This window comes from Monodelphis domestica, chromosome 3 (genome assembly GCF_027887165.1).
Source record: "Monodelphis domestica isolate mMonDom1 chromosome 3, mMonDom1.pri, whole genome shotgun sequence".
NCBI lineage: Eukaryota > Metazoa > Chordata > Mammalia > Didelphimorphia > Didelphidae > Monodelphis > Monodelphis domestica.
The window spans coordinates 104,630,421-105,629,535 of NC_077229.1; the positions used below are offsets into that span (position 1 = coordinate 104,630,421).

At 40.3% G+C, this 999,115-nt stretch overlaps 12 protein-coding genes, 4 long non-coding RNA genes and 1 pseudogene across 60 annotated transcripts; 9 read left to right on the forward strand and 8 right to left on the reverse strand.

Moving 5' to 3' along the window:
- Positions 1-6,244: 6,244 nt before the first annotated feature.
- On the reverse strand, positions 6,245-6,931 carry LOC100016739 (60S ribosomal protein L17-like; annotated as a pseudogene).
- Positions 6,932-8,684: 1,753 nt separating this feature from the next.
- Positions 8,685-11,653, forward strand: LOC130458314 (uncharacterized). Its single transcript, XR_008917467.1, has 2 exons — positions 8,685-8,836; positions 11,330-11,653. It is a non-coding gene; the product is annotated as an uncharacterized LOC130458314 (long non-coding RNA).
- A 19,544-nt stretch (positions 11,654-31,197) lies between these two features.
- Positions 31,198-50,350, reverse strand: LOC100020231 (zinc finger protein 623). 7 transcript variants are annotated; one of them, XM_007488823.2, is made up of 6 exons: positions 49,931-50,350; positions 46,833-46,921; positions 45,971-46,097; positions 45,015-45,128; positions 41,459-41,515; positions 31,198-39,414 (listed from the first exon to the last, which is right to left on the reverse strand). In XM_007488823.2, the coding sequence occupies exons 2-6, from the start codon at positions 46,845-46,847 to the stop codon at positions 37,769-37,771; spliced, it is 1,959 nt and encodes a 652-aa protein (XP_007488885.1). In that variant the 5' UTR covers positions 46,848-46,921; positions 49,931-50,350; the 3' UTR covers positions 31,198-37,768. The 7 variants fall into 7 exon arrangements, with proteins under 7 accessions (XP_007488885.1, XP_007488886.1, XP_007488887.1 ...); XM_007488824.2 differs by having other exon boundaries at positions 46,833-46,904; positions 49,931-50,262; XM_007488825.3 differs by having other exon boundaries at positions 46,833-46,904; positions 49,859-49,972.
- On the forward strand, positions 50,264-60,929 carry LOC130458315 (uncharacterized). Its single transcript, XR_008917468.1, has 3 exons — positions 50,264-50,394; positions 54,389-54,479; positions 60,674-60,929. It is a non-coding gene; the product is annotated as an uncharacterized LOC130458315 (long non-coding RNA).
- Positions 55,243-79,800, reverse strand: TRMT2B (tRNA methyltransferase 2 homolog B). 3 transcript variants are annotated; one of them, XM_007488819.3, is made up of 13 exons: positions 79,499-79,800; positions 76,732-76,998; positions 72,951-73,005; positions 68,739-68,873; positions 68,170-68,269; positions 64,922-64,992; positions 61,654-61,800; positions 60,587-60,681; positions 60,044-60,252; positions 59,789-59,890; positions 57,964-58,083; positions 57,244-57,343; positions 55,243-55,680 (listed from the first exon to the last, which is right to left on the reverse strand). In XM_007488819.3, the coding sequence occupies exons 2-13, from the start codon at positions 76,941-76,943 to the stop codon at positions 55,554-55,556; spliced, it is 1,473 nt and encodes a 490-aa protein (XP_007488881.1). In that variant the 5' UTR covers positions 76,944-76,998; positions 79,499-79,800; the 3' UTR covers positions 55,243-55,553. The 3 variants fall into 3 exon arrangements, with proteins under 3 accessions (XP_007488881.1, XP_007488883.1, XP_007488882.1); XM_007488821.3 differs by having other exon boundaries at positions 79,556-79,751; XM_007488820.3 differs by lacking the exon at positions 79,499-79,800 and adding an exon at positions 79,162-79,365.
- A 9,466-nt stretch (positions 79,801-89,266) lies between these two features.
- On the forward strand, positions 89,267-128,880 carry GFUS (GDP-L-fucose synthase). 2 transcript variants are annotated; one of them, XM_007488818.2, is made up of 11 exons: positions 89,267-89,424; positions 95,020-95,176; positions 106,262-106,376; positions 111,891-112,019; positions 112,169-112,242; positions 123,256-123,389; positions 123,673-123,737; positions 124,726-124,792; positions 125,008-125,087; positions 125,995-126,094; positions 128,419-128,880. In XM_007488818.2, exons 2-11 carry the CDS (start codon positions 95,031-95,033, stop codon positions 128,472-128,474), a joined length of 966 nt encoding a protein of 321 aa, XP_007488880.1. In that variant the 5' UTR covers positions 89,267-89,424; positions 95,020-95,030; the 3' UTR covers positions 128,475-128,880. The 2 variants fall into 2 exon arrangements, with proteins under 2 accessions (XP_007488880.1, XP_056678904.1); XM_056822926.1 differs by lacking the exon at positions 89,267-89,424 and adding an exon at positions 89,467-89,587.
- A 31,803-nt stretch (positions 128,881-160,683) lies between these two features.
- Positions 160,684-170,216, forward strand: PYCR3 (pyrroline-5-carboxylate reductase 3). The gene is made up of 6 exons (XM_016432064.2): positions 160,684-161,294; positions 166,245-166,309; positions 166,946-167,125; positions 168,141-168,353; positions 169,006-169,098; positions 169,532-170,216. Exons 1-6 carry the CDS (start codon positions 161,045-161,047, stop codon positions 169,712-169,714), a joined length of 984 nt encoding a protein of 327 aa, XP_016287550.1. The 5' UTR covers positions 160,684-161,044; the 3' UTR covers positions 169,715-170,216.
- An 11,958-nt stretch (positions 170,217-182,174) lies between these two features.
- Positions 182,175-191,162, reverse strand: TIGD5 (tigger transposable element derived 5). The gene has a single exon (XM_016432070.2). The coding sequence runs from the start codon at positions 190,427-190,429 to the stop codon at positions 188,414-188,416; it is 2,016 nt and encodes a 671-aa protein (XP_016287556.1). The 5' UTR covers positions 190,430-191,162; the 3' UTR covers positions 182,175-188,413.
- Positions 191,163-191,286: 124 nt separating this feature from the next.
- EEF1D (eukaryotic translation elongation factor 1 delta) lies at positions 191,287-223,670 on the forward strand. Of its 12 annotated transcripts, none has more exons than XM_056822934.1 (10): positions 201,433-201,542; positions 203,876-205,110; positions 207,610-207,697; positions 208,800-208,916; positions 210,226-210,297; positions 220,727-220,826; positions 221,243-221,343; positions 222,030-222,269; positions 222,808-223,002; positions 223,578-223,670. In XM_056822934.1, exons 2-10 carry the CDS (start codon positions 203,876-203,878, stop codon positions 223,614-223,616), a joined length of 2,187 nt encoding a protein of 728 aa, XP_056678912.1. In that variant the 5' UTR covers positions 201,433-201,542; the 3' UTR covers positions 223,617-223,670. The 12 variants fall into 12 exon arrangements, with proteins under 12 accessions (XP_056678914.1, XP_056678916.1, XP_007488889.1 ...); XM_056822932.1 differs by having other exon boundaries at positions 201,447-201,542; positions 203,822-205,110; XM_056822933.1 differs by having other exon boundaries at positions 201,525-201,542; positions 203,754-205,110.
- A 9,302-nt stretch (positions 223,671-232,972) lies between these two features.
- Positions 232,973-247,588, forward strand: NAPRT (nicotinate phosphoribosyltransferase). 3 transcript variants are annotated; one of them, XM_007488832.3, is made up of 13 exons: positions 232,980-233,285; positions 242,947-243,074; positions 243,165-243,247; positions 243,357-243,487; positions 244,083-244,198; positions 244,619-244,815; positions 244,908-245,048; positions 246,001-246,085; positions 246,192-246,272; positions 246,359-246,461; positions 246,664-246,830; positions 247,088-247,195; positions 247,389-247,588. In XM_007488832.3, the coding sequence occupies exons 1-13, from the start codon at positions 233,039-233,041 to the stop codon at positions 247,455-247,457; spliced, it is 1,656 nt and encodes a 551-aa protein (XP_007488894.1). In that variant the 5' UTR covers positions 232,980-233,038; the 3' UTR covers positions 247,458-247,588. The 3 variants fall into 3 exon arrangements, with proteins under 3 accessions (XP_007488895.1, XP_007488894.1, XP_056678920.1); XM_007488833.3 differs by lacking the exon at positions 247,389-247,588 and having other exon boundaries at positions 232,973-233,285; positions 246,664-246,756; XM_056822942.1 differs by lacking the exons at positions 232,980-233,285; positions 242,947-243,074; positions 243,165-243,247; positions 244,083-244,198 and having other exon boundaries at positions 243,355-243,487.
- Positions 247,589-266,194: 18,606 nt separating this feature from the next.
- MROH6 (maestro heat like repeat family member 6) lies at positions 266,195-295,742 on the forward strand. 7 transcript variants are annotated; one of them, XM_007488837.2, is made up of 16 exons: positions 266,214-267,412; positions 268,089-268,156; positions 268,650-269,555; positions 269,920-270,072; positions 270,613-270,767; positions 271,755-271,926; positions 272,321-272,493; positions 272,596-272,733; positions 273,012-273,126; positions 273,410-273,553; positions 274,021-274,200; positions 274,445-274,600; positions 275,559-275,678; positions 276,223-276,325; positions 278,497-278,562; positions 279,211-281,420. In XM_007488837.2, exons 3-16 carry the CDS (start codon positions 269,256-269,258, stop codon positions 279,447-279,449), a joined length of 2,214 nt encoding a protein of 737 aa, XP_007488899.1. In that variant the 5' UTR covers positions 266,214-267,412; positions 268,089-268,156; positions 268,650-269,255; the 3' UTR covers positions 279,450-281,420. The 7 variants fall into 7 exon arrangements, with proteins under 7 accessions (XP_056678907.1, XP_016287558.1, XP_056678908.1 ...); XM_056822927.1 differs by having other exon boundaries at positions 266,214-268,156; XM_016432072.2 differs by lacking the exon at positions 275,559-275,678 and having other exon boundaries at positions 266,209-269,555.
- Positions 287,815-327,571, reverse strand: GSDMD (gasdermin D). Of its 2 annotated transcripts, XM_007488836.3 has the most exons (12): positions 327,266-327,571; positions 323,976-324,072; positions 322,320-322,540; positions 321,408-321,594; positions 308,401-308,569; positions 307,488-307,590; positions 305,273-305,320; positions 303,041-303,073; positions 302,160-302,335; positions 293,609-293,753; positions 290,425-290,516; positions 287,815-289,970 (listed from the first exon to the last, which is right to left on the reverse strand). In XM_007488836.3, the coding sequence occupies exons 3-12, from the start codon at positions 322,534-322,536 to the stop codon at positions 289,725-289,727; spliced, it is 1,416 nt and encodes a 471-aa protein (XP_007488898.1). In that variant the 5' UTR covers positions 322,537-322,540; positions 323,976-324,072; positions 327,266-327,571; the 3' UTR covers positions 287,815-289,724. The 2 variants fall into 2 exon arrangements, with proteins under 2 accessions (XP_007488898.1, XP_007488897.1); XM_007488835.3 differs by lacking the exon at positions 323,976-324,072.
- Positions 327,572-345,204: 17,633 nt separating this feature from the next.
- Positions 345,205-374,960, reverse strand: LOC100020566 (basigin-like). The gene is given in 3 exon segments (XM_056821013.1): positions 345,205-346,347; positions 346,349-346,716; positions 374,847-374,960. Coding segments are annotated over 3 exon segments (1,005 nt in total). The 3' UTR covers positions 345,205-345,824.
- A 6,246-nt stretch (positions 374,961-381,206) lies between these two features.
- On the reverse strand, positions 381,207-393,891 carry LOC103102654 (uncharacterized). The gene is made up of 2 exons (XR_465658.3): positions 393,221-393,891; positions 381,207-386,934 (listed from the first exon to the last, which is right to left on the reverse strand). It is a non-coding gene; the product is annotated as an uncharacterized LOC103102654 (long non-coding RNA).
- A 66-nt stretch (positions 393,892-393,957) lies between these two features.
- Positions 393,958-911,705, forward strand: ZC3H3 (zinc finger CCCH-type containing 3). 4 transcript variants are annotated; one of them, XM_016432074.1, is made up of 14 exons: positions 393,958-394,181; positions 396,129-397,443; positions 401,137-401,333; positions 636,184-636,337; positions 778,406-778,581; positions 811,979-812,066; positions 812,165-812,323; positions 813,232-813,301; positions 829,538-829,669; positions 881,293-881,477; positions 885,745-885,995; positions 886,129-886,194; positions 891,361-891,494; positions 910,569-911,705. In XM_016432074.1, exons 1-14 carry the CDS (start codon positions 394,136-394,138, stop codon positions 910,842-910,844), a joined length of 3,249 nt encoding a protein of 1,082 aa, XP_016287560.1. In that variant the 5' UTR covers positions 393,958-394,135; the 3' UTR covers positions 910,845-911,705. The 4 variants fall into 4 exon arrangements, with proteins under 4 accessions (XP_016287560.1, XP_016287561.1, XP_016287562.1 ...); XM_016432075.1 differs by lacking the exon at positions 886,129-886,194; XM_056822943.1 differs by lacking the exon at positions 891,361-891,494 and having other exon boundaries at positions 393,992-394,181.
- Positions 911,706-921,510: 9,805 nt separating this feature from the next.
- On the reverse strand, positions 921,511-936,603 carry LOC103102773 (uncharacterized). Of its 12 annotated transcripts, XR_001629266.2 has the most exons (5): positions 936,348-936,591; positions 935,723-935,850; positions 931,185-931,269; positions 925,947-926,114; positions 921,511-921,830 (listed from the first exon to the last, which is right to left on the reverse strand). It is a non-coding gene; the product is annotated as an uncharacterized LOC103102773 (long non-coding RNA). The 12 variants fall into 12 exon arrangements; XR_001629267.2 differs by lacking the exon at positions 921,511-921,830 and having other exon boundaries at positions 925,506-926,114; positions 936,505-936,603; XR_001629272.2 differs by lacking the exons at positions 921,511-921,830; positions 935,723-935,850 and adding an exon at positions 935,536-935,661 and having other exon boundaries at positions 925,506-926,114; positions 936,505-936,597.
- A 130-nt stretch (positions 936,604-936,733) lies between these two features.
- MAFA (MAF bZIP transcription factor A) lies at positions 936,734-956,143 on the forward strand. 2 transcript variants are annotated; one of them, XM_007488839.2, is made up of 2 exons: positions 936,734-939,183; positions 955,742-956,143. In XM_007488839.2, exons 1-2 carry the CDS (start codon positions 938,314-938,316, stop codon positions 955,880-955,882), a joined length of 1,011 nt encoding a protein of 336 aa, XP_007488901.1. In that variant the 5' UTR covers positions 936,734-938,313; the 3' UTR covers positions 955,883-956,143. The 2 variants fall into 2 exon arrangements, with proteins under 2 accessions (XP_007488901.1, XP_056678923.1); XM_056822945.1 differs by lacking the exon at positions 955,742-956,143 and having other exon boundaries at positions 936,747-946,081.
- Positions 956,144-999,115: the final 42,972 nt, after the last annotated feature.

The following is a 999,115-nucleotide window of genomic DNA, read 5'->3' on the forward strand; positions in this document are numbered from 1 at the left end:
TGTTATCTTGGCGTGGTGGCAGCTATTGTCCGGATTTAGCAGTGAGAGTCCTTGATGCGCTACTGGAAAAGCTTAGTAACCTAGTTCAGGTGAGGCATCTTCTCTGAGCTCTCTTGGAGTTTAGTCTGATTCTTTTGTCCTTTACCTTACAAAACACTATCCTCTTAGGAAAGCCTCTAATCTTCTGAAAAGACCTCGTGGCAGAGGTCTTTGAACTCCTCCTGGCACAGGCCAGGCAAGAGAAATCCTATGCCCTTTCCCTCTCTCTTCTCCTTAATTCCCTCTCTCTATATTAATTAAACCACCATAAATTTCCAAACTGATTTGGGTATTTTATTTGGGATTTTCCCTGGCAACCAATTAAATTTAGATTAAGTCACAACCCTAAAATTTCCCCTTACATGATATCCATGGATAAATTTCAGGAAATTTATAAACTTGGATGAAAAAAAATTACATCTAAATTTCAACAAAAAAATAAGTTCCCTTTGAATCAATTCTAAGGCAGAAGAATGGCAAGGGTTAGGCAATTAGGGTTAAGTGCTTGCTCAGGATCACATAGTTAGGATCCTCTCAACTCCAGGCTTGGCACTCTATTCACTATGCTATTTAGCTGCCCTATTATAAGCATTTTAAATATTATTCTGAGAAAATTCCATAGCAATTAAGAGATTATCAAAGTTGTCCATAACATATAAAAGGGTAAAAACCCTGGAATAATATAAACACTGAATTTAGAGACAGAAATTTTTGTTTCAAATCCTGCTGATGCTACTTATTGGCTTACATAGAGTTTAGCAAGTCACTTATTATGATGTACCTCAGGTTCCTCATTTGCAGTCATTTGTAAATATGAATTTTAGATTGACTCGACCCTGCTTAGTTTTTAGAATATTAGCAACCAGGAATATATACACCCCTACTTAAGGATTAAGTGTTGGGAAGGAAGGCCTATGACCACCATGTGCCAGCAAGTGACAAATCAGAAACAACTGACTGACCCCTTGGGCTGTCCTAAGCCAAGCTTAAGCCACCATTGGTACATGTGAGACACAGGAAGTGATGTAAAGAACTGCCTTTATATTCCGCATCACTTCCTGTGATCGCTCTCTTGGCGGCATTGGGAGGTCTGGGCAGCATTTGGAGTACCTGCAGGTTTTGGCTCTGTAGCATGGTTTAGTTGAGGCATCTTCCCTGAGCAACCTTGGTGATTAAACCAAGGCTGATTCCTCCTTTCCTTGACCTCCTGAAAGGCACTATCCTCCAAAGAAGCCCCTCATCTTGGAGGAGGCCTCATGGCTGGAAGCCAAGCTAGATTTAATCTTCTGAGAAGGCCCCTTGGCTGAGGCCTCTGAACTTCCCTTAGCTTAAGCTAGGCCAAAGAAATCTTATACCCTTTCCTCTCTCTCTTCTTAATTTCTTCCTACTATTGTAATTAAACCACCATAAAAATACCAAACTGACGAGTATTTTGTTGGGATTGAATTTAAATCCCTGGCAACCACTAAAATAATATATTAAGTCAACAACCCTAATTTTACCCCTAACATAAAATGAGGGGATTAGACCAAATGCTTTCCAAGGTCTCTTCTACTCGATTATTTTGGTTTCCTATGATAGAAGATTCTTACTTAATGTTCTCTACATTTTTTTAAAACCCTTGACTTCTGTCTTAGAATCAATTCTAAGGCAGGAGGGTGGTAAGGGCTAGGCAATGGGGGGTTAAGTGACTTGCCCAGGGTCACACAACTAGGAAACGTCTAAGGTCAGATTTGAACTTAGGACTTCCCATCTCCAGGCCTGGCTCTCAATCCACTGAGCCACCTAGCTGTCCCTTAATGCCTTAAAAATTGTTTTTTTGTTTTTGAATACCATTAAAATACAGATCTATATGTAATAGCTGCCATTATCCATTTTAAAGCACATCTTTTATTAGAAAATATACTGAATTTGGAATCGAAAACCTGTTCAAGTCTTAGGCCTACTACTGTTCACTTGTAGTGTGATCCCCCCTCCCCCCAGGTAAACCACTTGTATGGCCCATAGTTTTCTTGCTTATAAAATGAAGGGTTTGGGGGTAGCTGGGTAGCTCAGTGGATTGAGAGCCAGGCCTAGAGATGGGAGGTCCTAGGTTCAAATCTGGCCTCAGACACTTCCCAGCTATGTGACTCTGGGCAAGTCACTTAACCCAATGGGGGTTGACAATGGGTCAAGCCCTTACCACTCTTCTGCCTTGAAACCAATACACGGGTGGAAGGTAAAGGTTAAAAAAAATCAAATCTTTCCTCAGAAACTTCCTAGCTGTGTGTCCCTGAGCAAGTCCCTTAATCCTAATTGCCTAGCCCTTACCATTCTTCTATCTTGGAACCAATATTTAGTATCAAGACAAAAGGGTAAGGGTTTAAAAAAAAACCAACTGTTATAAATGTTCTTGCTGCTCTATTTCTGGTATGAGATAGTGTTTTATGAGTGATAACAGTCACGGAATAGAAGATTTAAGGGGGGGAAATAAAAACCCAAATTAATAACTGTTACTTCAGTTATAAGATCCGATCATATGTGGATACTGTAACTTTGAGAGCATAATACCATTTAATAGAAGATTACCAACACCCCCCTGCCACATAATAGGGTATATGTAGAAGTAGGTAAGATAGGGGACATCTTCAAAGACAAATAAAGCATCCACTTTGACATTCATGCTGTGTATAATAAACTTTTAAGAGTGACCACAAGGCCCCACAATCAATCATAAGGACCGAAGTATAGATTTAGAAATGGAAGAAAGAAATAGCACCTTGTCTCTTCACCAATAAAAAAATATATGAAACACTATGCAACTCTTAAAGCATTATACAAATGCTAATGATAGCCTTCCATATGTTATCCCTGTTTCAATTCTCTCCCCACTCCTCCAACCTTTGCAATCTGGCTTTTGCCCTCATCACTCAACCAAAACCCCTCCAAAGTTGCCATGGTCTCTTCAGTGACAAATCTAAGGGTCTTTTCTTATTTGTTACTATACCTTGCCTCCCTTACTATGCTGTAAATTCTGTAAAAGTAGGAGCCATCTTACTTACCTTTTTGTTTGCTTCCAGGGCTCAGCACAACAATCTTCAGTAGCTTCCCGCTGCCTACAGATCAAAGTTCAAATATCTTTGCCCAGTATTCAGGGCCTTCCACAAGTTAAAATCACCCTACCCCCTAGCTCCTTCAAAAAAAACCCTCATAAGGCATGCCCTATATATGGGGCAGGAAGCCTAGGTAGGCAGGCCTTGGCCCCACACCTGGCCCAGCTAGCTGGGGCTGACCTCCTCTACTTGGCCTCTGTCCCCTTTGTGGTCCACAATGCCCTAATAGGTGGCTGGGCTTTTGGAGACACAAGCTGCCATCTTGTCCTGGCACCAGACCTCTTAGCTAGCCATGCATGTGACTCTCTTCCTACTGAATGGCCTTGGTTTCTACCACTATCAGGCTGTGGTCTAGCCATTAACCCCAATTCCCACCTGGCATGGTCCTGCTATAGCTGCTGCTGCTGCTTGGACTGCCTTAGACCTCCTAGCCCTGCCCATGCTCAACAAGAGGAATAGGGTGAAGGGCAATGACTCGATGAGCCAGGCTGGAGTGAGACTCAGGCATGAGATGGGCCTACCTTACAAGACCAGCCAGAGCTGGCCTTCTGGGACCAGGTCTGGCCCTGGCCACCATGTATGCTCTGATGGTCCAGCTGGTGGCCCATAGTGGGAGAAGTCTACAAAGGAATGGCAGAGAGCTCTGCAGGGGCAACCTTCACCTATTTGTCTTGACTAGAGCAGCTGTGGTAGGTCTTCTGGTCCTGCTACCTCTCCTTCTGGATATGGCAGGGCCCAAACTTTTGGCCACCTGACCCCAGCTACTCAGGTTCAGGTCACACATGTATGTCAATAGCTGCCTGGACCCTATCATCTACACTGTACTTGGGTGCCTGTGACCAAAGAAAGAAGAGGGCAAGAGGAAGGAGAGATGGTGTGGCAGGGGGACCTGGATGGAGAGTCCTGGTGAGAGCTGGGGACCTTGGGCTGAGAGTGGGAGGAAGATCTAAGGAATTTGGAATGCCTGGGGCTTGGAAGGGTTTGGGGAAGACTAAGCACCAACTCATCCTCCTTTCCCCAATCTCTTGACTTCTCTCCATGCCTCTTCTGTTCTTGTTCCTATCCTTCTCTGTCCAAATCTTAATTCCTTTCTTTGCCTTTATTTCCATGTTTCTCTCTTTCTCTTTCCCCCAGATGTTAAAGGCATCTGGGGCAAAAGCAACAGCAACTGGAACACCCAGATTGAGAGGGTCCAGAGGAGCAGGAAGCCCAGGAGTCCCTGCTATTTCCAGCCTACTATATGATGTCAGCAGAGACTCTGCCTCAACCTCATTGAGAAGCCTTCAGAAACACCATCCAACAGGGACAGGAACTACCCTCTGTGACTGCGAAAATATGGGTTTCAAGACTGTGAATTGCCCAAACTGTAAAGATAATTTTTAGCATCTTGATTTTAAATCAAAAATAAGTGGTTGCCATGAGGAAAATTCCCAAATATGAAATACCCAAGTCAGCTGGGTTTTATGGAGATTTTAATTAATATAAATGAAGAAATTAAGGAAAGAGAGAGAGAGTAAGAGGAAATAATAGGAAAAGGCTAGGGCCTAGACCTTTCTTTTAAGAGAGAAAACTAAGTCAGTCTTTAATCACTCACCACAAGATTGTCCCAGGCAAAACTCTAGTGTTCAGAGAGACCCTCCAGTTCAGCTCCTGAGCCCAACTGATCCGAACTCCCCTGAACTGGTTCAGACAGCTCTTTTTATTATTTTTTTTTGCAATAAAATATTTTAATAGGGAGTGCATTTGGAAATTAAGATGTACTGTGTGAAGTCCTCTTGGTTAAATGGGGAGTAATGAGGCCGAAAAGATAGGCTGGGTTCTTGGACTCCAAGATTAGAAATTCTCTAAAAGTTTGTGTCTAGTTTGCTAAAGAAAAAAAATTTTAAAGAGTTCAAGTCACTGCTTAAGCTTTTGATTAATTTTTCTGCTTGTCAAAATTGTCAGTGCTACTTAAGATTTAGCAGTCCCTGTCCCAATTGCTAACATGAACTGGGCAAATTGCTAACTTTTGAATATGAACCCAAAGAATATTGCCTGGAAGCCACTTACTCTTTCAAACATGAAAAGTTACCTCCCTCAGCAGGATTATGAGGGGCCTGGCCCTGGCCCACAATAGAGAATGGCCTTTGAGAAGCTGGGGAGTCTGGGTTCCCTATAACAGATTAGAAGATAGGGAGTAAGCATTCAGCCAACCAGGATAATAAGCCACAGGATTACTGATACTCTTATTAGGGCAATAATGGAAAAGAATCTGAGTGCATAAAAAAGATCTAAATTAAAGTTCAAAAAAAGTTAACACAACTCAAGTGATGACTGATAAAAAATATTTTTAAAAACATTAAGGAATTTTGGGGGAAATGATTAAAAAAAAAATCATGCTGCAGACTTACAATTATAGAACAAGACCAGAAATGGGAAAAGCTGTACAATAGCCTGTCTAACCTATTAAAAAAGAAACCTTATCTTCTCTTTTAACAATTTTAAGATAGAAGAACAGCAAGGGTTAAGTAATTGGGATTAAGTGACTCACCCAAGGTCACACTGCTAGCCAAATTTGAACCTGCATCCTCTGAACTCCAGGGCTAGCACTTTATCCACTATGCTACCTACCTAGCTGCCCAAAGTGTTGTTTCGATTGTGTACTTAAAGCAGATATTCTGAACATACACCCATTACCCTAATGTGCATATTTTTATAGATTATGTACACTAATGCAACCACGGCATAACAGGTTTCAAAGCTGGATGAGAGCATCTCCAATCTAGGAACGCAGTTTACAATACTCTAGCAGTGAAAAATAGATGTTTATATAGTACTTTGTGACAAATGTACTTAATGATTTCATTAGTTTACCTAATTTTGATTGTGTCAAAATCTCTACCTACTAGTTCATTTACACACACACACACCCCCCATGCCATAATTGGTGAAGCTGAAGAATACATACAGGTCAGTAACTTTCAGAACCCTTGTAGTGACTACACAGATGACCAAAGTTGTTATTTAAAATAGCCATTAAGAAGTGAGTATAAATCAAACATCAAGTTAAAAAAAAAAAAGGGCTCTAACATATGTACAACATTTTTGTGGTAAGAATAAACACTTTACAAGGAAATAATTTAAAAATATTTACTGTAACAAATGTTTTCATTTTGCTTGTATTTGCTTGATAATGTCACATTTACTCCCATGCCATAAGTTTTTGTTTCTTCAGTTTCTTTTGGGATATCTTTTTCTTTTGAGCAACCTCTTCTTCTGGTTTAGGAACAATCTGCTCCTTTTCAGTAAGTGTCATCTCAATATGGCAAGGGGAACTCACGTATGGGTTGATTCGCCCATGAGCTTTGTAAGTCCATCTTTGCATTTTGGGAGCTTTGTTAACCTGGATATGCTCAATGACAAGAGAATCCACATCCAAACCCTTAAGTTCTGCATTACTCTCTGCATTTTTAAGCATGTGCAGCAAGAATTCAGCACTCTTTTTGGGCCAACGACCTTGTGTCCAACCCCACTGCTTAGCCTGGGCACACCTGCCAACTCCACCATTGTACCGATGGAAAGGAACACACTGTTTCTTCAATGTGACATCTTTCAAATATTTGGTAGCTTTTCGGATATGCATGCCCTTGATAGCTTGGGTTGTTTCACGGGTGTTCTTGAAGTGGACCCGGAGATTTGCCCCTTGACTTGCATGATTTTGTAGGATTCTCTGGATCAAGAGAATACCTCACCATCTTGAATGATTACCTAGGGCGGCTCAAGGGAAGAGCCAGACAGCTCCTTTTAAAGAGAATTTTCTCCTATGTCACCTCCCCTAAGTTTTCAGGTCTACCAATCACAGTAGACATTTTCCAAAGGACTGACCATTCTTAATTCACATCTTGTTATCACCTTTTTTTTTTAAACCCTTACCTTCCATCTTGGAGTCAATACTGTGTATTGGTTCCAAGGCAGAAGAGTGGTAAGGGCTAGGCAATGGGGGTCAAGTGACTTGCCCAGGGTCACACAGCTAGGAAGTGTCTGAGGTCAGATTTGAACCTAGGACCTCCCATCTCTAAGCCTGGCTCTCAATCCACTGAGCTACCCAGCTGCCCCCTATCACCTTCTCTGGGTAGACTTCTGAGTATTTCACATCTCTTTGCTAAGGTTGTCCCTTGCAAGTTGCCTGACTTTTTAGTGATTAATTTGACCTTCATAGGTACTTAGCACCCTTTTGTATTAGACCTAAAAATAGACCTAGCTTAAGGGCTTTTGGCCTCACTATAAGTATGAGTTATGTACCTTCATTGTTCACTAAGGAGTTTTACAACTTTATCTTCCCCTAAAGTATGCCTAAGTATGGGTGGAGTAATTTTAAAGTTCCTAATACATTCCTGATCAAGTACCTCCATTGTTTAAATGGGGAATAACATTAACCAAAACCTTAAGATAATGTTCCAAGGTAGAGTCTGAGAAATTTTAAGATTCACACCTCCCATGTTCAAGCTTGGTGTGTGGGGATGTTAACAGAGTCCTTTCCTCAACTTCACTGAAAAGTCTTAAGAAACATTGTCTATCAGAAACAGATAGACCTGAAACATTTGTTTATTTTCTTCATATTTCTTCTGTATACTTCTCACATATTTGCCTACTGTTTTTCTAGTTAAAATGTAAGCTTCTTGAAAGCATATTTATAGCTTCAACATCTAGCACCTGGCTTCTCTGGGCATATCCGTGCGTGGGATGCTCACCCGCCTCATTTCTGCTTCCTGGCTTTCTTCACATCTCATCTCAACTGAAATCCAATCTTCTACAAAAAGCCTTTTGTCAGCCTTCTCAAAGCTAATGCCTTCCTTCTACTGATTTTTCTCCAATTTATCCTGTACACATCTTAATTGTACATAATCTTGAGGGCTAGGATTGTCTTTTGTCTTTCTTTGCCTCCCCAGTGCTTACTTAGCATGGTGCCTAGCACACAGTAGGTGTTTGATAAATATAAACTGACTGACTAGCACTTAGTAGGTGCATAATTAATGTTTTGTTAAAAAAAAAATTCTTACCATCTGTCCTAGTGAAGGCAGAGGCGGGACAAGGACCAGGCAACTGGGGTTCAATGACTTGCTCTGTGCCACAAAGCTAAGAAGGATCTAAGTTCATCTTTGAACCCAGGACCTCCAAACTCCAGGCTTGGCATTCTATCCCTTGTACTACCTAGCTGCCCCTTAATAAGTGCTTGTTGAGTGACTGGAAGGTGTGAAGAGGGTCAGACATGGAAGGAAGGAGCTCAGCTGCAGGGTACCTGCCCCTCTCTGCCGCTACACCACCCCGACGACCCTCGTCCCCTGCCCAGCTTCCTCTATCCCCCGAAGCCGCCCCCTCCCAGGATTTGGGGTTCGAGTTCGGGGCCGCAGTGCGGCAGGTTGATCTCTTTAAGACAAGAATCTGAATCCCGGAATACTCTGAAACCAGCCTTCTCCACCCAGGTGAGCTACTTCCCGCGACGAGTCTCCCCAGGGCCCGGCCTCCATGCCCCAGATACGTAGGACCCAGTGAGTAACCCCACAGTGGAGGGCAGGACCAAGCTCGGAGCTCCCATGAGTCCGAGTGCGCGTGCGCGCCACCTTCGGCGGCTGTTCCTGTTGGCCCAAACACCGAGCGAACCTGGAGCAACCAGACGGAGCACTTCCGGGCTGCTCTAGGAACCCGGAGGACTGATGGTCTAAGAGGTTTGACCATTTACCCTGGGTAGAATTGACCCAAAGTAACTCATTCTAATAGTGTTCTAAGGCTTACGAAATACGGCGATCCCTCCCCATTTTGCAGATGAGGATACGGGTACTCAGAGATGGGAAAAGAACTTGGTCAAGGTCACACGGGTAGCGAGTAACAGATTCTCGATTTCACAGTCCAGGTCACTTTGGTCTACACTTGCCGACTCATGCCCTTTTCCATCCAGACCCTTCCTCTTCCTCTACCTTATTTAACATCCTAGCCTTCCTCTTCCATCTTTTAAGTATACACCTTCCTCATTCTTCCTGTTCTTCACTACCTCCTGATCCTGGACTGTAGGGATCTGCCCCTTTCGTTGGGTTCGTTAGTAAAGAAGAGTTTGCTCCCTCCCTTACTTCCTTCTCGGCCCCTAAACCCTAGCAAAAGGAAGCCAAAGCTGACAAGCCCACAGAAGATTAAGAAGACGAGTCCTCCGAGAAGCCTAGAGTGGCCTGCCCTAGAACTCCGCTCACCCTCCCCGTTAGGAAATGAAAATTGTAAATCACTTCCGGCTCCTGTAAGGGAGACATCGCCTTACCCTGAGCAGGTTATGTATATTGTAAGATTCGAAACTGAAAATGACATAAAGGGGCATTTAATCCATCCGTATCATAATTCAAAGGATGACATTGAAGTCCCAGAGAGGAAATGACTTTTTCTAATCATATTTACATTTTTAGAAATGTTTTGTTGATTCATTGTTTTTATACGTCACTTCAAAACAAACCATCCCCAAGTTACTCCCCTTATTCTACCCCACCACCGTCAACAAAAATTAAACGAAAACAACTTCTATAATGATTGAAACTGACAGAGCATGTAAAAGGTATCTGACCAAGTACATCAGGTTTGAGAACGGAATGAAATGAGATATTCCAGGAAAAACTGACAGTTAAGAAAATGAGTCAGTGTATCAGTCAATAAACATTTACTAAATACCTTCTATATCCCAGACTATACAAACTTTTGGAGATACAAGTCCGTGTCCTTGAGGAACTCACACCCTAATGGAGATGATGGATACAACTATAGGCAGGCAAGCTATATAAGAGACAAATTGGAGGTAATCAATAGAGGGAAGACATTAGTATTAAGAGGATCAGAAAAAAGCTTCCTGCAGAAGATGAGATTTTAGCTGAGACTCTAAGGAAGCCAGAGAATTCAGGAGGCAGAGATGAAGGAGAGAATTCTAGACATGGGAAACAATGAGTAAAAAGTCTAGAGATGGGATGCCTTATTTAAGGAACAGAAAGGAGACTAATGCCACTGGATCACAAAATACAAAATAGGAATCTTTGCAAGGCACAGAAGACTGCTAAGAGGAAATGTTACGAAGGACTTTGAACACTAAACAAAGGATTTTATATTTGACCTTGGATATTGGAATTCAACAAACAAAAATGTCACTTGGTCAGTCCTGGGCCTAAGAAAGATCACTTTGATAGGTGAGTGTAGGGTGGACTGTAGTGGGGAGAAACTTGAGGTAGGAGTACCAATTCCCTCCATGCTATTTTTGTCCCTGGGATCTGAGGAATCTGATTTAATGTGGTTTCTGCAAAGCATTGGATCCACCAAATTCACCTCCAAAATGTGGCCATTCTGTTGGATAAGCTTTTATCCCATCTCTTGCTGAGTTGGGTGCCAAAGCTTAAAGCTAGCTTCTCTCTCTTCTGAGTGTCAAAGATGCCTTAACTGACTATAAAACCTCTTACAAACTTCCAAAACTTTCAAAACAGGGGTCAGCTGGGTAGCTCAGTGGATTGAGAGCCAGGCCTAGAGAGGGAGGTCCTGGGTTCAAATCTAGCCTCAGACCCTTCTTAGCTGTGTGACCCTGAGCAAGTCACTTAACCCCCATTGCCTAGCCCTTACCACTCTTCTGCCTTGGAGCCAATATTGACTCCAAGATGGAAGGTAAGGGCTTTTAAAAAAGAAGAAGAAGAAGAAGAAGCTCAAATTCCACCCTCTTTAAGAAGTCTTTCCTGGTCCTTATACCTTCCTTCTGAGATCAACTCCCAATTATACTTCATATATTTGGCATGTATATTTTGGGCAAGTAGGTGGCATAGTAAATAGAGTACCAGACCTGAAATCAGGAAGATTCATCTTCCTGAGGTCAAATCTGGTTTCACATACTAGCCATGTGACGATGACCTTAACCTTGCTTGCTTCAGTTTCCTCATTTATAAAATGAGCTAAAGAAGGAAGTAGCAAACCACTCCAGTATCTTTGCCAAGAAAATCCCAAATGGGAGTAGAAAAAGGCCGACACAATTGAAAATGACTAAACAACAAAATATGGTTATTTACATATTGTCACTTTAGAATATGAGCCCCTTGAGAGAAGGGACCAATTTTTTTCTTTCTTTGTATGCCCCTTACTTAGCAAAATACCTCACACCTAGCATTTTACCAATAAATTCTTGTTGACTTTTCATTTGTCTCTATCTTCAGGTAGAAAGAAGTTTCCCAAAGAGGAATGGATTCTGGCCAAACAATTGAATGCTCCTTAATGTGCCAATCCGAAAGTCCTCCTTTATTGTGTGGTTAGCAGACTGGAACAAGTTACAGAATGTCAGCATGCTACAAAAACCCTCCAAGGCACTTAAATTATACAACATAACTCTCCAGAAATAGGCTCTTCAGCCTCTTCCATATGAAGGACTGAAATCTGAATACACCTTACAAAGATCAGACTCATTGGCCATTCCCTTGTAATCCATTAATATGATGAAATTGTTATTGAATTATTAAATTATAAAGACATTAATGAAATTAGCATTAGTGAAAATTTTATTGCATCATGAGAAATTATAAACTAAATGATTCAGAGAAGTGTGAGAAGGGGTTTATTTATGGAGCACCTGTGCTATGAATGCTGCAATGGAGATGAGAGACTCAAAAAGATGCTATTCCAGAGTCCCACCAGTTGGTAATGTCTTTGAACTATGGCTTTCTGGGGCTGTTTTTTGTTTGTTTGTTTGTTTGTTTTGCTTTGGGAAGGCTTTGGGAAGAAAGAATCCAGAAACCTGGAAAAGCAACCATTCTTGTTATTCACAACATGAGAAGAAGCTCAAGCAGTTTCAAATAGGGTTCCCAGAATCTGGGTGCCAACTCCCTTAGTCATTCCTTCTCTTCCTAACAAACTCCAGGAATGACTCTTCCTATCTTTCCCCCAGCTAAAAACTGGCAATACATAATGGTGAGACTATGGGGTAGCCAGAAGGAACTTTGTTTTTCCCTTCATTTGTCCCACCCTTAAAGAAGAATTAGCTCATGAATAAGATAATCACAAAAAACCTTAAACTTATATGAAAAGCGAAAGAGTAAAAGAGAAAGGGAAGTGAGCAGAACCAGGAGAACCCTGTACACAGTAAAAGAAGCAATTTAACAATGGTCAACTGTGAATGAATTAACTATCATTAGCAATGCAAGGATCCAGGACAACTCCAAGGGACTTATGATGAAAAAAGGTTATCCCTGCCATAGGAGAATGCCATTCTTCATTTTATTTCGTGTATGAATTGTGTAATTGATATGTGTCTTTCACAACATGATAAACATGGAAATATGTATTTTATAATTACACATGTATAAACTATATCATATTACTTGCTGTCTTGGGAGGGGAGAGATAAGTGGAAAGGAGAAAACATGGATCACAAAATGTCAGAAAACAATTATTAAAGATTGTATCAGCATGTAAAAGGAAATTAAGTTTTTTTTTTTAAAGAATTAGCTCAAAGTTCTATTCCAGTGGATGATTTCTTCTCCTTTTAGGAGAGGGGAAGCTGATCTAAGCTCTGAGGAAGAAGCTGATCCATCCTCCCCCATCAGTGGCATTTCAGAAAGCCATTCTCTTACAAATGATTCATTCCTCTATGACTTCTGTGAATCTGTCACCCCTCCTTGATATTAAAAAAAAAAAATCTAGTGTCCACTAAATTCTTGTCTATCATGTTTAATACTAATGTAGGTAGGAATTTGAGAGGATGTTTGTGATCTCTTTAGCCCAGGTAGGAGATCCATTCCCACTTCAATGCAACTGACAGATAATATTGACTCCATTTGTCAGTCTAAATTTCAATAGAGGTATATTGAAATTACATACCTAGACATGCTATACAAGAGCAAGTTTGCATCCGAAGAAAGAGAAGAAAAAAAGATGTTGAGTGATTCCCCCATGGCCACTGGTATTTTCATCCACTGAGAAAGACAGGATAGTTGAAACCTGAATGAGAGGTTTGTCTAATTGGTGATGAACTCTGCATGATTAGGAATTCATGTAGATGATAAAGTGCTTTTTCCCCTTCCCCTGATTCTTTTCAGACTGGTAGGACATATGTTTAGTCTAGTTTTCTGTTCTTTAAATTGTTTACTTTGTATGTTAATCAAAGTTGATTCATTTGAAATAAAGGATTGATGGTTGTCTTTGAAGAAACAGAGAGGAAAAAATGGTTAATGACTGTCATTAAAGCTTAAAACCACACTAAGATTTTTTAGACACCTTGTGTAGAAATATAAATCCAAAGTGCCAGGTATCTATCCTGACCAGGATCTTTAAGCTAAAAAGAGAAATTATTGTTGATATTGACTTATTATTTATTATAAATTTACTCAAGTTGATAAAGTTGGATCTGGATTTGGGTAGTCCCTCTCTCCCCTTGCAAAGAGTCTGTCACCTATATCTGGAAGGGGGCTGTTATAGGTCAAATCTCCTTTGATGTTTCCACTATGCATGCATAGTGTTTTCTTTAGTAGTAGAATACAGGATGGTGACATGTAGGAACTGCATGGTGGAAGGAGAAAGGGAGTTTTTAGATCTCCCCAGAAATGCCCAAATTTCCAAGGAGAGGAGCCTTTTCAATTCACTCAAAACTACCAAATCCAAACTGGTTATGAACACCACATTACCACTAAGATCATGGCATCATAGTCATCAGTAATTACATCCGTAATTACATCCTATGACTATGTCAGCTGAGTTAATGGAATGGAAACTAAATCCCTGCTCTGTCCTGCTCACCCTCAACTCCTTATAACTTCCCTGAACATCATCCTCATCTAAAACTTTATATGTGGGGAACTTCTCCTGTGAAATTTAACATAACTAATGCAGAGTGAGATAAGTAGAACCAGGATAACAATATACACAACTGCTGTAAATGGGAAAGACTATAAAAACTTTAATCTAAAACCTTTATTATTATGGCCAAGCTTGGCTCTGAAGAATCAATGAGAAAATATCTCCACACTTATTTTTATTTTTATTTTTTTTGCTGAGGTGAAGGACTATGAATGTGCAATATTGTTTATACTATCATATCCAATGATATGAATTTTGCTCATATGTTTTGTTTTTTTCTCTCTGTGTCTTTTTATTCTGTTATGAGTCATAGCCTATGGTGTAAGGAGAAGAGAGAATGGAAAATATTTAGAAATTAATGTCAGGGCAGCAAAGTAGCTCAGTGGATTGAGAGCCCTGTTTGGAGATCCCGAGTTAAAATTTGGTCTAAAATACTTACTAGCTATGTGACCCTCGGCAAGTCACTTTAACCCCAATTACCTCACACCACTATTCTGCTTTAGAACTAATACACAGTATCGACTTCAGACAGAAGTAAAGGGGAAACAAAGAAACGAGGGAGAGGGAGAGAGAGAGGGAGGCATATTATGTAAAAAAAAAAAAAGTCCGTCTTTGCCTTTTCTTTTTAGCTATAGCACTTGGCACAGTGTCCAGCATATAACTGAAGCTTAATAAATGTTTGTTAACTTGACAGACGGTGGCCTCTAAGTCTTCTCTGGGAGAAATGGGTGACTGACGGTTTCACCCGTTCCGCTGTGCAACCACTAAGACGTTGAGTCCTCCAAGTATCCTAGAAAGGCCATGAGGTTGGGGAGCGGGAGGATTGGTAGACAGGCCGCCGAAACGGACTTCCGGTAGAGGTCTTCACTTGGTTTCCGATGTGAGCGGATCCGCGGAGTTTAGGTCCTGGAGTCGCGAGCGATCGGAACGGGAGAGGGCGCCATCCGCCCGGCATAGAGCCGATCCTCAAAGGCTGCTGGGACCCCTCAGGCGTCTTGAGTGTCTGCCACTGCCTGGAGAACGCGTGAGTGAGGCTCCTGCCCAGACTGCTAGAGCTAACGGTCCTCCCGAGTTCTGCCTGCTTGACCCTCGGGGGTTCGGGCTGTGCTCTATGGAGTTTTCCCAAGCAAGCCGTGTGCAGGGGACAGAGCCAGATGTGGGGACTTAACCTTTATTGGGTCGTGGCTCCCAATGGCATTCTAATATAGCCTATAGACCCCTTATATAGTTCTCAAGATATATATTTTTTAAAGTTTTCAGAATCCAAATTAAGAACTTCTACCTTTTTAAGAACCATCCCTCTATTAGTCTTTGATTTTTCACTCTGTATCAGCTGTACCAATGGACCCTTCTTTTAATTACAGAACCAAACTCCTCCCACCAATAATAATAGCATTTATATAACACTCTGAGATTTGCAATGCCTTTACTGATGTCATAGAATTTGATTCTATGTAGTAGTGCTATTATTATCCCTATTTACTGATGAGAAAACTGAGGCTAAGAGATCAAGTGATTTGCCCAGGGTCACACAGCTAGTGTTTGAAGCACTTGGGTCTTTATCTAAGTACAGTACTCTGCTACCTAGTTATTTACTCTCCAACATATCATGTTTGCTACAGCAGGTTGGCCTTGGAATTTGATAGATGGCATCCTGGAGTTGTCACTAGTTGTGACCATACTTGAAAAACTGAGAGAAATGTAGATTTAGGACTCTCCTCTTCATTCCATATTAGTTGCCACAACGTGGTTAGGAGGTTAGGTGAGAAATTTGCTTCTGACAATAGCTGGCATTGATGTAGTGCTTGGTAAAGTGCTACATATGTATGATCTCATTGGATTAAGATAGCTTTGCCAGTCTCATCATCTTCATTATACAAATTAGAAAAGTGAGGCTTGGAAAAATGAAATTATTTTCCCAGAAGTATTCGATTTTCCATAGAAACCTGGGTGTGAACCTGTTTCCTTTGCTTACTTCCTCTGTGACACTGAACATTACTGTCTTTCTGTGATTCTCTTAGGTCACTAACCTGTAAAATGAGAAGTTTGGGCTAAATGATCTTTGAGGTCTATTTCTATTTTAAGTCCTATGTTAGCCTATGACAAGTGGTAGATTTAGGACTCAAAAAATCAAATCTTCTGATTCCCAAGTTCATTGCTCTTTACTCAACCACAATCTGTTCGCCCTCAAGCTTCTAAATTTGTGACCCCAAATTTCTTTTTATGACATAACTTTCTCTTTTCAAAATTTATATTTAGAAATGAGTGATATCTTTCCATCTTTGGCCATACTTCTATTTCCTGGCCTCTCTAAACTCTATGCTCATTTTTGGGAAAAATGAGAAGTAGAAAATATTGTAATTTTTACAGAATGGTATGATTTTAGAGTTTAAAACCAATGTATAAAGTTCCATATACAGGAACTGCTGAGGATAGTGAACTAGATTATTTTACTCCCAGAAACTTGTGGAAAAAGAGTTAGAGTTGGGACATCTAATCTAGATGAGAGATCCACTGTCCAAGAAGTTACTTGGAATTAAGGACCTGCTTTCTCTCTCACATTCATACACATATGCACTGACTTTTACATCTTCTAATTGTTTTATCTTTGTAAGGTATCCCAAAATACTCATGATGAAAAATACCATCAACTTCAAGAGAAAAAGAACTTAGTCTGTATCTAGACCAAAGCAAACTTTTTTCACTTTCTTAATTTTTTTTCTATTTGAATATCCTTCCTTAAAAGGATTAAGTTTGCTTATCATCCCAAGAAGGATGAGAGGTTAGGGGGTGGGAAGGGAGGGAGAGAACTCAAGACTCAATATTCTTTGAAAATCTTGGAAACTGCTTTTACATGTAATTGGGGGGAAATTAAAATTAAGTGTTGCTCAGATGTAGGATCAGAGTTGCCTCATTTCTTTTGAGGTCAGTGAAGGAGGTCCCTGTTCCTTGACTCCAAGTGACAAGTCTGATTTCTGTAGAGGAGAAAGGGAGCAACTGTTTTGACATATTCTATGAAGATAATCTCCTTCTAGGCACTGGAGTTTCTTGTTTATACTTTCTCACTCTCTACTTTCCTGTTGAACGCAAGAATTGGTATCTTCACAGAAATGAAAGAATGAATGGTCAAACAGAGATTTGATTCAGTCATTCAGCAAGTATTGACCTCTTCTTATTTGCTAGGCACTGACTGGAGCTGTGCAAGAAGAATACAAAAATAATATGAGATAGTGTTCTTGCCATCTAGTTGGAGAGACACAACTAACACATACCTAGAAAAAATTGAGCAAAGAAGACATTGTAATTATATGTTAAGTAGTGTCTTAAGTAGAGTTCAGATCTGGCCTTAAACACTTCCTAGCTGTGTGACTCTGGGCAAATCACTCACCTCCAATTGCCTAGCCCTTACCTTATTAATTATATTAATAAGTCACATATTAATATTATTGTGTCTAACTCTTTGTGACCTTGTGGACCCTACAGCCCATGAGGTTTTCTTGGCAAGGATGCTGAAATGATTTGCCATTTATTTCTCCAGTGGATTAAGGGAAACAGGTTAAGTGACTTGTTCAAGGTCACACAACTAGTAAATGTCTAAAACTGGATTCGAACTCAGATCTTCCTGACTCTAGACCCAGGGCTCTACCTACTGACTTATCAAGCACCCCAAAATTAATTCATGTTAATAAGCCACAGATAATGCATTATAGTTTACAAAATGCTTTCTTTTTTGAAAAAACAAAAAACAAAAACTGTGCAAGTGATATTATCCCCAATTTATAGGTGAAGAAATGAACACTGAAAGAGGTAAAATGTATTGCCTGAGGTTACCTAATAGTAGAATTGTTTTATGAGCCCAGGTCTTCTGTCTGTAAGTCCAGTAGGGCTTTCTGCTACTCTAGAACTTGGTCCAGATTGCTGTGAGGGATGAAGGAAAGCAAAATGTCAAAGATGACTGCAAGATTTTGAATTTAGAAGGAGGACAATGCCATTAATTAAAACAAAATAGGAGGAAGGGGGCTAGTTTCAGAGAAAAATATTAAGCACATTTTTATACGCACTGAGTTTGAAATAACAGAAAAATGTCTTAAGTGGAAATGACCTTCAGAAATCTAGGTATATGGAACTGAGACTCAGAACATTCTTAGCCTGGGGTTCATAAACTTATTATTTTTTAATTGGCAATTGTATTGGAATGCAATTGGTTTCCTTTGTATTTTATTTTCTGCCTTTAAGACCTTATTCTGAGAAGTCATCCATGGACTTCCCCAGAGTGACAAAGGAATCCATAACAAAGAAAAGATTAAGACTTCCTGATATCAGCCAAACTCTTTACTCCACAGAGGAGGAAGCTGAAACCCATAGTGATGGGTGACCTGAATTGATTAAAGTTAATAGCTGCAATGATCAACAGTGCTAGTATTCAAATCCAGGCTTCATGGCATTCCACTTGGCACAATATTGGGCTGACCCTAAAGCCATTTCCACATTTCAGACCCAATCCAACAAGCTTCATTTCCTTCTCCATTATAGGACTTCCATTATCCAAACCTGAAGTGATCTATCATTTGGAGTGAGGGGAAGAACCTCCTGAGTCTACTGAGAATGGAGAGAAGAGGGACAGCAGGAGATTCTCACATAAGTAAATGAGTAAGAAGTTTTTAGTTGAATGATTGAATGATGAATGATAATGCTTTTATTAAATGCAACATAGTCTCTGCTTTCAAGAAATTTACATGTAAAGGGGGGAAGACAGCATATAAAAGGGGCTAGAATAGGGTCAAAGAGAAAAGCTATAGACCTAGTTTGTAAATGATAGTCAGGAAGTGATGTGGAGGTATACTAAAGCAAAAGCTTTGAGGCTGGTGAAGTGTCCCAATAAGAAAAGATAATAAAATTGAAGAAGATAAAGCAGATCAATCCATTCCTGCATTTTAGGGAACAGACCCAGTCCCCTTGCCCCGAGGAGGTCAAACAGCTTATGCAGGTGCAGACTAGACTAATTAGCCTAAGGATGAGAATTAGGAAGGTCAGGAAACAAAGGAACTTCAAGAATATCTGAAGACATCAGGATGGAATGCAAGGTAACATATAGCTAACTAGGGATAAGTGACTAAGTACAGGTGAAAGTAAATAACCCTGAGTGATCTGAATGCTATACACTTATCACTGACCATACATACCTGTGTTTGTGATAAGATTTGTTTGATTGTCAAATAGGAACCTGTATGTGAAAGGAAATAACTTTGTATCTTGTAACCTATATAAACCATCCTGTAATGTCAATCTGATTCAGCTTCCACTAGGGAAGTCTGTCCCAGCTGGTAGATTCTTTATTAATCAATAAATAATGGTTCCAATAATTGAATTTTTGGGTGTTTGGACTCACTTTATGAAGTGCCCCACTTCACTGGTTCCAAGAGAAGAATCCATGGTTTTGATGAGAGTGTATAAGGGGGATGAGAATCATTACCATGGGCTTTTGTATGGCTGTATGCTAATTATACTCCTATTAATGAAAAAGATGCACAGACAGAAATAATGTAAGAGGCCAAGGAATGGATTGTATGGAATTAGAAAAGGCAGGTTATAATGGGAAAGGGTCATAAAATACCAACTGATAGAAAGACCAACAATTTCCTTTTTTAAAAATATGTCATTGAGTGATTGATTCTAGATCACATTATGAAGATCCCAAACTAATCATAGTTCTTCTTTCCTGTCCTAGGCTTTAAAATATGGTAGAATTCCAAGAAACTTATTAATTTATTTTTAAAATAGTATTTTTCCATATAGAGCTTTGCTTTTTTTAAACTATGGACAACTTAAAGGAGAAAGCACATGATTAAGTGCCGTGGTCAGGGTCCAGCCCCACTTGCGACTCCAGGGTTCCAGGGTTCCGACTGGTGGCCAATGATCAGTCAAAATAAATAACATAAAATAAATAACAAACGGAAGACAGCTTAATCATTGCGGCCATGGGACTGCTTTGCATCTGACAGCTGCTCCACTTTCCCAATGTCTGATCTTTATTTTTATACCCATTCTCTTGGCACGCATATACACAAAATCAAAGAGAGATAATTGGAAAAGTGATACATCAACTTTTAACAAATCACTTGATTAACATTCTATATTCTTGTATTGTGATTACAGACAGAATACAAGATAAATGATTTCGTCACAGGTAGCTTACTAGGGAGTTTGAGTTACTGATTTATGTAATTGAGTCACTGAGGCATATTGAAACTTAGTGTACCTGTACTGTACCTGTATGTATTGTATGGGCTTCTATGATTGATTTGTGTGCTGGCTTCATGAGAAAGTTTTGGGCTTGGCCTGTAGCTTCAGTTTCACTGGGAATTATGCACCTAAATAAAAATTAACCCATGATAGTCTTTTTGGGATTGGGTTTAAGGGTTGATCTTTTGGTGATGTTTTGGAGAATTAGGGTACAGGTGTTTTGCTCTTGCATTATTTCTTTTGAGACTAGGGGGAATAATAATTATGTCAATTCATAGGTAAGGGGCATTGATAAAAGAAGTCATGCAAGGGGGATAGAGTGGGAAGTCACATCTCGCCAAGGACCACTCTGTGGTCTCCCTGGCTACCACACGTGACTCTGTCAAGGCGTCATGGACTGATGGCCCCCAGCAATTAAGGAGGCCAGTGTTTAAGTTATCACCTACTCTCTCATCTCTCCTACTTCCCTCTTCTGAGTAAGGCTGGCTTCTCCTACTTTTTTCCTCTAGATGATGTAGGGTATAATCTCCAATGTGAATCAGCCAGGAAATGACCTGAAGGGTATCCCCATGTGCCCAATTTAATTTAATTACATTTATTAAGTGCCTTCTATATACTATGTTTAGCACTGGCACAAAGATGCCACAACATACCAGAAGCTTGCCATCTAGTCCAGGGACAAGACAAATATACAAATAAATGTGATGTAAATTGTATAGTTGGAAGAGCATTTAACCAGCTATATGCAGAATGGGTTTTCAGGTAAAGTAGAATCAGAAATACCTTTTAAGAATCTATTTTAATAATCTATGTAAGAGAACCTGAATTAGAATGGTGGCCATAGGAGTGGAAAGGAAGGATTGAATGTGAATGAGAGTGCAAATAAAGGAGAAAGTATGTGGGAAGCTTTTAGTCATGATTTGTGATGGACAATGCCTTAATCACTGACCCTCTCATTTTCCTCTCCCCATCTTTCATAATCCTTTAAATCCCAGGACATTCAGCTTTATAACTTATAAAGTATTCTTTTTTAACTTAGCCAGCTTTCATATAAAGGACCTTTCTTTATTCCAGAGTATTAAATAATTGAGGGGTCTTCAATATGTTATGGGTCAGTAATTTTCTCAACGTGGTACTAGTGTGAACTGTAATGATTATTGTATTTAATAATATAATTAATATTAATTACTTTATTAAATAACAATTATTTAATAGAACATAGTATATACAGAGTACACTAGTGGGAAATAAAGTAGAAGAGATATGTCAAAACCAGATTGTGGAAGACTTTTAATGTCAGGCTGAGGAATTTTTATTTTAACCAGTGGGCAGTGAGAGGCCATGAAAGGTTTCTGAATAGGAGAGTAACGCAATCAGACCTAAACTGTAGGAAGATCATTTCTATACTCTTATCTATCAATGCAAATCATAAAACCTAAATTTTCCCCTATCAGAAATCTAACAAAAAAATAAATAAGAAAGAAGTAAAGGAAGTGAATGAAATTTTAGAAAAGTTAGATTTAATAGATATCTGGAGAAAATTGAAAAGGGATAAAAAGGAATATACCTTCTTTTTAGCAGCACATGGTACATATACAAAAACTGACCACATACTAGGGCATAAAAACTTTACAATTAAATATAGAAAAGCAGAAATAATAAATGCAGCTTTTCTAGATAATAATACAGTAAAAATTGTAATCAAGAAGGGTTCATGGAAAGGCAAATTAAAAATTAGTTGGAAACTCAATAAATTAATTCTTCAAAAGATATGGATCAAAGAACAAATCATAGAAACAATTACTGATTTCATCAAAAGAGAATGACAATGAGGAGACAGCATATCAAAATTTATGGGATATAGCCAAAGCAGTATTTGGGAAAATTTCTATCTGAATGCTTTATCAATAAAATACAGAAAAAGCAGATCAATGAATTGGGCATGCAACTAAAAAAACTAGAAAAAGAACAAATGAAAAATCCCCAAGACTAAATTAGAAATCCTAAAAATCAAAGGAGAATTAATAAAATTGAAAGTAAAAGAACTATTGAACTAATAAATAAGACTAGGAACTAGTTCTGTGAGAGAGAGAAATAAAATAGAGAATTGGTTAATTTGATTTAAGAGAAAAAAGAGAATCAGATTACCAATATCAAAAATGAAAAGGGTAATTTCACCTCTACTGAAGAGGAAATTAAAGCAATCGGTAGGAGTTATTTTGCCTAATTATATGACAAATCTGAAAATCTAGGTGAAATGGATGAATTTACAAAAATATAAATTGCCTAGATTAACAAAAAAGGAAATAGAATGCTCAGATAATCCCATCTCAGAAAAAGAAATTTAGCCAGCCATCAATGAACTCCCCAAGAAAAAATCCCCAGGGCCAGATGGATTCACAAGTGAATTCTATCAAACATTTAAAGAGCAATTAATCTCAATACTATGCAAACTATTTGGCAAAATAAACAAAGAAGGAGTCCTACCAAATTCTTTTTATGACACAAAAATGTGTCATAAACCAGGAACACCAAAAACAGAAAAAGAAAAGAATTACACCAATTTCCTTAATGAACATTGTTGCAAAAATCCTAAATTAAATACTAGTTAAGAGATTTCATCAATATATCATAAGGATTTTTCACTATGACCAGGTAGGATTTATACCAGGAATGCAAGGCTGGTTTAATATTGGGAATACTATCAGCATAATTGACCATATCAATAATCAAACTAACAAATCACATGATTATCTCAGTAGATGCAGAAAAAGCCTTTGGCAAAACACAACACCCATTCCTATTGAAAACACTAGAAAGCATAGGAATAAAAGAGCCTTTCCTTAAAAGAATAAGTAATATTTAAATATCATCTTCAATGGGGATAAGTTAGAAGCCTTCCTAGTAAGATCAGGAGTGAAGTAATGATGCCCTTATCACCACTATCATTTAATATTGTACTAAATGCTATCTTTTGCAATTAGAAAAGAAAAAGAAATGGAAGGACTAAAAGTAGATGATAAGGAAACTAAACTATTACTCTTTGCAGATGATATATAGTATACTATATATAGTATGCTTAGAGAGTATACTCAGAGAATTCTAGAAAATCAACTAAAAAACTAATTGACATAACTTACGCAAAGTTGCAGGATACAAAATAAACCCACATAAATCTCGGCATTGCTACATATTTTCAAAAAAACTCAGCAGCAAGAGTTAAAAAGAAAAACTCCATTTAAAATCACTCTAGAGAACATAAAATATTTGGGAATCTCTCTGCCAAGACAAGCACAGGAATCATATGAACACAATTACAAAACACTTTTCACACTAATAAAATTATATCTAAACAACTGAAAAAACATTAATTGTTCATGGGTAGGCCTAGTTAATATAATAAAAATGACAATCCTACCTAAATTAGTTTACTTATTCAGTACCATACCAATCAAACTACCAAAAACCTATTTTATAGAACTAGGAAAAATAATAAAATTCATCTGGAAGAACAAAAGGTCAAGAATATCAAGGGGACTAATGAAAATAAAAATGTGAAGGATGGTGGCCTAGCAATACCAGATCTTAACTGTATAATAAAGCAGTAATAATCATCAGAACAATCTGATACTGACTAAGAAATAAAAGAGTGGATCAAATGATTAGACAAGAGTAAATGACCTCAGGAGTCTAGTTTTGATAAACCCAAAGATTCCGCTTTTGGGATAAGAACTCGGTATTTGACAAAAACTGCAGGGAAAATTGGAAAACAGTGTGGCAAAAATTAGGTTTAGATAACTATCTCATACTCTATACCATGAAAAGGTCAAAATGGGTATATGATTTAAATATAGAGGAATATTTTAAGTAAATTAGGGGAACAGAATAGTTTACCTGTCAGATCTATGAAGAAGGGAAGAATTTATGACCAAATCAGAGATAGAGAACAATATAAGATGTAAAATGAATAATTTTGATTATATTAAATTAAAAAGGTTTTGTACAAACAAAGCCAATGCAACTAAGATTAGAAAGGAAACAAACTGGGGAAAACATTTTAAAACAAATTTCTCTGATAAAGGTCTCATTTCTCAAATATATAAAGAACTGAGTCAAATTTGTAAGAATCTTAGTCATTCCCCAATTGATAAGTGGTCAAAGGATATGAATAGGCAGTTTTTAGATGAAAAAAATCAAAGCTATCAATAATCATATTTTTTAAATACTCATGTAAAAATGTTCTAAATCCCTCTTGATCAGAAAAAATGCAAATTAAAACAACTTTGAGGTACCACCTCACACTGATCAGATTGGTCAATATGACAGTAAAGGAAAAATGATAAATGTTGGAGGAGACATGACAAAATTGGGACACTAATGCATTGCTGGTGGAGTTGTGAACTGGTCCAACTATTCTGAAGGGCAATTTGGAATTATGCCCAAAGAGCTATTGTAATTTTCAATATTAAAACTTGTGTGGGGCAAATGTAATATAATATATATTTGGAATCTTTGCTTCTGACTAGACAGAACAACCTAAATAAATTCTTGTCCTAACACTATAAAAGAATGCATACCTTTTGATACAGTAATACTACTACTGGTTCTGTATCCCAAAGAGATTTTTTTAAAATGGAGGACCAGTTTGTGCAAAAATATTTATAGTTTCTCTTTTTGTGGTATCAAAGAATTGGAAACTAAACAAATGTCCCTCGATTGGGGAATGGCTGAACAAATTGTTGTATATGATGGTGATGGAATACTATTGTGCTATAAGGAATGATGAACAGGATAATTTCAGAAAGAGCTGAAAGACCAAATGAACTAATGCAGAGTGAAATCAGCAGAACCAAGAGAACATTATACATAGTAACTACAATATTGTGGAATGATTAAATGTGACAGACTTTGCTACTAACAGCAATACAATGATCCAGGACAATTCTAAGGACTTATAAGAAAGAATGCTATCCACATCCAGAGAAAGAACTATTGGAGTAGAAATGCAGATATAGTAGTAGTCTCTCGGTAACCGAGGATGACTATTGTCTTTGTGTGTTTTTGTGCACAAAGACACTTGTGCATGAAGATTTAAGTGGAAAAGTCGATGCACAGAGACAGTCCCACTCTCTTGGTGTTGGAAGCCTGGGTCCAGTGGCACAAAAAGTCGTTACATCTGGAGACTTCCTCAGCTGCATTGGATGGCCGTGTTGTCTTTTGTGCTCCAACATGCCCTAACCACTCCACAGTGCCTTGCTGCGTCGCCCTCTCAGCCATTGAACCTTCTTATTGGTTTCTTCTGTCTGTTCAGCCGAAGCAGTCTTCACATGCTGGGTGAGCAAGGCCCTGGTTCACCAGGGGTTAATGACCCAATGGCTACCCTCACAAGGTTTAGCTGGCCTGTCAAAGTCGTTGCCCGGGGTGTGGCTGCTGCCACATACTAGCAGCTACTAGGAGCCATAAGTGAGAGCTGGATGTCAGGTGAAAACATATGATTTGTCATTTGTTTATTTGGGTATATGTTTTGGGGCTGTGGTTTTTTAAGATTATTCACTTACAAAAATGAATAATATGGAAATATGTCTTGGGTGATAATTAAGAAATTAATTAAATAAAACAAAAAATAAAAAAAGTTTAGTGGACTTTGAAAATTACTATGTCCCCTAAAATTCATCACTCTGTGACTGATCTGTTGATGATCTTTCTCCTAACAATAGACATACAGTCTCCTGGCAGCTGTGAACTGGAAGTAGAGAAAGTTTCTTTACTGAGAGTACCTTCTACCAATGAAATCATAGTTCAGGCACGCCCCCCCCTTATCATAATTGTTGCTTAGTCATTTCAATCCTATTTCTTTGTGATACCTTTTATGGGTTTCTTGGCAAAACTACTGGAGTGGTTTATAATTCCTTCCCTACCTCCTTTTACAGATGAAGAAACCGAGGCTTATCCAGGGTCACACAACTAGATGTATCTGAGGTTTCAAATAAAAATCTTCGTTAGTATTGCCCTGATTCCCAGTTATGATCTTTTGCCTCACACCTCAAAGGTAATTTTTTATCTTATCATGATAATCAGATAATTCATGATTTTAAAAATACTGAACAGAAATCATGAATAACATAATGGAAACAGAACAGGCTTTAGAATCAAAGGACCTGGATTAAAATCCAAATTCGCTGTTTACACAAATGACTATTTGTGTAATCTTGGACAAGTGATGACTTTCTCATATGTTCTTCCTTATATGTTAAAAGTGGAGATTAGAATAATTTATTTTTAAGGTGCTTTACAGCTCTAAATCCGGTTGCCAAAAAAAGTTCAAGTAAATTTAGATTTTTTACCAGGAATAGGGTCTGAATAACTTAAGGGGCACAAAATAGTTTGCTGAGTACATCAGATCAGAGTGGGGTTACATTGAGAGCTTAGGAGTAGATTAGAGGAGAGAGCAATGGAAGGTGTTTGTAAAAAAAAAAAATATATATATATATATATATATATATATATATATATATATATATATATATATATATTCCTAATATAGATTAAACTTGTTCCTTTTGGCAGTGGGTGGAAATTACAGAACCAGTTTTAAATCCACTGTTCCTAAACAACTGTTCAAAGATGAAATGTGCCACCTTGGAAGAAAATGAGTTCTTCATGATTGGAGTTTGTCAAACAAAGGATAGATGACTGTCAAGAATATTGCACAGAGGGGTCAACTGGGTAGCTCAGTGGATTGAGAGCCAGACCTAGAGATGGGAGGTCCTAGGTTCAAATCTGGCCTCAGACACTTCCTAGCCATGTGACCCTGGGTAAGTCACTTGATCCCCATTGCCTAGCCCTTACCACTCCACTCTTCTGCCTTGGAACCAATACACAGTATTGATTCTGAGACAGAAGGTAAGGGTTTATATATATATATATATATATTTTTTTTTTAAAGAATATTGCACAGAGCTCTTTGTGGTGGCAAAAAATTGGAAAATGAGCGAATGTCCTTCAATTGAGGAATAGCTGAACAAATTGTGGTACATGTTGGTGATGGAGTACTATTGTGCTCAAAGGAATAATAAACTAGAGGAATTCCATGCGAACTGGAACGACCTCTGGGAATTGATGTAGAGTGAGAGGAGCAGAACCAGGAAAACATTGTACACAGAGACTAACACACTGTGGTACAATCAGATGTAATGGATTTCTCCATTAGTGGCAATGCAGTGGTCCTGAACAACCTGGAGGGATGTATGAGAAAGAACACTATCCACTTCCAGAGGAAAAACTGTGGGAGTAGAAACACAGAAGAAAAACAATTCCTTGATCACATGGGTTGGTGGGTATATGATTGGGGATATAGACTCTAAATGATCATGCTAGTGCAAAACCCAGTGGAATTGTACATTGGCTATGGGAGGGAGGGAAAGAACAAGAATCTTGTAACCATTGAAAAAATATTTTAAATTAATTAATTAAATAAAAATTTCCAGAAAAAGGATATTGAACAGAGGATTTTTTTTTTTAGGGAAAGGTAGAAATAGGTGAGTTGTGAAGTCCTATTTCTGAATATTTAATGAACTGAATAATTATCCTGTTTCATAAATAAAGCACTATAAGTGAAAGATAACACAGATTGCACTAGGACAAGACTGGGCCCCTTATTATCTATTTGTTTTACATTTTGTTTTTAAGACCTAAACCCCAGCTACTTCTGACACATTGGAAGTTTACCTAAGTAATTAGGACCATGGAATATTAGCTTACAATAATTTTTTGAGGTTTGTAAAGGTATCATTACCTCAATTTTACAAATGAAGAAATATGTGCAAAGAAGTAGAGTGAGTTGCCCCAAATCCCAAGCTGGAAAGTGGCAGAGCCAGAACTCAAAGCCAAATTTGACTCCAAGACCAGGACTGTACACCATATTTACTCTTTATTGATCCAAAGAGATGGTGACCCTAGGGTTCCTTCCTAGTCTAAAAGACTAGCTCCCTTCCCTATATCCTTTCTCTAATATGAATTCTAGTCTTTGGATCCAATCATAAATTACTTAGCAATCTAACAACTTTCCTGTTCTGCCAACCACCAAAGAAGGCTCACATATCATAATTTATATAGAGCAACTCTGGTTCTGTGAATTATTTCACCTTCCTAGGTTTTAGTTCCAGAGGTTCATATGATTTAGAGCTAGAAGGAACTTTTGAGATTTTCTAGTTCAGTTCTCTCTTTTTCACAAACATGGGTCAACCTGGAATTAGGGTGGTGGTCTAGAGTGTTCTTATGTAACATACAGAATACATCTCACTCATACCCAGCAATCTTCAAAACAGCTAATGTGAGTCAGGAAGCAACTTGCTGTCCATATAGTCACAAAGGTATATGTCTCATTATTGGGAAGGGCAGCTCCTTTTGACATCAGATATCAGATTGATATCAGATGCCAGGTTACTAGAGCACAATGTACTTAGAAAAATAGAAGCATATTAGATTAAATGACTTGGGGAGGAGGGGATGCCTACCATTTTAATCAAGGAAAAAGCCAACCCCTTTAAGGGAAATGTAAATAATAGACTCAAATACAGGACTACAATCCCCACAAGCCTTTGCTCCACTTCCCCAAAATGCTTTGTAATCTCACGGGAATTCTGAGGTGGGCCGAGATCAAGGAAGGATTTAAACTGGTGGCAAAGGTCTTGTCTGGCTCTTGGACTGGCTTTTTTTAATAATGTAGGTGAGGTTGTGTCTAGGCCACTCTATGGCGTGGACACATGTTTCTTATCCTGTATTTTCTTTAATCCTTAATCTTCAATAAACCTCTAAAAAATTATAATACTCCTTGCAGAGAGAAACTAATTTCTACCTGCCTCAGATGCCTCAGTCTCCCATATTCCCTAAATTTTAATCTTTACAGAAAGCTAGAAGTGCTTGTTTCATCTAGAGATATATGTAATATGTAAAATGAAAAAATCTGTATGCTTCTCCTTCATCTGGTACAGATTTGTATGACCTTTAGCAAGTCCCTAACTCTTCATTAGCTTCTGTTTCCTATTTTGTAAAATCAGTTGTTTGGAATCAAAGATCTCTAAGCTCCTTCCAGTAATGAAAATTGATTATGTAACTGGTTCCATGTAAGTCTATCATGGTATCACTCAAGAAAAGTCATTTCTTTCTTGGGTGGTGATGGTAGTAGGTATGGGCCAAGGTATTCATACTTGGCCTTTGTTTCTCGAACAGGGTTAAAATGTCTTGGGAGTTTGTTTCTTAAACTACATGATACTAATTATCTTGATAATTTTAAGGAGTATTTTTAACTTGGACATGTAGTTCCATATATTTTAGTCCGCTTGTTGAATAGAAATGGAGAAGGAAAGGACTTAGACCTTTAATTATCTCTGCTTATGAACTCTTAACTACTTATATCTTGAATAAATGAATTTCAGCATGAAAAAAAGGAAAGATCTAGTTATCACCTAAACAACCAATTGAAAAATAAAATCATTATGTAGACACTCATACTTGATAGGACATAGTATAATGGAGAAAAAGACTTTCAGTTCATTAGAAGAAAATGAAGCTATCATTCTTTCCTTGGCCAAGCTTGTCCCAGACTGGTCCAAAGGCACATGGCTACTAAGTGGCAGAACCCAGATCCTCCGACTCCAAGTTCATGGATTCCCTTCAGAATCATAAGCAGTAGTGTCCTAAACTATGTACTTCATCAGAAAAAGGACTTTCTTATCTAAACTTGGAAACAATACTAGAGTAGTTTGACATTTCTTTCTCCGGGGAATTAGGGCAAACAGAGGTTAAGTGACTTGTCCAGGGTCACACAGCTGGGAAGTGACTAATGCCAGATAGGAACTTGGGTCTTCCTGACTTCAGGCCCAGTACTCTATCCACTGAGCCACCTAACTGCCTCATACTATCCCTATCAAGTACAAGTAGGGCATCTATATCTGCTTTGTGGTATCTGCTGATTTATTTACCTGTGACTTTTTTTTTTAACTTGGAAAATTCCAAACAGTTCATAAGTTTCAAACTGCCCATCAAGCAAGTATAGGCTGTAACATGAAGTCCACCAGTATGACAGACAGACAGAGACAGTTGTGAGTCATTCATCTTCAAAGGGAACCAATGACTTTTGCATGAATTGGATTTAAGTGAGGCAGAATTGCACCAAGATATCAGCTTCACTCTCTCCCAGAGTTATCAAAGTCTAGTGGCAAGATAAACTGAGAGTGGCCGATGGCCCAGGATACAATTGGTGACCCTGGCACCTTTGATGTCTAACCGGACTCTTTAAGTGCTCACAGTGCCTGTTTTTAGCAGTCTTCATGGATAGTGGAACAAATTGTTCTCATCCACCCATTTCACTGGGGAAAGTGCTTGCTCTCTATAAACTCACTGACAGGTCTGTAGCCCACTGGTTACCCTCAGCCTTTCTTAATCCATCTGCTGAGATGATTTTCCCAAAATGTAGCCTCATGTTTACTACAGCTTCTTGGAACCATGGGTGAGAATTGAATGCCAGGAGGATACCAACGGTGGCTAAGAAGCATAAAATTGAGATTTGAACTCTGGACTCCATTCCCCAGGAGTCCTTGCTAGCTCCCAGAATACCCTCTAATCTCATTGAATTCTCACCTGGGACGAGAGCAAAATTTTATTTAAAGGGTCTTCCCCGTAGGCGGGGTCTTTTTACTTCCTGTCTCCTCTGGCAAACAGATGCGTCTCATGATGTGAGTGGAATTTTGGGTGGGCCTTATGGCCCACCTGACACGTGCCTTTTCTTACTTGTATATTCTTAAATTCTCAACCTTAAATAAACCTCATAAAAATATAATACTCCTTGCAGAGAGAAACTAATTTCTACCTGCCTCAGTCTCCCCTAAATTTTAACTGTTACAGAAGTCCTGAAAAGGGCTCAGCAAGCCCTCACCTGAGATGCTACAGATGAACACCCATACACCCCAAGAGAAAGTACAGTACTGTATAATAATGTAAAATGTACTTTATTTTAAACTTTATTATACACATGTATGTTCAAGAAAATCATGTTATGTATGGGGTCAACAAGTATTTGCTTAAATCTTTGGATTCAGCCATTCAAGGTAGATCTTGGAACATATCTCCCACAGATACAGGAGCCCTATTGTAGTTATTCATTCTGTGCTTGAAATCCAAAATGATAAAGCACTTAATACCACCCCTAAGATTGTCAGTTCCACTGTGGGACAGCTCTACAGAGATCCCTTCCATGTCACAACTTTTCCTATCTCTTTTGCTATATCAAGGATTGGCATAAGAAATTAAATAGGAAATTGGGGGGATTTTTGTGAAAGTCACAGGAGACATACAAAGGCCAGCAAACAATACAGAAAAAGTTTAAACTCAAATGCATAAAATATATGTATAGTATCATATATTTTAACTTTTAATACCATAAATATACACAATCTCTTTTTACTGTAAATACCCCTTAAAAGAAAAAGAAACAATTCAGACTTCTCTAGTATGAAGAGAAGTCCAAAAACTTTTACACAGATTTTCCAGATTGTAGAAGGTACTTCACCTCCAGCCCCTGGGATATGAAAGGGTTACCTGTATTGGTTATAAGGTACTTCCTATTATTTAGCCAAATCCACTTCTCAGTTTACTTCCTTGCTTTGCTCCATGCTCTATCCTCTCAGACCCAAGCAGAGCAAATATAGTTAGTTGCTCTTTCATATGATAGCCCTTCAAATTCTTGAAAACAGTTATTTGTGTCCCACCCAAGTTTTCCCTACTGTCAGCTAAATATTGTTTGTTCAACCAGTCATTTTATGGCAAGTCTCAGTAACTATGCTGTATGAGAACATGAAACTATGTCTCTGAACATGTTTTTGCAAAATGTTACCACATATCCTAGGTCTCATAATGTTTCGACCAGGTGAGGAATGTTTGACTTTGGGATGAATGAATTTAAATATGGGATTTGGGGCAAGTCCTTTTTCTTCTTTGGGCCTCAGTTTTCTCATGTTCAAGATGGGGGGATTGAACTAGATGATTTCTAAGATCTTTCCCCACTCTGATTCCTTCAGCTAACCTTCATATGATGTCCTTTCAATCAATTTACTGTCTAAATTCTGCTCTCAAGAAACCCTTAAGTTTGTGAGTCTTTCCTACAAACAACCAAACAAAAAACACCCAGAATTGAACTTACCAGTTGTAAAGTCTGACCAGTACAAAGGATGAGATTACCCCATCCCTTATTTTGGACCCCAAGCCTCTCCTAGTGTATTGTTGGGTTTTTTGTTGTTGTTTTGGTTACTACAGGATCTCAGGATTAAAAAACTTTCAAGGGGCAGCTTAATGGCTCAGTAGATTGAGCCAGGCCTAGAGACTAGAAGTTTGGAGTTCAAATTTGACCTCAGACCTAGCTGTGTGGCCCTGGAAAAGTCACTTTACCATCATTGCTCAGCCCTTATCACTCTTCTGCCTTGGAACCTATGCACACTATTGATGCAAGTCAGAAGTTAGAGGGGAAAAAAAACAACTTGAGGGCTTCTAGTTAAACTATGCCTAAATATGTCCTTTAAAATATGCCCATATTCATCTACTCTCTTTGAAGGCCCCTTTGAGGGGAAGCCTACAATCACCCAAAGTATCTTATTTAAATTTTAGATAACATCATTAGGAAGCTTTCTTTACATGTTTCTGCAACTTCCTCCATTGCTTCTAGTTATGTTCACAGTACCAACAGCAAATCTTATCCATCTTTCATATAGCCCTTCAAATACTTGAAGACAGCTATCTTCTTTTCTCTGTGCTAATTAGCTGTGGTTCCTTCAATCAATCCTCATGTTCTCCATTTCCCCCATTATCCTAAAATGAGGCACCCAAAACTATATATAGTTATGGGAAGTGGTCTGACCAAAGCGGAGGATGTGAGCACTACTTTCCTCGTTCTGGATACCATATGTCTCAAGACAGCTTTGAGTTTCCATGTAATATTGGTGACAGTGGATTTACAATCTTTTGAATACCTTAGATTTTGCTCATACTATCTTGGCCAGGCCTCCTCCTTCCCACATCTTGTACTTGTGCAGTTAATTAAAAAAAAAATCCCAATTGTAAGACTTGGGATTTAAAAAGGATACATGAGTGTCCCAGAAGTCTTTGTACAGTTTGAGCTTTAAAGTTTAAAAATTTTCCAAACCTTGTGTTATTGGATCTAGCCCATCATTCTAGATCCTTTCAAACTCTTTGGTATCAGATGCATTAACAATTCTTCCCAGCTTTTTATCACCAGCAATGCCTTTTATGTTTTAATCCAAATCTTTGATGAAAATGTCTAATAGCACAGAGCCAAAGGCAGCTCACTGAGGCATTTTGAGGGAAAACTGAAAGAATTCCAAAATCTCAATTTATAAAACCCTTCCAAGTTGTCTAAAAAGTGAAGGTCATGTAAAGCATTGGCAGCATATAAAAGTGGATTTCTTTTGTTAGCTATAACTTTTATGACTTTATAAAGTTTTATACCTCCCCCTTTTGCTTTCATCTTTTCAGGTCAAAGTTCTGGAAATTCTTTGTCTGTTTTCAGATTTTGCAAAAGTAATAATCATGGGGGAGCAAGTAGAAGGAATATGTTTCTGACTTTCTAAATCAGGGTTTTCTCGCTCTATAATCACACCTTCTACCACATTATTAATCATTTCTGCAAAAACCCACCCAGACTAAATTAAAGAGTGCAATTTAGTTTGACAAGAATTAGATTACAAATGGGCAAATGGCTAAATAACTGTATAGTACATTTAGAAACATTAATTATACTCTATCAGCAATGTTGTTTTTAAAGAACATCATCCAATACCATAGTATGTCTGTAATAAGTATAGTGGCATATGTAGGCCTCATCCCTCAAACCTATATCCTTCCCAAGAGGGCTGCTGATTCATTTTGAGATAGAGGTCTCCATCAAAATCCCCAGATCTTTTTCATAAAAACAATTGTTTGCCACTTTTCCTAATTTTGCAGTTCCAAATTTGATTTTTTGAAACTGAGTATAAGACTTTATATTTACTCTTAGGTTCCCCAACTCTCAGGATCCTTGGAGATCCTGATTCTATGATTGAATGTTAATTATCCCTTATAGCTTGGAATCATCTGCAAGTTTGAGAATACCTTTCATGCCTTTTCTCATGTTACTGATGAAAATAGTGAAAATGGCATAGGGAAAGGAAGAAAAAAAAAGGCTTTTATTGTCTAGTATATCTAGTATGTCCAGGTACTGTGCTAATAAGCACTTTACAAATATCTCATTTGATCTTGACAACAATCCTAGGAATAGGTTTAGATTTGTAAAAGCGGTAAACTCTCATGGAAATTAAGATCCCCACTTTGCAGGTAAGGAAACTGAGGTAGAGACTGACTTGTGAGGTCATACTGCTAATAAATATCTGATGCTAGATTCGTTGTTGGGTCTTCCTGACTCCAGGTTCAGAACTCCATTTGTTGTTCCACAGAGCTGTCTAGGGTAAGGACAATTCTCTGGCATACTCCACTGGCATCTTTCCTTAACAATGACATTGATGCATTAATGAGTACTTTTTGGTTCAATCATTCAGTGGTGCCAATCCCACCTCACTCTACCCAGACCCCCATGGCACATCACCTTGTAGAAAGTGCCTCTTAAATTTGGGGGTGGGACCTGGGGTCATGCACAAAGATTTCACCTTTGCAGTTCAAACTTTCTTTGCTGTTCTCCTACAACAGAATCATAGAAGTCAACATTTTGGAGATCACTTTTCAGTGGCCACCTCACCTAATCCAACTCATACCTAAAAGGAAACTCTTATTAAAACTGCTAGACAAGTGGCCACTATCTAGCCTCTCCTTGCGGAATACCAATTAATAGGAACTTTCCACATTCTGAAACAGTCCATTTTACTTCTGAGCAGATTTGGGCTAAGGCTTACAGAGGGTTTACTATAACAACAAGGATCATCCAGCCTTCCAATGTCTATATGAGGTTAAGAAGCAAAGCAAAGGGGGCAGCTCAGTGGATTGAGAGCCAGGCCTAGAGAAAAAAAAAAGTGAATTTGGAAAGCAACTGGTTGGTTCTTTATGAGGGAACCAAATTCATCCATATAGATTAGCTCTATAAAGGCTTTTTAACTCTTATGTAATCTAAGAATAAGATGTGGAATAGTAAAAATTCAGAATCCATATCAAGTTCTAAAAAATATCAAGCAGCCAGGAAGGAAGTCACTTCCATTAAGGTCTTCCTCTCATCCACGAAAGGAAATGAGTATCCTCACCATTGAAGATCCTGGGTTCAAAAAAGTCATGCTACAGAGTATAAGGTATAACAGATCCAACCAAGCAGAAAAGGTTTCTAATAATGGTCCAAGCTAAGTATGTAAGACTTTTAGGATATGTGTCTTCTTTCATGGCACAAGGAATATGGAAATGTGTTGCATGACAACACTGGTATAACATCAGACTAAGCCTGAGGGAATGGAGGAGGAAGAGGAGAGAATCTAAATCACAAAATGTCAGATAACAATCGTCAAAAATCGTTCTACATGTCACTGAAAAAAAAAGTCTTAAAAAGAAGTCTCACATATAACATGAGGGACAGAGAAGGTCCATTTCCACAATGTTAAACTGCTAAAATTGGTAGCTCCATGTCTAACTAAAAATGATGCTAGGGAAAACAGAAGCTAAGTGGAAGCAACCTTCTACTGAGAGGTCAGAAAAGAGCAATGAGAAGGCAATAAATACATGCTTACAGAAGGAACAGTGACTTCTTCCCCAATCAACCTTCTCTGGTTTCAGAGAGGCTTGTCCTGAGATTTCAGGCTATCACATATTTAGAAAAGGCCAACCTCTACTACTGGTGACTTTTCGAGAAAGGAATATTTTTTCTCTTCTCAATTCACATGCTTCCCCAAAATTTCTAGGATTCCTGTAAGTTTTATTAAAATCCCCATATAATTCAGCAAAGGGGAAATAATAATGTTGTCTCAGTCCAGAACTGGCTTGTTAAAAATGAATAATATGGGGGGCAGCTGTGTAGCTCAGTGGATTGAGAGCCAAGCCTAGAGATGGGAGGTCCTACGTTCAAATCTGGCCTCAGACACTTCCTAGCTGTGTGACCCTGGGCAAGTCACTTAACCCCCATTGCCTAGCCCTTACCACTCTTTTGCCTTGGAACCAATACCCAGTATTGATTCCAAGACGGAAGGTAAGGGTTTAAAAAAAAATTAATAATATGGAAGTAGGTATCAAGTGATAATACATGTATAACCCAGTGGAATTGCTTGTCAACTCCGGGAGGGGAGAAAAAAAGGGGAGGGAGAGAACAAGAATCATGTAACCATGGAAAAATATTTTTAAAAAATAAAAATGAAAAATGAAATAAAACTGGCTCATTAGTTCATATACAGGAAGGGCAGATCAGTTTCCTAGCTACGTGACAAAACATTAATACAATCCAAAAGTCCTAAGTCACAATAGAAGAGGCCTCAGAAAGCAGAATAGGTAGAGGAAACCAAAATTATGGTCCTGCTTCTTGATAGGTTGTTTTTGATATTCAAAAAAAAAAATAAAAGGAAGCCTGCCATGCTTGCCCTGGTTGAGTCAATTAGAAATATAATCAGAAAGTTAAGATCTAGGAGTACTGTTATCCTAGTAATAATTCAGCTTAGTTGTAAGGGAAAAAAGGTTTTAATTAGTTAATGATAAATATATTCAATTGAAGCTCCTGCCAGTAGCTCTAGAGGAAGCCAATTGCCGTGAATGATTCCCAATAAGGCTAGGAGAGATGGAATAGCTTTGAAGAGAATGATAAATTAAACTGGGGAACAGTTTTTTAAACTTCACTGTTGGGGCAGTTAGGTAGCACAATAAGAGTACCAACCCTGGAGTCAGGAAGACCCCAGTTTATATCCAACCTCAGATATTTTCTAGCTGTGTGACCATGGGCAAGTGTCACTTAACCCTGTTTATTACCTCAGTTTCCTCATCTGTAAAATGAGCTGGAAAAAGAAATGGCAAACCACTCTAGTATCTTTGCTAAGAAAAACTCAAATAAGGTCACTAAGAATTGGATAACTGAAATGACTAAACAACAACAAACTATACTATTGATAAAAACCAGAACAGTATATAAATGAGGTATTTACTACATGTAGGATTTTTTAAATTAGTTTTCAGCCTTTAATGGGCTATTTTCTCTCACAGCTTAATTATAATTATGAAATGTTAACTGTGATCTTAAAAACAAAAATTTATTGAATCTCAAGAAAACTTGGAAATTAAAAACATGGATTAGATCTCTGGACCCAAAGTGTGTGATTCCAGGGAACTGGTCCTACTATATCAAGTAAATGACTAGCTCAAAGAGTAAGCATAACCCTCAGGCTCAGAAAGATGTAAGGACCATGCCTAATCTATAAATATATACTTTCTAATACCCAGCATTCATTTTCAAGTACTTTCAAGTTTGCTCAACTCACTCAGACAATCTTTTAACAAGTTATGTTTATGGGTCTTCAATTTTAAAAGCTTCTCTGGAATTTTTTTTAATCAAGGGAATCCATGGCACTATGATTTTTTTGATGTTTTCTTAAACTTGAAGGAGAATTGAAACTTTCCCCACATTCAGTACATTTACAGAGTTTCCCTTTAGAATGAATTTTCTGATGTTGAATAAAATTTGATCTTCGACTGAAGGCTTTTCCACATTCTTTACATACATAAGGCCTCTCTCCAGTGTGAATTATCTGATGCTGAATGAGCTTTGAGCTCCGGATGAAAGCTTTCCCACAATCTTTACATTCAAATGGTTTCTCTCCACTGTGAATTTTCTCATGTTCACCAAGATGAGCTTTGTGAAGAAAGGATTTCCCACAGTCTTTACATTCATATTGTCTCTCTCCAGTATGAATTCTCTGATGTCGAATAAGATATGAGCTCAAAAAGAAAGTTTTCCCACATTCATTACATTCATAGAGTTTCTCTCCAGTATGAATTCTCTGATGCTGAATAAAGTTTGAAGTCTGACTGAAGGATTTCCCACATTCATTACATACATATGGTCTCTCACCAGTATGAATTCTCTGATGTTGAATAAGTTTTGAGCTCCGAACAAAAGCTTTCCCACATTCCTTACATTCATAGGGTTTTTCTCCAGTATGAATTCTCTGATGTTCAATAAGATCTGAGCTATGACGGAAGGCTTTCCCACATTCTAAACAGTCATATTGTCTCTCTCCAGTGTGAATTCTCTGGTGGCGAATTAGACTTGAGCTCCGAATGAAAGCTTTTCCACATTCTTTACATTCATGAGGTTTCTCTCCTGTATGAATTTTCTGATGTCGAATAAGTAGTGAACTCTGACTGAAGGCTTTTCCGCATTCTTTACATTCATAGGGTCTCTCTCCAGTGTGAATTCTCTGGTGTCGAATAAGATCTGAACTATGACAGAAGGCCTTCCCACATTCGGTACACTTGTAAGGTTTCTCTCCAGTATGGATTCGTTGATGTTCTGTAAGATTAGAGCAGTGAATGAAGGCTTTCCCACAATCACTACATACATAAGGTCTTTCTCTAGTATGTATTCTCTGGTGCTCAATAAGGTGTGAACTCTGAGCAAATGTTTTGTTGCAATCTTTACATTTATAAAGTTTTTTACCAGTATGAATTCTTATATGTTGAATAAGATGTGAACTCTGATTGAATGTTTTTCCACATTGATCACATTCATAGGGTCTCTCTCCAGTATGAATAATCTGATGTCTAATTAAGTCTGAATTATATCTGAAGACTTTGCCACATGTATCACATTTATGACCTTTTTCTTGTATAGGATCTTTATGATGTATAACAAGGCTTGATTTCATAACTAAGTTTTCCCCAAACTTATTACATTTGAAGCCTTTTTCTCTTGTGTGATTTTTCTTGTGAGAACTAGACTTCAGCTTGACTTCCCTCTCTTGGGAAAGAGATTTCCTTGGGCTCTGCCCTGATGGGCTTTCTGGAAGTCTCTCCAACATGCCATCTTGTTCATAGGCTTGTCCAAACTCAGGATCTGTGAGTTCATTCCCAGAGTGTCTTCCTGGCATTACCCTCTGAAACTCTCTACCTCCAGAAATTCCTTCCTTTGAAGAATCCTCTTTTTTTCTCCTTTTCCTCCTTTCTTCCTTTTTATCATTTCTTATATTAGAATCTAGAACATAAGAAAATTAAAATATCACATTTTTATTTTTCTAGGAGAAAAGAAACTGCTGGAAAAGACAATCAATAAACACTTATTAAGTAGTGTCAGCCACCATGATAAGCAATGGGTATACAAAGAAAGATAAAAGACAGTCCTTGCTCTCAAGGAGCTCAGGGAGACAACATTCATACAACTATGTAGGAATAAGCTATATTTGAGAGAAATGGAAAATAATCAAGAGGGAAAGCACCAGAATTATGAGGGATACAGAAAGACTTCCTGTAGAAGGTAGAATTTTATATGGGATTTGCAGGAAGTCAAGGAAACCAAGAAGCAGGGATGAGAAGGAAAAGTATTCAAGGTATGGACAGTCAGTGAAAATGCCCTAAGTCAGGAGATGTAGTGTCCTATTCAAGGAACCACAAGGAAGTCAGTGCCACTGGATCCCAAAGGATGTGAGGGGAGTGAGGTCCAAGAAGATTAGAAAGGTAGGGAGGTGAGGAGGGTTATGAAGGGCTTTGAATGCAAAATATAGGACTTTGAATTTAATCCTGAAGATAAAAGTGAGTCACCTGAGTTTACTGAATTAGAAGTTAACATAGTAGATTCTGTACTTTAGGAAGATCACTCTGATAGCTGAATGGAACACAGAATAGAGTGGGGAGAGGCTGGTGGCAATGGAACCATCTAGTAAGGCTACTGCAATAATCCAAGCATGAGGAGATGAGGGCCTATACCAGAATGGTGACATTGTCAGAGGAGAAAAGGAAAAGTAGATATGAGACTTGGAAGATGGTACTGTCCTTAACATCATTAGGAAGAGGAAGGTTTGGTTAAAAAGATATGAGTTTAGTATCAATATGTTGAGTTCAAGTGACCTATAAGATAGCCCATTGGAGATGCTCACTAGGAAGTTGGAGATGTAAGAGTAGAGGTTAGCAGAGAGGAGAGGGCTGGATAAGTTGATTTGAAGATCATCAGCACAGAGATAACTGAATCCTTAGGAACTGATGTTTCACTAAGTGAAATAGTTGAGAGAGAAGAGGTGGTCAAGGACAGAGTCTTGTGGGACATCTACATTTAGCAGTCATAACTTGAATGAACACCTAGCAAAAGAAAATGAAAAGTGTTCAGAGATGTAGGAAAAGAACTCTAAAAAGCATATTTGGCCAAATGAAAAAGGAAATACAAAAGCTTCCTGAAGAAAATAATTCCTTAAAAATTAGAATTGGGCAACTGGAAGCTAATGACTCCATGAGACATTTAAGAAAAAATAAAGTAAGGTCAAAAAAATGAAAAAATAGAAGAAAATGTGAAATATCTCATGGGAAAAACAATTGACCTGAAAAATAAATCTAGGAGATACAGGTTAATAATTGTTGAACTACATGAAAACTATGATAAAAAACAAATCACTTAGACATCATCTTTCAAGAAATTATCAGGGAAAAACTCTCCTGATACTCTAAAACCAAAAGACAAAATAAAAATGGAAAAAATCATAGCCAAATTCCAGAACTCTCAGTTCAAGGGGAAATATTTCAAGCAGCCATAAAAGAAACAATCCAAATATTGTGTACCCATGGTCAGAACAACACAAGCTTTAGCAGCTTCTACATTAAGCATCAGAAGGTCTGGAATATGATATTCCAGAAAGCAAAGGAAAGACTTTAACCAAGAATCACTTACCAAGCAAAACGGAGCATAATCCTTTGGGGAAAAAAAATAGATAAAACAATACTTTCAAACATTCCTGATGAAAAGACCAGAGCTGAATGGAAAATCTGACTCTAAAATATAAGACTCAAGAGAAGCATACAAAGGCAAATAGGAAAGAGAATCAAAAGACATTGAATAAGGCTAAAATGTTTACATCCCTACCTGGAAAGATGATTCTTGTAACTTCTAAGAACTTTATCATTAGTAGGGCAGTTAGAAGTAGTATACATAAACAGAGGGCAAAAGGATGAGTTGAATAACATGGGATGATGCAAAAATTTTAATTAAATTATTAATTAAACTCTGAATTAACAAACTGTAGAACTACACTTACCTTCTGGTATGGGTTTACTCAATAGGGTATATTTCTGTTTTAAAGTCAGCTTTTTACCTGCAAAGGGAAAAAGAGATTGAAGCTCATTAAGGTCAGAGACCATGTAGTAAATTTGTCAGTACTACATCGACATGACTACATTCTTACTGAATTTAATGAACAACTGCTGGACTCACAGCAGGTGTTTGGAAATACTGACACCAGAAAGCAACCAGTCATTGATTAGGCTTTCTTTCTCTGAGATGAAAAGGGTAACAATGAGAAATAGGGGAAATAAAATAAGTGGATATTCTTTGTCCAAAACAGATTTTTTGCTGGTTAAAAGGAGTAAAGCGCAGAGAGACTGTGTTTTCTGCACTTTTATTTTCATGTTATTCCTACTGCATACTGTATATCACACACACACACACAAAGCCTGAACATAAAAAAAAAAATTTGTCAAATCTTTTAAGAGATGATTAGTAACTTTGGAGAGAACAGGAAAACTATCACCAAATCAAGCTGATGCCTAAAAGGGAGTGATTTTTAAAAGAGTTCTTCCCTGCCTTTAACACATATACACTTGACACTATTTTAGCAAATGTCAAGGACACTAAGTGGTCTCCACCTTAAAAATTCTACCAAGTAAACAATTCACAGAAAAATGAAGTTTTCTACCAGCACTGAACTTAGACTTGAATTCAATATCAAAATCTGGCCACAATTTAACTGCCCTTAAAAAAATATAAAGGTTTCTCCTCTAAGAGAGTGAAATTGCATCTTACAAGGATCATCTATAGTCAATATTACCTTTGAAGAACCCCTAAAACATGCATAAAATACAGTACAATAGGTTTAAGTGGTTATAGCTAGAAACAGGCTAGAATCTCTTTTAAAGAAGATCATTTGTATCAGAGAACAGATAAAATGAAATGCTTACTATGGAAACAATCTTATACATTTTATTTTTCATTGCATCAACCATGATACTGATCATACAAGAGGCAGAAAATAGTTTCTACTTTCTCAAAAAGATGGCAACAAAAATAAAGATTTAGCTAGAAATAAATGTAATGATTAAAGGGGAAAAAACTATTGAAAGGGCTTCACCAATAAATGTCAAGGGTAACCACACCACCCCATAACTCTCTTCTTCCTGCTTCACCAAGGGCAAGGTCTAAGAAATGAAAGGACATAGGGAAATCCAGGGAGCACACAGCAGGAGCCTTCTGGGAATGGCAGGAAGGCCATCCAGGACTGTCCTTCTAAGCCCCATCAGCCCAAGCAGAATGATATTCAGCACAGACAAGATGTTCACATGGTAAGAGGGACATATGACCTGATAGTCACCTCTAACTGCAGATTTCCAGCTCCCATCACAGGTTCCCTCTGATGCATATACTCATTGAAATGGATAAGTCAGAATCAATTGCATAATTAAAATTATCATTTTTTTCCTTCTGTTTTCCAAATGTATATTAAATCCTGAAGTTAAAAAATAACTGTATGATTCCATTTTATCATCCCCCAAACTCCTAAATCAATTTAACCCTCCTCCCCTTCCCATATTGTCATAATAGTCATCACCTTTTATATCCAGCTACATTGGCCCCCTGACAGCCTAACTCACTTCCTGAATCAGTGATAGATATAATGCCTCTCAGAGATCTGACCTTTCTCTTTTTCTCTCTGATCAATGCAAAAGGAGATGATTTTCAGTTCAGGTGGAAAATTTCTACCACAGATCCCTCTTTAGTGGCCCATATTATGGCACTCCTTTGCTATTTTCTCCTTTATGTAAAAGTCATTTCAGCATGATACAGTAGAAGGAACACTGAATTAGGAATCAGAAGACCCTGGTTCAAATCCTAGCCTGTGGTATCCATGTGACTTTGTTCAAATCATCTATCTTCTTGCGGCTGAGCTTCCTCATCTATCAAATGGAGATGGGGAGGGAAAGTTAAAGCTAGATGGCCTCTGAAAGTCCCTTCCAACTCCAAATCTATGATGTTATGATTCTGTCCCTTTTCTGGTATGATAAATCCCAACACATTTTCACCAACTGAAATGTCACAGACCTTGTTGTTATTTTTATACTCATGGTTATTCTTAACTGGACTTCTCAGATCTCTTCATAAAAAGATTAAATCTGATCAATGTCTTGTTTTTAAATTGGTTGTTCAAAGTCTTCTTGTTTTGTGTAAAGAGATATAAGCCTTGAAGAAAAGTCTGCGAGGAAACTTTGTGACTACTGTAAACAAATAATTATTTGGGCAAAGAAAAATGCATCTGCAAAAAAGAAAAGGAGCTCAGAACTTTTAGGAATGCCAATCAACTGAGATGGGGAGACAGTTCCAATGGAACCTTGGGAAAAAGCAGTTAAGAAGCTTCAGCTGCCTGAGACTTTTTATTCCTGCTTTGGTTTTTCTACCTGAAGGTGGAAGACAGACCCCTTCATCTCCTCTCTAGCCATTGCCTTCTAAATAGACTGTAAGCTGAAGAGAAATTTGGTTTAGCCCAAAAGAGACTTGTCAGCAGTGCTGTCGATATCTATCCTTAGGGGAAGATAATTTTGTTTTCTGAACTGACTATATTTCAAATCTTCAATCAACAAGATAAGTTGGAAATTAGGAAGACCCTAATTTCCCTCTCCCCACCCCAATCTCTTCTTACTCCTCTCCTCAAAGAATAAAAGACCCTTTAGTTAAAAGACTGGTTTGGAATTTGGTTATTCGGGAGGAAATCTTCAACTTACCATCAGTGAGAAGATCATTACCCAGACAGTTGAAAGGAAAAGGAAGTAGTGTAGGGGAGGGGCTCAAGAAGATTCAGTCTCTCCTTTGGCTTTCTTCCTGGTGCAACTTTTATAAAATTCCCCACCACTATAATTCACCAAATTTCATTATCTACTACACTACCCTAAGGCATTATACTTAATACCCTGTATAATGTATAATACCCTAAGGCATTATACAGGAGCTATTGCTAATGAGAGCCTTCATAGAGAGTCTATTTAGCATGTCACACAAAGGAATAAATAAGTGACCAAGACAATTATGAACAGGAGGCCACAGGAGTGAGAGAGACTGGCAGGGTACAATTCCAGAAAAGAAATGAATGAGAAATTCAATTCAACTAACAAGCATTTGCTAAATTCCTACAGTGTTCAAGGGATTATGGCAACAAGTTACAATGAAAACAAAACCAAAAACAGTTCCTGCCTTCAAGGAACTGACTTTCTACAGAATGTACACAAGGAAAGGAGGAGGAACCAAAAAGGTAAGGATTAAAAAAAATAAGAAGAAATTTAAGAAATTTTAAAAAGGTGGAACCTATAAACCAAAAGATATGAAGTGATGGTTGGTTGATGTCACTCTTCTCTAAAACACAGCCATATAATCACACTGTGTATGCCAGTGAATCTGGCTTAAAATTAGGAGCTTCTGAGAGAGAGACACAAGTGTATGACTTCCTATATATTTAATACCCAGCTCAATAGAGGCCTCCACAAAATGCAGTCCTAAACAAATGCTTTTCAAAGAAGAAAATTCCTACCTCACCAGTCTCTCTCCCTCACCTGAAGAAGTGCCTCTTCGGGTCTTTCTTTCTTTTGCTACCAATGGGTCCATGGCCCATGGCTCTTCTCCACGCTCCAGCTGAGAGATCAGGACTGGTTTAGATAATGGAAATCCTGTCATGAAGAAAGAAGCAAAGGCTGGTAATTTGTCCTGGGGGGTACCAAGCTCTCCAGTGTTCTATGTGAGCTTCTTACTTTTACAGAAAGCAGGGAATGTTCAGAATCCAAGTCATAAAAAGCCAAGGATTATGGCTGAGCCTGTTACTAAACTACTAAAAACATTTTTAAAAAATAGGAAAAAAGGGGGCAGCTGGGTAGCTCAGTGGATTGAGAGCCAGGCCTAGAGATGGGAGGTCCTAGGTTCAAATCTGGCCTCAGACACTTCCCAGCTGTGTGACCCTGGGCAAGTCACTTGACCCCCATTGCCTAGCCCTTACCACTCTTCTGCCTTGGAGCCAATACACAGTATTGACTCCAAGACAGAAGGTAAGGGTTTAAAAAAAAATAGGAAAAAAGTAAGTTGAAATATGAGCATCTGGGCATAGAAGGCAATTAATTCTTTAGCTGTCTTGGCTACTAGGAAATTTTTACATGAAAGAGCCATAGAATCATATAGAATCTAAGAGCTGAAAGAATCAGAGTTCATCCCGTTCAACTCCCTAAGCAAAGCATCTTGTGTAATTAGAATTTGTCTAACAATCCCCAACAAGTAGCTGTCCATATGGAACACAGGACAAGTCTCCTAGAAGGAACTCTGATGATAAAGAAGGGGTTACCCCAAGAAGAGCCTAACAGCAGCCACCCATTTCCCACTCTATGTGGACCAGCCCACTCAAGAAGAAAGGACAATCTGCCTCCAGGCCATAACTCAACAAAGCCTTCTGAGGCCCCACTTAAGAAAACCTGGAGTTCCCAAAGGGCAGATTCACAGAGGGATGAAAAGGAAGACTCCTTACCCAGAGAGGCCATGTTCCCATAATTCTCCAGCATTACATCTTTGTAGAGGGCTTTCTGATAGGAATCCAAGTACCTCACCTCCTCTGGAGTGAAGTACACAGCCACATCCTGGAATGTCACCAGTTCCTGAAATGACAAATTATTAGCTGCCCCAGAGCTAACTCTAGAACTCTGAGCTGGGGATGAGATACTAAGGATGGCAATCTTATGATATAAAAGGCACAGCACACAGTCAGATGGGAGAAACAGGGTTGCATGACCTTAGAAAGAACTTCCTACTACTCCAGACAAGGTCACTATGTCTGACATTGGACCCCATCATAGCCACCAAAACTGCATGCAAGCTGTTCCTTTTCATGGAATGGGAAAAAAGTTGGGAGTATCCTAGCTCTGTCCCATTTCTTTATTCCCTACTAACCTAGGAAGGGCAAGAGACAAGGGATGCTTTTTCCTCTTCCAATAATAGAGAAGCCCTCCTCCAATCCTTTTAGTCTGAGGAGCTTCATATTGCCCCAGTCAAGCAATCTCCTTCACACATATCCGGAGTATGGGGATCAAAACCAACACAGTCACCGAACAGGATCCAAGAATAAGTTGGCACTAGTAGCTCTGTCTGGGGCAGAAAGTCTTAAGAAAATTTCTAATGCCTGAGTCTGTAACATCTGAAATTCTAGGCCACAGAAGAGAGAGGGAGCTCTATAGATAGACTCCCTCAATCATCAGGGAGATCTCAGGACCTGCAAAGAGGGTGCAGAGCTCAGAGTTCTGAATGATATTTACTCGGCAGAGAATGTCCAGACTGAGATGTAAGAAAACCACATTCAGACAATATGGACAAGATGTTAAAGAAGGTCAGCTTACCTGGGGCTTGACCATCTTTGGAAACAGTTGCTATCACCTGATCTGGGCTCCCTCAGGGGGAAGAACAGTCACCTAGAGAACACCAAGAGCTGAGAGAGTAAGCCATAAATGAGACCTGTCCTAATCTGAAATTCCTCCTCTCACTCTTTCTGGACCTCTCTCATCCCCCAAAGAATCCCCAAGGGGTCCTGGCACTAGCACTCCCTCTCCCACAAACTTCCTATCACAATATCACTACCACTCACTATGTCCTAGGTTCCTAAGGATGAAGGTGCCCAGGATAAAGCACCAAAGGAGTTTAATAATAAAAGCTAGCATTTTAAAGTTTGCAAAGCACTTTAAATATGTTCTCTTTTGATTCTTACAACAACTTGTGAGATGTTATTAAAGCTTCATTTTACAGATGGGGAAACAGATGGTGAATGAGGTTAAATGATTTCTCCACAGTCACACAGCTAGTAAGTATCTGAGGCAGGATTTGAATTTAGACCTTCCTGACTCCATCTAGCATGGCATCCACTGTGCTGAATATAAAAGTTCTGATTCTCCCATTTGAAGAATTCATGGATCCCCTGGGGGACATAAGGACAGATGGATGCCATAGACACACCCACCTACCCACTCCAACTCTGTAGTATTCCCAAGAGAGCCATCCCCTACAAACTTTGCATTCAGGTCACTGACAGAAACTGTCTTTCCTCTGTTGGTCAATGAATCAACAATGAGTCAGCAAGCACTTACCATGTGACAGGCACTGGACTAAAAGAGAAAATCACAAACAAAAATGAGAGAGCCCTTGGCCTCAAGAAACTTCCATTCTAATAGCGGAAGACAATACATAAAAAGGGAGCCACAAAGCAGGGAAGAGAGAAGGTGCATGAAAGGGCATGTTGGCTAAGTCCTGGAAATAAGAGATGGGTGATCTGAGCCATTTCCCAAAATATTCCAGGAAGAACTTGCCACTGAGAGAGATGGGGATTCTTTTTGTGTATGGGTTGACCTAGATGGCTGCTGAGATTCCTTTCTCAATTCTCAAATTCTCAAATTCTGTGATTCTGGCCCAGCTATGTATCTTGCTGTCACTTAAATCACTACCAGTCACTATGTCCTAAGTCCCTAAGGATGAAGGTAGAGGATAAGGCACCAAAAAAGTTTATAATAATAACTGTCTAGCTCTTGTGCTTCTTGCCTAGTCCTCAATGCTCTTTTGTCTTAGAATTGATAATAGGACTGAAGATAAGAGTTTTTTAAAAATCCTTTTGGGTCCTGTCCCTACATTTCTCCTCACTTTGGGTTATCTGCTGATTTGATAACGATACTACATGTACTTTATCCCAGAATTTTTTTTTAAATTTCTCATGGCAGTCTAATAGTTACCAATTGAAATAAACTCTTTAGCCTGGCATTCAAAGCTCCTCCAGAGTATCACTGCCACCTTCCCACCTTTCCAGCTTTGCCTTTCACTGAAGCCCTATAATGTCCTCCTTTGCTCTTACAGTGAAATCTAATCCTTCTTCCATATGAAAGGCCTTCAAATACTAGAAGGCTGCTACCATGTAAAGGATAAAAATCTGTAGTTTCTTCATCTAATGTGATATTGTGATAGGGAATTTGTAGGAGAGGGAATACCAGGGACTTTTGGACTCTTGGGGGGGAGGGGAGTGAGTGAGGAAGATCCAAGATCCAGCTGTTAAAACCTCTCCATTCCATACTCCTGTGATCACTCCACTCTCCAGACTGTAAACTTGACAGAAGGTTCTGGGTTTCATCTAAGAAACATATCTCTAGCACCAAGCTCAGGGTTCTTCACATAGTAGACATTAATAAATATTCATTGAATGAATGCTCCTGCTAGAATAGCTGAAAATAGAGTCTGGTTCTTATGAAGTAACCTTCCTGGGTATCACTTTCTTCATTTGTAAAAATAATAGGATTTAGGGAGTCCTGTAAGGTTTGCAAAAAAATGAGGGTACTATTATTGTCCCTTTTTCACAGATGAGGAAAAAGCAGCAGAAAAAGATTACAATGACTTGTCAGGCTCATAAAATTAGAAATCATATCTTTGAGCTAAGTGGTTTAGTGGATTAAAAGCCAGGCCCAGAGAGGGGAGGTCCTAGGTTCAAATCTGACCTCAGGCACTTCCTTAGCTGTGTGACCCTGGGCAAGTCACTTAACCCCCACTGCCTGGCCCTTACCACTCTTCTGTCTTGGAACCAATACACAGTATTGATTCTAAGACAGAAGGTAGGAGTTTTTAAAATAAAACAAACAAACAAAAATCATATCTTACTATGCCAAAACTATATGCGCTGCACCAAAAATGAAGTTGTTTCAGAGAGTCTAAGGTCCCTTCCAACAGTTTCTATCTCCTCTAGCACTGAGCAACCCAAATTAATTGAACAAACATTTATTGGATAACTACCCACAAGGCATTGTGCTGAGCCCTGGGGCACAGAACACCGCACAGTTAGGGGGTAAGAAGGATGAAAATCTGTGACTTCACTGGTATGGGGAATTTCCCAAGACGAAAGTCTTTCTACCCCTGCAGATCTGCACTCAGCAACTTGTCTATAACTTATAGTCCTTGAGTTAGTTGCTCAGAGCACTGAAAGGCTGGGACTTGCCCACATCACCCCGGCATGTGTCAGATGGAGGACTTGAATCCAGATCGGTCCTTCTATCAACGAGCGAAGCTGCCACGGCCCCCAAAAAGGTACTGAAATAATGTTTGTTGACCGGATGGATGTGCGGATGGGCCAATGAACCCCACTCTACCAGAGTGTGAGCTCCGTGAGAGCAGGGACTGTCTAATTTAGGCTCACATTCTCTTTCAGCACCAGCTTGGTGCTGTATACACTGTATACAGCTGGCGCCTAATCTCTGATGAATGCATGAAAGAATGAATTCAGCACTGTCCCTCCCCCAAATGCTACGTACAGCGGAGTCTGCACCCAGGAAGCATTTAATACATGATAAATGAATGAGTCCCCCAACTAAACCGTGAGTTCCTTGAGGTTATGTCCTACCTTCCCTAAAGTTGTGCCTTCCTGGCACTAACGCAGGGAGCCCCGCACAGCAGGAGTTTCTTCGGTACTCACCGTTCAGGAAGACGCACGCGCAGGAGAAACGGACATCTCTCGTCGGGCGCGCTCAGGCTCCTCCTCCGGGGCGCGCTCACAGGGCTCCTCGTGGACGCGCAAGAGAGCCGCAGGTGGGGGGGGGGCGGACTCGCGCTCGCACTTACTTTTCCCTCATTCCTTTTCCGACCCTTCCCTTCCCTGCTCACCTTCCGCGGCGGAGATGGGCTGGGCTGGGAACTGGACTATGGAAGACGCGTTCCGGAGACCAAGGAAGAACTGGGGAGACTAAAAACAGCGCGCCCACGCCAGACTACCCGGAAATGCGCCCGCCCGACAAACTCACGCCTTGTGCTGTGGTCTAGCCTAGAGCGCTCCCTTTGCGGGCACTTCCGGTGCGATCTAGGCTTCGGGACAGCCGCTCCTCTCCGTCATGCAGCCTAATCAGAGTCGAAAGTGAGCTCGCCTTCCGATATTCTGCAGGAGTGAGTGGCCAAGTGCGGGGGCGGGCCTGGCGTTGGCCTTCTGCCAAGTGCGTGGCAGCCCTTACTTAGTAACTCCTTAGTTTTTGTTGTGCCGTCATTTCAGCCGGGCCCTACACTTCGTGACTGGTAGAGATTCAGAAGTGGTGCTTTTCCATTTCTTTCTCTACCTCATTTTACAGATGTGGAAACTGAGGCCAATGAAGTTATTTGCCCAGGGTCACACAGCTAGGGTCTGGGGTCAGATCTGAACTCAAGAAAAGTTTGGGTTTTTTTAAATCCTTTGCCTTCCATCTTAGAATCAATACTAAGTATTGGTTGCAAGTCATAAGAACATCAAGGGCTAGACAACTGGGTTTAAGTGTCACACAACTAGCAAATGTTTGAGGCCAGATTTGAATTCAGGAAGATGAGTTGGGTATTTGTAACCTTTACCTTCTGCCTTAGACTCAGTATTTAGTATTGGTTGCAAGGCAGAAGAGCAACAAAGACTACTAGGGCAGTGGGGGTTAAATGACTTGTCTAGGGTTACACAGCTAAGAAGTGTAAGGCCAGATTTGAAATCAGGACTTCCCATTTCTAGGTCTGGTTCTCAATCCTTTGAGCTACCTAGCTGCCCTTAGGGATATGTTTTCCTGACTCAAAGCCTGGTTCTCTATTGTACCACCCAATTTTCACCCAGTGAGATATGCAAAGTATTCAGGGAATACTAGTAAATACCTTTGATGTAAGGGCTTGCTGAGCCCTTTTCAGGGCTCCTTTCCACCTCTGAACAGAGCTCACATCTTACTCAACATCAGAAAATTCATAGTAATGAGAAATCCAGTGAATGTAACAAGTGTAGCTAAAACTCCCTTGGGTCTCAAGCCTTATTTGACTCTTGACAATCTCCTAGAGGATCTCTTCTCTCTTGGTTTCCATGACACTGCTTTCTCCAGGTTCTCTTCTTACCTTCCTAACTGGGATGCCCTAAGCCCTGTCTAAACCTTCTGATCTACTCCTGATCTTTTGGCATGTCATCTAAACTGAATTTATCCACGCCCTTCCCTCCTCCCCCCAACCAGAGAACAAGCCTGAAATTTCCTCCCTCTTAGATTTCTCACTTTGGTATTTTCCTTTTGATATTCCTGTCTCATTCTTCAGTTTCCAATTCCTATTAATTCCATTTCAATAAACTCAAAAAAAATTTTTTTTTACTTTTTAAACATTATTTTATTTGGTTATTTACAAACATTATTCATTGGAAACAATGATCCTTATCTTTTCCTCCCCCCCCCCCCCACTTCTCCCATAGCCGGGGCACAATTCCACTGGGTTTCACATGTGTTCTTGGTTCGAACCCATTTCCATGTTGTTGGTATTTGCACTAGAGTGTTCATTTAGAGTCTCTCCTCTCAGCCCCTGTAGTCAAGCAGTTGCTTTTCATCAGTGTTTTTACTCCCACAGTTTATCCTCTGCTTGTGGATAGTGTTTTTTAGATCCCTGCAGATTGTTCAAAGACATTGCATTATCCCTAGTGGAGGAGTCCATTACCTTCGATTGTCCCACAGTGTATCAGTCTCTATGTATGGTGTTTTCCTGGTTCTGCAACTTTCGCTCTACATCACTTCCTGGAGGTTGTTCCAGTCTCCGTGGAATTCCTCCACTTTATTATTCCTTTGAGCACAATAGTATTCCATCACCAACATATACCACAATTTGTTCAGCCATTCCCCAATTGAAGGGCATCCCCTCATTTTCCAATTTTTTGCCACCACAAAGAGCGCAGCTATGAATATTCTTGTACAAGTCTTTTTCCTTATCTCTTTGGGGTACAAACCCAGCAGTGCTATGGCTGGATCAAAGGGCAGACAGTCTTTTATTGCCCTTTGGGCATAGTTCCAAATTGCCCTCCAGAATGGTTGGATCAATTCACAACTCCACCAGCAATGCATTAATGTCCCTACTTTGCCGCATCCCCTCCAGCATTCATTACTTTCCATAGCTGTCATGCCAATCTGCTAGGTGTGAGGTGATACCACAGAGTTGTTTTGATTTGCATCTCTCTGATTATAAGAGATGTAGAGCACTTTTTCATGTGCTTATTAATAGTTTTGATTTCTTTGGCTGAGAACTGCCTGTTCATGTCCCTTGCCCATTTATCAATTGGAGAATGGCTTGATTTTTTTGTACAATTGATTTAGCTCTTTGTAAATTTGAGTAATTAAACCTTTGTCAGAGGTTTTTATGAAGATTGCTTCCCAATTTGTTGCTTCCCTTCTGATTTTAGTTATATTGGTTTTGTTTGTACAAAAGCTTTTTAATTTTATGTAGTCAAAATTATTTATTTTACATTTTGTGACTCTTTCTATGTCTTGCTTGGTTTAAAGTCTTTCCCTTCCCAAAGGTCTGACATGTATACTATTCTGTGTTTACCTAATTTACTTATAGTTTCCTTCTTTATGTTCATGTCAGTCACCCATTTTGAATTTATCTTGGTGTAGGGTGTGAGGTGTTGATCTAATCCTAATCTCTCCCACACTGTCTTCCAGTTTTCCCAGCAGTTTTTATCGAATAGTGGATTTTTGACCCAAATTTTTTTGTTGTTGTTTTGAGGTTTTTTTGCTTCTGTGCTGTTTGCCATCTCTATCTGAGTGAGGGGGGCTGGCTCTTCTGTTATCTGTCTGGTGTTCAGTGGCTTTAGCCCCAGGCAAATTGTCTGTCTTCCCCAGGAAGCCCGGAATTGCTGGTGTTTCAGTGTTTCGGTGTTACTACCCTCCTCAGTTCCCTCCCGAAGCTTCTCTGTTGCCTTACTTCTATGCTTTGTGCCTGGCTTGACACTCTCAGATGTTTTTCAATGCCTTTGCTGGCCAGAGGATCCTGCACTCTGAGGGGGAGGGGCTGTGGCTTCCAGGAGCTTGGAGGGCTGGTGATAGGATTAACCTCAGACTGAGTATGCCCTGAGGCAGGGACCTTTGGTGAGACTCAGATGGAAGGATCTGTCAGGGGGCTACAGGCTCCCCCCCCCCACGTCTCACTCTGTTTCCCTGCTGTCTGGGTGCCCCCACGACTGGCTCAGGTTGTTTTCAGGGTGCGGCCTTCAGAATAGCTGGCTCCTGAGGCCCTTTTGCCTGCCCTGAGGTTCCTGCTGCTGCCTCGGATTCAGCGCTCTGGGTTGGGGGGGGCGGGCGGTCCTGGGACCTTCCTTTTGCCTACCCCTTAGATCTGAGTGATCTCGGGTTCTGACTTTTGGGGGGCTGTACCTTTTGATCCAGGTCCAGGAGGAGTGTTCCCAGGGTCTATTCTGTTGTTTGTTTTGAATTCCGGTGCCCTGGGAGCATTCAGTTTGATATCAGTAAGGAAGGGTTTCTGGAGCTCTGAACTTTAGCTTTCTCTAAGCTGCCATCTTGACCAGAAGTCCTCCAACTCAAAATTTTCTTCCCCAATTTTGCAGATGTTTTGATTTCTGGCCTCTCATCACCTTATCAAGTCCTTGAAACTAGTTTCTTAACTGATCTCCATTTCTAGGTGGTCCCATTTCCAGTTCCTTCCTACAAAGAGATACTGCCAAAGTAACCTTGTTAATGTCCAGTGATGATTAAGCAACAACAAGAGGTTTATTTCTCCTTTGTGATACTGTCATTTTATAGATAAAGAAATTGAGATGCAGAAGTTAAGTGGTCTGCTCAGGGTCATAAAATAGAAAATGGCATTAGCCTAGTCTGAAGATTTTTTTTCTAGTATATCAGTTCTCCCATTAAAAAAAAATTATCTTCTCTCCACAGTTATGAATTTTAGATTTACTCCACTCTGCTTAGTCTTTAGAATTTTAGCAACCAGGAATGTATACACCCCCACTTAAGGATTAAGTGTGGGGGAGGAAGGTCTATGACCCAAGCGTGCTAGCAAGTGACAAGAAACAACTGACTGACCCCTTGGGTCCAAAGCCAAGTTTCAGCCACCATTGGTACATGTAAGACACAGGAAGTGGCGTAAAGAACTGCCTTTATATTTCTAGTCACTTCCTGTGAGAGGGACTTGGCCATGGAACTTGACTTGGAGGAGCTCGAGCCTGAGACCTGAGACTGCTTCCCTGAGACGATCACGTGGTGAGTGTTAAGGCTGACTCCCCTTTCCTTGGCTTTCTGGAAGCACCAGACTTCAAGGAGGCCCCTCATCTTGGAGGAGGCCTCATGGCTGGAAGCTGAGCTAGATTTAATCTTCTGGGAAGGCCCCTTGGCTGAGGCCTCTGAACTCCTGCTGGGTTCAGATCAGGCCAGGGCAGCTATCCTCCCCTTTTCCCTCTCTCTCTCATTCTTAATTTCTTCCTTCTATTATAAATAAACCACCATAAAATTCCATTTTGACTTGAGTATTTCATTGAGATTTAGAATTTAAATCCCTGGCGACCAACTAAAATATATTCAGTCTCAACCCTAAATTTTACCCTTAACACATTCCCTTCCCTTTCTCCTTAGCACCCCTAACCCCTAAGAGGGTGAATCAAGTGTCTCAGTCCTTTCCCTAACATGCTTTCTAATAGAAGCTCTTCCTTTACTTAGGGAAAATTTCATTTTAACAGGTGATTTTAAGCCCCAAGTCCTTTAAAATCTGGAGGAATGGCTCCCCTTGAAGGACAGAATGGCATAGATGTTAGAGTACTGGGCTTGAAATTGAGAAGTACTAGGTTCAGACCCTCCCTCTGATAATTATTAGTTGTGTGATCAATAACGGGCAAGTCATTTCATCTAAGCCTTGGATTCTTCCTCTGAAAAAATATCTATCTCACAGGATTGTTGTGAGAATTAAATGAGATTTGGTTACAGATTTACTCCATTCAAAACACTCTATATCACTAGTAAATCCAGTTACTCAGTTAAAGTGCAATTTATTCAACTAACCATTTATTAAAGGCCTACTATGTACAAAGTATTGTGTTAGACACAAGGTAAGGAAAGGGGGAAATGCAAAAATAATTAAGCCACCATCACTGTACCAGAGGCAAGATAAAGGAAAAGCCTGCCTCAGACAGGAAGCCTCAAATACCCTTTCTTCTTAGAGGAGGTACCAACAGCTGTCTTCTCAAGGCACAGCCGAGCACACGGACGGCAAAGAAATCAACAAACTCTCCTGAATATGCTGACATTCTGTCCTTAACTGACAACCTGTGATCTAAGAGCTAATCACCGGGTGAAGAGGAATACCAGTTCACACTGGAGGGAGTGGGGGAACATGTCTACTGGCACAGCTTGTCTCAGGACAAAAGGCTCTCCAAGGAGGTTCCTCTCAGGATCTGGGGGCCGACACAACCTACAGAAACAGAAGAGTTGGAAAAAGTATAATTTACCAGATACACAAGGAATACATGAAATGTTTATTGGCATTAACATGCTTCAATACTTCTGAGGAAAGAACTGTTCAAAGGCAAGGGTTCTTCATCTGAGCTGGAACAGCTAGATAGCACAGTGGATATCATGCCAGGTCTGGAGTTGAGAGAACCTTGATTCAAATCTAGCTTCCAACATATCTTCACAAAAGCATTTAACACTTTGATGATAATTGTCCTTTGCAAAATACAAATTATTGAGGGATTCCCTGCAGATCAGGGGTTCTTAAACCTGTTGCTGTCTTAATAATGGTTTTCAATATAATTTGTTCCCTTTGTAAAAAAAAAAAAAACTGGCCTCAGACATTTCCTACTGTGTGACTGAGCAAGTCACTTGACTCTCTCACTGCCTAGGCTTTGCTGACAGAATAATAAGACAAAAGGTGACAGTTTAAAAAAAAAAACACGTTTCTGAGTACCCTACAAGCTTTACTGATAAGAATATTTAATCCTGAAATATATTTTTCCATGTATTTTCCTCTGTCCTCCTTTCTAGCTTTACAATGAACATATTGACATATATGTTGTTATTGGAATATCTCATCAAATTCTTTAATCAGCTTCTTTTGTTGTCTCTCCAAAGAGGCTCTGGGAACCAGCTTCCTATTTTCCTGCAACTTCCTTATGTTTTTGGTTTTCATTTATAGCAAGAATATCAATTCTTCTAGTAGCATGTCAGTTGTTAGATAAGCACATCACATTTAGAGTACTAGATTTATAGATGGCCTAAAAAGTATGTGAATCCTAGCCCTTTCAGCCACTTTCGTTGCAGAAATAGAAGTGGGGTTCATGAGATAAAAGACATTTTAAGTTTTAATTTGTAACATTGCCATAACCAAAGAATTCATCACCTAGTGATTAGCCTGTTGGTGATGAGTGTCTCTGTACTTACCTAGTGTAATAGAGGGGTTTTTATGTGGGGAGAAAGGTAGGCTGGTCCTCAGACAGTAAACACATTTGGCAATGGAACAATCCTTAGAGGCCTTCTAGCTTGGGAAAAAACCTAACAATATTTTTCCTCTGCTAATCTAGTCTTGAGAATCCCAGGATCATCTAGACATCATGTCACATCAGAGGAGCACTTAGAATCATGGGATCATAGATTTTAGAGTTGGAAGAGCCCATAGAGGACTGACTTCAACTCCATTATTTTACAGATAAAGAAACTGAGGTATAGACTGATTAAGTGATTTTGGAGTCCCTTTGCATGACTCAGGATTAGATGGAATTTGAACCTAGGTCTTCCTAACTCCAAGACCAATGACATATGTAGAGGCCTTTCTCTTATATATTTCCCCACCCAGCAAGATTATAGATTTCTTGAAAAGCATTCAATTCTTATGTGGGGGTTCACAATCACATACTTAGTAAGTGAGCCTAGTAAATGCAACTCTCAACCACTTTCTACCTTTTGCCTTGTCATTTCCTATTATTTCTGCAAGAGGATATAAGAAACAAACAATACTAGAAGTTCAGGTCTCACTCACTCAATGATGTTCTCCATGGATTTACCATAGGGCCTACAGGAGACAAAAACCAGTGTCTGGATGGCTTTACAGTTTCGAATGTCCTGAACCACTCTGTTACCTGAAGGCAGAAATAGCTTAAATTAACAGAATAAAATGTCAACCTAGGAGAGACCCTTATGGGAGATAGCTGCTGAAAGCCATCAACATAGGTGCATTCCTCACTACAATGTCTCAGAGGTAAGGGATTCTGGAATAGAGAAAATGTTGCACTCTAGCCTGCCAATAGTGCCATTGGAAACCCTTTTTACAATGGGAGCACAGACAGATATGAGGCAGGTCAAGAAGCTTAGTGAAATAGGGAGCACCAAGTGAATGTACAAAATAACCACAAAGATGAAGATCCCTGAAAGGAAGCTAAACTCTTAGCATAGGAAAGAAACAAAACAAAACATGTAGGTCCCAAAGAAAAGATATCAAAATGGATCTCCTTCCTAGTGTTATAGCGGTAGGAGGCTAGAGGGCTGGAACAATTGTATATATTGTCAAAAATAGTTTCAGCATGAGTTGTTTTGGCTTAGTTTTTCCTTTGCTACAATTGAGGGTTCAATCAGAGGTGGGGGAAGGAATGGCTGTACTATTAAAAAAAAGTCACTAATAAAAAGTTGTTTGTTTTATAAAGTAGGTAGAGATGGGAAAAAGGGGAAATATTCTTCAATAGAAAAATCTATGCGCCCTTACTCAATCCACACTGGGATGGGTCCACCAAAGCCATGAATGAACAGCCGTCCTCCTGGGACTCTAAAATCTGCGACATAATCTCGTTCACATTGCCAGGACAGAATTCCCAGTTGGTGATGCCTGCAGAGAAGAGAAGCCCTCAGAATGCCCCTCGTTGCCAGGTGACAGTGTCCAGAGACCAGGGAAGGAGGATTTTCATCTTTCCTGGGCATGTGTGGAAGCTAGGGCTTTCCCAATTTATTTCCCAAGACCTAGTATACCTCTGAATATAGCTAGATTAGTAATTCCCTGCATTTAAAGTGTGCTTTATGCTTTTTAAAAAAAGTTTTCATCTTTTTTTATTCTGAACTTGACAAACACCAACTAAAATGGGCATTTCTGTATAAATTATAGGACAGGATGTGTACATACAAAACTGTGAATCTAATCTCTAAGATAAAGAACTTGCTTTTTCATTTTTAAATAAATTCAATATGTAATTTTCAAAGCTATCCTGCTTGTCTATTTCTTCTTGCCTTCCACCTGTTCTCTTCTTTATTGTGGGGATGGAGAAGGAAATCTTTCCCTAGCCTTCTCTCTCAAATCTCTCTCCCTCACTACCATTGGGGGAAAAAAAAATCAAAATCCTTTTAGCAAATACGCAGTCAAGAAAAAAAAATTCTCAAATTGGCCATTCTCACATCTTCCATTGGTCCAAAGATAGATGTCTCATTCTGCACTCCGAACCAATCACTTCCCTGACAGGAGGTGAGCAGTGTGTTTCATCACTGGTACTTCAGAATCATGGTTGATCACTAAATTGACCTTTAAATGTTTCCAAACACTAGCATGAACATCATCACATTTGATCTACCCAAGAACCTCTACTGGAGGAGGATAGATCCCATTGTTGCCTTCTTTCACATGAGAAAACATAGATCCCATTGTTGCCTTCTTTCACATGAGAAAACAGACTGAGGTTGAAAGGCTATTATGTGGAAATGAGATTAGGCTCATTCTGCTTAGTCCCAGAAAGCAGAATGAAAAACAACCTGGGCAGAAGTTGCTAAGAAGCACATTTTGGTGCAACATAAGGAAGCATTTCCTAATAATTACAAGTGTCTCAAAGTGGATTGATCTACTATGGAAAGTACTGAATTTCCAGTGGAATTGCTCATTGGCTACGGGAGGGGGCTGGGAGGAAGGGAGGGAAAGAACATAAATCATGTAACCATGGAAAAATATTCTAAATTAATTAAGCTTAATTGTAAAAAATTAATTAATTAAAAAATAAATTAAAAAAAAGAAAGTACTGGGTTTTCATCATGAGTCTTCTGGCAGAGACCAGGGAAGGAGAACTTCTCTGGGATGTTACAGTGAAAATTTCTCTTCAGGTACATGCTAGTCCAGGTGACCTCTAAGGGACTTTCCAATTCAAGATTACTGATGTGATGGGATGCTGGTATGACACCTATCCAAGGTTATCTAGCCTTAGTCCTGTATTCTTTCCATTATAACAAAACAACTTTGATTAAGACTCTAATGTCAAAAGGATATTTTCCAGGGGAAGTACAAATCTATATTGTTGCATATTTCACTAGCTCTCCTGCCTCAACAAAGTAGCCTTTTGTTTCCATCTTTTCCCCTTATATTGTAGATGAGAAGAATTAAGATGGAGAAAGTAAATGCTGGCCCTTTTCACAATTCCACCAAGAGGCCAACCTTGACTTCTCCAAAAACCCTTTGTCAGAATTCTACATATTTTATTCCTTTATCTCTCCCTCCTCCACAGCTAAGGAAGTATCCCACCTCCCCATAATCCCTCTTCAAAGGGTAAGCATCAAACCATTGAAGGCAGCAGTCCATTTAGCATCCTCTAGTGCTTCCCCTACAAGGCCCATTCTGAAGACCTTTGATGTCTGCCGAGCTAGGGAAAGGCCAGTAGCACCTGGAAAAATGAGAGAAACCAAGCAGTTTCAAAGTCCTAGTCCAATGGGACTCATTCCAATATTCTCCAATGACTAAGAAGGACCTTTTTTGGAGGTGAGTGGTACCTGGAGGTTGGCCAGGATGGAGATTCCCAAACAGGAGTACCACCTACCAGTTCCATGGCTAAAATCAAGGATGACAGTGTTGGAGTCCACTCTACCCAGTTCTCCCACTGTTCGGTAGAGAACTTCTGCTGCAGATGTATTAAGCTGAAAAAAGGCTCCTGGAGAGATTCGAAACTTCAAGCCCAAAATTTCTTCAAAGAGATAAGGCTCTCCAGCAAGGAGCTGGAAGGGGGTCAACTCTTGGTGTCGAGGAGTCCTGGTAATGGAAGACGAGGAAAAAAGCACTCTAGAGATAACAGTACTCATTGGCAATCACTTTCATCTGGGCTTCATAAAAGCTCAGCTGGGGAATGGAGCCTGCCAATTGTCCACATAAGCTCTAAATGAGGACCCTCCAGAGGGCTCCTAGGAGTAGACTAACCCCCTCTCTAAATCTGTACTCTGCCTGGCTTCAAATAGAGAGAACTTCCCTTACCCCTGGCCCTCAGTTCCTGATAGCCTCATCTTGGGGAACCAGAAGCCTAAGCAGAATCAGGTGATCAGCTTCACAGATACTCTTTTAGTAGCCATTTGCCACCCCCTATGTTTACCTTTCTTTCACATATAGTGAGGTCAAGTCACACACAGATCCAGGCCCCGTGGAAAAAAATTCCTTTATTTCTTCTTTCTGAACACAGAACTCCTCCTGCCCAGAACACAAAATGAGGAGCTAAGTAAAGACTGATCACGGAGAGCCCCTGTATTCAGACGTCAATGACAGACAGCTCTGCACAACCCAACCAGACACTTCTCTGCAGAGGTAGGGGTGGCTACTATAGGATCATTCCCAAAACGATTTCTGTAAAACAAAGTCATTACCAAGAACAGACCTAAAAATAAGTGCTTCAAGATTTTTTCTAAGCCAGTAACGGGATATTAAAAATCACTTTTACCAGATCATTTCTTTGCTCCCTAAATCTGCGGTCCACACCAGTTCCATTTCATCTTTAGGCCTTGATGGTTGAAATTCTGCTTAAAATCATTTTATTATTGTTATAATTTAAAACCCTTATATTCTGTAGTACTAAGTACTAAGACAGAAGAGTGACAAGGGTTAGGAAATCAGGATTAAGTGACTTGCCATGGATCACACAGCTAGGAAATGTCTGAGGCCACATTTGAACCCATGTCCTCCCAATTCCAGGCCTGATGTTCTCTCTACTTTATTAGCTACCCCTACAAAATCATTTTAACAAGATTCTATTACAACAGAATGAGCTGGAGGTCCCAAGGAGTTCATTCTCCCACTGAAACTCTACTTGAATGCAGCTAGATAATAATAATAAACAATAAAGATGATGACGATCATTACATCTAGTATTTATGTAGAGCCTACTTTGTGGCAGTAACTGTGCTAAGCTCTTTCCAAATATTAACTCATTTGATCCTCAACAACCACCCTGTGAGATAGGTACTATTTATTATTATCTCAATTTTACATGGGGAGATGGTCCAGTAACCCAGTTTAAAAACTCCAGAATGGTTGAATGGCCTTCTTAGGCAATCTCTAAGTTTCTTCCCACACTCTATCCCTGCTACTGTCACCAGCTTATGTCAGCTCTCATGCTCCCATAGTAGCTGTCCCTTGCTAGCCAAGGCCAAGCACCAACAGTCTCACCTGACTTAATTCCTGAGGATTGAAGATGATAATGACCATCGTGTGCCCAAGGAATGTAGTGCGCACTATGAGTTCATGCCAGAGTCCCCCTTTTTGAGAATCAATGTAGGAACTCAGTTTGGACTGCTGCAGAAATAACTCAAAGCACTAAGGGGGAAAAAAACACAGGGGGTTGGTTAAACCTGGAACACTAGAGACTTCTAGCCCAACATCCTCTTTTTACAACTTAGAGAAACTGAGCACTGGAGAGGGGATAGGTTTTATCTGAGTCACACAAGCAGCAAAGAGCAGAGTTGGGATAGGAAGCCAGGCATCCCCCAACTGTAAATCCACTGTTCTTTCCACTTCAAAACTCACCTGACCACTTCTACTTCTGATCACTAAGCACTTACAATGCTGGGCTTTGTAGAAAACATACAAAACATGTGGTACCCACCTTCTGTGACTTTATATCAGAGGACCCTGATTCTCGTGCTTTCCATACACACCCAGAAGTCTTTCTTACTGCAGAAGTGGTCATGTAATTTGTTATATATACAGCTAGGTCTTGACCAATGATATTAATGCTCCCCCTCTGCATATTTTCATTGGACTAGAACCAATAACTATATTTTATATGATTTCATAATTATATAACTTCAGATGGTACAAATCTGAATATATGCAACTACTTCAGGCAATTCATTATCCTTGCTAATTGGAAACCAGATGATGTAATCTTTACTGTCAAGAGGCAAGGAGGAATGATAGATGGAAGGATGATCTTGGAGTCAGGAAGGCCTGGGTTCAAGTAATACCTTGGACACATACTAAGAAAGACAGATCACCTCTGGGTGTCTCCAAACAATTCTCAGGGACTACAATTTTCTTTTTTGTTTTTTAAACCCTTACCTTCTGTCTTGGAGTTAATAGTGTACTGATTCCAAGGCAGAAGAGTGGTAAGGGCTAGCCAATGGGGGTTAAGTGACTTGCCCAGGGTCACACGGCTAGGAAGTGTCTGAGGCCAGATTTGAACCTAGGACCTCCAGGCTCTAAGCCTGGCTCTCAATCTACTGAGCCACCCAGTTGCCCCCAGGGACTACAATTTTCAAACAAGTCGCTGATCTGCTTTGGTGGAAGGATTTTCATCCTAGGAATCCCTGCATGGGTGAACTTCTAAGCCCTTCTCCACAAGAAACAAAAAAAGCCTTCCATTGTAGCCCATCCATCTTCTTCATTCCGTAATAAGATACCTAAAGATTGTATTTCTATTTTTTTATATGTAGCCAGTACAAGTAATTCCTTTTTCCCTATTAAGTCCTGCTGTTGCTATTCTGTTGTTTTTCAGTTATGTCTGACTCTTCATGACGCCATTTGGGGTTTTCTTGGCAAGGATACTGGAGTGGTTTTCCATTTCCTTCTCCAGCTCATTTGATGGCTGAAAAAACTGAGGCAAACACGGTTAAGTGATTTGCCCAGAATCAGAGCTTAGCAAGTGTCTGAGGTCAGATAAGAACTGGAGAAGTCTTCCTGACTCCAGGCTCAGCCCTCTCTGCACAGCACCACCTGGCTGCCCTATCTACTAAGCCATTAGATAGTTTCTTTCCTTCCTGACGGTGCATACAAATAGGATCTGTCTTCAAAGATCTCAGAAAGACTTTCTAAATGTGTGTGGAATTTGACATCCAAAATTCCAACCTGTCTAGAAATCTTGGGATGGTGACTACACTTACAGGGTTAGAGATCGACATCTTGACATATTCTTTGCTTTTAAATCGTTTCCCCCCCTAAACTCCAAGGTCTGTGTCCCACCTCTTAATAGAAGGAGGGTGGACTACATTGTGAAGTGAGAAAAACATGCTCAAACATGGCCAATGTGATCATTTGTTACAAGGAAGCATTCCATGGGTCATGAGAGATAAGGAGAAGGGGCATGGGGAAATAGGAGAAGTCAGAAAGAAGCAACAACAATGTAAAAAAAAACATCAGTAAAATATTAATGAGGAGGCAGCTGGGTGGCTCAGTGGACTAAGAGCAAGTCCCAGAGACAAGAGGTCCTGGGTTCAAACCTGACCTCAGATGTCTTAGCTGGGTGACACTGGGCATTTAACCCCCATTGCCTAGTCCTTACCACTCTTTTGTCTTGGAACCAGTGCTTAGTATTGATTCTAAGATGGAAGTTCCAGGTTTAAAAAAAATTAATATGAATGAATGAATAAAATCCAAATGGACCACTCACATAAGAGGATGGGAAGAAAACAGGCTTTGAAATCAGAAGTCGTGGGTTGACATCCCATTTCTACCATGTACTAGCTAGGTAACCTAGAGAAGTCATTTAACCTATGTGGGTCTCAGTTTCCCCATTTGTAAATGGGGCAAATAACATTGTATCATCTACTTCACAAGATTACTTTTTTTTAACCCTTACCTTCCACCTTAGAATCAATACTGGGTATTGGTTCTAAGGCAAAAGAGCAGTAAGGGCTAGGCAACGGGAGTCAAGTGACTTGCCCAGGGTCACACAGCTGGGAAGTGTCTGAGGCCAGATTTGAACCTAGGACCTCAGTCTCTAGGTCTGGCTCTCAATCCACTGAGCTAACCAGCTGCCCCCATGAGATTACTTTGAGGAAAGTGCTTTATAAACCTTAGCATGCTACATAAATGAGAGTTACTCATTTACTTCTCAAGTATCTGAGGCATTTAAGAAGGATAACAGAAAGATATAGGAAATAATAATACATGTATAACCCAGTTTGAATTTCTTACCAGCTCTAGGATGGAGGGAGGAAAGAAGGGAGGTAGACAATATAGAACCTATAACTTCTGAAAGCTTATGTGAAAATTTGTTATTAAAATGAAAAAATAAAAATATATGGGTAATAGGCAGAAGCCCCCAGGAGGTGAAAGGGAGAGTTATGATGAAATGAGTGCTACATGAGATAGACTGAATACGGCCATTTCTCCTGTGACCTCCCCATTCTCACACCTCTTTTAAACTCTTATCAATTCTTGCCTCTGACAAGAGATACTTCCTGGCATGGGTACATCTCTCCCCTGCATTTGTAGTGCCCTACTCCATTATCATTCCCTTCCCAATGCCCCCACTAGAGCCACAAATTCCAGACACAAAAGCCCCATTCCTCTTGGGCCAACCTCTCTAGCTCAGAGCTGGTAATACAGCAGTATTTTATAGGGAGCCCCAGCCCTGTCCCTGGAGGCTAACCCCCTAGACAAACAACAAGAATCCTCTTCTTGGCCTCATCCCCACATTATCCTTGCCCCTTCTTACCTGAGCTATCTGATTGTGCTTTTCAGGGATATCTTTCAGGTGGCTAGGTTGTACGCAGAAAATATTCGACCCTGAGGTAAGACAAGGATTTAGTTCTACCATTTTCTTCCAAGGCTTTCTGGAAACAATATCCCATAATCTGAAACCCCTCTTTCAACAGACACAGAAATATATATCCCATGACACTGAATATCTCCTTATTAAGTTGGCTTTTCTTAAAAGATCATCTCTATGAAGATTAAATTTAACTCTCCCCTGATTATAACAATGAAACAATGAAAATACTTAACTGTCCCCTGATTGTGAAGATTAAATTGTAACCCTTTTAAATTGTAACCTCTATTTTTAGATTTAATTAGATTAATTAATTAATTAGATTAGATTTAATTTAATTTAGATTTAATTCCCATAAGTATAAACATGGTACTTAAAAGTTAAGTATGAAGATCTGCCCATTTAGATCTAATCACCAAAAGTGCAAATATTCCACTTAAGTGGGAGGTCTGTGACCCACGCATGACATGCAGTGATGAATCAGAATCGACTCACTGCCTTTTGGGCAGTCCTAAAGAGCGTCAGCTGTGATTAGTATATGTGGAATTAAGGGAAGTGATGCAAGAGAAAATGTCTTTAAAAGTGGAGTTCTACTTGGAACTGGAGTGGGAGTGGAAGTTCCTGAGAGAGTAAGTTCTTCTGGGAATTCTTCATTCGTTAATCTGCTGACTGGACCTGAGACCCTGTTTTCCTGGTGAGGCTGATAAAGAATCTGCTGACTGGATTGACACGTGGTAAGTGAAAGGCTGACTCTTAACTGCTGGTTTTTCTCTGAAGAGACCAGCCTCAGGAAAGATTTACTCTTGAGAGAGTCTTCCCCAGGTCCTCAGAGGCTAGCTGAAACTAACTGGCCTTTGGGGGGGAGGGGGCACTCATGAGGGGCCCAGAGATAAATTACTTAGTGCTGAGGATACATATCTTATCTTATCCTCTCTCTGATTTCTTGCTTCACTCTTTCTACATTTTTGAAATGGAATTGTAAATACAATCTCTTTGGAATTAATTAAATTCCTGGCAACCACACTCTTAAAATATAAAATCCAACTCTTTTAAAAATAAACCCCTTTTTATCCTTACATCTCCTAATGTAGAACTGGGTTCAGCTACATTTTATTTATTTATTTTTATAAATTTATTTTTAAGTATTTTTCCAAGGTGACATGATTCATGCTTTCTCCCTCCCCTCTTCTCTCCTCACTCCCGGAGCTGACAAACAATTCCACTGGGTTATACAAGTATTATCTCAGTTACATTTTAGAAAAGACACCCAGAGGAGGTAACCAGGAAAATGGAGGGCTAAGAGATCATGCCACAGGAAGGTCACTTAAAGGAGATATGGTTCTAAAGCACAGTTGGTTGGTGTCCCTTCAAATCCTCTCTCTGGATTCCAGAATCTGCTGGCAATAGGGTCTTGGCATGAGGCCAAACCAACCTCTGCAAAATCATTTCTCTCACTTATATTTCAATTCATTTCTTTCTCTTTCCTTTCTACACTACATTGTGAGACACAATAAATGTTCTCAAACCTTGCTAGGGCTTCCTACATGGAAGAGGGATTGGACTTGTTTTTCTGGGCTCCAGAGGCTAGAACTTGGGATGATATATGGAAGTTATACATTTTGGCTTGATCAAGGGAAAAATTTCCTAAGAATTAAGGCTGTTCCCAAAGTGGAACAGGCTGCTTCAGGGGGTAGCCTTTGAACCAAGGTTAGATGAGGACTGAGAGGGTCCATCTTAGAAGGGAATCTTGTTCACATGTCCTGCCCTGAACAGGCTCTGAGATTCAGTGGTTCAGGGATACTTGGGGGCTTTTTTCCTTGTAAATGTTTCACAGATGCTCCTTTAAAAAAAACACAACCTTACCTTCTGTTTTAGAATCAATACTGTGTATCAGTTCCAAGGCAGAAGAGTGGTAAGAGCTAGGCAGTGGAGGTTAAGTGACTTGCCCAGGGTCACCCAGCTGGAAAGTGCCTGAGGCCACATTTGAACCTAGGACCTCCCATCTCTAGGTCTGGCTCTCAATTCATTGACCCACTCAGCTGTCCTTTACTGATGCTCTTTTAAAATAAATATATACATGAAACACATATTTATAATTTTCACTTTCCAATGATTGCCCTCCTCTCCATAAACATATAATAGAATCCTCCCTTGTAACAAGGAGTCAGGTAAGACAAATTAACCCCTTAGCCATGTCTGAAGATAAATACCCAGTTGGCACCCGAAGTCACCACTTTCATGCAGGGAGAAATGAGACATGTTTCATTGTTATCCCCCTGAAGCCACAATAAATCACTGCTTTGATAATAATAGTTAGCGTGTCTATAACACTTTCAAGCTTTCAAGTATTATTTCATTTGATTCTCACAATAAACTCAGGAGAGAATTATCTCCACTTTACAGATGAGGAAACTGAGGCAAACAGAGTGACTTGTCCAGGGTCACACTGCTAATAAGTATCTGTGAATGGATTTTAATTCAGGTCCAAAGCTCTACCACTGAGCTTCCTAGCTACTTATCAAGAGTTCTGGGAGTCCTTCAAAGCTATTTCCCCCTGATATTTGTTCATATACTGTCTTGCCAAAGTAACACAATATACACTTTTCCCCAACTCTACAGTAAATACAGTGGCTATTTATTTTATTATTCAGTTAATACTTTTCTTCTTTTTTTTTTAAACCCTTACCTTCCATCTTAGAATTAATACTATGTATTGGTTCCAAGGCAGAAAAGGGGTAAGGGCTGGGCAATGAGGGTCAAGTGACTTGCCCAGGGTCACCCAGCTAGGAAGTGTCTGAGGCCAGATTTGAACCTAGGACCTCCATCTCTAGGCCTGTTTCTCATTCTACTGAGCTACCCAGCTTCCCTCATATAGCAGGCATTTAATAAATGCTGGTTGGGTTGGGTTGGACTGGGCTGGCACTCTTTAGAGAATACCATTAATAAAACCCACTGGTGATGCTGCTGGGTTCTAAGAGGGTTCCAAAAAGAGCAAGGTCACCATTGCTTTGGAATGAGGAGGTCGTTCCAGGGGTGGAAAACAAAAACTCATTTTGAGCTAAGAGCTAAGAAACTTCCCTGCCCCCAACTCTGTCCTCTCTCCTGGTCACTCCCCAGAGGCCTGTCATGTGCTGTTGTTGCTCTACCCTCCCTTTTCCCCAGGGCCTTGGCCCATCATTTCTCCCTCCACTCACCTCCCCAAGACTTCAGGTAGTACCCCACGGTCTCCGAGTTGCCATCTGGGCCTCGGTTTATACAGAAAGAAGACTTATTTCTGTAACCATCGATGACAGGCTGTCAGAGGTAGAAAGGAGGGGAAAACAAAACACGGGTCAAAGAATGGCAAAGTTGAAAAGTATTAAAAGAGGTTTCAAAAGATCGCTCGATTACAAAAATGAATAATATGGAAATAGGTATCACGTGATAACATTTGTACAATCCAGCAGAATTGCTTGTTGGCAAGCTCTGGGAGGGGGGAGGGAAGAGAGGAAGGAAAGAAAATGAATCATGGAAACATGGAAAAATATTTTTTTAATTTTTAAAAGGTAAAAAAAAAAGTATTCAACGGAAGAAACCATCTTCCTTCAGATATAGCCAAACGATGAAGTTCAGCAGCCCCAGAGGTACACAGGAGGAAGCCGCTGGTAGAGAAGAACCAATCACAACACGAGGCTTCACTGGGCCCAAGACCTTTTAGGCCTCAGGAGGTGCGGGGCGGGAGGGGGGTCTCCATTAGAAACAAAACAGAACGTCAGGAACTTACAGAAGGGATAAAAGGGTGGAGAAGAGAACACAGCCTCTTAGATTCTGCTGCACTGGGCTCCGGGACACCAGCACCAATCTTGCGGAGACGAGTTTCTAACGTCTCCAGATTTTTCTTCAAACTTTCAAATTTCACCTAGAGTGGGGGAACATAAACCAGGTCATGCTACTTATTCCTCAGCTCAAAATGCTCTTGATGATGGATCCTTAATGCTTTTCAAATAAAGTTAAAAATTCCAATTTGAAGCCTTCCCAAACCTTAATTCTGTTTTGGTCACATTTCTCCCCACCACTTTTAGGCAGCAAGTAAAACAGTGAATTTGCAGCCAAAGTAGGCCCGAGTTCAAATTCCATCTCAGACACTCAATGTGTAATCCTGTGCAATAATGGGCACAATTACAACACCTAATAAAAGCTAACATTTATTTGGTGCTTACTACATGCCAGGCATTGGGCTAAGTGCTTTACAATTAATTATTCTCCTATTTGATCCTCCCAATATCCCTGGGAGGAAGGTGCTGTTAACTATCCTCATTTCACACACAAGGAAACTGAGGCAAACAAAGGTTAAGTGACTAGGTAAGGATTACAGGCTTGCTGTGAGAATCAAATGAAATAACATATGTATCAAAACAGTAAATACAGTGGGATATTCTCTAAATCTTTCAATAAAATATATAATGATCAAGATACACTTTACTATGGAAAATCATTCCCCAAAGGGTACTAACACCTTCAATAAAGATGGCCAATAATGTATTTTTTAGATGATTATTAAAACAATTGGACAGCTAAGTTACCTTAGTGAATAAAGTGCCAAAGTTAGAGTCAGGAAGACCTGAGTTCAAATCCAGCCTTGGACACTTATTATCTGTGTGACCTTAATAAAGTCACTTAACTCCGTTTGTCTTAGTTTCTTCATCTATAAAATGAGCTGGAAAAGGATATGGCAAACAACTTAAGTATCTTTGCCAAGAAAAATCCAAATGGGGACCCAAAGAGTTGGGCATGATCAAATGGACTCAACAATATCAACACAATTATATACAGACCAGAAAATAGACAGGAAGGTCAGTATTTGTTTTTATTCTCTCACTCATTTTTCTTTTCATACTAATGAGATCTGGGGGTTGTTTGTTTTTGCTTTTCATGATTCTGGTATAGTTGCCTCCTTAGGATACTCTGTGAATAAATCTTTCAAAGCCCTCACAATTATACCACCTCTAGCACTGATCTTTTCTCTGTAAAGTTGTTCTAATTTGACTGCTTTTCCCATCTTTGCATACTTTAGTGTCATTTTTACTTCTTCAATAAGCACATCTAGGACTATGTTGTTTAAAGTCCTAGTATTTAAAAGATCTACTGTTCTTGATAGTTAAAATAAAACACCTAACACACCGCAGGTCCTTGATAAATATTGCTTGATTGATTATAAAAAATATTTGCAGATCTCTTCCATTCTTCTATTTGTTACCCTCTTTCCTATTTCATCCTAAAATATCCTTGGAATAGCTCTGCTTAACTGAGTCTCTTGCCAAGCTTTCTTTAAACTAATTTTATTCTCCACTGCTTCTCCATGCTTTGAAGCAATATTGCTCTTCATCTTCCAGATCTTCCCTGTGAGATTTTATGAATAAGTTTATATTCTAATCTAGCATTACTCTCAATTCTCCCTTTCTCCACTTAGCAAATAAATGTTTGCAAACTAAGATGTTCTTTAGGCTCTTTTGATCTCCTTATTATGGCAATTGATTTGTATTGGTGAAACACCTATATGAAACTATTTTAATCAGAGTCAACATCCTTTCTTCCATCTATTTTTTATTATCAACAACTTATTTGAATAGGTCAAAGTTGAGTTGCTCAACTATATACCATTCCTTTTCCTCATTTTTATTCTTTTTTCTGGCTTTGTACTGCCCTGATAAGCCATCATGGGATGGCAGTGAAGGTTCTTGAAGCTCATGTCATTGGACCAAAAGCTTTGAGTACAGACCTAGCAATAGACTAAGTCACACTTTCCAAAGACCAGCCTAGCTTAGAACACAAAAACTCCTCATTAGTAAGCTGATCATTCAATGGTGAATTCTTTAGCCATGACATTCCACAAAAAAAAAAGGAAAAGTAGAAAATGGTCCTCATTCCTATTTAGCCCTCTTTTGCTTCTGAGATTTTATGATAGATAGATTTTAGAAAGTTCCAAATTAGGGGCAGCTTGGTGGCTCAATGAGTAGAGAGCCAGGTCTTGAAACTGGAGGTCCTGGCTTTAAATGTGGCCTCAGACACTTCTTAGCTGTGTGATTCTGGACAAGTCATTTAATCTCCATTGCCTAGCCCTTACTGCTCTTCTGCCTTGGAATCAATACACAGTATTGATTCTAAGATGGAAGGTAAGGGTTTAAAGAAGGAAGGAAGGAAGGAAGGAAGGAAGGAAGGAAGGAGGGAAGGAAGGAAGGAAGGAAGGAAGGAAGGAAATTAACACTGATGGGGCTAGGGAAAACAGGTAATCTAATATCAACATTTTGGAATATAATCTGGCAATGTATAACAAATGTCACAGAAGTGATCATCCCTTGTGATTCAGAGAAATTATTTTTTAAAAGGCCTATCTTCTTACTTTTGTTATAAAAAAAAAACAACAAAAAAACACCTCCACAAAGCCATCTCTATGTCCAACAAATAGAGAATGAATAAATACATTATAACATATAAAGTCCTACTCTGATTCTACAAAGACTCAGACCAACTAGGTGATCAGTAAATAAAGTGAGGCATTTGTTCAAGGTTGAGGAATTGCAACGGGGGACAATGCACTGTCTTATTCAGACAGGGATGCCTAGGAAAAAAGGGAGAAGGGGTTCTTATAGGGCATAGTCATGGGATACAGCAGAAAGGCATATAGTTAGTCTGGATACACAGAACAGCTGAACAGCAGGGAGTACTGCAGAAGTGTCCTTGGGATTATCTTTGTCTGAGAACAGGGTGGGAAGTTAGAAACTGCTGGGGTATGTGGGGGTGTCTTCTTGGGGGCAGTTGGAAATTGTTGGTCAGGGCAAGGTAAGGGTCCAGAGTTTCCCAGAGAATAACAGAGGGTAACCCAGAGTTTTTCAAGGAAACAGGTAATAATATTTTACACACTATCTACTTTGATGTCAGTAAATTATAAACTCTGGTAGGTTCTACCAGGCTTAAAAGGCTTCAAATCAAGGGGGCAGCTAGGTGGCTCAGTGGACTAGCCTTGGTACTTTCTAGCTATGTGACCCTGGGCAAGTTACTTCACCCAGTTTGCCTAGCCCTTGTCCTTCTGTCTTAAAGTTTTCAAGACAGAAAGTAAGGGTTAAAAAAAAAAAGATCATCATGAAGATAAATCATGAGAGGCAGGTGGGCACAGTAGATAGGTCAGCTTTGGAGTCAGGGAGTCCTGCATTCAAGTCTTTTCTCAGAGCCTTACTAGCCTTATGACCATCCCAGGCAACAACAATCTTTGGCGCTAAGTGAGACCTGAGTTGCCCATCTCAGTTCTGATCCAGAGACTTTCCTAAATCACCAGTCTGTCTGCCCTACCTTCCCTCATGGAAATAACCCTAATTTATCCACCCACATCTGCCAGGGAGGAGAGGGAAGAGGAAATAGACAGATTCTATGGAGAATTCATTTAAATCAGATGATTTCTGAGGCTTAAGGCAAGGGGACTCAGTTGCTAGGTTCCAATCTAAGCCCAGAGAAATTTCTTCTAATTGCCCGATTCCTCCCGGGCAAACACCCAGGTCAGCCATGTTTTCATCCCTCTCCTTTCCTGGCTCTCCTCACTTTCTTCTACCCTTGTCCCTTCATGGGTATCTTCTCACCCCCTTTGCTTCCTTCTTTGCATTTTCTTCCCTCAGAGGGCAGGACTGTCCCTCCTTCGGCAGGTATTTGTACTCCCAATGCTTAGCACAGAACCTGGAACAGAAGGGTTTGTTGGCTCGTCCTGACATAGGGGTAACTGAATAAAATTAAAGAGAAAAGAAAAGGTTGGAAGGAGCCAACTGGTGGCCCTGGATCCCAAGGGATGCTCTTGATAGCCAGCAAGTGCACTGTCCACAGGGGAGGGTCTCTTTCAGTTTTCTCTGAGCCAGAAGCTGGTTCTCATTTTTAAAATCTCTTAAGAGGCTTCCTACCACCCAGAAAATTCTAGCACTATTCCCTTGGAATCAACAGCAAAGGCTCCTACCTTCAGTTGTTCCTCATAGTTCAATCTCCACAAGGGTAACATCTGATCTGCCAACCTGGAAAAAAAAATCTAGTCTTGAGCTTCATTCATTCATTCAATTATTCATCAAAGATTTCTTAAATGTCTCCCAAAGGCAAGATAGTCTCCAGGTTCTGAAATGAATGAAGTTCCCACCACCATCTCCTCTAAGATAGACTCTTCTCAGGTGCCCAAGAAGATGGGGCTGTGGAGCCCTGACTAAGTGATGAGACCTTTCTCAAACTATATACTCATAATAACACATGTATAACTCAGTGGAATTGCTTGTCAGCTCCAGGAAGGGGAGGGAGAGAATATGAATCTTGTAACAAGGGGAAAATATTTTTAAAATAAAATTATATTTTTTAAAAATTTAAAAAGAACTGTATACTCAGTCACAACTGAATCAGTGGATAGATACAATGTAATGGAAAAAAGGCTCAGATAAATTTGGAGGTGATAAATCATATTTCAAAAGGATTTCCCAGAGGGGTCCCTTCAAGAATAAACCCAAAATGGAAAGTGACAACAATAGAATATATGTGTGTATACATAGAATACATATATGTATGTACATGTTTATTCTTTTAAATTATTTATGCATGTGGGTGCACACACCTATACACAATGATATAATATGAACACTAGGTCAGTTAGATGGTACAATGGACAGAGCACCAAATCTGGAGTCAGGAAGGCCTAACTTCAAATCTGACCTCAAATACTCACTAGCTGTGTGATCTTGGACAAGTCACTTAACCCCATTTAACTCAGTTTCCTCATCTTTAAAATGAGCTAGAGAAAGAAATGGCAAACCATGCCAGTACCACAGAATAAGGAATGACTAAAATAACTAAATGACAAACAGAATAATATATACTACAAATTAGAACAAACTAGATCATTTATATATTATGTAATATATAAAAATACTATCATGTGTAATAAATGCAATATATTATATGTATATATGTGTGATGTATATATATTATATACAGATAATAAATTATATTACTTATATACATATAGGTACATATACAAATAGTTTTAAAGAATAAATCCCTTGATGCAAAAAGATAGGAAATGAGAAATGGGACAAAAATATGTCTTAATAATAAATGCTTTCTTAATAACTGCCCGACATTTACAAATACTGTACTCTATTTATAATATCTCACTTAAGCCTCACAGTAACTCTATGGGGTGTAAGGGTTAAAAATGCTTATATAAAAGGTTGTTGTGGTTGCCGTTTATAAAAATTAAAGTTAAACTATTAGTCAGTAGGCTATTTAGTAGCTTTATTTACAGCAAGGTAGAGAGATTAAAGTGGGAAATATAGGAAGGAGTTAAAAAATATCGCTTAACTAAAAACACCCTAAATCCTAATCCTAGTGTCTCCAGACCACGAATGCGAATCTCACCAGCTCACAAGAGTGTCTCCAGCCAGGTGTTCCAACAACCAAAGACCAAGGCCGAAGAGGTTGAGCCACAAAGGGCAGTCTCACACCAAGGAGGCAAGAGTCTCACCCGAGTAAGCATCCCCTCTTCAGTCTGAGTCTCCAATGCAGGAAGCCAAATCTTCACCAGAATCCAAAGTCCAGGAAGCCAAAATCCACAGAGCCAAAAGAAGAGAACCTGCAGCACACGTGAGGCCAAGACCACCAAGAATCCCACCAGAGCTCACTCTCTGGAGCCGCCAAGAATGAAGAGAGGGAATCTTTCTCAGGTCCTGCTTATATACAGTTTTCTACAACCATCAGCTCTCCTTGTCACATCTCAGAAATCAATCAATCACAGCCTTTCAATTGGGGGAGGGGGAAGTGCTTGTGGCCTTTTAGGGTATAAACTTTCTTTGTTGCTGACTTACTAAGTGTTAAGTTGGGGTACTTAGAGTTCTTGAATGATTAACTTACAATAGGCAAAGGGAATAAAAATTCCCTTTCACAGGGATAAGGTAATAAGTTATTGTTATTATTATTATAAGTATATAGGTTATTGTTCCCATTTTACAGATGAGGAAATTGAGTTGCATTGAGGTTAAGTACCCTGCCCAGAGTCACACACACACACAAAATATGTAGCAGAATTTAAACCCATGACCAAGGCCAGCACCCTATCTACTACATCAAGAAAAAAAAAGTGATGTATCTACTATATTAAAAACATAATTTTATTTACATGTAAGTTTTCACCAATACTTGATCACTTTCATTGGAATACTATAACTACAGAGTCCAAGACACATTAAAATCACTTCTAACCTATCTAGTCTCGCTCTGTATTTCAATGTCTCTCTCTTGGCCCCTCTTTTTGGTTTGTTTTAAAACCCTTATCTCCCACCTTAGAATCAATATACATGTATTGGTTCTAAAGCAGAAGAGTGGTAAGGGCTAGGCAAAGGGGGTTAAGTGATTTGCCTAGGGTCACATGAGCTAGGAAGTGTCTAAGACCTGATTTGAACCCAGAACCTCCCAACTGTTGGAATTGACAAGGAAGGGTTTGGAATCCTATGGATTGACTGACAGGAGCTGGAGTGGCAGTTTGAACAGCAAGGGATTGTGGGAGAGAACTGTTGGCTGGGGGGCATTCTGGAGAGCCCTAGAAGTCTTTGGTGTCAGGACTGAAAGCTGAAAGGTTCAGTTTCTGAGTGGCTGAAGGGCCCCCCAGGCCCCAAAGCCAGGAGAAAAGACCCAGATTTCCTGCCTTTAATTCTTGAAGCTGTTTTTCTCCAAAGAAATCCATTCTATTGTTTCCTCTCTCTCTCAAAAACTCAGAGCCCAGCCCTCCTGATTCTTCTTGGCCTCTCCTTGCCTTCCCTGAACTGATTTAAGATTTAGTTTTTAGGATATGCTAGCTTAGAGATTAATATGGGAGCAGTCAGTTGGGAAAGAGATTGAGGCTTTTGGGGCCTCGGGCTTCTGCCTCCTGATCCAGCTGCTGTGGGTTTAACTTGACAGGGCACCCTCCTCCCATTCTCTTCCAACCTTATTTTACCCCATCCCTTCAATAATTCCTTAGTTATAAGTCAGATTTGGGTTTGGCCTATCTCTACAATAAGAAGAGTATTGGGCAGTTGGGGAAAGGGCTCAAAGCTTGAATCCAGTCCCTTTCTGTGGCAAGACCAGACTAGGTCTGCCACACATTCTCCACTGAGGAAGGTAGATTAAAAACCTTCCTTAGAAGTTGCTGACAGGGGAACTGACATCTCTTCCCCTTAGCTTCTGCTCTCTAAGAAACTCAAGGGATATAGTCTGTCAGATATCCCTTAAGAAAGGAGAGAGGGAAAGTCATCTTTCTTTCTCTCTGGAGGTTATCTCAAACCCCTGCTCCATTTCCCTGTAGGAAGGGGGAGATCCTGCCATCTTCCCTCCATCAACAGGGTTTACCTAAACCCCTAGTTCCCTGATCACTTGGTCCTCTCAACCTTTCCACTGGTACTACATCCTAACTAGTGAGACTAACCAACAAACCCTTTATTAAAAAAGAAGAATCTTCTTGTTTACACAACTCTAGGCCTCGATCTCAATCTACCCACCTACCCCCATGTCTTGGCCCCTTCTACATCTGCCCCTTGCCAAGAATCCCCTCACACCCAAGAAAAAGTTATTCCATGGTCCCAAAGCACTTATGCCTTGTTTAAGTAATCAGCCTAAGGATGCTTGCTTCAAATGTCACCACAAACCCATGAAATGTCCCATCACTTTTTATAAACTCAAGTCCTTCTAAAGAGAAAAAAAAAAGGTGAAAACTGATATAGCCTTACCTTTTCCTCCAAAAATCAAGATTTTGGCTTGATTCCTCCTTCCAGATTGTTTTTTCTCTTTGCTTCTCTGTCACAACATCTGGGATATTTCCCTCACATGCCGTGCCCAGAAACGCCCAAGGTGAACCTTTTGGCTGGCTGGCACCCCAGGGAAGAGGTCTCACTTTGGAGAAGAGAGCCATCCTAAAAAGGAAGGCTCTTTGATTGGCCATGGTATTCCTTCCACTCGTCTCTGGCTGGTCTGGAACACAGCTGACCAATGGAGCTCTGACGGATAAACCAATAATTCCTCTCTTAATATTTCCAACAAAAGATACACCGGATTTCATTTGCATAATTATAAAAGTTGTGCTGTTAAATTAATAGGCCCCCAAAAGTAGATCAATAGGTCAAACTAGCCAAGGGAGAATCAAATATAATGAAACTCAATGATCCAATATTTGATAAATACAAAGCACTGGGCTCCATAACATAGGACAGGAAATAAGGTTATCATCTTCAAGGAAGTTATAATCTATTTGAGAAGATATGAAAACATTATGTATGATGGCTGTAAGATTTCCTCAGCAGGAGGAATTCTTGGCCCCCATATTGTGAGAACTCCCTTTTCCAACACAGGTCACAAATAATCTCTAACTCACTTCTTAGAGAAGTCCTAGGGAATTATCTGAGATACAAAAAAGTTCAATGAATTAACCAAGGTCACACAGTAAGACTAAGAATTAGGATTTGCACTCAGGGTTCCCTGAATCTAAGGGAATCTCTCCACTATGCCACACCAACACTAAAATATATCCTGCCTTTATTTTCTATTATAAATCCAATTGCACAGCTAGGGAAGATTTGGATTTTGACAATAGTTTCCCAGGGGAAGAGAGAATTTATCAAGGTTCTGATGGATGGACAGGCTTTAGGTGGAAAGGAAGGAGAGAACAGAAAACATCAAGAGCAAAGAAGACTACTCCAGGAATGAGGTTTTCTAGGGATATGAAGTTGTAGTCTTGATAGAATGCAGGGTTTTTGTTTGGGAAGAGTGGAAGATGCCTGGAAAAGCTGAAGCCAGATCACAGAGGACCTTGAATGCCAAGGGAAGGATTCTGAACTACAATCAAGTAGGCAATGATGAGGATTTTAAGTAAGAGATATGAAGTGCAAAAAAGAGAACTGGCCGTTCAGATTCCAATCCAGCCTCTACCAATGACTGGCTGTGGAATTTTGGCTGAGCAGTATAACCTCTTTGAGCTTTAGTACCCTATAGACCTCTTGGGATAGGTTTGAGCTCCAATGGCAGGACCTGCTGGGAGTTAAGAAAGTGGACTCTAAGATAAAAAAGTCACGGAGTAGACTGCAGAGTAGATGGCATTTATTTTTGACAGTGAAATGGAGAAAGACTGGATAGTGCCCTGATGATGCAACCAAATCAAGGTGGGGAGGTCATGGAGGAAAGAGTACTGGACTTGGATTCCAATCCCTCTTGCCTAGCTGTGCCACCCTGGGCAAATCCTCTTCTGTAAAGTGGAGATAAGAATGCCCCAAAGGTTCCTACCTCAGAGAGCCAGGGGAATGGATACAAAATGCTCGGCACACTTTTAAAGCAAAGTGTCAAACTCTCCATCCCCTTCTAGAGTGTAAACAGAACTGGATTAAAATGTAATTGGCAAATGCCTAACCAAATACATTTTAAAACACAATAAACATAGATAATGTTAATTTGTGGTTGTCTAAATCATAATGCAGAACCCCACAGAAGGGATCCGCTTCTATTTGAGTTGGATTGCCTTGCTTTAAAGGGACTCAGAAATGGCCACTATTCTCGTTTTCCAACGAGGACAATTACAAAAGTGTGAGGGTTGCCATTACTCTTCAGAATTATTTAGCTCAACCGGTCTGGGGTTTGTTTTTGTTTTTCTGTTTTGTAAAGATCAAAAATGTATCAATAAGCATTTCATTACAGTATCTGCCTGTCTGAGGGAGGGAGGCCAAAGACAAGGGACAAAGGGGGGGAGGGGAGGTGTGTGCCTGGAAGAGCAGTCCAGATGGAGGCAGTGGGTAACTTCATCAGGTCTCAGGGTGCCAGCGAAAAAGAAGCCCACCCCCACCCTAGCAGGTTCCCCTAACTCTGGGGCTAAATGACAACTCGAATCAGAAACCTCGCGGTGGTGTGGCATTTCTGTTTGTATAGTTTAACACGTCTAACACATATTAAGCACCTATCTAGTGGTTTAATAAACCCCTTTTTCATTCATTCAATCATTCATTTACAGTCCAATCATGAAGACAGATACTGGAATGCTACCTCAAGCTCTCAGCCTCGTTTCCCAACCTGTAAAAATGTGATTAAAAATAGCACCAATCTCTCAGGATGGTGGACAGCCAAAGAAAACATGGACCGGCTAATCCAATCTAGAAGAAAGGGCTTCTGGATCTCACCCACAGCCTGGAAGCCTGGAAGCCTGGAGCCATCCGGCTGGCGATCAGTGCCACCTGTCCCACGTGGCTCCCAGAACTCGAATCCCGCCCCCTCCCACGCCTGGAAGAGAGAGGGCTGTCCCCGAAGATGGTCGAAAAGCACGCTCCGGGGAAAGAGAGGGGTGCTATCCCAGGGCCAACCGGGAGCCCAGGCGGGGGAGGGAAGTAAAGAGGGCGGAGAGAATGTAAAATGAGAGGAGGCTAGAACCCGCACGCCAGGGCCCCGTGTAGACGGCCCTCGTGGCTCCTACCAGCGCCAGAACCATGTTCCGGCCCCGCCTCCCTCCCGTCCGGGTACCTAGGAGGTCAGAGCTGGTTCCTCGGCGCTTCCCTCGGCCTTCTTTGCTCTCTTTACCTTCGCTGCGATGCAGTTGTCGCAGCCCGAGCCGGGCCGGAGAATCGCCGGGGAAAGAGTCACTTCCGGCAACCGAGGGACTGGGCGGGGACACCCCTAGCCCGGGCATCCTCTAGCCTGGACGGGAGCCGGAGCCACAGCCTGGAGCGCTCCCAGCGGCTGCATGCGCCTCAGCCAGGGTCCAGAAGAGCATAGCGTCTCGCCGCGCAGCCTCTCCCCTGCTCTCTACATCCCTCCCCAAGCTGGGAGCGTCCTTCCTTCGAGCGCCCAAGCAGCTCAGAGTTGTGCAGGACACCCCAGGGCTGCTCTCCTCCATCTCACGCTTAAGGGCCATCCTTCTCCTAGGCCTTTGGGATGGAGAAAACCTCAAAAGCGGTCAAGTTCAAAACTCATTTTGTAGAGGTGGAAACTGAGTCCGTAATGGGAGTGAAAGCGAAGGAATATTCCTGGGAAAATTGTCAGTGCTGTTATTTGCTCAGAAAGAAAATCAGACGAGAAAAGAAAAAAATCTGAAACATCAGGAGGGGAGGGAATATTCTTTCACCACTCCCCAAACTGAGGCTCTGAGGTATCACTCCCACTTCCTCAGCCTTTACCTACTTAGGGAAATGACTGGCCCTCCTTTCCCCCCCTCCACTTGTAGCTATTTTGACTCGTAGGTTAAGAATTGTTCTGCTACTTTATATAAATGCTTCCTGTGTGCCGGGCACCTTTTAAAATATCCCTTCATCTGATCCTCACAAGAATTTGTGACAAGCTATTACTATCCCCATTCTACAGTGGAGGAAACTGACGTTGAATAAGGTTAGGTGACTTGCCAGGGACAGAGCACATTTGAACTCAACTCTTCCTGAATCCAGACTTAGACCTTTATCCACTGTGCCACCTACATGCCTCAAAAAAGAGAGTGGGGGGGGGGGCAGTTGGGTAGCTCAGTGGATTGAGAGTCAGGCCTAAAGACAGGAGGTCCTAGGTTCAAATGTGACCTCAGACACTTCCCAGCTGTGTGACCCTAGGCAAGTCACTTTGTAAAAATAGACTCGAATCCAGGACTACAATCCCCAGAAATCCTTGCTCCACTTCCCCAGAATGCCCTCTACTCTCACTGATTCTCACCTGGTTGAGCAGATGGGGTATTTAAACCTGGTTGTGAATAGGCTCCGCCTCTTTTGGACTTCCATTTTGTAGTAGATACGTCTCTTTCATGATGTGAGGTTATCTTGTCTGGGCCTCTCTGGCCTAGGCATGTGTTTTCTTATTCTATATTTTCTTTAATCCTTAACCTTTAATAAACCTCATAAAAAATATAATACTCCTTGCAGAGAGAAACTAATTTCCTGCCTCAGTTTCCTAAATTTTTAACTGTTACAACTTGACCCCCATTGCCTAGCCCTTACCACTCTTCTGCCTTGGAGCCAATACACAGTATTGACTCCAAGACGGAAGGTAAGGGTTTAAAAAAAAAAAAGAGAGAGAGAGAGTCCACATGAGACAGCTGGTATGAGTCAAATGTACTACCGGCCTGGGCTCTAGCCTACAGAAAAGCAGCTCCTCAATTTCTTCTTTTCATCCCCAGGAAATTGTGTGTAATACGTTTTCACCCCCAGGTGATGCAGGCCATCAGTCCAGAGGTTGCTTTAGAGCAAGGCCACTGTTTCCAGCCCACCATTCACCAGAGGGCACTCTCCTACAGCTACAGTCTTTGGAGGTGCCCCCCTGCCCCCCACCTTGATTTATGAGTACTGCCTGCCGTTCAGATTTGATCTGGGAATATTAAAGACAATGGAAATTGTCCTGAAACATGGCTCTCTCAGCAGGTCTGCCCCTACCCTCACTAGGGAAACATGGGGTTCTTGATAGACCAATCTTATTCAGAAGTCTTTTATTCTTTTTTAAATTTTTTCCATGTTTCTATGATTCATTTTCTTTCCCTCCCCCCTCCCAGAGCCAACAAGCAATTCCATTGGGTTGTACAAATGTTGTCACTTGATATTTATTTCCATATTATTCATTTTTACCATTGAGCAATTTTTTTTAAAGCCACAACCCCAAATCACATCCCCATATATACCTGTGATAAGTGAGGTCATACTTTTTTTCTTTTGCATTTCTACTCCCATAGTTCTTTCTCTCACTGTGGACAGAAGTCCTTCAGAAGTGTCCTGGCTTGTTGCATTGCTTCTAGTAGCAAAGTGCATTACGTTGGATTGTTCCATAATGTTTTATTTTCTGTTTACAATGTTCTTCTGGTTCAGCTCATTTCACTCTGCATCAGTTCATGGAGGTCCTCTCAGCAGAAGACTTTTTAAAAAATTTTTATTTTATTGTATGTTGGGGAGGGGGGGTTACATTACTCCCTCCCTCCACCGACCCTTCCCGCAGCCAACACTCAATTTCCTTGGGTATTACTTGTGTCCTTGATCAGAATCCATTTCCATGTTGTTGTTTGCATTAGGATGTTCATTTAGAGTCTACATACCCAACTATATCCCCTCGACCCTTGTATTCAAGCAGTTGTTTTTCCAGCAGAAGACTTTTAAATGATATGATTTATTAAAACACATTGTGCTGAAGGGGTAAAGTAAAATTGTAGCAAATCTTCCCTGTTGTATATCATAGACCTCACGTTTACCAGCAGAGACTGGGACCACTGTGAACTTTGGCCAGAGTTCTCAGCAGCCTCCCAAGATCTCTGACTTCTTGAAGATAAACATACTTCTGTGAGATTAACCCTTGTTAACCCTTGGGTCGTCTTTGTGACTCTTGATTACATTTTGAGACATGTTTTTGCCTGACCGCTTCTTGGGCCTCAGAACCTTGGCCAGGTTGTTGGGACCCTGGAAGCAGTGATGCAAACTGCAGTTGGCAAAGGGCCTTCTTTGTTTGAGGTCAATAAAAATCCCTTCTGGAAAGCAGAGTTTGGAGTTTGTCCATGGAAGGGACACCCTGCCTAGGACTACTTTTTTTTTTTTAACCCTTACCTTCTTCTGTCTTGGAGTCAATACTGTGTATTGGCTCCAAGGCAGAAGAGTGGTAAGGGCTAGGCAATGGGGGTCAAGTGACTTGCCCAGGGTCACACAGCTAAGGAAGTGCCTGAGGTCAGATTTGAACCTAGGACCTCCCCTCTCTAGGCCTGGCTCTCAATCCACTGAGCTACCCAGCTGCCCCCTAGAACTACTTTCTTGAATGCAACCCTGGATGACTGTAACCTGGACTTCCACAGCTAAGAATATTCAGGTGTTGGCATTTCCCCATTCAGTAGATGTATCTTTCTTTGCTATCGCATATTATTGTTGGTGTTGTTCTTTATCTATCTATCTATCTATCTATCTATCTATCTATCTATCTATCTATCTATCTATATTTGTGTTTTCTGTTGTAAGCTAAATTTCTGGATCTTTGCAAAATAATAAACTTGTTTCCTTTTCCTTTTACCTTTTTACTTAAAAATACTGTGGAGAAACATGTCTTATTGTAGGAGCAAATCTCAAACCACAAATAGTTAAGCAGCTACATCCTTAACACCTTAACATTACAAATATATAGCCCCTATATATGATCTGGACTTACTCTCCCAGTCTCCTGCTCAGGGTCATTAGGTCTTGTCCCCAGATTACTTCTCTCCTAAGGGTTCCAGGGGTACAGAACTTCCCCCCAAAAGTTTGGGACACATTACCCCATACTGATACATATAGAATCCATGTGAAAGTGAAAGGCATTGAGTCCATATGTCAAAAAGGGTAGTTCAGGGGGCAGCTGGGTGGCTTAATGGATTGAGAACTAGGCCTAGAGACAGGAGGTCCTGGGTTCAAATTTGACCTCAGACACTTCCTAGCTGTGTGATTCTGGGCAAGTCACTTAACTCCCATTGCCTAGTCCTTACCACTCTCCTGCCTTAGAACCAGTACATATATATTGATTCTAGGGTGGAAGGTAAGAGTTAAAAAAAAAAAGGGTAACAAAGCTTTTGGCAGTCCTTTTTCTGGAGTCCTCAAGGTGTTCTCCTCATATGGGATCTAGCTTTTCTGCTGGGATTCTTGTAGAGACCTTGAAGCTTCTTTTCTTGGATGTATCTAGTTTGTTCAAGGCTCCTAGGGCAGATACTGCTACCAGCTTCTGGGATACCAAAGTTCATAAGAGCCTCCTCTGATCAAGAGGGGAAGGGGTAAGGAGACCAAGACTGAGGCTTATTTTCCCTCCACTCCCTCAGAATTGATGCTCACCCCTTACCTCAGCTCTCCCAAGCTATACCTTCTCAGAGGAACTTTGGCTTCCCTCCCCTCCTCTCCCTTGCTCTCTCCACTTGTTGGTTTTTTCATTCCTAGGTTCTGAATTGATCTGCTACTTTATACACAACATACTGGGCCTGACTGAGTTTTCTCAGTCAATTTACATATACTTCTGTGCATCTCTTCATTTCATCCAATTGTTTTTCAGTCTTTATTTCATCAAGGACTTTCCATCTGGCCTAAAGCCTTTGATTGGTTCAATAGAGACTTCTAAAAATTGTTCAGACTTGATTCATACCCTCATTGACTCCAGGATGGTCATCTCTCTTAACAGAGGTGTCAGAGTAGCACCAGTGAGTTCTTTAAAGTGGGAATGGGGCGTTTTAATTAATTGATACAATCAACTATATTTTTGTTATTGTTTGTCCTTCCTATTATTTTTTTAAATAAAAACCCTTACCTTCCATCTTGGAGTCAATCTTGACTCCAAGGCAGAAGAATGGTAAGGGCTAGGCAATGGGGGTCAAGTGACTTGCCCAGGGTCACACAGTTAGGAAGGGTCTGAGGCCAGATTTGAACCTAGGACTTCCTGTCTCTAGGCCTGGCTCTCAATCCACTGAGCCACCCAGTTGCCCCCATTTGTCCTTCCTTTTAGAAGTAGACTGGTGATATCATGGAATGATGTCTTAAATCTCCAGTGAATTGGATCTAAATGAGACAGAGTTGCACAAAATCAATGGCAAGCTGTCTCTTTCAGAGTCATCAAAGTTCAGTGGCAAGACAAAAGTCAAGATGACTGTCAATGTCCAGGATGCTTGACTTGTTTAATGTCAGATCAAAATGGAGGACCTTGAGTTCTTTGATGTCTGGCCAATCTCTAAGTACTCCATGGTACCTGCTCATGGCCTGTTGGAACAAGATGTTCTCATCTGCCCATTCCACCAGGAGAAAGGTTCACATGCTCAGAATGGGCACTTCCCTGACTCACCAATGGCTTATTTGGTGCCCCTCCACCTGGTTCGGCCCAGATGTCCCACTGATTTGCCTAAGTGTGGCCACTGCACATGCTTCTGCTTCTTGGAGCCAAAGGTGGGCCCCAGGTAGACTTCAAAGGTGGCTGGATGGCCCTAGAAAAGGGCTTGGCAAGCTCACACACTGGAGGTCCTCCTTGAACATCCACCCCACCCCCTTTTATATTATTGTCGCTGAGAAACTGTCCTATAATAAAACCTTAAAGAAACTTTTTCCTGCTGTTTCTCAGGACCACCAGGAAATTGAAGGAGTGAAGGATCGATGTGTCTGTGACCTCGTTTTGAAGGCCGGAAGCCTATATCAACTAGGAACAAAGTAATATAGTAGGAGAATTTGTCCTCCTTCATTTCGCCAACTGTATGGGTCTCAAAAGTGGCTAATAATGGCTAACAGTTATATTGCATTTTAAGTTTCTTAGTTTTGTAATGTGTGACATCTCACTTGGTCCTCACAACAACCTGGTGAAATTGGTGCTAGCATTATCCCCATTTTACAGATGATGAAACTGAAGCTGAGGGAGGGTAACTGACTTGCTCAGGGTCACACAGCTAGTAAGTGTCTGACTCCAACTTTGGCTCTTTGTCCTCTAAGATATCTGACTGCCCCAACTGAAGTTGCCTCCACATCTGCTTCTGCTCCACACTTGACTCACCCCTCCAACTCTCAGTCAGTCAAATAATTATTAGGTACTTAGATGCAAACTCCACTATCCAAGTATCAAAAGTGACTGAATAGGAGGCAGCTGGGTAGCTCAGTGGATTGAGAGCCAGGTCTAGAGTTGGCAGGTCCTGGGTTCAAATCTGACCTCAGACACTTCCCAGCTGTGTGACCCTGGGCAAGTCACTTGCCCCCCGTTGCCTAGCCCTTACCACTCTTCTGCCCTGGAGCCAATACACAGTACTGATTCTAAGGTAGAAGGTAAGGGTTTGTTTTTTTTTAAGTAACTGAATAACACAAAAGACTGGAAACTAGGAAAACTGGTTCAACAATTTGCTCCTCCATTCTTCTTTATTCAGACAGACAAACTTATCTGCCATACATACTGGCCTAGAAGTCCCAGCCCAACCCTAGCTCTTCATGGCATTAGTTTGGCCTTTGGGTTTTGAGCACTATTTCAAGAGAAAGCACACTTTGGCAGCTTTTTAACAAGCTAGGAAAACTCTGACTAAAGCTGCAGTAACAGATGATGCCTTATGTCTAAGCATCGGCCTGGATAACTTTGGAGAGGCTCCACATGAGCAGCTTGGCCACCGAAGGCTGAACACTTTCGCCATGACAAAAGCAAAGATAAGTGGTGAAACTGATGGAGAATTTTATAAGCTTTCCTACTGAGAGAAATTGAAACTTTACATTATAAACCACTTAACCAACCAACAAAAACGAACAGGAAGTTAAGATATGAAATAGTTACTTTTCTACTGGCTAATCTAAGAGCCATATTGAATGATAATTGTATGTAGAGTATAATTGCATATGTTGCTTCATTTTTACCAATCTTTATATATATAAACTAACTTTTGTAGGGAAAGAATCAATGAGGGTAGGACTTTTTTCCCTTTTATCACTGGTACATAAACTATACTTTCAAAGAAACTCTACTATTTCACCAATCCATGTTGCCAAACTTCATTTGAAAATCCAACAGATAGGGGGCAACCAGATGGCTCAAGGGATTGAGAGTCAGGCCTAGAGATGAGAGGTTCTGGGTTCAAATATGACCTCAGACACTTCCTAGGTGTGTGACCCTGGACAAGTCACTTGACCCCCATTGTCTAGCCCTTACCACTCTTCTGCCTTGGAACCAATATAGAATATTGATCCAAAGGTAGAAGGTAAGGGTTTTAAAAAACAAAAAGAAAGAAAATCCAACATGGACAATAGTAGGATAAACAGAGGATAAGTTTTAATCAGGAAATAGCCTTAATATTGCATAGAGAGGTGTCTTTAAAGACCATCTCTGGTGGTCTATGATGGTTTCAAGATGGCTTCTAAGGCTCATGCCCAGAAATCATGGTTTTAAAACATCCTAACATTTGCGCTACAAAGAACATCAACAGTTATACAATCTTGTTCACATGGGATTACATAACTGATTAAGTATGATTTCAAGATGGCAGAAGGGAATGAGGGAACCTCTCAAATATAGCATACCCATCACAAATAAGGATAAGCAAATGCATCTATCTGTTGGGAATTGAATTATGCACTGGAATGTTGAACAACTGTAGTGATTTGGAAATAATTTGATGATAGGTTGAGAAACTACAAATATTGTATTTCCAAGCAATTAGAACTTTATATATGCACAAATACCACAATTGTTGTATATATAATCATTAGAGATTTCAAATGGCTGCAGAAAAAGTTCTGTAGTACTTCAAACACACACATGCTTGTTGTCAGAAAGGAAAAAATGTCTGTAACTTAATTGGACAATTAATTACTGCTTAATGCACCATTAAAGAATTTTTAGCATGAATCATTTGGACCATTGTGATTAACCCATCAAGAAATTCTTGAATGACTAAATGGAAGCCATTGCCCTGGGCTGAGACTGAAGGAATCTGGTCCAAGGTGAGAGGAATAGATGTTTGCAGTATTTGAGACAACTCTTTTTTCTGCTTGGGGCTGGAAGAGAAATGTTGTCAATTGTGTTCATTTGCTAGGTTCCTTTAGAGATGGGACCTCAGACCATGAAAACCAGGCCTTATGACCATGTGTTAGATGATAATCCTCATTTCTCCATCTCTGTATAAATAGAAAGGTCATTAAAAGGAAGTTGAAAAAATGGGGGAGGTGAACTCAGTAAATGAAAAATCAAATGGTCCAGAAAACAAAATGTTAAAATATGTTGTTGTTGTTGTTGCCCCCAGTTGGGGTTTTCTTGGCAGAGATACTACTTTTAGTTTTTATGAGAGAACAGTTTTATGGTAGGTGGACAGAAATGTGTTTTTAAAACAAAGGCATTGACAACACATTTTAAAATAACTAAAGGGGAAGCTAGATGGCTCAGTTATTAAACAGCAGTCCTCGGTTCAAATCTGGCCTCAGACACTTCCTAGCTGCGTGACCCTGGGCAAGTTACTTAACCCCAATTGCCTAGCCTTTATTGCTCTTCTGCCTTGGAACCTATACCTAATATCAATTATAATAGGTGAAGGTTTTTAAAAAATAAAAGTTAAATAAAAATAACTGAAATGCTAAGTTTTTACCCTATACCCATCAGATTGTCAAAGTTGAAAAAAAAAGGGAAATGGCCAATATTGCAGGGACTATAGGAAAACAAGAACATTAACGCACTGTTGGGAGAACTGGAACTTTGTTCAGCCTTTCAGGAAAGTAGTTTGCTAAATTGTACAAATCCTTTACCTAATGATACCACTACTAGGCCTATGGGCAGGTAGGTAGCACAGTAGATAGAACACAGGGCCTAGAATCAGGAAGACATGAGTTAAAATATGGTCTCAGACATTTACTAGCAGTATGACCCTGGACAAGTCAATTAACTCTATTTGCCTCAGTTTCCTCATCTGTAAAATGAGCTGGAGAAGGAAATGGCAAACCACTCTAGTACCTTTGTCAAGGAAACTCGAAATGGTGTCATTGGATTGAACAACAACAAACTGGGTTTATGCCCCAAAGAAATCACAGAGAAAACATATATTTTAGTTGCTCTTTTTGTGGTAGCAAAGTACTGAAAAATTAAATTAAATAAAAAATTAAATGGATTAAATTAAATAAAAAATTAAATCATCCATTGAGGAGTAGCTGAACAAATTATGGTACTGTGTATGAATATAGTAGAATACTACTGTGTCATAAGATATGACAAAAGAGATGGTTTCAGTGAAACCTGGGCAGACTTGCATGAACTGATGCAGAGGGGATGTGAGCAGAACCAGAAGAACATTTTATGTAGCACAGTAAACACAGAACAATACAATGAAATAAAATAACTTTAAAAGACCTAAGAATTCTGTACAACATAATGACTAACCATGATTCTAAAAGATTCATGACTTAATATGTTTGGGAATTAAAAAATATGGCCTTGGCTAATGCTGAAACCTGTTTTTCTTTGCTACTCATATTTGTTTTGAAAAAAAGAGGGGGTTGTTTTTCTTCTGTTGTTTGTTTTTTTTTTAATGGGTGGGAACCAAAGAAAAATTGATTTTTTGTTCATTGAAAACAAAATAATTTAAACAAATTTAAGATTATAAAGTAACTAAAGGGAAAAATTTGTACTAGTTAATCTCTGAGCTCCATCCCTTCCCGCTCTCAATTCTATAACCCATTCTTTACCAGCCAAGTTTGGAGGGATTGGAAGGTTCCACCAAGAAGGGCGGGGTGATACAGATTTGCACTACCCAGAAAGTCAAAGGGTATGGAGCAGGACTACATTTCCCAGAATTCTGTGTGAAGGAGGTAGGCAGGGGGCATGACCAGAAAGGCACAACCACGCGGCAGGACTACATTTCCCTGCGTCCTTCTGGGCGCCTCTCCGTTCCGCCCCTCTCCAATCCCTTCTTTGGCCGAATTCCGTTGCGTGGCCGGTGTGGAGTCCTGCCGGAAACAGCTTTGGAGCAGCAGGTGGAATCCAGAGCTAAGGTGGGAGTCGGGATGGGGGGAAGGCAGAATGAGGGGAGTGGGAGTGGGGATATGGCGTGGCGTTGCATCACTTACTTCCGAGTGTTAGCAGAAAGCGAGTTTAGAGATGTGATTGTATTCCCTTGGACAGAGGGGAGAAACTGAGGCCCACAGAGAGTCCGAGGTACTGTTGTTTAGACGTTTTCGGTCGGGTCCGACTGTGCCCGACTGTTTGTGACCCTCTTCGGGTCAGAGATAGTGGAGTGGCTTGTCATTTTCTTCTCCAGATCGTTTGACAGATGAAGAAACTGAGGCAAGTAGGGTGAAGTGACTCACCCATTGTCACACAGCTAGGAGGTATCTGAGGCTGGATTCGAACTCAGGTCCTCCTCACTCCAGGGCCTTTTCCACCTAGCCGTCCAGGGAGTGTTTTTAAGGGCCCACAGAAGACAAGCCCACTTATTGTAACTTGGGAAGATAGAGTTCCCCACCTCTCTCTTCTCTCTTACTCACAGAGTCCCCCTGTCACAGGGAGGCTAACCCTCTGTGGTTATTTTGTATTTATTAAATTATATGCTTGCATATTATTTCCCCCTACAGAAGGTCAGTTCCTTGAGGGCAAGGCAGAACAGCAAGCATTTGTTAGGCGCCTCCTGTATTCCAGGCACTGGACTAAGTGCTCAGAGTACAGAGAAAGGCAAAAGACTATATGTCTTCAAAGAGTTTATAGTTTAATGGGGGAGACAACATGCAAACAACTCTGCAGGAACTGTTAGAGGCAAAGGGGAGGACTGGGCTGATCTTGAACCCACCCATCACATTCTCCAAGGAGGAAGAGAGGAGAGGAGACAATCTTATGCTGTTTGAAAGGCTACCTTGTGAAAAGGGATCAGACCCATTTTCCTTGGCCTCAGGGAGAAAAATGAGTAGATAATTCAGGAAGGCAGATTTCAGAAAGGAAAGGGGACTATACAAAATTATTTAATCAATGGACATGTATTAAGCACCAATACTTTGGATAAAAACAAAAAAGGCAAGAGTCCTTGCCATTAAGGAGTTTGTGTTTACTGTCTTGGAAGGAATTAGGTACCTCTTCACTGGAGATCTGTAGGTTATACTGAGCTGATTCTGTCCAGCTATTGTAGAATTTTACAGTTTTGAAAGGAAGGTTGGAATAGATGACGCTTTGAGTTCCTTTCCATCTTCTGCAAATCTATGATTCTGACTTGCCCAGGTGAGACAGAAAAGGAAGAGAATCAAAGAGAAAATTGATAATAGGTCCTGGCTGGCCCTGGCCTGAGTGCAGGGCCAAACTGCTTCCCCAGGGCAGTTTGAATGGGTATGTGGCCCCCTAGAAGTACAGATCTTAGAGTTTTTTCTTCCCACTTTGAGATGATCTAATCTTACCTTCTGTTCCTCTCCCACTCTGAGACTGCTCCTTTAAGGGTGTATGGTGGGATGAGTATTTCTTTTGTGAGTGAGTGTCTTTGGCACACTCCCAGTAAAACATTTCTTCAGTGGTAGATATGAAGGAAAAGGTCTTTAATCCTAGTGGAGGCAGCCTAGCCTCTGAACTACTTTATCTCAACCCCTCTCACTGCTTGACCAGAACATGGGTTTCTTTTGTTTGCAAGCCTTTGTCTTTTGGCTAATTAGAAATTCAGCCTTTTGAGGGGGAGTGTGGTCCTTCAGAATCCTGGATTAGAGATCTGGTAACTTGAGTTTCAAATCTCATCTCTTCTTATATGTTTAAACTTTAGCAACTCAGTTTCATTTCTCTGGACTCGTTTCTGCATCTATAAAGTGGGTGGAACATATGTACACACAGGAAGCATTTTGTAAACCTTAAATACCTATAGAAGTAAGAGTTACGGTCTTGTTATTATCTTGTTCTTTTCTCTTTTGATAGGGCTTAGATAGAAATGACCTATGACAAACTGTTACTCTGTAATATTATTATTTTGCATTTACCATTCTTCAGACAGTTGTAGCAGTGATTTAAAAAATCAGAACAAAACAAAAGCACCTGGTTTTTGTGTTTGAGTGAAAGTATTAGTTTGTAAGTATGCTGAGAACATCTTGAGTATAATAACTCTATCAACATTTGGAGGGGATGGTGGATACAGGGTGTGTATGAGGGAATGACCAGAAGCAATACAAAATTTGAATTTTGAAGAAACGTCTCAGAAAAAGAGCAGATGGAACCCCAGAGGCTATTGGGGGATGGTATGGAATTTCCAGCCAGGCTCAGAAAGGCAATTGGGAGAAAAACCAAGAGTTCTTGTCTTGTCCAAGGAGCTGGGAGGGAGAACTACCTTTGGCTGTGAAGATACACAAAATCTCTCAATCCTTTTACCTGAGCAGCAGAATATCTTATTTCTCAACTGGTGGCAAATCTTTAGGATAAGGACTCTCTTTTTCCCTTACTGGAACCCAGAGCTTATTTCTAAAGACTCCCTGGTGCAAACCCTCAAAATCTGTATAGGGAAAATACCTAGGGATTTCCTTTTCCCCTGTCCTGTTTACCCTTCAACCCCTTATATCTAAATAAATTAGACATCTTGATTTTAATAGAAACTTGAATCAGATTCAAATGTGTTAGGAGGGGAACTTCAAAAACATCACTTCAAGAAGGAGGCTGAGGGAAAATCTTACTTACCTTTTTAGTCTAGTCAGACTGACTTCATTGGTCAACAGCTCAACTTGGGGGAATGGGAGGAAGTAAGGAAGTGTCACTTTATATAGATTCCCCAATTCGCCGAATTTTGGTTTCTCCTTCAAAGTCCCCTGCTAATACAAGGGCCAGGCCTGGCTGAGATGGATTAAAATTTGGCCTCTGACACTTCTTAGCTTTGTGACTTTGGGCAAGCCACTTAACCCCAATTGCTTAGCCCTTACCACTTAGAACTCATATTAAGACAGAAGATAAAGGTTTGTCTCTGAACCATAAATAGAGGGCCAGCTAGGTGACTCAGTGGATTGAGAGCCAGACCTAGAATGGCCTGACCACTTCCTTGCTGAGTGACCCTGGGCAGGTCACTTAACCTTGATTTCCTACTCCTTACTGCTCTTCTGTTTAGGAACCAATACACAGTATTGAATCTAAGATGGAAGGTAAGGATTTATAAAGGAAAAAAAAATAACTCCAGCAATAGGCCACATTGGGGATAAAATTACACTTCCTCCTGACTCCACAGCATTTTGACTTCCTCTGCTAAGTCTCTTTATTTTTTTTTTAACTCTTATCTTCTATTTTAGAATCAACAATAGGATTAGTTCCAAGGCAGACGAGTGGTAAGGGTTAGGCAATTGGAGTTAAGTGACTTGCCCAGGGTCACACATTTAGGAAGTGTCTGAGGCCAGATTGGAACCTAGACTCTCCCAGCTCCAGGCCTGGGACTATCCACTGAGCAACCTAGCTGCCTCTTAGGTTTCTATATTTTAAGTACTTTTTGGTCCATGTAGATTTGGCAGCATCTATGGAAAGGTGTTGCTCTAAATGCTTGTTAACTTGTCTTCCTAAGTTGTTACGGAGCAAACTCATGTCCAGGAGATGGTAGGCAACAGTTCAGTCTTTGCTAGTAGTCTGCTTCCAGACTACTTGGTTGGCTGATTTCTACAGGATATTTTGAGATCTATATTTGGAGGAGGAGGAGGAGGAGGAGGAGGAAGGGGACTTGTCTGTTAGTCCTTGAATTTATGTTATATATATATTTCTAGCCACTAACAGGTTAGGTATGACTGCCCCCTGCATTGACTCATGGTCTTTACCATTCCTTGCATAATCTACACTGATTACAAATCCCAGGTTCCTTAAGGATGACTGTAATTTCTAGTGACTGTTACTAGTATTATTTTGGTGTAAAGGGAGAAGGAAGGAAGAAGAAGCATTGAGTGTGTGTGAGCTCACATGTGTGGGATGGGGGACAGGGAATGTAGGAAATGGCTAGACAAGAACAACAGACATTAGTAAGTGTCTGCTGTTTGCAGACACTTGCACTCTGGGCTAGGTACTGAGAAAATCTCCAAGTTTAGATGAAATGCTTTCCCAGCTCTTTTGTGGAGCTTGAAGTTAAGTATGGGAATAGAACAGAAACAAATAATAATAGCTAACATATAGTGCTTTAAGGTTTGCAAGTTATATTAAATACATTATCTCATTTGATCCTCATGGTGACATGTGAGGGTCATAATTATTCCCATTTTACAGATGAGGAGATAGATTGAGGATAGTTAAGTGACTTGCCCAAAGTCTCACAGCTAGTTAAGTAACTGACACAGAAGTCAAACTAAGATCTTTCTGACTTCAAGTCCAGTGCTCTGTTACATCAGTTAGTTTATCAGAGATGTATTATTAAAAATAAAGAAAAAAGACTGTACAAAGATCTGAGCAAATGTGGTAAGGGTTAGGCAATTGGAGTTAAGTGACTTGCCCAGGGTCACACAGGTAGAAAGTGTTTGAGGCTGAATCCAGAACCTCCCATCTTCAGGCCTGGCTCTATATCCACTGTGCTGTTTTACTTCCCCCAGTCTTAGAATTTGCATGATCTGTCTAGGGTCACATATGTAGAATATGTGCTGGAAGATCTTCCAGACTCCAAGACCAATTCATTATGCAGTATACCACACTGACTGCACATGGTGGGTACTTCAGAAATGCAGAAATGCTTGTTGAATTGAACTTCTCATAATAATCATTCACCGTCCTTCCCTCCCTGTCTTCCTTGGATGCCTCGATGTAGTGTAGAAGACGAGGTGGCTAGGTGGTGCCATAGTGTATGGAGTACTGAGCCTAGAGTCAGGAAGACTTATTTTCCTAAATTCAAATCCAGCCTCTGACACTTACTAGCTATGTGACCCTGGGTAAATCACTTAACCCTATTTACCTCTGTTTCCTCATCTGCAAAATGAGCTGGAGAAGGAAACGGCAAATCACTCCACTATCTTTGCCAACAAAACACCAAATGGGGCCACAAAGAGTTGGACATGACTGAAAAATGGCTGAACAAGTATAGAAAAGGAGTCAGCTTGGTCTCTCAAAGACCGTGGCAGTGAAACATATATTCCGATAGATCCTACAAGTTAGACAGGTTTCCAGTAGAGTTTCAATGAGTGAGTCATTCTTTGTCTGACAGCAGAGAGCTAGTCTATATAGGAAGGATGTGTGAGGTTGTCTAAACTAACCTTCCTCCCCACGTAAAGTATCTTACTCAGAAGTGCCAAAGGCCAGACTTCTGAGCCCTGATTTCCCTTGGCAACTTGGTGGTCCAGTAGATGAGTGCGGGCCTTGAGTCAGGAAGACTCAAACTCAAATCCAGCCTCAGACACTTTCTAGCTTCGTGATCAAGGGAAAGTTGCTCAACTACTGTTTGCCTGAATTTCCTCATCTGTAAAGTGAGATAATAATTTCACTAATTTAAAAAGGTTGTTGCAAAGATCAAATGAAGGCCTCCAGTTCCTGGATCAAATGAGCCAATATATGAAAAAGATTCTATAATGATGAGTGATTATTACTCTATGATAATTTATTTATTACAAATAATATTTTCTCCTTTGGGGCAGGTAAGGGGCAGGGCCCAACCTTTCCTATATTGTTTGTGTCCCTTGTCCCCATAGGTGCAGCAGGTATGGCAGATTCATCAGAGGTTACTCGGATCCTGGTCACTGGGGGCTCTGGCCTGGTAGGGAAGGCCATACAGACAGCAGTGGCTGATGGTGCCAGCCAGCCTGGGGAACAGTGGATATTTGTCTCTTCTAAGGATGCAGACCTAACGTAAGTGAGTCCCCTCTTTCCAACCAGTAGGTTTGAGTTTATTAAACTGGAGTGAGTTAAGAAAGGGTTAGGCCCAGGACCCAGTAAGGCCAACCTGTCTACTTTCTGCCTGAATAAACATCCTGGTCCCCCACCTTATGCTAAGAAAGCCAGACCTTTATTGCTCCACCCTTAATTGTCCTAGCTGCACCTGGCAGCTCAGCAACTATCCCCTTTGGTACTTCCCTGCCAGACTTTTTCTCTCCTTCTCCCAGGCCACCACATAGCCACGTGTCTCTGAACCCTTACTTATACAGTCTATCGGTCATTTATTCAGGGCTTTACTAGGTGCAAAGCTAAGTGCTGGGATAAAGAAAGGCAAAAAACAACCTCTGCCCTTCCAAGATCTCACATTCCAATGGGAGAGACAACATGTGAATCTCAGAGTGAAGACATTATTGGCTGGAAGGGACTAAGAAAGGCCTCTGGCAAAAGGAAGGACTTGAGATGAAGTCAAGAGGAGGAAGTGATTATGCAGGGCCTTCCAGGCATGGAGACAACTAGTGCAAAAATCTGAGATAGTAGGAAACAGAAAGGTGTGCTTGATGAACAGCAACTTCCATCTACTTTGTATTTTTCTTGCATGTCCCTAGTTATTCACATGTTGCTCTTACACATGTAAAATCTCTATCAGATTGCCTATTGTCTCAGGAAGAGGGAAGCAGAAAGAGGGATGGTGAGAATTTGGCTCAAACTTTTAAAAATGGGCAAGTTAAAAATTTGTGTTTTTTTTCATGTAATTGAGGAAAAAAATAAAATATTATTTTTAAAAAAGGAAATATGCTAGAGATTAGGTCTAGAAAATTAGATGTGAGAATCTTCTGCATAGAGATGGCAATTTAAGTCATGGGGTTGATGAAATCACCAAGAAAGATAGTCTAGAGCAGCATTGGTGAATGTTTTTGAGGTCAATATGCCCAAGCTCAACTTCAAGCTGTCTGTGATCCCTGCACATTAACCTAGACAGTGGAGGGAGGGTAGCTAGGCAGAGGGGCAGGGTATGCAAAAAATGTCATTGGACATTATGGAGAAGAGGAATGAAGGAACCCTCCCCCCACCCCCTACCCCCACAGGGCTGGCCTGGCACCTGTGCCATGACTTTGCCAACAAACACAGGTCTAGAGGGAAAAGGGAAGGGGACCCAGGACATAGTAGTTAATGAATGAGCATGACCTGGATGAAGATGAGGAGTGGGCAGACAGATAAGGGGAGAACCAGGAGAGGGCAGCACATTGAAAGCCTAGAGGGGAGAGTATTCGGGAAGGAATGGAAGTATCAGCAGTGTCCATTGCTGTAGAGAGAACAAGGATGAGAAGTGTTCTCTAAATCACCAGCATAGGACCTGTCTCACCTAGGCATGGAGTACCCTACCACATGCTACCATTCTTGGCCTTATAAAGATTAAAATTTTGGGAAGCTGAGGCAAGATAGAAATTAGTTTCTCTCTGCAAGGAGTATTATATTTTTATGAGGTTTATTAAAGGTTAAGGATTAAAGAAAAGACAGAATAAGAAAGCAAGTGTCTAGGCCAGAGAGAGAGAGAGAGAGAGAGAGAGAGGCCTAGACACAACCTCACCTACATTATGAAAAGAGCCACATCTGCTTGCAAGCGGAAAACAGGGAAGAAAAAAGACACAAAAGCCTTTGCAATCAGGTTAAATACCCCATCTCGTTCTCGGCCCAGGTGAGGTTTTCAGTGAGATTACAAAGCATTCTGGGGAAGTGGAGCAAGGGCTTCTGGGGATTGAAGTCCTGGATTCAAATCTATTTTTTATATTTCTCCGTGTGATCATTTTTGGAAAAAATTAATTTTTTCCCCAAAAGGATCATGAAAACATAATCAACTTAAAGATTACAATAATGTGAGGATAAGAGGGGGGAAAAAAACAAAACTAATAATTGCTGGTCGCATTGACAAAAAGTCAGTTAGGGGGCAGTCCCCTTTGGCATGAAAGTATACATACAAATAAATGTTCAATCAACTACACCCAAAGTTCATTTTTGTGCACTTGTACACCCAAAGTTCATTTTTGTGCACTTGTGGTCTGGAGGCTTCTTCATGGTATCTTCAACAGTTCAGTTTCTGGATTCAGAGGTAGCATCTTTCTTTACCTAAAATTCTTCTCAAAAAGAATTTAAACTTTGCAATTTAAATAATATTTTTTTACATTTCCCCGTGTTGTGGGTGATTGAAAAATACACGATCGTTTAGGGATGCATGGCTGCCTCAGCCATGAATATATGAATCAATTGGCAAGAGATATTAAAAAGATATCAGAAAATCAAAAGAAAAAAGAAAAATTTCTGGATGAAAATATAGACTATCAAAGTCTTATGTGTAAAAATTCCAAGTAAAAAGAAAAATAAATCTATAACAGGTCCTTGAATCAGTGCCCAATCAAAATTATCTAAGCAATGATGCATTTACCCAGTCAATAGCCAGGACTACAGAAAGGTACCACACTATGAAAGACAGAAAAGGGGACCAGATTATAGGAGCCAAGGTGGAGATACTCATCTGTGAGTAATTTCAGAGTGAGTGTGGACACAAGGAAAGCCTATGTCGTAACAATGTTAAACACAGTAACCTCGAGTCTTCACACTAGGTTCAAGACCTTTGTATTGGCTTAGAAGTGCATCAATCCATCCTGGATTGGCTTTTCTTTGGCTCTGTGCAATGGCTCTTGTGTGTATATCTTGTCCTGGAATCAGACAGAATCATTAAGCAAAGTCCCATAATTTTTTTTAAAATAATTAGTGGCATCATTTTTATAGTCACAAGTTTTTTAGGGCATGCATTAGCAAATGTATTTTAAACTTATAGTACTGCAAAATCAAAAAGTTAAAGAAAATCTTTATACTGGTGAAATGTGCTTCAAATATAAAAAAGAGAGAAAAAATAGTATATTGCACATGCAAGAAAAATATAATAATAAAAGAGCTTTAAAAATTCAAAAATATAGCTTATCATCATTGACACTCTGTGTCAGCTAAGAAAATATAAAATAACAAGGCTTTCTCACCAAAAATGAGATCCATTTTCTCTTCAATATCTGGCCATGATCCAAGCAAATGAGTTTAGCAGTAGTACAAATATGTAGGTATCAGTATCCCCAAAATTCTCAATAGCCCAATTAATTACAATAGCAAACAAACACACTATCATATTTCACGTAAGTTGCTGTATGGCATTTTTAAAACCTATGAATTGATGGATATTTGTCACAATTTTTACAAATGTAGCAATCTTTCAACCTTGGTAATAAACATATTTTTAAACAAAGTAAAACTCATTTTGGGTTTAGAACATAATCAAGAAATCTATATATCATTCTGGTGAAAATTAAATAGTGAGCTGAAGAGTATAAATAAAGGGGTGCTCCTTTTTTGGAGGCTTTTTTTTAGGGATACATGCCCTGAGATTAACTGCCCCAACTTCCATTCACATATTTAGAAATGCGGGAAGGTTAGGGGTTATAAAATGTATTTCACTTCAGCTAGAATTGGCCTTACACCTCGTGTTAGGGGCAGGCAAAAATAACCAGAGATTGTTAAAAAAAAATTACAAAAATCATATTTAAAAAACCCTTAAAATCAGTTGAGATATTTAGCACATTAAAATTTCCAAAGGTTGTTGTAGCAATTGTAACCAGTTCTGATGAAGTCCATCTATCCTCTATGTGACAATTTACAAAGGCAAAAATAGAAAAACTGTTTTTTTCATATATGGGCTTATTTAATAATATTTGTTCAGCACAGTTATAGGGGAAAAACAACAGAATTTAACAGTAGTTAACTCAGTACATTAAATGAACAGTATAACAGAATAATATTGAATCCAGTAACATATGAACTTAAAATCACAAAGTTATATCTTAAACAAAACAATCAGGAAAATGAAATAGAAATACAGAAATTTTTATAAATCATTGGAGTCTGAAATGCCTTAAAATATATAACCTCCAGTCTTTAAAGTTCTTTAGGTTATTATCCATTTAAATGTCTATTGTTGGAAGGCAGAGTGGTAAGAGCTAAGCTAAGGGTTAAGGGACCCATCCAGGGCCCCACAGCTGGGAAGTATCTGAGGCCAGATTTTAACCCAGGACTGCATGTCTTTAGGCCTGGCTCTCAGTTCGCTGAGCCACCCATTTGCAACTTCAAAGTTAAAGTTGAATCTTTTCCCTGACATGCAGGTGAAGTCAATAAAATTACCAGAACAGTCAAAAGGTATCCTTTTAAATAGCCCATTGCTTTTTAAGTTCCTGTTTGGAAAAACCTTTCTTCTTTTCCTCTCCCTTTTCTCTCTCCCCTCCTACATTCCGATCCGCCCATGTGGCCAATAGTTACCAGCTGGTAGAAATGAATCCTGAGCGATCTGCTCCAAGGATCTGGGTTGAACAAGGATCGGGTGAGCTAGAGAGAGCACCAGGGTAGGCCAGGAACAACAGGAACGCAAGCAAGCAGGGCCAGGAGCTGGAATGGGCAGCCAAGCTGCAATCTGCCAACAGGTCTGGAGCGGGGCTGCTGACAAGGACGCATGCAGGCAGGGAGAAGCGGCCATCCGAAGTGGATGGTGGTGGTAGGCAGAACTTAGCAGCCAGGGGCCAGGTGGGCGGCAAACGCAGCAGGTCTGGAGCGAGCCTGTGAGCTATCTAATGGCTGGAACGAGCAGCAGCTTTGCAAGGGTAAAAAACATTGGCCAGAGAAACGTGGATCAAAAAAATTTCTAGGCACTAGCTATTAAAGCTTAGTAGAGAAAAGAATCAGAAGATTGAGATATTTCGTTTTCCCGAAGTGGTTACGCCAAACTATAAAGATTAAAATTTTGGGAAGCTGAGGCAAGATAGAAATTAGTTTCTCTCTGCAAGGAGTATTATATTTTTATGAGGTTTATTAAAGGTTAAGGATTAAAGAAAAGACAGAATAAGAAAGCAAGTGTCTAGGCCAGAGAGAGAGGCCTAGACACAACCTCACCTACATTATGAAAAGAGCCACATCTGCTTGCAAGTGGAAAACGGGGAAGAAAAGAGACACAAAAGTCTTTGCAATCAGGTTAAATACCCCATCTCATTCTCGGCCCAGGTGAGGTTTTCAGTGAGATTACAAAGCATTCTGGGGAAGTGGAGCAAGGGCTTCTGGGGATTGAAGTCCTGGATTCAAATCTATTTTTTACAGCCTGGGCTTCTAAAACCTTCTTTGGTGCAAAGATGGATTGTGATGGGATATCCCAACTACAACAACATCCTCCCTACCTGCCATACTATCTATCTCAGAGCTGGAAGGTACCTCAGAGGCCATCTAGTCCAACTTGTGCCTGATCCAGAATCCCTTCTACATCTTACCTAACAAGTAGTCACCCAGCCTCAGCCTATAGACTCCAAAGAAGGTGGATTTACTACTTCCCAAGATAGCTCAATTAGTTTTGAGACAGCTCTAAACAGTTGGGAGATTCTTTTTCTTATATAAAGCCTAAATTTGCCCCTTTGTAGCTCATCATTTCTAGTTCTTCCTTTTGGGGCCAGAAAGGACATGTCTGATCCTTCTTCTCCCTTTCAGAAGCTTGAAGACAGCTGTCAGAGCCTTTGGCCTTTCTTTAGTCCTAGATTCGCCCCTCCCTTACTGGTGCCCTTGGATATTCTCTGTTCTCTCCTCTGTGAAATTATACAAACTTCCTTCCAACTCCAGGTTTCATATAGCTAACAAAGTAAGTTTTTTGAGATGCAGGCCCGATTGTGCTATTTTACTACTCCATACCCTTTTGTGATTTCTCTTTGCCTAGGGGGTAAAATAGAGCCTCCTTATCCCAGCCTTGAAGGTTCTGCAGTCTGGTTCTAGTCTAAAGTCTCCAGGATTTACTGCCTCTAACACATTCTATTTCAAAGCCAGTCCCTGGAAACCATCCTCTCCTCTTTCTTGTCTTGTGACTTGCCTCAGGCCATTCCTCTGTCCTTAGAGTGCATTTTCTCCTCATCTCTGGCTGTTTAAGCCCATATTATTCTTTCAAGGTCATGCCCAGATGCTACCTTCTTCACAAACTCTTCCCTGATAAAAATGAATTCCTCTACCTCATATTTTCCTGGAGTTTCTAGTATCATATCATTCCCATTACTTTCTACTTTGTATCATACTTATTTGTAGACTTGTCCTTGTTTCTCTGACCCTCTCTTCTCTTCTGACCCCATATAATTCATACTCCAATGGATCTGTGATCTCATCAATATGGATTCCCACTTCCCCCACCCATGACACAGATTATACCCCATCCCTGCTTGCCCATCCCATGTAACTTTGGTCCATGAATGGCCATAAGTTACTCACTGGATACCTTCTCTTTCTCCTGATAACATAGAGATATTGGGGGAATACACAGGATATCCAAAGGTGGCTTTTGCCACCAGACCATCCTTTTTTTTTTCAGATTATACATTGATTTGGATTTTATCCATTATTTTAATTCATTATCATAGTTCTTTATTTGTTAGGAGTTACAGCCCACTTACACCTAGCATATGCCTTGCCTTGTCTTTGGCATCTTTATTGCTGTTACTGTGTACAACCTTCTCCTAGTTCTGCTAATTTCATATAAGTCTTTCCAGGGTTTTCTTTTTAAATGATCATCCTGTTTGTCATTTCTATATAATAGTATTCCATTACAATCATATACCTTTGTGATAATCAGTTTCAGTTTTTCAAAAGCTGTATAGTTACCACTTGTGTGGTTGTTGAGTCACAAACATACTAAAGGATGCTATGATATTGGCATTAAAAGTGAGATCCTCATTTCAGGGAAAAGCTTGGGATCCTTGAAACTGTTAGGCCCACCTTTCTCCTCCTACTGAATTATGGGCCCAACTCTTGTCCATTTGCATTCTCTGTCTCTGTTGCTTTCTCTCTCTCTCTCTCTCTCTCTCTCTCTCTCTCTCTCTCATACACACACACGTGTGTGTAGTTAAGAGTGAATTTGTGGAAAAACATAAGCAACTCAATTTTGTTCTACGTTAACCATTTATTCAATTATTGACAAAACCAGCTACAGCAGTGGCGACCTTCAGTGTCTCCTTTTCCCTACTTATCTGTATAAAAAAACTTAGTTGCTGAAGGTGGAGGGTTCCAGAGTCCTTTCTTGACTGGCCTGACAGGCAGTTGTCTTTGATTTAGTGAAACTAGCTATACTAAGCAAAGAAATCCCTTATCTCCTGTAACAAATGATACACATTTTCTTTGAACAAGTATGCTATTTTTCTTTGTATGGCCACTTGCATTTAATTGTCATTTTTCTTTATTTGATGTCAAGAATAAATTTCTCAAGCTAAATTGTGAATAACATATTCCCCATCGACTGCTGGTGGAGAATAATACACTGAGAATAATAAAGCTGGTTTTTTATTTGCACTGGCTTATTTGTCATGACCTAGTCAAATTGATAAGTAGATTTATTATAAAATTCATGGATATTCTGAAGAATAGACTCTAGGTTGTATGTCATCGTCTAGACTGTAGGCATTCTTCATATGCACCCTCCTGACTTTGCCTGTGTGGAAGGTTAGGATAGATTCCTTTGAGTAGTTCCAAACTTCATCTAGGAGGCTTGGCAGTATAGTAGGGCTTGATACAACCAGTATGATGTCATCTGCAAACAGGAGCCTCTCACCAAGTATTGGGAATCCTTCTTTAACTTGGACTCTGCACCAGAATTCCTCTGTGACTGTGATGAATGAACATCTGGTAAGCAAATGTCTCCTTGTTTTATGACTTGGCTAATGGCAGTGATTATTTTTGTCAAACAAGGTCATATCTGTTATGTCTTTCATGAAATCTGACATAATTTTGATCTATATACCAATGACCTTGTGGGAAGAGAGCCTTTGAGACTGCAAATCCAAGGCTTCTTATAATCAGTAAGCAATAAATACAATGAGATCTTTCAATCAGTTTTATGATGGCAAAGATGTGGTTCATGATGAAAAATACTTGTGAAAAATTGACTGTTCCCAACAATACCAACATCTGTGATGCTCTTGATGCCTATCTGCATGATCATCATAAATTTTTTATTTAGATAGACAAGTAAGCAAATGCTTTCGTGCCCTCCTTTTCCCCAGTGAGTCCAGGTTACTCTTGGAATTCATAGGAAACAATGGAAGAGTAGCATTAATCAGATTTCCCTTTTTACATTATTTCTTATATTTAGCAGTTGTAACCCCATAAATAAATGATTTTGCAATGAACTAACCATCATACCCAGGAGAGAAGGCAGATAGCAATAAGATGAGGTGCTCTTCAGGTCTGACTTGAATTGGGTCCTCACTTGCTAGCCAAGATTATAGAAGTTTCACAGTCAGATTGGCTAGTTGGAGAAAGAAATTGGTAAAGGGAAAGGGTAGTACTTCTCTAAATATCCTCCCCCAGGAGTCTCTGCAAAGGTTGAAGCACTACAAATAGCTTTCTGCCAGCTCTCTTGGCAACAAAAGTCCTCTTGGCTCAGACCAATTGAGGTTGGGAGAAGAGAGCATATTATCATTTGTGTTATCCTCTGGCTTAAGAACCCAAAATAGCTGGGGAGGGGGCTAGGAATCAGCTTAAATTCTCAACCTCTCAACAAGGCCCACACATTGTTCCTATTAAAAAGGGAGAGTGCAGTGGTGGCTCAGTGGATTCAGATCCAGGCCTAGAGATGGGAAGTCCTGGGTTCAAACTTGACCTCATACTTTTTAGCTGTGAGACCCTGGGCAACACACTTGGTATTGATTCTAAGACAGAAGGTAAAGGTTTGAAAAAAAATTTTAAATTTAAAAAAATTAAGAGGGAGAGGGAGTTTTCTCTGAAGCATATTTCAGTTTTCTAGATCCCTTGCATTCTGTGGCAGTGATAGGCAGAATAGGGTGGTGAGAATGGGATCAGCTAGCCTATCCTTATTTCTGTTTAAGATATAGAAATCTGGGGTGGGGGTGGGGGACAGCTGGGTGGCTCAGTGGATTGAGAGCCAGGCCTAGAGAGGGAGGTCCTGGGTTCAAATCTAGCCTCAGACCCTTCCTAGCTGTGTGACCCTGGGCAAGTCACTTAATCCCCATGCCTAGCCCTTACCACTCTTCTACCTTGGAGCCAATACACAGTATTGACTCCAAGATGGAAGGTAAGGGTTTAAAAAAAAAGATATAGAAATCTGTCATTTGTAAGAAGTAGGGGACCACTGAGAAAATGTTGCATCTAGGCTAAGCTGAGCATCATCACAGTCTTAGAAATAGGGAGAAATTTTCCCTACAGTTTAGAGATATGAGGCAAAATGATGAAGTTGTAGTAAATTGCATTAGTGAACAGAAAACAGTTACAGAATCCTAAGGAGTTTTTTGTTGTTAACTCACTTGACCAAAGCCAAAGAAAATGACCTTGAGGCTTGCTTCTTAAGGGAGAACAAAAGAACCTTTATTCTAAGGAGTTACACAGCTTTTCCCTTGGAGTCTGACCTCAATTGGGAGAGGAGGTGGGACAGGAAACCACAAGGATATTAATATTAAAGGGGGAAAGGCTCTAGTTTACCAGTAAAGCTATGTGTGCACGTGTATTTACATTTTCTAGCAAGTAATGTCAGCATTTAGGTTCAGGGCAGAGGACTGTCATTTGCAATTTCAAAAATTTTAAATGTAGACACATTTTTATACAGGATTAATGAAAGGATAGAGGTAGAGACCAGACGTTATGGAAAGCATTGCAGGCAGGCAGGTTCTCTTGACCGGGGCAGCTTATGGGGTTGGTGATGATGACCTCTCAGGTGCCTTTTTTTTTTCCAGTATTAATAAGGCCTGAGATTTTTCCCTCCCAGAACTTTCAGTATCTTCCCTGTCCTTTATATACTATGCAAATCAATCTCCCAACATAGAAGGAATGACACTCCCAAATCGCTAATAAGCTATTGCCTATAATTACCATAAAGTTTTATGGGGCTGTTTGGTGTTTGTCATAATAATAATAGCTATCATTTATATTGTACTTTAAGGTTTGCAGTTTTATAGTTTTATATAGATGTGTTTGTATACATATCTATCTATCTTTCTATCTATATCATCTCATCTGATCCTCACCACAACTCTATGTTTGGTACTATTATTCACTTTTAAAATATTGGGTAACCAAGACCAAGGGGAGTAAAGTGCTTTGTTCAGAGTTACACGGCTAAGTATCTGAGGCAGGATTTGGACTCCGGTCCTCCTGACTCCAAGTCTGGCGCTAATCTACGGTACCACCTATCTACTTCGCTAACATTCAGAGTCTTTCTGATTCTTCTCTCAAAGAAAGAATTTGAGACATATTGACATGGTTTCTGTTAGTCTGCAAGTCTTTTGTTCTTGTTTCTTTCCTTATTCTAGATTACAAGTCCTTCACCCTCCAAACCTGTTCCTACATTTCCATTAAAGTTGCTGAGCAACAAATTGTGTATTGAGGGGTTTTATCAGTTTCTTAGAATTTCTCTTTGTCCTCTGCCACAAATCTTGGAGTATAAGTTTATAATTATGTTCATGGTGGTCTCTTTGCAAATACTTATCACAAACCCTACAATGCAAGATGATAAAATGGTATTTGTTGCTTTTGGGCACATGATAACACCAACTCTTCTCATGCCTTTCTTAAGGTCATAGATTTGTGACTAGAGAAGACCTTAGACACCAGCGAGTCCAAAAGACTCATATAGAGAAGGAAACTGAAGTTGGCGGAGTGACTTAGCATTGACACTAGTCCAGAGTCACACATCGTGTGCCAACCTGTGAGCCATCTTTCCATTTAGCTGCAATTGCCTTCTGTCTTCTATGTTTGTTTATAACAAGATCAGGATTAATATATTGCATTTTTTCTACTACAGGAACAGTATTCTGACCATTCCACCATTGACCAATCAATGCACAAGAGTTAGTTTTAGAGTACTAACAGCTAAGTTAATTGGCATGCACATTTTTTACTGTATGATTCTTAGCTCCCTCTGCTTTGCACATAGTATGCAAATTATATGTAAGTCTGTTGAGTCAGGGTATGATTTGCCTCTATCCCTGCCAGGGACACAGCCCAGACTCGAGCCCTGTTTGAGAAGCACCGGCCTACACATGTTATCCATTTGGCAGCCATGGTGGGTGGCCTCTTCCGGAACATCAAGTATAATCTGGACTTCTGGGTAAGGAAGACTCCTGTCTATGGAGCTTGGAGATGAGAAAAACCCAACAAGGTGATTCCTTCTCCTCTCAGTTCACTTCTTCTTTCTCCCCCAGTTTCTTGAGGTGCTATCCTGGAACTTCTCAGGAGGTAGGATTCATTCCTGTGTAGAATTACTCAAGCATTAAGCCCTTCCTAAGGACTAACTGCTCAGGGTTCCTGGAGGCTGGGAGGAAGAATATGACACAACCAAAGATTTAGGGACTTGTTGCAGAGTTTTGAGGAGGCTGGTATCTTTTAAAAGATTTTATGCTTACTTCCGTGTGTGTGTGTGTGTGTGCATGCATACATACATATAATTGAAAACTAACATGGAGGGTGCAATTCCATTCAGCCAATACTTCTTAGACACCTACTATGTGCAGAACACTTTAATAAAGCGATAGGATTACAGATTTGGACTTAGAAGGGTCCTTAGACATCTAGTTCAATCCTTCTTTGTGTAGGTGAGGAAACTTGAGTCCACCTCAGTCCTTACTAATGGTGACGTGGCACTTCTGAAGGCTCTAACAATTGAGGGAAAGCTTGAGTGCATGTGGCCTCTAGGGCATCTGCTTCCACCTGACTTCTGCTAGGCCTCTTTCAAGAGCTCTCTACGCATTCTAGGGTCATTGTGAGCAAGTGCTTTGTACACATTAAAGTCCTGTGGAAATGGGAGATACAAGTATAGACTCAGACCCCTATAGAGACCCTTTAACCCAGAGGTTCTTGACCTTTTTCAGATTGTGGACTTTTTTTGGCTATATATACATATATATTTTAAATTAGCAAAAATCTACCTTCTCACCCCAAACTCTTCTCCCCTCAAATGAGAATGAAGGAAAAACTAAGCACCTGTTACATATGTGAATAATCAGGCAAAATAAACTTCCACACTGGCTATATCCAAAAAGTATCTGTATCTCAATCTGCCCTCAGAGTCCTTCACCTCCCTGTCAGGAACCAGGGAGCATATTTCATGACCCGTTATTGGGAATGGTAGCTGGCCACTAAGCTAATCAGAGCCTCTAATTCTTTTCAAGTTTTTTGTTTTTACCATGTTATTGTCATTGTATTCATTGTTCTCCTAGTTCAGGATGTTTTTAAATGCCCAAAATGAAATTCAGAGGATTACAAAATAAACTAATTAAATTGAAATAGTTAAGACACACACAGAAGTATGTATACATAGTTATACAGTCATATATATATATATATGAATTGTGAACAGACTTATATATATATATGAACAGAATTATATATATATATGAATTGATAGATAGATAAATAGACAGCCAGAGACAAAAACAAAGACAGACAGACAGAGATCATGGCCCACAAAATCAGGCCCAGGCTGGGTTCCTGACCAAGAGGGCAATTCAGCATGAAAGAAATGAGAAGACAAAGGAAGGGTCTGAGCAGAGCGCTGGAGCTGATGTTCTAGCTTGAGGTATTTATTAGGAAAAGTCATTACACATTAATACATGATGTTTGCAGGTCTGTGACAGGTGAGGGGAAGCTAATACAAAGGAGTTCTTTCAGGATACAAAGTCCAGATTAAACATAAGTTTGCCCAAAATCTTTATTATAAGTAGAGCTCATAAATTCATGGCTACATGACTAGAGATAAGGAGGATGGGGAGGGGGAAGATAACTAGAAGCCAGTCTAGGGGATATGATGAGGTGCCCTGAGGCTGAGAGATATTGACTATCTGTGGAAGCTCATAACTTGTAAGGTCCTTATTGCTGTTAAAGATGTTTGATATGCTAAATCCAAGGATGTTTGAAATGCTAACTGGGAATCTTAATGCTAATGTAAACACTTTTAGAAGAGGCAGAAGGTCAATTGTTTATGTAGCCAGTACTGCAAAGGATGGCCTTTGGATTTGGATGGAATTTGGATTGCCCACCAATTCTTTCTTATAGGTAGAAGGTCAGGACTCATCAACTCTTGAGATTTCTGATATTGTCACAACAAGAAAATGCTTTTATGATAATATTTTGTTTTTTGCCAAATCCTTGCTTTGGCCATAAGATCCAGTGTGACATCATTTTTCTCCTGGTATTAAGTTCCTAGTAATCCCTTCAATAGAGAGATAGACAGATAGATAGAAAGAGAGAAATAGACAGAGATAGATAGAGAGATAGGGAGAGATAGATAGCTAGAAGACAGACAGACAGGTAGAGAGAGAGAGAAAGGGAGAGGTAGACAGAGAGATAGACCCACAGAGAGTTAGATACATAGATAGAGGGATAGAGAGAGATAGACAGATAACAAACAGACAGACAGATAGATAGACAGACAGAGAGACAGGCAGAGATAAGAAATGTAACTGAACCACAATAAGAAACATTGATCTGTTCAATCTCTTCATTTTACTGAAGAAGAAACTTGGGCCCAGAGAAAGTAACTAGTTCGAAGTTACAGAGCAAGTCTTCGATAGAGCTGACCCAAGATCTTGGCCTCCTGCCTCTCCGCCCAGTATTATTTTGCTGCCCCTCTGATAAAGGCTTAGGCTAGAATTTGAGCTAAACTCTGCAAATAGAAATCAGTCATCTTTGCCTTTCTCTTTTCAGTTCAGAATACCTTTCTGCTTCAAGAGTGGACCCCTCAACAGATCACATTCATCTCTCCAAGTCCTAGGGTGTATTTACCCAGGGGAATTTTACAAGTGAATCATAGGTTTTCAGTTAAAAATCATAGAATGTTAGAGCCAGGAGTGAGCTTAGAATAAAAACTTTCAAGGCTGGGAAGAGCCTTAGGGGTCATCTGATCTAATTTCATCATTTACAGAGAGGGAAACCAAGGCCCAGAGAGAAAAAAGGACATCTTAATAGTCACTTAGTAAGTTAGAGGGAAAACCAGGACTAGAACTCAGGTGTTCTTATGTCCAGCCCTGGGTTCTCTTCTGAGTTTCCCTGCTTCTCTTCCTAGCAGGGCATTGTGTTTGGGCCCAGAATTTAGTGCATCCATTTAGCATGTATTAACTGAGGGCCTTACATGGTGGTAGTGGGGAGGAAATACTTCTAAGACTCCATCTAGCTTGAAATTGTATGACTTAGAAGTTCAAAATTAGAAGTCGATTGTGGGTGAGAAGGGACCTTTGGGAGGATCTTTAGCCAAACTCCTCCAGGAAGTACAACTGGAGGTATGGTGTATCAGGCCTTGAGAAATGTTGCTCTGCCTGTTATGTCTTGGTGAGGCTAAGCCTGGCCCTCATATATCCCTTAGTTTCTCCTTAGAATATAATGGAAGAGCACTGAATTCAGAGTCAGATTCAAATCCAGCCTGTCCTACTGATTGTCATTGTGTTCTTGGGTAAACTCTTTCCCTCACCAGGGTTATGTCCAGTTATATGCCATTGGAGTCAAAAGACTTTAATGAAATGGATGAATATCCACAAAAATGAAAAATATCCAAATTAATAGAAAAAGAAATAGATGATTCAAACAACCCCCTCCCTTGGCCTCAGTTTGTTCCTCGGGTTCTTCTTTGAGACCATATGATCTCTGAGGTCCTTTCTAACTAAAGAGAAAACTCCAGACTTTTCCCTCCCACCATCATAGAATCATAGAAAACTCAAGAGTTGGAAGGAACCTCAGGGATCATCTAGTCCAGCCAGGCCCTTCTCCACAGGGGAGGTAGGGGGATAGTTTGGCATTAGGCAGATGATGCTCTGGGTTCCCCCTGCCTGGGCTCCATTCTCCCCTTTAGTATCTTCTTATTCTTCCATCTTCCTGCCTGCTCTTAGCAGCCTGGGTGGTTAACAGCCTCCATTCAAGAGGCCTTCTTTAGGGGGAAGGGCATTATCTGGGGGCTTCTAATGAGGGAGACATGATCCTGCCCTCATGCTGAGGAGAGAGAATATAAATGCCTTGAGGGCAAGGGCTGTTTCATTTTTGTCTTTTTATCCCCAGCACCCAACCCAGAACCTTGCACATAGTAGTTATTATTTAGTTGTTTCAGTCATGTCCAACTTCATGATCTCATTTGGAGTTTACTTGGCAAAGACACTGGAGTGGTTTGCCATTTCCTTCTTCAGCTCATTTTACAAATGAGGAAACTGAGGCAAACGGGTTTAGGTGACTTGCCCGAGGCCATATAGCTGGTAAGAGGCCGAGGCCAGATTTGAACTCAGGAAGATGAGCTTTCCTGACTCCAGGCCCTGTACTCGATCCACTACCTACCTCTTGCACATTGTAGACACTTAATAAATATTTGTCACGTTGAATTGAGACAACCTTCCTCCCTAAACCAAGGGAGAGTGCAGTCTCAGAGTCGGAAGGAACCTTCAAAATAACCTTGGGATTAGATTGAATGGATTTGGGCTCAGCATGATAAAATACTTGGGTTAGGCATGGGGTTGACTGTCAGAGCTAACTGCAACAGGAACAGTTTGGCCAGCAAGAAGTAAGTATGCCCTTTCTCCTGGAGGTATTTGGGCAAAGAGCCTATAGGGAGAGTTTCCTGTATAGGGAGGAAAGTTAGGCTGGATGGTTTAAGAGGTGAAGAGCTCTGAGTTAGGAGTGGTCTAAACCTGGTGGAGCAGAATAGCCAAGAAGACATTGGAGGGCATCTTTGTGACGTTGAGCAAATCCTTCCCTCTCTTTGGGACTATGCCATGTCATATGCCAACAGAATTAAAATCTCAAATAAAATGGATGAATATTCACAAAAACTAAGAACACCTGGATGAACAAAAAAAGAAATAAAGATTTTAAAAGACCCTTAATTGTGCCTCAGTATCTTCCTTGGTTTCTTTTGTGAGAAGCCAGCCTACATGAATGCATAGAGGCAGGAGAGGGCAGAAGAGATGAGGGAACCTCAGTTGGTGCCTGGAACACAGAGCATGAAGGGAGTAGTAAGTGGCAAGATTAGGGAGATAATGGGCACCCATATTATTTCACCCATAAAAGTGAGAAGTTTGAATTTTATCCTCAAGCCAATAAGGGAGCCATTTAAAGTTTTGGGGCAGAGGAGTGACACAGTCAAATCTATACTTTAAAATTATTTGGGTAAGGACAGCTATGTGATTCAGGGGATAGAGTCAGGCCTGGAGACAGGCGGTCCTGCGTTCAAATGTGGCCCCAGGACTTCCTAGCTATGTGATCCTGGGCAAGTCACTTAACCCCCCTTGCCTAGCCCTTACTGCTCTTCTGCCTTGGAACCAATACATAGTATTGATTCCAAGATGGAAGGTAAGGGTTTAAAAATTTGGGTAGGGAGTACCCTGTGCAAAATAGATTAGAGGAATAGGGACTAGATGCAGGAGAACCAGTTAAAAATCTTAAAATAATCAGGTGGGCTCTTACTAGACTGAAAAGTGGTGATAGGGAACAAGGAGAATAGGGGATGGATGGGAGGTATTTTTTCGAGGTTCATTGAAAAGGAATTGGCAATTGATTGGATGGGGTGGCAGGGGACTGAGGAGGAAAGAGAGATCACAGATGACTGTTGCAAGGAAGGGAAGTCAGGTTCTGTCCCTTGTCTCCCCAGAGGAAGAACATTCAGATCAATGACAATGTCCTGCACTCAGCCTATGAGATGGGCGCACGGAAAGTGATCTCCTGCCTTTCCACCTGCATCTTTCCTGACAAGACCACCTACCCCATCGATGAGACCATGGTAAGGGGCCCTGCCCTTGGTGCTTGAAGGAAGGAGGGGAGAGGGATGGGCAGAAGGGGCAGGTGGAGGTGTGGGACTCTCAGGTCCCTCCATTTGGGTCTCAAGGATCTCTTTCTCTTTTCTCTCCCTTTTCCTACCGCTACACTCAGATTCACAATGGACCCCCACACGAGAGCAACTTCGGCTACTCCTATGCTAAGCGCATGATCGACGTGCAAAACAGGTCTGGGGTGCCAGGGAGGCAGCACACCTTCCACGCCTCACAGGCCCCACTCTCCAGCCCCTCAATTGACAAGCATTTATTAAGCACCTATGGTATTAAGCACTGGGGATACAAAAACAATAATATAACTTGTAGAATAAGAGCTAGCATTTATGTAGCTTTTCCCATGTGCTGGGCACTAACTTTAAGCACTTTACAAATATTTTATTTCAGAAATGAAGTAAACCCTTTTTTCATCAAGGTCATATTCTATTGGGAGAGAGACAACATGTACAGTTATAATCAGGCAATCAGCAAGCACTTATTAAGTGCCCACTATGTGTGGGATATGTTGCTTCATGCTAGGAATACAAAGGAAAAGTAAAACCAATCCCTACCTTCAAGGAATTTGCGTTCTAATTTGGGAGACAACATGTACATCAAGAAAGATCCACTTTGGTGGGAGGCACTAGTATATGGAGGGTTCTAGAAAAGCTTCCTGAAGACAGTGGCACTTTAGGTGAGTCTGGAAGCAAGCCAGAGACTCTAAGCATCCTAGATGAAAGGGACGGCATGCTAGGCATGGGGGACAGCAAAGGTTTGGAGATGGGACTGAAGTGATGTATATGAAGAATAGCAAGAAGACTTGATGGCCAGAGTGTGGAAGGGAGTAATGTGTAAAAAGGCTGGAAAGAAGGAAGGGGAGTAGGGGGTGAAGAGCTTAATTTTTTAAAGAAGTTTTTATTGAGTCTTTTTTTTTAATATATCACCATAGTTTTCCTTCAGTTTCTTTTCCCTCTCAGAGAGCTATCCTATATAACAAATAATATTTTAAAGGGGAAAATTTAAAAAAAAGGGGGGGGGATGAGCATAAATAACCTATACATCAAAAAAGTCTGAAAATATATATAGTGTCTAAGACTTGTGGTCCTTTCACCTCTGCAGAGGAGTCAAGTAGGGATGTTTTCTCATATTTTTTTTCAAGGCATAATTATTCTTTATAATTGTACATCATTCACTTTTGATCGTATGGGTGTATGTGTGTGAATGTGTGGTTCTTTTGTTTATATTGCTATCATTTGTATATTTTGGGGCTTTTTGGCTTTGTAGTTTATGTGAATCTTTCTATACTTCTCTGTATTCATATTTATAATTTCTTACAGCACAGTAATGTTACATTCATGTACCATAATTTGTTTAGCTGTTCCCCAATCAGGGTGCATCTTCTTTGTTTCTAATACTTTGCTATCAGAAAACCTACTGCTATAAGAATTTTGGTGTATATGGAGATTTCTTATCAACACCCTCTTTGGGTTATGAGCCTGGTAGTGGAATCTCTGGTAAAAGGGTATAGTCACTTTATTTGCATCATTCCAAATTGCTTTCTTAAGTGGTTATACTTATCCACAGCTCCCCCAATAATGCACCAGTGTGCTTGCTTTCCTACAATTCCTCTAACATTGACTATACACAAGTAACAAGTTTTAAATGTTAGACAGATGAGTATATTTGATCCAAAGGTAATGGAGAGCCACTGGAGTTTATTAAGTATGTGTGTGTCTTGGGGGGAAGGAGGAGAAATGACATTTGTCAGACCTATAAGCTTCTTGAGTACACAGACTTTCTTTTGCCTCTTTTTTTTTTTTATTAAACCCTTACCTTCCATCTTGGAGTCAATACTGTGTATTGGCTCCAAGGCAGAAGAGTGGTAAGGGCTAGGCAATGGGGGTCAAGTGACTTGCCCAGGGTCACACAGCTAGGAAGTGGCTGAGGCCGGATTTGAACCTAGGACCTCCCATCTCTAGGCCTGGTTCTCAATCCACTGAGCTACCCAGCTGCCCCCTTTTGCCTCTTTTTTATAACCCCTTAGCTTAGCACAATTCCTGGCATATATTGTTGTCTTTAATTTCAGTCTTGTCTGACTCTTTGTGACTCCACTTGGGATTTTCTTACAGAAATACTGGTGTGGTTTGTTGTTTCCTCCAGTACATTTTATAGAGGAAATGGGACTAAGTGACTTGCCCATAGTCACACAGCTAATAAGTATTTGAGGCCAGATTTGAACTTAGGAAAGTCTTCCTGACTCCAGATTTGACATTCTATCCACTGCCCAGAATCACAGAATATGAGATGTCAAACTGTGATATGGAAATCACTTTAAAAGACTGATATATATTAATTTAAGGTCGCCAAGGAATTCAGCTATGTAATTCCTAAATGAAAACTCAAGTCAGCAAGTGGAGTTTTCTTTAATTACTAACAGGAGGAAGAAAGGTATTAGAGAGAGAGAGAGAGAGAGAGAGAGAGAGAGAGAGAGAGAGAGAGAGAGAGAGAGATTGATTGAAAGGGAAAGGGGAGAGAAGCTGGGCCAAAGGCCCAAGGCCTTGGATAGCCGAGGCAAAGAAAAGAGATCAGTCCCTATCACTCACGTGACCAAAATGGAGAAACAATCTGAGGGCCTCCACTCCAAGCACCAGCCTCCAACAACCTCCTTTCCTCCACACAGGAAGTCCCCAGACTCCTCAGCTATCCTCTACCTTACTTCCTGTGTCTCTCCTGTGCCAATGGTAGCTCTAGCTTAACCCAGGACCGCCCAGAGGTCTGTCCCCTTTGCACATGTCTGTTGAAGGTCATATTCTCAAATAATTAAATCTTGAGCTTTGCTGCAGCCCTTCCTAAATCCTGTTACCCTGAGTAGGGTGGAGATTGTAGTTTCCAAGACCTGATACTGTCATTCCAAGTATCTCCATTGTTATTGATCAGGAAATAGCCAAATCCCATCCTCTAAAGAATGGTTTGAACAGGGTTGAGTAGTTTTGAAATTCACAATCCCCCCTGAGGCCCAAGGAAGGCTAACCTCTCCGATGGGTCTTGTAAACATACTAGCTATGAAATTACAATACTTAGAGATAAGGGAAAAATAGGAGAGATGGAGAGAGATAGCAAAACCAATGTTTTGCTGGGCAAATTGACAAAAGCCAATTAGGGGGCAGTCCCCTTTGGCAGAAGAGTGTACATTCAAAATAAATTCAATCAACCTTCAGTTCAAGCAACCACACCCCAAGGTTCATTCTTGATCTTGATGTAATGTAGGTTTTCTGGCATCTTTCAGCAACAGTTCATTCTCTGGATTTAGGAGTTAGCAAGCTTCTTCCTTGAAGATGTTTCTCAAACAAAAAAACCTTTTCAAAATCTTGGAGTTTTATTAAAATACAATCTCCCCTGAAGTGGGTGTTAAAAAAATCCAGTTCAGCTCAGGATGCATTGTTGAGTTATGGGGGTATATGAGTCAGTTATTAAAAGAATTCAAAAACAATAAAAACAAAACAAACAAAAAACAAAAATATATAAAGGGAAAATATGGAAGAAAGTTAAACTTTTGGGAGAAAGGGAAGAAAAAAATTCAAAATCAGAATCAAAATACCAAAATCTATGTATAAAATGTTGAGTAAACCAGAATAACTTCATAATGGGCCCTTGTAAAGTTCCAATTTACAGTAATCTCTATCCCACAAGTCTGTAGGACAGAATGCAGTAATATTTCACTTACCCACTTGCAGCCAAGACTACAGTAAGTTGTCATATTACAAGAAGGAAAGGAACTAGAATTTTATTTTGATAGGGAAGAGTCATTCCCTGGTCTGACTTTTTTCATTCTCAAGGATATAGGGAGCCAGCATAATAGTCAAATTTTTGTACTTGTATGAGTACTTCATAAAGAGTGTAGATACAAGGAAGTCCTATGACTTAACATATGTCAAGCGTCGCAACCTCGAGTCCACATTAGTATTTCCTGTGTGCTCTTTTGGCACTATTCAGGTAAAGTCTGTGCTCCTTGTTTTTATCCCATTTCCTGGAATCAGACACAAATATTAATCATAGTCCCATAACATTTTATCAATAAATGGCAGGTTCCCACAGTCTAAAGCTGTTTGGGTATGTATATTTAAACTTATATTACTGCAGAGAGAGAGAGAAAAAAAAATTGTATGTACCTTTTGTACAAGAAATGAGGAAAGGGAAAAAATTCAAATATTCAAAAGAAAAGCAATAATAAAAAAATAAGGGAAAGAGAAGAAAAAATCAGGAATTCAATGTGTTTTTGAAAAAACAGCATCCACTTGTCAATGGATGTGATAGGATACAGTCAATCAGTCTCAGCAGAAAATGCTCTCTTTACATGTGAGCAATGAATCCAAGAGTCCTTTTCTACAACCTTTATAGATGTTGGAGTAGTTAACAATATTTGGAATGGTCCTTCCTACGAAGGCTGAGTTGCTCCAGTACACTGGAAATTTTTAATACACACCTTGTCTCCTGGGTTCAGGTCGTGAAGTGAAAAGTCTAGTGGTCCGGCTTGTACTGCAGCTCCAGATTCATGAAGTTCACACAGTTTATGCTGTAATTCCTGTATATAGGAAGCAATAGTAGTATCTCCCCCTAATAGTGAGGTATATGCCAGGGAGAAAGGCTTAGCCTGTATAGGCGGATGTCCAAAAAGCATCTCAAATGGTGAAATATGTAAGTCTCCTCTAGGCCTGCTTCTAAGATAAAATAGGGCCAGAGGGAGAATTTCAGGCCATTTTAAATGGGTCTCAGTGCATAATTTTCCAATCATAGTTTTAAGTTCTTTATTCATCCTTTCAATTTGGCCTGAGCTCTGGGGATGATATGGAACATGGAATTTGGGAGTTATCTCCAAGCAAGAATATATTTGGTTTAAGACAGAATCAGTAAAATGACTTCCTCTTTCGGAATCAATACGTGCTGACAGGCCAAAACGAGGAATTTCTTTTAAAAGCACCTTAGCAACAAAAGCCACCGTGGCTCGGGTTGCAGGAAATGCTTCCGGCCATCTGGTCAGTTGATCTACTATGACTAGACAAAATTTATAATGTCCGGCCTTTGGCATTGCTATGAAATATATCTGTAGGTGCTCAAAAGGTGTGTAAGCCAGAGGACGCCCACCGAAAGCTTTTCCACGAAAGGTGTGTTGGTTATATGCTTGGCAGATAGAGCAGGCTGAACACACTTTAGAGGCTATGGTAGTTATACCGGGGGCTATCCATACTCTCTTAACAGAGTCCACGATGCCCTGGGTACCAAAGTGACCATTTTTATGCACAGATTGGCAAATTTGGTGATAGAAACTTCTAGGGAGCAGGGGTTTCCCTTCAGATAATACCCACACTCCATTAATCTGTTTTGCTTTAAATTTTTGTTTCCATTTTTCCACTTCCTTTTCATTATAGGCAAGTGATAAATTTAAATCATCAGTGGTTGTTAATGTCAAAATTAATCCAGGTCCTTCTATGGCTGCTAGCTTTGCAGCGGCATCTGCTCGGTCATTTCCTCTAGAGACAGGGTCAGAGCCACCTGTAGGGGCAGAGCAATGAACTACAGCTAGGGCTTCAGGCAGTTTGAGAGCAGAAAGACCTTCATTAATAATTTCTGCATTAGCTATGGATTTTCCAGCTGAGGTTAAAAATCCTCTCTGGAGCCATAGCATCCCGACTGAGTGACAAATGCCAAAAGCATATCTAGAATCCTTATAAATTGTTGCCTTTTTTCCCTTGGCAATTATACAGGCATGTTTCAGAGCTATGAGTTTTGCCCCTTGAGCGCTAATATTAGAGGGCAGCAAAGCTGACCACTCAGTGGCAAATTCTGTGACTACAGCAGCGCCAGTGTAGCGTATGCCATCTCTCATAAAAGAAGAACCATCAGTAAATAAGATCAGATCTGAGTTGTTTAAGGGAGTGTCCAAGAGATCATCTTGAGGCTTTTCTGCCATGGACACTAGATGGCCAATGTGCTGCATTAAGCCCCAGGGTTTTGTTGGCATGAGCAATTATTTTATTTTTTTCACGTTCAGTTAAAAAAGCCTGTAACAAGTTCTCAGCGTCCTTGTAAGATGGATTATACTGAAAAAATATGTCTCCCATCTTTTTTGTTACTAGAAAGGGATCTTGTTCATATGTGGGGATATTTTGTGTAAATTCATTTATTTCTTGGGGAGTAAACGGTACCCTGTGTCTTAAAGTCACCACATCTCCATTCCGTCCTATTTCAGGTACTTCTCTTAGAGGAAACAGGCCTCTAGTTGAGTTTTGTACCTGTGGGTCAGTTTGACAAGGACAGGTTTTTCTAGGATGACAAGATTCCCTTTTGGCTGGAATTTGGTTTTCTGTAGGAAAAGGAACATGAGAAACCGGGATTGCAGGGGAAGGGTTTTGGGGATTAAATTCAGTCAAGATTTGCACTATACGAGAGAAGCAGTCTGTTAACTGAGCTATAGGGAAGTTTTTTTCCATCTCTATTTCAGGGAAAGAAATTTCCTCATTCAAAGGTTCAAAAACGGGTCTGTTTCTGGTAGAGTGGGTGTTTGCCAATTGATCCTGTAAGAAACATTTTAAATCTTCTAATTGGGCTTGCATTTTATCCTCAATTTTTTTCATTTTAGCATCTCTAAATACAGTATTGAGGAGTACAAAAATGACAGTACATATTAATATAAAAAATTGGAGGTATCCTGCATTCCTCAATGCCCCTAATTCTTCAACTGCCATATAAATGTCAAAGAATGTAGTACTCATTTATATATATATATATATATATATATGTATATATATATATATATATATTTGTAATTATTTCTCTAACAGTATTCACAAAACATGTGGGGAGCAGGGCAAAGCAAAAAACTTTCCACAGGGTTGTTGTTGTTTTTTTTCTAATCTAGGAAGTTGTTCCTTAAGGGAAAGGATATTTAGAAACAGCTCTCCCAGCCAGGACTTTAGGGTCCTGTTGCTGAGATTTAAAACAGCTGTTTTCTGTCTATCAGAGTCACACAGCTGGGAAGTATCTGAGGTCCCATTTGAATCTAGGACCTTCTGTATCTAGGCCTGGCTCTCAATCCACTGAGCCACCCAGCTTCCCCTTAAGATTAAAGGGAAGAAAAAGAAAAACTGCTGATTCCAATTTAACTTAAGCAGAAAAGAGAAGAGAGAAGAAGTTTTTTTATACTCACTTGTTCTAGCAGCTGTGTATTTAAGCCGAGTTAGCTGTTAAAAGGGACTAAGTGGTGAGAAGGTAGAGTAAAAATAAAAAGGCAAAAAAATTCAGAAGTTTATTGAGAGAATTCTTTAGACTCCCGTGTGGTCAGCCACAATGTGATATGGAAATCACTTTAAAAGACTTATATATATATATTAATTTAAGGTCGCCAAGGAATTCAACTATGTAATTCCTAAATGAAAACTCAAGTCAGCAGTCAACCTTTTATGGAGTTTTCTTTAATTACTAACAGGAGGAAGAAAGGTATGAGGGGGGGGGGAGAAGGGAATAGGGCTTAAATACCCACTCTGCTTAGGCTAGGCCAAAGGTCCAAGGCCTTGGATAGCCGAGGCAAAGAAAAGAGATCAGTCCCTATCACTCACGTGACCAAAATGGAGAAACAATCTGAGGGCCTCCACTCCAAGCACCAGCCTCCAAAACCTCCTTTCCTCCACACAGGAAGTCCCCAGACTCCTCAGCTGTCCTCTACTTCACTTCCTGTGTCTCCCCTGTGCCAATGGTGGCTCTAGCTTAACCCAGGACCACCTAGAGGTCTTTCCCCTTTGCACATGTCTGTTGAAGGTCATATTCTCAAATAATTAAATCTTGAGCTTTGCTGCAGCCCTTCCTAAATCCTGTTACCCTGAGTAGGGTGGAGATTGTAGTTTCCAAGACCTGATTCTGTCATTCCAAGTACCTCCATTGTTATTGATCAGGAAATAGCCAAATCCCATCCTCTAAAGAATGGTTTGAACAGGGTTGAGTAGTTTTGAAATTCACAAAACCTATACCTGAATAAGAACATACTCAATATTTAGCTATCCAGCCTTTGTTTGAAGACTCTTCTGAAGGGGAATTCACTACCTCCCAAGAAGTATTCCATTTCACTTTTGATAACCTTAGTTATTGGGAAATATTAACTTTCATCAAGCCTAAATCTTCTTTGCCACAACTTCTTCCCATCCTTACTAGTTCTGTCTTCTGAGATCAAGCAGAGCAAATCTAATTTCTCTTCCATATGAGAAACTTTCAGATATTTGACCACAGCTATCATGTTCCTCTAAACCTTCTCTCCTATTAAAGAACTATTTCCAGTTCTTTCTACATATTGGCATGATCACAAAACTTCTGTCATCCTAGTTGTCTTCTTTCTTTTCTTCTTTTTTTTTTAAACCCTTACCTTCTGTCTTGGAGTCAATACTGTGTATTGGCTCCAAGGCTAGTTGTCTTCTTTCTAAAAACATGCCACCCACAAGTGAACTCATTACTCCAGAGTTCAGCAGGAGATGGTCAGTTTCCCAATTCTGGACACTGTCAATCCTAATATAACCTAAGACTACATGAGCTTTTTGGGCTCCCGTATCACTTTTTTACTCCACTGAACCCTGGATATCTTTCAGACACTTCTTTCTATTCATATCTCCCCCATGTCATGTTTATGAAGTTGAAACCAAGAATAGAACTTTACACTTTTCCCTATGAAATTTCTGTTTGGCCCATTGTTCTGATTTATAGAGAAACTTCTGGGTTCAGTCATCCCAGAGAACTAGGTTACTTCAGTTTTGTGGCATTGATGAATTTGGCAAGCCCTACCTTTATCCAGGTTATTGAAGAAGGACAGATCCATGGATCAGTTCAGTAAAGACTCTTACATTGAACAATGACTAATCCAAATAGTCCTGAATTCACTTAATTGCATTTTGTCCAACTCATACCTCTCTGTGTTCTCCAAAAGAACAATATAAGTTTTAAAAGTTTTTAGATTGCCAAAATCCAGGCAACTTATATTTAATGCATTCCTCTGATCTAGTCTAGTATCCCTGTCAAAAAAAAAATGTGATCAATCACTTGTTTTTAATGGAGTCATGCTAACTCTTTATGACCATTTCCTTTTCTAAATGTCCCATCTCTTTAATGACATATTCTAGAATTTTTAAAAATAGTTTTTTTGGTTTTTTTCCCATTTGAATATTAAAAATAGTTTTTAATAATAGTTTGCACATTTCACTCTTTTTTGAAAAGTAGGACATTTTCCTTTCTCTAGTTATTTGGTATCTGTCTTTTCCAGAATCTTTTAGAGACCACTGACAGTTACTCAGCAACCACATCTATCACTTCTTCCAGTAGAATACAGTTACTCTGGTCCCAGTGACTCGAATTCATTGAAAGCAGCTAGATGCTATCTTAACATCTTTGTTTCACATTTAAAGCTCTTTAGATAAACTTTCTCACTTTTCCAGCCTTAAAAAAAAAAGATTCCATCTTGGAACCAATGCTGTGTATTGGTTTCAAGGCAGAAGTGCAGTTGGGGTTAGGCAATGGGGGTTAAGTGACTTGCCCAGAGTCACACAGCTAGGAAGGGTCTGAGGTCAGATTTGAACCCAGGACCTTCTGTCTCTAGGCCTGGCTATCAATCCACTGAGCCACCTAGCTGCTCCCTTTCCTAGCCTTCTTATATTTTCCTGCCCTCCACCCATTCTATCTATGATAAGATTCAGTGACATTGGCCTGCTTGCTGTCTCAGTGCCAACTCATGTCCCATCTCTGTGCCTTTTTACTAGCTATCCCCTATTAATGAATAATATGCCCCCTTCTTAGCTTTTTTTTGGCTTTCTGACTTCCTTCAAGACTCGGCTCAAGTCCCATCTTATGTATGAGGCCTTTCCTGGGTTCTTTGTCCTCCTTTCCCTTCTGCTAGTCCCTTCTCTTTTAAGGTTATCTACCACTTACACTTTGGCACAGTGGATAGAGTTCGGGGCCAGTAGTCACAAAGATTCATCCTCCTGAGTTCAAATCTGTCTTTCAGATACTTGCTAGCTGTAAGAACCTGGGCGAGTCACTTAACCCTGTTTGCCTCGATTTCCTCATCTAATGGCAAATCAGTCTAGTATTAGGTATACAAGTATATAGTATTAGGAAACCCTAAATGAGGTCACCAAGAGTTGGACATGACTGAAATGACTGAATAGCAAAGCCCTCATTTCTGTGTCTTCCCCAATGGCATGTGGGCTCCTTGAGAGCAGTGACCGTTGTTGCCTTGTCTCCCCAACACGTGGCACAGGCCCTGGCCCGTAGTTAGCTCCTAATAGGTGCTTGGCGAGCGACCACTTTGAAGGTCTTTGCATCAGTATTGAACTAGAAACATGAATCTCATCATCATCATCATGTGCCTGTGTGCCTGGCACAGAGTGGGTGCTTAACATAGGCTCGCAGGTGGATTGATGTGTGTGTTCTCAGCTAAGGCTCTCTAAAATCATTTCAGCCGACATTCGTTAAGCATCCAGGTGTGTGTTGGGAAAATAATAGCCCAGCATTTCAGTAGCATTTTACATCATCTCATGCGATCCTCCCCCAAAGAGCCTGTGAGACGCGGGTAGTGCCCGTATCGCTATCCCAGTTTTACAGATGAACAACCAGGCTCCTAGAGGGGAAGGGCCTTCACTGGGGTGAGACCGGGGATGGCCCTCGGGGCTCACAGAGGCTGAGCCAGAAGGGCCTCGGTGTCCAGACTGTCTTAAGCCATACACAAAAGGAGACCTGGCAGCCAAATCCAGGTGATGTCCCTTCCCCCCTTCCCCTCAGCTGAGCCCTCCTCCTCGGGGGCCTCAAGTTCCTTGTCTGTTAAATGAATCAGACGCCAAGACCCTTCCTCGTTCTCACCTTCCTCTTGCAGGTGGCCGAGTGCTAGGGCCCTTTGAGTTAGCGACATAACTATCTTTGTGTTCAGTTCTGAACCCATCCCCGCTTGGGAGGAGGCACGAGAAAGGACAACCAGGCCTGCCTCCAGGCCCTCTCGAGCCAGGGGACAGAGCACAAGCTAGGATAAGGCTAGGCTCCAAGTGTAGCCGGGTGGTCCATGGAGAAGTCGGAGGAAGGAGAGAGGTCCTGCAGGAGGCGGGCTGGTGTGGGCCCTGAAAGATGAATCCTGGGCATCCCGGAAGGGGAGCCCCAACCAGCCCCCCTCCCTCCCTCCCCCAGGGCTTACTTCCAGCAGTGCGGCTGCACCTTCACCGCCGTCATCCCCACAAACGTCTTTGGACCCCACGACAACTTCAACATTGAAGATGGCCATGTGCTGCCTGGCCTCATCCACAAAGTCTACCTTGCCAAGCGTGAGTCTGTCTGCGTCTATCTGTACCTTTGTCCTCTCAATGTGTCTCCTCTGTGTGCGTGGGGGGTGAGTGTGTGCATGCTTGCAAGTCTTGTGAAGCCTCCCAACCCCCGTCTCTCATGCCCACCCCACTGTTAGGCCGAGCCCCAGGACCTTTGTTTGGTCCTCAACTCAAGGCTGAAGGGGCGTGTGTGTGTGCACGCGCACACATGTTCCAGCTGCTCCACATCTGACCTCAGGCCGGTTGGATCTCTCCTTATTCCATTCTCCTTTCCCTTTTCCAGGCAATGGCTCGGCTCTGACTGTGTGGGGCACCGGGAAGCCTCGAAGGCAGTTCATCTACTCCTTGGTACGTGCTCATCAGATGCCTGGCTTCCCTGTGGGAGGGAGGTCAAGGTTCCTCTGGGGTGCAGGACTTCCCAGTCCCCAGCAGGCTGCATGCTTGCTCTCACACACACTACTGTCACTACCCTTAATCTGGCAGGGAGCCTCTCAAAGTTCTGAAAGGCAACCCGGGCCTTTAGTGTTCCGTGACTCATCAGTATCCTGGCCCAGAATCTGTGCAGGAGGAGGAAGGGACCTGGCCCAGGATTTAGAACGTTCAGGCCAGTTTGTGAACGGACACACACTGCCGGAACAACGCATAGAAGTTGCAGAGAGGTGGATTTGGGGTTCAAGGAGAGGAAGCACTTCCCAACAGCGTGGTCCTAAAGAATGGCCTGCCTCATGAGCAGGGAAACCTTCAGGGAGGTTCTTGCCCTGGGAGAGACACGCTTCAGTCACTTTGAAGGCTCTTGTGACTCTGAATTTGTGGCTCTGTGAACTCAGAAACGAGAGGCCATGGACGGAACCCTCAGAGAAGGCCGGGCCTGAGCTGGGGCAAGGAACCGCCTGGACAGCTTTTGTCGACCATCTGCTCCCTCTGAGGAGAGGTGCTGTCTGTCCCCTTGGCTCCAGGCCTCTTCCCGATGGACATTGCTGAGCTCCGGAGCCGGAGGGTTTGGCCTCTATGCCTTGGGGAAGGCCCTCCCCCCTTCCTCGAGGACCTCCAAGGCCTCTGTCAGCTCTGAATTCCTGATCCTTTCCTAATCCCTAGACGGCCTGCTCTCGGGCCCCCTCTGCCTGCTTCACTGAACCACCTGCCGATTCCCCGGGGGAGGTGACCCCTCTAGTCTTAGTCCAGGTAGAGTCAGGGCCGCCTGTCCTAAAGTTGCTCTCTTCCCTGGGCCCAGAGGGGCCGTGCCAGCGCCGGTTACAATGTCCCCTAACTCCGCTCTAAGATGCGACTGTATGTGGCCGCATGACCTGACTCTGCCTCCCTCCCCCACTGCCTTCAGGACCTGGCCCGTCTCTTCCTCTGGGTGCTTCGGGAATACAATGAGGTGGATCCCATCATCCTGTCAGGTACATCACTGCCCCCCACCCCTCTGCATCTCATAAAGGCAACTCGGGGTGGCAGGGGCCGGGAGGAGAGAGCTGGGCGGCCTGGGAACATCTGGAAGGTGTTTGGGAGGGTGTGGGCAGGAGCTGGTTCCCCCAGAAGGATAGGACTTGGGTTATTGAGGGGGAAGTGGAAGGGGCAGGACCTGGGACTGGACTGATCTAGGACTTCCTTTCAGTGGGTGAAGAGGACGAAGTGTCCATCAAGGAGGCTGCTGTGGCCATCGCAGAGGCCATGGACTTCCAAGGGGAGGTGACCGTATCCTTTCCTGTGTTAGGGTCTGAAGCCAAGCAAGCTTCAGATTCGTGACTCTGCAGGCTCCCTCGGTGCAGATAGGCCACAGGGTGGTTGGAAGAAGCTCTGCAGCCATTCTTGCCACCCATGGATAGTGTAACCTTGGGCAAGTCCATTTCTGGGTCTTAGTTTCCTTCTCTATGACTAGATTGATGCTGAGGTAACCCTCCTACCTCTGATTAAAATTCCTGCAGGAGAGGTAACTCCCCCAAGAGCCTTTCTTAGGCTGTGCCTTACTAAGGATTAACTGACAGTCACCTGAATGCAAAGAGCCCCAGGATGTTGGAGAAGGGGTGGAATCTTGAACAAATGATTAGCGAATAACTGGGGAAATTTATGATTCTGATGCCAGCCCCTCCGACTCCATACCCTGGGCTCTTGTTCACTACTTCACACTCTCCAGTTCTACCCAGGATGCTTCTTCCTCTCTTCTTCCCTCCCAGCTTGGCTACTTCCTAGATAATGTTACCCAATGAGCAAAGTTCTGAGACAGGGCTAGACCCCGGTTCTTCAATCTTCCAGTCCCTTTGTTCCTGGGATACTGGAGAAGATAGGGTTAGGACCCATTGAGTACTAAGTGAATGGTTGATCCTTGGTCTCTAGGCCCTGCATCCTGGCTTTCTGGGGCCAGCCCTGGGTAAAAGGGAACCCTAAAGGCTCCATATCCAGCCCTTTGAGGTAGGGCAGGAGACTTTTGAGTTGGAGGCCTGGAATGAAGGTCTGGAAACTTACATGGCTTGAAATGAGCAGAAGAGAGGGAGGGAGGGAGAGAATGGCTCACGCATCAATCCCTCAACTTCCCAAGTAGCTCTTCTGACCTGCCATGAAACCCTCCAGTTTGGTTTTGACCTTGACCCAGGGCCACTAATAGTTTGATACAACCAAGTCAGATGGACAATTCAAAAAGACAGCCAGCAACAAGAAGTTGAGGACCTACCTTCCAGACTTCCAGTTTACACCCTTCAAACAAGGTAAGGGCCTGCTCTACCTCGGGAAAGCTAATTTCCTGGCAGTCCGAGATCCATGGTCCCCCAGATTCATGTTCATCCAAAGGTAGAAAGGGCTGCTTCTGGAGGGGTAGGGTACCCCACCTGAAGGTCGTGGCATCATAGATTTAGGGCCAGAGGGAACTGTAAGGTTTTTTTTTTCTCCAGAAGCAGCAGCTGAGGCCCAGCGAGGGTAAATATAATCAAAGATCATACAGAAGTAAATGGCAGAATTTGCAAAATTTGAATTCATGCCTCTGATTCCAAACCCAGTGTTGTACATTACCTGATATGATGGTGCAGTGTAAGACATCACCATTAGGCAGCTTAAATTCGTTGTCCCTCCTGAGGGTGGGGGTGGTTTCAAAGGCCTAGGAAGATAGCATGTGAGCCATGTGTGATGTGTAATAAACTTTCAGAGTGCCTAAAAAAACTAACAGCTTGTGTCTTTGGGGGTGTTACTTGAAAAGCCTTTATAATGTCATAACCCCCTATACATGGTCTTATTCCCTCTCACACCACTCAGAATTCCACATTAAAGATGGGGAACAGTATGGGAAGGGAACCAAAGTCCTGAGGCAGGTGGTGGGTATTATTGTGGGGCAAGGGAGCAGGCCCATCAGTAGTAACAGAAAAAGAACAGAAATCTAGAAGTCCTAACTCCTATCTCCTTCCTTCCTTCCTTCCTTCCCTCCTTCCTTCCTTCCTTCCTTCCTTCCTTCCTTCCTTCCTTCCTTCCTTCCTTCCTTCCTTCCTTCCTTCCTTCCTTCCTTCCTTCCTTCCTTCCTTCCTTCCTTCCTTCCTTCCTTCCTTCCTTCCTTCCTTCCTTTCTTCCTTCCTTCCTTCCCTCCTTCCTTCCTGCCTTCCTTCCTTCCTTCCTTCCTTCCTTCCTTCCTTCCCTCCTTCCTTCCTTCTTTCCTTCCTTCCTTCCCTCCTTCCTTCCTTCCTTCCTGCCTTCCTGCCTTCCTGCTTTCCTTCCCTCCTTCCTTCCTTCTTTCCTTCCTTCCTTCCCTCCTTCCTTCCTTCCTTCCTGCCTTCCTGCCTTCCTGCCTTCCTGCTTTCCTTCCTTCCTGCCTTCCTTCTTTCCTTCCTTCCTTTCCTTCCTTCCTTCCTTCCTTCCTTCCTGCCTTCCTTCCTCCCTCCCTCCCTCCCTCTTTCCCCCTCTCTCTCTTTTTCTTTCTTCCTTCCTTCTTCCTTCCTCTCTTTCCTTTTCCTTCCTTTTTTTTTAATTCTTACCTTCTATCTTAGAATCAATACCGTGTATTGTTTCCAGGGCAAAAGAGCAATAAGGGCCAGGCAATGGGAGTTAAGTGATTTGCCCAGGTTCATACAGCTAGGAAACCAGGATCTCCCCTCACTAGACCCAGCTCTGTTCACTGCCCACCCCGATTACCCCCCCAACTCCCATTTCTTCAAGCAAAGAAGCCTTGATGACTACTTGTTATGGCACCTGTTAAGGGACTCCCCTTCCAGAATGGATTAGACTGGATGATTTCTTGGGTTCCAGCTCTGAGATCAAGGGGTCAGACCTCTCATATCCCCTCTCCTTGTCCCAGTGCTGAGTTTCCTCTGGTGTGTCATAGCCATTGGGCTGGACGAGAGAGCCAGGAATAGGGAGTTCCAGGACTCGGCTACTCTGGCCTCTGCCTCAGCATGACTGTCACCAAATCCTTTATCCTTTGGGCTTCATTTTTTTCCTGTAAAATGGGCTCATTAGCCCTGTGGTGTCCTTTTAGTCCTAATATTTGGTGAATTTCATTATTTCAGCAGGTGCTGACTAAGAGAATATAGTAGAAAGAGCACTGGATTTGGAGTCAACAGTCTTAGGTTCTGCCTGTCTTATTTTATGACCTCAGACAAGTCACTTTCCCTTTTTGGGACTCATTTACCTCTTCTGTTAAAAGTTCTCTATCCAATAGTTTAATAATGTGATATTCCTACTGCCCTATAGCTTTAGCAGGGCAGAAATTTTTATCCCCATTTGGTAGCAGACACTGAAACCCCAGGGAAGAGTATGAGTCACCTACAGTCATAGGGCAGAGCCAGGACTAGACCTTGAGTCTTTTGGGTCTCTGCCCAGAATTGTAGCCATTCCCCCATATTAGCTTTAAAGCAGTGATTCATGTCCTACGATTCCCATCTGGGTCTGACCCTGGCAAAAAGCTGAGGATGTAGAATCCAGTCAGATATCCTGGCAACCTGTCCAGACTTTTACTGACATCCCTAGTCAGTGCCCTTGGGCAAAGGCCAAGGTATGGGGGTTGGTGTTGGACTGGTTCTTCATCCCAACCTCTTTATTTACTCCTCAGCTATAAAAGAGACATGTAGCTGGTTTGAAACCAACTATGAGCAAGCCAGGAAGTGATCCCAGAGCCCAGGAAAGAGGCAGCAAACAACCAAGTTCCAGGAAGACAAAGGGGACTGGAAGGAGAGACCTGGTTGGAAAAGCTGAGACGGATATCCTTCTGTCTTCTCCAGGCCTTTGACCTCCATAAAGGTTGGCTTAAAGAAGATCTAATGAGTCCCAAGTCTCAGCTGAGCATTTGGTTCTGCCTCTCTCTCCATCTCTGACCTGATTATTCCTGTCCAGCCTCAGGGTACACAGGGTTTCCTGTTCCTGGCAGCCTGGCTCCTTTTGCTATCCTCAGGGAAAACTCCTCATGCCTAGAGCCTGGGAAACCTGGCCACCCCTTTCTAGTCACCGGCTACCTGGGATCCCTGTCCTTTCTGATTATTCTCTAGAAATGCAAATAAAATAAATTTTCACAGGAGGGTTCAGTGTGTGTTGATCTGCATGCAAACAGAACAGAAGAGGCATGGTTAGATAATTCCTGGGGGGAAAAGGGGAGGGGGATGTTTCAGTGGACAGGTTCACATGAATTAGCCAAGTGACTTAGCAGCTCCCCTAAATTTAACTTGATCCTAGGCCTAAAGTCCAGAGAGAGAGAGAGGAAGATGACTAGGCTGGTCATGTCCTGGCCTGTTTCTCAAGATTATGGCCACAATGAGGAATTTTGGTACCTTGGGCAAATTCAGCTTGAGTGTTAGGAGTACCACAGAGGACAGTGTGGCCTGCTTGGATGCGGTTGCTTAGGAAGAAAGGGTGACCTTTTACCCAGAGGTACTGGGGGAGGGAATGGGGACTGATGATCCCCAACACTGGGAAAAGATTTTCTCTAGAAGAAACCCTTCCCATGGCAGAGGAAGAAGGTGGTATAGGGGAATGTGAGTGAGACTTAGGGGTAACCCTATATCTCCTGAGGATGGGGAAGACTATAAGGAGAATCAGAGATACACTAGCAAAAGAGGGGCCCTCCCCTTCTACCCCAACTACATGCCAAAGCTCCTGTTACCCTGCCTCTTGATTATGCTGCTCTACCTTGCATTCTGTCTTTCCAAGCTGGTTGGAAAGCCAAACCCATAGCAAGGATAGTAAACTCTATGGTCAAGAGGAAAATCCATTGGAGTAAGAACATGCCAGTAGAGATTGTGTAAGAGCAGTGAAGCTAGAACTCACCTCAGGGTCATTAGGGAAGAAGAGAAGCTAGGAATGTGCAAGATATGGCGAGAAGACTGGCCCCTTTGGGGAGGTGGGGAGATAAAGAGCAAAAGGTGACCTGGACCTCAATCCTAACTATGTTAAGGTTTACATAGAGGAATATGCATCCACTTAGGATGGGCCAGAAGACTTCCTGCAGGATCTAGCTTGAATTGGGCCCTAAAGTTGGCCAGGATTGAAGAAGGCATGAAGAAGAGAAGGAACATTGTGAATGAGGCTTCCACATGGGTCGGGGTTGTCTCAACTCATATCAAAGAGCTCTCCTGAAGGCAGGAGCTCTCCAGCTTCCTCCACCAGTATCTAGCACCAGGCATTATCCATAAGAGGTACAGTCCTGGGGGACATGGCCAGGCTCTGCCTTCTCACCGAGTGCCCTCTTGACACCACATACCAATGAAAATCATTTTTCCTCATTTCCCTAAAGACCTCCCTAAAGTGTTGTGGCAGTACTACAAGGTGGTAACCCTCCCAGGATCATCTGAATTTGACAGGAACCCTGAGGAATTGGGTTTTAATGGTACCATTAGTAAATATTAATGACACGACTTGAGGATCACTTCCAGGACATGGAGAAGCCAAGAAAACTTCCCATCTGATGAGGAGGCTAGGGAGGAAAGGACACTCTAATAAACCCCTACCCCTCCACAGTCACCCTTCCTAGCCTTCTGGTTTGTCTGGGTCTAGAAGAGCAGTACTAAGGCATACCCCACACAAGAAGTCAGGATACCTGATTCAATTCCAACTTTTGTTATTGACTTGGACGGGTCCCATCCCCATGTGGGCCTTGGTTACCTCTTAGCATGATACGGGATTTGACCTGAATTAGTTTTGGATGTGTGTGGAACCTCTTATTCATTTTCCCCACCTTTTAGCATTAAATGTTCTTCAAAGGGGTAGATTTGTGGTAATCCAACAGCTACATGAAAGAAATGGAAGACAGCCCATGCACAAACTTACCTAATGAAAAACACTTTTACATCCAGCAGAGGCCCTGGTGGGTCGTGGAAGTCCATGGCCAGTAGCATCCAGGGAAATGGTTCAGTTCCAGAATAGACTCTTTATTTCTCTCTGGAGGGGCACCTACTGCTTGTTACTAGTCCCATCTTCTTGCTGTTCTCCTGCTCCTGGTGATTTCCAAGATGACTGAACTGTGTAATACTGGGCAACTCATTTAACCACTCTAAGCTTCAGTGTTCCCATTTGCAAAATGGAGTAACAGCAGCATCAAACTCAGGGTTGTGCGGCCCAACTGAGAAAAGTATCCAAAGCAATTCACAAACCTTAACATGCTATAAAAATGGGATCAGTCATTGTGCATCCCCTGGCTTCTGCCTTTTGTGATGTCCCCCTCTGCCTAGAAGGGGATTTAGGATCATAGCCCTAGAGCTGGAAGGGACCAACTTCTTGGAGACCAACTTGGAGACCAACTGCTCACCTAAGCCTGATCTCTACCCATTGAAGTTTTCCTTTTCCTTTAATGAAGGTCCATCTCTGGTGCCCTCACCTCTCACTTTACCATTCCTGTATAAATCAAGTTTCTAATATATTCAAATAAGGAATGCCAAACATTTTGCAAATTTTTAAACTGTTACCTTCTATGTTAGAATCAATCCTGTGTATTGGTTCCAAGGCAGAAGAGCAATAAGGACTAGGCAATGGGGTCTAAGTGACTTGCCCAGGGTCACACAGCTAGGAAGTATCTGAGTCTAGATTTGAACCCAGGACCTCCCATCACTAGGTCTTTCTCTCAATCCACTGAGCCACCTAGCTGCTCCCTGCAAATCTTTTAAGTACTGTATAAATGTGAACTATTATTCTACTTTTGCGATGTAAATTCCTCAAAATAGGTCCCCTGCACAGTTGTTTCAAACAAATAGAAACAAGGTCACTAAACTTACATAAGGATCCCTGCAGGCCACATATTGACTTAGAAACCAATGGTTTTCTATATTCTATTACATTTTTATTGATGTTGTTGAACATTTCCCAATTACATTTTAATCTGGTTTGGCAATGGTTCACAAGTGTTTCCAGCCACATATTTGACACTTCCCCACTTCAGGACATTTAAGACATGATTCAGTTCACACATCATTTTTTTTTGGAATTCAATGTAACGAGCATTTATTGAATTCAAGGCCCTTTGTTTTTCATTCCTCTCCCCAGTAGAGTAAAACTGGGCAGATTGCCATCTTCCCTTCCCTCTAGTCCAAGACGTCCTTGGACTAGAGACTCAGCCTGTAAGAAGGCCATGCAATTGGTCTGTTTAGTGGCAATCAGCTCCTAATCTACCTCAACCCTTGATCTCTCCCTACAACCACTTAACCGATGATCTTGTCTGAAGGGCCCCAGGTAGAGTCCTGTAGGTCCTAGGAGAAGCCAGAGGACTCTCACTTTTGACATAACACGCGTATGTCCCAGTAGACAGTCATTCCAAAATAGAGCCCAAAAGGATCCTGACCTGTACAGTCTCCTTACTCTAGGAGAAAGACTTTCAGGATTTAAGGCTGCCAGAGGCAAGGCACAAGCCCAGCTTCTAGCCTCTCTCTGACCAGTTGTTTCAACTTCCCTTTCCTTCCCATGCTGGTTCACTGGGCCCCTAGCAACTATGCCTGTCCTGGAAAAGGCCCCAGATCTCCAGATTCCCTAACCCTAAATTCGTGCTCACCCTGGAAATTTAGATGGTCCAAACCACTGTTCACTATCTGGGGGGAAGGGAACAAACATTAAACACCTACTATGTGTCGAGCACTTTACAAATATTTCAGTTGATCAAACGACCCTAGGTGGTTGGTGCTTTATATCTTCATTTTACAATTGAATAAACTAAAGCAAATAGAGATTAAATGACTTATCTAAGGTCACCCAGCTAGAAAGTGTCTGAGGCCAAATTTTAACTCAGGTCTTCCTGACTCTGGGCCCAGTGCACTATCCATTGTGCCACCAGTTGTCTCTAAATAGAAGCATATAGGATCAGACAAAGTCAGTGTATCAGTTTGTTTAACTTGGTAAGTAGGGAATGAGGTATTGGGAAAGTGTTAAAAAGGATGAATAAATGTTAATTTATTAGGTGCTTACTATTTCTATTTTTCCTTAAATTTTATTTTTCCCAATTATACATAAAACAGTTTTCAACATTTAAATTTTTTAATGTAATCCCCCCCCCCCAATTATATGGAAAAAGTTTCCAACATTTTAAAAAATATGGAATCTTGTATTTTATCTTTCCTGACTCCAGTCCCTCTTGTTGAGATGGTAAGCAAATTGATACAGATTTTACATGTGCAATCATGTAAAACATTTTTCCATGTTAGTCCTTTAAAGAAAATTGTGGGGTTTTCCTTAATGGACTTCCCTGACCAGCAGGGTCCCACAAGGGAAGGGGCTCCCCTTTGTGATGGGACTCGAGGAGAGGTAGGAACCGAGAACCAGGGTGGAAATGAAAGACAGGGACAAGTCAGTGGTTGGATAGGGCAGGCAACCCCTATGATACTCCCTTTGATAGGAAAGTATGAGTACAAAGGAACACGAGATGGATGAGGAGATTAAGATAGGAAATGCAGGACAAGATAGTTACAGCTTTGGGGAAGGAGAAGGTCAAGAGGAGAGAGAGACAGAGTCATTGAGGAGCCCAGTGGAGCTCCATGGAAGGGAGAAAGGCCAAGAGGAAGTTCATGGGATTGCCTCTGAATTTAATCCTGTCCTGCTTGGGCGGTACTCCCAAGGACGTAGTAACCACATCACAAAGTATAGACAATTAAGATTGGGTGGCAAGGTAGAGGGAACACCTTTGGGTGTGTAGATTGCAAACCGTGGTGCTTTCCCGGGGAATTTGCATGTTAATGAGTTTGTCTTAGCCAAGGGCCGCATGGCCAGTTCAAGGTTACATTCACAAGCCTCATTGGTATCACCTTATGCTTGGAGACACAGTAATCATACAGTCATTTATATTTCATAGATGTGAATATGCTTGGGATGCTACAAAAATAAAAATAGTTTGCTTTGGTCTGGATTGAGACTCCATTACTTCTTTCTCTGTAAACAGACATCATTTTTATCATGATTATTTTGGATTACTGTATTACTGAGAATAATTGTTGTTATTCACAGTTGTTAATCATATAGTATTGCTGCAACTGTGTGCAATTTTCTCAAAGTTCTTATTCACTTTGCTTCAGTTCCTGTAAAACTTTTCAGGTTTTGCTGAGCCCTTCCTGATCATCATTTCTTACAGCATAATAGTATTCCATTACAATTGTAACATAACTTACTCAGCCATTCTCCAGTTGATGAATATCCCCTCACTTTCCATTCTTTGCCCCCATAAAAAGAGCTGCTTAAATTACTTTTGTACATACAGGTCCTTCCACTTTGTATTTTTTAAATCTCTTTGGGATACAAACCTAGTGTAATAATTAAAAATAATATTTCTACCCAGATATATATTTTATAAAGTTTATTGGAAGGATAGATGTTCCTATAAGTAACCTGACCACGTGGTACCTAGCCTGCCAGTCTCTTCCTCATTCCCCCTCACCTGCCTGCTCTGTCTCTTCTCCTTGTGGTTCTCCTGATTCCTCTGAGGTTCTGATTCTGCCCCAAACCTTAACTTTTATTGACGTACAGAACGTACACTGACGCAATCCTGGTGCAGCTGTGGTATGTCAGGAATGTTTGACAGACATGTAAAGTTACTCAGGAGGGGGTGGGGATGAGCTTCCTTGACACCATTCCCCCTGTGATCCTTTGGGAGACCCGTCTCCCCAATGGATCATTTAAATATAACTATCTTATAACTCCAAATACCTTCTAGCTAAAAGTACATACAATATTGCATTTTTCTAAGAGGGATTTACACTAGTTAGAGATGGGAGTAAAATATAAAAACTGATTGATAGACACATTGACAAAATGCCAATTAGGGGATAGTCCCCTTTGGCATAAAAGTTTACATTCAGAATAAGTATGTTCAACCCCTTCAATTCAGTTCATTATATCCCAAAGTTCATTCTGGATCTTTTGATGCAGTGTGTAGCTTCTTCAGGCATCTTCACAGCACCTTCTCCAAAAGGATCCACTTTCTTGATTTTTGGTGTTGGCAAGTTCTTTTCCTGAAATTTCTCAAAAAAAAATTTAAATATTGCATTTTAGGATATTTACACAATCTCCCCTGAGGAGGGTGTTGACCAACACCAGAATCACACTGGGATACATGACTGAGTTATGAGGTATATGAAACAATTGTCAAAAGAAAAACAAACCACCAAAAAAAATCCCAAATTAAAATAGTAAAAATTAAATTCTGTATAAAAATAAGAAATACAGAAGTGATAAAAAATAAAATAAAAATCTTATATGTAACAGCAAGGGCCAATTAAAGTGACTTATGTCCCACAAGTCTGTAGGACAATAGCAGCAATATAGCACCTAACCCATTTGCAGCTAGGACTACAAAAAATTGCCAAACTATAAGAGAGAAAGGACTAAGTTTTAGCAGCAAACGGGAAAATCATTCCTTGGTCTGATTGTACTTTCACTGTCAGAGATAGGGGGAGCCAGGATGATAGCCAAACTGAGGTACTTGAGTCAAAATATTGCAGCGGTGGTATTGAGTGTGGTACAAGGAGTCCTGCATCTTAACATATGTCAAGTGCCATACCCTCGATTTGCACACTAGGTTCAAGTCCTTTTGTATTGGCATAGAAGTTCAACAATCCTCCCTGGTTTGGTTTTGTTCCTTTTTGACCTCATTCTACTTGGCATTGTGTTTTCTCTTTTGTTCCCTTCTCCTGGAATCAGACACAATCATTAAACAAAGTCCCATAGCATTTATCAATAAATGGCAGGTTTCCATAGTCGAAAGCTTTGGGGTATGCATAGTACTAGGACTAATAGATACTATAAATTTATACTGTAAACTTTATCCTTCAAGTAAAAAAAAAACATTAATACTGATTTCATGTACTTCAAGGTAAAGAAAAAAGAAAGAAAAAAATCAAATATCCCATTGCATACATAAAGTGGAAAAAAAGAAAAAATCATAATTTCATAGTTCACATTCCATGTGACAACGTGTTAGCAGAGCAGAGGCACAACACAAAAGGTGCTCACTCAAAAATGAAATGTATGTTACTCTTAACTTGGCCAGGATCCACAGTGTGAGTGTACATAATTTTTTCAATAGGTAAAAGTCTTTTTAAAAACAGTAGTACAACTACTAATACAGATCCTAAAAAGTACCAAAATCCTTAAAATTATAAGAGCCCATTTAAAGATAACTGCAAACAAGCTGTTCCTTGCAGCCATGAGAGGTTCCACCAACTATCATTAGGATTCACATGAACCTCTATAGCTACTTGCTGTGTGTCATTAAAAAACTCTTGAAATCATGAATGCTTGTCACAAGTTGCACAGATTTTGCCAATCTTTTAACTTTGGCAAAGAGATTATTAACAAAGTCTATTATTGCCATCATTCCAAAATTTGGTAGGAGAGAAGCCCAGAAAAACCTCTATACAGTTGATGAAAAATCACAAATATAATAAATCCATTTTGAAGCTATTAGGCTTCACAGAAAAAAAATCATTCCAACCACCTGGATGAGATTATAACACATCACAAGTTAACTAAGTCACTTGGGCACCTCCCTCCCTCATGGTATGAGACTGTAACAGTGTAACAGAACTGTCTCCATTATGTCCCAACCATTTTCACGTGGAGCCAAGGACTAAAAGACAAAAATAACTTCAGATATGTCATCCGTTACACTTACAATAAATGCAGAGATAGAAAAATACAACAATGCTATTGTACTCTACTTCAGCTATAAATAGACCCTTGTCTCTTGTTACAAACAACAAGAGGCGAGCAAATGAATTATCAGTCAGAGGTAGGGATGCTCCCAAATATTTGAAAACCATGTCTGAATACTCATTAAAATAAATTTAAATTATTAAATAAGTACATTCTCCAAAACCGTTATACAGGTTGAAATCAATTTGATGGAGTCCATCCATCAGCAATGTGTGACAATTAACAAAGGCAAAAGAGAACAAAATGCTGTTTATAGGCCTTTTACAAAGATATTCTTCTACAGTACAATCTGTCATAGGGGAGGTACAAATTAAGACAATTTAACAGAATATTTCAATTTCGATCGCTCATAAATTGGTTAACATTAAATGACATACATTTTGTATTTAGAATTGAGTTCCAGAGACTTCTTCATTATGGGGAGGGGGACAAACTAAAACAGTTAACATCAATAAGTCAATTAGGTCTGAAGAGGCTTAAAATTCACCTCCAGACTCTGTGAGGTTCCTTCCCCTCCTAAGTACCATCATTCATCACATTCCTTTGTCCACACCTCTGGAGTCTCCCATGCTGAGAGGAGTTCCCACATTGAGTACAGGTGTTTGGATATGAGTTTTGATTAGCTTCATTTGAATAACTATTCATCCTATCAATATTACTATTCCTGAAACCTCTATTCCTATTTTCCTGATTTCTCTTCTTACAATTCATAATCACACTACCAACCTTTCCACAAAAATAACATTAGTGGTTGTTTTGTGGATTCTTGTAAAGGAACCATGATCTCTCCTTGCTTTACCTTTCCAAATGTTTCACTTAATTCCTTTATTTCCTTCATCAATGTCTCTACTAAAGTAGCATTCTCCTTATCCTTCTCATCCTGTTTAGCAGTCAATTCCTTTATTTCCTTCCTTAATTCTTCCACTAAATCAGTGTTCTCCTTCTCCATTTCCTTATGTCCCTCAAAAGCATAAACTGCCACTCTTTTCAATTCTTCAAGGTCCATAGTAGGCCAATTTGGACAGCTAGTCATGTAATAATTCCTGCCTACCTTACAACTGTTTTTCACAAATTGCATTCTGATTTGTCTAAGGTCCTGTTCCCTTCCAGGTCAAGTTCAATATATCTTCCTCCCAGCTTGATAAGTCTATCCATAAATTGGGCGGGATTTTCGCTATCTTCTTGCTTAAGATTTTCAAATTTAGTCCATGTATCCAGCCTATCAGAACAGGCTTTCATAGTTTTTATCAATGCATTTCTAACCTGGCATAGTTGTAAGTAATCTTGCTCTGAATTTGGTTCCCATTTGGGATCTTCAGTTAGCCAATGAGCTGTTCTGTCTCCTTGGGCCTGATTAACAAGAGAAATAATCTTATTCCTTTCCCTTTCTGTTAGCAAGGCCTGGAGCAAATCTTCTACATCAAGCCATGTGGGATTATACGTGCAAAAAATGCTTTCAAACGTATTTATCACCACCACAGGCTCAGCTTCATAGGAAGATTTTTTTTAATCTCTCAATGTCCTGTGGAGAAAAGGGCGTATTATGTCTAATATTTACTAAATCTCCATGTATGTTATATGTAGGGACAACTCTTAGAGGGAAAAGACCTTTATTTGAATCATCTGTGGCAACTTCTGCTTGGTCTGTATTCTGGAGTTCAGGGGAGTGGGTTGTAGTGAGGCTGGTAGGGGAAGGGGGTGGGGTGGTAGAATGGAGCTGGTCAGCAGATGGGGAGGCAGAGCGAAAAGATCAGGGATGGGGCTGGGGGTGGGGTGGAGAGGAGTAGTATGGGTGAGGTCTAGAGGGGTCACAGTAAGGTGGGTAGGAAGGAGGGTATGGAAAAGATGGAAGTAGGGATGGTATGGGTGGGGATAGGGAAGATAGGTGGGCAAAGGAGGGTAGAGAGGTAGCTTGGGAGGAAAGGGTATGGGAGGAGTAGGGGATGAGTGAGTTCTGACAGGGAGAGAAGCTGAAGGGTTCAAGTCCTGGTTTGGGTCAGTATCAGGAGAAACCTCCTCACAGGCTAGGTGGGATGACAGAGAATGTTTCTTGCTAGATTTTATTGAAGAAGTTAAGCTAGAATGGTTTGGAAGGTTTCCTTACTGGAGGGGATTGCTGATTTATCAATGTGATGTGCCCATAAGTAGCAGTATTTATAATCTTTGGACTCTTTGTTTTTAATGGCTAACTTCAAATCTTTTAAAATCTTGAAGTCAAAAGAGCTATATATTGGCCAGGTAAAAGATATGTTCATCCATGCCTTACAGAGCTTTCTAGATTCTTTTTTTTTGTCATCCAATTCTCCTTAGGCAAATTTGGATCATTCCAGCAATTTAAAAATTTATACAGGACTGAATCAGGAGGAATATTTCTTGATTTCCTTTGATGTGTTGCAGTATTTCCCATATTGTCTAGTCTGTATGTCTTATTTAAGCTAGTTTGAATATTGCTAAATGATCAGCTTAAACAATGAAAAGCTCCTAAAACATTAAAAAAAAAATGGAGGCACAAAGTTCTTCAATGTTATTGTGGAAGTCAATAAGAAGTTTAAAACAAAAAGCTAATGTAAGGAAACAGTTATCATTGCACAGCAATAATATAAATAATGAATGTGTATTTAGTATAATAATAGTTGTTATAAATAATTAATAATAACATGCATTTATTATAATAATTAATGATGTTATTATTAATAATTTATCCATGATGTTGCCAATAATTAATAATATGCATTTATTATAATTATTGTTATTAATAATTAATAACCATAAACTAGACACAAGTATCAATAATCAATAATAATCATTAGTAATTAATAATGACTAATAATAGTTATTGAAATTAGTAATTATTGTTATTAATAGTATACTATTGTGTTCTAAATTATTCCTAAATATTGCATGTAATTAATTTGATTTAATATTGGCTTTGTTCAAATTTAGAAATTTGGTTTTAATTTAAATTCAATATTATTACTATTTCCTATTAATAATCCTTTTATTTAAATGTATTCAATTTAATAGCATAATTTTAGATCACTAGTAGCAGTAGCAAAGGAATTCTTTTTATTTTCCTGCAGCTTTAATTCTTGACAGTGGGTGGTGCTATAAATGTGTATAGAGTGGAACTCACCTGTGGGTAAACCTATCTAAGCAAGTAGTCAGATAAAGAGAAAGCCAAAAAAAAATTCTTTTAATATGCTAAAGAAACAGGCAGTCTACAAGCAAAGTTTTGAGTGGCTTTTACAATGCTAATGAAGGCAAGCACTCCTAAGGAAAATGTGACTTTAGACATGATAAAGAAGCTAGGCAGTCTACAAGCAAAGTTTGTAGGTGGGGGAGGGAGAGAGAAAATGCATTTTCCCCACCCACCAAGGTTAGGCAGTGGTCACGTTTTTTTTCAAAGTTGGGGGAGGTAGGAAGCCCCTAACCCCAGTGCACAGCCTGAAAGGACCCTGAGAATTAATTTAATGAGTGACTCTGAGCAAGTCCCTGCTGCAGTGGCTTGTGGGAAAAGTCAGGTGGATACTGGGCTGGTAAAGATCCTTTGGGTCTAGTGTCCCTTGGTTTAAAAAAACTCAGTTCTGTCTTGAATGAGGGGGTCTTACACCAATTCCTATGGGGCCACCCCTGTGCACTGTTCCCCAAGTCTACAAGTTCTGTGAGGGGGGCCCATCCTTTATCACCCCACTCTCATCCAAAATGGGTCAGGTCAGGTGAGGGGGTGGCCATGTGGGGAGAGTGCAGATGCTGGAAAGAAACAGGAGTCTGCTTTTCAAACCTGTGGGATCCAGCCCTTTAATATAAAGCAGCTACTCTCCTGCCTGGGTCCCCGGATCTGTTTCAGGCAAAAAGCCTTCTTTTCCTTCTCTACTTCCCTAGGGAGTCCCTAAACTATAACCCAGGATTAATTTAAGGGGGTGTCTCCATGCTCAGTGCAGTGCGTAGTTGAGCAAAGCAGCAGTACCAGCCAGCAGAGTCAGGGGTTAGAACTGGGCTTCTAAAGTAAGACAACAGGGGTGGGGAAACTCAGGGGAGGGAGTTTTTCTCACCAGTCCAATGTGAGCCAATCCAGGAAAAATAGCAGCCTGTTCCCTCTCTCTGCTAAGGTTTCTTTTGCATATCAAGGCAGGCCAGCTAACTGAAGTGGCTTCTATCTTTAAGCTTAACTAAGCACTAACTCAAAACTTCTCAGAAGAAAAAATTAAGGTTCTAAAAAAATCCTTGACTATGGCTGCCATCTGTAATAATTTAAAAAAATAATATTTCTACCCAGATATATATTTTATAAAGTTTATTGGGAGGGTAGACAATGTTCCTAGCCTGTCAGTCTCTTCCTTGACCAAATAGTAATGGTAGTATTGGGTCAAGGGGTATGTACTGTTTTATATTACCTTTAGGTATAGGTCCAAATTGCTCTCCAGAATGAATGAATCATTTCACAATTAACTTTGTTACAATCAGGAGATAGCTAAATCAAATCTCCTAAAGTACGGTCTGAGTAGGGTAGAGTAGTTTTAAAGTAGTTTTAAAATTAATTAAAATTAAAATTAATTTTAAAATTACTCCACCCTACTCAGACTGTACTTTAGGGGAAGATAAAGTTGTAATCTCCTGATTGTAACAATAGAGATACTTGGTATAACAGAATAAGGAATGTCTTGTGAACTCTATATTGCTCCACCCTTCTTAGTCTAACAAGGTCAGGAATGTCTGCACCCATACTCAAGGATTAAGAATCTAGGAGGATGGCCTTTGATAGATATGTGCAGAAACAGCTGACAGACCCCTGGGCTGTCCTAAGAAAAGCTAAGCTACCATTGGTACAGATGAGATGCAGGAAAGTGATGTAAAACTGTCTATGTAGGGCGCATCACTTCCTCTCTTCAACCTCTTTCCCCATAAAGGTGGATCTTGCTGATCACTTCCTATGAGCTGCCTGGGTGCCAGTTTGATCCTGGAACTCAGCCTGGAGGAGCTCCCTCAGGCAGCTTCCTTGAGACGGTCTCGTGGTGAGTGATAAGACTGATTTCCTTTTCCCTTGGCTCTAATTGGAGGCCCCTTGGCCAAGGCCTCCTTCTAGCTCAGCCTGAGCCAGAGCAGTTTAAATTAACTCTTTCCTCTCTATCTCTCTCTTCTCCTTAATTCCTTCTCTCTATATTAATTAAAATCACCATAATTTCCAGCTGACTTGGGTATTTGGCAACCAATAATTAATTTAGATTTTAAGTCACAACTATAAAATTATCCTTACAGAATCAATAGAAGTATCCTCCCCCCCAACCCCCTACCCCAGTATATGCAGGAGAAAAAGGCTTATCCTGTATAGGAGAATGTCCAAAAAGCATCTCAAATGACAAGATGTGTAGATCTCCCCTGTTCCTGCTTCAGATATAAAATAGAGAGAGAGGGAGAGCTTCAGGCCATTTTAAATGAATCTCAGTGTATAATTTTCCAGTCATGGTCTTAAGTTCCCTATTCATTCTTTCAACTTGGCCTGAGCTCTGCGGATGATATGGTACATGGAATTTAGGAGTTATCCCCAAGCAGAAATAAATTTGGGACAGGACCGAATTGGTAAAATGAGATCTCCTGTCTGAATCAAATTGTGCTGGCAGGCCAAAGCAAGGAATAATCTCTTTTAAGAGTACCTTGGCAACAAAAGCTGTTGTAGCTCAAGTGATAGGAAACACTTCTGGCCATCTGGTCAGTTCATCTACTATGACTAGACAAAATTTATAATGTCTATCCTTTGGCATTGTAATGAAATAAATTTACAAATGTCCAAAAACTATGTAAGCCAGAGGGTGTCCACCAAATTTTTTGCCACAAATGGCATGTTGATTATATGCTTGGCAGGTAGGGCAGGCTGCACACAATTTAGAGGCTCTAGTAGCTATACTAGGGCTATCCTTACTCTTTCAACAGAGTCTACAATGCCCTGGGTGCGAAAGTGACCATTTTTATACATGGATTGACATATTTGGTGATAAAAACTTCTAGGGAGCAGGGGTTTTCCTTCAGATGACACCCATACTCTATTAATCTGTTTTTCTCCACTATATTTGCCTCTTATGTGCCTCTTAGAGAGAGATAGTTTACCCTGCCCCCACTTCTATCTTTCCTTTCTCTTTTCTCCACATGTTCCTCTTTCCTGCTGTTTGTTTTTTGGAGAGTTTTTTTTTTTTTGGATATCAGCCCATGTTATTTAGCTCCTTTCTGTCTAGATAGCCTCCTCTTCATTACTTTAATAGTGATAAAATTCTTAAGTGTCTTAGGTGCTTTAGGTATCTTATAAACATTAAGTACTTACCTTTTTCATGTATCATAAATATCTTAATTATTTCAGTTATCACCTTCCCAGATATGAATGTACTCAATTCAACCTAATTGAAACCCTTAAGTTTTTACTTTAACTGTTTATACTTCTCTTGAGAGTGAAATTTGCTCATCAGGTTTTCTTTCCAGCTCTGGAATTTTGGCAAGGAAAGTATTAAATTCCTCTATTTCACTGAACATAAATGTTTCCCCCCCCTGAGGATTATGCTCAGTTTTGCTGGGCATGTAATTCCTTGTTGGATTCCTAGATCCTTGCTACTCATTTTTTTCCAGTGAGATATTTTAGATTTTCTTCTATTTTTTCATTTTTTAAATTTTGTTTTGTTGTTTCCTGATGATTCATGATTTTGTTAACTTATATTAACTCAATTCTAATTTTTAGGAAGTTATTTTCTTCCCTGATTTTTTAAAATTTCCTTTTCCATTTGGTCAATCATACTCTTTAAAGAGTTATATTTCCAAGGTAGAAAAGAGTACTTGTGGCTGTTCACAGACAAGGCCACAGGGTGGGAGTGTATTAAACACATCTCTCCTTACATTATACGACCTAGGAAGAATTGAAAAATTATATGTGTCCAGAACTAGCTCTGAAGGCAGCTGGACAAAGAAACTGGGGCTTGGAACAATGCTCCCTTCACCACAGGAATAGAGCGCAATTTTAATAGTTTTTAAATTAAAAGAAAAGAAAAAGACCGGAAAAAGAGAACACAACAACAACAAAAAAAGAAACAACATAAAAAGTTACCTTGGTGACAGGAAAGGCCAAAATACAAACCCAGAAAAAGAAAAAAGTAAATAATCCTGCATTCAAAGCCCTCCTCAGAAGTCGAATTCTCACAGTCTGTCTGAGAATGGATCCAAGTGTCCTCACCTCCACCTTCTTTTAGTTTCTATAACAAGATTGCTGGCCATTCCATGAACCCCAGATGATTCCTGGAACTGTTATCTTACTCCAACCATTATCCTACCAGCTGCATTATCTACATTCTTGTTACACTTTCCCATGGAACTTTCTCACTGGCGATTGTTTGTAATTCCTGTGGTTTTTAACTTTAAAAGATCTACCAGGGGGCAGCTGGGTATCTCAGTGGATTGAGAGCCAGGCCTAGAGATGGGAAGTCCTAGGTTCAAATCTGGCCTCAGACACTTCTCAGCTGTGTGACCCTGGGCAAGTCACTTAACCCCCATTTCCTAGTCCTTACCACTCTTCTGCCTTGGAACTAATACGCAGTATTGATTCTGTAAAGGGTGAAATTATGGCTGAGACTGAATATATAATTAAGTTAGGTTGCCAAGGATTTTATTTATAAAAATCTTAATGAAAAAACCAAATAATAAAATACCCAAGTCATCTGCCAAATTTTATGGTGATTTAATTGATATAGTAGAGAAGATTAAGAAGGAAGAAGGAAAGGGTGAAGGATTCCCCCCCACCCCACCCCCGCCTGACTGATACCAGTTGGGAAGATTAGAAGATCTAGAAAGTAAGGGTTTGGAGTGTGAAGGAGGAAGGAATCAACCTGAACTCCAAAAGGGGCTCAGCTGAGATGCCTGAACCTGAATCAGGTCAAGGACAAAACTCACTGCCAAAACCCAGACAATAGCTGCCACCACTCCCAAGATGTCATAACACCTAGCAAGCTGACAGCCAGAGTTGCCTCTTCAGGGAAAGTGGATGGGCCAGGAAGTGCCGTGCCTTATATGGACGTTTTTACATCATTTTTCTGTGTCTCATCTGTACCAATGAGAACTTAGCTTGACTTAGGACAGCCCAGAGGTCTGTCCTTTTTTCTGAACATTTCTGTTGAAGGCCATTCCTTAGATAATTAAATCTTGAGTTTGATGCAGACCTTCAAAATCTTGTTAAACTAAGAAGGGAGGAGAAATGTAGAGTTTCCAAGACCTGATTCTATTATTCCAAGTATCTCCATTGTTACTGATCAGGAAATAGCTAAATCACATCTTTTAAAGAATGGTCTGATTAGGGTGGAATAGTTTTAAAATTCACAATTCCAAGATGGAAGGTAAGGATTCAAAAAAAAAAAAGGATCTACCAGTTTGCAATAAACTCAAACCCATTGTCATTAGCATTGGGTCCCTTTTGGCCCCACTCTGTGACTGTGACTGTGATTCTTATCTTTCCCCTTGCCCTTATCTTCAGGTAAGGTCCTTCTTACTTCTACCTCTGCATTTCCTCTTATTATTTTCCCCATTCTTTACCCGTGGAACTCTGGTCCCTTCTTGATTTTTTTTGTATATCATCCTAAACTTACTACTATACCCTCTGTCTATATATACTTCTTCTAACTACTATGATAATGATAAAAATTTTAAGTTACAAATATCATCTTTCCATGGAGGACTATAAACAATTTGACCTTATTGAGTCCCTTTGTTAAGTCCCTTTCAAACCGGACACAAATTTGAGTGTAGGCCCAGCAATAGACTTGCCACCAGAGGACTAGACTGGCTCAGAATGCTAAGGTTCATTACCAATGCTGGCCACAAGGACAGGATTTTTTTCCCCAGTCACAGGCACTCATGGAAACTGACCATTCACAAAAGTCTGGAATGGTTGGAATTTTCTGGTTTCCTTGCAATTGAGTCAGTTTGAGCCATCAATCAACAAATCTGCACTTAGTCCATCACTTCTCTAGATGGATATTGAAGGCATGTTTCCTCGTAAGTCCTCCAGAATTGTAGTTGGTCATTGTTTTGATCAGAGTTCCTAAGTCTTTCAGAGTTAATTAATTTTATAGCCTTGTTGTTACTGTATAAATTATTCTCCTGGTTCTGCTTATTTTATTTTTTATCCGGTCATGCAAGTTTTCCGAGGTTTCTCTGAAACCATCTCCTTCATCATTTCTTATAACATAATAGTATTTCATCACATTAATATACTATAACTTGGTTAGTCATTCCCTAGTAGACAAACACCTCCTTAGTTTCCAATTCTTTGTTACCACAAAAGAGCCTTTATGAATATTTTTGTATATATGAATTAAGGAAAAGCCTTCTTAACAAAGCTATTCCAAAGTAGTATGGGCTATCTCAAGAGGTAGTAGATGTGGGTCTTTCCTTATGGAAGGTCTTCAAGCAGATGCCAGATAACCCCTTGTTGTAAAGGGAATTATCGTGTAGACAACAGTTGAACACATGTGATCTGGTCCTTTTCTTCTGGAGTAACTAGTTACTTCATCTGGAAACTAAGATAAAGATGCTTTTGCTTTTTCTTTATATTCCCAGTAATCCTAGAGAAGAGACTGTGTCTTACCTTTTTTATATCTCCAGTGTTTAACACAGTGTCTGACATAGAAGAGGAGCTTAATCAATTAAGTCACTAAGCATTTATTAAGCACTTAATATGTGCCTAGCATTATACTAAGCATTGGAAGTGTAAAAAAAGGTAAAATTCAGTCTGCTCTCAAAAAGGTCATAGTCTAATGGAGACAACATGTAAATAACTATGTACAAAGAATATATGTGTGTGTGTGATTGGAGATAATATTGGAAGGAAAGCATTAAGGGGACTAAGGAAGGCTTCTTGCAGAAGATAGGAATTTAGTTGAGACCCAAAGGAATCCAAAAGGTGGAAATGAGGAGAGAGGCCATTCAAAGCATAAGGAACAGTCATGAGGATTAAGAGTGTCATGTTTGTGGAATGGCAAGAAGGTCAGTGTCCCTGAATCATGTGTGTAAGGTGTAAGAAGATTGGAAAAGTAGTAAGGGACCAGATTATGAAGGCCTGTCTTGTTTGGGTAGGAGTTGAATAGAAAAACTCTCTATGAGACCCCTCCCAGTGTTACAGCTCTGAGAAGTCATTTCCCTTCTTTGGGTCTCAGTTGCTTCATTTGTAAACTTTAAGGATTAGGTGGGTTTTGCTTTTGTTTTTTTATTTCCAGTACTTAACAGTATGTCTGGAACATAGTGTGGGGTTAATAACTATTTGTGGATTGATTCTAGATTAAAATATCTATTCTAGATTTAAATTCTGGGGTCCTATGGATAGTAGAGTTGAACTCAGATCTATTATCCCTAAGGTCTGTATCCTCTCTCTTTATCTCTCTTTCTCTCAGCAGGATTTAATACTCATATTTAAGTCACAGAATATTTCCTTGTTAATATCACATAACTTCAATCAATCAAGTTTTAATGACAGAAAAACAACTTAACAATTTTAAAAATTATTTTTATTTCATTAAATATTTCCCAATTGCATGTAAAAAGTGTTTTTAATAATCATTTAAAAATTTTTTGAATTTCAAATTCTCTTCCTCCTGCCTTTTCTTGAGGTCAGAATTCATTAATTCTCTCTCTGGAGGTAGATATCATTTTTCCATCATGGGTCCTTTGGAATTGCTTTGGATCATTGTCTTGTTCAGAGTAGCTAAGTCTTTCACAGTTGATCATCCTTACAATTGCTGTTACTATGGTTAGTGTTCTTCTAGTTCTGCTCACTTCACTTTTCATCAGTTCATATAAATCTCAGGTTTTTCTAAAACCACCTTGCTTATAATTTATTTAAAAATTTTTTCAATATCACATGTTGATATTTAAAATATTGTTCTATGACATTATGAAATTCAGGTTCTCTCCTTCCCTTTCCTTCTCTCCCCTCCCCAAGAAGGCAGGTAATATGATAAAGGTTGTATATAAATTATCTTATAATACATACTTCATGTTTGTCACATTGTCAAACAAAATGTATATTGCTTACACTAGAGGAAAACTCATGAAGAAAATAAAGTGAAAAATTCTATGTTTTAGACTCCCCATCTATTCCTTTTATGGTGATGGATATCCTTTTTCATCATGAATCCCTAGGAGTTGTCCTAGATTTTTGCCCTATTGATAGTAGTTAATTCATTCACAATTGATCATCATACATTATTGTTACTATGTTCAATATACTCCTGGTTCTGCTCACTTCACTTAACATCACTTCATCTCTCTTTCCAAGTTTTATTTGGCTTGTGTGTGTGTGTGTGTGTGTGTGTGTGTGTGTGTGTGTGTGTGAGATCATCTTGTTGGTCATTTCCTATGGCACAATAGCATTCCATTACAATCATATACCATAACTTCTTCAGTCATTCCTCAATTGATGAACATCCCTTTGGTTTCCTTTGCCATCACACAAAAAAATGCTATAAATATTTTTGCACAAGTAGGTTCTTTTCCCCCATCTTTACTCTTTTTGGGCTACAGACCTAGTAGTGGTATTGCTGGGTCAAAAGGTATGCACAGTTTTATGGTCCTTTAGATGTGGTTCTAGGTGGCTCTCCAGAATGGTTATATCAGTTCACAGCTCCATCCAAGAGTATATTAGTGTCCTCATTTTTCCACATCCCCTCCAATATTTATCATTTTCCTCTTTTGTCATGTTAGCTAGTCTGGTGGGTGTGAGGTGGTACCTCAGAGTTGTTCATTTGCATTTCTCTAATTAATAGTGATGTGGAACATTTTTACATGTGATTATAGATAATTTTAATGTCTACATCTGAGGATTTCCTGTTCATATCCTTTAGTCATTTTTCAAGGGAAATGCTTTGTGTTCTTATAAATTTGGCTTAGTTCTCTACATAGTTAAGAAATGAGGCCTTACTATAAAGATTTTTTTCTCAGTTGTGCAAACCCTTTTTAATTTAATGTCAAAGTTATCTATTTTACATCTCATAATATTCTCTGTGTTTTGTTTTGACCTAAAGTCTTCCTCTATCCATAAGGTTGATGGATAAACTATTTTGTGCTTCCTTAATTTCTTTATGGTATCACCCTTTATTTCTAAATCTTGTATCTATTTCTACTTTACCTTGATATATCATTTCTTATAGCACAGTAGTATTTATACCATTATAATCACATACCACAATTTGTTCAGTCATTCCTCAATTGATGGACAACCCCTCAATTTCCAGTTCTTTGCTACCACAAAAAGAGCTACAATAAATTGTTTTTATCCAAATAGGTACTTTTCCCTTTTAAAAAAATCTCTTTGGGATATAGACCCAAAAGTAATATTTCTGGATCAAAGGGTATTCACAGTTTTAGAGTCCTTTGAGTTGAAAAATTGTTCTCCAGAAAGATTGGCTCAGATCACAACTACACAAACAGTGCATTAGTTTCCTATTTTTCCACAACCCCCTCTGACATTTATTATTTTCCTTTTCTGGCATTTTGGCCATTCTGATAGGTGTGAGATGATATTTCAGAGTTGTTATAATTTCTATTTCTCTCATTAAGAGTGATTTAGGGACTTCCGGTTAAGATGGCGGCTTAGAGAAAGCTAAAGCTCAGATCTCCTGAAAACCCTTCCCGACCGATCTCAAACTATAAGCTCCTAAGGCGCCGAAATTCAAAACGATCAACAGCACAGACCCTGGGAACCCTCCTCCTGGACCTGGGGATCAAAAGGTACGGCTCCCCTCAAAAGCCAGAACCCGAGATCCCTCGGACCTCAGGGATAGGAGCGCAGAGTCCAAGGCTCCCGGAAGCCGCAGCCGGGCCGGGCTCAGAGAGCAGGGTCCTGGGAACAACAACCCTCAGGGCCTTCTACAGTCCCGGTGAAAGCTACTGCCTGGGGCTTCCGCTGCAGAGAGCTGGTCGAAACAACAGCAACCCTCAGGGCGGGCAAGACAGCCTCACGGGCTGGATCCTGCTATCCAAGTCTCAGTGAAAGTCTGAAAGTCCTTGCCCTCGGAGCTTGGCCTAGCTGCAGCCCATCCCCCCCGCAGGCCGACGAAACAGCCTCACGGCCAGCGATTCTGAAGGCAACTTCCGGAAAGCGAGCCGGGGGGAGAGTGTGGCCTCGTGGTCCGATCCTTCCATTCCAGTTCCAGTGAGGCATATTCAGTTTAACCCAGGGAAAGCTCATAGAACCATCTGCCCAGGACTAAAGCCTCTGAACACCAGACAGAGACAAGAAAAACTAATCCTCCACATTCAGAAATGGCAAACTCCACAGAACCACAGAAGCCCCAAAATACCAAGAAAAATAAGAAGAAAGGGGCGACTTTGGACACATTCTATGGAGCCAAAATACAAAATACAGAGCAGATAGAAGATAATATAAAAGAAAATGCTCCAAAACCTTCCAAAGGAAATGGAAACTCTCCACAAACCTATGAAGAATTTGAATCAGAAATGACCAAAAAGATGGAAGCCTTCTGGGAGGAAAAGTTGGAAATAATGCAAAAGAAATTCACGCATCTACAAAACCGGTATGATGAAACCGAAAAGGAAAACCAGGCTTTAAAGGCCAGAATCAGGCAGCTGGAAGACAACGATCGTGTAAAAGAGCAAGAATTAATAAAGCAAAGCCAAAATACCAAGAAATTAGAAGAGAACATAAAATATCTCACCGACAAGGTGATAGATCTGGAAAATAGGGGGAGAAGGGATAATTTAAGAATAATTGGACTCCCAGAAAAGCCAGAAATAAACACCAAACTGGACATGGTGATACAAGATATAATCAAAGAAAATTGCCCAGAGATTCTAGAACAAGGGGGCAATACAGCCACTGACAGAGCTCACAGAACACCTTCTACACTAAACCCCCAAAAGACAACTCCCAGGAATGTAATTGCCAAATTCCAAAGCTATCAAACAAAAGAAAAAATCCTACAGGAAGCCAGAAAAAGACAATTTAGATATAAAGGAATGCCAATCAGGGTCACACAAGACCTTGCAAGTTCTACTCTGAATGATCGTAAGGCATGGAACATGATCTTCAGAAAGGCAAGAGAGCTGGGTCTCCAACCAAGAATCAGCTACCCAGCAAAACTGACTATATACTTCCAAGGGAAAGTATGGGCATTCAACAAAATAGAAGACTTCCAACTTTTTGCAAAGAAAAGACCAGAGCTCTGTGGAAAGTTTGATACTGAAAATCAAAGAGCAAGGAATACCTGAAAAGGAATTCCATGTGAACTGGAACAACCTCCAGGAATCGATGCAAAGTGAAAGGAGCAGAACCAGGAGAACATCATACACAGACATGGATACACTGTGCCACAATCAAAAATAATAGACTTCTCTACTAGCAGCAATTCAATGATCCAAGACAATTCTGAGGGACTTATGAGAAAGAACGCTATCTACATTCAGAGAAAGAACTGTGGGAGTAGAAATGCATTAGAAAAACAACTGCTGGATCACATGGGTCAATGGGGATATGATTGGGGATGTAGACTCTAAATTATCACTCTGGTACAATTATCAATAATATGGAAATAGGTCTTGATCAATGACACATGTAAAACCCAGTGGAATTATTCATTGACTACAGAAGGGGGATGGGAGGAGGGGAGAGAAAGAACATGATTCATGAAACTATGGAAAATATTCTAAAGTAGTTAAATAAATAAACTTAAAAAAAAAAAGATCAAGAGTTAGCAACCAAAAAAGTCATGGGCAGAGCAGATAACAGAGAAGCCAACACGAAGTAAAAATCTAGGCTTACCAAAGACATAAGAAGAACATGGAATTCATAAAAGTGTGGAAGTGAGAAGCCAAAAGAGTTGAGGGACAGGGACTAGTTGATTGACTAAATAGGTTGCTGTTAACACAGAGAGCTGATCTGATTGGAAGAAAGTTTTGTACAAAAGGGCAAGTTGGAGGAAAGAATCTTTTGTGCTTGAGTGAAGAGAGAGTTTCTTTTGTTCTCCAGCATCATCTACAACTTGAGAGAAGGGAAATCCCTCAACATATACAGAGTGTAAAACCTGAAAAGTCTTGTTGCTTTTCACTGAATGAATGCCATGATGCCTGATTGCCTAACCAAGGGAATAAACATTGGGAACCTCTACAAACCCCAGATATAAGGCAGCTGTTAGAGTAATACTGTATCAGCTGTCTGAGAAGAGCAGGACTGTCATTTGTCCAGAAGGAGAGCAGAGAACATCAGGAAAGTAGCTATTTCTCCCACTAAGGGATTTTTTTGCTGTATACTGATCCTTTTAAAGACCAAAAAAAGTCTAAACCTGAAGTCCTGAATTGCCCCAGGTACTTGGATTTCCCTACTCATACCTCACTGCTAGATTTCTGAACATCTGTGCCCATTTGCCTTCCCAGCCCTGTCACCCCACATTTTCTGCATGCATTGGTGGAAGAACGTGACACAGGTTTATGGGAAAATTGACATGTTTTGTTTATTCATTTTCCCCTCCTATTTAGTTAATGTAAGACTATGATTGTTCTTACTTTTGCCTTCTAATTTAATAAATATTTCATGTTTAAGGGCTGATGGTAATAAAAATATAATTTTTTAAAAGTATTAACTGTGATGCAAATACCAACAACAGGGAAATGGATTCGAGTCAAGAATACATGTGATAACCAATGGAATCATGTGTCAGCTATGGGAGAGGGAAAGGTGGTGGGAGGGGGGGGCGGGGAGGAAAAGAAAATGATCTTTGTTTCCAGTGAATAATGTTTGGAAATGACCAAATAAAATAATGTTTAAAATTAAAAAAAAAAAAAGAGTGATTTAGAAGGGGCAACTAGGTGGCTCAATAGATTGAGAGCCAGGCCTTCAAAACAGAAGGTCCTGCATTCAAATATGGTCTCAGATACTGTCAAGCTGTGTGACCTTAGGCTCTTAACTACCATTGCTTAGCCCTAACTGTTCTTCTGCCTGAGAACCAACATACAGTACTGGTTTCAAGATGGAAGGCAAGATTTAAAATTTTTTTAAAAATTTAATTTATTTAAAGGTTTGTTTTTTAAAGAATGATTTGGAGCATTTTTTCATGACATATTTTTTTCATAAATAGCTTTGATTTTGTCATCTGAAAACTGCCTATTCATATTCTTTGACCATTTATCAATTGGAGAATGACGATTTTTAAGAATTTGTCTCATTTCTAAATGAGAAATGAGACCTTAGGTAATCTCCTATTAAATAAGGGGGACAAGGGGAGAAAAGGAATGTGGGAAGACTTTTGAGGAAGTGAGTATGGCCAGGCACGAAAGTAGTGATGGTAGCAAGAGGAGTGAAAAAGAAAGACTAGATGGAAGAGATGGTGCTAAATTGGAAATAGGAACTGGTAATAGGCAGAATTTTGTCTCCTGCCTCTCATTCAAAGATAATGCACAGTTATAGCTAGCATTCTGGAGACCCATCCACAGTAAAAATGAATTCAGAAAAAAAGCACAAGTGTATACGGAAAAGATAAACATCTCTTTCTTGGGCTTAAGCCAGCCTCAAGTCTGGTGGGAAGTGGAACAGGGATTGGGGAAGGCATTACATATGTCTGAGGATTCATCGTCATGCAGAGTCCAAGAGGACTAAGTTTTCTGGAAAGTGATTGGGTGAACAACACTAGTTAAGTACAGATGACTGCTTCGGCATGTCTTCAGAGTCAGCTAGAGGTTCCAGGCAATTAGAAAAATTCCCAAGCTCTGTTTGAACTAGCTTATCATGCCCCATCTACTCCAGGGTCTGGAGGCAAGATGAAGGTGACCTCGGCCTCTCAATGGGATGCCAATGCCAAGAGAGCACAAACTAACAGATCTGACCTGATTGCAAAGGTACATGCCAGACTGCATCAGAGGACCAGCCTGCCTGGAGGGCCATATGTTGAATTTTTGTTTTTTTAATATAGCAACTCACAATTATCACATACCCAAACATGGATGATTTGGAATCTAAACTTAACAGTGGGAATATACAGACTAAAAGTCAGTCATCGTGCCTTAAAATCATCTTCCCTGATGACTATTTTATAAGATCAAGCCTCAGTAGAGGCCAAGAAGGAAGAAAATGTTCTCTGTCTCATCCACTGAGTCACATCATTTTGTACCTTCCAGTATATTCATTTGTCAGTCAGGGAGAAGGGAGGGGAGGGCCAAAGGGAAGGAAATCTATTATTTTAATACATGCCATGCTTTGTGATAAGATTCCTATTCTCAAGTCTGCCTTGCATATAATAAAATGTTTGTGGAATTTGGGTCCTAGAAAATAGATGAGAAAAAATCTATCTCATTTACTCTCTTTCTTGCTCTCCTTTTTCCTCTCTTTTCCTCTCTCCTTCTCTACTCCCACCCCAACATAGGAAAATAGATGAGAAAAATCTCACTCATTTGCTCTCCTTCTTTCCCTCTCACTCCCTCTTGGAAACTGAATAAAAAAAAAATCTCAAAATGTTATAGGTAGAAGAGATCTCAATGGCCATTCAGTCCAATCTGTAGTGGAATAAAAGAATCCCCATGACAACGAGCCAGACAAGAGGTCATCTAGTTTTCATTTGAAACTCTGTAGTACATGGGAATCCAATCTCCCCTCCCCTACAAGGCAGCCCATTCCACTTATTCCACTGTGGGAAGTTTTTCCTTAACTTCAAGCCTAAATTTGCCATCTTTTGATTCTCGTTCTTCTTTCTGAGGCTACATAGAGCAAGCTTAATCCCTTTTCCACATGCTAGTCCTTCAAACACTTGACAACAGCTATCATAAAGTGGTCTAAAGTCAGCTTCATTTATATAATGTATAACGTGTATTATTGGTAATACCATGGACGAGGTGATTGGCTCCTGACAGAAATCTCTCATCTCTAAGGCTAGGAAGTCAAAAGTAGCTAGAATTCAAACCAAGATCCCTATAACTCATGCCGTCCAACCTTCTTCATCCTGGGGTTGCAATGTTAAAGTCATTGCATCATAGGTTTATAACTGGAAGAAAATCTTCCTTGCATGGACAGCTAACAGTGTAACGATGTCTAATTTTTCATCTCCAGTGAGACCCCATGAGTGGGAATGATTGTATTCTAGAGAAAGGTAGAGGAATAGTAGAGAAAGAAGGCACTGTGGTTCACTCAAATAAGTTTAACGAAGGAAGTTATAGTCTTGTTCTCTAGGAATTTTTAAAAATCTATATGGAATAAGGGGGAAAATGTTTGTTAAATGCCCACATAGAAAAGTTTTTCAATCTAAAACTTCCAACAGCAGTATCATTATCATTCTCTATCATAAGTCGCTCTGCATCCATTATTTGGAACCTTGAAGGAGTCTTGTAAGACAGGTACTAAAGATCTTTGTCCCATTTTACAAGAGAAAATACTGAGGTCCAGAGAGGTGAAATAACTCACGCAAGGTCATTCTGTCAATCAGTGCTACAAGTAGGACTTGAAACTTTGTGTCCTGACAACAAGTCTATCATTCTTTTCACAAGCCCCACTGACCCAACAAGACAAAGAAAATATTACAAAAAAATAAATGGGTAGTTTTGATTGCATTAAATTAAAAGTTTTTGTACAAACAATACCAAATGCAACCATGATTAGAAGGGAAACAACAAATTTTTGGGGGAAAATTAGCAAGTATCTCTGACAAAAGCCTAATTTCTCAAATATATAGAGAACTGAGTTAAATTTATAAGAATAAAAGTATTCCCCAATTGAAAAATGGTCAAAGGATATGAACAGGTAGTTCTCAGAAGAAGACATTAAAACTATCTATAATCATATGAAAAAGATGCTCCAAATCACCATTGATTAGAGTAATTCAAATTAAAACAACTAAATGTAAGTGTAAATGTATTTATTTTATTTTGTTACTTAATTATATTTATTTAAATATTATTATTTAAAAGTCTGAAAGATTACTACCTTGGGAACTCTGTTGCCACCACCCATTTCCCCCACTAATGTTTCATACATGTGGGCTCCTGGCTAACCTCTACCCTCTTTCTGAACTTCTAAGTTTCCTTGGGTTGGAAAGATGACTCACTCCAACTTTTTGTTGGTTCTAAATTTCAGCATTCAATTGTAAAGTTTTTTGAGGAGAATGTTGAGAGGTCTCAGCTAAGTACTTTCTCTGTTCTGCCATCTTGACCTTGCTTTTAGAAGTTCTCTAACTGGATATTCTTAAAAATCTGCTGGTTATGGTCCCCAGCTGTTTGCTTTGGTTATTAAATGTACAGAGTGATGAAGGGAAAGGGTGGAGCATCCTACTTCATAAAAGGAGAGAAAACTATTTTCCTTGCCAAAAAAAAAACTGATAAGAACCTAAAGAAAGATGGAAAAAAGAATAAGACAGTTTTCATAATTTATCAAAATTCATATTAATTATTTCTGGTATTTAAGATGGTAGCATGAAAGGAAACATTTTTGCCTAGCTTTCCCAGCATACCTTCTTCACAATGATCTAGAAAACATTAGTTTGAATTTGGAAAGTCAAGAAGTGACAAGGAATCATGTTACCAATCCAAAACAATTTGGGGAGATGGGACCTATAGTAACATAGGAGGGAGCATTACAGAACCCTGGGAAGAAAAGAGGGACAAAGTAGACACTGGAGTGGAAAGCACTAGAACAGAAAGAGATCAAAGGGGATCCCTGAACTAGTACTGGGTATAGGAATCAATGCCAATGGCACCCTTTTGACCATTAACCAATTCTGGATCAGAGAATCAGGGTAGGCTTAATCATGAGCCTGAATCTGAGCTGAGTCCTGAGCAAGGAATAAATCCAGAAATGTAGTTGTGTGGCTCTGATTTCAAGATCTGATCAGTAACCAGTTCTAATACAGCATGTAAGCATATAATGGAATAACCACAGCAGATGTCCCCTACCAAAGAGGATCTAGCAATTCAGTTGCTCCAAACCTACAGAATCTCAAACATACACAAACCAACAAACCCAAGCCTGCATCTGGAACTTGCAGAGTTCAGATCAGGAAGGTGTTAGACAATCCTCTCCCCAGATTACACTATTTGGGAACACCAAAAACTTGCAAGCTGCCAGCTATAAAAGCAACAGCAGAATGCAAGCTATACATTCCCCTCAGAAGTGTGCAGAGTCCAGGACTAACAAATTCTGCAATCAAGAAAGAGGCTGAAAGAATCAGCAAATAGAAAAAAAAAGAAAATGGCCATAAAGAGCTATTATGGCAACAGGGAAGCTCAAGATACAAACTAAGAAGACAATAACTTGAAAATATCTACAAATAAATCTTCAAAATAAAAATGCAGCTTAGACATAAATCTTTTTTTTTTTTAAACCCTTACCTTCTATCTTGGAGTCAATACTGCATATTGACTCCAAGACAGAAGAGTGGTAAGGGCTAGGCAATGGGGGTTAAGTGACTTGCCCAGGGTCACACAGCTAGGAAGTGGGTAAGGCCAGATTGGAACCTAGGACCTCCCGTCTCTAGGCCTGGTTCTCAATCCACTGAGCTACCCAGCTGCCTCCCCAGACATAAATCTTAACAAGAATTTCTAGCAAAGTTAAAGAATTTTCTAAAAAGGAACAAAGGCTTAAAAAAAACAAATAATAACAAGAGACAGAAAAAGAAATTCCATTCAAAATAACTCTAGATTAGATGAAAATTAAAACAACACTGAGGTACCACCATATACCTATCAGACTGGCCAATATGACATTAAAGGAAAGTGGTAAATGTTGGAGAGGCTGTGGCAAAATTGGGACACTAATGCATTGTTGGTGGAGTTGTGAACTAATCCAACTATTCTGGAGAGCAATTTGGAACTATGCCCAAAAGGCTATAATCTGTTCATATCCTTTGATTCTATAATATCATTACTAGCTCTATATCCCAAAGAGATCATAAAAAAGGACCTATCTGTACAAAAATATTTATAGCAGTTCTTTCTGTGGTGGCAAAGAACTGGAAATTGAAAGGATGTCCATCAACTGAATGAATTGTGGTTCACATTGGTGATGGAATACTATTGTGCTATAAGAAATAAGCAGGATGATTTCAGAAAAAGGTGGAAAAATATGAAGAAAGGAGGCCTAGATCAAACTATACTATGATCTCAAACTATACTATAAAGTGGTAATCATCAAAACAATCTGGTACTGGCTAAGAAATAGATTAGTGGATTAATGGAATTGATTAGTTAATCTATTCCTGGCAGTTAATGCCCATAGCACCTCAGTACTTGATAAACCCAAAGATCGAAACTTTTGGAAAAAGAACTCATTATTTGACAAAAACTGCTGGGAAAATTGGAAAACAGATATAGCAGAAACCAAGCACAGACAAACATTTCATATTATATACTAGGATAAAGTCAAAATAAATACTTGATCTAGAAATAAATGGTGATATCATAAACAAATTATATGGAATGTGGTAAAGTTTACTTGTCATACTTATGAGTAAGGGAAGAATGTATGACCTAACAAGACATAGAGAACATAACAAAAAATGAAATGGGTAATTTTAAAGATTTCATATAAACAAAACCAATGCAAACCAAGATTAAAAGGAAAACAACAAATATGGTGAAAATTTTGTAACAAGAATCTCTGACAAAAGCCTTATTTTCTCAAATATATAGTGAACTGAGTCAAATTTATAAGAATGCAAAGCATTCCCTAATTGAAAATTAGACAAAGGATGTGAACAAGCAGTTCTCAGAGAAATTAAAACTATCCATAGTCATATGAAAAAATTTTCTAAATCACCACTGATTTAGAAATGCAAATTAAAACAGTTCTAAGATCCCACCTCATACCCACCACGTTAGTGACCAAAAAGGAAAATGATAAATGTTGGAGAGGATGTGGGAAAATTGGGACACTAATACACTGCTAGTAGAATATAAACAGATATAACTATTCTAGAGAGCAGTACAGAACCAGACTCAAAAGGCTTATAAAATTACACATACCCCTTGACCCAGCAATATCACTACTAGTTCTATATCCCAAAGAGATCAGAGATAAGGGAAAAGAACCCATCTGAATAAAAATAGTTTTAGCAGTTTTTTTTTGTGGTGGCAAAGAACTGGAAACTGAGGGGTTGTCCATCACTTGGGAATGGCTGAACAAGTCGTGGTACCTGGTTGTAATGGATTACTCTAATATCATAAGAAATGACGACAAGATGAGTTCAGGAAAACCTGGAAAGATTTATATAAACTAATGCAAAGTGAAGTGAGCAGAACCAGAAGAATGATATATACAGTATAGAATGTACATAATTTATACAACAGTATATAGTAACAGAAATATGATCAATATCAATGATCAACTGTGAAGAACTAAACCATTATCAGCAAAGCAAGCTTCCAAAATAACCATAAGAGACTCATGATAATAATGAACCACAGCCAAAAAAAAAAAAAGAACTGTTAAGTCAGGTTGCAGATCAAAGCATGCCATCTTCCACTTTACTCCTTCATGAGATTTTTATTGTATGTGTGCTATGTATCTTCTGTCATGGTATGAGCAATATGGAAATGTGTATTGAATGAATGTGCTGGTATAACTTATATCAGACTATTTACCACCTGGGCAGGGGTCTGGTGGAAGGATGTGAAAAAGAAAATCTGAATCCTAAAATGTCAGAAAACAATTATCAAAAATTGTTTCCACATTTAACTAAAAAATATAAATAAATAAGTTATAAGATTTTTTAAAAACACCCCAACACCTAAACAAAAGAGAACTATAGAAGAAAGATAAGAAAAGAGAACTAACACTTTGGGAAAAGAGGTACAAAACCTCTTTGAAGAAAAAGAACTCCTTAAAAATCAGAATTGGCCAAATAGAAGCTAATATCCAGGAGACAATAAGAAATAAAGCTGAAAGTTTAAAAAAAAAAAACAGAAGAAAAAGTGAAATATCTTATATGAAAAACAACTGACCTGGAAAGCAGATGTAGGAGAGATAATTTAAGAATACCAATCTACTTGGAAGCCATGAACAATAACAAAAAAGAGTTTTGGCATCGCATTTCAAGAAATTAAAAAACTGCTATGCTATCTTCAAATCAAAGGGGAAAGTAGAAGTTGAAAGAATCCACTGGTCACTTCCTGAAACCCCAAAATGAAAATTCCCAGGAATATTGTAGCTAAAATCTAGAGCTCCATGGTCAAGGAAAAAATACTGCAAACACCCAGAAAGAATTCAAGTGCCAAGAAGCCACAGTCAGGATAATACAAGATATAATAGCCACCACTATAAAGTAGAAATATGATATACTAGAAAGCAACAGTTGAAGCTTACAACCAAGAATAACCTACCTTACAAAAATGAGCATAATATTATAAGGAGAAAAATCCAAAAGACCTGGATGTGATTCTATTATGTTTGGAGGATCTCAAAAGAAGAATGTGTTTTTTCTATTATGTTTGGAGGATCTCAAAAGAAGAATGTGTTTTTCATTGGGGGAAAATTCAACCATGAAGCTGAAAGGGAGATTAGAGATGGCAGGTTGCCCATTTTTCTTTTTTCTTTTTTTTTTTATCTTGAGTTCTTCTGACATTGCTGCTCCTCCCTGTCCTGTCCTATAGTGCCTCTCCTCTCCTCTGCATTTTATGAGTTATTTTATGTTTACTGTATTAGTGAAAGTGCATATTATAAAAATTAATGTTTTGTTATAGCTAATCATATGCCCCAAAAAGTCTATTTTCAACAATCTCTTAACATAATGATTAGTTTTTTGATGGTCTTGGGAAACTAACCCCTTATTTCCCAAATGTTCAATGTATCAAAATTCCTGTTTTTTATTTTTGCACCATTTGGGGGGAACATTGCGCATTGATTGTAATTATAAAACATTCTTTATACAAATAAAGGAAGAAATGTTAATTGCTTATGAGTAGGCTGAGTAAATAGAATAAAAATGACATTACTATGTAAATTAATTTACTTATTTAGTGCCACACCAAGCAAACTTCCAAAGGATTACTCTATAGACCAAGAAAAAAATATTAACAAAACTCATCTGAAGGAACAAAAAAAGTCAAGGTACATCTCAAGTGCAAAACCAGACCCTATAGAATTTCCCCGAATGGTGCAAAGCATGCCCCACATACACTCCGCTTTTTGCCGTCAGAGGGGGGCGGATACAGACCTCAGCCTATCAGAGATGAGAGCTCAAAGAGCCATTCGAATGACGTACCCAACCTCCTAGACAAAATGAGTGCATTAAATGAGAGGCGTATGAGGACGGAGCGGAAGGATAAGAGTGTCAAATGATACAAGCCAATCCGCAAAAACAATAGGACCATATTAGCCAATCCTCGGAGCTTGGGGAATTGACCTCTAGAGCAAAGAATGAAGAAAAGGTAGAAGAGCCGCTGAGAGGCGTAGATCTAGCCAGCCAATCAGCGACGGGCTAAGGGTACCGGAAGGACCAATCGGAGTGCGCGAGGGGGAGGGGCTGGTGAGGCAGTTGACGGCGGTTGGCGGCGGTTGGTCTTCGTGGTCTGGCTCTACCGGAGCTCATGTTCTCCATCTGCCACGGAGGGCAATGGCGGGAGCGGCAGCTGCGGCAGCTGCTGCAGCAGCTGTAACCGCAGCGACGGCGGTATCATCAACGAAGGTGTCAGCGTCTGCCCCACACCTAACCACGTCTTCGCCGTTTCCATCGACGACCACCATGCCTACCCCGGCAACCTCAGTGTCTCAAATGCCTTGGTCACCGGAAGGCCCGATGCAAATCGGTTTCGTGGGTGCAGGTCGCATGGCCGAAGCTATCGCAATGGGCATGATCGTATCAGGTAATGATCTCCAGGCCGAGGCAGGAGATGAGATAGAGACTGAGATTCCTCCATATCTTCCCAAACCCCACCCCACCCATTACGCACCACACTCCTCTGGACTTTCACTTTCCTGACCTCTCCGGTCACAGAATCTTAGATTGAAAGACTTCACAACCCGCATCCGAAAAAGAATTCTTCAATAACTTACATATGGCCTTTTCTTTAGGACTTATGTCCAAATGGGAAGCTACGGCGCTGTGGGTTAGGAAGTTAAAATTAAGATCGAGGCCAGATTATTACCTCTTCAATTTATACCTAATTTCTCTCAGCCCTGACCTCTGTTTAAGTGAAAAACAGCCTAATCTCTTCCACCAGACAATCCTTTAAATATTAGGAGGTAACTATTATGTTCCCTATGATTTTATTCTTTTCTAGTCCCAAAAAAATCCTCATTCCCTTAACTAAGATCCTCCTGGCATAATATGAAGGAATGCCACAATCTTAATTACCCCCTTCTAGACAACTTATGGCCAAAAATGTAACTCCCACAATCCCACAACTGAACACTTTATTTCAGATGTGATGTGCCCACATCTGCAATACTTGTCCTGGACCAGAGTCCAGTACAGTGGAATTATCATTTCCCTAGCCCACTCATCAATCCAGTATCATACTAGCCTTTTTGTTGTTTTGTTATTGAAGGCCTCCCATACCTCCAAGCATTGTGCTAGATGTTGGGAATACAAGGTCCAAAATGAAAGTCTGAGCTTTCAACAAGGTTACATTTTACTAGGGAAACAAAAGATTTCTGCAGATGAGTAAATAAGAGATAATTTGAAAAGGGAGAGAACACTATTTAATGGTGTAGAGGAGGATCAAAGAAAGGCTTCTCTTGAGATGTATAGTCTGAGCCAAACCTTAAGGAAACTAGACATCTAAGAGGATGAGCTGAGGAGAGATGGAAGAAAGCTGTGTGCAATGACTTGGAACTGGAAAAGCCAATGCCAAGTTAGTAGTAGTAGTTTAGCTAGAATGTTAATACAGAAAAGGAAACAATAAGTCTGGAAAATAGATTGAAACTAGATTGTGGAGGACCTTAAATACCAGCCCAAGGAGTTTGTATTTTATCTTAGAAATAACAGGGAATAGTTTTGAATAAGAAAATGACATGGTAATATCCATATTTTCAGAATATTAAATCTGTCAGCTTTGTGGAAGATAGGTCAGAGAATGGAGAGCCTGGAAACAGACTAGTTAGGAAGCTATTGTAATAAATAGTTCAGACCAGAAGAAATATGGATGTGAACAAAGGTAGTAACCATTTGTTTAAAGAGAAGGGGACATGTGTTAAAGGTATTGTAGAGGTAGAATCCATAAGACTTTGAAACTGATTTTATATTGAAATAGGGGAAATGTATGAGGGAGAGAAAAGAGGTAAGTTTCTGAGTGCTTGGAAGCACTCAAGAAGAGAGAGAGTAGGCCTGGATATAAAGATTTCAGAATCATCTGCATAAAAATTATAACAGAACCCATGGGAATTGTAATATCACATTTTTAATTCAACTTGCATTCAATTCCCCCAGATCTTTTATAGATGAGTTGCTCTCTAACCACACCCTGTCTTATACTCATAAAGATTATTTTTCAAACCCAACATTTATTCATGTTAAATGGCATCTTTTAAAATCTAACTCAGTGAACTAGTAAGAAAAAATTTAATCTAAATGAAGAAAGATGGGAAGACACTCCCAACCTACCCCTTTGTGGAGTTTGTTTTTGGGAGGTTGTTACACATTGCACAGGTTTTCGGACTTGTTCAGTGTATCAATCAATTGTGCTAAAAAAGTACTCTTTGTCCTTTGGAGTGTCTTTCTGTGATGGGGAAAGGAAAGGATACTTTGAAGTAACTATGTTGTTATAAGAAATGATATCAATAGAAACTTTAAAAAGATATTTATTGAACCCTATTATGGATGTCATGGGTAAGGTATCATGCTAGCTCTTGACGAAATTAAAGCACAGGAGACACTTGTTCATATTCTCCAGGAGCTAGTTTATAGTGTCCTTGGGGAGACAATATCTAACAAATGAAGTTAAATCACAGTAACATTTAAGAATTCACTTTTTTTAGTGCTTTAGAATTTCCAAAATGCTTTCCAATATTACTTATGTCTGTGAAGTGCATATAAATAGTATCTCCTTTTTGCATTTGATAGATCACCTGACTTGCCAGTAGTTACAGGTAGTTAGTTGTGTTATGAATAAAATTTTATCTTGGGAGACTTTATATTATAAGTATTAGCAAAGAGAAAGAAAGAAAGTAAGTTTCTAGTCTAACTAACTGAAAAAGTCCCCAGCCAAGTTTTTTACACTCTTATCAGGTCCTAGGCTCTCCATGAGCCCTGGTCCATTTTACAATTGGGGACTTAGCTACCCATATGGTCAGGCCAGACAAATTAAAGCCAGCTGAGGAATGGGCTTGAGTTCAGGAAGGGCCTGGAGTACAAAAGGCCAAGTGCCCAGATTCTCAGCCTGGTATGATCCAGCCCAACCTGTAGCTTGTCAGAGATGGCTTAAATAGATAAATATGTGGACAGCTGTAGGAGAGCTCCTACATGGCAGAGAGATTGAGCTTGATTCACATGCTAGCTTTTCAACCTCAGTCTTAACCTTCCCCCAAGATCCTCTAATTGGCCAAGATTTCATCTCAGACCCCGTACATCACATCCCTTGACTTGCGCTGGTCAGGAATCTCGCCTGCCACGCTGGCAAATTAAGACACATGTTTCTGTGACACCTACTTATTTATTGTGGGTCTTCTGGGATTGGACTGGGTTAGAGGACTCCCAGATGTTTATTCTCACAGTAGTAGAGCTGAGATTCAGACCTGGGTCTTGTGGCTTCTAAGGCTACTAATGCTCTTTCCATCCTATGACATTACAGCATTTGAACACACTGTAAAGAAGCAGCCATGCTAAGCTGGCTTGAAACAAACTGAATCTAATTTAACATTTTTGCAACATTTTAAGGTTCATAAAAGTGCTTTGCTTAAAGCAACCCTGTGAAGTAGGTAGCATAGAAATTATTGCCTTCCATTTTACATATGATGCAACCAAGACCCAAAGAGAAATGACTTACTTGTCACACAAAGCTAGTGGGTTTCAATCAGGCTTCAAACACAGAGCACTTAATTCCCAAATGCCAAGCTTTTCTCACCATACTAGATTGCTTTAGCCATTATTGCATACCATTGTTTCCAGTACTAAGCATCTACTATATATATGCAAAGCACAGAGTTTGGATACCAAGACATATAATTCCCAATACGGAATCTTACAGTCTCGTCAGAGAAGTGGGGGGTGGAGGTGGGGAAGAATTAAACAATAGTATATGATTTGAGGAACCACTTATTTATTTTAAAGAGTCATGGAATGGAAAGAGATTTGGCCTCAGGTTCAAGAAGACCCGAGTTCAAGTCTTGGCTCAAATATATACTGGCTTTGTGGTTTTAGGCAATTCACTGCTCTCTCAATGCTTCAGGCAACTGTCTAAGACTTTTAAGTGTAGGAACAGGTTTTGATCTACATAGAGAGGAGTTTCGATACTGGAAATTCCCTCTCCCAGTAATGAAATCACAGGGGTAATCAGTCCAAAATATAAAGATGCAAAGACCCTCTCCTAAGTCATTCAGGGTAACTTTTGGTCTTATTTCTTTCTCAGTGGGGAAACAAGGGAAAATGTCAAATTGTAGAACCTGGAATACTGTCATGATTGGCTTCAGGCAGGCCACCTCTACTCAGCTGTAAAATAGGGAGAAAGTGGTAACCTTCAACTTCCCAGGCCAAAATATGTTTTTTAAAGATAAATTGTCCTAGAAACTAGCATTTTTTATTTTAAGTTTATAATTATATTTTAGTTTTTCAATGATCAGCTATTTTTTCCTTTCTCCCACCCTTTCCATTGGAAAAAAGAAAAAACAAATGTGAAAACAAAAATAGATTCCCATATTGACCAGCAGGTGGCATTTTCTGAGGGTTTAGAACAGGATTCTCATTTAATCCTTTTTTGTGTCTTGGAACCTTCTAGCAGGCTGGTAAAGTCTTAACTATGAATTCCTATTCAGAATGTTTTTAAGTGAATAAAACAAAATGTGCAGTATTACAAAGGAAGCCAGTTATGTTGAGCTGTAACAAAATATTTTTTAAAAAACAAGTTCAGGGGAAGGTAAGTGGTTTAGTAGACAGAAAGTCAGGCCTGGAGATGGGAGGTCCTTGGTTCAAATTTGACCTCAGATACTTCCTAGCTGTGTTTTAACCCCAGTTGCTGTACATTTACCATTCTTCTACCTTGGAACTGATACTCAGGACCAATTCTAAGAGGGTAAGGGGAAAGAAGGAAGGAGAGAGAGGAGGAGAACGGAGAGAAATTCTTGGGACCTCCACTGAAGAAACTGAATGTTGTCCCCATTACCAGAGGAAACAGGCTAATGGTAGGGATCTATCAGGAATTACCTTGTAAGCTTTCTTGACTCTTGAGTCAATGCTTCTTGAAGCCTTACCCTAGGCCCATATGACAAGATACATGATTTTTGGAGGTAAATGGGATTCCCTCATTTTAGTCTTTTAAAAAAAATAACCATTTGAGGATAGGTGCTCCCAGGATCTCCATTTTTATAGATGAGAACCCTTAAGATAGGTTGAATGACTTGTCTTTGGTCATATGGCTGACAGGTGTCAGGCTTGACTCAAACCCAGATCTCCTAGGCGCTACACTTCCTCTACCATTCACATTACTTTCCCCAACTCCCTAATTTTGAATAGAAGGAAATGGGTCAAGCCAGGGAAAGCATCTAGCCAGTTAGTTGGCAGAGCCTGAACTAAACTGAAGTCTTATAGAGTCTCTCTTAACAGTGCTTCAGAGCCCACCCTGCTTCACCGCTCTCTTCTCTGTCCTTAACTCTTTCTCCAGGAAAAGTGGAAGCTAACAATATCTTGGCCAGTGCTCCATCAGACAAGAACCTGTGGCATTTTCAGGTGACTTAAGGGCCCTGGGAAAAAGATTGGCTTCATTTGATTTCTGTGACCCAAGACCAGAAATGAGTTCATTGTAGCTCATTCCTAAGTAGAACCACGGGCTCTGGGGATTTTGATTTTTATCTGTATTTTTCATCTTTATGTAAAGCCTTGTAATGGAAAGTTGGGTCAGGTCTGTAACTGGGAGAAATTTGTTACTGATTTCATGCCAAGGATATCAGAACGCTTGAGAATTGAAGGTATTTTCTCTCTTATTGGGGATAAGGGACAGCTAGAAACTTTCACTACACAATGCTCTCATTCAAGGAGGGAGTAGCACAGAAGTATCTCCTCACTGTCAATCTATTGGAGATAACTAAGGATCTGTGAATCTAATCATACTGCATAATCATTGGTTTAAATTGACCAGTTAAGGATCTCTTTTGTTTTGGGTTTTTTAGCATGGTGGTGGTATATAGTAGATAGAGTTCTGGACTTAAAGTCTGGAAGATCTGTGTTTACTCAACACTGTTACTACCGTGGGCAAATTACCTAACCTCTCTGTTTCAGTTTGCTCATAGAGCATTTTGCAAATCTAAATTCACTATATAAATATATATATATATTCACATCAACTGGCTTTTATCTTTGGAATAGAATTTGGGCTGTAAGATAACTCATTCCAACACTGAAGTACTTCAGAACTGCTCCATAGTTTTCTTTGCCACCAAGCCCCACATCCTGCCCGTTGTTCTGGCTGAAATCTCTCCTGCTGTCACCAGGAAGCATGTTATTGTCTCAGTGGCTGCTGGTGTCTCTCTGCACACTCTAGAGAAGGTGAGTGTTCTTAGTCTTCTTTTTCCAAGTTAGCTTCCTTTCCCTCCTTTCCTCCCAGCTTTCTAGCATGAAGGTCATAGCCATATGTTTTGGCTTGTCCTTGATTTATGGAAATGACTTTAGTCCTGGGGTAGTCTCTTTCCCCTGTGTTTTCACTGTTCATGTCTAGCTGTGGACAATTGGATCCAAATCTCCCCCTTTTTCTCTGTTTCCACCTCCTGACTTGACCATTTAGAACACAAAGTTCAAGTTAATTCAGTTATTGGGCTGTGGGGTATCCAGGCCACAGAAGAGAGAAGGGAAAATCATATCACATTATAATCATAGCAAGGCCTTCAGTGACTGCTACTGAACTTAATAGCCTAAGGACAGCTAGGTGGCTCAGAATGCCAGGCCTGAAGATGGGAGGTCCTGGGTTCAAATCTGGCCTCAGACACTTCCTAACTATGTGACCCTGGGCAAGTCACTTAACCCCCATCGCCTAGGCCTTATTGGTTTTCTGCCTTGGAATTGATATAGTTCTAAGACAAAAGATAAGGGTTTTAAAAAAAAAGAAACAAAAAACTTAAAGCTCGGAAAGATGGAAAGTTATTCATAATTCATCCCAGAGGTTAGATGGGGCAGAACTATTCTTTGACTTGGCAGCCAGAAAAGGGAAAGTTTGGTTTGGTGTTTGATGCAGTACTTACATGGCACTGCAGGTAAAGATCCCATTCATTCTATGGACATTTCATTTATGTTGAATTGACACTCTTACTTTATATGTATCATGAGACATCTTGAAATGCACCTGTTTTCTTCCATGGCTATTCAGCAGTGGAGTGGGCGATCTTGGAAAGTATTTTTTGCCTCATCACTAGATGTCTATAGGCAGTGGCTAGATAATTGCTCATTAATAAAGTTGTAGAGGTTATTTGTCAAATATCAGTGGAAGTAGGTGGTTCCTTCCAACCAGAAGTGTTTTTTACAACTCAGTCTGAAAGTTCTCCTGGTGATCCTTATCTTTTCTTTGTAGCTGCTTCCTCCAAGATCGAGGGTGCTCCGGATCATGCCCAATCTACCTTGCAGAGTCCAGGAGGGTGCAGTAGTAATGGCTCGAGGCCGCCATGCTGAGAAGTGTGAAACTGAATACCTGCAAAAACTCTTATCTGTTTGTGGTCTGTGTGAGGAAGTACCAGAGGCCTACATCAACATCCACACAGGCCTTAGTGGCAGTGGTGTAGCCTATGTGAGTGCTATAGAATTACTATGCCTTCCAGTGGTAGGGTCCTAATATCTTTCTAGATCTGCACCAAAAATGGCTTTCCTTCTGTACATAATGGAATATAGGGCCCACTTCCCTATTGAAGTACATTTACCCATGTGATCCACTGATATCAGATGGGGGGGGGGGGGGATTGTTAACATTCTCTAATGGTTTGAAGCCAATCTCTTCCCAAAATTCTGTCTCATAGCTTGTGATGAGAGTCTGGATTGTCTCCCTAGTGCCTGGCACATAACAGGGTTTTTAATAAATGCTTGCTGAATTGATTTGGGCAATCAATCAGTGTATTCTATGAGCCAGATACTGTGCTAAGTTTTAAGAATACAAATAAAAAGGGAAAAACAAGTCAACTCTCTGGATCTCTCAGTTTCTTCCTCTTTGTAACATGAGTGGCTGATGTTAAATGATCTCTGAGGTCCCTCATACCTCTAAATCCCATGATCTGATGAGTTGGATGGTCTTTGTAGTGAAATGGCCTTGGTAGACAGATGGCTTACTGTCACTATGAGTTATAACAGGTTATGCCAAAAAGATTTTAATCTTCTTTTGTGTTGGGTTTTGAAGACTTTGAAATGTTCGCTTTATATAACCATCTATTCCTGTCATTCCTCGGCAGGTTTGCATGTTCTCTGAGGCTTTGGCAGAAGGCGCTATCAAGTTGGGAATGCCGAGTTCCCTGGCTCACCAAATTGCTGCCCAAACACTTCTGGTGAGTTTGTTCTAACAACTTGCCCAAGACTCAGACAATAGCCTTTTGGCTTGCCCCAAAGTTGCAGTTCTAGGTCCTACCAAAGGTTAGAAATAAAAAATGGGGAGGAATAACTTAAAGAGAAGAATGACATTCTGCCCCCCTTGTCCCAGCTACAGCCAAGTAGTGATGTGCAGGATGCTGAGAATGGAGAAAGAAAGAGTGGAGAATAAACACGGTTTGGACAGAAGATATGGAAGGTATCGAGTATACAACATAGTGCCTTCCTTACACATACTAGGAACTTGGCAACTCTGTTTAAAATAAGTTGAAAGTGGTGAGGAAGGGTGTAATTGCAAAAATTAGCAGAGATTGAGGCAAAGACAATGGCTGGCTCATCACTTTGATCAAGGTCTCTCTACCACATTACTCTAACCAGGGTCTCTTCTTATAGGGTGCAGCCAAACTGCTCTTACAAAGTGGACAACATCCTGCCCAGCTTCGGTCAGAAGTGTGCACCCCTGGGGGAACCACCATCTATGGGCTCCATGCCTTGGAGCAGGGTGGGCTACGGGCTGCTGCAATGAATGCTGTGGAGGCTGCCACCCGCCGGGCACAAGAGCTGACCAAGCAGTAGAGATCCTGAGTGCCAGCCATCTCCTTCCCCAGCCTTGCTCCTCCTTCCCTGGAGTTTGTGAGAGCTAATAGTGTGGGTGCAGGAAGAGACCTCCCAGCTGTGAACAGAAACCTCCTGCTCAAACCAGCTGGCATCTTTCTTCCTTGGACACAGGCCCCTTTCCTTGAATGTGTACCCTGATCACTCCCCTCCCTCCCCACACAAAAGGGCTCCAGGTTGATCCTCTCCCAATGCACATTCCAGTGTATTGTACCACTCTGCTCATAGGCTCATAGGTTTTATGTGGGGCAGAATGAATCCTGGATCAGGATCCCTCCCAAAGGTCTAGTGAAAGAGGATAGTAAGTCAGCACTTTTCCATTCCAGTCCCTGCTTCCCCAAGGCCTCTCCTAACACATAGGGAACAAAAAGATCCCCAAGTTTATACACCAGTTGATTTTACAGATCCAAAGTTTTCTCATCTCAAGGCAAATTGCCCTTAATAAAACTCAATTGGTCTTGTTTGTGCTTTGTTTTGTGTAGGAGCTAAAATTGCTTTGGACAAGGGAAGGAGAGGGGAGTTTCTTAGTTTCTATCTAGTGGGGCATCTTCTAGAAGGGTTATTAAGCTTCTTTCTCAATTGGGCGGGTCAGTGGTAGGACCAAGTGACTTCTGAGGTCTCTTGCAACTCTACATCTAACAATTTGCTCTGTAGCATTTACTTTAAGTACATATAGCAAGGTGGAAAAAGAAACGGACTAAAGGGCAAGTAACCTAGGTTGAGGTCCTGACTCTTCCATTTGCTATTAACTACATGACATTAGGCAAGTCACATCACTTGGGTTTCCTTTTTGGTAAAGTAAGACTAGATGAACTGTAAGGTTTCTTTGAGTACTGACTGATTGGAAATTTCATTACCTTGAGTCAAAATGTCTTTGCAGTGCCCACTCATTTTTCCTAGTTGGATCTCCATTCTAATTTCCCATATATACTTGGAAGATAGCCTCATGCTTCAACCACTTCCCTCTCCCTAATTTAGCATCATCTCTAACCATGCTGGTTGCCATCTTCTGAATATGCCCTAGTTTGTTACTATCCTTCCTGAAATCTGGGTCTGGATTGAATCTGAATCTAATAATCTAGATAATGGGGTCTGACCGAGATAGGAGACAGCAGAACTGTTACTCATCTAATTCTGAGGCATCTATTTGGTATAGTAGATAGAGTGCTAAGCTTGGAATTATGAAAACTTCAGTTCAGATTTGGCCTCGGATGCCTCCTAGTTCTATAGGCAAGTCACTTAATCTCCATCTGCCTCAATTTACCCATCTTTGAAATGGGGATAATCCTAGGGTAGTTGTAAGAACCAAATGAGTATTTGTAAAGTGCTTAGCACAATGTCTAGCATATAGTTAAGCATTACATAAATGCTGGCTGTTATTTTTTTGACCATATTAATGTAGCCTAAGTTTGAGTTCAGTGCCATTTCATTGCTGACTTTTTAAACTCTTACCTAATGTCTTGGAATCAATACTGTGTATTATAGTTGTAAGGCAGAACCAATACCCCTAAGGGAGTGAAGTGACTTGCCCAGGGTCACTCAGCTGGGAAGTGTCTGAGGTCAGATTTTGAACCTAGAACCTCCCTCTCTAGGCCTGGCTCTCGATCCACTGAGCCACCCAGCTGCCCCCTTCCTCCCCCCCCCCCCCCGACTTTTTTTTTAAACCCTTACCTTACATCTTAGAATCTATACTGAATATCCATTCCAAGGGAGAAGAGTGGTAAAGGTTAAAGCAATTAGGGTTAAGTGATTTGCTCAGGGTCACACAGCTAGAAAGTATCTGAGGTCTGATTAAAAGTCAACACCTTCAGACCTGGTGCTCTTATCTAGCTGCCCCTGTTGCTGACTCCTTTTGTGCTTGCAGTCTATTAAAGTTCCTGGGTCTTTTTCACACAAACTGATGTCTAGCCATCACAAAACTATTGATTTTTTTAAAATCCAAATCTAGGACTGTACACTTACCTTTTTACAAATGATCTTATATTTGCCTCTTCATTCTAGTTAAGATTTGATAAGCTGTCATTCTTGTACAAAATGTATGGCCAGCTTTGTGTCTTCCCTAAATTGGACACCATGCTCTGCTTCACCCAAGTCATTGGAAAAAATTTTGACTAACAGAACTAATATATGACAACATTAATCACTGGTTGCCTTGAAGATAGCAGGTGAGCATCTTCCCATTTCTCAAATTAGGAAGTGTGAAGCTCAGTGGATTTGGGAGCTAAGGAACAAACCTTTTATTTAATAACATTTTTAAAGTTGGCAGAGCACTTCCCTAGGGACACAATGTGAGGCAGGCAGTGCTGCAAGTGTTATTACTCCCATTTTACAGTTATTTCAAACATCTAATGCATCAGAACCAAGACATTGAAGTCCAAGGTTCTTTCCACCCACTTTGCCGTAGGACTCATTAGTTCAAAGACTTCAGGACTGAGTTGAGAAATGAACATTCAGATCTAAACTATACCAACCTTGAACTGTTTGATCTTTGTCAAGATCTCCCCTCTTTGACCAGCCAGCCAGAAATTAATGGAGTCTATTTTGTCTTGGAATAGGATAAAACTTGCCTGAGAACTCGGGCCCCAAGCCAGCAGCTTGGACAGGTTTTTGAATCTAGCAGTGCCACTGGCCGTCATTGATTTCTTCTTTTGAGACACTGAGGCCTAGGAAGGTGCTTTTAGAAGTTACATCATAGCTTGGACTTCCCATCTCTAGGCCTGGCTCTCAATCCACTGAGCTACCAGCTGCCCCCTGCCAGTTTCCTTTGTGAAAAAGGATAGGGACAGGGACTGGGACTGGGATTATTTCATTGTTTTAAGGGAACCTTCTGGTGAGAAAACTTGCTTCAAATGTGAGTACTTTCTCTGCTACCCATAATGGAGTTACCTCAAGCAGTGGTGATAGCAACTCAAATAGAAATGAAGCCCACCAATTACTTATCCTTGTGGCTGCATTTTGACAGTTTTAAAATGCAATGTTTACTATATTTTATTACATATTAACTATTTCCCAGTTACATTTTAAATCCATACCTTTTGCATTAGTATTAATTAAAAAACAAACTTTCTGTCTTAGAATCATTACTAAGTATCAGTTCCAGGACAGAAGAGTGGTACGAGCTAGGCCATGGGGGGTTATGTCACTTGCCCAGGATCACACGGCTAGGAAGTATCTGAGGCCAAATTTGAACCCAGGTCTTCCTGGCTCCAGGCCTGGTGCTCTATTCGCTATGCTACCTAGCTACCCTCAATTACATTTTAATTTGGTTCTGGTTACACTCTGGAATGCTGTATATATTCGACACCTATGTACTAGATATAGCTAGTATGTGTCAGAAGTAAGACTTAAACTAGGACTTTCTGAGGCCAATTCTCAGTCCATAGTTGTGGAAGAGCAAAAAGGAAATTGGCTTGCACGGTAATCTGGGAGATTTAGGTTAAAAAAAATCCCAAAACCATTTGGTTATCCAGTATCTGTTGAGGGATGCCAATCACATGACTGCTTGGCAGGTAATGACAAATGTCTTCAGTAATTGATCTGGGGGCCAGTCTGAACCTGAGAACTTTGAAGAGTTTATGAATCTTGGATCATGATGTGGTATGTTGTATAGTGGCCTTGGCCCCTCTCAAAAGTATGACGTTATAAGTTGCTGAGGACTTGGGAATGGATTAGGTAGACCCTATTCTACCTCTTAAGTTCATAAGTTGAGGGCTGAATGGGACTGTAAAAGTCATTAACTTGAACCCTTTCCATTTACAGATGAGAGGGGAAGTGGCTTGCCCAAGGTCATATAAGTAGCACAGTCAGGATTGGAACCCAGGTCCCTTGATCCCAAATTTATTATTTTGTTTCAGGAAGAGGCATTGGTTTCTAGAGACGAGTCTAGAGTCTTTATCTTCCAGGAGACATGTGTAGTAGGAAATTGTGATATCCTGAGCCTCCTACCTCCTATGCCTTAGAGTTTACCTTGTTCCCATTTGTATCTAGGTGGACCTCAAGCAACCTGCTTTATTAAGGGGTGCGGGAACTGTCTAAAATTAGGGAATCTCCATATTAAAGGGCCTTGATGGATCCTCTAGTTCAAAACCAGCCCCCTTTCCACATAACATACATTTCTAGTGAGTTTAATACTTAAGACAGCCTATTGTGGGATAGTTCCAATAGGAAGCCTAGAAATGCCTTATTCCAAGCTAAAACTTTCCTACCAGTAACTTTCTCCCTTAAGACCTAGTTCCATCTTTAATGGCTTCACAGAATAAGCTTGCTCCTCTTCCCTTCTAAGACAGCTGTCCAAATGCTTGAACCATTCCTGTTCCTTCTTACTCATCTGAGTTATCTTCCTCTGGAAGTAGTCCAACTTGCCTATTGTAAATCTTGAAATTTCTCAGACTTGTGAATGTTAAAAATTTCCACATTGAGGAATCCTCCATTGGAATAAATTCCCTACTGGAAACATTCCCCATTTTGATGTGAGAACTCGCCAGGATCAGAAATGGGAGGACCTCTACTCCACCCGTACTTAAGACTGCTTTAGAGGAGAAAACTCCTTGCTAAACAATGAAAGTACTTGGATCCATGCTTATGATGAGGCAGGGAGTTCTTTGAGCCATGCCTGTTTTTAGAATTGATACAAGGGGATGCTAGGTACCTATAAAGGCCGGGCAGGTTTTCTCTTCATGGGATTAGTCAACTCAGCTGTGTTTTCTCTGGTTCAATCTTACTGAGGGGATTAGTTGACTTAGCTGGAATTCAGATGGGCTGTCTTTTAGAAAACATCTACGGTGATTGGTAGATGGAAGAATTTAGGGGAGGTGACATAGGAAAAAAACCCCTATATAAGAAAAGGAATCTCTAGCAAGAGATCCTTGGATCCTTGGAGATAGATCCTTGGAGCCTTGGAGATAGATCCTTTTGGAGGAGGCCCTTTGAAGATCTCTTGAGAAGAAGTCCCTTGGGAGGCTGACTCTGGCTGGAACTCCCTCTGGGGAGACTCTGTTCCCCAGACATCCTTGCTTAAGACAACTATTGCTTCCTATATACAGGAGTTACAGCACAAACTACGTGAACTTCATGAATCCGGAGCTGCAGTACAAGCCGGACCACTAGACTTTTCTCTGCATGACCTGAACCCAGGAGATAAAGTTTATATTAAGAATTTCAAGCATACTGGAGCAACTCAGCCTTCGTGGGAAGGACCATTCCAAATATTGTTAACTACTCCAACATCTATAAAGATTGGAGAAAAGGACTCTTGGATTCACTGCTCACATGTGAAGAAAGCATCTTCTGCTGAGACTGATTGACTGTATCCTATCATATGAATTGGAGATAATAATCCATAGACAAATGGATGCTGTTTTTTGAGAACACATTGAATTACTGATTTTTTCCTTATTTTTTATTATTGCTTTTCTTTTATTTTTTATTAGAATATTTGATTTTTCTCATTTCTTGTACTAAAGGTACACATTAATAATATTTTTTCCTGCAGTAATAGAAGTTTAATATATATATTCTTGATATAATATCAATGTCAATGCAAAAGCTTTAAACTATGGGAACCTGCCATTTATTGATAAAATATTATAGGACTGTGATTAATGTTTATGTATGATTCCAGAAAAAGGGATAAAAAACAAGGAGCACAGACTTAACCTGAATAGTGCCAAAAAGAGCACACATGAAATACTAATTTGAGACTCAAGGTTGCGACGCTTGACATACGTTAAGTCATAGGACTTCCTTGTATCTCCACTCTTTGTGAAGTACTCATACAAATACGAAGTTTGACTATCATACTGGCTCCCTATATCCCTGAGAATGACAAAAAAATCAGACGAGGGAATGACGCTTCCCTATCAAAATAGAATTCTAATTCTTTTCTTCTTATATTATGGCAACTTCCTGTAGACTTGGCTACAAATGACTAAGTGAAATATTACCGCATTCTGTCCTACGTACTTGTGGGATAGAAATTACTTTAAATTGGACCTATACAAGGACCTATTTTGAATTTTTTTCCTTATGTTTTTGATTGTTTTTTCTTTTCTTTTGATAATTGACTCATACACCCCCATAACTGAACATTGCATTCTGAGCTAAACTGAATGTTTTTTAACACCTACTTCAGGGGGGATTGTATTTTAATTTAAAATCTAAGAATTTTAAAATTTTTTTGTTTGAGATTGTATTTTTATAAAAATCCAAGAATTTTGATTTTTTGTTTAAGATTGTACTTTTATAAAAATTCAAGATTTTGATTTTGTTCGAGAAAAGATCTTCAAGAAAGAAGCTGGAAACTTTTATATCCAGAGAATGAACTGTTGCAGAAAGATACCGGAAAACCTACACTTCATCAAGAAGATCAAGAATGAACTTTGTATATGATTGATTGAACTGAACTTTGATTGAACATTTATTGTAAATGTACACATTTATGACAAAAGGGACTGCCCCTAATTTGGCTTTCTGTCAATGTGCCTAGCAAAACATTGGTTTTGCTTTCTTTTCTTTTCTATTTCCTCCCTCACTATTCTAATTTCTCTTAGAAAATTGAATATTGTGTATATCTATAGTTAGAAGTGCATTTAGTATTACAAAATGATTATGTTAAATGATCAATGGGGAGACTAGTCTCCCAATGATCATTAGGGGGGATTGTAAATCTTGAAATTTCTCAGACTTGTGAATGTTAAAAATTTCCACATTGAGGAATCCTCCATTGGAATAAATTCCCTACTGGAAACATTCCCCATTTTGATGTGAGAACTCGCCAGGATCAGAAATGGGAGGACCTCTACTCCACCCGTACTTAAGACTGCTTTAGAGGAGAAAACTCCTTGCTAAACAATGAAAGTACTTGGATCCATGCTTATGATGAGGCAGGGAGTTCTTTGAGCCATGCCTGTTTTTAGAATTGATACAAGGGGATGCTAGGTACCTATAAAGGCCGGGCAGGTTTTCTCTTCATGGGATTAGTCAACTCAGCTGTGTTTTCTCTGGTTCAGACTTACTGAGGGGATTAGTTGACTTAGCTGGAATTCAGATGGGCTGTCTTTTAGAAAACATCTACGGTGATTGGTAGATGGAAGAACTTAGGGGAGGTGACATAGGAAAAAACCCCCTATATAAGAAAAGGAATCTCTTGAGCAAGGGATCCTTGGATGCTTGGAGATAGATCCTTGGAGATAGATCCTTTTGGAGGAGGCCCTTTGAAGATCTCTTGAGAAGAAGTCCCTTGGGAGGCTGACTCTGGCTGGAACTCCCTCTGGGGAGACTCTGTTCCCCAGACATCCTTGCTTAAGACAAATCTTGTGGTGAGTGATAAAAAACTGACTGATTCTCTCTCTCTTAAGACTCAGGTCTAGGCCATGTTGGCTTAAGGCCCTTCATACTTATACCTTTTCTCTCTCTCTCTCTCTCTTTCTTTGATTACTCATTGTATTGTTAATTAAAATCTCTATAAAACCCAATTGACTTGGGTATATTCATAATTGGGAATATATTCCCTGGCGACCACCTTATATTTGATTTAAAAACCAAGACACTGTAGTGAAACATATTTTCTGCGCTCAAATTTACTCACCCTCTCTTATATCTATTACAATTTATATCTTCCACCATTTTAACTCACTACAGTTTAAAACATCAACCATTTTAATCTTACACTATGTCCCTTTTAAAGTGTGGCTTCTAGAACTAAACAGTAGTCCTGATAAGGTCTAACTTGAACATAGGAACTTGGAATTGTATAGCTAAAAGGGACATTAAAAATCCCCTAGCTCCCACCCTCTCATTTAACAGACAAGAGAGTCACTTAGATCTTATCATGAGCTCATTGTCTGCCAGAGTTTTGCCCTCAGCTGGGCTATTCCTTCTCTGCCAGCTCAAAAACTCCTTTGGGTGAGGCTGAGCAATGTATTGAAATCTTCGGAGGAAGCAGCCAATTCCCAGCCTGGATATGTGGAGAATAACATTCTATAGTTTAAAGAGGAGCTCAGAGGTCACCCTGATGTCCTGATACTTCACATGTATGACAAATGGTTGTGACCTTAGGCAAATCAGAGCCCCCATAGACCTTAGTTTTCTCAATTGTGAAATGAGAGGATCAGACTAGATGGTCTCTGAGATCCCTTCCAATTCTAGAAAAATGGTCCTACTTCCATTAACTATGGAAGGTCCATTTCACATAGGCTTGTTGAGACTTGGAAAATTCTTTCCTCTTACCGAGCCAGACTTGTGTCCTACCTTGCCATTGATCATAATACAGAGTTCTGTCCTACAGTTGTCAAAGCATTTGGAAACTGGCATAGGAAAGAAACAGCTAAAATTTCTAGATAATTCTGACAGCCAGGATAAAATTATTTTATAAATGAGGAAACAGGCTCATAGAGGTAAAGCCATTTAGCTAGCAAGGATCCAGGACAGTGATGGTAAACCCTTTAGAGAGAGAGTGCTGTATCCCCGCCCCGCTCCCCCACAGCCCCCTTTACCACACACAGAGGAGGGAGAAAGCTGCTGGGTGAGTGAAATAAGGAATGTCCTCAGACACAGTTACAACAGGCACTCCTCTGCAGGAGAGGGGGAAAGGAACAGCTCCACTGGAGTCCCTTTGCCTTTCTAGTAATGAATTGGGGTGGGGGGGCAGTCAGGTGCCCACAGAGAGAGCCCTGCATGCCATCTTTGGTACTCATGCCACAGGTTCGCCATCACTGATCTAGGAGGCCAGAGCTGGGACACAAACCCAAATTTCCTAACTATATGTCCTGTGTTCTTTCTGTTGAATCACCCTATCTGTAGGAGTACTGGAAAGAATTGAGCATGAGTAGCAAAAAACATATAGGGGGAGAGGGTAAGTCCAGCATGCAGGAATAGGGGAAAATACCAAAAAGGGAATTGAATAATAGTGGTTCTGTCTTTATGCCATGTGCTTCACAACCTTGTGATATAAAGAATTGAAGGCATTTTTGCCCCTAACCCCTATTTTATAGAACAGGATGTTGAAGCACAGAGGTTAAGGGACTTACGGGGAGTAAATGAGGGATGACCAAGTAATCAGTTTTACTGTGAATGTCCCATTCTCCTTACATCTTTGCAAGAGAACAGTCAGCCTCAGAAATAACTGGGAACAGTGGCATGGGGGGGGGGGAAGCCTGATGTGGGGGAATAGATCATAGGAATTATCTCCAGCAGGGCTAGTTAGGTAGTAGTAGTCTCTCAGTAACCAAGGATGACGATTGTCTTTGTGCATTTTGCACAAAGACACTTGTGCGTGAAAGAGATTTAAGTGGAAAAGTCAATGCACAGAGACAGCCACACTCTCTCGGCGTTGGAAGCCTGGGTCCAGTGGCACGAAAAGTTGTTACACCTGGAGACTTCCTCAGCTGCATTGGATGGCCGTGTTGTCCTTCGTGCTCCAACATGTCCTAAGCACTCCACAGTGCTTTGCTGCGTCGCCATCTCAGCCGTTGAACCTTCTTATTGGTTTCTTCCATCTGTTCAGCCGAAGCAGTCTTCACATGCTGGGTGAGCAAGGCCCTGGTTCACCAGGGGTCTACAACCTGATGGCTACTCTCACAAGGTTAGGCCGGCCTGTCGAAGCCGCTAGTTAGGTAGATCATGCCTAAAACTAGGTGTAGGAGAAGAGTAGAACTAAAGTGTGAGATAGAATGACGAAGCATTAAAGGACCTAGGGGAGGAATAAAAGCTGACATGTGTCATTCAAGGAAAACCACCACCAAGAGCTCCAGGAATAGAAGCCCTCTTCTTCCCAGAAAACAAAACTATAATCTATAGAACCAGCTCTTGTGGACCTAACTTGATAACTGCTTCTTCAGGCATTGTAGCCTCTGCCTCCTCAGCATTCTGAGCTACTGAAGACCTGGAAAATGATGATTCTTGACTCAGATCCTTTGGTTCAAGGGCAGAAGGATGATTACTATGTTTTGCTCTTGCACCCAAAGGACCATGGGACAATTCTCTCTTAATTACAGCTCTAAACCTTATGTATTCTCATTTGAACTGTAAGCATCTTGAGAGCAGGGACTGGCTTGCTTTTCTTATTTGGATCCCCAGTGCTTTGTATGTAGTAAATGCTTAATAACTGCTTTTTCATTCATTTGTGGAGTAGAAAGAACACTCTATTTGCAATCAGAGGACTTGATTTGAATCCCAGCTCTGCAACCTGTGTGACCTTAGGCAAGTTATTTCTCTCTGGGCCTATTTCTTTGTAAAATGAAGGTTTTGGATTAAGGAATCCCTAGGGCCCTTCCACTCTAGATCTTATGATCCACTCCTACCTTGGAAGCCTGGGGAGGAGCGGGCAGGTGACATAAAAGAATGGCAGTCAAATAAGCAATTGGTTAAATGTTCATCAGCATCTTTGGCATGCCCAGAGTAGCCTGTAGCTCAGATAACACATTTTCTCTCATCATTTATGCATACCTTGAGGGAGAAACTGGAGGCTGCATGTATGCCACGTGATGTCTCCTAAGGAGATCTAGTCTAATTTCAGTGGCACCTCCCCAGCAACTGAAGCCAAAGGCTTTAGTGGGTAGTCCAGCAAATAGGATTACATGGATAATGTATAGTTCTTGTTCCAGTCAGATGGTGTTAGAATTGTAAACTCCATCCACGTTCTACTGCAAAGACCAGGTCTTTGGGCTAAGCTGAACTATGAAACAACCACAATGTCTGAGCTTGTAGGAAGGAGCTTTGAGGATCATCTAGTCCATTTTAGAGAACAGAAGGAAAAAGTCAGAGATTTGCCCAACATTTGCTATCTTTAAGGTTCATGCTTCAGGTAGATTTCTAAAAGTCATTTACAACTCAGATTCTATAATTTTACTTTCAATGACGCAGAGGGATACAATAGAAAGAGTACTGGACCTGGCATGAGACACAGGTTCAAATAACATATCTTCATTTGCTAGTGATATGAAGGGAGGCAAATCTGAATCTGTTCCTCTTTGATAAAATAGAGAGAATTCTTATCCTGCTGACCTTGTGAAGAAAGTACTTTTTAACAAAGAGTTTATTCTTGGCCTGGCTTATTTGTGCAGGCCCAAATAGAACCTGAAGAGAGGGGACAGCTGGGTAGCTCAATGGATTGAGAGCCAGATGTAGAGATGGGAGGTCCTAGGTTCAAATCTGGCTTCAGACACTTCCCAGCTGTGTGACCCTGGGCAAGTCACTTGACCCCCATTGCCTAGCTATTACCACTCTTCTGCCTTGGAGCCAATACACAATATTGATTCCAAGATGGAAGGTAAGGGTTTAAAAAAAAAAGAACCCGAAGAGAGAAATGGTCATTCCTCTCCCACTGTTTTCATACTGCTCCCTCCCTTTGCTTCCCCCCCATGTCATTTAAGGTCCTCAAATGTCATTTAAGAGTCAATGTCCTACATGTAAAACCCAGTAGAATTGTGCACCAGCTATGGGAGGAGATTGGGAGAAGGGGAGGGAACGAACAGAATCTTGTAACCATGGAAAAATATTTTAAAATCAACTAATTAAATAAAATTAAAAAAAAAAGTCAATGTCCTCATTTAATAGGCTCAGGAAGCTTATTAATGATATGCCCCAAATATCCAGAGCTAGAATTTAAATTCAGGCCTCTGACTAAAAACCCCTTACTTTATAGTTGGGAAAAGCAGCCCATGGTCTGCTAAGATTACATAGATAGTAAGAAGCACATATAGGACTAAAATCAAGCTCCTCCCAAGGCTAGCGTGTTTTTAATGTTACCTTGCTCCCTTCAATTCCTTGCTATAGTTGCCCTTTTGAGGCACTTTATATCTATCAATTGTGTGAAGAAGACCCTTACTTCTACTCTGTGGCCATCTTAGCCTGGAAATCCTGTCCTTGCTATATTTGCCATCAATTGTTTGGCTAAAGCCCCTTAAAGGGGCAGCTAGGTGACTCAGTAGATAGAGCACCAGGGTTATAGTCAAGAGGTCCTGGGTTCCATTCTGGCCTTAGGCTCTTTCTAGCTATGTGACCCTGGGCAAGTCACTTAACCCTAATTGCCTCTCCCACCTTGGAACTGATACTTAGTATTGATTCTAAGACAGAAGGTAAGAGTTTTAAACTAAAACTCTCCAGACCCTGTCCTAGGTTTCCATGGAAAGACAGGGAAGTAGAATTTGGGTACATAGGGGCATCCCTATGATTCTGAGGGGCCATTAGTCAAGCACAGGCTCCCAAGTACATCAGGAGCTCTGACAGAGCTAGCTGTGGTATAGATGAGGGTGGGGGGAGACACAATGGATTTGGGGTTAGATCACAGGATTGATCTCTATAGCTGTGTAATCTTGGGGCAAACCACAAGCTGCCTTCTTTTTCACTGGTAGACTGAAGATCATTATACTACCAACTTTATGGGACTATTGTAAGGTTCAAATAAAATGATGGAAATGTGGCCTTTGTAAAGAATGCTAATACAAGTGTCAGATATTTTTATTAATGTAGCAATTCAAGTTGAGGATTGATGCAAAGGATTTTGTTTCACCCTGAGCTGTTGGAAATTAGGGAACCAGTCCATAGGTTGTAAGGGTTTTAGAGCCATAAGACAGATAATTTTTGTTGATTTATGGAAGGAAAAACCAAGGATCCAAGAGATGACATGAGTTGCCTCTTAAGTTTTGGCAACAATTCAAGTTGAGGATTGATGCAAAGGATTTTGTTTCACCCTGAGCTCTTGGAAATTAGGGAACCAGTCCATAGGTTGTAAGGGTTTTAGAGCCATAAGACAGATAATTTTTGTTGATTTATGGAAGGAAAAACCAAGGATCCAAGAGATGACATGAGTTGCCTCTTAAGTTTTGGCAAATAGCTGAGTTGGGTTTCAAACTCCATTCCAAGTATAGTAGAATTCTTGCTACCTAGCATACTCTTCTGCTAGGAGCCCCCTTCTTAGAGAAAGATGGTCACAGTGCTTGGCTCATAGAATTGGAAAAGCGTAGGACTAGAACTATCTTCTTGTCAGTTAAACTCTTCCACATCATCTTTGGCTACTATCAATCCAGTGTCTGTATCAACATCTCCAGTGGTAAGAAATTCACTACCTAAAGACCATATTCCTTTGTTGCTTCTCATTCTAAAGTTTTTCCCCATAGAGCTGAAATCTGCCACCTTGTAATGTTCTCCTCCTACCAGTCCTATGCCATAGGGTTTGGAAGTAAAAGCACCATCATCTAGTCTAACTCTCAGAGTTGCCTTCTCTTGGCAGGTCTCTGAAACAGGCTGTTTTAACCTGAACAAAACCAAAACAAAACAGAAGGGACTTCAGGTTACCATGTAAGCTCTCCAGGAGAGTGTTGTGCCCATTTCCTCTGGCTAGGATGCTCCCTAAGGGAAGGCAGAATTGGGTACATGCAAGTCTTATGCTCCACAGGTTTGTTAGGCTAAACTCTCATTGAGAGGAAATGTTTAAGAATGCTTCTGGTTGAAATTGTAGTAAGGCTAGGTAGTTACAGGAAACAGGTACAATAGGAATAGTTTATGCTTTGATGCTTCTCCTCTCCACAAGAACATTTTGGAAATATAGGGGATATGGAAACATCAAAGGGTTCTGGGAGTCAGAAGACCAACCAAAGCTGGCTAGTCCTGACTCCACCACCAAATTGCTGGGTAGTCCTGAGAATACAGCCTTCTTTCCAATTGCACAACTTCAGAAATGTCTGGAATGTGTTTTCTTCTCCCCTTTGCCCCTTAGCTTCCTTTGAAGTTTAGCCCAAGTGGCCTTCCTGATATCCTTAGCTATCAGTGCCTTTTTGTCTCAAATTCGTATTCCACCCCAATCCTCCTTCCTAATTTTTCTTCCACCCTCTGCCTAGTACTTTAGAGCAGTCCTTGAATATAATAAGTACTTCTAGAAGGTAGAAAGATCACCTAATCAGTAGTAAGGAGAACTGAACCCAATTCCAGGTCTGCTGAGGGTCAGCTTTAGTTTCTTTAACTTCCTATAAAAATGCCAGGCTAATTCTCTGAAGTATCTTCCAATTCTGCCACTTATCACTTCTATTCTGCAAAACATAGCATCTCTGAATTCTGCCTCTGTTGGTCTACAAAGATGCTTTTTCCACAGAGCATTGATATGGAGACTGTGTTCATTATTTTTAGCAATATATGAGGCTAGACATAACAAGTCTTAACCTCAAAGGAACAAGGGTTGGAAGGATCTGGTCTAACCATGTTTTTTTGGAGAGGGAAAATGTAGCCTCAAAGGAGGAGAGGACTCACTAGAGGTTATACAAGTAGTGAGAAGCCAAGCCAGTATTTAAACTCAAGTCCTCTAACACTCAATTTTAGATTTTTCCCAAAGCTGGTGACTTGCCCAGGATCACAGCTTGTGTCTGAGGATGGATTTGAACTCAGGTCTTCCTGACTCCAGGCCTGGATCTATCATCCTATCATAGGAGGGGCCTTAAAGCTTATCTAGTCCAATTCCATCATTGTATAGCTCCTAAGAGGTAACACAAATAGAAGAACTCAGATTCAGAATTGGCTTCTTACTCTAATCCCAACATACTTTCCATTTGACCAAGTTGCCCCTGCTTACACTTGGTAAAAGTTTGTTGAATAGTGAATACTACTCAAAGCCCAGGCCTGATTAGGTAAAGAACCAAGGAAACCAGGAGGGTTTGGTGAATACCTCCACTGACAGGTTATCACTAAACCTGTGGCCAGATTAGCACATTGATCAAAGTGTTAGCAATCTTTGTTCATTTACTGGTTGGGGGATTTGAATGTGCAAACACTACAGAGATAATGAAAAGCTCATCATGAATGATCCCTACACTTCCAAGGTCTTCACATAGCAAAAAGACAAATCAATCAAAAGTTCGACCCAGAATTTCCAACCCAGGGAAGTTAGCTCCTGCTAAGCACTGAGCTTATGCCTTTGGTCAGGTTTTGTAGTTAGATCACAAAGTTATGTCCCATCATATCCCATAACCTCTTCATAACAAATCCTACTATTCCTCATACAGACTGCCAGTGCTTCTCAGCTGAGTCAGGTTCTGAGTGGAAGGAGGGCTGGATTTGGGTGGGAAGACTTTAGGTTTCACTTCCAGCTTTTCTGTTTATTATCTGTGTGCCTTTAGGCAACCTCTGTGGGATTTGGTTTTCTCAACTGTAAAGATTTTGGACTCAATGTTTCCTTCCAGTTCCAAACCAAAATAATATCCATGGCTGCTTGGAGTACTAGGAATACTCCCACAGTTTGTCTGCAATACTGGACAGATTCTTAATCAGCTCCTCAAATGGAATAATGAAATAGTCTGCCATGTTTAATACCTTGGTGCTATATTTGTTCTTTCCCCATCCCTCACTTCTCATGCTTAGTTCCATAATGCTCTCCAATGTTATACATCTTGGCCTCTCTTGTTTTCACTACCACTACCCTGCAGACATTCTACCTGAGTGGCCCATTAGGATAACCTAACTGCTACTTTAACCTTCCCTCTCTCTCCCCTCTTATTCATTCTTCATCCTATTGCTAGAAGAACCTCTCCTTTGCACAGGGTAGGTTCTATCACTCCTCTGATTTTTAGTAGTTTCCAACTGTAAACCAAAGTTCAAATTTCTTTCCCTGGCATCTGAGGCTAAACAATCTGTCACCAGTTTAATCTTACAAGCCTCCCCTATTTCTCCCCTCTACATTTCATCCTAATGACACAATTCTATCAACTGTTTTCCTGCTGCTGTGCTCTTCTACTCTAGTGCTTAGAGCTTCCTTCCTCTAGTCCCTTTGTTTACATTCCTATTCATCCTTTAAAGACCCAGTAGGGAAGGCCCAAGATCAAATCCTGCTTCAGACACTTATCAACTATGTGATCCTGGGCAAGTCACTCTACCCTGTTTCCTTGTCTGTAAAATGTGGATAATAAAAGCACCAACTTCTCAGGGTGGTTCCTCTGAGGACCAAATGGGATATCTTAATGCAAACCTTGTGAAGTGCTACATGAATGCTAGTTATGGCTGAAGTACATCCAAATGTCAAGTTCCTTCAGGAAAACTAATGAACCGCCTGGTTGGTAAGGTTCTCTTACTACTTAAGACTTCACAATGCACTTTGTACCTTTCAAATTACTCATCACTTTATAATTGTACTTGTGTCTTATCTCTGTACTAGACTGTAAGCTCCAAGAGGACAGGGTATTTGTATTTTCCCTAGCACAAAAAAAAGACTGCACACAGTAGGTGCTTAATATATTTTTGTTGAATGCAGACTAGATATATTAAGCCCCAAACTGACAATGTCTTCACTCAAAATACCCTTTTTCCTGCAAAGTTATTTCCCTGTGTTCGATATTACCCTGCTGATCTCTTCAACAGTCAAAAGGGAGGATTCAGACTCTTGGGTCTCAAAGAAAAATAGCTTTTTAAGAATTACACAAAAACTGATGTGATTAATATAGAGTAATCTGTGAAGCATTTTTCAATTTCCTCCCAAAAGGTCATGTTTCCAATAGAATCTTCTTCACACTGACTCCTTATTTTCAAAGTTCCACATTGAGCAAATGAAGGTTGGGGTTTGGAGGTGGAGAATAGGAAGTAGGGACAGAGGATGGCTGGAGAGTCATTAACCCCAGTTGGGTGGAGTTACTATATACTAAGTGCCTAAAATGATCTACAAAGACATTGGCCACATAGTTGTGAGTACTAGACAGAGTTCTTTCAAATCCTCTTTAAATCCTATCCCCACACTGGGCTCGAACTAAGTTATAATGAACTCTGAACAGCAGTTCAGGTTAGGCCTCAGGACTATGGTGCAGACAGTGTGAATGTCACAAACATAAGAGGCACTAAGGACATTTTCCTCCCCCTTTCCAGACAGTTCTTTCTAGAATATTTGCTCAGGAGATAAACAAAAGCTGCCAAGATTCCCCAAAACTCACACCAAATCCTACCTGAACCCCAGGCCCTTGTTAATTTTGTGTCCTTTTGGGTCTGATCATGTCCCAACTTTGAAAATAGACTCACTACCTTGATAGGTCCACCCACAAAGAGAAAGTCTTACCAAAGGATCTTTCCCCACCAGGAAGCTGGGTGAAAGACGTTGATAATGCAAGTGATTTTTTCCAATGGACCCATTCTCACCTCCAGACACTGACACTATAAAAATTCAGTGATTGATCCTAGAAGGATGTTGTAGTTTCGATCACAGAGAAATTGGTGGATGATTTCCAAAAGCCAATGGTTGGCACAAAGTTTGCACACACTCAGGAAGGTGTGCCATTGTTGACTGCCACAAACATGCAGGACTAAAAAGAGGTTATTTTCAAGTTATCTGGAAGGAGACCCATGGGGGGCCCAAATTCAGACACTCCAATAATCTATAATAAAACTGTTGAAAGTGTTAATTTTTCTTTAAAAACCAAAAAAAAAAAAAAACCCAAACCCCCAAACCACACATAAAATCCCTTTCACAAAAACCAGAGACCGAGAAAAGTTGAACAAATCTACAACCCAAGTTGGTTACAGAAACTAGGGATCCTGGGGTCATTCCCTAGGACAGCCTAGGTGCTACAGAATTCTCCCCATCAAAGCCAGACTAAGAACCCTTTTTCAAATTCATGAGTGATCTCAGACATTCTTGACTTGTTCATGTGAATGATCATTCTTGGCTCAACCCCCAGGGCAGCTTAGCTAACACCTCAGGGCTGGCACCTTCCAAGTCTGCCTGAGGATGGCAGATTCATAGTATCTCCCTTAAAGGGCATCCTTCCTACTCCCCTGACCAGTCTAGAGCCAGGTCCTTACCAGCTCCTGGCCCTGGTGCCCCCTCCATGGTCTGGCTTATAAAACTGGCTCTAGGTTTGTGTTGTTTTTAATATGTATATATGTATATATAAAAAAGTGGTCAGTTCCCTCCCTCCCCATTTTGAAGATTAAAAAGCTACAGCAAGCCCTAGCTAACCCCAGCACCAGGGCTCACAGATTCCATCCATCAAGAGGAGGAACAGGCAGGCCCTTATCCAGTGCATGTGACTGGGAAGACAGAGAGGGAAAAAGGAGAGGAAGGTAAGGATATAGTGGGAACCCACTTAGAAGAGTGCTGGAAGGTGAAGAGGGGACATGGGTGAAAGGCCTTCTGTGTGAGGGGCTGGATATATCACACGTGGGGCATTAAAAAAGACACCCTCAAAGAGGACTTCCAATAGCTCTAGGCTCAGGGAGCCTCAGAAAAGGTTAAGGTTTTGAACACAGTGAAAGCTGCTCCCTGATAGAGCCTCTTGGGCTCCCAAGTATAGACACGTGTGGGTATAAGGGGGGTACTGGCTAAGATGGCTCTTTGCTACCCCATCCTAAGCAACTGTCCTCTGAAGTTGCCTTCTCCCTGACATTCCTACCCTCTGCTTCTTTGCTGATGACTTAAGAGTAGTGTTTCAGCCCATTATTGGTGGTGGCCCTAATGTCACCAGTCCAGTCCCCTTTGGTGACTTTGAGAGTAGGGTATCATTCCCCCAGTGCCATCTCTGAGGCTCTTGGCCTCCAAGTTGTTGCAGGGGCATCCACAATTTTGGAGAGGGGAAAGGATAGGAGCCAATTAACTTACCCCTATAAAGGTACAAAAGTAAAAAAGGGGGTCAGTTGGGTCCTAGGCTCTTTACTCTCTAAGTCTTGCCCTTTTAGTGGCCATCAGGAGATACAGAATTAGGGCCCTGTTTCCCCAAGCCGCTGAGCCATGCTGATTAAGGATCGAAGCTGCACTAGTTTCAAAGGTCCCACCTCCCTGGGATCACGACTCTCCAGCCACCGCAAAGCTGTCTCAAGACCCTTAATGGCCTCCCCAGCTGTGGGCACTGGTGATGATCCTCCTGTTCCAGAATCCTCCTCCCCCTGGGGTGGACCAGCCAGTGGTGGGAAGCCCCCACAAGGGGGATACTCCCTACCTCCCCCATCCTCATCCTCTTCCCCCCCACCCTCTGGGGGCTCCCCCAAGCCTGGGGCCCCATCGTCCAGGTGCAGCCACTCTGCCACATCCTCAGGTGCTAGGCGCTTGTAAGTGAGGGCAGCCAAGTGTGTTAGATCACTGAGGACCTTGCTGTGTTCCTCTGCCTCCTCATCCTCCCCAGAGGCTCCTGGGTGGGGCTGGACCAACTGTTCTTCATCATCAGGACGGGGCTCAAAGGCAGCTCTGAGACCCAGCAACCAGCATCGCTCAATGCTGCCTGCCTGGACCAGATCCCAAGACAGACCAGCTAAATAGAGCATGTCCTTCAGCATGAAGCTTCGAACAAAGTCCAGAGGTGAGCCACCTGCACATGACACAGCCAGCCTTAGCAGCTCCCGTTTGTACAGCTGTTTGAAGGCAGATACCACCCCTTGCTCCAAAGGTGCTGGAATCTTACCCCGGGCGCTACTCTTGGACAGAAAAAGCACCCGAACTGCACCATCAGGGGTCTGCAACTCCTCAGGATGGCAAAGGGCTGGCCCTGGGCCCAGACCACCAGCTGCCCTTGGCTGTTCACCAGCTTCCTCACTCTCTTCTGGGGAGGGTGGCCGTGGGCCCTGTGGCCTGGGCCCAGGGTGGTGATTCACCAACAAGACAGCCTTCTGCTGCAGGCAGCTGCGACGAAGATAACGCCTGACACCTGGAACAAACTCCTCAAAGAACCAGCCACGGAGCAGCGTGGCACTAAGCCAAGCATCAGGGCTATAGCGGTAGGAGGCAGGAAACTTGTCTTGATTGTGGTGACGCAAGCTGGGTGGGTCAGGCAGCTGCCCAATCACTAAAGGCTTCAGCTTGTGGCTGCCAGTCAAGTTGGCTGCTAGTAGCACTGTAACCCTGTCCCCTCGCCACCTCCGCCCTCCACTTCCAGGGTCTCCTTCCCCAGGTGGGGCTGCCTGTTCTGGCAACAACTTCCAGTAGAGTCCAGTGACATTGGCATTGTAGATCTGTTCATCTCCATAGCCTCCATCAGTAGGGGTTGGGGGTTGCATCGGTGAGGGATGGTCTCCCATGCCCACGAGGTCTGGTTCAGTCTTAACAGTGGGCAGTGATGGAGCTGAGGCAGGGGGTGGAGGGGGTGGCTCTGCTTCACCATAGATTCGTTGACTGGAGATGCCATGGCGCTTCTGCCACCTCCAGAACCAGCCATGGCTGGCCTTGAAAGTGCACTCAGGCCCATAGATCTGGCGGGCGAAGGCCTCTGCCTGGGCCTGAATGATGGGGCCAGAGAGTGGGATGCCATGCTGGCGCAGGGTGAGAAACCAGGTATAGACAGCCCGATCGATCTCCTCCTCGTTGGCCAGCCGCATCTTCTTCCGTTGGGTGCCCACCTCTCCACCTAGCTGGTCCAGGAACCAGCGTAGCTTAGGTTCATCCTTGAGCCAGCCACGCAGGGTGCCCCCGGGCACCCCAAAGTCCCTGCACACGCTGGCCTGGCGTTCCCCACCCTTCACACGTTCGATGGCCTGGAGCTTGTCTTTGATTGAGTAGGCCTTGCGGAAGGCCATCTTCACGGCCAAGCCTGGCGCCCCCGGGCTACCTCCCGACCCCGGGGGCGCTGCAGGCACTGCGGGCAACGGGCCCCGGCCAGAGGCCTGAGGCGGAGGCTCCTCCTCCCCCACCGCCTGGGGCAGGAGCGGAGGCCCGGGCCGGGAAGGTGCCAGGGGCCGCCGGCGGCGAGGGTGTGGAGCCGGGCCGGGGGGCCCCGAAGGGTACATGGAGGCGGCAGCGGCGGCGAAAAGCCCGGGCCACAGCTGCGAAGGGGGCAGCTGGAAGCCATATACGCGGGGCCGCCCCGTCTGCCCACCCGCCTTCGGCCGGGGCGGGCGCGTTATAGGCGGGACGCGCGCGCAATGGGCGGGGAGCCGCGGGGGAGGGGATAGGGAGAGGGGAGGAGGGAATAGGAAGAAGGGGGAGGAGGGAGAAGGGGAGGGGGAGCCACCCGCCTGCGCGTCTCTTTCCTTTTGTCTCCCCCTAGCTCTAGAGAGCGCCCCTGACGGAAAAAAGGGATGGGCCAGGCGGCCTCAGGCCACCCCTGCGCAGGCGCATCAACCTCACCCCACCCTTCAAACTCTTCACTCGCTCCCCTTGCTTCCCGTGCCTTGGCGCAGGCGCATAGGCTTATCTCTCATTTCACCGCCTACTTTAGCTCGGCAACTACGCAAGCGCATCCGCCTAGCCACACCCTCTCCTAGACCCATTTATCCTCTTTCGGAGGTTCTTGGCTTTAGCCCCACCCACACTTGCGCTTGTTCCTGGGTCTAGACCCCCCAAGTCCCGCTCGCCTTTTCTGGCCCGCGCTGCAGTGCACGCGGCATGGAAACTCCGCCCCTTAGGCTTCCCCCTCCGGTCCTCCTCCCTCACCACCATAGCTAAATGATAGACGATTCCATTCAGTTGGAGGGGAGGGAGGGGGAGTTGTCGTTCTCTATCTGTCGGCCTCGAGCTGGAGGGAAGACTCGGTGCACTCTCCGGCACACTCTACTCTCGCGATCTTGGGGTCGGGGTTGTCGCATCCTCGGGCCTAGGCAAAGGTTGGGGGAGGGAGGGCAGAATTTCCCGTCCCCCCCCTTCATCCTGTGCAGTGGCGGTTGGTAGGGTCCAGGTCCTCATTTCCCGTGCGCTACCGCCCTGGTCTCCCTTTCCCCGCCGCTTCCCGCCCGATTGGCTTTAGGACTAACGTGTCGCTGCTGTCCTCCCTTCTCACGGAGTGTGAGTACCTGGGGGCTCCGACCTGAGCCGCTGTGGGCACGTTTGAGGGTGAGGCCCAATCCTTTCCCTCCTCTGTCCCGGCCTCTTTTAAGGCGCCTCCTGATCCACTGTTAAGGGACCACTAGGCTAATGATCGCCCCTGGAGGGCCCGCCACCGCCAGGGGAGTAGGTTAGGAGCCGTAGGTCAAGTGCTACCCTTCGCGGAGGCGGTGGAAAGGAGGACACCTCTAGAGGGAAGGGGCAGGCGATGTCGCCTTCCGGGCAGATCGGTCAGTGTCTGGATGCACCCCCACGTGGCTTCCCGGGGAGCTTTTCAGCGCTGGTCAGCTGCTGGGTACCCGAGGTTCCTTGTCTGGAACTGGAGGCTTCTTTCTCTACAGGAGTGGAGCTTGGGCCCAGATTTCCACCTGCTGGAGATCGCGGTTCCCCAAACTGCTGCGCTGGCGTGGGGCACATTTCGGTAAACTGATAAGGGAAGCCGAGTGCCGCTGCTCCCTGCCTTCTGCCATCAGGGAAGGGGTGTCTTATTTCTCTGGCTTCATTTGAATCCTCGTTCCCAAGAGATTTGGAGCCCTTTGAGCGCTGGGAATGGGACTTTAGAGACAGTCCAATTCCATCTCTTCCTCATATCTTTAGGCAAATTGAGATTGCCCTAGGCTATACGGAGAGTTAGCTGGAACCACGGCACCTAGAAAGAAGGGTTGAGGAGGTGAAATATTCTAGCTCATATTCTTCCAGCAGAATAGTGTTATTCTATTTCCTTTGAGAACTGCTGCCGTACTGTTAGATAGGTTTTGCTTGTAAACTTTTAACTACCATGTATTAAACTAAACACATTTTAAGAGCGTGCCAAGGAAATTTTAAATAAAAAAAAAATGAAGCTAGTCCACTTTAAGGAGCTTATAGTCCGTCACAGTAAAGTGTGCACACCAGTGTAATATAAGAAAAACTGAGGAAAGAAAAAATAGAAAAAGTTTTATGAAGAGGGGAGAGTTCATTGTTGAAGTGACTCATCAACTATGACCCATGCTAAGAATCAGAATGAGGAGGGAATTCATTCTAGAAATAGAGGACAACCTATGCAAATCCATGGAAATAGGGAATGTTCAGGAATAGACAAATAAATTTTACTTGAATATAGACTTTGTGAAGGGAAGTGGTATGAAATAAGGCTGCCAGAGGTATTGGAGAACCAAATTATAGGGGGCCTTATACCAAAGAATTTGTATTTCTTTTATAGATACTAGAAGCCACTGAGGTTTTTGAGCTAGGGAGCAGCATCCCAAATCTATGCCTTAGCAAGATTGTTTTGGCTATTATTTGGAGAAGGAACTGAATAGTAGAAAGATTGGAATTTGGAAAGCAATTAGGTTATGACAGGAGTCTTGATAAGAGATAAGAAAAAATATATATGCTGAGTAGAGAGAGAGTATATGATAGAAAAATGAAGTTAGAAGCCTGGTACTGAAGGAATAGAGAAGTTTAGAGGTAGGGCAGACTGGGAGGAGGTGTGGGAAGAAAATGAGTCCAGTCTTTTTACTTGTTGAGTGTGAAGTGCTAATGAGATAGCTAGGAGAAAATGTCCAAATGTCCAGTAGTTACTATTGAGAACAAGTTAGAAGAATTAGATCTTTTCTTCTGCTAAATATCTTTTCAGTTTCTCCAACTTATCTTTCAGCAAAGGAAACTGGGATGGAGAAAAGAAGTAGAAACAGGAAAGGGCAATGCCACAGGAACCAAAGGAGTCAAGGATCTAGGAGGATTGCAAGAGGCTGTAGAGTTTCTGAGTCTTGGTCCTATTTACACATATAACTGCCTATATATCCATGAATAAGTCCTTTCCCTGAGTTACTTCTGTAGAAAGAGGGGCCTGAGTTACATGATCATTAATTCTGGAAATCATGTGCTATGTAGATAAATTGAAAAGAACTAGGAAGATACTTAACCTGAAGAAAATAAGATGGTTTCAAAGACTGAATTACAGGATAGATAAAATTTGGATGCTCAGAAGAGAAGAGTTTAAGTGAAGACAAAGTTTGGGAATGAGTTAAATGTATGTGAAGTACTGACAAGATTGGCTGGCTAAGCCAGAAAGAATAGTGCGTTTAGGAATAGTAGAAAGTAAGGTGGTCAGATGGATATATAAGAATGGCAGTGGAGAAGAATGGATAATTATAGACCAGCAGTCAGGGAGACCTGAGCTCAAATCTTGTCTTCCATATATAACTAGCTTCATTATTATGAGCATTTTCACTGGCTATCTCTCATGCCTGGAATTCTTTCCCTTATCTCTACCACCTGACTTACCTATTTTTGAGACTTTCCCAAACACCTTTAATGCTGGTGCCTTGGTCTATCAATTACTTCCACTTTATTCTTTGTGTCTTTTTCTTACATCCTGGTTTAACATGTTTTCAATCCACCATTGGACTGTGAGCTCCTTCAGATAGGGATCTGTCTAGCTTTCTTTATGGTATCCCCAGTACTTGGCACAATGCCTGGCACATAGTAATAAATATTTATTGACTTTACCTTTTTAAGCTTTAAGTTTCTTCACCTGTTTAGAAAAGGATATTAATTTTACCTGAAAATCTCAGGTTGTTGTGAGACCCAAATGAGGTGTGTTTTGTAAACCTTAATGCTGTATTAGTGTTAGCTGTTACTATTACAGTCTTGAAAGCCAAGCAGAGGCAGTGATGCAGCAATTCTCTGTTCCTTACTTCATGTTCTCCCTGGCACACTTTGGGAAAGAAAGTGTCTTCCTTCAAGATGCAGGTCATATGCCACCTTCCACAGGAGGCCTTTGAGCTCTGATAGCCATCTCTAAGTGTTGTTATCTTCCATTTTCTATGTATTTATTATGTGTAGCACTTCCTCCAAGGCTTATTCCCCAACTCTTTCTCACCCTGGCAGGCTAGATTGGCTGACTTTTGAGGTCCCCTTGAGAAGTCAGGTTTCTAATGCTATTTGTCATGATCCCTGTCCAGATTGATTTTCAGCCAGAGTTAATTAGCTTTTATTTTGTTTATTTTTTAAACCCATACTTTCTTAGTATCAGTTCTGAGAAAAAAGATTAGCAAGGCTTAGGCAATCAGAATTATGTTTGATTTGCCCAGAGTCACACAGCTAGGAAAACTATGTGAGGCCAGATTTGAATTCAGTTCCTCCCTACTCTAGGCCTGGCACTCTGTTTACTGTGCTACTTAACTGCTACAATAATTAGATTTTAGAAAGGATGATTACTAAAAGCAGGGGGCAGCTAGGTGGTATAGTGGATAGAGTGCTGGGCAAAACTGGCCTCACCCACTTCCTAGCTGTGTGATCTTGGGCAAGCCACTTAACCATGTTTGCTTCTGTTTTTCTCATCTGTCAAATGAGCTGGAGAAGGAAATGGAAAACCTCTCCATTATCTTTGCCAAGAAAACCCCAAATGGGGTCAGGAAGAGTTGGACATGACGGAACAACAACAAAAATTTACTAAGCAACTAGTTGTGGTGGATAGAACCCTGATGGAGTTAGGAAAACCTGAATTCAAATCTAGCCTGATATTTACTAGCTGTGTGATTCTGGGCAAGTCTAAATATGTCTTCTGCTTCAAATAAAAAATGTTTATAATAATTGTACCTACCTCACAGGGCTGTTGTGAGGATTGGGTGAGATAATATTTATAAAGTTCTTAGCACTGTGGCTGGCACATGGAAGGCAGTAAGTAAATACTTGTTCCCTTACCCCTCCAAGCCAATATACAAGAATAGCTAATTTCAGAAACATCCCCACAAAACTAACAGCACAATCTGTTCTTGCACAGAGAAGGTCCCTGGGGAAGAAGTGAGCTCAAACTTAAGAGGCCACATGTAGCTAAATTGCAAACTCATCCCTTTATTCCTCACAAAGTTCCCCTTACCCCCTATGCTTATTTCCAAGGCTTAGTATCCTTGCAGAGTCCTGAAGTTAACCTTTCCTCTGTGTGTCTAATTTGTCCTTGGTAGGTGTTTGCTTGTTGGTTTGTTTTTCCAAGGCAAAAGAATGGTAAGTGGAGGGTTAAGTTACTTGCCCAGAGACACACGGGCAGGAAGTATCCAGGGTCAAATTTGAACCTAGGACTTTCTGTTTCTAGGTCTGACTCTCACTTAACTGACCCTCTTGGTATCTGTTTTTACTTTTGATAAAGCTATTCCTCCAATGCTTCTCTCAGCCACTGATGCTCCAGTGTCACTGCTACCTCCTCCTAGTTACTAACGGTACCTTTAGTAGATTTCCCCAACTCATTGTTGCTTGGGGTGGGACGCAGACAAGGGGGATACATTTTCTTCTCTATCCCAAAGATATTCTACGACTAGATGGACCAGCAGCTCCTATGGGATTCCAAATTGGCTTTCTTTACTCAAATTACCTTGTATTCATTTTCTGTAAATATGAGGCACCTAGATGGCATGGTGGCTCTGGGCTTGGAGTTAGTGAAACTTAGGTTGAAATCTACCTCAGACACCTAAGTTACATGGACCCTGGGCAAAGCCCTTCACCTTCATCTGCTTCACTTTTTTCATCTGACAAATGGAGATGATATAATTGCATCTGTTTCCTAGAGTTGTCAAGTGTTTTGCGATCCTTAAAGTGCTATGTAAATGCTGTTATATTTGGTATATATGCATTCACCATTTATTTCTCCCACCTCTCCAGAATATAAGCTTCTTGAGGGCAGAGACAATTTCATTTTTGTCTTTTGTATCTGTGGTTCCCAGCACAATGTCTGAGACAATATCAGGTGTTTAATGATTCTTCTGTGGCTGCTACTTCAGGAACAATCCCTGTAAATAACCCATGCCAATTCTCTCAGACCTCTCCCAGGCTTGGTATAGTGAAAAGAGTTGATTTGGAGTCAAGAAAACATGGGTTTGAGTCTTTCCCCTTCTAGGCCTCAATTTTCTCATATGTAAAGTGAGAGGGAGGATTCATTAAAGGACATCTTACCATATAATGTTATACCTTAGGCTGGAGCCAGATCCTAGGAAAATGCACTGTCTCTTGGAACAAAGAACAGCCTACCCTCCACCCACCTCAAGCCTTTTCATGCAAGCTCCCTTTTTTTTGTTGTTGTTACCAAGTAGCAAACATAAGAATTTCATGGATTCTAAGCCTCTTTTTCTAAGATCTGAGGATCCTGGAGGTCATCCTTCCAATCTCTTTGTGTTACAGATTGAAGAAACTTGAGGCCTATAAAGTTTAAGTGACTTGTCTAAAGAATCACATGGCTAGGGACAAGATTTACTTTTATAAAAATTGAATTTGCTATCTACACCAGGTTAGCCAGTATTACCAGCTTCACCCTAAATGAACTTGCCAGAACTTATTCCTAACCCAGTGCCTTTCTGTGTTGTGATTATATAGCGGGTCAGAGCTCTGGGAGGGGGTGGGACCTCTGATCCTATCCATTATTATTATTATTATTATTATTATTTCCAGTGTTTTCTACCTATGGCTACTTTGGCTTTCTGGAATCCTTAGCATATTCCAGAACAATACCTAGGAGTCATTGAAAGTTAGAGAAGGAGGCAAAAGGAAGAAAATTCCTTTTTTAAAAATACAGAAGCATAGAGAAAGTGAAGTGGAAGGGGGTATGGCATTTGAGATGGGCTCCTAAGTGTTTTTAGAAGGTAGGGGATAGGATCTGTGTTTTGGGGAGCCTTGGTGGTGGTGGGCAGCAGCAGAGGACAACCTTAAAAATGTATACATTTATATACATACCAACAACATTGTTATGTATGGCTCTGGACTGAATTTTTTGGCTGTCTGATGTTTTTAATGGCAACATTAATGTCCTTGTTTTTTACTGTTTTCCCTTTTCTGTGATAAGTGTTTCTTTAAGTCTATAAAATCATAAGAGGTTAAGGAACACATTTCTCAACTTTGTATGACCCTAGTTAGCTAAGTAAATGTGTTTTTACTTTTTAAAAATGCTTATTGTTTTCAACAGCTTTCTCAGCTGAATTTTTGATATGTTTTGATAGGTTTGGGACCAGGTATCAGTCCTGGGTATTTCTTGGCAGTAGACACACTCTTGGAAATATGGATCCTTTTGTGGAAAGCTTGTCATCAAACAGTGGGACCAGCTGTCATTGAGTCCAAGGTTAGCCCTGACAAGGTGCAACTATAGGGAAAAATGAAATGGATCCAAAAGGGTTGGTGCCTCACTGATGTTAAGAATTATTCTATACCAGTTGCTGCCTATTCATAAACCTCTGAGCGAGAGAGAGAATTTAATCACCTGTTTCCTTCTACTGGAATACCTAAATTATTGAGGTGTTTTCCCCTACCTAAAGCCTAACTTTGCCGTTACAACTTCCATCGATTTAGCTCCTCATTCTTTCCTCTGGAGCCAAATAAAGCAAATCTAATTTCTCTGCCTTTCCCAATGGCAGTCTATCAAACACTAGCTTGGGCCTTGTCGAAACACTTGGAACCTTGTTTTTTTCCTGGAAAATGGGAATAGTTAATACCTCATATGCTTTTTTTGATTTGTAAGCCTAAAATAAGAAAATATTTGTGGAAGCACTGCAAAAAACCAAAACAGTTAAGCATTATGCAAATAGAGGATATAAAAAAACCAAAACAGTTAAGCATTATGCAAATAGAGTATATAATTGCTATTAATCCATTATTTCCTAGAAAGAGTCTGGCTTCTTCAGGGAACAGATGGTACTAGACTTGTTCCTTCTTTAGGAAAAGGTGGGGGCAGACTTGTAATTGTCACTAACAGTTGCTCATTAAAATGACCGTGTAGGAAGTTACCAGGGTGTTTCCATAGTAGATGTGCTGCCAGAAGGGAAGTCTGAAGCCTGACAAACAGGCCTGATGATGTCCTAGGATGCCCAGGGTAGCATTGTTGAGTTCCTGTGTGAGGAAGGCCTTCAATATTTCTTGTTCCTTTGAGTCAACATTTTAACATTAGAACCCTTCTTGGTGTTTGCCTATTCAGAGGTAGTATCAGTGTAGGCAGCAAGTCAAGTCAGGAATCCCAAGATCTAGGTTTCCATTAGAGCCTGATGGCAAGTTGCATATACTTTTTGGGCTTCATTTGCTTTGTTTGAAAAATGGGGATCATAACTTCTGGCCTAATTCATTCTCACCTACTAGACCAAAGGCTCCAATAAAAGAATAAGTAAATGTAGTACCTTCTGTGAATTAAATGGTTTTTTTCCCCCTGCTAAACTTTGTCCATTTTGGTTTTCCTGATTAATGTTGGGACTGAATAACAAGACCTGGCAGTAATGGAGTTGGTATTCTGAGATAAGAGTAGTTGGTCTGGTAGTTATGCCACTTTTCTACTAGGAAGTTATATATGTAATTTCTTTAAGACTTCTGAAAACATTTACTTCTCTGGACTAAGAATGTTGGTCTTAAGGGGCATTGGACAACTTGTAATTGATTATATTGTGTGGAGCTTCCTATCTGATGGCCAGTCTCTGTGGGGAATTTAACCTTTGTGCCTGTATCTAATCTTACTGCTTTCTCTTCATGCTGCCTTAGGAGTAGAACTTAAAAGTAAGTATTTGCCTTACCTGTTGTCTCCTAGATGTTGGCTTATGGTATCTTTGAGGGAATCCTTTCCTTAAACTGCTTTTTATGCAATAGTAAACAGAACCAGAGGGACCCTAAGTCAGATTTCTTTAAATTCCCCTTCCTCCTTTTTATCCTCAAATTAAAAAAAAAAAAGATAGGAGACTTTTTGCTCAGAATTTATCATTATTTTCAATATCAAATAGAGCATTGTTTGAGTAGGCTTTTTCCCTGGATGCTTAAAAGGAAAACCTTCTTGAAAGTGGCACAGTTTAATGAGAAAGAGCCATAAAGTAGAGCCAGGGGACCTGGGTTCTAGTTCTTATTTTGCCACTAACTCACACTGGGATGTTGGACAAAGCATTACCCCCTCCCTGTACCTCTGCTTCTTTGTGAAAAAAATGTTATCACATTCTATGATTTCAGAAGTAAGAGGCCTGATTCCTGATGAGCTTATAGTGAAGGCAGCCTGTTTGGAGAAGCAGTAGGATCCCAAGGAGTACCAAGTAGAAGTATAATTTGACCATCAATCACAGTTCATTCAGTCTGATTTTGGGGGTGACATGGGGGGGGGTGGATGTCACCTTATTCCAGTAGAGATTCTCCCAAAAAAAATAAGCTCCAGGAGAAGGTGCATATCATGAATAAAGCCTAGATTTTGCTTTTTAAAAAGCAATATCTTTGGACAATAGGAGATGACTTTGAACTTCTATATTCAGGTGGTTTTTGCTGAATCTAGCATAGAATGCTTATGTCTAAAAAAAGGAATGGTATCCTGGAATCTGGGTTGGCATCCTAAATTTTTTTTCTCCACTTAAATAGCAAGAACATTGCTTTTAAGTAGGACCAATTTCAGTACAGCATTCTATTTGTTGGCAAAGAGGAAACTCAATAGTTTTTTAGTACGTAGGGATGGAAAAAGTCTTGCTGCTTTTATGCCCCTCTACTCATAATAAACATTGTCATTCCTAAACCTCCTTTCCTTGCTGAATTTCCTGAGCCTTGGGAAATCCCTCCCATCTTTGAGGTTTAGTCTGAAGCTAATCACCTTTTCTGTCTTAGGCTGTGAACACAGTCAATAATCCAACTCTAGTTGCTTCAGCTCAGAATCAGAACCAAAAATTTTTACCTTTCACTCATCTACCTATACAATACAGCCCTTGAACAAAGACACCTGGGTCTAACCCTCTGTTTCCTTATGTCATGGTTCCCTTGCTCTAACTTGCTTTATCGTGTGGTAACACGCCTAAAGACCAATAGGTATGGGTACACTTTAGTTCTCAGCCAGAAATCCAATCGCCTCCCCATTTTAGCAGCGTAAATCAGGCCTCCTTGAGTGCCTCTTCCTGAAGGGCACATCTTGAAAACATGTTTTTATTGTAATTACAAATAGAATCTGTGAGCTTGGCAAAGTACCAACATATTCCTCTTGTGGTTTAACAAACCATCAGAGATCTAACAACCCTTTTAGCGTAAAGCAAGATGCCTTCAACTCTTAAATAGGAAAATGGAGACTGACTGAAAAACTTTCCAATCATGATTCAAGGATCTGGTTCCAGTTCCAGTTTCTAGTAGAAACTTAACAATTCAAAGTAAGTTAATTGTTTTTGATCAAATTATCTAAAAGCAAAAGAAATCACAGGTTTGGAAATAGAACTTGCTCAGCTCCAGGCCTTTTCAGGATTGCAAACAGTTATGTATATATGGTTCTCAGGCTTTCAGTTGGTGACTGTAGTTCTAAGCCTGTAAATATCCTCTGATTCCCTGTAGAGATCCTGGGTTCTTAAAGTCTTTGCCAGGAGAAAACAGTTTGATTGGCCCTGATCAAAATGGGCAGGTCTTCCAAATACGCCCCCCTTTTTGGGACTGTTATTGTTATTATCACCAGTCTGGCTTCCCTGGAGAGGCTTATAAAGTTGGCCACTACTAGTGCTGAATTGTTAACCACAGTAATCTATGAAACACTTGAAGAAGTTATGATTGATATCATTGGTTTGAGGACACATACTGACAATCATAAATTATGTGCATATATGTGTGTATATTTAATGCACCATCTTATATTCCTTCATTGTAGTGGCTATTACATTTCCAACATATAGCCTCTACACATTGGTCCCTAAGATGCTCCATTGTTTTATGTTATCTCATGGGTGCACATGTCCCTTGTCCTGATTCCAGAGGATCTAGGAATATTATTGCCCCCAAATATGCCAGAGCCAACAATGAAGCAAAGGTAGAAAAGGTGAAATATAATCTAGATTACAAATGCAGAGAAAGCTCAAGGCTTTAGGGTTTCCTAGGAGGAGAATACAGATTAATAGTGAAAGGCTATTAGAGATGCCGTTGCTTATATGGGCCCCAAATAGACAAGTTTCTGGGAGTCTACCTTGGCCAGCCACAGTGAATTAGTCTTTTAGCTTTGTGACTGTGAGTGGGTGATGTCACTGCCTTCTTGGGGTCACAATGCTCTGGGCTTGTTGTGGGTGAGGGAGGCTTCTAAGGTCAACATTCCCTCTACCATTTGCTGCTGCCTCCTCTGCCCTTGTCATCCTTACATTGGTAAGTGCCAGGATCTCCAGGAATCAGTGAAGGTGGGGGGCTTTGAGCTTGCTTGGAACCAATCATTCCTTTTGGGGAAATTTTTTATTTTTTGAGGTTTTTTTTAAGATCTTGGTTGAAATGAGTTCATCCTTGCTAGTGTTAAGCAGCTATTCTGCCTCAGTGAGCATTTTTTACTTGACTTTTCTATCTTCTCCCTCTCTCTCTTTTTCTTCATCTATCCCACCTTCTCATTCTTTCATTCTCTTTGACTTCCTTCCATTCATTTTTTTTTTCTTTCTCCCTATTTCTGAGTAAAATCCTCCCTTGCACATATTTAGGAGCAGGTTTTTTTTTTTTAAACATAGGAGTGGCCACCCTTCCTAAAAATTATGATGTGAAATTTAAGAAGCATGCTGGGTTTGGATGACAAAAGATCTCTTTCCAGAACTCAAAAGCTGTTCCTTTCTCTTCAAGTAGAACTGGAGGCACTCATGACATTCATTGCCCTTTATTTGGGAACAAATGAAAAAAGTAAAAGAGATACATTCTAAAAAGCAGTAGATATTTAGGGTTAAACTTGAAGCAAGCTGAATAATGATCATGTGGGCTGCTTGTGTCTCTGTAGTATTGTTCATTTTTGGTCCTGGTCAGGTTGACGTTTTAGAAAAATCTGTAGATTAAATGAAGCTCTTAAAAGTAGCCCCAGAGTTCTGGTGTGCTAGGCATTTCTCCAAAAAAGAAGGGCCAGGAAACATCGTGCAAATGGGCACAGAGACCTCAGAGGAAAGGAGTATTAGGTTATGACTAAATTCAGGAAAGGCTTTTAAAAAGCCTGCTTCTGTGTGAAGTTATCCGAAAAGTATAAAAGTTATTTTTATAATGCTTCTCCAGGCATTAAGAAGCACCCCTTAGTAAATAAAGATAGTTTGAAAACATAAACTCCAGGAGTCAATTTAAATTGATTTCTCACAGAATTTTACTGACATTCTCTCAAAGCATTCTAGCTGTGACCTTGAGAGAGGGTACATGCTACTTCAAATTTAATCAGTTCCTAATTGCAGCATGGCCCTTTAAAATTGCAAGAATTTGGTGACAATATACCTAACCTTTTTCAAGTGCTTCCCTTTCCCTTCACAGCATCTCTGAGAATAATTAGCTAAAATTTACAATCTGAAATTAGCTACAATAGTAGAGCTTTTAGCAACTCTTAAGCTTAGCATTCTGGGAAATAGCATATTTTAATGTGAGTAATTGTATGACTCAGCACAACTTTTGTTATAGAGTTTTGTTGTCATTGAGCCATAGAATGTCAGAGCCAAAAGAAAGTGATCTTAAAAAGAATATAGTCCAGAATCTTATTTGATAGCACTCGAGACCTAGAAAGGGAAACTGATTCAAAGTTGTCAGCCAGTTAATCAGTTAGCCTCATGTCCTAAGCTCAGCACTCATTTCACTACTGTGTGCGTCCTTGATTAGCTTGGTGCCCCTACAAGCCTGATTGTTATTCTTTATTTAGAACAGCCTGACCATACAGAAAGCTGCTAGCTCAATCTGGACTAATTCAACAGTAGAGATAGATCTTCCTTTAATTCTGCTGATATTGTAGTTTCTCTTTCTTTTTCTCTTCTCCCTTTCCCCCCAAACAGTGACCTTAAGTTATGGTGCCTGTTGGACTTACCTACTGTTATTACTGTAATAAGAATCATCCTTTCCTATTATTTATTTTCAAAGGCACAAATAACTTTTTTTAGCTTAGTGGAATTGCAATTTCAACATTCCAACTTAGAGGGACCCATGTCCTTGCTGTCATTCATATGGCAGAATTTAAGTTCCCTCTTGCCTGTTTAACAGATTAATAGCATGATATTGCAAAGGTTTAGGAGGGGAACACGCGGATTAGTTAACCTACTTAAAAGGAGACTACTAATTATTTGCAAAGAAGTGTATTTTCATTAAAGTTGGTCTTCCTAAGTATTCAAAAATCATAAGAGCTGCATTTCTTTAAAAGAAAATCTTTTCTCAAGGGGTTTGCTAATTCAGACCTCCCTTCCCCATCCTCCCTATTCTGAATTAGGGCTAAGTGGACTGGGTAGTTTAATGTGTGAGAGATATACAACCAGCTGCCCATTCAGGGTCATTTAGAAAGCTGACCCCTTGACAGAAATGCCTTGCCCATTAAGCAAGGCCTTCTTTTTGTGTTTTGTTTCCTTTTTAATCTACTCTTACCAGAGCCTTGTAACGGGGTCGTAATAACTTGTCAAAAGAAACGTCTTAACGTGTATCCTTGGTTTGTTCAGCTATGTTGCAACTACCTTCTTGTGCTTACCTTTTAATGCTGCCTCCTTGGGAAGATGAGGACAAGGAAGCCCTCCTGCCCGCTGGAGACGGTCTGGGAGGATAAGCATAAATATGATGAAGCAGAGCGGCTATTCTACGAACGGGAAGCCACACAGGCCGCCGCAGCCCAAGCCCAGCAGCAACCAGAGGAGGTGGTGAACGGCCTCAGCCAGGATGATTCAGGGGACAGCAGCGGGCGGGACACCAAGAAAGCCAACAATGGGAAGAAGCAGAAGAAGAGGAAGCGTTCACCCAAAAGCCACCCATCCCAGACCAACCTGGCCCTAGTAGGCCTGTCAGCCGACCCAGTTTGGTTTGAAAAGCCACTTTTTGACCAGGCAGAGACATCCTACCGCAAGAAGCTTGCAGATGCAGTAGCTCCACATGGCCTTATCCCTATGGAGGCAGCCATGGCCCCCCAGATTCCCTCAGCACTCTGGCCAGAGAAGACAACTCCTCGGGCAGTGGTGTCTAAGCCAGGGAAGGCTGTGACGGCACCCTGCACCCATGGGAGCCGTGTGGCCTGCCACCATATGGCTTGTGGCATCTGGGTTAACAAGTTCTATTTTGATCGAGCTGAAATGGCATTTGTGGAGTGGACGCAGGCGTCCACTCCACCACACTCTCTGGACATCTCATCCCCACAGCTGCCACAGGACACAAGTGTGGCAAGTGGGAGGGGCACCCCAGATGAAGGGTATATGACAGCTGTAACCACTCCTGCCACCCCAGGGCCACCCATCAGAGGCTCCTCCTTCACTGCCTGCTGGCCTAGCTTGCCAGCCAATGGTAAACCCCAGCTTTTTAGCCTTCAGGCAATGATGCAGGAGGTGTGGCTTGAAAAGCCCCAGTATGATGATGCTGAGCGATGTTTCTATGAGGCCATGTTTGATGGCCACCCGCCAGGGAAGGTGAGGCTACAGGAACGGGCTGGGCCACCTGAAGCAGCACGGCGGGGAAGAAAAGATAGACGGAATAGAAATAACATAGGTAAACGTACTGGTCCAAAGCGGGCAGATCCTGTACCCTCCAAAGAAGTGGACCCTGCTTTGCCCTACTGGTATTTCTTGCACAAGGATGGTGAACCCCCATGGCTCAGCAAATCAACTTATGACAGTGCTGAATCTCGCCACCATGCTACTGAGGCCCTCCGAATGTCCTGGCGAGCCGAAGCACCTCCGGTCTCGCCAGTCCCTGCCCATCGGCCTGCTTCCCGTGCTGTCCCCTCAGCATCTACGCCAAGACCAAAGTAGGAAAAGCTTACTGTATGGTAACCATTTCTCCCCTTCCTCTGTCACATGTTCCCAGGTGCCACTTATATTGGATGAAATTTAGTCACAGAATAGGGGTAGGGAGCAGTTTATCAGCTCCTGGTTTTATTTTTCCTGTTTTCTCCTTTTCCTTCCTCCCAAGGAATCTCATTTCTAAGAAACTTTAACCCAAGTTGGTTGAAAGAAGGTGAGAAGTAGGGGGAGAGAATGAAGAATAACTAAGACACACATTATATAACCTCTGTGCTTTGTTTACTCCAGAGTTTTTGGGTTTTCCCCAAAAAAGTTGCTATGGTTTATTTAAAATGCCTCAAAATATTTTAGCAAAGAAATAAATAAAAACAATGTGAGTTTAAATAAAATCTAAGGAAGGTATATCCTGGGAGGTGGGATGCCCCTTCCCTTAGTGTAGTACGTTCTATAGACTATTTTGGGGAAGCTCAGAATCACATGGTCCTTGTCCTATTTTAGCTTAAGTTCTAGCTGGCAGAGGTAGCAATCCCAGGTAAGTTAACCAGGTGCATGTCCCCTGGTAGGCTCTCATGGGGGGAAGGGGGCAAACCTCAGCTTGGAGGGGAAAGGTAAAGTTCAGAAACCAAATATGCCTAGTACTTCCCAAGGTCCCACTGGGAGAAAACATAGAGCTTCATAAACTCTGAGATCCTCTTTCCCTAGTCAGACACATGTATAATCCTTTTTTTTTTCTTTACCCACAGAGATAGTAATATTTTCTATATGCCTGTGCCTTCTGAGCTGAGCAACTTCGTGAATTTCCTCTCTGTTCGTGATAACATTTGTTGAGCAGTGTTTTCCAACCAAAATCTTACTGCAGACTAGTACAAAAGCCAGATTCTATATTGTTGGGCAGGCAGCTTTCTTAACAATGGAGATAAAGGGCAGCTGGAGGATGAGGGGAGTGGATAACATGGAAAAGGAAGAATCTATTTTGATTTTTTGTTTTTAAAATGTTATTGATTTCTAATGACAGTAAAACATGCTGGGGATCAGTTAATTATATGCCAGGGCCCAGAGGTGTCCACCATCACCCAGTGTAAACTGGTTTCCATGAGTTCACAGAAAAGGGGGAAAGAAAGCAGGGTAAGATTTCCCACTGCTTTGAATAACAAGACAAAAACTTGATTATCTAAGTTGAGGCTGGTGGTATCTCTGGGAGCACTGAGGAAGTAGGGTACTTCAATCATTGGGATTTCTTAATCCCATTTACATAGTCATGGTCTTAAGAGAAATTATCCCTTTGGGGAGCTCTGTGCATATGCTGAGGAAGTAAATAATTATTAAAAGTTATTTCAGTCTTAAATGGTGCTGTAGGTGTTGAACATGCACAATAATAAAGTGTCGAAGGGTTGTTGTAAAAGGTTTTAGGGGAGGGGGTACAATGCTGCATTGTACCTAGTAAGTGGCCAGATAGTTCAGTGTTTTGTTTAAAGAACCCAACTTGAGTTGGGAGTTATAAATGGAATGGGAATATTTAAATCTAGAAGAGGAAGGACAACATGTGAAAAGGCAAGAAAGAAAGTAGGAAGGGTGGTATGAAGGGTGGAAGGCCAGTCTTTGGGGAGCCCAGCTGAGACTTATTGGGGAATAGTAAAAAGTTCCTAAGTCTGGGAAGCTTAGAAAATCAGATAGAAGCACTCAGACTATATATGGAAGAAACTGGGGAGCCATTGAAGAGTTTGGAGCTAGGAGTATGACATGAGTTTTCTGCCTTGGGAAGCTGGGGGTGGGATGTAATTAATGTCTTCCTGCCTTACAGGTAGCATATGTGTTTGGGGTAGGGTTTAGAGCCGATGATCCTTGAGGACCCTTCCAAACTTTTGATTCTGTGATGAGAGCAATGTTTAAGTTAGTACTATTGAAGGACAACATGAAGTCAGGAAGGTAGTTGAGAGTTACTCTATGTATTGAGGCCTAGAGTCAAGAGGGCCTAGGTTAGGTGGTTGCTATAAGTAAGATTCTGTGAAAGGAAAATTCACAAGATTCAATGATAATATGTTGGAGAAGAAACAAATAACTCTGTAATACTGTTTTCTGTGTAAACTTAGTAAGAGTACTTGGGGAAGGATGTGTATGTCTGAGGTTGGGGGTGGTAGGGAAGGGGAGTGCAGGGTTGGGGAACTCACTGAGGTCAATAGCAGTGATATAGCACTGGGAAGGGAATGGCAGGTGCTACTGGGGCCATTCTAGTCAACTGGGGCATTCCAATTGTGGTTGGGTGTAGTTTTTCTTCCCAGAATCAATAGGCTTGACTGACAAATAACAGACTAGATATAGTTGGGTGGGGAGGGGTTCAGCTCTCTATCTCTTGATAAAACTCCTTCCTTATATTGAGGAGGAAATTTCTGAAGCCCAATGAAGGAAAGAAAAGAAATAATGCTCAAATTTTCCTATCTGGTTAGTGGCAGGGTTGAGCAGAAAGGGTGTGACAGTGTTAGAAGACAAGATTCCTTCTCTTCTAGGGCTCCTGTTTGTATTCCCCACTCCCTACCAGAACAACCAGTGTCATCCGCCAGTGGGAAGGGAAGGAAAACACCTCTCAGCAGGCAAGTTGGCATATGGGTAGCACACTTGACTACTTACCCAAGGTAGGGAATGTAGGGAAGGGGTTTAAAAAATAAAAGCCAGCCTGGCCAGATTGTCCCAGCCTCAGGAAGGAAGTATTAAATACCACTGAGATAATTTCTGGTCATTTGTGCGCTAATATAGTTAGGAATGGCTTTCCTTCCCAGAGACAGGTTATAGGGAGATGTGGAAGATGAAAGAATGAGAGAAAACAGTTTTTACTAAGAACAGGGTTCTTTGGTGCCTTCGGCAGCCCTTAGGCACAGGTGGAATTAGAGAAGAAAAAGGGAGACTCAAATTCAGTCTGAGTCATTGGCAGCCCCTAAAGATAACGCATAGAGTCCAGAATGAAGGCTGAGGCAGTTTGCTATCTTATTCCCTAGTCATATGGGGAGTATTATGTTTTGTTAAGAGGGACACATTTGAAGGAGGATGACTGATAGATCAGAGTGCTTCTAGGAAGGGCAGCCAGAAAGGGGAGGGGACTGGGCCCCATGCCAAATGAATCAGGGGCCATTGAAGAGACTTGGAAAAGAGACTTACACTATAGTTTCTGGATAGTACAACATGGTAGTAATGAGGTGCAGATTGTAAAGAGAAAGACTGTTCTGATGTAGCTATATGAAAATGGAATGGGCTTCCAGAGGGGTTGGATTTCCACATCACCCAAGGTACTCAAGGACTGGCTGGCTTGTCAGAGGTCTTATAAAGGAATCCTATTCCAGGATGGATTTAACTAGATAATTTCAGAGGTCCCTTCCAGCTCTAGGAGTCTATGAGAAAAGGGGAAGGTCAGGATATGAGGCCATTTTTCAGACCCTGTTTTAAGAAGTCCTACCTTCCAAATAGCCTGTGATAGCACTTTTCTGGAGTTTTTTCTTGGTGTGGTCTGTATCCAAGAAGAAGTGAAGTGGGATGGAGGGTGAGGGGGTGGGCAGGAGGGTATAGTTTGCTAGGTCCAGAGTTTGTATGGAAATGAAAGTTTATTATGAGCAGCTAACACATAGGTTGTTCATATAAGGTGAGTCATGTTAATCAGTGTCACCCCTAGGTGTGACATTCTCCCCTTCTTTTCCTCTTCAGGAAGATGGCAACCAGTTTCCTGGTGCATGAGAAGATCTGGTTTGACAAATTCAAGTATGATGATGCTGAGAGAAAATTCTACGAGCAGATGAATGGTCCTGTTCCTGTCTCCTCCCGACAGGTAATAAGGACAGAGGATAAAAAGAGGCTACAGAATTGGGAACCTCCTATATATACCCTTTGGTACTATGGTCCAATCCCCCATCTTCTGATTTGGAGGTAGTGGGGGTAGCAGGAGGCCCTTGTGCTCCTGTCAGATGGTTTTGGAACTCTTGGGATTGGAAATTTTGCAGCTGGAAGACTTCAGGTGTAGGCCCTGCCACTTATGCTCTGGGGCCTTGAATAAATTGTTTTCCCTCGCAAGGCTACAATTTTATCATCTGTAAAATGATTTAGGATGAAGTGATCTTAGCAGCTCTAAATCAGATTTCTGAGGCAGCAGAGGATTGGGTGAGCAGACTTGAGCCATGGGGGTATCCCTGGGCCAGATAGAAGTGTTGATGCCAGACTTGACAAGTATCAGTAGGTTATATGCCTGGCTGCTCTGGAGGGATTTTGCCTACCCTACCTGCCAGGGACAGGCAGCTGCAGAAATTTATTTAATCTAACAGTGCTTCTCATGTTCATCCCTTACCATGTAGTGAATATGGGATCCTGGGGAAGGACCTAACTGCAGGCACATCCTAAATGTGTCCCTTTAGATTAAGTGGCTCCTGGACAGGAGGGTCCTTACCCCTGGCTTTGCTTCAGCATACTCTTCATTTCTACCTGGCCCTCTTGAGGTTCTCATGGACTATTGTGGCCTGGGAGTTATTTAGGCAGGTTCCCAGACTTTATCAGGTGTTGGATCTCAAGCTTGTTCTTCAAACTCCTGCTTTGGTAAGGCAGTGAGGTCTAGGCTGCCACTGGTTGGGTTAAATGAGACTCCTAGCTGGTTGGCACCTGCATGAGGGGATTTGGAAGTAGGTGATAGACCAGTAAGTAGACGTAGAACTTTGAAGGTCTATTGTCTAGCTGTTGAGTGAATCCCACCAGAGAGAAGCAAAGTTGTGGCCTAGAGCCATGCAAGCCAAGAAGGCCCTGGTTGACTTCTCTGCCTGTTGGTAGTCATGTGACCCCCACTTCCCTGAGAACTGTGGTCCCTGGGCTGTTTAGAAGCAGGAGGGAATGTGGTAATAGTTGTACCCAGAAGAACAGGATGAAAAACTTACCAAGCTGCTGTCACCCTTTCCTCTAGGCATCAGGGTGTTGTCCAACACTGAGTGCTTGCCAAGGGCCTTGCCACTAACCAAAAAAAAGAAAAAAACTCCACTGGCTCTTGCTTCTTTCCATCAATTAATTTCTGTCTATAACACTTTTCATGCCCTGTCTTAGATCCTTTTTTTCCCCCAAATAAAAACACATGTTGGTTCTGTCTGCACTGTTTGCAGGAGAATGGCGCCAGCGTGATCCTTCGTGACATTGCCAGAGCCAGGGAGAATATCCAGAAATCGCTGGCCGGAGTGAGTACCCTATGCTCGCACCAGCTGGCTGCCTGTGGTGTCCTCTTGTGCGCCCATGCCCACCTGGCTGGCCTCTGCCACCATCTGTTGGATCTTGATCTAAAACATTTTTATTATTACTTTTTTAAGTAAAGGGAAGGAATGTTTTCTGTTTAGAGTAGCGAGGATATTTATAAGTCTATAGGGGTTTTCCCCTCCCTAAGCAGTAAACTGCTTTTGAAACCCTAAATTTCCACATGCGTATACATGGGCCATCTCACTCTGAGACTTTGATATATTTTTCTCCTCAGGTTCTCGTGAGTCTTATCCTAGCCAGTCATGTGGTTTTATTTCCCTAATGACTTAGGCCTTAGGCTTATATGCTCAGGGCTCTTACTGCTGCTTCCCTGCAGGGCTGGGCTTCCCTTCTCTTTCCCTCCTCAGTTGGTCCCAAAGGCACTGCATAACGCTGGCTGCTACCTTTTCTTTCCTGCCTCTTCCCTTCATAGGAAGGATGTATGCAAAAAAAAAGCGCATCTTTTCTCTGCTGATAATTGCTGTTTGCCTCTCTGGGTTTTGTCTCCTTCTTGTCCCTTCCTAGAAAGAGGAGGAAGATGGATTTATTGAGTTAGTCAGGCTGGATCAGGCTGTTTAAAGACTAGTCTGCTGGTGATTGGTTCTGTTATTAATTTTATTTTAATCCTGATATGGGGGCCATTAGGTAATGTGTTGCTTTCATTTGTGATGTACTTGATGTCTTGGCTATTTGTCATTTATTTCTTCAGTGTTTCTTGGATGTGAGCTAGTTATGGTTGAGATAGAAAGGCATAGACTCAGGGAAGAGATGGTACAGAGGGTACCGCCTCAGCCTTTCTTGTTCTGCTAATTAGAATAGTGGATGTTTAGTGGCTTTTAAAGGAGTTGGAAGCCAGTCTATTTTCCATATATATCTTCCAGTTGTTATTAGTTGTTGTAAAGGTAATGTTTGTGCTCTTGAAAAGAACACTGACTTAGCTCAAATTTGGGTTTGAGTCTTGTGACGTTCTTTTACTTCATTCCTGTGTGCCTCAGCAAACTACTTTTCCTTTGTAAAACAATAATCTCTGGTCAGCCACACTGACCAGGGCTGCTTTTTGAGGATATTGAAGGAATTTTAGTATCTGTAAAAATAGCATATGCACCCAGCTGGGGTAGAGTTCTGATATATTTTGATATGAACTCTTTGATCCTATGGGCTAATCTTCCTAAGCACTTGTAGACAGACCTGTGCCAGCAAGTTCTGAAAGATGATAGTAATTGGATGGATGGAACAAGGATAGGTGGTGGGCCTACTTGCACAGGAAAAGATAAAGTAAAAGCCCATAAAAAGGAATGAGTCTATAGGTTCTGAGAACTGGTCTGATGGGATTAAAGAAAAGAATCTCATTTGGAGAGGATGAATACACTTTTTTTTTTTTTTTTGAACAGTGGTGATAAGGAGCCCCCTGGTGGTGGTGTGAGGCTCTTCCTTTTAAATCTTTGTCCTCCCTTTTCTCCCATCTTAGTGACCAGCAGTGATATATGTCTGATAAGTGTGACTGTCCAGAAGCCAGTGTCATGGCTCTTCTGTATCCTTTCCTTAATTTTTTATTCCCCACTGCTTAATTTCTTTGAGGGAAGCCTAAATATGATGATAACTGTGGCATGATAGAGGGAAGCTGGCTTTTCTTCAGGTAGCTGCATATGAATTGTCATAGGTTGGCCTTTTTTGTTTTTAAGTGGGGAGTGGAGTTTCAATGTAGCCTTGTAGCCTCAAAGACTCATAATCGAGCTACAAAGTGCCTATGGAGGTCATCTAGTTCAGTAATATCAAACTTAAATAGAAGGGATCCCCATAGGCTGCATGTTGGCTTTTAAAAACCACAAATTAATATTATCTAGATTGTGTTTTTATTTCTTTTGTTAAAGATTCCAATTACATTTTAAGCTGGTTCTGACTGTTTTCAGGAGTTGTGCAGGGCAGGAGTTTGACACCTGATCTAAACCAACATCTGCCTCTGCTCACCCCATTTAACAGATGTAAAGGTCCTCTGGCTCAAGATCCATCCCTTATTCTACTACCTCTCAAAGGTGTTTCTTCCTGGTTTTGAATAAGGTATCTTTCAAGTTAAGCATGAACTCTGGAGTTGCTACTTCTGCTAAGAAAGTGGTCCTTTTAGAGTCAGGGTTTTCCTTTTCTCTTCCCCTCCCATTTCATCCTGGTATTGCTTCCAATTTTTGTCCTTCCCCTGTTAGAGCCTGGTGAGGTCTGCCAGGAACTAGTTGTCTCTTCCACCACTAAATCTTTGATTCCTGTTATGTGCCAGGTGCTGGAGAGAGAAATTCAGACCAAGCATTTCCTGCCCTCCAGGAACTTATTTCTAGAGGAGTAGACAAGGGAGAATAATGTGTTCATAGAAAAGGAGTTACAAAATAATAACAAAGGGATTTCCAGGGGACCCTTGGGTACTAGCAACTGTTGAGATTTAGATTAGGCTTCTTGTATGGAGGAGGCAGCACTTGAGTTGAACTTTGAAGGGAGCTGTATGAGGCAAGAGATAAAGTTGTACATCCCAGGCAAGAGGAGACAGTGTAGGCAAAGGCACAGAGATGAGAGATGAATTGTTATAGTGTACCAGGAAGGTGTAGGCCCAGTTTAACTAGAAAGTAAAATGTGTGAAGGAGAGTAATGTAATAACAAGCCTCAGAAAAGAGCAGGATTGAAGTGAAGGATATTTAAACATGGGGAATATTGGGGAATTTATAAGTATGAAGGAAGAAACTTTCGAAAGAGGAAATGAAAATTAGGGGGAGGGGGCATGATCAAAGGCATAAACTCCCAGTAAAAGTGGGGTAATGGGATCCAGCTACTAGAAGATGGGTTGTCATTGGTAAGAGACTGGAATAAGGGATGGTGCTGATGTGGTTTGTATTATAGAAATAGGAGGAGAGAGATCACCACTGGCAAGGTCCTTAGCTGAAAGGGCAGAGGGTGGCATCAGCAGCTTGAAAAGAGAATGTAGGGGATGGGAAAGAGAGTAAATCAGGGAAGGGTTAAAGAGATTGCTATGCAGCAGTGAAAAACCAGTGAAGAGTTATAAACTTAAATTTGTAGTGGACCTGGTCAGAAGAGTTGTGACTTACAGCAGCATTCAGTGGAATGTGGGTTTGACTAAAGAGGTATGGGAGGAGAGTAGGTTTAATTTGAGATAGAGTTTGGAATGGAATCCTCAACAATAGAACAGGGAGCAAAGGGATGCTAGGGGCTAGAGGTTGAATTGGCTACTATTGAATCAAGATTTTTAAGAGAAAAAAATAAGGCCAGAGCATGGGTGGTCCCATGGGAAAGGACAGAGAATGGGGTAAAGAAAGGGGTGAGGCCAAGGGACAGTTGGAAGGGTGGGGAAGTTGTGATCACAAGAATTTATGAGTTAATGGATTTCTGGATTGCAGAGACACTTTCCTTGTGAGTGATGACAAGATATCAAGGGGAGATAGAGAAGAGAATGGAGCAAGCATTTATTAGGCACCTACTTTGTGCCAAGTACTTCACAATCATTATCTCATGATCCTTCCAACAACTCTGCAAAGGTGTAGTTGCGATTATTATTCCCAATTTAACAGATGAGGAAACTGACTAGAAGTTTAAGTGACTTGTCCAAGGTGACAACCTAGTAAGTGTATGAGACCTCATCCTCATTAGAACCTAGATTTTCCTAACTTTGGGCCCATTACTTTGTTGACTGTGTTGCCTAGCTACCATCCCTATATATGGCTGAAGTGAATGAAGGTGCAGGCTGTGGGAAATAAGGAGTTTGAGAAACTGAGAAAAAATTTCAGCTTGTAAATTGAGATATCCAAAGTATAAGGGTAAGGTTAGAGAGAAAGATGAAAAAAGGGAAGTGGAGAAACAAAAGAGAGCATTAAAAATAGAAGCAGGTGGGGCACAGTCTTAAAGAGGGAAGGAGAATGCCTGGGAACTGGAGTATAGAATAGGCATCAGAGACTTTGACAGTGGATTTTGCATTGGGCCTCTTCACATTCTAGTCTAATCACTGGTTATCTAATTTCTTCCCTCCTCCAACTAAAGAAGCAATAAGGAAATTACAAACAGGTGCAAATAGTATTGTCATAGCCTCAAAAATAAAAATAATTCAATTCCTCCTAGTAAACAAATAATTTACTTCACTTGCCCTGTCCTGGTTTTCCTCCAGTGTCTCTTTAACTGTTTATTTATTGTTCTCCCTCTACTCTTCCTGACCACTTATTGTGAGTGTTCTTCAAGATGTTGCCCAATAAACACTGAAATCCCACCACAAAGTACTTACTTTGAAAAATCAATATTATAAAAAGGGAAGAGGTATTATGCACTTACTGTGTGTCTACCTAGGCTGCCTCTAAGTAAAAATAAAAGTTCTAATCACCCAGGCTTGCAACTGTATTTCCCCTTTCCTTACTCTAACATTTCAAATAATTGCTAAGTCCCACCAGTTCTTCTGTTGGGTTTGTGGCCCCCCCCCCTTTTTTTTTAACCTTAGTTAAGGATTCATTGTTTGTAGTAGCCTCATTTCCCTGCCTTAGTCTTATTTCTCTCTAGCTCATTCTGAATAATCTACTTGAAGTGTTTTTCCCAAAAACCTCACAAAACTTTTCTTCATTGTTTTCCCTTGCCAGAAGTCTTTCATAGTCCCCCACTGGCTATGGGATTAAGTCTACATTTTTTAAGAGTCCTCCTCAGGGTGGTCTTCTCCAAAGTCATCAAATCATATGCTTTCAGAATTGGAGGAGACCTTAAAAGTCATCTAGTCCAGACTGAGCAGGAATTCCTTTTATAATTCAGTTTTAAACCAGTATTCCTTGGCAAGTACCTATCTAGTCTCTGCTTAAAGACTTTAGTGCCTCCACCCTGGAGAGCCCTGATTTCTCTCATTTTTTTCTCTAAATCTGAACATTTTGTGGAACCTAGTTCTTCTCTTTGGAGCCTACCAGAATAATTCCAATTGACTTAGAATATACCTGTTAGGACTGGTTTCCCACTATTCTCCATCTATACTTCTGGTTCTTCTCATTTTGCTGTCTCCTTACTGTTCATGCCCTTCTGTTGGGTGGAAGAGTCTCCCTATCTTCACCTATAAAATATCCTGAAGAGACAGCATGACAGAGCAGGAGATGTACAGGACTTTAGACAGAAGATATAAGTCTGTGTGATCTTGGGCAAGTTACTCAGTCTCAAGTTTCCTCATCTGCAAAATAGCCTTACCTAGAACACTTAACTCCACTAGATTATTGTGAGGCTCAAAAAGAATTGGTCTGCTTAAAAAGTAAATGAAAAGAAAATGAAAGACTAAAACTCTACCCATCCTTTTGAGTTTGTTCTGTGTTTGTTCTTTGGTTGTCCTAATATGTTTATGTGTAAAAATGAACTATAACTACATATAAAACTGTATACCTGTAGTACTTTCAGACCTGCATATAAATAATACATTTAGGTTGCAATAACCAGAGAACAAGTGACAAAAGAAAAAGCTAATGCAAATGCACTCATACATATGCAATACGTAGTATATATTGCCAAGAGCTAGCCTGGGAGTCAGAATGAGGAGAGCTCAAGATTTGCCTGTGTCACATTCTAGCTCATTTAACTTCTTAGTGCCCAAGACAGCTCTCTATAGGTTAGACTGGGGGTAGAGCTAAGATGGTGAAGTAGTAGAAGCAGGGAAACTGGAAACCACCATGAGAATCCCCTCCAACCAATCTTAAAATAATGCCACAAAACAAATACAGGAGAGAAAGAACCAATAAGGAGATAGAGTGAAACAACCTTCAAGAAGAGAAAAACCCAAAAGGTAGCTAGAGAACATCTGAGGCACTGGGGTAGGAGAGGAGCATTGGCAGCAGGAGGCTATAGCAAGGAGTAAGGAGCAAACAAATGGCGAGTCCCACCCCCACCCCACATTTGCTGTGCCAAGTTCTGAACCTGATCCCAAGCCAACATCCAGACCCTGAGACCCTTCCTGGGCAAAAAAGGTCCAAGCCAATGCACACCCTTGAAATTCCAAGCAAACCTTCAGTGAAGTCTGGAATTGCAGCCCAGGGCAATCTGCGTGGGCCCAAATATCTATGTCAAGGACATAGTTTGGGGTAGTTGGTAGACCCAAAGCAGGGGCCTAATCCTTTTGCAAAAAAACTCAAGGCAGAGCCTCAGGGTTAAATAATCTACTGTGTGCCTGACCTGATTAAGCCCATAGTGAGACCAAAAACTTCACCCAAATCTGAGGTGATAATTTCAGCTATCAGCAGTGGGAGGTAGCTCTCAGAGCTCCCAGCCCTCAGGTCAATATACCATCTTGGAAGAACTGAAACTGGCAGAAACCCAGAAATAAAGCTAAGGAGAGCATCAAGGAAGGACTAAGTTTAAGATGGTACCCTAATTTCCCAGAGAATAGAGCCTACCTATAAAAAGGTTGAAAAAATGAGCAACCAAAAAAGCACCTAACTGTAGAGAATTTTTATGGAAACATAGCAAGGTATAGAAACAGAAGGGGATAGTGAAAGCAAAGGAAACATGCAAAGTCCAAAAGAAAAATATGAAGAGAGTCAGAGGAAAAATGGGAAGAGAAATTAAAGCAATGCAAGAAGAATTGAAAAGGAGGCTCAAAAGCTGATAGAGGAAAATCAGGCCTTAAGAATTAGAATTGAGCAACTAGAAGCTAATGATTTCACAAGACATTAAGAAACAATAAAATGAAATCAAAAGAATGAAAAAACAAAACTGTTGAAAAAACAACTGATATGGAAAATAGATCTAGGAGAGACAATTTAAGAATTATTGGATTACATGAAAGCCATGATATTAAAAAAAAGCCTAGACATCATGATATAAGAAATTATCAAATAAAACTTCCCAGTTATTCTCGTATTAGAAAATAAAATAGAAATTGAAAAAATTCACAGATTACCTCCATAAAGAAATCCTCAAATAACAGCTTCCAGGAATATAATAGCTAAAATCCAAGAATAAGTTACACATGAGTTGCTGATCTACAATCGCCAAAAGGGAGTTCCATTCTAGTGAAAATCATGCTCAAGTAAAAGTAGTAGTATAACAGAGTGGAATGCTACTCTGTTAAGATCTGGAGTTAAGATAGATGATCATTTTAACTATATCCTTTGGGTATAGTTTTCTTGGTAAAATAAGAGTAAATGTTCCTTTCCTACCAGAGCTCTCCCCCTAGCTCAGCAATATTTGCAGTCTTTGGCCAGTCCAGTTGTTATCCATTGCCAACTGATTCTAGTCTTTGCTTTTAGGGGGATAATGGCAGTCTTTTGGGGGAGATATTTCTCTCAGAGCTGGTGGCCTATGAATAGAGCTGAATTTTTTCCAAGGCTGGGAGTAGGGTGGGGTAGAGGTGGTTTAAGTAGTATAAATGGCTATCATGCTATTTGGTCTCCATAGAGTTATCATAAATATTTTCTTTTTTAAAAAGACAGTATTTAGGGGCAGTTAGGATGCTCAGTGGCCAGAGCCAGAAACCTGTTAGGTCAGTGATTGCGAACCTTTTAGACACTTTGTACCATGCCATATCCACTCCTCCCACTCCCACCCCCCATGCCACTGTCTTACCTCAAAGATGGGGAGGGGAGTGGCCCAGGTGCTCTACTCAGGGGAAGTGAGTAAGTGCTTCCAGTGGGTTGCTGGGCAAAGGGGTGGGGAGGCACAGTGCAGATGGGGAAGGGAGCAGCTAACTCTGGCGGGTGATGTGTGTGCCCACAGAGAGGTCTTTGTGTGTCATCTTTGGCACTCATACCATAGGTTTTCCATCATGGGGCTAGGTCTTGGACTTGTCTGACCTTTGGCACTTCCTAGCTATGTGATCCTGGGCAAGTAATTTAACCTCCATTGCCTAGCCCTTACCATTCTTATGCCTTTGAACCAATATAAAATATTGATTCTAAGATGGGGGTATGGGTTTTTAAAAATTAACTCCATTTTAATTTAAATTAAAATTTTGAATATATACCAGCTGCCAAAAAGCAAAACACTACTTACCACATGCAGTCGCAGTATTTGCCAGGCATGCCACTAAGCTCACAAAAACACAACAAACATTGAGGGCTCCATTCCCTTCTCCTCTGGTACCTCAGACACTTCCTAGCTGTTGTGACCCTAGGCAAATCACTTTGCCCCCCATTGCCTAGCCCTTACCACCCTTCTGCCTTTGGAACCAATACACAATATTGATTCTAAGATGGAAGGTAAGGGTTTTTGTTTTGTTTTGTTTTTTAAAGGATGAGTAGAACTTGAAGAGTAGAGGAAAGCATGTCTAGTGGATGGAATGACATAAAAACAACTGTGGTGTTAAGAGAGAAACAGGAAGCCAATTTGTCTGTAGTAGAGGGTTTGTTTTGGAAAGTAAGGGGAGATGAGGCTGGTATATAGCAATGGGCCTATCTTCCCCAAACACAATTCACAGGAATATTTGTTTAGTTGGATTTGTTCATAGATAGATTGGAGCAAAGGAATTTGAACTTTATCCTAGAGGCAATGGAGTATTTCTGAATAATATGACGATAGTGTTGTGGGCCAGTGTTAATAGAAAACTGTAGTTAGTAAGGTTGCTCTTGAAGTGCTGGGGAGCAATCTCCATGAATGGGAGAAGAGATTGACTAGCTAATAGATTTTTTTTTCTGGTCACATACTGCCCTCATTCCTACCCCTACCCCTCATTCCACACTTGCTGTAGATATCTTGGAGGAATGGCTAAAGGAGAGCAAGGCTCCGATGGCCTGATATAGCTAGTTACCAAGCAAGAGAAAACAACCAAAGAGACCTAAGGGGAATAGAATATTTGGAGGACAGGTGAGAAGGTATGGTTGGGTGAGATTCCCTGAGGCTAGTCATTCAGCTGGGCATTGGAGCCGAGCCTCCAAAGTTTACATGTGTGTGCACTTATTGACCAAATACTTCTGTCCCTAGGGGGTCAAAAGCCTGATGTGCTGTTTTAAGCAGCTGTAGGCCTGTGGTTCCAAGTATGTATGACTGGGCAGGCTTGTCTGGGTCTCTTTCCCCCCACCCTTCCCTTGCTTTTCCTTGGAATGACTGTCTCAGCAACCTCTGCTTTGCTTTCTTCCCAGCACCTCTCATCTTTGAATCTTTTCCCCACCCACTTTCCAGCTCAAGATGGTGCTGCAAAATTCCCCTGCGGCCCTGAGCCAGGCCAAATCTGGTCCTGTAAGTCATTTCTGGGGATGGAAAGGGAGAGGGCTGCTCACCCTCAAAAGTTCATAGCTCTGGAATAGCCCAAGCCAAGGCACTGTGGCCTCACAACTCAGATGATGCATAACCTGGTACCCCTTAGGAGTGAAGTGCTTTCTTGATTTCATGCCCCCAAACTGTCCAGAGTTGAAATCCCCAAATTCTTTGCTTCCTATTCTGTAGCTTTTGCATCTTTTAGCTTTAAAAAGAAAAGGGAGGCATTGGGATTCTGGGATTCCTTTTTTGTTGTTTTTCTGTTGCTTCTGTCTTATCATTCAGATGGAGGTTATATTTTCTTTTCTGGATCAAAGATTAATTCGTCACATCACTAAAACTTTATATGAGGAAGGCCATTGTTGTGAGATAGTTTCACATATCATAGGTTGAGGGAAAAGCCATAGATGTGAATGATTGATCATATGGCTACCAATAATGGGGTGGAAAACACAGGGCGCGTCCCCCCCCCCCCCCCCCCAATGCTCCTAGCTCCAGGTCAAGTCTCTCTGTATCCATTTTGGTCACAACTGAGTAGACAGTAGTGGGCTCTCTCCTGGGATCCAAGTTTTCATACCTTTCTTCCAGACTCCCACTTTCCCAATTCCTGCAACTTTCTTCTTTTGCCAATGAGCTGCATGCTGGGCCTGGAGTAGAGCTTGTCTTACTTGCTGGGTTGATGCTTCTGCTGGGACGGGAGGCCAGGGTCCCATAGCATATTCCTTTCATTCCAAGGCAAAGTTGGCAAATAAGTTGTGGGTGACCATAGGAATAGAGTCTAGTGTCTACCCTCCCACCTCACCTTTTACATGCTGCTTCCAGACTTGGAGAGATGAGATCTGTAAAGGGTTTATGTACAGGTTTTTTTTTTGTTTGTTTTTTGGTTGTTTTTGGTGGGGGTGGACAGGGTTGGGGAGGAAGAAGGGAAGGAGTTTGTAGATAAGAATACATGATCTTAGGAGCCTGTAAATTCTCAGTGAATTAGCAATACTGAAATTGATTGCTCCTGTTATGACCCCCTCCCCGTGTAGCATCAATTACCTCCTTTCATCACATCTTTCCCTACTCCCTTTTGCAAATTGGGATCCCTGTATCTCTCTTTCCCACTCCCCCTGCCTCTCTGTGGTCCCAGAAGACTTCCAGCCCAACAACTTTATCCCCCCTCACTGTTTCTCGTTACAGAGCACAACTGCCAGCTCTTCCAGTGGCCCCAGTGGGGACCATAGTGAGCTGGTCACCAGAATTTCCAACCTAGAGGTAGAGAACCAAAGCCTTCGGAGTGGTGAGTGAATACCCACCCCACAGGCTGTGGGGAAAAGCCTTCCACGCCCCTCTGGTCCTGTCCTTGCTGGAGGTGCCTTCCCCTGGTGTAAACCTCAAAATTTCTTAGACTTATAAATGTTGGAAATTTCACCATTGGGAAATTTCATACTTGAAAAATTTCCTATTGATAGTGGGTCTTGACTATTGGAATGTGAACCCCATTGGCATGGGAGGTTCCTTCTCTTCCCTTCTTAAGATTACTTTAGGACAGAAACCTTTTGCTGAACAATGGAAAGGACTTTGACCTATGCTTAAGCATAGAACAGGAATTTCTTTGAGTCATGATTAATTTTAGAATTGATACAATGGAGATACTTGGAATCAATCTCCACCCTATTCAGTCCTAACACTGGGTAACTCCCTTTTCTTCTGCAGTAATTCAAGACCTACAGCTCACCATCTCCAAGCTTGAAAGCCGGCTGAGTACCCTGGAGAAATGTTCCCCCTCTCACCGCTCTCTGGCTCCTCAGACTCAGGTGAATGTTTGCCTCCCAGCATATTTTAAAACAAAGCATCTTCTCTTCAAATCAGAGTCCAATCCTAATACAGACAGTATCTTAAAGTCCAAGAGGATGCATCTCTGTCCTTGGTATTTGCACATACTCTGGCTTCTCCTGCCCCCCTCACCTGTAAGATTAGAGCAGCCTCATTATTGCCCTCACCCCTTTCTCACATCTGTCCTTCATGATGAGGTTGCCCAAGTGATCTACCTGTGCTATCCCCCTCCCTCGGACTTCATCACCTTCTTTCATATTTGCCATAGAGTCTAACACCAACTCCTCAGACCCTCTGTGAGCCTCTAGTCTTGTGTCACTCTTCTTATATGCTTTTCAGCCATATTGGGCTCCTTCCTCCCTGCCTCGAGTGCACTACCCCATTTTCACCTTCTACACAGACTCAACTCTTCCCAGTATCCTCCCTTCTTTAATACATGTTGATTGAACTAAATTGTTTAAAGATGGCAGGTAACTGAGGTGGGGGAAGTAGGATCAGATGCAAGGAGCCATCAACTGGAAGAATCTAGACTTCAAACAAGGATGAAGGAAGTCCTTGGATGAAGCTTGAAGCTCATTAACAGCATCCCAGGAAACTTTTTGGGTTTGTCCCTCAGGAGCCAGGCGAATTTCTGACCCTTCTGCCTGGTTCCTCTCTCCCTGGGCAGCATGTGTCCCCTATGCAGAAGGTGGAGCTGCCTCCTACATCACCAGCCAAGAAGGCAGCCACCCAGCCAACAGAGGATGATGAAGAAGATGATGATATCGACTTGTTTGGTAGTGATGATGAGGAAGAAGACAAGGAAGCAGCCCGGCTTCGAGAGGAGCGACTTCGGCAGTATGCAGAGAAGAAGGCCAAGAAGCCAGGACTGATTGCCAAGTCTTCCATCCTTCTAGATGTTAAACCTGTGAGAGTTGGGGGCTTGGGTTGCGTGAAAGAAGGGGGGGTGGGGGATGGAACAGGAGTAGTTGCTGGGACCCTGGCATTCTCACCATGATGTTCTTTGAACAGCCCTCTCTGTTGGAAGGGTATAAGTCCTCCCTCTAGGAGATCTGATTCCCCACCCTGCCTCTGCCACAGAATTCCTGTGTGACCCTGGGCAAATTACATCTATACTTTGGGTCTTGCTTTACACTGTAAATTGTAGAGAAATGGCAGTTATTCTCAGATGGTGAATTCCAAGTTGAAAGCATTTGTCTTCATAAGAAGGAAGATGTGGGGTGGAGCCAGAGGAAGTCTGCTTCTAAGGATGCATAGAAATCCACATATTTTTAGCAAAGCAATTTTTTGAGAAGAATCTTTTTATCTCTAAAGTCAAATTTGGTTTTGGTCATACAATTTGGCATATTTGTGATGTGAAGACCCTTGGGGTAGGGGTATGATAGAAAGTCTTGGTACCCTAGCCAGGCCTATACCATCTAACCCTTTCTCTGATTCCTCCCAAGTGGGATGATGAGACAGACATGGCAAAGTTGGAGGAGTGCGTCCGCTCCATACAACTGGATGGCCTGGTCTGGGGAGGCTCCAAGCTGGTGCCTGTAGGTTATGGCATTCGGAAGCTGCAGATCCAGTGTGTGGTAGAGGATGACAAGGTGGGCACAGACATCCTGGAGGAGGAGATCACCAAGTTCGAAGATTATGTAAGTTATAGGCTAAGGCCTCTACAAAGTTTGAATGTTTGTTTATGGACCAGGTGCACTGGGCTTTGAGCTGTATTTGGAGTCATGGAATTTGAGTTCAAATCCTAGCTCTGCCATTTATTCCCTGTTGACACAGAGTCCTTTAACTTCTCTTTCCTTATCCATATCCATGATCTCTACAAGACTTTCCAGCTCTAGAACTGAGTCTGATCTAATAATCTTTAGTACCAAGCTTGGGCAGGAAGTGCTTCCTGATCCTAGTCTTGTCCTATGGATTTGCCTTGGGAGTTAGGAATCTTAGGTTCTTAGTGCCAGTTCTCCTATTAACCTTGAGTAGTATCACTTCCCTAAATTTTGCCTCCATTTTCTAAAATATGATATGTGGCAATTGGACTTAAAAGCCATCTAAGGATTAGTCTAGGCTTCTTGTTGTGGGGTGACTTGGCAATTTACTGGATTTCCCCAGGTGTGAGGGATAAAGGAAGTGTGGGTAAGGAGGATGAGTGGGAGTGCAAGCTAGCAGGTAGTTCATAGAGCATCCTTCTAATCTATTTCATCTGTCCTCCCATTTGCAGGTGCAGAGCGTTGACATCGCTGCTTTCAACAAGATCTAAGGCCCCTGAATGTGTGTGAATCTGTAACCAAAATAAAGGCTGAGATTTGAGGTGCTTGGGCCTGTTGTGGTCTGGGTCTCTAGGGAGGAAGGGGCAACCTTTGAGGGAGATGGAGCGGAATCCCTGACCTTCCCTTCCATGGTGGGGAGAATTGGGCCTTGGAGAGATTCTTCACCTGGATTTAGGATAGATATCAAGACTATAGAATGTGGCCTCTATTGTGGCTAGTCCTCTGAGCCACTGGTCAGACAGCAGGCCCCAGCAATCCTGGAGAGTCAGATGCCATAGGATATGAAGCTTTAAAAGTGAATAAAATGTAAAAAAAATGACCAAAGAAACTGCTACTTCAATCACTTCAAATTTGGTGTCCTTCCTAAGGCCTCTAGAATTTAAAGACAGCTAGTGGGGAACCTGGACTCCTTAGCACTTGGAGCCTAGAAGTGGAAAAGTGGCAGCCCTTCTGGAAGGCTAGGAGTATGAAAGGAATGTTCAGTCTAGCCTGTATTGAAGTTTAACTGTTTTCCTTGGTGGTTTTATGTATTATAAATTATTGTTTTGAGGAGTGGGGTCCAGAGTCTTCACCAGTCTGCCAAAGGGGTTCTTGACCCAAGGAAGATCCTCTGGTCTAGTAGAATAACAAGAGTCTGAGCTTCCCTTCCCATTCTCCTTTTCCTCCCATACACTCATTTCCACCATCTGTGTTCCTGATAGGAGTCTGATTAGAGTAGAGGAAAAGAAGGGTTGTCACTTGTTACTCTCTACATTAGCTTTGTCTTAATATAGTCTTAGTTCTGAATTCCTGCCCTAAGTCCCAGGATGCTTTCAGAAACAGACCTTCCACACACAGGATTGGTGTCATAGATTTAGAGTTGGAAGGGAACCTCATGCATAAGTGAGTCCTGGCTCTTTTTTAAAAAACAAGGTAATCAACTTGTCCCTGGCCAACCCCTCCCTCTGCAGGTGATCCCTGTTGTCCTGTTTTCTCCAACAGATTGCTCCCTCTGTTACCCACAGTCTTTCACTTATTTTCCGTCTTTCCTTGTCTGCTGGTTCCTTTCACCTTCCTACCCTCATTTGATCCTTCCATCCCCACTATTTTTTTTATTTTTAAAATTTTATTTAATTGATTAATTAAGAAAAATTTCCATGGTTACGTGATTCATGTTCTTTCCCTCCCCTCCTACCACCCACCTCCCATAGTTGACTGGAAATTCCACTGAGTTTTACATGTGTTCTTTTAGAGTCTACATCCCCAGTCATATCCCCATCAACCCATGTGATCAAGCAGTTGGTTTTTCTTCTGTGTTTCTACTTTCACATTTCTCATAGTTTTTCTTCCTCTGAATGTGAATAGTGTTCTTTCTCATAAGTCCCTCAGAAATGTCTTGTATCATTGCATTGCTGCTAGTAGAGAAGTCCATTACTTTTCATTGTACCACAGTGTATCAGTCTCTGTGTATAATGTTCTTCTGGTTCTGCTCCTTTCACTTTGCATCAATTCCTAGAGGTTGTTCCAGTTCACATGGAATTCCTCCAGTTTGTTATTCCTTTGGGCACAATAGTATTCCATCACCAACAGATACCACAATTTATTCAGCCATTCCCCAGTCAAAGGACATCCCCTCATTTTCCAGTTTTTTGCCACCACAAAGAGCGCAGCTATAAATATTTTTGTACAAGTCTTTTTCCTTATGATCTCTTTGGGGTACAAACCCAGCAGTGGTGTGGCTGGATCAAAGGGCAGGCAGTCATTTAAAGCCCTTTGGGCATAGTTTCAAATTGCCATCCAGAATGCTTGGATCAATTCATAACTCCACCAGCAATGCATTATTTTGCCACATCCTCTCCAACATTTATTACTTTCCTTTGCTTCGTGTTAGCCAGTCTGCTAGGTGTGAGGTGGTACCTCAGAGTTGTTTTGATTTGCATTTCTCTAATAAGATTTAGAACACTTTTTCATGTGTTTAATTGATAGTTTTGATTTCTTTATCTGAAAATTGCCTATTCATGTCCCTTGCCCATTTATCAATTGGGGAATGGCTTGATTTTCTTTGTACAGTTGATTTAGCTTAGCTCTTTTTATATTTGAGTAATTAGACCTTTGTCAGAGGTTTTTGTTCTAAAGATTTTTTCCCTAATTTGTTGCTTCCCTTCTGATTTTGGTTGCATTGGTTTTGTACAAAAACTTTAATATAATCAAAATTATTTATTTTACATTTTGTAATTTTTCCTAACTCTTGCTTGGTCTTGAAATCTTTCCTTTCCCAAAGATCTAACAGGTATACTATTCCGTGTTCACCTAATTTACTTATAGTTTCTTTATATTCAAGTTATTCACACATTCTGAATTTATCTTTGTGTAGGGTGTGAGATGTTGATCTAAACATAATCTCTCCCATATTGTTTTCCAATTTTCCCAGCAGTTTTTGTCAAATAGTGGATTTTTGTCCCCAAAGCTAGAATCTTTGGGTTTATCATAGACTATCTTGCTGAGGTCATTTACCCCAATTCTAATTCAGTAAAATAATTTCCTGGTAGTTTGATAAGTATGGCACTAAATTAAGTAAATTAGTTTGGGTAGGATTGTCATTTTTATTATGTTGGTTCGTCCTACCCATGAACAATTAATGTTTTTCCAATTATTTAGATCTAGTTTTAATTCTGTGAAAAGTGTTTTGGAGTTGTATTCCTATAATTCCTGTGTTTGTCTTGGCAAATAGATTCCTAAGTATTTTATATTGTCTAGTGTGATTTTAAATGGAATTTCTCTTACTCTGTTGCATCCCCACTAACTCTTGTCCCATGCCTTCTGCCCTTTGTGACTAAATTCCTTGATAGGTACCTATACCAGGTACCTCTCCCTCTCCTCACTGCCTCTCACCCCACCCCCAGCCCATAGCCAATCTGTGGCCAAGGCCAGCCAACTCTCTTGAATGTGCCTTTTCTCCTATGGCACTGCCACTCCCTGGTGCAGGCCTTCATCACCCACCTTCCACCTGACCTGTGTGACAAGGAAATCACTTTAAAAGACTGATATATATTAATTTAAGGTCGCCAAGGAATTCAGCTATGTAATTCCTAAATGAAAACTCAAGTCAGCAGTCAACCTTTTATGGAGTTTAATTACAAACAGGATGAAGAAAGGTATTAGAGATAGAGAGAGAGAGGGAGAGAGAAAGGGGAGAGAAGGGAATAGGGCTTAAATACCCCTTCTGTTTAGGCTGGGCCAAAAGGCCCAAGCCCTTAGATAGCTGGGGCAAAGAAAGGAGATCAGTCCCTATTACTCACGTGACCAAAATGGAGAAACAGTCTCAGGGGCCTCCACCTCCAGCTTCCTTCAGAGCCAACCCTCAAAGCTGGTACCACCTCTCAGACCAAAAACCTCTCCAACCACCCCCCTCCGTCCTCAGACACCTCTATCTTTAAGGAAACCATCCAAGTTCCCTCCCCTCAGTTCTCACATCTACCAATCACTATCCATGTCTTCCCTGTGCCAATGGTGGCTCTAGCTTAACCCAGGACTGCCCAGAGGTCTGTGGCTTTGCACATGTTTGTTGAAGGTCATATTCTCAATAATTAAATCTTGATCCTTTACTGCAGCCCTTCCTAAATCCTGTTAGGACTGAGTGGGGTGGAAATTGTATTTTCCAAGACCTGGTTCTGTCATTCCAAGTATCTCTATTGTATCAATTCTAAAATCAATCATGACTCAAAGAAATTCCTGTTCTATGCTTAAGCATAGGTCAAAGCCCTTTCCATTGTTCAGCAAAAGGTTTCTGTCCTAAAGTAATCTTAAGAAGGGAGGAGGAGGAACCTCCCCATGCCAATGGAGTTCACATTCCAATAGAGTTCCCACTATCAATAGGAAATTTTTCAAGTATGAAATTTCCCAATGGTAAAATTTCCAACATTTATACGTCCAAGAAATGTTAAGGTTTACAGCTGTGAATTTTCTGCTCCTATTAATGGGGTGTAAAACAGGAGAAGCAAATACAGAAACAATAATAGGGGCTTGGCCTGGTCTCCTTGCTCCTCTTCATTTCTAGCTTTACTTCCCTCACACATACCTTCTGTCTTACAGTAGAGAATTGGGTTGTGTGGGAGAAGAGACAAGGCACAAGTGCTAAACATCCATCTTTCTGGGAAGCCTGAAGTCAGGTCATATTCCCCTCAGAGGACACACTGGTTTCTTAGTTTCCATTGCTTCCTGCTTCTCCAAGAAGTTCAGGTTTCCTCTGAGGATTGAAGGGTGCATTGGGACCAGAGGAAACATGAAAACAAAGGGCTGCTAAGAGGCAGTTCTGACCTTACTCCTATTCTAGAAATCTGGCTTGGACTTCTGAAATGGCTTTTGAGAACCAGGCCCCTCTGGTTCCTGGCAATGAGGGTCTGGATGAGTACAGTAGAAATCAAATATTCAGACTAGCTTTTTCCCTGTGACCTTGCTTGTCAGGTTCTCAATCTCTATGTGTACATTAGCAAAGAATAATAGAGCTATTTTATGCTCGTATTAACCCTAACTCATTTTGCCACTGAGGAAACCGAGATAGGCAGAGACTAAATATTTGCACAAAGTCACATAGCTAATAAGTGTTGGAATGGATCTGAATTCAGATCTTCCCTGCCTGGGGTTCAGCATTCCATCAACTTTGCCACTTACCTCTGGAAACCAAAATCCTTGAGTCTACTCTCCACAACTTGAAGCTGGCAGCAAAGAGAACTAGCTTCCAGATTTGGGAGTCTAGAACCTACCCTGAACCTGGGTTTTTCCTCCTAACTCTTCCCTTCTCTCAGATTTTGAGGAAAGAGTTCATCTGTTATTTGAAGAACCTCCAGCATTTTCCTATTCTCTCAACTTAACCCTGGGTATTTGGAAGGGGGTCTATCCCCTCCTGCTATGTCAAGTCCAAACCCCACCAAGGGGAAGGGTTCCTTTGCCTTGCAGTCCCCGTGTTGGCTTTTGTTTCTCTTTTTAAAAAAAGTTTTAATTTTCTTTATCATGCAAAACACAAGTTGTAAGAGCACACTTGCACAAAACTAAAACTCAAAACTAAAACCATAAACACGCTGATCTGAAAGATAGTTTGCTTTGACCCACACCCATCCAATTCCAACAGTTCTTTCTCTGGAGGTAGATAACATTCCCTGTCATGTCTTTAAGGATTGTCGTAGATCATTGCATTGCTGAGAGTAGCCAAATTTTTACAGATAATCATCATAAAATATTGCTATTAGTTTACAATGTTCTCCCAATTCTGCTGCTTTCGCTCTGTATCAGTTCCTGCAGGACTTCCCAGCTTTTTCTGAAATCATCCTACTTATTACAGCACTATAGTATTCCATCACCCACAGATACCACAATTTGTTTAACCATTCCTCAGTTGATTGGCATCCCCTCAATTTCTAATTCTTTGCCACCACAAAGAGCACAGTTATAAGTATTTTTGTATAAGTAGGTTCCTTCCCCCCTCTTTTAAAAAAATCTTTTGGGAATCAGATCCAGTAGTGGTATTGTGGGATCAAAGGGTATGCACAGTTTTATAGCCCTTTGGGCATAATTCTAAATTGCCCTCCAGAATGGCTACATCAGTTCATAACTCCATCAGTGTCCTAATTTTGCCATATCTCCAACATTCATTACTTTGAACGTTTGAACGTTCACTTTTTTAATGTTACTTTAATATATTCTCATTCAGGATCTGATAGACAGACAGAACCGGTATTTAAACTGGCACCAAAGCTTTCTACTACCCTTTGAATACCTATACATCTTTAAATAAGTGCTATATATAAAGGCAAATGAAATCTGCCTTCCAGGAGCTGGAATTCTGGGATCCCATCTGTGACCACACCATTATTTTTTTGTCAAGAGTCCTTGGGACCTTATCCTCCCTGCTTTATCACTAAATATCCATATGGCCAGGGCCAGGTCTTTCTGGGCATTTGTAAAAGGAGAGCATTGGACTTGATTTTCTAGCAGAGATCTCTCTTGCCTCTAAAGCAAATCACAGGCTACCACAGTGAAATCTTTGAGTACAGAAACTGGGGTTTTAGATTTTGTTTTGTATCCCTCAGCCTTGAATATGGTAGGTATTAATAAATTGGTTGATTTTAATTGCAAGGTTATTTACATTGATATGTTAATATTTACCCTTTATTAATAGAGCTGCAACATGATAATATCTAGTGAATTAGCCTTAGAATCAAGAAGTAAGTTCAAGGCCTACCTTTAACTGGCCAAACAACCAGAAACAAATCACCTCCCAGTGCTTCTGGGTAACTTCTAAAAATACAAGTTTGAGAGCTGATCTTTATCCTTGAGAGAATTCAGACACCAGGAATTCCTGATACCAACCAATAGCCCTCTTGTGTAACCATCTCAGTTTACAGGGGAGGAAGCACAAGACTTAGAACCAGACTGGCCAGCCTGCTTACGTCCTCTCACAGGTGACCACAGCTGGGGCTCTAGCCTATTTCCAGTACACCACTGGCCCCTCTAAAAGAGAAAAGCCTGGGTGTAAGAGCAGGTCGTGACTGAATGGAAAAAGGGAGCCTGTCTCGAGGGACAGCCAAACAGAAATGGATGGTTTGGGGGGCTCTTCTTGTTATATCAATGTCAGAAAAGTTCTCCCCATGGAAAAGAACCAGCATTTGCTCAGGACCTGTTATGTACTAAACACTAGGGATAAAAAGACATTACATTCCCTAGCTCTTGGGGAGCCTATGAATCCATGGGGGGAAGAAGGAGTCAACATGTAAACAGGCAACTAACTCCACGTGACCTGAGCGGTCAGAAAGGCCAGTAGATATAGCACACAAGCCAAACTGCCAAGGAAAGTTGATTAAAGGCTTTCTAGAAGTCAGGAGGGTGTGTATTGCAGACCTGAAGGAAAGAGGTGATAGGGCAGGCAGCGCTAGCATGAGAGGGAGATAGTGGGGTGTGGGCTTCTGGCATGAGGGGGAGCTAGAAAGGAGGGTATCATTGTAGGCCTTGAGGATATGCAGGTTGGAAATAAGTACATTAAGTACAGATCTGGGGGAACAATATATAAAGAATCTGGCCTGTTTGCATCATCCCTTAAAATAGGGGTCTGCCACCTTTTCAAATTGTGGTCACTTTCAACATCATTGTTTCCTGTGTCATTTTCTTTACTGTGTATTTTAAAATTTTACATATAAATTAAAAGACTGCTTCTGAGAACAGGCTTCACCAGACTTGTGAAGGTATGTGTGGTCCCCCAAAAGGTTAAAGACCTCCGCAACAAGCCATTTCTGGAAATTCTTGAGAGAATGTGATCTGGTCATACTTGTGCCCTGGGAGGATCATTTTGACAGCCATGTATTGGATTAATGACAGACAAAGCTCACACTGGTTAGAAGATTTTTCTAGTAGCTTAATAAATCAAATGAACTAAGATGGGGTCATGTGAGACATTAGGGTAGAACTAAAAAGCTCCAGTGATGGACTAAGGTGTTGATCCCAGCATGTCCAAAAGATGCAGGTGCCTTCAAGAAAAGGGAAGTTTGGAAGAAGGATGGGCTGGAAGGGCATGGGGAGATGAGTTTTAATTTTGGACATGGTAAGTTTGGCATGCCTATGGAACAAAAATCGGAGACGACCTGGAACTTGGAAGAGAGACGAGCTATGTTGTCTTGATAGTGTCTTCATAGATATGAGCCCCATGGGTCTTGATTTGATCATGGAAAGCCCCAGATGGAACCTTGGGAGAAACACTACCTGCTGTTGTATGCTTGAGACATGAGCTAGTACGGGCCAAGATGGGGCAGGTAGGAGGTGAAGTAGGAGAGATACTGGAGCTCGTGGCAGGTGAAAGGTCAGATGTTGCAAGCTTAAGAATGACAGAAAAACAAACTTTAGCAATCAAATTCTGTGAGCTGAGGGGGGAGGAAGGAAGTGAATGGGAGGTGGGAGGAAGTTGAAACAGTATAGATAACTTTTTTCCCAGAAATTTGCTGTGAAAGAAAGAAAGGACAATTGCTTGAGTGGGTGGTAGGTTAAATGATTTTTTTTTTATTTTAAGGAAATAGAGCTCAGGGAGAGAGCTGGTAGACAGGCTAAACATTAGAGATGGGGATAAGGAGGTTCCTTCAAAGGGACAAACCAGGAGAGGGAACATAAGTAGAAGAGTTTGCTTTACCTGGAAAGAGTCACCTTCAAGTCAGATGAGGAAAGATGGGGATGGGGGTGGTTTTGAGCAGCTTTAAGACAGAATAGTATTTTTTCTAAAACTCAACCTGGCTTAAAATTAATAGTATTGGTTCCTCCCCAGTTACCCCAGAATAGTAGACTCAAAAAGTGAGTTGAATTAAAGCCCATGAATAACCTATTTTCTCAGTAAAATTGGAGACGATTGTTACACCAATCTTGGTCCAGTCAGGCAGAACAAGAAATCGGCCTATCTCTGCTGAAAGATGGGAAAAATCATTATATGCAGAGTTAAGCTGGGTCACTGGCTGCTGGTTTTACTTAACCTTAATTTGTTTTTCTCTGTTCTATGCAACAAACTTTTATTAAATGCAGCTTAGGTGATGCAATAAATAGAGCAATGGGACCAGATTCAGGGAGTTCAAATCCAGCCTCTAAATACATTACTAGCTATGTGAACTAGAGCAAGTCACTTAACTGCTATTTGCCTCAGTTTCCTCATATGTAAAATAGGGATAATAATTGCACCTACTACCTAGGGTCATAGTGAGGATCAAGTGAGGATAATTTTAAAGCTTTTAGCAATGATTGGTACATAGTAAGCCTTATATAAACTTTAGCTATTGTTATTGACGACTACTACTGCTGCTGCCACCACCACAGGCCAGTTACCAGCCCAACTCAAAGTGTACCCTCTGGCGTTACAAAAATGAGATTAAATTTGGGTGGTGGGAACCACATCTAGAAATGACTTTAAATAAAAGGTAAATTAATACTTTAAAAAAATAATAAATTTGGAGTTGAGATCTACAGAGAACTGCCATGGGACACTTGATACCTCTCCTCTAGGGATCTGGAGAGTCCGGAGAATCTTCATGGCAGGGAAAGTGGACTTGCCCAAGGTCATGCACTGAATGGTAGGCAAGTAGCCAGATTCTCAGCCTTGGACACCGCGTTCCACTTTGGTGGGCGCGAATGCGCCTGAGAAGTTCGGCTGCCCCTGCCAGTGAAGGTGAGAGGCCCAGTGGACAAGCGAGGATGCTCAGTCCTTGATTCTTCCTGGCCCACGCTGGATCTGGGACAGCCTCGAACCCGAGGCTCCGGGCCTCTGTGAACTTCCCGAAAGGCGTTGTGGCGTTGCTGGGGGCGCGGATTCCCGAGTGTTTCGGCCATTGGTCGGGGTGTGTCCCCACGTGACTCACCTCTCCCCAAGCGTTCTCCCGAAGCTCAGACATTGCACATTCTGGGCTGGAGGATGGAGAAGCCGCAACCCGAGCTGGAGCAGGAGAAGGACCCAGAGGCGGAGGCAGCAGCTCGGCCCCTGCTCACCGACCTCTATCAGATCACCATGGCTCTGGCCTACTGGCGGGCGGGCCGGGCCCGGGAGCCCGCTGAGTTCGAACTCTTCTTTCGCCGCTGCCCCTTCGGGTCCTCCTTCACCCTGGCCGCGGGGCTGCGGGACTGCATGCGCTTCTTGCGCGCCTTCCGCCTCCGACCGGCAGGTACCACCGCGGCGGGCCCGGCTCCGAGCCCGACCCGACCCGAACCCTTACCCTAGCCCTTGCCCTTACTCTACTCCCAGATTCAGACCCGGCCCCGCCCCGCCCCACCCCCAACCTAGCCTGTGGCCCCTCTCCCTCGCCCCCCCCAGTCTCAGATTCGGACTCTGCCTATGTCCCTGTCCCATTTCCAGGTTCATACCCTTCCTGTGTCCCTGACCCAGCCCCAGGTTCAGACCCCCGCCTGTGTTTCTGCCCAATCCTAGGCTCAGACCCCGCCCCAGTTCCAGATTCGGACCCTTTAAGTGTCACCGCATGTGTTCCTGTCTCGGTCCCAGGTTCAGACCCCGCCCCCGTCCCAGATTCGGACCCTGCACAAGTCCCTGCCCCACCCGGGTCCCAGATTCAGACCTTGCCCTAGTCCAAGATTTGGACCCTGAGGTCCCAAACGCAGATTCCGACTGAGTCACGATCCTACCTCGCGGATCCGGGGTCTTAACCTGTGTCCCATCTCCTTGCCCCGGCGGCAGCCCTGGCCTGAAGGACAAAGTGAACTTTGAGGGAGGACCTGCGCGTGGGAGGGGGAAGAATTGGATTATTCTCATTTCTCGAATGGTTGAGGGAAAACTTAAATACTAACGCCCTTTTCTTGGTCTCAGTTTTGTAAAAGAGAGGGTTGAACTTAAAAGATCTCTAAAGTCTCCTAAGACCGCAATTGCTTCTTGGGATGGTGGGTCGGAGAGTCCGCTTGGTATTGGGAAAGGCTTGGTGGGTTGGGACAGGGGGAGGGGGAGGGGAGGGGAGGAGGTATCTCAGCCCGATTCCTGATTGGCTAGGAGTGACCCTGGATTTGGGAGAAGAGCCTGAAGCTCTGGCTCCACAGAGCCCCAGCGGGTTTGAAGCCCCCGGCTCCTCGAGTTGGAAGTTAGGTTAGCTAATCGCTGGGAATACCTAGAAAGGCAAAAAACGTGCTCTGCCCTCAAGGATCTCACGGTCTGAAGGGGGAGAAGACGTGCTAACAACTAGGTACAAACAAGCTAGACAATAAATTGGAGGCTGTCGTCCGAAGGAAGACATTAACACTGAGGAGGATCGGGAAAGAGCTCGGGGAAGGTGGGGTTTTAGCCGGGGGGGGGGGGGGCGGTGAGGGCGGGGGTGGGGCAGAAAATGGAGATTTGAAGAAGGAGGGAATTTCTGGCATTAGGGGCAGGCAAGCCAGTGAAAATGCCTGAAATTGGGAGAGATGGAGTGTTTTCTTGGAGGGACAGGAAGGAGGCAACTGGAAAAGGGGGAGGGTGCCAGTTCCCAAGGGTTTTAAATGTCAAACAGGATTTTATATTTATTTTCTCTTGGAGGCAATAGGGAGCCACTGAAATTTATTAAACGGAGAGGTGATGGGGAGAAATGAGACCCCAGTTTTAGGGAGCTTAATTTGTCAGCTGAGTGGAGTGTGTGGTCTAGAGAAGAGAAGAGACAGGGAGGGAGAGCAGCCAGAAGGCTATGGCAGTAGTCCAGGTATGTAAAGTAGTAGCCCTGTGAGGAGAGAGAAGAGCCCACCTAGTCCCAAAAGGTAGAATCCACAGGTCTTGGCAAGGGGTTTGGTAATGGCAGGAAGAGAGTTAGGAGTAAAGGATGCCACTAAGCTATGAGCCGGTTGACTGGGAAGATGGTGGTGCCCCTGACCAGAATATATGCTAGGAAAAGGGTGAGGTTTAGGGAGGAAAGTTCATGAATTCAGCTCAAATATGTTAAGCAGAAGATGTCAAAGGGACATCCAATTCGGGATGCAGTTGGTGATGAGAAACTGGAAGTATGTTGCCAGGAAAACACTTTCTAAGTTTAAAATTTTTTCTAAAAAAACGATTGTAGGCAATTACATTTATTTTATGGGGAAAGTAATTGTCTAGGCCATGGTCCCAGAGTTAATGGGGAACAATTTGTAATTAAGCAGATCTAATCTTAGAACCCAAAGAGCAAGCCCAGGGGCAAGAAAGATCAGGCCCTTCTGGCCTCAGGTTAGAACTGAAGAAATGAAGGAGTGGAAAAAGTCAGCGTCCTTAGACCAAAGAGTGAAGGTTCCTTTGATCAATTAAGCAACATGCAGTTATAGTAAATATGTATGTACAGAATAAAAGAGAGTATGTCCAAGGTAGGACAGGAATCAGGAAAGGCTTTATGTAGCTGTGTCTTGAAGGGAATAAAAGATTCTCACAGGCATATCCAGGAGGGAGGGAGGATATTCCAGGTAGGAGAACTTGCTACAGTGACAGGAAAATAGTAGATGGAGTTCTGTGTGGGAAGAACTGAGACCAGATTGGTTAGGGGAGGAAGCCAGAAAGAAAATATTCATAGTTAGCTTTTATATAGCTAGCCAGGCACTGTGCAAAACACTTTATAAACATTTCCTTTTAACCTCATAGTAACCTGAAAGTTGGTGTTATTATTATTGACATTTATAGTGAAGGAAACTGAGGCAAACAGAGGGTTAGGGACTTGCTGTGGGTCATGAAGCTAGGAAATATCTAGGCTGGATTTGAACTCAGGTCTTCCTGGCTCCAAGCCCAGCACTCTATCCCCTTTGCCACATAGCTGCCAGGTCTTGAAGGATTTTAATGCCCACTGAAGTTTATATTTTAGTCTTAGAGGCAACAGGGAGCCCATGGGGATAATTGAGAAAGGGAGTGACAAGATCAAACCTTTGTTTAAATATAGTCCCTTTAGGGGGCAGCTGGGTTGCTCAGTGGATTGAGAGCCAAACCCAGAGGTGGGAGGTCCTGGGTTCAAATATGGCCTCATACACTTCCTGGCTCTGTGACCCTGGGCAAGTCACTTAACCCCCCATTGCCTAGTCCTTACCTCCTCTGCTTGTGGATAGTGTTTTTTTCCTCATAGATCCCTGCAGATTGTTCAGGGACATTGCATTGACACTAGTAGAGAAGTTCATTATGTTCGATTGTACCACAGTGTATCAGTCTCTGTGGTTCTGCTCCTCTCACTCTGCATCAGTTCCTGGACGTTCCAGTCCCCATGGAATTCTTCCACTTTATTATTCCTTTGAGCTCAATAGTATTCCATCACCAACATATACCACAATTTGTTCAGCCATTCCCCAATTGAAGGGCATCCCCTTATTTTCCAATTTTTTGCCACCACAAAGAGTGCAGCTATGAATATTCTTGTACATGTATTTTCCCTTATCTCTTTGGGGTACAAACCCAGCAGTACTGTGGCTGGATCAAAGGGCAGACAGGCTTTTATCGCCCTTTGGGAATAGTTCCAAATTGCACTCCAGAATGGTTGGATAAATTCACAACTCCACCAGCAATGAATTAATGTCCCCACTTTGCCACATCCCCTCCAGCATTCATTACTTTCCTTTGCTGTCATGTTAGCCAATCTGCTAGGTGTGAGGTGATACCTCAGAGTTGTTTTGATTTGCATCTCTCTGATTATCAGAGATTTGGAACATTTTTTCATGTGCTTAATAATAGTTTTGATTTCTTTAATTGAAAATTGCCTATTCATGTCCCTTGCCCATTTATCAATTGGAGAATGGCTTGATTTTTTGTACAATTGATTTAGCTCTTTGTAAATTTGAGTAATTAAACCTTTGTCAGAGGTTTTTATGAAGATTATTTCCCAATTTGTTGCTTCCCTTCTGATTCTAGTTACATTGGTTTTGTTTGTACAAAAACTTTTTAATTTGATGTAGTCAAAATTATTTTATATTTTGTAAATCTTTCTAAGTCTTGCTTGTTTTAAAATCTTTCCCTTCCCAAAGTTCTGACATGTATACTATTCTGTGTTCAAATAATTTACTTATTGTTTCCTTCTTTACATTCAAGTCGTTCACCCATTCTGAGTTTATCTTGGTGTAGGGTGTGAGGTGTTGATCCAAACCTAAACTCTCCCATACTGTCTTCCAATTCTCCCAGCAGTTTTTATCAAATAGTGGATTTTTGTCCCAAAATCTGGGGTTGTTGGGTTTGTCATGGACTGTCTTCCTGAGGTCATTTACTCCAAGTCTATTCCACTGATTCTCCTTTCTGTCTCTTAGCCAGTACCAAATTGTTTTGATGACCACTGCTTTATAGTATAGTTTGAGATCTAGTACTTCAAGGCCACCTTCCTTTGTATTTTTTTCATTATTTCCCTGGATATCCTTGATCTTTTGTTCTTCCAAATGAACTTTGTTATTGTTTTTTCTAATTCAGTAAAAAAGTTTTTTGGAAGTTTGATGGGTAAGGCAATAAATAGATAAGTTTGGGTAGGATGGTCATTTTTATTATGTTAGCTCGTCCCACCCATGAACAATCAATGTTTTTTCCACTTGTTTAGATCTAGTTTTAATTGTGTGGTGAGTGTTTTGTAGTTGTGTTCATATAGTTCCTGTGTTTGTCTTGGCAGATAGATTCCTAAGTATTTTATATTGTCTCGGGCGATTTTGAATGGAATTTCTCTTTCTAATTCCTGCTGCTGAGATGTGTTGGAGATATATAGAAATGCTGATGACTTATGTGGGTTTATTTTGTATCCTGCAACTTTGCTAAAGTTGTTGATTATTTCCACTAGCTTTTAAGTTGATTCTCTAGGATTCTTTAAGTAGACCATCATGTCAACCGCAAAGAGTGATAGTTTGGTCTCCTCATTGCCAATTTTAATACCCTCAATTTCTTTTTCTTCTCTAATTGCTACTACTGCTCTTCCTAGTACAATGTTGAATAATAAAGGTGATAATGGGCATCCTTGTTTCACTCCTGATCTTATTGGGAAGGCTTCTAGTTTATCCCCATTGCAGATGATGTTGGCTGATGGTTTTAGATAGATATTGTTTATTATTTTTAGAAAAGACCCTTCTATTCCTATACTTTCTAGTGTTTTCAATAGGAATGGGTGTTATATTTTGTCAGATGCTTTTTCTGTGTCTATTGAGATTATCATGTGATTTTTGTTGGTTTGCTTGTTGATATGGTCAATTATGTGGATGGTTTTCCTGATATTGAACCATCCTTGCATTCCTGGTATAAATCCATCCCATCTGATCATAGTGAATAACCCTCGTCATGACTTGTTGGAGTCTTTTCGCTAGTATCCTGTTTATGATTTTTGCATCTATGTTCATTAAGGAGATTGGTCTGTAGTTTTCTTTCTCCGTTTTTGACCTGCCTGGCTTTGGGATCAGTACCATATTTGTGTTGTAAAATGAATTTGGTAGAACTCCTTTTTTGCTTATTATGTCAAATAGTTTGTATATTATTGGGATTAGCTGTTCTTTGAATGTTTGATAGAATTCATTTGTGAATCCATCAGGCCCTGGGGATTTTTTCTTGGGGAGTTCTTTGATGGCCTGTTCAATTTCTTTTTCTGATATGGGATTATTTAAGAATTCTATTTCTTCTTCTGTTAATCTAGGCAATTTATATTTTTGTAAATATTCATCCATATCACCTAGATTGGCATATTTATTGCCATTTAAATGGGCAAAATAGTTTTTAATGATTGCCTTAATTTCCTCTTCATTGGAGGTGAGTTCTCCCTTTCCATCCCTGATACTGTTAATTTGATTTTCTTCTTTCCTCTTTTTTATTAGATTGACCAATATTTTGTCTATTCTGTTTGTTTTTTCAAAATACCAGCTTCTAGCCTTATTTATTAGTTTAAAAGTTCTATCACTTTTGATTTTATTAATTTCTCCCTTAATTTTTAGGATATCTAATTTGGTTTTCTTCTGGGGTTTTTTAATTGTTCTCTTTCAAGTTTTTTGATTTGCCTGTCCAATTCATTGACCACTACCCTCCCAAATTTGTTAATATATGAACTCAAGGATATAAAATTTCCCCTGAGTACTGCTTTGGCTGCATCCCATAGAGTTTGAAAGGATGTCTCATCATTGTAATTTTCTTCAATGAAATTATTAATTGTTTCTATGATTTGTTCTCTGAATAGTTGAGTTTGGAGAATCATGTTATTTCATTTCCAATTAATTTTTAATTTGGCTCTCCATGTACCCTTACTGATCATTATTTTTATTCCCTTATGATCTGTAAAGGTTGCATTTATTATTTCTGCTTTTCTGCAGTTGTATGCCATGTTTTTATGACCTAGTAAATGGTCAGTCTTAGTGAATGTGTCATGTGCTGCTGAAAAGAAGGTGTATTCCTTTTTGCCCCTATTTATTTTTCTCCATATATCTACTAACTCTAATTTTTCTAAGATTTCATTCACCTCTTTTACCTCTTTCTTATTTGTTTTTTGATTTTATTTATCTAAATTTCATAGTGGTAGGTTCATGTCTCCCACTAGTATAGTTTTACTATCTATTTCCTCCTTCAATTCTATTAGTTTCTTCATTAGAAATTTGGGTGCTATTTCATTTGGTGCATACATGTTGACTAGTGATATTTCCTCATTATCTATACTCCCTTTTATCAGGATGTATTTACCTTCCCTATCCCTTTTAATCAGGTCTATTTTTACTTTGGTTTTGTCAGATATCATGATTGCAACTCCTGCCTTCTTTCTGTCAGTTGAGGCCCAATAGGTCTTGCTCCACCCTTTAATTCTGACCCTGTGAGTATCTACTCGCCTCATGCGTGTTTCTTGTAGACAATATATGGTAGGATTCTGGATTCTAATCCACTCTCCTATTTGTCTATGTTTTATGGGTGAGTTCATCCCATTCATGTTCAAAGTTATGATTGCCACTTTTGAATTCCCTAGCATTTTGATATCCTCTCCTAGTTCTGAACTTTCTTTTTTTGCTATATCCTTTTAAACCAGTGGTTTACTTTTAGTCCATCCCCCTATTCCCCTCCCTTGATATGCTTCCCTTTATGGCCCCTCCATTTTTATTCCCTTCTTGTTTTTTTAGGATCTGTTAAGTTCCCTCCCCTTCTCCTTCCCTCCCTTTTTTTTAACTCCTTTCTCCCTACCCCCCCCCCCTTAGTTTTCCTTTCTTCCTTACCCTGTAGGATAAGATAGACTTCAAGATCCCAATGGATCTAGATGCTCTTCCCTCTCAGAACTGATTTCACTGAGAGTGATATTCGAGTATTACCTATTAGGACTCTCTTCCTCTCCCTCTTATAAGAGTATTCTTCCCCTCCCCTTCCCATGTGTATCTTTGTGTGACAGAGATTATTCTATTTATATTATTTCTTCAAGTATCTCTTAGTACCATCATCGATTCCCCCTCACCCCCTTTTTGAATATAATTTTATAGCCTTTAATGCCACAATCTTTTCCTATGAATGATTCTTCTACTTACTATAATAAGGAAAACATTTTTAAGAGTTACAAATAACATTTTCCCCATATATTAATATATATATATATATACATATACATATGTATATATATATATATATAGTTTGATCGAATTGTAGCCCTTAAAGAAGAGAGTTGAATAAAAAAATTGATTTTTATCCTTTTCCCTCTCTTTCATATTTACATTTTCATGTTTCTCTTGATCTTTGTGTTTGGATGTCAAATGTTCTACTTAGTTCTGGTATTTTCCTTACAAATACTTGGAAATCTTCTATTTTTTTGAATGCCCATACTTTCCCTTGGAAGTATATAGTCAGTTTTGATGGATAGATGATTCTTGGTTGAAGACCCAGTTCTTTTGCCTTTCTGAATATTGTGTTCCAGGCCTTGTGGTCCTTCAGTGTGGAAGCTGCCAGGTCTTGTGTGATCCTGATTGGTGCTCCTTGGAATCTGAATTGTTTCTTTTTGGCTTCTTGTAGGATTTTCTCCTTAGCTTGAGAGCTCTGGAATTTGGCAATTACATTCCTGGGAGTTGTTTTTTTGGGAGTGTTCTATGAACTCCTTCAATGTCTATTCCCCCCCCCCCCCTTGTTCTAGAACTTCAGGGCAATTTTCTTGGATGATCTCTTGTAGTATGGTGTCAAGGTTTCTGTTTATTTCTTGCTTTTCAGGTAGACCAATGATTCTCAGATTGTCTCTCCTTCCTCTGTTTTCCTGATCTGTCACCTTGTCAGTGAGATATTTTATATTTTCTTCTATTTTGTCTGTCTTTTAACTTTGCTTTATTAATTCTTGCTGTTTTACAAGATCATTGGTTTCCAGTTGCTCAATTCTGGTTCTTAAGACCTGGTTTTCTGCTTTAATCTTTTTGGTATTCAGCTATGATTTCTTAAGTTTTTTTTGAACCATTTCCCATTTCTCTTTCCATAAGTCTTCCATCTTTTTGATAAGCTCAAGTTGAGACTCTTCCAGGGCTTGTGGACAGTTTCCAGTTTTTTCCGGTTTTGCCTTTGAATTTCATCCAGTGTTTCCTCTGTAGCCTGGGATTTTCCTCCATAAAAATTCCCAAGGGTCACAGCCTTCTTTTTGGGTTTTTTGGAAGAATTTCGAGGCTCCTGTGCACAATTAGCCATTTTTCCCGGGTGTTTTCCCTTTCCTCTTTAGTCAGAAATCTGAGTCAGCTGGGTAGCTTCTCTATGTATGGAATTAAGGAGCAAGGATTTTGCCTAAGGCAAACTCTCGAATCTCCGCAGTCCTTTGCAGCTCTTCTCAGTGCTAACTTCCCAGGGGCACCCAGGGTCTGCGCTCTCCCACCCACTTGGTTTTCCAGTCTAGCTTCCCCCAGGGGTGGTTCTCCAGTGGTCCCCGTTGGCTCCCAAGGACCTAGAAGTGCCCCTTGCTCTCTCCAGAAGCACTCCTCGCTCACTCCCTGGTTCTGGCGGGTGCACTGGCTCTGGGCACCTAAGGTCTGCAATCCCTTGCACGCTGGCAGTTCCTTGCCAAGCTGCTTTTGGGGGTGGGTCCCGTATGGTCCTAGTCAGCTCCCAAGGACCCAGGGGTGTCCCTTGCTCACACCAGGGGTGCCCCTTGCTCACTCGTCTTGGCGTGTGCTAGCTCTGGCTCTGGCTCTGTAGGTGGGGGTGGGGGTGGGGGCAGGTAGATTGGCTCACATTTGGGTGGAAACCCTTTCACCCTCTTATAGACTGGAAAAGCCCCAATCCCACACACCTTCAATGCTGCGCCCCACTGTAGAGCTCCTCCGCTCCTCCGAAAAGTTTCTTAAGGTCTTTTGGGGTAGTCCTTGTAGGTGTGTGCTGGGGAGGGTAAGGGACTTGCATTTAGACTGCCGCCATGCTTACCCCGAAGTCCTAAACAATTTTTTAAAGAAAAATAAATATAGTCCGTTTGGCAGCTAGGTAGAAAAGGAATAGGAGTGGAGACAAACTTAAGGTGGGGAGACCAAGTAAGAGGAGCTCCCTAGTGAGATCTGAGGTAGCCCAGGAGATCTGGAGGAAGAGTGGTGGAGGTGGAAGCTGGGTGGCGCAATGCCTAGAGTGCCAGACCTAGATTTAGGAAGTCCTGATTTCAAATCCAGCCTCAGACCAGCTTTGTGACTCTGGGCAAATCAACCTCAGTTTCTTCATCTATAAAATGGAGATAATAATAGCACCTACCACCCAGGGTCATGAGCATAAAATTAGATAATACTGTGAAGTGCTTTGCAACTCTGTAAATCCTAGCTATTTATTACTATCATCATCATATTATTATTTTTTAAATTCTAATGCGGAAAAGGAGATAGGACCAGACTAGAGGTTCTTGGCCCTGCCATGGAAGGGTTTCCATCCTGTGTGCCCATGCACATAGTCCCTTTCCTGGGTGCCTCTCTTCCTCACAGATGTAAAGTACCTGGCCTCTGTGCTCCCACCAGACACGGACCCTGCCTTCTTTGAACACCTACAGGGACTGGACTGCTCTGCAGTGACTATTCGGGCCCAGCCTGAGGGCACCCTGGCCTTTGCCCATGTGAGTGTGTACAGCCCTGGACTAGGAGGGGAGACTCACTGACTGGAGGGAGGCTCTGACCAGGCCTTCCTTGCCATCTTCATGTTCCAGGTACCATTACTCTGCGTATCTGGGCCTCTCCTCCTAGTGCAGCTCCTGGAGACTCCCTTGCTCTGCCTCATCAACTATGCCAGGTGGGGCCAGGGATGGACACAATCCTCCTATCCCCCATCTTTGGGAGCAGGAGGGCTCATGGGAGAGTTGGGAGAGCCCTCCCCACACGTGCCTCCTTGTCTTCTCTAGCCTGGTGGCTACTAATGCAGCCCGGCTACGCCTGATCGCAGGGCCAAAGAAGCGGCTGTTGGAGATGGGGTTGCGGAGGGCACAGGGCCCCGACGGAGGCCTCACAGCCTCCACCTACAGCTACCTGGGCGGTGAGGACCCATCCACCCAGCCCACCCCATTAGTACCCAAGAGCCCTCTGCCGGGTCCCTACCTCCCCCCTCCTCTTGTCCCCTTGGAACACCCTGGGCCCTGGGAGCCCTGCACTGCTGAGCTGGAATCCTAGAACAAAAGTATGAGCTGGAAGGAACCTTAGAGTTGGCCTGGTCCAGCCTGCTCATTTTATAAATGAGAAAAATGAAATTCCTCCAGGGCCCTCTATTTTCTTCCTGAAACACCAGCCTCCTCCAGTTCCACCCCCTTAGTATTGAGAGACAACACAATACAGTGGAAAGGGCTCTGGCTCTAGAGTCAGAAGTGATGGGTTTAAATCCTGCCTCTGAGAATTATTACTGGTATGACCTTGGATATGTCTGTTAGCTTCATTAGGCTTCCATTTCCTCATCTGTAAATGGAGGGAGTTGGACTAGATGGCACATAAAGTCCCTTCCAGCTCTGGGTCTGTGATCTGCCATTAAGTGGGCAGGACCCTGGCCCTGTAGTGCTCTCTCCCCAGAGCCCTCCCTCACTCCCTGACATGGCCCCTGCTCTTCCCTGACCCTGTCTCCTGCCCCTGCCCTGGCTCAGGCTTTGACAGCAGCAGTAACGTGTTGGCTGGGCAACTTCGAGGGGTGCCTGTGGCTGGCACTCTGGCTCACTCCTTCGTCACCTCCTTCTCTGGCTACGCGCAATCCCAGGTCCTGGTCAGTGTAGTCACCGGGAAGTGAGGGTGGGGTGGGAGAGCCCTCAACCAAGGACCCCCTAAGCTCTTTCCCTCATCCTTATGTTTTTCCTTGGAGCTCAGCCTTATCTCCCACTCTCCCCCCAAATCCCTGCCATCTCTCCTTCTCCCGTCCCCGTATTCATCTCTTGTCCCAATCCCAGTTCCCCTGCCCCCCCCCCCCCAGCCTTGGCTCCCTTCCCTGCCTTCTCCTCATACCCAGGAGGAAACTGAGGCTCAAAGGGAGGAGGGACTGGTCCAAGTTTACATGAGAAATTAGAGGAAAAACCCCCGCCTCCTGACATACAGCCCCAACTTCTGTTCCCTGGTCCCCCTGGATTCACCATCTCCCTAGAAGCTCCGTTTGCTGATCCTCCCATTTCCCACTATGTGTCTCCCCCAGATGCTGGCTCCAGCATCTGGGCAAGGTCCTCCCAAGGACCTTTCCATCCTCACTGAATCTTGGTTGGGCAAAGTGTGTGAGTACCTGGGCCTTCGGGCTGAAGAGACTCACCTCGGAGAACGGGCTGCCTTTGTGGCCTATGCCCTGGCTTTTCCGCAAGCCTTTCAGGGGCTGCTGGACTCCTACAGCGTCATGCGGTGAGCTGTGCAGCCTGTGAGCTGGGGGTGGGCCAGGACCCTGGGAATGTGGGGAGTGAGCTCCTTCCTTCCTTTCCTCCGTCCCTTCCCAGGAGTGGGCTTCCAAATTTCCTGGCAGTGGCCCTGGCGTTGGCTGAGCTGGGGTACCGGGCAGCAGGGGTGCGGCTAGACAGCGGAGATCTCCTGCAGCAGGCCCAGGAAATCCGAAGCATTTTCCGGAAATGTGCCTCCCAGTGAGCCCTGACCCTTGAAGGGGACCTCAGTGAAATTAGGGGAAGGGGGTAGACCAGGGGGAAAAAGGCCCCAGTGGCAGGAAGAGTGAAGCAGGGCTGGTGCAGGAGGTGCCCCCAGGAAGCAGCATGGCAGGGGAGATGGGAGGATGTTTTTAGTGGGGAGGGGCAAGGAGGAAGAGGACTCTCCAATCGAAGCTTATCTCAGTGAGGTGAAAGGTCTCTGGAGTTTGGTAATCAGGAGGCAAGTTGTACAGGAGGCCAGTGTCAGGAGGTAAGAGACCTAGGGCAAGAGGGAGTAGACTTGGCCCAGGATGGCGGAGAGTAGGCCAGAGAAGTGATGAAGGGGCCCTGGGAGGGTGGGAGCCTTCCTGACAGGGAAACCAAAATGGGTCAGGAAGGGGAGCATTTATTAAGCACTTTTCATGTCAAGCCAACAAGCCTTAATTGTTGTTGTTTAGTCGTGTCTGACTCTTCATGACCCCATTTGGGGTTTTCTTGGCAAAGACAATGAGGTGGTTGGCCATTTCCTTCTCCAGCTCATTTATTAGATGAAGAAACTGAGGCCAGCTGGGATTAAGTGAATTGCCCAAGGTCACACTGGCTAGTAAGTACCTGAGGCCACATTTGAGTCTTCCAGACTCTAGGCCCAGGGCTCCATCCATGGCATCTGTTTGATCTAGGGAGTTAGCTAGGAAGACATCAGCCTGGCTGGTGTGGGGTGATAGTGAAGGGTTGGGCCTACCAGGGTATGGGGGGCAATTGGTATCATAAACTTGTAGATTTGAGAGATCCTCTGTTCAAGTCTCCCGACATCAGATGAGGGAGTGGAGAGCCTGCAGAGGGGCAGAGCTAAGTGAACTCCAGGACCCTTGTCCCAGAAATCCTAGGGTACTCCCCTGGCCCATTCTACAAAGGAGGGTGGGATTCATGGCCTTGTGTCCCTCCTCTAAAGCTTCCAGGTGCCCTGGCTGGAGGCCGTGTCCATCGCCGTGAGCAACAACATCGATGAGAGGGTGCTAGACCAGCTGGCTCACAAGGTCTGGGAGGTGGAGGAGGGGCTGGGCAGAGCCTGGGGATGGGGGGGGCAGAGGGATCCCAGGGCTGCCCAGGACTCTCCCATTCCTCGCCGTCCTTCCCCTCCAGGATAGTGAGGTGGATCTCATCGGCATCGGCACCAATGTGGTCACGTGTCCCCTGCAGCCTTCCCTTGGCTGTGTGTACAAGGTGAGGGAAGGAGGCCGGAATGGAAATCACAGGGAGGCTTGAAGGAGATGGGGAGGCAGAGGTCAGCATCCCCCTCATTTTCCCAGCTAGTGTCTGTGCGGGGGCAGCCCTGTCGGAAGCTGACCGAGGACTCTGAGAAGCAGACGCTGCCCGGAAGCAAGGCAGCCTATCGGCTTTACAACGGAGAAGGTGAGCTTCCCTTAGCCTCTCCACCTCCCTCTGGTGTGTAGTGATCATCCTGGTGACTTTGGGCAGGCCAGGCCCATTCCTCAAATCCCTAAGGAGGGGAGTGGGTGGAAGGAGCTCCAAGTCCTGGGACCAGCAATCCTCCAGTCTTGCCTCTGCCTGGGTGCTGGCCAGCCAGTTTCCCCTTCCTGATCCTGTCTCCCAGGAGCCCCCATTCTGGACCTGCTGCAGCTGGAGGAAGAGCCCCCACCACAGGCTGGGCAGGAGCTGAGGGTGTGGCCCCTGGACGTCTCAGGAGGTGACTGCAGAGGCCAGACCCTCACTCCCGTCTCCTTGGAGCCACTACTCAGAGTCTACTTCCACCAGGGACAGGTGACCCCTGAAATGGGAGCCCCCTCCCTGCCTCACCAGACCCTGGGTCAAAGGGTTTAGGGCACTGTTTCTCTGCCTTCCCCTCGGATGCTTCCATCCCCCTTCTCATTTCTTGGAGCCAAACCCCTAATGTCCAGATCCCTCCAGCCTTTGCTCCTGGGGTTTCTTCTCAGCTTTCCTCATCCCGTTGCCAGTTTATTATCCTTCTCTTACCCCAAGACCTGAGCCTTACTCATTTGCCATCTTTCTATTCCCAGATGTGTGAACCCATTCCCTCCCTTGCTGAGTCTCGGGCCTTAGCACAGAAGTCTCTGAGCTGCCTCAGCTCAGCTCAAAAGCGACTGGAGAATCCTGAGCCCTACCAGGTGGGTGACACCTCTCGGCCCTCACCCAGAGAGAGGTTTTCCCCTTTTCCTCTAGCCTATCACTCCATGGGAGATTCCCCTGAGTCTTCCCTCCCGTTCCCCTCTGGCCCCCTGTGGGGAGGGGAGCGGGGAGGAGGCGGCCCCCAGTTAATGTGGGCTCTTGAGCACCACCCTCTCCTCATCCCTTCTCCAGGTGGCACTTTCTGAGAAGTTACATGCTCTGCTGGGGAGTGTGGCCCGGAGCAGCCAGGAGGGCCCCTGAGGTTGGAAGGGAGCCGCACATCCAGGAAGCTTCATTGCTCTGTCTAAGGAGTCCCAGGGATGTCCAGGGATGGAGGTGTCTCCCCTTGGACCCCGCCTGCAAAGCTACACTAAAGTTTTGGTTCTCTTTGATGGATGTATCCTCAAGTTCAGTGCTAGAGGGGAAGGGCCAGGGGGGAGGAGTTCTTCTCTGAAAGTCCATGGGGAGACAGGAGGAGGATGCTCAGAATTGTCTGGCTACACGTGCCCCTTGGATGGTCTCGGAGACCATCCAGTCCAAACCTGTACCCAAGCCCATAATCCCCTCTTCCATTTCCCTGAAAAAAGGGTTACCCAGCTTCCTGCTGCGTCTCCCCAACCCCACTGGCTGGAGTTCTCCTGACACTCACATGGACTGAAGTTCTCGGGGCAGGATGTGCTGGAATATTTTGTCCCTTTGTACCTGGGTATGGGGCGAAAGTGTGGCCCGTAACCGTAGAATAGCTGCTGGGTGATGGATTCTTCTTAGAATTTAGCATTTTTGAAGGGAGAAGGAACAGGCAGGAGGGAAGGAGGAACCAAGAAGGAAAGAAAAAGAGGAAACAAACTGGTGGTGAGAAAAGAAAAAAAGACAATTAGGCATCAAGCAGGGAGCAGGCAATGAGGAAGGACATGAGCAGACACAGAGTGGCAATGGGTGAGATGAGCCCAGAGATGGGGAGGAGGCTGCCTTGTGTACAGGGTACAGTGGAGAGATTGTAGACAGCCCTAAATGGCAGGATAAGGAAGTTAGAGTTGATGCAGTGTGCCATAGAGATCCACTAATGGTACAGAGCAAAAGAGTACCCAGTATATTAAGCATATTACGGTGCATGAGGCATTCATTTGGGAAACTGATGCAGAGCCAGGTGAAAGATGTATTTAATATCAACGAGGTGACACAGTGGATAGAGCCCTGGCTCTAGAGTCCGGAAGACTCAAATGTGGCCTCTAGTTGTATGACCCTGGGTAAGTCACTTAATCCTGTTGGCCTCAGTTTCCTCATCTGTGAAATAAGCTGGAGCAGGAAATGCAAAACCTCTTCAGTATCTTTGCCAAGAAAACCCCAATTGGGATCCCAAAGAGTCAGACATACTGAAATGACTGAACAACAATAACAATAAATGTCAGAGTATCTGGATTCCAAGCCCAGTGCCTTCACTTACTATTATTACTATTATTAGTTGGCATTTATTAAGTGCTCATTTTGTACCAGGCACTATGCTAAGTATTGGAAATAAAAGGCAAACAACAGCCCCTGCTCTTAAGGAAAACTTAAAAGACCACATACAAACAAGATGTATCCAGGATAAACCAGAGATTGTCTGCGAAGGCACTAGGCATTAAGAAGGGGGTCCAGGAGAGGCTTCTGGATTTTAGCTGAGACTTGAAGGGAGTCAGAAGTCAGAGACAAGGAAAGAGAATATTCTAGGAATGGGAAAACAGCCCAGGTAATACATGTGACTGGGAGATGGAGTATCATTCAAGAAATAGCAAGGGCAGCTCAGTGGTTTGGGAGCCAGACCTAGAGACAGGAGGTCCTGGGTTCAAATCTGGCCTCAGACACTTTCTAGCTGTGTGACCCTGGGCAAGTCACTTAACCCCATTGTCTAACCCTTGCCGCTCTTCTGCCTTAGACCAGAAGGTAAGGGTTAAAAAGAAAGAAAGAAAAAAGAAAGAAATAGTAAGGAAGCCAGTATCTTCGAAGCAGTCCAGAGTTGCAATGGAGTATTGCAAGATGATGCTTAATTCATAGGACAGTGGGCACTACTAGGTGAGTAATAGAGAAGCTCATTACTGAATGAAGTTTTTCTTTAGACAGAATTAGTCTTTCTACAGTTGCTACCTTTTGCTCCTCGTTATGCCCTTTTACACAAAACGGCCCTTCTGATTCTGATATTGTGCGTGACTCCAGTCGCCCCTCAAATGCTTGAAGGCAGCCCTCCCGTTAAAGGTTCCTCTTGTGGCATGGCGGCCCACTCGTTCACTGGAGGGATCCTGATGGATTTTCTCCAGTTTGTCTTCGCCCTTCCTAAAAGGTGGCTCTCAGCACTAAGCACGTCCTAGACGCCTGCCCTGGCCTGGGCATCCAGGCTCAGGGCTCTCATTCCCGAAACGTGGCTTCTGAGGGATCTCCCAAAGCCATCAGCCTTTTCTTGGCCGCCAAACTCCGCTGCTGATCCAGGGACCTGGAAATGTGTGAAACCCTTCGGGGCTGTTTCCCAGTCATCCTGCCCTGAGGCAACGTCTGAGTTTGGTCATGGGAAACCAGATGGACATTCTAGAAATCTTTGAAGGACCCGGAAGCACACGTCAGTGGGGCCCCAGCTTCACCCGTAGGAGTAGAAATGCAGACCTGGCAGGGGTGTCTTTCCTTCCAGTCCAAACCTGTTCCAGCCAGGAAGAAACTCTTCCCACCCCTTCCTGGAGTCAGGGCCCTGGGGGTGCAGAGTAAAGGAACAGAGCATGACCTAAGTGTTTGGTAACCTCTTGACTCATTCATTCAAGGAGAGCTCTTTCCAAGCCCAGTGCATTTGCATGGCTCCTGGTGGGGATTTGTAAGCCCAACCCTCATTGCTCCATCTCCTTTACCTCAATAATAATTACAGAGGGGGGCAGCTGGGTAACTCGGTGGATTGAGAGCCAGGCCTAGAGATGGGAGGTCCCAGGTTCAAATCTGGCCTCAGACACTTCCCAGCTGGGTGACCCTGGGCAAGTCACTTGACCCCCATTGCCTGGCCCTTACCACTCTTCTGCCTTGGAACCAATAGGAAGTATTGATTCCAAGACAGAAGGTAAGGGTTTACATTAAAAAAAAAACGATTAAAGAGAATTTGGAGCCACATTTCCTTAGTGAAGTTGCCAACCTGTCTATAGGATAAATGGGTCCTCTTGGCATCCCAGAAATCGCTACCCTGAAAACACTGCGTTCCTGGCCAGTCCGGTTGGCATAGTTAGTGGTCTTGCTGTTTCCCCTTGAAAATTCCCCAGAGGTGAAGGAGTCCTACCAAACTCCTTTCAGGAAACAAATACGATGCTCATGCCTAAACCAGAAAGAACAAACCCAGGGAAAATTAGATAAAATATGGATACAAAAATCCTAAAGAAAATACTAGCCAGGGGACTACAATAATACACCACAAAGATTATACATTGTGACCAAATAGGATTTATGTCATGAATATAGTGTGGTTTAATAAAAGGAAAGCTATTAACATCATTGATTATGTCATTAACAAAAGTAACAGTGGGAAAAGACAAGATAAAACTATTTGTAGGTGATTTTATGGCACATATGGAAAATACTAGGGATTCGACTAAAAAGTTAGGCGAAATAATAATTTTAGCAAAGTACCAGGATATGAAATAAACACATATAAACAATTAGCATTTCTATGTATCACTAATAAAGCCCTGCAAAAAGAGATAGCAGGGGGCAGCTGGGTGGCTCAGTGGATTGAGAGCCAGGCCTAGAGATGGGAGGTCCTGGGTTCAAATTTGGCCTCAGACACTTCTTAGCTGTGTGACCCTGAGCAAGTCACTTAACCCCCATTTCCTAGCCCTTGTAAAGATGGGATTAATTCTCCCCTGCCCATTTTTAGATTTAATCACCAGAAGCATATACACCCCACTTACACTTGAACGGGGGAGGTCTGTGACCCGCATGTGCAATAGTGGGTAACAAATCAGAATTGACTGACTGTCCCCTGGGAAGTCCTAAGCAAAGCTTTAGCTATAATTGGTACATGTAAAATGGAAACACCCTTACCACTCTTCTGCCTTAGAACCAATACACAATATTGATGCCAAGACAGGAGGCAAGGATTTAAAAAGTAATTAAATAATGAACATGAATGGCCATGAACAGAATAAAATACCTAGGAATATACCTGCCAAAACAAATCCAGGAACTATATGAACATAATTATAAAATACATTTTATAAAAGTAAAGTCAGATATAAATAACTGGAGAAATATTAATTGATTATGGGTCGGCAGAGCCAATATAATTAAAATGACAATCCTACTTAATCTAATTATTCAATGCCATCCCAATTAAATTACCAAAAATTATTTTATTGAGGTAGAATAAGTAATAGCTCATTTGGAAGAATAAAAAGTCAAAAATGTCAAAGGAACTAATGAAAAAAATGCAATGGAAGGAAGTCTAGCAATACTAGATTTTAAACTGTAGTATAAAGAAGTAATTATTGAAACTATCTGACACTGACTAAGAAATAGAAAGATGGATCAGTGGAACAGAACAGACATACAACAAACTATAATAAAAGATTATAGTAACCTTGTGGCTGACAAAAGTAAAGATTCAAGCTTCTAGGATAAGAATTTGTTATAAGATAAAAAATTATTGGGAAAACTAGAAAGCAGTTTGGCAGAAACTAGGTATAGACCAGTATCTTACAACATTTACCAAGATAAGATCAAAATGGATACATGACCTAGATATAAATGGAGCTATCAAACAGATTAGAAGCACAGGGACTATACTACCTATTAGATTTATGGATAAGAAAAGAATTTATAAATGAGATAGAAAGTATTATGGGATGTAAGATGGATAATTTTGATTACATTAAATTAAAAAGGCTTTGTACAAATACTATCCAAGATTAGAAGGAAAGCAGAAAGTTGGGAAATCTTTATAGACAGATTCATATATAGTTTTCACATATCAAATTAGAGAACTTTGTCAAATTTATAAGAATGAGCCATTCCCCAGTTGATAAATGATCAAAAGATGTGAACGGACAGTTTTTGGATGAAGATATCAAAGCTCTTTATAGCCAAATGAAAAAAAAAATGCTCTAAATCATTAGTGATTAGAGAAATGCAAATCAAAACAATTCTGAGATACCATATCACACCTGTCAGATTGGCTAAAATGATAGGATAAAGTAACAAATGTCAGAGGGAATGTGGGAAAATAGGGACCATAATATGCTATTGGTGGAACTATCAACTAATACCAATCATTTTGGAAAGCAAATGGAATCGTGCCCAAATAGTTATAAAACTATGTATATCCTTCAACCCAGCAATACCACTATTAGGCCTGTTTCCCAAGGTGATAAGAAAAAGGAAACGAACCTATATGCTCTAAATTGTAGAAGCTCTCTTTGTAGTGGCAAAATGAAACTGAGAGAATGCCCATCAATTGGGGAGTGGCTAATCAAATAGTGGCGCATGATTATAATGGACTACTACTGTGCTATAAGAAATGATGAGCAGGTTAATTAAAAAAAATTGAAAGACCTATATGAAATTATGAAAAAATGAGCAGAACCAAGAGAGCATTATATACAGTAACAGAAATACTGTCTGAAGAATAACTTGCAAATGTCTACTTCCAGAGAAAGAACTAATAAATAGAAACACGCAAGACAGTTTTATATATACATATAGGTTTGGTGTTGGTCAAATGGTGCCTTCTCTAGTTTAGAGAGGGAGGAAGATGTCTGGGAACTTTTATGTAATAAACAAGTAAAATTTAAAAATATATAAGGAAAATGATGGGTAGGTTAGGTTTTTTTTTTAAACAGAAAAATCTACATGAAATTATGAAGCATGAAACAAGCAAAAATATACAGCAAGAGAAATATTGTTTGAAGAATAACTATGAATGTCCACCTCCAGAGAAAGAACTGATAAATAAAAACATGAAGGACCTAGTTTTATGTATATATAGATATATATGTATATATATAGTCAATGATATCTTCTTTAGTGCACAGAGGGGAGGGAGAGGAGATACCTGGGAACTTTAATGCAACAAAGAAAAAAAGGGGGGAAGAAAATTCCTCTGGGACTCAGTCTCTTTCCAAAAGAATCTGAGACCCAGACAGCAAAAGGGGCTCCCCCTTGGAAGACCTCTTGGAGACCTCTAATGCTCTTTCTCCTATATTGATTGATTGCATGACTGAGAGACTCCACAGGAAATAATGAGTCAGAGGAGTCTCCCTGGAGCAGGGTGAATCAAGGAAGAAGCTGAACAGGGAAGATTTGCTTCCAAGTTGACACTGAACCATCACTGGATTTAGCCATTCAACCAGGTCTTAAGTCATCTAATAGCAATCAATATCATCTTGCTGAAATTTAAGTATTCTGTGTCAGTAATATTCTTCTGATCCACAAGCCTAATAATCCCATCAGAAAAAAAGAGAGAAAGAAAGAAAAAGAAAATTCACATTTATATACCATAATTTTTCATCAATTCCCCAATTTATGAACACTCTCAGATTCCCATTCTTTACCGCCTCAAAAAGAGTTGCAAATATTTTTTTACATTCTTAGAGATCATTTTGCTTAGGACTGACTAACCCTTCCCTTAGTCTATCCTCCCTGTTCTCTTCCCTGCCATTTCCCCTTTCTCTTCTGTTTTCCTATTGAGTGAAATGGATTTTTATACCTCTCTGTTGCTGTGTTGTCCTTCTATTGCTCAGTTCGGATGAAAGTGAGGTTCAAATGTCAACCACCCTCCTTCCTTGTTTGTATCTACTAACACACCCTGATTATGTGAAATAATTTTCCCTAACCTTCCTTTCCCTTCTCCCTACCTGTCACTACTCCATACATTCCTCCTTTTCTATTCCTTTCTTAAGATCCTTAAGCCTTAACAGAACTACTCCTCAGCCTTGTCTAATTGGATTCTCTCTATGAACCCTGATCATTATAGGGTTCAGAGGGAACATATGTATCATCTTCTCATATTTGAATGTAGTTTATCCTTGTTTAGTTCCTTTATCATTGTTCATTTATTTTTCCCTTTTTATATTTTTCTTCTGTTTGAATTTCAAAGTTTCTCTGGTCTTTTCATTAAGAATGCTTAGATGGGGGCAGCTGGGTGGCTCAGTGGATTGAGAGTCAGGCCTAGAGACAGGAGGTCCTGGGTTCAAATTTGGCCTCAGACACTTGCAGGCTGTGTGACCCAGGGTAAGTCACTTAACTCCTATTAACTAGCTCTTACCCCTCTTCTGTCTTGGAACCAATACACTGTATTGATTCTAAGACAGAAGGTAAAGGTTTTTAAAAATAAAAAAAATGAGACAAAAGATGCCGACACATTTTCATACCCTGGAGGAGAAACTTGGTGTAGCCTCAGCTTATAATCAGGTTGTTTCAGCCTTTCCTTGAGGGAGAGTGAAGGAGGGAAAGTTATTTCACAAGTCAGCATTAATTTTCCACTTGAATGACCCTTGACAGTTTCCCCAATACCGAGTGACAAAGATGCCATCTTCTCAACTTCCTAACAGAGGGAAAGCCTTCATCTAAGGCAAGAGGAACCTCTCTGGGGAATTTCTGACACCAGGGAGTGGACAGAAGAACCTCCAGGCACAAGAACCTGGAGCTGGATGGCCAAGGGCTCTCCAGACAGATTGGGTAAGCCAAGCATCAGACCTGGAAAGGCCCTTGGAGATCTCTGAGACCAACCCCATCATTCTCCAGGAGAGAATCAGATCGATCAAAGGATACTAAAAGTTCTTGACAAGAATAGAGGCTGGGATTTGAGTCCCAACCCAGAAGTTTTTGCCAAAGAAGTCTGAGTAACCTGGACAAGCCAGTAGAAACTTGTTCATTAGATAATTGAGCTGGTGGTAGAAAATGAATGAATAAATAGTCAGATGAGTGATTGAATAAATGAACGAAGTCCTTGAAGACCTCAGTAGTCATCTTGGCCACCTCTCCAAACAACCTGATCACACGATTCCTCCTAATGACCTCTTCCCCCACTCCACTTTGACCACCCAATCTGGCCTTGGACATTTTCTAGCTGTGTGACCCTGGCAAGTCATTTATTCTTGTTTGCTTAGTCCCTTCTGTCTTAGAGTTGTTAGAGAAAATAAGGTTTAAAAAAAAGAAGAAAAAGAAAACATATCAGGTTCCTTTAAACCTTTTCCCAAGTGTCTCCCATTCCCTTAAAAGATCCTTAGCATTGAGGAAAATTAATTTTGATACAGTGGTCTTTGATTATTAAGATTCCTTTTTCATATCCCCTTCTCTGTCAAAAGTTCGTCTATTACACTAGCTTAAAGAGGAGCCTCCCCAATAAATCAAAACCAAACAAAACCAAAAGAGAGAGAGAAGAATAGATGGATAGACAGCCAGGAGAGAGATAAATAGAAAAACGGATAGAAAGATAAAGAGAGACAGACAAAGGTAGGTAGATGGATAGGAGATAGAGACAGATGGACAGATAGATATATGGATAAAAGGAGAGATAGATAGAAGGATAGAAAGAAAGATAGATATACAGATAGACTGACTGATAGATGGATAGGAGAGATAGATAGATGGATAGAGAGATAGAGACAGAAAGATAGATAGACCTACAGATTGATAGACAGATACATACATGGATGGGTAGAGAGAGAGATAGACCTACAGATAGATGGACAGACAGATAGATAAAAGAAGAGAGAGAAGCCCCTCCCTGGCCAAGGATGAGGCATCTTTGCTCCCTTCATGGTGGGGTTCCTTGTCCAGATTGCTGGGGGCTGCTGACATTTCCCAACCAGACCCACATCTCATCTGACTTTCTCCCCTCAACAGTGTAGCAATAGTGGGGTGGACATAGGGGGGGTGCTGAGAGCTCTTAGCCCACCTCCTCATTAAGTACCCACCAATTCAAGTTGCCCTTTTTTTTTAGTCAGGGGAGAGCCCAATAATGTTCTGTCAGGAAGACAAGAGGACATTTAAGAAGATCCAAGATCTTTGTTTGTGATGAGAGATTACTGACCATCAGTTTTTTTTTAAATCCTTACCTTCCATCTTAGAATCAATACTGTGTATTGGTTCCAAGGCAGAAGAGTGGTAAGGGCTAGGCAATGGGGGTTAAGGGACTTGTCCAGGGTCACATGGCTAGAAGTTTTTGTGTTCAAATTTGAACCCAGGACCTCCCATCTCTAGGCCTGGTTCTCCATCCACTGAGCCACCTAACTATCCCCTGACCACCAATTGATTAATACTGCCCTAGTTAATACATTGATGTTTTTAGAAACTTGTCTCTGGGAATCTTATTCACAGCTTCATGATTGAGGCTTCTCATCATCCTCATTTTCATCCTTTGGGTATTCTCCAGTTTAGCAATATCCTTCCTAAAAGGATGCCTAGGGTCAGCGAGGTGGCTCAGTCAATAGAGTGTCAGGTCTGGAGTTAGGAGACTAATATTTGTACAACCCAGAGGAATTGCTTGTCAGCTCCAGAGGGGGTAGGGAAGTGGGGAGGGAAAGAAAATGAATTACATAAACGTGGAAAAATATTAAAAATAAAAAAATTTTAAATGAAAATGGAGTTGGGAGGCTTGGATTCAAATGTGGCCTTAGACACTTTCTAGCAGTGTCATTTAACCCCGATGGACTAGCCCCTTGCCACTCTGCTTAGAACCAATACTTCTATTCTTGGACTGCTGAGTATCATAGAAAAAAGTTATATTAAATGACTGAGATAATTTCACTCATTACTAGTTTTGGTACCCAACCTCTGCTGGGTGATTGCTATTTCTCCATAATCTTACTCCTGTTTTAAGGTTTTTGATGGGGCGAGGTGAGGAGAGAACTGATTTGTGATTTGTTCCATAGAGGTTACTGCCTTCTACTGACATGTGTAATTAGAATTTGTCTCCCCAGAACTCTCTTTCCCAGCTTCCCATGTTCCTTCTCACGTTACATGCTAATGTAGGGAGGATATAAGTTTTGTGTAGTTCCTCCCTCTCTCTCTTTTCCCTGATCACAGCTAGGAAAGTTGGTTTTATGCCAGGTAGGAAAATCTAGACAGTGGTTTTACTTTTTGTTAGATAATTAGGTTTGAACTTCTATTTCTTTTAGTTTGTTTTCTTTCTACTTTAAGTGATTATTAATTAACTTTATAAAATTAACACTGGGAGTTGATATTGATTTAAATCTCACATACAGATCTGCCCTACATGGCAATCTATAGTCTTAGGGACTTGTCTGGAGGCACTGAGAGTTAACATGATTTATTCAGGATCCCCCAGTCAGTGTGTATTAGAGGCCAAGATCAAATCTGGGTCTTCCTGTCTTTGAGGCCAGGCCACTATTTATCATACCTGGATGTCCCTTGGCAAGGTAAATGACAAAGAAAATCCCCCATATGCACAGAGAGGTGCAACTCCCCAGATTTAATAGTGGGAGAAGGAACCTGTGTAAGATGAACAACTCCTGTGTCCCAGCTAGAACATCTCTCTGATCCTCACTGCTCCCCTAAAGAATTCCCCTGTGCTGGACTCCTTTCCACCTTGCGTGGGGTTATGCTGTTCTTCCTTTGGGCTGCTGCCATCTGCTGGTTCTCTGATTAAGTTTTGGCTGGGAAATAGTAATTTATTTTAACAATATATGTTGAAGTATGTATGTGTGAGAGAGAGAAGGAGAGGAGAGAGAGAGAGAGAGAGAGAGAGAGAGAGAGAGAGAGAGAGAGAGAGAGAGAGAGAGAGAGAGAGAGAGAGAGAGGACAAAGGACAAAGAGAGAAGGGACAAAGAGAGAGAGGGATAAGAAGAGGGAGAAGGAGAGGGAGAGGGAGAAGAAGAGGGAGACAGAGCGAGCGAGAGAGAGAGAGAGAGAGCGAGAGAGAGAGAGAGAGCGAGAGAGAGAGAGAGAGAGAGAGAGCGAGAGAGAGAGAGAGAGAGAGAGAGAGAGAGAGAGAGAGAGAAGAATAAGAAGAGGGGGGAGAGAAGGAGAGGGGGAGGGAGGAGAAAGAATAGTCCATAGACTAGGAGTCCTCAAACTTTTTACACAGGGGGCCACTGTCCCTCAGACTGTTGGAGGGCCAGACTATAAAAACCTAACCCTAACCGGGCAGCAGTATACACAGTTTGGAATCTCCTCCTTCAGATCGCCTCTCACTATGCTGACATCTTCCATTGTGCAGCCACATAATCCTTTGCACAGTAACTCACTCTAAGGCGCCATGCAAAGGGTTATGTCACTGGAAGTAGTACTGTATGTGGCGGTGCCGTGATGCTGCACTTTGCAGCACGGCCACATACAGTGCTCCTCTCACTGACCACCAATGAAAGAGGTGCCCCTTCCGGAAGTGGGGTGGGGGCAGGATACATGGCCTCAGGGGGCTGCATGTGGCCCGAGGGCCATAGTTTGGGGACCCCTGCCATAGACTAAGGTTTGTGTGTGTTTGTCTTACCCACACCTGTACCTAGTCAGCACAGCAAGAATACCTTAAATACAATCTATCTTTTGAGATGTTTTGCTTCCCCTTTGGCATCCTAGGGTACCCCATTCCTTTTATGTTTTAGGGATTTAAAACTAGAGTCATGCCATTGACCCTAATTTTGCTGAGCACAACTTGAGGGGGCAGGATTGAGCTGAAAAACTTGTCCTGTATGCCTTCAGTTGTACTCAACTACAAAGCCTCATTATTATACATTTATTCTGAATTCATTTTTGTGTCTGTGACCTCACCATTTAACTAATTCCCTACATCTATGATTTTGGGTTTAAAAACTCCCTTTTCTCTCTCATTTCTCATTCTTAATCAATGACCAAACCCTAGAGATTCCAGTATACATCTGTCCCATTCAGACCTATATTTGTATTGCTACTGTATACATGAATGCTTAATAATTTTTCATCCAATCATCAATCAGTCAATAAAATGTGCTAAGCTCCTGTTATGTGCCAGGTGAATGCTAACTAAGCACAGGGGCTACGAAAACAGGCAAAAGGTAGTCTCTGCCTTCAAGGAGCTCACAATCTAGTAGAGTCACTCATTCTTCATTCATTTACCACCTCATTACTATTTGCCTGGATTATTGTAATAATCTCCTAAAAGGTATAGTCACCTCTTCTCTCCACCTTCTAATCCATCCTTTATACCCCTCCCAGAAGAATGCATAAAACCATGTCATTCCTCAGCTCAGAAAATCCTCAGTGGTTTCCTACTGCCTTCTGAGTCAAGTTCAAACTCTTCCATCCGCCATGCAAAATCTCATACTGCCCTGGACCTTTCATGTTTCATTTAACATTACTCTCTTCCATATTTTCTGACCTACAACCAAACCAGTATGTCCTCCAGCTCTCAAAGACACCATTCGTCTACTCCCTTAGGACTGATATTTCTGAGTGACCAGAATGTCCATCCTCTCCATCTCCGAATTAATTAATTAATTATTATTATTATCATTATTCTGGAGAGTCAAAGTAGTATGGTGGTAAGATTCTTGGGTGTGGAGCCAGAAATTTCCTGGGTTCAAATTCTGAGGCAAATTATTTAACCTGTTAAGTTTTCTCATCTGTAAAATGGAGCTAATTATACTTTTAATAGTTCACAGAGTTGTAGTAGTCAAATAAGTTAGGTCTAGAGAGCATTTTGCAAGCCTAAAGAGTGCCATTTCTCTTAAATAATTATCTGTTGAATTTCTATATATTTTCTTTAAAGACCAACTCAAATGCTGCCTCCTCCAGGATAACTCCTCATGTCTCTTGTATCCAAATTAATGACCTTCCCCCTCTTCTGATAACACTTTGTTGTTGTTGTTGCCATCTAATGCATTTATTACATGATATCTTGTATTACTCCTATCTCCGTGTGTTTCCCTTCTTTGGCTAGACTGTGAGTTACATTAGTGCAAGGACTGTGTCTATCTTGGCATTGTATCTGCATATCATGTGCACTTAATCAGTGTTTATTGTTGCTTTTCTTGGCTTAGACAACTGAAACTGATGCCTCTCTCCCTAGATTTTCCTAGAACACTTTGTCTTCATTCTCACAATTCTGTAATGCACTCATCTCTATACATATCATTTGCTTAACCTGTCAATTCCTTGGGACCAGGGACCTGTAGGCATTTCTCTCCCAATCCCACCCCACCCTGAAGCTCCACAATTGGCATCTCAGAAATGCTTGTTGCATTTGTTGCATTCACTACTGTAAGGCTAGAATGAATAAAGGACACCGTGACTGATGACTGCCAGCTCTCATTTTGGTCTACAAAGCACCATCTTCACAAGAACCCTGGGAGGTGGGTGGCACAGGTATCACAAACTTCCCTTCTGCAGAGATGAAACACTAAAAGAATGATTGCAAGATTGGATGGTCAGGGATAGGAAATGAAGGAAAGGAGAACAATTTGGACGTTATCTTCCAGGTCTAGGTTATTGTTCTCAGCCTGGGATATTTAATCCAAGAGTGGTGACTTGGTGTCTTCAGACCTTCCTTGTCGTTTGGTATGGTGTGGTGTGTCAAGGAAGCTCATTCCCTCCCCCTCCTGAGTAGCCTGACCTGTCCATCAACATTCCTGACATAACACAGTTGCACCAGGTTTTGCGTCCCAGTCCCAATACGTGCTGTAAACGTGCTCAATAAAAGTGAGGGGGGAGGTCCTGAAGAGGTTTCTTGCTTTTGGAAGAAACGTGGGGAGAAAGGAGGCAAGTAAGAAGGGAAGAGGGAGAGACTTGCAGGCTGGGCAACACATGGTCAGGTTACTTAGAGGAATGATGAGATTTAAAACTTTGATTGTCTACCCTTTCTAATAAACTTTGTAAACTATATATCGGGGTAGAAATATTATTTCAAATCTTATAGTAGTAAGAGTGGATTATAGAGGAATGAGTACTTTAGAACTTCCAGGGTAGGAAGAGGTTTTTTTTTTTTGTTAAATTTCGAGGGTCATCAAGAAAGAAAGGGCAATGTATCTCTCTTAACTAAAAGAAGGGAAGCCCAGAAACAATACCAGTATAACTCTTGGGTCAGCCTGGGCTCCCTTGGGATACAAAAGGCCCAGATGTGTCTTGGGGACCTCTAAACTTCTCTGACTTGTTTGCCTCCACCCAGGGGAAACCTGGAAACTTTAGTGTAGGAACTGCCCTTAAGCTCCCAGCTCCACTTATAAGCATTCAGGCTCCCTAGGCATCAAACACAGAACAGGTTTTATTTATACAGGAAAGGACTCAGAAAGGACTTGCATCTGAGCCATGAGAGTCAGGGTCACCCTTTTTCTCACCCCCCTCTTTTCCTTGTAGGTCTCCCTCTCGTGGCCCCAGAGGAAACCCATCCAGTCCCTGTATGACACAGTTCGGCCCGTGGTGGACGGACTCAATGGGGAGGGAGCCAGGGTTTACCCCCAGGGGCTCAGCGTTGTAGATTTATGTTCCCTCCATCTCTGCTCCCCAGCAAGTGTTCTTGGTTCTATCTTGCTACAGTCTCTACCTTCAGCTCCTGGCAGATGTCCTTCATGGTTCTTCTCACCGCTCTGTTCTGACTTCAGGTTCATCTGGCTCTTCTCGTACTTGCACTTTGTCCCCAGAAGATGGTGCCATCTTTCCAACAGCTGAGCGATAGAACATTTTTTTTTTCCTCTTTCAAATCCAGGGCTAAAGTTTTGGATTATTTATTCCCAGTATTTTACAAATGCTTCAAGCACTGCAGGAACCACCTTCTCCTCATCCTACTTGATAAGTTAGTGTGACTCTTACACTGGTCAGAAGGTCCCATTGAGTCTCGAGGGATGCTTACAGCACTCTCATCTTCCTTCAGGTCAGCTAGGTTGAGGCATCCAAACAGACTTGGAGCTGCTTCCAGAGATTCCTAGAAAAGGGAGAAAAGCTGGGCAGCTTGGCTAGAGGAACCTATGAAGATTCACGTTCCAACATTAATAACAGACACGAAGTATAACATTCACCTGTTGTTCAGTTGTGTCTAACTCTCTGTGGCCCCATCTGAGGTTTTCTTGGCAAAGATACCCGAGTGGTTTGCCATTTCCTTCTCCAGCTCATTTACAGAGGAGAAAACTGAGGCAAACAAGGTGAAGTGACTCACCCAGGGACACACAGCTAGTAAGTATCTGATCCTAGATTTGAATTCAGGAAGACAAGAGTTCTTCTAACTTTCTGCCTGGCACTCTCTGCCCTGTGGCCACCTAGCAGCTGCCCCAAAGTTTACATCCATCATCTCATTGGATACCTCCTCCGGGATGACTCTTCCTATCTCTTGCATCCATCAGAAATGACTTCCCCTTCAGACTTCCTGTCTTGTCTGCCTCTATCTCAGGCATTTATCAAATAATATTGAAACAGACACTATCTGTCCGTGTCTCACTTCTCTGGCTAGACTGCACATTTGCATACGTTATCTCATCTCAAAGTTTACATACATTATCTTGTTTGGTCCTTACTATAATATTGTGAAATAAAGAGTGTATGCAGGTACTAATCGCCTCATTTTATAGACAGACAACTGAAGTTCAAAGACGAAGTGACTGACCCAAGGCCTCGTGGCTAGCAAGAGCCAGAGGTAAGATGGGAATATATGTTTCTCCTAACACCAAAATCTTTTTTACTATACCAATACTGCCTCCCTTTGGATTTTAGTCGTCTTGGCCGTAAAGCAGATAATATTTTTACTACCTACCTCATAGGGCTGTTTTTTGTTTGTTTTTATTATTTTTAATTGAACATTTTTATTTAATTAATTTAGAATATTTTTCCATGAGTAGATGATTTATGTGTCTTCCCCCCACCCCCCGCCCAGTCAATGAGCAATTCCACTGGATTTTACATAAAGAACCTTAATAAACCTTAAAGCTAGAGAGGCAGTGAGGTGGTTCAATAGATAGAGAGCCAGGTCTAGAGACAGAAGATCCTGGGTTCAAGTTTGACCCCCAGTTCCTTCCTAGCTGTGCAATCCTGGGAAAGTCACTTTTTTTTAAACCTTTACCTTCCACCTTAGAACTAGTACTATAGTTCTTCTATACTTCTATATACAAGTTCAGTGACTTGCCCAGGGTTACACAGCTAGGAAGTATCTGAGGTCAGATTGGAACCAAGGACCTCCTGTCTCCAGGCCTGGCTCTCTATCCACTGAGATACCCAACTGCTAGGCAAGTCACTTCACCCCAGTGGCCTAGCCCTTACTGCTCTTCTCTTTTGAACGTATGCTTTGTGTCAATTTTAAGATAGAAGATAAGGATTAAAAAAATCTTAAATATAGATTTTTATATTTAAATTTTGATGTATTTCATTTTTGTTTACATATATTTAAATCTAGAAATATGAATATTATTCCCAAGTAGGGTTCCCTCCCTGACTGATGGAGTGTCTGGGTAATTGGGTATGTGTGGCATACGATGGCCTAGTGCCTGGGGTGTGCCAGCCTGTTTGGGTGACTCAGGGTTGCCTGGGGGGATCTTCCGGGAGGACTTCCAGCTGCCCACAGCCCAAGTGGGACTGGCTCTACCAGACAGAGGAAGGCCTTGGTCCCTGCCCAGGCCTGATCTGTTTCTTCTCTTTTCCTTCTCCAGGCCCTCCCTGCAGTACCAGAGGACGGGAGACAGATCACAGAGTCCTGGGGGGTAGATCGGAAGAGAACTTAGAAGGGCTGCCAAAGAGGGAACTCGGACTTTGGTCGCCAAGTCCAAACCTTATTATTATTACTATTTTTTTTTTAAGATAGGCTGAAGTCGGGCTCTTGAGAGGGGAAAAGTTTGTCTGACGCAAGAACAGGACCTGAATGCCAGCTGGCTTGGCTCCCAATCAGGGCTGGGCGGCTTCTCCTCTCGTATCCCTTCCATGCCCCGGCCCAAGGCTGGGTGCAGGGGAGGAAATGAGTACATTTTTTACTGATTGATTTTGCTTTCAGACTGTCCTTACTATCCTTGGTCAAGGAAGGGTTGGGTCAGTCAATCAATGAGGATTTAAGTGCCTCCTATGTGAGGCATTCTGCTAAGCACTGGGAAATGAAACAGTCACATGATGGAAATGCTGCCCGGGCTGCCCTGACCCTCCCCAGGGTGACCTCAGGATAGAAAGACATCCTGGGAAGCCACCTACAAACCCCAGAAAGACATTGTTATCCCCCCTCCCACGGATATTCTTCTAATAGTTTCTCCCCTTAATATTTCTCCTCCCCCCTCCATCCCACGGTGACCCCTTGTTTTTGATTCCTTACAATTGTTCCTCCCTCCCAGACGGTTACTTATAAATGAGAGCACAGAAAAACCAATCAGCCTAGGGGAGTTGGAAGGGAATCATAGAGATGATCTCCTTCAACCCCTTCATATTTTAAACATTTATTTATTTATTTTAAAATATATTTCTGCACATGAAGAAGTGTTCTAAATCTCTTCTAATCAGAGAGATGCAAATCAAAACAACTCTGAGGTATCACCTCACACCTAGCAGATTGGCTAACATGACAGCAAAGGAAAGTAATGAATGCTGGAGGGGATGCGGCAAAATAGGGACATTAATTCATTGCTGGTGGAGTTGTGAATTGATACAACCATTCTGGAGGGCAATTTGGAACTATGCCCAAAGAGCACTAAAAGACTTTGATCCAGCCATAGCACTGCTGGGCTTGTACCCCCAAGAGATAATAAGGAAAAAGACTTGTACAAGAATATTCATAGCTGCACTCTTTGTGGTGGCCAAAAATTGGAAAACGAGGGGATGCCCTTCGATTGGGGAATGGCTGAACAAATTGTGGTATATGTTGGTGATGGAATACTATTGTGCTAAAAGGAATAATAAAGTGGAGGATTTCCATGTGAACTGGAACAACCTCCAGGAAGTGATGCAGAGCGAGAGGAGCAGAACCAGGAGAACATTGTGCACAGAGACTGATACACTGTGGTACAATTGAATGTAATAGACTTCTCCATTAGTGGCAATGCAGTGATCATGAACAACCCAGAGGGACTTACGAGAAAGAACACTATCCACATTCAGAGGAAGAACTGTGGAAGTAGAAACATAGAAGAAAAACAGCTGCTTGATCACATGAGTCGATGCAGATATGATTGGAGATGTAGACTCTAAAGGATCACCCTAGTGCAATTATCAATAATATGGAAATAGGTCTTGATCAAGGACACATGTAAAACCCAGGGGAATTGCTCATTGGCTATGAGAGGGAGGTGGGAGGAGGAGAGGAAAGAACATGAATCTTGTAACCACAGAAAAAATTCTAAATTAATTAATTAAATTAATTTTTAAAATATTTTTTCATGGTGATACAATTCATGTTCTCTTCCCACCTCCTGAAGCTGACAAGCAATTTCACTGCACCCCCTTCATTTTGAAGAGAAGGAAACTAGGGGAAGTCTCTCTTCCAAGGACGCCCCTGTCATTACTGCTCCTGTTTGCTGCTTCTAACTTGCCTGGAGGGAAGCCTGGCATCAAGGCTTCTAGATTCATTCCCCACCTGAGACCTGCTTGTCACAGCCATGCTCTGGCTTCCATAGTATGAGAGCTTGGAGCTTCCTAAAAGCCAAACAACCCAGACAATGCACACTTATGCAGTGCCTTCAGAAGGCTTACAAAATCCTTTCCTCACAAACTGAGGTGGAGAGCCCAAGTCTTCTTAGTCTTTTTTTAATAGATGAAAAAGTCCCAGAAGATGAAAGGACTTCGCTAAGGTCACACAGGTAGTAAGTAGTCATGGTGGGATCAGAACCTAGGTCCTCTGACTAACTCGAGCTCCCTCTAGGACACCACAGTACTTCTGAATCATCCTCTGATCTCCTTAGCCCCACATCATGCCATACATCATGTTCTTAGGGCATTGGGCTCTTCAGTGATTGAAATACAGCCATGAAGCTTGTCTCCAGAATGGGATGGCTCTGTAAAACTCAGACAGAGTTTCTTTTTTTTTTTAATATATTTTATTTGATCATTTCCAAGTATTATTCGTTAAAGACATAGATCATTTTCTTTTCCTCCCCCCCACCCCCCATAGCCAACGCGTAAGTCCACTGGGCATTAGATGTTTTCTTGATTTGAACCCATTGCTTTGTTGATAGTATTTGCATTAGAGTGTTCATTTAGAGTCTATCCTCTGTCAGACAGAGTTTCTTGAAAATGATTGGGGCATGTTAACTGCAAAGCATGATTTCGAACTGGCCCAGGCATATTGAGCTTTATTTTTATTTTATTTTTCTATAACCCTTAACTTCTGTCTATTGGCTCCAAGGCAGAAGAGTGGTAAGGGCTAGGCAATAGAGGTCAAGTGACTTACCCAGGGTCACACAGCTGGGAAGTGTCTGAGGCTAGATTTGAACCCAGGACCTCCCTCTCTAGGCCTGGCTCTCAATCCACTGAGCCACTCAGCTGCCCCTGAGCTTTATTTTTAAAGTTGCACCTTAAAATTCTTCCTTAGAGAAATGACCATCTTGTCTTCATAGTTGGAAGAGACCTAGATCCATCTGTAGTCCCTCGTCAACCAAAACCTGAATGTATTAAATTTTTATAAAAAGTGCTTTGTTATCAAAGACATGCTTCCTATTCCTGCTAAATATAAAAACTCAGAAACTTGTAATTTTGGAAGGGAGGCATGGCATGAGAGGGAGACTGGTAGTTGTTTTTAACAAGGACATGATTGTGTTCCCCAGTTAACCCTTTATTATTTCATCGTCTAGTAAAAAAAAAAATGCTTAATAATATGGACTGGTCATTGATCCTTCAGCCCAGATACAGATAATTCCCTTGAATTAAAAACATGATTTATTTTTTTTGGGGGGGGGAGAAAAGATAGGAAGAGGGGAGTGTGATAGCTAGTATGAGAACCCTGTGGTTTATTTGGGAGAGACCAATGGCCAAATGAAGCATCCCTAAGACTCCCTGCCTTGGTTCATTACCCCACCTTCTTGAGTCTGGGGTGGCTTGCCATTTCCTTTTCCAACTCATTTTGCAAATGAGGAAACTGAGGTAGAGTTAAGTGAATTGCTCAGTAAGTAAATACTTACCCATAGCTGGTAGTATATTATTGCAGAGTGTGCATGGAGGAGGAAGAGAAGAAGGAGAAAGAGGAGAAGGAGGAGGAGGAAGAAGAGGAGGAAGACAGGCACCATCTTTGAGTATCTGAAGGACTGCTACTTGCTCTCAGAGTAGGAAGGACTGTCCTGGCGATGCAGTGAGCTCTGCTACACCTGAAGGTCTTCACTCAGAAGATTTAGGTGAGAATCACTTGTCAGGGATGCTGAAGGCGACAGTTCCTGTGGTCCTCCCCCATTAGAATGCAAGCTCCCTGAGGTAGGTTGGGGTTAATTTGCTTGCTTGTATTTGTATCCTAGATGCTCAGTAGGGCACTTGGCACCTAGAGAGAGTTTAATGCTTTTTCCATTCATTCCTGTTTTGGTAGGGGTAGGACTAGCTGTTCTTTCTTGGTGCTTTTGTGATTTTATTTATCTCCAGGGAAAGCCAGTGGGTAAGGGGGTGTCATTGTGATACTAGGTGGGAGGAGCCCTCAGCTCTCCATTTCCACAGGACCAAGGGCTGGGGATACCACACACAGATATGCAGAAGCACATATTCCAGGAAGGACCCCAGATTTTGAGTCAGAGGACCTGCCTTTGAATCCTGCCTTTTTGGAAAGCAATCCTTTTTCTGACAGTGCTTGCCCTGCATCATCCCTAGCTTCTCCCTTCCATTCAAAGCAACCTCTCTCATTCTGAGAGCCAGAGGCTGCATCTTTACAATTCTACTTTCCAAACTCCTGCTATTCCCTGCCAAGGCTCCTTGGAGCCCCAGCCCTAGAGGAGATGGTGAGAAACTGGAAAGGAAGGGAGGTACCTAACTGGAAAATAAATGGGAACCAATTATCCCATTGTTCACTTCCATTTGGCACTGAAGATAGAGCCCTGCACCTGTCATCAGGAAGACTAGAGTTAAAATCTGGCCTCAGACACTACTAGCTATGGGTAAGTATTTACTTATTGGGCAATTCACTTAACTGTTTGCCTCAGTTTCCTCCTTTGTAAAATAAGTTGGAGAAGGAAATGGCTAATCATCCCAGAATCTTTGCCAAGAAAACCCCAAATGGGGCCGTAAATAGCTGGACAGAATTGAAAGTGACGGAACAACAAAAGGTTTTCTTCACAAAACAGTTTGAAATAAAGTCAATAAGCCAACAAATGTGCATTTGTGCTCCACAACTGTTTCCAGAGCAGACCAGGTGCCCCCGACTCAGCCTCACCAGTCAGTAGAAAGATCCTACCTTGGTCCTAGAGCAGTAGCAGTAAATGACAACCAATCTTCCTGCCCTCCAAGGCTACCTTCCAAGGCTGTCAAACAAGCACTTTTGCTGACCCACACGCCCTGCTGCACTGCACTGCCCTGAATTCTGTGAACTACCATACAATCCTCTGTTATCTAAACTCTAGTTAAACTCCTGTAACTTCTTTGTTTGGCCAGGGACCAAGAGCCACCCAGTGAGAAGCAGACCTCGGACTGTTTCCCAGCATCTCCTCCGAGGTGCTGAGCCAGCTCTGCTCTAGGAGACCGACCCCAGCTCAAAAGCAACTCTAGGAGGGCTCCATCTAGCCATCCTTCACCTGGACTTGGGGACCTTGGCCATTTGAGCTCTATGATGGGAAAGGGAACCTTGGGTGCCAGGGTTTCCATAGCACCTCCTTTATCCATCTTTCCCTAAGGTCCCTTCCTATTCTAAATCTTGGGCTTCTTGATCCCCAAATTTCTTGGGTAGGGGCTTCTCAACAGGCAGGTCAAAGGTAAGAGATACCCAATTAGTATTGTCTCCTGGAAGTCAAAAGGGAGGGGAGAAAATCACTACCTATTTCTGGAGCCTGGGAGGCTCCGTGACCCATGCCTGCACACTAGCTCCTCCCCAGCACACGCTTAGACACGCCTGCACCTGCAGCCACACCTGGCCTTGGCAGGAGTCGGGGTGAATCTCTGCAGGTGTTGATCTGGGGTGGGCAGATTCCCCACACCTGTGGGTTCCTGTCAGGGCTTGTCTTGGGGGGGTGGGGGAAGAAGGCTGGGGCCTCAGAGCTTGAGATGGCTAGAGGGAGGCGGGGATGGGGTGGGGGAGAACCCAGGGGCCAGGCTGGTCCCTTGGGAGCCCTTACTCTGGCTGCATTGGCTGAGGGGATTCAGATCAGCCGAGGGGCAACTGGACCCAGTCAAGGGCAGCCCCCTCAGGAACCCAAGGAGCCCGAGAACCCCACTGAAGCAGTCACCACACCAAGGACAGAGGGTCTGGAACCTGATCCTGCCACTGGGGACCTGAAGAATGAGCCCTGCTCCTCAAAGGCTTCTAGCTCAGAATCTGAGCCCCAGCCCTGGGAGCCTGAACAGGTACTGGGGGAACTGGGGAAGAGGATAGGCAGCTCCAGCCCAGGGTACAAAGTGGCCAGCTGGAAGGAAGGAGAGAAGGAGCTATATAGGAGGTTGGTGGGAGTGAGAAGGGGCTTCAAGGAGGCTGGAGGCCTTGGGGGCTTAGAGGGAGCTTGGGATGGGAGGGAAGAATGGCAGAGGTTGGAGAGGAGAAGCCTTCTGGGGTGGACTGAGGGGATGGCAGCTAAGGGACAGATTCTGAAGACCTTAGAGGTTAGAAGGAAACTAAGGGGGAAAGGATGGAGATGCTGGAGGGGCAGGCTATTGGAGGAAGGCATTTTACTCTTACACTTCTTCCCTCTGTTCCCTCCCTGCCCCCATCCAGCATCCCCAGTGCCTGCTGGCCCCTGGTTCATTGGCAGATTTTGCTCTTCAAACTGTGGTCTGTCTTGAGGATGCTGGTATCTCAGGGACCCACGCCTTGGCCTTCAGTCTCTCCTCAGCCTTGGAGGCTCAGGGAGGACAACTCCCAGAAAAGGTCAGTGCCCCTCTGTAAGCCCAGCCCTGTGAGCCTCACAAAGCTCCTTCTTCCGGTCCCATCTCTCCCCAGGGCTCCCCTTTTCTGGGCCCCTCCCAGAATCCTGCCCCTGATTTCCGACATCCCTTCTCCATCAGCTCCTGGGCTCCCAGAACTTGCCTCTTAGGATCCCAGGATCCAAGAACACAGAAACTTGGAACATAAAATGGCAGAGAGCCACGTCACAGTTTACAAGGGCATCTAAGTTGAACTCCCTCATTTTACAGATAAGGAAATTGAGGCCCAGGAAGGGGGAGGTTTGCCCAATGCCAAAAAGCAAGGCAGGGGGCCTGCCTGTGAAAGAGGGATTAGCTTTGTTCTACACAAAGGACAACAAGAAGGCCGATTTGAGCTCAATCTGTACTGAACCTTCACAGCCAGGAGAATGTTTCAAAAGTGGAACAGATAACTCAGGAGCCCCCCTGTCACTGGGAGTGCTCAGGGAGAGGCTGGAGGGACTGGATCTCAGCGAAGCCTGAGTGCTCACCCTTCCTTTCCCAGGTACGGGAGGTGGTCCAGGGACTGCATGGACAGATGGCCCAGCTGGTAGAAGGCAGAGCAAGGCGGGTGGCCCTGAGGGCACTTTGCTCATTGGCTGCAGAACACACACAAGAAGTGGTCCAGACGCTGCTGCCTCATTCTCTGCCCTGTGACAGGTACTGGGCACCCCCCACTCTCCTTGGGCCTCCCAAGCAGGAAAGGATCCAGGAATCCTGGCATCCCCCATTGCCCTTCCCATCTTCCTCCCGAGGGCTGTTGTGTCTGTTCTGGTGAGGACAACTGGCACCCAACCCCCAACTCCTAATTAGTGCCCAACCCTAATTAGTGCCTGCCCTGCATTCCAACACCCACGAACCAGGCCAAGATTCTGGGCTTCTTTGCTTGCTTAGTCATAGATACCTGGGTCATGAACCCATTTATCAGACTGGGCAGAGAAAGGCTGGTGTCAGAGCCAGGGGAGGTTCTCTTCTTAGTCAACATGTTCTCTTTTTGTTCCATGGTTTCCCTTCAGTCTATAAATTCCTTCCCATTCTCAGTCCCTGGGTCCCCTGATTCTCAAAGTTTCCTCCTGACCCCTAGACCTCCTACAGTATAAGTACCCTCCTCAAACACCAAATCCCTTCAGTCCCAGCGTCTTTCCTCTGAGATCTAAGTGCCATCATTTCTAGTGTTTCCTCTCATTTCCTAGGTCCCTTCTGTTCCAGGGGGGTGGGGTCCCTCATTTCCAGTCTCCCCTAAATTAAACCCCACCACACACAGTCCTTTGATCTCCTGTCAGGCCCAAGATTTCTTCCACCACTCCCCCAGAACCTCTTACACTCCAGCTCTCATCCAGGCCCCAAACTCCCTTATTTCCATGGGTCTCCTCTAAATCCAGGGGCTCTTCATTCTTAAGGTCAGTCAGTCACTCAACAAACATTTATTAAGTACACACTCAGCACTGCGCTAAGGTGAGCATACAAAGAAAGGCAACTTTCCTAAATCCAAGGATCCTTTCAGTCCCAGATCTCCCCTCAGACCGCACACGACTCCAAGACCTCCTCTGGTGCTCCTCAGCCTTAGGGCCCCCCTCCCAGAGGGTCCAGGCTCCTTCCTCCGACCACCCAGACCCCCCCACTTTCCCCTCCTTCTTGTGTCCCCAGGGCAGCAGCTGAGTTGTGGCGGGGCCTGAGCAGGAATCAGAGGGTGAATGGGCTGGTCCTGGTGCATCTGCTGCAGGAGGTGAAGGGCCCACCCCAGAGCCAAGGCCTCAGCCCCAGCTCCAGCCCAGGCCCAAGTCGCCAGGATGCCAAGCCCCATACCCAGGCACTGGCTGTGAGTTGACCCCTAGCAGGGGGTAGCTTGGAGGAGGGAGGGAGGCTGAGTTGAGTCCCCAGGTGAGGTCCAGAGGATGCACACCTGGCACCAGAGTGGGGGGCGGGTGGAGGACGGAGGCCAGGGGGTCCTGGAGAGATCTGGGGAAGGAGCCCCAGTCTGGAGGTGGCCTGCGCCCGAGACCCGTCTGAAGAGTGTCGTCTGAGGGGCGTCTTGAAGCACGTCCTAGGAATGCTTCGATTATGTTCAAGGAGCGGCTCAGGGATTTAGGAACGCAAAGATGCTATTGACTACAGGGAGAAACACTCGGCAAGACTATTAAACACTCATCTTCAGGAGAAAAAAACCCTCCAAACACCCTAGAAAACCAGGAATGTGTCGGGTGTCTCTGCAGGCCACGAGGGCGCTGGGAGAGATGCTGTCCGTGTCAGGATGTGTGGCTGCCACCCGGGGCTTCTATCCACAAGTGCTCATCGCACTGGTCACCCAGCTGCACCAGCTGGCCTGGGGCGTCCACTCTCCCCAGGCCCAAGTGAAGGTCCGGGGTCCTCCCTCTAACCATGCCAGGTGACACTGATCTGGGAGGTGGGGGAAGGGTCAAGGGGAGCAATTGGTGATCCCAAAAGACCCTCCTGCCTCACTCTGGGTCTTCACTTCCCTTGTCTCCAGCTGTGCCGTAGAAGCCTTGAAGGCCCTGCTCAGTGGGGATGGAGGCCGAATGGTGGTGACCTGTATGGAGCAAAGTGGGGGCTGGAGGCGCCTCATGGGATCTGGGACCCATCTGGAGGGTGTCCTCCTGCTGGCCAGGTCTGAGCATGGGGTCAGGGGCTTTGGGAGAAGGAAGACTGGATGTTATGGGGTCCTGGGGTGGGGGGGGACATGGGGAAACAGATGAAAGTGGGGGGTCCCTGGAGAAGGGTCTCAGAATCTTGCTAGTTCTTCAGGCTGACCAGTACAGATCAGGATCTGGCTGAAGGAAGAGGAGATTGTAGTGGAGAGGGGGAGGGGGGCACAAGGAACATGGGGTCATTAGGGCTCCTTCCTCAGCTCTCTCTCATCTTCTCCCCCTCCTGTGTCACCCCAAGTGCCCTTGTGGCTCATGCTGACCACCACCTGCGTGGGCTCTTTGCAGACCTGCTCCCTCGGCTACAAAGCCCTGATAAAGCCCCACGCCTGACAGCGATGGCCTTCTTCACTGGGGTGAGTGATTCTGGGGACCCTGAGGCCTTTCATCCACCCCCCTGCCTTGTGGTGGATGGAGAGCTGGGCCCTGAGAAAATGACTTTCCTTCTTGGAGCCTCAGTTTCCCTATGCCTAAAATAGTGATAATTCTGCTGGGTTCCTCTTTGGAAAACAGGGCTAGTTCGGGAGCATGGTGGTGCTGAGGGTGGGGTGGGAGAAGCCGGGTCTTCCTCAGGCCCAGGGCCCTCCTTCCCGGCCGCTGGTGCCCCTTTCCTCAGTCACCCCTATCCCAACTCCTCAGCTTCTTCAGAGTCAGCCCACCGCAAGGCTGCTGAGAGATGAAGCCATTGTACAACGCCTGACTGCCTGGCAGGGGGACCCCGAGCCCACAGTGCGATGGCTGGGCCTCCTGGGCCTGGGGCACCTGGCCCTGAACCACAGAAAGGTGAGATCCGACCCTCCCTGCGTGTGGGGACTAGATGAGGGGAGAGACTGGGTCCCGCTACCCGGGCTGCTCCTGCGGGGCCGGGAGTAAAGGCACAGTCAAGTCAATTATCCAAAGTCGGACAACCCTGGAGGTTACCTGAGGTCGGTACCTCGTCCCATTTTAATTACAATCTGAGCCGAACAACACAGGGGCCTGCGGTACAAGGGCGGGAGTCATAAGTTTCATAAGGAACGCTCAAGGAAGCAGCAAAACAAAAGTATTTGCATCATCCACAGTTTGGATTCTATTTTCCAAAACTCGGAGGCGGTAGTCACTCTAACTTCCCTACACTCTGCCAGAGACTCCAGAGGGGCCTTAAATAGGAAGCCGTCACTAGAGCGGAGTACTCGCGGAGCGAGGGGTGGGGCAAACGAAGGGGCGGTGCAAACGACGGGGCGGTGCTGACATCCCGGTCTTCCGCGCAGGCGCGACACGTGGGGACGCTCCTCCGGGCTCTGCTGGACGCACTCGGCGAGGCGGACACGCGGCTGGTGGGGGCGGCCTTGGGCGCGCTCCGGAGGCTCTTGCTGAGACCGCGGGCTCGGGCGCGGGTGAGCGCGTATTGCGCCAGCCTGGGCACGCGCCTGAGGCCGCTGCTGGACCACGTGAGCGACACTGGCGGGAGGGGTTAGTGGGAGGGCTCCGCCTCCACCCCTTTAGCCTTCTCTGTCCCGGGGTTGGTCTTTTGCTCTTCTGTCCCTCCCGCTCTCAACCTCCGCTCACCAGTCAGCCCCGCCCAACCACGCGTACTACCTTCTACCCATCCCACGGCCAAGCCCCGCCTCTCCCTTCCCTTCCCTTCCCGTAGGCTCCACCTTCCTAACTGCTCACTTCTCTCTCTTTTCGAAGTGTCAGGATTCGGTCCGAGCCTCAGCCATTGGGCTCCTGGGCACACTGGTGGGTCGGTGCTCTCTGCGGCGTGCTAGGATGGTGCGTGAGCTGGTGCTGGGCAGCCTGGTGACCCTGCTGCTGCGCCTACAGGACCCGAGTCTGGATGCTGCCCAGGTCCGGGGTGCTCCAATCCCCCTTCTCCCCCCCAACCGCACTCCTTCCAGCCTGTAGCCTCAGTCTACACCTACCCCCGTTCCCCAAGTTTTCCCATTCTCGCTTGATGAACCCCCAAACTAGAATCCCCCTCCCTATCCTTCAGAGCCCAGGATCACCTATATACCCCCAGCCTGTTATCTCCTGGGGGAAAAAAAGACCGAAACAAACTTGTCCTCTGGAAGCTCACTTTTTACTGCTCCTGGGAGAGGCTTGATACACCAAAGGGAGCCGAATTACTTGGGAGAACCCACAATTACACAGATACCTAAAGACTGAGTATTTAAATTAAAACAAAACAAGATATTTCAAGCGAGAGGGAGAGCCTGAAGTGGGGAGCACCAGGAAAGACCTGTTAGGTGGCAGCAGGACTGTCTTGAAGGAAGCTAGAGGTTCTAAGAGGGAGAGGTGGGAAAGGAATACATTCCACCGGTGGGAATCACTGGTGCAAAGACATGGAGGCTATTATCCCTCTCTGTTCAGCCACAACTCTAACCCATACCCATTCTCCAGATATGGAATCTCTCCCTCCCAGAACCCCAAAGGCAAAGACCTCCCTCCTCTTTGGTTTCCCAGTCTTCAGGTCAAGAAAGTCCCCTTCTCTGTTCCTTTTGTCTTTCCTAAACAAGGACCTGTGTTATAGCTTCCTTCCTTTTTCCTTTAGATCCTCTTTCTTTCCTTGCTGCCCCCTCCCCAATCTTCTTCCTTCTTTCCCCTGCCTCTCTCCAGGGGGGTGGGGATTAGGGAGCAGAGGGCTACAGTATGAGATGGCCCTCAAAAACAGGTCCAGCCTGCCAATGCAAGGAAGGTTGGGATCCTGGGTTTGCTTCTGCACCTTTACTCCCTACCCCTACCCCTAATCTTCCCCCAGGTGTCCCCTAGCCTCACTATATGCTGAGCTTCCATTTGGCCCTTTCAGAGTGCAGAGTGGACGTTAGCTCGCTGCGACCGATTCCTGCACTGGAAGCTCTTGGAGGAGATCTCAACCATGGCTCACTATGACAGCCCTGAGGCTCTAAGCCGAACCTGTGGACGACTGGTCAGTGGGGACTCCAACAGGGTAGTGTAGAAAACCAGAGCCTTGACTGAAGGACTTCCCCCTGCAAAACTAGCTCTTATCCCCTCAGCACTAATTGTTCAAGTCCTACCTCTGGCACATACTGCCTGTGTGACCCTGGACAAGCCACCTAACTTTTAGGGCTCTGGGTAACTCTTTAAGACTATAAATTGCAAAGAAGATGTTCATTTGTATCCACAGTGAGTTCCCTCATCCAAGAAGTTCCCTACACTTGTGAAATCACAGCTCCATTATCCCTAACCCATACTGAAGAGTCCCTTTTAGAAAAGAGAATGCACTGTCCTTAGGTCACTCACAGAGAAAACATTTCTTGTACCTGATGAATAGCCACAAGCAGGAAGCAGGAAACAGACCTCTTCCTTGGTCACTTGTTTTCTTTCTAGGGAAGAATTTTCCTGGAATGAATAAAGTCATGAAGCTTTCTTCAGGGGGGCCCATGAGCTCCCACTGTGTTCCTCTGAGGCATCTATCCCAACAGAGACCTTGCCTCCCTCTTTGTCCTCAGGTGCAGTGGTACCCTCGCAGAGCCTCCGACTTCTTGAGCCAGGCCCAGGGCTACCTGAGGAGTCCTGAGGTTCCCATTCGCAGGGTGGCAGCCATGTTCATAGGTAAGCTCTTTCTTGCTCTTACTCCCTGGGTAACCAGCCCTAGGGATCCGCTTACAGCTGGGAGTTTGATTGGGAGCCTATTGAGAAACTCTTTTGGCAGAACCATCTGTTCTCAAACAAACTCACATGACTTTTTTCCTTTTCTTAAAAATAAACAAAAAAAAAAATCCACTATATTCCTTGTTCTTCCTCCTCCCCTTCCCAGAGAGCCATCCCTTATAATAAATTAAGGAAAAAAAGGAAGGGGGAAAAATTCCCACAAAACTAAACAACATATTTAAAAAATTTGACATCATAGATAGTATCCAGTACTCGTGGTCCCTCATTTTTCTGAAAAAGAATGAAGGGAGCTCTCTTTTATCTCTTCTTTGAGGTCAAACTTGGTCATGATAATTGGTAGTATTCAGTTTGGTTTTGTTGTGATTTTTTTCCGCTTACATTTTTTTGGTCACCATGTATTGGTTTCCTGGTTCTACTTTACTTTGCTTCAGTTCATATAAGTCTTCCCTTACTTCTCTATAATAATTGTCTTCATTTCTTACAGCACAAGAACATTCCATTATAGTCCTATGCCACAATTTGTTTACCCGTCATAAGTTCCTACTTTATTTCTAGTTCTTTCTTACCACACAAAGTGCTACTTTAAATATTTTGGTCCATATTGGCCTTTCTATTTGTCATTGTTGTCCTAGGATATTTTTTTAAACCACAATCCTACGACTTAAGTTTTAGAATCAATACTGTGTATTGGTTCCAAAGCAGAAGAATGGTGAAGGGTAGACAACGGGGATTAAATGACTTGCACAGGATCACACAGCTAGGAATTTCCTGAGGTCATATTTGAACCCAAGACTTCCTGACTGCAGGTCTGGTTCTCTATCTACTGAATCATCTAGCTTCCCTCTTAACTAGGTTCTTTTTTTTTTAATCCTTACCTTCTATCATAGTATTTAATTAAGTATAGTACTTATTAAGTATTGGTTCCAAGGCAGAAAAGTGGTAAGGGGGAGGCAATAGGGGTTAAGTGACTTGCCCAGGTTCACACAGGTAGGAACTACCTGAGGTCAGATTTGAACCCAGGATGTCCCTTCTTTAGAGTCTGACTCTCACTCCCTTGAGCTACCTAGCTGCCTCCAGAATATATTCCTAATGGTAGAAACTCTGGTTCAAAAAGTATGGGTACTTTAGTAATTTTTTTTGCCTAATTCCCACTTCTTTTTCAGAATGGTTGTACTAATTCATAATTACCAATCATACATTAATGCTCACATAATTTCTCAAAGTTCTAACAACCACCTAGTAATCATATCTGACTTTTTGGTACTTTAGAATTCATTCAGGCCTGGAGTCTGGACATCTCCAAGGGCAACTAAGTGTTCTCTCTCTTTTCATTTAGGTTTCACTTCCCAGAGAACTGTTTTTTGTTTAGTCCTCCTTGTCTGCTTGTCATTTCCTTGTAGAGAATTCAGAATTCCCTCTCCCTCCTGCCTGGTATCATTGGTCCATTCACCCTGAGCAGTCGGTCTATCCCTCCTTTGGTCCCTAAGATAGCTTTCAGAAAGCCCTTTTAGTTGTCCACGCATTTTTCACCAGCTTATTTCCCTTGGCACTAACCCTACTATCTGTATTCATCCTCACTTACCTGCCTTCATTCCTATCTTCTGCACATTCTCTGATCAGTCCAAAAGCTCATCCATGTTCATCCTTCTTGCACCATTCCTGCAGCCCACCCAAACTTTCTCATCTGATGTAACTTTTTTTTAAACCCTTACCTTCCATCTTGGAGTCAATACTGTGTATTGGTCCCAAGGCAGAAGAGTGGTAAGGGCTAGGCAATGGGGGGTTAGGTGACTTGGCCAGGGTTACCCAGCTGGGAAGTGTCTGAGGTAAGATTTGAACCCAGGACCTCCCATCTCTGGGCCTGGCTCTCACTCCACTGAGCTACCCAGCTGCCCTCTGATGTAATTTTTTAAAGTATATGGTTGTCAGCAAGTTTGCCAAGTATAGACGACCCACCTCCTTTTCTTTGTCAGTGGAGTTGTGTGTCATCAGAGTTCCATTCTTGGGAGTTTCTTTTCCTTTTTGACAAAAAGCATAGCCCCAGAGGCCTTGGCCAGAGGTGGGCCACACTCAGAGCTAAGGGGATCATGATCCAATCTCTTGGGTTTCAGGGTTTCTGATCCATCACATGGACCCTGACTGTGTCAACCCTGGCCTGGTGGATTCACTGCTGCATGGTAGGAAAGGGAAGCTAGACGTATTGAGTGTTCGGGGCTGCTGGGATGAGGCCGTGAGGCTATGTGCCAGGGTGATTCATGGGTGTAAAAAGACTGAGTGAGGAGCAGGATGGCCTGCCTTTGCTATGGCACGTGTATGACAGGATGGGCCCCGATTTCCAAACGTGTCTTCTCTGATGGTCCTTGTTGTCTAGATTGAGGTGAATTCTGAAAGTAGAAAGGGTGGATAAGAGGACTGGGGTGAGGTTTGATTATACAAGGAAGTCTTCCTGGGGAGGTGAGTTCTTAACTAGGTTCTTCTTTTTGTTTTGTTTTGTTTTGTTTCCCTAACCTTCTGTCTTAGAATCAGTCCTAAGTATCGCTTCCAAGGCCAAAAAATAGTAAGGGCTAGGCAATTAGAGTTAAGTGACTTGCCCAGGGTCACACAGTTAGGAAGAATCTGAGGCCAAATTTGAATCTCATCTCCAAGCCTGGTTCTCTATCCTCTTAGCTATCTAGTGACCCCCATAAATAGATTTTAAAGAAGGAAGATGTGGAGAGAGCAGGTCAGGCTAGGGAAGGGAGGACAGATTGGGAGGGAGGAGAGCTGAGGACCTGGACCTTCCAAGGATCTAACATCCAACCCTTCTTCCCAATTTCCCACCTTAGACCTTGGGGAAATGCAGTGGGATGCCGAGACTTGCATCCGAGATGTCTCCCACATCACCATGCATCAAGTTCGGCTAGTGTGCCAGGACCAGGACTCCCCCGGACATGGCAACTTCTCCCCTTGGCAGCTGTTTTGCTGCTGGGGCCACCACCAGGAACGAGAGAGACCAGTCTATGAGGACAGCCCCTTCAAGCCTAGGAGCCGGGCTGGCCTGTGGGGTTGTGGGAGGCCATCCTGAGCTACCTTCTGGCTCTGCTCTGAAGAGTACTCGTTCAGCCAAGGAAGCAAGGTCCCTCGCTCTTGTCCATACCTCACCTGGGTATTCACAACCTAGGCATAGATATGGCGTCCTTAAGCCCCTCAGAGGGGGGAGCCTTCCCAGGTGGAACTGCCTGGGAACCTGTTCCTCGGGAAAGAGTGAAGCCCGGGACACTTGTCTCTTTGTGACTTCTTTAGGATGGTCCCAGCCAGCTTGGGGGTGCCTCTCCAACCCTCTCCTTGTTACTTCCTGGCCCCACAAGATCATGGAAGCCAGGAACCCATCACCCCTTAGTGCAGCATGTAGCCTGAGGCACAAGCTGTGTATGTTAAACCCGGTCCAGAGAAAGTGGGAATTTTCTCTCCCTCTCTCCCCAAAGGGAGAGGCTCTTCCTGTCTTTGTCTTTTTGACTGATAGGGAGATTTCCATCTGGCCCTGAGTGGTAGGGCTCCCCAAGAGGAGGCACAGGGCTGTCCGCTCTCTCCTCAGCCAAGAGAACGCTAGAGGCAAGGACAGAAAGCCAAATGCTACCTCAGAATCCAATCCCTCAACATCTCCTGGACCCAAACCTGCCGTCTGCTCTCCTCCCTTCAAAAGTGGTCTGTGGGACACAGCGGAAAGACTAGGTTGTAGCGCCAGGTCGGCCGTCGCTAGCATCGTGGCCTTCGTCACTCTCTGATAGCTCTTGTAAAATGGAGACGGTAATCCCTGCCTCTTGAGCAGAGAGCTGTTGGGAGGAAAGTGCTTTGTAGACCATGAAGCTATAAAAGAAATGAGAGCTGCCATCCCTCCTCAGAACCAGCGCCCCTCAGCCTGGGGGCATCAGGCAGAGCCCAAGGGATCCGGACCACAGAGAGCCCACAGCTCAAGCCAAGCACAGGGCACTTTATTTACAGACGCTTTTTATGCACTGATTGATAGTGTTCAGATGTGTTTCTCTCTCTGTGGAAGTGCTGTGCCTTCCTGCTAGACTATGAGCTCTTGGAGGGTAGGGGCTCCAGCTTGCTCATCTTCATCCCAACACGATACTCTAGCTCTAAGCATTTTTCCCTTCTATAAAATGGGAAGGTGATGTGCCTTCCCTATCTCATAGGTTGTGAGGTGCTTTTTTTGTTGAGTAGTTTAAGTCATAGCCAACTCTTTGTGACCCCATTTGGGAGCTTTCTTGGCCAACATACTGGAGTGGGCTTCCATTTCCTCCTCCAGGTCATTTTGTAGATGAGGAAACTGAGGCAAATAGGGTTAAGCGTCTTGCCCAGGGTCACACAGCTAATAAGTGTCTGAAGCCAACTTTGAAGTCTTGAAGATGAGCCTTCCAAGCCTAGCACTCTCTATCCACTTCGCCACCCAGCCCTGTTGTGAGGAAGGCACTCAGTAAGTCCTTAAGGAGATAGCAATGTGAGTTGTAGCTTTTATTATTGTTAGATGATAAATAGATGTCTGTTGAATGAATGGAGACACAAGAGTAAATACATGGAGTATAGAAACATGCTGCAGGTGATGTGGGTTCAGGGCCAGACAGGACAGAAAAGGGTCCATTTCTCTTGAATTGAGCCATACCGAATGTGCCTTTGCACCACCTGTTGTCTTGCAAGTACCTCCCTGCAGCCCTCTCACCAACTTTCCTGCCTCCCATCCCCCTTTCTCCAAATTTCTACCTCTTGCTCCAGGAACTTATTATCCATTATTACAGCCATTGCTTCTGAAAAGGAAATCCATCGACTGCCCCTTGTTCCCCTAACCAGCCTTGTACCTTCCTACAACAGAACATCCATCCTTCCATGGCTACAACTCCCTTACTTGTGATGTCTTCCCCCCCCCCCCCACTCCCCATTGAATGGAAGCTCTTGGAGAACATGTCTCCTGTCTCACTTTTGTATTTGTATCCTCACTGTTCAACACCACCATGCCTTACACATAGTGCTTAATAAATACTTTTTTAGTCATTTATTCATTCATTTTTTTCCAATGCAGTAAAGATCTGAGGTAATGGACTAAAGGAAGCTGGGGGATTAGGAAGAGACTCTAAAGTTCAAGAAATCAGGGGCAATAATTTTTCAGGTACAGATTAAATGAAGGGAAAGTAGGGAGGGATCTACTGTCAAGGAGAGTAAGTGACTGGGCACTCTCCACAGGGAAAAGCATTGCTGTGAGGATCAAATAATATTTGTAAATCACAGCACAGTGCTTGACACATAGATGCTATAAAGACGTATTCTTCCCCTTTCCCACCTGAAATTTACGTCAGGAAAATCTCCCATTATAGCCAAGGTAGCCTTTTTGTCTCATTTCCCATTAGGATTCTCAGCTTCTTCCCTACTTCCTGGAACCTGTAAAGAAACACTCATGTTATAGTTTAAAATACATTTACTGCATAGTTAGGAAAGTAAGACATAAAAAGCTGTTCATTCCTCAAATAAAGGACCGGCCATCCCTCTGAACTAAAACAAATGGAAGTCATGGTTAGAAGAGAGTTTTTGGTGGTTCCCTTCATGTCAGTCATGTGGGGGATCCATTTTTTTTTCACCACACTTCCTCCCAACAATTCAACAGTGGAGTTAGGATAAGGAGCTATCTTGAATTTCTCTTTGGATTCTCTATACAGCAGTGGAGAAGTATCTGTACTTCTCTATCTAGACTTGTGTCTTGTTTCTAGGTTCTAGTCTATTCATCCTCTTCCCAATATCTCCATGGTGATCTTCCTCAAGGGTCAATCATCAGCCCTCCCCTTGTCTTTACACTGTATTTAATATAGCAGGGGCTAGAGAAATAAGTTTAAAGAAAACAGTAGGTATTAAATTTATTGGCTTGTAGATGATTTTATTACCAATTCCAAAGGAAAAGCCTCTGAATGGAAACAAGTAGCCTCTTACCAAAGGTCCAATGCCAACAACAGTTGGGCGCAGGTGATGTAGATCTGGGAAGATTTAAATAAATGCAATGACCATCCATGTTATGCCTCTTTCTCCTCCTGATCAATTTTTAGAAACCTTCTCATTGCTCTGGCACTCCAGTCAGAGGAGCAGAACTGTGGAAGGATTGATAGGGTTATTCTGGAAATTGGTACAACTTGATACTCAAATGGATCTGTGATCCCATTGATTTGGAAATTCTCAAAGCAAATTGAACATATTGACACCTGCCTAACCTGTGTGAGATGTCCTTGTCCTCACCAAAACTTCACCTCAAGGGTCCACCCAATGTGCTGGAGGACTTTCTCAATTTCTTCCAACATTATAAAGTTGTCCATTTGTCCATTCCTTGCTCTTTCCACATGACCAGGCCAGTTCCTCTTCCTATCACATAGTTCTTGCCAAACATCTTTTCCCACTGTTCTTTAAAGTTATTCATGTTAGAGCCTGCCCACACCCACCATTTATTTCTTCATTATTGCCCCCTGTGTGATATTAAGTTGTAATTTTTTGGGAGGAATTGCATTCCATGTTTCGCTGCCACTTATTAATACCAGAAGAATGTTATCATTGAAAAGATGAGCCTTTGTGTTGTGGTCATCAAAGGAACATTCCAGAGAAGCTATCAAGCTCTCTCTCTCCTATTTATCTTGGCTCAACTTGCTCTGCATTTGTACTGTATATACTAGATTAATATATCACTGGACAAGTCAAAATGGTGTTTATCTAAATGAATGCATATTGAAACTGAAACAATAGCAATTCTTCATCCACTTGGTCTTCTTTGTGTAGCTGAATGGGCCAAACTCTTTTGAATGATGGCAATTTTTTTTATTAGTGTTCTACATGAAATCAGCAGTGTCCTCTGCAAAGAGGAACATCTGAAGTACCTTACCACATGTAAGAAATCCCTTTTTGAACTAAGCTTTGTGGCAAAGCTCCTTTATCACAATGGTGAATACCTTTGGTGAGTATACATCTTTCCTGTTTCATGACTTACCTGATGTTTATTGGTGTGACAGAGGCTGCACATAAGAAAAGTGCCAGTTGTTATCCTTTATACTTGAAGACCAAAAAAGACACAGATGATGTCTTTTGACTCAAATATAAATTGAATTTAAGTGAGGCAGAGATGCACAAAGTTTTTGGCCTCATTTTCTTTTCTAGAGCCATCAAAGTTCAGTGGCAAGAGAAAAGTCAAGATGACTCATAATGGCTTGGGATGCAGTGGATGGCCTTGGCTTCTTTGATGTCTAACCAAACTCTAAGTGCTCCATGGCACCTGCTTTTTCTGCCTTTATGCCTATTGGAACAAATTGTTCTCATCTGTTTCTTCTACCAGGAGAAGTCTTCACCTGCCTGATGTTATTATTGGAAGGTGATTGAATGGGGTTATTTTTGTTAAATCTTCTATGGCTGTAATGGTGAAACTTTTAGAACTTTTTAGACACCATGTGCCATCTCTCCCCACCAAGAGTGAATGCCGTGCTGCCATTCCCACCTTACCTACAGGGGTGGGAGAAAGGGAGGGGAGTGGCCTGGGCACTTTGCTTAGGCATTCTTTCTTTGGGCTACTGGGCAGAGGGGTGGGGGGGAGGGTGCAGTGGAGAGGGGTAAAGGACCAGTTCTGCCCAAGTCCCTCTGCTTTCCTTTTTTTTTAACCCTTACCTTCCACCTTAGAATCAACACTATGTGTTGGTTCCAAGGCAGGAGAGTAGTAAGGGCTAGGCAATGGGGATTAAGTGACTTGACTAACCTCACACAGCTAGAAAGTATCTGAGGCCAAATTTGAACCTAGGACCTCCCTCCCATCTCTAGACCTGGCTCTCAATCCACTGAGACATCTAGCTGCTCTCTCCCTCTGCCTTTCTAGTAACTAACTCTGGCAGGCTATGGTGTGTATGCCCACAGAGAGGTCTCAGTGTGCTGTCTTTGGCACATGTGCCATAGGTTCACCATCATGGTTCTAGGGAATCTTGAATGATTTTGATATATGGGAAACGTTTTATTGTAAAAAAGCCTATGAAGTATTATTTTACTGAATCAATTGCTTTCTAATAATCAGCAAACAAGTACAGTGGAATTTATATCCTTTCCATCTTTCAGGTAACTGTAAAATGATAAAGCTATAGTCCATTATTGAATAACACTTACAAGAGCTTGCTTGCTTCCTACTAGTTACCTCATTGAGGAGCCCTTGGTTTGTATTTGGATGACTTTCATAAATATTTGAGTAGTTACTGATGTACTCTGGCTGCCATTTTTCAGTTGAAACAACCTAATTCAGAATTATTTAAGTAAATAATTGAAAATAAAAATGGGAAGCAGATAATATAAATAACATCTATACCAATTATAATAATTTCATCCTTTTAAAATAATGTAATTTTTCTTTTGAAAATAAATGTTATTGATCTTTTATTTTTATATCACTGAAATTTTTCCCTGTACCTCTTGCCCTCTCCATCCTATATAATAAAGATCTTTTTAAAAAGAAAAAGGAAAAAGAGGACAAAGAGAGGTGGGAAATCAATCAATATACTGAGAAATTCTGACAATGTATGCAATTTTCCACACTCTGCAAAGGAATAAGGGGAGACATCTTCTCATATTTCTTCTTTTGGGTCTATCCAGTTCTTTGTAGTTTTGCAACATTCATTTTCTATTGTTTTGTAGTAGTAGTTTTTTCCATTTACTAATCAACCTAAGCTAATGGCTATAATGAGATCAAAAAAGTCCAGAAAGCATCTTAGTCATCCAACATGCCTCACTTGCCAGAGATAGCTGGGTTATAGTAGAAATTCATTTTTAAAATCTTACCAAGAAGAATTATAGATTATTATAAGTATCATTTAATCAGAAAGCTGAGGGAATCAATACAGAGTAAAACCAGTTTAAGAAAACAATGTCAAGATATCCAACTTAGTGGCCATTTCAAGGACATTCAAGGGTGAAAATGGAAACTATAAATAGAAGAACAATGGAAAAGACTTGCAACAATTATTTTAACACATTTTTTTTCTCCATCAAAGACAATGAAACCACCACTCGGTTCCTACCACTGAATTCCTTGATATCTTTGTAAAATAACTGGAAATGACAGTAAAGACAGTAAGATATCCAGATTGGACCAAGTAGGTGTCTATGCTAGATGTAAGACAATTGTGAGGCCAGGAAGAACTGGATTCAAGACCTGCTTCTCCTATATATTGTTATTGTAAAAGATATTCTAATTATGCAATTTTGGTCCATATTCATTTTTTATGCCTCTATATAATGTTTATTTTCTGCATGTAACCTTATTAGATTATCGGTATTGTAATGATGTTATAATCATAATGAATTTGATAGTAAGAAATGATTCCAATGATTACACAATTGTATATGAGAATCAGTAACCAATAATTATAGTATACTATATACTATATATATAGTATTTAGTATATATATATAATATAGTATTTATATACTATATAACATATAGTATATAAAATTGATAATAGAATTTCCTGTAGATATCTTTGCCAAGGGAGTATGCACATGCCTTTAGCATTTTGGAATGTATCCAGGAGTTTATAAGGCAGCAAAGTCATACTATCTCATTTGCTCTGAAGATGCCAAATAACCTCATTATTACCATGAATGGAATGGAAGGATACAAGATATGCTGAGATCTGACCTTCCTGCCAAGAAAAACTCAAACCTTATCAAGAAGGTATCCAGCCTTCAGGGAAGGACCTGGTCTTCATAAGAAAAACCCCACTTGGCAGACCTTCTTGCCAAGAGGGTACCATGTTTTCAAAGGAAAAAAAAAACCCAGGCTTCTTGCCAAGAAAGACCATCCTGGGCAGACCTTCTCTAAATTGAATTCATATAATCTAGCTCAGATATAAATACCACCTCATTTCAGAGCTCAGGGTCTCAGGCTATATTAGGGACACTTGAAGGCCACAGATTAATGTAAAACTGGGTTGCAATAAAAATTCAGTTTAGTTCAGAAGTTCGTTCCCAGTAGTTTTTCCTTTATACCTGAGCAAGTCAGGTCACCCTTCAGTGTCCCTGGCAGTTTTCTGAGGTTCCAAGTTTCAAAAGATGGTGACTGATCTGCATTGAAGAGAAAGTTGCTCAACATGATCTCCTTACATTAATGAAATCCCAGGTCTGGTCAACACATACACAAACATACATGAACTAATTTAGTGACTTAGAATTTGAATATGTATCCTTCACCCACCAGGCTTCTCATTCATATTCTTTTTTTAAACCCTTACCTTCCATCTTAGAATCATTACTATGTATTGGTTCCAAGGCAGAAGAGTGGTAAGGGCTAGGCAATGAGGGTTAAGTGACTGGACCAGGGTCACAAGCTAGAAAGTATCTGAGGTCAGATTTGAACCCAGGACCTCCTGACTCTAGGTCTGGCTCTTGATCCACTAGTTGCTCCATATTCATGGTCTTTTGTTCATCTTCCCTAGAGGATCTATCCCATGTGCTAAAGGTCTTCTTTCTTTGGCTCTTTTAATAGGCAATCGCTATAATCCTAGGACTTGTTGTTGTCCTTGCCATGTGATTTGCCTGCCTCCCTTTCTAGTCATGCATGTCCTTGGTGATGTCATAGTATTCTATGAAATGCAGAATTTTCTGACCTAACTCATCCTTTTGTATTTGAAAAACAAACCAGAATTCCTTGTGGCCATTTTGTCTGAATAGTATCTCTTAGAGAGTGGGTGAGAAAACCAAAATTATGCCACTTGAAACATAAGAGGATATCATAGAATCATAGATGTTGAGATGAGAGGGAATTTAGAAGTCATCTAGGGGGCAGCTGGGTGGCTCAGTGGATTGAGAGTCAGGCCTAGAGATGAGAGGTCCTAAATTCAAATCTGGCCTCAGACACTTCCTAGCTGTGTGACCCTGGGCAAGTCACTTAACCCCCATTGCCTAGCCTTTATCACTCTTCTGCCTTGGAACCAATACATAGTATTAATTCTAAGACAGAAGGTAAGGGTTTATTAAAAAAAAGTCATCTAGTCCACTCTTAATTTTACAGATGAGGAAAATGAGGCCCAGGAAGTTAACAATCATCAGCATTCATGATGATACTAATTATGTGCCAGGCCCTGTGCTAGGCACTGGGATGCAAAGATAAAAGTGAAACTATTCCTGCCATTGGAGTTTGCCTTCTAAGCAGATAGACAATATGCATACATTATTATCCACAAAAGACATGCAAAGCTCATGAACTAAACTTGGAATTAAAAGAGATGGAGTTGAGGCAACTAGGTCTGGAGTCAGGAGGACCTGGGTTCAAATCTGACCTTAGATCGTTTCTAACAGCATAACCCTGGGCAAGTCACTTAACTCCCATTGCCTAGCTCTTATTGATTTTTCTACATTAGAAGGTTAGGGTTAAAAAGGAGTGGAGTCACTAGTCAAGTTGAATCACCTAGCATTTATTAAGAATTCAATCAACTAAGGACCTACTATGTGCCAGTCACTGGGCTAAGCAGAAGGGATACAAAAAGAGGTAAAAGATAGGTACCACTGTCAATGAGGCTACCGTCTACTGGAATGGGTGAACTAAAAAAAGAACCACACCATAAAGAGTTATTATGGTGACAGGGAAACTCAAGACACAAACACAGATGAGAATGACTTCATCTATAAGCAATACCTCAATGAAAAATACAACTTGAATACAAATCTGATAAGAATTCCTAAAAGAGTTAAAGAAGTGTTTTTTTTTTCTTAAAACTTATTTTCTGTCTTAGATTCAATACTGCGTGGTGGTTTCAAGGCAGAAGAATGCTAAAAGCAAGGCAATGGGGCTTAAGTGACTTTGCTTAGGGTCACACAGCTAGAAGTGTTTGAGGCCAGATTTGAATCTAGGACCTTCTGTCTCTAGATCTGGCTCTCAATCCACTGAGTCACCTAGCTGCCTGCTGTGGGGTGGGCCAGCCTCCCACAGGGAATGGGTCTTGGAGGCGGGATGGTGTCAGCAGAATGATGGATGGGACATAGCTTTCTATTCAACCTGCAGCACAGGTTACACAGGATAAACTGTTCTGCCTTGGCTGAGGCTTAGCTTTATTTTATACCCTCATGATCACATATCTACTTGGCACACAATTTCATTCTCACATACATGTTTCCACAGAACCTAACAACAGATGTGAAGCCTAAGGAGACAGTCAACAAAACATTGTTGCTAAGTGCAGGGTCAGAGGGTAGAATCAACATGACACAGATTTGTCAGAAGTTTTTATGCCTATAAAAGAGGGTCCTATCTAAGTGGGTATATAAGAAACCTTAGGTTTAATTTTGTAAGTTGGACCTCCTGGTAATATTCTGGAAGGACAGAGTGGGACATCTGTATTAACTCTGCAAGCATGTTGTTCTTATCTATTTTTCCTGGGGCTAAGTAAGAATAAAGATCATAGTAATTCCAATAATAAGGGGATGCTAATAAGGAAAGTCACTTAGGGGGGGTTTCAATGGATGTTATGGGGGATGCAATCCCTGGTTTCCACATGTAACTATGTCAAACAGCGTGATCTTTGATGGCTCCTGGCAGCTGTCCCCAAGAAAGAGTATTTTTTAAATGTCCCATTATTAAATTTTATTAATGGAAGAAAGTATTTTTAAAAATAACTTTAAAAATAAAATTAGAGCACTAGAGGAAAAGATTGGAAAAGAAGCAAGAGCTAGAGAAAGATATGAAAAGAGGAATGATATCTTGGAAAAAGAGCCACAAAACCTTATTAAAAAAACCCAACAACTTTAAAATTAGAGTTAGTCAAATAGAAGCTAATGATTCCATGAGATATTGAGATATGGTTATAGAGCAATGTGTTTAAAAACCTATCTGGAGGTTTTAGTGGGTTGCAAGCCCATTGATGTCAGTGTGACTGTTGACTCAAACTCAAAAGGTAAGATCATTTTGGGTTGCTTCAAGAGGAGCATGGCTTCTAGGAAGAGAGAGGTTCTGCCTCTGCCCTGATTACATTTCATCTAGTCTGAGCACCATAGTTTAAAAACACTGATAAACTGGAAAAAAATCCAAAAGGGAGCAAGCACAAGGTTAGAGGGCCTTGAGTCCATGTCATATGAAGGAAGACCTGTGGACATTTAGCCTGGAGAAGAAAAGATAAAAGGGGTGGCATGATAGCTGTGTACAAGTGTTTAGAAGGTTGTTCTGTTTGATCTCAGAGGGCAGAATTAGGAGCTTTGGACAGAGGTTTGCAAATGGGCAATTTAAGGTTTGATGTTAGGAAAAAAACTTCCCAACTTCTATGACATAGAGGGAGGAGGTTCCAAATGAGTGAGAATAAAGGGCCTAAGTCTAGGCATTAGTGAGAAACTGCAGGATCATCAGGCTCCCATACAGCGCACAAAGTGAGTGCAGAGCACAGGGATCCCAAGTAAGTTGGGCTTTATCTTCTGAGAACCACAGTCCACATTCCTCCAACAGTTCACGGGTGCGGATCGACATATCACTTTGGCCCTGGACCAAGGACACCAGCTCTGAAGGGTAGGAGAAAGTCGTCTCCTCGGTCTGATCAAAGTTTTTCTTCAGAATTTCCTCCACCTATTAGGAAACAGGATCAGACTGAATCCAGGATCTTTGGGGAAAAGCTTGAGATACTTTTCTAGTCTGAGTGTTTCAAAAGCCCCTTTGAAATACTAGAATCCTGAACGATGTTAAGAGGCTTGCTGGACAACAGGCACAATGGGTAAGAAATCCTCTGAGGTTAGAACTCACTCCATGTAGTTCTGAATACCTTGGCAGAGAAGGGGACAGGTATTATATATATATATATATATACATACATATGTATATATATATATACATATTTTATATTGATATATATGATATAAATTGGTATATATAATATAATCTATAACCACATAATTGAAACTAACCCATTCTAGATTGCTCCCATGTCCGCATTTCTTATTAATTCTCTAGACTGTCCATTCCAAGGGTTCTAGGAAGGAGCAATTGCCTGGCTTACTTCTGGGAGTTAAGTAGTTTTTCTTACCAGTTGTATCTCCTGGGACATGATCTTTTCCTTTTCCTCTTTCTCCAGAGACTGGATCTTGATCAGGGCCTGATGCTGGACATCACTGAGGGCTAGGAACAAATCAATAGTCCATCAGTCAAGTCTTTCTTAAATGCCTTACTATGGGCTAAACGGTATGCTAGGTGATGGAGATAGCAAGACGAAAAGGGAACAGTCTGAGTTCTCAAGTAGATTATATTATGTGAGAGGGTCATAGTATATATGGTCAACCTTAGAACCAAACAAGCAACAATAACGTTATTCTGATAAACCAATCTGGCACACAGCTCTGCAGCAAAGATGCTTATTGCCATTGAGAGAGAGAAGTCACACAGACATAAGTGAGGGTTGGATAAACCAAGCCCAAGGAGGAGCTGAAGATGACGGCTTTTACAGTGTTTCAAGAAAAAGCAGAGGGAGTTTATAGAGTGAGCAATGTGGGAAAACTTCTCTCCAGCACAAGACATTGACTGTCAACCATTTGGAATGTAAACCAAGATTTTCTTGGCTAACGTGTGCCTTGCAGTTATCTGCAGGGACTTGCTGACCTTTAAATGTTCTTGAGCAGAACTTCCAAAGCATGTCACTGATTTATTAGAGTAATCCTAAGGTTCCAGGGCAATTATAAACAACACAAAAGCCACTAGAAATTTGCTAATCCTTGACAATATACAAGTAACTCTATGTAACAGAGGACATAGAAAGTAAATACAAAGTTGTCTGTTGGGGAGACAAATAGTTATGGGGCCCAGGGTAGGCCTCATGTAGGAGGTGGTATTGGAACTCAGCTCTGAAGAAAGTTCTAAAGGTTCTAAAAGGGTTCTAAAAAGAGGAGTTGAGGACGTAGGTACTTTCTAGGCTTTGTAAAGGCATGAAGACAGAAATGATGCTGTATACAAGACACAGCAAATGGCCTGGTTTAAATTGAGTGTAGAATGTGGAAAAGAACAATAATGGATAATAAACCTGGTGTCAAAAGACTTTAAAATGCTTAGAGGGGAAAGCTAAAAATCAGCTAAGCAGAGAGAGCAGTGGGCCTGGAATTAAGAAAACCCAGAGTTCAAATCCAGCCTCAGTCATTAGCTGTATGGCCTTAGGCAAATCACTTAATTTAGTTATTTTTTATTTTGGCCCAAGTTTCTTCAATTGTAGAATGGAGATAATAATAGCACCAGAGTTGTTATGAGGATCAAATGAGATAATATTTATAAAGTTCTTGGCATTTAATGGGTGCTATATAAATGCTAATTATGATGATGCTGATGCTGAGAGATAGAGCAGAACCACAGGAACTTCTTTTAAGTTGCGTGGCTAGACCTGTGTTTTGGGAAGATTACTTTGGCATCTATGGGGAGCATGTATTAAGGGAGAGATGATGCAGGAAAACCAACTAGATGATTCTTGCCACAATGATGAGGGCCTGAACTACCCAGTGGCTATGGGAATGGTGAGAAGAGGAGAGATATTAGAGGGAGAATTGACAAGATTTGATAATGATAAGACAAAGTAGATGTGGGTGAGGGAAGAATGGAAGATTATTTTCAGTTTTTGAAACTGGATGTCAAAGTAAAGTGATGAAGAGAGATGGATTTTGGGAAAAAAAACATTGGGTTATATTTAATCTTAGAAGTTACAGAGAGTCAATGGGATCTACTGAATAGTGAATGACATGCTCCGAAGAACACTTTGAAAGCTGTGTGGAGGATGAAATGGAAAGGTGAGAAATTTAGGGCAGGGACACCAATTAGGATGCTATCAGAGAGTTCAGGTGAGAGGTGATGAAGAGTTGAATTAAGAAAGTCACTGAGTGGCAGAAAGGAATGGATGTGAGGTATCTTGAGAGGAAATACAAGATACTGTGGAGGGGAGCAGCTACATGACTAAGGGGACAGAAAGCCAGGCTTAGAATCAGGAGTTCCTGGGTTCAAATCTGGCCTCAGACACTTCCTAGCTGTGTGACCCTGGGCAAGTCACTTTGCCTTGCCTTCACCATTCTTCACAAGTATTGATTCTAAGTTAGAAGGTAAGGTTAAAAAAAAAAAAGATGGTAGTATCCTTGACAGAAATAGGGAAATTAGAAAGAGGGGATAGATTTTAGGGTGAAAATGAGTTCTGAATTGAAAGTAAAAGAACTATTGAACTAATAAATAAGACTAGGAGCTGGTATTTTGAAAAAACAAATAAAGTAGATAAAGTATTATTTAATCTATTTAAGAAAAAGAAAGAAGACAACCAAATTAACAGTATCATGAGTGAAAAGGGTGATCTCACCTCTAATGAAAAGGAAATTAAAGTAATTATTAAGAACTATTTTGCCCAATTATACAGCAATAAATATGACAATCTAGTTGAAATGGATGAATATTTACAAAAATATAAATTGTCTAGATTAATAGAAGAGGAAGTAAAATATGTAAATAATCCCATATCAGAAAAAGAAATTGAGCAAGCCATCAAAGAAAAAAATAATAAAAAAAGAAAAATCAGTTCTCATTTTGATTTACTGAGTTTGAAATATCTATGGGATATCCAGTTCAAGATGTCTAGTAGGAAGTTGGTGATAGTGAATAGGCATTTAAGGGAGAGACTAGGACTAGATACACACATCTGATAGATATTTTATAGAGATATTAATTAAACCTATGAGGATCCATGTAGGATCAATGAAGAGGGGCTAAGGACTATTAGGGAATACTGAGGCCTATCCTCAATTAGGATGTGGTCCTAATGTTTCCTGTCCCTGGGGAGCACAGGAAGAAAGGATTTAGGAGGAGAGGGCAATTTTCTTCTCATTGACGATGGGCTCTTGTGGGGGAGGTAGTATCTTATGAAAGAGAGGTGACTATCTGGAAATCACAGAAATGGGCTATGCCAATACAGTGTGTAGGTATATAGTTTAGGGCGAGTCACCTTCCCTTCTGGGCCTTTTTTTCTCCATCAATGAAAGAGGGAGGCAATTACCTATCTCCTTTTCACCTTATAGATATAATGTGAGGATAAAAATGCCCAGAAGATGTGAAGTTTTCTTATTCTTTTGAAAGAAAGGCTTAATCTAGAATATCAAGCATTTCTCGGAGAGGAACTGAAAAACTGATGTTCTCTGAGGATTGTGTCCTGAGGTCTACTCCACCTCCATCCCCTCCAGTCCTGCAATATTCCTTACCGTTCAGAGCTCCAGTGAGGTAGAGGAATGCCCCTGATAGTTCATTCAAAAGTTTTCCATCAGAGTCTTGCAGGTGACTTAGGAGATTGCCTGATGGGCCATTCACATCCTTTGGGGTTACCCCAGTGTACAAACTGTTTTCTAGCTGTAGAGGAAAGATGAGAAGGAAGCTGAACATGAGAGTGACATCTTCCTACCCAAACTAGCCCTTTGGGCTAGTATCCACGTTGCCTTCCCCCAAGTGATATTGTGGCCTCAGAAAACCTGGGACCACCACATATGGGAGTGTGGGAGGGATCCTGAGCTCCAGGACAGCTCCTGGAATAGCCTTGGATCCCTCTACCCCACTCAGTAGGTGAAAAGTAGTAGGAGGAGATTCAAAGACACACACACACACATTTCCAGAGTTGGGATATTTGCCCCTTTCTCTTCCTTTCCCCTATTTGAGTCTCAGGGAAAATAAATAGACTGAACCCAAGGAATATGCATGGTGATAAGTAGAGCTGGTTAGTGAGAGACTATGAAGAAGGTACTTCTTTTCCTCCCCTATAGGTTATATAGTATTAAATAGGAGCTACTAGCTACTAGGCAGATCTATTTCTAGTGCAGAGTAGAGACATACATACTTCAAATAAACAAGGATATAGAGAAAGTCATCCAAGGAGGAAGCATCTTCAAAGAGCATGCATGGCCTTTGGTAGAAGAAAAGACAGTCACACTATGGAGAATAGAAGACCCCAAGAAAATAGTTTAGCAACCCACCCAATAGAGATGCTATACCCAAGGAGATCTATGTGAGGATGTTATAAAGTGAGAAAAATTGTGGAGTACCAGGAGTTGCATGTATACTACATGTACTTCACTACCATTATACTCTTAAGTTTGATTATTATATTCTTGTCATGGACATTTTGTAGATTGCACCCCAGTTTTAGTTGGGGAATATTTCATACCTACTGTTCTTTCCATGCCACTTAAGTAAATGCCTCTGTTATGAGATAATTGAGTCTACTGGCTGATTGTAAATGAGTAACACATCAGTAGGGGCTTGTGAGTTACAGAATTAGTAGTCTGATTCCACAAATTTATTCCTAAAACCTGTAGTAGCATCACTCTATGGAGCCAATTCTTGAATGCTTGTGTAAGTTGGAGAAGTAATCCACAAGGGGTATTACACAAGGATTTGTTTGCTTTATTTCCTTTTAATAAAACTTTATTCTGTAATATCATGAATTGCCTGATCTCAAGAAGTAATGCTGTAATCAATATCCTTGGCAGTCACCATGCATATATTTCCTGGGAGGGAGTTAGTTGTAAGTCAAGAGAGTGACAAAATAGCTCATTGAGTACCAAATCCTTCATGTTGTGAAAAAGCCTTATGACAAAGATTAAGTATATAAATCATTAAATTTGGGAAGGAACACAGAGATCAACTCTAATCTAGTCTAATTCCTTCATTTTACAGAAGAGGAAACTGAGACCTAGAGAAGAAAAAAGACTTGGCCAATGTCACCCAGTGAGCTAGTAGAAGAGCAAGGGCTTAAACCTAGGTCCTTGGGATTACTTGTCTAGTACTTTTCACTGCAGCATCTCATCAAGTGAAATAATCAGTTTCTAGATTCTGTTTCTAGAAGAGTGAACTGTGGATGGAAATTTAAAGTGGAAATCAAGATAATTCAACAGAAAAAGAAAGCATTCAACCAGAAGAAAAGTGAGGCGGACAGTTGCTTTTGGATATTGCTAAGCAATTGAACATCTGTTTGGAAGATGCCAATCTTCATAAGCATAGATTTTGCCAAGAGCAAATGGAGTCATTTGGATATACCCCTTTTTGTGTCACTGAACACAGTGAAAGGATTGACCAGTTATGAGAAATTAATAGGCCAAGCACTGACAAGTTCAATTATTATGGGGTTGACTTTGGAAGTTAAAAAATATGGAGGTTCTAGTCACTGAATGAAGTGTCAAAGGGTTTAGATGACTCCCTAAGAATGACAAACACAGCTGGACCAGAAGAGTGTTTTGGAAATGTGGCAATATTGTTTATGTCTCCATCCTTCTCCCTTAGTCCACAGGTGATCCTAAGTAAGGGATTTGCATCCATCTAATTTGAAAATAAAGGACAATGAGCAGAGCCACAGTTTCTCAGTCATTTCCCAGAAGTGACAGGAAAACCAGGGAAATTTCCAGATATGAAGAAAAATATAAACTCATATCTACTCTTACTACAAATCTTAGCAGGGTTGTTAAAGAAGAAGGAATCATAAATAAATGAGGAAAGTAGAAGAAACAGAGAACTAGGAAACAACCATGATATTTGTATCAGTGGATTTTTAAATGCTATTATTCATATATACTCCACTGATATTATCCTCAGAAGGCTCATTATGATAATAGCTAGCATTTAAAGTTTACAAAGTGCTTTACAAATATCATCTCATGGTTTCTCAAAGTGACCTTATAAGATAGGTGCTATCATTATCTCCATTTTACAAAGGAGGAAAACAGTCAGAGAAAGGATAAATGACTTGCCCAAGATCACAAAGATATGTCTGAGGTAAGATCTGAACTCAAGTCTTCATGACTCAGGTCCAGCTCTCTATCTATTGTGTCACCTAGCTGGCATATAGAGGAGGACTTCTGAGGCTTAATTAACAGAAAATCAGGTCTAGTGGTCCCTCCTGGTTTGGAAAAACTTGGGAGAATAGACCTGGTGAACAACTGGTACCTTTTGCCCAAGGACCAGTCTAGCTAAGTTCAGAGAGCATCATCATCATCATCATGGCAACAGTTCAAGAATTTGCCCCAACAATTCATGAAACTATCTTCTAGGGAATGAAGGCAATGTACTCTGGTCAGTGGAGAGAATGCATATGTGACTCTTATCATAAATTCTTTTTCTTAAACTATTCAAGTTTTGTCAATCACAATATGTTTGTGTGTCACCAGATGGTAAGCTCCATGAGAGAAGGGTCTATTTCTTTTTACATTTTTGTATCTCCTACCACTGAGTACAATACTTTGCACACAGCAGTTGCTCAATAAATGTTTGTTTAATTGAATTAGATGGAAGTAAACTTAAGGCAAGGAAAGTATCAGAGGGCTCAGGCATAGATAATTCAGATATTCAGTTTACTCTTCAAGAGAAAAAAAAGGAAACAAGAACGATAGGAAGCATTGCATTCCCCTGAACAAACTAGAGCAGGGAAGAGGGATATAGGTCATTCTCTGGGAGAAGATTCATTGGCACCAAGTCCAAAAGCCAACAATAGGTCACTGGAAATGATGAAGAATGGCCAGAAAGGGTTGGGATCAACTTAGAAGAAGAAGAAAAAATGATACTGGTGATTGAAACATGAGTTCCTTTAGTAAACTCAAGAAAAAAGGATAAGTAAAGGGACAAAATAATAGAAGAAAGTTGCATTAATAATAATAATGATAATGATAATAATAATTTTAAAAGAGGTTGTGGCTTTGCAAAAAACAACCTGGCAAAGAGAATTTGATTTCCAAATCTGGGTCTAGGGATTTGAATCCAGGTCCTCCCAACTCCAGGCTTGGCTCTCCATCCACTATTGTAAGGTCTCTTTCTGTTTTAACACCCTATTGCTGTGTGTTCTAATGGTCCTTCTTTATAGCTCTAACAAGTAAGGGGGAATGGATAAGATAATCTCTTAAGTTTTCTTCCAGCTCTGAAACCTATGATCCTAAATCCTCTAAATCTCTTGGGGTAGGCAGGTAGTACAGCGGATAGAGAATTGGAACTTGAGTAAGAAAGACCGAAATTCAAACCCAGCCTCAGTTACAGATTGGCTGTGTGACCCTGGGCAAGTCACCTCACCTCTGACTAAGTTCCTCCATTTGTTGAATGGTGGTCATAATAGCAACTCCCTCCCACAGTTGTTATAAGGATCAAAAGAGATAATGTTTGTAAAGTGCTTTGCTAATCTTAAAAGTGCTCTATAGGTAGCAGCTGTTATTATATCTGGCCACATGTGTGCCTTACAATTTTGGTATTCTAAGTTCCTGCCACTCTTTTCATAGATGCTGTGCCTTTTTGTGGGAGAGGGCACATGGATTTATGGCGGAGTGGGAAGGGTGGGACGCTTTATAGCTACTGTTGTTATTTGTATCTTACTTCCTTTGCTTTCAGCTACTTTGTCTACTGGCTAACTATAAAGGGGAAGCTGGAGGTGGGTGCGGGGTTCTTTAGTTTTAGGCATGTAGACTCACAGGGTACCCCTAGAACCTGAGCAGCTTCTCTTTGGTGAGATAGCTCAGAAGGGGTATGATTTTAGAATGAAATCTAGGGGGCAGCTGGGTGACTCAGTGGATAGAGAGCCAGGTCTAGAGATGGGAGGTCCTAGGTTCAAATCTGCCCTCAGACACTTCCCAGCTGTGTGACTCTGGGCAAGTCACTTGACCCCCATTGCCTAGCCCTTACCACTCTTCTGCCTTGGAGCCAATACACAGTATTGACTCCAAGACTGAAGATAAGGGTTAAAAAAAAAAAGAATAAAAACTAACTTCTACCAAGTCTATTAACATAAGATTTTTTTTAGAAAGAAAAGCACTGTGGACAATTTTTTTTGCCTGTGTTTTTTTTCCACATGACTAATATGGAAATATGTCTTACATGACTGCACATATATAAGCCTTATCAAATTGTTTGCCTTTTCAATCAGGGGGGGAAAGAAGGGTAGGTGGGGAATAATTTGGAAGTCAGTTATAAAAAACTAAGTTTAAAAATTGTTTTTACACATAGTTATAAAATATAAAATATAAAAACTTAAAACAAAGAAAAAAGGAAAGTCCAGGAACAATAGCCTTTATTTCTATGGTGCTTTAAGGGTTTGCCAAATGCTTTATTTGCAACAATGCTGTGAATTTGGTAGTTCGAGTATTATTACCTGTTTATTATTATCATTATTATTACTACCAAGTAACAATAATTATTATAGTAATAATAATAATTAATGCCACCAGCAGCAATAATAATGAGAAGCTTCAAGGCAGGGCAGTGACAGCCAGCCTCAACAGAAAGACCTCAGTATAAGTCAATATTAATAATACTAGTTGTGTCCAGGATAAAATAAAAATTGAATACGTGATCTAAAAATAAAGGATAATGCCATAAACAGATCAGGAGAACATGACAGTTTCTTTGTCAGGCTCATGGATAAGGGAAGAATTTATGACCCATCATGCATAGAGAATATCACAAAAAATGAAAGAGAATTTTGATTACATTAAACTAAAAAGGTTTTATACAAATATAACCAATGCAACCAAGATTAGAAAGGAAACAACAAATTTAGGGAAAAAATCTTATAGCAAGTATCTGACAAAAGAGTCATCTCTCAAATATATTAAGAGAACAGAGTCAAATTTAGAGGAATGCAAATTCCCCAAATGAAAAATGGTCAAGGGATAGGAACAGACATGTCTCAAGGGAAAAAAAAAATTAAGACTTTGAAAAATATTTAGACATGAAAAAATACTCCAAATCACTATGGATTAGATAAATGCAAATTAAAACAACTCAGAGATACCATACCTCACATCTACCATATTGATTAACATGACCAAAAAGGAAAACAATAAATGTTGGGGGAGTTGTGGGAAAATTGGGACACTAATACACTCTTGGTGGAACTGTGAACTGATATAACCATTCTGGAGGGCAATATGGAACCAGGCTCAAAGAGCACAAAACTATGCATACCCTTTGACTCAGCGATACCATTGCTGGGTCTGTGTCCTAAAGAAATCAGAGATAAGAAGAAAGGTCCTACCTGCATTAAAATATTTTTAGCAGCTCTTTCTATTATGGCAAAGAATTAGAAACTGAGGAGTTGTTCATCACTTGGGAATGGCTGAAAGAGTTGTAGTACATAGTTGTAATGGAATACTATTGCACCATAAGGAATGATGAACAGAATGAACTCAGAAAAACCTGGAAAGACTTATTTGAACTAATGCAAAGTGAAGGAAGAAGAACCAGGAGTACATCGTATATAGTAATAGAAAGACTGCAATGATCAACTGCAAAGGACTAAACCATTATCAGCAAAGCAAGTCTCCCAAATAACCACAAGGGACTCATCACAACAAGGCTATCCACAGCCAAAGAAGAAAGTGCTGGAGTCTGAGAGCAGATAAAAGCATGCCATCTTCCACATCTTCCTTTGTGAGACTTCTATTGTATGTGTGACATGTGACTTCCATCATGACAAGAGCAATATGAATCGTATGAAAGTATGGATATAACCTATATCAGACTATTCATCACCTTGGAGAGGGGGGTGAATTCCAAAAGGTCAGAAAACAATTGTCAAAATTTGTTTCTATGAATGCAAATTAAAACAACACTGAGGTATCACCTGACCCCTATCAGATTGGCCAATATAAAAAAGGGGAAAGGACCTACTTGTAGAAAAATATATACAGAAGCTCTTTTTGTGGTGGCAAAGAATTGGAAATTGAAGGGATGTCCATCCATTGGGGATGGCTGAACAAATTGTGGGTACATGTTGGTAATGAAATTCTATTGTGCTACAAGTAATATAAGCATGATGATTTCAGAAAAAACTGGAAAGATCTGCATGAAATGATGCAGGGTGAAATAATCAGAACCAGGAGAACAGTGTACACAGTAACAGCAATATTGTAGGAGGATGAATTGTGAAAACTTGACCACTCCCAGCAATGGAATGATCTGGGACAATCCTGAAAGACTTACGATGGGGAATGCTTTCCACCTCCAGAGAAAGAACTGCAGGAGTGGGATGGATGTGGATCAAAGCATACTGTCTTTCACAACAGTATATTTATGGTTTTATTTGGGGGTTTTGGTTTTACATGAGTGTACTGTTACAACAATGACCAATATGGAAGTGTGTTTTGCATGCTAATAAAAATATTTTTCTAAAGTAAAAAAAATTGTTTCTATGTAACTGGGGAAAAAAACAGTTAAAAAAATAAAATAATACTGGATCCTGGCTGTGATACTGGTTGGGTAAATCACTTACCCTCTCTGTGACCCATGTAGGATTCTAAAACTCTTAAGTTGATGAGTTGGTTTGCATTGCAAAAGATATTTCCCCAAACAAAATTTCCCAGGACCAAAAAGAAAAGTAATAATAGCTGACATTTATCTATACAGGGCTCTAAGATCTGCAAAGAACTTCACAAAATAACTGTATTTGAGTCTCAAAAATCCCTGTAGAGTAGGTCCTATATTATCTCTATCTTGTAAATGGGGGGAAAAGAACCTAAATGATTTACTTTGGGTCACGCAGTTCCTTGTGCCAGAACTGGGATCACAAATCCAGTTTCCCCAATTGAAGATCTTTCCCATTACACCAAGCAGAATATGTACTTTTTATTTCTTTGTTAAAATAATTCTTATTGAAATAATTTGGAGAATGGCTGAAAATATGGAAACGAATGAGGAAAAAGAAGATTTTAAAGAGAAATGGGAAGATTCAGATATGAATACAGAGTGAGGTGAGTAAAATCAGAACAATTTGGACAATAATATCATAAAAATAATCATTTTTGAAAGAATGAAGGACTCTACCAACTAAATGTTCAACTATGATTCCAGGAGACCAAATAAGGGTCCCGAAGATATGGTGGGGAAGGGGGCGCATCCCCAATTCAGAGTCCTATCGGCTCTGGTGATATCCTTTAGCTTTGTGACCCAGAAGACTCAGAAGGAAGGAAGCTGAAAATGTCACAGGCGCAGAGCCTGCCACCTCGATGAAAGCAGAAGTTCTATAAGACCGAGGCAGACCATCTCCCAAGGGGTCCTGCTAAAACCCAGCTGGGTATAGTAGCACTTAACCAATGCAGTCTTTAGTGGAATTATTTCAAACCAGTGAAGAAAATTCTGAGTTTTGGAGTTCTACACGCTCTTCTGAAAACCACACTTCATGTGATGTGTTAGAATGAATTGGGAAGTTTCTTGTTCATGTTTCTCTTCCTCTTCTTCAACTTCCATATTTACTGTTTTTAGAGGAGTTTTTGTTTTTAATTTGTATTTTTCATAAATGGTGAGGTTTATATTCCTGAGAAATTTATATATATATGTGTAAAAATTCTTATTTTATTATCTGGATATCAACTGTACATCTTAATTATTCAGTCTTTTCAATGGTGTCTGACGCTTTGTGATCCCATTTGTTGTTGTTTTTAAACCCTCACTTTCCATCTTAGAATCAATGTAGTGGATTGGCTCCAAGGCAGAAGAGCAGTAAGGGCTAGGTAATGGGGTTCAGTGACCTGCCCAGGGTCACATAGCTGGGAAGTGTCTGAGGCCAGATTTGAACCTAGAACTTCCCATCTCTAGGCCGGGCTCTCAATGCACTGAGCTCCCCCAGTTGCCCTCTATAAGGATTTATTAAAACAAAATACAGTCTGATTTGCAGCTAGGTGCTCTAACCCAAAATCCAGTGCTGGCACCAGCCCACTCTTCTCTTCTCTCCTCCCTTAGCCTAGCACCTCAGCCCCCAAGCCTGGGATAGACTGTATTTCCAGACTCTCTTACCATGTCTTCGAAGTCCAACAGATCCTGCTCATTCTTGAGGACCTCCAGGAAATTCTTGAGCAGAAACATCCGTAGCTCCACATTCAGCATGTCCAGGACCTTTTCTTCATCCTCCAGCTGAGCCTGCAATTGCTCCAAGCTTTTGACTGAGCTGACTGTCACTGTTTTGCAGGCATCTGGAAAGCACAAGACCACTAAGGTTGAGCCCGCATCTCAGGTCTCAAGGCTCTTCTTCTGTGGTTCCTGCCCTGAAGAATTTTACCGCATCTCTGGGGATCCAGGTAAGGGTCTGGGACCTCACTCCATCGCAGCCCCACATCCCTTCCAAAACCACAGTCCCCAGCAAGGACCGAGACATGTCACCCTAGGACTACAGAGAGAGAGAGAGAGAGAGAGAGAGAGAGAGAGAGAGAGAGAGAGAGAGAGACAGAGAGAGAGAGAGAGAGACAGAGACAGAGACAGAGACAGAGACAGAGACAAAGACAGAGAGAGAGAGACAGACAGAGAGACAGGCAGAGACAGAGAGAGAGAGAGAGAGAGAGAGAGAGAGAGAGAGAGAGAGAGAGAGAGAGAGAGAGAGAGAGAGACGGGGAGAGAGAGAGAGAGACAGAGAGAGAGAGACAGAGACAGAGAGACAGAGAGAGACAGAGAGAGAGAGAGGGAGAGGGAGAGAGACAGAGACAGAGACAGAGACAGAGAGAGATGCGCCGGGTCTCCTCAACCCTTTCATTAACTGTTGGACCCTCTCTGCCTATGGACCCTGGCCTGCCCGTGGATGTGGCCTCTGAATACTTCTGGCTATTTTTATCTCTGATACCTCAGTTATTTCTGTTAGGAGAGGCAGAGGAGGTGGGAATACAAAAAAAGAAAAAGCGACCCACCTGAGTAATATCCGGAGGATTTAGCTGCGATTCCTGAAAAAGAGAAAACAGGTTTCACCCAGAATTCATCAGGAATCTTAACACAGAACAAAGCCACCCAAATTCAAATCAAAGAATCAGATCCATCCCAAGGGGGTCCCTCACTCAGGTTGTTTGCACCCATCACTGCAGTCCTTAGCATCCAATATAACACAACCAGTTAGGTCAATGTCAGATAATATAATAGTCAATAATAAGATATTATATTACTACATTAATTATTTGCTAATAATTAATATAGTAATATAAGATACATGCATTACTTTGTTAATTAATACAGTAATATAATATACATATATAATAACAGCTGACTTCTATCAAAGTACACTTCCCAGAGATGACCTCACTTGATCCTCAATGAGGCTTCGAGAGACCTAGGATACAGGAGTTAGGATCTCCATTTTACAGATAAGGAAACTGAGTCCTTCGGCAATTTGGCTACAAACACACACAGCTAGTGGGTAGGTAGGAAGAAGACTTTGAACCTGCCCATCTCACCTCTTAAGAGTTGGGAGGATTCAAGCACATTACAGGGTTTTCTTTTAGATAGAAATACAGTAATATGGAACATGTATGTTACTGTTGACATCCTGTTGGGGTGGTTGGAGGCAAAGGACCAGGGAGAAGTCTACCAAACGGGGAGGACTCCATACTCATCAAAGACCTTCATATTTCTACCATTGGCAGTTGAGACGAGTAAATAGAATCATGCATGGAGAGCCGGGGAGCCCACCTGTGCAGGGTCATTAAAACGTCCCCTAGGAGGCAGCTGGGTGGCTCAGTGGATTGAGAGCCAGGCCTAGAGAGGGGAGGTCCTGGGTTCCAACCTGGCCTCAACCATTTCCTAGCTGTGTGACCCTGGACAAGTCACATAACTCCCATTGTCTAGCCCTTACTGCTCTTTTGCCTTGGAACCAACACACAGTATTAATTCTAAGATGGAAGATAAGGGTTGAAAAAAAAAAGTCACCTGGACAACTTTTCCCCCAGGATAATTGGGAGGTCCAAATTAGATAGCACAGTGTTTTGCAAACCTTAATTTTTATGTGACACAAGCACAGACACATGTATACATGCATGAATATATACATATATAGAAGGTATCTCAAAAGCTATTTTTTAAAAACTTTTACCTTCCATCTTAGTAGCAAGTAGAATTGCTACTAAGTATTGGTTCTAAGGCAGAAGAGCAGTAAGGGCTAGGCAATGGGGGTTAAGTGACTTTCTCAGGGTCACACAGCTTGGAAGTGTCCACTTAACTGCCCTTTCTTTTATAGTCTCAAAATTAAAAGCTTAAAAAAAAAGCTATTAAAACTTTAATATGAAATAAGACTTTTGAGGGCAGCTAAGGGTGCAGTGGATAGTGAGCTCACCCTACAGTCAGAAGGACCTTAGTTCAAATCTAGCTTCCGATATTTATTGATTGTGGGGCCCTGAGCAAAGTTGCTTAACCTGTTTGTCTCAGTTTCCTCATCTGTAAAATGAGCTGGGGAAGAAAATGGCAAACCACTCCAGTATCTCTGCCATGACTAACTGACTAAATGTCAACAAAAGGACTTTTGGGACACTCCATATATATTTTAGTTCCAGTGATTTCATTGGTATGGGCAATGGCCAATGAAGTAACTCCCTCTACCCCATCTAGAACTCTTTAGAAGTCATAGTCATAACATGCACTACCCAGTGGAATTGCGCGTCGACTATGGGAGGGGTGGGAGGAATAGAAAATGATTTTTGTAACCAAGGAATAATGGAATAATGTTTGAAATTGACCAAATTAAAAAATAATGTCTTAAAAATAAAAAAGAAGTCATAGTCATAGAGCGTTGCTTGGAGCACTGTGAAATTGAGTGACTGACCCCGGGCTACACAACCAGAATATGTCAGGCTAGATGGACACCTAGTTCATTTGGATTTGGAGGCCAGCTCTCTATCCACTGTTTCCTGGCTGGTTATTATTAGCTCCTATGTTCTATTTTCTCTACATAGGGGGAAGGATACTCAGTTTTTTCTTTGGCTCACCTAACCAGAGCCCAAGGCTAAATCAAAACTGTAGCCTTAAGGTAGTATTTCAATTCTGGGAAACTAGGAGCCTCTTTGAGTTGCTTCCTGGACATGATTCTAGGGATGGGCTGTCAAGGGCTCATTGGGTTAGACAACCTAACTAGAAAAACAACCAAACTTGTCACTCACCTGCGTTTTGGAAGGTTTTTTGAGTCTTGTCTGGAATCTGAACAACGGCTAGATAAAGAAAGAAAATGATTAAAATTGGTAAAAACTCAATGCTGTTGCAACTATGGGGAAAACGGTTCAGGTCTCCATTATTAGATGGACTATGAATCAATGTAGCTTTTTTAGAAAACAGTCTGGTTATAATCCATAAAAGATACCCAATCCATCATTCCCTTAGACCTAGTGATCTCACTGTCAGGATCAACAACTGTCCAACACCTGAATTAAAGAAGGACGGCAAACTTCAAAGGCGTTTCAGAGGGCATCCAGTCCAAATTTTGCCTGAGCAAGAATCTATGGTCTCCTTGACCAGTGGTCCTCCAGCCTTTGCTTGAAGACCTTGAGTGATGGGAGCTCACTACTTCCTTGGTCAGTCTGAGACAGATAGATTATAGATTATGTGATCTTATTATCTGCTCCTACATAATTTCTACCCATTGCCTAAAGGAAGACTGTGAAGTGAGAGACTAGATTATGTGTGCCAACCTCATAAAATATTTTTGATCAATTAAAGAAATGTCACCTATGAAGAGTACAAATAAATATGGAAAGAGGGGAAGGAAACAAAGCAGGAGACAATAAGCATTTACTAAGCTTCTCCCAAGTTCCAGGGACTGTGCTAAGCATTTTTACAAATATTATTTAATTTAATATGCACAAGAACCCTGTGAGGTAGGTGCTATTATTAACATCTTACGACTGAGGAAACTGAGGCCAACTGACTTGCCCAAGGTTACTTGTAAGGCCTGTGTCTGCAGCTGGATTTAAAATCAGCGTGACCCAGAGGATAGAGAGCACAATCACAGATATAACATTTGAGAGCTGGAAGGGACATGCCTTCATTATTTCCCATTTATCCTTTAGATAGCTTTCTTTGTATATATTTATCTGTGTTGTTTTCTTCCCCATTAGAATGTAAGCTCCTTGAGGGTAAGAACTACCATTTGCCTCTTTTTGTATCATCAACATGGAGCACAATACCTGGCACATAGCAGATGCTTAATAATTGTCTACTGATTGAATGAGTAAGAGTATGAAAGTGGCTTTCATCAAAAGTTCATGAGTAAACAACAACATGGAAATAGGTTCTGATCAAGGACACAAGTAATACCCAATGAAATTGTGTGTTGGCTACGGGAAGGGTGGGTGGAGGGGAGGGAGGGAAATAAAGTGATTATTGCAACCAAGGAATAATGTTCTAAATTGACTAAATAAACTTATTCAAATGGAAAAAAAGTTCGTGAGTATAAGAACAGGAAAGAGATCGGGTAGGACTGGTTGCAGGAAATAAATTGTGTTACAATTTTATACTTTTTGACCTTTTATAAAACTACACATAATTTGGATTTTATAGTTTCATTTAGAATTTTCTTCCTCACATCCCACTCAGGGATGCCTCGCTGGGAAATGGGGATCTTAAAGTGATGTCAGTAGAACAGATGTTTTGTCATGCTGGTTTGACTACCAATCAATCAATAATCAATCAATCAATCAATCAATCAATCAGCATATACAAAATGCCTGCTGTGTACCAGACCCTGTACTTTGTGTTGGAGTAAGCTAGAAAGGCTTTGAGCAGAGGACTGGGTCTATTGTCCAAGGATCAACCTAGCCCAGTGCAGAGACACTTGGTTCCAAACTGGACAGCTCTTGGAGACCATGTACTAAAGACGTCATGATGTCATCTGTAGAAAAAACATCAGCAGCAAGGAGATGGGAGACTCTTGAAATATATATATATGGATTTGTAGTTTCTATTCCCTATGCTATATATTAAATTGATGATAATCCAGAAAAAGAGCAATGAGAAGGGAAAGAAGCAAACACAAAACAGATACACATTCTCTGGTGCCCCCAAAGCATCTCCTGTGTGGCCCCCTCCCTATAGTTCCCAGGGAGCCACTTGTCCCAGAGAACTGGAAAACTCCATGAGATTAGCCTCCTTTTCCTATCCTTCTGTTGGAGCCTGGAAGAAGGTCCTCACAGGTAAGAGTGTATGCATGGAGTAAAGTAGTCCCAGCCAGATGGGCAGCTGAGTTCCCCAAATACCAGGTGAGAGCTACAGTAATGCCCCTGCCCTTCTCCACCTCCCCCAGCTCCTTGTTGGGGGTGGCATGTGGTAGATTTTCCCCAACCCCCTCCTTCTCCCCACCCCTGCTCTTCTGACCCAACTTACACCAGCGGTCTCTGATAATCAACTTGACCACTTGGAAAGCAAGTATACTGCCTTCAGGGATTTTCACTGTCTTCATTGTGTTTAATTGACCCGTACCCTCGCCCTAGGGAGAGAAGGAAAGAGAGAAAGAAGGAATCATGAATCTAGAACTGGAAGGGTCCTCAAAACTCAGCTAATTTTGAGGAAATCCCATCTCAGAGAGATTAAGGGACTCAAGGTCACGGGGCTGGAATTTGGTCCTGTCCTCTGACTCCAATTTCAGTACTCAGAGATTGCTAGGGACTTGCAGAAGTTGGGGATGGACAAATGAAGGAATCTGGGTAGGAGCTGGCCCCCAGTTTTCTGAAATGAGAAGGGAAGGAATGAGAACGAAGAAAGAACAGGCAGGTAGAGGACCCTGGGGCTTTGGGAGGTACAGCTTGGGTTGGATCTTGTCATTGACAGATGTGACTTTGGACAGCAGTCAACTCTCAGTCATTTGCAGGTGTCCCTGCCCTAAATCTTTTCCCCAGAGCTTTTTAATCCCAGGCTGGCTTCCCTCTAATCATCCAGTATGGGAGTCCTCACCTGATTGTTCTGGAAAATCTCTTCAAATTGAAAGGAGCTTCTTGGAGTTATAAGGAAGAAATGTAGCAGCTTCCCCTGCATTCCAAACTCCAACTGAAGTGCTCTTGGATTATCTGCCCTTTTGTGGATCACCCACAGCCTGAGAATGGCCTAGAGCTAAGTACCAGTTCTCTACACCAGGTCTTGCTATTTTGAATGGCTATGGATTCACCAGGACACAGGAAAGGAACCCAACCCTGCCAGAGCTCTAGCTGCCTGATGGGCATCTCTGGGGTAATGGGATGGAGCCTGGAAGGATGCTGGGGTACTCAAACCTCCTCCATTTCCCCAAAAGGTTATTTCTAACCTGGATACATGAGGCACCAGGAATAGTGATCTTCCCAGAGCCCTGCCTATTTTTGGATCTCTTCAAAACAGCCTCTTTCTGGGTTTGCACAGCTTCTGTTACAACATACAGATTCTCTCCCCGTGTCTGAAGCTCCTTAAATTTAGAAGGCTGGGATTTCTTCAATTTCCTGTAGGAGCAGAAGAAAGAGTACAGTGAATAAGAGATTTGGGATTCCTTTACCCATCCCTCTGGCATGACCTTACTCAAGGCTATCTCCAGGGTACATCATATTTGGATTTCAACATGCTAGTGTCTTGGGAAGTTAATTTGATGTTTAGTGGTAGCTTGGATTCAGAATGTTTGTATACAGGTTTAGAAGGTCTAAAGCTGTGAATCTTCTAATTCTGTGGCTGGAGCCAAAAGGACCCCTGTCTCCTAAAAAGTAAAACTCATTTTGAGGGGGATATTATTTTATTTATTAAATGCCTTTGGAGGCAACTGGGTAGCTCAGTGGATTGAGGCCAGGCCCAGAGATAGGAGATCCTGGGTACAAATCTGGCCTCAGAGATGACAGAAAAGGAAAGTAATGAATGCTGGAGAGGATGTGGCAAAACTGGAACACTAATACAGTGCTGGTGGACTTGTGAATTGATCCAACCATTCTGGAGGGCAATTTGGAATTATGCCCAAAGGGCAATAAAAGACTGTTTGCCCTTTGATCCAGCCATAGCACTTCTGGGTTTGTACCCCAAAGAGATAATAAGGAAATAGACTTGTACAAGAATATTCATAGCTGCATTCTTTGTGGTGGCAAAAAACTGGAAAATGAGGGGATGCCCTTCAATTGGGGAATGGCTGAACAAATTGGGGCATCTGTTGGTGATGGAATATTATTGTGCTCAAATGAATAATGAACCGAAGGAATTACATGTGAACTGGAACAACCTCCAGGAATTGATAAAGAGCAAAAGGAACAGAACCAGGAGAACATTGTACACAGAGACTGATACACTGTGGCATAATTGAATGTAATGGACTTCTCTACTAGCAGCAATGCAATGATCCAGAACAATTTTGAGGAACTTATGAGAAAGAACACTATCCACATTCAGAGGAAGAACCGTGGGAGTAGAAACACAAAAGAAAAACATTTCCTTGATCACATAGTTCAATGGGAATATGATTGGGGATGTAGACCCTAAATGATTACTCTAATGTAAATAATAATAATATGGAAATAGGTCTTGATCAATGATATAAGTAAAATCCAGTTAAATTGCTCATTGGCTATGGGAAGGGGCAGGGAGGAGAGGAGGGAAAGAACATGAATCATATAACCATGGAAAAATATTCTAAATTAATTAAATAATTAAAAAAAAATCTGGTCTCAGACACTTCCTTGCTATGTGACCCTGGGCAAGTCACTTAACCCCCATTGGGTAGCCCTTACTGCTCTTCTGTCTTGGAACCAATACATAGTATTGATTCAAAGATGGAAGATAAGGATTTAAAAATAATAATAATAATAATAATAAATAAACACCTTTACCTTCCATTTTATAATCAATACTGCTCTCTAACTGCTCTCTTCTATGGATAGGTACAAGTAAGAAAAAGGGTTGAAGAAGATCTTTCTTTCAAAAATAGATTTTTCATTGATTTCTTTTGCTTTTGCATCTCCTAGATTTCCTTCCTATAACCTTCCTCCCTCCCTCCCCATCATCCATTATAACAAAGATTAAAAAAGAGAGAGGGGAAGAAAAGAAAAAACTCACTCAGCAAAACCAATCGACAATTTGAAAAAATCCTGATATTCTATGCAATATTCCATACTTAGGCTCCCCAACTAGCAAGGACTAGGATAGCTACTTTTTCATATCTCTTCTTTGGAGCTAGGCTTATTTATTTATTTTTATATATAATTTCACAACATTCCGTTACAATTATTTTGATGTTGTTCTTTCCCTTTATAGGGTTGTAATCACTGTTTATATTGTTTTTCTTTCTTTGTTTGCTTCACTTTATACCTGTTTGTGTAAGTGTTTCCATGCTTCATTGTATTCATTAAATTGTTTTTTTTTAATAGCGCAATAATATTTTATTACATTTATGTGCCACAGTTTGTTAAGCTATTGCCTTATCAATGGGTATTTGTTTACAATTCTTTGCTATCACAGTGTAAGTGTTCAAACTATTTTGACATGCACAGAACCTTTTTTTCTAAAAAGTGACCTTTGTGGGAATATATTTCTAACACTGGAATCTCTGGGTAAAAGGATATGGATATTTGGGTTATTTTCTTTCTACAATTCCAAATTACTTTTCAAAATGATTTTACTGAATTCACAAATCCACCAACAATGCCTATGTTTCCACAACCCTTCCAACATTAACTATTCTTTTCTTTTGTAATCTTTGCTACTTTGCTGGATATGAGCTAAAGCCTCAGGGTTGTTTTGATATGAATTTCTCTTATTACTAGTGATTTGGAGCATTTTTCACATAGTTTTCAATAGTTTTACAATTTTTTTTGGAGAACCAGTTATTCTAATCCTTTGATTACTTTTCTATTGGGAGAATGACCTTTAATTCTTTGGTCTTTTGTTTTTGCATATTCTGTCAGTTGTCTATATATCTTTGTGGTAAGACTCTTATCAGAAATATTTATTACAGAGATTTTTTTACTCAATCCACAACTTCCCTTCTTATCCTAGATGTATTAATTTTTTTGTTTGTGTAAAAACTTAAAAATTTTATCTTTTGGAATTGCAAGTATCCTTTCTTTGGTTAAGAATTCATCTTCTGGGAGGGCAGGTAGGTGGCTCAGTGGATTAAGAACCAGGCCTGGAGTTGGGAGGACCTGGGTGCAAATCTGATCTCAGAAGCTTCTTAGCTGTGTGGCCCTGGGCAAGTCATTTAACCCTCATTGCCTAACCCTTACCTTTTCTGCCTTGGAACCAATACATAGTACTGATTCTAAGACAGAAGGTAAGGGTTAAAAAAAAAAATCATTCTCTGCCCAGAGTTGTAAAAGGTATGATCTGCTTCTCTTCCAATGTTTTTATGGTATGAACTTTAATATAAGAATCACATACACATTTTGAATTTATTGTATAATACAGTCTAAAATGTTGGTCTAAGCCTAACTTCTGACAGACTACTTTTCCTACCAATTCTTAAGAAGCAGGGAATTTCTTTCCTAGGTAATTTATGTTTTGGGGATTACTGAAGCCTGCGTTATTGAGTTCAAATATTCCTGATTCTTCCTTGTCTACATTATCTATCTATCTACTTTATCTATCTATCTATCTATCTATCTATCTATCTATCTATCTATCTATCTATCTATCTATCTATCTATCTATCGATCTAAAGCCTTTTTCTCCTATCTTAGAATCAGCACTGTATACTGGCTCCAAGGCAGAAGAACAGTAAGGGTGACAGTGACTTGCCCTCAGTCACACAGCTGGGAAGTGTCTGAGGTCAGATTTGAACCCAGGACCTTCCACTCTAGGCCTGGCTCCCAATCCACTGAGCCACCGAGCTGTCCCGTACTTTTCCAAATTTTAACCACTACCAAATGATCTTGTTGATTACTGCTTTATAATATAGTTGAGGTCTGGAAGTGCTGTTCTTCATTAAATTTTGCCTTTTAATTAAAAAATGCTAAAAATCATTTTAAAAATGTAATTGTGGTAATTTAAAATATTATTTAAAAAGATTCTGCCTTTTAAAAATTATAACCCTTTTTATTCTAGATCTTTTGTTCTTCCAAATGAACTGTCTTATTTAATCTAGTTCTTTAAAGAATTGTTTTGGTACTTTAAGTGATATAGCATTAAATCTATGAATTAACTGTGGTTGTATTGTCATTTTTATTACATTGGCATGGCCCAGCTATGAACATTATTCTCCAGTTATCTAATCTATTTCTTCAAAGGTCATTTCCCAGTTTAATCTATACAAGTATCATGTGAGCTTTGATTTAAGAGAAAATTTAAGGAGAGAGCATTTTCACGCAGGTGGATGGATCAGGAAGGGCAGTATAGAGGTGAAAGGAGATTTAAAAGCAAGAGGTAAAAAATAGAGGGATGAAGCCTTGAGGTCAGAATCTAGTGTGGTACCTATCCTAGTCTGAAATAAAGAAAGGAAGAGGACTTCAAGAGACAAAGAACTAAAATCTCTGGAAGTAAGAAGGTTGAAGATGGATACCCTTAAGATAAAGAAGGTGGCTGGCCATTTTCTTCTACATAGGGCAGAAGTATCCTCTTCTTCACTGAAAGTGGAGCTACCTACTGTGGCCAGATCCAAAATATCATGAAGAAACTCAGCATAATCATCAGAATTGATCAGAACTCTCTGTCCATACTTTTTTTTTTTTTAAACCCGTACCTTCCATCTTGGAATTGATACTGTGTATTGGTTCCAAGGTAGAAGAGCAGTAAGGGCTAGGCAATGGGGGTCAAGTGACTTGCCCAGGGTCACACAGCTGGGAAGTGTCTGAGGTCAGATTTGAACCTAGGACCTCCCGTCTCTGGGTCTGGCTCTCAATCCACTGAGCTACCCATCTGCCCCCACAGCCCATAATTTTTGATCTATATTGGGAATGGATGTCAGTGCCCTTGTTTGCTTAGAGTGAGTGGATCAAGTATGACTCTAGGGCTCTAGGTATATGAGCCAAGGACCCAGGTGGTGTTTTTGTTCCTCCTTCTAGTTTCTTCAGAGACATGTGCATCTTCAACATGAACACCTGGTTGTTCATTTGGTGCCAAGTGTTAGCTCACAGCTGGATGGTGGAACAACCTTTTATTAAATGCTTACTATATGCCAGGGATCATGCTAAGCACTGGGGAATCAAAGACAAGCAAAAAGAAAGAGAGTCGCTGTTGATGTAGGGGACTGGTTAGAAGGTAGCTCTTCAATGAGGGGACACTGACATGGGCTATAGACAGTCCAAAGGTTCTTAAGCCTTCAGGAATTTTGCCAGTTCTAATTATTGTTGACCCTGTGACAAGTCCAACTTGTCTATGCTACAAGTTCCACAAGGAGTGGAAACTCATCTTATCCAGACCAGTGCAGACTCTGAACATAGAGTAATGCTTAATAAATATTGGTGGAATAGGGTTGCTTTGATGCCTGACTGTACTCCATATTTATTTCCTATGATTCCCTTTGGGTTAGATGACTTGGAATCCCATTCCAGTGACATTGGACTTCTTGGGTCTCAGTCAGAATTCTTCCTTTTTTGGGGTTACTTTTTGCTACTTTCCATTGGTTCTGAGCATTCAAGAACCCAGTGGTCCTGAATGTTCCCATCAGAGGAGGTTTTAGACTTCCTAACAAGGATAAGTAGATCTTTAGTCAGGATGGCATCATCTGATAAAGAAGAGAATATTTCCAAGTCAAACTATTAATAACAGCACAAAAAAATACTTCAAATCAAATAACTAGAGAAATGCAAATTAAAGTAATTCTGAGGTCTCCCGTCCTACCCATCAGATTGATAAATTTGACAAAAAAAAGGGAAAATGAAAAATGTTGAAGGGACCTCAGGACATTGATGCACAGCTGATGGAGCTGTAAATTGGTACCGCCATTCTGGAAAGGGGTTTGGATATATGCCCCCAAAGTCATTAATCTGCTGATCAAGCATTATGACTTTTTGATCTATGAGATCCCAAAAAGATTTTAAAAAAGCAAAGGACTTATATGTACTAAAACATTTAGAGCAGCTCTTTTTTTTTTTTATAGTGGCAAAGAACTGAAAACTAAGTAGGGTAAGATACCTGTCACTTCACTTGAGGAATGGCTGAACAAATGATGCTATATGAATGGAATGGAACACTATTGTGCCATAAGAGATGATGAAAGGGACAGTTTTAGTGAAACCCAGGAAGATTTATGTGAACTGATAACAGAGCAAGAGCAAGAACAATTTCTACAATCACAGCAATAGTAGCAAAACAAGCAAATCTGAGAGATTTAAGAACCTGATCAGCAAAAATGACTAATTCTAGAGGACTGATGATGAAACATACTACTCATCTGCCGACAGAAGAATGATGGGCTCAAGGGATGTAATAAGACAGGATTTGGGGACATGGCCAGTTTCCTTGACTATGCATATGTGTTATAATGGCATTATTTTCTTTTTCTATATGATAGGAGATGGGGTAGTAGAAAGAGGGGAAAAAATTGTTACAATGAAAAAAGATAAAAAAATAAACTAGAAAAAAGCATATTTTCCTAGCAAACTTTCTAAATTAGTGAAACTGAGGCTGGAGGATCTCTTCAGGGAAGTGTGCAGTGATTTCCTCTTCACATGGAGGTTGGACTAGATGTCGTCTTAGGTTTCATCTGATTCTGAAATTCTAGAACTTTATCAAATGAGGCTGGGTGGGGTTGGTTCTATAAGGAGGATGAAAGAATAATAGGGAAAACGGAAGGTACAACCAACTCATAATTTCATGGAAAAATTTGTTTTCAAATATGGAGATTGTGCATTATAATCAGGAAGAATTAGACTTCAGATTCCTTGAGGACCACCTTTATAAGGTAAATAGAATAACCTGAGTAGAGGAATATAATAGAAAGTATTCGTATTAGCCATAACACTTGTAATTTTTTTTCCCCTGTGAAATGAGACCTTTTTTGTTTAACTCAGCCAAGCAATATTAGCAGGATCTGGAATGATGGTAGCCTTTGACCATCTAGATTTGAGAAGCAAGAGTGAGTCAGGCGGTCACGAGTAGTTAAGTTCATTTGAGAGCTGTGATTTCCTAATGCAAAAAGTAGAGCTGCCAAATATGGGAAATGCCTTCTTGCATTTGTCTCCTTGGAGTTATGGGTTCATTAGTTAAAAGTCTCAAGATAAAAAGGAATTGATTTCAAGAGTCATATTAAGGCCTTTAGTGAAGGGAGCATACACTCCAGATGAAAACAAGCTTTAGAAAAGTACACAGGGAGAGACTCTCCATAAGTATTCATTCATTTAACTATTGGTATTCTAGATATTAAGCAGCCAGGTGGCACGGTGGATAGAAAGTGGGGTCTAGAGTCAGGACAACTCATTTTCATGAGTTCAAATCCAGCCTTAGATGCTTACTAATTGTGTGACCCTGGGCAAGTCACTTAACCCTGTTTGCTTCAGTACCTCATCTGCAAAATGAGCTGGAGAAGGAAACAGCAAACTGCTCCAGTATCTGTTCCAAGAAAATCCCAAATGAGGTCATGAAGAGTCAAACATGACTAGACTAACTCTAGATGTTAGATTTTGTGTAGCAAATGAGTTGGCATATTAATTAAAGTCAGAACTAGACAATGATTCTCTATTAATACTGGTAAAACCAGAAGACATAAAGCAAGTTGTAGCTAAATCAAAGGGCAGTTCAGAAGTTCTCCTTGGAGAAACAAATTAAAGAGTAGTTAGTCTCAAAGATGACAAGAAATATAATTTCACAGCCATCTAGTCATCTTGCCTAGCTGTGCTCATGCACCAACCTTTGGGGTAGAGGATGAAGACGTGGAGAAATTTATGAAGAACTTGATATATTTTCTGCTTTTGGTAGAAAGAGTTCTAGCATATACTTGCATAAACGAAGCTTCCTATTAATACTGTCTCATACAAGACTTGCACATTTCTTCTCTGAAGGCCTCATCCATTTAACCTGCCTGTCCAGGTGGTCTGTAGTCCACTCCAAGGACAAGATTGCTTCCATTTCTCCCTCTATTGGCCTTCAGCCAAATGCTCTTCACCATGCAGTTTACATTTGGTTTCTGGATTTTCTCAAGTGAATATGCAATTCCTTTGCCTTTTGCATCTATTTTTTGTTCCTTTTGAACAAAAGTATACTAGTAAAGACAATTGAAATGTATGTTGTTTAATGGTAATGATAATTTACATTATATGGTGCTTTTAGCCTTACTTGAAAATAGGAGAAGGGAATAAACAAGCTTTTATAGAAGATTTTTGACAATAATCTTGATAGTCACATAGTTGAGAGGTGTATTCAAAACAAGATTCTTCTGTAATTATTGGGTTTTTTTGATCATAGAAAAAGGTTTTGGGGCAGCTAGGTGGCACAGTGCATAGAGCACCAGGTCTGGAGTTGGGAGGACCTGGGTTTAAATGTGGCCTCAGAAACTTCCTAGCTGTGTGACCCTGGGAAAGTCACTTATCCTCTTTTGCTTAACCCTTGCCCTTCTTTTGTCTTACAGTTGTGACTATGATAGAAAGTAAGGTTTAGAGGGCAGCTAGGGAGTTCAGTGGATTGAGAGCCAGGCCTAGATATGGGAGTTCCTGGGTTCAAATCTGGCCTCAGACACTTCCCAGCTGTGTGACCCTGGGCAAGTCACTTAACCTCCATTGCCTAACCTTTACCACTCTTCTGCCTTGGAACCGATACACAGTATTGACTCCAAGACGGAAGGTAAGGGTTTAAAAATTTTTTTTAAACAAAAACAACAAAAAAAGAAAGTAGGGTTTAAAAAGGAGAGAGAAAAGTTTTGATTCAGTAGCAGAAAACTTTATAGATTAGGCTCATGCAAGATTTCTTGACAAATAAAACTATGTATATGATTTCATAAAAGACAAGCTGAGTTAAAAAAAAAAAACTCCTGGGAAGACTAGAAAGCATTCCCCCCACCCTTTATTTAAAAAACCCTTACCTTCCATCTTAGAATCAATACTATTTATTAGCCCTACAGTAGAAGAGTGCTAAGGGCTAGGCAATGGGGGTTAAGTGACTTGCCCAGGGTCATATAAAAAGGAAGCGTCTCAGTCCACATTTGAACCCAGGACCTCTCCAGTTCTCAGTCCACTGAGCCACTGATCAGTCCTGGAAAGCATTTTGTAATATAACCTGGAGAAGAGAACAACTGAGGTTAACTCAATTAAAGTCTGTGGGTTTATTAGTAATAGGCACTTGAAAGGCTTTCCTCCTCCAAAATCCTTTTCTGATCCTTTAATGTGACATGAAAACATTAGTAGTTCCAGCCCAGCTGGGCAGGTTCTGTAGACCCAGTGAGAGAATATACATCTATTGTAATAAGAGATGCAAACAAGAGTAAATGAATTTCAAACTCATGCCAGGGAAGGTATATGGTTGAGGGAGTGGTGAGGGATGGAATGTGTCTGGGAGGACAAGCTAACATTGTAATGCACAGCTGTTTATTCTGGATGATTTTGACAAGGAGTTGACATCATCCTCCAGCAGCACCATGATCACATTTTATGAGCACTACGTACAGGGAACTTCAGAGGTAGCCCTGGGATGTTTCTGACTCTCGTCCCAGAGAAATAGTCTCATAGAAGGAAGCCTTTGGGGGACTTTCTGTCTCTCCAATCAACATCTTCATCTTCCCCAGCCCCTTTCCCGGCCACTAAGGTACCTCTTTTCCCAGAACCCATTCCTTCTCTGAGCCAGCTATCCCCTGGCAGCCCCGGAGAATAGTTTACATTAGCCAGCAATAATCAGAGCTACCATTTCTCTGACACTTTAATGATTTTATAAGGCTTTTCTCATAACAACCTCCATTTTATTCATGAAGAAATGGAGACTTTTGAACCTGAGATAACTGGCATTGGGTGAGTTCTGTTGACATGGAATCTAGAAACCCCAAACTTGTAGCCTAGTAAATCTGATGAACCCCAAGTTTTAGGACTAGCTTGTAAGTTGGAGACCCCAAAGCTTGTCCTTGTTCCCTGTTCCCGTGAAAATCCACCCTGAAGGGAATCTCAGGCTAGCAGTTTCAGACTGAATAATGGACTCCAAGGTAAAAGACAACCTCTGTCAGGTGGAGCCAAGCCCAAGCCAAGTGACTTTTTAGCACAGTAGGCAATGTGTCAGTCTAGTAAGCTGAAGGTTCTGAGTTTGGTCCTTGAAAGGAGGGTGTAATATGGTGGGAGAGGCTTCTGGAGACAAGAAGAGTCACTTGGCTTGGGCGTGGTAGATTTTCATGGGAACAGAGAACACATACAAGCTTTGGGGTCTCCAACTTACAAGCTAGTCCTAAAACTTGGGGTTCATCAGGTCTTATTAGGCTACAAGTTTGGGGTTTCTAGATTCCATGTCAACAGTCCTTTCAGCCCTATGAGTCTTGGCTACCTCATCTGTCAAATGACAATATTGGAATAGAGGATCTCCAAGGTCCATTTTGTCTTGAAATCTTTTGCTACTCCAGCACATAGGAAGTGATGGGGCATCTATAGTAGGTGGCTCTGTAGAGGAAATTGTTTACAACAGGAAGTGGGTGGATCACCAGAAACCACCAACAATCATCAGGAAACTTCTTGATTGGCTGAGAATGGGTTTGAATTTGCAAATAAACACATGGATGAGCTCAGGCCAGAACATCTGAGTGGGCCAATCACAAATCAGTATTAACGAGGATGCTTCAGTGGGGAAACTGCCTTTCTACCATTCCAGGTTCACCCTTAATCCCTAAGGATAGGTCCTGACTGCTGGCTAGATTTTGAAAGTACTTACCTTCCTAAAGAATGCTATAGAGTTTATATATACATATATAAAACTTTACCCCTCTTTCATGTAAAGGCAAGAGGGAATGGAAAAAATGATTAAAAAAAAAACTTCTCTCCTATACTCAAAACAGAATTAAGTCTATTTAGAATCTGATCATGGAAAATGTGTTGGATTCAGTGGCAACTTCCCTGAAACTCAGTTTACTCTTCTGTAAAATGAAGAGATGAGAACAGATGACATCTCCATTTTTTCCAACTCTAAATATTTGGTTTTATAATCAACCTCAGAGTTCACAAAAGAGGGAATAATTTTCTTCATAGTAGGCCCCTGATGAAAAACATTGTACATCCTTCTTTTAAACATTTACTTGCCAAAAGGAGCTATATTTTTAAAATGAATCTATCCTGGTTGACCAGGAGAGAGCGGTGGCTTCTAGGTTTTCAGTGCCTTTACTAGCTTTAAATAAAGAAACTGAGTCTCTAAACTGAGTCTCAAAATTAAATGACTTACGTGTAGTCCAAATCCAGTGCTCTTTCCACTGGACTCTATCTCTGACCAATTACAGGACATCTTCACCCAAATGTCCCAACAACACCATAAGCACAACCAGCTACAAATTGAGCTCCTTATCTTCCACTCTAAACCAGATCCTTCTGATTTCAACTATTACTGTAGCAACCGTCTCCTATGTTGATAACCTTGAGAGTATTGGCTCTCCACTCTTTCTTAACTCTAACATCTAATCAGTTAGTAGGTCCTGCTGATTCCATTACATCTTTCCCCTTTTTTCAATGCTCATTGCTCCTATCACAAGCCCTAATTACCACTTGCATGAACTAATTTGTCTCCAAACAGACCATCATGCCCCCTCTACGCTCTCCCTCCTGGAATCCTTTCTTTATAATGCTGACAAACAAATCTTCAGTATCTGGTCTTGTCATTCCTCTGCTCAAAAATTTTCAATGTTTACCTATTGTCTACCAAATAAAGTTCAAATTCTTTGGCTTGACATTCAAGACCTTCCTTCAACCTGACTCCCACCTACCTTTCCTACCTTACCTCATATGATTACTCCATTATCTTTATATTCCATTCAAACAGAACTGTTTTGAAATTGCCTTCAAAAAGGCAAATCAGAACAACTCTGAGGTTTCCTCTTCCATCCAGAAAATTGGCAAAGATGACAAAAAATAGACACAGGCAGTGTTATAGTGGAAAGACAGAAATAGTAAGAATATACTGGAGTTGGAGTAGTGAATTGGTTTAGTCGGTCTGGAAAACAATTTGGAATGATGCTAAAATGTTTACATTATTGACCCAGAAGTCTCCCTGCTAGGCACGTATCCCAAGAAGGTTAAAGATAGAAGGTCATATTCAGATGAGCAATTTTTATGGTAGCCAAGAAATGCCACAATGTAGATGCCAAAAGAAATCGTGGCACCTGAACGTATACCTCTAGGCAATGTGAAATAAAGAATTTGAAGAATTTGGAGAAACAAGGGAAGGCTTAAATAAACTGATAGAAAACGAAGTAAACACAACTAGGAAAAGAATAAATACAGTGATGTAAATGGAAAGAGCAAAACCAAAATTGGATATTAAGTATAACGATGTAATAATAATGAATTCTAATTGCAATGACAGAGTTTATCCTTGAAAAGGCGAGAAAATGCACCTTCCTCTCCTTCTTGCAGAATTGGGTGACTATGAGTGTGGAACACTGTTCACACAGTCAGACTCAGTTGCCATGTTGGTTAGTTTTGCTGACCCATTTTCTCCCTTTGTTATTGTTATTGTTATTTTTTAAGCTCTTACCTTCTGTTTTAGAATTGATACTATGTATTGGTTCCAAGACAGAAGAGTGGAAAAGCCTAGGCAATGGGGATTAAGAGACCTGCTCAGGGTCACATAGATAGGAAGTATCTGAGGTCACATTTGAACCCAAGACCTCCTGTCTCAAAGCCTGACTTTCAATCCACTGAGCACCTAGCTGTCCCCTTTTCCTTTAATTTTTTATTCTTTGTCACAAGAAATAGATTGCTAGCTGGGGAGAGACATTTTGGTATGAAGGTGGTATTAAAACAGATGATACCAATATATTTTGAAAAAAATATGCACATTTGAACTTTTCCCCTCATGTTCCCTACTCCCAAAATATCCTCCCTCCTTCCCTCTCGTAACCTGTTAAATTCTGATCCATCAATGAAAGCCAAACTTAAATGCCCCTTTCTCCAGGAACCCTTTCCAGATCTCTTCCTTTTGGGAATGACCTTCCTTCCCAGCACTCTTATATAAAATTGTGAATTGTTGTTTAAGTGTATTGTTAGGGACAGGGTCTTATCCAGGTCTCAGATAATTCAGGACATTTGTGGACGGTGGATTGAAGTAAACTCAACTTCTAGACCAGGGAAATTCTGAGTCTCTCTTTCTCTCTGGATGCCCTGGGACATTTTTCCTTGCTTCTACTCCCTTCTCCACCTTCCCCCAATCCTCAAAGAGAAGCCACTAGAGCTCTCAGCTCTTTCCCTTGACTTTTCCTCTCACCTTTTCATGTTTAAGCAGTCCCAGGTGGTAGGGGGCACTGTAAGAATCTTGACCTCGAGGCAGGATTTGTTGGACACTGAAGTCTGTCCTGAAATCTTCCCTTGGACAGAGGCAGCTACCTCCACACTGCCAGACACCTGCCCATCCATCTCATCATTAAAAAGGAATGTTTCCCCTTGGGTCACTTCTGTGGGGAGAGAGGCCAACCCTTTGTTAAACTGAGCATGAAACCTGATTGTACAGCAGGGGCCAGGGGAGGGACAAGCCAAAGACCTCTGAGATTCAAATCTTAACTAAAATTTCTTTCTTTTTTTTTTTAAACCCTTACCTCCTGTCTCATAATCAATATCGTGTATTGGTTCTAAGGCAGAAGAGTGGTAAGAGCTAGGCAATGGGTGTCAAGTGACTTGCCCACGGTCACACAGCTAGGAAGTGTCTGAGGCCAAATTTGAACCCAGGACCTCCCATCTCTGGGCTTGGCTCTCAATCTACCGAGCCACCCAGTTGCTTCCTTAACTAGAATTTTTATGGCACTCAAGGAAATACAAAGTGCTTTCTGCCCAATCAGAATGAGGAGGGAGTACAAATATTATCATTCTCATTTTACAAATGAGGAAACAAACTCAGAAAAGGTAAGTGACTTGTCCCTGATCACATGTCTAGTACGTGGAAGAACTGGGGCTCAAACCCAAGTCTCTGATACCATTTCCAGTACTTGTTTCATGGCTCTAAAGTGCCCCACTCAGTTCACCATGACCCTGATATAGGCTTGCAAGTCAGTCCCAGAAAAGCTATACTTTCTGGACAAGCCTGCTGAGCCCTTTCCTCCCATAGTCTATCTCAGTAACCTTACCCAGCTCCTCCTCTTCACCCACAAGCCTTGCCCCACTCCACCTCCCCAGGGGATTGTACCTAGTTTTGGGGAGCCAGGTTCCAGAATGTCCTCAAGAGTCAAATTGAGCCAAGCATACCGGGACTTCCAAAACCAGGTGCTCTTGATTTTCTTCCGAACCAGGTAGTAGGGACTGAAGCAGGTGGAGCTCTTGAGGCTATCCACAGGGATCAGCTCCCCTTTTTTGCTCAGCTCTCTGACCACATTCTTGGCTGCCCACTCAAATGTAGAGCTCATGGTTCTTAGCAAGACCAAGGGGGAAGAGAGAGGACAAGCTCATTAGTCTCTCTGAAGATTCTCTCCTGAAGGGATGGAGTGGTCAGTTTAATGCTTTTCACAAGACAGCAAATTAGTCCAGGAGAAAACATTTATTGAGCGCTGCTCTATGGCAGGCACTGTGCTAAGCCCTACAAAAAAAGCCAAAAGACAGACCCTATCCTTGAAGAGTTTCCAATCTAATGAGAGACAAACATGCAAATAACTATATACAAAACATACTTTTGTATAACTTTGTATTACACACACACACACATAATAAGTTGGAAATAATCAATAGAGGGAAGCTACTAGAATTAAGAGATTGGAAAAATCTTCTGGAAGAAAGTAGAATTTTAGCTGGGATTCGAAGCCTGAGAAGCCAGGAGGGGAAGATGGGGAAGAAGAAAATTCTAGGCATTGAGGACAGCCAGAAAAAAATGTCCAGAGCTATCAAAGAGTTATGGTTGGGGAGAAAAGTGTAAGAAAACTGGGAAGATGGGGAGGGGTCTAGATCATGAAGGATTTTTATATACCAAGTTAGATCCTGGAAGAGATAGGGAGCCACTGAAATTTATTGAGTATAGGGGTGATATAATTGGATCTGTGTTTTGGGAAAATCATTTTGGTGGTTGATTAGAGGATGAATTGGAGCAGGGAGCTGGAATCTTTGAATTATATTATGTCAGAAGCCAGATTTCTGTATTGTATAAGATCCAAGGAGCTGAGATCCCTGGAAAACCAGAGCTTCTGGGATCTCTGTACTAGATGATGAGGGGACCCAAGGTCCCTATAACAGAATACTTGAGGTCTTGGACCCATGTACTAGAAATCTGGAAGGCTGAAATCCTTAAATTATATGTAACCTGAAAGTCTGAGATTCCTGAATTATATATAACTGAAGGGGCTGCAATGCCTGTACTATGTAAGACCAGAAAGGATTCTTGAATTCAATTAACAAGCATTTATTATGCACCTATTATGAACCAGGCACAATGCTAGGTGCTTGGACTACAAAGAATAATAAATAGTGCCTGCCCTTAAGGAGCTAACATTCTACCAGGAAGATACAGCTTGAACATATTTGTATAAATACAAGACTATTTAAAGAGAGGGAAAGTACAAGCCATGAAGGACCTCAGAAAAGTCTTTCCCTAGGAAGGAGCCCTTCAGTTGAATCTTGAGGTTGAGTCTAAGGATTCTAAGTCTCTAAGGGAAAGTGGGAGTGATTCTAGGCATGGGAGACAGCCTATGCCATGGCACAGAGGGGTGATAGGGCATTTAATTTTGCGTAGGGAGAACAGCAAGTTGACTTATTTGATTGGAACAGAGAGTGCATAAAGGGAAGTAATCTGAAATAAATCTGAAAAAGTAGGCTAAAGATATGGTGAAAGGTTTGAAATACCAGTCTGAGGAGTTACCTGGAGACAAATGGGAGTCACTGAAGATTCTGGAGCAGAGGGATGGTATGATAAGACTTGTGCCTCAGGAAAATCAATGTGATAGCCTTGTGGAGAACTGCGGGGAGAGAGGAGAGACTAGAAACAAGGAGACCTAATAAGAGGCTTAGAGCGATAATCTTGGGGCAAGACCAGAAGGCTCTGCACTGGGATGGTGACTACATTAGTGGAGAGAAGGGGATGGATACAGAAGAGAAAGAGAATAAGCATTTATAGAGTGCCTACTATGTATATCCCAGGTCTTGCACTGAGCTCTTTTTATGAAGATTATTTAATGAAAAATTAATAATATAAAAATAATAAAAAATAAAAATAATTTAATCAATAGCCTTGAACCACCAGCTGTCTCCAAACAAGTGGAGGCAGAATTGATAGGATGTGGAAACTGATCAGGTATCATCAGAGGAAGGAAAAGTAAGAACTGAGGTTGACTCTGCGGTTGTGAACTGGGTAACTAGAAGGATCAGTGGTTCCCCTTGATAGAAACAGGGAAGTCTGTCGGAGAGGCAGATTTGGAGAGGAAAGCTGGTGAGTTTCATTTTGCACATGTTGGGCAGGAGATGCTTACAGACTATTCAGCAGGAGATTTCAGTGCATTTTCATTCATCCTTTTTGCAGGTTGGACAGCCAGAGTTGGTCCCGTGGTGCTAGAGCTCAGGGTTGGATGTGTAGATTTAGGAGTGCCACTAACCGAAATTGTGGGAGCTGATAAGATTATGAAAGAAGAATTTATAGAATATCTAGAATGAGAGGACCCAAGATAGGGCCTTGGGAGAGAAGCAGTAAGGGATGATCTGACACCAGAGACAGAGAGGGAGCAGTAGGAAGAAATCTGAAGGAGCAGAGAACACATAAAAGGGGATTTGGGGGTGATCAACAATGACAAAAGCTGTAGGGAAGTAAAAAGGGTGAGAACTGAGGAAGTCATCATGATTCAGCAAATTAAATGACTCTTGGTAACCCAAAGGATGGATGTTTCAGCTTAAGATGAAATGCTGGATTGTAAAGGGGAAGTAGAAGGTGAAAAGGCAAAAGCTATCAAAAGGTTTTGGTTTTTTTCTCCCCAGATTTGTCTGAGGAAGGAGAGATCACAATAATACTGATGATGATAGTAATAGCTAACATTTATAAAGCTCTTACTATGTGATAAATAATGGACTAAGTGCTTTAAAAGTATTATCTCATTTTATCCTCACAACAAACCTATGAGATAGGTTCTCTTCTTATCCCCATTTGAGAGTTGAAGAACTGGAGGCAGGAAGTGATGAAATGACTTGCCCAGGGTCACACAGTATCTGAGGCCTGATTTGAACTCAGGACTTCCTAAATTCAGTGTTCTATTCATTGTGCCACTTCTCTAGGAAGAGAAAGAATGGCAGCAAAAAGTTCTTAACCATTTTTGTGTCATGGACACTTTGGGCAGTTTGGCAAAGCTTTCAGATCCTTTCTCAGAATAATGTTCTTAATTGCATAAAATAAAATATCTAGCAATGCACTGATCTGGGATCATCCTGAAAGACTAATGACTAAGAATGCTACCCTACCTCCAGAGAAAGAGTCATCTTGCACATCAGTGTACCTTTGGTTTTATTTTGGTGTTTTGATTATATATGAGTGTGCTCTTACAATAATGACCAATAAGGAAGTGTGTTTTATATAACAATAAAAAATAAAATAAAATATCTAAGATTACAAGGAAGCCAAATAGAATTGAATTATAAAGATGTAATTTTTAAAAATCAAATTTCACAGATTTCTTGAAATCTATCCATTTATGCTAAATTCAGAAGCTGGCTTATAAAGACTTTTTTTAAAAAAAAAACCTTTACCTTCTGTTGTAGAGCTAAGGCAGGAGACCAGTAAGGACTAGGCAATGGGAGTTAAGTGACTTGCCCAGGATTACACATCAAGGAAATGTCTAAGGTCATATTTGAACCCAGGACCTCCCATCTCTGGACCTGGCTCTCAATAGCTACCTAGATGCCTACCCCCTCCCAGAAGGAGACTTCTAAGGATATGAAATGCCTATAAATAGATTTTTTTAAAGGGTCAAATGGGTCACTTATTTATTTATTTGCTTGTTTATTTATTTTGCCCCTTCTTTTAAAAAAATTGTATTTAATTAATTTAGAATATTTTCCCATGGTAACAAGATTCGTGTTCTTTTCCTTCCCCCCACCCCCTCCCGTATCTAATGCACAATTCCACTGGGTTTTACATGTGTCATTGATTCAGACATATTTCCATATTATTAATATTTGCACTAGAGTGATCATTTAGAGTCTATATCCAATTTTTTTTTTTAAAGAATAGGCAAGATCTGAATATGTTCGGAGAGAACTGGGAAGGAGCCAGTTAACACAGAGAAATTGATAAGAGTTAGGTAAGCAAAGGGGGCCAGCTCTGCGGGGAGACGGGAAGTGAATTCAAGGTCCTTGGCAAGGAAAGGAAACAAGGGAAAGTCGGAGACTGGGTCCGATCTCCCGAGGAGCTGAGATCTCTGGGTTATCTATAAAAGCTTAGAGCTCAAGAGAAATCGAAGAATTTCTCCATCCTTGCTCTCTTTGGGGCTTGCCCTAGACGAGAAGAGACCCCACCGGGTGACACACTTGAGGTGCCCCAGAACTAGTACGCCTCCTAATGTCTTTGCCCCTCGCAAAGCAGCAACAGATTGTCCTTTAGGGAGGTTTCCTCCTGGACTGTGCTCAAGGGGACCTGATTCTCTAATATCACAAGATCTCTAAGCCAGCGGATCTTGTTCAAGAAACATGGCCACCTTGGGTGTTCCTGCCCCGCCGGGGCCACCAACCTCTGGTCCTGCTTCAGGGCTGCTCCTTTTGAGGAAGCCGCAAAGCCCCAAACCTACCCGTCTTCTTCCTGACGGAGCAAAAGGCTGGTCCGGGAAAGGGAGTACTGAGTGGGCTGGAGAAGGAACAGGGAATGGGGCAGTCTTCAGAAACAGTTCTCTAAAGTCCTAGGATAAAGGTGAGGGAGCCCGAGAAGGCTGCCGGCCTTCTCTCAGAACAGACTGTCCCAGGGAGTCCCACTGGCACTCTCCCAGAGATCTCCAGATCTCTTGGCACGTCGAAGGGGGTGGGGGGACTGGAGGCTCGGTTTTAATGCTCCACGTAGGGTGGTGCTGGCTACGACCACCTCGCCGCTTCTGCCCCAGTCTTTTCAAGTTATCCTTCCCCCCACCCCACCCCCGCTCCCCGCGACCTGTCCCACCTTAGCTCCCAGGAGCGGCTTACCTTCTGCAGCCTCGTCCTAGGGGTAAGCCTGCGAGGCAGAGCAGTCGTCTCTCTCCCACTGAAGGCTAAGCTTTGTTACCACGAAAGATCTGGCGTGCTGCTCTCCAGCTCAAGCAAAACTGAAACTACTTGGGCTTCTGCAAGCATCAGGCTTCTTTTCCCGGCATCATTTCTAGGAAATGATGAAATCAGACGTAAATGTGAGAATCTGGAGTTTTTCGAGTCCAGCCCGACTCTGAGGTTAGCCTGGGCGGTTAGAGAGGATCAATGGGGAGAGCACACAGGCGGAGAGTCCAATCCACGTACTTCCTCTTACTGGGTCCTCTCCCTTCACTCTTATTTCTCTTCCCTCCCTCCCACCTCCCCAATGAGCTGTACACCTGGCAGAGCAAGGAAATGGCCAGAAGAACGAATCTCACTCTTTATTTATTTCTTGAGCACCTGCTCTGGAGAAGGGCTTGTGCTGGGTCCATTTCCTCTGGAGTAAAGGTAAGGAAATCACTGCAAACAGTCTGGAGCAAATCACAGAGTCAGAACCCCAGCCTGGTCAGCAACTGAATCAAAGTGGATTTTTCTACTACTTTTATTTCATTTTGTTTCCTCTAGACCCCAGCCAAATGGAACCACCTTCTGCTCTCCAAATATACCCCTGTGTAATCCTGGAAAAAATATTCTAAATTAACTAATTTAATAAAACTAAAAACAAACAAACAAATACCCCCGTGCTCTCATCTAAAGAATTCATTCAACAAACATCCATTTGGTGCCAACCAAATCATGGTTTGGGTGTCGTGCACTGAACCCAGACTTGCCGCCTTCTGGAGCTGGGGTGGGTGGGGAGATAGAAGTCCAGGTTGCTATAAAGACCAAATAAAGATCTAGGGGACAGCTAGGTAGCTTAGTGGATTGAGAGCTAGACCTAGAGATGGTAAGGGAGGTTGAGAGTCTAGGATGACTCTGAAACCGTGAATCTGGTTAACTGAAGGATGGTGTTTCTCTCAACAAAAAATAGGGACAGGGCAGGTTTATAGAGGACAATGATGAAATATAACTTAGATATTTTTTAAAATACAATTTTATTGGTATCTTGTTTTTATTTCATCTAAAATTTCCCCTGCACATCTTCCCTTCTGCCCTCCCAATGTTCCATCCCATATAACAAAGAATTTTTTTTTAAAGAGAAAGAAGGGAGCAACTGGGTGGCTCAGTAGATAGTCAGGCTTAGGGACAGGAGATACTGGATTCAAATCTTTTTTTTTTTCCCCAGTCAATAAGCATTTATTAAGCACTTATGTTCCAGGCATTATATTTGGAGGTTTTGGTTATGTATGAGCTTGCTCTTACAACAATGGCCGATAGGGAAGTGTGTTTTGTATGACAATAACCAATCAGGAAGTCCTGGACAGAGCCAACTCCACCAGCATCGAAGTCATGATCCTCCAAACCCAGCTACGATGGTCTGGACACGTCATCCGCATGGACCCACAGCGAATACCAAGACAGGTATTCTATGGTGAACTGTCAGCTGGACTCAGGAAACAAGGCCGACCAAAGAAAAGATTCAAGGATCAGCTAAAGTCCAACTTGAAGTGGGCTGGCATGACACCAAAGCAACTAGAACTCGCTGCCTCTGACAGAAGCAGCTGGCGAGCCCACATTAACCATGCCGCCACCACCTTTGAAGATGAGCGACGTCGACGTCTTGCCGCTGCACGTGAACGCCGACACCAGGCCACACCCGCACCTCCCGTAACAACCGGCGTCCCATGCCCCATGTGCCACAAACTCTGCGCCTCAGACTTTGGACTCCAAAGCCACATGAGGGTACACCATAGATGAAACTGCACAAAGACAATAGTCATTCTCGGTCACCGAGAGACTACCACTGCTACTAAAATAAAACTTAATAAATAAATAAAATGAGTTCCCCATGCCAAAATAGAGAGGACACTGAGAACAAGGCTTAGAAGCACAGGAAGGTCCTGTATTCTGGGGAGTTCTAGAAAGAAAAGGGAGAGAGTTTGTGGAAGAAATCATCACAATCATAGAATCTCAATAGAGATTCTATTCTAATTAGATGAGTCCAATTATCATATCAATATCAATTACCAATAATTCCAATAGAGTTGGAAGAAACCTCAGATGTATTGCCAGCTAGGAACCCCTTACAAGAGCCAGACAAATGAGTGGCTCTGAGACTTTGGGTTAGCAGTTCTCACGATCCCTTTCAACTCTGAGATAATAATAAGTTTTTCCATTTCAAAGTTTTTCTTGTAATAAGAATCAGTCAGCTGGCCTCAGACACTTCCTAGCTGTGAAATCCTAAGCACATCCCTTAATCCCAATTGCTTAGCCCTTGTCATTTTAGAATTGATCCTAAAAAAACCAACCAAACAAAAAGAATTGATCCTAAGTCAGAAGGTAAGGGGGAGAGTGACTCAGTTAATAAACATTTATCAGGTGCCTACTATGTACCAGGGACTATGCTAAGCACTGGATTTCCGGCTTTTGGCTTAAGGGAGGCTCAAGTGGGCGTTGGTTCTCAACCCATTTGTAGAATTAGACCTTCCTGAATCCTATGACCATTTTACACCCTTGCCACCCTAGTATATATTCCATCTATTCCCCATGTTCTCTAGGAGCTCTTTTTACTTTTTCCTGCCTTGGGAAATGGTCCTGTCTTAGAATCTCTCCCATCTTAATGTGGCATTTTATAGACACAACTAAGAATTTTTCAGTGACAAGAAGACAAGAGTCTTTTCTTCACAAGGAAGTCACAACTGGGGTTGGAAGGAGTTAAAAGATGTGGGTTTGAGTTCTGGCTTTGTTACTTGTCATCTGGCAAATTCCTAGAACATGATTGTTATTATTATTACTTTAAAGCCCTTTCCTTATGACTTAGTCTCAACATTAGGTATTGGTTCCAAGGCAGAAGAGCCATAAGGACTAGGTATTTGGGATTAAATGACTCATCCAGGGTCATATTCACCGAGCCACTTCGCTGTCCCTCCTTGGTTATATTATTGAAGAGATAGTGAATATTTAGTAAAAGAAGCAACAAACACAAGAGCCAACATGACAATTGGTCATGCCAGACTCACTTCATTTTCTTTCTTTTTAACAGGATTACTGGGCAGGTAGATCAGAGAATGTTGTAGGGATATTTCATCCAGACATTGGAGAAGAAGTCAACCCACACATATAGATTAGTGTTTACTGTTGTGCCAAGCACAACTGTTTTGACCAAGTCTCTCCTATGTTTGTTTGTAATCCTTAAATTCTGTCTTAGAATCAACACTAGGTATCAGCTCCACAGCAGCAGAGTGGTAAGGGCTAGGCAATGGGGGTTAAATGATTTGCTGAAGGTCACACAGATAAGAAGTATCTGAGTTCACATTTGAACCCAGAACCTCCTTTCTCTAGGCCTGGGTCTCTATTCACTGATCTACCCAGTTTTTCTTCTCCTGCGTTTTTTATGGACCAGATGGAATGATGTTTGATAGATAAGAAGAGACTCAATGCTCTTGAGACCTGAGAATACTTGGCGAATGTAGCTCTAGTGGAAAACTTCAGGAATTTGTTTGGCTCTGTGCTATTTAAACAATTTTTATCAGATAAAGGGTAAATGGCATCTATATCTAGTAAATAATGAACAGAAAGCTTCGGATAGGGTGAGGCAAAGCAAACATTTGGGGTGATAGTCAAGGTCCAAAAGGATCTTCACAGACTGGAACATTTGTCTCCCTTAGACTATGAGCTCCTGGAGGGCTGGGACTGTCTTTTGTATTTCTTTGTAGCTTAGTAGCTTGGTACTTAGTAGCTTCCAATGCCTGAAACTTAATAGATAAATGCTTATTGACTAAATAAATCTGGAAAAATGACATTTAAGAGTGACAAATGTAAAGAATTATCCCAGAATTCAGAAAATCAATTTGATGAGTACCTGATGGAAAGCTCAGGCTAGAAGCAATTCACTTAAAAAGATCTTGGGATTTTAGTGGACTGAAAGATCAAGATACACTAATAGCATGATATGGAAACCCCAAATAAGCTCAGATGAGCATGGGCTACATTAGGAGAGGCTGTTTTAGAAGGTGGTGGGCTCCTCTTCACTGGAGGTCTTCAAGCAAAGGCTGAATGACTACTTGTTGGATATGTTGTTCCCTTCTAGCAGTGATATTTTAGAATTAAAATAAAAATCATTACCTTCTGTCTTAGTATCAATTCTAAGACAATTCTATGGACCAGATGGAATGATGTTTGATAGACAAGAGGAGACTCAATGCTTAGTATCTTAGTATCAATTCTAAGACAGAAGAGTGGCAAGGATTAGGTAATTGGGGTTAAGCCAGGGTCCCACAGCTAGAAAGTATCTGAGGCCACATTTGAACTCAGGTCTTCCCAACACTAGGCCTGGCATTGTGTAATTCTGTTGTTTTTCCTACTTACCATTATTTCCATAGCCTTTACTATCTGAGCCTTTATGCTGTCCAGAATGAGCCAACATGCTGACATCTTTGGAAATTCCATGTTGCAGCATACTGGAGTTTTTAAACAATGCACTGTTGAGTATCTCCAAACTTGTACTGGCTTCTCAATGCTCTGCTCTCTCTTCATGCAATTTCCTTTTATTAATAGCTAGCTGGCTATTATCTTGGCATTTACTTCTAGGAGGAAGGAAACACAAAGGGATAGCCTTCTGGTGCAACTATTAGCTTCAACAACTTCATGAAAATATAGTCAGCAAATAAAGGGAACAAAGTATAAACACATACATGCTCTGAGGTGCCTTTCCAACCCCTACTCACTCTCACAGGGTAGTTGGGTGGCACAGTGGATAGAGTGCCAGAAAGATCTGATCCAGCCTCAGACATTTATTCTCTGTGTGACCCTTGACAAGCTATGTAATCTTATTTGCCTTAGTTTCTTATCTGTTAAATGAGCTGTAAAAGGAAATGGCAGATCACTCCAGAATCTTTACAAGAAAACTGTATGAATCTGTGGGGTAGAGTCAGAAACAATTGAACAACAATAATAAAAAATAGCAATAACAATGAATTGGGCTTCAGAACTCAGTCACTGTGTCTTCTTGGGGCTCTAGAGGCAGAGAGGTTGGGGTGATGATGGCGGTGGTGGTATATTTTCTAATGCCAGAACTCCTGAGTCCCTGCTAGTATACTTCCTGCTATGATTGTCAGTTGAGAACCATTAATCAACCAGAATCAAATGGCTATTAGAAAAGAGTATTTGGGGGCAGCTAGGTAAATTGAGAACCAGGTCTAGAGACGAGTGGTTCTAGGTTCAAGTGTGACATCAGATACTTCCTAGCTCTGGGACCCTGGTCAGGTCACTTAATCCTCATTGCCTAGTTCTTTCCACTCTTCTTCCTTGGAACAATACATAGTATTGATTCTAAGATGGAAGCTATTGGTTAGGGTTTTTTTTAAAGGCTTTCCCAAAGTAACATTTATTCCTTCCTGGTGCTCTGCAAGTTTTTATATTTAAAATTTCCTCTTGCAACTCCTTACTATTCCTCATAGTGAATTACATGATCAACAAGGCTTCTATTCTTTGTAAAAGTTGTCCAGAGCTATTTTCATTCATTACATTTCTCTGGAATGTGAATTCTCTGGTGGCCAATCAGATTTTTCTTACTGTAAAATCTGTCTCGATATTCTTATCACTTCTTATCACTATCAGTTCTTTGGAGTTGAATGTTAGACCCATGTTAAAAAGTTCTTTACACATTAATTTCTTCATAGACCTCCTTTCTATGGGTTAACTGATGCTGAGAAAAGCCCAACTTCTCCACACATTTTACATGTGGGATTTTTTTTGCTATGATTTCTGTCATACATTAAAACAGATGACTTATGAATAAAAGTTTTCCCACATTAATTATATGTGTAGAGTTTCTCACCAGAGTGGATTCTTCCAATGAAAGGTTTCTATTTCTTGTAAAAGTTTTCCCACACATTGCACATTAATGCTTTCCCTTCTTTCTGGATTGGTGGAGTGCTTGATCTCAGGAGTTCTAAGTAGAGTCACCCCCACTCTTGTATTGACACTAAGTTCAGCACCAATATGGCTGGTCTTTGAGAGCAGGGTTAGTGATGGAAGTAGGGACTACCAGATTGCCTAAGGAGAGTACCTACCCAGTTCAGAAACAGAATAAGTCTAAGTTTCTGTATCGATCAAGAGTAAGTCTGGGCTCATGAGTGGCCATTGCATGTCCACCCTGGGCAGTGTATGAAGTTGTTCAGTTTCAGTTCTGTCTGACTCTTTTGGCCTCATTTGGAGTTTTCTTGGCAAAGATAGTGGAGTGGTTTGCCATTTCCTTTTCCAATATATGAAGGTCCAACTTCAAAACCCCCCACAAAGAAAATGAAGAAAATGGAAAAAAATCAGCAAAACTGGCCAATGCAATGAAAAATATCTGACAATACATGAAATGTCCTTTGTTGTGGACCCCTCCTCCCACATAGGCTAATGAATGAAAGATTGTATCTTTTATCTCCTTTTTGGTGCCAAGTTTGTTCTTTATAATTTTGTAACATTCTACTTCCATTGTTTTGTGATTTTAATTTTACAACATTCTTTTTTTAAATAAAATTTATTTTATTTTCCAATCCAAAATTGTTTCTTCTTATCACCTCTCCTCTCATGCCCAGTCCCTCACTGAAGAAACAAGAAAACCAAATCCTGTTACAAACACGTATAGTAAAACAAAACAAATTACCACATTGGTCATGTCCAAAAACAACAACAAAAAAGAAGATTCCATCTATACTCTGAGGTCATCATATCTTTATCTGGAGTTGAGTAGCATGTTTTGTCATGAGTCCTCTGGAATTGTGGTTGATCATTGTGTAGATCAGAGTTTCTAAGTCTTTCAAAATTATTTGTCTTTACTACATTATTTTTTTTCTAAAACTTTTACCCTCCATCTTAGAATCAATACTATGTACTGGTCCTTAGGCAGAAGAGTGGTAAGGCCTAAGCAATGGGGGTTAAGTGACTTGCCCAGGGTCACACAGGTAGGAAGTTGTCTGAGGTCAGATTTGAAACCAAGAACTTCTGTCTTTAGATCTGGATCTCAATTCACTGACCTACCTAGCTTCCCCTTTTACTATATTACTATATAAATTGGTCTGGTTCTACTCAATTCATTTTGCATCAGTTCCTATAATTTTTTTCAGGTTTTTCTGAAATAATCCTCTTCATCATTTCTTATAGTACAACAGTAATCTATCACATTCATATCTCATAATTTGTTGAACCATTATTTAATCCCATGATGGCAAACCTATGACATGCGTGTCAGCACCGAGATACCATTTTTGATGACACATGGCTGCATGTGGGTTCAGCTTGCCTCAGGGCCCAGGAGCGAGCCTACAGCCATGCCCTTGGCTAGCCACCAGCCAGCTAGGGTGTGTGGAGCTCCTGCAGGGGCAAGGAGGAGTGCACTCACGGAAGCAGGGCTCATGGGCAGGCAGGTTGGCAGGTGGCAGCTGCTGCTCTCATAGTGTCCCCAGGACAGCTGGCTAGGGAGGGGAGAGGAGGAGCAGGGCAGGGCCAGGCCAATGGAAGACTGAGCGGGGCTTGGGCCCTCGAGCAATGGAGGAGTGCTTGGAAAAGTGGAGACACTTTTAGCACCCTGAAAAATATAGCAATGGTTTTACTCACAATTTTTCCCTTTATGTACTTTTGTGAGACCTTATTCTCAGCATTAAATAATATCAAAACCAACAAAAGAAACAGATTGACAGATGAAGTTAATAGCACTTGCTTGGGCTTGAAGTGGACAAAATATCAACCTTCAATTGAAGATTTAGCCAATGAAATTCAGCAACAAAAAAGCCACTAATAGGCAGGTGCAATAGTTAAAGGGATTACAGGGATATTGAAGAGGGTCAGGGGATAAGGAAGGTTTTGTAACAGGGAACAGAGGAGTTGAAGAGACAGAGGGAATATGGATGCTGGTGAGGTAAAAGGAGAGAGATACCCCCTGCTGAGAGGCTATCTTTGAAAATTGGGTTTCCAGAGAAATGGGCCACCTATGGTAGCCTGAGGGGATGTCTTCTCTCTTGATTGATGTTGAAGATACTCCAGAGCAGATAAACATGGACCTTTCTGAGGGACAAATTTCTCCCCAGACCAAGGTCATCCGTCAGGGGTCCGATAAGGTCCATTTATGATTGAATGGCTGTCCTTAGGTTCAGCTCCCTCTATGTCCCCTTGAAATGACAGTCCTCTTATCTGACTATAGTTATTTAACTCAAGATGAATTTAATAACAAGTTTGGATTGGGAAGATTCAGGGAAGAGGGAATTGGGATTTCCCTAGATTGGGTTTGAGTCTCTCAGCTTTTGAGCTGAGGCCAAGCCTCACAGGCTGGTGGAGGGTTTCTTTTATTCCTGTCTATGCTAATCTTTGCTAGTGCTGGGAGCCATCAGGCCATGACACCTTGACAGAGTCACACATGGTAGTTAAGGAGGCCACAGAGTGGCCCTTGGCAAGATGTGATTGCCCACTCAGTCCCCCTTGCATGACCTCTCTCATCAATATCCCTTACCTATGGAATTGACATGATTACTATTCCCCCTAGTCTCAGAAGGAATAATGCAAGAGCAAAATACCTGTACCATAATTCTCTAAAACATCCCCAAAAGATCAGACCCTCAAATCCTATCCCAAAAGACTATCATGGGTTAATTTTTACTTAGGTACATAATCCTCAGTAAAACCACAGCTACAGGCCAAGCCCAGAACTTTCCCACTCATAGAAACTTATTCTCATGAAGCCAGCACATAAATCAATCATAAAGGCCCATACAAAATGTACAGGTACACTAAGCTTCAACATGCCTCAGTGACTCAACTTCACAAACCGTTAACTCACCAGTGAGAAACTCCCTAGTAAACCCTGAAAAATGATCAATCTAATATTAAATCTGAATTGTTCCCAGCACCCCTCAACCTCAATGATATGATTGTTGAATTGTCTTTTAAGAACTTCTGATTAATTATTCCATTTTATTAAAAGTAATAAGTAGTTTTCCCTGATTGTTTGTAAGCTCCAAACTTCTCACAAGGTGAGAAAATTAAGCCACCTGTGATGAAATCATTCATCTTGTGTGAAACCTTTATTCTGATCCTGTCAAGAATCTACAATCACAATACAAGAATATAGAATGTTAATCAAGTGATTTGTTAAAATTTAATATATCATTTTTCCAATTATCTCTATTTAGACATGTGTGTTAGGTAATGCATCTGTGTGCCAAGAAAATGGGCATAACAATAAAAACCAAGCCTGGGGATGGTGGAGCAGCTATCAGATGCAAAGCAACTCCATGGCCATAATGATTAAGCTGTCTTCCGTTTGTTTTTTTCTTGATTGATCATTCACAACCTGTCGGGAACCCCTTGTAAGAGGAAATTTTAGGGTTGTTACTTAATGTAATTTTTATAGGTCACCAGGGAATATCCCAAATAAAATACCCAAGTCAGTTTGGAAATTTTATGGAAGGAATTAAGGAGTAGAGAGAGGGAAGGGGTATTTCTCCCTCCTGGCCAGTGCCAGTTCAAAGACCTCTGCCAGAGAGGAAGTGACACAAAATATGTAGACCATTTTTACATCACTTTCCTGCATCTCACACATACCAATGGTAGCTTAAGCTTGACTTAGGACAGTCCAGGGGTCTGTCAGTTGTTTCTGATTTGTCATTTGCTAGCACATGTCTGTCATAGGCCATCCTTCTCAATACTTAATCCGTAAGTAGGGGTGTAGACATTCCTGTTTTGCTAGACCAAGCAGGGTGGAGTAAATCTAATGTTCACACACTGGAGTCAAGAGTGAGGCTGGACCTTGCCTGTGGCATGCTAGTTTTCTTAAGTTCAAAGTCTTTAGCAGTAGGCAGCAAGAGGAAGAAAAGGTTCTGACTTTTAGAACTGGTTGGTCCTGTCTCTTCAGGCTGATGCCTCTAAAGACTGGCCTTACAGTTCAAACCACTCCCCTTAAATTCTTTTGTTCGATGACATGATCACAGGAATCTAGGTAGCGCACACACTTGGGAAATATCCAGGAATGGAGGTACTTCTATCCAGAGACAAAGAGAGAGAGCGCCCCTTCCAGTCCGGGGGCCAGGAAAGAGAGTCAGAGACCAACTGTTACTCTCCAAGTACCCCTCCCCCCACCAACTGTCATTCTTGTCAATATCTTCTCTCTAACATTCCAACTGGTTTGTTCCATCTGAGTGGCAGAAAGTCCAAAACTTGCTTCACTTTTTCTTTCCATAATTGTCCCCCTTTTTTTTGTTGTGACCTTCCCAAGGTCACTTATTTTTATTACACTTACCAATCTACTAAATCTACTTTTTAACTATTACCCCCCAAAGTAATAAACTTCCCTCAATTACTCTATCTCCATCTGATGCTGTTCTTATCTAATCTAAGGAATTCTTTGCAGGAAAGGTTTGGGTAAGGGTAGTTTTGGGATTTTACAACAAATTCTGTACAATAAGTGTCTGAATAAAACCATTACAAAGAAATTTGAATTTTAGTGCTAATACTACTTACTCTTGCTAAGTTAAACCAATACAAACATTTCCCATATTTTATATATTTATACTTATTTGCAAACTATTTTATCTATATATATTTACATTAAACACAATTTCAGCATCAGCTTTATAATAAACAATTCAAACATTACTAATTATCTGCAAATGCAGCTTAAGTCTATTTGTAAGTATAACTGTCTATGCTATGCTTAACTTAACTTCCTCCTAATCTATTCCCTACTTATAACTATTCTCTAAGTCCCTAGTCTAATCTATAACCTAATTTTATGTTCAACATATATACATGCTATGCTAAATATTTACAGACTTTATCACTGTTACTAACCTAATTATAGTACATTATTTATAGAGATTATTTACCTTGTAAAAATGGAGATTTGAACCCCGAACTTCAATCCCCAGAAGTTCTTGCTCTAGTTCTCAGGATGCCCTCTAGTCTCACCTGAGTTCCCACCTGTGCGGGATCAAAATTTGTATTTAACTGGCTGTAAAAGACTACTGGGCTCTTCCTACTTCCACTTCCAAGCAGACGCATCTCTCATGATGTAAGTGAGATTGAATGGGCCTTTCAGCCCTCCTAGGAACGTGCTTTCTTACTTGTATTTTCTTAAATTCTTAATCTTTAATAAACCTCATAAAATATAATACTTCTAGCAGAGAAACTAATTTTTACCTGCTACAACCTATAATACAATAATATACATAGTTCCCTAATCTCGATGTCAGTCATATAGAAAGATCTATTGATCTTTCTAGTTGCCCAAGACCTTATGGAACTAACTATATACATATTTAAATTTTGCATAAATACAATTTCAGACACTTGTTTATTTACATGAGGTTTCCTAATACATGTCAGTTTGTGATTTTGTGTTTTTTGTCTAATCGTGTTGTGTTGAATGAATGCTTATCATGTTTCTTCAGATTTCCACTTCTCATGTTGACTAATGGATTTCTTCCAAGTTATGTAGTGTTGCATGCTATTTCCCTAATATGTGAAATTAATTTTGTTTTATTATTTCACTGTAGTCAGTCTTACATATAAGTCCTGTTTTCCATCTGTCCTCTTCTTATATAAACAAATTAAAAAAGTTCAAAGTCTTAGCTGTTCATTTCGGCTTTTTCTCTTTGTTTCTTCTCTCTAGCAGCTTTTCTTGATGCTTTTCCCCTGGGGTGCTTTAAATTATTTTCCTCTGGGCTGGAAAGTTGTCTTCTCCTTGTTGCTGTGGTACTTGACTGCTGGGATGTCGTTGCCTCAAGCGTTATGTGTCACTATTGTTTCTTTGTGGTGTACTTTTTTGATGTTAATCAGTTTTTGTTTTCATTTCTTGTTTTCATTTCACAGCACTATCTTTTGTGTAGCTATCTTCATCTTCTATGATGTTGGATTTTTCTGGTTTTATATGGGAACAGTGGAACCATGAGTCTTTCCCTGCAAATTTTAGCTGTTGGGGTAAAAAAAAAGCTGTTGGGGTAGTATGCAATACTTAATTTGGTCCACTCCATTTTATGTCTATAGTCAATTTTCTATTGAAATTTCTAAAGTATACTTTGTCTCCTGGTTTGATGTTGTGCAAATTATAATCTAGGGGTACTATTTGTTGTATCAAGCCCATTTTGTGCAACTCTGCTATTCTTGCTTGTAAAGCTTGTATATATTTTGTTAATTGACAATCTCCACTTATCATTGCAATATAAGCTGGTTTACAAGTCCTTCCTTGCCAAATTGCGTGTCTATATAGCATTTCAAATGGAGAGATATGCAGATCTCCACTGGGTCTTGTTCTAAGATGGAACAGAATTAATGGTAGAATGTCTGTCCATTTTTGGTGTGCTTCTGCACAAAATTTTCCTATCAATGTTTTGATGTCTTTATTTAATCTCTCCACTTGCCCTGAACTTTGGGGATGATACAGTGTGTGGTATGTTGCTTGTATTCCTAGATTTTTATAAATTTCATTTAATATTGATTGCTCTCAAACAGGGAATCATTCCTTTCTCAATTATATCCAGTTGTGTACTATAATGTGCTACTGGTCTAAAATTGTGTCCTAAAGTTTGGACTCACAGTCCAGAAGCTATGCCTCTTGCTTCATGTACAAAGAGATGGAATTCTTTGTTGTAGTCTGGAATACCTAAGGCTGGAGCTGTTATGATTACTTCTTTGAGCTGTGCCAAGTCTTGGAGATGCTCTTTTGTTAGTTTCAAAGGTTCTGAGACTGTGTTTTTGGTTAAGTCCATAAGGCATTTTGTTATTTGACTATAGCCTGGGATCTATTGTCTACAGAAAACTGTTACTCCTAAAAAGGCTTTAAGTTGTTTCTTAGCCTTTGGCACGCTGAGCTTTTGTATATCCTCTACTCTTTTCTTGTCATTCTTGTCAATATCTTCTCTCTAACATTTCAACTGCTATTTGTTCCACCTAAGTGGCAGAAAGTCCAAAACTTGCTTCAGTTTTCCTTTCCACACAGGTTAAAGAATTCCTCCTCCCCCTCACTTATTTTAGTTCACAGCTCCCCACACAAGTTAAATAATATCAAGACCAACAAAAGAAACTGACTGACAGGTGAACAAAGAAGTCACTAAGCAGGTAAGTCAAATAATTAGTTTTTGTTTTATTAAATACAGGTATATATTAATTATATATTTTTGTTATTTAAACTATAAATATCACAAAATTATGGTTTTTTTTCTCAAAGTGACATACCACCTGAGTTATGCTCATTTTTGGGGCAAATTTTGACACACCAAGCTCAAAAGGTTGCCCATCATTGATTTAATCAATGACCACCCCTTCTGTTTCCAGTTCTGTGCCATGATTAAAAGAGCTGCTACAAATACTTTTGTACATATAGATTCTTTTTCTTTTCTCTTTGATCTTTTTGGCGTAAAGATTCAATAATGGTATCCCTAGGTCAAAGGATAATCATGGTTTAATAGCTTTTTAAGCATAATTCCTAATTGCTTTCTAGAATGGTTGGACCCTAGTTCACAGTTTTACCAATAATTCACTAATATAATATTTGTTTTCTCACAGACTATCCAGCATTTATTATTTCCTTTTTTGGTCATCTTTGCCAATCAGATGGGTACAAGGTACTAATTCATTTGTGAAATTATAAAGACTGTGCTCAATGATAGAGACACAATAAAGAAGCAAAAGACAGCCTCTTCCATCAAAGAGAGCGTATAATCTTATGGGAGAGACAACAAGCAAATAAATATATACAAAACAAGATATGCACAAAATAAATAGAAAATAATTAACAAGGAAGGCACTAGAATTATGTAGGGCAGAGGAAAGCTTCCTAAAGAAGGTGAGATTTTAGTTGGGATGGAATGGAAGCCAGGGAAGTCAATAGTTGTAGCAAAGGAAAAAGAGCAAGGGTGATAGCAAGAGAAAATGTCTAGAGCCAAGAGACAGAACACATATATATATACATATATATATATATATATATTTTTTTTTTTTGGTGGAACAGTCAGGAGCCCAGTGTTATTGGATTGAAGAGTGTGTTGGGGAATAAGGTATAAGACTGGAAAAGTTGGAGAGGACTAGGTTATGGTTATGAAGGATTTTGAATGCTATGCAGGTAATTTTGTGATTCCTCCTACTGGTAGTGGGAACCACTAGAGTTTATTAAGGGGGAGCTGGGAGTGACATGATCAAACTTGCACTTTAAAGAAATCACTTTATTGACTGAATAGAGGTTGGATTGGAGTGGGGAGAAACTTGAGGAAGGCAGACCCACTAGCAGGCTATTGTGCTAGGTGTGAGGTGATGAGAACCTGTTCTAGAGTGGTGGCAGTGCCAGAGGAGGGATGCATTGGTATTATTGTAAACCTTAAAATTTCTTAGACTTATGAATGTTGGAAATTTCCCCACTGGGAAATTTCATACTGGAAAAAATTTCCTACTGATAGTAAGAACTCTATTGGAATGTGAAACCCCTTGGCATGGGAGGATCCTTCTCTTCCCTACTTAAGACTACTTTAGGACAGAAACCTTTTGCTAAACAATGGAAAGGGTTTTGACCTATGCTTAAGCATAGAACAGGAAGTTCTTTGAGTCATGATTGATTTTAGAATTGATACAATAGAGATACTTGGAATGACAGAACCAGGTCTTGGAAAATACAATCTCCACCCTACTTAGAGTAACAGGATTTAGGAAGGGCTGCAGCAAAGATCAAGATTTAATTATTTGAGAATATGACCTTCAACAGACATGTGCAAAGCCACAGACCTCTGGGCGGTCCTGGGTTAAACTAGAGCCACCATTGGCACAGGGGAAACATCAACAGTGATTGGTAGATGTGAGAACTGAGGGGAGGGAACTTAGATGGTTTCCTTAAAGATAGCGGGGTCTGAGGACAGAGGGAGGAGGTTTTGATCTGAGAAGTTTTGCTCTGAGAGGAGGAGGTTTTGCTTGGAAGTGGTGGTGGCTCTGAAGGAGGCTGGAGGTGGAGGCCCCTGAGACTGTTTCTCCATTTTGGTCATGTGAGTGATAGGGACTGATCTCTTTTCTTTGCCCCAGCTATCTAAGGGCTTGGGCCTTTGGCCCAGCCTAAACAGAGGGGGTATTTAAGCCCTTCCCTTCTCTCCCCTTTCTCTCTCTCTCTCTCTCTCTCTCTCTCTCTCTCTCTCTCTCTCTCTCTCTCTCTCTCTCTCTCTCTCTCTCTCTCTCTCTGTCTCTAATACCTTTCTTCCTCCTGTTTGAAATTAAAAACTCCATAAAAGGTTGACTGCTGATTTGAGTTTTCATTTAGGAATTACATAGCTGAAATTCCTTGTCGACCTTAATTTAATATATATCAGTCTTTTAAAGTGATTTCCATGTCACATTTGGGAGATATGGCAAAGGTGAAATCGACAGACCTTTGCAACAGCTTGGATATTGGGGGGCAAGAGAGAGTGAGGAATCTATGCTGAACCCTAAGTTTTGAGCTTGAAGGATGGGAAGATGCTGATGCCCCAAAATTTATAGTAGGAGGGAAGGAGGTATGTGTGAAGATTTTAGGGGAAAGAAAATGAGTTTTGTTTTGGGCATGTTGAATTTAAGATGTCTACTGGTCATCCATTTGGAGATGTGATATTGCAAGTGCAGAGAGGTTGGGATAGGAGAGATGATACAAGAAGTGACACAGAATTGTCAGCTGCTCCAAAACATAGAACTTCTACTCTTTCCTTGGTTACCTCATGTACATGACCATTTTACAGATGAACTGAGTGAGGTGACAATGTCCTCTGTATATGAAATACCAACAAAGTGTAATTTCTTTCTAATTTTTTAAAATAATTTTTTATTTTATCATTTCCAAGCATTATTCATTAGAGACAAAGATCATTTTCTTTTCCTCCCCCACCCCCCATAGCCGACGCGTGATTCCCCTGGGTTTCACATGTGTTCTTGATTCGAACCCATTTCCATGTTGTTGGTATTTGCACTAGGGTGTTCATTTAGAGTCTCTCCTCAGTCATTTCCCCTCAGCCCCTATAGTCAAGCAGTTGCTTTTCATCAGTGTTTTTACTCCCACAGTTTATCCTCTTCTTGTGGATAGTGTTTTTTAGATCTCTGCAAGTTGTTCTGGGACATTGCATTGACCCTAATGGAAAAGTCCATTACCTTTGATTGTACCACAGTGTATCAGTCTCTGTGTACAGTGTTTTCCTGGTTCTGCTCCTTTCGCTCTGCATCACTTCCTGGAGGTTGTTCCAGTCTCTGTGGAATTCCTCCACTTTATTATTCCTTTGAGCACAATAGTATTCCATCACCAACATACACCACAATTTGTTCAGCCATTCCCCAATTGAAGGGCATCCCCTCATTTTCCAATTTTTGGCCACCACAAAGAGTGCAGCTATGAATATTCTTGTTCATGTCTTTTTCCTTATTATCTCTTTGGGGTACAAACCCAGCAATGCTATGGCTGGATTAAAGGGCAGACAGTCTTTTATCACCCTTTGGGCATAGTTCCAAATTGCCCTCGAGAATGGTTGGATCAATTCACAACCCCACCAGCAATGAATTAATGTCCCCACTTTGCCACATCCCCTCCAGAATTCACTACTTTCCTTTGCTGTCATGTTAGCCAATCTGCTAGGTGTGAGGTGATACCTCAGAGTTGTTTTGATTTGCATCTCTCTGATTATAAGAGATATAGAGCACTTTTTCATGTGCTTATTCTTTCTAATTTTTAAGACAAAAATAAATTTGAAAAGAAAATATCTTGTTTTCTTTTTGCACCCTATTAGACTGTCTTGTGATTCCCTGGGAGTAGCATACCCTATTTTGAAGACCACTGTGATATGGGACTCTAAACAACAGATATGTACCTGTCTTTATGGGATATATTCTTTTTCCCCCTCCATTTCCTACCCACCTGTATTCCTTTATTTTATTTTATTTTTTTGGAAATTTTTTATTTAATTAGTTCATTTAGAATATTTTCCCCTGGATCCATGATTCATGTTCTTTCCCTCCCCTCCTTTCAACCCCCTCCAATAGCCAATGTGCAATTCCACTGGGTTTTACATGTGTCATTGATCAAGATCTATTTCCATATTATTGATATTTGTACTAGGGTGATCATTTAGTCTATATCTATGGGATATATTCTTAGAAAGTTTTTGAAAATTAAATTCTTTTTTTTTTTGAAAATGGAAAAAGATGTCTTTATTGGTGAAATGTTAACAGGCAGGGGTGTCTCAAAATACTAGGGGCCTGGCAACGGGCACAGATTGTGCCCCCACAGGTTCCTAGGTCAGATGGGGATGAGGAGCCCAGATTTCAGGTGGAATAGGTTTTACTGTTGCCTGTTATGTGCATGTAAAGATAACCAACCTTTGGACGCATGTTTAGCCTAAAAAACCCAACAGTTCTGCCATCTCCTATGTAGTTGGCTCTACTGTGCCAATGATATAACAAGAACACTAAATAGAAGTCTGTGCAATAAATTATTACTATAATCACCATTGCTAGATTTATTCCATTTTTCACATGGTCTAGCTGGAAGGTAGGTTTTGGAAGAAAAGGCCTTGAATGGCAAGCTTGGAACACTGAGAAGAGAACACTCAAGTATGGGTTAAGTCGGTGGTGTGGGTTACCCTGCAGGGATGTCACTGTGAACCAAAGGGGCAAGGGCCCTTTCAGGGGTGTGAGCACATTGCCAGTGAGAACATTTCAGGGAATAAGAGAGGGGCCTTTGTAGCTGCTTGCCCATCACTTATTCTTAACCACTGAGGTCAGCTCATGTCACACAGAAAAGGTCATTTGAACATCTCCCAAGAAGAGTAAGTAATACTTGTGGCTTCAAATATGATTTTTCTTTAAAAAAGACAAGACATTAATTGCTTCAGACAGGCAGGTTAGCAGGACCAAACTTTTTTAAGCCACCTCATTTATTTAGACGGGCAGAAGCAGATGATATTCTGCCCCACTGGACTCTTCCCTCCACACAACACAATAATACACATTCTACCCTTTATGAAGACGCGGCCAGTTGCTATGGAATCTTCTCCCTTATTGGCAGCCGGGCCTCTAAAAAAAGAAAGGACTCTTCCTGCCAAGAGAACTTTCTCCCCAATTCTGTGACTCACTACCGAGAATAAGGGTAGAGTCATCTAGAAGAGGATAGGCACATGGACCGTGATATCTATTACCCCACATCCCTGAGGGACTAATGCCAGAGATCAGACTGACTGGTGGCCAAGGGACAAAAAAAGGACAAAAATGAGGGGGCAGGGTGTTGAGGGGTTGGGACAAAAAACCAAAAACATAAAAAAAAGAAAAAACCGCCACCCTCCAACAATTTTTAAAAGTTTGAATTGACAACTTAGTTAGCTATAATTTGGTGAAGACAACTTGCATTTTGCAAGGTACATTAGGAATATACTCCACACTACATTGCAAAGAAACACACACAAACACACATCCATCAGGCAAGGTCTTCATCAGAAGTCACCTTTGCTCAGTTGGAATTGCTCTGACGAATGTTGCTACCTTTCTCATTCACAGCCGAACTGGATTTCAGTGGTGCGGCACCTCCATCTTCATCTTCAGGAATATCATCAGTCCTGCTCCTCTTTTCATAGATGAAGATAATGATGACAAGGATCAGAACTTCTGCCACAATGCCCAGGAAGGGCCAAAGTGCAGCCAGACGGCTGCGCACTTTCAAAGTAATTACAGCAGTATCCGAGCCCTCAGAATTGGTGCCATTGCAGATGTACTTTCCAGGATCCTCCTTTATATCCGCTGAATTAATGTGGAGCTCTGTTTTTTCAGGGGTGCTTATTATTGACATCCTCCCTTCAGTATCATTTACAAGGATCACATTAGCTTCCCCTTCATAGTCTTTGTACCATTTCCATTGTTCAATAGAGGGATAGGAAGAACTCTTACACGTAAGAACTATCGAGTCTCCCTCATTCCCATATTCTGACTTCTTGTTCATATAAACCTTCGGGGGACCTTTTACTTGTACATCAGTCTGCAAGTTCTGGAAGAAAAATGCACTGATACTCCCCGGATCTATCATCTGACACAACCTCATATTCTGTGGTTAGACTCTCCGATTTATCGTCTTTCAACACCTTGTCACCCTTCAGCCATCCATGACCCTCAGTGGGAGCTGAAAGAGCTTCTTTCAATTTACAGGTCAGGAGTGTTCTATGGCTAGAAACATCTATAGCTGTCCAAATGTCGTTTCCAGTTCCGGAGGCGCCCGAGCGCAGAGCAACACAGCTGCCAGCAGCCACGGCAGCGGGGCCCCCACGTTGCGGTTTGGGTGTCTCAGTCTTGCAGCGGCCGGCCCACGCCTTCGCTGACTTGCCGGGTCGCTCAATCCCGAAAATTAAATTCTAATAAGCTGAAGCACATTTTAAATCTATTGGGATGCCTTGTTATTGAAAGGAATTGAATGATCAGTATTCTTGCAAAGCCAATAGTCATCCTCAAAATTGAGGCAGTGGGATTGCAGTGGAGAGGGGCACTAGACTAGACTCGTCGAAGACCTGAGTTCAGGTTAACTTTAGACCCTTAGTAGCTGTGTGATCCCTGGCCAAGTCATTTCACATCTGTTTGGCTCTTTAACCATAAAATGGGGATAATAACAGCACTTACCTCTCAGGGCTATTTTGAGGATCAAATAAGATAATATTTGTAAAAAACATTTAGCACAGTGCCTGGCACATAGCAGGCACTAAGTAAATATTTATTCCCTTCCTTCCCTTTCTCAATTCATTTTTTTTTTAAGGAGGGCATAAATTTAGAATTTCTCAGATTTGTTTTGCTTAAAGTAGGGTCACAGTTGAATTCTCATGCCAGTTCCCAGATTCCCTGGTGAATCCTTTTGTATGTCTGTATAAAATAGAACGAGTAAGATGAGCTGGTAAAGAGAACTCAGCACCTCTCCCGTAGTACCAGGGAATAGATTTTTAACTAAACCAATGATAATAATAATGATGATGATCGTTGATATCATAATAATGTAATATGTGTATTCTCATGCATATTTTCACTGGAACACAGATTTGAACTGAAATTTCAATGTCCCAGGTGCATTTTTGCAGAAGCCTACACCAGAAGCAGTAAAAGTTCTCAGCTGTTTAGAAATCTTCAAAGACCCCCTGCTGGTTCAATTAGTTCCAACAAATGTTTATCTAAGCATCCTCTAATGGGTAATTGACTAATGTGTACTTAGTTAAACTGTAAGGAGGGCAGCCAAGGGAGGCTTTTTCTTTTCTTTTTTTTTAAAGGACAAGGCAGTCTTTTGTGTTCTACTTTGTACATTTGGTAAGAGAGAGCAACGTAATTCAGTATTAGGAGATGATCCTTACCTCAGTTCTGTTGGGGAAAAAAAGGAAAAAAAATCAAAACACACAACATACATGGAGCTCTTTCAGTGAAATTTCTGCAGTAAAGACATAACCATTGAGGCTACCCAAACACGGAGGTCCCATGAAATAAGTGATAGCCCTCAGGGTAATGATCATTAATTTTGGATTTTATATCGGTGATGAATGCAGTGGATGACATGATGTGGACTTCTGGTGTGATCATCCATTTAACTAACTTTTAGAAGGATGGAAGGACTGTATAGGAGATTTAAGTGCACAAAGACTGTTATTGTTCCATCATTTCTAACTCTTCGTGAGCCCATTTGGGATTTTCTTGGCAAAGATATTGGAAGGACTTGCCATTTTTGTCTCTGGCTCATTTTACAGATGAGAAAATTGAGGCAAATGAGGTTAAGTAGACTTGTCCAGTGTCACACAATTACTGTCTAAGACTAGATTTGAACTCAGGTCTTCCTGACTCCAGACCTAGCACTCTATCTATTGTGCCACCTAGCTGCACAGAGACTATACCCAGATAAAAGATGGTTATCCTTTTAGTATAGACTAAGATTCCAAAGTATTACTTTTCTTATACTTATGTGGTATGGAAGATATTAATCAAGAAGATAGTCAGTCTTCTCCAGGTAAGGCTCAGACATTGCACTTTTGCTCAGGGTGGGGTAGTATCTCTGGTATGGAGGGCTTGTCATGCCCTCCTAGGGCAGCTCTCCAGCCTCTGACCCTCACCTGACACTCAGCTCTCACTTGTGGCTCCCAGTAGCTGCTAGCATGCGGCAGCGGCCACACCCCGGGCAAAGGCTTCGACAGGCTGGCTAAACCTTGTGAGGGTAGCCATCGGGTCGTCGACCCCTGGTGAACCAGGGCTTTGCTCACCCAGCATGTGAAGACTGCTTCAGCGGAACAGGCGGAAGAAACCAATAAGAAGGTTCAACGGCTGAGATGGCGACGCAGCAAAGCACTGTGGAGTACTTACAGCGTGTTGGAGCACAAAAGACAACAAGGCCATCCAATGCAGCTGAGGAAGTCTCCAGGTGTAACGACTTTTCGTGCCACTGGACCCAGGCTTCCAACACCAAGAGAGTGGGACTGTCTCTGTGCATCGACTTTTCCACTTAAATCTTCATGCACAAGTGCCTTTGTGCACAAAAACGCACAAAGACAATAGTTATCCTCCGTTACCGAGAGACTACTACTACTACTACTACTACTACTACTACTACTACTACTACTACTACTACTATCTCATTCTCTCCAGGCATCCTTAAGGACTTTCATTATTGTTCTTCTGCTCTGTCACTTTCTTCTTTTCAACCTCCATTTATGTGCTGTCTTCTCCTTGTGAAGATCCTTGAGATCAGGGACTGGCTTTCTACTTATTTTTATTTTCCCAGAACTTAGCACACTACCTGGCATACATTTAATGAATGTTTATTGACTGTTTATCAGCCTGTTGAATCCTGCAGTTCTGTCATATGTGGTGTCCAGAATATATTTTTTTCCTTGTTTTTACCTGATAGAAGCCTAAGAATTCATCAAAGTACAGTTCAGGTGACACTTGTGTAGGAAGTAATTTCTGACACTCCCCAGTTATTTGCTCTCTTCTTGCAATTACTTTGTATCTATCTGTCTGTCTGTCTATCTATCTATCTATCTATCTATCTATCTATCTATCTATCTATCTTTCTATCTATCTATCTATCTGTCTGTCTGTCTAGGGGAGAGTATGTGTGTGGGAGAAGAATTGGCATCCTCCTCCTATTTCCTGGAAATTCTATGGACCTGAGGGAAAGGTCCGCACATAGAGAGGTCTGTAGAGCCAATTCTGAAATCTCGGCTTAGGTAAAGGATTACTTAATTCCCCTCTGGAATCTCATGATGATCTTATTTTGCAATGTAAGTAAGAGCCAAATGGCCTAGGCCTGAGCCTAAGGAAGAATGAGTCAGTCTTTATCACTCATCACAAGATCGTCTCAAGCAAGCTCCAGTCCTCCACTGAACTCCTGAACTCCAATTCAACTTCCAAACTGAACTAACCCCAAACTGAACTTAATTCTCCTTTTAAAGAAATTTTCTCTTATGTCACCTTCCCTAAATTTTCACATCTACCAATCACAGTAGATGCTTTTTCCCAGGACTGCCCATTCTTAGTTCTCACCACTCTTTAGTTCTCACTTTCTCTGGTTAGATTAAAACTTCACACCTCTTTTGTTTAGCTTGCCTTTTGTAAGTTGCTTGACCTTTTAGTGACTAAAAGGTGTATGGGGTGTTCAGGAAGGGGTAGTATCTTTGGTATGAAGGGCTTGTTGTGCCCTCTTAGGGCAGCTCTCCAGCCTCTGACCCTCACCTGACACCCAGCTCTCACTTGTGGCTCCCAGAAGCTGCTAGCATGCGGCAGTGGCCACACCCCGGGCAATGGCTTTGACAGGCCAGCTAAACCTTGTGAGGGTAGCCATCGGGTCGTCGACCCCTGGTGAACCAGGGCTTTGCTCACCCAGCATGTGAAGACTGCTTCGGCTGAACAGACGGAAGAAACCAATAAGAAGGTTCAACGGCTGAGAGGGTGACGCAGCAAAGCACTGTGGAGTGCTTAGGGCATGTTGGAGCACAAAAGACAACATGGCCATCCAATGCAGCTGAGGAAGTCTCCAGGTGTAACAACTTTTCGTGCCACTGTACCCAGGCTTCAAATGCCGAGAGAGTGGGACTGTCTCTGTGCATCAACTTTTCCACTTAAATCTCCTTCACCACAAGTGTCTTTGTGCACACTCATCTATTACAGATGAAAGCGCACAAAGACAATTGTCATCCTTGATTACCGAGAGACTACTACTAACCTTTATATGTAGTTAGCACCTTTTTGTAGTAGTTCTAAAAATAGACCTAGCTTAAGGTTCTAGCTTTACTATAAGTATGAGTTAGGGACTTTCATTGTTCAATCAGGAGTTTACAACTTTATCTTCCCCTAAGGCACTGTCTGAGTAGGGTGGAGTAATTTTAAAAGTTTTCAATACATTCCTGATCAAGTACCTCCATTGTTAAAAAAATGGGGAATAGCATAATCAAATTTTCTGAAGTAGAGTCTGAGCAGTTTTAAGATTCACACTTAGATCATTATATTGCTGAAAATAACTAGTTCATTCACAGTTGTTCATAAAAAAGATTGCTGTCACTGTGTACACTATACAACTGTGTTCTGGTTCTGCTGACGGCACTTTCTATCAATTCATGTAAGTCTTTCTAGATTTTTCTGAAATCCTGCTCATCATTTCTTATAGCACAATAGTATTCCAGTACAATCATATACCATAATTTGTTCAGCCATTCTCCAGTTGATGAATATGCCTTCAATTTCTAATTTTTTGCTACCACAAAAAAAGTGCTTCTTTAAATATTTTTGTACAAATAGGTCCTTTTTCTTTTTTTGTTTTTTAAATCTCTTTTGGATACAGTCCTAGTAATGGTATTGTTGGATCAAAGGCAATGCACAGTTTTATAATGTTTGGGGCAGAGTTCCAAATTTCTCTTCAGAATGATTGAATCAAATAATGAAGCTTCCTCGAACCTGCGAGAAGCCTCAAGATAGGAAGATAGAAGAAGGATAGAAGTTCTGTATGCCACAAGGGGGGTGGCGGAGTCAAGTTAGAGATATGAGGTGGCAGGAATGAGTCAGAAATCCAGGCCTTATTAATTATCAAGGAGCCACAGCAGAAACTCCGATCAGTGGACTACTCAGAAGGCTTATACCCGTCCAGTGATCCAAATTTAATACCACATAGGTCGGAGACATGATAGAGAAAAGAAAGTGCCTGGCTGAAGGCCAGGTCCCAGGTGGGAGAGGTAGATCAGGAAAGGAATCAAAGATGGAGCTTGGCCAGAGGCCAGAGGCCAAGCTCCAGCAAGGACAGGCATCAGTGAGAGCTGAGATCCAAGTGAGGAAGAGAGAGGCGGTGCTTGCTGTGGCCTGGTATTTAATCTCTTTGATATGCAAATATACACAATACATAGGGATGATTATCATTGGTCAATGACAAGGTATAGGGGTGGTTTCTCTTAGTAAGGTGAGCACAAAGAAACCTGTTTTCCCGCCTCACCTGGGGGAAGCTTGGGTCAAGGGTCAGAGGCTTTCCTAGCCATGTGCAAGACTGAGCATGCTCAAGACTGAGCATGTTCTCTTCTAAGCCACTCTGTACATACTGTTTCCCTTGCCCATAGCTAGGGGTGGACTTCTACAAATAACAACTCTACCAACAGTGCATTAGTGTCCCAATTCCCCCCCTTCCCCCCCCCCCCCCACACATTTTCTCCAACATTAATTAATTATTTTCCTTTTCTGTCATTTTTGCCAATCTGGTAGGTATGAGGTGGGGTTGTTTTAATTTGCATTTCTCTAAAACATAAGGATTTGGAGCATTTCCCCCCGTACTATAGATAGCTCTGATTTCTTTAACTGAAAACTGCCTGTTCATATCCTTAGACCATTTATCAATTGGGGAACAGTTATATTCTTATAATTTTGACTCAGTTTTCTATATAGTTGTGAAATGAGGTTTTTGTCAGAGATACTTGTTATAAAATGTTTTCTCCCCCCCAGATTTCTGTTTTCCTTCTAATTTTGGTTTCATTTGTATAAAACCCTTTTAATTTAATGCAGTCAAATTTATCCATTTTATATCTTGTAATATTCTCTATTTTGTATGGTTACAAATTCTTCCATAGATGTGACAGGTAAACTATTCCTTGCTCCACTAATTTGCTCATGGTAGCACCTTTTATGTCTTAAACTATTATTTTCTTTTTGTATTACTTTTATTCCTTTTTACCATTTTTCTTCCACCTCTCTTATTTAATTTTTGAATTCCTTTTTGAGCTCTTCTGGAACCTGAGACCAATTTCCATTTTTCTTTGACGATCTGCTTTTGCCTGCTTTGATCTCCCCTACTGAATCGAAGCCTTGGTCCTCTTTGTTTCCTTAGACATTTTCAATGATTAGGTATTTCTTTTGCTACTTGCTTATTTTCTCAGCCATTACTTTTTTTTTTTACTTTTCTCTTAGAGGTGGGCTCTGTTCTCAGTGTAGAGAGTTCACTCTCTTAAACTTCAGTTTTTCCTTGTTGCTACCCTTAATTCAAATTCTAGTTTTCTGAAACTTTCAATTCTTCCAGGGTATTTTGTGATGACTGATGGCCTGGGAGCTCTGAAAGTTGCTGATTATGTTTCCTCTAGGGACTGCTGCTGATTTGAAGGACTAGGAGCATTGTGAGTTACTTTGCCCTGGGGCTAGAGGTCTCATATTAAGATTTGAATGAGCCAAGTGCCACAGATGTGTGTGTGTTGGGGCAGGGGGACTCATTGCAGGTTTATGCCAGAGCTTGGGACATCAAGGGGTGGTGGCGAGGTGATCTGCTGTTGGCTTAGGCAACATATCAAACATTGGTTCAGTATCCATCTCAGTAGGTGGGTGGTGGGTGGCTTGTACTCCTCTGTGTGTGGGTTTTACTTCCAGCCCTCCGTTCACCCTAGTGAAACAGACCTCTGCCTGCCTTTCAAGCTGTTTTCAGTAGGAGAGTTACTTCACTCCATCCTCTTAATGTTTCTGTGACTCCAGAATTTGTTTTGAGGAGCTATTTTGTGGTTGGTTTGAGAGGGTTCTCAGAGTGGTTTCAGCTTTCTGTGCTACTCTACCATCTTGGCTCTGCCCCTCCACCTTTTATGTCTAAGTAATGTACCCATTTTGACCTTATCTTGGCATATGTTATGAGAAGTTGGTCTATATCTAGTTTCTGCCATTCTGTTTTCCAGTTTTCCCAGCAGTTTTTGTCAGATAGTGCATTCTTGTCCCCAAAGCTGGAATCTTTGGGTTTATCAAACACTAGATTGATTATTATGGTCATTTTCTACTGTGTATTGTGTACCTAATCTATTCCATTGATCCACCATTCTATTTCTTAGCTAGTATTAGGCCGTTCTGATGATTACTGCTTTATAGTACAGTTTGAGATCTGGCACTGCTTGGACCCCTTCCTTTTCATTTTTTCCATCAAGTTCATTGATATTCTTGACCTTCTGCTCTTCCTGATAAATATTTGATTATTTTTTCTAGCTTTTTTTGGTAGTTTGATTGTTGTGGCCCTGAATAGGTAAATTAGATTAAGTAGAATTTCTATTTTTATTATTATTTTTATTATAATGGATCAGCTTATTCCTGAGCAATGTAATAATTAAAATTAATAATATTTCTATTACCCAGAGATATATATTTTATAAAGTTTATTAGGAAGGGTAGACAATCATTCCTAAGTAACCTGACTGTGTGCTTGCCTAGCCTGCCTGTCTTTTCCTCATTCCCCCCCACCTCCTGCTCTGTCCCTTCTCCTCATGGTTCCCTCATTGTCTTCTTGTCCGGCTCCCTGCTCTCTCCTCGATCTCCCAGTTCTCCCCCAAACCTTAACATTTATTGATGTACAGAACATATTCTGAAGCAACCCTGGCGCAACTGTGGTATGTCAGGAATGTTTGATAGACAGGTAAAGTTACTGAGGAGGGGGAGGGGATGAGCTTCCTTGACACAGCAATTATAGTTTTCCAATTGTTTAGATCTGATTTTATTTGTGTGAATAGTGTTTTGTAATTGTGTTCATATAATTCTAGGGTTTATCTTAGCAGGTAGAACTTTGGCTATTTTATGTTTACAGTTATTTTTTTTAATAACCCTTACCTGCTGTCTTAGAATCAATACGGTGTATTGGTTCCAAGGCAGAAGAGAGGTAAGGGCTAGAGTCTCTGAGGTCAGATTTGAGCCCAGGACCTCTAGTCTCCAGGCCATTTAGCTACTCCCTGTCTATAGCTACTTTAAATGAAATTTCTCTTTCTATCTCTTGCTTCTGGACTTTGTTGATAATATATAGAAATACTGATGATTTATGTAGGTTTATTTTGTATCCTGCAACTTTGCTAACATAGTTAATCATTTCAATTAGTTGGGGTTTTTTTTGTTTGTTTTTTGCTATTCCTCTAGGATGCTCCAAGTATGCCCTATAGTTGCTTAGAAAGAGCGATAGCTTTATTTCCTCACTGCCTATTCTAATTCCTTCCATTTCCTTTTCTTCTCATATTGCTATAGCTAGCATTTTTAGTACAATATTGAATAATAGTGATGATAATGGACATCTTTGCTTCACCCCTGCTCTTACTGGGAAGGCTTCTAACTTATCTCCTTTATGGGTAAATGCTTGCTGATATATTTAAATAGACATTACTTATCATTTTGAGGAAAGCTCCATTTATTCCTATGTTCTTTAGTGTTTTAAATAGGAATGAGTGTTGTATTTTGTCAAAGCTTTTCCTGCATCTGTTGAGATGATCATATGATTTCTGTTGGCTTTGTTCCTGATATAATCAGTAACAAAGGACAGTTTCCATGTTTTTAGTTCTATTCAGAGAGAGAGAGAGATGTTGAGGTACTCCAGAAGCTCTTATTTGCAGATTACATCAAAATCAATCTATCAATAAACATTTATTAAGTGCTTATTAAGTGCTAAGCATCACGTTGGGCTAGTTGCATCAAACCACAGGCTCTTTTGGAAAGAAACTTCTGGATGTGACTTGTAAATATTCAGAAGAATTTGGCATATCCACACACGAGAACCAAGTGAATAAAGAATGACTTTTCTCCAGATTATGACATGGAGTAAGATGGATAACCCAGAGAACTTGTGCATCCATCTGTCTATTTCGGACAGAGTATGCAAATGGATACACTGGGTTAGATTAAATGAGGGGAAGAGAAAAATCCCCAAACTTCTTAATAACTCCAAATTTGTTCTTAGAAGCAAAAGGTACACCTTTTGATGCCAGTATTCTACTAGTTTTATTGTATGACTGGGAGACATGAAAATGGAACTTAAGGACATGTGAAGTCTTACACTTTGGGTTCAAGAAATCACCCACTTTACAAGTACAATATGGGGGAGACATGGTGTGATAAAGGATGGAAAGGTTTGCAATTTGCAAAACTGTGTAAACCTTTCCATCCTTTATCACAATGGTTAGAGAGCAGTAAGGAAAAGATCTGGGGGTTTAGGTGATTGTCAACTCAATAGGAATGAAAAGTAAGATATGGGTGAATAACGAAAGAGAACAAACATTTATATAGTGCCTACTTTGTGGGGACCATGGTGCTAAATGCTTTTTATTTGTTTATTTATTGTATCACCTCATTTCATTTGATTATCACAAAATCCCTGTGAGGTAGATGCTATTATTATTCCCACTTTACAGATGAGGAAACTGAGGCAAACAGAGAATAAATAATTTTTCAGAGGTTATGTAGTCTGGGGATGGATTTCAAATCAAGTCTTCCTGACACCAGGCTCTGCCCAGAAGTCCAGGCAGGAATAGAGAGTCTGAAGTCATGCCCTGATCAGCCTACACCTAAAGAATTGTTCTAAGGACCACATTTAGGAAGGTCATTGATCAATTGGAGAGTATCCAGAAAGGGCAGCCTGGATGATGAATGGCCTTGAGCTCCAGCTGTCCAGGGATTGGTTGAAGGAAATGGGGAAATTTAGCCTGGAGGAAGAAAGGCTCAGTGTGATTTGGTAGCTATCTTCAAGTACTTGAAAGACAGTAATGTGGAAGAGAGATTACATTTATTCTATTTGGTTCCAGAAAGTAGAACTAAGAACAAAGGGTGGGAGTTACACAGGGTCAAATTTAGGGTGGTGTCAGGAAAGAGCTACTTAGGCTTGAACTCTCCAGAAATGAGCTGGCTGCCTCAGGCATCCCCTCACTGGACATCTATCTCCAAGTCATGGCTGAAATAATCACTGGGGGTGGAAATTCTTTTTGAGTTTCAAGGTCCTTTGACTATCAAGGTCTCTTCTAACTCAGAAAAATTCTATGATTCTGATTCTATGGTCTACAAAGGGAACTAATACCAGAGTTAAAGCTAGACAGAGAGGTGAGAGTCAGATGGCTGAGCCCTTAAATGTTTAGCTCACATTGCTGGGGAAGTAGGTTGATGCCCAGGAGGTTTTATGTACCATTTTTGCTTTTTTTTTGTTTTTGTTTGTTTGTTTCATGATCTATCTTAGCCAAAGAAATCATCACCTAGTAACCAGCCTACACGTAATGAGTGTCTCCATACTTAGCTAGTTGGAGGGGTCCTTGGATAGCACCAGAAACTTTTCTCAGTCCTTAAAGCTTGATAGAATCTACCAGATTCTATATTCTACTGAGTTGGGCCTTCAAGGACTGAGGACCTTCAAGGACCCCAACCCCACCACAAGAAAACATCAGAATGGGACTTTGGCAAAGGCAGAACTACACTAAGATATTTCTTTGTGCCTCCAAATACCTATATTCTGATCCTAATATCTTGCACAACATAAAAATGGGCAAAGGGGACAACCAGAGGGTGGTGGCCCATTGGTGTAACTAAAGTCATAAAAGGAAGTCTTACTCAAGTTTTGGTGGGATGAGATGGCCTCTGTGGTTCCTCATAACTCTGAGATTCTGGATATTATTTCTGAGTTTGGTCCTAGGCAAGAACTCCAACTCCCCTTTCAACAGTTTACATAACTAAAACCTGATGTAAGGCCAATCTTTTATTTATTTACTTATTTTTAAACCCTCACCTTCCGTCTTGGAGTCAATAGTGTGTATTGGTTTCAAGGCAGAAGAGTGGTAAGGGCTAGGCAATGGGGGTTAAGTGACTTGCCCAGGGTCACACAGCTGGGAAGTGTCTGAGGTCAGATTTGAACCTAGGACCTCCCATCTCTAGGCCTGGCTCTCAATCTACTGAGCCACGCAGCTACCCCCAAGGTCAATATTTTAGAGAAGGAATCCTCCCCTAGGTGGGGGAGAAGGATGTTATGAAACATACCCTGGGACTAAAGTCAAGTGGATTGGTTTCGTCATTTGTTAAACTATCATAACTATCATAACCAGGGGATTGTCGATTGTTGTTGTTTTTTGCACCAAAGAACAAAAGATTTCATTAATATATTGATTTGAGGTTTACAAAGCATTTTTACTGATGAGATCCCTGGGTCTAACCGTAGTCCTCTGAGAGTAGTAGTAGGAATATTATGGCCACGTGTTGCAGAAAGGGAAACTCAAACTTAGAGTAGTTAAATGACTTGCCCAAAGTCTTTTGTATCAGACCTAGTTTTGAAACCAAGATCTTGTTTTCTGTTTATGCTTCTCAAGACTTTCCTCTTGAGATTATAGCCCTTTCCATGAACCATTTCTGTAGTTTTTCTGCCACAAAGTCAGATGCCCAATTTGGTAGACAATTGTAGCCTTATATCTGGGTTTCCACAGATCAATGCTCCCACCAACACAGTTTTAAAAGTAAGGTAGGGGGCAGTTAGGTGGTTTAGAGAATTGAGAACCAGGCCTAGAAATGAGAGGTCCTGGATTCAAATCTGACTTCAGGAACTTCCTAGCTATGTGATCTCACTGCATTTGGGCCTTGGAACCAATACACAATATTGATTCTAAGGTAGAAGGTAAGGGTTTAAAAAAATAATAATAAAAACAAAGAGCAAACTCTGTATGCTAGTCTTTCCCCTCAACTTAATCCCATTGTTTTCCTTAGAGATTCTTTATTTCATCTCAGTATAAACAATCCAGCACATATGATTTCTCTTTGAGATTTTCTTGCTCAATTTTTCTAATTTATTTTCCCATAAATTATTTTAATAATTAATCTATAGATTAATAGATAATTACATTTTCCAGGATCATCTGCATTTCCCTTCCATCTGTGTTAGTATTGATGCTTTGGCTTTTTAATTTGCTCTGTAATATTTAATGATATGAATACTTTTTTTCTATGCTTATTTCATCTCAATCAAATCTAAATTGTTTTTGTGGTTTTTTTGGAGGGTGGGACATTTTTACTTCTTGTTGATATTTCTAGAGTTGTTTGTTGTTGAGGGAAATCTAAGAAGACTGGTCCCCTTGGAAACTTTTATCTTGACATCTTAACTCCTTCACTTCTACTACTCAAGATTTTTCTGATCCTAGACAGATGGAAATATCTTTTATATTCTGTCACATCTTTATTCCTCTATCCCCAAAGTCATTATTCAGGGTTTTGAATCTCTGATCCTAGACCAGTCTCTTATCCTGGATCTCACTCTCATCTGGTATTTATGGATAGATCTTCCTTCCTCTCTTGGACTACTGGTTCTATTGTCTATCAAATTTAGCACCAGTGTATCAAAATATCTGAATTCTTACTCACATTGGCAAGTTGGGTCCCCATAAGGTGGGTCCCTCTCTCTTTAGGATTCCAGGGGTATTACCAAGGACAGCGGGGGTAGTTCTTCTGGTATCATTTTGAGTCCCCATATCTAGCATGTTCTCATTGTCATTGTTCCATGCCAGTTCATATCTAGTCAATGTCATCAGTGATTAGTGTCACTATCATTCTACCTGCTAATATCCATTAGCTTTTACAAAGGGATATTTACTAAAAGATAGAGAAAGAACAGAAGTTATCAATGATTTGTTCCCCCAATACTGGGGTCACACTTTCCCCTCTACTACTTTAGTCTCAGAAGAGAGTGAGTTCCAACTTAAAGTGGCTGCTGTGAATTTACTTCTTCAAGATCTCTTCTGAATGTAAGTGCAGTCAATGAACAGGATCCATTCCTTGCTTGCAGGACCCAGCATAATGACTGGTGGGATGGGTAAAGCAGATTGTGAAGGGGCCCTGGGATTGGCTGATGATCAATTTTGGTACAGATTCTAATTCCTGGACCTCTGGCACTTTTCTGTCCTTAGAAATTCATGGGGTGGTCATCTTCTTCTTTACAGAAGAACAGGAAGTAATAGTTACAACAGATGCAGAAAAAACAGCTGTACCATATGCTCTTGGCTTCATGGCCCTTGGGGTAGAGAGGGCACTGGCTCCTACCCCCACCCAGAGGCTCACAGGGAGGAGGCCTACTCTCCTGAATGTAGATGGGGGATAGAGATTGCTTTGGCCAGTTAGTGCCATTAGCATATGCTTGGTGCCAATTCTGCAGTCAATCAAAAGGCTTGCTTCAATGCCTTAAGCAGACAGGAAACAAAATTTATATGTATATGCTCTGAAGTGGAAGCGAGAGGAAAAAGAATAAGTGTACTGTGCTAAGCACTTTACAAATATTATCTCATTTGATCCATATCTCAACCCAGTGAGGTAGACACTAGTAAGTATCTGAGGCTGGATTTGAACTCAGGTCTCCCTGACTCCAGGCCCAACTCTATCCACTGCACCATTGAATTGCCTCTCAAATGATCATAGCTAGCGTATTGCCTACCAGGCACTAGACAAAACGTTTTATAAAAATGATCTTATTTTATCCTCATGACAAACCTGAGCTGTAAGTGCTATTATTATCCCATTTTACATTTAAGGAAACTGAGACAAACAGAGGTGAAGTGACTTGCCTAAGGTTCATTCAGCTAGGATGTAAAGATCCAGGTCCCTTTATTCTGAGCCACCAGGCACTTCTAAAAATAGACTGATCATTTAAAAAATAAAAAATTATTGCATGTATAACCCAGTGGAATTGCTTGTCAGCTCTGGTGGAGGAAAGGGAGGGAGAGAACATGAATCACGTAACCATGGGGAAATATTTAAAACAAAATAAAATAAAACAGAAAGAGATATCTCAAATTGCCTCAGGGCTGGACCCACATTGGCCTGTTCTCTATCACACATGTAAAACTCAATTATATTTTGATTATTTTGGCCCTTGCAATTCCCTTTTTTTTCTTAGCAGGGGTTTTCTTGGGATTTTTTAAATTCTAAAGGACTAAACATGAGGTTAACAACTAATGTCCTTTGGCAACTTGCTACCCTTTTTTTCCTTTTGTTATTTTTTTCTTTGTAGGTGGAAAAATTCTTCTGGAATGTAGCTTTGAAAAAAAAATTTGTCAAACCTAAGCCTAGGAGAACTTGGAAGGCAGATTCCTACCTCCTCATCTGACCAAGATCTAGGCTCTTTTCCAGGCTCCTGCATTCCTAACTGGAATGTCTGTTTTACTTAAAGGAACTGGCTAGCCTGACAGTGTCAAAGACTTTAAAGGCCTTGAAATTTAGTTACTATGAAAGAGAGTGAAATAAACTCTTGGGTAGGAGAGGAGATAGAGAACTTGTTTTATTTGCACTCAGTCAATCGACTGAATGGTTGAAGGGGTGAAAAGAAAAATCAGCTTTATAGTCTAAAACACCCACAGTTTTGCAGAGGCAATGAGGCAGCTGTTTGTTAGCTAGAAAATAATAATCAAGTGGTCTCCTGTCTTCTTATTTATATGTATTCAAGAAGTAAAAAGAACCTTCCAGGACTTATCAAACCAAATCAAAGGATTATTACTTTTGATGACTTGTGTTACCACAAATGATAATGCCAGAAGGATGGTAGAAAACATTGCCCAAGATTATGGGATCTTTGGCAAAAAACTTGAAGATCTTGTGAGCACATGTGTTTAAATCATTATTGTCCATCAAAGTTAGAGATTGAGATGGGACAGGTGGATGTGAAAAGAGAATAAGAAGATGGTGTCTGATAGTCAAAGAAGGAATTATTGTAATCTGATTGCAGATGAAAGTATAGCACCCTTCATTTTATTTCCTACATGGGGAATATGAAAATAAATTTTGTATGAAAGCACCAGCATAGCCTATATCAGACTGCCATCTCAGAGATAATATGAACTACAAATTGTCAGAAAACAATTGTCACAAATTGTTTTTATATGTAATTGAAAAAAATCAATTAAAAATAGAAAATATAGATATCAAGATTGTCTTTCACTTATTATAAAAATTATCTATAAAAGCATTGGGCAGTTTGAAATCTCTTGGCAGCTTTCAATGTACTTTTGCCTTGGGTGGTATAGTAAACTCTTTTAAATTAAAAAAAAAAAAGAAGGTGGTTTCAGAGAATGAGATTTGGATTCCTGGACAATGGCTTAAACTATTAGAATGATAGGTACCTGGTTAGGAATGGAGTATACAGAACATGGGGACAGCAAGAATGTACTTGCCTAGTCTTTGAAAGTCTTATAAAAATGGCTCTAAACTGAATAGAAAGAGTAAGAGGGGGCTGAGGCAAGATGTCAGGAGGCACAGTCCTAACAAAGGGATGGAGTGAAATAACTCCCCTGCAGAAAACAACTTGAAAGGTGGGCAAAGAAGGTGTGTTTCCCTGAGGTGAGAAGGGAGCTGGAAGGAAAACCACACACAGAGGAGTGCAAGCCACTCCCCCCTCCTTATCTACTGTGCAGGATACTGAACCTGGGCATAACCTAGCACAAGCCTGCAGTGAGGCCTCAAGTCCAAGGCACCACTCCATAAAAGGACAGTACACAATATATTGGACTAGTGTGAGCCCAGGTGAGGCTTGAGCTTCTGCCCAAGCCAGCAATGAAGACCAAAACCCCAGAGCAAGGTAGTCTCTGCCTGACTAGTATTAACCTAAGGGGAGGCTCAGAGCCTAGCTCAAGCCTTCAATGAGGCTCCAAGCCCCAGGAAAGGTAGCTCATAGTGCTCTGAGCCCTGCAATCCATCATCAGTCCCTGGAAGAGATTGGATCAGCAGTGGGAGTTGGCTTTCAGAGATCCTGGCCCACAGGCCATCATCATACTGCCTTGGAAGAACTGAAACAGCAGCAAGGAAAAACTGAAGTTTAAGAGAATGCATTCTCTGCCCTGAGAACAGAGTTCACCTTTAAGATAAAAGTAAAAGTTTAAAAAAATGTGGGGAAATGGGCAAACAGCAAACAAAACAAAACAAAAAATCCTAATCATAAAAAATGTTTATGGTGTCAAAGAAGAGCAAGAAATAGACTCAGTAGGGGATAGTGAGCTCAAAGCAGTCACATGTAAAACTTCAAAAAAAATTAGAAATTGGTCATAGGCAACAGAAGAAAAATAGGAAAGAGATGAAAGTCAGGCAAAAAAAGAAAGAAAGAAAGAAAGAAAGAAAGAAAGAAAGAAAGAAAGAAAGAAAGAAAGAAAGAAAGAAAGAAAGAAAGAAAGAAAGAAAGAAAGAAAGAAAGAAAGAAAGAAAGAAAGAAAGAAAGAAAGAAAGAAAATAACAGCTTAAAAAGCAGGATTGGCCAAGTGGAAAAAGAGGCACAAAAATCCAATGAAGAAAAAAAATTTTCATAAAAAGTAGAATTAACCAAATGGGAAATGAGGTTCAAAAGGTCATAGAAGAAAATCATTCTTTCAGAGTTATAATTGGGCAAATAAAAGCTAATGATTTCATGAGACATCAAGAAACAATAAAACAAAATCAAAAGATTTAAAAAAGTTCAAATCTGCCCTCAGACACTTCCCAGCTATGTGGCTCTGGGCAAGTCACTTAACCCCCATTGCCAAGCCCTTACCACTCTTCTGCCTTGGAACCAATACACAGTATTGACTCCAAGACAGAAAGTAAGGGTTTTATAAAAAAGAATTAAAAAATAGAAGAAAATATTAAATATCTCACTAAAAAAAAAAACAACTGACCTCAAAAATAGATCAAGGAGGACCAATCTAAGAACTATTAGACTACCTGAAAGTCATGATTAAACTGAATAGAAAGTTAGAGGAAGGAAACGCATGTATATCTACTAAACTAAATACACTAGAGAGTGGCTATAGTCAGATCTATAATAAGCAACTCTGCTGTCCTTAAGGAACAAAAGTGCCCTCAAATCAACTTTGTAAGTTATGTGAATATAATGAAAAAGCAACATGACACATTCAGTTGAGCAGGAGGGGGGAAATGGTTTTTATTATGACTCATACATAAATGATTACTGTTAACATTGCAGATGAACTGGTTGCTTCTTATTTTAGCTATTAGACACTAAACTATTGGTTAATAATTTGGTATTTCTATACTGCTAAAAAAGTGACTTCTTGATTTTCTGTGTTCTGGATCAAAAGATATAGTTGTCCAGATTAGAGAAGAAGGTAGGCTAGAGTGTAGGAAGAATAGCAGTAGAGATATTCAGAAATTCACAGGCAATTACATCTAAGAGCTGAAACAGTAATAAAGTTCATCTCTAACAAGTCTATACATGAATTCACAAAATGTATGGAAGAAATAGTTTAGTGGCAGATAGGTGACACTGTAGATAAAGAGCTGTGCTTGAATACAGGAAGACCTAAGTTCAAATCCAATCTCATTCATTTACTGACTATGTACTCTCTGGACAAGTCACTTAGTCTCTATCTGCCTCAGTCTCTTCAACTGTAAAATAGGGATAATAATAGTACCTACCTTACAAGGTTGCTATAAGGATCAAATGAGATAATATTTGTGATGCTCTTAGCATAGTGCCTGGCAAATAGCAGGTACTTAATAAATGCTTATTTCTTTTCCTCTTTCTATTTAGCTTCCTTTCCCTGGGTCCATGCTTCCCCAGTTGCCATTTTTGCTTTGTCCTATGTGTACCTCCATATTCTCTTCCCCAATTTCTTTTTTGAATGTAACCTTGAACTGGCCATGTGGCCCTTGGCTAAGACAAACTCATTAACATGCTTGGACTCAATTCCCCGGGAAAGCGCGGTTTGCAATCTACACACCCAAAGGTGTTCCCTCTACCTTGCCACCCAATCTTAATTGTCTATACTTTGTGATGTGGTTACTACATGGTTGGGAGTACCACCCAAGCAGGACAGGATTAAATTCAGAGGCAAACCCATGAACTTCCTCTTGGCTTTCTCTCCCCTTTCATGGAGCTCCACTTGGCTCCTTAATGACTATGTCTCTCTCTCCTCTTAACCTTCTCCTTCCCCAGGCTGTAACCATCTCGGCCTGCATTCCCTATCTTAATCTCCTCCTCCACCTCGTGTTCCTTTGTACTCATACTTTCCTATCAAAGGGAGTATCATAGGGGTTGCCTGCCCTATTCAAAGGCTGACTTGTCCATGTCTTTCATTCTCCACCCTGGTTCTCGGTTCCTATCTCTCCTCGGGTCCCATCACAAAGGTGAGCCCCTTCCCTTGTGGGACCCTGCTGGTCAGGGAAGTCCATTAAGGAAAACCCCACAGTTAGCAACTTTTTACTTAACGATAATTTCATCCTTTGAAAGCAGAATCTGGGGTGGTCACTCTTTCCCACTAAAAGGGCCCCTTGTTCTGGACCTGTGTGTATCTCTCAAGAAAGGCAGTTTTTTCTTGAACTCTTTGGTTCTTAATATCACCAACTCCAGGTTCCTCAGGAGAATTACTTGGCTCATTACTTCTCAAAAAAGGGAGAAGAAAGGTTCTTAAATATAATACAGGTCAAGTTTAGGGCATCTATTTCCTCAGAACAAAAGAAGTACCTAAAATACAAAATATTCATAAGCAAGAACTGACAAAGATTTATCAACAAAACATCCACTTATAACTTCTATTATACTTTTGTGAGAAGTTGATCCTGAAAACACTAAGACATGAATGGCTTGGTGGGACAATTGTACCAGCACCTTCCCTTCACCTGGGCTCTGAAACATCCAAACACAGCTCTTTAAAAAACTCTGTCTTCTGATGAGCCAGATGGGTTACTTAATTTCTAATTTCCTCTATCTGTAATATGAAGACTAAAAAAAGGTCTAAAAATAAACAAACAAACAAAAGGTTGGTATTCAATGCTTGGGATCACATCTTTCATCTATCTTCCTACAATTGTTGGCATTAGATTTATGAGTCTCCACCAGGTAGGGTTAGCATTTTATCAGCACTCTGTTTCTGCACTAAGGTTATAGGAAGATTGACTCAGCTAAGTTTCAGATTCTGGAGAGCAGCCTCCCCTCTACCTTGGAGCAGTATCCCGCTGTGTTTGCTATTTGCTTATCCAGCTGTGACTAGGAGAGACCAAGTGGCTATAGCTAGGACATATCTGAGAATTTTTTTCAAGGAAGAAGGGCTCAATAAGAGCTGCTGACAGACCTATAGAGGGTGATGAAACCAATTTTTCAAGTCTAGTTGATTGGGATATCAGAAATTGGAATGGAATTAGAATAAGAAATTAGAAATCAGTTTTGAGGGGAAGTTTATGAGTTTTGATCTTGGATATTTTGAATTCCAACAGATGTTGGGATACCTAAGTAGAAATATCTATTAAGCATTAAGTGATATTAAGGTTTGGTGAGAGGTCAATGTTGAAGACCGTTTAGAGTCATTAACATAGATGTGGTCATTGAGAGTAAATGGCTGAATTCATTAAGGAAACCAGCATAGAAGAGGAAGAGAAGAATTGGAAATTGAGCTTCAGGAAGAAACTGGTGCAGTGATGGTGAACCTTTTAGAGACAGAGTGCCCCCAGCCCACCCTCACCATGTGCTCTGCCCGTCTTCCCACTGCATGCTGGGTGTGTCCCACCCCTCTTACTCCACACAGAGAAGGAAGGAAGTACTCTCATTGGGCTGCTGGGCAGAGGGGCAGGGGAGGTGAAAAAGTGTCATCAGGTGTGGTGGAAAGGGGGTGGGGAGCAGCTCCACCTGAGTCACTCAGCCTTTCTAGTAATGAGCCTGGGGGTGTGTGTGGCAGCTGTATGCCCATAGAGAACACTGTGCCATAGGTTCACCATCACTGAACTAAAGTAAGTGGGTAGGAGGACAGAAATAAAGAAGACAGGAAGACAATTAAGAGTAGAATTTGAAGAAGTAGATGGTCAATAAGGTTCTATGTTTTACAGAATTCAAGGGAAATGTAGCTCAAGAAAAGGTCATTATATTCATTGATTTAAAGTCTTTGTTGATCTGAGAAAATAATTTGGGTAATGACTGCTAGGGAAATGTGGGGTCTATGCCCATCCCTAAGGGGTCTCTAGAGATTTGGAAAAACTTCCCATTATTTCCTTCTAAGATGATGATAATCATGATGATAATAAATAGCAAACATTGTGCTAAGTGCTTTAAAATTATCTAATTTGATTCTCACAAACACCCTGGGAAGTAGGTGTTATTATCCCCATTTTACAGATGAGGAAATTGAAACAGATCAATTAAATGACTTGCCTAGGATCATATTGATAAGGTTGAATTTGAACATAGGATTTCCTTACTCTAGGACTAGTGCTATCTCCTGAGCCACCAGTCATCTCAAGATCTTCTAGGTGAAAATAAGTTAGGACACCCTTGAAAGAAAAAATAAATTATAAAAGGGTGCCTAGAGAGGGGAGAGGAAAAAAGAGAGGAACAAGATTAGAAGGAAATAGGGTCTATTACACATCTGGGGAAGAGGGTTTGGCTTTAATGAAAGAGGATATTCATCCTATCTTCTGTGTGACTTTGCAGCCCAAATTTGGTTTAGTCATTTGTAAAATGAATGTGATTGAATTGGTGCATGAAATTTCTTCCAGTTCTAAATCTATGATCCTATTGCCATGGGGGAAAGGAAGAGACGGGTATAGAGGCATAGATATTAGGTGAAGTAAGGGGTAGGTGAATGAGCTGTAGATGAATGGCCTATAGTGAGAAATGTAGGATTATGACAACAGCTGCTAAGAATGAGGCTGGGAACTTGAGAAATTCAATAATTAAAAATTAAGAGAATGAAGTCTTATGGAAAATTACAGTACAAAGAATCCAATGAGGAGGCCATGGAGCCAAGAAGATAAAGACTGTGGTTCTGGCCTTATACATTCCTGAATTATGACCAAAAGTGAGAAAGTGTTAATTTGAGAAATACTCCCATGATTCAAAGAAAGCTGGGAAACTAGGAGGGTAAGACAAGATAAAAAGAATATGACATATTCAGACATTATGTCACACATTGATGTTGGGTAACTCAAGGCACCATTGTATTAATTTACTAAAAATTCTGAATTCATTTGTACACCTATGGACACTGTTGCTGAGAGACTACTTCAGACAGTGCTCCTCCATCTTTCCCCTTTTCCTAAATAAAACTGCATTTTCTCTGATAGCATCTACGTCTTCTTTCTGCTCATTAGAGTGATTTCTGGGTTAGAGGGATTTCTGGCTTCCACACACTAATTATATTATATATTATAACTGCAGATAATGTAAATTTTTTGACTTAATGTTTAGTTTTGCTGTACTGCTTTTCATCTTTGCTATAAGGCATATTCCATTCAGGAGGCATGGGAAAAGGGATATGCTAGGAAATTAAAGTAATGTAAAAATGAAAGCTCTCAATAAAATTTATGAAAGGAAAGAAGAAAGGAAAGAAAGAAAAGAGTCACTTCTAAATCCTGACCTGGTGACTCAAGTAGAGCATCATCTGATGGGCAATTCAGATATTGTCCCCAACTAAAATCAATACATAAATAGTAGAATAACAGATTTTTCTCCAATTATAATAGAAGTATGAAATATGTTTGTACATAGTAGAAGCTTAATGTTTGTTGAAAATTGAAAGAGCAGGTTGAAGCCAGATTATAGAGGGCCTTGAATGCCTGGATAGGGAGGCTATATTTTATTTTGTATGCCATTAAAGTATAAAAAACTTTTTAAAAATATGTATTTAATTTTAAACAATGACAAAATTGAATAACCATGCACTTTTAACTTATGCTTTTAATATTTTTATGGCTTATTAGTTATGATCTTTATGTTTTCTTCTGCATTATTACATTAATCTCAGTAATTATATATAATTTTTCTTTAATATTAAGGTTTCAGTTAGGGTTTGCTTTTCTAGTTTTGTTTTCTTCCCATCACATTGTTTTATGTCTTTCCAATTTTTTTTATCTCTCATATTTATAATTTATTATAGTATTATATTTCATTGACATATCATAGTTTGTTCATTTAATCACTATTTGACATTTTAGTTGTTTCCATTTCTTTGCAATTAAAAATAATACTGACATATGTATATATTTTCTTTGATGGCACTCTTATGATATATTGTTAATGATGTGATCTTTGAGTCAAAGTATATGATCATTTTTTGTGACTACTGTTATTAACTGTTAGATTTCCCCCTAAAAGGGTTCTTTGCAAATTGCAATTCTACCAGGAATATATTTATATATTTAATATATTTATGAATGTAGCTATTTCTCCATAATCCTTTTTAGCATAGAGTTTTGTCACTTTTCCTTATTTTTTTGACCAGATTCAGAGGTTATTATTTCAAATTTTTACCCTTAAATTTTTCTGATTATACATATAAACATACATATATATACATACATAAATGCATGTATGTGCTTTTGCAAATGGTCAATTTTTATCAACAGACTATTTTTCTAGAAGTGATTGGTTATTACTAATGATTTTCAAGTCAAGAGACATGATAGAAAGATTAAGAGTTGGAAGAGATGTTAGAGATCATCTATTTCAACTGAATCATCTGAAAAATGTGAAACTGGCCCCTGCCAGGAACCCTTTGGTTGGAAGTCTTGAATATTTTCCTTAAGTCTATGGAAAAAGTCTGTCACGTTGTTATTTACATATTGAATATTGTTGGGGACAATATCTGAATTGTCCATCAGATGATGCTCTACTTGAGTCACCAGGTCAGGACTTGGAAGTGACTCTATTCCTTCTTTCCTTTCTTCCTTCCTTTCATAAATTTTATTGAGAGCTTTCATTTTTACATTACTTTAATTTCCTAGCATATCCCTTTCCCCCTCTCCTTCTGAATGGAATATGCCTTATAGCAAAGATGAAAAGCAGTATAGCAAAATTAAACAGTAAATAAAAAGTTTTACATCATCTGCATTATTCTATACCCATAGCTCCCTACTTCTAAAAAGAAGGGAGGTACTTTCTCATTTGTTTTTTGAGTTCCAAGTTTAGATACTATAATTTCAGAGCATTGTTTCAATTTATTGTTCTTTCCATTTATGTTGTTTTAGTAGTTCTTGCATACTTCATTTTGCATCAGTTCATTCTTCCCTCCATTCCCCATTTCTTGTAATATTCCATTACGTTCCCACATGACAGTTTGTTTACAAGACAGCCCTTTTCTAAGAGGCTACAGTAAAGAAGGTCAACTGGAAAGTGCTCAGCTTGCATAGCCTTAGACAGCAACACTGGGTTCCTCATTACTGTGCCCCTGGTAACACTGGTGGTTATTAAAGCAACTTTAATTTATCCCTTGCTGGCTGGATCTGAATTTAATGGGATGTAATGACAAATTGTACAAAATTTGAAATGATGAAAATTGCTGTTTATTCTTAGTCTCACACCCATGATGGATTCAATTTTCTCAGATCACTTAAAAAAAAAAAAAACCCAAAACAACCCTTACCGTATGTCTAAGAATCAATGTATTGGTTTGGTGACTTTGAAAAACACAGAACTATTATATAGTCAGATAAATCACTCTTTAATCAAGGAAAAGGGGTTCAGTGTGATAGTAGGCCTCCACACAGAGCTGTGTGCTAACAACCCCACAGAGTGGGAGGATTAAACTCTGGCTACTCTGGACTGACCCCTGGGAGAACCAACTGCACTAGATTGACAACTCTAAGGAACAAAAGAATTTGGTTATACCATTTGGGAAACAGAGGGGCGGGGAAATATGTTTGATTGACATTACAATGGTTACCAGGAAATGGGAGTGTTCAAACTATACTGATAAAATACAATCAAGCTTGGGAAAAGAATCATAGCTAGAGGCTAGGGTCTAAGGGAAGGGGCTGCTTACAATAGAGACTAAAGGATGGTCCCTGCCTAGGTATGGGTCTTGGTGAAGGGTCTTTGATACAATAGGACCCATTATTCAGTCTGAAACTGCTAGCCTGAGATTCCCTTCAGGGTGGATTCTCACAGGAACAGGGAACAAACTTTGGGGTCTCCAATTTATAAGCTAGTCCTAAAACTTGGGGTTCATCAGATATTACCAGGCTACAAATTTGGGGTTTCTAGATTCCATGTTGACAGGTTCCAAGGCAGAAGAGTGGGAAGGGCTAGGCAATGTGGGGTAAGTGACTTGCCCAGGGTCATACAGCTAGGAAGTGTCTGAGGCCATATTTGAACCTAGGACCTCCTGGCTCTGGGCCTGGCTCTCAATCAACTGAGCCACCCACCTATCCCCACTGTGAATCTTAAAATTTCTCAAACTCTACCTTGGAACATTATCTTAAGGTTATGGTTAAGGTTATTCCCCATTTAAACAATTGAGGTACTTGATCAGGAATGTATTGGGAACTCTAACATTACTCCACCCATACTTAGGCATACTTTAGGGGAAGATAAAGTTGTAAACTCCTTACTGAACAATGAAAAAGTACTTAACCCATACTTATAGTGAGGCAAAAGCCCTTAAGCTAGGTCTATTTTTAGATCTAATACAAAAGGGTGCTAAGTACCTATGAAGGTCAAATTAATCACTAAAAGATCAGGCAACTTGCAAGGGGCAAGCTTAACAAAGAGGTGTGAAGTACTCAGAAGATATAATCTACCCAGAGAAGGTGAGAACAAAAAACTAAGAATGGACTGTCCTAGGAAAAGCGTCTACTGTGATTGGTAGACGTGAAAAATTAGGGGAGGTGACACAAGAGAAATTTCTCTTTTTAAAAGTTTCTGTCTGAACCAGTTCAAGGTAGTTTGATTTAATTCATTTTTGGAAGCTGAATTGGAGGTCAAGAGTCAGAGGAGGCTGCTGGGTCTCTGAACACTAGAGTTTGGCTTAGAAAGATCTTGTGGTAAGTGATTAAAGACTGACTTAGGTTTCTCTCTTAAAGAGAAAGGCCTAGGGTAGGCCCTAGCCTTTTCCTATTATTTCCTCTTACTCTGTCTCTCTCCATTTCCTTAATTCCTTGATTTGTATTAAAATCTCCATAAAACCCAGCTGACTTGGGTATTACATATTTGGGAATTTTTCCCATGGCGACCACTTATTTTTTATTTAATTCAAGACACTAAAATTATCTTTACAGTTTTGGCAATTCAAAGTCTTAAACCCATATTTTCGTGGTCACACCACTCAGATCACTTTTTAATGCACAGATGGATTCAAAGACTCGGCATGCTGTGATCATATTGAAGATTGTACTTGGAATAAAAAGGAAAAGGAAACTCATGTATAGGAACATTTATCATCAACCACTTTCTAGGCCTTTCCAATTCTGTCTCAGATCTTCAGTGAGGAAGAGAGAAATTCACAAATGTACACACACACAGCTCATGGAAAGGAATAAAAAGAGTATATACTGTTCTAGATTCAAGCTGAAATGTCTACTGTAAGATAAGTCCTGGAGTCCACAGTATGTCTGTGATAACACAAAGGTATTTTACTCTTCATTTGCTGCTGTTTCATTTGACAATATCCCTCTCGATAAAAGTTCACTCAAATTGCTGCCTTTGTAGTTCTAGAGTCCACTTTACCATGTAATAGAAGTATTACCAGAATACAAATGTTGCTTTTTGGAAAGTTAAAGTGCATGTCATTTCTTAATACTCTAGAATGGGGAAAACCAATGGAAATACACAAGTCCAGGCCTAACATTTTTAGTACTTTTCCATGCAGATTTGTTCATGTGTGAGAGGGTGGGTATGTTTGTCCAGTGCTTATTACTTAGAAAGTTCGGACCATTATTGTGTATTGATAATCATTTAGTTCCAAAATAGCCTTGTGAAAATGTCATGCCCTATGTAACAGCAAAGTAACATAAAACATTTTATAAACCAAAAAAAACCCCTAAAACTTCAAAAGTAGGAAGATAGTGAGGGACTTTCACTCTCTGGCTCACCTAGGGACCAAGAGGGAAATTAATTTTTCTAGCCTTAACTAGCTGAACAGGAGTTACAATAACTGGAAATCTCAGCAACTTTTCATCTTTTTTTCCCTCCTGACTTCTCTCTGGTTGCTATTTCTTGCTTAAAGGCTTAGAAGTTCTTCCCTTAGATCTTCTGACTGGTGCCAATTATTATGTCTGTGCTCCAGATCTAGTATGTGGTCACACTCTTAGAACTCAAAATTGCAAGATCAGAAGAAGACAGGATAGGACAATGAAGCATCTTTTTATTCTATTTTATGGCTTCTTCTCCAAGACAACATAGTTTCTACTGTCCTGAATTGGGGAAATGTTGGGCAAGTCTTGTGCCCAGTTGGTATATCTCATGAATTAGACACTGTTTCCCTCTGTGGAAGATTTCCTGGGAACTCCACTGTGATAAAACAGGTGAGGCACTGGCCACATAAAAAAGAAATTATGAGCACATTAGGAAAGTGACTTGGATAGCAGTGGAAGAAGGACCAGTTAAGAAGCTATCAGGGTAGTTGTGAAGAAACAGACTGATATCATGGGAACTTGCCCTCCAGATGATCCCCTAATGGACCCCTTGTCCCAAGAACTAAGGTTGACATGTCCTTATTTATGTAAGTTCACAAGGATATGATCTCCGGGTTCACTGACCTGATCTAGGTCACCATGACCATATGTTAAACATCTGGGTAGCAAAGGCTAAGGTTGATGTGCCTTCCCTTTTGGCACCTGAGTGTCAGGACAACCCGCCCCCCCTCTTCTATCCCCTCTAGGGGGATAGAACCAGGCTCACACAATGCTTGAGGTCTTTCACTTCTTGTGGAGACCTAGGCTATAACTTGAATAAAGTACCTCTTGTGTATTGCATTACCGTGTGTGTCCCTTCCTTGGAATCTGAACCAGAACTGGACAGAACATTTGGGGACTCGTTTGGGATTCCAAAGGTTTGGACCACATAGTGGTAAAGGTACTTGAATCCTTGAAGGGAAATCTGAGTGTGTTTGTCTGTGTGAATGTGTATGGGGAAGGGAGAGTCTGGACTGCGACATACGGCCAAGTGGCTGGCAGATTCTGTGCTCCTTGGATTATAAGGAGACAGCCTGTTGCCAAGTCAGATCCATAAATGCCCCCTTTCACCTGTTTCTGAGTGAGGACCTGCCAAGTATGCTGTGTCTGAGTCCCGCGAGGGACCGGGCTAGAACGGCTGGGAAGCAGAAGTATTGTTTCGAGAGATTGAGAGATTTTCCTTCTAGAGGATTTGTTAAGAGCGCTCAGTAGGAACTCTGGGGTGGTTAGAGGTCCCCAGCCCAAGTTGGACTTGGGACAGAAACTTTGGGGTGGTTAGAGGCCCCCAGCCCAAGTTGGACTTGGGACAGGGACCGGGTCCCTGCAACAGAAGTTCAAGTCCTCTGAGGACCCAATGAGTCCTAAGGAGCACTGTTAGATGGTGAGTGTGAAAAATTTCCATTCTGGCAGATGTGCCGAGGAATAGGATCTCTAAGATAAACCCCTGGGGTAGGAGGAGTGTACTCTTGCCTGCCCCAAAACCTAGTGAAAGTCTGTATCTCTGTTGTTTGTCTTCCATGTCTATTTGTTGTCTGGCCTTTATTGTTTGTCTCATGTGTCTTTCTATACTTGGGCCTTTAATAGCCCTCATGGGCCAACAAACATCTACCCCCTTAGATTTGGTCCTGACTCACTCCCCCCTTAGATTTGGTTCTGGCTCACTTCTCCGTCTTTAAGGAGCAAGCCCAGAATCTCACCCTCACTATTAAGAAGGGACGCCTTGTCACCTACTGTGATTTGAAGTGGCCTACCCTTGAGCTTGAAGGGAGGCACCTTTAACTTGGGGGTCATCTCCTGCCTCAGTTTGTGTATCCTGGACCCCGGACCCTCCAATCACCCACATCAGGCCCCATATATAATCACCTGGCAGGATCTGGTTCTGAATCTACATTTGTGGTTGCAGCCTTTTCTACAACCTTTGCAACATTCCCCTTCCCTACCCCCCCTCAAGGCAGGACTCTCCCCAAGTTCTGGCTCTCCAACTACAGGCGACTGCTTCGCCCCCTTCCTCACCCAAGAAACCAGTTCTACAGGATTCAGACAATAGCCCCCCTGATCTTCCCCCACTCCCTTATGCCCCCTTGTATCCTGACCTGAATCATCTTCTGGGGGAGACAATTGCAGCAGCTAGCCCCCACTTTAGACCCCTGGCAAGTTGCACAAGGGGGAGAGGGAGGGCACCAACCCCAGACCCCAAGGCTGAGAAACCTTCTTCTACTAGTGCCATCTTACCTGTGCAGGTCATGGGCCCTTCAGTTCCAGTGGCCCCCCCTGACTTTACCAATATTGGCCATTTTCCTCCAGTGACCTCTATAATTGGAAGGCCCCAAACCCTCCTTTTCCCCAGGAGCCCCCAAAACTTATCGATCTATGCGAATCTATTATGTCTACCCACAGTCCCACTTGGGACGATTGTCAGCAGCTTTTGCAGGTCCTTTTCACCCTCGAAAAGCATGAATGCATCTTCATGGAGGCCCACAAAAATGTGCCTAATGGGGTTGATGGCCATCCCATGACCCAGTAACACCTCATCGAAGAAGCCTTCCCTCTCACTTGTCCCAATTGGGATTTTGAGCAACCTGAAGGTAGGGAGTGTCTCCGTGTCTATCGCCAGATTCTCATAACCGGTCTCTGGGCTGCGGCCCGCAAGCCCACTAATTTGGCCAAGGCTAATTTAGTTAGGCAAGGGGTGGATGAAAGTCCAGCGCTTTTTTAGAACATCTGCAGGAGGCATTCCGTCTGTATACCCCCATGGACCTCCAAGCAGAAACTAGTCGGGCTGCCATCCTTTTAGCCTTTGTTAACCAAGTGGCACCAGATATTCACCTCAAGCTCCAGAAGATGGAGGATTTAGGGAACCAGAGTATATCTGACCTCTAATGAATTGTGGAGAGGGTTTTTAACACCTGGTTTTAAAACACAGGTTTTAACACCTGAGAAACTCTGGAAGATAGGGCTGAAAGAAAGGATCTGAAAGAAAAAGAGGAGAGAAAAAGGAGAGATGAGAGGGAAGAGAAACGCAGGCAGGAAGAGAGGCAGGAAGACTGTAGATGCCAAAAAGAGGTGGCCCACATCCTGGCAGCCAGCCTGGTTCAGACTCCTCAGACTCCTCCAACAGGTAATCTGAAACCTCAAGGGATACCCTATATACTTGTTCCTCAAAGGCTACCGGGGAGGAGGAACGGGTATTTTAACTGTGGCAAAGAGGGCCACTGGGCACGAAATTGCCCTCAACCCTGCTGGGGGGTGGGGTGGGGCGAGAGAGAAGGCAAAATATCCTTGCCCTTCAAGGAGAGGAGGATTGAAGAGGACAGGACTTGTCATCCCTCCCCAAGTCCTGGGTAACCACTAAAGTGGAGGGAAAACCAGTTAAATTTTTGGTAGACACAGGAGCTGACAAATCAATCCTTAGGAACCCCCTTGGAGACGTTTCTTTGTGGGCTAGTTGGGTCCAAGGGGCCACTGGAACCTGTTGCTATAATTGGACTATGAAACGCTCCGTTAATCTAGGATCCCATCTGGTGTCCCAATCTTTTCTCGTTATTCCAGAGAGTCCTGCTCCCTTATGGGCCAGGATCTTTTGCACAAAATTGGGACCCACATTCATTTTACAGACTCAGCAATTTCTGTCACAGACAATACTGGTGCCCCCTTACAGGTCTTGACTTTAACCCTCCCAGAAGAATACCGCCTCTATGAGCCCCTCTATTCCCAACCACCAGCTTCCATCCGTAAGGATGTCCAGTTGCGGGTGGATTGGGCCCCTGGGGTATGGGCGGAACTCTCTGGGGTAGGTCTGGCCAAAAACAGACCCCCCCCTCATTGTCACCTTAAAACCAGGTGCAATGCCTATTTGGATTAAACAATACCCTATGACCCTGGAGGCCCGAAGAGGTATTACCCCTCAGATCAACAGACTCCTAGGCTTGGGTATCCTGGTACCTTGTCACTCCCCCTGGAATACTCCCTTACTACCGATCCGGAAGCCAGGAGGGATAGAATACCGCCCAGTCCAGGACCTAAGGAAAGTGTACACTAGAGATGAGGACATCCATCCAATTGTGCCTAACCCCTACACCTTGCTCAGCTCTCTCTCTCCCGACTTGACCTGGTATACTGCTCTAGATCTGAAGGATGCCTTCTTCACCTTACCCCTGGAGCCCTCCAGTCAGCCAATTTTTGCATTCAAATAGTTTAATGAGAGTACCCAGACCTCCTCACAACTCACCTGGACTACGCTACCTCAAGGGTTCAAAAATAGCCCCACAATGTTCAGTGAAGCTTTGGCTTAGGACCTTCAAGATTTTCAAACTACCCACCCTGAGGTCATCCTCCTCCAATATGTGGACGATCTTCTTTTGGCCGCCCACACCTCAAATGATTGCGAGCAAGCCACCCTAGCTCTTTTAAAGATCTTGGACCACTTAGGCTACCGTGTAAGTGCCAAAAAGGCATCCCTGGTTCAGCTGGAAGTCAAATTCCTGGGGTATAAATTGAAAGGTAGCCATAGATGGCTAACTCAAGCCATGAAAGACACAATTCTTCAGATTCCACGTCCCTCCACAGCCAGACAGCTCTGTGAGTTCCTTGGCTCTGTGGGTTATTGCATATTGTGGATACCCTCCTTTGCTAAAATTGAGCAGCCCTTATACAATCTGACCAAAGAGTCCCCAGACTGGGAATGGACCCCACAGGCCAAAGAGGCCTTCCAACACCTCCATAGGGTCATGCTTGAGTCACCAGCCCTAACACTTCCAAATCCCAAAAAATCCTTCCAACTCTTTATTGAGGAGAAACATGGGGTTGCAAAAGGGGTGTTAACCCAAAGGTTAGGGCCCTGGAATAGACCAGTGGCATATCTTTCAAAATGCCTTGACCCTGTAGCAGCTGGGTGGCCCCCTTTTCTTCACACTGTAGCCGCGGCTGCCTTGTTAACTAAGGATGCTGACAAACTGACTTATGGACAATCTTTAATTCTCTCTACCACCCATGCTATTGAGGGGATATTGAAACAGCCACCGAGCCACTGGTTTTCACACACCAGACTGGCCCATTACCAGCCACTATTATTAGATACTTCATGCATCTCGTTCAGGGTCATCTCTTCACTCAACTCGGCTACCCTACTGCCCAATCCAGCTCCTACCAGTCTGGCCCCTATACATGATTGTGGAGAGGTTTTAGTGGAAGTGATCACTGCTTGACCCGAGTTATAAGATGAACCCCTACTGAACAGTGACCTAATCCTATTCACAGATGGCAGTAACTTTCTTGAAAATGGGCACTGCTTGGCCGGGGCAGCCATCGTGAATGCAGCAGGTGAGACTGTGTGGGAAGCAGCCTTAACTGAAGGAACCTCAGCCCCAAAAGCTGAGTTGGTTGCCCTAATGCAAACCCTTAGGAAGGCAGAGGGGAAAAGAGCCACGGTATATACAGACAGCAGGTATGCCTGCATGTGCATGCCCTGATATATTGGGAAAGGGGGTTTGTTACCTCTGGTGGAGCCCCAGTCCGTAATCTTCCTGAAGTCCAGGATCTCCTATCGGCAGTCTGAGAATCAAAAGCAGTAGCCATGGTACAAATTCCTGGGCATTAGAAGGGAGACTCCTTGGAAGCCCGAGGGAACAGATTGGCAGATTGGGCAGCCAAACAGGCAGCTCGGGGACAAGTCATGATCCTCACCGCAACTACCATTCCACCACCACCAGATGGAGAACCCCAATATACTGAGGAAGACCTTACTTAGATTAAGAGCCACCTAGGACAAGCAGAGAGGGCTTGGTAACCATGACCCCAAAAGGAATCTTCTCCTTCCAGAGGCATTAGGGCAGCTCCTTACTACCCACTTGCACCACCTCTCCCACCTAGGAGACCAAAAACTTGCACAATTCTTGGACAAAGGCAAACTCAAGTATATAGAGAAGCCAATTCCTTTGCCGGCTGGTTGACTCTTGCACAGCATGCCAACTCCTCCGTGCAGCCAAACCTGACAAACACATTGGGCAGAGAATAAGGGGACAAAGGCCTTGCCAACATTGGGAAATTGACTTTACTGAAATAAAACTGGGAAAGTTTGGGTTTAAATATCTCCTTGTTCTAGTTGACACCTTCTCAGGATGGCCAGAGGCGTTTCCAACAGACCAAAACTACGTTAATAGTTGCAAAGAAACTTCTTGAAGAAATCATCCCTCAGTATGGGTTACCTGAGACCATTGCCTCAGACAATGGTCTGTTCTTCATGAATAAAATTACACAAGGGGTGGTCACAGCTCTGGGGACAAATTGGAAATTGCATTATGAATATAACCCCCAGAGTTCAGGCCAGGTAGAAAGAATGAATAGAACAATTAAGGAGACTTTAACCAAATTGGTCCTCAAGACTGGTGTGGACTGAGTGACCCTCCTTCCCTTGGCCTTGTTCCAAGCCCAGAACACCCCAGGACCCTCATCCTTAACTCCTTATGAAATCCTGTATGGTTCCCTACCCTGCATTCTACCCACATTCCCAAACCCGAGGGAAAGAAACATACCTCCTGAACTACAGCCTATGCTGTTGAATCTAGCATATTTTCAAAAGGACCTTTGGCCTTGAGTCAGGGATCACTTTTAACCTGCCCCTTATGACCCCCACCCTTACCAACCTGGTGATTGGGTGAGGGTTAAAAGACATCAGAAAGGTTTCTTACAGCCCTGGGGGAAGGGGCCCTTTGTAACCCTCTTTGTTACCCCCTCTGCACTCAAAGTGGACGGGATTGGACCCTGGATACACCATTCCCATATCTGGAAAGCAACACCTGCTAACTTGCCACCCACTGACTCCTGGATTGTCCATAAACACCCGTCCAATCCACTCAAGCTCCGAGTGTCCTGTAGAAATGCGGCTCCTGATGATCCTGTACTTCCTGCTCCGCCAACCCCATGATTTGGTACAAGAATCTCCTAATCCCCATCAACCCTGGCGATGGACTCTGCAGAGATGGGAAGACCAGGTTGTCGTCAAGTCGGTCACTACATCAGGGGCCCCTTCCTTCACAGTGTAACCTTGTGATTTGGCCCCCATAAACCCTTGCCTGAAGCAGCTCAGATGCTATCTCTGCCCCGCTTCAAACCCTGGTAGATCTTATTGTAATCAGCCCCATCACTATTATTGTGCCTACTGGGGCTGTGAGACCCTTGCCACCGACTGGGTCCCTGGGGTTCCTGACACATGGCTCACACTTCGATGGGGCCCTTATGGCTGTACTCCACGTGAGGTTGATGGGATGGGACACACCTGACCATCGAAAAGGGGAAACTGCCAGTACCTCAACCTCACTGTAATCCAACCAACCCATGATAGCTGGTTGACAGGAAAAACTTGGGGATTCCATTACTATTTGAATGGATATGACCCAGGGGGTCTTTTGCTCATCAAAAAATCACCCGTACCCAGAACCCCAGGTGCTGTTGTGGTTGGACTGAATCCTGCCTTGTGAACCCCAGCCATACCCAGAGCCCCAATTACTGCTGGACTAAATCTGGCCTCAGCCGCTGCTGGACCAAATCCCACCTTTCGACCCCTAGCCCCCAACCTTCCTATGTATCCCCCTGATGTTCTTAGCCCCCTGTGGCCTATAGTTGAATATTATTCCTTGAATAGTTCCTTCCCCAATCTTACTTCTTGTTGTTGGCTTTGCCTGAGTGCAGCCCTCCCCCCACCCTTACTATGATGCCATAGCCCTAAATGCCAGCTACAACTCCTCCCAGAACGATTCCCCTCCCGAGTATAACTGGGGAGACCAGAAGGTTGGCCTTACCCTCCAGTCTATCACAGGTTCTGGCATCTGTGTTGGGAATCTTACCCTAGCCCCTTGTACTTGCATCCCCAATACACCTAAGCCCTCAGCTAAGTATCTCATTCCACCCCAGGGAACCCAAAGGGCTTGCTTGAGGACTGGCCTTACGCCCTGTGTTTCAATGGCTTCCTTGTCCCAGGCATACTGTATGCTAGTTATGGTCCTACCCAGGATCCTCTATCACAGTAATGATCAACTCCTAACTGCTTGGCAGCAACCTCCACACCTCTGAGAATGCAGTGAACCAGTCCTAGCCATGACCCTTGCATCTATTTTTGGTTTAGCAGGGCTAGGAACAGGGATAGCCTCTATTCTCTCCTTTAAAGCAGACCTAAGCTCCCTACATGTTGCAGTCAATACTGACCTCCACCGCATTGAATAGTCCTTGGAGGCCTTAGAGAAATCCCTCACTTCCCTCAGAAGTAGTGCTCCAGAATCTGCGGGGGCTGGATCTTCTATTCCTCCAAGAAGGAGGCCTGTGTGTTGAGCTTAAGGACAAATGCTGTTTCTACGCCAATCACACAGGGATTGCTAGGGTATCTCTAGCGGAACTTAAGAAAAGCCTCGACCAATGCCAGAAAGCACAAATTGAGGCCAAGCCCTGGTACCAACAAATCTTTAATTGATCCCCCTGGCTCACCACCCTGATCTCCACACTTGTAGGACCCTTTGTCATTCTTATCCTCCTTCTGGCTTTTGGCCTTGTATACTCAATCACTTGGTCCAGTGTGAGATTTAAAATGGTTGAGGTCTTAAACTGTAGTGATTAAAATAGTGGAAGATATAAATTGTGATAGATATAAGAGAGGGTGAGTAAGTTTGACCGCAGAAATATGTTTCACTACAGTGTCTTGGGTTTAAAATCAAATATAAGGTGGTCGCCAGGGAAATATTCCCAATTATTCAAATACCCAAGTCAATTGGGTTTTATAGAGATTTTAATTAACAATACAATGAGTAATCAAAGAAAGAGAGAGTAAGAAAGGAATAAGTATGAAGGGCCTCAAGCCAATATGGCCTAGACCTAAGTCCTAAAAGAGAAATCAGTCAGTTTATAACTCACCATAAGATCCAAGTAAGGATTTCTAATGACAGCAGGCCAGCAGCATCTCAGCTGCTTTTACCAGCTCCCTCCTTCATCTGAATGTTTCAGAATCAGTCTCCTCAGAATGAGTCTCTCCAATCTGAATGCTTCAGAATGACTTCCCAGCTCTTCCCTGAGCTCTTATTTTTAAGGGCAAAATCTCCTATGTCACCTCCCCTAAGTCCTTACATCTACCAATCACTGTAGTTGTTTCTAAAGGACTGCCCATTTTGAATTCACAGCTGAGTAGTTTTAATCTCTTTAGTAAGTCAGAAAAAAATGCTGCTGTGTCAACAATTTTCATTAAGAAAAAACCTCTGAATAAGTTATCACCCTTTTAGGTTTAAGTAGTTTACAAGTTGCCCCACCTTTATAGGTACTTAGTATCCCATTTTATCAATTCTAAAACAGTCATGACTCAAAGAACTTCCTGTCCCTTCCATAAGCATGGATCAAAGTACTTTTCATTGTTCTCAAGGAGCTCTCTGTCATAAAGCAGTCCTAAGTAGGGTGGAGTAGGGATATTCCCAAGGCAAGGAGCCCTCACATTCAAGTAGAATTCTCACTATCTGCTAGGGAATTTTTTTAAGTAGAAGATTCCCCAATGGGGGAAATCCCTAACATTCATAAGTCTGAGAAATTTTGAGGTTTACACCAGTTTGTGAAAGACCAGATTAACACAGTCCAACTCATGGTCCTAAGACAGCAATATCTACCCTTAAACGACATCAATGCCCCTATGAGGACTCCATTCCCATGAGTATGAATCCTCATTTCCCTAAAAAGAAGTGGGGAATGAAGAAACAGACTGATATCATGGGAACTTGCCCTCCAGATGACCCCCTAATGGGCCTCTTGTCCCAAGAACTAAGGTTGACATGTCCTTATTTATGTAGGTTCACAAGGATATGTTATCTCAGAACTTCAGGTTTCATAAGGATATGTTATCTCCGGGTTCACTGACCTGACCTAGGTTACCATGACCATATATTAAACATCTGGGTAGCAAAGGCTAAGGTTGATGTATCTTCCCTTTTGGCACCTGGGTGTCAGGACAACCCCCCCCTCCCCCTTCCTCTATCCCCTCTATATAAACCAGGCTCACACAATGCTCGAGGTCTTTCACTTCTTGTGGAGACCCAGGCTATAGCTTGAATAAAGTACCTCTTGTGTATCGCATTACTGTGTACGTCTCCTCCTTGGAAACTAAACCAGAACTGGACAGAACAGTTGCAGTGGGAGTCATGAGGACAGGGCAAAAATAAGATATTGCAGAGGCATACTTAATAGGTTTAGACAACTAGTTGGATGTGTATTAGGTAAAAGAGTTTCAAAAGTCAGGTTAGAACCTAGGTGACAGGGAAGATATAGACAAGTCAGCAGGGGAAGGCGGTGAATTGTTTTGAGCTTATTGAGCTGGAGATGTTAGTGTGGAAGTATCTAGAAAAGGTTGTAAATGACAGAATCTGAGAAGTCAATTCTTATCTTAACCAAAATTTCCTCTACCATATACATCCAAGTAGTCTAGCCTTGCTTGAAGACCTACAGTGAGAGGGAATGCATATATATTCCTCCAAATTTTAAAGTTATTCCTTTCCTTCCAGCTAAATATCCCAAGATCCTTCAGCTGATTCTCATGTAATAACCAGGCTTTTCTAAGACCTTTAGGAAATGATCATTAAAAAATAAGTTAAATCTTATGAATTTCATGAATGATGAAATAGCAATGGTTTACTGAAGATGAGGGACTTCCTGTTTTTGCTACTTTGGTGGGCAAAGGCCAAATCATCTACTTCTAGTAGTCAGGATAGGGGGAGGGGAACAGGGTTAATTATTCTTAGTTGAGTGCTATCTGGCGTTCCTCAGTTGGGTGTACTCATTAAATAGACCTGTGAGAACTTGCTGTTCTCATATCAACAGATATACCTGGAGTGCTCATTATCCTCATCACTTGATCCAGTTAAAGGCAGAGACTCAAGCACTTTCACCACCCTGGCTGCCCTCAATTAGACACCTTTCAACCAATACAGTATTACATATGTGGTCTCTAGGCAGCATGGCTGCTATTACCTACTTCCCTGATCCTTGACACTAAAAATTTAAAAAACAAACCTAAATCCTTACCTTCTTTGAATCCATACTAAGAATCAGTTCCAGGCAGAAGAATGGTAAGGACTAGGCAACTGGAGTTAGGTGACTTGCCCAGGGTCACACAAGGAAGTGCCTAAGGTCATATTTGAACCCAGTTCCTCCCGATTCTAGGCCTGGCTCTCTATCCACTAGACCACTAGAGACATCTATACCTCTCTTAATGCAGTCTACAATTCTATTATTGAACTGATTCAGAGTGGGCTTCCAGTTCTCTAAAACTACCAGATTTAAAAAGAAAAAAATAACTTCTCTCTTACTTGTGAAGTTGATTTTTGGAATCCAAGGGATAATTAATGTCTGCATTATCTACATCACAGGGTTTTGTGAGGCTTAAATAAGATATCAATGCCAGTTATGCTGTTTTGTTGGACAGGTAATTCTTATCATCTTATTAAGCTCATGCTGCTTAGTTTTATTTTTTTTAATTTTATTTTTTAAAAACCCTTACCTTCCGTCTTGGAGTCAATACTGTGTATTGGCTGCAAGGCATTAGAGTGGTAAGGGCTAGGCAATGGGGGTCAAGTGACTTGCCCAGGGTCACACAGCTGGGAAGTGTCTGAGGCCAGATTTGAACCTAGGACCTCCTGTCTCTAGGCCTGGCTCTCAGTCCACTGAGCTACCCAGCTGCCCCCTCATGCTGCTTAATTTTAAAAATATTCCAATTTCCATTTTTCTTTATTATCTTCCGTAAAAAGGTCATTGTGATCCTGATGGTTATTTCTTGGCAAATGATTCATGTTTTCTGGAAGCTTGTGGTTTTTAAAAATTCTGAACACAAAATAAAAGACATTTCTATATACTGAGAACAGAGAAGATGACTACATGAAACTGAATTTATGTGGAAGTTGTTTTTATATGTACCACTTGCCTTTTCCTTTTTTAACCCTTATCTTCTGTCTCAGTAACAACTTTAAGACAGAAGGGCAAAAGCTAGGCAATGGGGATTAAATGCCTTGCCTAGGGTCACTATATGTGATACCTAGCTGTTCCCTATTTGCTTTTCTTCTAAAATTTCTAATAAAACAACATGTAACTTTCATTGTAAAGTGCTCAGTGCAGTGTCTGGCACATAGTAGTAGTTACTATATGAATGCTGATTCCCTACCAGCCCCACCTCCCCTCCAACAAGATCTCCCCTAAAAGCCATCTTACATGTCTGATTATTTTTGGTTCTTCTTTTCTATGCATTAAAAATACTTAGACTCTTCATATTCTTAGTTCCTTTCCTTCTCACAGATTGAAAAAAATAACAAAATAAGAATATTTTTATAGCACTTAAAGTTTGTAAAACACTTCACAGGTATTTTCTGTTCATAACAACTCTGGGAAGTTAATGCTATTATTTTCTCCATTTTACAGTTGAGGAATTTGAGGCAAACAGAGGCTACATGACTTTCCCAGGGTCACACAGGGCCAGTGTCTTTCTGTCTCCAGTTCCATTTTGAACCATCTGGCTGTTTTGTAACAAATATGCACAGTCAAGTAAAACAAATCCCCACATTGGCCGTTTTTAAAAAACATCTCATTCTGTATCATTAGTCTAGTACCCTTCTTCGAGGAGGTAGTTAGCTTGCTTTCTTATCAGTCACTTTGAATCATGGTTGATCATCACCATTAGTAGAGTTCTTAAAGTCTTTCAAAGTTGTTTGTCTCGATAGTGGTGTATAGAAACATATACTCCAACTCCATTCTCTTGGGGCTAGACCTGCTAGATTTATCTTTCAGGTTTCAAAGGTACTTTCATGGATTTGTGCTGTGTCAATTCTCTATTGCAACTGACTTGATCCCGTACTGGCAGTATTCTTCCTGTTTTATAGGGCCAATGACTAGCACTCTAGTTCCATTTTACTACTTAACATCAATTGGCTTTTACACAGGGATATTTATTTCAAGGATATAGCAAGAACAAATATATAAACATTTCCCCCAAATCTTTAAGTGGTTAAGACCCTTTATACCACCTTGGTCTTTGGTGGGGATGGGTGAGGCTCAAATCTCTGCTCAGTTCCTACATAGCACTGCTTCCATCAAGTTCATTATCCAAAGAAATCTTTCTATTGGGCTGGGGCAATGGTCACTCCTAAAAATTGTTCCTTGTTCTTTGGGGTATCAATGCAACATTTGGTCTGGATTCTAATTCCTGGTTCTCAGGGTGGGGGGCAATGTGGCCTCAGTGGGGAGTAAGAAGGAGCTTAAGGTCTCTCACCAGACTGAGTGAAGGAATCACTTTTTCCTCCCGTCTGAGACTGCAACTGAAACCAATAGTTCTGGCTACAAGCCAATTGAAAAAAAAATCTCCTAGAATGTTACAGAAAGTCCAATCTCCTTAGCATCTTCCATTTTTTAGACACTAGCTCAGGTGGTCTGGGCATGAACAAGAACTGCTCCCTTTCAAATTAGGATGTGAATTTTTCTTCATGTTCTGTTCATTTCACAGAAGTCTTCTCAGATTTCCCTGAAACCACCCTATTATTCTTTTGGTGTAATAACATTCCAACACATTTGCAGGCTACAATTTATTGAAAATCATTCCCCAACTGATGAGTATCTTCTTAGTTTTCAGTTCTTTGCTATAACAAAAAGAGATGCTATGAATATTTTTGTACATACTGGTACTTTTTCTCTTTACTTTTGGGTATAGTTCTATTAGTATCATTTGGTTAAGGGGTAATGCACAGCTTAATGACTTTTGGGGCTTTCTAGAATGCTTGGACCAATTCACAGCCCTATTAATAGATACCAGTGTATAAATAAGGTGCCTATTTTGCAACATTAGCCCTTGTAATATTTTCGTTGTCATAATGTTGAAGTTTGACTGTATGCTGAAGTTTTCCTTGTGGTTGTTCTGTGAATTATTTCTACCTGAATTTTTTTTGGGCCAATTTGGCCAAGTAGAAATTTTCTTTAACAATTTCCTGAAATATGGAGCCCAAGTTCTTTTCTTTAAGTTATCTGAGATAGCTGTTTTTAAATCTATTTTTCAGGTCTGTCACTTGTCACATTTTCAAAATGTCTAGGTAATTCAGTCAGTTATTTTTTTATCCCATTTTTCCAGCCCCTGTGCATTGTATACAGGTTTCATTTTCCTTGTTTGTTACCTCTATGGGCTTTTTCAGGTTTTTAAAGTCTTAGTTTTTGAACTGGTCATTTCCTCCATTACTCTCTTGTTCTTTTTTCTATGTAATTTAGTTCTTGTTTAATTTCATTATCTTTTTACTTTCTTCAGCATCTTTTAAAATTTAGCCTTGTGTTTATCTTAGCATTTCCAATTTGGGATTAATTTCTTTAACCACCTGTAAACATCTTTTTCAAGATATCTTATGTGGTATCTTTTTTTTTTTTTTTAAGATTGCTTCTGAAATCTTCTAGCTGATTTCACTGCCCAATGTTCTCCATGCCTGGTATCTTCTTGCCTGTAGAAGAATTCATTCCCAACAATTAATAAACTCCCACTCTCATTTAACCTTCCAATCCCTGTGATTCTGAGCTACTAAGCTGTCATTATTCAAAGTCTGTCTATTCTATGTCCTTCCCTCCTTGTTCCTTTATTCCCTTTCCCCTTAGACCCCCCCCCCCCAACACCTTCCCACTCTAACGCTAGCTAATTCTACCATTTTATTTTCTGTAATGCTCCATAGGTAACAAATGTGTTTTCTTCTTAAATTCTCACACCTTCCATTATTTGGTTCTCATTGAGACCCTTCTGATGATACAACCTGTCTGGCCACCCTTTCCAGGAAGGGTGTACTTTCCCTCACTTGCCTGACTAGTCAAGATAAGCAGTCAAGGTTTGAATATTCCTTGTTCTGCCACTTCCAAGCTTTCACTCTACTATCATCACTAAGCAATCTTTCCTATGAGGTTCACTCAATATATACTTACCATGCCATCAAAAATTCTGCTTTTATCTAATGATTTCCAGGTCACCTTTTATCTTTCCCTCAATGAATTTAGTGCCTGGCTGATATTGTCTTTCTCTCCTCCCCACCTTCTGACTTTAAACAGGATATTCCAAAAGTCTTAGTGCAGTTTGAAGTTTTAATAGCTTCAATAGTATCTCAGAAGCTTTAATAGCTTTAAACGGCATTAAGACTTTTGGAACATCCTGTACTAAGGGAATTTCAACAAATATACTGATACTTCCTCAAATATCCTAACCTTACAGTTCACTGACTTACTCATTTCCATGACACACAGAGAAGTCATACCTTTGATCTTGTCATCACCCAACAATGAACTTGGAAATATCCTTATTTGACTCTAATCTGTAGTTATTTCAATTGTACTTTGTAAATCCAAATTGTGCTCTTCATCCTATGGCCTATAATCCCTTGATCCCACAGCTCTTTCCCAGGTCAACAAACATGCACTAACTACATTTTCCATTATTGATCTTGCCTTTCCAAGTCTCAGATCTTTATTACTCTACACCTTCCACCTCAACCACTAGCTTTATTCCGACTCATGTGTGTTGGATGAAGTGACAAGACATCATGAAACTATGCTGACACTACAAATTTATGCTACATAATCTCAAAGGGGCTGTCAGTGCAGCAAAGCAATCCTTTTATACTTCCCCATTTGACTTGTAAGGTAAGACTTGTTATCTCACCACAGTAGTTTTTGGAAACTTTTTATTCCCTCTTCAAACTTCTTGGAGTTCTCCCCTTCCCTCTACTCTCTCAGCTGATAACTTTGACCTCATATTACACTGAAAAAATTGAGGCCATTTTCAGATAGTTCCCTCAGTTCTCCTCCTCCTAGCACATCACTCAGATGCCTTTTGCTACTTGCTTTCACCTGTCTCACATGAAGAGGTTGTCCTTTCTCCTTGCCAAGTCAAATCCCTCTAATTGCAGAAGTGACATCATTCTATTCTCTCTTATCTAGTGGACCTCTCCCTCTATGATCTCCATTCTCTCACTAATCCTCAGTAGCTCCTAGTCTACTAGCTACTTTTCTACTGCCTACAATCATGTCCATGAATCTCTCAGCCTCAAAAAACCCTGACTTGGGCTATGGCTTCGGAATTCTAGGTTTCCACCTCCAGAAAAGTCAGGGTGTGGCTATCAGGCCTGTATTTGACAGCACAGGAAGATGATAAATTCTCCTTTGCTATTTTTTAAAAAAAGGCATCTTTACTTACTGTTGGGGTTTTTGTCCAGGCTTTTCTAAGATGCAGGGCACCCTTCTCCAAAATTTCACACCTGGGTACTCTCCCTCACCTACTTCTCCTTAAAGCCTGTGACTTACTTCCAAATGTTGTCCTAGGATTTTAATGCTTGTTTTAAAGTGTTTTATTCTTGGTTTCCAAACACATGAGCCTTCTAATTGTTAGAGGAATGACTGTGAGAATTCTTCCAGGGACTAAGAGCACAGACTGAACTGTTAAAAGTTTTATCAAAACATATATATCTCTATGAGTATGTGCATGCACACATGTTACAACAGAGCACATAGAAAACAAAATTCCATCATCTCTTCAGTCTTTGCAGGAGAAATCAAATGGACTTCTGTTTATTAAGGTACTGGACTTCCATCCCTAAATATGAGGTGACTGGAAAGAGACTGTTTGTGCTAAAGTAATCTTCTGTGATGGATTTTATCTTCTATGGCCAAAATTAAAAAATTAAAAAGCAACAAAATTCTGGACTATACTAAATGGAAAGTTTGCCCCTTAATTATGGTTGCTGTGTGTGTGTGTGTGTGTGTGTGTGTGTGTGTATGTGTGTGTGTGTGTCAGAGGGGCATCCTGTTTGAGAGACAGTTCATGATCATGGATAGCCAGAATTGGGTCCTTCTCAGAGACCTGTTCCTTTACTGTCTCCTTATAGCACAATGGCTAAGGCCCTCCTTCTAGAACTGTATATTATTAAATTAACTATTACAAAGGGAAAACCCCCCAAAACCCCCTCACTTAATCCATCCATCCCTGCTAGCTATTGTCCTGTATCTCTCCTCCTTTTTTGTGGCTAAATTCTGAGAGAGAAGGCTGTCTACAAATGATACTTTTCCTTCTTTTCTTCTCTCTTTTCCTAACTTTCTATGGTTTGGCCTCCAGCCTCATTGTTCAAATGAAATTGTTCTTTCCAAAGTTACCAATGATCTCTTAAACACCAATACTAATGGCCTTTTTTCCATTCCCATCCATCATGACCTTTGTGCTTCGTTTGATACTGCTCTTCACTCTCTTCTTGATATTCTCTTTTCTTCTTTAGATTGTTGGAACACTACCCACTCCTGGTTCTTCTCCTTCTTCTGTGTTTGCTCCTTCTCAATCTCTTTTGCTGGATTTTTATCCAGTAGGGGTCCTCCAAGGCTCTGTCCTAGGCCCTCTTCTCTTTTATCTCTATACTGTTTCACATAATGATCTCATCAGTTACCATGGATTAAATTATAAACTCTATACTGGTTATTTTCAGGGCTACTTATCCATCCCCAACCTCTTTCCCAATCTCTACATTTCCATCTCTAATTCTCTATTGGACATCTCCAGCTAGATGCCATATCCATTTCTTAAACTCAATGTGTCCAAAACTGAACTTATTACTTTTCTTGTTGAACTCTTCCCTTTTCTTAATATCTGTATTATTGTCAAGGGCACCACTGTCCTTCTAGCCTTCTGAGTTTGCATTCTAGGCATTGTCCTTGAATTCTCACTCTTTGTCATCTTCACCCCCTATCCAACCTGTTGCCAACCCTATTTTATATCTTTAGTTATTTTAAATTAAAAACAAAGAAATAACCTTATCCTCTTAGAATGGATACCAAGTATTGATTCTAAGGCATAACAGTGGGAACAGCTAGACAATTGGGGTTAAGTGATTTGTCCAGAACTACACTATTACTCTTCTCTTTTCTGTCACTGCCACTACTTTAGTATAAGACTTATCACTTAATGTCTGGTCTACTACAATACCCTGCTGGTTGGTCTCCTTGCCTCAAGTGTTTCCTCATTCTAGCCAATTCTCCACTCAGCTGTTAAATTGGTCTTCATGATAGAGGTCTGATCATGTCACCACCCTATTCAATCAACTCTAGTGTCTTCCTATCACCTCCAAGATCAAATATAAAATCTTCTGTTTGGCTTTTAAAGCGTTTCATAACCTGGCCCCCTTTCCAGACTTGTTATACATTACTTACCACCATGTACTGTGGGCACTTTTATTGTCTGTCTCAGAATTCTATCTCCCCTCAGCTTCATCTTTTGCCCTCTAGCTCCTTTCAAGTTCTAGTTAAAATCCTACCCTTCATAAGAAGCCTTTTTGAGATCCCCTTTAATGCTAGTGCCTTCCTTTTATCAATTATCTTTTATTGATAATTGATCTTGTATATATTCTTGCTTTTATATAGTTGTTTGCTTTGTTCCTTGGATCCTACCACTTTAGATTACGAGGTCCTTTGGGGCAGGGTCCATTTTTGTCTTTCTTTGTATCTCTGGGGTTTAGTACAGTATCTGGGTCACACTGCAGGTAGTTAATAAATGTGTATTGAATAACTGATTGACTGATTCAGTTGCTCTAAAATATTCAACCAATTAATTAATAAGCATTTTTTAATGTGACAGTCACTGTGCTGGGTCCTGGAAATATAATTACAAAAACAAAAGTCCAAAAAAAAAAAACCAAAAACAAAAGTCCTTGCTCTCAAGGAGTCCTTATTTTATTGGCAGAAACACATTTGTATGTGAGTATGTGTGTATATATGTATGTATATATCATCATATATATTCATACATACATGTAGATACAAAATATATTAGAAATAAATACAAGATAATTTTTCAGGGGATCCACAAGCAAAGGGGGAATTAAGAAGGCCTCTTGAGGAGGTATTGCTTCAATGGAGCTTTGAAGGAGTCTAAAGATTCCAAGAAGCAGAGATGAGGAGGAATATAGAATGCTTATCAGGGAAAAGAGTCTGGAAAGGTATGATGGAGCCAAATTGGAAAGGGCATTAAATACTAGAGTGCATATTTGATCCTTTAGACAATAGAGCCAGTGGAGATTATTAAGGAAAGGAGTGAAATATTGAGACCTGTATTTTAGAAATATAATTTTGACAGATGTGTGGAATATGGATTGAAGTGGAGTAAAGACTCAAGGCAAAGAGATGCATTAGAACATTATTAATACAATAGGTTTAGTGCTGGATTATACATAGAATGGTCAGGTTTAGATGGGTTGCAAAATACATCTTTAAATCATTGCTGGCTGGTCATTTCAGTTGTATCTAGCTTTTTTGTGACCCATTTGGGTTTTCTTGGCAGACACTGGAATGGTTTGTCATTTCCTGGTTTGACATTTCCTTCTTTAACTCAGTTTACAGAAGAGGAAACTGAGGCAAACAGGATGAAGTGACTTGCCAAGCATCATATATCTAGTAAGCATCTGAGGCTGGATTTGAACTTAGGTCTTCCTGACTCCAGGATTTGAATATACATATATATATGTATATGTATATATATGAATGAATATATATGTATATACATATATAAAATCTTTGGATGAATATCTATAATAATGAGGTGACAGAACTACTTGAATATATTAGGGTAAACATTGGCTTTATGGGTTGACTTTTCTTTCTCCCTTACTTGGCTTACATTGGCTTTATGGGTTGACTTTTCTTTTTCCCTTACTTCTCATTACCAATCAGTTATGGGTCTTTTTGATTCTAGTTCTGTAACATATCCTATGTATATCACACCTCCTCTGTTCCTTGCTAGCATTCTAGTCCCCACTTTCTCTCTGGAAGGTAGCAATAGTTCTTCCTATTTCTCTTCTCTACTCTGTCAAATCCCTTTTCATTATGCCAGATACTCTTTCTCAGGTTGTGATTTGGTTGACATTCAGAGGCAGCTAGGTGGCATAGAGATTGGGGCTTGGAGTCAGGAAGGCCTATGCCAAATCTAGCCTCAGCCACTTCTTAACTGTGTAATCCCAGGCATGTCACTTAATCTGCTTGCCTCAGTTTCCACAACTGTAAAATGGAAATAATAATAGCACCTACCTCCTAGAGTTATTGTGAGGATCGGATCAAATGAGATAATATAAAGTGTTAGGAGAGTGCCTGACACATAGCAGGTATCATATAAATGCTTATTAATCTCCCAGGTCAAAAATCTTCAGAGGTTCCCTATTATCTAGTTATATATATACAAATATATATAGTTAGAATTATGAAGTTCAAATTCCTTTGTCTGGTAGTCAGTATGGTGCCACCTTCTGGTAGGGGAAAGGAATGGGCACTAGAGGACCTAGCTTTGAATTCTGGCTCTCTTCCCTAGCATTTGTATAATTTTGGGAAAGATACTTTAATTTTCTGGAGTTTCTTCACTTGTAAAATGAGGATGTTAAATTAGATTACCCTGATAGTCCAAAACTACATTTTCATTTTTCTGTGTTATTCTTATCTCCTATTTTATTCCTCTTCAGGCATTTTAGACTTCAGAACACAACCTCTCTCATCAATGAATATTCTCTTCCCTTCTACCCCAGATGAATTTCTCTCCCTTCTTAAAGATGCCCCTAACTCAAGTGCCATCTCCTCCAGGAGTCAGAAGGCCTCGTTGCTCCCATTAATAACAATCTTCCCCGTAGACCTCAATCACGAGCCCTTGTCTGTATGTGTGTCTGTCTGACTCTCAAACACTTATTAAATATTGGGGATTACAGTGATCTATGTTCCAAGTCATACCTAAACTCCCCTTCCGTGCCCAGCGGGCAATTCTTTTATTGTCCTGATGAATTGAAGTCTCGTTTTCCAGGGAAGCTCCGAGGTCCTTGATCCTTAGCGAGATGTAGTGCTTTCCCTCCAGGGACATCACAGGACGTCAAAGCTGGAAGAAACTTGGGGCACAAAGGAGGAAACCTGAAGCCCCGAGAGGCCCAAAGCCTTGACCCAGGTTACGTAGCCAGGGAAGAGTAGAGCTGGATTGGCGTTCTGGTGTTCTGACTCCGCAGCCCATCAAGTCCAGGGCTCTTTCCCCTACCTTCAACCGGCACTCGAACGGGGCGCCAGGCCAGCAAGAATTTACTCTCTCTCTCAGCCTCCCGGGGCGACGATCCTATCTCTTCATATCTCGAGCCAAATGAACAGGATTCTAACTTTGCCAGGAGGAGCGAGGCCCAGCGGTTCCCTTGCTCCACAGTCCGGGGTCCCCATGGCAACAGGCCCACAGCGGGACTAACCGTTGGGGTCTTCTCTCTGGGAAACCAACGGCCCTGCTGCTCTTCTATGCGCCTGCGCAAACTGCCGGGGCCACCTCTCCACTAGTCGGGCTAAGCCGTCGTTGCCCAGGCGACCGAGCACCGCCTTCGGCCAACGCCCCTCCCCAACTGCGCAACGATCTCCCTTCGGCCTCTTTCTCCCGCCCCTCCCCACTTCGCCCCGCCCCTTCCCGACCTCTTCCTCCTAGTGGGCAGCTCGCTCCTGACGGGAAACGGTCGCGGGACGATGACGTAGCGGGGGCTGGGCCTTGGACCGGCGCCTTCGCCACCGCCGTCTCCACCGCCGTCGCCACCTCCCCCGCCGCCGCCCCTGCCGCCGCCGCCGCCGCCGCTGCCGCCGCTGCCGTCGTCGTTGTTTCAGTTGCTGCCAGGACCGCGGGAGATGGAGGAGAAGGAGCAGTTGCGGCGGCAGATCCGTCTCCTGCAGGGTAACCTATGGACACCTGGGCGGGGTCTTTGCCTTCCTTATCTCTCCTGACTCCTCTTCCTTTCCAGGGCCCTGTGCCCACCGCCTCCTCCAGGACCCTTCCTGTCGCTCCTCCCCGTCCCCATTTTGTGGGGAGGGAGCAACCTCAGGGGGCCACCGAGTGGCCTACCCGGGCGGCTCCTCCTATACTCGAACACCTAGAAACATGGGGGACACCACACACACAAAACACAACACACACACACTCACACACATACTTGTTGCTTGGTAACGGGAGTGGGGCGCAGAGTGAGGCCTGCCTTCCTGCTTTCTGCCAGCCTGGCAGTTGTAGAAGGGGTCCCAAGCTCCCTTCACCTAATGCATATACAACTATACACTTGAACTCACAAGCATATGCATCCACGTCCCAAGATAATATAAATAAGCATATTCAGACTTGCACACAATCCACTGAAGGAGAGTGGTGGGTAAAAGCTTTTTTTCCAGCCCAGGAAGGAGGGTTCAGCCAAGGCACTACTAGCTCATAAAAGCCGGTGAGATTCATGAGCTGTGGGATCCTGATTCCCCGTGTTAAGTGCATTTTCTTGTCTTTCATTCCCAGTATTTCTAGGTCACTTCTGATAATATGCAGATAAACAAGTAGTATTTTCTAACATGTTTTGGTATTTAGAGGTCAATTATAAATTAAGAATAAGAAAGTTTTGGGTGGTTGGAAAATGGCTTTTGGACAATTTCTATATGTGTCCAACCACAGAGGATGCAAGATTATTCAGTTCTCTTTCATGGGTTTCTTATATGATGGGCACTGGAAAAGTGCTATACTTAAAAGATTTGGATTACAGCCCCCCAGCCCTGACATTTGACTGGCTATTAAACTTTGAGCACTTATTCTCTGAGCCTCAGTTTTGTTATTCCCATTTGAGAATAGCATTTTCACCTTCATTAAAGCTTTCTTTCATAAATGACTGAATCCTTTTAGGCTGGATAAATTCTGGAAGGGCCATCCAGACTGAAGATTGATGATGAACTATATGCTGATTGTGTGAGGCTAGATTTAGTTAAGCTTGGAGAGGCTTATCTGCAAATTGTTCTCAGAGAAGAATTTTTTGGTCAACTCCTGAAGAACACTTAAGTGAGGGGGATGTTTTGATCTGTGTTAATGAAGAAAAGTAGTCATTACTTCCTCAAAAAATCATAGATTCATCAAGGATAACTAGTATTTTGGCTCCTTAACTCAAAAGGATTGTTGAGGGGAAAGTGGTTTGGAAATCTAAAAGTGCTACATAAATGTGAGTTTTCTCTTACAATTTTCTTCCCTTTTAGTTTGTCATATAGGCACTTAAAAACATTTGGTGGATTATTCAGTGGATTGCCGTGTGCAATGTTGTGTTGGGAGGGTTGCAGAGTTTAAATAAGGCTTGGCTTTTGGATGGCTCTTTCAAAATTTATTCATGTACCAGTATGAATATACAAACAATTAAAAATCTAGTGAATATATATGAATATAACTGTATAAGTTGAAGTAGGAGTTTAATATTTTCTTCTTCAGATGACTCCTTCAGAAATAATAATTGACATTTCTATAGTAATCAAGTTTCACACAGCATTTTGTATATATTATGTCATCTGACCTGCATAACCCTGTGAGTTAGATAGCATGGGAATTCTTATTTCCATTTTGTTGATGAAGAAATTATGGGTTCAGTAGACTGATAGATTAAGCATAAAAGGTCTGTATAATACCAAGATAAATAGTCAGATTCCTTATAATTGCATTTTAAGCTGAATTAGCCCAGGAAAGGAGTCATTTTTGCAAGTTGGGTGGAGGATTTCTGGTGTGAATTTTCTAGAGATTCCCTTATATCTTTTACTCTGAATTAGGTTAGAGCTGAGGTGTGGATTGGTGGATCTGGCCTGTTAACCAAATCTAATGTTCTGATTTTTCCAGGTCTCATAGATGACTACAAAAATTTACATGGCAATGCCCCAGCCTCATCAACTACCCAGTGGCATCCGTCCACATATAGCAGTGGCAGGGTTTTCGGCCCCCGATATTCTCGCCCTGGTCGGAGGGGTTTCCCACCACACCATGGCCCCTCATGGCGGAAAAAATACTCCCTTGTGAATCGACCTTCAGGATCCATGGACCAGCCTGGTGATAATGGAAGTACCAGTGTAGCTCAGCCTTCTCTCAGTTCAGAGGACAGTCAGGACCCATCTTCTCAGCATTATGTCCTTGAGAGGCAGGTGCAGCTCAATTCAGATCAGAACATGGTAATCAAAATTAAACCACCACCAAAGTCTGACTCACTTGTTGACTCTGATACCTATCGAGCATCAGTCGATGATAATGAAGGTAGTCACAGGATTGACCAAAGGCCTAAGGAAGGTGAGGGAGATCCCCCCGGGGGTAAGTTACAAGGCCCTCGACCAACAAAACTTGAGGGTAGTAGCAGTAAGGAGGATCCTCTTTTGGTCTGTCTCAAAGAACCTGGCAAGCCTCGGGTTGTGAGGTCTATGGGCATTACTCCTGGGGGCTCTCATGAACCCCGAAGGACTGTTAGTGAAAGTGCCATTGTATTAAAGTCCAAGCCTACTTCTTTCCAGTCTCCTCGTTCAGGCCTTGGAAGGAAACTAGGATGCTCTCTTCCATCCAGTTTAGGCTTACAGCATTCTGTGTCAGACAGAGACTCTCTCCTTAGTCACACAAGCAGCCCTACTCAGGCAGAAGTATCTGTTACTATAAGGAAGCAGGGTCACTCACCTAAACAAGTCAGAGAAAACTGTTTGCTGGTGCCTTGCAGGACTAATAAATTTCGGAAAAACAACTATAGATGGGTTAACAGCTCAGTGAAGAACCCGAGGGCCATTAGAAGATATTCTAGCCCAAGGACAGCTCCTGAAACCTCTAGAAAGGTATCCTTTGGAACATATGAAAGAGCTGGTAAATCACAACTTAGGGCTGATCTAGATACCAAGTCAAAGAAGGCATCAGTGACATCCAAGCCTGGAACCTCAACCAGCAAATACAAATGGAAAGCCTCTAGCCCGGCATCCTCATCTTCATCCTCTTTCCTTTGGCATTCTGAACCTGCCAGCAGAGATAGGCCCTCCCATCCCTCTGCCGGAGATTCAAGAACTCCTATTCTGAATAGAGCAGGAGTGGGAGCCAGTGGATTAAAAACTCCCTATGGTGAAGCACCCCTCTCTCCTTACAAAGTAAAGAGCCGAACCAAGATCATTCGAAGGAGGGGGAGTACAAGGTAAATACATTTAAAAAAATCATTTCTATAAGCTTTAAGGCTTATAAAGTGCTTTCTTTACAACATCCCTTTGAACCGGGTGGTAAAGGAATAATATTCCCATTTTACTGGTGAGATAGTTGAGGCTCAGTTGGGTCAATGACTTCTCTAAGGTTACATAGCCAATATACATTGGATATGAATGCAGATCAGTTCAGTTCAACTCAGTGAGCACTTATTAAGTGCCTACTGTGTATGGAGGATTGTGCTTCTGATTCAAAGACAGAAATGAAATAGCCTCTGCCCTCAAGGAACTTAAATTTGACTGAGGGGAAACAACATTCACCCAAGTGAATAAATGCAAAATCTGTACAAAGTAATGTTGAGGAAGATGAACACTGATAATTAGTGGTATTAGGAAAAAACCTTTTGTGGGAGGTGATACGTGAGCTGAACCTTGAAAGAACCAGAGATTCTAAGAAATGGAGGGAAAGCATTTCAGGTAGGAAGGCCTGAACAAAGGTGCAGAATCCAGAGTAAATGTCATGGATGGGATACAGTTTGGAGGTTTTGGAGAGTGTTTGAATGGGTACAATGTGAAATCTGGCAAGCTAGCCTTGAGCCAGATCGTTAAAGACCAAGAGAGATATTTGTATTTTATCCCAGAGGCAATAGAGAATCACTGAAGCTTTTTGAACAGAGAGTGAAAAGGTCTGGCCTGTGCCTTTTTAAAAAAATATTAATTAATTAATTTAGAATATTTTTCCATGGTTACATGATTCATGTAACCCTCCCTCCCCTCTTCTTTACCCACTCCCAGAGCTGACAAACAATTCCACTGGATTTTACGTGTATCATTGTTCAAAACCTATTTCCATACTATTCATATTTGCAGTAGAGTGACCTTTTAACGCCAAAACCCCAATCATATCCCCATCGAACCACGTGATTGATCATATGTTTTTCTTCTGTGTTTCTACTCCCACAGTTCTTTCTCTGGATATGGATAGTATTCTTTCTCCTCAGTTCCTCTCGATTCTCCTGAATCATTGTATTGCCTGGCCTATACTTTTGATATCTTCATTTGTGAAAGACTAATTGAAGAGGGGGAGCATGGAGGCCAAGAGACCATTGACAAAGCTGTTATAGTAGTTCAAGTATAAGAGGATAGAAAAAGGTTCATGTCCATGTGAGTAGAGAGAAGGGAACTGATTTGAGAGGTCCTTGCATTCTAATTTCCATGTTTTTACCAGTGAGGCTTTCTGCCTCCTTTGTTACTCCTCTCTCTAGTTAGAAGTGAGAAATCTTATCAGGTGGCCTCACCAGTAGTACAACAAGAATTTGAACCTATGTTCACCTATCTCACTAGGTTGCTTTGAGGATCAAATGAGATGATTTTTGTAAAGTGTTTAGCAAAGTGTCTGGCACATAATAGGTGCTTAATAAAATATTTGTTCCCTTCTCCTTCCCCATGTCTTTGTACTCCAACTCCTCTATTCACTACTCTATATTGTCCAGGGCTCTGACTTTAATCAATTAGTTTGCTTTCTTCTCATACCTTGGTGCCCAGAACAGTATGACAGACATACAGAGAAGAGAGCTAGTGCTTTTCCTAGTAGAGATGCTTTCCATAGAGGGGTGAGATTCGAGTTAGTAATTATGGTGAAACCCTTTCCAGTCTTAGGCTCCAGAAGTTCGGCAAACCCTTTTAGAATCTCTCATGTCCTAGTGATTTTATTTAAAAAACAAAACGAAGCAAAACCCAGCTAAACCATTGAATATGGTTTCTGAAAACTGTTAAGCAAATAGCACAAAAACATCTGCAAGCAAGATTACCATATTCTTTTGCAACTTACAGTTAAAAGACTGGAAAATTGTATATTTTAACAAGGTCTTACAAATGTTGGGATAGGATAATAGGTGTTTAAGCAGCTGGCAAGGATTTGAGATCTCTCCAGTTCTGATTTTTACAGATGAATTGAGGACACAAATAGGTCATAGGAACAAAGCTGTGGAACTTGGAGATACTTCAGAGTCCAGGTTCTTCATTTTACAGAGGGTGAAAGGAGGACCAGAGAGGCCAAGCATCACATAGGGAGGGAGTAAATAGTCAGAAGCAGAATCTGAACCCAGCATCTCTGGCTCCAGAGCCAGTGCTCTTTGTTTTTGTTTTTCTTACCTTTTTTTAAAAATCCTTATCTTCTGCTTATGACAGAGAATGCTATCCACCTCTAGAGAAAGGTGGGGAATCAGAAGAAGATCAAAACACACTGTTTTCCTCATTAATTTATAGTTTTAATTTTGGATTTTGGTTTTAATATGAGTATTCTCTTATATCAGTGACCAGCATGGAGATATGTTTTACATGGTAATACATGTATAATCCAGATCAAATTGCATCATCAAGAGGGGGAGGGAAGGGAAGGAGGGAGACAATTTGGATCTTAAAATTTTGGGAACTGTATGTTGAAAATTGCTATTACATATAATTGGGAAAATAAAATGTCTTTGGATTATACCCCCCTCCCCACTTTACCTTCTGTCTTAGAATCAGTGCTGAATATCAGTTTCAAGGCAGAAGATCGGTAAAGGCTAGGCAATTGGGGTTAAGTGATTTGACCAGGGTCTAGCTAGGAAGTGTGTGATGTCAGATTCAGGCCTGGCTTTCTATTGAGCCACTTAGTTTCCCTGAGGCAGTGCTCTTTCCACTGTATTTGTGCAAGGTCATACAAATAATAAGTAGCAGAGACAGCATTCAAATATGTTTTCTGATTCCAAATTTAGTACTACTTTTTCTTTACTTCCTCTATTGTGTAGAGTTTTAACTTAGGAGTTTGGGAGGTTTTTGCCTATAGATTTGGCTAGTGGTGCTCTGGTCTACATCTTTGGGTATACCCATCAGTCTAGAGTTGGGTCTAGGTTATAAGGAAATAAAGGGAGCACATGTTGCCCTTACACACCTATAAAGTAATCTGTGTAAGGAATAATCTCCCCATTTTATATACAAGGAACCTGAAACTCAGCATGGTGAAATGAAGGGAAATCATAAGATTTGGGGTTACTGTAGAGGTCTTCTTTGGTCAGTGGTATAGGCAATTGGAAGTCATTCTGTGGACAAACTTAGAGATTTTTACTTTGCCTTTTTCTTTTGCTTTCTTTGAAGATTATCTTTACATAGTAATTTTTTTGGAGGGGGCAATGACTTATTGATGAAATTCTTAATTTTTTAAGTAAAGGAGATCAGTGGTTAGTGATATAGAATTTGGGATTGAGAAGGGAAAGACAAAGAAAATGTCATTTGAAATGTTTGACATTTCAAAATCTTTGTGTCTTGGAACATGAAGAGATCCTTCTATATTATCTAGTAAAGTCCTTAGCCAAAGTACATAGTCTCTGCTGCCATGCAGTGTAACTGTGTGACACTGGGTAGGTCATTCAACATTATCAGGTCTTAATTTCTCATGTGTAGATGAGGAGGATGGATTAAATGTTCTCTAAAGTACCTTCTAGCTCTAAAACCTAGAATACCATGATATCTGACTGGGAGGGAGATGGAGTCCAAGATATCAGGTTCCTAAATCTTCTTAAATGTGATTCAGTATAATAGTTTCCAATTCAATTTTTGTTTTTCTTTGGAACTCTTTGGGAATGGCTATTGGAAAGGATCAGCTGTATATCATCATTACATCAGCTTTCCAAATTTGACCTCTGCAGCCTTCCTGTTGATAAGAAGAGCAGTCCTTCATCATCTGGTACACCAAAGAACCATTATAGCCTTCGGAGGAGAAATAGCCTTCGGGGGAAAGTCACTCCTGTTCTGAAGAGGACTCCAAACAAAGGGCTTGTGCAGATTACCAAGCACCGGCTGTGTCGGCTACAGCCATCTCGGAGTACTGTGCCTGCTAAGGAAGGTAAGAGAAAGAAAGAGATCCTACCCTTTCCAGTAAACACAAAATTAAGGAGTTTTAACTCTGAGCTGAGCCAAATATGATTATTTAAGTCAATAGACTGAAGTAGTATTGGGTAAAGGGAGAATCTTACATTCTCCTACTGTTTGTCTGATTTGAGAGCAGAGAAGCAAACTAATATTGATCTAGGGGGCAGGAGGGCCTGTAGTTTGTCTAAGGCCGAAAACTAAGAGGAGACTAATGTAAATATAATTTTGCATGTAAGCCATAAGGAAAATATTATTGTCTTTCCAGCAACAACACTTCTCTCCATTGATGCCTTCCTCCAGCTTTCCAGCCCAGATAGCCCAGGTAGCAGCAGCAGTTTTTTAGAGTGAGGATGGTATTATAATGGAAATATCAATGTTTTAAAAAAAAGGTACAAACAGTAGTTTGGGAATTGGATGTGAAAAAGTGTTGCTTTTAATGTTTGTCTTCTAGAAGGGAGGGGTGCTTAGATTTCATTGTGATACTTCAGCTAATCTGTTATGTTCCACTAAGGTTTTCTTCATTGGAGTGTTCACTTCAGTGTCTTTAGAGTCTGACCTCTGCCTTATTATTGCTTAGGCTTGGGGCAGTGGGTCAGACTCAGGTTAGGGAAATTATTCTTGGAAGGCACTTTATATAACATCTAGTACAACTTGTACTGGAGTCACACATTCACTGTAAAATGTCCTTAATAGCTTGGGCAGCCCACTTCTGCTCAAGAACTTTAAGGGAAGGCATATACTATGTTTTTTGGCTTTCCATTTCTTTTATAGATAATCTGAATGGTAGGAAATTTGAAATTTGCTTACCTGTGACTTCTACCTATCACCTTTTGAATCATACCATTTCCTTTTGGGATAGCTCTGTTTATTAGAAAGTTTTTACTTAAATATAGAGCTTATATAGGCTGCAATTTGCTTCTCTGTAGCTTCTTCCTTTTGCTTCTTGTTCTACCCTCCATAGCCAACCAGAATAAGGACAATCCCTCTCCTACATGGCTTAGTCACTATAGTGCATCAGTGGATCTGTGATCTCATGGATTTGGGAATATTTCCCACCTTGTTGTAAATTGCAACTCATTGGTGTATTCTCATCTTGTGTAATTCTTATTTGGATTTATGTGGATCCTTCACAGAGAAATCCCTAGAGGCTTTTGAGGGTACTAGTGTAGCTCTTTGCTTGCCTGTCTGTTGTCTCTCAGCTCCTTTTCTGCTTACATTGTGCCCAGTATATTGCTTCTTGCTTATAGATCATTATTAGAAGTATGTTCAAGACTACTTAAATATCCACTATGCCTCTCCATTGTCTTTTGGGGTGAACTTTGATTCTTAGTTTGGTGTTTTAAGTTCAGAACCATATAGCACTGGTAGGCAAATATTTATGTAAAAGGATAGTTTTTTGTGTTGGAGAGCAGCTCAAGATCATTAAAAGAACTGTGCTGTTTCCCAAAGGGAGTCAATGGTGTTCTCTTCCTCCTTTTTAATTCTGGACCCCACTCATTGTCCATCTGCAATACCTGTTCCAGATAAACTTTTCCAGCTATATATAGACTGGATAATGGGCATTTTTTATTTAATTAGTTTTTAAAAGTATGAATTATTAGTTCAGTTTCCTTTTTTGTCTTTTTAAATTGGTTTTTATTTTATTTTTAGTTCCAAATTCTCTTTTACCCCTCCTCCCTCTTCCACACAAGAAGAAAAAAGTCATTGCAAATATGTGTAGTCATGCTAAACAAATTGATGGCATAATTTTTAGAGAACCCAGGATTTACTTCTGTGCCATGGGGGAAGTATTGGTGTAGTGCTTTGTAGAGGGAGTTATCCTTATTCCTTTTAGGTCATGTGATCATAGATTTAGAGCTGGAAGGCATTTTAGAGGCCATTGAGTTCAAATCTCTCATTTTATAGATGTGGAAACTGAGGAACAGAGTGATTAAGTAACTTGCTCATATGTCTCTGTATGTATATGCTTGTTTAGTTGTTTTCAGTCATGTCCAACTCTTTATGACCTCATTTGGGGTTTTCTTGGGAAAGACACTGGTGTGGTTTGCCATTGCCTTCTCCAGCTTATTTTATAGATGAGGAAACTGAGGCAAAAAGGATTATGTGATTTGCCCAGGGTTGACACAGCTAGTAAGTGTCTGAGACTTAATTTGAATTTAGGAAAATGAGACTTTTTGGCTCCTGGCCTAGCACTCTATCCTTTGCACTACCTAGCTGCCTCATAAATATCTAATAAATTTAGATTTTCCTTCAGTGCTGATATCTCTATACCAATCTGTCTTTTCTGTGGCAGCCTAGATATAATACCTACAACTCCAGATGTATCTGACTAGTTTAGAGAAAAATGGAATTTTCACTTCCTGGTTTAGGACACTATGCTGAATTGGCTTCCAAGGTTTACACTATTGAGTTACACGGTCCTCTAAAACTTTCAGGCTTTTTCTACATAAGTAGCTGTAAAGTCACATTTCCTGTATCCTATACTAGTGCAGTTGATTTTTTCTCCCAGTTAATAATTAGTTATTTTTTTCCTCTCTCTTTTGTTTTTAACACTGCTTTCATTTCCTGATATATCCCATTCCTCCTTTTCCCCATCCCTTATTGAGCTGTCCTTTATAACAAAGGATGAAAAAGAGAAAAAAAGGCAGTTGAGTAAAAGTAACCATGTAATTTGATTCTTACAGGATGTGATGTTTCAAATCCATAGTTCCCAACCTCTATAAAAGGGAGGGAAGGTACGTTCGATTTCTCTCCACATACTGTTTCTGTCTCCACAGTGTTTCTTGCTAGTATGTCACCGTATATACATACAGCCTACCTTCTTGGGAGATCGTCATTATCTCTTGCCTGGACTGTCCAAAGTAGCTTAAAATTTTACCCTACTCCAGTCCATTATTAACATGACAATCGAAATAATTTTTCTAAAATTGTGAATGACTATTTCATTCCCTTGCTAAATGAATTCTAGTGACTTCCTGTTACACTTAGGAGCAAATCAAATGAACAAATGTTTGTTAAGCAACTACTATGTTCTATGCCCCATGCTAAGCTCTAGACTTACAAAGATACAGATACAAAGGAATACAAAGAAAGTAAAACAACGACTTTCAGGGAGCTCACAGAATAGGAAAGACAACATACAAGCAACTACATATAAACAAAAAATTTATTGGATTAATTGGAGATAATCTTGTAAGTATGAGCATTTGAGTACTGGAAAAGTAAAATCCTATGTAAAGAGATTTTATCCACAAATCAAAGGGATCTAGGGAAGCTAGGAGGTAAAGATGAGGAGGGAAAATATTCCAGTTAATGAAAAGATACTGATGTGAGATGAAATGTCTTGAGGGAAATGGGGTGTTTGGTAATGAGGAAAAGAGTAAAGCCAATGTCACTGGATCCTAGGGTATGTGGACAGGAGTAAAGTATAAAAAGACTTGAAAGGTAGGGAAGGGCTTTAAATGTCATAGGATGTATATTTCATCCAGGAAATCTTAGATAAGGGAGCCATTGGAGTTATTGAATAGAGGGATAACATGATCAGAACTCCATTTTAAGAATATGAAATTTCTGTTTAAAGCCCTTTCACAACATTGTCCCTTCTGCCTTTCTAGACTTCTTATACACTTAATCTTTTTCATGCATACATGATGGTTCAACCAAACTGGCTTCTTTACTATTTTCCCCATGGGATCTTTCATCACCTTATCTCCATGCCTTTTCCACTTGTTCCCCAGGTTTGGAATGCACTTTCTTATCAACTTTGTCTTTTATCATCTTTAACTTCCTTTAAGCCTTTAATTCTTAGCTTAGGGACCACCTTCTACTTGAGTCCTGATTTTCCTAGCATCTAAGTCTTTTTCCCTTTGAATCGCTTGGTATCTATTTTGGATATAGCTGTACATGTATGTGCAGTTTTCCCTGGCTAGACTGTAAGTATCTTCCTGAGGGCAAGATCTATTTTAATTTTGTCTCTGTGTTCCAAGCACAGGGTGAAGGCTTAATAAATAAATGTTTATTGATTGGCTGATTTGTTCAATATAACACATTTTTTGAGTCCAAGTGCAGTACTTTCTTTATATTTATTTTTATTAAATTCAGCCTGTCATTCCATCCCTTAAGATCTTTTGAATGTTGATTCCATGTTATTTCTACAACTCTTCAAGCTTCCTTTAATCCTCAAATTTGGAAAGCATGTCTTCTCCTGAGCTCTTGATTAAAAAGGATAAATAGCACAAAATTGAGGATGGAGCTTTTGAGACTATAATAGTTAAACTGGGATTTGACTAAATAAGAGAATTATAAAAAGTGGTTGCCCATTATTGTCCCTTAAGTCAGGAAAACTATTAGCAGCTTTTAACAATTTTGTTTAATTGAAATATTAATAAAAAGAGGGAAATGTGGAAGGGAAAGAGGTAAGGAGATTGCCTAGCCTACCCTAAATGTTGATCCGGTGAAATGAAACTCACTCCTAGACAGAGTTCCAATCTCTAGGTGGGAATCCTAGTCACTCACCAGCAAGCCAGGCAGCATCCAGGCAAGTTTCCAATGCAGAAAAACCCTTATGAGCTAAGCTCGTCGAGGCAGCAGTGAGTGAACCCAACAAGAAAGTCCTTGACTCCAAGAAGCTCCAAAGCTGAAAGTTGAAGTCCTGAAGCTGAAAACTCCAGTCAAAAGACCCAAAGCTCTAAGTTGAAGTCCAAAAGCCCCAAGGAGCCAGCCTTCAAAAAAGAAGATCCAAGGAACAGAGACTCCAAGGGAGAAGATTCAAGGAGAAGTCCCATGGACAGGAAGTTTAGGACTTTTTATAGTCCTTTTTCCACATCACTTCCTGTCCCTTCACCACTTTACGGGAACCAATCACAGTCTTTCAATTTACCTAGTACTTGGGGCTGGGAGTAGCCTCTGGAGTTGTCACCCACTTTAGCAAGTGACTTGGGACTGGTAAGGTACTAAGAAGGGGTACTTAAGTTTTTGATTGATTAACTTAAAAGTGCTGATTGATAGACAAAGAGAGTTTGATTCACTCTTCACAAGACATAGCTACTAGAAGTATCTCTCTAGGTGGAGCCTATCAGTGAGTGCTCGTTGGGTAGGATGTCCAAACCGGTTACAAATATCCTTAACTATACTACCACTGAGATTGCATCTCCATCTTGCCCATGAACATATCACGAGAGACTGTTGAATGCTCTACTGAAATCTAGATGCATTATATCTTTGGAATTTCTCTGATATACTATTACTTTAACCCTTCAGTGATCTATTTCATTGATGTGGGTACTCTCTCTTCTGATACAAATTAAAAGCCCACTGTGACTTAGCAGGTAGGTCATCTTTGAGAGTTTCTATGGCTAAAAACTAATTATCCTGCAACTGATATCCTGATAATAGCAATAGTCGTAGCTTAAATTTATATAGTGCTTTAAAGTTTGGAAAGAACTTTAAATACTTTGTTATATTTGATTTTACAACTCCTGTGAGTTAAGTACTACAGGTATGGTTATTTCTCTTTTATTGATAAGTAAAATGAGTCTTAAGAGATATTAATTTGTTCATCCATGATCACACAACCTTTGAATGCAAGCAGGATTCAAATTTAGGTCTCGCTTGACTTCCATGTTCAGAACTCTTTCCATTATGATGATGAACTTTTCTAGATTTAGCTGAGCAGGCTCTCAGATCACAGATGAACATGTTTCAACTGGGTAGAACCTGGCCAAGGCTTATGCTTAGCAGAGAATAATAGTAAAAGTAGCTAATATTTTGCCCTTTAAGTATTGCAGAGTGCTTTACATTTATTATCTCATTTACTCTTCAAAACAGCTCTGTGAAGTAGATTCTGTTATTCCCATTTTTGAGATGAGGACACTGAAACTGAGAGACGTTAAATGACTCACTCTGGGTCATATAGCCAGTAAAGCCTGAGGCAAGATTTCTCTTTGAGGTTTCCTAATTCCAAGTCCAACCCTATATCCACTATGAACTCAAAATCACTTTCACACAGTGCCAAGACATTGGAATAGGATTTTTGTGGAGGACAGTTGTTGTGACTGCCCTATATCCTAGCAGAACATTGTAGTCCCTGCTTAGATTTTCCTTCCCCTGCCAGAGAAGTTACATGTTTACAGAGTGGTAACTCCCTTATATGTAACATGGTTGTTTCCTCCCCTCACCTCCCCCAGTCTAGAAGACCTAAATTCAAATCCAGCCTCAGATACTCAGATATAAGTTGTATGATCCTGGACAAGACACTTAACCTACCTGCCTCAGTTTTTTCAGCAGTAAAATGGTATTAATAGTAGTACCCATCTCAATGTTGTTGTAAAAATCAAATGAGATAGGGATAGCTAGATGGTCCAGTGGGTAGAATGCCAGACTTGAAGTCAGGATGACCTGGGCTCAAATGTGACCTCCCAGAATTCCTAGTTATGTGATCCTGAGCAAGTCACTTAACCTCATTTTTTTTTTTAGCTCTGGCCCTTCTGTCTTAGAGCTGTGTGACGAAGGGTTTAAAAAGAAAAAAAATTGAATGAGATAATATTTGTAAAGCTTGCATAGTGCCTGGCACATATGAAGCACTTACAATAAATGATCCCCCTCCCTAGTAACTATTAAAGTATTTGATTTTTTTGTATCAACCGTAATCCTTTCTGCTGCAAAGTTGATTTCTTCTCATTTTATTTCCATATGAGAAGAAAAAAGTGAGTTTCTCTTTTTTTTTTAGTCTATATATGAAGATCACTACTCAATTTTATTTGTGCTATTTTCAGGGCTAGAGTTTAGGGAAAGGTAGATTTTCCTGATGAAGTGCAAGAGTACTGATAATGAAATTTGGAGAAATGTGTTTCTGGGACCATGAGTCATATAATTCTATTTGGGTGGTCAGAAAGAAACCCAAGCTTCTAAAAGTACAGATCAGCTGGTATTGGCAAGTGACCCTTTTCCTGGGAGGGAGATGATTGCATAGGCAGTACAGCCAGACTCTGTTCGGGAGGATCAGGGATTTATTTGACTGCCCAAGGTATGTGGTAGCATCCACTATTGACTCCCTTTCGAGTAGCCTGGAATTTATGGGCAGATTGTGCCTTCAGATGATAGGATGGATTATTTTCAAAGCCATTGTCAAATTGACTCTGAGGAGCAGCACCTAGTCACTTCTGGGCCAACCAAACAATAGTTTGATGGGGATTTTAAACAGGATGCAAACTCCCCACAGAAGCCTTGGGGTACTTACAAAGGGGTTGTTGAAGCTGATTGGGACAGTGATAATGAGAACTGGAGACACTGTACAACTTTCTAAGCAGAAGATCCTTCATATTATGTTTGGTTGACTCTGAAGTCTGGGTGTTTTGGGGTGGTGAGTGTCCATTACAACCTGGGTTTGTTGGGCTGAACTTTAATTGACCAAGGGTAGAAGTTTTGAGGTAGGAGGTGATGTAAGGCCTATGGGGAAGGCATTTAAACAGGTATTGGTGTTTTGTGGGTAGGTGGCTTAGGTCTAGTTTGCAAGGCTTTTTTTTTGTTGTGCATCTCTCTGCCTTGTTTCTGGTTCTCCTGCTAGTCGTCAGAAAATTTAGGATAATAAAGAGAAGGTGAATTGTGCTATCAGATTAGACTTGATGGAAAGTAAAGGCAGCCAGAGCTTGCCAGAGATAGACATGCATATAGGATCTCTGCTAAGATATAGTCCAACATCCTTATTTTGTAGAATGGAGACAAAGAGGTTGTAGACTCAGTAGGAAGAACATGAACTTGTAGTCACCATAATGTGGATTAAATCCTGCCTTGTCTATTTCCTAGCTTTGTGATTGGGACAAGTCACCTTGCTTCTTAGAGCCTCAGTTTTCTTATCTGTAATGTAAAGATAATAGTCTCACTACCTACTTAACACAGTTGTGAAGCAAATGCTATGCATACCTTAAAGCAACACAGTAAGAATAAATGAAGAAGCATTTATTATTTGCTAAGTGCTGGGGATTCACAAAGGGAAGGCAAGAGATGGAGATAACACATCAAGTCCAGTTGTATGGTAGATGGAAAGGCCAGAACTCCCAAGGGTATAGTAGTGGTGCTGAAGGTCAGTTAATGACAGTGCTGGGGGACTGCAGAACCTAGAGGCAGGGCAATTAGTAAGCTCTGCAGAACATTAGGTGGCATTGGCAGGGTGGCCTAATGGATAGATTATTGGGTCTGGAGTCAGAAAGCCCAGAATTCAGTTGTGGCCTTAGATACTTTCTGGTTGTGACATGGGCAAGTTACTTCACAGTTTTTCTCAACTGTAAAATGGAGATAATAGTAGCATGTAGCTTCCAGGATTGTTGTGAGGGTCAAATGAAATAAAATTTGTAAAGTGCTTAGCACAGTGTCTGGCTCATAGTATGTGCTTAATAAATACTTGTCTTCCTCCTCTCCCTCACCCCTACCCCCATATGGTAAGATTTGTTGCTCTAGAAAAATGCACCAGTGAGAATCAGGATACCTGGAGAGTGCAAATACTGGGCATCAAGTTTGTGGTTTACTGAAAAAAGTACTTAATTGGAAGTAGGAAGTACAAAGATCAGACTCCTTTACATACTAGTTGTGGAACTTTTGTTTATGGGTACCCAAAATATTTGTGGGTTGGTTTTCTTATCTGCAAAATTGACTAGATAATCCTCTAGACCCCTTCTAGTTCTCAATATGGTGATATTAAATGGTGTTGGGGAAGTCTTGTCAGCCTCTTTGTACCTTTAAGTGTTGATTCTGAGAATTAATGGGTGTGATGAAGAGAAAATTATGGAGGTGGGCTATGGCCTCTATAACTTTGGTTAGATCCTTTGTGAGAAACAGAACTTGAGTTGAAAAAGAAAGTTGTTTTGAGAAAACAGCCCCTAAATAGTAGTAGTTCTCCACTTTTCTTCTGCTCTTTACTGTCAGTGATTTGAAACTAGTAATAAGTATTACATCTGTGTACTACATTAAGGTTTATATATCACTTTTCTCACAGAAACTCCAAAGGTAGTAGTACAAGCATTATTTTCCCTATTTTACAGTTGGTGAAATAGACTCACAGAGGGGAAGTCACTTGCCTTTGGTTAGACAAAAAATAAGTTTTGGAGCCCACCTAGGAACCTGAACCTAGGACTTTTGTTTCAAGTTCAGTTCATTTCCCACCATATTATGCTTTCTTCCTGGGAGTAAGTCAGTGGTGGGTAATAGTTTTTTCATTTTTATGTATATTTCCATAATCTGTCTCTTACTCTTTTATATACACCCCCACCCCACCCCAATCTGCCTATTCTCTTTCTCACAGTCTTGGGCTGTTATGGGATATCTGACATGTCTGGGCCAAAGCCCAGAGAGTTGAGATCTTGGTTTGCATTGCAATAAGAAGCTTCCTCGTCTATCATATTTATTTGATCCAGTAATAATACTCCAAGGCTCTAACTTGGCTGGCTGAAATGGAAAGAATTCTTCCCTACGTCCTTAGTGCTTCATTGCTCTCAGGAGGGTGATTAAGGTCAGTTTCCCTTGGAATTGGCTGCTGAGAGCCTGAGGAAAACTGCTTCCTAATTCTCATATTAACTGAAAAGGATGTATAGTGAGCTCCAGGGGTTCTTTATAGAATTGTCTGCGAACTCTATGTCTCAAACTTTCTGATTTCAGTGCCACTCTGGGCCACCTGCCAGTTGTTTCCAAGTTAGGTTTCTTAGTGAGGCATTGCTTATCTGTAAGATGGGTATAGTAATACAATCTACCATAGAGGATCGTGGTGAGATTTCTTTTTTGTCAGTTCTCTCATTTGTTCCTGCCCTATATCCTGATCTACTTACTTCAGGGCTGGGGGGAGAAATGGCCAGGGAGGCTCTGGGAGGCTAGAAGGGGATGTCACCTTACTGCTAAATTATCAAGAACTGGGACTAGGAAGAAGAATGCTATCTATGCTGGAAGATGGCATAACTCCCCTGAAGCATTTCTAGGAGGTTGTAGAGCCTAAAGGGTCTGAGTTGTAGTCAGGAGGCTGGGAAGTGTAATTGTTTTGATACTGACAAGCTGCGTGGACCCAAGACTCTTTACCACCTGGGATCAGCTTCCTTATTTGTGAAAGTGGGAGAATAATAATTCTGTTGTGTGAAGAGAGCACTTTGTGAATCTCAGAGTAGACTGGAAATATAAGCAGTTTCTATCTTCTCCCTATCTTGTGGACCTGATCATTAAAGGATTCCTTGGCATGAGGGAAAGGCTGCCAGGATCTTGATGTTTAGCAGGTTCTAGAGTTATTCATTCTCTACTTTTCTTAGGAAGTCTAAAATATAGATAGAATCATAGTTACCACAGATAGTAATTTCTTGAAAGCTGATTTCGGGAAAACTTCCAGATGCTTTTGCCAACCTCACAGGAAGGCCTCAGGGAGCTTGGGGCACTTGTTTTATTAGGGTCTTGTATAAGCAAAAATAGATGTGGGAAAAAGAGAAATATGAATTGTAGACTTATTATCTTCAGGATCTGGCTTAGCTGATAAAGTAGAATTTTCAGGGAAGGCTGGTTTAGGGAGTTGATACAGAAATTTGTATCATCAACATTATAACTAACATTTATATAGTACTTACTATATGTTAGGCAGTGTGCTAAATACTTTACAAGGATGACCTCATTTAAGTGATCCTCACAACAATTCTGGGAAGTGGATGCTATTATTATCCCCATTTTACAGATGAAAACACTGAGGCACAAAGATATTAAATTACTTTCTCAGAGTCACATAGCTAGTAAGTGTCTGAGGTTGGATGTGAACTCAAATCTTTGTGATTCCAAATGTCTTTACTCTCTCTACTGTACCATTTAGCTGCCTCAAAAAATTCTTTCTGGGGGCAATTGGGTGGCTCAGTGGATTGAGAGGCAGGCCCAGAGACGGGAGGTCCTGGGTTCAAATCTGGCCTCAGACACTTCCTAGCTTGTGTGACCCTGGGCAAGTCACTTGACCTCCATTGCCTAGCCCTTACCACTCTTCTGCCTTGGAACCTTGGAACCTAGTATTGATTCTAAGATGGAAGGTAAGGGTTTAAAAAAAAATCCTTTCCCCTAAACCTGTTAGTTCTGGATTTTTAGTATTTATTAGTGACCCTATAGTACACTTGGTAACCTACATTTGAAGTCTTGCTGCTTTTACTCTGGTAAGAGTTTAATTTAAAAAATCATCATTGGTTCCTTATTCCCCACAAAATAAAGTTTCTTGTTTGGCATTCAAAACCCTTCATACTCTGGCACCATCTTAGCTTTGTATCTCACCTGGTCTGCACGTTCCATGAGCACAGAAATAATAGATTATCTAAATTTTAATTTCCTTAGTGCCTTGAAAAGTCTTCTCAACATAGTAGGTTTTGTGTTTTGAATTTAATTGACCTGTTGGCTTTGTATGCTAGAGATAGACCCAGGACAGTATGGTCTACTTTGGGTCAAGTCATAGGAATGAAATAATACAGCAGTGTGTTTGGCTGGCTTAGAAGAATTGAAGTTCCTTCTCGTCTGTCTGGATGGGTTCATCCCTGGATTGATGAATAATTCAATTTGGCACCAGTATTTTATTCACACTTGTTGGGAAGTTGTGGCTATTCCAGCTGAATCCACTTTGGGGCCCAAGGGTGAGTTAAATTAGAGATAGCCTGGGTCTTTGAGGCCAGCTTGAGCCACTCCATTGGACTAGATCCAGTGACTCTTGGAAACCTGCTTTTTCAGTGTCCTGTGGGGAAAAAGCAAGGGGATTGTCTCTTACAGTATTTCCCTGTGAATTAATAGAAGCTGCTACTTCACCTCTTAAATTAGAGCCTCACAATCTCTGCAGCATGGCATGCTGGTTCAAGGGCTAGACTTGGAGGTGGAAACCTGGGCTCACATTCTGCCTTTGACAGAATAGTTGAGTGACCTGTGGCAGGTCCATTAACCTCTCTGTTTCTCAGTGTCCTCCAGTATAAAACAAGATGGCTGGAAATTGATAGCTTATATTGAAGCTCTTAATTTTACTAATGGGGAAACTGAGGCCAGAAGGGCAAAATGATGACTTGTCTGGGCAGAGATGGGAGTAGGATCCAGGTCTTCTGGCTTCATGCTTTACCATTATATTCTGAGGCTTCTTATATGAGGAAGGGTGAATAGTGAATAGAACATCAGACTTGGTAGCCAGAAAGTCTTGTATTCAAATCTTGTCTTAGTCACTTCCTAGCTATGAATGCTGAACGAGTTAGTTAACCTTTCTAAGCCTTGGTTCTTCCATCTATGAAGCAAGATAATAATGGCACCCACCTCACAGGGTTGTTGAGAGAATCAAAAGAGGTAAACCACTCTACAAATTTGAATAATTGTGACAATAATGATGTGATCATTTCTATTCAAGCACTGATTCAAATGTTTACTGGATATACCTGCTCTGTATAAAATGTTAAGACAAAAAACCTAAACCTGCCCTTGCTTTCAGGGAAGTTAAAATAATATTAGAGGCTACTTTATGTAAGCAAATAAGTAAATAAAAGATAATTTGGTTATTAAGAAAGATTTCTTTCAGGAGGTTGCCTTTGAATTAAGTCTTGAAGGAAACTAAGCCTTCTGAGAGGTGAAGATTAAGACAAAGTGCATTCCAGGTATTGGGGGATAACCTGTACTTGGTGGTAGGAGATGGAATTATAAAGTTTGGAAAAACTATAGTAGTCCAGTTTGTCTTGAAAGGGAGAGTATTGGAAAAGTTTTTAACAGTTTTATTTAAAAAAAATTTTTTTTTTAATTTTGGGCATAATGAGAAAACACTAAAAAATCGTGAGCAGGGAAGGGTCATTGTTAGATCCTTGCTTTAGGAAGATCATTTCGGCAACTATGCTGAGGATCAATTGAAGGAGGGAGAGATTGAGAGGGACCAGTTGGAAGGCTGTAATTGTCTGGGTGAGAGATAGTTAAGTCAGGAAGAATTTATAAATTGTTTACTATTTGGGACTTACTGTGCTAAGCACTTGGGATACAAGCAGAAAGAAACCAAGTTCTTGACCTAAGGAGCTTACATTCCAACAGGAGAAGACAACCTGTAAAAGGAAGCTGAAAAGATTGGCAGAGGGAAGGAGAAGGCTCTCTATGCAGGGATATGGTGTAGAAAGTCTGGAGAGACAGGAATGATGCTTGGAGAAGAAGAAAGATGTGGCTGGCCTGGCCACTAATTAAAAGTTGTTCTGAGAAGAATTGACTGATCAGAGGAAGGGGATGCAGGAGTAGAGTCTTTCTAAGGTTAGGATGCAAGGTAGAGCTAGGTGAGAACTCTAACTAGGGTGTTGGTTATATAAATAGAGAGAAACAAATGAATATAAGAGATGCTATAAAGTAGAATTGAGAAGGCATGGCACCTATTGGCGAGGGAGGGAGAGAGAAGACTGGAAGATGGCTTTGAGATTGTGGACCTGAGTAATTGGAAGGATGATGGTGTCCTCAATAGAAATAAGGAAGTTTGGTGCAGGGTCAAGTTTAGGTGATAAAATAGAGTTTTACTTTGGATATCTTAAGTTTGAGATGCTTATTGGGGACCTTCTAGTAGAGGTGTCCAGTAGTCAATTGGTGATGCAGGGCTTTAGCTTTGAAGAGAGATTAGGGCTGAATTTATGGATTTGAAAGTTATTTGCAAAGATATGGGGCTTTAAGAGATCACCAAGAAAGAATTTAGAAAGAGGACAGGACATTGGGGGGGATACCTGTGATTAGGGAGCAGGGTATAGATGGTGATTTAGTAATAAAGGAAACAGGAGGAGTAGTCAGATAGGTAGGAGGGAGAACTAAGAGAAAGAAGTGTCATGAAGTTGAGGGAAGAGAGTGTCTGGAAGGATGGGGATCAAAAACTGTAGAGGTCAAGAAGGATAAAACCTGAAAAAAGATGATTGGATTTAGCTATTAAAAGATTATTAGTAACTTGGAGAGTACCCAAGTATAGAATTTGGCATAGGTTAGAAAAGCTACTTCCATCAAAAACCTGGAGTAGAGGAAGAGAAAATGAAGGATTATTTAGAGGGTGATTACAAGATTTCAAAGTGTTTTACCCATTTAATTGGGCAGTTGGAAGTTTCTAGGCCAGTGATGGTGAACCTTTTAGAGATCTCGTGCCCAAATTGCACCTTCAAGCTGCTTGTGAGCCCTCTGCATTAGCAGAGGGAGGAAGTACTCTCTTAAATATTGGGCTACTGGGCGGAGGGGTGGGGCATGTGAACATTGTCCTCAGGCACTGTGGAGAGGGGGTGCCACGGCTTTGCTAACATAGTTCTAGGCTGACCACTTAGCTCTTTTTTGCCTTATTTTTCACTTTGAGAATAATGCCTCAGTAGGAAACTGGACTTTCTTGAAAGGAGAGAGAAGTTCTTAAAGTCATGGTGTGGCCCTTAGGGTTAGGGTATTTCCTAGAGAGCCTCTGATTTTAGAAAGTTATCAGCCTGGAACATCTGACTCCTGGCTGATAAAGACATTTAGTCAGATTTCAACCTGTTTTTCAATAAAACTGATATTGTTTTCCCTTTGTTGGCTGCTCCCTGTGGTCAGGAAGAATCAGATCAACAAACAGTATGTCTCAGTTCCATCAAGCCTAGGAATAACTGCTAGAACCTGAAGAACTATCCTAGGGACCCATAACTACAAATGAGTTACATTTGCCTTTCAGTCAGGAAAGAACACTTTCTTTTAGATGTCATGTTCCATGGACATTTATAGAATCATAGGAACTCAGCATTGAAAAAGGATCTTAGAAGTCATTTATTTCAACTCTTTCCAGGCAGAACTCCTCCTTTACAATTTTACTGAGAAATTATCATCTAGTTTCTAATTGAAAACTTCCAGTAATAGGGATCTTATGACTTCTTGGATAACTAATTGTTAAGAAATTATTGTTGGCTTTGGTTTTTGAGTTTTAGCTGGTTTACCTCTCTCTGTGCCATTTTGCTTAAACTGGTCTTGGTGATGTTCCCAGGAACTGGTAGAAAAATTCTAGGCCCCTTTCTATACATAAACTTTAGGTACTGAAGACTGCTATACATCAACCTAAATTTTCTTTTCTCTAGGTCAGTGATGGCAAGCCTTTTAGAGATCAAGTACTGTGCCCTTCCCCACCCCCACCCCCAGTGCCAGAGAGAGAAAGTGTTCCCATTGGGCTGCTGGGTGGAGGGTGGGTGAAGAGGATTGTCCTCATTGAGTGTAGAGAGGGGGAGGGGAGTGGCCTGAGTACTCTGCCACCTGTGAGCCACCCACTTTACTCCCTGTGTGTTCCCATTGGGCTGCTGGGCAGAGGGGTGAGGAATGGGAAAAATGTCATCAGGCACTGTGGAGAGGGAGAGGGGAGCAACTCTGACAGAGCCCCTCTGCCTTTCTAGTAATGAACTGGGTGGGGGGAGGGGCAGCCATGTGCCCACCAAGAGTACTCTTTGAGTCATCTTTGGCATTCATGCCATAGGTTTGCCATCACTGCTCTAGGTTAAACAACTCTAGGGGGCAGCTGGGTAGCTCAGTGGATTGAGAGCCAGGCCTGGAGATGGGAGTTCCTAGGTTCAAATCTGGCCTCAGCCACTTCCCAGCTGTGTGACCCTGGGCAAGTCACTTGACCCCCATTGCCTAGCCCTTACCACTCTTCTACCTTGGAGCCAATACACAGTATTGACTCCAAGACGGAAGGTAAGGGTTTAAAAAAAAAAAACCAACTCTAGTTTTTCTCTGACTCTCTTCATGTTACATAGACATCAGTATTTCTTGTCAGTTCTTTCCTAAAATGTGATACTCTGAAGTGAGCAGAATATATTCTAGGTGTAGTTTAAGCACAGTAGAAAGTAGGACTGTCAGGACCCTCTGTTTGGATGTTCTATTCTGTTTTGGGTTTTGCTACTACATGACTTACTGTTGATGTATATTGAACTTGCAGTTCACTGAATCACCCACTAAAACCAGATCTTTTTTACATGAGTTGTCATCTACCTCAAATGAGATATTTGTAAAACACTTAGCATAGTGCCTGGCACATAGTAGTAGATACTTAATAAATGCTTCTTTCATTGCCCTTCTCCTGTAATTCAGTTCAGCAAACATTGAATGATCATTTGTTATGTTCAAGGCACCGTTCTAGGTATTAGGTATTTAGAAACAAAAACTTCTTTCAGAGAGCTTATTTTTTTGGGTGAAAGGTTATAAAATATATCCAGATAATTATAATTCATGGTAATTTGGTAAGGCAAAGAAAACAAACAATTGAAGGGGTGAGGAGAACTTTTATAGAGGAGATAGTCCTTGAGCTGAGCCTTGAAGGTAAAGATTCTGACAGGTAGAGTTGAGGAGGTCTTCTAGGTTGTGGGTTTGACCTTTGCATAACAATATCATCTATTCCTTTGTCCTGAGCAGTCCACTAATCAGGAAAATTGGCAGCTGAATGGAGGATGAATTGGAGTGGGGAGAAACTTGTGGCAAAGAGACCAGCCAGCATCCTCTTGCAATAACTAGGATGGCAGCACCATCAGAGTAGAGAAAGGGATGTATAAGAAAGATAATACAAAGTTTAAACTAGCAAGCCTTGGCAACAGATTGGATATAGAGTATGAGGGGGTGAAGAGTTGAGAATGACACCTAGATTGTGAGCTTGAGTGATTGTCACTAGGTTGGTGGTATCCTCCCTTGAAAGTAATAGGGAAGTTTGGAAGATGGAGGTGAATTTTTTTGGGAAAGATAATGAATACAGTTTTGGACATGTTGAATTTAAGTTATTCTGTGGGATTTCTAGTTGGAGATGTCCAGTAGTAGGCTGTTGAAAATGTGTATTTGGCTGTCTGAAAAGAGGTTGAGACTGGATAAGTAGATTGAGAATCATCAGTATAAAGATGATAATTGAATCTGTGGGCTCTGATGTCATCACCAAGTAAAATAATATTGAGAGAGAAAACAATACTTTACAATGACACTTTCCTGATCTTATCCTAATCTCTTTTGCTTCTTCATTTGCTCAGGCTATTTTCCCTTGCTTCCAATGATCTTTCTTCACATTTCTGCCTCTTAAAATCCTCTTGCTTCAAGGCCCAGCCAAAGTGCTGTATTTTTCATGAAGCCTTTAGTATGTGATTCCTTTCGGTTCGGATACCTTATTGCTTTCTGCTTGATCTCTGTTTGCGACACCCATAATTAGTGGGTGTTACATAATGATGTACCACAAAGGAGAATGCAGTACCACAAAGTAGCTGTCAGAGAAGAGGAGGACCATTAAAGGGAAATATCCTGAAAGCCTAGAGAAGAGAGTATCAAGGAGAAGAAGAGGGTGATCCCAGTGTTAAAGGTTGCAGAGAGAACAAGAAGAATGAGTTTGGAGAAAAGGTCATTAGATTTTGGCAAGTATGAGATCATTAGTACTTTTGGAGAGAGCAGTTTCTGTTAAATGAAGAGGTCAGTAGACTGTAGAGAGTTTGGAAGAGAGAGAGAGTAAAGGAAATAAAGGTTTCACTTCTATGCAGCCTTTTCTCTGGGATTTTAGTCACAAAAGGGAGGTTTTTTTGAGGATAGGGGAAGACATGGACATTGATAGGCAGCAGATTAAAGGTAAGTGAGAATATAGGGATGGTAGTAGTCTCTCAGTAACCGAGGATGACGATTGTTTTTGTGCATTTTTGTGCACAAAGACACTTGTGCGTGAAGGAGATTTCAGTGGAAAAGTCGATGCACAGAGACAGTCCCACTCTCTCAGTGTTGGAAGCCTGGGTCCAGTGGCACGAAAAGTCGTTACACCTGGAGACCTCCTCAGCTGCATTGGATGGCCGTGTTGTCTTTTGTGCTCCAACATGCCCTAAGCACTCCACAGTGCCTTGCTGCATCGCCATCTCAGCCGTTGAACCTTCCTGTTGGTTTCTTCTGCCTGTTCCACCAAAGCAGTCTTCACATGCTGGGTGAGCAAAGCCCTGGTTCACCAGGGGTCTACGACCCGATGGGTACTCTCATGAGGTTTAGCTGGCTTGTCGAAGCCGTTGCCCGGGGTGTGGCAGCTACTAGGAGCCACAAGTGAGAGCTGGGTGTCAGGTGGGGGTCAGAGGCTGGAGAGCTGCCTTAGGAGGGCACAACAAGCCCTCCATACCAAAGATATTACTCCTCCCTGAGCACCCCATACACCCCATATAGGGATGAAAGAGGGGTAAATCTCCTAGACATAATGGGATTACTTTTTTTTTAAGTAGAGGGATTTGCCTTGGCAAGGAGGGCTACTCCATCATGTGAATAGGAGTAAAAGAAGAGATAGTGGCACAGAGGGCATCTGGGCTTCTTTACATTTTAACTTCCAGTTTCTACATATTGGCAGTCTTAAAATTATATTTTCCTTCATGATAAATGGGCAACAGCTCTTAATGTTCCAGAAACCCCTTACCACAGACTTCTTATTTCTTAAGAGGCAGGTGATAGTTGTACATACATACATGTACATGTACACACACATGCCCACACGTGGTAGTTGTATATACACACCTACATACACCCTACAGCTATATGGATATAGACATACCTGTTTGTCTCTGTCTATCCAAACTGCAGAAGCTAATAGTTGTTATTCCTGATCTCTCCCATTCTGTGTCTGCTGTACTCAGTAATCATCTTAGTGCATAGGTCTCACCAATAAGATAAAATAAAAATTCTAGTTTGACATTCAGGGAAATGACAATTTGACTCTTTTCAAATTCATCCTTCCTTTACTCACATAACTTTTCAATGATACTTTCCTGATCTCTAACCTCCTTTGTCTCTTCATTTGCTCAGATTATTCTCTTTTTAGAATGATCTTTCTTCACATTTTTACTTCTTAAAATCCTCTTACTTCAAGGCCTGGTTCAAGTGCTACATCTTTCACGAAACCTTCCCCAGTTTCCCTTTCTGTTTGTAATTCCTTTTTGTTCAATACCTTATTGCTTTCTGTTTGACCTCTCACAGGCACATGCTAATTTGTATCATAATAGTGATTTGTATATACCAGATTTTGATCTTCTTGAAGTTCATGTTGTTGCTCTTTAGATTTTGTATTTCCTGTGCCAAGCACAATGCTAATGCAAATAGGAAGTGGTTAATAAATATTTGTTGACTGGAGGGGTCTGTGGTCTTGATGTGGTAGTAGATGCTGCCCTCCTATTTGGGGGCCCCCCTGAGCTTTTGCATGCCTGGGCCAGCAGAGGGCACTCTTGCCCCTCTTATCTAGGCCCAGCCACCTTTTCTGGGTAATGGATTGCCTAATTTCCTCTTTATGTGAAAGAAAGCAGATATCAAGTAATTTGCAGCAATAACCTGCTAATGCTCGGCCAGTATCAAAACTCCCCTGTTCATTTCAAGTGGCAGATAAAACACTAATATATAATTATCCTTGCAAATTGGATTGTTTTAAATAACCAAAAGGCTGTGGCCGGGAGAAAGTGAGCCTATTTCCCTTGAGTTACTATTGCAGCATAATTGCTGCGTTCAATCAATTTCCCTGGCATTAGAAATTCCATCACAATCAACATTAAGCTTTATTCATTGTGATGGCTAAGAGCTGGCCCATTTCTCCTCTTTTTCTTAACTGGCAAAATTAATCAGGGAAAAGATTTTAAACATTTACCCGTGCGAAAGAGGTCAGCTCTGCCACTATATTGCTCAGCAGATAAGGGGGCTAATAAAAAGAAAATTGAATTACTAATGATCACCAGGAACCGAGTATATAAAACCTGGCAATCGCCTGGTTCAGGAAAAGGGAGAATCAATTTTCTTCGGACAAGGTGTGCTCATTTTTTATTTTGGCGCATATTATCAGCAATTTAATTTGAAAGCGCATAAACAGGAGGAAACAGTTAGAAAATAATGAGCCTGAAGGTGTAAAGTGCTGCAGGATATATGCTGTACACAATTTATTTGGCACAACAGATAATCGCTTTAATTGAATTCAAAACTGCATTGTTCAGCAGCAGTGCTGGCTGTGTGAGCCTGTAGGGATTACAGAATGTTACTAAGACTCTACTCCATCCTGAGACTTCCTCTGGCTTTGTCTTCTTTCTTGTCCATCTTTCTCTCCTACAAACTCCCCCCTCCTTGCTCTGTGCCTTCAGCCTGCTCTTGAATCTCTCTAGGTCTGCAAGACCTCCAATCTGCCTACATTTCTGCTGGGTCCTAGGATGGGAGAGCTAGTCTGGTGGTTGGCCAGGCCATTTTGGCTCTCTTAGCTCAGAGGATCTAGGCCTGGAAGAGTCTTTAGCCATCAGTTAGTTCAGCCTCCTTTTTCCCCTCTGACCTTTTTTGGGCACTTAGCACCTTCAGGGAGATGAACTCATTTGTTCACACAGGTCACATAGGTAGTGGGCCCCTTTCTGCCTTTGTTGCCCTCTTTTTCAAGGTAATTGTCTCTTCTTCCTCAGGTTCTCTGTAGTGAGTTGTCATGAAGGAAACTGAAGAAAATTTGGGTCAGAATCTACCAGGAACTCTGGCTTGGTTTTTGGATATGCAACATTAGTATTTTGTTGAAATTTAGAAGAATGTGGAGAGTTACTGTTTCAGCAATTGGCCCCCCAAAACCACCCCTGATTGATCTCTCCACATTTGACAGGCATTAGAGGAGGCAGTTCAGCAGAAGAGACAAAAACCTTTTAATAGACCTCAGAAATAGTTTCCAATTTACCACCCATGTAATTATGGTAATTAGCAATAATAGCATTCGGTGTTTACAGTATACCCAGTAGAGGCAGCCATGCTGATCAGTCATACTAGGATCTGTGTTTGAATTTGGATTTGATATGTCTGGTTGGCTTGAGGGGGTGATATGAGTCCTAGAAAATCAGTCTTTAACTCTGGTTGTCATATTCTACTGCTTCTGTCTTACTGGGGCCATTTAGGTTTTGGTAGGGTTTTTCAGGCTCTTTGTCAGTCAGACCAAACCTTGACTTCCATGGTTCAGATTGTGGGGCAAAGAGAGGCCAAATGCAGGAGCCTTATAGGGGGATTATATAGAGATCCAGAGTTTAAAGGGATCTCTGACACCTTTATTCTAACACCTTTGTTTTATGAATAAGAAAACTTCTAACTAAGGAGGTTAGGTGATTTGCTCTATGTATGTGACAAAAGATAGTAAGCATTAGAGACAGTGTTAGGAAGGGCACCAAAAAACTATTTGTAGAGGATGGTAACCCAGATAATAAGAGGGATGGAGACTGAAGGAATTAGAGTTGTCTAATCTGGAAGAGAAAAAACTCAATGGGAGACATGATAGCCATCTTCAAGTATTTGGAAGGCTGTCTGGTATAATAAAGTTTAGACTTGATCTAATTGACCCCAGAGGATAGAGTTAGGTTCAGTGTATAGAAGTTACAGAGATTTTGGCTTGAAGTAAGGAAGAAACTTTCAAATAGTTGTCTAAAAGTGGAAATAGTACTTAGTTCCTAATCACTCAAGGTCTTCAAGTGGCTGCCTGGTTTGGCTTCCTGATCTAAAGTCGAGGCCCAGCTTGCCCAGTCTAGCTTACTGGGAAAGAACTGAAGCTCCATTCTGAACCAACAAGCAAAAGACCTTCATTACTTTCCAGTGGTGATGAGTGAAAACCTTCCTGTTAGTTACCTGAGAACCTCTTCTATTGTCTTTCAGAATAGAAGTTTATGAAAAGTCACAGTAAAAGTTTTGGAGGAGTGGAAGGGCAGATGGTGTTTGTTGGGGTTAAGCCATATACTCCTTCCTTCCCTATAGAAACTATCTAGAGGGAAAGTTTCCTTATTGGCAAAGTGAGGGCGTTAGACTAAATCATTTCCAAAGTGCCTTTTAAAAAAAAATTTTTTTTTTAATCCTTACCTTCTGTCTTGGAATCAGTACTGTGTATTGGTTCCAAGGCAGAAGAGTGGTAAGGGCTAGGGGCAATGGGGGTCAAGTGACTTGCCCAGGGTCACACAGCTAGGAAGTATCTGAGGTCAGATTTGAACCTGGGACCTTGTGTCTCTAGGCCGGACTTTCAATCCACTGAGCTACCCGGCTGCTCCCTCCAAAGTGCTTTTGATGTCCCATAAGTCCCAATTATTTGGTCTTCCCTTGTCATTATGACATCCCTGTATGTCAGCCCTAGGTAGGTTTTTAGTTCCCACCCAAAAGCTATTCCTTTTCCTTTTCTCTAATTTGACATTTATGCTCTAGTCTGAAGCTGTTTTCTCACCATTCCCCTCCAGGGAAGTGGTGAAAGTTCACATGACTTCATCCCTGCCACTGTTTCCTTCATAAGTGATGGTGTCAAGTTGTTGGGGTTCAAGCAGTCATGTCCAGGTGCCAGAGGCCATTACATACCAGACAAGGGAGTGATACTACATGAATGCTCTTTTCTTTCTCCCCCCCCTTTTAAACATTATTTTATTTGGTCATTTTCAAACATTATTCATTAGAAACAAAGATCATTTTCATCCCCCCCCCCCCCTTCTACCACTCCTCCCAATGGCGAATGCTTTTTTCTAAGCATTTTATTTTATTTTTTCTTTTTTTTTCTAAGTATTTAAAAAACTAATGTTTAACTTGTCTACATGGCACTGTGACTTTTCATAGCTTTCTGATTTAGCTTACAGAACATATGGACAGAACTTTCTTGCAATGCTTCCTTGGTTGCATAAGTTTTGATTTTTCAGTGACTCTAGCTTTAGTTAGAAACACCTTCAAGTAGTGCATGTCCTGGGCAGGAATTCCTTTTAGCAGTGCTGCTGTTGCTGTTGCTAACTAACATTTTTATATTGCTTTATGGTTTACAAAGTACTTTCCACAACCTTGTGAAGTTGATAGTGTGGGAATTATTATTCCCATTTTACAGATGAAGAAACAGATAAAATTATGAAAGAGATAAAGTAAAAAGACTTTACTTCAGATGCTTAGTCCAGTATTTTTTCACAATATGCCACAGTTCTCCGTTGTTCTCTTGTTTCTAAACTGAAGTAAAACATATAAGAATTATTGTCTGTGGTATGAAGGTAGGACTAGTATCTGGGGGCACATCTATCTGAATGAAGATAGTAGAGAAAGATACCTAAACATTATAGTTTTCCTAAGGGCAATAAAAGCAATGAACTTTGAGTCAGACAAACTGTATTAAAAACTTGATTTGGATATTTCCTAAATGTGACTTAGGGCAAGTCATTTTACTTCTCTGAACCTCATTTTCCCTATATGTGGAATGGGGATAATACTGCTTCTCAGTGTCATGAGAAAAAGACTTCCTAAATTAAATGTGAGCTATTATTTACTCCCTGGCTTCAAGTTCCCATTCCACTGATCTGCCTAGGGCTACAAGTTCCCTGTATCGGTTTCAAAATTGTCCAGCTCTCTTCTCATTTGCTGTTCTGGATTGTATATAAGAGCTCCCTATTATGATTTAGTTGAAAGGATAATGATTTTGGACTTAGAGGACCTAGGTTTGGATCCTGTCTCTGCTAGCTCTTAACTACGTGACTATGGGAAGAGAGCAATCTCTTCTGGGCCTCAGTTTCTTTAACTGTAGAACAAGTGTGTTGGAGTATATTTTTCTAAGATTCCTCTCAATTCTTAATCTCGAGACCCTATGGTCCCTGACTTTGACTTTGGGGATATCAGCCATGGAACGATCCCTGACTCTGACATGTTCTTCCTTCTAAGAAGATCCAAATAGTGAAGCTCAGCTTTATGCTCATTCTACTTCTTGCTTCTTTTTGAACATGGCTCCTGGCCTTTTCTCTTTATGGACTTTTCTACTTTGAGCACCTCTCTGGCTTCCCCAGTGGAGCCTCTCCTGTGCTAGGTACTTGGGTTCTCTATAGGTCACATGCCTCTTGAGCGGGGCATTGGTGCAAGCTTCTGCCAGCTTTTTCAGCCACATTCCTGCTTCCTGAACTGGATACTAACAGTCTATTAGTAGCAAACAGACTTTGGCAAATAGATCATAGCCTAATAGGAAAGCTATTTGGCTTTAGTGATTCAGGACATCCCTATCATTGGCTTTGACCTTTGATATTTTGAAGTGAGTAAGGAAAGTGAGAAGCTTTGTGAAGATTTTTAATCATGCAGAGATTTTTTAGAATAATCCTAACATAGAATGGGGGAGGGAAAGAAAAAGGAGACCCCCTGATTTAGGACTGGCAAGTCTTGGGGATCAGTGGAACTTTAGCATAAGGCTAGGACATCCCAGGATCCCCTTGTCATTTGCATCAGAACAAATCTTTCCAGTCACATCATACTTGTTAGGGTCTGATATGACTTATACTCAGTAAGTAGAGTGCGGTACTGGCAGGAGGGGGATATATAAATAAAATAAGAGAAGATTCCTATACTTGGAGATAATAGGATTTATTTATTTTAAATACATTTTATTTTCCGATTAAAATTCTCTCCTTCCCTATTACTCTCCCCTCCACCCCAGGGAAGAAAAACAAAATCCATTACAAAGATATATAGTCCAGCAGAACAAATTAGAATTGGAAGAGATCTTAGGGGTCATTACTTCAGTTCTGTCATTTTATAGAAGAGGAAACTGAGTTCTAGATTGGGGAATTGCCTTGCCCAAATTCACATATTTTGTATGAGCTAGCATTGGAACCCAGGCCCTTAAACTCCAAAGCTTTTGCTACTCCCCCTATCCCCCCACCCCTTTAAGTTTACCTTCTAGTTGAGGGGGCTGCATTCACACTGATTGCCCTCCCTTTGTTAGAGGGCATTCTTATTTAGAACTGGGTTGGACTAGATAACTTCTTAAGTCCTTTTCAACTCCTGTATTTTGTTATCTAGAATAAAGCACGTGATAGTACCTCTAAGTACTGTAAAAGTTGTTTTTGAGGCAAAAATCTGGCATGTAGTTGAGTTGAGGCTCTTAGTAACCCAGATCTCTATTTCCTGATGGCAAAGGGTGAATAATTAGCTGGGCATTTCTATGGGCTAAAGTTAGGGCTGGGGAAATAAGCTGTCAATTGAAAGGAAATGATAGTGCCCCAGGGTTGGGTAAATAAACTTTCTGGAGCCCATGGACTCAGGCTTTGGGGGCTGGAGGGAAGGGAATGACTTCCCTCTGATTACGTTGGGATTAGGAAGGGACCACTTGCTGAGTGATTTTAAGCCTTTAATTCTGTCTCTGGACTTCAGGCTTTTTTTTTTTTCCAATGCATAGGATAATGTTTTTATCCTTTATCCCTTAGATAAAAGGAATGATGCTCTGGTATGTATTTTGTTCTGTTCTTATTAGACTGGGTGTCGTTGTTATGAACTCTGGTGGATGTGATCTTCCCTGAAGCCTGAGACCTTGTTTTCCTTAAACTTGTCTCTCCATGTAGAGCACTCTACTGGCTTTGTTTTTAAAAAAATATTTTTTGGCAAGTCTTTTGTTTTTTATACACCCACCACTTTCCAGTAACCTGCCTCCCTAACTCCTGTGCCTCTCCCAAAGAACCCTTTCTTAATATAAAGAAAAACATTAAGCAAAGCAAATGTATATTGCAACTGTGTCTGACAGCTTGTGTCCAAATTAGCAAGAGCTGATTATTTAATTTTCAATGAGCATTTTCAACTTAGAAATTGGGCTGTAAATCAAGGTTGACTCATTGTTTTGTTGTTAGTTAGACCTAAAAAAGTGATGGGAAAAGCTTTAATAATGCAGATTAAACTTAAAAATGTGTACAGTTTAAATATCAATAGATTTGGAGTCTGAGAACCTGGGTTTAAATGCTCATTCATTCATTCTTGGGCTTTGTGAATTTGTACAAGTCACTCCCTCTATGTGGAACTCAATTTTCTCTTCTAGAAAATGAGGGAATTGGGTTAAAGGACCAGAGATCTTCTAATCCTAAAAAGAGTGTACTTTTTTTTTTTTAAACCTTTACCTTCTGTGTATTGGTTCCAAGGCAGAAGAGTGATAAGGGCTAGGCAATGGGGGTCAAGTGACTTACTTGCCCATGGTCATACAGCTGGGAAGTATCTGAGGCCAGATTTGAACCTAGGACCTCCTGTCTCTAGGCCTGGCTCTCAATCCACTGAGCCACCCTGCTGCCCCCCAGACCTTCCTTTTAAAAATTTACTTCCCATGGCTTCTTTAGGGCCATTTAAAATTCTGGATCCAATGCCACTTCACTAGGCAGTTGGCTTATACTTTTGTATTGTAGTTTCTACAGGTGTATTTTTTTTTTGGTTCTACTAGATTGTGAATGTTGTTTCTTTTCAACAGATGTCTAATAGATGTCTACTGTGTGCAGAACTCTAAGGTAGAGCTAAAGTTTATATAGGATCCCTTCCCTGAACTTAGGAGAGTCATGGATTGTTAGTAAGTAGCACAAATAAATGATAGACGTATAATCACATGATATGTACATTAGAGAGTTCCAAGACATGACTGTGCAAAATTCAACAGGGAATACTGTTGCTTCTTAGACATCAGCAAAGGTTTTTCTTAAAAGATAGGGAGGAATTCAAGAGATGAAGAGGTTAGAGTGAGGGGCAGAAAAGATATTCCAAGCTTATGAAATAGAGAGCTCAAAAGTATGACGGTCAGCTAGTATTTCACTTTGGTCAGGGCATAGAGTGTGTATTGTAATGGGTAATGTTGAAAGGGTAAGGTGCCAGACAAAAGGAGTTTGAACATCAGTTAAGCAAGAGGAGCCCTTGAAGAAATTTTTTTTTTTTAAACAGAGGAGCAACTTGATCATATCTGTCTGTCTAAGAAAGATGAATTGGGCATTGGTATAGCAATGATAGTTGGAGTGTGGTAGAGAACAGAGATGTATTTGCCATATAGCAAATTGTTATTTGAAATGTTGACATTTAATACAAATTATGGATTGTAATTCTGTATATCTTACTGTGGTGCCAAAAACTGTTCTGTTGGTGTCATGGAAATGTACATTATTTTCAAAGTCATTTTTATTAAAGAAGATAACTTTAAAAAATAGCTATGGGGGGCAGCTGGGTAGCTCAGTGGATTGAGAGCCAGTCCTAGAGATGGGAGGTCCTAGGTTCAAATCTGGCCTGAGCCACTTCCTAGCTGTGTGACCCTGGGCAAGTCACTTGACCCCCATTGCCTAGCCCTTACCACTCTTCTGCCTTGGAGCCAATACACAGTATTGACTCCAAGACGGAAGGTAAGGGTTTTTAATTAAGAAAAAAAAATAGCTACGATCCAGATGTGTACTAGGACACATTACTAGTAAAAATTCCTAGTATAAGCTAGAGACTGCTAGTGGTAATAATGGAAGAAAGAGCAGGAGACATTTTTGAGAGATGGATTTAGTAATTGATTTGGATACAAAGGGACAAGGAAAAGTCTTTGTTAAAGTTAACAGCATAGGAGATAGAGTGAATAATAGTGCCATAGACAGTGATAATAAACCAGAAGGAATGACAGTTTTAAAAAGAAAGATAATAAGTCTAGTCTTGGACATATAAAATGCTAGTGAAACATTTTGGTGGAGAAGCCCTTTAGGCAATTGGAGGTATGGGGCTGGATCACAAAAGATAGGTCAGAATTGGAAAGACATTTGCATAGAAGTAGTAATTGAAGATTTGGAAGTGATAAGTTTACTAAGGAGGAGGCTATAGATAACAGAAGAGGTAAAAGACTGACCCTTCTCCTATATTCACATCAAGTCAGAAGGAAAAGAAAAAATGAAGTCAAAGAAAACTAAGGACCATTCAGAGAAGTAGGAGTAGAATCAGGAGGGTATGCCACCTCTGAAATATCAAGGGAGGAGAAAAAGAGGGCATGTTTGACAGTAGGCATGGAGGTCAAGGAAAATGGCCTTAGGATTTGAGATTAAAGGGGTATGAGAGAAGTTGGAAAGAATGGTTTTAGTAGTGGTGCATTTGAAAACTTATTTATTAGGGCTTGAGATTGCAGTAAATTCCTATTAAGTGAACCTTAGGTGTAGATCTCTTTTTCAAGAGGTTTAGTAGTGAAGAGATAGTAAATTCCTTTGGGAGAGACAGGGAAAGGATTATTTAACAATACTAATAATCATTTTATGGTGGAGGACACTGAGATTCAAAAAGGTCAACAGATTTGCTTTAGGTGTCAGACCTAGGACCAGGACACAAGTCTCATGAGCGTTCCAGTTCATTTCTGATTCCACCACTCTACTTGCTCTGTGTCTCCTCTTCTAAATACACTGACTTGATTACCAGAGTTTTCTATCTTGCTTCTCTCTTAGTTTCAGACTTCATGAGATTGCTCTTTAGTCTTTGGCTTCATTCATTGGCATACATTGAGCAGCTCTGGATGGGCTTAGAGTCCAAAATTCTGGGATAATCTTTTACTTAGGTTAACAGTGACCCTGATAGCGACTCTCCTAGGTGCCCACAGCCTTCCCTGAAAGGAAGTGAGATCCTTAGGGAGGCATATTACCCTTTTGAAGCTATAAGGGAACCATTGTCTATATTACTGCTGGCCTTGGAAATTACATACTGAACTCTACCTGGACAGAGTGGAGTGGGGGTGGGAATCATTGCCAATTCAATTTGCAAACATCTCAGCAGAAGCAGAGTACTGGATATACCAGTGTGGTTCTGTAAAGAGGTAATCTTGTCAGACTAATTATGTTTTTCCTCTTTAGCTGTTGACAGGGCTGAGAGATGGAGGGGAAGTCATGGACTTTCTGTATGTTGACTTGGATTCTTTCCCAGCCGTTCTGCCTAGTAGTTTTTTTGCCTAGTAGTTTGAGATCAGAGACTTCATCTGAGGCTTGAGTTTGTTGTAGAAGTAGAATTGTACTCTTTCTACAATCTCTTAGGAATTATAGTATTCACTTAGGAATTATAGTATTTTAGGATTTTTGAGCTGAAAGGGACTTGGGAGATCCTGGTAGAAACATAAAGCACACATTCCTATAGGATTCCTATAGGCCACATATTGTTTGAGAAAACTACATTAACATCTATTTTATTGTATTTTTATTTTGTTAACTATTCCCCAATTAAATTTTAATCTGGTTTGGGATAAACTCAGAATACTTTTGGACTGCTTGTTTGACATCTGATATAGTCAGCCTCATTTTATAGTTGAAGTAGAGGGAGGTAAATTGCCTTGTGCCAGGTCATACAAACCCCCAGTGTCATAGCTGGAATGGAATAGCCTCTTCCCAAGGCAATTTCCATCCCCCTAAGGAGTGGCACTGAGGCTTTAGCCATATTGCATTCTTAAGTGATATTGAGCTTGTAGTCCACTAAAACTACCAGATCTTTTTCACACAAAAGTTTAAAGGTTTTAGACTTCTGATTTAGTTGTTTCAGATGTGCCCAACTCTTTGTGACCCCTTTTTTGGGGTTTTATTGGCAGATACTGGAGTTCTTTGCCATTTCCTTCTCTAGCCCATTTTATAGTTGAGGAAACTGAGGTCAACAGGGTTAAGTGATTTGTCCAGAGTCACATAGCTTATAAGTGTCTGAGGTCAAATTTGAACTGATTTTCCTGTCTTCAGGTCCAGCATTGCGTCCACTTTGCCACCTATAGTCCAGGGCTTTCATCAGTCTGAAACACCAAAAGCCAACAGGGCCTTTTATACCAGGTCTGATACAGAGCCAAGTGTGTGCTCAATTTGGCACTTCAGTAAACATTTATTAAATGCCTATTAGGTGCCATGTACTCTGCTAATCTCTTGGTATTTGAGAAAAGGGAAGTAATGGGTATCTCACACCAGGAGTAGGAAATCTTGACTCATCACTTATATTCTCTGATTTTTCTTTGACAATGTGAAGCTTCAGGCTTATAAAATATGAAATGAAACAGTCCCTTTCCTCAAGGAGCTTACATTCCAATGGGAGAAAACATGTACACAAACAATTAAATGCAAAAAATATACAAAATAATATCATTTTGATTGGAGGAACACTATCAACTGGAGGAATCAGAAAGGCTTTGTGTAGGAAATGGCACTTGAGCTAAGTCTTGAAGGGTGTTCTAGGAGTTGTAAGGAGTGGGAATGAGGAGGGAGAAAATTCTAGGTATAGAGGAATGTTATATTTGGGGAATGTTAAATAGGTCAGTTTGATTAGATCATTGGGTATGTTAGTAAACATTTATTAAGCACCTACTACGTGTCAGGCATGGTGCTGAGCCCTAAGCCTATAAAAAAAGGGGCAAAAGATTTCCTGCCTCTCAAGGAGTTCACAATCTGATGGAGGACACAATAAACAAATTTGTACCAACAAATCATATGCAGGATAAATAGGAAATAATTAAAAGAGAGAAAGCACTAGAATTAGAGGGATTGGGAAAGGCTTCCTGTAAAAGATGGGATTTTAGGTAGGATCTAGAAGGAAGCTTGTAAAGGTAGGAGGTGAAGATGAGGGAGAGCATTCGAGGCATGTGTGTCAGTCAGGCAAAATGCCAGGATCTGAGAGATGGAGTGTCTTGTTTTTGGAAAAGCTAGAATGCTAGTGTCATTTAATCTAAGAATATGTAATAGGGAGTAAAGTGTGAGGAGCCTGGAAAGGGTCCTGGAGAGGGAAGGTGGGACTAGGTTATGAAGAATTTTGAGTGCTAGATAGTGGATTTGTATTTGATCCATAAGATGACAGGGAGACACTGGAATTTATTGAGTAGAGAGGTGATTTGTGCTTTAGAAAAGTCACTTTGGTGGCTGAATGGAGGATGGATTGGAGTGGGGAGAGACTTGAGGTAGGCCAACCCACTGGTAGGCTAAGGCAATAAGTCCAAGAGGAGAGAAGGAAGCATATTGGAGAGGTGAAATCAACAGGACTTGGTAACAGATTGAATGGGGGGTAGTGAGAGTGACATGGTACCTTTGATAATAATAGGGAAGGAAGTTTGGAGAAAGGATTTGGGTGGGGAGATAATGAGTTCAGTTTTAGACATTTTGATTTTAAGATTTTTATTGGACATCCAGTTTGAAATGTCTTCCCCTCCGTGTTCTTGCCACCTATCATTTCTTCTCCAGGTCACTGATAAATGGCTCATAAGTCATACAGAAGTTAGCTTTGAAAGTGTTCTACAAATAAATAATCCATGTTAAGAGCTAAACATATACTCTAATAATCCCCCCCAAAATATAGTGTAAATTTAGCTGAAGAATGGCAAGTATGCTAGTTATTGATGTAGATGGGAGGGATTGTATACTGACTCCAGAGCTAGAGTTTTAGGAATATGCAAAAATGCCATTTAGTCTTTTAGATTTGAAAGATGTGTATGAAAAGATAATGTTTAGTAAGGGCCTGCTGAGTTAGAGGATTATTTGATTATCTGTGAATGGTCTGTATTATATGTATATTTTCTGAGATGTTAAGAGATTTCTGTTATCAAGGAAGGTTTCATAAAGGAACTAGCATTTGGGAAATAAAGAAGAGGGATTATGTGTGTGAATGTGTTTGTGTGTTTGCTTTAGAACTTATGCTTTATGGGCAGTTGGGAGCCAATGAAAGAAAGTTTCAGAGCAGGGATGGGACACGATTTGTTATCACCATTCTAGGGATGGGGAAAAGTGGCACCAAGGAGTACAATCCTGGTATCCTCTGTCTATAATACCTAGCCTACACTACATTGGGAGTTGCATATTACAAAGATGGTATTCCATATTGCCAGAGATGGTGCTGGTATCTGATTCTGATAGGTATATCTAGTTTTCTGTCAGTAGCAGCCCCAATTTTCTCCTGCTGGGCATTTGTGCATGATTTCATTTAGTTTTTCAGTTGTATCATTTTTTAAAAATCAGATAGAAATATCAAAACATTATTTAATAGTATGTATTTACTACATTCTGTCTGTTATCTAGAGAAGAGGTGCTATGAATTTATATATTATTTCTGGTTGTCTTATGAAATCTGATAAAATCCTTTTTCCCTTCCCCCTTTCCTTTTTCCCCCGCATCTTCTCTCATCCTCACAAGTTTTTTAAAGGTCTAAGATAGATTGGTCGGAGTTAACCCTTTAGCTACCTCAGTAGCTAAATCCTAAGAAGGCTAATATCTGTGAAATATCCTTAATCTATTTAGTGGCCCCAGTAACCAGAGAAATGGAAAACCGTGAAAGTAGGAGGCTGGATCTAGAGGAGTATTATTTGTTATGCTTGATGCCACTGGAAGAAAGCTTAGCTCACTAACACAGCTCATCCCTGGATTATGCTGTAGGGCTCCTATGTTGACCTTTTACTAGCTGCCATCAACAACTTCTAGTTATCTTTCTATTAGAAATAATATCACCACAGGTGTAACTGTAGGTTAATTATCAAATTTGATTTTTTACTCTTCACAGAAACAATGTACCTTTCACTAGGTAATGGATATGAAATGACTTGCCCAAGGCCACAAAGAGAATCAATGATAGTGCTGGTATGAAAGTACTTTACCTTAAAAGTCACTGGCATCTGAATATGTTCTTTGAAGGATAGAAGCTAGAGATAGATGTTCACCTTATGTCTGGACCTTCTTTGACTACATAATTTTTTCGTTCATCTGTTGATGACATAAGATGTTAAGTTTAATCAGGGCAGCAAATACCTATGTTTCCTGTATTTTAAAGTTATGGAATATCTATTGACTCTCTTTCTGCTCTTAACCATCCTTCCCCAATTTTTCTCTTTCTTACACATAGAACTAATTCTCTTCACTCTTCTGTTATTTATTGCCTAATCAGTAAAGTTCATACTCTTTAGTTATACTTAAGGTACTTCACAATATAGCATCATCATGCCTTCCAGCCTTATTTTCATCACTCCTTTCAATACATTCCATCCTTTGGTCATGTTAAACTATTCCCTGTCTCCACTTTCCTGCTCTGCAGTATTCCTACTGTGAAGATTAAATTGACTCTTCCCTGCCCATTTTTAGATTTAATCACCAAAAGTATATACACCCCACTCACACTTGATTGGGGAGGTCTGTGACCCATGTGGGTGATGAATCAGAATCAACTGACTGCACCCTAGGCAGTCCTAAGCAAAGCTTTAGCTGTAATTGGTACATGTCAAATGGAAGTAAGTCACAGGAAGTGACAAAAAGGAATGATCTTTAAAAATGCCAAGAACTTCCTGTGAGCTCTCTCTTCTGTCTTCAATTTGATTTTGGAGGAGCTCAGGCTTGAGATCTCTGACTGCTTCCTTTTGGACTGACATGTAAGTGAAAGGCTGACTCATTTCCTGGATTTTCTGAAGGGACTACTAACCTCAGAAGAGACCTACCCTTTTGAGAGAGGCTTCCTGCATCCCCAGGTCCTTGGCTAAGGACTAACTAGCCCTGTCTGGGTTGAGCCTGGCCCGGAGCAAAATACTTAGTGTGTAGCCTAGATATCTTACCCTATCCTCTCTGATTTTCTTAATTTCACTCTTTCTATATTTTATAAATAAATTGTTAAAATAAATCTCTTTGGAATTAATTAAAATTCCTGGCAACACCACTCTTTAAAAAAATTTTTTTTTAAACCCTTACCTTCCATCTTAGAATCAATACTGTATATTGGTTCCAAGGCAGAAGAGTGGTTAGAGCTAGGCAATGGGGGGTTAAGGGACTTGTCCAGGGTCACACAGCTAAAGGTGTTTGAGTTCATATTTGAATTTAGGACCTCCCATCTCTAGGCCTGACTCAATCCACTGAGCTACCCAGCTGCCCCCGTGACCCTACTCTTGAATAATCCAGTCAAAACCATGCACATTTTTTACCCCTTACAGTACCCACTCTGTTCCTTCTTGGGATGCTCTTTTCCCCATCTATGCCCATTGAATTCTTATCTGTCCTTTAAAGTTTAACTCAATTGATACTGCTTCAGGAAACCTTTCTGTGAGCCTTCCAATAAGTAATCTCTTTCTTTGAACTTCATAAAACACTTTATCTTATACTTTTCTAATACACTCAGCATGTATTATTTCCTATTATATTTGTAAATAATATATTTAATATATATTACTTTAAAATAACATTTTGAACTATATTTTTGTGTGTGAGATATGATCTGCTGCTCAGCTATAATCTCACTGAAGGCAAGGACTGTGCTGTATCTAAACTTTGTATTTTGTAGTACCTAGCTCTATGCTACTTAACAGAATATTTATGAGATTAAATTGAACCCTTTGAGTAGTATTCATTTAACCCCAGACACCTGAGTAAGAATTCCAGTTTTATTAAGAAGACCTCCAGCTGGGTAATATAATGGAAAGAGTATTACATTTGGATTTAGAGGATTTGGATTTAAATCCTAGCTCTGTTGCTTACCATAAGCAAATGACACAAATCTGGGAGAAATAGCCACAACATTGGATGACAAAGTTTGATCACAATACATCTCAGCAGGTTTGGATGTTGGGCCAAATCTCAATGCAGTTTAATAGAGATGAATGTAAAGTCTTACAGTTGGGTATCAAAAGTTAATTTTATAAATACAAGGATCGGGAGAAGCATTGATAGACACTGCAAGCCTAATTTGAGTCTGTTGTATAATATGGCAGCCAAAAAAAGCAATGAAAATTTTGGCTGAATATGAAAGGGGATAGTCCTCACCATATTCAGAAGGCCACTCCCTATCCCAGAATATTATATTTAGTTTTGGGATCCACAGTCTACGAAGGATGTTGATAAGCTGGAGAATATTCAGAGGAAAGTGACCAACATGTGAAGAACTTCTGAGAAACCCTACTCAATGAATATTGTTTGAAGGAGTCAGGGATGTTCAGCTTGGAGGAAAGAAGCCTTAGAGAGAAGACATGATATTTATTTTCAAGTATTTGAAGGGCTTACATGTTGAAAAAAGAATTAGACTTAATTGTATAGGAACAGAGCAGGCAAATATTATCTTGGTTAAAGGAAATGTTTCCTAACAATTAGAACTTTCCAACAGTAGGTTTCTCTTCACCAGATTTCTTCTGACAAGAGACTGGATGATTGTTGGAGATGTAGAGTGGATTTCTTCAGTCATCTATAGGTTAGACTCATTGCTTTCTGAGATCCTTTTCAGTTATTGAATTTGGTGATTTCATTACTTGCTTCCTGTATCACCTTAGGCAAGTCATTTTAGTTTTAGTCTGTAAAATGAAGAGGTTGTACTACAGGCTTTCTTAGATCTCTTCCAGCTCTAAATCTTTTGGAATCTTTTGAAATCTAAGCTGTGAAATAGCTTGTTTTGTTCATATTTTGATGACATTGTTGGCTGTTGTTATTTATGAAATGCAGAATTGATATGAGTAGCTAAAACTGAACTGGAATGCTTTGCTGTCCTCTTGCCTTCAGGTCTCTGTGATCCATCATTCCCTGGCTGTTGTGCAGTTGGGCTGTTAGATTTTACTATACCAAACACTGTAAAAGGGCATTAGAGCAGTTAAATCTGGAGTCCTGCTTTCATAAGGAAAAAAGAAAATGCTGAATTAGGCACTGAAAAAGGCAACCACAGCGATACTTTAATCTTGCATAAATTATCAAGCGACTTAGAAGTCTCAGATTTTACGTCTTGTAGTGGCTGTGCTAATTAATTATTCCACGCAAGTTGGCGTGTGAGTGGGCACTCACGTGGCAGAATGTTTGCTTGCGTGGTTTTTCTTATGGAGCTCTATCACTCCCTCTTGCTTCCTGAAACAAAATATGTTAGAGAAGGTAGGGCCCTGCTTACCTGTTCTTTGTAATAAACCAACAATTAACTCTGACTTGGTCATTAGCACATCACATATGTTGTTGAAGAAAATTTTTCTGCATGTGAATTTTTAAAAGGATTCTTTAGTAGGCATCTTCCTGGTTCAAAGAAGGGAAGATCTGCTTTATTTCTATAGCATGTATGGGTTAACTGAGTCTAGGTTGGGGCAGGGACTTAGATTCAGAGCTGAATGGGACCATAGAGATCATCTAATCTAAGGCTTTTTAAACTGAGGGATCCATGGATAGATTTTATGGAGACAGAAAAATTACATCTTTATTTTCAGTAACATCTATTTGAAATTTGGATTTCCTTAAATTAGGAATCTAGGCAACAGTTATTCTGAGAAGAGGTCCATAGATTTCACCAGACTGTCAAAGGCATCCATTGCCCCAAATACCTAACCCTTTTATTTTTCATAGAAGGAAATTAAAGTTCAATTTAGATACATGGTGAGGAGCTTTTTGAGCTCAGTATTTAGACCTTCAGGTTGAGCCAGAGGTATGCTTAAAATCTCTGCCTTCCTCTGCCCCCCAAATGAATTGCTCTACCTTCTGGCTTTGTTATTTCTGTCAGTGGCTAAACCATTTACCTAGAATCTAGTATTTGAAACCTTAAGGTTTTATTTGATTCTTCACCTTGCACATACTATCATTTACCACATCTTATCACTTCTGTCTGTGCAATCACTTGTGTCAACCCTTCCTCCTCTTTATTTCCATTGATTCTACTTTAGGACTTCATTGTAGGACTTTATTATCACCCACATGGACTATTAGATTAGTTTCCTAACAGTTCTTTCTGCCTCTGTTTCCTTCCTTTCTAATCTGTTTTTCACATGTTGGCATACTTTTTGTTAAGTCATTTCAGTTGCGTCTGGCTCTTTGTGACTCCATTTGGGGTTTTCTTGGCTGAGATATTGGAGCGTGCCATTTACTTCTTCATCTCATTTTACAGATGAAGAAATTGAGGCCAATAGGATTAAGTGACTTGTACAGGGTCACACAGCTAAGATACTTAGGTCAGATTTGAACTCGGGAAGATGAGTCTTCCTGATTCCAGGCCAGGGACTATAAACACTGCGTCACTTAGCTACTACTTTGACTTACCTTCTTTATGTTTAAATCTACTTTTGTCAGTTTCCCACTCAGAAACCTTCAATAGTTATCACCCATTGAGAAAAATTCAAATTTCTTTAGCTAGTGTCTGTCACTCCACAATATATGACCTCACTTTTTTTTTTTTGCTATGTCCTATTTATTGTAAGATTCAGAGAAACTAGATTGAGCACAATAGCTCATACATGGCCCTTATTTCCCATTTTTATACCTTTGCTCATTTTGTTCCCTATACAGGCCACCTGTTAAGTAGTTCTGCCAATCCTTTAAGCTCTTTTCAAATGCTTCTGCCTTCATGAAAACTTCCCTAAGTCCTTCTTAGCTGGTAAAGACCACCCCCTCCCACATTGCATTTTTGCTTTCTTACTTATCCTATCATTTTTTATTGTAGTTATTTTCATATATATTATAACTTCCTACTAGACTATAAGTTCCATGAGAGAAGAGATTGTTTTATTTAAACTTAATTTCTCCTATGACCTCTAGTATACTACTAGGCACATACTAGGCACAAATGAATTAAAGGTGCTCTGGATTGTTTTAAAAGAAAAAAGTCCAGAAAAGTTGAGTCTTTGTACTACATAGTTTCTGTTTCTGAGTGTGGGACAGGATGAAATATTCCTTATTGTGGCTGGTGATTAATTTTAAAAGATATTTGTCCCAGGGACTCTGCCTCTTTAAAACCATAACTCAAGTTTGGTACAGTCATCTTTTATGCTTATATGGCTAATGCAGATGTCATATGGGCAGCTAATTTCATGTCAAAGTGGTTGCACTAGGTAATTATGTTCAGAGTAACTGGACAGATCGCTGTGAGGCCTTGTTCATATTTGTGAATTAGACATTGAATTGTGATCCAGGAACTGTACTGGGTGACCACACTGGCATGCTGAAGAGTATTTAATTATTCCTCTGTGTCCTTACTCTTATCCCCACCCCCCACCTCCATGGCTAGGGCTGATGTGTTCTCAGGCTATCCATAAGCACAGTTAGCAGGGCCTTCTTGAAGTGAGTATAGTCTATTCTTTTTTAATATATCCCAGTGTCATGTTTGCTATCTTGCTGATTTATAGTCACCAGCTTGATGTCATCTGTGAACTTAATGAGTCTACTCTCTATTCCATCACCCAAGAGAAACAGAAAAACACCAGGTGGCCCACTGCAAATGGACTCCATTTAAGGCCACATTGCACTAAGTGGGACCTGCTTTAAAATAGGCCACCCTGTAATATTTAGCAGCCTTCTCTGTGTTCTGGGATCATATTCTCCCTGTTTTAGAGAGTAGGAAATCAAGGGGATGAAAGATGGTGTGATTCCATCACCCTTCCAGCTCAGCTTCAGTGACCCAGCAGCTTGAAATAGAACCCGGAGCTTCTGATTTCAGGTGCGGGTTACTTGGCAAGCTTAGCTGTGGGAGATTAGCCATAAAATGACTGGAGAATCTTTTCCTTTCCCTGAGGATACTTGGGTATATCATTTCTTCACCTTCCTCTGGCTAATTCTGACAGCTACCTTTCCTTCTCACTGTGCCCTAGTCATCTAGTCTCTTCTTCAGCATTGGAAGTGGTATAGGCTTTGGGATCCTGAAGTTCTTTATCAGTTTCTTGTTGCAAAGTGCCAGGACCTTGGCTAGGGCCAGGGCCATCAGAGTTCAAAACTCTGCCACAAGGTACAAAATAAATGAGAAACAGTTTCTGCCCTCAAGGAGTTTTTAATTTAGTGGGAGATAAAAGATGTACACAAATAACTATGATTAAATTGATAGATGATTAAATGCCCAAGTTATATACTTTATATCAAAATTATGACTGACTGGAGGGCTGATCATATATTGAGATCAAGAGATAATAGCAAGTGGATAGCCCTTGTGCTGCATACTTTTATTCACACAGGCTCATGCTCTCTCTGTCTCTCTCTTCCTCTGTCTCCCTCTCCCTCACCCTCTCTCTCTCCCTTTCTCTTTCTCTCTTTCCCCTCCCCCTCCCCTCCTTAAAGACTGTGTGATATAGTATAGAAGTGATTGCTACTCCTGAGTGCTGCTCCAGTAGCCAGAACCAGATTAAAGTGTAATTGTGGAATGCTTAACAAAATAAATAAAAATATATAATATAACTTAAATATTTAATGTTAGCTTTTGGTTTTCTAAAGTCAATACCCTCTCTCTGAAATATGAAGATTACACCTCCTCTCCCCTGAAAATGTAAGCAATCTGATATAGATTTTACACACACAATTATGTAAAACATTTTTCCATATTAGTAATTTTGCAAAAGAGATCTCAAATAAAAAAAAAGTGAAATACAATGTTTCAGTCTTCATTTAGACTCCCATCAGTTCTTAAAGAGAATAGATGGCTTTTTTTGTCATGAGTGTTTGGGATTGCCTTGAATCACTGCATTGCTGAGAATAACTAGGTGATTTACAGTTGTTCATCAAAAAATATTGCTGTCACTCTGCACAATGTTCTTCTGGTTCTGCTCACTTCACTTTGTATCAGTTCATATAAGTCTTTCCAGACTTTTTATGAAATCATTGACATTCCATCACAATCATATACCACAGCTTGTTCAACCATTTCTAATTAATGGACAACCATTTCCAATTTTTTGCTACCACAAAAAGAGCTTCAAGAAATAATTTTGTACAAGCAGGTCTTTCTCTCTTTTTAAAAATCTCTTTGGTATACAGACCTAGTAATGGTATTGCTGGATCAAAGGGTATGCACAGTTTTAGATTCCTTTTTGCATAATCCCAAATTGTTCTCCAGATAGGAGAACAAATTCATCAACCATATATTTGTATTCCAATTTTCCTACAACCCCATCAACATTGATTATTTTCCTTTTCTGTTATATTCGCCAATCTGATAGGTATGATGTGATACCTCAATTTTTATTTCTCTAATCAAGTGATTAGAGCATTTTTTCAGATAGCCACAAATGACTTTGATTTCTTCATCTGGAAACTGCCTGTTCTTATTTAACCATTTATGTGATCTGCATTGTTGAAAGGATTGCCCACATCTCTGAAATTCTGGCTTCATTAAAGTATTGTGGGCATTTTAAGTGAAGTACATAAAAATATAGAGTACTTTGAGTGCAAATAGCTGATATTTATTTATATGGCACTTTAAGGAGCAAAATACACTAAACATACATTATTTCATTTGATCTTCATAACAGCCCTGTGATGTAGGTACTATAGCTATTGCCATCATCATTTTATAGATGAGGAGGCTGAGTGTCCATAGTCATGCCACCAGTAAGTTAGGCAGGTTTTGAACCCAGGTTTTCCTGTCTCTTGGTCTAGAACTCTTTCTACTACAACATTTAACTGGTAGAATCAGGTATGGTTTCATGGAGAATATAGTTAGCATTTAAGCTCAACTTTGAAGGATGGATGGGATTTCAATAGGAATAGATGCTAAAATAACATTGCATATGTGTAGAAAATGGGGCAGACAGAAATGGGAAACGGTAGGATTTATGATGTGAATTATGGTTTTGGGTTTTAGAAAAATGTTTTCCCTCCTAGTCTGATCATTAAAAAATTACCTTTAAAGGTACAGTGATACCTTGATACACGAGTATCTTGAGATATGAGCAGTATCGGGATTATTTGCTTTAAGTCACAAGTGAATATTTTTAATCACGAGCTTCTGCCACCTTCTATTAGTCTGCTGAACTTTCAGTTTCACAAGTTACATGAAGCTGCTTCATTTAGTTCAGTGTTTATTTGGCTGTGCAAGCATCTGTATTGAATTATTTTTACTTTCTTCTTTATTTTTGTCTTTGTTATCAGTATTTTGGACAAATTTCTTAACTTTTAACTATGGGTCCTAATGACAGAGGAATTGAAGGAGTTACAGCAGCAACAGCATACAGATGTTTTGCAGGAAATTAGTGGGGAGGAGCCCGAGGTGGATGAAGTAATCAGTAAAAGTAAGATTAAGAAAATGTTGAGGATTTGGGAAAAAATTAAACAGTTTATTGAAAAGACACACCCAGAAGAAGTTGCAACAGGTCATGCGTTGGCAGAAGAAACAAACTTCCATGGAAAGGTTTTTGTAGAAATCATCTCTAAGTGAAATTGAGGAAAGTGTGGCAAAATGGCCAAAATTAAGTGAAGAAAATGGTGATAATTAAGTAAAGTAAAAAAATATCAATTAAGTTTAGCAATAAATTTACATATAAGTAATGTGTAAGGTCAATTTTGCTTTTCAATGTAGCATTAAGTATGTAGAGAGTAAGTTATGTTAAACAATAGTGCATGAAATGAAAACCTTCCCCGCCAGCCTCTTCATCTGACCGTGAAGATAAATAACATTTCATAAGCAAGTTTATTTCTTTACAGTATTTCTTATTATCTATAAATATGCTTATTTGTTATTTGTAAAGTACATTTTCATATTTAGAAGCATATAAAACAAAAAATTTGTGTTTTTTTGGGGGGGGCAGAATGGATTAATTGCCTTTCCATTAATTTAAATGGGGAAATTAGATTTGACACATGAGCAAATTGAGTTATGAGCTTAGCCATAGAACAAATTAAACTCGGTTGTGTCAAGGTACCATTATATAATGAATATGTAAGACTTGGGCTGGTTAGCATGACTACTGTTACTGAAGACTGTTCAATTTGAGGGTCATAGGTTCCTCAGAAAAGGGAGAAGGATTTTCTGAGAGAGTGTAATGGGGCTATGGGAAATAATGATAATGGCAACATTTACATAGTGCTTTATAGTTTACAAAGTGCTTTGCATATTACATATATTTGTTTTTTTGATCTTCACAACAATCTTGTCAGACAGATACTATTATCATTTTCATTTCATAAAAATCAGAAACTGAATCTGGGCAAGGTTAAGTAATATGTCTAGCCAATAAACACAATTTGAACTTAGGGCTGTGTAACTGTAAATCCAACATTTTATTCACTGTACTACCTATGTGCTTAAGCAAAATATTTTCCCTGGGCCACCCACTACTTCATTTTACTCTTCTCTATTCCTAGTTAGGCTAATTTTATTCATTCTGATCTGCCTTATGATCTTCTGTCTAACACTCCATTCTAGGCAGCAAGTGTGCTGTCTAGGCTTTGTCTGAAGGAATGGAAGGATAGGGATAGGTAAATTTATAGTTTGAAAAGAGTTGTCAGCTTAGAAAGAGTATCCTTAGAAGAGGCCAATTAATGATTTTTTCCCTTATGGACTTCATATAATAGTGGATAAAGTACTGGACCTAGAGTCAAGAAGACCCCAAGTTTAAGTACAGCTTTAGACATTTAATAGCTTTGTGACTCTGGGTAAGTCACTTAACCTCTGTTTGCCTCAGTTTATTCATCTGTAAAGTATAGATAATAATAGTAACTATCTCCCAAGGTTGTTGTGAGGATCAAATGAAACAGTAAAGCATTTAGTACAGTGTTGGCAATCAGTCACTAAATCAGCAAACATTTATTAAAATACTTATTATATATCAGATACTGTGCTACGTTGTAGGGTTACAAAAAGATGTAAAAGCATAGTTCCTACTGTAATAGGTGGTGTTGGGGGTGGAATAAAATAGATTAGATTGGGCCAATAATAAGATGTTACACTGTGGGTTGAAGACCAGCAGTTAACTGTGACCAGGGCAGAACCTGGTCTGAGATCAACACACAAACCACTCAGTAACTGAGGTAGTATTTAATTTAATAAGAAAAGGTTAAAGGGACTTAGGATAACCTTAATGCTAATCCCACTAACTAAAATCCTTTCGGATCTAAATGTCTCCTCACAGAGAGTCTTCAAAGAGATGTTGGACTACTGTGACAAGGAAATCACTTTAAAAGACTGATATATATATTAATTTAAGGTCGCCAAGGAATTCAGCTATGTAATTCCTAAATGAAAACTCAAGTCAGCAGTCAACCTTTTATGGAGTTTAATTACAAACAGGAGGAAGAAAGGTATTAGAGAGAGAGAGAGAGAGAAGGGAATAGGGCTTAAATACCCCTTCTGTTTAGGCTGGGCCAAAAGGCCCAAGCCCTTAGATAGCTGAGGCAAAGAAAAGAGATCAGTCCCTATCACTCATGTGACCAAAATGGAGAAACAGTCTCAGGGGCCTCCACTTCCAGCTTCCTTCAGAGCAAGCTTCTCAGAGCACAACCTCTCAGAGCAAAAACCTCTCCAACCAACCACCACCAGTCCTCAGACCCCGCTATCTTTAAGGAAACCATCCAAGTTCCCTCCCCTCAGTTCTCACATCTACCAATCACTGTCCATGTCTTCCTGTGCCAGTGGTGGCTCTACCTTAACCCAGGACCGCCCAGAGGTCTGTGGCTTTGCACATGTCTGTTGAAGGTCATATTCTCAAATAATTAAATCTTTGATCCTTTGCTACAGCCCTTCCTAAATCCTGTTACCCTGAGTAGGGTGGAGATTGGAATAATTAAATTTTGATCTATGCTGCAGCCCTTCCTAAATCCTGTTACCCTGAGTAGGGTGGAGATTGGAATAATTAAATTTTGATCTATGCTGCAGCCCTTTCCATTGTTCAGCAAAAGGTTTCTGTCCTAAAGTAATCTTAAGAAGGGAGGAGGAGGAACCTCCCTTGCCAATGGGGTTCACATTCCAATGGTGAAATTTCCAACATTTATAAGTCTAAGAAATTTTAAGGTTTACACTACTCTAATCTTCCCTCGCTCACTTAAATTTCCAGTCCCTGCACTAGCTAATTCTGCATGAAACCCCCCTTAGTATTTAAGGTAATGGTTTGTGGTAAGCTTATCAGGGCCCAGGAAAGGTCCCAGATCCAAAAGAACCGAGACCTGGTCTTACAATCACTGCAGACAGGTGGTTTAGGATCACCAAGTTCTTCTTCAAGGAAATACAGCACACAAGACAGCAGGCAGGAAAGGAATTAGGACTAAGCACTCAGGATAAGTAGCCACACACCCCAGATACCTCCAGAGAGAGAGAGAGACCACCAGACCCAACAATCTCTGAGTAACAGCTTAACTCTTCCTGCAGAATTCCAGAATCTTTTCCTTGTTGGCCACATGCCTCTGCCCTCTGCAAAACCTACCAAACATATCTCTTCCTTATAACAGTCCCCTCTTTGCACAAAGCCAAAATAGTAGAGAAAACAACGTTTTGGCATTTCTGTATCAACAAACTTAAATTCCCACCTAAACTAAAATTCTTACCCAAAATAATAAACAGCCTACACTCACTTAAACTATTCTATCTACCACTACCTTACTCTAGGGATTTCAACAAAGGAAAGGAAAAGGGAAAAAATATACAGTGAACAGTTATGCAATATAAAGATATAAAGATAATGTTCCAAGGTAGAGTTGAGAAATTTTAAGATTCACACTATCTCTCATAGATCCATGTTTTCTTCAAGTCTTGGAGAATTCTCAGTGGTGGTGAGGTGCTGGTAGTGGTTTTATAAGTTTATCAGTCTTGAGTAGAGGGTGTTTAGCTGAGTAGAACTAGTTACTCCCTTTTGGAGGGCCTCCCCTGCCCTTTTGTGAGTGATTCTCTTTGTACACATTTCCTCTTTTGACAAGGGAACTTATTGGAGCTGCCATCTAATAAAGCCTTCACCAAGTTCCCAGGCCCATTCTATGTTAGGAGGGTTTGAATATACTTGATCTCAACATTGGGAAAGCTGTTAAAAAGTATATTTAGATCTCTTTTATGTCTAGTTCTGAGTCAGTGGCTGGGTAAAACTTGTGATTAGAAAGAGTACCTCTGTTTCCCTTTTCCTCCACTTCCTTTTCTCCCTTGCCCCTTATCTTTCCTTTTTCCTCTCTCCTTCAGTCTTCTTTTCTCCCTCTCTCTGCCCCTTTGTCTTTTAGACTATAGCTGCCTTTTAATTGCTTTTGCATAAATGAAACACATGCAGGCCAGTAATATAAGGGATTATCACAGTTTTATCTTAATATGACCTATTAGAAACTAAATGAACAAGTATGTAAAATAAACTTCAAAGAAACAGAAAAAACTTTGGAATGAGTACAAGTTCTTCCTGAGAAGGAGAGTGGAGAGAGGGAACGGAATCTTTGTCTTGGATCTGACAAGTTCAGTAAACCTAGGATCTATCTAGGTACTCTATGGTCCTGGGATCCAATGCTGGAAGCATCACTGTAGCTTTGTTTCTGATTCTGTGGCAGCTCTCCATGACTTTTGCTGGTCTTAATTTTTCCCCCTTCTATATTCTTTTTTTTCTGGTGATACAGTTGTAAGAGCTCCTGCTTTGGGTTGTGGTTTCTGGTTGTGAAGTAGTCTTGGTCCACTTCTTCAGGTTTAGGTATCCTATCTTTCTCTATTTCTGGAAGTGTGGGATTTCATATCATGAGCAAGTGGTCTTTGGTTTATGGCAGTACTGTGCTTGTTCACTTCTTGCATTATCTGATAGGCGTAAAAATTAAAATTAAATCTCAATAATAAAAATATTATATTTTAGGAGATTTATTAATGATCATTAGAAATAGAGATACAAAATAAAAAACCACCTGCCCATGACTGATCAGCCATTTCAAAACGCCTGCCTTACCACCACCAAGCTTGCTGTCATTAAGCCAAAGAGCAGGACCCTCCACATCCCCACCTAATATACCCTTGACATGGGCACTGTACCCCCAGAAACCCAGGTGAATTATTATCAGGGAAACTTCCTTGCCTTTGCATCCTTGTGACTCTTAACCTAGAAACACCCAATGACCCCACCTAGGGTCCTATGATGTTTACCCTCTTTTGTCCTCTAAATTTAAGATGGACAAAGAGATGAATCTTTATGCCTCCAGGCAGACCTCAGTCAGATGACCACCTCACCCCACCAAAATGCGTGAGGGACTAACACTCTAGGTCAAGTCCATACCAGGACATAGCATCTAAAGAGTATATAATCCCCAGAACTGATGTTGTCTGGGGGACTGCCTTTCTTTCCATGCTGTCCTCCCAAGGAACTGCTCCCCATCTTGCTGTTTCACCTTGCTATCCTCCTGGCCACTTACTTTCTAAATTAATAAATCTTTTTTGTTTTTAAGCTAAGTTTTGGAGTCTTGCATGCTTGCAAAAGGTATCCTTCCCAAACCCCAAAGAGATCCTTCCCGTCCATAACACCCTGTCTACAGGAAGTATGTAATGACAGGAAGTCAGTGGGTTCCCAGGAAATGTAGTTCTTTTTTTAGGGTAACAGATTTTCAATTTTACATAGGCACCTCTCTCAAGACTTCTCTCCTGCCTTCCATTCATGAAATTGGAGGGACTGAGTTCTCCATGGGCTTAAAGTAGATTCTCACATCATTTATGCTTTTATTCAAGCCATTGATTAAAATTTTAAATAGCACAGAACCAAGTGTACCTCCCAAGTGTGCTCCACTATGATCTTCCAGAAGAAGTGACATAAATTGTCCTGTGCTGTAGGAAGGTGAAAATCATTCTGGCAGCTATGTGGATTAAAGAGGGGAGAGACCTGAGGCAGGAAAACCAATTAGATTATTATAATAGCCCAGGTGAGAGGTAAAGAGGGTTTAAACATTGAAGGTGGCCTTGTAAATTGAGAGGAGGCAAGTACAAGAGATGTATTCAAGGCAAAATTGCCAACATTTGGATATATAAAATTCTCTTCCTCTTCATTTCAGGCTTCTGGCTTGCCTGACTCCTTTCAAGTCTGAGCTAAAATCTCGCTTCTAATGCTTCCCTTCTGTTTTTTGTTTCCAGTTTGTCCTGTCCAAACTTCATTTGTATGTCCTTATTTTCATGTTTTGTCCTCATTAGACTGTGGGAACAAGAACAATCTTTTGCCTTTCTTTTTATCCCCAGTGTATAGCACAATACCTGGCACATAGTAGGTTCTTAATAATATTTGTTGACCAAGTGACCGAGGGAGAATGAGGAGTCAAAAAGAGCTTCAAGACTTCAAACTTGAGTAACCAGAAGGATGATAGAGCTCTTACTAGTAATAGGAAAGCTCAGAAGGAGGAATAGATTTGGAAGCAAAAGAGGCATGATTTAGCAAGTGAATAGAATATATGAGATGAGGGAGAGTAAGGAATAGGAGATAATGCTGTGATTGTGAACTTAGGAGACTGAAAGGATGGAAACTTTGACAGAAATAGGACAGCTTAGAAGATGGGTATTGTTGGTTGTCTCTCAAACCGAGGATGACGATTCTTTGTGTGTTTTTGTGCACAAAGACACCTGTGCATGAAGATTTAAGTGGAAAAGTTGATGCACAGAGACAGTCCCACTCTCTCGGCGTTGGAAGCCTGGGTCCATTGGCACGAAAAGTCGTTACACCTGGAGTCTTCCTCAGCTGCATTGGATGGCCGTGTTGTCTTTTGTGCTCCATCACGCCCTAAGCACTCCACCGTGCCTTGCTGCATCGCCATTTCAGCCGTTGAACCTTCTTGTTGGTTTCTTCCGCCTGTTCCACTGAAGCAGTCTTCACATGCTGGGTGAGCAAAGCCCTAGTTCACCAGGGGTCAACGTCGACCCGATGGCTACCCTCACAAGGTTTAGCTGGCCTGTCGAAGCTGTTGCCTGGGGTGTGGCCACTGAAGCATGCTAGCAGCTACTAGGAGCCACAAGTGAGAGCTGGGTGTCAAGTTAGGGTCAGTGGCTGGAGAGCTGCCCTAGAAGGGCACAACAAGCCCTCCATACCAGAGATATTGAGGTTGTTAGAGCAAACAATCATTTTGAAATGATTGTTGTGAAACTTAAGCATTGGCTAGAAATTGGTGCTGGAATCTGGGTATTGTCTGGATAGAAATGATAATGAAACCTCTAGGGTTTGAAAAGATCATCAAGAGATAAAATATTGGGAGAATAGGAGGGCCCAGGACAGAACCTTGAAGATTGTCTGGATTTAGGGGAAGTGATGTGGGTAATGAATGAACAGTTAAGGAATCTGAGAATGAGCGGTTAGATGAGTAGGAGTAGTACCAGGAGGAATATTGTAATGAAAACCCAGAGAGGAAAAGGGTCAAAATTAGAAAGGGAGAAAAGTGGAGTCAGAACTGGAATAAGAGAGAAAATACTGAGGAGTGGAGGATTAGATGTCTAGATGAGGCCTAAGAATAGGTGTAGGGGGTTGAAGCTTAGGGAGAGATATCCTATAACTTGTGAGTAATTGTGAGCTTTAGTGTAACTATCCCTGTATGTGGTTGAGGTAGAGTGAAGTCATGAAATTTAGTCATACTAAAGAATTTAGAGTTTAGGCAGTTTGAGGGAATATCTTTATACATATTGAAGTATTATACTATTAGGACAGGATTTGGGAAGGAGAGGAAGATAGTGAGTCAGGTGCTAAATTCATTGAGAAAAGAAGGAGAAAGAACTGGAGACTAGTATACAACTATCTTTATCTGAATTGTGTGGAAAAATAGCTGAACTACAGAGGAAAGGTAGTTGCATGAAAATGGTAAAGAAGTAGAGAAAATGGTCAGAATGTAGCATCATCAGAAAGAGCCCTTGTCTCAGTAAGGGCTAGTAGAAAAAAGGAATTTAATACAAAAAGGTCCAGAATGAAAGGAGATTATTCAGTTATGAAATTGGAATCGCAGCAGGTACACTCAAAAGGGTGGGCAGGATTGGAATTGTGGCCTGGATGAAATGGTTTGAAGAAGATGAGTATGAGAGTCATTTGAGTGTAGTATCTTAATCCCTCTTGTGAGATTAGCTGGGTTTTGGACCAATGTGGCTCAGGTTTGGGATGGTGGGTAGTACTTTACCTGGCTATCTTCTACCCTTCTTCCTTCTGTATAGAGGGCACTTGGTGTGAGTTTCTCTTCTTGCTATATATCTCCTATAAATAGCACAGTTCTTGGCTTAACAAATGCTTGTTGATTGATTAATTGATGTCTTCCAATAAGCACTTCCATGATTGATCTTTTTGTTTATAATCATTTTTACCAATTTGTATGATGTGAGGTGACTTCTCAGAATTGCTTAATTTTTTTTTGGGATTTGAAGGGAATTTTTATGTGGTCACTTTAATTTGCAATTTTTTTGGGAGAGCTATTTCTTCATATTCTTTGAAGACTTTCTTTTTGGAGAATGGCTGTTGGTTTTATATATTCTTGTCTTATCCCTACATATTTTAGGTATCAGATTTATATTAGAATCACTATCTGTTGATTTTATTCATTTAAAAGCTTTATAATTTTATGTAATTAAAATTGTTTTCTTTTTTATGACTTCTTCCATCTCTGGCTCAGTAATAAAAAGGTATTTGTGATGCATATTTGTTTTGAGTTTATTGTAGTACATGTTCCCTAGCTTTTATCTCTGTTTTTCATACTTATAATTGGACTGTCTTGTTAGTTGTCTACCATAGCATTTCCCAGCGATTTTCATGCCATCCATCCCATTGAGTGGAACCTTCTCTTCTCTTTTTTACCTCTCTCACCTTCCTGCTTTTATTTTTCCTCCTTCCCACCTTAATTTTCAATTCTAATCTGAGAACAATAGCCAGATCAAAAAAGATGTGCCATTCATTTGCCTTATGACTTCAGTCACCATTCTCTCAGATTTCTCTGACCAAAACGCTTCTCCTTGCCACTATTCTTCTATACATATATTATTCCTCATAAGAATGTAAACTCCTTGAAGTCAGGGACTGTCTTGTTTGCCTATATTTGTATCCCAATCACTTAGCACAGTGCCTGGTGTGTGTGTGTTTGTGTATGTGTGTATGTGTGTGTGTGTGTGTGTGTATATATATATATAATAAATGCTAAAATCATTCATTGTTTTATATGGTATAAATTGTTGATTTAATCTTAATTTTTATTAAACTGCTTTTCAGGTTTCCTAGCAGGTTTCCTAGTTCTTATCAAAAAGAGGGTCTTTCTCCTAATAATGTATGTTCTGAGTACATCAGGTACTGAACTGCTTTTAATTACTCCTGTTTCTTGTTTATGTAAATTGTGGTTTATTTTCCTATTGAAAAAACAGATAAACCCAAACTGAGACAAAATAATTTTGATGATGACTGCTTTATAATATTATTTGATATCTGGTAAGGCCATGACCTCTTCCTTTATAGTTTTTCCTTATTATTTTCCTTGAAATTCTAGACCTTTCATTTTTCCAAATTAATTTTGTAATGATTTAGTTTAGATTTATATAGTATTTCCTTAGTAATTTGATTTACATAGTATCAAATATCTAAATAAATTTAGATAGTATTGTCATTTTAGTATTTTGTCATGGCCCAAGTATCTCTAGTTATTTGTCTCCCTTTATTTCTGTAAAAAGTGTTTTGTAGTTGTATTTTTATAAATCTTGTCTGTGCCTTGCCTGTGTTTGTAGGACTTTAGCTTAACATCCACATATTTTGTATATTTTGTGGTTATTAGAATTTCATTGTTGGTAATTTTCAGTCCTTTTTGGACTTTCCTCGTAGTATTTTCAAACTATAGAATTGTACCTTTGGTTTCTTTTGGGAACCTCTTGAAATCTGCTCTCTCCAAATCTAGGGTGCTTATTGTGCTTTTCTTTTTACTCTGGGAGCACATTAAAATTGAACTCTGGATTATTAATAGTCCAAGACTACTGGCTCCTGAACATCATGATGTGTGGGGCTGGGAAGGGGTTAAAAAAAAGACCTCAGCTCTTGATTTTGAATCATTGTCATTTAGGGCAATGAAACCTAGATTTTATTCTTGACTCTTCACTCTTTCTCACTTCCATATCCAATCTCTTGTCTATTCAGTTAATCCTACCTTCTCAGCGATTTCTGTATACTCCTCTTTTCAGACACTGCCACCACTCTGGTAAAAGTCCTTGTCACCTCACACTTGGACTATTTCAAGACTATTGTCTTCTTATTCATCTCTTTGCCTAGTCTCTCCTCATATCATACCATATCTTACCATTCTATTACTAAAATATACTTTACAAGGCTCAATTTGTGATGGGGAGTGTGGTCAGAGTAGTAGTGGTGTGGAAGAGTATATCCAGTGGTATTTTTTTTTAAACATAAGCTTGATTATTCCAGGCAAAGGCAGCAGGTGTAAAGTGGGGGTAAAAAAGAACATATCAGCTGCCTGACTTCAGCAGGACCCCAAAATGTCAGGTACAAAATGTTCTTGTGGTGGGCTGAGCAGATGGAGGAGGGTGGGGCTTCTTGTGTTTCCAACTTAGAAGTGACAGACCTCTTTTCAGCATCCACCTCCTATGACCTTAGTTTCCTCTAACTAAAACCAGCAACAAGGGAAAGGCTTTCCAAGTATTATAAGGCCTGGATGGTTGTGTCAGGAGCCCATTTGAAAGCTCCCTTTTCCAGGCACATTAAAAGGAAATGAGATCTTCACAGTCTTTTGTAAAGGGGCCAGTTTAGATTGGGAATGCCCAGAAAGCAAGTGCCCTACAATTAGCTCCTGGCTGACAAACAGAGCTTGTGGTTGAGGGAGGGGACAGGTGGTGATCTTGTATCTATATTGTCCAGTGGTGGAGAGTATTGAATTTAGAGTAAAAGACTGGGAGTTCCCACTTGTTAAGGGTAAAATTAGGGGTTGTTGACTGAATATACTATACTAGTGGTCTCCAGGGATTAAAATTCAATCCCAATAAAATACTCAAGTCAGTTTGGGATTTTTATGGTGGTTTAATTACAATAGAAGGAAGAAATTAAGAAGAGAGAGATGAAAGGGAATTGGACTGCTCTGGCAAGCCAGATAGGAATTGGAGGTCAGGGAAAGGAGGAAAGGAGGAATCAGTCACCTCGCCAAGGTCACTTAGGGAAGACAACTCGCCTAACTCACACTACAGAGCTTCTCCCAGCCACCTCACCGGCAAGCTACACATGCCAAACTGCTGCCAGGAGTTCCCAACCTTCAAGTGAGAGCCAGAGCAAGAGAGCGGTGAGAGGAAGTGATGCAAAATATATAGACTGTTCTTTACATAACTTCCTGTGTCTCACATGTCCCATTGGTAGCTTAAGCTTGATTTAGGATAGCCTGGGCTCTGTCAGTTTTTTCTCATTTGTCACTTGCTAGCACACGTCGGCTATAAACCATCCTCCTCAACACTTAATCCTTAAATAGGGGTGTATACATTTCTGGTTGCTAGAATTCTAAGACTAAGCAAAATGAAGAAAATCTAAAATTCACACACTCCATGCTGCCACTTACCTTTTGTGACCTTGGGGAATTATTTAACTTTTCTGAGCCTCAGTTTCCATATCTATTAAATGAGGTGGTTGGAGTATATGACCTCTTAGGTCCCTTTCAGCTTTGATTTTATTACTCTCTAAAGGTATTAGAACTTATTTTAAGGTAGTAGTGCCTGAAATTTCTCTCTCTGCCTTTTTACTGTTTCTTCTTTGTTCTGGGGCCCAGTCATGCTCCTTTCTGTCATCACTTTTCTCCTAGGCTCTGCTGGGACATGCATGACATACTGTCATTTGTGCCTCACCCCTGATGGGTAGGCTTTGTTGAAAAGTGTCTTAAACTTGATCCCCCTGTTTATTTATTTATTTTTTTAACAGCCTCAATCTATCTCCAAGAAACAAGTGCCCTTGCCTCTGTTTCCATCTTCTTTAGATCCTTGAGGGAGATTTCAGATGCCAATTTCACCTCTTTATTCAATTAATTTGCAGTTTCATATAGATCAGTTTAATTTGTTTTTGTTCTGCTATTTGATTAATTGGCCCTGTGTGCCCTGGGTCTTCTGTTCTCTAATCTAAGCTCCTTGATGGCAGGGATTGTGCCTTCCTTTCCTTATGGGAGAGTCTCCTCTCCCTCCCTCCCCCCCCATATACACACAGCATTACAGGGTTTCATAAATAGTCGGCATGCAGGAAATGTTGTGGACTGATTTACTGAAGGCATGTGAATAAGCAGGATTGGGCATAGTCCCATGGCACAACATTCTTGGCTTCTTTTGGAAAACTTGGCTATTCACTTACTTGTGCCTAGTGGTCCTGGGCAAGAACATTTTCAAGAAAATGTAGGTGTTCTTACTTCATGGAGCAGTTAAACTGCCATAGTGAGCAAAAGTAGGTTCTGGACCTGTCTTTTAGCTTGGACTTTGTGGCCAAGAGGTTCTTGAAAAAGAAAATTCCCAACTTAAAAAACACAAGCAAAAGTTCTAAATCTGTGACTTCATGGTAATGGAGATTTAATACCAGTGTAATGTAGGCAGGTCCTGAGGATGCTATTCTTCTACCTCTTTCTCTGACTGCGTCTGAGTGTGTGTATGAATTTTGTGTATGTGTAGACAGTATGAGATAACTTAGGGGAAAATCTTTAGGGAACTAAATTCTAGAAATCATGTCATCAGTGAGAAGTTTTTCCTCTTTCTCCATATCTATCACACTCTCCCCCTAATAAAACAAGCAAAACCCAAATAAAAAAGAAAGGTAAATTTAGATGCCGAATTGTTGAAACTAAAGCTCATTTATTGATGACACATTACCTTGCTGGCTTCCTGTCTAACATACTTTTGCTGTTGTCAGCATACTGACTTCCTTTTACGACGGAAGGACAGCCTCACTTCTCTGTCCACCAGGAGTAGACTGAAGCTGTTGGGCATGGTCTGGGGAAGACATCATGCCGTCATGTTTGATTTTGCAAGCAATGAGTGATGGATATTCTGGAATGATATGTGTTTCAGGCTGTTCTAGATGATGTCTGTGAATTCTGGTGGACTGAATTGCTCTAGTAAGTGATTACTTTTAACTTCCGGATATTCTTTCTGGAGACTGATTGAGAAGAATTGAAATAATAAGGTTTTCAGAGAAGGAAGAATAGCAAAAAAAGAGAGAAAGCCAACAGGATCAATTCATTTATTTGGTCAGTGAATATCTTTTAAGCTCCTGTTAGGTCAGGAACTGTTTGGAGAATATGTCCATCCAGCTTCTCTCATTGCAATTTTTTTCCTTCTCTCAGGCCCCATTTTGTTCAGGTCTTCATCACTTCTTATCTGGGCTGTTTATTGTGATAGACTTACTTGGTCTTCCTAGCTCCATGCTTTACACAACTGCCAGTTGAGAAGCAGTTTGGCATAGTGGACAGAGGGATAGAGTACGAGACTTGAACTCAGGAAGAGTCAGGTTCAAATTCTGCCTCTTGATACTTCCTAATTGTGTAGCTTATTTGTATATAGTTATTTGTATATTGTTTGTTACTTAACTTTTGAGGACCTTGGCTTCCTTATCTGTAAAATGAGGGGTTTAGAGTGAATTCCTCAGAGATCTTTTCTGGCTCTAAATATGTAGTCCTCCCCTGTCAGTGGCTGCTATTCCTTTTTCAATAGAATATATACTCCACTATTAAAGTTAGTCCTGTTCTAACTTATCTTTCTAGACCAATTTCATATCACTCCTCGCTATTCCCTATAAATGATGTTTCATTTTCCACCCTTCTGCATTTGCACTGGTCTTGAATGTTCTACCTTCTTATTTCCACCCCTACTTCTTGGAAGCTCTAGCTTGTCATCAAGGTTCACCTTCAGCTTGTCCTTTCTCCCCTTATAAGTACACACTTTACCCCGAAGTTACTTTATTTTGATTATATTTTGTATCTGGTATTCTCATGGTGTTAAGAAAAAATGTGAGTAGACATTCTGTTATGAATTTATGGGACGAAGTGAACAAGAGACAGATGTGGAAGGATTGGGATCAGCATTGTGAGGGTATACACACTGATGAGATAAGACTTCAAATATATATCTTATGTTTATTTAAATTGTGTAGATATTATCCTACCTCTGCCCCTTTCCCTAGTTTATTTTTATCTGTGCCCATAGTACATAACATGTGCTTAATAAATGCATGTTCTTAAAAAGGAAAGAAAGCATGTTCATTAGAAGGAGCTAGAAAACAAGGGAAGGTGGTGGTGGAGAAACAGTGAGCTAGGATCCGGAGATAATGATCTTTGACAGTTAAGGACTGCTTTAGGGAGTAGTTTATCTTTAGGACAAGACCTGGAGAGTCAGGTAAAAGGTGTTTACGTAAATAACTAACTAGGAACACACAGACAGAGCTTTGCCTTGGATCTTGGAAGAGAAATTGGACTTCTCAGTGATCCACTGACTGAATTGTAGCTTCCAGGAGCCTTGCATATTTACCCTGAGAATCTTCACATTACTGTTAAAATTGTATGGGACTCCAAATGCCTGCCCTGAGACAGGATGCAGCATTGTTGCTACTTCCACTGCCCAGCTGTAGAGGGCACTGGGTAGAGAAGCTGCAGGGGCCCAAGTCCTCTGTGGTAGCAACAAAAAAGGGACATCAGAGAAAAGAGCTAGCTTAGACAGGGCCATTTGCCATCATTGGTATGATTTGGTTTCCTGTCCCTGGGTTAGATAGAAGCCTCTCTTTGTTAGTCAGTTGTTGCTTTCTCCTTTAGTCCTTCCTTTGACTTCCAAGGACCCTCTGCTTTGCCAGCTGCCTTTCCCTGCTGTTTGTGTTAACTTGTGAAAGTGAGTCCCTGCTGAGGGGCACCAACAGCCTCTCATTTGGAGGCCTTTGTATGGGAAGCCTGGGAGACTCCTCCTGAAAGCCGCAAGGCAACATAAACAAGCAAAGCTTGGGTAATAAAATGTAATGAGGAGTAGCAGCAGGAAACCAAGATGTCATATCTGTATTTGCAACAGGCTAGGAGTCTGTTAATCAACTGCTGCCTGGCCTGGCTTGTACATTGGTGAGCTTTGCTTCATGGTGGGCTTGATGCCTCTTTCTTCTTGAAGTCTTAGTGGCACTGTGGCTCTCTGGTAGGGGAGCTCACTCACAGAGCACCTGCTCCTTGAGAACAGGGACTATCTTTTACCTTTCAAACATTAAAACAAATTCTTTTTTTTGTATCTCCCAGCAATTAGCACAGAGCCTGGTACATAAAGGTTTATTGACTGAGTGGGAAATTACTTTTGGGCTAGGACATCCAAGCCTTTACCTGTAGATCTGGGAGAATTTGTAGGCAGTGCCACAGGGAATTTAGGAATTCCTCAATGAAGGTGAATTTTTCTGGGGCTAAGTGCCTTTGGGTGGAACTCTCTCCCTTCCTATGCCAGTCTCCTTTGGGCTATGACTCCCCAGGCTTCTTCTTAGTATGCTTTTTTCTTTCTTTAAAATATTCATGAAAGTAGAGTGGTTAGGGCACTTAATGGAGAGGGTGGCCTTTCAAGACCAAAGCAAAAACCAACCCATAGCTGTCAAGTGTATGTGTGTGTGTGTGTTTAAAAATTCTTAGTCCAGATACTATCAATAGGTTCTTTACTATTGACTCAAGGCTCTTTTCTATGTGTTATTTATAGTTCTTTGTTAGAAGGGGCTAAAGGATGGTCAATGGGTTCTAAGAATGTGGCTAATGGGAGAGGGTCTATTTAGAATAATTTCTACTGCAAAAATGGCATACCATAAGGCAAGTTGAAAGTTGAACAGGTGACATGATGCTAAGTCCAATTTCAGTCATTCCATTATTCAATAAGTATTTTATTAAATTATCTACTGTTGCACAGCATTGAGCTAGGAGTTGGTGAAGGTGGTTGGGGGTAGGGTGAAAGGAGCTATCAAATGTGAGGTATAGTTCCTGACCTAGGAGTTTCCAGTCTAGTTGGCAGATAAGAATTTTACATATACATATGATAATAATAGTTTATATTTCTGTAGCACTTTAGGGATTACAAAGCACTTTCCTTGAAATAGCCAAGTAAAGTTGGTAATAGCATTGCGTGGTAATATTTGATAAAGAGTCTAAATAACTGATAATAATATTTTTGTATTTTTATGTCACTTTAAGTTTTATAAAACATTTTTTTGTTTTATAATCCTAGAGAGTAGGTTGTGCATCTATTATTATTCCATTTTATATATGAAGGATCTGATGAATCAACAAGCATTTAAATGTCTGCTCTGTGTCATACACTGTACTAGGTTCTGAGAGAAGTGAATAATTGTATTCATAAGGAGCTTATATATTCTAACAAAAAAACCAAGAAGTACATACTTATATAGTGAATATATAAAAAATAAATAAAAATAACATAAAGCAGCTAATTAAAAAGGTTTGGGAGGAGATTAGCAGGTGTAGAAGGATCAGAAAAGGCATCCTATAGAAAAAATTGTTGTTTGGGCTATATATCTTAAAGATAGAGAGGGAGCTTACACTGAATGGCCTTAATTTTCTCAGTATAATAAGAGGGCCTGGGAACTGATATAGAAGAGTCACTATGGATTGGATGGAAAGAGTGGTTGCTGAGTGATGGTGGTAAAGAAGAAGTTTTTAAGTGGCAATGCAGATCAAGGAGTCTTCCAGATCCCTTTGTGTGCATTGGAAAGGGGGTAGGTGGTGAAAGTACAGAGAGTGCCAGGGAAGACTCCCTTCAGAGTATCTTCAGAAGGGACCAGGGGTCAGTGAGAGATAGTAGGTAAAAAGGCAAGAAAAAGGTCCAGAATGAAGAGGTTTGTTCAGTGATATACCTGGGATTACTTAAGGCACCAGTGGAATGCTGGACTTCGAATCAGGAAGACTTGAATTTAAATCTTTCCTTAGATTGCTAGCTATGTGACCCATGGTAAGTCACTTAACCTCTCTGTCTGTTTCCTTGTCTGTAAAATGAGAGTAATTTTAGTACGTACCTGCTTATTGATTGATGACTAGGTTGTTGTGAGAATCAAATGAGAACATCACTTTGCAATATATTATTATGTAAATGCTGGTTTTTGTTTTCACTCCTGTCTGATCTCTTTGTGATCTCATTTGGGGTTTTCTTGGAAGATATACTGGAATGGTTTGCTGTTTCCTTCTTCAACTTAGTTACAGATGAGGAAATTGAGGCAGATGGGTTTAAGTGATTCACCCAGGGTCATAAAAATAGGAAGTGTTTGAGGCCAGATTTGAACTTGTCATCCTGACTACATAGGCCTGGCACTTTTATCAGCTATCTAGCTGCCCCAAGATTGAATTTTTATTTTGTATAGTTTCTTTAAGGTATGTCAGTGAATTTTAACACAATTATATGTTTAACATAAACATAAAATTTAACACAATAGTACTAAAATTGTCTTGTTTAACTCTTATCTGTTCATCGGTGCCCCCTTTCTTTTGCTTTTCTGTATATTTTAAAATGTTTCATTGTCTTTTGTTTCTCTTCATATCATTATACATTCATTTTTGCCCCTTCATTCTTCACCTTCCCCAAATAAAAGTCCTCCTTTGTAACAGGTAAGAGTAGTCAAATGAAAAGAATCGACAATATCTGAAAATGTAGGTCCCATTTTGTATTTCCTTGTCAAAGAAACAGAAAGCATGATTCAACATTAGTCTTCTGGAGTTGTAATGACAATAATTTTCAAATCTTAAGTAGTTGTTTTTCTTTATAGTGATAGTTTTTGCAATAAATTGTGCTCCTGCTTTTGCTTACTTTATTTTGAATCAATTCATATTAGCCTTCCCAGGTTTCTCTGAATCAGTCTTTTAAAACATTTCTTACATTACATTTATATACCATGAATTGTTCAGCTGTTACCCCACTAATCTTCCTTTTTACTGTGTTTGGTGCCTGTGTATAGCCTGTCAATAGTCAGTAAATGCTCCTGCAGTTGTGAGGAAGATGATTACTGTGTTTTCAGGTGATTGGGCAAGATTTTCTAAAGGAGGTGGGACTTGAGCTGCACCCAGGGAAACACTTGGGTGCTGGGGGAAAAAAAGTTGGAAGGTTATTTCAGGCCATTCTCTAAGAAAAACCATGCAATTTCTCTCCTAGAAACACTCAGTTCCTCTGTTACAGACTGTTCCATTTGTATCCAGCCAAGCATTTGGCAAAATTGTGCTCCTTATTACACGGGGCTAATTATTAACACAGGTGATTTGGGTAGTACAATGCAACCTGTTCTACTCTTGGAAAGGAAAAAAAAAACCCTCAAACTATGTTGGTACTGATGGAAGACTAAGTGATCCAATCATTTATTAGCCCCTACTCTTTGAGCATTTGTTTAGTTTAAGTTTGACTTCCCATCAATCCTGGTTATGAGATAGGAACAAAACCAGTTGGATTTTGTGTGTTATATTAAGTTTGTGGGGCTTAATGGAGAGCTCCTAGGTTCTTTTACACTTTAAAAAAATCATTAGTGTTTGAGGTGTAGCTTTTTCTAAAAACCATTGCTACATGTGAGATGCAGGAAAGTGATATAAAAACAGTCTGTATATTTCGCTAACTTCCTCTTGGGCTTTTTTCGTGGAGAGGTGGCTCTGGTGGCAGCGTGCTGAGCGTCTTGGCATCTTGGCATGGCGGTAGCTATCTTCCGGGTTTGGTGGTGAGAGTCCTTGATACACTACTGGAGGAAGCTTAGTAACCTAGTTCAGATGAGGCATTTTCTCTGAGCTCTCTGAGTTTAGGCTGATTCTTTTCTCCTTTACCTTCCAAAACACTCTTAGGAAAGCCTCTAATCTTCTGAAAAGACCTCACGGAGGAGGTCTTTGAACTCCCCCTGGCACAGGCCAGGCGGGAGAAATCCTATACCCTTTTCCCTCTCTCTTCCCCTTAATTCCTCCCTCTATATTAATTAAACTACCATAAAATTTCCAAACTGACTTGTTTGGAATAAAATACTTGGGTATTTTATTTGGGATATTCCCTGGTGACCAATTTAATTAGATTAAGTCACAACACTAAAATTTCCCCTTATAGTCCTCAGGTTCTTTGTGTTTGTTGGAAATAGGAAATTTGAGCTCTTGGGTTCTGGTCTCAGCTACTCTGTTCATTTACACTGAGTATTCCCAAACCTTTGGCTGGGATAGTAGTGACCTCATTACAAGAGGTGATGTCTGAGTATACTGGATCTTCTGAGTTAATATTGGAAAGTAGTTTAAGAATCATCTAGTTTAACCACTTCCCTCTTTATTTTATACATGAGGAAACTGTAGTATAGGGTAATTAAGTGACTTGTTTAAGGATACCTATCCAACAGATAGTAAATTTGAACCTCAGTCCTTCTGCCTACAGATGAGTCTGTTATCCATCATAGCATGCTGTCTCTCAGTACAGGATTAACCTGAGTCAACCTTCTTAATAAAGTTCATAGTGGATAACCTTCTGAAACCTCTCAGAGTTTTTATTCCCCCTCTTGCTCTTCAAAGGGTCATCTTTTCATGTACTATTATATTAAGTATACTGGGATCCAAAGGCCTAATTCAGAGGTATTCACTTATCAGTCACATCAAGAGAGCTGTGCATTTCCAAGCTCAGTGCCTCCACCCTTTCAGAGAAGAGAGATCAAATAAAGCATTGTTCTCCTTGCTTAGCATTGAGGTCCCACAGTTTGTATCTCCTGCTATTAGAGGATCCCAGAGATGACTGCAATCATACTTGACACATGGACTGTAGACCCTGATTTGTTGTGGCAGCAGAGTGAAAAATGCCGGGTTGAGGAGTTTTTCTCTTTGTCAAATAGTGATTAAAAAAAGCTGCTTTCAAAATTTTCTAGTAATGAGGTCAACTGGGGAATAATGACAGACCTTGGCCTAGTCACTAGTCAAAACAACAGTAATCTCAAAGCTGTAGATTGTTAATGGATGGGTAAATATCACAATAAGGGGACAGAAATATAGGATAGGAGCTTATTACTAGTAAAAATGTCCTTATCTTTGATAAAATGGTTATTTATATTAAAATAGTACTGTCAGGAATTATTATACATAGAGAAATTCTGCTATTATGTTAGCTATTTGATGAGAATATAAGGAATTTGTAATTTTGTAATAAAAAGTGCAGTAATGTACCTTAGTCTTTTTTTTTTTATTTAGTCTGTACTTTTGTCTTAATACCAATAGACTTGGTAGGTTTGAGTCTGAGATCTGCCAGTTAGTATCTATGTGACCTAGGGCAAGTCACTTAGCTTTTCTGAGCTTTAATTGTCTGTAAAATGATGAATAGTAAGTACTTCTTGTGCTACCAACCTTACAGGGCAGTTGTGATGGCCAAATAAGAGAATGTATGAGAAAAATGCTTTGTAGTGTAGCTGTAAAGGGCTGTATAAAATTAGGCTGTTGGAAAAGAGTAGTGGTAGTAGTATGAGGAAGAGAAGGTAAGAACCAATATCAGAGCCAAAGGAAAGCACATTAAAAAAAATATTTCTATGCTCTTATGTGGTTAAAAAAATACATTTTGACACTATTTCTGCCCTTTATAACAAAGAATAATTTTTTAAAAAAAGACTGATACATTGAAAATGTTTGCAAGTGTCACCCAGAGCTGGAGAAGGTATCTTCTCATGTCACTTTTTTGGGGTCAGGCAGGGAATGATATTTTCACAACATTCAGTTTCTGTTGTTTTGCTTTTACATTGCTCTGGTTATTGTGTTATTTTCCTGCTTCTACTATTTTTAGTTGTACTAATTTATAGGCATACCTCATTACACTGTGTTTTGCTTTTATTGCACTTTGCAAATATTATGTTTTTCACAACTTGAATGTTTGTGGCAATCCTGAGTTGAGTAGTATCATTTTTCCCACAGCATGTGCTTACTTTGTGTCTGTCTTACATTTTGGTAATTCTCACAATATTTCAAACCTTTTTGCAATTGTTATTAACTATTATAGTGATCTCTGATGTTACTATTTTAACTGTTTTGGGGAACCATGAATTGTTCCCAGCAAACTCAACAATTAATTAATTAATTAAATGTTGGGTGTGCTCTGACTTCTGTTGACTGGCTGTTCCAGTCCTTCTCTCTCTTCTCTCACTTACTTATTTCCTGAGACACAACCAAATTAGACATTAGACAAGTTACTAACCCTGCAATGGCCTCTAAGTGTTCAAGTGAAAGGAAGAGTCAATGTGGCAAACTTCATCATTATCTTCTTTTAAGAAATTGCCACAGCCACTCCAACTTTCAGCAACCACCACTTTGGTCAGTCAACAATCATTAACATCGAGGCAGGATTCTTCACCATCTAAAAGATTATGTCTTGCCAAAGGCTTAGATGATGGTTAGCATTTTTTAGCAATAAAATATTTTTAAATTAAGGTATGTACATTTTTAAAGACAATACTATTACATACTTAATAGAACACAGTATAGTGTAAAGATAACTTTTATATGTACTAGGAAACAAAAAAATTCATTCAACTTGCTTTATTTTAGTAATCTGGAACTGTCAGCAATATCTCTTGATACATGCTTGTATAACTTCCTCTGTTTCTTTGCATTCATCATATTAAATGTTTCTTAAAGTATTATGGCATTCCATTATATTCATGTACTACAGTTTATTGGGCCCTTCTCCAGTTGATGCATTTCTATTGTTTTCAGTTCTCCAAGGTACAGTAAGTAATGATATAAATATTTTGGTGTATTTAATAAATTAAGTAAACTTTTTGAAGCATCTACTATCAACCAGGCACTTTGATAAGTGCTGTGGATACAAATTGGGAAAAGATACTCCTTGCTCCCAGGGAGTTTATAGTTCTTGGTTAGGGTTGGGGGAAGATTGCACGCAAAAAGCTGAAAGTTGAAGTGAGAGTGGTGGCACCAGGGATACCTGGTGTTAGGGCATGATGTTCTGTGGAGCCAAAATCAAGCAGAACGGTTGATGGAAGTAGAGTTATCTAGAAAGTTCAGATTCTAGTACTCCATAAAGGAAACTATGAAGGGTTTAGTGCTCCACTCTTCAGCTGTTGAGTCAGAGAGAAGGAGCAATTGAATTGAGCAACAAATACTAAATATATATGGAGGTCTTATTTTTTGTCATTTAACTTCTTGAAGTAAATTCTTAGCGGTGAGGAACTACTAAATATTAATTGAGAATCTACTGTAGTAGTAGTCTCTCGGTAACCGAGGATGACGATTGTCTTTGTGCGTTTTCATCTATGATAGATGAGCATTCCATGCCCCATGTGCCACAAAATTTGCGCCTCAGTCTTTGGACTTCAAAGCCACATGAGGGTACATCAATAGATGATAATGCACAAAGACAATTATCATTCTCGGCTTCCGAGAGACTACTACTAGATGAGTGTGCACAAAGACACTTGTGCATGAAGGAGATTTAAGTGGAAGAGTCGATGCACAGAGACAGTCCCACTCTCTTGGTTTTGGAAGCCTGGGTCCAGTGGCACGAAAAGTCATTACACCTGGAGTCTTCCTCAGCTGCATTGGATGGCCGTGTTGTCTTTTGTGCTCCATCACGCCCTAAGCAGTCCACAGTGCTTTGCTGCGTTGCCATCTCAGCCGTTGAACCATCCTGTTGGTTTCTTCCGTCTGTTCAGCCGAAGCAGTCTTCACATGCTGGATGAGCAAAGCCCTGGTTCACTAGGGGTCTACGACAACCCGATGGCTACCCTCACAAGGTTTAGCCAGCCTGTCGAAGCCTTTGCCTGGGGTGTGGCTGCTGCTGCATGCTAGCAGCTACTAGGAGCCACAAGTGAGAGCTGGGTGTCAGGTGAGGGTCAGAGGCTGGAGAGCTGTCCTAGGAGGGCAGGACAAGCCCTCCATACCAGAGATACTACCCCTCCCTGAACAGTATGTAAGGGTTATACTACAATGCATTGGGAATCTTCTCTTGAGTAAATTATATGTGCTTTAGTGAATAGCTTTGTGACAGCTTATTTAGTTGGAGGACACCCCCCTCCCCTTTTGATTTTTGCCTATGTTCGTCATAACTGAAGTTACTAGATAAATGGAATGTCACTCTAATAATATAGAAATTAAGTAATAATGTGATATAATATGATAACCCTTATATTACAAGTGGCTGACTGTATTGTAAGCTTCTTCAAGGTAAAATCTGAGTTACATTAATTTTTTTTAAACTTTTGCCTTCTGCCTTGGAATCAATACTATGTATTGATTCCAAGGCAGAAGAGTGGTAAGGGCTAATCAATGTGGGTTAAATGGCTTGCTCAGTCACACAGCTAGGAAGTGTCTGAGGCCAGCTTTGAACCTTGGATCTTCCTTTTCTAGGTCTGGCTCTTAATCCATTGAACTACCCAACTGCCTGCCTCCTATATTCATTAAAAAAAAATCCATATTAGCACCTCACTGTACGTTGGTCCTAATCCATTTGGGGCTCTACTGAATGCCTATTTGTTATATTGAATTTGTTATTATTAGTAATAACTTTCATTCACATAGCATTTTAGGCTTACAAAACACTTATTCATAGTAATAAGAAATTTCACAAGACAATTCATTACTAGTGATCAAGTTTGTACCTTGAATTCAGAGAGTAGCAGGAAAATTAATTATTGACTTGAGTGAGTGGAGAAAGATTCAAGTATGTAAACCTTAAAATTTCTTAGACTTATGAATGTTGGAAATTTCACCATTGGGAAATTTCATACTGGAAAAAATTTCCTACTGATAGTAAGAACTCTATTGGAATGTAAAACCCCTTGGCATGGGAGGATCCTTCTCCTCCCTACTTAAGACTACTTTAGGACAGAAACCTTTTGCTAAACAATGGAAAGGGCTTTGACCTATGCTTAAGCATAGAACAGGAAGTTCTTTGAGTCATGATTGATTTTAGAATTGATACAATAGAGATACTTGGAATGACAGAACCAGGTCTTGGAACTTACAATCTCCACCCTACTCAGTCTAACAGGATTTAGGAAGGGCTGTAGCATAGATCAAGATTTAATTATTTGAGAATATGACCTTCAACAGACATGTGCAAAGCCACAGACCTCTGGGCGGTCCTGGGTTAAACTAGAGCCACCATTGGCACAGGGGAGACATCGACAGTGATTGGTAGATGTGAGAACTGAGGGGAGGGAACTTAGATGGTTTCTTTAAAGATAGCGGGGTCTGAGGACAGAGGAGGAGGAGAGTTTTTTGCTCGGAGAGGAGGTTGCTCTGTTGGAGGACCAGGAGAGAAGGCTGGCTCTGAAGGAGGAGAATTCTCTGGAAACATTTCTTGAAAGGAGGCTCTCTTGAAGGTGGAGCCTGAGGTTGGCATGAGAAAGAAGCCTTACCTAGAGAGATCTTGGGTGAGTGATAAAACCAGCTGACTGATTTATTCATTCTTATTCCTTTCTTACTTTCTCTCTTTTTCTATTGATTAATCAGTGTATTATAAATTAAGTTTCTCTATAAAACCCAGTTAGCTTGGGCATATTCATAAATTGGGAATATATTCCCTGGCGACCATCTTATATTTATATAAAACCAAGACACAGTAGAAAACATATTTCAGCGGCCATAATTGATATATATATTTCCCTTGTTCCCAAACATTTTAATTATCACAGTTTATGGCTCCCACTCTCTTATCTACAACTATTTAACACTCAAAACTATTTTTAATCTAACAGTAAGGAGATAAGATTTTTTTTTAAACCCTTCTCTTGGTTTTAGAATTGATACCAAGTATCCTGTCAGAAGAGTGGTAAGAGCTAGACAATTAGGGTTAAGTGACTTGCCCAGGGTCATAGATCTAGGAAGTGCCTGAGGCCAAATTTGAACCCAGATACTTCTGACTCCAGGCTTGGCATCTTCAACTGAGCCACCTCACTGCCTCAAAGAGATAGGATTTGAACAAGGACTGAAGGCTATATAGTATCTTGTGTTTCTCTCAGCATAACACAGATACTCTATCAATCACATCAATCTTGTCTTTTCTGGTTAGTATAGCTCAGTTTTGAAGTAAAGTTGACTGTCATTCTGTAGAATCACCTGTGGGTTATTAGAGTAAAGAGGAAGTTGCCCTTCCAAAAGGTCCTTTTAACTCTAAATTTGTGATCCTCTTTTATTTACCTACTTTTACATGTTTATAGGATAAAATACATATTTCTTATCCTTGCATTTAACATTTTTCATGAGCTTGCTCCAACCTACTTTTTTTTTACCCTCATTTCACTCCACTCTTCACGTCATGGGTGTTTCCTAACCAGAGATAAGATATATCTTATATTGACCTTTTTTGCTTCTGTCTATAGTTTATGGGTCTCTTCATGCCTTGAATGCACTCCATTCAGATTTCTTTAGATTTCTTTTTTCAATGTCTAGCTCTTTTGCCACCTCCTCCAAGAAACCTGTGATTCAGCTGAAAATGATTTCTCCATCCCTATATGGAATTTCTTCTAGAATTTGCCTTTATCTTATTCTCCCTTGTATCATACTTATTTGATGACATTTGTTATTACCTCTGTTAGAGTGTAAATTCCTTGAAAGCAAGGAACCTTGAGTGGTGTGTGTGTGTGTGTGTGTGTGTGTGTGTGTGTGTGTGTGTGTGTGTGTGTGTGTGTTTTAGTGTTATAGCAGTAATGCAACCTGTTTCTAGCATTGCCTTACACTGAGATAGTTTATTTGTGGGCCCATTACTAGCTGAGTAGTTGGCTTGACTATGGCTTCACTGAGATCTTCCTCAGGGGTTTAGAAGAGAAAAGAAACCTGAGCTGGGAATGTATAAAACTTTTTCATACTTCAGTAGCCTTGTCTCTGTAGAATACCCCCTCCCTTTTACCTGATCAGACACTTTGGTGAACTTGTCCTCTGCTGGAGAAGACTTTAGGTAAAGGGGATGAGGTGGTCAGTATCAATGAATCACAGTATTCTCTAATTTGAGAGTTGGGGGGGGTAGTCCAATTTATAACTGAATAGGAATTCCTTCTAAAATAATTTTTTATATTGCTTCTGCTTGAAGACCTTCAGTGATGGTCTTCAGTGATGATAATCTACTACCTGTGTTTGTACATTTGTAGGGAGTTTTTCCTTACATTGAGCCCTAGACTTTTTTTTCCTCCTTCAACTTTTATCCATGGCTTTTAGTTCTGTCCTATGAGGCCAGAGGCTAAATGTATTAAATTTTATCAGCTAGTCTTCAAATGGCATAGTCTGTATTCTCTTCCCTGTCTTGGTTACCCTCCACTGATCCTGCTCCAGTCAATCTCCTTTTTTATATGTGTGAATCTTAAGGATATTAGGGTTTCAGATGTGTCCTGCCAAAAGAGGCCTTATTAGAAAATTCCTAGTGCACAAAGCATAAACTGTAGGAATTTGGGAACATAGTAACTCCATTCCTTCAAAATACAATTTGAGCTGTGACATAATCCTATAGCAAGTGAGGAACTATTAGCAGGTTCTCCCTTACTGTTTTGGGTTGAGGCGGACTCTAAGCCTCCGCCTTGAAATTCTGCTCATTCCTTGGTATTTTCTCATGCTCCAAATATTGACAGGTGGGGGTCTATCTAGGGTGACGGGGGTGGGGGGGTGGGTGGGAGGGGTGGGGGTGGGTGGGATAGGACAGGGAGGAGAATGATGTTTTCAATCATTCAGCACCTCAGAAGTGGTTCACTTGCTGTATAGCTCAGCTCTCATGTTTAGGAAAGGTATTCTTTGTTGGAATCAACTTTTCTCAGAGGAGAATTTTTGGTGCCACCCTGGAACATAACTTGGTTTTCTTTCTTGAGTATCCAGAAGAGGAACATAATTAAGAAATGGAAACAAAGTCCCAGTTCTAAAAGTATGTGACTAATCTCTTCTTAGTCTTTATATTAGATGGAGAATAGAAAAGAATTTTTGTTCTTTATCCCCATTTTAATAACTACTAATATTAATGTAGTGCTGAAGTTTTGCAGAAATATTTCAAAATGTTGCTAACTGCAGGGTTATGTAGTACAAATATTATCCCTAAATATGGACCAGAAACCTAAGATAGAAAGAGGTTAAGTGATTTTGTTATGATTAGATACAATAAGTTTCAAACTGGTATTTGAAAACCTTGCCTCTTTATCCTGTCACTACTTATGCCTGCCAAATCCCAATCTTGGATTATTTCCACTATTTGTCTCTCTTACTCCTACTCTTGTGTTATACAACCAGGCTGACTGGGTCCATTACAAATTTACGCTTGCTATTCAGTCTCAATGGAACCTTCATGGTGACAAGGCATTCTTTTTACTCTTGTTCTATAGCCTACTTTCTGTAGAGTTTTATTCAGAATTTTTCTTTTACCTTCAAATCTCACAAATTTCACACCTTGCTTAGAAGTATCTTTTGACCATTATTTATTAGAGTGTTAAGTCATGTTATATTTGAGACCATTATCTCTTAGCGAATTAGGTCATGTTATATTTGAATCAGGATGTCAGACATTTTATCAGAGAGATTGGCTGCAAAGATTCTTTTTCTTAGATAACTGTTTCCCTTATAATTTAGCTGCAAATCTTGTCTATACAAAATCTTTTCAGTTTTATGTAGTCAGCATTGTCCATTTTAGCTTGTATGATCTCCCTTTGTCTTGCCTTATCTATAGTTATAAAAGATAATTTTTTCCCTTTCTCTTTTAATTTGTTTATAATATGACTAACCTCTATTGGGAACCTATTGTGGTTTCTAGTATGATTTATGGAGAAAATAGAAGACATTCAACATGAGATATTATCCTATACCACTCCTGCTTTTTTCATCCAAATTCCTAAAAAACACTACCTCTACTCCTTGTCTTCATTTCTTCTCCTTATTCTTACTTCTTAATTCGTTTTTTAACTTCAGCTCTCAACTGAAGCTATTCTTTCTAAATTCTCCAGATTTGTCAATAAAGAGATAGCTGATAATTTTAGAGATAATAGCTTCATTTGCCACTTGGTCACTATTTATACAACCACTACCTTAGTTTAGGCCTTCATTATCTTTCCCCTGGTTTATTGCAGTGGCCTCTTAATTATCTCCCTGCCTCAATTTTCTTCCCATGCCAATCTTTCCTCTTCACAGCTGTATATATCAGTGGCACTATATATTTGTTATCTTTAGGACCAGATACAAACTCCTATTTAAAAAAAGTTTTTATTGATGTCTTTTTTCTTACATCATTATAGTTATCTCAAATATTCCTCTCCCTCCTCTTCCCTCTCCCAGAAGGCCATGGCACATGACAAATAATATTTTTTTAAGCGAAGAAAAAATTAGCATAAATGATCAGTATATTGAAAAAAAGTCTGAAAATCCTATGGATCTGCTACCTCTCCTATTTAAATTTTAAAGCCCCTTATACCTCAGCCCCTACATACCTTTCTGAGTGATATAGTAGTCTTCATTCATTCTGCTGTCTATCCAAACTGACCTTGCTATTCCTCACACAGGCCACTCCTTTTCCTTTTTTTCATTGGCTTTGCACTGGCAGTCCTCAATGCCTAGAACACACTCCCTGCCCTTTTCTGTCTTACTTCCTTCAAAACTCATTCCAGCAATGCCTTCTGCACTAATAACCCTTTCCTCCTTTCTCCAGTTCTAGTATACTCTATCCATAAACTATCTTGTATTTATTTTATATATTTATGTATGTACATATTTTTCTTGCAAGGATTATTTCATGTTTGGTTTTGTATCCTCATGTACTCCATAGAGAGTAGTTGCTTAATAAATTGCTTTCTTGATAGAATTTGCCTTATGTAAATGGGGATGGAGGATATGAAAGTTTTTCAGGATGGGGGAAACATGGGTATGTTTGTAGGCAATAGGAAATGAGCCAGTAGACAGGGAGAGCCTGAAAAAAAGTGAAAGTGACCAAGAAGGGGGATGGGGAGGACCAGTCTTTTGGAGGACACTCCGAAGCTGGAATGGGATTGCTTGAACGAATAGAGGGGTTAGCCTTGGTAAAGGGTAAAGATATTTCATTGTGTGAGTCAAGGGTTGAGAAAGAGAAAAAATGGTGGAAGACATCTGAATGATGGGAGATGAAGAAGAAAGAAAACAGAGTTTATGGTCAATATTCCCAATTTTTTTTCTGTAAAATATAAGACAAGGTTCTCAACTGAAAGAGGTGGAAGGAGGGGGAGCTATTGGTAGTTTGAAAAAGGATGAAAAAGTTGAGAAGAGTCACTGTGGAAAGTGGGGCAGAGAAATCATAAGGGAGATATAGTAGGATTGCCTTGTAGCAGCAAGGAGCCAGTTGTGGTTGTATAACATCAGTGTGTAATGGACTCATTCAAAGTGTTTGTGATTTTTCTCCATCGTTGTTTAGCAGCATGTGTTTAGGAGCCAGAGTGACAAAGGTCCAAGGCTGAGGCTTAGCTGGGTGTAATTGGTAATAAGATAACAGGTTAGGGATTCAAGAGAGGAGAACAGTGTAGAGTTGAATTGGTTCACCATGGGGTCAAGCTGGGGGAAAGAGTAGAGGGTGATTATTACAAAAGAATAGGAAAGAATAAAATTGAAGGGTCAAGGCTCTGGAGGATATGGCATATACAAAGAGTAGTTTTGTAAGGGAAAACAGAAGGAGAAGTGAAAAGCCAATATTATGATTGGAATAGGGGATAGCTAAATTCTTAAACATAGAGGTGGAGTATATTGGGGGGAGATGCAAGATCAAGGGTATGACCATCTTTGTTTATAGATAAGGTGGGGTGAAGGAATAATGGGAAGAATAAATTGAGGAACTGAATGGTTAGAGTATTTGGGAGAGAATCAATATATGGAGAGGAGAGAAAAATTGTGAGTCAGGTACTGAATTCATTGAGGAAAGAAGGGGAATGGTATGGGGATCTGTAGACAGTAGCTACCAGGATTTTGATGGGTGGTACGTATAAAGAGTGGTTTCATAAACTGTTACAATAGGATGAATCTCAAAGGAAGAGAGTTTACTGAATGATGGAAGAAGACAGAACCTGGAAGTAGCAGAGGGAACAAGAAGTATTTCAACTCTTGCATCTTGACCACTGAGTTGAGGTTAACAAATGAAGGTGTAGCCGTCCTGGAAAGGATGGCCAGAGAGCTTGTACCATCAGGGGTAGGCCAGGTTTCAGAAATAAGTAGTAGTTGGAAGGAGTAAGAGATAAAAATATTTAAAATGAAGGGAAGTTTATTGCCTATGGAATGGGCATTCCAGAGGGCATAGTGGAAGGGCTGATTAGAAACTGGAGTGGGGTAGTTGAGGAGGATGGGAATGAGGAATTGGGTGATTGAGGGAATGGAATGGATTTTAGATGATGATTTCCAAAAGTTCAGTGTCCCTGGTATGTAAAAGGTATGACCAGGTCTGAGAATGCTAATCACTGAATGAATAATAGCTTCAGGAGATGGGAGGTTTTAGGTCAAAATGAGGCTTGCTTTTCTTTACACTGAACTTTCTTCACATGCCATTGGGATATTAGGCTGTCAGCGGTAGAAGTTGGCACAGATGGAAGTGGTTGTTTTGGGGTGAATGGAAGACATGTGGTTGTGTTCTTGAAGTCTTTCCTCAGGGAACACACACTTAGCAGGAGATGGAAAATTCAAGATGCTAATGCTGAGTCTAAGGTCTTCTTACCTGAGGAAGCAGACAATAAATAAGATGGTAGTGTTAAGTTCCGGGATTTCACCCACCACCATGGAAGACCACGGACAGTGAAAACAGGCAGGGAAAGGCCATTTATTGAACTGATAACGCATCAGTGTGGGAACCTCTGCCATCAGAGTTCCAAATTCCTGCTTCTGACAGGCTGGGGTTAATTGCTTTTTGCACCTGGGGTCTCGGTGCTGAAGTTTATCAGGGACCTTGGGCAGGTCCCAGCTCAAGCCCTTGTTGGAAAGTTGCTTTTTGCACCTGGGGTCTTGGTGCTGAAGTTTACCAGGGACCTTGGACAGGTCCCAGCACAAGATCCGAAGCTTATCTGTCTGTATCGGGCCTTGGCTAGGTTTGAAGTTTATCTGTCTGTAGCGGGGCCTTGGCATTTTTCTTGGCTGAATTTCTCAAGGCAATTTTCAATTTAGATCTCCCTCAGTAGCAGGAAGTGGTAAACTCCCTGAATATCGGGGAGTTCTTAGGGCAGATGGAATATGCTTGACCTGATCCCTTTTAGCCACTTTTGGCTATTTCTAAAGGTTAGAAGTTTTTCTTACATGAAACCTAAATCGGCTCACTCTCTACTGGCCATAGTTTTTGCTTTCCGGGCAAAGTAGAACACATGTCATCTCTCTTTTACATGACAGCACTTTAAGTATCTGAAGTTCTTAGGTGTATGTCTCTCTTGCCCAATCTTCTCTTAATGTGGGTTTGAGTGTCAGAGAAAACCTTTGGGAGGTGGTAGAACTTGAGGAAGAAGCTAGGTGGACTAGATTAGGATTAGAGTAAAAGAGTATCCGGGGCATTTTCAGAAGACTGAGAAGAATTTTTGGTTTACTTCCTAGGCTTCCTCTGTTGACCAGAACCATGTTTTTTCATAGAATGATCACAGTTCACTATTTGTTTCTATAGCCCCTCTTTGGAAAGCTTCCAAAGTGGTGCCTGAAGGTGGTGGCAATCCCCTCTAAGAGATATGAAGACAGATCAGGTCCCATTTGAAATAGGCAGGACTACAACTTGTTCTTCAGGGTTTATGGGATTCAGAAGTATTTGCCATGGAGGAGTTATGGTAGTTAATATCATGTTGACTCAATTCATTCAGAATTTAGACTGCCTATTTGGGCATCTTAGACAGGCTTCAACCCTGGTCATAACATAATTCTGGATCTTTCTTTGCTTGATGATGCTTTTCATTGTCTTGTAACTGCTTTGCTATTTCCTTTGACCAGGGCAAGGACCTGACAGATCTAGGCAAACCATAACTAGTCAGGGTTCCTTTGAGAAGGAGGTTGTTATTTCTGGTCTACTAGTGCAGCATTTAGCTCCTCCAAATGGGATAGAGCTTCTTGTTTGGTGAAAAGTGAACCCCAAATTCAAGAATAGTCAGAAAACACAGGGAACATTTAATAAATACCATCCTTTATGTAGAGCTTGGAGTGAAGTGTGGGGGAAGGTACAAAGATTAGATAATACCAAGATCTTCACCTTCAAGGAATTTACACAGTTTTAACATATCAATTAATTATGGGATTTTTTAGGGCCAGCTTGGCCCTAAGGAGGGCCATAAGTCCTCCCAAGGAGGACTTATAGTCCATATCCCAGAGTTCCCTGAGAATTCACACTTGTCCATATGTCCATATTAGGATTTTTAGGTATTTCTCCTTCAGTTTTCTCTTTACTTAGATATTTTTCCTCCTTAAACCCAAAACTTGTGTCTTTATCTTTGATAACTATGACCTAACATTCTTTTATATTTCTGTTTCACATTAGTGGCAAATGTTCCTTGGTTCTAGAAATGGGAGCACTGGTTTTGGAGCAGGCTTTAAACAGTTACTCTTTTGTTTGCAACTCGAGAGACACCTTACGTCTTTCTGCTTCCTAAAATTTGTTTTTTTCAGTTGTAAAATGGGGATAATAATATTACTACCTGCTTTTCAGAGTTGTTAGATGGAAACCTTAAAGCTCATCTGTATAAGAGTAAACTGTTAACCTTGTAATTCTTTCTTTGCAATCTATGAAAATTCAGTTCCACAGAATTAGAGGAATATGTGCTCTGACCCAAAGAATCTGAGTTATTAACTTGTTTCAGGTTGCACAGTCCCTTTTCATCCATCCATCCATCCATCCATCCATCCATCCATCCATCCATCCAGCATTTACTGAGCATTTACCAAGTGCAATGTCTTGAGGAATATATGGAGAAATAAGATACAGTTTTTGCTGTCAAGAAGCTTATAATATATGAACATATTCTTATAATCAGATAAGTATGTGAAAGAAATATAAAATATTTTTCAGATTGGGGGTAGAGTTTTTGAATGGGGGTAGGAAAAGCTATGAGAAAGTGGTATTGGAGCTGAATTTTGCAGAATGGTTAGATTTTCAACAGTTGAAGAAAAGGCAGAACATAAACAAAAGCATTTTGATAGGGAAGTTTTAGCAGTCTTTAGGGAGTAGCCACAGTACAAGTTTTCAAGTGTATAGGAGAAATGAAGGTGAGAAATGTCTTGGTAAGGATAGAATGCCAGGTTGGTGCCAAATGGTGGTGGTGAAGGGGATATTAAAAGCCAGTTGCTCATCAGTGTCTTAAAACTCCTGTGTTTTTTATTCAGTACAATTTAATTGAACAATTCAATAAGTGCTTGTTAATTTACATATTTTTCTTTTTTTCCCAGTTACATGTGATTTTTTTTCAATTACATATAGAAACAATTTTTCTGGCATTTTGCAATTCAGATCCCTCCTCCCCATTGGCAGTAATAGTCTATACCATTGTTTTCATGCAGTACTTATTCCATATTCCCCATGCCATGACAAGACATGTATCACACATACAATATAAAACTCACATAGGAAATAAAGTGAAAGATGATGTGCTTTGATCTGTAATCAGATTCCAACAGTTCCTTCTTTGGTTGTGGATAGCATTTTTTATCATGTCACTTAAGCATTTATTAAGAGCCATGTATGTAATAGATGCTAGTTCTGGGGACTATCTAGATTGGAAGATCTACTAATTTTAAGGCATTAAATGTTTATCAAGTGTCTTATGTGAATTCACCTGTGGAATCATGTTGTGAAGACTAAAAAGATAGAAGAATGATATACTTCTAGATCTTTTCATTGATTGTTTGCACTGGAAGAGATTTTAGGGATTATTTAATCCAGCCTTCCTAATTTTAAAGATGAGGAAATTGAGAGAGAAATGAACAAAGGCTGTTAGCTACTAAGTGGCAGTTGGGTCTTGGAACTGGTCATTTCATAAGTCCAGGACAATTTACATTGTATTTTGGGTTATTTGTATTCCGGTCCCCTTTCTACTCTCTTCTGTTAGTATAGTGCCTTCTATTTGGCAGGTGTTCACTAAATATGTATTTTAGATTCAAAAGACCCAGTAACTGCTTTGAACTTGAGTCTAATTTTCTAGCATGAGACTTGTCTTTATGCAGCCCACCATGTATTTATATGACTTTTCTTGATTATGTGAAGTTTTTCTTAGTTTTGTTGATTAAAAAACATGTACTCACATCCAGAAAAAACAAACCCCCAAAACAGTGGGTGTCTTGTTTCTGAATGGTAGATGCTTAGTATCAGAACACATCCCCAGAAATATGTCTCCAAAAGGCAGAAGGGAATAAGGAATTGTACTTCTCCACAAAAATCTTGTTTAGTTAGAATGTGGGTCTTGTGCTCCATGCTTTCCACTATAGAAAGAAATTTCTTCTTCAAGACCTCAGAATCTCAGCTTCTCCATACTGTGGGATTTCTGAAAGTGCCACTTAAGGTCATCCTTTATAAACAATTCCAGTGAACAATATACTCTGTATAGTTCAGCTCTTAAGACTAGCAGTAGGTTGGGGCCAGGGATAGTAGTGCAGAGGAGTGAATTTACTGAATTGGCCTGGTGCTAGGGGATGAGAATGAATTGGTTTTTGACTGGGCCTGCCTGAAGGAGAGAAAAGAGACTTGGCCTACTGCATGGTGTGACAGGAACAAAATATTACCTGGGAAGAACAGTATATCTTGGGCAGTGATTTTTTAAAAATAACTACTATTAAACAATAAACAAATATATCTGATTAAAAGAGAACTCATAGTTTAATGAGAAGGGCCCTGATAGTCCAAGATGTAGTGAGACTGCTCTTGTGCCCTCCCCAGCCTGATTTCTTTTGGGGAGCCCTGGCCGCCTAGATGAGAGACCTTCATAGAACAAAGAGGGAAAAACCATACTTTGCTGGACAGGAACCAAAATCTGTTAGAAAAGTATTTTGATTTTTCATTCTATCCTATTTGGGTAATTGAGTTGAAAGGCAGGGTAAATACTAAGAGGTGGTTTGGTTTCCCCTTGTTTTCCTGCATTTTCATGGTCATTATGTTTGTATAGATAGGCTAATTCAAGAAATGTTTTCTTAAGAGGATAAAACAGTATGGAACTGTCTTTAAAACAGTGAAAAAAGACACAGCGGGGATGATAGGGTTGCTCTTTCTTGTCCCAAATGAACTGGATAGCCATTTAAACTCAATTCATTTGACTATACCATTGCTTAAGCATGTTGAGTAAATGAAGTTGTTTACAGCCTTTTCTTTTCCCATAGGGATTTAGAAGGCAAAGGCCCATAGGATTTTTTTTTAAGGTAGAAAAATCTCTTTAAAATCTTAGAATTCTTAGGTGAGGCACTTAAAGGCATTTTGATCTGATGACTTTCTGCATTTCTCAAGGTTTCCTTTCTTTTTCCTGATCTTTACCTCCATATATAACAGCAGCTGCTTCTATCTAGAAGGAAGAAAATGACCAATTTAATTGCCTGGGAGTGTGTGTTGGGATATGCCAGCTGTGAGCAGGATGTGATTCCTTCCCTGAGGTCCCAGAGTAACCATAGCACATTTTAAGTTTGAAACCCTCCATTTTCATATGAAGGGCTAAAGAACAGGGCAGGGGAATTTGGCCTGAGAGGGTGAGAAAAGAAATAGAAATTTGAAATAGGAGCTACAGCTGCAATTTTATGCTGGTTCACTGGGGTGGGGGTGGGGGTGGCTATCTTTATTGTCTTTTGCTTGAGAGAACCCATGCTTGTTTAAAGCTGGCCTGGAAGTATTTGGGTTGGCTTGGGAAGAATGCAAGGCATCTAGCCCCTGGCCTGACTTGTGTATGGCTGCCCAAGAGAGTTTCTTAGGACTAACACAGGTGTCTTTCCAGTTTTAAGGTTTTGTCTAACTTCATAAAATTGATGGAATTTGCAAAAGAAATCTGTAAGCAGAAACAATAATCATAAATTAAGCGGCATCCAATAGTAGTGTCCAGTTACTTTTTTTTTAGGTGTTTGCTTCTGTTTTTTTATTGCAAAGACTGGCATGGGGGGAATATTTATTGCATTTAAATATAAGATCATAACCAGGCCACCTTTTTATTGTGGTGATACTTCTCCCATATATTATTATTTTATTGTTCTTTAAACACTTACCTTCTATCTTAGAATTAATACTGTTTATTGGTTCCAAGTTAGAAGAGTAGTAAGGGCAAGGCAATGGGGGTTAAGTGACTTGCATAGGATCCAACAGCTGGGAAATGTCTGAGGCCAGATTTGAACCTAGGACCTCCTGTTTCTAGGCCTAGCTCTGAATCCACTGAACCACCCAGCTGCCCCCTCTCCCATATATTATTGCTACCAGCTTAACCATCCTGGGTTTTGAATTGTGATCCATCTAGATCAATTTTGAAAGGCTATTCACTGTAGGAATAAACTGGGTATATGAATGTGGCTTCTAAGTCATTTGATATCTCTTAAATATCCTTTGTTTCAGTGCCTCCAGTCCAATTTCCTTCTCCGCACTCTCACTGGAGAGGTTGAGTTCAGTCTTATTTTCAAGGGCTTTGGGTTGTTCAGCTTTCCCCCTTTCCTAAGACCACATTTTGTTTCTTCTCAGCCCCCAAGAGTTAAGATAACTTGTTGGAGAAGAAAGCAAGTACTCTGGCTTAGGTGGTGCCCTCCTTTCATCTCAGGAGGAGATCAGTGTGTTTACTTGTCTCAGTGAAAGTGGACTCTTTTATTTTCTTGAAGAACCTTCTGGAAAGGTTCTCTTGCCAGAAACAGTTTCTTTTGTCTTCTAGAAACTAGAACTCTGAGAATTTTTTGACCCTTCACCCCAGAGGTATCAAACCTTGCCTACAATATTCTTGAGTGCTGCCTAAACCAGAGTAAATTATACTTGGGAAAATAACAAAATAAATAAAAATACAGCAAAATATAGACAATGTTAACATGTGGTTTCCTAAGTCAGTAGATGGCCTACAGGGAGATTCTTATGTATGATTTAGTAGCTTCCATTTCTGTTTGAATTTTACTCTATTGTGCTACCCAACCAAGGACTTATAAGGCTACTTCTTTGGATTGGAGACACTTCTGCAAATGAACAATATGATAAAAAAAAAAGAGGCCTAGCAATCTGAAGGCTATAGCACAGGTCTTTTCTCAGTGTTCAACTCAGAATAAAAGAATGTTGAAGTGGTGAGAGAGTTTAGAGATCACATTGTCCATCTCCTTTTTTTATAAAAGAGGAATTTGAGGTCCAGAGAAGTGACTTACACAGAATAGTACAAGTTACAAGTAATAGAGCTGTGATTTGTTACAAGGGAATCACTTTAAAAGACTGATATATATTAATTTAAGGTCGCCAAGGAATTCAGCTATGTAATTCCTAAATGAAAACTCAAGTCAGCAGTAAATCTTTTATGGAGTTTAATTACAATAGGAGTAAGAAAGGAATTAGAGATAGAGAGAGAGAAAACGGGAGAGAAGGGAATAGGGCTTAAATACCCCTTCTGTTTAGGCTGGGCCAAAAGGCCCAAGCCCTTAGATAGCTGGGGCAAAGAAAAGAGATCAGTCCCTATTACTCAAGTGACCAAAATGGAGAAACAGTCTCAGAGGCCCCCACCTTCAGCTTCCTTCAGAGCAAGCTTCTCAGAGCACACCACAACCACTCCGGCCAACTCCTCAACCACCCCCTCTGAGTCTTCAGACCCTCCTATCTTTAAGGAAACCATCCAAGTTCCCTCCCCTCAGTTCTCACATCTACCAATTACTGTCCATCAATTTCCCTGTGCCAATGGAGGCTCTAGCTTAACCCAGGACCGCCCAGAGGTCTGGCTTTGCACATGTCTGTTGAAGGTCATATTTTCAAATAATTAAATCTTTGATCCTTTGCTACAGTCCTTTCTAAATCCTGTTAACCTGAGTAGGGTAGAGATTGGAATAATTAAATTTTGATTTAGGCTGCAGCCCTTACTCAATCCTGTTAGGACTGAATAGGGTGGAGATTGATTCCAAGTATCTCCATTGTATCAATTCTAAAATCAATCATGACTCAAAGAAATTCCTGTTCTATGCTTAAGCATAGGTCAAAGTCCTTTCCATTGTTCAGCAAAAGGTTTCTGTCCTAAAGTAATCTTAAGAAGGAAAGAGAAGGTTCACATTCCAATAGTCAAGACCCACTATCAATAGGAAATTTTTCAAGTATGAAATTTCCCAATGGTGAAATTTCCAACATTTATAAGTCTAAGAAATTTTGAGGTTTTTGTTTAAGATTGTACTTTTATAAAAATTCAAGATTTTGATTTTGTTCGAGAAAAGAACTTCAAGAAAGAAGCTTGAAACTTTTATATCCAGAGAATGAACTGTTGCAGAAAGATGCCGAAACCCTACACTTCATCAAGAAGATCAAGAATGAACTTTGGATGCGATTGATTGGACTGAACTTTTGATTGAACATTTATTGTAACTGTACACATTTATGCCAAAAGGGACTGCCCCTAATTTGGCTTTCTGTCAATGTGCCTAGCAAACATTGGTTTTGCTTTCTTTTCTTTTCTATTTCCTCTCTCACTATTCTAATTTCTCTTAGAAAATTGAATATTGTGTATATCTTTAGTTAGAAGTGAATTTAGAACTACAAAATGATTATGTTAAATGATCAATGGGGAGACTAGTCTCCCAATGATCATCAGGGGGGATTGTAAACCTCAAAATTTCTTAGACTTATAAATGTTGGAAATTTCCAATTTCCAACATTTATAAGTCTAAGAAATTTTGAGGTTTACAGATTTTAATCCAGATTCTTTGATCTTAAGTTCAGTTCTCCATAGTACCATGCTATCTCATGACTATAGTGGTAGTCTCTAGGTGACCGAGAATGACTATTGTCTTTGTGCATTATCATCTATTGATGTACCCTCATGTGGCTTTGAAGTCCAAAGGCTGAGGCGCAAAGTTTGTGGCACATGGGGCATGGGACGCCAGTTGTTACGGGAGGTGTGGTTGTGGCCTGCGCTCATCTTCAAAGGTGGCGGCGGCATGGTTAATGTGGGTATGCCAGCTGCTTCTGACAGAGGCAGCAAGTTCTAGTTGCTTTAGTGTAATGCCAGCCCACTTCAAGTTTGACTTTAGCTAATCCTTGAATCTTTTCTTTGGTCGACCTTCTTTCCTGAGTCCAGCTGACAATTCACCATAGAATACCTGTCTTGGTATTCGCTGTGGGTCCATGCGGATGACGTGTCCTGACCATCGTAGCTGGGTTTTGAGGACCATTACTTCGATGCTGGTGGAGTTGGCTCTGTCGAGGACTTCCTGGTTGGTGATTCGGTCCTGCCATTGAATCCTCTTGATTGACTGGAGGGAGCATTGGTGGAATTGCTGTAACTGCTTCATGTGCTTCTGGTACAGTGTCCATGTCTTTCAACCGTACAGGAGCGAGCTAAAGACAAGTGCGTTATACACTTTGAGCTTCGTCGCAGTGCTTACACCTCTGTGTTGGAGGACTTTGCAGCGCAGCCGCCTGAGTGCCCGGCTGGCCTTTTGGATCCTGGCATTGATCTCATGGTCTAGGGACCCATCGTTGGTGATGGTGCTGCCCAGGTACTTGAAAGTGTTGACGTTAGAAAGATGCGTGCCGTCGATTGTAATGCATGGCTGGTTTGTTGGCCTCCTAGGTGCAGGTTGGAATAGCACCTCTGTTTTGGTGAGGCTGATAGTCAGGCCAAACAGTTTTGTTGCAGTAGAGAACCTGTCCACAGTGGTTTGGAGATGATTTTCTTGGTGGGCCATGAGAGCACAGTCATTTGTGAAGAGAGCTTCCAGGATGAGTCTCTCTGTTGTCTTTGTTTTTGCAGTCAGGTGGCGAAGGTCAAATAGTGAGCCATCCAGCCGATATTTGATGTAGATGCCCAGGTCTAGATCCATTACAGCATGTCGTAATATTTGGGTGAAGTATAGGTTGAAAAGTACCGAAGTGAGGACACAGCCTTGTTTCACGCCATTGGAGATGTTGAAGCCATCTGAAGTCTCTCCACCAGATAGGACTTCCCCTGTCATGTCGACATGAAAGAGCTGGATCAGTTTGACGAATTTTGTTGGGCAACCGAGCTTGCTGAGGATCACCCACAATGCGTCCCTGTTCACTGTGTCGAACGCCTTTGTCAGGTCTATGAAGACAACGTAGAGACTCAGGTTCTGCTCAAGGCATTTTTCCTGTATTTGCCTCACCGTGAAGACCATGTCGATGGTGCTGCGATCTGGTCGGAAGCCACATTGTGATTCAGGCAGGTTCTGCTCTGAAACAGATGACAGGAGTCTGTTGAGTATAACACGGGCGAGGATCTTTCCGGCAGTGGAGAGTAGTGAGATTCCTCTGTAGTTGTCACAGGCTGCTTGTGAGCCTTTGTTCTTGTATAGGGCTATGATGGAGGCATCTCTGAGTTCTAGGGGCATGTCTTCCTCTTCCCATATGTTGGTCAGCACTATGTGGAATGCCTGGAGCGCCTTTCCATTTAAGGCCTTGTACACCTCGGTTGGGATCCCGTCTTTACCGGGTGCCTTGCCTGCACTCATTTGTTTAATGGCTTTTTGGACTTCCTCTATTGAAGGAGGGACGTCAAGTTGTTCAATGGTGCGGTTTTGGGGGATCTGGTCAAGGGCGCTTTGGTCGACTGAAGAGGGTCGGTTGAGAAGGTGACTGAAGTGTTCTTTCCACCTGTTGCTGATGCCTTTTTTATCTTTTATGAGAGTGTCACTGTCAGAGGATAGCAAGGGAGTGGTAGTGGGTTTTAATGGCCCATAGACAGTCTTGAAGGCACTGAAAAATTGTTTGTAGTTTTTCGTATTAGCAAAATGCTGGATTTCTTCTGCCTTTTTTTTCCCACCATCGGTCTTGCAACTTCCTGATCTCATGCTGTGCTGTGGCTTGGAGAGACTTGAATCTGTCCTTTTTAGGAGCAGAGTTTGGATTGTTTTGCCACTCCATAAAGGATTTGTTCTTTTTGCTCAATAGATCTTCAATAGCAGTGTTGTTCTCGTTGAGCCAGTCCTGGTGGTTGTGTTGTTTGGGGCCTAGGACTGCCTTTGATGTTTCCTTCACTGTGTCTCTGAACTGGTTCCATTTCTCGGTTGAGCTTCCAGTGAGTGGTCCCTTGGCAGACAGCTTGTCGTCCAGGCAGGACTGGAATGTTTGCAAATAAGATGGATCTCTTAAGAGGACTCAAAAAAATGCGCGAACTGTCTGGGCGCATTTTGGATGGCGAGGTGCAATGCGCATTTGAATGCTCTAACCAATCAGTGGTCTGCCCAGCATTCAGCTCCTCTCATGGCTCTGGTGATCTTTACATCCTGGATGTCTCCCCGGAGTACAATGATGTAGTCAATGAGATGCCACTGTTTTGATCGTGGGTGCATCCACCTTGTTTTATATTTATTTGCCATTCTGAACACAGTGTTTGTGATGGTGAGTTCGAACTCTGAGCATTTGCTGAATAGCAATAGGACATTGTTGTTCATTTTGCCCACGCCGTGTTTGCCAAGCACTCCTTTCCATCTTTTATGGTCCTGGCAAACGCGGGCGTTGAAGTCTCCCAGTAGTATCAGCTTGTCATTTGTGGGCACTGAGTGCAGGACGACACTCAGGTCAGAGTAGAACTGCTTGATGGTCTCCTCTGTGTTGGTCAGTGTTGAGGCATATGCGCTGATGATTGTGGCATACCTATCTTTGCTGAGAGGCAAAGGGATCTTCATGAGCCTCTCGCTGATGCCCACAGGCATGTCTGGCAGCTGTTTGAGCAAGCTGGTCTTGATGGCCAGGCCAACCCCTTGGATTCTGTCTTCATTTGAGGCTCTACCTTTCCAGAAGAAGGTGTATCCAGTGGTGGGTTCGCTGAGTAATCCCTCTTCTGGTAAGCATTTTTCGCTTAAGGCTGCGATGTCGATGTTATATCACGCCAGTTCTTTATCGATTAGAGCTGTTCTTCTCTCGGGTCTTGGGGTATTCTCTCTATCAAGTAATGTCCTGATGTTCCATGCTCCTAGTAGGAGTTTCTTTGTATTTTGTTTCTTTTGATTTCGACCGCTTAAAGGGATGACCCGCCAGCCGCGGTGTGCTGACCAGGTGTTTGTAGGGCAGGCAATGTTTGGGACACCTTTTCTAGTCCCCTCCCTTGATTAGGGTGAGCAGTGCTGTCCTAGAGAGGGCTGCTCAGTCGCCCGGGATGCTGCCGAACGTCCCTGCTGCCCACAGGGCCGAGCGACCACTGGTCTGTGGGCCGCCTACGTGCAGGATCATGACTACAACTGCCTGTGGTCACCTCCACCTGTTGTGTCGCCACTCCCCCATCGCCTCAGGTCTTGAAGAGGGTGGACGAGGTTAGGATAGATGAGTGTGCACAAAGATACTTGTGTGTGAAAGAGATTTAAGTGGAAAAGTCGGTGCACAGAGACAGTCCCACTCTCTCGGCGTTGGAAGCCTGGGTCCATTGGCACGAAAAATTGTTACGTCTGGAGACTTCCTCAGCTACATTGGATGGCCGTGTTATCTTTTGTGCTCCAACATGCCCTAAGCACTCCACAGTGCTTTGCTGCATCGCCATCTCAGCCGTTGAACCTTCCTGTTGGTTTCTTCCGTCTGTTCGGCCGAAGCAGTCTTCACATGCTGGGTGAGCAAAGCCCTGGTTCACTAGGGGTCTACGACAACCCGATGGCTACCCTCACAATGTTGAGCCGGCCTGTGGAAGCCATTGCCCAGGGTGTGGCCGCTTCCGCATGCTAGCAGCTACTGGGAGCCACAAGTGAGAGCCAGGTGTCAGGTGGGGGTCAGAGGCTGGAGAGCTGCCCTAGGAGGTCACAACAAGCGATCCATACCAGAGATACTACCCCACCCTGAACACCCCATACACCCCATATATATCTCATGACTATAATATTGATTACACACTCTTAGGTTTTGATGATTTGGAACCCTCAAAGGAAAATACTTCTTCTTGTGGTAGGTTGGCCCTCCTTTTTCCCCAGTGTTGGTTTTTTAATCATCTTATCTATCCTATAATCAGCTCAAATGCCACCTTGTTTGTGAAAGCCTCTCATATCTTTTATCTAATCTCCTGTCCGTTTGTACTCCTTACATACTCTTAACTGTGTTCTGATTTGCATTAGGTTATTTTGGTAGATGTTTTGTTTGTTCTATATATTGTAACTGCTTTCAAGGTAGGCCATTTATTTATCTTCACTTTTCCCTTAGCATATTATGCATAATAGACTCTTTATAAATAATTTTGAAAGAATTAATGAATAAGTAGCATTGTACAAGAGAAAAAGCACCGACTTAGAGAAACTGGGTTCGATTTACTGACCGTACCTGTGTGACAGTGGGCAAATTTCTCAGCCTTCTTTGGCCTTGGTTTTCTTATCTGTAAAATGAGCTTTTTGAACTAAGAAGCTTCTGAGTTCCCTTTTAAATTCCAGATGTATCTTTCCTATAATCTGATTAAATTGGAGAATGAGATAAATTTTCCATTTCTGTGTATATGGGTGTCTTTTATTACCTCACTGTTCTAATAGTTGTAATTCTTTGATATTCAGGACTGAAATTCCTGAAACACTGTAGGTTCCCAAAGACCAAAACAAGTATTCTTCTTACTTGATTCAGGCTTACTATGTTATCCCTGTGTGTTCCTTAAATTTCACTTTCTTTAAGATATTGTTATCTTTTGAAATCCAAAATTCACTGTGTAAAAATAACTCTTATTTCTTGGTATCAGATCTCAGTCAATAGGAAATGCTAATGGTTAAGAGAATAGGTTAGGTGCCTCTTTTCTTAGAGCTCCTGAGTACTTTGGAAGGATCTTAATAAATAAGCAAGGGCACCAAGATTCCTTGAATAGAGTTAGTTGAAGAACTGCTTGTTGTTGGATTTAGAGATGCTGTCTCCTATGGTACTTTTATCATTAATTTTTTTCCATCTATGGTATAAAGCCATTAACTTGAAACTTAGAACCAGGCTAAACATATCTTATTTTGTCCTTCTGGTGGTTATTTTTGAGCTCCTGCATTTGGTCTATGATGAAAATCAGTTTATTATATATAGTATTTCAATTATTCACAGAATTATACAGAACTCAGAAGATCTTGATCCTGTACTTGATTAGAAATTCTCTCAATAGCATCCCTGATTATATGGTCACATATCCTTTGCTTGGAAAACCTCAACTGAAGAGGAACCTATTGCCTCTGGAGCTAGTGCAGCCTCCCATTGGACAGCTTTTATTTTTAAGAAGTGTTATCTTCATTTTGAGTTGAAATCTTCTTTTCTCCTACTGGTCCTGGTTATGCCCTTTGTTTGTGGCTTAGCAAAACAAATTTAAATGTTCTTTCATGGTAATAGCTCTTCATATGAATGAAGGCAGCAATCATGTCTATCCTCCCCAAACCCCATTTTTTTCTTCTCTAGGCTCTACATCTTTCCTCATTTTCCATATGAATTGGGGTCACTGCTGAAAGAATTTAGAATTTAGAAGCTTCTCATGAAAAATCTCATACTATATTCAACCCTTCCTTCTTTTGAAGTTGGCTATTAGTGTAACCAATGTTAAGATCCCTTTTAGCTCTGTGATTCTGGGGAGATCATCAGTCATATTCCTTTTGTTCTCGAGTAGCTGTTTCTGAGTTCTCTTTCTAAAAGTGTAAAGTTTGGTTGTGGCAAGAATTGGGTGTTCATTATATTAAGTATATCCTCATTGTGTCCATACATGTTCCCAGGTAGTGTTCAGAAAACCCTGGATGGTGCTTATAAAGGGAAAGAAGCCACAGTTTGTGTCTTTCCAAGTATACTACTCCATCTATTGTTCCAAATCTGACTTTTTAAAAGAGTCAAGTGAGAACTTGGAAGTCATTATTTTATAGAATACTTTATTTTATAAAGGAGGAACTTTTGAGTCCAGTAACAGGGGAAAGGATTTGCCAAAGATAAAACCTAGATTTTGAACAGAGATCTGTAAAATTTTTCTTTAAAAGGCCAAATCTTTTAAGTTTTATGGGTCAAGAGGCAAAATTGAGGCTAATATGTGGTAGGTTATATAATAAGAAAGAAAAATGTCTATAACTTTTATTGATAGAATTCAAAACATGATAATAATTGTAATAGAGTACCATTTTTTTTTGTAATATAGTTTTACTGATGAGAATAGAATTCTCCATTTTGTGGGGATAACTTTTCTCTTAATTGGGGTTCAAAATTAAATGTTCCCTACCAACAAAATCAATTGCAGATATTCATCTGTTAATGATGATTTGAAATGAGTATTTCATGTATTTCACCTTTGAAAATGCTTTCCACACAGATTATACTACCACATATTGGTAATCAGTCCATGGATATGTGATTTTAATTTAGTGTATTTATCAGTTGGAAAGCATTTATAGAATCTATTATATTTTTTTCTTGATACTTGCTTGCATATGAACATTAATGATTTTCAATTGAAGTTTAATGTAGAAGATTCTCACTGGCACAGTTAAATGGATTTTTAGATATGGAGATTTCTTTTTCACTTGCATCAAGGTCTGAAAAATGTTGCCAGAACTGTAGTTTGAGTTTGGAAAATGTATCTGCTGAAAATTTGTATTGGAATAGATGTCTTGCTTCTTATTTTAACTTCTGAAAGAATGAAAATGATAGATAGTAGCTTGACATTATTTGTGATTCAAACAACATTAATTGACTTTACCACAGTTTTCAGTTTTGCACATAAGCACTGTTTTACCATGCAATTTTAGGTTGAATTCATTACTAAGTATTATCAAGTCTGCAGCAAAAGCTAATTTCTAAAGCCATTCAGTGCTTGAGAATAGTGGTTGAAGGCAGTTCTCCTTCAGAAAAATTTCAATCTTCTCTCTGATTTGAGCTAAAAAAAAAGTTGTAACCTTTTTTTCTCTTCTTGTTTTGATGTAATATATATGCACTGGTAATAAAAAGTAAATAAAGTGTTGCACTATGGTGATACATGTGGTACCTGAAGTGCTATTGAGTTATAACTGCATCACTGTGACTTGCAATGAAAAGCTGTGAGAGCTGAATATAGTCTCTGTCACAACTACTCAACTCTGCCATTGTAGTGCAAAAGCAGTCAGAGACAAAATTTAAATGAATGAATGTGCCTGTGCTTTGATAAAACTTCATGGACAGTGAAATTTGAATTTAATATTTTTATGTCATGAAATATGAATCTCTTTATTTTTTCAATCATTTAAAACTGTAGAAAATATTTTTAGTGAGTGGGCCATCCAAGCAGAAATATGATAAGGATGCATTTGGCCCACAGACTGTGGTTTACTGACTCTTGATTTAGAAGCAAAGCTTATTCGAGAACCTGAGGCTTCTGACTCCCAGACTAGTGTGCTTTCAATTCTTTTCTTTTTTTTTTTAACCAGGAAAATAATATGAATCTTTTGGCATGTCATGTTTGTGGCAGAACTAGTGTTCTGCCCACAGGGATTGCTCTTTAAGTGCTTTTTATGAACCTATTGGCTAAATGGACTACATGCTTGCCTTTTGTGGGTTTTGCTGACAATTTTAGATCTGAAGATGATATAGCTGGGTCCACATCTCACCTCACATGGAATCGGCACAATACCTAAGTGGCCATAGGTTGCTCAGCTTTGTAGAGGTCAGTCAGCATGGGCTTTTACTTGGGGCTGGCAGTCCTAAGCCATGATGTCACAGCATCCCCATAGGATTTGTGCACCACTGCTGCTTCCTTGGCAGATCTAACCTTGTTTGTTGTCATTCTCCCAGGGTGTCTTCTCCATCTGAATTAATTCCCTTGCTGTTGTGTTTTTCTCTTTAAAATTTATTCAGAACTGAAAACATCTGTAGGCCAGCGAGTGATGGGACTCTGGCAGTTTTCCCCCTAATTGCCCTCTCCGCTTCAGCAGTGAAGTGATTAAATGGTGCCGTTTAAACAGGGGAGGTCGGTGTCTGGCTCCTCCGTGCTGAGCTGAATTGAAGCCAGCTTTCTGCTTTGGCTCCCCTTTAATTGTGAACCCATCAGTGGGCCTCCATCAATAGGGAAAATGTCCTCTAGGGGGTGTAATGTGCACATGCTTCCCAGTTAGCCATTAGATTTGTGATTAGAGAAGGGAAAGGTCAGAAGAAAAAAAAAACTGCTGTAGGTAAAATCAATTTGGAGGAAGGAGAAGCAACATGCTAGGGAATTTAAGTAAGCTGTAATGTCCACCAGCCTCCTTTTTTGAGACCTAGCTTTCTCTCAAATTGAAATTCTTTTAGTTAATTTACTAACCTGAGAGTCAAAGCATCAGAAAGTTAGGTCCAGGATAGTGAACTGAAAAGACATAGGCAAACTACTTTTGAATGATTAATCATCTTATTCAGGTACTGGCAAATTTTTCTTGATGGAGTAGAGTATTTTTTTGTCCTGAGATAGTCCTGATGAGAGGAGGAATTGTTAACGTCTAATTTGCATTAATGGTTTTTTGAACCTATCCATATAATGAGGAGCTGTGGGTTAACAACCTAGATGCCTTACAGGTGGCTCAAAAATTGTATTTTTTTGAGTGTCACTTTATGGTTTAGAAAGTTTTTAAGTCTCTGGAATGTGAATCATTTGAGATTTCGTCCCAACCTATAGTGAATAAGAGCCTTCTTGCTGAATCAGGTCCCATGGGTGAGATGTAGTAAAGGATCACTTTCCCCTATACCAACCTATAAACAGAAAATTAAATTTCAAAAAGGGCTCTGGGAAAGAGATAAGTGTGTTTTGTCTTGAGAAGGGCAATATAAATGAAAGATGGACTGTTAGAGGAGTCACCTTTTGAATGAATACACTTCCTGTCCACGACGTCAGCAGCAGCCCACCAGAAATGTGGATATAATGTTCAAATACACTGAAGTCTCATAAAAGGTTCCACATAGCGATAGACTTTAAATTGCTGGTATCATTCACCCATTTCTACTTTTTTGATGACATTAAGGTGTTCTAGCGTCTATCTTGTTGCATGTTTGATGTCTTTCATGCTTTAATTTTTGTTTTTAATAACTAGACCATCAGTGAATAATATGGACCTTTCTTTTCTGACCTTTACCCCTTACTCACTTGAGCCCCTTAGAGAGAACTAATTCAGCTATGATATGTTATGCTTCAGGGCTTGTAAAAGGAGCTAGAGTTGGCTGGGCAAAAAGCGGTCAGACCTTCTTCTCTAAAGGACTGATCTGATCATCCCCATCTACTGGAAGGGGGGCTGACAAGGAAAACTGATTCTCTTTAGGCAGGAAAAGGAATTACTTTAGAGTAAACTTGTTCTTGGCCACAATGTCCTGTGAAACATCTGTAAAATGAGGTTGTTGTATGACTCTTGAGATCTCTTCTAGCTAGAAATCTGTAATCCTCTGTTTTTAAGTCCAAGGATGAGATTTATATTAGCTGAGATAAAAGATGGTGATGAACCTGATGAAAGTGTCCCAGCACATTGGGTAAACCTCTGAATAGTATTTACTTTAAGATTTGGGGCAGTCACACTGAATAGGAAGGCATGGGTTGGTTGGAGGGGAGTAGTCTTGCATGAAGCATCAAAGGGAATGGAAAGAATGTATCTCAACACTAAGGAGCACGATAGAAAGAATGTGTCACAATCTTTGAAGGCATTTCCTCTTCTTCTTTGGTAACTCTTTAGGAGAATGAGGCATTTAATAGACCTAGAAGGAGGGAGCATACCTGGAGGAAAAGTCATTGTTCCAATTTTAGCTACTGTAAATGGGGACAACACCCATAGGCTCTTTGGATTATGGATTTAGACCTGGAAGACACTGTAGAGAGGGTCATCTGTCTAACTGTTTTACATTATGGGTGAGGACTCAATTGGATATAGTTTAATAATTATAGCAGCCTTTTATAGAATGTTTTAGGATTAAATATCATTTGTGACCTTGTTCAGTCTCTTCTGAATCTTAATTTCTTCGTATATAAAATGAATGTGCCTCCCAAAGTGACAGGAAGATGAAGCTGTTGTTTTCAAAGCATGGGGAGCTATTAAAGGTAGGCAGATATTGCATATAAGCCAGTTTGGCTGTAGAGAGGCTGCATGTTATTTGGAAAGAGGAATGGACGATCACATCAAACTGACAAGACTTTTTGTAGGAACAAAATCAGTGTAGTCAAATGAGAAGAGAGGCTGCCACCTGGGGAAAAAATTAACTTCAAAAACCTCTGATAAAAAAATGTGATATCCAAAATATAAACAGAACCAACACAAATATTTAAGATTAGGAGCCATTCCTCAATAGCTTAAAAGTCAGAGTGCAATGAACAGTTCCCCCCCCCCCCCCCCATGCAAAAAATGTCAGTAGCTATATTAAAAGTTCTCTAAGTCAGAAGATATCATTAAAAAGAAAAAGAATGTTGATCTTGGAGCCAGAAAATCCAGGTTTGAGTCTTTGAATATAATTAGAAGAGTAAAGGGAGGGACAGATTAATAAAAGGAAAAAAAATGCTAATGACCTAAAATTGGGAGGGATAGAATCAGTTCCAAAAAAGATCTTATTGGTCTAGAGTAGAGTTGGCTAAGTATTGGCATGTGTGCCTTGGTCAACATGGTGGGTGGGTGGGGGCTGCTTTTCCATGCTCCACCTCTGTCTAGCTGCCCAAAGTGAGCACTTACTCTCTCTGTTCTCTGGAATAATATGGGGAGCTCGTAGACTCCTTGAAGTTGCAGTTTGGGCATGTGAACTTGAAGACATTCACTGACCCTGGTCTAGAGCATTGTGCTGAATCTAATAAAACAAAACTTAATAAGAATAAATGTAAAGCCATACACTTGATACAGAAAACTAACAAATATAAAATAAGGTAGGCACGGATAGACAGCAAGTATTCTGACAAAGACTTATGTGGGGATCTTAGCCAACTGTAAATTCAATATGATGTGCTAACTTCCTGCCTTACTGCTGCCCCTTCAAAAACCAAAAAATTAAGAGAGGCTTAGTTTCCAAATAATAGGGTATATATAATCCCACTATAATCTACCTCGATTAGACTCCATCTTGAGTATTCTGTTTAGTTGTAGAGGCCACAGTTTAAGGGAATACATCACATTTTAAGGAAAGCAACTAGCAAAGAGACTGGTTTTGAGGCCATGTTTTAGGAAGCAGTTAAAGTGGCTAAGCATGCTTGACCTGAGTAAAGAGAGTTCTGAGGGAGGTGATTGTTATATTCAAGTACTTGAGAGGTTCCATTGTATGGAAGAGGGATTAGATTTGTTCTGTTTGTCCCCAGAGGGAAGTACTAAGAAGCAGTAAAAGCAAATTTAGGTCCCATGTTAAGAAAAACTTCTTAACAGTTTAAAGACCACAAGTGGAATAGACTATATCAAGAAGTGATGGAGATCTCCTTATTGGATAACTTATTTTTAAAATTAATTTGTTGATTACATTAAAATTTGCAGGTATCTCTTTTCTTTTTTCCCTTCCCCACACTAGAGAAGGCATCATTTGACCAAACAAAACCAAGTGTATATATAAACTATTGTCTTTTCTGTTTCTATTTATCAGTTCTTTCTCTGAAGATGGTTATTTACAAGTTATTCTTCAAACATTAATTCTCTAGCTATATATAATGTTCTCTTAGTTCTATTTGTTTAGCTTTTCACAATTTCATTTAACTCTTCTCCCTTTTTTTGAAATTAACCTCAGCATTTCTTATCATGCAGTAGTATTGCATGACAATTGTATGCCATTACTTGTTCGATTGATGCCCATCCTTTCCATTTCCAGTTCTTTGCCATCACAAAGAGAGTTGCTATAAATATTTTAGAATATATAGGTTCTTTTCTTTTTTCCTTGATAACCTTGGGAAACAGATTCAATAGTGAAATTCCTGGGTCTAAGGGTAGTTCTGCAATTTTCAACCTTTTGGAACATCAGTTTCCACATTTTCCAACTACTAATATACCTGTATATCTACTTCACAAGAGGATGTAGAGGCAATTTGTGAAAGCACTTTATAGTGGGTAAACATTCTATATTTTTAGGTATGGAATTGAGTATTCCAAAAGTCTTTAGTGCACATTTAAGCTTCAAGATTTTTTGGACCACCCTATATAAGTACAAACTATTAATGTAGCATAGTATTAGATTGTTTGACCTTGGAATATAAACATCCCAGATTTTTTTCATATAACTGATTTTTAGCTACATCTCTTATTTTGCAGTTGTTGATTTTTGTTATTAATTGTAAGTGTAAAATTTTTTATTTCTTTAGTACCTTGATGTGCTGGCACTGCCTTCACCAATACCCATCTCCAAAGTAGTTTTTTGATTGTGGCCTTTCCCAGTTATCCCAGCTGCTACATTGACTTCTCTGTATATAACTTGTATATACTTCTTTATGTCTTCTCATGAAAATTTAAACTTTTTGAGGGTAGGGACAGTTTTTGCTTTTCTTTTGTTCGGTGGAAATGCTTGTCAGTTGGTCTGTGAAGGGACATGGCATGTCCAAGAATAGTGATCATTCAGTACCTCAAATTTAGGCTCAAGCCGATAGTTGATAGCATTTGAACATCAGGAATGAGGGAGCAGTCAGTCAGTGCTCACCTCTAGTCAGCATCATCTGGCAGGAAACCTCAAGTCTCTGCAGAGAATGAGATGTATCCTTCTTTTAATTAACCCCAGCCCAGTATTGACTCTGTAATTATCATGAAGGCAAAACACGATATTCATTGTTAAAGCAAAATGATTATGAAAACTGCTTTACTTTGTATTTGATGATGCAGATGCATAGTGGGTCTGCTAATTAGTCATTATTCATTTTATTCTTTTGCTCTGATAAGATTATTTTTAATAGGGGCAATGAAAGCATTAGTATTCCTGCCTAAGAAAAATGAGTTAAAGGGCCATTGCCAGATTTGATTTGTCTGGTACAGTTGTTTATGATTTTAATTCCTGACTTCAAGTTCTTGATATGTGCTTGTCGGTGTAAAGAGTGAATAGTTGGCTATACTAAATGAATTTCCTGATCCCTTAGAGCTCCAGAAGCTTGCTCTAGTATCCAATGTACATGAACTGGTGGTATCTGTGTTCAGGAGTTGAAGATTTGGGATCTTCACTCATGGTTATGGGCTTGCATTGATTGGTTAAGGAGCAGAGCCTGTAAGTTAGTTTATACTAGGGTAAGGATGATTTCTGATGATATTGCAGGCAAATTGTAGTTTCCTGTTATAGCCTGCAGAGGCAATCTACCCGTTAAGAGTAAAAAAAAAAATCATAGAATCTGAGAGAACAGACTTCAGAGCCTCCTTGTCAAATCTATACCTGAACAAGAATCTCCTTCATAATGTACCTCCCCATTCCCGGCCATTCTTCATTTAGATATCAGATTGATCTTAATAAAGTTCTGATCTGACTGTTTAATGTTTCCTATTCCTTTCCAGGATCAAATATGAAATCAGTTCTTTGGTTCAAATAAGTTCAAATCCCTTTATAACTTGGCCCCTACTATCTTTCCCCCTCCTCTAAAACCCTTTCTTTCTATCTGAGTGTCATTTCCAAGGCAGAGAATAATGGTAAGGGCTAGGCAACTGGGGTTAAGTAATTTGTCCAGGGTCATACAGCTAGGAAGTGGTTGAGGTCAAATTTGAACCCAGACCTTTTGTCTCCAGACCTGGCTCTCAATTTACTGAGCCATCTAGTTGCCCTCCCTACACTATCTTTATAGTCTCTTTGGGTCTTACTCCTTTCTTATGTATATTTAGTGACACTAGCTTCCTTCTGTTGCTTACAAAGGATACTTCCTCTGCATTTTATCTGGCTGTCCCCCATACTTGGAACTCTCTCCCTCCTCATATTTCTCTCTCCTGAATTCCTTAGTTTCTTTCAGGTCTCATCTAAAGTCCCATCTTCTGCAAGTAATGTTTCTCAGTCCTCCTTAATCTTCCCCCTTCCTTCCAAGAGTTTTATCCTTTATGTGATTTATTTGTACATAGTTGGTGGCATTTTGTCTTCCCCATTCATGAGCTCCTTGAGAGCAGGGACCATCTTTTGCCTTCCTTTGTATCCCCAGTACCTGGCACCCAAAGGTTCTGAATAAAGGTTTGTTGACTGACAGGGCTTTATTAGACCTTTGTTTGAAAACCTTCAAGTTCTGAAGCATTTCCTTTAATTTTTTACTAGATCTCACTGTTGAGATTCTGCCTGACTTCAGGCAAAAAACTGACTCTTTGAGACATACCTCATTGTCTCAGGCTCTGCCTTTTGGATCCAACAAAGCCAAAATATGTTTAATTCCATATGACAGGTCTTGAAATACTTGAAGATAGCTCTCATGCTGCCCTTAAATTTTCTTAAAAATAGGCTATTGTTAGGGTCTGAGTGGAAGTACCTGGCAAAGGAACACACAAAGACAATGCAAAAGGCAGCAGGGAGAGGTTTATTACTAGCCCCAAAAGAACCGTGCCCTGGTAGGATTGGGAGTGCACATATATAGAGCAGCTGAAAAGAACAGGCCTTGTTCTTGTGACCTTGTCTGTTTCAACAGTTGTGGCCTTGGGAAGGATGTCTTACAGTTTTTCCAGGTTATTTGTCTTGACTGTGGCCTTGCAGTTTTTCCAGCAACTGTTCATTTGGACGCAGTGCAACCTCCACTCCCTTCAGCTATCAGTGGAAAGAGCTCTGAATTTGGAATCAGAAGATCTGGGTTCAAATCGAGGCTCTACTATCTCTTTGAGTCTCAGTTTCCTCACCTGTAAAATTTGGATATTGGACTATATGATTATTAAGGCCCCTTGTAGCTCTAAATTTGTGGTTTTAAGTACCCTTAATTCTTTCAGCTGATCCTCAATGTGTAGTGATAAGGCTGTCATCTGGATTTTCTCAAGTTGATTAGTTTCCTTCCTAAAATGTGATATTAAGTAATAATGAGATCACAGTGCATAGAGTTAGGAAAACCTGAATTCATATGCATCTTTAGACAGTTAGTAGCTATGACCCTCAGTAAGTCACTTAACTTTTATCTGCTTCAGTTTCCTCATGGTTGTTGTTAGATAAAATAATGAATGTATAGTGTTTTATCAACATTAAATTGCTGTATAAAAGCTTTATTATTAAGTACTTTCTGACCAGGATAACTGGGAAAATATTGTACTCAGAGGCCAGGCAGCATACAGTACAATTGCAGTCCCACCAGAGCATATCCTTTTTATTTGTGGAAACCTACTGGACACCTGTCTGGTGGTTAGCTGAAAGGAGTCCTCTTTTCTTTCGATCATGCTTCTTTATAGCCTTCCATCATAGACATGAGGATCTCACTGCTTCTTAATGATTTACATCTAAGATATGAGAAGCAAATAATTTGGAATTCTTAAGTTTGTTGAGCTAATTTATTTTTGGCATTATGACTTACTTTATACAATCCAATAAATTCCCCTAATGCAAAGGAAGGGTAAATTAATGAGATAGTTTCAGAGTGAAATCCTAAGAACAACCACACTCTGTTCCCTGAGAGGGTGAGGGTAAGGATGGATACACAGGTTGCTAAATTACCCACAAATAAAGGGTTTTCTGAGAAAATCTGACTTCATATAGTGGAATGAGTACTAAGTAGAATTAGCTTAAATCCATGACTTCGGAATAAAAATATTTTCTCTGATACTAACTTGTATGAATTTGGGCAAGTGGCTACCTCTCTGAGTTTCAGCTACCCTTTCTGTAAAATGGAAATATTAGTTCATAGTATTTCTGTGAGAAAATATTAAAACACTATGGATATGGAAATTATTGTTGTTGCCAAAGGACTACAGAATTACTTTTCTTTGCTGAACTGGACCTTCCCAGTACCATAATACAACCATAATCAGATCATTGTACTGAGGAAAATTCTGTGGGTGATTTAGATTCATCTGTAAAGAGGTCTGTTTGGTGGATTATGATCCAATTTTTAACTTTACCTGATAGAGTTGGGAAGCTGGTGGGCATTCCCTACCTGTATATTTATTAGATACGCCATAGGATAGAGGAAACGGGTTCATGAAGAGTTGGATACAACTGAAAAGACTGTACAACAATAACAAAAATAGAATCAATAGCACTAGATTTAGAGTATCCTTTTCTGCTATTTACTCTCTGGGATTTCATCAAATCATTTACCTTCTTTGTTTATGTTTTCTCTTGAGTACCATGAGGGAGTTCGACTAGATCATACCCAAGGTCTCTTCCAGATCATATGTCCTATGATTCTATAAATTGTAGCAGATGATTTGTGAGGAGTTACTTCAGTGATCCTTTTGTGCCTGCATCTCAGAATCACAGTTGTTCTGCCTTCACAGTCATAGGCCTGACAGCCCTAGATATTCGAATGAATTAGAGGTAGGTTTAAGGCAGGGGTCCCCAAACTTTTTATAGAGGGGGCCAGTTCACTCTCCCTCACATTGTTGGAGGGGGACTATAAAAAAAACAAACAATGAACAAATCCCTATGCACAATGCACATATCTTATTTTAAAATAAAAAAGCAAAACGGGAACAAATGCAATATTTAAAATAAAGAACAAGTAAATTTAAGTCTACAAACTGACCAGTATTTCAATGGGAACTATGGGCCTGCTTTTGGCTAATTGTAAAGGATAATTTTAGTGTTGTGACCTGAACTATATTAATTATTTGGTCGCCATGGATATCCCAAATATTAAAAAAAATACCTAAGTCAGCTGGAAATTTATGGTGATTTAATTAATATAGTGGAAAGAAATTAAGAAGAAGGAAGACGGAAAGGGTGTAGGACTTTTCCTGCCTGGCTTGTGCCAGGAGGAAGATCAGAGGCTTTAGGAAGGTAAGGTTTTGGAGAGTAAAGGAGGAAGGAATCAGCCTGAACTCCAAGTGGACTCAGCCAAGATGCCTGAACCTGAATCAGCTCAAGGGAATACTCACTGACAAAACCCAGACAAATAGCTGCCAACATGCCAAGATGTCGAAACGCTTAGCACTCTGCCAGCCAGAGCCGCCTCTCTGGGGAAAGAAGGTGAAGAGAGGAAGTGATGTGCCCTATATAGATGGTTTTACGCCACTTTCCTGTGTCTCATCGGTACCAATGATAGCTTAACTTGACTTAGGACTACCTAGGGGTCTGTCAGCTGTTTCTGCACATGTCTATTGAAGGCCATCTTCTTACATACTTAATCCTTGAGTATGGGTGCAGATATTCCTGACCTTGTTAAATTAAGTAGGGTGGAGCAATGTAGAGTTCCCAAGACCTGATTCTGTTAGACCAAGTATCTCCATTGTTACAAATCAGGAAATAGCTAAATCATATCTTCTCAAGTACTGTCTGAGTAGGGTGGAGTAATTTTAAAATTCACATAATGAGATGTTCAATGTCCGGTTCCATATTTGTCACTGCTAGCCGTAATAAGTGATGCAAGTGTGCATCACTTAGTCTAGATCTGGTTGGAGATTTTGGATGTTTCATTCTGGAAAACGTCTATTTATAGACATAAGTGCTGCCAAAGATGGTAGCCATTTTGAGTGCATGGTTCCTGAGATTAGGATATGTCTCAGAGGGGGAGAGATGCATAGAAATTAGGCATCTTTCAGAGAGTTACAATTCTGCAGTTCAGTCAGTTCCATTTGGTAAATTGTATCCATATTTTCAATGTCAATAGAAAATGGGTTACAGAAAAGTTGTATGTCCTGTTCATGGAGATGAAGCTCTTTAAATCTGAATTGTAATTCCTTTTGCGACTTTTCCAGTGAATCCACACATGTTTCTTTTGGAAATGCAATCAAGGGTTTTTCCACTAATAGATTTTGAGTTAAGGGGAGATGGCAGAAATTTTCCCTCTTCACTTGTTTGATAAGGAGGCCTAATTTTATTTCAAATGCTTTCACATGTGCATTCACTTTTCCTTGAAGTTGCACATTGAAACTGTTGAGTAGCTATGTTACATCTGTCAGAAAGGCAAGGTGCCATTTCCATTCTGCATCATTGAGCTCTGGTACTTCTTTGTTTTTTGAAAGCATAAAAGCTATATAAACTGTGGAAGTCATAGAAATTTCTCAAAACTCTCCCTTAACTCGGCCAATGGACTTGTGTGTGGTATAGAACATCTTCATAGGCAACATTTGCTCAGACAGAAATTCCTGAAATTGTCTGTGCATTAGATCTAATGAAGTTAACACAAGATACCAAAATTTTCATAAGTCCCACTTCAGTGATATTCTACATAGCAGCACTTGTTGGTGGATGAGTGTATGGCTATTGGATGAGAATGGTTACATTTGTCCAACTCTTGGTTAATGCAAGCAGTTACTCCTTTCTTAAGACCCTACCATGCTAGGAGCACCATCAGTTGTCACACTGGCTAGTTTAGCCCAGTCCAGTTCCAAGTCCTTCACAGTTTGGGAAATCTTTTCATAGATATACTCTCCTGTAGTTGTTCCTTTGATGCTTTGCAGTGCAGCAAGCTCTTCTGTGACTTTGAAATTGACATTCGTCCCATGAATAAAAATTAGAAGTTGTGCAGAATCACGAACATCATTGCTCTTTTCGAGTGCCAGGGAAAAATAGGAACGTTTTCTTGTGGAGTTTTGCAAATGCTGATGCGAATTGTCTCCCATTTCTTCAATCCTTCGTGTAATTGTAGATCCTGAAAAACTAACTGTACTACATAAGTCTGCCTTTTCTGGACACATCTCTTTGGCAGCAGAAAGAAGGCACTCTTTAACAAATTCTCCTTCCACGAATGGTCTGCCAGTACATGCTATTAGCTTGGCAACTTGAAAACTTGCTCGCAGTGATGAAATATTTAGTTGCTTCTGCTTCACAAAAGTATTTTGCTGAGATGTCAATGTATTTTTCAGTTTTAGTATTTTATCTTTTCTCACATCTCCTACCAAACAATCATATTTATCTTTATGTTGAGTTTGATAGTGTTGATGCAAATTGTATTTTTTGAACAGAGACACTATATTTCGGCATATCAAATACACTTGTTTTCCTTGTACTGCAAGAAAAAGTCCACTGTTCTTTGAATTCCTACACTCCGAGTCAAATTTTCTCTTTCTTGACGTCATTGTTTCCTAGGGATTCCAAATTGGTATTAGTAAAATACACACACACACACACACACACACACACACACACACACACACACACCCTACAAAAACAATATACCAACAGTAATTTTGCCTACACAGAGGCATACAGACTGCACTGCCCATCAATGCAGTCTGATCTGTGTCCATCAATGCAGCCTTCCCAGTCCACATCATTTCAGCCTATTGGTGGAACTCCACTTTTACCTCAGGCTCACACTGGTGCAGTGCAGAACCTGGCACTGTTACAGAGCTGGTTCCTCTACCACCCTTGCAGTTCACACTATCCTGTGTGAACCGCACTGTGATTTGTGAACTCACACAGGAATCTGATCGTATGGGTTCGACCCATGTGATCAGATTCCACAGCAGGAGAAAAGAAGGCACGACATTAGTCTGTGTCCTCTTGCAGTCCGTATTTATGGATCTGTAATTATAGACCATAATTCGAAAAACATATGCCTCACTTCCCTCACATAGTATAATGGCAACCATACTCCCCCAGATGCACAACATAATGGCCCCCTATACCTCCCTTTGCCCAAAAGTCTCTCTCCACATTACTACACAGTACAATGGCCCTATAATAGGGGCTATTATGTTGTGCATCTGGGGGAGTATGGGGGCCATTGTACTACCGTGTTTCCCTGAAAATAAGACACTGTCATATTAATTTGGCCCCCCAAAAGAGGGGGGTTCTTATAAAACACCCAGAGGCAATAGTGGGCTTCTCACAGTAGAGGCACATCGCTGATGTCACAGGCCAGATCATTGCTATCCGATACCTGTATACAGTACTGGAAGCGGTGCTGGGCCTGTGACACTGTATACTGCTGTCTGCGATAGCGGAGGCTGCAGTGCTGACTGTGATGTGCCTGTCACACCCTGCATAGGCCCATCACCATCAGCACTATAATGGGCAGCAGTATACACAGTGCAGAATCCCCTCCCCCAGATCGCTGCTTACCATGCTGAGGTCTTTCATTGTGCAACCACATAATCCTTTGTGCAACATCGCATTCTTGTTCAGTTACTCTCAGAACAAGGCGCCATGCAAAGGATTATGTCACCGAAGTAGTACTGTACGTGAGCGATGCCGCACTTTGTGGTGCCACCACATACAGTACTCCAGGAGCACAGGATATGGATGCATCCTGTGTTCCTCTCACTGACCACCAATGAAAGAGGTGCCCCTTCCAGAAGTGTGGTAGGAGCTGGATAAATGGCCCCAGGGGACCATATGTGACCCGTGGGCCGTAAGTTTGGGGACTCTTAGTCTAAGCTAAAGAACTGGAGTTTTGCCCTTAGGCTGCTTTTCTAGTTTTTTTTTTTCTCAATCAGTCTGTACTTTGCACATGTGCATGACCAAATAGAGATAAATCTGGTGGTTTGTGAAGTTTACTTTCTTCTTTCTGTAAGCATGGAGTAGTAATGAGACCTCTGGAAACTGCTCGAGTATAAGTATTTTATAGGAGCGTTATTGTGTAGCAGTGATAACAGGTTTATCATCAAAGTAAGAAAGGATGAGTCTAGAGTATGAAATCTTATCTTAGTCTTCAACAACACGAATAGAATGCACAGAGTAAAGGTTAGGAGGGGAGCTGGTCAGTGATTAGGCTCTTACTGAAAAGGACCTTTTCTTTAACTGCAATTTGATTCATTGACTTATCTTTTGTAGATCCAAAAAAATTAAGTCAAATGCTCCTTGACTCAGATGTAGGACAGACACAGGAAAATTCTGTTTGGATATAATCTTCAATAAGAAGAGGATTAAAACTTCTTATTTTATTTAGTTTTAATTTTTAAAGTTTAATTAATTATTTTAGGGTATTTTCCTATGGTTACATGATTCATGTTCCTTTTCTCCCCTCTTCCCATCCCTCCTCCCGTAGCCAATAAGCAATTCCACTGGGTTTTACATGTGTAATCCAAAGCTTCTTGTTTTAAAATAGAATTATATCATGGTGGGGAGAGGGAAAAGACTTGAGAGTTTAGGTTTCCAACTAGTTCAATGCAAACCCTCCATGTACTAGTCAGTTCTCTGGACACAGAAAGAAAAACAGCAAGGCCTGTAAAGACTGTAAGAAAAAGGGGAGAAAAAAACTCTTTAAAATAGGGAGAAATATTTCCTTAACTTTTTTACTTTGATTTCTAAGACTTCATGTTTCAAACTCTACTTAATAAGATATAATTTTAATGAAATAATACATGTTTATATGACACATAAAAGTTTGTAGGATGCTTCGCATGCCTTATATAATTTGACCCTCATAATACTACTGTTTAAAAGGGTACTTTTGTCTTCTTTACAGCTGAGGAAACTCAGACTCAGCAACTTACCTTGGGTAACATAGCTACTAAGTAAATGTCTGTAAGAACATTCCAACTTGGGCCTTTCAGACTCTTAAATTCAGTGTTCTGTTCACTGTGCCTTATGTAACTTCGACTACTAAGTGACTAGAGATAGAGAAAGAACACTTAAAATAAAAAAGTTTTGCTATCTGGGATATGCATCTGGTGTGCCCAAGTTGGGAGTTCTACTCAAGAAATAAATCTGGCAATTGGAAACACTTGTTTATGGCACAGAGTTCTGAAAAGTTCTTTTGGGTAAAGGATGGAATAAAGCATCAACACTCATTACTGTTCTGCCTATACAGCTTTCTGCCCTCTCGTTTCTTCAAGTTCTATGAATGAATTACATCTGTAGACAGAGACCAGGCACAGAGACAGTGCTTGGCATATAGTAGGTACTTAATAAATGTTTTCTTACAGCAGAAGAGCCAAGAGGTCCTGGCAAGACACTGGTTCTGTTTACAGTATAGAGTGGAATGTCTATTTCTTAGGAGCTATCTGACATCTAATGAGAGTAGGGTAGAGGTTGGGTTAGGACCTTTCATACCACTCTCATTGAGTTTTTTACTCTGAGTCCTATAAATTGTTGTCTTTAGTAGGAATATTTGATCTGGTCTGTGGTTAAAACCCCAGGTGTGCACATTTCTGCCAGTAACCTCTGTGTGGACTACTGCTTCTTCTAGACTCTTTTAGCATTGTCCTTTTCTGACTCTTTCCCCTTTTTCTAAAAACAGGCACAGAGGATAGAGTGCTTCCTGGAGGTAAAAAGATCTGAGTTCAATTTTGGACCCTGGTACTTGGCTGTGTCACCCTGGGCAAATTACACAACCCTGCTTGCCTTAGATTCCCTATCTATAAAATTGAGTCAGAGAAGGAAATGGCAAACCACTTCAGTATTTTTGCTTAGAAAACTCCAAATGACATCAAGAAGAGTCAGACACAACTGAAATGACTGAACAACAATAGCAGACGGAGAGAAAAATAGTTCAATAACTTCCTTCTCCCAGGGAGGGAGAAAAGTGATCGTTGTAAATTTTGGAACTGCTTTTCCATTTCTTTGGGTTTGAGGGTTACCATGGAATAGGTAGTATAAATGTATATGTCTAGCAGCTGTATCTATAGTATATAAAGCAGTTTGGGTCTTTTAAGGGGGTAAATCAGAACTAACTGCATTGCTAGGAAGTAATGAAGTAGAAATGAACTCCCTAGCTGAAAGAAAGTAGACTCAACAAGCTCTGTACTCTGACTGGAAGATTGATGGGTTAAATATTAATTTAAATATTAATTTAATCAAGACCAAGATATGACTGTTTTATCATTTTATCTAATGATTTGGTAATTTGTCATCCTCTTAACACCTTTCCTGATTGGATGAGGTGTCAGGACATCTAGAAAATTAATTTTTTAAAAGGATATTGGTCTTTTCTTCTTGATCTTCTCTTTTGTATCCAAACTGTAGAACAGTTTTAGGATCCTGCTATGTGGCTGTAGGTCAGCATTCACAATCAATAGGTCTGTTTCCTAAGTGGGATCTCCATACCATCTTACCTACACACATCACTTGGAAGTAAGACCATCTTAATCTCTTGTTCCTGAAGCATAAATTACTCTTTTCACTGTACCTCCAACACTGTGCCCTCCAGGTAACCCCCCCAGCTCAAAACAAAACAAAACAAGAATGTTTCTTTATGAACTCTTATCTGTTAATTTCCATTTCAACAATCTCTTCCTTTTCTGACTTAAATTTATATCTTAAGTTATAGTGTTAGCATTTGATTGCCTTTCATTTATTTTTCTTTTGGTTTGTCATAGTTAGATTTTTATCTCCACCATAAGAACATAAAGCTTTTTGAGGAATCCTTAAAGCTAGTATCCCTGGATTAATTGTAGTGAATTTCTAACAGAACTGGGTATACAGTTGACTAGTTGGTTAGTCAGTTAATACTTCTGAAGGCTAGGAACTGCCAGATTGCTCCTCAGAGGAGCCTTTTTTCACTGAGCACTTCAAATTTGCTTGTTTTTGTTTTCTCAGTGCCATTATTTTTTTATCTAAAAGCATGTTGGGTTTGCTTTGTGAAGAGAGGCTTGCTGTGGATTTAAGATTTCTCCCTTGTAGTGAATGTCTGATGATACTAGTGATTAATTTCTCCAAATAGGAATTTCTCTTTATTCTTAGCTTTCAGGGCTTATGAAATGAAGTCCACTATGTACATTAAATGAACATCTAATGAATGCTTGAATTGAATTGAATTGAAAAATGTTCAGAAAGAACTAGTAGCTAGTGATTTTTAAAAAAATTTGGTCAATTTCAAGCATTATTCCTTGGTTACAAAAATCATATTCTATTCTTCCCTTCCCTCCCCCCGCCCTTCCCATAGCCAATACACAATTCCACTGGGTATTACATGTGTTCTTGATTAGAACCCATTTCCATGCTGTTGATGTTTGCACTGGGATGTTCATTTAGAGTCTACATCCCCAATCATATCCCCTCAACCCATGTAATCAAGCAGTTGTTTTTCTTCTGTGTTTTTACTCCCACAGTTTTTCCTCTGAATGTGGATAGTGTTCTTTCTCATAAATCCCTCCAGGTTGTTCATGATCACTGCATTGCCACTAATGGAGAAGTCCATTACATTCAATTGTATCACAGTTTATCAGTCTCTGGCTACATTGTTCTCCTGGTTCTGCTCCTTTCACTCTGCATCACTTCCTGGAGGTTGTTCCAGTTCCCATGGAATTCCTCCACTTTATTATTCCTTTGAGCACAATAGTATTCCATCACCAACATATACCACAATTTGTTCAGCCATTCTCCAATTGAAGGGCATCCCCACATTTTCCAATTTTTTGCCACCACAAAGAGCACAGCTATGAATATTTTTGTACATGTATTTTTCCTTATTAGCTCTTTGTGAATTTGAGTAATTAGACCTTTGTCAGAGGTTTTTGTTATGAAGATTGTTTCCCAGTTATTTCCCTTTTGATTTTGGTTACATTGGTTTTTGTTTGTACAAAACCTTTTTAATTTGATGTAATCAAAATTATTTATTTTACATTTTGTGACTTTTTCTACATCTTGCTTGGTTTTTAAATCTTTCCTTTCCCAAAGGTCTGACATGTATACTATTCTGTGTTCACATAATTTGCTTATAGTTTCCTTCTTTATATTTAAGTCATTCACCCATTCTGAGTTTATCTTGGTGTAGCGTATGTAAAGATTAAAATTTAGGGGAGACTGAGGTATGTAGAAATTAGTTTGCTCTGCAAGGAGTATTATTTTTATGAGGTTTATTAAAGGTTAAGGATTTAAAGAAATACAGAATAAGAAAGCACATGTCTAGGCCCAGGGGCCTAGACAACCTCACCTACATTATGAAAAGAGACGCATCTCCTTGCAAGCGGAAACAGGGAAGAAAAAGCGAGCCTGCCATGGACGGAGACCCTCTAAATAATGATTTTGCTCTTGGCCCATGTGAGAATTCAGTGAGATTACAAAGCATTCTGGGGAAGTGTGGAGCAAGGACTTCTGGGGATTGAAGTCCTGGATTCAAGTCTATTTTTACAGGTATGAGATGTTGATCCAAACCTAATCTCTCCCACACTGTCTTCCAATTTTCCCAGCAGTTTTGATCAAATAGTGGATTTTTGTCCCAAAAGCTGGGATCTTTGGGCTTCTCATAGACTGTCTTGCTGAGGTCACTTACCCCAAGTCTATTCCACTGATCCTCCTTTCTTTGCTTATTATATCAAATAGTTCGTATAGCATTGGGATTAGCTATTCTTTGAATGTTTGATAGAATTCATTTGTGAATCCATCAGGCCCTGGAGATTTTTTCTTAGGGAGTTCTTTGATGACTTGTTCAATTTCTTTTTCTGATATGGGATTATTTAAGAATTCTATTTCTTCTTCTGTTAATCGAGGCAATTTATATTTTTGTAAATATTCATCCATATCACCTAGATCTGTCCTGCTTTTTGTGGCTTCCAGCTGTTTCAATAATTGGGAGTTCTTGTCCTTAAACTGTTATTTTCTCTTTGAACTATTTCCAACTTTTATTTTGCCAGAAGGCTCCAATTTAAATTCTTCAAGAGCTTTTGGACAATTTCCATTTTTTTTTAAACGTTTTGGGGCATTTATTTTAATTTCCTCCTCTATTTCCTCTGTAGCCTGGGTTTTTCCTCTGTAAAAATTTTCCATGGTCAATGCCTTCTTTTTGTTTTTCTTGGAGGGAGGTTGTTATTCCTGGGCACAATTTACCATCACTATGGAGGTTTTACCTTCCCTTTTTAGTCAGAAATCTAAATGAGATGGGCAGGCTCTCTTTATATGGAGTTAAGGAGCAAGGATTCTGTCTGAGGCGAGCTGTTGAATCTCCTCAGCTTCTGCTGTTTGCTGCCCTTCTCTGTGTTAAGCTAGTGATTTTTTAAAGGATTTCATAGTTAGGAATAGACTGTGGTCACCTCTCTGTGCTGTGTGTCTCTTTACCATTGTTGGCCCTTTACCCCCTTTTAAATAGTCTATCATCCAGCTTTTGCTTGCAGACCTCCAATGAAGAGAAACATACTATAGGTGAAACATGTTCAATTCAAATAATATAGCATGAACATTAAGCCTTTACTATTTTGATTACTCCCCTGGATGCTCTCTAGCTTATCACTATCCCACCTTAAATTTTCAGTTTTGTTCAACCTTGGAGCTATAAGGTATTGACTTCCTCTATCATGTATTCTAAGGAATTTGTCATATTGTTTAAAGTTTGGTGATATCTGTGAATCTGACCTATCAGCTCTTTAGAGTTTGTGCATTAACTTTATTTTGATGCAGATGAAGTCAGGTCAAAGTTATGAGCATTCATGTTATGGAACCTTGTGTATTTCCCTCTAATAACATTGGTATTTCTTTCCATGGCCTGGTGGTAGTAGCATTTCTTTCTCTGTTATTCTTATATGTTATATGAGCAAGAAAAAAGGGTGTCAAATTGTCTAAATTTGTTTGTTGTGGAAAATTGAAGGTTGAAGATGACCACGTATGATTTCCATTTTATAACTCTAGCTGAGAACAGAATAGGCAGATAAAAGAATTTAACATCAATGAGGACTACTATGCACTGAGGGCAGCTCTCCCTGAGGGGGACAGTTCAAGACAGAGGACAGTTCAAGACAGAAGTTCATTCCAACATCTGGAAAGGTTGACATCAGATTTGTATTCTCAGAGCCTGTCTACTCCTTTTCCTTAATTGTAGGTAGCACTTAGTACTTACAATTATAGGTAGCAATATTTGAATTTCAGAGATTTGATCACAAAATAAGCTGAATAAATTGAAAGTGTATGGGGAAATCAAGCCAACATTTTCATTTTCAACTATTTTGGTTTCAGTTGCAGCTTTATATAGGGTTTATATATGGGCTTGCTGATTTGAAAGGCAGCATGGTGTAGTGGAGAGAGAGTGTTGGACTTGGAGTCAGGAGAAATCTGGGTTTGAGTTCTGTTTTAGTTGTATAATACATAGGCCACTAACCTTTCGGCCAGTTTCTTTTTTTGGTCTTTTTTGTGGAATCAGATTGGGGTAGTGTTTGTAACAAATGACTTCTGGAGATGCCTATAGGAATTTAACCACCCTGTCTCAGTGGCTAGAATGAATGGACTTAAACTCAGAAAGATTTGAATCTGGCTTTAGATATTTATTAGTTGGGTGACTTGCATAAGATTCTTAACCTTTCTATTTCAGTTACTCATCTTTAATAAGATAATTGGGCTGGATAGCCTTACAGCTTGAATTCTCTGATCCTATGATTCTTAATTATAAGAGGAATCTTGATGTATAATTTTAAAAAACCCCATAAAAAAGTCCTTCAAAATTTACTGTTTCAGTAATTCTTTTTTCTTTTTTTTTAACACTTTTATATATGGAAAGTTGACAGTTGTCAAATTTATAATAGTGTAAAAATTTAAAGAGACTTTGCTACCTCACCTTCTTAGTTGCTTGGATTAGATATGCTTTTGGTACTTTCCAGCTCTTGAGTCTATGCTTCTGTCAGACTTGCCATCATTCAGACTCACATTTCTCCATCTAGTCTGATATTCAGAATTGAATCTTATCTGATACTTGGGCTTTCAGCCGGACAGACTACTATGTCTGAAGTTCCTGCCAATGTGGGAATATAGGTGTCTATGTTTAAATACCTCAGCCTTCTGTGCTGCAGAGAATGCTACATACAGTTCGTTAATTTACATGACTTCATTGAAACTCAATGCTTTCTCTCACTTGTCATCACCTAGAGGCAAAATTATTTCATATGGTTATAAATTCTGATAGGCTACAAAATGTGGTCTTCATATCTAAAGTTGCTCTCTGCCTCCTTTCACTCTTGCTGTTGTCTGGGAGGAGTCTTCCCCTCCCTGAATTTATATCCAATTCCTGCCCCTATTGAGTGTGGTGAAGAGATTTGCTTTCACTATGCTATAGAACTAGCATTCTTGTACTGTGAGAGACAGGCTCTACTGAGGAATCAAATTAGTGAGATGCAGCTAATCTAGGGCCTTGCAATGAAGGTTAGAATTGGTGGTTTTCTTCACTAGAGACTCCCCCCAGTTATTTGTAGTCATATTTGGGGAGAAGAGCAAATGTCCTCCTCAAGGGGACTCTTTGGGGACTCTGGCTCTACTACTTCAGTATATGTTTGGATGGATTTGAAACATTGTTAAGCTGGATACTTATTACAAATAGAATGAATGATTGGATACAGAGTAGGTGGGAGAACACTTGAGAGGGACCAGCAAGTGAACCCCTGAGGAGGAGAGATGAGAGATCCATGTGGACACTTTTCTCCCTTAACCCGCATCATTGACCAGATTAAATACCTCTTTGGAATAGATTATAAGATCTCTTGCTAGAAGAGACCTTTGAGATCCACCTGGATTCAATCCTTTGTTTTATACATGACAAAACATAAGTCCCAGAGAGATAAATAACCAGAGAGAGAGGTCACATAGTTGTAAAATAGTACAGCTATAATTTGAATGCAAATGAACACACATGAAACAATTATGGACTAGTTTATGTTATACTTTACTGGTGGGGAGAGATAGGTTCTACTTTCCACTAACAAAGTACAAACTGGTTACCTAGCCCTAGCGTAAAATGGCAGGGGAAGCTTAGGGTAAGGCATCTTATCTTGGTAGTAGGAGTAATGCTTTGGATAGGGAAATCAGAGGGCAATTGGTTTACATGTCTTTTCCAAGAAGGGTAGTGTTGATTTGATTATTGTTTTCAGAAAAGTAGAAAGTGGGGATGGGAGAAGAGATATGTGTGGTGGCATGCCATGAAGATGACCAGAAAATGTCATGGAGGTTCTGCAACTGGATTAGAATGGTGAATGCTCAACAATCTGAAACCCACGGTCCTAGACCAGAAGCTTTAATTTCTAGGTTTCTGGATCAAAAGTACAGGCTGGAACATAAGAGTATAGTAGCTTGAAGATGAGCAAAAAGTGACAGAATTTGCATCTGGTAGATGGAACTTTTCCTTAGAGATTTTTTTATAGGACAATGTGCCTCAGATAAAATACTTTGGCTTTAATGGCCTCTGTTCAGCCAATCAGGAGTATTTATGAAGTGCTTACAAGTCACACTAGACCAAATATTATAAATTAAAGCCATCATGACTCTTATCCTCAGTTTTTCTGAGACTTAATAGGAACTTACCTTGTTTTTTCCCAGGTTCATAATATTTAGAGCCACTTAATAGATTGGGCTTTCTTGTTTTATAGTGAATGTCTAGTGTCTGAAAATATGAAATAGAGAGGCCATCTGATCTCACAAGTGCTGTAGGAGGGATTTATTCATCATGGAGATTTGACCAGGTGATCTTAAAATCTCTTATTACTAACTCCAGGATTTGAATCTTCAAAACCATAAGGGACAATTGTTAATTCATTTATTAAAACTTAAAGCAGTAAACAGGACAGGATGATAGGGTAAAAAATAAAAAGATAGAAGTGAGAGGAGAGAGCATAAAAAAGGAATGGATTCCTAGGATAGAGTGAAACCTAGACCTGAGAATATGGATACTGCTATATCTATATCAAGAGTATGCTAGACTGTTTAAGTAGTTGCTAATTGTTACCACTCACTTTTGAGAGTAAATGACAATGATGTGTTTTGGTAATCGCTAAATTTGTTAAATTATGTTGTTTTGGAATTTTGAAATTAATAAGACCAATGCATTGCATTTGAATGAAAGCATCATAATATAGTACATAATTGAGGGAGCTGCATTTGAAAAAGAATTTTTTTTTCCGAAACCATTACCTGCTGTCATAAAATATATATACTAAGTATCTATTCCAAGACAGAGGAGTGGTAGAGGCTAGCCAGTTGGGGTTAAGTGACTTGTCCAGAGTCACACAGCTAAGAAGTGTCTGAGGCTATATTTGAACCCTGCTGCCTAGGAGCCCTCAAGTTTGTTTACACTTTATTAATATTACCCCAGGAATTATGGGATACAGCCCAATATCCATGTAGCAACAGGTACCTTCTGTGAAAGTGTATACTGTGAAGAGTAGATCAGCTACTTAGGGGAGAGGGAATATGATGTGCAATTGTGACCCTGTCACCCTCTGTAGGGTTATCTGAAAGATCATCGCTTATGTATAATGTTTTTTAACATTACTACAGTTGCTCTTCTAAACAAGCTGTGAAACACGTATGCGATCAGCTCTGGATCCTGGTGCCAGGCAGCAGCTGTTCCTATGGGCAAAGGCCAAAGTGAAATCAGGGAGAACCATGTATGCTATGGGCTCCTAAAATGGGGGAGAGTGAGGAAGGATCAGCTACTAGAGCCACATCCAAGGAAACAATAACACTTAGGCCTTTCAATAGCCCAGGCCCTTGGATAGGTCCAAGGCTTTCCTTGGATCCTGGGGTAGACAGACTACATTGGCTAACTCTGAGACTTTTGTTAAGTCATTGGTTCTTTCCTCTTTTTCCTGCTTCTGAAATTGATATGGTCAATTATGTGGATGGTTTTCCTGATTTTGAACCATCCTTGCATTCCTTGCATAAATTTCACCTGATCATAGTGAATAACTCTCCTGATCACTTGCTGGAGTCCTTTTGCTAGTATCCTATTTCAGATTTTTGTATCTATGTTCATTGAGATTAGTCTGTAGTTTTCTTTCTCTGTTTTTGACCTGCCTGGCTTTGGAATCAGTACCATATTTGTGTCATAAAAGGAATTTGGTAGAATTCCCTCTTTGTTTATTATGCCAAATAGTTTGTATAGTATTGGGATTAGCTGTTCTTTGAATGTTTGATAGAATTCACTTGTGAATCCATCAGGCCCTGGAGATTTTTTCTGAGGGAGTTCTTTGATGACTTGTTCAATTTCTTTTCCTGTTATGGGATTATTTAAGAATTTATTTCTTTTTCTGTTAATCTAGGCAGTTTATATTTTTGAAAATATTCATCCATATTACCTAGAATGCACATAATAATTGGGCAAAATAGTTTTTAATGATTGCCTTAATTTCCTCTTCATTAGAGAGTGCTCCCTTTTCATCTGTGTTACTGTTAATTTTGCTCTCTTCTTTCCTTTTTTTTTATTAGATTGACCTGTACTTTGTCTATTTTGTTTGTTTTTTTCAAAATACCAGCTTCTAGTCTTATTTATTAGTTCAATAGTTCTATCACTTTCGATTTTATTAATTTCTCCCTTAATTTCTTTAGGATCTCTAATTTAGTTTTCTTCTGGGGATTTTTAATTTGTTTGCTTTCAAATTTTTTGATTTTCATATCCAATTAATTGTCCTCTGCCCTCCCTAATTTGTTAATATATAAACTCAAGGATATAAGTTTTCCCCTGAGTACTGCTTTTCTCCATACATCTACTAACTCTAATTTTTCAAAGATTTCATTCACTTCTTTTACCTCTTTCTAATTTATTTTTTGATTTGGTTCATCTAAATTTTATAGTGGTAGGTTCAGGTTTCCCATTAGAATAGTTTTACTATCTATTTTCTCCTTCAGTTCCACTAGTTTCTATATTTCCTCATTGTCTATACTCCCTTTCATTAGGATGTATTTACTTTCCCTATCCCTTTTAATCAGTTCTATTTTTACATTGGCTTTGTCAAATATCATGATTGCAACTCCTGCCTTTTTTCTCTCAGTTGAGGCCCAATAGGTCTTGCTCCAACCTTTAATTCTTACCTTGTGAGTATCTACCTGCCTCAGGTGTGTTTCGTGTAGACAACATATGGTAGGATTTTGGATTCTAATCCACTCTCCTCTTCGTCTACATTTTACGTGTGAGTTCATTCACGTTCAAAGTTATGATTGCCACTTGTGAATTCCCTAGCATTTTGATATCCTCTCCTAGTGTTGACCTTTCTTCTTTTGCTATATCCTTTTAAACCAGTGGTTTTCTTTTAATCAGTCCTCCTAATCCGCTCCCTTGAATATGTTTACCTTTCTGGTCCCTCCTTTTTTGTTCCCTTTTTGTTTTTTTTAGGATCTGTTAAGTTCCCCACCCCCCTCTCCTTCCCTCCCTTTTTGTACTCCCTCTCCCTTACCCCCCTTAGTTTTCCCTTCTCAATTACCCTGTAGGATAAGATAGAATTCAAGATCCCAATGGATCTAAGTGGTCTTCCCTCAGAATTGATTTCACTGAGAGTAAGGTTTAAGTATTACATATTAGCATTCTCTTCCTCTCCTTCTTATAAGAATATTCTTCCCCTCCCTTTCCCATGTGTATCTTTGTGCAATAAAGATTATCCTATTTATTTTATTTCTTCATGTATCTCTTGGTACCATCTTTGATTCCCCCCAACCCTTTTTCTATTTTTTGCATATCATCTTATACCACTTACTACCCCAATCTTTTTCTATGAGTGATTCTTCTAATTACTATAATAATGCATATAATTTTTGAGTTACAAATATCATTTCCCCAATATATTAAGATATATATATACATACATACACATCTATATCTATATCTATATCTATATCTATATCTATATATAATTTGATCTAATTGTAGCCCTTAAAGAAGAGAGTTTGAATGATAAAAAAACCATTTTTCCCCTTTTCCCATTCTTTCTTATTTACCTTTTCATGTTTCTCTTGATCTTTGTGTTTGGATATCAAACTTTCCACTTAGTTCTGGTCTTTTCTTTACAAATACTTGGAAATCTTCTATTTTGTTGAATGCCTATACTTTCCCTTGGAAGTATATAGTCAGTTTTGATGGATAGGTGATTCTTGATTGAAAACCCAGTTCTCTTGCCTTTCTGAATATCATGTTCTAAGCCTTGTGGTCCTTTAGTGTGGAAACTGCCAGTTCTTGTGTGATCCTGATTGGTGTTCCTTGGTATCTAAATTGTCTCTTTTTGGCTTCTTGTAGAATTTTCTCCTTAGCTGGAAAGCTCTTGAATTTGGCAATTACATTCCTGGGAGTTGTTTTTTTAAGATTTAGTGTAGAGGGTGTTCTGTGAACTCTTTCAATATCTATTTTGCCCTATTGTTCAAGAACCTTAGGGCAGTTTTCTTGGATGATTTCTTGTAGTATGATGTCAAGTTTTTTGTTTTTCAGGTAGACTAATGATTCTCAAATTTTCTCTCCTTGCTTTTTTCCTGGTCTGTCACCTTCTCAGTGAGATATTTTATGTTGTTTTTTTTTTCTATTTTGCCAGTCTTTTGATTTTGCTTCACTAATTCTTGCTGTTTTGCAAGATCATTGGTTTCCAATTGCTCAATTCTTGTCCTTAAGACCTGTTTTTCTGCTTTAATTTTTTTATTTTCTGCTATAAGTTTTTGATTTTCTCTTTGAACCATTTACCACTTCTCTTTCCAGAAGGCTTCCATCTTTTTCATATACTCCAATTTAAATTCTTCCAGAGCTTGTGGACAATTTTCATTTTTTAAAAGAAGGTTTTATCTCTGTTTGAATTTCCTCCTGTATTTTCTCTGTAGCCTGGGTTTTTCCCCCATAAAAATTCTGAGGGTCACTGCCTTTTTTTTTCTTGGAGAGTTTTTGTTGGTCCTGTGTGCAATTTGCCATCATGGTGGAGGCTTTACCTTCCCTTTTTAGTCAGAAATCTGAGTGAGCTGGGCAGGTTCTCTGTGTATGGAGTTAAGGAGCAAGGATTTTGCCTGAGGTAAGCTCTGCTGTTCGCAGTTCATCTGTGCTCTGACTTCCCAGGAGCGCCCAAGGTATGCACTCCCCAGCCTTTAGCTTCTCTCAGGGGTAAGTCTTTGGTGGTCTTAGTCAGCTCCCAAGGACCTAGAGGTGCCTCTTGCTCACTCGTTATTGTGGTGTGAACTGGCTCTGACTGGCTCCATAGTGGGGTGGGGGAGGGTAGATCAGCTCACATTTGGGTGGGAGCTTTTTCATCCACTCATAGCCCAAATCCCACGTACCCCCAATGTTGCGCTCTTCTGTAGATTCTCTCTTTTCTCATGAGAATGGTTTTTTTGGTCTTTTGAGGTAGTCTATATCAGTGGGTGCTGTGGAGAGGAAGCGTCCCACATGCTTACCCGGAAGCCCCTATTTCTTTGTTTCTTACTCCTTTGCTAACTTTTAGCACTGCTGATTGTAGTGTTTTCCTTCAGTTATTGCTCCTGGTTATTGTTTGATGATGGGGGTGGGAAGTAGATTTTTCCATAAAGGAAGTTAGATTTTTAAAAGAAAGATTTTTACTTTCTAAACCCGTACCTTCTTAGTACTAGTTCTAAGATTTTAGGCATTTAGAATTAAGTGACTTGCCCAGTATCACACATCTAAGATGTGTCTAAGGGCAAACTTGAATCTAGGTCCTTCAGATTCCATATCCGATACTCTTTCCACTTTGTTACCAAGTTGCCCCAAAGGAAGTTAGATTTATCATCTTCCTAAGTATTAGTATATGTTTGTATATCATACTTGGGAAATAGGCAGTAGATGTTCAAGAATAGTCAGATGTAGTCTGAGCCCAGAAGCATAGCTAGGAATCAAGATAGATACCAGATAGGATAAAGGATAATAATGATCCTGAAATTACTGGGAACCTAGAAATGAGTTTAATATCTATTAGATGGGCAAGCATATATTGGATGGCTAAGGTAGCAGGTATCCAAGAATTGAGTTAAATTAAACAAATCTGTGGCCACACCCAGAATTCAGTTGGACTGTGAGACTGACCTTCTTTGTTTATGTTTTCTGCTGCCTGCAGGAATTCTGGTATCTCTTCCTAGACCTCTATCTCTAGATGTCTACAGGGCACAGGGACATCTTCCTGGGCATCTTAATCTCAACATGTCTAAAACCAAATTCATCTCTCTCTAAATCTCCTTTGCATCTAGGCTTTCCTTTGTCTGTCAGTGTCCACACCATTCTCCTATTTATCTTTTCATTATCTCATGGAATACATGTGATAAGTAGAAATGGAGGACTTGAGAATCCAAAGACCAGGGTCCATTTAGATCCTAGTTTTTACACTATTTGCTTATGTGACTATTAACAAGTCATTCTTCTTTGGTACTTAATTTCCTCATCTATATAAATGAGTTGGTAGGAATAGTTGAAATTTAAGGCTTTTTTCCAAATAAAGTCCAAAGTTCTCAATCTGGCATTCCTGGCTCTCCACAATTAGAATCCAATCTATTTTTTCAACTTTTTCTTGTACTTTGTCATGCCCTAAATACCTCACCTAAAATGGATGAGTCATTCTGCTTCAAACCTGTGATCCTATAAATTTGGAAGACTCTTTCATAATGGAAGAAGTGCTGTAGGTTGGGAAATGAGATAAATACTATCCCAGGTATTGTCACCTGAAGGAAGATAACAAGGGACATATTCCATCTTCCCCATAGGAAGGACTTTATATGTTTCAGCAAAAGGCAACTTTTATTTTTTTTATTTTTAAATTATTTTATTTAACCTCTGTAAAGCAGAACAATTTTCCATTTGTGTGTCGGACTTCCATCTTTTCTTAGAACTGTACCTTGAAGGAAGAGGAAGAGAAAGGTTGTTGGAGAACGGACTTTTCCCCCCCCTGCCATATAGGTTTGACTTCTATCTTCTGTTACTCTCTGTCTTGTTTAATTTCCAACCTTTTGAAGGAAGAGAAGTAGTGAAGCAGACTGTGCCTGCCATTTTTTGCTGACATTCTTTCATCCTAGTCTTCATTCTTTTGTGGGAAGTGGAGTGTCACTCTTCATTCAGTGATGTACATTCCCACATTTGGGCATACTCTTCACATTCCATTGATTTTGAACTCTTATAGAACATCAGAGAAACCTCATTCCACATTTTGTACCTCATGATTCCTCCCTGAAGCTGAGAGATATAGCCCTCCCCCCCCCCAAATAGCAAGAGACCAGTGTTACTGGGTGGGAGTGGGGTGCATAGGAAGGAAAGATTGTAAGGTGTAAGAAGACTGGAAAGGTAGTGGCAAGGGGAGGTTATGAAATGTTTTCAACAGATTCAACTAGATCTACTACAAATTTATGGTATGTGATCCACCTGGACTCTCACTGTTGCTGGGCAATCCTTCTCTGTCTGTGTTATTAAGTCATTGTGAATCTTAAAAATTCTCAGACCCTACTTCATAAGATTTGGTTAAGACCATTCCCCATTTAAACAATGAAGGGACTTGAATCAGGAATGTGAGATCTCTACTCCATCCCTACATAAGCTTGCTTTAGTGGAAGAAACTCCTTGCTGAACAATGAAAAGTACTTAAACCCATATTTATAGTAAGGCAAAAGTTCTTAAGCTGTGCCTATTTTTAGATCTAATACAAAAGGGTGCTAAGTACCTATAAAGGTCAGGCAACTTGTGAATTTACAAGGAGCAAAGAGGTGAGAACTTACTCAGAGGTTTTTCAGGTATGAACTTAATCAAAAGTTTAAACCTACTTAGGTGTGAATTAAGAATGGTCTGTCCTTTGTAGATGTGAGAACTTAGGGGAGGTGACATAGGAGAAAATTCCCTTTAAAAGGAGAGGAAAAACTGAGAGAGGGGGCTCTCTCTCTCGGGACTCTCTTGGGGACAGTCTCAGAGGAACTCTCTCTGGAGATGGCAGCTGGCCAAAGCTGAACTGGTGTCTCTCTGAACACTAGAATCCTTGCTTGGACAAATCTTGTGGTGATTGGACAAAAGACTGACTGATATTTCTCGTAGGGCTTGAGCCTGGGTTGGCCAGGGCTGGCCTGGGCCAGCCTATCTTTTTCTCATTATTTCTTTTTTCTCTCTCTCTCCTTTTCTTTAATTCCTCATTTGTATTAATTAAAATCTCTATAAAACCCAGCTGATTTGGGTATATTTAATAATTGGGAATTTTTCCCTGGCGACCACCTGATATTTGATTTTAAAACAAGACACATAACTCTCACTATTTTAATTACTACATCATTATCCTACTACTTACAGTGACTCTTTAAAACTTTTTCATTTCTCCTTACATCTTCCGTGGTTCTCCCTCTTCCCACTGTCTTAGCTGATAACCTTGCCTCATATTTTACAGAAAAAAATTAATGCCATTTTCTATGAATTTCTTCTTTTTCCTTCTTCCTAATCTCATGACATTTATATGCCCTTTGTCATTGTTTGCTCTTTTACTTGTCTCATGATGAGGTAGCCTTTCTCCTCATTACTAAGGCTAAACACTCTACCTGCTCAAGCGATTTTCTTCTATCTGTTCTCCTCCAATAGATTTCCATTTTTATCATCCATGGCTTGCCCCCTTTATCATCCTCACTCTTTCAGGTATTTCTTATCCTGATAAAACTCATACTTGATTCTTCTATTCCCATTCTGTCCTTTATCTCTAATGTTATTTTTGACTAAACTACTTAAAAAGTCTGTCTACCAGTAAATGTCTACAGTTTCTTTTCTTATTCTTAACTCCTTATAATCTGGATTTGGACTATAATATTTCACCAAAATCCCCAAAGTTTTAACTTCCCCCAAAGTTATTAATGACATATTGACATAGCACTCCCCTTCATCTCTGCTGCCATTAAGCTATCCACCTTACCCCTATGTGCACCTTGGGGGGGGAGTGCGAGGAGTGCCACTCCCCTTCCCCTCTCTATACTCACTGAGGGCATTCCTCACTTTACCTTTCTTGCAACCCAATGAAAGCTCTTTTCCCTTGTAAAGATAATTTTAAGGTTGTGACTTAAAATCTAAATTAATTGGTCACCAGGGAAAAATCCCAAATAAATACCCAAGCCAGTCTGGAAATTTATGGTAATTTTAATTAATATAGAGGGAAGGATTTAAGGAGAAAGAGGCAAAACAATATAAGATTTTTCCCACTTGGTCTGTGCCAGGGGGAGTTTAAGATCTCTGATGCTAGGTCTCTGAAGGAGATTAAAGGCTTCTAAGAGGATAAAGTTTGGAAAGTAAAGGAGGAAAAACTCAGCCAGAAACTCACCATGGAACAGGACAATAGATGTAGTTATGCCAAGATGCCGAAAGGCCCAGCAACCGGTGAGAGGAAGTGACGTGAAATATATAGACCTTTTACTCTTGTTTCCCCTCCTCTAAATTTTCACATTTACCAATCATATCAGAGCCTTTTTTCCAGGACTGCCCATTCTTTAGTTCTCATCTTCATTGATTAGATTATATCTTTCCAGTTGCTTAACACTTCTTAAGTTCACCTTTTGTTGGTTACTTAACTTTTTTGTGATAAATTTAACCTTTATTGTTACTTAACACCTTTTTGTATTAAGATCTAAAAATAGACTTAGCTTAAAGTTCTAGCTAAAGTAAGAACTAAGTATGTTCATTGTTCAATCAGGAGATTACAATTTCATCTTCTCCCTAAAGTAAGATCTAAATAGGGTGGAGTCATCCTTCCCCTGTGTAGGGTGATGGGGGGGGGGCAGGGCATATTTGACACTTAGTGGGGGAGGGGCCTGGCACGCTGTCTCTAAAAGGTTTACCATCACTGATCTAGGTCATGCTTGTTTACTGTAGGTTTATCATGTGTCTCCATTATGAGCCCTCTTCTCTTAATCCTTTTTACTATTTTACTTGGTGATCTCCTCAGTTCCCATGGATTTAAGTATCATCTATATGCTGATGTTCTTACATCTTATATTGACGTCTCTGTTGAACTCCCTTCTCGTATCTTTAATTGCCAGATATCTCTAGCTGTATATCTTAAAATCAACATAACTAAATGGAACTCATTATCTTTCACCTCCAAACTTTCACACTTCCCAATTAATGTTTAGGGTACCTTTATTCTCCTCATCCTCCAGGGTAGCAACTTAGGTGCCATCCACAGTTCCTCATTATTTCTCACCTTCAGTATCCAATCTGTTGCTAAGACCTATTGATTTTCACTGTTGCAACATCTCTTGAAAACTCCTTTTTTCCCCCTCCTTTAATACTGCTAATACCATTGTACAGGCCTTTATCATTTCACACTTAAACTACTATCATAGTGAGTCTTGCCTCATTCAAGTCTCTCTTCATTCCATTCTATCCTCCATTTAGCTACCAAAGTGATTTTCCTTAAAGTTCTAGTCCTGCCCTATAATTCTCCCACTCAAACTCTAGTGGTGTAAAGCTTAAATTATGGTTGAGACTGAATGTAATAATTATTTTTGTCACCAAGGATTATAAAATCCTAATGAAATACCCAAGTCAGCTGGAAATTTTATGGTAATTTAATTGATAGTAGAGGAGATTAAGGAGAAGGAAGTAGGAACGGAGTAAGTTTCTCCCCCCCCCCTCCCAAACCCCACCCCCACTCCCCTCCTGGCTAGTATTGAGGGGGGAGATTAGGAGATAAGGTTTTGGAGTATGAAGGAGGAAGGAGTCAGCTTGAACTCCAAAAAGGAAAGAGCTAAGCCAAGACGCCCAAACCTTAAATCAGTTCCAGGGCAAACTTACGGCCAAACCTAGACAAAATAACTGCCACCACTCCAATATTATTAGAACGCCTAGCAAGCTGCCAGCCAAAGTCTTCTCTCCAGGGAAAGAGGAAGAAAGAGGAAGTATAGATGGTTTTACGTCACTTTCCTGCATCTCATCTGTACCAATGATAGCTTAGCTTGACTTAGGACAGCCCAGGGGTCTGTCAACTGTTTCTACACATTTCTGTTGAAGACCATTTCCTCAGATAATTAAATCTTGAGTTTGGTGCAGACCATCCTAATCTTGTTAAACTAAGGAGGGTGGAGAAATGCAGGGTTCCCAAGACCTGATTCTGTTAGTTCAAGTATCTCTATTGTTATTGATTATGAAATAACTAAATCAGATCTTCTAAAGTACAGTCTGATTAGGGTGGAATAGTTTTAAAATTCAGGGTCTCCCTATTACTTCTAGGGTTAAATAAAAAATCATCTGTTTATTGTTCAAAGCCTTTTGTAACCTATACCTCACACCACTTCTTACCTTACCAGTATTCTTGAATCTTACACCCTTTCCTTTCCCTCCTATTCTTTGATACAGTGATTTTGGTTTTTTGCTATTCTGGGAACAAAATAAAACATAAATTAGCTTCAAATATTTCCTTTTGTTGTTCCCTATGCCTAGAATAGCTTTCCTTTCTCAGTGACCACTTTCAAGTCCCAACTAAAATCCCACTTTATGTAGGAAGCTTTTTCCATTTCCTCTAATTCAGTTATTTCCTTTTTACTCTTTGCATAGCTCATTTGCACATATAGTTTGTTGCCAACTTGGAGGGAAGTCTCAGCCAATACACAGTAGGCATGAAAGGAATGGGAAACTGTCAGAGATTTTGTATACAATATCACATTTACTCTTTTAGGTCATAAACTCATAAACATCAGGCTTGCTTTGGTGAAAATGATGGGGTTTATCTCTCTCTTTAAGAAGGCAATGATTCATTCTATTAAAAAAAGTACATGGAGCTTAGGGAGATGCATGATTTTTGCCTTAGTAAGAAGATAGATGAAATTCAGTATTAAATTGATAGTAAAAACCTAAAGTACTTCTGTGATGTCCTGAAGGCTACTTGTAGGCCAAAGACCTGTAGTGTGTCTCATCTAACAGGGCTGATGGAGTCACACTGCTCAATGATAAAGATATGATCCAGGAGAGATGGACCGAACACTTACGATGTTCTCAACAGATAATCTTCAATGCTGAAGTCATTTATAATATGTTTCAGGTTAAAGTCAACCCCTCTTTAGCTGAATTTCCAACTGAAGAAGTTTTGAGTGCCATCAGCCTTCTTTGGTACGATAAAGCACTTGGTGCTGATTCCATACCAGCAAAGATATGCAAGGCAGTGGGTCTACTGTTCATATAAAAGCTTACTGAAATTCTCTATAAATTATGTGGTAAGAGGAGGTTATACTCCAGGAGATCAAGGGTGCCTCTATTATCCACCTTTATAAAGGAAAAAGAAATAGGTTGTCCTTTGAAAATCACAAGAAGTTTTCTCTTTGTCATTGCTGACAAGATTCTTTCCAGGATCCTCCTCTGTAGTGTATTTTTATAAAGTCCAAGATTTAAAATTTTGTTCGAGAAAGATCTTCAAGGAAGCTTTCTAACTCCTAAAATCCAGAGAATGAACTGTTTGCAGAAAGATGCCTGAAAAACCTATACTACATCAAGAAGATCCAGAATGAACTTTGGCTGAGATTGATTGAACTGAAGGCTGATTGAACATTTAATTTGAATGTATACTTTTATGCCAAAAGGAAACTTCCCCCTAATTGGTTTTTCTCAATGTGCCCAGCAAAACATTGGTTTTGCTGTCTCTCTCTTTTATTCCCCTCTTATCTCTAACTATTGTAGTTTCCTCTTAGAATGTAAAATTTTGTGTGCACCTGTAGTTATAAGATTTTAGAGGTATAAGATGATTATGTTTAGTGATCATTTGGGGAGACTAATCTCCCAATCATCATCAGGGTGGATTGTGAATTTTTAGATTTACTCCACCATGCTTAGTCTTTAGAATTCCAGCAACCAGGAATGTATACACCCCCCGCTTAAGGATTAATTATAGGGGTGGATGGTCTGTGACCTGGCTGTGCTAGCAAGTGACAAATCAGAAACAACTGACTGACCCCCTGGGCTGTCCTAAGCCAAGTTTAAGCCTCCATTGGTACATGTGAGACACAGGAAGTAATGTAAAGAACTACCTTTATATTTCGCATCACTTCCTGTGAGGGAGGGTTTCATGACTTTTGTGGACTTGGGTGCTGGAATTTGACTTGGAGGAGCTCTGAAGTGTGGGTCTAGGTGGGACTGCTTCCCTTAGGCAACCATGTTATGGCTGACTTTCCTTTCCCTTGACCCTTCTGATGGTTCCAGCCTCTCATCTTGGAGGAGGCCTCCTAGCTGAAAGCTGAGCTAGATTTAATCTTCTGGGAAGGCCGGTTGGCTGAGAGGCCTCTGAATTCCCCCTGGCTTAGGCCAGGATGTAGTAGATCTTTAACCCTTTTCTTCTTTCTCCTTCTTAAATGCTGCCTTCTATTTTAAATAAACCACCATAAATTCCCATTCTGTCTTGAGTATTTCATTGGGATTTAGAATTTAAGTCCCTGGTGGCCCCTAAATAATATGTTCAGTCTCAACCCCCCCAAAATTTACCCTTAACAATAGGCTGATCCTTCTCCTACCTGAGAACAACTATAGTTTCAGAAATGACTGAAGAATGTGGATGTGGTGTTGGCTGCTCAACAATTCTAGTAAAAATTCTAGGAGCAGAATAGAAGTCTGCACACAACATTCATTGATAGACCTTTGATAGTTGGGAGTGTTTAAGATAAATTGTGACAAAATTTGGTTGTCCAGAAAAGTTCATCAGTATTGTACCAGAGCTCCATGACAGTGTGCTTCCCTGGGTTCAGGGTAGTGGACAATGCTCTTGAGTTTTCACCAAGTAAAGGAGTGCTGTGAGCTTGCTCCTATGCTTTTTAGCATTATGTTTTCAGTGGTGTTGTTAGATGCCTTTGTGAGGGTTAAAGATTAAGATTGTACTAAATATATGAGTGTGGTCGCCCAAATTAACATATCTCAAGTCAAAATGACTTTTATAGCAATTTATTTAGAAAATAGAGGGAAAGTAGAGAAATGAGGAAGGACAGAATAAGAAATCTAGCTTAATGAGCTAGACTATTTGCTCCAACCTTGGCTTTACTCTGGCAGTGCTCCAGAAACCCCAGCTGGAGGGCCTGGGGGTATATTAAGCAAGGGTTCCAGCCATATGGCCTCCTTCTCCAAAATGGGGGAGGGGCCCTCCCTGGATGCTAATCCCTCCAGAAGCCAGGAAAGGAGTTAGCCTTTTTACTCACTCATGTGGGAATCCTATAGGAAGATCCAAGAGCAGTCTGAGGTCCCAAATTGGACCTCTTCCAAGGCCAAGTTTGAAGGAGAAAGAGCTGGGCACAGGAAGTTGCAATTACTTTTAATGACCCTTCTTTGCATCACTTCCTGTGCCTTCCTTCCACTTTGTGGACCAATCACAGTTTTAGAATTTTCTTAGGACTGCCTAGGTGGCAGTCATTTCTGAGTTGTAACCCAGTGTAAAAATTAAAATTAATGTGTAATAACAAAAATATTATATTTTAAGAGATTTATTAATGGTAATTAGAAATAAAAAGGATAGAAAATAAAAACCATGGGCCCATGGCTAATTAGCCTGTTAAAATCCCCATGCTTACCACCACCATGTTCAGGACAGGAAGCCAAAAGAGTGTGAGGCCTGGAATACCCACTAAATTTATCCCCTGTTTACAGTAAGCATGTAATGACAGGAAGTCAGTGGGATCCCGGGAAATGTAGTTCTCTTTAGGGTAACAGATTTCCAATTACATGCCAGTTCAGCACATGGTTTGTGGAACTCCGCTCACTTAAGGAAATGTGGGGATGTATATGCTTCTGGTGATTAAATCTAAAAGTGGATAAGGGGAGAGTTAATTCCCTCTGTAATCCTTTGGCATCATTTGACATAATCTTCTTGTACCCCTAAAAATCTAATAACTATAGGTGCATACAATATTGTACCTTATAAGAGGAAACTACAGTAGTCAGAGATAAGAGGGAAATAGAAGAGAGAGAAAGCAGAAACCAATGTTTTCCAGGTTCATTGACAAAAAGCCAATTAGGGGGAAGTCCCCTTTGGCATAAAAATGTACATTCAAAATAAATGTGTTCAACCCCCTTCACTGCAATCAATTGCACCCCAATGTTCATTCTGGATCTTCTGATGCAGTGTAGGTTTCTGTGGGCATCTTACTCCAAACAGTTCATTTTTTTGATTCAAGGAATTAGTAGGCTTCTTTCCCTGAACTTTTTCTCAAAAAATTTTAAATTGTAGATTTTATGAAAAATATACACCTTCAGTGGGATTTACTGCACTAATGGTAAATTATTTAACTTTAAAAGACCACAAGCCAAGACCGAAGTAGAGGAACAGTTGGTGCATGACTATCTCTTCACAGATGATTGTGCATTCATTGCAGCCTCTGAGACAGATTCACCAGAACTGTCAAGCATACAAATTTTACTACAGAGAGTATAACTTCAGTGGTCTGGCCATGTTTTTCGAATGTCAAACATATATTTGCCTAAAAGACTATTTAATGGAGAATGCACACAAGAAAAGTACTCATATGGAAGTTAGAAGGAGGACACTTTCAACTATCCTCTGAAGAGTTTAGTATCAGTTGTGAGACATGGAAGACACTGGTACAGGATCTGCATATCTTGATTGCATTTAAGGAGGTGATGTTCTCTTTGAGCAAAGCAGAATTGTAGTAGGTCAAAATAAATGTGAGATGTGCAAATTTAGAGACATCTCTATTCCAAATATTTATAGGGGTTATTTGTACCCAACTTTCTAAGCACATATTGGATCTTAACAGCCACAGTTAAACACACCATACATTAACCCTGATGTCATTTTGGTTTTCTTATAAGTGTGAAGGTCAACCAACTAGTATATTTGTTTTCTTGTTTTCTCTCCCCTCAAATTTTGAGCTACTTGAGGATAGAGATTTTTGTCTCTGGCACATAGGTATTTAACAAATGCTAATTGATGTTCCATAAGCCAGGAGTTCATTTAGTTGTCCAAAATTAACTATTTCCAATTTTTTGCAGTTACTAAATGAATAGATCAAGACAAGGCTATAATTGTGATGTTATCTGGATCTTGGCAAGTGATTTTAAACTTTTTAGTGATATTTGTGGAGTTGATGCATATAACAATATAATAGTATATGTACAACCAGGAACGGATTATTCAGGGGAATCTAAGGAGTGGGAATTTATTGATACTGTCCTGGAGAAGTACCTCAAAAGAGAGTTGTACCTTGAGTTCTTTCTTTGATCTTATTCAGTGTTTTTTGAATAACGTTTTAGATAGCATAGAGTAGTTTGTTTAGCATTTTTGAGTGAAACTGGCATGATTGCAGAATTTGTAGGCATCCAAAATTGGAATCCCAAAAGTTCTTTACAAGCTGAAACAATAGATTTAAATTTGAAATTTAACATGGATATATAGAAAGTCCTGTATTGGGTTAAAAAAAAATTAACTCCATGTATCGAATAGAGGAAATGTAACTTGAAAGAAGTTTATGTCGGAAGAAAAATTTTTGTTTATTTTTTTTGTAAGGTCTATATGAGTCAGTGTGAAGTGGTGGGCATCTGTTATTGACATCTTTGACTGCATTAATAGAGACTTCAATGGGCCCTAGAAAGTTATTTTCCAGTGTATTATCACTGATGTGATAATTCCATTGTATTTTATCATGATCTGCTCATATTTAGAGTAGCAATTTCAGATCTGGTTCTGTATTTTAGTAAAGACATTGGTAAGCTGTATAGGGGGTAAAGCAACCAAGATGGTGAAGGAACTCAAAAGTGCAGTATGTGAATATCAGTTGAGGGAGTTGCTAGTTTGAAGGTGATTTAAAGAAAATGTAATGTTTACTTCATTGCCTTCGGATGTTAAGGGCGGTATGTGGAAGACTCTTGCAATGCCACTTCCTTGGCCTTCGAAAGCAATGGATAGAAGTTTCAAGTAGGTAAGTTTTAGCCCTATAGAAGGGAAAGGCTTCCTAGCTATTAGAGCTAATTGTAATAGCCTGCCTCAGGGAAATAGTGAATATTTTTCCTCTACCTTCCCACTTACACATTCACCTTACCGGAATTTTTCAAGCCCATAATCAAGCAGGATGGCCATTTTAAATGGGTATTTCAGTTATTGTTTGGATTAAACAAACTCTGGGATTCTATCCAACTCTGTGACTAAAAATCTTATCATAGTGTAAAACTGATTTTATTTCTTCCTTTTAGGTAGGCCACTAACAAAAGACTCCCAGCCAGTTGAGGTCTTGATGTCTTTACTTCTCACCACATGTCTTTGTGTTTGGGTTGAGGCAGGGTAAATGGAGAGATCTAACCAGTTAGGCATTGGGCTGAAATCATTAATGCCCATTGCCTGTGGAGACTAATTAAGGAAAGCTGCAGCTGTTTGGGGAAGCAGTTTGTGGGTATTACATAGTGAGCACATGCCTTTGGAGCTCCCAGAGTGTGAAGTATTCTATCTGTGCTCCATTGTATGCCACTGATCTGCACAAAAGAGTAACTCCTAGAGATGAGCTGTGATTCAGGTAGAGAGGAGCAGCCTTTGGGTTAAGTGTTGGACCATGTATAGCTGAGCCTTTGAAAGGGGATCGTGTGGAAATCAAGGATTAATACATAGTTCATGCCATGCAGTTAAATAGACTATTTCTGTAAGATTGTCTTCTCACTGTCCTTATCCCAGTGAGAAGAGGTGACACTGTAGCAGGCAGAAACTTATTTTCCTTAGACTCCTTTTCCCCTCATCTGCACTACTGAATGGAGAAATTCTGAGGGGAAATGTTTTCCTCCTCTCCCTTGCCCTTGATTAGTGGGGTGATTGAGTTCATTTTCTTCAGAAGTTAGTTCTTCTTTCCAAAGCTCATTTCTTAATTTTGCCCCAGACCTCAGATTAAGTTCTTATTCAAATGGATAAAAGTACATTTGTGTCCTACAATCTTGCTAGCTGTATAGGCCACCATCCCTTTTAACTGTTTCCCTCATTACTGGAGTGGCTAACTATATGTGTGCCATTTACAAAATCAAAGATTTCTGTTTTTTTGTTCCTGGCTGATTTAGGGGAAATTTAATAAAGATTCTATAACCCTCCCCCATCTCCTTTATCACCTAAATCATCCTTTCACTTTAAAATAATAGTAAATCCTTTATATTTCAAATCTTCATTGTATGTTTATAATGTGCATTTTCTGAGAGTGGTAGAAGGCTGGCACTTTTAGAAATCATACGCTTTATTCATTTCATCATTTAATAAACATTTCTGAAATGGATATTGTGTCATCCTAGTTGAGGAGACAAGAACTGCCCCAGAAAACAATTAAATAGCAATATAAGATTTCCCTCTCTTCCTTTCCCCTCCTTTCTCTGATTAGGAAGCTTGGCTGAAATTGTAGTAGAGTAACTGAAGCAGCCTCCTTATTTTAGATTAGAAACCATGTCCAAATAGCCTGACATGTTGCTAGGTTTAGTTTTGTTTGTGCTGTTCTCACTTTTCCTCTGTGTGCCTTTAAAATTCATTCTTAAAGCTGTGACCTGAATTGAGATCTTTCCATGAAACATGTCTGTCTGTCTGTCTCTCCCTCTCTCTCCCCCTCTCTCTCTTTCTCCCTCTCTCTTTCTTTCCCTCTCTCCCTCACTCCCTCTCTTCCCATTATCTTTGGTTTCTCCCCTGGGTACAATCTTTAATTAAACCAGCTTGCTAATGGGGCTTTTTTCTCTAAGTGAAATCTACAAACAATTCTTGAAAGTACTGTAGTTCTTGCTGTCATTTGGGTAGAGATTGAGCCCATTCTATTGTGTTATGTTATGGAGTCCATCATCTATCTTTAAAATATCTGGTTATGTACTGTTTTCATTCCCAAGAATTCTCTTACTGTTTCTGTTCCTCGTTGTTTGAAATGCTCATGTCTATTAGATGACCTGGGAAAAAAATAGCAGTGTATGATAGAAAACTATTTTATAAATTCACACTCATGATATTATATAATTTAGAGCCAGAAGAGAAATTCTGTTCATATGCATTGATTAAATATATTCCAGGCCTATACTTGAAGTTCAAAGTTAAAAACAAAATAATACTGACTCTTGAGATGCTTATATTTTATTGAGAAGTGGTGATGGTAGCAACTCATTTAAAAAGAAAAGTAAATACAAATCGCATAAAAGCACAAATACTTAGGTAATTTATTTGGATAGGGGAACACTACCAATTAGGGGCAACCAGGAAAGGACCCTGGTAACAATTGAATTGGATGTTAAAAAAGAAACTAGTGATTCTAAGTGGCAGAGGGAAACCATTGTAATCATAGAGGATGGGGGTGGAAAGAAGCTGTGTAAAGACATGGAAGTGTGACATGGAGTGTTTTGTATAGGGAATAGTCTTTTTGATTTGGGGTGTGGAGTGAATAAGGGACACTTGTTGGAAAGCCAGAAATTGAAGTACTTCAAATGCCAGAGAAGTTGATATTCTGCACTAGAGATGGCAGGGAATCTTATTTCTCAAATATTTATTGAACTGAGTCAAATTTATAATAATATAAATCATTCCCTGATTGAGGAATAGTCAGAGGATATGAATAGGCAGTTTTCAGATGAAGATATCAAGGTTATATATAATCACATGAAAAAATGCTCTTAGAAAAATGCAAATTAAAACAATTCTGAGGTACCATTTTAGACCTATCAGATTGGCTAATATAACAGAAAAGGAAAATAATAAATTCTGAAGGGGATGTGGGAAAATTGGGACACTAATACACTGCTGGTGGTATTGTAGAGTGATCGAGCCATTCCCTAGAGTGATTTGGAACTATAACCAAAGGGCTTTAAAACTATGTATATCCTTTGATCCAGGAACATCACTACTAGGTCTTTAACCAAAAGAGATTTTTTAAAAGGGAAAAGGACCTGTCTGTACAAAAATATTTATAGCAATTCTTTTTGTGTTGGCAAAGATTTGGAAACTGAAGGTATGTCCATTCATTGGGGAATAAATGAAAAAGTGTAATATATGATTGTGATGGAATATTACTATGTGATAAGAAATGATATGAAGGATGATTCCTGAAAAACCTGGAAAGACCTCCTTGAAATGATGCAAAGTGAAGTTAGCAGAACCAGGAAAACATTGTATACAATAACAACAATATTATATGATGAACATTTATGACTGATTCGGCTATTTTTAGCAAGCCAGTGATCCAAGATAATTCTCAAGGACTCATGATGAAAAATGCCATCTGCCTCTAGAGAAAGAACTAATGGACTCTGTATGCAGATCAAGACATATCATATTTACTTCTTCATTTTTCTTTTGTTTGTTAGTCCTTTTTCATAAAATGACTAATATTGAAAGATATTTTATACTATTACATGTGTTAATCTATATTTGATTGCTTATGATCTCAAGGTAGGGGGAGAAGAAGGAAGAAGAGAGAGTAAGAATTTGGTTGCTCAGAAAAGTTTATCAGTATTGTACGAGAGCTCAGTCAGTCCAGATTTTCAATTTTGAGACAACCTGTGGAACTGAAGATCTTTTTTCTTTTCTTGTTTGTAATTAAGTTATAACTTTACTCATCAGGGATATGCTTGAATGCCTGGCTTGCTCCATCCTCTTGAATTGATAGCTATCTTGGTTGTTTTTCCAATAGCAATTTATAGCTGTGAGAGTTGAAATAAGAAGAAAGGCTGGCATGTGTGCTGGAGTGTGCCAGAAGGGGCTGCTCCCTTCCCCCTCTCCATGCCCATCTGAGGATAATTCTCATATCACCTACCCCTCTGTACAGCAGTCAAATGGGAGCACTGCCTCCCTCCCCTATCTGTGGTAAGGTGGAAGGCTCATGTGTGATGTGAGGGTAGCATTTTGGGCACTTGGACTCTAAAAGTTTGCCATCATTGATCTAAACCATATCAGTTCATTTGATAATTTATAGCTAATCCTTGGAGAATGACTGAATTCCCTCAGCCTATTTGGACATGATTCTTGTTCAGTATCATTTCCATTTTGAAGATCTTTTTGCTTTTTGTCTAAAGCCTATGGCTACATTGATTGAATCACTTTAAGTGGAGTGAGAGTAAATAAATTAGTCACCACATCTTTATAGCATGGGGATGAATATAGGAGATGGAATGCCCTGTATTAGAAACAGAGAAAACGGGCCAGTTTGACTGAATTTCAGAGTTCTGGAAGGAAAGTAATACTTAATGAGACTAGAAAGATAGGATGGAATTAGGTTATATAGGGCTTTAAAAGATAAAGTCAAATGTGCCTAAAGAAGCATTGCTAACAGCAAGGCTAATGGAGTTCCAGCTGATCTATTAAAAATCCTTAAAGATGATACTGTTAAAGTGCTATACTCAATATGCCAGTAAATTTGGAAAACTCAACAGTAGCTGCTAGATTGGAAAAGATCAGTTCATGCCCCAGTCCTAAAGAAGGACAATGCCAGAGAGTATTTGAATTATCAAAAAATTGCACTCATTTCACACACTAGCAAGTTTATGCTGAAGTTTCTACAAGCTAGGGTGCAGCAATATATAAAGTGAGAATTATCAGAAGAGCAGGCTGGTTTTCAGAGGTAGAGGAACTAGAGACCAAATTGCCATTATTTGCTGGATTAAACAAGGGAATTTCAGAAAAACATCTACTTCTGCTTCATTGACTGTATTGAAGCCTTTGACTTTGTGGATCACAACAAAGTGTTTCAAGTTTTTAAATCTTATTCATCATCTGCGTTTGCATATCTGCACCATATGCAGAATTGAATGTGGAATAACTAATTAGTTTTAAGATTAGAAAAGGAGTATAACAAATTGGTATATCATCATTGTATTTATTTAACTTGTATGCAGAAGGCATCATACCGAATGCCATGCTTGATGAATCAAAAGTCAGAATTAAGTTCCTAGGAGAAATATCAACAATCTCAGATATATGGATTATAATACTACCCTGATGGTGGAAAATGAAGAATTAAGAAGCCTCTTGATGAGTGTGAAAGAGGAGAGTGCAAAAGCTAGCTTAACATAAAAAGACCTGAGATCTGGTCCCATCACTTCCTGGTAAGTAGGGGGAAAAGAAATGGAAGCAGTGTCAGATTTATATTCTTGGGTTAGATGGTGACTATGGCTGTGAAATTATAAGACACTTGCTTCTGGGAAGGAAAGCTATGGCAAATCTGGACAGTATACTAAAAGGCAGAGACATTACATTGCTGACAAAAATCTATATAGTCAAAGCTATAGTTTTTCCAATTTGAAATAAGAAGGCTGGCAGGACTTTCAAATTATGGTTCTGGAGAAGACTTTTGAGAGTTCCTTGGACAAGGCAATACTTAAATTAGTTTGTAGTATTCACTGGAAGGGCCAAGGGCCAATACTGATGCTGAAGCTGGAGTCCATTGGCTGCATGATGAAAAAACAACTCATTGGAAAAAGACCTAGAAGATAATGAAAGATAGAAGGACTTGGTTGAAGGGTTAAAATAAATTTTAATAAATCTCTCCTGTTGTATATCATGGGCCTCATATTCACCAGCAGAGACTTGGACTGCTTTGGGTTTTGGCCAGAGCTTGCAGCAGACTCCAAGGTCTCTGAGACCATCAGGAGATAAGCACCTTTCTGTGAGATTAACCTTATTTCATGTAATGTGTTGTCTTCATGACTCTTGATTAGAATTTGAGACATGTTTTGTTTAGCCATTTCTTGGAATTTAGGACCTTGGGCAGGTCTCTGAGGCCCTGGAAGCAGTTATGCCAATTACAGTTGGCAAAAAGCCTTCTTTGTTTGAGGCTCAATAAGAATCCTCTTCTGGAAAGTAGATTTTGAAGTCTCACCCATGGAGAGGATGTTCTGCCTGGGACCCTTTCCTGAATGGGACCCTGGATGCTATACCATAGGACTTTCTAGCTAAGAATATTCAGGTGTTGGAATCTCCCCACTTCAGTGATGTTATCTTTCTTTTATTTTCTTGTTATTGTTGATGTTGTTCTATTTTGATATTCCTTTGTGTTTTCTGTTGCAAGCTAAATTGCTGGATCTTTGCTTAATATTAATTTAAAAAAACCTAATTTTTTGTTTTCACTTGTTACTTTAAAAAACTGTGGGGAAACATGGCTTATTGTAGGAGCAGATCTTGATCTTCTACAGATCTTCTGCAACTGCAGAAGTAACCCTTAGTATCACACTGGTATGCCATAGTCCAGAGTCACAAAGAGCCACTACTGAACAACAAAAAGCTAAACAGAGGCATTTCAGTCATAGAAATGGTTGAGTAGACACCTGAGGCAAGGAGATTAATTATAGGAGACTTTTGAAGTAATTTTGGGTGAAATGTGATGAAAGCCTCAACTAAGACAGTAGTTATGTGAGAAATCTTGTGAAGGTAAAAATGGGAAGATTTGGCATTTTGTTGGATATTTATGGTGAGGGAGAGAAAGATAATTCTAAGATTGTGAACCTGAGATGCCTGAAGGATGTGGCTTTGTTTTGGGCATATTGAATTTTAAATGCTCGTGATATAGCCAAATAAAGATGTCCAGTAAATAGTGATCAGTGGAATTTGACATGGGCACTGTACCCCAGAAACTGTAAAGATTAAAATTTAGGGAGATTGGGGAGACTGAGGCAGGTAGAAATTAGTTTTTCTCTGCAAGGAGTATTATATTTTTTAGAGGTTTATTGAAGGTTAAAGATTAAAGAATATACAAGTAAGAAACGTGTGCCTAGGCCAGAGACCTAGACAAAATAACCTCACATCACGCAAGAGACGTGTCTGCTCCAAAATGGAAGTCCAAAAAGAGCCGAGAGAGAGCCCTCAAAAGCTTTTGAATCAGCTTAAATACCTTCTTGATCTCGGCCCAGGTGAGATTACAAGGCATTCTGGGGAAGTGGAGCAAAGGCTCGTGGGGATTGTAGTCCTGTATTCGAGTCTATTTTTTACAAAACCCAGGCGAACTATTGTCAAGGAAACTCCCTTGTTGTTTTTCTAACTCTGAGCCTAAAAACATCCAATGACCCCACCTAGGGTCCTGAGATGACTATCTCCCTCTGATCATCCTCTAGATGGTCAGAAAGATGCACCTTCAGACCACACCTCCATCCTATCTTACATCTGCTTGTCCCCTAAAACTAAGGAATCTTTATGTCCCCAGGCAGACCCCAATACGATCACCCCACCTCATGCCTGAGTGACTAACTCTCTTGTAAAAAAAATGTATAAAATCCCCAGAACTGATGTCGTCTGGGGGACAGCCTCTGTATCCATGCTGTCCACATGGAGGAACAGCCTTTCCCTTCATGCTGTTCCCCCAAGGAATTGCCCCCCATCTTGCTGTTCTACCTTGCTATCCTCCTGGCCACTCTCAACATTACTTCCTAAATTAATAAATCTCTTTTTGTTTTTAAGCTAAGTTTTGGAGTCATTGCATGCTTGCAAAAGGTATCCTTCCCGAACCCCAAAAGGGTATCCTTTCTGCCCATAACAGAATTGACCTCTCATATGGGGACTTGATTTGGGAATCACCTCTGTAGAAATGATAATTTATCCCATGGAACTTGTTGAGAACAAGAGAGGGTAGACAAAGAAAATTGAGGGCCCACAGCTCTTTCCTGTGGGAGTACATTTATACGTATTGAGTGAGACATAGATTATAAAATAGAATCTTAGAGTTGGAAGGGACTTCAGGATCCATATCCTTCCCAAGGATATCTCCCCCACCCCCACCCCAATAATATTTTCTGAGCTCAAGAGACATTCCATTCCAGTTTCAGACTCCTCTAATAAGAAATTCTTCCATTTATAGACCTTAACTCTACCAATGGTAGTCTTGGTTTTGTTGTCTGGGGCCAAGAGCAAGCCCAATTCTCATTTTTTGTAATAAACTATCATCTTCTTTCCTCTCTTCCCATTATTCTCAAACTTCTTTCCTGTAAGACAACTGGTGAGCCCCCAAAGAAGTGAGGATTAGAGGTTTATGACCTGCACTTGAATTTTTTGCTAAGCGCCCCTCCCCCCCCAATCCCCAAACAAAAAGCCTTACCTTTTGTCTTAGAATCAATACAAAGTGTTGATTTCAAGGTGGAGGAGTGGTAAGGGATAGGCAATTGGGCTTAAGTGACTTGCCCAGGGTCACATAGCTAGGAAGTGCCTGAGGCTAAGTTTGAAAGCAAGACAACCTATCTCCAGGCCTGATTCTCTATCCACCAAGCCATGTAGGCATCCTGCTTCTATTACTTTTATTTGATAAATTACCTTCAATACTTTTCCGAAAGAGTATCTCTAACATTTTACTAGTGGATATGAAGTGGTGGGCCGGCTAAGAATATAGATCTGTTAGGGAATCTAGGCATGATCTGCTTTTCCTCATAATGCTGCTGCTGTCAATTTCAGGGTCTTGATTTTGAGCATGGGGCAGACTTACTAACTTTTTTATGACATAAGTTTACTCTTTAATCTTGAACTGTTGCTTGTTTAGGAGGACACTTAATTTTCCTGGCTAAGGCTTCATTGCAGAATCTTCCCTAAAAAGAGTAAATGCATTTATTCTTCAAATTGGGAATTAGAGAAGTTTGGAAAATGCTCTTTCTCTGTGTTATTGGTCTTTTGTCCATTAACCATTCCTTGGCCCTGCAAGCCTTTTCTTCTAATTTTAAGTAACTGGTGGTTACAAGCTCTTTTCTAGACACAACTAATAGACATAGTGGATGTGATTAGGACCTAGAGTCAGGAAGATTCGAATTCAAATCCCTCCTTAGGCTATAGCTGTGTGACTGGGCAAGTCATTTAATCTTTAGCTTTCTCAGTTTCCTCATCTGTAAAATTAGGCTAATAGTAGCCTCTACCTTTTAGTTGTTGTGTAAAATATATCCCCAAACTTAAAGTCCTGTGTAAATGGTTGCTTGTCATTGTTGCTGTCATCCTTGCTATCATAGTCGTTGTCATCATCTAGGTGGCCCAGTGGATAGATTGCTCCACTTGGTGTTAGGAAAGCTCCTCTGTCCTCAGACCCTTACTTCCTGTATGATTTTGGACATGCCACTTACCCCTGTTTGTCTTAGTTTCTTCTTCTGTAACATGAGCTGGAGAAGGAAATGGCAAACTACTACAGTATCTCTGCCCAGTATACCCCTAAAATAGGGTCACGAAGAGTCAAACTCAATAAGAAATGACTGAACAACAGCATTAACATTAAAAATAATTCTTACTCATATAATTAACTTCCTCTGGTCACCATTGATGTAAAAAATACTATGTGAAATATACTCATGTCTAAAGTAGAAGGGCCTGTTAAGAGGCAAGCTAGGGCTTTTCTCCTGAAACCAGAGAGATGAAGGGTGGGCAGAACAGGATATGGCAGACTGAGGAAGAGCAGCAGATCTGGTCAGTTCCCTGACCCTTTTCATATATCTGAGGTCTACCCTTCATTTAACTCACTGTGCCTGGAATCAGAAGTCAATGGGGTTAAAAATGCCTGTGTCTGCCTGTGGTTACTGCATGGCCTTCCCAGTTATAATAGGGTTTTCTTGAATGCCTTATAGTCCTCTGTGGTCTCAGATGGCCTGCTACTTTTCCCTGTTAATGTCCAGTTCCTCCCTCAGCCCAAGACATTTGTCACTTTAGCAATATTCTTTGATTATAGTGTCTAGGATTGTCCTAAGGTATGAGTGGTATACAGGGAGCAGGATCCTTATAAGAATTTTATAGTCACTTACTCAATGGTGATTTCTGTCCCCACATACCCCCAATGTAGTGAGTTCCCTTTTGTGCTTTGTGTCCACTCAAACCAAATTAGCATTGATGGCTTGAGTCAGTCTATTCCTACAGCCTGCAAAAAGGCATTTTGGGGAGCTGCAAGCCTTCTCTTCCCCATAGGGATTCTTTAATGCTAAGGACCTCTTTGGGTGAAAGAGGATGCTGTTCAGAGACTAGGATCATATGATTTAGAACTAGAAGAAACCTTCTAAGATTGACAGATAATGACCATTATCATAATAATAATATCTTACAATGTTTTTGGTCTATAGCTTTTCTTCACAAACACCCTCTGAAGAGTTAGTACAGGTATTATTATACTTATTTTACAGATGAGGAAAATGAGGCTCAGATAAGTGGAAGGATGTAAAATTTGTATCCAGGCTGATTCAGAGAGTGGGGTGCTATGCCCTACCACCGCACAGTGCTATCTTTCAGTAGAAAAATCTGAAGGTCTCTTTGGAAGATGGTATCTTAAGTTTCAAGGGACTTAGCACTAAAAAAGTCTCTTGAGATGATTTTTTTTTTCTTTCTAAAGGTACAGGAGGTGATTTTACCGCCTAGATGGGGACACTAGAACCTTACAAGGGGATATGACTCACCACAGCCCCTTGACAAGCAATTCTTTTTTTTTTTTTAAACCCTTACCTTCCGTCTTGGAGTCAATACTGTGTATTGGCTCCAAGGCAGAAGAGTGGTAAGGGCTAGGCAATGGGGGTCAAGTGACTTGCCCAGGGTCACACAGCTGGGAAGTGGCTGAAGCCAGATTTGAACCTAGGACCTCCGGTCTCTAGGACTGGTTCTCAATCCACTGTGCTACCCAACTGCCCCCACAAGCAATTCTTGATCTCCCATTCCCCCATGGCTAGTTTTTTCCACCATCAGAGGTCCCTAAAGAGACACTGGTAGGGTTTATTGACCATTGCCTTTAGCCTTGCCTATTAACATTTGTTATTCTTGGTATAACATCATTGATACCTGCCTAATTTGTATCTAGTTGGCTCAAAGGAATAACAGTTGAGGCATTCTTGTTCCTGCTCAGTGCCCTTATCTGACAATACTCCTTTAAATCTGTGAATATTATAACTGATATGCTACCATTACTACCTGTATTAGAAGCAAACTCCTACCCCTGGTTATTCTCTCTATCCCTGTATCATTAACCATTAGGTATGAGGAGCAAGCTAATTGTCTCTCCCTTATGATTTTCTCATCCCTATCATCCTGCCATCTCATTTGCCCTCAAAGAAATTCTGGAGAATACTGAATTCCTGGCCATCTTTTCTGCCACTAGCTTCCCTTGTATTCTGCAAAACACTGACCTTTCTAAGTGAAATATGAATACTTCTTGCTCTCTATGTCAATTTCAGAGTCTCCCTTTACTGCCTTCACTCAAAAACATCTATTGTTCTGAAGTTCATTTTCTGTATTATAATTTCCCATCCTATATAGTTATGATAGCTGTTGTGCATCACCATCCCTCCAAATCTCTTAATTCCTCTTTTTTTCTCAAGCAGTTCAGAACCTAATTGACTTTTCCTTTCCTCCCCAGCTTTTGCCCTTATACAAGCAGACATCAACATTCTTGCTGACAGTTCCTAATCTCTGTTTGTCAGTTTCCTCATATTCCATGGCCTGTTTCTGCATTCCACCTCAGCTATACAAAGGGATGATCACAGCCTGAATGTCATTATTAACTACTAACATTACACGTCCTTTACCAAAAACTCTTGACATTTTTCGATTTGACCATTACTTCCTGTCATTCCATCTCTCCTAGTGGCTCTCCCCCCTCCCCAAACTTATCCTTTACCCTTATCTTGACCTCCAGACCCTCCACCCTTTAGTATTTTCTTTGGCCGTTTTTATTGCTTCGACATTCCCAATTTTCATGATATGGTGCAGTTAATTCTCTACACTTTTCTTCTTGTATTATAGCTACTCCATCCCAAACTTTAGCCCTAAATTACTTTTATTCTCTGCCTCTGATCAGGTTAATCCCATTAATTTCTCCTTTGCAATATTTCTTGAATATACCTCCTTCTCTCCTCTGATGCTGCTTTAAATATCTGTTTCTTGCCCATAGCTGTGAGAGGTATATTTCTCTTCTAATATTTTTCACACTAAGGAAGAAAGTTTGCTTACTAAAGTCACTTAATAAAATGTGTGACAAATTCAGAAACTTTGATAAGAGTTTGTACCCTAAGAGAATGAGAGGTGGATCCCACAGTTACTGCCCCCCTGGGCAGTGCTAGGCAGTTTGAAAACTGTGATTGGCTCCTGTGAAGAGAGCAAGGGACAGGAAGTGACATGGAAGAAAAAAACTGTAAGAAGTACTGAACTTCCCGTCCAGGGGTCTTTGGCTTGAATCTTTGACTTGGAGCTTTGGCTGGTGACTTGTCTCCTGGAGGAAGTGGCTTTGGACTTGAATCTTGGCTTCAACTTGGGACCTTGGTTCCTGGACTGCTTCATTGGAGGACTGCTCCTGGATCTTCTCCTTTGAACTTCATCTTGGGTGAGTGAGTAGCTGGTCTTTCCTTCCTGGCTTCTGGAGAAACTAGTTCCGGAGAGACTTCCTTTTTCTGGAGGAGGCTAATTTGGTGGAACCTTTGTATGAGACACCACCGGGTCCCCTGTCTGAGGGTACAAGCCTTGTCGGTGCTGAGCTAGACACCGGAGCAACATTTAGTGTGATAGGCTAGACATTTTCCCTATCCTCTTCTTACATTTCTCTACTTTCACTCTTTCTACCTCTTTGTAAATAAAAGCTACTAAAAGTCATTTTGACCTGTGCTATAGTATTTTTTAAATCAGTGACCACAATATTAATTTAGAATTCTCATCTTTTAGTCAAACCCCTAAATTTAATTCCTTACACTATGCTTTATCATTAACTTGTCATTTTCCTTTACCCTACATTTCAGCTCAGTTGTCAAATCTTGCCATTTATACTTCCACAAAATCCCATTTGTCTCCTCTTTAATCACATAGCTATCACCTTGGTTCAGGGCTTCATCACTTCTAGCCTAGATTATTGTAATGACCTCCTAATTGATCTCCCTGTCTCAGATCTCTTTTCTCCCATGTATCCTCCATATTTCTGCTGTGATTTTGCTTAAGTGCAATTTTGACCATCTTATTCACCTGCTAAGTAAATTCTATTGGCTCCTTTCTTGCTTCTAAGATCAAATGTAAATTCTTTTTGTTTAACTCTTAAGACTCTTTATCACCTAGACTTAACCTGTCTTTTCAGCCATATTGTTCTCTGATGTAGTAAAATTGTCCTTCTCTGTGTTTCTCTGTTTGACATTCCTTCCATTCCCCAGGGTTAGAATGTATTTCCTCCTCTCTTCTACCTCCATCTCTTCTTTCAGGACACAACTCAGGCATCACCTTCTACATGAAGCCGTTACTCATTCTTCAACTGCTAATGTTCTTTTCGTACTGTTTATTATTCAATGATTTTGTATTTATTCTGTTTATTTATATACTTGACTTCTGTTATAATTAAAATAGTTGATGCCTAAACTGTTGTAGATAAAAGAGTTAATGCTATAAACTGTAATAATTAAAATGGTTGAGGTCTTCAATTGTAGTGAGTAAAGTAGTGGAAGAATAAATTATAGTAGATATGAGTGAGTGAGTAAATTGTGACCGCAGAAAATATGTTTCACTACAGTGTCTTAGTTTTAAATCAAATATAAGGTGGTCGCCAGGGAAATATTCCCAATTATGAATATACCGAAGTCAACTGGGTTTTATAGAGAATTTAATTAATAATACAATGAGGAATTAAAGAAAAGAGAGAAAGAGTAAGAAAGGAATAAGTATGAAGGGCCTTAAGTCAACATGGCCTAGACCTGAGTCTTAAGAGAGAGAGAGATCAGTCAGTCAGTCTTTTATCACTCACCACAAGGTCTGTCTAAGCAAGGATTCTAGTGACAGAGTCTTCTCAGAGAGAGTTCCAGCCAGAGTCCTCCTCAAAGAGCCTTTCAGCCAGAGACTGTTTCAAAGGCCCTCTCTCAAGAGCCTCCAGAGGGTCAGAGTCCCCTCAGAGGAGCTCCAGCGAGACCTCCTTAGAGATTGTCCTCCAAGAGCTTCCCTTCTTCAGCCTCTCTCAAGAGATTCTCCAAAAGGATTTCTCATAAGAGATCCTTCCAAAAGGATTCTTTTTTCTCAAGAGATTATGCTTTTTCTTATATAGGGGTTTTCTCCTATGTCACCTCCCCTAAGTCCTTACATCTACCAATCATAGTAGACGTTTTCCAAAGGACAACCCATTCTAAAAACACTGCTGGGTCGACTAATCCCTTTAGTAAGTTTGAATTAGAAAAAACATCTGAATAAGTTTTCACCTCTTTGCTCCTGGCAAGTTTACAAGTTGCCTGACCTTTAATAGGTACTTAGCACCCCTTTGTATTACTTCTAAAAATAGGCATGGCTTAAAGAACTTTTTGCCTCATTATAAGTATGGGTTAAAGTACTTTCATTGTTTAGCAAGGAGTTTTCTCCCCTAAAGCAGTCTTAAGTAGGGGTGGAGTAGTAGTCCTCCCATTTCTGATCCAAGTAGAGTTCTCACTGTCAAAATGTGGAATGTTCCCAGTAGGGAATTGTTCTAATTGAGAATTCCCCAATGTGGAAATTTTTAACATTCACAAGTCTGAGAAATTTCAAGATTTATACTTCCTCATCAGAATATATGTTGAGAGTTGGGATTTTCTGTCTTTTGTTGTTAGTGTCTATTCTGAAAGGTGAATTTATTAGGTGATGTGGATACAAATTGTAGAAACACAGTCTCTCAAAACTAGAAGGAGATTTTTTTAAAAGGAGTGTTGTTAGACTACATGATTCTTAAGTTTCAGAAATCCTATGATCCTGCGATACTGTGATGTAAGAATTTAAATTTAAGTTTTTATGCTAATAAGAAAGTTCTAAAGTCATATTGTGGTAACTGATTTAAAAAGATTACAGCTTTAGTCAAAATGACTTTCATCAGGTTTATTTATAAAGAGGTGGAGAGAGTAAAAGTGGAAAAATGTAAGGAGACAGATTCTAATAAATCTATCAACCCTTCTCCTGAGAAGCCAACCTTAGCTCCAGCAGAGATTCCCCAAGACTCTGCCTCCATGTGAATTTCCTGGTAATCTTCAGCCAGAAGTCCCAGTGGTGTCTTCAGCCGAGGTTCCACCATTGCAGCCTCTTACAAAGCCAACCCAGGAATCTTCAGAACCAAATCTATTCAAAAGCTAGGAAGGGAATCAATCTCCGGAACCGATCTCTCCAGAAGCCAGGAAAGGAAGACCAACTACTCCCCCAGTTAGCTGATGCAGGATCCAGGGAAAGAGTCTCCTTCTCCAGGCCAGCTCACCAGTGCGGAGTAAATGACTGAATCCTTGAGCTGGCCCTTTAAAAGCAGTTTTCTCGACTTCTCTTCCTGTCGCTCCCCCACTTTACGGGAACCAATCACAGTCTTTCAATTTGTCTAGCACTGCCCAAGGGGGGGGTCAGGTAGTTAACTTTGGAGTTGTCACTCCAGTAAGTGACTTGTGAACTCTCATACTTAATGGTATGTAGGGGTACTCTAAATTCTTGATTTGATTAGCTAAAAATAGTCAAGGAGAGAGTTAATCCTAGTTTTATAATCCCTGTTATGATTCTTTGGGAGACTAGTCTCCCCTATGAATCATTTAACATAAGTAGCTTATACCTCTAAAGATCTTCTAGCTAAAGGTGCATACAATATTGTACTTTTTAAGAGGAAATTACAATAGTTGGAGATGAGAGGGTAATAGAAGGAAGAGAGCAAAATCAATGTTTGGTAGGAGAATTGTCAAAAAGCCAATTAGGAGGCAATCCCCTTTGGCATAAGAGTTTCATTCAGAATAAATTATATGTTCAACCCCCTTCAGTTCAATCAATTACACCCCAAAGTTCATTCTGGATCTTCTGATGCAGTGTAGGTTTCTTTATAGCATTTTCTCCAAACAGTTCACTTTCTTGATTTGAGGAGTTAGCAAGCTTCTTTTCCTGAAATTTCTCTCAAAAATTTTAAATCTTGGATTTTGCAAAAATTATACAGTGATCTTAGAAAATATCTAGTCCAGCTTATATGTAATAGAAATCCACTCCTTAGCGTTCCTCAGGAAGTATCATTTAGCTGGTATTTAATTGTATCCAGTGGCCAAGATCTTTCTATCTTAATAAGTTTAGTCTTCTTGTAGTATAAACTTTTAAAATTATTTGGAAGTGTTTCCTTAAAAGGAGCCAGAATTCTCTCAGTAAGTTCTAATTTGTTCTGTAAGGCCAAGCAGACTTTATCTTTAAATTCTCAAAATCCTCCTAAATCTTTTCTTCAAGTTAAATATGTCTCTTAATTTCAACCATGCCTTTCATTGCATGGCTCTCAGTCTCCTCACTATCCTGTTCACTATATTTAGGATGAGTATCTGCTCATCAATGTCCTTTTCAAAATGTGGAAAGGAGGATTATATATATGGTCTTTATCTTCAGGGGGCTTAAAGAAATATGTTTGAGAAGACGAAGACTGAATATATATACATGTAGATAGCTAATAAGACAAGGCAGCACTGGCTAGTTAAGTATCAAATGGTTGTTTAAGTGGCACAGTACATAGAGCTCTGCACCTGGATTCAGGAAGACCTAAGTTCAAATCTAGCCTCAGACACTTACTAGCTGTATGACTTTGGCAAATCACTTGACTGCTGTTATTTCATTTAAATGGCTGGCCCAAACATTAAATGCCATAAAGGTCCAGAGAAAATTATCACTCAGATTCAGTTTGGTTGTGGGAGAGTTGTTATGTATAGTGGCATTTGAAACTGAAACTTAAAGGAAGGCATGATTTGGTCATGAGGAAAGGCATTCCACATAAGAAGGATATGGAGAGCAAATGTCCTGTTATTATGTTGATATTTCTGTTCAGACCTGGAACAATGCTTGATTACTCTTATGATATAATGGATGTAATATTGGATTTGGAATCAGAAGACATAGCTTCAGACCTGGGGTTACCTGTTTCTCAGTTTCTCTATAAAATAAAGTCGTTGGATTGGATTCTCTGAGGTTCCTTTTGACTTTGAAATTCTTGAAACACAGTGCTGGAGGGGGAAAATGAGTTAAGACTGGAAAATTGTTTTGGAAAGAGGCTTTTGAATGCCAGACTTTATTGTGTAGGTAGTAAGGAGATACTGAAGGTTTTTAAAAGTCAAGTTAGGTGAGGAGACTAGATGGCTGTATTATGTGTGGTAAGGAGTTTAGGAAATAAATCTGACAGGGTCAGTGGAAGGATAGGGGAGGAGAAGGGAAGAAAGGATGAAGTTTTTTTTTAAATCAACTTTATTTTTAATTCCAAATTCTCCTTCCTTTTGCCCCTTCTCCCATTCATTGAGAAGGCAAGATAAACAAAAGCACATTACAAATATGTATAGTTATGCAAAACAAATTCCTGTTCTATCCATGTCCAGAAAGAAGGAAAAGATGGAAGAAGAGAAAATATATTTAGATAAATATTCTGATTTGTGTCCGAGGTGGAGAATGTTTTATCATGAGTCCTTCAGAATTGTAGTTTAGTCATTGTATTGATTAGAGTTCTTCACTCTTTCAGTGTTTATTGTCTTTATACTATTGTTACTGTATAAACTATTCATAATTAGAGGATAGAGGACTGGTCCTGGAGTCAGGACTCATCTTCCTGAGTTCGAATCTAGCCTCAGACACTTACTGGCTTTGTGATTCTGGGCAAATCATTTAACCCAGTTTGCTTCAGTTTGCTCATCTGTAAAATCAGCTGGAGAAGGAAATGGCAAACCACTCCAGTATCTTTGCCAAGGGTATTCCAAAAGGGGTGATAAAGAGTTGGACATGACTGAAAAACCACAACATAAACATTTATCCTGGTCTTTTACTTCCCGTTATATCAGTTCATACAAGTTCTGAAACCATTCTTTTACTTTCTTATACATTCTCCTAATGATATACCACTACTGTGTATTGGGTATTGTGCTAAGTGCTTTACAATTATTGTTTGATTTGATCCTCACAAAAACCCTGGGAGACAGTTACTATTTTTATCCCCATTTTGCAAATGAGGAAACTGAAACAAACAGATGAAATGACTTGCTCAAAGTCACATAGCTAGTTGTATTTGAACTTGGGTCTTCTGACTCATGCCCAGCATTCTGTGTACTGTGTTACTTAACTGCATCTTATTGATGTCCTCGCCCTGCAGTGACGAATTCTTGCTACCGGGAAAATAGTCACCTCAAATATTTCTGTATAGATGAGTCTTTCTTTTCCTTTGATCTTGTTGAGGTATATATCCATTAGCAGCATTTCTGGGTTAAAGGGTAGGCATACTTTTGATAGTGTAAAGGGAGCTTTTAGACAGTTTTGAAGGTCTCTTGAAGACTGAAGGCTAAGAACCCTTATTCTTTTATGGAGAATATCATCACCTAACCCTTGGAAGTAAGTTTTGATTCTTGGAAGGCAATTTTTGTGGCTTGTGCATTTAGTTATCAGCAGGGAGGTCTGAGAATTTGAATGGATTTTTCTCTGACTGTACTTAAGTCTTAGAGTTTTTAGGGACTTCATTTGGTGGCCAAATTTCTTCCTGACTTCTCTCCTCCCTTCAGTAAAATTTGTTGGCTCCCATACTTCTGTAGCTGTACTTCCCATTTTCCCTCTTTAGTACTTGAATTTAGAAAAAATGTGCTTAATCAAGACAAAAGGAGAAAACCTGATAATCATGAAGCTCTCCAAAGTGTATGAAGTACGTGTGAAGAAAAGTGTATGTAATGATCATTAGAACCAGAACTATATAAATGTTGACTATAACTATATATACACACACACACACACACAATGAGGGAGGAAGGAAAGAAGGAGCTAACAACTGGAGGATTTGAAGGAACACTGAGAACAAAAATATTGTTTGTTAGCATATTTGATTCTTTATTAAATGCTTAGGGAATTATTTAAATATTTACTATCTGTATTATGTGATTATTTGATTATTTTTTGTTGTTGAATTTTAATATTTTTATAAAGAAAAAAACCTAACAATTCATAATAGGAACACTTGGTACAAGCAGTTAATCAACAAATATTGAAATGTCCACTATATATGAGGTACTTTGCTGGATACTGAGGATATGAAGCTAAAAATGAAGAAATCCCCCTCCCTCCAGTTTATAATCTACCACTGGTAACAACATATGCATAAATATATATATGTGTGTTTACACAAAACATAAAATAAATGAAAGTTAAATTTTGGGAGGGGAGGGCACTGGAGCGTGTAATATTTAAATTAATGTTCAATACTTCAAGTGTTATTTTTATAAATTTATTATCTGACAAAATAGAAGCACTAAGTTTTCGATCTGCTCAAAAGTCCCACTCCACCAAAGCTGTGATTGGCAGGAAAAGGGCCTGAGAGACAGAACTCCACTAAATTTATCTCCTGTCTATGTCAGCCTGTAACAACAGGAAGAGACTAGGGTGCTGGGAATCATAGTTTTGCTGGGGATCATAATATTTTTTAGGGTAATATATTCAAATCACACAATCTTCCCCTTAGATCCTTTGGAAGACTAGTCTCCCCAATGGATCTTGTAAACAGAACCAACTTATAAATTACAATAATTTGGGGGTAAAAGGGAAAGAGAACAAGAGCAATGATTGCTAGGCACATTGACAAAAAGCCAATTTTGGGGCAGTCCCCTTTGGCATAAGAGTATGCATACAAAATAAATGTGTTGCATGACTGTGCAACCCTACCCCCGTCCCCCCCCCCCCCCTTTCAATTTCACTACAATCCAAAGTTCATTCTGGATCTTTTGGTGCAGTGGTACAGGCATCTCCATGGCGCCTTCTCCAAGCAGTTCACTTCCTGGATTTTGGGAGGTAGCAAGTTTCTTATCTTTTATAAAACTAGAATTTTTATGGCAATTATACAATCCCCTCTGAGGACACACACACAGATCAACTCAGAAAATCATTAATTTTTACTAAGAAATAGCTTTATAAAAAACCCAATAGTATAGTAACTAATTCAAGAAAACCTTTTGGGTCTAAAATGTTGCCAAGATCAGTGATTCACAACCTTTCTGATGCTGTGACCCCACAATACAGTTCCTCATGTCGCCCCAAACCAAAAAATTATTTTGGTGGCTACTTCAAAACTGTAATTTTGTTACAGTTATGATTTGGAATGTAAATACCTGATATGCATTATGATATCTCATTGCTACTAATTGAGAAGTTGAGAACCGCTGATCTAGATCATTCTGGTGGAGGTCTATTTGAAGAGCTAAAAATCATCCAGAAGCTACTTAGGCTTCATGGGAAATGCTCCCTCTTGGGAGCCATCCAGGGTATCACACCCTAGGAAAACCTTCCTAGTTCCTCTGGTATGAGATTGTAACAGCTGTAAATGGCATGTCTTTTTATGTCTCATCTATTTATTACATTTTTATAAATACGGAGGTGGGGGTTAGTGCTATAACACTTCACTTCCACTACTAAATGGACCCTTACCTCTTGTTACAAACAACTCAAAGGTACTTTTATAATGGCATCTTCTCTAGTCCAGTCATATGGGGTGGTACAAATAAAGACAATTTAACAGCACATATATCTAATTGTCCACAATAACTTAAAGTGACATAGTGTAAGAGAATTTAACAAACAAAATAAAATCTTAAAACAAGCAATCAACAAATACAATAAATGTGACAGGATATAGGCACTGAATTCAAGTTCTTTTTTCCAATTCTGATAAAGAGATTTCCATAAAACAATTGAGTCTGAAAAGGTTTAACAATTTTACCTCTAGACTCTTTAAAGTTCCTTCCCCTCCCTAGAATCATTATCCATTTAGGTTCCTTTTGTCACACCGCTGGGATCTTCCTTTGTGAGGGTGTTTTCTGTGCTGAACATAGTGTGGAAGAATCCCATATTGGATGTATTGCAAAGACTGGGCAGGCCAGAATGGCCTGGGGGGGGGGGGGGGCGGGGGCGGGGAAGGCGGGGAGCTGCAGCAGGAGAAATGTGGTTTCTTTTCAAACTAATCTACTCAGAGAGAATTAAGGGTTCTGAACCCCACTTCTGGTCTCTTTAAAATGTAAGATTTAAATTAATGTTGAATATGATGAATTACAACTGTGTAAATAGAAAGAGCAACAGCCAAAATGGTGGAAGCAGAATGCTGTGGACAATGACCAAACAATTCTCAAAGACAAGATATGAAAAGATACTGCTCCTGCTTTGCAGAGTTGGGAGACCATCAGTATGGAATCCTGGATATTATGTTAGGCTATTTTTGATGTATTGGTTCAACTGAATTTTTTTGCTCCTCTTTTTTATTCTTTATTATGAAGGTTGGCTTTCTGAGTGGGTGAGGGGATGTATATGATAATGATGGGGGAAAAAAGCAATTAAAAAAAAGAAAGAAATGTTTTTCCTTATATATTCTCAATAAGAGTAGTGAAGATTTGGTGAAATAAAGGCCTCCAATAAGATGTGTGATGATGCTTCAGGCAACTAGTCCTTGAAAAGATTGTGAAGACTAGTTTGGTCATGGTAAAGTCACACAATAGGGCAGGAGTAGAAAGTCCTAGTTCTCTGTAAAATACAGGAAGTTTTGCTGGAGCATTTTGTTTTGTATTTCATTATCACTTGCCATTGACTTTGTTTCCATGCCTTTTTTATTTTTAAATGAAGTTTTATTGTAAAAATTAAGCAAGTATTTTTCTCTCTCTGACTGTTTCTTCCCAACTTAAACAAAAGAAAAGAAAAAGAAAACCTTTGTAACAAATATGCATATCACTTGGCTATTTCCAAAAAATGCTGTCTCATTCTGCATAACCACTACTACTACAGGAGAAAAACAACCAACCAACCAACCAACCAACCAACCAACCAACCAACTAACTAAACAAAACTAGTTTGCTAATATAATGACTGGTTAATAGTATGTAGCAGTATATATTATCTGCTCATATTCTATCAGTTCTATAGAAAGAAAGGAAATGTTTTCTAGCATCAGTCATTTGGAACCACCACTGGTTGCTGAATTTGATCTGAATTCTATTGCATTTTTAAAAATGTTTTCATTAACTTTATTGTAGACATTATAGATATAATTTTGCCAGTTCTAATTGTTTTACTTCTAGATTACAGGTCTTCCTGTGATTCTCTGAATCTCTATTTGTTGCTCCTAATGGTAAAAATTTCTAGTAGTTGGATCACTACATCGAAGGAAATACATAATTTAGCAACTTTTCAGAGTTTGATCAATTTGGATCATTAAAAAGAGGGTTTTTTTGTTCAAGGATTAGTTCAAGGTTGTCTTTGAAGGTGTATAGGACAGCATTAAAGGCTCAGGAGCCTTTGATCTTAGCAGCCGTTGTAGTAGTAGCTACTGAGGTCTTTGACTTTCTTTCAGACTATTAAAATTTAGTTCTATTGGGGCAGCTAGGTAGCACAGTAGATAGAGTTCCAAGCCTGGATTAGGGAGGATCTAGGTTCATATATGACCTCAGATACTGTGTGACCTTGGCCAAATCACTTAATCCCTTTTCTGTAGCCCTTGCCTTTCTCTCTTAGAGTTGTTACTAAGACAGAAAGTAAGGGTTAAAAAAATAGTATTCTCAGTATTCTCAGGCATATATTCCTACTTGATTTAATGAACTCTTATTGATTTTGGATAGGGCTTTCCTCCAATCAGTACCATTTTGATGGAAAGAACTTTTGAATTAATGATAGAATTCAGATAAAAACCTGACTTTCTTCATTGCTATCTTCTTTGAAAGGCTGGCCAGTGTGCCTGGCCACAGGAACTTTGAGGAGATTGATCTCATAGATTTTGTCTTCTATTCTTTCTGTGACTATAGTTAGGATCTAGTCTCCTACCTTCCTTTTGTTTGAGAGCCAGACATTTTAACATGCTAGAGTGGTTCTGGCTTTCATTTTTCAAATGCTGAATAAGCCAGTGGTCTCTTCCTAGAAAAGAAAAGGGTGTGCACCATTAAAAATCTTTACTTGGTCTAATGGTAAAGGAGAGCAGGTAACCCTTCCCTTTGCCTACTGAAAACCCCCTACAAGGCTGTCAATACCAAGATAACCTGACAGGCTGGAAGGGAAAATGAGAATTTATCAAATATTACCTCTGCTGTCGAGAATTGCTTGTCAAATGCAGTAGGAAGGATAAGTGAGTGTTCTGCATTTCCCTCCCTCCTTTCCACCCCAGCATCATTTGGTAAATCCTGTGCAAGCTACAAGGGAAACAGACTGCTCCCCTGTCACTCACGGTTTAGAAAATTAGGTGTTTATCGAAAGCTGAGTCTTGAAATGGCTGGCGGTTCCCAGCTCAGGGACTGAAGCCACAGCCAATCAGAAAGGGCACTCTCAGCAGAAGATGTGAAGCAGTTGTTGGATTGGAAAGTGGAGGCTTTATTTGAAACACCAAGCACTTTTTTATTCTAGTGTAAAGATTTGATTATTGTGTTGTCTGGATTTGCTGTCAATTGGAAATAGAAGCTTTTCCTTTTGTTTCCTTCTGATATTAAGGTTTTTTCCTCTTTCTTGAGATGGGCATATTGGACTACAGAATGCTAATTGCTCATCATCCGACTTCATATTTGCTTTTTCTGTTTAGTAGAGGTTCCAAGGCGACATTCAGCTTCAGACATTTTTCTCCCCTCTAGTCTTAATTTCATGTTATCATTAAACATGAACTTAAGTTTTCTGTCCACTGCCAAATTCCCTTGTATATATGTATATTATTGGTTAAAAAAAACTGGCCTATCATCTCTGTAGGGGGTTCCCAGTTAGGAACTTCTACCTTTCTAGATCTCTAACTTTGTTGCATTTTAATGTCTCAGAGAGTTGGCTGGACCCACTGAGAGGAGGTTAAGTAGATTGCCCAAGGTCTCAAAACCAGTCAGTATATGTTGAAGCAACACTTGAACATAAGTCCTGTGTGTATCAATACCTGTCAAAATATGGATTTTTGACTGACAAATTAGGAAGGATTAAAGGTTGGTGGGTGGTGTTTTCTCAGTGTTCTTTTCATTTAAAGAACCACCTTTTAGCCTAAGTATCCTTTCTTTGAGACTAGCTTACCTAGGAAGACTGCAGGTTTCCTGTTCAAGCCATCTTTCTAAGAAATGGCTAGAAATAAGACAAGAAACCATTGATCTAAGGCATACATTTAGTTTAATTCAGTAGGTCCTCTGAATATCTTTGTCATGGTCAGAGATTTAGCATTTGGATAAATCATAGCAGATATTCAGCAAACACTTGAATGCCTCCATAGCATTTGCTCTGGCTATTTTGTTGAGAAAGAAGTTATAGCTAGAAGACATCAAGTTTGGAATACTAGCGAACCTCCTCTGGGAGACTATAGTTGCTGTGCCACTCCCTTCCTCCACTTTATTCCCAATGGTTTGCTTTCAGTATTCTCCTTATATGAAGACTAACCACAGATTGTTTAGGGAGCTTCACATACCATGTACTTCCTAGTCATCCAAGGCCCCAAATGCATGCCTTTCCAAATATCCTTGTGTTTTGGATAGGGAGAAAAACTTGTGAAAGAGGCCATACAATGCTACAAATAGATAGATAGAAACAGACAGGCCTTAATTGAAAGATTAAAAAATTATAGAATCACACATCTTGAAAGGACCTATTGAAAGGTTGACTATCTTGTAATTAAACAAGAATCTTTAATTAAACAAGAATCTTCTCTGATTTACCTAAAAGTGGGCTTTGAATCTACATTGGCTGAACCGTATAATTCAAATAATTTCCCTCTTCATTTTTCCCTCATAGTTTCTTTCAGGTCTCAGCTAAATTCCCACCTTTCCTGATTCCTCTTAATGCTAGTGCCTTTCTTTAGATTATCTCTGGTTTATTTTTTATGTATTTAGTTTGCACAGAGTTATTTGTGCATTGGTTTATTCATTCGATTGAGTTTCATGGGGGCAGCTGGGTAGCTCAGTGGATTGAGCCAGGCTTAGAGACAGGAGGTCCTAGGTTCAAATCTGACCTCAGACCCTTCCTAGCTATGTGACCCTGGGCAAGTCACTTAACCCCCATTGCTTGGCCCTTACTTCTCTTCTGTCTTGGAACCAACCCACAGTATTGATTCTAAGATTGAAGGTAAGGTGGCGAACTCTTTGAGAACTGGGAGGGCCCTTTGCCTTTGTGTTCCCAGTGTTTAACACAGTGTCTTGCACTTAATAGGTACATAATAAATGTTAGTTGTCTGACTCCAGTAATAGAGAACTCAACACATGTTTTTAAACATTTCTAGTTGCCAAGAATTTTCTGTTTACATTGAGGTATAAAATCTACCTCTCTTTAATTTCCCAGAATTTAAATTGAACAGAACAATTCTAATCTCTCCTTTTTCACAGTGGTTCAAATACTTGAAGATAATGATCATGTCCCACCTAAGTCTAATATTCTTTTGACTAAATATCTTTAGTTCCTTAATATGATGTTCCTGTGACATGGCTTTGGGTCTGTTTATTTTCCTAGTTGATCTCTTTTGATGATTTTAGTGTCCTTCAAATGTGATGTGCAGATTTGAACAATAATACTTGAGATATGGTTTGAGAAGGATAAAGCACAGTTGAACTATTATCTAACTCATTTTGGATTCTAGGTTCTTTAGTGATACAAAGAAGCATAAGGAGACAAAGGTTATAGTCTCAGATCTGTCACATACTAACTTTTTTTTTCTCTTTAAGCCCTTTACTTCCATCTTGGAATCAATACTGTGTATTGGTTCCAAGGTAGAAGAGTGGTAAGGGCTAGGCAGTGGGGGTTAAGTGACTTGACCAGGGTCACACAGCTGGGAAGTATCTTGAGGCCAGATTTGAACATAGGGACTCCTGTCTCTAGGCCTGGATCTCAATACACTGAGCTACCCACCTGTCCCCGGAACTCTCATTCTTATCTGAAACAGGCACAAGAAATTTGAACAGGTACACACAAAAAATTGGTGTAGAAATAAATTAGGTATAACAGAGAAACAGGTAGGAATGAGGGAATTAAGACTAGAGAGGTGAGAATAGAGAAAAGGCAGAGTTATGAGAGAATAGTCATAAGCAAAACAGTTTTTAACCTTAAAAAAGTTTTTTTTTGAACCAAATTTTCTTCCCCTCTCCTTTCCCTCCCTAAGATGACAATCTGAGGTAGGCTTTACATGTGCACTAATATAAATATTTTCCATGTTAATTATTTTGTGGAAGATAATTTGGCAAAAAAACCTGAAGAAAATGAAATGCAGTATGCTTTGGTCTGTATTCAAACTCCATCTGTTCTTTCTCTGGAGGTGGATGATAGCATTAGCCCTTGGGGATTGTCTTGGATCACTGTATTTCTAAGAATAGCTAAGGCTTTCACAGTTATTCATCATACAATATTGCTATTACTGTGTACAATGTTGTGGTTCTGCTCATTTGTCTGCATCTGTTCATGTAGGCTTTCTAGGTTTTTCTGAAATTATCCTTTTCATTATTTCTTATATAACAACAGTTTCCCATTACAGTCGTACCCCACAACCTATTTAGCTAATTGATGGACATTCTTTCGATTTTCAATTCTTTGCTTTTACAAAACCAGCTGCTATAAATATTTTTGAACAAATAAGTCCTTCCCCCTCACTGTCTATTTTTGGACAAAAGGGAGGGGTGGAGTTATGATGGGGAAAATCATCATCATATATAAGTAGGATGAACTTACAATGAAATGGAGAACAAAAAATTGAATTAGAAAGTAGAATTCAACAATGTGTTGAAATATAATCTTTTACATTTACAATAAAGGGTTGGATTATGTGGGTTTAAAAAATATTGTGGTTGGGGGACTTCATTTCCCAACATTCTTTACTCTTCCCAGGGTCCCCTTGTCTTGCATCCCTGAGTTGTGGCCTTGTGCACGCTGAGGGGGCTTTTGGGCTTTTGCTTTAACTCAAGCTTGGCAGGTGTGAGTCTCTGGCTCTTTGCTCTGCTCACTCTGGTGAAGGGACCCCTTTCTCACTTTGTTGTTATTAAATCCTATAAATTTAAATACTTGGAGTATTCATTCATATTTTAGTCTTACACAGGTATAGATTTTGAAGTGAGCAAAGTGTAGCCAGAGGACAAAACATTGAGTTCAGGGTAGTAAGACACATAAAAAGATGTAATAAAATATGATCAGGTAAAAGAATTTTGATTTCTTGAACATGGAGGTGGAACATTTGTGAATGATGGTGAGAACAAGAAGCTCTAAGTTTAAAACCACACTAAGACTTTTTGGGGACAAGCTGTATGTGTAGTAAATGGCATGGCATTTAAATCTTTTCCCCAGTCCAAATCACCCTCCACTTAACTTTCAGACCAATCTTTCTGAGGCACAGATATCATGTTACTTCCTTATTAAATAAATTCTGTGGCTCCTTACCTTCAGGATCAAATATGTAATCCTTTTGGTGTCTAAAGCCTGGCTTCTTCCTACCTTTCTAGTTTTCTTTCATCTTATCTCACCTCTGTGTATTCTAAAACCCAGTGATTTTGGTCTCCTTCCAGTTCCTTGCATGCCACAAATCTATTGTTGGACATTTTTATTGGTTGCCTAGAATATTTTTTCTCATTTCCTCTATCTCTTGGCTTTGGTCACACCTCAACTAAAGTCCCCCTTTTTTCAAGGACTGTTCCCAGTCCTTCTTAATATTAGTTCCTTCCCTCTGAGATCACCTCTAGCTAATCCGTTATGCTTTATTTGTACATAGTTGTTTGCTTGTTTTCTTACTCATCTGACTGTGGACTCTTCAATAAAAAGGACTGTTTTTTTTTTTAACCATTATTTGTGTCCCTAAGGGAGTATAGTAGGTGCCTAATGTATGATTAGAATCTGCTCCCCAGGACTCTAAATCCCAGCATCTCACTTTCTTTCTCATGTTACTTCCTTATGTTTTGGAGATAAAGTTTTGTGTAGCTCCACCCCTCTCTTTTCCCAGGAATGTGGCTGGGAAAACTTTTCTTTACTCAGGCTTTTACTTTTGTCCTTTTATTTCTTCTACTTCAAGTGATTATTAATAAATTTTATAAAATATAATACTTGGAGTTATTGGATAATAGTTTAAATCTTACACTAATAAATACTAATGGATAGACTGGCAAAAAGATGTTATAAAAACTTTTGTATACAGAGACCCTTTTTTCTTTTTCTTTGCTCTTTTTTTAGGCCAATTTGCCTAACATCATTTTACATTATTCTTTGCCCCACACTCTTATTTTCTATGCCTCTCTCACATGACATTTCTTGCTTTTGTAGTTTCTGTCTCCAGTGCCTGCACTATATCTCCTCTGTCTTGGTTCCTTTCTAAGACTTAGTTCACATGATACTTTTTATAGGAAGTCTTTCTTAATCCCCACCTGATAGTGCCTTTTCTACCAAAACTACCTTGAATCTATAACACTCCTTTTGGGATATTCCCCAAGAGGGCAGTTATTTCCCTGAATTCTTAAGGATAACCCTGTGGATCTGCAATGAGCCCCCACTGATATGGTTCCCATTAAAAATCAGTGAATAGATAAAATTAGCTCTAAGCAAAAGCAGTTACCAAGATTGATAGAATAAGAGATAGCAATTGGCCTCATTGGTATAAGGAATGCTCTTGTGAGGAAACTACCTCTACCAATACAGGGCAGCAGCATCTCCACAATTTATAGTCTTAGAGAGTAGCCTCAAGCAATGATGTCAAACTTACATAGAACTAGGGGCTACTGCTTTGTCCATGGGGATTCTTTCAGGTTACATTGACTTTGATTTAAAATGTAATATTATCTTTATTTTATTGTAGTTTTACTTAATTAACACAATTACATTTTATTCTGGTCCAGGCTATCCTTCAGGAGTGTTAAAGGCCACATGTAACCTGTCATATGTTTGATATTTCTTGTCTAGAGCACTGAGAGGTAATGACTTTTTCACATTCATAGAGTTGGTACCTGTTGGAAGTGAGACTGGAACCTAGATCTTTCCTATTTTGAGAGCTGACTTGCTATCCATTTTGTTATATTTCTTTTCTTTACTAAGGTGACATAGGAAAAAAAGTAGCTGGCATATTGTTCCCACAAATCTGGTACACACATTCTCATATTGGTTGTTCAGTTGTTTCAGTCATGTCTAACTTTTGACATTTCCTTCTTGGCCTCATTTTGCAGATCAGAAAACTAAGGCAAGCAGGGTTAAGTGACTTGTTCAGGATCACATAGCCAGTAAGTGTCTGAGGTTAGATTTGAACTTGGGATTCTTCTTGACTCCAGACCCCATCCACTGTGCCACCTAGATGTTCTTTCATATATGCACATAATTCATGGGAGGAATGGGCTAAAACATAGAAAACACATGTATTGAGGTACACATGTAATTAACATGGTGGCAAGGTACTTCCTAACTTATGGTATGGCAGGGTCTGGAAGTCCTTTATGTCTTTGTAGAGTCTTCATGTTGGGTGCCAAGTATTTTCTCATCTCCATAGTCTCTCTTTGTTGCCAGTAGTATTATTCTGCAAACTTTCTTCTGTTGAATGCCAAGCATTCTTCTGCTGAATTTCTTTCTGTATTTGTGTGTTTTGGGTTTGTGCTTGTTTCTCAGGCTATGTATTATTTCTTCTGCTGGTCTAATAGCTTTCCTTCAACTATATATGCCTGTTGGTGGTGGGAAGTAGTAATTTACTCCTATTCTACTATACTTTAGGAGTCTTCGCCATAGTCAATTTTGGGGTTTCATTGTTTTTAACTCTTTGCTCTTAAATTTGTCCAGAGCTTAGCTATTTAAGTCTCTATGCATAGCCACTTTATCTCTTTAGCCAATTGTAGTTGTTATCTTCTTGATTCAGAGTTTTTATGTCTCATAAAGAGATCTGGGAGTAGTTCTATTTTTATAGCCAATTTAATACATAATCAGCACCTTATAATTGGTTATATTCCTGGCCATCTTTCAGTATCTGGTAGAGGAAACTCCTTCCTTCATATATATTCATTTTGATCAATTCTGATAATATTTATATGTTCATATTAATTACCTCAAATATAATCTCTATCAGGTCAGAAACCATGCATTTGTATTCCCAGTGGCTAACATATGGCCCGATGCAGAGTAGATTCTTAAAAAAATACTTGGTCATTGATTTGATTGATTGATTAGTGCTCTCTCACCCTCTTCCTCTCTGTTTGCTATACTACAGCCTGACATCACTAACAACTTATTGAATATTTCCAGTTGTATATTTTGCAGGCATTTCAAACTCATCTAAAACAAAACTCATAATTTTCCTCCTCAGTCAACTTCTTTTCCAAACTTCCATATTTCTTTTGAGGTTACCATCACCTTTTCAGTCATCCAGGTTTTCAACTTTGAAATGATCTTTAACTCCTCTCAATCAATCAATTATCAAGTAAGTATTAAACGGCCTACAATGTGTTAAGCACTGTGTTAGGTACTGAGGATACAAATACAAAAGTTAGGTAGTTCATACTCTCAAGGATCTTAGGCTTTTTTGAGGGAATAATACACATAATAGGCACCAGTGTCCAAGGAAGTGATCTTTGGCCTAACCAGTCATAGAGATTGTGCGTGGTACTCTAGTTGGTTGTCACTTCCTTTTTTGGTAGCTCTGGTAATGTTGATTTAGTTATTGTTCTCTGAGCAAAAGGTAGAAAGTTGTAACTAGGTCCCAATAAATCAATCAGTGGCTAGATGGAATGAAGTATATGATTTTCAGACAACTTGATATAGTGATGTGGTTCAGATGAAATATAACATTCTAGCTTTATAAACAATAAAGCACTATTTAAATATTAGCTAACAAAATTATATACTTTTTGTTTGGTTTCTTTCCCCTTCTGCTTTGAGAACTTTTTTAGTAGCATATTTAGGTTGTTTATATAAAACTAGATTTGCTCTTTCTTCCTCTGGGCCTGAAAGTGAGTAAGGAAATAGTTTAATTCTTGGGTATATATTCATTCTTGGGTATTCTGCCTATTCTGCCAAACCAAAATTTCATTTGGCCTTTGTCCTCTGTAAGTCAAATTGAACGAATTTGAAATGATCACCATAGAACCTGAGTTAAACCAGAGGAGACAAGGTTAAGAGGCATTTAAAATCAAATTAAGGCTTCCAGCCCTTGGGAATATCCCTGTCCTAGATGCTTCTCTGACTCCTCAGAGGAGAGTCTGGTTCGACAAAGCTGAGGCTCTCCCAGCAATTGGTCGTTTCAGAGTGGCCTAAAGCTCAGTGGAGTTGGGCCCCAATTTGCTTGGGATAGAAGTTTGAAAATTTAGATTACTGTTCATAAAGTAGCCTTTAGTCTAAGATAACACTTCCCTCTTAGGGAAGGATTCTGTCCACTGTTATGGTCAGATAATGACTTGAGTGTGTGTCCTCAGATTAGGTACCATATTTTAGAAGAAATAGCTTTAGAAAAAGTGACAAATAGCAGCCTACTTAAATAGGACTTTAAAGTTCATTAAGTGTCTAGAGGTGGCCGGAGACTATGATATCTGAAGAGTTGAAGGAAATGAGGCTTTTTCCATTATACTCTGCTATTTCAAGGTGGAGAGACTCACAGAGAAAAAAAAATGTGGTCTTGAATTCTTATTCTTTTATGTGTGGGACTAAATGACAACTGTCCCTTCTAGCTTTGACGTTCAATGATTTTGTTTGGCGGAAGGTGAAGAAAGACAGCGTAGTGGCTATGATAGCTGTTTTCAAATACTTAACTGTCATATATAAAAAGAATAGATTTGTTATGGATGTCAAAATAAACTAGAAGAAGCGAGCAGAGACAAAACTTTCTAACAATTAGACATGTTCCAAAATGGAATAGGATTAAATCTTCATCCCTAGAAGTCTTCAAATTGAGATTGAATGAATACTGGACAGAGACTTTTGTAGAGAGGATTTGATTTCTGTTCACTCATAGGTTGAAATAGACCTTTTGAGGTCCCTTAGAAGGTGAGTCAGACTCAGTCTCTTGCTTCGGGAGATAGATTTGCTATTTAGCCCCATTTAGGGGAGATACAGGATCTAGTTCAAAATTTTTGAGTATCTACTTTCTTAAATTACTTGCTTATATTTATCCCTTCACCCACAGCAATGTCTGTTCTTTGGTACTTTCATTTCACCAATAGGCACTTGATCTGAGATCTTAGAAACTTCTCACATATGACTAGATCTGTACAGTATAACAATCCTGCAGTTTGAACACCTCCAGGGATGAGGTTTTCATCCCATTCCTGTTTGAAACAGTGGAATGGTTAGGAAATTTTCTCTTATAATGGGGGTGAAATTGTTCACTCTGCAACTTTTTTCTATTGAATGCTTTTAGTTCTTGACCCTTAATTGTTTTTTTTCAACTGGGCAGTTCTTTTTTTTTTTAAAATAGATTTCCTATGGTCCTCTCATGATGACTCTTGAAACTTTTTCTTCTCTTCTTAAGCCTTTCTTTCCTTATACCTTTTCAGGTGAGGAACTTGCCTCATACTGTACTGAAAAAAACTGAGACTATTCACTATTGCTTAATGCTTCCTTTAAAAAAAAAAACATTTTAAACCCCTTGGATTTCATATTTCACAACCCTGTATTTATTCTAGTTTCTGATAATTAAGTGATATGCACAGAATGTCAGTAGGAAAGAATCCCAGAGGCTATCTAATTCAATTCATACTAGAACAAGAATTCATTCTACATCTTTGTTTATTTCCATGCTATCCTTCCAGCTAGAAGAAAGCCTATAGTAGTAGAGTGGCATTACTGTTGAGGGTACCACCATTCTTCTAGTCATTCAGGCTTGAAACCTAGTTGGTCTTCTTTCTTTCTTTCTCAGATATATTCTCATTTCCCACATCCAATCAGTTTCAAAATCTTGATGTTTCTACCTTTGTAACATCCCTCTCTGTATGTACCCCATTCTCTCCTCTGACACTGTAACCTCCATGAGGCCCTAATCACTTCATGCCTGGACTATTACAGTATATTGCTGTTTGATCTTCCCACCATAAGTTTCTCTCCACTCCAATCCATTCTACTATCAAAGTGATCTTCCTCAAGGACATGTCTAAGCACCTTTTATGTACTTTACTTAAGTCCTAAGGATACAAAAAGAGGCAAAAGACAATCTCTGCCTTCAAGGAGCTCACAAACTAATGGAGGAGGCAAAAAGCATTCAGATCTATACAAACAAGTTGTATACAGGATAAACAGGAAGCAATAAATAGAATGTATTGGAATTAAGAGAGATTGTGAAATACTTTCTATAGAAGACAAGTTTTACTTGGGAATTGCAGCTACAGAAAACAGTGAATGGAGATGAAGAGGGAGAACATTTTAGGCATGGGAGATGGCCAGAGAAAATGTCTATAAATTCCATGGATTCCCTGTCTCTGCTAGGATCAAATAGAAAATCTTCTGTTTAGCATTGAAAGCCCTTTCTAACATGACTTCCCACTGTATTTCCAGTTGTCTTATACCTTCTTCCCTTCACTGTACTCTGTAATATAGGGACCCTAGGGACCGTCACCAACTTTTTTATTAAACATTTCAAACTTGGATGTTTTTGCAACTTTTCAAAGTCAATGTGTCTAATCAGAACTCATTATCTTTCCTTCTAAGCCCATTCCTCTATTAAACTCCCCCTTTTTGGTTATGTATATTTTCATCCTTCCAGGCTCCCCAGTTAACATCTTTGGCAGTATCTTCATTCTCCCTCAACTTATATGACCAATCTGTTGCAAAGGCCTTTTGATTTTATTTTTACAGACTTCTATCCATTCATTTCTCTCCTTTAACATAGCCTCTACTACATTTCTTTTTTCTCCCCCCCTTCTCATTTCTCATATAATTACCAAGCCCTCATTACTTTTCTTTAAAAAAACAAACAAACAAACAAACAAACAAACAAAAACCCTTACCTTGCATCTTAGAATCAATACTCTATATTGGTTCCATGGCTGAAGAGAGTGGTAAGAGATAGGCAATGGGGGTCAAGTGATTTACTTAGGAACAGCTAGGAAGTGTCTGAAATCAGATTTGAACCCAGGGCCTCCTGTTTCTAAGCCTGCCTTTCAATCCACTGATTGAAACCACCACCACAAACCAACACCACTTAGCTGGTGCCCATCTTGCCTGTACTATTGGAATAATCTTCTAGTTGTCTCCCCCCCCCCCCCCCCCCATCAGTCTCTACTATTTTCCAGTCTTTGTACAGCTGTTAAATGATATTCCTCAAGTATAGATCTGACCAATTTCCCATATGCTATTCCTCATACATGGACCTATCTTTTATCTCTGATTTTCACAGGTTATTCCCCTTTGTCTGGAATGTTGTTCCTCTACATTATGACCTTTTGGAAGCCCTAGCTCCTTCAGAAATTACCTCCCTCCACACCATCTATCTGCTCTTTCTCTCAGCACCTTGTATTTCTTTTTAAATTTGTTGATGTTTATGTATGCTCGTGCTGTCTCTTCTTAGGAAATGGAAGCATTTTAAGAGTAGGTACTCCATAATTTTTGTCTTTGTTTCTCTGGGTCCTAGCACAGTGCCTGGCACCATTGAATAAAATCTTGGTAATTTTGCACTCATATTTTAATGATTACTATTACCATTTCTTAGATTAGTATGATTTGACAATACCAAAGTATATGCTTTACTTGCTATTCTCTGCTAAATACAGTATAATCAAATTACTTGAACATTATGGAATCATTTAGTTCATTCAGAAAATTTTTACTTTATATAGGGCCCTTTGAGCAGCATGGCATAACTCTCAACTTGAGGTCAAAAGCGTTGGGCTCATGTTTTCATTCTGGCTCTTACTATCTCAGGGATTGTGAACAAATCACTTAACTTCCTTGAACCTCCATTTGTTTACCAGTAAAATAGAGTCAATAATAAATAATACTACCTCACTGGTATTATTACTAAGGAAGTGTTTTATAAACCTCAAAGTTGTGAAGATTAAATTAAATCTCTCCCCTGATTGTGAATATTAAATTAACTCCCCTGACCATTTTTTAGATTTAATCACATAAAGTATAAATACTCTTTTCACACTTGGGTGGGGGAGGTCTGTGACCTACTTATGGGTAAGGAATCAGAATCAAACTGACTGTCCCCCTGTGCAGTCCTAAGCAAAGCTTCAACTATAATTGGTAGGCATGAAAGTGGAGGAAGGCACAGGAAATGACGCAAAAGAAAGTATCTTTAAAAGGTAGTTACAACTTCAGCTTCTTCTGGAGTTCTGAGTTCAAGTTGGAGGCCGGTGAGAAAGCTGCTGACTGGACCTGAGACCTTTCCTTGTGAATCTGTCCTTGAATCTCTCTCTTTGAACTGACACAGGGTGAGTGAAAGAGCTGACTCCTTTCCTGGATTTTCTGAAGAGACTAGCCTCTGGAGAGATCTATCCTCTTAAAAGAGGCTCCCTTCCCCTCCAGGTCCTTAGCTCAAAAGTTGAGGTCTCTCTGGCTAAGAACTAAACTCCCCTGCCTCTTTTGAGCCAGAGGTTGGAGTAAAATACTTAGTGCTTAGGCTAGATATATTTCCCTATCCTCTCTCTCATTTCTTACTTTCATTCTCTCTATATTTGTAAATAAATTGTAAACAAATCTCATTGTAATTTCACAAAATTCCTATTGACCCTATTCTTAAGTAATCCAACATTTTAATTAAAAATCCCATTTTTCTTCCTACAAAGTACTATAAAATTGTGAACTGCCGATTAGGCAAATATGAGAAAATTTTTCTGTACCAAAGAGGTCTTAGAAATCCAATTGGAAAGCTGGAAATGCTTATATAGAATATCTGAAAGAATTTTTATATAGCTGTACTTAGATAGGTGCAGATAAAAGTTCCGAATATAAGTACATCACTAGAGAAAACATTTAAGGGTTTACTTAGTACCAAGGCACTGTGCTAAATTCAGAGTCTACAAATCTAAACCAGTAAGGTAGTTCTTATTTTCTATGGAAAAGTTTGGAAGAAAAATAACATATTTGGAAATAGGAAGGTGTGAGGCATACAACTAAGGTTGTATGGCTTAGAGATGTCCCAGATCCAATACTATTTTAGAAAGATTTTTCACTATGGTCAGGTTGTTTTTATAGCAGGGGTACAAGATTGGGTAACCATAAGGAAGACCATAAATTTAATAATTCATATTAATAGTATAACAAAATCGTGGATTATAGCTATAGATGCATTTTATTACATTTACATACCAAAAATTATTCAGTCATTCTCAAATAAGACATCCTCTTGGTTTCCAATTTTTGGTAACCATGCAAATGCTGCTATACTTCTTTCCATTTCTTTGGGTTACTGGTATAGTGTGGCCAAAAGAGTATGCACAATTTAGTTACTTTGAGCAGAGTTACAAACTGCTTTCCAGAACCGATGGACCAACATACAGATCCTCTAGTAGTGCACTAGAATACATTAGTGAACTTGTCACTAATACATTATACAACGGTAATATGACTAGCAATCCACACTATCAAAGCAGCATATTGAATAGTACAGTTGACAGTTCCATAGTACAGCAAAAAGAATTCCCACATTGATCATAATATCTTCCAAAATGGTTTTTCTTTATAATGTTATAATGGCATGAATTTTCTTAGTTCTGCATCGGTTCATAGAAGAAACTGGGAAGAATTCTATTACTGTTATTGGGAGTGAATGAGGTATTTTTTTTAAAATCCTTACTTCCCTTCTTGGAATCTATAATGTGTATTGGTTCCAAGGCAGAAGAGTGGTAAGGGCTAGGCAATGGGGGTTAAGTGACTTGACCAGGGTCACATAGTTGGGAAGTATCTGAGAACCCGATTTGAACCTAGGACCTCCCATCTCTAGGCCTGGCTCTCAATCCACTGAGCTACCCAGCTGCCCCCTGAGGTATATTTTTTGAAATAAGTGTGCCTTTTTTATTTGTTAAGACATGGTGCTTACATTGCCTTTTTGATCCTATCTCCCTTCACCTATGAGAGTTACCCCCAGGCCCTCCATGAGAGATAGTAGCATCATACTTTGATGGCAGTGGCACTGCCAACAAAAGTTATCACTTTTACAGTCAAGACATTTTTCTTTATGCATGATCAAAATCTTTCTGGCTTTGATTTAAGCCCATTCTTGAATAATCACTCAACATCTTTCTAATGAAAACCTTTCAACTACTGGTGACAGTAATTAGGTCACCACTTAACTATCTCTTTTCTAGACTAAATCAGCTTAGTTTTTTTAGTCTTCTCTTAGAAATAAATTTATCAAACCAGAAATAAAAATTAGAAAAGAATTTTTTAAGTGTTTAAAAAATTCTTTGGTAATTTTATTTTCAATGAGTACATATTTCTTGGATAAGCACTGAATAGGGACCAGAATAGGGCTAGATTGCATTTGGGCAATTACATTGTTTTCAGTGATGCCGACTAAAATGTCCTTTTTATTCATTTTTAGCAAACATTTTTAAAGCACTTACTATATTCCTACTATATTTACTATATTACTATATTCCTTTGCAAAAGCTAGTGCCTGGAATGTACTCTTTCCTTGCTTTGCCCTCTTGAAATCTCTACTTTTTTTTTCACAGCTCAGTTCACATACAGCCTTCTCTGTAAGATGTTTCCTCATCCCTACCTGCTGCTAGTGACTCCCCCCCCTTTCACTGATGTACCTTATATTTGTGCTGAGTAGATTTATATGTGTTCATTTAGCTTCTCCCAGTAGAATATAAAATCCATTCCTAGTATAGATAGTGAATAATTAATTAAGTTCCTACCTACTATACATCAGATACTGTGTTGAGCATTAAAAGTACAAAGAAAGGCAAAAGACAGCATGCCCTCTATCAAGAAACTCACAATCTAATGGAAGAGACATTATGCCAAATAACTAGATAGACAAGCCATATGTAGAGAAAAAGGAATCAACAGTGGGAATTCACTAGAATTAAGTGGAATTATGAAAAGTTTCTTATAGATGAAGTTTTAGCTGATACTTAAAAGGAAACTAGAAGATAGAAATGGAGTGTCTTTTTCAAGGAATAGGAAGCAGGCCAAAGTCATTGCAGAGTATGTGAAATGGATGTGTAAGACTGGAAAGGGGTGTATAGGAGTTTGGATTATGAAGACATTTGAATGCCAAACAGGATTTGAAAATTTTATCTGAGAAGTGATAAGGAATCACTTAAGTTTATTGAATATGGGGATCACATGGTCAGGCAGGTAATTTAGGAAAATCACTTTGTGATGGGCAGATCTACCATTAATCTCTTTTAACAGTCTTTGCTTGAAGATAGAGTTTACCTGAGGGAGGTGATAGTATCAGAAGAGAGAGATGCATTTGAGAATAGTCATGAAGGAAAAATCAGTAGACTTTGTCAACAGATTAACTAAGGGTGAGAGATAGTGAATAATCAAGGATGACTTTTGGGTTATGTCCCTAGGAGACTGGGAGGATGGTGATATCTGTCCTCTTAGTAATAGGGAATAATTATAACTTTCCATTCTAACAGTAATAGGGAAAGTTGGAAGAGGGGGGAGGGTTTAGAGTGAGTTCAGTTTTGGATATGTTGAATTTAAGATGTTTACAGGACATCCAGTTCGAGATGTCTCAAAGGCAGTTGAGGATATGAGTCTGGAAGTCAACTGAGGGCTCAGAACTGGATAGGTGGATTTGAGAATCAGTAGCATGCAAATGAGAATTAAATCCTTGGGATTTGATGAGATTAACAAGTGAAATAATATAGGACCAGAGAAGAGGGACCAGGATAGAGTCCTGTGGAACACTCACACCTAGTAGGTATAACTTTGATCAGTGATGGTGAACCTATGGTGCACATACCAAAAGGACATGCAGAGCCCTCTCTGTGGGCATGCCTGTAGTTGCCCACCAGAGTTTGTTACTAGAAAGCCAGAGGGACTCAGGATGGAGCTATTCCTCTTCACTTTTCCATGTGCCTGAGGACATTCTTCCCTTCACTCACCCCTCTGCCCAGAATCTAATGGGAGCTCTATCCTCCCTCCCCTGTATGGGGTAAGGTTGGGGGAGGGAATCACATGCTGTGTGAGGACACGGTGAAGATGGTAGCCTGTTGAGTTTGTGATGAAGGTGATTCCTGTGGTGGGTTGGAGAGGAGCTAGGTTTGAAGGGAACATAGCTCACAGAGTGGCACATAGCTGGAGGGGAGTGGAGTGGTTGGGCCACTCCCTTCCCCCTCTCCACACACATACCTCTTATTACTCATCCCAGTGGGAGCAATTACTTCCTCCCTTGTTTTGGATAAGGGGATCCCAGGTGTGGGGGCTTGGCACTGTCTCTAAAAGGTTTTCCTTCACTGATTTAGATGAAGCTCCAGCAAAGGAGAAGGAGAATAAGCAGTCAGATAGGTAGGAGGAAGACCAAGAGACAGCCATGTCCTGAAAACCTAGAAAGAAGAGTATCAAGAAGAAGAGGGTGATTGGGTGTCAAAACCCAATGGCAAATTGACAATGTCAATGTCAAAAACCTAAAGATACCAAGAGGAATTAGAATTGAGATAGGACATTGGATTTGTCAATCAAGAAATCATTGGTAACTTTGGAAAGAGTAATTTCAATTGAATTATGAGGTCAGAATACAGAAGAGAGACCAGGTCTGTAGGTAGGATGGGGCTAGTTTTTGCAACATGATGTTATAAAGATTCTTCCTCTTCCTTTTCTGGTACCTCCATTCTGACCCTTTTCTGGAACCTCTCATAGCTGAAATGTTCTTGTTAGAAATGTCCATTTCCTGTGGAAACTTGATGATTGGTGTCTGTTTGCATATAATTATATCTGGGTAATAAAGCCAATCGGAAGTTCAATAAACTTGCCTCCCGTTCAATAAAATACACTTGGACCTTTTTCAAATCAATGGAATAGCCCTGTTGTGCACCAAAGAACTGGAGAAGTGAATGAATGCATGGCCTGGCATGGACCAGTAATGGAAAATCTCTTATTGGAAGAGATTTTGATCACCTTCCTCTTGCCCTGGGCTTAACGAATCTCATTGTTTCCAAGGATAGCTCTTACCTACTCCAGAGATCTGGTTGTAGTTATGTTTTTTTTCTGTATAACTAACTGATCATCATGTGATCATAGATCAAGAGCTGGAATGGACCTGTGGAGCCATCTAATCCTCTTTCCTTTGTCTGTCTTCCTCTAAATTAAACACCTTTCCTTGGATCTAGTAAAATATATTCATAATAAAAGGCTGGCCTATTGTTTTTTAGCATAAATGCCTGACTTGCTACCTCATTGGAAATCTCTAAGTTCTCCAAAATTAGCTGGAGCAGACAAACGGGAAGCTCCTAATATTTTTGGTGTGGATTGCAGAACAGTATCTTAATTCGTGTTGCACTTGAGGGTACTCCTCAGTTGACACTTGGTGTAGTTTGAAAGACATTGATAAGTCAACAAAAAGAAAATGACTAAAGTAGGACAAAGGGAACATGGTCTTCAGACCATGTCATATGAGGAATGATTGTGGATAGAGAACTGAGTATATTTAGCCTGAAGAAGAGAAAAGAAGAGACATAGCTATATGCAAGTATTTGTTGAGTTTTAATGGGAACAAAAGGTTTAGATTTACTCCATTTTCCCTATAAGAACTAGGGAGAAGTTGCAGAGAGGCAGATTTTTGCTTAATATAAGAAAACTTTCCTAACAGTTAGAATGGATTGAATTATCTTAGTAATTAATGGTTTCCAGTTAATCAATTAACAGTTATTTGTTATGCACGTATTAAGTGCCATACTAGGTAGTGGGATACAGAGAAAGAAATGAAATAGTCATTGCTGTCAAGAAAGATATATTTTATTGGGGGAGTTAATTTTACATATATAAATATAAATATGTAGATACAAAAGAATTACAAAGTATTTTAGGAATGGAGGAGGCCACACTAGCAGTTGGGGAAAAGGCTTCATATAGGTGGTGCTTGAGCTGATTCTTGAAGGATGTAAAAGATTGCTCTTCAGGAATTGGAGTGGGTCAGTGCAAAGTCATGTAAAGGAGTGATGGATTGATGGGTATGCGAAGCAGTAAGGAGGCCAATTTGGCTGGACTATGGAATATGGCAAAGGGAATAATGTATAATGAGGCTGGAAAGATTAGTTGGGGCTAGGTTGTGAGGGATTTTAATGCCAAACTGTGGAGCCATTGGAGTTAAATGAATAGGAGAGTGACACAGTAATAGCTGTGCTTATGGAACATTTGGCAGCTGTATGGAGGATAGATTGAAGTTGCAAGACCAAAGTAGGAGGATATTCGTATAATCCATCAGTAGGTGATGAGGCCCCGTACCAATATGTGAATAGTAAGAAAGAGATAGATATGAGAGATGTTAAATAAATAGAAACAATAAGATGTGGTACCTGATTATTGAACATATGAGATGAATAAGAGTGAGAAATCAAACATAATCAAGTATAACCAAGACTTTTTAACCTGGGAGCCTAGAAAGATGGTTGTCAGAGGTTTTAAGAAGAGGATTTTAGAAATCTGTTTTGGTATGGATTTGATTAGATGATGACTTCTGAGGTTTCTTCCATCTCTGAAATTATGTGGTTCTGCTTTATGTTGCAACCTTTTTATGTATATCTTGCCCACCTAATTTATTTGAGGGCAGAAACTATCCCTCCCTCTCCCCCTCTCCCTGAAGCTTTTGTACATAGAGCTCCTTAAACATTAGCATATATATATATGATTAACTAACATTCGTTCCCTCTGGTGTGTATAATGAAAATCTGGACACTACAGCAGAAAATGACTCTCAGGCTCTGGCCTGCCTTTCTTTACTCTGCAGATTACCCATTCCTACTTTTCAAGTGCAGGGGCAAGCCCTCATTGTTTGTAGGCAGTGGCTTTAGGCTGGAAGATATGGCTGCTTCGAAAGCCCCTGCTTTTGGATTTGATTCTTTGCCAAGCTATGGGTAAAAGGGGGGAAAACACCCCGCTACAATAATCTATAGCAACTGTCACCCAGCAAACTACTCCCATTTCATACAGATAGGTTAGATGTCAGTGTGCGATCGATGACTCTCGTACTATAATTATAAAAACTAGCGGGTTGTGTTGCTTGAGTGAGTTTAAGAAGAGTAGGGTCTCAATCTTTCCTCTAATAGGTCTCTGACAGTCCACAGCGGCAGCGGCTTCGTCTTAGTCTGACAGTGTTGTCATTAAACACCAGGTAGTGTGGAACAACAGAGAACAAGGATTCCAAGTGCAGGGGAACAGGAGATTTTGACAGCAGTTATTTGTCATCACGGAGCTGCCCAAACTTCTCAGCCTGCAATATGGACGGCTGCTTAAAGTGACTTATTGCCCCTGTCTGGGGCTGCAGTTGTGATTTGATAATCGGTAAATGTTTGTCAAAGATGAATTCCCCACCTGATTCAGTGCTGTGCTGCAGAAGCAAATGAAAAGTGGTCTTTAGGGAAACACATCAGATGGATTACAGCTCCAGCAGGAGGGGGGAAACATACTGGGCTGGGGACTCAACTCAGTTGCAACAACTTTGTTGTTATTTGGAGAGCAAAGGGAGAAGCCCAGATCACATCACATCAGCAGTGACTTGACTCTCCTGTGCCTTCTTGGAGAGTGTGCTGGAGCCACAGATCTGACTTTTCTGGTCTATTTGAAAGGCTAAGATGGAGGGATGTAACCTGGGCTCCATGTAGGTCTATTACAATGTAAGAAGCCAATTCATTTCTTTGCCTTAGTCTCTGAGGGGGTATTTCTTCTAGTTTCCTTGCTGGATGAAAACCTTTATTTCATTTATGGTATACATATATACATATATCTATGTATGTATGTATATGTGTATGTGTGTGTGTGTATGTATGTATGTATGTATATATATATATATATATATATATATATATATATATATATATATATATATATATATATATATATATATATATATATATATAAACCTCCTTTCCCCCTTCTCTCTCTAAGAGCTGCCAGAAGGTAGGTCAGTGTCTCATTATCAGGACATGATTTGCTTGGAACCTTAGTGGTTGCCTACCTGAATGGGAATTCACTCTAGAACATCACCAACAAATAGACATTGAATCTCTGCTTGAAGATGACCATTGAGGAGAAATCTTCTACCTTCGATATACAACCACCATTTTACTCTTATTCACCTGTAATTGTTAGGATGTTTTTCTGTATATTGAACCAAAATCTGATTCTTCAACTTCCACCCATGGCTTCTGATTCTTTTCACTGGAGCCATGCATAACTCCTTTTTCTACATGGCAGCAATTTAAATACTTGACAATGATGATCATGTCCCACCTAAATCTTGTATTCTCCAGTGTAAACATGCCCTGTTCCTTCAGCCACCCTCTAAATCCTAGCTCCTTATTTTTATTCTGAAAGCAAAAATGAAAGGAAATTTACCTGCTTGGTGGCCTGTGATGTGACTGCAAAGTTTCCTTCTACTTGGAAAGAGAGTTTCAGTTAAGTTTTTCTGCTGATGTGGTAGTCTGAATAGGTCTTTTTAATGGCCAGTTAGAGGAGAAGCTGAAAGAAACCATCTAGTCTTCAGTTTATCACAAAAGCCCAGGAGAGTGGCCCTTCTTTCAGAGAGTTCTTCCTATTGACTAGTATTTTATTTTGGGTGGAGAGGGCTTAGTTCTTTGGGACCAAGGTGAGCTGTTTGTTTCTGTTATAAGAGAAGAGCTTCTCCCTCCCCCATGGTCAGACTTGGAACTAGAGAACCCTGAACCCGTTTGATTATAGGCAGAGTTTTTCTAGCATTTGAAGTGCTGAAAACGATCAAGAGCAGGAAAAGTGGAGTGATTTATTAGACTCATAAAAATTCATACTTTGTTATTCCAGTCATCTTACATCTGAAGCTTGTTAGAACGAGCACCCTGGCAGCTCCTGCCGTGAGCTAGTGTGGGGGTGGGGAGCATTTATCAAGCCGCCTTCTACCTCAGCTGCCATCGCTGGTCTCATTTAGAGAAATGGACTGGGCTCCTGGAAACACATTAATAATCATTCACCGGAGAAGGAAAGGAAAAAAACCTTTGTTATAATAATAAGGGTTGTGTTTGAACAAGACCCGATGCTCTGGAGACCCATTCACTCTCTTTAACTGAGGCTTTATCTGGGAAATGCTTGTTCTGTGTGTAAACTGTGACCGCCTCAGGATCTTTCTGGCGGTGGAGGAAAGTAACACATACATGCTTACTGTGGTGGTGGTCACAGATGAGTGCTGTGCTCCATTATAACTGGGACTTGGCTTGGGCAGGCCTGATGCTTTTGGGAGGAGGCTATAGATCCCTGGTGATGGGAGTAGTAAGAGGATATGTGATACCTGTTGTCACATGTTGAGAAATTCAGAATTGGTTGAATAGATAAATATCCTTGGTGGTCTTATTTTGGTGATTTGGACACTGGTCAGTCTAGGTTAGAGTGTACAGGGTGTGGCAGGGATACTATGGAAAGAATATTAATGTTGTTATTTTTTTCAAGCCTGTGTTTGTATGAATTATTTTGAGCATCCTGCTTCCTTGATGAAAAACTCCTTTACCTATTTCACAGAATAGAAATAGCTTAGAAATTTCCTTATCTCCTGCCTTTTGTATCTCTGAACTGCACAATCTTAATGATTCTTTTCACACATATCAACAAAAATATATTATGTACCTAATGTGTTTCAAGACCATGTATAGGGATAGGGACCTAAAGTAAAACACACATTTCACACCCTGATTTCAAGGTTATGATTTAATAAAGCTGATAAGATTTCTATACAGTTAATTGTAATTAGAGGTAGAGCATAATGAATATCTGAGATATAGAGAGAGTACTGGGAAAATTTTGGATGAGGAGAGATTGTTTTTTGTGGAGATTAGGGTGTGAGACTTGATTGTCACTTGACTGCTGTTTGAGAGTGGCAGTAACCTCTAGTCTTCCCATTTCATCCTTGTGATTTCACATTCAGGTGTACATATATATATATATATATATACCTGAGAGAGAGAGAGAGAGAGAGAGAGAGAGAGAGAGAGAGAGAGAGAGTAGTCTCTCGGTGATTGAGAATGACTATTGTCTTTGTGCAGTTTCATCTACGGTGTACCCTCATGTGGCTTTGGAGTCCAAAGGCTGAGGTGCAAATTTTGTGGCACATGGGGCATGGGACTCCAGTTGTTATGGGAGGTGCGGTTGTGGCCTGGTGTCGGCTTTCACGTGCAGCGGCAAGACGTCGACGTCGCTCATCTTCAAAGGTGGTGGCGGCATGGTGAATGTGGGTTCGCCAGCTGCTTCTGTCAGAGGCAGCGAGTTCTAGTTGCTTTGGTGTAATGCCAGCCCACTTCAAGTTTGACTTTAGCTGATCCTTGAATCTTTTCTTTGGTCGGCCTTGTTTCCTGAGTCCAGCTGACAGTTCACCGTAGAATACCTGTCTTGGTATTCGCTGTGGGTCCATGCAGATGACATGTCCAGACCATCGTAGCTGGGTTTTGAGGACCATTACTTCGATGCTGGTGGAGTTGGCTCTGTCGAGGACTTTCTGATTGTTGATTTGGTCCTGCCATCGTATCCTCATGATTGACCGGAGGGAGCGTTGTTGGAATTGCTCCAGCTGTTTCATGTGCTTCCAGTACAGTGTCCATGTTTCACAACCGTACAGGAGCGAGCTGAGGACCACTGCTTTATACACTTTGAGCTTCGTCGCAGTGCTTACACCTCTGTGTTGGAGGACTTTGGAGCGCAGCCACCCGAGTGCCTAGCTGGCCTTTTGGATCCTGGCATTAATCTCATGGTCTAGGGACCCGTCATTGGCGATGGTGCTGCCCAGGTACTTGAAAGTGTTGATGTTAGAAAGCTGCGTGCTATCGATTGTAATGCACGGCTGATTATTTGGCCTCCCTGGTGCAGGTTGGAACAGCACCTCTGTTTTGCTGAGGCTGATAGTCAGGCCAAACAGTTTTGTTGCGGTGGAGAACCTGTCCACAATGGTTTGGAGATGATTTTCTTGGTGGGCCATGAGAGCACAGTCATCTGCAAAGAGAGCTTCCAGGATGAGTCTCTCTGTTGTCTTTGTTTTTGCAGTCAGGTGGCGAAGGTCAAATAGTGAGCCATCCAGTCGGTATTTGATATAGATGCCCAGGTCTAGATCCATCACAGCATGTCATAATACTTGGGTGAAAAATAGGTTGAATAGTACCGGAGCGAGGACACAGCCCTTGTTTCACGCCATTGGAGATGTTGAAGCGATCTGAAGTCTCTCCACCAGATAGGACTTCCCCTGTCATGTAGACATGAAAGAGCTGGATCAGTTTGACGAATTTTGCAGGGCAATCGAGCTTGCTGAGGATCACCCACAATGCGTCCCTGTTCACTGTGTCGAACGCCTTTGTCAGGTCTATGAAGACAACGTAGAGACTCAGGTTCTGCTCAAGGCATTTTTCCTGTATTTGCCTCACCGTGAAGACCATGTCGATGGTGCTGCGATCTGGTCGGAAGCCACATTGTGATTCAGGCAGGTTCTGCTCTGAAACAGATGACAGGAGTCTGTTGAGTATAACACGGGCGAGGATCTTTCCGGCAATGGAGAGTAGTGAGATGCCTCTGTAGTTGTCACAGGCTGCTTGTGAGCCTTTGTTCTTGTATAGGGCTACAATGGAGGCATCTCTGAGTTCTAGGGGCATGTCTTCCTCTTCCCATATGCTGGTTAGCACTATGTGGAATGCCTGGAGCGCCTTTCCATTTAAGGCCTTGTACACCTTGGTTGGGATCCCGTCTTTACCGGGTGCTTTGCCTTCACTCATTTGTTTAATGGCTTTTTGGACTTCCTCTATTGAAGGAGGGACGTCAAGTTGTTCAATGGTGCAGTTTTGGGGGATCTGGTCAAGGGCGCTTTGGACGACTGAAGAGGGTCGGTTGAGAAGGTGACTGAAGTGTTCTTTCCACCTGTTGCTGATGCCTTTTTTATCTTTTATGAGAGTGTCACTGTCAGAGGATAGCAAATGGAGTGGTGGTGGGTTTTGATGGCCCATAGATAGTCTTGAGGGCACTGAAAAATTGTTTGTAGTTTTTCATATCAGCAAACCGCTGGATTTCTTCTGCCTTTTTTCCCCACCATTGGTCTTGCATCTTCCTGATCTCACGCTGTGCCGTGGCTTGGAGAGACTTGAATCTGTCCTTTTTAGGAGCAGAGTTTGGGGTTATTTTGCCACTCCATAAAGGCTTTGTTCTTGCTCAATAGGTCTTCAATAGCAGTGTTGTTCTCTCGTCGAACCAGTCCTGGTGGTTGTGTTGTTTGGGGCCTAGGACTGCCTTTGATGTTTCCTTCACTGTGTCTCTGAACTGGTTCCATTTCTCGATTGAGCTTCCAGTGAGTGGTCCCTTGGCAGACAGCTTGTCCAGGCAGGACTGGAATGTTTGCAAATAAGATGGATCTCTTAAGATGTGCAAACTATCTGGGAGCATTTTGGATGGCAAGGTGCAATGCACATTTGAAGAGCCGCTCTAACCAATCAGTGGTCTGTCCAGCATTCAGCTCCTCTCATGGCTCTGGTGATCTTTACATCCTGGATGTCTCGCCAGCGTACAATGATGTAGTCAATGAGATGCCACTGTTTTGATCTTGGGTGCATCCACGTTGTTTTATATTTGTTCGCCATTCTGAACACAGTGTTTGTGATGATGAGTTCAAACTCAGCATTTGCTGAGTAGCAGTAGGCCGTTGTTGTTCATTTTGCCCACGCAGTGTTTGCTGAGCACTCCTTTCCATCTTTCATGGGCCTGGCCAACGTGGGCGTTGAAGTCTCCCAGTAGCATCAGCTTGTCATTTGTGGGCACTGAGTGCAGGATGGCACTCAGGTCAGAGTAGAACTGCTCGATGGTCTCCTCTGTGCTGGTCAGTGTTGGGGCATATGCGCTGATGATTGTGGCATACCGAACTTTGCTGAGAGGCAAAGGGATCTTCATGAGCCTCTTGCTGATGCCCACAGGCAAGTCTGGCAGCTGTTTGAGCAAACTGGTCTTGATGGCCAGGCCAACACCGTGGATTCTGTCTTCATTTGAGGCTCTACCTTTCCAGAAGAAGGTGTATCCAGTGGTGGGTTCGCTGAGTGATCCCTCTTCTAGTAAGCATTTTTCGCTTAAGACTGCAATGTCGATGTTATATTGTGCCAGTTCTTTACCGATTAGAGCTGTTCTTCTCTCAGGTCTTGGGGTATTCTCTCTATCAAGTACTGTCCTGATGTTCCATGCTCCTAGTAGGAGTTTCTTTGTATTTTTTCTTTGATTTCGACCGCTTAAAGGAGATGACCCGCCAGCCATGCTGACCGGGTGTTTGTAGGGCAGGCAATATTTGGGACACCTTTTCTAGTCCCCTCCCTTGATTAGGGTGAGCAGTGCTGTCCTAGAGAGGGCTGCTCAGTCACCCAGGATGCTGCTGAACGTCCCTGCTGCCCACAGGGCCGAGTGACCACTGGTCTGTGGGCCACCTACGTACAGGATCGTGACTACAACTGCCACTACAACTACAACAAAAGAGGGGATATGGGGAGGATAAGACACAAACATGGATATTGTTGTACATATACTAGAGAGGTACAAGCAAAATATTCCTCCCCAGGCTGTACTGTTGATTTATCTCCCCAGGATTTTCTCAGTGATGCCATAGAAACCTCTTTTACCTTGGAAGATTATTCTACCTTGGAACTGTTTTTTATATTAGAAATACCCTCCTGACACTGTGATCTCTCCCTCTAATCATTAGTGCCTACCAGAACTCCCATAGGCCCAGGCCAACCATGTCTTCTTAACTCTCCAACTTGCCCTGTTTCCTCATTTCTACTGAATTTTCCCTATCATTCCCCTCCACACACCTCTCCTCCCTTTCCCCCTTTTAAAAAACGTTTTTCCCTATTAGAACATAAACTTCTTGAGGTCACAGGACTGCCTTTCTGATTCTGTTTGTATTTGCAGTGCTTAATAAATACATTGTAAGGACTTAAATGTTTATTTGACTTGCTCATTGTGTGAAGTTTGAGTGGAAAGTTTGTTACCAAAGTGGGCATTTGAATTGGGCTTCCATATGAGGTAGGGAGTGCTTCATTGGAAATGGTATGATAAAGATTGGCTGGCTACTGCTTATCAGAGCTATTGTAGAAGCATTTTAACTAACCATTGTACAAGATGTCAGACTATGTGACCTTTAGGCTCCTTTTAATAGTATTCTATGAAATGATGTGGTTGAGGTTACCTGTAAAATCCAGAAAATGGCCTGCATTTATGTGGGAATACTGAGACTACTCCCAGTGGGCATTTAGTGGAAATGCTAATGGGAAAATATAAGGTAGGTTGCTTGAGGCAGATAAATGAGACTGCCAGCGCATATGGGTAATGCAGATTGTGGAAAAGGCTGTGTAGATTAAACAGATGGAGAGATTGGTCAGAAAAAAAGATAGGTAGACTTGAAAGATTGACGAAAAAACTTATCATTCCTCTCCACTATAAAGGAGAAACCTGCCTACAAAATGGCCAATGGTCTAATAAATATTAGTGTAGCCCTTGAGGGAAATGATGATAGGTGACAGTGTGTTATCAGTTGAAGTGTTTCTCCCCAGCCCCACCCCCAATCTTGAGAAAGATGCTTTCATAGTGTACTCTTCCACTGCTAGAGTAGTTAATCTGGGTTACTATGTAATTGCCTACTGGAACTTGGGTAAATCATAGTACCCTTTGGGAGCACTGTTCCTGAATACATTAGAAATTTTGGTCTCTGCACTGAGGCATTCACATAATCAAGGCACTTTGCCCCCCCCCCCCAACTCCCCCACCCCCCTTCTTTTTTCCCACCTGTAAGAAAAGGATGATCTACCCATACCATTCATTCAATTCAGTGAATTGAATTGTGGTTGAAATGTGAGTTCCTTTTATAATAGGGATAGATTAGATCATCTCTAAGGTCAGTTCTAAGTTATCTAGTAGGAATATACCTTGCCTGGAATGTATAAACCAAAAAAATCTTCATCTTGACTTTGATCATTCATAATTGAAATGAGAGTACGATAGTCAGAGAGCGATGTGCTTGACTAGGATGAAGCAGCCCTGGGCAGGGTCACCTAGTGAAGTTGTAACTTTACATGTTCTTCCCCTTATACTTCTTGGATATAGCTTGGATATCTAATGCAGAGGCAAATAGTTGGACATTGTGAAAGTGAATTCTTTGTTCTCTCTGTCTATTCTGAGTTTATACTTTTGAAAGTTTATGCTTATTTTCTTTGCTTAGCTGGAGTTAACATTAATAAGTACCCCTACTTAGTACCTCACTAGACTGAAGACAGGATTAATGCTCCTTCTACCTTTTAAATTGAATCAACAAAAGTTTGAACACCCTACTTAGTGCTAGGTGAGAAGCCATCAAGATACTTGGAAAGCTCCACCCTTTTTTTTAAAACTCAGTCAGAAACTTGTGAATTCTTTTAAGAGTTCTGTAAAGATTAAAATTTAGGGGAGAGGGGGAGACTGAGGCAGGTAGAAATTAGTTTCTCCCTGCAAGGAATATATATTTTTTAGAGGTTTATTAAAGTTTAAAGATTAAGAATATACAAGTAAGAAACATGTGCCTAGGCCAGAGGCCTAGACAAAATAACCTCACATCATGGAAGAGACGCCTCTGCTCCAAACGGCAGTCCAAAAAAAGGCCGAGCCCTTCAAAAGCCTTTGCTTAAATATCTTCTCGATCTCGGCCCCGGTGAGATTACAAGGCATTCTGGGGAAGTGGAGCAAAGGCTCATGGGGATTGTAGTCCTGTATTCGAGTCTATTTTTCACATTCCCCCGTGTGATCATTTGCAAAAAAAATTAATTTTTTTCCAAAGGATCATGAAAACAAAATCAACTTAAAAGATTACAATAGTGTGAGGATAAGAGAAAAAAGAATAAAACCAATAATTTCTGAACACATTGACAAAAAGCCGTTAGGGGGCAGTCCCCTTTGGCATAAAAGTATACATACAAATAAATGTTCAATCAACCACACCCAAAGTTCAATTTTGTGCAACTTGTGGTCTGGAGGCTTCTTCATGGTGGCTTCTCCAACAGTTCAGTTCTGGATTCAGAGAGGTAGCATCTTCTTTACCTAAAATTCTTCTCAAAAGGAATTTAAACTTTGCAATTTAAATAATGATATTTTTACATTCCCCCGTGTTGTGGGTGATTGAAAGATTCAGAATCAGTTAGGGATGCATGGCTGAGGTATGAGGTATATGAATCAATTGGCAAGAGATATGCAAGGCTTTCTCACCAAAAAATGAGATCCATTTCCTCTTTGTATCTGGCCATGATCACTGTGAGTAGAAGGCAAATGAATTGAACAAGGTTAACAATTTTTTCATCTTTAAAAATACAGTAGTACAAATATGTAGATATCAAAATCCCCAAAATTCTCAATAGCCCAATTAATTACAATAGCAAACAAACACACTTTCATATTTCACATAAGTTGCTGTATGACATTTTTAAAACCTATGAATTGATGGACATTTGTCACAATTTTTACAAATGTAGCAATCTTTCAACCTTGGTATTTAAACATATTTTTTAAACAAAGTAAAACTCATCTTGGGTTAAGAACATAATCAAGAAATCTATATATCATTCTGGTAGAAGTAAAATAGTGAGCTGAAGAGCATAAATAAAGGGGTGCTCCTTGTTCTTGGAGGCTTTTCCCAAGGGTACAAATGCCCTGAAATTAACTGCCCAACTTCCATTCACATGTGGGAAGGTTGGGGGTTATAAAATACATTTCACTTCAGCTACTAGAATGGGCCTTACCTTGTGGTAGGGGCAGGCAAAAATAACCAGACTGTTAAAAAAAATTCCAAAACTCATATTTAAAAAACCCTTAAAATCAAATCATTTGAGGTATTTAGCACATTAAAATCCCAAAGGTTGTTAATACAATTATAACCAGTTCTGGAGTCCATCTATCCTCAGCAAAATAGAAAAAAGCTGTTTTTTCACATATGGGCTTATTCACAATATTTGTTCAACACAATTATAGGGGAAAAACAACAGAATTTCAAAATTCAGTACATTCAAAATAAATTCAATCAACCTTCAGTTCAAGCAGAATAATATTGAATCCAGTAATATATGAACTTAAAATCACAAAGTTAAACCTTAAACAAAACAATGCAATAGAATACAGAGATTTTTTTTTATAAACCATTGGAGTCTGAAATGCCTTAGAATGTAGCCTTTAGTCTCTTCAAAGTTCCTTGGGTTTTTTTTTTGTTTGTTTGTTTTTATTTATCCATTTAAATGTCTATTGTCCGAAGGTAGAGTAGTAAAGGCTAGGCTATGGGGTTCAAGGGATCCGTCCAGGGCCCCATAGCTGGGAAGCATCGGAGGCCAGATTTTAACTAGAGACCTCCCGTCTCTGGGCCTGGCTTCCAGTTCGCTGGGCCACCCATTTTCCTCCCCAAAGTTAAAGTTGAATCTTTGGGCTGAGTCTGCTCCCAGACAGGCAGGTAAAATCAATGAAACTGCCAGAAGAGTCAAAAATCCTTTTAAACAGCCCATTGCTATTAAGTTTCTGTTTGAAAAGATCTGTTTCTTCTCTTTAGTCTTTTCTGTCTTTCCCCTCTCTGATGCCCCTGTGGCCAATACCCCCAGCCACGTGGAGGCTTAGCCTAAGGGAAAATTGCCTGGTCTCCTTTCCCTCTGGTCTCTCCCCTCCGCCCACGTGGCCAATACTGTTACCAGCTGGTCGCAATGAGTCCTCAGCGATCTGCTCCAAGGATCTGGGTGATGAGCCGGCTGGGTCGGAAGCCAGATGGGTGAGAGACAGACTGCCGGGGTGGGTCGGGCTGGGAGCTGGAGCCGCTGCGGGGGTGGGCAAGGCCGGGACCAGGTACCAGGTGAGGACGATCAGGGCTGCAGGCTGGAGGCAGGAAGCGGCGGGGCAGGTCCGGAGCCTGTAGCAGCTTTGCGAGGGTAGAAAACCTTGGCCAGAGAGATATGGCTCAAAAAAAATTTCTAGGTACTAGCTATTAAAACTGAATTTAAGATCAGAAAAGAAATCAGAAGACTGAGTTCTTTTCCCATTAGGTCGCCATCTGTAAAGATTAAAATTTAGGGGAGAGGGGGAGACTGAGGCAGGTAGAAATTAGTTTCTCCCTGCAAGGAATATATATTTTTTAGAGGTTTATTAAAGTTTAAAGATTAAGAATATACAAGTAAGAAACATGTGCCTAGGCCAGAGGCCTAGACAAAATAACCTCACATCATGGAAGAGACGCCTCTGCTCCAAACGGCAGTCCAAAAAAAGGCCGAGCCCTTCAAAAGCCTTTGCTTAAATATCTTCTCGATCTCGGCCCCGGTGAGATTACAAGGCATTCTGGGGAAGTGGAGCAAAGGCTCATGGGGATTGTAGTCCTGTATTCGAGTCTATTTTTCACAGTTCACATCCTCAGAAACTGTTCAATCAGGAAACTATGAACCTTTTTGATGAGAAATTGACCTTCAAAAGGTCCCACATACACTGCTCCCTGGGTAGTGCTAGACAATTTGGAAACTGTGATTGGCCCCTGTGAAGAGGAGAGACAGGAAGTCACCATAAAAGCAAGCCTGAACTCCCACAAAAAAGATTGTCTTTGAGAAGATAGTCTGAAGAGATTGCCTTCTGGAGATAGTCTTCTAACTGGGAAGAGTCTTTGAGGGAGCTTTGCTGGAGACTGTGGCTTGGATCATGGGCTCAGAGCTTGACTTCAACCTAGAGTGACTCCTGGACTTACTTTGATGGGTGAGTGAAAGGCTGACTACTTTCCTAGTTTCCTAAGCCACATCTTCTATCTTGGAGGGGACTGAGTGGTTACTTACCACCAGTCTTCTTGGTTGAGAGCTAATTAATCTGCCTGGATTAAGCAGACCTAGGGAAAAATATTTAGGTTGATAGGATAGATAACTTCTATATCCCCTTCATATTTCTCTTCTTTATTGTTTCCTATCTGTTTATAAATACTTGTAAATAAATTTCTGACTAGAGATATAATAAATATTGGCGACCACATAATTTCATAAAATTATTGTCCAACCATTAATTTTCACCTTTATAGCATTGCGCCCCCCCCCCCCCCTTATCCCTTGAGGTCAGGACAATTGAGACAAGGACTTCATGTCATTGTATCTCTGTTCTCTGTACCAGTGGTGTCAAATTATATGTGAGGAAACTGAGGCCATGGGATTTAAGTGACTTGCCCAAAGATCTTAAGGTCATAAAGAAAGTGACAGGGCCAGAAGGTAGATTTGTTCCCTCTTATCCAAATTCTACTCTCATTTCACTGCACTATGTGTGACTGGCATTTTTTTTACTTTCTAACAAGTTAGAGAAGGCCTGTATTCTTGTCTAACTCCTGGGTATGGGGAATTGATAGTTCTAAAAGAACTGTTGTAATAAATTCCTATAATCTCTGCTACTGGGGAGGCTAAAGGCTTGTGGATTGTGTGAAATTGGGAACTCTGAACTATAGTAGAGCTAAGGCTGATCCAATGTCCATACTTAAGTCCAGCACCAGTATGGTTAGCCCCAGGAGTGAGAGGCCATTTGACTGTCATTGGAGCAGCAAATTGATCCAATTTGGATGTAAATAGAGCAGGTCAGAAATAATCAATCCCTGATTAGTAACTTTGAAATTTCTGGGGAGGAGTAAATGCTCACAGGAAAAATTTAACAATGGATTTACCACTCCCTCAAACTAATGTCTTATAGCTTTCTCTTTTCCACAGCCAAATTCAGAGAGAAAGCTGTCTATACTCATTCTTCCAATTCCCATCAGTAATGAGGTTAGTCCTGTGAGTGTTCATTATACTTCCAGCCTAGGTGAGATAGAGTAAGACCACGTTCTGCCCCATTATGATCTCATCAAGTTTGTATCATGGTTTTTTCTTTTCCTATTTCTCTGATATAGGTGAAGGGATGAGGTTTGGAGTTGACTTTGTTGAAGTGGCAGAAGGTTGTTATATAGAAAGATTAGACTTGCTTTGCTTAAACTTAGAATTTAGGAACACTGAAAGGAGGAAAATTTCATCCCAACCTAGAGAAACTTCTTAATGAATAGAGCCCATGTAGACCGTCATTGAGCAAGTTTACGTGCTTCTGTGAGGAACAACATGTATACAATGAATACAGATAAAAAATGTATGCAAAGTAAATAAAAAATAAATTCCAAGAGCAAGGGGAAAGGGCACCAGAGACTTAAAGGAACAAAATAGGCCTCATGCAGATGGCACCTGAGATGAGCCTTGAAAGAACTAGAGATTCTGTGAGGGGGAGTTAAGGAAACAGTACAGGTATGTGTCGGGTGTCCTGTTAAAAAGTAGAAATGAGAAATGGAATGTATGTATGTGAGAGAGAGAGAGAGAGAGAGAGAGAGAGAGAGAGAGAGAGAGAGAGAGAGAGAGAGAGAGAGAGAGAGAGAGAGAGAAGTAAGGAAATAAATTTATCTGGAATATAGAGCATATGAAAGGGCGTAATGTGCATTAGACTTGGAAAGGTTGACTAGAGCCAAAGAAGTCACTGAGGCTTCTTGAATAGAGAAGTGACCATGGTCACATTTGTGTTTAAGCAATATCAATTTGTTAAGCTATATTGGAGAAGGGAGAGACTGAAGGCAGATAAACTAGTTGAGAGATTGTTGCAGTGGTCCAAGTAAGAGGTGACAAGGCCCAAGTTGGATGGTTGGTTACGTGGGTGAAGAAGAGATAGATGTGATTCTGGGACAAGAATCATCAAGATTTAGGAACCATTTGGATATTAGGGTTGAGGGAAAGGAATCAATTGAGAATTTGAACTTGAAATACTAGGGTAGGGGTGCTCTCAACAGAAAAAGTAGAGTAAGAAAGAATGGAAAATTTGAAGAATATTGTGGGGAAGAGAATGAGTTTTGTTTTGGATATGTAATGATATCATATGTAATGAGACATACAATTGGAAATCTTCACTAGGTAGTTGGTGAAGCGGAACCCTAAACTCAGGAAGAGTAGGGCTATATATAAAAATCTGACAGTCAACTGAATAGATATGATTGTTGAACTCTTAGGAACTGATGAAATCACTGAGAAACTGTTGAGAAAGAAAGGGGACTCAGAATAGAAACCTGAGGTACAGCTAAATCCAAGGCATGCAGATGATGGTCCTGCAAAGGAGAATGAGAAGCCAAAAGACACTAGGCAAGCTAGGAGAAAACACCTTCACTAATTGCTGAGAGGAGAGAACATCCAAAAGACAAGGGCTGGTCAAGAGTGTTGAATGTAGTTGGGAATTTGAGAAGGCTGAGCACTGAGCAAAGACCACAAGATTTGGCAATTAGAAATCATTGTAGAGAGCATTTTCATGAGGTCAGAAGCTAAGATTGTAAAAGATTAAGAAATAATTTAGAGGGAAAGAATTTGATGAATGTGTATAAGATAGCTTGAGTTTGGCTATAGAAAAGGAGAAGATATAAATGTTAAATAGTTTTTGAGGCAGGGGTGTGTGTCTGTTAAATTCTTAGTATGAGCATTTACTCAAATTTCAGTTACAAATCAGGGCTTGATTGTTGATCTTAAGAAAGTGATGGAGAAATGTTGATAATGTTAATAATGCAGATTAAATTTAAAAGCATGCCATGTGGGGGCAGCTAGGTGGCTCAGTGGATTGAGAGCCAGGTCCAGAAATGGAAGGTATTGGGTTCAAATCTGGCCCCAGATACTTCCTAACTGTGTGACCCTGGGAAAGTCACTGAACCCCCATTGCCTAGCCCTTACCACTCTTCTGCCTTAGAACCAATACACAGTATTGATTCCAAGATGCAAGGTAAGGGTTTAAAAAAAAAAAAGCATGCTATGTGTTTATCAGCACATCCCTGGCATCCCTGGCTTGAAGGGTCATATGAAAGTTTTTATTGTAGTTTTTTAAGTTACAGGAAAATTATGCTTGTTAGAATATGGAATAGACTTTTTCAGGAGTAGTAGGTTCCCTGTCATTATAAAATTGGAAGCTGGTTGACTACTTGCCAGTGATGTTGTTATTGAGAGAATTCATGTTTTATACCAAGATTAAGTGGTTTTTAGAACAGTGGTCTCTAAATTGTTTCATTTGAGCATCTCTATCAGTAAAACAACAACAAATTAGCATATAGTCTCAAGTGTATATTTACTTATTTATAAATTATATTCAAATATTATATTAATAATTATTTACATTATAAAAATTACCAAAAATGGAAATTTTAAAAGGCTGAGATAAAAATGAACTACTATTTGACTGTAGAGTTAGTGGAAAGCCACTGGAATTTTTTGAGTAGGGAATGTCATGTTCAGACCTTTGCTTTAGGAAGATCATTTTAGTAGAGGTGTGAAAGATGAATTTTGGAGAAGGGAAATAAGGGAGGCAAAGAGGCTAGTTAGGAAGGCTGTTGTAATATTCCAGGTGAAATACAGCAGTGTGAGAAATGAAAAGAGGACAGATATGAAAGCTATAGAAGTTGAACAAAATTTGGCAACTGGATATGTGGATGTGGCACAGAAGTAATGAACATAAGAAATTAAACGTAGATTGGAAGTATGGTGGTTCTTTTGTGACAGTAATAGGGAAGTTTGAAAGATAAAGTTGGGCTTTGGGGATAAAAGATAATATATTAAATCTGTAGTGAATATCTAGAATGCCAATTATATTCCATCCATGCTTGCTCATCCTTTATGACTCATTGAAGCCTACTCAAAAGGTAAAGGAGAGAGGTAAGACCTATATTTGTCACTTGCCTCCAGGGGTAGAACTCGACCTCTGAACATATCTCCTTGGTGGCTGGCTATGGCTTTCCTTATGGGAGTTGGGGAGTGGTGCTGCTGCTATTAGAGGGCATTTCAACCAAGATTCTATAATTTTATGAATTGAAGACTTTCAAATCCTTAAGTGTGAGAAGAGAAACTCCCTAAAGGAGGGCTTTTGATTAAACGTGTCAAACTTATGGTGGGGAAAGCACATAATTTCCAAGTGTAGCCCGAACCAGGTTAAAATGCAGTTGGGAAATATTTGAGAAAATTAATAAAAATGCAGTAAAACATATAATGTGAACATGTAATTTTCTTAGTTACTATGCAGCTTGCAGGGATTATTACATATAGAATCTATACTGATTCAATGGCAGCAAAGTGGCAAGGTAGGCATTTGGTGTTGTGACTTGCTCAGGGTCACCAAACTAGGAAGTGTCTGAGGCCAGATGTGAATCCAGCTCCTCCTGACTCCAGTCTTGGCACTCTTTTTTTTTTTTAATTTTAAAATTAAAATTTGTTTATTTAATTAATTTAGAATATTTTCCCAAAGTTACATGATTCATATTTTTCCCTCCCCCTTTCCCTCCCCCCTCCCATAGCCAACAAGCAATTCAACTGGGGTTTACATGTATCATTGATTAAGGCCTATTTCCATATTATTAATTATTTGCAATAAAGTGATCATTTAGAGTCTGCATCCCTGATCATATCCCCATTGAACCATGCTATCAAGGCAATGTTTTTCTTCTGTGTTTCTACTCCCACAGTTCTTTCTCTGGTTGTGGATAGCATTCTTTCTCTTAGGTCCCTCAGAATTGTCCTGGATTATTGCATTGCTGCTAGTAGAGAAGTCCACTATATTCAATTGTACCATAATGTATCAGTCTCTGTGTACAATGTTTTCCTGATTCTGTTCCTTTCACTCTGCATCATTTCCTGGAGGTTGTTCCAGTTCCCATGGAATTCCTCCAGTTCATTATTCCTTTTAACACAATAGTATTCTATCACCAACATATACCATAATTTGTTCAGCCATTCCCCAATTGAAGGGCATCCCCTCATTTTCCAATTTTTTGCCACCACAGAGAGTGCAGCTATCAATATTTTTGTACAAGTATTTTTCCTTATTATCTCTTTGTGGTACAAAACCAGCAGTGGTATGACTAGGTCAAAGGGCAGGCAGTCATTTAAAGCCCTTTGGGTACCAATTCTAAATTGCCTTCCAGAATGGTTGGATCAGTTTACAACTCCACCAGCAATGTATCAGTGTCCCATTTTTTTTTGGCACTCTTATATACAGTTCTACCTAGTTAGCATTTAATGGAAATTAGGTGGGTGTTACCTCCAGGGAACCATTCTGATCTTTCTAGCTGAAAGTGTGTTCTTCTCTTCATAATCATTTGTATGTAAACTCCTGTTGTTTTTCACCTTTTTATTCCCTATGTCTCATGATCAAAGTAGGTGCTAAATAACAACAGAATTGGTCAGATGGTAAGAATTAGGAAAAATGCATCCTATTGATTTTAAAGTTTTTAATTTAAAGATTAGTTAAACTGATGATAAAAGAAGAATCGAACATAACCAGGATTATAGTGCAAGTTTGTTATAAGTCTGGGACTAGAACCAGTCTTTTGGCTTCTAAACCAAAGTTCATTATGATTACAAATCTGTTTACAATATCAGCAGTAGCTGCTGTTGGCCATTTATATGTAGTGCTTTAAGGCTGGCATTGTCCTAGACCAGCTAATACTGTAGTTTCTGTGAGAGGCCTGCAGGGGCCTTCTCTGCTGTGCCCAGTGACTTATGTCAGGGTGAGTGCTCTGATAATTGGGTTTCTTCTGGAAGGTTGGGTACCCAGTGGGCTAAAGAAGCAGCAATCCCCACAGGATCATGAGCTGTACTGCTGAGCTGAAGCAGCATGTATCTGCACATTGAGTGTTGGTTGGCAGTTCCAATCCAAGGTCTTTTTCAGTCAGTCAGCCTTATACTTAACTTATCATGAACAAGATGGGCTGTTTCTTCCTAGAGGCTGATTTAGACAACTGGCCTACTTCCTCCAAATGAGAACATAATGACCACTTGATCTCAGTATTTTAGGGTGTAAAGGGATTTTAGCGGTATTTAAAAGCTCAACTAACAGGGTAAAGTAAAGTTGACCACATTCACAAAGCTGTTAAGTGGCAGAGCTTGGGATTTGAATCTAGATCTACTTTTTCTAAGTTTAATAATCTTCCCTGCAATACCTTGCTGCCTCCTTTTTATCCCTCCATGGGATTTCTGTACTAAATTGCACTTTTATGTTCTAGAAGGACTTCAGGTTGGTGTCCTTTGCTATCGATTGATCAGAGAGAAAAATAGCAGTTTATATTTACAAGACAAAGTTTATAGTTATAAAGTATTTCACACATATCATCTCACATTTTATTTTTCACAATAACTCTGTGAGGTAATTAGTTCTGATATTATATCTGTTTTACAGATGAGAAAATAGGCTTAGAGAGGGGAAGGGACTTTAAGGCCTTATAAGAGGTAGAGCCTCTATTAAACTAAAACCAAGGCACTTGACTCCATGTTCAAGCCTCTTTGCACAATAACATACTGCCTATATAGTAGCAATTCCTTGCCTAGGTCATTCCAGGATTTGAAGTATCTGTCCCAGGTAGATTTCCTTGAACCTTCAAGGAGCTTCATGAATGTGGGAATTACCATGGTAATCTCTATAGCATGACATTAGCAATATTAGTTTTACTCCCTAGACAAACCAAATCTACTTTTGGAGAGCTCTCATTCATTAATAGATTCAATAATAGATAATCCTTACATCTAATCTAAATTGGCCTCTCTGCAGTTTCCATCCTTGTTCTTATTCTATCTCAGTCACAGTCAAAACAAGTCCAACTAATTGATCTAACATGACCAACCTTCAAATATTTGAAGGCAACTCATATTCCATCTTAACTCTTTTTTTTTTCTTTCTCAAAGCTAACCATCCCTATTTCCTTCACATGATTTTAAGAGGGGATAAGCTCAGGGTCGTTTTCTATCCCAGTTTCTCTCCTCTGAATGATCTCTAGCTCCTGAATGTTTCCTAAATTGTGGTGCCCAGAACTGAAAAATATTCTCCAGCTGTTGTCTTAACTGGGATAGAGAAGAGCAGGATCATGGCAGCCTAATGTCCTCATGTATCATTAATTTTTGGAAGCTGTCATTTTACATTGTTGATGTATATCAGTCAACAGCAAATATTTGTTAAGTGCCTACTATGTGTCAGGCACTGTGCTAGTACCTGGGTATAGTTACAAAAGTGCATTTTTTTCTTGCCAACAGAGAATTTAGATCTTATTGGAGGATACATGTTCCTAGCTAAGTATGTGCATATGCACATGCACCTTTTTTCTAAGAAACTGTTCTTTAACCATATCACTTTCATTTTTACTTGTGAAAGTTGATTTTTTGAATCTAAATGTAATGACTGTACATTATTCCACTTGAATTTCATCTTATTCTCCTTGTTCCAGTATTCTAGTCAGGATTTTTTCAAATACTAAATATGGCAGACTCTATATACATGCCACCCATATCTATATCCAAGACAGTATTAAATGTCAGAGTCTAGTGATCCCTGGACAATGCTGGGAACCCCCATCCAGGATGACAAAATCACTATAAAGGTGTATTCATTGGGTCTGCCTATTTAACCATTTTGAATCCTTACTTAATTGTATTGATATATAGAATCCAGTACTTAATTGTACTGATAAATAGTCCAAAAATCTTCATCTTTTCTATGTGAATAGTATGAGAGATATTTTTAAACCGAAATCAATCCATGGTTCTGAATTGTTTCCTTTTAATTAGGAATTTCTGATCAATAGGCTTCCCACCTGTTTTCCCAGAAAGTGGGCTTTCTTTGGAAATTTCATACCATGTTGTCTAACTTCTCCTTTTCTCAATCATATTCTACCTTATAGCATACCTACTTTTGGTTCTGGCCAGGTTGTCTCTCATCACTCTCTTATTAATGAAAAAAGACATTCCATTTTATTCCTAAAGCAAAGGGTGATTGTTTTAGCATCAATACTGACTTTGGTAGTAATGGCTTTAAACTCTTTTGCTGCTTTTTAGTTATTGTAGTCTTCCTACTCATTGGTAATCACTCCCTAAAACCAATTTTTGTGGCACAAAATTCTCCAAAAGCATTATAATAATCCCTAAGTATTTTTGGTAACTTTAGGGTATTGTTAGAGTTGCTCTTCATTAACCAAAGACTGAGATCCTGCAATATTTAGCCAATGGACACTGGGAAAATCTCTTTGCTGTCCTAGAGGGTGGCCATGAAGACAGAGAAAGCAGAGCTGCTGCCTTCACATTCCCAAGTGAAAAGCTGATACAATCTTGTATCTAATGCCATAATTGGTTCTGCCACTCTAACTGGAAGATGACATAATGATGACAATAATATTCTCATTTGCATATTATTTTAACATTTGCAAACATATATTATCTTATTTCATCATCACAACAACCCTGTAACCCTATAAGGTACATGTTACAGATATTATCATTAATATGTTCTAGATTAAGAAACTGATATCCTATTTATTATATAGCTAGTAATTGTTGGATGTAGGATTGGAACTCAATTTTCCTAACTTTAAATTGAACAAAGGCATTATATCTGCTGTCTAGATGCAGCAACCAACTGAATAGATTTTCTAGCATTGTGTCTTTATTTCTTGAATCTAAAAATAGCTGTTTGGCCGGGTTTAAGTCCAGTGGTCTAACTGAGCTATCATTTTTTCTCCCTTCTATCATAGCTATATGTATACATGTCTTTCTTACATTATTAACATTGTAAGCCCCTTGAAAGTGTGCACTATATTTTATTTGTTGTAACCCTAGTGTCCTGCATAGTAGGGTCTACACACAAAATAGACACTTAATAAATGAACGACAAAATGAACAAATGAATCAAAACAGATTATTTTGTTGGTATTCCTCCTTTTGTGTTTAAAAAAAAAAAATCAAATCTAAGGGCATTTGACCAAAATACCTACTAGCAGTTTCTTATGGGAAATCTTTCCCAATCCCTGTTAATTCTAGTGCTTTCCTTCTATTGATTATTTTCTATTTATTTTGTATGTAGATTGTGCAGTTTGTATGCTATCTCCCCCAATTGGACTTTGAACTCTGATAGGGCATGGATGATCTTTTGCCTTTCTCTGTGTTTCTAGTGCTAAGCACAGTGTGTGATACATAGAATTTTAATGAATGCTTATTGACTAATTGACCATTTATGTGGCATAGTGTAAAGACTACTGGATTCTGGTTTTGGAGATGTGAAATTGAGTTCTGGTTTAGCTATTTAATACCTGTTTGTCTATAGACTTGTCACTTAGCCTTTCTGAGTTTCAGTTTGGGGCCTGCACATGTTATCTTTCTCTTGGTATTATAAATTTCCAAGTATCAGGTTCTGAAATTTCTCCTTTATTCCTCATACATAATCCTCTATACCTCCCTTAGTGGAGCAGAGCAAATAGTACACAGTAGGTACTCAAGGGCAGGTAGATTGTGTTCAGAGAAATTTGACTGGAAACAGAAAGAAGGATTGTCAGTTGTATCTCCAATTCCCCAAATATTCTCTCAGCAACCAGGGAAGCTAATTCAGATAGAATCCAACAATGGGGAATTGAGAGGGAAAGGGAGAGGGAGAGGGAGAGAGGTGGGAGTGGGGTGTGTATGTGCAGATTTCAATTGCTATGTTGAACAAATACAGTACAGAGTGGACAGTGGAGATCTGCTCCTAGGCAGGGCAGAAACTTGGGGGGGGGGGAAGGGGATTCAATATAGTGCAGGGTGTTGTAGGGTGGAGTAGTCAGCAAAAATCTACCCCCCTCACTCCCATCTCAATTGAGAATGAAAGAAAAATGAAACTCCTATTACATCTATAGTCAAGCAAAGTACATTTCTACACTAGTTATGCCTCAAAAATGTTTTATTCTGTATTCTGCCTGCCTTTCTCTATCAGGAAGTGGGTACTGACAGACCTTTTTTATTGTGCTTTGTAGATAACTTTGTTTACAAATTGAAGTTTTGTAGCAACCCTATGTTGAGCAAATCTATTGGCATCATTTCCCCAACAATTTGTGCTCCCATGCTGTCTTATATTTGGTAATTCTCAAAATATTTCAAACATTTTCATTATTATTATATCTATTATGGTGATTAGTAATCAATGATCTTTGATGTTACTATTGTTACTATTTTGGGAAACCACAAACAGCACCCACATAAGATGAGGAATTTAATCAATAAATGTGCATGTTCTGACTATTCCACTGACTAGGCATTCCCTGTCTTTCTCCCTCTCTTCCTTTCTTCCTATTCCCTGAGACACAACAACATTAAAATTAAGCCAAATAATAACCCTACAGTGGCTTCTAAATTGTTCAAGTGAAAAGAGTTTTAAAACTTGTGGCAAACTTCATAGTTGTCTTATTTTAAGATATTTGCCACAGCCACCCCAACCTTCAGCAACCACCACCTTGATCAGTCAGCAGCCATTAGCATTAAGGCAAGACTTCACTAGCAAAAGGTTTAAGACTCGCTGAAGGCTCTGGAGATAGCATATTTTTTAGCAATAAGTATTTTTAAATTAAGGTGTATACAGTTTCTTTAGACATGATTTTATTTCAAACCTAATAGCTTACTATATGATATAAATATAATTTTTATTTACACTGGGAAACCAAAAAGTTCCTGGGACTCACTTTATTGTTGTGATCTGGAATCAAACCCAAAGTATCTTCAAGTTATACCTGCAGTATGTTTTTATCTTTGGTTCTCTGGAAAGGCAGTTGGTCCTTACCAGCCCAATACTGACTAGAGCCTTCATTTCTTTCACAGTTATTTTTAAAAATAATATTTTTAATTACATGTAAAAACACATTTTCACATTTGTGTTTTAGAATTTAAAATTTTGAGTTCCAGATTTTCTCCCTCCCTCCCTTCCCCAGCACAGTAACCAATTTGATGTAGGTTATAGATAGCTTAATCATGCAAAACATTTTCATATTCCAAATCTCTTCTTTCATTTCTATTTCTCTGTTGAGGGAAATTTCTATACCCAACTCTGTGGGTATGGAGTGCAGGGGGAAGAAAAGCATATTTCTTCATTTATTTGTTCAGTTCATGTGACTATGAGGTTCAAGTGTCAACTGTTCCTCCTACTCCACTAAATTCACCTCCCACCTGTTTATCTTCCTTTCTTTTTTCATTCTTTTCATCATGACATAACAGAAATACTTACAAGCCTTTACAAGACTCTGCCTATGACCCCTGATCACAATAAGGTTCATAGGGGACATATCTGTTATCTCCCCATATTAGATTGTAAGCAGTTTATCCCTGTTTAGTCCCTTGTGATTGTTCATTTATTTGCCTTTTTATGTTTCTCTTAACTCCTGTTTTTGAACTTCAGAATTTCTTCAAAGGTCTAGTTGTTTCGTTAGGAATGCTTGGAAGTTCTCTATTTCACTGAGATCCAATTTTTATCCTAGAGATTACGCTGTTTTTCTAGGTAAGTTATTCATTGCTCTAAACCTATAACCCTTTGCCTTTTGGAATATCATATTCCAAGCTCTGTACTGTTAAATCATGTTTGATCCTGACTATGGTTCTTTGTTACTTGAATTCTTTTTTTCCTGGCTGCTTGCAGTATTTTTTTATTTGACCTGGGAGCTGTGGATTTTGGTTATGGTATTTCTGGGTGTTTTCATTTTGTATTTTCTTTCAGGAGGTGAGTGCTAGATTCTTTTTTCCACTTTGTCCCTTTGGTTTTAAGAGATCTAGAGTTTTTTGATTTTTTGAAACGTGTTGTTGAGGTTCTTTTTTTTGGTCTTGGTGTTCAGGTAGTCAATTAATTTTAATTATTTTACTTGTGCCTTCTGTCTTAGACTTAATATTGTATATTAGTTCCAAGGCAAAAAAGCAGCAAAGGCTAAGCTTTTAATTGTCCAAGGTCACAAATCTAGGAAGCATTTGAGGCCAGGTTTGAATCTAGGACCTTCTATTTTTAGGCCTTTCTACCTCTTCCTGGAAAAAGCTGGTTGCCCCTGGTGCAGCTTTTTCCTCCTTGGTCTTTTTTTTTTCCCCTCTAAGATATATTATATTTTCTTTAATTTTTTTTTCTCTTTTGACTTTGCTTAATATTTCTTTCATGGAATTATGGTTCCTATTTGGTCCTTTTATAATTTCAGTGAGTTTATTGCTCCAACAAAGTTTTGTACTCTCATTCCAAGCTGCTAATTTACTTTCCAATTCTTTCTTCCATTGGCCTCATTTCTTTTCCAGGTTTTTTCCTCTTGGACTCTTATTTCTTTGATATAAATATTTAAACTATTTGAAATAAAAGCAACTCTTGTTTCATTCCTTTGAGAAATTCTAGTCAAACTTTTGCCCAGGCTTTAGTTTTCCTTGAGGCTTTGCCTGTAGATATTTTGGAGTCATTGTCTTCTTTGGGGGTTGTGTTTTGAATACCTCCCAAAATAGTTTTAAAATATTTTTATGATGGGACTCTTTTTTTACTTAGCATCCTTCCAGCTTATTTCCTGACTTCAGACTTGATGTTAGGAATAGGCTCTTTGTCCTTTTGGAGGGAATGCCAAGGCTGTTCCTATTGTTGTTTTTTTTGGACTTTGAAAAGTGTTATATTATTCTGGAATCTCAGGGACAGCTCATGTTGGACATATGAAATCTTTTTGTGCTCCCAAAGTGATTTGATCCAGAGTAAAGTCTAATTGCTGCCCTTTGATCTTGAAGCCTGCAAGTACTTGACTTGGGTTTGGGTCTGAGCAACAGAAGACTGCTTCTGATTTTAGTCACTGTCAATCAGTTGGGAAGCTTTGCTGTTTCTTAGTGACAGGACTACAGGCTCTTCTTCAGTTTAGGATTCTTGGCCTAGTTATTCCTCTGCAAGGTTCAGATTGGGTTAATATTGAGACCTTGCTCTACTCCTGGGATCTGAGTCATACCACTGTTCTTTGCTTCTGAACTCTTCTGTGAGTTGATACATTACATAGGGTCCATGACTACTCTTTCTTTTGGAATGTTTCCCTGAGCACAGGTGTCCCCCCTCAGTCTGCCCTGGATTGATGACCCAGAACTGGGTAGTGGAAATCCACATTGCCAGTTGGCACCTATTCCTGCTCAGTATCCTCATATGAGTCTAAGCCCTCCTCTTGCTCAGGGGTACAGCTTATTCCTGAGAGCTGTAGGTTTTTCCCAGTTCTGAATCATATGATCCTGTAAATGGTTATGTCAGAATTCAAATTCATTTTTTCAGGATCCCACAGGTTCACAATGCTTCTCTTGAGGCCTGAATTGAATAAGACTTTGTTGTGAACCCAGTGGAAATTCAAATCCTACAAACATTTATTATGTACCTTATGCAAATCCTTCCCCAACTCCTCTAAATTCTAGTTTCTTCTCTCTTTTAATTATTTCCTGTTTATCCTATAGATAGGTTATTTGTATATATTTGTTTGCTTGAGTTCCCTTGTGCTTAGCACAGAGCCTGGCACATAGTAGTTGCTTAATAATACTGACTGATAGATGAATTGATTGCAAAGCACTATGTTTAGGCCCTGGAGATGTTTCAATTCAATAAGTTTTGAGGATTGCTGTGGAGGGCAAATGAGATGGAGCAATTTAGGAACCAGAGCATGCGTAGATGGAATATTTCCCTATAGATAGTTTTGGATGATCCTAAGCTTTTGGACTTGATCCTAAACTGAGGCCCTCATGAGTTGAAGCAGTAAACCCTTGCTCTCAGGTCCTAATCAGACTCAAAATGATGAGATTAGGTTCTTTTAAAGGTTAGGGTTAGTCCCAGTTCATTAGGCTGACAGTATGAGACTATTCCATTCCATAAGAATACTTTAAATGTAATTGCCCTTACATTTAAATGTGATGGTGGCCAGGAGGCTATTATACAGAATTGATTCAAATTGATCCTCGATTATTGAAAGTATTCTTCAAACCTTCACTTTGACTTATGGGCCATTAACTCTCTCCTGGATTGTTTTAACAACTTCTTAGCTGGTCTTATTTTCTTCATTCCCCACCGCCCCCCCTTGAAAACACCTGTTAATTTATTAATACAGTTAGGTTGCACTTGGAAGTTTTGTGGCAGCTTTGTGACCTTGCTGCAAGTTTGACACCTCTGCTCTAGATAAATTTAACTCTTTTTCCTATGTCTGCATTAGGGCTCTCTGATGCTTATAATGCACTTATTCCACTTATTTTCCTGTTGATTTTCCCCCCCTTCCTTTTAAACCACTTCTTCCAGGAGCATTCCACCCTCCCACCCCACTTAAGTGATCTTTCAATCTTTAAATTACATTACAATTCTTTGTCTGAACTGATTCTTTGATCCTATTATGCTCTACTATTACACTAAACTTATTTGAATATGTTATATGTCCACTATTAAACAATGAGCTCCCTAGCATTAGGGGCTATATATTTTTTTCATTTTATTCATTTTTCATTCAAACTTAGAGTTGTAAATATAATAATTCCACAAAATTAAGTAACATTCTTAAAATGTATACTATTATAGCTTGTGAGGAAAATACAAATTTTAAATAAAATATTCCTTTTCTCCTGACATTTATAGTTTAGGCACATAGTCAAGATCCTTTGTAAAAGGTTGAATTCAATTAGAGTCTTTGTAAATGTGTATTGTATGGGAAAATTGTATTGCTCTCATTTAAATCCCATGTAAATCTTGTTCTAGCATGTATAGTCTGTAACGACTAGGTGCAATAATAAGTAGACAACAGTGGGGAAGGAAATCAATGGAATGTTGCTGTCAGGGAAATGATTTTATAGGTAAGTATTGGAGATATACCTAATAATCAAAGCCAGCATAGCAACATGATAGTAATTTATCCTGGAGAACAAAAGTCTAAGGGAGTTTTGGCTAGTATGATAACTTTCTTCTCAAGTATTTTGTGGAAGGGCATTCCTGTGATGGGTGGGAAGTTTTTGTAGGGACTCTTTAAAAGTTCATTTAGCTATGAGATTTTGTTATTTCTTGGAACAAAAAGTTAAGGAATCTTGATTTACATTTCACTAAAATCTTCCCCTTCCGAACCTGGGACCGGAACATTTTTGGAAATGCCTTTCACTTTTAAAAATTTATAACACAATTCACAGAACAATGTTAGATAGAGTTGGAAGAGACCTCAGAGACCATCTTGTCTTCTTAACATGGATTTCATGCAAACCCCCCCCCCCCCATGTTCATGTGTAATAAGTGATCTGTGTACATGACTGAAGAAAAATTGCTTTTTAAATTTTCACTGATTGAATTTATTTTCACTAATTAAAACTTGATATTTTCTCTAATTATGACTTTAAAAAAGAAATAATATTCTGTGAAAAAAGGTCCATTGATTTTATCAGTTTGTCAAAGGGGTTCTTGACATATAAAATGTTAAGAATATTTGCTCTAGGCCAGTGCTTACCTGAACATGAATAAGACATCAATTATGTTAATGCCTGTCAACTGCTTTTCAGATTTTAAAATCTCTAAATAAATGTCAATTGTTGTCATTATTACTTTTCATCCTGTACTCATCTTTTGAGTAATAATGATGCAAAAAATAAGAAAGATGAGAAAGATCAGGTTACACTGATGTTGTGGTAAGTAGTGGTGGCTACAATCCCTAATAAGTGATTATCATCAACCTTTACTTGGAGAACTTTAGTGATGGGGATCTATTTATCACCTTTTAAAGCATTCCTTTCACATTTGAGATATATTCATAATTATTTGGAAGTTGGTCTTTTCTTTTTTTTTTTTAAGTTCCTAGACTAAATTTGCCCCCCTGAATCCATTCTTTGCTCTGCCCTCTGGGGCCAAGCAGAACAAGTCTAATCCCTTTTCCACATTACTACTATTCAAATATTTGTTTGAATTTGAATAGTTATTTTGTACCTGATCCTTTCCCCCAAGTCTTCTTTTTTCTAGGCTAAACATCTCTAGTCCCTTTAAGTGATTCTTGGATGTATCTGTTATCTTTCTAAATCCCTACCAGCAAAGCCCAGCCCACTTTTCTCCTTTGGATTGAATGGTCTCTAAGTCTCATACCTATGCATCTCAAAATTTAGGATCCTAAGATTCTAAATTGTCAAATTCTAGGACTAGGGTAGAAATTTTAACATAAAGGGCAGTTTAATTCTAGGGAGAGTCAATACTGAGGAGCATTTCACCTGGACAAATGTTTCTGAAATTCTGTTAAAAGAAAGAAAGCAGCCTATAGAGAATGTTGCTGACATCCCCTTTCTCAAGGCCTCACTAGTGGGCACTGCAACCCTACCAAAAACCATGTTGTTTGCAGATATCTCAAATATAAGTCACGGTTTTTTAAGTGCAAGAGCAACATTAGCAACATTAAGGCCACTTGGAAATGTATGCCCGTACATTCTGTTTAAAATTTTGTTGCCATTTTTCCATGAGCACGATTCAGCAGTTGCTGGCAGCAGATGCCGCCTGACATAATCTCACATTAGCCCCCAGAGTGGTATGCACACCTTGCTCTGCAGGACCTTCATATATTATGCCCAAATCAGCATAAATAACAATCCTGCCTTGCATTAGTCCTGTACAAGTAGACTCTTATTCAATTTGTGGCTTGTTGGAGAAGCTGTACTCTGTTTTATATAGTGAGCTCAATCTTGAGGATCTGACTGGTAAATTTGCCCTCTACTGAAGAATAATACTTTTTTCAGCCTACTGGTAACTGGGCTTTGATAGCCAACTCTCTCTACTCTGGGGAGCTGTAGAAGTTACTAGAGATTCATGCATTCTGCCACTGAAATTTCAGTTTTCTTGGTGTGAAAGACAGTAATGATGACAGACATTTCATCTGATTTTATGCTTCAAAGACAGGCTGCACTCATTTTTCTTATTACCTTTTTTTCTTCATGACATCTTTCCCCCTAAAGCTTCCTCTGAGGGGAGAGAGAAGCTTTAAAGTAGGAAGATAGAGAAAGGATAGAAGTTTTAGATACCACGAGGGGGATAACGGAGTTGAAGTAGAGATATGAGGTGGCAGGAATGAGTCTTTATTAATTACCAATGAGCCACAGCCAAGCTCTGATCAAAGGACCCTTCCGAAGGCTTTTACCAGTCCAGAGATCCAGATTCAATACCACACAGGTCGGAGAGATAATAGAGAAAGATAAAAGATGGGCCAGGCTCCTGCAAAGACAGCCATCAGTGTGAGCTGGAAGGGAGGAAGAGTAGAAGAGAGAGAGAGACGGAGCTGGCTGGGCCCTATTTAATCTCTTTGATATGCAAATATACACAGTACATAGGGATGATTACCATTGGTTAATGACAAGGTATACCTGTGGTTTCTCTTAACCAAGTGAGCACAAAGAAACCTGTGTTCCCGCCTAACCTGGGGGAAGCTGGGGTCAAGGGTCAGAGGCTTTCCCAGCCACGTGCAATACTGAGCATGCTCAAGACTGAGCATGCTCTCTTCTAAGGCAATCTGTACATACCAACTGTTCCCCTTTGCCCATAGCTAGGGGTGGACTGCTACATCCCCAATAATACTAATAAATTGTGATTTTCCTCCCAGTTTTACAGAAGAGGAAACTATAAATGATAAAGTGAGAGATAGTTTAGTTTAACTTAAAACACTGAATTGGAAGGCAGGAAACCTAGAATTTTTTCCACTGATTCATTGTGTAAACACAGAGCAAGTTATTCAACTTGATGTATTTCAGTTCCTCTCTAGCAAAATAAAGCAACTTGACTGAATTGTCTTTAGGTCCCATTTAGTGTTGACTTCAGTTTAAGCTGTTAGTCCATGATTTAATTCATGTTTTATTTGGAACCTGGAGTGTCCTCCCTTTTCTCTTCAAGGTTCCAGACCTTCTTCATGAAACCTCCTCTGGCTCATAGAAATCCTAGTTACTAACAGGAGGAACTGGTCAGAGGAGTGGAAATGGTTGGACCCATGGGAAGAAATGATCTCTCCATCCTAGAGCTTATTCTGGTAAAGGAAAAGAATTCTAGACATAGACTACATGGACCCTAGATTTTGAAAATGTGGATTTCAGTGGGCTTATCAAATATGCAGATGATGCAATTCTGGGAAAGAGAGCTAACAGTGGATGATAGAATTAGGATTAAAAAAAAATAAAACCCTTACCTTCCATCTTAGAATCAAAACTATTTATTGGGTCTAAGGCAGAAAAGTGGTAAGAGCTAGACAATGAGAATTAAGTGACTTGCCCTGGGTCACACAATCAAGAAGTGTCTGAGGTCGGATTTGAACCTAGGCCTGGCTCTTTATGTACTGAACCACTTGGCTGTCCCAATTCCCAAATATCTTGACAATTTCTCAGACTATTAGGTTGAATTTAATAAGGTGAAATTTAATAGGGATAAATGTAAATTCTTGTATTTTGGCACAAATAATCAGTTCTATAAACATAAGATGGAGAAGATACAGATAGATTAATACTGGTTATTTTGAAAAGGATTTGGAGGTGTTAGTAGACTTTTAAGTACAATATATGTTAGCCTTGCAAGTTGGCAGGCATAAAAACTAATGTAGTCTTAAACTACATTAGGAAGAGCAAAGCTTTGTCAGAACTCATCTGGAGTATTGTGTGCAGTTCTGAGCACCCTTCCTTAAAAAAGACAATAAATCGGAGAGTGTTCAGAGAAGAGCAGCCAGAATGATAAAGGGCTTTGAGGGTATGATATGGGGATTGATTGAAGGAATTGGGCATATTTAGCTTTGAGAAGAGATGACTTGGGGAATATGAAAGTTTTGTGCAAATATTTAAAGGGTTATCATGGGAAAGTTATTGTTAGTCTTGTTTTATTTGTCCCTTCAGGGGAGAACCAAAACAGTGGATAGAAGTGGTAAAAAAGTAACTTTTAGGATTGTTGTCAGTAGGTACTTCTAATAATAACACAAGCTGTCCAGAATTGTTATAGGCTGCCTTGAGTGGTTCATTAAGCATGTTGTCGTTGGACCACTTTTTAAGCCATACATGGGCTTTCTTGGTGTCCCCTGAAGTGTTCCTTCTAACTCTCAGATTTTGTGACTATAAATTGTAGAATTTAGAACTAGAAAGCAACTTCAAAGTCATCTAGTCTAACCCCATCAAAGTTCAATGAGTTGTCTAAGATTAACCAGCTATTAAATAACAAAACTGGGCTTCTAACCCATGTTTTTTCATTCTAATTCTATTTTTTTCCATATGCAAGATTCCTATCCTCTCTGATCATTCCCTTCTCTGGAATTTAGAGTTTACTTGTTCTCTTAGTTGTGGTTTTATAATATAGAAAAAAATAAACAACTCCCTGCCAGAAATGTAATGTACTTAACAAGGTTTGGTAAGAATTTGTTTGCTCATAGTTTCACAGATTTGATCAAAAAAGGCTTTAAACTTAAATGGAAAGGGAGAGAAACAAACTGCTTATGTCTTTCTGTCAAGTTAGAAGTGAGAATAGCTATATGTAGTAAGAAAAATAGTAGCAGATGCATCCAGAAGACCATAGAAAGACAATTCCACAAAAAAAGTGCCATTAACAAAATCCATATCTCAGTTGTATATGCACAGATACAAAAGGAAGATTATCAGATAAGAATAACTAGAGATACTAATGCTATATAACGTATTTAATCTCAGATTTTTCTAAGATTTGGTTGGATGAAACCTGTGACTTTAATATGGTTCTGGAAGGATATACCATATTAAAAATAAAGTGTATAAATAAAAAGTGTATGTGAATATATGTATTGAATAGAGCTATACATTATGAAATTATACTCATATGAGAAAATCTAAGGCCTGGTGATTGGAAGCATGTTGAATGGCATTTTGGTTAAGATTAATAAAGACAGAAATAGGAATGATAATATTAAGTAAAATATAGTGTTTCTAAATTCCTAACATATTTGATCTTTGGGATTTAAGAATGAAAGATTGGAATTCCCCAAACCATAAGTTATTCTACATTTTTAAAAAAATATTTATGTTTTAAAATGGTAACAAATGACCATAATAATGATGAATAATTTTTGATAAGGTTATGCTAAAAGTTTCAGAGATTTTCTATAATAATAAATGATTTAATATTATGATACATTATGACAATGACATTTAGCAATAAATGAAATGATTTCTCTTTTTACTTTTACTTTTTACTTTCAACATTATTCATGCTCTTCCCTCATTACGGGTAACTAAAATTGTTTAACAAGTATGAAATATTAAGTTCAGCAGCATTTATGAAGAAATGTAGCCTATATAGTGAATAAATATTCAAACACTGGAAAACACTAGTGAATAATTATTTATTAGTATTCAAATAATGTAACATTGAGATTTCCTAAAATGGCAAACAATAACATATAAAATCACGTGTTAAAATTGCCTATTTTAGAAATTACTTTGTTTCCAAAATTTGTTATTTCTTAGAACTTTATAAAGTATACTATGCATATAAACTTATTAACATTTATTTTATTTGCAAGAATGATTCACCATTAAGAGTAGATGGGTCTGTGAACTTGCATATATAACATGGCAAAAGTTACAAAATAAGACTGATTAGATTATGACCCCTTCTTTCTTGGGTACTTCTCTCCCTGGACCTATTTCAACCATAATCTTCTACTCTTATGTGTCAGTTTACTGCTCTGTTTTTGATTTCATGTCAGTTCTGTCTTGATTATCGCTCTTTAATATTTGTAGGAGAATTGTAATACTTTGCCATGATTCCTAGAGATTTGGAAAATCATATAAAATTTCCGAGACATTTTGGGAAGGAATTTACATATGGAAGTATTTTTGTAGAATACCATAGACCTGGACAGAGAGAAGAAATAGATAAGAAATTCAGGTAACAGGTACAGAAGTACCACACAGAAGAGATCTGTGATTTAGTAACCTAAATATCTATTAGAGCTATCTAAATACCTCCTTCAAAAGCAGAAGTTTATATTTTCATTTACTTTAATGATAATTTCATATTTTAAAATGTAGATGAAATAAAGGCAATTTTAATTATTATTTATTTTACCAATTACATGTAATAACAAATTTCCTCCTAAGTTTTCCAAAGTTAGATGATCCAAATTGTGTCCCTTCTTCCTTTCCATCCCCCCACCCACCCAGAGTTGGCAAGCAATTTGATCTGGGGTTTTACGTGTATTATCATATAAAACATAATTCCATTGTGTTCATTTTTGTAAGCAAATAATCATTTAAAACAAAACCCCAAATCAACAAGTGAAAAATTGTATGATTTCTTCTGTATTCCTACTCCAACAATTCTTTTTATGGAGGTGGATAGCATTCTTTGTCATGTCTCTCACAATTTTACTGGATCATTATATTGCTGAGAGTCTATTACAGTTGACCATTTCACAATATTGCTACTACTATGGACAATGTTCTCCTGGTTCTGCTCATTTCACCCTGCATCCATTCATGTAGGTCTTTCGAGTTTTTTCTGAAAAATCATCCTGTTCATCATTTCTTACAGCACAGTAGTATTCCATATACCATAATTTGTTCAGCTATTCCCCAATTGATGGACATCTCTTCAATATCTAATTCTTTTCCACTAGAAAAGAGCATCCATAAACATTTTTACACAATTAGGATCCCCCACCACCTTTTTAAAAATTCTTTTTGGGATTCCATGGTATTACTGGATCAACGGCTATGCATTATTTTATAGCCCTTTGGACATAATTCCAAATAGCCCTCCATAATGTTTATAACTCCACCAGAATACCTTAGTATCCCACTTTGCCATATCCCCTCCAACGTGTATTAATTTCCTTTACTGTCATATTGGCATACTGGCATACTGTCATATTGTGAGGTAGTACCTCAGGGTCGTTTTACTTTGTATTTCTCTATTCAAGAGGGATTTAGAAAATTTTTTTCATGACTATTGATAGCTTTGATTTATTTATCAGAAAATTGCTTATTTATCTCCTTTGACCATTTGTCAGTTGGGGATTGACTTGTAGTCTCAAAACTTAGTTCTTTATATATTTGAGAAATGAGACCTTTATCAGAGAAATTTTATATAAAATTTCCCCCAGTTTGGCATTTCCCTTCTAATTTTGGTTACATTGGTAATAATAATGTAAAAAAAAAATATCCATTTTACATCTTGTAATGATCTCTATTTTGTTTGGTCAGAAATTCTTCCCTTTTCCTTAGATCTGATAGGTAAATGATTCTATGTTCCCCTAATTTATTCATAATATTGCATTTTATTAAAGGCTTTTTTTCTACATCTATTGAGATAATCAATCTATTGAGATAATCATTTGATTTCTGTTAGTTTGATTATTGATGTGGTCAATTATGCTGATAGTTTTCCTAATACTAAACTAGCCTTGAATTCTTAATATAAATTCCACTTAATGGTAGTGAATAATCCCTGTGATATAATTGCTGTAATCTCTTTGTTAATATTTTATTTAAGATTTTTATATATCTACATTTTTTAAGGAAATTGGTCAACAAAGGGAATTTTAAATTTGACACCTGATTTTTATCTATGAGGAGGAATTGGTTGCTTGAATAGAAGTGATGAGACACTTTCAGGGAAGTGACATAAATAATATGACATCATACATTCTAGTTTTGAAGTAAGCAGCCTTCAAAGGTACAAAGAAAGGTTAGAAGGGATATCATCAATTAAAATTTTCCTGGAAAAATTAGAATCATAAATTTTAGTCTCACCCATACTTATACCAGAAATCAGCCCAGGATTTTTGGGAACTTAAGAATAAAATTCTGAAGATACAAGGGAAATAATTCCTATATGGGAGGAAAATGGGGTAATTGTGTAAGAGATTCAGGTGGATACACAGGGATCTCAGCAGCCAATTTAAATTGGAAAAAATACATGTATAGGAAGTAGAACATAGAGCAGATAATGCACAATGTTATAAAAGAATTATAAGACCCGATAAAACTAGTAAGAATCTTAGTGATGAGACTTCAAGGAAAGCTGAAGTTAAGCAAAAAGGTGTACTCATCAAATTTTATTAGGGAATATAGAAGGATAGAGCTATGTCCTGTTTAGGGCAAATAATGAACTCCCTGAATTTGTTGCAGGTAAATATTTTAGTTCATAATGTTTGAAGTTATTATGTAAGATAATGATAATTGGCTCCAGGCAAATGGAATGCAGATTTGAATAATGTGATTTCTTTAGGGAATTAATTTTTCACATTTATCCATACCTAACTATATTTTGATTCCATTTTCTCAGTCAAGAGAAATACAAAAAGAGTAGGATAAAAATAGGCAGTAGTAAATTTTTAGTCAAGATAAGTCAGTAGGATAGTAGGAATGCAGTTCAGCTGGCCCCAGTAACCCATATCCCTAGATCCATGTTGGCAAACCTATGGCATGACTCCTGGAGGGTGCTGCTCCCTTCCCCCTTTCCACACATGCCTGAGAAATTTCTTTCATTTCCCACCCATCTGCCTAGCTTCCCAGTGGTTGTGCTTCTTCCCTCTCCTGTCTCAGGTAAGGTAGGGGGCTCACATGTGGTGTGAGGGTTGCAGTTGGGCACTCAGTCCCTAAAAGGTAAATGTTAGGTGTCATTGCTGAGTAACTCTTAGGGGAGTCTTGCCTCTGCCTCATCCTGGGCTCTGGGATCCTTAGTGAGCCGTTTAACCTGTTAGTACCCCAGGTCTTTCTGAGATTAGTAAATTTCAGTGTAGGTCCCAGTCTTCATTGGTAGAGCATCTCCCCCCCTCCCTCCAACACCCCAACTAGTGAAAACAAAGTATAGTAAAAAAAACTTTGTTTCTTCTAAATGGTAACCTATGGCTACCAAAGTTGTCACTCAGACCGTCTATTGCTTTAAGTATACATACAGTGGTTAGAGTATTGGAATTGGAGTCCAGAAGACCTGAGTTCAAATTTGGTCTCAGACATTTTATTAACTGTGTGACCCTTGGCAAGTCACTTAGTATCTGTTTTCCTCAGTTTCCTCATCTTTAAATTGAGGATAATGACAGCACCTATCTTTCAGATACTGTTTTGAGAATCAAATGAGATAATAATTATAAATTGCTTAGCACAGTACCTGGCACATTAGCTATTATTATTATGATTATTATTATGCTTTTTAAGGTCACACACATTTGATATAGTGCCTTTTATTCTGCTACTTATATTCAAATTGTCACTGCTAATATCCACCTTGTGTCTTTCCATTCCTTTTTGGATTGTCATTTTAATTCTTCTGGGGTTATAACATTTCATGATTAGCAGCTGTATGCAACACCAGGAGAATATTCATGTTAAAGAGATGAGCTTTTGTAGCAATGAGCATTTTGGGATCATTGAAAGCATCACTTAATTTCCCAGATGCAATCCAAACCCATCTTCTATTCAATTCTGGATACAGCTTATTGTTCATTTGCTGTTTCTATCCAAGCTATACATACTGATGGACTAACTTAACAGGATGACCTGAACTGTTTTTGTGGAATGGGTAACATATATTTTTATCATCCTTTCCCCCCAACATCGATGGTTAGTTCTTTTGTACATGTCACTGAAATTAATCCAATGTCCCATAAGAATATTGAATCATTTCGAGATCTTCACCATCAGTACTAAATTTTGACTGGGCAAGATGGTCACCAACTGGAAGCTGTTTTGCAAAATTACTTGTCAGAGTGGTAATAACTGGTCTGCCTAGGTAAGGTTTTATCAGAATTTTCTCTTGTAGAGGCAGCTGTGGGGTATGATGCTGCAAAAGAAAATGAAATGGTACTAGGATAGCCTAGAGTGGTTTCTTTTCCACGATGAAGAATTTAGTGCATTGGTGAAGAGTAATAATGTTTATATCTAGGCCACAGTACAAGGAAATCCAATCATTAGAGAATGGATGATATACCAAGAGTAAAGTCTAAAATAGTCCAATTGGAACAGAATGCCAGCACTCCAGAAATAGCTGTTTATATGACCAACTGTCAATGTTGCCTCTTATGCTTATTTTAGCTTCTTACAGGATCTGAGTGGAGAGCTTGTGAACTGTTACAAAATCTTTTTGTTTGTACCCTGTTTTGGACATTGATTCAATTTAGAAAATATTAAGTACCTACTGTGAACTACCTAGGTGGTATAGCATATAGTACAGTGGTTTTGAAGTCAGAAAGATTAGTTCAAATTTGCCTCAGACACTTGCTAGCTAGGTAACCCTGGGCAAGTTATTTAATCTCTGCCTCAGATATTTGTAAAATGTTTAGTAGAGTGCTTAGCATGTTGTAAGCACAATATAATTACTTATTCTCTTTCCCCTTCCCCTACTATATACAAGACACTGCCATGTTCCAGGTCACTGGCAAAATAAAATACCTTTGGTGAATAAATATAGTTTCATAAAACTATAGCTTTTTAGATGGGAAGAACCATAGTTTTCCAAATTAAGACCCTCATCATATAGCTGAAGAAACTGAAGTCTACAGAAATTAAGTGACTTTTTTTAGGAATTCTTTTTTATTGTTATTTTAAAAAATTATTTTTACCGATGACATGTAATAATACATTTCCATATAAGTATTCCAAATTTATATAATCCAAATTGTCTTTCTTTTGCTTCCTTCCTCCTCCTTGAGCTGGCAAGTAGTTTGATTTGGGTTGTACATGTGAAATTAAGTGACTTAACAAAGGCTACACCTGGCATGCTTCAATGTTTCAAACTCAGGTACCCTGATTTAAAAACAACAACAACAACAACAACCCATTCCTTATACTATTGTGCTAAAAGGAATAACGAACTGGAGGAATTCCTTTTAAACTAGAATGATCTCCAAGAATTGATGCAGAGTGAAAGGAACAGAACCAGGAGAACCTTATACACTACTACTACTAGCAGCCATTCAATGATACAGGATAATTCTGAGGGACATAAGAGAAAGAAAGCTATCCATATCCAGAGAAAGAACTGTGGGAGTAGAAACAAAGAAGAAAATCATTTCCTTGATCACATGGTTTGCTATGATCGGGGATGTAGACTCTAAATGATCACTCTATTTCAAATATCAATAATATGGAAATAGGTCTTGGTCAATGATACACCTAAAACCCAGTTGAATTGCTCATTGGCTATGGGAGTGGGGAAGGAGGAAGGGAGGGAAAGAATATAAATCATGTAATCATGGAAAAATACTCTAAATTAATTAAATAAGTTAAAAACCCATTCCTTTTTTATTAGAATGACAAAATGACTTTGTATTCCAAGGCAGAAGAATGGTGAGGGCTGGGCAATGGGGTTTAGGTGACTTGCCTAGGATCACACAGCTAGAAAGTGTTTGAAGATAGATTTGAACCCAGAATCTCCTACTTCTAGACCTGTCTCTCAAACTACTGACTCACTTAACTGTTTTTGATCCTGATTCTCAGTCCATTGTTCTTTCTATTGCAATACACTCTTCTTCAATTGTTTGTGGCATAGACTTTTCTCTCTATCAGCTTTGTCAGAGTAGTGACCTTCTCTCACATTTTTTCTGAATCTCTCCCATTGTGCCTAGTACATAGTTGGGCAAAAAGAACACCCTCAGTCAATACTTCTTATTTTAATCAGTCAGTCACCAGAAGAGTAATTTTTAGCCTTCAGCCCAGGTAGGTTCAATTCACTGGACCTTTATAGTCCATTGTGGTCTGAGAGGTAGGGAGCATTCATGGTTTATCTAAACTTTCTAATTTCCTGGCACAATGGTCTTGTTCACAAGTAGGCATTTTATAAGTGGCTATTAAATGAAATTACAAAGAAGCCATTAATTCATTCTGTAGCTATTTATTAAGCACATACAATAAGACTCCTTTGGCAAAGTAAGGGATACATAGATGAATGAACAAATGAAAAGTATTTATTAAATACTATGTGCTAGGTACTCTACCTAGTACTAGCAATAGAAAAACAAAAACAAAAAAAAACAAGCAAATCTCTACCTTCAAGGACCCTTATATTCTTTTCTCTTTTTTTAACATTATTTTATTTGGTCATTTCCGAGCATTATTCATTGGAGACAAAGATCATTTTCTTGATTCGAACCCATTTCCATGTTATTGGTGTTTGCACCAGACTGTAAGGACCTTACATTCTAATAGAGGAAGAAAGCAGGGCAGTGATGATCAGAGATGGATGCTTTTAGTCTGGGAAGTTAAAGGATGTTGAGTGGAGGAATAAGGGAGCTGATTAACATGCCCAGGAATAATGGTGTTGGTTTGAACCAAGAGGTGGAAAAAGACAATTGTAACATGACAGGAAGATTGCCATAGAAGATTGCTTTACTGATGAGGAAACTGCATGGTTGAATCAAGTGACTTTATTAACATCACATAGCTAGGAAGTGTTTGAGGCAGAATTTGAATTGTAAGTCATCCCAGACTTAATGTCTAGCATTTTATATCTCCTTTCTATGCCCGAGGTTCCTAAAGGTGTGTGTGTATGTGTGTGTGTGTGTGTGTGTTCCTGGGAACTAAAAAAAAAATGAAACAAAAACTTTTTTGGTAACTGCATTTCAATATATTTGGTTTCCTTTGTAAATTTTATATACTTTATTTTATGCATTTAAAACATTGTTCTGAGAAGGGGTCTATGGGCTTCACCAGATTAACAATGGAATCCATGACTAAGGAATAGTTAAAAATCTCTGTTCTAGACCCAGTTCATTACTACCCCATTCAGCAGAGAAAACCATAAGCTTCTCCTGATCCTGCTAATTGAAAGGATTCTCTCTTTCCTCAAATTTTCCTAGTTGCAGTTGTCTGTATTTGTTCTATAACTCTATCATTAGGTGGTGTGGTGGATAGAACAGTAGACTGGGAGTCAGGAATAACTGAATTAAAATTCAGCCTTAGACATTGTTAGTTGTGTAAACCCCAGCAAGTCATTTAACCCCTCTCTCCCTCTGTTTACTCAATTGTAAAATAATAATAATAATAATAATAATAATAATAATAAAATTTTCAGAATAATATTTGGTATAGATTAGGTACTTAATAAATGTTTGACTCCCACCCCAATGAGATTGCAATAAATGAAGCTCTAGGAAACCTGTTCAGGAGAAATTCAAATTTCTTCATAAATGGTCTAGTTAATCAACAAACATAGTAAAGCTTTTGTTAAGCTCTTACCATAATAATGACACATATAACATGTCATAAATGAGAGGGAGAGGCACAGGAGGGAGAGAGGAAAGGAGGAAGAGATAGGATAACTCTTCTGGAGTGGGGGAGGGGGCAAGAAAGGAAAAGAGGGAACACAGAGTTTTCCCACTGACCTTCCATGCTCTCCATTTTCCCCCCTTCAATTTCTTTCCTAGTGCTTGCTGGCCCAAAGGGAAAAAATTCCCAAGAGGCTTCATGACAGGAGCCAGGAGACCAGAGGGGGGTGGGACTACTGATTAGTTGACAACTCATTATAGAAATTGTAAAAAAAAACTTGGGGGGGGGACATATAGCATTTAGATTCAGAAAGGAAGTGTTCTGTAGGGAGAAGGCAAGCTTTCTTGAAGGCTTGTAAAAACTATGTTCTTTACAGTGGCAATTTAACTTTAAGCTCCCTTTTGTTTATGGAGAATATATGGAAGCTCTAGTCAAATTATGGGTTTTGACAGGAGTCCTGATACAGGAGCAGGGAAAGTACTTGGCTTGAACAGACATTGCATGGGAAGTCCAGTGGTCTGTACCAGACTCTGAGGTTCATAAGAATCTAAATTGTCTTCCCTCCTGGAAGTCTCTCTACTGGATAGGTACTTGGTTGGTTGGTTGATGTCTTTTGTAGTTAAAGAAGACCAAAATGGCATCACTGGTGATGTCTTTTGACAATAATATAAATTAAATTTAAGTGAGACAGAGTTATACAAAGATGGTAGCCTCATTCTCTCTTCCAGAGTCATTGAAGTCCTGTGGCAAAATGAAAATCAGGACCACTGGTAATTACCTGGGATGCAATGAATGACTGTGGCTTCTTTGATGTCTGACCAGCTTTTTATATGCTCCACAGTGTCTGCTTCAGCCACCTTCATGACTTTTGGAACAAATTGTTCCCATCTGTACACTCTGCCAGGGGAAGTCTTTATATGCTTGGCATAGGTACTCCCCTAACTCAAGGTTTTATGACTCATCAATTACCTGGTTTAACTCATATGCTGAGATGGTTTGCTGGTGTGTTGCTGCTATGCATGCTATAGCTTCTTGGAGCCACAGGTGAGAGCTGGGGCACCAAAAGAGGAAAGCAGGACTAAACTCTGTAACCCTCACACTAGAGGCACTAATTTTTCCTGAACATCCAGTATGCCCTGATAGGTACTTAATGAAGATTTAGGTGGTCAGCAATGAGGTTTATACTTATCAAGAAATAGTTAAAAATAAATATTCTCTCCCATCTGGAAAGGATGATAGTAGATCTTCAATTTTAGAAGATCTCGGTCAGAATCTTGTTTCTGTCACTTAATTCCTCTGTCATGGTTGGGTAAATTTCCTATTTCCCCAGGCTTCAGTTTGCTTATCAATAAAATCAGGGGATTGGACTAGATGACCTTTAAGGCTCGATATAATAAACGTTAAAGGCCTAGCTTTAGCCCAACACTTCCTTTGCTACTTTGCAGAAAAGTTCTCTTCTAATTGTGTTGTTAGTTCTTTAAAGATATATGATGAAATCAGAGCCATTTTTCCAGTACAGCAAACCCATTCAAACAGGTGCTTGCTTAATCATTTTGTAGATTAAACCAAGTTCTTACTCTTCCATATTTTTGGTTTGAAACACTTTGTGTGAAAAAATTATACCCAGGTTCTTTCCATCTCTAATGCATGTATACAATATTTTTATACATTGAAAGCATTCATTACTTCATAGAAGAGCTAAGAACATGAGACCCAAAAGAATGTACATTACTACCTAAGATCACACATCTAAGAAGTATAAGAGCTTTGAACTCCGGGCCTCTTGATTTCAAATCTAAAAGTCTTATCTATATTTGTTTGCATTTTATCCGTCTACTAGCTATGTTTTCATAGAGGGTAGAACCTAGCTTACTTAAATGTAGTACAACATCCATGCACATGTGGAGTGAATGAATATGTGCTGAACTGAATTGAATTCCTAGCCCTGGGCACCTCTAAGACAGTCTCTAATGCTTAGGCTTTTCTAAGATGTTACTACAGTTGCCCACTACTAAACTAGGGACCTTTTCTTTAAAGGGCTTCTTTGGACCACAGGGATTCCAGCCAGCCTGAGCAGCTCCTCTTGATCTATTTAGAAGGGATGAACAGATTATTGGAAAGAATCCAAACTAGACCTAAAGAGCCCCCTGGACTTTCCCCTTTCTTTGTGTTCATGAGGGAGGAAATAGGGGTTGAGGGGAGGAAGGGCAGATTTGTTAGAGAAAAATTTCCAGGTGGGAAATGATTGAATAGGGAAGAGAAAATATTTTATATATGAGAAGAAAAGAAATCAATACAGATGCTAAAAAAGGTTGAGTTATAAAACTACCGTTTCAAACTGTCTTTAGCAAGTGAAAGGGTATATATATAGACAGTTTGGAAGCATTGAAGAATGTGTCAGGGCAGCTGTTGATAAAAATCGGATTAGGCAATATGAGCAGAAAGTAGAATCATAAAAAATTAGAGATAGGAAACACCTCACTCAGTCTTGTTGTCATAGTTCTTCCTTCCATGGCAGTATTCTCTACTAGTCCCTAGCTTGCTGTAGAATTTGTATACACAGAACTCCCAGGAGTTTTTCTTACCTTGCTTTTAGGTTTCAAAAAGGCTTTACCAGTAGCTGGTCATGCTTAGCACCAATTTTTGTTTCCCTTCTTTTTTATTTTGACCAATTTGGATATCCTCTCTAATGAAAGTCTTCCTCCAATGCTGCTTCAGAGTATGGAGAAGCTTCATGGTCTCTCAGAGGCTATTCTAGCTCTGGCAAGGGACTGATTTTGAGCTGCAGAATTTTTTGATTATTGTTTCCTAAGGCAAGAAAGGGGCTAGGATATATATCATTAAAGTTCTCAATACATTCCTGACTAAGTACCTCCATTGTAGAAAATGGGGAATAGTTTAATCAAATCAAGATTCACAATCCCAAGCTTTTAGATGAGATAATAGATAGAAAATACTTCATAAACCCTATCAATCAATCAATTAAGAAACATTTATTAAGTGCTTACTATATTCCAGGCCCAATTTTAAATTCTGGGAATACAGAGAAAAAGGAAAAGAAACATCTCCCTTCAAAGAGTTGAAAATGTCATCTATTTATCATCATTCCTTGGGGAATTTTTTTTTTTAGTTTTTTTTTTTAAACCCTTACCTTCTGTCTTGGAGCCAATACACAGTATTGGCTCCAAGGCAGAAGAGTGGTAAGGACTAGGCAATGGGGGTCAACTGACTTGCCCAGGGTCACACAGCTAGGAAGTGTCTGAGGTCAGATTTGAACCTAGGACCTCCCATCTCTAGGCCTGGCTCTCAGTCCACTGAGCTACCCAGCTGCCCCCCTTTTTTTTAGTTTAAAAAAATTTTAACCTTCTAACATTTAAGAGTTCTAATCTTCCATATTCTTTATGAAATGGACATCAGAATTCTTAAGGAAGAACTCAGTCAATAAGTTTCTGCCTTTCCTAATTTCTCCTTGATTTACATGATTTCTGAATTGTCTGGTTTCGCCTTAGTCTTAAGTAGAACACTTCCTGGAGTAGGACTTTGAAGAAAGAGATGGTTATCTGAAAGTACTTGGTTAACTTAAGTGTAAAAAGTTGTGATGTTGATGGTAGTAATAAAATTGTATATAGTAGAAATTAATGTGCCACAATGGATTTAGAAGTCTTCTTCTGAAAGGATATGTCTGCCTATTCCTTTACATGATGTCTAAAAGAAATGACACCAACTCCATCTTTTTCCTTCTCTATTTATATCATTTGATGACTTCCCAAAATTCTTCTCATATAAATGTAGGCTATTTATTGCTCCTGTTTCATTTTTCTCTTAAATGATGACTGGCAAATTCTAGCATTTGGAGGAAAGAGACAAGGTAGACAGGATAGAACTTCTTTTCTCTGTGGGGAGAAAACCCTGACCCTTATTTTTGAAGGATACACGGTGGAGTAGAAAAAAAGCACACTCAAATTGGACTTGGGGAAACTTCTGTTCAATTTCCACCTCTGGCATTCATAAAACGTAAATCACAGAATCATAGTATTTAGAGTTGTAAGGGACCTGAGAAGTAATCATCTAATTCAATTCTTCATTTTATAGATTAGTAAACTAAGAACCAAAGAAGGGGAGTGCCTTTTTAAAGATCGCTTGTCAAGTAGCAAAGCTGAGACTTAAATCCTGCTCCTTTGACTCCAAGACCAGTTATTTCCACTTTTCCATATGACTTCTACCATGACTCTGAACCTCAGTTTCTTTTGTTGTAAATTACAGAGGAATAATCTTTGTTTACTTTTTTTCTCAGGATTTTTGTGACAGTCACACATTATATTTAGCTGTGAAAGTGCTTTAGAAACTAAAGTGTTCTACATGTGGAACAAATTAACTTTTTAAGAACAAAGGTACTTGTCCAGTAGCTTTCTCCAGCCCTTGGCTCCTTCCTGATAGAGTAAGTGCTTTAGTGCTTCCTTCAAGAGCCAGGATGAATCATTTTCCAAACCCATTTCATACTCTAGCCCCATAATCCCCATTTTGAAGAGAGAGTAGGCAAACATATTTTTCCTCAGAAGGCTTCACCTGGTTTTCCTAATCTGAGCTTTGTGAAACATCTTCCCCATTGCCCAGGTCTGCTTTTCTCATATACTTATAAGCAACCCTAGTGCCCTTGCTATTGTAAGTTATTAGTGCTAATTTTATCTTTTTCTTTATTAATTAAAGAATTGTTAAGTTAACTTTTAGCTTAATTTCTTCCCAGATATTTTGCTTCAGAGTTCTATGAAAAGGAGTACTTCCATCCAATACTATCTCTCCACTGGAGAACATGTGATACAAGGATAATTGATAGAAACTGGGACTGTTTAGCTCAGAGAAGAAAGGCCGTGATATTGTCTTCAAGTATTTCAAACACCATTATGTTGAAGAGGAATTAGACTTGTTCTGTTTGACCTCTGAGGGCAAGGCTGGGAGAAGAGAGGGAAGTTGATTTCAGTTTATTGGAAAGAAAAACTTTCTAATAATTAGAGTTGCCTAAAAGTGACCTAAAGTGCCTTGAAAGGTAATGAGTGGCTTTCTCCTTCACTGAAGGTCTATTAGATCTCTTGAGGGTGTTATAGAAATTATTTTTAGCCTGATACAACTTGGACTAGATAGCCTCTGAGAGCCTTTCTAGCTCTGAGTTTTAATTTCCTTTCATCCAGGATGGATATATACATATATATGTATGTATGTATGTATGTATGTATGTATGTATGTACGTACGTATGAAATCCATCTGGTTTTATCCCCAGTATATGGTCAGAAGGGCATCTCAAAGTAGTTGCATCAACTGTACCCAGAGAAAGAAAGACATGAACATAGGGAGCTAGACCATGGGGTGATTGAGAGAGCTAGGCGCCCTCCCTGCTGCTTTTGCAAATGTTGTTTGCAACCAATGGGACCTGCTTATTTCCCTTCCATAAAGTTTAAGAGACATATGAATGAAGGGAATATGTGAGGAAAGGGAGAATTCAGTGCTCCAATAACAGATTTTTTCTGGAAAGGAAGCTGTGCAGAAGAACTTCCATAGTTACGTATGTTTTCACAGTTGGAGTCTGAGTAAAGGTTGTGTTGGGATGGTATAAATGAAGAGATCAAGGAGGACTAGTTGGTCAGTCAGGCACCAAACATTCATTAAACACCTACTCTATGCTAAGCACAATACTAAGTGCTGGATATATGAAGAAAGGTAAAAACACAGTTCCTGCTCTCAAAGAGCTCCCATTCCAATAGAGGAAACATACACAAATTGTATATGTAAGGCACATAGAGTGTAAATTGAAGGTAATCTCAGAGAGAAGGCACTAATAGTGAGGGAGAATGTGAAAGACCTCTTGAAAAAGGTGGAATTTGAGTTGAGTCTTGAAAATCAGGGGACTGAAATGAGGAGAAAAAAAATGACAGAATCAGGTGATGGAGTTTTATATTCCAAGAACAGCAAGAAGGCCACTTCATGGAGGGAGCAGTACACAAAGAATGAAGTGTTTATTCTCTCTGTCTGCTAGTACTGCCCTCCATAAGGTTACCTACCACCTACTGTGTCTTGTATGTTTTGATTTATTATATATGTTGTCTCCTTTATTAGAATGTAAACTCCTTGAGGGCAAGGATTATTTTTGCTTTTTAATTTCTGTATCCATAGCCCATACATGTCATATGTTAAGGGAATGAGAATTGTATTGGCAATCAAGAGACCTGGGTTTAGCTTCTTACTCTACTATTGATTTCTCTATGTCAGAAATCTTTTTGAGGAACGAGTTATGATCTTTCAGTTTTCTCTTCTGTAAAATGAAAAGATTTGACTAGATGATTCTCAATTTGGAGTTTCAATCTGATGCTAGCTTACCTTTCTAGGCTCATTAAATGACTCTCCTTCATCTGTTCTACATTCTTAGTGAATTTGGCCCATTTACTCTTTCCTGGATGTGACATTCCACCTTTTAATTATGAGTCTTCTCCACATACTTCCTTATTAACTTTACCCTTCTTAGCAGCCAGTTCTTACATGTATCCTTTTTTGATCGACCCCTCTAGCTGCTAGTCCTTTCCCTCTGTGATCCAGTTTGACCATGTCCTACATAATAGCTCATAGTTGCCTCCAACACCACTTTGTCTCCCCTTGGAGAGTGCCTTGCAGGATTGATTCTAGGTAAGAACATCTCTGTGTCAAGATTGAGCTGAGATTTCTTGTTTAGCTCACATGTTCTCATCTTCCTTCTTCTCTTCCTATCGTGTGTCTTCTTCCACCCCCCACCCCCCAACTCCTCCCTTCCTCCAGTACCCCTTCTCCTGGTGCCCTGAGTGTGGTAGATAGTGGATGGTGCATGGGGGAGCCAGGCTCGGAGGAAAAACACCGGCTCAGCACTGTGAGGAGCAGCACTCTGTGCAGAGAGCTGTGAGCCCTGCCTGATAAATGGGGCTCATATCCCATTCAAATATGATGCAAGCACTTTTTTTGTAGTTTGTCTTCCATTGCGGTAGTAAAGTTTTTAATTAGGAAAGCTAATGAGATCGATTAGTCATTAGAACTGACCTCTGGATCTCAGAGAGGAGCGTTGCTGTGTGTGTGGGGCTGATAACGGGGGACGCTGGGGTATTGTTTGTAATAAAAGCGTAAAGTGTTTGATTTGAGTGAAATGTGCCACAGGGAATACATCATGCGGAGAAAAAAAATTACAACCCTGGGAGCCTGTAATGAAGGGAATTAAACCAACATCCTATCTAAATAACATGATTATCTACACAAAACCCCTCAGCTAGCAAGGAGTAATGGAAAATGGAGTTGCTTCTCAGATCCATGTTTCCTACCAAATGGAGCTGATGCCATGGCCTCCAAAGTGTGCAGGCAACAGGAAAGGAACACCCCTGTCTGAATACATCATCCAGTTACCTGAATACAGGAGAATTTCTTTGCTCCAGTTTGTCTTCTGTTCAGGAAGCAGAGGCATTGATAGCCACAGTAGCTCTGGGTGGCCTGTTTCTCTGTGACTCTGCCTATTCACTTTGGTCTAAGGGCAGAGGCTGTTTCATTTTCATTTTATCTTCAGTCCTTAGCATAGTGCCTGATACATAGTAGGTATTTGTTGATTGAGGGGTCAAATGTAGGAATGGACAGAATTATCTAGGTTTCTGATTGATTCATAGGTTCTGATGGTCGGGAGTGGAAATGAAGAGAGTTGTGGGGTACACCAGGGAATTCTCTAGCGAACAGTCTTTCTCCTTGGCTAGCTAAATATTTGGCATTGATTTGGACCTATCTCTTAACTCCCTCCAGTAGATAGATATTGCCTTAAAATCCATGGTAGTAGTGGGGAGTTGGTAATCTTCCCAAAGGATTTAGAGATGAAACCTTCTCCAAGACCTTTTTTTGGGAGAGAGTAGAACCACCTGCTGAAATAATGTCCATCCTTTACAGGTCCGACTTATATCCTCCAGCCAGACTACATATAAGATCTATGTGATAAATTGGAGAAAATTAACAGAGAGAAGGTGCTAGAATTAAGGGGGATCAAGAAAAGCTTTTTATAGAATGTAGAATTTTAGCTGGGACTTGAAAGAAACCAAGAGGGAGAGAATTCCAGGCATGAGGACAAGCAAGTGAAAGTGTGGGAGATGGAGTATCATGTATGAGGAACTGCAAGGAAAGAGGCTAGAGTCAACAGGTCAAAGTATATGTGGAAATGTAGGAGGAGGCCAGGTGATGAAGGGTTTTAAAAGCTGAGAGAGGATTTTTGTATCTAATTTGAAGAGAAAGGGAGACTGGAGTTTATTGACTAGGGAGAGTAATACAACCAGACTTGTACCTTAGGAGGATCAGTCTGATCATTGTGTGGAGGATGGATTTGAGTGGAGACTCTCTGACTTGAGTCAGAGAGAATAACTTAACGTGGCAGTCCAAATGTGAGATGATAAGAACTGGCACCAGGGAGTGTCAGTGTCAGAGGAGAGGAGGCATACATGGGAGACAGGACTTTGGCAACTGATTAGAGATTGGGAAGGAGCTGAGAAGGGAGTGTTTTTGATGACACTTAACTTTAAACCATGGGACTGTGAGGATGGTAGTACCTTTATAGGAAAATTAGGAAGAAGGGAGGACTTGGGGGAAGGATAGTGAGTTCAGTTTTAGACATGTTAAGTTAGATATAACAGTTTGTTGATAGGAATATGGGAGTTGGAGATGTGGAGAGGTCGAGAGAGGTAAAGGATGGAAAAGTATATCTGGAAGTTATCTACATCAAGATGATAATTGAATCAATGGGAACTGATGAGATCACCAAGTGGAAATAGTATATACAGAGAAGAAAGAGACCTGAGAAATAACCTTGGGGCACCTCCAAGTTAGAATTGGAGTGTGAAAGACTGATTAGAGTTAATGGGGATCTAGAAAAGAGTCTTAAAGGAATGGTTATACAGGTAGAAAGAAGGCAAACAAGAAGAGATCATATTAATGAAAAGGGGAGAAGAGAGAGTATTTAATGAAAGTATCTTATGGGGTTAGGTGATGCAGAGAAATCAAGAAGAGAAAAAATAAACATGGAATGCTTAAGGAGAGAAGAAAAAGTTGGCTAAACTTTTAGTTGGCTAAAAAGTTGGTGTGGTGTGCAGAATAGAGAAAATCAATTAGGGATAAAAATAGGAGTATCTTGTTCTTGAGAGGTCTGATCTGAGATGAGATTAGCCATTCATCAGTAAACATTAATCACTTACTATGTGCCTGGCACTGTGCTAAGTTCTCCCAAAACATATATCAAAAAAAAGTCTTTGCTCTCAGGGAGCTTACAATTTAAGCTTATAACACAGAAAAAGAAGCTGAAAAGGAAGCAAGGTACTTATCCTGGGAACATGATGAAAAAGTCTTAAGGAGCAGAGTTAGGTAACAAATGAAACATGCCCCCTCTTCAATGTAGATTTTAGGAGGAACTCCTTATTCTGTCCTCTACTCTGTGGGCTAGAAGGTATTGATGCAAGTTTAAGTGCCTAGATTGATTCAATCTTGCAGGATAATGAAGTTCCCACTGATGAGGTTTCTGGGGATATGATGGAGAGATCTAAAAATGTGGAGCTGGTTAGGAAAGGAAGAGCTGGCTGACATGGGCATTCTTAACGATTGGTTGTTTTAGGAGGAGCTCTGTGTACCACCTTCTAGATTGGCATAGGGTGCTGTTGAGGAGTGAATACCAAGAGGGATGAGATCTTGTAGAATGTTGAGGATTCTGGTGAGCCAAGGTAAACATAGTAAATTTTGTCAGCATGATTTTGTGACTTTGACTAGCTTCATTTGGTAGCACTTCAGTAGGAGCAAGAAAGGCTTATGGTGAAAATAATCCAGGTTTGGGGTTGGCAATCCCAATATGTGCAATGTTTTATACTCCACTGTGCAAAATTATGGAGATTGGTGTTAGAGATAAAACTTATGGTTGGACTGAATATATTTTTAGTTGGTCGCCAGGGATTTTAAATTCAAAATCCCAATGAAATACTCAAGTCAGAATGGAATTTTATGGTGGTTTACTTACAATAGAGTGAAGATAATAAGGAAGGAAGAAAGAAAGGAAAAGGAGCAATACCAGGCAGGAGTTCAGAGGCCCCAGCCAAGGAGGGGTGGGAGTGGGGGTGGCAGAGGGTTAAATCTAGTATAGTTTCCAGCCATGAGGCCTCCTCCAAGATGAGGATCCTCCTCTGAGGCTAGTGTCTCCAGAAAAGCCAAGGAAAGGGGAGTAAACCTTGTGCACCATGTGACAGTCTAAGGGATGCAGTTTTCAGTCTCATGCTTGAGCTCCTCCACAGTCAAGTTCCACCACCCAGTCTCTCTCACAGGAAGTGACATGAAATATAAAGGCAGTTCTATATGTCACTTCCTGTGTTTCACATGTACCAATGGTGGCTTAAACTTGACCTTGGATGGCCTAGGGGGTCAGTCAGTTGTTTCTGACTTGTCACTTGCTGGTTGTAGACCTTCCCTCCCCCACACTTAATCCTTAAGTGGTGGGGTGTATACATTCCTGGTTGCTAAAATTCTAAAGACTAAGTATGGTGTAGTAAATCTAAATTTCACATTAGGGAAGTGATAAAACAGCTGTCAGACAAGATAGTCCCTAGTCCCACAGAGCTTTTAGTCCTGTAAGAAAGAGAGGAAAGGGAATGAGCATTTATTAGGTACTTATCACATGCCAAGCACTGGGATAAGCCCTTTATAATGATTATTTTTGTTTAATCCTCTCAACAACCCTGGGAAAGTCAGGCTATTATAATCTCCATTTTATAGTTAAGGAACCTGAGATTTGTCCAGGGTCACACAGCTACTGTGAGTAAGTATTTAAGTACTATATAATAATTTTTTTGAGGCTGCATTTGAACTTGGATCTCCCTGACTTCAGGCCCAGTGCTCTCTACTGTATCACTTTGCTGCCTCTTAGTAACCAAGGGGAATCATATACAAATAAATAAAAATGTGACAAGCATGTAAGAAGAGTACCAAATTCTATCTGAGATCTGAAGGAGAAAAGATAATCTCTGGGTACGGGAAGAAATTTGTGTCTGAACTTCCAAAGAATATGTCATTTGAAGTGACTGATTGATAAAGGCAAGACTGATATGTTATTGTTTTTTAAAAGAAGTATAATATTATGACTTTCATGTATTGTCCATTGAATAAGCTGAGTTGTATAAGGACCCCAATAAGGAAAAGGATGTAAGCTTATGAGGGAAAAAAAAAGATCATTCACATTTGGTCTTTGCACATAGTGATGTTTCACAAACATTGAGAATTTCTGCTAGCTTGACCTAGAAGTTGAGGAAATCCTCAGACTTTGAAGTTCTTGGTTTAGAATAAGCTCTCAATTTCAAATTGTATTTTCCTAAGTATAAGAGCCCACCATTTTCCAGAAGATGAATGATTTATCTCTTTTTATTTTATTTTGATAGAAATCCCATCAACTTTGTCTTTAGTTAGTTCAAATTTTAAAATGGAGAAATTGGGCAGTGGTATTAGAATTCATGAAATTTTCCTATATTTTCTTCTTTCAAACCCTTGAACAGCAATTTCAACAGTCCTGTTATTTGTGTAAGTTTTGGAAACACCATTTTGCCTTAGTGGGATGAAGTAAAACTCAATTTTGGACAGTGTGGACATTTTTCTTGCATTTGTTGAACCCACTCTTCTTTCCCCTCCATTTTCCAGGATTGGGAACACTCTTCCTTGAGGTTTTTATCACTTTGTGGAAGGACTGGATCATAGGGTTGAACTCTTAATTCAAGAAAAAGGAATCAAGCTAGTGAGATAAGAAAGGAAAGAAGCAAGATTTGGTGTAGCAATGAATGAATGAAAAATCCTTTATTAATGACGTACATGAGTCAAATACTTGGATGTAAACGAGGAAAACAAGATTGTTCCTGCTCTCAAAATGCTCACATTCTAATAAATAGAGACAATATATAGAGAAAAGTTCAATAGCAGATGACAAGGCCTAGGTGTTTTTAGAATTCATCCACAATGCATATGGTAAAAGGATAAAGCAGTCACCTGGAAAGCACAGCTGAATTGGAGTTAGAGAGCCATTTGGTTGAGAAAATTATATTGGAAGGAAAATGACACTGGATTTAGAATGGGAGGACCTAGGATTGAATTGAATCATGATTTTGCAACTTTACTAGTTTTTATTACTTTGGAAGAGCACCTTTACCTTATAGATCCCAGGTGTGGGGGAAGGGATTGAGTTATCCCCCTTTGATTCTCCAAGGTTCCCTATAGCTCCAAATTCTATAATCCTGAAGATATTTAATAGTGTCAGTTATTGGTACTTTAATCTGGGTCGGGGATACCTATATCTGCTAGGTGCCTTTCAGACCTCTAATCAAGAGAAAGGTTTCCAAACCACAAATGAAAATAAATCTAAAGGAAACTCAAGGCTCCATGCAATGTCTAGACTCTGAAGAGACTTTAGATTAAAAAGCCCTCCTGAGAGCCTCTTGTGGAACATGAATAACCACAAGGTTAGGAGGTCAAAGTCTTGTATTTGTTGAAAGTAGGTTGGGGAAAGAAGGAAGTGAAGGGCTTGGATTTCCCTTAATGACTGCTCTTTTAATCTGAGAATGTGTTCTTTGTGTTAGAAGCACTCTCTTGGGCAGGAAAGAGCATAAGTTTGCCAAATAGAGAAATGGAGGTACACTCAGCCAGAGCAGGAAGTCTTATGTTAGCTTATGTTGCTAAGCAAAAGCCCTATGGATAGGGAAGGGTAGGCAGCTCTTAATGGGGTAAGAAAGCAGGTTCTCCCCCCAATCTACTTTCCCTGCTAACACTTTTCATGAAATATTGGGGATATCTTTGGTTCTTTTTTCCTACTTTGCTATTTAGTCAATTAGTCACTAATTGGTCCTCTAACTGGTTTCTTGCTTCTATATCTTCATTTCTTTCACTGCTCCTGTCCTAATTCAAACTCTCATTACCTCTTGCTTGTACTATTTCAGTAAACTGTCAAATGGTTGCATCATGTCTAACCTCTTCTATACACATTACCAGTCATTTTTCTGAAGGCCAACTTAGTTAATACTGAAACGCTCTTACTACTTTCTTATTAAATACAGGATAAATTCCAAATTCTTTAGGCTAATTTTCAAAACTCTCTTTGATTTGCTCCTAAGCCACCTTTCTAACTCAGTCTCATATTACTCCACCTCACCCACTCTGTGCCAGTTGTAAGATTAAAAATTAATATCCAATACTCCATATTATATTTTATAAGATTTATTAATAATCACTTGAAGTAGAAGAAAGTAATAGCCTGAGTAAAGAGCAGTTTCCCAGACTGAAAGTGGGAGAAGAGCCTGCCAGGGTGGTGTTTCAGAAACTTTTATCTACAAAAGGTAAGGACATAACTTGGGGCCAAAAGAGGAATGCTGGGAAATGTAGTTCAAGGGTACAAAATTCTAATTACACACAGTCACGTTGTATAACTTACATTTGCTAAGTCTTTTCTTTCATGTTTTTGTTCTGGGTATTCCTTTTGTGACAAATGTCCTTCCTTTCTCTAATGCTTATCTAAATTCTACCCACTTCTGGATATCCCAGATGCCATTCTCCAGGAAACTGTGCCTATCTCTCTTAGCCAAAAATGATCTCATCTTCTTTGGATCTCACATAGCACTGTGTACCATTTTAGGCACTGTTGCTTTCAACTATAGTTATTTTTGCCTATTATTCTCTTCTAGTAGGCTATTGGTTCTTAAAGGAAAAGGATACATTCAGATTTTATATTGCATGATTCTATACAAATATATGACTTTATTTAACACTTCTTCCTACTGAGGTGATTTCTTAGAACCCTAGCTAGACATACATCGTTTTTGAGTTGCTCTGTCTGTCTCTGTCTGTCTCTGTCTGTCTCTGTCTGTCTCTATCTGTCTCTATCTGTCTCTGTCTCTGTCTCTGTCTCTGTCTCTGTCTCTGTCTCTCTCCTTCTCTCTCTGTCTCTGTCTCTGTCTCTCTCTCTCTCTCTCTCTCTCTCACTCACACACACACACACACACACACACACACACAGAGGAGACATTACCTAGGAGCCAACCTATTGATGATGAACTTTCTTGCCTTTACATAGATTGATTCTTATACAAGAAAAATACAGACCATTACTAGGCCTGAATTTGAAGCCTTTGTAGCTTAGTGGGAGTACTGTGTTCTGCTAACAGAACGTTTATAAGTCCTGAACAGTCTCCATGCCTTGATGAGTCATGTACCTCAATGAAGATTTTAGTAAAGATGACTCAGTTCTAAAATAGAACTAATAACATTTTTGCTCTTTACTTCATATAGACGAAGGAAGGGCAGCGTTTGGTAAAACCAAAAGTACTTCAGAAATGTGTAATTATATTGAAAAAAATGGAAGAAATAAATAAGCTTGGTATGGAGACAGGATATAGTATTATCATATTAACTTTGTAATATCATATAACTTTGATAATTTGGACAGCTTCTATTTCTTTCTTCCAAAAGCAGAGAGCTGAATAACTGTCTAGCTTACATTAATGAAAATTTCATTTTTTCAAAAGCAGATGAAACAGTGAGAAGAATCTATTTGCTGAAACGAAACATTGAGAACCTGGGGGAAAGTCATCACTCCATAGTAGAATTTGCAGTAGAGGAAAGACAAGCTGGCCATATAGGATATATATATGAGGGCCTGACATATAACCTAGGATTTGTATTTCAAAAAGTTCACAAAAAATATTGGTAGTTATAGAGGTCTATTATTCACTGTTTCTAGGGAACTGATTCATATGTATAAGAACAAGCAAGAGCCATTTCCCAGCAGAAAAATGATTAAAGGAGAGCAATTCTTAGAAGAACATAAGCTGCCAACAACCTTGTTTGGTTGGAACAGAAATGCTCCAGTCATTAATAAGAGAAATGCAAATTAAAATAGCTCTGATGTTTTACTTCTCATCCATCAGATCAGCAAAGATGACAAAAAGAAATGATAATTTTTAAAAGGGAGATAAATAATCAATTATATGGAAAAAATAGTTCTAAAAAGATTCAAAAGCTTTCAACAATCATATGCAAAAAGTGTTCCAAATCAGTAAGATAAGAGAAATGCAAATTTAAATAATTCTACCTCACACTTATCAAATTGATGAAGATGACATAAAAGGAAGTGACAATTATTGAAAGGCTTGGGTGGATATGCACACAAATGGACAACATATTGGTGGATCAAGTGAATAAGGCCAGCCATTCTGTGAAAAGGAAACTAGAACAAGTTCTGGACTTTCTGCCACTGTGTGGGAAGAAATTTGGATTTATACCCTAAAAGTTACTAAATTGTACATACATTTGGACCCTGTATATGTATCTCCTCAGTATCCCCTGCCCCTTGGGCTACTCCTTGTGACCGTGAAAATGTGGGTTTCAAGACTGTAAATTGCCAAAACTGTAAAGATAATTTTTAGTGTCTTGTTTTTAAATAAAAAATAAGTGGTCACCATGGGAAAAATTCCCAAATATGAAATACCCAAGTCAGCTGGGTTTTATGGAGATTTTAATTAATATGAATGAAGGAATTAAGGGAAGGGAGAGAGACAGAGTAAGAGGAAATAGTAGGAAAAGGCCAGCCTAGGCCTAAGCCTTAAGAGAGACTGGTCAGTCTTTAATCACTCACCACAAGATCGTTCCAAGCAAGCTCTTAGTGTTCAGAGAGACCCTCCAATTCAGCTTCCAAACTCAGCTAAGTTCAGAGGCCACTTTCTGAACTCCTGACCTCCTTTTAAAGAGAATTTTCTCCTATGTCGCCTCCCCTAAATTTTCACATCTACCCATCACAGTAGACGTTTTCCACAGGACTGACCATTCTTAATTCACATCTTCTTTTGTTATCACCTTCCCTGAGTAGACTAAAACTTCACACCTCTTGCTAAGCTTGCCCTTTGTAGGTTGCTTGACCTTTTAGTGATTAATTTGACCTTCATAGGTACTTAGCACCCTTTTGTATTAGATCTAAAAATAGACCTAGCTTAAGATTCTAGCCTCACTATAAGTATGGGTTGGGGACTTTTTCTCATTGTTCCATTAGGAGTTTACAACTTTATCTTCCCCTAAAGTATGCCTAAGTATTGGTGGAGTAATGTTAAGAGTTCCCAATACATTCCTGACCAAGTACCTTCATTGTTTAAAATGGGGAATAGCCTTAACCAAATGTTCCCAGGTAGAGTCTGAGAAATTTTAAGATTCACATCCTTCCTTCCAGGTGGAGAGGGTAGAGGGTAAACATTAGAGTGCATCCCAGATCCTCTATTTTAGAATGGGGCCCAGGGATTTTCATCATTTCCCACGTGGCTACTCAACTCACCTTTATCACTGTTTTCAGAAACTTGTCTTCCTGCAATATTATAACATCAGCTCTTAAATGCATTCCATCTCAGTACCTCTTGCCCCTTGGGTCCTTCCCTTCCTTTGATTGAAGAAGGTAGAGGGTGGATATAGAAATTTCCTCCCAGATCTCCTATTTAAGACATTTCATTAATTCTCACCTGGCTGCAGGATTTTATATTGCCTCTGTGCCCAGTATGCTGGTGGATGGTGCCCTAACTCCACTGCGCTTTATTTATGTTCTCCTACTCCATTAGATTATGAATTTCTTGAAGCTAGGGGCTGTCTTTTGCCTTTGTATTCCAGCACTTAGCACAAGGCCTGGCATATATTAGACCTGTGTTGGCGAACATATGGTACATGTGCTGGAGCCTGCCAGAGGGGACTGTTCCCTTCCCTTTCTCCTCAGGCACCTGAGGACATTTCTTACATGACCCACTCCTCTGTCCAGAATCCCAATGGTAATGCTTCCTCACTACCTTGTCTGGGGTAAGGCTGGGGTGGGGGTGGACACCTCACAGGCTGTGTGAGAGTTCTAGTTTGGGCATTCAGTCTCTAAGGTCACTAAAAGGTTCATTATAACTGTATTAGACCTTAATAAATGTTTATTGACTTGTTTGTTGACTTTGATAACATTTCTACTCACATACCACATAGAAATCAAAGACAGAGAGAAAATAACCATAGGCACAAAAATATTTATAGCAGCTCCTTTTCTGTTAGAACAAAGAATTGTAAACAAAGTTGAGTGTCTTTCAATTGAGGAACAATTGAATACATTATCTTAAATGAATGTTATTGTGCTGTAAAAGTTGATGAAAGGGATGAATTTAAAGGAACCTGGGAAGGCTTGTGTGAGCTGATCCTGAGTAAAGTGAGAACCAGGAGAAAAAATAGTGACTACCACATTATAAAGAAAAACAACTTTGAAAGCTTTAAAAACTCCAAACAATGCAGTGACCAACTACTATTCTCAAAGAATGATGATTAACCATATTTCTTACCTTTTGACAGAGATGATAGACTAGATTCTATTAACTCCATCAAAAAAGGATTGAGATTAAATTATACTGGGGAAAATGGTGTAGTTGTAGTGTATCAACATTTTTTTTAAGAATTGTGTTGCCTTATTCTGTCCTTTTGAACAAGATAGGGAGATATGGGTTAGTAGAGCTAGATGAATTTTGAATAATTGTATGGAGAGAGTCAGTCAGTAATCTTTTGTTAAGCACCTATTATGTGCCAGGCATAAATTCAGGGTATCCAAAGAAAGACAAAAGACAATATATGCCCTCAGGGTGCTCATAGTCTAATGGAGGAGAAAACAAGACTTCCTATAAAAATTGGGATTTTAGGAGCAGTTTGAAGGAAACTTGGGAAGCCAGGAGGTAGAAATGAGTAGGGAAAGCATTCGAGGCCTGGAGGCTGCTGTTATTGCATGGAAGAGTATGTATTGGAGAATAAAGTGTAAGAAAACTAGAAAGATCAGTGATATGTGTGGTACACTAGATTATGAAGAACTTTGAACACTGATCTGAAGATTTTCTTTTTTTGATCTTGGATATAATGAACACCAAAATTAGTGTACTATGAGAGTGATATGAATGGATCTGCACTTTAGGAAAATCACTGGTGGCTAAATGGAAGAGGTATTAATTGTAGTGAGGAAAAACTTCAGGCTTTCACAGTGGTCTAGTCATGAGGTAATGATGGCTTTATCAGGATGATGGCAAAATATCTAAGGGGAGCTATGATCATTTTTGAGAGATTTTGCAAAAGTGAAATTGATAGACCTTGGTAGCAGATTGGATATGGAGGTGGAAGGAGAGGGTGAGAAATGGTGAGGATTACAGAATGACTCCTGGGCTATGGACCTGGGTGACTGGAAGGATGTTGGTGCCCTGGACAGTAATGGAGAAGTTTGGGGGTGGGAGAAAATTTAGGGGGAAAGATGCTGAATTAAGTTTTTGACATGTTGATTTTAAGAGGTATGTGAAATGTCTGAAAAAGAGTTAGAGATGCAAGATTGGAGGTCAACAAGAAGGTGAGAGCAGGATAGATAAATTTGAAAATTGGCATCATTGAGATAATAATTAAATCCATGAGAGCTGATAGGTGATAGGATCACCAAGTGAAATAGTATAGAAGTAGAAATGGAGAAAGCCTAGGACAGAATCCTATCACTCACTCACTCACCCATGTTCACCGTGCCTTTTCTACTTTATTTAATTTCCTCTCTCATGATGTTCATAATCAGTTCCCATTCCACTTCCCCATCTTTATCTTTCTAAAGTCCCTCCCTTTGTTTAAGGCGATAAGGTGATACATTTTGATATCATGAGAAAGTAATTGAACTTAAAGTTGGAGGACTTGGGATAAAATCCTGGCTGCCATTTACTACCTATATGACCTAGTAAAGGCACTTGACTCAGAAGGACCTTAGTGTCATAATCTGTAAAATGTAGGAATCTGACTCAAATTTCCCTTAAAATTCTGAATTTTTTTTAACCCTTTTCTTTTTTTACTTTTTACTTTACTTTAAAATACTGGGTATTGGTTCCAAGGCAGAAGACTGGTAAGAGCTAGGCAATGGGGGTTAAGTGACTTGCCCAGAATTATATAGCTAGGAAGGGTCTGAGGCTAAATTTGAACCCAGGACTTCCCATCTTTGGGCCTGGCTTTCAATCCACTGAGCCACCCACGTGCCACCTAAAATTCTGAATCTTAAGGCTATGTCTGCATGTTACTGCTTCTCAGAAGCTTTCCCAGTCTTTCTCTTCCCTGATTGTTACCTTAAATTTCTCCTAATGTTTTGTTGAGGTAATTTCTCTTGCTCTTGCCTCCTGCCTGTGCCATACTTATGTGTGTACTCATCTTTATATAGTCAGACTAGGTACTTTGAGCTGAGAGCTTGTGCTTATTCATCTCAACCCTCGCCTCCAAGAACAGGGACATGCACGTAGTCATTGCTTAATGATTTCTTATTAAATTGAATTTAATGGGATGAAATGGTGTTGTGAATGATCAGATCAGCACAATAGTCTCTGAACTACAGTAGTAAGTATTAGCTCCTTCAGGAGCTTGGCTTTAGGGGAGCTTCTTATACATTGGAGACTGGGTGAGCAAAGCCAAAAATTGATTTAATGTTGGCCAAATATATGTTGACATTGACCACAAGGCCTCTTCCCAACTCTTTCTCCTTCTTAGCACATCCTTCTGTCAATGCAGTGGTGGAAGGTTTTTCTGCAACATGGCTGAATTTAGGAGGTTTTTCCTTTCCCTTCCCGCTTTATCCCTTTTCTCTTTCCCCTTTCTCTTTTTCCCTTTCTCCTTTGTCTTCCTTTTTCTTTACTTTACTTTCTTAAACATTCAAAGAAAATTGAATTCTCAATTCTGTTCCTCTAGCTCCTTCCCCACCTATTGAGAAGACAAGCATATATCAGTTATACATGTGAAGTCATGCAAAACATATTTTCATATTAGTCATATTGCAAAAAATTCAATAAAAAGCAAGAAACATAAAATAATTGAAAAATGCTTCAGTCTGCACACAGAGTTCATCAATTCTCCTCTATGGGAAGGTAGGTAGCATTTTTCTTCATGGGTTCTTTGGATTTATCTTAGATCATTATATTTATGAGACTAGTTAGGCCTTTCACAGTGGAGCATCCTTACAACATTGCTATTACTGTGTACAATATTCTTAGCAAGTAATTTTTTATGTTTCCTTCTCTGCTTCAGTATGTAGATCTGGGTTTGAATTCTGCCTTTATCACTTCCTACGATCATAGATTTCGAGATGTAAGCCACTTCAGACATGATGTAGAACATTTCCCTTGTTTTACAAATGAAGAAATTAAGTCCTAGTTCAAAGTCACATAGGTAGGAATTATCAAAAGTGAAGCTGAGCCTAGGTCCTTTGACTCCTCTGCTAGTGCTCTTTCTATGGTATCATGCTGCCTTCCTTCTTTGGGCCTCATTCTCTTCATGTTTAAAATTATTTGGTTGATTTAGATCATAAATTCTTAAATTTTTGTGTCATAACCCATTTGATAATCTGGTGATTCCTATCAATTCCTCAGAAAAACATTTTAAAATAATTGAAAGAAATGTTTAATTTGAGTTAGTGAATAATGAAAATAAAGATAATTTTTATAATGATATCTGTCATATATAATTTAAATATACTATAGACATAAATATTTATATGTAGTTACAGACCCTAGACCCTATTAGAGTCCAGAGACCTCAGATTAAGAACCTCTTGCTTGAATGATCTCTAAGTACTCTTCTGGTTCTAACATTATATGAGTTTTTGACCATTAGCTGAGATTTTAGTAAAGTTGTTGTGGAAGACTATGGAAGAGAATATCTCATGCAGCCAGAAAGAGCCAAAAAAGTTTAGAATTGTTCATATAAATAGGTTCCAGTAATGATCCTAATTTCATGTGGAAAAACAGGTAAATTTCTTATGCAGTCTGGAGTCTGGACCTAGCTTATCAAGGTCATATGCTCTCTCTTCTGTCTCTAATTTTCTCTCCTTCCGTCCCACCCTCCCTTCTTCCTTCCCATCCTCCCTACCTCTTTTCCTCTCCTTCCACCTCTCCTTTCCTTTCTTTGATGAAAGATCCTCACAGGGACCTCCTGTGACTCATTGCTCACCTTAAACCACTATAATCATGATGGCATGATGGCCATTGTTGATTCTATTGAGAGGCATTGTACATAGTCTAGCCTTTTGGACTTGGAATCACGAAAACCAGGGTCACATTTTACCATCTGTATTCACTAGCTGTGTGACCATGAGAAAGTCACTTAACTTTTCAGAGGTTCAGTTTCATATAGAAATAATCTGTATCATACCTAAGTCAGATACAGTCATGATTGTCAAGTGTAAGTGTACTAGACTTAGAGTCAGGAAGACCTAAGCAATCATAAGCACTTTTTCCCTAGGTATATGACCCTGGACAAGTGACTTAACCTTTCTTCCCAAGTTTCCGTAGCTCTAAAATCAGGATAATAATTGTATCTACCTCACAGGGTTGTTGTTAGGATTTTTTAAGTAAGTTTTTGCTTACTTAAGTTAGTAAGGTTTTCAAACCTTAAACATACTTTATAAATGCAAGGCACAATTATTATTATTGTATTTATTATTAGCAATTATACTGTCATGTATTATTATAGACAGTAATAGTATCATTTTAAAAAAAAGTTCAGCTTAGAGTCAAGAGATCTCGATTCAAAAGTGATGATTTCAATTTCTAACTGTATAATCCTAGGCAAATTAGTTCCATTTCCTGAGCTTCAGTTTCTTCTTTGTAAAATGGGTATAATATCACATGCAGTTTGTCTCAGGTTGCTTGTAAACATTGGGGTTGTTATGATTATCATTATGATTATTTGTTGGTGGTTGGCTTTCTATAGGAGTAGGGCCACAATGGTCCTAAAAGGTTGGGAGGGGATATAGTGCTTGTGTCTGATCCCAAAGCAAATCATCAAACCTTATGGCTGGAAGAACAAATCTTTTGTGTAATGATTATATCAGTTCTACAGTCTCCCCAGCAAGTAGCCACACAATGTCTACCCAACCTACTCAACCATTATATATTTATACATATATATAAAACAGACATACAAGATACTGTCTTGAGAAAGGAAAAGTCACTGGAGTGGTAGTTTAAGACCTGACTTGAAATCAGACACTTCCACTGTTTTTTTTTATGTGGCCTTTAGCAAATTACTTCCCCCTGCAATGTGGATTTTAAGTTTCCTCATCTCTCATATTGAGTTGGTTAGACTAAATGTTATCGAAGGTCAGTTCTAGCTTTGATGTTTTGTAATTTTCAGAAGGTCATCATTCTTACTGAGGTGAGAGAACTTTTGAGGTATTTAGTGTCTATAGGAGACTCATGTATTTTTAGCACCAGATAGCGACTCTATTTCTCCACTAGTAATTCCCTGGATACTGAATGTGTGTAACTACTAAAACACAACATTGTGATGGCAAAGAAAGAGAATACAAAGCATGGGGGCCCACCCTGACTCAACATGTTCTCAGGAAAGCCCTTATGTATAAAGCTCTTCTTATACCTGAGGCCACCCTATTTGATTTAGATGGTAGGTACTAAGAGTGTAGAGACCAGTTTTATTTCATTTGTTTTGTATAAAAACCAATTCAGCGTTGCTGCAGCAGCAATTGCTTCTCTCCTGCTCCTGCTCCTGCTCCTTGTGATGATGATCATCCTGTCCCGAGATGCTCTTCTGGCTGGGTAGAGGTGAAATCTCTTGACAGAGCTGGACTTCTTCCCCTGAGCCCTACATAGTAATTTGAATCTGAGGGCTTCCAACAGGAACAGTTCGGCTTTTAAATCAGTTATTAGAGGCTAGGCACTCGAGTTCCAGCGTGCAGTGTTAGCTTTAATTATCTGGGTAGTTATAGCTGTATATTATGAAAGTCAGGCAATTAGATACGTTCCTTGAAGCTATGGAGAAATTGCTGGCTATCAAGTGGAGGGGTACCCAGGCAAATCTGATCCCTGTTAATTGCATGAAACATTCAGTAAGGAAAAAAATGCAGTTGTGTATATCACACTCCAAAATGTTATGAAAACAAAAATGATTAAATGCATAAATCTATTTTGAGCATGATTAGGCTTTAGTCCTTCCCTGGTGAGAGAGGTGCTCTTTCTAAAGCCACTGCCCTCTCCTATGACCTGAGTTGCTCTAGTGAGGCCATAGGAAATTGATGAACTTAAAGACAGTGCTCCCTCTGGAATTTTCTCAATCTCTCTAACTAACATAAAGGAAACCAGACAAACATCCAACCATCACATTTAGTTGGGAGGAGCAGTTAAAAAAAAAAAAGTCAGTAGCTCTGGGAAGTTAGCACTTCCACCTCCCCAAAGTGTTGCTGGTTTTTACAGTTGAACTATCCAACTGTTATCAGGCCAGAACTCTTCCAAACTTTCTTAAGGGCAGGCACCTTAAGAGATCAGATTACAAAGAATTGGAGTAATCATCCTATCACCAAATCTTTTAAGCCTTTAGTCTTCTGATTCAGTGGTTAAGGTGTGACAACCCCCCCCCCCCCCCAGCAGATCTTTGTAATTGAATAGTCAAAGCACCTTACCCTCTGCTTTGACTGAAGGGAGGACTTGAGGAGAGAAACTGAAATCCAGGACTTTCTCCTCAATGAGTTCAGTGTTTGCCTCAATCTTCCTCTCTACTGGAAACTATATATGTTTATGTTTTCCCAGCATCCTAACTTCTCATTGTACTCTGAGCTACTCACAGGCATTGTCTTTCAGTTGATCTTATCACCTACGAGTATTTGAATTTGTGCCCAAAAAATTAAAATTTCTTTTATCACATTGTAATCTTTAATTTCGTATTTGTACTGCACTATTCCAATCCTATTTTTCTTTCTTGTGACTTCTAATCCCCCTTCCCCAAACACTCCATACTTTTCTAGTCCATCACCCCTATTCTGGCCATCTGACCATACTCTCCCTCCCTCCCCAGTCTTTATCCTTTAGTTGACAAGTTCTACTTTTCATAAATCTTGACTCCTGAATCCATTGTCCTATTCATTGCCAAATCTCATCCCTGTTTTGGTTATATAGCTCCTCTCTTACTCACATGTTGCTGAATGGAGCTGAACCAAGTCACAAAAACTGTCCTGCTTATGTTTACTACAAATTTATAATAGTTAATTTCATCGTGAGTCCTCAATACAACAAGGCAGTCCATCTAGTCCTTCCTCATGGATTTGTAGTTCCACTGACCACAGTGTCTGTTGCAAACCTTCTCTTTGAACCCCCTCTAACTATCCCCCTACCTGATGACCCTGCTTCATGCTTCATTGAAAAAACAGAGGTTATTCTCTGAGAACTGCTTCTTTTCTTCCCTTCATCATCTTACATTCCTATGATATCATCCTCTACCATAGTCTCTGATGAAGAGGTAGTTTGTTTTCCTGCCAAGGCCAACTTCTTGTCCCTACTCTCATTCCTTTCCATTAATATTAATTTTATCTATTTTTTACTTAGACTATGAGCTTCTTGAGAGTAGAGGTTGTCTTTTGCCTTTCTTTGTTTCCTCAGAACTTAGCACAGTGCCCAATCCATACAAGGTGCCTAATAAATACTCACTGTCTAATATATAGTCTGACTGTCTAATAATAATCTTAAGTCTCCCTCTATCCCTAAAAACCATTCACTAAGTCCTCCCATCACTACGAGCTCTTATTCTATATATCATCTCCCCTTTCCAGCAAAACTCCTAGAAAAATCTGTTTATAATCGTGCTTCTACTTCTTATTGTCTTCTAGAAGCTCTTCGGGCTTCCTATTTCATCATTCAACTGAACATTTCTCTCCTAAGTTACCAGTGCTCTCTTAATTGCTAAACCCAGGGGCCTTTTCTCAATCCTTATTCTTCAAAGAATCATAGAATTTGTGAGTGGGAAAGGGAGAACCTCAGTGGGTATCTAGTCTGTCTGGCCCATACACAAAAGAATCCCTAAAGAAAAGTTACCTGGGCAAGTGGGCATCAAATTCTGCAGACTCTCAAGGAGGCAACTGCCTCACCACCCCCCCCACCACCCCCCCCCATCTCACCAGTCCAACTAGCCCACTTTTGGACAGTCCTGATTGTTAGGACATTCTCTCCTTACCCCTCCCAACAAAGCCTGAAGTCACCTCTTCTCAACTTCTACTCATTTCTTTTAGTTTTTCCTTCTGGGGTCAAAGTAAGTCTAATCCTTCCTTGACATGGCAGTTCTTAGATAATTGAACATATCAATCATGTCCCCTCATGGGTCTTTGTTCTTCAGGTTAAATGTGTTCCATCTGATCAAGTGAGCCTCACATGGCATAGATATAAGGCTCTTTACTGTACTAGCTATTTTATGGACTTTCTAGTTTATCAATGTCCTTCTTAAACCATGATGCCCAAAAAGGAACCTAATACTACAGATGTCTTACAATAATGAGCACAGTGGTATTGCCTCCTTATTCCTGGCAGCTAAGCTTCTCCTAATGATTGCTTTAACCTTTGTGGTTAGTCAGTGTTGATCTTTTTGCAGTATTTGATGCAAATGACTTTCTTCTATATATTTACTCTTCTCTGGACTTTTGTGATTCTAATCAAGTTTCTTTTGATCCATGTCACACATACTAACTGAGAGTGATCTCCTAAGGACTTCTAAACTCTCTTCTTTTTTCTCTTGTTAATTTTTTAGTTGATGATCTCCTTAGCTTTTGTGGTTTCAGTTATCAGGTCTATTCAGATAGCTTCCAGATCTATTGATCAAGCTTTTTTCTCTCTCCTGAGGGAAAGTTCCTCATCCTCAGTTGTCTATTATCAACTTAGAGTAAGGCAAAGCAATAGTCACAGTTCTGGTCCTGGAATCAGAGAATCAGATTAAAATCCAGCCTTAGACACTTGATAGTTATGTGGTTCTGGGCAAATCACTTCACCTCTGTTTGCCTCAGTTTCTATAAAATGCCTTAACTATAAAATGAAGATAATATTATCACCTACCTCTCAGAGTTGTTGCGTATATCAATTGAGATACTATTTGTGACGTACTTAGCACAGTACTTGGCTTATAGAAAGCACTGAAGAAATACCTATTTCCTTTCCTTGTTAGACATTTTGAAATAATTGGGGGGGCATTCCCTTCATTTCTATCCCATTGTCCTGATGGATCATCATATTAAGCCAGTCCAGCTCCAGCTATATTTCTCTTTGTTCCTAACCATCTCCTTCCATGTTGTCCTCTTCCTTACCTTTTTCTCTTTGAAGTTCTGGAACCATAGTCAAATCAGTAATGCTTTTGCCTAAGAAATCACTTAAGTTTACTCTGCTATGGTTTCACTTATCATGTGTGGAACTTTCCAAACCAAAATACCTCTTCCTTGTCTACCACTCTTCTCTATGTATGGCCTTTCCCATTGCAATATAAGCTCCTGGTGGTTATGCTCTATTTTTGTTTTTATATTTGTGCTTAGCCCATAGCACAGTGCTTAGTACACAGTAAGCACTTAATAATTGCTCATTTATTCATTCATTCTGCACACATCTCACACTAAGTCATTATGTCCAAAACGTTACCTTCCTCCCTACTCTAACAGTCTTATATTCTCAATCATTATTAATGTCATTATCCTTCTTTTCTAATTACCCAGATTCCCATTGTGAAGTATCATTGTTGCCTCTTCCTTAGCTCTCCCCATATATCTAATTCATTGCCCCATCTAGTCATTTCTATCCTCACATCCTATTCTGTCCACTGATGCTGCCCCCACTCAGAGTCTAATCTTATTACCTTCTAATATTCCTCTTTTAAAAAAAAAGAAAGAAAGAAAAACTTACTTTCTATTTTAGTAATAATTCTTAAGGCAAATTGGCAGGAGATAGGTCAGCATTGGTGAACCTTTTAGAGATCACATACCCAAACTGCACCATTCAAGCTGCCTGTAAAGTTGCCAACCCCCCTCCCCCCCCATAACCCCATTGCCTCAGTGGAATGAGGAAGTGCTCATATTGGGCTGCTGATCAGAGGGGCTGGGCACATGAAAAATTATACTTAGGCACAGTGGAGGGGGAGGAGAGCAGCCCCCTCCAGCACTCTGGGGCATGTGTGCCAGGGTTCCTTTGGCAACATGGGGCTAGATAACTGGGACTAAGTGATTTGCCCAGAATCATACTTGGAAGTGCCTAAGGCCTGATTTGAACCTAAGTCCTTCTGACTCCAGGACTGGTGCTTTATATACTGTTCTACCTAGCTGTCCTGCTAATATCCTTCTAATTGGTCTCCCTCCCTTATGTTTACCTAATATATTATTATAGTTCCCAAAGTAATTTTCCTAAAGTGTAGGTCTGACCATATCATCTTCTCAGTAAATTCCTTTAGCTCTCTGTTATCTTTAGGATCAAATACAATCTTAGTTGTCATTTATACCTTGTTGTAACCTATCCCCTTCTGTCTTTCTAGTCTTCTTTCACATGACTTCCTTCCATGCCTGCTAATTTGAGGCACCCGATCTTAGATTTAGAGCTGGAAGGGATTGTAGAAACTATCAAATGCAGCCCCCTCATTTAACAGATAAGGAGGCACATAGAAATTAAATGGCTTCCATAGGGACACACAGCTATAAAGTACCAAGGGTAGGATTTGAACTCTGATCTCCGTCATTCCAAGACCAGCTTTCTATTCACTATGCTGCCTAGCTACCTAGACTGTCCCACTTACCATTCCTTACACAAGGGTGTTATATCTTTTGTCTTTGTGCCTTTGTAATGGTTGGCTCCTATGCCTAGAATTCCTGGTTTTCTTCAGGCCTTGTCTCAAAAGCCAGCTTCTGTAAGAGGCCTTTTCTGTTCCCCCTCCTATAATGGTGCCTTCTCCTTTGAGGTTTTATATCAATACAAATATACATATGTACATGCATATGTGTATATATGTGTGTATATATATACACACATGCATGTGTGCACACACACAAACATGTCTTGTACCTATTTATGTATGGTTTCTCCCCATTAGAATATAAGCTTCTTGAAGGCAGGGATTATTTTTGCTTTTTATTTGTATATCTAGTGTACAATGCCTGGTATGTAGCAAATGCTCAATTAACTAACTAATCAACCAATTAATGAATCCATAAATAAATAGATAAAGAGATAAATAAATAAATCTTAGTGGTTGACTGAAAGGAACTGTCAGATATGACTCCTTTGTGCATTTTCCTCTGGAATTTCTTTTTCCTTTTTGTTGTTGTTGTTGTTGTTCCTTTGTTTTTTTGTTTTGACATTGTCCTGGCCTGTCTGCTTTTTTCTCCAGCACCAGCCTTACATGCCTTACGGACTTCTCCATCCAACAAAGTGATTAAGACCCGTTACAGGATAGTGAAGAAGAATTTTCCATCTTCATTCAGTCTTCCAGCTTTCAACATTCCTAGTTCCACATGGAAAGCCAGGCGACTTACAGCATCAAGGTAAGAAAGCTGAGCATCAGGCTGATATTTTGTTAACTCGTTTTTCTTCAGAATCACAGCAGGTTGCTGTCCTGGTCATTTCTAGGGAAGGGGGAGAACCGGGCCCAGGTGCCAAAAGTATTAGGACCACATAGGGAACTTTTTAAACTCCACAGTTCATTAGCTGGAGAATGGCTTAAAATTTCTGTTGAGCAGTTTCTACACCAAATATACTTTAAAAAAAAAAGACTTTAGTAATCCTGTTACTGGGCTACTGGGTTGGGAGCATTGACTATAATCAAGAATGGTAGTTCCCTTTAAAATTCCAGGATGGATAGAGAGGAAGCAGCTTTATTCCCTATGGAAGTCCCTGCTGAAATTATAAGAAGATGAGTTTCTTGTTGACATTTCTGTTTTTCCTTTTCCTTTCCCTTTCTCTTTCCTTTCCTCCTTCCTCCCTACCCAGTCCCTCTGAAGGTCACATTACAGAGAAGAATGGGGGAAACTTAGGCATAACCACCATTCTTGGAGTCCATGTGTCCATCTCCATGGTTCATATGTAGATTTTCAATGGACATAAAATCAGGATTCTCTTTTGCACCCCTCTATCCCCCTGCTGCCCCAACCATCTCTCCAGCACTTTTGAGTTCTCTTTATTTCTTCACAATAGTCTTTTTTGGAAATCCCTCAAATTGATAACGGTGGATAACCTGAATTTTGAGCCTTCTTGACTGGGTCTCAATCAGTTGAGTGTTGGAGAAAAAGAATGTAGGGCTCCTTCCAGGGTGTGTGTGTGTGTGGGGGGGGGGTGTCACAGAATAGTTTATAGTTGGGAGAGAGGTTGGTCTCATTAGCTCTCAAGGGTGTTGTCTAGGTCCTAGAGAGAACTCCAGCCTTTGATTTTTGTAGGAAAATTTATTGAGACAACTTCTGATCTAGAGATCTCTTTTTTATATGTCACACAGGGCAGAAAATAGATTTCCCTGGAGATAATGCTTCCACATCTGCAGTTTTTACTGCAGCTTTTGCTCTAGGCCATAGAATCTAGACCTCTTGAGTTGCTTTGAAAGTCTGCTGATAGAGAATTCTTATTAATGGAAAATGGTAGGGGAAAGGGGTAATAATCCCTGATTTAGGATTGGGTACCACCATCACATTCTTATACATTTGCTGTATCAAGAATGAATATGAGATATGGCTAAAGCAAGTTAATTTTCCTCTTCAGTTGTGCTATTAGCTTGGACTATGCACTTTATTTGTCTACATGGACATTGTTATTTGGTTGATAGCTCATGACCAGCATGGAAAGTGGCTGTTTCTAATTGTCTTGGTCACATTTGTGTCCTGTATCCTGCTCTATCCAGCAACCTCAATAATATCTACTTTAGGCAAGCCATTGCTAAGCAGGGACCTGGAGTGCTATTGCCACCTCTGTGGTAACTAGGTTGATTGTATAAGTGCTACCTCTGTGGTAACTGGGTAGAGTATAATTTAAGGTTGATTTAGGGAGACTAGGAAAATAGATTTATCTAAATCCCTGGTCCTTCTAGAGCAAAGATTTTTAGAAATCTTTTGTATGTCATGATCTTCTTTGACTGTTTGGTAAAATCACTAAGCCTCTTCTCAGAATCATAGTTTTGAATGCATAGATTAAAATGTATAGGTTTATAAAGGAAACCAGTTCTGTTGAAATATTGTTCTCAGTATTTCAATTATATATGTATATAAACTCATGGCCCCTAGGTTCAGAATCCTTGATTTAAATAATCCTTCAGATATCTGTTCAACTTTGTCTTTCCAAAGATCTGAATATTTTCACCTAAGCCTGTGAAGCCAGGGTGCTTTTCTTAGGTTTCCAGATAGTTGTTATGGGAAGGTAGTTCTAGTGCTTATAAGGCAGCTTTTCTTTCTTTGGCCGTGCTCATCTTGTCATCATTAGGATTTATGCTGAGATTTAATGGTACTAGAACCATGACTGGTCAGCAGAGCTGCTGGGAAGAAAAGCTCAAAGATGGTACTTTGGATACAGCTCAGGGTTGGAAGGAATGGGTAGTAAGTAGTATCCCAAATTGCCAGCCTAATGCTAGTAAAGGATAGATTCCAAGGGATGAGTCTCAAAGGAAGCCATTGGTTTCCAGGGTTAATCCCTTTACTGTGGGATTGCATTAAACTTCACCCCGCTGCTGACTTTTCTAGAGGCAATAGCTAGAAGTATATTTTAAATTAATTTTACTGCACTTTTTGTAATATTTTTGTTTTAAATAGATTTATAAGCAACTTGGGGGCTATTTCTACAAATTTATGAAGATAATTTTCACTCTCTCGATAAGGTTAAATTTACACCTGCTATTTCCATATTAATTCACATTGCTAAGTGGATCTAATTTTCTTCCGTTCTTCTATCTAGTGAGCATGGCCTTTCCTAATGCAATTTCCCCCTCACTAAATCACTGTGATCGGGAGTCATGATCGAGTTAAATTAACTTAAATTAATTTACTTAATAAGAGCTCCAGATCATTGTGAATGAGGTTAAGATTTATTGATTCTTACTCTCATTCCTCCCCCTTATCTCGGGTGGTGTTTCAGGGCCCCATGGCAGTCCCTGGCCTGCCTGTATATCCTTTCTACTGTAATATTTCCATAGGGCCATAGAGTAGCCAGCCCCACACCTAAAAATCTTTTTCTTGTGTGTCATTCTGAGTTGTAACAAAGTGGGTCTCTTAGCCTCTGAAGCTGATAGTTTGTGATAGCATACTCTTGGAATATAGTCTCAAGTATCAGATTACCTGCTAGTGCTTTCCCTTCCTTCTTGTGTTTCTTCCCTTTTTAAGTTGCCTGCCTTCTCTCTGTATAAACTTAAGGATTGGGAGTGCAAGGTTGGAGTCAGAGGTGATTGGTCTTGATTATGCACTTTTCAGTGTCTTTGTTGTAGTTATGGCAGCCAATCTTCACTTGGCTTCACTCATGGGCTGTCAGAACAAAGTGGAGAGGAATATCCATGCAACAATAACAGGGTCAAGCCTTTCCTTTTGGTGACCTTCTAGCTCCCACAAACAGACACATCCTGTGTCTACCCTTGGTATCCAGCTACCAAGCTGTCATTTCTTCTTTTTTATCTTATTTCCCATAATTGCTTCCACTAGAAAGGCCACATGCCTTGGACTTCCTTTTCTTATAGGACCCTCCTCTCCCTCATTACCCAATTTTTTGTAGCCTCAGCCAAATTTTTCAATTTAGTTTCAAGGTGAAAACCATGCTGGTGCCACTTGTGTTTAGAACAGGGTCTTTCTAGGAAGACAGGCTTCCTATAAAGTATTATATCTCTTGGAAACAGCACTGAACAGGAACTTCTTTTCCCCATGAGCTCCATATATAATTATTTTATAATTATTTTTTAAAGTAAATTTATATTAGTGTATTTTGTGCTTTTTAATATTATCATAGTTTCTCCCAGTATCCCTCCCACGATCCCTCTCAAGAAAGTCATTCCATATAGTGAGTAGTATTTTATGAAGCAAAAAAAGAAGACACAAATCAGCATAAATGATCAATATATCCCCAAAGTATGAAAATATGTGCAATGTGAAACATTAGGGGACCTTTCACATCAGCAAACAGTAGAATAAGATTATCTTTTCAGTCTTCTTTTGAGCCAGCATGCTTAATTTTAATGTGCCTGAGTCTGGAAGAGTAAGTTATAGATTATAGAATCTCAGAGTTGCAAGGGCTCTTAGGGGTCTTCTAGTCAATCCTATACTTAAGTAGCAATCCTTTCTGCAACATTCCTGACAGGTAATCACCCAGGCTTCACTTGAAAGTTCCCAGTGAGAGGAAGTTTTGTTTATATGAGTTTTAAAACAGTAAAAAAATCCAAATCACTAAATGTTTAAATTATTACTCTTGTTTTCTAATTTTTGTTCCCTAATTATCTTTTATTTGAAAAATAAAAAAGTATAGCTGAACAAAATTATATTTATTTAAAAAACAAAACAAAACAAACACAATGACCATATCTGACAACATGCCCTATTGGAGGCATTTTTTTCACTGTCAGGTGTCTAGAATCAAGATTTTTTCACTGCACTGATCACAGTTCTGTTATGTTTCAGGATTGTTTTTGTTTACAAAAGTACACTGTACTCAGTATTAGTTCTTCCTACATTTCTCTGAATTTTTTATTATGAGCCACGTTGAATCTATTTTGAATATGGATGCTTCAAAATGACCTTTGTAAGTGAATTAACTATAAAAGGCTTTTAAATTAGAAGAGCAAACAAAAACAGCTAGCATTATTAATTTTCTCTTAAGGATATTACTTTGTATAAGTGATTCAAATGTAATTTTGGTCTCCATTTGAAAATATTAGACTACATTGACATGGGCACTGTATCCCCAGAAACCCAGGCGAACTATTGTCAGGGGAACTCCCTTGTTTTGCCTCCTCCTGACTCTGAGCCTAAAAACACCCAATGACCCCACCTAGGGTCCTGAGATGACTATCTTCCTTTGATTGTCCTCTAGATGAACAGAAAGATGCACCTTCAGACCACACCTCGATCCTGTCAGACATCTGTTTGTCCCCTAAAACTAAGGAATCTTTATGTCCCCAGGCAGACCCCAGTCTCATCACCCCACCTCATGCCTGAGTGACTAACTCTGTTATAAAAAAAAAGTATAAAATCCCCAGAACTGATGTCATCTGGGGGACAGCCTCTGTATCCATGCTGTCCCCATGGGGGAACAGCCTTTCCTTTCATGCTGTCCTCCCAGGGAACTGCTCCCCACCTTGCTGTTCTACCTTACTATCCTCCTGGCCACTCTCAACATTAATTTTTAAATTAATAAATCTCTTTTTGTTTTTTAAGCTAAGTTTTGGAGTCATTGCATGCTTGCAAAAGGCATCCTTCCCGAACCCCAAAAAGGGTATCCTTCCTGCCCATAACAACATTTCTGTTGGTGAACCAGGACACATGTGCAAGGGGCAGTTTTTCCCTTCCCCCTCTCCACGCTTGTCTGAGGACATTTCTCACATGACCTTCCCCTCTGCCCAGCAGCCCAATTGGAGTGCTTCTTCCCTCCCTGTTTGGGGTAAGGCAGGGGACTCTTATGTGGTCTGAGGGTTGTAGTTTGGGTACTTGGTCTCTAAAACGTTCACCATCACTGCTTTATATAATTTCTTGTTGGGTATCTTGGGGCACTTTTCAGCCTCATGATTTGGAGAGCTGGGCTTTTTGGCCCATCTCTCTTATGAAATGAGAAGCCATGTGAAAAACTCATTATGGCTCTTAATTGAACTCAGCCTTATATGAGGTTAAGAGTCATTGTGATGGTATAGAATGAACATTAAACTGTTAGCCAGGAAAACTGAGCCTATTCTTAACTCTGCTTATAAATGGCAGTGTAACTTTGAGCAGTTCTCTTTCCCTTATAGAACCTAAGTTTACTCTTCTGAAAAGTTGGGAGTTGAAGGACTTGAAGTTGACTAAATGGTCTTTAAGTACCATTTAGTGTTTTCTTGAACCATTTTAGTTTTTGTGGTAGCTAGATGACTCAGTATATAGAGCCAGGCTTAGAGACAGAAGGTCTTAGATTTAACTCTGGTCTCAGATACTTCCTAGCCATTGTGACCATAGACAAGTTACTTAACACCAGTTGCCTAGCCCTTAATTGCCCTTCTGCCTTGAAACAGTATTGATTCTAAGACAAGGTAAGAGTTTCAAAACAAACAAACAAGCAAACCCCAAACAATTACAATTTTCTGACCCTCAAAAGTATGATTATGAGTATTACTTATGATACCTCTATAAATGGACTTGATTGTGTAGAAGGTGAATTTGAATTGCTGACCATGCTAGATCACTAAATACTTAAGGAGTGTAGTTATACTTTTAAGCATATCTTAGAATTCAAACATTTCAATACAAAATGCTACCAAGTAGAAGATGCAACGCTAAACTTGTTTATCTATGCCCTCCTGAGAATGCTTTGTGACTTTCTGTGACAACACTATCTTTGTTTCTAGGGGAAGATTGGGAAAAATAGCAGAAGGATTTTCTTTTGATTGCTAATGTCTAACATACCCTTTTTATTGAAAAACTACTACAGACACAGGATATTAAGAGTTGAAAGTAGTCCTCAATGGCCATTAGTCCAATCTATATCTGAATAAGACCCTTCCCTGCAGGTGGGAAGGAGAGAAAGAATAAGCATTTATATAACATTTACTTTGTGCATGGTATTTTTCTTAGCCTTTTACAAATATTATCTCATACCTCACTACGTAGATGATTTATTACTCCCATATGAATATGGAAATAGAGGCAAACAGAGGTAAATAATTTGCACAGAGTCATTCAGCTAGTCTGAGATAGGATTTGAACTTGGATCTTTTTGATTCCAGGTCCTGACCTCTATCCTCTATGCCTAGCTGCTCCTGGAAATTCACTGCCTACCTCCTGAGAAACCCATTGTGCTTTGAGAGAGCTTTAATTGTTAGTAAAATTTTCCTTATTTTATTCTTAAACTACCTCTTTTGTAGCACCTAACTATTGTTCTCCTTCCTGGAATCAAGCAGAAAAGGTCTTTTCTTTTCTTCATAGCAGCCCTTTCAGGTATTTGAAATTTTTATTATTCCCATCTAAGTCTTATGTCCTTCAGATTAATTACCTGAATCCTTTACTTAATTATCATTTGGGATACTCTGCTAAATCATTTGTCATCTTAGCTACCTTCCAGCTGATTTTAATGTTTTTCCTAACATTTGACTCCCAGAACTGAACAAAATATTCCATATGGAATTCAGAAGAATACTGGGGGCCTATTATACTTCTCTTTAGGGCAGCTTTAGGTTAGACTAGCTTTTTCTTTCTTTCTTTTTTTTTTGGCTACCATGCCAAGTTGTTGACTCATGGAATTAGCTTGTAGTCTACTAAGACTCAGATTTTTTAAAATACAAATTGCATTTTAGCCATTCTCCAATTTTGAACTTTTAAAATTAATTTTTGAACCCAAGTATAAGTTTATGTTAATAGTTGTTATATTTCATCTTTTTTGACTTGATCCAGGGTTCTAATTCATCAAAATCTTTTGGACACTGATGGTTCCATCTAGTACATTACCCATTCCTCTTATTCTTGCATCATCTGAAAATTTGATAAGTATGACATCTATACCTTTATTCAAATTACTGATAACTTTTAATAGATGGAAGAATGCAAGAGGATAGTGAATGATAATGATGGAAAAATAAATACATAAAACATAAATAAAAGTGAAACATACAAAAAAATTCAGAAGGAATAGGTAATCATGTCATGCTTCATACTACCATGTTAAATTTAATATATACCTAAAGCAACTGTTGATAATAGAAGCTCACATTTCTGTTTTTTTTTTTTAATACTGAAATGTTCTTATTGGTTACACTCATAATTTAAAAGAGATAATAGTGACCAGGTTGTTAATAGTTTATATATTATATACTGTGGTAGTTGAAGGAGGGTAGCTAAGTGACACAGTGTGTTGAGCCTGGAGTCAGAAAGACTTGAGTTAAAATCTAGCTTCAGACTCCTGTGTGATTCTGGGCAAGTCATTTAACTCATTCCTGTTTCCTCATGTCTGAAGTGAGGATAATAACAGCTCTTACAGGGTTGTGAGGTTCAAGGTGATAATATTTATATAGCACCTAGCACAGTGCATTGTAAAAATATTAGTTATTATTATTCCTTTCCTATACTCTTAATAATATGAATTTTATTATTTTTATTTATGTACACAAATTTTCCTATTAGACTGTGGGCTTATTTAGGGCAGAAACTGTCTTTTTTCATTTATGTATCCATAATAATGTACTTTGCCAATAATAAAGGTTTATTCAATTAGACTAATCATTTATTGAATTGGATAAATCACATAAAAAGCTTTTAGCCACAAATTATTATTATTATTATCATCATTATATAGAATGAGTTGTGTTTTACCAACAGTTTAAGTGTTTGTCTTTCTACAGTTTCTTCGACATTGAGTATTTCTGTCATACTTGCCATTTTTCTTGGTGTGAGGTGAAGTGTCAGCATTATTTTAATTCATAAATTTTTTATTATTTGGAACAGTTTTATATAGTTGTTGAAATTTCATATTTTTTCTTCTGAAAACTGTTCACATCCTTTGGCCACTAATTTATTTAGGAATGGGTCTTGGTCTTATAGATTTGTAATCTATAAGATCTTGACTATAAAAATTTTGTTAGACATTTATGAATCTTCAATATTTTCTCTTTTACATTATTTTATTCAAGCAAAAGCTCTAATTTTTATGTAATCAAAATCATCTATCTTTTGTGATTTCCTCTATTCTTTGTTTGGTTTAATTTTCCTCATGGTTATGAAGGTATCTCTTTTAAAAAAATATCAGACGACCTTTTATTTTAAGGTGGATGCTACTTATTCATATAGGTCTTTTTTTGGATAGATGGTGTAACATGTTGGGCCAAACTCTTTTTCCAGTTTTATGCATAGTTCTTGTCAAATTAGAAGTCCTTTCTCAGATGCTTGATTTATTAGATTGAAATGTTATCTCCCTACCACTCTTTTTCTCTATAGTATAGGCTCTCTACAGCAAAGTGGATATAGGAGTTGTTCTGTTCATTGATGAGGTATGCCATATTGGGGAATTAAAATAGTGGAGATGTTTTCTTCAGGTAGAGTCCTGTGTGGAAAGCCTAAGAAAAAGACATGAATTGATCTTTACATGCTCTCCTGCCTTCCAGCCAAAGAAAGAGAGAATGATAACTTCAAACTTTTCTTTTGCCAATTAGATTGTCTTTGGTTGATTCATTCTCCTGTTTCAGGATTAAGCAAAAACCGAGCCTTGAATTCAGATCTGTAGTGATGATGGCAAGATTTATCGTGCCTTGCAGGAAGAATTTTTCCTAGGAGTAAGAAAAACTATTGTTATAGGAAGCATGTGGATATATCAGGAAGCCTTTTCAACTGTGTGTAAGATGTCAATTTTGATTTTGTCCCCTCAGAACACAAAGATGAGCTGTGTCCTGTCAGTCTCTGAGTTACAATGATGTTGGGGAAGAAAGGAAACTTTGGAGAAAGAAACCTAAACCTCAAATGTTAGGGGTAAAATTTGGGGTTGAGACTGAATATATTATATTAGTGGTCGCCAGGGATTTAAATTTAATCCCAATGAAATACTCAAGTCAGTATGGGATTTTATGGTGGTTTATTTACAACAGAAGAAAGAAATTAAGAAGGAGAAGAAGGAAAGGGTAGAAGATGACCCCAGCCTGACCTAAGTCAGGGGGAGTTCAGAGGCCTCAGCCAAGGGACCTCAGAAGATTAAATCTAGCTCGGCTTCCAGCCACGGGGACTCCTCCAAGATGAGGGGCCTCCTCAAAGTCTAGTGCCTTCAGAAGGTCAAGGAAAAGGGGAGTCAGCTTTATCACTCACCAAGGTCACTCAGGGAAACCGCCTCACCTAAATCATGCTACAGAGCTCCTCCCAGTAAGCTCCACTGCCAAAGTTCGCCAAAGCCACAAGCACACCAAACGCCCCCAAAGGCTGCCAACACCAGGGACAGAGAGCCTGAGCCTCACAGGAAGTGATGCAAAATATATAGCCAGTTTTTTACATCACTTCCTGTGTCTCACATGTACCAATGGTGGCTTAAATATGGCTTAGGACAGCCCAGGGGGTCAGTCAGTTGTTTCTGATTTGTCACTTGCTAGCACATGCTGGTCATAGGCCATCCTCCCCTACAGTTAATCCTTAAGTGGGGGTGTATACATTCCTGGTTGCTAGAATTCTAAAGATTATGCAGGGTGGAGTAAATCTCAAATTCACACAAATTCATTAGCACTACTGCTTATCAGAAATTTGGTCGAAAAGTGAGGGAAAAACTATTTCTGTACTTTCATATGCCTGGACACAAACGCCCTGTGCTGTTCTCTTTTCTCATTTTGCTAGTTTCTGCCTTGTGACACACTCTTATCCTCTTTTTAGAAAACACTTTCCCCTCATCTCTGACTATTGGAATTCTTTTCTTTCAAGGTTCAGCTTAGATGTCATTTTCTCTATGAAGTCTTCCCTGATTTCCTCTGTACCCGAACATGCACAAATAAATGTAAACAAGGAAGCTGAAAATGAGTCTTACATTCATAGTTTTCCCCCCAAAGTACCTAAAGATCACCTCTTTGATTCTCTACTTAGTATCATATTTGTGTATATGCCTTACCACTGCTTACTGTCCCATTCCTTCTTTAGATCATCAGATCTTTTAGTTTATGTCATTTTTCATCCTTATATCTGTTACTCTACAAAGGATATGCATTAGTTGCTTAATAAATATTTGTTGTTGTTATTAACACACTCCTAAATAGACTAGAAAAATCTAAAACAGCTCCTTTTTGATGACAGGAAAACCCTGCATCTATTGACAGTCATGCTCTGGAAATATTGCCAAGCCTGACATTAGGAACAAGATCATTATAGAGTATTAGGCCCACATAACCTTTGTTCAGAAAACTGTGAGGCACTGTGTCATTTTAGGCCAATCAGAAAAAGTCTAGCTTTTCTTTTTTTGAGAAAAGAAAATTGAAGGTGGAGGGGGGGAGAGAGAGAGAGAGAGAGAGAGAGAGAGAGAGAGAGAGAGAGACAGAGAGAGAGAGACAGAGAGAGAGAGAGAGACAGAGAGAGAGAGAGACAGAGAGAGAGAGAGACAGAGAGAGAGAGAGAGACAGAGACAGAGAGAGAGAGAGAGAGAGAGAGAGAGAGAGAGAGAGAGAGAGAGAGAGAGAGAGAGAGAGAGAGAGAATATAAAATCATCCACATTTCTGAAGGAATCCCTTGTTGAAAATCTGAGTTCCTTAGAACATTACTTAAAACTTGGTAAGGCTTCTGGCCCTTTGTTAGCTTGGAATGCATTAGGGGCTGGTTTGTAGCCTGTCTTCCCTAGAGAAGTTGAGAATTCAATTTATGATGCTTTAGATTATTTGAATGCATTTTTACCTAATTCCAGTACAAGCTCATTTTCAGCCTAAATGGTGTGTTTTGGGATAATGTGTTGCAAACAGAAGGTGACATTAAATCCACAGCTTTTGGATATAGTGTTCAAATTTGGAAAGATAAGGACACTTAAATCCCATTACCAACATTTGTCTGGACAGTGTTTGAATAGAGGGAAATGATACTGCATCTGCAGCAAAGACAATGACTCCAGAAATATCAGGGAAGAGGATCAGCTGGAAGTGAATCAATTAGAGCACATTATTTTCTATTTACTAGTCAACACACTTCCATATTTAGTCAAACAAATGGCTTGGTGAAGCCAGCTGAGATGTAGCTTCTTGTTTCCTGTGGGAGCTTGTCAGCAAATGTCTCTGAGAGATAGACTGGCTTCATTTGTGTGACTTGCCATTGACTTTAAACCTGTGTTCTTGTCTGGATAAGACCATCAGATTCTGCTGGGGTTTTCATCAGTAGAATATTCGTTTTGCCTCAACAGGAAGATGAAACAAGAAATTAGGAAGACATCCCTCAACTGTCCCTTCTCTTCTTTTTTTTTCTTCCTTCCTCCTGGGGGAGGCAGCCTTGTTTGTGTTTCTTAGAAACAGGAGCATCACACTGTGGTATATTACTCACTTGTCACATTAGAGAGCAATTTGAGTACTAAAGCTCTAGTGTTAGACATGTTCCTAAGCCTAAAGTTCAGGTTGTAAAGTAGACCTCCCTGATTAGAATCTTGACAGGCCCACAGACTATATTTTGGTATTGAGAATGGTATAGAATTGGTTTTTGTGCTATAGAGTAGCTTCAACTGGGTTGTACCACACAATAAGTATTTATTGATATTATTTAGCACTAATACTGGCACTTTAGCTTGGCAAAATGTTTTATGATACTAATATTTTTTTATGTTCTCTTCCTTCCTATAGGCCAAAGAGGTATAGTTGGTGAGGATTAAAGGTAGTTTTATGTAATACATCACTCATTATGCCGATTCCCTTGTGGACATTTTATAGAATAACTGAATTGGAAGTGACCTTAAAGGTCATTTAGCCCAAGCATACCTAAATAAGATTCTCCTCTATGATATGCTCTTGACCAAGATACCATCTAAATTTCACTTGAACGCCTCCATTGATAAGACACTCAGCATTGATATGGAGGGAGTAAGTCACCTCCATAGGCAACTTACTCCATTTTTAGACAACTCTGGTTATAAAGTAGTGCTTTGTTATATGGCACCAAAATCTATGTCTTAGCAACTTCTACTTATTAAACCTAATTATATCCTTCAAGAATGGGAAGGAAAAATCAGTCAGTTAGTAAAACATTCATTAAGCACACATTATATACCTGACATTGTGTAAGCACTGAGGATAGAAAAAGAGGCAAAAGATAGTCCCTGCTCTCATAAGAGTTCACAACAAGGAAAAGAGAAACAGCAAGCAAAAAAGATGTACCATCAAGGATAAATGGGAAATAATTAAAAGAGGGAAGGTACTAGAATTAAGAGGCATTGGGAAAGACTTCCTGTAGAAGATGACATTTTAGTTGGGACTTGAAGGAAGCTAGGAAAGCTGGGAGGTGGAAATGAGAAAAAAATATTTCAGGCATGAGGGGTCAGCTAGAGAAAATACCCAGAGTTGAAGTGCAGTGTCTTGTTTGAGGAATAGTAGAAGGCCAGTGTTACCAGATTGATGAATATATATTGGGAAATAAGGTATAAAAAGAAAGGAAAGGATCAATTATTATTTTGGATAAGATGGTGAATTGGGGGCATCCATACTGACCTTTCTTAAAATTTCCCTCCACATTAACTTTAAAATAACACCTCAAATGGAATTTTATAGACAGAGCCAACAAAACTTCAGAGTGAAATAATTTTCTGGCCTAATAAAATTTAGAAGTTCAATAGGAGAAGTTTGTGACACTAGGGTAGAGGACTTCCCAGAGCCCACATACTTGGTGATGGCAACAATGGTTGCAGCAGCAGCCTTTTAGAATTCCCATCCCAGAGGTGTTAAGGAGGGGTGGACAGTTGGTTAGGAAGAGATTATAGGGGGTACCTTTAGTTGGCACTGGGTACAGCTCATGTTGATTTGCAACTCTTTTGCTCATGCACAGTTCTTAGTCACAGTTTGATGATAGAGAGATGAGGGAGACCGCCAGCAGTTCCCTCAAGAAAGGAAAGATAGGAGTTTTACCGCTTGGGGGAAGGATCTGAAGTCGGGAAGGATGGAAGAAAGAATCAGCCACAAATCATACCACACGAGCCTCCACAGAGATTAGCTTGGCCAGTCCCTCATTTTCTAAGGACAGGAGACCCTGAGGTGACTATAACACCATGGAAATCAGAACTGTGTTCAGAAACAGGTAAAGAGCAAGCCCAGTCCCATCTAGCCTGGCTTGATGCAGGGACTTGCTCTTGGTTAGGGGATACAGCAGGAGAGGTAAGTCAGAGAGACAAAAGAAATCGCATAAGAAATTGCATAAGAAAAGCCAAGCATGGCCAGAGGCCCAGCTCTAAGAGAGATAAGTGAAAGGAGTGAAAGGAAGGAAGGAAGAAAGGAAAAGTGAGAGGGAGGGAGGGCTGCTGCATGTCTAGTCTTTTATTAACATTCATACGCAAATATTCATAATACATATTAATTAAAGACATAGGGGATTATCATTGGTAGAAAGGTAAATTGTCATAAGATAAGGGTGGATCCTTTTTCAGCCTGGGGAGAACAAAGAAACCTGAGTTGGTGCCTAAACTAGTTGGGATCAAAGTTCAGTGCCTTACTGGCCATGTGCAAGATAGAGAATGTCCTCTCCTAAGACCAACTTTACAGCTTAATTATCTCTCTAGAGTAAACACAACTGTGGACTGCTACAAGAGAGGTGCACAGGGAATCAGTCACAAAGGAGCAGGGCCCTTCCTCATATATCTAACACAAGGTGGAATGATAGCAACCAGAGTGCAGACCAAGAGAACAGTGACCATACCCCTCCTCAGATCATACCACCTTTGAAGTACTGAAAACATGCAGACCCCCAGAACTAGCTCTGAAAACAGCAGCATGAAAAAGCCTCCCTACCCCTACATGAGCAGAACCAACTTTAACTTAAAGTTCAAAGACAAGAAATAGGAAGTAAAAAAAATGAACTAACATGGGGAAAAAAAGTATATGATCATAAAAATTTTTATACTGGTAGGGAAGACCAAAACATAAACTCAGAATAATACAGATGGGAAAGATTCTTTTTGTACAAATATATTTATGACTGTACTTATTGTGTTGGCAAAAAATTAGAAAATGAGATGATGTTCCTTGATTGGGGAAAGGCTGAACAAAAATTGTGATATATAATGGTGATGGAATACTCTCATGCTATCAGTAATGATGAACTGCTTGATTTCTGTAAGAACTGGAAAGACCTACATGACTGATGCAGAGTAAAATGAGCAAAACCAGAAGAAAATTATACACAATAATTAAAACATTGTGGGGGCAATCAAATGTAATTGACTTTGCTCCTGGAAGCAATGCAATGGTCCAAGACATCTCTAAGAGATTTGTTATTCACATCTAGAGAAAGAACTATGGAAGTGGAAATGCAGAAGAAAACATGATTTATCACTTGTTTATGTGGGTTTATGATTTGGGGTTTTGGTTTTAAAAGATTACTCTATTACAAAAATGAAGAATTTGAGTGATAATTCATGTATAACCCAATGAAATTGCTTGTCAACTCCAGGGGGTAGGGAGGAAAGGGGAAGGAGACAAGAAGAATCATGGAACCATAGGGGGGGAAAAAAAGACAACAGAAATGTGAAAAGAGCTACAAACAGAGCCTCAAATAAAAATGCCCAACAGGAATTCCTGGAAGAATTAAAGAAAGATATGAGCGGTAGAGAAAAAAATAGGGGGGGAGAAGAACGAGTGATGTTGGTATCTTCTCACTTTTGGAGAAAATGTCTGAGCTTGGTCTTGTTTATACTTTCTTTTGGTATTGAGGCTTGTGTTATTTTATAATCTTAGGGTCAGATGAAGTTGGGGTCTTGCCATCATTCAGTATTCCCAAGGTGGTTTATTCCAGGGCAAAGATATCTGATCAGTGTTTCCTGGTCAAAATTCTACAAGTTCCTGACCTGGTTTTGAGCCTAAGCAGTGATGGACTCCTGCTGGATTTATCCAGTATCAGACAGATGGGAAGTTACTCTGGTTCAGATTGATAAAACTATGAGCTTCTTTTTAGTCTGGAATTCCTAACCTGGTTATTTGCTTGAAAGCTTCAAAAATTTGACTAGTGCCTGGAAATGAGACCATTCTTTACTCCTGGTGGTCTGCACCATGTTGCTGTAGCTTGCTTCTAAATTTGTTTTTCTTTAGGTAATTATATTGTCTGTGACAGGCAACCACTCATCTTAAAATGACACCTCTGCATGCAAAGTTCTATGCTCTTCAGTCTGCTGCTCTTAGGTCTGTGACTCAGAACTGGGTAGTGGGTGCCTAAAATTTCCAGTGGCTTTTTATTCTGTCTCAGTGCCCTAGTGTGGGTCTGGGACTTCCTTATGTCCCAGGGTACCTCTTCCTGGGCATTGGAGTACTCCAAACTAGCCATGCTCCTGACCTCACTCCATTTGTAGTAGCCAGTCATTTCTGTCTTCTTATATCAACCTGAGCTGGAAAAATGACTCACTGTTACTTTTTTATTGGATTTTTCCATTAGAATTTAGTTTTTTGTGTTTTCTAGATTTTTTGAGGGGAGAGGGTAAGTTTAAAGCTTGCTCTTATGCTTCCTACTATTTCAGCACCTTGATTCTGCTGCTCTGACTTTTTTTTTTTAATATATATTTCTTATAATGCTGGCTTTCTTTCTTTTCTTTCTTTTTAAAAATTTCACCCTTATTGGTATCTTTTTAAAAAAAAATGATTCATTTCTCCTTATATTTCTTTTATCTTTCCCTCTTACAGACCATCTTTTATCATAAGAAAGAAAAAACAGTTTGGCAAAAGTAACCAATATATCATCCATGTCTAATACTTGTGTTCTGTACCCCAGCCCCCAGCTCTTCAAAGAAAATAGTTTCCTTCTCATATTTCCTATTTGAGTCTAAGCTTGCTCATTTCAATTTCACAGAATTAATTTTCTTTGTTCTTTCCAATTAACACTGTGCTTCCTTATATTCTTTATGTTCCTTTTTTATTATTGCATTATAAAATTACATTGTATTGATGAACCAGTTGTGTTTTTTTTTTAAGCTTTTTTTCAATTGATGGTCATTTACTTTGTTTTAAATTATTTGTTTCTACAAAAAAGTAATGCTATAAATATATTGGAGTATGTGTGATTTTATTGTTGATCACCTTGGGATATATGCTTTATGAGAGTCCAATTATAGATGTTTTAGTCACTTCCTTTACATAATTCCAGATTATTTTCCAGAATTGTTGGACCAATTCATAGCATACAAACATTTATGATAGTATGCCTTTCTCTCCACAATTCCTTCAGCACTAACTTTTCCAAATTCAATCTTATTTTCAAAGTTGTTGGGTATGAAGAGTTGTTTGAATTTGCATTTTTCTTGTTACTTGTGATTTGGTTAATCATTTATCTACTTAATAGTTTACATTTTTTTGGCACTATTAATATTCTTTAACCAATTATCCTTTGGGGAATGGACTTTGTTTTTTATATGTAAGAACCCTATGTAGATATCTGTAGTTAAAAGAGATTTGGCATACAGTTTTCTTTTCCTAATCCCTAATTTCTCTTTCCTTTTTTAGCCTCAGGGTGTTGATTTTGTTTTTCCAAAAAGCTTTTTAACTTTATAAATCAAAATTATCTATTTTATTTTTGTTAATGTGTGTCCCTTGTTCATGATCAGTATTTTCTAGATGCTCATAGAAACTGTCATTGCTCTAATGTCTGTGCCTTCTCCCCTATCCCTTCCTCCAAGTCAGTCAAGCTTACTAATCTTTCCATATTCTCTTATTTGTTAGCTACTTTTCCCCTCCCTTTCCAGATATGAAGTTTATTTAAGAGGAAGACAAGCAAAATAGCATGCCTTTTCTCCATTTCCTTGATAATTTTCCCATTCTCCTTCCCCTCCAAAAATCCGCCCTTTTCCCCTTTTTTGTCTTTTACCCTCAAGTAATATAGTTAACATAGGCCTTCTTATTTTTCTGTAAGTCTGGAAAACCAGTCTGTTCCCAGTACTAGACAGAACAGCAATAATGGATTCTTTTCTTAGTACTCCCTTTTGTTGTGAAGATGACTTCAGAATATCAGCAATCTGAATATTCGGAAAACCCTTTTAACCATTGAAATGATCCAAAAGGTGGATATCCTTCCTCAGCATATGGTGATTATCCTGGTTGGGGATTGTAAACAATGCTCCTGCTCAGGTTTATGGGTTTGACTCTTATTGGACTAAAGTTTTCCCTTGCTTTTAGGTTGTGGGATAGGATGACATTATTGGGGGGAGGGGGGCGGGAGGGCTCCCTGCAACTTCAGGTTTAAATAATGGGGATTGTCCTCCCAATAGAACAAGTCCTCACTTAGGTTGTCAAAGCTTTTTCTTAAACATGTACAGACAACCAAATTCAAGAACATTTATTAAATACTTATCTTAGATCTGACATGAACTGATACACAGAAATAAAAGGAGCTAGATTTTGGGATTTGGTGTAATAACCAGTGCACTCTTCCCACTAGTCCCTGGTATATCAGTGCTGTCAGCCTCAGAGTGTACCCTCAATATTTTTCCTTCAGCTAGTCATTGATGGCCTTCCATAGCCCAGCTGTGTAGCTGACCTAACCAGGCTTTGTTGGTTTGATGTCTTATAATAGAGCAGCACAGCTGGGCGTAGATGCATAGAATTTAGAGACAGAAGAAGCCATCAAGGTAATCTATTTCACCTCCTTTACTTAAGAAATAAGGAAAATAAATCTTAGAAAAGAGAAATTACTTCTCCAGTGTCATTCATATAGTAAATGTCAAGACCTGAATTTAAACTTGGGTATTCTGACTCCAGATCCACAAACTCCATTAGTTTCATTGGTGAAGAGGAGAGAGACAAAATCCCCAGTTGTGCTCATACATTAGTGTGAAATGGAGACCCTGCTGTTCAAAGGCTAGTATTCTTTCTAAATCACCATGCCTCCAAAAAAGGCAGAGCCACAGATGACACTGCATACTTACATTCCTTTCTGGCACTTGACTTTACCTTCATAGATACTTCCAAATGAGGGTCAGTGGTCTTGATGGGAGAGTTGAAATATCTTCGATTCTCCATTTCCATTCTAGATGATACTTTTATTTCTTTGATTCACCAAATTCTTCTTATTTGAAGTTCATAATATTCCAACCGCATTCCCCTCCCCCACCATTCAGATCATGTCAAATCATTCTATCTTTTCTAAAGCAGTTCTCCCTTTCTTCTCTAGCAACATCCATATCATTGCTCCCTCAAATTCTCTAACTTCCTTATTCCTCTGGATCTTTAAATACTATGACCTTGTCCCTCATTCCACCACAACTGTTGTAGGAATGATAAGATACTAGATCTTGTCCTGACCCTAACTGTTCCACATCTTTAATCAAAAACTCTAAAATTCCACTTTCTATTATCTCCTATCATTCCATATTATTCCTTTCCTCTCTTAAATCTTTTCTTTATCTTCCTATGACCCTCCCCTCTCATATCTCAGTACTTTCTCAGGCTTTTACCCATCTCTGATTGTTCTTTCCTCCTTTCCCAGTGCTCTTTGTTTTGTTAATCAATTCAACCACATTTTCATCAACTCACAAATCTCTTGCACCCTTGACCTAACAATACTTGTTCTTGTTCCTTACTAACCCAATCTTTGGTTGTTCTAACAATCTCCTTCTGTCAATCTTACATGCTACTGAACAAGCCTTGAGTAAGGTCATATTGTCTGGGTACATTGTAGGTTCATGTTGTTAACTTCATCTGTCCTCACATTTGCAAGACAGTTCTTTTATTTTCTAATTCATTCCTTATCTTACTCCCCACAGAAACTACTATATTCCAACCTTTTTTGGTAACTCTTTAGACCTTCCCCCCTCCCAGACCACCTTTGTCAGTTGAGGACCTCGCCTTTCACTTTATGGAGAAAGTAGAAACCATAATCTGTGTCTGTCTGTCTGTCTCTCTCTCTCTTTCTCTCTCTCTGTCTCTCTCTGTCTCTCTGTCTCTCTGTCTCTCTCTGTCTCTGTCTCTGTCTCTGTCTCTGTCTCTCTCTCTCTCACTCTCTCCTCTTACTTTCTTCTCTCAAAATTCTTGACATCATCCCTATTCTTTGTTTTTTTCCCCTTTTTATCAAGACCAAATGCTTTACATTCCACATGTACCTTGATTGCTCTTCCTTCCCATATTTTCCACCAGATTAACTCCTCATTCATGCCTCCTTCTCCATCTTTCACCTTTACTTACTAGAGCTGTCTCTGTTGCTTTGAAACCTGCCCAAAACTTTTATAGATTTATGTGAAAGAATGAAAAAGTAAGTCCAACAGGAAACCAATATACACAATATCTAAAACAATGTAAGTGGGAAGGATAGTCAAAATAGTCAAAGCATAGTGTTATGAAATTATAATGATAAAGCTTGTAACTAAAGAAAATATATAAGAAAATATCTTCTCCCTACTCCTTTGCAGAAATAAGGGTCTGTGGGTTAAGAACATGGTAACATTAATTAGTTTTGCTAAACTTTTTCTTCCTCTTCTTTATTAGAAAGTATGACTCTTTTCAAAGATTTAGGGAGATTGAGTACCCAGGGAAATGTAGGTAATGTGAAAATAATAGCACAATAATACCTTGCATTCATATAGCAATGTAATGTATGCTAAACACTTCGTATTTGTTATCTCATTTGATCCTCACAAAACTATTATTATCCTCATTTTACAGATGAAGAAACTGGGGCAGACAATGAGTAAGTGACTTGCCCAGGATCATAGAACTAGTGTTTGAGGCAGGATTTAAACTTTCTTCTAAGCCATGTTTACCATGCCAACAAAAGATATTATTAAAATTTTATTAAAATTTTTTTCATTCACAAATGCTTGTTGTCTCCATTTCCTCTGTTTTATTCACTCCTAAGTCCATTCATTCCTGTTTCAGATTATCATTCAACTAAAATGCCTTTCTTTGATTACCAAATCTAATGACATTTTCTCAATCTTTCTCTTTTGATCTCTGTTGAATTTGGCACTGTTGACAACCTTTTCTCTACTCTGGATTTTTGTAACACTGGTTTTTCTCCTACTTGCCTGACCTTTCCTCGGTTTTCTTTGTTATACCATCATCATCTATAGGAAATAGACCTAGCTCCTCCACTACACCCCAATCTCATTAATTCCTTTGGGTTTCATGATCTTTTCCATGCAGATAACTCACAGACTTATCTATTCCTATATCACAAACTGCCTAGTGTACATATCAAAATAGATATCTTGGGGATATCTTTTTCCCCCAAGTCCACTTATTTTTATTGAAGATGCTCCCAACCTCCTAGTCATTTGTGTTCATAATTTACTTGTCATTCTTGACTCTTGACACTCCATCCCATATTTTAGTTAGTTGCAAAATCTTACCATTTCTGCTTTTATAACATTTCACATCCTATCCCCTCTCTCAACTCTCATAGCCAGCTACGTTAGGGAAAGATCTCATCACCTCTTAACTGCTTATTCCAACATCTCCTTAAGAACTTTTTCTGCCTCAAATCTCTCTCGTCTCCAAGACATCCTCTTCACAGCTTCTAGAGTGATTTTCCTTAGGTCTAGATTTGACCATTTCATTTTTTTACTCAACCCATTATCTTTCTATTGCTTCTAGTATAAAATATAATTATTATTTGACATCATAATTATATAGACTATATACTCTTCACAACCTAGCCCCAATTTATCTATCTAATCTCACTAGATATTTGTTTCCTTCTCACATTCTGTAGTTCATCTAAATCGACCCTTTTCTCTTGTCCTTTCATAGTGCACTCCATTTCTGTGCTTTTGGTCTTCCTATCTCCCCCCACCCCCCCACCCCCCATCACTCCCTCCCTCATGTTATTCTTCTCTTCCTTCAAGAAATGCTTTAAGTATTACCTTCTTTTACAGGAAACCTTTTCTGATCTCTTAACTATTACCTTTCTAATTACGTTGTATTTATTTTTATATCTAAATTATATATTATACTTATATACTTGTCTTTCCTGTTATTATATAAGTTTCTTAGTATTAAAGTTAATTTTTTTATTTGTGCTCCAACATATGGTAAGTAGTAGTTAGTAAATATTTTTTGGTTGATTGGTCCCCATGGAAACTAAGGCAGCAATAACTTCTCCTATTTAGATAAACTCTTGAGAACTAGTGCTCCATAAATGAATATAGTTTAATTCCATCTGTTTCATTTGTAGAATGGAAGGGTAGGACAGGGAAAAGTTGTTCTTTTAATATGGGTGCATACCCATGTAGGAGTATTTACTAGGCCTTATAGGACGTTAACTGTGATGGAATTGGGTGGTATTAGGTCCTTTCATATATTTATCTCCATTTGGATATGTATTAAAATTCTATTTAACACTCTCCAATTCCTCTTCCGTGTGTGTGTGTGCGTGCGTGCGTGCGTGCGTACTTTTGCATGCATGTGTATATTTCTTCACATTTCTTCCTCCTATTCCTGAACTATTTCTCAGAAGCTGATAAAGGGCAGGTAAGGAGAGGATTGGGCATTCTTATAGGCCTTTATGTAATGAATAGACTGCCTTCAAATAAAGACTTGGAAATACTGCATAGAAGTTTTATACATTGCACATATGTTTAATGTGCTTAGACTAGATACCCTATAAAGTTGTTTCCAATTATGTAATTCTATAATTCAAAAATCCTTCCCCCTCCCCCAATAAACTTGTCAAATGAGGATCATTGTGGCTACTCCAGCCTTTTCTCAGTAATATGCCAGTGATACTTGGGAGGCCTTTGCTACCTTCCATTCTGGAATCAGTACTATATATCTAACAGGGGAGTGGTAAGGGCTAAGCAATGGGGATGCCCAGGGTCACACAGATTAAAAGTATCTGAGATCAGATTTGAATCCAGTACATCTCATTTCTGGACCTAGCTATCAATCCATTGAGCCACCTAGCTGCTTGTTTTTGCTAGGAAAAAAGGGTACTGTGAACCTAGGGCCATGATGGCAAACCTATGACATGTGTGCCGGAAAGGGCACACAGAGCCCTCTTTGTGGGCATGCAAGCCAGTCAACAGTTGTAGTTCATTACTAGAAAGGCAGAGGGACTCGGGGGAGCTGCTCCCTTCCTCCTCTCTACCAGGCCGATGACATTTTTTCACTTCACCAGTCCCTATGCCCAGCAGCCCAATGGGAGTACTTCCCCTGCCTGGGGTAAGGGGTGGTGTGGTGTTGGTGTGGCATAGGGTCGGTGGGGGGGGCAGGGGGCGCGCTGTGCATAGCATGCAGTCTCTAAAAGGTTTGCCATCAATCACTGACCTAGGGGGTTGTTCTCTGCCACAGGATAACCATAAACTTTCCGGTATCACAGTCCTGGCCAAGTTTCTCCATTCTGCAGTCTCTTTCTGTAATGGGGGTGAAGGAAGGTGCAGAAAGCCCCTCTGAATTTGTAGAGTCTGCTGTATTTTTGTATATCTTTCTGTTTATAGTGCTTGTGAGGGTTCTGAGGTTCTGGCCTATATCCGCTGGTAGCACTTGAAAGCCTGGCCAATTGAGGTTGGTGTTCAGGGAGGATTTAAAATTTTATATTATCCCAAGATGTGTGGATTTGCCCAGCCCCTTCTCTAGTTTCCAGCAAGTTCGTTAATCTAAAGAGAAGCTGAAATGTGACTTATATCCCTAAACTAGCTGTCACTTTTTTCTTTCCAAATTCATTTGACATGAAAGTATGAAATAAACAGAAGGTTCTGTGCTTAAGCCGATAAATAGGGGAGCCTTTTCCATCTGGGTTAAAAATGATCCTGTCATAGATTCTTCGAATCACTGGGTTATGTTTTATTTTATTTTGTGTCTGTGTGGTAAATCTTAAGTAATCTCTACATGGTTTGACGAGGTTTAGGAAGGCTGTTTTGAAGGGTTCTGAAACTATTCTAAGTGACATCTCATTAAAGAGGAATTCATCTGCTAGGATTGAAAACATTACTGCCAGAGGAAAACTCAGTTTCCATTTCCATTTCTTTCCCTCTATAGGAAATGCTTTGTAATCTCTTTAATGAGGTATTTCTTGGTATATAGCTCTTTATTGTTTGGAGGGAGGATTGACACTGGGCCTTCCATAATCCAGTTTGGGTGCAATTCCTGCTACAGACTAACTCCACTGCAGGTTCATGGGGGTAGAGCTCAGTATTTGTCTTTAATATGTATAGAATCTTTTTCCTTGCTACTATTTCTCTCTTTCTTTCAGAGTTATTTGGGGGTAGGTGGGTAGAGAGTCTTAACTCTTCCAAATACTAAGTTTCCAATCCTAAAAATCTTGGTTAGGGTGGGGCAGGGCAGAGACTACATTCTCTTTTAATATAATAGGTTATTCTTAGGAATTTTATTCTGTCAGAGCTATGAGAGAGGGAATTCTGGCCTCAGGTAAGAGGGTCTTTTCTATCTATCTCATCTGAATTCTCCTAACTCTGAAATTTTATGATTTTATAAGTTGTGTATAATATCCTGTGGTTAATGCTTTTGCAAATTTAACATTTTCCTACCTATCTCCTTCTCACTTTTCTTTTAAAACTAAGCATTCATATGTTTGATTTGCTTAGAATTAGATATGACTATCATTTGAATACATGGTACTATATTTGAGATGTACATGAAATATGGTCCTATTACAAAATTCTCTGATAAACTTCTTTCCAGCAACCCATTCACTTTTAGAGAGCAGATTCCAACCTGTTCATCTTTGGCCAGATTATAGGAGAATTTGTGTTAGGAATTGAAGTAGTCTTGAGTTAGTCAATTTTTGATGAAGGTGGCCTAGGGATATTCTTTGTTCAGAACTAGAATCGCTCCTTTGGTATAATAATGGCCCTAGCTCAATCTGTATATTACAGCATTATTTTCACCTAATAAAGAATTGTATGGACATTGTACGCATGACCTTGTACTCTGAGCAACTGAGCTAACTGGTCTGACTGCTTTGTTGTGCTTTTCTTGGTAAGATGAAGAAGTGCTGGAACTACTGAAAGGTTTTGGTACACCATCTGGGAGAAAGTGATGAGAATTTATTAGTCAGCAGTAATTGTACCTCAGTGTCCCACATATGACCCTAGGACTCTGCCTACACACTCTGTGATAGAAAGTTTTCTTTTTCTTTTTAACCTAAACTCTTCATTTTTCCAGTTTGTTCTGGGTTTTGGTGGTTTCCCTAGGACAGATTTCATCCATGGTGGAAAAACTGGTTTTTCTCATCCTTTCAGGACTTGGGCCAGAGTGATCATGCTTTGCTTCTGAAAACTAATGAAAACAAAATAAAAGTGGGACTCAGAGGTTAACCACCAGCTTTAAATGCATATGAAAATACTTAACAATAATGGAATCTTCTTTTTTTAATTTTGGTTAATGGAGTAGTAGGGTTTGAAATTGATTCTATTAAAAATAAAACTGTCAGTTGCCAACCTGGGGATGCAATTATGGGTTATTTAGTTGACAGGCTATTGTATTAATCTTGAATCATTCCTTTTCTATATAGACCTGGCTCCAGACTGCCTAGAATTCTATAAGGTATGTTTGACTGAGGTGCACAGCCTCTCTTTAACAATGTTATAAATGATTTCTTGAAAACCCAGTGAGTATATCATTTCTGTATGCCCATTTGTGTACATGTGTATATATATGCATCTCTCTCTCTCTCTCTCTCTCTCTCTCTCTCTATATATATATATATATATATATATATATATGTGTGTGTGTGTGTGTGTGTATATGTGAGAGAGAGGAAAGAAGAGAGTGAGAATGGGAAATAAGAGAAGAGAAAGTTAATCTTTGCATTTTTCTTGTCATCTATCTTGAACCAATGGTAGTATGGTAATCTACTAGGCAAATTATTTTATTTCTCTAAGAATCCATTTCTTGTTTTAATGGGGATAATACTATTTACACTACTATTTTATAGGACTCTTGTCCAGAAAAGCTCCCTAAGCAGATATAGAAAGGTAATGTCATTCTGGATCCCAAGGGTTCTGGAGAGATGTGTATCCATGATATTCTTCTTCCATCTTTCCCTAACTTCACCAGGCCATGATGATCTTCTGTTGACTTCCTACAAGTTAGTATTCCTCAAAAGCCAGTACATGAAGTCATACTCTTTTGCTGGTTTCTACTCATTTTATATCTAGTCATGTATTCAGTGAAAATTAATTAAGGACCTATTGTATGCAGTTTTGAAACTATGTCTTGGGGGTTGGATATACCTGTAGATAGCCAGCACCAGACCATGCATGTCCCCTGTCTGGTTCTTACTCTGTTTCTTTTCCCTTTCCACCCCCAGCACCCTTTAGAAACAAGATTGCTTTCCTTGGGGAGTAAATCTATTCATGTTTAGGACTAAGCTGCTCTTATTTGTGAGTGAATGCAAACTCACCCTCACCCTGTATCTGGCCAGCCTGAGACCGTGCTTCACCTCTCATCCAGCCATCCACTCTGGATACTTTGTCATCTGCCCTATTACAGCTGTGTTTATATTCCTTCCTCCTCTACCACTTGGTTTTCTACTTCTTGCTCTGGGAATAGTAATCAACAACCAATGACTCTAGAAAGAATTCTTTCCTCCCCCTCTACTTGCTTACCCTATATCTGTGCTCTCCATTCCTGTGACTAAATATAGTATAAGATTTAAATTTAGGTTTTTATGACTAAATATGAGAGTTATAAAATAATATTGTGGTCACTGATTTTTAAATATTATAGCTTAAGTCAAAATGACTTTTAGCAGCTTTTATTTACAAAGAGGTGGAAAGAATGGAAGTAGAAAAATTAAGATAAGATATAGAGCCTTAACAAGCCTACCAGTCCTTCACGGGTGAAGTCTGTCTGACTCAGCCCTGGCAGGGCTTCCCCAAGTCTCTATCTCCACGTGGATTTCCCAATAATCCTCAACCAGAAGTCAGAGTGGTTTCTTTAGCCAGAGTTCCACCAAAATAGCCTCTTCCAAAGCCAAAGCAAGAATCCCAGACAGTCTCTCCAAACACCAGGAAAGGAATGGTCCCTAAGCAATGCTGGTCTCTTCTTTTATGCTTCTTTTTCCATGTCACTTTCTGTCACTCCTCTTCACAGAAATCAATTTGCCTAGCATTGCCCAAAACGGGGTCATGGCCTTTGGAGGTGTGAGCTTACTCTAGTAAGTGACTTGTGAACTCTCATACTTAAGTGTAAGTAGGGGTACTTTGAGTTCTTGATTTGATTAGCTAAAAATAGACAGGGGAGAATGAATCCTATTTTCACAATAGCAAAACTTCTTTTTCTGGCACCACTCCCTTATTATCTTTTCCCATTAGATCCATAACTCCTTAAGGACTAGGATATATTTGTATGCCCACTGTCTTACATATAGTAAACATTTAAATGCTGATTCATTCATTAATCCTACTATGCTGGGCACTGTGGGAAAGACAATTAAATAATTGCATTTTTCTAAACATTAAGTGTCTACTACATATAGAACATTAGGGAAAGATATGAAGTTTAACTAAACAAGGTTATTGTTCTAATGGAACTTACATAGTAAGGAGATGTGTCATATTTACCAATAACAGTAATATATGATAAGTGAAGGAAAGGTGCAAATTAAGTACTCTTCAGTTCTAAGGGAAGAAAAGTATTATTGATGGGAGACTAAGGAACACTTCCTGCTTTGTGTAGCTTTTAAGAATAAGTAGACATTAAAAGCAGGGAAAGAAGATATACCAGGTATAGATAACAAAAGTCAGAGAGCAAAGAAAGCATAGATGTATCAGTAATTGTTTAGTTTGACTTGTTATATAGTGATATGTTGGACCTTGTATGAGAGTTTTAAGATTTGATGACTACACTCAGGAAGCTAACTTATTTGGACTGTGGTGGAGCTCCTTCCTACCCTTCTGTACATTCCATATTAGTTATTCTAGAGCCTAAAACAAACAAACAAACCTTACCTTTTGTCTTAGAATCCATACCAAATATCAGTTCTAAGGCAAAACAACAGTTAGGGATAGACTGTTGGGGTTAAATGACTTGCCCAGGGTCATACCGCTACGAATATTATAGAGCTTTTAAAAATTGAAAAAATTTATAAAGAACTCTGATTCTATCCCCACAGTGCTGCTTCCCTGACTTCTTTTCTACTCTCCTTTTTATAGGTGATTTCAGCTAAATAAAGATAGTCCTTCATTTGAATTGGATGAGATAATTTCTAAGCCACTAATCCCATTTGTTATATGAAGCTCTTCCTTTATGGAATGGAAAACACATCTTGGGATTGAACTACACACTAATATGAATGCCATATTTCTATCTTGCTTTAAGTAAGTTTACTTCACAATAATCTCATGAGGCAGGAAATTTGAATACTATCTTAGACATATTATAGATAAGTGACATAGAAAAGCTAAACCACATATAAAGCTAATCAGAACTATCCAGTGCTTTTTCTTTCTCCTTTATTGTTCTATTTAGGGACTTCTTGGGCCCACTTTTTTCATTGTTAGAGAAGAAAGGGGCAAAATAGAAAAACAAGATTTTCAGATAAAATTCCAGAACTTTTTTTCCTTATCCATGTGAAAGGGAAAGGAATCAGCACTTATATAGCCTATAGTGAGCCCAGCACTGTGCTAAAAATTTACCCTTTTATAAATATCACATTTTATCCTTATAATAATCCTAGAAGGTAGGTACTATTATTATTCCCCTTTCACAATTTAGGAAACAGAGGCCCAGTAAGTTTCTGAGACTGCATTTTACATCATTCATTATTCCTGACTAGACCCAGTGCTCAAACCACTAAACCTCTAGCTACCTTTAGAAAAATTAACTTTTTTTAAAAAATTAGGGTGTAATTATAAACAAAAATTTATAGTGGACCTAGTCTGCTCAGTTTCGTGATTTTCTTCCTGTTTCATTTAGCAGTGAAGAAATAGGAGTCCATGATGATGGAGTAAATCAATGTTGGAGTTTTATATGACATAAATATCAATAGAAATGAGACAGGGAATTCAAAGACAATGGAGATGTTGGACTGGTAACCATAGGTTAGAGATTGGGAAAAGAAGAAAGTGAGCTTAGTGTAGAATATTATCTTGAAGACTACTAATGAATAGAGAGATTGATTAGGTCTTGGTAAAGATGAAGAATAAACTTAGGAACAGTGAGACATAGGGAGACATGGAATATGGAATGATAGTAGGTTATAGGAAAGAAGTTCATTTTTTAGCTAATAAGCACTTTTCCTATAGAACAAGTATTTCATTCTTCTCTTGGCTAAAAGAACTGTCCATTCATTAACTGTTGTAGGAAGGCAAAAGTTGAAGGCCTAGGAGGCAGTGTGGTACAGTGGAAAGAGTACCATTTCTGGACTCTGAGCACCGGGATTCATATTTTCCAGTTCTTAATGCCTATGTGTTCTCAGTTTTCTCATCTGTAAAGTGATGTGATAGGACTAAATTGCCTCTGGGGGCCTTCTAGTCCTAGAGCTTTGATTCTATGTGAACATTATCCCAGTATAATCTGTATAAAGACATAGCATATGAGATTTTTATGGTTCTTCATGCCAGAAGACATGTTGTTTAATGTCCAGCCCAATGCTATTTCCTTCTTGCTTCACCTTCTCCCTGCTAGTGCCTGAGGGTAGTGAGACTATGCCAGGTAATTGTTTATGGGCACTGTTCAGAGTACAGAGCATGATGAATTGAGAAGATGGAAGAGATGAGTATTGGTCAGCAAGGCTGCAGTAAAGTGCTCATTTAAGAATGGAGGAATTATTTTAGACTTTTAGTGTTAAAGAGTTATGAGTCTGGACTTTTGAAGCTACTTAGTAAGATGAAGGCAGAATTTGCTGATGCTTTGGAGGAGGAAAGTTATAATGTTGAAGAGAGAGGGAGGTGAGGGTAAGATAAGTAAGGAAAATGGGATGTGGCCTGTATGGAGCTTCTTGTCTTCCCATCTCTCTGATACAATCTGCCTGGCTCTGTTTAGTCACTTGTCATTAATCCTTGTTATAGATAAGCCCTATTGAGGCTGAGATCTTGTCAAGCATGTAGCTTGCCACTGTAGCCATTCATTCTTCTTTGACCCTTTGGTCTGTTTGCTATGAAATATCTTCACTTTTTGTGGGGTGTGGGGGTGTCTAAATTACTTTGTTCCCATAATGGTCTGTTAAAGGACAAAATATTCATTGCCCTTTTGGTCTGAGGTCTGCAAGTTCTTGACCTAGGTTTGGGTCTGAGCCCCATGCCTATAGGTTTGCCCTTTCTTAGAATGACAGTAAACTGCCGCAAGACTTGGCCATTCTCAGCCAGTTAGAAATCTCTGCAGATTCCCTTTTGGATTGGGATTTCTTCAATGTTTATTTTTCTGCAGGCTTCATTCAGACTGTGCTAGAACTGAGTCCCCAGCTTTTTTGCTTCTTAGATCAGATCCACACAGCGATTGCTTGCTTCTGAATGTGTTCCTTGATCAGTATACAGTTTAGGATCTGTGAGCACTCCATCCCAGACTGCCACCTGAGGTATATATAGGGTTATTCCTCAGACCATTGTGACCTGGATTTGGATAATGAGTTGCTATTTGGTATCTGTTCTTCATCCTTCACAAGTTTGGACCCATCTCTAGTCCTGCTGTAAAGCATGGGTTATCTTTCAGTTGCTGCACTGAAATGCCCTAATGGTATACATCCCCAGTCCCAGCATTTGCAGACCTCTTTGTCAATCTCCAAATGTTAGCTTGGACTTGAAAAATAAGTTATTGTGATTTTAAAAATTCCAAATCAGGTTTCAGTATGGCATTTTTCTAGGTTTTTGTGGAGGAGTTAAACAATACCATTTTGACTCCTGCCATCATTCATTATTCCTTTTACTCACTCTTTCATATCTTCCTTACTTTGTAAATAAATAAGCTTCATTTCCATAGCAGTTGACAAAACACTTGTATTATAGAAATCTTGAAGTTGGTTGTACTGTTCAGATATTTCCTTTTTACACATAAATGGAGGCTCTGAGAATTTAAGGGGCTTGCACATGGATGGTCACAGAGTTGTTAAATGTAAGAGGCAGAATCTTCAGTCTCCTGACTTTGTCAGCACTTTTTCATGCTAGTATTTCTTGTACCCTATTTGTATATCTTTGCTTTCTTTGAGTCTGAATCTATTAATTGAGGAAAGCAATTCTATGTTGCTCAAAAACACCCATCTAGATCAAGACTGCTGGTTTTTTCCCACAGAATACCCCAAATCCAGACATTTGATTGCTTCATAGATTGCTATCCACTTATTATTAGACACAAATGCTACTGGATCAGCCTTATAAAGTCTTGGGATCAAGCTTCTAGTGAGTTAAGAGAGCAACCTCTGACAATATCTCTAACATCCCACAGATCCACAGGGCATCAGGAGACCCCTTGCTAGGTAATAATGACCTCAGCTCTTGAAAATTGTATTGTGACCAACTGTCCAAGCAGGGATCCAGTCAAATGCCTATAAACAAAGTGTGAGGAAAAGGGTTAGGATTAACTTGAAGTTAAGAGTTTCCTCATAGTTCTGTGTGTGTGTGTGTGTGTGTGTGTGTGTGTGTGTGTGTGTGTGTAATGTTTTGAAGGTAGAAATCACTAGACTTGGCTGCTGATTGGATATGAGAGGTGAGAGTGTAGGGCATTAAGGTCGACACCTAGATTATGAGTCAAGCAGGGTGACTAGAAAGATGGGGGATGATGATGCTCTCCCGGGATGATAATGTTAGGAAGAAGGGATGTTTTGGAGAGAAATATAATTTGTTAAATAATGAATATGTTAAATTTAACACATCTATAAGACATTTAGCTGGAGATGTCTAAAAGTTGGATAAGACATTGGATGTCAGAAAGAGTCTTTTGCATAGAGATAATAATTAAAACCTTGGAACTGATGAGATGAACAAGTGAAATAATGTAGAAGGAGATGAAAAGATTGCCAAGGACAGAGCCTTGTGGGACTCTCATGTTTTGGGGGAGTATGACCTAGAAGAAGTTTCAGCAAAGAAGACAGAGGAGGAGTGGTCAGACAAGTAGCAAGAGACAAAGGAGAGAGCAATGTCATGAAAACCTAGAGTGAGAAGACAGTATTAAGGAGTTAAAAATAATTATGTCAAAGCTCCAAAGGCATCTAGTTAGCTTGTGATAGAGTATTGGAAGGAAGCATCAGGAAACCCTGAGTTCAAATCTAGTTGTTTTACAGGTTGTGTTGAGTCTGAGCAAGTCACTTAACTTCTCTTTGACTCAGTTACATTAACTGCAAAATGGAGATAATAATGCACCTACCTTGTAGAGTTGTGAGGAACAAATGAGGTGATATTTGTAAAGCATTCAGCATAATACCTGACACATAGTAGACGCTTAACATATTATTATTCTCTTCACTGCAGAGATGAAAAAGGATGAAGATTGAGGAAAAGGCTGCTAGATTAACCAATTTGGGACATTATTAACTCTGAAGAGATTAGTTTCAGTCAAATGATTAGTTCAGAACTTAGAATGCAAAGAGTTAAGAAGAAAATGAAAGAAGTTGAAGCTATTTCAGATGACATTTTCATGGAGATCAGCCATAAATGGAAGGACAGGTATATGAACTGTAAAGATTAAAATTTTGGGGAAACTGAGGCAGGTAGAAATTAGTTTCTCTCTGCAAGGAGTATTATATTTTTAGAGGTTTATTGAAGTTTTAAAATATAAAGAAAATACAAGTAAGAAAGGCACATGTCTAGGCCCAAGGATCCTATTCACGACCACTCACATCTTGCCTGCTAGGTGGAGAGCCGCGTGTGCTCAGAAGTGGAAGTAGGGAAGAGACCCAGTAGACTTTACAGCCAGGTTAAATAGAAATTTTTGACCTCGCCCAGGTGGAAATCTCAGCGGGATTAGAGGGCATTCTGGGAGCTAGCAAGGACTCCTGGGGATTGGGGTCCTGGATTCAAATCTCCATTTTTATAGAAGATGGCAAGGATGGACTGATCAAATGTGAAGTTTTTGATGATGGCGGAGAGGGGGGGACATGGGCATGTTAAGCTATAGGAAGGCAGTCAGTGGTCAGGGAGAGCTGAAGATTAATGAGAAAGTATGATAGAGGGTGAAGTCTGTTGGAGAATACAGGATAAATTTGGACCATTTGTGTTTGTTGAGGTATTGGCCTTAGCTACCTCTTCATGAGAGGTTACAGAAGGCATTTGAGTGCTGTAAGATGAGAAACAAGCAAATAGAGAGAGCTCTCACATTTTTTTCTGTGAATTCCAAGGCAAAGTTCTCAGTTGAAAGTATGAGGTAAGGGGAAGCCATGTGATATTTGAGGAGGGATGAAAAGATTTGGAAGAGCTATTATTATGTAGGGGGGCAGTGAATTCATAAAGAAAGTGTAGGATTGTCTAGCAGGAAGTGGAGGCCTAATTGAGGGTATGTAACAAAGTTGGAGCCGATTCAGTTAGCATAATTTTGTTTTTTCTAACTTTGTTTAGCAACATGTAAGAAGCAATGAAGGTAGAATATTTGGAATAATTCAAAGCTAGTGTTTGAAAGGACAAAATTAAGTTGAGGAATTGGGAGGTTAGGATATTTTAAAGAATATCACTATACAGAAGTTCTTTGGTATAAGGGCAAGGTTTGGGAAGGAAAGTCAAGCATTGAACTCCTTGAGGAATGAAGGAAATGTCTTGAAGCTTTGTAGATAATAGTTACCAGTTTCTTAACTGAATAATAAATATGAATGGAAAGAATCTCAAGGGGGCAGCTAGGTGGTTCAGTAGATTGAAAGCCAAGCCTAGAGGTGAGGGAGGTCCTCTGTTCAAATATGGCCTCAGACATTTCCTGACTGTGTGACCCTGGGCAGTTTACTTAAATCCTCACTATCTGGCCCCTAAGGCCTTGGAACATAGTATAACAGGGAAGGTAAGGGGGGGGGGGCAGGGTTCTGAGTGATGAAGAGAACCTAGAAGTGGCAGTGAGGAGCAAACAGTAATCATCTTCGTGCTACAACCATCCAGAGTTTAGGCAGTCTTAGAATCTAAAATATTAGTACTTTTCAAAGTATAAACATAGATTTTTTTTCTTTGTTTCCTCTACCATTCCATCTTTTTGCTCTACTCCTTTCCAGGTTATCTCCTCTTCTTTCCTCTCCTCTTGTCTTTACCACTCTCTCTCTTTTTCTTTCTTCTTAGACTGTCTTTTATTTTTTATCTAGCTGAGTCTCTCTTTAATCTTCCTTTTTTGAGAGGGAGGTGTCTGTAATCCAGTGATCCTTATAAGGCAGATAAAGTTGCAAACTGTGTTATTGGTTACAGTGTGTCTTGAACTCAAGAGCCCACAATAAATATCCTGGAAGAGTTCAACTGATTTCATTTCCCTATCAAGGAAACATTTCTTGACAAAATGCCTTCTTACTCAGGCAGGCCTAGCCATGTCCTGGCTAGGCAAGACAAAGCAGAAAGCCTAGTCTCATTACTTCAATTGTTACCCAATGTTCCATGGGTACTATAGGAAAAGGCTAATTACTTTTTTGAGTGGCAAGACATTATTTGAACACTCAGTAGGCTGTACCAGACTGGTAATTGAATTTGTGTTGGCCTAGGAAGAATTTGATAACCCCTTGCCATTAATTTACTTAACTGTTTTTGAGACAGTCTATACCTAATGTGTTTAGTATTTAGTAAATATCATCTAGATGTATTGTAGTTGTATAACTATGTTTTGTTTCTTCACTTTAGTTGTTACTCCTTTTTAGATTCTTGTATAGTTTGGTTCTGTTTGGGTTACCGTAATTTCAGCATCTTTAATCTTTGCTCCCCAAAACACAATGGACAGGGAAGGTCAATCAACAAATAATATTTATTATGCTTTACCTGCTGTGGTTATAAATAAAATAGTGAGATACAACTTATCTTCTATGATTTTGCATTTTCTTGGGGGATACAATATAGTCATAGATAAGTCAGTAAGAGAAGAAAAAAATGAGAGTCAGCATAGTGTGGTATTACAAGAACTGGCCTCAAATCTGGGATGATTTGAGTTCAGGTCCCACCTCCATCACATACTGACTGTATAATTCTGGGCAGATCATTTAACCCTATCAGTACTCTTAGCAATTATCTAAAACTTAAGTTGCTGAGAAGATGGTAACTTGCTGTGATAAAGAGAGTTGCTCATCTGAGAGTTTTTTATAACAATGAAATTATAGGTTCATTTTCTACTCCTGTTCCTTACACATAAAGTGTTGAAATTTAGAAATATCTCTAACAATTTAAGGAATCAGGAAAGCTCATTTGAAGGAGAAAATCTTGAACTGAGCCTTGAAGGGGTTCTAAGAGACAGTAAGGAGGAAGAGCAGCCTAAACATAGGGGGCAACCTGTGAAAAGACACAGAGATGGGAGATAATGTTTATATAATTCATGACCTGAGCCCATGTCTTATCCCAGAGGATATCTTAGGGCACTTGTTTGATTATTTTAAGACCTTTTGGCTATTGAAATGATCTAGCCCAGTTCCCCATCTGTTACTTTCTACAGTTACCATGAAATTATTTGGCTTTGAATATGAAAACACAGACAGAAAAGCATTTCTTCTGTATTCCACACTTTCCCTACCTTTATATGAAAGTCTGCTCATACCTGTTTTTATGCTAATGTGGATAACCCACCATTATCTTCCCCCAAAGTTGGTTTGCTTCTTCCTCCCCAAACCTTATACTCTCATTTTTGGATCCTAAGGCCAATTTGGCTTTTCTTCTCCTTGTTCTGTGAATATTTAGATATGAAGGGAGAATTCTCTGTTCCAAGTGGAAAGATTATATGTTTTAACCTTTTATAGTTTTTCTGGGATGAAGTGCCCTCATCCTGAGCTTGGAGTGTTCTAACCATGGTTTTTTGTTTCACTTTGTTTTTTAATCAATCTCCCTTTTTTACATAACATCGGATTTGGAATACAGCTTGGAGTAAATTGCTGAAAGAATTACCCACAAAAGACATTCCTAGAATGATACCAGTACTGTAGTACAAATGGTAGTTAAGGGATTCAGATATCTCAGTAACCTTGAGCATGACAGTTCAGCATCAAATTTAATAAACATTTCCTAAGCACCTCCATATGTATGCATGTGTACATACATAAATGCAATATATATATATAATTTATATATGGTTGTATATTCACACATATACAGACTTATGCTGAACATTGGGAATAGCAGGGGAGAGGGACATGACACAAAGATAAATATAGTATAGGCTCTGTTCTCAAGGAATTCACAATCTTCTATGGAATGTTGGTTATTTTTATTAATTTATTACTAATGTTAAAGTTTGGAGGGATTTTTCACATTGTATGATGGTGTCAGTATCCAAAAAGATTTCAACTTAACAGAATGTGGGACCAAACACTATTCTTGTTTTTTGGTCTGGATTTCTTATTTCAGTGGTTTATATAGTGACTGAGAAGAAAATCCTTTCTTTTCAGATCTACAACTGTTCCACAATTTATATTTTTAAATTGTTTCCTGGAGCACTGAGAATTCAAGAGACTTGCCTAGATTCCTATATTCTTTGTGTATCAGAGAAATACAAAGTGGTGTGAACTTCCTAGAGAGTCAGGGAAGATTTGGGGAGCATAAAGTAAGGGAAAATTTGAGAATTGTGTGTTTTAATATTTTAATGAGAATATAATTTTTTCAAAATAGAGAGTCTTAGACATCATCTGCTTCAATTGCCCCCATAAATAATACTGTTTTATATATAATAGAGTTTTGCAGTGCTGTTGCTAGTTTTTCCTGACTACTCCTCTTCTGTTGTGTCTGTGTATGGGAATCTAAGAGCTTAGTTTAGGCATGTTTTTGAGACTGTTACAATAGTCCTAGTGAGCAAACCCAGAGCTTGGCACCATGCTCTTATGTTTATTTGGCTAATTGCCAATTTAGCAAGTAATCTCAGTGAAGTGCATGGCCTTGAGACCAGCTTGCATGGTGGTAACATCTGTCTGGCCTTTGGCCAGCCTCCTGCTGGTCACTCAGGGTTTCTCCCAGTCTCTGATGACCACAGTAGCATCTGTGTCCTGGACCTGCCCCTCTGCTCAGGTGAAGATGTGGCATCCAGATGGCTACTGGCAGGTCCAAAAGGTCACAGCTGCTTACTCTGTGTGAGGGAAAAGAGGACAAGGTTAGTGAACCTGGCACAGGTGTTAGAGCTGCCTATCTGAAGACATCAACACTTTATCTTTTTTCCCTTTATACTTTGATTTCAGGAATTTTGCTTCCCTTATCAAAATTTACTAAGCATTTCTATGGCAGCCATAGAGCAATTACATTGTTATAAAGGCTCTGATCTTTTTATTTATGTAACCAAGTCACTTGACTTTGATGAGTTTGTTTCTTTATCAAAGTATGATCTTATACTAGTTTCCTCACTGAGCTATTGTAATGGACATTCTAAGCCCTATAGAAATTTGCCCCATTACTGTAATCATCACTGGAGAAAAAAGAAGCCCAAGCAAATGAAGTGATATGTCCAAGATCACAGAGTCAGGACTGTAATCCAGGTCTTTGTGTTATTCCCAGCTATCTTTGTGAAATGCAAACCCTTGTAGAGTTTGAATAATTCTACATTTTTGTTAAAACTAAGTAAGTCTACCAAGAGAAAGTAAAGAAACTACCTTTAAGAGTACCGGGAAACTTAAGGGTTAGAAATTCATTGCAAAGGGATTCTTGAAAAATGTAGTAAGAGTAAGACAGATAACAAATAAGGAAGAAGAAACTCTTGGTGTCTGGGCCTCTCATAGTTTTAGAAAAGGTTGTTAATGAGAAAAGTCATAGATTCTTAAGTCCGAAAGGTCCTTTTCAGTCATTCTTATCCAAATTCCCACTTACATGCACAATTATAGATAGACTTGAGGGAATAGCTAAAAAAATTACTCTGCCATATGAAATGTAATAGATTATTATTGTAGTTTAAGAAATAATACAAGGAATTCAGAGAAACCTGGGATGATTTGGATAAGTTGAAAGAGTGGTATAAGCAGAACTCGAACAATATGCATAGAATCTCAACAGTATAAATGAATAGATTCTCAAAACGAAATGTTAGAAAACAGATTTTTAAAAATCAGCCTTTATAGATTGTTTCATTCCATTTCAAATCTCACAAGGTTCCTTGACCAAACTAGTTTTTGGTTCAATAACTGACATTTCCATACTTTATACACACTGGGAACAGTAGTTAATACAAGCGCGTTTGTCATTATTTTATGATTTAAGAAACTTGAGTTTCATGAGGATAAAATGGCATAAGTGACTTTCCCATGGTTATATTTAGGTTGTAAATGACAATGTCAAGATTCCCACCCAGATCTTCTAGGTCCAGATTTAGTTCTTTTCATTATGCCAGTTATTAATAAGAAGCCATAGCACTGATCTATTCCAGGCTTTCATTTTAGCAGCTGGAGCCCTAAGAGGCCAAATAATCTTTCCTACTTATTAATAGAAAACAATAAATTAAGACTTCTGTCATTTAATCCAGGGACAGTCTTAATCCATCTATTAAGCCATGTTACTTGTTAGTCACTGTCCTGAATGAAACACCTAAAGTTAGACACAATCAGCTAGATTGAGTATGACTTGGGCAAGTGACTGCAAAAGTATCACTTGTTTTGTCCCCTCAAGATGCCCTTCCCATGGTCACCAGATTCTTCTTTTGTAAAAAAATAGTCACTTTAGTTTCAGCAGTGCCACTGAGGGGTACAGGTGAATCAGTTGATTTTTCAGTTTTAGTATATAATAATGGTGGGGTTTTTTGCATCTAATTTTAGGAAAATATTTCCATTCATTTTGCCTTCTTACCCACAGATCCCAAAATTTAGTTCCAACTGATGAGATAGGAATATCTGTTTCATGCAATATTTTCCCAGGTTTATATATTCATATTGGAACACACCCTATACGTTATATTATTTAGTACTCATAATGTTGTGTTTATATAATATGTGTGATATTATGCTATGATATAACCATGATATAATTAATAGATTGGTGGTGGGGATGGGTTATAAGGCGTTACCTTTGTTTCTGGGCATAAAACATATTCTCTGTCCTCTGCCTACAGTCTTATTCGAGTTTTTGAAAATGTGAGGAAATGACATGCTTTCCATTCTCAAATGCCTTTTCCTTCTGTCAAGCAGTGGGCTCTGTTTTATATCAGCATTTCCATTACAGTTGGTAAAGATGAAGGCTCTCTTGATGACATAGGCTTCTTCCCTACACTTTCAAATATCTAGTTCCTTGGCTTCATTTTCTCCATGGGAAAAAAAGAAAGTATAATGCCCAAGAAAGGCAAATGACTCAATGTCGAGCTCCCTGGATAATTTCTCTGGATTCTTTTTTTCCCCAAATTTAGACTGTTCTATTCAGGTACTAGAACTCTGGGGTCACAGTATCTTTTTGGTATAATTCTTTGATCTCACCATTCTGTACCCCATGAATTTTGGTCTGTGCACTTGTGGCAGACTTCCATTGACCAAGGCAACTGACCATCAGAGTTTAGGGATAGAGAAATGCTTTATTCTTTAGTAGGGTGGCAACTGATATTGACTGAGATCTGTCAGCAACAAAACTAATTGTGTTTCCTTCTGGGTGACTGAGAAATTTTTCCATGATGGAAAAGATGATCTTCTTTTCACTAGCCAGTTATGCTATATTGGATCTCATCTATTACCTCACCTCTCAGAGCCTTAAGACCTAGAGAAGAAGTATCCTGCTCAAAAGGTTTCACTTGCCAGAACTTATATAAACCCCCCTAAAGAATCTAGACTAGAAGGTCAACATGGAATGCATTCAATACTCCCTATTCCTGAACAGCAGGGATGCCTATTAGTGGTAACCTTTGTTTTGTTTAAAGACTTGAAGTGAGGGAAAACTCTGTTTCTTGGACTGGGCCATGCTATTTTGAACAGTTCTAATTATTAGGAAGTTCTTCGTTAGATTTATAATATTTAACTTTTATATAGTGTTTTAAGGTTTGCAAAGTACCTTATATAAGTTATGCTATTTGTTTTATATAATTGCAACGTCACACAGCTGTTGTGTGTATTTGTGTCTAGTGATGCAGGATTAGAATTCATGTCTTCCTGACTCCCAGTTCAGAGCTTTAGCCACTATACTTCTTAATTGCCTCTCTACCACTTCTGTCTATTTATTATGTCTGCCCTCAAGCGAAACAAAACAAATCCAGCTATTAGTGCTTCCTAGGTCTTAAAATCTGGTTATATAAGAAAGTTGGAAAAGGACTATCCAAGGGAAGGTACCAAGCATGTTAGCTTTTTGATAAGTTGATAGGAATTCTTTGGGGAAGAACATAAATTCCTTTTCACCATACTAGCTTACTGCCAGGTTAAGCCTAGGAATGTGAGATCACATCAGAAAACTGCCTTTTAGAGAAACTCCTAGGGATTAAGTTGACTTTTTGCTGGACCTGCAAGTATATGTTGAATTGGTTTGAGGTGATCCTACCCACTCATAGGCATAGGTACAGACAACCCCACCCTCACCCACACATTCTTTACTCTTACTCTTTACTTTCCCTGACACTCTTGATTTGTTCTCATCTGTCCAAAAAATAGTCACCTTTGACTGACCTTCAAGTTCTCCTTTAGACTGGAGCCTTGAGTTGAACTCTTAATAACTCCATAGATCAGTAGTCTCCCTACCTCAGGTACATAATACCCAAAACAGGAGATAGATAATGAGGGCAAGGAGCAAAAGAGCAAGGCTCCAAGGCCTTCTGCCCAGGCTCAAAACTACCATCTCTGTGCTACCCAGATCAATGGCTAAGATAGGAGAAAGGGATGACAACTGGTTGAGTAGCTAAAGGTGGGCAGGAGGAGGTGGTAAGGGAGAGAGACCCCATTATTCATTTATAGCATTGCTTCCTATTTGGTTTTCTGTTGGCAATCTTGAACCAAGGCTTCCTTCGGCAGGTTTTTTAAAATTTTATTTTATGAGAATAGTCGGTTACAGCTCCCCAAGTGCTGTAAAAGTTAATGTGATAGCCTCTTTGCGCCTGTGCTCATTTTTATAATTTTTTATTTTATGAAACAGGACAGGGAGCTTAGTGACTTATTACTATTCATTTTGTCTCAATGCAGTAAATATTGATTCAGTTGGGGGTTTTCAATTTAAACCACTCGGCGATTATATAAAATATTACTAGCCTCTGAAATTATGCTTACCGATCCCTTCGGCTGCTCATTAAGGAAGGAGTGCAATTTTTAGATCCCTTTGCTTTCATCATTCTAATAAATGGGCTGAGATACGTTTTTGCACGGAAGGTGCCGCAGACACTGCTAGCAGGGGCTTGACAGCATGGATGCAACTCTTAATTTGGAAGTCACTTCAAAGCAGGCTGGAGTTATTTATTTATTTGTTTGAGGTATGTAGGTCTTTCAGTTCCTCAGCAGTAGTGACATCAAACTTGGAAGACAGCTGGTTAAGCAGTGCATCCCTGAGCCCCCCAGCTCCCTTACCTTCTAGCCCTTCATGAACCCAGGCATTGGCATAAATACACACATTCTCTCTCTCTAGCTCTCCCTCCCCTTTTTTCTTCCTTCTTCCTTCCCCCCTTCTCTAGTTTCCTATCCCTGTCTTACTCATCTCCCCCACCTTACACAGAATGAAATGTTCTGTAGCTCACCACCTAATTGTGTCCAAGGTATAGAGGGGCAGAATTGAGAAGAAGAGGGATTATGAGGATGGAATAAAAAGGCAGGAATAGCTAAACAGTGTCCTATAATGGCCCACAGCAGAAACATTCAGCAGTCCTTTGCTCAAGTCACACTCCGTCTGGAAGAGTTTGCTTGCCACATTATAGGAGGAATATTGGTATGCTGGAATTATATTCAAAGGAAGATAGCAATATTGCAAGACTGGAAAGTATATGCATGTGAAGATGGAGGATTTAGGAAGAAAAGGAAGAATTTAGGTCTTGCAAGCTAATCCTCTCCTGCACCAAATCAGCAACAATGATCGTGTGCCATCAGAAATAGCCTTTTGATATAGAATTATTGCCATGGGCCATTAGCATGGTCTCTATCAAGATGCCTTTGCAGCAGGATGGTACTCTGGTGGCATTTGAAGAAAATAACTCTATGGAGTATATACTGTAGTACTATATGCCCATCCCTTCTAATTGATAACCACTAATATCCCCAAGATGGATTTGGGTAGTATAAAGATTTTCTTCCTCCCTTTAAGCATCCTTCTTTATCCTTGAGGAAGCTGGATTCTTTCCTATAGAGTAATCTAGTACAAAGACCAATATTTGGAGATTCTTCCTGAACCTTGAGAAATCTAGATTGGAAGGACATGGATTAAAGACCCATATATGGGTTGTCCAGAGTCAACTGGCACATCATGTCTTAAGCATCTTTGTTGCCAGGAACCCTGAGAGAGAGAGAAGAGGCCTTCTAACCTCCTCTCATGGAGTATGCAGGAGAGAAGATAGATAATAAAGAATGTGTCCTGAGGAAGGCATCCAGAAAACCTGAAGAAGAAAGTATTTGGTTGCTTTCTTCAGTTAACTGATGCTATATGGAGGAAAGATTGTACTTGTTCAGCTTAACCCCAACAATAATGAGAGGAAGTTACAGAAAAGCAGATTTAAGTTCAACATAAGGAAGAACTTTGTTAACAAGGCTATCTGAAATAAGACAAATTGCATGGAGAGAGTAATTTCTCCTACCCTGGAGGTCTTCAATCTTTGAGTCGGTGGACACTGTCTAAATGTTATAAATATTATTCTTGTTCATATACTGGTTGGACTAGACACCTTCTCTGAGATCTCAAAACTCTGAGACTGTGGCTAGCTTGCTGTACAGGCTTATAAAGGAAACCAAGACTTTAATTTTCTTACTAATCTATATATCGGAGCAGATCCTACCCAGTCTTAGCTCAAGCCAAATACTCCCTAATCTTTCTAGCTAGGATTCCCATTTCTTTTTCTCAGCTACTGTACTTTGCCTTGGCACTACCTATTTTGTGTCTAATTGTACAGTCATTCTTTCATGTGTAAATCATTTCCCTAGCCAAAATGTCAGTTCCTTTAGGGAAGAGATGCTTAATAACATATATAGCTTTTTGCCCTACAAAGAATTCTATCTGTGGTAGTCCCTCAATATGATTACTGACTAATGGGTTGGTTTGCCTCTAATCATTTTAACAGTAATTCATCCACCACGAACTTTAATGAATCCCTATTCCTTACCAAGGTTCTGTTAGCATGTATGTATAATCTGTCATCCCTTACCCCAAGCTAGCCTATCTTTCAGGGTTATCAGGTCTGCTAATACCAGTTTTTGGTTCCCTAACCAAAAACATTTCTGTCATCCAAGGGTCAAGCAAGAATGCAATTTAATTCATTCAACATTTATTAAGCACCTTTGATGTATATAACATTTTTGTGAATACCGTGAGAGACATTTAGACATCTGTCCTCATGAAATTCACAGTGCAGTAGTAGGATATAATATATACACAAGAGGCAGTGTTGTGGCCTTTAAAGAGCACTGGATTTATAGGCATGTGGCCCAAATTGGCCTAGTCACTTATATTCTCCAAGTCTCAGTTTCCTCATGCATAAAACCAGGAAATTAGACCTTTAGATACTTTTTAGCACTACATCTCATGCTACTTTGCTATGATAATAAAGGCTCAATCCTGGCCTAAAGCATCTTACAATATAGGGAATCTGTATGTGTCATTTCCTTATGGATCTAGGATTCCTGGCACTCTACTAAATGCCAAATCCCATTGCCATCATTTGGGACTAACATTGAACACTTGAAAACGTAGATAAGATGAAGAAAAACAAGAGCCAGCAAATCCTTTCTTATTCCATAGATGTTTAGAGGTGGGATGGAGAACAATTAAAATCAACACATATGTATTTATTAAGTGTTGACTAAGCGTAGGCAGATAAGATATGGTTCCTGCCTTCAGGAATTTGCAATCTAGTAGGAGAAAGGTAACATGTAAAAAGGTAATTATTTAAGTAAAAAGTATTAAGTGGTATGTTAGTGATGCAGTGGATAATGATGGACTCAGGTAGGAAGGTTTGAGTTCAAAACCAACAGTAGCCACTCACTACAATTAATATGACCTTGGATAAGCCACATAACTTATCTCAGTTTGAGTTCCTGTGCGTATGCATGTGCTTGTGCATATGTGTGCACACTAGCTGTAGTTTATCATCATCATTTTGTGCCTTTATTTCATCGAGAGAAAAATGAGAGGTTAGAGGAGCTTGGTTGGTTGTTGTCCTTCATACTTTGTCTTTCAACTTTTTTTTTAACGCCTTACCTTCTATCTTAGAACCAATTGTTTTTAACCCTTACCTTCCATCTTGGAATCAATGCTGTGTTTTGGTTCCAAGGCAGAAGAGTGATAAGGGCTAGGCAATGGGGGTTAAATGACTTGCCCAGGGTCACACAGCTAGGAAGGGTCTGAGGTCAGATTTGAACCCAGGACCTCCAATCTCTAGGCCTGGCTCTCAATCCACTAAGCTACCAGCTCTCCTCTGTGTTTCAAGTAAAGAATAAATTGGATTTAAGTGAAGCAGAGTTGCACAAAATTGTCAGCCTCGCTCTCTTTTCCAGAATCATTTAAGTCCAGTTACAAGACAGAAGTTAAGATGTCTGGAAATTGTTCAGGATCTTCTTGATTTCTTGATGTCTAATCAAGCTCTAAGTGCTCCATAGAGCCCTCTTCCACCATGTTCATGGCCATTGGAACAAATTTTTCTCATCCACCTGTGACAAGGAAATCACTTTTAAAAGACTGATATATATTAATTTAAGGTCGCCAAGGAATTCAGCTATGTAATTCCTAAATGAAAACTCAAGTCAGCCGTCAACCTTTTATAGAGTTTAATTACAGACAGGAGGAAGAAAGGAATTAGAGATAGAGAGAGAGAGGGAGAGAGAAAGGGGAGAGAAGGGAATAGGGCTTAAATACCCCTTCTGTTTAGACTGGGCCAAAAGGCCCAAGCCCTTAGATAGCTGGGGCAAAGAAAAGAGATCAGTCCCTATTACTCACGTGACTAAAATGGAGAAACAGTCTCAGAGGCCCCCACCTTCAGCTTCCTTCAGAGCAAGCTTCTCAGAGCACCTCTCCAACCACTCAGAGCCAAAACTCTCCCACCCCCTCCGTCCTCAGACCCCTCTATCTTTAAGGAAACCATCCAAGTTCCCTCCCCTCAGTTCTCACATCTACCAATCACTGTCCATCATTTTCCCTGTGCCAATGGTGGCTCTAGCTTAACCCAGGACCGCCCAGAGGCCTGTGGCTTTGCACATGTCTGTTGGAGGTCATATTCTCAAATAATTAAATTTTGATCTATGCTGCAGCCCTTCCTAAATCCTGTTAGGACTGAGTGGGGTGGAAATTGTATTTTCCAAGACCTGATTCTGTCATTCCAAGTATCTCTATTGTATCAATTCTAAAATCAATCATGACTCAAAGAAATTCCTGTTCTGTGCTTAAGCATAGGTCAAAGCCCTTTCCATTGTTCAGCAAAAGGTTTCTGTCCTAAAGTAATCTTAAGAAGGGAGGAGAAGGAACCTCCCATGCCAATGGGGTTCACATTCCAATACACTATCAGTAAGAAATTTTCCAAGTATGAAATTTCCCAATGGTGAAATTTCCAACATTTATAAGTCTAAGAAATTTTAAGGTTTACACACCGCTTTTACTGGCGGGAAGTCTTCATATGCCTTGGAAGGTATAGTTCTAACTCACCTAGAAGTTTGAAGTCTATCAGTTACCCTCACCAAGCCCGCCTGCCAATATTGTTTACCAGGATGTGACGGCTTTGCTTGCTACAGCTTCTTGGAGCCAGAGATAAGAGCTAGGAAGCAGGTGGACACTAAAGGAGGAAAACATTTCTGAAAATGATCCAACAGATTCTCACACCAGAGGTAATAGTCTTTCTTGAATACCTCAAAGAAGAGGTAGGGAGCACATCTAAATGGGGGTGGTGGGGAGTATTCAGGAAAGACTTCTTAGCAATATGTTGTAGAAAGAGCTCAGAGTTACATTCTTGGTGTTTGAGGTCACATTTGAAATAGGGTCATTCCTAACTCTTGGCCCAGTAATCGATCTACTGTGCCACCTAGCTGTGCTGTTTTTGAGAGTTATTATTTAGGTAAAATATGTGGATTTTGATAGAAGATCAGATAGGGGTAGGGGAGAGAGAGAGAGAGAGAGAGAGAGAGAGAGAGAGAGAGAGAGAGAGAGAGAGAGAGAGAGAGAGAGAGAGGGAGGGAGGGAGAGAGGAGACTAGAAAGTTTGAGGTGCCCTTTTCAATAATGTTAAAAGAGTTTTGGGGAGAAGAAAATTCAGTGTTTGACATTCTGAGTTTAATGTCTTTGGGAATTCCCGTTCAGGATGTCCAGTCGGCCATTAGAGATGTGAGACTGGCCCTAATCAGAGAGTTTAGGGCTAGATAGATAGTTTTGAAATCATTGGCTAAATAAATCCATGGGAACTGATAAAATCACCAAGTGAAATAATATATGGGGAGAAGAGAAGGGACTCCCCCCCCCAAGATAGAGCCCTGTAGGACATACAGGTTCGTGAGGGTGATCTGTATGAAGATTCAGCAAAGGAAACTGAGAAGGATTCGTCATGTAGAAGATCCAGGAGAGAGGAATGTCTTGAAAAACCTATAGAGAAGAGATTTTCAAGGAGAAGATGGTGATCAAAACAGTGTCAAAGGCTACTGAAAGTTCTAGAAGACTGAGGATTGAGAAAAGGCTATTGTATTTGGAAATAAGGAGGTTATTGATCATTTTGGAGAAATGATGAGGTCAGAATCTAGTCTGTAGATAATTTAAAAGGGAGTGAGAAGAGAGGAACTGGAAACACTTTTCATAGATGACCTCAGATTTAGTCACAGATGGGAGGAAAGAGATGGCAAAGCTGGATGGATCAAGTTAGGGTTTTTTTGTTTTGTTTTGAAAGATGGGTGAGACATGGACATGTTTGTAAGCAGTAAGGAGCATTATTGTTGTTCAGGCATTTCAGTTGTGTCTGACTCTTTGTGACTTTTTTGGGGGGGTTCATGGTAAAGATACTAGAGTGGTTTGCCATTTCCTTCTCCATCTAGTTTTACAGATGAGTAAACTGAGACAAACAGAATTAAGTGACTTGCCTAGACTCACCCATCTATTAAGTATTTTGAACTCAGATTTGAATTCAGGAAGATGAGTCTTCCTAATTCTAGAGTTGGAACTCTACCTGCTATGCTACCTAGCAGTCAGTAGATGGAGAAATAATTAATAATAATTAATAGAGGGAGTAGTCCATTGGAGAAGAGAGGATAGAGTGGGAACTCTTATGCTTCTAGAAGGCTTTGCCTTGGCATAAAGGGCTGCCTCTTTATGAGATAGGAATGAAGGACGGAGTAATAGCGGAAGGTATCTGGGTGATGTGAGAGAAGGAAAGGAGAAGATGACTTCTTGGTGAATGACTTTACATTTTTCAATGAAATATGAGACAGATTTCTCAGCTGAGAGATTGTAATTAGTGGGAATCATAGAAGGTTTGAGATGGAATATAAAGGTTTGGAGGAGTTGCTGTGGTGAGTGGCATAGTAAGTTAGTTATCTGGAAGGTGTAAAATGTTTATCTTGCAACAATGAGGGTCCATGCTGCTCTCCCATCTCATCTCTGTCTCCTCCTTTGTCTGACATTCTTTAAATCCCAGATAAAATCCTACCTTCTGCAGGAAGTCTTTTTTATTTACTCTTAAGTTTTCCTCTGGTGATTATTATTCAGTCTATCCTGTATATGGATTATTTGTATATAATTGTTTGTACATTATTTCATCCATTAGATTGTGAGCTGATAGTAAGACTACCTTTGCCTTTGTGTCCCCATCACTTAGGACATCTTGTACATAGTAGGCACAAATTAGCAAAAATTCATAGGAGGCATAAATAAATAGAAATCTTGAAATATTTTTTGACTGATTGACTATATCTTGTATATTAGATTCTAGAGAAGTTAGTGGCAAGTTTTTTCCCCCAGTTAACAGTTTCCTTTCTAATTGCATTGATTTTGTTGGTTTAAAAACCTCATAATTTTTTATTATCAAAACTAAACATTTTCTCTACCACAATCTTTATCAAGAACTCTTTCCCTTTTCATTATTGTGAAAGGTATTTCCTTTAACCTTTTTTGTAACGAGCCTTTAAAATCTAAAAAGCTGATTGATGGGCAACACATATACCGTCTGTTTATGTACTTAAAACTAGTTCAGTACTTAAAACCCCTACAGGTTTGAAAGGGCCTTTCTAATCTCCTGGTCATCCCTATACCAAGATGAGGTATTAAAGGTGTTTTTAAATTAATATTTTTAATGTAACAATGATGAGGAATTTTTTCCTTGAATAATATTTAATGAAAACTTCATGATGGTCCACTAGAAGCTAATCAGAAGTGCCACTGTCTTCACATGATATTCACTGGATAGTCAGTTTCATTGTGTCATTTAAGAGAGTTATGAAGGTATAGGTGCACTGCCTCCAAAACAGTTGGCATTAAGTTTGGTAAGACTAGATGGCCAATTATTTATTTCTATGGAAATTTCACTCCTGGTCCTAACCAAAGGTTACCAGCTTAGTTTGTCTGTCAGGATTGGTAGGTGGAGTGGCAGCATTCATTTTCTTGTTGAGCTGACTTGATGTTCATAGGGAAAGAAAGCAGAGTTGCAAATTTGATTACCAACTATTTTTTGCTGTGTCTTAGTAGAAGAAGAATAGTTTGGGAAGAGGGCACTCTGCATCTTGTTATGACTTTAATTTTTTAATATATCTGATGGCTGTGATATCTTCTTAGGTCCGACAATGGAAATTTCCCTACCAGTTTGGCTCTGTACATGGCAAACATTGATTTTTAGCCCATGTAACTAATGGACCTTGAAATTAAAATGGCTCTTTTTTATATTAGAAACTTATTGGGACTCTGTTCCTGCAATTTGACAATGGACAGTGCTATACTGTAGTTTGTTGGTCTGCACTGGCATCTAGGGTGGCACTTTCATTTAAGTTCTACATAAAAAAGCTCACTTTCTTTTCTTGTTTGGTGAGAATGCCATGTATTGTGTGAGAGGGGAGAAAGAAAGTTATTAACTCCCATAAGATATTGACAGAGCTGAAGAACTTCCAGGCAGCCCATCCAGGATTATTGCCCCACCATATTGGCAATGACACCGAAAGTATTAATTGGGGTGGGGGGGAACTATTCATCTGTTGCAGTGGTCACTTTTTGTTATGTATTTGTTTTTATAAATTAAGGTGCTATTTTTTTTATTGGTGAGCAAAAAAACACTTCTTTTAAAAATACAAACAAAAACCAATGCCTGAACATTAGTGTTAGAAAAGGGGCCTCTTATACAGGACCTTGGTTTGTAGTAAAAATATATCTGATGGGAAAGTATTTTAGAATTTTGGGGACTGTATGATTATTTCATCATGTTCATCATTAGTATCAACTATTAATCATCCTTACATACCCTCTAAGTTCCTAACTTTGAAGCTAGCACTATATATTGGGCTAATCATTTGAGGAAAACCAGACCTTCCTGGAAACAAGACTGTGGAGGCAGCTGAAAATACCACCCACCTGAGAGAGAAATAAAACTTACTTGTCATCTAGAGGTACCTAGTTGGCTTAGACAGTTAAACACCATTTTAAATACCACTTTTACCCAGGTTTTAAAGCTAGTAATAAAATAGTGTTCAAGTAATCAATATCATATTTAATTACTTGCATATTTCAAACTTGCCAGCCTCATCTTACCTCAAAAATATGATTCACTTCTAATGGCCGATCATATCAATTTCAAGGGGCCAGAGAAGGTTGGTTCTGCATTAAAGGTGACCTGCAAGTCACAATCACACAACTCCTCTGCATTTAGCTCTCAGAATGTTGAAGTTTCCATTAAGTAGGAGAATGTGGCCATTCATCAGGTTTGCAAAGGTGTTCAGATATGTCTCAAACCTGGCTTGGCCTTGATAGAGGACTGGGTACTTTTCTCTTTCTAGTTCTCACCTGGGTGCAAAGTATAGCCTAATGCAGAATCTTTGTGACTGATTCATGTTCAAGGAGGTTTTGATTTTAATTTTGTTATTCATTTTCTCCATTAGCCCAGTGTAGAGGGGGATAGAGAGTAGCAGGATGGGAAAAAGGGAAGAGATTAATGGACTGTTTTTCCACCAGTCCTTTGACTGTTAGATCATGATTTAGTTTAGTTGCTGGCTCTCACCAGGCATTCTAGGACCTATAGGTTCCATTTAACTGGTCACTTAAGGTGACAAGATAAAAGAAACCTCAGTTTATCTCATCATTTCCCTAGGACTTTAAGGTAGCTAGTCCCCCATACTACTCTGAATCAAGTCTTAAGTGTCTTCACTCCTGATCTCCCTGACAGACTCAATTCTTTCCCTAGGGAACTGAAGTCCTGTCTTTGACATACCTCATTTGTTCTTTTTCAGACCTTGCTTATTTGACCTTTTCCATACTGCTATTGCCAAGCATCTCCAGAAAACTCTTCTTCCTTCCCAAACACTGTAGTCTTTTACTGCTCCTAGCCTCTGTAATGTAGTTCATGTCTTGCCTTTCATTTATTCAATCCCTAAAAGCTTTCTTCAGAAACCCTCTTAAATTGATCACTAGTAGAATAATTTTTTCCTCACAGTATCCTGTCTTGGCATGGTACTTACACTTCTCCCATCTCACCAATTCATTCCCCTTTTCTCTCAACTGGATATGCTAAAAATGTTTTTACCTCCCATTCATATCTTGGCTTAATTTTTTTGTATGTGCTGGTTTCAAGGGGTTTGTCCCTTCTGTGACAGTTTATGTAGTTGTATGTGTTTTAGATCAAAAGCTCCAAAAGAGTAGAATCTGTTGGAATCCCTTTGTAGAGGGACATGTTCTCAGATCCTAGTACTTATGGCCTAGAGCCAGCTCCTTTTCCCATTGTTTTGTTATAAACCTTGTGTATAAAGGCTCCTATGATCTTAGAGCACCTGATATGGAGTAGCTTAGAGAGCTCATTTGGATATTTATAGAGGATATTTTACATTTACTTTTCAAAGTGAGCCCTGGCGCCCCCCCCCCCCCCCTCCCCAAGCAGGTTATTTTCTTTTTGTCCATACCCTATATAGTTTTTTCACACATGTTCATTGGCAGAATTTCTAGGGAAAAGAAACATTGGAGTCTATAAGCTTATTTATGACTTTTCTTAAAACAGAGCTTGACATTTGCATATAAGCTAATTTATCCCTCTCATCTGTCTATCCTTGTCACTCTGTCCAGGCCCAGTTTTAGAGGGAGCTGAGAGACCTTTGCTTGTGAGTGTATTCAGACTGGCAAATGATCAAGGACATTATCTGTTTCAAGGATCTAGTCTGAAATTATTGCTGACATATTCTTATGAGCTTTGCTGAGGGGGTGGCTTCCCATGGGCTCTTGGGATTGTCCCCAAGAGTCCATCAAGTGCATGACTTGATCTTTGCATCTTAAAGGACCAAGTTCAGGTTTCCACCTCAAATTCTAGAAACCAGCAAAATTAAATAAAGTTGTAACTTTTTTTCCTCCCCTTATTTTTTCTAAGTCAGCAAGGTTCAGTTGTCTGGCTCCACCTACTACCAAGTGTAAGAAGCCCCCGTTTAATTTGTGGTTAGATATCTGTTAAGATTGCATCCACTTCCCAAGTCAGCACTTAATTGGCAAGTCGCTTGATTTAACAGCGTGGGAGCCTGCACCGGAAAAATGGCCAGAATAAATCACGGCCTGACGCCAGAAAATAGATATAATCTCAACATTAACTACATTAATAGTAGCAGGAGCCGAATTAAGAAAGCCATAAAGTATAGGCAGGAGAGTATAAATTATAGCCATCTCTCGCTGTCCCCTATTCCCTCCTGCCACTATCCTTTAGCCCCCTGTTCATCTTTGCTTTCACTTACCCCTCCTCCCTACCTCTCACACCCAAGCTCACTAGGCTGGGATTGTCTTACTTGGCCTCACTTGAGGAGACTGGTTCTGGTCTTTTAGTGTCTGCAGAATCTAGTCCCCCAGAGCTAGACCTCATCATTTTTGCTGGTTCTGATGATCAATTCTGATTGGAAATTGGAGGCCTGGCTCTGTTGTTACACTAATGCACTTCATATTCCCCTGGCTTCTTTCTGCCCTTTTTTGAGTTTGTGGGACTTACAGTTCAGCTCTCCTGGGAATGAGCAAGTTAGTGAATCCATCCATCCATCCATCCATCCATCCATCCATGCATTCAGATGCACTACATAGCCAGTGTGATAATAAGAGGACAACTTGATCAGGTCATTTTACCTCTTTATGCCTCAGTTTCCTCATTGGTAAAATGGGCACAGTATATACCGCACTGCACCATGTTAGACTTAAGTTAGTGCTTTGAATGGTTGTTATTTTTGTTACTATTGTGGCAAATGATGAGCTTTTCATTAAGAAATGAAAGTAGATTGATGTTCTGGCAAAGAAGCAGAAGGAACAAGTCAATCTGTCTGAAATGCTTCTGCACCTTATTTCTCTTGTCATAAAGGCTCATTCAGCATGAAGTTAAAGCATTGCTTTTAAACTTGAAGCAGCACATATGACTAGGATTTTCTTTTCCTTGCTCAACTGGTCAGAGCTCTTTGGAGAGTGAGCTTGGAAATGGCAGTGGGTGCCTAAAGTAGGCACTGCTGTTAAAGGGTGACTGTGGGAATAGTAGGGAGCACTAACCATAGATATTTATAATTCAGAGGCAACTGCTTTCCCATTAGTGCAAGGTACCCTTGTCCACCACCCCAACTGACTACTTGTCATCAGGATATGGACATTTTAAATGTCTCATTGCCACTGATAGCTCTACTTTCTAAATATTTATCATGACCCTACTGGGTGCCTGGTACTTCCTAAGTGCTAGAGGAGAATAAAGTCTTAGTATTGCTGTGATGAGTTTCCAATCTGGTTAGAAAGGAGAATAAGAGAGATTTGGTTATCAAAAGTAGGTGTACATTTGTTTAAGGTGTCATGGTCTGTTATCTATAGTAACACAAGGGGATTATAGTACTTGATTATTTAAAGCCAGCTATCGCAGTTGAGAATGTTTAGCGTGGAGAATAAACTTGAGTTAATATGAAGCCGATTCAAAAGCAGGGAGGAAAACACTTCAATTTCATCCAACATAGTATTCAAAAAGTAAAGGAAAACAGTAAGTATATGAACTAGTAGCTGAAAAAGCTCCATATCCTGTTATGATAGATCCTTCAGCATCTTCTCATTTATTATGTCAGGTACAGATTGTCATAAACATGAATAGGAGATTGCTGCCTTCACATATCTAACAGTCTGCCATGGGAAATAGAAAACATATTTGTTCTTTATGGACCCAGAGAAAAGAATAAGGAAGGGGTCATGCAGCAAGATTGTTAGGAGGAGTTAAATTTTGATTTGATATAAAGAGGAATTTTCTAATAATTAGACATATTTCTAATAATTATGCTACTGTCCAGCAGTAGCATAAGTATTTTTTTTTTCATTAGTGATTTGTAACTCATGACTAGAGGTATTCAAGCATAGACCATTTGTTCTAGATGTTGTAGAAGGGATTTTTCTAAAAGGTCACTAAGGTTTTTGAGGTTTGTTTTTGGAACTGTTAAACACTTTATTATTTTTTAAAAGAAAGTTTTTATTTTATTTTTCTCAATTACATGTAAAGTAATTTTTAATACTTTTATAATTTTTGAGTCTTGTCAAAATTTTTTGAACAAAGTTTGAATATATCACTTTCAGGGATGTTGTTTTTAAGAGAATTGGAAAGATTGGACTAAATGATCTCCCAGCTACATTCCATGTTGATGATTATATTATACAAAAATTACTGGCTCTTGGATAGGGAATGAATATATCATAGATTTTAAGGGAAGAACTTGAGACAGAGTATAGAGTTATCTTTACAATAGTGTTTCCCATGAGTTATTTCAATGGATTTGTGTTGTGAACTTAAGTATGAGCTTCTTTACCTCCCTCCCTCCCTCTTGTAATAGAAGTGGTAATCTGTGTGACAATTTCTGGTAGTGGTAACAGGTATATACTTTGGCTTGAGACTAGAGAGAGCTGCTAGTATGGGGACACTTGAGATAGAAGATACTACTTCAGAGCTAGAGCTAGAGAGAGATGCTGCTTGAGATAGAGGGATGCTACCACAGGGGAATGCACTGAGGTTGGCCTATTGATCCCTATTTGAAGGCTAATGGATCACTCTATTTCTTACCCTCTTCCCTCCCTCAACCACCTGCTTCTTGAAGCCTTTTGGCTTCCTCCACCCTCCCCCACCCCCACCCCCCAGTGGACTACAAAATACTCTTGTTTTCTTTCTCAGGTAAGGGGTTTATTGGGAAACTGAGGTAAGAGGGATGAGGTCTTCCCTAATCAATAATGAGGGATAGGAGGAATTTGGGAAATCAGTCCAGCCTCAGCTGTGACTCCAAGACAGCCAGAGAGAAGGATAACTGTTAAAATCTTCTTTTCTTCTTCACAAAACCACCAAGGTCTCTCAGCCTAATTTCAGAAGCCCCCCTCCAGGAGGGGCTTCAGTCTGGGACAGAAACTAAATAATAGTTCTCAGCTTCTTCCCTCTTCAGTCAGGCTTGTCTCCTTTGATCAGAAAATCCCCGAGAACCAGTCTCCTTGGTCAGTCAAACCCCAGAGAGAGCAGCAGTTTCCCAGTTTCTCCTGGCCAGCTCAACTGCCTCCTCCGGGAACACTCCATTTGGAACCCTCTCCTTGATTGACAGACAGGTCCCCCAGCTTGTTTCTTGCATGCTTGGCTTGTCAGTCCTCTCTCTCTCCATGCCTCTTACACAACCCCCTCCCCCCTTTTATTCTAAAAAAAAATGCAATTTGCATTTTTTAATGATACTTACCTTCATAATAATTCTCTATCTATTTTTAACCCTTTGCTATCTTAAATATTTTCTTACCGCTCATTCTGTGTCAGTTCTTTCTCTCTCCATGCCTCTTACACACTCCCTTCCTCCCTCCTTCCCTCCCTCCCTCTCTTCCTCCTAACCTTCCTTCCTCCCTCCCTCCCTCATTTCCTTCTTCCCTCCCTTCTTCCCTCCAACTGTGGGTATTTCCCCAAGACTCTGTTCTAGACTTTCTTCTATTCTCTCTCTCTACACTCTTTTGTTTGGTATCTTTATTAGCTCCTGCAGGTTTAATTATTACCTCTATACAGATCTATATATACAGTCTCTAATCTTTCTCCTAAACTCCTGACTTATTTTACTACCTATTTAGATATTTCTACTTGTATATTCCATAGACATTTCAAACTCAGTATGTCCAAAATAGAACTCCTTCCCAAACTCACCCTTCTATATAACTTCTTTATTTTTCAGGAAGGCACCCATCCTTCTAATATGTAGTTGTGCAACCTTAGAGTCATCCCCTACCCTGCCCTCTATGTCACTTAATGTATGCAGTGAGTTATCATATTTTGTCAACTCTACCTCCACATTTCTTTCATCTGTTCTCTTCTCTCTACTTACATGGTCATCAACCTAGTTCACACCCTCAACTCTTGGATTACTCTAATAACCTTTTAACAACTCCCCCGTCTCCAGTTTCTCTTTCCCTCAGTTCATAATCTTCAAGAGTGCAGTGTGATACAGACAAGTTAGGTTTGAATTCTCAGTTTTTTCATCTGTAAAACTGAGATCACCCTGATAATATCTACTTCCTTTAGTTATTGTGATATTGAAATGGGATAAGCAGTCTACAAACATTAAAGTACTGTATCTGTCCTTTCCCCTCTCCTCTTCTCCCTTCCTTCCTCTCTTCTTTCATATACATAAATACTTCATTTATCTGGGAGTAGGTCTTGAGCTTAATCCTGTTTGCCTCAATTTCCTCATTTATAAAATGACCTAGAGAAGGAAATGACAAGCCATTTCAGCATCTTTGCCAAGAAAACCCCAAAAAGGATCATTACAAGTCAGACATAACTGAAAATGACCACATAACGACAAAATATATATGCACACTCCTATATCTTTTATCCTTCTCTATGTAAATGAGAAAACTGAGCCTCAGAAGTTATGGGACTTACCCAGGATGACATAAACAATTAGTCACAAATTCAGTATTTGAACCTCGGTTCCCCGATTATATCCAGTGCTTTTTAAATGTACCATAAGCTTTATTCATTTTTCTTTCCCTACTTTCTTTGCCTAACTTGTGTACTTTGCATTTTTTAAAGCTAAAGTTGAGAATGAGGAGTATGCTTGGACCTTTGTTTGAACTCTCTACATCAGAAGTTGCCAATTCTTCTGTGTTGCTGGGTAGATTGAGAAACAATGCTTCTAGTACTTCTGGAACACAACATTACAGTGAACCCTGATGATTGGGATTTAATTTGTTCTTGCTTTTAAGAAATCTTATTAGAATGTGAGCCTTGGCTATATGGCTGACCTTTTAAAACTGGTCAGAAACTCCCAACTTGGGTGCATTCCTCTCTGGCTATGATTCCCCAGTGCAGAGAGAGACTTTATTTTGAGGAATTGTCATGATGAGGTGGAGTTGTTTTTTTTTTTTGTATGAAGTAAACGTTATTCTTAGCCAAAATCCAGCAGGGGGAGACAGGTCATTATTAGTGTTCCTTGGAGAAGTCTGAAGAATCATTTAATTTTTAAAGCCAGGAGTACTCAGGTGGGGTCCAGAGTGTGTGACCAAATGAATGTTCCAAACAACAAAGACACAGAAATAGAAATAAGAATATATGTGTGGCTATTATTATAATTAAAATGGTTGATGTTGTAAACTGTAGTGAGTTAAAATGGTGGAAGATATAAATTATGATAGATATAAGAGAGGGTGAGTAAATTTGACCGCTGAAAATATGTTTCACTACAGTGTCTTGGTTTTTAAATATAAGGTGGTCGCCAGGGAATATATTCCCAAATTATGAATATGCCCAAGTCAACTGGGTTTTATAGAGAATTTAATTAATAATACAATGAGGAATTAAAGAAAGAGAGAAGGAGAGAGAAAAGGAATTAATGAGAAAAGAATAGGTTGGCCCAGGGCAGGCCTGGCCAACCCAGGCCTAAGCCTTAAGAGAGAAACCAGTCAGTTATCACTCACCACAAGATTTGTCTTAAGCAAGGATGTCTGGGGAACAGTCTCCCCAAGATTTACACTATTTCAGCATGGCCAGTCTTTAAATGCTGAGATCATTGAGGCATTTTACTTTAGCTTGGAACAGTATCTAGGCATTAAAAAAAAAAAAACTCTGCTAAGAATTCACTTCCTCTAGACAGTCTTCCTGGATTGATCCCCCTATATCTAGTCACTCCATTTTTGTTTACATTAATTTCATATCTGCCTGTGACAAAATGAAAAGGCATGGCAATAATTTCTAGTCTTGTTTCCACAGACACTTGTATGTTTTCTCCCTGTGTCATCTGCCAAAGGCCAACACCAGCCTTCTTAGCTAATTCTTATATAGAATAGGGTTTTCAAAATGACTTTAATGTTAACTAAGAGAAAGAAGGTAGGGGGAAAAAAACAACCACCACCAATTAACATATGGAGCTTGGGATCTGCAAGTAACGGTCTGGAATCTTCTCCTAAAGCTTCTTCTGCTCAAGCTCTTGAGACCATCCTAGCCTCCTGGCCTTTCTATTACCACACTTGTCTTGTGAGAAGGTCTAGCACATTCCTCTCCTCTTATCTTATTAACACCTGTGTTAGTTCCTTTCTGTTCTCCAGCTGGCACTTCTTATGGTTTTCTCCATTATTCTCCTTGGTCAGGATTTCAAGGCAATTTTAGCCCTTCCCATTAGCAAATCTCTACCCAGATTTATTAGTTGGGGCTCATACCCTTATTGCCTCAAACTAATTGCTTAATTCAAAGCCCTCCTCAATTTGGCACCATTCTATCTTTCCATTTTTATTTCTCATTAATTACTTCCTTCTTTATACTCTACATGTTATTCAAATGAGGCTGTAATCTCCCCATTTCTATCCCTCTGCTTAAACTATTCCCTGTGCCTAGAATGTTCTTCCTTTTCCTTTCCCTATTGAATTTATATCCATCTAAGGCCTACTTAAATTGCTACCTCCAAGAGAACTTTTTGATGTGTTCACTCTCTAGACCTAAAAGGGGGGGAGGGGGACTTTTCTTCCATCTGATCTCATGTGACTCTTTTTTTTTTTTTTTAAATCCTTACCTTCCATCTTGGAGTCAATACTGTGTATTGGCTCCAAGGCAGAAGAGTGGTAAGGGCTAGGCAATGGGGGTCAAGTGACTTGCCCAGGGTCACACAGCTGGGAAGTGTCTGAGGCCAGATTTGAACCTAGGACATCCTGTCTCTAGGGCTGGTTCTCAATCCACTGAGCTACCCAGCTGCCCCCTCTCACGTGACTCCTTGATTGCACTTTCTAAATGCATCCATCATGTAATGTTGAATATTATGATTGAGGTATATTATACTGAAGACATAATCTTGGAAAGAAATAAAAATTTTATTTTATAAGTTCTCTGTTCAAATCTTAGTACTGTATCTTCCCCTAAACTGTGGTCCTTGAAATGAACAAAACAGCTTTCCTAGCCTGACTTAAAACTGCTTTTTTCTAATGTGTAGTATGGACTTTCTTTTCAGTTTTTTGCTGTGTGAAAGTGGACAAGTTATTTGATATCTTATATCTATGTTTAGTCTTCCAAAAAATGAGAGATATAAACTAGATATTCTCTTAATGCTTCTTGAACACAGATTAAATAAGGGTTGCACCCTAATCCCAATAAACATCTCATAGTTCTAGGTTTTGGTGAAAGGTTTTCTGGGTGAGGTGGTGTTCATAATTCAGTGAAATGTCTCTATAACTAGAGCCATAACTCAAAGCTTATAGACTGCTTATGGTGGCAGGAGCATTACTCCTCTCTGAGGATTGCTTTTCAAATTATCATCATTTGGTTAGGGATCCCAGCATTATGTACTTTACTCACAACTCAACTTACTTTCCTGAACTTCACCTCCTTGATAGCAATTTTGTCTCTTTGCAGAACTCCCTTGGACTTTCTAGCTTCCTATTCTGTGTTGTCTTCTCCCATTATAATATAAACTCCTTGAGCATAGGAACTGACTTTTTTTCTTGCATTCATGTCTCCAGAACTAAAAAAGTTTCTGAAACATGGTAGACTCTTTCTTATTGTTGTTGTTATTATCATTATCATTATTTAAGTTTATTTAATTCATGAATTCATTTAAGATATTTTCCCATGGTTACATGATTCATGTTCTTTCCCTCCCCATTTCCCATCCCCCTCCCATAGCCAACACAAAATTTCCACTGGATTTTACATGTGCCACTGATCAAGACCTATTTCCATATTATTGATAATTGTACTAGAGTGATCATTTAGAGTCTATATGCCCAATCATATCTCCATCGAACCATGTGATCAAGCACTTGTTTTTTTCTTCTGTGTTTCTACTCCCACAGTTCTTTCTCTGGATGTGGATAGCATTCTTTCTCATAAGTCCCTCAGAATTATCTTGGATCATTGCATTGCTGCTAGTAGAGAAGTCCATTCCATTCAGTTGCGCCACAGTATATCCATCTCTTTGTACAATGTTCTCCTGATTCTGTTCCTTTCACTCTGCATCAATTTCTGGAGATTGTTCCAGTTCACATGGAATTCCTCCAGTTCATTATTCCTTTTAGCACAATAGTATTCCATCACCATCAGATACCACAATTTGTTCAGCCATTCCCCAATCAAAGGATATCCTCTCATTTTCCAGTTTTTTGCCACCACAAAGAGCACAGCTATAAATATTTTTGTACAAGTCTTTTTCCTTATGATCTCTTTGGAGCATAAACCCAGCAATGGCATATCTGGATCAAAGGTAAGGCAGTCTTTTAAAGCCATGGTAGACTCTTAATAAATATTTCAATGTATGTATGTATGTACATAAATTTTCTATATGTAGATATATACACATAGATATATGTATTCATACAAACATGCACATGAGATGACACTTACATCATGGTTTTCTCGCTACTGTTAAAGGTGAACACAGAAACATACGAAAAGCAAGGAATGTTTGTTAGGTGATATCTAGCAGTTGATTAAATCCTTCACAATATATTTGTGAAAAAGTTCAAAAGATATGGGCTCACTAGAGTATGGTACAGTTAGGTGACCCTGAATATTACAATTAGACCCCTCCCAGTTGATCTTTATTGGCTCACTCTTAATCTAGAAGAAAGAATGCACCAGAAGTCTGTCCTCTGCCATCCTTTTAAATCTTATTTTTATTGAAAAAAATTTACTTTCATTTCTGAATATAGTCAAAGCAAGTTGCATTTATTAAGCTCTTATTTGTCATTAGCTGTGCCCTAGGGATACAAATTTATTTATCCTTCATTTTTTTCTTTTTTTAATTTTATTTGATCATTTCCAAGCATTATTCATTAAAGACATAGATCATTTTCTTTTCCTCCCCCTCACCCCCCATAGCCGACACGTAAATCCATTGGGCATTACATGTTTTCTTGATTTGAACCCATTTCTATGTTGATAATATTTGCATTAGAGTGTTCATTTAGAGTCTCTCCTCTGTCATGTCCCCTCAACCGCTGTATTCAGGCAGTTGCTTTTCCTCGGTGTTTCTACTCCCATAGTTTATCCTTTGCTTATGTATAGTGCTTTTTTCTCCTAGATCCCTGCAAATTGTTCAGGGACATTACACCGCCACTAATGGAGACGTCCATTACGTTCGATTATACCACAGTGTATTAGTCTCTGTGTACAATGTTCTCCTGGTTCTGCTCCTCTCGCTCTGCATCACTTCCTGGAGGTTGTTCCAGTCTTCATGGAACTCCTCCACTTTATTATTCCTTTTAGCACAATAGTATTCCATCACCAACATATACCACAATTTCCTCAGCCATTCCCCAATTGATGGGGAATTGATCGTTTTCCAGTTTTTGGCCACCACAAAGAGTGCAGCTATGAATATTTTTGTACAAGTCTTTTTGTCCATTATCTCTTTGGGGTACAGACCCAGCAGTGCTATGGCTGGATCAAAGGGTAGATATTCTTTTGTTGCCCTTTGGGCATAGTTCCAAATTGCCCTCCAGAATGGTTGGGTCAGTTCACAACTCCACCAGCAATGAATCAATGTCCCTACTTTGCCACATCCCCTCCAGCATTCATTACTTTCCTTTGCTATCATGTTAGCCAATCTGCTAGGTGTGAGGTGATACCTCAGAGTTGTTTTTATTTGCATCTCTCTGATTATCAGAGATTTAGAACACTTCTTCATGTGCTTATTAATAGTTTTGATTTCTTTATCTGAGAACTGCCTATCCATGTCCCTTGCCCATTTATCAATTGGAGAATGGCTTGATTTTTTGTACAGTTGATTTAGCTCTTTATAAATTTGAGTAATTAAACCTTTGTCAGAGGTTTCTATGAAGATTTTTTCCCAGTTTGTTGTTTCCCTTCTGATTTTAGTTACATTGTTTTGTTTGTGCAAAAGCTTTTTAATTTGATGTAGTCAAAATTATTTATTTTACATTTTGTGATTCTTTCTATGTCTTGCTTGGTTTTAAAGTCTTTCCCCTCCCAAAGGTCTGACATGTATACATTCTGTGTTTACCCAATTTACTTATGGTTTCCTTCTTTATGTTTAAGTCACTCACCCATTTTGAATTTATCTTGGTGGGGGGTGTGAGGTGTTGATCTATTCCTAATCTCTCCCCCACTGTCTTCCAATTTTCCTAGCAGTTTTTATCGAATAGTGGATTTTTGTCCCAAAAGCTGAGATCTTTGGGTTTATCGTATACTGCCTTGCTGAGGTCGCTTTCCCCCAGTCTATTCCACTGATCTTCCTTTCTGTTTCTTAGCCAGTACCAAATTGTTTTGATGACTGCTGCTTTGTAATATAGTTTAAGGTCAGACTGCAAGACCCCCATCATGTGTTTTATTTTTTTCATGATTTCCCTGGATAATCTTGATCTTTTGTTCTTCCAAATGAACTTTGTTATGGTTTTTTCTAAATCAGTGAAGAAGTATTTTGGTAGTTCAATGGGTATGGCACTAAATAGATAAATAAGTTTGGGTAGGATGGTCATTTTTATTATATTGGCTCATCCTATCCATGAGCAGTTAATGTTTTTCCAATTGCTCAAGTCTAGTTTTAGTTGTGTGGAGAGTGTTTTGTAGTTGTGTTCATATAGTTCCTGTGTTTGTCTTGGGAGGTAGATTCCTAGGTATTTTATTTTGTCTAAGGTGTTTTTGAACGGGATTTCTCTTTCTACTTTTTGCTGCTGAGCTGTGTTGGAGATATATGGAAAAGCTGATGATTTATGTGGGTTTATTTTGTATCCTGCAACTTTGCTAAAGTTGTTGATTATTTCAATTAGCTTTTTGGTTGAATCTTTAGGATTCTTTAAGTAGACCATCATGTCATCTGCAAAGAGTGATAACTTGGTCTCCTCTTTGCCTATTTTGATGCCTTCAATTTCTTTTTCTTCTCTAATTGCTACTGCTAGTGTTTCTAGTACAATGTCAAATAGCAGAGGTGATAATGGGCATCCTCGTTTCACTCCTGATCTTATTGGGAATGCGTCTAGTTTATCCCCATGCAGATGATATTAGCTGTTGGTTTTAGATATATACTGTTTATTATTTTTAGGAATGACCCTTCTATTCCTATACTTTCTAGTGTTTTTAATAGGAATGGGTGTTGTATTTTATCAAATGCTTTTTCTGTGTCTATTGAGATAATCATGTGGTTCTTGCTGGTTTGCTTGTTGATGTGGTCAATTATGTGGATGGTTTTCCTAATATTGAACCATCCTTGCATTCCTGGTATAAATCCTACTTGATCATGGTGGATGATCCTTCTGATCACTTGCTGGAGTCTTTTTGCTAGTATCCTATTTAAGATTTTTGCATCTATATTCATTAGGGAGATTGGTCTATAGTTTTCTTTCTCTGTTTTTGACCTGCCTGGTTTTGGAATCAGTACCATGTTTGTGTCGTAAAAGGAGTTTGGTAGAACTCCCTCTTTGCTTATTATGTCAAATAGTTTGTATAGTATTGGGATTAACTGTTCTCTGAATGTTTGATAGAATTCACTGGTGAATCCATCTGGCCCTGGGGATTTTTTCTTAGGGAGTTCTTTGATGGCTTGTTGGATTTCATTTTCTGATACGGGATTATTTAAGAATTCTATTTCTTCTTCTGTTAGTCTAGGCAGTTTGTATTTTTGTATATATTCATCCATGTCACCTAAATTGGTGTATTTATTGCCATATAATTGGGCAAAGTAATTTTTAATGATTGCCTTAATTTCCTCTTCATCGGAGGTGATGTCCCCGTTTTCATCTTTGATGCTGTTAATTTGCTTTTCTTCCTTCCTTTTTTTAATTAGATTGACCAGTACTTTGTCTATTTTGTTTGTTTTTTCAAAGTACCAGCTTCTTGTCTTATTTATTAAATCAATAGTTCTATCACTTTCGATTTTATTAATTTCTCCCTTAATTTTTAGGATTTCTAGTTTGGTTTTCTGCTGGGGGTTTTTAATTTGGTCTCTTTCGAGTTTTTTCATTTGCATTTCCAATTGATTGATTTCTGTTCTCCCTAGTTTGTTAATATAAGCATTCAGGGATATGAATTTACCTCTGATTACCTCTTTGGCTGCATCCCAAAAGGTGTGAAAGGATGTCTCGCCATTGTCATTTTCCTCGATGAAATTATTAATTGTTTCTATGATTTCTTCTTTAACTAAACGATTTTGGAGTATCATATTGTTTAATTTCCAATTGGTTTTAGATTTGGTTTTCCATGTACCATTACTAATCATTATTTTTATTGCCTTGTGATCTGAGAAGGCTGCATTCATTATTTCTGCTTTTTTGCATTTGTGTGCTATGTTTCTGTGACCTAATGTATGGTCAATTTTTGTGAATGTGCCATGTGGTGCTGAGAAGAAGGTGTATTCCTTTTTATCCCTATTTATTTTTCTCCATATGTCTATTAATTCTAATTTTTCTAAGATTTCATTCACTTCTTTTACCTCTTTCTTATTTATTTTTTGATTTGATTTATCTAAATTTGATAATGGTTGGTTTAAGTCTCCCACTAATATGGTTTTACTGTCTATTTCTTCCTTCAATTCTCCTAGTTTCTCCATTAGAAATTTGGGTGCTATATTATTTGGTGCATACATGTTGATTAATGATATTTCCTCATTGTCTAAAGTCCCTTTTAACAAAATATAATTACCTTCCCTATCCCTTTTGATCAGGTCTATTTTTGCTTTGGCTTCATCAGATATCATGATTACCACTCCTGCCTTCTTTCTGTCAGTTGAGGCCCAGAAGGTCTTACTCCATCCTTTAATTCTGACCTTGTGGGTGTCAACCCGCCTCATGTGTGTTTCTTGAAGACAACATATGGTAGGGTTTTGGATTCTAATCCATTCTGCTATTCGTCTACGTTTTATGGGTGAGTTCATCCCATTCACGTTCAAAGTTATGATTGTCATTTGTGGACTCCCTGGCATTTTGATATCCTTCCCTAATTCTAACCTTTTCTTCTTCGGCTCTACCTTTTAGTCCAGTGATTTACTTTGAATAAGTCCCCCTTGTCCCCTCCCTTGATGTTTCCCTTTTTAGTCCCTCCCTTTTTGTTCTCTCCCCCTCCCCCCTCTCTTTCCCTCCCTTTTTGTTTTCCCTCTCCCCCTCCCCCCCTTGGTTTTCCCTTCTCCCTACCCTTGTTGGGTAAGATAGAATTCAAGATCCCAATGGATATGGATGTTTTTCCCTCTCAGAGTTGATTTCCCTGAGATTAAGGTTTAAGTAAAAAACCCTCTGTTCCTCTCCTTCTTATAGGAGTTTTCTTCCCCTCCCCTTCCCATGTGAATCTTTGTGTGAAAAAGATTATTCTATTTGGTCTTTCTTTACCCCCTATTTATACATTACATTTTCCCCACATGTTAGTATACATAGATTGATATAAATGTAGTCTTTAAAGAAGAGTGTTTGAGTAAAAGAAGAAGATAGCATTTTTCTCCTTTCCCCTTTCCTTAATATTTACCTTTTCAGGTATTCCTTGCTCTTTGTTTTTTGGTATCAAACTTTCCACAGAGCTCTGGTCTTTTCTTTGCAAAAAGTTGGAAATCTTCTATTTTGTTGAATGCCCATACTTTCCCTTGGAAGTATATAGTCAGTTTTGCTGGGTAGCTGATTCTTGGTTGAAGACCCAGCTCTCTTGCCTTTCTGAAGATCATGTTCCATGCCTTACGATCATTCAGAGTAGAACTTGCAAGGTCTTGTGTGACCCTGATTGGCATTCCTTTATATCTAAATTGTCTTTTTCTGGCTTCCTGTAGGATTTTTTTTCTTTTGTTTGAGAGCTTTGGAATTTGGCAATTACATTCCTGGGAGTTGTCTTTTGGGGGTTTAGTGTAGAGGGTGTTCTGTGAGCTCTGTCAGTGGCTGTATTACCCCCTTGTTCTAGAATCTCTGGGCAATTTTCTTTGATTATATCTTGTATCACGATGTCGAGTTTGGGGTTTATTTCTGGCTTTTCTGGAAGTCCAATTATTCTTAAATTATCTCTTCTCCCTCTATTTTCCAGATCTGTCACCTTGTCGGTGAGATATTTTATGTTGTCTTCTAATTTCTTGGTATTTTGGCTTTGCTTTATTAATTCTTGCTCTTTTACATGATCGTTGTCTTCCAGTTGCCTGATTCTGGCCTTTAAAGCCTGGTTTTCCTTTTCAGTTTGGTCACACCGGTTTTGTAGATGCTTGAATTTCTTTTGCATTATTTCCCACTTTTCCTCCCAGAAGGCTTCCATCTTTTTGGTCATTTCTGATTCAAATTCTTCATGGGTTTGTGGAGAGTTTCCATTTCCTTTGGAAGGTTTCGGAGCATTTTCTTGTGTATCGTCTTCTATCTCCTCTGTATTTTGTATTTTGGCTCCGTAGAATGTGTCCAAAGTCGCCCCTTTCTTATTTTTCTTGGTATTTTGGGGCTTCTGTGCTTCTGTGGAGTTTGCCATCTCTGAATGGGGAGGATTAGCTTTTCTTATCTCTGTCTGGTGTTCAGAGGCTTTAGTCCTGGGCAGATTGTCCATTCTATGAGCTTTCCCTGGGTTAAACTGAGTATTCCTTAAGGCAATGACTTTCACTGGAACTGGAATGGAAGGGTCGGACCAGGGGGCCACACTCTCCCCCGGTTCTCTCTGTTTCCCTGCTGCTAAGGTGCCCCCTCGACTGGACTGGGTCGGGTTGCTTTCCGGAAGTTGCCTTCAGAATAGCTGGCCGTGAGGCTGTCTTGCTGGCCCTGAGGGTTACTGTTATTTCAGAGGACCCTGCTCTCTGCGGAGGAAGGGGCCGCGGCTTCCCGGAGCTCCGAGGGCAGTGACTTTCACTGAGACTTGGATAGCAGGATCCAGCTGGTGAGGCTGTCTTGCCCACCCTGAGGGTTGCTGTTGTTTCAGATGACCCTGCTCTCTGAGGGGCGAGGCGGGGCTGCGGCTTCCCGGAGCCTTGGACTCTGCGCTCCTACCCCTTAGGTCCGAGTGATCTCGGGTTCTGGCTTTTGAGGGGGGCCGTATCTTTTGATCCAGGTCCAGGTCCAGGATGAGGATTCCCAGCGTCTGTGCTATTGATCGTTTTGAATTTCGGCGCCTTAGGAGCTTATAGTTTGAGGTCGGAAAGGGTTTTCCGGAGATCTGAACTTTAGCTTTCTCTAAGCCGCCATCTTGACCGGAAGTCCCTATCCTTCATTTTTAAAGAGCACCAGTGACATCATTCAAGTACTGTCTTAACTCATGTAATGAGTTGGGTTTAAATGAGGCAAAATTGCATAGAGTAGTCAGCCTCATTCTCTCTTCCTGATTCGTCAAAGTCAAGTTGGCAGCCCAAAAATCAAGACAACTGTTGATGGCCCACGATGGAGTGAATAAACTTGCCGCCTTTGATGTTAGACCAAGTTCTAAGTGTTCTATAACATCTGCTTCAACTTCCTTCATGGCTGCTGGAGGAAATTGTTCCCATTCACCCATTACACCAGGGAAAGTCTTCACAAGTTTGGAAGTTCATATCCCCTAACTCACTGATGGGTTTGAGGCCTGTCATTTGTCCTTAACTTGGGTTAGCCAGTCTGCTAAGACAGTTTTACTGGGGTGTGGCCACTGTGTATAAGTGTGAGCACCAGTTCAGTGATAGATGGACACCAGACTGAATAAGCAGCTTTGAAAAGGGCTTGGCAAGCCCTCACACCAGAGATATTACTAATCCTTCTCAAAGACTCCAAATACAAATAAAATGGAAAAGAAAATTAGACCCTGCCCATGAGGTGCTTACATTCCAAAGTGGAATAATAGAGAAGGAAATACTATTGATGTCTGATAAGGTAGAAACACAGCTAGTTAGAGCAATGAAGATTTACCAACAGAAGGTTAAAATTAATGGTTGGATGATGATTATATGAAATTATGTGGTTGACAGTATTTATTATATCTTGAGACAAAAATTTATTTACAAATAGAGAAGAAACAATAAAGGAGAGAAATGTGAGGGGGATAGAGAAGTTTTCTATCCTCTCAACCTAAATGTTTTGCTCTGAGTCTGCTTAATCCAGGCAGAGATTAATTAACTCTCAACCAAGAAGGCTGGTAGTGAGTAACCACATGGTCTCCTCCAAGATGGAAGCTAGTCTCTCCAGAAGCTAGGAAGGGGGTCACCTTTTACTCACCCAATGAAGTAATACAAGAGTCAGGGTCCAAGTAGAAGCTGAGCTCAGAGCCCACTATCCAAGCCATAGTCTCCAGCAAAGCTCCCTCAAAGATTATCTAAGACTATTTCCAGAGGACAATCTCTTCAGACTATCTATTCAAAGACAATCTGCTCAGAAGGAGCTTGGGGCTTGCTTTTTATTGTGACTTCTTGTCCCTTCCCCTTTTCACAGGGGCCAATTACAGTTTCCAAATTGTCTGTCACTGCCCCAGGGTCAGTGTCTATAGGATTGACTTCTTACCTTCTAAAGGTTGTTCTCATCAAAAAAGATCCACAGAATCCCAGCTGATTGAATTTCTAAGGGTGTGAATTCTCTAAGTTCCTTGCTGGCTTCTCACCTACTACTAAGTAGGGTGTTGAATCTTTTGTTGATTCAATTCAAAAGTAGACAAGGGGTAGTTAATACTGTTTTCAGTCTAGTGAGGTACTAAGTAGGGGTACTTAAGTTAGTGTTAACTTAGGATAGGCAATAGAGTAAAGAATTCTCTTTCACACCAATATGTGTCCCTTCTTCCAAATGGAAGCACTGTGAGGATTTCACTAATAGCAGAAAGGCAGCTAGCATGGCAGGAGAGTGCTCCAGGGTGAGAAGGAGAAGAAGGGAGCTGAAGGAGGTACCAAGGTGAAACTATAGCTGAAGAGTTGTATTGAATTCTGGAAAGTCAGAAACACAACTGGAAGGGGAATAATGTTTGATCAACCTGGGCCAATATATTCCTCCCTCTTCTTCTACCCTGCAAGAATCCTTTGTAAATAAAAAATGTAAAAGTAACCAGGAAGAAAAAGCTGTTTGATAAAACCATCCAATACATCAACTACTTCTGACTGCTCTTGTGATATTCTCTACTCCTCAGCATCCTCCATCTCCACAGGAAAGGAGGTACATTTTCTGAATTCTTACGAAGACCATGTTTGACTTTAACCCTGCATTAGTTGACATTTTTATTTTTTACTTAGATGAAGGCAACTATGATGTAATGGGAAGGGGGGTGGACTTAGAGGGTCTTAGTTCAAATCTCAGTTCTTCCACTAACTTGCTGTGTGACCTAGGACAAGTAATTTCCCCTTTCTCGCCTCAGTTTTACTCATCTATAAAATGAGAATATTGAAATTGATGCTCTCAAAGTTGCTCCTCATCTCTGACTATGATTCTAATAACAAGCTTGAATCACTAGCATCCAAAAATATTTTTAGAGGCTAGGATCATGGATTTGTTAATTCTCTTAAAATGTAATATAATGTGGGTAAGAGCCCTAATCATGAGATTCTAAAAGTAAGTTACATCAGCATAAGATGGGGGAGACAATAGTTCATGTGGAAAAGATTTGGGGCTTTTAGGTGGACTACAAGCTAGTATAAATGGGTCAGCAATGAGTCAATAGTGTGATGTGGAAGTCATAAATGTTAATGCAGTCTTATACTGTGTTAATTAATGAAAGCAATACTGAGATTGAGGAAGACATCACTGGTCTCTGCTGTCCTCAATTCAGAGCTGAAATAACTGTATTCAACTATGGGCATCATATTTTAGAAGTGACATTGAAAAACAGTATAATCAGAGGAGAGCAGCCAGGAGAGTTAAAAGACTGAAAGTCAAACCATATGAAAATTGGTTTAAGGTAGTCCTCTGGGTTCCCTCTTCTAGCTCTTAAGATTCTGTGATTCTTTAGATTATCTTTGGATATTGGTCCTTTGATCACTGTCAACAAGTGAACCAACTTGTTTCTTACAAATGTTGACTATGGCTTAGTAAATAGTAGACCTTTGTCTGGGGACCAGTCAAGCCATCATAATATCTGAATGTCTACAGTGTATCTAGATCCATGCTCAATCATATCATGAGGTTAATAGAAGCTTGAATATGCTATATTCTGGACCTCAGAGCCTACTGCTTAGGTTAACAAATGGAACCTTAGAAATCTGTATTCCTTTGCCAATATCTTTCCCTTTGTCTGGAATTTCCTTTGTCTCCCTTCTACCAATAGTCTCTAACTATTGAAATCTTTACATCCTTTAAGGTCCAGTTCAAAGAACTAAAGCTTGCTTCAGGCCCTTCTCCCTGCTGGCATCAATCCTGTCTTCTGAACTCTCCTTTTAGCTAGGTAGTTATAGAAGATCAGACAGAGTACTAGACCTAGAGTTAAGAAGACCAGTAAAAAGTGGACATTTAATAAATGGGTATTAAGTAAGTGAATAAATACAGTAGATGAATACAGTACAAAGAAACTGTAGTTCATAAGGAGCTAGGGCATAAAGAAAGATCAAAGTACAAAGGGATAACAATCAGGTAAGGCTTCCTGGGGGGAAATTTGCTTTAGGTCATTGGGGAGCTTGATAGAGAGGAATGAGAAAGGGCCTATGAAAAGATCCACTGGGTATAGCTGTGTTCTGTAGGACTTAGAGCCTCCAGCAGAAAGGAAGCTGAATCCCTAGAGTTGAGTCCTAACTTAGCAGAAATTTGCTGACTGGTTTATTTCTACCTTGCTTTGAATGAACAGAAGCAGCTCTGTTCTTGTGAATAGTTACTGATGGCAATGAAAGAATAGTATGGCAGGACTAGGAGTCAGAAAATCTGGTTTCTTGTCCAGACTTTGTCCCCAAATCACTGTAAGACCCTGAGGTCTGGCCCCTCTCTAGATCTCAGTTTCTTCCTCCATATAAAAAGAAAGGTGGTCTGGATCAGTGATTCTTAACCTTTGAGTTCTTAGGCTCCAGTGAATGTGGTGTTATTGTGATGTTGTTGAAAAGGAGTCCTTGAATTTTTGGGGTATTTTTTCAGTTTAGTGGCAACTAAAAACCAATAGTATCACAGGATCATATACTTAGATTTGGTTAGAGGATATCTAGTCTCTTCTTCTTCTTCTTCTTCTTTTTTTTTTTAAACAGATGAGGAACTAAATGGCCCAGAGAATTTATGTAAAAGACAAAACTGGCAAATTTCATTCAGTCTTCTACCTCACAATCTCACACTCTTGCCATTGTAGCATACTGTTTGTATGATTTTAATATGGAGATTTTCCTTTTTTTTTTTTAATTTTTAAAAAATAGAGTGCTTACCCTAAAGAGAACCCTAGTTTTTGTGATCCCTCAGGTCCTCTCAAGCTTTGGTGTTCTGTGACTTTGTAGTTGGAATTCTTTAATTTAGTGTCCAGAGCTTTCTATAACCTCACCTGAACATGGTGGATTCTCCTACCTAGGACTCCAAGATACTTCGTTTAGGCCATAGGCCAGACCAACTCATACTAAAGTTTGCTACTTCCTGATCTCTCCTCACCATACCAGACTCTTGCTCTGAACAGATGAACTGGGTCTTCTTCCTAAATTCCTCTTTGGTGTTGATACTATTATGTGGGAATCAGGCATGTCCTATGAATCCTGTGCACTTTTCTACCATGGACATCCAGGGATCCTTTGTGCCACATCCCTTCTTCTTGTCCCTTCTCCACACTCATACATACCCCACCACTATCACAGGTGTACATATCTTTGGGTACTAAACTTAGTATTGTGAAGGAGTAGTCATTAAACATAAGCAATACCCAGTTTTTGCAGCTAGCTGGACAAAACACCAATAGCTCCAGTGAAATGGATTTTTAAAGTGTCATTTTATGGAGAATTTTACTTTCCATCTTGTTGTTTATTAGGCTCTTAAAGGGAAAGCTTGTAATGCATCCATTGATCGAAATACCAATTGAATAGATGTGAGCACATAAAATAGTACCAACCCCTTAATAATGGAGCAATAGCATTTGTAATGGAGGCAGTGCAATTAGTATTGCCCACCAATACAGTGTCTTCGTGATGGGGTTCATTGAATCATTTTTATTCATTACAGCCAAGTAAAGGGCAGCCTAACTTGTCGTAAGCAACCAGCTTGGGCAGACATCCTACAGGTAATGAAGTCCTCATAAATGACTCTTCAGGGATTATTATCTTTTTTTTCTGTGCTGTTTCTGTAGGATCTCCCATTCCTCTTGCTTGGCACTCCCAATTCCAGTGATTGTAATGGAGAAGATACAAACAGTGAGGAAAAGATTGATATCAAAACCCTGTTGTACCTGTCTGGACTACTCTTTTCTCCCTACTCTAATTGAAGATCTGTCTCTCTTCTTCAAAAGTTCTTGAACCTCATGACTCTTGAAGGCAAGGGATTAGACTTTGCCTTAAGAAACAAAATTGAGATCAATGTGGAGAAGTTATGAGCAGTAAGAGAGTTTTAGTAAAAAAAAAAATAAATAAATGCTATGTTTGTAATCAAAGGATTTGGGTTTAAGGCCCAGCTCAGTCCCATAACCAGCTGTGCCACCATGGATAATTCACTCCAGCTCTCAGAGCTTTTTTCCCCATCTGAGAAATGGGAATAATAAACATAATAAGGTGGTTGCGAGGATCAATGCCATGTTAATTAAAGAGCATGACATTCTTTTTATTCATAGATAGAAAGCTCAGAATCTCTTCATTCCCAAAGTATATTTAGCCCAGCTGTTAAGTTTCCCAATTATAGTTGTTATGAACTATGAAGACTGTTTTTTCAACTTTGCCTTGGTATCCCCAGTTGAGTACTTTGTACATTGTAGTCATTAATAAATGCTCATTGAATTGAATTCCCCCTGTTCCTAATTCTAACTTCACTCTATTAGTGGCACTAGTATTCATAGGATGCTAGAGATGATAATGAAATTCATGGGAGGTGATGAGGTCACCATAAGAGAGAGTGTAAAGGTAGAAAGAAGGACCACATGGTATAGATCAATATTGGTGAAGTATTGGCACACATGCAGAGCGGACAATTGGGGAACTGCTCCATTCCCCTTCTGCCTAGTGCCCTAGGACATTTTTTGCATGCCCTACCCCTCTTTCTAGTCCCCCAAAGTGAACACTTCCTCCTTCTGCTCTTTGGGGTATTTCAGGGAGCTCACAGACAGCTTGAAATTGCAGTCTGGGCACATGAACTTGAAAACCTTCACCAACATCATGATGTAGCAAGGAGATTGAGATGGAGGAGTCAGGCAAGTCAGAGGAGAACCAAGAGAGAGTGGTATCATGACAACCCAAAGAGGAGATGGTATCCAGGAGGAAATTGTAGTGTGGGGATGAGAGAGAATACAAATCTCCCCCTTGAGGCAATCTGTATCTGTCCCATAAGAGCTCTTGATTCCTAGACTATGTAGATCTGGCTTTTGAACCAGGCAGCAAGCTTTGTGGCTTGGTAGTCACAGGACAGAGAGAGGGAGAATATGTGCAAGATTAAAAAAAGGCCATTAGATTTGACAGTTGAGAACATTAGTAACTTTGGACAGAGTACTGTTAGTTGAATAATGAGACAGAAGCCAGATTGTAGACAGTTAAAAAAAGGTGGAAGTACCTACTGGAGGAGATGGGATGAAAGGGAGCTGATGTGGATAGACCAAGTGCATAATGCGTAATGGTAGACTAGTTGTAAAGCTCTTTACTTATCAAGGAGAGGATTTTATATTTGATTCTAGAGACAGTAAGGAACCTTGAAGTTTATTGAAGGAGGATATGACATGATCAGAATTATAGTGCAAAAGAATCAATTTAGAGTTGTTGTGAAGAATGTTTTGGAGTGGAAGAGATTTGAAACAAGGAAGCCACATGGAAGGCTTCATCCCATCCCTGTGATCTCTTTCAATGCCCAGTATTTTTCCTGGTGTATATATATATATATATATATATATATATATATATATATATATATATATATATATATATATAGTAGATGTTTGATAAATGCTTGATTGTTTAAAATCTCTCATTCTCTTCAATGTTCAGCTTAGTAGAGGGCTACCTTCCCCCCCCCACTTCCCTTCCCTCTCCCTAGGTGAAACTAATTTCATTCATACTTTGTCTTTATCACATTCTCTTTGGTATTAGAAGCTTTTTGTTTATTAGGTTGTAAACTCTTTACAAGCAGAGGATCTCTAGATCATGTCTCTCTTTGTATCCCTGGTGCTAAACACAAGATTGTGCATACAGTAGGCACTTAATATTTGTATTGAATAAGCAACAGTCTAGAATTCATAGGACCTCTTTATTTTAACTTTGGCTTCAACACTTATTAGCTATATAATTTAACCATTCCAAATTGTAGTTTTTCCATCCATAAAATGGGGACAAGTTTTTTGCCTTGTATTTTTCTGCTCAGATTTAGAGCAGTTCTAATTAGAAAATAAATGTGAAAACACTCTTAAATTGTAATTTAGAAAGCATTTGAGAAACTTACTTGATTATTTTCAAAAGGAGATGGAAAGATGCAAGTTAGCTAAATAGGTAAGGTAAATAGATAAAGAATAGATAGAGAGTTTAGAAACATAAACCATTATGGATGCCTGGATTCAGAGGCCATACCAATACAGAGAAGTCTTTATTGCATTGTCTTAGACTAGGATCTTGAAGGCTTGGGCTCCTGGCTATCTATTTCACATTCCAATCAGTGGCTTGTATTAAGACATTGGGTGTATAGGGGCTTGTCTTGTCTGTAGGGGATAGGAAGCTGGCAGAAATAGCTCATGGCTGGCTGACCATCAGGATTCAGAAGGATCTCAGAGCACTAGAACAATAGACTTAATTTACTCATTTAAATTTTAATAGGGATAAATGTAAAGTAACTGTGACTCTGTAACTATGGGGGAAAGATGTGGGATTTTAGAGGACCATAAGCTCCATATGAGCCAAAAGCGTGACATGGCAGTCAGAAAAGCTAATGTGATCTTTGCCTTCAAAGAACCATGGTATTTATTCATTTGTGGGCACCACATTTTAGGAACAATGTTGACAAGCGGTAATAGCATACAGGAGAGGATGAACTGGATGGCAAAGAGACTAAAGACCATGTCATATGAGGCCTGGGTGAGGGAACTTGGGATATTTGGCTTAGAAAAGACTCAGGGCATGACAGTAATCTTCAAATATTTGAGGGACTGTCAAAAAATGGTTTAGACTTGTTTTTCCTGTCCCACAGAGGGCAGATGTAGGAGCAAGGGAGTTACATAATAGATTTACACTTGCTATAAGCAAAAACTTCCTATCAGAGCTATATAAAGGTAGAATGGGCTTCTTTGTTTTGCAGAAGTCTTAAGATATAAGTGGAAGGATCATCCTTCAGAGATGTAGTGGGCATCCTTGTTTAGGAAGGTCTTAGACTAGGTCTATTTCAATATTCCTTCCAACTCTGATTTTATGATTTTATGAAACTTTAAAGTACTATGTACATATAAAATATGATAATTAAACTCTGTACAGTTCTTCACAGGACTTAAACATCCATAGTATTCAATTCAGTGATCAGTTGTCTACTGTGTGAAAAGTTCTATGCTTTGCTTGGAGAGGGGGAATGTGGGAGATACAAAAGAGAAAATACCACAGTGAGACCATTATTTCACCCTGTCTGAAATATAGCACTGCCAACACTATTACAGGGCAAGAATGAAGGTGGGTGAGGTTAGAAAACTCATTAATGTGTGCAGCCCCTGGAAGGGTGGCCGGCACTTTCTTCTCCTTCCCTGCTTCCCCAGGAAGTCTGTGTGGTAGCGATCTGTCAGCGTTTCCATTCTAAATCTCCACTTAAGCAGTTTAAAGGGACACTGTCACGGTTTGGAGGCTCCAAACTTGACCTACTTGGGAAGTGCCTGCATGAAGCCAGCCTCCCCTTCTGGATGCATCGGTTCTTCTGCTGACAGCTGCAATCCTAGCGAGGTGGTTGGGAGCTTCAGGGAGGTTGTGCTCCATTTCCCCAACACTGCTTTCTTGCTGTTGTTTTGTAGCAATGGGGATGGTCATTTAGATGCCCTTTTCATCATCTACCCACTTGGCCATCAGATATGGAGAGCCTTTTATCAGATTCCACTTTCTCTTTCTCAAGTTATTTACTTACAGACTTTGCATTTCCTAACAAGTGTAGAAACCTTTTTCAGGATTTCTCTTCTTCTCAACCTTTTTGAATCTCTGGCCTTCCTGGCTGTGCTCCATGATTCTAAGATTTCTAAGTATGAGTCTCTGTAGTAATATTGGCACATCTCAGCTTGTACTTCCCCTTCAGTTGCTGTTTCTAGCTAGCTGCTTTCTTCCATTTCAGTGGGGAAGGACAGGAGAACTTCCATTTGTAGAATGTATCAAGATATACACTGCTCCCTTACACCAAGCCTGTGAGTGGACTTGGTAGGGAATACAAAATTGATAGATGAGATGCTGAGGCTCCTAGAGATAATGTTATTTGCCCAACTTCTCACAATCAGAATTTTAGTGCATATTCTCCTAGGTCCAAGTCTGGCGCACTGAGAATAAGAATCAAAGTTCCTTAGAGATCATCTAGTAAAACCACCAGACTTTATAGAAGTGGAACCTGAGGTTGAAGAAAGAGAAAAGACTTACCTCAGAGTCACATTTTACTCTATGTTTACTTATATATGTATGTGCTTATCTCTCTTCTTTATTCAAATAGAATGTTAGCTCCTTAGGACAGAGACTTTCATTTATCCTTGTATTCTGAGTTCCTAGCAAAACATTTTGCACATAAAGGTGTATAATGTTTATTGAATTATATCATAAGTAGAAAAGCTGGGACTTCCCTTCTGACTTCACCTTGTACTCCAGTGTCAGTGAACAACTCTCAGGAAGTTGAATGAAAACAGGTCTCCCAGAGCCTTTTCAGGAGGCAGAATGTTTAAACCTCAAAATCATGAAATCATGAAAATGAGGACATGTGTGTGCTCCTTAATCAATACCTGCTTTAGTTTAGTACAAGGACAATTTTCCCTGCCCACCTCTCTTCCCTTACATCTCTCAACACTTTTATCTTCTCTTCTTTTGTAATGGGAAAAATTTCACCTACCTTGTGGCACATTTCATACCAGTGTTGAAGACAATAGCTGTGAGTGACTTAAAAGTAGACACAACATATCCTTCTTTCCCCCCTTTCACAAACAGCTCCTTTGACATTTCTTGGATGCTCATCAAACCTCTTAAGTGTTCTTATTCTAGCATGTTGGCTTAGATTTTTTATCTTTTCTTTTCTTAAAGTTTTCTTTTTAGCAGAATAGTTTCTTATTTGAGGACTTTCCCCTGCTTCTTAACGCCTCTATTTATGAAACATTTTAGTGACACACCTGGAACAGGTGACAGCATAGCTCAGAGTGTTGCAGCACCTTGCTAGAGAATCTCTGTGATAAGTTGGGGGAGAAGGAAATGGGCAATTATTTTGTAGTAAAAATTAGGAATTAGAGCCCAAACAAGCTGTGATTCAAAGTACTGTCTCCCATTTGCAGGGTGAGAGAGATTTAGAGAACCACAAAATTTTTTAGAACTGGAAAGGACATTAGAGGATGACAGAGATGCAAAAAACCTTCAAGCATTGAATGTTAATGCTGGAAGGGTTCATAGAGCACATTTAGAACAATCTCCTCTGATTATTCAAAAGGAAACTGAGTCCTAGAGAGAAGAAATAACAAACTGAAGGTCATGTTGGGATTTGACCTGGTCTTCAGATACCAAAATGAGGACTTTTTGCACTATATCACACCCTTTTGTTTCTTTTACTCCAGTTCCACGTAATAGTGCTTTAAGTGGCAAAAGAGGTATTGTTTTACATTTTTTTATTGAACGAAAATATCAGTAATGATGGTAATAAAAACAAGTTAGCAAATGAAACATGGTTCTCACATAATTACATAGAGCTCCGTGGAGTGCAAAACAATATTACTCATATTCTTCTAGTACTTTAAGGTTTATAAAATATTTTCCTCAGAGCAACTGTTTAAAGGAGGAAGGGCTTTATTTGATGATTATTATTATAATTGAGGAAAATTAACCATAAAGAAGTTATGTAACTTGTCCAAGCTAGTGAGTGTGAAAGCCGTAGTATATCTTATAAGCTATGCATTATAACTTTTATTCTGGAGCATGTTTTTTGATAGCTACCAGAGAAAGGAAGGGGCACCAAGGGGAGATACTCTGGCTACTTTTTGTATAGACAAGACAATAAAATCATGGAAAGTTGTTTTTGATTGATGGAATAGAAGGTGAAGAGAGCTTAGGACAGTGTTGACTACATAGGCGCAAATCTGTCTTGCCAAGTAAAGTAGAAAGTTCTATTCTTGATAGCACACTAAAGCTATTGGTACAGTTTTGGTAGAATGCATTGTCCAAAACTCTGGTTCTTTGTGTGGGTGTGGAACTTGTTTCAGGTTGAAATTACACACTTGGAGGCACTTATTAAATAAATAGCCAGATTTTTCATGTGTATATTTCAGTTCTCAACTGACCCAGGGTCATTGTGTAGAAATAACTTTGATCCATATTGGGTCTCTTTTCTTATTTCAATATTTTGTTCACATTGTTTTGAGATTCTGCTATTTTCAAGGAGGGTTTGTGAAAATGCTTTGAAAAAACATGACTTCTCTGCCCACCCCACCCCCAACCCCCATCCTTTATCAATGATGTACTAGGAAAGTCTTGACTTTGAAAAGTCAAACCTTATTAAAGCTTAGAATTTGATACATGTTTTCATTGTCTCACCTACGTATTGTCTGGTATGTTAAAAAAAAGAATTTAGAGATGCTTTTTTTAAGTTAATTTTTTATTTATTTAACTATTTTTCCATGGTTACATGATTCATGTTCTTTCCCTCCCCTTCTCCCCTTCCCCTCCAAGAGCCGGCAAGCAATTCCACTGGGTTATACATGTATTATCACTCATCTGGCACATTTTTAAAAGAAGAATTTTAATTTCAATTCCTTCCTTTTCATATTTCTTTTTTTGGATGAAGCATGCGTTGCTATGGCTTTTTTTTGTATGTGCATGTAAACTGTGAAAGTATGCTTAAAATTTACATTCCACCCAATGAACTGTCCAGATCTGATCAGACTCTTTGCTATTAGAATTCTGTAACTGCATGAGACATTAAACCTGTGTTGTTATTTTTTATAACATTCTATTCGTTAGTGATGTGCAACGTCCTGAGCATTGGAAAACTGATGGGATTAGATTTCTAAAGGGCAAAGTATGTGAAAATCTGGTTAAATCAATTTCTAGCAGGTTGCATGAATTGTAATCAATTGTGTGGCAATGGATTAACATGGCCAAGTCAGTAATACAAAGCTACAGTGCAAAGCACTAATTCATCTTATTTGAATTAAGGTTCTCATCCATGTATAGGGATAATTAAGAGTTTGGTATTATAAACAAAGTATCACTTTTACTTGTCATACAAACAAAGATATTTACAAAGTCAAGCTTCCAAGGTTTGGGATAAACTAGTGACCTAGAGTTGCTCATCCAGTGTGCTTATTCAGCTTTGTATACGTATACGTAGCTCAAAAAATTAGATTCAGTGTCTGGGCATGGATGGAATCTCAAGAAGCCAAGACTGAGATCTCCACAGATATTGACTTTGAAAGCAATGAAGAAACATTAATTACCGAAACAGCCTTCTATAAAGAGGAGTAGAACTCAGCAACAGGCCTGAGCCAAGCCTAAGAACTGGTTACTGCTGTCAGCTTCCCTAGCTGACAGGGCTGAGACTTAGCAGGAGGATGGTGGCAGTAGAGGACCTGTGCCCAGAAGGTTATAGAGTAAAGATGAAACATTAAGGTTTACAGAGGGACCTAGATGAGAGCAAAGGCCAACATGGCCTGTGTAGGAGAATTTTGGTGAGTCCCTTGTGGCAGTTGATTTCTACAAAGGGCCACTGGAACAAATGGCTTGCCCAAGTTTTCATCACAGCATCTATACCTCATCAAAACTCTATATCTGATACTTTTACTGTTGCATGCTGTACCCCCATCCCTCACTGTGAGCTCCTTGAGAGCTACAGCTGTCTTTTGCCTTTTTAAAAAATAATCCCCAGCATTTATTATGCCTGGCTCTTAATATATGCTTGTTGACTGACTGACTGCCAAACCATGTGCTCATCAACATTAGGTGACTTTGAGAGGTGAGCCAGCAGGCTCTCAGAGGGGAGGGTCCTCCTGTCTAAGGGTGACAATTTGGTCGAATAATGGATGAGGGGCACTGCATGCTCAATCCTGTGTCAGGCATCACCCAATGCTCTACCATAGCACGGAGATTGATTTATTTTATAAGTTCAGTGAGTACATACTTTCTTGGCACACAATCATTTCTCAACATACATGTTTCCATATAACCTAACAAAAGACGTGAAGCCTAAGGAGATAGTCAATGAAACATTGTTGCTGTGACAGAAATAGATGAATGACATAAACAGGGTGATCTGGAAGTTAGTTCTCCCTGACCTATGGGATGACCATTTAAGAGAATTATTGTTACTTGTGGTCAGCTTTCACAATCAATCACAATTACTTAGGAGGTGGGTAACAAGACATTTTGTAGCTAGGTATAGGGTTAGAGGGTATTTTAATGACAGACCAGATTTGGGGTTTCCTCAATTTACAAATTCTATTTTTCTTGTGTTATTTTAAAGTACCTGGCAATGTTGCCTGATTTCTGTCCACCAACAGATTCAGTGGAGTGTGTCCTGTAGATCTGGACTTGAAGGTGATTGATGTTCTTGGCTTGCCTGGCTTGTAATGGGAGTGAATGTAACTCTGTAGAGAGAGAAAGGAGGGGAATAATGGATAGTGATCGTTAGATTTCAATTCTGTGAATGTAATCTTTTAGGGTAATAATCTAGGGGGATTAAGGTGGGCATGTGTGTGTTAACCCTATAAGTATTTGCTCTCATATTATTTCTCCTGTATTGGGGAAAGAACAATAACCATACCAATTCCATTAGTAAGGGAAGTTAGAGAAAGAAGTCAGACAGAGGGAGTTCTGTGGGTGCTTTATTTTTCCAGAAAGTTGCTTTGCAACTCTGGAACTCATGTGTGACCATGTCAGACAGTGTGGGCTTGATGGCTTCCCAACAAGGTCACAATAAAGTAAAAAATAAAAAAAACTTATTCAAAGGAATTTAGTAACTTTGACCATCATCTAAGGAGCCACACCTAATTCTTCAAGAGATCTGTGCACCAGGACAAGGAAGCAGCTCAGTGGATAGAGAGCCAGGCCTAGATTCAAATCTGGCCTTGTGTACTTCCTGGCTGTGTGACAGTGGGCAAGTCACTTAATCCCCATTGCCTAACCCTTTCCACTCTGTACCAATACACAGATTTTGAGATTAAAGTTAAGGGTTTAAAAAAAAAAGACAAAACAAACCAAAAAACACAATATAGACATCTGTGTGAATTCAGCAAGCGCTAATCTTAATAATATAGCTCTTTCTATCGAGCACAATTTTTCTTTTTCTTTTAGGAACTAGGTGGAAAGGTATTCTGGGGACAAAATAATAGCTCCATAAATATTTGTTGAATAGAAAAAAAGGGGGGTAATAGTTCCACTGCTCTTTGCACTGACCACTTGTAATATCGTCTTCTGTTCTGGATCCCAACTTTAGAAGGGATCTTAACAAACTAAGCTTTCGAATTTCTGGAGAAGAACTATTAGGCTGGGAGTGGGAGGGTAGGAGAGGGGATGTGAAACCATACTGTATAAAAATTGTGTGAAGGACCTGGGAATGTTTAGACTAAAGAAGAGAAGACTTAGCAGGAAAACAATGATCTATCTTGCCTTGGAAGCCCATTAATTCTTGCTATGCAACCTGTGTGCCACTGGGCAAAACATTTGACCCCTTTGAGTTCAATTTCTATCTCTATAAGCAGGGTGAATACTGAATTTAGAAAAACTAGAGTTTAAATCCTACCTCAGAAACTTACTTTTTGTTCATAGACAAATCACAACTTCCCTCTGCCTCTGTGTGTGTGTGTGTATGTGTTTGTGTGTGTGGTGAATGGATCTGACTTTCTGAGTTCCTTTTCACTTCTTAATCTAAGATCCTATAACTGAATAACATGTGGAAAGACACTGGACCTGTTTTTCTTGTCTTTCAAGGACAGGATAATTGTAACTGGTCTGTGGTCCCAATGAGCAGAAGAGTGGAAATTCAGAATAAGGCCTCCCAGTACCAATAGGAGAAAGGGACAAGGAGAAAGATTTTAGTTTAGAATAAAGGATTATTGCTTCACTATCAGAGTTGTTTTAAAATTGAGTGAACTACACCTTATATGTAGGGGAGTTCCCCATTGCTGGAAATCATTGAGCAAATGTTAAATGGGCATTCATTTGTTGAGGATGTCATTAGGAAGCAATCCCTTCTCTCTACTGTCTCTTAGTGGTCCCATCCTTGATTTTCCAAGATTCATATACAAAACAGAGAAGCCAAATTTGTAGAACTGAGGTGAAGATTGCAGACTAGACTTCTAGTAAGCCCCAAGATCCTATAGGCAAAAAGGGGAAAGAGCTGTCCTGGAGTGCTCCATCTATCACCAAAACTGAAAAAGAACTCTGGACTGGTTCAAGGGATGGAACCTGGGTTTCAGTCCAGTCTCCCTGCATGTGTCCTTGGGCAAGGCATTCCCATTCTCCAAGCCTCATTTCTTCATCTGTGTTCAAGACCCTTTCTGATTTCAACAGTCTTGTGTCTAAATTGGGTTATTATCGTCAGCCTATTGCAGGAGGACTGGATTGTGAATCAGGACCCTGGCTTCTATCCCTATTTGTATACAGCCCCTGAAAAAGTCATTCCACATCACTCTGCCTTTATTCTCCACATGGAAGTGAGGAGAATCCACATATCACCCATCATGTAAGGTTTTAGAAGGATCAAATCCTGCTCTTTCTCTAAGACTTAATTTAGGGAATACCTTCCCCATGATGTTTTCTATAACCCCTTCTTCCCTGCCCTTTGACAATCCAGAGAACCACTCTTGCACACTTCGAATCTTCTTATCATGTGCACTCCTTGAGGGAATGTATTTACTGTCTTATGCCCTTCTTTGTATCCCTGGGCCTAACTCTCAGTAGTCAGCTTATAAATGGTTTACTGACTGCCTGACAATCTGCCTTATTACTGTGGTTATCTGGATGTACGTTTTATAAAACCCTCCTGAGGATCCCAGATGTATGAGATTAGACCATAGCTCTTATTTGCCTTCTGTATCTTTCAGTTCCAAGTGTGAAGCCTCATAATGGACTCAGATGTCTATTTTAGTAAACAATCTAGTGTACAGCACTCTGTCGAGCACTGGAGTACAAAACAATATCAAATCCTTCTCCCTTCAAGAAGCTTGGATTCTACCTGAGAGCATGTGAAAGTGTGCAACCTAAATTAAAGCCAATTATCTAAGTTGCTGTTCAGTCATTTCAGTTCTGACAGACTCTCCATGACCTCACTTGGGATTTTCTTGGCAAAGACACTAGAGTGGTTTGTCAATTCCTTCTCAAACCCATTTTGCAGATGAAGAAATTGAGGCAAATAGGGTTAAGTGACTTGCCTAGGGTCACTCAGCTGAGTAAATGTCTGAGGCCAGATTTGACCTCAGGAAGATGAGCCTTCCTGACCCCAGGCTTGGTGCTCTATACAGGCACCACCTAGCTGCCCCGCTTTTCATACATAGACCCTCTAACTTCATACCATAGTCAAATAAAACAAAAAAGGAATCCAGCCTCCGCCTGCAAAAAGCCCAGACAACATTCCTTGCTTTTGAAGAATTCTTCTTTGATTTCCCATGCTTGAAAAAGAATCTGCCCTGGAAGGTGGCAGGGAAATGACACTGAAAAGAGAGCCCTTCTCAGCTTTTCAGAAACTTTCCACTAAAGTGTTATGGTTGGCTAACTCCAAATGGATTATAAGATCTGATACACCTAGATGCCTCTATCTTAACAGAGTAGGGTATTTTAAAAATCAAATAAAAATCTCTATTAAAACCTAGCAAGTAGAGATCAGCTCCCTTGACTGCTCCCTGGCTCTGTGTAAAACAACCAGTTCTGATCCCTCTATTTCTCCCTGTGGATAGCTTAACTTAAGGGCAGAGGCATATGTCTGTGGCTAACAGGTGCTATTTTTGTTTTGAAGTTGACCAGTAAACAAGTAACTAGTAAAGTCTAAAGTACTATGGAAATGGGAGTTATTATTGTTTTCAGTGAATAAATTTAAAAAAAAAAACCTCCGAAAAGAGAAGGAGAAAATACAATGTATGTTCCACAGGATATTCCTTCCTCTCTATCTCACTGACTTTCCCAAATGTAGCGAAGAAGACCCCAGCTCCTCAGAAGGATTCTTTAAGGTTGACAAGTTTCTGCCCCACACCTCCATCAGTCCATTTTATATATCATCTCTCCCCATTCCCAAGGTATTTCTATTCAAGTGTATGTTGAATTTAGTGACCCGAGGTTCCTTCCAACCCTGTGATTCTCTGAACATTCCAAAAAAGAGGTAGATAGGTGGGCAATCCCCTCATTGGAGGTCTCCAAAATGAAAGCTAATGTTTGAGGGAGATTTCTGTTCAGATACTGGTTGGACTTTCTCATCCCTGAGGCCTTTTCCAACTTTTATATTGTGAATTGTTGGTGTACATTCTCTGAAAAATCTCTCCTGTACCCTTCCGTCCCTCCCAATCATACCTGGCCCTGATCTCTGCTTAGTAAGGAGAAGGAAAAGCAGTGTGAAAGCCCCGCTGCTAATCCCCTTTAGAAAGAAATTAAGAATTTTGACAGGAAAGCAGCAGGAATCTTCCCTGGGGTTTAATATGGCTATAAATTGAAGAGAGGTTTAGGTTTTGCTCCTTGAGGTGTTTTGGAGTATTACTGTAAAATTTTCCAACCTCTAGTCTCATCTACATGATAGGCCTGCCTTTGGCTTTAAATGGCAATATTAGCCCAATCCTAGAACCCCCACCACAGGGGCCACCTTGCATCTGAGCTCATGGAAAACAGAGAAAGAAAGGAAATTTCCTAGTCAGGAGGTTGAGCATGTCATGGGACATTAGAGGTTATTTGCGCGTTTCAATTTGCTTTGCTGTTGAAGCCATTAAATTCCCTTGTAGGCTTTGGATATTATTGACCAATAAGTGATCTTACACAGACAGCCAGCCTCAGGTGAAAGTCTCTGCAAATCTGTCTATTCAGGGTTTTGTCTCCCCTGTGGAAAAGGGAAGGGAAGCTTTAACCAAAGAGACCATATTATTAAGCAGCCCAAATGCAAGGGTGTGTTTTTGTCTGGGCCTATGGATATATTTTGCCTTTCTCCTAAATGTCTGCATTTCAACTGATGTGTCAATCTAGTTTTAATGAGCCCAACTTCCCAGGGACTATTAGTTACCTAGACACAGGAAAAGTCCGTGTGAGATGAGCATGTGAGTGTCTGCTTCTCTTTGCCCATTTATGACAGCACTCTTTGGACCATATGCTTCCTTACTTTTCACTGTCCTTTTGGTATCTATGACAGTTGTTGAAAAAGCAAGCTTAATATGACTTTAATCCTGGAATTCTTGATTTTTGTCACTGGAGACCGTGGCCACTGGCACAAATTGCAACCCTTGTACAGTTTGATAGATGGTCTTTATGAACCACTATGGCTGAAATATTTGTCTTCCTGTGTTGTAGTGATGAGCCTTCTGTGACATAGATAGACTGGTCCCCCAGATAACCTCCTTAATGTGTTCTGTCATGTGACCCATTAACATTGTAGAACCTGCCAGATCTGGAGCTTTCTGAGAACCTTCCATTGAGAGTCATCAGAATTAAGACTTTAGTGGAACTGAGACTCCCTTTTCTCTAAGGCCTCCAGGAATAGAAAACATTCTCGCTATAGCCATGGGGGAAAAATGAATATTAAATTAGTAATAGCACATAGCTAGCTAGCATTTAGAAAGTACTTGAAAGTTTTTGAGGACCATACATAGTAGGAGCTTAATAAATGTTGGTTGGTTGGTTGACAGATGCTATTTCATTTGATCCTCACAACCCTGGGAGATAGGTGCTAATTATCACCCTCATTTTCCACATGACAAAACTGAGGCTCAGAAAAGTTATGTGGTGTACATCGCTAGTTAAGTATTTGAGACAGGATTTGAACTCTAGTCTCCCTGACTTAAAATATAGCACTTTATCACCATGTCATCATTTTGTAGGCATGAACATTGAGAAATGGGAATGCTTAACCTGGAGGAGAAAAGATAAGAGTGCTTTCTTGTGGAAGAGGTGTTAAACATGTGCTGCTTAGCCACAGAGGTAAAAATCTAGAGATAGGGAATGGTAGTTTCAGAGAGAAAGATTTTGGCTCATTATAAAGATAAATCTCTCAACAGTGCTATCTCCAAACTGAATGGGCTTTCTTAGGAAGTAATGAATTCCTCACTATTTGGAGGTCTTCAAGTAAAGAATCAATGGCCATTGGTTGGAGATATTGTAAAAAGGATTGTGATTCTGGTAGATGGACTGTAGATGACAACCGTCTGGTTCTCTTGGAACTCTGAAATTCTATGATTTTAATTTTTATTTCATGTGCAGTGTGAACTAGGAATTCCAGAGGAAGGACTGCCCAAAGCAGGTGGGATAATCTGGAAAGGCTTCTGATTAAGACCTGGCACACTGTTTTAATGCTTTCTGTGTGCTAGCCTGAGGGCATAGGGAAATCCATCTGTGCCTCCCTTGACAGAAGGGGTAGTCTGAAGACTAGGAGAGAGGGGATGGGAGGTGGGGTAGCAGGAAGAGGAGGAAGAGGACAGGAGGACAAGGAGCACTTAGCATTGATATTTTCCCTAGGCTTTCCCTTTCTTTCTGGGCTTTAGTCCAGGGGTTCCTACTGCCACATCCTTTCTTTCTTTGATGTTGTCCTCCCACCCCCATCCCACCTCCACTGTCAAGGAATTAATGATCCATAAAGATCCATAAAGAAACACTTTATTGCATTTAGAGATCTCCCATGTAAGGGAACCTTTTGTAAAGTGAAGAATCCTTTTTAAAAAATGTGACTGAACTGCTATGGTTTATCCACCTACCTCTGCCTCCCACTACATGTTGCATATTTGCAACCCAGATCATATTTAATAAAAGACTCAAGTTCCTTGTTTTCCTTATAATTGTACTGCCTGATATATTGAAAATTGAATTAGGATTAGGAGCTATGAAGACCTAGACTTGTATTTCCAGCTTAATTATGTACTGATCATATGACTTGGAGCAATTAATAGAATCATATAATATCTGAGTTGGAAGGAACCTTAGAATATCACATTAGAATAAGGAATGCCAGAACTTGTGGGAATGTTAGAACATAGAACATCAGAGCTTGAAAAAATAGAGACCCTTTCCTTCATTTTACAAATGAAGAAACTGACTCCTAAAGAGAGGAAGTAATTTGACCTAGGTCAAATAGTAAATTAGGGGTAGAGACTACCACCAGGAGCCTTGGCTCCCTCCCATACATGGATTGCCATTCTGTATGGTTTCTGAATTATACCTTTTTGTCCCTAAATTCTTTTCATATCTTTGACACATATTAAAGCTTCTTATCTCTTTTCCCCAGCTCTAGCTTTGTCAGGCCTGTCTCCTTTTATTCGTATTAAGAAGTCAATTGTTTGGAAATCTTTGTATTATGGGGATTTGACAAAAGTCTAATAATAATAATACTTTTATAGCACTTCCACAACACAGTCATGCAAAATAGGGCAGTAGCACAAAGAGCGCTGGTGTAGGGTCAAGAGACCTAGGTTCAAGTCCTAATTCTTTTCACTGGTGTATGTATGTGTGTGTATATATATATGGTAGTGAAATAGTATGGCATAGTACAAAAAAAATGTAATTTTTAGAATGTGAGGAACCAAGTTTGAATGTATCCTCTGATGCTTGGGTTCCCTGTGCAAATCCCCCTGAGTCTCTTTCCTCATCTATAAAGTAATATTTGAGTTTAGATGATTCAGAAGGTTTCTTCTTGCTCCAAATCCTGTAGTTTTTAAATCCTTTCTCTATTCTGGGCCTGTTTACTTTTTATATAAATTAATAAGTAATCACCTACTCTGTACTAGGCTCTATGCTAAGCACTGGGGATTCAAAGAGAGACAAAAAACAATTCCTGTCCTCAAGGACCTTACAGTCTAATAGGGAAGACTGAATACAAACAAATATAAATCAATCTGTATACAGAGTAATTGCAAAATAACTAACAGAGAGAAGGCATAAGTATTTTTCATATACATTATTTATTTCATTAAATATTTTCTAATTACATTAAATTTTTTAACATTTGTTTTTTAAAATTTAAAATTAGAAATTCTCTCCCTTTCTATTACACTTCTCCTATCCTTTGGGAAGGCAATCAATATACTATTGCTTTTACATATGAAGTCATGGAAAACATTTCCATATTAAACATGTTGCAAAAGAAACACATACGCACACTTCCTAAGGGGAGAAAAAGTGAAAAAATTTAGCCCTTAGAGTTCATAATTTCTCTCTCTGGAGATAGATAGCCCTTTTCACTATGGGTCCTTTGAGGTAGTCTGGGATCATTGTCTTTATCAGATCCACTTAGTCTTGACTGAATTTGTGGCTATAAACAAACACCATATCCCATATATATATATATATATATATATATATATATATATATATATATATATATATATGCTCTCTCCCTCTGTTTTGCCCTTTGACCAAAACCCAAAAAGTAAAAAGTAAAAGCAGAAGGGCCTGCTGTAGGGAGCAGACTACTATGGCAAGCGGACTTCAGTTGGACCTCAGGTGCTTTATGGTTGACCACAACTTCCTGAAACTATAGATTAGAGGGCATGGGTGTATGTTGGGGGGCAGAGGTAATTTTTATAAGAATTTGCTTAATAGATCCTTACTTAGATGACCAAATACTTGATAAATCTTTGTTGAAGTTGGATTGTTAATCAGTTTTAGTCATTTTTTTTTTTAAAGTAAGGAAGAGACCCATTTATATTGATGCTTTTTGAGCCTCTTCCTTAGTCCTAACTAGCTAGTTCTCTCCATAAGGACTAGACCCATTTGGTAGGGTCCTACCCTTACTCTGAAGAGTACCCTAAGCAGTATATCAGCAGGTATTGAGCTAGGCTGCCTGGATGTCTGTCAGGATCCAGGGAAATTTTAGCAAATTAACAATACATTTAGCTCTATTGTGATCTAATACCGCTAAGGATCTTCAGCTATAAAAATGGAAAGAAACTTTAGTGAACATTTTATTTTAATACTTGAATATTTCTGTAGAAGAAATTGAGGCCCAGGGAAGAGATTTGGCCAAGATTATGAAAATAGTAAGTAGCAAAGCCAAGATTCTTCTTGAGGAGATGATTTTAGAATTGAGCAATCAACAAGTGCTTCTGTGTGCTAGACAAATAAATAATGCATAAAATTAAATAAATAAAATTGTAAATCTTACATAAACAGCTAGGATAAGTAAGGAAGTCCTTCAATGGGGGGATATCTTTTCACATATCTCTGAAAAAGATCTATTATCCAAGATATAGTAGTAATTAACTTCTTTCTGTCTGTCTGTCTCTCAATTAAATTTTCAAAGAATATTAAGAAAATGAGAAACAGTTCTGAATCACAAAAATGAGAAATACAAATCAATATCTTTCTGAGTTTCCATTTCACATATGATAACATGTATCAAGAAGTATCATATTCAAGGATTTCCTCAGTTTTGTTGCTGATCAACTCCATGAATTTGGGCAAACTCCTACTCATCTCTTGGATTATAATCTCTACTTTCTAAATAAAAGAATTGTACTAGATCTCAAAGGATGGTCCAAGATATCATAAGGAGGTTCTCAAAACCAAAATTCTTTTCATAATGATCTAGAATATTCTAATTTCTAATATGTTAAGCATTGCTAGATATAAACTAAATAAACAAAAGCTCTTTGGAGTGGGATCTCCAGAATTTGAGAATACTGAGATATCTTGAGACCAAAGTGTTTGACAACTGCTTTACTAGGTGATCTCTGTCTCTTTTAGCTCCTAAAGTTGTGATCTCTTTCTATACCATCAGTGCTATCATTAGCTCAGCAAAAATGAAAATTTTAAAAGATGGGTGTTAGTTTCTAAAGGATTATACAAAGGTAGAAAAACATACATGTACTCTTGGGTAGTTGTGATTTTGTCTAGTCGTTCTTAAAAATAATATTATTATGCAAAGAAAGTGACTATAATGTTTATACTCTTTAAACCAGGTGCTCCATTGCTAGCCATATAACCCAAGGAGGTTAATAATAAAAAGTGATGTCCCATATACACAAAAAAATTATAAAACTTTCTGTAGTTTAAAAAAAATAAAGAAACAAAAACCTAGAAGCAAAGTAGATGTATATTGATTGGGGAATGGCTAAACACGTAAGTGCTAGTCAGTGAATGTAATGTAATATGGTGATTACTAAGAAGCATGAAAAGACTTACAAACTGATGCAAAATTAAGTAGAACTAAAACAATATACACAGTGACCACAAAAATATTATCTATTCTGCTATCTTCTAAGTAAGTTCTTCCCATTCCCATTTATGATTGACGATTGCCGTTGTAACAGTTAAACATTAGGGGAGACTGAGACAGGTAGAAATTAGTTTCTCTCTGCAAGGAGTATTATATATTTTTAGAGGTTTATTAAAGGTTAAGGATTAAAGAAAATATAGAATAAGAAAAATATGTGCCTAGGCCAGAGGCCTAGAAAAGATAACCTCACATCATGAAAGAGACACGTCTGCTCCAAAACGGAAGTCCAAAAGAGAGCCAAAAGCCTTTGCAATCAGGTTAAATACCTTCTCGATCTCGGCCCACATGAGAATTCAAAGCATTCTGGGGAAGTGGAGTAAGGGCTTCTGGGGATTGAAGTCCGGAGTTCGAGTCTATTTCTACACTGTGTAGTTCCTTTTACCTTATTTTCTTATATTTATCTTGATCTTTTCTTCTTTAATTAATTGATTGATTGATTGATTTTTAAACCCTTACCTTCTGTCTTTGAATCATTACTGTGTGTATTCGTGGTAAGGGCTAGGCAATGGGGGTCAAGTGACTTGCCCAAGGTCACACAGCTAGGAAGTGTCTGAGGCCAGATTTGAACCTAGGACCCCCCAACTCTAGGCCTGACACTCAATCCACTGAGCCACCCAGCTGCCCCCTTTCTTTCTTTTTTAAGAAAATCCTAACCCTCCTCAGAAGTCTGTTTTGCTTGTGACCACAGCCTCCTTTAATTTACCTTGTCTTTTATTAACCTTTCCCCTTCCTCTATGCCCTTTCCCTTCCTACTTCCCTATTGAGTTAGATGAATTTCTATACCCAATTGTGTGATTGTGTGTGATATATCTTTCTTCTTTGAATCAATTCTGGTGACAGTGAGATTTGAGCATTACCTCCTATCAACAATCCTCCATTTTTCCTTGCTTGTAAAATTTTTTTCTTGTACTCTTAATTTATTTGAGAGAATTATCCCCATTCTTCCTCCCCTGTCCCTCTTCTCTCCGTACATTCCTTTTTCTTACCTTTCTTTTCTTGAGGTCATCCCAACATGCTAGATGCACACCCTTGCCCTCTTTCAAAATAAACTCCTATCTGATGATGATTTGATTATACATGTATTATCTTCCTATATAGGAATGTAAACAGTTTGACCTTATTAAATCTCTTATGATTTCTCATTCATTTTTACTTTTCTTTTTCTTGAGTTTTACATTTGAATATTAGATTTTCTATTCAGCTTTCTTTTCATCAAGAATACTTAAAAGTTTTATTTCACTAAATATCAATTTTCTACCCGAACAATTATATTTAGTTTTGCAGGATAAGCTATTTTTAGTTGTAAATCTTGCTCTTTTGCCTTCTGGGAACTCACATTCCAATTCCTCAACTCCTTTATAATAGCTGCTAAATCTTGTGTCATCCTCAATCCCTCCACTCCTTTATAATGTAGCTGCTAAATCTTGTGTCATCCTAACTGTGGCTCCATGATATTTTTAATAGTTGCTTTCTGAGTGATCATTGCATTTTTGAAATTTCTTCTTTGCTTTCTGGTACTGAGATATCTGGACAATTTTATAATTACTTAAAATATGATGTCTAGGCTCTTTTAAAAGCCATAACTTTGGGGTAGTCTAGTAATTCTTAAATTGTCTCTTCTTGAACCATTTTATAGTTTAGTTGTTCTTTTTTCTGGTGGGATCTTGCATATTCTTTTTCTTTTCTTTGTTTTCTTTTCATTCTTTTGACTTTTTTAAATTGTTTCTTGATATCTCGTGGAGTCTTTGGTCTGATTTTTTATTAAATGACTATACTTTCCCCTGTAAAAATATGGTCAGTTTTGGGGGGTAGTTGATTCTTGGTTGTAGACCTAGTTCCCTTGCTTTCCAGAATATCATATTCCATGCCTTTCGGTACTTCAGTGTAGATGCAGCCAGATCCTATGTTATCCTCACTGTAGTTGCATCGTATCTGAATGACTTTTTAGCAGCTTGTAATATTTTTTCTTTGGCCTGGTAGTTCTTGAATTTGACTATAACATTCCTGGGTGTTGTCAGCTGGGGATTAAGTACAGGAGGTGATCTGTGGATTCTTTCAATCTCCACTTCTCCCTCTTATTCTAGAATGTTGGGCCAGTGTTCTTGGATAATTTCCTGTAGGATGATGTCCAGGCTTTTTCTTTTGTCATGGTGTTCTGGTAGACCAATGATTTTTAAGTTGTCTCTCCTCAAATGATTTTCTAAATCTTCTGTTTTGTGAGTGAAATGTTTCATATTTACCTCAATATTTTCATTCTTTTGATTTTATTTTATAGTTTCCTGCTGCCTTGTGAAGTCGCTTGCTTCTAATTGTTGTATTCTGGTTTTTAAAGACTGAATTCCATCCCTGGCTTTTTGGTCATCCTTCTCCTTCTGATCTTTCAGCTCCTTCGCCCCATTTTCAAGATGATTAATTTTGGCTTTCAAGACACTATTTTCTGTTTCCAGATGACTTACCTTGCTTTTAAAGTTCTTTTTCCAGTTGTCTCCAGCCGCTCTTAATTGTGTTTTGAGTTGTATTTTGAGTTCTCCCGAAGCCTATGTCCAATTCACTGGAATTTCTGTGTTTTTGCTTGGTGTTCCTTGATCTTCCTCTGTTACATTTTCTCTTTGTTCATTGCCTGAATAGAAGCTGTTGATTGTAATTTCTTTTTCTGTTGTTTGCTCATATTTGCCCCTTCTTTTACCCCTGTAGTTGCCTATAATCTTGCTCCTCTCATTATGTGCTGGATTTGTGGATTTGGGCTTTTCTGTCAACCTTCACCCTTGGAGCTTAGCAAGGCTCTCAGAGCATTCTGTGGGGGAGGTTCTCCAGCTGCCTCCCCACAGGCTGTGATCAGGGCCCTGAGCCTGGCACAGCTTTGCCCACAAGGTATTCCCTCTAGACTAGCGCCCTTGCCTGCCCAGAGATTCCAGCCACTGCTGGAGGCTCAGTACCGTAGGTGGGGAAGGGATCCTAGGATCTTCCTTCCCCTTAAACCCTAGTGTTCTTGAATTCAGGCTTTTTGGTGGCATACCTTTTAAGTTGAGTCCGGCAGGAGGGTTCCTTAGCTCTGTCCTATTGTTAGATTTGGTTTTCAGTCCCTTAGGAGCATTTGGTTTTTAATAGGTGAGGAAGGGTTTTCAAAAGTCTGAACTTTCGCTACCTCTATACCGCCATCTTGACTACACCTCATGGTCTTATTTTTTAAAAGATTTTTAAAAAATTAATTTTGTGACTTCCGGTTAAGATGGCGGCTTAGAGAAAGCTAAAGCTCAGATCTCCGGAAAACCCTTCCCGACCGATCTCAAAATATAAGCTCCTAAGGCGCCGAAATTCAAAACGATCAACAGCACAGACCCTGGGAACCCTCCTCCTGGACCTGGACCTGGTTCAAAAGGTACAGCTCCTCTCAAAAGCCAGAACCCGAGATCACTCGGACCTCAGGGGTAGGAGCGCAGAGTCCAAGGCTCCCGGAAGCCGCAGCCCAGCCGGGCTCAGAGAGCAGAACCCTCAGGGCCTTCTACCCGAGTCCCAGTGAAAGTTACTGCCTGGGGCTTCCGCTGCAGAGAGCTGGTCGAGAACAACAGCAACCCTCAGGGCGGGCAAGACAGCCTCACAGGCTGGATCCTGCTATCCAAGTCTCAGTGAAAGTCCTTGCCCTAGAGCTTGGGAAAGCTGCAGCCCATCCCCCCGCAGGCCGAGGAAACAGCCTCACGGCCAGCGATTCTGAAGGCAACTTCCGGAAAGCGAGCCGGAGGGGAGAGTGTGGCCTCGTGGTCCGACCCTTCCATTCCAGCTCCAGTGAGGCATATTCAGTTTAACCCAGGGAAAGCTCTTAGAACCAACATCTGCCCAGGACTAAAGCCTCGGATCACCAGAGATAAGAAAAGCTAATCCTCCACATTCAGAGATGACAAACTCCACAGAAGCACAGAAGCCCCAAAATACCAAGAAAAATAAGAAGAAAGGGGCGACTTTAGACACATTCTATGGAGCCAAAATACAAAATACAGAGCAGATAGAAGAAGATATACAAGAAAATTCTCCAAAATCTTCCAAAGGAAATAGAAACTCTCCACAAACCCATGAAGAATTTGAATCAGAAATGACCAAAAAGATGGAAGCCCTCTGGGAGGAAAAGTGGGACATAATGCAAAAGAAATTCATGCATCTACAAAACCAGTTTGACCAAACTGTAAAAGAAAACCAGGCTTTAAAGCAAGAACTAATAAAGTAAAGCCAAAACACCAAGAAATTAGAAGAGAACATAAAATATCTCACCGACAAGGTGATAGATCTGGAAAATAGAGGGAGAAGAGAAAATTTAAGAATAATTGGACTCCCAGAAAAGCCAGAAATAAACACCAAACTGGACATGGTGATACAAGATATAATCAAAGAAAATTGCCCAGAGATTCTAGAACAAGGGGGCAATACAGCCACTGACAGAGCTCACAGAACACCTTCTACACTAAACCCCCAAAAGACAACTCCCAGGAATGTAATTGCCAAATTCCAAAGCTATCAAACAAAAGAAAAAATCCTACAGGAAGCCAGAAAAAGACAATTTAGATATAAAGGAATGCCAATCAGGGTCACACAAGACCTTGCAAGTTCTACTCTGAATGATCGTAAGGCATGGAACATGATCTCCAGAAAGGCAAGAGAGCTGGGTCTCCAACCAAGAATCAGCTACCCAGCAAAACTGACTATATACTTCCAGGGGAAAGTATGGGCATTCAACAAAATAGAAGACTTCCAACTTTTTGCAAAGAAAAGACCAGAGCTCTGTGGAAAGTTTGATACCGAAAATCAAAGAGCAAGGAATAAGGAATACCTGAAAAGGTAAATATTAAGGAAAGGGGAAAAATGTTATCTTCTTCTTTTACTCAAACTCTCTTCTATAAGGACCACATTTATATCAATCTATGTATGCTAATATGTGGGGATAATGTAATGTATAAATAGGGGGTAAAGAAAGACCAAATAGAATAATGGTTCTCACACAAAGATTAACATGGGAAGGGGAGGGGAAGAAAACTCCTAAAAGAAGGAGAGGAAGGGGGGGGGGGGTTACTTAAACCTCAATCTCAGGGAAATCAACTCTGAGAGGGAAAAACATCCAGATCCATTGGGATCTTGAATTCTATCTTACCCAACAAGGGTAAGGAGAAGGGAAAACCGAGGGGGGGAGGGGGAGAGGGAGAACAAAAAGGGAGGGAAAGAGAGGGGGGAGGGGGAGGGAAGAAAAAGGGAGGGACTAAAAAGGGAAACATCAAGGGAGGGGACAAGGGGCACTGATTCAAAGTAAATCACTGGACTAAAAGGTAGAGCCGAAGAAGAAAAGGTTAGAATTAGGGAAGGCAATCAAAATGCCAGGGAGTCCACAAATGACAATCATAACTTTGAACGTGAATGGGATGAACTCACCCATAAAACGTAGACGAATAGCAGAATGGATTAGAATCCAAAACCCTACCATATGTTGTCTTCAAGAAACACACATGAGGCGGGTTGACACCCACAAGGTCAGAATTAAAGGATGGAGTAAGACCTTCTGGGCCTCAACTGATAGAAAGAAGGCAGGAGTGGTAATCATGATATCTGATAAAGCCAATGCAAAAATAGACCTGATCAAAAGGGATAGGGAAGGTAATTATATTTTGTTAAAAGGGACTCTAGACAACGAGGAAATATCATTAATCAACATGTATGCACCAAATAATATAGCACCCAAATTTCTAATGGAGAAACTAGGCGAATTGAAGGAAGAAATAGACAATAAAACCATACTAGTGGGAGACTTAAACCAACCATTATCAAATTTAGATAAATCAAATCAAAAAATAAATAAGAAAGAGGTAAAAGAAGTGAATGAAATCTTAGAAAAATTAGAATTAATAGACATATGGAGAAAAATAAATAGGGATAAAAAGGAATACACCTTCTTCTCAGCACCACATGGCACATTCACAAAAATTGACCATACATTAGGTCACAGAAACATAGCACACAAATGCAAAAAAGCAGAAATAATGAATGCAGCCTTCTCAGATCACAAGGCAATAAAAATAATGATTAGTAATGGTACATGGAAAACCAAATCTAAAACCAATTGGAAATTAAACAATATGATACTCCAAAACCGTTTAGTTAAAGAAGAAATCATAGAAACAATTAATAATTTCATCAAGGAAAATGACAATGGCGAAACATCCTTTCAAACCTTTTGGGATGCAGCCAAAGCGGTAATCAGAGGCAAATTCATATCCCTGAAAGCTTATATTAACAAACAAGGGAGAGCAGAGATCAATCAATTGGAAATGCAATTGAAAAAACTCAAAAGCGATCAAATTAAAAACCCCCAGCAGAAAACCAAATTAGAAATCCTAAAAATTAAGGGAGAAATTAATAAAATCGAAAGTGATAGAACTATTGATTTAATAAATAAGACAAGAAGCTGATACTTTGAAAAAACAAACAAAATAGACAAAGTACTGGTCAATCTAATTAAAAAAAGGAAGGAAGAAAAGCAAATTCACAGCATTAAAGATGAAAAGGGGGACAGCACCTCCAATGAGGAGGAAATTAAGGCAATCATTAGAAATTACTTTGCCCAATTATATGGCAACAAATACACCAATTTAGGAGAAATGGATGAATATATACAAAAATACAAACTGCCTAGACTAACAGAAGAGGAAATAGAATTCTTAAATAATCCCATATCAGAAATTGAAATCCATCAAGCCATCAAAGAACTTCCTAAGAAAAAATCCCCAGGGCCTGATGGATTCACCTGTGAATTCTATCAAACATTCAGAGAACAGTTAACCCCAATACTATACAAACTATTTGACATAATAAGCAAAGAGGGAGTTCTACCAAACTCCTTTTACGACACAAACATGGTACTGATTCCAAAACCAGGCAGGTTAAAAACAGAGAAAGAAAACTATAGGCCAATCTCCCTAATGAATATAGATGCAAAAATGTTAAATAGGATACTAGCAAAAAGACTCCAGCAAGTGATCAGAAGGATCATTCACCATGATCAAGTAGGATTCATACCAGGGATGCAGGGCTGGTTCAATATTAGGAAAACCATCCACATAATTGACCACATCAACAAGCAAACTAGCAAGAACCACATGATTATCTCAATAGATGCAGAAAAAGCCTTTGATAAAATACAACACCCATTCCTATTAAAAACACTAGAAAGCATAGGAATAGAAGGGTCATTCCTAAAAATAATAAACAGTATATATCTAAAACCAACAGCTAATATCATCTGCAATGGGGATAAACTAGATGCATTCCCAATAAGATCAGGAGTGAAATAAGGATGCCCATTATCACCCCTACTATTTGACATTGTACTAGAAACACTAGCAGTAGCAATTAGAGAAGATAAAGAAATTGAAGGCATCAAAATAGGCAAGGAAGAGACCAAGTTATCACTCTTTGCGGATGACATGATGGTCTACTTAAAGAATCCTAGAGATTCAACCAAAAAGCTAATTGAAATAATCAACAACTTTAGCAAAGTTGCAGGATACAAAATAAACCCATATAAATCATCAGCTTTTCTATATATCTCCAACAAAGCTCAGCAGCAAGAACTAGAAAGAGAAATCCCATTCAAAATCACCTTAGACAAAATAAAATACCTAGGAATCTATCTCCCAAGACAAACACAGGAACTATATGAACACAACTACAAAACACTCGCCACACAACTAAAACTCGACCTGAACAAATGGAAAAACATTAACTGCTCATGGATAGGACGAGCCAATATAATAAAAATGACCATCCTACCCAAACTTATTTATCTATTTAGTGCCATACCCATTGAACTACCAAAATACTTCTTCACTGATTTTGAAAAAACCATAACAAAGTTCATTTGGAAGAACAAAAGATCAAGGATATCCAGGGAAATAATGAAAAAAAACACATACGATGGGGGCCTTGCAGTCCCTGACCTAAAACTATATTACAAAGCAGCAGTCATCAAAACAATTTGGTACTGGCTAAGAAACAGAAAGGAAGATCAGTGGAATAGACTGGGGGAAAGCGACCTCAGCAAGACAGTATACGATAAACCCAAAGATCCCAGCTTTTGGGACAAAAATCCACTATTCGATAAAAACTGCTGGGAAAATTGGAAGACAGTATGGGAGAGACTAGGAATAGATCAACACCTCACACCCTACACCAAGATAAATTCAAAATGGGTGAGTGACTTAAACATAAAGAAGGAAACCATAAGTAAATTGGGTAAACACAGAATAGTATACATGTCAGACCTTTGGGAGGGGAAAGGCTTTAAAACCAAGCAAGATATAGAAAGAATCAAAAAATGTAAAATAAATAATTTTGACTACATCAAACTAAAAAGCTTTTGTACAAACAAAACCAATATAACTAAAATCAGAAGGGAAACAACAAATTGGGAAAAAATCTTCATAGAAACCTCTGACAAAGGTTTAATTACTCATATTTATAATGAGCTAAATCAATTGTACAAAAAATCAAGCCATTCTCCAATTGATAAATGGGCAAGGGACATGGATAAGCAGTTCTCAGATAAAGAAATCAAAACTATTAACAAGCACATGAAGAAGTGCTCTACATCTCTTATAATCAGAGAGATGCAAATCAAAACAACTCTGAGGTATCACCTCACACCTAGCAGATTGGCTAACATTACAGCAAAGGAAAGTAATGAATGCTGGAGGGGATGTGGCAAAGTAGGGACATTGATTCATTGCTGGTGGAGTTGTGAATTGATCCAACCATTCTGGAGGGCAATTTGGAGCTATGCCCAAAGGGCGACAAAAGAATATCTACCCTTTGACCCAGCCATAGCACTGCTGGGTCTGTACCCCAAAGAGATAATGGACAAAAAGACTTGTACAAAAATATTCATAGCTGCGCTCTTTGTGGTGGCCAAAAACTGGAAAACGAGGGGATGCCCTTCAAGTGGGGAATGGCTGAACAAACTGTGGTATATGTTGGTGATGGAGTACTATTGTGCTAAAAGGAATAATAAAGTGGAGAAGTTCCATGGAGACTGGAACAACCTCCAGGAAGTGATGCAGAGCGAGAGGAGCAGAACCAGGAGAACATTGTACACAGAGACTAATACACTGTGGTATAATCGAACGTAATGGACTTCTCCATTAGTGGCGGTGTAATGTCCCTGAACAACTTGCAGGGATCCAGGAGAAAAAAACACCATTCATAAGCAAAGGATAAACTATGGGAGTGGAAACACCGAGGGAAAGCAACTGCCTGAATACAGAGGTTGAGGGGACATGACAGAGGACAGACTCTAAATGAACACTCTAGTGCAAATACTATCAACAAAGCAATGGGTTCAAATCAAGAAAACATCTAATGCCCAGTGGACTTACGCGTCGGCTATGGGGGGTGGGGGGGAGGAAAAGAAAATGATCTTTAACGAATAATGCTTGGAAATGATCAAATAAAATATATTTAAAAAAAAAAAGAAAAAAAATTAATTTTGTGCCTCTTACCAAGCTGTTGATTCTCTTTACAATTGCAATGCTCTCATTTCTTTTCCCAGCTTTTTCTGTACTGCTTTTATGTGATTTAAAAAGTCATTTATTTTGCTCTTTTTCTCTCTGTTTCTTTAGCTCTTCTTGGAATTCTTATTGGTTTATGCTCAATTGGATTTTTTTCTTTGTGTTTTATTATTTTTAATTAAAAAAAAAAACTCTTATCTTCCATCTTAGAATCAGTACTGGTATTGGTTCATAGGTAGAAGAGTGGAAAGGGCTAGGCACTGAGGGTTAAGTGACTTGCTCAGGGTCACACAGCTAGGAAGTGTCTAAAATCATATTTGAATCTAAGACCTCTTGCCTATAGGCTCTTAATCCACCGAGTCACCTGACTGCCCCCTTTTATATGTTTTAAAGTCATTCTTTTTCTAAATGTGTGTCTAGCTTTCCTGTTATTATAGTAACCTTTTTGATCAGGTCCTTCTCTTGTTTTCCCATTTTTCCAGTCTTTTTATTGAACTTTGGATTTTATGTTAGAATTAGACTCTGCTTCCCAGAGTGGATATGGGTATGAGAAGGTGATATCTAACTTTTATCTATCTAGAGTTTAGATATCTAGAGTTTCTATCTTTTATTACCTTCTGCTGCTTTTATAGTTCAATGGGAGCCTATAAACTTTAGTGCTTACAAAGTAGTATTATCCAAGAAGAGGTCAGTTCATTGCCCCATATCTACGTAGGGCCGCTGAACCCACATGACGGGAAGGGTTTTTCTGTTCACCTTGAAACTCCAATCCAGATCTGAGTAATGGATGGAGATGTTGCTAAGTGGCACCTCATTCTGCAACAACAACCCTTATTCAACAACCTTTGTTGTCCCTGGAAACTGGACTGCTTCCACTACTGTCATCCTTCAGCTAATATTTTCATGCTATGCTGACCAGCTCCCACCTCAGTGACCACAGACCTCTCTGTCTTTCTCTGCTACCCTAGGCTGGAAGGATGACTCATTGTAACTTTTTGTTGGTTTCCCACCCAGAATTTGGATTGACATACGTTCCTTACGATGTTATAGACAGACATGTTGGGAGAGCTCAACAAAAATGCTCATTTTTGCTCTCTTAGCTCTGTTTATTGACTGCAGCAATATAAATGGAAGAAAACAACAATGCAATTGAAATTGGATACTACAAATTTTAATGAGCATGTATGTCCCTAAAGAAGAGATAAGAGAAAAGCATCTTCCTCAGTTCTTTGCAAAAGTAAGAAACTTGAGTTGTGGAACAATGTGTATAATGTGAGACTTTTTAATGTTTGTACATTTGGCTAAACTTTTTTTCTTTTTAATTTTTTGTTATCAGGTTTAATTATTGAAATAGAGGAGGGAAGAATATATTAAGAATGGAAATGATATAAAATCAAGAGATACTAAAATTTATTTTTTTAAAAGCAAAGGCAAAAATTAAATAGAACCTGCCTTAGATAGCTACATTTTGTTGTGGAAACAACATGTACACATCTATAAAATAGACATGAAATAAATCCAAAATAATTTCAAAAAGGAAGCACTAGTACCTTGAGAAGGGGTAGGGGTTATAAAAAAGCTTCCTGTAATTCATAGATTTAGAATTGAAAAAGACATTAGAGGCCATCTGATTAATCATCCTCATTTTATAGATGAGAAAACTGAGGCCCTGAGATACTAAGTGATCTAGATGATATTTGACCTAAGCTTTGAAACTAAAGATTCTAAGAGATGAGGTGAAAAAGACATGAATTCCAGGGATGGGTACAACTTTATAACAAAAGGAATGGGAATGAGAAATGGATGATCTTTGTGAAGGTAAACAGCAAGTAAAGCCATTTTGGTTGGACCATAGAATGTATAAAGGGAATTAATGTATAATGAGTCTGAAAAGAGTTGCTGGAACCAGATTGCAAAGGGCTTTAAATGTCTAACAAAGAGGCTGGTATTTTATAATAGATAGAGTAAAGAACCACTGGAGCTTCTGGAGCAAGGAAGTCACATGGGCTTTGGGAATATCACATTGGCAGCTGTGCTGAAGAATGAATTAGAGAAGATGTTAGCAGATGAAATTTAGACTCCTGGGAATAAATGAGATTACCAAGAGAGATAGTATGGGAAAAGATTATCGATTTAGGAACCAAAAGAGACTTCAAAGATGATCCAAACAAAGACCCAAGCCTAGCCCAAGTTCATACATCTAGCAAGTAGAAAACCTAAGAAGGTGCTTTTAATCTGAGGCGATAATTTTGGAGTTGGAAAGGATTTATTAGCTTCTCAAATCCAATTTCCTTACAACCTCATTCCAGAGAGGTGATTATGTAGCTTTAGCTTCTCTTTAAAAGACTCATAATAACTGGGAATTCACTACTTCCCAAAGATACCTCATAGACAGAATTTAAATTTTTAATTGGTTCTTTCTTACATTTTTTTTTCTGTAATCTGGCTTGTAAGTATTCTTCTTTACATACTATATTCCCCAGTGTTTGTCCTCTGACTTCTGGGATCCAAAAGAATAAGTGTGTAGACCTTGGGTACTAAAGCTGAGAATAGACATTTCAAGTGATAAGAAGCACAAAGTCTACTCTCAGCAAAGTCATTGCAGGTGTCATGAAAGAGTCATAAGGAATAATTCCACCTGTATACCCTCATTAGAAAGAAGATCTGATTAGGAATTAGATGTAACTTTAAGTCCTCTGTTACTTACTGCTTATGTGACCTCAATTTCTTTATCAATGAAATGAGTGCGTTGGACAAAAGAACCTTCTTAATCTAAATCAGTGACCCATTGGTGTTAAGAATGATTTTAGAATAAATAACTGTATTGTTGATTGTTAGAATCAACTGTATGTCCGTTTAGAAGAGAGTGTTAGAAGTTCAGAAGAGCTGAATTCTGTTCTTGCTGCCCTGTTTAATTGTCACCTCAGTGCTGGCCTGAGCAAGTCACTTAACCTCTCTAAGCTTCAATTCTACCTCCTAGATTGTTTTTAAGATTAAATGAAACATTGTGCCTTAAGTTTTTTGCAAACTGTAAAACATTCTATTTCAGACAGTAAGTAAATATTTATTAATCATGTACTGTGTGCCAAGGCACTGTGCTTAGTGCTTGGAATACAAAAAGACAAAACATAGAGAGAGAGATACTGGATTTCCAAGCATCACCTTTGGGGCAGTCTGTACCTGTCTCTCAAGAGCCCTGTTTCCTAGAGCTATAGAGATCCAGCTTTTGAACTGGGCAGCAGGCCTGAGGGAAAGAGTTGGTTCCAAAGTGCTTGGTAAACAGGAGAGGGATATGTTTACTGGGCTTCTGGAGAAAAAACCATTAGTCAAATGGCTACCAAGGGAAATGGTTCTGCTGAACTGAGAGTTTATTCTACTGGCAACTGCTGAGTAGACTTAACCTGGTGTTTATGTCTGTGAAATTGTGTGTGTGCGCATGCATACATGTGTGTATTCCCTTCACAAAGATGAATTGTGGAGAGTTTAGCTGTTAAACTCTTACCAAAAAAAACCAACTTAACTTATCCTTTAAGCCCAACTCATATATAAAGCCCTAAAAAAGAAGAAAGGGAAAAGAAAATCTTTTCTCGTCACATTTTCTACTGACCTTCAGGAACCTTCTGGGAAGCTAGGCTGAATGCATATGCTACCCAGAGACTTACTGGATAAGTCACTTACTTACTTACTTACTTACTTACTTACTTACTTACTTACTTACTTACTTACTTACTTACTTACTTACTTACTTACTGGTGCCTCATACCAACTGTGGAAACTCCCAATCATGGACATTGCTTTCTGAAATCCTCTCTTCATTCCATGTTCAGACTTGTTCTCTCATCATTATTCCCCTGGAAGTATAAATGACTGTAGTTCATAAATCTCCTGCATCTTTTAGCCTAGCAAAAGCTTAAGTTAAAGAGACAAAAGTTTTGAATGCTCTAATTCTTGAGGGCAGGTAATAATAGGGGATATATTATGGTTTTTGGTATCTTTCTAGAGTCTCTGGAATTAGTCACTTATTCAGCCCTCCGGTGTAATAATAGTTTCCTTGTTGCCTTTTGGGATTTCATGAGCCTTTGGACCCTCTCCCACTGTCCTGAGTCAACTGCATTTTGTTAAAAGGCTCTAGGAGTAAGAGATTCTTGGAGCTGAAAGTACTTCAGTCTATGTATAGTTAGTAATATAGTATAGTAGTAGGAAACTCAGTAAATACAGAGGCAACCTTGTTGAACAACTATAATTTTCAAGAAAGTTTTTCCTTCCGTACTAATCTGTACCTTTTACCTGTTGATGCTAATTCTGTCTTCTGGAGCTATGAAGAACAAATTTCCTTTGCAATCCTTGAGGCAGTATGACATCATAGATAAAGTGATGAAGTTGAGTCCTGAATATCAATATTCAAACACTACCTGACCTCCACCCCACAACCAGACATTTATTTACTGTGTCACTCTCAGTATTGGACTTAATGACCTGAGTACTTTTCCAGCTCCAGATCTATGTTCCTATAACCACTTGAAAATAGTGATCATGTCCCCCATAAGCAGTCTCATCTCAGCTAAATATCCCCAATTCCTCCAACCAATCACTAACCTAAATAAGTTTCTGCTTTCTAAATGTGGCACCCAAAAGTAAATATTAAACTATCTAAGGGATCTTTCATAATAAAAACTCCTTGGAGACTGCAACATACCCCCCCCCCCCTTTTTTTGTTAGCTTTTCTTGCTTCTTAGCCTACATAGAAGTTCCTTAGAAGACAAGTAAGATGATCTGGTATTCCCATATCTTTGAAGACATGCCACATTTTGTTGTGATCTACATGTTCAAAGGCTTTAGTGTAGTCCATGAAGCAGAAGTACATGTTTTTCTGGAATTTCTTTGCTTTTTCCATAATGCAGCGAATACTAACAATTTGGTATTGATAATTCCTCTGCCTCTTTAAAAACCATCCTGTCCTTCTGGTAATTCTTAGTTCACATATTCCTAAAGCCTAGCTTGCAGTATCTTTTTTTTTTTAAAACCCTTACCTTCCATCTTAGAATCAATACTGGGTATTGATTACAAGGCAGAAGAGTGAGTGGTAAGGGCTAGGCAATGGGGGTTAAGTGACTTGCCCAGGGTCACGTAGTTAGGAAGTGTTTGAGGCTAGATTTGAACCTAGGACCTCTCATCTCTAGACATGACTCTCAATCCACTGAACCACCCAGCTCCCCCTTAGCTTTCAGAATCTTAAGCATAACCTTGCTTAATGAAATGAGTGTAATTATTTGATATTTGAACATTCTTTGATGTTGCCCTTCTTTAGGTTTAGAACATAAACTGATCTTTGCCAATCATGTAGCCACTGTCAAGTTTTCCAAATTACTTGCACATTGAATACAGTACTTCCCCCCCCTCCCCACCCCACCCCCCAAAAAAAAACCTTTACCGTCTGTCTTGGAATCAATACTGTACTCCAAGACAGAAGAGTGGTAAGGGCTAGGCAATGGAGGTCAAGTGACTTGCCCAGGGTCACACAGCTAGGAAGTGGCCAGATTTGAGCCCAGAACCTCCTGTCTCTAGGCCTGGCTCTCAATCCACTGAGCCACCCAGCTGCCCCCAAGTACAGTACTTTAAAAGTATCTTCTTTTAGGATTTAAAATGGCTCATCTGGAAATCGATCACCTTCACTAGTCTTATTGCTCACAACGCTTCTTAAGGCCCAAATGACTTCATTCTCCAGAATGACTGGCTCTAGATCAGTAAACACACCATGGTGGTTATCAGTAATATTAATATCTATCTTGTATAGTCTTTTGTATATTCTTGCCCTCTTTTCTTTATCCCTTCTACTTCCATTAAATCCCTACCATTTTTGTCTTTTATCACATCCACTTTTGTATGAAATGTTCTGTTAATAGCTATTTTGTTGATGAGACCTTTTGTCTTTTCCATTCTGTTGTTTTCTTCTATTTCTTTGTGCTGCTCATTTAAGAAGACTTTCTCTCTCCTTGTATTCTCTGAGATTCTGCATTCCATTAGCTATGTCTTTCCCTTTTCTTTTTCCTTCTTTCCTCATCTATTTTGTAAAGTCTCCTCAGACAACCATTTTGCTTTGTTGCTCTTTTTTTCTTTGGGATTTTTTTTATGGCTGCTCCCTATACAGTATTGTGAACCTCTGCCATAGTTCTTCAGACACTATATCTATAAGATCTTATCCTTTAAATCTATTTATCATTTCCACTTCATACTCAGAAGAGATGTTATTTAGGTCAAATCTATTTGTCTAGTGGTTTTCCCTACAGTTTTCATTTTTAAGTCTGAATTTTGTGATAAGAAGCTCATGACTTAAGCCATAGTCAACACCAGGACTTGTTTTAACTAACCGTTTCTCCACCTTTGTCTGCATGGTATATATTCAGTCTGATTTTGGTTTTGATCATCTAGTGGTGTTCATGTAGAGAGTCACCTTTTGGATTGTTGAGAAAGAATGTTGGCTATGAGATATTGTAGGTCTTCATAAAACTGATCAACTTTGGCCTCTCTGGCATCTGTGGTTAGAGTATATAGACCTGTATTACTGTGATATTGAATAGTCTGCTTTGGATTTTAACAGAAAACTTTGTCATTTTTGAGATTATACCCTACTCCTGCTTTTCTCATTCTTGATATATATCCTGAGTTAAATTCACTCATTCTTGTCCATTTAAGTTCACTGACACTCAGCATGTTGGTGTTTAATCTTTCCATCTCTGGTTTGACCACATCTTGCTTATCGTGATTAATAGATCTAACATTCCAGATTCCTATGCAGTATTGATATTTAATGCATTGGACTTTGCTTTTATCACTAGTCACATCCACAGCTGAGCTTCCTTTTAGCTTTAACCCAGCTGCTTCATTCTTTCTGGAGATACTTGGTAGTTATCCCCTGCTCTTCCCTCATAATATGTTTGGACACACTCCAGTGTGGAGGGCTTATCTTCCAGTGTCAAATCTTTTATCTTTATGATACTGTTCATAATATTTTCTTGGTAAAGATACAGGAATGGTTTGCCATTTCCTTCTCCAGTGGATAACTTTTTGTCAGAACTGTCTGCGATGACCTGGCCATCTTGGGGTTAACCCTGAATGGCATAGCTCAGAGTTACATTGAGCTACACAAGCCCTTCTGCCACAATAAGGCAGTGTTTCTGAATGATCCATCTAATTTGGTTTTATTTTGGAGTTAACTTTTATGTAGCCTGTGTGACAAGGAAATCACTTTAAAAGACTGATATATATTAATTTAAGGTCGCCAAGTATTTCAGCTATGTAATTCCTAAATGAAAACTCAAGTCAGCAGTCAACCTTTTATGGAGTTTAATTACAAACAGGAGGAAGAAAGGTATTAGAGATAGAGAGAGAGAGGGAGAGAGAAAGGGGAGAGAAGGGAATAGGGCTTAAATACCCCTTCTGTTTAGGCTGGGCCAAAAGGCCCAAGCCCTTAGATAGCTGAGGCAAAGAAAAGAGATCAGTCCCTATCACTCACGTGACCAAAATGGAGAAACAGTCTCAGGGGCCTCCACCTCCAGCTTCCTTCAGAGCCAGCTTCTTAAGAGCACAACCTCTCAGAGCAAAACCCCTCCAACCACCTCAGTCCTCAGACCCCCCTATCTTTAGGAAAACATCCAAGTTCCCTCCCCTCAGTTCTCACATCTACCAATCACTGTCCATGTCTTCCCTGTGCCAATGGTGGCTCTAGCTTAACCCAGGACCGCCCAGAGGTCCGTGGCTTTGCACATGTCTGTTGAAGGTCATATTCTCAAATAATTAAATTTTGATCTATGCTGCAGCCCTTCCTAAATCCTGTTAGGACTGAGTAGGGTGGAGATTGTATCAATTCTAAAATCAATCATGACTCAAAGAACTTCCTGTTCTATGCTTAAGCATAGGTCAAAGCCCTTTCCATTGTTTAGCAAAAGGTTCCTGTCCTAACGTAATCTTAAGAAGGGAGGAGGAGGAACCTCCCATGCCAATGGGGTTCACATTCCAATAGACTATCAGTAAGAAATTTTCCAAGTATGAAATTTCCCAATGGTGAAATTTCCAACATTTATAAGTCTAAGAAATTTTAAGGTTTACACCTGACATTCACATTACTTTTTAAAAAACAATCAGCTGTATTATGCTATTGACTTATATAGAGCTTACAAACTACTAAATGTCTAGGTCATTTTCATCTAGATTGCTTCCTAACATCTTACCCTCATACTTATTTGTGTAGTTATATACAGAGGTATAACAGAGACTAATGAAACCCATATCCCAAAACTATTCATAACTATATTATAATGAGAATGCATTGAATATATTTTCTTTGGCTTGTCCTATGCTATGTGAGACATAGAAACTCATACAACAAGGCTAGTAAGGAGCAAGATACCAAAACGTTGCATTCAGGGAATTCTTTTGGGTAACCTGGTCTTATTCAATAAACATCCAGTTCAAATCACCAGTGATAGAAACTTCTCTGCCAATATATCTAGCAACCTGAAGTTAATTGTTTTTGGCTGATCTAGTGTCAAAGGAGAAGTTGCTTAGCTGCATTGTCTAGATAACAATTACTAACACATTTACATAATTGCATTACCTCTGTGTTTGCATACATTTTTGGCAACCTAGTGGTCAGAGCTTTGGTTGAGCATGTGTAAGCTAGGTTATAACCTGCCTTCGACTTCCCACTTTACACCTGCATTTTGACTTTAGAGTGCTCAAGCTACTAGCTTAAGGAACGATGTAGGCTAAGGCTTAGATGATCTCTAGGAACTGCACAGTAGTAAAAAGAGCAATGACCTGGGTCCTTAGTTCTTAATCTTCTTGCCTATAACGGGAGGAGCTAGTGTAGATGCCAGTGTGATATGTAGAAAGAATACTGTGTGGGGGCAGCTAGGTGGTACATTGTATAGAGTACCAGGCATGGAGTCGGGAGGTCCTTTGTTCAAATATGGCTCCAGACACTTTTCTTAGCTGTGACCATGGGCAAGTTACCTAACCCTGTTTGCCCAGGGGCAGGTGGGAGGGGAGGGGGGGGCTACAACGGGCTAGATCTATTAAGTTTTTTATGATTCTGTGATCTCAGTGGACAGATTCCAGTTTTAAAAATTATTATTTTCTGATTCCATGTCAGTCTTAAATGTAGTACTGGGCCCCTAGGTGGCAAAGTGGATAGAGTGCTGGGCCTAGAGTTAGGAAGACTCATCGTCCTGAGTTCAAATGTGACCTCAGACACTTAATAGTTTTATGTCCCATGGCAAGTCATTAACCCTTTCTTACTCAGTTTCCTCCTCTGTAAAATGAGCTGGGCAATTTATGGCAAACCACTCTAGTATCCTTGCCAAGAAAATTTCAGATGAAGTAACAAAGAGTTGGACATGACTGAAAAGTCCAAACAACAACAAAGTGTGTTACTTATAGTTCTTCTTTATTATCTTTCCTTAATTATCTGGATTTTTGAGCCGTAAATTTTTTGATGTACTTTTTGAAGTTATTTCTATATTCAGTCTTTTTCACTTTGAGGGAATAGTTAGTTTTATAAATATGTCATCCACTATGCAAATTAAGAGTATTATTTTTCTCCAGATTACCTTCACAAACTTCTCCATGGGCTCCTATCTTTGTTGACATCATAGCTTTGAAATGTTATTTTTTCATCTTAGCCTTTCTGAAAATACAGAAGACACAAAGGGATACAAAATAAAATATAAGGGAAGAAGAGCAATGTCTAATGTTTAAATTGCTGTCCTTTGTAACAATGATCATTATTAGGCTTTTGACCCTAACACAATGATTAGCACCTAGTAGACACCAGATATAATTTCATTGATCGATTTTTGATTGGCAAAGTAGACCTGTGTCCTTTGATGATGTTAGCTATACCAATGATGCAAAATTAGTCATCCTCCAACTACAAATTTGGAGAATCTTCCTTTTATTCCCAATGAGTCTCAGTCTCTTTCCTATCCACAGTGAAGCCTACTTGCCATTTTCCTGATAATTTTTGCAACTTGTAAGGATTTTCTACCAGATCATGTCTGGTCCCCATGCTCAGTATTCTACAGAATCTTTAGATGTAAAGAGATATTGTGGTATTCTGAATATTATTATGAAAGATCCTGCCATCACTCTTGGAAGATAAAGAGGTGATAACCATTAAAGATGATTGGGCAGCCAGAGGTTCTTCCTCTTCAATAGAATCCAGAACAAGGGAAGCAATCACCATGTTCTCTTCTGCCATGAACAGACTCTGTCCAATTAGTCTGGACACTGTATTTTAGGTAAGACATAAATAAAATCAAATATGTCCTCAGAAGGTTGATTTACATGGTACTTTAAAGTTTACAAAGCACTTTATAGATATTACCCTATTTTATTCTCACAACAATCCTGGGAGATGGATGCTATTATTATCACTATTTTATAGATAAATACACTGAGGAATACTAAGTGACTTGTCGGGGGCCACTTAGTTAGTAAGTATTTTGATCTAGGATTTGAACTTGAGTTTCCCGACTTTAAGGTCATGTCAGGTGGGAAACAGTTAGAGACCAGCACTGTAGGAGAATTAATACAACTGTCAAATGGTATTGGTCTATATGACTGCATGACAGAAGTTTTTTGGGAAATGTTTAGAAAAGACTTTGTTTAGCAATTGTAACTGGCTTCTGTATTTAAAGAGTTCTCATGGCAATGCATAATTAGGCTTTGACCACATGGCTCCAGAGAGGTGAACCAGAAGCGATGGAGAAGAGTTTCAGAGAAGCAGATTTTAGTCCAGCAAAAGGAAATGCTTCTTAACCATCTGAGCTATTCAGAGGGATCAGAACCAGGAGGACATTATACACAAGAGACTGATACACTGTGGTGCTATCAAATGTAATGGACTTCTCTACTAGCAGCAATGCAATGATCCAGGACAATTCAGAGGGACTTAGGAGAGAGAAAGAACACTATCCACATTTAGAGAAAGAACTGTGGGAGTAAAAACACAGAAGAAAAACAACTGCTTGATCACATGGGTTGATGGGGATATGATTGGGGATATATACTCTCAACAATCACCCTAGTGCAATTGTCAATAATATGGAAATAGATATTGATCAAAGATATATGTAAAACTCAGTGGAATTGTGTGTTGGCTATGGGAGGGGAGAATAAGGAGAGGGAAAGAACATGAATAATGTAACCATGGAAAAATATTCTAAATTAATTAAATAAAAATTTTCAATTAAAAAATAATAAAGCAACTTGGTGACATTGGGACACTGACATATAATATCCATAACCTAGTTTGCTCAGATTAACCTGTTATATTTAAAGATATTATAGGATGGGAATATAAAAATAGGAATTTATTTGGGAGAAGCACTCTTTATGGCCAATGGAGGGATAGAAACATTTTTTCCCCCTGAATTTCTCCATCTCATAAGGACTGGGGTTGGGTGATACTCCTTGACATCACTATTTTCCAGATAGAGGCTAGAAAGTGGAACTTCTGAAGCCCATCAACATTCTTTTCATTCATCTTCTGGTATATGGGGATATATTGAGCTTCAATGAATGGACCAAAGAGAGGCTTACTATTACACAGGCCACAGATAGGCAGTATGGGTGGTGGGCTAAATTAAACCTGCTAAAAAGTATGCTTTTTGTTTTATGGTGGATTGCTTCATTTCTTTATTTTTTCTGACTTGTAGTACTTAGTATTTTCTGTCAGCTTCTATAGTTTTGCATGTTAGCCTACATTAGACCCACAACCTTAGGTTTCTGTAGTTCAGAGTTTTTTTACCTATTTGCAAAACCTGAGTGAGTGAATGAATGAGAGTGTGTGTGTGTGTGTGTGTGTGTGTGTGTGTGTGTGTGTGTGTGGCTTGTTTTTTCTTTTTTGAAACATATTTATAGTGTGTCTCTTTCTCCCCATAACCACTCATTTTCATTTAAAATTTTATCTTCTGGCCCCCGTACTTTCCCCCACCCTAGGGGGGTGAGGGGAAGAGGCAGCCCTCACCCTTGTGTAGTCAAGGTTATGGCGATAAATTCTGTTGCATTGTCACTTCTATTCGGAGTAAATTGGCTGGCCGCTTTCGGGCTGAAGGGAAGATAATTTGCTGTAGTATTTCAAATGGATTAGAAATGGATTTGAAGGGAAAGTTCATGCCTCCCATTACAAAGGCGAGAAAGAAGACTATCTTAAGGCACTGTTCACTCTCTGGCCTTCATTATCCACGCTTAATACCTTTCCTATTTTCCAGCGTTAATGAAATTTCCTGGCGGAGCGGGTCTGCCGGACGGATGGGAGAAGTCTTTAGATCTGAGGGCTTGTGTTGTAGAAAAGGAATTACAAGCCCCTCATGTTGAGGGCAGGCGTATTCTTTGGGTCCTTGGCCCTGCTATTATCTCATTAATTTTATCCTCTCTTCTCAATACAGTTCATTTCCAAAGGCCGTCCTTTCCATTAGGGTAACAATTTAGTGGAGTGCTGTGACACCGGCAGGAATGAAAAGCTACAAGCTGTTTGGAGAGGCTCGCTGCCCTCCTCCGGCTGTGTCCTTCTCCCCCCTGCCCATGGCGTTGGGCCGATCCTTCAGCCGAACTCCTAGCTGGAAAGTTGAATGTCATTTGGCACCAGTGGAGGGAAAGAATCAAGCCAAGCATGACCACTGGGACTAGATAGCAAAGCTGCCAGCACATTGGCCTTAACACTGGTTGTAGGTGAGAAATGAGGCTAGGTCCAAATACAGTTTGCACATGTGAAAAGTAAACTGTAGTTTTATGGGAATTATAGAATGTATCTATTGAATGGCCTTTTTTTGTTATTATGACCTTGAAAGGCTGCTGGGCTGTGGACTTTACAAGCTTTCCACTCATTATATTCCTGGCTACAGCTCTTCACCTTATCTTCCATTCATGACATCCTAGCCAGTTTTACATGCTGTGTCATTTAAAGTGTTAAGAGAGTGACACTTTTGATATGATATATTCCAGTTTCTAAGATCTTTCCTTATCCTATCCATCTGCCAGCTGTGGCATGCTTTTGAATCTTCACAGAGCCTGAAGATGAGCAGCTAAGTCCTTATATGTTTTGACCATATGCCACCCTCTCCTCCTAGCCATGCACTGTCTAAACAACTGGCATTTGTACTTTTGTGGTGGTATGCTTTAGCTACAAGAGAAAGTGTTTGATAAGGGACAGTTACATCTATGAATTTACTGAATCTAGTGAGCTGGACCATACGAATCATATATTTAGAACTAGAAGTTACCTTAGACATGATATAATCCAACTTCCTCATTATAAAGACAAGGAAAATGAGGCCCAGACCAGTTAAGTACTTGCTAGAGACTACAGACTTTAAAAAGGAGAGCAGAAATTCCCATTGCCTGATCCGGTTGTACTCGGAGAATATTCAGAAATAGTCATCCCTTGCTATATTGTGGTTCCTTTATTGTGGGTGGGTGTGTTTTAACCCTTACCTTCCATCTTGGAATCAATGCTGTGTTTTGGTTCCAAGGCAGAAGAGTGGTAAGGGCTAGGCAATGGGGGTTAAGTGACTTGCCCAGGGTCACACAGCTGGGAAGTGTCTGAGGCTAGATTTGAACCTAGGATGTCCTGTCTCTAGACCTGGCTCTCCATCTATTGAGATACCCAGCTGCCCCAGTGTTTTGTTTTGTTCTTTTTTAATCCTGTATCATGGAATTTTCCCTTTATCGTGTTTTTTTTATGGATGAATACTGTACTATACACAATGGAAATGAAATATGCCACAATAGCTTGTGCAAGTTAGCCAAAGTGAGATTGTACACAGCACACTCAGTATTGACTGATGGAAAGAATATTGCCCATCCACAGCACTGTGTTCTGTATCCTGGGTGTTGATTGACTCAGTGACTATAGCATTGGTCTGTTTGCTCTCCCTCACTGTGCCCATACGTGTGCCCATATGTTCAACATCTCTCCTTGTGCACTTCACATCAATGTCTAATCATTGCATATAGTGTTGCTCTGCAGTGTTGTGTTTTTGTAAAAGTTAGAATTTATCTTGCCATCAGTACTACTTCACAACTACATAATTCATGATCTTCATTCAAGTTGTGGTATTGAACTTCACTGGTAAGTACCTGTATAGAATTTTATATGTTGTTAAAATTACATAGGCTTAAGAGTGTAGAAAGTGTTTAAGAGCATATGAAGTGTTTATAAGAGTGTGGGAAAGGTTAATAAGTGTGGTAAAGGTTTATAGGAGAGTGGGAAGGGTTATAAAGCCTTAAATATATATATATATATATATATATGTATATATAGGCTGTATATATATAATGCTGCTACTTTGTGGATTTTCACCTATCACAGAGGTCTCTGGAATGTAACTATCACTATAGGTGATAGGTGAGGGATCACTGTCCTCCCTGTTTTTCATTGTCACTTTCTGCCTCCATTATTCAATAATCTATTCTTCTTTCAGGGTCACTCAGTCCATTTCTACTAACCAATCAAAATTTTGGTAGCTATTATCTACTGATGTCTAGGCCATTCCTCTTCTTTCCTCAATAATTTCAATGCCTGACTCACAGTCTTTTCTTCCCCTTCAATTCCTATCTTCATACTGAGACTTTAGCATAAAATATTGATACTTCCCCAGACATCTTTACCTACCAGTTCCTCAACTTATTCACTTTTCATGACCTCTTCTGCCAGATCTCAAGTACGTATAGAAATATTCATATCCATGGTCTTGCCTATCATAACCCACAGATATAAAATGTCCATGTTCATGAATTCTGAAATTCCATGATCTGGTCACAGTCTGTTGTAATTCCACCTCCCTTTCTTTGCCTTGTAACCCCAAACTCTGTTCTTCATTTTGTGATGATCCCTAGTCATTCAACCTCTTTATCCATTCACAGGCCATCATCATTGTACTGAATATATACTCTCCTTCCTTCCCTGTCTTGACCCATTGGTAAAGGAATGCAATTCAACACAATCTTCTTTTCTTCAATCATATCAATGATCTTGCCCTATCAAGCCTCAATCCTGGATGATTCTAACCATTCTCTGACTTAAGAAATCTCGAGAAAATACAAAATAGTGCTGACTGGATCAATTATGAATTTATGTTATATATTCTCAGCTGGGCCCTCACTGCAGCAAGCAATCATTTTACACCACTTTATTTCTCTTACTATCACACTCATCACTTATCACAATGGCTTTTCCAGATGTTTTCGTCCCTCCTCAGACCTCTTATAGCTCTATCTTCTATCTATCTTGGCTCACATTTGCCTGAAAAATTTGAGTCTATTTACCATAACCTTTATCTACTTCCTTTTCATTCAACTCACATCTAATTGCTTTTTACCGATGTCTTCAACTTCAAACCTGTCTCAAATGAAGAGGTGTCCTTTCTCCTTGTTAAGGCAAACCCTTCTACATGCATAAGTGATCCTATTCTATTCCCTGTTCTCTAGCAGATTGTCCCCTCTATCATCTCTTGTTGTTGTTGTTCATTTGTTTCTGTTTCAGTCATGTCCAATTCTTTGCGACCTCATTTGGAGAGTAAGTTAACTAGGGTGTATTGTACATAGAAGAGACATGAGCAAAATTGAAAAAAAAAATAATGAGGCCAGATTCTCTTGTTTTTGGTGAAGTGAAGAACTTGCAAAAGCCCTAAACATCTCCTCTTGTAGGCTATTGTTTCTGAAACCCCTACCAATTTTCCTTTCACTTATTGTTACAATAAGAACTGCATGGGTATTAGAAAAAAGCCTAGCCCACCCCTTGACCTAACAACAGGGATGGACTGAAGAAGCAGTTCTGTCCTTGGGAGCAGCATAGCTCAAGCACCAACTTTGGCTCCCTGTATAAGCTCTTAGTTTCGGCAAACTGACTTTTCTGTCCACCACCAGACTGGAGCCACATGTAAGAAGCTAAGGAGAGAAAGTTCCCTATCGAGCTCCATTTCTGCTAGTTAGATCATATGGTGCTGTGTCTGATAATATGTTAGTCTTCAGGTGTCAGGTAATGCTGTACACTGTTCAGTGATTGTTGATCTGCTATATTGATAATCTAAGTTATGAATTACACAAGCATTTTGAGGAGAGAGAGTTGTCTTAACGATGTGGCTTTTTCTGAGTCGTTTTATGTTTTTACTTCTGTGGATTTTCTACACAGAGTTGGCTGCCAAAATGGTAGGAAAGCAAGTTGGAATTACATTTGGTTCCCCTTTTGTGCTCTGTAAAAGAATGGAAATGGGATATTAACCTAGCCTCAGGTCCTTATCTTTTTCTGTCTTCATTCAGTGCTGCCTTCCTCTCATCTTCCTACCCTGACCAGTGATATTTGCTACTCCTTCCTTTCTTCAGTGAATATCAGGGTTCCATACCCTGTTTCTAGTTTTAGGACTGTAGGTCACAACCTATGGAAATGGGACAACAACAATGATAGCTCACAATGAGAATAATAAATCACCTCATTGTTTTAAAGTTTACAAAGCACTTCCCTCTCAACATTACCATTATTCCATCTCATAGGAAGAAGAATATCAGTGATGAAGTTATTTGTCCATGTTCACACAACAAAGATGTATTAGAACCAGGATTTAGATGCGTCTCCTAACTTGAAGTTTAATATTTTATTTTATGCCACATTGCCTATTGCTAATGACAAAATCTTCATTCAATTCTAAGCTTTCCATGCCCTCAGACAATGATAGCCTAGCAATATAGGATATAGCCAAATTATATTTCATGGGAAAAAGTCAGCCAGACTATCCTTAGAGATGAGCAGATTCTGATTTGTGCCAAATAGATGCTCATTTCCAATCTAACCTTGCTTACCAAGAACTCCTTCCCAAAGGATGAGAGAGACTAGATTCATCACCAGAGGGTACAAACTGATGTTAGTTGTTTCCCAGAAAGATAGGAAGATAAATGCCTCCAGAGCCAGCTTGCTAGATCAGTCATGTGTATGTTTTAAAATTTCCTAAATTCTAGAGAGCAATAGGACAGGAGCTCCAAGGTAGACGCCTGACAATATCGCTGGTGGCATACCTTTTCCACAAAAGGGATGTTCCTCTACTACAATCCCTTTCTCAGGGACTAAGTTATATATCCAGCAACCTCCTCCAGTCTCTTCACTGAGCCTGTGAAAGGGCAGCTTTTCAAGGTAGATAGGTTTAATAGAAAGATTTCAGGTCTCAAAATAAGAAGAGTCCCTGAATAAGAGTTCTTAGGGACCTTGCCTAGTCCTGCCAAACCACTAGGGGAGCCATGGTGGTTTCTTTCTCTTCATACCCCTTACTCTGTCATAAGGAATTGGCTTCAGGCTCTTGGGAAGCCCACTGGATGGAGCTTGTTCTTTCCAAGATTTGTGTTTGTGTACTTGAATTTTAATTAAGGAAAAGTAGGTTAAGTACTTTCGGCAACATTTGCTCATACTGCTTTTGATTACATTGTAAGTAGTCATATTTTGTACTGACAGAGCAGCTTTTGTTCCCTCAAGCAGCTCTATGCACTTTGCAAACATTATTTCTATAATGATCCCATAGAGGTCTCTAGCTGGCAAGAATTATCCCCACCTTCCAGATAGAGAAATCGAGGCTGAGAGGAGCATTCTGATTATTTTGGGAGGTTGGGAGGGGGTGGGCAACAGACAGGCAGTACTTTGGAAGGGTCCAAAGCCCAGGTTCCTACTCTGCAGAAAGAGCTCAAAGGGTCCTCAAAAAACTCAAACAGGGGCTGTCCCCTACGTTGAGTGATAGTGGGTGGTATGCAAATTTTGATGTAAAAGCTGCAGTGATTGCAACCTTCAATTTGATGGCCTGGGGTTTCCATTGTGCCTGGCAATGCTACCTTTATGACAGTTTGTAAATAATGGCATCAATAGCAGGTGGGAGCTGAGTTCAGCATTCTGGGCAGCTTGACCAGAGGCTGAGTAAGCCAAGCAGGCAGACAGTGTTGGTGGGCCACCTTGGGGCTTCTTTAATGAAGTACTACCCCCAAGTTGCAGACCAGGAGGCCTCCAACTTCAGTTAGGCCCAAAGTGCAGGTGTCTGATGACCTGCAGGTGCTTAGAAAAAAAAAAGTTGCTGTTGCAGACAAATAGAAAAGGAAAAAGCAGCAGTTCTGCCCTTCTCCCTACACTGGGCCTTGAGTGAACCAGGAAACATCAAGTTCGTTCCATGACTATTAGAGAAAATGTGTAAAGCTGCTGTTTTGGGGCTCTGAGTATCTCATGCTGCCACATCAACCTCTATTTTCCCATGAGAGCTGATTTGAAATAGCATTAATATTCACTGTGTAGAATGAGGCACAGTTTTTAAGGTAGGTTTGGAAACTTCATCCTTAAACATCCTAATAGGTACTGGGACCCAGACTTCCTGATTCAATTATTCACTTCCTCACCTGTATATAGTCATTTTCTTATTGAGTCAGAGAATTCAGAATTGTAAACACTCTTGAGATCATTAATTGAGCCCCACCCCCCTCTTTTGATGAATGAAGAAATTGAAGACTACAGGGAATAAATGATTTGTCCAAGGTTACATAGGTAGTCTATGAAAACTGGGATTTGAGCCCAAAAGTTCTATCTGAACCCACATCTCATATGCTTTTTACTACACATACTACTTCTCTGTCGTAAAGAAGGTTTTCTCTCTCTCTTTTTTTTTTTAACCCTTACCTTCCATCTTGGAGTCAATAACTGTGTATTGGTTCCAAGGCAGAAGAGAGGTAAGGGCTAGGCAATGGGGGTTAAGTGACTTGCTCAGGGTCACACAGCTAAGAAGTGTCTGAGGCCAGATTTGAACCTAGGACCTCCCATCTCTAGGCCTGGCTCTCAATCCACTGAGCTACCCAGTTGCCCCCAAGGTTTTCTCTCTCTTTTTTTTTTTTAATATTTTATTTGATCATTTCCAAGCATTATTCATTAAAGACATAGATCATTTTCTCCCCCCCACCCCACCCCCATAACCGACGCGTAAATCCACTGGGCATTACATGTTTTCTTGATTTGAACCCATTGCTATGTTGATAATATTTGTATTAGAGTGTTCATTTAGAGTCTCTCCTCTGTCATGTCCCCTCAACCGCTATATTCAGGCAGTTGCTTTTCTTCTGTGTTTCTACTCCCACAGTTTATCTCTGCTTATGAATGGTGTTTTTTTTTTCTCCTAGATCCCTGCAAATTGTTCAGGGACATTACACCGCCACTAATGGAGACGTCCATTACGTTCGATTATACCACAGTGTATTAGTCTCTGTGTACAATGTTCTCCTGGTTCTGCTCCTCTCGCTCTGCATCACTTCCTGGAGGTTGTTCCAGTCTTCATGGAACTCCTCCACTTTATTATTCCTTTTAGCACAATAGTATTCCATCACCAACATATACCACAATTTCCTCAGCCATTCCCCAATTGATGGGGAATTGATCGTTTTCCAGTTTTTGGCCACCACAAAGAGTGCAGCTATGAATATTTTTGTACAAGTCTTTTTGTCCATTATCTCTTTGGGGTACAGACCCAGCAGTGCTATGGCTGGATCAAAGGGTAGATATTCTTTTGTCGCCCTTTGGGCATAGTTCCAAATTGCCCTCCAGAATGGTTGGATCAGTTCACAACTCCACCAGCAATGAATCAATGTCCCTACTTTGCCACATCCCCTCCAGCATTCATTACTTTCCTTTGCTATCATGTTAGCCAATCTGCTAGGTGTGAGGTGATACCTCAGAGTTGTTTTTATTTGCATCTCTCTGATTATCAGAGATTTAGAACAGTTCTTCATGTGCTTATTAATAGTTTTGATTTCTTTATCTGAGAACTGCCTATCCATGTCCCTTGCCCATTTATCAATTGGAGAATGGCTTGATTTTTTGTACAGTTGATTTAGCTCTTTATAAATTTGAGTAATTATACCTTTGTCAGAGGTTTTTGTTATGAAGATTGTTTCCTTCCCATCTAATTTTGTTTGCACTGGTTTTGTTTGTACAAAAAGTTTTTAATTTGATGTAGTCAAAATTATTTATTTTACATTTCTTTCTAGCTCTTGGTTGGTTTTAAAGTCTTTCCTTTCCCTAAGATCTGACATGTATACTATTCTGTGTTCACCTAATTTGCTTATAGTTTCCTTCTTTATATTCAAGTCATTCACCCATTCTGAGTTTTATCTTGGTGTAGGGTATGAGATGTTGATCCAAACCTAATCTCTCCCTTACTGTCTTCCAATTTTCCCAGCAGTTTTTATCGAATAGTGGATTTTTGTCCCCAAAGCTGGGATCTTTGGATTTATCATAGACTTTTACTGAGGTCACTTTCCCCAAGTCTCTTCCGCTGATTCTCCTTTCTGTCTCTTAGCTAGTACTAAATTGTTTGGATGGCCACTGCTTTATAGTATAGTTTGAGATCTGGGACTGCAAGGTCTCCTTCTTTTGCATTTTTTTTTCTTGATTTTCTTGGATATATATCCTTGATCTTTTGTTCTTCCAAATGAACTTTGTTATGGTTTTTTCTAATTCTGTAACTTATGTCTAATTCTTCATGACTCCCCTGGACCATAGCTATCCATGAGATTTTCTTGATAAGGATACTCAGTTTGCCATTTCCTTCTCCAGTAGATCCTTTTGTTAGGCAATCAGAAGTTAAGTGAAAGGATCACACAAGTAGGAAATGTCTAGAGCTGTATGTGAACTCAAGGCTTCCTGATGCCAGGTGCAACACTGGCTGCCTCTTAATTATACAAAGTGTTAAATGAATTTCCCAAAGTCACACAACTAGGATGTGAACACAAGGCTTCCTGATTACAGACCTTGTGCCCTTAAACAGAGAGCCATAGCAGCCTCTTTGACTTAAGAAATGCTTGTTGACTGAATATATTGGGGCTTCCACCTTCTTATATAGGACACTATTTCTGATAATTTAACCAATGTTTACATTAGCACATTACATTGGTCATTGAACATTTAGTTCAGTACAACCTTAAGATCTTTTCGTGTGAACTGTTCTCTCTCCAAATCTTATCACTATCTACACATCCTTGTTCTTCTCCTCCAGGAGTCCTTTACTGATTAATTGTAGCTCACTCTGACCAAAGTTATGTTCTAGGTTTCCTCAGCATTCTGGAACTGTTTGTCCTAGAATCATTGTTTAATACTTTGTACTTTTTAAAATTCCTTTAACATTTGATTCTCAGCATCTTCTGACTCCCAGTTTTCTTATACATCCTAGGCCTAAATGAGGATTACAGAGATGCCAAAGTACCATTTAGTGCTGGCTCTGTCTCAGAAAGACAATAGCTTCAGTATTGATGATCCAGTTTATTTTGGTCAGGTTTGATGGGTAGTTGCCTAACTGTTGGTGTACCTCTCTTCTGAGAAGGATCCCCAATCTAACTTAGAATCCCGGAAATAGTTGATCAGTGAAAAGATGATTATGAGTAGCAGGGGGTTCTTAAGTTTTTCAAAGTTGTTTTTCTTTATAATGTTGTTGAGTTGTTTTCCTGTTTCTGCTCATTTTACTCTGTATTCATTCATTCATATAAATTTTCCCAGATTTCTCTGAAGTTGTGTCCCTTTTGCCTTTTCAATGTACCGTAGTTTTCCCCAATGTATTTTTAAATTTTATTTTATTAAATATTTCCCATATAACATATAAACATTTTAAAACATTTTTTAAAAATTTGAGTTCCAAATTCTCTCCCTCCCTTTTGCCTCGCCCCCACCTTTGAAAAAGCAGCAATTTTATATTGATTAAGCTTGTCAAATTGTGTAAAACATTATTTCCATATTATCCATGTTGCAATGAAAAACACGCTCATACACACAAAGACAGAAAAACAAAAAAAATACTTCACTTTGCAGAGTTCATCAGTTATCTCTGTGGGTTGATAATCCTTTTGGAATAGTATTGGAACATTGTCTTGATTAGAGAATTGAAGTCTTTCACAGTTGATCATCCTTACAGTATTGCTGTTCTGTGTACAGTATTTTTCTGGTTCTGTTCGCTTTACTTTCCCTCAGTTCATATAAGTCTTCCCAGGTTTTTCTCAAACCATCCTACTCATCACTTTTTTCTCAATTTTTTTTTCTCTAAAGAGTTTTTAACGTCCATCTTAAAATATGTCTGTATTAGTCATGTTACGAAAGCATATAGACTCCCCCTACCCCCCCTCCAAACCAAGAAAGTAAAGTGTTTTGTTTTTTTTTAATCCTTCATTCTACATTCAGACTCCATCAGTTCTTTCTCTGGAGATAGAAAGCATTTTTCATCATGAGTCCTTTAGACGTGTCTTGGATCATATTGCTGAAAATAATGAAGTCATTCAGTAGTTATTATTGTACAGTTTTGTTACAGTGTACAATGTTCTCCTTGTTCAACTCACTTCAATTTGCATCAGTTCATGTTAAGTATTTCCAGTTTTTTTTTAAACATTCTGTCTGTCATTTCTTAGAGTATAATAGTATTCCATTTCAATCATATACCACAACTTGTTTAGCCTTTCCCCAGTTGCTAGGCATTTGTCATTTTCCTTTTCTGTCATGTTAGCTAATCTAATAAAGGTGAGTTGGTATCTCAGGTTTGTTTTAATTGGCATTTCTCTGATCAGTAATGACTTAGAGCTTTTTTTTGTGTGACTATTGATCATGAGCGTTGATTTCTTCTTTTGAAAACAATTCATATTCTTACCATTTATCACCAGAGGAATGGCTTATCTTTATAAATTCATCTCAGTTCCACATATATTTATATTTGAAAAATGAAACCTTTATTAGAGAAACGTGTAAAAAAAAATTCCACCCCTCTTTTCTTGTTTCCTTCTAGTTTGGCTATATTCGTTTTGTTTCTTCAAAAACTTTTTAACTTCATTTAATCAATAGTATCAGTTTTATATCCTATGATCTTCTATCTCTTCTTTGATCATAAACTTAACCAATTTCATAATTTTTTATCCAATAGATCTCACAGGTATATTTTCCTGTGTTCCCCTGATTAACTTATGATCACTTTTCTGTTTAAATCATCCATTTTGACTGTAGCTTCATATATGATGGTATAATTTTAATTCACAAACTGTTATTTGATTAGCATTTTCCAGCAGGTGGACCACTCCTTTAGTTTCCAGTTCTTTGCCATAATACAATGAATTGCTATACATATTTTTGTACATCTGGATCTTCTTCTTTGCTTGATCTCTGAGGGATATGCTTAGTAGTGGTATACCTCTGGGTCAAAAGGTTTACACAGTTTAATACCATTGTGGGGGCATGGTTCCAGATTGCTTTCCAGAATAACTAGACCAAATAATATCTCAACAAATTAATAATTCCAGTAGCAGTACTTTAGTGTACTTATTTTCCTAAAGGTTCCCTAACAATTTTCCTTTTAATTTTTTGGGTACTCTTGCCAATTTGATGATAGTGAGGTAGAACCTCTGAATTGCCTTTTTTTTTAATCCTTACCGTCCATATTAGAATCAATATCTAAGGCAGAAAAGCAGTAAGGGCTAGGCAATGGGGGTTAAGTGATTTGCCCAGGGTCACACAGCTAGAAAGTTCTGAAGCCACATTTGAACCCAGGACCTCCCATCTCTAGGCCTGGCTCTCAATCCACTGAGCCACCCAGATGCCCCCTTTGAGTTGCTTTAATGTATATTTCACTGATTATTAGTGATGTGGAGCATTTGGGAGGTTCATTTTGGTGATTAATTGTTTAGATTTCTTCCTCTGATAATTGCCTGTTCATATCCTCTAACCATTTGTCTAAGAGGGAATAACTATTGTTCTTAAATCAGTTGTATCAGTTCCTTGTTAGAATGCATTCTCCACTCTTGAGTTTGGTTCTTATTCTTTCAGTACCACACCCAATCCCTTAAGCTCTTCTCTCATCTGATGCCTTGACCTTGGTCTAAGCAAGAGCACCAGCTGAAGGAGAGGAGCTAGCAGGGCTCCATCAATCCAGGATATCCTGTCCTGAAGTTACCCCTCACATTGCAGAATTTCAACATACTCAGCAGCTTCTGGGGAATCAGAAAGCTGAGTTGATAGCCGGGGACAACAGCAAGTTAAGTGAGCCTGACTGTCTTACTACCAATAAATATAACAATTACATGCTCTTATTCTCTCTTTCAAACACATCTTCATTTAAAGGTAATTCATACAGGGATTGCATTCCGCTGATAGACTGACTTCACTGATAGACTGACTACCAGGCTTTAATTTACACAGATTTTTTAGCACTGTCCTGTTGATATTCTTTGTGGTAATAGCATTATAAGCATAGTCTGAACCAATATCAAATTAGAGCTTTAATTTGCATAAATGTATTTCCACTGGAACTAGTCCTAAATGTAGATGACAACTGTTCCTGAGTTCTGATATGGTGAGGATGCCCCTATATAATCTCTTCCTTCTCATTCCTAAAACAAGAATTCTTCATTCTTGGCTCAGTAGACCATCACTCACCACCTCCTCTTTAATAGGGTCAACTAGAAGAGGAGTATCCCTCATGGGAAAAATTGGCCTGGAATAGAGATGAGTTGGGGTTATATTCCTGCATGGAGAGGACAGAGTAGAAAAATAGGGTAGCAAGTACTGATTTTTCTCAATTTAAGCATATATCCAATTGCTATTCCTTTGTCAAATAAAAGGCTTGAACTGGATAATCTCTCAGAACCCTTCCAACTCTAAAATACTATGATCCATTAGAGAGAAGTAAATCTAATGTCTCAGTATCCCTTTTTTCCTTTTCTTTCCCTTTCCTTCCCTACCATTAAAAAAAATATAGGATAGATAGCTAGGTGGATAGAGTGCTAGACCTCAAGTCAGGTAGACCTGCATTCAAATGCTGCCTGAGATCCTCCATTTCATTTGCAGAATGGAAGTAATAATAGTATCTACTCAGGAGAGTTGAGTTGATCAAACAACATAGCACTTACTTGTAACTCAATTTGCCAATATTAAAGCACTATATAAATGCTGGAAATTATTTAATTATTAATTGACATGGATGTCAGGAAGCCTGGGTTTCTGTTTCGTTGCTAACTATGTGACCTTGAGGAAATCCTTTCCCCCTACTCAAGCCTTAATTTCTTCCACTATAAAATTTTTGACAGTAATCCTTCCCATCCTACCTCACTGGCCTGGCAAGATAATTATATAAAATGAAAGTGTTAGGTAAACCATAACTATTTATGTATAAATGATTATTCCTGTTAGTCAAAGACTTGGAAGTTTTATCCAACCCTGCTATCTAATGCCTCTTGATTAAATAAATAATCCTCTTCATTCAAAGTCCCTCTAATCCCAGCTTACCTTTCCAGCTTCTTTTCCTTTCACTTCTCTTTACTCTAAATTTCCATTGGACTGCTCTGTTAAGTATTCCCTGATTTTGCCCTGCCTCCCCTGAATTCATTCAAGCATTCTTTCCCTTATTCCTGGAATATGCTCTTCCCATATCTCTGCCTATTGGAATTTTTCTATATTTTTGAGAACTAGTTCCCATCACTTCATTCATGAAACTTTCTAAGCCCTCCAAAAGAACATCTCTCTCAAGTTTACCAGAGTATTTTGTCTGAATCTTAACCTTTATCCTCATTAAACTTTACCTTTTATTATTCTTTTATGTTTATTTGTAGAATTCTGCCTATTGTATATATGGTCTGTGATGGCAGGGATCGTAAGAAAATTCCTATGGCCTAAAATTGCCAGAGAAATCTCCTCCCCATTCTTTCTACTTGTTTTAATCCTACCTATCTATCTAAGTTTAGCTCAGTTCCTACCTCCTTCAAGCAAGACCTTTCCTGTTTACCTGATTCTTTGGCAGTCTGTATTAAATGCTGAGAATACAAATACAAAACTTGATCTAATAGGAGAAGACAATACATGAAGGGGTAAGTGGAAAGGGAAAGTACCATTGATGGAGTAGGCTAGGGTGCTAGACAAGAGTGCAGCCAAGTAAAAAGTGCAAAGATCAAAAGATCATCTTCCAGATTAGAGGCAAAAGCCCCAGAACTGGGTACTGAGGAGACATGAGCTCCAGAGCTAAAGTGATCTTCTCAGGATGTAGAGGTTCCTTAGGCATGAAAGAGGAGTCCAGAGGAGTGAAGCTGCATGGGAAATGAATAAAGAAAGACTACTGGGCTCAGAATGAAGATAACTGAATTCAAATCCTGGTTTTGACACTTAAAGGTTATTTTCACAATATCAACTAAAGGATACAATACATCTTATCTTTCTGTTAATAAATTAGGGATTGAAGAGGCCAAGAAAGGTAATATTAGAAAAAAAGCAGAAGCCATCCTGATTTGCCTAATGGGGAATATATAACTGGAGCTAATAGTCAACCTCCCCCACATCCCTCCACATCCCCAATCTAAGAGACTGGGAATCCAAGTATCTGTAGTTAGTGTAGGGCAGGCCTGAAACAATGACAGCCTCCAATAGGGCTTGAAATTTTTGAGTTCAGCAAGCCAGTCACTGAGAAGTGAGAGATTTTAAATGGTGAAGGTCTTAAGCTGTAGTGATTAAAATAGTGGAAGATATAAATTGTGATAGATATAAGGGAGGGTGAGTAAATTTGACCGCAGAAAAAAATGTTTCACTACAGTGTCTTGGGTTTTAAATCAAATATAAGGTGGTCGCCAGGGAAATATTCCCAATTATTCAAATACCCAAGTCAATTGGGTTTTATAGAGATTTTAATTAACAATACAATGAGTAATCAAAGAAAGAGAGAAAGAGTAAGAAAGGAATAAGTATGAAGGGCCTCAAGCCAATATGGCCTAGACCTGAGTCTTAAGAGAGACTAAACAAGGATTCTAGTAACACCAGGCCAGCTCCATCTCAGCTGACTTCACCAGAGAGCCTTCCAGCCAGATACTGTTCCAAAGGGCCTCTCTCCAGAGCCTCCAGAGGGACAGAGTCCCCTTAGAGAAGCTCAAGCGAGACCTCCTTAGAGATTGTCCTCCAAGAGCTTCCCTTCTCCAGAGCCTCTACAGAGATCCTCCAAAAGTATATATATCCTCAAGAGATTCTGCTTTTTCTTATATAGGGGTTTTTCTCCCATGTCACCTCCCCTAAGTCCTTACATCTACCAATCACTGTAGATGCTTTCCAAAGGACTGCCCATCTAAATTCCTGCTAAGTCGACCAATCTCCTCAGTAAGTCTAAACGAGAGAAAACACAGCTGAGTCAGCTAATCTCATCAAGAGAAAACTTGCCCAACCCTTTTAGGTACCTAGCATGCCATTGTATCAATTCTAAAAACAGGCCTGGCTCAAAGAACTCCTTGCCTTATTATAAGCATGGGTCCAAGTAACTTTCATTGTTTAGCAAGGAGTTTTCTCCCCTAAAGCAGTCTTAAGTACGGTTAAAGTAGAGGTCCTCCCATTTCTGATCCTGGCGAGTTCTCACATCAAAATGTGGAATGTTTCTCAGTAGGGAATTTGTTCCAATTAAGAATTCCCCGATGGGGAAATTTTTAACATTCACAAATCTGAGAGATTTCAAGATTTACAATCCCCCCTGATGATCATTGGGAGACTAATCTCCCCATTGATCATTTAACATAATCAATTTGTAATCCTAAATGCACTTTTAACTATATATACACGATATTCAATTTTCTAAGAGAAATTAGAATAGTAAGAGAGGAAATAGAAAAGAAAATAACGCAAAACCAATGTTTTGCTAGGTGCATTGACAGAAAGCCAAATTAGGGGCAGTCTCTTTTGGCATAAATGTGTACATTTACAATAAATGTTCAATCAAAGTTCAGTTCAATCAATCATATACAAAGTTCATTCTTGATTTTCTTGATGAAGTGTAGGTTTTCCAGTATCTTTCTGCAACAGTTCATTCTCTGGATATAAAAGTTTCAAGCTTCTTTCTTGAAGTTCTTTTCTCGAACAAAATCAAAATCTTGAATTTTTATAAAAGTACAATCTCAAACAAAAAATTCAAAATTCAAAAATTCTTAGATTTTAAATTAAAATACAGTCCCCCCTGAAGTAGGTGTTAAAAAACATTCAGTTCAACTCAGAATGCAATGTTGAGTTATGGGGGTGTATGAGTCAATTATCAAAAGAAGAGAAAAATAATCAAAAACATAAGGAAAAATTCAAAATAGGCCCTTGTATAGGTCCAATATAAAGTAATTTCTATCCCACAAGTCTGTAGAACAGAATGCAGTAATATTTCACTTAACCATTTGTAGCCAAGACTACAGGAAGTTGCCATAATATAAGAAGAAAAGAATTAGAATTCTATTTTGATAGGGAAGCGTCATTCTCTCGTCTGATTTTTTTGTCATTCTCAGGGATATAGGGAGCCGGCATGATAGTCAAACTTTGTACTTGTATGAGTACTTCGTAAAGAGTGTAGATACAAAGAAGTCCTACGACTTAACATATGTCAAGCGTTGCAACCTCGAGTCTCACATTAATATTTCATGTGTGCTCTTTTTGGCACTATTCAGGTTAAGTCTATGCTCCTTGTTTTTTATCCCTTTTTCTGGAATCATACATAAACATTAATCACAGTTCTATAATATTTTATCAATAAATGGCAGGTTCCCATAGTTTAAAGCTTTTAGGTATATATTGATATTATAGCAAGAATATATATTAACTTCTATTACTGCAGGAAAAAATATCAGTATTAATTATGTGTACCTTCAGTACAAAAATGAGAAAAAATCAAATATTCTCATCAAAATAAAGAAAAGAAATAATAAAAATAAGGAAAAAATCAATAATTCAATGTGTTCTCAAAAAAAAACAAACAGCATCCACTTGTCTAAGGATTATTATCTCCAATGCATGCGATAGGTTTCAGTCAACCGTCTCAGCAGAAGATGCTTTCTTCACATGTGAGCAGTGAATCCAAGAGTCCTTTTCTCCAATCTTTATGGATGTTGGAGTAGTTAACAATATTTGGAATGGTCCTTCCCACGAAGGCTGAGTTGCTCCAGTTCGCTTGAAATTCTTAATATAAACTTTGTCTCCTGGGTTCAGGTCATGCAGAGAAAAGTCTAGTGGTCCAGCTTGTACTGCAGCTCCGGATTCATGAAGTTCATGTAGTTTGTGCTGTAACTCCTGTATATAGGAAGCAATAGTAATATCTCCCCCTAATAGTGAGGTATATGCCAGTGAGAAAGGCTTAGCCTGTATAGGCGGATGTCCAAAAAGCATCTCAAATGGTGAAATATGTAAGTCTCCTGTAGGCCTGCTTCTAAAATAAAATAGGGCCAGAGGGAGAATTTCAGGCCATTTTAAGTGGGTCTCAGTGCATAATTTGCCAATCATACTTTTAAGTTCTTTGTTCATCCTCTCTACTTGGCCTGAGCTCTGGGGATGATATGGAACATGAAATTTGGAAGTTATTCCCAAGCAAGAATATATCTGATTTAGAACAGAATCAGTAAAATGACTCCCCCTATCGGAATCAATATGTGCTGACAGGCCAAAACGAGGAATAATTTCCTTTAAAAGTATCTTTGCAACAAAATCCGCTGTGGCTCGGGTCGCAGGAAATGCTTCCAGCCATCTGGTTAGTTGATCTACAATTACTAGACAAAATTTATAACGTCCAGCCTTTGGCATCGTTATGAAATCTATCTGTAGATGTTCAAAAGGTGTGTAAGCCAGAGGACGTCCACCAAAGGCTTTTCCACGAAATGCATGTTGGTTATATGCCTGACAGGTAGAGCAGGCTGAACACACTTTAGAGGCTATGGTAGTTATACCAGGGGCTATCCATACTCTCTTAACAGAGTCCATAATGTCCTGGGTGCCAAAATGACCATTTTTATGAATAGATTGGCAAATTTGGTTATAGAAACTTCTAGGGAGCAGGGGTTTTCCTTCAGATGACACCCACACTCCATTAATCTGTTTTGCTTTGAATTTTTGTTTCCATTTTTCCACTTCCTTTTCATTATAGGAAAGTGGTCAATTTAAATCATTAGTAGTTGTTAATGTTAAAATTAATTCAGGCCCTTCTATGGCTGCTAGGTTTGCAGTGGCATCTGTTCGATCATTTCCTCTAGAGATAGGGTCAGTGCCACCTGTATGAGCAGAACAATGAACTACAGCTATGGCTTCAGGAAGCTGGAGAGCAGAAAGAACTTCATTAATAATTTCTGCATTAGCTATAGATTTTCCAGCTGAGGTTAAGAATCCTCTCTGGAGCTATAACATTCCGACTGAGTGACAAATGCCAAAAGCATATCTAGAATCTGTATAAATTGTTGCCTTTTTATCCTTGGCAATTATACAAGCTTGCTTCAGAGCTATGAGTTCTGCTCCTTGAGCGCTAATGTTAGAAGGTAGTGAAGCTGACCATTCAGTGGCAAATTCTGAGACTACGGCAGCTGCAGTGTAACGTATGCCATCCCTCATAAAAGAGGAACCATCGGTAAATAAAATCAGATCTGCATTGTCTAAGGGAGTGCCCAAGAGATTATCTCGAGGCTTTTCTGCCATGGACACTAATGTTTCACAATTGTATAATGGTTCTCGTGAAGTTGGTAAATCTGGAAGCAAGATGGCAGGGTTAAGAGTAGTACAACGTTTTAAAGTAATGTTTTCACTATTTAATGAGGTTATTTCATATCTTGTAATTCTCTGATCCAAGAATGCCTGTGTTCTATGTTTTATCAATAATGCTTCTACCTCATGTGGGCACATTATTTTTAATGGACATCCCAATACTAAATCAACAGTTTTTGTTACTAGTAAGGCTGTAGCAGCTACTCCTCTAAGACATGGTGGTGCTCCTGCTGCTACTGGGTCCAATTTAGCAGAATAATAAGCAATTGGGTGCTGAGAAGGTCCCAAAGTCTGAGTTAACATGCCAGAAGGTACTCCTCTTCGCTCATGCACATACAAAGTAAATGGCTTGTTGTAATCTGGGATGCCTAGAGCAGGGGCAGACATAATAGACTTTTTTAGGTCTGATAGAGCTGACAAGTGTTCAGGCTCTAATTTGAGGGGTTCAGGAACCGAATCCTTTGTTAATGCTATAAGGGGTTTAGTAATTTCCCCATAGCAAGGAATCCATTGTCTGCAAAACCCTGTTGCTCCTAAAATTGCTCTCAGCTGTTTCTTAGTAGTAGGAGCGCTTAAATTTTGAATATTCTCAATTCCTTTTGGAGAAATATAGCGAGCACCCGTAGAGAGGATGAATCCCAAATATTCTACTTTAGGGAGACACCACTGAACTTTATCCTTCAAGATTTTATGTCCTCTTTTGTACAATTCCCAAAGAAGGTGTTTGCTATCTTCTTGACATGTTTTTGCGTCTGTTGAAGCCAAGAGTAGATCATCTACATATTTGATTAATTTACTATTTTTTAATGTTATATTGTCTGTGTCTTGGCTCAAAATTTGCTCAAATAAACTCCGACTTTCCACATAACCCTGTGGCAGCCGACTCCATGAATATTGTGAGCCCTTCCAGGTAAAAGCAAAAATATGCCTGGAGTTTTCATGTATAGGTATGGAAAAGAAAGCTGAACACAAGTCTACTACTGTAAAGTATGTAGCTGTGCTAGGAATAGATGAAATAATAGTATTTGTGTTAGAAACTACAGAGTGTCTCTATATAACGTGATTATTCACTGCCCTTAGATCCTGTATGAATCTATAGAGGTGCTTGCCATCGGGCCCTCTTTTGGTTTTTTAACTGGCAGGATGGGCGTGTTGTATTCAGATTTGCAAGGGATTATTATTCCCTGATTTATTAATGAGTTAATAACTGGTGTAATACCCTCAATTGCCTCCTTTGAGAGGGGATACTGAGGGAAGGAAGGAGGTGGGCTAGATTTAGTTTTTATCTGCACAGGAACAGCAGATTTAAGTAAGCCTACATCGGAAGAAGATGTGGCCCATAGAGACTCCGGTATATCCTTAGGCATTTCAAAAGTGGAAGGCTCTTTTGCCTCCTGGTTTTCTGAGAGAAGTACAGGGAGTAAATTTAAAGATTCCTCTGGTACTTCCAATGATAAAGAACCATCTGGTGAACAAGTTATTGTAGCTCCGAGTTTGCATAGAAGGTCTCTCCCCAGCAAATTTAAAGGGGAGTCAGGCATTAAAAGAAAGGAATGTTGTACCTATAGGGGTCCTGCAGACACCATTCTAGGGGCAAGTTTTTCAACTCTTTGGGGTATTCCTGATACTCCCATTACACTTTGTGAATCAACGGAATAACAATTTAAATCTGGTACATTCTTCAATACAGACCTGGTAGCTCCAGTGTCTAATAGACAATCATAATAAGTGTTACCCACCTTTAAGGTAACATAGGGTCCATTAGTATGGGGAGGGCAGTGGATAGGGACAACGGGTAGTAGGACATCCAGGGTCCAGAAAATCAAAGGTTGTATCCTCTGATTCCTGTGCCCCAGACCCCCCCCCAGACACCATCATTGTGTTTGGGATATTCCTTGGGCACCCCCCTGAAAGGCACCTCGACTATTTTTTGGACGAGCTCCATTTCTTATATTTTGTTGTTGGGTATTATCTTTTTCTTCATTTGGAGCATTGTCATTTTCCCAGTTCCTATTTCTATAATTCTGGTTTCTAAAGTTCTTATTTCTATGTTCATTATAGTTATTTCCATAATAATGATTATAATTTCTAGAATTTCTAAAATTCTGGTTTCTATGACCATTATCATCATTATAGTTGTTCTGGTTTCTATGACCATTATCATCATTTCTATAGTTATTTCTAAAGCTATTATTAAACTGCGTATTCCTTCCAATCATCTTAAGAAAGGTTCTACATTCCATCATTTTGTGGCCCTTCTTCTCACAGAAGTGGCAAGTTATTGATTTATTTGTGAATTCCCGCAAAGGGGCTATAGGCCCTCCCTTATTTTTCAGTTGTCTCTTTAACATTTCAATTTCTTTCTTTAAATCTTCCGCTGATGTATCATCTTCCTCAGGTCTTTTTACACGACCTTTATAAACAGAAGTGAGTGTTTAGTTTCATCCTTCCCTTTTTGCGGTTGAAGGCAGATGTTATATTCTTACTGATAGAGTTCCTTACCATAACCAGTAAGTATCCTGAGCTATGTTGGGTCTAAGGCCAACCCTTTAGAAAGTTTACCTTGAGTTTTTTGTTGATTTTCTCTACCCCATAGTTCTCTTGTCTTCCTCTCTAGCATCCCATTCTGGCTCTTGTTCTTTCACTCATTGTCTTGTCCATCTGAAGGGTTTTGTTGATATTATGTATTTCCTCAATCATCTGGGTCAATTGGCATGTTTGACATAGCTCCAAGAATGCTGCGCTTGACCCAACACTTTGCTTCCTGCAAGCAGAAGCTTACCTTGCTTTAGCCAACTGCCCTAGTGTGGTGTGGTGAGTATATAAATATAAACAGACAGACAGTGAAAGAACATACTTATTAAGCAATAATAAGGAGATACAATACCTAAAAGGGACTGGTAGTCAAGGAGGGGTATTTTGGTTTCAGATCATAGAGCTGGTGACTTGAGCTACAGGGGAATTGATTAACATGCCCCTTTTAATTGCAATTTTAATTTGCAATTTTAATTTGCAATATTAATTTGATTAGGGTTCCTAGAGAACCATGTAGAAAAGCCCAAGGACCATAATTAGGGAAGCTGGGGAGGGAGAAAAAAGGAAAGACAATACAAGGCCAGAAAAATGAACAAGGTAGAATATAAAGCAGGACAAGGGCCACAAATAGAAGGTCTGTCAGGGCTTGTGACCACATACACTCAAGGTATGGGCTCCAAGTTGAGGGTTCCAAAGCTTAATGAATTTAATCTCCCAGAAGTAAAAAGAAAGACCCAATGGCCTTAACAGAGAATGGTTAGAGGGAAAGATTTTGTCTGTGCAAACCCCAATAGTCATAGTTGGTGTAGTGTACTTTTTGTCGTTTTCATTGTCTTTGTTTTTCTCTAATTTGTTAATTAGTCCCTGGTATAGTTCTGTCAGCTTATCAGTTTGTGCAATGGCCATCACCAGTCTTGGGTCATCATTGCTATTTTGCTTGCTCTTGATCAAATTTAGTCCCTTCCTCAAGTAGTTAAACATTTGCCAAAAGAAAATAAGTGTGCCGTATGTAGCAGGTAGTAGTGACCAAAGATTTCCAGTTTCTTGTTTGATCCATTCCCAGAGCTGCATTAATTGGATCATTGGCCAGAGGTAGTAAAAACATTCCACATGGTATCATAAATCCATAGGAATAGTTGTGCCACAATTATGAAAGATGCAAAGACTACTATAACTTTCTGGTACATGTTTCTTGCCCTCAACACACAGAAACCTCTTCAAAGAAAAAAAAAAAACTGCTGTTCTGTTTTAGGTCTGGCCCTTTAAGAAACTCCACCCCCTGGAGTGAGCAGGAGTGGCTGGCAGACTATGGCTTTTGCTGTTCCAAGATGGATACCCTTACCCCAGTCAGCCCTGACTGTCAGAAACTGCAAGGTTCTAGCCTTGCTGGCTTCACCACCTGTAAAAAAGAAGGGGAGAGACTTCCCTTCTTTTTAATGGAGAGGATTGGATGGTTTGACTCACTGGTTAAATGTGATACCAGTGGAGAAAGTTGAGTAAATAAGTGGTGAGGGAATGTGGGAGTTGATGAAGGGAGGATGGCAACATCTCTGTTCCTGAGGAGGAGCTGGAAAGAGATTCACACAGAACCCTGTGCCCAGCCCTCTTGCTTCTTTTGGTCTCTTCCTTGAACTGATTTGCGATTTAGTGATAAGATACATTAGCTTAGAGATAAATAGAGCAGTTCAGTTGGAAAGGGGTTGAGACACTTGGAAGCTTGGACACCTGCCCCTTGAAACAACTGCTGACAGGGCAACCTCTTCCCATTTTCCTTCAACACTTTTATCCCTTTCCCATCAAAATAAATCCTTAATATAAGTCAGATCAGGATTTGGTTTAATTTCATAACAGAAGGGGTGTCAGGCAGTTGGAGACGGGATTCAAAGTTTGAATTCTGTCCTTCCTGTGGCAAGACCAGTTTAGGTCTGTTAAACAATCTCAGTTGAGGAAGGTTGACTTACAAACCTTCCCCAGAAAAGCTGAAAGGGAAACAGACATCTTTTCCCCTCAGCTTGTGCTCTCATTAGTGCTCAAGGGATATAGTCTGTTTAAAAAAACCCTTGAGAAAGGAGAGAGAAAGTCTCCTTTCTCTCTCGAGGTAACCTCAAACTCCTGCTTCAGTTCACCTAGGGAGGGAAAGATCTTGCCATCTTCCCTTCATCAACAAGGTTTACCTCAACTTCCATATTCCCTCACCACTTGATTGACCCAACTGACTCCACTGGTATCACATCTAACCAGTGGGAAAAAACCATCCAACCCTTTCCATTAAAAAAGAAGGGATGTCTCCCTTCTTTTTTAGTACAGTTACTAAACTATATAAGAATTAAAAAAAAAACACACCCAATGGCAGAAAAGAGATAATGGAAGAGAGAAGGTAGGTTAAGAGGAGAGCAGGTTACAGGAAGAGAGAGACTAGAAGAAAAAAAAGTTAATAGAAGATGATGAACAACACAAAAGAAGAGGTCAAGAAGTAAAGAGGATTTGGGGAGAAGAGTGGACTGTGAGAAGAATGAAAAGAATACATAAAGTTGTTGAAAAGGGCAGACACCTTCAGCAAAGAGAAAGAGGGATAGAAATGAGAGAGGCTAGGGCAAGTAGATTTGACATATGATACTGTATGTCGATAGCTTCCTCTTGAAATCCAAGGGACAATGAGATGATAATGATACGGCAACAGTAGAATAATATATAAAAAAATAATAGGAGTGGAGCTGCTCCTAGGAGGGTAAGGTTAATGTTGCTGTTAATTTAGTTTGCTGAGGGCGTGAGGAGCTGGCAAAAAAAAATTTTTTTTTCTTAAAAAAATTTAAGGGAGAGGAAAGTGAGATGATAGAAGGAAAGAAGCAGCCATAAAAAGGCCTCACTGTAGTTCCTGAGCATATATTTGTAGCCCAAAGGCACATCTAAACATGTAACTAATATGAGTTTTCCTCAAAGAAGATGAGCCAGATAGCCCAAGACTTCAAATATAGTGAGAGCTGCTTAGATCAGGGGAATACAAGACCTTTCCCAGCCAATAAAGCTATTTATGCAAAAGTACTTAGGATGGAAAGTAAGTGCCATTTTTGCCCACACGGGACCTTTCTTCTTAGAGGTACAATGCACCCATAGGCAAAAATATTTGACAACTAGGTACCTTTAGGTCCTGGGGAACTAGGTAAGAATGCCTTTAACTAGCCTTAAGGCCCACCGTTCATTATCTATAAACACTGTGATTTAGGTTAAAACATAGGGATTAGCTAGATCTAGAAAGACCTATTGGCCACAGTTTTTTCTTTCTGGAGCCATGTCCCATTTCCCCAACTGTGGCCTTTCTCTACTCAGGAAAGGTCTATTGGTTCCTTCTTCCAATACTGGCTTTAGAATATAAACAGAAATTTAACAGGCAGAAGCTAGTCTTCTGCCCCCAAATATGCCACTTGCCATTTCATTGATGTTTGAAATTCTACTTATTAGAATGTGATTCCTTTGTTCTTATGAAAATAAATCTCTTTGAATCTTATAAATAACTTTTATTTTTAATGTTTAAAAAATTTACATGTAGAAATCATTTTTGATAATTGTTTTCTGACTTTTATGATTCAGATTCTCTCCCTACCTCCAACCTCTCTCCTCTTCAGTCAGTAGTCTGATAGGTTTTACTAGTGCTTTCATGCAATACATGTTTCCATATTGTTAATTCTATGACAGAAGATACATATCACACATAACAGTAAAAAAAACTCATTAAGGAAATAAAGTGGAAGATGGCATGCTTTGATTTTCAATCAGAATCTAGCAATTCCTTCTTTTGACTGTGGATAGGATTTTTCAACATGAGTCCTGTGATATCTTGGAGACTTGCTTTGCTGATAATAGTTTTGTCCTTCACATTTGATCATAATATAATAATAATGATGATACCTATTACTATATGCTGTGTTCTTCTGGTTCTGCTCCTTTCACTTTGTATAAGGTTATAAAAGTCTTTCTAGTTATTCCTGAACTCATCCTGTTCATCATTGCTTATGGTGCAGTAGTTAGTATTCTATTACAATCATATATATCAACTTGTTTTGTCATTAATGGGTATCTCCTCAGCTTCCAATTCTTTGTCACCACAAAAAGAGTTACTAAAAAATACTTTTGTGCCAGTAGGACCTTTCCCCTTATCTCTGATATCTTTGGGACACAAACCCAGTAGTGGTCTTGTTGGGCCAAAGGGTTTGCATAATTTTATGTCTCTTTGGGTATGGTTCCATATTGCTCTCCAGAATGATTGTCACAGTTCATAGTTCTACCAATGGTGTAGAATGTCTCCAATTTTCCCATATTCCCTTCACCATTTATCATTTTTCTTTTTGGTCATATTAACCAATATGGTAGGTGTGATGTGGTACCTCAAAATTGTTTTAGTTTGCATTTTTCCAGTAATGATTTGAAGCATTTTTTAAAATATAGCTATAGTTAGTTTTAACTTTTTCCTCAGAAAACTGCCTGTTCATATCATTTGACTACTTATTAATTGGGGACTTCTTTTATTTTACTCTTCTCTTTAGAAATCTGAGCCTATACATTTTTTTTCACCTTTACTTTCTGTCTCAGTAACAATTCTAAGACAAGGGCAAGGACTAGGCAAACAGGGTTAAATGACTTGTCCTGGCTTACATAGTTAGGAAGTTTTTGAGGCCAGATTTAAACCCAGGTCCTCCGGGTTCCAGGCCTTCCACTCTATCCACTGGAGCCACCTAGCTGTTTCTTGGCCTTTTCGGGGGGGTTTTCCTAGACTTTGGATAGGAGAAAAAGACAGCGGAAGTCAGTAGAGAGGCATGAGGGAAAAGGTAGATGTGGTTTCCTTTATAAGTATCACATGACTTGTTCTTCTCTCTAAAGGGATTCTATGAGCTGCATTTACACCACTATAAATAGTAGTAGTCTCTCGGTGACCGAGAATAACAATTGTCTTTGTGCATTTTCATCTACGGTGTACCCTCTGGCTTTGAGGTCCAAAGACTGAGGCGCAAAGTTTGTGGCACATGGGGCATGGGACGCCAGTTGTTACGGGAGGTGCGGTTGTGGCCTGGTGTTAGCGTTCACACGCAGCGGTGAGACGTCGACGTTGTTCATCTTCAAAGGTGGTGGCGGTATGGTTAATGTGGGTTCGCCAGCTGCTTCTGACAGAGGCTGCAAGTTCTAGTTGCTTTGGTGTAATGCCAGCCCACTTCAAGTTTGACTTTAGCTGATCCTTGTATCTTTTCTTTAGTTGGCCTTGTTTCCTGAGTCCAGATGACAGTTCACCATAGAATACCTGTCTTGGTATTCACTGTGGGTCCATACAGATGACATGTCCAGACCATCATAGCTGGGTTTTGAGGATCATTACTTTGATGCTGGTGGAATTGACTCTGCCGAGGACTTCCTGATTGGTGATTCGGTCCTGCCATCGGATCCTCATGATTGACAGGAGAGAGCATTGGTGGAATTGTTCCAACTGTTTCATGTGCTTCCGGTACAGTGTCCATGTCTCACAACCGTACAGGAGTGAGCTGAGGACCACTGCGTTATACACTTTGAGTTTCGTCGCAGTGCTTACACCACTGTGTTGGAGGACTTTAGAGCGCAGCCACCCGAGTGCCTAGCTGGCCTTTTGGATCCCGGCATTAATCTCGTGGTCTAGGGACCCGTCGTTGGCGATGGTGTTGCCCAGGTACTTGAAAGTGTTGACGTTACAAAGCTGCATGCCGTCGATTGTAATGCACAGCTGATTAGTTGGCCTCCCTGGTGCAGGTTGGAACAGCACCTCTGTTTTGCTGAGACTGATAGTCAGGCCAAACAGTTTTGTTGCGGTGGAGAACCTGTCCACAATGGTTTGAAGATGATTTTCTTGGTGGGCCATGAGAGCACAGTCATCTGCAAAGAGAGCTTCCAGGGTGAGTCTCTCTATTGTCTTTGTTTTTGCAGTCAGGCGGCGAAGGTCGAAAAGTGAGCCATCCAGTCGCCCAGGTCTAGATCCATCACAGCATGTCGTAATACTTGGGTGAAAAATAGGTTGAATAGTACCAGAGCGAGGACACAGCCTTGTTTCACGCCATTGGAGATGTTGAAGCAATCTGAAGTCTCTCCACCAGATAGGACTTCCCCTGGATCAGTTTGACGAATTTTGCTGGGCAACCGAGCTTGCTGAGGATCACCCACAGTGAGTCCCTGTTCACTGTGTCGAACGCCTTTGTCAGGTCTATGAAGACAATGTAGAGACTCAGGCTCTGCTCAAGGCATTTTTCCTGCATTTGCCTTACCGTGAAGACCATGTCGATGGTGCTGCGATCTGGTCAGAAACCACATTGTGATTCAGGCAGGTTCTGTTCTGAGATAGATGACAGGAGTCTGTTGAGTATAACACGGGCGAGGATCTTTCCAGCAGTGGAGAGTAGTGAGATGCCTCTGTAGTTGTCACAGGCTGCTCGTGAGCCTTTGTTCTTGTATAGGGCTACGATGGAGGCATCTCTGAGTTCTGGGGGCATGTCTTCCTCTTCCCATATGCTGGTCAGCACTATGTGGAATGCCTGGAGCGCCTTTCCATTTAAGGCCTTGTACACCTCGGTTGGGATCCCGTCTTTACCGGGTGCCTTGCCTGCACTCATTTGTTTAATGGCTTTTTGGACTTCCTCTATTGAAGGAGGGACGTCAAGTTGTTCAATGGTGCAGTTTTGGGGGATCTGGTCAAGGGCGCTTTGGACGACTGAAGAGGGTCGATTGAGAAGCTGACTGAAGTGTTCTTTCCACCTGTTGCTGATGCCTTTTTTGTCTTTTATGAGAGTGTCACCGTTAGAGGATAGCAAGGGAGTGGTGGTGGGTTTTAATGGCCCATAGACAGTCTTGAGGGCACTGAAAAATTGTTTGTGGTTTTTCGTATCAGCAAAGCACTGGATTTCTTCTGCCTTTTTTTCCCACCATTGGTCTTGCATTTTCTTGATCTCACACTGCACCATGGCTTGGAGAGACTTGAATCTGTTCTTTTTAGGAGCAGAATTTGGGTTATTTTGCCACTCCATAAAGGCTTTGTTCTTTTTGCTCAATAGGTCTTCAATAGCAGTGTTGTTCTCGTTGAACCAGTCCTGGTGGTTGCGTTGTTTGGGGCCTAGTACTGCCTTTGATGTTTCCTTCATGGCGTCTCTGAACTGGTTCCATTTATCGGTTGAGCTTCCAGTGAGTGGTCCCTTGGCAGACAGTTTATCGTCCAGACAGGACTGGAATGTTTGCAAATGAGATGGATCTCTAAGATGACTCACATTGTAAAATGTGCGAACTGTCTGGGCGCGTTTTGGATGGCGAGGCGCAATGTGCATTTGAAGAGTCGCTCTAACCAATCAGTGGTCTGTCCAGCATTCAGCTCCTCTCATGGCTCTGGTGATCTGTACATCCTGGATGTCTCGCCAGCATACAATGATGTAGTCAATGAGATGCCATTGTTTTGATCGTGGGTGCATCCACATTGTTTTATATTTGTTCGTCATTCTGAACACAGTGTTCGTGATGGTGAGTTTGAACTCTGAGCATTTGCTGAGTAGTAGTAGGCCGTTGTTCATTTTGCCCGTGCCGTGTTTGCCGAGCACTCCTTTCCATCTTTCATGGTCCTGGCCAACACGGGCGTTGAAGTCTCCCAGTAGTATCAGCTTGTCATTTGTGGGCACTGAGTGCAGGAAGGCACTCAGGTCAGAGTAGAACTGCTCGATGGTCTCCTCTGTGCTGGTCAGTGTTGGGGCATATGCGCTGATGATTGTGGCATACCGGTCTTTGCTGAGAGACAAACGGATCTTCATGAGCCTCTCGCTGATAACCACAGGCAAGTTTGGCAGCTGTTTGAGCAAACTGATCTTGATAGCCAGGCCAACACTGTGGATTCTGTCTTTATTTGTGGCTCTACCTTTCCAGAAGAAGGTGTATCCAATGGTGGGTTCGCTGAGTGATCCCTCTTCTGGTAAGCGTGTTTCACTTAAGGCTGCGATGTCGATGTTATATCGCGCCAGTTCTTTACCTATTAGAGCTGTTCTTCTCTCAGGTCTTGGGGTATTCATTCTATCAAGTAATGTTCTGATGTTCCATGCTCCTAGTAGGAGTTTCTTTTGATTTTGACTGCTTAAAGGGATGACCCGTCAGCTGCGGTGTGCTGACCGGGTGTTTGTAGGGCAGGCAATGTTTGGGACACCTTTTCTAGTCCCCTCCCTTGATTAGAGTGAGTAGTGCTGTCCTAGAGAGGGCTGCTCAGTCACCAAGGATGCTGCCGAACGTCTCTGCTGCCCTATAGGGTCGAGCAACCACTAGTCCGTGGGCCGCCTACGTGCAGGATCATGACTACAACTGCTAGTGGTCACCTCCACCTGTTGTGTCTCCACTCCCCCATCACCACAGGTCTTGAAGAGGATGGACAGGGTTAGGATAGATGAGTGTGCACAAAGATACTTGTGCATGAAGGAGATTTAAGTGGAAAAGTCAATGCACAGAGACAGTCCCACTCTCTCGGCGTTGGAAGCCTGTGTCCAGTGGCACGAAAAGTTGTTACACCTGGAGACTTCCTCAGCTGCATTGGATGGCCGTGTTGTCTTTTGTGCTCCAAAACGCCCTAAGCACTCCACGGTGCTTTGCTGCGTTGCCCTCTCAGCCGTTGAACCTTCATATTGGTTTCTTCCGCCTCTTCCGCTGAAACAGTCTTCACATGCTGGGTGAGCAAAGCTCTGGTTCACCAGGTGTCGACGACCCGATGGTTACCCTCATGGGGTGTATGGGGTGTTCAGGGAGGGGTAGTATCTCTGGTATGGAGGGCTTGTCGTGCCCTCCTAGGGCAGCTCTCCAGCCTCTGACCCCCACCTGACACCCAGCTCTCACTTGTGGCTCCCAGTAGCTGCTAGCATGTGGCAGCGGCCACACCCTGGGCAACAGCTTCGACAGGCCGGCTAAATCTTGTGAGGGTAACCACCACTATAAATATTACTCTCTAAATGCCTATTTTGTTCACCTCCAACCACTGTACTACTTAGGATTTAGGCATCTTGGTGGCAGTAGATAGAGTAGTTCATATTTGACCTCAGACACTTAAACTGTCTGTGTAACCCTAGGCAAATCACTTAACCCATCCGTGTCTTTCCCAGCTATAAAATGAGGATAGTACTCTCAGGGTTGTGGAGAGAATCATATGAAACTTGCAAAGCACTCAGCACAGTGCTTATATACTATGTAATATATAATAGGCATTTAATTAATGTTTAACCCCCACCCTCAACCCCACTCCTTTCTAACCACTGTGAAATTATAATACTTATTTTATACTGAAATATACTGTAATACTGAAAATGTTTTTCAGAGCTATTTGACATATTGATTTTCTTAATTAAGGATGGGGGGAGAGAAATTCTTGGACCTATGTATCTAGTTTGATATCACAGTCCTGGTTACTCTTGACACAACCCTGATAGCATTGGTCTCTTTTATATAGGTCTCCACTTTTACTATTTGTCTGAGGCACGTGACACTGGTATGCTATTTAATCTTAGTTTGTTGCCATGACCATAAACAAGTCATTTCCCATCTCTGAGCCTCAGTTTTCAAATCTGCAAAATTGGGATAATAAATATTAATTCTACTTCACAGGATGGTTATGAGGCAAACCTCAGAATCTTGAAGACATATGAGTTGCTATTGTCATTCTCAATTGTTACAGTTAAAACCATAGCATTAAGCCCTCCAGAAGCTCCCATCAAAAGTTCTGTTTCTTAACCCACAAATCAGTGGATATAGTCAGTTATCTAAATTTTCTCCTCTGAACCTGCTTTCTCTTCATGTCTCTTGGATGACAGTTAAACTCTCCTTTATCTTTCTTAGAGAAGCATTTTATATCTGTCTTATCAGCTCTTGACATGACATGGTGTCTCCTTGTTTTTGCAGACTGAATAGAATGCGACAATCAGCCCTGAGTGGGAAAGCTCAGACAAGTCCACCAACATGGAAGAGCAAGGGTTACCGGTGTATCGGAGGTGTCATGTACAGGGTGTCTGCAAACAAGCTTTCCAAGACCTCAGGCCGACCTCAGGATGGGAACAGCAAACATCTTCTAAGAGGAGGTGACCTGGGCTGTTATTGAAAGTTGGATCATGTTGGTGAAAAAAGAGGCAGTGGGGTTCAGTAGGAAGAGCAATGCCTTTCAGAGTCATCAAAGCTGGATTCCTAACCTCAGCATCCTTAGGGAACGTAGTCTCCCCCTCTCTGGACCTCAGCTTTATCATCTATAAAGTGAAGGAATTGGACTAGATGATTTCAAGGTTCCTTTTATCTCTCATTCTGTGATCCTTGGATCATTTTAAATACTACAGGACAAATGTGGGTAAAGAAGTAACTAAACTTTCCTGATTCCTGGCTCCCTGGGGCCTTTTCTATTGTTGTCACTGTACTTTTGAGGCTTGGGCACATAATTCAGTATAAAGAACATTTAATAAGCATTCATAGTGCCAGGCAGCTTACCCACTCCTTCCAGGTATTTTTCTTTTTCTAATTTCCTCTCAGCCAACCAAAGGGCAGAATCTTCAGTCCTAGGATAATCAGGCTCCAACGAGCCCTAGCCACACTACAGCTCTGAGCAGAGGGATAAAGTGTCAAGGGAGGTGCTCCAAATGAATGCTCCCCGAATGGTTCTGAGCCCAGCACAGGGAATTAATTTTCTTATTAAATACATATAAAAGAAAAATCTTAAGAGCCGTCAAAAACAAGACAGATTGAGGATCTTGGAGCAGAGAAGGAAGCTTGCCTCAAAACAAGGGCCTCAGTGGGTGAGGAAATTTAAATTATCTTGACATCCCAAGGGAAAAGCCTGAGTGGAGACAGGAAGGAATAGGAGAGCCCCAAGGGAGCCGTATGCCTGCCTTTATCACTTGACTGAGCTTCCCTTCATTTTCTAAGGGGGTGTGCACACGTGTGTCTGTGTGCATGTGCGTGTGTGCGTGTGTTTTCCTTTTGGACAAAAGAAATGAGGCAGGTATGATAAACAAGATAGGGGTTAGTGAACACCTGGGGCCTGCTGCTCCTGCCATAATCATGTTGGCAATGCCTCACTAACTGTGTCTAAAATCGGCATCTCAGCCGCACCTCCAGCTCCAGCTGCACAGGGAAGCGGGATGAAGAGAAGGAAATTCTTTGGACTCGGTTATTGTACAAATTAACTAGAAAAATATTTCAGTCTCAGTCCAATTTCCCCTCTTTCTTGTCCATCAAGAAGAGCGAGATTCTAAGCTGTGTGCCAGATTGCAAAGGCCCCAGCTGCCAACATACTTCCCTTGCACCACATGGAACCTTTACAAGATATAGGGACCTGGAGAGAATGTGTGCACACGTTAGAAAAGTGCATGGCCCATTCAGCACAGATACAACCGACCCTGGCTATAAACTACTCTATGGCAAACAATAATTTCCACAAAAATGTGATGAGGAATAATGTAATAGAAAGAATATTGGTCTCGGTCAGAAGACCTGGATTTGAATATTAAGGGTGTTCAGAGAGATCCTCTTGCTCAGGGGTTCTTAACTTTGTGTGTGTCATAGACTCCTTTCCAGTCTGAGAAAGTCTGGAGGTTTCTTCTCAAATTAGTGATTTTTAAATACATAAAATATATAGGATGGACAGGAAACCAATTATGTCAAAATACTGTTATCAAAATATTTTTATAAACCAGTTTGCCCTTTCCAGGTACTGGTTTAGCTCATTCCTGAGCAGGAATATTATCTATGATATATTTGATAGTTGATCATCCATACTCTACTTGAGACCTCCAGTAATGAGGAACTGATCATCTCCTAAATTAGTACATTCAACTATTGGAGAGCTCTAATCATTAGGAAGTTTTTCTTCATATAAAATTTATACCTGCCTTTGTGCAACTTGCATCTGTTGCTTCTAGTTCTTCCCTCTGAGCTTAAGCAAAATAAATCTAATCTCTGACAATCTACATGACAATATTAACTTTTTAACTCATCCTTAACTCAAGTGACCTCTTTATTCTCTCTGCCTCATTCTCTGTGAGCAAGGTCATACACCTTAGAATTCACCTTTACCAGACTATTTCCACTATTCTAAAATTCCTCTCCCTAATGGAACTTTCTTACTCATTTATCTCTCTGAATGCCTGTTCTTTGGCCCTCATCATGCTCTCTAATGCCTCATTCCCTCCTTAGTTTTTTTTTTTAAGTTCTAGCATCATCAACATCCCTTTTCTACTATTTGCTATTCCCTAATTTCATCTTGCTATCTTCTTTTGTGCATTATACAATCTCCATATCTGGAATACACTTCCAGTGACATGTTTTCTCTTAGCTACCTCTAAAAGAATGCAGTCCCTAACCTAAAATTTAAAGATCTTCATACCTGTTTATTTCTCTTCCTTCCTTCATGAAGATTTCCATGAAAGTTTTTTTCTCCCATTTTACAAGTATTCTCTTTTATACTTCTTAAATTTTCCCATAATATTTTGACTAGATCTCTTCTTTGCTCTAATCACATTTTTTATTATATTGTATGATGTGTGATACAAGTCAGATTCCTTCACTTTGATACATGAAATAGTGGAAAGAGAAGTAGATTTGAAGGCACAATTTGCGTTTTGAATCCCTTTGGCACTCATTGGCTCTTGGATTTTAGAGTTGCTCTCTAGGTCTCGAGTTTTCCTCATCAATATTGAGAGAATAATAAAATTTGTACTATGTTTCAGTGTTATTTGCAAATATTACAGTTGTGTGGATATGGGGAAAATAGTAGTTGTTCTTAGGCAAGTCCCTTCTTATTTTCCTAATCTGTACAATGGGAAGTATCTCTTCTTGCTTCACCAGGCTTTGGCAAAGGTCCATTGAGATAAAGATGTCTGAAAAGTACCTTGCAGCTATAATGTATACCTGGAAGGGATTACTATTGGGTTTTTTCCCCCTTCCACAAGACTCCTTTGTCCAAAGTCACTGAAAGTACCCCTAGAGGTTAGAGATAAACATCTTTAAATAAAAATCAAAGTTTAGGATTGAATCTCCTTCCCTATTACCTTCAGGGGGGGGGGGGGGGAATGAAGAGAGGAGAAAGAGACAGAAACAAAGACAGTCAGAGAGTACACATACTTTTTTTTTTTACCTTATCCTTTGATGTAGAAATATCTACCCGGATCTACCATACCAAAGAGGAATCTATTCCCATAAAAGATTGTTGTTCTCACCCCTTTCTCTGCCTCTTTCCTGGATCTCCCTGCTTTTAGTTGATTTACCCCTAATAACCTTCTTTCATTAGATGAATAATTTTCAACCATTTCGAGCCCTTTCATTCAGGAGCCATTCTGATTTCTCAGAAAGCAGATAGTTTCTTAAATATATGTTTTATGGCTGACCCTTACAGTGGGCCATTTGCAGTCAGATGGGGATAGACAAGGCAAGGTCAATCCAAGAAGGGTTCCATGGCCCTGGTAGTTTGGCTTTCCCCTTGCCCTTACAGGACAAAGGAATTTCACAATGGTTAAAAAATCAATTTTAGTTGTAGCTCCAGAGGGAAGAATAGAGTTCCTCTTCTCCCTGCATGACACCCATGGGATTTCTATTACTGGCTCAAATCTCCTTTTCTCTAGAAAACCTCCCACAGGCCTTTAGTTGTCATGTCTTCACTGTAGTCATATAGATTTCATTACGTGTTCTTGGGTCTTTCATGTATGTTTGCCTTAGCCATTACCTCAGACAGGGATCTCCCAGTAGCCATGGACTACATTTCTGGGCTCAAATCTGGGAATCCCTTTGAGTAAAACCTGTAACTTCCCTATTAGGCTCCTTAGGTTTTATTATGTACCCTGTCAAGTTCTATCGATCATGCTGAAGAATGCCTTTTTATGTCCTAACTTCTGACACCAGCGTTTCTGCCTTTTCTCAGGCTTAAGGTCATAATGCTATACAGGGTCATAGTAGAATCATAGTCTGTCATATAATCTTGGATACAAGATTTGCCTCTGTCAATCACTAACTATGTGACCTAGGACAAGCCACCTACCCTTTTTGAGTCTCGGTGTATTTCTCTGTAATGGGAATAATAATTTCTGCTTTGCCAACATCACAGAGCTCTTGTCTGGTATATTATAGTGAGGATTCCTTTTGTGATTGGTTTGTACTAAGTGACCCTGAAAACTAAAATTCTATGTATAGGGAGACCTAGAGAAGCTAAGGGAGTCTAAAACAGAAGTGGCCAGGAAGAAAGAAAAGGCATGGGAAAAGGAGGAACAATTAGGAGAAAGAAGGATAGGGAGGAAAAGGGAAATGGAGGAAAGTTAGGAATGGGGTCCAAGAGGAACCCTAGGATAGAGAAAAGTAGAGTAAGATGTTGAAGAAGTTCTAGACAGAGGTAACATCTTGACCCTGAATATCTTCATCAGCAAACAATCAACATATTTTTTAAGGCCCTGATATATACCAACACTTTGTTAAGTGAAAACAAAATACCAAGACAAAAACAAAACCATGCTTGCCTTCATGTGGCTTGCATTCTATCAGATAAGGCTACATGTACACATATAGGTATATACCAAATAAAAACAAGGTACTTGTATTGGTTTGAGAGAGGCACTGTGTAGGGAAATTAGGCTTCATGTAGGAGGCAACATTTGAATAGTGCATTGAAGGAAACTCTTCTTTAAGCCAAAATTAAAGAGGAAATGTATTTTAGCCATGAGGGGTCAGACTGTGCAAAAGCAAATAGATTGTCCTGTGTAAGACAGTCAGTTTGGCTGGAGTAGAGTTTGTGTCAAGGATAAAAGTATAAAATAAGCTTTGAAATATCATTTGGAGCCAGATCATGAAGAACTTTAAATGTTAAATAGAAGGGTTTGTACTTGATCCTAGAGATAATAGGAAGCCACTGGAAAATGGCATAGTCAGATCTGTGGTTTAGGAAAATCTCTCTGACAGATACAGAGAAGATGGATTAGGAAGAGGAGAAACTTGAGGCAGGAAGATGAATTAAAAGTCCACTACAACAGTCTAGAGTTGATGAGAGATTGAACTAAAGTGATAGTGTAAGTAGAGAAAAGGAGACATATGCCAGAGATGTTGCAGAGAAAAGCTCAACAAGAGTTGGCAACTGATTGGATATGTATGGTAAAGAGGTAGTGATGGTTTGAGATTGACTCAGATATCACAAAGCTGACTGGCTAAAAATATGTTGTTGCCCTTTACAGAAATAACAAAATATTGTAGTAGAGTCAGTTTGGGGGGGAAAAGATCATTCTGTTCTCGATATGTTGAATTTGAGATGCAAATTCAGGTTAAGATAGCTAATGATAGCTATCATTTATTTAGCACTTTAAAGTCTCCAAAATATTTTACATATGTTATGTCATTTATTCCTCATAACAACCCTCTGAGATAGAAACTTATTTTCATCACCCTATCATATCAGGAAACAGAGATTGAGAGAGATTGAGTGATTTGTCCAGGGTCACATGGTTAAAAGTGTCTGAGGCAGGTTTTGAATTCATATCGTCCTGACTATGAATACTGAGTTTTCTCCACTGTGCCACTAGCTACCAAAGCATTTGATCATCTGGAGGCTAAGGTAGAAAGTAAAAGAGAAAAAGTCTTAGGACCACTCCTTGAGGTGCTCCCAAGTTAGGAGGCACAGGATATGGATAATAATAGAGGAAAGGACTAAGAAGAATCAGTCTGACAAGAGGAAAACCAAAAATACCAAGTGTATAACAAAAATTGGAAGAGGTTAATTATACATCAAATGCCATAGTCACATTAAGAAGGATGAGAATCGAGCAAAGGTCTTTGAACTTCTGATTAAAATTTTAATCACTGATTACTTTCAAAGAGCATTTTTAGTTGCATGATGAGATTGGAAATCACATTGCAAGAGGTTGGGAAGTGGATGAGAATAAAGGAAATGGAAGATAAGTGCTGATGACTTTTTTTTTAAGTTGGCTGAAAAGGAGACATAACATGAGATTGTTATCTCCTGGAACTAATGAAGTCATGAAAGGGTTTTTGTTTTACTTTGTTTTCCTTTTCTTTTTATTCCTTTTCCTTTTTTTTTAAAAAGTATGGAGGAAGATCTGGTTATTTTTGTAGGCAGCAGGGAATGTGCCCATAGATGAGGTAAGATTAAAATGATGAGGAAGAAAAATAGGGTTAGGATGAATGAGGAGAAATGAGATGAAATTGCCTTGAGTATAGAGATATTACCCCTCTTGTTTCAGATGTGGGGCCTTTGAAAATGCCCAGAATTAGGAAGTGGAATATCATGTTAGAAGAACAGCAAGCAACCCAGTGTCACCAAATCACATAGAATAGTGAAAAATCATAAGGTGTAAGCCAACTAGAAAGGAAATAGGTCAGGAAAGACTTTCAAAAGCAAAGGATTTTATATTGTATCCCAGAGGTAATAGGGAACTATTAGAGTTTATTGAGTTGATGTTGGGAGGGTGGGAGTGGGAAAGAGTGACATGAACTGACCCGTACTATTTAGGAAAATCACTAAGGCAACAGAAAAAGACTGGAATGGGGAAAGACTTGAGGCCAGGGGACCAACCAGAATACTATTGCAACGGTCCAGGCATGAGGCAGCAGCAACATCAAAGACCAAAGACAAGATGGCAAATAAGAGATGTTCCACAGGTAGCATCAAATACCAAGTGGATTTGGGAGTCTGAAGGAGAGCTTAAGAACACTAGTAACCATCAGACCCTATACATTTGTTCATTCATTGGAGGGAGAGCAATCAGGAGATTCACCCATGTGACTGCCTGAAGTGGTAGGAGAAACCTTAATGGACATTAGGGGTGGGGTGGGAAAGAAAACTAGATTCTTGAGTCATTTAATGTGTCTGCACCACAATTTCCTCATCTGTAAAAGAGAGATACAGAAAGTGATGTTTTAAGGGCTCTCCCAACTCCTTAAGAATGAGATTTGCGAATCTCTGCTTTGTTTGAAGCAAAGATACAAATGATTATCCCCACTGGCTCAGCCTATCCCTTGACTTATTGAAGTGATGTTATTAAGTGGCCATGAATCTCAACTGAACCTACCTTCAGAGTACTTCATGAGGACATAGCCCTTGGATCCAGATCTTTTGGCTGCCCTCTGAACCTAACATGCCAAAACAAGATTGCTGCCAGGCCCATCTTTTCCCCTGCCACTGCTGAGATGACCTGAAAATTAAAAACAATGAAATGAAAATTAAAAATTAGTGCTTGAAAGTGTCCCTTTAATTATTCCCCTCATTATGATGACATGTCTTTATAAGGCTCCCCAAGGGCAGGCTCACAAAGGAAGCTGGGACAGAATTACAAATAAGCAGTGATGAGTATTGTGGTTTAGCATCTTGGAGCCTTTTTCCCTTGGAATGGGTTTCCCTTGGGCTAGGGCAAGTTCCTTAGTTGTAGCTGAGCCTTAGTTGGAAAAAGGAGTGAATAAGATTTTTAGAGATATAAACTGTCTGCCTTCCAAACTCAACAACCCCTCCATGCAGCCTATGTACTGTTCAGAACCAGAGATAGCTGTGAAGTGCATTGATGACATGGTCTATTCTGCCAGGAAAAGCTGGGAAGCCACTCTGATAGCACTTGAGAGAAAGTGTTGGGTTTTTGTTTGTTTTGTTTTTTTTAATATTGCAACTAAATAGGGAGGAGAAGCCCTCAACTCTTCTACTTTACTAGTTCAGTGACTTCAGGCAAGTCATTTTACCTTTTTGCATCTGTTTCTTCCTCTATAAAGTGGAGTTTATCATCTGCCCTCTTTCCCTCACAGGGCTAGTTAGGGGAGAAAATAAGGTAATATATATATATATGAAAGTGCTTTAGAAATGATGTTTTCCAAAAGATTTTAAGAGATTAATATTGTGCTGTAACAGGAATGATTCAATTCAAACATACCCATAGGCAATATAGAAAAAGAAGATGACCTCTGACCTTCCAGATCAGGGATTCTCTGGAATTCTCATGAAGTACTTTGAAGCTAACTTTTCACAATGTTATAAAAATTAATGACATTTTCTATTCTGAGACTTTAATATTTATCCATTAGCTTCTTCCTCTTCCAAAGTATTTATGGGAAATGTGATTTTTAAAATTAAAGAATAGCTTACTGAAAGTTTCTACTTCTATAGTATTTTAAAGGTTTACAAAGCACTTTAGTCACAACAGTCCAAGGAAAATGATAGTGTAAATAGTGTATATTCACTCTCATTTTATGGAGAAAGAAATTGAGACTTGGAGCAAGAAGTGATATATACATAGCCACATAGCTGGACATACTTAAGGCTACTCCAAATCTCTTTTTTAAAATATCTCTTCTTTAGGAGGAAAAGGAAGCTCAGAAAAGGAAGACAGAATTGCCTTTTTCTAAATATTCTGCTTGTTAATTTTTTGAGAGAGAACAATGCATGTCACCTATTATATGGTAGAACTTGTTATCTTTGCTATCAACTCACCAAATGAACTATTTATTACCAATTAGCTTAAGTAAGTCAAGGATCTAAGTTCCAATATTGATTCTGCTACCTTTGAAAGCAGATCATTTCCCTTCTCTAAAATAACCTGTTTTAGAGAATTTCATCCAGAAATAGAAGATAAACAAAATTCTTGATTTCCCAAGCAGGCAGTGGTAGCTGATATAGTTTATCTTTGTTTTCTTCCCTCCCTGCCTCCATTCACCAAACATTGATTTAGCACTTACTTTGTGCTAGGCCTTGGCTTGTGCTAAAAAGAAACAAAGCTCAAAAGCAAATATCATCAGATTTAGAATTTAAAGGAACCAGAATAATCATATAATCAACCTCATTTTCTCAGGCAATGAACAGCAGATTTAGAATTTGAACCCAAGTCTTCTGACCTAGTCCATGTTTTTTTTTTCCATTATATTGTCCTCCTCCTTGTTCTTGGGGGCTATACATTTTAATAGGAGTTATAAGAAAAGAAAATTAATAAGTAGAATAACTGCCAGTTATAGTCAGAGTAGAGCATAAATCCAAACTACAACATATAGGAAATATGAAGATAGAAGGATCATTCTTAGCTGGGAAAGCATGTGCCTTGTGGCCAGGGCTCTACTCCTGCCCTCTAGCCTCTCAGAACACTACTGAGCTTCCCTGAGCAGACTAGAGGCTTGCCTCCTTCTTTCCCAAACTATCTTAGCTCTCCCTTCCCCCAGGCCAGGCAAGCTATAGTAAGTAGGAGTCAGAAAGGTGGGTGAGGGCACAGCATCAGCAGCCAATCATGAGCCTGCCAGGAGTGATCAAGCAAGTCATCTGTCTCCCTAAGTGGGAAGGAAAGCAGGAGTCCTGCTGCTGCTGTTATTGCTGTTAGCACCACCACATATTTGCAAAGCTGCTTCTCCATTACTCTACCTGGCACTGGGGGATGGGAGCCCTAAGAAGAAGCCAATTCAGAGTGGGTTTAAGGGAAACTTAACACCTGGAGCTGTCCAGCAGTGGACTTGACTATCTTGAAATAGTGATTTTCTTGTGACTGGAGACATTCAAGCAGAGGCTAAATGGCTTCTTGTCAGTGAAAGGGAATCTTGCCTGTTCAGAACTGGTTTGTACTTGGAGACCTCAAAGGTCCCTTTCAACTCTGAAATTGTAGGTGTTTCTAATAAGCTGTGGAATAATAGAAGGAATGCTGGCCTGGCATTCAGACATCTGATATTTATGGCCCGGCTTTGTCACAGACTGCCTGACCAGGGATAAGTCTATTCCCTTCCTCAACCTCAGTTTCTTCATCTATAAATCAGGATAGTAATTTTGTACTACATATCTCACAAGGTCATTGTAAGGAAAGCCCTGTGAAACCTGAAAATGCTATTCAAATGTAAGTTATGATTTATTCTCAGTTTTAGTAGTGTGTGCCTCACAAAAAAATTTGTTTTCACAGTGACATCAGTAGTCATAGCCATCCTTAAAGGTTAATACCTTTATGCAGTTGGTAAATTTGCCCACTGGTTAGGATGGTCCTATCAAAGAGTTTGATGCTCCCTGGAACCTAGAGCTCCCAGCACAGTCGAACTCATTTCCCACAAGGGAAGATGAATTGTTCTGACGGTAAAACACTAATGTATGGAAGCAAGAACACCAACATTCAGTTCTATAACTTTGAGTTTAGTTTTGTTTAGTTTAGTTTAGTAGTAGTCTCTCGGTAACCGAGGATGACGATTGTTTTTGTGTGTTTTTGTGCACAAAGACACTTGTGCATGAAGATGTAAGTGGAAAAGTCGATGCACAGAGACAGTCCCACTCTCTCGGTGTTGGAAGCCTGGGTCCATTAGCACGAAAAGTCGTTACACCTGGAGACTTCCTCAGCTGCATTGGATGGCCGTGTTGTCTTTTGTGCTCCAACACGCCCTAAGCACTCCACAGTGCCTTGCTGTGTCGCCTTCTCAGCCGTTGAACCTTCTTGTTGGTTTCTTCCACCTGTTCCGCTGAAGCAGTCTTCACATACTGGGTGAGCAAAGCCCTGGTTCACCAGGGGTCTACGACCTGAAGGCTACTCTCACAAGGTTTAGCTGGCCTGTCAAAGTCGTTGCCCGGGGTGTGGCTGCTGCCACATGCTAGCAGCTACTGGGAGCCACAAGTGAGAGCTGGGTGTCAGGTGAGGGTCAGAGGCTGGAGAGCTGCCCTAAGAGGGCACAGCAAGTACTCCATACCAGAGATACTACTCCTCCCTGAGCACCCCATACACCCCACTTTTTTTTAGATCACTCTAAAAGGCACAGTTTTCTTGGAGAGGAAAATTGCCCTGAAAGTTTGCTGTAAAGTGCCAGGGTGACTATAAGCTGAGGGAAAGGATTTGGAGAGGGGTCATGATCCTTATAGTCTCCAATACTTGTACAGCTCTCCATTTCTGCTCTCTGTGCATTTATACTGACTGTCTCCTATACTTGGAATGCATTCTCTTTTCACCTTCACCTCTTAGTATCTCTTTCAAGACTCATCTCAAGCACCCAAATGCTCTTATATACATGAGCCCTCTCTTATTCTCCCAGCTGCTAGTGCACCCTCACCAAGATTTACCTTTTATCTATTTTGTATATACCCCATTAGAGTTTAAGTGCTGATTTGAGTGTCGGAGACACACATCTGTAATCTCTGCTCCTGGAACCCTGAGGCTAGAATGTCACTGAGCTCAGGAACTCTGAGCTAGATCAGATCTAGAGCTGAGCAGGTATGTAATCCTCAAAAGTGGGAGGCCTAAGAAAAGGTGACCAGGCCCAGATCAAAATAGAGCAGGTCAAAGCTTCTGAATCAGAAGCAGTGGGATCACCCATGTCATCTGCAGTCCAAACCCAGAATCCCTACACTAAAAAAAACTCCAAAAAACAAAATGTAAGCTCCTTAAGGGCAAGAAATATTTCTCTTCTGACTTTATATCCTCAACACAATACCTAACATATAGTTGATGCTTAATAAATGCTTGTTGATTGATTGACTCCTCAGATTGTCTAGCATACACTTTTCTTAAACTTTAGTCACTTGTAGATGCACAGGACTCTTACTCTTAGGGTTGAAAGTCTAACTAACTTCCTACCCCCATATAATGAACACTGCCTGTAACATGCCTGACAAATGGCCTTCCAGCCTCTGCTTGAACACTTCTAGGGACAAGGAGCTCATTTCCTTCCAAGCATCATAATTACACTTTCTGATTGCTCTTATCATTAGGAAATTGTTACTTTAGGTTAGTCAAAATCTCCCCCCACATATTTCATCCCATGTTTCCCAATTCAATTCAATAAGCTTTTAGTAGGTACCTAATATGTACAAGTCATTATATTAAGTCTTGGGTTTCAAAGATATAAGGGGAAAGAGTCCCTGCTCTTCAAAGCATATACAGTCTAAGGGGATAGAGAGGGGAGAGAGGGGGAAACAAAATCTTTAGGTCCCTTGAGGAAACCCAAGAAATTCTTGACCTCTTGACTTGGAAAAAATGATGGAAAGCTGTAAAGACAAAAAACAGCAAGTTATTTTTCCTCCCTGATCCTCAATGTCCCCATCTATAAAATGGGAATGATAAAACTTATACTACCTACTTCACAAGGCTGTTGTGAAAAAAAGGCTTTGTAAACTTTAAAGCACTATACGAATGTGAAGGTTTCCCCCCTCCTTTTTAATAAATTCAAAAGGAAAAGGACAACTTCGTAGAAGATTGAAGGCAGCAGAAACCAAATTAAGGTTTGACATTGTCCAGAAAACAGCCCTGACCCCAATCTATTAAAGTATTGTGGTGCTTACAGTTCCAGTCATTGGAAATGCAGTAGGATTGAAGGTATGCTGAGACCTGATTATTCACTTCATGCTCACCTAAGAGGGGTGGCCAGGACCACATTCCTTGTGTTTTCTAACTCTGGCCTTTCCCCCACAAACAACTACCTTCACAGATTCCAACCACAAAAGCATCTTAGAGTCTTTTTTAGCATCTCCATCTCTCTCTCTCTCAGTAGAATTTGTATCATGTGGAACATCTGGGGGATTATCTCTGCTTCCTGTTCTATTCTGGACTGGGCTTGAAGCTTTGTTTCTCCTTACTCTGGGCCAACTCCTTTCTGAGTTGGACCTTCTGGAACTTATAGGTAGGAAGAAATCTCTGTGTCCCTCCCACCAAGCTCTTCTTAGTCCTCATCAGACCAGTACAAGAATGGTGCCCCAGGAAATCTCTGCTAATGTCCTGTGGATTCCCAAAGAATCCCAAGGAACTGAGAGGTGCCACAGGAATAGGGTACTTAATTGAATGCCCTGGGTTTGAGGTATATTGATATTGGATACAGAGCTGTAATAGAGCTTCTAGCCCAATTGTCTTATCACAGGTGGTGAAACTGAGGCCAAGGCAGGTGAAATGATTGTTCAAAGTCATACAGTTTGTGACATCTGGGATTTAGGATCCTGGGAGCGAGAAATTGAGACCATCTAGTGAAACACCCTCATTATACATGGGCAGCCTGAGATTTGGCCAAGGGCAGGGACTTTCCCAGGTACCTGAGGATTGTTAGAGTCATATCAGGACTGGAACCCACGTATGAGCTTTATTACCCTCAAGGCCAATGAAATAGTACTTGTAAAGTGCTTAGCAGAGTGCCTGGAATGTAGTCAGTGCCTAATAAGCTCATGTTCTCTTTCCTTCTTTGTTGCTGCTAGTGCTTTCTCTACCATACCACAGTGTGACAATGATTATCAATAAGAATAATTCCATAGCACTTGAATGTTTATAAATGCATTTTTCCCAGTAGTCCTCTGAGGTTGCTAGTTTAAGTATTATCATCCACACTATTGGGTAAAGAAACTTTGACTCTCAGAGTTTGACTGAGTTGCCCAGGATCACACAGCTAATATAAATGCAACAAAGATTTGTTAATTATTAATTTGGTATTAATTATTAACTAATTATGTTCACAGTACCCCCAAAGGAAATGCATAGTTTAATTAAGACATGGTCCCTCTGCCTTTAAAGAGTATATGGTTAGTAGGGAGATACGAAATCAATATATTTAATTGCATGTCACAATATTATATGATAAGTACATTCAAGAGGTGCAAAACAAGTGCTTTGTGGGGTCTGAGGATGAAGATTATGATAAATCAAGGAGAACAAAGAAAGTTTCTGGGAGGAGGTAGCCTTTGAATTATCCTTTAATGGATAATTAAGAATTGAATAAGTAAATTGAGAGAAACAGGACATCCCAAATAGAGGGGACTGCTTGAGCAAAAGCATGGAGACCAAAGTGAACCAATAAATGAAAAGTCAATTATGAAGTGTATTCTGTCTGCAACCCCATGCTGCCCATACAAATAATAAAGCAGAAATAGTACCTGCCTCAAGAAGCTTACTTTCTATTGAGAACAACAAAATAAAGAGGTGAATAATACCCAAGGGGATTCCTTTGGTCCTTAAAATTCCAGATAAGCATAGTCATAGGGCTTTATTCAGGAACAGGGGCAGAGTTAATCATGGTCCTTGGTTTCTGAACTGGAAGGAAGTGTGAATTGTAACTGTGAGCCAATTAGGAAGAGATTGTAAAGGAGGCAGCAAGAGATGGGGAGAGTGCAGTTAAGTTTGGGAAGAACTCTTCAGAAATAGTGTTACTAGCAAGAGCTTAGCCCCAAGCTGGAAGCCTTTCTTTTCTTTTTTTTTTTTTATTCTCTGATGTGGGCAGTGAGGGGGTTATGTAGAAAGAGCAGGGAGTCATTCAGTTAGTCTGCAACTTAATATCAGACAATTGTTAAAGTGGGATGGTACTAGGTTATGGAGGACCATGAATAACAAGCAGAGAAACTTGAATTATATCTAGGAAGCTGTAGGAAGCCACTGAAAATTTTGAGCCAAGGAATGGCAGAATAAAAAAGATTATTTGGCAGTAGGGGCAGGAAGGATAGATCAGAACCAAAAGTGTGGAGACATGAAAAGGCTTGGGAGTAAAACTAAGATCTCCTTCCATCAAATCTGGTGTTCTTCCTATTAGCATCTGGTTCTTTTGTGAGAGATTTCTCTTTCTTTTCTCCTTTTATTACAGTAGAAAACTGGTCTTCAGGAACTTTTTTCAGTCAGTAAGCATTTATTTAGTGCCAGCCACGTTCCAGGCAGTGAACTTAAGCCCTGGGGATTCAAAGGCAAAAGACAGTCCATGCCCTGTACAATCTAATGGGAGGGATCACAAGGAAACAAATATGTACAAGCAAATTATATATAGGACAAATAGGAAATAATTAAAAGAGAGAATACATTAGAATTGGAAGGTATTGGGAGAAATTCCTGTAGAAGGTGGAATTTTAGCTGGGACTTGAAAAGAAGTCATGAAAGCCAGAGGCAGGAAAGAAGAGGGAAAATATTCCAGCTATGGGAGACAATCAGAAAAAAATGTCTGGAACTGAGAAATGAAGTGTTTTCTTCATGGTTTGGAAGATCCAATGTGGAGAGAGAATAATGAGTTGATAAGGAAAGCATAAAAGAAGTGCCTAGCAGCAGTGAGAGCCCTGTTCAAGTTATGTGATATAAATTTATAATAGTCTCAGAATGGTTGCATGATTTTTTTCTACCTTTGTTCAGTAGTGGATAAAGTGAAGGTTGCAATTAGTGGAAGTGATCCAGGGGCAAGGCAGGAAAGAGGAGAAAGGAGCTTGAGTAAGAGGTGATAGCCTGAGAGAGAATTGAGGAATCAAGGGTTTAAGTGTGGACAAAGAGAAAGGTTTGGTATGGGAAGGCAGAACATGACTATTTAGGCAAGACAGTAGATTCTATTCTAGAAGAATGAAACATTTGGGATTGTAGAGGCAGTTTGTATTACTGTGCAGAGGAAGGAGTGAGGAGACTGGGATGGGGCAGGAATGGGAAGAACAAATTCAGTCTGGTCCACTGCTTCAGGTTTGGGATTAGAATGAAATGAGTCACTCATAGATGATCTCAGATTGAACAAAAGGAGATTATCTAACAGTAGCCTACAAAGGATGTTCAGCCAGGATGCAGTACTGGTTCAGGCAGACTTTTATCTCCATACAGAAATATACCTTCTCTATGTAAACCTTAAAATTCCTTAGACTTATAAATGTTGGAAATTTCACCATTGGGATATTTCATACTTGGAAAATTTCTTACTGATAGTCTATTGGAATGGGAACCCCATTGGCATGGGAGGTTCCTTCTCTTCCCTTCTTAAGATTACTTTAGGACAGAAACCTTTTGCTGAACAATGGAAAGGACTTTGACCTATGCTTAAGCATAGAACAGGAATTTCTTTGAGTCATGATTGATTTTAGAATTGATACAATGGAGATACTTGGAATCAGTCTCCACCCTATTCAGTCCTAACAGGATTGAGTAAGGGCTGCAGCATAGGTCAAAATTTAATTATTCCAATCTCTACCCTACTCAGGTTAACAGGATTTAGAAAGGGCTGTAGCAAAGGAGCAAAGATTTAATCATTTGAAAATATGACCTTCAACAGACATGTGCAAAGCCTCTGGGCGGTCCTGGGTTAAGCTAGAGCCTCCATTGGCACAGGGAAATTGATGGACAGTGATTGGTAGATGTGAGAACTGAGGGGAGGCAACTTGGATGGTTTCCTTAAAGATCAGGGGGGTCTGAAGACTCGGGGGGGTTGAGGAGTTGGTTGGAGTGGTGGCAGTGTACTCTGAGAAGCTTGCTCTGAAGGAAGCTGAAGGTGGGGGCCTCTGAGACTGTTTCTCCATTTTGGTCACGTGAGTAATAGGGGCTGATCTCTTTTCTTTGCCTCAGCTAACTAAGGGCTTGGGCCTTTTGGCCCAGCCTAAACAGAAGGGGTATTTAAGCCCTATTCCCTTCTCTCCCTTTTTCTCTCTCTCTATCTCTAATTCCTTTCTTCCTCCTATTGAAATTAAACTCCATAAAAGGTTGACAGCTGACTTGAGTTTTCATTTAGGAATTACATAGCTGAATTCCTTGGCGACCTTAAATTAATATATATCAGTCTTTTAAAGTGATTCCCTTGTCACATCTAAAAGGTAGGATAACTTCTAAGTCAACAAGCTGAATAGGCACTGATTCCTTATGACTGTACTTTGTCCTAGGTCACTGGAAAGCAATACCAGCCTTTGGAATCCTAGTCTTTTAAATCAGTCAACTAGACCCACTCGTGTGAAGGGAACTTAGTACATATTACTCTTCCCCAGTTGGTTATATAGGGAGAAAACTGCATTCTATAGCCAGAAATTGGGACAGGATATATTATATGCCAGGATGTTGAGGCTGTGATTATATGCAAGAGAATTCAAAGGATCACAGAATGTCAAAGTTAGAAGTAATCTCAAGCCTTCTAGCCCCAGCTCCAACCCAAAGAAGAGCCCCTTATATGTGAATTTCCTAAGAGCAGGACTGTCTTTTACATTTCTTGATATTTACAGTGCTCAGTGCCTGGCACACAGTTGGTGCTTAAAAATGTTTATTGATTATTTATGCTTTTTTCTTCAGATAGATTGTAGCCTTGAGCTAGGATACTGAAAATATTGATCAAAAAACATTTGTTCTGTGCTTACTATGTGCTAGGTCCTGGGAATTGAAATACAAACCATGAAACAATCTATTCTACTCCCCAAAAGCTTGCCTTCTCTTTGGGGAAGGGGAAAGTGCATATATAAATATAATATATACAGAGTAAAAATAAAGAAAATAAATACAAGTGAGCTAGATATTGAAGGAAAAAGAAGGATTCTCTGAACTAGAGATAATGAAGAACTACAAAGAGGAGACAAGAGAAGGAATTTAGTTTGGAGGATCAGGTTCAGCAATTGCGGAAAGAACAGTAATGTCCCACAGGCTGGAAACATAAGAGTGGGGAACAAACAAGCTTATTTGTTAGACAGTTGGAGGGTTATATTTCAGAGAATTGTGTAGGGAGAGATATGGTAGAGAATTAGGGCCAGCAGACATTTAAAATCTGCCACAGTAGATTCTGTGGGGGGCATTTTTACCCAGAGGACAGTCATTTCAGCCAAAGCCCTTTGTGGGTCGCAATCACAACTATAAAATCCTCTGGCTTTTAAAGCCCTTCATAATCTGGCTTTTTGTGTCTTTCTGGTCTTTTTATACTTTACTCTCCTCCACTAACTGTGATTCAGCCATCCTCTATTTCTTGCTGTTCATTACCATGCTCTGTCTCCCACCTTCTTGCTTTTTTTTAAAACAAAATTTTTAAAATATTCATTTCCAAATTCTGATGCTCCACCCACTTCCTCAGTCATTGAGAAGGCAAGAAATATGATACGCCTTATATATAGGAAACCAGACTGAACACTTTCAACCCTCTCCATACCTCTTCACTGGTTGTCCTCCTTGCCTGGAATGCTCTTCCCCTTCATCACCTCTGGCCTTCCTTCAAAATTAATTCAAGTTTCCCCTTCTGCCAGAGGCTCCCTCTCCCCACTACTAAGTGCTTTTCCTCTGAAATGGCCTTCCATTTATCCTGTATATAACTTATGTATACATCATTGTTTGCATGTTGTCTCCTCCATTAGAATGTGAGTTTCTTGAGGGCTGGGATTGTTTTTACCTTTCTTTGTATCCCCAGTGCAGATAGTAAGTGCTTTAATAAATACTTCCTTGTTGCTCGCATCATCAGTAGTGAAGCTAGGTAGCAGTATGGATAGAGCACTGGACTTAGAGTCAGGAAGACCTGAGTTCAAAGCTGGCCTCAGACACTAGCTTTGTGACCCAACTCACATCATTTAACTTCTATTTACCTCAGTTTCCTCAACTGTAAAATGGGAAGTAGTAATAGCACTTATCTTACAGGATTGTTGTGAGGATCAAATGATAAAATATTTATAATTAATTCCTGGCCCATTGCAGAGGCTTAATAAATGCTTGTAAGAAATCAGATGTGAGATGGATAAATGTTGAATTGATCAATCAAATAAGCAAATATGAGGATGTGGGTGTTTATGTAACCCAAAAGGCTAATAGATTGTTTTATTAAACAAGTATTTCTGTCCATTTTAGACTCACATTGGTAAACATTAAAATGAATTTACAGAGACTGGCTCTGAATATGTCTTTCTCTTCAGTAAGTCAGTCCTTGGTGTGAGTTGGCTCTCAGAAATTCAGAACCTGAGAGAGAAAGCCCTAACCTGTATTTGAACAAGAATCTTCTCAAGCCTGTCAATTCCTGACAAGTGATCATCCATAGTGTGCTTAAAGATCTCTAGTTGAGGTCTTATTACCTCCTACCATTCCACTCTTCGATATCCTCAGTTGTTAGGAAGCCGAAATTTGCTTCTCTGCAACTTCTCTGAACACAATGAACAAGTCTAAATTTTCTTTCCCATTTGACAGTTCCTTGGATTCTTGAAGACGGCTCATATTCCATCAAAGTATTCTCTTCTTCTGACTAAAAATCCCCAGTCCAGAGAATTTCATAGTAGGAATGGACTTTAGCCATACAGCCCAACAAAGAGTCCCTTCTAAAATATAGCATCACCTAGACAGCCTTTGCTTGAAGCCTCTACTAAGAAGGAACTACCATCTCACAAAGTAGCCCATTTCACATTTGGAAAAGTTTTAATTGTTAGGAAATTTGTCCTTAAAGTATTCCTAAATCTTCCTACTTTTAGTTTCTACTCATTACTCCTAACCTTTGAAACTAATAATAATAATGATGATGATATTGCTGTGTCTGACTCTTCATGACCCATTTGAGGGTTTTTTTTTAGCAAAGATACTGATATTGTTTGCCATATCCTTCTCCAGGTCATTTTACAGATGAGGAAACTGATGTAAACAGGGAGAAGTGACTTGCTCAGGATCACACAGTAAATATTTGAGATAGAATTTCAACTCGCATCTTCCTGACTCCAAGTCCAATAATCCATCTACCACTTTATCTATTAATCTGCTTTCCACATAACAAGACAGGTTTTCAAAATTCTTGAAGATAGCAATCATTTCCACCATCCACTCTCATTGTCTATTCTTCTCCAGGCTGAAATTCCAAGTTCTACCAACTTTTCCTTATGTGACATGAACTTGAGTCCCTTCACCTTCTTAGTTGCCTTCCTTCAGACACTCGTCAGATTATTAATGCCCTTCCTAAAATGTGATGCCATAATATGCCAGATGTACTCTAATCTCAGGGTATGATATAACAGAATTGTCACCTTCTTAGTTCCTGACATCACACCTTTTAATAGAGCATAAGTTTATACTAGCTTTGGATCATAGTATCCTATATTTATAGTTGGAAGAACATCTTAGAAGTCATTAGTTTAATCTCATTTTACAGATGAAGAAACTTCTTTGGCAAAGGTATCAGACTGTTACCTCATTGGGCTTGAAATTGAACTAAAACTCTCACATTTTTTCTCCCTTAAAAAATTTTCCCCCTCAGTTCTTTTTTAGGTGAACAAACCTGAGGATCTTACACATGTGAAGTTGATTTTTGAACATATAATAATTACCATCATCTATCTTAAATTTCTTATTACATTCCATAATCAGGATTTTTTTTCTGGAGTCTGATTCTGGGATCCATATCTATCTCTCCCAGCTTTATGACATCTACAGATTAAATAAGCTGATATCTGTGTCTTTATTTAAGTCATTGATAAAAAGGTTAAGTAACCAAGGGCCAGACACAGAGACCTGAAGCTCTGCATTAGAGGTATGTTAAAAAAAAATCAATTAACAAGCATTACATTCTCCCTCCTGCCTCTTCTCACACATTGGGGACAAAAATCTCTTGTAACAAATATGTACAGTCAAGCAAAACAAATTCCCATATTGGCAGTGTCCAAAGATATATGCACTAGAGACTTGTTTCAAATAACACATTCTAGAATTTTGACAGATTCACTGGTCCATATTTTGTAGATTCTATCCTCTTCCTTGTTTGAAAATCAGAACATTTGCCCCTCAAGGTACCTTTCTCATTGTCCTGAGGATCCTGGCAGTCAAATTGAGACCAGAAGTTACTACTGTCTGAGAAGTATTCCAGGGAGTACCTTGGCTGTAGGACATCATTCATCAATCATATGTGTCTCCAATTGCTCATTTGTCCTCTTAGTTTTGGGCTATGCCATGAGCAGCTCTTTAACTGGACTCTATGCCTGATGGTCCCTAAGCCCTAGCTTGGTTTTCTTCTTGTCTCCAGTAGCTCCACTGCAAAGTTGGCATTCTTCCTCGGTACCCTCCTCCACATCAAATCCAGTGGAAACTTAGTCTCGAGGAGGGGAAATAAAGCATGAACATGGCTGTCACACATCTTACTGGGAGAGAATACATTTGGAGCCCTCAGCCCTCTGGCTCCCTCCCTGGCTTTCCAATCCTCCTGGTTCCCCACTCATTTTAGAACTGCTGAGCTCTGCAGAAATTCAGTTTCCACATTTGCACAGATGACAAAGTGCTCAGCAGTGCAGCCAAGCAGATGACGTCACTGAGCCAGTGTGAACAATCCATCGTCTCCCAGCTCCCTGCAACCCTGGCTTTGGCCTTCACTTCTTTCAGAGACAACAGCCCTTCTGCCTCTCTTTCCCTAGGTCTTGTTTGCTTTTTTTTTTCCCCCAATAAGGAAGAGGGGGGAACTTCTGTGTATTTTTTTTTCTATTCCCATCCTCGTTATCAACTTGTGTAAAATTCAGGGTTTTCTTGGTGGGAGGAAATCTCCAGGTAATCCATGTGGATGGAGCCTAGCTAATCATGAATTGAATTGTATTAACAAGGAATAACTGCAAATTGTTTGGAGGGTTGAGGACTTTAGCGTTTAACTTTGATTAAGAACCAGAGTTTGAATACCTGATGAAACTGAGTGAGACTCCAGATTTGACTTCCATATTAAAATGATGGCTCAGTCCAGGAAGATAGGGCAGCTATTAATTATGTGCCTCCATGACTTTGCTCAAGCCATTTCCTCTGTCTGAATGTCCTTTTTCTCTTAATAAAAACCTACCCATTTTTTAAAACCCAACTCAAATGGCATCTTTGCAAGAAGGCTTCCCTTTGTTTCCTCCTCGAGGTCCTTTTTCTTTCACCACCTCCACATATCCTGATGGAATACAAATGGGTCCTCTAAGATCCTGAGGACTATCTTCCTGTCACCTTCTAAATTTTCTCTTTGAACTTTCATCTCCATGTTGGTGACTTATCACCTTACGAAGTTTTAACTTATACGGTTTAAACTTGAGTTTATAATTAGCTAAATTATAGATTCTCTTCCTTCTCTTCACTCCCTTCCCCCATTTCTAGTTCATAATAGGCTTATAATAGATATATATATATTTTTTTCACATATATATATATATTTTTTTAATTAAAACTCTTACCAGAATTCTGTCCTGGAGTCAATACTGTGTATTGGCCAGAAGAGTGGTAAGGGCTAGGCAATGGGGGTCAAGTGACTTGCCCAGAATCACACAGCTGGAAAGTATCTGAGGCCGGATTTGAACCTAGGACCTCCCATCTCTAGGCTTGGCTCTCAATCCACTGAGCTACCTAGCTGCCCCCATAATAGATATTTTTTAAACAAATATACAACTGTAGAATGGAAAGCTATAGTTTATGCTTAGTCATCTCAGATTAGGTGACAGGAATCTTGGGAAAAGTTTCCTGGGTTGTGGTTTAGTTTATTATTTTACATTACTCTTTTTTCATTACTTTAAGAATTTAGGACTTTATCATTGTAGATCAAGTGACAAAGATGCCCACTTCAGGGTAAAAACTTCATTTTTTACAATATTTTTGTATATTCTTTTAAAGACTTACTTAGGGTTGTCCTTGGACAAGAGATACAGTTCATCAAGTGGTTACTGTTTTTGAAATCTTTCCAGCTTGGTAGAACTCGAGAGGGCTTGTATTCTGCTAAAATAGCTTTTGAGAACCCAGGGTCCTCTCCAGCCTTGCTTAAGCAACAAGGGTATCTTAAAGGGAGGCATTATGGTACAATAAAAGAGAATAATACATTTGAATTCAAAGGACTTATCATCTAGTCCCAACTCTTTTACTTACTCTTTGTATGACCTTGGAAAAATCTCTGGGTGTTGGTTTCCTTACTTATAAAATAAAAGAGGGGAACTAGATGAACCATTACAACTTTAAATAAATTATTCTTTTATCATTACAACTGATTATTAGTAATATTATTGATAGAATAAAGCTCTTATGCCTATTGTGGCTAAACTCTTCAAAAAGGCTATCTAAAAAAGATGACTTAACTTTCTCTTTTCTTGCTTCTTAACCCCATACAATCCAACTTCTGACCTCATCATTTCACCAAAACTGCTTTCTCCAAAATAACCAGTGATCTTACTTGACAAATCCTTTTACCAGTTCTCATTCTCCTCAACCTTTCTATATCCTTCAATACTGTCAATTATCTTCTTATCCTGGGTACTTTTCTCTAAATTTTCAGGAAACCACCCTCTCCTGGCTTTCCCCCTCACCTATATGGCTGCTCCTCAGACACATTTACTGGAGCTGCATCCAGGTCATGCCCTCTAGTTGCAGGTATCCCACAAGGTTTTATCCTGGGCTCTCCTATTTCTCCATACTACTTCACTTGGTAGTCTTCATCAGCTTCCTTGGATTTGATTATTGTTCCTCTACTGATGATTCTCTGATCTGCCAATCCTGCCTCAACCTTTCTGATCGACCTCCAGTCTGGTATCTCCAGTTGCCTTTCAGACTTCTCAACTGGATGTCCAGGAGACATCATTAATTCAGTATATCCCAAATAGATTTCATTATCTTTCCCTCTAAACCCCCCCTCCTCCTACCTTCCATACTACTATATGCAGCTTCACCATCTAGTCTCTCAGATTCACAACCAAGGAATCATCCTCAATCCCTCATTATCTATTGATATATTGGTGATATATGATATATATGGGGTGATATAGTTATCACCCCAACCTTTGCAACATCTCTCCAATCTATCCCCTTCTTTCCTCTGATGCTACAATCACTCTAGTGCAGACCCTAATCACTTCATTAACCTGCTTGCTAGTGGATCTAATTGCTCTAAGTTTCTCCCTACTCTAATCCATCCTATATTCATCCACTGAAGTGACTTTTCTAAAGTGCAGGTGTGACCATATCATTTCCAAACTCAAACTCTCTATTGCTTCTAGGATTAAATACATAATCTTCTGCTTGTTATGCAGAGCTCTTCATAATCTAGTCCCCTTCTTCCTTTCCAGTCTTCTTACACCTTACTCCCAGACACTGACCATGCTATTCCACAAATAAGACACTTTTCCTGTTGACTCTAGATATTTTCTTTGGTTATCTGGAATGCTGTATTTCCTAATATCTGCCTCCTAATATTTCTTTAATATCTGGCTTTTTTTAAGCCTTAACTAAAATCCCTTCATTTATAGGTAATCTGTCCTAACCCTTCTTGATTCTAGTTTCTTTCTAGATTCTTATTCTTGTATATGTTATGTAGCTTATTTGTACATAGTTATTTGAATGTGTTCTCCCCCATTAGCTCTTTGAGGGCTAAGACTATCTTTTGTCTCTTTTACTATCACCAGCGCTTAGCACAGTGCCTGGCACATAGAAGGAACTTAATAGATTCTTCATAATTCATTAATTGATTGATTTACCTTAAAATAACTTCATAAGGTAGGAAAGGAAAGGTTAAGAATAGTTCAGTGCTTTCCCCAATGTCACACACTTAAGAAACAGAAAATACAACAGGAAATTAAGGCTTCAACTCTTTCTATGACACCATCCTACTTCTGCTCCTTTAGTTGAGTCTTTTTCTTAAATGCTAGGAAGGGCCCAGTCTTAGTCAAGCAGCATGCTAAGAATCTAGGGCTGGCACAGGAAGATAAAAGACATTCTATTCTAAGGGCTTTGGGAACCATGAGTAAAGATAAAATATAACACAAAAGTACTCAAAAGAAATTCTGTTGACCAAAAATTATGTAGGTCTGATATGTGTCTGACTAGTTTTGTTTCCTTCCTGGGTCCTATTTCTTCCTGGTTCATGCATATCCTTGTGGAATCAAAGACCTTTTTGAACAATTGGAGCTTTTGAGAAATGGGGAAAACACTAAGCATTTGTATAGTGCCTGCTATGTACTAAGCACTATACTTTACAAATATTATCATTTGATCTTTACAACGCTGTGAATAGGTGCTGTTATTATCTCCATTTTACAGTTGAGGAAACTGAGGCAGACAGAAGTTTAGTGTGCCAGGTTGGGCTGGGATTCTTTGTTTGAACAAAACTTGTGATGTTAGAACCCTTATGAGACCTTTCTCTCCTGATTTCTATATGTGGAACATCAAGAATGGAGTCCACTGACTCCCTGACTGAATGTAATTCTTCTTCCCAGGGGGTCTGAGTGAGCAGGCAGTGGCTTTGGCCAAGTGTTGCATTGATCCTTCCTATTATCCTTCCTCCTGGCATCTCAAAGGAGTCTACAGCACTTGTTTAACCATAAGGAAAACAGATTGTTCCCAACCCAGGCACTCACTAATTCCTGCTGATCATCAGAACCCACTTAAATGAATAATAATTAAAGAAATAAATTTCTTTCCCTCACCCCTGTGTGAAACTTTAGTTCAGCAAAACAAAAACAAAAAGACTGTTAAAGGAGGCCAGGAGTAGAACCACAACAACCCATGGAGTGTCTTCCAGGAGACTTTGAAAAGCTTTTCCTTGGGGGATTGGCCAGTACATCAAATCAGACAACCCTGAGATAAGCATAGACAGGTACAAATGGGAGGGGAAGAGATGAAGATAAGTTTGTATAGGTGGCAAAATGATGATTTGGCCTGCAACAAAAAGAGATAGTAGATTTTGAGTTGGAGGACCTAGATTTAAAACCTTGTTCCCTGAGTGGCTTTGGGCTTCATTTCCCCTCTCTGAGTCTATTTCCTATCCTCTAAAATGAGGAGAATGGATTAAAGAGTTTCTAAAGCTGATGATCCTTTTAGCTGAATGCAATAAAAGGGTCCTGTCCCTTCTTCTGGAGTCCTCCTAGCTGGCCTAACTTGAGTCACTAGAGATGAAGGCAAGCCTTGGCTCACCTGTATCAGCTACTTATTTAGCCTGTGTATTTGGAGCACTACTTGTCAGTTCATTCCCAATTTTGTATAATATAATATAAATTATTCACTGGGCAGGACCCGAGTTGACTTCAGATCTAGGTCCCCTAAGGAAAACAGAATGAAACCATGAATGTTCTCCTGGATGACTTATAAGCAAAACTTGTACTAAAAGCTTTGCTTACATTGAGGCAATGTGGTATAATGAAAGAGGGTTAAATTCATTTGTTACCTAGGTTCTAATCCTGCTTTTAACACTTACTAATCAATAAGAGATACAGTATTTATTGAGTGCAACTATGTGCCAGGCCCTATTCTGAGCACAATGAATACAAAGAAAGACTTTACATAATATCTGCCCTCAAGGAACTCCCACTCTAATGGGAGAGGTAACACATTAAAAAAAAACAAAACTATAACTTATAACACATTATAAAAAATGGGAGGGAGGCAATGATGAGGAAAATCTCCTGAATGTCTCCTTTAGATGATAGGGGACCAGAAAAGAACTCCCCTATGTCCCCTTCCCACCCTCCACCCAGGACACGTGTGGAGTGATGATGAGAGGGGAATGTAGTTCTGAACTGATTTTGCATCTTTCAGAATGATAAGTCCCTAGAGATGATGGAATCCAAGAAAGCAGCTCAACTTCCTGAACCTCAATTTCTTCCTCTAAAAAAAAGAATAGGAGCAACAGTAGGTGTGGTGGGCAGAAATTACATAGATATATTTCATTTCAAACATAAGGAAAAGTCATCCTAACCATTAGGATTATTCTATGGTCTCTCAATCTGCAAATATTTCTAAAGCATTTACTGAGTGCCAAGGACTGTGCCTGAGGGAACACACAAAGAAAGGCAAACATAATTATTGACCTCAAGGAGCACATATTCTAGTGCAACAGAAAGAGACAACATGTAAACAAAATGTGTACATAGAAGATCTGTCCACTGTGAATAAGAGGTAATCTGGGAAGACACTGGCCAGGGGAAATAGGTGTGGGAGGAAGGAGAAATGAATAAGGATTTATATAGTACCTACTGCATGCTAGGCCCTGTGCTAAACACTTTTTACAAAGATCTCATTTGTGTAGCAATCTTGAGTTCCCATAACTGGGAGTGTTTAGGCAGAGGCTGGATGACTACCTGAGGGTCATGAAGAGATTTCTAGTTAGGTAGAGGTTAGAATATATTCCCTAATGAACCTTTATAAACCAGGCCCTTCTCTTTAGGGTAGGCCTTCTTAGATCCATGCAAGGATGAGAAGAAATTGAGATTCCCCACCAGCCTCCTTTCCACTAGTGATCTCCCCCCATCCCCAAACCCCCAGTCATTCTCTCTGATAAACTCAGTAAAACTCATCATGCTTCTCTGTACCAGTTCCATTAAACTTTTTTTTTTAAACTGGATGCCTTTTGTGTAGTTCTCTTCCAAGGCCATCACAAAGGTATCTTGCTGGGCCCAACTGGAAATTTGTGAAGAAAGAGTAAAGAAATGGAGGAAAGTGGGGACACAAGGCCTATTCCTTTGTCACCTCAACAAGTCACCCAACATGTCTGTAACTGTGTCCTCAACTTTCTGATGAGGGAATTGGATGAGACGACCTCTTGTTCTAAATCTCATGATCCCATTCTTGGTTCTCCTGCCTTTCTGAACTGACAGCAGGGTCTCTGAGCTTGGGGCTCCCATCTGCTAGGATGGATTAGACACCAGGGAGTTTGGCCACCTTGGCACTGGCCTTATGGTCTCAGTGAGCTTCTGTTGTCTGGAGAATTCAAGAAACATGATGGCTCTCTGGCCTGACCTGAGCAAACTTTTGCAGCCTGTAAAGAAAGAGGGGAAACTGCTGAATAGGGTTGGGTTTTGAACCTGGGTAGGTTGACTAGTGTAGCTTTTTCACCATGGAGTGAGTGCTGAGTGAGCGCCTCAAAATCATTTCATGGGTTTATTTTTTTTTAACCTTTCAAATTCTGGGTGTCCTAGATCATGGAGACAGGTGAAATTCCTTTATCTTTGACTTATAATTTCTATTTTGGAGAGATTCAAGAGGTCATGGGGATCAGAAAAAATGTCTAGCCCTCCATCTTGTTTATCACCCAGCCTATTGTTTGATTCTGAATTTATTCCCCATGCATTATGTGGCCAACGCTTAATATCTCTCCTCTCTGACACATATGTGATATTGAAATCACTTTAAAAGACTGATATATATTAATTTAAGGTCACCAAGGAATTCATCTATGTAATTCCTAAATGAAACACTAAAGTCAGCTGCCAACTTTTTTTTATGGTGTTTGAATTACAAACAGGAAGGAAAAAGTATGAGAGAGGGAGAGGGAAAGGGAGAGGGAGAGAGAGAGAGAGAGAGAGAGAGAGAGAGAGAGAGAGAGAGAGAGAGAGAGAGAGAGAGAGAGAGAGAGAGAGAATTTTAAATACCCAGTGTGCTCTGGGCTTTAAGGCCATGTGACCAATCTGGAGAAAAACAGTGCACAGGCTCCAAGGCCACCAATCTGGAGAAAAACAGTGCACAGGCTCCAAGGCCATGTGACCAATCTGGAGAAAAACAGTGCACAGGCTCCTCCAACTCCAAGCACCAGCTTCCAACTGCCTCTCGCCCTCCTCACAGGAAGTCAAGAGAACTCCAGAGGATGTTCTCTACCTCACTTCCTGTGTCTCACATGTGCCAGTGGTGGCTCTAGCTTGATCTAGGACCTCCCAGAAGTCTGTCCTTTTTGCACATGCATATTCTCAAATAATTAAATCTTGAGTTTTGCTGCAGCCCTTCCTAATCTTGTTGCCCTGAGTAGGGTGGAGATTGTAGTTTCCATGACCTGATTCTGTTATTCCAAGTATCTCTATTGTTATTGATCAGGAAATAGCTAAATCCCATCTTCTAAAGAATGGTCTGAATAGGGTGGAGTAGTTTTAAAAGTAGTTTTGAAAGTTCCCTTCCTTTGTCCATCATGTATCTGTATCCTAGAACTGAGTAATACAGTCTTCCCTCACTATATCATGGTTCACTTATCTTCACTGTATCATGGGTTTTTATTTTTTATTTTTTTTCTTTTAAACATTATTTTATTTGGTCATTTTCAAACATTATTCATTGGGGGAAAAAAAAGATCATTTTCTTTTCCTTCACCCCCTCCCATAGCTGACGCACAATTCCACTGGGTATCACATGTGTCCTTGATTCGAACCCATTTCCACATTCTTGGTATTTGCATTAGGGTGTTCATGTAGAGTCTCTCCTCAATCATATCCCCATAACCCCTGTAGTTATGCAATTGCTTTTCCTCCGTGTTTTTACTCCCACAGTTTGTCCTCTGCTTGTGGATAGTGTTTTTTCTCCATGATCCCTGCAGATTGTTCAGGGATATTGCATTGACACTAATGGAGAAGTCCACTACATTCAGTTGAACCACAGTGTATCAGTCTCTGTGTACAATGTTTTCCTCATTCTGCTCCTTTCGCTCTGCATCACTTCCTGGAGGTTGTTCCAGTATCCATGGAATTCCTCTACTTTATTATTCCTTTTAGCACAATAGTATTCCATCACCAACATATACCACAATTTGTTCAGCCATTCCCCAATTGAAGGGTATCCCCTCATTTTCCAATTTTTGGCCACCACAAAGAGCGCAGCTATGAATATTCTTGTACAAGTCTTTTTCCTTATTATCTCTTTGGGGTACAAACCCAGCAGTGCTATGGCTGGATCGAAGGACAGACAGTCTTTTATCGCCCTTTGGGCATAGTTCCAAATTGCCCTCCAGAATGGTTGGATCAATTCACAACTCCACCAGCAATGAATTAATTATTGTCCCCACTTTGCCACATCCCCTCCAACATTCATTACTTTCCTTTGCTGTCATGTTAGCCAATCTGCTAGGTGTGAGGTGATACCTCAGAGTTGTTTTGATTTGCATCTCTGATTATCAGAGATTTAGAACACTTTTTCATGTGCTCATTAATAGTTTTGATTTCTTTGACTGAAAAATGGGGGCTGTACCTGTACCTCCAGAAGGAGGGTTCCCCGGCTCTGTCCTGTTGTTAAGTTTGAATTTTAGTCCCCTAGGAGCATTCAGTTTGTGATCGGTAAGGAAGGGTTTTCAGAGGTCTGAACTTTTGCTACTTCTAAGCCGCCATCTTGACCGGTATCATGGGTTTTTTAAAAAATTGGCAGAGTTACACTTATCATGACACTCTATTTTATGATAGGAGGCACCCAACCACAGCACTGTATTCTGGGTGCTGATTGGCTCAGTGACTATAGGTTAATAAGAGTGTGGAAAAGGTTTATAGGAGAGTGGAAAGAGTTTAGAAAGCCTTAAAATATATACATATAGTAAAATAAATGTAAAGCCGCTAGGTGAAGGATCACTGTAGTCAGTAGATATGTTAAATGACATCCATTCCTTTTTCTTGTGCTAGTTCAAGGATCTCTTCCTACTCTGGTGCTTCTTTACTACTATGCCCCATCTCTTCCCTTTTTCATTCCCTGGAAAATGGAATGCTTCAAGAGGGCCCTTGCTCTTGAACAGATCTTGTCTCCAGTGTCCACAGACTTAATATATATTTATCTCTTTAAGCCAGCCTGAACTGAAAAATGGCTCACTATGTTTTTTTTTTCTTTCCTTTCTCTATCACAATTCATTCTAGTTTGTTTTCTATTTCATTGTATTAGAGATGTGGTGGAAGAGCCAAGTTGTACTTTTTGCTGCTACTCTACCATCTTGACTACCCTCACAAACAGCTGAACTTACTATTGTCTTTTTCAGTAATTTGTATGGTGAGAGAACTGGAGACAAGACCATGAAGTTTGATTGAAGGAAATAAAGATACTGAGCCTAGAAAAGAGAAATTTAAAGGAGATTCTGCATGATATAGTGATGGGAACACTGGGCTTGGAGTCAGAGATAATGGGTTTAGATCCCAGCTCTGCCACTTACTGCCTATATGACCATGGCACCTCTCTATGCTTCATTTTTCTCATTTATACAATGGGAGTCTTGGATTTGATCACATAAAAGCCCTTTCTAGCTCTCAGTCTGTGATCAAGTGCCTAGAATCATAGAGTTAGATAGATTTCAGAAGGGAAGATAAACTGATGTTGGAGAAATTAATTAGTGACTTTTGAAAATTTAAACCAAAAGTAGTGAAGGCCTGAACTAAACTAGGATGTTAGCATTGGAAATGATAAGTATGGAACTGATCTAAGCCATAGTATGATTTTTTTAGGTAGAGAGGCAATACAATTGTTATATGCTATATGTTATACTGGTTCATTTTATAGCCTCAAAAAAAAACAATCTGATACCAAAAAGCAGATAGAAATCTCTTCTACAATTCCTCCAACAAAGTAGTCTTTCAATTTTTGTCTGACAGTGTCAAGTGAGGGGAACACACTACCACCTTATGTAGCTCATTCTTCTTATGGACAGTTCTAATTTCTGGGGTGTGTTTTTTTACTTGAGTCTCCTCTGTATCATTTCCATTGTTCCTTATTTAGCCTTATACTTGAAAGGCAACCAGTATATTTATTTCTCACTGGTTGATTGATCTTCTACTGCTTCCCTCTTCCCCCATTCTTTTCTTAAGACTTAATATCCCTAGTGCCTTCAGCTGATCCATCCCAAGTTCTTCAGACCCTTCATTATCCTGAGTACCCTTCAACATATTCCATTTTATCAGTGTCCTTCCTAAAGTATGGCATCCAGAACTAAGCACAGTATATGCCACAAAAGATCTGTGGCTTAGGGTAGGGAATATAAAACTTCCTGTCAGTGTCAGTTCTCTCATCCTGGATGCTTAGTTTCACTTATTGATAAAAATAAATAAAGAAACAAACATGAATGAATGAATGAATGAATGAATGAATGAATGAATATTTATGGCTAGGCAATTGGGATTAAGTGACTTATCCAGAGTCACACAGCTAAGAAGTGTCTGAGGGCAGGTTTGAACCCAAGACCTCCTGTCTCCAAATTCTATCCAATGAGCCACCTAGCTGCCCCTGCTCTATTTGTTTTGAATCAGACTAAGATGCCTATGCTTTAGCTAGGAACTATTGATAGAAGTTGCAGAGTCCACTTTCAGCTTAAAAGTAATAATAATAAAATTAGAACTTCCTTAAAAAAAGTTATCCAAAAGTAGAGGGGCCTGCCTCAAGAACAGTAGGTTTCCCATTAGTAGAGGCCTTTATTTGACAACTGAACAGGCCTAGACAGCTTAGACTGGGACTGAAGAGGTTAGGAAAGAGAAGTCTCTTTCTTTTATGAACTCAAGATTGTGAGCCAATCCCACATAGATTTCCTTAAGACAAGTGCAGAGAAGAAATGAGTCAAAATCTCCCTTGCCCTGAGTATGATGATAATTATAATAGTACACATTTCTTTAAAAGAAAAAACAACCTTAAGGTTTATAATGAACTCTTTTCACAAGATTACTTTAAGGGTCAAAGTCCAAATCTGACTATTTTTGTAGCTGAGGAAACTGAGACTCTCAGAGTTAATTACCCAAAGTAGTTGTACAAGAGTTGAACAGCAGAGCTACAATTCAAACCAGGTCTTCTGGCCCCAACTACAATGTTCTTCCTTCTCTAGACTCTTGGACCAGGATTTTGGGTGCTGCCATCTCCCACATGCCCAGAGTCAAGTCCAAGACAGAGCTGTGTTCCATACTATCTGAGAGTCAGCACAAAGTGAGCCCTTTCAGCTTCCCACCCCCAGCCCCCTCTCTCACTGAACATGTTGAGCTTCCTTTGATTTATTCATTTGGTGGTACAGGGAAGTTTTGTGTTATAAAGTGAGGATAGATTTTTTTATTGTTTTTTTTTGGGGGGGGGTAAATTCCCCAGGAAGTGAAAGTTCTGGAAAATGCTAACCACCTTCTGCTCTCTAGGTTCACTATTGAATCAGTTTAACTTCTTAGCACCTCTCAGTGCTGGGGTTTTATTACCTCTTTTAAAGCCAGTTAGTTTATGTGCATTTTTTAACACTGAAAAGCATTTGAAAAGGTGCCTCACTGTTCTTGTCAAAACTCCCACAGTGAGACCAGCACAGAATTTTTAAAAAAGAAAAGGAAACAATCCCCCAACCCCCAAACCTGTACTTCCCTCTTCTTGCCCATACATAGTACCAACTGAAGACAGTTTAAGGATTTTAACCTACTCAAGTTGACCAAGTCAAATGAACAGCTAATCTTCCATTATGTAAAGACCAGGTGAGATCCCATTTCAGGCAGTGACATCAGCACAAGATTCAGAGTAGGATCTTCCCAGCCTGTCTGGTGTCCATCTCAGTCCTATGGTCAGGTTTGGAAAGGTTCCAGTAGGCAATCATGTGCTTCCAGCCGCACCAATACTGTTTTCAGCCTCTGGAACAGATGGAGCCATGGCGTCTGCAACAGCCCAAGTGACAGCTCCAGAGAAGGTAAAGCTCATTGACATGCTATCAAATTCCACTCACTCACTTGGTAACACAGTTGGGCTGGCAGGTGAGTGACTGTGCCATACTTAAACCACCTGGAGCCCAGAGATACAGACTACCTCCCCCAGCCAGCCTTCCTTAAATGGAGCATGCCTCTTCCCCTGCCTAATCATCAGTACCATTGAGTCAAACACATATGGACATTGAAATCTCTAGGAAGATCATGGCATCCTTTGGTCTTACAAATCACCTGCTAGATAAAACCGTTATGGAGAGGGAAAAACACTGGCTCTGGAGCCAAAGGACCAGAGTTCTTATTCTGACTCTTCAAAAGGACTTGCTTGAGGACCTTGGGACAGTTGCTTCTTCCTGTGCCTCAGTTTTCTTGTCTCGAATATGAGCAGTCTCAATGTGCTATTTCTTTCTCAGGCTGATAATCAGGGTGGGCCTGCCCTAGACTGTTTGAACAGTAGCCATGTATATAGGACTTGACATGAGGAAATTCTGTTCATTGTCTCTACATAGGAAGATCAGATGGAGCCACCAGCAGCCCTAGCTATTCCCCTGGCAGTGCCAGCCTGGGCCGAGGAAGTTCAAGTCGTTCAATTGCCAGGTGTGTATAAGGGCTGGGAGGAGGAGAGTGATACTTAAGGAGATGCCCCTCATAGCTCACTGACTCCCATTTCTCCCCTATCCCCTTACTCCTTACAGCCGAGCCATCCAACGAAGTCTGGCTATCATTCGCCAGGCCCGGCAGAAGAAGGAGAAGAAGCGGGACTACTGCATGTACTATAATCGCTTTGGAAAGTGCAACCGGGGCCAGCATTGCCCCTACATTCATGACCCTGAGAAGGTGGCTGTGTGTACCAGGTACTTTAAAGGTTGGGAATCATATGTTCAATAGTTGGGCTGGTTCAATCTTCTCTGAAGGATTTGCTGACCCAAAGACCCTAGTGACTTTTTTGTTTCTTGACTAGAAAGCTGATACATTGTTGGCTCCATTTTTACAGATGAGGAAATTGGGGGTTAAATACTTTGCCTAAGGTTACACATACCCTATCAGAGCTGCAGCTTGGTCTCAGGTCTTTTGTACCATGTCTTGTGCTCTTTCTATCATACTATGCTCCCTTTTCTGTGCATTTAGGATATTCCTACAGTGTGGAAATGTATAGGAAGCACTGGATTTAGAAGCAGTGGGCCTAGATTCAAATCACAGATCCATTTCTTGTTCTTAGTATGTCAGTGGGCGACAGTCTCTTTATCTATAAAATCAGTGGTTAGAGTATATAGTTTCATAAGCCCCTTCATATCTAAATCCCATGATCCTTTGATTCCCACTACTGCTTCATTCAATTTTGGCTGGCATAGCCTTCCTCTTCCCAGACATGTCACCCAAGACATCCTCTGCCCACCCCCAAACCAGGGATTCCTAACCTGTTAGTTACCAAAGCTTCTGTAATCATAGATCATAGGATTTACATCTGAAAGCAGTCTTAATAATCTGAGGGATTATTTCTAAGTCAGAAATGATGACTGTTAAGGGGACCATAGGAAGATGTCAGGGAGCCTGTATTTATTATCTCTGTGCTAACCTGCCCTTGGCATGATCTTCACATTCAACATGCATCATTAGCACCATTGTGAATTTGGTAGCCTATTTCTAAGACTCCCTACCACTGCTGCCTTGGGGGTGGGGGAGGACCTTGAAGGAGTATGCCATTCTCAAATGATAACTCCTTATCTTTCTTAAAGAATCCCTATCCCTTCATTTCTAACAGGTTTTTACGGGGCACATGCAAGAAAACCGATGGGACCTGCCCATTTTCCCACCATGTTTCCAAAGAGAAGGTCTGTATGGCTTAATGAACATACTGGGGCTCAAGGGCTGGCACTCACATGCACTGGAGCTGGGTATTTTAGATAAAGGTTTTCTCTGTACATTCAGAATTATCTAGAGGGTCTCTGATGTTTTAAGAATCAGGCTTCTGAGTGTATTGCACATAGACCTCTGTGAGGAACACTTCCATGAGCATACCTCATAACACAATGCATCCGCGTTACCTTATGCTGTGTGCAGGAGGTGGGTTTGCTTCAATTGAATTCAGGAATAAGAAGAAACTTCCAGGAATGGACAATTAGGTTGGCAAGCTCAACTTGGGCTCAGCTGGTAAACAGACTGGAGGAATCACTCTTAACAAAAAATAAATAAATAAAAAATAACTTCTCTAAGAAGCTAATATGATCTTGGGCTTTATGAATAAAAATATAGTGTCCAGATCAAGGGAGATGATATTATCACCATTCTTTGCTTTGGTCAGATTGCATCTGAAATAATGTATTCTGTTTGGAGTGTCACATTGGGGAAGGATGATATTGATAATATTGAGAATTTCCAAAGAGGAATAAACACCAAAATGATGAAAAGACTAGAGATCAGATCATATGAAGATCATTTGAAAGAAATGATGATGCTATTCCTGGAAATTTGTCTTGGGAATCCAGAAGGAACAATTTAGGCATCTTCAGGTATTTGAAGATAATTTATGTGGAAGAGAAATATTCATTCTGTTTGGCTCCAAAGGGCAAAACTAGGAGTAATGGATACTGTTTGCTTAAAGGTAAATTTAACTTAATATAAGAAAAAGCTTACTAACAATCAGTTATTTCAGATAGGTATCATTTTCCTTGAGAAATTTTCATCACTGGAGGTGATGATGTAGAGAACATTCCTGTTCAGTTCAGATAGGACTAAATCATCTTTGAGGCCCCATTCAGACTTTGATATTCCATCCTTCTGACTTGACTCCCATTGCTTTGCCCTTACTGCTCTCCTGCCTTGGAACTAATACATAGTATTGAACCTGAGACAGAAAGTAAGAGTCAAAAAGACAAACAAAACAAAAAATAATAAGACCAATGTTCCTATGAGAGTAGTAGATGAACACTGAATCCAACAGTAAAAGACCTGGGGCTGGGATCCCAGTTCTGCTACTGACTACTTATGTAATCTTGATCAAGTCTCTTTTCTTCAGCCTCATTTTCTCCATTTGTAAAATAAAAGCATTGGACTATATGATTTCTTGTGTCCCTTCAAGTCCTTGATCCTACAACTTTTACTAGGACCACAAAGACTCACAACAATGGGTTAGGAGAGAAAGGAAATATGGAATAATGGAGCCTTAGAGATGAAAAAACAACTTTCCTCAGAAAGCCAGAGCAAGGGTAGTAAGCAGTCATCCTCACTCACAACCTTCTTATACTTCGAGTTACCCCTTTTATTTATCTCTTATCCCCTCTTCTTATGGCTAACAATCAAGATGTGGACCAAGAATAGGTGTTTGACCTTGTGAGTTGGGCCCTTCTATCCTGTCTCCCTCTCTCTTTGCTCTCTTTCTCTGATCAGTAGCACTGTCCAATCACCACTGCATTCCCACTGCCTGGCTGATGCCTACCTTGCTGGGAGCTGGGGGCCAGGCAACTCATTAACACATTGGAAACCTGTCAGGCTAGAAGTCTGAGATTAGGGAGGATCTTGCCGTAGAATATCCCCAAGAAAGATCTGCATCAGTCACATCTCATCTCCCCTCCCTCCTCAATCAGCACTGAGATAATTCTATTTTTCTCTGTTCCCCTCCTTTCCCAAAGCAAACTCTGAGCTAAACTCCTGCCAACCTTGGACCTGGTCCCAGGGATCTAAGTGGGATGAGCCTCCAGCTCACCTATACTCAGTTTGACTTTAGCCTTTTTGTCCCCTTTATCTTAGCCATGAGGGACTTGAAGATAATCCAAACCATCAGTAACTTCTCCTGCTTGGGAGCTGAATTGGGAGCTTGACAAAATCAAGTCCAACATGGAATCTAACAGAGAGATCTCATCATCCACCTCACACTGAATCCTTAAGGGGCTGCTGTTGGAATAACCAGTAACTTTGTATAGAAGATAAGGAATGGTACCATTGCCATAGTTACCACTCTCTCTGATTTGCAAAAGTTTCCTCATAATAACTTTGTGGGAGATGCAGAGCCAGTATTGTTATTACCTTTTTCCATTTGAAGAAATAGGTTCAGAGGTTTAAGACAGCACTAGTAAGCATAAGATTCGTGTTTTCTAACTCCAAGTCTTGTCCTGTTCACTATTCTCTACTGCCTGTAGGTGGAGAGGTGCTTTTCTTCTTCCCTTCATCAGACTCAATGTCTCTCAGTTCTGCAGCTTGGCAGTGTGTTAAAGAGGTTGTCAAGAGGACAGGGTATCCCTTGCTTGCACTCTGCTCCTCTCTAATAGGCCTTTGTATCATAATGGAAGGTTTTCATACAGGATCCTGAGAGCCTATATTCACAGATTAGCATCTGCTCACTGCTTTCCTTTTCCTTCTTAAACTCCCCCTTCCTGTTTCTTTGGCCCAGGCTCTTTTTTCACATACCTTGTCCCTCACGGCTATCTCAGACCTGAGGCAAGTAGGTATTTATCCATATTAGTTTCTTTCAATTCTTAGGGACTGAGGACATCAATTTCCTAGCCATCAACCCAGCTACTTTTGGGTAGGGAGCCACCTAGACAGAAGAGAGTTTCTCTAGGGAAAATGGATCCCCTTGTTCATCAACAGATCTAAGCATTAAATAAATTCTACCTCCACTTCTCCAAAATCTCCATTTCAGTCCCTTTCTCCATTCTCCATTGCCTCTTACACCAACCCAGCTTTCTTCAACTATTGTCCTTACCCCTCCTCTCTGCTGTAGAATCTCTTCCTTATGAATGGATATGAGCAAGCTTCCCAGGGCCTCAACTGGACTTACCTACCACAGTGATCTCTGTACCCTCCTTCTCCCTTCCTACCTCGATATTAACCTTCCTACCTTGGATATTAACAGTTAATCATTAGAGACTCCTAGCACACTCCTTTTCTTAATTAAGTAGAGACAATGGCTATGATAGACAGTCTGCGCCAGAGTCTTCAGAGGAAGAAAAGAGTTAACAGTGTGAGGTTTCAGTGATCTTTGATTAAAATCTTTGATTAAAATCACCACATGGTATATCCTAGAAGGAAGGTAGAGGTGACCTAAGTGAGAGAAATCTGTACTGTTTAATGCTTTTACCATTTCTCTTCTTTAGCTCCACAGATCTCAGTGTTAAGGATCTCAGATTTTATCTGGTCCTAAAAATGGAAGGTTTTTTTTTTACAGTATACTTGAATGATCATTCGGCTTCCACCTCCCTAAGTGCATAATTCACTTATTGGGTAGCCTCTAACATTTTGGGATAGCTTTAAGTGGGGGGAAGTTTCTCCATATATCAAGTTTTCCCATATATCTTTCAGAGTCCTACACACTGGCTTTCTGAGACTCTCTGACTTGTTCTTTCTCTTGGCCAACTAGAAAGAGTCCCTTTTCCTTTATTTCATTTGAAAAATAAGTTGAAATTTTTCAGAAGGAACTTTTAATTTACAGAAACACAGATGTTGATGATGTACATTTCAATCAACTAAATATGCACCTATCAATCAAAAAGCATGTCTAGCATTGACCTGCTATATATGAGTCCCTGGACTGAGTGCTGGACATACAAAAATAAAGAATGGAACAAGCTCTAGTTTCATTGAGTTTATATTTTAATGGGATAACAGAGAGAGACTGAGTTTATTATTTGGGATCAGGAAAGGTTTCTTGTAGGTGGTGATTATTAAGCTGCATTTTGAAGTGAGGGAATCTGTGAGGCAAAAGTGAGGAGGAAGTATACTACTAGCATGAAGAATAATTGGCGCAAAGCCTCAGAGAAGACAAAGAGCTTTGTGTTAGCAGCAGAGAAGAGGACAACTTGGCTCTAACCTGAGAGGAGAGGAAACAAAGTAAGATACAGTGAGGCTGGAAACAATAACAATATTAATAATAGCATTATTATATAGGGCTTTAATTTGCAGGGCATTTTCTGTTATGTCATTTCAGCCTTATACCATCTTGTGAGGTAAATATTATACCCATTTTACAACAAGAGGAAACTGAGACTGAGGGAAATTAAGTGACTTGCCCAGAATCACAAGTCTCTGAGGCAGGATTTGAACTCAGATTTTCCAACAGTCTCTACCATACCTAAATATAGGTTGGTGTGATGTGTTCTAGGCAGCTTTAACATATTTTATCTTAGAGGAAACAATTAGAACACTGGAATTTACTGAATAGGAAAAAGATAAGGTCAGATCTGCATGGAAGGAAAATCACTTTGACATTTTTGTAAAAGATAGACTGTAGTAGGGAGAGATTTAATGCAGGGAAACCACTTAGAGGATCATTGCAGTTATCAAAGCAGGTGGTCATGAACATTTGAACAAAGGAGAATAGAGCAAAAAGTCATATGCTAGAAGATATTTTGGAAGTAAAAACAGCAAGATTTGGCATCTGATTGGATATGTGAGGTGAAGGGAGAATGAGAAGTTTTATATGATAAAGCCAAAGTTTCACATATAGAAGTCTAGAAGAATGATGATGAGAGCCATTGACCAAAATAGAAAAGTTTGGAAGAAGGGTAGATTTAGGACAAAAGATCATGAATTCTGTTTTGGACATGATGAATTTAACATTTTTCTGTGATGTCCAGATTAAAATGCCTATTGGTAATTGGTGATGAGGAGCTGAAGTTCAGGGGAAGAAATCTGAGTCTTCTGCATAGAGTTAATGAAAATCTTGGAAGCTGATGAGGCCAGTAACAGTTTAAAGGGAACTGAGGAGAGGGGAGACTGTGATAATATCTTGAGGACCACTTGAAGTTAGGGAACTTGATCTGAATGATGAGCCAGCAAAAGAGATTGAGAGGGAACACTCAGTTGAGATGAGGATAATAATGGTAGCACTTAATGGCATTTATATAGCACTTTAAAGTTTGCAAAACACTTTTTACATATTATCTCATTTGAGCCTCAAAATGACTCCGAGTTAGATACTATTATTATTATTTTACAGATGAGGAAATGGAATCAGACAGAAATTGAATGACTTATCCAAGATCATACATCTACTAAGCTCTCCCCCTCCTTTCCCCCGCGCCCCCCCCCCCCCCCAAGCTTTGCCTGTTTATATTTAAATTACATGGAAAAAATTTTGGGGCATTTATTTTCTGACATTTTGATTCAGATTCTTCCTACCTCTCCCACCTCCTCAGATGGTAAGTCAATAGTCTGATATAGTAGTAACTTCTAAGGAAGGATTTGAAGCCAGGTCTTCTTAACTCCCGAGTCCAGTGCTCTGGCCACTCACTATGCCGCCTAGCTATTTGCTAGGCAGGACTAAGAGAGCTGAAAGATTTATATTATGAAAACCAAGAAAGGAGAGAATATTAGGAGGACAGAGTAGTCAGTAGTTTCAAGTAAAGACCAGAAGACTTGTCATTTAAGAGCGCTGAAAACTTTGGAGAGAGCAATTTCAGGTGGTAACTTGAGGGGATGAAGAAATAAAGCAGACTGTACTAAAGTCCTTACAGATATCTCGTTTGATCCTCCTAACAACATTGGGAGGTAGATAACTATCATTATTCTCCATTTTTACAGTTGGAAAAACTGAGGCAGACAGGTTAAGTGACTTGCCCTGGGACACATAGCTAATAAGTGTCCGAGGCTTGATATGAACTCAGACCTTCCTGACTAGGCTCTACCTACCATGTACGCCATCTTGATAACTGCTTGATAACATCTGGTGAATATTTTTTTGTTTGGTGGTTTGTTTGTTGTTATTGTTGTTTTGCTTTTTAAGGATGAGGGAGAATTAGGTAGGGTGGAAGGCTGTAAAGAAGGAACCGATAGAGGGTGATTGAAGATTTGAAAAGGAAGGATGATTGTGGGGACAGTGTCCTAGAGAAAATAAGAAAGAATACAATGAAGGGCACATATATAAATGTTGGATTGAAGGATCACCTCATCAAAGACTGAAGAAATGGAGAGATTAGAGAGTGATATCCAGAGGGTTTGAGATGAAAAGAAAGGGAAAAGGGGAGAAATTGAATTTAATTTTCTCATGTTTGAGATTCTCAGCTTATAGGAAAAAGATGTGGGAAGTTTGGGAAGGGAAGTGAAAGTTTGTAGTAGCTTCCATAAGAAATGAAAGATAGGAATAAAAATTGACTTGCTATAGCGAGGACTCAGTTGAAGATGGCTATCGTGAATTTATAGTTTGTACAATCAGCTTGGTTGTGTGATTTCCTCTAGCTCCATTTAGCAGCATGTGAGTAGAAGGGGAAGAGGCATATGATAGGAATAAGCCTGGTCTAGGATTTGGCAAGGAATGAAAGATGACAGGACACCAGGGCAAACGTTTTAAAACTTGATGACAGTGTGAAGTTAAATTGGTTAACTTGAGTTGAAATTGGGAAGGGTGAAAAATATAGTATGAACAAAAAGGCCAGAAAAAAAAAAGAGCTATGGAAGGGTCATGTACATAGTGAGAGAGTGAATGAAAGGAAACCATGATCAGATAAAGGAATTAAAACATTTTTTTTGATTAAGGTATTGGAACAATTATAGGTAATGGTGAGTTGCAGTGTGTTAGTATCCCGATGGGTAACTAAGGTGGAATGCGAAATTAAATCATGATATTGAAGGAGATTTTGAAACTACAAGGTTAAGAAATTTGAGAGAGGGTTAGTATGAATGTTGAAGCGCCTTGGTATAAGAGCAAGAATGAAGACAATGAACCAGATGTTGAACTCCTGGAGGAGGCAGAATGGCCTATACGGAAGACTACACATAGCAGCCACCATGATGTGAATACAGTGGAAAATTTTAATTCAATAAACTTCAAAGGAATTCCTAAATATGTGTATAACCTCTTGTTTTGTTTGGGGATGAGGATTTTTTTTTTCAATGAAAAGGACTATAATCAGCCTTCATTCTAATGGAAGGCTAGAATATACACACAAAATGTAAATTGTAATACAAAACTGAGGTGTGGTGGGGCAAAGGAGAGGCTCTGCCAAAATAGTCTAAGAGAACTTGAGGAAAGAAAGATCATTATTTGCCAAGGAGTGGAATCTTGAAGGAAAAGGATATTTTCAGTAGAAATGAATGAATACTAGGTGATAGCATGCAACAAACATGGAAGTTGGAGAAGGCGAGATGAATTTAGGGAGTAGCTTTTAGTCCAGTTTAGTTGGAACAGAGAGTATTTGGTGGGGATAGAGCAGCATTAAGATGAAGAGATAATAATTTAGAGCTAGCTTATGGTGAGTCTTAAATGCTAAAGAATTTCTTTTACCTTTTATTTTGTAGGGAGCCACAAGCAGTTTTTGAGTAGAGAAATGACATCATCAGGGTCCTAAAATGAAGAAAATAATCTTGAAAGTTTTGTGAGGGTTGGATTAGAAAGGGAGGTAAAGGGTGTATATAGGAAATCACTTCAGAGACTATTGCAATAAGCTGGCTAGGTAAGAGGTGATGAAGGTCTGACTGAGGGACTGCAGTATGAGTGGAATAGAGGGGACAGGTGCAAACCATACTGCAGCAAGGAAATCAATAGCCTCTGACAGCTCATTGTTTTGGGGATGAAGGAAGAGTCACAAAAGATTCTTCTGTTATAACTGATATTCAGCCATAAATTAGTTTTGACTAGACCAACCCAAAGTTTCCTGATATTGTTTCCTTCTTCAATTTGTCTACAAGTTATTCTTTATATTCCTGGTGCTTACAGAAAAGTAAAATGTGAATAGAATTGTAGAATCTTAGATCTAAAAGTCCATTCTAAGCAAGAATCCATCTACAATAGGCCTCATAATTCATAATTCAGCCTCATCTTGAACTGCTGTAATGAGGGAGAGATTATTGCCTCCAAAGGCAGTCCATTCCACCTTTGAGACAGCTCTAATTGTTAAGAAGTTTTTTCTTATATCAAGCTTAAATCTGCATTTATGCAGCTTTCACCCACTGGTCCTCAGGGGCCAAGAAAAACAACTCAAATACCTCTTAAACATAATAGTCCTTCAGAAACTTGGAAGATAGCTATCATGTGATATTTTTTTAAATCACTTATTCAAGTAAAAGATAGTAAGTAGCATAATGTGGTACAAGAACTGGGTTTAGAGTCAGGAAGACCTGAGCTCAAATCCAGCCTCAAATGCTGACTATTTGTGTGTCCCTAGGAAATTCTGTTAATTCTTGCCTGCCTCAGTTTCCTCATCTACAAAGCAGGAGTAATAATGCTACCTCTCTCTCCGGATTGTTATGAGGATCAAATGGGATAATATTTGTAAAGCACTTTGTGAACTTTAAAGCACAATATAAATGCTCCTTTTGCTGCTGCTGTTCCTCCTAAAGCTTCTTTTCTTTAGACTAAATAGTCCTGATTTCATCAAATGATTCGTTATTTGGCTTAATCTGCAGTTCTGTCACTATCTTGAATGACCTACTTTGGATACCCTCTAGTTCAGGGGTCCCAAAACTATGCCCCATGTGGCCCCCTGAGGCCATTTATCCAGTCCCCACTGCACTTCCAGAACTTGTTACGGCTAGCAGTGACAAATATGGAACCAGAAGTTGACCATCTCATTAGCCAAAAGCAGGTTCATAATTCCCATTGAAATACGTCAGTTTGTTGATTTTAATTTACTTGTTCTTTATTTTAAATATTGTATTTGTTCCCATTTTGTTTTTTTACTTTAAAACAAGATATGTGCCGTGTGCATAGGGATTTGTTCATAGGTTTTTTTTTATAGTCCAGCCCTCCAACGGTCTGAGGGACAGTGAACTGGCCCCCTGTATAAAAAGTTTGGGGACCCCTGCTCTAGTTTATAGTTTTCCTATCTTTTCAATGCACCCTCTTTTCTCCACTCACAACAGTCACCATCTTCCACTTACCACTTAGTGACTACTGGACTATTACAATAGCCTTCTGGTTGGTCTCCCTGCCTCAAGTGTTTTTCTGCTCTAGTCCATCTTCAACTCAGGTGTCAAAGTGCTCTTCCTGAAGTCTAATCATGTCTCTAGTGGCTCCCTAATACCCCTAGGATCAAATCTAAAGTTCTGGCTTTTAAATCACTTTTCAACCGGGCCTTCTTTTAACTTTCTTACACTTTACTTTCCTCCATATATTCTGTGATTTAGCTACAACTGCTTGTTCCTTATACATGTCACACTTGCCCTTTGCCTTTGCACTGGCTGTTCCCCTGTACCTGAAAGGCTTTCTTCCCTCTTCCCCTTTACCTCCTGACTTCCTTAAAGACTTAGCTCATATTCTACCTTCTGTAAATGGCCTTTTCCAGGCCTCAGTAATGCTATCACCTTCCTTCTGAAATCACCTCCCAATTCTACTGTGTACATCTTGTATATAAATAAGTTGTTTGCTTTTTGTCTTCCCTAGCAAGATGGGACAATAAGAACAATTTGTTCCAATGAGCCATGAAGGCAGGTGAAGTAGGTACTGTGGACCACCTAGAGCTTAGTCAAACATCCACTTCATCCCAAAACATCAACATTCATCTTAATTTTGTCTTGCCACTGGACTCTGATGACTCTAGAAAAAGGAATGAAGCTGTTAACTTTATGCAACTCTACCTCACTTAAATCCAGTGTATTCAGGAGTTAAAAGACATTGCCCATATATTTTGCATTTTACTATCTTATTAGTTTTATGATGTTGCTCCTATCTTGAAGTCCTGTGGCAATAGGCAAGTGGTGAAGCATCAGGTGCAGCCACACTGGAAACTGTGGTCACAACCCTGCCCATAGGTGGCCCAAGATACAGAGTCATCTTCTCATTGGATTGAAGCAGCAATGAGATTTGGCAGCCCCTGATGGCCCTGTGTACCTCTTAGGTACCCCTCTAGAAAGGGGCTAAAAAAGGTCCCCTAAAATTGGTCAGCTTTACTCAACCTGACCCTGACCTGCTTACTGAGATAGGTGGGGATCATACCCTAAGGGCAAAATACACACAGAAAAAAAAAATTTTTTTTTTGAGACATCTCCATCCCAAATGTTAAGTGGGCCATTTTTGCTGACCTATGGTAGAGTCTTCCAAACTTGGCTGGGTCTGGTCAGCTAATCAGACACATTTACTCCAACCTAGAAATATCATTTTAGTTCTTTCTCTTCAAGTGCTTAAGACAATTATTACCAACATGACCCCCATTAGACTGTGAGTATTGTTGACTAGCCAAAATGTAATATCAAGAATTGAACATAGTACTTCAGATGTGATCTGAGCAAGGCAGAGGACAACGGAATAAGTATGACATAAATATCAACTATTACTATCATTGTCTAGAATGAAAATTCCCACTAAGTTCTACATCCAGCTGACCACCTTATGACATACTACCTCTTGGATTCAACAGCTGATTTATAAGGTCTCCTCCATCTCTTCCAATCTATGATCTTTCTCATTCTGGACAATATACCACTTTTAAAAAATTGTTTTTGATTGAGAACAAGATTGTTAAAAGTACTTGACCACATTTCATGACCATTTGGGATTCAAACCCAGACCTGACTGTCAGTACCACATAGGATCTGGATTGTCTAGCCTTAGAAGTAATTGATAGCAGATGGGCCTTTCCTGCCCTATACACACACAGACTAGGTACTTGGTGACTCTTCCCCTTCCCTTCAGACACATTCTGACGCTGACTAGAGTTGGACATTCATTTTTGCGCTCTATTGAGATCAACTTGGAGGAGCTGGGCCTGCTGTGCACCCTGTGATGATTGGAGTGGGAGTGGGGGTGGTCAATGTGAATGGATGAACTTGCCAGTCAGGCTATCATGAGACTAGGGCTTGGGCAGAGGCATGCTGGTGCTCCTGCCGCTGCCACTGCTGCGGCAACAGCTTTTCCCCTTGAGGAACTTGAAAAGAATCAGCATTTTTCTCCCTAATAGAGCTCGGAAACTCTGTTGTGAGCAATTTGGAAATTCACGTCGAGTTTCGGGTTCATTAGCTCGAGGCTTCCGAGCCTCTGCATATTCCAAGCTGTCTAATATGGCCGCCCCGCACCAGTGCCCTGAATTAATGTTATTGTTATTTGTGTGGACGTGGTGGGGTGCAAACAAGGTTAATTGAAATGAGAATGCAGTTTCCTCTTGATAATGGCCCCTGCTTGACAGCTAGGAGGAGTTTAGTTTGGTATAAGAGTTGCCTTTATTATCCCTTTTTATTAGAGCTAATTTGGGCTCTATATCAAAAACTACATTAAGGGAATTGTTTACGGTCATACCACCACCAACCCCACCATGGAAGCCCCCAACTCCTGGCCTCTCTCTCAATGGCTGCAGTTAAGAGACAATTAAAAATAAACTCTTGTATTTTAAATCACCCTTTGTTTCTTTGTGCTTCCTTCCTTCCCTCCTCCTGCTTTTTTCCCCCATCTGTGTACATGTCTCCTATGCTGGTTTATTCACTACTGCCTTATTCCTCCATCCCCACACACCTCCCTTCTCTCTCTTGTCTTGCTTATGCTCACTTTTCTCCTCCATCCCCAGCTCTTCCTACTGCTGCCTGTCTCCCATCCTCTTGCTAGTTCCTCCTATGTTTCTCTTCATTTTTTGACCCTGAACTCCCTGTCTGCACTGGCTTCCTTCTTGACCCCTCTTGCTCGCTCTCTCACTTTATCCTCTGGATCCCATCTCATTTGCTAACTGTCTCATGCTGTTGCTCATGCTCTTGTTTTTCTTATTTTCATGCTCCTCATTTGATTGCTTGCTCTCTCATACTTCTCTCTTGCTTGCTTGCTCTCTCACTTTATAGGTCCTGATCTTGCTTTCTGTCTGTCTCATACTTGCATTTGGGTTTCTCCTTTTCTTGCTGCCTTACTTCTTCATATCTTCTTTTTATCTCTTCGTCATGTTACTCTTTATCTGACTTCCTTGTGTCTCAGGTTCTCTCTCAAACATTTTTACTGGCTTTTCTTTTTTTGTTGTCCTCTCTTTTTTTCTCTCACATAGTGTCATTGTCTCTTTCAGAATTCTGGTTCATTCCCTTATTCTTTCAACCTCAATAGCTCTCACCTACCAGTCAGGTCTGCAAATGAAACCATCTAGATCTGACTTCCAGCCAACAGCAGACTTGAAAATCTTGTGGTTACCTGTGATAAGGAAGTTCCTTGGAGATCATGACTATATCCAGGTGGAGAGTCTTGCTCTAGACTCTAGTTCAAGAAGTTAGGTCCCCTTTTTTCCTATCAGTGACAAATGTAAGAACAGAACAGAAAAATATCTCTGTGCCCCATAGAGCAGCCACTCAAGCAGCAAGTCAGCCTCGCTTCCTGCCCAGGTCATGGCATTCATGACTGACCAGTCAGGTTTTTAGGTTAGTATGTGGTGAGTGATAACTTGAATGAAATGTAAGAAATCTCACAGCAAACTAGTAATTTATTTTTAATTGTATTAGCTGGCTAAAGGAGAGAGTGGATAGTGTCCAGTGTGGCCATGGTGATGGTGGGTAAGCAGTCCTTCCATTTTTCTTTTAATTAGTGGTAGTACCTGGAAATATTCCCCAGCCACACCATAACTCTTCAACCAGAACAGCAGAACTTTTCCCAATGAAAAGCCCTGACCCTTAAATACTATTCTTCATCCCTGCTCCTATACTTCCCACCTATCCTTGCTCCCAGCAATCTGGCATCCTAGTCTAGCTCCAGTTTTCCAGTCTTATGTTAGAACTTTTGATGAGTTTTGTGTTCCAGACAAACTGCATAACCATTTTGTGTCCCATTATTATCCTGCTTACCCCTGTCTTCATGACTTTGCTCAGACCAGCCACTGTTCCTGGAATTGACTCCCTACCCTCATTTCTTAAAATCCCTCCCATCCTTCAAAGCTCAAAACAGATATTACTGTCATGAATCTTTTCTTGCCTCTTCCCCCCCCCCCCCTCCTGGTCACACATCTCCTAATACTTTAAAAGCGTAACTTTAGTCTGTAAGCTTCTTGAGAGTAGATTCTGTTTTATGTTAATTTTTGTATTCCTCAAAATGAGCCTAGGATCCGATTTTGTTGAATGAATGAATGATTGCCTGAATAAGAAGGATAATGGGGCAGATGCAATCAGGGCCAGACTACAACATCTTGAGTTTCCCAGTAATCCATTGAACATTGAAAGGATTCATAAAATGTTCTCCCTCCTCCATTTCAAGTTATTTCATGCCACTTATTCTAGGATGATGCTTCCACATGTTCCCTCACTACTGACCTCCACCAAAACTGTTCTTCTATTCTTTTCTCTGTGTGTGTTCTGCCTCAGAGGTCCATACACATGACTTTAGCCGTCACCTCCCAGAACCCTCTCTGTGGCTCCCTTAACCAGCTGTAGCATTTCTGTCAATATCTTATTCTCTCAGGCTAGGATTCTCAGTCATGATTGACTCCCTCCTTTATCCTCTGTAACTAATCACTCACCTAGCCTCAATGATCTTCCTTCAAAATATCCTTTCATCTATCCTTTTTACTCCCTTAGCCACCACTCATATTTATACTATTGCAATAGGCTCTTAACCCACCTCTGGGCTGCCAGTTTGTCCCCTTCCAGGCCATTTTGCACATTCTTCCAGAGCCTTCTTCTTAAAACAGTTCTGAACATTCTACCGCCGCATTCCTGCTAAACCCTTTTAGTGCTTCCCCATTGCATATTCAAGTCTAAAAGTCTCTACCTAGCACTCCAGGCCCATTATAATCTGTCCCTATTCTTACTCTCTAAATTTGTCTCCATTTCTTCTCTTCATTAAGCTAAATGAATGTTAGAGCTGGAACCTCAAAACCTACACAGGCATGACAGAAGTAATAATAGTAGCTTTTATTACTACTAGTTAGGTGGTAAAGTAGACAGAGTGCCAGGCCTGCAAGCAGGAAGACTCTTCTTCCTAAGTTCAAATCTAACCTCAGATACTTATTAGCTTCTGGTTTAGCTGCTGGGTGGCCTTGGGCAAGTCTCTTAACTTTTTTTTGCCTCAGTTTCCTCATCAGCAAAATGAACTGGAGAAGGAAATGCTAAACTACTCCAGTATCTTTGCCAAGAAAACAACAAACAGGGGTCACAAGGAGTCAGACATGACTGAAACAACTGAACAGAGGCATTTATATATCATGTTAAGGATGGCAAAGCACTTTATATGTTATCTCATTTGATTCTTAAAACAACCCTGTGAGATAGATGCTGTTATTAATCTTCATTTTGCAGATGGAAAGACTGAGGCTAAGAATAAATCACTTGACCAGAGTCACACAGCTAGTGTCTGGGGCAGAATTTGAACTCAGATTTCCTTGTCACCAGGTCCATTGCACCATCTAGTGGTCTTGAACATTATGACAGATTATAAAATGAAAACATTGAAAGGGGCTTTAGACCTTTGATAATAGAATGTCAGAGCTAGGAAAGATTTCTCAAACATCAGAAATGAAAGAGACCTTATGGCATGTAAGATCGACACTAAGAGGAACCTTAGCATACAACCTTCCAACTTCACAGTGTAGGAAAACTAAAACCCAGAACCGTGGGAGAAGTGATTGACCCTCTGTTATGGAGCCAGTTTGGTGGCTGAATCAGAACAAGAACTGAGACTTCCTAATTCATGGTCTTGGGATATTTTCACTATTTTTTTTTTGCTTTTCTTTTATCCCTAGCTCTTATCCTAATACTTCTCATACTACATTAAGAGATTATCATACATAGATCCTCTAACCTGTCCTGACAGAAAGAGACAGAGAATGCTCATTCCTGCCTAATTCCTAATTTTTCTCTCCAGATTTTGTCCCTCTTTTCTTTTAGGCCTCTCTGAAGTCCTTCCTTTTCTGTGAACTGATAGTTGTGCCCAAGAGGAGGTTTTCTCTCAAAATCACATTCTACTTACTACTTTTCACCATAGTTGGAACCAAGGTGATAGGAGTTAGAGTTGAAAGATACCTTAAAGTTCATCTAATCGGAGCTTTTCATTTGAAAGATGAGGACATTCAGACTCAGGGACATTGGGTGGCTTGTCACAAAGTCAATGTTTTCCAGTTGTTTTGTTTGTGAATCTTGCCTCTTTAGTTAGATTATAAGCCTAGTGAGGATGGCTGAGGACCATAGAATTATAGACTCCCAGAGCCTTAAGGGACTTTAGAAATAATCTCATCTGATCCCTCCCTAAAACATAAGTCCATAAATCCAGATACTTATACCAAAAAGGGTCACCTAACTCAATGTGGAATACTTTCAGGAATGGAGAGCTCATTATCTTCCAAGGCAGTTCATTTCATTTTGAGAATAGCTCTGATAGTTAGTTTGACCTTCCTGATGTAGAACTAAATTCTGTCCCCCTTTCCCATCATCTTCCTTCCTCCTGATAATTTTTCTCCATTATCCTTTAATTTTACCCTCTAGAGCAAAAGAGAACAAGTCTTCCTATAGTACCTCATGACAGTACAGTAGATACTTGAAGATAAAAATAAAGAATTCTAGGGGCAGCTGGGTGGGTAACTCAGTGGATGGAGAGTCAGATCTTGGAAACAGGTTCAGATCTTCCCTCAGACACTTCCTAGCTATTTGACCTTGGAAAAGTCACTCAACCCCATTTGCCTGGCCCTTACCACTCATCTGCCTTGGAACCAATACTTAGTACTGATTCTAGGACAATGTAAGGGTTTTTAGACAACAGCAACAATGAAGTAAGTCTTCCCTAAATCTTTTCTTCTTCTAAGTTAAACATTTTCATTTCTTTTAATTCATCTTTGGTCTCTAGTCCTTTCTTCTAGATCATCTTCTGGTCATCTTTTTCATAATATGCTTTAGTTCATTTATATCAATCCTAGAATATATCACCAAGAATTAGACATTACTCCAGATGAGTCTATACCAGAGCAGGGGGCAGTGTCTTTCTCCTTTCTTGTCTCCACCACAGTTATACATGTGTGTTTCCACACATATATTTCTGTAAGAGTAAATGTGTTTCTCTCCAAATGCATATCTCTGAAAGTAAGATGTATGCATCTTATGGGAATGTCTGTCTTTTTGTGTGTAACTCTGAATGTGTCTCTTTTCATGAATGTATGTATGGCTCTGTAGGTCTCTGTGATTGTATATGTCACTATGTGTGGGATTAGAAAAAGTTCCCACTATCCTATCATCCCGCCTGCTCTTTCTTTTTACAGATGCCTGTGTGTTCCTACTTCCTAAAAGGGATCTGCAATAATAGCAACTGCCCATACAGCCATGTGTATGTGTCAAAGAAGGCAGAGGTCTGTGTGGACTTCCTCAAAGGCTACTGCCCCATGGGAGAAAAGGTAACTGACAAACAGGATGGTTGGTCATCCATACCCTGGTCCCAGGAACATACAATAAGATATGCTATGCTATGTCTTGAATTGTGGTTGTTCTCAATCATTGAGGAGTTTCCCTTGAATTGTGACCTCCTGAAGAACAAGTCTTGGGGTGAAAACAGCGTATCTTGTTTTTTGCTTCACAAAATCATTTCATACTGGGGCCTGCTATATACCCTTGGGATTTTTAGTTTTATTTGGATGATTCAAGGCCTAGAAAGAAGTTTTACTCATTACAAAGCAAAATCTCAGTTTTCTAGAATTACACAGCTATGAGGTGTAATGGTGACAAGGGGAGTTCGTGAGTATAAATTGTCTTCCAAGGGATATAGCTGTTCACAATCCCACTTATCTAAACAAACACACATATAGAGTAAACACACCACTTCCCCCAACCCCTGCCTTCTGCTATAAAACTATGCCTGACTTTCCTGGGCCTATCACATAACTTCTTTATATAATACTTATTTGTGTATGTGGTACTAGTATATCACAAGTTCGTCTGCTCCTTGAGGGGAGGGATTCTCTCATGTTCCGGGTCTGTCTCCCCAGGCATGCTAAACTCAATAAGCTCGGCCATCGGTAGTTAATAAATGTAAAGTTTAGCGAGCACCCTACATAACATTAGAACCTGAGAAACTCAAAATGAGAGATGTTACTTAATCTGATTGTAGGCTGAGACTTAGAGATATAGGAACTTTAGAAAGTAAGAGTGTGTTCCAGAGAAAGAACTAATGGAGTCTAAATGCAAACTAAACCATAGTATATTTCCCTTTCTTCCTTCTTTTTTTGTTTTGTTTGAGAACTCTTCTACAAAATGACTAATGTGAAAAAATGTTTTACATGATTGCACATGTAAAATCTATCTCAGATTGCTTAGCATCTCAGGGAGGGTGGGAAGGAATAGAAATGGAGGGTGGGAGAGAATTTAGGAACTTAGAATTTTTTTTAATGTTAAAAATAATTTCCAGGTAATTGGGGGGAAAATAAGTATTTTTAAGAAGGATTTTTTTATTTAGAAAAAGGTAAAAAATAGAGTATGACTAGGTGCTCCAACCCTTACAACCTATGGGAAGTCCTCAGCTATTCTACTCCTCAGTTTCTCTGCTTGAGCATCCCTCTCCCATTTAAGTTTACCATATCTACCACAGACATAAAAGCTGTATTTTGGAGGTGGCATGAGAGACAGACTCATCATCTGATATAGAAGAAAGAGTGTTGGGCTTACTGAATTAAAGTTTTCCTTTGCAAGTTCCTTCCTCTCTCTGGACCTTAGTTCCTTCCACATTCAAATGAAGGGATTGGATTCTGTGGTTCCTAAAATCTCTTCAAGTTCTCACAGTAAATGATTCTATGATTGACAGTATTTTTAGACTTTGGACATGTGACTTTAGAGACCATCGAATTCCTATACCCTTATATAACATAGAGGGATGGTGACTTATTCAAGGACACACAGAGGTCTGGCATGTATCCCCACCTCAGGCAAAATGAGGTACTAAATCAGGCTCTCTGACTCAGCTGAGAATGGGAACCCTTTGCCAAAATAGGATGTGTATGTGCTCCAAAGGATTCCTAAAACCACAGAATCTCAGAACTGGAAGAAGCTACAAGGGACTTTTTAAGAGCTTTTTCCCAAGGAATCTAGTTGGCCTAATAGTATTTTGGGCCAGGAGGCGAGAAGACCTGAGTTCAAATCTAATCTCTTAGACTCTTACTAGCTGTGTGACCTCAGACAAGTCATTTAACACATTTGCCTCAATTTCCTCAGTGGTAAAACAAGGATAATAATAGCACCCACCTTGTAGTGTTGTTTTGAGGATCAGGTGTGATCATGTTTGTAGTAATACTTAGTACAGTGCCTGACATATAGAAGGAACTTGTATACATATTTATTCTTTTCTCTTGCCTTCCCTCCCCTCCCCCAATTCACATTCCCTTTCCTTTTATAGCATCTCTGAGAAGTGGTCATCCAATGTTCATAGTTATGAGCAACTAATTTTCTTCCTCCTCTCAACAATAGCTTGTTCTGTTGTGGAGCAGCTCTAATGGTGAAAATCATCTGTTGATCTATTGAACTAAAAACTGCCCTCTCCAAATTAGTCTAGGCCAGCATTGGGGAACTTTTTAGAGATCATGAGCCCAAACTGCACCTTCAAGCTGCCTGGAAGCCCCCCTCATTATCCCAGACAAAAAAGGGAAGAAGTGCTCACATTGGGTTGTTGGACATGGAGAGGGGGAATGGAGCAGTTCCCTTCATGCCACCTGGGCACCCATGCCACAACTTCACCAACATGAGTATAATCTGTCTGCTCCAGCAATAAAGAATCACAGACTTCTTGAATGAATCAATCTCTCCTGAGACTATTAAGCTCCTACTGTCTGCTTTTAAGAACACCTCTATGTAGAGAATGAAGACTCCTGAGGGTTAGTGCACAGGACTGGGATAGCAGCAGGAAGTTGCATTTGACAGGTTATAAGGCCTCTCCTATATACTAGTTTATATAGTCCATAATACTTAGAATCAAAGAATATTACTAATAACTCATTCATAAAAAGTACTTTAAAGTTTATAAAAAACTTTTCTTGCAATAATCTTATGAGATAGAGAATGCAACTATTATCACCCACTTTTATAGTTAAGGAAACAGACCCAAATTGGTAGTGATCACACAGATAGGGATTAACAGAGCCCAGATATGCTGACTCTAACTCCGGTGTTCTTTTTAGTGAATATCTTACTTCCCAATAACAGGTGGAGATCATCTAATCCTTGAGGGTAGGTTTTAGAGCTGGATAGAACTTTAAAAACATCAAGCCCAAACCTCTCATTTTATAGATTAGGAAACAGTAACTCATTCAGGGTCCCACACCAAGTAAGTGTTAAGAGTCAGGATTCAAACCCAGGACCTCTGATTCCATATTCAATGCCCTTATCATTATTGTGGCATACATCCACCAGCCTAGAGGGCAACTTCCAGGAAGCAAATCCTACAATGCCCAAGAGTAGAATAATCCATGACCCTGCTTTTATGGGCAGACTCTTAAAATGAGAGACTCCATAGGAAGAGTGAGTGAGAAGGTAAAAGAGTGTGGGCTGCAGTGTTAGGACTTTGCACCCAGGAATTAGAATGAAGGTGAAATTTGATCAGCCAATCAGGAAGCACTAAGTGCCTATTCTGTGCCAGGCACTGTGGATACAGGACAAAAAGAAACAGTCCCTGCTCTCAGGGAGCTTACCAGGGAAGTGAAGCAAGGTATGTAGATAATTATGAAATTGTTGAATTTTGTCTCAGGTACTTATGTTTGCTAAATAAATTAAGCTTCACCCTTTTGGTGAAGCCAAAGTGTTTAGCATCTGGCAGCATTAGAGGTAAAGTTCCAGTGAAACAAGGTGAATAGATCTCATTCAATAATTGAATTTTTTTTCATGCCCTTGAGTTTTGGCTGTTTGTGTTTTGTCGGCTTCTGTCTGCTAAATAAATTAAGGCTTGCTCCCTTGACCAAGTGGGGCCAGAGTGTCTGGTGACAGAGAAAGACCAGTGACAACATAAACGGAGCCGAGTGGATTTCACTCTTCAAGCTCTGAGTTGTCTCATGTTTCACAGTGAGAGGGCTTGCTAACAAGTATGGAGGACAAGGAACATTTTTTTCCAGGACTTATAAAAAGTTTGTGTTTCTGCTAATACGATCTAATAATGCCTATGTATGTGCAAAGTACAAATTGATTTCCATTCTTGAAGAGAAAGTCAAGTGGAAAAGTTTAGAAAAAATGCATTTTGGGAGTAGCTAGGTGGCTTAGTGGATTGAGAGCCAGGACTAGAGACTGGGTCCATGGTTCAAAAATGTCCTCAGGTACTTCCTATGTGACCCTGGGCAAGTCATTTAATTCCCATTGCTTAGGCCTTACTATTCTTGTGTCTTGGAACCAATACACAGTATTTATTTTGAGATGGAAGGTAATTATTTTTTTAAAAGAAGACATTTCTGCTCTCTTAAGTTATTCAAGAGAATTAAGTTTTCCCCAAAAGAAAAGAAGAAAGCCTTTAAGTCAGAAGCAAAGAATACAAAGTGTCTAAAGCAGTAGAGAAGAACTCTTGCTTCTGGCAGAAGATTGCAGTGGAGAGCAATGTGACAGAAAAGGGAAAGGACAACCAAATGTTAAGAATTGTGCAGTTGGCGCAGAGCTCTTCCTCAGAAACATGGAAAGCTACACCATCTCTAGAGGGCACTGAGGATCCATAGGTGCTTCCAGATGAGAGATAAGGCATTCTTTCATCAGAAGAAGAAAGGAAGAGGAAGAGTAGTGGGTAACTTCCACTTAAGAGAACCTGAGGTAGTTCTTTGTTAGACTGCACATGATGGAGATCTTCCAGAAACTTTTCAAATTTATGACTGGTGATTCATGAAGAGCCAAATGACCCCTGTAGAAAGGATATGAAAAGCATCACTACAGGTGATGATTTCATCATTACTACTTAATTGGAGATTAGAACTTTGAAAGAAATAGGTCAATCTGGGAAATAAACAGCTAGCTAAAAAGAATTTGTCTGAGAATTAAAATTTGGATTTCTAGACCATCACTCAAAGCTCGAAATAGAAAAATGAGAAGCTTTTATGGCAAGGAATGGAGTTTTCCTAACAAGGGCCAGAAAAACATATTTGTCCAAAGACTTTTAAAGAAGGCTTTAATCTGTAAAGAAAGAGGGATAAAGAAAACTGCCCACATAGTTCTGTCCTCTCCCATAGAGAACAGCAGTACCAAAATTCATTAATTCACAAGAGAAACTAAGAGGAAAGCCAGTAATAAAACTCAAAACCTCAGATATATACATATAAATGCAGAAAAATGTATGTAATATGCCAGAGTGAACTAAGTATCATAATAGAAGGAGGCAAATTCAACCTAATTGTTATTTCTTAGTAAAGTAAATTCTTGGTAAAATGAGACTTGTGATTGGAATGTAAAGTTGGGATAATAGTAGCTGTAATACTTCACTGGGCTAGTATGAGGCTCAAATCAAAATGACAGCTAGATGGCAAAATAGATAGAGTATAGGACTTGGAGTCAAGAAGACCTGAATTTGAATGTTGAGTAAATGTTCAGAGATACTAATTGTTTAACCTTGGGTAAGTCACTTAACCTTCATTTGTCTCCATTTGTTCATCTGTAAAATGAGAACAAATAGTAGCACCTATCTCATAGGGTTGTTGTGAAGATCAAATGAATTAACATACATAATTCACTTTGTAAATTTTAAATATAAATTATATATGAATATTAAGTTTTCTACAAATTCAATTTCTATAAATGTAAAATGCATTATAAATGCTAGATATTCAAGACTTTGCAAATTTTAAGGTGCTATGTAAATGTGAAAAGAAGAACAGTAGATTAAAGAGGTGGAGTATATATTATATAGCTAGACATAGCTATACTCCATATATAAAAATATTTATATATATATCTGTATACTCTATAAAACATATGTGGAAAACACATTTTAAATTAAAATTTTTTAAGTTAAACATTTAAGAAGCTAAGAAAAGAAATACCATGAGAACATTTGATGAGGAACAGAAGTAGAAACAAGTAATATTTTGTCAGGAATATAGATGATAAGTTAGGTAATGTCAGAAACCTGGCACAGAAATATGCTACTATATTGATGAGAGATTTCAGCTCTCCAGATTTTTGCTCACCCAAAGTGCAGTAACTCATAGATTTGTGGCCTGCTTTATTGATGAATTCATTCTTATAGAAGCATTCAAGTGCTTTCTCTGTGTCAGGCATGGTGCTATGTACCAAAGATACAAGTATGAGAGTGAGAAAGTCTTTGTTCATAAGGAACTTTCATTCTGCTAAAGGGAGACAACTCATATGGGGAGTGATGGCCAGGGAAAGGAACTCAAGGATCATGAGTATATTTTTATATTCATGGTTGGTAAATGATCTTGGCCTTTCCAAGGAGCAATAGCAGTAGTGATTTGATTATTGTTCCCTAAGCAAAAGAAAATCATGCCCTTCTGGACCTAATTTAGATCAATGAGGAGAACCTGGTTACCTGAGTAGATGCAACAGCAATCTTGGGGACAGGTGACCACTGACTATCAGCAAATTCATGACAGAGAAAGTAAAGCTAGGAATTAATCTGACATGCATTACGTAGATTTGAAAAGAGCAGAGTTCAGATAGAAGATAAGTAGGATCTATTGGCCTTGTATTTGTGGGGGTGGGTGAGTGGGGAGGACAAGTCAGCCCACGAGGGATCAGATGCACAGGAAACTCATCAAAAAACTCAGAATTAAGAGATATAAAAAAGAATACTGCATACAGAAAAACAAGATGGTTCTTGTTTTGAGTCAGGAATACTAAAGTCCCAAAAGGGTTGGCTTAAAGGAGCTCTGAGCCTGTTTCTTCATCTGTTAAATTAAAATAGATGATCTCTTAACAGCCTTTCCAACTCTTGAGTATCCTTGAACTCAAGTCAGTCAGTCAGTGAGCCCCTTTTATGTTTGGGGGATTCAAATATGAAAAAGAAAGACTGACCTTGCCTTCAAGGAACTTACTAATGGAGGAAGAAAATACACAGCAGGAAACTGAAAAGCTGGGGAGAAGCTACAGAAGTCCAAAAGGATTGCAGCCAATTGGGAAATAGCTGTGCTTTCTCCTCTCCTTAAATGGAGATGTTTGTGTTAGTGCCACCCTCTCCTCCCTTCCCCACCCCTGTGAGATGACCATGAAACAAAGAGGTCAAGTGTAGGGCTCACAGGGAGGGCTAGATAGGACTGCTGCATAGTGGTGGGATTAGTGAAAAGACAAAAATTCTTTTCTCTCCCAAGGAAAATAAGGCTTAATGGGGAAGGATAAGGGAAAGTGGTTAGCAGAGAGTTGAAATCCAGGATCAATGAGAGGACAGCCAAGCAACATCTGGCAGCCCTCCACAGGCCAAAGTTTTCAAGTCTTTGCCAACTACATCATAAGAGTGCTGAAAATGAGTACATGTGGTTGCTAATATGCTGCAGGTGATTTTTTAAAAGTGAAATGGGAGGGCAACTGGGTGGCTCAGTGGATTGAGAGTCAGGCCCAGAGACGGGAGGTCCTGGGTTCAAATTTGGCCTCATATACTTCCTAACCCTGGGCAAGTCATGTAACCCCCATTGCCTAGCCCTTACTACTCTTCTGCCTTAGAACCAATACCCAGTATTGATTCTAAGATGGAAGGTAAGGGTTGAAAAAGAGAGAGAGAGAGAGAGAGAGAGAGAGAGAGAGAGAGAGAGAGAGAGAGAGAGAGAGAGAGAGAGAGAGAGAGAGAGAGAGAGAGAGAGAGAGAGAGAGAGAGAGAGAGAGAAGGGTACTACAAGATCAGAGGTCAAGTGTTCACCCATTTTTCATGAAAAGGAAGAAAGTTACAAAGAGTTATAAACATCAAGAACACTTTGAAATGAAAATGGTGATAACTGACTTAGTTAAAAACAGACAAACCTCATTTGCTTTTTTGACAAGATAGCTACATAGGTCAGGGAATGCTATAGATATAGTATAGTTAGATTTCAGCAAAACTTTTGAAAGTCATTCATTCTAAGCTTCTGAATAAAATACATAAAAATTCAGTTAGGTGGATTTAAAAACTGAGTGAGAGAGACCATCTCCAAAAAGGAAGATGCCCAGACCAGGATGCTTGTGTAGGGCCTTGGGATTTTTCCTTGACCTTGTACTGTTCACTATTATTATAATTCAGCTAAATGAAGGTAGCTAGCTAACTCAGAAAATTGAGAGCCAGGCCTAGAGATGGAAAGCCCAAATGCTTCCTAGCTGTGAGATCCTGGGCAAGTCACTTAACCCTCATTGCCCAGCCCTTACTTATCCTAATGCCTTGGAACCAACATACAATATTGATTCTAAGTCAGAAGGTAAGGATTTAAAAAAAAAAATAAATAAACAAACAAACTAGAAGAGGATATAGATGGCATGTGTATCAAATTTACAAACAACTTTGGATGACAAGAATTTGGCTCTCAAAAGATCTTAATAGGCCAGAACTGTGGTATGAATCAAAGTAAAATTTACTAAGGATGAAAGTAAGCTTCTAAAAAGGTTAAAAATATCATTTACAAATGAGATAAGAGAAGTATGACTAGGCACATAGTCATGGGATTTTTGTGGATACAAAGGGATATTTAGCTTTAAATTTTGGAGGTGAGGAGTGTCACTGAACTTGGGAGAGGAAAAAAAATTACTTCTTTTATTTCAATATAGCTGCTTTCTTTTGTAATACTATGTATTTCATCTTATGTATTTTAAAAACATTATTCTGAGAAGGGCCCTGTAGGTTTCAACAGACTGCCAAATGGTTCCATAACAAAAAAACAAAAATCTTGATATAAATCAAGAGCATTGCATGGCAGCCAAAAAAAAAAATAAATACCATCCTAGACTGCATCATATCCAAAACAAGGGAGGCCATAGTTACCTGAACTTTGCTTTAGGCCACATCTGGAGTACTGGGAATTTCTGGGGTCCATATTTTAAGAGACACAAATAAGCATGATTATGTCCAGAAAGCCACATAGCAAGTGAGTATTTAAGAGCAGAAGATGTTGAATTTCTTAAAGAATACATGGTGCAGACAGTGGGGCAAGAGGGAAGGAGACACAGATGCTCCGCGTCATGACACTTTTTGAGGCCTGCTCTTTGTTTTCCTTAACCAAAATGGTGACAAAGCAGAGCTTTCAGCTTGGATGGAAATTGTAGATAGACAGTTCTAAGCTTGTTCTAAGAACAAACTTTCTAACATCTGGAGCTATTCATAAGTAGAATATGCTGTTTTAGGAAGTAGTGGAGTCCCCCTCACAAAGGACGTCTTCAATCAGAGAGATGTTGTAGAAAGGAACAAGCATTTACTAAGCATCTCCTCTGTGACAGATGCTGTGCTAATAAATGCTTTTAAAATTTTATCACTTGATCTTCACAACAGTGCTGTGAGGTAGATTATCCTAGGGATCATTGTCCCCATCTTATAGTTGAGGAAACTGAGGCAGACAGAAGCTAAATAACTTGCCTAAGGTTAGCTAGTAAGTGTCTGAGGTTAGATTTGAACTTAGTCACCCTGACTCTAAGTAGGTAGTTAAGAATGAATTACATCAGAGGTTCTTCTTTGATGGACCCCCTTCTTAGAAAAAATAATTTAAATACATAAATATAGGATTATAAATACAATTATATTAAAATATCAAAATATTCTTGAAAATAAGTTCATAGACCCCAGTTTAAGATCTCAGGATTAGATGGACCTCAAAGGTCCCACAGATCTTAGATTCTTTAATTTTGCTATTTATGGGTACCTAGCAAAGTTATCATTAGCCTGAATATGACAGGATGATTAACTTAGTCTTGTAAGCACTGGTCTATGTTATTTGAAGACTCTATCCTTTCCTTGGTACAAGGAAGAGGAGACCCCAGAATAAAGAAGAATTAGGAATTGTGTATAATAGGATCCAAGTTTCCCTCTGATCTCTGGAGATAACCTTTTTAGACCCCAATGATCCTTTCCAGTAGCCTGTGTCCCAAGATGCAGCTCCCATCTCTCAACTCTGATGCCAGCCTTAAATCTCAGCTTTAAACATAACTTTAGATCCAACTCTTATCCTTCAGTCCTGACCAGAGCCTTAGTCCCCCTCATTCCTGATTGCCACCCCTAACCCCATATCCCAGCCCAGAGCTCCGTAATGTCCTTTTTCTGTAAATGATCTATATAGTATTCAGTTTGACAATTATCTGTATCACCAGCTCAGCAGTGACTCCTTTCTCTACACAATCTCTGAGAAGCCCTTTGGGATACATAGCCAATTTACTATCTTGTTAGTCCTAGCTGTTTGCCCATGGTAGGGACTCTGTAAGAGCCCCCCAAGCAGAGCTTGTAATAATGGCACCTAAACCCCAAACCAAGTCAATAGGACTTGGCCCCAGCCAAGATCTCAAGCATTATCTAGGATGGGATTTAGAAGGTTGGAGATTAGGGAATTAAGCCTCTGGTCTAGACATACCTCTCACACTCAGGCAGGCAGGACCCATGTGTTGACTGATTTGCTCCCTCACAGTGTTGTTTATGCCTATAATTACTGTGTTCTGCTGCCTCTCCTGCCAGCCCTGCCATGCTTACCTGTCATCTATGAAGGACTATTGTTATAAGAAATTCCCGACAGCTAAATAAACCAAACTCCTTCCTCTTCTTAATTAACCAGCCTGCTTGACTTTATATAGAGGGATACAACAAATACAGAGCAATTTAGCATCTCCCCTCTCTTCTCCTTTCTGTCCATCTTAATTCCCAGCATATCACAAAGTGAGTACCGAATACCTGATCCCACCCTTCCCTTCCAGCCCAAGATTACAGCTGCTTAGGAGCAGTAGCTCCCCTGGGAACCAACCATGTTCAAGATGTAAATCTTGATGTTTTCATTCACATTCCCCAAATATCTGGTCTAACATTATTCTGGCTATGCCTGGGACTTGGGGTTACCAAATCTTCCCTCTGCCCTTCAAATTTGAAGTCCAGGCATAAGACTGTTTACTTGATACCCTCTTTCCTGTCTAACTGACCCCAGTAAACGCTAATGTCACCTTCATCCAGGATATTCCAGTACAGTGATTGGTATTTTGCAGGGACCTAATTTGACCAGTCAGTTCCAAATTATTTGAGACTTTATTGAGATTTCAGTGTGTGCCTGACTGACTCGGGGCTCTGCAGAGGATACAAGAGAGGGTATAAACCTCAGAAACTTTACAGAGTAGGAGAGAATCTTACCAGCACTGAAGAGTTAGAAAAGCATACAGGATAGAATAGAGTGATCTCTGGCATATCTATATATGGTGAAGAAATTGAGGCCCAAAAAAAGTTAAATGATTTTCCCAAAGTTACATGGTAGCCTAGAAAGTTACATTGGTAAAGTAGATGTTGGAACTTGGATTCAAACATAGGTCCTCTGACTCCAGATTTGCCACTCTTTTCATTTCTCCATTCTACCTTCTTGAGAGGAAATGGCCATTACACTTCAGAATTTGTAAATGATAAGAGCAGGAATGCCAGATGCCGTCTGAAACATCCTCAAAGGGATGGTCAGCAATAGAACAGATTGAATCCCATGGCCTGAGTCACTAAACAGAAAGTCATCTCAAAAGAGATGGAAAGTTCTTGAAAACAAAATTCTGGTAACATAATTGCAGATAATTTCATTTAAGAAAAAAAAAAAGAGAAGTATCCAGAATGGTCAGTCTGGTTGCAGAAAGGGTTCATTGGCAAATACAGGCTTAAACTTAAACCATAGATAGAAGCAAAGATAAGTGACTGGGGATGAATAAAAGGAGTGGCACAACCTATATGGCTAATATCAGATTGAGACGAGATTGGCAATAAGGACAACAATATTATTAAGAGGCAAAACAAAGGATAGGCTGTCTCGACCTGGGCAAAACAGTGATATCTGATGCATGGGAAGAGTTGGACCTTCTCAACTTTTATTTTGTTTCTGGTTTCTGTACCAAAATAAATGAACTTCAGAAAAGAAGGATGGGACAAAAGTGATATGAGTTCAAACTACAGATAAGTGAGGAGGTGGTAAGAGAGTACCTGACTATCTTCAGTGAATTTAATCATACTTGGAAAAAGTTTATCCCAGAGTTCTAAAAGATATGGGGAAGGTGGTTGCTGGTGTAATCTCTATGAAAAAGCACTCTTAGGAATAGCAAGTGCATTGACTTCCATAGGATGAAAAGAAATCTCAAAAGACTGAAATAGTGGGTCACATCTAGGAGATGTGGATAGGAGATAAAGGACAGGAGATAAAGACTAGACTTATAATTTTTTTGGTATGGGACAACATTGGTGAATGTTTTCAAGATCGCATGCCCAAAGTGCAACTTCAAGATGCCTGCTTACCCAGACAGTGACAGGAGGAAGTGTTTCCTTTGGGCAGCTGGACAGAGGGGCAGGGCATGCAAAAATGTCCTTGAGCGCTGTTGAGATGAGGAATAGAGTAGCCCTCCCCATGCTGCACCGGCACCCGTGCCACGGCTTTGCAAATACGGGTATAGAGAATGTAAAGATGAAGAAATTTCTAGTGCCAATACTTGTTGACACTTATTGTTAACAAGAGTTGCCTTGAGCACCAAGATGACTTGCTCAGATCACACTGTCAGACTGTATCAGATGTGGGGCTTTACGTCCTTTGAAATCCTGATGAAATTATAGGGTAACATAACAAAATATATTTGGGAAGGATCACCTAGGTGTCTCAGTGGATTGAAAAGTGGGCCTAGAGGTAAGAAGTCCTGAGTTCAAATTTGGCCTCAGTTACTTCCTACCTGGGCAAGTCACTTAACACTGATGACTTAGCTCTTACTATTCATCTGCCTTGGAACCAATTCACAATATTGATTCTAATATGGAAGGTAAGAGTTATTAAAAATATATATATATATATATATTTGGGACAATGAAAGATTCAAAATTAGGTTCAAGATTCAAGTTTCAAGGGACTCATGATAAAAAGTATCTTCCACCTCCAGAGAAAATCAATGAAATCTGAGTACAGATTGAAGCACATTTTTTTTATTTGCCTTCATTTTGGCAACATGGCTAATATGGAAATATGTTTTGCATGATTTCACATGTATAATTGATGTGTTGATTGCCTTCTCAGTGGGTGGGGGAGGGACTAGGTGGAGAGAATTCAGTACTCAAACTTTTAAAAAAGGAATGATAAATTAATTTAAACCAAAAAAAAAAAAAAAGATGTATAACTTCCTACCTATGTGACCCTGGGCAAATCGCTTAACCCCCATTGCCTAGCCTTTATGTTCTTTTGCTTTAGAACCAATACACAATATTGATTCTGAGGCCAAAGGTAAGAGTTGGGGAAAAAAAAAAAGATTCCTGATTGGACTAGGTAAGGCTCTAGGATGGACAAGATCATGTCTTCAAATGCCTGAAGTACTGACTATTTTTGTCCTCACAGAATAATGGGTTGAAGTTACAGAGAAACACATTTAAATTCAAAGAAGGGGGAAAAAATCTCTTAACAATTAAGTTATTTGAAAGGAAAATTACCCTTCTCCCAGGCATTCTGATTGCAAGTTTCAAGTAATGCTTGGACTCAATGAACTCTAAAGCCCTTTCTAGACTGAGACTTTATTTCTGTGAAGATTATTTGTGCCTGGTAGCCAACTAGAACATTAATTCTCAGAGGCCAAAGAGCAGGATTCTTTGAGATCCATATAGTGGTCTATCCATTGAGAACCAAACAGTTCATTTACTCTTCTCCCTTCCCCAAAATAAAAAAACCTTCCCCTCTTTCTAACAAGACCATTTCTGCTCAAACCACCTCTTCTAACCAGTAATCCAAATTCACAACCTTCATGTCCTCTTGACTCCTGATCACTCTCCCTCATATATCCAGTCAGTTTCCAAATCTTCTTGATCCTAATACCACAATATCTATCTACTCATGTGGCCACAAATCTATTTAAGACCTTCATTACTTCTTGTCTGGATTATTGATAGCCTCCTAATTGGTCACCCTGCCTCAAGTCTTTCCCCTCTCCTATCTATCCTTTACATTGCTGCCAATTTGATAGATATTCCTGTATTATAGGTCGGCCCATGTTACTCTTCTGCTCAAAAAGGTTCATTAACTTCCAGTTTAATTCTAGTTTCAAATACAAATACTTCTGTTTTGACATTTTCCTTCACAATATGGTGGAGCTTACCTTTCCAGACCTGCTCACTTGTAAGGGTTGTCTAGGGTGAAGGAGGCCTTTCAAGAATAATGAAGCAAAGGGGCAGCTGGGTAGCTCAGTGGATTGAGAGTCAGGCCTAGAGATGGGAGGTCCTAGGCTGAAATCTGGCCTCTGACACTTCCCAGCTGTGTGACCCTGGCCAAGTCACTTAACCCCATTGCCTAGCCCTTACTACTCTTCTGCCTTGGAACCAATACACAGTATTGGTTCCAAGACAGAAAGTAAGGGTTAAAAAAAAAAGAATAATGAAGCAAGATTTCAAGAAGACCTATGAAATATGTGCAATGAACTCCCTCCTACTGGGTTTTGTTAAAGAAGGATAAATCTATAAAAATCTATAAAAGACAGTGAAATCAAAATAATAAGCAGAATTATTTTATAAAGAATAAATCATTTCTGAATCTTGTTACCTACTAGGACCATGGAATTTGGAACTCAAGAAGCTGTTGAAACTGAAGCACATAGGATCGCATTTTAGGTAATAAGTAGTGTTCTGGACCTAGTCTGATTCTTTGAGAACTAAAATGAAATGAGACACTTATAGGCTATATAACATTTAGTAAAATCAAATTCACTCATCAATAGCATAGAAAACATATTCAGCAAAGACACATGGTTGGTTCACTTGCCTGTGGCTCCTCTCTTGTCCTCATTAGCCATGATGATATAGAATGGTGTAATGACTTACAGGACATTGAGATGTCCCTCAATCTGAGGAGCACCAACTTCTCATGCACTGGTCTTTGTGTGGACAACTAGGAATCTATGGTGACAGTTTGAACCTAAATTCCCCTATAACACTTAAGCACCAAGGATGGTTGTTGCCATTCTAGGGGGAAAATATAACCAGTGTGTCAGGGAACTCCCAAGTATTTTTCAGTCATGTGTGGTGAATTTGTAGCTGCATAATTATGTCTACTTCCTTGAGTCCCAACTAGATTGTCTATGTTGCTCCTACTCTATGTGTGTAAAGTGGATATGAGAACATCTGGACTCTAGATACAGTAGCAGACCCATAAAAAGGGCAGGAAACCGAGTTTAAAAGTATGCATACAACTGAGGCCACAGTTTCTGTGTAGCCAGGTAAATGCAAAAATATGATATGCTAGAGCCATTGTCAGGATATTTTCTGTAGCCAGGACTGGAGACTGGTGCGCCAATTGAGTCTAGCAAAGACATTTGATCTGTCTAGACCCTCAGATGCCTCAGAATGGCTTCCCAGGCCCTTTCTTTAAACATGGCTTACAGGCAGTACACATGTAGCTTGACTGAATGCCAGACCCATGGGAGTCATCCAGTAAGGTGAAATAATGAAGAGATGAGTAGTGTAGTTGGTAATTATGCCGAGGAGCACTCAGACAGCTATTTGTTGATTTCATCTATTATCTTCCTGGGGAATCTACCCAGAATGTGACAGAAAGCCTCCCAATTCTTGTTCAAATGAGTAACTATTACCAACTTCTGATTCACAGAGGCACAAATAATACTGCCAGAAGAACCTAGAAAACATTCCTAAAGATTTCTGTCTTGGTAAAGAAATCCAGGACTTTAGGGGCACAAGTGATATCTTCATCTCTGCTGCTATTGAAAGTAAAGACTCTGGGGGCAGGGCATAATTAGGAAGTGAACAGCCTAATAAGGATATGGTGTCTTAAAATGGGATTTAGATTTCTAGATCATGACTTAAAGCATAAGAATGACAACTTCCTACCCAGTGATGGAATATACCAGCCAAGGACTGGCAGGAAAGTATTTGCCTAGAGTCTTTACTTTCTAACCAGAAGGACTTTAACATGAAAGGGAAACAAGGCAAGGAGAAAACTTCCCATTTATATTTACCAAGTTAGATACCTTAAATGAGTTGTAGAGATGTAGATGGAGAGAATAGCTACAACATAGGAGAAATAGTAGGCAGCTAGATGGCACATTGGATTGAGAGTATAGTAAGTAGCTAGCTGGTACAACAGATAGATCATTGGACCAGGGCAAGTCATTGAACCCTGTTGGCCTCAATTTCCACATGTATAAAATGAGCTATATAAGGAAATAACAAACCACCTCATTATCTTTGCCAAGAAAACCCCAAAGAGTTAGGCATGACTGAAACAACTGAACAATGACAAAATAACAGGAAGAATAGCACTTCAATTATAAATATGCCCCCAGAATTCACAGGTGACAAAACTGATGAAAAAAGCCAATGATAAAACCTGTGGTTTTGGTATGACACATTTGATCTCCTAAGTGTCACTGAAGTGGGATGAGACCCATGACTGGAAGAATGCTCAAGAAGAATGTACTTAATTTAGAAGAATCAAAGTAACATTGTATAATAATAGGCCATAGTGTGGAAATTATAAAATTTTTGGAGATGGGGTGTAGAAATGACATCCATCTAAAATTTGTGATAAAGAAGAAAGGAAAGCCTAAGACTTTGATAGGAACCATAAATTTGAGGAGATACAATTTCAAGAGTTTCATCAAAAGGTTAGGCAGGTTCCTATGGACTAAAATTCTACAAAAAAAGTAAGCCTAACAAGAAGGATGGGAAGCTGTCATGGATAACACAGAGAAATAATAGCAATGAAAAGAAAGACTGGAAAACAGCAGAAAGGAGGAGACCATGGAGTCTGCAAATCATAAGCCAGTGAACTTGACTTCAATTTATTATTATTAAAAGGATGGCTAGTGAACATTTGAGAAAAGAAGCTATAATCACAAAAAGAGCCAATTTCACCAAGAATCAACCAGACTAAACTTTCTTTTTTGACATTGTTACTAGAATCATAGCTCTAAAGCTAGAAGGGGATCTCAAAGATTGTTTAGTCCAATCCTCATTTTATATATGAGGAAACCCCCTTGCCCAAGATCACATATAGTAAATATCAGAGGTGAAATTCAAACTCAAGTCTTATCACTCCTGAGCAAGTGAATGCCCTTTCCACTGTACTACACTGCCTTCCAGATTGTTCAATCAGGATAGTGGTATGCAGTTTACCTAGCTTTTAGCAAAAAATGTGATAAGATGTCACACATTATTCTCATGGAAAGATGATTTTATAAAAATCTCTCCATTTCAAATATGGTGAGATGAAATAGATTATAATATCAATAGATCAATTTAGACCTGACTAATTAATGATTAGAAGGATTCCTCTAGGAGAGAGGCCCAGAAATCTATGCCCTGATGCTGCTTAACTTTTTTATCAATGACTTTGATAAAGGCTTATCTAATTTTCAGATGATACAAATGTAGGAGGGCAACTCATCTGTATAAATTAGTGTCCCTAAAGATACTGGCCAACTTCAGGGTTGGACACTGGACCAGATCTAATAAAGTGAAATTTAGGGTCTTATACTTGGAATCAAAAAATAAACACCAAAATAAGATAGAGAAAGCATGGCTAGACAGCAGTTCATTAGAAAATGACCTAGAAATTTTAGTGGGACACAAGTTCAATATGAGTCAATAATGTGATATGACAGTCAAGAAAGCTAACGTATTCTTAACCCAAAGTGTAAGAGACATGGCTTCTACTACTAAGGGAGTGATGGTATTACTGCACTTGGCCCTGGTTAGACTACATCAGAAATATTGTTTAGTTCTGGGGCTGCATTTTAGGAAGACCATCAATAAGCTCAGTGTTCAGAAGAGGATAACCAAAATGGTGAAGGGCCTCAATGTCATATGATATATTACATTGTCAGTGTCATATGAAGATCATTGTAAAGACCTAGGGATTTTTCACTTAGAGAAAAGAAGACTCAAGAAACTCAGAATAACTGTCTTCAATTATTTGAAAAACTGTCATATGAAAGAAGGACGAATTTTATTCTGCTTGCTCCTAGAAGGTTTATACTAAGCACATTGGCTAGAAGTTGCATAGAGGGCAGTATAAGCTTAATATAAAGGGAACAACTTTTGAAACAGTTGCAGCTTTCCAAAAGTGAAATGCTCTCAACAAATAGTAGTTTCCCCCTCACTGTTGGATTTTGCAAAAATCTACATGGTCACGACATGTTCAGGTATAGGTTCAATGACATTGCTTTTGAGATCCCTTTTATCTGTGAGATTTTAACTGGGCGTGGCCCCCAAACAGTCCTGTATGTTTGGTCCAGGAGAATTCTCTCTCCTTGCTTCCCTCCTATTATTCTTCTTTGGGGAACCAAGTCAGTTGAAATGATGAGCAAGGGAAGTAAGATTCAGTCATCCAAATATTAGTCCACCAACATAGTTGCTTGTTATGCTTTGCCCTTTTCTAGGCTTACTGGAGAGGGCATAGGACAAAACATGATTATTGCCCTCAAAGAACTAACTCTGTCACTGTCGAAGAAACAAGAGTGACACCTGGGACAATTGGTGAATAATGAAAGTATATATGTTTGTGTGTATGTATGTATACATCCAGGACACTGAAGGGACCCTGGATTTTCTAAAACCACTTAGCTGTAGCAAACTTGAAAGTCTTTGAATGTAGAAGACCTACCCACAAACTTTCAATTTATCTCATCTAAGGACCAGCCTAGCCAAATTCAAAGAGATTCTTTACCAACTTGGCCTTAGGTTAATGAACTTTTCAGCTGTAGCAATTTTCCAAGATCTTCTATTAAGTTATAGAAAGGTAAGACTGTGTTAAACAAAGGAATGCCTTCACTGATAAAATCACAGCTTGTTGAAGTCTATGGATAAATACACATATACATGAATGAGAATGGAGTCTAGATTTGTTTTCATTGGCGATGAGAGATCCCAGTGAGGAACTTCCTTTACTAGTACAGGTTGGCACTTTCTCTACAACTCAGTTTTGGAGAGTTGTCTAAAGGACTGAGCACTGACAGGTTAAGTGACTTCCCCGAGTTCACAAAGTCAGAATGTGTCAGGCAATCCTGTTTTGAGGTCAGCTCTATCTTTACTACACCAAGCTGTCGCAAGTATGCATTCATGCATGCATACAGATATACACACAACATACAGAAAGTCTTAATGTACTTTTAAGCTGTTAATAGTTCATGCGTATGTGTGTATGTATTTAGGGATGTGTGGATATGTGTGCAGTTAACTGCACTAAGATTTGGCACACCTTGTACACACACGCGCTTGCGCGCATATCTGAATACATAATCTTATTTATATGAATATTCCTATGTAGTTATAAGAGGCAATGAATGTAATATCACAAGTTTAGAATAAAAGTCAGTATGGTCATAGGAAAGTCACTTAACTTCACTGAGCCTCAGGTATATGTAAAATGAAGATAATATCTGTACCTCCCCAAAAAGGTTTTTGTGAGGCTTAAATGAAATTCTGTATGTAAAATGCCTTGCAAAATTTAAAGCACCCTGTAAATCTAAGTTAGCATTATCATTATGGAGTTATTTACATTATCTTACATGCTTACAAGTCACAGAAGGTCTAAGGAAAATGGAGAAGTTTCAATATGCGTGTGTGTGGGGGGGGAGACAGAGACAGAGGCTCCCAGGTTTTTAGCTTACTTCCTCATCTAGTTAATCACCCCTCCTCCGCCCACACAATGATCATATCCTTGATCCTGCTGTCATCCACAGATGCACGATTTCCATGTTCATGAACTCTAAAATTCTATCTGATCACAGGTTGAGATGGTTCTTTGTCCACACTGTGTCCTCCAGTCTTTCATTTTTCCCAAGTTATCATTCGTGCACCAGCTAGACTCTCCTTTCCTCATCATGCCCCCTTAGTGAACCAGCTCAACTTTATACTGTTCTCTTAAGTCATTTACCCCTATTTCATATCACCATTCTTGCTTTACCAAGTATCAGTTTTACATCACTTTAGGATCCACTGCCTTCACTCAGACACATCTGCTGCTGAACAAAAGTGGCAAAAGTCATAGAACCATTTCAACTCGGTCCACCACAAATTATGTTACATAACTTCAACTGGATCCTTTTATACTTCCATTATTGATTTTCTTTCCCACTTATCGTCTCTTCAAATCTTTTCATCTCTCCTCAAAACTCCTGGGGCTCCCCACCATTCACACTGTGGACTAAGAACCAAGAACTCCACACAACTGCATATTATTAGCCCAGTATATTATTCTACTCACAGAAGGCCTTTGATAAATCATCATTGAATTGCATCAAGAGACAAGAGATAAAATAAAATTTTAATTTAATTTTAAAAAAGAAAGGAATAACCATAGGTTTTGAGGGAAGGATAACAAGTGTAATTTGAGTCATTAGTTGCACAAAGGGTGTAGTTGTGCCAAAGACAGAGGCATATGGGTCTAGAGCTTGGAAAAGGAACTAAGGCTGCAGACAGGAATTTGAAAAAATTTTAGACCGTATTTAAAGACATGTTCAAGCCTAAAAGCATCGATTAAAAGAAATAAAATAAAATGTTTTCTAACTGGAACATCTTGTCCTATATACTAAGATTCTCTACTGTTCTTTGGATCACAAGGAATTTTGTGTTTGGGGGGATTATAGAATTCTCTCATTCCAGCATGACTGTTAGAATAGAGGAAGGAATGGAAAAGAGGAAACCCTAGCCTGTGAGTTCACAAGCGTGGTTTGTGAACTTGCTTTCTTTAAAATATATATTATACATGTATAATATATATATTTTTAAATATTTTTAAAAATAAAATAAGAATTTTTTTTTGTTAAAAAAAAAAGACAATATCACTGAAGATTGTGGTCGATCACATGGACTCTGCTTCCTGACAGAGGATGCAACTTGATCTGAGCCATGAAAAATAGATAGGTTTTACACTCAGGCAGACAATAAACATTTATTAAATACCTACTATGTGTGAGGCACTGTGCTAAGTGAAGGAGGAAGTATAAGAGGAGAGCATTTCAGCTAAGACTGAACTCAAGTCCTACCTCTCTTTTGAAGCCTTTCTTTCTCTCCTTCCCTAAGCTCACAATGATTTCTGCTTTCTCTGGACTCTTATAGGAAACCTTACCTATACCCTTCATATCATACTTAATTTGTGCAATGTTACTTGAATATACACATATTTTCTCTTTGCAGGATCTATAAACTCTCACAGTCCTATGGCATCTGTATTTCTCTCAGTATCTTGCCCATAGTAGGTATTTTATTCACTATTGGGAACAACATAATCAAAGACATAGAGCTAAGAAAAAGTTCAATTCAACAAATATTTATTATGTGCCCTGATTCCCCACAGTTGTTACCACTTGTGATTGATTCCTATTGACAGAAGCACTTGTACAGCAGGGATAAGGTCCAAGGAACATCTGGTGGTTATTCCCTGTGAAGGACTTCTTGTTAAAGGTGAAAAATGATACACTCTTTTTCCTCAAAGAGTTCACAGTTAAAGGGAAGATGAAGCCATGATAGAGGAGAATGAAAGTCATATTCAGAAACTTGGAGTCAAATTCCAGCCCTGCTACTTATTATGTCTAAGATTTTAAGCAAATCTCTAATCCTTAATATATTTAGCTGTTGTAAGATGGAGGGGATGGAAAAGAAAAGAAACATTTATTAAGTGCCTACTATATGCCAGTCACTGTGCTAAGCCCTTTACCAATATTTCAATTCATCCTCAGCAACAACCTTTTGAGTGAAATAGGTGCTATTACTGTGCTCATTTTACAGATGAGAAAACTGAGGCAGACAGGTTAAGTGACTTGCCCAGAGTTTACCCAACTAGAAAGTGTCTGGACCCAAATCTTCCTGACTCCAGGTCCAGTGCTCTATCCACTATACCACCTAGCTGCCAAGGAAATCATAGAATCTATCTCTTATCTCACAGGATTGTTTTGAGGAACAAAATTATATAAAATATAAGACTATGTACATGCCACCTATTGTGCTTGTTAATTATTAGATATTATTTTATAATATATAAATTTAGACCTGGAAGGGACCCTAGAAGATTTTCTAGTCCAACCCCTTGATTTAGCAGAAGAACTAACCAAGGCCACAGAAGTTAGGGTAACTTGTCAAAGTCATACAAGTAGGCAGTAGCCAATCCAGGACTTGACCCCAGTGTTCAGGTGACTCCAAATCCAGGACCCTTTTCCATATTGCTTCTCAGCATACCTGTGCATATCTAACTCTGCCTTTGGAAAATAAAGAAATGCATAAACTACAGCACTTAACACAGGATAGGAGATTAATAAGTAGTTCTGAAATCAATTTGAATTGGATTAATAGGTCAGACAATGTCCTGACACCTTCAAAGAAGGAATTCAGTTGTATTCAGCAAACATTTATCTGGGGCACACAAGGTACCAGGCACTTCTAGACTTTGGGAATACATAGACAAAAACTCTCCCTTCCCTCAAGGAGTTGCATTTTGAGCTGAGCTTTGAGGTTCTGATAGGAAAAGAGATAAAGGAGAGCACTGGAGGCAGAGATGACATCTGGGCAAAGAATGGACATGAACATAGTAAAGGGAAGTGACATATGACTGGGGCTGGTATATACAAAATAGGCTAAATCTCTGAGGGCTTTAAATATCAGAGTTTGTGTTCAATCCCATAACAAATTCAGAAACACCGAAACTTCATGAAGAAGGGTGTGACATTATAAGACCTGTGCTTTAAGAAAATCACTTTGGCAGATTTGTGAAGGATGGCTTGGCCAGGGGAGAGCCTAGAGGCAAAGAGACCAGTTTAGGGGTTACTGCCATAGTCTGGATGAGGGATGTTAAGAGAGACTCAACAAGTACAAGTGAAGTGTGGTTAGATAAAAGGGGGGGGGGATGTTATGGAGGTAAAATCAATAAAGACTTGATAGCATACTGGATGTGTGGGATAAAGGAGAGTGAATATCACATCTAGCTGAATCAAATTAAGTTTCATGGAAGAAGTGACCCCTAAACTAAACCTTCAAGAATGGGAAGGATTTCAGTAGATTCAGATGTTTGAATATGACAGACCAGCCTTGGCTCAAAAATTCCATCATTTGAATTATTCATTGCTATCCCATATATCCTTCCTTTTGTGACTAAATTCCTTGTGAAGGCCATCTATATTCACTACCCCTGACTCTCTTCTGAATTCTCTGCAGGCTGACTTCCAGCCTCATGATTCAATTGAAACTGCTCTCTCCAAAGTCACCAATGATCTCTTAATTGCTAAATCTAATGGTCTTTTCTCAATCCTCCTTCTCGACTTCTCTTCTGCCTTTGACATTGTTGATTAACCACTTCTCCTTGATTCTCTTTTCTCTCTAGGATTTCGTTACAGTGCTCTATCCTGGTTCTCCTGTCTCTCTGACTATTCCTTCTCAATGTCCTTTTGCTGGATCTTCATCCAGTCACATTTATTGACCATGAATATCCCCCAAAACTCTGTCCTGAGCCCTCTTCTTTTCTCCCTCTATACTGTTTTACTCTGTGATCCCATCAGCTCCTATAGATGAGAAGTATCTGTATACTTCTCATATCTGTTTGTCTAGGCATGAATAAAACTGAACTCTTTCACCTTTTATCCCTCCCCCAAAACTCTTCTCTTCATGACTTCCCTATTATTTTCAAGGGAGAGGGTCTCCATCTTTGCATTCACCCATACTCACAACGTAAATTCCTGATTCCTCATTCTCATACACCACTTCCAAACTATTGCCAAAACCTGTTGATTTCACCTTTTTCCTCCTCTGACACAGCCACTGCCCCAACCCAAGCTTTCATCCTAGAGTCTTCTGGTTGGTTTATTTGCCCAGGTCTCTCCCCTCTTTTACTTAGCTGTCAGAGTCATTTTCTTTTTTTTTTTATAGTATTTTATTTGATCATTTCCATGCATTATTCAATAAAGACAAAGATCCTTTTCTTTTCCTCCCTCCCACCCCCCCCCCCCCCGTAGCCGACGCGTGATTCCACTGGGTATCACATGTGTTCTTGATTCGAACCCATTGCCATGTTGTTAGTATTTGCATTAGAGTGTTTGTTTAGAGTCTCTCCTCTGTCATGTCCCCTCAGCCATTGTAGTCAGGCAGTTGCTTTTCCTCGGTGTTTCTACTCCCTCAGTTTGTCCTCTGCTTATGGATAGTGTTTTTTCTCCTAGATCCCTGCAGATTGTTCAGGGACATTACACTGCCACTAATGGAGAAGTCCATTACGTTCGATTATACCACAGTGTATTAGTTTCTGTGTACAATGTTCTCCTGGTTCTGCTCCTCTCGCTCTGCATCACTTCCTGGAAGTCGTTCCAGTCTCCATGGAACTCCTCCACTTTATTATTCCTTTTTGCACAATAATATTCCATCACCAACATATACCACAATTTGTTCAGCCATTCCCCAATTGATGGGCATCCCCTCATTTTCCAATTTTTGGCCACCACAAAGAGCGCAGCTATGAATATTTTTGTACAAGTCTTTTTGTCCATTATCTCTTTGGGGTACAGACCCAGCAGTGCTATGGCTGGATCAAAGGGTAGACATTCTTTTATCGCCCTTTGGGCATAGTTCCAAATTGCCCTCCAGAATGGCTGGATCAGTTCACAACTCCACCAGCAATGAATTAATGTCCCTACTTTGCCACATCCCCTCCAGCATTCATTACTTTCCTTTGCTATCATGTTAGCCAATCTGCTAGGTGTGAGGTGATACCTCAGAGTTGTTTTTATTTGCATCTCTCTGATTATAAGAGGTTTAGAACACTTCTTCATGTGCTTATTAATAGTTTTGATTTCTTTTTCTGAAAACTGCCTATCCATGTCCCTTGCCCATTTATCAATTGGGGAATGGCTTGATTTTTTGTACAATTGATTTAGCTCTTTATAAATTTGAGTAATTAAACCTTTGTCAGAGGTTTTTATGAAGATTTTTTCCCAATTTGTTGTTTTCCTTCTGATTTTAGTTACATTGGTTTTGTTTGTACAAAAGCCTTTTAATTTGATGTAGTCGAAATTATTTTACATTTTGTGATTCTTTCTATGTCTTGCTTGGTTTTAAAGTCTTTCCCCTCCCAAAGGTCTGACATGTATACTATTCTGTGTTTACCCAATTTACTTATGGTTTCCTTCTTTATGTTTAAGTCTTTCACCCATTTTGAATTTATCTTGGTGTAGGGTGTCAGGTGTTGATCAATTCCTAATCTCTCCCACACTGTCCAGAGTCATTTTCTTAAAACGCAGGTATAACCATGTTACTCCATGTCTTTCCTCCTTCAATAAACTCCAGGATCAAATCTAAAGTCCTGTTTGACTTTGAAAGCTCTTTGTAATGTGGCCCCTTACTACTTTTCTGGTCTTCTTATACATAAGTCCCCAGCATATACTCTATAGTCCAGTCCTGTTTTCTACAAGAAGTCTTTCCTAGTTATCCTTAATCTTAGATCTGAAATAATATCCAATATATCCTGCATTTATTTCACTTGTGCATAGTTATTTGCATGTTAGTGTCCCCATTTGACAACACATTCCTTGAGAACAGGGATTGGGGGATTTTTGGTTGTGATTGGGCTTCCCCCCCCCCAATATTCTTTGTATCTCTAGCACTTAACATAGTGCCTAGCAGATGATGTGTGCACTTAATGAATGCTTGTTGAATTACTGACTGACTTTTCAAAGAAATTGTCTTGAACTTGAGATCATGGTTAATCTGGAGAATGGTAGGGGGTAGGGAGAGGATAGAGGGAAGGTGTGGTTAGATTGTAGATTGGGGGAAGCTTAAGAGCTCCACTGAGAGGTCTTTATTCACTATGGTAGCAGGAAGTCTTTGAAGTTTTTTGAACAGGATAAAATCCTTTTAACCTATATCCTTCTCTCAGACCTAGGGATATGAAAAGAGAGGGATGGAGGATGAGGAGTAGAATTAGATAAACAGAAGATATGTATAGCCAATCCCAGGCTTGGGAAGCAAGGAATCAGCTATTAGGTTTAGGGTGTTGTTTGGCCCCAAACCAAGTAAGGTAGCTGGTGTTTACTAAGAAAGAAAAACACTGAGAAGCTGTGGACAATTATTTTAAAATATTCCAATTTAGATGAAAATATAAAAGAGATATTTAGAATATTTATTCTATTAGAAGAAGTGCTTACTGCGTCACTTTCAGTGTGTCAAAAAAGCATTCTCTTACACATGATGGATAGCAGCTTGTAATTATATATGGGAAGAAATTGCTGAGCAGGCCATATTTAACTTGGGAGGAGAAGTAGCAGCCTGGGCCTTTGAGGGTTAATTTTATTCTCTAAATAATATAAAAAGTGCTGAGTCCATGCCTTTTGCCTGAAGTAGAAGTCTTCAAATGGGCCCCAGAGAGTTTATAATATTCTACTGAATCAAGTGAAATTGTTAACCTTGCTTCATAAAGCGATGGCTTGTTAAAGATGCGTGGTCCCTTTTCTGGTGAATAATTTAGGATAGGAGTAAATCTCAGATCATTCAGTGTTTCTGTGTCCAAGCTGCCGACCCACCATCTGCCTTCAGCACCGGGGGAAGGGAACTCAACAGCCTGAGCTAGGGTAGATGAAAGGGCCTACTTCCCCAGTCCCTTGTTGGCCATATAGACATAAATGCCTGGTTCCAGTGTCCACTTTGGTGCCCTCCCCCACACTGTGTTCTAGTGAAGAGGCTTCTTCCCTGATTTTATTATAACTCTATAAGCGAAATCCATTATGATTTATAATTTATCATGTACTGTTGCCAGGGGCTCATCTTAAGTACTTTTTAGAATTTCTTCCAGGACTTTGGGGAAAGACAAAGCCCAACCTTTGGCCAACCAGTGGGCCTTGGCCAGAGGGAGCCCCTCCTTGCTGTCCCGAGATGAAGGTGATGAGTTTTTAATGAAAATTCTCCCTATTATTCTCCTGAGCTGGAGTGTCTGTCTTGTGTTGTCATTAATAATGAATGAGGAAAAGTGATGGTAAGAGTGGGTAAGAGTGTTCTTGTCCTCCAGCACTCCCTTTTCAGGCCCCAGTAAGGCAAGTATTCAGAATCTAGGAATCTCTGGCTGAAAAAAAGATCACCTTTTGGAAATACATGCTCATTCTCATACTGGGTTATGTAATAACATGCTAGCACAGTCATAATACTTTTACCTTTTTCCTAGTTCTTCTCTGTCAACTCATAAGCCTTTGAAGGTGGGCAAATCTGATATTATCACCTCATTTTAAAGTCTGGGAAATTGAGGCTCAGAGAAGTTGCCATGTTCATTGTTACACAGGCAGATCCCTGACCAGGTCCTCATTGTAGTGCAAGGCTATTACAATGAGACTTACCACACTAGATTGGGGTTGGGGGTTTTTTGGTCAAAGCAAAAATTACCAAGTTTCATGGCACCTAACTGATGTTAGATAAGGAACCAGCCATGATGTTTGCTGGGAGGCTCACCTTTTGTCTTTTAGAATCACAGTACCACATTGTGTATACTTGGAACATGCTGGAAATGTCCAAGAAGAGGAACTCAGATGTCCATTTTTCTTTTATATCCCTAGAACCTACCATATTACTTTGCACAGAGTAGATACTTAATAAAATGATAGAATATTTCTAAAATGCTTTCTAAATCTTAAATGCTATCTAGTGGTCATGATGGATTGTAAATTCTATTGAATAGATCCTCTCTCCTTAAGCACTCTTCCTTCAAAGAGGTATAACTGGTTTTCTAGACTTGTTCACCTCCCTCAGGTGTCTTTCCTGACCCCCACCCCAACCAGTCCTAGTGAAGAAGGAAAACAATGTACAACTTTGTGACACAGTCAAAAGAGCATTTGTAGGCCAAAGACCTGGGTTTGAATCTCATCCTTGCCACTAACTGCTCATGTAGCCTTTAGCAAATCATCTCACCTCTCTCCTTTCCACCTCCATGAAAGTGGAGATGGTTTCATTTTGTCTTTGACTCCTCAATAACTAGCTTAGTACTTGGCACATAGTAAATGCAGATCAATGAGGAACTTGGATTAGATGACCTCTAAGATCAATTCTAAATCAAAACTCTGTGGTCTCCTTTGCCAGTTGTCAGCCTTGGCTCTTGCTATGGGAGCTTCTAGTGTAGAAACTGTTTCATTTTTGGTTTAGGATCTGTGGCCCCTTTCACATGATGGGTGCTTCTTAAATGCTGATTGGATACCACATTCCACTGGTCTCCCATACTATTAGGTAAAAGCTACTCCTTTATGTAGACTAAGATCTAATAGGTATAAGGTATGCTTTTACTTTCACCTTCGACCTCCCTGCTCACTTCTGCCTGTAGCCTTCTGCCTTCAGTGTGATGCATCAAAGAGTGTAAAGGGAGATCCATTGTTATTTTTTTAGTCCTGGGGAAACTGAAAGAAATATGGGTGTAATATGTTAGCAGAGACAAGTACCTGAGTACCTACTCTGAGGCAGCAAAATGGCTAAGTGGATGAATGATGGGCCTGGAATCAGGATGAGCTGAGTTCAGGTTTGACCTTGGACATTTCAGCTTTGTAACCCTGGGTGAGTCACTTAACCTGTGTCTCCATTTCCTCATTTGTAAATGGGTGGTTTTAGTAACACCTGCCTCCCTGTACTTTTGAAAGGACAAAATGAGAAAATTTTTGCAAAGCACTTTTCAAAATCTATAAAGTCTTATACTATATAAATGCATTATTATCACTTTGTGCAAGATATTTTGCTAGGCATTAGAGAGACTAAGACAGAAGTAGAACAGTTACTTGTCCTCAGGGACCTTTTATTTAAAAAAAAAAAACAACTGAGGTCAGTTAAGTGTTACTGTGGATAGAGGGCCTGAAGTCAGGAAGACCTAGGTTCAATTCTGGCCTCAGATACTTCTTAGCTGTATGACCCTGAGCAAATCGCTTACTCCCATTTACCTATCTGTCTTAGAGTTATTACTAAAACAGAAAGTAAGAATTTCAAAAAAAAAAATAGAAATGCCTAGCCCAAAAGAAACTAAATATTAAATCAAAGAACTGGTATATCCTGTCATTCTGTTTTCTATTCTCTGTCATAGATAAGTAAAGGAATAGTTACTTGGAATAGCAGCCATTGGTTTCCCCTCCTCTTGTGATCTCAGGGGAAAGTAACCCTGTTAAGGGGGTTAGGATCCCCTGAGAGAAGTCATGGACTCATCCTTTTGCCATAGACTGAGCTTCTTCCATCAGAACATGTGCTACAGCAAAGTACAACCCTGCCAGTGGGCTAACCCATCAGGGAATCCTCTCACAAAATTACTCTTTATCTTTCTTGCACCTGCTCGCCTCTCCTGTAGCCAGCCAGCCTACCTAGTTTTTATTCTAACAAATCCTGTGTGGGATACTCTGATCTTAAGTAACAGAGTATACGAGTGATCACCTCTTCAACATTGACAGCAATTGGTCATTCTTTTTGGTTGGTTATCAATATCTGGTGATGAGGAATGCATTACTTCCCTAAACTAGACTTTTCTATTTTAGGATAGCTATAATTTTAAAGAAATTCTTCCTTATATGGACCTACTATCTCTTTCCCTATAACTCACTCCACTGCCACCCCTCCCAACTAGTTTTGTCCTTTGAGGCCAAGCACAAGCCTAATTCTTCTTCCCCAGGACAGTCTTTAGATTATCACTTTTAGGTCCCTTCCAGCTCAAAATCTGTGAATTTGCATAATGTACATATTTGCATATTCACAATTCTTTTCTCATCATCAAATAAGAGAGCAGTTCCAGGACCTTTAAATTGACTTCATTTAAGTTTCTTTTTTTTTTCTTACAACTGTTTTAAGTTTCTTATAAAGAGACTACACCTAAATTCTCACCTCTTTTCTATCCCCTACTTCTTAGAGTCCCAGAGTTGGAAAGGACCTCAGAAGTCAAGTCTTTAATCCATATCAGAACAGGAATTCCCACCCCAAGTGGTATCTTCAGGACCTCTAATAATGAGGCTCTTTCACTATCTACAGAGGCAGCCTACCCCACTTTGGAAAGGTTCAAATTGTCAAAATTTTAATCTTTCCCTCTTAATTTCTCCCCTTCTGTTGTTTGAGGAAGTGGTTTAGTATAGTAGAAAAGCGAAGTAGATTTGGAAACAGAAGGTCTGGGTGGGAAACATTCCTATAGTGGGAGAAAAATATTCTCAAATGAGATGTGAGGACCTTATAATGGGTAGAATCTGCAGGGTTTAATACTCAGATATCCACTTCTGAAAGAGTGTAGAAGAAGGGGAGTCAGAGCTCTTAGGGATAAGTGATACCTCATACATACAGTAGGAGTAATTTCATGACAATGGGGAATAAGGATCATAGGAAAGAGCAAAGGAAAATAATGAACTGCACATTAAAAGACATAAAAGTCCTACCATGGGTCAATACTTCTATCATCTCTATCTTTCTCTAGGAAGTAAAATTCATTTATAACAGGAGAAAGGGGGGGAGGAAGCAGAGGACAAATCTGCAAGGCAGTAACATAGAAACTGTTTAGAAGAGGGAATTCAAAATAGCCACCTTAGAAGTTTTAATTCCATAAACAATGTGGATACTAATGAAGAAATAAAGGTCTTGAGTCTAGAATAAACAAAAAAAAAGGGAAGGGAAAAGTGAGAAATAGACATAGAAAATAAAATTTTAAAGAAAAGCAAATTGAAAGAGAAAAGAAAAGAGAATTTTGACTACTTAACTGAGAAGAAAAAGAAAGGAAAAATTAGATAATTATATAGATAAAAGGAATAAAGAGAATAAGTTAAGTTCTGCAGTGTAGTACTTTCTGGGCTGCTGTCTAGCCCTGTGCAACCTTGGGCCCAGCCCTCAGTTCATAACCTTTAGTCCCTCTCTTCTTATGAATATTGCCATTTCCTCAACTGAGTGACTATCCTGAGATGGCAGCTCTAATAACAGAACACAACCCATGAAAATATAATGTCACTTGAATAAGCATTTATTAAACACCTGTTATATGCTAGAAACTGTGTTCATAGACACTGGGAATACAGAGACAAAAACCAATCCCCTCTATCAAGTAGCATACATTCTACTAGGAATAAATAAATGCATACAGTGAAGTCAATACAAAATACATATCAAGTTATTGGAGAGGAGAGACAGTAACAACTGTGAAAATCAGGAGAAGATTCCAGTAGGAGGGAACATTTGAGCTGATTCTTAGAGTCTGAGAAATTTCAAGATTTACATGCTCCCACATTTCTTTCTCTGAATGTGGATAGTGTCCTTTCTCATAAGTCCCTCAGAATTGTCCTGGATCATTGCATTGCTGCTAGTAGAGAAGTCTATTACATTCGATTGTGCCATCATGTATCAGTCTCTGTGTATAATGTTTTCCTGGTTCTGCTCCTTTCACTCTACATCAATTCCTGGAAGTCATTCCAGTTCACATGTAATTCCTCCAGTTCATCAATCTTTTCAGCACAATAGTATTCCATCACCACCAGATACCACAATTTGTTCAGTCATTCCCCAATTGATGGATACCCTCTCATTTTCCAATTTTGAGAACACATTGAATTACTGATTTTTTCCTTATTTTTATTATTTCTTTTCTTTATTTTGATTAGAATATTTGATTTTTTCTCATTTTTGTACTGAAGGTACGCATAATTAATATTGATATTTTTCCTGTAGTAATAGAAGTTAATATATATTCTTGCTATAATATCAATATATACCTAAAAGCTTTAAACTATGGGAACCTGCCATTTATTGATAAAATATTATAGGACTGTGATTAATGTTTATGTATGATTCCAGAAAAAGGGATAAAAAACAAGGAGCACAGACCTAACCTGAATAGTGCCAAAAAGAGCACACATGAAATATTAATATGAGACTCGAGGTTGCAACGCTTGACATATGTTAAGTCGTAGGACTTCCTTGTATCTACACTCTTTACGAAGTACTCATACAAGTACAAAGTTTGACTATCATGCTGGCTCCCTATATCCCTGAGAATGACAAAAAAATCAGACGAGAGAATGACGCTTCCCTATCAAAATAGAATTCGAATTCTTTTCTTCTTATATTATGGCAACTTCCTGTAGTCTTGGCTACAAATGGCTAAATGACATATTACTGCATTCTATCCTACAGACTTGTGAGATAGAAATTACTTTATATTGGACCTATACAAGGGCCTATTTTGAATTTTTCCTTATGTTTTTGATTATTTTTCTCTTCTTTTGATAATTGACTCATATACTCCCATAACTCAACATTGCATTCTGAGTTGAACTGAATGTTTTTTAACACCTACTTCAGGGGGGGATTGTATTTTAATTTAAAATCTAAGAATTTTGAATTTTTTTTGAGATTGTATTTTTATAAAAATCCAAGAATTTTGATTTTTTGTTTAAGATTGTACTTTTATAAAAATTTAAGATTTTGATTTTGTTCGAGAAAAAAATCTTCAAGAAAGAAGCTTGAAACCTTTATATCCAGAGAATGAACTGTTGCAGAAAGATGCCAGAAAACCTAGACTTCATCAAGAAGATCAAGAATGAACTTTGGATATAATTGATTGAACTGAACTTTGATTGAACATTTATTGTAAATGTACACATTTATGCCCTAATTTGGCTTTCTGTCAATGCGCCTAGCAAAACATTGGTTTTGCTTTCTTTTCTTTTCTATTTCCTCCCTCACTATTCTAATTCCTCTTAGAAATTTGAATATCATGTATATCTATAGTTAGAAGTGCATTTAGGATTACAAATTGATTAGGTTAAATGATCAATGGGAAGACTAGTCTCCCAATGATCATCAGGGGGGATTGTAATTCTTGAAATTTCTCAGACTTGTGAATGTTAAAAATTTCCACATTGAGGAATCCTCCATTGGAACAAATTCCCTACTGGGAAACATTCCCCATTTTGATATAAGAACTCGCCAGGATCAGAAATGGGAGGACCTCTACTCCACTCGTACTTAAGACTGCTTTAGGGGAGAAAAATCCTTGCTAAACAATGAAAGTACTTGGACCCATGCTTTTAATAAGGCAAGGAGTTCTTTGAGCCATGCCTGTTTTTTAGAATTGATACAATGAGTTGCTAGGTACCTAAAAGGGTCGGGCAAGTTGTCTCTTAATGAGATTAGTTGACTCAGCTGTGTTTTCACTGGTTCAGACTTACTGAGGAGATTAATCGACACAGCAGCATTTTTTCTGGTTCAGACTTACTGAGGAGATTGGTCGACTTAGCAGGAATTCAGATGGGCAGTCCTCTGGAAAATGTCTACAGTGATTGGTAGATGTAAGGACTTAGGGGAGGTGACATAGGAGAAAAACCCCTATATAAGAAAAAACAGAATCTCTTGAGAAAAAAATCCTTTTGGAGGATCTCTGATGAGGATCGCTTGGGAAGAATCTCTTGAGAGAGGCTCTGAAGAAGGGAAGCTCTTGGAGGACAATCTCTAAGGAGGTCTCACTGGAGTTCCTCTGAGGGGACTCTGTCCCTCTGGAGGCTCCGGAGAGAGGCCCTTTGGAACAGTCTCTGGCTGGAAGGCTCTTTAAGGAGGACTCTGGCTGGAACTCTCTCTGATGAAGTCAGCTGAGATGGAGCTGGCCTGGTGTCACTAGAATCCTTGCTTAGACCGACCTTGTGGTGAGTATTAAAAGACTGACTGACTGATCTCTCTCTCTTAAGACTCAGGTCTAGGCCATGTTGGCTTAAGGCCCTTCATACTTATTTCCTTTTTCTCTCTTTCTCTCTTTTCTGTAATTCCACATTTGTATTAATTAAAATCTCTATAAAAACCAGTTGACTTGGGTATTTGAATAATTGGGAATATTTTCCTGGCAACCACCTTATATTTGATTTAAAAACCAAGAAGCTGTAGTGAAACATATTTTCTGCAGTCAAATTTACTCACCCTCTCTTATATCTATCACAATTTATATCTTCCACCATTTTAACTCACTACAGTTTACAACATCAACCATTTTAATTATTACAGTTTAAGCCATATACTATTTTAATTCTTACAAGCAGAAACACAGAAGAAAAAAACAACTGCTTGAACACATGATTCGTTGGGGATGTAGACTAAACAAATGATCACTCTAGTGCAAATATCAATAATATGGAAATAGGTCTTGATCAATGACACACGTAAAACCCAGTGGAATTGCTTGTTGGCTATGGGAGGGGAGTGGGAGGAGGGAAGGGAAAGAAAATGAATCATGTAACCAAACACAAACAACCAATGAGAGTTGTTTGAAGAGACAAATAGATATACACCAGTACTTGTATGTGTGTATGAACTAACTTAGATTTAAAAGAAGTCAGAAGCAAGACTTGCTAACAGAGAATGAAAAGAAGAATGAGACATGATCTTCTAACTATAGTGTCAAAAAAACTGAAGATCAGCATTAGCTGAGACTAACCAGGAAAGCTTTTATTTCCCTTAGCCTAGGACCTGTTCAGTCATAAGATTTAGCTAGAGGTATTAAAAGATCATAGAGATCATCACATCCACTCCCCTCATTTTGCAGATGAAGAAACTGAGCATTGCTTTCTATTATTTACTTATTAAAGCATTTAAGGCCTGTGTCAGATAACAAAGGATGGATATGAGTGTGGTATGTTCCTATAAACACAGTATCAGATATGTTAATGCTCAGAATGAACTGAGGCTTTTGAGGGAAGCCATAAATTTTTTTAGCTCTCTTAGGAGAAAAATGTAGCTCAAAGATGGAAAAGGACTTTTTCTTGGGGTGGGATGATGATAACTGATAATAAAAAGAAAGCAAAGCTGCTGAAGTCTTCTTTATTTCTGTTTTCTCTGCCAAGGAGAATGACCTTAAGGTGGAAATTACTGAACAAAAATGACTAGTAGGGAAGTTGACTGATACTCAAGATAAATAAGAACATAGTAAGAGCATCTTTACTGCCTTTAATGGATTCAAGTCACCTGGCCCAGAAAATCTGTAGTACAGAATGAACTGGCAGATGGAATTGCTGAGCCACTGTCACTAATATTTAAAAGAACTTGGAAAATGTAAGAGGTACCAAGGCAAATGTTAATCAGATTTAAAAAAAAAAAAGAGAGAGAGAAGAAAACATTGTACAGATTATATAGGCAGCAGGCTACTTAGATAGAACACTGGATTTAGAGTCAGGAAGACCTGAGTTCTAATCTAGCCTCAGACATTTATTTACTGACTGTGTGGCCCTAGGCAGATCATTTAATCTCTGTTTGCCCCAGTTGCCTCATCTATAAAATGGAGATAATAATAATACCTACCTCTCATGTTTGTTGTAAGGATAAAAGGAGATAGTATTTGCCCTATACTTTGTAAAACTTTGTAACAACAACATAAATACAAGCTATTATTATTATTAGACCAGTAAGGTTGGCTTCAATTCCTTGAGAAAATCTAGAACAGAGAAAATCAACAAGCATTTATTAACTAGCTACTATTTTCCAGGTATTAAAGAGATAATAAGTGAACATCTAGAAGTAGAAGCTGTGATTACAAAGAGCCAGCTCAGCTTCCCCAAGAACAGGTCATGCATAACTAACCTCAGTTTTTTGACTGGATTACTAATAGGTGAGGTAATGCTATGGAAGTAATTTAACTAGGTTTTTAGAAAAGATTTTAATAAAGTAGTTCAAGCTATTCTTGTAGAGAAGATATAGATTAAATGATAATGGGATCAGATGAATTCAGAATTGGTTGGTTGACTGGCTGGACTCAAGGAGTTGTTATTAATGTTTCATTGTCTCTGTGGCAGGAAGTCTTCAGCAAAGGACCCAGGAATTTGTATGCTGGGTGGGCCCTGTGCTGTTTAAATTCTCGTCAGTGACTTGGATGAGAGCACAAATGGTATGCTCATCAAATTTGTAGATAACACAAAATTAAGAGGGTTAGATAATGCAATGGATGACCAAGTCAGGTTCCAAAAGAATCTAGAGCATTGGATTGAATCTAATATTAACAGCTATATTCAAATATTGGAAGGTCTTTGGAAGAAGGATTTGTTTGATTTGGCCCCAGAGAGTAAATTCAGGAGCAGTGAGTGAAAGTAGAAAATAGACTAATTGAGACTTGATAACAAGAAAAACTTACTAAGGATTATAAGTATATTCACCTTTTGTATTCCTGAAGCTTTAGCACAGTCTCGGGTACCTAGTAGGCACTTAATAAATGTTAATTGATTGATTGATATCACTAATAATTAGACAAATACAAATTAAGACAATTCAGAGATACCACCCCACAACCATTAGACTGACAGATTTATTAATAAAAAATGGAAAATTAGAAATGCTGGAAGGACTGTGGGAAAACAAGTATATCATTGCATTGTTGGTAGAGCTGTGAATTCATCTAGCCACTCTGAAAAGCAATTTGGAACTATAACCCAAAAAGCTATTCAGTGACACATACCCTTTGGCCCAGCCATATTATTACTAGGTCTATACCCCAAAGAGATCAAAGACAAAGGGCCCATATGTACAAAAAAAGTACAGCAGCTCTATTTATAAAAATTGGAAATCAGCAAAGGGGGTGGTGATAGTGACCATCAACTGGGAAATAGCTGAACAAGTTAGTGTGTGTGTGTGTGTGTGTGTGTGTGTGTGTGTGTGTGTGTGTGTGTGTGTGTGTGAGAGAGAGAGAGAGAGAGAGAGAGAGAGAGAGAGAGAGAGTGTGTGTGAGTGTGAGTGTGTGATAGAATTTAGGTTTAGAGTCAGAGTAAGATGGAAGTAGGTGTGCTTTAAAAAAAAATCCAGGAAAATGTATATGAAGTGATACACGAGTAAAGTGAGCAGAATCAGGAGAACAATTTATACAATAACAACAACTTTGAAAGATTTAGGAACTCTGGTTAATACAGTGGAACCAATCACAATTCTGAAGGACTTATGATGAAACATGATACCCAAAAGAAGTGATACACTCAGTACAGCCTGAAACCATTTGCCCCCCTTTAGGGGGGCATGACTAATTGAGAAATTGTTTTGTTTAACTACATTTTTGTAAGGGTTTTTTTTTTTCCTTGCTTTCTCAAAAGGTGGAAGAAAGGGAGATGGGAAGGAATTCAAAATGGGGGGAAATTGAATTAAAAAGAAAAATATAAGGTATAAGAAGTATAGGAGATAGGAGGCTGAGGCTAAAGAGGAGAAATGTTTTACTATATAAAAACAAGTCAGAAAAAGTGTGTTTACATCTTTTTAAGAAACCATCAGCAAGAGCAATCTGCTGACATAAGGATTTAGCAATGTCAGTCTTGATTAGGTGAATCCAGTCTAGAGTTTCTACTAGTGACCTTTAGTGCCATCTAAAGCTTTAGCTTTTAGAGAAATGAAGCTTCTTAGAAGTGTTTCCCTTCACCTGCCTCAGATTTGAGAGGGAAAACCTAAAAAGAGAAAGTCAGATACACTGCTTTGCTGTATAAGAAAATCCACCAAGGCAGTTTACCTTGTCTAGAGACAACCTGAACTATTTGATGTGAACTCTATTTTGACTGGACAAAACAGCATCTTGGTGAGGGAATAACTCACTAGGCTTGGCTATTTGGCCAAAAATAACCATCTTGATGAGCTTTGCAGTTCTCCAGTCTGACATTTTCATTAAAAGGCAACTTTAAAAAAAATGTAAAGATGTAATGAGCTGCCTCAGAAGGCCAATGAGTGAACAGAAATTCCTTACTCATTTATTATGTGCCAGGCACTGTGCTAAGCACAGGAGATGTACAAGGAAAGGCAAAAATGTGGTTCTGGCCTCGAGGATCTCACAATTGAATGCGGGAGACAACTTTAAAACAAACTATACATATAAGATGTATATACTGTAAATGGAGGGAAATCTTTGAAGACACTAACAGTGAGCAGGATCAGGAGAGTCTTTGTGCAGAAAATGATGTCTGAGCTGAGTCTGTAGATAATGGAGTGTCGTGCCAGGAGCAATAAGTGAACCATTGGAGCTGGAGTGGAGGAAGGTAAGAAAACCGGAAAAGTAGAAAGGGATCCACTTAGAAAGGTCTTTAAATTCCTATTAGTGCATTTTATATTTTAAACTAGAAGCAATAGGGACCACTGGAGTTTATTAAAATGGTAGGTACCCCTTCAGCTGAAGCTGGATGGTCATTTGCTGGGTTTCTTAGAGACTCCTTTAATGTGTGGCTTGGACAAAATCACTGATAAGGTCCCTTCAAACTCTCATCAACAAAGTATTAAGTACCTATTATGTGCTGGACACCATATATGGCACCAGGAATATAAAGAAAAGCAAAAACAGTCCCTGTTTTCAAGTAAGCTGACAGTCTAATGAGGGAGACAACATGCAGACCACTATGGACACTGAAGATTGAGCCAGAATTAATTGGAAAGAAACAAGGGGAAGGCATTAAAATTGAGAGGTCAGGAAAAGCTTCTGGTAGAAGGTCGGATTTTAGCTGGGACTTGAAGGAGGCCAGCAACACAGAGATGAGGGAAAGAGTTTCAGGCATAGGGCACAAGCCATTGAAAATGCTTGGAGTCGGAAGAGGGAGGATCTTATTTTAGGAAGAACAAGGCCAGTAGGTATCAGTAGGACAAAGAAGCAAATGAACGAAGAGCAGAAAAGAATGTAAAGTTGAGTAGCTTAACATTAGCATGAGATTCTGAAGAGAAGAAAAAGCAAAGATAAGTTTATTGGTAATCAGGTGGTATAGATGGTGGTAGGGTGAGAGGACAAGAGGTTCCATGACAATAAAAAATAAGTTTAGGAAGGGAAATACTTAGGGAGAGATCAGACAGAGCAATTCCCGAGTTCTGGTTCATACAAATTTAACACTTATGGGTAATGATGAAATCCCTATATGTTTGGGTAGAATGAAAGTGCTGATGACAGGAGCTGAGGTGGATGACTGGGAAGCGAGGTTATTTGAAGGAATCAACATGTAAGTTGAAGTCAACAAGAACAATGACAGAAGTTGGAGTGTAAAGGAAAACAGTGAGCCAAGTGCTATATTCCTTGAGAAAGGAAGGTGCCCTGACTGCATATTAAGCATACAATTAGGGTCTAAAGAGCAAAGAGGCAGTGTGAGAGCCAGTAAGCCAGTTTCAAAAAGTCTATGGTTAAAAAAAGGCAGAGGACAAGGAAAATCTGGTTGTTGCACATTTAGAATGATAACTCCTGAAGAAGGAAGTATCTTGCATAATCTAAGGTAGGGGTGTTCATTGCAAAGAAAAACAAAACAAAACAGGATCACTGAACCATTCATAAGGATTTCTATGGGCCACTTGACTTAGAAAACCACACACGTTTATCTTTCCTTTTTTTTTAATTGCTACATCAGCACCTTAATATTAGTTAGGAACTACCTTTTAAATTGATTCAGACCATCCTCAGTATTGTTGTGGGCTGTGTGTTTGACACATCTGGTCTAAAGCACTATACTCTTGGTTCTTGACTTTTTTGTTCTTATAACCCTCATGCTTACATAGGGAATGATGCTTCTTAGAATGCTTTAACCCCTTGTCTACTCACATTTCAAACAGAGTTCATGCAGCCTAAGGATTCTGAGAACATGATCCAAAGGTCATTCCTTCAAAATTTAGCTCGCTTCCTTTAAGAAGTCAGTATGATATGTATGATATAATAAGAAGCAACAATAGATTTAGAGTCAAGAGGACCTGGCTTCAAATTCCTGCTTTGTTGCTAATTTAGGGTCCTTGAAATCATTACCCTTTCTAGTTCTCAGCTTTCTTCTCTGTAAAATAAGAGAATTGAAATAATTTTTTAAAAAACCTTACCTTTTATCTCAGAATATAATAGGTCTTGATTCCAAAGCAGAAAAATAGTAAGGGCTATGCAGTGGAGTCACACAGCTAGGAATTATCTGAAGTCAGACTTGAACACAGGACCTCCCATCTCCAGTTCTGACTCATCCGCTGAGCCACCTTGGTTGCTACCAAAAAAGTATTTCTAATGTACTTTCCAGTTCTAGGTCCTATAGTCCTTAAAGGATATGTATTACAAAAATAAACCTGCATATTTGCATATTTGTGTTTTCACCATTCTTTTCCCATCGTCACTTCCTCAGAAAAGGCAATTATGAGGGAATTTTTGCATTTTTTATATTCGTATCTTCTGGGCCTCTCGTGTTTGCCTGCACAGTCCAGTCCAAGGATAACCTAAATTCAGGGGATTGCTTGGCAAATATGATTCCTGAAAAGGGAAGGGTGCCATTAGTGGCAGGAAATAAAGGGTCTCTTCTTACTCTTTTGATTCTTAATAGACAGCGCCCATACTTTGCCTTCTTTATGCTACTAGAAAATAAGTTGCCCATGGACTGTGGGTACATTTAGTGACAAAGTTAATCTATGGATGTTGTGGATTATATACTCATAACAGTGTCAAATGTCCTTACTCATTCAAGAGAGCAGAGAATCAGGCTCATTGAAATATCAAATATGAGGATGGGATGCTAATTATAAACCACCAATGGACTAAACCCATAGAACCAGTAGAGCGTTATACAGTACACTGAAAACAAAGAAATTCATGGGAAAGTAAGGTAGCTAAGAGAAAGCAACCACCTAGGAGGTCTCTCTGACATTAGAAATTAGAACACACCTCATAACTTATGGCATCAGCATAGGCCTCATAAAATGACCCAAGAAAACTAGCTGGACTAAAATGGATTCAATTATCTCTATACTGATGATTCTCACATTTACTTATCCATTCCTAACTTCTATCCTGATCTCCAGTCTCACATTTCCAACTACCTATTAAACTCAACATATCCAAAACTGAACTCATTATTTTTCCTGAAACTCCTCCCCCTTCCAAACTTCCCTGTTACTGTCATCAAGGACCGTCTTTCTAATCTTCTAGACTCACAATCTGGCTGTCACCCTCAATTCTTTACTGTCTCTCACCCCCTTCTCATCTCCATATCTAATCTGTGATTAAGGCTTACGGGTTTTACCTTCATAATATTCTATGTTATGTTAAATGCTTTGTTTTCTCTCTTATGAAACTGCCACCACCTTGATGTAATAATAAATGATAATAGCTAACATTGAAATAGCACTTACTCTGTGCCAGGTACTCCACTAAATGCTTCACAGTTATCTCATTTGATTCTTACAACAACCCTGAGAGGGAGGTGGCTCTTCTTATCCCCATTTTGCAGATGAGACAACAAGAGACAAACAGAGTTTGAGTGACTTGCCCAGAATTACACAGCTAAAAAATGTGTGAGGTCACATTTAGACTTCCCACCCAACCCTCTAGCCATTGTGCCACCAGTTGTATTGAATGATCTCCCTCCTCATCTTATCTTGTATATTGAGTTTGGGGAAACAGTTGTTTGCATGCCATCCTCCCCATCCTTTCCAGTTAGATTGTGAGGTCCTCATGGACAGAGACTTTTGCCTTCCTTTGAATCCCCAGTGCTTAGCACAATGCTTGGTATATAGTAAGTAGGTACTTAATAAATAAATGTTTATTGACTAAATGACTCATGAAGCATAAAAACAATTCTTCAAAGGACAGATAGCACCTTGGTATTGGTATGATTTCTAAACTTTTAACTCTTCCTTTAACAGTTGATCCTATTTCTGTCATGTTTTATGGGTTACAAAGAGCTTCCTTTATAAGTATAATGTAAATAGTACAAGAATCTTCATCCCCATTTTATAGTTGAGTGACTTACCCAGGATGGAATTAGAACCCAGGCCTTCTGACCCCAAGTCCAGTATCCTCTGTACTGTGTCACCCTATTGCTAAAACCATGCAACCCTCAGTATTTCTAATGTGCTCAAGGGCAGGTGGTAAGCCATGAAGATCCTAGATCTAGACCTGGTATCTGGTTGCATTAAGGATAAGATGATTTAAATGAGCAGAGGTGCCCCCTAAAAATTCCTGAGAGATACTTTTGGCCTATGGAGCAATAAGCAACAGACTTCTGGGGCACAGCTCCCTAGGACCAAGCAAAACAAATAGGAATTTATGAAATACAAATTTGATAAGTTCTGAATTTGTAGCAGAGGCTCAGGGTCCCAACCTGGAATTGTTTTGTTGCTTTATGACATTGAGTCATGACATTCACACTTACGAGGCATCATATTCAACTGAAAGCAGAGACTTCAGCTGTGTCCCACTTTGTTCTTCATGATCTGCACTAAACTAAGGGTGTGGGGATGTGGTGCTGATTCTAAAACCATCAATAGATGAAACCCAAAGAACCAACCAAAAAACCCTTGATATTCTGCAAAGTGCGATACAAAGATAAAAAGCAAATTTATTTTCCTGAAGTGTTTTTCTCAGGCCAACCCCAAAATGAATTTTTGTTAGATGAACTACACCTTCTGAAGGGAAGAAGGCAAAGAGCCAGATTGTTCACAAACTGCCCGAGGTTAAACTTTTTCATTGTTTTCCTCAGCAAAATTCTATGACATTTGTTAAATGTATAGTTGGTAAGCATTTAGGAAAAAAATGCAGCAGTCTCTAAGAACCTACTTATTTAAGCCCAAAACATATTCTATCCAAGAGTAAAGCATACCAAGCCAATTTCATCCCACATAATCATATAATTTTGACATTGGGAATTGTCCACTCTATAGGTAAATTAGAGGAATGGTGGAAATAGAATCCATCATGATAATAGCAATTATCACATTCTTATGGAAAAGCACTGAAAAATATGGGCTGGATGTTCATCAAAGTTTGAGTAACAGTATTCAAAAAAATAATTGATCTGTGTCAGTTCTGAGGGAGTTCATGTTGACATTCACTAGGCTCATTCTATACGTTTACATTTTATCACTGAGTTGGACTGAGTTCAGAATGGAGACCTGGACTATTCGTGTCTTTTGACCACTTACCTATTGGGCAATGTCTTAGCAGATTTGTGTCAGTTCCCTATAGATTCTGAACTTCAGGTTTTTTCAGAGAGATATTTGAGGCAAAGGAATTTTTTCCCTAGTTTCATGTCTTTTCTTCTCCTAGATACATTGATTTTGTTGATGCATAAATGTTTACATTTTGTTTAATCAAAGTTATCTATTTAATCTTTCATAATCTACTCTATCTCTTATGTAGTCAATTAATTATTCCCCCAGTTATATTGTAGGAAATATAACATCTATACTCACCTCATAATTGTTTATTATTTGATATATTTAGATTACTTAGGCATTTGGACTTTATTATGGTATGTAGTATAAGAGGTTATATATCATGGTACATATATTTTTTTTTAATTTTTGGAATTTAACTCAACCTGACATTATAGCCAAAAATGCTAAGGTAATCTTAGGCTGCTTTAATAGAAACCTAGGGTCTGGAGTGAGCCAGGTGATATTCCCAGTGACAGAATGTAGCAAATCCAAAAGAAGTGAAGGGGGGGGGGGGCTCAGTAGATGGAATACCAGGCCTAAAGATGGGAGGTCCTAGGTTCAAATGTAACTTCTTCCTAGCTATGTGTCCCTGGGCAAATCACTTAACCCCCTTGCCTAGCCCATGCCACTCTTTTGCCTTAGAACCAATATACAGTATTGATAGAAGGTGGGGGGGGGGGTAAAAAAAAGTGACCAGGACTTAGGTTACAGAATTTTTAAATCATGTTTTACAGAATTATTTGAAGAAACTAGGAATATTTAGCCTGGAGAAGTAGGACATGATCATAGTGTTCAAATATCAGAAGAAAAAGCAAAACCTTAGATGGAACACTTCTGTGGTTGAAAATTCTACTGCTATGTTTAAAATATTTCTGATGTTGTAAACTGTAAGGTCAGAGGTATTCCAGAAAATACCACTATCCCTGGTGTAGGGCTAAGGTGGGACTAGAGGAAGATTTATTACTTATTTATTAGATTGTCATTTATTAGCACCTGGTTTTATTAGTCATCAAAATGAAAACTGAGAATGAGACTGGGTATCTCCCTTTTTTCTTTCCCTGTACACACTAACTGGCCCACCAACCATTATGTTCATCCCCTGACAGTTGTTTTGCAGCAGAAAGAGTACTGGGACTTGGGAGACCTGGGTTTTTTAATCCTTACCCTAACACTTGCTAGCTATGTGACTAGACACGTTATTTAACATCTCTAACCTTTGTCTCTTCCCTTGTTAAGTGGAAATAGTACTTTATGGTTAAGGAAAGCACTTAGTAAATTTTAATGCACTGTAGAAATGGGAAATTTCCTATTATTGTTGTAATTAATGCATTTGAGCTAAACTTTACCACAAAGTCATAAATGAGGCTGTAATATTCTATATTCAATTTGGCATTTTTCATATGTGTAACAAAGTGTTGTGGTTCTAACTGCATTATTTACATAATTTCACCTTATAACACATTTTCCTAGAACCAGCTAAGAACCCATTGTGCCCACATAGGTTCTGTCCTAAGGCTTGCTGGATAAGCATCTTACTCAGTACTGGAGCAGCTATCCTTGAGTAGCCTCGCCATTGTGATTGGCTTGTTGATGCAGCATCTAGCATTCTCACCAGCTTGAGAGTTGAGTTTGAGCTGTAACTTTGTGAGTTTCTGGGTTTTCTTCTCCAAAAGCAGCTCCCATTGGTGGGCTAGGTCTAGTGAGCTCCACCATGCACACTTCATTGATGGATGGGGATGGCACTTCCTTTGATAGCTCTTTTATAGTCCGGTGCAGCTGTATGAAAACCAGCCACAAAGGGAGCTTAATTTTGTTTCTCTTTAATTTTGGCTTTGTATAACAGATGTTTTCCGGGCGCTATATTAGCTGCTTAATTTGTTTCTTCTATAATGTGAAGCAGATATCCTCAGTCAACAAACTGATTAGTAAGTGAATTCTTTCTTTTAAAAAAAATAATAAAATAAAATCCATACTGGCCGGGTTTACATGCATTAAGATCCTCTGACTACATTGGGCCTTGGGCTCCAGAATATCTGCTCAGTTTTAGCTGGGTCTGCTCTAAATACTGTGATCCTGTAATCACAAGCCATAACACTGACTGAGGAGAGTTGCATTGGCTCCCTCTAGAATTTTCATATTAGAGGGTTTGTATTGGGGAATGGGGAGATAGGAAAGGAAAACCTCTGATAGGAATTCTGTCTGGGAGACTCTTGAGAGGAATCCTTCGGGTTCAGAAGTGGAATGTTCGTCTCCCATGAAGAGAACACAGCCAGCCTGTGGCCATAAAGGGACAGTTTCCCCCTAAAACTCTAAAAGACTCTTATGCCTCTTCCTTGGCCATGTTCCCTAAGGAAGAGGGGCAGCAATGAGTCACACACTCATCCCTAGTGAGTATGGAGTGCTCTGAAAAGATTCAGAGAGTATGAGACAACCTTGCCCTGGGATGGGGAAAAGGTTCCTGCCTTCCTGGAGCCTCTCATTTGAGGGAGGAAACACAAAGCCTACCCTTATGGATCTGAGAGGTTGGACCCACTGAGGCACTATGTTAATGAAAAGTCAGATTTGTAAAGAAACTTGCAATCCAGACTGAGAAATCTATATTTTATTTGGTATATGACAGAACACTGAAAGTTTTTGAGAGCAAAGAAGGAAAATGAACAGAATGGCATTTGCAAGATAGATTGAGGTGGGAGATAATAGAGACAAGGAGACCAGTCAGTCTATTGTAGTAGTACAGGTGATGAGGGACTGAAATATGGTGGTGGCAGTGGGAATGGCAAGGGAGGGAAGAGATACAAAAAGCATTTTTCTGATATTGAATCAACAGGACTGTGAGTGTCATTGGTCTTGAGGGATTAATGGAAAGCTTAAAACATCAAGATTTCAAGAATGGTAGAATGGGAGGATAAAGGGTGCCATCAATATAAATGAACCAGAGGCAAGGCAAGGGCATATTTGAGGACCAAGAGACAGTACAGAAGGCAAAAAATGTTAGGCCTGTTATGACTTAGATCCAATGTGGTATAGTAGAAAGGATGCTGTACTTGAAATTCTAGCTACAACTCAAGAGTAGCTTTATGGTTGGTTGACTTATCTCCCTGCTAGACTGTGAGCTCCTTGAGAGCAGTGACCTTATCCAAACTTTGTATTGTCCCCATCCCCTAATATAAGGTTTTGTACAACTTAATACAAACACTTAATAAATGTTCTTTGTATTGTAGCTCTGGCATCCTAGACAAAACCCTTAACTTCTCCAAGCCTCAGTTTCCTTCTGTCTAAAAAGCTAATAATAATAATACTTATACTATAGGGTTATTTTGGAGAAAGCCCTGTGTCCAACTTTAAAAGCCTCAAAGAAATAGGAACTGTCGGTATTACACAAAAGGAGAGGTATGAGGAATTCACCATTCTCTATGTCTCTTTGAACTGCTCAAATCAGAGAGAGAGAAGGGTCATAGCTGACCAAGGATGAGATTTTGCTCGCTTGGGAGTAGAGTAGCACTAGGTAGATAGATACTGGTCCTTCCATTATCCTAGTCCCTGACCTCACCTGACCTTTATGAAACACTCAAAATATGCCAAATTAGGAATCTTGGACTCCACCCCTAGGCCTCAATTTTTCCATTAGTCAAATGGAGATAATAATTTCTGCCCTATCTTGACCAAAGACACATGTAAAACCCAGTGGAATTGTGCATCAGATATGGGAAGGGGCTTGAAGGGAGGGGAGGGAAAGAACATGATTTTTGTAATCCTGAAAAAATGCTCTAAATTAATCAATTTAAAATTTTTTTTAAATAATAATAATTTCTGCCCTATCTTCACAGAGATGTCATGATGTTCAGGAGAAGTAACCTAGTGTGGCAGAATGGTTCAGATCCTGGCTCTAGCACTTACTAGGTCCTAGGCAAGACATTTTCCTTCTCTGAGTCACAAAGAAGCTAATGATTTCCACAGCTAGTGCATATCAGACTTGGATTCAGACTGAAGTGTTCAAGGACCAGTGCTCTATTCATTATAACAACTCCTTTCCTTTGCATTTATTTTGTATTCTAGTTCCTTTTTTTCTTACACTGTCTATTCTTCCCAGTGCCCAACATTGTGTTCCACATATAGGAAATACTTAAGAAATGTTTATAAAATTGAATTGTAGAATAATACTTCTACTACATACCCTATGGGACTATTGTGAGGACAGTGCTTTGCAAATCTTAAAGCACTTTAGAAATAGGAATTGTTGTAATAGAGAGACAAAGACTTTGTAAAACTGTAAAACCCCAACCACATGTAATCTAAATTGAGATGAACCCTAAAAGTTTAAGAATTGTTGTGATCGAGGAACAAAGGTAAAACTATAAAATCCCGACCATCAAAAGGTCTACTAACCCTAGGAATATCAGAAGAGAACTATTTCCTGAACTACTACCTCCGACCATGGGAAATATATCAAGGCTCCTGAAGAATAGGAGATACTGTTACTGTGACCCAGGAACTCAGTGTTCCTTACCCATACAGTAGGTAAAAACTATTTTCTTGCCTGGGTGGCATGGCTGTAATGCTATAAGAAAAGGGAAGATGAGATGATTTCTAAGTTAATATCTGTATGGTGACAGGAAAAGTTCCAGAGCTAGAAAATTTGGAGGTCAAAACCTGTAGAGTTGATAAACTGGGTTGAATAAGACCAAATGATACCTCGATCATTTCCTTAAGCTCTGTCAAACTTCAGGTAATTCTGTCTAACTATCTAACTCCAAGGTATTCATAGGACTGGGAATGAAGGCCCACGGGCCAGCCAGATTATACCCCAACTCCAAATTCTTCAGTCAGGAAACCTTTCCTGATGTCTAACCTAAATTCTTTCCTTGGTATTTCCAAGACCCCTTTTCAATGTGTCCTCAGTAAAAGTTAGGCCCCCCCCCCCGTACCCCAAACCCTGCTGACCCTCCCCACACACAGTTATCATATCAATCCACTCACAGTTATGTACTGTGTACCGAGGCAGCTCTAGTAGTAGTAAATGTTAGGTGAAAAAATAGGAAGGGCACAGTGCATGTCCTCAGGGGGTTCTTGATCTAATCTAACAAACTATACATAAACATGAACAATGATTTAAGAGAATAACATCTATTGACTATGCAGTAAAAACACTAAAGAATTCAGAAATACATAGAGGGACAGGTAATTAAAATGAAAACAGTGGAAAGATGCTAGTCCCAGAGTTGAGAAGACCTGGGTCCAAAAGTGGCCTCAGGTACTTCCTACCCTGGGCAAGTCACTTAACCCCAATTGTCTTGCCCTTACCACTTCTGCCTTAGAATCAATAGTATCAATTCTAAATCAGAAGGTAAGGGTATTAGGAATTAAAAAAAAAGAAGTATATAGAGGAGACCAATAATAGGGAAATTAAATAGTTAAGGAAATCTTCCCAGAATTGGTGGTAGACTGAATTAGGCATGAATGTATGAAGGAACTTGTCCTGGACTGTTGACCTTCCTAACTATTGCAAGGTCTCAAAACAATAGCTGCTCCTTGGACCCATTCTAGAGGACCTTGTTCTGACCCAAAGCTTTCTACTATCACTAATTTCTAAATCTTCTTGATGCCCATTAAGCACAAGGGCTCTAGCTTTCTGGCCCCTCATTTTGCTTTGTGCCCTGTATTGTTCAGTTATTTGTACCTACTTTCTAATCATCTTCCCTCCCCTTTTTTCTTCTGCTGCCAATCTGTCCTTGTGCCTGATGTCATGAGCACCTACTCACTATTATCAGTTCAGTCCATGGAATCATTGTGATAGCTTCCTTCTAGTTCATTCTCATTTCATAGATGAGGGAACCTGAGGCCCATTGAGAGTCAGTGTACTGACTTTAAGTGTACCTAAGCTTTAAGTAGCAGAGCCAGGCCTCCCCACAGGTCTTATTCCCAGCCAATGTTCTTTCTAGTACACTGTCCAATTCAATTCAGTTCAATTTAAGCAGCGTTCTGAAAGTACCTAGTATTTAGTACTGAGGGCTGTAGTAATAGACTCCAGAGATAAAGAGGGCAAAACAACACTCCCCCTGTCACCAAGGAGGTGATATAACGAACACATGGAGATGGGGGTACAGTGTAGACTTGGAAAGGGTAAAGGAAAACTCCTGACAAAGGGTTAATAGGAATTTGAAATAATAACTAAAGCTGGCAATATCAGAGAAGAGGGGCTCTAAAGGAACAGGAAAACTTCATCAAGCAGAGATGAGAGAATATAGGGAGTGATGACATCTATTGACATTATGCAATGTTACCCAGTGTGGGCTTATAAAATATAATGTTGGGGGCAAAAATAAAAAGATAGATTGACCTTCACCCTTTTTGGCATTGTAGTAGAGCAGAAAAGAGCTAGGATTCAAATCTCTACTCTGTTGCTTACTCTTCTTCACAATTTGGGCAAATCACTTCTCTTGAGGTCTTAGAGAGATTGAACGAGATGATCTCTAAAGATTCTTTCATCTATAACATTCTATAACTAAGCTCTAGTACTCTGTCCCCAAAGTTCACCAAAGATATTATCCTTTCATTCCATTGGACTACAGAGACATTGCTATGCTTGTTGTATATTAGGAGGTCCCTCTCTTTACAATAGATCCCTGAGGCCTAGCAGGGCACACCAGGGAGGGGCCAAAGTAGCCTGGGTAGGCGGTTGGTTCAGGACTGAACCATGTCAGTTTCCAGGTCTGTTTTCTTCTTTGCCTAAGGCCTCTGGGCTGACATGATTTCTCCTCCTTTTTTGGGAGCCACCTGCCAGTTGGCATGGAGCCCAGCCTGGGTATAATTAGCTACCCTATGACAGGTGGATGGTTTCGGGTGAGCCAGGCCTTGGCTCAACCCTAACCACTCAATCCAGCATTGCCCCCGGCCTCAGCCGACCTGACCCCCCTCCTCGTCCCTTTCTGTCCCCTCTTTTTTGGCCTCCCTGCTGACTGAAAGGACAAAGCTGGTAGTCAACACTTTTCCCTCCCCTCCTACAGGTATGAGCATTCCCAAGTGGCCAGAGGTCCAGACTTGTCACTGCTGGGACATCTGGGATAGCAGATTAAATCAAAGTCTAGTGGAACATTCCCTTGAAAGTTTACTCTGACTCTACTCCTACAGTTTTAGGATTTAGAACTAGAAAGCACCCTGGAAAACATTAATCCCAATTCTCTTATAAAAAATAAGGAAACTGAATCCTATAGAAATCATGAAACTTGGAACTGGAAGGGATCTTAAAAAATATCCATTCTGTCTTCATTTTTGCAGATGAATAACAAAGCCCAAAGAAAGGGCAAGGACCAAAGGGCCTCCTCCCCCTGTTCACCAGGCACTGAAACTTGTGGGGAAAGAGCAATTGGGTCAGGAGAAAGTGAAGTTATCCCCAGGGCTGATGGGAGGGATTAGCAGCTCATAACTGGCTATGTTCTGTGCCTGCTGAAGAGAGAGAGGGAGTGAACAAGTGAGCTGGGAAAGCTTCCCTCTCAGAGCCTGATGATTGACATAGTGTGGGCCAGGGCAGCCCCCAGGCCCAGCCAGTGCCATCCCCTTCAGTCCCCCAGAGCTGGGAATCCCCAGGCACAGATGGAAGTGCCAAGGACAGCTCTGCCCACTGAGCCAGAAGGCACAGGTCTTTTTCCCTTAGCTTCCTTTCCCTGCCCAACTCTCACCCCTAGCATTGCTCTGTACTTTATCTTTACCAGCATGGAGAAGATGGGCCCTCCAAGAGGCCGATAGTACTAAGACTTGATCCCAGGAGGGACCTTGGCACCTAATACACTTCATTTTCAGTTATTCATATATATGTTATATTCATATATATATTGTGGAATTGACATGTCAGTTAGTAAACATTAAGTGCTTATTACATGTCAAGTTTTGTGCTAAAACATCAGAAATAAAAAAGAGAGGCAAAAGACAGTGCCTTTGGGGGAGGCAATAAGCAAACAAATATGTATAAACAAACTATACAGGACAAAAAAATTAACAGAGGGAAAGAAACCAAGAGGGGTTGTGAATAGTAGCTTCCTATAGAAAATGGGATATTAGTTGGAACTTAAAGGAATCCAGGGAAACTAGGGAGGTGAGGAAGAAGAGCATTCCAGGCATGGGGGCAGCCACAGAAATGCCTGGGGCTGAGAGTATCTTGTTCACAGGGCAGCCAAAAGGTCAAAATCATTAGATTGCAGAGTACCTGGAGGGGCTGGGATCGGGGTATGGTATAAAAAAGAAACTGGAAAGATAGGAAGGGATTAGGTTATAAAGAGCTTTGAATGTCAGACTGAGCCTTTTATAGTTGATCTTGGAGGGGGAAAGGAAACACTGGAAGTTATTAAGTAAAAAGGTGACAGGTCAGACATAAATTTTAGGACGATCATTTTGGTGCCAAATGGAGAGTGAATTAAAGTAAGGACAGTCTTGAGACAGGGAGACTCGCCCAACAGGGAGATAGGGGTTCAAATTCCAATAGAGGCATTGTGGTTGGAAGAGAGCTGGCTTTGGAGTCAGAGGACATGAGTTCAAATGCTGCCTCTTACCACCTGTTTCTGACTATCTGTGTGACCTTGGACAGGTCCCTTCACCTCTTCAGTTTCCTCATGCCTGGTTTTGCTATACTTCCTCAAGGCCCACAGTCAAACCAGGGGATTCTTCATTTAACAATTATTTACCAGGACCTAATGTGTATAGGGCACTGAAAAAGCTACAATGTCTAAATAACACCCAATCCCAGCAAAGGTGGAGCTCACAGTCCGTTAGGCAGCTAAGATACAAAAATAAACTATGAAAATATGAAATATTACATGAAAAATGCATTAAGCACTGAAAAGAATTTTGTGAGATCTGACGGAGAAAGGTCTTCTGAACTAAGAGGATCAGAGTAGACTTCTCCCAGAGGAAGGATTTGAACTGCTGAGTGATGTGCTAGGAGTGGGGCAAAGGGAAGGAATGAATAGAGCACTTCAAGCATGTGGACTCTAGCTCAGATTGCCTCCTACTGCTTCCTTAGCATTGTCTTACTTCACCTCTTTCTCTCCCTTATCACCCTGACCTAGTCTTTGCTCTCCATTTCCACAGTGCAAGAAAAAGCATATGCTCCTGTGCCCAGACTTCTCCCGGAAGGGGAGCTGCCCCAGAGGCTTACAGTGCCAGTTGCTCCACCGACCCAGGAAGCGCCTCAACAGACGGTCTGTTCCACCCCATCCTCCTGAGACCAGTGACTCGCCCACCAAGTGGAAGAGAGTTCGGAGTGCTGCCCCCAGGTAAGAAAGGGTCTATGGGAGTGGTGCTCTCAAATCAAGGGAAGCAGAGGCTCACCTCCAACCCACTCTCCCTAGTCAATCCCCATGGGCAAGTAAAACTTACTTCTGCAAGTAAAAGAATTAGGGCTCACATCCTTCTGGAAGAGGATCGATCATAGGTCTGAATATTAAAAAGCAGGAGCCATTAAGGCTACCTTGGATCTGTCACTTTCTTCTAAAAAGATCCTAGATAAAATATTTCTTCTGAAGCACAGTTTTATTAGCTATAAAATCAGGAGAATAACCGTTATATTCCCTACTTTACAGGATTTTTATTTAAAAAAAAATTTTGGTGAATTTTAGTCACTTCAGAAATTGAATTATTGTCCTCTAGCATAAGCTCCTCATTTTACAGATGAAACATCTAAGGTCTAGAGAAGTCAAGAAGGAATTTACCTAGAATCACTTAGTAAGTCATTGGCAGCATCACATATTCTGTTAATCATCTAGAAAAACTTCTGAGCACATTGGTGAAGATTGCCAACAGAAGATTATAAACTATTCATCCTCTGGCTCTCCAGAGGATTTCTTAGGCTAGGGGTAAACTAGAGCAATGGTGCCAAATTCAAATAGAAATGGATCCCTGCAGGCTGCAGATTCACTTAGAAAACCACAGATGAGCATTATCTATGCCATATTGTACTTTTGTTTTGTTAAACATTTCCCAATTTACTTTTTAAGATAATTCAACCCTCAGGAGTTTGAAGCCCTGAGTTGGATACATTTCAGCTAGAGAATAGCAAAAGCATGGACTAGATGAAGAAACAATATGTCAGGGCCAGGATTCAAAATTCAGCTCAGCCATTTATTAGTTTTACTAAATCAAATGAGTTGATATGTATAAATTCTAGCTTATAATATTATTATTATTATTACTGTTATAACTACTAGCTGTATGAAACCTGGTAAAATTCCAAAATATTTTTGATCTTTTGTTTCTGTATCACCTAAATGTCCTCCTGTATACTTCTTCCTCTTGCCAGCGAGCCAATTTCTTATAACAAAGAGTGTTTAAAAAAAAAGAAAAAGAGAGAAAGGAGAAGAAATGGGAAAGAGGGGAGGAATTAGCAAAATTGATCAATAAATTGGAAATATCTGACAAATGCAAGGTTCCATTCTGGACAAAATTTTCCATTCTTTGAACCTCAATTTCTCCATTTATAAAATAAGTTTATTGGACTAAAACATCTCTAAGGCCCTTTACAAATGTTGATCCCTTGACATTTGAAGGTTCCCCTGGGCCTTTCTTTCCATGATTGGGATTGTGACAGGGACTACCTGGGCCCACATACCATCCCCAGACTACCTGGTCAGAGGGCAACCCAACTGAAGGCCTTGCCTTGGCTTGCTCCACCAACTTGTTTAGAAGAAGTGGAGATCAAATCCTCCTGATAACCAAGGAAGGGGTTCCTGGGAGAGGTGGATGGACAGATATTTCAAGCAGTCCATGGAGTTTTCCTAGCTTTCTCCCCCTAGCTGCTCTTCCCTACCTTGTCTCTAAAATTGCCTTTCTTAATCTTCCCTTACCCTGAGACCAGTTCTTGTGAGCCCTCATTTATAGATATAAGAACTGGAAAGTCTGGAGCTCATGAAAAAAGGGCTAGATTTAGAGTCAGAAGACTTGAGTTCAAATCTTACTACCTGTAAGGACTTAGTCAAATCACTTTAACCTCTCTGGGCCTCAGTTTCCCCACCTATAAAATGTTGTTTTATATGGTCTCTTCCAGCTGTAAATCCTGTAATCTCTTCTGAAGAGTGTAATGGTTAGAATGGGTGGTCACCAAAAATTGTAATTAATCCTTAAGTCACAAAACTGTTAATAGCTAGATTTATTAGTAGGAAAAAGAAAATAAGAGAGAAATATAGAAAGGAGGTGAAGAATTTCCTAGCCTAATAATCCAGAGCCTAACAACTCAGTGTCTGTCTCTGAATCTCAGCCTCAGAAAATAACCCCTCCAGCTTCCTGTTGGGTCTCATCTTTTAAGTCCTCACTACACCACTAGCTCTCCTTTGTCACCCCCCAGGAACCAATCACAGCTCCTCAATTAGTCTGGCGTGGAGGGGGGGGGGGGTTGGCAGTGCCAGTTGAATCAATTCCCTGGTTACTAATTGAACCAAATTCAAGACAAATGGAAGGGAAGTCTAAATCTCTGATTGATCAAATAAAAATACAAATTCCCTTCTTACAAGAGCTACTTGCTAGAGGTCAATCAACAAGCTAGAGATGGATCCCCTCCCACACCCACCTTGTCCCCTTCTCCTACCACCTTCCCCTTCACCAGAGAGCAATGTGTACTTTAACCTGAAGAAATAACAATAATAATACTCATTAAGAGTTACAGTGTGCTTGACTTCGTCAGCTATAGGGGCCAAGGTAATATAAACACCATCCGCTTTTTGTCAGTGGGAAGACCGAGGTTCAGAGAGTGGAATGACTTAAACTGGAACTCAAATTGAGCTTTGCCCTTCAACATCAGTCATCTGCCCAAACTACTTTTTGTATTTTTATCACATTTTAAAAAATTTTACTTAATTGATTAATTTAGAGCATTTTCCCAGGATTACAAAAATCATGTTCTTTCCCTCCCCTCCCCCAAGCCCTGTCCCATATCCAGTGCACAATTCCACTAGGTTTTACATGTGTCTTTGGTCAAGACCTATTTCCATATTATTGTTTATCACATTTTAGATACAGCTTCTAGGGCAAGGGCTCCTGTTCCCATTTAGTATATAAGAAAATTGTAACCTACAAGGGGTTTGTCCAAGCTCAATTTAGTGGCAGATCAGGACTCAAATCCAGGGCTTCAGACTTGTTCCACAGCTCTTTTCATTATACTCTACACTGCTCCTCCCATAGATATTGATGCTGAGCCTATTCACAAGGACACTGGCCTTCACTGCCTCTGTCGCTAGTACTTATTGCTGCTTTTGCTTGGGCCTGTGGGAGCAAGTCTGAATTGGAATTTGGAAGGTAAAGGATTTTGGAATCCATTCTCCTCCCCACTACACCTAAGCTAGGTAACTCTTTGAACCAAGCTGTGGTAAGGAATTGGCAAAGTAAATCTCACATCCTATACCCTGGAATCATGACTAAACATCCCTCTTCCTTACCATAGACCATGATCTGGTCACAATTTCTCCCTCTGAATCTATTTTCTCTTCTGCATAATGGTGATAACAACCCCTGCCCTGCCCCTTTCCCAGAACTATTTTAAAAATGGATTTGGAAGTGCTCTGAAAACTATAGTATGGAATATACATAACCAGACAGTAGAACAATAGTAGTTAGGAGGAAGGAAAAGAGTAGTAAAAGCCCTGCAAGATAAAATCCAGATTCATTAGTCTGTCATTTCATGTTCTGTTCAGGGATCTGGTACTAATCTACAGTACTTTTCTAAGTTCCATTGCTCCCTCAAATCTACCTTAATTTATCGCCACCCAAAGAACTATATTTCATTACCCAAAGATACGTTAAGACTTTCTCCAAACCAATATCCATACTGTTCCCCTAGCCTACAGTACCTCTCCATATGTCTCCATCTTTCAAACTCTAACTTAGTTGCCATTGTCTTTCCATTCAGTTTACTTAATAGATATAAACTGAGTACCTCCACTAAAGTCCTCCAGTAGTTGAGGGAGCCTGGCTTCAGAGAATATGCCAGCACAAGCAAAAGCTCTGCCAGGGTTCACTAAACTAGTGACCCAGTGTCTGCCACCCAAGTGTCAGCCTATCAAAACATAGAAAGTTTTATCCCTAGGTTTGCCACTGGGAGGGAGGGGGAGGTACGGGTTATGAGTTTTTCAGCCATAACAGATCACAAAGACCATTGTCTTCATGAAGATTCTTCATGTTCATGAATTCAGAAAAACTTGGATCAAGGAAATCATGAATCTGAGAAACAATGAAATATCTTCAGTGAAACATTTGGGGTCAGAAAACCTGAATTCAAATCTTGCTGTCATTATCTCTGACCTTATTCCTCCCTGAGCCTTATCCATAAAATGTGGGGTGTTAAGTTAAGGGTCCTTCCACATTCAAAATCTTTTCTTCCTGGAGGAAAAAGGATTAAAGGGATTTCCCAATGCCATTCAAAAAGCAAGTTGTCAGGAGTAGGGTAGAGAAGAAGGAGCTCTGTGAACCAGATGGCAATGTAGATACTCTACAACTTTTCTATTAGTTCCTCTCTTTTCCAGGCATAATCTCATTGCTTACTGTTTTTTCCCACAGGAAGTATATGTCTCCAAAATCCCAGACCAGGAATATCTCCAGCTCCTCCTCCTCATCTTTCCTGTCATCATCATCAGCATCTTCCTCGGCATCATCAGATGCAGAGGATTCACATCTAGGGAATACGGAGGCATCAGGTTCCAGGAACCTCTCCAAGCTGCCTTCCTACATCTCTTTGCAGTCTTCATCTAGCCCTCGGGGCCACTCGGCTTCCCGAGCACGTAGGAAGAGCCCAGCCAAAGAGGAGACGGGTAGGACTGGGGGTACCCAGGGTAGTTGTGTGGAACCCCACCATGAATTCCCTCTCCCCTGGGCTATAGTGTCCCTCCCTCCCCCACCTCCTATTTCTGACTTGATCCTCAACACAACTATCATATTTCTTAGATGTCCTTAAGAAAGAGTTTGCCCAGCTGAAGACTGAGGGATATTACCCTGCTTTCTACCTACGAGGTGGGATATTGCAGTGGTGGGGGAGAGTATGGGGCTGAGCTTTCAATAACAAAATAAGCACTTGCTGTGCATTGAATACTGTGCCTAACGCTTATCAAGATACAAAATTTAATGTCATCGCCCTGCCCTCATGGAGCTTATAGTCTACCAGTAGGAAAGATAACTAATATAATTAAAGCATAAGGCAGGCAGGCTATGATAAAAATCATAGAATGGAAGTTAACACAGGACAATAGAGATTCAAAGGAGGGAAAATGCTTCCAGTTAGTAGCTCCCCAAAATAAGCATTGTCTTCTCAGAGCATGGACTTCTTGATGGCAGGGAAGGTCTGTGTTTACCTCTCAGGCCAAGCAAAGGTAGGGACGATGTTTCCCCTCTCAGACCTTGCAGGACCCACCTGCCCAATAGAAGTGACTTCCCCTACTCCAAGTCTTTTAGTCCTTAGGGACCTGGCAGAGGGAGGAAGAGAGAGAGATTCTATCCTGTGGTTACTTCCAAAAGGGATGATATTAGCACCCTCCCACCCTCTGTGCTCAACTGGGCCCTCAGTTTCTTCCCTTCAGGATAGGAAGTAGAAGAGCACCAGCTTTTTCATTCCCTTAAGCCAACTTTGACTTAGGGCCCTTGTGTGGAAAATGTGGACTAGGTAGGGAGGTTGAAAAGGCTGGAGGAGACTCCTAGGAGGTGCTAATTTAGGTAAGTAAATATCTACCCATGGCAGAGCTATTGGGGAAGAGAATAAAGAGAGATATAGGCCTATTAGCAAGGCCTCTCACTCATTATTCTGACATTAACAAACATTAGTACTTGCTTTGTGCCAAATTCTGAAAGAGAAGCAAAAATTAATAAGTATAGTCTTTGCCCTCAAGGAGCTTATAAGTAGTAGGGGAAAAAACATTTAAACAAACAGTAGTAGAAAGCAGGAGGCAGCTAGGTGGCCCTGTTGATAAAGCACTGGACCTGGAGTGAAGAAGACTTGAGTTCAAATCCAGTCTCAGACACTTACTAGCTGTATGACCCTGGGCAAGTCATTTAACCTCTGTTTGCCTTAATCCACCAAAGAAGGAAATGGCAAACCACTCCAGTATCCTTGCCAAGAAAACCTCATGGACAGTATTAGCATGCTGTGTTTACAAAGAATCAGACACAACTGGAATGACTGAAGAATAACAATGGTACAAAGCGGAATATGAAAAGGGAGATACCCAAAGGGTTTTTGGAGCCCACAAGTGAAAAAGGACTTCTAGATGGGGGCTCCATGAGGTCAAGGGCTATGTCTCCCCCTTAGACTGGGGATTCCCTAAAAGCAAGGCCTTGTTTCTAGTATTTTGATTTGCATAAGAGTGAAGGTTAAGGATCTGTGGGAATATGAATTTGAGGAGGGTGGTTAATTGGAAAGGGAGAATGGGACTTTTTGTTAATATCCAGGGACTTCAGGTTTGGGTTCAGACAAAACCCTCTGCAGAGGAATAGAATTAGGAAACAGGACTTCCTATACCTAGGGAGAGCCCTGCTGAAGAGCCTGGAAGAACAACTGAGTCTTCCAGGGCTCTGGAAGTCTGTTCTCAAGGACTGGGCTCTGGACACCCCTGTATCAACTCCAGGGGCTCTAGCCCAGCATCTGAGGGACTTCTGTGGTCCACTTCCTTTTGGCTCTGATGCTACTGGACTTCCCTGGTCAAAATACACAGTCTTCCACCTGGCCAGGGCCCATAAGGGAGGTCAGGCCTGTGTACCTGGGATTCTCAGCCTTATTAAAGCCTCAGCTGAGTTTCTCACTCAGGAAATTAATCCTGTTATGTTTGGCACATATTTATTAAGTGTCTGTAGCCTTTGATCAAGACAATACCAAAAAGAGGAAGCATGATGTAGTGGAAGGTGAATTTGGAATCAGAACACCTGGGTTTGAGCCCCATCACTGCTCCTTACTGCCTCTGTGACCTTGGGCAAGTCACTTAACCTCTCTGGGCTTCAGTTTCCTCATCTGTAAAATGAGGAGGTTGGACTAGATGATTTCTAAGGTCCTATCCAGTCCTAAATCCTATGATCCTATGAAAGATGAAGAATGACACAGCCACTGCCCTGAAGGAGTTTACAGTCTAATAGGGAGGATATGACATGTATCAAGTAAGTATAATACAAGGTAGGGGTAAAGGGGATCCAGGCAATGTGCCCTGAAAAACTTAAGGAGGGAGAGTTCATTTTCACCCAGAAGATAAGGGAAGGCTTCATGGAAGATGTGGCACCTGACTAGGGCCTTGAAGGAATGGAGGGACCTTCCTTTAAGACAGAAATTAAGGATAGAGCAGACTAGTCCAAGCCTAGAGGGCAAAGACAGATGGACAGTAGTAGACTTCATAAGAACATGTATATGTGTCTGTTACCAGTAACTTTTTGCTAATCAGTGGGAATGCCTATATCCATGTGTGTACTGTGGGGTTGGGGGGTCACGTGTGAATTCATTCACTCAATAATGGAACTGAGAAAGGAATGAGTGTCTTCTCATCTGGCCACTGAGAAATCTGGATTGGTATGGCTGACTTCTAGGCAGTGAGACTGAGAGGAGGAGAGCAAGACTTTCCTTTCAGGAATGAATAGAAACAAGGCTAAAACTAGAAGAGCTCAAATGTTCTTCTTTGTGTGTTCCTCCTTACTGGGGTCCCCAGACCAGGCAGTAGGGGTCTGGGTGGGCCAAGCACAGCAGGTACCCAGCGTTTCCATATTTCACCTTCCCATTAAGCCGCCCATGTGCTCCGTGCGCTAATCGTACCCAGCCGCACCAACGCCAGCCATTCCAGGCGAGGGCTAATTTAATTAGAAAGCACCCATTTTAGTTAATTTGTTCGAGAAGATCACTGAAAACTCCTGGAGAGAACAGATGTTTCCCTCTCCCCCGATGAACATTTGGGGCTTGGTAAATGGCTCCACTCAGCCTTGTTTAGGAGAGAAAGGAGGATTTTATGGCCGCAAACGACCCTTTCTGTAAACATTTTACAGCTCTCTGCACGTTTGAGTGACGATAAACCCCGAGCAACTCGGCGGGCTGCAAATTTGCGACCATACGGCTATCATTTTATTGTCATATTTCACGGTCGTAACGTTAATGGAAGATGCTCGCTACAGCCTTTTTTAACAGCTCCGCTGAGCACGCTCAAACACTTGCTTTGGCAAATTCAGGCAGAGGGGCGGCTGCCTCTAGTTTGTTTACAGCCTCTGCTTCTGGAGGGTGAACTTTTTGGAGGCTCTGCCACCTATTTTCTTGTCCTCAACTTTACAGCCTCCAAGACCTCTCCTCCCTCTGTCCCCAGGGTTGAGATAGGCCTAGCCCAGATTTTGAGGTCAGAAGACCCACCACTTATTAACTAGGTGACCTGCTTCCATTTTCTGGGCCTCAGGTCCCCACTGTGTAAAATGAAGGGCTTAGACCTGATTATCTCTAAAGTCTTTTTCAACTATAAACCCTGTGATCCTGGAGAACTTTTTGGCTTACTGAAGAGGCAGACAGTGAGGCTTGTTCATGGGACCAGAGGGTCAATACACAAGTTGCCTTCATCTGGACAAGGCTGGAACCCCCAAGTCTTATCCTTAAAAATTACTCAGCTCTAGCCCTTCAAAGATCCCTTTTCTCACTTCTTGGTTTTTGGAGCCTCATTTGTATGTAGGGAAGGACAAGCAACATTGGTGTGGATATAGGGGGATGCTTCTCCAAGGGTCTTTTCCCAGGAGGAAGGAATAGAGCTTCTATAATGAAAGCCTTGGCAATGTGACTCAAGAGAAAGAACACGGAATTTAGAGCCAGCAGGCATGAGTGAAAACCCTAGCTCTACTGCTTACTACCTGTGTAACTATGGGCACATCCTGTAATCTCTTCAGGCCTCAGTCTCCCCATCTATAAAATGAGGAAGTTCAGCTAGATGAACTCTGAGGTTTTATCTACCTCTAAATCCTGTAGTTGATCTTATGAACCCCCCACCCCTTCCCTCTTTCTCTCTCTCTCTCTCTCTTTCTTTCTCTCTGCAAGCCAGGTCCCCAGGTATCTCACTTTCCCTTTAGAGAGAGAGAAAAGGAGCTGCTGTAATCCAAGCCTTGGCAGTATTATACACTAAAAAGAACACTAGATTTAGGCTCAGAGGACTTGGGTTCAAATCTCAACTCTGCTATTTACAAACTGGGATCCCTGGACAAGTTATTTCCCCTTTCTGGGTGTCAATTCCCTCTTCTATAAAATGAAGGAGTTAAGCAAGATAATCTCTGTGGTCCATTTCAGCTCTAAAATTGTCTGAATCTTCATGAACTATAGCACCCTGGAGGATTTTGAGTTGTCATCTCAGGAAGAGAGCAGAGCACAGGGATGTGGTAAATGGGGAAACTGAGTCCTGCAAGGACCTGCCCACAGAGGTCAGGCTTCTATCCATTGGACCACTTGCTCTCTCTCTTCTGTCATCTACCATAGGGAGTGTCCACAAAGGCCCAGAAGAAGAAAGCTGGTCTGGCTAGAGGATAAGGACTTCCCTTTTTCCTGTTACTTGAACCCCCTCATGACCCTCTTCAGGTGCCCTCATCCTCAGTAAGAAGCCAGTAGGAGATAGAGTCAAGCTTTGATCAATTGGCTCCCGGTGCACTTTTCTTTTTTGTGGGAAAGTGGGGATGGAAGGGAGTAGGAATTTTCTCAAAAGAAACCTAGTAACCCATGATCTAGTACCATAGAAGACATATGAAAGTGGGGGTGGGAAAGGCAGTGTTCCTGGGAAATGTGTATAATAATGTGGATTATCAGTAATGGCCTCACTTGAAACATTCCTTCAGAGTGCTTGAAATTAGCCCTCACCAACCACTCTGTACCTTGGGATTCAGCATGGCCTAGTTCCCTTCTCTCCCAGAGATGGAGTCCAGGGCATTTAGTGGACAAGCAGGTCAGAAGGTGTTTGGAGAAGCCTTTTTGACCAGCTGGAAGATCTTCAACAGGGGTTGGGGGAAGGCTTAGCAGCAAATCACCTTGTAGGTGAGATGTCACAGGGATCTATGCCACTGCGGGTGGGGCAGGATGAGGCGCAGAGAGCCGGAAGGGGCGCGGTGAGTGCCCCAGCAGACTGGAGCAGGAGCCATCTGGCCTCGATAGGCAGACGGACCAAGGAGGCCGTTGACTCTCAGTTATCTGCTTCGCAGGTTATCCATGGCGAACATTTGAGCCCAAGTTGCCTCCCCGCCTCCGTTCCGCGCGCTCTCGCCACCCAGCCCATGTGGGCCTGGGGGAGGCAGACTCCCTGGAACCCCAGCCTGAGCCACGCAGTATTAGGAGGGTAAATCTGCTGCTTTTAAAAAAAATGTTGCCCTGGGTTGTACCCCAGAATCCCATGGGAATGATTTCTGGATGGATCATGTACTGGTTTGGATTATCTGCAGCAACTCTCCTTGGATAATGGGGAGTTGGGGGCAGAGACTATCAGTTCAAGGGTCATCACTTTCATGTCCTTCCCCACTCTCATCCCCACTGTGAAACCAGCATAAAGTCACCCTATTCCTTGACCCAGACCCTTTCAGTCCTACCCCAATCATAAGAGAGAAATGAATTGTTTTTTAGAAAAAGAGGTAAAATATGAGGGAAGGGTAAAGGAGAATACAAAGGAGGGTACTAGGTCTCATCAGGGGCATGCAGCCCCTACCTCCCTACTCTATTCTTCTGAGTCCACTATGACCCTGAGGCAATACTATCCCCAACTCCCTGGACAGAAAGTATTTTTAATTCCAGGCTTGGGTCCAGGACCCAGAAATCTCAAGGTTAGCCCCATGGGCTACATATGCATGAAACAGGAGCCATGGCACTTGGACAAGAGTCCAAGAATATAGAATGAAGGGTCACAGAGTTGTATCATAAAGAAGGACTTTGTTCATACTCTGCCCCCACATATAATAGGGAGAAAAAAAATTTTTTTAATTTCTTCAGGCTTTAGAAATGTAAACTTCTTAAAATTTAAATTAAAAAAAAAGCCAAAGAAGAACTACCTTTCCCCTTTTGCCCAAAGCAAATAAGTTTATAGGATCCTTGAACACTATCTGCTCTCACTCTGCAACCAGCAAGAAGTTGCTAGAGACTATATGCCCTGACCCCCTCCCCCAACATAATGGCCCCATGTCCATCTTTCCCTTAGAACTAGGCCAAGAATGCCTGCCCTGTGATGACATCTGGGAAACAGGAGTGTGGTCACTGTCTCTGTCCCCAGTGACCTTTCAGGTTTCCAAATGACTTAAATGAACATCATCATGACCATGGAGAGTTCTAGGATGTAGGCTGAGGAAGCAAAGTCCATCCCTTTTGTCCTCTGCCTGGACCCTTGTAAAGGGTTATGGCTTTGTGAAAGGCCAAATTTTGCCAGAGAGGCAGCTTTGGTACATTGAAAAAAGCCCCAAGTTTAGTATAGTGGGAGGTGGGTCCTAGTCTTGACTGCCACTGGCTCTCAGTGTAACCCTTAGGCAAAACCTGTCTTTTCTCTGGGCCTTAGTTTTCCTTCTGTAAAATGAAGAGATTATATTTGATTATTCTCAAAGACCTTTCTTTGGAGATTGGAGCCTCTGATCAGATTGGAAAGGACAAATATGAGGAATAAAGATTTTACATAGGGCACCATGCAATGCAGTAGTCTCACCTAAGTTGTGGGTGTCATTGAGGGGATTCTTGTTTAGGTAGGGATTCAATTAATGACTTCCCAGGTCATCTTTCACCTCTTAAATTCAATGAAGCCCATGTTGGAACAAAGAAAAAGTGAAGAATCTGAATGCAGAATATATCATCTGTGATAATAATGGTGATTTATTTGAAGGGGATTTCCTCCTAACAGAAGACTTCTCACAGCTCTCACACAAGCTTTTCTTTAGATCACTCTCTTGCTCACTGCTTTTTTCTGTTCCTGGGTGAGAATAACTACTGAGTATGCACCTTCCACAAGTTTCTGATTATCCCCACCTCTGGGGTTGGCTGACAGCCTTTTAGTCAAGAAGCCTACTCTGACTTCTACAGGCACTATTCAGAGGGACAGAAGGTAGTAGAAGGCATCTGAACTTTTGATAGGCTGGCAGGGCTCACTTCTATCATTTAGAGCTAGAAGCAAGAGAAAAGTTGTGGAGTGATGCACTTTGACTTGACATAAGAAAAAGAGAGCTATCCCAAAGGAGAATGGGCTACCTTGGGAGTGGTAAGTACCTCATCACTTTAACAATAACAACAAAATTAACATCAACAAATATACATTATTAGAGATCTCCAAGTAGAAGCTGGTTGACAACTTGTCCAGGATGTCATAGTTAGAATTCCTGTTCAGGCATGAGTTACACTAGATGATCTGAGTTTCCTTTGAATTCAGAAATTCTCTAACTGTATACTCCACTTGCTAATCTTCTTCCTTTCTGATCTTCTCACTTGGGATAATTCCTACTTGCTGATGAAGTAGACACTCCTCCCCATCCCCTACCCCCCCCAACCCCGCACCATACACACAGTTTTCTGTCTTTGTCCCTGTATATCTTTCCAGCCTATGCCATTATCTTTTCTCAACCCAACATAAACCCTTCTCTCAAACTCCCAGAATCTTATAGTCTCTTTCCCCACTTTTCCTTCCCTCTACCCCCCAGTACATACACCTTGTGGAAGTTGCTTCTAAATTCTCACTCTGACTTAGTCTTTCCCTGGACTCAGGTCATACATCCCTCATTTCCCAACTGCCAGTAGGCTATATGACCATGATTTTACGTTGTGACCCTTTCAAACATCCATTCCCACCGGGATTCCAAAATGGGAGGTGTGGAACAGTACCCTGGCAAGGGAGTGGTTCCACACCAGCAAAATTTTCCACTAGAGCATCAAGACAAAGTTCGAAAGACCTATAGAACATAGAATGTCAGAGCTAAAAGGGACATTAGAGAATATCTAAACCAACTACATTTTATAAAGAAGGAAACAATGTTCCAGAGAGGAGACTTGTCTTAGGCTTTACTCAAGACAGTCTCAGAGTTTGGATGAGAATTCAGGGCCCCTTCAACTACGCTCTGATAACTGAGTATACCTATTTGAACACAGATTTGATTTAGCTATAACTGTTGGTGGAAACTACAGGCCTAATTAACTTGACCTTTTCTTGATAACCTGAAGTGGTCATTAGAAATACCAAATTTTGTTCTATCTTCTAAAATAGTGAGGCCCCCAGAAGTTGTTAAAATCCTATTAATTCTAATGCTGGTATGACCCCAAGCTGCTTGGTTTTTAGTGATCTTCTATCTGTTTTTGTTAGATTTTCTGTCTCCTGTCAGTTGTCTAGTCTTTACTTTCAGTATCCCTTTCTTAAGCAGTCTTCCCCCCTTCCACTTTTCAATTTCTAACCTGCTACAGGCTTGAAACTAGATCATAGGATAGGGAGTTGGAAGGGACCTAAGAGACTATCATTGACCCTCAGTTTCCTCATCTATGAAAAAAGATTAGATTTTCTTTAAGGGCCTCTCCATCTCTAATTGTTTGGATTCTCATCTCTGAGTTGACTGGGAAGGAAATTGATGCCCACAAAAGGGAAAGGACTTGCCCAGAGTAATGAAGGTAGGAAGAAGTAAAGGTAAAGCCAGGACTCAGATACCAGCCTGTTACTCCAAATCCATGTTATAATTGTGTGTGGTCTAAGAATTAATAGGTGTGGGTTTAAGGGGCTCTTTTGGTAGAAATTATTTGTTGATGTTAATACGATATTTTTCTACTATAAACTTTTAGTGACTAGAATCCAGAACCTAAAGAAGCAGAACTTAGAACCTAAGCCAAGGCAAACTATTGGAACCATTAAGCCTAGAACACATCAATTATCTCTGTACTGCTAGCTGCTAAGCTGAAATTAATGGGTAGTGTAAGGTTTGAAACAGGATTCGTCGGGGTGGAGGTGAGGGAGCGACGACAGCTAGGTGGCTCAGTGGTTTGAGAACCCGGCCTAGAGACAGGAGGTCCTAGGTTCACATATGGCCTCAGATGCTTCCTAGCTTTGTGATCCTAGGCAAGTCATTTAACCTCCATTGCCTGGCTCTTACTGCTTTTCTGTCTTGGAACCAATACACAGTACTGATTCTAAGAAGAAAGAGAGAGAGAGAGAGAGAGAGAGAGAGAGAGAGAGAGAGAGAGAGAGAGAGAGAGAGAGAGAGGGAGGGAGGGAGGGAGGGAGGGAGGAAGGAAGGAAGGAAGGAAGGAAGGAAGGAAGGAAGGAAGGAAGGAAGGAAGGAAGGAAGGAAGGAAGGAAGGAAGGAAGGAAGGAAGATTGATTCATGGATTTCATAGATTTAGATGCAGAAGGGCTCTTAGAAACTGTTTAGTCAGCTGTCCTCACAACCAACCTTTTACAAATGATAAAATGAGGTCCAGCATGTAGAGAAGTAATTTGTAGTAGGAAAAATAGGCATTCTGCTGTTGGCTGTAGAGAAGAGGCTAATTAGAGTCAATTGGACTGACTCCAAAAGGTGATGAGCACCCCCATCAAGAAGGAACCAAGCCTAGAATGATCTTGGAACCACAAGCAAAGGAACTAGGCCTCACCACAGAGCAGAAACCACTTCATAAATGTTGCTTGCATTGGAAGTGAGATTGGCCCCCAACTTGGACCAACCAAGCCTAAGCCTATAGGGAGAGGACTCTGTGCCCCCAGAACTTAACACTTTAGGGTTTGGGTGTCTGGTTCCTTTCTCTCTACCATTTCCTAGTCTAAGTTTATCTCAGCTGACCTCTGGAGTATATAAAATAGCCTAATGCAGTGAAAGACTCTACTTTCTTCATACTTCTAACTAGAGAACCTCACAATAGGAAAGGAATAGTTGTTTGAGCCTGCTATTGTCAGACCAGACCATCCCTTTTTAGAGTCACTGTGCAGTGGGGAAAGTAGTCAAATAAACAGCAAATAAAGTTCTAAGAAACTAAGGTAACTTGGATTTCCCTCCCATCTTCTTTGAACATTAATTGTTTTAACTCTGAGTAAAGGAGTATTAGTCAATATAGAGGGGAATATAAGAAGGTTGGTAACGTGGGAATGGACCAGGTTGTGGAGAGCTTTAAGTACCAAGACTTCTTGGATGGATGGATGGATGGATGGATAGATAGATAGATAGATAGATAGATAGATAGATAGATAGATAGATAGATAGATCCTGGTGGTAATAGTCATTGGATTTTATTGAGCAGGGGAATGACATGGTCATACCTGTACTTCAGGAAAAGTCACTGGCAACTGAATGAAAGATATTGGAGTGGAAAGAAATTTGAGGCAAGGAGAATGCCACTAAAAAGCTATTACAATAATCTAGATGAGAGTCTGAACTGGGTGGTGACTGGGAATGGAGAGAAAAGGGGATGCATATAATAGATATTTTTGAGAAAGAAATTATAAGATTTGGCAGCTGATGGGTTATGGAGGATGAACAGGCAAGAGAATAACACTGTGATTGGAACCTGGGTGACCAGAAGGATTCTGGTGCTATCCATAGTAATTGAGAAGTTCTAAAAAAGAAGGTTTGGGAGGAAATACAATGAGTTCTTTTTTTGATATGTTACATTTGCAGTGCATATGGGACTTATAGTTCAAAGCATCCAACAAGCAAGATGGCAAACATGGCATTTAAGAGATTTGGATAAATAGATCTTGGAACCATCTTTATAGAGAAAATAATTGAACCCAAAGGAGCTAATACGATCACCAAATAATAAAGTCTAGAAAGAGAAGAGAATATGATAGTTGAAGGGATGACCACAATTAGTAGGCATGACATTGGGTAAAGCCAACAAAACTGAAGGCACAGTCAGATAGGCAGGAAGAGAACCAAGGGAAAGCAGAGTCACACAAGACCAGGGGTAAGAGGGAAGGAAAAGTAGTTAACAGTGTTAAATGCTTGCAGAGGTCAAGAAGGATGAAGATTAGGAAATGATCATTGGATTTGGCATTAAGAAATCATTATTTCTTATATATATAAATAAGAAATCCAAAGAAACTTTGGAGAAGACCATTTCAGTGAAATGAAAAGGTCAAAAGTCAGAAACTCTGATTTAAAAAAAAATATCTATGTGAGTGGTTAAATAATTTATTCCTAGTATCAAGGGTCAGATTTGAACTTGTCTTCCTGACCCCAAATCCAGTACTCTCCACTATCTGCCCTAAGAAGAGGGGGAAATATTGAAGAGATTGGGGGTAAATTTGACAGAAAGTATGACCCTCAAAACATCATTCAAAAGTCAAAAGAATCAGCCAAGTATACCGCCATTCCGCACTTTAATCTATTTACAGAAGAACTAGTTGATGTGTTAGAAAGGATAGGAATCTTGAAGAAAGTGACTGTTATCCTGCTGTTTGTGACTAGAAAGGAAAAGTCTAGTGTGATCTGATGTATGTAGTGTATTTTAAATTTCAGAAAGTTCAAAAGAAAGATCAAGATGGTCCCATTGCCTGGGATGCAAAAGAGAAGTCAGCTCCCAAGGGAAGTACAAGACAAATAGTGCATGTGGCTACATGCTGAATTCTCTGATAAGCCCAAATTTTAAAAGAACCATGTACAAAAGATGAAAGCTAGAGCAAGTAACTAAAGACAAATAGTGACAAGGTCTTATGAGAACAGTGTCAGGAAGACTGAAGCCCAGAATGAACTAAATGCAACCCAAGAACCTCCGGGTCTAGCTTGTTTGGATAGCCACCTCACACAACTAATCCACATGAACTTTGCACACTCCTAGAACCCTAGATCTTTTTCAGACAAACTGGTAACCATTCTCCCCTATCATCTTGTACTTGTGATGCTGATTTTTTAAAAGTATGACTTTACCTTTTTTTATACAAAATTTTATCTTATTAGATTTTACCCAGTGCTCTAGCAATAAATAAAGTGTACACATAAAAGGATAGAAGAAGTTCAAAAAAGTTACCTGTATAAGTACAGTACAGTACAGGTAGGGAGAAGTGTAATGACCTCTCACCTCATATAGACCTTTTAAGATTTTTATGACACTTTTTATACATTATCTTATTTGAAACAATAGCTATAGAACAGATAAGAGCATTCTTATTCTAAGATGTGGAAACAGGCATTAATATATGTAATATATCCATCAACAAGCATTCATTAAGTGCTTACTGGGTACCAGGTACTGCCCTAGGTGCTAGGGATATACACACAAAATTCCAAAAAAAAAACCAGTCTGAGGGGAAACAATATATAATCAGAATATACAATATAAATGCAAAAATGATAGAAGGTAATATTGAGATAATCAGCACTAGCATCTGGGAGAACCAGAAAGAGCCTCCTGGAAAAGATGACAGGTGAACTGAATCTTAAAGGAAGTCAGGAATTCAAAGAGAAGTTGGGACAGGAGAGCATTCAAAGCATGGAGAACAAGTAAACTAGTATGGCTGTATTATAGAGTCCATGGAAGAGCTCCAGGTTGAAGAGGCAGAAAAGAAGAGGGAGAGCATTTTAGGTCTAGGGTGCAGCCATTGAAATCTCTGAAGGATAGCAATTAGGTCAGTTTAGCAAGAGTATAGAATTTAAGCGATAATGTGTAATCGGCTTGAAACAGGATATAAAGGGTTAGAAATGACAAATGGAGGATGTTGTATTTACTTTTTGAGGTATCAGGCAACAAAGGAGTGAGTTTCACATTCAGATAATGTCTTTAAGAATCAGTATAATTCTGACAATATGAACTGACCTACCCACACACACACACACACACACACAAAGGTAATGTATATTTTAGTCTGCATTAATAGAAGGATAGCTCGACTCACTTCATTTACCAGGTTAGAGGTACTTAGAAGTATTCCTGAGTTTTGGTTTTTTTACCTGGTCTACAGTTAGCCTGGTGCTACTGGATGCCAGAGAGTGGTAGTCCTTTGAGGCCCTAGCTTTGGAGACCACATCCAGAGATAGGTTCTAGTCTCCATTACTCCTGGCCATGACTCGCCAGACTGAAAAGACCTTCTTTTCTCATAAAATCACAAACTCTTAGAGCCAAGACAGAATGAAGTATGAGAATCTAAAGTTTCTGTGTTAAGCCTTCATTTGAAGCTCTGAAGAGGTCCTCCTGGAGACCACCCACCCCAGGAGTAGTTTAACCTAAATTTTCATTTGCAACTTTCCTTTGGCATCCCAGACAACTCAGTGGCACAGTGGAAAGAGCAGGGGACTTGGAGTCTAGAAGATATGAGTTCTAGTTATATGACCCTGGGAAAGTCACTTAACCCCAAACGCCATGCCATTCTTCTGGCTTAGAATTGATACTAAGAGAGAAAGTAAGGTTTTTAAGAAATAAACACTGGCTATTATTGTTACTAAGTTTGACTTTTAAGACCAGATAAAACAAGCCTAATCATTCTCCCAACCTATCACATTTCCCTGTTTTCTCTTTTCCAATTTCATTATCCATACTTCCTTAAACAACCCTTTTATCCTCCAATTTACAGTTCCCTCATCATCTGATTACCCTCCTTTTGATACATTCTTTCTGATCCGTACATTTTAAAATGTGGCTTCTAGAAATGAGCATAACAGTGGAGGGGTAAATCGTAGCATCATAGAAGAGGCTTTATCAAGTCTAACCTGTATCTGAGCAGGAGCCCTTCTATAGCACTAACAAGTTATTGTCGAAGCTCAGCTGGAAGATCTCCCAAGAATAGGAAACTCACTATACCCTGAGATACCTCATTCCACTCTTGACTTCCTTAAGATGATAGGTTTATCCTTCTGAAGAGTCACTTCCTGTAGAGGGGCTAGCTGCTCTCAAATGTTATAATTTTGTGTATCTAAGAGTATAACTTTATATTCCTACCTATTGGAGTTCACCTTACTGGATTCAACCTATTGTTCTAAACTGTGGAAATCTTTTTTTAATACTTTGTCATCCAACGCATTGGTCATCCCTTCAGGCTTTGACTACTTCCCATTTGAAAAGCTCTCACTTGTGGCTCCCAGTAGCTGCTAGCATGCAGCAGTGGCCACACCCTGGGCAACGGCTTCGACAGGCTGGCTAAACCTTGTGTGGGTAGCCATCGGGTCATAAACCCCTGGGGAACCAGGGCTTTGCTCACCCAGCATGTGAAGACTGTTTCCACGGAACAGGCGGAAGAAACCAATAAGAAGGTTCAACGGCTGAGAGGGTGACACAGCAAAGCACTGTGGAGTGCTTAGGGCATGTTGGAACACAAAGGACAGCACGGCCATCCAATGCAGCTGAGGAAGTCTCCAGATGTAACGACTTTTCGTACCACTGGACCCAGGCTTCCAACACTGAGAGAGTGGGACTGTCTCTGTGCATCGACTTTTCCACTGAAATCTCCTTCACGCACAAGTGTCTTTGTGCACACTCATCTATCCATAGATGAAAACGCACAAAGATAATCGTCATCCTCAGTTACTGAGAGACTACTACTAGACATTTGAAAATTATGCCATCATACTTTCATCTGATAAAAACACTGAACACAACAGGGCCAAGCACAAATCCCTGGGGCAAATGAAATGAGCCTTGGTTGGCAGTGATTCATTAATTGCCACTCTTTGAGCTCTGTCATTCAATAAAAAGTATAAGGTACTATGAGAGCAGAAAAGAGAGAAATTAATTCTACTTGAGGGGAAAAGAAGAAATCAAGGAACTTCATGGAAGACGTAGCCTCAGATGAGTCTTGAATGGCAGGTAGGATATGAAGAGAAAGCAATAGTGTAGGAAGAAACTGAGGAAAAAGTATTAAAGGAATAGGGAACAACATGGGCAAGAACTGAAAAGCAGAAACTAGAATCATAGAATTTTACAGTTAGCAAAAATTAAGCTACATTTAGAGAAACAATCTCTCATTTTATAAATGAAGAAATTGTAGTCTATTTCTATACTCGGGTGACTTGAACCCAGGTCTTCCAGCTCCAAATTCAGTGTTTTTCCCTCTAAACCACAATGCCAGTTCAAGAAATTTGTTTGAGGGATAATGAGTTACCAATTTGGACTGGAAGTTTTAACATGTATTGAGGGAAGGAGGGAAAATAAATCTAGAAAAGTAGAATGAAGACAGGGTATAGAGGACTTTTAATGACAAACCAAATGCTTTGGAATCTCCCCAGCCTGTCTTGTTACCACACTTAGTATCAGAACTGAGAATACTTGGATGGCTAGGTCAGTTAGCCAGTCAGTAAACCTCTTGCTGACTCAGTATCTTCATCTGTAAAGTGAGGAGAATAATAGCTTTTCAGAGTTGTTGCAAGGATCAAATAAGATAATGTGTGGAGAGTGCTTCACAAACCTTTTAAAGCACTATGTTAATATTAGCCATTGTTATTGCTGTCTTGCATTATTCTAGACTTTTTGTATGTATCTGTCCAAATAGTAAGGGACCTCCAGATGTTAGTAGAGGAGGGAGATGGCATGGGATCATGCATTCATCTTTTCCTCCTATTGTTTTTTAAGTGTTTTTTTAAATTTATTTTATTTATTATAAAGATATTTTTAATTTTATCAATTATATATAATAACAAATTTCCATATAAGTTTTCCGAAATCAAATTTCCTCCTGTCTTCTAAACAATACTCTAAATGTAGCAGACTCTTGGTTAAATGCACACACATGCACACGTGCACACACACGTTTTGATACCCCTTCTCCCTATAATCTTCCATGTACCCCTTACCCATTCTCTAAGCTGACACTTCCTTTAAGAACTTAAGTTCCCCTCTGAGTAGGGAATTTTATTTTGAAAACATATCTAGAAACAAAGTCTGGCATCACTATGTCTTGTCTGGCAGCTATGTTCCCAGGTGTGATTTAGTGTATGTGTGTACACATTTGTATTTATAGCCCTGCATGCAGATTAGTCAGACTCCCATCCAAATTCCTTTCTGTGTGCTTTGACTTCCCTATGATTTTCCTTTGCTTCCAACTGTGCTTCCCTGAGCATTCCACCCCCACCCCCCAAACTAGAGGAAAATGGACCTAAAACTGAGATTCAGAACATGGGTCCCATCTTTTTGTTGACTAATTGTAGGCCCCTGCTCCTACTCTTCTCTCGAGCTTCCAGAAAGTTCCTTTTGGTGAGATTTGTGGTGTAGTGGAAAGAATACTAGAATTGACATCCAAGGACGTAGGTCTTCATCCTATATCTGCTTCTTTGTAACCACATGCAAATAATTTTACCCTTCTTGCTTTAGTTTACTTGTTTGTAATAGATGATCCTAAGATTGGCTTTGGTCCTTTATACTCAGACCTGAGCGGTAGAAGAATAGAGTTTTTAGTCCCAACTCTTCCAAAGCTACTCTCTCTGGTCTCAGCCTGACCCCTCTTTTTGTCTTTTTTCCCAAATTCCCATATACACATACACAAAAACACACATGTGCTTGTTCTGATGAGCAGAGCAATTCCCTGATATCCACATTCATTTTATTCATTCAATACATATTTCCTGGTGCCTACTAAATAACCAGGTCTTGTACTTAACTATTGATATTGGAGAGACAAGTAAGTAAGACTTGGTCGCTGACTTCAAAAAGATTCTTGCCTAGGAATGGGACAAAACATGGATACACAAAACTATAGGACCCTCATGGGCACATTTCTGTGCATGCAAACAAAGAATAGAAAGATACGCATAAGGCTATTGAGAGGAAGAGGTAGAAAAAGGAGGCAGTAATTCAGTGATTAAAGTGAACAAAAGAATTATGTGATATTCTAGCCATGGAATTTACAGTTTGATGGGGGAGTGGAGGATGGGGAGTGTGGTTCTTATGAATATTGGTCCAAAACATGACAGAATCTCTGAGTTAGAAGGGATCTCAGACACTACCTTAAGTCCAGACCAAACCTGTTTGAGAATCTTCTACAAGTGGCCATCCAGCTTCTCTTGGTCTTGAACTGCCTCGCAAGGCAGGTCATTAGATTCTTGGAAAATTCTAATTAGGTGCAGTTTTTACTTTGAGCAAGCCTAAGTTTGCCTTTTCTAGTTCTTTCCTTTGAGACTAAGCAGGAGTCCCATCCTCTTTGAGCTTGATAGTCCTTCGAATTCTTGAAGTCATGTATTATGTTCCCCTAAGCCTTCTCTTCTTTAGGATAAATATCCACATTTCTTTCAACCAGTCATCATTTAGCATGAATTCAAGGTCCTCCACCATCTCAGCCTCCCTCTGAGTGCTCCTTAGTTTGAACTGACCCTAATTCTTGCTAAAATGTGATACCTAAAACTGCACATACACACACATAAGAAAGCACACCAGGACCACCATCTCCCTAGGCCTGATGCTGGCTAGATGCAAGCTAAAACTGAATCCACTTCTTCACTGCCAAAGTATACTGTTGGATCATTGAGCTTACTGTGTGTATACTTTAAACCCCAGATCTTTTTCAGTTAAACTGATACCCGATCATATTTTTACCAGCTTGAACTTGGGAAATTAATTTTTTTTAACTATAGCTTAAGACTTTTACATTTTAATCCAGTTCCATTCAGCAAGCATTTGTTAGTACCTATCATATGATTGGCACTTGGGGTGCAGAACAGAATGATAGTCTCTCTGCCTGATGAGCTTATGGATATCTATTTTACTAGATTCAACCCAGGATTCTAGCCTTTTGAATGTTTATTCTGTCACCCATTATATTAGTTATTCCTACCAACTTTATGTCATATGCAGATTTGATAAGCGTGCTGTTTATGCCTTTTATCCAAAATACTAACAAAAATAGTAAATAGCTCAGGGCCCAGAACAGATCACAAGAATACTTGTCAGTCAGCAAACATTTATTACTTATCTCCTATGTACCTGACATTGTTCTAGGCTCTGAGAATATAGAAATTTCAATGAAATCGCCTTATCCTCAGGGAACTTTAATTCTGCTAGAGGAAACATTTATGTTTTTTAATGGATATCCATTCATATGTGTGTGGAAAGGTAGATATGTATGTATGTATATCTATGTAACTACATGCATGCACAAAACATATTAAGGTAGTTTGGAACATGATCAAGACAGCCTTCATATAGAAAGTGGCTTTTGAATTTTGAAGAAAAGTGGCATTCTAAGATAGGGAGAATGGGGACCAGGTCATAAGAGGCAGAGAGGAAAGCCAATGCAGAGGGGTGGAAAGAACAGCAAGAAAAGTTCAGCGGAACTAAGATTGCATGGATGAAAATGATTCACAATAAACCTGTAAAAATATTTCAGGAACATCTTGTCTGTGTGTGTGTGTGTGTGTGTGTGTGTGTGTGTGTGTGTGTGCACGCGTGTGTGTGTGTGTGCATGTGTGCGTTCACGCACACACATACATCTCCAACCAAATGACCATTCCTGTGGAACACTAATCTGATTTGATAAGACTTAGAAGGTTGTTCTCTGTCATATCCTGAGTACATGCTCTGGAAAGATGGAAGATCTCTCAGTGGTGTTATTTTCTCATGAACAAGTAGCTTCTTCAGTTCCCTTCAGCACGAAGTCACCAAGTACCATTATTCATCTCTTCCAACCCCTCCCTCTTGACATCCTACCTTGGAGAACAAGCAGGAGCTTCCTTGTTCTTCAGGAAGAGCCTTCTATGTCTTCTTTAAAAACACACAGACAAAAAAAACTGAATATCCAATAAACCTTCCTCCCTTTCTCCTCTCTTTGACATTCTTCCATCAACTGGCCTCTTGAAACAAACCAGAATTCCCATTTTCTTCTTAGAGAAGATGCAAAGATCTGGGAGATCAGAGAAAGGAAAGATGATTTCTGACAGGGAAATCATTGAAAGCTTCCTGAACAAGAGTTGGACTAGAGCTGAGCCTTGAAGAGTGTCCATAAGAGAATAGAAATATATGGAGTTATCTGCAAAGCTGTTTTGGACCTAGTGAATGGCAAGTGCATGGTAGAAGGGGAGCATGGGATATTTATGGGGCATAGCTAGTTGTAAAAAAACTAGATGATAGAATATTCTAGAACAAGAAGCGTAAGCCAAGGATAGGAAGTTGGAACTAGTTTGTAAGGGTTTTGAATACCAGACTGTTATTCTGGGCCCCATAATAACAACAGCCAATATTGCTGTAGCTTTCTGGAGTTATAAATCATTTTACAGACATAGTCTTATTAGTTTGGTTTGGTTTGGATCTAGACCTGTGATACTAGTAAAGCCAACTAATGAGGAATCTCCTTCAAGGTAAATCAGGCCTTCTGTAGTCTTTGAGATTTCCTGGGAGAATGAAAGACTTAAGTTGTGTGTGTGTGTGTGTGTGTGTGTGTGTGTGTGTGTGTGTGTGTGTGTGTGTGTGTGTGTGTGGTCTTAAACCAAGTCTGAGGTCAGTTCCCAATCTGTTATACCATGCTGCCTCTCACAGTAGCTCTGAGAGTAGAAGATATGATCTCTACCCTCAAGGAATTTGTAATCTCTTTCAGGGATGAGACATGAAAATCAAATGCTGTAATGCCTTATTTTTCTGGCAGCCTTGTGGTACGAGTTATTACACTTCCATGGAAAGCTGATGCTACCTTAACCTGTATTAATAGGATCAGAATATCCAGGGATAGGGATGTAACACTACTATTCTATTTGGTCAGATGAATCAAGAGATTTATGTCTAGTTTTAAGTACTATGTTTTAGAAAGGACACGGACAAAATGAGATATCCAGAGAAGAACAACCTGGATGGGGAATGGACTAGAAACCCATGCCATAGGAAATGTGTTTGAGTAAGGCAATCTGATGGAATAGAAAGGAGCTCTGGATTTGAAAACAGGGACTTGAGGCTCAGATACTTACTATGTCACCTTGGACAAGTCACTTAACCTCTTTGGGCCTCTGTTTCTTCATCTGTAAAATGAAGGGGTTAGAAAAGGGAGACTATTTCAGTGGTTCAGGGAGACCTAATAAGTTTCTAAACTAGATAAGAGTCAAAGATTCACTCATTTCCAGGATTTCACCTAGACCTATTTTTGGCTAATGCTATGAGCTAGTGTCTAGAGGAAGAGATTAGTACTTGACCCGGTGCTTGGCATCACCGGAGTAGTTTATCAGAATTGTTGGTTGCCAATCCAATCCATTCTTTAACAAGCATTGATTAAATGCCTGCTGTCTGTGAGATACCATGCCCCATACTGGAAACAGGCAAAAATGAAGTCATTTTTGTTCTGAGAGATGACTACAATATATACATAGAAAAAGTAAAGACAGAGAAATCTAGAATAAAAACAACTGGGGTGGAGGGATTAGGATAGGAGGAGCCTTCAAGAAAACTAAGGACTGTTAAAGGGAGGACGGAATGCATTCTAGGCATGAGGAGAAAGCCTGCCAGGAGGTGGGGGTGAAATACTGAGTTTCAAAAATATCTAGTAGCTTCAGGGGGACAGAGACCCCATCTCATTCTAGGCTGCTTGTCATCTCTGAGACATAACTTCATAGAGTCTGTTTTATTGAGCAGCTGCATGATTGCATGAGTGGTTCCTGAATCTGCAAGAGAGAAGCATAATCTGGTCAGAGATTAGATTATCAGCACTATTCTATATATTGTGAATCTTGTCTGGCCTTGGACCTCAGGCCCCCTAAGGGGAGAAATCATATCATATCCCCATCTCTCTGTAACCCACAATGCCCACTTAGGGATTTTCTTTCTGAGGGCTTACACCACCAATGTAGGGACCCTACGTGTCTCCTGCCCTTCCCCCCATGCTTCCATCCCTACTTTGCCTCTTCTGAGATGAGTTTGATTTCTCCTTCTTTTTCTGGAACCTGACCTGGATGAGGACTGTGAAGGTTGGGGGGGCAGGGGGAGGGAGGCTTGTTTACAGCCACACCCCTGATCTCCCAGTCTTCAACTGGGGGGTGAGGGGTGGAGGACAAGAATGTACAGCTGGAAGTCCTAGGCCAGGCCAGCTTGGGAACAGAGTAACATGATCTCTGTAGGCAGAGGGGCAGGGAGGAGAGCGTCATCCACAGGATTCCAAGGATGCCAAGCAAGGGAGCAGAACAAGCCTTATAGAGAGTAATGGGGAAAGGGCCTGCTCTCCCAGAGAAAGAGATGTCTTGGAAACCTGTTTCCCTTACAGGATCTTAGAATCTTAGCTGGAAGAGACCTTAGAAAGCCCCTAATCCAAGCCATACCTGAACAGAAATCCTATTTCAACACTCCAAACAAGTGGCCATCTAGCTGCTACTTAAAAGACTTGCAGTGGCAGGGAAATTCATTTTTGGATTGCTCTAATTGTTAGGATGTTTTCCCTTATATCAAGCTGAAACCTACTTTCCTTCAGCTTTCCCCAGTTGTTCCTAATTTTACCTTTTGGGGCCAAGTAGAATGAGTCTAATCCCTCTTCCACATGACAGTCCCTTTAAATGATTAAAGATATCTAGTGTGTGCTGTCCTTTCTCCCATTCCCTGAGTCTTTACTCCTCCAAGTTAAATATACCAATTCTTTTTGACCCGTCCTCATATTGTATAATTTCCAATCTTCTTGCCATCCATTCAGCCTCTTGGGCCTTCCATTCCTAATAGACCCTTTGTGTACAAAGTCACAGAATTTCAGAGCTGGAATCTCAGAGGCAGTTTAGTTCACAACTCAAAGATCACCCCTCCCCATCCAACAGCAACAAAAAAAAAAAAAATCCTACTGTGACACACCTAACAGATGGCATCTGGCCTTTGCCTAAAGACTTTAAGTGAGAGGATACCCACTTCCTCCTGGGGCAGCCCTTCTACTTTGGGATGACTCTTTTTGCCCCAGAATTGTTGCTCTGCTGCTTCTACCCATTGTTTCTTGTTCTGAATCCTGGAGCCAAATAGAGCAAGTCTGATCTATCCTGTTCCCCTTAAACATCCCCCGTTCTTTGAGCTGATCCTCATATGGAATTGGCTTGAGAATCTTCTGATTCTGGTTTCCCTCTTCTAGCTAGCTGCTTTATAACTTCTTAGTGGCCTTCCTCACTTATAGGGGCCAGAAGGGAAACACAGTACTCACATTAAGCCAGGTATAGTGGTGAGACTCCTCTTCATCTGGAAACTCTAGGGGTTTTTTTTAACACGTAAAAAATGTAAAAAGCTTTATTTTTATATCACTTTCCTTTTCAGACATAGCCTCCTGGCAGCTTTCCCCCATACACACCTAGCAATCTGTGCTTTGTAACAAAACATAAAGAAAAAAATGGAGTTTGGCAAAACCAACCAATACTTGACTGAGTCAAGTATCCCCAATAATTCACATACCCATAGTCATATCACTTCAGCAAAAAAGAGAAGTTGCATTTTCTCAGCTCTTCTCCAGACCTAATCCTAGTGCCTGTCATTACAAAACATTTGCTTATTTCCATTTTCGACATTGTGTATATTGTTTTCCCATCCCACTTATTTCACTCAACCTCAGTTCTTATTTCGCATATCCATCACTTTCTCAGGGTACATTAATATTCACTTACGTCCATGAGCCACATTTTTTCCAACAGGTCTCTAGTAGGCAAGTACTTAGCTTGTTTCCAAGTTCTAGATACCATTCCTATTATGAATATTTTAACATAATATGAAAACTTTCTGCCTTTGAATTCCTTGGACCCTCCCAGAGGGATCTCTGAGTTACAAAATATGGACATTTTAACTATTTTCTTAGTTTTTCCAAGCAACTGGATCAATCCATAATTCCACCCACAGTGTATTCATATGCCTGTCCTTCTTCAAATGATACCACAGCACTTTTGGTGCTGTAGTCTATAGTCACATTAGGTATTTTGGGCTTCCATCTGACCTTGGACTGGTTTTTGACCCTGTGTGTATACTAAAACCCCCAAAATCTTTTTTTTAATAGCTGCCTACCTCATTCTGAACTTGTAAAGATGACTTTTTTAATCCATTACATTTATTCCCCATTAAATTTCATCAGCTTTGATTCTTCCCAGAGTTCTAGATTTTCTTTTGTTATTGTTGTTCTAGACTTTCCTGAGCTTTTTGAATCCCAAGGACCATCCATTGTGCTAGCTAACCCTCTCCATTTTGTATCATTTCTAGCTTTGGATAAGGATCATGTTTTCTCTTTGTCTAAGTCATTTATTAAAAATCCTTTCTACTCTGAGGACTTGGTTTCAGATATTTAGCTCTGAATGTTTACTCTTTGAGTCCAGCCATTCAGCCAGTTTGAATCCATTCAGTTGCCCTCATCTAGCTCACAAAGACTAGCAGGAGATAATTTATCAAATGCTTTGTAGAAATCTAGGTAAACTATATCCACATACTTTCCCTGTTCTGCCTATTTCGTAACATTGTCAAAAAAGAAAAGAATATGGCTTTGATATGACTTGTTCTTGCTAAAGCTGTAGTGCCTCTTTGTAATTATTGCTTTTTCTATTATTGCTATTTTCTAAGTGTTCACCAACCATTTCTCTAATAATATATTTAGAATTTTTCCAGGAATTAGTCAAGGTTTTTGGTCTATTGCTCATTCCATTGTCATCTTCTACTTAATTTTTAAAAAATCTGAATCCTATTTCCCCTTCCCTGTTCCTTCAATGTCTCTTTCCTTCTGCTTTGCCATGTCTCAGCCATCTGTAATATCTCAGTATCTAAGAACATGGAGATTCTCCTGAGAGCTATTGCCAGTGATAAGGCCAAGATTTAGGTTAGACATCAGGCTCATGGCAATTATGAGGACCAGACTACCAGAGGCTGACCATCTAAATTCTCAGGATCAGATAGAGAGCCTTTCTTTGCTCAGAGTGGTGACTTCTTCAAGTTCCTTCCAGTTCTTTTTTGGTAGTTAGGCGAATCTTTCAGGAAAATTCTTTCCTACTGTGACCATCCTGGGAGTGGATATATGGTACTTGTGATGCCTCTGGTCTGAAGAAGGAGACATAGCCCCCTCCCTGAGGGTAAGAGTAGCAGGTAGACAAGGTATTGCCATGTGACACTTTCCACAGAACAGTACAATTATGAATGAACAACTCACAGGAGGTCATGACACACAGAACAAGGACTTTCTGGTGGAAAAGGGTATGGGCAGCTGAGTTGGGTTTGGCAGCCTGAGGATGATTTCAGGGAATGGCTGGATCAGGAGCTGGAAGGCACAGGGTGGTGGGACTGAGTAGAGGCATCCAGAGAACCTTCAAGGATCTACCTATTTGGGGACAGATGGCTCAGTGGATTGATATCCAGATCCAGAGACCTGGGTGGGGTGGGGCGGGTGGGGAGTCCTGGGTCAAATGTAACCTCAGACACTTCCTAACTATGTGACCCTGGGCAAGTCACTTAACCCCCACTGCCTAGCCCTTTCCACTCTTCTGCCTTAGAACCAGTATACAGTATTGATTCTAAAACAGAAGGTAAGGGTAATTAAAAAAAAAAAGGTAACTTCTCACTCCAGACCCTCTCCTCTCTTACCTTCTTCCCTCAGGGAAGCCACTGCAAATCAAGCCTCGACTCTGAGTTGCCCAGGGCCCGGCCCACAAGACGACGGCATCGCCCCTCAGGAAGCCCAGCAGCCCGGCCCCAGGTTGGCATCTACCTCAAGGGCCCAAAGGCCAAAAACTGCTGTCGATGCCGCTGCCGCTGCCGCTGCCACTGCCAAAAGAGGGGCCGAGGCCCCCGCCCTGCCAGCGCTCGCCGCCAGGCTGCCATCTCCCCGATTTCCTCAAGGAGCTGGCAGGCGGTTTCCCCATTTGACTTTTAGCCTTTTCTTATTTAAAGAGTGACCAGGGCCTTCTCTTCTTCCACCTTCCTCATCTTTTCTTCACCACATGTTATCCTCATTCCTTCCTCACCCTAAGTTGGGTCTCAGGGCAAAGGTCAGCCTAGCCATGCCCCTGAAGCAGGTACCAAGGCCACCTGACAATACACCACCTCTCCCCTGCTCCAAAACCCTGCACCCCTTCCCAGAGAGCCCCAGTTCTCTCCAGCCCATCAGCTGTGAATAGAGTTTGGGGACCTGATTCCTTGTAGGCACAATGCTCTAGACGGGCCTTCCACATGTTGCTCAGGGTGAGGAGAAGGGGTGCCTGGAGCTTTCTGGGGATGGAGGTGCTCTTTCCTAGTGCATTAGATTCCATAGCAACAGAGAAGTCACAGGGGCTCCCCTGTGGGTGGAAGAAGTCTCTTTCCTTCCCTACCCTCAGACTCCCTGACACAAGTGCAGTATGTAGGAATGTGACTGGCAGGGCACTGGCCTCCTCTGGGGTCAGGGCCTAATATTTCTCTCTGCTCTCCATTCTGTCTGCCCCTATCTTATCTCTTCTCTGGCTGGTCCTCATCTCTTCCTCTCCTCTCTTCTCTCCTCCTCCTTTCCTTGCCCTCCCCTTCCTTCTGTCCTTCTGTGTCCTCTTCTACGCCCACGTGGATGTGTGTGAATGTGATCTGCTCAGTAGCTCTGAAAGATGTAACCAAGACACCTTGATCCCCTCCAAGTAGCTCCATGGGGTAGGAACCCTCCTCATCCCCCTGCCCATCCTACCACCACCAAGGTCCTCCTGCTGGCCTGACTGCCCTGGCCTCTTGTTGGCATTTTATGTTCAGCAATAAAAGTTCCTGTGTCTTACCCGCTGGTCGTGGATGTCACTACAGATACTCCCTGCCCCCATGGGGTAGCCACATTGGGAGGGATGGACTTACCGTCACTCCAACACACAGTCTTATGCTCTGACATACATGGTTGGGCGTTCAAAGAAAGAAGCGTGTGTAGAGATTAAGGGAACGTCTCTGGGAGGTATGTGACACTCACATTCTCAGAGTGCACCGACTGTAGCTGAGGAAGAACTGATGAGGATGCCCTTGGACAAACACTGTGTGGCCAGAACTTCCATGTGCTTGCACAGACTTCATGCTTGAGCCAGGCAGCTAGGTGGAATGATATGCCAGATCGACTCTGAGATGGGGCTCCCTCACTCAGCACCCCTCTCCAGGCCCTGCATGATGTCTCAAAAAGAAGATTGTGCAGGGGCCTAACCCAGCAAACATAACCCTGCTTCTCTTTAGATATTGCCCAGACTAGGCCCTGACTGTGACTATGTGGGAGAGAATTGCTCCTAGGCTCATCCTTGTAGCTAGATTATTTGGGGGAGCTTGTTAGGGATGGGAAGAGGGACATGGACTTTCAGAGATCCACCCCGAGTCTGGGAAAAGACCTTGGAGGAGGTAGAAAGAGAGGTAGTTTCCCACATGAAGCACCAGCTCACTCCTAAAACCTTTGGCCATGAGAATGTGCGGGGTGGGGAAAGGCTGGCCGGGTCCATGGCCCAGCTGCTTCTGGGGGCACATTGGACGTCAACCACCTGCCAGAGCCCAATTCCAGGAGCCAGAGATCTCCTGGGGAATCCTACCCCAACCCTCTCCAAGGAGTCATCTCAGGAGAACGGGCAGTAAGCCCAGAACCTGGGGCTGGGCTGTATGAGGAGCCCCCTCACCAGTGCCAGCATGCAACTGGCCCTTCCCAGGAACAGCCTTCTCTGTCCCTCTGATCACCCTACATACCTAGTGTCCTCTGCCACTAAGTCCCCAGTCCCTCCTCCCAGGAATAACCTGCCAGGGTGGGGGTGGCAGATCCTGGCATCGGGGAACCCTTGGCTGAGGCGGTGAAACCGAACACAGGATCACGATGCAGAGAAAAAGTCCAACCCTGGTTCTTTTACTCATTTCTTGTGTGACCTTGGACAAGGCACTTAGCTGCTTGAGACCTGTTTCCCCACATGTAAAATGTCTGGCCTACCCTAAATGATCTCTTAGCTCTTTCCAACTCATGGTAACCGAGCATGGTCTTCACCCTGTGGAACTCTGCCGCATGAATCAATGGAAGGAACTTCAGTCTGCTAAAGAAAGGGTAATGGGGGGGAAGGAGGCTCCAACATCTTGGGGACCTCCATCCAAGTCCTAGATCTACCCTCAGATCTTTTTTAGGCACCCAAACTTATCTAAAATGGAACTCCTCTCCTCTGCCTCCTAAGCCCACATCCTTTAAACTTCTTTCATTGGGATGTCAGCCTCAACCAGACCCTCAAGTTCAAAATGTCATACCCCAATCAATTGCCAAGACTTGTAGATTCTATCTCCACATCTCAAATAAATGTCTCTTCACCACTCCCATGCCCACTACCCTAGCTCATCACCTCTCACCTAGACAACCCCAGATTCCATTCCCTCCTTTTTATGACACATTTTCCACCTAGCTGAAAGCACAAATCTGTCCATGTTACTTCTCTGCTCAAGAACCTTCAGTGGCTCCCTATCAAGACCAAAATACAAACTAGTCAGTTTGGCATTGGAGGTACTCCACAACAAAGAGATCAAATGGCAGCCTGCAACACTCATCAGACCAGATTAAAATGTAATTGAGAAATATTTAACAAAATAAATGCAAGCACAGTAAAGTATGGGTGGTGTTACTGTGGTTTTCTAAGGCAATATGCACCCACAGGGATCCTTACATAGGGTTTAGTGGCCCTGTTTCTGTTTGAGTTTGACACCACTGTTCTTAGGTTGGATTTCAACCACTTGCTCTTCTCTTCGCTTTGGACTCATCCTCCATCTTTATGCTAGTCTGTCCCCAGGGCCTGGAATTCATACTCCTAATCTGCACCTCTTAGAATCACTAACTTCCTCCTGGCAGCCCTTCCTGACCCAGCTACTGCTTGGCCATCAGCGAATTAGGATGTTTTTTGCTTATTTACATAATGTATCCACCCTAAAACAGATTCTGTAAAGGGTTAGGACAAAGCCTCTTGCAGATTTGGATCTGCTTATTTGCTTAAAAAGGGTTAGTAACATATCTGAACAGGTAACAGGCAATGGCCTTACCTTCCAAGTATAGCTTGTCTCTGAACCTTTTCCTCACCATCATCTCTACGGGCAATTTGAGAAAGCTTAAAGCTTCAATACTGGAGAATACCAAACCTTCAGAGCTATTTGGCAAATTACCAACTCCCTGGCTCATAGCCTGAACTTCAAAGGTGCAAACTTGGGGAATATATTAGTTCCCCTGAGCTAGGATGAGGTGTCTGACCAAGGAGACCAAGCCCCATTCTAGGAAGAGGAATTAAATAGAATAAATAAATACTAAGGCCAAGAGTATTAGCCCCTTCATAGGAACCCTTTATTTTTTTTTTAAATTTTATTATTCTTTATTTTAATGAGCTTGTTGCCAGAGACTGTTGGGAGATGAGGGTCTTCAAGATCCAGGCCCTAGACCTGTGGTGGCAAAACTTTGGCATGCATGCTAGAGGGGAAACTCAGAGCCCTCTCTGTGGGCACTCGTACCATCTCCCCAGCAGAGTTCATCAGAGGGACATGGTGCCAGGCTGCTCCCTTCCACTCTCCACACGTGTCTGAGGACATTTCTCACAACACCCACCCCTTTAAAAGGTTCACCATCACTGCCCTAGAGGGAACAGAACAGGGGAGGCTTTACCCTAAGTTTAGGGAGTGAGTTTTTCTGCCTTTTCTAAAAGAATTGGCCAAGAGTGTAGAAGAAAGCTCATCTCCCAAATGATTAAGCAGAGAGTGCTGTTCAGCAGCACCTTGGAGAGTAGTTTTATCTAGCTAAATAGTGTCCAATGGAGGCTCTAAGACCAGCAGGCAACAGACCTATCCAGCAGGGACTACAAGAGCAATGGAAAGGAGGGTGCTAGGAGACAGTATCTCAAACACAAGTTGAAATCTCCCCAAAAGTTCAAGGATAAGCTAATGTGGTTAGGCAGAAGTCAGTGCTTTACCCTTCCAGACCCCATGTCCAAGTTTTAGCTGGAAAGCCCCTGGCCCTCAGATACCTGACATGAGGAGACCTAGCTCCAATCCCCCACCTCCAAAACACACACATACCCTTTCCTCCATGATTTCTCTTCCCTTGTTGACCTCCCACCTAATACACACACATCCTTTCCAGCTTCCCCTCCCTTCCCTTTACCTTCATCTTCCACCTGGAACCTTCAGGCCCAACCTCTTATTAATTCTGAGCCCTGGGAGTTGGGGCCCTAAGGCATTTTGGGCTAGAAAGCCCAGCCCAGGCATCCTCTGGGAAATAAGTGCCCTCGATGCTGGGCCTGACCCACTGGGGTGCTTTGAAGCATAGCTCAGAGCTATTCTAGTGCCTACCTAAGCAGCAAGCCTGAGGAGAGTGATGTGGTAGGCAGGACCTCATTGGGCTTGAGGTGGTGATGACACATAATGACTGGCCTAGTACCTGTATGACCTTAGTCAAGTCACATAGTTTTGTTGAACTTCATCTTCTTCCTAAAATCACAGTTGAACTAAAATGATTTCCAATGACCCTCTAGTAGCAAAAAAAAAACAGTAAGCAGTGATTTTTTTTCATTCAGAAGACCTGGATTCAAAACCTGACTACCACTCCCTTGGGGAAAGTCACCTAACATCCCTGGAGCTCAGATTCCTCCCTTGTGAAAGAAGGTAGGATTGGGTGATCATCTTTCAACTTTACATCTGGGTTCCTAAGTCACTTCCACCCTAATTGGAACTCTTGGACACCAGCCCCCCAAATAAAGCAAGTAGATGTGGACTCTAGTTCTCACTGCCACCAATTAGGTGTTTTGCCTTAGACAAGTCTCCTTTCCTCTCTGGGCTTCAGTTTGTCCTTCTATAAAACAAGGGAGCATTCACATAATATATCTGAATTTCAACAGAATATCTGAGGAAGTTTGTGGCAAGATGGAAATGCAATATATAGTATAGTTAGATGGATTTGGAACTGAATGATCAGATCCAAAGAATAATTAATAGAATTGTTGTTGCCAATTGGGAAAAAAATATAACAAAAACTTCTGACAAAGGTCAAATTTATAAGGAACTAAATCAATTGTACAAAAATCAAGCCATTCCCCAATTGATAAATGGGCAAGGGACATGAATAGGCAATTTTCAGATAAAGAAATCAAAACAATAAGCACATAATCTCTTTTAATTAGAGAAATGCAAATCAAAATAACTCTGAGGTATCATCTCACATTTAGCAGATTGGTTAATATGACAGCAAAGGAAAATAATAAATGCTGGAGGGGATGTGGCAAAGTCGGGACATTAATTCATTGCTGGTGGAGTTGTGAATTGACCCAACCATTCTGGAGGGCAGTTTGGAACTATGCCCAAAGGGCTTTGACTTAGCTATACCATTGCTGGGTTTGTACTCCAAAGAGATAATAAGGAAAAAGACATACCAAAATATTTATAGCTGCTCTCTTTGTGGAGGCAAAAAATTGTAAAATGAGGGGATGCCCTTCAATTGGTAAATGGCTGAACAAATTGTGGTATCTGTTGGTGATGGAATACTATTGTGCTCGAAGGAATAAAGAAATGGAGGAATTCCATGTGAACTGGAAAGACCTCCAGGAACTGATGCAGAGTGAAAGGAGCAGAACCAGGAGAACATTATACACAGAGGCTGATACACTGTGGTACAATTGAATGTAATGAACTTCTCTACTAGCAGCAATGCAATGATCCAGGACAATTCGGAGGGACTTATGAGAAAGAACACTATCCACATCCAGAGGAAGAACTGTGGGAGTAGAAATGCAGAAGAAAAACATATGATGGATCACATGATTTGATGGGGATATGATTGGGGATGTTGACTTTAAAAGAACACCTTAGTACAAATATCAATAATATGGAAACAGGTCTTGATCAATGACACCTGTAAAACCCAGTGGAATTGCTCATTGGCTCCTGGAAGGGGGAAGAACATGAATGATGTAATCATGGGGAAATATTCTAAATTGGTTAATTAAATAAATAAATAAGTTTTAAATCAATAAATAAAATGTCTTGTTAAAAATTTTGTTGTTGCCATTTTTCAGTCTTATACAACTCTTCATGATCCAATTTGGGGTTTTCTTGGCAAAGATACTGGAGTGGTTTGCCCTTTCCTTCTCCAACTCATTTTACAGATGAAGAACTAAAGCAAACAGGGTTAAGTGACTTGCCCAGGGTCACACAGCTAGGAAGTATCTGAGGCCAAATTTGAATTCACATAGCTGAATCTTCTTGGCACTCTCTCCACTACACCACTGGTTAACAGAATTATGTCTGCCTTTTTTGAGATCTCAAAGGGAGTGAGCTCTAGTAATCAATTCATTGGTTCAATTTTTTTATTAGTGACTTAGATGAAAACTTATCAAATTTTCAGTTACCATGAAGCTCAGAGGGATAACTAGCTCACTAGTCAATATTACTGAGATTGAAACAAATTTCAATGAATAAAACATGGCATAATCTAAAACAGGGGATAAATATGAGTCTTAAAACTGGTTTCCAGAAAAGCAAGTGCCATGTATAATGGGGGAGGAACTAGAGGGAGGGAGAGGATTCAGAACATTAAAAAATTTTAGTGAATATTAAAAAATAAATAAAAGTTGGGGTTTTAAAGGAAAGATTTTATATATGGAGGTTAGAAGAGGCATATTTAGATGTTTAGAGAGTTTTAGTGGACCATAGGCTCCATAGAAGTCAATCCTTATCACATGGTAGCCAGAAAACTAATCTAGGATCTTCCTCCTTCTAAACTAGCCCTGTGGTTTCATTCAGATTAGAAATCTCCAGGAAGGAAAAGTCTTCTGCAATGTGTGATCTAAGAGTGGCCTGGGACAATGAGGGGTGAAATGACTTCTTTGGGGTTATCCAGCCTTGGGCCAATCTCCTTCAATAAAGCCAAACTGATTGTCCATGTGATCCTAGGCTGCTTTAATGGAAATTCTGTCCAGAATGAGGGAGGCAATATGTGCTCCATCCTGCCTTGCTTATTGGACCCAAATAGTTTTGTGTTCCACTTGGGGCACCCTATTTTAAGAACAAAAGCAAACTGGAGTGCAGTTCAGAGAAGATGAGGTGGATGAGAAGCCTGAAATTCCTAACCAGACAATGATCTTTTTAGGGACTGAGGATACTTATCCTGGAGAAAGGGAAACTTTGACCAGGAGAGGGGAAACATTGAGGCATTCAAGTATTTGAAGGGCTGGAGATTAAGTGACTTGCCCAGGAATACACAATTATTGATGGTTTGGGGTCACATTGAACTCGGGTCTTCTTGACTCTAGGACCAACACTTTATCCACTGAACCATCTAGCTGCCCCAAGTCCTAGTCCTGGCTTTTGGAGCCAATGAATGAAGAAGACAGCTGTGCTGGTAAATGTTTAACAATGATGGGGGAGATGGGAAAACCAGCCATGGTTTAAAATTTCATCTGCATTATTAACATTTTCTCCATCACTCTCTTAAGTCTAGACAAGGAACAAAATAGTCAATCAAGCCCTAATTTGTTTGCCAATTTTTGAACTTAGAATGCTCACACTGAAAATTTAACAATTGGCTCTGCCTTGAACTGCCTCTAATATGTCCCTGAGTGATGGTGAAGAGATGCATTATGACATGACAACTTGAGCTGTCCAAAAGTGGAATGAGATTCTGAGTGGTGAAAATCCTCATTCCAGGAGTTAGATGGTCACTTGTTGGGGAGGCAGTAAAGGGAAATTTTCCATTTAGCTATGGGCTGAACTGCATGATCCTCAAGGCTGCTTTCCAACTCAGAGATTCTGTGTCTCACTGATTTCCAAGCATCTTTTAGTTATAACATTTTAAGATCTCTAAGAAAATGATGGGTCTTGAGTTCACGTTCTCTGAGGATAGAACTGGGGATATTTGGCTTGACTAAAAGATGACTCAGGAAGGCTATGTTGACTGTCTTCAAGTATCTTAAGATCTATAGGATGAAACAGGATTAAACTTACTTTATTTACCCCCAGAGAACCAAACCGGGAACCATAGGTGAAATATTGCAGGGGCAAATTTCAACTTGACAATAGAAAAAAATTCTTAGCAATTGGAACTGCCCCAAAGTAGGATGAACTGACCCTAAAACTCTGGTTTCTCCTTTGCTCCATTTCTTTAAGAGGCCAAATAACCCCCTTGCTGGCTATATTAGAGTTATATATATATATATTATAATTATATATTATAGTTATGGTATAGTTATATATTATTTATAGTATAGTTTATATGTTGTAGTTATATTATATGTTTTTATATTATAGTATCATTTATATGTTATAGTTATTGTTTCTATTATAGTTATAGTATAATTGTGCATTATAGTTACCTTATATATTATTTATATTATAGTACAGTTTATATGTTATAGTTCTATTGTATGTTTTATATTATAGTATAGTTTACATATTATAGTTATGGTGTATATTATTTATATCATAGTTACAGTGTAGTTATGTATTCATTATGTTATATATTATTTATATTATAGTTGTATATTATGTAATAATTCTATATAGCATCTAATATGCTATTATATATTTATTTATTTATTTATTTTATTTATATATATATAAATATAGCTATATTATAGCTATATATATAATAGCTCTATTATAAAATAGGCAGGACCTGATTTAGACCACTCTAATAACTCTGGGTCAGAAGTAGAACAAAATGAGCTACTTGTAGTCCATCTAACCCCCATATAGCTTCCTTAGTCATAGCCAAGAAAGCCTATTCCAGATATAGAGTTGATTCAACTGGACAAAGCTGCCTGTGCCCATGTTAGTTATTCTGGTTTACTGAGGGAGAAGCAAAAGACTGTTCATGATCTATGCCACAAGGAAGCTATCTCAATGTTTGATTCAATTAAGACTTTTAAAAAAATTCTTACCTTCTCTCTTAAAGTCATAATTACGTATCCATTCCAAGGCAGAAGAGCAGTAAGGCTAGGCAATTGAGTTAGTGACTTGTCCAGGATTACAGTATCTGGGATCAGATTTGCACCCACAACCTCTCATCTCCAGCCCTGGCTCTCTGTCCACTGAACCACACAGCTGCCCCGAGTCAACTAAGTCTTAAAGATGAGTTTTGCCCCCTTTGAAGGAAAAACTAGCATTATCTGTAAAATGGTAGGGCCTTAGGAAATCACTCCCACCGCACTCAGATCTGGGTCAAACTAGTTGGCCATTGCGTTACCTTCTAAATCTAAAATTCTTGTGTGCCAACAATTTGGATCTTATAATGTCAGAAAACTTATATGGAAATTTATTACATGTAATTGGTAAAAAAAATATTTGTAATTAAAATATAAGTAAATCTAAAATTTTGTGATTCCAGGATCACCTGCTGTCTCCAATCCTTAATGGAAGTAGGTGGGGTAAGAACCCATGATCACCCATGATATCCAATGCATTATCAAGGGATGTTTGGGAGCTGTCCCTAAGCTGCAGGATTGCCTTTGGCTTCATCCATCTGATGCTTTCGTTTCCCTATAACAGACAGAATCTTGTCCTGGCAGGTCTGGGGAGTCCCCATTTTTAGAGGCAGAGGCAGAGTGCAGGTCACCCTCACCTTCTACACATATGTACACACAGATCACACTACCAAAGGGTTTTGGTTTTAATGTCACTTCTTTTCCTCTTTTTTACATCACTGTCCCTTCCCTATGACCCCAGTCCCCTCCCTGGGAAGAAATAAGTACAATCTGACCCAGCGTATGCCTCATTCTGCTCCTATCATCTTTTTCTTCTGCTGAGGCATGTGTTTCCCTATCAGCAATCTGAAGTCTTAACTAGTTGCTCCATTGATCAGTTTGGAAGTCCTCGTAGTGGACATTGGGTCAAATGTTCTTTGCTCCCCAGCAATTCACAGAAAACTTCCCAAGTTTCTCTGAATTCTTCACATTCATTATTTTTATGGCACGATCATATTTCCATTACATTCAGGTGCCACTATTTGTTTAGCCATCCCCCAGACAACAAGTAGGCGCCCTTTTGCTTGCAGTTTGCAAGAAGGGAATCAGAGAATTCCAAGCAGGATGACTCTCTATGAGGGGCCAATCCTCTCCTTCTTGCCCTTGTGAGAGTTGTGGGGCAGGAAGTAGCAAAAATGATCAGGTACTTAGATAGCTCTTCAAGGTTTCCACAGTATTTTACTCACAGAAACCTTGTAAGACAGGCAGGGCAGATATTGTCATTTCCATTTAAGTGAGGAGGAAAAAGGGACAGAACTTGTTCCCCGCCCAAAGTCAGAATCGGGATTCAAAATCAGGGCTTCACATTCTGAGTTTAACTTCCCCCAATACTGTGTACCATCTGAATGTGTGTGACCTGTTTGGTGGACCCTGGTGTCCTAGGCATTCCATGCTCTCCTGTCTGAAGGATGCTTTTCAATGCTGGATCAGAAAAGCAGGAGGAGGGGGCCGATCGATGGATCGATCGATGGAAATCAGGCCTGAAATCATGAGGAAACCCCAACCTAACCTGACAATGGCACTTGCCACCTGGCTCAATGTGACGACTATCTTCGTGGTTTGAAAAACATTAATAAGAATTTTAACAAACTAGATCACTTTGGCTTAGAACTGGCTAGACAAATTATACTGTAGGGTTTTACTCTGGGGAAAAGGTACATTTCTCAAGGAACTATACATTAAACAGCATAGAACAATCTTTCAGAAGGGGATCATTTCCATTGTTGATTTCTGACTTGTATAAAGCACAGGGTCTCCTCAAAACATTCCACGCTCCATACAAATATACCATTTTCTCTCTCCTTTGGAAGGTCAGCTTAGCTGGAAGCTCTAGAGCTAGCAGTCTTCGATGAAGTTGGTTTTATTCCAGCTCTCTGCTGAGACACTCTGCACCACACAAATGGAGGACTTTGGATACACTGGGGGCAAGAGAGAGCTATCAACACGTTTGTATTTTGTGGAAGTAATGAAAACCACTTCTGCTACCCTCTTTCAAGTCCTGACCCTTAGGAAAGAAATAGAAAATAGAAACAGAGAAATAAAGCCTCATCCATAGCTAAAGATGGGACAGAGAGATCCATGTGTGGGATACTGAGAGACAGAGAACAGGTATCCTGAAGGGGCATGCCTAGCCTATCCTTGGACAGCATGGTAGACATATATGCCATTGGACTTGGAGTCCAGAGGACCTGGGTTCTAATCCTGCCTCAGACAATAACAGTTGTATTATCCTGGGCAAGTCACTTAACCCCTATACTTTTACTTTTCTCTTCTACAAAATGAGAGTAGGGTAGAGGAGAGGGTGGAGTTGATGGTCTTTGAAGTCCCATCTAGTTTCAAATTTATGATCCTGGGAAAGCCTCCTTGAGCTTAACCAGATGAGAACAGGTTACATTACTTTGTGCAATAAATGGGCTCCTGAAGAATATGTAGGGCACTTTGAAGGTGAAGAAGACCTAGGTTTGGAGGCAGCAAGATGGCTCAGTGGATTGAGAGCTAGGACAAGAGATACAAGGTCCTGGGTTCAAATATAGCCTCAGACACTTCCTAGCTGTGTGACCCTGGGCAAGTCACTTAACCCCCGTTGTCTAGCCCTTCCTGCTCTTCTGCCTTGCAATTAATACACACTGTTGATTCTTTAAAATAGATGGTAAGAGTTTTGTTGTTTTTTTTTAAAGAAGACATAAGTTCAAATCCTGCCTCCAACATTTACTGTATTCCCCTAGACAAGTCTCTTAACCTCATTGGGCCTCAGTTTTCTCAACTATAAAATGAGGGGGCTGAACCTAATGACATCTAAGTCCTTTTCCAATCCTAATATAATAGCCCTAAACCAAAAGGTGTCTTCTTCCCTCCCTTTCTTCCTCTCCCTCTTTCTTCCTCCCATCTTATCTCCCCAGATGCTCTTCTTTTTCCTGTTTCTCCCTCCTTTCTCTGTTCCTATTTTTTTGCATTCACTCTCCCACCCTCTCACCAGATGCATGACCAGGGGCTGTTGTTCCTCCTCTCTGGGTCTGCCATGAGAAGAAAGATACCAAAGGATCCAGAGCTGGAAGGAGCCTTCCCTCTCCCTTGAAGGTGAGAAACTAAAGACTCTCAAGGAAAGTGATCTGTTCAAAGTCACCTGGAATGAAGGGGTCTGCTTCTGGGCAGAACCAGGACCTAGCTCTCTAGCTTCCAACCCTGCTTCTAAGATGCCCAATTTCAATTCAATTCACCAAACATTTAAAAGCACCCACTGTGTCAAAGGCATTGTGCCCTTAGGTGCTAGGGAGAGAAAGACACAAATGAGAATGGCCCGAGAGAAGCTCACTTTTACTTGGGCCACCAGCTAGAATACTTGGATGCTTCATTTTGGCTTTTCAGTCCAGTCCAACCCTTCATGACCCTATGGGCCAGGCTGTCATGAGGGAGGGGTTCTCCACAAAGATTCTAGCATGGTTCGCCATTTCCTTCTCCAATGGATTAAAGCACACAGAGGTTATGTGACGTATACAAAGTCATCAGAAAAGGGAGAGAGATTGGAAACAGAACCAAATGTGGAGGGGGCACCTGAAGGCAGAGAGAAATTCCTAGGGGCAGAGGCTAGGAGGGAGCACATTCCTGACATAGCGGGCAAATGCTTACGTGTGCAGGAAACAGCTAGTTCAGAGTCCACTGAGCCTTGAGTGGAGAATGCATCCCTTCCCTCTTAGAATCAATATTGTGCATCAGTTTAAAGCAGAATAGCTGTAAAGGGCTAATGGGGGTTAAGTGACCTGCCCAGGGTCACCCTGAAAGTTTTTAATGTCACATGTCTAGAACCAGCTGCTCTGGTTTCTCCTCCTTGCCTCTATCTTTACCCTCCCAGTGATTGCCTCTCAGTCACTTTTTCAGGAAGACCTTGGCTATGAGCGTCTTCATTCTCTACACCCTCATCAACCACCCTGCCACCATTTTAACCTTCCCTTCCAGTTCAAGAACCATGACCAAATCAACTCTGCTCTTGTTTCTGGAAGGAGTGACCCCCCTCGCTTTCCAGAGCAAAGTGTCTCTCTCTCCCTCGACACCGCTCTCCTGTGTGTATCTCCCCCCTACCCCTGTTTAGAACATAAAGTCCTTGAATGCAGGATGTGCCTTTCCTTTTGTAGAGTAAGTTCTTAATAAATGTTTTTTTCATGCATTCAGTCAGTCATGAAGAGAAGTCCTAGGAAATAGAATATGGGGGGATTGGGAGGGAGGCAAAAAAAAAAAAAACAGAAAAGCAAGATAGCTGAGAGCCAGATTATGGGAGATTTTCAATGCTGGGCTGAAGACTATATTTTATGCTAGAAAAAGTAAGGAGCAACAGAAATGATTGGAGCGAGGGAGAGAAAAGAGTCAAGGATAACTCCAAGGCCACAAGTCTGGGTCACTGGAAGGACAGGAATGTCCTCAATAGAAATAAGGAAGTTTAGAAGGTAGGGTTGGGGAAGGGGGCAGGAAATGAGTTCCTTTGTAAACAGGGTAGCTGATGATACTGGCCAGGTAGAGATGAAGGCCAGGCAGATAGACTTGGATGCCGTATGAATGGAGAAAATTATCAAAACCAGGAAAGCTCACCAATAGAAAATATTTCAAGAGAGAATCAAAGAAAGACCAAGACAGAGCCTTGGAAGGTGCCACCCAGGTAATGAGCAGGAGCAAGATAGTGAGCCATCAAAGAAGTCTGAGAAGGAAAAAATCACCAGGCAAGAGATAACACGTTGTACCCAACTTTCGTACACGTGATTAAGTGTTAGGGGGGCAGGGAGGGCCAAATAGCAGTTCTGGAGATAAAAGTGTTCAATTCAAGAGATGAAAGGGCTAAAGCCTCCAGCTCCTGCATTCTCATTGCAGTTAGAGTGCCCTATTGGTCATTCCCAGTACATGACATTTCATCTCTCACCTCCATACCTTTGTAATCAACTGTACCTCACCCTATCCAGCACAACTCTCTTGTATTTGACCCATCACTGGGTGCTAAGGAGGTTCAACAAAACATGAACTAAAACCCCTGATTGTAGAATTTCGTTCATTCCCAATATTTTCTTACCAATACCTTAAAATAGATAAGAGAATCACCAAATCCTGGCAATGGAAGGAACTTTAAAGATCATTATATCCCAGAACCTTTGTTTTAAAGAGAAAAAAAAACCTGAGACTCAGAGAAAGTTGACTTTCTCAACATCCCTGAACCTACAAAGGGACAGAGCTACTTCAGATGAAAAGTGTCAAGCTATCCATCTCTAACAGCGTGACGTTCTATGACCCTGACACTTAAAAAGAGAACTGAACCAGGTAGCTTGTCTTCTGTAAGCCATAGAAATTTAGGAAGAGCAGATCCTTAAATGACCCCATCATCTAGAGTAGCTTCCATGCCTTCTCCTCCCTCCTTTCCCTCTCTCCCCTCAGGTTCCACTCCTGCCCTGCTTCTCATGGGCCCATGTCAGAAGTCATGACTGGTCATCTGTACCTGAATTCCTACTGCTTCATGCCAGGAAATCTTCCTCTTATTACCTGATCAGACCCTCAGCAACCCTAATTTAGGAACTAATGATGTAGTTGGAAAGATAAGACTCGACTGCACAAAACAATTAGAGAGGAGTACAAATGGCATGTATAATTAAATACTGAGTTGTATAATCAAGATTATAAGTACAGAAGGAGCAGAGGGAATGGAATTGTTAAGGAATTGGGGAAAGTGGGCCTTGAAGGCTGAGTAGGATTGAGACAAGTGGGTGGAAGAGGGGAAGGTCATTCCAGTCCAGAGGAATGATAAAAACCGTACCATGGTAATGAACATGGTATGTTGCTGATGATGAATAAGTCCCTTGCACCTGCCATGAGGCGTTACATTTCTGAGATGTCAGGATAATGACATCTTAACAAATACTTCTTGCTTTAAAAACTGAGAAATAAAATCTGGGGAACCAGGAGCTAGTCTTCCTTCAATGTTGCTCAAACTTGGGGGACAGGCCCCTCAGAAAGGCATATTCCCAGGGAGTGATGATTAGATGTTTAAGCTTCCCAACTACCTTTTGGTGGCAATGCTTTCAAGGTGGTCTTGATGATTGTCTTGGAGAGGGGAAGAGAGCCAGGGCCACATGATCTTCCAGTCATTGCACAGAAAGTTCTAGGGATCATGGTGGTCTAGAGTTAGCACAGCTTAGGTCTTGAGGAGAGTTTGGTTCAACTTCATTAATCTGAAACACGAGGGATGAGAAAAACAGACTCTGAAATGAGCACATTTGAATTATCCGATATTTAATTAAAGAACAACGGGGTGTCTGGTGGTCCGGGAAACAGTGATTGCTGTGAATGTGCTCCATTGAATAAATGGCTTCTGGCTGACTGAAGTTTTGCAAGATTTTCTATTTATTATTATCTATCTGGGGCCCACATGTGAAATGAGGTTGAGGGAATATGAAGAAGGTCCCGAGAAGAACAACCAACATGACTGGGAAATTAAGATATTCCATTTAATAAAATTCTCCATGAGCATTTCCCAAAACAAACTAAAGGAAGAGGAGAAGGCAGAGGGAGAACCAAATCATGGCTTTTAATACAGAAGAATGCTAGTGGCATACTGGTGGGGATGGAAGGACTGAAGAAGGGTCCATGGGCAGTCTCTCTTTCTGTTGGACATATAACAGGAAGAAGAGAGTTTCAATTGCTGAGGACTTCCGTGCCTTGGGTTGAAGAACTCTGGGTATCATTATTAAACACCTGAACACGCCCCCAAGTCTATTTTTCCTGAAGATTTTTAAGACTGCTAGGTCTATTTAGGATGGTTAGGGTGGACATGGATATCAGAGTTTGGGAGCTGGATGTTTCCATGGTGAGGGTTAATGGGATTATGACAATGGGTAATTTGCAGTCCAAGGAATACTTGAAACTGTCCATCTGGAGGCCATCTGCTCTGATGATTCATGCAAAGTCCCAGCCTCTGCTTTGCCCTTCTCTGGACTTCGACGCCATGCCTCAGGTGCCTTTTCCCCCTTTCCCTTCTCTTGTTGGTGGTCTTCCTGGAACTTCCATTTGGGGGAAGATCCCAGACCAGCCACATGTTGTTCTCCTGATTTTTCCTACCATGCCCCCACATGGGTAAACTCTCCTCCATCCTTTCCATCTCTTTTTTGGGTATTCTCTGCCCAAATAGGAGAATATGAGCTCCTTGAAGACAAGGATTGTCTTTCTTTGTGCTTCTATTTGCATCCCCAGGGCTTAGTACAATGCCTAGACTGGCACATAGTAGGGGCTTGATAAATGCTTGTTGACTTGATTCCTCCTCCCACATCAGACTTGGACCAGGACAGGGATTCAGAGAATGCTCTAGGCTACAAGGGTCCCTTAGGTCAGTGGACATTGACAGGATTGTAGGCAGGGGCAGGACTATGAGAAGGGCTGGGTCTGGTAGGTGTATATCAATGCCTGACGTCAGATGCTTCAGGAAAAAGCTCCAGTGTCATGGAGCTATACAATCTTGGAAGTTATAGTCTTCTACCTTCCTTTCCACTGTCCCTAGGAGAGCACTGAGTTCCACTAAATTAGAAAGCAGATTCTCAAGAGAAACTGATTTCTTCTCTGTGGTGTTCCAGAATCAAGCAGTTGGGCTACCTAGTGGATAGAACACTGATGTCAAACAAGTCTCTTAATTTTTCTTAACCTCAATTTCCTCATCTGTAAAATAGGGAGAAAAATAGCACCTACCCAGTCAGGAAATGATGTTAATTTGTAAAGCACTTTTTGCAGACACTAACTTGCCAAAGAAATGCCAACTAACATTTCAGAAGTCTGGTTCAATCCATTCCTGACTGAGAATCCTTTCTCCAACTTCAGGTGTTGTCAGGGGTCAGCAAGGTGTACCCCTTGGGTTCAGGAAGGATACCTTTTGCAAGCATGCAAGACTCCAAAAACCCCACTTAATGATCAAGAGAGAGATTTATTAGTAATAACTCCTTTGCCAACAAGACAGAATAAGTGGAACAACCTGGAGGTTGCCCCCTCCGTGCCTCCATTCTGGAATTTTTATATTCTGCCATCTCAAATCAATGGGGCAATCAAAGGAAGGTAATCTCCAAGGTCAGGTGTTTTAGGTAAAGAGTCATGTGGGCCTAAGAGAGCAGAGGAATTTCCCCATAATGGTTTGCCTGAGTTTCTGGGGATACAATGCCCATGCCACAGGGACAATTAGCTATCTAGCCTTTGACTGAAAAAACTATATCGAGGGGGAATACAATAAGCTCTCCCATAGGTACTCTATTCCTTTTTTTTGTAGCTTTCTTTGTTAGGAACATTTTCCGTGTGTCCAATTTCTCTCCCTTCCCAACCACTGCTCCTACTTTGATGCAACAAGCATGAAATCCCACCTAAGAGCGAAGCACTTTTCAGGTAGTAGGAATAGAAAACCAAAAATGAATGGTCTCTGCACTCTAGAACCTTCCTTAATATCTGGGGACCAGGTCAGGGGGAGTGGGCAGCACAGGAAAATATGTGCACAGATAAGTACACAAAGTAATTTCAGGAGGAAGAGGACACTGGTAATGATAAGGGGGTGCTTGTGAAAGCCAGGCCTCTTGGAGAACAGAGCACCTGAGGTTAGACATGAATAAAGATAAGGTTTCTGAGAAGAAGAGATAGGAAGGAGAACATTCCCGCACGAGGGGCACAGTCTGTGTGAAAGCACAGACAGGAAATAGCACACCAAGTCTGGTGAAAATTAGTAATTTCATTTGGCTGGAACTAAGAGTTCATGTTGAGGAGTCATATAGAAGTCTGGGAAGAGAAGGTGGAGCAGGAGCGTGGATTGTTTCCAATATCAGCAGGGGGACTTTGGGATTTTGTAATAGAGGCAATAGGGAATGGCTGAAAGAGTGGGCTCTGATAAATAAACTTTCTCCTTATCTTTCTTCTTTGATATTTGCTTTTTTTCAATTCACAAGCAGTTCCCTTTCTTTCCACCTCCCTCCTAACTGAAAGATTTTTTAATTATTTTCCTTTTTTCAGTGGTTGAAGAGAAGGGTGTGGAAACTTAATTTTTGTTCATTGAAATTTTTTTAATAAAAAAGATTGTAAACTTCTTAAGGAAAGAGAATCTACATACTTGTGTTTGTGTCTCAATCATGATAGGTATTTAGAGGATAAATTAGGCAGGGTCTATGTTGAGTGGAGAAAAGAGGATAGATGTGAGAAACCATGGAAGAAGAATAAATGAGACTTGGCTATTGGAAGTGATGGTGTGAGAGCAAAGGGAAGAAGTGAGAGTAAAGAATAAAGGATGACTTTGAGGGTGAAAACTTGGGTAGCTAGAAAAATGGCTATATCCCTCAAGAAGAATGGCAAAGTGTAGAGAAGGGATAGATTTAGAGGGAGAGTTAATGATTTCTACTTTGGATGGGTTGAGCTTGAAAAGACAAATGAGACCTCCAGGGAGATTATTCCAGCAGGCAGTTGCTGACTTGGAACTGGAGTTGAGAAGAAAAATTAGGGCCAAAGAATAGATTTGGGAATCATATCATGCGAGAGAAGAGAAAAAGAGAAGGGGGGGGAGAAAGAGAGAGAGACAGAGAGAGAGACAGAGAGAGAGAGAGAGAATGAGAGACAGAGAGAGAGAGAGAGAGAGAGAGAGAGAGAGAGAGAGAGAGAGAGAGAGAGAGAGAGAGAGAGAGAGAGAGAGAGAGAGCGCAAAAACACCAGACTAGAAGATCCATCTTTGGGGAGGGGCATCTAACAATGGGCTGCCAAGTGGATTCCCCTTCTTCAAAAAGAGGCTGGATGACTACTTGTCAGGCATGTTATAGCAGGGATTCTTTTTCAAGTATAAGTTAGACTAGAATTGCCATTGAGATCCCTTCTAACTCAAAATTTCTGATTCTTTGGTATTTTGACACGTGGAATAGGGGAAAAGAGGAAGTGGGATGGACTTGATTCTCTCATTAAATCAGGTCAATTCTGCTTTCTGAAGCAAAAAAACAAGGATAATCTCTTCTCTACATAATAGTCCTTCAAATACTTTAGGACAGATATTATGTGTTCTTCTCTCTGCTTCTATTCTTCAGGTTAATTGTCTCCTATTCTTTCTCCTCACTCTGGACAGTTTCCTCACTACAGCCTAAAGATACCATTAGCTTTTTTGACTTCCAAAAAGTCAGTTGGTTAGAGTTGGAAGGGGCCTGCAAAAATCATTCCATCTAGCTCTATTTTTGTATATGTAAGAGGGAAAAGAGGCTCAGTGAAGGTTCATGACCACTTGCCCAAGGTCTCGTGTCATCTACTTAATGACAGAACCTAGACTAATTAAATGACTCTGGGAGACCAATTTTTGAGGGATGTTTAATCCATTGCCAGCTAGGGAAATCTATGAAATTAGCTAATTAGATTGGACAGTGCTATGCACTAGACTATTTCTTGCTCATCTGAGACCCCATAGACAACCATTTCAATTACAGTCCCAGTAAAATCCTAGACCTTTCACACCTTTCTTGCCAATCCCTACCTCTAAGTAACCTTTCTAGGGGACCAATGAGCTTCTCATAAATTAGAAAACTCTAAATTAAAAGGAATTTTTCATGAATTTGCATTTGAAGGGGGAAAGGTAAATCCAAAAGAAGCTTTCATTAGAGATGTACAACTAGTAAATGTTTTGAAACTATGTCTTAAAGTTAGCTTAGATTCAGCCCAATCTTCGGTATATGGGGTTGGTCTTTCAGAGGTGTTAAACCAAGTTTTGATTTACTTATTCTCTCATGAGCATGGAGAATTTGGGCCAAATACAGATCACTCTTCCCCATTCCTGACTGAAAAGTTTGAGTGCTATAAGACTGCTCTGCTAAGTCTCCTGATGGGACCCTAGTTAGTGACTCTTCAGAATTCCACTTTCCATAGCCTGAGGTTCTTGGCAAGAGATTGAGAGATTCTGTATCTAGACTCCAACTAGGACTCTCTCTCTCTCTCTCTCTCTCTCTCTCTCTCTCTCTCTCTCTCTCTCTCTCTCTCTCTCTCTCTCTCTCTCTCTCTCTCTCCCTCTCTCTCTCTCTGCTATACTTAGGGTTTACCTTACATATATGTTGTATCACTGACTCCTTGCCCCAAAGAATCAGCCCTTCAATTCTCCATCAAGATTTATTTTCTTTTGAGTCTTGAAAATATTTCTCGATTCATTCACTTTTTTTACCAAGGTAAATAGTATTGAACTTGGGCAAAATAGGTTAAAGAAGGTTAGAAGGGAGGAGTAACAGAGCGTTAAATGAAGCAATAAGAGAATATCAGCTTACCCTCATGAGTTCAAATCCTCAGATTCAGACAAACAACATCTTAGAGTTCTGAAAGACCTGATGGATTCAACTGCTGGTCAGTGACCTTGAAGGAATAGTAGAGAACAAGGGGAGGGGGAGAAAATAAGTACTTATTAAACCTTTACTATGAGCCAGACACTGTACCAAGGACCTTGCAAATATTTCATTTGATTCTGACAATTACCCTGGGAGAAAGGTACTATTACTATCCCTATTTTACAATTGAGGAAACAGAGGCAAACAGAGGTAAAGCAACTAGCCCAGGGCTACATATTAAGTCCATTCCCAAGGCTTTATCTGCCATACCACCCACCTGCCTATTTGAAAAAAATGCAATGGGACAAGTACAGAATCAGAGAGACTTAGCCATTGACCAATTTGTGTGGGGAAAAAAGGAAGGATGATTGTGGTGTCAGTAGTATGGTATGGCATCCCCCCAAAAGTAATCTTAGACTATATTATAAAAGTATAATGACCAGAATAGGAGAGGTGATAGTCTTCCTGTCCTCTGCCCTGGTCAGATCCCTTCTAGAATGCTGTTTATTTTTGGGCATCACAACTGTCCCAGAGTGGGTAGAGAACAAGAGACAAGTTCATAAGAGCATAGTTTTAGAGATAGAAGGAGGATTAAAGGCCATCTAATGGAAGCTTTTAACTTTACAGTTAAGGAAAACTGAGGCTTGGAAAGATCTAGTTGTCTTCCCAGCTTCACATAGGATAGGCAATAAATATCAGAGTTGGAATGAGTTGAAGAAACAGGATATTTATCATGTAATAGAAAAGACTTAGAGGAAAAGTGAGGGGCTGTCTTCAAGTATTTGAAGAATTGGATTTATTCTGCTTGGTCCCAAAGGGCAGAATTAAGACTAATGGGTGCAAAAAGGAGACATGTTTCACTAAATTATAAGGAAAAGCAGTCTAAGAATTAGAACTGTCTAAAAGTAGAATAGGATGCCTCAGGAGATAGTGAGTCCCTGGTTAGTGGCAATCTTCAGGCACTCAATCAATAAACATTTATCAAGAACCTACTATGTGCCGGGCACTGTGATAAGTGCTGAAATGGAATAAAATTCATGCTTCTGGTGGGGGTTGGACTAAATAACCTCAAGGTTCCTTCCGATGCCACAACTAAGTGACTAAGTGATTGCTTCCTGGGGGACACCTGATCTATGACCAGCTGAGGAAAATCTATAGCTGAAATCCTCAAAGTGTGGTCCCAAGACCCTTGGGAGTCCTCAACAACTTTTGTGGGGAGGGGGGATTTTTTGAGATAAAAATTATTTTCACATTAGTACTAATATGTTTTCATTGAAAATATGGCCCACATAAATGAGGAGGGTCTCAATTTTTTAAAGTGTAAATGGACCCTGATACTAAAAAAAGTTGAAAACTGATAATCTATGGAATTGGTAAATTAAATTGGACAAAAACATGCACCAGCTTGTTTCCTACCCAGCATAGATACCATGGTCAGTCATTTCAGAGAGGTCTCAGGAACACCCTAGAACCCTCAACCTTCTTGATCTTCTCATAAATCTTCTTTGCCATTCTCTAACCCCAGGCAAAATATAACTGCCTGCTTTCTCCTATTCCTGGCCTTTGAGCTTTGCTAGAGGAAGTTACATTACCACACCAATCAGTTCCACTTCATATTTATACTGTGTAAGCTGAGCTAAGTCTTCAATACTCTTTCTCAGTCCTCATATTCATCTTTAGTTGATGTCCCAGTCCTTCTCAGTGACTGTTCCAGTTTCTTTTAGTTCTCCTCAAAGCTCACTGTTACCTTCAACAAACCTCTTCCATTATAGGTCTCCTCATCACTAAGATGGATTTGGTGAAGTGGAAAACGAGTAATAGTCTTCCATGAACTCAGTCTATATCTTTGGACAAGACACCCTCTTCCTCTCACCCCACCCCATTAATGTGAGCCCTAATCTCCCCACCCCATTAATGTGAGCCCTAGTCTCTTTCCTGACCTCCAATTTTGAATCACCACCTGCCAAAATGAGCTTCCTAAAGTGCATGTTACCCTCTTCTATTCAATAAACTCCAGTAAGTTCCTATTACTTTCAAGATCAATACCAAACCTTATTTTTGGCATTTAAAGTCTTTCACAATGTGGTCCCTTCCTACCTTTCCAATATTCCTACCCTTTATACCCCTCCATACACTCTATGATTCAACTACCTTGGCACTTCATCTCCCAGTTCCCAATGTCTTTTGATTAACTATCTCCCGTGCCTAGAATACTCTCCTGTAGAGTAGGGGAGAATGAAGAGTTGAAAATGACTCTTGAGGCTTTGAACCTAGATGACTAAAAAGATATTTGTCCCTCAACAGAAACAGATATTACGGGAAATGGTGGGAGGATAGATGAGTTCTGTTCTGGACCTATTACCTTTTGAACGTATTAATTTGGAGATACCTAGAGACCAGAATTGCAAACTATAAATGGGCATTTGAGTATGTGTGCCATATTACCAGTCAGTGAGATTTTATATAGTTATGGTTCCAGGGACTGTGGTAGGTAGATACTACATTGTAAAGATTGATTGAAATAGTCCCTAACCTCAAAGAGCTAGAGAAATGCAAATGAAAGTCCAAGAGATGACCTCATACCCTGAAATTGGCAAAGATAGTTACGAAAATAGGAGTCCTTATAAGTGCACTAATACATTGTTGGTGAATCTATACATTGGTCCAACCATTCTGGATCTATTTGAAATTATTATACAAAGACTAGTGTCTCAAAGTTCATACTTTTTTTATTTCAGAAAGTCAAAGACAGAAATACCCAATGTATAGCAAGATATCAATAGAGAAAGAAATAAAACAGGTACCTGTAAGTTGCAGAATGACTGAGAAAAAAACACTATTCAATATGGAAATATGTTTTGCATGATATCACATGTATAACCTATATCAAATTGCTTACCAGCTCAAGAAGGGAGAAGGAAAGGGAGGGAGGAAGAGAATTTGGACCTCAAATTTTTAGAAAACTAATATTAAAAATTGTTTTTACACATAATTGGGAAAAATTAAACTTTGAAAGATAAAAAAAGCTATGGTGTTGTGGATTTAATAGAATTTTTAAACCCTTACCTTTCACCCTAGAATCAATACTATACTTTTTTTAAAACCCTAGAATCAATACTGTGTTTGGGTTCCAAGGCAGTAGAGATGCAAGGGTTAGGCAATGGGGGTTAAGGGATTTGCCCAGGATCCCATAACTAGGAAGTGTCTGAGACCAGATTTGAACCTCAGGACTTCCCATCTCCAGGCCTGGCTCTCTATCCACTAAGCCACCTCACTTCCCTCTAGAATGTTATTTTATTATAAGACACTAAGAGTTCAGAGAAACATGAAAATGTATCAATGATGCAGAGTAAAATAAGCAGAACAACACCCCCCCAAAATCTACAATGATTACCATTATGTAAATGAAAATGTCACTAAAAGGAAGGCATTGCAAATTCAACATGTTCACAACTGTGCTCATTTTTCCTCCTAAACCCACCCCTCTTCTGAACTTCCCTCTACTGGTCCAGGGCACCACCAATCTCTCAGTCACTCAGGTGGCTCACATAGCCCAATAGGTTGCCAAATCATCTTGTTTCTTTGTCTCATTTATCATTTGTGTCCCTTTCTCTTCACCGACACAAGGTATCATTGTAGGTCAGGTCCTCATCAGTGGCTTTGGAAGTGATCTCTCTGCCTCAAGTCTCTGCTCTCTTCAATCTATTCTGCATCCAGTCACTAACATAGTTTTTCTAAAGAATAGATCAAAAAGAAGTCCTTTGTTGCTATTGTTTTTACTTCATGGCTTGGCCCCTTCCTATCTTTTCAATCTTCTTACATAGGATCTCCCTTTACACACACTCTATAACCAGCTTAAGTAAGTTCTAACCTACTTACTGGTCCTCATACAAAACACTCCATCTCTTGTCTGCATGCATCCCTTTGCACTGATAGCTCCCTCTTCCTAGAATGTTCTCTATTATTCACTTTCACCTCTCTGAAGCCCTAACTTCCTTTAAGATTCATCTCAAATGCAACCTTCTACAGGATGTCATTCTCAGTCCCTTCAGCTGCCTTCCTCTCTCAGGCCACCTTTCATCTATCCTATGTGTCTTATCAGTCTCCTCCATCATAATATAAGTTCCTTGAGGGTTGGGGCTGTTTTTTGCTTTGTCCCTATGTCCCTCATGCTTAGCACAGTGTCTGGCACATTTTTAATGATTAATAAATGCTTATCAATTGATTAAAAAACATAGTTCAAGAAAAAAGATAATTAAACATGCTTTGCATGGCAGAGAAGTGGGGGACTTACTGTGGCAGAATATTGTATACATTGTCAGGTGCAGTGCAGTCCTTGTATCTGTATCCTATCACCTCAGTAATTTCTAAAAACTCAGCCCCCTACTCCAATCGATTGGTAGATAGGTAGACAGACATGCTTTAAAGTATCAATAAAACTCATTTTAAAGATATGCTTCACCTGACTTGGTCATACACACCTATAGTTCCTGTCGGTGGGGACACTGAGGCTTGGAGGTTCTGAGCTGCAGTGGAGCTAAAACCAACTGAGGGTCTCTACTAAGAACAGGACCAATATGATACGAGAAGCAAAGAGCTACCAGGCTGCCTAAGGAGGAGTAAATGATTGGTCTCAGAAAAACAGAAGAAGCCCAAACTTCCGAGTTGATCAGTATTGAGGCCAGGTCTGTGAGGGTCCAATGGTCTAGCCTGGGTGAGCTAAGGAGCCCCAGCCTCAAAATAAAAAATAAAATGAAATTTAAAAAAGTAACACCTTAGCATTTTGATTACTATTTGTTAATTAAAATAAGCAAAATAACTTTTAAAATGAGAAAAGAATAAAGGGAGGGGAGCTGAAGGAACTCATATCTAGAACCCTCAGAAGTACGTTTCAGGGCTAGAAAGAATAAAAAGAGTTTGCTACAGATTGCTGTAACGAAAATGCTATGGGGAGTTGATAAAGCAGAAAAGAGATGCTGACCACAATGAGGGCCCAGCTCCTCTTCCTATGTCTCCTAAATTTGTTGTTCCCCTAGTTCTTCTATGTTCTTCAACCCCTTCCTTCACAGCTTCCACTATCACCTTGAAACAAATTTCCAGACTCACATTTCCCATCCAATGCTGGACAGCTCCACTCGGACTCCTAACCAACAAACACTACGTGGAGCAGCAAACATCTTTTTTTGCCCCCTTTCCCACTCCCAAATTTGCATCTCCTGTTTCTATTAATGGAAATACCAGTGATCCTTCCAGTGGTCCAAACCTCATTTTCCTCTCTGATTCTTTCCTCTCCCTCAGTCCCCCATCTCTCTAGTCAGTCATTCAGCCTCCACTGAGGCTGTCTAATGTTTCCCGTTCTTTCTGTTCCCATGGCTCCCAGCTGACTTAAGCCCCTCCTTTGTGTGATGTTTAGGAGATGATGATGATAATACTGCAATCAACAACAATGGAAAGGCAGGAAAGGGTGGTGAAAAAGCTTTAGATTTGGGATCAGAAGACTTGTATTACAGACCTGGATCTGCCCCCTGACAGGCTGCGTGAACTTGAGCAGGACTTTTCTGGTCCTGGATTAGACCATCGGACTCCAAGATTCCTTCCAGATCTAATTCTTAAGCTCTTTCCTCCCGGAGGTCCTAAGGAGTTGGGCCGGCGGGCAGTGTCTTCCTGAAGCCTGCTTGGCACCACGGGAGCGGGTCGTTTGCCCCAGTCTGGGGAGAATAGACTAGAAAGAAATTCCTGGTGGTGAGGGGCTTTAGATGCAGAGTTGGGATATCTAGGATCTCAGGCTTAAAAGCTGAAAGGTACCCGAGAGGCCATATTGTCCAGCTCTTTCCTTTTACAGACAGAGAAGCTATGACTTCCTCTGCAGACAGTAAGCATCTGAATTGGGATTCAAACCCAGGTTATCTCGCTCCGAATCCACTGGAGATCATCCCATCCCATTGGTCCAGCTGACTCAGCGCTTTTTTCCTGACCCAAAGTCAGTGGAGGAACTCAATGGCCTCTGGGCTACCACAGGTGCCCCTAGCCCGGGCTGACCCCGGGGTCTTGAACTCCAGCAGCCCAGCTCCACAACCCACGCTGGTACATCCCTCTCTCCTGTGCAATCCCTGACATCTGCCACTAGGGGGCCGTGCCCCTCTCTCCTGCTTCTAGCTTTTCTCCCCTTCCGTTTACCCACAGCTGTTTCCCGCAGGAGATTGACAGCTGGGCTCCCTGGTTGCCATGGGGATAGGCAAATGAGGGCGGACCTGCTGGGGTTCCGATTGGCCTGGGGGCTGTTGCCCCCGCCCGGGGAGGCGGGCTCGGGCACCGCTCTCTATAAAAGGGCTGAGTGCTGTCTTCAGCGTTTCAATCTTGATGAGGAGGGGTAGGGGGGGGGGGCGCTGGGGCGGGCCGGGCCGGGCCGCGCGGGGCAGCTTAGGAAACCGTGGGAAGAGGAGGAGGTGGGAGCAGCAGCGGCAGTAGCAATTGCTGTGAGAGCAAAGGAACAGCGATCATTGCAACCCGGCGAAGACAGAAAGGCGCTGGAGCTGCGGGTGGGCACTCGCTCCAGGAGCCCCATGCGTGCCAGGCCCGGGTGACTTTCTCAGCGAAGGCGCACGGGAAGCAGGCGCCGACCAGGACGGCCAAAGAGTTTCCAGGCGGAGGCAAGGCAGTGGGGGCCTCCCAGCACTTCAGTGAGTTCTCTCAGCCAAACTTTTCTGCTTTCCCCCTCCAAAGCCGGCGCGCCCCCCTCCTCTCTCGCGGGAAAGTGTTCTGCTCTGTTCCCCCCTCTCTCAGCCGCCGCCGCCCCAACTTCAGATACCCACCGCAGGCCGGACCAGGACTTATACACTTCGCGCCCCCTCGAGGGAAGCCTGCAGGAGGTGGGGGCGTGCCCAGACCCCCGATTTAATTACTCTTGTGAGGGGGGGGAGAGGCTCAACGGCTCCCCCCCCCCCATCGCCCCCGCCCCCAGTTCTCGCCTTTGACCCCAGCCTGCCCGCCCCGTCGGGTGGTGACATCCTCCTCCCCGCTGCCCTTGAGCTGTCAGGGCGCGGGGGGCGGGCCAGGGCAGGGCCTTCCTGAGATGGCCTCGGAGCTGGCGATGGGCGGCGAGCTGCCCAGCAGTCCCCTGGCCATCGAATACGTGAACGACTTCGACCTAATGAAGTTCGAAGTAAAGAAGGAGCCCCCTGAAGCGGAGCGCTTCTGCCACCGCCTTCCCCCAGGCTCACTCTCCTCCACGCCACTCAGTACCCCCTGCTCCTCAGTCCCATCTTCTCCCAGCTTCTGTGCCCCAAGTCCAGGCACCGGCGGCGGCGGCGGCGGCGGCGGTGGAGGAGGAGGAGGAGCGCCCACAGGGGGGCCCCCTGGACCGCCGAACGGGGGCCCAGCAACCGTCGGAGCTGTGTCTGGCAAGCCCCAGCTGGAGGACCTGTACTGGATGAGCGGCTATCAGCACCACCTCAACCCCGAGGCGCTCAACCTGACCCCGGAGGACGCTGTGGAGGCGCTCATCGGCAGTGGCCACCACGGTGGCCACCACTCGGCCTCAGCCTACGAGACCTTCCGGGCTCAAGGTTTTCCGGGAGGCGGCGGAGGCACCGGGGAGGAGCTGGGGCCTGGTCACCACCACGGTGGCCACCATGCGGCTCACCACCATCACCATCACCCGGGCCACCACCACCACCATGGCGCAGGCCACAGCCATGGCCACCACGTGCGCCTGGAGGAGCGCTTCTCCGACGACCAGCTGGTGTCCATGTCAGTGCGCGAGCTGAACCGACAGCTGCGCGGCTTCAGCAAGGAGGAGGTGATCCGCCTGAAACAGAAGCGGCGGACCCTGAAGAACCGTGGCTACGCGCAGTCCTGCCGCTACAAGCGGGTGCAGCAGCGGCACATCCTGGAGAGCGAGAAGTGCCAGTTGCAGAGCCAGGTGGAGCAGCTGAAGCTGGAGGTGGGCCGGCTGGCCAAAGAGCGGGACCTGTACCGGGAGAAATACGAAAAGTTGGCGGGCCGGGGAGGCCCCGCGGCAGGGGCCGGAGCCGGGGGGCCCGGGGCAGCGGCCGGGGCAACGGGCAGCGGCAACGCAGGCTTCCCCAGAGAGCCATCTCCTCCCCAGGCCGCCCCTGGGGCGGCCAAAGGGGCAGCCGATTACTTCCTGTGAGCTTTGCCCCTTGCCCGGGCCACGGCTGGGGCTCCGGGCAGACTTCGGGGAGTGAGCGGAGGAGCGACCAAAGCACGGATTCTGCCCCTCTCCTCTCTTAACCAGCGCTCCCCGTGCCTTTCCATTTCCAAAGGCCTCGGCGGCTCTGTCCGAGAATCGGGGCTCTGGAGCCTGACCCGGCCCAAAGGCGCTGGTGAACTTTGTAAATAGCCAGAGCTCCGAGGGAGGGGGGCGATAGCCCCTGAATTCTGGGGGCTACATCACTGTCCTGAGTCTTAACCTGGGGCCGGGTTGGGAGGGTTTGGGGGCCGCGGAGGTAAATGAATGAGAGGAAAAGAGGTTCCGCTGAGGTCGCCTCTCCACTAAACTTTTCCTAAGACTTTGTAGAGCACTAGCCCTAACAGCTCTCCAGGCCGCTCGGAACTGCCGCTCCCATGTCAACTCCCACCCCGCCGGGCCTCCCTGCATGCGGGCCATGTATGGACTCGGGGGGGGCTCCTTGCTCGGACCTGAGGCGCGTTCCCTCTCCAGCACTTTGGCGCCTTTAGAGTTTTGCATCCTTTTCATTCTACCCCAGTCTCCCGAACCCAACTCTGCGCACAGAAAAGTCTTAAAGGGCCAGACCAGGGCACACTTATGGAGGCCTGGGCGTCTCCCGGCCCTAACCTCGGGAGGTAACTGCAATCTCCAACTCGGGGATGGCGGGCACCCTGCATAGCTGCCCCAGTAGGACGTCTTCTTCCCCCAGCAGGGTCCAGGATTCCCTCCAGGCTTGGAGTGTGAGCGGGAGGGGACTTAGCCTGCTTGGACTCTGTTCCCGCCGGTCCCTTCAGTTAAGATGGTGCTGACCACGGGGAAAATGTTCGTTATTATTGCTACTACTATCATTATTAATTATTATTATTAATCTTATTGCTATGAGGATGGAGAATGGTTATTTTAAACAGGAAACTTGAGCCAGATTTAACTTATTTAAAGGAGGCCACTTGTACATATGTAGAATTTAGGTTTGGAGGGCTCAGCTCTCATCCTTTGCTCTTGCTCCTTCTCCACCTTTCTCTTTCTTCTTCTTCTTCTTCTTCTTCTTCTTCTTCTTCTTCTTCTTCTTCTTCTTCTTCTTCTTCTTCTTCTTCTTCTTCTTCTTCTTCTTCTTCTTCTTCTTCTTCTTCTTCTTCTTCTTCTCCTTCTCCTTCTCCTTCTCCTTCTCCTTCTCCTTCTCCTTCTCCTTCTCCTTCTCCTTCTCCTTCTCCTTCTCCTTCTCCTTCTCCTTCTCCTTCTCCTTCTCCTTCTCCTTCTCCTTCTCCTTCTCCTCACCCTCCCCTTTTCTCTGTCTCCCCATCCTTTTCACTCTCTGTCTCTCTCTCTCTGCCTGTCTTCTTTCTCTTCCTTCATCTATTACCTTCCTAATTCAATTGAATTTCACTTCCCTTCCCTCTTTCTACTTTTCTATTTTGCTTGATGATTTTAAAAACAAAAACAGGAGGGAAAAAGTATCCCCCCAAGCTCTGAGTCTTAACCCCAAAGTTTCTGTCCCAGCATGTGCGAGACCACTGAGTGAGCAGCTGCCTGCCGTCTGCCCCAGAACCCCGGGAGGCCTGCTGGCCCTCCCTCTCAGCCACCCGTCTCTGGGCGGTTACCCTGCCAGCCGGTCCCTAATGCGGGTCCCAGCTCTGCGGGCTGCCCGCCCACTGCTATTGGCGTTTTTTTTCTTTTCTTTTGTTTTGTTTTTTGGAAATTTAAACCAAGAGAAAGTATCTATCTATGCTGTTTAATCATACTACTACTATTACTGCTACTCTGGGGGGTTGGGGTGGGTCGAGGGTGGGGGGCCGTGCAGGTGGATTGGAGACAAACTCCAGCTGGCGGCCTGCGGCAGTGGCCGGAGCAGGCGGACTTGGGCCGCGGGCTGTTATTTCTCTATGCACCAGATTGTATTTATTATTCCCTGGGAAACGAATCTTTTTTTTTTTTTGTCCTGGAAGAGGAGTGAAAGAACAGAATGCTCAGGGTTTCTAGCAAACCCAGAATTGACAAGCCGAGAAGGAAATGAGGCCCAGGCCGCGAGGACTTTTTTTGTACCTTTTAATTTAAACTACTTTGTTCCGTTTGCGTTTTTTAGTTTTATTTTATTTTATTTTATTTTGGAAAGCCTGATGGCCTTTGGGGGGAGGGGGCCCTCGGGGCCGAGCGCAAGAGGAGATGCGCCCAGCCTGGAGAGCTTAGCCCGCGGTTCCCCTGCAATCCCGGCTACCCCCGAGTCTGGCCGGGTTTCTGGCCCTTTCTTTTGTCCTTTAGTTGGAGTCCTTCTGCTCGGTCCGGCTTCTTGGGCCCTGGGAGTGGCCCCTCCTCCCCAAGCGTGGGGCTGACTTTTTCCTTTCCTTTCCTTTCCTTTATTTTATTTTTTCCATTTGCTACGAAAACTGAGGAAAGAGAAAAACGAATAAACCTGTTGAGATGGAAGCGTCGCTGTCACCTCCGCTGCTCTGTTTGGGGGGGCTGAGTCCGAGTCCTGTTTCTCTCTGGGGCTAGCTGGGGGAGATGGTGTGGAAGCTGATCCGAGGCAGGGAAATAGGGAGTAGTCTCGGAGGCTCGAAGGGTCCAAGACTACTGGGAGAGGCCCAGCGAGAAAGGGTGGCGATCGAGGCCTGGGCGAGAGGCAATCGGGGCGGGGCAGGGCAGGGCAGGGATTGGGACTGAAACTGACCGGGCCTCAGTTGAGAAATGAGCCGCCCTGCCCGCAACCGGCCGGGTCAGCTGCCCTTCGGTCGCTTTGGATTGATGGTTGTCGGGTGTATGGGAGCAGGGAGGGAGAGGGCTGGTTTTAGTTTTTATTTTTGTTTTTCCTACTCTTAAAACGAAGCCTCAATAATCAAACGGAAGTTAGACTGGGAAGGCTCGAGGTTAGGCTTGGTCATTGACATCAGTCTCCCAGTTTCTTCTGATAGCACTATATCTAGCTTGTGTGCAAACCACCTTTCCTACGGAAAGTGCCCAAGTGCGGTCCAGGTTTCCCGAGGTGAAGGTGGGGACTCCGATGGGGAGTGGGGAGACCCAAGAAGGAGGGAATGTTGAGCTCCAGGGAGACAAGGCTTAAGAGAGACAAAGTCGGAGACGTCATTCCCAGGCTGGTTAAAACAGACCCTTCGTGTAAAGTGATGGAGCGCATTTTATCTTCCTGAACAGAACGTGTATGTGGTGTTGTTCCTGTGGTTCGGACTGTGGCTGGAACGTTTGGAGCCCTAGGGAACTCCCAGCCCAGCCCCGACGGTCAGACTGATGGGCACTTCCAGGGACCGCAGGGGATATATGAGCACAGCTCCCTCTCATTTAGGAGAATTTGCTTCTTGATCCATTCGGCCCCCTTAGTCCTATTCAGTAGTTCTCTGGGGAAAACCAAAGTTTCTACACTTTGGGGGCCTGGCTTGGTGGCTTCCTCAGCACCTTGAATTGTGCCCTACTTGGGATGTGTGGCGATCTGCTTTGTTTGGTTTTGTTCTTGTTTTGGGGGACCAGAGGAACCAGAGGAAAAAAAAGGTCTTTCCCTTCTTCTTCCTGGTTTCCTCTGGCTCCTCGATTGTTCACCTGGCTACCCCGTGCTCAGCAGAGCCCACTTACCTGTAGTAAGCACTCGGTAGGGGTTTGTGGATTTCGGAGATGCTAGAACGGCCTTGGTTTTCTTCGCCCTTGGGTGTGGGTGGTAGTGGAATTAAAAAACAAAAAACCTTCCTACCCACAAGTGCCTGGTTGCTTCTGTCAAGTCCTGGGCTGCAGCTAAGAGGATTGAGACTTGATCGAGAGGGCTGCTCCTTCTCTGAGCCTGAGGAGGGAGGGGACAGGGGGAGAATGCCATAGCTGGGGGCCCTGTGTGAGTGTGTGTGTGTGTTTGGAAAGTAGACTTAGGGATCGGGTGCAATGAAAGAAACAAAAACAGAGATAAGGAGGACAGGAGATGTGGGTAGGGAAGTGTATTCCTTCCCCAGAATTAAAACCTCTTCTGACAGATGTTGTCAAATGAGCAGTTCAAAGACTCCAGTTTTGAAGCCAGAGCTAGTAGGGAGGCAGCCCAGAGGGCCTATTTGTGTGATTTCTTAGTCTCAGCCATTGCAAGAAAAAAGCTTGCAGCTTCTTCTCCCAGCCACTCCAGCAGCCTGGAGCCCAGAATTGGGAGCAGAAACATCAGACACCGCAATTTCTGCTGGCACAGCTGCTCTGGAGTGGGAGATGAAGGCAGCATTTCTTTCTGCAGAAAAATTGGAGAGATCAGCCTTAGCTAGGCTGGGAAATGGGGGACTTGTGTCAGAATAAGGGGAGAAGGTGGTGGGGAGCGGCAGGCTGTGGCTAAAGTGAGCTATGCCCCTTATCTTGTTTCCTGGAAGGAAAGAAAAAAACCTGCTGTGGAGACTGCTATCCCGACTCTGGGAGTATTTTTCTTTTGGAGGCAGGGTTCATAGCTAACACTTATTCCCTTTTCCAGCATGTCCACTAACCTGGGCCACAGTGGGATGGGACTCAAGATTTATTCCTTTAGATAATTTTATTGTCTGGATCCAGTTTTTCCCTTTCAGAAAGGAAGAAAGGAATTGTCTCATTTATGTAGGACTTTTAAGTTTTAGTGAACCCATCAAGACTTTGAGTCTCAGTTTCGTCATCTGTAAAATGCAGATAATATCTGTAGCAAACCTTAAAGCTATTTCAGCTATCATTATTTATTACTATCTACATTTTACAAATGAGGAAACTGAACCTTTGAGAGGGTAAGCAATTTGTCTGTTATCGTAGGGAAATTTGTCTGGGAACAAAGAAAGACCTCAAATAGGACCAGATCTGGGGATGAGGTCTATGGATCTTGGAGCCCTGGGATTTGGGAACCTTCTTTTCCCAGAGTCTCCAGACTCTTTCTTTCTCTTCCCATCATGTGAGGACTAGTAGGGATGCCTTTCCTAGGAGTTGGAGCCATAGAAGAAGAAGGGGGGTTTCGTTATTGTCCTCTGCCAGCAAGTGGAACCTGAGGTGGTAGAAGGAATGAAAGGACGACTTTCTGCCATCTGAAGAAGAGTAAGGTAGGGAATTAGGATCTAGTTGTCTTTGGTCCATTTTCTTTTCCAGTCCCTTTACCCAGTGAGTGACCTGAATATCCTGAAATTCCACCCAGGTCACATATTTTTGGATGAATCTGATGGTAAGGGCAGAGGAAAATGGTAAATCGGAATACAAAAATTGGCCCTTCCCTTTTTGTAGTGCATGACAGCTTTGAGGAGAGGAAATTTTCCATTTCTATGCTTCCCTAAGGTTCCTAAAGTGCTTTCTCTGTGCCAATTCTATGAGGAAAGTAAAAAGGAGAACAAGGAGTGGTTATGAGATATGGGGCCCTAAGTGACCCACAATCAGAGTAATTGACAAGGAACAAGAGTCAGGATTTGAACTCAGGTCTCCTGAGCCCAGGGCCAGCAAGAGTTTTAAACCTGGGGTAAAGAGGAAATCACCATCTGGTGACCCAGGTTGAGTAGTGGAAGCCAAGAGCCCTGGCTTTCTTCCCTTTTATTTGGATGACCTTGGGCAAATCATCTCACCTCTGGATTCCTCTCCTTCATCTGCAAAATGAGGATCCATAAAACACAGAATAAAGTACTTTGGAAACCTTGAAACACTATATAAATGTCAGTTATTATGATTTTAGGATGCCAAGAACCCTTTGTACCTTCATGTTCTTAGAGAGCTGCCCTCAGCTCAGAGAGATTGAGTGACTTACTTGGTCATGGTCAGGTATCGTGGAACTGAAAGAGACAGGCTGGAGGCACAGGCCTTTACTTTCCACATCTCTTTTCTCTATGCTTTGTTGGATATCATCGTGACAAATTAATATTGGTGATATTTATTCATAATTACTAATAAATGAGAGTGCCGTACTGGCTGAGCGCCTGATCTCCTTCTAGCTCTCAAGCTGATGGTACCACCCAGCAGGTTTTGTCTGCACCCACCTACACTCACCCCAAATGATATCCAACCCTACTTCCCGATGGATGGTAATTATAAGAACCTTCATTTTTACAGTGCTTTGCAGATTACATTTTGTTTGGTCCTCACCACAGCCTTGTGAGCTAAAAAGAATAGGTATCGTTTTCCCTCTAGTATAACTAAGGCAACTGAGGCATAGAGATCTAAACCCACTTCCCTTGGAGGACAAATCCAAAGCTCTTTCTGCTTCATTGCTTTCCACTGCAGAGCTGACAGCCTGGGTTCTCAGAACTTAGAGCTAGAATGGACATTAGAGAGGAGAGTCCAAACTCCTTATTTTACAGATAAGTAAACTGGGCTTCCTGCCTCCTGTCCTCCTCCCACCCCTTTTCACCCCCCAGGATGGAAGGTAAGTCACCTTAGGAGGAAAGGCTTTAAGGGGGCATCTTGCTCAACGACAAACGGTTTGCAGTCCTAGGCTGAGGCTTCACCCCTGGCTTGGCTCTGACATTCTGGCCATGAGCTCAGTTTCCCAGGTTCAGTCTTTTGTCTCTCCTAGGGTGGCCCCTCAGCTTATGATCTGACTTTCTACTGGGTCACAGTGTCCATTTCGTCGTAGGGGTCCCGAGATTGAGCATAGCCAACTGAAAGGTTTGTGTGCCTGTGAGTGTGTGTGTCTGTGTGTATGTGTGTGTGTGTGTGTGTGTGTGTGTGTACACACGTATGCACTAGAGCAAGGGTGGAGAAGAGGGGAGGATGGGGAGGGGCCTATGCTGTTTCAAGCTGGAGTGGGGAGAGTGTGTGGATGTGTGAGAAGATGGGACTAACTAGAGCCAGGATGGGTGTTTCCATGTGCGTGCATGGCCAGCTGGAATCTTAGCATCCCCAAGTACCATCCCAAAGCAAGCAAGCCCTCTGCTGGGGGGTGAGGAGGGTGCACCTCAGGAATCACTGGTACTGGGCACTGGGCAGCTGGTTATCCAGCCTACATGTAGGAGGAAGAGGCTACAATGCCAAGAATCCCTGGTCTAGACACCAGAGACATTTAAGTTACCCGGGCTCCCCAAGACTGTGAATGCTGGAATGAGAGATTGCTGGTAAAACCGTACCATTTCAAAGCATAGGGTTTGAAGTTGAAAGAGACCTTAGAAATAAAATCATCCACCCCTTCATTTTATAGATGAGAAAACTGAGTCCCATAGAAGGGAAGGGACTTGTCCAAGAGCACATAACTAGGAAATAGCAGTGGGATTTGCAGCTTTGTCCTCTGGCTCCAAATAAGGGTCTTTCCCACTGTAATCTACTGGGAGCTATGGAGAGGGGTGGAAGCACTGCCTTCATGTGTTTGGGGTAAATCTCCAAATGTAGGTGTATGTCCCTGGAGTCCTCTGTATTTTTTTCTCTTCGTGTTTTATTGTTGGGTTTTAAAAAAATGTTTAATATCGCTTCCCACTGGCCACCCCCCCACAAAATAAACCCTCCCTTGTAACAATAAAGTATAATTAGATAAAACAAACTACCACATTGACCATATCTGACCAGGCAGGTCTCATTCCATATTTTTCTACTAAGAGGAAGGAGGAGGCATATTTCAATTTCAGTCCTCCTGTAATAGGACAGATAACCAGACACCCAGTGCACAGGACCAATGATCCCTGAGGGGTACCCTCAGGACTTGCTTTGAGATGGTACTCCAGGAAGCTAAGATTGATTCTAGCTGGCCATGTGGGCACACACGGAAACACCCATTGCTGTTGTATTGATCTGAATCTTGACCAGTTTGGGATTTTCCCTTAATGATATTTCAGCCATGAGCATGGGTGTAGGGACTAGACCTGTGATTTCATTGCTTTACTGAACTCCCGGGTAAGAAAACTCCTTCTACCAACCAAGGCATACTGACTACTTCTCTTTAACCTAGAGCCGCACACAAATCTTCTCCTTGGTTCTGAATACTCTGCATCAGTTCAAACAAATCTTCCCTAGTTTCTCAGAATGGTTTCGTATTTGCCATTTCTTATAGTGCATTAAAATTTCATTAAAGTAATGGCTAATATTTATGTAATGCTTACTACATGCCAGATACAGTGCTAAGCCCTTTGCAATTGTTATCTCATTTGATATTCATAGCAAACCTGGAGGGAGGAGGTGGTGGTGCTATTATTATTCCCATTTTATTGATGAGGAAATTGAGGCAAACAGAGGTCAAATGACTTGCCCATGGTCACACAGGTGGTAAATATCTAAAGTAAAATTTGAACTCAGGTCTTCCTTACTCCAAGCCCACCACTCTGGCCACTACACAACCTAGCCACCCTATAATTCATTTAGCCATTCCCCATCCACTGGACACCCAGTCACTTGAGTTCAACTTTTTTTTTGTAACCTTAAAAAAGGTTGTTATGAATATTTTTGGTATGCATACACTTTTTCCTCTGTCTTTAGCCCTTTGAGGTGTTTTTAATTTAATTTAATTTAATTTAAATAATTTACTTTTATACCAGAATTTCAAATTCTTTTCCAGAGTATTAAGACACCATCACAATTCCATCTGTGTGTGTGTGTGTGTGTGTGTGTGTTCCCTCAGGGGGCTGTCTAGGTAGCAATCTGAAGGAAGCTACATTAGAGAAGTGTGGGAAATATGTCTGTTCTGAGGAGATGTAGCATTGGCATTGTTTGGGGGTTTGCGGTGAGCTTGGCATGATGTCTTCTTGTGGGATGGATCTGTAGAATACAGGATTAGGATACAGAAGAATATTTTGAAGGTTGTATCTGAGTGGGGGTCATTTGGGATGGATTTCTCTCTGTGGACTGTAGGACTGAGCTGGGCAGTTTCTGGGATGGGGACCCCAGAGTCTTTCTCCTGCAGTGTCTCCCAGTATGTGTGAGTGTGGAAGGGAAGGTGGATGGAGATGGGCAGGCATTGGGTGTGTGGGGATAAGAGGGTTGCCTGAACAGAATGAGGAGGTGGAATAGAAAGAAAACTCCACACACTCACTGGGTCACCCCTTCTCCACAATCTCCAGCTAGGGCAGAGCTCACATTACACAAATATCCAGACAATAATGGACTGGTGCCTCCTATGCTAAACTGCTGCTCCTTTTCCAAACTGAGGGTTTGGTTGTTGTGGGAAAGTGGGAGGGATGCCTTCTGACTAAATCCTGAAATCTTGCACGAGAAATGGACATTTAAGCCTTCAGAAGGAGAGCTTCAGCAGCTGGGGCTTGCCTGGGATCCATTCTTTCTTCCCTCTCCTATCTCCCACCAGCCCTGAAAGGAAGCATCCTATTGTCCCATCCCCAATGACTTTGTCATCCCCCGAGGTCTAAGCCCTCTTTCACTGGCCCTTTATACACTTAGCTCCCCTCTGCATTCCTGCTCCTCATTCCTTATATTTTACCATCCCTTGGTATGTCACCAGTCCACCTAACTCTGGGCTCATTTGCCTTTTTCTTGCTTGGTTTGGGGGTACTTTGGCCCAAGTCAAAAACCTCTGCTAGTTGTCTCCTAATGGGTATACAAGCTTCCTTCCACCTCCATGACCACTGTCACTACTACCAACACCCCCAACCACCACCACATACACCCCTATAAGTCCAGAGGCCAGGAAGAAAGGTAAAGGTCTGAAAAGCAGCTTTCTCCTAAAACTTTGGTCCTGGGGGCAGATAGGTTGCTCTGTGGATTAAGAGTAAGGCCCAGAGATGGGAGGTCCTGGGTTCAAATCTGGCCTCAAATACTTTCTAGCTGTGTGACCCTGGGCAAGTCACTTAACCCCTATTGCCTAGCCCTTACAACTCTTCTACCTGGGAACCAACACACAGCATTGAATCTAAGGGTTAAAAAAACTATTCTCCTTACTTGCCTCCAGAGCAGTTCTGGAGGTGAGTCCAGTATGGCTAAGGATATCCATCAAGTCTCAGATCCCAAGATGAGGTGACTGTGTAAGTGTGGGTAAGAGAATGCAGGATTACCTTTTAGTTGCCCCTGCCCTGAGTAAATGACTATAAACTGCCATTGTTAGAAGAGCCCTCGGAGAACATCCCATCCAGCCTATATCAGAACAAAAATCCCCTCTAGAATCTTCTCAAAGATCCACCTCTCCTTGAACACTTCCAGAGATGGGAAATGCACTACCAGCTCAGGCAGCCCATTCCACTTTTGGATAATTCTGATCATGAGGAAGTCTTTCCTTGGATGGAGCCCAAATCTTCCTCTTTATAACTTCCCTGCTTACCCCTTACCCCACCACCCCACCCCATCACTTCCATTGTTCCTCATTCTGCCTTCAGGAAGGAGCAGAGCCAACTCATTCTTTATTGTGTATTTATTCAGTCAACAGTCATTTATTAAAGACAGACACTGTATTAAATTCTAGGAATACAAACACAAGCACAACTACAGTCCCTGCCCTCAAGAAGCTTACAGTCTAATGGGAGAAGTCTAAACCCAAAAGAAAGGCGGGGAAGAAAGTACCCTGCACAGTAGAGAAAATCTGGAGGGGAATGAAGACATGGCTGGCCTTCCTAAATGGAGAGGCCAATCCAAAGGAGAGGATGAGGGGGTTGGAGTATCCTTCCAAGGTCAGAATGACCTTTGGGGGGTCCCAATTTTATCATTCAATGTGCTAACACTTGCACCACATTCATTGTCATTGCAAATGAGATTAACATGATATCTCTACCTTCACCAGGGTCATGGGTAAAATGCTGACCAGTGCAGAACCAAGGGCAGATCCCTAGAGCTCTCCACTAGAGCCTTCCCCACCATTTTTGTAGCCTTAGCACTTAGCCCTCTTTCTGGCACATAGTAGGCTCTTAATAAATATTGATCAATGGGCTGGCTTCCCCAGTGCATTCATGACTTTTCTTTGGCTTTGGTCCTTGAACAACCCACTCTACATACTTGTGGGTAAAGCAATTTGTAGACCTTAGAAGTCTCTAAGAGCAGGAGCAGCTCTTACCATTTAACCAGTTCCAAACCTACCCACCTGGCCTGAGCTCTCCCAATCTTCTCCTCCAGGACTTCCTCAGGGATTTTGTCAATGGCTCTGCAGAGACTCAGCTATGAAAGCTATGTCAACTGAATTCAGGAAATACTTATTCAGGGTCTCCTGGGCCAGGCGCAGCACAGCGCTAAATGCTCAGGATTCAGGGACGAGAGCACAAGCTTTTCCCAGCACCGGGGATGGATTTCGTGGGTTCTCTGCTGCTCTCTCCCCTCCATGTCTGCCCGGTGAAAATGGCCTAGAAGCTTAGTCTTGGCATGGTCTATGCTTTTTAAACCTTTACCTTCTGTTAGAATCAATGCTATGGTCTCCGGCCCAAGGCAGAAGAGTGGTGAGGCCAAGGCAACAGGGTTGTGCTGAAACATGGCCAAGTCTTCATGGAGTCTTCCATGTTGGGGTCTTAGTGGTCCCTGCTTCCTCTTCTAACCATGCACCATCTGTCCCATTAATGACACCTTATCAAAGACATTTAGAGACTCCTTCCTCTTAGCCTCTCTGCCTTCCTGGGGGTTCTCCCTTCCTTCCATAGCCCTGGGGGGGGTCCTCCCTCTTCTCCTCGGATGCAGCCAGAACCTCCTAACTCCCACAGGGGATCTCCAGCCCCCGCCTCCCCACAGCCTCCATCATCCAGTCAACAACCTCAGCCTTCTGGGACACAGCAGCCTGCCCTTCTGTACGCTTTGGGCTCCGTCAGCAGCTCCTGCTGTCTGGCCACCGGCGTCCGGCCAGATCAGTTCCTGGAAGAGGGCTGGGGGTAGGGAGGTCAGGTCTGGGCCCCTCTTCTGGTCATTCCCGCGGCCCTTCCTCATGCTCTATAAAGGCCTAGACTCCTCCAGGATCAGCCATTTCCTTGGAAGTGACAGGGGACCCCCAACCCCCCGCCTGAGCTGGGCCTGGCTGCTAAGGAGCTACAAAACCTTGGAGCAGGCTCCGGGGCACACAATTGCCATCTTGCAGGGGCTGGAAAGGCAGGGGGGTTGGAGGAAAGCTCAGGAGGCAAATCTCCCCAAAAGGAAAAACTTCCTAACAATCAGAACAGTCTTACAAGGAAGGGGCAGCCTAAAACCTCTCTGCCCTCCAGGGGGAGGAAATGGGGGCAAGCTCTCCAGTAATGGAAAGATTTCAGAACTGGCAGAAACTGGTGTGATGACATGCCAAGAACTTAGGGAGAGGAGTCAGTCTCTTGGACAAGTCTTCTTCTCTCTTGGGGCCTCTGTTTCCCCATCTGTAAAAAGCAAGGTTTGGATTCAATGGTTACCAAGCTTCTTTCCAACTCTGACATTTTGGTTATAGCTCAACCTTTACAATTTTATAGATGAGGAATCCAAGCCCCAGAGAGGTGAAGCCATTCTTCCAATTGCCCATAACTAGCAGCAGGGCCAAAACTAGATGGTTCCTTGCCAAGGAAACTATAAAAAGGATTCCAATGGTGGCAGGAGACTAGATTAAAAGATCTCTTAGGGCCTTCCAGCCCCATTTATTTAGCAGTTTTCAGACCCCTCCCTCATCAAGATGGATCCCTCCTGAGGTTAGCCGGTCCCAAGGTGGCCCTTGGTGACTCCTTTTCCTCCCTCTGTCCACTAGGGATGAATATCATGGGTCAGGGGGAAGGCAAGGAATGAAGATGGGGATAACCACAACAATCATAACTAATATTTGTAGAGCACCTGCTATATGTCAGGGACTGTCCAAAGTGCTTTGCAAATACTCTCTTATTTAATTCTCTCAAAACTTTGGGAGACACATACTGTTATTATCCCCATTTTACAGATGAGGAAACTGAGGCAAACAGAAGTTCATTGACTTACACAGCAGCACATAGCTATTAAGTGTCTGAGTCAGTATTTAAATTCATATCTTCCTGACTAGAAGCCTGATGCTGTAGATCCCCTTTATCCCATCCCAGCCATACACACAGAAGCAGATACACCCATTTATACACAGGCACAGACATACAGTGGCACACGGATGCTCAGGCATAGACCACTTGAGAACATGGAAAGATGCACACATATATGGATATACAACACAGGCACAGTGGCAAGAAAGGTCCATACATGCCTAGGCTTGATGTCACTTTGTTTAGTCATTTTTCAATCATGTCTGACTCTTCTTGACCCCATTTTGGGTTTTTTTTTTTTGGCAAAGCTACTGAAGTGGTTTGCCATTTCCTTCTCCAGCTCATTTTACAGAAGAGGAAACTGAGGCAAGTAGAGTTAAATGATTTGCCTAAAGTCACACAGTTTATAAAGTATCCTAGGTTAGATTTGAACTTGGGTCTTCCTGACTGCAGACCCAGTATTCTGTCTATTGTGCCACCTAGTGGCTAGGTACTACAGATCACATCATCCCCATTTTGCAGAAGAGATAACAGGGGCAAGTGGGATTAAGTGACTTGCCCAGAGTCATACAGCTAATGTGTCTGAGGACAGATTTGAACTCACAAAGATGAGTCTTTCTGTGTCATGGACCCTGCTGGCATTCTGTGAGGTCTCTTAACTCTGCCTTCAGAAAAATATATTTAAATACATCAAATAAGATTCCTAGGATTGAAAATGAAATTAATTATATTGAAATGATTCAAACGATTTTTAAGTAAATTTATGAGCCCTAGTTAAGAACCCTTGACAGAATATCTTTTTTTAAATTGCTTTTAATTTTTTATTTTCAGAGATATTTTATGTTCCCAATTACATGTATTAACAATTTCCCACAGTTTTTTTTTTACCAAAAGCATAAGATCCAGATTGTTTCCCTCACTCCTCTTCCCCATCTCAGAGGGATTATACATGGATGCCGATGCAAACCACACTTCCATATTGGTAGTCGTTATAAGAAAATACCCACATAAAACCAAAACTTCCAAAGAAAAACAAAGAAATGAGTCAAAAATTGTAGCTTTGATGTGCATTCCTACTCCCACAGTTCTTTCTCTGGAGGTGGACAGCATTCTCTGTCCTAAGCCCTTCAGCATGGTCCTGAATCATTTATTGCCATTAATAGTTAAGTCATCACAGTTGATCATTGTACAATATTGCCCTTACCATATACAATTGTTGTCCCAGTTCTTTGGCAGAATGCCTTAAAGGTGGCTGCCACAATCCCAACATTTTTGTCATGCAAACTGTTCTCTGGTCAAGTCTCACTCACTGTACTTCTCCAGTTTGATTTTTTTTTTAAAGTGGTGCAGGAGATAAAAACCTTGGACCTGGAATGAAGGAGATGAGTTCAAATCCAGCCTCAAATACTCCCTAACTGAATGATCTCGGACAAGTCAATTGAAGTCTGCCTCAGTTTCCTCATCAATAAAATAGAGATCATTATAGTACCTATCGTGTAAAGAGCAATAAGTTAGTATTTGTAAAGTACTTTCCAAGACTTAAAGTACTAGCTATTATTATTCATTCTAAATCTTATGAGCTACAGGGAGATTAAGTGTCTTGGTCCATAGTCACGAAGAGAGTGGGTAGTCGACAAGCATTTATTTTGTGCTCACTGTGTGCAGTGCTGAGAATACCAATAGGACAAGAAGAAAGATAGTTCTTGCCCTCAGAGAGCTTCTATTTTAGTGGGGGAAGACAATGTATAAAAGGGAGTTGAAGGGGTACGGGGTGAGAGAGAGATGAATCTACCACCCATGGGGGGAGAAAGTCTAGAGACATCATCCTTACATCTGGATTCTGAAAGGAATCAGCCAATAAGAGGGAGAGACCATGAGGGGGCAAAAAGATGCTTCCATTGTGGGAGGCTGAAGTGGTCCAGCAGTAGTGAGCTTCCATTAATAACATAACCAAGTCACTTGACACCCAATCCAAGGTCTCCCTCACCCCCACCCCTTCCCACCATGGTGTTCTGCTTATGACTCTGTGGGGACCTCAACCAAGATCTTTCCTGCCCCTCTCTGAGTCAAATCCTTCTCTGTACAAATAGAGTTGGACCAGATATTTCTGTGGGTCCTTCTTAGCTTGGAGGCTCCATGAGTCTATAGTCTAACCCCACTCTTCCTCAAGTTTCTCTTCTCCAACAGGCACCATGATCGCAGTTTGTTGGAGGAATAGCTGGGATTTCCCTACTGCTTAGAGCTAGGTTTTCTTTCCACTGGATATTCTCTATTTCAGAAAGGAGAAAGAAGGAAAGAGAGAGGAGAAGGAAGAAGGGGCTTCTGCTGAGTCAAGAAGGAGATGAGGGGCAGTTAGGCTGCTCAGTGGTCAGAGAGACAGACTTAGAGAGGAGGTCCTGGGTTCAAATTTGACTTCAGACCCTTCTCAGTTGTGTGACTCTGGGCAAGTCATTTAACCCCAATTGCCTAGCCCTTACTGCTCTGACAACCAATACTTAGTATCAATTCTAAGACATAACCTAAGAGTTGTTTTTTTTTTTTAAGAGGGAAACAAGATCTATATCTGGCTATATCCTATTCCTTGTGGTCCAACCTAGTTCCCAGCATTCTCCTTAGCTCCTTCCTATTCCGGTGCTTAGAGAGATTATTAAATACCAACACAAAATCATAGAATTCAAGAAGCTTATCTTAAAGGAGTCTAATACTTAATCATGGGCAGCTAGGTGGCACAGTGGGTAGAGTGGTGGGCCTGAACTCAGGAAGACCTGAATTCAAACATGGTCTCAAATGCTTACTAGCTATGTGATCCTGGACAAGTCACTTAACCCTGTTTGCCTCAGTTTCTTCATCTGTAAAATAAGCTAGGGAAGAAAATAGCAAAAAAATAGTCCAGTATCTTTGCCAAAAAAAAATGGGGTTACAAAGAGTCAGACAACTAAAATTATTGAATAACAATATTTAACCAGAGGATTTAGGGCTGGAAGGGACATTGGAAATAATATATCCTACCTCACTACCATTTTACAGGGGAGAAAAATGAGGCCCAGAGAGATTGGGAAATGACTTAGTCAAGGTCATACCATAGTAAAAGCAAAATTTGAATCTCTTTTCTGGTTCCAAATTCAGTGCTTCTAAATACCACATCCTCTTCATGCTCTCCAACTCTAACCTACCTGGACTATTTCAATTCTCTGAATTTGACCTTCTTCCACCTCCGTGAAATATCACATTCCTACACTGAGCTATCTCTGAATCTAGCTCCAGTTTCTTCTCTATAATGTCCTATTGAAACCCTTCTCCTTCAGTGCCATCTCCAGATTTCCCATTGGTTACCTAGCTACTGTATTCAACTCCTTGCTGGAAATACAAGGGTTGCAGCAGACTCCAACCTGTGCTGATGGGACTGGGGAGCAGGGTGGGCTGTACAGACTAATGTTAGTCCTGGGGGACCCTGACCTCTTAGGAAAAAGGAGTCAGGCTTTTGATGCCCCCATGTCTATTGAGTAGGAAATTCGTTCTGGTTTAAAATCCAATTCTCATTGATACAGATTCTCTCCGTGACTGCATCTTCATCCCAAAGCAGCAAGCTCTGTCTTTCGGGCCCTCACACTTGGAGAAGGAAGTGGCCCAGAGCCCCAGTTCATACAGAATGGAGAATATCCAATTTGTCCAGAAGGGAGAATGTGTGAGATAGAACACTAGAACAGAGGAGTAGGTCTTAGCAAGGGAATAAAAGGAAACAAACATTAAGTGTCTACTATGTGCCTCGCACTGTGTGAAATGCTTTATAAATATGTCACTTAAAACACCTCTTGAAGGTAGGTGTTATTGTTATCCATGTTTAGCAGGTGAGGAAACTGAGAAAAACACAGTGACTTGTCCAGGGTAGAAAAACTGAATATAATCCTACAAGGGGGAAAACGAAAATCAATAAAATGTCTAAGTATTCCTGATAGAGTTGAGCAGAAATTTTAAAGGACAATATAAAGTAAAGAGAAATACAAAAAGGAAAATACCAGTGAAGAATGAGAAAAGACTTTATACAGGTCAAATATTTGGATGCTAATGGAGAGGGGAGCGATAAAAGCATCCCCTGAAAATTGTAACGTCAGCAAGTCACAGAGGGGTCGATTAATGGAGGAACTGGGAGAGATTCTGGTGTTATTTTGATGATGATTTTAAAAGAAAAAAGGGAAGGAAAAGGGAAAATATACACTAAAGAAAGGGGAGATTTATCTCACATAACTGGGGGGACATAAGAGTCTATACAAAGAAGCTCATCTCATATGTTCTATTCAGCTTGAGGTCCTTCATTTTAAAATATACATATATATATATAATTTAAAATATGTAAAATAAAACAAATATATTCATATAAAATATATATAAAGTAAAAATTAAAAACAAACTAGAGTACATCCAGAGGAGGGCAACTGAGATAAGAAGGGGGTTAGAAGTCATGACATTTGAGGATTGATTGAATAAAGTTCCGGTGTTTAACCCAGAGAAGACTGAGAAGACTGGGGAAGGAAGGAGAGGTTTCAAAGGGAAGGAAAAATGAAAGCTATCTTGCAATTTTCGAAAAACTATCACTTGGAAGAGAGATTACTCTGGTTCTTCTTGGATCCAAGGGCAGAACTAGTTGGAATCAGTGAAGAGAGTTCAACTTAATTCAACTTACAGTGAGACAGGTTTTGGTACAATTTAAGGGAAAATTCCCTAATAATATGAGCTCTACAAAAATGGAACATACTAGTAGTGAGCTCCCCATGACTAGAAAGTCTTCACGAAGAGGCTAGATAGATACTTGCTTGGGACGATTTAGAGATGATCCCTGTTCAGTTCTAGTCAGACAAACTGGATGCTAAGCTTTTGTGGTTCTTCAGTTTGTGGGACTGAGGGAAAGATTTTGAGCCCACACGCTGAAAAGGGAGCAGAATCTGGGAAGGGAAGGAAGGTGGCAAGTGTCCTGATTCATGCTACTTAGAATCATTGGATGAAGCTTTAAGAGACCACCAAATAGAACCCCCATCCCTCTTCATTTTGAGACAAAAGACATGGAGGCCAGAGAGGGGAAGGAACTCACCCAAAGTCACACCACAATGTGTTCCTGGTAGTCCAGGGGATTAGAAAGTGAGCCCCAAGACAGGGACGCAGGATCAGGCTTTCCTCAAGGAAGACCTGCAACGCATGGCATACCCAGGCAGCTCCTGAGCTAGGATTCTAGTCTAACTCTTTGGAAATTAAGTTTCAGAGTTTAAATCCATTTTTACACCACTGATACACCCAGGACTGATTTCTCAGAGCAATCCCAGGCTCAGGTGGTGGGGGAAGGGTCTGACCTGAGTAGGGGGTGGGCCTGACAACTCCAGAGGCCCCTCAGTCTCCAAGACGTGTCCATTAAGGGGACAATAGGAGAATAAGCACTTTTCCTTCTTCATTTCCCACTGTCGGCTAATATCATATTGATGATAATTTCCCTTTAATGGCCCATTTGCTGTAATTATGATGCAGAGATTGAGTAATTATATCTGACTTCTAGCACTGCCTTGACCACAAACCTCTAACCTCAACAAAACCAGATTCCTTTAGTGCCCCCCCCCATCATCCCCATTTTGCTCCAGGCACCCACCCGTAGGAGTATCCCATTCCCTACTCCCACCCTGCTGTGGACCCCTTCCTCTATCTCTCAGACACCCAGCCTCCCTATTCTCAGGGCCTGTGGTTAGAGCTTAAGAATCATCAAAGTCAATGAATTCATCAAATATGTATTAAATGCCTACTAAGTGCAAGGTGCTGGTCTAGACACCAAACATACAAAGAAAAATGAATAGCCCTCAAGGAGTTTACATTCTACTGGGAACAAAGCTAGGCTTAGAATCTCAAGAATGTAACTTTGGAATCTTAGAATAATCAAATACTGTGGTAGAATCTTAGAAACACAGAATGTTGGAATTATAATGTTTGAAAATGGCAGGATCTTGGATTTGGGAAGGATTGAAGTGGACCTCGAGTCTAACATGTCCTACTTTATGCATTAGTCTTCTCTAGAGTCTCTGCTAGGATCCCTATAATGTCAGGGAACCTCCCCCCACTCTCTCTCTCTCTCTCTCTCTCTCTCTCTCTCTCTCTCTCTCTCTCTCTCTCTCTCTCGTAGATCAGATTGATTGAAAGTTCTTATATTGAGGAAAAGACATACACTCTTCATGGGGATTTGGTCTCCCCCCTACCCCACCCCTTCGACACTATGCTGAAGTACCTACTATGACTCCCTATTGTGGTTGAAGCCAAGTTTTGGTCCTAGCATTCAAGACTTCCAGTCTAGTGGGATGGGACTGGTGCCAGCTCCTACCTGCCCTGAAAGCCAATTGTTAAATTGTCAGTGTAAAGAGTTATTACACCTTAGGAATCTCACATGCTCCAAAGCAGGGCTCCATTTGTTGTTGATTATAATAAGAACATGTTTCTAATGCAAAATAAGCTTATTTTTGTGGGGAGGAGACTGGTTGTTGAATACTTACCAGCAGATCCCCCGAGTTGGAGAGGGGGAAACTATGATGACAGTTGTCTTCAAGTATTTGGACTGGGGGGGGGGGGTGGCTTTTAGGTAGAAGAGGAATTCAACTTGTTCTGTTTGACTACAGAAGCAAAACCAGGGGCAACAGGTGAATGCTGCAAGGAGGCGAATTTAGCCTAGATGTCAAGAAGAACTTCTCAACAATTTGAACTGTACAAAAATGAAATGGACCGCCTATAAAGGCTATAAAGGTGTTGGACTTCCCTCCTTTGAATGTCTTCAAATAGAGTCTGGATGGATGACTACTTGTGAGATATATCTCTTTAGGTACGAGTTGGATTAAATGACCACTGTGGTTCCTTCCAACTCTTAAATTCCATGAATCTGTAATGATAATTTTTTGAAGTTGTAAGAGATAAAGAGGTCAATGAGAGAGAGAGAGAGAGAGAGAGAGAGAGAGAGAGAGAGAGAGAGAGAGAGAGAGAGAGAGAGAGAGAGAGAGAGAGAGGGAGGGAGAGGGAGAGAAGGCAAAAAAGAGAAAAGGAGAAAGAAGGCAAGAGAGAGAAATAGAGAAAGGGAGAGAGATAGAGAGAGAAAGGGAGAGAGAGAGAAGGCCAGAAAGAGAAAGGGAGAGAAAGAAGGCGAGAGAGAGAAAGAGAGAGAGAGAGAGAGAGAGAGAGAGAGAGAGAGAGAGAGAGAGAGAGAACGAGAACCAAAACCAAAACCAAAAAACTATGATATACACTTAATCCCAGGAGACCATGCCAGGAATGATGATGCTACCAAAGAGAATGGGAAGGACTGGGTGAACACGTAGAAATAGAAACAAGACAGACAAGTGTCACAAAAACCCAGGTAGAAGAGGATATCCAAAAGAATAGGATGGTCAACTATGTCAAATACAGCAATAAGTCCAAAATGAATGAGGACTGAGGAGAGGCCTCTGAATTTAGCAAGGAGAGAAGAGTTTCAGCTGAGTAGTGGAGATCGAAGGCATATTGAAAGAGGTAAGAAGTGAGTGAGGATTAAGGATTCCAAAGCAACGACTCTTGGAAGCTATTTCTAGGAATTTGACTGTGAAAGAGAGGAGCGATATAGGACCAACAATGATAACAATAATATCTAATATTTATGTGGCACTTTAAGGTTCATAAAAAATTTTACATGTATTCTCTCATTTCATCTTCATAACAATCCTACAAAGTAGGTGCTGTTACTGAGGTTAACCAAAGTTAAGGTTCACTTATCTGCTAAGCGGCTGGGAGCCAGTTACACAAATTCAGGTCTTCCTGGCTCCAAGTTCAGATTTCTGAACTATATATAGCAAAAATAGCTAGAAAGCACTGTATATTTGGTCAAATCAAGGATTTGTTATTGCTATTGATGAGGGAGAACTGGGTATGTTTGAAGACAGCAGGAAAGGAGTCAGTAGAGGAGAGGCTGAAAAATAGGGAATGGGGGCAACTAGGTGGCTCAGTAGGTTGAGAGCCAGGTCTAGAGGTGGGAGGTCCTGGGTTCAAATCTGACTAGACACTTCCTAACTGTGTGACCCTGGGCAAGTCACTTAACCCCCATTACCTACCCCTTACCACTCGTCTGCCTTGGAACCAACACAAAGTTTTGATCCTAAAACAAAAGTAAAGGGTTTTTTAAGAGTGGGGAAAGAAAATTAGGGAGCAAGAAATGATGATTTCAGGGGTAAAATGCCAAAGTAGATGGGAATGGTAGTGGATGAGAGCTACAGGTATCTTCTTATAGAAGAGTCACCTCATTCTCTGAGATAGAAACGAAAGAAAAGTTGATGAGGGGGTGATTCTAAGTTGATTTCTTTTTTTAAAAATTATTTTTTTCTTAATTTTATTTTTTATCATGCAAAACACACTTCCATATTGGTCATTATGTAAGAGCACATTCATACATAACCCAAAACCCCAAATACAACCATAAATATACTGATCTGAAAGATAGTATGCTTTGACCCACACCCATCTAATTCCTACAGTTCTTTCTCTAGCGGTGGATAGCATTCCCCATCATAAGTCTTTCAGAATTGTCCCAGGTCATTGCATTGCTGAGAGTAGCCAAGTTTTCATAGATAACCACTGATCAATATTGCTGTTGTGTACAGTGTTCTCCTGGTTCTGCCTATTTCATTCTGCATCAGTTCATGTAACTCTGTCCAGCTTTTTCTGAAATCATCCTGCTTGTCGTTTCTTATAATACAATAGTATTCCATCACCAACATATACCACAATTTGTTCAGCCGTTTCCCAATTGATGAACACTCCCTCAATTTCCAATTCTTTGCCACCACAAAAAGAGCTGTATAATATTTTTGTACAAGCAGGGCCTTTCCCCTTTTTTATCTCTTTGGGATACAGACCCAGTAGTGGAATTACCAGATCAAAGGGTGTATGCCCAGTTTTACAGCCCTTTAGGCATAGTTCCAAATTGCCGTCCAGAATGGTTGGTGAGGTAATTTCAATTTTTCAAGTAAAGTGAAGCATGAGTCAAAGTCTTTGCCTGAGAGGGAAGGAGGAGGGACAGTGTGGAAGGCTGGTGAAGAGAAGAGCAGCCCTAGTCAGCTGTTGTGGGCAGAGAGTTACTTTGCAGAGGCGGCTGAGGGTCTAGTGAAGCCCAGGTTATAGGTGGACTGAGCCAGCATAGCCACAGACTTCCTCCAGCATCCTTCAGCTGCTCTAGAGCTGAAGAAGAGAAGGCAGAGAGTGGAATTAACCCAAGCTTGAGGTTTGAAAAGGAATGAGCATCAGTAAGACGGGCAATAGGGCAAGAGATGCTATTAAATGTCTGATTTCAATCCTAGAGATTGTGACTAGAAGAAGCTAAGACCCGAGCAGGCTGATAGAAGGGGAAAACAGGGCTAGGCGGAGTGACTGGAGACTGATAATTCAAATACTAGGACAGCTAAGAGGCTCAGTGGATACGGTACTGAACCTAGAAGCAGGAAGTCTCATCTTCATGAGTTTGTAAGTTCAAATCTGGCCTCAGACACATAATAACTGTGTGCCCTGGGCAAGTCAAACCCTGTTTGCTTCATTTTCCTCATCATTTAAAAAGAAAAGGAAATGGCAAACCACTCCAGTATCTTTGCCAAGAAGACCTCAAATGTGGTCACAAAGAGCCAGGAATGACTGACAACTGAACAACCATTTATATAGCATTTTATGGATTGCAAAGTGCTTTGCATACATTATTTCCTTTGATCCTCACGATAGAGGTGCTACTATCACCACTTAAAAATGGTGAGGAAAATGGGGCTGAGGATGGTTAAGTAATTTGGATAAGGTTACACAGTTACTAAGTGTTTAGGCAGAATTTGAACTCCAGTCTTCCTAAAATGAAATTCACTTTTTCAGTTTTCACCACCTGATTACCGTTGGGATGATTGAAGTGAGAATGGAAAATAGGTTTAGGAATAGCACTAGTTAATGTCTAACTACTGGGGGGGCAGCTAAGTGTCTTTGTGGATTGAGAGCCAGGCCTAGAGATGGGACATCATAGGTTCAAATACGGTCTCAGACACTTCCTAGCCGTGTGACCCTGGGCAAGTCACTCAATCCCCATTGCCCAGCCCTTACTGCTCTTCTGCTTTAGAATCAATGCACAGTATTGATTCTAAGATGGAAGGGAAGGGTTTAAGAAAAGTTTAACTCCTGGTTTTTTAAAAAAATGGCCACTGGATACCACCAGATACCCTTCAAAATTTAGCCTGCTAGACAATCAACAAAACAATAAACCAAGCCTTGCCGATTTCAAAGATATAAATGCTCTCACTGAAAATAAAGTTGGCTTCCAGTTTTTATCTCCAATTTAGCTTTTGCTTTGTTTTCATTAACGTATTTTCATCATCCATTTAAAATGTTTTTTCTTGAGCTCCAAATTCTCTCCTTTCCTCCATCCCCTCTTCCATCCATTGAGAAGGCAGGCAATATGATATCAATTATACAAGTCAAGTCATGCAAGACATATTTCCAAATTAGCCATCTTGGAGAACAAAAAGCAAAAACTAAAGAGAGAAAAGGATGCTTCATGTGCAATCAGAGTTCCTCCATTCTCTCTGTGGAGATGGATGCCATGTTTCATCTTGAGTCCTCTGGAATTATCTTGGATCACTGTATTGATTAGACTAGATAAACCTTTCACAGTGGATCATCTTTACAATATCACTATTACTGTCACATTGAAAATTTCACAACTGCCTCTCAGACGGCGTGAGCTGACTCCGACACTCCTGTTTAGGAGGAATGAGACACAGGGAAATCTGGACGGGCAGAAGGTTATGGTAAGATAGAGGAGTTTCAAAGTTCTGGACTATGGAAGAGATATACTTGTGGATGATGATGAAATCAAAGGAATAATCCTCCCTGTATGCGGCTGAGATGCAATAAGGAGGTGGGGGGGTGAGAAAGGAGATAAACTGGGAAACAAAAGTATCTGAGGGGGCATCAATATGTAAGGTGAGGACAACTAGGTGGCTAGAGAATGAGGACTGGAAATGGGAGGTCTTGGGTTCAAATCTGACCTTGGACACTTCCTAGCTATGTCACCCTGGGCAAGGTGTGTGTGTGTGTGTGTGTGTGTGTGTGTGTGTGTGTGTGTGGTGAAGTCTCCAAATATAAGGGCTGGATGTAGAGTGGAGAATCCACTTGTCAGTCAGGCATTGAACTCTTTAAGAAAAGAGTAACCAACCCAGGGGAAGCTGGGAACTGGTAGGTACCTCTATAATCTGGCCAAAGTAAGGGATGTTACCAAGGGAATATGGAAAGGGGAGGGCTTGAAAGTGACACTGAGGACCTAGAAGAGAAGATACATCCAATACTGGAGGGATTGGGGAGGAAGAGGAGGGCAGGAATCTAGCCTCTTCAGGGGAGAGCCATATTTCTGTGATTTCAAGAAGAGGAAAGGAGAACCTCGCCAGCTCTCCACAGGCTTTCATAGCTTATCAACAATTATTCTGATATTTCTTGGTTCTCCTTCTACTGGCTCAAACATATCATGATTCCTAACTGTGAATGTCCCTAAGGCTCTGTCTTGGCCTAGTCTCTTCCAATTCCCTCAATTTTATCATCCTGAAGCAGATAATGAGCAGATTTGTATTTGCAGCCCCCATTTACTTCTAGAACTTGAGTCCTGAATCAGTGGCAGTCTAGAAGACATTTGAAAGTGGACTGAATGGTGCACACAAGCAGCAGTCCTATTCTTTTTTAAATGCTTCTTCTCCACTCACCACAGTCCCCCCCCCACCCCCAGCCCTTACCTTCTGCCTTAGAATAATTACTCTGTATTGATTCCAAAGAAGAAGAGTGGTAAGAACTAAACAATGGAGACTAAGTGACTTGCCCACGGTCACACAGCTAGGAAATATCTGAGGCTAGATTTGAACCCAGGACCTCCCACCTCTAGGACTGACTCTCAATCCACTGAGCCATCTAGCTGCTCCCCCAATAGAACTTTAATAGCGATTTATTATAATTATCTTTCCTTGTAAGTCCCACCTCATTCTGAGCTTTAACTGTGTTGGTATTATTCTGATAAAACCATACCCAGCTTTTGAATTCATCCTCCATTACTTGCCTTTGTTTCCATATTCTCTGTATGTCTAAAAATGAAAAAAATAAAAACAAGTCCCCTTCCCTTTCTTCCTTATTAAAATTGTTTCTCTTTATTTCCAGAATTTTATTCTTGGATACTATCCATTTCTTCTGGTCCTAGAGAGCTTTATTTCATGAGATATTATCCATCTGGGTTTTTTGAGCTCTTCAAAACCTGCTCAACTACAACCGCAATATATGTCAGGTTACTCCCCACTTTCTTCTTTTCGATCACAAATTCTTAGATCAATCCATCAGCAAGCATTTATTTATTAGGTGTCTGCTATGCGTCAGACACTCATCTAAGCACTGGAAATACAGTAATTAAAAATGAAACAGTCCTCAAGAGGAAGGAGGTTACATACTATCTAGAGAGATATGAACATATGAAAGCAAGTACAAAATAAAATACAAAGTAATTTGGTAAGGGAGGCACTAGCACCTGAGGGGATCAGAGATGAACAGTTTTATTTTGTTTTAAACCCTTACCTTCTGTCTTAGAATCAATACTGTGTATTGGTTCCAATGGAGAAGAGTGGTAAGATCTAGGCAATGGGGGTCAAGTGACTTGCCCAGGTTCACACAGCTAGGAAGTATCTGAGGTCAAATTTGAACCCAGGACCTCCCATCTCTAGGTCTGGCTCTCAGTCGCCTATGGATCAGTGGCTTTCTTTGTGTTTGAGTTTGACATCACTGCTCTCTAAAGGATGGGTTTAACCATTTAACCAGCCAAGTTTGGCATAGAAAACATTCCAGGCAGAATGATCAGTGTGAACCCAACTCAGAGGCTGGAGAGTGCCAGGCACAATTGGGGTGGGATGGCTAGAAAATTCCACCATTTGCCTAGAATATAGACTAGAGAGTCTTAAGCTTCTTCTGCTCTTTTTTTTAATCAGGAACTTTTCTGGCAATCTAGTGAAGCCTATAGACCCTTTCTCAGATCAATGTTATTAAATGCATAAAAGAAAACTACACGGGATTACAAGGGAAACCATTAGTTGTATGTGTGCGTGTACACATACATAGCCATAACATATAGGTTATTGGGGTCTATGTGAAGACTTCCCAAGCCTCGTGTTGGGAAATTAGATCCAGTTGGTTCAGCTAAGGCTGAAATAGTCCCCGAAAGCTGAGACTAGATCAGACTTTTGATGCCAGGCAAAGGAGTAACTTTTTTGATCAAGTCACAGGATTTGGGATCTTAGAGGCTAGTTAGTCATTTTACAGATAAGGAAACTGAGGCCCAGAGAGATTAAATGAGTTGCCCTAAGTCTCCCTGATAGTGATGAGCAAGATTTCACTCCCTAAACCCATCCTGCCTCAAAGGAATCTCTCAGCCTCAGCTGAACCAGCTAGACCTAATCTCCTCATTGGCTTATTATGACCCAGGGGTTATGATTCCATAGACCCATTTAGTCATTCTCTCTTCCTTCTATGACCAGGTTCCAGTCAGGAGTGCCATCTTACCCAGTCTCAGTAATACCAGTCCTGCTGAATTTCTCCCCTCACCTTAGGGTGCCTGTGGTTCAGTCATGTCCAGCTCTTGGTCACCCCATTTAGGGGTTTCTTGGCAAAGATACTGGAGTGGTTTGTCATTTCCTTCTCCAGGTCATTTTACAGATGAGGAAACTGAGGCAAACAGGGGAAAGTGACTTGCCCAGGGTCACACAGCTAGTAAGTGTCTGAGGCTGGATTTGAACTCAGGGAGATGTCTTCCTGACTACAGGTGCCCAAGCATCACTGCTGCCACCTCTATATTTGAGTTAGCCATCTGAAGCCACAGCTTTTATCTTTCCTCCTCTTCTTCGAAGTCTCTTGAGACTTCTGGGATGCTTGCATTGTACCTGTGTTAGCTCTTTGAGGCTGTAGCTCCACAGGTGAGCAACACTTTCTTTCCTGCCACTCCCCTCCCTATCATCAGTTTAAAATCCATAAATTCCTTTATGATCAGAGATTAGGGAAACATAGCATGAAGCTCCCTGACCCTCTGACCAAGTCACTCTTGAATTCCCCATCACTTTGATGATTTTTTCCTCTTCTCTTACATTACTAATATATATTTTTAAATCTTTGGTCTATATTTAGGTAACTGGGCAAGGCTTCATTCAGGTAGGCTCTGAAGGGAGCAGCAACAGGAGAGTAAAGAAGGACCCAAACCCTAAGGCTGACCCCTTCACATCACTGCTTTTGGCATTATTGTGGCATTTATTGAGTACCTGCTGTATACCCAGAAACTGTCTTCATCCTCACTGTTCACACCACCTTCTTATTAAGTCTTGACACTGTCTTATACTATGTTAGTTCTGTCTACTAGCTTTGCATTACCTACCAACCCCATAATCCAAGTTACTGATAAAAATGTAGAGTGGCACAATGCCAAGGGACACTCCACTACAGATGTGCCTGCAGGATGACCTCAACTGCCACAAGAGGAATCTAGTGATTGAACCAGTTTCCAGTCTACCTAGCTGTACATTCAGAGAATAGCTAGGTGGCATAGTGGATAGAGTGCTGCATTGAGAGACAGGAAGCCCTGAGTTCAAATTCTGCCTCAGGTACTTACTAGTTGTGTAATCCACAGCAAGTAAATTACTTTCTGTGCTTCAGTTCCTTATCTATAAGTGGAAATAATAGCACCAACTCACAGAGTTGAGAATCAAATGAGAGAACACATAAAGTGCTTTGCAAACCTTAAATCATCATCATTGTCATCAACAACTAATGATCATATGGCACTTTGAAGTTTGCCCAACACTCTATATGTTCGTGTTGGCAAACCTATGGCGTGTGTGCTGGAGCATGGCAGAGGTGGCTGCTCCCTTCCCCATCTCCACACACACCTGAGGACATTCCTTACATCAGCCACCCCTCTGCCCAGCAGCCCAATGGGAGCACTTCCTCCCTCTCCTGTCTGGGGCAAGTAAGGCAGGGGCTCGCATGTGGCATAAGGGTTGCAGTTTGGGTCGTTGGCCTCTAAAAAGTTTGCCATCACTGCTATATGCTCTCTCATTTGATGCTCATGCCAAATTTGAGAACTAGGGTTTATTATTATTCTCATTTTATAGATGAAGAAACTGAGGCATTCAGACTAAGTGACTTGTCCAGAATAGTACACCTACAAAGTATCTGTGACTGAATTTGAACTCAGGACTTCCAGACTCCATATAGTTATAAATGTTAGCTATTATCTAACTCACAACTCATTGTCTTATCCTCAAGAATGTCATGAAAAACTTTTGTCAGTTATCTTGTCTGAAATTCAGTCATACAATATACAGTATTGGAAAGACCTAATCTTATGTTCTACTTACTTACTAGGTCATTTAACTTCATTGAACCTCAGTTTTCTCATCTGAAAAATGGGGATGATACTTCTTCTATTACTATACTACAAGGTTGCCATGAAAAAAATTGCTTAAACCTTAAAGAGCTATGGAGTGAGGATCAATTATGGAATTATGATCAATGTCTGCCATGTAAAATTCTGATCTACTAGCCCAATTGTCCTGTTCAAAAAGGAAATGAAATGAGTTGGTCTGGAATGACCTATTCTTGATGAAAACATGCTGGTTCTTCGTGATCACTACTTTCCTTTTTACATGCTCACAAATCATCCCTTCAGAAATCTGTTCTAGAATTTTGCCAGAACTTAAAGTCAAATCAACTAGCCAAGGAATGCAGAGAGCATAGACTGGGACCAAACTATAGTATGAAGGATTCGCTTTCATCCCCTTTTGGAAAATGGGAACAATATTTGCCCAGCTCCAGTCCTATGAAACCATCCCCATACTCCATGATTTTTGAGATTACTGTTAGGGGCTTTGCCATCACAACTTTCAATATCCTCCTTTAGTTAAGTTGCCTAGGTCCCTTGAACTCCCTGAGGGTAGCTGGGAACTCTGGGAGCATCTCCTCACTTAGTTTGGGCTTTAACATCCTGTTAATCATTTAACCAATCAGAAGCTATTTTTCCTTGGTAGCAGAAATTGAAGCAAAATATGAGGTGAGGAATTTTGTCTTTCTCTCACTCATTATCCTCATCTTTTTCTTCCATTTCCAGAGTGGTTCTGTCCTGGCTTTCATCCTCTTCTTGCTCCCAACTAGCCTTTTAAAAACCCGTTTTATAGTCCTTAGCATGCATTGCCAATTTCTGCTTGTTCTAAGCTTTAGAATGTCTGACCCCACTCTTAAAGGATTGCGAAACCCTTTGGCATTGGTCTTTGGTAATCCACCTTTCCTTCTGCATTTTGTACATAACTTTTAAATGTCTAAGTTGGTCAGTGAGGTTCCTCTGTTTCCTTCTTTATGGATTTGTTTCTGTTTGTTTCATCAGTTTCATTCTTAGGAGCTTTCATCGTATTCTTTTGTAAAATAATCTCACATCCCAGCAATGGCTCTCAATGCATGCCTCACAGTCTCAGAAATCACTGTTAGAGCTACGGATGGAGCAATTTCAGAATGGACTGCTCATCACAGACCCAGAGCTTACAGGGAACCCAACATCCCTGTTGCTGTGAGAAGGTGACGACACAGGACAACCAGAGAAGACACGGATACAAACACTGCTTCCCCCACAGACTCCCTGCCAGAGAATCCAACCAGGGAAAAGATATTCTCATCAGGGGAACTTCTCTGGAAATCAGGACAATGTTACTATATCCTGACCCCAGAAGCTTACTTTGATCTGAAACTTAACTTTTACACCGCCAAAACAACCTATAGTTTATAAAAAGTTCTTTACCTATAAAGGCAAGAAAATATCAACCAATAGCATAAATACCTATCCTCCTTAAATAACATAACTAGCCTGTCTCTACACCTCATTGGAGGGCAAATGAATCCAGCTATATGCAGATGGGTCATTTTCCCTAATAGTAGTACCAACCAGTATAACAACAAGGTATGGCCCAGAGGAGAAGGAGGAATTAGAAATAGGCGGCTTCTTATTTTCTCAAAAAGGCAAGAGATGAGATCCTCTGATGAGTAGGTGGGGAAAATGGACATAGGAGGTTTGAAGGAAGAGGAAAAGATATTGAGCTTATATTCCACAAGAAGCCACAGGTTTTCTTTATATGCCCCATTATGCAGTCACTCAGTCAAGTTGATTTTTTGGATCCAAATGTTAGATTTTACATTTATTCCTCATAAATGTCATTAGAGTTGACCCATCAGGAAAAACCTAGGAAGCCTAATAAGAACTGATGCAAAGTGAAGGGAGCAGAACCAAGAGAACATTGTAGACAATTCTAGCAATGTTGGATGATGATCCACTGTGAATGACTTAGCTCTTCTGAAGACAATGATCCAAGCTAATGCCAAAGGACCTATGATGAAAAATGCTGTCCACCTCCCAAGACAAAACTGATGAATTCTTTTTTTTTTTAACCTTTACCTTCTGCCTTAGAATCACTACTATGTATTGGTTCCAAAGCAGAAGAACAGTAAGGGCTAGGCAATGGGGGTTAAGTGACTTGCCCAGGGTTACACAGCTAGGAAGTACATGAGGCCAGATTTAAACTTAGGACCTCTCATCTGTAGATCTGATTTTCAATCCACTAAGCCACCCAGTTGCCCCCAAAACTGATGAATTCTGAATGCAGATTGAAGCACTTTTTTCACTTTATTTTTTGGGGGAGATTTTTTTTGTATGTTCTGCAACATAGCTAACTTCACATGTATAAGTGATATCATAGTATTTGCCTCCTCAAGGGATAAGAGGTAGGGAGACAATTTGGAATTTAAAAAAAATTTAAGAGAATATTACATTTTTAAAAATGTATTGACTATGAAAGACTTAACTAGTTGGTGGGGATGTGACAAAATTGGGACATTAATGCATTGCTGGTGGAGTTGTAAATTGATCCAGACATTCTGGATGGCAATTTAGAACTATGCCCAAAGGGCTTTAAAAGACTCTATACCCTTTGATCCAGCCATATACCACTGCTGCGTTTGTACCCCAAAGAGATAATTAGGAAAAAGACTTGTACAAAAAAAATTGGAAAGTGAGGAGATGCCCTTCAATTGGGGAATGGCTAAACAAATTGTGGTATATGTTGGTGATGGAATACTATTGTGTTCAAAGGAATAATGAACTGGAGGAATTCCATGTGAACTGGAAAGACCTCCAGGAATTGATGCAGAGTGAGAGGAGCAGAACCAGGAGAACATTGTACACAGAGATTGATACACTGTGGCACAATTGAATGTAATGAACTTCTCTACTAGCAGCAATGCAATGATCCAGAATAATTCTAAGGGACCTATGAGAAAGAACACTATCCACATCCAGAGAAAGAACAGTGGGAATAGAAACACAGAAGAAAAACAACTGCTTGATCACATGGGTTGATAGGAATATGCTTGGGGATATAGACTCTAAACAATCACCCTAGTGCAATTATCAATAATATGGAAATAGGTTTTGATCAATGACACAAGTAAAACCCAGTGGAATTGCACATTGGCTGTGGGGGGGGGGAGGGGAGGAGAAAAGGAACATGAATCATATAACCATGGAAAATATTCTAAATTAATTAATTAAATAAAAAATTTCAATTACAAAAAAAAAAGACAACTATTCTCAGCAAGAAAATGATCTGGGACAATTCAGAAGGACATATTACAAAGAACCTGATCTACCTCCAGAGAATAAAAAGTGTTAGAGTTGCAGATCAAAGCCTATTATATTTAGCATTCATTTATTTAAAGTTTTATTTTGGGGTTTTGGTTTTATGTGGGTATTCTCTTACAACAGTGACCAACATGGAAATAGTTTTGCATGATCATCCACGTATAACCCAGATCAAATTGATTACAATCTTCAGGAGGGGAGAGGGAGACAATTTGGAAAACATTTGTTGAAAATTGTTATTACATGTAATTGGGAAAATAAAAGATCTCTAAATAAAAAAATTTAATGTAATTGAGGAAAACTTAACAAAATAAATAAAAATATATTTTAAAGTATTTGACCTGGCAATATCTTTTGGGGGCTACTCCGTCATCTTTCTGTTTTTGCTCTCCTTCACACCTTTGTGTTAGATACATATTTGATATGCTTGCTGTCTATGCCTTTATCGAAGTAATTGATATTTTTAAAATATTAAATAGCACAGGTCCCTGGGGCCCTTCGATAGACAGATACCTCCTTCCAAGGGGACGTTGAACCGTTAGTGACTACACTTTGGATCCAACCAGTAAATGAACTCCAAAACGATCACATAGGACAATTGTCTATATGAAATATATGTATTATATGTATACAAAATCTCCCAAAAGTCTTAGCATAGTTTTAGTTTTTTAAATTTTTTTTACTTTGAATTTTTTATTTAATTAGTTAATTTAGAATATTTTTCCATGGTTACAAGATTCATATTCTTTCCCTCCCTTCCCACCACCCCTTTCCGTAACCTATGCACAATTCCACTGGGTTTTACATGTGTCATTGATCAAGACTGATTTCCATAGTATCAATATTTGCCCCATAGTGATCATTTAGAGTCTACATCCCCAGTCATATCCCCATCAACCCATGTGATCAAGCAGTCGTTTTTCTTCTGTGTTTCTGCTCCCACAGTTCTTTCTCTGAATGTGGATAGCATTCTTTCTCATAAGTCCCTCAGAATTGTCCTGGATCACTGCATTGCTGCTAGTAGAGAAGTCCATTACATTTGATTGTGCCACAGTGTATCAGTCTCTGTGTACAATGTTCTCCTGGTTCTGCTCCTCTCACTCTGCATCACTTCCTGGAGGTTGTTCCAGTTCACATGGAATTCCTCCAGTTCATTATTCCTTTTAGCACAATAGTATTCCATCACCAACATATACCACAATTTGCTCAGCCATTCTCCAATTGAAGGGCATCCCCTCATTTTCCAATCTTTTGCCACCACAAAGAGCACAGCTATGAATATTCTTGTACAAGTCTTTTTTTCTTATTATCTATTTGGGGTACAAACCCAACAGCTTAGCACAGTTTTAAACTTTAATATTTTCAAACTAAACTAAGATTTCTGGAATACCGTGTACATGACCAAAAGCCATTTTTTCCAGTAGATAAGTAGTCAAGGGATCTAAACAAACAGTTCTCAAAAGAAGAATTGCAAATCATGTAACAGTTGTATTTAAGATTGCTTCAGAGCACTAAAAATAAGAGAATTACAAAACAACTCTGAGGTTTCACTTGAACCCTGCAAATGGGCAAAGATGATAAAAGATAAGAAGAACAGTTATTGCAGGGGCTACGGGAAGCTAGACAGCAAACATCTATATAGTCATTTTGGAGAATTATGCAAGTGAATATTGCAAAATTATAAAGAATAAGCATGGCCCCCCAAAGAGAGATATTAAAAGACTCCTCTATCTAATTCCATTGCTAAGGTGAAGGTTTACAAATGTAGTACATCATGTTTATTTTTAGATGTTTAGAGACTAGAAAATGAAATAATGCTGGACTTGGAGTCAAGAAGACTTGAGGTCAAATCCTACCTCAGACATTTATTAACTGTGTCTTCCAATCAAGTAATTCAACCTATCTTTCCCTTAGTTTCCTCATTTGTAAATGGGGATAAAAGTAACACCAACATCCAAGGGTTGTTGTGAGAAATAAATAAGTATATCTATGTGGGTATACATAGATATAAATCAACTTGCAAACTTTAAAGTACTATATCAATGCTACTATGATCAGTTTCCCTGATCATAGCTTTTTCCATTAAAAAAATTATATATATATATATGGGGGCAGCTAGGTGGCTCAGTGGAATGAGAGCCATATTCAGATATGGGAGGTCGTGGGTTCAAATTTGGCCTCAGATACTTCTTAGCTGTGTGACCCTGGGCAAGTCACTGAACCCCACCATTGTTTAGCCCTTACCACTCTTCTGCCTTGGAACCAATTGATTCTAAGATAGAAGGTAAGGGCTTAAAAATAAAAATATTTTATAGGGATAGTTCACTGGGAGGGGGGGATGGTTGAAAGGGAAGATATTGGTACAAATTTTTATGATAATAAAAAATATGAATAAAAAAATTTTAAGGCCTTTCCACCCAATGACTTCTCTCTCTTATAAACAATGTCGTCTAGACAGCCCTTCTCACAGCTGGTACCTGTTGGTCAATCCATTTCCTAGAATTAGTTTGTTTCACGGTTCTTGCTGCAAAGAAGAATTCTTGGAAGTAGAGATGATAAGGAAATCATTCCAGGCATGGCCAATGTAAAGACAAGGAAATGGCATTTGGAATGAGAAACAGAGAGGAGGCTTTGGCAGCTAGATGGTGCAGGAGGAAAGCCCTGGGCCTGTAGGCAGGAAGATCTTAGTTGAAATCCAGTCTCAGACACTTACTAGCAATGTGACTCTAGACTGAACATCTGCCTCAGTTTCCTCAACTGTAAAGTTGGGATGTTAATAGCACCTATCTTCCAAAGTTGTTTTCAAGATCAAATGAGATAACATTTGTAAAGCACTTTGCCAGTACTTAGAACATAGTAATTGCTTGTTTCCTTCTTTCTCTAGTTTCCTACCACTCTGACCTTCTTCCTCTAGAGTAATGCTTTCTTATTTATCGCTAAAGGTTAAATTATTTCCTGATGCCCCCAAGAATCAATCAGGCCCTGAATCTAGGCACATACTTCCCCATATGTAGTTAAGGGAGATGCCTTTGTCATATTTCCAAGACTCTACTTTCTCCGCCATCCATGGCCCTAATCCCCCAGGTAAATTGTTGATTGAGATCTGAAGAACTGAGCCTCTCACACAGGAATCAGAATCCTAGAATTTTTGAGTTGTTAGAGACCTCAGAGATGATTTAGTTTAACTTGTACCTGAATTGGGATTCACTCCATGACATAATAATAATAATATCTGACACAAATATATTACATACTTTATGCTCACTTGATGCTCACTTGATGCTCACAACAATCCTAGGAGGTAATATTCTTATCCCTAATTTACAGTTGAGGAAGCTGAGGCAAATAGAAGTGACTTGCTCAGTCACACAGCTAGTAATTATCTGAAGCTGGATTTGAACTCAAGTTTGTTTGTTTGTTTTCCTGACTCCAGGACCAGTACACCACCTAGTTGTCTGCCATCTTTAGTTGACTTTCTGTTTTCTTGCCACTCTAATGACTCATTATTTTCTTTCTATCCTTCAGCCTATCCCTTCTTCTTACCCTCCATGTGGGCATTCAATTATACCACAATATCAACCATAGTTATCAAACTTCCAGGCATAGAATAATAATCTTTTGTTTTATTTTTTGTTGCATTGATTTAGTTTGTCTTTACTTACATTGACTCAGTTTTCCTCTCTATTTCTCTCCCTCCCTCTTCCCATTTTAGAATATTTTCACTTCTGCACTTTTCCCTATGCCTCCTCTACTTATCAAGCTATCCCTTATAACAAATATTATTCAAGGATTGGGAGGAGGGGAAACAATTCAGCAAAACTAGCCAATTATTTACCCAGTCGATTATGACAAGATGTGTAATGTTTCAAACCCATCATCTATCTCTACATAAAAGAGAGGAAAGTGAGTTTTCTCATCTCTTCCTCAGAGTCAAGCTTGGTCATTATAATTTCACAGCATTAAGATTTGGTTTTGTTGCTGCCATTCTTTCTATTTACATTATTGTCATTATTAAATGCATTCTTCTATCTTCTACCTAGTTCTGCCCACTTCACTATGTATCCGTTCATATCGGTCTTCCTGTACTTTTCTCAATTCTTCATATTCATCATGTCTAATGGCACGATAATATCTCATTGTATTCATGTACCCCAAATTGGTTATCCATCCTTCCTACTTTGTTTCTAGCTCTTTCTTTAAGTCTACACAAGAGGCCTGGCAGAGAGGTCCATCAATGCTGCCTCTTCTTGGCCAAGAATGGCTCTCAGCTGGTAGATTTTGTTGGTTTGGGGCAATGATGGTAAATCTTTTAGAGACTGAGAGCCCAAACTGCACCCCCACACTTCATGTGAGCTCCCTGCCTTACCCCAAATAGGGGAGGGAGGAAGCATTCCCATTGGGCTACTGGGCAGAAGGACAGGGGATGTGAGAAATGTTCTCAGGCAAGTGTGGAGAGGGGGAGGGAGCAACCCCCTTTGGCATGTGTGCCATAGGTTTGCCAATACAAGTTTAGGTTAACAGCAAATAATTCCCCTAGTGTAGTCCTAACATGGTGATATTTGGTGATGACCCAATAACCCTGCTTTGAACTTCTTCCAAGAAAGGGTTCCCCTCCTCCATGAGAACTACCCACCCCAGGATAACTCCTCTTAATTTCCCTATTACAAAGCCAATCTCAGTCAACAAAAATTTTGCATGTACTATGTGCCAGACACAATGCTAAATGCTGGAGATACAAAGAAAGACAAAAATGATGACTGCCCTCCCCTCATGGAGAGTACATCTTGATGGGCAGGAATGCGACAGTAAATGGGAAAAATAGGGAATAAAATAGGGAAAAAATGGGAAAAAATTAAAATTTTCTCCATCACTTTCTTAAGCCTAGATGATCATCCAAATGATAAATCAAGCCCTGACTTATAGTAATGGTGGATTTCCGAGGAGTAAATGTTCACACTGTATTTAAGAACCTACTGATTCCCTTTGAGATAGCTTTAGCACACCTCTGTTAATAGGGGACATAACATACAAATAGGTAGCCACTCCCAAGATACCTACAATGTAGATAGAAGATAACAGCAGTGGGGGACTGGAAAAGATGAGTTTCAAAAGAAGCCAGAGAGGCTGAGAGGAAGAGAGAAGGAGAGAGAGAGAGAGAGTATGCCAAGGCTGGGAGACAGCCAGTACAAAAGCAGAGATGGTGGAGGGAAGGTCATTAGTGATGATGGATTGTAGAGTGCTTAAAAGGGATTATGGTGTAAATACTGCAAAGGTGGAAAGGGGATATGTTACAAATAACTTGAAATGCCAAACAGAAGACTTGATATTCAATACGAGATAATAGGGAGCAGGGAGAATAGGGAGTTTATTGAGCAGGGGAGTAACATGGTCAGTCTTGTGCATTAGGAAAACCACTTTGGTAGCTGAAAGAGGTTGGATTAGACTGGGGAGAGATTTCAGGCAGAGAGAACAAGAAAAAGGCAAATTCAGTAGTCCAGGAAAGAGATGACAGGGGTCTAAACGAGGGTGATGAATATTGCAAGGCGGTACTTTAAATATCAATTCCTACTGGTCCAAGAGTTTGAGTCCAGGATTTGTTTCCACTCTCCTCTAAAGGAGAACAGCAAGACTATCACTGGCTCAGTGGACATGGAATTGCCTCAGCTAGTGACTCTGGGGAAGCCAGCTACTCTACCATTCAGGTTTCTCTGGTTTAGAGACTAGACTGTTGGTCAAAGCCAGCAACCCCCTAACCTTTGTGCCAAGGTCTGTGAAAACCTGAATTCATATCCAGTCTCAGATATTTACTATCTTTGTAACCCTGGGCAGGCTACTTACCCTCTGTCTGCCTCAGTTTCCTCAACTGTAAAATGGCATGTCAGAATCAAACAAGATGCCATTTGTAAAATGCTTGACAACAGTGTACGCAGTAGGTATTCTAGAAATGCTGGCTATAATTACTATTATAATTATTACTCTCATACCCATAGGATGGGGGACAGAGACTCGGAGCCATCAGTGTGATAAGAAATACAACGAACACTCTCCATGAAAGACCTTGAATCACTTAGGCAGCTCCTACCCCAAAACTGAACCCCGGTTGTGTGAAAGCAAATGTTACTAGAGGATACCTGGCCACTCTCCACTAAAATGGCCCAGCTATCTCTTTGCCAATCAACACAGTGGTGAAGAGACAGAAAGATGCCTACTCAGAGACATATCTCTTTGGGGGATTCAGGCAGTACAAGCATTCCTTCAGAGTCTCAAAGTCTTTATTCCCACTCTTTAGATAACCCCCAAATGTCTAAAGGGGACAAAGTTGCCCTGATTCTTCTAATTATTGACCAGTCACAAATGACAACCCTTCCTGTGCCTACCATGATTCTACCTGCCAGGAATGGGAAAGCAAGGGATGATTAATACCTCACGACTTTCCCTAGCAATAATATGGACCTGAACTTTGGTTATTGTATCTTTTCAGTCCTGTCTGACTCTTCAGGACCCCATTTGGAATTTTCTTGGCACAGATACTAGAGGAGTTTGCCATTTCCTTCTCAAGACGAGGAAACTGAGGTAAATGGAGTTAAGTGACTTGTCCAGGGTCACACAAGCTAGTAAGATGTCTTCCTGATTCCCAGCCCCATGCTTTAACTGTTGAACCAGTTTCTTCTTACTCAAAAGCTTATTCTAGCCATGTTGCTGATATCTACCAATCTCTCTATGCCATCTACACCTTCCTGACCATCCTCACTACATCACAGTGAGAGGAGAGGGAGTGTGAGGCAGGGACCAAGGAAGAGACAAAGAGATACAGAGATATAAGAGACAACCAGAGAGACAGAGCCAGGCAGACAAGGTAGGGCATGAGTGCCTCCCACCGATTCCAAATGCCCTCAAAGGGGCAGAGAACCCCAGGATGTCCTGCTTTCCCTCACTCTCTTCCCCTCCTTCTCCCAGTCCTGACTGCAGCGCCCAGGCCAGCTAAGGGTGGGAGTGAGTGGCATGGCCTCCGGTGATGACTTTAATCTCCTCATATGTCTTTTCTGCTCAATAAACCCCGTGTCTAATGGAGTCAGTGGCTCTGAGAGCTGCCGGAAGGAGGCCGGCAGCCCAGCTAATGTAGTTTGTCATAATTAAGTGCGCAGTCTAATTAATTGAGTGGTCAGGATGCTAATTAGTGCCTTTATTGGGACTGGAGGAGGGTGAAGGGCAATATGGGCGCTCATCAAAGGCTTCCTTCTCCTCTTGACTCATTCATTTTCATTCTCTCTCTCTCTCTCTCTCTCTCTCTCTCTCTCTCTCTCTCTCTCTCTCTCTCTCTTCTCCTCCTCTCCCCCTCCTTTTCCCTTACTCCTTTGTCTTCCCTTTTCTTCTTTCCATCTCTCTGTTCCTATCTCTGCTCTCTCTGCCTCTCTCCCTCCACAGTCCCCCTCTCTCCCTCTGGGTTGCTCTTTTGCTTTTTCTCCCAACCTCTTGGATGGTCTTTCTCCCTCTCTCCCAATGTTTGTTTCTGTCTTTTTAATAATAGGACATCAGAGCTGGACATGATATTAGGGAGCATTTCCTCTGACCCAATCATTTTACAAATGAAAGCGAGAGGGAGTCCAGAGAAAGGAAGGGAGCTACCCAAGGTTGCCCAGAGAACTATTGGGGCCTGTCTCTATCCCCAAGCCACCTGTAAATAACTAGAGAAGTCTTCTTTGGGGATTGCCTTGGGGAAGGCAAAGGATGTGGTCAGTGGCCCAAGTCACACCAGGAGAAGAGACGCTTACAGTCTGTCAGGACACTCAGGGAGCCCTGCCTGAGTCGCCTCTCCCCCTTCCACGTATCCTTCTTTGTACACTGAGGAGTGTGTTCGAGCAGCCCAATTGTGGGCTGAGTCAGAAATACTGAGACACAGAGATTCCAGGAACTCAAAGGCAGTTCTTCTCCCTATGGGGCCTGTTCTTGCTGCCCAGCCAGAGGATATAACCCCCTGCTCAGCCTGGGTCAGGCCAGGACTTGCTCTCTTATGGGCAGTTCCCAGCACCAGCCTCTCCTAACATAGCCTTCTCAGATTACAGATTCATCTCTGTGTCTGGTTACAGGGAGAGAAAGATGGACAGAGCCCAAGACGGAAGGGGGGACAGCAATAGGGAGAGAAGGCCAGAGAGGACAAAGATGACTTTTCTGAGCCAAGTCTTCCTAAGGACCAGGGAAACTCAGACCAAGAGCAGCACCAGGAACCCCCTAATATCATGGTACCCATTTTTTTCATCTTGTAGAGGGAGAAACTGAGGCCCAGAAGGAGGAATCCATTTGCCCAAGGTCACGGCTATAACCTTAGAATAGCTTAGTGTCACAGAATGACAGACTGAATAAGAAGACAGTCCTACCACAACTTTGTTGTGTTTTGAAATTAGTCTCTTCTCCGTTCTGGACCTCCATTTTCTTCTGCATTAAGATGAGGGTATTAGAGCAGATGGTCTCTAAGGATCTTTCCAGTTTTGAATTTTGTGATTCTTTTGGAGCTGGGAGAGATGTTAGAAATCACCTAACCTTCCTTTTATCAATGAGGAAACAGACTCAGAATAAAATGACTTAACCAAGATAACACAACTAGAACCAGAGTGCTTGTTAGCCCAGTTTTGTGACTATTACAACCCTCATTGCCTCTGCCTCATAAGAAGAAGTAGAAGATTAGTGATGAAAGACAGGATGTGTCTAACCAGAGGGGGACCCAGAGACCCAGAAGAAATTCCCCAAAGGGAAAAGAGCCAAGATGTCTCCAACTCTAGAGATACCCGAACTATATTGTGCCAGCAAGATTCAGAAAGCTGTCTTCCATTGGCCTCGTCTCTAACAATGGGCTATGGCCCTGATGGGAAAGTGGGAGGAGAATAATGGTTTTACTCTGAGCAGAGAATGGAAAAAGAGCATGACCGAATCTCAACTCCTCAGGGTGATGAAGGAAGAAGGGAAAGAAAAAAAGGAGGAAGACAAAGGCAAAAGAGGAGAAGGTTGAGGGGGGAAATGATTATGGATGAGGGAAAGGAGAAGGGAAGGAAGAGAGAAGAGACAAAGGTTGGAAGAAGAAGGAGGAAGATTATGAAAGAGGAATCTGAAATTAGGAAGGGGAGAGGTAGGGGAGCCTGGGGAGCAGTTCTGTGAAGGGCAATCTTCCCTTCTTCATTCTCACTTGTACCAAGCCTAACTGAGGTCAGGGTACAAATACTAATGCCCACATCTATCAACTGTTATACAGATATCTTGGACTGGGAGTTAGAAACATCAAGCTCTCAGCCTAGTCCTGTATGAGACTGTCATCTTTCCCAGTAAAATATAAGTTCCTTGAGGGCAGAGACTGTTTCCTTTTTGTCTTTCTATCCCCAGCACCTAACCCAGAGTCATGCATAGAATAAATACTCATTAGCTGCTTACTGATCACATGATTGATTGATTAAAAGGTTAACTGATGGGTTTTGAAGGACTTTAAATACTAAACAGAAGAATTTGTATCTGAACCTTGGGAGCCAGTAGAGTTCATCATTGGGGGTGTGCCAATGCTCAATTATTCTGGCAGCTGTGCAGAGGATGGTTTGGAATGGGGAGAGACTTGAGGCAGGACCAGTTAGGAAGATGTAGCACAAAACTAGGCCAGAGGGGAGGAGGGCCATGTGAGTGAAAAGGACACAGGTGGTGAAGATAATATGGAGGCAGAGATACAAAATTTGGCAACTGATTGTGTATGTTGAGTAAGGAAGAGTGAAGAATTGAGTATGACTGAAGGTTTTAACTTGGTTGTCTGAAGAATGGTGATATCCTTGCCAGAAATAGAAAAGTCTGGAAGAGGGGTGGGTTTGAAGGAAAAAATTATGAGTTCTATTTTGGACACGTTGAGTTTGAGATGCATATTGGACATCCTTTTTGAGATGTCCAATACAAAGTTGGCAATAAAGGACTGGCCCACAGGAGGGACTTGAGTTGGAAAATATAGATATTTATGTTATCTTTATGGTCCCTTCTGGCTCTGTCTATGAGCCAATGAGGTCTTTCCAAGAAAGATATTTCCCCCAAATTCCCTGGCCTATTCCTCCACCCCTTGTTTCTGACCTTCCTATCTTTGTGGGACTAAAACATCTCCTCTCTCCTCCAACCCAGAGATCCCTAGATGAAGACTCAAAGGAAAATTTTTTCAAATCCCTTATCTTCTCTTTTAGTATCAATTTTTTAACCCTTACCTTCTCTCTTGGTGAACAGAGCTTGGGATGAGACTCTTGTCAAATTGTTGAGAACTTTCTCTGTCCCTGTCTTCCTTTCTTCTTGTCATTTCAGTCATATACAACTCTTTGTGACCTCATTTGGGGTTTTCTTGTCAAAGCTACTGGAGTAGTTGGCCATTTTCTTCTTCAGCTCATTTTATATATGAAGAAACCGAGGCAAACAGGATGAAGTGACTTGCCCAGGGTCACACAGCTGGGAAGTGTTTGAGACTAGATTTGAACTAAAAAAGATGAGTCTCTATCTACCATACCACCTACTCACTCTCTAGCTGCTTTTCTGTATCTCTCACTCTCTTTGTCTCTTTCTCTTTCTGGGTCTTTATGAATTCAATGAAAAAACAACATTTCTGGGTTTTCTGTATGCTCAGTAAAGCTCAGGGAAAGACAGGAATGGATAAAATCAATGGATCAATCCATTGGGGAAATAAGTCCCCATCATGCCATGGTCTAAAACTCTAATAATAACTTCCATTTATATATTAGAAACTCAGGAAAATTTGAGTTTGAATCTTGCTTCAGATACTAGCTGTGTGACTATTGACAAGTCACAGCCTTTCTTGGACTTAATTTATTTATTTGTAAAATGGGGATGATGTTAGCACCTACCTCAGGGTTGTTGTGAGTATCAAATGAGTTAATAGATGCAAAATGCTTTGCAAACCATAAAGAGCTATTAGTTACTATTATAGCCTTTGAAAGTTTGAAAAGTCACTTCCCAACAGCAAGCAGTGGAGGAGCAAGAAAAATTCTGGACTTGAGAATCAGGGAGATCTATATTCTAATTCTGCCTCTGATACTTTGATGGCCTTGGACAAGTCACTTACTTCCTCTGAGCCTCTGTTTTTTCATCTGCAAAATGGAGATAATAAGAACTGTAATATTCCCCTCCGAAGATCATTGTGAAACATATAAATGAGATAATATATGCCAAGCACTTAGCACACTTTAAAGCTTTATGTCAGTAAAGTCTGCAATGGTAATGAACTTCTGTTCTGAATCTGATTCTCACTAACAAGGAAGAATGGCTGCTGGGTTGGAAATGATGGGAACCTTGGGGGTGAGGTGGAGTAACTCCTCCATCTTAGAATTTGGGCTAGAAAAGGAAAGGAAAGCTGAGAGGCTTCCGACCAGCATTCTAGATTTTGGAAGAGCAGATTTCAAAGGGTTTCAAGAAAGGAAAGCTCAGATTCCATTACCTAAAATACCTTGGGCATTCCATATCACCCCCTCTACAAACACTAATTAAAATCTTGCTATGTGCCAGGCACTGTGCCAAGTGCTGGGGATGGCAAAAATAGTCCATGCCCTCAAGGAGCTCACAGTCTAATGGGGGAAGGCAAAGACAGAAATAACTAGGGGGGAGAGAGAGAGAGAGAGACAGAGAGAGAGAGAGACAGAGACAGAGACAGAGAGACAGAGAGAAAGACAGACAGAGAGGCAGACAGAAAGACAGACAGAGAGAGAGAGAGAGAGAGAGAGAGAGAGAGAGAGAGAGAGAGAGAGAGAGAGAGAGAGAGAGAGAGAGAGAGTAAAAGCATTAGCACCTGGGGAGACAAGGAAAGGCCTCCTGTAGAAGGCAGAATTGTACCTGAGGCAGGAAGGAAGCTGGGAAAGCTATTAGGTGGAGAAGAGAGAGCATTCCAGCTCTGAGGGATGGCTGGGACAGAGATGAGGATACCTTATATGAATGGAAGGCTCTCATGAAGGAATCTCTGAAAGCACAAAGAGAAATGACTTTGATGAAAAAAGAAAGGAGGGATTAATCAACTATATTTTTTAGAAGAACATGCAGAAAACTGAAGTAAAGGCAGGTGGATAATGCCAGGTCAGGAGTCAGGAAGACTCCTCTTCTTGAGTTCAAATCTGACCTCAGACACTTACTAGTTGTGTGACCCTGGGCAAGTCACTTAATTCTGTTGGTCTCAGTTTCCTCTTCTGTAAAATGAGCTGGAGAAGGAAATGGCAAACCACTCCAGTATCTATGCCAAGAAAACCCCAAATGGGGTCATGAGGAGTCAGACAGGACTAAAAAATAATACAACAACAAAGAGAATTACTATGATAGCATAGTACAAGCCTGTGAGAATTGTGTTTCATGCCTCAAAGTTCAGAAAGGGCTGAGGCTGGTGAGAGATTGACAAGGAATACAAAAGCTTGAGCTGGGTTGTTGTTTGGGGTTTTTTGCATACTTTTTGTTTTATTTTTAACTGTGTTGGGGAAAGAGGAAGATCAAAGAAAGGATAGGATTATTACTCGGGATGGGATGGGAAAAAGAAAAAAGGCAAGAAAGAAGAAAAAAGGTAGAGCTGGTCAGTTCTTAGTTTTACTGTTTTCTCCTCTTCACAGTCCTACTCTGACACTTCATTGTCAGGTGAAATTGACCTTTGGTTTTCTTTCTTTAAAAAAATTAACTAATTAGTTTATTTTTAAATTTAAAAAAACATTTGATAACCATTATCTTTCTTTCCTTCCTTCCTTCCTTCCTTCCTTCCTTCCTTCCTTCCTTCCTTCCTTCCTTCCTTCCTTCCTTCCTTCCTTCCTTTTTCTTTCTTTCTTTCTTTCTTTCTTTCTTTCTTTCTTTCTTTCTTTCTTTCTTTCTTTCTTTCTTTCTTTCTTTCTTTCTTTCTTTCTTTCTTTCTTTCTTTCTTTCTTTCTTTCTTTCTTTCTTTCTTTCTTTCTTTCTTTCTTTCTTTCTTGTTAAAAACTGTCCTCCATATTAGAATCAATACTAAGTATCTGGTCCAAGACAGAAGAATGGCAAAGGCTAGACAATGAGGGTTAAGTTACCCAGGGTCACACAGCTAGGAAGTGTCTGAGGCCAGATTTGAACTCAGAACCTCCTGTCTCCAGGCCTGGTTCTCAATCCACTGAGCCACCCAGTTGCCCCAACCCTTATTTTTTGTCTAGAAATAAATGGGGGTTAAGTGACTTGTCCAGGGTCATACAACTAGGAAAGATCTGAGGCCAGATTTGAACCTAGGACCTCCCAGCTTTCCAAACTTCTGAGCTGCCCCAAGTTTATTTTTTTCATTTACATGTAGAAACAATTTTTGACAATTGATTTCTGACATTTTAGGATTCAGATTTTCTCCCTCCTTGAGGTGGTCAATAGTCTGATAAAGGTTATACCAGTACTTTCATGCAATACATATTTCCATGCCATGACAGAAGACACATGTCATGTATACAATAAAAAACTCATGAAGGAAATAAAGTGAAAGATGGCATGCTTTGATCTGTGATCAGACTCCAACATTTTCTTCTTTGGCTGTGGACAGTGTTTTTTTATCATGGGACCCTTGTGGTTATCTTGGAAGCTTGCTTTGCTGCTAATAATTTAGTCTTTCACAGTTGATCATCATATAATATTTCTGCTTCTGTATACAGTGTTCTCCTGGTACTGTTCACTTCACTTTGCATAGGTTCATATAGTGATCCTTGGCTTTCAAGGGCTAAGACAGCAAAGTACGATCTCTGACAGGTTCTGGCACAAGCTGAGAAACTGCCTTTTTGAGGACTGAGGTATCCAAGTATGGAGAGGTTTACCTCCAAGAGGCTACCATATTGGAGATGAATTCTTTGGCCATGAAAAAAATAAGAGATGTCTTTCAGTCTTCTATAGCCTCCTTTTGTTTCTGCAATGTTGGCAAAATGACAGAAGAGGCTGTAAAAGATGCTAATAATCACACCGTTTTTAGACTATCTAAAAACTTTATTTTGGCTATTGGTATTCTAAAAGGAAGACCCTTGTCCAATGACCAATGAAGAGATATGCTACTAGGAAACCTGAATTGTGTCAATAGTCATGTGATATTCTCAATAACAAATGATGCCAGAAGAAAGAAGGAAGTTGTAGCTAAATGGAAGGTAGCCTCTCTGGAGGCTTTGGAGGAGCAAATAAAGAAATTGGCAGAGTCAGTTCTATTTTGCTCCTCAAAACAGTAAGTAATATCATTTTATGGGATATTTAATCATCTTACATCTCAATGTTCATGATAAATATTTGCCAAAAGGCCACCATGAAAATAATTGCAACTTCTGCACCACCACCTGCTACAGAGGATGAAAGAGTAGAGAAATCTTGTCAAGAACTCAATAGGACCCTCCAAATTAAATCAGCATACATCCTGATACTCAGTGACTCAATGAAAAGGTGGGAGTACACGAGGATGTCAAGAAACATATTGGAAACCATTTGTCAGGAATGGGGAATGAGAGAGGCCAAAGATTGTCAGAATACATGAAAGCCTTACACCTCTATATCATAAATATTTTCTTAAAGAAAATAATCGGTGGGCATTGAGATGAAAAGTTCCACGTCACACCACAAAAAATAAAATTGATTATGTTTTAACAGACTGAAAATAGCTCATTACTGATGTGGAATTTATTCTTGAGCCAGCTATCTGTGTGTATTGAGACCACTGATATGCTATAGTAAAAATTCAAATGGGTATGAAAGGAGAAGAAAAGATAAAATGAGAATAAGATCTGGCATCTTGTTAAAACAACTAAGTCTTGATCTTTTCAAATATGTTATTAATAATGAAATATGAGTAAGTGAGAGAAAAGATACAAATACAGACAATAGTAATTTTTCATGCAAGTTTTTAACTGATGCAAATCAATTGCCATAACTAGGAGACAAAAAGAGCCTTAAAAATCCTTTGGTCAGAAAATGCTTGATTTATTTGCCAGGCAGGGAGATATAGCCACCAAAGGCAATGCCAATCTAGAATATAACTTGCTTTGTAAATTCATTTGGAGAAGGATAATGGGAGGTGTATGCAGCATTACCTCATAAAAGAGAAATAGTGTGTGTGGTATAGGGCAAGGTCCATTGTTTTTAAAGTATAGTAAGAAATCCAACTAAATAAAAGTATTCTGAGGACATTTAAGGATGAAAATAGCTGAAGGACAACCACAAAAAAATAGAAGATATTGGCAAAACTTCTTAATAACAAACTTTGGTTCATCATCAAGGAAGGGAGAGCTATGGCACTTGGACTCTACATTGCAGTTCCATATGTGATCATTAGGGTGATAGAATAGGCACTCAAGAAAACAAAGATGGGAAAAACAGAGTATGGGGAAAATTCTAAGATCTAAGTACCAAAATATCAATTTATGGGATATTTAATCACCTTACTGAAAACCTATATGTCTATTTTCATATGCATATTCAACTTTTATGAGAAATACCAATACAAGCATCAAGGACATTCTCAATGAGGATGCTAATAGAGAACAGTTAGACTTTTTTAGAGATATTCAACAAGAGATCACACTATTAGTATCACCCATTTAAGTAAAAGATATAGAGAATATAAGATCCCACTATACTTGCGGATTGTTGATTTTAACTCCTGTCATTTTAAGGAACTTTTTAAAGGTTGGATTGGAAGAATTCTCAAAACCATTTCAGGTTTCACAGCTACCAAGCCACCATCTTGGCTCCTCCCCACTGGTTTGTTGATTTTAAAAAGCATTTGTTTCAAAAGAGGAAAAGAATGCCTTTCTTCCAACAAAGTAACTCCTGTCACATATCAAAATTATTCAAGATTTCTTGAAAATCGTGACAATAAAGATAACTTTGTATTATGACTGTTTAATCATAAATAGCAGGCAAGGCATAGAATAAAGGTTCAAAGATGTATACTATTGATGATAGAGGGGATCCAGAACAGAGACCAGGTTAAAGAGAGATTTTCTGTGGGTGATTTAGTCCTCCAGATGTGTGGGTGCCACTATATTAGCCCTGGAATGTTGAAGAGCCTGCTGGAAGAAATCTGTAACCAATCAAAAGAATAATTGCATGTGATCTAAAAAAGCCTGTCTGTCTGTCTCTCTTAACATAGCTATGCATAAGGAAGAGTATTCTGAAATCAGTATAAGGATTCAAGGGGACAGAAAGGAAAGACTGAAAGACTATTGACAGGGCAGCTAGGTGGCTCAATGGATTAGGATCCATGCCTAGTGGCAGGAGGTTCTGGGTTCACATGTGACCTCAGACACTTCCTAGCTATGTGACCTTGGGCAAGTCACTTAACTTCCATTGCCTACACTTTCCACTTTTGTACCTTGGAACCAATTGTTAGTATTAAATCTAAGACAGAAGATGTGAGAGAGAGAGAGAGAGAGGAGAGAGAGAGAGAGAGAGAGAGAGAGAGAGAGAGAGAGAGAGAGAGAGAGAGAGAGAGAGAGAGAGAGGAGAGAGAGAGAGAGAGAGAGGGAGAGAGAGAGAGAGAGAGAGAGAGATGAGAGAGAGAGAGAGAAAGAAAGAAAGAAAGAAAGAAAGAAAGAAAAGAAGAAGAAAGAAGAAGAAAGAAAGAAAGAAAGAAAGAAAGAAAAGAAAGAAAGAAAGAAAGAAAGAAAGAAAGAAAGAAAGAAAGAAAGAAAGAAAGAAAGAAAGAAAGAAAGAAAGAAAGAAAGAAAGAAAGAAAGAAAGAAAGAAAGAAAGAAAGAAAGAAAGGAGGGAAGAGAGGGAGGGAGGGAGGGAGGGAGGGAGGGAGGGAGGGAGGGGGGCAGGGAGGGAGGGAGGGATGGGAGGGAGGAGGGAAGGAAGGAAGGAAGGAAGGAAGGAAGGAAGGAAGGAAGGAAGGAAGGAGAAGGAAGGAAGGAAGGAAGGAAGGAAGGAGAAGGAAGGAAGGAAGGAAGGAAGGAAGGAAGGAAGGAAAGAAGACCTATTATGAGGCTGTTGCATTGGTCCCAATCAGTAGTGACTGGAAATAACCAGAGGAAAATGATGCAAGGGATATTGTGGAAGTAGAATCATCAGGACTTGGTAACAATCAATGAGACAATTATACAGCAGGAATTTGTTTAGTCTACTATGTTCTGAGCCCTTTCCCAGGTGCTAAGATAGATTCAAATGAGGAGAGACTGGAGGCAGGCAGGCTCGTTGGCAGCAAGGGTGAGATGATGACAGCCTTCTTTAGAATAATGGTTGTGACGGTTGAGGGAAGGGGGCATAATCAAGAGATGTTTCAAAGGGGAAGTTGACAGTCCTTGGCAACAGATTGGATAGGGGAATGGGATGAGACATGGTGAGAAGAGAATGACACCCAGGTTTTGAGCTTGAGAGACTGAGAAGATGGTGTTGCCCTGGACAATATTAGGAAAGTCAGGACAGGAGGAGAGTTTAGGGCAAAAGATAATGAGTTCAGTTTGAGTTGAGCAATTGTAGATGGGAGGCTGAGAGTTAGCAGAGAAGTCAGGGCAGGATAGCTGTCTGAATTATCAGGATAGGGATGGTATTTGAATCCATGGCAACAGATGAAATCACCAGGTGAAGTAGTATAGAAGGAGAAGAGAAGAGGGGCCCATGACAAAATCCTATGGTTAGAGGACATGACCTGGATGAGGGTCCAGTAAAGAGGACTGAGAAGGAGTAGTCAGATAGGAAGGCGAGGAAGGAAAGATTGGTGTCCTGAAAACCTAGAGAAAAGAGAATACCAAAGAGAAGAAAGTGATCAACACTGTCAAAGGCTGTAGAGAAGCAAAAAAGGAAAGAATAAGGATTGAGAAAAAGGCTATTGGATTTGCAATTAAGAGATCATTGGTAACTTTGGAGAGAGCAGGTTTGGTGGAATAATGGAGATAGAAGCTGGCTTGGAGGGGGGGTTAAGAAGAAAGTGAGAGGAGAGACAGTGAAGGCACCTTTTCAAGGAGTATAGCCACAAAGGACAGAAGAGATATAAGATGACAGTTAACAGAGATGGACCTGAACATGTTATAGGCATTAAGGAAGGAGCCAGTAGACAGAAGAGATTGAAGATAAATGAGGGAGTGGGACTACAGAGGGAGCATTTGATTAGAGAAGAAGGAGTGGAATAAAACTGTTTGCTCGGGAGAGGTTAGATAAAGCGTTATGGTAATCTGGGGCAGCTAGGTGGCTCAGTAGATTGAAATCCAAGCCTAAATATGGGAGGACTGGGTTCAAATTTGGCCTCTCACACTTCCTAGCTGTGTGATCCTAGGCAAGTCACTTACCCCTCATTCCCTAGTCCTTTCTGTTCTTCTGCCTTCAAATCAATACATTGCATTGAAGGATTGTCTAGAGGCAACAAGGTTGTGTAACCTAAATTTGTAGTAGACCCTGATGGAATGATGACATGATTTTTCTCTACCTATGTTCAACAGAGGTATGTAGACAACAGCTACCAGGATTTTGATTGGGTAGTACATATGAACAGAATGAACCTCAAAGGAAAAGAGATTACCAAGTGATAGGGGTAGGGGAAGAATCTAGAAGTAGCAATGAGGAACAAAGAGTATTCCAACCCCTTCACCTTGACTATATTCAGTAGGCGTGAAGGTGGCTGATAGTGGAAAAGATATAAGGCTGAGGTTTGGCAGGATGTAATTGGTGATATGGTAAGGAAGCCTGGGACTCAAGAGAAGGGACAGTGTAGAGTCCAACTAATTTACCAAAGGCTCAAGATAGGGGGGAAAGGAAAGAAGGACAATGTTGCAAGTAATGGCCTGGGGAGACAACTGAGAGTTTGAGGAATTAGAGGTTGGTGTGAGAATGGCAAGTGGGATGGAAAATCAATAGATTGAGGTGGGACTGAGGTGTAGGTCATGGAAAATGAGTAGGTTGAGTAACTGAGTAGTTTGGCTGTTTGAAGGAGAGTCAACATGCCTGTTGAAGTCTCCTAGTATGAAGGCAGGAGTTGGGGAGGAGAGAAAAAATTGTGAGCCAGATACTGAACTCATTGAGGAAGGAAGGAGAGTGACTTGGAAGTTTGTAGACAGCAGCTACCAGGATTTTGATGGGGTGGTACATATGAACAGACTCAAAGGAGAAGGGATTACCAAATGATAGAAGGGGGGGGGGACCTAGAAGGAGCAATGGAGAACAAAGAGTATTCCAACTCCCACACCTTGACCAATGCGCCAAGGGAAATGAGTGAAGGTGTAGCCATTACTGAAAGAGTAGCCATGTGGACCATGCCATCAGGGCAAGCCAAGATTCAGCTATTGCTAGAAGACAGAAGAGGGAGAGGGAAGGATTTAGGATGAAGGAAAGCTTAGTGGAAAAGGCTTTTCAGGGTGCACAGGGGAAGGGGTGGTTAGCATTCAGCTGGGACTTTGGAATGGGAGGACTGAGGTAAATGTGGTCATATAGGAGCTGAGGAATGGAAATGGGTTTGAAATTCCAATGTTTCAAATATAGGAGACACACAGAAACAGCAAAGTCAGGAGGACCAAGTTTTTTTGGGGGGGGAGGGGAACTGAATTTAGTTTAGACATAGTAGCTTTGTAGTATAAGTGGGGATGTCCTATAGGCAGTTGTGGAACTGGAGATGGAGATCTGGAAGCCATTTTTTAGAAGTAGTAGCTGAAGCTGAGGAAGAGAATAAATTACTAAGGAGAGGACATCAAAGGGCTCAGTCAGAAAGGAAAGAACTGAGCATTTATTAAGCACCTACTATGTGCCAGGGGGTTATTCTAAGTACTTTTTATAAATCTGATCTCATTTGATCTTCACAACTACCCTTCAAGGTAGGTGCTATTATTATCCTAATTTTACAGTTGAGGAAACTGAGGCCAACAACTCTTAGCCCCAAGTGTCTGAGGTCAGATCTGAATTCAAGGCTTCCTGACTTGAAGGAATAGAGCCCCCACTGCACACTAGGATACCTAATGGATAGAATCATGAAGTCCTGGATTCAAATTCTATCTCAGATACTTATTCATTATGGGCAAGTCACGACACTTCCTCAGTCTCAGTTTCCTTATATGAAAATGGAGATAATAATAACACCAACTTCGCAGGAATATTATGAGGTTCACATCAAATGACTGCAAACCTTAAAGCATCACACACATGTTCACGTTTTTGGTTATCATTAGTTAGAGCCCATTGGGGGAGCAGGTAAGAGGTCTGTGTGGGGTTGGTAGGACTCAGTGAGTGGAGAGCAGAATGTTTCTCTAGTCTGGACAGTGATAGTCCCTGTGATCTCAGCACCACCCTCTCATTCCTCCTAGCCTGGGCTGTAAGCAGGGCAGCAGAGGTCCCTGGGACTAAAAGAGGGAATGTGGGAGCTCCTGATGGTGCCTCTCCAATTGCCCCAGATCGGGCTTCGCCAGCCCTCCCCGTGCTGGAGACTCCCTATATGGCTTGTTTGGTTGGTGGTTTAGCAGAAAGCCCTAATTCGAGTATCAGGAACTCCAAGTTCTAGACCCAGACTGTTCTATTCACCAGTCTGTGCCTGAGTTAATTCCCTTCCCTAAGCCTCAGTTGCCTCCTCTATAAAATAAGAGGATTTATTTCTGAGTTTCTTTTTAGGTCTCAATTTGTGGTCTTACAATCCCAGAGTCCTTTCTTTACCACTAATCTGGTGTGTGACCTTGAGTTTGTCATTTAGCCTCTCTGGCCTCAGTTTCCCTATCTGTAAAATGAGAGGACTGGACTCAGTGACATTTGAGATCAGCTTTCTCAGTGTATAAGTGTCGGCTGTGTCTTTAGAGCACAAAGAAGTGGGGGAAGGAGAGAGGGAAAAGGGACTCAGGAGGTGATGGGACAAGGGTGAATTGGGACAGGCCAGGACTAGACCCAGCAGATGTCAGGCAGGCTCTGGCAGGTGGGGGCAGGGAGGTGGGGAGCAATCATCACCAGCTTGGCATCTCCTGATCCTGTCAGATGGCACCAGAGCCTGAGGATGAAGCCCTGCACTCCGGGCTCCACACCTTTCCCTCTCTCGACCCCCCATGGGGAGATCTCGCCCCTCTCACCACTCTCTGCCTCCCCCATCACATCTGCTTGCCTGAGCTGGAGCCAGAGGCCTGGGGGAGCACGTGTGTGTGTGTGTGTGTGTGTGTGTGTGTGTGTGTGTGTGTGTACGCGTGTGGGAGGAGGGGACTGGCACTGAGTGGGTGGCAAGGGAGGTGACACCCTACTCAGCTCCTAGTCACTGTGGTAGGCTCCCCACCCCCACCTGCCGGGGGCTTTCCTGGGCGGGGGGGAGGGAGGTGGAAGACGAGGTGAGAAGAGCCAGGCACAGCTCTGTGAGGATGTCAGAGGCTGTAAGGTCGGAGTGTTTCTTTTTTTTTTTAGAAATCTTCCTTCCTTCTTTCCTTCCTTCCTTCCTCCCATCCTTTTTCTTTCCTTCCTTCCTTCCTTCCTCCCTTCCTTCCTCCATTCCTCCCTCCCTCCCTTCCTTCCTTCTTTCCTTCCTTTCTTCCTTCCTCCCATCCTTTTTATTTCCTTCCTTCTATCCTTCCCTTCTTCCCTCCTTCCATCCTTCTTTCCTTCCATCCTTCTTTCTTTTCTTCCTCCCTTCCTTCTTTCCTTCCTTTCTCCTTCCTTCCTTCCCTCTTTCCTCCTTCCCTTCTTCCTTCCTTCCTTTTTTCCCTTTATTTTACTCCTTTCTTTATAGACAAAAGCATCAACCCACACCCCTCAACACCTGCATACAATCCACACATATGAACATACATGTTCTCAAATCATTGCACAAAAAGTCAGCCAGGTAGAATGAAAATCACTCATAGGACTGCAAAGCAGAGACACAGAAACACACAAACACAACCACATATACACACAGGAGCAAACAGCCCCTCATCACACACAGTCGCCACAGGCAGAGACCATGAACAGCTTGGCACAAGCACAAACAATGCCATACGTGCACACATATACGCAGTAATGGGAGAAACACCAGGTGAGTGGTGAGTTCCCCTGGCCCCTAGCAGAGAAGCAAATTGGGATGCTCTAGAGGAAGTTGTCAGAGAAAGAGACAGAAGGATACACATAAAGAATCATCCTAGGGAGGGCAAATATTCAATATTCAGAGTCCCTAAGAGTGACATCAGGAGTTATCAGGGCAGGCTTCTAAGGGAGGTGAATTTTTTCCCTTAGTTTATTCCAGTAATCAATTTACACCTAAGTTTTTTCTTGGTTACATGATTCATGTTACCTCCCTCCCTGCTCCTGGAGTTGACAAGCAATTCCACTGGGTTTTACATGGATTATCATGAAGAGGTACATTTTGAAAGGCGGTCACAGCTTTGGGGCAGGCAGATAACAAGCTTTCTGACCCATAAATACCCCTGTGGGAAGATTTCCTCCAAGTTATGCAGGCCCTGTCTCAGGACACATCTCAGGACACAAGATGATTTCAACAGAAAAGAAATGGGTCCAATAAAGTTTGAAGCTGGATAAGACAGACAGATGTGGCAGCTAGGTGGCACGGTGCATAGCGTGCTAAACCTAGTGTTAGGGAGACTCCTCCTCCTGAGTTCAAATCCAGTCTCAGACAATTAGCAGCTGTGTGACCCTGGGCAAGTCACTAAACCCTGTTTGCCTCAGTTTCCTCCTCTGTAAAACGAGCTGGAGAAGGAAATGGCCAACCACTCCACTATCTTTGCCAAGAAAACCCTAAACAGAGTCAGGAAGAGTCAGACAACCAAAAACAAAAAGATAGATGGATGATACTGAGCTTGGGAAAGAGCCAAGCTGGGCCCTGGAGGTCTTGGGATCAGGATGTAACCAGGATAAGCATCGTGTGCTGAGCCACAATTAGCCTTCCTAGGCTTTACCTGGTCCTAGCTAGATTCTCCCAGCAGGAAGGGACCAGAGCAGAAAGGATGTGGAGTCCAAACCATCATCTCATCATCTGGGCATATTCTCTGTAACAAAATAGCCAGCATTTATACACTGCTTTGCAAAATGCCATTGAATCCTCAAAAAGAAGAAGGAATGCATTTATTAAGCACCTTCTGAGTGCCAGGCACTGCACTAAATGGTTTACAAATATTATCTCCTTTGATCCTCACAGCAACCCTGAGAAATAAGTGTGTGATTATTATTCCTCATTGGGACTGGTCCAGGGTCACCTAGTGAGTTAAGGACATGAGGCAGAATTCGAATTCAGATCTTCTTGGCTCTAAGGACAACACACTTTCTACTATTCCAACCCAGGTGTCTTTAACATTCTCAACAAGTGATCCAAAGCCTTACTACAGTGGCTGGCACATAATACATGCTGGATGAATGAATGGTGATGAATTCAGTCTTTGCTTGGAGGCTTCCAGAGACAAGGGAGACATACTGCTTCCCAGGGCAGCCCTTTGCTTTGAGAGAGCTCTATGTATATTGAATACATAGTTTGAAATCTGCCCTTCTCTGACTGTTAGAAGAACAAGGGAAGGGGGGGGGAGCTTCTTTGGAAGGAGAATCAGAGTAACAGAATGAATGCTAGATTTAGAGACCGAAAGCCTGGGTTCAAATATCAGATCTGTTGGGTTGTCAACTAAGGAAGTCATTGTCGTGGATGGGTCTGAGTATGTGGATCAGAAATACATGCAAAGCTATAAAATGGGGCATGGTCAAAATCTTTGTGCTGCCTACATCACAGGGTTATAAGAAAGGCATTTTGTAAACCTATTATAATGTAATGTAATAGCTAGCAATTATAATAAACTAATCTTATGATAGAATATAATAATATTATGTATAATCTAATTATAATAATAGCTTTAAAGTTTGCAAAGTGATTTACAAACACTGTCTCATTTTATCCTTACAACCACCCTGGGAGGAAGGCGCTATTTATTATCCCCATTTTTCAGATGAGGAAATTGAGGAAGATAGAGGTTATTTGATTTTCCCAGAGTCACAGCTAGTAAGTGTCTCAAAGTGGATTTGAATTCAGGTCTTCCTGATCCCAGGCTTACTGCTCTATCAGCTGTGCCACTATTAGAAAGAGGATCTATTCTTACTGTCATTAGAGAATTGTAAAGACTTAGAGATCATCTATTTCTTCCCCTACATTTTACAGTATAAAGAACAAAGGATTTTGAGTAGTGATTTAATGAATATTAATGTAAGAAAAATCTTAATCATTAAGAACTATTCCATGGCAAAGAATTAGAAATTGAGGAGATGCCCATCATTTGGGGAATGGCTAAGCAAGTTTTGGTCTATGATAGTGATGCAATACAATTGTGCTATAAGAAATGACAAATGGGATACTTTCAGAAAAACCTGGAAAGACATGAACTGATGCAAAGTGAAGTGAGCAGAACCAGAAGAACATAATATACAGTAACAGCAATATTGTACAGTGATCAACAGTGAATGACAGCTATTCTCAGCAATATAATGATCTAATCAATGACACATGTAAAACCCAGTGGAATTGCTCATTGGCTATGGGAGGGGATGGTAGGAGGGGAAGGAAAGAACATGAATCATGGAAACATGGAAAAATATTCTAAATTAATGAATTAAATAAAATGTTTCAAATAAAAAAATTATATAATGAGCTAAGACAACTCCAAAGGATGAAAAAGGCTATCTACTTCTAGAGAAAAAATTGATGGAGTACAAATGCAGATCAAAACATCCTTCTTAAACTGTATTTTTTGGGGGCGGGGGTTGATCCATGATTTCTTTTGCAACATAGCAAATATGGAAATATGTTTTGCATGACTGCATATGTATAATCTGTATCAAATTGCTTCTCAAGGGGGGAGGAGAGAAGAGGGAATAACATGGAACTCAAAACTGTTTAAACAACTGTCAAAATTTGTGTTTACATGTAATTGATAAAAATAAAAATTAAATGACAAAAAATCAGTTCAGTCAAAAAAATTATATCAAAGTGGGAAGTGCTTTTGCAGGAGGTAGGAAGTCCCCTGCCATGCTAGAGGTCTTCATGCAAAGACTAGATAACCACTTGTCGGGAGTCCTATATTGGGAAATCTTTTTCAGGTGTGAGAAGCCCACTGAGGACTCTTCCAATTCCAAACTCTGTGATTCTGTTTCTGAGTCAAATGAACTAGTATTGAATTAGTGGTAGGAATTTTTGTAGATGGGACCAAGGAGAGCCATCTGAGCAGGTTGAGGGATTTAAGGAGAGCTCATTAATTGGTCAATTAATAAGCATTGTGCTAATCACTGGAAATACCACACAAAATAGTCCCTTCCCTCAAGGAGCTTGCAGTTTAATGGGAGAGATAACTGAGATCTACGGATTAAAGGGAAGGCACTCCAAGAGGGAAAAGCATCAGTAGGGTGGATGGGGAAAGAAAGGGAGTGACTAGAAAAGGCTTCCTGCATGTGGTGAATTTGATAGATCCATGAAAGAAGCTAAGGAAGTTGAGGCATAAGGGAGATAGGAGAAAAGGATAACCTGAAATGATATTATCAGTGTCTTCTAAATGTCAGCTTCCTGGGGAAAAGCTCCAGTTACCCTAACTTAGTTTATGGTTCTGGTATGAATCCCAGCTCTGTTGTTTTCTACTTTGTGACTTTAGGAAAACTCCTTCCCCTCTCTGGTTCTCAGCTTCATCATCTGTAAAATGAGGGAGATGATCCAAAGAAGGGAAGATTTTTTAAGAGCTACCTTAGAGTATTTGAAGACTGTCATGTGAAAAAAAAATGACTTATTCTGTTTGACTCTAGAGAGCAGAATTAGAAGCAATGGGTAGAATTTGTTGTTTGGTCACTTCAGTCAAGTCCAACTCTTTGTGACTCCATTTGGAATTTTCTTGGCGGAGATCCTGGAGTGATGAGCATTTCCTTCTCCAGCTTACTGAGAAAGTGAGGCAAACAGGGTTAAGTGACTTGCCCAGGGTCACACAGCTAAGAAGTTTCTAAGGCTAGATTTGAATTTAGGTCCTCCTCATTCCAAGTCTGATGTTCTATATTGGTCCAGTAAGGAGAATAGTCCTGAGACTCTCTTTCTGTGCAGAATCACAAAGTTAGAAGAGACCCAAGTACATCCAGTCCTACTTGAACCCAAGCAGGAAGCACAACCCCCAGCTCCTCCCCAGCAAGGTACCAGAGGCCCTCTAGTGGGGAGGGAATTACTATCTCTTAAGACATTCCATTCTATTCTCAGTAATAATTCACCTTTGTGTGATGCATGAAGGATTAAAAAACACTTTGCATACCACCATTCTGTGCACTAGGGAGTATTATCTCCCTTTTAGAGAAAATAAAAATTGAAGCATGGAAGGGCCATATGACATGCCCTGGTTCACACAACTTGTCAATGGCCAGAATTCCAGGCTTGAATTCAAGCTCTCTTCCCTGCAGCCCACAATGACTCCAGATGTTAATACATTTTTCCTTATGTTGATCTGAAATTTTGCCTTGGGATCAATGGGGAAGGGAAAGGAATATGCATTTATTAAGCTCCAACTATGTGCCAGGTGGGCAGGTAGATGGCACAGTAGATTAGAGAGCTGCACCTGGAGTCAAGAAGACTCAATTTCATGTGTTCAAATCTGGCCTCCGATACTCACTAGCTATGTGTCCTTGGATAAGTCACTCAACTCTATTTACCTCCGTTTTCATCTGTAAAGTGATCAGAAGAAGGAAGTGGCAAATCACTACAGTATCTGTCCCAAGAAAACCCCAAATGGGGTCATGTAGAGTTAGATATCGCTGCAATAGCTGAACAACATGTGCCAGGTACTGTGCTAAGGGCTTCACAAATATCTCATTTGATCCTCACAACCAACTATTGCTATTATTGTTCCCATTTTACAGTTGAGGTAACTAAGGCTGACTGAGGGTAAGTGACTTGTTCAGGATCTTGTTACCTTTATCCTGAGAATTCTTGAATCCCAGGCAAACTTTCCTCTGGAGGTAATAGGAAGACACAGAAGATAGCTGAGGGGGACAGTGGTATGATGAGAGCTGGGCATCAAGGATTCAGAAAGAGAAGGACTATGTCCAGAACAAGTGAGTCGACAGTCCTATGAGAATCTGCTCTGGTCAGACCCCGTCAGGCAAACTTGTTCTGGTGCTGGGTGCCCCATTTTCCAAAGGGCAGTGGCCAGCTGTAGAAATGTGTGGAAGGTGCCGAAAGTCAGGTTTGGGCTATGCATAAGGAAAAACCATCCTAATCATCAGGGCTGTACAGAAGCGAAATGGAAGTCAGGGAGGAGGTCCCTGACTGTAGGTCTTCAGACAGAAGCTGTTGACCAGGCTCATGTTCGGCTGAGGAGAGGTCTGAACAGATGGCCTCTGAGATTGGTCTCTTCCATCCCATAAAGCCTGTGAGGATGGCTCCATCAATGACTGCGGGATGGCTGGGAAGGAAGGGATGTCTGGGAGTCTGAAGGAACTAATCCCTCTCATCTGGAACTTCCTCCCTCTCCACAATTGGCCCCTGGGGTACAAAAGGGTTTCCGGGAAGGGGGAGAGAGACCTCACTAGCTCCGGAAGATCCTAAATAATTGAGTCCAGTCCATAGGGACAGGACCTGGAGCAGATGCAAGAGGAAGTTCCGGCGAAAGGCAGCTCTTTCCATCCAAGAGCCCTCGAATCACAGAGGGCTGCCCCCCACTCCTTTCCACCTCACCCCCAGCAGCTCTATTAGGAGCCTTGATAAGGAACCTTTCTCCATCTCTGACATGAAATTTGAGTCTTACCTTCCCCTCTCCAAACTCCTAGCCCTGTTCCCCTAGTCTCTTCCGCATACTGCCCCAGCTCCAGTCCAAATGCTCCCGGATCAGCTTCTATCTCCCTCCTTCCCCAACCTCTCTCCTGTACCCTTCCCCTCTCCCAGCTCCCCAGTCTCAGCTTTCTTCTACCCTTTCCCCAAATTGTCAGGCTGTACTTCATTCTACTGTCTCCGCTCCCCAAATGAGCCCCCAGGGGACTCTCCATTTCCTTATGAGAGGCGTCTCTACCTATTCCCCAATGTCTGGTCTGTTCCTCTAAGCCTCTCCATCTTTTTCAGTCTCTATTCCCAGTTCTATCTCCCTCTCTCCATGCTTCCCCTCCCCATCTCTGTCTCCAGTTATATCTCTGTCTGCATCTCATTCCTTCTCTGGCTCTCTCAGAGTCTTGCTTTTTTTTTTCTGTATCACACTTTTGTTTCTGTCTCTTCATGCTCTCCCTCCATGTGGCTTTCTCAATTCCTGCTTTCTTT

Excerpts from the sequence above, each read along its gene's own strand:
- MAFA (XM_056822945.1), top strand. The coding sequence starts at position 938,314 with ATGGCCTCGGAGCTGGCGATGGGCGGCGAGCTGCCCAGCAGTCCCCTG.
- EEF1D (XM_056822934.1), top strand. The coding sequence starts at position 203,876 with ATGAGGACAAGGAAGCCCTCCTGCCCGCTGGAGACGGTCTGGGAGGAT. Across the intron at positions 210,298-220,726 it reads TCCAGAAATCGCTGGCCGGA|AGCACAACTGCCAGCTCTTC; the intron begins GTGAGTACCCTA and ends TTCTCGTTACAG. Across the intron at positions 223,003-223,577 it reads TCACCAAGTTCGAAGATTAT|GTGCAGAGCGTTGACATCGC; the intron begins GTAAGTTATAGG and ends TCCCATTTGCAG.
- ZC3H3 (XM_016432074.1), top strand. The coding sequence starts at position 394,136 with ATGGAGGAGAAGGAGCAGTTGCGGCGGCAGATCCGTCTCCTGCAGG. Across the intron at positions 812,324-813,231 it reads AAGGTGGCTGTGTGTACCAG|GTTTTTACGGGGCACATGCA; the intron begins GTACTTTAAAGG and ends CATTTCTAACAG. Across the intron at positions 885,996-886,128 it reads CCCAGCCAAAGAGGAGACGG|ATGTCCTTAAGAAAGAGTTT; the intron begins GTAGGACTGGGG and ends CATATTTCTTAG.
- NAPRT (XM_007488832.3), top strand. The coding sequence starts at position 233,039 with ATGGAGAAGCCGCAACCCGAGCTGGAGCAGGAGAAGGACCCAGAGGCG. Across the intron at positions 245,049-246,000 it reads TTCCGGAAATGTGCCTCCCA|CTTCCAGGTGCCCTGGCTGG; the intron begins GTGAGCCCTGAC and ends CCTCCTCTAAAG. Across the intron at positions 246,462-246,663 it reads TCGGCTTTACAACGGAGAAG|GAGCCCCCATTCTGGACCTG; the intron begins GTGAGCTTCCCT and ends CCTGTCTCCCAG.
- TIGD5 (XM_016432070.2), bottom strand. The coding sequence starts at position 190,429 with ATGTACCCTTCGGGGCCCCCCGGCCCGGCTCCACACCCTCGCCGCCGG.
- GFUS (XM_007488818.2), top strand. The coding sequence starts at position 95,031 with ATGGCAGATTCATCAGAGGTTACTCGGATCCTGGTCACTGGGGGCTCT. Across the intron at positions 95,177-106,261 it reads TCTAAGGATGCAGACCTAAC|GGACACAGCCCAGACTCGAG; the intron begins GTAAGTGAGTCC and ends TATCCCTGCCAG. Across the intron at positions 123,390-123,672 it reads CAAAGTCTACCTTGCCAAGC|GCAATGGCTCGGCTCTGACT; the intron begins GTGAGTCTGTCT and ends TCCCTTTTCCAG.
- PYCR3 (XM_016432064.2), top strand. The coding sequence starts at position 161,045 with ATGGCGGGAGCGGCAGCTGCGGCAGCTGCTGCAGCAGCTGTAACCGCA. Across the intron at positions 166,310-166,945 it reads AGAACCTGTGGCATTTTCAG|AATTTGGGCTGTAAGATAAC; the intron begins GTGACTTAAGGG and ends TCTTTGGAATAG. Across the intron at positions 169,099-169,531 it reads TTGCTGCCCAAACACTTCTG|GGTGCAGCCAAACTGCTCTT; the intron begins GTGAGTTTGTTC and ends CTCTTCTTATAG.
- TRMT2B (XM_007488819.3), bottom strand. The coding sequence starts at position 76,943 with ATGGCCAATCAAAGAGCCTTCCTTTTTAGGATGGCTCTCTTCTCCAAA. Across the intron at positions 68,874-72,950 it reads ACTATGAGGAACAACTGAAG|GTGAAATTTGAAAGTTTGAA; the intron begins GTAGGAGCCTTT and ends CCCCCACTCTAG. Across the intron at positions 58,084-59,788 it reads ATGGACTGCTGCCTTCAATG|GCATCACCAACTGGGAATTC; the intron begins GTTTGATGCTTA and ends TCTTCTCTGCAG.
- MROH6 (XM_056822927.1), top strand. The coding sequence starts at position 269,256 with ATGGCTAGAGGGAGGCGGGGATGGGGTGGGGGAGAACCCAGGGGCCAG. Across the intron at positions 269,556-269,919 it reads AGCCCTGGGAGCCTGAACAG|CATCCCCAGTGCCTGCTGGC; the intron begins GTACTGGGGGAA and ends GCCCCCATCCAG. Across the intron at positions 271,927-272,320 it reads CCCATACCCAGGCACTGGCT|GCCACGAGGGCGCTGGGAGA; the intron begins GTGAGTTGACCC and ends GTGTCTCTGCAG.
- GSDMD (XM_007488835.3), bottom strand. The coding sequence starts at position 322,536 with ATGAGCTCTACATTTGAGTGGGCAGCCAAGAATGTGGTCAGAGAGCTG. Across the intron at positions 321,595-322,319 it reads ACCTGGCTCCCCAAAACTAG|AAGTGACCCAAGGGGAAACA; the intron begins GTACAATCCCCT and ends CTCTCCCCACAG. Across the intron at positions 307,591-308,400 it reads CTGGTGCCTCATGTATCCAG|GGCGAGGGTACGGGTCAATT; the intron begins GTTAGAAATAAC and ends TTCTCTCCCTAG.
- LOC100020231 (XM_007488823.2), bottom strand. Across the intron at positions 45,129-45,970 it reads TGGGAACATGGCCTCTCTGG|GATTTCCATTATCTAAACCA; the intron begins GTAAGGAGTCTT and ends TCTTCATGACAG. Across the intron at positions 39,415-41,458 it reads GAGTAAACCCATACCAGAAG|ATTCTAATATAAGAAATGAT; the intron begins GTAAGTGTAGTT and ends CTTATGTTCTAG.